Source organism: Neofelis nebulosa, chromosome 4 (genome assembly GCF_028018385.1).
Source record: "Neofelis nebulosa isolate mNeoNeb1 chromosome 4, mNeoNeb1.pri, whole genome shotgun sequence".
Taxonomy (NCBI): domain Eukaryota; kingdom Metazoa; phylum Chordata; class Mammalia; order Carnivora; family Felidae; genus Neofelis; species Neofelis nebulosa.
In genome coordinates this window covers 29,116,423-30,191,646 of record NC_080785.1, presented here as the reverse complement: position 1 = coordinate 30,191,646, position 1,075,224 = coordinate 29,116,423, and the positions used below count along the sequence as shown (strand labels likewise).

At 38.5% G+C, this 1,075,224-nt stretch overlaps 7 protein-coding genes, 3 non-coding genes and 2 pseudogenes across 30 annotated transcripts; 3 read left to right on the top strand and 9 right to left on the bottom strand.

Moving 5' to 3' along the window:
- Positions 1–5,159: 5,159 nt before the first annotated feature.
- Positions 5,160–190,341, top strand: PTPRZ1 (protein tyrosine phosphatase receptor type Z1). 4 transcript variants are annotated; one of them, XM_058724465.1, is made up of 30 exons: positions 5,160–5,520; positions 59,983–60,048; positions 96,685–96,864; positions 99,140–99,291; positions 102,424–102,519; positions 103,022–103,088; positions 116,886–117,043; positions 117,196–117,346; positions 128,119–128,303; positions 129,935–130,061; positions 136,436–136,482; positions 140,218–143,806; positions 148,764–148,908; positions 156,540–156,631; positions 159,342–159,427; positions 162,384–162,404; positions 162,572–162,668; positions 167,762–167,844; positions 169,348–169,482; positions 170,026–170,160; positions 171,158–171,321; positions 173,431–173,566; positions 175,036–175,182; positions 182,517–182,610; positions 182,891–182,964; positions 184,787–184,915; positions 185,709–185,855; positions 187,138–187,280; positions 188,043–188,178; positions 189,379–190,341. In XM_058724465.1, exons 1-30 carry the CDS (start codon positions 5,463–5,465, stop codon positions 189,517–189,519), a joined length of 6,981 nt encoding a protein of 2,326 aa, XP_058580448.1. In that variant the 5' UTR covers positions 5,160–5,462; the 3' UTR covers positions 189,520–190,341. The 4 variants fall into 4 exon arrangements, with proteins under 4 accessions (XP_058580448.1, XP_058580449.1, XP_058580450.1 ...); XM_058724467.1 differs by having other exon boundaries at positions 5,161–5,520; positions 140,218–141,217; XM_058724466.1 differs by lacking the exon at positions 162,384–162,404.
- A 2,995-nt stretch (positions 190,342–193,336) lies between these two features.
- LOC131509068 (glutaredoxin-1-like) lies at positions 193,337–194,335 on the top strand (annotated as a pseudogene).
- A 6,117-nt stretch (positions 194,336–200,452) lies between these two features.
- Positions 200,453–264,699, bottom strand: AASS (aminoadipate-semialdehyde synthase). 2 transcript variants are annotated; one of them, XM_058724469.1, is made up of 24 exons: positions 264,566–264,699; positions 256,544–256,768; positions 252,216–252,392; positions 249,429–249,513; positions 246,555–246,622; positions 246,300–246,446; positions 245,289–245,367; positions 245,034–245,161; positions 243,491–243,639; positions 241,960–242,082; positions 241,459–241,570; positions 225,857–225,916; positions 225,626–225,693; positions 222,615–222,736; positions 222,301–222,427; positions 218,373–218,483; positions 218,172–218,280; positions 217,157–217,297; positions 211,051–211,218; positions 208,090–208,185; positions 205,888–206,003; positions 204,865–204,953; positions 204,158–204,334; positions 200,453–203,017 (listed from the first exon to the last, which is right to left on the bottom strand). In XM_058724469.1, the coding sequence occupies exons 2-24, from the start codon at positions 256,751–256,753 to the stop codon at positions 202,899–202,901; spliced, it is 2,781 nt and encodes a 926-aa protein (XP_058580452.1). In that variant the 5' UTR covers positions 256,754–256,768; positions 264,566–264,699; the 3' UTR covers positions 200,453–202,898. The 2 variants fall into 2 exon arrangements, with proteins under 2 accessions (XP_058580452.1, XP_058580453.1); XM_058724470.1 differs by having other exon boundaries at positions 256,544–256,761; positions 264,566–264,649.
- Positions 264,700–339,740: 75,041 nt separating this feature from the next.
- LOC131509067 (transcription factor BTF3-like) lies at positions 339,741–340,706 on the bottom strand (annotated as a pseudogene).
- Positions 340,707–382,467: 41,761 nt separating this feature from the next.
- FEZF1 (FEZ family zinc finger 1) lies at positions 382,468–391,310 on the bottom strand. 2 transcript variants are annotated; one of them, XM_058724464.1, is made up of 6 exons: positions 390,892–391,310; positions 389,725–389,860; positions 384,650–385,523; positions 384,236–384,370; positions 383,884–384,016; positions 382,468–383,455 (listed from the first exon to the last, which is right to left on the bottom strand). In XM_058724464.1, exons 3-6 carry the CDS (start codon positions 385,448–385,450, stop codon positions 383,097–383,099), a joined length of 1,428 nt encoding a protein of 475 aa, XP_058580447.1. In that variant the 5' UTR covers positions 385,451–385,523; positions 389,725–389,860; positions 390,892–391,310; the 3' UTR covers positions 382,468–383,096. The 2 variants fall into 2 exon arrangements, with proteins under 2 accessions (XP_058580447.1, XP_058580446.1); XM_058724463.1 differs by lacking the exons at positions 389,725–389,860; positions 390,892–391,310 and adding an exon at positions 388,064–388,246.
- Positions 391,311–400,530: 9,220 nt separating this feature from the next.
- Positions 400,531–943,932, bottom strand: CADPS2 (calcium dependent secretion activator 2). 16 transcript variants are annotated; one of them, XM_058724443.1, is made up of 30 exons: positions 943,196–943,929; positions 818,086–818,199; positions 750,109–750,441; positions 722,628–722,708; positions 716,172–716,408; positions 710,563–710,684; positions 666,881–666,992; positions 642,411–642,550; positions 593,177–593,243; positions 562,205–562,313; positions 560,989–561,198; positions 553,877–554,013; positions 551,172–551,359; positions 530,129–530,230; positions 522,906–522,969; positions 519,808–519,931; positions 517,768–517,788; positions 496,110–496,213; positions 481,503–481,659; positions 466,901–467,042; positions 466,656–466,775; positions 461,805–461,960; positions 460,282–460,429; positions 459,561–459,575; positions 452,109–452,183; positions 440,577–440,660; positions 440,446–440,478; positions 427,005–427,112; positions 407,139–407,243; positions 400,531–401,510 (listed from the first exon to the last, which is right to left on the bottom strand). In XM_058724443.1, the coding sequence occupies exons 1-30, from the start codon at positions 943,532–943,534 to the stop codon at positions 401,340–401,342; spliced, it is 3,918 nt and encodes a 1,305-aa protein (XP_058580426.1). In that variant the 5' UTR covers positions 943,535–943,929; the 3' UTR covers positions 400,531–401,339. The 16 variants fall into 16 exon arrangements, with proteins under 16 accessions (XP_058580426.1, XP_058580427.1, XP_058580432.1 ...); XM_058724444.1 differs by having other exon boundaries at positions 560,998–561,198; XM_058724449.1 differs by lacking the exon at positions 407,139–407,243 and having other exon boundaries at positions 943,196–943,931.
- On the bottom strand, positions 474,140–474,303 carry LOC131511265 (U1 spliceosomal RNA). The gene has a single exon (XR_009261458.1). It is a non-coding gene; the product is annotated as a U1 spliceosomal RNA (small nuclear RNA).
- LOC131511251 (small Cajal body-specific RNA 20) lies at positions 478,486–478,615 on the bottom strand. The gene has a single exon (XR_009261446.1). It is a non-coding gene; the product is annotated as a small Cajal body-specific RNA 20 (non-coding RNA).
- Positions 668,804–668,905, top strand: LOC131511215 (U6 spliceosomal RNA). The gene has a single exon (XR_009261417.1). It is a non-coding gene; the product is annotated as a U6 spliceosomal RNA (small nuclear RNA).
- Positions 772,904–774,481, bottom strand: RNF133 (ring finger protein 133). Its single transcript, XM_058724461.1, has one exon. It carries the CDS (start codon positions 774,241–774,243, stop codon positions 773,107–773,109), a length of 1,137 nt encoding a protein of 378 aa, XP_058580444.1. The 5' UTR covers positions 774,244–774,481; the 3' UTR covers positions 772,904–773,106.
- RNF148 (ring finger protein 148) lies at positions 777,434–778,740 on the bottom strand. The gene has a single exon (XM_058724462.1). It carries the CDS (start codon positions 778,503–778,505, stop codon positions 777,576–777,578), a length of 930 nt encoding a protein of 309 aa, XP_058580445.1. The 5' UTR covers positions 778,506–778,740; the 3' UTR covers positions 777,434–777,575.
- An 83,101-nt stretch (positions 943,933–1,027,033) lies between the features above and the next one.
- On the bottom strand, positions 1,027,034–1,027,853 carry TAS2R16 (taste 2 receptor member 16). Its single transcript, XM_058723548.1, is given in 2 exon segments — positions 1,027,034–1,027,519; positions 1,027,521–1,027,853. Coding segments are annotated over 2 exon segments (819 nt in total).
- Between the last annotated feature and the right edge of the window lie 47,371 nt (positions 1,027,854–1,075,224).

Here is a 1,075,224-nt window from a genome sequence, read left to right as displayed (position 1 = left end):
TTCTGATTCATAATGGAGAGTTAGTGAAGTGGGGAGAAGGGAACCAGATGTGTAGATATTGAAATATCAGTCACTATCTTATGACCAGGACAATGCAGAAGAGGAATCGCCTTTCTATTCCAAAGAATGCAATTCTCCTAGTACAACGAACAACTATCTTAATACAACCAACAATTAACAATATAGCACATTTCTGACTTACATTGAAGATAGTCATCCACAAATAATTTGCAAAATGTATGGTTATTTTAGTTATAATTTTAATTTTTAAACTTTTTAAAAATGAAAATAGATAAAATATGAAAAAAGATTATTCTGCTAATATACATAGGAAGAATTATCCTGAGTCTTGTACTATATTAAGTATTCCTGACATGGACAAAAAATGATACCTACTTTTTTGTATTTTTAATACAATTTTAGTCACTGAATTATATACTTCACATATAATAAGAGTAAATTGTTTTATAGTCAATCATAACAAGACACGAAAAGGCAAAGTATGTAATATGCTATGGTTTTCTCTTAATCATAATTATGCTTCTTCCAAATGGACTCTAAGCTCTGGACTTACACATGGAGGATCTTCCCACCAGTTTTATGCCTCACAGTGGGGAAAGGCAGTAACAGGCCATCTAACTAAACTCCTGAGGGCCGGTGGGCAGGTAGGAAGTAATTGCTTTTTAGGTAGAAAGTTACCAGTAGGACAAATCCAAATAAAAGTGTTGACCATGTTGCAGAAAGTAAAATTACTCTTAACTCTTGTCAGAAATCTCTCTACAAGATGCCATGAGTAGATGCCATTGTGTCAATCAGAGTGAACAAAACTTGTTAAGTACCAAACACAAGATGGATCTATCCTCAACAATGTAAAATTCAGGGTTTCAAGAAACATGAGAACTCCTGGCAAACATCTTATAACTCCAAGAACTGTATTTTGCTTCTAAGCAAGTAACATTACTTTCTCAACCTGTAAATATTTAAGTGATCTAACCTAATAACTTCTACTCAAATGACAATGGGTAAAAATGTGCAATAATGTATGTGAGCCAAACAGGAAAACAACTTGTTACTGCCATAGTATAAGAAGTAGAGATATTTTACTTCCCCTTTAATTCCATGTTTTATTTAGTGACTGTACAATATTCTGTAGTCTCCTAGCACTTCCATTGAATTTATGAGCCAAATAGATTCTGCAAAGGAAACATTCTGTTTCTCCCACGTGCACCTAACTGTATTCATGTTAAAGATACTTTGGAAAGAATTTGTAGACTAAGGAAACTTATGGGAAACTATGGACATTTCACAACCTCGAATGATACATCAGGCAATTCTCAGACACACCAAAGTGAGATGGTCAGCTTCAGTAAATAAAAATACAAGACACCCAGTTAAGTCTGAATTTCAGATAAATAAATTTTTAAAAATATAAGTGTGTTCCAAACTTTGCATGAACTGCACTAAAATATTAGCTTGTACTAAAAAATTATTCATTACACAAAACATTTATTCATTAAATTTAGTGCCTCATAGTGTACTAAAATTATTTTGTACTAAAAATTATTCATTGTTTATCTGAAATTCAAATTTAACCAGGCATGCTGTATTTTATTTGGCAATCCTCCACAAAGACATTTTGTAGTATCAATGTCTTTGTCTCCTATTAGACTGAGTCCCTTTATGGTAGGGATGGAGTAATTCATATTTGAATAGTCAGCCCTTAAAGCAATGTCTGATACAGAATAGATACACAATAAAAATGCATTGCACGAATGAATGAATGAATGTAAAGGATGAATTTTAAAGAACTGAAATAGATATAGATAGATATAAATATTTACTTTATAGCTTATTCTGTTGGCATAGTTCAACAAAACAACGATTACTGGTACCGTCAAAGAGTGAAGCCAGTTTCAGCACCCCCACCAGGGTTACCTCTGGCCAACTGCCATGAAAAACAGCACACCTGTTATTCTCTTGCTGGCTGCAGCTGGGGCCATGCAGAAAATGGAAATGGACGCAACCTTCTTTTTGTGTGTGTGACCTCAGGATGCCCAGCTGAAACTTTGGTTACACTTGAGAAAACAACAGCTGTGGACAAAAACCAAGATGAAGACCCACTGGAAGACCCAATCTTCACTGGGATATTGAGGAATTCAAGAGCTTCAGGTGAAAAGTAAAGAACTCAAGGGCTTTCTCACAAATTGCCCCTGGCTGTGTCTGGATGCAATTCACTCTAAAATCCCAGATGAGACTCTCAAAAAGCATGTTGTCCATTCAGCTACCCAACTATCATATTAATTGTATCCTGTTTTGTTATTGTTTGGGTGGAAAAAAGTATTCTCCCAGGAATGTGCAAAACTCTGCATATAAACACAAATTCTCAGGACTGAAATGTGATTGACATGATAGGCATATCATAAATAAACTTTACCAGCATGTGCGCGCGCGCGCACACACACACACACACACACACACACACACAGGTTATAAATATAAAATATATTTTATATGATATGTATTATAGAATACATATTTTTATATTTATATCAATCGATGTATGAATAAATAAATAAATTTAGACTGTGAATGAAACCATGTGGTTTTAGAGGTTTATAACTTTAACTCACAATGGCTAATGTATTTGGACTATGATGTGTGGTAACATGTCTCAGAAATTATCATGACCCTCAATAAAACTGGGAAATGTGAGATACAGTATGTTTTTGTTGTTGCCACCCTTCTGATATGTTCTCATCTCCCACACCTGGGCTATTGCAATGACCTAATTTTCTAAGGACCTGACCTCCAGAGCCTCCCACTCCATCACCCTTCCCAGGACTCTCAGATCCACATTGGGTGGTCCTCGAAGTCCATTTTCCATTGTTGTCACTCAGTCACATAAAGTTGGTTGTCATTCTTCTCCCCATACAAACCTTAATAGTAACTTCACTACTCTCCAAGGTGACTTTTGTGTCTTCCCAGGTGGATGACAATCTTTTTAAATACGGGAATGGAATTAGCAGAAACCACAGGATCCACCTGCCCTTTTTACCAGGGTAACTTTGACTTCAGCAGTGCCTTTGTTTTGTGATCTAACACAAAAGAGTGACTAGTCACGTAATTTTTTTGACCAAGTGAGGGGAGTTAGGATGATATTTATTACCATTGGATTATTCTGGCAGTCTGCTGGGGGTAGACTTGATAACTGAGACCTCCTGGAATACCATACATGCCCCAGAGCAAACCGAGCTTCTAAACAGCTGAAGTTCTCGGTTGTTCTTTTGTGGTTCTTTCTTGCTTATTATTTCAGGTATAAGCTCCTCCACTAGGAAATCAGTGTTTCCCATAGTTTGACTCCACTCAATCTGCTCAAATTTAATTCACATTGTTTTTATAGCACATGACATCTGCTTTTCATTTCCATCCCACCTCTTTGTATGTCATTTTTTTTCCTGGCTAGTCCTCCTCCATTAACTACACATCTCTAGGAAACCTCTGCCTACTCCAGCCCATGTTAAACACTTTCTCTAAGCTCTCAGTGCGTTTCTAGTTTATATCTACACTTCTTGCTAATGCTAGGAAAAATTTTCTTCCCAGGTGGAAACTCACATGAGCAATAATCAAGTCCCATAATAACTTACAAAAGTTACAGCATTTCTATTCTTATTCATGGGAAAAATAAGGTCAAATGTCAATTTATCAATATTTATATGTACTCCTGAACAAACCTTCCAGATAGATTGGAAATTTGTTATTACACGGCTATAATCAATTCCTTAAGCAACAGCAAATTGCATCATTAGCTCTGCACATTTAATCTAGTGTTGAGAGGTTGTGTATATTAGTGAGAACTGGTAGTAATACTCAAAATACATTGTGAACCCTATTTTGTACGTGATAATCTTTCTTGAAATATTTAAGCTAACACACTATTTTTGAACCAAGAACAGGACACGGGAGTACACACTGCACAGATAACCTACATCAATGGTTCCTAAAAATACAAGGGATAATTTCAGAACTTGACTTTCTGTGCCTTAGAGTGGATTCTGAAAAGGCTCCAAATTGGGTCTCATGTAGTTAGAAAAACGTACTTACACCTAAAGGATATATAAATAAACATCTGTGAAAAGCATACAAATGTTCAGGGCTCTGGGCAGTCTCTAGAGGATACCAGTTGCCTTATCTTTCCATTTAGGCTTCGAATTAATTCCAGCAAACTTTTAGAGTACACCTACTATTTTTGCCTTTGTGCTAGGAGCTCGGCCAGAACAGTAAATAAGACAAACTCCCTGCCATCAAGGAGCTCACAGTCTAGTTACAGAAACCACCAAAGAAACAAGCACGTACAGCGTGACATTTCCAGCGTGGAGGGAGCAGAACGTACGTATTATATTTCTTTTGTATACCCTTCAAACGAGCAATTAAAATAAATCTTTCCGGGCGACCCTGTGAGAGGAGGCACTTCGGTAGTTCCGTGCGGGAGGAACATTGCAAGGTTGAAAGTTCCCCCAAGCAGCTGTGCACAACACCACAGTTTGATTGGAGCCCGGGAGGGGGCAGGGTCTCATTGGTCACAATCATGGCTGGAGATTATTTGCAGTCAACTGCCCTAGAGGTAATGGGGTTTGGAACTACTTTGGTGATTCGGTAAAAAGAGAAAGAAAACGGAGAAGGGGGACTCAGCTTACCCAGGAGCCCCCACCACTTGCTGATTGGACCCACTTAGCATCTGCAGGGAGGACAACAATGAAATGAAAAACATTTCCAGGGGTGAACCCCACGGGTCAATCTCCGGCTGTGCGGGACAATGGGGGGTCTGGCCTCCTCTTCTCTTCCAAAAGGATGAAGGAGTCTTAATGAAGAGACATTTTCTCCGCGAAGATTCTAAACCCCAGCGGGTTCCACTAACTCCAGAGCAGCGAAGCCACCGGCAGAGGCCGGGGGGAGGGGTGTCGCTATGTGAATCGCCACTCTGAGACTCGGGCCCTGAGGGACAGCCGCGTCCCTGAGCCCCTCCGCCCGCTGCGCGCGACCCCGGGCGGGCTGCACGCTCCCAGCGGCGCGCTGCTGCGCCCCCGCCCCCGCCGAGCCGCGGCGCGGCGCGCACACCCGGGCCGGAGCGCGCCCCCGGCACACAGGCGCCGCGCGCTCCGAGCGCTCAGACCGCGGCCGCAGCCGGCCGAGGACAGCAACTCCCGCGCGCCCGCCGGCATGCGCCTGGGCTAGCGGCTCCCGGTTCCCGCGACCACCGCGCGTCCTGCTTAAGATTATTCCCGTCTCACTCCCAGTCTCCCTCTCGCTCTCTCTCGCTCTCTCAGACACACTCACATACGCGCACACACACAATCTCCCACTAATCTATACGCCGGAGGAGAAAACATTTCCGTCGCGCCCCCTCCCTCTCCACCGCAAGAAGCTGAGCAGCCGCGTGGTGGGGGCCCTCGGAACGTCTGGAAATGCTAATCCTAAAGCGCTTTCTCGCCTGTATCCAGCTCCTCTGTGTTTGCCGTCTGGGTGAGTGATCAGACCTCGGTGGGGTTCCATCTCCGGGATCGTGTGGGACACTGAGGGGGGGGGCGTTGAGAGCCTTAGATACTTGCTGCCTCCGCCGCCATCTAGCAAGGAGGGAAAAGGCACGGTGGAGCCCACGGGGTCCACGGCGCCGCGGTGGGTGTTCAGCGGCTTGGGAGAGTGCGCCCCTCCCCACCTCGCACCTCTGCCACCTTCCATCCGCCCCCGGGGATGCGAGCTCCGTCGGGAGAGAGAGGCTCGCGGTTCACTGTCCAAGTCCGCCCGGCTCTGCTCTCTCCCGTTTTGCAAAGTGTGGAAAGAGCCTTCTAGGTACACGTAAGAAGAGAATAAAACCAAGGTGCGGGGCTACGTACTAGATCGCGTTTTTGCTTTTAAGTTCATTATGGACTTGAATGAAAAATACACGTGCCCGATGCGAATAACACACACACACACACACACACACACACACACACACACACACACGTCTAAAAGGTAGTAACAGGAACAAGCACCAACCTGACTTTTCAGTGTTTTCCAGTACTTTTAATTTAGTCACATTCAAGTCTGGGCAGTTACCTTAAAAAAAAAAAAGTTTCTATCAAAATTTCTGTCATCGTCTACCACTGCTGCCAAAGTCAGAGGAAAGCTGCAGGTTGATATATTTATTCATGGATTCATCTTTCATCCACCACCTTCCAGGTTATACATTCAATACTGAAATTACATTTGAAAAAAATATATATTTACCTGGGATGCAGATTCAAGTGTTCTAGTCATTTTCCAGAAGAATTGTTAAGATTGGGTTTCTACATTTTGTTTCAAAAAATCTTTTTTCCTTCATGAAGATTTCCTGTTATAATGGACTATAATAGGTTTGGAGGTATTAACCTGAAAGTCAGAAAAGGTACCTCGGTTTGTGAATACACATATTTTACTCTTTTCCGTTAGAGGATCCCATTTTTTTTAAATTTTAGATTGTTCATTATAGATATTAACCTACATTTTTATTCAATTGATGGTGCTGCTCTTGGAAAGGTAACCTTTACAAAGAGAAATCATTTTCATGTTCTAACTAATGAGAATTACATTTCAAATATGGTGATAATTGCCAACAGCCCCCCCCCCCCCGGTGATACATGGACATAATTTAAATTCCCAGTGCTTTACAAAAATATTCAGGGGTGATGTTATACACAAGGTTGGCATTTAAGACTTGCAGGAGAATCTGGTCCTGGTTTTCTCTAAAACCACAGAGTTAATTCTGGAGGGGCGAAGACATTTTTTGAAAGTGCTGTGCTCATCAAATACACACCTGTTGAATTTGCATTTTTATTATAGATCTGTTTTAACAAGAAAGCTAGGTCGTCTTGGTACTTAGATTATTAGTTAAAGTAAATTTCACTGTAGTACAGAAATAAACCAGAGAATATTGCTTTGTATGCCATCCAAACCACTGCTTTGAATATATTATAAATTTTTAAAAATTGAGTTATAATTTGCATACCATATACTACATCTGTTTTTTAATGTTTATTTTTGAGAGAGAGAGACAGACAGACAGACGGAGAGACAAAATGCAAGTGGGGGAGGGGCAGAGAGAGGGAGACACAGAATCCGAAGCAGACTCCTGGCTCTGAGCTGTCAGCACAGAGCCCTTGTCTGGGCTCGAACTCACAAACTGTGAGATTATGACCTAAACTGAAGTCAGGCGCTTAACTGACTGAGCCACCCAGGTGCCTCCTAATTCATCTTTTTAAAGTGTATCAGTTCAGTGGGTTTTACTATATTAACAAAGTTGTGCAACCATCACCACTATTTAATTACAGAACATTTCAGTCACCCCCAAGGAAACTCCATTAACAGTCATTCCTTACTGTCTCTGACCCCAGCCTGGTCAACCGCTAAGCTACTTGTATTTTCTGTATATTTGCCTATTTTGAGCATTTCATGTAAATAGAATCATGCAGTATGTGGTCCTTGGTATTTGACCTGGTTCATTTAACATAATGTTTTCAGGATTCATCCATGTTGTAGCCTGTATCAGTATTTCTTTCCTTTTTATGGCTGAATAATATTCCATTCCAGTATTTCCAGTGTGCAAAGTCTTTTTTCAATAAAACATTCTTTATAGCTCATTATTTTGGGTTCTACAGATTTCGGTTTATTGGATGCTTTCTTTAATGCTTTGATGATGTAAAATTTAACTGCAAAAAATTAAATTAATGTCTACGAGGATCACAAGTTTACATAACGATATTGAATGTAAGCCTGTATTAGAACTCAAAATGTGTTTTTTGTGTGTGACTGACAGGTGACTACTTTTGTATCCCTTCCCATTACAACAAAGTTGACCTTTTACATTGTTGCCCACACTTTGACCTAGGGCCTTGGCAGCCTCAAATGGGGTGAATGTCTTGACCTCAGGGTAACGTGTTTTGAAAAACTGAAGCGTATTATCTACAAATAAGATATGCTGCCTCCATTTCAATTATTTTTCCTCCAACATGTGCTATGGTATTTGTGACTATATTTGTTGCTCATCTTCAGGGTTCTTGGAGCCAACGGGGTGGCCTGGCATATGTAACAGATGCTCAGGAAAGGTCTGTCAACTGAGATGTGCTGTGTCGGATGACAGCTCCAATACAGTTGAGTGTTAGGCTGCCATTGTTACTATCATCCTAGGACAAGTTGTCGCATTCATTAAGATGTTCTTTGTTAGCAATTAAGAGTCAGTTAGCAAGGAATGACTTTACCACTTTCCATGTTTAAAATGTCCTGATGTTTTAATCTGGACATACAGACCAATTGCTTCTTTCAAATAACTCTCCAAACAGAAAAAATTACCATTAAATCATTTGGACTGAAAGAAATCCTTTCTTTACAAGCTAATACCAGGGATCTCTGGAGACCAAAGAGGAACATTATGGGTTTTTTTTTTGGTGGGTGGGGATTAAATATATTTGTGGGTTCATCTCTTTGGGTAATTCTATCAAAATTGGCCCGTGGCCTCTGGTATCTTTGCCAGAACTAGCTAGATCACGGTTCTCACACTAGCGTAAGCATCAGAATCACCAGGAGAACTTATGAAAACACAGATTTAGGGGCTTACTCCAGAGTTTCTGATTCAGAGGGTCTGGGGAGGGGGGGGCACTGAGAATCTTGATACCTAACAAATCCCCAGAAAATGGTGATGCTATTGGTGCAGGTCCATACTTTGACAACTACTGGGCTAGTTTAAAATTTAAATGTTATCAAAATTTCTGGATTATTGACAAGTCTTTTACTGTGGAATTGATTTCTGATACCCAACTCAATAGTATTTTTAAAAATCACCTAAATTAGACAACATTAAATGTTACTCACCTGAAGGAGATGCTTAATCAGAGAGGCAGAAATTAAAGATGGCTCCAAGGTAATTCCCTGAGTGAATTTGGACTTTCTCAAGAATAATTGAGAGGTTTTCTACTAGGTGGAGAACTAATATAATGACTACACAACTCTATCATTATTTAATCTTGACCCACTGAACAGGTAATAGGAAAAACTTCAGTGGCTTTCCTGTGAGGAGGCTAACTATGAGTCACAGAGGAGAGGTAGGTGTTTTAAGAGCTTTTAAGGAATAGTTTCTCTCAACTAATGAGAATGCAGGATATTTGAATTGAGTTATAGCCACGCAAGGTACTCTGAATTCAAGAGTTTAAACAGTAGTATGAAACATGTAATGAATCAACTTCTGAGCTTTTAAGTCATATCTTACTGCTTTAAGGAACACATTAACTACAAACTGTACTCAATTCCTTTGTGAGAATTAATTGCTTAATTTATCCTGAGTATGGAATCAGTAGAATCCAAAATGTTGTGACTCTCAGTTTGGTCTGTTTATTCTCTGAAAACAAATTGTAAACAGGAATAGAAAATACGCATGCTTCTTTCCCTAAGTAATAACTAGTCTCCATTCAGGAAATTAATTACTTTTGATTTGCAGAGGAGCAATTTTCTTTATTTCATCTCTCTCCTTTTTATGTAGACGGTACTTGCTTTCGCTCAGGGAAGTTTGCCAGGATAAATCATTTCATTGATGAATTCACTTATGCTCTCATGCCTGCACTAGATATTTGGGAACTTTCTTAAAGTTTTATGTTGTGGGAATTTTGCTTCTGGCAACAATTCAGGTTCAGGTTTTTCCAGAAACATGAGCTGCATTCCCCCATTCCCCTTGCTCCAAAAAGCTTTGACTTCTGTCTAATCTGGTAGCTTTGCTTGACCGTTCATTTGCCAACTGTTCAGACTACTGTGGAAATGGAACCCCTCGTTCAAAACCAGAGGATCTCAAAAGAAGGGCTTGGTTAAGAAGATGAGCTTGTGTTTTATTTCCATTTACCATCTACTCTGTGTTTTCCAGGGGCTGAATATTTTATGTACGTTTTCTCATTTCATTCTCCCCCAAACTGTTTGAGGTAGGTGTTTTCATTTTACACATTTTACAGCTGAGGAAAGTGAAACACAGAAAAGTCAAATGATTTACCTAGTATCACTCAGCCTGTCTTAGCCTAAGTGTCTCTTCTGCCTCTTGAGCCTGAGCCTTTTTCTATTTTATCTTCTAGGAGACCAGTTTGCTGTTTGGAATTTACTAGCTTACTTCATATGAGATATGATGTTATATCTCACATTCTCCTATGTGCTTTCTTGCAGCTCTCCATTCATTATATTTTACCCATGTGCTCCCATGTTACTTTTTTCCCCTTTAAACAACAGCAACAACAACAGCAACAACAACAGCAACAACAACAACAAAACAAAACTACGGCATAATTTTACCCTTTCTAGTGTACCATCTTGGAAGTTTTGACACATGCATATGGTCACTTAACCACCTTCATCCAGATGTGGCACATTCCCATCAATACTGTTTTAATTACTCTTTCATTATGCGTTTCCTAAGTGCCTGACATCTGCTAGGCAGTAATAATTAAGCAGTGTGTAAACCCACAGAGTCCTGACACTCATGATGCCTCCAATGCAGCTGATCTGATTCAGTCCCCACTATGAAAATTTTCTTTAAATCTCACTTTTAAGCTACTTTCTTCATTTAGAACTAGTTGCGAATAGTGGTCTTTTCCAAATCTCTCTTAATGTGTTAAATATGTAAACTTTCAAATATATTACAGTGTTACCCACTTCATCAACAAAGTCAGTGGTAAAAGTCAGAGCCAATTTAAACAACACATGCATGTTGGGATTGTGCTTTACTTTTAATGTTTTTTTTTTTAACTTTTAATGTTTTATTGGGAGTAATCCCTAGCAACAACTTCAGGTTACAAAAGGAAATCAGTTTTTAACCGCGTTTATAATTCTTCAGAGAAATGTGTAACAAACTGTATAAGCATTAAGGGGAAAATTATTTGATCATATTGCGCAATCCTAAAACACATATTTTAGAACTGTGATTTCTAATACCATAGCAACTAGGCATATGTGAACATTTAATTTAAGTTTATTAAAATAAACTAAGTCAGTTCCTCAGTCACAGTAGCCACATGTGGCTGGTGGCCCGATGCATTGGGGCAATGCAGATACAGGACATTTCTACCACTGCAGGAAGTCTGTGAACAGTGCTGTTTAGAATTTTAAAAAGCTGATAAAATGTTGTTATTACTGATCAGAAGTTGTCAACTCTACTAAAAACACTTCTAAAGTCATTAAAATTATTTTTAGTGTTGATACATGTCCTTTGTTGCGTCAACTATATAAAAATCACAGAGACATTCTGGTGACCTTAGGTAGAGAGCAGAAATAGATGAAGAAAATTTAATGGCTACTTGGTGGCCTTTATGGACTCAGGGTGAATGGGAGAGACAGCTGCTAGTTCAGGAGTGAGTGTTCTGTCCTCACAGCTCATGTTCCCTAATTTGTTGCAGCATTCACTATATTGCTTTTGCAGTGCCTGTCTCCCCCAACTGGACTGGCTCCTTGAGGGCAAAGACTGTATTTCATTCATCTCTGGACTCAACATTCTTGGATTTAATACCTACAGTTGGTGCTTAATAAATCTTTAATGCATAAGGTCATACAGAGATAATATTGTACAGCTTCATAGCAGTAGTTTTTTTGTCCTTGAGATCAGCCGGTTTCCTCTTGTCTTTCCTTCTTTTTTATTCTATTCTATTCTATTCTATTCTATTCTATTCTATTCATTTTATTTTTATTTGTTTTAGAGAGAGAGAGAGCACATGAGCAGGGGAGAAGGGCAGAGGTAGAGAGGGAGAGAAGAGACAGAGAGAGACAGAGAGAGAAAGAGAAAATCTTAAGCAGGCTGCATGCTCAGCACAGAGCCAGATGCAAGGCTCACGCAGGGCTTGATCGCATAACCATGGACTTGTGACCTGAGCCAAAATCAAGAGTCAGAAGCTCAACCGGCTGAGCCACCCAGGTGCTGCTGGCCTTTCCCACTTTTGATTCTGATCCCAGTCTTTGAGACAGATCTGCATTCACCTTGACCCATCCATTTTTAATGCTACTTCAGGCACCAGGACTTCACTTTGATTCTCTCACATAAGCATCACATAGATCCAGTGGCTATCTGCATAAAAAATGAAGTCCCAATGATTGATCATGCATGTGTAGTAGCAGGAGCAATTTGACATTTAATTATAGATGTCTTAGCATCAATGAAGCTTGGATATGTCCCAGAGAGCAGTATGTATGTGCCTGTGTGTGTGTGCGTGTGCGTGTGTGTGTGTGTGTGTTTATGAGTGTGTGTGCACATGTTCACCTGTTAGGGAGGAGAAGGTAGTGAGGGTGAGGGGTGGTTAGTAGTGAGAAATGAAATATCTTGAACCCATGAAGACTGCATTTTCAATCAGTCAAAAGCCATCATATTGGATTAAGTCCTCTCTTGTCACTCTGGCCATAAGAGGTAGTGGCCCAAGGCAGTTCTGGAAACCAGATAAATGACAGGAAGTACAGTTACATTATGTGGATATGCATGCTTTTGGAATTTGTAGTTTTATCATTCATCACAGAGATGATGTACTGAACCTAGCTTAGCCCTGCACATAGAGATGTTCAGCAAATATTTGAATTGAATTGAATTCATATAGAACAGGCAATGACATGAGTTAGAAATACAGAAGTTAAAAATAGAAAAAAGACTTGCTCTTTTTAAAAACATCCTGATGTCTGGATATTTGCTTTATTTTCTCTCACTCACCTTCCTTCCTTTCATGTTTTTATGTATGTGTGTGTGGCTGTTCCCTTCCATATTCACTTCCTTTAAGCACAAATCTAAGACAAAAACAAAACAAAACAAAACAAAACACCTCAACATTGCTCAGCATCTCAATGAAGAGTTAGTTAGGAGACTGATACTATTTGATACCATTATTTAAGAATATTTTTACTGTGTTAATATAATTTCGATCACCACCAGAGTCCAGATTATGTGCTTAGAATAATAAAATGCTGGCCATATAAAAAGAACTTTCTAGGTTTTCTCATGGTTTTCAATCGCATTGTCATCAAAAAAGTTAAAAGTTTGTTCCGTAGGGACATTTTCACCGTCTTGCATTTCTTAAATGGGATATATAAAAGTGGCGTTCCCCTAACACAGAGACTTTGTCAGACTCTTGGTCTGCCCTGAGGAGCATATTGCACATGCGATATCACTGTTATGTTTGTTTCAGTGCAAAAAAAAAAAAAAAAAAAAAAAATGGAAACCATTGATCTAGTTCAGTGGTTTGCAATCCTGGCTGCACTTTGGGAATTACCTGGTGTCATGAACTGACTCTTTGTGTCCCCCCCAACATTACTGTTTTGAAGTCCTACTACCCAATGTGTATAGTATTTAGAGGTGGGGTCTGTGGGAGGTAATTAAGTTTAGACGAGGTCATGAGAGTGGTAGGATTAATATTTTAATAAGAAGAGAAAGAGAAACCAGAGCTCTGTTTCTATCATTTGAGGACAGAGTGAGAAGGCAGCCATCTGTAAGCCAGGAAGAGAGCTCTCTCTAGCTAGCCCCTTGATCTTGGACATCTCAGCTTCTATCACTGTGAAAAATAAGTGTTATTTAAGCCGCTCAGCCTATGGTATTTTGCTATAGCAGCCCAAGCTGACTATATACTTGGGGAACTTTTAAAACATCCTGATGTCTGGGCTCCACCCTGAATCAAGTATATGCGTGGGTGCAGAGCCCAGACATGAATATATTTTTTTAATTCCCCAGGTGATTACAGAGTACAGCCAGAGTTTAAAACCACCATTCTAGGCCAACCTCATGATGCTACTAATCTCAGTTCATTTGTCTTAAGGTAGAGATATTGGCAAGTTTCATGCTATCCTGAAACAAAGCTAGTGCCACAGGACAAAGGCCCTGGAAAACTTCCCATCCCTCTCTCCTCTTCTTAAGGCAGCTTCAGTTTCAGGGTAACCTTAGAAGGAGGAGTAAGGACTACAGTGGTTGACCTCATAGTCTTTGCAAGCCAGAGAAACTTCAAGAGGCCAGACGTTCTTGGAGTTGGTCCAAAGATTCACATCTCTCAGCAGGTGGGAAGAACAATTGCTTGTATCAGGACATGAGCACAGAATAGATTTTATTTTGTCAATGATACATATTCTTGTTGTGCCCTTGTCTTGTTTAGTTTCTTTTTCCATGTATAATTTGTTAGAATCAGAGGTATTTTCTGTGATGTAGCAGATATAACATTTAGCTACATTTTTTTCATTTCAGCACTTTGTTTTGTGTGTGTGTGTGTGTGTGTGTGTGTGTGTGTGTGTGTGTGTTTAATATTACATTTGCATTTTTTGTCAAGTCTAGGCATTTTCTTTTTACTGTATTTTAAAAGGCATTATTTAAAGGCATATATTTAAGAGGCATTTTGTTTTTACTGTATTTTAAAAGCACTAATAGCTCTACTTAAAAGTTAACAAAGGTCTTTTTTACATGGTCCAAACAACTACTTCAACATAGTCATTAATGGTAAAAACACAAACACAAATCAATTTACTGAATCTTTATGGAGCACCTTCCTTGTAATTTCCTCTAGAGAGAGTATTCCTCCAGTGGTCTCCTAAGCTTTTGCAAGAGAGAAAATCTATACCTAAATAGCTCTCCTACAAAGCAGAGGTTGTGGTATATGAAAGTGTGAGTCGTGAGGCAGGGTAGGCTAAATTCACCTCTGGGAAGGTTTCTAGGAGGAGGTGGGGCTGGATGTAAACCCTGCAGGGTGGCTGGGTAGAGCATTAGTAGGGCATCAGTGGCAAAAGGATGGCATACACAGAAGCATGGAATGGGAGTGATTGTGCTGTTTAAAGGGAGGAGAAAAATCGGGAGGTATGTACTAGTGGAGAAGTATCAAATAACAGGTAGGACTTCCAGTGGTTAATCGAATGATTTAGGATTTGGAATTTATCCAGTATATGATGGTGAACTATTGAAGGGTTTTGAGTAGTGGAATGACTTGATTCGATCTCTTTATTTTAGGAAGATAACTGAAGTATCAGTATAGGGTGGATTGGAGCAGAGTGAGACTAGGGATCAGGAAGCTCAATTTAAAAGACTGTTACAGTGTGACAGTCAAAGGGGAAATTTGATAGATCATTTGGAGGTATAACAATACCATCCTCTTTATATAATACTTTAATGATTAACAGGTACATCAAATACCTCACCTCATTTGATATAAGTGCGGTTGCCATAATTACTGGGTCTTGGTGGGTCATTGGTAGTCTTCAAGGGGGTGTCTTACCTGGAAAGTTAAAGGTGTCAAGGACCATATAGAATCAAAGAAATATCCATGAAGAAAAAGTAGAGGCAACAAATACATACTGTTCTACTGAAATTGATAATTGGAAGGAAAGAAATGAGGGAGAAACAGAGCCTGGTAGCTTGAAGATTGCTCATTTATTGAATGGTAGAATTCCAAATTTGTTACCATAAGATGTAGGAGTTGAAGCTAAACATTTCCTCTGAAATGATTAACTCAGGGCCTTGAGAGTTAATAAGAAGAATTGGTACCACTTAAAACGGTCTATTTTTAAAGTTTTTTTCTTTTAAGTAATCTCTATACCCAATGTGGGGTTCAAACTCACGACCCTAAGATCAAGAGTCACATGCCCCTCCAACGGAGCCAACCAGGCACCCCTGAAATGATCTATTTTTATTAATTTTAGTAGAGGTCGTAATAACAACAAAAACAACAACAACAACAACAACAACAACACTTTTTTCCCCCCTAAGGATGGAAAGAATTTGAGTATATTCATAGTGTCAGGCTAATTTTATCAAGTCTCATCAAAATTTGTGCTCTTAAAAATAAGCACCAGGTACTATTGAGACATTTCAGTCAGCTGTATGCCAATAAATAGGCTTTCCTAATATCCACAATTTCAGGTTGCTTGAAGGTATCATATTCACGTCACATAGACTGGTATTTTATAAATTGCTTGCAAACTTGTGTTTTACATAAAAACAGTGCAATGAAAAAGAATCTATAGAATAATCTTCCCAGAAATTTTAAAATTGATTTTAGCAACTTTTTTAATTCATGAAAAATGCAATAGGATTTTGTTACCTACTGTATGTCTCTTAACATATATTAAGGATACATGAAGTGATAAATTAACAAATCATTTAATTTAGGAAAGCGATAACGTGATGCCTGTCAAGAATGGAAATGGTGGTGTGTGTTAACCTATATAATGAAGTAATATGTTTACATTGTGCTATATAAAAGTTGGATGCAAGACTTCTGTATGTAAGAAATATGACTAAATAGATTCTTAATGAGTAATATTTGGTTTTGGTAATATTTCCTTTGATGGTTTTCAGAGCGAGTAAATGACACATGGTATGCATACATATAATACATATTTGTGTAAGTATTTTTATGTATTTATGTGTAAATATGCATGTATTGTATATTGTATCTACATGCATATATGTGTATATATATATACACATACACACACATATACACACACACGGTAAATAAGTAAGGAATATATATGTTTTTCTGCTTCCCAATGCTTTTATGCTTTATTTTGAGCATTAAAAGATTAAATCCTTTGGGAAAATTATTAACTGTAATGGTAGGAATTACCTGGGTATTTTCAGCCTTACTTTTTCATGCCTCCAGCACAAAGAAAGGAGAGGGAGAAAGTCTACTTCTTCTGTGAGCTGAATACAGTGCTGTCCCTCTACGAAAGGGTCAAGTCCAGGTGAGATCAATAGAACTCATTTCACCAGACCTTTATTGAACAGCTACTGTGTGCTTAACACTGTGCTTGGACTTCAGTAGTTTTTCTTTTTGATAAGTTAATCTAGTTGCAGGTATCAAATGAACCCTGGTGGGAGCACACCAGAATGGAAAATAATGAAATAAATATTAGATTGTACGAATCAGATTTTAAGTCTGTGGAAAGTCATATAAAGGGGAGACAAAGATGTAAATTCATTTTTAAAATGTCTCTGTGAGCATATGAGTAGTACTTCCTCCTTTTGAACATGGAACATTTACTTTACATTTCAATAATTTAAGCTTCTTTTGTGTTCTCTCACACACCCTTCCTTTTTTTTTTTTTGTTCTATACAGAACAAAGAGACACATCTATTTTATTCATTTTAGATTATTCACTCAGAGAGGAGCTTGAACCCCCAAATTGGTTGGGTTTTGCAGCTCTAGTCTGAAATGCATTTAATTCTTTTCAATATTCTGCATGGCCACCTTCAAAATAATAGGTAAGCAGCAAAATATATAAATAAAATGTGCAAGTTAGAACACTCTTCTTGTATGGTCTGTTCGACACCTACTGCTAAGAAAATGTCATGTAATTCCCATCGTGAATTCTGCCCCAAATTGAGGCTTCATTTTTGGTGGTGGCAGCTGCTATTCTGTGACAAAGGTAAACTCTTAGTGCTAAAATTTCAAAGAATGACTTGATATGCATATGATTCTTGGCTAAAAGTCTATCATAATGGGGTAAGAATTTTGGACGTAGATGTCAGTGCTGTATGCAGAATGGATTCCTGGAAGGAAGCACAGAGAATGAAATGAAATCACTTTTAATTAGCCAAGAATGTCTAGCACATGTTGCCCTTGAATCCTTTAAGATACAGCACAATCTGGGCAGCATCTATCCCACAAGAGAGATGGCATGATCCATCTCCTCGGGCTTCTTTCTTGCCTGCGATTCCAATTTATTTTCTTCCCAGCCTTTCATTACATTGTAGCTATTTAGTATTCTTGGCAGAAGACATCAACAAAACACAAGATGCTTCTTTGTTGCTTAATAACTTATTCAAAATTTTATACTAACCCCTCCATCCTCCCCCCCCCCAAATGATAAAGCACCCATAAAAAAGTATTCCAGTTCCCAGCTTGGCAGGGGCTTCTCAAGGCTGCAGCTCTTCTCTCTTCTTCCCTTCTCCCTCCCCCACCCTTTACATTTTTTAATTAGAATCCTACAGCATCTGTCAACTTGAAAAAATAAAACAACTCTTAGTTTTTACAACATGATAAGAGTTTTTTTTTTCCAAACATGATAAGAGATTAAGTTGTATTAGACTCAATGCCATTCAAGCAGGTGAAGATTAAAAGTTTTGTAGCCTGATAATCCCTCCACTAATGATAATGGCATTTAAACCCTTTTAAGGTGAGACAGGTTGGGTCTTCTCTGAATGCTGGCAGAGAAAGTGCACCTCTATGCACCGAGTTTTCCCTTAGAGATACATGGAGAGTGCTGGCTTTTTTAATGTGAGGCTTTGAGACTGTAGTACACAGTCTGCTGGAGATTTGTTTCGGTGATTGCATTACTGGAGAAAACTCACCAAAAATAGGTCATCAAGAAAAGATTGATCCAGACCTTCTTGTGTGGAAGTAATTATGCTTGCTTATTGCATTCTGTTTACAATCCAGTATGCCAGACTATGCAGTTTTGGTGAGAAAATATGTTCACATACAATCCCGTTTAGGATTTGTAGACTGGAGTTTAAGTTCTCACTGTTTGACCCTCTCAAGATTCTTCTACGGTATTCAATAATAGAGAAGGAAAACTTTTTTTCATATATGTTCTTGCTTAGTCGCCTATAAATCTCATACATACATATCAGTTGATCAAAACATAGTTGGAAAGTTGCAGTTTATTAAATATCACTCACACATATGCACAGAGCCACAAAAATAGCACAAATGCTTCCCTGTTAACCTAGGAAATCCTCAGCAGCCTGTTCTCTTGCCAAAATGTATACAGTTGAATAAACACACCGTAGGCATGATTTGTTTGAGGCAAGTTTTTGCTCGCCTGCGGCCAATGTTAAAAAGGTGTTTGCAAGTTTGTAGCAGTGGATATTGGACTGCTTTTAGGAACTTGCATCTTAGAAGAAGGACTTTCCTCTTACATAGTGTGTTCTTGTAATTGTCAGAAAGAAATTTTTCAGCAGCTGACTTAAGTAATGAAACACAGTAGAGGAATAAGGGTCTCCATCCATGGAAACCATTAAGAAAATAAGGGATGGGATTTTGTGTTGTTTCCACTCATCATTAGAAAGGACCCGTAGGTTCGTGTAACCCTTGATGTCATATGATTTCTTTACCTGGGCGTGCAAGGTACTTCAAAGCCTGAACTCAGGCTGCCTGTTCAGTGTGACCTGAACCTCCACACCTGTGCTCCTTCATTTTGGCTCAAGCTTTTCCTTTTTCTTTGGTGGCTTATCGTCCCTTGTGTACCAGTTATCTTTCACCTCCACTGTGAAATCTTCTCTAACACATCACCATTCCTTGCCAGAAAAGAGGAAGCATCACTCACATCATATTTCAGTTTCCATAGCTCTCTTCCCTGAAGGAGTCTGGTTTTAAGAGATGAACACACTGGGCTCTACAGGCCCCTGACCCATGTAATAGGTGCTCAGTAAGTACTTGTAGCATAAATCAGTGAATGAGATTCCTTCCACAGCAGTCACTTAAAAAAACAAAAACAAACAAACAAACAAAAAAACAGGAAATGCAGTAGGACCCATCCTGTCAGATGTGAAATGTTACCACTGCCTCAGACTGATTCAGCACACTTTTTAGCATCAGAAGGAACTTGGGATCACATTTCCAGCATTTGGAATTAGAATTCAATTCACCCTCAAATTCACTCAATACCTCTTATTTAAAAAAAAAAAAAAGTAAAGTAAAAGTAGGTCAATCAAATTACATTCTCATTTTAACAGGTCCAAGAGTCTATATAGATTTTGAACTGAATTGGCACACGATCACGGGCAACTTCCTAAGGGCTTTTACTCTTGGCATTCAGACTTTTAAGAAAGAAAATTAAGTGATTGGAATCGAGTACAATAGTGAATGCAGAAGAAGGGAAGAAAGATGACTGTGGCCAGAAACACGAGAGAAAGAGGACTATAAGTTTCTTTATTCTAAGTAGCGGTGGGAGAATCTACTTGTTGGGCTGCACAGCGGATGCACCATTTCTATGGCTAAGTTTTCCCTATGTTTCCTGTCAAGCCAGGGTTTTAATGAAACAAAAAGATACCGGATCCCTCTCGCTAACACCTCCTCATCCCTCCAACACTCCAGCCAGTGCCAGCCAAGAGCATTTCTCTCAGTTCCTTTTATCCTTCTTCTTCTTCTTTTTTTTTTTTCCTCTTTTTTACCAAGAACAAGATCTGAGATATGTGAGATCCTGTTTGATTCAAGCTAGGAGAAAGCACTGTATATTTTACAGCCACTGGTTACCTGTTGCCATCAATAGCTGTATTGTCAGAGTTTTATCATGGATCCCATGCTTCAACATTTGTGAACAGTATAAGTTTTAGATCTGTAGAGTTAAAGCTATTTTCCTTGGGAAAGAGACCAGTATTCTTGATACCTCAAAGCTTTAAAAAAAAAAATGTGAGAAAAGCAGGGTTATGCCCTGCCCTGCTTGGGGTACTAAGAGAGACATTCTAAAACTTCATCTTGTGACAGGAATCAGAATTTGTTCTCTTTGGACTGCTTAGCTTGCTTACAGTGTTGTTGGAGAGTCCATAATAAGACCTGCAAAACACAAAGAGATTATGAGGAAATAGACTTTGAATAGATTACACATAATCACAAATAGATTATGAAGAATAGACTGCTGAAAACAAAAGGCTATCAAGATGGGGCAAAGTTTGATCAAATGCTATAGAAGTTAGTGTTCTGTTCAATAAAAATAATTTATTTATGAGACTGATAGGCAAATAAAAATTATGTGCACAGACTTCTGTAACTTCCCAATTCTACGAAAATAATGATAAGAAGCCCCAATTCAGGAAAACCTGTCCTAGTTAGAATAGGACAAAAGATCCATGAAATACATAATCACATATACTGGGGGGAAAAGGTCATTACTTTAAAATAGTGTAAATTATATTAATATTGAATACTAGATGATTTAGAAAATTATTTTCAAATGTTTGTTTTAATATGCCCAGGACAAAAGGTAATCATTATAATTTAAGAAATACAAAATTAAGAGAAAACAACCCATCTGAGGAAAATAATTATAACATTCATATATTTTATTAGAAGACACTAAAGAATAAAAAACAAGATGACACTGAAGAAAGAGGATGTTTGTTGAAATAAGTAGTGATGCTTGATAGAATATTAACTCTGTTATTAAAACATAGTTTTAATAGCAGTTTAAAAAGCTATTATTTTAGAAGTGCTTGAGTCAGCTGGGTATCTGACTCTTGATTTCAGCTCAGGTCATGATCTTAGAGTCGTGGGATTCAACCCCACGGCAGGCTCCAGGCTCAGGTGGTGTGCAGGCTCGCTCTTTCTCTAAAATAAAATTTTAAAATTAAAAAAAATTAAAAAGCTACTATTCAAACTTTCTAAAGTTTTATTTATTTTGAGAGAGAGAGACAGTATGAGCAGGGGAGGGGCAAAAAGAGAGAGAGAGAATCCCAAGCAGGCTCTGCACTGACAGTGTGGGGTTTGAACTCATGAACGGTGAGATCTTGACCTGAGCTGAAATCAGGAGTCGGATGCTTAACTGACTGGGCCACCCAGGCTGCCCCCAAAAAACTATTGTTTTATTATATAATAGAGGCAGCAATGTGAGATCTGATGAAGAGCGGGCAAGTAGTCATAAGCGATGAGTAAGGTTCTTATGGGACTTTGGGAAAATCAGATTTTCAAATACAATTTTATAGGAAATTAATTAACTTATTGAAGTTTAAAAATTATGAACACAGTCAAGAATTAGGTGGATTTAACATTAATTTTTAAGGGATACTGTATTTTCATTCTGTTGTTTAAAGAGACTTTAAATATTTTTGTTATTTAACATGAGGTTTGAGTCAAACATTCAGTATGAGAAGCCTGGCACAAAATTCCACCAATATGGTTATGGTTCTTTGAAAGCAATATTAGTCATCGAGTTATGTGTAGTCTATGTTTTTGGAAAAGCTTACTATGACTCCAGAAGTTTTTGGTAAGAAATTATCTTCTGCGCAAAAGCAGAAGGGACAATACAATCTTAGGTGATGTAGACAAGACTTCTATGAGTGACTTTGGGAGGACTTCTTCCCATCCTGAGGCAAGGCTCTGTGTGAATGCTTACAGTTAAAGGTCATATGTTTAGCAGCAAAATTCTTTTTTTTAACATTATATACATTCATATTTTAAGTGTTGGTATTTTCTTTCAAATTGTTAGCTTAGTGTAGGATAATATGAATTAATCAGTAAATGCAGTTAAAATAATGGGTGTTCCTTAACATACCGTTATTTTTACCATTAAAAAAAATTCTCTTGACTTCTGCTGCATTTGTCTCCTTCCACTGATCACTGAATTTTTGAAAAGTGTTTCCTGTACTCACCATCTCCATTGGTTCTTTTCCCGTTTGCTCCTGGACTTGGATTCTACACAGGATTCTGTTTCTAACACTTCAAAAAACTGTCCTCATCAATCTCACAAGGGCCCTCAACATTGCTACGTCCAATAGTCAATACTCCAGGTCCTCATTTTATTGATCTACATGCAACTTTTAAAAAAATTTTTTTAACCTTTATTCATTTTTGAGAGACACAGAGAGAGAGAGAGAGTGCAGGCAGGGGTGGGGCAGAGAGAGAGGGAGGTGCAGAATCCAAAGCAGGCTCCTGGCTCTGAGCTGTCAGCACAGAGCTTTATGTGGGGCTCAAACTCGTGAACCATGAGATCATGACCTGAGCTGAAGTCGGATGCCTAAGCGACTGAGCCATCCAGGCACCCCCACCTTTTTTTTTTTTTTTAATGATCTGTAAGCAACTTTTGAGAGCTGTCACTTTGTCTATTGGTGAAGATTTGTTCACTTGACTTCCAGAACACCACGCCTGCCTGGTTTTCCTGGCTGTCTCATTGGCCACCTCCTTCACTTTTGCTGTTTCCTTCTCATCTCCCAACTTCTATGTGTTGGAGTCCCTGAGACTCATTCCTGGGGATACTTCTCTTTCCTGTCTACACTACTTACACTGTTATCCCATTCGTATAGTCTCTACATGGGCGATTCTCAAATTTATATCACTAGACCAGGACTTTTGCCTGCACTGCAGATTACAGAGCCAACCGTCCACCTCTCAAACTTGGCCTGTCCAAACATGATCCCCTGCCCTTCCTCCACCCCAATTCCTAACTTTCTCTGTTTTCTTTATCTCAGTAAATGACAACTTCACTTTTTCAGTTGCTCAGGCCAGACATTTTGCAGTCATTTGGATTCTTGCTCCTCTCTCACAGCCTGCATCCCATCTATCAGCACACTTCGGTGTGCCTCCTGTTTTATCTTTTCTCGTCATCTTCAGCCATCACTGCCATTAGTTAATCTGCCCTCATCTCATCCTTGGGTTATTTCCCTAGCTCTCAACTGGTCTCCCTGCTTTGCTTCAAAATCGGCCCAGCTGATTTTGTTCAGATGTAAGTCAAATCGTGTCACTCCCCAATTTCCTGTTTGACTCAGAGTAAAAGCCCAAATCTCTATAGTTTTCATCAAGCCATGAATGACCTTGTGCCTGCCCTGTTACTTCTCTTCTGGCCTCCCCTGCTCCACACCCTTACTCTGGTCTCACTGGCCTCCTTGCTGCTCCTGAGTCACCCAGGCAGTCTCCTCTGCGCTGTGTTTTTGCTGTTCTCTCTGAGTGAAATGCCCTTCTATAACTCTTTATGTTCTACCCCTTTACCTCCGTTGGTTTTCACTCAGTGGCACCTTTTTATTGAGGACTTTCCTGGCCACCTTGTTGTAAAATTGTAACCATTTCCCCCAGATGGCTTCAATTACCCGGTCTTTATTTTCCTCCTTATGCTTATCACATTTATTTTTCTACATTATATCCTTCCTGTCTCTCCTCATTAATAAGCCTCAGGAGGGTCTGTGTGTTTATTCACTCTGGACCCAGTCCCTAGCACAGTGCCTGTCACAGAATAGGTTCTCAGTGAATAGGTGCTCAATGAATAGGTAAATAAAACAACCCCCCCCCTTTTTTTTAGTTTGATTTTCCTTGAATTCTATTTTGGCTGGAGCCACCATGTCATTCTTTAGTTTGCTTTGCCATATTCTTTTTGATTTTTTGTTTATTTATTTTAAGAGAGAGAGAGGGAGACAGAATCCCAAAGCAGGCACCGCACTGTCAGCAAGGAGCCTGATGTGGGACTTGAACTCATGACTTGAGCCAAAATTAAGAGTCAGACACTTAACCAGCTGAGGCCACCCAGGCGCCACTGCTTTGCTATATTCTTAAGCTATCCTTTTATTGTGTACATTTCATGTAACTTTCCATTAAGTGTCCCTTAAAAACATCATGTAGTCAATTTTGACTTTATCTAAAATCTGTGGGGGGTTTTTTAAACATCTTCCCTACGTCTTGTGTTATTATGTCATATTTATGTATTCTCATTGTCTACGTTCTCTCTGGTTTTTGTTTTATGCACTGTCTAGACTTTACATTTATCTTTTCCCGAGTCATATTTTAAATTCTTCTTTAACTTTAACCAGTAGAATGCTTTAAAACTTTTTCCTCTGGTTGGCAAGAGAGAAACTGTTCCTGTGACCCCTTCACCACAACAGATGTGAAATGCATTACCTACCAGCAAGAGCCTTCTTGCCACACTCCACCAACTTCCTTCACCTGGCTTCCTTCACCTTCCTTCAACTTCTCTACTACTGTTACTTGCTGTCATAAATACAGACTGGTTATTTAAATACAGAACATTGTTATTAAGTCAGCATTGCTTACATTTTCTTTGGACATTCATAATTAGTTCAGCAACAGTGGTGCCAGATACATCTGGATTACTTTGTATGCCTTACAGTTTACAGTATTGTTGTTTCATACTGTAATTTTATCATTCTTGGTTGGACTCCTCTTTGAAGTAATTGCTTAAAGGAGATTTAGGTAACTTGTTTTCGGTATCAACACACATATGATAAATTATTTTTCTCCTCCACGTATGAAAGACAACCAGGATGGACATAAAATTATTTGATTGTGACCTTTTTTCTTATATGCTTTTTAATATTATAGCACTTAGTGTTACTGAGAAAAGACTAAAGGGTTCCACCAAAGACCCCTTCTTTTCTGCTAGAACTGGCATATTTGATGGCTGGAAAACAAGGCAGGGGTGATGGGAGTAGAGCAGCACCCTGGTTTCTTCAAAACGGGAGGCTGCATGATAAAAGGAGGGGACACAGATGTCTGATTAATCGAGACATTAGACCTACAAAATGTATCATCTCTCCATTGTCAAAATAATTAAATACATTAGAAATTATATATCTGCGACTATAATATTTAACATGACTAATTCACAAATACTAAATTTGGCTTTTCTGTTTCACCATTTGAAAGGCAAAGTCATTCTGCCTGATACATCATAGAGTTCTGCAAGCATTTCTCATATATTTACATACCCATACCCACATACACATATATGTGTGTGTGTATACTGTTTGTGTGTGTGTGTGAATTTCATCAGTGACTCTTTTTTTTTTTTTTAACGTTTATTTTATTTTTGAGACAGAGAGAGACAGAGCATGAATGGGGGAGGGTCAGAGAGAGAAGGAGACACAGAATCTGAGAGAGGCTCCAGGCTCTGAGCAGTCAGCACAGAGCCCGACGCGGGGCTCGAACTCACATACCTCGAGATCATGACCTGAGCCGAAGTCGGACGCTTAACTGACTGAGCCACCCAGGTGCCCCTCATCAGTGACTCTTAAGAAAACAATCCGGTCTTTCTGATAAGATGCTTGGGATTTGCCCAAAATAAAGATAGTTATAATTTAAAACTCTGTTTTTTAATTTTTTTTGTTTTATTTTATATTTGAGAGAGAGAGATCAGGGGAGAGGCAGAGAGAGGGGGAGACACAGAATCTGAAGCAGGCTCCAGGCTCTGAGATGTCAGCACAGAACTCGATGCAGGACTCAAACCCACACACCACAAGATCATGACCTAAGCTGAAGTCAGACACTTAACTGATGGAGCCACTGAAGCACCCCTAATTTAGAACTTTTAAAAATGTGGTAACCTTTCAACAATATTTTATTTTTATTTTTATTTGTTTTAGAAAAAGAGAGAGCCCTGACATGGGGCTCAATCCCATGTCCCTGGGATCATGATCTGAGCCGAAATCAAGAGTCAGCTGCTCGACCAACTGAGCCACCTAGGCACCCCAAGAATATATAATATTTCCTGCATGATAATGAGTTTCCTTGTTCTGTGCAAAAATCTATTTCATGATTATGAAATTATCATTGCAAATATTCAGAAATTGCCCAAAATCTATATAAGCAAATGTGACCCATAATTCCACTGGTGATAAATAGTTTTAACATATTAGTTTACCTCTTTCCTGAAGTTTTGCTAAGTACCTACACACATACCACACACAAAAATAGGGAGAGAAGCAGAGAGAGAAAAAATGAGAAAAGCATACATTTTGAAAAAAGTTTGCCCTATTCAAATGGTGATTTGCCTTTTGAATTTAAAATATAGTGAATAATTTGCTATATTTTGTTAAACATCCTGATCTTAAAATGTGGAATTAATATAGTTTGATTGTATGTACAAGAAACCCCAAATGACTGTGTTTCAAACAGGAATCACATTTCTTTCCCTTGTCCTTGTCAGTCCAGACTTGATGAAGCATTCACCTACAGTTATTGGAGATGGTTGGAGCCTCACAGTGTTGAAACCCACAGTCTTTATCTTGTTGCCCCACCATCTCTGGGGTATTATCCTCTTCCATATGTCTCGGATGGTTCACAGCCGCGTCAGAGTTCCAGCCAGTGGGAAAGCAAATAGGAAAATGGCATAGTCTACATTTTCACTTATTTAAAGATACAGTACAGAAGCTGAGCTTTTTACTTTGCCAAACTTATCTGTGTGTCTGAAAGGAACACCTGAAAATTTAAAGTTCCTTTTAGATGGCCAGATGCCCAGCTAAACATTTTGCTAATGTAGAAGAAGGGGAGAATGGTTTTTGGGGCCTCACTAACAATTGGTGTCAAAATAGTATTTCATTAAACTGTTCTGATCAGTTCTTTGGTCCTTATGACAGTGTATTAATGCGCATCTTCATAATTCCCCTCTATTAACTTCTTAATGATAAGTAAGATTTTCTGAATATTTATCAGGTGCCAGATAGTATGCTAATAGTTTACATATGTTTTCTCAGCCTAATATAATCATCTTATTAGGCAACTACCCTTCTCTATCCTCATTCAGGGATAAGATTAAGGAAGGGGAAATGAGAAGGTGTTGAATAGCTTGGTCACTTTCATAGGCCTAATAAATGGTGGATTAACATGAGATTGAGATCCAGGACTATCTGACTTCTGAATCCAAATCCCAACACCTGCTGTCTAATTACTATTTTAGGGTAAATTATTGGAAGATAAAGTTCTACCACAAAGGTATGCGTATGTCTAAGGCTATTGATTCAGACTGTCAAAACCACCCTTTAGAAATCAGGTAGCATTTGACGCTCCTGTCTAGAGTGGATGAGAGTGCTCCTCTGTGACTAGATATGTAGAGGCAAAAAAAGGAAAGGAGAGGAAAGGAGGAGAGAGGAGGAGAGGGGGAGGGGAGGGGAGGGGAGGAGAAAGAAAGATAGAAAGAAAAGAAAGAAAAAAAACTATTCTTGTTTTAGTTTGCATTTAGTTTACATTTATTTATTGATGGATAACATTGAACACATTTGTATTTATTATTTATATATTACTTGTTGTGAATTGTCTTTTGTAGAAAGCATTTGCTCTTTATCCCATTGAGAGTTTGCATTTTTACTTCTAGATTATTAGAACTCTTTATGTTAAATCTATCTATCCATCTATCTATCTACTTATCTATCAGTTTCCCCCCATATCCTTGGATTTTGAGATACTCTGTTGGATTTGGAGGAGAGTATTTTGTTTATGTTCATTACTTTTGCCATTTAGCTTTTTTTTTTTTTATGTTTATTTTTGAGAGAGAGAGACAGAGAGTGAGTAGTGGAGGGCAGAGAGAGAGAGAGGGAGACATGGAATCTGAAGCAGGCTACAGGCTCTGAGCTGTCAGCACAGAGCCTGACACGGGGCTCGAGCTCCAAACTATGAGATCATGATCTGAGCCTAAGTCAGACACTCAACCGACTGAGCCACCCAGGCTCCCCTGTCATTTAGCTTTTAGAATAATCTGGGGATTTATCATTTGGAAAGTGAATAGACTCGAAAAATGAAAGATAGCTTAAATGTCATGATGGCTAACTCTTCATGAAAGTATCACCCTAATTAAAAAAAAAAAAATAATAATACCTCTCTCCTCGAATGTGGAAGACAGAAATGAAATATGTTATGTGCATGCTTCTATTTGCATAAATCAATTATCTTGTTTATTTAAATATCTTTAACTATTTTGAGATCCAAATACTTAGAAAAGATACATTGTGTCTTTTTGAAAACAGAGGATGCATAAAAAAAAAGGATTTAGGGTTTTAGGGCCCATAAAAAAAAGGATTGGCCTAAAACAAGTCTGGCTGTGACCCTAATGAGAAAAATAAATAAGACCCACCCGTCTCTTCTTGCTGTTGTCTTCTAGTCCTGTTTTTGCCCCCAGTCAGGGTGTGGGATAATCATGGTTATATATTTTTTGGAGACAGGTATTGGAATTCTAGGGTAAGAAAATGGGGACACCTAGGAGGTTGATAGTGTTGAGTGGGATTGATTCCATAAACCGATTAGAATTCTTGCAGACCACGTATGCCAAAAATAGCAATGCTCCTTTTTCTTTTCTTTTTTTTTTTTGATATTTTTTGAGAGAGATACAAAAAATAGTATTTTAAGGAAATGTGAACTATAGAAAGAGAGGAGAGATTTTTATATATTATATGTTGTAGAGAAGGCTTAGCATACAAAGTTGTTGTATATATTCAGTGCTACAATTTTATGAATCTTCTAGTGTTACACACTATTAATTTCAGAAATAGAGATCTCTTTGTCTTGGGGCACCTGGGTGGCTCAGTCAGTTGGGCGTGTGACTTGGGCTCAGGTCATGATCTTGCTGCTGGTGGGTTTGAGCCCCGCATCGGGCTCTGTGCTGACAGCTTTGAGCCTGGAGCCTGCTTCAGGTTCTGTCTCTGTCTCTCTGTCTCTGTGTCTGTCTCACCCTCTCCTTCTCCCCCACTCATGCTCTGTCTCTCTCTCTCTCTCTTAAAAATAAATAAACACTAAGAAAAAATTTTTTAAAAAAGATCTCTTTGTCTTAAAGAATCATTCAAGAGTCTTCATGAGGATTCAAACTGGCCTTGTGAGGAAAGGATAGACAAGAAATTGGCAACCTACAGTCTGTATACCACAAAGTTCAAAAAAAATAAGACCAGGTCTTTCAGACATCCAGACAAGTCTAAAAAACAAAAAAACAAAAAACCACTTTAGCTTAGCATCTTTCCTCACCCTTGACGTATTCCTCACCCCCCTCCCCACCCCCCAGATACATAATTCTTCCAGCTGCACTTGGAAGGCCAGTATCCACTTTTGTTTTGCCGTGTCCTTCTTGCCGAGACTTTGGGGCTTCCTAATTAGTCAGCTGTTCTTCCTCGTTTCCCAATTAAACCTCCATTTCTTTATCTTGACTACTCAATTGTATATTTCTTCACTGATTATCTGATCAATGTAATTCGTTGTAAATGACCAAAATGAATAAGAATGTATGTACGTTAAAAGAGAAGCACCCTAGGGTTGATGATTCTGCAACTGGTAGAAATACAGAGTAGATACGTTTGAGGGATTGAGGCAACAGCCTCTTTGGGGGCATGTTTTCCACTGCTCCATGCCTGTGAGGCCGGTCTGTTTCTTCTCCGTTGGCAATTTAATAATCAGCATTGCTGTGTGAAGAGAGGCACTAGTTTAAGATTTTCATTATTAATAATACCCATTTTTTAAGACATACATGATACCAAACACTTTATGTATTTTTCATATAATTCTGATGCTTTGATAGACATTATTGCTGTTCTACATCTTCTTCATCTTTTCAGCTTCCTTAGATTCATAAGTGGAAGGTGGCAGACCTAAGATTTGAATCCAGGTCTGCCGATTCTAAAGTCTCTACTTTTAACCCCCTGTACCATTCAGTGAACATGGCTTTGTTCATAACAGTGGTGGGAGTTAAGATTTAACATTTCTTAGGACACACATTTCAAAGCACTAATTTCTTTGGAGAAAATGGAACACAGTTGTTTTTCAAAACCCAGAATGTTGAGGTTTTTACGTGGATACTTCTGGTTTTAGGCTTACTGTTGCCATGGTGGTTTCAGAAGTATGGACATTTGTCATTGTTGTTGTTCTACTTCCCTTTGTTTTATTCCTCTCTTCCCTTGGCCTGGAGCACAACACGGTCTGGTCAGTTAGTCTGCTGTCTCCATTGCCTGTCTTAATGGCCATATTTCATGAAGATCCCTCCCTTTAGCTAGCTGCAAGGTTCACTTTCCCCACTAAGAGGGAAACCTGAGTCCCCATCTTCCTGCCTGTCTCCTAGCATTCCTTCCCTTAGAGCTGTGCACCGCACCTTTTTCTGCCTCTTCCCCAAACAATATGCAGTGAATAAAGTTTCTGCTCCCTGGGCAAAAAGAGCAAGTGATAAAAAAACATTAAGTGATTGTGGTGGCCAGAAGTACAAAGAGGCATGATAGTATATAAGGCAAAGTCATCCATTTCAGGCATTTATTACTCATTCAATCATTCGACTAGAGTTTTTAAGCACTTCTTATTTTCCCTAAAACCTTACGATACCATAATGGACCTATTCGTTGACCTAGTTTAAGGGAAAAAAAGAGAAAGAAGCAGGAGAAAGAAGAGAAGGAGGAGGAGAAGAACTTTTTCTCAGTAAGTAGGAAAGTAACATCCATTGGTGATATATTTAAATGCTATAGTAGCAAAAAGTAATGCCTAAAAATGTATAGAGTTATGACCCCTTCTGGTGCTGAAACAATAAGCCATTTCAGCATTTAGGGACATCCAAGAATATGTGCAGCTCTCAGAGATTTCACCCTACTCACTGAATTCCCTTCAGAGAAGATCTCCTTTAACCATGGAAGTATTCGATGGATTTTCTCATGTTCTATGCATGGTGTTGTTGTGACACAGATCAAAAGAAGTAGGACATAGATGCTTTCCCAATCAAAAATAGTATCATTCCATACATTTCAGAAGGTGTCTCTGCTATTAAGAATTTCTTAGAAGTCTTTTCATCTGCTGTTGCGAGGAACTACACTATATGTATAATAAATATCATCTCTGTTCTATTCAGTAGTATATTTTAGAGCATGAGAAACTGAAGTTTGCTGTCAACCTTCACCATTTTTATATTTTAATAATGTTTTTCTTGCCTTTAAGAATAGTGGCAAGTTCAATTATATCACTACCCTTCCTTTGGGCAGATGAAGGAATATTCTTGAGTGTGTTTCTTTTGAGTAAATTGAGAAATCTTTCCAAGAGTGCTGCTGATTTATACATTAGAACAAGGTGGATGCTAATCTGAGGATAAGCACAGCTTGCTACAACGAGAGGTATTTCATATACTTAAAATCTACCAAAGAGTGCAGGGGTGCTGTTCGCAAGTGGTTCAGGTTGACTAGCTTTAGGGGAAAACTAACGCAGAGTAGAACAGAACAGTTAATGAGAGCGCACGAGGAATTGATATGAGGTGACACTACAGAAACAACCAGCAAATCCAATGCAATGCTTCTGTTTATTCATTATTATAAAGACTCAGATCATTGCTGTACCTTAAATTTTCCTTGATAAAACCTGCCATCACTGTTTCCTTCTCTCTGTTGCTATCATCTTATCTTACCATTCAAGTTCCAGAGTATAAAAATGTCTTAGCCTCAAAAGCCCTCAATACTATTGGCTTTCACTGGACTGAAACAGTAGTGATGAGAACATATCTCAGTTTCCTTCCTGTTCTCTGCAAATCCTATTAGGCATTGCAATTCACGGCCCAATTCAAATTGATTACATTTATTTTCAGTCATGATTCAAAATGTCTCTAACTTCTACAGCTTAGAAATATATTCGTAAATGATTTCCGGATCTTTCAAATACATTTTCTGCATCTTCCTTGCTTCCTTATATTCTTAATATTTTATGTGTAACACCCTGAATCTATAAACAATAAATTCTGCTATTTGTACAAGTTCACATCTTATTTATGTTATCAGAAGTTTTGTTTTATTTTTAAAATTATTTAAAAGCTCAGATTTCATTTGAATGAATGATCATTTAGAAACTTATTCTAGGTTCTTTCAGACTTTCTCCCTTCTCAGAAAGCTTGGGTCCTGGAGCTATTGGGAAGTAGAGCTGTGGCTGGGAGAAGAGGAGTGGGGGGTGGCTGTGGACTTGGGACAAGGGAGACCCAGGCCTTGGCCCAGGCAAGGACCAGATCTGACTGGAAGGCCCTGAGGCTCTGTGCAGGCCTGGGCCCGATTGTGGAAAAGCTTTCAATATGGACTTGGCAGAACCCTGAAGTAATGTTACATGGAGTATATGGATTGAGGTCACGCTTTATGGATTATTGGAGACTACATTTGGGACCTGGGACAAGAGAGAGGTTTTAAAGTCCAGGAAAATTCTAGAAATATCCTTTGTGACTCTGGATCTAGTTGTGTAACAGCAGTGACAACTGTGTTCTCTGTCAGTAAACATTGGGGTCTGCACTGATCTTGGAACAGACTCAGATCCATCTTCTGAAGAAAACTCTAGCTCAGTCAATAGATACTCTCATGGCCAAAGTCTGAGTAGAGATAAGACTGAGGCAGTCTACTGAGTTCACTGAGGGGGAACAGGACACAAGAACAAACACTGAAACCTGAGATACGAGTGTCAAGAATCCGTATTTGGTTTACACAGTGCAGAGGTCAGGTTTAGGAGCTGGAAGGAAGTAAGAAACATGACCATGGAAAGGGTAAATAGAAAGGGTGAACTGAAATTAGATCCACAGACACAGTCATAAATATGAACGAGGGTCAAAACCCTGGCAACTTAGAAAACCAGCACAACCCAAGAAAGGCCTCTTACCCTTCATGACAGAATACAGACATTGAATATCTCTGATTCCTTTCTCACAGTCTCAAGACATTGTCACTCCCTCTTCTGTGAAATCATATTGTTCTGATGTACCTCTTGCTGCTTGGATCCCATTGTTTAATGATTGTGAGTTTCTTTTCCCATTCTAGTCTGTGAACTTCTTGGTGCCCGAGACTATCTTACCACATGGCAATTCAGATGAATGATTTTGAATTGTCAGAGAGACGTTGGGAGTATCTGTTTGTAGAGAGAAACAGTAAATAGCCTTGATATATTGGTTCGTTTCGGGATATGGTAAGGTTAAGTCATGTTGCCACAATCCATTCAGATGTCTCTCCTTGCCTCCTCTAAATCTTTGCATTGGTAGAAGGGCATAGGAATATATGGACATTCCTAGAACCAGAAGTTGTGTTTATGTACTTTTTTAATAGGCATTATAATCAGCGTTTGGGATACAAAATGCAGATGATGAAATCCCTGCCTACAAAGCCTAATAATAAGCATGATGACCACTGTTTCTTACCTAGGACCTGTGTGTCAAGCACTACTAGGTGGTTTTCATTTTTTATCTAATTTAACTTTAACAACAAACCAAAAGCTTTGTTGTATCCATTTCACACATGAAGATGAAGTATAGAGAGGTCAAATAACTTTCCCAGTATCATGTAGCCAGTAAGTAGGAGAGCTTGGATTAAAGAGTCTGAGCCCATGGAAAAGGGAGGATCTTAGTATGTCCCTGCGTATGTACCGCATTCTCTGTTTCTGATATTTACCACCACGAATGCCCTTAGATTCTGAGTAACGTCTCTTTCTTAAGAATGAAAGTAGTAACAGAGAGTAATATTTTAAGATGTCCCTTCCATAATTCCGGCAAAGACATTATGTGTGCCAGTAATCTCATTTCCATGTGCACAGCCTACTCAAAGTGAGAAAGCAAAAGTAAAATTAGAGATGAGGCCATGTAATGTAAAGTTCCTGAGCAATGCAATAAAAGCTAAATTTAGGTAAATATTCAAAAAAAAGTCGTACTTTGTTAAAGTGGTTAGTAATTGGGGAAACAGAAGATTGAGCCCTTAACATGTTTTCTGTATGTTTGCTCCAGGATATAATAGAAAACATAGATCTTTTTTTAAATGATTCAGTGAATATTATGGAATTACATAGATAACAAAAATGTTTTCATTGGTTAGTGTATGCTAAAATTTGACGAAAGAAATATTTCACAAATTAAACCAGAATTTTTTTTGTAATAGGTCTTTTGAACTTTCATTGTAGGAGAATGCTTTTATTTTTTTTTTTTCAACGTTTTTTTTTTTTTTTTTTTTTTTTTTATTTTTTTGGGACAGAGAGAGACAGAGCATGAACGGGGGAGGGGCAGAGAGAGAGGGAGACACAGAATCGGAAACAGGCTCCAGGCTCCGAGCCATCAGCCCAGAGCCTGACGCGGGGCTCGAACTCACGGACCGCGAGATCGTGACCTGGCTGAAGTCGGACGCTTAACCGACTGCGCCACCCAGGCGCCCTGTAGGAGAATGCTTTTAGAAAATGTCGATTACTTGGCCTTTAATTTTACTTGCTGAAATGATTGTAGGAATTATTCCATAAATGTACATCACAGTGTGAAAAATTCTTTTATCCCAGTGATTTGTTATCCAATATTTTCTTTCACCTTTTATAATCTAGTGTTACAAAAAAGATTGTTATTAATTTCTTTATTTTGATCATTTGTATAGATTTATTTGTAACCTCCTTCTTGCATGCCCACAGTGAAGCAAAAACATTAGAATATTGTTTTCTGTATTTCTTCTAAATTCCATAACCATGTAGAAAAAAATCAACAGATTTTCTTATTAATGTAGGAGAAAGAAAAACCAGAGCTGCTAACCACATGTTCCCTCTTTTGAATGCTCTATGCCTTCATTCCACATGGAACACTTATTACGTGTCAGGCACTGAGACTCAACACTGGGAATATCGAGGAGAACAAGACTGTCCAGTCCCTTGCCCCTGTAGAATGTAGCGTTGTACGTACTTGCTACTAATGCAGTGTAATTATGACAGCATCACTTAATTAAGGTTGGGCAACTGTTCTTCGTGGTTAAGTATCATATAACATATTGAATGGTGATTTTTAAAATGAATATATTAGCTTGATAAAAATGCATATTCTTTTTTTTTTTTCTGGCAGGCATGAGTTCGCGAGGAATTCTGTAATTACCACTTACCAATTGCAATATTGCTTACTTACTTAAAAAGCTGTTGCTATGTTCATTTTTTCACCGTGAAAAAAAATGGTAGAACTTAATGTCATGATAGACTTTTGCTGTATTTAAAGCATTGATTTCCCTGCTTTGAATGGTCAAAGATTACTAGATATTAACACAAGGAAGGAAAGCGAAGGTTCAGTTCACTTTTGAGTAAAATTGTACCTTTTGAGCATCAACTCCATGGAATATAAATATAAGCATGTTTATTTCTGACCAAGTCATTATGTCCAACCAGAGTAGGTTGAATTTCACTTCCCCATCATATAATGGCATCCTGGGAAGGTTCCACAATTTTCTCATCACTTTTGGGTTTTCAAAGTCCAGTTCTATTTTAAAAAATCACTTTAAACTCAATTCAGACCTCCTCTTTTACCCATTCCTTAGCTCAGGCCTGAGGAGTTGCAGTATAAAGAGAGATTTAATCCGCCATTTGGCCCATTTCCCTTCCTCCCTCTTAAACACTTCTCTAATTTGAGAATCACAGAGGAGGAAAAAGAAAGGATTATTCTAGTAATCCTCTCCTTGTCAGTAGTTGCTCATTCTCTGGCTAATGCCCCCCACGGGTGGGGCCCAAACGCTAAACCTCTTTTGGAGTTTGTGTTTGCTTTCTTTGCAGGAGCCTGAGGCAGAGCCTCCACAGGGAGACCTGGTGTCCGACTGTCATCTTCCTCCTGTCTCAGTATTAACCACCAATGATCTGTCCCCCACTCTCTTCCCTCTGAGCAGCCCTCAACTGGTAGCCAGCTTCTTGAGTGGGATACCTGAAAAATGGCTCACCCTCCCTAGTCTCTCCAAATCCTTTTTCCCTACTGAGGGAGGAGGTGGAAAATCAACACACCCTCTTACTAAACACATGCCCAACAGAATGGGGAACTATATGGAGATCTATCAGTGAAGGCTTCGAGGCACACTCATTTAACAGAATAATATAGAAAAAGTAATCTATAGTCAAAGGAGGTCTTTCACTTGAATTTCCATGTTTACCTTTTTTCTTCAGACTCTTAGGGTCCACACACCTACTGTTTCTGTGACTTAAAGACTGGAACACAGTTAATATATTTCAGATTAACTTTCAGTAAAACCTTGAATTTAACTTCTGCTGCTTATTTTATTATTCATTTACTCATCCATTTTTTCAACTGATATTTAGAGAACATCTACTATGTATTATATCTTTCTCTTTTTTTAAGTTTTATTTATTTAAGTAATCTGTATACCCAACGTGGGGCTCGAACTTGTGACCCCAAGATCAAGAGTCACATGCTCTTCCAACTGAGCCAGCCAGGCACTGCTACATCTTTCACGTGCTGGTTGTGTGTTCTTATTATGTTCTTAGATGACCATAAGTAATATAATAATTGTTTTGAGCTTTAACAATTTGTTTATTCCACTTTGACACAATAAATACTTTTAACTCTTTATTCTCATGAAGTAGGAAATATATTTTAATTCTTTATTAATAAAATTCAGTGGCCATAATAATCAGAAGACACTCAGATAATTTTGTCTTTAGCTTTGAAAGGATAGATTTTTGAGTTTCTGGAATTTGAAGGAATAATTTTTATAATTTCTAGAAAAGTTTGGTGTCTAATAATAATAAGAACTTGGCTCTGGCTGGGTAACATAACTTTCGTATTGGTGCTACTTTAGTAAATGTGAGCACAATTTTGTTCAACTACTTAGAAAAATAACTACATTATATGATCCATAATATTTCAGTTTTTAAGGTACCTAAGAACTATTGGTTGATACTTAGCTTGACTTTGATAGATTCAAAATAATTTCATTTTTTGCTGCCTATGAAAGCTATTCAGTGTATGAAAAGATTTTTGGAAGTGAACTCTATTTATGTAGATTTGTCTACCTCTAAAACAGGTGCTCTTTAAGCCTTAGTATATACTTTTTATGTAAATTTAACCAAAGACACTATAGATCATTTAATTTTCCAATAAGATACTGAGGAAGATTCCTCCTCTTGCCATGGAATTGCTGATATTTACCATTGGGTGGAAACAATGGTGCCTGAGTTCCATGTTCTATAGGAAACCAATAACTGGAGGCAGTAGCTTCCCAGGGCATACCAGGAGAACAGATCCTACTGCAGTCAGCTATCACCCTGCGTCCTTCTCATTACGTTCTAGCCTTTGTGAAGACAGTCCTGGACAAGAGAGAGACAGGATGAATCATGGGACAATGTTTGCGGTAAAGGATGCTGCACTTCATTTCTCTACTCCAGCCTACAACAAAACCATGTAAATATGGGACTAGGTCATTCAGAAAGACCTGGGATCTCTGCAAGAAACTTTTATCCTATGTACTTTTCCTGTTGGAGGATGTGCTTCAGTACTTCACCAAAACCAATAAATCAATAAGGGGATTCATGAAATTCAGAAAACAGAAGGAAGGAATGAAGGAAAACTTGAGGAAACCAGCTGGGCAGAGGTCTATGGTGCCACCAATTGGAACAGAAGGATTTTTAGGGAAAAAAATAGAACTACTATATTACCTACTTCATTGACCACACCAGACAATATTGAAATCTACACGTGTTTGAGAGATCTGGAGAGATTGTATAGATTTGGGGGAAATTAGCAATTGGTACTAAGAAAATGAATCAAAAAATTTTTAACAGGCATAATGAACTGCAAGGAAAAGAAACAGTTGATTAGAAAGTGTAATCATAGTGCACTATTTTCCTAGGCAGTCATCAGTATTTACATAGTTATGTTGAATATTCCTAAAAAATGATCTCTATGCTGCCAGTTTGGAGAGGAAGGAGGGGGCTCTTTCAGTTGGAAGATAAGCACATCATCAAAATTAAAAGGCAATATGTAATATTTAAAATTCATAAGACAAGTCACAGTTGAACTATGACTTGAAATTATGAAGTTAAATTACAGAAGAGATCGTCGTAAGAGGTGAAAATTGAAATTTCCCTGTGACCTCAGGGAAACCTGAGAGAGAGGTGGAGTGAGGGAAGGCAGGTCTATTTCTCACTCTCATTACTTGAAGTTCTAAACCATGTTTATGCATTATTTGATAAATTTAGATATTTTTTAAAAGGAAAAAAAATTACTGTGGTAGCACCGGGAAGTCTGTAGAGTAGGCGAGAAGAGGCCACTTTTGTCTTTCCATCCTCATTTCTGACTATTCAACCCTGCCCTCTCTCTGCCTCAGCCATGGCGTTCTCCTTACTGTTCTCAAATCCCCCAGACGTGGTCCCGTCTTAGGGGCTCTACCCCAGTGCCGAAACTGCTGTCCTCTCAGGTGTGTGCAGGCTCCCTCACTCGTCTCCTTCAGGCCTTTGCGTGAATGGCATGTTCTCAGCAAGGTGTCCCTTGAGCATCCAGTATGGACTTGTACCTGCTCAGTCATCTGCCTTATTCTGCTCTAATACTTTTCTTCAGAGCACTACCACCTTCGTACACACTATATGACTGACTTACTTGTTGTCTTCCTTATGTACTTCCTGCCTCCCCTTACTAAAATGAAAGTTCTGCAAGGACAGGGTATTGGGTGGGTGGGTGTGTGCTTGGCACACAACAGGCAATCAGTAAGTATTGGTTAAGTGAAGTAACTCAAGGGATTAAAGGAAGGCAGGCGAGAAAGAATGGAGGGATGGGCAAAACAAAGCCCCTGAGGTAGGAGGCATTTGTATTGTTTCATAGACAATGGTGGTAGTTGGAGTCTGGGGGGAGGCAAGAGAAGTGGAGAGAAAAAATTTGAGATAGGTTTTGAAGATGGAATTGATAACATGGTTGGAAAATATGCATTATGTCTAAAACCAACATTTCAGCAAGTTTGTGAGCAGAAAAGATCTGAAAATTAAAAATACCAGGATTCTAATATATGTTATTAGAAGTGAACAGCATTAAGAAACCATACAAAAATGAAATTTAAGAGTGAGTTTCATTTAAATCCATGGAAGTTCTGGACATGGAATGAATGGTACAATAATTTAGCTAACAACAGCAAAGAAAGCTTTTGTCAAAGGTTTTCCAGTGTGTTTCCTAATCTATATAGCTTGGTTGTGGTTTACAAAGATGAAGATTTTTCTGCTTTAGGATATAAAAGCTCATATCTAAGGTTAATGAAAGGTTGAACTTATTAATAGTCTTATTTTATTTAAAAAAACCAGTCCTTATTAACAATTTAGAGAAACAAATTATTGTCTATAAACATCTATAACGTTTACTTAGAAAAGAAAGCCTAGGGTGGCTCAGTTGCTTAAGCTACCGAATCTTGGTTTCTGCTCAGGTCGTGATCTCACGGTTTTGTGGGACTGAGCCCCAGATTGGTCTCCGTGCTTGGCAACATGGAGCCTGCTTGGGATTTTCTCTCTCCTCTCTCTCTGGACCTCCCCCACTCACGCTGTCTCTCTCTCAAAATAAATAAGTAAACTAAAAAGAAAGGAAAAAGAAAGAAAGAAAGAAAGAAAGAAAGAAAGAAAGAAAGAAAGAAAGAAAGAAAGAAAGAAAGAAAGAAAAAGAAAGAAAGGAAAAATGAGGCCTATACATTTCTTGATAATTATATACACTGATTTAAACTGTGGGATAATTAGAAAAATATTGTTTTCATTTTGACTGTATATGTGAAAACACTAATTATAGATAAATGTGATTACATTATAATCAGCCAGTTTAGAGAAATAAACTCCTTCGTTGTTTTGTCCCAAGGATAGTAATAACTAGTATATATATGTTGTGGTTTTCTTTCATATAAAGAATAAATGCTTCTATATTGGGAACATATAGAGTTAGTATTCATGCCTAAAGTCTGATGCGTGAGCAGATGTACAGCAACCCTCCCCTAGCTCTGATTCTTAACTTCTCTTGTTCATAGTCCCTCCCTTTTCTGGAACCTAGATAGGTAGCAGGGAGTGGTAGGAAAGTGTGGTTATGAAAGACTGCAAACTTTTCAAGGCCTTTTCCCCTGCCAGGGGCTAGTGAGGAGTTTCCAAGTGAAAAGAAAAAGTTACAGAGGAAGTAATCCCATTCTCAAGTATTTTGCAATATAAACGCAGTTGTCTTCACTACCAACTGATTATAGCTCTCCTTCGTGACTGTTGCCTTTCCGGGCATAAGATCTGTCTTCTCACGTGTCATACATCACATAAGAAAAAGCATTTTCTCTCTCTCGCTCTATGTACATATAGCCTTATAATTACATACACACATGCATGAACTGCCTTTCCATATTCAATATTTGAGGCACTTCAACCACTGGAAGGTCAGTGACTGACTAGATTTATCTCAATGGCAAATCTACACAGGATGACTTGAGTGGTAAAATTCATTAAAATTCTATTAAAGACTTGTTAATAAGAAGTAGAGCTATTTTGAAAAGGGAAATGTCTCTCCCCATGTCATATTTGAAATTGGGGCACCTGGGTGGCTCAGTCTGTTGAGCGTCCAACTTCAGCTTAGGTCATGATCTCACAGTCTGTGAGTTCGAGCCCCACATTGGGCTCTGTGCTGACAGCACAGAGCCTGGAGCCTGCTTCAGATTCTGTGTCTCCCTCTCTGCTGCCCCTCCCTGGCTTACACTCTTGTCTCTCTCTCTCTCTCAAAATAAAAAAAAAAAAGAAAAATAAATAGAAAATTATGATGAAACATTTTCTAATAGTATGAAACTAAAGATTCTTTTACCCCTAAGGGACTAGTTCATAATCAAAGATTTCAGTAATCAAACAGAAGTGTTAAATACATTAAAAAAAAAAAAAAAAAAAAAACCTTGTCAATCCTGGAGCAAGTTTGAAGTAAATTTTATGTATTGATTTTTTAAAATTTTGTATATTTACTTTTAACAGCAAACATTTTATTTATTTATTTATTTATTTATTTTTTTTTTTCAACGTTTATTTATTTTTGGGACAGAGAGAGACAGAGCATGAACGGGGGAGGGGCAGAGAGAGAGGGAGACACAGAATCGGAAACAGGCTCCAGGCTCCGAGCCATCGGCCCAGAGCCTGACGCGGGGCTCGAACTCACAGACCGCGAGATCGTGACCTGGCTGAAGTCGGACGCTTAACCGACTGCGCCACCCAGGCGCCCCTACAGCAAACATTTTATATGAAAATAATGACAAGGTGAAGTTTGCATACTGTTATCAACATGGTATGAACTGTTGTTTGAGAGCAGTCAAGTATGGGAAACACAAAATAAGAGCCATTTATAAAGTGCATAATGTGTTTAGTACTGCTTTGCATCATTCTATATACAAGGATTTAAAAAATATTTTGTATTAAATATGTATTGAGCGCTTATTCCGTGCCTGGTACCAGCGACAATCCAAGGATTCCTGGTTTGTGATGTTAAAGTAAATGCCAGAGGAGAGAAGAGCCACGTATACCTTCACTGGAGTATGGCAGCTGCCATTACGCGGATGTATGGAAGTGCAGATGCTTCGTACATTTGGTAAAGAGGGGCCGAGGGAAGGGAAATTTGTAGGGTATCAGATTTGAGTGCATTTTAAGAGCCCAAAAAAACAATACAGTGAAGAGGGAGAGATTGAAGCTCAAGAAATCTTGTAGGAGGTGGAAGGATGGGACAGTGTGGGGCCACCTTCCTCTGTGAGATAGAAAGGGAAAGAGAACTATGAGTGAAGATAAAAATAGCTACAAGGTAGAGAGAAAGGAACTTTCCCAAATTCCTATGCAGTGACTTCTATTTTCTTGGTGCTAACAGAATGCTGGGTCAGCTCCAAATAGTAAAGGGAGAGATTTAGCATAGTCCCTAGTCTGGAAACTATTGATGACCAGAGAGGGGTAAATGATTATGGGTGGCAGGGAACATTCCTCTGAGATTGTAAATCTTAAATTTGTAGTTTATTCATGCAATGAATATTTATTGAATACTACTGTATGGCCTAGGTTGGGTGCTGAGCATACAACAGAACAAGATGGACACATTTTTAATTCTCAAGGAGTTCACAGCCTAGCACAGTAAGCAAATATCAAAAAAAAAAATATATATATATATATATACATATATATGTATACATGTATATGCATATATATATAACACAAATTGTTATTGGATGATAATTGTGAGAAATACTGTGTAAGAGTCATGGAAGAACTTCTTCAAAGAAGTGGTATTAAGATGCTACATGAAAGATGAAGGGGATCTGGTGTGGGTAGAGATAGAGAAGAGAGATAGTAGAGATGTTTAGGCAGAGAGATGGCTGAGCAAAGGCCCTGAGGTGAATTGTTTGAGGGTATTAGTGCAGTACTTCCCACCCACTGTGCCATGGGGCCTATAGCAGGTGACCAGTGTGCCTGATACTCATCTGTTCCGTTTTTATATGTTACCTTACTGCAGAAATTATTTTCTAACTGACTGAGTCATGATATGAAAAAGTTTGAAAAGCTCTGCATTAGGGAGACTAACCCCAAATGTTTTCATCTGTATACCAGCAGGGTGCCTGGAATAAATAAGATATCTGTTTGTTTAGCTTAATTTGGTACTTCTTATGTTTACAATCATTTAATTAATTTATTTAACAAACCTATTTGATACAATGATGCTACATTTACCCTGTGCTAATTTTATATATACTCTAAGGCTATACCCAGATGGCACATAAAATGAAAGTTTATTTTGGGATTACTTACAAAGAGAATGAGACAATTCTCTTACCTTAGACAACAGGTATGGGGAAGACTTTTCTCTTATTTCCTTTTTATTGAGTACTGTCAGTACAATAGGATAAGATTGAGTAGAATTTCAAATTATATAATATTTAACCAAAGTAATTCTCAATTTATTTACACAGCTTAAAGACATTCAGGAAATTATTCATAAAGGTCAGGCAAAAATAATGCACCTTCATTGCTGGGAAAAATTGGAACGGTTGCCTGAATTATCCAGCTACACGGACTATATTTGTTTTTAAAATTGTGTGTTTATCTTCATTCCTCCCTATGTAGTGCCTATTTTAAAAAGGCAAAAACCTAGCGTTGGTTTTCTTAGCTGCAGATTGTTATACCTCTGTGAAATCATTTGTGTTTACCACTGTCTTCAGTCATTTGCTTGCGGGTGTTGATGGTATCTGAATTATTAAAGCATTACTTTTTTATTTGTGTAGAAAAAGTTTTTAGCATATGCTAAATTTCTAGTAATGTTTTGTATTATCTCTTACAAAGATGCATACTGTTGAAGGTCTAAGGAAGCTTCATGCGTAGAAAAGGTCCCCAGATCTTTCTTCTTGTTCCCAAATGTAAACTTCTGGAGACCCACAGAGTGTGAAAGGCATGGGAGTGTGTGTGCCCAGGGCAGTTTGTTAGCTGTGTGCAGGAAGTTACGGAGGCATTAAGCCATGAAAAGGATCAATTGTTTTTGTGAAAAATCCTCAAGACATGCCCTGAATTCAAAGAATCAAGTTCATTAAAATCATAAATTATCAATTAATCTTTTTTTGTTGTTTTTATTTTTGCTGAAATGTCCTTGCTGGTCAGTGGCGTTTTAAAGACAAAAATAAACAATATGATTAAAATCAGAGCATACTAGTATTGTTTTCTTGTTATATCCTAAGCACGGCTAGGTCTCCCATAAAGAATTTGGTACATTGGGCATTAAAGGGCAGCGTTATAGGAGGGGCTCATAAAATTACATTGGTTCCTGTTCAGTGTGCCAGGGAGCTGGGGTGGTCTGTCAGCCTTGGAGGAGAGATGGATAAGCAGTGCCCACAGGGCATCACAATACCCAACACACAGGCTGCAGCTGACTGACAGGGCTCAGTGGGAGATGGGAAAGCTGTGTCAGGGCCATGGTGTTGCCATCAGTTTCCCTGTGTGGCCCACTGCCAGCAATCGCCAGACACTTCTGAGCAGGAGGGAACAGTGCATCCTCCGGCCACTGGCATAACTAGGGATGTTCAAGTGGACAGTGAGTGCACAAAGTCTCAAGGAGTCTGGCTGGGATGTCCTTGGGAAATGTCTAGCTTCTTGTCCTACTAATGCTCCTTGCTCTGATACCAGAGAGGCTTCTGGGAATTGCATCCTCAAAAGAAGTATTCCTTTCATGTAAATACTATGTGAAGCAAACATTCAATTAGTGGAAGGTACATAGATACCATTTAAAATTGAAGGAGGGGGGCGCCTGGGTGGCTCAGTTGGGTAAGCAGCCTACTTCAGCTCAGGTCATGATCTCGCGGTTCATGCGCTTGAGCCCTGCGCCAGGCTCTGTGCTGACAGCTCAGAGCCTGGAGCCTGCTTTGGATTCTGTGACTCCCTCTCTCTCTGCCCCTCCCCCACTCACACTCTGTCTCTGTCTCTCAAAAATGAATAAACATTAAAAAAATTATAAAGGGGCGCCTGGGTGGCTCAGTCGGTTAAGTGTCCGACTTCAGCTCAGGTCACGATCTCACGGTCTGTGAGTTCGAGCCCCGTGTTGGGCTCTGGGCTGATGGCTCAGAGCCTGGAGCCTGCTTCCGATTCTGTGTCTCCCTCTGTCTCTGCCCCTCCCCCGTTCATGCTCTGTCTCTCTCTGTCTCAAAAATAAATAAACGTTAAAAAAATTTTTTTAAATAAATAAATAAAAATTTAAAAAATTATAAAATTGAAGGAGGGAATGCCTGGGTGACTCTTGAGTTAGGCTCAGGTCATCATCTTAGGGTCATGAGATAGAGCCCCACGTCGGGCTTCATGCTGAGCATTAAGTCTGCTTAAGATTCTCTCTCTCTCTCTCTCTCTCTCTCTCTCTCTCTCTGCCTGTCTCCCCCACTCTCACTTTCTCTGTCTCTCTCTAAAATAAGAAAATAAAAAGTAAAAAGATTAAAGGAGTTGACTGTTTCTGTAAGCTGGGGTGTTTTTTTTTTTTTTTTGAGGTTAAAAAAAGGTAGTTTAAAATAATTAGTACTTCAATAATTACAATTTTCTTGTCAATGAACTTGAATGTGTTAAAGAACTTTAGGCATTATGCTGCTAGTTTGTGACCTCCTTAAAGAGGCCCTATTTTTTTTTTTAACTATGCATCTTTAGTGCATGGAGTTTAATATAAAGCCACTAACTGTTAAATTAATTGCATATGACATTCCATTTTGGCATCATTCTGATGGAATGAGGCATTCCACAGAATTGAATTTTTTAAGTAACTAATATATATCCTTCAAAGCACAAAATATTTATTAAAAAACTTTCCCAGTTTATGATAAAAATCTTTCTAAAATATAAATTGGTTTTCCACTTTGTTAAAAATATCCTTAATGCAATATAACTTTTTCAGTGACGCCTGTATCCCAGTATTCTCATCTGTAATAATTCCTTAAGACAGTATTGAAGAATGAATGTCATTTTTCATGTCATTGAATAGTCCACAACTATTCTTGAGGTTGTCTTTTTATTTGTAATCATTGTTCAGTCAACTTCTTCAACCATCTGTTGTCACCTTTTGATGCTGTTTGAATTTCTTGCCTCAGATTTTCTCCTTCACCTTACACAGTTTCCTCTATTAGATGTATTACTGTGGGATACTCTGTGTGACTCTCACTTCTGGATTCGTGACAGTTGTATATATTCTGAGGATGTCAGAATCTAAACTCTGGGTATTGCTAATGGTATATAGGAAGAAATTTATGTACTCATTTGCTTCAAAGCTATTTCTGTGACTATTCAGCTTTTGAAATGAGTTGTTTTCAGTTTAATTAAACTAAAATTTGTATATTATTGATTGTTTTGCCTTTGAATCTTTTCAGTTAGATTGAGGATGTTATTGAGTAAAACTGACAATATACGCACAAGGGGGGAAATGTTGAACTCGCCTTGTATTGAAATTCAATGAACATATTCTCGAAAAGGCCTTTGTGTACAAAGACTCACCACACCCTATTTGTTGGCAAATTAAGTTTGTTGTTTTACACAGAAAATAATAAATCGGTGAAATTGCTGAAATGGAAAAAAAAAAGCAATAGCAGAATGAAGTCTAAGTGAAATATAAATGTGTAATAAATAAATGTATAATTACCTATAATATATGTATAATTACACATCTAACATATTAATTATAAATTAATATAATATATATGGACTAATAGCCATATGTGCTTTATCCCAAACACATGTCAGTATAATTATTATGCCTATTCTGTAGGCCTGGGAAGTGAGACTTAGAAACATTAGCTTGCTTACAGAGATAGTAAGCAATACAAGAGCCATTTTAAACAGTGTAATGGGTACTATCTCACATGGAGAATAAAAGAAAAGAGAGAAAACTCCTGCCTTAGCAATGTATTAAATAACCTTTATTCATTTTAGAAAATAATCTGTAAATGAGTTCGGCTTACTTCCCAGATGAAAGCATTATTGCCTATATCAATATATCGTCTTATCCTTTACACACTCAAAGGAATTAATTAATTTGAGTGTACCTACCACACCAGTATAGGAGGACCTTATTTATCAGAGGAACTGAGGGGGCTAATGACTCTTCCAAAGATCCACAGTCAAGAAGTTTTAAAGCCAGGAGTTACATTCCAAGTTCTTCTGGCCCCATCCCTAGTTCCAGTTTCTTTTCGCCATGATATGTATCCTTTCAGAGTATCACAATTGAAAACCAGCTTTTTGTTTTGGGAGAGGCACCCTTGACTGAAAAGTTGAGGCATTGTAGGAGGCAAGTAGCTATAAACTACATAATATGAATATCAAATCTTTAATGGCATGTTAGTACTACATGTTAAAGACACAGATCAATGAACAGTTAGCTCTTGCCTTTTCTTTCTGTAATCTATATTCAGCCAGTATGACCATTTAAAGAATAAATATGGAAGAAGACAAAAGTATTGTTTTCCATCCAAAGTTTACCATGTTTATACTTTAAACTTGGAGTGGCACTTACGGCATTTTCTTTATAATCATAGATCTGCTCAGTTCCATTGTTTTGGTTTTTTTTATTGCAAAAATCAAGACATCGAGAAAATAACATTCCCTTGAACACAAAATGAGCATTATGAGATTTTATTTCCAAGGTTAAATCAATATGTCTTTGGCTAGATAGTGAGAGATGACCAATTAAACATTTTCCACCAAAAAATATTTGCTTTTAGTGAAATTAATGGCAAAAGTTATGAACTTCACAAAGGCGTGAAGTCACTTAGATGTTTAAAAGTGTATTAAAGAAAACATAAGTCTTATTTCAATATGTTAAGTCTTCACGATATATCATCTATAAACGTAAGGCCTACATCCCGTCATAAAAAAAAACACCTTTTCTTTTCCCTTGAGGTGCAAAGGTGCTACCCTTGGTCTGTTGTAGGATGTTCTTTTTCATTTAACTACCACTATTATCACATTAGACACCACAGGAGTATGTTAATTATCTTGAGGTGTCCCAGTGGCCCAGTAACTTCAGGGCAGAATGCCAGTGGAGGTCTGGTTGCAATCCAGGTTGAAAACACTGCATTAACTTGTTCAGTCTCTTGACATCTTCACAAACAGAAAGATAAACCTGGAGAGAAAACCTATTTGTTCCAATGGAGTTAACTATTCCAAAATAAATAACATCCAACCCCTGGCTGACTATTTATGATTGTGTATAAAAAGTAATTAATGAGATGTATTTTCCAAGGCTATTAATTATGTACTAACAGGAATGCTTTTTAGATACTGTTCCTCTGAGTGCAATAAACCTGGGTCATCTAGGCAACCTAATGAGCATCTGCCACTGCAGAGAACTTTCAAATTTCAGGCAAAAGTTGGAAAAAGTTGTTTCGAGGGTGGCCCGGTAAGACCCAGTACTGTCGTTGGTAGGATAGTTCACCAGTGCAAGATATGAAGATAGGTGTGTTGTAATTGATGGTCGAACTCACTCCTCTTTTCTTAGACTTTGGTGGTTCACAGAATGAGCGTCAAGGAGACACCAAGTTCTGTGGAGAATGCGCATGAGAAAGAGAAGAGAGTACAGGGGGAATGCAAAATTTGCAAAGAGTAGAAGCATGGAGCAGGGAGTAGGGGGAGGGGCACAAAAGTATCAAGCAGAAGAAAGCGTAGCAAATAAAATGATTCTGCTACCCAGATAGAACGTCCCTACATTGTGCCAGTCAATTGAGCCAGTAGGATTTCAGCAGTTTCCACTCACATCAAATAAATTCTACAACAGAGCAAAATAAGAAGATGCATATTAATTATCACTTGATAGCTAGTGACAATGAGACATCTATACCAAAAAAGCAATAGATGTCATCATTTTTATACAGCTATGAACAAAATCAGTGACTAATATAGGTAAGTGCTTGTTAATTGAAAGCGAACTAATTAAGGATGTCATCAAAGCATTTAATTACTGGGGCACCTGGGTGGCCCAGTCGGTTAAGTGTCCAGATTTGGCTCAGGTCATGCACTCCCTCTCGTGGCCCGTGAGTTCGAGCCCCACTTGGGGCCGTGTGTTGACAGCTCAGAGCCTGGAGCCTGCTTCAGATTCTGTTTCCCTCTCTCTCTGCCCCTCTCCCATTTGCGCTTGTTCTCTCTCTTTCAAAAAATATACATTAAAAATGTTTTAAAGCATTTAATTCCTTACAATTGCTAGTGGGGAAGGTGGTTCTAAAATGAACTTCTTTAAAAATGTAAACAGTATGAACTTCTAAATAATGATCTTATACTTCCTTAAGTCTTCTGAAACAAGGAAAGTATAAATATTGTGAAACCTTTGCTTTTAAAAATGTATTCATTTTGGAATGTAGCTAAAAAATTAGATGATAGTCTCTTTAGTTTAATTGAAATTAAGTATGTTTTTTGTTCACATTGTTCTTATAGGACTCAGTTCAACATTTGAATATAGGGAATTGTATATTCCATCTGCACTGAGGATCTATACTTATCTTTAAGACTAAAGAATACTTTAGGTTAAGAACCAGACAACAACAGTAAACAAATGAATAATTTTGTAACTGAATTGAACTTACGCCATGTGTATGATATAAACATCACAGTGTTTTGTTTTTTTTTTTAATTTTTCTTCACTGTTGACAAAAAAAACCCTAAATACTGGAAAAATTAATCCAACAAATGAAATGAGGGGCGCCTGGGTGGCTTAGTCGGTTAAGCGGCCGACTTCAGCTCAGGTCATGATCTCGTGGTCCGTGAGTTCGAGCCCCGCCTCGGGCTCCGAGCTGATGGCTCAGAGCCTGGAGCCTGCTTCCGATTCTGTGTCTCCCTCTCTCTCTGCCCCTCCCCCGTTCATACTCTGTCTCTCTCTGTCTCAAAAATAAATAAAAGTTAAAAAAAAATTTTAAAAAAATGAAATGAGATGAGTTGATGCAAGTAAGCACGTGCTTTACAAAGAGTTCAAAATGGCTGACCTATCCTTTGTTGCAGGATACTTGATTGCACACAGGAGATACTTATTTTCATTTTACAATTGTAGGTATACAAACAAAGACATTTGACTTGTCCGGAATCAGGATTCCAAAGGAGAGTCTAGATTTCTGACCCTAAGAGTTAGTGAAAAGAGGCACCGAATATTGACGTATGTTTATAGTTTAAGTCGGATGGGTCCACCATGCTCTCCCTGATTTCTTTTGGAAAGCCAAGTGGGCTTAATGAACAATAGCATGTGGTTTAGTAAGCTTATAAAATATATTGGCAAATTGAAAGTGAATCACTAAAAAAATTGAGAAAATACCAGTCTGCTTGTTAAAACGAGTACGTTTCTTATGAATAAAAGTTTTCTTTTTCTGGACCAATAAAAGGCAGTCTAAAAAAGCATGACACAAATGAATTTTCTGTCAGTACCCTGGAAAGAAGACAAGAAAATTTTTTGGCCTTGCCCGGACATAACTGCATAATGAATCAATTTTGACATGTGATCCACACACATTTCAGAATTAGATTGCCAGCTCATAAAGTTGCCAGGTTTTCCTGCTTAATAGATAGATACATAAGTTTGGACCTAATTTTATCTAAGCAAAAAGTATTGTTTTAGAAATAAGGCACAAATTAAAACAAGTGCTGTTTCAAAATTTACCCCAAATAGATGATCTAATCAGTCTGATCATGACAGCCAATAAGATGATGTGAGTTTGTTACAATGTCTGTTTTGCTGTGGTTCTTGCGTTTAATTTTCTTGGGAAGGGAAGTGCTCAGCCATATGTAGACTTGGCTATGATTTCCTAAACTTAAGTTAAAAATGTTAGCTACTGCATGCAGTATCTTGTGAATAAGGAGGAGCTTTTATTGTAAAATCCAAAATAAGAAACTTGAAACTCAAAGTTTTTCTTTACCCCATCTTCAAAACATATCTATATATTTGTCTCTAATCCATTTGCCTGTAAAGTCAGGGATATTCCTTTAGAAATACACGTTCACTTTAACATTTTAAAATATTTAGCTAATACAAACCGCTAAAATACACAGAAAGCATTAGAACATATTTTAAAAAGGTAAAAAAAATCACTCCCAATGGCACCACACGTAGAGATTTGCATTTCTGGATATGTAATATATTTAAAATTGTATCATAACTGTTGATAATGCTTTATATCACGTGGATTTCTCCACATATGTATTTTTGAGACACAATTTTAATGAATCCACATTATTTTATATTATGAATAGAACATTATTTAAACTTCCCCCACTTTTTGCACATTAACATATTTTACAATTGTTCCTGGTGACTTAAACGATTGTAAGTATCTTGCTTTATGAAACTTAGTTTTCATCTCTGATAATATGAAATATTTCCTTGACAAGGAATATATTGTCCCAAAGGCTATGAAGCATTTTATGACTCTTGTTAACTCTTACTAGCTTACTTCTCAGAGAGTTCATACTAGTTCGTACTTCTACCTGTAGGTTAAGCAACATTTCAAGATCTTTGGGGCATTATTCAATATTTTAAAAGTAATAATAATAATAGTAATAGCAATATTTGGTAACTGGAAAAAATGCTATCTCAGCGTCATTTTAATTTGTTTGATACCCACTAAAATCTAACAGTTTATAGGTTTATTAATTAATTATGTCTGCATTTTTAAATTTTGTCTGCTCATATATTTGCCTTTATTGATTTGGAAGAATTCTCTGTGTTTGGAATATATCATTATATTTGTTTGATGCATTTTAGCAGCTCCCAATAGCTTAACATTTGTAATTTTCAATTCACTAAACATTTTTCTGTACAAGTTTTGAATGTCAGGTGATCAAAGCTATAAGTATTTCCTTATGGTTTCTTTTGTTTGTGTGTAGAAAGGCCCCTCCCATCTGGCAATAAATTAAGCATTCATTTATATTTTTTCCTATAGTTTTTGTGCCTCTTTTTTTATCCGTCATTTTAATCCACTTGGACTTTATTTTGATGTATGTATGAAGTGTGATTTAACTTTTTCCCCCCAAATAACCAGTGTTCCCAATATTGGTTGAACTTTATACTTTCCTTATGTGACTGTGATGTTTTCCCTTGTCGTGGATTAAACTGGTATCTATACTCAGTCCAGTTTTAGTGCTATATGCTTTGTTCCATTGATCTGCCTGTCAGTTTACCTTTTAGTAACTGGTTAACGAAGCCCCCATTATTTCACTCTTTTTCCAAACTTTCTTATCTAGTACTATTCTACATTAAGATTTCTACATAAACTTTAGAATAATTTTGCCAATTGAAAACATCCCATTGAAATCTGACCTATTCATTGATATGGAAAGAACTGATATCTTCCCCATATTGTAGTGTTCCCATTTAAGGATAGGGGTGGGTCTTTTTATTTATTTACATTTTCTTGTATATTAATAATAGTTTGTATTTTGTTTATTTGTGCACTTATTGATGTTTTATGATTTTCACAGTAAATGTTAATGGAATCCCTTTATATCCTCTAATTGGTTGTTTTAGTGCACCAGTTGCCCGGAACTTCCCAAGTGATCCTAATCATAGAGCTACACAACAGACATCTTTTCTGCACTCCTGATTTTAGGGAAAATGCATAGATATAATGCTTTCCAACAGAAACGTTAGTTAGGTTGGTAAATAATGGCACACTATTATAATATGGATACTATAACGGTATAATAACATAATAATACGTAATGTATATCATATAATAATACATAACGTAATGAATGGAACATTATTTTTGTAATTTGATGAATTCCATGTTTTCTACCCATTTTCATCAGCTTCACAGATTTTGCTCTCTCCCCACTCTTAATATTATTTTTTGCTCTTCTTCTAATAGTTATTTTACACATGTTGCTATTTCTATTTCTGCTGCCATTATCATGATTTTACCAACAATTAGGCTTTCTCTTGCAGTAGAATAAATTCACTCTTACATTATAGCAATGAATCTGTGCCATTTTAGTGTTATCTGGTGTTGAAGAAGGTTGATGGGGGAAAATGTGGTAGTCTCCTACAGACTTGATGTTATATGTGAAGCTCACACTAGCTTAATGGGAACTTTTCATTCCTCATATCATTTAAGCCTAAGGAATAAATTTTCTGCAGTTAAATCAACTTTTAATTTTAATATCCAATAGCAGCGAATTCTTTAAGTGAACTGTTACAATGCTATGAAATCATATTTGTTAACTTGAGAGGGTACCAGCGATTTGTCATTATGTGGAAAAAGTGGGGCACCCAATAATGAAATAGTGTAACTCAATTTGTGTAAAGTGTAAATTTTCTATATTTGCATAATGGTAAAGAATGGTTATGTTTAGGGGACAAGATTATAGATTATTTTTACAATTATTTATGCTTATCTTTATTTTTTCTAACTTACCTGAAACAGGAATGTATTATTGCCCGTGTGATAAAGGTCAAAATTATTAAAATGTTTTTAACAGAAAATACCTCAACTTTAGGAATATAGACAAATCACATTAGGTTAAACTCATCTAAGTATAAGAAGAAACACTGGCTACTTTTCCACGACAAGCCTGCGAATATTTTCTTTCATTGAAAAGTTTTGAGTAGGTTTGGTGGACATATTCTCAATATACAAATCCTCTCTGTGAAAGCATACGCCATCCTCAGTGGTAAGAGACAACAAAAATCTAACTGCTCACCTCCAGACTCTTACTCCTGTGAGGACTATGTATTTAATTGGATGTCTAGTAAAACAAGCATATGGAAGAAATAGCTCCCTTTCTTCTTTTACATTATCAATATGTTTACTATTTGCACCTCCTTTGAGAATTTACCATTTGATTTTTTTTGTTCATATAGTGCCTCAGGTATCTACATTTTTCATCTTTTTAACTTTATCCTTAAATAAAGAGGTCACCTGGACTCTAGAAACATCTCTTTCCATCTCTTTAGCAATATGATTTCGTGTGCCATCCTATTTAGCAATAAATTGCAATTTAACTTTTGAGACTGTAAAAAGTACTTTTATTTTATTTTTTAATTTTTTTAACGTTTTTATTTATTTTTGAGACAGAGAGAGACAGAGCATGAATGGGGGAGGGGCAGAGAGAGAGGGAGACACAGAATCTGAAACAGGCTCCAGGCTCTGAGCCATCAGCCCAGAGCCTGACGCGGGGCTCGAACTCACAGACCGCGAGATTGTGACCTGAGCCGAAGTCGGACGCTTAACCGACTGAGCCACCCAGGCGCCCCTAAAAGTACTTTTATTTTCAAGCCTTTGCAGAGGAGAGAAACCAATGAAACTCTTCTTCTAACACTAGAAAGCAGCTGAAATAGAAAAACAAGTAACTTAGGGGGGAAATAATATGCATGTGTTTTTAAAAGCAGTATGTTTTTAGGGAATCTGGTTACATCTGAAGTGATTAACAGTAAATATAATGTTTGCATTGTAACTATCTTAAGCCTATTTTCTGAATTATCATAATTAACTAAATTATGTTTCACAAATGTGTCTGCATATACACCAAGTAAAAATTTATATTCCAGAGAGGTAACTACAGGCTATGTTATGACACAGTTTGACAGCAAACTAATTCTTCACATACAATGATGGGAATTTCCATAGAAAAAAGTCTGCCATGTGTGGTCTTATAGACTCTATATCATACTCGTGGGCAGATTGAATTCTACCTGGAAACTTTGCCTTAGCTAGCTAAACAAGGTTTTGGGTGAGATCACTTGGGTCGTAAACTCAGCTTTCTTATCAACCCGAAGAAGCCATTTGCAATAGAGCATCGGCACAAATAAAGGACTTTCCATAGCCAGGTGATGTGCTCACAGGTGTTCTTCAGTCAAAAGCTGATTCTCTGCTTACAAGAACTCATATTTCTGATTTAATTTGTTTGTTCTCTGAGAGAGGTCTTTTATTACTTTATTTTCAATAAGAAATGGTTGTGACTGCTATAACTATCAACTTGTTTTCCCCCTGCCACTTCAGTCTTCTGCGTGTCTGACAGCCAAAGGGTGTAGTGGATGATTACTGCTCTGACAACACTAGGTTGTCCCTAGGGGTTTCCAAGTCCTTCTGCAAGTGGCCACCAGCTACTTACCTTTCTTCACCTGCCTACCCCCAACCTCTTTCACTTCAATTCAATTTATTTATCTACTTATTTAATATTCTTCTTTAACATTTAAAAAAATATACTAAATATATGCAATACTTTTTGATCAATTCAACAGACCATCTCCTTTCATTTTGCAAAAGAAATTGAGGTAAGAGGAGACAGTGGGATGAGAACAAAAAGTGTGAAAATGGATGTGAGCCTTGTATCATGGTGAGCTGTCACCAAGAATAAGTCCCCAGTGTCCTATATGCAGGTCACAGGAGAGAGCCCAACTGGCATTTCAAACCTTTGGTACCACAATTTGCCACTTCTTGGTGCCCATGTTTTTCCTCCACTTGGAACATTTCTGATCTTTCTCCCCAAGTCTTTCATTGCCAAGGTGATACTCAAGGGCTTTAAAAATTCATCTCCAATTCTGTTCCTTCTTCTCTGCCTTTCCAGATTTCTGTCATCAGCTAACTCCCTTTTCTCCTCTGCTGAATTTCTTTGGTGAAATATGCAAGTATCATTTACCCTGGGAAAGTCTGCTTTGAGAAACCTGGTTTTAGAATCCTAGTCTTCAAACATTATCTGTGATTATTTTCTACCTGAAGCTTCTTTTTCAGAGAACCAGTCTATTTCTTCTCCCTGTCATATGTTTGGCCACTTTATAGCATTAAAGTGTGTGTGTGTGTGTGTGTGTGTGTGTGTGTGTGTGTGTGTGTGTGTATGTGTGTGTGGTCAGAGTGCTGCTGCTAGATTATATAGTAGGATGCAGGTGAAATTATTAATCAACATGAAGCAGAGACTTTCTTTAGGGTAAGGGCAAACTCAGAGGCATTTTTATAACTCAAAATATTTATAATATTTTTAGTAGGAAATGAACACCCAGATTTTTTGTTCTTGTTTAAAAAAAAATAAACTTGAACAACAACAACAAAATGCTAAGTTAATCTATATCTTCCATCTGGTAGACTTTGATTTTCATCATCCGAATGTAAGGAAAAATAAAGGGCACACACACACACACACACACACACGTTTACATATTTACATATCTTTAGGTGCTCAGCATAGGTAAAGGTGGAGTATGTTGAAACAAACATTTCAGGTTGCCTGAAATTTCTCCTAATTTTGGTATCAGAGTAAAAGTCCACTTTATGAAGAATATTTTTTCAGAACAGATAGAGTATCCTTAAAAATTTAGTAATATATATTTTCTTCTATATTGCATGTACAATTCATTCCTGAAATTTCTTTCTTAGTTTTTTCACTACAAAACACTCATGCCAATACAGACCTGGCAAATACTTTTAAATTGAAAGAAACAAAATGTAAAAATGAAAGAAACTGAAATTCACGTAAATATAAAAAAAACATTCTATATTTCATGATTTTAATTTATTTAAAAATGTGTAAGCATTTTGATAGATTCATTTCATATAGGATTTACTGGTCTTCAAAGTATATAATACAACAACAAAAAAGTGAACCTAGCTTCTTTTTTCTTGTTCATTGAAGCTATCACATCTCATCTATCAGACCTCTAAGCAGAATTTTAAAAGTGGGGTACTCTCTCACGCCCAAGGACTATGTAATTAGCATATGAATGTGTAACGGATTGTTTGAAGTAACAATTAGGGGAACAATACATAAAGGAACTGAAGAGAGCTACCAACACCTGGGAATCCTGTATTGAATAAAGCTTTCTTAATGTAAGTAATTAAAAACGAAGGACAAATGCTCATTGTGTAGTGATAAAGCCCTACAAGGAAAGCTAAAATCTGCTGATATTTTGCTGTCATCTTTTAGACTGAATCATTAAAACACTTACTGTTTTATTTATTTCAATGGATTACTTGTTAAACGTAGGTTTTGATTTTTTGAAATCTTAAAAATGCATTTATATGTCAAAAATGTCTTATTTTTAAAATATTTATATTTGAAACATGTAATAAATGACAATACATCTTTCCCTTATGGCCAGTGTAAAATTTCAGAGGAAAAAATTTAACTGATTGCCAGGTCAAATCTGGTATAATCAACTCTCTATAATTTATTTGTCCAAATAATTTCTTCAGGTTAATTTCTAGACTACTGTTTTATTCTGTTCCTCTTGAAAGCATACATTCTATTGGGGTCTTTCTCGGGCAAAACACCTTAAGAGAGTAACCAATAACTCAAGATTGTTTGGGACCCTTGATATTGGGGAAGTTTCTGGAGTAGGAGACAGGAGCCATGCATTATTGTTTCCATTTTTGCCACTTACTCCCTGTGCAAATCATTTACATTTTTTTGTGAATAAAGTACCTTATCTCCAGGAATTATTATTTCTTTTGTAAACTGTTAAAGTCTCAGTCAAATGGCCTCTGAGGCCCATTCTAACATCTAACTGTATATATTCCTTGATCATGAAGAAACACTTGTTCTCAGAACTTAACCTTAAATGACTACAATTTTATTGGACACTGTATTTGAAAAATAAATTATGAACCTAATATTTACTTTTTAAGTGGTAAAACAAACATATGCATGAATATTAATACTTCTATTTATAATGGCCCAAAAGAATAAACAACCCAAGTATCCTTCTGTTGATGAATGGATAAATAAAATGGGGTATATCCATCGTCAAAACAAAAATTTTACTGGACAAACTTAAACAAGCAAGGGAGACTTTAGTCAAGGCTCTTGCAGTGGAGAGAGAGGCCAGAACCAAGTCAGAACCCAACTTGATGAAATAGAAGGGAAAAGGTTTTTTAATGGCTGATGTTGAGCCCCCAGTGGAACAGCAGAGCAGGATATTAGCAGGAAGCCATAAGCCATTTTGCTCGCCAGCTAGCTTTATCCAAAGGAAAAATAAACTCATATCTTCATGACAGGAGGTAGTTTTTGCACCTTGGAGCAAGGCACCTCACCAAAGTTAAGCTCCTACCCTTTCATAGAAACTGGGTGATAAGGCCCTATTTCCTTTCAGAGAGATGGTTCCCAGGGTGCCTTTGTGGCTCAATTAGTTAGCATCTTGATTTTGGCTCAGGTCATGATCTCACGGTTCATGAGATGGATCTCTGCCCTGACAGTGCAGAGCCAGTTTGGGATCCTCTCTCACCTCTCTCTCTCTCTCTCTCTCTCTCTCTCTGCCCCTCCTTCACTCTTTTCTTTCAAAACTAAATTAAAAAAAAAAAAAACCCAAAAAACAAAAGAGATGGTTCCATGTCCTTGAGTAGTACATTCTTGGTTGTAAAATTGGCATGTGGCTATTAAAAAAAGATTTACATCTCAAAGGGACAGAGAAGGAATTTACAGTTACAAAGTTTTCTAAACTAAATGCTCTAAGAAAAATAGGATCGGGGCCTAGAGTCAGGAAGAAGCCTGTCCAAAGTTTAATCAAGCTGAAGGGAACTTTAAGGCCATCTGGGTCACCACACAATGGAGTACTATTAGGCAATAAGAAAGAATGAAGTACTGATAAGTGCTACAACACGGATGAACTTTGAAAACATTAATTATGCTAAATTTAAGAAGCTAGTCACAGGGTGCCTGGGTGGTTCTGTCTGTTGAGCCACCGACTCTTGATTGCGGCTCAGGTCATGCGTGATCCCAGGTTCCTGGAATGAGCCCCGCATTGGGCTCTTTCTGCGCTGAGTGTGGAGCCTGATTGACATTCCATGGCCACCCCCCTGCCCCCGCCCTGCCACCTCTCTCTCTCCGCCCCCTGCCCCTCCTCCGTCTCAAATAAATAAACAAACAAACACACAAAAAGAAGCCAGTCACAAAAGGCTGTATTGTGTGGTTTTGTTTATATGAAATGTCTAGAATATGCAAATCCATAGAAACAAATTAGATAGTGGTTGCCTAGGCCTGTGGGATACGAGGGTGGAATTGGGGGTGTCAGCCAAAGGTTATAGAGGTTCTAATGGGGATGATGAAGATGTTCTAAAATCGTGGTGATGGTTGCACAACTCTGAATACACTGAAAACCACAAAATTGTATACAATGGGTGCATTGTGTGATGTATAAGTTATACTTCAATATAGCTGCTATAAAAATAAATATGTGCTGAAATGTGCTATGTGGCCAATAGAATATTTACCTATGTTTATGAACAATAAAAGTTTTAAAGCAAATACAAAACCCTTATTTCTTAAAAGTAAGTTTGGGTTTTGAATAATCTATAGATTCAGAATATGTATTTCTGATAGCAAACCTGATTTTTACCTTTTATGAACTAGTCTAAGTAGTTATTAATTACCATGGTGTATTAATCAGAGAGTATATAACATGGACAAGAGGAAAATAATTTCTTCAGTGCCCTTAGATATTTGCATTCCTGAAATTGAAATTGTCGATAAAGAGAAAACAACTGTGTAGCAAGAAAAAGAAGAAATAGGGTTCTTTTCTCAAATGGTGAGAAAGATTATAGCATACCTATATGTATGGTACGTGTGCATATATATATAGCATATATTTTTTTTTTGAGTGCAAGCATGGCTCCTGGCAAAATTATGAATTATGCAGAGTGACACCTTGGCTTCCACCCATTTTCTTTTCTATACCTCTTGCCACATGTTCTTGATCTATAATTACTCTCTCTGAGTCATGAGGCATCCACTTTTATGATGCCTAAACTTCCTACTGTATTACCTCACTCGGGCATCTAGGTTTTTCCAAGAGACAAAGTCATGGACAGGGTCAAACACAGCCTTTTTTCCAGCCAACATACATACATTTAAATTCTCATTTACTCAAGGCAGCTAATTTCATTTTTCGGCAGAAAGGAAGCAAATTTTGAAAACATGATAACCTCTGGGTCTCCCAGATGCATTGATGGACCAGACTTGGTTTGTAAACCTGAAAGTATCTCTAATCAACAGGATCTTAGATATTAGACTAAGGGAATAGTAAGAAAAAATTGGAGATAGGACAAACTATTCTCTCTGATCCATCTTTCTTTGGGATGAACACCTCTAGGTTGCTCCTGCTTTACCCAGAATGTTTGCTTTGTTGCTGCCCGAACTTCGGCATTTTTTAAATGTGCCCCCTAAAATTTATACTAACTACTAGAACAGGAACAACAGAGACTATAATTATGGAGGTCAGAATTGAGAGGAATCATTGGGAAGGTGCCATGGGAAGGATTAATTGAGGACCATCTATGGGATAAAAGATTTGGGCATCTGATATATTTTCATTTGGACCACATATTTTTCTACACATTGATCAACTGATTTTTCTTGGTTGTAGATTGGGCTTATGGATACTACAGACAACAAAGGAAACTTGTTGAAGAGATTGGCTGGTCCTATACAGGTAAACATTTCATTATGTAATGAGATTCAACAGAAAATTCTGTTGTTTTTGTATCTGTTTTCATATGTAAAAGAAAACTTTGTAATTCAACACATCATTTTTACTTAGCTTCATGGATTAATTAATAAAAATGTATCATAGGCAAAATGATTTCTGGTAGACCTTCCGGTAGAAAATTTGGTAGCATAGAGCATATTGGTATCAGACACAGCTGGATTTGAATCCCAAGTCGACACCAGTTATATACTTCCTTGGGAAACATACATAACCTACCTGAGGCTCAGTTTTTTTCACCTGTGAAATGGAGGATTGTTCAGAGCATTAAATAAAATCAATGAAGTTGACACAGTGCCTCTTTATAAATACAAAGCTCTCAATAAATGTTAGTTGCCGTTGCTATTATGATTACAGTAGTGATTGTTTTCATTCATTTAATAAATATTGATGGGATTCTTGCTCTCAGAAGGGGCTTCCTTCTAAATTATTGTGCTGAATGAATTGGAATCAGGGTCTAAAATCAATTTTGTATGATTGCCAGGCTTGGTTTAGAGCATCATGAATATCTAAAGTTGGCTTAAAATGGTTACAATCATGAGTTATGACCAGAAACTCTAGAGGAGAGAAGTTCTAGGCCTGATGACAAGAGCCTGAGTAGAATCTAGATGGCCCACGACAAGTCTGGTGACCATCTGAGACAGAACTGGGTGTTGGAATTGCACAATCTTTAGAAATACGATTGGGTGATAAGATGTGATAGCATTACAAGGACTTTAATGTGAGCCTAGCCAACTTGGACATTATTTTATAGACGAAGGGCAGCAGCACAATGGATTTACTAGACAGGCATGCATTTCTTTTCTTTTTTTATTCCTGCTTTCACTGTGGAAAATTTAGCAAATATGTTAAAGCACCAAAAAAAGAATATAAAAATCAGTCTTTGTTCACTCCAGGGATATTCACTTAAAAAAAAAAGGTACATTCCTTTCAGACCGGTTTTTATTATATTATTTTTGTGTATTTTATACCTAGAATTAGACATCCAATATACTCTAGAAATTATTTTTGAACATTTCTTCATTTCAGTGATGATTCCTAATGATCATGGTACTTAATGTATACCTAACATTCTGTTATATATAAATGTTATTATATTTTTGACGATCTATTATTTTTGGATATTTAAGCTACTATAAACAATGACAAATGGATGAATAGACGGATAGTTTGTATCATTTGTACTTTTCATACATTTTCTTTTTATCATTTCTTTATTAGAGAATTCTTGATAGGCAGTTACTAAGCAGAAAAAAATAAATGCCGTCAACACTCTTGATACTATGGTTTAATTGCATTCCAGAAAGATTACACTATTTGTAGTGTAAGTAAGTGACAACCCTGCTAATACTACCCAGGATTTAATGATTGTCATTTTGAAAATCTTCACTATTTGATAGGTTAAAAATGACACTTTGTTTTAATTTGTTCTGTTTGATTACCCTGAAGTGGTAAATTTCATATATTTTTATATATAATATAAATAACAGTTATGTAAATATAATATATATTCACATTATATACACTTTGTAACCTTGTATCTGACACCTGTAACCCATTTTGTATTTCTTTTACTACAAAATCAAAATCCTAGTACTTTATAAAAGTTACAACTGATTTTTGGCCCCCTTCTATTATACAAAACATGTTAATTAAGATTATAAATGCTTGGGGTACTTCCATAGCCATGGGAGAGGGCATCACAATGGGCAGCACTCTGGTTCTCTTGGAAATTATTTGCTGGGTCACTATCTGGGCATCCTCCTTTCTCCCCAAACCTGGAATTAGAAAATGGAGGACCGACAGCCTGGAAAGCAAGGGGGTTACAGTTCTCACCCAGGCAAGGGCCTCTGTATAGAGTGGTAATGGCGGGCATTTTTCAGCAGCCCAGGGTCTTTGAGCAGCTGGATGTGCCTCACCAGGTCAAAAGAAGACAGCAGTTTTACCAGTGGGTTTAGGCAGATGTTACTGGGCATGTCCTATTACCTCAGGAGGAAGCTCTTCATTTTAACAGGCTAATTGTGTATAGACATGGTGCTTATAGAGCAGCCAGGATTTCATTGATGGGTCTATGCATAAACAATACACAATTTTTTTTATTTATAATCAAGGTCATTATCCTACCTATAACTTAAGTCCTGTTGGCTTTAGCTTCTAAAGGATCGAACAGGAAGACTCCTTAAGTAGTGTTATTTGCTTCGTGGGGGGTGGTGGGGAATGGAGGAGGATGATAGGTCTCAAGAGGGGATATTCCAGAGTTGAGGTGAGGGTATAAACTTCAATTAGAGTTTTAAAGAATGGATTGCTGTATTTGCAATAGTGCTTCTCATTGGTTTGAAAAATTATCTGTTCCTAGAATATTTGAAGATCCTAGAAAGAGACTAGAAAGAGCTGTAGATGAGGACATTTTACAACTGCTTAGCTCAAACTGAGTGTGGATTAATTATGCTCTATGAATTCTTGGGGTGTCACAACGAAAACAAAAACAAATGAAAGCCATTATCCAAAAGAACATGTCTCTCCCAAGTAGAGCACACTGAAGCCAAGCATTTAAAATGTAGATTTTTCACTGTAAAGTTTATTATGTCTTTTTATTTTAAATACAAGTAGTTAAAACTTGGTAGTGTTTTCCCTTTCTATCCTTATTATTCTACCTGGAATCTGAAAAACCGTACTGTGTAAAATTTCAGTATAAGTTAGTTTTAAGATTCTTAAATTTAACTAATCTTATGAATGGCCTGGGTAAATTGGTTCTGACTACATTTTGGTCCTAGTTTTGTTCATAACAGCTTATATGTTTATGTTCCATCTGTTTTGTCACTTAAATTTGTCAGGTTAGGTGTGATCTCAGAAGGAAGGACTTGCCCTTGAACATTTGTACATATAGAATTCTGTTAGTAAAAATTACTAAGAAAATTGTAACATGTCAGTAAGAGAGTGCCTAGCTTTACTGTAAGCCATTAAAAAATTGCCATACGGCAAGTATCAAACATTATCAAAATGGAATCATTACAGCTAAGGTTGTTTATGAAGGATTACACAATTATGTGAAGACACAGTACAAATCCCTGTTGGCTATCAGATGGGTAGAGAAATAGAGGGTGGGAGGGGAGGAGAAGGTAGTCCATTTGCAGTTGTGTTTTTTTTTACATAGATTAAAAACAACTTTTCCATTCAGGATGTATGCTATAATTATGCTGGGAAATGACAGGGTTGGTAAATACAGCCGACAATCCCATTTTTAAAGTTATTATAAGAAGGTGAGCAAGGTTTGTTTGCCACTGTGCTATAAAAGAGTGAATGGTAAATCTGGGAACGTCAGCACTAAAATCTTCTTCTTTCCATAGTGGCTGTATTTAAGGATTTCAGAAAATGAATTTCCTTTTTTCTATTAACCTCAAGTTTTCTATGACAATGCCTAAAAAAAAGAGAGTTCAGTGAAAATAAATGAGCATTTGGTTTTCTTTTTTCTTTTGATATCATGAACACACAGCCCTCAATTACATGAGATGTTAAGATTTTGCTCCTGTTTGTGAACAAACTGATGGTTGCCAGAGAGGAGAGGGGTAGGAGGATGGGCAAAATGGGGAAGGGGAGTGGGAGAAACAGGCTTCCAGTTAGGGATGAATAAGTCACAGGGCTGAAAGATGCAGCGTGGGGAATACAATCAATGATTTGTAATAGCGTTACATGGTGACAGACGGTAGCTACACACTTGTGGTGAGCATAGCGTAATGTATATAGTTGTAGAATCACTATGTTATACACCTGACTAAGGAAATATTGTGTGTCAGCTATTCTCAAAGAAAACACATTTTCCTTCTGTTTGTGTTCTTAGACCTTAGCAACTTGAAGCAGTAAGATCACCAGAAATGGATGGATTTCATTCTTAGAAGTAGTCACAATTGAAATATAATCTTTATTTCCTGGACTTTAAAGAATATTCTGTTGTTTCCTTTTATCATACTTTAAAGGAACTTGAAATTGAAAATTTTATATTGATAGATCTCAAGTGTTCTTAAACCTAGACACCTTTAAAGCTTTAGCTGAAGCGTTGCATTGGATAAAAGCAAGAAAGGCCACACAAGAGTCACTATTAGACACTTGGCTGAATACACCACAGTGAAAGAGGCTTTAAACACTGAATTTGTTGTTTCCTTAAATATAATATTCTGTCTAAATAGCATTTCCATTCCAAGAAATATGTAGACTAGAAGATACTACTTATAGAAAACAAAAGAGCCATAATATAAGGTGGTGTATAATGTGGTTAGATGTTTGGCATTTATTTTTAGACATAGTAGGGTTTTAGCATTTTCTTCTCTTAACCTAGACGAAAGTAGGCCAAATGTAACCTGAAGGGAAATTTGAATCCGTGTAGAGTAACCGCTGATTTCTGGCTCGTCCAGGCCATTCTTTACTTCTAGAATCTGAAATATCTTCTTAACATACTATATTTTCTTTTTTGTTTCATCACTTCTTATATTAAACAGACTGTTCATGTCTCATTTCCAACTTAGGAATGAAAAAGCAAGTTCCAGAACTCCACGCATAGCATTATAGCATTTCTATAAAAAATTATATGTTTATACACGAATAGAAGGTCTGGAAAGAGACACATCCATGGTGACCCTTGAGGAATGGGACTATGGAAGGCCATAGGAGCCAGAAGACTTTCACATCTTAGTGTGTACTGTTTGGATTGTGCTTTTTTTTTTTCTATATAACTTTGTTGAAATCGATGTCTTCAACTTATTTTAGTTTTAGCTAAGAAGGGCAGGGTGTCTGGACAAGAACCACAGTCTTGTGTTTTCAACAGTCAGAATGTAGGGTCTCCGCTTGGCTGAGTTGAGGCAGAGGGTGTCACAGACATCCAACCGTAGCATCAGGCTTTCTGGACATCACTGACAGGTAGACAGGTCAGGCTGCTTCACTGCTCTGTATTTCAGTTTTCTTACCAGTAAAAAGTTTTTAATAATGTCATGCTTAATTGTACATAGATCGAATACATGTTTCCCATTGTCATAGGAAATCTCTCTGAGCAAGTATACTACAAATCCAAGTGATGATGATTTGACAGTGTCTTAACTTGAACCTAAACAGATTAAACAAGTCTGGGTGTATCTGATAATGTCACAAGAGGATTTCGGAGTTGATTGGCTTGAATGTGTGTTAGACAGGTGTTTCCTATCATCTGCATATTTTTAAAAGTTTAAGATTTATATGCTAGGCAAACTTTCCCTATACTAAATGTGTAAGTAGAGTATTCCTCACTCCAAAAAATGAATAGAGTTCAGTTAAATGATCTAAAATTCAGAATTAATTTATATGCAACTATCACTTAGCATACAATTGAAAAAATAAACGTGGATGCAGAATAGTGTCACAATGAAATAATCATTGCTAAATCTATCTAATAGTACAACCGTATACTAATGAGTATTCCCTGGTGACTGCAGTTGAAATTGCATAGATTCTGTGGTGCAGACTCATAACTGCTCCCTGCTGACAGTATCTAGAGTCTTGAAAGAGAGTATTGGGGTGCCTGGGTGGCTCAGTCTGTTAAGCATCTGACTCTTGGTTTTGGCTCAGGTCATGATCTCACGGTTCATGGGTTTCGAGCCCTGCATCACGCTCTGCACTGACAGCATAGAGTCTATGTGGGATTTTCTCTCTCCCCCTCTCTCTCTGCCCCACTCCTGCTCATACTCTCTCTCTCCGAAAAAAAAAAAAACTTAAAAAAAATATTTTAAAAAGAGAGAGAGTATTACATGGTTATTAAAAAAAAAATCTGAGATTAAGCTATAGTTTGTGCTATCACACAAAGTTCACTTAAATGTTTTCAACTTTTAAGCAAAATACCATTACAGGTATTTTAACTTGACCTACATCATCCTCCTATTTTGTGAATCAGTAAAGGCAAAGTGCAAGACTTACTTAGTTTCCTATTTTTTTGTCTATGGTAATTCCAACTGTTTAAACCAAGGATTTTCAAAGGACAAAAAGATAAAAAATATGTAAATGACTCATTTCTTATACTCAGAAGGATTTTATATTAAATGAACTATATCTTTATGACTGAAGCACAGAATTACAGAAATTATTTTGAAATCTATTCAGATAGTTTAGAACTCACTGATTTTATTTCCTTTTCCATTGAATATATATATATGTATCTGTATGGCTCTCTCTCTTTCCTGCTACCTATGAATACCAAGTTTCTGCTTTAACCATGCACTGTATTTTGTTCAAGTAAGAGACCCCGGAACAAGGCCAGGGCTGGGACTTTTCCTGGCTGAAATGCAGAGAATTTTAGAGGTCCTTTGTGACCTCTGACACGCCAGCCTGCAAAGTGTTGTAGACCGTGCAAGGAACTTCTTAACTGTTACAGAATATTCTGGGACATTTTTTTTTTCTTAAATGTTTATTTATTTTTGAGAGAGACAGAAAGCACAAGTGGGAAAAAGGGCAGAGAGAGGGAGACACAGAATCCAAAACAGGCTCCAGGCTCTGAGCTGTCAGGGCAGAGCCTGACACGGGACTTGAACCCACGAACTATGAGATCATGACCTGAGCCAGAGCTGGATGCTCAACCGACTGAGCCACCCTGGCACCCCAATTCTGAGACACTTTTAACAGCTATTCAGATTCATTCCTCAAACTGTATAAGCCTAAGATTCCATGAAAAGGGAAGGGAACTTGAAACTAATTTAGTGTTAGGGTTCAAAACAGTGTCTGATAACCTAGGGAAGGTGGGCCAAATGGAAGCCAGAACCTAAAGAGAGGCAATAGGGAGCCCCTGAGAAGCAATTGTGACTGAAAAGAAACCTGGCAGCAGAAGCTGGGTGCAGAGCAGTATCAGTGAGAGCAGGTTCCGGGTTCCCTGTGATGCTCCTGGCTGCTTTGCTGGGCCACTCCCTACCCAGAGCCTCCCTGCTTCTTAAATGCCTGCAGGCTGGAAACAAAGAGCCCATGCAACTCCATTGCGGGGCTCCTTCACAAAGAGCAAGAAATGAGAAGAGGAAAACCCCAGGGGTTCCAAGGCAGGCAGTGTGGTAGACCAGGCATCCAGTTCAGTCAAGCAGTCGCCATGGCCAGGGTGGTGATTGGTGGTCTAGACAAGGAGCGGCAACTTTGGACTTAAAATCAGAATCTTGTCTCTATGGGCTAAACTTTATTCCCTTAGGGGATGCTGTTGGGTTCTGTAATTTAACAGAATAACTTTTTTTGACAAATGGGATAAAGAGGAGACTTTACCCAGGCTGAAGACACCAAGTGTGATTTGACTCTAGATGCCTTTGTACACTTTCATACAAGTGTAGAAATCTGAGCCATTACCTTAATGAGTATCCTAAGTGCCAATTTGGTATTTTCCCCCAAAATGAAAACCACTGCATTTATTTCTCATTATGAAGTAATACATGATCAATTAAGAAAATAGCATATATATGTAATTTTTATATATAAATATACATTGACTTATACATAAATATTTAAAGTACAATTGTGTGGCTCAGTTGGTTGAGCATTCAACTTTTGATTTCAGCTCAGGTCATGATTCCAGGGTCTGGGGATAGAGCCCAGGCTCTGGGCTCTGAGCTGAGCATGGAGTCTGCTTAAGATTCTCTCTCTCTCTCTCTCTCTCTCTCTCTCTCTCTCTCTCTCTCTCTCTCCGCCTCTTGCAATCTCTTTCTAAACTACACACACACACACACAATGTAAATATAACCAATATATTTAAAAATACTTATAAATATATTTGTATAAATACACAAATATTTAAATTTAATATAAATAAATATATATTTTAGATAAGTGGAATTTCATCCTCCAGATATAACTGCTATTAATGTCCTCTGTTGGGGAAATATAATTAAAAACAAAATCTCCCAACCCAGAAATCCTTTTTATAAAGATAGTAGAGAAAGAAAACAGTTTTATTATTGAATAAGCATTAAACCAGAATGTGATACACATCAAGACAGTCTACTAGGAGGTTGCAGAAACAAAAAGGCATCTCATCCCCTTATATAGCCAAGCAGATACAACCCATTACATGCATGTTTTCAAGACAATCAATGACTAGTCTTCAAGTTAAGACTTGATAGCAAGTTTGGTCACATGTAGTTCATCCTGATTTTATCTGGTAATTGGAGTGACTACATGTGTTAGTTTATTATTGGCTGTCTCAGGAGGAAAAGCAAACCACATATCCCTATGATAGGAGGTAACTTTGCAACTTGGAACCAGGCATCCACCAAAATTAGGCTCCTACCTTCCCATAGAAATTAAGCATAGAGGTGTTATCTTCCTGGACATTTACACTTCATCAAATATGGCTCCCAGATTTTTGAGAAAGACATTCCCAGATCATAAAGCTGACAAAGACTTACCAAGTTTTCGGAAGAATTTATGTATATTTCAAGGAGAGGCTAAAGTACTTCTTACGGTGATATTTTCTAAAGTTAACGCTCTAAGGAAAGGAGGGGGAGAAGTCTCTTCCTGATATTCAGTAAGAATTGTCTTTTATTTATTTTTTAAGTTTATTTATTTATTTTGAGAGAGAGTGAGCACGAGTGGGGCAATGGCAGAGGTAGAAAGGGAGAGAGAGAATCCCAGTGTGGGTTCCACACTGTCAGAGCCCAGTGCAGGGCTGGAACCCACGAACCATGAAATCATGACCTGAGCCGAAATCAACAGTCGGACGCCCCACTGACTGAACCACCCGGGTGCCCTGAATTGTTTCTTATTTTTAATGTCTATTTGTCTTTCCTAATTTCCCCTTCTGACATTGTATGACCTCTTACTATATATACTGCTCTGTGATCTACTTTCATTTCAGTAATAGTTTGTGAATATTTTTCTAATAATGTAACCAAGTAACTAAGGGTGGGGGAAACAGAGAACGAGGCTTCTACTAGAGCAAAGCTTTATGTTTTTTCATTGTATCTCCATGCCTAAAGTAGAGCTTCACACAGAGGTCCCAATAAATAGTTAGTCGTTTTTACCCTACTTCTTTCAGCCTCATTGGGACACAGAATTAATGTCACCTGGGAGGAATAACATAACATAATTTTAGGGAACCAAACCCAAATCTTTCTTGCAACTAATAAGGATACACAAAAACATCGTGGTGTGGGTTCAGAGCAAATTCTAGTATATGAGAAGCAGCTATAAATCTTAATTAACTGGAAAACAGCAAAGGCTTTACTTTGAAGCCCTCTGCTTCCTGGAAATGGAAGCAATAGCAGAGTCACCCAGAATGAGCATCAGAGCAAATCCAGAAGTTGGCATGTGCTAACCTGGATTATCTCTACACTGGGAACGACTAATGTAGCTTTTTATACGTGTGGTTCCTGTCCTCTCATGTTTTTTTTTTTGTTGTTTTTTTTTAAATTTTTTTTAACGTTTATTTATTTTTGAGACAGAGAGAGACAGAGCATGAACAGGGGAGGGGCAGAGAGAGAGGGAGACACAGAATCGGAAACAGGCTCCAGGCTCTGAGCTGTCAGCACAGAGCCTGACGCGGGGCTCGAACTCACGGACCGCGAGATCGTGACCTGAGCCGAAGTCGGATGCTCAACCGACCGAGCCACCCAGGCACCCCTGTCCTCTCATGTTTTAATGAGCATCCCTAGGAAGGAAGAGCTGCTTGTAGTAATTTTGTATAGGTAACATATAGTCTTTCTTTTTCAAAACCCCAGAAGTTTGTTCTTGAAGATCAGTTACATTTATGCATATAATACCCTCCCATATCCTTGAGAAGACTTTTAGCTTCAGTTGATCTGTGTTAGAATATGAAGTGGTTGATTTCTTGCCTCCTACCTGAATGTTTTGAGATCATTTAGTTTAATTAACTAATACTTATATTAGTATACAACATGAGCCAGTCCTGTGCCAGGCTCCGGGGGTGCAGTGAAGAATGAAAGCAATCACAACAAGCATGGTGACAGCAACAATTACAAAGTATGATAAATGTCCAGTAGTAGATTGTGGGGGGACTAGGGACTCCTACATAGCTTCAGGGGTTCAAGGACAGCTTCCCAAAGAAAGGTATTTTAAATTGAGATAAAACATAAGTAGGAACTAAGCCAACATGGGTAAAAGATTATTCTAGGTAAAGGGGGCAGCTTTGTTAACCTGTGTGATTGAGAAGTCTTGCATATTCTTCTGCCTTTGGGACAGAAAACTAGGGATGTGTTGAGACAAAATTCTTAGAACTAATTCTGATTTAGCTGGTATTCTTGGGTTGTCCAAAATTCTGGGTAATAAAATTTGCACCATATTTTGACTGACAAAGACTTATATTTTTAGTTATTGACTTATTTGTATTAAGGAATATGAGGCAGGGTATTATATCAACATTTTAGTTAATAAACTGAAGAAGAGAGACCAGTGAGAGAGACCAAAAGAAGACAAATATGAGTAGGGGTGCCTCGGTGACTCAGTGAGTTAAGCATCCGACTCTTGATTTTGCCTCAGGTCATGATCTCCTCATTCGTGAGATCAGACCCCACATCATACTGCGCTGACAGCGTGGGGCCTGCTTGGGATTCTCTCTCTCCCTCTCTGTTTGCCCCTCCCCCCCCTCAAAATAAATAAATAAGGTTTAAAAAAAAAAGAGAGAGAGACAAGTATGAGGAAGGGGAGGTTTTATAGGATCCAAGTGAGAGTTTCAAGAAGATAGGACTAATCAACACTGTCACATGACTTTGCAGGGAGTTCTCAGTGACATAAAGATTACAGAACTGGCCATATTCTAAGGAAGCACATTTCAGTGGGGGTTCTTATGCTAGTATGTCTGATGGGGGACAAACTCTGGGGTTGGACTATCTAAATGCTTGATTTCAAATCTGGACTCCATAGACTTTGCTTCTTTTCAGTTTTCCCATCTGCAAAAAGAGATAATAATAGTACCCACCTCAAAGGGGGCATCAGTGATTAAATGAGTTCATATATACAAAACACTTAGAATGGTACCTGGTACATACAAAGTGCTCAATGAAGATATGAAAGTCAGACAAATCTTCTGCAATATTCAGAAACTTGTTTTATACCAGGCGTATATCCATCACACTGCTATCTTTGTAAAGGACAGCTGTGCTATTACTTTCCTGTTTAAATCTCTTTAGTTGCTCCCCATCACCTACAGAATGAAAGATGGACTCTTTAGTGTAGCATACAGTGACTCTCACGGTCTGGTTCCAGCCCATACATCCATCCCCCATAATTTTCTTATCCTTTGCCTGTTGCCATACTAGCCTTTTAAAAGCAGGGCTCTCTGATTCTAATTCTTCCTCACTGTTTTGCCTGAATACTAACCCCCATAATTCCTTCCAAAAGCAAAGCCTTCCTGATTCCTCCTGTCCCCAGGCCAGTGAGGATCCCTCACTTTCACATACTATCCCTGTTCCCCCTCTTAGGGACACATAGCACAGGGACACGGCATGTGGGATGTGGTCAGTAAGTGTTTATGGCATGAATAAACAAAGCTGAGAAGACAGTGTTTTCATTTTACAAGTGGAAAAACAGAGATGAAGTCACTTACTTGCCCAGAATCACAAATCAAGCAGAAGCCTGGAAACTTGAGCCTGAGTTTTGACTTCCACTGCTCTTGCCTGAGAATCCCCTGCCACATCTGATTGCTTTGTTTCAGGGATGTGACTGATAACCTAGGCATAAAGCTGTTAGATTTTTGAGTTTTTGTGTAGATATTAAAAAATGCTGGCTCCCAAGCCCTTGTGTTTGATATGGTCTCTTTTTGTTTTATGCAAGTGTCTTTTTTTTTTTTTAATTAATTTATTTTGAGAGAGAGAGAAATTGTGCATGCACAAACGGGCACATGAGTGGAGGCAGGGCAGAGAGAGAAAGGGAGAGAGAGAATCCCAAGCAGCATCCATCCTCGGCACAGAGCGCGATGCAGGGCTCAGTCTCACGATGGTGAGATCATGACCTGAGCTGAAATCAACCAACTGAGCCACTCAGGCACCCCTGCCTGTAGACACATTCTTAAGGAATGTATTAGGAGCGGCCACTTCTAAAAAGGGGAATTGCAGATGCCTTTTGTTGCATCTCTTTGCTCCTCTGTATCTTCTAGCTTATATACACTAAACACATTTGTTTTGTAATTGCGTTGGAGAAAAGGGAGCTTAAATGTTTATTGAATATAACATAAACCTATTTAAATTCCTTTTATTCTCCGGGGGATCAACAAGTTGGTTTACCATCACAGAAAGACTTCTGTCCCTTTGTGTTTTCTCACTCTGTAAAGGTCTAATGTGTTATGGATCTGAGGGGCCTATATCTGGACCTGTTTCAACATGACTGTAGCAGGTAAACTTCTTTACTGACTAATAAGGTCAGAAATACTGTATTAGTCATCTTTATCCTTAAAGGGTAGGTAATAAATTACAATGTGGAAATAGATAATATTCTCTTAGAAAAATGGTCATATCATGGTACATTTGCATTTCACCCGGACTTCACCTGGCCAGGATACCACTGAGGGCACTTAAAGCACCACACAACTTGATTTTCTTCTCTGCTATGGCACATTGTACTCACTTCACATTCATTTCACAATCTCCACAATCTGGGATCATTATCCCAGTTCAGTGAGAATCAATTTCTCATAGTTGATTGTCTGAATCACTGCCAGCTCAGTCAGATTTTCTACATCATTTACCAGAAAGTATAGTTTTTTTTAAAAGTCGGAACAATTATGCAGGTAACCTGTAGCCTTGATATGCCCTCCAAATGTGCTTCAGAACAGTCACCCACCCCTGGAGCCCAAATTCTTCTCCACATCCAGTGACAGTGTTGCTGACCTGTAGATCAAAGGATTCCCCACCCCAGTGCACCATTTTCTAAGTGAGTCTCTATTGACATGCTAGAGTTCATTCTCTTTTGAAAGGAGAACAGTTCAGTTAATCTGTAGAGAACAGCCTCTATTGTTTTCTTTTAGCAGAATAATTACATCTCTAATTTCTATGGAGATAACAAAGAAAGAACACATCCCAGTTTGGGATATGTTTATGTGGCTTCAGAGTAGATTAAAGGAGAAGTTTCTGTGGCTTTTAGTTATGATCTTTTATCCCCAAACGTGCATGAATCGGTAAATTATAATAACTCTTCTATTCCTTCCATTCATAGTAATTGCTTGTTCATGCTTAAGTATAAGAAAGAAGGCTTGATTTAAAATCTAAGTCCTATTGACATGTTTTTATGCCATCAACATTTGTAAAAGTAAATTGGGTAGAAAATTAAGTCCTGGCATATGATGCAAATTCCTCTAATCGGTCTGGTCTTTGTTTAATCATTTATGAGTCATCGCTGCAAGATGTTTATATAGATTAGATACCACAGAGATCTAAGGAACTATATTTATTTAATCCTAATTAATATTTGGCCTTAAGTAGATTTATCACACCACTTTTCAATTTCCTAATTTTAAGCAATTACATAGCAAGCAGCTGTTGGCCAGATAAATGTTAAACTTTGCCAGATATATAGAAGTTTCTCACCGTATTTGGACTACATTAGGATAGATTACAAGACATGTTAAAATTCATACACCTTAGAAAGATTGTATGTTGTAGATTATCATTAAAAAATTATGTTTCCTAGCATTAAGATTCATGCTAAGTTATCACAGATAGTTCTTTAGTGTATGTTTGGTCCCAGTATGTGAACATAGGTCAAGTAAAAATAACTTTTTGTAACAATCTATGTGAAAATGCTATACATTTAAATAACACTTAAAAAAATAAAATACTGGATTAGTAAGGAATCCCATTTTCTTAATTGGAGTGCTCCCAAACTTTTACATTCTGCTCCTTTTTTGAAAATAAAATTACCAAAGGAACAGTTACAATGGTAAAGAATAAAGAGAACATTAAATATAGACCCTCTGGAATCTGTAACAGTGGTTTTAAACTTTAGTGTGCCTCAGAATTACCTGGAGAGCTTACTAAAATAAGATTGCTAGGTCTGACTTCTAGGATTTCTGATTCAGTAAACCTGAGGTGGAGGCTACACATTGGATATCTAACAAATTCTCAGGTGGTCTTGCTGCCACTGGTCTGGGAAATCTTATACTGTGGTATCCAGAATCTAGATCGGTCTCTCCTTATATTGCTTCAGTTTGTGGGATGAATGAATGAATGAATGAATGATAGAGTCAAAAAGATACCATATTCATGAATAGATTAATATATGTGAAAGTGCTTGAGTTCTCCAGCTATGATACATTAATATGAAATAATGTTACAGCTTCCATTTAATATATAATAACGTTATATAATAACGCAATTTTCAATTTTCGCTATTTTCGAAACCCTCTGTCTGTATCAGCAGAGGGGGAGGTAATTGAACAATTGCTAATACAGCTTACATTAATTTGCTCAGCTGGACAGGGGCCTCTTTCCTGACATAGGGAAGTTCCTTGGCTAGGTAGGTCCAGTGGGAATCCCTTACTTGTGAGCCTGGCTGCAAGCTATCTTTATCTTGAATTATTCTAGACACATTTATCTCTAGCAATTTCCAAGGAATATTTTTTTTTGGTAACCTTTTTAAAATCACTTTTTATTGACCTGCCTTCTAAAGCTCCTGGGTCCTGGTGATAACAAGATTGTGTTATCAGTTCCTCTGTTCTTCCTTCATGTCTCTTTTCTTCTTTCCAAAGTCTGGTGTTACAGTCCTTCTAAACTCTCTTCTTAATAATGATTTTCTCCACTTTTTTTTTGGGAGGGGGTGCTGGTAATATAAATTAGTGCTACCTTCAGAACTTTTAAAATAGGATAGAAATATTTCTGGACTTCTTTTTAGTAAAGGTTGTTATTCATTCCTTTCTGTAGCAGCTGTTTGGAGTTAAGTAACTCAGGTAGTTGCCCACTTTTCAAGCCACTTAGTGTCAACTCCACAGGAGAAATTATTTTACTGCTACACATACAAATTATATTTTCCATCATTGGGCTGTATTTTTCTTGGAATTTAGTCTCTCACCCTGGGGAATATTTTTGAAAATTTTAACAGTTGTCCATAGAAATTGAGAAAAAAATCTAAAACATCTGTCAGATCTCATTATTCTAGCACAGAACTTGTTTGGAAATCTTACAGTGGATGATAGAGCCTGAACTTGTTGGGTAATAATTTCATTCATTCATTTATTCATTCAACACATTTTAATTGAGCATTTCCTATCTGGCAGCAAAAAACAAAAAAGACTAAGTACAAACATGTACAGGTAAAGGAAATGACTCATGGTGACTTATTAAACTCTACTGCATAAGGATGCCATCCTCTTCATGAATGTTGAGTACAGTCATTTTAGTCTTTCAGGCTGTGGAGAGATTCCAGAATTTTAGAACTTGAAACCATTGCTACACGTAAATAAACAACTACAAAATTTCTAAAGTCAATATATCATCTTTTTTAAGGTAAATATTTTTTATAATGTTCAAAGTTGAAAGTTTCGTGAATTTTTTTTTTTTTTTAATTTCCTCTGACTCACTTTTTCCTCTGGGCTTGGAAAGATTCATACTATACCTCCAAGGTTATATGGAAAGTCCCAGTTAAGCCATGCCACATGATGACTTGGTCAATGTCACAACTCCTGAAAAATTACTGAACATACCTTAGTTCTCACTAATGCCTGTTCCTCCTTTGCATTCTGGACCTCCCCTTATCCATATCTTGGAGGCAGTGTGCCAAGCATAACATCTCTATCTATATCCAGTGCAGTGGAGAAATTTTCTCTCCCTTGTTAGCCATGAGATATCTTTTGTAGATTAAAGACAGCTTCTTCTCCAGAACGCTGAGAAGAACGTTAGACTTAGTGACAGAATTATTTTCTCAAGGGACACCTGGGTGTCTCCGTTGGTTGAGCACCCAACTCTTGATTTTGACTCAGGTCATGATCTTGAGGTTTGTGACTTCCACCCCTACGTCAGACTCTGCGCTTGGCCATGTGGAGCCTACTTGGGATTCTCTCTCTCTCTCTCTCTCTCTCTCTCTCTCTCTGTACCTTGCACTCTCTCTCTCTTTCTCTAATTCTCTCTAAATAAATAAATAAAAATTTAAAAAGAAGAATTATTTTCTCAAAAGTTTATAAGAAGCAGGTTGTCATTTTGGTCAAGTTCTTATCATTAAGCATTCATAGTAGAATTCAGTAGGCACCATGCCCCTATTATGACATCTCCTTCACCGGTGAAAGTTCTGCACTTACCACCATGTGTGTACTAATAGATATTGGTCAGGACTCTAGATTGTTAATGCCGGAGAATCCTGAAGAACACTCCTACTCAGATCTGATTTTGATTGGGCAATAATGGTTGAATGTCCTGAATTTGAAATAAGCTTTTTCTTTCTAACTAAAGAAATGGAGAAAAGATCTAGTGATTACCTAAAAGGCTAAGAAACTATTCAGCACTGTGGGGGAATCTTAACATTTCTCCCCACCCCCCATATTCCTGATGCAAGGATGGCCCCAGGATAGCAGTTCTAATGGAAACCTCTTCTGAATTCTAAAGACTATACCCAAAAGGACATAAGGGAAGATATAAATCTGGGAGGGAACTGAGAGCCTCCCTCATGATAGCCTGAGGGATATAAGAGCTGTTTATCTCTTATACTAATCTTAAAATCAGTTGCCATGGGTCTTAATCCATTTCTTATAAAAGAAACTGCACAAAAGCCTCCTTTAGAAATGGTGCTGTCCCCAAGATTTAGGGGTATTCCCTTGGTAGAGTAGGGATATTGGTAAAATGACTATACTCTGAAAGACCACGTGGACTTGCTGGGTCTCAATCCAGAAGAATAAATTGGGAAACTCAGTCTCCTTAAGACAAAAGAGTCTTAATATAACCCAGTGTTTTCCATACAGAATCCCTAGTGTGTCTGAGAAATGGAAGAGCCAGGTCTATCTTTATAGATAGTCTCAAATTATAGTCTCAAATTAACTTTGAGACTTACAAGATCACTGAAAAGTCAAGGGGGCCAATGGTATTATCCTTGAAGGGTTCAGAAACCCTCAGCCTGTAGGCTCAACCCTCAACATCAGCACAGCCAGGCCTTCACCCTCACTTACCATTTACCAGTTCTCTGGATATATCCTGACTTTGCCTCTCCTGGGACCAAAGGGGAGGGGATCACACAAAGAGGGTAGTATGAGTTCAACTCCTTTCAAAATCTGTTACCAGCCCACTAAGAACACCTGACTCCCTCACTTTGATGGTGAAGAACCCAGTCTAACCTGCTTAAACCTCATTCTGTTTTTTAGATGTCTGTCATTGCTAACCCCAGTCTGTGTGCTTCAGTCCCTATAATCTGACACACAGGTCAGTTTCTTCCTAGCCTCTCACTTGCCCATGTCTTGGTTATTGTGTTACTTACTGATTCCTGCCCCCACCCCCCCCCACCCCCGCCGCCCACTTTTTATCAACTGATGAAATTTAGAGTAAAATGTTCTTTTTATATTTGCCCTACACATGTGATAGTCTGGTTACCTAGGTTAACTTATCCTTGAAGGGTGTTGGATTTTACAAGATAACATAGTTAATGAATGATATTTTTCTATGTAATTATCCTTGTAACCAGAAGACATAAAATTTAAATAAACTATTTTTTAATGAAGGATTTATTTTTTAAATTTTTTTTTCAACGTTTTTTATTTATTTTTGGGACAGAGAGAGACAGAGCATGAACGGGGGAGGGGCAGAGAGAGGGAGACACAGAATCGGAAACAGGCTCCAGGCTCCGAGCCATCAGCCCAGAGCCTGACGCGGGGCTCGAACTCACGGACCGCGAGATCGTGACCTGGCTGAAGTCGGACGCTTAACCGACTGCGCCACCCAGGCGCCCCAAATGAAGGATTACATAGAGTTACTTCACAAAACTGACATGACAAGGGCATGATTTCGTTTAACCAAAAATTCTGTATTACCTTCACACTTGAACAGAATTATATCACAGTACTTGTTATCTGTGACTTAACACAATTTCTTATATATTATATTCACATTTTCACAGCCTTAATGTTTCTAAACAGCACTTACAACTGCTCCAACAAAACTGGTAACGTAAGGTTTTCATTCAAGTAACAGTGCTGAAGAAAGCTGGATTGTAATTCTGTTTTGTAGTTAATCAACTAGATTTGGTTTTTCTTTACTTCACGGTTTCTTATTTTTATGTAGCAAAATTGTTAAGATAGAAGAAATATCATTTACAAAAATAACGAGTTATAGTTAACCAGTGAACGCAAAGTGCAACTTTTGGTGCCATCTCAGTTTTCACACTGGCCATCTTTCTCCGTTCCCGAAGAGAAACATGAAGCAGGTGCACCCGGGCTTGAAGCAAGTCCTGAGATGCTCCTTGGGCATCGCTTTTCCCTGTAGCCTCCTCCAGGCCTCAGCCATGCCACACCCAGCTCCCATCAGTGCCTGGAATGCCCTCTTTCAAAAGACCTGTCCTTCAGGCTGAGCCTCGTTCTCAGGAATTTGCCAGATGTCTGCTCTTTGATTTCTCAAACTTTCATCTAAAGTCTAATTTGTGGTTCACTCTGTCCTTGGCAACTTCATCTCTCAGTACTTGTTCTCAAATACTGTTTTACTGGCTGATGAACTTCACCCTGGTACAGTAATAATAAGAACTCATACATTCATGGAAGCCCTTTCAGGGAAGATATTTACCTTTCAGATTACCTTTATAGGTAGAATCCTTAGAAGAATAATTGCATCAGAATTTCGGGCCATGTGTCAGTTTGTGAAGGGGATAATTTTGGTCAGTGAGCCTTTTTGTGCCCTTCAAATCATACCAGATAAAGGAATAGTTTCATTTTTATCAGAGAAGATTGGACATTTTGCTTGTTATTTCATGCTTAAGCAGCCTTCTAGAAGCCATAAATCAAAGAAGTTATTAGTGCATTATAGTTTCTGTAAAATTTGTTACTGTTTTAATGTGATGAGATTTCTATAGTGAGATTAAAAATATAGGTGTGAAAAGATGTTAATTGAAGCTTAGGTTTTAATAAGGAAAATTGGAATCAATCATAATGCCCAAGAATAGAAGAGTGAGTAACCATACTGTGTGTGTGTGTGTGTGTGTGTGTGTGTGTGTGTGTGTGTGTGTGTTTGTAAAATAAGTTATAGTATATTCTTTCTGTGAAATACCATGTAGCCACTTTAAAAAATGTGGCAGAATTCATGGAGTGATCTCGGAGACATTGCTATTTAGAGACAACAAGCACATGATGTTGACATATTTAACGTGATCTCCTTTACGTCAAAAAGCAAGAAGAAAAATGATTATAGGGATGTGTACATGTATCACAATTTATGTGCATAGGCAAAGAACTCAAGCTCTTCTTCTCTACTTTCTTTCATTTCCCTTCCATTTGATTTCTTCCTGAATATTTCAGTTTTAAAGCCATTAGGAGAAGCCAAGCAAAACAAACACCTGTGGCAGTAGAATGGGTCAACAGTGGCCCAGAGCCAGGTGCCAGCTCCAAGCCTGAGGAGGAAAGCACCCACAAAGGAGGACTGGCCAAGGCAGAGTGTCAGATGCTAAGTGAAGTATGGAGAACATTGACTGATGCTCTGGTGAAGCAGAGCCCTAGTCAGATGAGGACAACATTCATGTAAGAGGGCTGCCTGGTGTGAGGTATTGGAACCCACTTAAGGTGAAGAGGATGTCATCTGGGGTGGTGGCTGTGCATTATGAGGTATTTGTTCATATAAAGTGAGGAGGATGTCTGCATTGTGAGTGGCTTGGGGTGGAATGTCAGAACAAGGCCATGATGTAAAGGGCATTAGGTAGGACACCTGCATGGGTGTCAGAACCTAAGAACAGCGATGAGGGCATGTCCACAGAGGACATCATCCTCTCAAATGTTTCAAGGAAAAGAAATGGCTTTCTTGTGTACTTGAACCTTTTCTGTAAGTTTAAAATGGTTTCCAAAGAAAAGGTTATACAGCAACCAACAACCAGTTAATATAGATGTGAGGGGGTTCTTATATGTTGTCTACCTTGGATTCAGCTGCTTCTGCCTTTGGTAATGTATATATATGACCAATGTTGACCCCTAAGTAGGGACATCTCTGGGCCCCTATTTAGCAGGAAGAAGTTACAGAAGGTAAGACCTTCCACCCTCAACAACCTTAGAGATAAATTTAAGAGTCAAAATTGTTCAGGGGAAGGAATAATGAGGAGAACAAAGGCAAAAGGAAATGTAGATAAAATTCAATTTCCTTACAGTTTGCAGCCCATTAACATATACTTGAGACAGGCAGAAAATGACATTCCTCCAGGAACTCACAACTATCTTAATGTTAATGTTTTTGCTAGAGGTGAAAAGCAACCTTAGCTTGACAATAGCCAGACCTCTAGGATACTGTAAGTCGTCTTTAAATTTTTTTTAAAGTTTATTTATTTATTTTGAGAGATACAGAAACAGTGGGGGAGGGGCAGAGAGAGAGAGGGAGAGAGAGAACCCTAAAAGGCCCCGCATACAGCCCAGTGTGGGGCTTGATTCCAGGACCGTGTGATCATGACGTGAGCCAGAATCAAGAGTCGGGTGCTCTACCTACTGAGCCACTCGGGTGCCCCGGAAAATCCTTTCGGAAACTTCCTTTATCTTTCTTTGCCCAACTTAAAAGTATATAATCAGTCGTTCCTCACAATCCCAAGGCAGCTCTGTCTACCCACGGGTCCTGTCCCCATGCTGTAATAAAACCCCGTTTTTGCACTGGGAAAAAAAAGAAAGAAATAGAAGAGGAGTAGAAGGTGGGGAAGGTTAAAACGGAGACTCTTACTATTTTGCTCTATAGTCTTCCGTGTTGCTCTTTCACTTGAAAATACATGCAAATTTTAATTGTTTAATAGAAAAGAAAAGGAAAAATAATATCATAGAGCCTGCAAATATGTGCCTACCAAAGCAGAAATTCAATTATACTGGTTTCAGTTCTATTGAATTACCCTCTAGTTTTAATTGAAAAACAAAGATAATTCAATTGGTAATTCTACATTGAGTTTAATGATTTTTCTATAGAAATAATTTGGATTAGAAAATAATACTGGGGCCTCAAAAATACATCATTTAATGTGAGCTTCCGTTTATTCAGATGTGCCAGGGATTCTAACTAAAATAAATGAAAACAGGATGTTGCAGTGAGAATTTGTTTTGTAACTCTTTAAAACTTTGTTATTTAGCCTCTGTTAGAAGAATTTTGTTTATGAGGCCAACTCCAGACTAAGTTAAATAGATCTGCCATGGTAACATTATCATTCTGGTTCTAAATAAGTGTTTTCTTTTAATACACATGCTGAAACTTCCTAATATGACAAACTGGGGCACATGAAATGGAGTTTTATGCTCCAGTGAACTGGATTCTCTGTAGCTGCTTAGAAATATCTGGAGCGTTCTAGTGGATTTATTCATTTTTGTGACCATGTTTCCTCTTACCTTTGTGAAATGCATGTTCCTACACATTTTAATTCTTCTAAAAATGGAAATTCATTTATCTGTCTACTGCAGAGTACTCGTGAGAACTGAGAGAAATGATGAATGCTAACAAATACAAAAACCTTAATAATTGTAGATGATACTCATCGGTTTATTCATTCAATGCTAGTGTCTGTAGATATAACCAATGACAGAGAAGATAAGGTCCCTGCTCTGATTACCTTCGATTAGGGAGAGAAAAATAAGAAAGCAAGATAATTGCAGAGTATGAGAAGTATTATGAAAAGAATAAACACAATAATGTGATAGAGAAGAGCTTAGCAAGAATAGGGGGGCCTTTCCAACAGAGGGCTATCTCAGCTCAGATATGAAGAAAGAGAAGCAGCCAGCCAGTGAAGAGTAGGGAGATGAGTGTTTCAGGCAAGGGCATGGTGAGTGCAAAGGCACTGAGACAAAAACAATGGTGTGATTGAGGAAGAGTGGAATGTGGTAAAATGGACAGAGTGCAGAGCCCCTTGTGTCAGGCATCGTGCCAGTGGTTTTCTCTGTATTAGCTCCTTTAGGCCTCGTAGAAATCTTATGAGGCTCATCCTAATATGGTCCATATTTTTGAGTGGGTGATATTGAGTAACAGAATGGTAAAGAAACGTTTTCACCCATGAAGTCTGACTTCAGAACCTGTGCTTTCAATCTTATACTGTGCTATTTCCCAAAGAAAGCACCATACAAATGTAAATTACTATTGTTATTGTTATGATGCAGTTTCCATTACCTTTTATAGCTTAAAAAACTCATCTGTATTTCCGTATTTCATTCCATAAAGGATGTGTGCCTGCTCTATTTGCCAAGCTTTATGTAGAATATAGACAAATTAAAAAAAAACAAAAACCAAAGAATATAGATAAATTGGAGAGTATTAGGAAGAATTAGTAAAGAGTCTTGACATTTGTGAAGCATGTGTGACTCTCATGAAAAGGATAAAGCTCAGGAAACTATTCATCTCTTAGTCACTATTCATATATTTATAGGACCATCCGGTGGAAAAATAACTAAACATTTTGTATGGCCTCCTAGTAGACACAATTTTGGGAGAAAACTACTTTTGAAGAAGAATGTATTTTGATAAGGAAATGACTTTCTAACATCCAAAAAATCTAAAATTGGAATAATCTATTCTGGGGGAGATAAAGAGACCCCAACATCAGAGGTATTTAAGCTGAGGCAGAAAACCCTGTTATTAAGAGGGTTATTAATTGTCTGTAGAAGATTCAGGCAGTCATTGGATAATTGAACTAGGATGGTTTTTCCCAATCCTGAGACTTTATGATAGGCATGCTATGCCCAGAGACTATGAGACTCTGACTTGTCAGAACATGGTAAAGACCCCCAATGCCAGATGTAGCTGAAGAAGCAAAGTAAAAGCCCAAACAGGAGAGCTGCACTTAGGTATTGAAAACCCCATTGTCTTCTTCTCAAGGGGACTGGCAATCTGGCTGAGACTTGAAAGCAGGGAATTGATATTTCATGTCTTTATTAGATTACCTGTAATTCTCATTGGATTGCATTGATTTGTTTATCTCTATGTCTTCTTCTAGACCCTAGATTCACTGAAGGAAAATTCATATTTTTGTTTTCAGACCTAAAGTATTAGAAAAGAAAGTAACTAAGACAATAAGTAGCAAGCCCTTACAGGTCCAGAGCATAGGTTCAGCCAGTCAAACTTGGATTTAGAAGTGTACTTGTGGCCAGCGTTCACTTTCCAGTGATCCATCCAGGTCCTAGATGTGTGCTCCTTGAACATGCTATCAGAAGACTCATTCACTAAAATACATTTTTCATTTAGGAGATAATGGAATCCAAGTGATTCAGTAAAAAGGCATGATTTGTATGGAATTAGATCTTAGATCTGGAAGTTTTCTCCATTTGGTTCTACCAAATGAAATTTGGTAGAGTTCTACCAAATGAAATTACAGTGAAGTAGTTGAAAATAAACATTTTATGCTAAGCCAGTTTGTTGATTTTTATAGAGATATGGTATAGGGTCACCTTCTTTGAAACTCAAAATTTCAGATAGATTTCTTAAACAAGGGATATCAGTGGCTTCTTGGAATTGAGATAATTATAACCTCATTGCTACCTACCACTGAAGAAAAAAAATACTTCATTTGCAATACTTTTTGGTATTACTAAAATTTAAAAGTTTTGTCTTTGGGCAGTGAAAAAGACTGATTTATTTGAAGAACTTTTTTAATATGGCCATCTTGAACATATTTATTTATTTATTTATTTATTTATTTATTTATTTATTTATTTATTAAGAGAAAGAGAGCATATGGGAATAGGAGAGAGGGGGTAGAGGGTAGGGAGAAAATCCCAAGTAGGCTCCATGCTTAATGAGGAGTCCAATGTGGGGCTCAATCCTATGACCCTGGGTCATGACCTCAGCTGAAATCAAGAGTCGCATGCTCAACTGACTGATCCATCCAGGCGCTCCTTGAACACATTTCAGAAATGTGGTGTAATTTATTATTAGGTAATGGCATATGTGAAGATATGGTATTGCATTAACTAAACCAGAGCAAACAGAGGAATTGGCTCTTCTGCATGTGCATTGATGACTTTTACCTTGCTCTTAATTCTGGCCTTCTCTCAGCATCAATTAGTAAAAAAATGTCTGAAACAGATGTCATCTGGGACCTTCCAACCTTTCAAAGATATAGGTTATGCTGGCTCAAAAGCCAGCCCGCCTCTTCATTCCCTTACATTCCACTGCCTGTGGAAATCCTAAACCCTCCTTAGGATTTCTGTAACTTCTCAAGGGGCTCCCTTCTCTGGGCCTGCTTCACTTCCTTTGCCCCAGCGCTATGAACCTGCCCATCCAAAAAGAGAGTCTACTTAAATCTGTCATTACTGAGAAGACTGTTAAGGAATCTTCCACTGGGCTGGACATAAGTTAAGATTCATTTGAATCCATACAAGTATATATTTTGCATAAGGGATAAAACCTTGAATAATCAATTTATTGAAAATCAAAAATACTTGGCTTGCATAACAATTTTTTCTTTATTTGGGATGGATAGTCCCTTGGCAGTGACTCATACTATCTTAGTTTAAAGCCTTTCTCTTCTAAAGAAGAGCCTTCTAAAAAAGAGCCTTTATATATATATATATATATACACATAAGAAGTAGGGGCACTTGCTAGTTGAATGGACTATTGCAATAAATCTGCTCATAATGTAAACTAGTTGCCAGCTTTTTTTTTTATCAGATTTATAAATTGTCATGGACTGGAATTTTTTATATTCAAAAACTCTTTTATTTAAATATCATTGCTAAGGGGCACCCAACTGGGTGGCTCAGTCTGTTAAGTGGCTGACATCAGCTCAGGTCATGATCTCTCACTTTGTGAGTTCAAGCCCCATATATAATGTAGCAAGACTGAGAAAAGGGAATTTTTGCAAAAGGCAAACAGACTTTTAATAAAACTTAAGTAACACCATGCCACCTGCAACTTAAATTCCTCCAATAGCCTACCAGGTGATGTCCAGCCCCCTTGTTCTGGCATTCAAAGCCTGAACATCTGCTCACTTTTACCCATATCCTCTCTCTCCGCCTTGCATTTTATGTGTCAGTAGAACCTCCTACTGTTCTTCCCAAACACCCATTTTTTCTCTTTTCTGTGCTCATGCTGTTCTCTTTTCCTATCTTCCTTCCCCACCTTTCATTTGAAATACTTGTCCATCGTCCAAGACTTGTCTCAGGCACCTTGTCATTCAGGACTCTTTCTTTGTCTTTTTTCCCATCTATATTCTGTAAAACTCTTTTGTGTCCCTGGAATATTCCATGCTTATTTCTTCTCTTGTACATATTAGATTATATTCGAATTAATAGTTGATATGTCTTGGGTCCTAACTAAAACGTGAGTTCTTGATGATGGATACTGTTTTATTTGTCTGAGTTGTTTTACCACTTAAGTTCTAACATTAAACACTCCATAAGTATTTGATGAATGAGTGAACAAATGAACAAATAAAAGCTGTATTTAATGGAATCAACTTTTGATGGGATCTGGAGATAATATGAAATAAAGAATTCCCTGGTGGGAGCAATGGATTTGTGGTATTTACCCGCAGCCTCTTTCTTAGTCCTTGCTCGTGACCAATAGCATACATCTGGGAGATTTGGTTTATGAGAGTATTTTGTGATAAGTGCATACAGAGAGGAGGAGATGATGATTTTATATAGGAAGTAAGCCAGAATCTTTGGTCTTATAGGCAGCATGTTCTCTTACCAAAACAATGAAACCATACTATAGGAAAATTGATCCAAAGCCCTATCACAAATAGAAAAATATCAGGTTATATCTGTGTCTCAGACTTCAACTCTGAATCCTTAGTCCTTTCACCAAAGGTAGGAAAAAGAGCCACGGCCATGCCCCGTATCGATAATAAGTATGTGGACAATGAGCACTGGGCACAGTCATGACAGTAGTGTCCCTGCCACCGACGCAGCCACCATTATCTATTGTGCTGCTTTTTCCTTTGCTTCCTTTGCAGAAGAGGAAAGGTTCATGACCACAGGGGAGTTTACAGTGAGGCGAAGGCAACTTTCAGAGCTACTCTACAAAAAGAGTTTTTTATTTTTTATTCCAAATCCAGGAGTAATTTCCAGGGCTCCTTTTTGGGTTCTGTATTTGCAATCTCATCAGTAGTAGCCAGATGGTAGCAACAAAGAAAAGAAATCTTGCTCTGTGTGTCTCTCCTCAATCCACAGATCATTTCTCTGCTTTTCATTGAGGTCAGTCAGTTAACAACAAATGCTACAGACAAGTCCTGCAATTAATCAGCCTGCATTGCCTTCTGTTTCAATCTTGAATATTAAACAGTGGACTCATTTGGAGAGAATCAGGCAAATATAAAGGTCATAACATTAATCACTGAGTTACCTAAACCCTGAGCCTTTTCTTCCTTTCAGAAGTGGTGGCTTGTCAGGAGAGAAAACAGTAACAAGAACTCTCCATGGTTGCTGGTGATTGTTAAATTCCAACGAGGATTTTTCCACTTTTGATTAGTTAAATATTTGATACTAGTCTATGGCAGTAGAAACACTGCAATATTGGGCTTTGTCACCATCTCTCTTATTTTCTAGCTTAAAGATGACGGAGGATGCTGTGGTAACTGTTTAATAGCTTTTTTAAAAAACTACCTTTATCTCCCCATACCAGATCTGAGATTGGCGGGGTGCAGGGGGGCGGAGCTTCAGCGCTTTCTTGCTGAACTTCTGGTTCCCCAACCTTTTAGAATTCCAACCCACTCATGGTCCTGTCAGCCGCTGTAGGACCGCAGCCCCCTACCCTCTGTGCTTGTCCCATCAGGACCACAGAACTTGCAAAAACAAAAACACACAGAGACACTCTTCTGAGAGGTGCCTCTGCAGACTCATGGCTCCCACATCAGCAGAGCTCTGGGTGCCTTCTGTCAGTCTTTCCTGTCCGCTATTGCAGTCAATTTTCCTATTTCATACAATTTTCCTCAAGCTCAGTTCCCTCCCTGCCTCACCCCACAGGTGATTGTCCTGTCTCCCTCCAGTTTTCCTAAGAAAACAGGGGTAGGGGATAAGAAGATTCACATATCTGCCCGTGTATGTGTTTTCGCTCCTTGACTTTGCACAGTCTGAGAGTGAGAGATTATTATTCCTATTACAGATAAAGTGGCAGGTGTGGGGTGCCTCTGAATGGTGTGCTCAACTCCCAAATCTCTTTTCCTTCCACGTTATGTGATCTTGCTTTACAGCTGAGGCTCTGTGGTATGAACCATCAAACTTCTCATTTTCCCATTTCTAAACACTTAAATACAAATCCACATTTCTTCGATGTTTTTATGTTTTGTTTTGTTTTTTCCTCTCATGAGCTAATAATCCTCCATCCGTGGCCTATATCTTCCTCCCTTGGGTGGACCTTGTTCATGAACCTCGCTTAACTTCAAACTCCTTCTTGTAATAATTTTCTCTGCATGCATAAATCTCTTTCTGTGTCAAAATCCATTTCTCATCCTTGCATCTGCCTCTGGATGCTACCCTATTGCTGTTCTTTCTTTCACAGCAAGTTTTTAAAAAGCATTTTGTTAACTCTCCTTTGTCACCTCTAGTTCACTCTTGTGCCTGCTGTAGTCTGAATTCCAGGGCTGTCATTTCACTGAAGTTGTTTTGTTCTAGGAAGGTGAGATTTGCTGTTAAGAAATAACCAAATCAAGTGGGTACTCTTCAGTCGTGACCTTTGGGCTCTGCTGTGCATGCTTCCTACTTTGGAATAATCTCTCATTGAGAGATTTATAACTTTCATGATGCCATTTTCTCCTAAATTTGTAATTCAGCCGTTCTTAATTTCCTTTGGCGCTTTCCTCTTCCCTCATGCTCCTTATGTTAGTGCTTTCCAGTGTCTTGTCATTGACCCTCTTCTTCTCTATCAAGTTTAATTGAAATATATCCACATCTATTAAATTACACTTCTTTGATGACGTCCTCTAATCTCTCTCCAGTCCAGACATCTTAATGGCCTGTATTTTTATTGTCTAATGAACTTCCATGGGCATCTCAAAGTCTGTAGGTTCAAAATCAGATGCAAAGTCTTTCTTTCCATCCATTCCCACAACCAGTATGACTGGTACCATTATCCACCCAGGCAGGCTCTAGTCAGGATCTTGGAAGTCATCCTTTGCCCTTCTCTTTTGATCACTTCCAGATAAGAATCCTTTAAAACATTCCTAAAGTCTCGGAACAACATGCTTCTTTTAGTAGTTTATTGCATCAGTTTGTACCCCTGTAATTTCTTGCCTTAAACAAAATTCTTCTTTACTTCTTTATAGGATTTATTTCATTTTCTGATTAAAGCAGTGGTTAATTGTAGCCTATTAACCTATTATGTATGTAGTCTATTATGTAGAATGAGCATCATTCTCTTGTTTCACTTGATGACTTCATTTATACCCACTACAGATGATCAGGTTTTGATTACTTACATTAAGACCAGTAGTATTTTACTATGTCAGTGTCCTTAGACCTTTTCGTTTAATGTTTTTATTTTTTTTCCTGTGGTCTACAAAAACCTAAGTTTATTTTTTGCTGCATTATAGAGCAGTAGTTCTTACTGTTGTTGTTTTCTGGGGGTTTTTGTTTGTGTACTTTGGATTTTTCTAACTTGAAAAGGTCCTAAAATTTTAAATAGGAACTTTGAAGTAAGTTTCTGATCTCTTTCTCTATTTGTGTTGAACTTCGGTTAATTTTTTTCCAACTATATATGTTACACTATGCTCACACAAGCTACCATCTGTCACCATACAACACTATTATAATACCATTGACTATTCCCCATGCCTTTCATCCCTGTGACTTATTCGTCCATAACTGGAAGCCTGCTTTTCCACTCCCTTTAACTCCTTTGTGTCCATCCACCCCCCCTCCCTTCTAGCAACTACTAGTTTCTTCTCTATATTTATGGGACTTTTTCTTTCTTTCTTTTTTTTTTTTTTCTTTTTGAAAGAGAGAGCAAGGGGCGGGGGGAGGGAGAAAATCTTAAGCAGGCTCTGCACTGTCAGCTTAACCAACTGAGCCAGCCAGGTGCCCCTGGGTCTCTTTTCTTAAATATCATAATGCTTACGGAACATATGTGCTAGCATTTTTCTACATAAATTGGTAACTGCCTTCCCTTGACATGTCTTAATGGGATATATCGGCCAGGCTTGTCAAGATTTTCTGCTGTCCTGATGTGAGGGTCCCATTAGAACAGATGATAAAGGAAAATGTGATCTTGACTAAACAGCTTCTCATTCTGGAACTGCCTGCATTTGATCGGCTTTCAGTCCAGTTATAATAGTACCCATTATCTATATTCGACAACTGCTTTGCTCCTACTAGCTCCAAAAAACCTGTTTGGCCAGAAACAGAAACAGGCATGCTGATTTGTGCATGTAAATTCATCCTCATTCTTGTTTCTTCCATTGGAAGTTAGTCAGACATCCTTCTTCCTTTGCTTTCAGTCAGTTTACGTGATGACTTTTACTGATGTGACATAAAATCACTTAATGATTGTTATTCAGCACTTTTAGGTTTTAGTTTCTTGTCTTTGAGAAAGCCCCCTTTCTCAAGCAGATGACTTGAGCATCTGAAAAGTGTCTACTTAAACATACCATCTTTCCATTTTGCTGGAGTTCTAAACTCTGATGCTAAATTTTCATTGAAAATAACACTGAATGGGGCGCCTGGGTGGCTCAGTCGGTTAAGCGTCTGACTTCAGCTCAGGTCAGAATCTCGCAGTTCGTGGGTTAGAGCCCTGAGTTGGGCTCTGCGCTGACAGCTCAGAGCCTGGAGCCTGCTTCAGATTCTGTGTCTTCCTCTCTCTCTGCCCCTCCCCTGCCTGCACTCTCCATCTGTCTCTTGGTCTCTCTCTCTCTCTCTCTCTCAAAAATCATCTTAAAATTAAAAATTAAAAAAAAAATAAAGCTCTGACTTACAGTGTGTAGAATTTTGAATGAAGTTAATTCAAGTCAATTAGTAATAGACACTACAATCATCACTGCAGTCCACACTTCAATATTACCTTTATATTTGCTCTTATTAATGTTTTTTTAGTTTACTTACTTTGAAAGAGACAGAGAGCAGAGGAGGGGCAGAGAGAGAGAGAGAGAGAGAGAATCCTAAGTTAGATACTGGTGAAATATTTCCCTACACAGAATCTATTTAAAAATGTGTTTCTATTTAGAATTCTATTTCTATTGGTCAAGATGTACAGTACAAGGACATTGAAGGGTGAGTAGCTATACATCTTATTGAGGTACCTATTCATTCAGGAAAATTTTATGTAATTCTTAAGTGCCAAGTTTTCAGAAAGATACTGAAATTACAATATGAGTAAGAGGCAGACTTATCATAGTTCAGATAAGTACAAGGTGTTTTAGAGCTCAGGCGGCTATAACAAAATACCCTAGACTGGTAGCTTACAAACAAAGGAAATTTAATTTGCACAATTCTGGAGGCTAGAAGTCCAAGATCAAGGCAATACTGAGGGCTGCTTCCTTAGATCACTATCTTTCTACACTAACCTCACAGGGCAGAAAAGTCGAGAGATCTCTCTGGGATCTCTTTCCTAAAAGCACTAATCCCATTCACAAGGGCTCTGTCTTTATGATCTGATCACCTTCCAAAGACTCCGCCTCTGAATACCATCACACTAGGGATTATAATTTTTAACATGAATTTTGGGGCATTCAGTCTATTGCACAGGGATCCTATAAAAATCAAATGAAGACAAAAAGAAGATGCCTTTGAAACTGCCCCAAATTAAGTAGCCTGTTCCTTCTTATCCTGCATACCTGCCAGTTTAATCTCTCTGATAAGGCAGCTGTGAGTGTCTTACTCTTCCAAAGCCTCCTGCCTCCCATTGGCCTAACCAGCGACATTTGATCGGTCTGTCTTTTCATCTCCTTCTAGAATTGCTTGATATCCACTCTTGCTTATTGGACCAAGCTAGATTGCTCACTTCTCTCTGAGCCCTGCCTAAACTGTTCCGCCACCATGGTTTGCTCTTGGTTCCCTCTGCCTGTCAAGATCCTCCCCTTCCCTCAAGACCTCCATTGTGTGCTTTTGACCTCACATTTATTTCCATCCCATCTACTCCTTTAGACATTTGTCTACTTTGTAGTTAACACACGCCCCAACCTTCTGGAATGCAAGAATAAACAGACAAGCAAACAAACTTGAACTCATGCATATCTCCCACAGAGGCTAGAATTGCTTTTCATTCTGTTTAGAATAGAGAGTGCACAGAATGTAAGTATTGAATACATTTATTTGGTGCACAAAGACTGTATCACAAGCATTTAATTTGTTTCTACTATGTGCCAGACTCAAAGTTTGGCAATAAGATATAGATGAAATAGATAAATTAATGAACAAAATATAGTCTGGTAAGTGCTCCCATAGAGGAAAGCACAGGAAATTTATAGGAATGGTACTAATTCGGATGAATCAATATGTGCATGAAAGAATGGATGACTATGTGAATGAATAATTTATTTTAATTTTCTAAAGTTAACATTTAGTACTCTGCCGTCCTCCTTATGGGTGAATCGCCCTGATAATCTTCTGCTGCAACCACAGTGAGTCCTAATTTCTTCCTTCATGACAGTCTCTAATCACACTCAGGTGGATACAGTATAGTTCTAATGAATTCTGTACACCTGCTTTCTCAGGCACATCATCCTGGCTTTAACCACTGAGGTTTCCAATTGCAACATTAAAAATATTAATTTGGGAATTTAAAAAATAGTAGTTAAGCATAAGATTAATCTAATATTTCATTAGTAAAGACAAGTAAAGTCTATTTAATGCTTCTTGATCTATGTTTCATTCTTGTGCACAATTTCAACACTTCATTAGTTTACTTCCTTTGGCTTTCTACTTATGATGATTTGAAACAACCTTGTTTCCAGAGTCCTTTTCAAGAAGAACCTCAAGTTCTTTTTATGGGCTTTTTTTTTTTTTTGGTCTTTAAAAATATATATTTTTTTTAATGTTTATTTTTTGGAGACAGAGAGACAGAGTGCAAGCAGGGGAGGGGCAGAGGGAGAGGGAGACACAGAATCCGAAGCAGGCTCCAGGTTCTGAGCTGTCAGCACAGAGCCCGACACGGGACTCGAACCCACAAAGTGTGGGATCATGACCTGGGCCGAAGTCAGATGCTTAACCGACAGCCATCCTAGTGCCCTTTTTTGGTCCTTTAATTACAAAAATTCGGGGGGCTTCTTGGACATATGCTCTTCTTGGCACCATGATCTAGTTGGTGTTTTAAACTGGATCCACACTCAGTATAATCATTTGATACACTTCAAACGTAATCCAGTCACTTAGGATCATTGTGCTACAAAGTATCCAAATCTACAAGTTGGACATCAGGCCTTCCTGATATCTGTCAGCAGAAGTTTGGTAGGGACTACTCAACAAAACTGTCATATAACAAACAGTCAAATATGACCTATGGCTCATTTTAGAAATGTTTCCTTTTTTCTATTGCCATTTTATGTTAGATCTCTTTGAGATTTTAAACTCATAAAACAAACCAAAAAACAATCATTTTTTATTTGTCTGATTTAGTCATTAAGCCAGTGTTTATTGAACACATACTATGTGCCAGGTTTTTTTCTAGCTTCTGGGGTGTGGAAACAAATAAATAAACTTAATATCTTAGGAGAACAAAAATGACGTGAGGAGAGGGGATTGAGAATGACCAAGGGAGGGATATGTTTTTCATGCAGGAGGTTCACTGAAAGCCTCTCCAAGGAGATGCATTTGAGCAGAGACCTGATAGAAGCAGGAGAGTGAGAGAGTGAGCCATGCAGACTTCGGGGGCAGAGCAGTCCAGGAAGGGTGGCAGCAAGTGTCAAGCCCTGAGGCTTCCCTCGCTCCAGGGAACCTGTGTGAGTGGAGTGGAGTGATTAATGCGGAGGGGTAGGAAAGGAGATCAGAGAGGATGGGAGTGATGGTATTATATGGGATTTCTACACCATGGTAAAGAGCTTATATTTTCTTTTGAGTGGGGTGAAAAGGGGTTGGGGAGACCCAAATCAGGAAGTGACACACAATTTGATATGTATATGCATATATTTTTTTAATGCTTATTTATTTATTTTTGAGAGAAAAATAGAGAGAGTGAGGGAGGGGCAAAGAGCGAGGAAGAGAAAATCCTAACCAGGCTCTACGCTATCAGCACAGAACCCAAGAAGGACACTAACTCACAAACCGTGAGATCACGACCTGAGCCAAAATCAAGAGTCGGAGACAGTTGACTGTCCCACCCAGGGGCCCCTTGATATATATTTTAAAGGGTTGCTTTAGTTACTGATTGTATTCGTTTTCTTATGCTGTGTAACAAATTACTGCAGATTGAGTGGCCTCTAAACACATATTTGTTATCTCGCAGCTTCCGTGGGTCAGGATCAGAGAGGGACTACTTAACTGGGTTCTCTGCCCAGGGTCTCATAAGTGTAAAACCAAGATGCTGGACTGTGTTCTCACCTGAAGCCGTATGCAGGCTATTGGCAGAATTCACTTCCTTGTTGTGAGATTGAGGTCCAGGTCCCCGTTTTTGTTTGTTTATTTGTTTTTGCCCTCTTAACCACTTTTTCTGCTGTGGTAAAAAAAACCAACCAAACAAACAAACAAAAACAAAACAAAACTCATAACACAAAATTTTCCATCCTAACATTTTTAAGTGTGCAGTTCAGTAGTGTTAAGTATACTCATACTGTTGTAAAATGGCTCCCCAGAACTTTTTCATCTTGCAAATCTGAAATTCTGTACCCAGTAAATAGCTTCCCCTTTCCCCTCTCCCCATCTCCTGGTAACCAGCGTTCTACTTTCTCTCTCCATGAATTTGGTTATTTTAGCTACCTCATGTAAATGGAATCGCACAGTATTTGTCTTTTCGTGACTAGCATATGGTGTCTGTTTTTGCTGGCTGTCAGCCTGGGGGCGCTGTCGGATCCTAGTTATTTGTACCCCTCTTCCAACCTGTGAAGAAGCGTACTTCTTCAAAGCCAGGAGAACCTCTCACGCTCTGAATCTTTCTCTCGGTCTCCAATTTGCTATGACAGGACCTTCTATCACAGCAGGGACTCCCCGTCACCTTCATCATATAATGTAACCTAATCAAGGGAATGACTATTCCATTCTATTCACAGCCTGCCCACCTTTGAGTGGAAGAGATTATGAGGGGCATGTAGAGCAGCGTGTGGGAATCTGGGGGGACATCTCAGAATTCTGCCTACAACGAAAGTGGAGAATGGCATTGTGGATGGGGGGCAAAAGAAGAAGCTGGAGACTGGCGAGAAGGCACTAGAGATATATCTAAGCCATTGCCTCACAAAATTTAATGTGTATATGAATCTCCTGGGGATCCCGTTAAAATTAGACTCTGACTTAGCAACGTTATGGTGGAGGCCTGAGTCTCCCTAACAATCTCCTAGGTGATGGCAATGCTGCTTGTGAAATAGCAAGACACAGACAGGCTCACGGGGACCGTGGCTCAGGCTAGGGTGGTAACAGTGGAGAAGAGCAACCGTCTGATAGAGGATATAATTTGAAGGTCGACCCGAAAGGGCTTGGTGAGGAGGAAACCGAGCCACGAGGACGACTTTTATGTTCAGGGGATGGCAGAGGTCGTAGGAAGAGTTTGTTTCTGGGCAGAAGTCAAGTGTTTAGTGGTGGATATGCCAAATTAGAGTCCACATAGAGATGATCACTATATGATGTGGGAAATAGCAGGTTTATTAATCAAACGCAGTGTTACTAGCCACTTAAAATTTTATGTTTGCTGCACCACAATCATGAGACTCTTCCTGAGGGTGCTTGAAATTTATTGGAGTGCATTAAAAAATTTAAGCAGCACAGAGGGTCTTACTGATTCATGTGGCAGTTTCTCTGCTTCTCTTACAGTGACGTTAGTAAAACAGGCAGTTTCTTTTCCCCATGTCCCTGTTCTTTACAGTGAAATTAACATAGCATTACTCAAATCATTAAAGCTGTTCCTAGAAGCCACAATATGCATCACTGTGCATGTTTAAAGCATATTGTATTCCAGCACTCTCTAGGAATAGAGCTAGATTTTAAAATAAAGTTAAGTTCTCAGCACCTATTGATTTTGGTAGATGCCTCGCTAGGAGATGAATCACCTAATTTTTCCTGGCTATATAGGCCATTGCACGGTACGACTAGTGATTATTTCTTTCTGGGGCTAAATTATGCAAAGTTCATTTTGTCACATTATGAGAGCTTTGCATGGAAGTCAAAATCTTCTCTGATGCCTTTATCAAAAAAACAAGATGGAATAGACGAGGGCATATGGAGGGTATGTTTATGTATAGTTTCCCTAAACATTAACCACGTAAAATCTTGACTTTACCCATACTTAGTTTCTTTTTTCTTTTTTAAAATTTATTTATTTATTTATTTTGAGAGACAGAGAGAGAGTGTGTGAGCAGGGTATGACAGGCAGAGAGAGAGAGAGAGAGAGAGAGAGAGAGAGAGCAAGAGAGCAAGAGTTCCAAGCAGGCTCCGCACTGTCAGCACAGAGCCCAATGTGGGGCTCAATCTCAGGAACCTAGCAGCTAGCTAGATCGTGACCCATGACCAGAGCCAAAATCCAAAGCCGGATGCTCAACCTGCTGAGTCACCCAGGCGCCCCTTCCCCCATACTCGTTTTCTGAAAGTGACGCATTTGAAAGGAGAGAAGCTGAAAATGGTGCTTCCACCCTGCTCTTGGGCTAGCTGCAGAAACGTAGAGAGAAAAGTTGATGATTTTAAAATAAAACATACCTGTTCTTGGTGCTGCTTGGGCTGTAGCAAAGGTAATGTCCAGCAGAATAAGGTTACGAGAGATGGTTCATGGTTTCAGGTAGGGGTGAAATAAAGGCAGCCCAGGGCAGTTTTGCTTTAGAGGACTGTTCACTCTGTGGAACAGCTGGAAATTCACTTCAGTGTAGGCGAAATCTTTATAGAAAGCCTGTTTTCTGTTTCTCGTTGTTAAGCAATAAAACTTACTAAGCTTTATGACCCCCCCAGAAAAGTGACAGAGAGGAGATATTTCAAGGAAAGCATGTGATTATGTTTTTATACATCGGACCTTGAGCAGATGAAAATTAAACGAGATCATTCAGTGGCAGGAGTGACAGACAGTAGGTCTAAAGAGAACTACCCCCATGGAGAGTGCTGAGGAAGTCAAGAATTTAGCACCTGTCATCTGGACACCTTTCAACCTGGAACCTGGGCTCAGACTGACTACCTGACATGGCAGTTAGGCTTTCTGTTGATTTGGACGAGTATGATGGCTAAGCAAAGCCATTGTTGAACACTGAACTTGATGTGGCTATTGTATAGGCCTCTTTTCATAGTGTGCTATAGGAAAGCCCAGAATCCACACCTGGGCATAATTGTTGTATGCAGTGACTCAAAGATATTCCAGTTTTTTCTACTATTGTTTCTATTTTTATGTAATGTATTAATTACTTTATAATATAAAATTTAAATTTTGCATAGTAATTTAAGAAACTAATTTCTTACCCTTTCACTTCCCTAGGAGCCCTGAATCAAAAAAACTGGGGAAAGAAATATCCAACATGTAGTAGCCCCAAACAGTCTCCTATCAATATTGATGAAGATCTTACCCAAGTCAATGTGAATCTTAAAAAACTTAAATTCCAGGGTTGGGATAAAACATCCTTAGAAAACACATTCATTCATAACACTGGGAAAACAGGTAAAATTGTTTGCATTTTGTTTGTGACTTTAATATGTTTATTGGGCTTAGAGTATGTTTATGTCAGTTTCATTTTATTTTCATTTTCATTTTATTTCATTTCATCTTCTTTGTATAAAGTATAATGTACTGTAAATGCACAGAAACTATAGGCAGAAGAAACCAAATAGAACACAGTAAATTGGAAGTTTAGATACCATTTTGAAAATGTGTACAAAAAATAAAATGACCAAAGTCATCACATCATGTTCTCCAATAATAGAAAGAGAATTGATGCCTCCACCAGAAGAAATGATAAAGATAATGCAATATATAACTGATGTAATTTTATAACTCCATTGCTGGTTAATTACTTAGTTAATCAGAATTTCCTTTTCTTGGACACTCTATTTGCTCTTGTCTGCTTAGCTTCATGCTACATTGAATATTGGGATACAAAAAAGCAATCAACTATAATTGAATTTTAAGAAAAGAAATTACTAGTGCTTCTAGATAGAAAGTTTAAAGTTATATACTATCTTTAGGAAGCACTCTCTAAATGCTTTTTTTAAAGACTGTCCTTTTTTCTAAACATGCAAAATATAATACCATGAAAAATTCCAGTAAACAATAGAGAGACAAACTAATAGTTTTCAAAGTAAATAGCCTTCCTTTTCTGATAATTATATTTTAAACAAAATTGTATGTATATCAGAAAATTATATAAAAACAAACATAATCATAAGAAAAAAATATTGTAAATTATAATAGTAGCTATGTTGGGATGGTTTTATCATTAGTGAATTTTTTCTGTATTCTTGATATTTTGGTAATTTGAATGTAGTAATTTAATTTTAAGTCCCATGAGGGTAAGAATTTTACTGTATCAGTTCCTGATATATAATAAGCATTCAGTAGGTATATCTTAATAAGTTTTTAATAAAATTATTATATAAGATATTAATTAAATACACAAAAGCATATTATCCCAAATCTCAACATTTTCATTACTAGGTTTGAAGAATGTTACAAAGAAATAAAGCACGTAGCCTCTGCTTTCTTTCTTTTTTTTAAGACTTTATTTTTAAGTTCTCTCTACACCCCATGTAGGGCTCAAATTCACAACCCTGAAGCCAAGAGTTACAATGTTCTACTGACTGAGCCAGCCAGGCACCCCTGCTTGATTTTTCTTAGTGAAGTGTGGTCAAGCACTTGATCTTTAGAGCCACGCTTTTTAGGTTCACTACTGGCTCTTTAAAGTGGAACCTTTAAGTGTGGAACCTTTAGCAAGTTATTTGAACTGTCTGTGATTCAATTTCCTTATAATGATATTTCCTTCCTTCATTGTGTGAGGTTGTGTAAAAATCAAATGTTTAACACACGTAAAGTACTCAGTGTAATGCATAGCACATTGTAAGTGATACATAAATGTTGAGCATTATTGATACTATTCTTGTTGTTGTTACTATTATTAATGGAAGTTTATATCTCTAGCTCGCTGGCCAAGATGTTGGATTGGGTCCCTAATGCAAACATTGGTTTCTGCCTCATGGAACAAAGACTATTTAAATCTGATTGAGAGACATTAAAATCTTACATAAAGCTCTCAAAAGAATCATTAATCTTCAGACCATTTGTAAAATAGAGTTCCAATAATCTGCTGTGGAACTCAAATAGGAGAGTTTAGGATTCTGAGTTGCTACTCGGGGTTCCAACATCAGATGGCTAAAACCCCTTCAGTGGGAATGGATTTCCCACCTTCCTTGCCACAGTGGAGGACAGGAATTCTGAAGCCTGATGAAACCTGGTATGATGCTTGCTTGCAGGGATAAGGAGATGGGACAAAAACACCTGCCTGATAAGGAGTAGAAAGAGCTAAAAGTGAGAAGGTGGGGGGCACTCCCAAGAGAAGACTTTTCTTCTCCACTCCTCTGTTCCTTCTCCCTTTGCTCTGTCCCCTCACTACCCTAAAATGCCTTAGGAAAGCAGACCCCTGGGGAAATGGCAAGCTCAGGACACCAAATGAACAGGGCAGAGGGACTGGCTGTCTTCTGCTATAAGAGCCATACAGTAGTTAAGGTCTTTGCTTTAGTTTGTATTTGTGGCAATAAGATACATTAAGTGTATTTTGCAGAGTAACAAGTTCAGCTTCAAATGGTGACTGAATTGTTTTTAATTTATCAAATAAATGATTCTCTTAATGTACGTTTGATAGAAAAAATTTTAAGTTTGTAATTTTGATTTGCAGAAACATAGGTGCAATTTTGTGCATGTGTGTGCTTTTTTTTTTTTTAAGTGGAAATTAATCTCACTAATGACTACTGGCTCAGTGGAGGAGTTTCCGAAATGGTGTTCAAAGCAAGCAAGATAACTTTTCACTGGGGAAAATGCAATATGTCTTCTGATGGATCGGAGCATAGTTTAGAAGGACAAAAATTTCCACTTGAGGTAAGTCACTGGTTCCACTGGTTCCTAGTTCGTTTTCCGAAATCATTGAGATTTTAGTTAGCATATAATTTGATTAACTTACAGTCATATTTTATGATTTATGCAGTTATATTTTACTTGGTTAATATCTGCCTTCCTCACTGGACTAAGCTCCGTCATACTCGCATTTGATTTTCCACTTTCTGTCAACCCAGAGTGCCACACTAGGACGACCAACAAACGTTGATGTGTAAACAAATAAACAAATTTCCTTCCACAACTCAGGAGGAAAAAAGGGGCAAATTTTGTCAATTTACTGGAGAAGCAAAGAAATGTAAAATAGAGTGAGAACATTTTCAGTTTTAAAATTGGAAACATAAATATAATAAATAATGAGTATGCAGTAAAATAAACACTTTCATACATGTCTGGAGAGAGTATAAATTGGTAGACTGGGAAGCAGTTTGCTTCTTTTTATCCAGAACTTTGAAAGGTTTTATTTTTAAGTTTATTTATTTAAGCAATCTCTACGCCCAGTGTGGGGCTTGAACTCACAACCCCAAGGTCAAGAGCTGCACAGTCTACTGACTGAGCCAGCCAGGCGCCCCTGTATCTGGAACTTTAAATGTTTCAATCCCAATACCTACCATTTCCCCTTTAACAGTTTAGTCTAAAAAATAAAGACATGCTCAAAAATGTATGTGCAAAGGTTTATTTACAATAATAAAAAGTTGAAAGGAAATGATTAAATACATTATGATGGAGTATTACAGATCTTGTAAAACTATGTGTTTGAATGATTTATTTACACACAAAAAAAGGTTCATCATAAGATATTAATGGGTTTTCCTTTTTTAATGCTTTTTAAAAGCAAAATATACAATAGTATATGCAGTATTATTACTCGATTTTGTAAAACATGAAAACTAACTTAATAGTGACTGAGGGTCCAGAGTCTGAATCAGATGGACTAGGTTTGAATACTGACTTCACCATTTAGATATGAGTTATAGACACGACGTTATACAAATATTTAATTTACCTAAGCTTCCATGTCTCCCCTCCAAATCTGATAGAAGAGTAGTAACACCTGCCTTATGAAGTTATTGTGAAGGTTAACTAAGAGAAGGAATTATTACTGTTATAAAAATAACTGAGGGAAACCAAGGAGACACGAGCAGGGGTTTTCCATGGGTGATGGCATAATAAGTACCTTGCTTTTCTCCTTTAAAATTCCCATATTTTAAAAATTACTTATAACAGAACTATATTACTTTTATAGTCAAAATAGTTATTGATAATAAAAATAAGATGAGTGAGTTATCTTTTAAAGGACTAAAAATATCTTGCTATGGATAATCATATTCTAATTCATAGCTTATAAATTTGTGTTTTTCAAAGTATATTAAATATCCTTAAGGAAGAGCACATTTATCAAATTTGGTTTGTCGAAGAAATGAAAGCCAATTTATTAAACACATAACATTCTCAATTTGGAGAGTTTAGCCCTGTCACAACACTATTTAGAGCAAAGTGGAAAATCAAGAAAGACCCTAACAGCAACAAAAGCCCTGAAATAGCAAAATAAATGATATAGAGTCTGTGCACTAAGTTTCAAGTATTTTCCTTATTTAGAAAGCCCTTGAGTTCCCTCTCTGATGGCTTGTTTGTTTGTTGCTTGCCTTTTTAAAACTCTCTCCATGTAATTGTGCAAGCAGGGAAACCCAGGAGCATCCTTGACTTGGTCTTTTTTTCCTGGTCTCCTGCATCCAACCATGAAGTCTTCTTGATTCTGCCCCTGCGTGATGTGGGAGGGCAGAAAAGAGCTCAACCACCTTTGTTTATTAGTTGGAGTATTAAATGTTCCTGAACTGGTCTCCCTCTCTCATCTTTTTTTTAATTTATTTTTATTTTTTTTTTAATGTTTACTTGTCTTGAGAGAGAGAAAGAGAGACAGAGGAGAGAGAGAGCATGCACAGGAGCAGGGGAGGGGCAGAGAGAGAGGGAGAGAGAGAATCCCAAGCAGGCTCCACAATGACCTGGAGCCCCGACTCACGGCTCCATCTCAGTCACTCTGAGATCACGACCTGAGCCGCAATCAAGAGTTGGCCGTTTAAATGCTTAACGAACTGAGCCACCTAGGTGCCCCTCCCTCTCTCTAGTCTGAATCTTTTCCACTCTTCACCCTCTTCCCCCCAGCCCTGCTGCCCCCCAATCCCTGTTAGGTGAAGTACACCAAGGATTCTCTATTGCTCTCCGGAGCAAAGGGCTGGGACTGCTTCAGAGACCTTCCTGGTGTGGCCGCTGCCTGCCCCTCCTTTTCACCCACCAGTTTTTAAGCTGTTCATCCTACAGGAGTCAGTTTAGCAATCCTCAAAGGCTTTGTGGTCATAACCTGAGGCAGGAGCCACTGCCATCCTCCACCCACACCTGCTGTTTCTCCAGTCGTAGCCCTAACCAAGCATTAGTCTTCATTCACAGAGGCTTTCTGCTCTTCCCAGAATTATTTGTCTAAACTAGCTAAGTTACCTGATTTCTGAGATGGTGACATGGGGAGCACCAAATTGCAAGTGAGGGTAGAAGCCGTTGTCAACAAATGCAGAGGCTGAAGTCGAAATTAACAAGGAATATTGCCCGGCAGCAGAAGAGGACCCTTAAAACAGGGAACTTAAAATTCTTTTTGGTAGTTTGTATGGAGAAGCAGAAGGTCCTTGAGAGTTCACTATTATTAGAGCATAGTATGATAATGTCCAAAAAAGGTAACAAGAAAGGCACGTCCAGTCAAGAATGAAACGATATTTGAAAGGATTCCAGAAAACAGCTAAAATAATACTTGATAATTTATTCCATTTGATAATTATTCTAGTATATTATTACCTCAGTATTATCTAGTAATCTCAAGGTGGTCATTTCCATCCTAGACGTATCTAACTTTGTGCTTCTTTCCTTACTGAAGGATGGTAATCGTGAGAGTAAATGCAGTTGTATATACACGTAATTGATAAAATATCTTGCAACTGTACAGAGTATTGAATTATACAGTTTACAGAATTTTTCAAATAGTATACTGAATCAGTAAATTATTTTATTGTTTCTCTGGTGACTTTTGTGATGTCTTTGTATATAATAAAGCTGTCATTGTTACCTTTATAGATGCAAATCTATGGCTTTGATGCAGACCGATTTTCAAGTTTTGAGGAAGCGGTAAAAGGAAAAGGGAAGTTAAGAGCTTTATCCATTTTATTTGAGGTAATCATTATACATAGATTTAACACTACCTTAATTCTTTAATCCCCTGAAGTAATTGATGTGACATATCAAAGCATGCTTTTTAACAAATTGAAGAGCTTGCAAGTGGGATGCTAACTGGTGATCATTTGGAAATAGAACAACCCCTTGGCTGGGGTGTTTAAAAGGGAACTCTTGTGTTCATTAATGGGGTGCATCACTTCCAGCTGGAGTAGCCTGTTCTGTGAGCAGATTTGTGTGCATGCAAAGCATCATAATAATACAGCAGTGACTGGGAATCAACATTTTAAAGCGTACTTTTCTCAGTGGAAAATTTAAAAGGTAGCTGGTTTTTTGTCTGTTTTTATTTGTTTTTGTCTTGCTGTGAAAAAAAAAAAGGAAGTATGCATTTGGAGAACATTGCATTTGGATACTTAAAATGGATTTCACTTATCTTTTCATTTTATTGAAGAGTTAATCAAATATTTTATCCCATTCTTAGAATGTCATTCTTCTTTAATAGATTGGAACAGAAGAAAACTTGGATTACAAAGCAATTATTGATGGAGTCGAGAGAGTTAGTCGTTTTGGTAAGCTATTTGGAGAAATCGTTTTCTTCTAGATTGTACTTTGGATGCATATGAATTTTTATAATATTACAAAAGTCACTTGCTCCAAAGAAGGAAAGACCTTTTCAAAAAGGAGCAATCTTCCAATTCTTACACTTGATGATTTATACATGTCTCACTAAAGAACATTTTATCTGAAATTTTTGTCATATAAAAAATCACAAACTGTTAATATAAGTAGGAAGTTAAAGTTTTCTAATTTTATTCTTGAAAATAATCTAATTATGTCATGCATTTAAAATGTATATCTCTATTCTGTCTGCATTGTACATTTGTTAAAGACTCTGATTTATAATCTGAAACCAGCTAGTGTTATAAAAGTCATGTTTTTAAGTGAAAAGACAATTTTCCTCAACTTAAAATTTATTCACCGGTGGTTTCCTTGATAGGTCCTTTACCAGTATGACAAGGTTTTTGGAAGAAGGCAAACACTTAACATAGAAAAAGATGCCGTATGTTTCACTGTTCTGCCTGCTAGCTCACGGATCTTGTCATTTGTCACAGCAAATGCTTGTAACAACATCTGCAAGAGACAGCAAACCTGTTATTATTATTGTATTTTTAGTAAGCATCCACACGCAAGAGATTAATGCTGCCCTGAGTTATCAACAAAATAAGGATTATTTCTCTCTGGGAAGCCGCAAAATCTTGAAATCAGGAACAAAATTCATATAGATCCTTTTTGAAAGCAAAAGCTGGGCCTTGGATTGATTCATATTTGTCAATCACATGTGAGGGCCTTAAGTGACAGAACTTTTCAGAAGTCAGGAATATGTGAACTCATGCAGTGCAGCTTTCATTGTTTTGTTTTTTTGTTTGTTTGTTTTCGTGTTCTTTCCAAAAGGTGCAATCAAACACAAGATGAAGTTATCTCCCTCTATCCACCTAGATCGCAAAATTCAACATTGAATGCCACAAGCCACACTTCATTTTTCCCTCATTTAGTCAGAAAGTGGATTTTATTCAGACTGAAAGAAGGCAGCTAGTTTGAATTCCTACGCTGAAACTTGTATAAAACATGAACTCCAAATGTTCCCAGGCCTTATGTCAGCCTGTGGGGCCAACAAGAGTGGTCTTAACCCTGGGTTGTTAGTCCTGACTTGTGTCGCTGTGGTATTCTGGCCTCTTTTTCTGGATGCTTCTTCAGTTATTTCTGGGGCTCTCTAGCAGGGTCATACGAGGATCCTATCAGTGTAAGAACCAATTTGCCCATGTTCCTTGGCTAAAGTTTACTTTTCAATATAGTTATTATCCATAAGCCGTTGAGGGAGGTGCTTCCTCACAGCTGCTGCTGCCACATAATAGCCTCCTCGAGAACATGGATTCCCAGCAGCACTATTCTGGCCGTATCCTGGCTCTTAATTTGGAAGCAGAACCGATAGTCTCCCTGGCTGCCTGGAAACACATCCCGATCTGCCCTCCATTACTCTGTTTTCTTTCTCTCTACCCTGCTACTTGTGCACTGACTTCTTCCCTCCTCTTTTACCGAAAAATAAAATCCTCCATGTGCGTCAACTCACCCACTAGATTCATAATTCTTTCCATATATTCGGCAAGGACACCTAAGCTGATTCAGTTGGTAAGTGGTAGGGCCAGAATCTCGATCCAGGTCTGTCCACAAAGTTTGTTCCACTACACTGTGACGATTTGTATGAGTTATGTTTCAGGACAGATATGAAACGGGTCAATTTGATTTGAATGGTTGTTAGATATGATCTGTACAAACTAAATAAGTTAAGTCCTCCTAAAGGTAAATGCTTCTATTTTGAGAATTCTTAGATTAAATCTATTTCAGAGTCTAGAAAACCCCCTAGTACCCAATACACAAGAAGCTCCCCAATACTGGCTCTTAGCCATTGCTGCTGAGAACCTAGAGGACTGAAGGCAGTGCTTGTCTGTGGACAGAGACTCTGCAACTGAAGCTCAGCTCCCAAATCCTGCTCCATATTCTTTATATGATGTTAGTTATTCAAGAAACAACACTTTCAACCATCATCAAGATTATAAAATCTATCTTAGTCCAATGTGGGCTGATGACTCATTTCCTGTATTCCTCTCAAAAAGATGAAAGAACCCGTTTCCCTTTCCTTCCCTCATTCCTGCCTTTCTTTTGACCCTATTGTGGTCTTTGTCTATCTCCTTATCTCTCTCCCTACTTATCTTCCCCCTCTTGCTGTCACCCTCCTACAGAAGGGGAGCATCTGATTGGTTGCTCACCGATATGTGCCTAAATGAATAATGACTGAATGAATGATCACAACTACAGCAGCATTGACTCAGGTGTGATTCTTGCTTGTGTTAACAATAATGAGGTGATTCAGATGAAGCAAATGCTTTTGCTAGACACATACTCAAAAAATCGCCTTATTCCAATTTTCTCAAAAGATGGTTGTCTAATTGAAAAGCTCTGGGGTGCCTGGATGCTTCAGTGGGTTGAGCATCTGACTTTGGCTTGGGTCATGAACTCTCGGTTCGTGAGTTTGAACCCCACATCAGGCTCTGTGCTGACAGCTCAGAGCCTGGAGCTTGCTTCAGATTCTGTGTCTCCCTCTCTCTCTGCCCCTCCCCTATTCATGTTCTGTCTCTCTCTCTCTGTCTCTAAAATAAATAAACATTAAACAAAGAAAAGGAAAAAAAAAAAAAAAGAAAGAAGAGTGCTACTGTAGTTGAAAAGTCCTGTGATATCCAAGACAGAAATTTAGGACATGTATATAAATAACATTTTTATTTTTTTAAGTTTGAGAGAGAGAGAGAGAGAGAGAGCACAGGGGAAGGGCAGAGAGACAGGGAGAGAGAAAGTCCCAAGCTGACTCCGTGCTGTCAGCACAGAGCCCAACTTGGAGTTCAAACCCTCAAACCGTGAGATCATGACCTCAGCCCAAACCAAGAGTGAGATGTTTAACCAACTGAGCCACCCAGGCACCCCTCTAAATGTTTTTAAAATAAGGTACAAAACAGTTAGCATTTCAAGAAAATTCTCTATTTCACCATCCCTATTCAGATCTCACTTCTTTTCTTTCTTTTCTGGCCTGTAGCTCTCCTGGTGTCATTTCATTTCCCACCTAATTTAGCAGTGAGTCAGTGTTTGCCTCCTTATTTAATTAGTATTCTGCACATCCACATTTCCAGAGAACATTTGTAAGATAAATTTTGCCTTCAGCAGAAAAAAAGAAGCAATTGTAGCCCATTGATGATTAAGAAGGAGGTTATGGACTCAAAAATTTTTCAGTTAATAAAAGCATAAATCTGAAAATGGGAAACACTCACATATAAAAAGATTTTCCTCAGTTTCAGAGAACTTGAATCCAAGTCTAAATTCTAATCATTTCATCTTGATATTAGAGAAGAAGACATACTTTTAGAAATTACTAATTAATACATTAAACCAAGCATAACTTGCATTCTCTAACAGATTAAAACTAGATTTAGGTTGTATATACACAAGACTATCTGTTCGGTCAAGCAGATTTTCATTTCTAACAGTCAGTCTTAAATTCAGAATGGAAGCAGTTGTCTATAACTTTAATTATTACCACAGTCCCTCCTTCCTTCAAAAGTTTCTGCATTGTAGAAAAATTAACATTCAACAATTTAATTTTTAAACAGAAATTTTTTTCTTTGAGGCTTTCTGGATATGTCCAGTCTTCATAGAGTTTAAAGCCAGAATACACTATGAAAATAATCTGGGTTGGTCATTTTATTTTATAATGTAGAAAGTGGGTTCAAAATACTAACATCTTGCAAAGACTTCACTCTGCTTTGGATTTTCAATGCAGGCTGCATGTTTGAATCACCTGGGGATGCTGTCTTGAAAATGTAGATACCCTATTACTACTAGAGATTTAAGTTCAAGTGGGCTAGGGTGGGGCCTGCAATACTGCTATTTTTTTTAAAGCTCCCCAGATTATTCAAATAAGGGGTGAAACTACTACCAGGCCCTAGATTATGGAATTCCTCAGTTCTTGTCTTCTCAAAGAATTCAGTTGAAAGACCTGATAGAGAGTTAATGTTGCAAAGGCTTTTTTTTTCCTTTTAGCAAAAAGTGATAGTACACTCCAGTGACAGAGGAGCAGACTGACCCAAGGATAGGTGGCAAAGCGCCGAGTTCCTCATTGTGTTCCTTTATGAGGAGTTATTTGTTCCCCTCCCTCCCATCTCGTCATTCTCACTCCACCCTTGGAACTGCCTTGGTTTCCTCCCCTCCAACTTTTGCTGCAAGTTTGTCCTAGTCATTTTCCCAGGAGGGCCTAAGTGCAACCCCTTGGGGGGCGGGCCCTGACCGCAATGCTAATGATATTTTAATTCGTATATGGCGTTTACGTTCATATATGGCTTTTATGATATTATAATAGCCTCAAGGCTGCTAGTGACACAGTCTTTTTGGTTTTTTTAATTTTATTTTTTGTTTTTTAAAATTTACATCCAAATTAGCATAGAGTGCAACAATGATTTCAGGAGTAGATTCCTTAATACCCCTTACCCATTTAGCCCATCCCCCCTCCCACAACCCCCCCCATAACCCTCAGTTTGTTCTCCATATTTATGAGTCTCTTATATTTTGTCCCCCTCCCTGTTTTTATATTGTTTTTGTTTTCCTTCCCTTATATTCATCTGTTTTGTCTCTTAAATTCCTCATATGAGTGAAGTCATAGGATTTTTTGTCTTTCTCTGACTGACTCATTTCACTTAGCATAACACTCTCCAGTTCCATCCATGTAGTTGCAAATGGCAAGATTTCGTTCTTTTTGATTGCCGAGTAATACTCCATTGTATATATATACCACACCTCCTTTTCCATTCATCCATCGATGGACATCTGGGCTCTTTCCATACTTTGGCTATTGTTGATAGTGCTGCTATAAACATGGGGGGGGTGCATGTGTCTCTCCGAAACAGCATACCTGTATCCCGTGGATAAATGCCCAGTAGTGCAATTGCTGGGTCATAGAGTAGTTATATTTTTAGTTTTTTGAGGAACCTCCATACTGTTTTCCAGAGTGGCTGTACCAGCTTGCATTGCCACCAACAATGCAAAAGAGATCCTCTTTCTCTGCATCCTCGCGAACATCTGTTGTTGCTGAGTTGTTAATGTTAGCCATTCTGACAGGTGTGAGGTGGTATCTTATTGTGGTATTGATTTGTATTTCCCTGATGATGCGTGATGTTGAGCATTCTTTCATGTGTCAGTTGGTCATCTGGATGTCTTCCTTGGAGAAGTGTCTCTTCATGTCTTTTGCCCATTTCTTCACTGGGTTATTTGTTTTTTGGGTGTTGAGTTTGATCAGTTCTTTATAGATTTTGGATACTAACCCTTTATCTGATACATTGTTTGCGAATATCTCCTCCCATTCTGTCGGTTGCCTTTTAGTTTTGCTGATTGTTTCCTTCGCTGTGCAGAAGCTTTTTATTTTGATGAGGTCCCAGTAGTTCATTTTTGCTTTTGTTTCCCTTGCCTCCGGAGATGTGTTGAGTAAGAAGTTGCTGCAGCCAAGTTCAGAGAGGTTTTTGCCTGCTTTCTCCTTGAGGATTTTGATGGCTTCCTGTCTTACATTGAGGTCTTTCATCCATTTTGAGTTTATTTTTGTGTACAGTGTAAGAAAGTGGTCCAGGTTCAGTTTTTTGCATGTCGCTGTCAAGTTTTCCCAGCACCACTTGCTGAAGAGACTTTATTCCATGGGATATTCTTTCCTGCTTTGTCAAAGATGAGTTGGCTATACATTTGTGGGTCCATTTCTGGGTTCTCTATTCTGTTCCATTGATCTGAGTGTCTGTTCTTGTGCCAGTACTATACTATCTTGATGATTACAATTTTGTAGCATAAAGTCCAGGATTGTGATGCCTCCTGCTTTGGTTTTCTTTTTCAAGATTGCTTTGGCTATTCGGGGTCTTTTCTGTTTCCATACAAATTTTAGGATTATTTGTTCTAGCTGTGAAGAATGCTCGTGTTAATTTTGATAGGGATTGCATTGAATATGTGGATTGCTTTGGGTAGTATTGACATTTTAACAATATTTGTTCTTCCTATCCAGGAGCATGGAATCTTTTTCCATTTTTTTGTGTCTTCTTCAATTTCTTTCATAAACTTTCTATAGTTTTCAGTGTATAGATTTTTCACCTCTTTGGTTAGATTTATTCCTGGGTATTTTATGGGTTTTGGTGCAACTGTAAATGGGATCGATTCCTTGATTTCTCTTTCTGTCACTTCATTGTTGGTGTATAGGAATGCAACCGATTTCTGTGTGTTGATTTTATATCCCGCAACTTTACTGAAGTCATGAATCAATTATAGCAGTTTTTGGTGGAATCTTTTGGGTTTTCCACATAGAGAGTATCATGTCATCTGCGAAGAGTGAAAATTTGACCTCCTCCTGGCTGATTTCGATGCCTTTTATTTCTTTGTGCTGTCTGAGTGCAGAGGCTAAGACTTCTAATACTATGTTGAATGATAGTGGTGAGAGTGGACATCCCTGTCTTGTTCCTGACCTTAGGGGGAAAGCTGTCAGTTTTTCCCCATTGAGGATATTAGCGTTGGGTCGTTCATATATGGCTTTTATGATCTCGAGGTATGCTCCTTCTATCCCTACTTTCTTGAGGGTTTTTATCAAGAAAGGATGCTGTATTTTGTCAAATGCTTTCTCTGCATCTATTGAGAGGATCATATGGTTCTTGTCCTTTCTTTTACTGATGTGATGAATCATGTTAACTGTTTTGCAGATATTGAACCAGCCCTGCATCCTAGGTACAAATCCCACTTGGTAGTGGTGAATAATTTTTTTTAATGTATTGTTGGATCCAGTTGGCTAATTTCTTGTTAAGGATTTTTGCATCCGTGTTCATCAGGGAATTTGGTCTATAATTCTCCTTTTTAGTAGGATCTCTGTCTGGTTTTGGAATCAAGGCAAGGTAATGCTGGCTTCATAGAAAGAGTTTGGAAGTTTTCCTTCCATTTCTATTTTTTGGAACAATTTCAAGAGAATAGGTGCTAACTCTTCCTTAAATGTTTGGTAGAATTCCCCTGGAAAGCCATCTGTCCCTGGACTCTTGTTTTTTGGGAGATTTTTGATTACTAATTTGATTTCCTTACTGGTTATGGGTCTGTTCAAATTTTCTGTTTCTTCCTGTTTCAGTTTTGGTAGTGTATGTGTTTCTAGGAATTTGTCCATTTCTTCCAGATTGCCCATTTTATTGACATATAATTGCTCATAATATTCTCTTATTATTGTTTGTATTTCTGCTGTGTTGGTTGTGATCTCTCCTCTTTCATTGTTGATTTTATTTATTTGGGTTCTTTCCTTTTTCTGTTTGATGAAACTGGTTAGTGGTTTATCAATTTTGTTAGTTATTTCAAAGAACCAGCTTCCGGTTTCATTGATCTGTTCTACTGTTTTTTTGGTTTCCATAGCATTAGTTTCTGTGCTAATCTTTGTTATTTTCTTTCTTCTGCTGGTTTGGGGTTTTATTTGCTGTTCTTTTTACCGCTTCTTAAGGTGGAAGGTTAGGTTGTGTATGTGAGATCTTTCTTCCTTCTTTAGGAAGGCCTGGATGCTATATACTTTCCTCTTATGACTGCCTTTGCTGCATCCCAGAGGTTTTTGGCTGTGGTGTTGTCATTTTCATTGACTTCCATATACTTTTTAATTTCCTCTTTAACTTCTTTGTTAGCCCATTCATTCTTTAGTAGGATGTTCTTCGGTCTCCAAGTATTTGTTACCTTTCCAAATTTTTTTCTTGTAGTTGATTTTGAGTTTCATAGTGTTGTCGTCTGCAAATATGCATGGTATGATCTCGATCTTTTTGTGTCCCAGTATGTGGTCTATTCTGGAGAATGTTCCGTGTGCACTGGAGAAGAATGTATATTCTGCTGCTTTAGGATGAAATGTTATGAATATATCTGTCAAGTCCATCTGGTCCAGTGTGTCATTCAAAGCCATTGTTTCCTTGTTGGTTTTTTGATTAGATGATCTGTCCATTGCTGTGAGTGGGGTGTTGAAGTCTCCTACTATTATAGTATTACTATTGATGAGTTTATGTTTGTGAGTAATTGATTTTACATATTTAGTGCTCTCTCATTTGGCACATAAATGTTTGCAATTGTTAGGTCTTCTTGGTGGATAGACCCCTTGATTATGATATAATGCCTTTCTGCATCTCTTGATACAGTCTTTACTTTAAAGTCTAGATTGTCTGATATAAGTATGGCTACTCCGACTTTCTTTTGTTGACCATTAGCATGATAGATGGTTCTCCATCCCCTTATTTTCAGTCTGAAGGTGTCTTTAGGTCTAAAGTGGGTCTCTTGTAAACAGCATATAGATGGATCTTGTCTTCTTTTCCATTCTGTTACCCTATGTCTTTTGATTGGAGCATTGAGTCCATTGATGTTTAGAGTGAGTACTGAAAGATATGAATTTTTTGCCATTATGATGCTTGTAGAGTTGGAGTTTCTGGTGGTGTTCTGCATTTTATGGGTTTTCATCTTTTCTCCCCTCAGAGAGTACCCCTTAACATTTCTTGCAGGGCTGGTTTAGTGGTCACCAACTCCTCTAATTTTTGTTTGTCTGGGAAACTTTTTATCTCTCCTTCTATTTTGAAGACAGCTTTGCTGGACAAAGAATTCTTGGCTGCATATTTTTCTCATTCAGCACACTGGATATATCCTGCCACTCCTTTCTGGCCTGGCAAGTTTTTGTGGATAGGTCTGCTGCAAGCCTGATATGTCTTCTCTTGTAGGTTAGCGACTTTTTTTCCCTTGCTGCTTTCATGATTCTCTCCTTGCTTGCGTATTTTGTGAATTTGACTATGATATGCCTTGTTGATGGTCGGTTTTTGTTGAATCTAATGGGGGTCCTCTTTGCTTCCTGTATTTTGATGTCTGTGTCTTTCCCCAGGTTAGGAAAGTTTTCCGCTATGATTTGCTCACATAACCCTTCTACCCCCATTTCTCTTCCTTCCTCTTCTGGGACCCCTATGATTCTGATGTTGTTTCCTTTTAATGAGTCACTGATTTCTCTAATTCTTAGACTGTGCTCTTTTGCCTTAATCTCCCTCTTTTTCTGCTTCATTATTCTCCATAAGTTTGTCCTCTATGTCGCTGATTCTCTGTTCTGCCTCATCCATCCTTGCTGCCACAGCATCCATCCATGATTGCAGCTCAGTGATAGCATTTTTTTTCATCCTGACTAGTTTTTACTTCTTTTATCTCTGCAGAAAGGGATTCTAATCTATTTTCAACTGCCTCTAGTATTCTTTTTATCATGATTTTAAATTCTGGTTCAGACATCTTGCTTATATCTGTCTTGGTTAAATCCCTGGCTGTTGTTTCTTCATGCTGTTTCTTTGGAGGTGAATTCCTTCATTTTGTCATTTTGAAGGGAGAAAAGGAATTAATGAGGTAGAAAAATTAAAATTTAAAGAATTAAAATTTTAAAAAATATTAAAATTTAAAAATTGAAAACACACACACACAAAAATGAATAAATGATGCTAGATCCTGAGTGTGTTTTGGTCTGGATGTTGAAAGTGGTTTGATAGATTAGAGAAAAAAGGCGGGGGCGGGGGGGGAAGGAAATCTTTTGAGAATCTGAAAAACTGAATACACTGAAGTAGACTAAAATGAAATGATGGGAGTAAAATACAATTTGAAAAAATTTACATGAAACTGAAGAATATAGTAGAAAAAAATTAAAAAGCTTTAAATAAAAATTAAAAATAAAAATGAATTTTTTCTCTTTCTGTATTGAAGAAGAAAAGAAAACAAAAAAGAGAAAAAAGAAAAAAAAAAAGAAATCATTTGAAGATTTGAAAAAGTGAATCCAGTGAATCCACTGTAGTAGACTAAAATAAAATGATGGGAATAAAATAGAATTTGGAAAAGTTTACATAGAAGTAAAAAAATATAGTAAAAATAAAAGTTAAAGAAAAACATTTTTAATAGAAATTGAAAAGAAAAATGAAGTTTTTCTCCCTCTGTATTCAAGAACAAGAAAAGAAACTAAAAAGAAAAAAGAAAAAAAAAGAAATCGTTTGAAAATTTGAAAAAATTAACACACTGAAGTAGACTAAAATAAAATGATGCAAGTAAAATTGAATTTGAAAAGTTACACAAAAGTAAAAAATATAGAAATAAAAATTAAAGCAAAATATTTTTAATAAAAATTAAAAATAAAAATGAGTTTTTTCTTTCTGTATTCAAGAAAAAGAAAAGAAGTGAAAAAGAGAAAAAAAAGAAAATTGAATAGATGGACCTGCTAACAGATTGAAATAGGACTGAAATTACTTTGTTTTCCCCTAGAAGTCAGACTATGAAGTGCTTTCTAGTCTATAAACTAAGCAGGGGGTGAGACTTGTGTTCTTGAAGAGTGAGGTTGGCCTAGTTGGGCGGGGCTTTGTGTAACGGCTCCGTTCTCCACTAGATGGTGCTGCTAGCCTACTGGGGTGTTGTGTTGTCGTGCTCGTAGGTGCATATGTGCATGCGCGGGAGCGGTGAAAATGGCGTCATCCAGCTACCCAGTCTCTAGTTTTGGAACTCTGTTCTCCCGGATCATCAATTGCTCACCCGTCCTCTGTCTTTAGCTGTTGTCCACTCCCCGCTTTTTCATTGTCTGTGGCCAAGCACCAGGAAGTACCTCTCTCCTGAGTTTTGTCTCAGATGCGGCTGTTTTCCACGGCCCCTTACTTCTGAAGGACTGTGGCTTTGACCCTTTCTGCCCTTCTGCAGGGGGGGGGGGGGTCTCACTGAGCAATGGCCGAATGCCAGCCACACCCAGGAAAGTTCGCATTACTGTGCTGCTGCCGAAGCCCAGAGACTGCAGCCAGCTGCCAGCCTGCCCCAGAAAAAGTTTGAGAGATAGTGTAGCAGCAGCATTTCAGGAATTATGGAAAATCACAACACACATCTGACACCAGGCTTCACCCTTAAGGACGTTGTTCCAGCACCAGCGAATGTGACCGTTCTCTGGGGTCTGCTGGGACCAGGTGGCCTCAACAGTCTCTACCAAATGTTCTTCCAGCAGTGGAATCGCTTTTCCCTGTGTGGCCCAAGAACCTCCTGGACCCCACTCCACTCCTGGGGATTTGCCCTTCCCAGCAGAGCATCTCCAGATATCAAGCTGCAGAGCTGCAGACTCTGTGCCCCCCTTGTTTACAGTCTTAATGGAATTTAAACCCTCTCCTTTCTCCTTTCTCCCTTTTTAGTTTAGTCCCTGTAGCTATTTCTACTTTTCCACTTTCTCTGCAGCTGCCTTTGGGGAGAGGTGCTTTTCCAGTATTCTCCCCCCATCTCCATCCTCTCTCCGCCTGCAAAAGCGGCTCCCTGCCCACTGCAGCTTCTCTCTCCCCAAGTTCACCTGTCTGTGCCACATACCTGTTGAGTTCTGTGGTTCAGGTTGTGCAGATTGTTGTGTTAATCCTCAGATCAGTTTTCTAGGTGTGCAGGATGGTTTAGTGTTGGTCTGGCTGTATTTCATGGGCGCGAGACACACAAAAAACTTCCATGCTGTTCTGCCATCTTGGTTTCTCAGGCCTGTCGTGACACAGTCTTTCTTAAGTGCACATGTTCCAAAGTTAAGGCAGTCCCTGTAGCCCATATCTCCTGCTTATGGGTCTGTGATGTACCACACAAGGGCTTGGTCTGAGGGAGATGGGGTGGACTCTGGGTGGAGACATGTGGTTTCTGGCAATTTCCCATCTTCATCCTCCTACTTCCCCTTCCTGTCATGTCTGTCTAACTACCTCATCTGACAAAACTACTGCTCTACATTGTGCTATCTCACTAAGAATAAATAGGTCTCGGGGGCTACTTCTTAATGACATAAGTCTACTAGAAAGAACAGAGGACATGCATGCATTGAGCTAGATAGTTAGGATGGGTAAATGAGTTAGACACAGATCTTGCTGATAAGCAGATTGCTGCCTGTATGAGCGAGGGTAGGTACACTAAAGGCTAAATGGCTGTTGATAAGTGCTGTTGGAAAGGTCCAAAAGCAAAAATGGGGTCATTCATGGAGACAGATATAATTGGATTGTTTGAGAGTTGCAAGGCCAGATATGCCTCTTAGGAAAGCTCTACTAAATTTTTAAAGGAATTCTCTATTCTGGATAAAAGGTATAATATACACACACATACACACACACACACACACACACACACACACACACAACATATATGTAAAATATACTTTCCACCCTTTGTTCTTACCATTTATTCCCTTAATAGTGACTATTGATAAATAGGTAAATATTGATAAATAGATCTTAATTATCATGTACTAAAATTTATCATTTTTCCCTTTATAATTAACAATTTTTGTGTGCCATTTCAGAAATCTCAGCCTACCTTAAGGTTATAAAGTGAATTTTCTGTTTTCCTCTAAAAGTTTTACTCTCCTGTTCACATTTGGATCCACTAAATCTAGATCTACTAGATCTATTTAGAACTCATGTGCTTAAGATGTGAAGTAGGGAATCATGATTCACTTTTTTCCGTAAGGATATCCAAGTGATACAGCACTCTTTACTGCAAAGGCAGTCCATTCCAACTACATAGTAATTTTTCCTGTCCTAAAGAAAAAACGTGACATACATAAAGTGACTATATATGTATGGATCTGAGTTCTCCTTTCTCTTTCACTGTTCCCTTTGTCTGTCTTTGCATGCATATTTCACTATCATGACTTCTATAGTTTTATATAATCGGTTTTCCTACCTGGTAATGAAAGTCGTACAGTAGCTGTTATTGTTCAAGATTGTTTTAACTTTTCATTTCCATTAAAATTTTTAAATCAGCATGTCAGTAAACACATGCTGTATAAAACACATGTGTATAAAAGCCTCTGGGATTTTGATAAGATTATTTGACTCCGTAAATCAATTTGGGGGCAGTCAACACCTGCACAATACTAACTCTTCCAACCCATGAACTTGGTATTTCCCATAATTTTAATTTCCCATAATTTTAATTTTTACCTAATTCTCTCAAGAAAGTTTTATAATTTTTAATATATATGTTGTTCACATCATTTGTTAGATTTATCTGTATTTGATATTGTGTTGTTATTATGAGTTATATTGTTTTAAATTGCATTTTCTATTGTTTCGTACTGGTACGTAGCAATATAATTAATTTTTGTATATGGGTCTTATGTGCAGTGACTTTACTAAATGCATTTACTAATTCTGATAGTTTTTAAATTCAATATCATACATGTACAATCATGCATTTGCAAAATATGACGGTATCATTTCTTCATATCCAATCTTTATGACTTTTTTCTTTATTGCACTGGCCCAGTCCTCCAATTCAGTGTTAATCAGAAGTGGTGATAGCAGGATGTTTTTGTCTCATTCTTTATCTCTAGGGGAAAGCTTTCCCAATCGGTCATCCTTAAATACAATGTTTGTTATAGGCTTTGGAAGATAATCTTCGCTAGAATAAGGTTTTGTTGTTTTTCGCAAACTGGTATTAAGTCTTCTCAAGTGATTTTACTGTATCTGTTAAGATGGTTATATGATTTCTGAATATCTTTCATATGTAAAATAATCTCTCCAGGATCTTACTAGTATAACCTATGTAGTTGTGTATGTAAGGAAATTCAGAATATGTTGGTTTTATCACCATTTTTGAAATATACCTAAAATATTCTTAAAATTTCATTTCTGATTAAATTTGTAACAAACCATATGTCTCTGTTTCATAGAAGCTTTGAACTGCTGAGTTCCAGTGTTGAGATCCCAACTGAGATATATGTTGTTACTTTGTAGGGAAACAGTCTGCATTAGATCCCTTCATATTGCTGAACCTTCTGCCAAACTCAACTGACAAATATTACACTTACAATGGCTCATTGACATCTCCTCCCTGCACAGACACTGTTGACTGGATTATTTTTAAAGATACAGTTAGCATCTCTGAAAGCCAGGTAATCTTGGAAATTCAAACAAATGCAATCATTCAAAGCAATTTAAAAATAATTAGTTTCTAAGCTTTACTACTGAATATCTATTTTAAAGCATTTACAGACGCCTTTGAATCAGATATGTTAAATTATATGTTAAATGATCTTTTCCCCAGTTGGCTGTTTTTTGTGAAGTTCTTACAATGCAACAGTCTGGCTATGTCATGCTGATGGACTACTTACAAAATAATTTTCGAGAACAACAATACAAATTCTCTAGGCAGGTGTTTTCCTCATACACTGGAAAGGAAGAGATTCATGAAACAGGTATGTATTGAAGTATAATTTTTCTACTACTTTTACAGATTTTATGTTGTAGGGGGTAATTGTGGAATAATGGAAAATATACAAGACTTAGATATTTAGAAATGTTTGATTATTAGCTTTGTCACTTTAGATAAGCCGTTTAACTTCTCTGAATCTCAATTACCACATTTATAAAATAGCATTTAAAAATAGCTGTTCCGGGGCGCCTGGGTGGCTCAGTTGGTTAAGCCTCTGACTTCGGCTCAGGTCACGATCTCGCGGTATGTGAGTTCGAGCCCCGCGTCGGGCTCTGTGCTGACTGCTCAGAGCCTGGAGCCTGTTTCAGATTCTGTGTCTCCCTCTCTCTCTGACTCTCCCCCGTTCATGCTCTGTCTCTCTCTGTCTCAAAAATAAATAAAAGTTAAAAAAAAAATTAAAAAAAAAAATAGCTGTTCCTCCCCACATGAATAACCCCATTTTGCAGATGAGAAAAACTGAGATTCAATAACGAAAGTGATTTTTTTAAAACACATGGTAATAGCAAAGCCACATACACACTTCCAAATTCACTTCATGGTGTTTGCCTGTGCTAAGAGCTCTAGGAAATGAATGATTAAGAAGCCGTGGTGTGCAGAGCTTGAGGAGATCACTTCTAGTTGGGGTAGTCAAGAGCCTCTGCGAGGGAATGACATTTGAATGGAGTCTTGGTGCGTGATTTGGGTTTTAAGGTGCTCACGTCTGTGTTGGCAGCTCCAAGGCAAGAGCATAGCATGAAGCAGGGATTGAAAGCAAATGCACTGAATTATTAATGAATACAAAGGGAGTTTTTCCCCCCGGTTTCCTTCTTTGGGAGAAAAGAAGTTTGTCGACCCAAGCAATGGAGAGGACTCCAGGGGGAAAGTCTCCAGAGTGCCCTTTGTGTCTTTTGAAGTTGACACAACAGGCAGAAGCCTTTGAAAATGTCCAGAGGACATAATCAGATGCATCTACTGACTTTTCCTTTTCAGTTTATACTGATAGTGTACTGGTTAATGAAAGAAATAGGTGACGTGGCCTTTGCTTTGGGGACTTAAAACATTTCCAAGTACATGGCCATCGTTGATTTCAGCTGTACAATGAATTTTTGGCCATCTAAAGTATTAATCTAATAATCATCTTCTTTTGAAGATTAGTATTAAAAAAGCATGTTATTTAAAAACATTACATGTTTTAATGTACCGTTTGTGAGAATTACTTATCCTTTAACAACAACAACAAAATAGAGCCCAAGACAACAGTGATGAATAGCTACATTTAACGTGACAATGAGTTTCTAGTTAAATTGCCCCCAAAGGAAGAAATCTCATTACATTTCTACCAGCAATACTAAATACTATAACATTCTGTCTGGTAAATAATAGACAATTGATTAGGAAAAAAAAAACTAGATTTAACCATCTCCTTTTAGAAAATATAACGTACCACATAACAAATTAAATAAATATGATTTTTTTTGTTATGTACTTTTGTCAGTTGTATTTTATTAAAACTCTTCAGTCGCTCTCCATTGCTTTTAGAATAAAATCGAAACCATTCATCATTACATGGTAGGTCCCGTTTAGCACTTATGAGTCTTAGCGTTTACTCCCTGCCACTAGCTTCCTTCTCTCATACTGAACTCTTGGACATCCCCTGAAGAAGGAAGGCCACGTTCTCCTAGGTTACATCCCCTGAAGAAGCAAGACCACATTCTCCTAGGTTACATCCCCTGAAGAAGGAAGGCTACATTCTCCAAGGTTACATCCCCTGAAGAAAGGAAGGCCACGTTCTCTGAGGTTACATCCCCTGAAGAAACAAGACCACGTTCTCCTAGGTTACATCCCCTGAAGAAGCAAGACCACGTTCTCCTAGGTTACATCCCCTGAAGAAGCAAGACCACATTCTCTGAGGTTACATCCCCTGAAGAAGCAAGACCACATTCTCCTAGGTTACATCCCCTGAAGAAGGAAGGCTACGTTCTCCAAGGTTATATCCCCTGAAGAAAGGAAGGGCACGTTCTCCTAGGTTACATCCCCTGAAGAAGCAAGACCACATTCTCCTAGGTTACATCCCCTGAAGAAGGAAGGCTACGTTCTCCAAGGTTATATCCCCTGAAGAAAGGAAGGCCACGTTCTCCTAGGTTACAGCCCCTGAAGAAGCAAGACCACATTCTGCTAGGTTACATCCCCTGAAGAAGGAAGGCTACGTTCTCCAAGGTTATATCCCCTGAAGAAAGGAAGGCCACGTTCTCCTAGGTTACAGCCCCTGAAGAAGCAAGACCACATTCTGCTAGGTTACATCCCCTGAAGAAAGGAAGGCCACGTTCTCCTAGGTTACAGCCCCTGAAGAAGCAAGACCACATTCTGCTAGGTTACATCCCCTGAAGAAGGAAGGCTACGTTCTCCAAGGTTATATCCCCTGAAGAAAGGAAGGCCACGTTCTCCTAGGTTACAGCCCCTGAAGAAGCAAGACCACATTCTGCTAGGTTACATCCCCTGAAGAAGGAAGGCTACGTTCTCCAAGGTTATATCCCCTGAAGAAAGGAAGGCCACGTTCTCCTAGGTTACAGCCCCTGAAGAAGCAAGACCACATTCTGCTAGGTTACATCCCCTGAAGAAGGAAGGCTACGTTCTCCAAGGTTATATCCCCTGAAGAAAGGAAGGCCACGTTCTCCTAGGTTACATCCCCTGAAGAAGCAAGACCACATTCTCCTAGGTTACATCCCCTGAAGAAGGAAGGCTACATTCTCCAAGGTTATATCCCCTGAAGAAAGGAAGGCCACGTTCTCCTAGGTTACATCCCCTGAAGAAGCAAGACCACATTCTCCTAGGTTACATCCCCTGAAGAAGGAAGGCTACATTCTCCAAGGTTATATCCCCTGAAGAAAGGAAGGCCACGTTCTCCGAGGTTACATTTTACATGCTGTTTCCTTGCCGTGATATGTTCCTCCCTGCTGTTTCACTTGTTTCTCTCCTCCTCATTCTTCAAGACTCAAGCAGACTTTGCATCCACGGGGGAACCATCCCTGCCTCTATCTCCATCCTCATCAAGTCTGCCTGTGGCACTGGCATAGGACTATGCACTCGTGAAGGTGCCGTAGTCATAAAGTACAAAATCCATGACACTCATCTGGAGGTGTGTCATATGCCCAAGTGCTCCTGTGTTGTGCGCATCCAAAGTACACAGTAGTTGCCACAGCCTGACCATTGTCTGTTTACTTATTCATCTCCCCCATTGGACTCTGAGCCCGTGAAAGAAGTAACTAAGTCTTTACCTCCATTGCTGGGCTAAAGTAAAGTTCTCATTCACCAAATACCGAATGATGGAAAGAATCCATTTTCATATAATAAAAACAGAGTGGTTGTGCTTGATGGGTGCCCTTTGCCCTGTTTAAGTATAAACCAAATGTAGTTCCAATTCAGTGTCAGATATTGTTCATTTCACAGTTAAGTGATGAAGGCTAAAACAAAGGCTATTTGTTTTGAATAACAAAAACAGTAATAACTACCATGTACTGTGTGGACCAGTGTGTTCAACCAGGCATTGAACCATATGGATTTGATTTCAGCCTCCCAACACCATCATGAAGTTGGCTTTTTTTTTTTCTCATTTTACAGTTTGGGAAGCTGATGTTAAGTGGCTTGCCCAAGTTCACAGGACCATAATGGGCTGGAGTCAGTATTTGAACACATCTCATTCTAAAGCCTTCCAGTTCTGCTGTGCTTTATAAGGGAACATAATTTCTGCGTACATAATTTATGATGAAATTTTATAATAAAAACTGATTCTTAATGACATGAAACTTTTTTAAAAATAGCATTGGGTTGGGGCGTCAGGGTAGCTCAAGTGGTCGAGCACCTGACTGTTGATTTTGGCTCAGGTCATGATCCCAGTGTCATGGAATCAAGCCCCACATCAGGCTCAAGCTGGGTGTGGAGCCTGCTTAAGATTCTCTCTCTCCCTTTGTCTCTCTGCCTCTCTCTCTCTCAAATTAAAAATTAATAAAAATTAAAATGTTAAAAAAATAGCATTGGCTTTTTTCAAAAACTGGAGTGATCAAATTCTTAATTTTTCCATCATGAATGTTTTGCATTCAGTAAACACTATCATTTGCCATGTGCATATTCCTGTGATGGTTTTCTTCTTTTTTTAGGTTTATTTGTGTATTTAAGGGCGGGGGGGGCGAGCAGAGAGAGAGAGAGAGAGAATCCCAAGTAGGGTCCGCTTAGCTTGATCTCATGACTACAAGATCACGACCTAGGTTGATATCAAGAGTCAGATTCTTGATGGACTGAGCCACCCAGGTGCCCTGGTTTTCTTCTTAGTACACACACTATCCCCCTTCAACTTTCTGAATTTGAAAATAAAAATTGAGGATTACATTTATATCCAGGATTTAATCTTTATTAAATTTAATCTGAAGATTTTTTATTTTTTAATAAAAGTTCAATATTACATGAACATTATTAAAAAGGCAGAAAACACAGATAAGCACACATGAAAAATAAATTTCCATATAATGTCACAGTCCAGGGATAACCACTATAAGGGCTTTGGTGAATATCTCTCCAGGCTTTTGGCTTAAATTAAATATATATTATATCTCACAAAAGAGAGACTATAATACATATATGTTTATTGATTTTATTTTACTCAGTGGTACAAATATATCATTAATGCACCATTCTTAATTTTGTGTAGTATTCCACTGTATACTTATAACAACTTACTAAACCTGTTCCTCAATTTCGGACACTCAGGTTATATTTATATATTTTGGTGCTATAAATATCTAGCATCCTCCTTTTGACCAAGACAGAAGTAAAGGGTGGCATGAAGTTGTCAGTTTTCAGTAAACACATTGTAGAAAAATATATTTTGCACAAAACATTGCAAACAATTGCAAAAATCACATAAGGTCTATATATCTATGTGAACTCCTTGAGGGTAGAGACCAGGCGTTATTCATTTTTGCATTCATAGCAGGAACTCAATAAATGTTTGTGAATGAATGCATAGTTTACCAGAACTTCAGTCCTTTAGTTTTGCATTTTTATGTAGAGTTGCCATTTATTAGAGGCATTTCTTTTTGGCATCATGGAATGGACACTGACTCTTCTAAGAATCACAGAATTTAATAGAACCTTGAAGGAGTTAGTAAAAACTGTCTTTTAGATAATGAGGAATATGTGTGAATAACTGTATGAACCCAGCAAAAGTATAATGTAGGTGAAGTTCAACTTTATCCCATGCTTTCCAGACACCAGTTGCTTTCTTGCTGCCTTCTTATCCCACTAGCAGTGGGACTCTCCCACTAAGAAGCAGGGGCGTTCTGGAGTACAGTGGGGAAAATCTTGGGCTTTAAAGTCCATAGACTTTTGGTATTAAACCTCAGTGCCAGTACTTATTAGTTATATGAAAATGTTCAAGTTACTTCACCTATAACATGAGTTAGAAGGGCCACCTTGTTGTGAGGTTTAAATTGGCTAATGTTTGTAAAGAAATACAGTCTCTTGAACTTAATGTGTCCCAGACTGAAAGCTACTACTATTGTAATGTGTGTGTGTGTGCACACTCTTGTGTGTATGTGCACATATGAGGACAAACTATCACAAGTATGGGGTGCTATTCAAGTTTCCCATGTTTAAGGCTTTTGTTGAATAAAATCATAAATACACTTCAGATCTCATTTGCTAGCCTTGCAATATATTCAATGCAAAGTTTCTTTAATAATACAGTATAAAATGCTTTTCAAGGTAGGTTTGCATGAAAGGAGTGTCCTTATAGCTTAATATTGCATTTGAGCTATGAGAAATTTTCTGTAATTTCCTGGAAAATGTGATGAATTAAACATCACTAGACTCATCTTCTTGAAGGTCAGTAGTTTTAAATAGCATTCATTAAGGGCATGTGTACGTTAACACTGCACTCCAACTGTATGCAGAAACGTGACCTGAAGATTATTTACTTCTTAGAAGGTTATATATTACAAATCGAACGGTTGATGGAGTTACAGTGTGTCCCTGTAAAAGACTGACTGAATTAAGCAGAATCTGAAAGATTCCTTTTGGCCACTTATCTAAAGTAAGCGATGCAATCATTGAGAAGTACAAATCAGCGGGGGATAATTTCTAATTACTATTTTTAACATTTGTGGGCATGTTTACATTTGTTTTATTAAGATCTGCTGCCCTCTGAGGGGAAATGATGACCTTAGTACTGGTTGTCTTCTAAGTCTATAAATCTTCGAGCTCCTCACAACAAAGTCATCAAAATACCTGTCTCAATATGTTTTGAAGTGAGGCTCATTAACTTCAGACAAGAATGTGGTAGATTCATCAGTGTGGATCACAAAGTATTTCTGTCATGGGCCATGTTAAACTGCACCAAACTTCAACTCAGTGGGAAATAACAGTAAAGTCTAGTGACATCTTAGGTAATTGCGACATTTTCTCTGCCACTCCCCAAGAATCACCACTCTGTCTTTTTACCTGCATCCGTGGTTGTACTCATAATCCATGGAGCTAAGGCTGGTCTCCCTCAGGGCACCTGCCCTTCTTCCAAGCTAAGCACAGAACGGCAAAGACTCCTGTCTCCCTTAGCCATCCGCATCAGCTTTTCTGTTTAGCTGAGAGACTGGTCACAGACAGAGTTGTCATTTATACTTCTCCTTCTTTGTTTATTTCCCTTTTCTTTTTCCACTTTTTTTTTTCCTTCTAACACTCATTGCTTCACTCTTTAGTACTCACTCTGCAAGTAATGTGCATTCCTCTGTATGAGGTATTTACTCTTCATATAAGTTTATGTAAGTGATGAGAAAATACATGACTTTGTATCAACCAAAATTTTGTGAAACTTTTACAACTCTGAGTGGGAAGAACGTGTAATTTTGAAAAATACAAGCTAACTTGGTCTACATGGCATATTTTTTACAAGTTTATTTTGCATTCTTCTGTCAATGGGGGATAGGACGTAGAAACTCAAAGCACCCATTATGTTTAATAGCTTACTGAAATTAAAGGTTAGAAGTTAGCATAGGAACGAGCTTCCTAAAGGCAGGAACAGCACTGTCTGTAGTTGGATGTCCAGAGTGCCTGGAACCAAGTAGATGAGAATTGAATGTTAAAAATAAGTTTTGGGGGCGCCTGGGTGGTTCAGTCTGTTGAGCGTCCGACTTCGGCTCAGGTCATGATCTCTCAGTTCATGAGTTCGAGTCCCACGTCGGGCTCTGTGCTGACAGCTCAGAGCCTGGAGCCTGCTTCCGATTCTGTGTCTCCCTCTCTCTGCTCCTCTCCTGCTCACACCCTGTCTATCTCTGTCTCAAAAATAAGTAAACATTAAAAAAAATTTTTTAAGTTTTTAAGGAAGAACACTTACAGCTTCTTTATGAAGGAAACTACATCCTCATTCTCTATGTGTGAGCGACCTTGCATTTGTACTGAAGCACTTACTTGTATTCTGTGTGACTTGACATGGACCCCAGATTTGTCACATGATTTGGCTCATGGCCAAGGGTTTGCAGGAACCAGTTTCTCCTTCTTGGCCAGCATTCCTGAGAGAATCAGTAACTGTGACCCACATCACATTTAGCTTCTGGAAAGGAATCTAGACACACGATTCAGTCCTAAAGAAGAAAATGATACATCCGTCTAGTTCTGAACTCCCCATAATCAAGGAAATTATTTATTGTCATGATTTTATCAATTGGTAGCTTATATCTGATGTCTGAGTATATGTTGATCTGGAGAACCATTCTTGATTTTCAATCCAGATAATGTGCTCTATGCAGTATATGCCCTTCTAATAAGGTAAGTCCATTTCAATAAGAAATATAAGAAAACCTGGAAAATTTAGTGCAAATTAATAACATAGTCCATGGTCATACCCTGCTTTTTTTAGAATGCCAAGTAGTGTATATGGAATGAACTACATTGTTATTTTAAGAATCCATTCCTACCTTATAGAAGGTCAGCCCTTTGGCAAGATAATAATATACAGAAGTACAGGTTTTTCCTCTTGAAAACATTTTATTTTATTATTTTTAAATGTATTTATCTTGAGAGAGAGAGAGAGAAAGCAGGAGAGGAGCAGAGAGAGGATAGAGAATCCTTGCTGTTATCGCAGAGCCCGATGCGGGGCTGTGTCACACAGCCCTGGTGGGATCATGACCTGAGCCGAAACCGAGTCGGATGTGCAACTGACTGAGCCACCCAGGTGCCACTTGAATACATTTTTTTTTTAATTTTTTTTTTCAACATTTTTTATTTATTTTTGGGACAGAGAGAGACAGAGCATGAACGGGGGAGGGGCAGAGAGAGAGGGAGACACAGAATCGGAAACAGGCTCCAGGCTCCGAGCCATCAGCCCAGAGCCTGACGCGGGGCTCGAACTCACGGACCGTGAGATCGTGACCTGGCTGAAGTCGGACGCTTAACCGACTGCGCCACCCAGGCGCCCCACTTGAATACATTTTAAAGTATATCATCTTTACCCCATAAAATCCTGTATTTCAGCATCTAAAAGGTAAAATTTAGTTGCAGCTTTATAATATATTACTAAACTACTGTGATTATCAATAAATAAAAGGAACATTTAAAAAAATAAATTTATAATTAAAATGTAAGTTTAAACTATTAAGCAAATTATAAGCTCTTACTGATTTATAAAGAAGAAAGCAAAGAAATAAAAACTTAATGGCAAGGAAATACAAGTTTCTTTTTGAAGTCCTACTTCATATTAATGCTGATTCTTAAAATTTGAAACATCTGCTGATTTCTACAATTAAGGCGAAATAAACACAGACATTCAACCAAAGTAATTTCGCGCTAATTAGGCAGCAGTCCTTTGGGTATTTTGCAGCTAATAATTTATATTTTCTCAAGAGATTTTTGCTTTGTGTCCATGCATGAAACTTTAATGCGTTTTAAGGTAATTTCATTTTGTAGGAAGAGAATGGTTCACTTTAAATCATTCCTACTCTCTAAAAAGTGGGATTGATTTTTGTAGGCCAAAATATACAGATTATACTGTCAAGAATCACTGTCAACCTTCTGAAAATGAACTTGGGCTCATTAGAAGCAAGACTGAGGCAATCCTTTTCCTCCAGTGATATAGTTTATGTGAGTAGCTCACTTTTGAGATGATTCGATGGTCTTATGCCATCTGGTGGCCAGTACGGAAGTGTCACTAGATAGGGCACTGAGGGTGTAGTGTAGAAGTAAATTAGAATACATTTTCTTATTCTGAATTCATACTTTTTCATAAATTTGTGGCTTTGAAGAATTGTTCTTTTATTCCCAAAGGAACACCCCATCCTAAATCCTTAATAGACAAAACATAATATTACAGTTTTTACAGTGAATAATCTTGTCTCCCAAGTCATAAAAGTTATACATGCATTATTTAAAGTATATATATTTATATTTTTCTGGATCATTTACATACCATTGCTAGCATAGCATTCATAGGCTAAAACTCCTATTATAAATACTGTATATAAAAGTGAAGTTTCAATTTAGAAGGTCAATTGTTAGTTTTGGGTGCCCTCCTGTGTTCACAAGCAAAACTACAAACTAATAGAGACCAAAGTTTTGTTTTTGTTTTTGTTTTTGTTTTTTTTATCACATTCTGTTACTCTTGTTGGGATGTTTTCATTGAGTTTTTGTGGCAGTGACTTAAGTCAACCGCATGGTCTCATTCAGTGGCTTTGTAACTTCAGGTATTTCCCAAAAGCAAAGCTTGGATTCTGTGAGCACATCAATCTTTAGCTTTAGAGACCTTTCTCTCTCTTTTACAAATTTATCTAACCCATGAAGAGATTATATTTATTGCTTTGCTCCATTAGCACAATATCACAAAATTGTATAATTTTTATCTTTGTAATTATTCCAAATTCACATTATGAGTGCATTTCAGAAAATATCAAAATACTCTTTTTGATGGGACTAAATTTTTGGCATGATTCTCAGCATAGACTTGAATTAATTTGAAGAAGTCCCTGAACAATTTTCAAAATACTTTTTTCAGATCAGACAGAACAAATTTTCCTAAAATCAGTTGCTTAATCTATTTAAAATGCCAAAGTGGTATTTTTGTCAGAAGGTCCCAAAAATTCAGAAATGATAGTTTTAGTTGTTCTCCTATGCTGTTCTCGATAGGGAACTTTAAATTATTTCAAGGATTTTGAAACAACAAAGTATCTGATAATAGACCATCTTTTATAATTTAAATTCTCCTCCTTCTGAGCTAAACATATCTGTCAGGTACCAAACAAGAGAAATAAAAACATCATGAACTTGAAGTTATCATTTGTTTATTTCTCAAATTGAATTTGTATGCCAAATATATTCCAGATAGGGTTCTAAGCAATATGGAAATAAAAGCTGTGGTTCTTGTGTTTATTATGTACTACAGGAGTTAAGACCTGTTCAGGGAGGAGGCGGGGGGGGGGATAATATAAGAGAACATGCAGTTAAAGCAATAGTAGTGTTAAAACAAAACAGACAATTCAAAATGACACAGATCACTTCCGCAGAGATCAGAGGGTGCATAACAAGAGGGAACATTTGACCTAGACCTTTTCTGAATGGGAAGGTAGACACAGACAGGGAAAGAAGTATTTCAGATACCCAAAATGGCAGAAACAAAAACTTCACAGTGGAGAAGTGTAACTTTTTACCTTCTGTTGAAATAAAACAGAAATTTTCATAGAGTATGTCTCTGTTAAAATCCTCGAGGCTGACAGTTGTTTCAATAACTTTTTTTTTTCTCTGAAGTTTGTAGTTCAGAACCAGAAAATGTTCAGGCTGACCCAGAGAATTATACCAGCCTTCTTGTTACGTGGGAGAGACCTCGAGTGGTTTATGATACCATGATTGAGAAGTTCGCAGTTCTGTACCAGCAGTTAGAAGGGGAAGACCAGACCAAGCATGAATTTTTGACAGATGGCTATCAGGACTTGGTAATTATAAGATCAATTGTCTCATGTGTTGATAACACTATAGCTTAATTTTCAAGGTAGGAACTTACAAATGATTATATATTGTTGCTCTAAACTTTGTATGAAACTCTCCAGTGGGGAGGAGGGGAAACAGAAGCAATACTAAATTAGGTCCAGACTCACATTGAATCATACACTAGGCTCTTACTTGTTTTCAATTACAGGAAGATTACAGCTTTGCCAACAACAACATTATAGAGTAGACACGTAGAGAAGACTTAGAAACTAGAGTTCATCTAGTGTAGCCTCTCTTTAAAAATAAAAGGTCTCAAAGAACAGTTGACTGTGATCTCACAGTTGTGGAAATAATTGGATCTGGAATCTCCATGCTCTGATACTGCCATGTATCATTTCTCACACCATACTCTTCCGGCACAAGAAAATAGAGTAGGAGACACTGCATCAAAGTTCCAAGTAATAGATGTGAAGTTAATTGTGTCAAGACTTTTTAACACAAGTCAGATCATCTTTAGGAAAAGATCCACTCCCTCCTCCTCCCCACCCATGCACACAAATTAAAGAAAATAAAGTGTGGTATGGTATGGTTGAATCACTACATTATACACCTGAAACTAATACAGCATCATATATTAACTAATTGAAATTAAAATTAAAACTTTTTTAAAAAGTCCAGATTCTTTCTGACCTGGGCATCTCAGTATTAAACTTTGCCTTGGTAGGGAAGGATTGGCCATAGATTGGGGTCTGGTTGAGAAAACCCTATCTGGTTATGGCCTTAGGAAAGCCCCACTGCAAGTCAAAGACACTGGACAATGTATTTGGACAACTGGAGTCCAGCAAGGCCTGGGAACTTGCATTTAAACAAAAACTGTCTTTGTTATCATGGTGTGGAACATCATGTGGGCAAATTGATAAAACATGTAACAACTTTTTAATCCGGTGTTTAGAACAGAGACGCTGTGAACATGGATGTTATATAATTTATGGAAATTTGCCATTTTTCACTTCATAATGATATTAAGAAGATAATTCTATTACTACCTGGCTTATATATTGTTATGATAAAGAGATAAATTGTGTTTTCATTGTGTTTTTTCACATTTTGCTCTTTGCAAATAGTCCATGTTTATTTGTCTAAAATATTAATTTGTAGTTTTGGGTACTCATGAATTTGATGAGTTCTAGTTGAAAATGAAACTTTCTAGAATTAAATTTTTTAAACAACAAAAAAAGCCTAGTTTTCCAGTATCTTCATAATTCACAGATATCACAAATCCAACTTAACAACATTGCATAAACTTTTTCTTAGATTAATAAGATATAAATATTTTTCATTGACAGAAGTCTATTATGTTAGTACTCTTATGAGAATAATACATGGGAGGCCTGGGGGGTTCAGTCAGTTGAGCCTCCGACTTTGGCTCAGTTCATGATCTCACAGGTGGTGGGTTTGAGCCCCAGGTGGGGTTTTGTACTTCGAGCCAGGAGCCTGCTTCAGAACTTGCACCCCCCCCACCCGCCACCCTCCTCTGCTTGCACACGCACTCTCTCTTTCTCAAAAATAAATAAACATTTAAGAAAATTTTTAAAAGAGTAATACATTTATATAATTACTGACATCTTTCTTTTAGGGTGCTATCCTCAATAATTTACTACCAAATATGAGTTATGTGCTTCAAATAGTAGCCATATGCACTAATGGCTTACACGGAAAGTACAGTGACCAGCTTATAGTCGACATGCCTTCTGATGACCCTGGTAAGTGCTCTCCTGATATGCCTTTATATAATCTACATAAGGAAGCTAGTTTACTTACTGGATGCAGTGGTGCTTTCTGTCTGACTTTATATTGTTTTGGTTAAAAGACAAAATGATTTTTTTTTTTTTTACCCGGATCATCCGCCAATTTTGTTAAGCATGGAAACCATTTTCATTCAGCAGATCTGGGACAGGACAATAAGTAAATTTATTCTAAATACTGAATTTTTCTATTTTTAGAAGAAGAATAGCAAAACTGATTGTTATGTCTGTAATGGTCATTGAATGAAAATAACTATGTGAATATTAAGACTTTTATTTTGATAATGAACAGTTGGTTTCATTTGTGTTTATTTCCTTTTTCAGCCCCCAAAGCATTTTGTAGTAAGTATATACGTGATCCTAGGATCATGTGAGGTACTTTGAAATATCTATACAAAGCATCCAACAGTTTATCTTAGATATTTTTATCCACTTTGTATACTCCTGTGTGAAGTGGGGGAGAGTGCTTTTCTCTTAGCTGATTTGCCAGTACTGTTTCACAAAGTAAAACAAAGATATTGTTTCTAATTGTTTTTGTTTTTGCATGAATCTTCTCTAAGTATTATGGGGAAATCTTTTGATCTAAAATCTTATGAAGTAACTGAATGAAGTACAAATCATAACTTGACAATTTACAAATGCATGTAATTAAAGTCTCTCTTTTGCTAATATAAGCAGTTTTAAAGTAATAGAATGAAATACATATGTATGTGTACATATGTATATGTGTATACACACAGACATCATGCATATGCATATTTATAAATATATGCAAACGTACATACATAAATGTAATATTCTTTGGTCTTCCCTACCATGAGTCTACTCACTGATATTTTTATAAATTTTTAATAGAGATGGATGGTAATAAATTACATTAATTATAGCATATTCCAATTTGACATATTGAAGGAAAACTGATGTGTATTGATTAGCCTTTGTGGTCTACATGATACAACAGGGTCTTTAATCCATTATGAGCTTGTTCACTGATTACCTCATAGTTGTTCTCACTAGTTAAACTTTTAAGTTAAAGTGCATATGTCAGAGCATTGAGGATAGATTAGGTATCTTTCTAAAACACAGGCTACAAACTTGCCAAGTTACTTCCCAGATTAAAATGTTGACGGCTAATTAATATTACTACTATTATGATGGCAATATCACTATTTGATATTTCTTATGATCTGCCTCATGGCCTGTGTATAATGTATTGCTTTTATATAGCATTGTTTTTCAAAATGAGGTTATTTTTAAATGGAATGTGAGCTCTAAATGCTATTGCAAGGTGAGTATCAAATTAACTGACCATGGCTTCAGTTATACTATATCATGCACTGACTGCCGTCCCTCTGCAACATTCCCCATATGGATCCACCTAGAAATTCACATCTTTAGCAGGGCATCATTCACCATATTGGCCAGTATCACATGTGAATTGATGAAATGTGGCATAAAAATCTCCTCTAATCCTATTGTGTATTTCAGGATGTGGATTATATTAAATACATTCATTTCGTTTACTACGTTGGTTTAATTATACTACTCTCATTTCTACACATAAAACAATTTCCCAGGAGTTTACAAAAAATAATTGCAGTTATTTATGTTACACCCTTTCTCACTGTATCCACTCTGCCAAGTTTTAAACTTTCTGAATTTTTTTGTTTTTTCTTTTTGAGATGTTTATTGCATAAAGAAAAACAGATCAAATATCTATTTTCTACAGAAGTGGTTTCTGAGTGATCCTTTTAGACTGAGTCTACACTGGCACAAAGTACAACATTCTTGTGTCGTTTGTAGCACTTTCACATTTGTACAAAATAATAAATATTACACTTGGTTTCCATTTATTCAAAGGCTGGGGACACTGTTGAGCTAATGAGATGTTAGTTTGGGCATACCATTTGATCTCCATGGATGTCTCAGTCCCTTAAAGCATTTTGTACAGTAATAATGTTTTAGTAAAAGATAGTGTTTGATTTGATGTTTCACTATGATATTCCTCTTAAAAGCAAAGGTTAAAAACTTAGATGGCTTATTCCTCAGTTATTCCTACCAAAAAGTCCTTCATCAAAAGCCAATTTACCCAAAGTTTGGAGTCTTCTCATTTTTCATAAAGAAAATATTTGTTCCTTTAGATCTCATTTTTTTTCTGATCTAAAAGGCTGCCATGGCATTTCAATTCATGTATTTTCAATTTGTTACCAAAATTACATTATTTTAAATACTTCTACAGTCAATACGTCACAGTAAAAGTTTTGAAAAAAGTACTATTTTGAGGTTTAGTGTGATGGTGCCCGCAAGAATCTTATGATTTATGTGGCTAATAGAGATGTAAGTGACTCTTGAGTTTGCTCTTTATTTCATGGTTTTTATTAGTACCATTTCATCCTGTTAATTATGTTGTTCATTCCCTTAGTAACATTGTAATGTACCCTAGTGAGTTATATTTTATTATTTTGGATAGGCTTTTTTCTAAACACTGTATTGTTCTTTGCTTTTGTTAAAAAGAAATGAAGGAGGTTATTTATAACTGCCCTCATTCTTTCAATTGTAGATTTCACATATGTTAATCAATATCCATGAAGGAAAACTCAATCTCCCAAATTGTGCCCTTAACTTTAGCTAATCTGATTATTGCTTGTGCATTTTAATTACACTTGCTGTGTACAACAGTATCACCATAAAATTGGCATCCATGAATATTACTATAAATTGCTATTTTAAAATCCATGCATAAATGCGTATTAAGAAACCATTTAAATTTGTCCAGGAAACCATTTTAAGGTTAAATTGAAGTGCATAGTCTTTGCAAATACTTTATAGAAAATTATATTTATGAAAAAATAATCCATAATTTATGTCATTGTAACTAAAATAATCGTGTCATTTTAAAATCTATAATATACAGTTAGTTATTATACAATTATAAAGGATATTATTTAAGTACATATTTTAGAGCCTTAATAATTATATGTGTTAAATTTACATGTGTGGTGAATTAGATCGACACATTTTTCTGTTGGTGCGTGCTTTTCAGTTATTTAACAATTGTGTTTGTTAAATCACTATACATCTGTCCTTGTTCTGCCTGTACCACCCTATGCTATGGGTGTTACAATAATATTTAAAATCACAGTTTGAAGAGACTGTAGTCTACGTTGCTTTGACTTTTTGCCCTGTGAGACTTGGCTTTCCTTCAAACAATTAAATAAGCCTTGCTTGCCAACCCATGTCAGTGTTGCTTTTTTGTGTTATGGAATATTAATGTGGTACTAACATGCTCTTTTAGAAAATGTGGCATTACATGTGCTCCAAAACAAAACCAGAATGAACTAATAGCTTTTGCTGAGTTGTCACACATACGTGAATTTTATGTGTTCACTGACAAAAAAAAAAAAAAAAAAGAATTAACAGTCTTTGCTGTTAGACGTTTTGTAGGCTTCATGCAGTCTATTTTGACCAAGTGAGTGAGAAGTCTATAAAGCAGTATAGTTGTTTAACTACTTAGTATGTCAGTAATGCCTGAGTCTGATCAGTGGCGACTAAAATATCGGTTATTTGTGAGGAACCAGCAGGCCAAAGGGTACCGAGTGTGCAATCTTGTGCCGACCACCAGAGCTACACTTTGGGTGCTGTGAACTCTCAGACTCAGAAGTATGGCCTCAGAATCTCCGGGTAGATAGAAAATTTGTGAAATTATTTTACTTCAAAATTGTTCAGAAGAGGCTCAGCAGGAGAGCTCTGGATTGAATGGGGAAAGGCATATTGAATTGCTCCTGGGCAACCACAGAATTTTAGTTAATTCAAATAATCTAATAAGAAACCAAAGTGAAGATCCTTCAAAGAGGATTAATACTTACAGATATGAAGACACCAAGACTTGGGGTATTCACCCAGGAGAGTGCCATGAAGCAAAGAGGGACCAAAGGACTGCTTGGACCCATACATTTTGCCTCTAGGCTCCAAAGCGGGCTAGAAGACGTCTTATCTCTTACTTCAGTAAACAGCAAAGCCAGTTTCAGTAGAACTCACTGATGCTCTTTGAGGGAAAAGTAGTGGGTAAAATCACATATTTTAACTTAATAGGAACCATATAGTTAATTTATGCTGCAGTAAATGGATAAAAATAAATTAAATGCAATACTAGGGAAATCAGTCCTCAATGTGATAATTATATATACCCTATGCCAGCCTTGACAGTCAATAAGAAAATTACTTTTGCTTATTAAAAGTATCAAGTTAGGTAAAGTTAGACCATGTTTTTGTTTGTTCCCTTGTTTGTTTTTAATTTTAAAATATTTCCTTAAGCACATTGAAGAGAATGGATTATCACTGAGTTTTTTTCCCATAGCCTCTTAACAGAGAAAAATCTACAGTATAATATATGTATCACTAACAAATATTTGTTATAACTTGCCCTTATTAACATTAAAATATTTTAAAAGTATGTGAAAATGTATGACTCCATTTAAAAGCATTTCAATAAAGGGGCGCCTAGGTGGTTCAGTCGGTTGGGCATCTGACTTCGGCTCAGGTCATGATCTTGTGGTTCGTGAGTTTGAGCCCCATGTCGGGCTCTGTGCTGACAGCTTGGAGCCTGGAGCCTGCTTCAGATTCTGTGTCTCCCTCTCTCTCTGCCCCTCTCCGCTCATGCTCTATCACTCTCTTTCAAAAATAAGTAAACATTAAAAAATAAATAAAAGCATTTCAACAAATTATGTATTGTCTCACGTGCTGAATTTGAAGGTTTTTATGTGCATGAACTTCTCTAACTGTAGTTTATAGAAAATCATGTTGAAATTTCTTGTCTTTTACAGTTTAGTTGCATCTCATCTTTCAACTCACATGTATTTGTTTCCTTGGAGGTTATAGAGATACAAATGTTTCAGACTATTTGAAATCACTTTAATTTGAAAATGTGAAGAATAAAGAACATGAAAAACAAAACATAGAAAATGGAGAACATTAATGATCCAAATAAAGGTTTCCAAACTCTTTCACGGTCAGTTTCAACAAGAAAAAAAAAATAATCGAGTGTTAAAATTTAATTCAGGGCTAAATTAACATTGTTCAGGGTAAGTAACTTTGAGATAGCTAAGTAGTCAAGAGTATTAATTTTATCTAAGTTCACTTGAGAGCGTGACTTCACTTCTAAATTCGTCCTGAATTCTCCTCTAAATGGAATCCACACACAGGACCACACTTTATGGCTTTACATTTCTTAGTATCTGGGAATTTTCTGTTAAAAGTAGGTTCAGTAAAATCTATCATAATACAGGCCTGGATTTGATAAACATTTCATGTTAGTTCAGTTTTGCCTTTGAAAACTTTATAGAGTATGCATTTCTTCTGAGGATACCTAGAGGTATAAAACAGAACATAAGCAGCATTGGGGTAGTAAAGAGCATGAATTTTGGAGATGGAGTGAGAGTCGATGAAATAACAGGACTAAGAGAAGGAATCCTGCAGTAACGCTTAGTTAAACCCAAGTCCTACGTGGCACAGGTGAAGCATAAGGAACAGTGCTTCTGCAGGTGGCCCTTGGTAATTTGACATTGGGCTAGATTCCTTGTTGGAGAGAGGGACCCAGCTCCTAATCTTTCCTCACATTACTGATAGGGTTTGTTTTAGGATTGAGACATCCATGTACTGGAAATAAACGGATTTTGGTCATTGGGAATAGCAGACTTGACTGACCCTGGCCAGATCTTTGCGGGAGCACAGCTAAGTTTCCCTGGCGAGAAGGAACCAGATCCCTCTGGTCAGTCCTTCCTGTGGCCAGCCAGGTTGGACCTGCTGGAAGGCACTGTCTGTTTGGTGCAGCACCCTGTGTACATATAAGCATCAGCCCAAATTCACAGTGTAGAAAAAATCATTGGGCCCTCCACCAGAAGAGGAACTGAAAGAATAAGTAGCTGAATAAGAAAATAAATCCTGTCAATTCTCCTCCTAATCCCTGGCATTTCCCCAATTATCATCTATGCTGATGAAAAACTGTTTGGGTTTTTTATACTCAGCCTGCCCCCCCTTTCCCTTCTTAGCTTCAATCACACGTAGAGGGGAGAGGGGAGGGGAAGGGAGTTGGATTAGAGGATAGAAATGAAGTTTTTGAATGCAGTTTCATATAGGCTTATGTTGTGGTGTGTTACGTAGTGTTCAGAAGTGTTGAAACACAAATCTTTAATTTTTATTTTTGGAAATTCTGTATTTTGAAAGCTAACAAGTCTTTTTTTTTTCTCCCCCTTCCCTCTTTCCATCCAAAGGTAAATCCACACAGCTGAAATAATCGAATAAACATTTTAATAATTTTGTTTCTAATTTTGTAGAGCTGGACCTCTTCCCTGAATTAATTGGAACTGAAGAAATAGTCAAGGTATTATAGCTATTTTTATATTAAAATGTTTTAAAATTAAAAAGCCTTTTTTGAATTGTTAGTTAGGTTTCAGATGTTACTTTAATCAAAGTTCATGTTGCATTATTCGTCGTAGGGTTAGTTGTTGAGCTTTATAGATAGTGATATAATCGACGTACATGATTCTTCCATCAAGAGTTGGATGTCACTTTGATAGTATAATAAAAGTAACAGATGGAAAAGGGTTGGTGATAATGAAAAAAATTAACGTTAAAGATCATTATAGCTATAAACTATAGCTATAAATCAGAATTTTCTTCAGTGTTCAAGTTTTTCTAAAAGATTAAAACAACATTTAACCAATTCTTAGTATTTCTACAGTTGATTTATAATTAACTTAACCAGTGGTTGACAGATTGATAACAAATATGAGCCAAAACATAAGTTGTATGTATTCTTTCCCCCATTTAGTCTGAATATTTGTGTTTGGATTAGTCATATGATAAGTGTCTATTGCTAGTATAATGTCCTGTAAGTAAATAGGTATTTGAGAATATTTATAGGGGCACCTAGGTGGCTTAGTTGGCTAGGCATTCGACTTCAGCTCAGGTTATGATCTCACCATTCATGGGTTTGAGCCCCTCATGGACCTCTGTGCTGACAGCTCAGAACCTGGAGTCTGCTCCGGATTCTGTGTCCCACATTCTCTGCCCCTTCCCCACTTGCGTGCCGTCTCTCTCTCTCTCTCTCTCTCTCTCTCTCTCTCTCTCTCTCTCAAAAATGAATAAACATTTAAAAAGAGACTATTTATAAATTCTAACATTGTCTTAATTTCTAAAATAAAGAAATAATGACTGATGTATCTTCCGTTTCATCCTAAACCCAAATATACTGGTCATCTTAACTGAGATTATATGTTAAATCCAAATGCTATTCCTAATGTAGTACAAATGTATGCATATGCACATATGTGTGTATAAGATCATAGAGTGTAATAACTATTATCTGGCAATAAATACTAATTAGATTGTTTTCACATGTATAATTATCTCAATAGTTTATGTATCTTATGGCAGTTCTGTCTTGCAAAGGATTATTTTAGCAAAGTGAGCAGTCCACCTTTGAAAGAGTTCACAAAATTCTGCCAAGGATATTTGTGTGTGGGTGGGTGTGCATGTGTGCCCATGTGCATGTGCACGTGGATAGGCATATACCTAGGAGTGATCACTGGGTGGCAGACTGCCAGCTTCTCATTGTATTTTCACATGGCAGAGAGCAGAGCAGAAGAAACAAGCTCTCTCATGACTCTTCCTGTCAGGGCACCAAGCCCATTCATGAAGCCTCCGTGCTTATGACCTCATCGAGTCCCTGATACCTCCCAAAGTCCCCACTTCTTAATATCATCACTTCAAGCGGTAGGATTTCAATATAGGAATGGGGGGGGGGGAGGGCACAAACACTTAGCCCATAACACTACCCACTACCATTGATTCCTGTGGGAATGAATGATGGAGGTTGGCAAAACAGATACATGGAATGTATCTGTAATGGCTTTTATTTATTTATTTTTAATGTTTATTTATTTTTGAGACAGAGCCAGAAAGAGCATGAACAGGGGAGGGTCAGAGAGAGGGAGACACAGAATCTGAAACAGGCTCCAGGCTCTGAGCTGTCAGCACAGAGCCCGACGCGGGGCTCGAACTCACGGACCGCAAGATCATGACCTGAGCCGAAGTCGGCCGCTTAACCGACCGAGCCACCCAGGCGCCCCTGTAATGGCTTTTAAAACTGAATGTGGAAGTGAATAGTTTAGGGGATGTTTCTCAGATTGTTCTCAAATAAAAATGCATTACTTTGAAGGACAAAGTATCTCCAGGGTGATCAAGGCCTTTATAGTAAAAGTTTTTTTAATGGAAGCTGTGAAGGATAACAGGTGAGACACAGATCAAAACCATAGTGGAAGAAAGAGTCACAATAACTTCATAAAAAATGATAGGAAGCAGTATACATTAAAATATTTGTGGTTTCAGGTATGTACAAAATAATCATAGAGCAGGAATGATCTGTTCTTGAGGTGTTGACATGAGATCTTATGCCTTCTAGAGATCTACAAGGTTTGGTTAGGTGGGATTAATGAATGGTGCATTATTTTCATCACATTCTTTTTTTTTTTTTTTAATTTTTTTTTCAACGTTTTTTATTTATTTTTGGGACAGAGAGAGACAGAGCATGAACGGGGGAGGGGCAGAGAGAGAGGGAGACACAGAATCAGAAACAGGCTCCAGGCTCCGAGCCATCAGCCCAGAGCCTGACGCGGGGCTCGAACTCACGGACCGTGAGATCGTGACCTGGCTGAAGTCGGACGCTTAACCGACTGCGCCACCCAGGCGCCCCTATTTTCATCACATTCTGAGAGTTATCTGAGCATGGTTTGTTTTTTTTTTTAAGTTTATTTATTTATTTTGAGATAGAGAGCACAAGTGGAAGAAGGGCAGAGAGAGAGAGAGAAATCTGGACGTGGTTTAAGATTCACATTCTTTCTACTGATATCAGTCAATTTCTTACCAATCTGTACATTTTTTCTTCTTTTTAGGGACATGACTTTAAAAGAGCTAATAAATGAGGGGCACCTGGGTGGCTCAGTCGGTTAAGTGTCTGACTTTGGCTCAGGTCACGATCTCGTGGTTTGGGAGTTTGAGCCCCGTGTCCGGTTCTGTGCTGACAGCTCGGAGCCTGGAGCTGCTTCGGATACTGTGTCTCCCTCTCTCTCTGCCCCTCCCCCACTCCTGCTCTGTCTCTCTGTCTCTCTCTCTCTCTCTCCTCAAAATAAATAAACATTTAAAAAAAATTAATAAATAAAAATAAAAAAGTAAAAGATCTAATAAATGATAATGCTAGCAAACTGAGAAAAGTCATATTCTATGTGAACTAAAAATACCGTGTCTTGATAGCTTTGGCAATTTAGTTTTCTAAGCATATGGTCTGATGTATTATAAAATGCAGTTACAAAAGAAGAAAAAAACAGAAAACCTGGGTCTTGATTGACCTCTCTTCAGACGGCTCCTGAGCCATTTCAGTGACTGAGTGTTCCCAAAAGACTGGGTCACCTGAATGATGTTTCTAAGGAAAACACAGAATCAAATAACTAGTACTAGAAGCATACTTGGACAGTTTGTCTTTAGAATGTCTGCCTGTGTCTTGAGTGAAAAATATTTAAAACAAAATGAAAAACCCAAACTTCTCCTAGTCCTAAATCTTCCTCTTATGATGGCTTAAAAATTGTGATTTTTTTTCTGAATATATACAATGAAATATTCTGAATCTGAAACTAATTAGATCTTTGAAATAAATTGTTTCATTTCCTATTGTAAGAAGCTAATTGCTCTTTAGCTTGTTGCCAGATGAACTGAACAGAGAAACATAAAACAAAATAAATACGATGTTAAATAACACTGTAAATAAATACATTATAGTACGCCTTTCTTTCAAAGCTGTGGTATCTATTAATTTAATTACTTCCACAGCATTAAAATAAAGGCAGCCATAAATAAGGTGTTTTCATTAAGTTTAATTAGTGTCCCTAGAATGTGGATGATAAAGGCTATAGGATAGAGGCATGGCCTCTGTGAGATGGTGCTTTATGAAGAGACGTTCCCAAGATCCCACAAGTGAAGATTAACAGCAGCATAAGATATTGTTAAGAATTCATTTTTTTTATTTCCTTATGTTTCATTAACTCTTGTTTGCTTTTCAAAGGAGGAAGAAGAGGGAAAAGACACTGAAGAAGACACTGTTGTGAATCCTGGTAGAGACAGTGCCACAAACCAAATAAGGAGAAAGGAACCCCGGATTCCTACAACAACAAACTACAATCGTGTAGGGACTAAATACAATGAGGCCAAGACTAACCGATCCCCTACAAGAGGAAGTGAGTTCTCTGGGAAGGGTGATATCCCCAACACATCTTTAGATTCCACGTCCCAACCAGTCACTGGATTAGCCCCCCAAAAACATTTTTCTTTGACTTCACAGACTGTGACTAAAATGCCACCTCACACCCTGGAAGGCGCTTCAGCCTCTTTAAATGACAGCTCTAAAACGATTCCCAGATTTCTGCAGATGAACTTGACTGGGACTGTGGAATCTTTAAATACAGTTTCTATAACAGAATCCCAAGAGGTGTCTACTGATATCAGTGAGGAAGAGAGTTTATTGACAAGCTTCAAGTTCGACACCGGAGCTGACGATTCTTCAGGCTCCAGTCCGGCAACTTCTGCTATGCCATTCATCTCTGAGAAAATATCCCATGGGTTTGTGTTTTCTTCAGAAAACCCAGAGACAATCACATATCGTGTCCTTCTACCAGAATCTACAAGAAATGCTTCAGAAGATTCAGCCTCGTCAGGTTCGGAAGAATCTCTAAAGGATCCTTCCATTGATGGAAATGTGTGGTTTGCTAGCACTCCAGATGTGATAACACAGCCCGATGTTGGATCAGGTAGAGAGAGCTTTCTCCAGACTAATTACGCCAAGATACACATTGATGAATCTGAGAAGACAGCTGAGTCCTCGTCTCCAGGCCCCCTCGTGTCACAGGGTCCCCCAGGCACAGATCTGGAGATGCCACCTTATTCTACCTTTGCCTACTTCCCGACTGAGGTAACGCCTCATGCTTTTACTCCATCCTCTGGACAACAGGATTCGGTCCCCACCGTCAACATGGTACACTCGCAGACAACTCAACCAGTATACAATGGTGAGACACCTCTTCAACCTTTCTACAGTAGTGAAGTCTTTCCTCTAGTCACCCCTTTGTTGCTTGACAATCAGATCCTCAACACTACCCCTGCTGCTTCAAGTAGTGATTCGGCCTTGCATGCTACGCCTGTATTTCCTGGTGTCGATGTGTCATTTGAATCCATCCTGTCTTCCTATGATGGTGCACCTTTGCTTCCATTTTCCTCTGCTTCCTTCAGTAGTGAATCGTTTCGCCATCTGTATACAGTTTCTCAAATCCTTCCACAAGTTACGTCAGCTGTTGAGAGTGATAAGCTGTCCCTGCATGCTTCTCTGCCAGTGGCTGGGGGTGATGTGCTGTTAGAGCCCAGCCTTGCTCAATATTCTGATGTGATGTTGCATCAGACCACTGCTCATGCTGCTTCAGAGACATTGGGATTTGGTGGTAGTGAATCTGGTGTCCTTTATAAAACGCATATGTTTTCTCAAGTTGAACCGCCCAGCAGCGATGTCATGATGCATGCACGTTCTCCAGGGCCCGAACCTTCCTATGCCTTATCTAATAATGAGGGCTCCCAACACTTCTTCACTGTTCCTTACAGTTCCGCAGTACCTGTGCATGGTTCTGTTGGTGTATCGCATCAGGCTTCCTTATTTAGCAGCCCTAGCCACATTCCAGTGCCTGAGTCTTCGTTCATAACCCCAACCGCGTCATTGCTGCTGCCGCCTCATGGCCTCTCAGGGGATGGGGAGTGGTCTGGAGCCTCCTCTGATAGTGAATTTCTTTTACCTGACACAGATGGTCTGACAGCCCTTAACATTTCTTCACCTGTTTCTGTAGCTGAATTTACATATACGGCATCTGTGTTTGGTGATGATAATAAGCCGCTTTCTAAAAGTGACATACTGTATGGAAATGAGACTGAACTGCAGATTTCCTCATTCAGTGAGATGGTTTACCATTCTGAAAGCACAGTCATGCCCGGCCTGTATGATGAGATAAATAAGTCAAACGTATCTTTACAAGAATCCCCCGTTTCCTTTTCTAGCACAGAGGGCATACTTCCAGGGTCTCTTGCTCATCCCGCCACTGAGGTTTTTGATCAGGAGATTAGTCACGTGCCAGAGAATAACTTTTCAGTTCAGCCTACACGTGCTTTATCTCAAGCATTTGGTGACACCTCGCTTAAACCCGTGCGTAGGGTGAGCTCAGAGCCAGCCTCCTCTGACCCCGCTTCTAGTGAAATGTTACCTCCTTCAACTCAGCTCTTATTATATGAGCCCTCCGCTTCTTTTAATACTGAAATGTTGCTGCAACCTTCCTTTCAGGCTTCTGATGTTGACACATTGCTTAAAACTGCTCTTCCACCTGTGCCTAGTGATCCACTATTGGTTGAAACCCCCAAGGTTGAGCAGATTAGTTCTACGGTATTGCATCTCATGGCCTCAAATTCTGCCTCAAGGGAAAACATGCTGCACTCTACATCTGCACGAGTTGTTGATGTATCGCCTACTTCTAATGTGCATGCTGCTTCGCTTCAAGGGTTAACCATTTCTTACGCGAGTGAGAAATACTCTGAACCAGTTTTGCTTAAGAGCGAAAGTTCCCAGCAAGCGGTGCCTTCGTTGTACAGTAATGATGAGTTGTTCCAAACTACCAATTTGGAGGTTAGCCATGCCTTTCCCCCGAAAGGAAGGCATGCGTTTGCTACTCCTGTTTTATCAATTGATGTACCACCAAATACACTTACAGATAAGCCTCTATATTCTGATGAAGTTTTCACCTCCACCAAGGGGTCTCTCACTGATGAGGTGTTTGCTGGTATTCCAGCAGTTTCTGACACACTTGTAACTGCTGATCGTTCTGTTCCTTTAGGAAATGCGTACGTTTCCATTACAGCTGTTTCTCCCAACAAAGATGGTTCTGTAACCACAACCGAGTTCCTGTTTCCTTCTAAAACAACTTCCGAGCTCATTCAGAGTGCCAGATCTGATGGTGATTTAGTGGGTGGTGGTGACGATGGTGATCTTGATGATTATGATGATGATTATGATGACAGAGATAGAGATGGCTTATCCATAAATAAGTGTATGGCATGCTCCTCCTATAGAGAATCAGAGGAAAAGGTAATGAATGATTCAGACACCCAAGACAACAATCTTGTGGATCAGACTAATCCAACCTCATATCCACTATCTGAAAACTCTAAAGAAGAAAATAAAGTCACAGGTGTAATATCAGACAGTCAGACCGATACGGACAGAAGTCCTGATAAATCACCACCAACAAATGTGCTACCCCCAAACCCCAGTGATGGAAGACAGGAAAATGACATTCAGACCGGTAATGCCCTGCTTCCTTTCACCCCAGAATCTGAAGCATGGGTACTTGTTGCAGGTGATGAAGAGAGTGGATCAGGGCAAGCTGTCTCAGATAACCTTAATGATAACGAGACTTCCACAGATTTCAGTTTTCCAGACGTTAACGAAAGAGATGTTGATGGGGTCCTGGAAGCAGCCGACTCAGAAATAACTTCTGGATCCCCACAGTCCTCAACCCCGACTGTGACTAGCAGGCACTCAGAAGTGTTCAACATTTCAGAGGCAGGTTAGTTATGGATCCAAGAGATAGACAGAGGTGTGGTGGTTTTCTTCCTCAAAAAATAGAAAAATCGTGAAAAGAGAAAGTTGGTAAAGTGGCACATCGTTTTATTTCTTAATCAAGACATTCAACAAATCCATTCACGGTTTTTAAAGTATGATTTTACTCATTATTTCAAATGAATATTCGACATGTTTTGGTTAGTGGATGGATAAAATGGTTTTTATTGTCAACTTTTCATGTTCTGCGAGATGCCAGTTACATGCGGGAGCACTTAAGTGTGCGTAATGCGTTTTTAGTATACTGCTTTTTAAATGATAGATGGGAGTGTGTTGTTTTTAGATAGTTTTCATTTTTATATTCACTTATGTTCTAAAATAAGTTGTAAACTAATTTCATTGAATTATAAAATGAATTATTAAACTCCGATAGTAGTATGATTACAAAACACCTCTCTGACCCACCCGATGGAAAAGATATGGTAATTTGCACATCCACGTCAGCCTGGAACTTTAAACTTTTAAAAAAAGTTCTCTTTCTGAGTTTTGAGAGTTAATGGTAAGATTTTCTTTCAAGAACGTTTTCATTTTTTAAAATTGCCTCTGTTTGATTACCTTAATGTTGCCTAAAGAGGGCAGTGTGAACTAACAACATGCATTCTACTTTGTACTCGCGGTTATACAGCCCTTTCTAAGAAGTTAAATAATGGTCATTAATATGCATAGTATGTATAGGTATTGTATGACAAGATGTAAAACACTAGACCATTTTCTGTAGAAATGCATTTCATTTGTTAATGTATTTTATGCAAATTAGTTTAGAAGCCAGATGTTTCTTAGAGCAGATTACTTGCAACATATATAATACAGATGTTTGCTTTAAATGCCAGTGGGGAGAAAAAGGGAAATTGAAAAACATTAAGCATATGAAATACTAGATAATTTCATGGAATTGATCATAAGAATTTTATAACTTGCTCTTATTAAATTTTAAGGCATTTTTTAAATTAACAACAAAAATATTGAAATCTTCATGTAATTAGTCAGAAGATAGATCAAGGTAGCATCTTGCAATCTTATTGCATAAAAGCGGATATTTATAAGCCAGATCATAGATACCAGTCTCATTAGCATATTTTTTTCTCTTTGTCATTTCCATCTCTTGAATTAGTTGTATTTTTCCTTCAGTGCAGCAGCAATTAAAAGTTTGTGCATTTTGATAGAAGTTTTTCTACATTCTGACTTGATACCTATTTAACATTGCATTCCAGTTTAAACACTTACACTCTGATATGTGAGAATGAATAATGAATCCGTAGGTCACTATATTCATTAGTGTTGCCATATATATGAATTGTTATCTGGCTTCAATTATAGTACGTGGGGTTTTTTAAAAAATTTTTATTAGATTTAAAGACATATGAGGAGTTCATCCTTTTTATTTTATCTTACTAGACAGTGATATCGTCAGTATGTTCTTACTAAGTTATGCTATCAGGGAGAAACTATATATATTACAAAATGCCAAACCCAGAATTATTGACTGAAACTTAGCAATTTCTTTTCAATGTGCTAATTTGATTAATTATTAAGTGTATGTTCTCCCACTGATGAGGACAAAACAGTAGAAATATACCTTCCAATATCATCAGGTAACACAACTAATGGAGTGAGATCAAACAAGATTAGGGGAAAATTCTTGCCTGTTTTAAAAACTGCATCTGTAAAAAATCATATGTACTCTGTCTTATAAAATAGTTGAATATGCCTCTTTATCAAATGCATACAGACTAATTTTGAAACTTATTATTTTATTATGTACTTCTAGAATGTAGAGTATTTTATAAACATGCTCCCTAAAACAATAGAGGTAAGGCCAATATTAGTATCTGCAATTTGTGAATGCATAAACTGAGACCCAGAGATACTAAAGTACGTGATCAAGTTCACATAGGGAGTTGACACAAACTGACACTGCAAACGTGTTATTGGTGTCTGTCTCTTAGAGACTATGCTTGCATAATTGAGGACAATGAGATATATATAATGCTTAATTTGTAATACCAAAATTATACTGTTTTATCCTAAAAATGTATTTGAAAGTATTCATCTTATCTTTGTTTACTAATCAAGTAGATTCTTGTCTTACTTAGGTAGCTCATATACACTACTGAACCATGTCAAAATAGATATTTTAGCCTCAACTAATGAATATAAAAATCAATAGAACTAGCTCCTCATTATAGTATGTAAAAGAACTAGTTGATTGTCTGTACTTTCTTTTTTTATATATATTTTTTTAACTTGGGTATATTTTATTCCTTCTTTATTTTTTAAAATAATCTCTACACCCAACTTGGGGCTCAAACTCATGACCCTAAGATCAAAAGTTGCATACTCTACCAATAGTGCCACAATTTCATGTGGTACCTCATCTTGTATAAAATACCTAGATTTCATAATATGTAGTTAGCATGGATTTATCACTCTGACTCCTCAATGAAAGGGTTTATTTTAAAATCAGACCTCCCAGAGAACTTATGAGTAAAGTCTATATTACAAGATTATATGTGTGTGCATATATGTATACAATGTGTGATATATATGGTAATTTGTTACGTATTTTATGTGTTCTATATCTTACATATATATCACATGTATGATCAGACATATCTCATATATATGTATGCACATACATATACACAAATGAAAATGCATGTGTCTACACACACATACATACATATATACACCTATATACAAATTTCTATAAAGATTTGTGGTCATTGAAGACCTGTGTGATTATATAAGCACACTTTGTGTATAAATTAATGTACATTATTGGTCTCAAACTTTAATATGGATCAAAATCACCTGGAAGATTTGTTAAAACACAGGTTGCTGGGCCTTGTCCACAGAGTTTCTGATTCAGCAGATTTGTGATGGTTGGCATGGGGCGCAAAATTCGCATTTCTAACAAATTCCAGGTGATGCCAATGCCAGTATTCTGGGAATCACATTTCAAGAATGACTGACATTGATAAAGATATGAACCACTATTTGTAATTTCTAGGTACCAGGGGCTTTTCTAAGTGGATTATTTCATTGTTCAGCCACAAATTTTCCATTTAGATAATAATAGTTATAATAGAAAAAATGTGAAGACAATTATGTATTAAAACAAGATGGTTTCCTAAATTTTATAAGGAAACTCAGTGCATTCACCCTCAGATTATTTAGGCTTCGAGATGAGCCTCGTTGCAATGTGTAATGACCAGAGCAAATGAGTAAAGCCTGGGCTTCTCTCACAAGAATATAAACTACAGCTCAGGGATCAATGGATTTGCAATATTTCCACTTTTTATTCAGTTTTGTGATTTTTAGTCATCCCTTTGCATTCTACTCTTTTCAGGCAAATCATTCAGAATTATAAGAAAAATGTCTAAGGAAATATGAGTATCATTTGTCGATTGATACATTTCTCATACGAGTGGGTTAAATTTTTGACCCTTTGTGTATCATCTTTCAGAAGGAAGCTACTGTTTTAAACCTTAAGTCCTCTGCCATTAGCTCTACCTCAGTGCTGTGTTGAATGAATTTGTTACTCTCAAATTTATTTGTAAATCTTTAAATTAAATCAATTCCTTTTGTTCCCTTTATTGCTAAAGTAAGATAGTTGGTATAAAAGAACCTAATGTGCCAGCTATGTAGAAAACAATGTAGACTCTCGTGGGGAACTTAAATGTTCTACTTAAAGAGCTCTTCCAGAACTTCTGCAGGCGGACGCGATGAGGACTTTTACTTTGCAACAGTGTCAGTATGTCACCATGGCAGAGCAGTTCTGATGTGCCCTTGTCGTGCTTCCCCCCTGCACACACCTCAGTGTAGAAGGGAAGCATTGTGACTGGCCACTGATACACTGAAGTTCTGAAACTCTTTTGAACAACTTGGAAGGTTAGCTCCAGTTGCAATGATTTTGAAAGTGCTAGAATACTAATGCACCCAACTGGTCACAGATATAGTCATTTTCCATCTTTTGAAATTAACCCAAGAACAGACTTTAAGCCTTTCCATAATTTACACTTGCATATTTGAAAAGAATTTCTTCAACCTATGTACTCCTTCAGTTCCCATGCAATATTATTTTTCTCTTCTTTTTTTTTTTAAGTTCATTTATCTATTTTGAGAGCGTGAGTGTGTGCAAGCAGGGGAGGGGCCGAGAGAGAGGGAGAGAGAGAATCCCAAGCAGGCTCCACATTGATCAGTATGGTGCCCAGTGCGGGGCTCGAACTGACAAGATCAAAACCTGAGCTGAAACCGAGATCAGATGATTAACTGACTGAGCCACCCAGGCACCCCGTATTTTTTTTTTTTTTTGATAGAGAAAAATAGATAAGAAAGGCATTCAAAGTAACACTTCAAAAGCAACCTATATTTACAGTGTAAATAGTTTTCTGGGTGAATGGCTATCCTAATGTAAGAAGGTTTTCCTAAGATTCTCTCTTTATGAAATTATTAATTGCTCCTAGCTATTTATTTAATTGCAGGATTAGAAACCTTGTATTCAGATTAAGTTTGGAAACTCAAGATTATATATGGTACAGTAAGTAGCATTGTTTTTCCTGGCTATTTTATTTAAAAACTTATTTTAATACTTCTTTTATTTTCTTATTTTAATACTTCTATTTCCCTTTTAACAAGCTTTTCAAGGCAGTATTATGCTCACTTCCTGCCACAGCACCCGTCCCTAGGTGCTCATCTCTGTTGGGACATTCTAAGTTCTTCAGCCTTACTTTTGTAAGCTTTGTTTTACTCAAATTGGCTTATAATCATAGACATTCTTTGTATCATAGATTTGAAATTTTAAAGGAAAATAACAACAATGAAGGTTGCAAATACTCAGTTGAAAATGTTGTGCCTTTTCCTTAAGCTTAAATATCAACTCTCTCGATTTTCTCTGACTACAGAGGCCAGTAATAGTAGCCATGAATCTCGTATTGGTCTAGCTGAGGGGTTGGAATCCGAGAAGAAGGCAGTTATACCCCTCGTGATCGTGTCAGCCCTGACTTTTATCTGTCTAGTGGTTCTTGTGGGTATTCTCATCTACTGGAGGTAAGTTGAATGCTTGTTTTAGAAATGTATTTCATAGAGCTCAGATTTTGCCTGTGTTTTTTTTTTGTTTTGTTTTTGTTTTACCTGAAAGTAAAACATATTCACATTCAAAGCATATTCACATTCTTTTTCCTTGAGAGCTACCATTAATTTATCCAGGTAACGATGAATTAGGTGAATTTGTAAATCCAAAGACAATAATATAATACTTGATTGTTTTTCATACACCAGTGAAACAATTAAAGGGTAAAATGGAGGAACCCTGGCTTAGTTAATATTTAATACAGTATTTTGACAGTTGTACTTTCATAGTAATCTAATTAACCTTCAAATGTTATCATAGCACTTAACATAAATCTAAGCTTCTCAGCTTAAATGCTCCAGCTGTTACAATTTCAAAAGTTATTATTTAGAAAAAACATAGTTTTTGCTATAGTAAAAACATGGTTTGTTTATAATTGTGGATTTTGTACAAGATGCACATCAGCTGCATGCTAATAGCAAAAACCGATAGCCCCATACACAAGAGTGAAAATCAAGCAATTAAAATATTAATATAATTAGAAAATAAAGTTGACTATATTAAGATGCATAGAATTCTAAAGTTAATTATAGCTTGCCTTGAGGATAAGATATAGTTTTGCTGTCATCAATATCCTACTAAAACTTTTATTTATTGATTTTAATGTTTATTTATTTTGAGAGAGAAAGAAAGAGAGAGAGTGCACATGTGCAAGCAGGGAAGGGACAGAGAGAGAGGGAGGGAGAGAATCCCAAGAAGACTCTGCACTATCAGTTCAGAGCCCGACACGGGCCCCATCTCAGGAACCGTGAGATCATGACCTGACCCAGAATCAAGAGTTGGACGCTTAACTGACTGATCCACCCAGGCACCCCAGTATCCTATTAAAACTTTTAAAGGACAAAGATGGTTGCACTCACCATAAGCTTCCCATCCCATGTCATTCAGAACACGCTGCAAATTAGGAAGTTTACTGGGGAAACAGTGTAAGTCAGTGTAACTATTATAACTGTGTCTTGAAAAACAAAAACTTTACGATGATATGAGGAATCCTAGCTTTGTAATTTATTGCTTCGTTTTAAAAGAGAATTTTGTTCAGAAGATCTATAATTAATTCCTTTTTGTTTAGTAATGTCTCTCTGTAAGCTCATATGGCCACTCTTTATCTCTTTATGTGTTATCCTAAAATATATTCTCTCAGTTTATTCAAAAATATTTGCCATTTTTAAGGACTGTTTCTCATGTGCCTAGTACCATGTTGACTACTATGGAAAATATCAAAAATGGATGAATGAATGAGAGTCACTATCCTTGAGAAATGCATGCTTATTGAGAATTCTCTATGAAAAATGTATAACCTACTATACAAAAGTATACACACGACAGCTGAAATCACTAATGTTAAGAGTGGTCAGGGAACAAAGAATCTTGCTAGGCCAGGATGAGCAGAGTAAATGTAAAATGCTGGGCTTGCACTGGATGGGGTTCAGAAAGTGGAGATAAAGGAGACAGCTTTCCAGGCAGGAACACAGCAGGTGGAAAGAACAGGAAGCAGGAGTAAGCTGGGTGTGTCTGAGACAGGCCTGGGGCAGGTAGTTGCATGTAGTTGGACACGGGTGGACTAAGGTAGAATGTTTTCATGATCAACTGTATTTCATATCCAACAACCTTTACAGAAAAGAGTAAACTGCAGTAAGAGAACAGATCATACTTTTGTTACCATATGTGAGTTTGGTGGTCTATTTTGTCCATAACATGATGCAAACAAAGCTGCTTTCTTCACTGGTTCCTATAATTGCCAATGACTCTTTCTACAGAAGATTCCATGCTCAGCAGAGTACCGTGAACACAGTACATGATTTATACATGTTTTTTCAACAAGAATTCATATTGCTTTTCTCCATACTCCCCACTCGGTTTGTTGGCCAAACTTTTTATCAACCTTGATGTGTTCAGATTACTGGCTTATATTTAATCTGATTTTCCCTGGCAAACCAATGTTTGAAGTTATTTGGAATTAGAGGTAAAATTTTTTTTAAATAAGATGGAAAGTAAGCCCAAATTCTACTTCACAGTAAAGAGTGTTAGAATAAATTTCCGATAGAAATGTCAATCTTAAGATTGAAATAAGAATGAGAGTTTTGATCTTTGTTACTTAGTATTTCAAGTTTATTTTTTTGTAGATTTGAAAGTGTCTTATTTAATATGATTTGATATTTCATGGAAAATTAAAATCTGGAATGGTATTTATTTTCTATTAATAATGGATAATCTCATCTGTATTATGTGGAGAAAAAAGATAAAATTACTAGTTGAAAAACACTAATTTGACCTTCACCAACAAGATGTTTCTCTTTTCCTCACAAATAACACTTTATGTACCTTGAACACAGAGTGCATTAGCTTAAAAAAAATGAGCGCTCTGATGATTTTATGTATGTATTTTATATCTATCTGTCAAACGTTCTGATAAAATCCGTCACTCTTTTACTTACCCGTTTCAAAATTTAACACCTCTGTCCTCACATCCATTTGAAATTAATTCACTTCAAAATGTAACTTTTTAGATCAGGGATACACCAGGGGCATTATTAGTTGGTGCAACACAAGATGACTATATTCGTGCCTTCTTCGGGGTTTTTGTGAACATATTCAAATTTTGATGTAGACCCATTTGTAAACAATATGATTTCACTAGCCAGTATGGAAACATTTTAGACCTTTGTGGAAAGCACAGCCTGTGTGGAAAGGTTCAAAATAGAATGGCATACCAACAAAAGTCCTCATAGTAACATGGTCCTTATGAGTTTTTCCAAGCTGATATATTTAAATGTTTTTCTAATCTAATTTCTTAGGATAAAAAATTACTGTAAAGTGGTATAATAAGTTTTTTGTTTTTTTTTTGTCTCTTTACCCAATTCAAAGCGGTCCCTGAGGTTTTGTGTAAGCCTTGAGAGAAAGCATGTTGTAGTAGGAAGACAGAACAAATCTGGATCCCTTCCCCATTTCTGCCCGGCATTTGTTACGTGGTCTTGGGCATGTCACTTATCCACCTGGGAACTGGTTTTCCTCTCTGTGCCATTTCGGGGGAAGGTTCACTAGATCGTCTTTAAGATTGCAGTCTGAGCTTCTTTAGGGTTTCTGTGATGAATGCAGCATAATGAATAAATATGGTTTTATATTTGTATAAAGATCCAAAAAATGGAAATACATTTCTAGCTTTTAATTCCAAATACTTACTGTGATGAAAAGGTGTAAATCAAATAATCAGATTAACATTGATTGATAGGACCTATGTCTACAAGTTTAAAACAGTCATCACTTTTTTCATTATGGCTGAGTGATAATTAGCAAGAGACATAGTTATCAACACTTAGCACATAGACGTGAAGACATTCACTGCTTATACAGAACAGATGGACTATAGATATTGAATCTTGTCATACATTAAATAATGTGCCCTGAAATTATTTTCCAGATGTTTTAAGGTAGAATTTACATGAGCCAAGTCGTAAGTTTCTAAGATACAAAATGACTTCAGTAAGGAAGGTTTTCAAAAAGTTCTTTTTAAAGAAGACAAAGGGCAAATTTTGGAGAGCTTTTTTAAGAGTTAAAATCTAAAAACTGTCAAAGGCATAATCAACAAAACGGCACTCCATCAAAAACAGTATAAAAAAGAACTTCCCATAGACAGTTGTTTTGGCTTTGGGGAGAGGGAGGAAGAGCAATATGAATTCTCTCACGGTCTGAAATTCAAATTTGTGAGTCACACAGGGTAGCTACCAACCCAAAATGGAGGCCTCCCATGACCATGCTGCCCCTTAAGTCGAATGTCACTTCCTAGGTAAAACTGCACTATAAAGTGGACTGAATATAATACGTGTGACTTTCCTCAAAGCTTTATCCTACACTATTTTAATTTTGATTTTTCCCACTTACAAGTTTTTTGGTATGATTTTATAACGTTCCTTTGTTATGCAAATAACACTAACGGACCACTTATTTGCTTAAACAACAAATATTTGTTTACATAGCTAAAAAGAGTAGAGTTGGTATTTACCCAGATCCTACAATGAATGTTTAACATGTTAAACCCTAATACCAATAAGTTTCAACTTACCTTTTTCTATTCCATGAGGGCTGCCTTCTTCCCATTTTCTCAGAGCCATCCTCTATCTACTTATCCAGCCAGCCACCCATCCACCCATCCATCCATCCACCTTCCTCTAGCTATATATATTTCACTTCTCCTTCCCAAATATCTTGAGATTTTAAGTTACCCCATTTGAAGCACAGGTAGGCAAGAAGTCTAGGATGCAGCTGAGTAACTTATGGTTGGTGGGATTTACTTGCTACTGGAAATCCATCTAATCATTAACACCTTGGCACTGTTTTCAGAGTTGGGCTTACATAAATCAGAAGACATGGCCCCATCTTTTAAAAAATATGATGAGGATATAGGCACAAAACAAATATATTGCAAGATAATTACCCTAACTAACAATCAGTAAAAAAAAAAATATTTAAAATCGTCTAGCAGAGAGTTCAGGAAGTGAAGGCCATCCTTGGATTAATTAAACATATTTTTCAAAATAGTCTTTGTAAAGGTGAAGGTGAATCAAAGTTTGTGTTGGCTGCAGTGAAAACAGAGAAACTGGAATGCTAGAGGCAGCTTAGGAATGAGAGGCTTTTTTTGCTTTAAGTTGATTCATTTATTTTGAGAGAGAGAAAGAGACAGCAGGGGAGGGGCAGAGAGAGAGGAAGAGAGAGAGACTTCCAAGCAGGCTCTGCTCTGTCAGCGTAGAACGCAACACAGGACTCAGTCTCACAAACTGTGAGATCATGACCTGAGCTGAAATTAAGAGTTGGATGCTTAACCAACTGAGCCACCCAGGTGCCCCAGAAATGAAAGGCTTTTTCACAGAGAAGATACCATTGAGCTGCCTTTATGGAAGATAGTACTCGTGAGTAAGGCATTTTGGTCAGGAGAACCATATTTGAAGCAGGGAGGAGAAAGTGAGGACAGGACAAGGCATATTTAGAGATCTACAACTTGTTTGTATTTGTGGAGTATAAACTTCAAGAAGAAAGTCAAAAGGGGTGAGGGCCATAGATAGATAGCATTTAAGTACTGAAAGATCTTGGGCACCATTAGCTAAATAAAACCTGTCAGTTACAGAAATAGAGCCAAGATGTCAAAGTAACAGGGAGACAGATTTTTGGCTTGATACCAAAAAAAATAACAGCAGGAGGCCTAACAGTGGAATGGGATGGCCTCCTCTTGCAGTACCATTTAGAGGTACTTAGAATGAGTTTTCAGTTAGGACGAGAAAGCAATATGTGGCAACTAAAGATGTCCTCATAAAGGACTCCTTGTCACCAGAGATGATCTTTCTATGTCAGAGATGCTGTCCAACAAATTCTTCTGTCTGTGGTGATGTTGCACCAGGTTCCTTAAGACATTTTACAACTTTAAGATGCACTGAAAAATAAATAGAAACCCCTTTACCAGCTTGTGTAACCCCATTTTAGAGGAATCAAAGAGATTTAACTCTGTGATCTTAAAAGAGGTATCGAACCCAGTGTTTTCCTATTGTGTCAGAACATGCTACCAAACTTGCCCACTAGTTTCTGCTCCAGTCTGGCTTCAGGTGGGCTCCAGTGGAGACTTTCAGTGGGACAGTTGATCACGAGACCTGTGGCCCTCATCCCTCCCATTGTTCCTAGTCGGTTGTACTCTTTCCGCTTTCCAGGAGGTGAACCTGGCTCAGGCCCCCTGGACATTTGATTCGACACGCACTCATCTTCCTCCTGTACCACCTGTTCTCACTAGAAGACATTCTTGTGTTGTCTTGATCGTGTCCTCTTGTCAAAGGCTTATACGATCCCAGCAGGGGGCTAGTCCTTACTATGCAGGTTGTTGCTTTTGGGTGGTTCTGTTGGTTTTTGTTTGTTTTTTTGGGTTTGTTTTTTGGTTTTTTGGGTTTTTTGCTTGTGACATTAAGATTATAAATAAACTACATGATTTTATACTAGTCATAGCAGTGAATTCATTGAACAAATATTTTGGGGCACAGGCAACTTTAATTTTTGGGGGGACTTACTGCTGTTCTTTGCACTGAGGCATAACACTGCATTAAGTCAGACCACCTTGCCTTTGCAGGGCTCACATTCTGATGAGGGACGACCAACTAAAAACATGTAAGACAAATACATAAGTAAGGAATTTTGGAAAGTGCTAAGTGCCATAAAGCTGACAAAAGGCCAAAGAATAGTGATGTGGTGGGATGAGCTGGTACTTTTAGTTACCATGGTCAGGGAAGGATTGTCACAGGAAGTACAAAAACAATGGGAAGGAGGCAGGTGGCCAGAAGAAACGTCAAGAGCCAAGGCCCCAAGGTGACACTGATGGAGCCTCTTGGAAGGAGGAGCAGAAGACCAGTGTGGGCCTGAGCCTAGTAGTAGGGGATGTTGGAGAGGACCCCAGAGGCAGGTGGGGGACCAGGTCATAGAGGGTCTTATAGCCCTTGATGAAATAACTGAATATCATTCTGATTCCACTGGGGAAGCCACTGAAGAATTTTACACAGGGAACTGATTACTGAAAGAATGTTACAGTTGAGGTGTGTCCTCATAAGAACAAATGTTACGTTAAAGCTCATTAGAATAAATATCTTGTAGCTTGAATCTTAAATGGAAAGTGAGATTGGCATCTTTACTCACACAGATATTTCTAGTTAAACTTAAATACTCATGAATAACATTTCATATAAATTAAATGACCCACATCAAAGAGTGTCATTAGCAGTTTTAATTATCTAAATTTTTTAAATTAAGTGTGGTTTGCATTAGTTTAAAGCAGCAGTTGGTTCTTTGCTCTTCTCAATAGTTTGTGGTCTGCCCTTACCAGATGTTACTCTTATTATCTGAATGAAAATAGATTCAGGTGACATTGTAGGTCATAGTTGTCGTTGATTCCAAATATATTCATTCTCAAAACGCTCATCAACAAGGCTAGCATCTGTTGGAAAGAAAATCACGCCTGTTTTTGGTTACATGCTCATTATTTCCTCACTTCGTTCTGTCATTACTGCATTCTCATGCTCTCAGTATAAAGCTGCCTTCCTTGTCCATCAAAATATCACCGCTGTCAAATCTCACTTCCACAGTCATAGCTACCTTTTCCTAGCAGCTGAATTGCTCAGAAAGGTGTGGTCACTTAATTATGGAGTGAAAAGAGCTCTGGACCTGGTTTCTCTTCCACTCTGGTCCAGTCCCCTGTTGCTGGTATATAGCAACAGTGGGAGAGTAACCAGGGTGATGAGGTGTCCTTATCCTAGCAAAATACTGTTTGGTACCAGCTACGACTGCAAATGCCACCTCTGCTTTCAGCGTGTGTCTGGTATCTACTCACTCGTATGCATCTGGCACATGTAAAACTGAGATAAACTTGGAGGCCATACAATTCTTTAATGCTTTGTGTTTTGTAAAATACAGATTCCCATTTATGTTCTAATTCTGGAGATTTCTGTCGTAATTTTCAAGCAGTTTTCAGCTCAGAAGTTGTCTTATGGCAGCTAGTACATAAATTGCTTTCTTTTCTTTCCAGGAAATGCTTTCAGACCGCACACTTTTATTTAGAGGACAGTACCTCCCCTCGAGTAATATCCACACCTCCAACACCTATCTTTCCAACTTCAGGTAATAGCTTAAGGTGTGACCATAAGTAGCTGGTAGATGTTGAATGGAAAGCATATGCTGGAAGGTTTGTCCCTATTGCAGTGCTTTGTAAATGGCTCTAATGTAGATGAGTAATACTTCTGAGTTGCCCAAAGTATTTATTACAGCCGGGTGTCAGGCACCCAGGTTTCTGCCTTGTTCTCATTAATTTTGGACATTCTTAGCCAGGTAGACAATATGGCAAAATAACTCAAGACTGTTCAGATATAATGTTAACATGAACATAGCAATACAAGATTATTTAAGAATAAGGCTGACCTTCGTCATTTCCATTACTTAAATGGAAACCTGAACAACAAAAGTCAGGATAAAGCAATGCAATAAGGGTGAATAGGACAAAATAACAAAAGTAAGGATAAAGTTTCGTTTCCTTCTGATCATCTGAAATTATGTGAGAAAATCTCCCTTAATTATGTTAGGAAAAAAAACTGTAAAATGGTGGGCTAGAAGGAAAACATGAGCACACAAAGAAATGTGTAATTGCCTGAAATGCTTAAAGCCACAATGTCAAACAGTTTGAGTACCTGGGGAAATATTGACTATTTTTAGCAGAACTTACCTGGTTAACAATACTCAAGAATTAGCCAGGGTCATTTTGACTAAGACGTCCATTGACCCTGGAGTTCACACTGTAAGATCACAGACACTTATTTAATTAACATTTCATAACATTTCAGAATGAAAAGCAGTAACAATAAAGGAATTGCCTAGAAAAATGTGAACTTTGGAAGAAGCCCCTGAAGGATAGAGGAAGAAATAAAGACACAGAAAACCACCAAACCAAAATAGAAGGGAAAAAATTGACAACGTGGCTATTTTACAGAGACCTCTTTTTAAATTGATACTCTTTAGGTTATTGTTAGAGGCCCAAGTTCCACAAGATGTCATTTTCTGAAATCTCATGATTTAAAAAACATAAAAAACAAAACAAAGGGAAGCAATTTCTGTGTAATTCTCAGCAAGCATAGGAATTAGAAGTGTTTGGCTCTTTTCCGTCTTTTGTCCACTCTGAGTCTTTAGCCGTCACTGTCTTATTTCTGGGTTTTTTTCTGTTAAAATTCTGGACAGTTATTTGAGTACAGCACAGTTTCTCATCAGCATATTAAGAGTTGTGAGATTGACAGCTCTCTGTTATCTGTTGCATTTTGATTCACTTCACTTTCAAACATACCTCTTCTACAGACTCCCCCAGCATGTGGGAGCACATTAACATGATATTATTCGAAATATCCAAAGTCCAGTGTAATTTATTATTAGCAGTAAATAATCCCAAATCAGGACCTTGTCCAGGAAACCCAGAATCTCCTGTTCTCCTTCTCAGAAGAGTTGTGATCAAGGGCATTTCCTCATTTCACCTGTGCTCCAGATCACCCAAATAAGCACCTTTTCATGTATGATCAGAAATTAGATATGTTGGTCTCACTCACTTGCAGACCAGTCTGTGAAAGAACTAACCAAAATACACAACTGTAAATAAAAAGTAGTCAGTTTGTGAAAAGAGGTTAGGTGTGCAGGATAATATCTATGGGTTTGAAGGACCTTTACCAGAAGAAATGATGATTTAGATGTGACAAGCTATTTCTGTTTTCTTGTCTAATTATAAAAGCTACTTCCAGGCAAGATCCTTCCGTAGATGTGAAGGCAGATTTGCACCTTTGTCTAGTGTTTCTTAAGCTTAACTGGCTAATTCAGTTTTAGTATTCAGGTACACTCACGGAAGGGAGAGAACAGATGGATTCTTCTTTTTTAAAAAATCAACAAATTCTTGGTAACTGAAGCTTAAAAATATTAAGGGGCCTAGATGCTGAACATCTGTTGATGTAAATAAGTGTTTCTAGAGAAATGTGTTTGATGTTTCCTTGTCAGAGAAATCACTTGTGAAATCGCATACTGTGAACTAGTGATACGTTTAATCTAAGAAAGTCTTTCCAGAGGAGGGAAAGAGAAAAAACAGAGCCAGTTAAAATAATTTGGCCCCTTCACAATTAATTAACAGATCCAATGACATTGTTTACATAGCATATTTTTAAGTAAGAGTTCCTGAAATTTTACATATTAAAAGTCCCAGAGGTTTTTGACGTTATCCTTAATGAATAGTCTGCATGTCAATGTTTTCTATTATTTGTAGAGAAAAATAAAAAATGTTTTTGAATGTAAACATCTGACTATATAACTGTAAAACATTAAACTATGTTAAATTGAAATTACACCACATATTATGTTTAGTTCTTGGTAAAATTGAAAATATATTATTTTTGCATTTTTTTAACCCAGAACTCACATTCGTGTTAATGTATTAAATGTAAATGCAACTTCTACTCATGTTAAAGAATGTTATCCATAAAAAGATGCAGTCCATTGATAAGATGTGAGGCTTTGGTGGAATTTATCATTTAACACTAAAAATTCTTGTTTCTTTAGAGTATGAAAGGAAAAGAGATTCATGATCAAATCAGAATTATATAATGCAAGTTATTGATAGTAAATACAGAGAAACTTGGTAACCATTGCTTAATGTTTCATTGGATGCTGAGATTCACTCGGGATTGTAGGAATGCTTGAACTTTGAAGTTGCTTTAGAAGAAGGCATTTTATAAATCTTTGTAAGTGAGAGGCATATTCCTTTCTGTTGAATTATCTTTTCCAAACAAATTATTTTTTATTTACTTAGATGATGTTGGAGCGATTCCAATAAAGCACTTTCCAAAGCATGTTGCAGACTTACATGCAAGTAGTGGGTTTACTGAAGAATTTGAGGTATGATTTTAATAAACTTATTTGAAATAATACAAAAATAGTAAATTTAATAGCAGTAGGCTATTTCTTGACCTAAAAACATTGAAACTATTTTCACTTCTAGAAAGAATACTAGTTCCATAATCACTTATGTGTTTAAGAGATGTGTTATGATTACCATATAATTTAGAAAATTGGTTTTCCATTTTAAAAAACAAGTCATACTAGTAGAAAAAAAACATTTTTAATTTTCCCCCATAAAGTACAGAATTCCAGTATCCTTCTTTTAATCTGAATTAGTAACACTGATTCTTTTTAATTTCCTAAATTATATAAATTATACTAAACTACTAAATTTCACGATTTTCAAGCAAAGTACTTGTAAACTCTTAGTTTTCCACCATTGTAAGTACAGAAGCATTTCATTTACAAGGTATAATACAAGTAATAAATATTATACAAGGTAAGGTCCCATCTTCTTAAGAAAATATGCATTTCTAAAAAACATTTGAACTGCGTAATCAGTAAAAATTTTTCTAGCAATGTTCCATAAAATACTCATATTTAGAAATGGCAGAGAAATTTGCTGCAAATTTACCATGGCGCACTGAACCATCAGTTAAGCAGATTTTTCAAAACAGGGTACTGTAAGTCCAGAGTTAATGACAACCACAAAAAAATAAAAGTTACCATTATGCAGCACTCCTTAATAATGCCAGTCCTTGTACTAAATGCTTTTATATTTAGTCTTCACCCAGCTCTGGAAGTTATTTGTTTTTATTTCTATTCATACTACTGATGAAATCAACTTCCACAGAAGTTAATTAACAAGTCGTAACTAGCAGGGCTAGACCACTCACCGTGATGAGCACCAAGTAATGTGTAGAATTGTCGAATCGTTGTACTGTATGCCTGAAAATAATATAGCATTACATGTTAATTATGCTTCAGTTTAAGTAATTAATTTCTAAAAATAGCAGTGCTGGGTTTCAAACGTAGGTCCGTGATTTTAAAACATATATACATGCTTTAAAAAAATTTTTTTAAGTTTATTTATTTATTTTGAGAGAAAGAGAGGAAAGGGTAGGGAGAGTATCCCAAACAGGCTCTGCACTATCTGCACAGAGCTTGACTTGGGGCTTGAACCCACAAACTGTAAGATGACCTGGGCCAAAAACAAGAGTCAGATGCTTAACAGATGGAACCACGTAGGCGCCTCCGTGGCCTACCTATATTTTCCATTCCAGAAAGCAAGGGATCTTCAGCCTTCCCTCTGGCCCCTCCCTTCTAAGAAGTGTCACATTGCTTTTCTGTCTCCCCCTCAACCCGGAAGTGCTCTATGGACCTCCCCCTCTGAAGCACTTTGAGCTCTGATCCTGATGAGAGAGTGTCCCACTCTCCTCTTGCACCCCGCAACTGCTTCCCAGGAGTCACATCAACCAAGATATATTTAGGGAAGGAAAATGCCGTAGGTTAGAAAGCTTTAAGAAATCAAAGGAAATAGAAGTGAAATGTGATATATTTTCACTAAATTAAAGATAATAGAAGCCATTTCATTTAATTTTAAAAGAAATCTAAGTCATAGCTACACTGAAATAGCGGTGTGAGGTAATGACCAAGTAAAGTGGAATAATATAAAGAATTACATATTTAAAACATCAAATTATTTTTTCTTACTGTAATAGAGGTTAGAGGGTGGGTGGTGCCTTGTTAACTCACAGAAACTATCAGGCTCACAAACAAAATCGCAATTGAAAGAGGGAGACTGGGTCAAGGATCTAATTTTCCAAATTTTAAAAATCACGAGGAAAAGTAGATAATTTATAATAAAACTTGCTGCTAACATATGCACAAAGGCAGATTCATAGTTTTTACAACCATAAAATAATTTTCAATATTATGAAGCAGCTCATAATTAAATTAATAGAATAGCCTCACATTTTTACTCAAACGTGTGTTCTTAATTCCATTGCTCTTATCTCACAGTCTGATTCAAGAAAACGTTTCATTAGCTTAATAATTAGTTTAACAACTGGTAATACTATGCCTTTTAAGTGTTTATAACATGAAATTGTTTGTAAATCTAGAGTGAGAAGGGCTTGCTGTACTTGCTGTAGAAGAGGCCTTAAAGGGTTATGTGGACAGAGGCTGGGCCATTTGCTGAGGAGTCAGATTCACATTTGGGCTATATACTTTCTCAAAAATTATAAAGGTTTTATCTTATTATCTTAATGCTAAATAATTATAAATTCCTACCTAATGTATTTAGATAGAAAACATCTCTGAAAAGGATTTTAATTCATTTTAAAAGATAATTGGCAGAAATAATTTTTCTGTACCCATGGAAGTTTAAATTAAAAAGAAGTCTACTCATTAAATATGTAGAAAGTAATGCTATCAAAATCAAAATGATATAATATGTGTGATGAAAAAAATTTAGAAGAATTTGTAATGTTCTGACAACCCTAAATCTGTTACAGACCACCTAATAGGAAGATATTTACTCTTTAAAATTACCCTAAATAAAAAAAAATATATATATATATATATATATATATATATATATATATATATATATATAATATGTGTCACTAATTCAGAGTTTCAAATAGTGCTCTCGTGGTCAAATAAAATGTTATTTGGATATTAGCAAATCTGACTAATCCAACAAAATGTGCCATCAAATATATGGTTTTTCTCATCTGCATTTTTTATATTCATCATATTATTATACCACCGTACCCTTTTAAAAGTGTTATTTTTTTCCTTTTACATAATTTTAAGGTTCCAAACTGTTAGAAGTTTCTATTTGCATGCAACTGTTTGAAACATTCTGTTTTGTTGCTATTTGACAAATGTATTTATTGCATGATCATAGTTTTCCATTGTAAACCTAATATGAACGCTTTTTTTTCTCATTTGTCGTGTGCTGTGGAATTTGATTTCTTTACTTTTTTGGCATTCATTCCCTCATTAGACACTGAAAGAGTTTTACCAGGTAAGGCATTATTTCACTGCATTTTCTTTTAGCCAAGAAATAGTTATAACATGTAAAAAAAAATTGGGGGGGGATAGACTAATTTGTTTTGTCCTCTACATTATATTTTGAAGGCACTTTGTTTGAAAGGATATGTGTTAAAATGTTATACATAAATTTCTTTACAGGAGGTGCAGGGCTGTACTGCGGACTTAGGTATCACAGCAGACAGCTCCAATCACCCAGACAACAAGCACAAGAACCGCTACATAAATATCGTTGCCTGTAAGTATCTCCTTAATGCAGCCCTGACATTATCATGGTCACTCTCGTGCTACTCAGCGCTGTCCGGCAGTCTGACGGCAGACCTCAGTAGAGCTGTGTCAGGGGCTTTGGCATCAGGCAGTAAGACTTCTGTTAGACAGTACATAGCATTCTACTGCTCTGACTAAAATACATTCTGCAATTAGTGATAGGTTTCTTTATTTTAAGTTTATTTTTATTTATTTCGAGAGAGAGAGCACAAGCAGGGGAAGGGCAGAGAGAGGGAGACAGAATCCCAAGCAGGCTGCGCACGGGCAGCACAGAGCCCGATGTGGGGCTCAGACTCAAGAACCGTGAGATCATGACCTGAGTTGAAGTCAAGAGTCAGACGCTTAACCGACTAAGCCACCCAGGCACCCCAATGATATGTTTCTTTTAAACAAAACAAACTGAAATTTTAATCCAGGCCTTTCTTCAGACATGATGGGCTATAAATCTGTTCTTACAGTGTCTGTCATTTATATTCCCTGTTCCTATTTTCACTTCAGATCTGTTTACTTCTATGTCAGTTTACTAATCAAATGAGATTTTCTTTAGATTTTATTTTTCCTTCTACCCTTTTCCTCCCTTTCTTGCCATTCGTCCCAGGGTCCTACAAAGGACTAGTTGGTTTCTTTTTTTTTTTTAATGTTTTATTTATTTATTTTTTTTTTTATTTTATTTATTTTTTTTATTTTATTTTTGGGACAGAGAGAGACAGAGCATGAACGGGGGAGGGGCAGAGAGAGAGGGAGACACAGAATCGGAAACAGGCTCCAGGCTCCGAGCCATCAGCCCAGAGCCTGACGCGGGGCTCGAACTCACGGACCGCGAGATCGTGACCTGGCTGAAGTCGGACGCTTAACCGACTGCGCCACCCAGGCGCCCCTGTTTTATTTATTTTTGAGAGAGACAGAGAGCACACACGCTAGTAGGGGAGGGGCAGAGAGAGAGGGAGACACAGAATCCAAAGCAGACCTCAAGCTCTGAGCTGTCAGCACAGAGCCCGATGCAGGGCTTGAACTCACGAACTGCGAACTGCGAGATCATGACCTGAGCCGAATTTGGACGTTTTAACCAACTGAACTACCAGGGGCCCCTAGTTGGATTGTTTTTATTCCTTCTTTCCCTTTATTTCCTTCTCTGTTCTTTCTTTTTTTCCTCAATGACCAGCTGTCTCTTTTGTTTAATGCAAATTTACCTATTTTTCCTATGAAATTACAGTCTTCTTCTATCGTCTTACAGCACCTCATGTTTACATATGTTCCCTTTTATTTTCTTTATATTCCCCCTCCATCTCTTGAAATCCATCCACATCCCATCCCTTGAAAATTATACCTTTTCTCCTTCCTTTTATATTCAGTGGGTCTCCCTGAATCCTATGAACACCAGCTTGGTTATTTAAATTCCAGTTCTTTTCTAGTTTCTGGAAGCCAATGAAACTGTACTCCCCTTTTAAAGAAGTTTTTATATACATCCCAGTTAGTTAACATACAGCATATTAGTTTCAGGTGTACAATATAGTGATTCAACCCTTGAACACAACACCTGGTGCTCATCACAAGTGCTATCCCTAATCCCCATCACCTATTTCACCCATAACCCCCCCCCCCACCCGCTCACCTCCCCTCTGGTAACCATCAGTTTACCATCAGTTTGTTCTCTGTAGTTAAGAATCTGTTTCTTGGTTTGTCTCTCTCTCTCTCTTTCTCTCCCTTTGCTCCTTTGTTGTGTTTCTTACATTCACATATGAGTGAAATCATATGGTATTTGCCTTTCTCTGACTGACTTATTTCACTCAGCATAATACTTTACGTCTGTCCATGTCATTGCAAATGGCAAGATTTCATTCTTTTCTTATGGCTGAGTAATATTCCTGTGTGTGTGTGTGTGTGTGTGTGTGTATGTATGTGTAATATATATATATCTGTGTGTGTGTGTGTGTGTGTGTGTATACACACACACATACACAAAAACACTAATTCAAAGGGATACATGCACCCTGATGTTCAAGGCAGCATATATATATGGTATATATATCATACCTTCTTTATCCATTCATCAGTCAGTGGACACTTAGGTTGATTCCATAATTTGACTATAGTAGATAATGCTGCCTTGAACATCAGGGTGCATGTATCCCTTTGAATTAGTGTTTTTGTATCCTTTGGGTAAATACCTAATAGCTCTTGCTGGGTCATAGGGTACTTCTATTTTTAACTTGTTTTTATGCTTTTTTTTAACTTGTTTTATTTTTTATTTTTTTTAAATTTACATCTAAATTAGTTAACATATAGTGCAACGATTTCAGGAGTAGATTCCTTAATGCCCCTTACCCATTTATTTTTTTTAAAGTTTTTTTTAATGTTTATTTATTTTTTTGAGACAGAGAGAGACAGAGCATGAATGGGGGAGGGTCAGAGAGAGGGAGACACAGAATCTGAAACAGGCTCCAGGCTCTGAGCTGTCAGCACAGAGCCCAACGCGGGGCTCGAACTCACGGACCGTGAGATCGTGACCTGAGCCGAAGTCGGCCGCTTAACCGACTGAGCCACCCAGGCGCCCCTTACCCATTTAGCCCATCCCCCCTCCCACAACCCCTCCAGTAACCCTCAGTTTGTTCTCCATATTTATGAGTCTCTTCTGTTTTGTCCCCCTCCCTATTTTTATATTATTTTTGTTTCCCTTCCCTTATGTTCATCTGTTTTGTCTCTTAGAGTTCTCATATTAGTGAAGTCATATGATTTTTGTCTTTCTCTGACTAATTCCATGTAGTTGCAAATGGCAAGATTTCATTCTTTTTGATTGCTGAGTAATACTCCATTGTATATATATACCACACCTCCTTTTCCATTCATCCATTGATGGACATTTGGGCTCTTTCCATACTTTGGCTATTATTGATAGTGCTGCTATAAACATGGGGGTGCATGTGTCCCTTTGAAACAGCACACCTGTATCCCATGGATAAATGCCTAGTAGTGCAATTGCTGCGTCGTAGAGTAGTTCTATTTTTAGTTTTTTGAGGAACCTCCATACTGTTTTCCAGAGGGGCTGCACCAGCTTGCATTCCCATCTATTTTTAACTTTTTGAGGAACCTCCATACTGTTTTCCATAGTGGCCACACCAGTTTGCATTCCCATCAACAGTACAGAAGGGTTCCCATCTCTCCACATTTTGCCAACACCTGTTGTTTCTTGTGTTGTTGATTTTAGCCATTCTGACAGGTGTGAGGTGATATCTCATGGTAGTTTTGATTTGCATTTCCCTGGTGATGAGTGATGTTGAACATCTTTTCATGGGTCTCTGTGTCTTTGGAAAAATGTCTATTCATGTCTTCTGCCCATTTTTAATTCGATTATTCATTTTGGGGGGAGGGGGATTGAGTTGTGTCAGTTCTTTATATATTTTAGATACTAACATTTAATTATCACAGTTTCTTAAATTTTTTTTTTACATTTTTTTTTATTTTTGAGCGACAGAGGGAGAGCACAAGTGTGGGACGGGCAGAGAGAGGGAGACACAGAATCCGAAGCAGGCTCCAGGCTCCGAGCTATCAGCACAGAGCCGGATGCGGGGCCCAAACCCACAAACTGTAAGATCATGACCTGAGCTGAAGTCGGACGCTTAACCGACTGAACCACCCAGGCACCCCTAATTATCACATTTTCTTAAATAGTTTGGACAGATGCTGCTTCCTTCCTACAGGGCTCACACAGATTTTTATTAGAAGGCTTTAGTAGCACGTTCTGCTTCATGTTTGTCCCCCTCAACCAAAGCAACCCTCCTGGCTGCACATAAAAACTCAGTTGCTTCTTGGAGAGGGTGAAGTTATCAAATGATTCTCTCCACAAGCTAAATAGAAAGCACCTACCAGGTAATTAAGAAGGGGATGGAGACTAACATTTGTTGTATACCTTCCTCATGCCTAGCCCTGTAAATGTATTAGTTCATTTAATCCCTAAGATAATCCTGCACAATAATACTATTGTAGATACTATTGTAGACTTGAAGAAAAACAACCCAGAAAATTTGCCCAGTAATACCCCTCTGAAAGTATTAGAACCAAAATACAAAAAACAAAAACACCAGGTCAGCCTGGCACCAAGCCCATCTCTCCATTGCCACATATATCTCTTTCTGTAATACATTCCCTGCACTTGGTAAGCTGCTGTTGTCACAGAAGCATTACATTCAGGATGTCTCTCTAATTGTCATGGTTTGGACTGTATTCACTTCTTCATCCTTGAAAAGAATAAATAAATTCTGCCCCGTGAAACTACCAATTTTCCTGCTAGTAACACTTTGCTTTCTTATTATATCGCTCCTCCAAGTACATATAATCTCCCTGTAGATCCGAAGGTAATCTCAACCTCCTCATTTCAACATATCTTAATTGCCTTAGTACACCATGTATAAGTTACCATAGTTTTCACCCCCTTTAAATAGGCAGTGTGGGACCCAGGCACCCTGTTCTCGGGCAGCCATTCTCCTGCCTGGCTGTGCACTAGCAGGTCTTTGCGGTTGTCCCCTTGAAAGAGCTGTTTGCTCTAACCATTCAAAGAAACTTCCTAAGTCCCTTCTCCTTCTCTGTCTACCTTCTCTTCCTCCACCGGCCTCCAGTTCAGAGTGCACATGCTGCCTTCCTTCCTTAGCTTTCTAAGACACCCCAACACTCTTCTCTCCCTGTCAACTGTTCACAGCCCCAAGATCCATCTTTGGAAACCATCTAAGATGCCAATGTCGCATTCCAACCATTATGAAAACGTTTATTATCATCCCAAACTAACACAATCTCTGTCTTCAAGTGCCCCCCTCATACTTTGCACCACGCTTGACGCCTGAACATATTCTTTCTATATATCTGTTCTCATCGTCTGCATTAGAAACCTTGTTGAAAGCAGAAGCGCTTGTTATATTTGTCACCTCTGTAATCCGTAAAACCTACTGAAAGTAAATTATATATGCATTGATTTTAATTGTATTTGATGTACCATTATGTAAACATAAATGTCCTTTGTGCTGAAAATTCATCCATGCTATAGTGAAATATTTTCTTTTTTTTTTATTACAGATGATCATAGTAGGGTTAAGCTTGCACAACTTGCTGAGAAAGATGGCAAACTGACTGATTACATCAATGCCAATTATGTTGATGTAAGCATGCTTCAATTGGGACGTTTATGGAGATTATATTAGACCATGAATTTATTACACCACTGTGCTGTACTTATTCTAGTGCTCAATACATGTTATCTGACAGGTAATAAACAATACAAATCAGCAGTAGGACATCCCATAGCTAAAGGATTTCAGATTGAATAACGTTCAAGCCCTATACGTGCTTTCTCTCATAGGTGAGAGAGGTAATTCAGGCTGGAAATGCATGTTCAAGGTAGAATATATATATATATATGTATGTACATGTATATGTGTATATATATATATGTATATACATGTATATGTGTGTGTATATATATGTGTATATGTGTGTGTATATATGTGTATGTGTGTGTGTATATATATATATATATATATGTACATGTACACATATATACATACACATTTGGATAGGTTTATAACTCCTTAACTGTGAGGGTCAGGACTAGTGCTTATTTTGAATGTCCCACAGTTCCTAGCACCATATTGTGTAAGGAGCAGGTGATCAATAAATCCTGACTGAGAAGTTCTGAAGGTAATCCTGGCTAAAAGGCAGACATGTGATTACTAAGCTGGTTATCAGCCTTATCATCTCTGGCACTTCTCAGGATACACAGCTATGTGGGGCTTATTAGCGATCTCCAGGGACCCCAGACCACTGACTGATTTACTGGGTTTTCACTGTGGTCAGTTGAATGTCAAAAGAGCTCAGTTACTTTCCTGACACTGACCTTGCAGTCTAGCTGCCTTCAGGTTTTATGCTGTATGGAACAGTTAATTCAAAGAAGTGAGCACCCCAAAATACAGGGTGTCTTTGTTAGAGGCGGCGCTTCATGCTTCTGGAGGAGGCAATGTGTACGGCAGATCCAATGTGGGCTTTGGAGTTAGAACTGGTTTTGAGTCCCAGCCCTGTCACTGGGTAGCCATGAAAGCTTGGAAAGCCACCTAATGCCCCTGAGCTTCTCCTCATCTCCAGATCAAGGATGACGCTTCCATTATGCATGCAGATTAAGGATGCAGGTTCATGTTCATAAACCGTCTCAGGTAACAGTGGGTGCTCAGTGAAGGATAGCTATTAGTTATTAGCATTGCTTAGTACCGCCAGGGAGAGGGTAGGGAGACAACCAGAGGCTTCCTGACTGCTGTAGACAGCTGGGCCCCAATACCCGATATGCATTTCAAAGCAGTATACACACAATTCAAGACCAGCATAGTAAATAGATTAGATTAATTTAGATTAAATGTACTTGGACTAAAGGTGCAGAGAATAGTGTCTGTGCCAAGGCACAAAGAACTTTCTATATTTTTTAACAAAGATCATAGGTAAATGATTATTATTTTTGCTAGTACTATCGAGTTTTCCAGCATTGCAAGATTACTTTTTATGGTTCTTCTCTTATAGGAAAAAAAATACGCTGACCTTAAAAACTTACATATTGCACAATAAAATGGCATAAAAAGAGCAATTTAGTAAAAAATGTTTGTAATTTGTTTCTTCAGGGTTACAACAGACCAAAAGCTTACATTGCTGCCCAAGGCCCACTGAAATCCACAGCTGAAGATTTCTGGAGAATGATATGGGAGCATAACGTGGAAGTTATCGTCATGATAACAAACCTCGTGGAGAAAGGAAGGGTATGTAGGTAATCTGTGATCTCATCCCCACAATGGTAATCAGAAGTGCTTTAAGTTGCTTTTAATGGGCTCGGCATTAGGAAGCAGGTGAGGTTATCAAGACTGATCAGGATTCCTCTCTAGTTAAAGTTTGACGGCTAAAGGGGAGTTTAACATTTGTAATTAAAGTTTCACTATAAATCAAGCTATCTGCTACTTAAATGCATTCTTCATACTGTGAAAAAAAAAGTAATTGGGGCTCATTGCAAAGCAATGTAGAGCAAAACAGATTTTAATTCACAGGAGCTGCATTCTAACCCCGACTTTGTAGTGACTCAGTTCATCTGGTCTCTGTTTCTTCATCTGAAAGGGGGAAGTTTGGACCAGATCATCTCGTTTCTCAGCTCTGCAATTTTGTCCCTGGTCTCCTCCAAAACTACTCCCCCATCACATAGAAAAGGAAATGTTTGAAAGAACCAGGAAGCCCGTTCCTGTCCCAGTGCCAGACCTCTCCAGATTTCAAGGCTAACACTTATATTGAGCGTTTTACTTTCTCTTTTGCAGAGAAAATGTGACCAGTATTGGCCTGCCGATGGCAGTGAAGAGTACGGGAGCTTTCTGGTCACTCAGAAGAGTGTGCAAATGCTTTCCTATTATACTGTGAGGAGTTTTACTGTGAGAAACACAAAGATAAAAAAGGTGAGTCCACAAATGAAGGTCATCATCAATTGAGTGATACATCTGGTCTTTTTTTAAGTGTGTGGATGGCACAACTCAGGGGAGGCTAAAACTCTCTCTGTATATAATATAACTAAAGGCATTGAGAGTTCTTATCATAACCACACCTCATTCCCAAAGGTTTCTGCTAAGTCTCTAAATGCCAGCCAAGGCTTTGGAGCCAGATTGGTCATGGTGCCAGTGGCTGCAGTGGATTTGATGCACAAGGGAAACTTCCTTCCCCATGTGATACCTGCACATGCAACCAGAAATAGGGGAGATCAAAATTTTAGGGGAAGAAAAAAACAGTGATACATTAATCAGGGTTCTCCAGAAAAATGTGTGTGTGCGTGAGAGAGAGAGAGAGAGAGAGATTAAGAGAGAGAGAGACTTTTTAAGCAATAGACTTGCATGCCAGAAATTCAGACAAGGCTTTTATATTTTAGTCTCAAGGAGAATTCCTCCTTCTTCAGGAAACCTCATTCTTTGTTCTTAAGGCCTTCAGTTAATTGGACGGGGTGTACTCACATCAGGGACTGTGATCTGCTTTACTTGAAGTCTACTAATTTAAATGTCAATCACTCCTAAAAAATACCTTGACAACGGGGAGGCACCTGGCTGGCTCAGTCGGCGGAGTATACAGGTCTTGATCTCAGGGTTGTGAGTTCGAGCCCCATGATAGGTGTGGAGATTATTTTGTAAAAGTCTTGAAAAAAAAAATGTCTTGGAAAAAAACACGAACCTTGACAGGAACATCTGGTGTGGCTGGTGTTTGACCAAACTACTGACTACCATAACCTATCCAAGTTAACACATAAAATTAACCATCACAAATGACGATGTATTATTTTTTTTTTTTGCCTCTTTATATACCACCAAAATCAAGTTGATATTTAAGGACCCATGTGTGTGCATGTGTGTATTTCTCTGCGTGCACATTCGTGTGTGTTCCTGTTACAAGCTGTCTGAACTCTTCCAGGGCTCCCAGAAAGGAAGACCCAATGGGCGTGTGGTGACACAGTACCACTACACGCAGTGGCCTGACATGGGAGTGCCAGAGTACTCGCTGCCAGTGCTGGCCTTTGTGAGAAAGGCGTCCCACGCCAAGCGCCACGCGGTGGGGCCTGTTGTTGTCCACTGCAGGTGAGTCTCAGGGGTACGTTTCTAAACCCACAGAATGGCTTCTGCTGACAGAAAGGGAAGCCGTGGAACAAAGGTTTTGCCAAATTGGAACGCTTTCACGAAGTAAGGGGAGTGAAACTACGTGCCCATTTTCAAAAGTATTGATCATGGGGGAGTGAGTGCACCAGACTCAGATTCTGATTGCTAAATATTTCAAAGCACCAGGTATTTTTATGATGTTTATTATTCTATTTGATTGTTGAATTGGACTTTTAACTTATCAAATGTGTGAGGCAGGAGGAACAGCATTTTGTCGTTAAACATTTATTACAACGTAATGTCATGGGATAAAAGTGCTTAAGACTTGGGGCGCCTGGGTGGCTCAGTCAGGTAAGCATCTGACTTTGGCTCAGGTCGTGATCTCACGGTTCGTGAGTTCGAGCCCTGCATGGGGCTCACTGTTGTCAGTGCAGAGCCTGCTTCCGATCTTGTGTCTCCCATCTCTCTGCCCCTCCCCCACTCATCTTCTCCCCCCACCAAAGAAATAAACTTGAAAAAAAAGTGCTTGAGACATAACCACCGTTCTTAGGAGTTAGCAGTCAATTGTTAGAGTTATTATGTCAGGTTTATATTAGAGAAACCAAAGCTCATAGAGGGCGAAGAATTTGGCAAAATACTTTTATGTTGCTTTTAAATCGTTTCGAATCAAAATTCTTTTTCTCATTTTCCCAATTTCTATCTATTATATCATAGCAAGGGATTATCAACCCATCGTTACCCAATTACTTTATTTCCAAGACTACGTTGATGAATAGGAAGAATGGTATTTTGAAGAAAGAGAAAAAAATATGTCAGAGATTTTAATCTAATATTTTTCAGTTAAAATAAAATTAACAGTTAACATTTACTGAGTGCTGAATCTGTGCCAAACTTTATGACCACACAAATCAAATTGATTTCTGTCGGGGCGCCTGGGTGGCGCAGTCGGTTAAGCGTCCGACTTCAGCCAGGTCACGATCTTGCGGTCCGTGAGTTCGAGCCCCGCGTCAGGCTCTGGGCTGATGGCTCGGAGCCTGGAGCCTGTTTCCGATTCTGTGTCTCCCTCTCTCTCTGCCCCTCCCCCGTTCATGCTCTGTCTCTCTCTGTCCCAAAAATAAATAAAAAACGTTGAAAAAAAAAATTTAAAAAAATTGATTTCTGTCTACGGTGTTTTTCTCAAAGCAGTGTCTGTGCTCTTACCGAAGCAAGCGTTTTCCTTTGATATACAGCTTATCTGACACATTCTAATTACCTACCTCAGGACTTACCCTCAGACAAAGTTTGAGAGACTTATCTTGAGTTTTTTCACCTGTTAGCCTGATGATAAGCTGAGAGAAACAGGAAAATGGAAGAAAAAGAGCTCTGAAGGTCAGGGATTGTTTCTTAGCAAATGGAGAAGGACCAGGGTATTGTACAGAGCAGGTGCTAATTTTCCACTCTAGTTCTTTCTACTTGTCGCAGCATTTGAAAAGAATCCCTGCCTATGAATTCTGTCCCTCCTGTAGAGGCTTTGAAGAAGTCCATAGATAATGGCCCTTTAGAAATGACTGAAGTTATGCTTTAGTCCTCACGATCTCGCTGAAATGGTATTTTCAGCAGAAAGCCTTATCAAATTCTTTTTCTGATTAATATGAAAACCTTTACAAACATGTCTACCTGGCAATACAGACCCCAAGACCTTTTATTTTCAGGGTTGAGTGAAGCTGATGCTTTCAGTTTTCTCAGATTAAATGTCTAGTTGCTATGCTCTGATACCTAATGTTTTCATTGTATAATATATAATAAGGAATAAATATAATTATTGAAAATTAAAAAAAATCTCTAAGTAAATAAATAAATAATCTCCAACAGAAATAGGTTATTCTACAGTTCGACCTACGGCCAAAAATAAAAAGTAAACTACTTGTTCTTTGAAGCATCATGCTTAACAACTAAACTGTTTACCCTTTTGGATTGCTGAACTGTTTATTATGTGGCTCAGTGGCTTGGGGAAGAAAATTATTTTAATTTGAAAGACAGCCAGGAGTGACCTATCTTCAAATTATGTTTCGCGCTTGACATTGAAATGGTTCTTTTTTGTGCTCTCTTCAGTGCTGGAGTTGGAAGAACAGGCACATACATTGTGCTAGACAGTATGTTGCAGCAAATTCAACAGGAAGGAACTGTCAACATATTCGGCTTCTTAAAACACATTCGTTCACAAAGAAATTATTTGGTGCAGACTGAGGTATGAGAAAAAAGGATACTTTCTGTTCTTGGTGCTCTCCCCCTCCCCCACCAAAAAGGATACTTTGATTTATCTAAGGGTTGGAAATGTCCCTAAAATGCTAAAGTTGGATGGACCTGACCTTGTTTTACCAGGTTGATGAGTCTCATAGGGCTCCCATATTAAAGTGCTACCAACTGGCTGGCTTAAAAAATAGAACCTTAATGCCTCATAGTTCTGGAGGGTGAAAGCCCAGAGTCAAGGTGTTCGCAGGGCCATGCTTCCTCCAGAACTTCTAGGGGAGGATCTTCCCTTGTCTGAGTTTCTGGTAGCCCGTGTGTTGCTTGGATGAAGCAGCCTTACTTCGATATATACCTCCGTCTTCACATGGCTGGCTTTTCTGTCTCTGTGTCCAAATTTCTTTTTTTGGAAGAACAATAGTCACTACCTCATCGTAACTAATTACATCTACGATGACCTTATTTACAAATACAGTCACCTTCTGAGGTACTGGGGGGTTAGGGCTTCGACATATCTTTTTGGGGGACACAATTCAAGCCATAACACCAGATAATGGCATTGTATGTCATAGGTGGAGCAGGTACATTTTGTCTGTTTTGTGACCAAATAGGGAATATCTTTGGAATGACACTGATGGCGGAGAAGATTTAAAAAAAAAAAAAAAAGAAAGAAAAGAAGCGGATCAGGCAGTGCCCATCCCTCTAGCAAACACCTCAAGTTTTTCCTGCATAGAGTGAATAAATGCATTCATTGTCATAATTTTTTTATTTTCATATTTTAAAAGTATGAGTTCTGCTCAAATGATAACCTTTTTAAAAGTCCATATAGTTTATCATAGATAGTTTACATGACACAGGACAAAGTCTGCATATCTGTATATTTTCCCCTATTTCGAAATAAAAATGAATTGAAGTTGGAAACTATGGATGGCAGCTCGAGAGCAATCAAAGGCAAATTGCCCTGTGGGCGAAAATCAAACTAAACCAAACTTCACTCCATGAAGGGAATGACACACTAGTCAGATTAGACCAAGAAAGAGTCGCATACAGGAAACAGAAGACAAAACTGTACATAAAATTGTGCTAAGTTACATATGACTGCTGAAAGGAGAATGGGAATGGACAGCAGAAGACGACCCAGGAGGAGTATAAACGTCAGGAAAGTCCTCATGCAAAATATGGAGGAGGGTCACAGGTTTGAAGGAAGGGCAGAGAGAGCATTGCTTTGCCTCCTTCCCACAAATGTCAATACCAGAAGTAACAGGAGGGACGAGAAGAGTCGTGTTCTCTCTTGACTGCCTCCTCTCCTACGTCTGATTTCCTGCAGGACGAGTAAGCAATCTTTTGTGGGTCCATTCCCACCATTGTGTAAAACTTTTTTTGTCTGTCAGGGAAAAAAAATTATTTTCGTATTTAGGTACATGTAAAGAAAACCTGAAGTAATGTTCCTCATTGTCACTGTTTTGCCAGGAACAGTATGTTTTCATTCATGATGCTTTGGTTGAGGCCATACTTAGTAAAGAGACTGAGGTGCCAGACAGCCACATTCATGCCTATGTCAATGCGCTCCTCATTCCTGGACCAACAGGCAAAACGAAGCTAGAGAAACAATTCAAGGTGAGTCCTCTTAGACGTTACCACGCAATTCAGTGTCCCTGCATCTTTTTGTCTGAGTTGACAAGGCCATGTGGACGGGTTCAGAGCACGGTTGGCACAGTGGCTGTATATTATTCTTCAGAGTGGGCGGCAAAGCCACGTGGTAAGTTTCAAGGAGAATCTTAATTTTGAGAGCAAGAAGAAAAGTTCTCAGGAACTCTAGATTAACGTTTACAAGTGTAAACTTGGTCCAAGAAGGAGGGCACAGAGCATAACAGAAGGGACAGGCAGACCTCATCATACAAACTTCGTAAGTGCTCTTTTTCTTTTGAAAGAACCAGACCACTTAACAAGGAGTGCTCCGGCTCAGGCTGTTCATGCTATTCTTTGGAAAAATCTGTCTCGCTTGAAGCCCCTGGGCTAGAGAAGAGGCCACACCAGAACAATAGCTCTTCAACCCCAGTTCCTCCCACCCACCTTGTCATGAAGCAGTGAGCTAGAGCAGGGAGTATGTTTTGTTCAATATCATACCTTCTGCAATCCTAGTTCTCTGACTTCCAGAAATCAGCCAGCAAAGAATTCAGAAAACAGTTGTTACTGGACCTTCTAGCTGTTTAAGGGGGATTTGCACAGTTTTGACTTTCCCACAGGATGGAGGCTGGTTATTTGCTCCACCTTATTCCTATACTAACCTCTTACTTCCCAGGATTCCTAGAGAAACAGGGCCAATTTCTGAAGGAGGAATATCTAGGAAGAACTTGAGACCCTGGAAGAACCCAGGAGAGTTGACAAATCTTGAGATTGCAGAGTGTTATTTTTCCTCTTCTCCCCCACACTACAGTTTAAAAGATGTTAGTCGCTAGGACTTCCTTCTGATTTTCTGTTGTCTCAGTCAGCACCATTTGTACTTTTGGAGAAGAGAAAGATTGGGGTGAATGCTACGCTTTGAACCTGCCATCAGGAAGACATAAGTGTTTTTGTGCGGCAGAGCTCATCTGAGCGAAAACAGAACACGTTAGAGAAAGAAAAAGTATGCAATTTGCCTTCTACAAATGAATAATAAAGGAGTATAAAACATCAGCATTAAGCTGTTAGGATAGCTTTATTCTAAATTAAAAAATATATAAATATTACCCATTTTCAACATAATTCTGATTTAAGTATGACTTACCCCTACACAACCGCATAAAAGAATTGATACGGCTTACACTGGATAACCCAGGATCAAAAGAGAAATATCAATTATGAGGCCAGAATCTTATTTAATTGGGGAGACATTTGATTCTGTTTCCTGTTAACACACTACCGGGGAGATAAAAAAGTATGTGTGTTTATGTGTGTGTGTGTGCACTGTTCTATAAGACATTAGTCATTCAAGTTTATCTGTAGAAACAATTCCTTGAGATAAATTACATGGCATTTATTTGTGACTATCTGCAGAAAAGGAAAACACTAACTGAAAAAGATATCTGCACTCTTAGGTTCATTGCAGCATTATTTACAGTAGCTGAGATATGGAAACAAGTTAAGTGTCCATTGATGGATGAATAGATGGGAAAATGTAGTATATATATTCAATGGAATATTGTTCATCCATAAAACAGAATGGCAAATCTTGCCATTTGCAACAACATGGATAGACCTTAAGGGCATTATGGCAATTGAAGTAAGTCAGAAATAACTCAGTGAAATAAGTCAGACAAAGAAAGACAAATACCATATGGTATCACTTACATGAAGAAATAAAAAAAAATCACAGATACAGAGAATAGATTGATGGTTGCCAGAGGGAGAGGGTAGGGGGTGGGCAAAATGGGTGAAGAAGATCAAAATGTACTAACTTCCAGTTATAAAATAAATAAGGCATAGAGATATAATCTACAGCATGGCGACTATAGTTAATAATACTGTACTGCATATTTGAAAGTTGCTAAGAGAGTAGATAACTAAAAGTTCTCGTCATTAGAAAAAAAATTCATAACTATGTATGGTGAGGGATGTTACGTCCACTTACTGTGGTGATTATTTTGCAATGTATACAGGTATCAAATCATTAAGACATATACCTGAAATTAATATAATGTTGTATGTCAGTCATACCTCATTTTAAAAAGAAAACAAATATTTATCAAACACCTGCCACATACCAGGCCTTTTGTGTTTGATACTAGGATACAAACATGAATTTTTTCAAAAAATCACACCCAGGTCCTGCCCTTGTGACACTTGCTCTTGCTCTTGATCTAGTGAGATATACAGGCAAGAAAACAGTTACAAAACAGGGGGAAAGTGCCATCACACAGGTGAAACGGGTGCTATAGGATGCAACTCTTCAGGGAAGAATTGCACAGGATATAGTGAAGGGTTGCATACGGGACCCGGTGAGTTATTGGACAGAAAAAGACAAGCATTAACTACCCGCATTCTAACTTGAGCACTGGGAGGATGAGATATTGTTCACTGAGACTGAAAAGCGCATGTTTGTTGGGTGTGGTGGGGAAGGGATGGTGATTTGTTCGGAGCCAACCTAATTTTAGGAACTCAGGAGGTGTAGTGTAAACAGGCATAGTGGGCAGTTGAATACTCAGTGGGAAGCACAAAGGAGAGGTCCGGCTTAGAGAAAGGATTTGGGAACAATCAGCATAGAGATGGTTACGTGAAGCCTTAGAATTGGACAAGACAGCCAAGAAAGCTTGGGAAGGGGTTTTTAAGAAAAATTATAACTAACCAATGAATGGACAGCCCGCAAAAGAAAGGGAAGAAGTAGGCATTGGAGTGTAGGAGAAAATTGGTCACAGTGGGGATATAATAGACTCTGAAGGAAATAACATTTCGAGGAGGAAATGGACAAAGGTTGGCAAATGCCATTGACAAATCAGTTGTGATGAGGACAGAGCATGCCATTGGACTGAGCCATAAAAGCTACTTCAGGGAAGGATAGCACTGAAGCCAGACTCTAGGAAGGTAAGGAGACATTGTGTGTGAGGAATTAAAGACCATATTTAGATAACTCTAAAGATTTTTGACTCTGAAGAGAATGATAATGATAGCTAGAAGGAAACTTGAAGTTAGAAAGTAAGAATTTTTTTTGGTTAATTTTTTTGTTTTGTTTTGTTTTTTATGTTTTAATGAGAGGCATCTGAGTTTGTTTAAAAACTAATGAAAAGTGAGGTGCCTGGGTGCCTGGCTGGCTCCGTTGGTAGAGCATGTGACTCTTGATCTTGGGTTGTGAGTTCGAGCCCCATACTGGGAATAGAGTTGGCTTAAAAAAATAAATAGGGGCTCCTGGATGGCTCAGTTGGTTGGGCGTCCGACTCTTGATTTCGGCGCAGGTCACGATCTCCCAGTGAGTGTGAGCCCAGCATCAGGCTCTGCACTGACAGCGAGGAGACTGTTTGGGATTCTCTCTCCCTCTCTTTCTGTCCCTCTCCCACTTGTCCATGTTCTCCCTCTCTCCCTCTCTCTCTCTTTCTCTCTCTCTCTCTCTCTCTGAAAAATAAACATTTAAAAAATAGTTTATTTAAAAGACACTAATGAAAAGAGATGTATGGTGGGAGTGGTGGGGAGAGGGAGGAGAGAACAGACTTTTAGAGGGAGAGGAAATCCTGAGAAGAGGCGAAGAGGAATTAGGGGCCAAACGCAGGGACACCTGAGTGGGTGTGTATAGCAGTAAGTGTGTGGGCTCCAAGGCTGCAGACTGAAGGGATACTCTGGCTTCTATTCCCTCTGTGATACAGGAGGTGAGTGTGTGGTGTGTGTGTGTGTGTGTGTGTGCACACACGCATGGGCATGGGGTGTGTGCGCGTGGGCACAGGGTGTGTGTGTGTGTGCGCGTGTGCATGGGGTGTGTGTGTGTGTTTGTACACACATTCTAGGATAAAGACGTTAAATATCCAATGGAGGGGGAAGAGTTAATTTCAAAGAATCTATACAGTACTAACCATATTCTCAGAATCTAATACATGAAAATTGGAAGTTGAAATGAAAACTTGGCCCTAAAAATATCCCAATATTTGAACAATAAAAATTCTCTTTTACATAATTGATAATAATATGAAAGAGGAAATTATAAAATCTTTAGAATTAAAGGTCAACAGAAGGACTCCATAGCACAGCTTGTAGGAAACAACTGAAGTTGTATCTAGAAAGAAATTTATAATCTTAAATATATTCATTTGAGAATAAATAAAAATAAAAACAAATGAAATAGGCATATCATGTTAAAATTAGAAGAAAAGCATGGTACACCCAAAGAGGGAGACAGAAATATTTTCAGAAAGTTACAGCTTTCTTAAATTAAATAGATGGTTAAAGTGATTAAATAGAAACAGATGAAACAAAACCAAATGCAGGTTCTATCAAAGACTAATAAGACAAATAAACCTGTGGCCAGATTGGTAAGAAAAGGAGAGGCTTTGCACTAATAAATATTAAGGTGAAAAATAGGGATATATTTATAAATATTTTAGAACTGTTTTTCTAAACTTAAAAAGCATACTGTGAACATATTTGTGACAATACATTTGAAATCCTACATGAAAGAAAATATTTTTAAATATTTATTAATTTTTGAGAGAGAGAGAGCACATAAGCAGGGGAGAGGCAGAGAGAGAGGGAGACAGAGCAAGTTCCATGCAGTCAGCACAGAGCCTGACACAAGGCTCAAACTTAAGAACCATGAGACCATGACCTGAGCCAAAATCAAGAGTTGGATGCTAAATGACTAAGCCACCCAGATGCCCCGAAAGAAATATTTTTTAAGAAAAAGTAAGCAAAATACACTCACAGAGAAACGCAAAATCCAACTAGACCAAGAACCATTAAATAAATTGTATCAGTTGCCAGAAATCTCACCTCCAAAATAAAATCAGAACTGGAAGAATTACCAAACTTCTAAGGAACAGAAAATTCCAAACTCTGTGATAAAATATCTAGGTAGAAAGCAAACCCAACTATTTTACTGTTTTAGCAAGTGTAACTTTGCTACCAAAACTGTATAAGGAGAGTACAAGTAAAGAAATATACAGACCAGTTTCACTTATGAACTTAAACACTGAAATCCTGTTTAAAATAGCAGCAACTCAAATCCAGCGGCGTGGTTTTTAAAAAAATATTGTGACCAATTAGGATTCATAGAGTTTGTTCTAGTGATGATTTAACAGTAGAAAATATGAACAGATATAGTTATGAGAATTGTATGGCCCTCTCAAAAGATGTAGAAAAGGCAGTAAATAAAATTCAGTACTATTCATAACAAAAACTATCAGTAAATTAAAACTAGAGGGAAGCTTTCTTCATCTTAGGCTACATTATAAATGTCATATACAAAATTTTAACTTGGAAATTTTCATAGTAGGTTTAAGAAAAAACAAGAAATGCCAACTGTTGACACTGTTAGTCAACACTGTACTGGAAATCGAGTCAAACAAAAAAAAACGTTTAGAAATAGAAAAGAATCTGTAGATGATACACTTGTCTATATAGAAAATCAAGAGAAACAAAATAAGATATCTCTTATTAGAACTCAACTCTTATTACAGTTCAACAAGTATATATAAAAATCAATAGCATCGTAACTCATTAGCTGTGAGTTGTTAGAAGAGATATTAGAAGAAAAAGGGAGTTCAACAATAAACAGAAGCAAAAACTCCAGGGTCTCAAAAATAAACTTAACAAAAGGTACAATGAATGCATAGAGAAAAAATTATAAAACTGAATTGAAGAGCCTAGAATTAGACCCAACAAATATAGATAAAATTTTCATGAATGGAAATATCCTGAAGATGTCGATTCTCCGAAATTAAGTATAAAAATCAGTGTGGTACCAATCAAATTCCCAGCAGGATTTTCATGGTAAATTAAGAACTGAACTTAAAATTAACATTTGGAGAAGTAAAGAACAAAGACATCCAAAGCACTACTAAAAATAAAGAACAAAATAGAAATGTGTTGGACAGTATATAGAAGACAAACAGATATGATAATTAACGCTGGAAAACAGACAAATCAGCTAGAGGAACCATGTCTTTGTGGAAATGGTTATATGATAGATATGACAAATCAGTGAGGGGAGGACAGACTAACCAATAAGTGATACTGGGACAATTTCCATGTGGAAACAAGTAAAACTGGGTTCTTTACACACCTTAAACACTAAAATTATTCAAGATGGATTAGGTACTTAAAGGTGAAAGCAAGGTTCTGTAACTATTACAAGAAAATGTTAGCAATGTATATTTTGAAGGCATTAGTGTAGAAAAAGACTTCTTAAAAACATAATTGGCAGAAATCTTAAAGAAAAAATTAATTAATTGGCTATAAATGTCCGTGTGATTAAAGACAACAAAGACAGGGGTGCCTGGGTGGCTCAGTCGGTTAAGCGGCCAACTTCAGCTCAGGTCATGATCTCGCAGTCCATGAGTTCAAGTCCCGCGTCAGGCTCTGTGCTGACAGCTCAGAGCCTGGAGCCTGTTTCAGATTCTGTGTCTCCCTGTCTCTGACCCTCCCCCATTCATGCTCTGTCTCTCTCTGTCTCAAAAATAAACGTTAAAAAAAATTTTCTTTAAAAGACAACAAAGACATTAGCAAATTTTTAAACAGATTATAGACTTAAATTCAAGACATCAAGCCCCCTAAAAATTAATAAATGACAGTGAAGTATAAATATAAAAAGGCAATCATCAAAAAAGAAATTTAAATGGCTAATGAATGCTAAAATTCACAATCACACAGTAATCAAGGAAATGCAAATCAAAAGCATGGTTTATCACTTCTATAAGACTGTCAAAAAATAATGCTGATGACTCCTAATTCCATGTGTATGCATTAAGTAATATACAAGAGAGACTCATTGCTACAAAGTTTAGAAAAGCAAAATATTAGAAATAATCCTAACATTCACTAGTTGGGGGAATAGATAAATAACAAATAGATTATTCATGTAATGCAGTACTAAAAAAATGAATGAAATCCAACCATATACATAAATATGTACACACACACATACACATATCATGCAGTTTACCCCAACTGCACCGTGAAATGTAAGTGGAGGACATAGTGTATGCTTATGAGGGAAACCCTAGGGAAGATCCTCCCAGTGCTGAATGTCAAACTAAGGGGCATTCTCTGCTTCTTCGAGCTTCCCTGGTGTAGAACACAGATGTGCCAGGGAGTTAGGTCAAGGAATTTTTGGAAAACAAGTCAGATATATGTATATTCAGTATCTTATCTTGATTTCTTGGTTGGGTCGTGTGTGTGTGTGTGTGTGTGTGTGTGTGTGTGTGTGTGTGTGTTTGAGTACTTGGATGACTTAAATGAAATAATCTATATTTTTCTTCGACTCCCTTTCTCAGCTCCTGAGTCAATCGAATATACAACAGAGTGACTATTCTACAGCCCTAAAGCACTGTAACAGGGAAAAGAACAGAACATCTTCCATCATCCCTGGTAGGTTATGTTGAATCATGAAAAAAAATGACAATATTTGTACATCTTGGAATGAATGAATTCACTCAGTATTTTTCTAATTATGCCTGATAATTTACTTGTTAAAAAGGACTCTTAAATCCTGAAGTCCATCTAAAAAATGCGAAATACATAGAAAAACTAGCTTACAGATCAAAGTCACTCAACTTGGGACATGCAGCTGTGTTTTACAATGTGGGGGTGGAGGGAAGGGTATAGAGTTGTGAGCATGGTGGTTCATGATGAGTGTTTTGTGTTCCAGTGGAGAGATCAAGGGTTGGCATTTCATCTCTGAGTGGGGAAGGCACAGACTACATCAATGCCTCCTATATCATGGTAAGTCGAGAAGTCACTGGAGAAACTACCTAAGAGTTTGTGCTTCCAGAATCAAAACCAAAACGGGCTTCCTGAAGCAGTGGCTGTGGCACCACTGGTGGGTGGATCTAATCGAATGACTGCAGACCACAACCCCTAAGCAGCAAAGAGAATAACAGCATCCCTTGATGTTTTGATGTGTGCTGGGACTGGAGATCCCTCAAGCAAGACAAATTAGTAAATAAATGCAGGAACCAAACTTACCATTCAGGACTTATGAGAAGATACACAATATACGCTGGGCCAACTAAGAGGCTCCATTGCATTTACCCTGAACAGACCCAGAACATTCCAGACTCTGGAAAGCCCATCTCACTGACTTTACTACTCCAGGTTTGCAACAGTGTTCACCCTGTGGACTGGGCTCATTTACAGACCTGGGTTTCTAAAGACATAATCTTCTCCTTCTGTGTTTAGATCTTCTGTGAGAAAGGGAAGAGTGTTTCTGGGTAGCCATTGCATGGCCCTCGTTTCCATTTCAGGTCTATCAATCATAGAGCTTGGCTTCACATGAAAAGGTGGTAATTCCCATGCCAAAATCACTGTTTCATTTATCCAGCAAAGAAAATATTGCAAGATATCCATGCAGGAAACAGGGAGATGTGTTGTGGTAGCATCTAAATACATGCTGCACTTCCCATGAGCCTGTGGGGAATAGGAACAGGATCTGAGAGACCCCAGAGCAGAGGAGGATAAACGAGCCATGATTTTAATAAGCAACACCATGGAAATCGTGACCAATCCAGAGGACCCAGCTTCTGGGTTTCTCCAGCAAAATCTGCAAGGTGCCTCTCTGATTCCTCCCTGATAGAGGAAGCCAGGGTGTCTGCACACCAAGGGTGTTCTGTTGTCAGTGGGTGCGAATTTAACACTTTGCCATTGGGACTTAAAGAAAGTGAGAAATATAAAATCTCCTCCGAATGTCCATTCTATCCAGTGTAGGAGACATGGTCCACATGCCATTTTGGGAAGCCTGCTCCTAGAGATGATAGCTGTGTAGACTTGGGCACAACACTTTTTGGATTTTAATGTTTTTTTAAAGTTTATTTATTTATTTTGAGAGAGAGAGAGAGAGAATGAGAGAGAAAGAGAGAGAATGAGAGGGGGAGGGGCAGAGAATGAGGGAGAAAGAGAATCCCAAGCAGTCTCTGTACTGCCAGCTCAGTGCCCAAAAGGGGGCTCGATCCCACAAACTGTGAGATCATGACCTGAGCCTAAATCAAGAGTCAGACACGTAACCAACTGAGCCACCCAGGTGCCCCACAACACTTAACTTCTTAAGCCTCAGTTTAACCACCTACAAAATGGGGATCACAGTTCCTATCACATAATACTTCATGAGACATGAGAGACTTAAGGGGAAGAAGAGGCTACTCCTGGGGCATCTGGATGGCTCAATTGGTTAAGCATCCAACTTCAGTTTGGGTCATGATCTCACAGTTTGTGAGCTCTAGCCCCACTTCAGGTGAGCTCGAACCCCACTCCAGCCTCCGCACTCTCTCTCCCTCTCTCTCCCTCACTCACGCTCTCTCATAAATAAATAAATAAATAAATAAATAAATAAATAAATAAATTTTTTAAAAAAGAAAGAAAATGCTACTCCCGTGCCTGGTGTATGGAAAGTGCCCTCTAAACAGCAACTAAAATAATCACCTTGTGATTTACAGATGCAATCTAAAAGCAAAAAGACTGCCTTGACTTAAGGCCCATTAACTTATAAATGTACTTTGAGCGTTTAAAGTCATATGCCAGGGCTCTTTGTGTCTTCTGTTTGCTTTTGTAGGGTTACTATCAGAGCAATGAATTCATCATCACCCAGCATCCTCTTCTTCATACCATCAAGGATTTCTGGCGGATGATATGGGACCATAATGCCCAGCTGGTAGTTATGCTTCCTGATGGTCAAAACATGGTAAGTCTCCCCCATCACGTCACTTTTGGTACTTGCCTTACAGGGGAAATAGCAAGTCATGTCAGCCGGAAGTCCAAGCAAACAAACAAACAATTTTTTTTCAACTAATAAACTACTATCACTCGTTGGCTACTGGCCTGCTATTGTCTACTATTGGGCCTGGTTTGGTGATGCCACCTCCCAGGTCTGAGATTGCTGAACGACAGTTTTAAATAAAAATAAGTTAAAATTCATTTAAATTTAAGTATTCTGTGATACTGCTTATGAAAAATTAGAACTGCAATCATGAATGAAGTCAGTCCCTATGCTTCTATTTACGTTTTTAAAAGTAAAACTTGTTAGGATATTTGGAGAGTCCTTCAGTTTAAGGAGATCTATATAAAACCCGAAATAAAGGCCTATTTTATTTAGAATTTGCACATATATGTAACTTGGAGATTTATTTCTTATCTGTAAAGGTAGACTGGCCATTCCAAATGACATTGGAAATTGCTGAGCTCTTAAAATCACTTGAATCTTTTCTACTCAGTTATCATTTATAGAAGCAACAACTTACCATTGTTACTGATGAGCTAAGAGCAAAACAACAAAGCAATAGTTTGGTTTCTTAAGTGTGATACTTTATTCTGCACACCAAACTTGTTTAAGGCTCAACATTTTAAGAGTAAATTTTGAGATTCAAAGAAAACTTTGAGTTGAATTTTCTGTGTCAACCAGTTAACTTCATTTCACAGTCTGACTTAGTAAACATTTGATTAAAATCTAGACTCTTCCTTGGTATTTAATCCTCCAGGCAGAAGATGAATTTGTTTACTGGCCGAATAAAGATGAGCCTATAAACTGTGAGAGTTTTAAGGTCACTCTTATGGCTGAAGAACACAAATGTCTGTCTAATGAAGAAAAACTTATAATTCAGGATTTTATTCTAGAAGCTACACAGGTATGGACATAATTGAAATGACAAACTTTTCATCTTAAGTACATGCTTTGTTAAATATATGCTGGTTTAAGGATCTTCCCTAGAAATAAAACAAAGGAACCTAATTTCTTACAAATTAGGACAGATTGCCCAAATAATCAATTTTACCTTACTTGTCACTTTCATTTTTAAAATCCTATAGAATCATTAAACACCAATTGCCACTAAACTGCACCATCCACACTCAGAGAATCAAAGATTTCTCTCTTCACTCCAGAGTAGTTCTGATAGACCTTAAATTGAAAATAAATTCAGTAAAAAAATAATTTCATTAATCCAAATTCTCCTGTTTTAAGGTAAGTTTTTACCTTGAATTCTTCTAAGTAAAATAGGAAAAATACTATCTACCAAAATGAGCTTACCGCTGTCTACCAAGAGATGAAGTGTTACAAGTGAAGAAGTGCTTTGAAAATTGTGCAGTACAATGAAGTAGGATTGTTTTACTAATTCTTGGTTATTTATAGGGTACCAATCTGAATTCTCTGCCAAGAATTATTTATGTAATTACAGTACAGAATTTACTGTACAACTACGGTAAAATGCTAAAAGATACTAATAATGAGCAAGGCACGTGAGAGACAGAGCACCTTCCCGATCAGAAAAAGGTTAAACCATGTTTTCGATGGTCTCAATGTTGCACTTCACTGTAGTCTAATTCTGGAACAGGTGAACCATGTAAATTTCAGGTTCTGCTGCTTATTTTTAAATGTAGCATTTTATTGACTACACTTTGGGAAGCTGGAGGTTTAGGGATGTAAAGTCACACAGCCCAGTTGGCCACTTGCACAAGAACCAAGAGTGGGGCTGGAGCGGAACCTACGTCTCCACCCGCCCAGCCCTGCTTGCCAGCATTTCCCCATCGGGTCACGTAATTCCACTCAGTTATTCCCAAGTAATACTGGGATTTGAAGAAGTCTATGTTATTTTAAAACAAATTTTAGCACTGAAGATTTCTTTTTGTATTAAGTTTACTGGCACAGACACATCTTTGGTACATGGTTTCGAAGTTTGAATACCATAATAAGCCTACAACTAAGACATTTTTAGAATGAAAAAGAGATTATATCTAGTGAGAAATGAGGCATCACAGCAATTTCTTCCCTCTGAGATGGAAGACGGGCTATAGTGCATGGGACTGGGTTTTATCACCTTCCTGTATTCCTGATTCCCCCAGTTATTCCACTCATAATGAACTGTCACCAATGGGACTCTTTTTAAAATACTGGTTTTTCTCTTCGTATAGGATGATTACGTACTTGAAGTGAGACATTTTCAGTGCCCCAAATGGCCAAATCCAGACAGCCCTATTAGTAAAACGTTTGAACTTATAAGTGTTATCAAAGAGGAAGCTGCCAACAGGGATGGACCTGTGATTGTTCATGACGAGTAAGTTCCTCTCTTTAAACGGTTTCGTGCCTGAGCATTCTCCGGGTGGGCATATGTTTCTTTTGTCTTTGTACTAACCTAATGCTGTGGACCAATTGTAGCGACTCAGCCAGGGTAGATGATCTGCTTCCTATAACCAAGGTTAACACAATTAGATTTTTTCGCTTCTCTTCGAGCTCATGTTGAAGGCAAAAAATAGGTACGTGATCACAAGAATTTGCTCTTGCATTGTGTGCTAAGAACACTTTGTGTGATGAGTCAGTGTTTTGGCACTTGAATTTTTACAGGTGCTCACCAGAGAGACATTTCTTAGTTATTGACACCCTAGATAGGATGAAAATCGATACAGTCTTTATTAATCAGAAATAGGAACCTATACAATAAATCGCTATAGGCTCCTGTTATGAACAAATAAAAAATGCATATGCTGGAATTATATGTTATATATATATGTTGTATATGATACATATGATATATGTGATAACTTGTCAGATCATTTTGATTGATTGCCAGCCCCTTCCAGAGTGTAAAAATAACAAATGAATAAGCAAACATTAAATTTCTATAAAGTATCGCATTACTAATATCATAAATACTTGCTAATGTTTCAAATTAAACTGTAGTTCTCTGCACGATAAAGAGAGACATTTCATTAAAAATTTCCGTGTTCCCACTACAAAGTTGTTAAGGCCATGTGCTTTGTGAGTTCCAAATGTGAACGTTCGATGCATCTGAATGGAGTCTTTGTCCCTTTGCTTCAAGGCATGGAGGAGTGACCGCAGGAACTTTCTGTGCTCTGACAACCCTTATGCACCAACTAGAAAAGGAAAACTCCATGGATGTTTACCAGGTAGCCAAGATGATCAATTTGATGAGGCCAGGAGTCTTTGCTGACATTGTAAGTAATAGAACAGTGAACTAAACTTTCGCCATTAGAGTACTGCTTACTTCCCAGAGGCTGCCAAAATCATTTTATCATGTATCAAAAGAGGCCACCTTGACTGATAACATTTCCATGTGGTGTTCAAGCTGGATTACGAGTTACTCAGTCCACAATCCATAGAACTGGAATAATAAACAATAAACATTCAAAGTTTATCTTCTGGAAAATTAAATGTATAAAATTTAAATTTCACATGTGCCTTTTTGCAAGATTTATTGTAATTCTGAAAAATACCCTCAAAAGCACCAACTAATCTGAACTCTCTATTTTTCCGTGTCTCTACTCTGAGACCGTAGCTGGGCCCATGCTCACCTTTGCTCAAAGCAAGGCGTGGGGCCAGTCAGGCTGCTAGAGTGTAAAGACTACTTGGTAAACAGTGGGTCTTGTAAAAAGGATTCTGCGTGAGCCCGAGCTGACAGTGCAGTCCTTTCTGGGACCTCTCCATAGAGAGAGAAGCCCAGTGGATTTCATGACAAGTGGAAAAAGGAGAATGAGTGGCTTACAGGTGCCTTGTACCAAAGGATTACATACAAGTTGATAAATCGGTAACAGTAACCTGTCACATCATTTTCTGATTCCATGACATAGATAAACAAGAATGGAGTGCTGGAGCACCTAGGTGGCTCAGTTGGCTAAGCGTCCAACTCTTGATTTTGGCTCAGGTCACGAACATACAGTTTGTGAGTTCGAGCCCCATGTCAGACTCTGTGCTGACAGTGCGGAGCCTACTTGGAGCTCTCTCTCTCCCTCTCTCTCTGCCCCTCCCCCACTCGCTCTCTCTGTCTCTGTTTCTCTCTCTCTCTCTCTCTCACTCTCTCTCTCCCCAAATAAATAAATAAATAAACCTAAAAAATTAAAAAAAAAAAAACAAACGAATGGAGTGCTTACCACTGGCAAAAGTATGTTGGCCAATTTTCTAGGTCAGTTGAAATTGACCTAGGTCAATTGAATGTTAACTACTTGAAAAGCTACTTTAAATTTCTTCAGAAAGAGATGTGAATATAGATTGTGTACCTCCACTGAGTTTAACAGACCATTTAACACAATGCCCTTCCGCGAACAGTGTCAACGCGTGACTGAAAATTTCCCTTCATTTTACAAACGTGCATCTTCTCGGAGCTTCCTGTTTACGATCTCCCCTTCTCTATTCTCCAGGAGCAGTATCAGTTTCTCTACAAAGCTGTCCTCAGTCTTGTGAGCACGAGGCAGGAAGAGAATCCATCCACCTCTCTGGACAGTAATGGCGGGGCATTGCCCGATGGAAATATAGCCGAGAGCTTGGAGTCTTTAGTGTAGCGCAGAAAGGGGCGAGGGGAATCCGTATTGAGCATTTTTTGCCTCTTCCTGAAGCTAGACAGGAAAGTCATTTCAGTTCTTCTGTTATCTGTTTACTTTCCATCACCTGACAGTAATTTTCATGACATAGGATCCTGCTGCCAAATTTACATCATTAACAACGTGTGCCTTTTTGCAAAACTTCTTGTAATTCACTTATTGTGTCTAAACTAAAATGATTGGATTTTACAGTATTTCTAAGAATGGAATTGTGGGGTTTTTTTTTCGTATTTTAACAGGAAATTTGAATTTATAGATATTAGGAGTTCCCAACTACAGAAAACATGTTTGTTCTTAGTGTCAAATTTTTAGCCATATTTGTAGCAGTCATCAGATTTGCTAGAAATATAACTTTTAATATAGTAGATTGTAAATAAAACACTCCATTCCCTATGATATTCAATGTTTCACAACTGCAGTATTCACCTAAAGTAGAAATAATCTGGTACTTACTGTAAATACTGCTCTAGTGTCTCCATGGACCAAATTTATATTTATAATTGTAGATTTTTATATTTTACTACTGAGTCAGTTTTCTAGTTCTGTGTATTGGTTTAGTTTAATGATGTAATTCATTGTCTGGTCTTACCCTACGAGTCTTCTGATATTCTTCCATGTCATCTCAGTAATTAACTCTGTTTTTGCATGTAACTTTAACTTTTATGGAAAATAGAAATACGTTTGTTTTGAAAGATGTTTTTATGAGAATAACACCTTACCCAACATTGTTTCATTGGTTTTTATCCAAGGCATTGCAAAAGTAAATATAAATATTGCTATCAACGTGCGTTTGTTTGGGGAGTGCTGTGCTGGGGCACGTGTAGCAGAAACTTGTGGGCACGGGTCCACAATGATGATGGAAGTGAAGAAAGGTTGATGGGACGGAGCAGCATATAGAGCTGTGAGTCCCAATCTGTGCATCGAGACACATAGGGAACTCACAGAATTTAAAGTTTTGAGAACATAGCAACAGTACTCATACTGCACAACTACTGTTACTGACTTCCTGGACCTAACGACCGTGTACCAAGAAACGTCGGGGGACTTTGACTTAGAAACAAGCTGGGACCGGGGCGCCTGGGTGGTTCAGTCGGTTAAGCGTCTGACTTCGGCTCAGGTCAGGATCTCGCAGTTTGTGAGTTCGAGCCCCGCGTCGGGCTCCGTGCTAACAGCTTGGAGCCTGGAGCCTGCTTCAAATTCTGCGTCTCCCTCCAGAGGCCCCTCTCCTACTTGCACGCTGTCTCTCTCTCTCTCTCTCTCTCTCAAAAATAAACATTAAAAATTAAATTTAAAAAGAATCAATCTGGGGCTTAGAAGCAGGCAGATTTGCCAGTCGGGGACTGGTTTGGAAGCCAGGTGGATTGATAGACAAAGCTCAGGAGCTCTTAAGCCCCAGGGTCCTATGTCAAGGCACATTGTCAGGATCCAAGAGCTGTGTGGAGCTGCAGTGCAGGAAAACAGAATCAGCCTGGGTGACGGGCCGTCCCCTGCCTCAGCCAGGAGTGTTTTGTAGCACTGCCTGATGAGGAGGGCACTAATCCCCAAGAATGCCCACATCAGGGGCCCGAGCGGGAGGCCAGGAAAAGTTTCATTTAAACCAGGGCTCTCAGAATATGGTTCCCAGACCAGCAGTATCAGCAAAACCCGGGAACTTGTTAGAAATGCCAATCCTTGAATCCCATCCCAGACCTACCATATCAGCAACTCTGAGATGAAGCTCTACAATCTAATCCAGGCCAGAGCTTGAGAACCATTGCTCTGTCGCAACAATTCAGGGAGCCTCCAGTTTCCTTAAGCACTATCGGGAAATGTGTGCCAAACCCTTAAAATAGAACCAAAATTAGCTTTCCGCTTAAGGCAACACTCATGAGGAAATGTGAAATAGGAAAAAGGTCAACAGATGATAGAGGGTCACAAATCCCAAGATGTTGGTAAGCACTGCTTTACCAGGCACAACAAAAATTACTGTGTTTCTTTCTCACCCTCCCTGGGAGGAAAGCCACAAGGCTAACTTTGCTTGATTCCTTCTCTAACCTTATCTCCTAGTCCTCTGTTTTATGTTCTTTCCCTCATAACCCACAATGTTTCATTGTAAATTGCTCCGAACCAAGAGTATACATGTCACCTTAATAATTTTGTCTGGTTTTCCCTTGGCCTTTGTCCCAAGAACAAACACCCGTTTGGGGGGGATATGGAATTTTTTTTTTCTGGCCTTCATGGTTATTTACCAGTGAGGAGCCTTGCAGAATCTCTTCCAAAGGCAAGTACTTATGAAGCAATATGTGTGGTAATTCAACATTTCATAGACAAATTCTAATAAATATACCAGAACTATAAGGTCCATCATAGTTGTAGTGTGATACTCCCTGAAAATTTATAGCAGCTCCTTCTTCACATATAATTAATACAAACATTTCATACATACATATTCTCATTATTATGGCAAAGAAATCTTAATTTTTGTATTTCTGATCTGAAACTCCCTAATTTGTTAGCATCTAAAATGACTTAGAGCACTTGGAAAATAAGATCTCTTTATAAGCAGATATAATTTTACATATTTTATTAGAATTGAATCCCACTTGCAAACAGCACATAGAATCAGAAGTGCTGATCATGTATTGGATTAAAATGAACTTTTTAAGGAAAATTGGAAAATCTACATATTTGTCAAAATAAAGCACATTTGTTTTTATTAGTATAAACCCCAAATGAATAGCATTCACTCGCTGATTGCAAAATATTCTCATACATTAGAAGGCCCCTCATCACTAGTACAATATTGGTATGTTAGAGCAGGTGGTATTAAATATTAAAGCATATAAATGACATGTATTATACCACTTCTAAGAATCTAAACATCCTTGGAATTAAATTAGAATTCACAAGGTTTGGGTTTTTTTTTTTTAGAGTAATCATTTTTAAAACTTAGAACAAGATAAAGGGAGTGGGAGTAAGAAAGGCTGTGGGTGTGAATTTGAAACTTCTCATCGCGGACACAATACATTCTGCTCAGTCCATCCATGGTGACACATTCTAAGCAGGCCACGAGACTGACCTTTGAAAAACTTTCCAAATATGCTAATTTGCAATGCTTTCCTCCTCAACTCTGGATGTGCCATTCAGCATCTCAGATTCTTAGGATCTTGCTTCAGCCCTAGAGGAGGTGCCTCAGTTCTGAATTATCCACATAGAGAAATGAACAGATGCAAGAAATGTCTGCCTTGCGCTCACTTGTTTAATGAAGCCATGCACTAGAAACTATTGCGTGAAGGCTCCTAGTGAGGAATATTAATTTTTTTTAACGTTTATTTATCTTTGAGAGACAGAGACAGAGCATGAGTGGGGGAAGGAAGAAGGAGACACAGAGTCTGAAGCAGGCTCCAGGCTCTGAGCTGTGAGCACAGAGCCCGACACGAGGCTCGAACTCATGAGCTGAAATCATGACCTGAGCCAAAGTCGGACACTCAACCAACTGAGCCACCCAGGCACCCCTCCTAGTGAGGAATATTAAATTAGAAAAGTCTCTCATAGGGGCACCTGGGTGGCTCAGTTGGTTAAGCATCCGATTCTCAATTTCAGCTCAGGTCATGATCTCAGGGTCGTCAGATCAAGCCCCACATCAGGCTCCACATTAAGCATAGAGTTCGGTTGAGATTCTCTCTCTCTCTCTTTCTCTCTCTCTCTCTCTCTCTCTCTCTCTTTCTCTCAAAATAAAACAAAATCTTTAAAGAAAAATAAAATAGGATTCCTCCCCAGGGGGCAGCTGTCTGTCAGCATGGTTGAAGAGTTTGTGAACTGCAAAATCTAGCCTGGGAAGGTGGTTGTGTTCACCAAGCCCTCCTGCCCCTACTGCACGAGGACTCAAGAGCTCCTCAGCCAATTGCCCTTCAAACAAGAGGTTCTGGAGTTTGTTGATATCATAGCCACCAGTGACACTAGCAAGATTCAAGGTTATTTGCAACAGCTCACAGGAGCCAGAACAGTTCCTCAGATCTTTATCCGTAAAGATATGACCTAATGGAAATGCATCAGAGTGGGGAGCTGTTGAAGCAGCTAAAACAGATTGGAGCTCTACAGTAATTATAGGGCAGAACCCAGGATGATATCCCCCTTGGAAGCTGGATGGCATTTCAAATGAGGACCACTCTTTCTGGTGGATGGATCTGGGGCTAACAGCCACAGCAACTGTTTACTTAAAATTCTGAAATGTGCTCACCAAAAAAAAAGGGGGGGGTGGATTTTGGGGCAAAAACAGCTTTTCCTTCTTTTGACTCAGTATTGAAAGGGGACTAACTTGCCCCAAACTATAGGTCTGAGAAAGTTGATAGACATCTTGGATTTCTTCTCCATTGGCCCTTTGGGTTCCAAAGGACCATGACAAGTTATGGCTTAGGATTCAACCAATGACCCAAAAGACATTTTTTCTCTTTGGCACATGTCTCTTACTGTTCTCCATATGCTAGGACCCCTCTACCTCTAAGCCAGTGTTTCTCAACCAATATTATCCCAAACCCCTTAGGATGAATCTATAACTGGTTCCTGCTATTGCCTGAAAGTTTCTCCGTTGAGTTTGACTTGATAGATTTTGCATTACAAAAACAATAGGTATTTTGAGTGTGCTTTTTCAAGCTCTATGTGTCTCCCCAGTCGTTATCCCCATCCCACCCTATCCTGTCTTGGGAATCACTGCTCTGAATCCATGTTCTTAATCTTGACAACTCACAGATCTCACAAGACATGTTCAACAATACTGTGAAGGGTCTTAAGGACCCAACTTGGGAAATGCCACATGAAAAGTTAAGCACGATTGCTCTTCACTTGGTGCCACAGGGATCAGAGGTCTCAGTAGAGCAGCTGCAATAATGGGGCTCCTCCTTCCCTAAGATGGTCATCCAGGCAAACCTGAAGAAGAGGATATTAACTTGTTTAGATTATGAACAGAAGTCAAATGCAACATTTATAATATTACCACAGAAAACTTGCAAACCCCTTCCCCAACAGTATGTCCGTGAAAGGGGCCAAATTTGAGAAACATGGTCCTAAATGATTGTCTCTCCCTCCTTTTTTCCTTCCACTCCGTGAAAACTTAAGAGTTCCTTCCTGTTAAGTTTGATCTAGAACTCCAATATTAAGTTAATTTCCTTCTGCAGTCCCTAGTGGGAATGGTTAATTTCTTTTCTAATAAATGCCCAGAGATGACAGTGAAAAAATAAATGAGTAAACAAACAAGCAAATAAAGAAATAAACACCATAAAATAGATTTCTTTAAAAAAAAAGAAAATTCTGGGGCGCCTGGGTGGCTCAGTCAGTTAAGCGTCCGACTTCAGCTGAGGTCACGATCTCACGATCCAGGAGTTCGAGCCCCGCGTCGAGTTCTGGGCTGATGGCTCAGAGCCTGGAGCCTGCTTCCGATTCTGTGTCTTCCTCTCTCTCTCTGCCCCTCCCCCATTCATGCTCTGTCTCTCTCTGTCTCAAAAATAAATAAACGTTAAAAAAAATTAAAAAAAAAAGAAAATTCTTTCATAACACCTTTATTTCAAGTAAGTGCTTTAATGGATGCAGGAAGTTACACCTGCATTTCTGAGGCTTTTTAGAGAGTAAATGAGAAACCTTCCACCTTTTGTCATTGTACTATGTCCAGTTCTAAGCTCATGGCGATGCGTAAAGAGATTCAAAGAACCAGTTAAACAAAACATGAAGTGGTTAGAAAATAATGAAAGCCAATGAGGAAAGACTGATAATTGGGGTCATAACTGTATTCGCAGAGTCCACCCACATGCCACTCTCCTTCTAGGGTGCCTTCCGAGGCAGATGGTCTTTTCCAAAAATAGCTCAACAGTATCTTCCATCACACATGTGATTCTTTGAAACTCATCCCACTGAACAGTGGGATCTATGGTCCCTCCCCTTGAATCTGGGTGGATTCGTGACTACGGCGAAAGTGACACCATGTGATTTCTGAGGCTGAGTCATAAAAGGCAATACAGCTCTTTTGGGATGTTCACTCTGAGAACAGGGCCACCATGCTGTGAAGCCCACGCATGGAAAGACCCACGTGGAAAGAAAACCAGGCGCTGGCCCTCTGCCCTAGCTGAGCTTCCAGCTGACAGCTAGAACCACCTTGCCAGCTCTGGGAACAAGCTGTATTGCAATGTATCCCCCAGATCCCAGTCAACACAGCCCATGTGACACTGTGTGAAGCAGCGACAGCTGTTCCCCCTGAGTCATGCCCAGACTGCGAATTAAAACAAAAATTTTGTTTTAAGCCACTCCATTTTGGGGTGGTTTGTTACACAGGATAGTAATTAGAACACTTCTTAAACCTCAAAGCCCAAAAAGCTATAAACTATGGTCCCCTGACTCCCTTGCAGCTAGAGTTGTGGGGGTGAATTACATTCCACCAAATACAGAGAGCCACAGTCTGGAAACATAGACAATATTGTTTTACCATGCACTGTAATATAATATTAACCCATTTATTATGTATTTGCCTATGTTTCTTGACTCTCTGGCCACTCTGTAAATATTGTCACACAAGATTTGGAATACAGAAATAAGGCAGAGGCCATCTTCCTGTTCTCCTTGACCCTACTGGTCAAAGGAAGAAGATTGTAGACCTGTGGGCAGCTGAGCTCCAGTGTATTGAGTTGAGAACCAATAGCAGCCGTGACGGGAAGACCAAGTACTCCTGATTCAAGCTACCCAATACGTAAGCCCCAGCTATGAGTATAAGATCTTGCTCCTACTGCCTTGTGTGCCTTTCTCTTTTACTACCTGGCATGGTTTATGTTTCCTCTTCCTAATAACTGATTCAGTAGCCTGGAGACATGTCTAAATGACATTCTCAGTTTTTTTTAAGTACCTTCTTATTCTTCAACTACAACAGAGGCCTCTGAATATCACACTCTCTCACCCTTTCCCAAGTCCCTCTCAACACTGGAGCCAAAACAATCTTTTAGAGGCACAAAGTTGATCTTACCAGCCCCCTGGATTATTGATCATGACATAATTTCAATCTATTGTGACCCAATGATTGTGATAGTTGGGGCTGATTCAAATATCACAAAATGATGCCCTTTACCCACCCTTATGCTCTGGGGAAATTTCAACAAGCACTCTAAGAAGCAACAAACGAAAGAGAAATGTGAAGAGTGCCTCTTCAGCATTACCAGCTAATGCTAAAAGATAGTAAAACTGTTTTATATACAAGCAGAGCCTATAACAACCTTCCCTTATCTATACTTCCACCTTTACCACACTTTACCACCAGGCTTCTAAATGTGTCCCTACTATACCACACACACACACACACACACACACACCACTGTATGCCAGAACGCAGGCCTCATGATGGGTGTTAAAAAATACATCGTAATATTAGAATTCCCACAGAAGCAGCCGCTGAGACAATGTATTAAGTACAAGTAGGTGGTCCCAGAAAATACCCATCAGTAGGCACATTAGGGAAATATCATAATCATATTTGTAGTTTTGAAAGACCAATGTGTCTAATGTGTTTGCTGTGAGGAGAACAGACATCAAGGAAGTAATTCTGGATACGGGAGGCCAGGTAAAAGGCTGTTGCAATGATCCACATACAAGATGACAGTGACCTTGGATGAGACGAGCTATACATGGGTAGAAAGACAAGGATGAAGTCCAAGCATGGATGAGGATGGATTCGGTGGAGAAGAGGAAGAAGTCCTGATTTGCTGAAGTGGGAGTAAAAGAAAGGAAAGTATCAAGGATTACATCCTAAACAGGAAGAAGACAGTGGTTGCCATTTCCTGAGATGGGCAATCAGGTCGAAGAACTACTTTGGGGGGAACGTCCCTAGAGTGGACCCACTGAGAAACCCTAGTTTATACTATAAACACTTAAATCTATACTGGGACATATCCCAACAGAGATATTAGTAGTAGGTGGGTGTATACATACTCAGAAGCTCAGGTGAGGACGTTTGGATTCTTTAGCGATAAAGGTGATGTTCAAAGCCTGTCTTCGTTAAACATCTTACATACTGAACCATTTGCATAATGGTTAAATTTAAAATTTCACACACCAGAAATTAAATGGAACCACTCTGTGCCAGCCAAAATATTTAAGGTTTTAAAAAAAAAACACATTATTATAGTATTTTAACAATCTGTGCCCCTCATCTTTTCTCTTGGTCTTCTCTGTTCTACAGCCTATTCCAGTTTCTTTCCTCTATCAATTCCCATTTAATTTCTACCTCTTTTTAAGTATTTCTCTCAACTTAGAAGAAAAAACTCCTTTTATCAACAGTTTGCTAGTAAGATAAGCAGGATTTTTCTGTATTAGAGTTACCGGGCTTCTGATCAAGTGTGGGGACTTGCTTCACCCTGTGCCAACTTCACCAAGAAACTGGCTTGGTTAGAAGAAAACGCACTTCAAACGAATTGAAGCCAGGTGCTCGGCTGCTGCTTTAGTTGTGCCTGGCAACAGCCCAGAATCATCTTCAAAGAGATGAGCCATATCAATGCTGTTTTATCAGGCTCTGAGGCTGGAAGTGAGATTCTCAGGGTTTATGAAAGCATTATTCAGTGATGTGGTATACTTTAGCAATCAGCACAGCACTGGAAGACACCAGAAAACTTGTATTTTACACCAACTACATAAAGGAGAAGGTCAGAACCTGTTAACCTTGCAAGTTAGGACCCAACACTATGTTTCATAATTCTTGCTAATAAAAAGTAAAAATGAGTGTTAGGACTAAAACAAAATTGGAAAAAGGGAGTTAGCAGATTAGCAGTCAGTGACTACCAAGTATTGCTCCAAAACAGAAAGCTTTTCTCACTGGATCCTTTCCGGTGGATTTCAAGTCTGGTAAATGTAGTTTCACTGCAATCAACAAATGTAAACCCTTGTAAAGAAAGCTAATCTATACGACACATAAGGGTAATATTAGCTACTCTGCATGACTGCAAATTGTGCGCTGCAACAAAGGGGGAGCTAGTCACATCATAAACATCAAGTATTATGACATGTATTTAATGTGATTAATACTTATCATGAAGGTAGTAAAATGTTCTGATAAATTACATATTTGAACATTTTTGACGGAAGCGTCTTGAAAGAGCAGTGTCTTTCTGTAATTCTCAAAGAGGCACCATATGGGCTAGTGGTGGTCCTAATAACCCACAAGAGAGGTATTATAAATCAAAGCGTTTCCCAAATTTTATCAAGTACATATTTTGAATGGCTTCAAATGACAATAAAGCTTCAATATTAAGTCTCGTCCCCTTAGGCAAGCATTTAACTTTGTGAGACATATTTTCTCTTCTGTAAAATCAGTGACCGAACCAAATGATTGTTGTGGTCCTTTCCGCTCCACTGCTTTAAGATTCTCATTATGGAGCAGATATACCTATAGTTTGAGTAGCATGGATCCTTGAGAAGTCTTCCAAAGGTATCCAAAAGATTGAAAAAAACTTCTTTAAGCTAAAATCTCATTAACATAAATGGCAGGCAAAAATGTTACGGCAAAAGAGGTAAGAACACTAAGTTTGAACATCTACAAGGGGCCAGACTTTACCCTTACATTTTCTCATTAACCTTTATAACTATCCTGCAAGTTACTGTTATCCTTATTTTATGGAGAAGTAGCTCATATGTTGTAAAATCAACCAAACTGCTTTTAGGGGAAGAACTTCTAGGGTCTCCTTTGTCAGGGACAAGGAAAACTGGACAACACAAATATAGATAATATGTGAAAGATGCCAAAAGAGATCTGGAAGATGTGAGTATTCAGTCTACTACCATGGTAACACCAGGGTGTTAACAAAGTACAGTTAAAGGGCCACGTCTGCCCAACACTTGTTTTTAAATATAAAGTTTCATTGGAACACAGTCATATCAGTTCATTTATGTATTGTGTATGGCTGATTTCACACTACAAAGGCAGAAATGAGAAGTCATGACCCCCTTTGGCCTACAAAGCCTGAAATATGTACTATCTAGCCCTTTATTGTAAAGGTTTGCTGATCCCCTGGTGAGCCATTCGCTTGTAATTATAGTCTACCCATTCACCCCTAGATCTTACCACCACCATCTTCGTTATTGAAATTTCTCCTGGAAAGCTGATTGAGAGCCAGTGCCGTGTGTGATTACACCCATCTTTACTCAAACTTACTGACATTTACTTTTCCAGCACTGCCACCAGCACAGATAACAGCCTAGCTCTTCAATCATACCCCCTTTATCATTCATTGCTATTATGAAGTCCAACAAAGTAATTATACTGAGCACTCAACACGTTTCCCTCACCCACCTAAGGTGCTACTTCCCTAGTTCCCATTCCATCTGGACACTCTTCCAGATTGCAGGTAGAATCAATGTGACATTCATATTTTCTAATTGACCATGTTGAACTCAATGTTGTGGTTAAAAAATTGCCATAACAGAAATGTCTCTATGTATTAGTATTGATCTCCGTATATTATTTTTGACAGGTGGGACTAAACCTTAGTCGACTCTGATCCATTTCAAATAGCATAGATGTTTTCTCAACTTCTAATTTTTTTTTTAACATTTATTCATCTTTGAGAGACAGAGAGAGAAAGAGCCTGAGCGGGGAAGGGGCAGAGAGAGAGACACACAGAATCTGAAGCAGGCTCCAGGCTCTGAGCTGTCAGCACAGAGCCCAGCGCGGGGCTCAAACTCACGAACTGGGAGATCCTGACCTGAGCCGAAGTCGGACGCTCAACGACTGAGCCACCCAGGCACCCCTCTCAACTTCTATATACCCTACAATAATGCCTCCTTATTTCAAGGGCAGAATTTATTCCATATGCCAGGATATGAGAATAGTCCTGAGAAGTCAAACAAGGGTTTAGTTTATATTTCTAAATGGAAATGTTTTTTCCCCAAGGAACAAAAATGAAAAGGTTTTATTTATAATTGAATCATTTTATAACAACTTGAGATATAATTCACAACCTATGTAATTCACACAAAGTATACAATTCAGTGATTTTTAATATATTCACAGAGTTGTGATACCATTACCACAATCAACTCTACAACATTTGACCACCCTAAAAAGAAACCCCAAACTCATTAGCAGTCATTACCACTTTCCCCCAAACCCCCAGCCCTAGGCAGCCACTAATCTACTATTCTGGACAATTTCTTATAAATGAGATAATATCAAAATGTGGACTTTTGTGTCTGGTGTCTTTCACTTAGCATAACGTTTTCAAGTTTCAACCATGTTGTAGCATGTATCAGAACTTCATTCCTTTTTTACTGCCAAGTAATATTCCATTGTACGGATATATCACATTTTGTTTATTCATTTATTAGTTGATGAACACTTGGCTTGTTTTGATTTTTTGCTATTTTGAATAATACTACCATAAACATTTGTTTACAAGTTTCTGTGTGGGCATACGTTTTCATTTCTATGGGGTATGCACCTAAGAGTGACATTGCTGACTCCTATGGTAACTCTATGCTTAACCTTTTGAGGAACCACCAAACTGTCTTCCCAAGTGGCTGCACAATTTTACATTTCCACCAGCAGTTTATGAGAGTTCCAATTTCTCCACACCCCCACAAACACTTGCTATTATCTTTTTCATTATAATTATCCTAGTAAGTATGAAGTGGTATCTCATTGTATGTTTGACTTGCATTTCCCTGGTAGCTAATGGTGTTGAACATCCTTTCGTGTGCTTATTGGTTTTGTATATCTTCTTCGGAGAACTGTCAATTCACGCCCTTAGTCCACTTTTTAAGTTGGGCTCTTTCTCTACTTATTTAGTTATAGTAGTTCTTTACATATTCTAAATACAGGTTCCATGCCTACCTGATATATGATTTGCAAAAATTTTTCTTTCATTGTATGGGTTGTCTTTTTGTTTTTATGATGGTACCCTTGGAAGCACAAAAGTTTTTAATTCTGATGATGCCCAATTTATCTACTTTTCTGTTTTGTTCTTTGTGTTTTTGGTTTCAATTATTTTAGAAACCATTGCTTAATCCAAGGGCATGAAGACTTACATCTATGATTTCTTCTAAAAGTTTTATAGCATTTGCTCCTACATTTAGGTCTTTGGTCCATTTTGAGTTAATTTTTGCATATACTGTGAGGTAGGGGTCCAACATCATTCTTTTGCATGTGGATATCTAATTGTTCCAGCACCTTTTGATGAAAAGACTATTTTCCTCTATTGAATTGTCTTAGCACCCTTTTCAAAAATCAACTGACCATAAATATGAGGATTATTTCTGGACTCTCAATCTATTCCTATTTTATTCTTTTTCATACTACTGTAAGTTTAATTATTTTTTCAGTATCATTTTTGTTTTCATTTATTGATAATTATACAGAAATACAATTCATTTTTGTGTATTAATCTTGTGTCCAGCAACTTTGCTGAACTCAAGTATTAGTTCTATAATTTTCTTAAAGTCTTCTTTTGGATTTTCTATATATAAGATCATACCATCTCCAAATAGAGATAGTTTTACTTCTTCTTTCCAAATATGGATGTGTTTAATTTCATTTTCTTGCCTAATTGCCCTGGTTAGACCCTCCAGTACAAGTTGAGTAGAAGAGCCAAAAGCAAATATTACTGTCTTGTTTCTGATTTCAAGGGGAAATCCTTCAGCCTTTCATCATTAAATGTGATGCTAGCTATGGGTTTTTCATAGATGTTCTTTATCAGGTTAAAAAAAAGTCAGTTCCTAGTTTATTGAGTCTTTCTATTATGAAAGGGTGTTAGATTTTGTTAAATGCTTTTTCTGTCTCTAACAAGGTGATCATGTGGATTTTCATTTAATTTTACCTATTTCCTTTTCCAAAAGCTCAAAAGAAAACTATAAGAAATGTTATTTACTAGATAAATCATAATTTTACCAAAAAGCCATAAAACAGAACTATTGCAAAGGTTCATAGGTAAGTAATCTAAAAGTGTCTAACTGACTCATTTGAAAAGTACAAAAATATAGCTGTGGAAAATTTTTTTTCTTACCAAAAAAGATAAAAGTTTATCTGCTGATGATAGGAAAATATATTCTTATAAGAAAAAAGGCTGCACAATAAATTAACATATAACACAATCATCACTTTTACATACACGTGAAAAAAATACATGTAGAGTTATTAAACTTCTCTGGTAATTACTGGCATCTCCTTTTCCAAATGCTTTCATATTAAAATAGAGACTTATATTTTAAAAATATCATTACATTGACTGACTCAAAAAAATATATCATGCTTTATATTTCAAAGTAGTACATTAGCAAGCATGTTTGTTGCACAAATGTTCAAAACGACGCTACATGGGAAGATAACAAGATATAATTCTCAGTTATGGTGTGATTACGCTCTGTGCTGAATATATAATGCCTTCCGCTTGAATTCGCTCCAAAATTGGTCCATAGATCTCCTTTGAAAAGGGCCCCATCAGGCCTTTAGCTTTAATTTCACCTAGAAGAAAATAAATCTGTAGTTACCACTTTAAAGGTGTTATGAAGGTTAGTTTCCACAGCAAGGGTCTCCAAACCATTAACAGGGAAAGGGGTTACCTGGAGACTGAAAGCACAGGGGGACTCAGGGACAGAGTCAGAGTGCATGCGTCTAACTGCACTAACTACTGCCAAGATGATCAGAGAATAAAGAGTAGTATGAAAGGAAAGTAAACTTAACTTGTCTGCTTTATTTGCTGATTAAAAAAAAAAAAAAGCATAACGACAACAGAATGAATTAAAACCAGTCTGATTATTTGGGCACAGGCTTCTCTGAGGGAGACTGAAAGAGCCTGTCTGAGTACTTTTCTTAAAGCCCATGATGACCTCATTCCTCATCACTTCTTCAACTTTGGTTCCTCAAGAACTAAGTAGGTAGTTTAATTTGATATTAGCTGATATGCTATTGTAGATACATTTTCTCAGCATTTCACATTTATGTGCTTGATGTTTGTTATTCCCTTCACATACTCACAAGGGCCAAATGGGGGATTCTATTCAGAGGTAGTGCTTACTGAGTGTATAGATGATCTTAAGGGGAGAGAAGACGGTTGAAATCTGAATTTGCTCAATCCAAAATATTGAGTACTGATAACATACTGAGACATGAAGAATAATAAAACATGGTCTATATTTTGTGAGGATATGAAAGTGAATCCCCTCTGCTATTTCAAAATGTGTTAACTACCCCTAAAATATGAAAAACGAAGGAAAGGAAGAATTAATATTGCCTGGGGGGGGGGGACACATGTGTGGTAGGATCTTTATGTATTATTTCACTTCAGCGTCACCAAAAACCTCTGAATTAGGTGAGACAATCCCCACTTTAAAGATGAGGGAGTGCTAGCTCAGAGACGCTGAGTAACTTGCACCCCATGACTCTGCCATCTTGTGATTGAACTCGGAGAGAAATAGGTGTAACTCCAAAACCCGTGGCTTTTACTCACCACAACGTGATCTCCCAGTCAGCACTCAACTTCTGAGACGGCTCACTTTTAGTGAACTCCAGTGTCATACTCACGAGTAATTATTTGACATCCAGGCACCGAATGACTTAGAGATGATATGGAGACAGAGTCAGTTCTCCAATGAAGGAACTTACCATCAAGCAACATCTTGGCTGCCATAGCAGTGGGTAACCCCACAGTTTTCGCCATGGCTGAAAAGCCATTGACGTCCCCATAAACCACAAGGTCAATGGTTTTATTTTCTAAATGTCCGGAAGGATGTCTGATTCCAAAACTGTCTCTCATCACAATCATATCTTTCTCTCCAGGGCCTTAAAATAAATAAACAGACATTATTAAATGTCATTATCATTACACTCCAATACCGCATTTCATCTGCTCCTGCCCTTTTGCTCTCACAACTTTCTCCTCCCATCATATGCGGTCCTTAGACAATTATCTATGCTGCTTTTTAGTCCAAAGACCAAGTGAAAAACTCAAGAAACGATAACCCTGCCCACGTTCCTCTGGTCAGGCTGGTAGCACAGGAGCCCAGCTACAGATGTGAGGGCACTGCGATAGAACACCCACTCCTCACTCAAAAATGCTCCTTTAGCATTTCCCTAATGCATTAAAAGTGAAGCTAATATCTGTTCCTTTCCCATATTCCCCAAGTTCATTCCTATTTGATAGCTCTCTGATTCTTCCCTCTGGAAAAAGAGCGCAAGCGCCCTTTCCCTCCTTGCATACTTCCTCCCCCTACCGCTTGGCTCCAGCCTCCCATCCCATTCACTAGCCGTGCTGACTGCATCTGATGCTGCTGCTTCTGGGATGTGTAGCTAACACCCCAAGGCCTACCTACCATAGGAGAGTTTCCTGGCCAAATGCTTGGAGAGTGCATCCACCACAGACTCTGCTCGAGGGACTTGTTCATCCCCAAGTAAGCCCAACCTGAGAAGCACAAGAGGCAGCTGGGTTGGGACAAGTCCTACACATAATCTCACTTGGGAAGCAGAAGGGAGCTCTTTGGATCTTATCTTGAAAGGGAAGAACCACAAGATGACAACCCAAGCTATAGGACTCTCCTGAGTTGTAAATAACAATAACAACAGTAATGTTTTCATCTTCAGAATCATCCCCAGACTCCCCGGGGCAGTGCTCTCTGGAGCAGAACTGACACATTGTTAGTCTATGCTGTTGCAAAGCTTCTTATGAGATTAATTTACAGGTTAGTTTTCCCACATTAAGGAGACCAGCATAATATGCCACAGCTGTGTGAATGAGAGTTTTAAAGTGGGTTCCAGAAGACCAGGAGAATCTCCTTCTGGAGAGAAAAAAATATCCCCGCTTTCTTGGGAACTGAAAGTTCTCAAAGTAGTAGTGTTTCTTTTTTTTTTTTTTTTTTTAATTTTTTTTCAACGTTTTTTATTTATTTTTTTTTGGACAGAGAGAGACAGAGCATGAATGGGGGAGGGGCAGAGAGAGAGGGAGACACAGAATCGGAAACAGGCTCCAGGCTCCGAGCCATCAGCCCAGAGCCTGACGCGGGGCTCGAACTCACGGACCGCGAGATCGTGACCTGGCTGAAGTCGGACGCTTAACCGACTGCGCCACCCAGGCGCCCCAAAGTAGTAGTGTTTCAAAATAAGTATTTCCCAAGTTATAATCGCCACTGAATTTCTCTTTTTATCTGCTTTTTATCCCCACATGAACTCAATACATGGCAATCTCTCTCTACAACAGGCCAACATTAGAGCAGCAAATTAGTCAAAGACAATGCAAAATGTCTGGTTTCATCTTGACCTCTCTTTGACTAGAAAGGACTAAGTAATCATTGATATTGAGATAATCCAGCATTTTGCTAAATTGATTGGTGCATGCCTACCGTTCAGCAGCCTCCAGCTGGGTATTGTCTCTTCCTAATTTCTTAAAGACAGCTTCCTTAAGCACATCATGCGTGGAGGAGCGTGAAATCCCAACAAGTTCACAAAGGAGTTCTTTCTGGTTATAAAAATAAAGACAGAATCCTAAATTCCTAATTAAAAAAAAATCAGCTGAGAAATTATCGTATTAAGACATTTGACCTCAAATGCACCTCAAATTTTAAATTAGAAAGGACTAGAAATAGTAAACAGTAACACATATATATGCATACACGTGTCTGCACACCCATACATGAATAAATTATATTCCTAAATAATATTTCAGCAATAAAAATAGGTCATAACATCAAATCAATAAAAAATAGATGGTACCATATTTCCCATCACATTCTCGCCTTTGCATATCCTCTCCATTACTTTTTTACCTGTTCTCCCTTACCCTCCAAGACCCATTTTGGCCAGGATCAAGTGAAAGGGGCTCATTGCTACAGTTGCCAGAAGCAACTGGAGTTCTTTTGTAGGTTCAAGAGATGAGAAAGACCTGGCAGATGATAAAACCTCAAAGCAAGAACACTTAAGCAGCAGTCATAGCTTTCTCTACTTTCTAAACAAGACTTTTTCCAGGATCTCAAGGAAAAAAGTTGTAATTTCGACTAGGAATCAACAAACTGGTTCACCACCTGGTTTTTTCAAGAAAAAATTTTATTGGAAGATAGCCATGTTCATTTGTCTATGTATTTGTGTATGGAGGAATTGAGTATGTATGGCCCATAATGCCTAATATATTTACAATCTGGCCCTTTACCAAAAAAAACCCCAAAAAACAAAAAAACAAAAACAAAAACAAAAACACCTCACCAGCCCCTATTCTAAACTATAGCTACCAAACTACTGATCCATCCCCCCTTACTGTGAGAAGTGAGATGATTCATTTTCAGAAATACCAAATAAAAGCAGTTGCTGTCTAGTTAACAATAGGTTTACAACCTATTGGAAATATGTATGAACCACCCCCCTGAAATGGAGTCTCAAACCCTTAGACACTTCAATTCCTGATTATTCTCCCCGCTCCGTTTCGTGGACTTAACTTTGCGGGCTTTGCAATTAGCATGCACCCAAGAACTGAGGTCTCTGCATCTCCTCAAGGAATGTAAGGCAAAGCCTTACATGGGCATAGGAGGCTTCCAGGTAAGGCTGTAACCTCTGTAGTGCTCAGCCAATGAGGAACCAGGGGAGGGACTTGCACACTAGGAGATAAATTGTCCGCCCTGACTTGCCCCGAGTGTGCCTGTCCATTAGACACCCAGTCTTGCAAGAACGTTGATTAAAGCCTCGTTTCACTGTGCTCCGAGTCTTTGCGTCCTTCCTTTGATTGGGTCGGTGGACTTACTTCTCACAAGTACCAACCCTCCCAATCCAACGGCCTCAGTCTTGGAATTCACTGTGTATATATTTACTCACTCCTGTCCAACACATACATTTATGAAAGGTAAGAAAGATTTGGAAGGCTTTCAGATAACATAGAAAACTGAATCTAAAGCAATGGCTAGCAAGAATACCAAAGTTAGCAATACTGATCCTCTTCTCCTTATGATAAATTTCTGGCATTTTCTACTGGAATGTGGGCACATTTGTTCAAGTTGGATAACCAACTGGTAACACCTGGCAGTTAGTGGAAACGCTACTTTACATGCAATTCCAAGCCTTCAGAGTCCCTTCCGACCTTGAGACTCTGAGATTTTAATGCAACACAGATTTGGACATAAATTCATAATTGAAAACTCAAATTACTCATGGTTAAAAATGATCAAATGATAGAACTGATGGGATTTGGGGGTGGAGAGTCTAGTTCTGTGACACCACCAGTAGCTCTCCCAGTTTATCAGTTCCAGGAGGCCCAAGTTTAACTCCTGTCACTGGGTCACCAGTTAGACAAGTGGTAGAGCCCAGAGCCCAAATCCACCTCTTCTCAGGGTGGAAGGAGCAATCAAGTAGTACAAGTGGCTGGAAGAAATAAGCCGAGTGGGTCAGGCCCATGATCTCTCCATTCTTCCATAACAGGGGAAGAAAAGAGGGTCTGGGGGTCATGGTTCATCTTCCTGCACATAAGCCACAGAATGGGTAATTTTGCTGGTCCAAACCAAAGTCCAAATCTGACCATTTCTGAAGAACAGCAAACAGCATATAACTCTGGAGTCACTCACCCAGGTGAGAGGGTTGGCCTCAGGTCGAAGGGCAGGAAATGGATCTCTGTTTATGAGACCCAGTTTTACAAATCCATTCAAAGCTTTGGCATAACCCTATAAAAAGAATTATGAAGTAGTAAATGAAATTTTTCCTTTCAAAGAAAAAAATTAAAAAGCTTTTTTGAAAAGAGGGATCTGTCTTTGTAATTCACTTAGAAAACAGGCTTAAAGTATTCATCTGAATTGCCCGTATATGGATGCAAACACCTTCAGGTTCAGAGGGGAATCAAGAGTGTCACAGCAATTCTGCTGGTTTACATAACAGACCTTGAAAGACTTTGGTCTTTACTTCTGTTTCTAGGTAACAAGGGAGGGGTGTTTTCTGGCAGCAGAGGGGCAAATTTCCTCCTGTGTTATGTGCTTTCAGCTCAGCAGAGTCGTATTTAATAGAACGGTTCCCTCTCTTATAATGAAAGAAGGAGCTTGTAAGAATATTATCACCCAAAAGCAGATAATCCATTCTACTGATTAAGAGCCACTATCCTAATGGATATAGGTAGCAGGAAGAGAGGTAGGAATCAGAGAGCTTCTTCTGAAATCACACCAATGTGGGGGAGGAGTGTCAAGAAGGAGCTGAGAAAGATCCCTTGGGAAGGTGACAGCAAGCTGGCTCTTCGAGGACAAGCAGGTAACAGGCAGGTTCAGGAGAGTAGCCAAAGCCTCCCTGTCATACTCAGATGATAGTGTCTCATATCCAATACTAGAAAGAATATTCAGGTTACTGAAGGGCTGCTGGCATTGCCCTGAATGGTGACCCTCATGGATGTGGACACTGCAACATCTTCCATCTTCTGGGGTTCTGTGGGAACAGCCATTATCCATACACATCCTTGAGAGCTTTATTCATTATTAAAACTCTTACAATTCTCTGTTCCTGGGTCTTCATGTTGCCAAGAGACTATATCTAAAGCTATCAGAAAATCCTAATTCCCGGACCCCCCAAAATGTGACCACTCATATTCCTGGAACAAAATAAAGAAAACAGAATCAAGAAATCTTCCAGTACTGAGGATGTTATGACTTCATTTCAGACTAGAGTTTCTGCTGTGTTTACAGACTTGTGGAACGAACACCCATGGTTCCTAGACCATAGGTTGCTATCAGCCACATCTCATTTGATTCCTGGTCAGTAAGGACATCACATTCAGAGGAGTACAGGCACCTGCCCTCCACGAGCATACAATCTATTTCAGGAGATAAGAAAAATGTACATAAAAACCTAACTAAAAGTGCTGAGACACAAGTGCTCGGTGCCAATAAATGTAAAGGAAGCTCTAACGAGTAAGAAATGCAGTGACTGTCTCTCTTTAAGAATAAACAGGAGTTAGACACGGAGACACGAGGCAAACCAGAAGCCACACTTCATGTGCCAACGCTGTGCAAACAACCTCTGCTCTTACGTGAACTTTGTTCACACAGAAATAATACCACCCGTGTTCACCGATTCCTGATGCCTTCCCCATGTGAGGAAGGGGGACAGGAAAAGTCCTGGATGAGGGAGCTGTGATCTTTAATAACATGATTTGGAAAGCATCACTGAGAAAAGTCCTAAAGGAGCTGAAGGAGAGTGTGCAGATCTCTGGGAGAGCAGGTTCTGGGCAAAAGTAACAGCCAGTGAACAGTAAGAGCAAGGAGAAAGTGTGCACAAAAATGGAGGGGTTATCACTGATGGACGCGTGTGCCTTCCATCTTCCAGAGAAAAGATTAGTGAGTGGTGGATCACACACACAAGACGAATCCCGTCTCTGCCCTCACCAGGAAATCTCACGGGGCACCGAGACCTGGAATCAGATTTCTGATTTTTAGAGAGGTACGTATGTTAGGGATGCTGGTTGGAGTGGGCTGAATAGCGTCTCCCTCACAATTCACATCCACCCAGAACCTCAGAGTATGACCTTTTTGGGATATTTGCAGATATAGTCAGTTAAAGATCTCAAGATGAAACTAATCTACATTTAAGGTGGATCCTAAATCCAATGAATGGTGTCCCTACAAGATGAAGAGAGGACACAGTGACACAAACAGGAGGTGATATGAAGACCGAGGCAGAGACTGGACCAAGAATTGCAGGCGGCCACCAGAAGTGAGGAGAGGGGCATGGGACAGTTTCTCCCTCAAAACCTCCAGAAGGTACCAACCCTGCCCACACTTTGATTTCAGGCTTCTTACCTCAAGAAAGGTGAGAGAGTCAATTTCTGTTGTTCTAAGCTACCTGGTTTGTAGCCATTCGTTAAAACAGCCCTAGGAAACTGTTAACACTGATTGTCTTAATCTGGTCATATGTGCCACTACTCTTGTTATTAATACGTAAGTGTGTGGTGGGCATTTGTGTTTATGCTCCCAGAATCTACATGCCATTCTGTGCTAAAAAACATTTCAGATTTACTTTGTGGAAAGTGGCGATGACTACATCTTCAGCTTTAGGGAAGTGAAGCAAAGGCAAAGGCAAAGGCTGATGGGTATATTTTATCCCAGTGACTTCAGGGGCTGAGACAAAAATGGTATTTTTAGCTATGAAGATATGCTTTTTAATTCCTACTGGATTTGAACCAAAAATGCTGGGGATGCTGCCACCACCCTGCCACTGTGTGGAGCCTGGAACTGCGGCCAGCACATACGGGAAGAGCTGAGAGGTGAAGAGAAACCGAGTCCCCATAAGGTCACTGGGCCCCAAATCTTGCTACACCTTAAGGTGACCCTTCACCTGTCCCCCTGCCAAACTCCCCATGAATCAAAAATTCTTTCTTAGCTCAGGCCATTTTGAATAGTCTCCTAAAACATTCAGTCAAAAGAATCCTGAGAAAACAGATTCCAGCCTGGCCTACTGTCTTAATTATTTTGATGACTAAGAAACATTACGTGTACACTTCACTTACCTAAAAACAGGCAACAGGGTTCATCTCCAATAGAGCTGCTTACCTTGTATCTCAGTGTCCCCCGCAGCAGAGTGTGCGCAGATGGGATGCCGTAAATCTCAGCATATTTCGTACTGTCTCTGTTAGGATAGCCTTCCAAATTTAATCCGGGGAAATAATCCATGGGGGTCACTGCATCAAGAAAGGAGATGCCCCCTGCGACATTCACAACCTGAAGAACATTGAAAGGGCACGGATGGGGTTACAATATTGTGCTCCCTGTGGACTCATCTGCATTATTTTCTTAAAAAATAAAATCAAATTTTTAAAAGAAAGCAGTAGAGGATTTGAAAAAAAAAATTTTTTTAATGAAACTACCATAATTGACATCTCATACCTAAGCTATTGAACTAATATAGTTCAAAAGGCCATTATTCTCCCAAGCTTTAAAATCCAACTTAAGGGGCTCTTGGGTGGCTCAGTCAGTTGAGCGTGGGACTTCGTCTCAGGTCGTGATCTCATCGTTCGTGAGTTTCAGCCCCAAGTCGGGTCCTGGGCTGACAGCTCAGAGCCTGGAGCCTGCTTGGGATTCTGTGTCTCCCTCTCTCTCTGCCCCTCCCCCATTCATGTGCGCTCTCACTCTGTCTCTCAAAAATAAATAAACATTTAAAAAAATAAAATAAAATCCGACTTAAATCTGGATAAGATGGCAGTGAAGAGCGCCCCATTAGGGTTTCAGTGAGCTGAAAGCAATGGAAATTTTAAAGGGCTGTGCTCCAGCTCGGTGTTACACCTAAGTGATCAATCACTGGGTTCTACTTCTGAAACCAATATACACTTTCTGTTAACTAACTTGACTATCAACAAATAAATTTTAAAAAATAAAAATCAACCATAAAACACAAAAACTAAAAATAAATAAATGGCTATGCTCCAATGACAACAGCGATATTTTCACTTCATTCTTCACTTACATCCCCCTTTGAACGCCGAGCATCAGGCACCCGTCTTGTGCATTTCTGTCACTGCTAGCACTAACGGGGGACCTACCATGTATGTGCTGGGATCACACTCCTTGTGGAGGGAAGGAGAGTGATGAAGAAGTTGCAATTTCTGTCTCCATTCCCTCGGTTCATGAACACACATTTACTGAATGGCCACCAAGTGCCAGCAGCGGCGCTAGAACGACCATAAGGAGCTCACAGCCTAGACAAGTCAACCTATGGGTGTGCACTGGGGACGGGGAACAGGAGAGAAGTCCGCTTACAAGAGAGACGACGTGTGAACAGACAGCGAAACCCACAGAAGTGCCACCCCCTGGTCTTACTGCTGCTGAGAATTAAGTCGATTCCCAAGCTCTTCTGATTTCACTCTAAAATCCTCTTACCCACCCCCTCCCCCATCACACACCCAAAATGCACTCATGCAGGTTTTTCCCTTTGACTGTGACGAAAGGACTAAAGTTTTCTTTCGGCTTGCGAGGTTTATGATCATCCCTGAGATGATGGAAGACATCCTGGAGGGATCAAATCAGGGCTGGGGGGGTGGGGGGTGGGGAGGGGGTCGTTGCTGCCGGAACTGGGTTCATCCCCTTGCACCACTAGAAACGGCTTCCCACCACGGGTCTGTGGCTGCACAAAACCACCCCAAAGAGTCTTCTGCTAAGATCCCTGGAGTTTATTTGTAGATGGGTTCTGCACGTGCTTCGGTCTGAGAGAGAAAACGGAAATGTGTGTGTGGGTAGCCGAAGGCCCAGAAGAAACGGGCGATGCTGACTGGCGTCAGGCCTGGAGGCATCCCTGCAGTTAAAAGTCTCGGGTTTGCAGAGCACCAAGCACCAAGCACCACTAAAATTCCAAGAGTGACAGGCTGAGCGAGGTGAGGAAAGCTTCTCATTTACTTTCCTTAGGAAACTCCTCTGGACAGTAAACATTTCCAGAGGGACCAATTCTGTACCATTGCCTTCAAACAGATTTTTTTTCTATCAGAATTGTAAATTTAAAAAAAATCTAATAAGAAAGCAAACGTTAACCTTTAGGGTCTCCACACACATCTCACTTCTATGACTTACAGCAATTCTAACGTTTTGTTTGCTTGTTTGAAGGTGAGGAAATTGTTTTAAAGAAAAAGACAATAAAAACTACTATACTCCAGCACTTTACTAATCAGAAGTCAGTCAGCTGCTTCATAAGTTTATCAGGAGATCCTCGGAAGAAAATAGGGAAATATCAGCTGAATAATAATGATTCATTTAGAGAGATTGAAAACTGCCAAAACTACCTGATCCAAAAAATTACTGGGTAATCATGTGTCCTGTGATATTCATACAGAGTCGTATGTCTAGTGGCATATCATGGGGTTCATTAATATGCCCTATCCTGTTTAATATTTTATTAATGGCCTGGATAAAGAATGACATATTTATCTATTTGGCAGAGAATATGCATTTTTGCCTGACTCGACAACGCACACACCCAGCACCTACTGCCAACAGAAACAGTGGCTCCTTACCCATGGCTGCCACAGACTGCCCTAAATCCAGCCCTTCCCACACACGCAGCCACACCCACACATCTCCCAACCACTGACCGACAATAAGCTTGATTGCTAAACTGACTAGACACCTAAACACAGGAACTACACAGACAGTTCATTTATTCAGGACCTGCTTTGTGCTAAGTGCCTTATATACATTACCTTCAATTCATGCAATAATCCATTGTTCAGAGGTGGAAACTGGGACTGAGAGTCACCCAGAGGCAGTTTGGAGCCCAGGTCTATCTGACTCCAACGTCTACGTTCTTTCTACTACACCACACTGTCCCCTTAATTGAACTTATCTGTGGATCACTATTTTGAGAAGGGTACTGATTGACACGGTGTAACCTTCCACATTATGGCACCAGTGATACACCTGCAAACTGCATTCAAAATGGCTGGAGGCAATGAAGAGCTGTGGCTCTTCCTACAAAGGAGGGTTGGGTGCCGCAGTCCAGGTAGGGGCAAGCAAGCAACGGGAAGAAAGCTACAAAACCTACCTCAGAGCTGAGTTTTCAGAGTAAGCATGATCTGGAGAATATCTGTTTCACTGAGAGTAGTTTAGAAGAGGAGGCTGAAGGAGATGATGCCATATCACCCTCAGGTCCCACCAATGTCCCACCACCCATAGACAAAACAGAACTAAGAGAAGACATAGCCACTGTCTTCCAGATATGTAGAAGGGAATCATATTTGTTAGAAATAGGATTAGAAAGGGGCTCCTGAGTGGCTCAGTCAGTTAAGCGTCCAACTTCAGCTCAGGTCATGATCTCATGGTTTGTGGGTTCCAGCCCCATGTCAGGCTCTGTGCTGACAGCTCAGAGCCTGGAGCCTGCTTCGGATCCTGTGTCTCCCTCTCTCTCTTCCCCTTCCTCTCTCTCTCTCTCTCTCTCTCTCTCTCTCTCTCTAAAAAATAAATAAACCTTAAAAAAAAAAGAAATAGGATTAGAAGTTAGAAGTTAAGAATGGTGCCAGTGGCTGGAAATTCTGCAAGGATGTGGAACAATGAGATATGTCCTATTTCATAGGCCACTGCCTGAGTTGCTGGAAAAGTTTAAGGCTTCAACTTTTAAGCAGAAGCCAGAGAGGTCACCTGACCCTCCATTATGATTCCCTGAATTATATAAGGCCTGCTCCGTGGGGGCGGTGAGAGTGGTGGAGGGGATGGAGGGACAAGAATATAAGAGAGGCTTTAAGAAGTTTAACAATCTGGGTTGGGAGACAGACAGATACACTTGAATTACTGAGTGAATAATACAGCATCCGGAAAATTCTTACACAGACAAAGTGTGGGAGTCTGGACAAAAGAAGAGTGAATGGGGGTTGGAGTGGTCAGGAAAAGCTGTCTCCACAAGAGGAAACTTGAGCGGGACCTTGAAAAAAGTATCATTTTTAGCAAAGAAAAGAAAGCCCTCATGTTTTCTCTTGGCTTCCTCCACAGTGTCAGGGAGATGCAAAAGCATTCCTTTTTTACAAAAGAAGTTGAGGATGAAAAGGAAAAACTTCAAATTCAATATGTACAACTTCTGCTGCCTGGAAATAACCTCTTGCTTTTCCTGAGCACCTACCACGATCAATTTCTTTATGCAGCTAACTTTTACGCCTTGCCTGAGAACGTGCGTTAGGCAGATTGCCGTCTCTTTGGCCTCAGTGAGCCCTACTGCAAGTACCCTACACGGCTGCTATGATTCTGCTTGGCTTCAGACAAGCAGCCCAAAGATCGGAGAGATTCGGGGATGGTTCTAGTGCCACCAGCTGGCAAAGGGCAGAGCGAGAGCACAGAGCCAGGCCCACTACCATCAAAGCCCCGGCTCTTTCTCTCACACAGGCTCTGCTCACCCGTCCATGGTCATCTTTTCAGTTATATGGCCTCCTGAAAACAAGCATTTGCCCAATGGAAGCAAGAATTTTCCCTGCATCCACATGTTAGTGTAAACCAAACATGGACTGGTCTCTTTTCCAGGACAGCAGGTGGTGGAAGGAGCCGCTAAATGCGACAGGAGGCAGGCGGAGGCATATAAGGATGTGCTCGGCAGAACAGCAGACTGTTTCGGGCCCGGACCTTCATGATTCTCAGGACTGGAGAGCTAGATGAGACATCAGTGGCCACATTACCATTAGGAGGCTGATGCCTGATGGACCTTGACAACTGCCTGGACTTTGGTGGCACTGTGAGGGAAGTCGGCACTTGGACCAGAACACAGGGGTCCTGTTTCATATCGCGAAACACGTGCATGTATCTTTCTAGCATCAAAGTGTCCTGCTTGTTTGGGACTGTTTTCAGTGCAGCTATGATCCTCTGGTCACCAAACCGGCTCTTCTCAAATTCGGCTGCACGTTAGAATCACTTGGGGAGTCTTTGAAGATCCCCAAACCCAGGCAAATCAGCATCTCTAGGGATGCGCCCAGGCATCAATATTTTTCAAACCGCTCTGTTGATTTCCAGTGCACACCTAAGGTTGCGATGTATACTCTGTACATCATAGGCACAGAGGACAACAACTGATAATAACGTTCACTTTGTGTCTTGAGAAATTCTTTCAATTTACTCCTTTGTACACAAAATATGTTTAAATCAGATACACTGGGGATTCAGAAAACTGCTGCTTGAAGAATCTCTGTAAGACACACAGCTGGTGACATAATTCACCACCCCCTGCAGGGCTGGAGCCAGGGACAAGGAGGTGCCTAGATCACAAAAGTTAAGGAGAAACCCTCAGTCTAGTCACATGTGCTCTTTGCAAGACTCGTTCCTTATAGCTAGGGCATGAACTATGAAGGCGGATAAGTGCAATACGGGCACTGGCTGTGCCCCTTGCGGTCTCTTAGACTGTGGCTGAGTTAGCTATGCTTCTTATGCCACCCACTAGGATGGTCATAAGAATCAAGTGAGGTTGGCGCTCAGCACAGTTAGGCTGACGGCGTCCCTGCCCGGCTGGCACCTGCTCATCCTTCAAGGCCGAGCACATCTTGTCTTCTCTGCTAACTTTCTTCTTCCCCGTCCTCACCAAGGTCAAATCAACTGCCCTCTCATCTGCACACCCTAGAACTTCTCCCACCGGACCTTAGCCACTTATCCTACTGTCTGTCTTACCTGCCATGAGGCAATCTGGTAAAAGATCTGGGTTTGACACTGAACTTGGAGAGCTCTTCCATTCTGGCACACAACAGCTGGGAAAGAAAGTTAGTTTCTTTCCCTGACCCACCAAACCCTCCATTCTAGCTATGAGTCCTCCGAGGTCAAGAACTTCACTCAGTGGGATAACCTCTGGTGCCTTGCACACAGTAGTGACTCAGCACATATTTAGGACTCGGTAAATGTCTTTCCTACTGAAAGAAATCACAAGGTGACCCGTTTTTATACGTGCAGAGAAGGTGAGAAGTGAGTTTTCAAATTGCAGAAACACCTTGCAAGAGGGTGAAGAGGAAAGAATGAGCACAGGCTTCACGGGGAACAGCAAGTAGACCACACTGAGTGGAACAGAAAATACCCACTGGGAAACACTGGTGGAGGAGGGAATGGAGGACGCGCAGCCACTGTCAAAGGGCCTGTATCAGGGAGAAAGACTTTGGACTTCGTGAGACGGTCACTGTAGGTTCATATCTCTAAAGCTTTGCTGATAATCCTTCACCTTTCCGTTGAGCAGGTAGGTGGCGGGCTGCATTATGTTCATCAAAACTCCCACTGGACTCCAGCTGAATCTGTATCTCAGAGGGTTGTCCGAGTGTTCCGGGGCTGGAAGCCCGCCACAGTAGGAAATATAAGATTCAATCTGTAAAGTAAGGGAACAATAAATTGAAGAGGATTAATATTAAGTAAGGTAGATTGATGTATCTAAGTAATTAAATGAACACGATGACAAAAACTGGGCAAATGAGGTAAACTTGCTGGATTTTTTTTCCCTTAAAGTTACAAAGGCTTTCAAAAGCACATTCTTAGAGCCAAACATTGTTTGATCAAGTCAGTTACATTTTATGTATTCATTTTTAAAATCCACGGGAGACTGTGACCAACAGTTTGCTAATTAAAAATCCAACTATTAGTTCAATTCTGCTTGGTCGGTTCCTCCTGACTTTTGTGTTCAAATGACATATTTGATTATAATTTGATTATATATTTTAAAATATACAAGTATAATTAATTAGTATTAATATATAATGAATATAAAATATAATCTTTATATAATAGATAATTATAATTTGATTCTACATTTGACTACATACATATTAAATATATAACCTAAAGCATTTAATCTGACTCGTCACATTTTCATACCCAATAGTTCTTTCTCATGTGTAAAAGATACTTCATAAACCAAAAGTTTGACAATAATCCAAAGAATTTTTCCCACTTTTAAAAGTCAAACATTATTATAGAATCTCCAAAGTAGTCTAAAACCTTTCATTAAACCAAAATATTATGGTAGCATCTATTTCTCTAAAAATCAGTTGTTTAAGCCTTGAACATTGTTATATCACACAGATATTTCTGAAGTTACAGGATTTTACTTGAAATTTCAAGTCAAAGTATGAGTTAGAATATAATAGCTTCCTTAATCAAAATTACAAAAAGATTATTTCTGTACACAAAAATCGGGACCTTTTAATATTTTCCTAAATGGACCTTTGGGTGTAAACTGGGCTCACCGTGGCTCCCACTTCCTTGGCCTTATCTATGGTTTCCATTGCCAACATATGATCAAGACCAGGGTCCAGTCCCAGTTCGCCAATAACAGTGATGCCAGCGTCTTCCACACTACAACAGGCAGAAAGAGGAAGAAGAAAAAGTTGGATACAAAATAAAAACAATGCCATGGAACTACTTTGTTGAAAATGACTAGAACTTACCTCTTTTCTAATTCTTTTAGTTCCGGTGTGATGTAGCTTGCGGTGATCATGTTAACTTTGCTTGTGATGCATGCCTTGGCCACAAGAGGATGCAATGCATAAGGCAACAAGCTTAAAAACAGAGAGAAACTATCAGAAACTTTCCCAAGCCTACCTTCCAATATGTCTTGAACGGCACTGAAGCTACCACTCTGATTAACTTATTCTCTCCAAGATGACCAGTGACTCCTCAAGAACTACAGAATAAATTCATCTTATTATCCCATTTAAAACCCTCCACAATTGACCCTCACCTAACCTTTCCATTATTCTCCCTCAATCTGGTTCATAAACCAAATACGGTAACCATATATGGTAACCAAAGAAGTTATTGTAATTCTCCACTCACAGTCCGTACTTTTCTAGCTATGAAACTTTACTCTCACTATACCTTCTACTTGGAATATTACATCCACCCACTCACCTCCATCCAGGCCATACCCTCCATAAAGAAATGTCTGAAAAGCTATCTTCTCCAAGAAACTCTCTCAGATTCCCCCAAAGCCAGATCTCCTTCTTCTGCATTCATTCAGCTATTTGTTTTTGTTTTGGGGTTTTTTTTGGTTTTTTTTTTGGTAACATTTAATGGGATTTGTTCCATTCATCTTTATAGTTCTATGATTTTCTGTCTTGGATCCCCTACTAAAAGATAAGGTTGCTTTTCTTTTTCCTCCACATTTCCCAAATGGCCATCAGGTTAGGTTAAACTAAGTCAAAGTGACCCATATGTTACATTACAGAATAGAATCTAGGAAGGTCCAAAGGAGGAAACAAGCTTTAATGGCATTGACTGGTGTAAAGGCTATCAAAATGGCTAGAAGTCTATATGCTAGGCAAAAAATGAAACTGTGCTCAAAACTCAACTTCAATCAGGTTTTTTAAAAAATTGGCTTTGGTGTTTTAATTTGGCACTGGGACTACACAATCACAAAAAATAAAATAAATTTCCATAAATGTTAATATAAATGAACATAGTCATATTCTATCCAAGGAATAATAAAACATCCTGTCAACTGCATAATAATAGTCAAGTTCTACTAGCTTATTGCCTATTTGCTGAAGCAATCTACATAGTACAATGAAAATGTAAGTACAAACTTATAAACATTATCACACTACATCACTGTACTTGACAAATTCATCCTGCAAACTTCAGATTTTCTCTATTTTATATAAAACAAAACAATAAACCACCTCTGAGATACGTATGCCTCCTCAGGTTAGTAGAGTATTGCTACTTAGGGGCACCTGGGTGGCTCAGTCGGTTGGGCATCCGACTTCAGCTCAGGTCATGATCTCGCGGTCCGTGAGTTCGAGCCCCACGTCGGGCTCTGTGCTGACAGCTCAGACCCTGGAGCCTGCTTCCGATTCTGTGTCTCCCTCTCTCTGGCCCTCCCCCACTCGCACTCCATCTCACTCTCTCTCTCAAAAAATAAATAAACATTAAAACAAAATTTTAATGAAGTATTGCTACTTAGATTTATGATCATATGGAATACAATTGTGTACCTATTTTGCCAGTATCAATAGGAAAACTCTTAATGTCTGTCTTTTGGGTTTTTTAGCTTATTTATTTATTTTGAGAGAGATAAACAGAGGGAGAGAGAGAGAGAGAGAGAGAGAAAGAGAGAGAGAGAAGCCCAAGCAAGCTACGCCCTGTCACCACAAATCACAAACCATGAGATTATGACCAGAACAGAAATCAAGTGTAGGACACTTAATCGACTGACTCACCCAGGCGCCCCTGTTTTTTGGCTTTTTTAATCACAAAGAATTATTGTTAAACACAGTAGCCTCTAAAAGCCTATGAACAAAATAGTTGCAAGATTCTGTTGGAAAAATATTCACAGAAAATGTACAATGGCATCATCTTAAAAATTAAGTAGGGATTTTTTTCCCCACATTCCCCACATTAAAGCCTTTCTTGATAAAAACTTTATCAAGATCTAATAACATTTTTAAACTCTGGCATAATCTGCACTAACCGAATAATATGCTGAGAACTAGAATGCCAGGACTTTGATTAATGGTGCCTGTTTTAGACAAAAGGATTTGCATTCATAACTCACTGAGTATGTAATATAGTACCTACTCAAAGGGACATACCTCTTCAGTTATTTGAGTTGACTCAAACCCAATTAATCCAAATAGTTGGAAATGCCACTTATTAAAACATACACAAAATACATATGGAATTTTCAAAGTAATTTATGAAACTCAATTACTACTTTGCATTAAATCATTAAAAACTAGAATTGCAAAATTAAAACCATGAGGATTTGACATACTATTATGAATTTTTTTGTGAAACATATTCTTTGTTCATTTTATTTTGGTGACCACTGTGTTTTCATCAAAACACTCCTTCTCCAACTTAAAAAAATTTTAAATTATTTAAAGAACGGTACAGGATGTTCAACAACATTAACACTATTCAGCATGGAAACTCAACCAACTGAGAAAAACTAAATATAAAACAGATTTTGTTAATGCTAAATCTTATTCAAGGCCATCAGTTTGCTAAATTTTAAAATTTGCAACATATTAATAGATTATTATCTTGTCATATTTTGCTTCAGATTTAATTCCAAGTGTGTCTTATATGTTGTCTTTCTTTAAAGAAAAAAATGTTTTATTTAGGTACCTATGTGTGGTAAAACAGATTTCTTTGTTTTATTCAGGATGTTAGAACATTCCATTATGAATCATAATCACATCACTGATAGTCAAGGTCCATGGTCATTGGTGAATATTTGCCGAATAAAAATTATTGCACATTAAATTTGTATAAATAGAATAATATTTTAAGTGCCTAAAGTGAGACTTTAACTTAAATACATCAAGAGATAATGCACACGTTCCCACACAGAATTACCTCATTGTGTTTTTGCAGCCCCTTTTTTCTTTAAAGTAGAACATCACAGAACTTCCTCCCAAGATACCATTTTAATCTAATCTAACTATGAAAATGACTTAATTATGGATGAGCAGGTAATTTTCTTCCGTCCATCTTGGAAAAATCATATTCTAAGAATAAATGCTTATTCTCATCACTTTGGTATTTCAAAACTAGGTTTAATTATAGAGTGACTCTCATGTAGCTCTGTACCTAGAAGTTAGATCTGCATTTTTATCAGTAATAAAAGATATATTTCAAGATCTGTTCCTATGATAAGACTAAAAAATGGTCATAAGGCTAGAGAACCTACTTATGTTCACTTAAACTTTATAAGTTCAAAGGATAAAATGGCCACCAAAATAAATGAAACATGAAGACCTCTGACCCAGCAGCTCCACTTTTAGATAGATTTCCAATAGAAATGTATACATATGGCAATCAAAAGACAAATACTGAAATGTTCACAGCAACACAATTCATAATAGCCAAATTCCAGAAACAATCTAAACACCCATCAACAGTCAAATGGATAATAATGGTATATTCACACAATGGAATGTTACATAGCAATGAAAATGAATAAACTATAATTATAAGCAACAACACAAACAACTCTCACAATCACAGTGTTAAAGAAAGAAGGCAGCCACAAATGAGGACAGACTGAGTGGTTCCAACTATACAAAGTTGAAAGCTAGCAAGAACTAATGTACGTGAGAAGCCATGATAGTGCTTACCCTTGGGGGATAGGGCTAATAATGGAATGGGACACATGGGTGGCTTCTGGAGTACTGTTACTCTGTGTTTGGATGTTAATGATGGTTACAAAGTGTGTTCATTGTGAAAATTCACTGAACTATACACTTATGATTTGGTCATATCTGGGTTAACACTTCATTTGAAAGTTTACTTAGAGCAGAGAAAGAGAAAATAAGGAAAAAGAGAAATAGCAACAAAATATATGGCCATCTTCTCTACCTAGATACTAACCTGATGACAAGGTCCTGTTTTGCCACCAAGGAGCTCAATTTCTCTTCTTGTTTACTAATGTCCATGCTAACAGGATTAATGTTATATTTCTTGCCTAACTGTTCAGTTTGGTTCTTCATATCAGAGCCTATTTCAAGAATATAAAAGTCCAACTTTTAGATTTCCTTTCACTAATCAGAGAGTAAAACACATTTTAACAGCTCCAAAAAGAATTTCTCAAAGTTTAGAAACAAGATGGTCATCTGAAATTCACAGAGTAAGCACGTTTTGAAATCAGTTTTTCGTCTTCTGCTCTAAAACTTAGGGCTACTTACCTACTGTTATTTGTATACTGTCATCTCTTGACAGATATTCCAGTACAGGCTCAGATACATAACCAGATCCAAGAACCAAGACCTTTTTCTTGGTGCCCATTGAAAGTGATTGAGCAAGCTCCCTATAAATAAAAGAGGGGAGGAAGAGAAAATTTTAACAACAAAAGAAATTTAAATAACAAAATCTTTCTGTCCCCAAAACAAACCAAATCTTAGACCATGAAATGATAATTTTTCCCACATTTCTTACAACAAGAACCTCAACAGGAGTTCCTTATACCAACATTTTCCATTAATTATTTTAGATTTTGTATGATGAACAACAGACCCTGACCTCTCTGAAGTGACTGTCCATGAACTTTCACGAATTCCCAACCACTACTGAGGTGCGATTCTGGACCACTGCCTGGCTTACTCACAACTGAGTAACCTGGTTTCACACTTTATCCTTCCAGGGGACATGATTTAAAACCATGCCAGGGGCTTTACATCAGAAACCTTATTTCCTCCTCACAACAATCTGAGGAGACAACAATCTGAGAAGGAGATTATTATTAGCCATATTGGGCATTGCTTGTCATTTATCATTAGGGTCGCTCGAAAACAATTAAAACCATAGTTTTGAAATCACAAATGCCATGGGTTAAATGTAAAAACCTAAGATGAGTTACGAGGCAGGATTTTAATGCCTGAACAGTTTATTCTGTTGGAATTTGTCCCTTCCTATCAGATTAACTCTCTGTCTTTCCTACAAATTATGACCTCCAAGACCGTGACTGTCTTGTTCATTTTTATAAACCCAGTAATGCTCAACAAATCTTGTCTTAAATATGGAAGATATTCATTAAAACTCTGTTGAATCAAATTCCCAGATACCAGTGTAAGACCATGGAAATGGCTTTGTGCCAGAGACGTAAGCAGAAGGCTCTGCTGTTGGAATCTTTTAGGTCAAGCTGTCTCTCAAACTTTAACCTTTCCGTTAATTATAAGTGAATACAAATAAATGTATCTTTTAATGCTTATTTATTCATTTTGAGAGAGGGAGTGTGTACGTGTATGCACGAGCGGGTTGCAGGGAGGAGGGGAAGAGAGAGAGGGAGAGAGAGAGAATCCCAAGCAGGCTCTGTGTTGCCAGTGCTAAGCCTGATGCAGGGCTTGATCCCATGAACTGTGAGACCATGACCTGAGCCAAAATCAAGAGTTAGACACTCAACCAACTGAACCACTCAGGCACTCCATGAATACAAATAAATTTAAATACAAAATGTCCTTGCCCCTCTTCACCCCAACACTCATGTTACTGATGAGGTGATTCTACTTTAACCTCTGTCCCCATCCATTTCAACCCCTAGAAGGGAACTAGTAATTTGGTTATTGTATATCCTTTCTAACAACACTTTCTATGGTCTATGTAAATAAATTACACTTTTGATGCCTAAAAATAAGATGTTCAAAATACATTTTTTAAAACTTGTTCCTACATTTTAATACTGTCCACCCCATGGGCAACCTCAAAGACTCCAGGTTAATAGTCATGGTGCTAAGTGATGAAGAGAACATTTGAATAATGAAGATATTTAAGATAACGTAAATTTCCTTTCAAAATACAATCTTCATTTTCAGTTTCCTGACAGAATATTCCATTAGGAAGGAGGGCAGGAAGTCCCAGCAGACTTGCTGCTACAAGAACAGTGTAACAGTGAAAACATCATTGTGACTGGTCATGTTAGACATGTTATTAGGATTAGCAATATAAGAGATCATCAGCAGGGGCGCCTGGGTGGCGCAGTCGGTTAAGCGTCCGACTTCAGCCAGGTCACGATCTCGCGGTCCGTGAGTTCGAGCCCCGCGTCAGGCTCTGGGCTGATGGCTCGGAGCCTGGAGCCTGTTTCCAATTCTGTGTCTCCCTCTCTCTCTGCCCCTCCCCCGTTCATGCTCTGTCTCTCTCTGTCCCAAAAATAAATAAAAAATGTTGAAAAAAAAAAAAAATTAAAAAAAAAAAAAGAGATCATCAGCAGATAAGAATCAAAAAATACAGAGAGTTATGAAAAACTAACACATGTGAAGTTTCCTAAGAAACTCTCCCATGGGCCTATAGTGCTAGCCACTTAAAAAAAATCACTCTTGCTATCTTATGCCAGAATATTTCATTGACACATAAAAAGTAACTATTAGAAAACTAACACAGATAGACAAGCACAGGAGTAGTATACTTGATCCTAGCAGATCTCGTTATTTCTTATAGATAGAAGAACTGAGAAAGAAGCTAAGGCAGTTTGTTTCTTTTTAATTTTTCCACTCTGGTCTCTCCTGAGAATTCAGTGCATGGGTTATTTTGTTAGATGTGAATAGACCAGTGGAGCAGATATAAACACAAATCAAGTGCAATCAGCTGAAGAGGACCAGAACATTCCAAAGAAATGTCAATGTTTTCAAATTCTGAAGAGTAAAATCAATTAAAGAAACAAGGGCCTTAGCTGAGTACTTTTTTAAGAGAACTAATCTCTTGGGTAGATTTACCACATTACTGTTTGGCATCTTCCTCCTAAGAAGAATCCCCAGGGAAAACTGACCTCTCACCATTTTCTTTCTTCACTACTTCTGTTAATTTCTAAATAAGAGCCCACTTATCTAAACATCATACTAAACGAAACAGAGTCCAAATCCTCAACTAGAAACCAGATTGAAAATACCACAAAAAAGGTTAGTGTGCTTATGTTCTTTGAGAAAACACCTGAGACATAACACTATGCAAAATTCTAGAGAAAGAACAAGGTGCTACCCAAAGGAGAACTTTTTGGACTCTACTTGCTTACATACAAGTCAACGCAGGAGATTAGAAAACCAAAATGATGTTCAGAGGAAAATAATTCCCACTGGTTTCAGCTAGTCACTTAGTTTGGATTTCCTATACTTAAAGACATTTTCAAAATTGTATAAGCCTAGTATCGTGAACTCACATAGAAACATCTAAAAATACTCAACAAATCCAAGATAAGAATAATGCTTACCTGTTCTCTCGGAGTTTCTGGATATATTTATATTTATCAGGCAATGTACCGTTGGATGTAATCACTGCCTAAATGTGTATGACACAAGACATTTCTTTAGTGTCCATATTTTAGACCCACAAACATGGGCTTATGACTGACAGAGAACAAAGATGGAGAGAGTAAGGGAGAGAGGGAGAGAGGAAGGTAGTGGAAAAAATACATTCATGGAAAAAAACTATTATAACTTACGTCCCGCACCACTGGAGAAAAATTCTGACTTTCAAGAGGCTGTGTTGCATCTGATAATATCTGAAAGAAAAATGAGATTGGTAAGAGATAAATGACATTGCAAAGAAGGATTCTTGGTGTTTGTTTACATATTAAAATATTAGTCAAAGGAAAAAATAAGTTAGAAGAGTTTTCTAAAGAGCTCTGAATATCAGTAATTGGTAATAGAGGTCTACAGGCAATGGATTGTGCCCCCCAAGAACATACTATTTCAGTACAAGTTCCAATTTTAAAACTAAAATTTGATTATAATCATCTTTGCTTGTGGAAAACACAAAGTAGTTTATCCTTCCCCTCCAGTTAGATGTGTCATATTGAACATGCTACAAACATCACCACAAGCCGTGCAGCCATTGTCCCCACTCAGAAGGCCTGTATCCTATCCCAAAGGATAGACATTGTTCTATCAGAAGAGAGAATGGGTCTTCCAGACAAAAAGTCCCCAACCCTGCAATAGGGAGTCTACCTCACACCAAGATTAGTTCTATGTATGAGCACATCAGAATTTCAAAAGTGTCAGGGAAAATGGCTTGACCAAGTAGACCTCAAAAAGTCACCCAGTCTTCCCATTAATCTCACAAGAATGAGTCAGATGGCCAACAACAAAAGCCACATCTCTCATATTAACACCCCAGCATCCTTCTAATCCTCCTCCTTTCTTCCAAGATATCCAACTCCTGAGTAGATTGCCAAAGGGTAGAGGTCATATAAGTTAGTTTTATTGCTTCTGATGGTCAGGGCCTTAGGATCAGTGAGACAACCATTCCCTCCTTATCCTTTTAGGTTAAAGTCTAGAGCACTCACCCAGCTAAGAAAAGACAAAAATGTACCTGCCAGATACTGGCAGAAGAATATTTGTTTACTGTATTAAAATAAATATCAAAACTACTTTCATGTATCTAAAACATATGACACTTAGGCTATCTATTCCTGGGATACAGGCATTAAAAAAAAAAAAGATATATATATCTGTAAGGCAGGGCACCTTCGGGGAAGCTCATGGAATTGGGATACCTGCAGTCCTCCCACTGCTTCTTCTGCCCAGGCACCTATGGAGCACTCCCCGTCAGGCTGACTGCTTCACCTACCAGCCCTGCCTGCAGGCCAGGAGCCATTAGTAAATAAGACGAGATTTGAATTTCACTTGGCATATGGCTAAACCACTGAACTCTTCAGTATCTTCATTTTCTCTACTGTTTATCTCTAACTCTACAGCCTTACTTAGGCCTTACTGAGACCATGGGAACTACCTCCCACCTCTCGCCTTCCATTTACCTTCACTCTAAAACAAAAATGTGACCATTTCTTCTGTGTCTATTTGAAATCATTTACTAGCTTTCCGATACCCTCAGGATAAAGTCTCTAGCTCCCTATATGGCCTCCAAGACTCTCTATAGTCTGCCTCTCCGACCTCAATTCTCCCTTTTGCCTCATATTCAAAACTCAAGTCCTATTAACAGTGTGGAGCTGCTTATCTACATCAGCTTTCCCATGCCTCTGTACCAGGTGGATGTCTCACATGCTATTCCTCTACATGGAATTCTTACTCTTCGTCCTCCAAGATATAGCTGAAGAACTGCCTCCTCTGTGAAGCCTTAATCAAAATCTGCCTCGAAGCACACCTTGAAGGTAAGAACTGCACTTCGGCATCTTACCTGTGCAATACAATGGTAAATATTCAATAAATATATTAGTGGATACATGCGATAATCATATGGATTTTTTCCAAGAAAATGAACTAAGTGTCTTGAGTCCACCTACAGAAAGGCAAACCTAAAAGACAACAAAAGGCTGCTTGCTGAATTATTATATTAACTGCCTTCCTTGCTAGAATTCAATCATGACAGAACTACAAGCACAAGGGTCCTAAAGCATATGGTATGCCTTGTCACTTTTACATATGCCACCTTTGAGAGCTCATCACGCTCTCCTAAATTAATTTCAAGCTATTTATCCCAGTGTTAAGACCCTTTGCAATATGGAACCAACATACTCCTTTTACTCTGTCAGACTTGACAGCTCACAGAAACCCTCTGTCAAATTAACTCCCACCTTTGCTCTCCTGTCTCCATCAGATAGTATGCCTCCCATTCCCAAGCAAACGAACAGATCCTAAACATCTACCAAGAGCCAGCTCAAATGTCACCTCTTTCATAAAACCTTTCTTGACTTTACCCAACAGGACAGAGCCTCACCCTCCACAACTCCATTAACATTTTTCTAATGATTGTCATATTCCACTTTATGGCAGTATTGCACACTTATCTCATTCCCTTCCTGGACCTCATCCTACTATAGGTCAGAAGGTATATTTTCATTTTCTTCAACCATATGTGTGCCTTGTTCCAGCAGACAATAACTATCTAATTAATTCAAGCGAAACAAACTTTTCTATTGGCTCAAAATGATAGTCTGTGCCCTGCAATGCCACAGGGTCTGAATCTTACGTCAAAAAGGAAAATACAGCTCCAATACAGTTATCAGACGAGAACAGAGACAAAATACTTAATATTTTAGTGGTAAGCAGATACACACAAATCAAGACTACAATAAATAGCCATACATTTTCACAAATGTCCACTGCTTATATATAATGCTGAGATAGATGCCCCTAAGAGAATCCCACCACACTGTCTGGAAGACTATTGTGATGTATAAAAGGAAAAATATGTGACAATTTAGAGAAGCCGGCTTAGTCACAGGCAATATCACCTGCCTCAGTCTGACCAAAACTCTCCAACACCTCACTGTCAGATATTGTTAACTTTGTCACATTGCCTAAGAGACTATCAAACTGCTGATTTAGTAAGCAAAAACATATCATCTTTTTAAATGGACATTTCCCTTCTATTTTTTTTTTTCATAATACAATGCCTTTATTTTTTATTTATTTGTCAATATATGAGGTTTATCGTCAAATTGGTTTCCATACAACACCCAGTGCTCATCCCAAAAGGTGCCCTCCTCAATACCCATCACCCACCCTCCCCTCCCTCCCACCCCCCACCAACCCTCAGTTTGTTCTCAGTTTTTAACAGTCTCTTATGCTTTGGCTCTCTCCCACTCTAACCTCTTTTTTTTTTTTTTTTTTTTTTTGGACATTTCCCTTCTAAACAAGGGTGAATTAGATCTTTTCAGACCAATCCTCCCATTGAGTAAAACCAGGTAAAACATGAAAAGCCTCAATTTTTGTCTTCAAAGGATAGATAAAGAAAATTTTTTTTCTGGAAAGACAGCAAAATAGGAGGATCCTAAGCTCACCTTTTCCCACAGATACAACTAGATAACAAACACATCAGTTCAAATAACCCAGAAAACGACTTGTAGACTGGCAGAACAAACTCTCCACAGCTAAATGAAAAGAGGCCACATCAAAGAGGGTGGGAAGGGCTGAGACACAGGGACCTGCAGAACTTTCCACAGGAGGGAGGGACAACACAGGCACAGAGAGGGGAGAAAAACAGAGTCTCACACTGGGAGCCCACACAGAAAAGATGAATCCCAGTAACATTTGGTTTTGAAAAACAAAGAGGCCGAATTTCACAGGTTCTTACAAGCACCAGGACTTAAAACCTGGAACTTTAAAAATCTGTTGGTTTGGCTCTGGGAGAGCCTGGAAGGCAAGATGAAACTGAGTCCCTACCCTTAAAGAGACAGCACAACAAAAAGCTCCAGTGAGACACAGCATAGAAGCAGCAGTCTGAAGATCGCCTGGGGTATATTGGAGGAAGATTTGTTTACTAATCTCAGATTACGAGCTGGAGAGACAAGGATCCATGAAAGACTTCTCTAGGAATGAAGGAGCTGGCCTGTGCAATTTCCCTGCCCCACCCCCCAGGCTAAACACCGGGCCACCAGCTGAAAGCAGCATAGCACATACACTCCTACCTATCTTGCTAATAGTGTGCCCCACCCAAGTGTTCCCCTGCAGACACACCCCCTCAAGCCCAGCTTCAGCTGAATGTCTACTCCACAGAAGACCTGTGCAAGCCTTGCTAACACCCCACATCTGACACGTCGGGCTTCTGCGGATCCACCCCTTCCAATACACTCTTGGTCTGAGTCCATCCAAAGTGTGCCACAAGCTTGGCAGGGTGCAAGCAGCCCTGACAGACCAGCAGTACTCCAAAGTGATGCGTACCTCAGGGAGAAAGAAAATGAACCACACATACTAGTCAGACTGCAGGCACAGCAGTGGGTTGGGAGCAGATAGCTGATCTGACTGCAGGCCCCACCCACTTATAAGAGCTTCCCAGGAGACAAAACAGGGAAAGCAAACTGCACCTCAGTGCTACGACATCTATGGCAAAAGCCAGGTCTGACCTAACTCCAGCTTAAGGCAGCCCCAGACAAACCTACTAACGTCACAGGGATCAAACCTTGCCCAAAACAGGCAAAGAGAGACATTGCAGACAACTGGACTAAAGGAAAAAGCTGCTGAGCCACAACAGCAGAGTGCACGCAGCACACACAGGAGACATCCGTGAAGCACCAGGTTCTGGGCAACAGGGGACATTGCATTACAGATGCAAAGAGATCCCTAGAGGATCTCTTCTTCATAAGGCCACTACTTTCAAAAGCAAGAGATGTAGCTGACTTTCCTAACACATAAAAACAGACACAGAGAGTTAGACAAAATGAGGAGACAGAGTAATATGTCTCAGATGAAAGAACAGGATAAAACCAGAACAAGATAACCTAAGTGAAACAGAAATGAGTAATATGCTTAAGAAGACTTTAGCTAATGGCCACAAAGATACTCACTGGACTTGAGAAAAGAGTGGAGGGCCTCAGTGAGACCCTTAACAAAGAGATAGAAAACATAAAAAAGAACAAATCAGAGGTGAAGAACTCAATAATTGAAATTTAAAATACACTAGATGGGGGGCGCCTGGATGGCGCAGTCGGTTAAGCGTCCGACTTCAGCCAGGTCACGATCTTGCGGTCCGTGAGTTCGAGCCCTGCGTCAGGCTCTGGGCTGATGGCTCGGAGCCTGGAGCCTGTTTCCGATTCTGTGTCTCCCTCTCTCTCTGCCCCTCCCCCATTCATGCTCTGTCTCTGTCCCAAAAATAAATAAAAAACGTTGAAAAAAAAATTAAAAAAAAAAAAAAATACACTAGATGGAGAAGCGCCTGGGTGGCTCAGTCAGTTGAGCATCCGACTTTGGCTCAGGTCATGATCTTGCAGTCTGTGAGTTCAAGTCTTGCATTGGGGTCTGTGCTGACAGCTCACAGCGTGGAGCCTGCTTCAGATTCTGTGTCCCCCCTCTCTCTCTGTTCTTCCCCTGCTCATGCTCTGTCTCTCTCTGTCTCAAAAATAAATAAACATTAAAAAAAAATTTTAAATACACTAGATGGAATAAATAGTGGTCTAGAGAAAGCAGAAGAAAATATCAGGGATCTGGAGGACAGATAACAATCAGCTTGATTGTTATCTATAAGCTAAGAGAAAAATAATAAGCAGATAAGAGAAAAATAATAATACAAAATGAAAATAGACTGAGGGAACTCAGCTACACAATCAAGTGTAATGCATCTGCATTATAGGGATCCCAGAAGAAGAGACAGAAAAGGGGAGCAGAACGTTTATTTGAAGAATAGCTTAAAACTTCTCTAATCTCAGGGAAGGAAACTGAAATCTAGATCCAAGAGGCACAGAAAGCCCCCAACAAAATCAACCCAAGGAGATCCACACAAAACCACATATAATTAAAATGGCAAAAAGTAGTGCCAAAGAGAGAATTTTACAAGCAGCAAGAGAAAAGAAAACATTTACATACAATGGAAACCTTATAAAGCTATCAGCAGATTTTTCACCAGAAACTTTGTGGGCCAAGGCTGCCGAGGTGGCTCAGTTGGTTAAGTGTCCGACTTCAGCTCAGGTCATAATCTCATGGTTTATGGGTTCAAGTTCTGTGCTGGGCTCTGTGCTGACAGCTCAGAGCCTGGAGCCTGCTTCAGATTCTGTGTCTCCCTCTCTCTCTCTGCTCCTCCCCCACTCACGCTTTCTCTCTCTCTCTCTCTCTCTCTCTCTCTCTCTCTCAAATAAATAAACATTTAAAAAGTTAAAAAAAAAAAAAAGAAGAAACTTTGTAGGCCAGAAGACAGTGGCATGATATAATCAAAGTAATGAAAGAAAAAAAACCCTCTGCCAAGAATTCTCTATCCAGCAAGTCTATAGTTCACAATAGAAGTAGAGATAAAGAGTTTCTCAGACAAACTAAAGGTAAAGGAATTCTGAGAGGCCTGGGTGGCTCAGTTAGTTAAACATCTGACTCTTGATTTCAGCTCAGGTCATGATCTCACAGTTGTGAAATTGAGCCCCACATCAGGCTCTGCACTGAACATGGAACCTGCTTAGGATTCTCTCTCTACCTCTGTCTCTGTCCCTTCCCCACTCATGCTCTCTCTCTCTCTCTCTCAAAATAAATAAACATTTTAAAATAAATAAAAGTGAAGGAATTCATGATCACCAAACCAGCCCTACAGGAAATATTAAAGGAGCCTCTTTGAGTGGAAAGGAAAGAACATAAGTGGGAGTAAGAAAAGTAGGAAGCACAAAAGCAGAAAAATTAAGTATATCTATAAAAATCAGTCAAGGAAATCACAAAATAAAAGGATGTAAAGTATGACACCATATACCTAAAATGTGGGAGAGAAAGGGGTAAAGAATGGGTTCAGACTTAAGTGGGCATCATCTTAATATAGACTGACATACACAGAAGATGTTATATACAAACTAAGTAAAAACCACAAATCAAAAATCAGTAATAGATATGCAAAAAAATAAAACAGAAAGAACCCAAATATATCACTAGGAAAGTCAACTAGCCATTAAAGACAAGAGCAAAAGAAGAAAAAAAATAGAGAAGATCCTCAAAAACAACCATAAAACAACAAAATAGCAATAAATACATACCCATAAATACTTTGAATGTAAATGGACTATTTGCTCCAATCAAAAGACATATGGTGACAGAATGGATAAAAAAGCAAGATCCATCTATACACTGCCCACAAGAGACTCACATCAGACCTAAAGACACATGCAGACTGAAAGTGAAGAAATACAAAATTTATCATGCAAACAGATGTGAAAACTGGGATAACAATACTTATATTGAACAGCAAAGACTTTAAAACAAAGACTGTAACAAGAGACAAAGAAGGACACTATATAATCATTCAGAAAACAATACAACAAGAAAATATAACAATTATAAATATGTATGCACCCAACATAGGAATACCCAAATACATAGAGCAGTTAATAACAAACATAAAGGAAATAATTGATATTCATACAACAACAGTAGGGGACTTCAAGACCCAATTACATCAATGAGTAGATCATCCAAACAGAAATTCAACAAGGAAACAGTGTTTGAATGACACATTGGACCAGATGGATCTAACAGATATGCTCAGACCATTCCATCCTAAAATAGCATAATACACATTATTTTCAAGTGCACATGGGACATTCTCCAGAATAGATCACACATTAGGCCACAAAACAATCTCAACAAATTCAAAAGATGACATTCATACCATGTATCTTTTCTGACCACAACACTATGAAACTAGAAATCAACCACAAGAAAAAAATCTGGAAAGACCACAAATGCATGGACATTACATAAAAAGCTGCTAAACAATGAATAGCTCAAAGAAGAAATCAAAGAGAAAATAAAAAATACACAGAGACAGGGGCACTTGGGTGGCTCAGTCTGAGCATCTGACTCTGGCTCAGGTCATGACCTTGCAGTTTGTGAGTTCGAGCCCTGCATTGTGCTCTGTGCCAAGAGCTCAGAGCCTGGAGCCTGTTTTGGATTCTGTGTCTCTTTCTCTCTCTGCATCTCCTCTACTCGCTCTCTGTCTCTCTGTCTCTCTGTCTCTCTGTCTCTCTCTCAAAAAAAATACATGAAGACAAATTAAAATGCAAACACAATGGTCCAAAATCTTTGAGATGCAACATAAGCTGTTCTAAGAAGGAAGTTAATAACAATATAGGCCTATACCAAGAAGCAAGAAAAATCTCAAATAGAAAAATCTCAAATCTCAGAGGAGCTAGAAAAAAAACAATAAACAAGACCCAAAACCAGTAGAAGGAAAGAAATAATAAATACTAGAGCAGAAACAAACAAAATAGAAACAAACAAACAAAAACACAACAAACAATAGAACAGAGCAATGAAACCAGGAACTAGTTCTTTGAAAACACCAACAAAATTTTAACCAGACTCATCCAAAAAAAAAAAAAAAAAAAAAAACAACAACAGAGAGAGAAACAAACAGAGAGGACTCAAATAAACAAAATCAGAAATAAAAGAGGAGAAATATCAACCAACACCACAAAAATACAAATGACTAAAAGAATATTATGAAAAATATTATGAAAAATTATATGCCAACAAATAGACAAACTATAAGAAATGGATAAATTCTTGGGAACATATAACCTCCCAAAATTGAATCAGGAAGCAACAGAAAATTTGAACAGACCACTTATCAGCAATGAAATTGAATAAGTAATCAAAAAACTCCCAACAAACAGAAGTCCAAGATAAGATGGCTTCACAGGTGAATTCTACCAAACATTTAAAGAAGAGTCAATACCTATAGTCTTCTCAAGCTATTCCAAAAAATAAAAGGGGAAGTATAGCTTCTAGGTTGATTCTATGAGGCCAGCATTACCCTGATACTAAAACTAGATAAACACACTACAAACAAAACAAAACAAAACAAAACTACAGGCCAATATCCCTGATGAAAATAGATGCAAAAATCCTCAACAAAATATTAGCAAATAAAATCCAAAATATATTTAAAAAAATCATTCACCATGATCAAGTGGGATTTGTTTCTGGGATGCAAGCTTGGTTCAATATTTGCAAATTGGTGTCATACATCACATCAACAAAAGAAAAGATAAAAATCATATGAATATTTCAATAGATGCAGGAAAACATATGACAAAGTACAACATCCATTGATTATAAAAACCCTTAACAAGATCAGTTTAGAGGGAACATACCTCAACAAAATAAAGGCCCTATATGAAAAACCCACAGCTAACATCACACTCAGTGGGGGGAAAATGAGAGCTTTTCCCTAAGGTTGGGAGCAAGACAAAGATGTCCACTTTCTCCATCTTTATTTAACATTGTACTGGAAGTCCTAGCCACAGCAATGACATAAGAAAAAGGGATAAAAGCCATCTAAATTAAAAAGGAAGAAGCAAAACTTTCACTATTTGCAGATGACATGATACTATATATAGAAAACTCTAGAGACTCCACCAAGAAACTACTAGAACTGACACATGAATTCAGTAAGGTCATGGGATGCAAAATCGATGTACACAAATCCACTGCATTTCAATATACTAATAATGAAGCAGCAGAAACAGAAATTAAGAAATTCCATTTACCTTTGCACCAAAAAGAATAAAATATCTAGCAATAAACTTAGGAGTTTATTACTGCTTAGGAGTTTATTATTAAACTTAGCAATAAGCTAGGAGGTGAAAGACGTGTACTATGAAAACTAGAAAACATTGATGAAAGAAACTGAAGATGGCACAAACAAATGGAAAGATATTTCATGCTCATGAACTGGAAGAACAAATATTATTAAAATGCCCATACTATCCCAAGCAATCTATAGGTTTAATGCAATCCCTATCAAAATACCAATAGTATTTTTCATAAAGGTAGAACAAACAATCCTAAAATTTTTATGGAACCACAAAAGACCCCAAATAGCCAAAACAATCTTAAAAAAGAAAACCAAAACTAGGGGTATGATAATCCCAGATTTCAAGTTACACTACAAAGCTGTTGTCATCAAAACAGTAAGGTATTGGCACAAAAACAGACACACAGATCGACAGAACAAAATAGAGAGCCCAGAAAGAAACCCATAATCTTATAGTCAATTAATCTTTGACAAAGCAGGAAAGAATATCTAATGGGAAAAAGACAGCCTTTTCAACAAATGGTTTTTGGAGATAGCTATATGCAAAATAATGAAAATGGACCACTTTCTTACATCATACACAAAAATAAACTCAAAATGCACTAAGGACGTACATGTAATACCCTAAAGCTCAAAAATCCTAGAAGACAGCACAGGTAGTAATTTTTCCAACACTGGCCATAGCAACATTTTTCTAGATAAGTCTTCTAAGGCAAGGGAAACAAAAGCAAAAATAAACTATTAGGACTACATCAAAACAAAAATCTCTACACAGCAAAGGAAACAATCAACAGAACTAAAAGGCAACCTACTGAATGGAGAAGATATTTGCAAATGACATTATCTCATAAAGGCTTAGTATTCAAAATATATAAAGAACTATATAACTCAACACCAAAACAAACAAATAAATAATCCAATTAAAAATGGGCAGAAGACATGAACAGACGTTTCTCCAAAGAAGATATACAGAAGGTCAACATGACACATGAAAAGATGCTCAACATCACTCATCATCAGGGGAATGCAAATCAAAACTGCAATGAGATATCACCTTACACCTGTCAGAATGGCTAAAATCATAAACACAAGAAACAACAAATGCTGGGAAGGGTGTGGAGAAAAAGGAACACTTGTGCACTGTTACTGTTGATGGGATTGCAAACTGGAGCAGCCACTGTGGAAAACAGTACGGAGGTTTCTCAGAAAATTAAAAATAGAACTACCATATGATCCAGTAATTCCACTACTGGGTATTTACCCAAAGAATATGACACCACAAATTTGAAAAGATATACACACTCCTATGTTTATTGCAGCATTATTTATAATAGACAAATCATGGAAGCAGCCCATCCATCCATTAATAGATGAATGGATAAAAAAGGTGTGGTGTATACACACACACACACACACACACACACACCCACACACACTGAAATTTTACTCAGTCATAAAAAAGAATGAAATCCTTGGGTGCCTGGGTGGCTCAGTCAATTGAGCATCTGACTTCGGCTCAGGTCATGATCTCGCAGTTGGTGAGCTCAAGCTCCGCATCAGGCTGGCTGCTGTTAGCACAGAAACTGCTTCGGATCCTCTGTATCTCTCTCTCTCTCTCTCTCTCTCTCTCTGCCCCTCCCCCTGCTTGTGTGCTCTCTCTCTCCCTCTCAAAAATAATAAATAATTATTTTAAAAAAGAATGAAATCCTGTCATTTGCAACAACATGGATGGAATCAAAGAATATAGTGCTAAGCAAAATAAGTCAGTCAGAGAAAGACAAATACCACATGGTTTTCCTCATATGTGGAATTAAGCAAACAAAGGAAAAAAGGAGACAAACCAAAAAATAAACTCTTAAATATAAAGAACAAACAGATGCTTACCAGGGGGAAGGTGGGTGAAGGGATGTATGAGATAGGTCAATAGGATTAAGGGTACACTTACCAAAATGAGCACTGAGTAATGTTTAGAATTGTTGAATCACTACATTGTACACATGAAATAATATACTATTACATGTTAACTATACTGAAGTTAAAATTAAAAAAAAATTTTTTTTAATTTTTTTTTAACATTTATTTATTTTTGAGACAGAGAGAGACACAGCATGAACGGGGGAGGGGCAGAGAGAGAGGGAGACACAGAATCGGAAGCAGGCTCCAGGCTCTGAGCCATCAGCCCAGAGCCCGACGCGGGGCTCGAACTCACGGACCGCGAGATGGTGACCTGAGCTGAAGTTGGACGCTTAACCGACTGAGCCACCCAGGCTCCCCCCAAAATATTTTAAGATAGATAAGACTTGCTGCACCATAATTCTGGGGAAGGAAGCCCAAAGTGATGAGTCTGGCATCTGTCACCACTTTCCATGGGTGTAGTTGCCAATGTGGAAGTGGCAGCTGGGATGCAGAGAAACTGGGAAGAGCTTTTGGCCAACTTTAAATAATATTGTAATAAAAATTGGAGTTTCAGTTCTGCTGAAGGGGACCCCAGTCAATGCCAGATTTTCATTTGGGATCCTGAAAGACTGCATTTTCAAATGAATGATGAATTGAAAGACATCAGATTTCTAAACATCTAAAGCCTGGCTTTGCCCTTCTGTCACTGAACTGAGGTGATTTTCTCCCTGCCAGAAACAAAGGAAATCTTCTCTGGAGAAAATTACACGACATCCAAAGAGCGTCAAATCATCTCTACAATTTTACATACACAATATCCAGCATTCAATTAAAAATAAACATGCAGGGACACCTGGGTGGCTCAGTCGGTTAAGCATCCAACTCTTGGTTTTGGCTCAGATCATGATCTCACGGTTCTTGGGATCGAGCCCCATGTTTGGCTCTGCACTGACAATGTAGAGCCTGCTTGGTATTCTCTCTCTGTCTCCCTCTCTCTCTCTCTGCCCCTCCCCCACTCATGCATCCTCTCTCTCTCTCTCTCTCTGTCAAAATAAAAACATTTAAAAAATAAAAATAAAAAGCATGCATATTAAGTGATAAGAATTTACTGAAAACCAAGAAAAAAAACAAAGAACATAAACAAATCCAAGAAGTTTAATGGAATTATCAGAAGTGAGTTTAAACTTTCATGAATACTGCCAAAAAATAAAATAAAATTGTCCCCCCAAAAGGCAAAACTAATCCATACATAATCTTTTTTTTTTTAATTTTTTTTGGGGTGCCTAGGTGGCTTGGCTGGTTAAGCGTCCGACTTTGGCTCAGGTCATGATCTCACAGTCTGTGAGTTCAAGCCCCGCGTTGGGCTCTGTGCTGACAGCTCAGAGCCTGGAGCCTGTTTCAGATTCTGTGTCTCCCTCTCTCTCTGCCCCTCCCCTGTTCATGCTCTGTCTCTCTCTGTCTCAAAAATAAATAAACGTTAAAAAAAAATTAAAAAAAAAATAAATTTTTTTTATGTTTATTCATTTTTGAAAGAGAGAGACAGAGCACAAGCAGGGATGGGGCAGAGAGAGAAGGGGACACAGAATCTGAAGCAGGCTCCAAGCTCTGAGCTGTCAGCACAGAGCCTGCCTGACGCGGGTCTCAAACTCACGAACCGTGAGATCATGACCTGAGCCGAAGTCGGACGCTCAACTGACTGAGCCACCCAGGCACCCCGATAGTAGTTATCTTTTGAAAGGAGAGCTGGGACAGTAGAGGGAGGGGTATAAGGGGATTTCTGGAATGCTAACATTGCTTTTTTTTTTAACCTACGTAGTATTCACATGGGTGTCTTTTTGGTAATTTAACATGCTGTATACTTATGTATCACTTATATGTGACACTTTAATTTTCATGCTATTATATAATGTAAAAATATATATTGTTCTTTAATAAAAATTATATTTAATCAATGTACTTATCCCCCATCAATTACATAGGCTAACCCTGAATCACACTTTACTGGGAATTCATTAAACTGGCTTGCTTTTCTCCTAGTATCCATATGAGATCAACTCTACTGGATGAATACATTTTTAATGTTTATTTATTTATTTTCAGAGACAGAGAGAGAGGGAGCAAGGGAGGGGCAGAGAGAGAGGAGAAAGAGAATTCTAAGCAGGCTCCACACTGTCAGCGCAGAGCCTGATGTGGGGCTCGAACCCACAAGATCATGAGATGGTGACCTGAGCCAAAATCAAGAATCACACGCTCAGTTGACTGAGTCACCCAGGCACCCCAATGAATAGCAATTTTGATTAAAGACAAATAGGAATGAAAAGCTGTTGTAGGGTCCAATGGAAATACACTTATAACTGAAGTTTTGAAACGTAGTAATTTGTGAGTTGAAAATGGCTTATAAAAACTTTTTTAAGTGGTAAGTGACATTAGAGCAGCCATACAAAAACACATTTCAAGAAATTAACAGTCAAATCCATCCACAAGACAAACCAGGCCCATATAGAGGAAGAGTTGCACCGAAAACACACAATTTAAGCATTCAAAGAGATGAATTAAAGCCAAAGGCTCACCAACAGCTCTTCTACATACTCCAAAAGTCTACTAGAGTCCAGTTGATTCTATGTATTATGACTGGCGCATTTCATTTCAGGCCTGTGGGCAGCTCTAACGGACCATTCCTCCTGCAGATAACAACTACAAACTCTGGACAAAATACAAACAAAACCAACTACTTGAGGGCTTCCGAGAATGAAAAAATAGCGGACAGTTTTTGGAGGAGCGTCAAAACTTGGAAGAAATAACCATCACAGTAGTTTCCTTTGCCCAGCCTTTGGCACTGCCCAGGATGGGCAACGTGGTGCAAAGACATAGAAACACGCAGCCAGCTCACTACTTTCTGATCTAAAAACAGGAATGGAACCCAGAGCAACCACAGCCTCCAGAATGTGAGGGGGGATGGCAGAGGGCACAGATTCGGAAAAAGCGAAGTCCAACTTTCATGTGAACCCTATTCCGAGTCTCAGGATAACCCCCAAACTGAGCATCTGCAGGTCAAGCAGCCCAAGGAAAGCAAAGAGCTGAACTTTTATTTGAGCTACTCCCCACCTCAGGTGAGACAGAGTTTTCAATTTAAAGCTAGCCAAATTAAATGCCTGCTAAAACACACAAAAAATCAACACTTTGAAGAGAAATGTAACGATCCAGAATCTCCACAGCATAGCTATCCACATCACCCATGACACACTCCAAAATTATTCAACTGGAGAAAACCAGGAAACTATGACCTGACCCATTTTCAAGGGAAAAGACAATCAATAAAGTTCAACCCCAAGCTGACCCAGAAACTGGGAAATATGATGCAAAGACTATAAAGTGGCTTTTCTAACTATGACTATGTGATAAAGAACAGTACATTCATAATGTATGAAAAAATAGAAATTCTCAACAGAGAAAGCGAGTATGAACACTTAAAATAAATACTGGGGGTGCCTGGATGGATCAGTCAGTTGAGTGTCTGACTCTCGATTTGGGCTCAGGTCATGATCCCAGGGTGGCGGGATCGAGCCCCACCTCGGGCTCTATGCTTAAGCTTCTCTCTTCTGCTGCCTCTCTCTCCCACTCGTGTGCATACTCTCCCTCTCTCTCTTAAAAAAAAAAAAGAAAGATAAACACTGAAATAAGAGTGCTTATCTTTGGCAAACGAAATGGAATTTAGAGAACACGGTGTTTCGGCAGTCGATCATTGATTACAGAGAAAAATACACAACCACAACAAAAGCTGTCACTTAACTAAGCATTAGTGACTAACATCCAATAAGTCTCTGTATTTCTGATTTTTCAAATCTATTAATCACAGCACAGTAAGAATGTTCTCACATGCATTGACCTAGACGGCAGGAAGAGTGAAAAAAAGGAAAATCTTACCCCAGAGGCCACTTTCTTAACAAAATATGAATAATGGAAGATAAATGCTATTATAATTCACTATGAAGGCAGTTATATAATTCTATTCCCCATGAGACAAGCTAGCAGAATATATAGAAGAGTGTCTATAAATACTTTTGAGGGAGGGTTGGCCTTCCATTTTACAACAGATTTCTTAGATATAGGAGACCAGACATCCCTAGAACCACACTGCAGTTCTGTCGAAAGCCACAGAATTGCTGTGGATGCTGCCAGTCAGCTTACCATTTCTTCAACGTAAGGGTAAAGCATGTCTCCAAAGTATTCTGTGGCTTCAATTGGAAGCTGTGCTGGCAGATTGTCAATGGAACACATCAGAATCCCCGAGCCTTCAACACTAGGAGAACCGAGATGCTTTATTCAGATGTATACACTGTTATCTGTAAGCTCTAACTTTCCCAGATGCCTAAACCATTGCATTTGTGTCATAATAATTTAAAGCTGGGTATCAAAGTGTGTAAGAAAAGAAACAAGACTTTTCAACCAAAACCTCCCTTCTTCAGCCACCCATCTCCCATTTAAATATAGTATGCATGTATTTAAGTGTTTGAATTTGCATGTTGTTGTTTTTTTTACCAAATTTTTTAATATGTTTGAGCATATCTCTGGTATTTGCATAGCCTTCATAAAAATGTAAAACACTGAATACTTTAAACTACTATACCAAGGTAAGTAAGTGATGTATTATTATGTGTCTCTTATCATCTGCAGCCCCAGCAAACTTACCTGTCATGAATAATATGCTGGTCTGCATCATACATACAAAAGGGATGTTCTATCGTTGTACATTCAGTCATAAACTCTATAGATCCTCCTGTGTCAGCTGAAATGTCACATATTGCCACAAGTCTGAAAATAACATCAACACTCAGATGAAAGTGTGGAATTCTCAACAAGATTAAAAATGAATAGAAGTGAAAGGTGCTTGGAACAACTTTCAGTGTGGATGCCAAATATTTCCTGGGTTCTTCAGCTTTTTTCCCTACACTTCACTGTTCAGGACACTGTATCCTTCTAGGATATAGACAGTCTTCCCAAGATGAGTTTTAGTCTCCACACACAAAAATAAGGAGAAAAAGAGGGGGAGGAGAAAAAATCAAAGTGGAAAACCCCTTCCCTAGAGAAATCACAGCAAACAGCCTAGTTAAAGTTAACCTATTTAGCCAGCTCTAAATAACTTATGAATATTTGATGACACTGTCTGCACCCTGCTTAGTGGCACAAGGCTTGTTCTGAGGGGGACTTTGCATGACCAATGATTACAGAACACACAGATACATTGTTCTTCATATAAGGTGAAGTCAGTGTGCCCCCTCGGAAGGCTTGGAATTGTAGGTAACTTTTGGTACAGTGGGGATGAGTCTGTGCTTACAGAGCTACTACGGAATTTTCCATGTTAATACAGGGAAACCTCTAGAATTAAGAACAAAAGCCTCAGCCCAGCTTTTGAAATCCTTTAGTGGTTGACCAAAAATTCCCTGCCCAGTCTCCAACTACCACTTGCCTTTATAAACCCTGCACTAGAGCTAATGTCTTAACTTGCTGTGCCTTAAATTGTGCTTTGGTGGTTCCGTATTTATCAGGCACCAATCCTATCACTTGAAATTCTCTTTCCCCTCAGTCCTCCCTTTCAAGCCTTGCTGAGCCCAGCGTTCCCAGTTTCTTCTCAATTCTTGTGCTATTTATTGTTCCTAGCATTCTCTTGACATTTACTTCTTGCCAGCTACATGCCTAAGGGTAGCAATCATATATTTTCTCTGTCCTTTAGCTTAGCAGAGTGCAAGGCAGGTGAAGCGTTCACAAATATTTATTGATTAATTATATACTCAACATTTAATAATTATTTGAATGCAAATTACATGTCAGGCAACGTACTGGGTACTTGAAGCCAAGATAAATAGGGCCGCTATCCTTAAGGAGATTAAATTTTAATAGGAGGGAGAAAAATCATAAACACAGGAAAATAAATGATCGTGAGTTTCATAGAAAAAAAAAAAGTAACAGACTAGAGAGAGACGGGGCTGGGGATGCAGATCTTTCTGAGGTTACTTTTGAGCTTCGTGTGGAGTTAAGGGAAGAGAGTTTCAAGAGGGAAGGAAGGTTAACTGTCAAATGCTGCCAAGAGATCAAGTAAGATAAAGCAGACAACTAGTCATTAATGGTCAAGTCTGGTGATACATGAATCTCCTATAATGATACCGTAACTAGTGGGTCCAGCTGCTACAAACTGCCATCATTACTGAAGGGAAGTCCTTACTTGTGTGGTAATGCGGGGCAGCCTTCCACACCAGCAACCGGGGACTTGCCGGGAACCAAGAGGCTCTGGACATCTTGGCGAGTTAGTAATCGAGGGGTGTTTTGTTCCCAGTAGATTCCATTAATTAAACAAGTTGTATAGGGCGCAATCTGTAAAGCAAGTGCCAAGTTCAACAAGACAGGCAATAGCGAATTTCAACGAAGTAGGCTGAAAGAGAACTATCAGTAAAGTTCATGAGAAATAATTTATGTTATTTCTAATTGACTTTGTTATTTGCCAGGTCGTTGGTAGCTTTGTGAGGTGAAGACAATAAATACCCACCCAGAATTATTCCATGATAGAGAAATATGTGAACATAAATACATTAATATTTCTGTTCTCTAATGTAATGCATGGCCAAGAAAAAGGAAAGGACAGAATCAAGCGACCTAGCACTCTATTTCCAGCTCAACCACCAGGAGTGTGATCTACACCACACTACCTCAACTTCTCTAGGCTCTATTTTCCTTACCTGCCAGATGGGGATAATACGTACCCCATTCCTCAAAGGAATGCTGTAAAGATTAAATCAGATAACATCTGTAAGCTCCATGGACGAATGTACTACATGCATACATACATGGTAACTAGGTCATTATAAGTTTTAGGATGCGTCCAATCACCAACACTTCTGTGATTGGGGAAAAGAGGAGGGATGTAAATTTACTAGGTTTTTAATCTTTCAGTCTGAAACTAGTTTCATAATTTTTGCTTCTCAAAAATCTCAGGCATTCTCAAGCTACAGGTAAGAGTTCTTCTCTATAGCATGCTCTATATGCTAGAACAGCTAAATTTCATACCAGAATCTAGAATCTTGTTACTCAAACATACTTAAAGTTATTTAAAACATTTCTTTCCACAATAAATGCACTTTTTGTTTGGTTTATTTTTTTGTTGTTTTTTTTTGGTTTATTTTGAGGAGGACTTTGCATGACCACTGAGTACAGAACATATAAATACATTGTTCTTCTTAGAAGATGAGGCCAGCGTGTCTCCATCAGAAGGTTTTGAATTGTACGTAACTTTTTGTACAGTGGGGATGGGTCTTTGCTTATGTAGCTGTTTCACCCTAGTCCCCTGTAACCAATGCCATGCCTCAAGGTAGCTGGCTGAGGTTATGAGTGCAATTTGTGACAATAGGTGGGATAAACCTAGGTTGAGATGAAACCTCATAGACATTGTGTTTTGCCAACAGTACTAACTAGTCCAAGATAAATACAGAAAACAACACCCCATGGGAAATGGTTTAGAGTTATTGGGCATGTGCAGACCTGAAGTGGAAACAGAGACAGCGAAGCAAAGAACATATCCAGCAAAAGCACTTAAGCAAAGGCCACTCCAAACATCAGTAAAAGCCAACAACCCCTAAGGCCAACCCAAAGGACTCACGAGTCATTATGGGGAACTGAAAAACAATATATACATTCATAATTTTTCTCCTTGAAAACAACCTAACAATAGTGTGTTATGAGCAACCAACACAGAAGCAGAGTGTGATACTCACATCAGTATTAAAACGACTTATGTAGCGCTCAGGATATTTGTCATACTCTACAGGATCATACACACCATCTGTTTTCCTGACAAGATGATGATGGCGACTTAACACCGTCCCATAGACTTTTCTCAGGTCTTGCAGAAGAGAAAGAAATGAGTAAAGTAGGTGACAAATGATAAAGGTTTATGGTGATAAAATATGGTAACACAGAAACTGTTAAAAACAGTAAAAGATACATGCAGTCATCCTCCTCCCCCTTACCTCCATTTTGGGAAACTTCTTTTAATTCGTGTGGCTCCACATATTCACAAGGTAACTCATTGAAGATTTCTTGGGCTCCCTATAAATAATGCATGAGTACAAATCTAAAAATCAATAGGACAAAAGCCAACATGGTTTCCCGCAAGGATCCCAATTCACTTTCCCCACAATTACACAGCTCCACTTGTCCTGCCCTACAGCGAGGATTGCAACCCAGAAGTACAGGTAAGCTTCTGGCACACAGCCTACAAACCAGTTTTTATTTATTTTATTAATGAAACAGCATTAACTGGAAGGAGCTTTACTTTTACTTTTTTTTATTTAAGTTACCCAGAGGAGACACAAGGGTTCTTAGAAATGAAAACATAACAAAATATTCCTATTTACGTTTGCTCCACTGCAGAATTATTTCAAGTGAGGAATTATATTTCCTATGGAAAAAAATTAGATGGCTATCTCACAGTATAATACAAATAGTGATGTCCTGTTTGTGAAATAGTTTCATTGAAAGATCTCTTTTACCATTACAAGTTTCTCTGGGGGATCATAAATGTCTTCTCAAAACCACCCCAAAAGGAAGAAAGTATGAATTACAATCCTAAATTAGGCTTTCTAAAATCTTACTGGCAAAACCCCAAGTCATTTAAAAAAGTTTACATCCTGTGGTCAATTCCAAACTTTTGGACAACCCAGTGACGAAGGTAAAACAGACCTCTCTAAGAACAGACCTTTATACCATTAACAATGACTTATCCCTTTAAAAAGAAAAAGCATTCAAAACGCCTGACAGCTTGGAGTCAACCAAGAGCAAAGAAAATGAGTTTGGACCATCACTGCTCTCTTACTGTGGGAAAAGTACATAGGTAAGAAAAGTACCAAAAACAGAATGTCCACTCATCCAAAAAGCAGGGCTCTAAAATATCCCTAAAATCCTCACATCCTTTGGGTTAGTTTCAGGGTTTTGACTGCTTTACAGAAAGCAGATGTTCTTAGAAGTATCTGAGAAGTTACCTTAGATACATTACCAGTCCCTGTGAACACAAATGTCAAGGGCCCTATCGACTTTGGCATCAAACCCAGAGATATTTCATAGCCGGCATCGCGGATGGCTTGCACAGCCTGACTGCTGTTCCTGTAGTTATGAGCCATGCCAATGTGCTGAAAGCAAGCACACACGAATTCAAATTAGTCTACATCCTGAGACATTTACCTGTTCTTAAAGTGCGATATGTATTTTCAAAATGATAAACAAAATACACATCTCACCATAAAAGGTGTGTGATGTCCCAAAGCAAGGAGCCTTAACCCCATTCCATGTAAAATGTTGATCATCCCTATTGCAGAATCAGACCAACAGAAAAACCATTAGTCGGGAGGAGCTGAAGCTGTTTTCTCTGACCATTCTCCAACCTGCTCGGTGCTCTGAGGAAGCACAGACCACAGCATCTCAGATTTGGAAGGGGTCCCGGTGGTCACCTTATCCATCCCCTCAATTTGCGGCCATCAAAAGTACTATCTCAGCTGCATCTCTCTATCTATCCCTTCCACTTTCAATCTGCCAAAATGGAAAGAGTGTCCGTCTTCTTCTCTAAGGTTAATCTCTCCACCTTTGCTCCAGATCCCATCTCTTCCCATTCCTTCTCTAAGGAATTCACTCTTGAATTATTATTTCTTTCACTATCCCTCCCTATTAGTTCACTCTTATCAACATTTAAAGACACTTACATTCCTCTTGAACCAAAACTAATGAACAAGCAAAACGAGGTCACCCTTGGCCCTACCTGTGACCGCTGTCAGCAATTTTAGTGACCTAAATAGTTAATTAAACTCGGTGGACAATTGTCAGATCTTGACTTACTTGTCAGAGATATTTGGCAACATGGAATCCCTCTTTATTAGAACCCTCTCTTCCCTTAGCATCTCTGACTTGAAAACTTTCCTCCCACATCTGTAGGTGCCTCTTTCCCTGCCCATTTCTTTTAAACTAGTGTCCCCTGCCCTTTCTTTATGCCTTAATCAGCCTCAGGATTCTGTCCAGGGCCTTATTCTCTTCAATCTCTCCTTTTTTTTTCCTTAGCTAATCTCATCCAGTCCTAAATTTCAAGTACTCTGTATGCTGCTGACCCCAAGTCTGTATCTCTAACACAGACATTTCACTTCAAGAACTAATCAACCACCTCATGGATTTTTCAATTTGGATTCAAACAACGAAAACTCAGCATACCCATAGCAAAGACCTCATCATCCATTCTCCCCTTCTTTTTAGGAACATAACTTGCCCTCTCTGTATCCCTTTGAAATGTTCTTTGGACTTTTTTCTTAAGTCAACTTTTAAAAGAGTAATTTGTATTCGATAAAACACACCAATTTAAAATGTATCATTTGATAACTGTGAACATATGTACACACCCATATTATCACTGACCTAATCAAGATATAGAATATTTCCAACACCCCATTCAGTCCTCTCCAACCCTTTGCCCCAGAAAACCACTGACCTCATTTCTCTCTGTAGAGAATAGTTACTTCTACAGTTTCATATAAATGAAATTATAAGTATATACTCTTTTTTGTGTGTCTGCTTTGACTCAGCATAATGTTTTTGAGATTCATACATAATTGAGTGTATTAGTAGTTGACTTCTTTTTATTGATGAAGGAGTTTTCTATTTTATGGATATATCACAATTTATTTAACCATTCCTCTGCTGGTGGACATTTGGATTGTCTCTAGGCTATTATGAACGAAGCTACTAGAAATAAGTATTTACAAAAAAAATTATTCATTTCTCTTGATAAATGCCTATGATTAGAATTTCTTTTGTACATTGATATTCAAGTTTTTTATTTCTTCTTGAGTTGGATTTGGTAATTTCTGTCCTTCAGGGATTTGTCTATTTGACCAACATTGTCAAATTTATTGGCCTATTCATAATATTTTCTTACCCTTTTAATGTCTATAGGATGTATAGTGATCACCCCTCCTGTATTCCTAATATTGGTAAATTGTGGCTTCACTCTCTTTCTCTATTTTTTTTAATCAGTCTAGCTGGAGGCCTAACAATTTTATTGATTTGTTTAAAAATAACTAGCTTTAGATTTCACTGATTTCCCCTCTTATCTTTATTATTCTTTTCCTTGTATTTGCTTTGGGTTTAATTACTTCTTCATTTTCTTGCTTTGTAAGATGGAAGTTTAGATCACTAATTTTGACTTTCTTCTTTTCTAGTAAAAGCATCAAATGCTAAAAATTTCCTTATAAGCATCATTTTATTTGCACCTCATCAATTTTGGTATGCTGTTTTAAATTTTCATTCAATTCAAAATATTTTCTAATTTTTCCTGTGATTCCTTCTTGACTTATGGGTTATTCAAAAATATATTGCTTATCTTCCAAATATCTAGAAATTTTCTAAATATCTTTCTATTATTATTTCAAAATCGACTTTATTATAGTCAGAGCACATACCTGATGATTTCAAACATTTTATGTTTATTTAGAATTGTTTTGTGATCCAGCATATGGGCCATCTGGGTGAGTACTCAATAACTGTCAATTAGGTTAGGGTGGCTGATGGTGTCTTCCTGTCCTATATCCCCACAACTTTTCTGTCTGCTTGTCTTAACAAGTACGGACCTTCAAGTAGTCTAATCCGATGCATGGTTATAACATAAGGTGATGTTTTCTCAACTAAAGAAGGTTCAAAGTACTAATGGGACAAAAGTCAAGTGTAGTTTCCCCCAAACTGCAGCTCTTATCCTTTCTAAACTGTTCCTCTCTTGGTTCCTACCCCTGTATCTTCTCCCTTCCTTCCCCTCTTTATTCCTCTCCATAATTTCTCATCACCAAACTGACCTCTCCTAGTCTTCCAGACAAAACTACCGGAAAAGCCAGACCCTATTCATAGTTGTTCTCCTTTTCCCTGAGTTTTCTTTTTTAACTTTTGTAATGAAGGTATTTAATGATTTACCTTCTTATTTTATTCCCCTAATATTCATCACCCTTAGGCACACACCCATGTTTATTTTTATTGGGTGGAAATGAACACTTTCATGCCCTTGCCACAGAAAAAAGGAAAACACCTAGTTACACCCCAGGCAAATTCAGAAAGTGAGTGATGTAAAACCCTGGCATACCTACCTGCTACACCTGCCCACTGTCCAAATGCCACTACCCGTATTCCTCTATGATCCACCATTTTCTCATAATCGATCAGTCGGATTTCCTGAAGAAAGAATAAAAGATTTTGACTCAGACCCATCCAGCTTCATATCAATGAGTAAGCACATATGCGAGGAAGTAAATTTTCACATTTCTTCCTCTCATAAAATATGTCTTCACTAGACTTTATAAGTTACCATTAGGTGCACCATGAACTATTTAGAAAATGCTGGGTCACAAACCAATAATAGGTTTATGATTTGAGATGAAAGAATGGTCCTAGCAGGGTGCCTACCCTTGATGGTAGTTAATGAAACTGGAAAGGCATCAATTCCTCTCCTAGGCCAGCAGCATCCACAAATATATCTATAGCCCCATTCATCCCCATATCCATCCTTCTAGCCTCAAAGAAAACAAGTCCCTCCTAAGGCTAATCTCTGCGAACTGGATCCCAGCTTTTCCCGTGTCCTCCCAGACCACTCTTGAACTTTCTCTTTCTGCATCATCCCTGTGTACACTGCTCCTTCCTACCTAAAAAATAACAACAACCCCTCTCAAGTCCGTACACACAAATCTCTCATTCTTTCTCTCTCTACCTTCCTTCCTTCCTCCTTCCCTCTTTCTCTCTCCCCATCCTTTTACAAATAAGCTTTATTCACAAAGTAGTAGTACATACAGCCTGCTTTTCACTTTCTCAGCTTCACTAAAACCACATTCTTCCCTGTCTTTGGGAACCTTCCCTCTCAGGAATGTCCCATCAATTCATGCTTAAAAGCTATTGACACACTGTAATTATAGAATGCTTTAAACAGCCATTATATTTCCTTAAATACCTTATGATTTTTACCAAGTGCCTGAATTTCAGAATGTTTAAGATTCATGCAACTCTAAGTAATTGGTTACAAAATGTTGCCAAAAAGCATCCATGCCTATTCTGCTTCTATTAATTCTCTTGTAATGAACAAAAGTTCATATAACAACAAATTTTCTGAAGTACTTTTTAAGGAGTTTACCTACTTAAGTGAAACCTTCCTCTTATAATATTATTTCCATTAATCACTTTTTTGAACTCGTTCTTCAGAACCACTGGCAATTAACTAGCCGAGGTCTAGCATATTTGAAGTTAGTAGGAATGTATGCCATAGGCCTTTACGAAACACATTTCCTCTATGGCTTTTACTGTTTGTGAAGTCTCCCGTCCTCTGCCTATTCGCAGATTCCAGTCTCGTTTCTAATGCTCTAACATCCTTACCCAGGACCTGGACATTGGCCTTCTCTACCCACACTCACTACCTACCCTCATCCAGTCTCATGTTCTTAGATGCCATCAAGTCTCTGACCACAAAATGTGTCTCAGGAGGAGCCACCCTCCTGAGCTACAAACTCGTATCAACAGCCGTCTCAGTATCTCCTTAAAATTGAATGTCTAAAATCTAAAATCTCCTTAAATGTCTAAGGGACAAATTGGACTCAACGGGCCCTGAACTCAACTCCTGATCCTCCCACCCAAGCCTGCTTCCTCTTGCACTAGCATCATCTCAGTCTGTGGCAACCTTCAAACTGCTCAGGCCAAAACCTTGGACTTCTCTCCGGTTCCGCTTTCTCTCATACTGCACGTTCATTGCACCAGTAACTTCTGCAGGATCTGATCTCTAAAGTACACCGAATGCTGGTCTGTGTATCACTACCTCCATTTCCACCTCCCTCATGTGAGCCACTGTCTTTTGTAACCTGGCACCCATACTAATCTAGACTAACAATCTTGCCAATTTTCTCCTTCCACCTCCGATATTATCCACACAGCAAGCTGAATAAGAACTTCAGAGCATGATTTACTCTAACCCTCCGCTCAACCAGACCCTCAGGACTTTGCACTACTCTGCTTTCTGCTTGGAAGTCTCTTCTCCAATGGATAAGACTTAATCCTTCACCTCCTTCAAATTTTTGCTCAATGCCAAATTTACAGTGAGGCTTTCCCTGATCATCCGATTTAAACTATCACCACCCACGGTGCCCAGCACCCCTTTTCTCCTTCTGTATCATATTTATCTCCATCACACATATCTCCAAGTGACAGATGAGATGTCTTATTTATATATGTATCATCTGTCTCCTCCCCCTAGAATGTAAGCTCTATAAAGACACTTACTTTATTGCCATTGCAGTGAACAGTATCAGACACATTGCAGACACTAAGCAAATATTTGTTGAATGAATACTCTATATTTTAAACACCTGATAGTTTTTCCACAGTATTTGTATCTCGAAAATTGATTTTTTTCCTATACGAATGTTAATAAATGTCAAAATAATCCCCAGTCCAGGTTTGGCCCTACAGAGCTGTGCAACCTCAATTGAGTCACTTTGCCTCTCGGGGCTCCATCTGAAAAATGACGGAAGTGGATTATATGATTCCTGAGGCTCTTTTCAGCAATAAAATTCTACTTGGTAATATCTGACCAATTGGCCTTATAGACTGCTAATCGTTTGGGGGGAACAATTCTATCATTCTTTCTGTTTGAAAATACAAAAAGAATGGAGTATGTTTGGTTTCTCTTATTACAGATTCCAAACTTGCACAGCAGAGGAGCCCTAAAAGAAGCAGAGCCGTCCTAGCACTAACTCATAGACCACCTTTCCTACTGAGGTGAATAACATGATGTATTCCCTAGATGCTGAAAGAAAACTGAAACGCCACTTGACATTTAAAAGTAAAAAGAAATATTGTTTTTATGTTAACATTTATGATTACTGGTCACTAATTACCTTTCTTAGAATCTCATCCAACAAGCCCATATTGGCCTCCTGAGCCTTTATTGTGTGGGAGAAGAATGCGTAAGTCTTCTTAGACATTAATTTTTCCTCCGGGGGTCTTTTAACTCCCAAAATTAGACAAGCTTCAGAAATATCTTCCTGAAGAATGCCACCAGCTTTAACATATTCCTGGGAATGCAGTTTTGGTTAAAAGTTATTTCCCTGATTTTTTGTATTCACATTTTCTTTAATAAGTAAGTGTAGCAATTAAAGGCACAATCTTTTGAAGGCATTGGAACAAATAACAGAACAACTGCTTCTAATATTTTTACTTTCTGGCTAAAGATCAATTTAATACTCTCGACTTTTGTAGCAAAAAAAAACAATTAGAAAATTTACCACCTATTCTTATTTAAGTCCCATTAATAGTTTAATCATAACCACTAACACACATGATTTAAAAATACTTGTGAAATGTATAATTTATATCAACAATGCACTGAAACACTAAATGCAAAATAGTAATTTATTACTCAGGTTTTTTTGGGGTTTTTTTGTTTTGTTTTGTTTTTTGAGAGACAGCCTGAGCGGTGTTGGTGAGGACAGAGGGAGAGACAGAGAATCTTAAGCAGCCTCCACACTGGGCATGGACGTCACGGCTGTGAGATCATGACCTAAGTCAAAATGGAGAGTTGGAAATTTAACCAACTGAGCCACCCAGGCACCCCTTATTCAGGTATTTTTAAAAGAAAGACATGTATCTGCAATATTTCCTTTCCTTTCTTTCCTTTTTTTTTTTTTTTTTGGTTCAATTAGTATTTATTACTGCCCTATTCTGTCCAGCGGACTGTGCTACAGACGAGATGATAAGATACACAAAAAGGCAGACAACACCCCTCCTGTAAAGGCACTAACAAAACATGGTAAAAAGAAGTCAGGAGCACAGTAAATGAGACCAAATTCAAAAGAATTATGCACAGCAGAACCTAAGTGATACAGTAGTGTAATGAATACTGAGATAATTCCTGGGTGAGACTACCAAGGAAATACGCAAACTTAAAGTAATCTTGAAGCCTAGGTAGGATTTGGAAAGATGGAGGTGGGCAATGCAACATGGTAATATCAGTAAGAGGCACTGAAGGAATACATACAAATTTGCAGCCTGGGAAATAAGGAGATATTAAGGGCATAGTGGGTAAAACAATTTGGAAAAGTAAACTAAGTATTATCATGGTGAATATGATCTTTATGGGATAAAAAAATCATCATCATTTATTAATAAATTAGTACATGCTTTAACTGAGTTCTTTTCATGAATTATCTCACTTAATTTTCATAAAGCTCCCGTGAGGTGGGTGCTATTATTGTGGCCATTTTATCAATGGGAAACCTGAGGTTTACACATTCAACTGAGATTGAATAGTTAGTACATGGAGGCAATAGACAGTCATTTCAGATTTCTAAACAAAAGGAGCAGCATGATCCAGGCAGAATTAAAAGAGCATCAAAAATGGCCGTTGAATAAAAAGAAGATGAATCTAGTTAGGAATCTACTTCAAAGGAAGCTATAAGAAAGACACTACAAGAATGAACATATAATTCATACCTTGTTTCTTTGAAAATAATCTATTTACCCATTTATAGCAGACTGGTTAAATAAATCACAATAAATCATGGAGTAATTACAACAGAATAATTATAGCAGAGCCGTTAAACAGAATGAAGCAGATCTCCATGAACAGACATGGAGTGAGTGTCAGGGTATGTTGTCGACTAAACAAATAAGGTGCAATACAGTATGTATAGTATACAACCTTCTATATAAGAATACACACACACGCGCGCGCGTGCGCGCACACACGCGCACGCACGTACATTTTCGCAAACAGAAATATAGAAATAATAGATGAGAAATGACAATAGTAACCTATGCAGTGGGTGGGAAGAGGATCTAAGGGATTAAGATAAGAGGAAGACTTCTCTGCAGCACATCACTGTACATCATTTTCACCTTTGAAACTTGTAAATGTTTCACTTATTTTAAAAATATAATTAAATCAAAAAGGATATTAAAGCAACTGTTAAAATGTATAGAAAAAACACAAATAAATCCAGCTGTATATCACAACGATGGTGTAACTACACATTGTATAATTCACATAACTTGAATACAGCACTCTGAATATTTGTTCTGAGATGTATTCTAAAACAAAAAATAATTTTCAACTAAAAAAATTAAACTCCATTTAATAGGTTTATTTTTTTTATTGAGTTAGAAGTGACATACAACATTATATTAGTTTCGGGTGTATAACATAATAATCGATATTTTTATGTATTGCAAAATGATCAGCACAATAAGTCTTGTTAACATCCATCACTGTGCATAGTTACAGAATTTTTTTCTTGTGATGAGAACTGTTAAGATCTACTCCCCTAGCATTAATAGGTTTATCCTTAGTTGTAATATTAGTATTGTGATTCCAAAACTATTTTATGTATAATATAGGATAGAGCAAAAGACATGCATTAATGTTATAAAGAATTAAAATTTTCACTGCTGGAGAAAACATACAAATATAAAATTTTAAAGGTAAGAAAAACCTGCACTGTTAAAATTTTTAATGGAAATACCAGTATTAACTCATGATTAAATAATATATATGTATATGTATATTATATATGTATGTATGTATGTATTATATGTATGTTATATGTATATATATGTGTATGGGTATGTGTAATCTGTGTATTTCTTAGTTTGTCCACTAAAGGGGCTAAGAACGACACTATCCCGGTAAAAATAAGCACACCTAACACAAGATATCAGATCTTGGTTTCTATATACTAAAAGAAATCAGGGTTCCCTGATGAAATGGCTAATCCCAGGTGTGGGGCAAAAAAGCACAAGGTGAGGCTAAGACCATATGTTGCTGCAGGAAACAAGAAAGCTCAAAAATAAATGGATTCATGTCCAAAGACATAGGAGCACCCTTAAAGAGACCCTCTATCTCAAATTTGGGATAATTCGGACATTTAAGAAAATGGTTAATAGATTATCATCAAGGGAAAAGGCTCATACATCCATAATGATACTCGAAAGAGCAAAAGAGAAAAGAAAAACTAAAGGAAATCTGTTTTCTGCAGAAGAATATCAGCAAATAACTTAGAAGAGTGATAAAATTAGAAAATCATCATTTTGCAAGCTTCCACGGGAAAAATGATTCAGGCAAAGATTATCAATGGATGCTAACTAACATCTTTAGCAAAAGGTGGTTGAGACACAAGCAGGAGATTCACCGGTCTCAAAATATCATCCCACAGATGACTCAGTAATTACAAAGGGAAAAAGGTACTTATACAATGGAGAGATCTGATTGTAACCACCTCCGCCAAGTGACCACAAATTTCTAACCTTGGGACAACCTGATATATTGTGTCTCTGATGTGATCCAATGGGAAGAACATAGATCACTTATATCACATTTATATCAAAAGTGTTTAACCTGAATGTAAACACCAGAATAAAAACAAGACTAATTACAACCAGAAGTAGATTATTCTACAAGTCAACTAGCCTGGACTCTTCAAAAAGAGTCCATACCACAAATCAAACAGGTGTGCTGTGCTAGATTAAAAGAACTAAAGAGACATAACAATGAATGCAATGAACCTTGATTAAGCCTCAATTAAAATTAAAAAAAAATAGGGATGCCTGGGTGGCTCAGTCGCTTGAGCACCTGACTTGGGCTCAGGTCATGATCTCCTGGTTCCTGAGGTCCAGCCCCACATCAGGCTCTCTGCTGACAGCTCAGAGCCTGGAGCCTGCTTCGGATTCTGTGTCTCCCTCTCTCTCTGCCCCTCCCCCGCTGGCGCTCTGTCTCTCTCTGCCTCTCAAAAATAAAGAAACGTAAGAAAAGAATTTTTAATAAAAATTTAAAACAATCATGAAGACCATTGAGACAATGGGGAATTTGAGATGGGCTATGTGAAATGGTATTATGGAATTATTAATTTCTTAGGTATGATGGCTATGTAGGAAAGTGATTTATTCCGAGGCAAGGCAGTTTTTTATTGACCTTAGTCTCCCCAGTCCCAGAACTAGGGTCACACCTGGAGACATGACTATAGGACAGCACCTCCTTCGAAAGGCAATCCCTCCACCCCTCAGCTGGAGAAAGCATGCAATGGAGTGAAAATAATACTTATTGACTGAATACTGGACCCAAGGAAAAATTCTGAAAGAGAAAGGAATACTGTCATGTGGCATTTACATGACACTAGCAAACATTTTATTTTTACTCTGATGCTCCTTCATTGAAAAAATTAGAAATGTTTACCTTGTCGTGAATGGCCCGCCGATTGGAAGGCTGTATTAAGACTTTGTACCCCAGGTTGGTGATCCCTTTGATGTGCCGGGGGGCCAGGGGTGCCCTCCGCTCCCAGGCGTTCACATCCTCCCGCCTCAGGGCCATCACAGCCTTGTGGTGAAGCCCTTTGTACAAGCTGAGCCCCAGCCTGCCCAGTTTGGTCCTTTGTACTCGTAGCATCTTGAAACCTGGTGACTGAAAAGACACCATAAGAGAATAGCGCAATAAAAGGCAGGAGGGCTCACAGATCAGTTCTGGTCTCCTGAGAAATCTGCTGTAAAATCCAACCAACTCAGATGGAACAGATACAAGAGAGAGGAGGAGAACCCTAGATGATAAAAAGTGCTCCTTTACTCAACAAACCCAAGTTTCCACCAGTGAGTTTATTTATTTCCAAAATAAGAAAGTACTGAGCAAATTATAGGGCACTAACCAGTATCTGCTAAGCCAAAACCGTTCTTTATACACAGTAAAACCTTGGCTGGAGAGCAGAATTCGTTTCAGAAACGTGCTTATAATCCAAAGCACGTGTATATCAAAGCAAATTTCCCCATAAAAAACAAAGGAACCTCAGATGATTTGCTCCACAATCCAAAAACACTCATTAAAAAATGATTACAATACTGTAATATAGTACAAAATAATAAGGAAAATACAAAATATAAAGAAAAATAAACAAATTAACCTGCACTTACCTTTGAAAACTTTCGCATCTGGTGTGAGGGAGACAAGAGAGAGGAGGGTTACTGTGTAGGACAACTTTCACTATCACTAAGGGAATCACTGCTATCTGTTAGCTCAATGGAATCTTTTTCTTTACATGCAGCTTTAACGAGGAACCTATCCGATGACACTTGCTTTTGCCTTCTTTTGAGGATTTCGCGGAAATGGGACATTGCTTTGTTCAACAGGTGCATAGCTCTCACTGCTACAGCCTTATGGGAGTGGTTCTTTCCTACAAAGTTTTGCACTGTTTCCCACATTTTACACACCTCCCTAATCTCACTTGAAGTGACGGATTCCTCTGCCTTTTTCTCTTCCTCCTCTGCAGATGAGATGCAGATGTTAGATTTATAAAATCTTGCAATTTCAGCCACTTGCATACCTCATTCACACTTCGCGATGATTTCCTTCTTAACGTCCACCGTAATCCTCTCCTTCTTACTGCCTTTCTTTTCAACTTTTTCTGCATGGGGGCTATTGTATAAGCTCACACAGATATTGACTACAGTACAGTATTAATAAACTCTTGTTATATACTGCATTTAATGTAACTGGCAATAAGGCAGCAAAGGAAAGGGTCTCTATCTGCAGGCAGCCTGACCTAGAATGGAGCAAAGCACTCCCAAGCTTACTCTTGTATGGAAAAGCAAACAACTGCCTATAGGTGCTTTGAAGTGACAAAACTACACTAGTGCCAGTTGTGGGCACCTTCCAATGTTCTGGAAAATCACTGATTTCTGCCAAACACCGTGACCTGAGACCGAGCATTCGAGCATGGGGGGAGGGGGACAATCACCCATAACCCCGCAGCGAGAGAGAGAGAGAGAGAGAGAGAGAGAGAGAGTTGTGATCATGTGGCATTTGGTACCGCATACTACTTACATTGCAAAACATCACTCTTTTATCAAGTTAGAATTTATTAGAAATGTTTGCTCGTCTTGTGGAACACTCGCAGAACAAGTTACTCGCAATCCAAGGTTTTACTATATATGTTTCATCAACCCTGTGTCCAGCACAAAAGTTTTAAGCATGTTAACCTAAAATGGAAGTACAGGAAGATAATTTGTGCCAATTTTGATGGCATAAAGGTTGGAATCCTATAATCATGTGCAGGATTCTTGACAATCCAGCTCCAACCTCTTTCGAGTTTTATCGCTGACCAATCCTTAAACTAGTGCTACTTAAAGTGTGTTTGGAGCCTGTTGTAGGTCAGTGAACTGCTTTTTACAGGTCCTGTATGAGCTATGTAGAAATAGGAAGTAAGCACTTGTAAATCTTAATATCACATGATCATTTTTGCAGTAATTCATTGTTATTGAATTTTATGAAAGTGTTGGTCCTGGCAGATTAGAAATTTAAGACAACAAAACTAACACGTTTCTTCACCATAGCTGTTAAAAGTTTAAGAAGCACTGTCTTAACCCTCCCTGACTCTTTTGTTGCTATAAACATGCTGTTCCCCTTTTCAGGATTTCCTCTTCATACCACTTCCTCCTGCTTTTATATTAAACCCAGACCTATCTCAACCAGTTTTCTAACTGCTATTCCAGATTGCATAATTCCACTCATTTATTCAATCAAGAAATGTTGACGAGAGGCTTACTATGCATCAGCAGAGAGCAAATTTTATATAAAAGCATAAATATCAAACAATACTCTGTTCCTCTTCAAACGGTTACATATACTTGGCAGTCAAGTGTCATGTCAGATGACAATTTACTTTCAATGATTTTATGTTTAAGGATGGCATCAAAATATGGGGACTAAATGATGTCACACCTTCTAGAAATTTCCCACCAATCACTGCTGACATAGATCAAAATTCTTATGGAACACATTTCTGTTACATCAGACTGCAATCTCTAAATCAGACTCACTTTGCAGATGGAAGTTTTGTCTAAACAGTGGCGCATACAAGTGCATTTCCTGGGGGCAACTACCTGCCACTTGAGATAGAAAAATTGTAGGTCAACTCACAACACAACAGACTAAAAGAACAAAGCAAACAGCAAGGAGATCAGCTAAGAAGCTTTAGAAAGAAGAGGGGCAGAAAGAAAAACAATGTCCACAGCAAGCAAACACGCTGATGACAGGGCTCAGGCTAACTTTTACTTGGGCCAAAATACTGATGAGCAAAACTGCCATATGTTCTATCTAATTTTTGGTTTATTCATAGTTGTGTTTTTAAAAGAGATTGTATTAGACCCAAACCCAAGCCCGAGCCCACAACACTTCTTCTCCCCAAAACAAAGGGAAACCTGCAACTCTCATAGAACTAAAGTCCCTATGTTCTTAAATAAAACCAATTCCAAAGACAAGTGAGGTTTGTTGAACACACAGATGAGCCCAGAAATGGTCCCATCCTCTGAGCAGGGGCTCTATTTCACACACCATAGGTGACCAAACGAACCTGCATCCACTATTCTTAGTAGCAATTCCTGGAGCCAATATGAGGGAACACATTCAGGTAAGTTAGTCTCTCTCCTCGTCCCAAACTTGATTTATAATCGCAGCCTCCTCTCACTCAGTGACCATCCCACCCCTTCCTCCCCACCTCCCTTGTCTGGGGTGGGAGATACAGTGTAGGAGGAGTCACGGACACACACACACATGTGTTTGCAAAGGCAGAACTTTCCGTGCAGGCTAGAAAAGGAAAGGAGCAGGGAGCGACACTCTGAAGTTGATTTGGGAAGCTGCTTTCACTTTCACTTCTTCTAGGGAATTCTCAACTCATAATTTCTGTACCTTTGCTTTTCAATAAATGCAACAGTAGTTAGCAATGATTTAGCATTATGTACCAAGCACTATGCTGAGCTCTTTATAGACATTATTTCATTTCCTCCTTGCAAAAATCTTAATGATTAGATAAGTGTTATTATCTCTATTTTACAGATGAAAAACTGAACTGGAGTCCGACTAGAGTTGTTGCTTTTAAGCAGAAGCAGGATTCCCGGGTTAATATTTAATACTTGGGATTTTCTCTTTGTCAAAGCCTGCAGATCCACACTATGTAGGTCTGATGCATGCTACCGCTGCCAGCTCGTTTCAGAAATAAAAGAGATCCATATGGCATCGACTTTACTAGAGTAAATGATCAGTTCTCCCCTCCAGGATGGGGTGCTTCTGTGGATCCCTTTCCCATGTGCCACCGAAAACCCTTCCTGAGTCACTGCCAAGGTAAATTCTAGGTTTCTGGGTGCTTGGAAAAAAAAAAGATTCAATTATAGCAGGTATTACTGTGTTAGTAATTGCTTGAACCTTGAAATTGGGTCTCAACATGAAACTTTCCAGGCCCACCATTCATCTCACCCTAAGGTCATCAAAAAATCTGTAGCAGTGAGGATTTCTTCATTGCTCTTAGGGAGGGCACTGCAGGGTCTGGTGTTTCATGGATATGCCCAGGTGGGCTGTTTTGGATTTCCCTGTCCTGAGTTTTGTGGGCTTTTCCAAGAATAACAGGAAATAAACATAAGGTGTATTTCTGGCAATGCTTTCAATGCAACGAAGCAGGAAGGCCCCTGGCTTATCTACTGGCTCTAGTGAGTTCACTTGACATTGGGAGGTGCTAATGACAGCCTGTGGCAGGAGAAAGGAGAATGTGGGAAAGCAAGAAAATGAGAGGAGAAGACAAAGGAAGAGTCAGAAGAATAAGGAGGAGGAACAGGAGAAGAGGAATACGGGGTAGAAAGAGAAGTGTCACATAGGCAGTGGAGGGAAATAAGACTCTTCTCCTGACAATTTCTAAACAGTCTTTCCTTCAACATATGAAAGACCAATGTTCCAAATACCATAAAAATGAAATTTAAAAGATTCTTCTCTTTGTTTTTATAAAATAGGATCTGCACTAAGATAAATGTTTTTACTTACCTAGGATCAATCAGGAATTTGAAATGACTCTAAACACTTATGGGAGTATTATAGTGAATTACACAGACATGTACTGTGATAAGAGGAAGATTAAGTGGCTGGACGTAGCAATAGAACATACTCTGTGATACCAGCTTACTTCTCTTTCCATCTTTCAACGGGGGGGAAGACTTAAGAACTTCTTTTTTTTTTAATTTTTTTTTAACGTTTATTTTTGAGACAGAGAGAGACAGAGCATGAACAGGGGAGGGTCAGAGAGAGAGGGAGACACAGGATCTGAAACAGGCTCCAGGCTCTGAGCAGTCAGCACAGAGCCCGACGCGGGGCTTGAACTCACGGACTGCGAGATCGTGACCTGAGCCGAAGTCAGCCACTTAACCAACTGAGCCACCCAGGCGCCCCTTAAGAACTTCTTTTAACTTCTAAATTCTCTATCTTTGCAATGTACACATGAGAAAGGGGCAGAGGGAGGACATGCTAAAATGTCCTTAGTATTTTCTAACCTTTTCAAGAGAAGTGAAAAGGAAAATGGTGATTAGATGACAGGATGGATGGATAGATAGATAGATAGAAAGACAGACAGGGCAAGCCTGGCATTCCATACATATCCCACCATTTTCTTTCAGTTACTATGAAATACAAGATCATCATCCTAAATCACATGAATGAACCAAAGAAGATTTTGTGAGATGTATTCATAGAAAATTATATCTGACAAAAAGCCACCTACAAGGGCAGAGAACCACAGCTCCACAGCCAAGAGTCTTGGCCCACACTACATATTTGGTATCCAGACCATAATAATCCTGGAGAGGCCCGAAAGAGTTCCAAATTAATAGAACACCTGGTGATGGCCTAGAACTAATCCAAATACCTCCCAACCCCAAGGCTTGCTAGAACTAGGCTTGGGCATGCAACAACACCATCCTCCATACTTTCACTTCCCCTTGCGTAGGTACACTCTTGTCATGCTTCCACATGAAACCTTTTATAAAACTGTTAACGCGATGTTAACAAACAAACGAACAAACAAACAAAAAACAGTAGACTTGGGGCAGGGGGAATCTAATATTAATTAATCTGGTCTAGGAATATTCATGTTTTCAAGCAGCTTCTCAAAGTCATCCAAAGATCTAAGATCCATGACTCTTCTGGTCTTTAGCCCACAAATTTAGTATCATTGAGATGGAATGCAAAGTTCATTTTAAGTTGGACTCTAATCCAAAATGTTTATCTGCTTGTCTGTCTCTTTGCTAAACTGTAAATGCTTACTCTGTGACCTTGGTACATAACTTGACCTATTTGTGTCTCATCTGCAAAATGGATTCGTATTGATATCTACATCTCAGGGCTATTGTGAAGTTTATCTGAACTCATATGAGTAAAATACTGAGAACTGTCTCGCATGCTGTTAACACTCAATAAATGTCAAGAACAGAAAAAGGCTCCAGGCCTGCTTCCTCCTCAAAGGTGAGCACAACCACACCACTCACAGAAAACACTACCTTTCTGTCATCTTTGTCACACTGTAGTGAGGCCTTCACGAGGACTCCACATTGATCCCCCCTCCCTTCTTTACATTTTTCAAGGAAAACAAAACAGAGCCCAGTAAGCCCTCTCTTCACTCTGCAGACATGGGTGTTCAAGATAAATAATTTAAATACAGCATTTCATTAAATTTATGATCGATTTTTTTCACATTTTAGCATCCCTGAAAGAGGAATGCATTTTACAATTGATAGCATCTTAAATTAGATGAAAAGGGTAATAATGTTGTTATTTCCCATGTGAAATATACCATTTCTGTGATTCCATTAATTCCATAGAATTTTTTTGTGATCTTACCAAGGAAATTTGCCACTGTTTGCAATGTTGTTTCTATGAGACAATTAACAAGATAATATTTCGAAAAATGTAAACTTTTGTTAAATGGGCACTGCGTACATACCGAAGATCACTTCCAAAATCCTGAGCCAAGGTCTGTTAAGGCTTACATAAAGTCTTATTTGGGGGTGGGAGGGAGGATTCCATCGCAAATAAATCAAAGTTCTGATGATGTCACCAGTAACAAGTGAGATTGACAACAAATACGATTGTCTGGAGAACGGGAATGTCACTAGGGAAAGTTGGCCTAGATCTTTGTCCTCCTAACTCACTTCACAGAATGGCCACAAGCGTACAGTGCCAGAAGGTCATGTACCCCTAGATTCACTAATTGTTATGGAGAAAAAGGGGGAGGGCAGAGCAGGTGACAAAGTAGACACAGAGAGAGACATATAGGCATCCATGCAAAGTGCTATTGGTGGCTTTTTTTTTTTTTTTTTTTTTTTTTTTGCTATCAAGTATGTGAAAGCTACCACCGGGGTCAATACTTGGGTCCCATGAGTAGCTACATCGGCATAATCACAGCTACACCTTACCCACATTCTGATAACTGATGGCCCACAATATCAAAAAATGTTCACCTTTGTTCAGGTTACTGGACACTCGCTCTCCCCTTCCCTTCTTCTCCCACACTTCACCCCACTCCCCTAAAATCAGTGTCTGAAAAGCACATCTCTTCTGGAAGTTGTCAGGGCATTTAGCCCAACTCAATCAAGCAGAGTAGGTAATAAATGGTGGTCTGCCTGCGCTCCTTCCTCGCTTAAGTGGTCACCCTGGACTCACAGCCCCACAGGGTCTTGGGAGTTTAACTTTCTCATGCCTTCTAGATCCATTAGAGAGTAGCCTGGGGACGGCAGTTTGCTGAGGGGGCCCTACCTAAAGAGAATGGCCAGCCCAAGATGGTCTGGGTGAGAAGTTTATGATCAGAGTTTGGCTAAGCAGGCCAGAGATGGAAAGGGCAACCGCGCACAAAGAAAGCTGGGGGTAAGGGAGAGGATTGCCCCCCACAGTCTCCATCAACCACACACTGCAGCCAGCCAACCACCTGATAAATAAGCGCAGAGTCGGAAAATTAACAGGGTGTTCCTTCTACAGCTTCAACGCCTATCCTTTACTCCCCAGCAACTCCCTTCCCCCGCCAGAAAGAAGAAGAAGAAGAAGAAGAAGAAGAAGAAGAAGAAGAAGAAAGAAGAATAAAAGAAAGAAAAGAAAAGAAATTCTAATTGCCACCCCTTCCCTTTCCTATTCAGAAATTCCAGTACGGCGCCCACAGCCCTTCCCCGCTCCAAGGGAAACGCTCGCAAGGGAGGCCCAAACGCTCGTCACCCTCTCCCTCTCCGGTCCCGGCAACGGCCGGGTTCCGCGGAGTCGCCAGGTCGCCCGCGGCGCAGGGTGGGGGAGGCCGAGCTCGCCCGCCCCTCTCCGAGGACAGTCGGAGCCTCGCCGGCGACCTCCAAGTGCAACTCACTGGCTGAGCCCACCGCCCGTCGGCCCAGCCCCTTCGGGCGGCCTCCTCACCTTGTCCTCCCTGCTGTGCCGACCGGTCCTGCCGCCTCCGAGCCCCCAGCTCCGGACTGGGTAGGCTCCGAACTCCCAGCAGAAATTGGGATGGGAGCCGGGAGGAGGAGGTGTTTGCTCAACTTCTGAGGACGTCATGCCTCTTCCTCCCGCAGCCAATCAGCAGCCGCCCTGAGGGAACAACCTTCTGCTCCGCCAATCGGGGGCGCTGCCAGGTGCTAGGTCATGCCCTGCCCCTGCCCCTCCCCGAAAATCCTTCTGCCTTCTAGATCTCTGACCTGCGTGCGTCCTTAGCTGGGGGCATCACGTTCTCCCAGGACTTTGTAACTGTCCGTAGCAAAGGACAGGCGGAGACACTGAAGGACGAAAACAGTCCGGACATTATACACTAAATAGATGTGTGTACCTGCTGGAAAAAAGTTGCAAGCTCACGTGTATTACGTTTGTTTAGCGATATACAGTTCTCAAAGCATTTTCACAGCTTCATAATAAGCCAATGAAGCCAGATGACAGTTCTTAGAACAGTTGAAGAGTCCAAAAGCTGAGACTAGGAAATTAAGTGTAGTGTATTCCATGAATATTAAGAATCTATGTGTATATGACGAAGTCTACTATTCTTAAAAAGTCTTGAATGGCCCTAAAGGGACAGGGGAAAATGCATTTCATAAAGACTAGCCTCAGCACTAGACACTGAAGAAATGCCAGATGCTCATCTGTGGTCCTCCTAGGGAGTCAATGGTCAAAGAGTAATTTTCCCTCCCGTTTTTATAACTTTCTCCAATACTTAGACTTTTCTCATACCTAACACGAAACTCTTGTGTCAACAATCTAGAGCTTAGAACATTCTTATAAACTCCACTTGTACTCAAGTGCAGAGAAAATTAAAATCTTTTCTGCAGACTGAGACTGTCCTCTGTATCTTTAACTTCACATACCCCAAATCATATTCCTAATCACTCCTCTAAAGCCTTTCCTTCGTGCTGTTTCCCAGCTCCATTCTTGATATCACCAGCTTCCTTATCACCACTGGGCCAGAACACCAAATCTGTTTCAATTCTTCCTGTAGTCTGTCAACCTTACCCCTGGGGTTGACTCCATCCTTTAAAATCCCTCTACTATCTCTCTTACCCAAACCTCTTTTATATACTACCTAGATCATATTCCCTTAAGGACACAACTCTGATCATCTCATTAGCCTGAGCAAAAGCCCCTGGGACTATCCACTATTTGTGGACCATTGTGCAAAGTCCTTCACACAACGTGTGAGTTGCTTAAGATATGGCTAAGATCAGCCATCTTAGCTTTATTTCCATAGAAGAATCAGCCTTTAACGAACACTGAAACACAGTCTGTGCTTTGCTATATCCTTAAGGATTAGAAGCCTGGATCGGAATCCTTACTTTCCCACCTTAAGCTGTAAATCATGGGCAAGTTACTTCATTTTCAAAAAAAGCCTAGGTTCCCTTATCTGTTGATAGACCAATAACAGGAACTACTTGAAGGGGGTCATTATGAGGATAAAATAAGATGATGCCCAAAGTGCTCTTCCAAGTGTCTAAAGAAACTGACAGTTATTATTTATCTCCCCTCACTGCCTGTCCACTTACCCGTAATTCTTATTGACAAAAACACTCACCTCTCTAAAACTAATCCATCCTTTAGGGTTCAGCTCAAATGCTACTTCATCAACGAAACTGTCTCTGAATATCAAGCAGATACGATCTCTTCCTTCTCTCTTCTGGGTCTGCCTCTCTGGTTGTATTTACCACAGTCTTCCTTATGCAATAGCCATTTCTGTCTATCTCATCTCCATTTTTCATCACCATTGGCTCATAAAAACTTTAATAAAAGCAAGTATATGTTTGTGTGTGTATATCCTTATTCATTTTTATTCCATTGCTTCTAACACAATACTATGCATATGACAGGCCAGTCAGAGTCTCAGAAGGAGACATGGCACAATCCAACCGGGCAAATTAGGAGACACGAAAGGAGTAAGTGTGTGCAGCAGTAAAGGAAGGCAAAAAAAGATGCTGCCACATCCTGGGACTAGCAGCAGTGAGAACCACCTGCAAGCCTTAATGTGGCCAGGGCAACAGATTGTTACCAGGACTCAGAAAGAGCTCTAGCTGTGGTGTAGCTGAAGCTATAGAAGTGTCACTTGACAGTGGTGGCTTTTTTTAGCGGGCAGGAAGCTGCTGAAGGAACCGATAACTCCACCCAGAAGGAGCCACCTAAGGCACGAGTCAACAAACTTCTTTTTGTAGAGGGCCGGAAAATAAAATCTTTAGGCTTTGCAAGCCATAAGGTCTCTGCCACAATTGCCCAAATCTGTCATTTAGAGTGTAAAAAGCAGCCACAGACAATACTTAAATGGATGGGTGTGGCTGGGTGCCAATAAAGTTTATTTATAAGAACAAATTACAGGCCAGATATGGACTGGGAGGCATAGTTTACAGACCTCTGGCCTAGGTAATGAATAACCCCCCCTTCATTCTCCAGAACACAAGGAAAGGCAGAGGGTTGGTGCAGCCCATAAATGTTAGTCCCTCGGAGACAGAGCAGGTACCAAGGGAGCAGAAATTATAGAAGATTCAAAGGAGAATATTCAGCACAAAAAGTGTTCAGCAAATGCTTGTTGAGATTAATGAATCATATGACTGGTTACTGTGAGTTCCTCTACATATGGTTGGACACTCATGGGAAAACTCTTTCCCTGAATGGACAAATTTGGGAATGGGCCCTGGACCATGGTGACTCCACCAAGGATCCATAAGGCTCAGTCAGCCTCTCTCTTGCTTTAATTTGAAACCCCATGCACTTCTGACCTGCCCTCACTTTGAATAAATATTAACCTGGCCCCAAATCCTTCTTCTGTGAATTCTAAACTACTGTTCAAATGCTTATGGTATGCAGGAATTTTGCTAAATATGCACATGAGAAATACTAGTTCTTAAAATGGAGAATGAAAATGTTTTTCATCATAGTCATATTTGTTGTAATAAGTGTGACAGTTCTCAGAAATTTCTTCCCAATGAAAAGGGGCAACAGATGAGATTAAAACAAACCTTGGATATACCCCAAGTCAGCCCCCACAGTCAACCCCTCAGACACCTTCAATATGAGCGACCCATTTCACCCATGTGGGGTGCTAGGTTGACACTCTTAAATTAGAAAGCTGATCTGGGGCCACTCAAGCTGCCTCTCTTTCTCCCCACTTTCTTGACTTCCTCTTTTCCCAAATTGCTGCTTTGGTTTTGTCCTTCCTGAGAGACAATGAGGGTAGTAGTTAGGCATCCAAACCTTGCAGTGAGCTGAACCTAGACATAATCCCTCCTTTTCCACTCACTAACAAGCCATCTTGTTTCTTCATTTTCCCCATCAGGATAGTGGGATATATCATAGAGTTTGCAAGAAGATTAAGTGATGCATGTTCTCAACATATGTGAGCTATTATTGGTGCTTACTATTTTATTCTATCTCATCTTCTCCTCCCCCCCCTTTTGTGTGTGTGTGTGTGTGTGTGTTCAGAATTCACTCTCAAGCTTAAGTGAACTTTGCTATAAAGAGAAAAGAGGTGAGCATTTGGAGGGAGGTGGTGCAAGGAATCCAGCGTACTATTAAGTTTGTTCTGTTTATTTCTCAAGATTTTATGTTTCTTACATGAACAGCAATTTTTACTATATCACCCATAATCTATACACCCTAATAAATTATTCTTTTATAAAGACAATTTTCTTGTAGGCAGAAAGTGCAAAGTCAAATGTACAAAATAAAAAATCATTTAGGAAGGAAAAGTTTCTAAATGACAATTACTACTGTTGCCTCCCCAGTTATCTTAGGAATGAAACATACCTTCGTTATCTTCAAGCAATTTAAAACTCTGATCAGGTAAGGCAAGAGCAGAAACCACCCACAGGTAAATCGTAATTCCTGCAAACAGGTTTTGGGTCGAGATAGTGATGTCCCACAGGACTGTTCCCTCCCACCCTTTCATTAGAAAGCAGAGAAAACTAATTCCTAATTTACCTCCTCTCCCATTAGCAGTCCTTAAAGAGCATTCCTGAAGACAATAAAATGCAAGAAAATTCCAAGTTCCTCGGCATTTCCAGAGTCAGCCTTGCTGGTTTCTAATGTTTCACAAAGTCCTCAAGGGTGTTGGCATCCCTTGAGAATTATGTGTGTAGGTGTACCTCACTGGGTCCTGAGTTTGCTGCCCATCATTTCCCACTTGGTAACAGTTATTAGAAGTCTACTAGGGCTTACAAATTTTCTGTTACGTATCTTGCATTTTATAAATTGGCTGCGAATTGTATGCTATAATAATATAAGCAAATTTGGGGAATGCAAATTTTGGAGTCCCCAACAGATCCCCAACAAATGATGGATCTAATCAAGGAAGAAAACTCAGTGCTCTTCTCTCTGCCTTATTTGAATGAAAGTCTCAAGAAAGAAGGTGTCTTGAAGCACTGAGAAAAGACTGGAGAAAGGAGTGAGGAGGTAATTAAAGCAAAAATAAAACACAGGCCTAGTTTTTCTGGAGTATTTCTAAGTGTAATTGAGCTGGAGAAAACCAACAGGCCAGGGAGAGGTAGGAGAGTCAGGACCTTTCATACAAGCCCCAGTCTGGGTCAGGTACTGAATAAAACCAGTCTTTTACCATTGTCATCACACCATAAAGATAGGAAGGAGAAAATTTAAAAAAAAAACAACAACAACAAACAAAATTTGGGTTTGTGCAGAATAAGAAGTAGCATCTAAGAAAAATAATCTCAGCATAGGCAAGGTCATGGCAGAAAGAAAAAAATCAGGTGAAGAAAGTACCCCTGACATTGAACTGACACTCATGATAATTGCCAGTTATATAGTTCCTCACAAAAAAAGAACACCAGAGGAGGATGTTCCTGTTGGACGGTGTAATGTTGGCACTGCCCATGATAGTAGGTACAGGCCTTCCTGTCACTAGCACTTACTATTATTGAAGGACCCTAACCCTCTAAAACAAAACAAAGGCAAAAGACAAGAATGTGTGAAATAACCAGGGTGCTGCCTGGGCCAATACACATCGGCTAGCTGCAAATGTTCGTCAGCTGTTTTGTAAACAGGGTTTAAGTAAACACTCCCCCTACCCTAAGAAGCTAAATGCCCACAATGTCAAAGATGTGTCAAGACAAACACCACATCAATGTATAAACTCCTAGGAGTCAGAGACTCTGCGCTCTGTGTCTTTGGAGTCGTCCAGTGTCTACTGCTCACCCTACACACACTGAGGCCTGAGGGATCCATGCAGTTATGTGGAAAGAACAGATTTGGACCACGGGTAACACAGGGAAATGACAAGAACAAAATGAGGGAGAGTGGAAAAAACAAGGATGAAGGATGAAGTGAGCGGAGGGGGCCAGGCCTACAGCAGGAAAGGCAAAATGTATTCACTGCGTGTGAGTCCAGTGCGACAGAAACAAGAAGCTGCCAGCGAGAACAGAAAAGTATTTCAAAAAGGGAAAAGGAGTCAAAGGTTTTGTGAAAAAAAAAAAAACCCAAATCTTAGAATGCATCTGTTGAATTTTAAGAAACGAATTAGTTCAAGAAACCTTTCACAGCTAGCAACAACGTCAGCTCCTTAATACCTCTCTTCCTTGGACATGAGGCTGCCCTTGCCCGCTTCCACCCTCAGCCCCTTCTCTTAGCCCCAGCCTCCTCCTGGCTGCTGTGAAAGCACCACGGTTTGGCTTCTGGAAGTCTGGCTGTGCTATCTGCTGAGCGACAACAGTGAGATACCTTCTCGACGGAAAGCAAGGGAACTGTGTCCCTAAGCACCTGAGTTCAGTGGTCTTTGTACTGAGTTGAATAGTGTCTCCCCAAAATTCATGTCTACCTAGAACCTCAGACTGTGACCTTGTTTAGAAATACAGTCTTTGCAGGTAAAATTAAGGTAAGAATCAAGATGACATCATGCTGGATTCAGGTGGGCTCTAAATCCATTGAAAATGTCATTCTAAGAGACAGAAAATAAAACACATGATAGCACAGGGAAGAGGGCCATGCGAAGACAGAAGCAAAGATTGGAGTCATGCTGCCCCAAGCCAGAGAACCCCAAAGCACCAGGTACTGGAAGAAGCAAGAAAGAATTTTCTCTCTCTCCCCTTAGAGCCTACAGAGGGAGCATGACCACGCCAACACCTTGAGATTAGACTTCTGGTCTCCAGAATTGTGAAACAATAAATTTCCACATTTCTAAACCACCCAGTTTGTGGCACTTTGTTATGGCAGCCCTGGGAAACCAATGTGCTCTCAAATCACCAAAGAGCCAGGCTGCCTTCCAATGTCTGGGTGATCGTGCATGTACCGTTATCTGAAGACACAAAACAAAATAAAATCATACAATGAACAAAGAAGGTGAAAGTAACTGCATAAGCAGGAATTTGAGGTCAAGATCACCCTGCTGGATTGATCTCTGACAGCTTGTTTGCTCTAAAAGTCTAGAAAAACAGAAGCTAAGCTGGGGCCTCATGGTGAGCTCTATAAACAATTTGAAATACAGGTACACTGAGGCTGTTTGATCCTACTTTTAAAAGACTTATGCCTAAGGATTTTGGAGAAGCAGCTTTATACCTACAATTTCTACAGACCCATTTAGCAAGAGCATCTCACTTATAATAAACTGTGAAAAGAAAAGTGGTGGAAACAACTTGCTTTAAATCATTGTCATTCTTGACAAGCTGTCTGTAACTTATGCTCCCTCATTAGGTAGGCTGAAGAAAGCTTATCAGAGAACTGGTGAATACTATCGTGAAGATAGCGTCATTGTTGTTATACATGGTACACTAGACACAACAACCCCCAGAATGCGAGAAAAAAGTCAGAAAAGGATCACCCTCAGGTGAAACAGGTGAACAGCAACAAAATGGAGGGTAAAGTGGCCAAGTTTAGAAATTGTTTCTAAATGAACTGCTGAAGGACTAAGGTATTTCCCAGCTCTTCTTCAGGAGACCCTGTTGTCTTCTCACAAGGACCTCTATGAGATACAATAATATAAATGAACCATAACTTAATTGCTTGCTTTCTGCCTGAAGGAATGATATGGTAACAAGAGTAGTGAAATTTATGGAATCTAAAAAAAAGTAAACAGGGTCTTGAAAGAGTGTCCTTTGGCCAAACCAGCACAGTGTCTATGTCCCTACACTAGAAACACAGGGACAGATCCAGACACTGAGGAGCCTGGAGGAATTTTTTTTTTTTCTAAGTAAGATCTACCCCCAACATGGGGCTTGAATTCACAACGCCAAGATCAAGAGTCACATGCTCTTCCAGCTGAGCCAGCCAGGCGCCGCTGGGGGAACTTTTTAATAAAAAAGGCAAAATTGTGAATTCAAAATGAGTACAGAAGTATTTATTTATACAAAGAAAAGAGGGGTGCCTGTGTGGCTCACTTGGTTAAGCGTCCGACTCTTGACCTCAGCTCAGGTCTTGCTCTCAGGGTCATGGGTTCAAGCCCTGCATTAGGCTCCATGCTGGGCATGGAGCCTATTAAAAAAAAAATTCACAGTGAATTATTAGAGGCTTGCCAATTCAGGTCTCATTCTTCTGAAATCTCTTTAAGATTAACCAAAAATGTGTCCATAGGAAGTCTTCCGGTTGCAATTCTGGCTTCGCCCGCTCTGTAAAACACTCTGCAGCTCCCAGCCACTCCCAGCACCCACGGGGTTCTTGTAAGGGAGGAGCCAAAGCTGAAGGGTATTTTTTTTACTTTCTATTACATCTACCTCCATAGAGAAGGTTGCATCCAGTTGTAACACAGACTTCCCTGCATAGGAGAGGATGCACTGTCAAGCAGTGACATGTACTTCTAATTGCAAATTAGTAATAAACTGATATTTTGGCTTTCAATCTCTTTTGAGTTCAATCTGCATGAGTCACTTCCTAAGAACAAAAAGTGCTGACAACAATGAGAGAGGCTGAATTTGGGTCCCTAGCTAAAAATATACTGAGACTCACTAGTTGACCAGCCAGCCACACTATATTTTTGACATTTTCAACAAGTGTCACCTGATTCTAAGCCCATATATCCACTTAGCAAGAAACACTCAACTCTTCCCCTTCCCAGACACACACACACCCCTCACAAGATACAGCTCACTCCATTTTTAAAAGACCAATTATGATCTCAGTTTAGGATAAATTCTATATCTAATATGTTCTTGGCCTTGACTGTACATCAGAATCACAAGTAAGAAAAATGTTCTAATAGTGATACATAAAATATTTATTTATTTATTTATTTAGAGCACAAGAGCACAAGCAGGTAAGGGGCAGAGGAAGGGGGAGAGAAATAATCTTTTTTTTTAAATGTTTATTTATTTAGTTTTGAGAGAGTGAGAGTGCAAGCGGGGGCAGGGGGACAGAGATAATGGGAGAGAGAGAATCCCAAGAAGTCTCCATGCTGTTAGCTCAGAGCCCGATGTGGGGCTTAATCTCACAACCATGAGATCATGACCTGAAATCAAGAGTCAGACGCTTGGGGCGCCTGGGTGGCGCAGTCGGTTAAGCGTCCGACTTCAGCCAGGTCACGATCTCGCGGTCCGTGAGTTCGAGCCCCGCGTCAGGCTCTGGGCTGATGGCTCGGAGCCTGGAGCCTGTTTCCGATTCTGTGTCTCCCTCTCTCTCTGCCCCTCCCCCGTTCATGCTCTGTCTCTCTCTGTCCCAAAAATAAATAAAAAATGTTGAAAAAAAAAAATTTAAAAAAAAAAAAAAAAAAAAGAGTCAGACGCTTAACCCACTGAGCAACCCAAGTGCCCCACAAAATAGGTTTTTAAAAAAGAAGAACAATCAATGCCATTGTATCAAGAGATAAATTAGGGTCTTAGTTAAAAAGAATCACATCTTAAAAAAAAAAAAAAAAGAATCACATCTTGTTTCCCTAGGACAAGGCCATAGCAGTTCTATTCATGAAATGGAGTGATGGATGAGGGGATGTACTTTTTAGAAGAAGAGTTAAGTTTCATGCGTATTTTATTTCATATACTGCGTTATATGTCTAGATACAGGTGTCTAATCACTGTGTACTGAAATTACATTCATGTATATCTTTACCTTCTGGTAGATCGTCAGCCCCATGAAATCAGATAATGTGCCTTATTCACTTTTACATTCTTGGTGTCCAGCTCAGAGCCTACAATACAGAAGGAGCTCAGTAAATATTTTATGAATGAATGAGCAAATAAACATACCTGTGAAGGAAATTAACTAGTGTTTGGTAATCTGTTTAGGAACTGAATCATCTACACTGGAGCTTTTCTGTCCATTTTCCAACTCCCAAAGAAAGACAAGAACTCTGGTACCTGAAGCCCTGACGTCTGGGAACTCTGATTCTCTCATTCTATCTATTTGGCCATCAGATTCTCCCAAGGACTATCTTCTCTTGGATTCTTCACTCCCTTACTGCACATGCCCATAAATTCATATCGCTACTCCTTGCAATTATTCTGTAGGGCTGATTGCTCATCTAGAATACTAACTGTTATCTCCCCATATTCTCTATTTTCTGTGTTCCGTCTTCCAAGCTGCATTTCCCCTACCACTTGTAGCTGCATCCCAATGCCAATGGCTGTCCTCACCTGATCCCTCACAATTTGTCCTTCCTTCTATGATGTATCAGTCCATGTACTAGGAGGAAAGAAATGGTAAGCACAAATGCTGGAACTGAGAGTTTAATGAAAGTATTATTTAAAGAGATATGGAGAAAGCTAAGGGGAGCAAAAAGCTTGGGGAAATACCCAGGGACCAGCAATAGAGGGAAATCATTACTACTCCAGAAGTTAAGAGACAAGAATAGTGAATGTTGCTTCCAGAGACTGAAAACAGTATGGAGCCATCAAAGAGGAATTGCTGATAGAAGCTGTATCCATAGAATAGAGCCTCTGCCAAATCTGTGATCAAGAAAAGGTGGGAGAGGGGAAATACATACTCTAACCTCTTTCTCCTCCCATCTTCCAATACTCCATGGCTGCCTTCCTTTGACCAAACTGATCTAGAAGCCAAAGGACAAAAGAACCTTGATAATGGAATCCATAGAGGTCAGTGTCCTAGAGCACAAAAGGTGAAGGGCATGGTATGGATCAAGATATGGGTGGCGAGAAGCAAACAGAGAATAACCAACACAGTCTATCTCCCTTTTGCGTCCACCCTTGACCTTTTAGTGGATGAAGAACTTCTGGTCCCATCATGGAGAAACACAAACTCTCATCAGCCGCAGTATTGTTGTTGAGTGATGTCAGCCCTTTCATACTTCCTATTGGAACCTAAATTGTAATGTTAGCCACCATTAGCGCTCTTATTAAAATGGAAGAGGGAAAAGGGGGAAATAATTAATTAAAACTAGCTTCTACTGTGCTCTGAAGCTGGTCACAAGACCTAAATTGACAATAATAGCTTCCCTGTTTTATCACTCATTCCCTTACCCACTACCAATATCTTAGCAGTACAGAATTCTTTTAATTTCAGTATAGTTGACAAAGAATGTTAAATTAGTTTTAAGTGTACAACATAGTGATTCAACTTCTGTATATGTTGGGGCTCCTGGGTGGCTCAGTCAGTTAAGTGTCCGACTTCGGCTCAGGTCATGATCTCACAGTCCGTGAGTTCAAGCCCCACGTCGGGCTCTGTGCTGACAGCTCAGAGCCTGGAGCCTGCTTTGAATTCTGTGTCTCCCTCTCTCTCTGCTCCTCCCCTGCTCATGCTCTGTCTCAAAAATAAATAAAAACATTTAAAACAAAACCTTCTGTATATGTTATCCTATGTTCACCACAAGTGTAGCTATCATCTGTCACTGTATGATGCTATTACAATATCATTGACTGTATCCTCTATGCTATAACTTTTATTCCCATGACTTATTCATTCCTTAACTGGAAGCCTATGTCTCCCACTCCCCTTCCCCCATTTTGCCCACCTCCCCCTCTTCTCTGGCAACCATCAGTTTGTTCTCTATATTTATAGGTCTAATTCTGCGTTTTTGTTTGGTTGGTCATTTGTTTTTTTTGTTTTTTGTTTTTGTTTGTTTTTTGTTTTTTGTTTTAGATTCTACACATGAGTGAAATCATAGGGTATTTATCTTTCTCTGACTTATCTCACTTAGCGTAATACACTCTAAGTCCATCCATGTTGTTGCAAACGGCATGATCTCATTTTTTAAGCTGTATAATATTCCTCTGTGTGTGTGTGTGTGTGTGTTTGTGTGTGTGTGTACATACCTGTCAGAATGGCTGAAATAAAAAACATAAGAAATAACAAGTGTTGGAGAGGATGTGGCAAACAAAAGAACCCTCAAGCACTATTGATGGGAATGAACGGAATTCTTCATCTACCAAGTTGCCCAAACATTCTTTCCTCCAAAATACAAGTCCTTGATATTTTTGACTTTATTAAGCTATTGCGGTTTTTCATTAATTAGTGCTTTGAGCTGGGAATTGTAGGTTTTACATATATCCCTGTGTACCCTCTCCAGAGCAGCCAGAAGTGTCCCATCTATTTCACAATTTACCTCATGGTTGCTGCAGCAACAAAGTGCCACACTATTTGATCTCTCACGATTTAATCCTCTCCCTGTATTCCATCACAAGCTACCTCCAATGATAATTTGAGTAATGTGATGTTAATGTGTGATACACTATATCCCATTTTGCCCCCAGAAAGGAATGTATCCATATACTCAAATATGTGAGCATTGTAATCCTAGAATGCTGTTTTTGGGACCTGCCTCCCGAGGTCACTTCTCAAAAGAATATTAGCCAGGGTCTCAACGGAAACATAATTCACTCAAAGAGTCACTTGGCCTCTTTTTCTCCCCATATCACAGACTTTATCCAACCCAAATCAACAAGAAACCTTAGAGTAAACTCTGGGGGTGCCATCCATAAAAATCACAGAACAAGTGAGCCTCCTGGGGCACAGAGCAAGTCAGAGAAACCTGGAGAATGGGTGTGATGGAGCAGTCAGATAATGACCACACATTTTTTTAAGTAAGTTGTTTTTTAAGTTATAATTCCTGAATTATAAAATTTAAGGTTGAGAAGACTTCAGTCGTCTTTACTGAGGAAAAAAAATCTGTACTTGTCTCTTAAAAGCAATTAATATAAAAGACTATATGAACTTGTGTATGGAAGATGCTCTCTGCTCTAGAAGCATGAGACCCCACTATCTAAATCCACTTCTTTTTAAAAATTTTTTAAGTTTATTTATTTATTTTGAGAGAGAGACAGAGATAGTGAGACAGGGAAAGGCAAGAGAGAGAGGGAGAGAGAATTCTAAGCAGGCTCTGTGCTGTCAGCACAGAGTCCGATGTAGGGCTCAAACCCAGGGACCGTGAGTGAGATCATGACTTGAGCTGAAACCAAGAGTCAGATGCTTAACTGACTGAGCCACGCGGGCGCCCCTAAATTCACTTCTTAATGGGAAGATTACTCAACAAATGCCAACATGACTTATAATTATTTCACTTTGATTATATTTTCCTTTTGAGGTTTAATGAATTTGAATATTTTGCTGGTACAATTTTGTTAAAATGGAATTTATCAGTTTTAGAATATAATTTATTACAAATTATATTTGCTATAATTACAACTAGAAATATTCCTTCAACAATACTATACATGTTTGCCAATGTTATTTAGGGCAAACAAAATTACCACCAGAGCAAATGTGAGCATTTTTTAAATTTCTCATCACCTGGTGGGGATGGCTTTATTGTCACCCAGTTATATCCATTTCATGGAGCCAAAAACCGATTCGAGGAAGAATGAGCAAAAAGTTTCATTTCCTGCACATCCTTATCTCGGCCTCTCACCAGCAACACTCCATAACTTTCCCTTTTGGGTGAAGGAGCAGAAGTAAGAAAGAGGTGGGTTGTGTTCAGGACGCTTCTATTGTGCTTATTATTAGCTCAGTAAATGAAGAGATGAAACTGGAGAAGCAATTGCCTTTGCCCTACTTCATTATGATCACCAAATTTGTCCATGGCCTGTTTCACTGAAGCTTGACCATTAATATTTACACCACTTTATGGCTTGTGCCATGAACACATTTTACTGTTATTATTGATGATGTATTAGCTTGCTTGCTAGCATTTCCGTAACAAAATATCATAGACTGCGTGACTTAAACAGAAATTTATTTGCTTACAATTCTAGAGGCTACAAGTCCAAGATCACAATGTCAACAGATCTGATTTCTTCTGAGGCCCCACTCCTTGACTTGTAGATGGGCAACTTCTCACCATATTCCCACATGGCCTTTCTTTGGTGCATGTACATCCCTGGTGTCTGTATGCACTAATCTCCTCTTTTTATAAGGCCACCAGTTACACCAGATTAGGTCTCACCTAATGGCCTCATTTTAACATAATTATCTCTTTTTTTTTTAATGTTTATTTATTTATTTATTTACTTTGAGAGACAAAGAGAGATAGTGGGGGGTGGGGGGCAGAGAGAGAGGAAGAGAGAGAATCCCAAGCAGGTTCTGAATTGTTGGCACAGAGCCCAATGTGGGGCTTGATTCCATAAACCATGAGATCATGACCTGAGCTGAAATCAAGAGTCAGACACTCAACCAACTGAGCCACCCAGGTGCCCCTTAACTTAATCACCTTTTCAAGGGCTCTATCTCTGAAAACATATCTGAGGTACTGGAGGTTAGGGCTTCAACATATGAATTTTGAAGAGACACAATTCAACGCATAATGGATATGTTTATACTGCAACATCAGCCTTGCACTGTGTACAAACCATATTCCTGCTTCTCTGTCAATGCCAGGCTAATGTTTACCTCCTTTTCTTTACTCCTTGGGTTGACTGACATGCAGTTCTTATTATGAAAGCATGTGATGAAGCAGCCTAGTGACAGACAATAACTTTTTAAGACTCTCTTGAGATCTATTGATACCTATCAGGAATCACTTAGTCATAAAAACATTGGCACGGGGCTAGAATATGACTGTATAAATAGGAGAGAATCCTGGGGAGCACATGCTGGAGTAGTGAAAAATGAAAAAGGTACTAAGAGAGTATGATGTGAAACCAAAAGGAGCCAACACAAGGGAAAGTTTGATACAAGAAGAATAAGAGAGTATCTGAAGAAATTTCCAAACCAAAGCACAGGCAGTTGAAGACACTCTTCAATTCTCATGACCGCCAGCATGGCTGTGCCTGGAGCACTTCAAAAGCAGAAGAAGAATGTGTAGTCATGAAAAGGAGCTCATATTGATGAGACAAATAGTATAGTGGCAGAATCAACAGAACTTTGAAGGTGCCTGGAAACCAAGGGGAGACAGGGAGAGAAACAGCAGAATTGAAAACGATTAAGTCTGAGGACAGTGCCTGATATAGTAAGTAGAGGTTAAGAATTGTATTAGAAAATCCAAATACAATGTTCCAGCAAGATAACCTACCTGACAATATATAGTAGGAACTGGGAAATTCAAGACTAGAGTTAGAAAACTTAAGGCTAGAGATAAGGATTTGGCATGTATATGCACAGATAACACAAACCAGGAGCTGGTGAGGATACTGAGAGCAAAGAAAAAGAAGAGAGTTGAGGACATGAACTCTCTGGAACCCTTCTAGACTGGACTATGATTCCATTTATATGTCATTCTCGAAAAGACAATGTTATAGCAACAGAGGATAAATCAGTTGCCAGGGTTATGGATAGGAGCAGGACGTTATTGGCCTGCGGGAGTCTTGTGGACAATAGAACTGTTCTGTATCTTGACTGTATGGTGGTTAGGGTTTAAGAATTTATACATGTGTTAAAATTCATGGAACTGTTCTCAAAAAAGGGTAAATTTTACTGTATGTTCACTTTAAAAATAAAGTACTGGTTATAAAAAGTTTTCATTTTGATTTTTTTTTCTTCCCAATCAGATGAAAGACCCATTGGCCTTATTTCACTTGCTGACAAACTTCTCAAAAGACTATTGAACACTAGAACTTCCCAAACTGGTTTACTTAGGGAAAGAGTTCCAGAGAAATTAACAGCTTTGATGGGAAAAAACTTTCTCAACTCAGTCAAACGAGTTTCTTTTTTGTTATGACAAAATATTTCCTAGATTCTTCAATATGTTATTGTTTATTGTGAAGCTCTGAGAGAATAATTTATGACAAATTACCCAAGTTTCTTTTTTTAAGTTTTTTAACTTATTATTTTAATGTTTATTTATTTTTGAGAGAGAGAGAGAGAGAGAGAGCAGGGGAGGAGCAGAGAGAGAGGGAGACTGAGAATCCGAAGCAAGTTCCGGGCTGTCAGCGCAGTCTGACATGGGGCCGGAACCCATGAACCATGAGATCATGACCTGAGCCAAAGTCGTTTGCTCAACCGACTGAGCCACCCAGGCTTCTGTGACTACAAGATCTATGGTTGTTGGTGTATTAACATATCCCTGAAGTATCCGTTGTCTTAGCTAAATCTGCTATAGCAAAATACCATAGGTTAGGTGATCTATACAGCCGAAATTTATTTCTCATAGCTTTGGGGGCTAGGGAATCCAAATTCAAGGTGCCAGCAGATTCAGTGGTAGAATCAATAGAACTTTGTTGTGTTTTCATTTTGCTACTCAGGAGTGGGGTTATGAGATTTATGGGAAGCTTAACTTTATAAGTAACTGCCAATCTGTTTTCCAGAAATGGCTCTATCATGTTTTAGCACCACCAGGAGGCCAGAAGAGTTACAGTTATTCTGTATCCTCACCTGTACTCAGTACGTTCAGTCATCTTAATTTTAGGCAGTCTAATATACATATATATAATGACATTAAAAATGTGGTTTTGTGTTTTCCAAATGGCTAATGATGTTGAATAGCTTTTCATATGCTTATTTGCTTATTGGTCTTTCATATAACCCCTTTGGTGATCTGTCTTTTCAAGTATTTTGCACATTTTAAATTGGATTGTTTTCTTTCTCTTCAGTTTTGTGAGATTTTATATATGCTGGATGTAAGATCTTTGTAGAGTATCTGGATTGCAAATATTTTCTTTTTGTAACTTTTTATTTTTATTTTTTACTCCCTGTTCAGGGTTTTCCACAGAAAGAAAGGTTTTAATTTTAATGAAACCTGATTTTATTATTTTTTTACGAACTCTGCTTTTGCTCCCTTACCCAAGAACTTTTTGTTTAACCCCATAAATGTTTTCCTAGGATTACTTTAAAAAATTTTATGGTTTTAAGTTTTATGTTTAGATTATGAGCAATTTTAAAATTAATTGTTGCATAAGATGTGAAGTTATGTCAATGTTCTTTTTTTTTTTTTTCTAGTGTTTGTCTAATTGCTGCAGCATGATTTGTTTAAAAGGCTACCCTTTCTCCCTACACCTGGGTAGCTCAGTCGGTTAAGTGTCCGACTTCGGTGAGAACTGTTATGTTCTCAGGGTTCATGAGTTTGAGCCCCACATCAGGCTCTGTGCTGACAGCTCAGAGCCTGGAGCCTGCTTCAGATTCTGTGCCTCCCTCTCTCTCTCTCTCAGAGCCCCTCTCCGCTCATGCTCTCTTTCACAAAAATCAATAAACATTAAAAAATTTTTTTTAAATAAATGAAAAGCTACCCTTTCTCTATTGAATTGCCTTTGCATCTCTGTCAAAAGTAAATCAATGTTTAATAGCTCTATTTCTGGACTATCTATTCTATCCCATTGATGTATGTGTCTCTTTGCCAATGCCACACAATCTCGATTGTTCTGGCTTTATAGTAAACTTAAAATCAAGTGTAATAGTTCCTCTAACTTTATTCCTCCTTTTAAAAGTGTTTTGGCTATCCTAATTCTTTGCCCTTCACATATAAATGTTTATATAAAAAAATCCTGTTGTGATTTTCATTTGAATTGCATTAAATCTGTAGATCAATTTGGGAAGAATTAATATCCTCATTATGAAATCCTTTAATTTGTGAGCATTTATTTGGTCCTCCTTGATCTCTTTCCTCAAAATTTGCAGTTTTTAGCATACAAATCTTGTACATTTTTTTGTTAGCTTCATACCTAAGTACTTAAGGTTCTAGAGTTTTTAAAATGTATTTTTTAATGTTAGTTTCAACTGCTATTCTTAATATATGGAAATAAAAGATATTTTTGTTGTTCTTATATCCAGTTTTCAACCATCAAACATATTTTACAGAACTCAAGAAGAGGTGAACATTCTATTATGTTAACCCAGATATTTACCATTTCTATTGCTGTTCCACCATTCCTGATATGCCATGTTTCCTTCTGGTATCATCTTCCTTCTGGCTGAAAAATGTACCTTAGCAATTATTTTAGAGCAAGTTTACTGTCAACAAAGTCTGTTAGTCCTCCCTCACCTGAGAATGTTTGACTACTCTAAGTTACCTCATCTAAGTAGACTTAATGTATTTGTCCTTCTGTGACTAGCTTATTCCACTTAGCATAATGTCTACAATGTCCATCCTTGTAATTTATGGTAGAATTTGTGATAGAATTTCCTTCTTTTAAGGCTGAATAATATTGCCCTGTGTGTGTGTGTGTGTGTGTGTGCCTGACATTTTCTTTACCCATTCATTGATGGAGATTTAGGTTGTTTCCATCTCTTGGCTATTACAAATAATGCTATAATATGCATGACAGTGCCAGTATCCCTTTGAAATTCTCTTTTCAATTCTTTTGGATAAACGCCCAGAAATGGGATTGCTGGATCATTATGGTAGTACTGCTTATTATTTTTTGAGAAACCTGCACACTGTTTTGCATAGAAGATCCACTATTTTACATTTCCATCAACAGTGTAGAAGAGTTCCTATTTCTTCACATCCTCTCACTTACTTTTTTTACTTGGAGTTTTGTTTGTTTTTTATAATGGTAATTCTAACAGGTGAGGTGATATGGTATCTCATTATGGCTTTGATTTGTATTTCTCTGATAATTAATGATGTTGAACATCTTTTCATGTACCTGTTGACCATTGTATCTCTTCCTTGGAGAAATGTCTCTTCAAGTAGTTTGCCCATTTTTAAACTGTTATTTGCTTATTTGCTTTTGAGTTATATATTCCTTATATTTGGATAGTAACCTCTTAACAGATATATGATTTGCAAATATTTTCTCCCTTTCCATAGTTTTCTTTTCACTCAGTTTCCTTCTTGTGTAGAAGCTTTTTAGTTTGATGTAGTCCCATATATATATTTTTTTCTTTTGTTGTCTGTGATTTTGACATCATATCCAAGAAACATTACCAAGTCCAGTGTTACAACACTTTTTCTCTATTTTCTTTTAGAAGTTTTATAGTTTCAGATCTTACATTTAAGTCTTTAAGCCATTTAGGGTTGACCTTTTTGTTTGGTGTAAGATAAGGGTCCAGTTTCATTTTTTTGCACTTGTGTATCCAGCTTTCCCAACACTATTTGTTGAAGAAACTATTCTTTCCCTTTTGTGTAGTCTTTGCATCTTTTTCAAAGAGGATTTGACCACATAAGTGTGGGTTTATTTCTATGCTCTCTATTATGTTCCACTAATGTATATGTCAGTCTTTATGCCAGTACCATACCTTTTTGATTACTGTAGCATTGTAATATGTTTGAAAGTCAGGAAATGTGAGGCCTCTAGTTTTATTCTTCTTTCTCAAGATTATTTTGGTTATTTGGGGTCTTTTGTCATTCCATATGAATTTTATTATTTTTTTCTATTTCTATAAAAATGATTTTTTTTCTATTTCTATAAAAATAATAAAAATAGGATTTTGATACAAATTGTATTGAATCTGTAAAGTGCTTACAGTAGTATGGAAATTTTAACAATAGTTAGTCTTGGAACACTTCTGAACCCCTTTTGTGAGGCCAGCATTACCTTGATGTTAAAGCTGGACAAAGACACTACAAGAAAATTCCAGGCCAATAGCTCTTATGACTATTGATGCAACAAAATGCTAGCAATTTGAACCTAACAATACATTAAAAGGATCAGACACCATGATCAAATGGGATTTTTATGAGGAGTGCAAACATGGTTCAACACTGGAAACCAAACTGATACATCACATTTACAGAACAGAGGGTAAAAATTACATGGATCATCTCAATAGATGTAAAAAAGGTATTTGAAAAATTGAACACTCTTTCATGATAAAAACACTCAACAAACTAGGAATGGAAGGAAATTACATCAACATAATGAAGGCCAAATATGAAAAGTCCACAGCTAACATCATTCTCAATGGTGAGAAATTGAAAGATTTTCCTCTAAGATCAGGAATAAGATAAGGATGTCCACTCTTATTCAAGACTGAATGGAAGTCCTAGCCAGAGTAATTAGGCAAGAAAAAGAAATAAAAGACACCCAAATCAGAAAGGAGGAAATAAAATTATCTCTGTTCACAGATGACATGATCTTATATGTAGAAACCCCTCAAGGTTTCATTTTAAAAATTGTTAGAACTAATATATAAATTTAGCAGTTTCAGGATACAAAATCAACCCGCAAATATGTATACACTAACAGTGAACGATCCAAAAAAGGAAATTTAAAAAGCAATACTATTTATAGTAGCATCAAAAAGACTAATACACTTAGAAAAAAACTTAAGGAAGTGAAAGATTTGTTCCCTGAAAACTACAAAGCATTGATGAAAGAAACTTTCAAAGACACAAAGAAATGGAAATGACATCTTGTGTTCACTCATCAGTTTCACTCCAAGCACAGTGCCTGTCCTTGTCCCTCTTTTGTCCCAACTTACCAACTGTCTTCTTTCTCGATAATTCTGTTGTCAACAAATTTTGAAATATTCCAAATAGACATGTTATTTTTTCTACTCGAAACTCTGGCTTTGATGAAACTACATTATATTTTACAGTATCTCAGTTGGAGACCATTTTAGCCCTCCATATCACAGGATGAAGATAAAAGGGTATTAGGTTCCTTTTCTTATTCCTCTTAGCCACTTCCAGCAGCAGTATGCAACCCTTTATTCTTAAATAGCAATTCTAGTAGTCAGTGATTTTCAGAACTGGAGAACAGGGAGGGACAGAAAATCGTGGGTGCAATAAATGGTTAAAAAAATGATATTTTTCTCCTCAGTTTTAAGTACATATTCATGTACTTTTTAAAAATCCTAATATTTAAAAGTTAGTATTGGTCAAGGGAACCCAAGGCAAAAGCTAAACAAACTCAGGCAAACTAAAAGAATTGATAAAATGACAAATACACATAAAGATTCACTGACATGAAGTGGAAAACAGTGAAACAATTCCCTCCCATGCAGTAGCAGCCTGTTTTGTGCCTTGAACAAAAGGAACAAAAATTAATCCTTCACACACTTTTACTAACATTTCAAAGCCAAGGTCCAAATATATTGAATACTGCCACTTATAAGCATTACTGTGGCTCTTACAAAACATCACTCTGACTAAACTCTATCTACAAAAAAAAAGAAGAGTATTAAGTGCTGCACCCTAATGCACAATGTTTCAAAAGCATTATTCATGCCTCTGGTATTTATTTTAAAAGACTCCTTTTTTCAATTCAATGAGTAAATGCAGTCAAATAGATTGATTTTGAAAGATCACTAGTTTCAAAACCTTGGAAATTTTTATTGCCTTCCTGATATTGAAAGTCTTTGTTTTTTCAAAAACCTAGCCCAGGCAGAGAATGATGAACATTTAGAATAAAACTTCTCATAACTTAGCTACTCATAGGCATTGACCTTTATTATTCTTAGATACATAGCAGTAGAAGTGAATGACTCTATTTATACTCTTATTATATGATGTGCTACTTCATATAACAATGAATTTCCCATTCCTCAGGGATAAAACAATGGATCGCCCCGAGCAATCCAATATAATTCCTTCTATAAATTCAACCTGGAGAAATCACTGAAGACTAATAGAAATATATGAAATAAATAGCCCAAGATAAGTAAATGGGTCTGTAAGACTTATCCGATCCAAAATTGTAAAGTTCTGGATAATCTTCTCCACTCCTACTTCCTCCTTCTCTATGCCCTCTCCAAGCACAGATTTATCTAAAGTGAATGAAGCTTTTTTATTTTAGCCATTCTGACAGGTGTAAGGTGATACCTCATTGTGATTTTGATTTATATTTCCCCAATGATGAATGATGTTGAGCATATTTTCATGTGTCAGTTGACCATCTGTATGTCTTCTTTGGAGAATGGCTAAAATAAAAAAGACAAGAAGAAACAAGTGTTGGTGAAAATGTGGAAGAAAGTAACTCTCATATGCTGTTGGTGGGAATGCAAATTGGTACAGTCACTATCGAAAACAGTATAGAGGTTCTCTCAAAAATTAAAAATTGAAATAACAGCCCAGAACTAAACTCACAATTATATGGCCAATTAATCTTCAACAAAGGACGAAAGAATATGCAATGGGAAAAAGACAGTCTCTTCAACAAATAGTGTGGGAAAATTGGCAGCTACGTGCAAAAGAATGAAATGGACCACTTTCTTACACCATACACAAAACTAAGCTCAAAATGGATTAAGAACTTAAATGTAAGACTTGAAACCATAGAAATCCTAGAAGAGAGCACAGTCATTTCTTTGACATTGGGTATAGCAACAATTGTCTAGGTAGGTCCCCCAAGACAAGGGAAACAAAAGCAAAAATAGTCTATTGGGACTACATCAAAATAAAAAGCTTCTAAACAAAGCAAAGGAAACAGTCATCAAAACTAGAAGGTTACCTACTGAATGGGAGAGGTTATTTGTAAATGACATATCTGATAAAGGGTTATTATCCAAAATATATAAAAAACTGATTTAACTCAGCACCAAAAACACAAATAATTCAATTAAAAAACGGGCAGAAGACATGAACAAACATTTCTCTAAAGAAGATATACTATATTGCACACCTGAAACTAATATGGTACTATAGTTAACTATATTAAAATTTTTTAAAGTTTGGGGCACTTGGGTGGCTCAGTTGGTTGAGCGTCTGACTTTGGCTCAGAGCATATGTCACGGTTCATGAGTTCAAGCCCCACATCAGGTTCGCTGCTGTTAGCACAGAGGAAGCTTTGAATCCTCTGTCTCCCCCTCTCTTCCCCTCCCCTACTTGCTCTCTCTCTCTCAAAAATAAATAATTTTTTTAAGTTTTAGACAAAATTAGTGGAAAAAATAATCAAACAATAAATAAAAATAGAAATAAAAATACTATATGATCTAATAATTCTACCATTCAGTACTTACCCAAAGAAAACAAAACCATTAATTCAGAAAGATATATGCATCCCTATGTTTATTGCAGCACTATTTACAATAGCCAAGATATGGAAGCAATTTAAATGTCTACTGATAGACAAATGGATATGGAAGATGGGGGGAGATACACATATATAGTGAAATATATATGGAATGGAATAGGAGGGGTATATATATAGATATATATATGAGAGAGATAATTATAGATATATAATGGAATATTACATAGCCATAAAAAAGGATGAGATCATGCCATTTGCAACAACATGGATGAACTTAGAAGGTATTATACTAAGTGAAATAAGTCATACTGAGAAAAAAAAATGCCACATGACTTCACTCATATGGAACTTAAAAAACCAAATGAATAAACAAACGAAAAGCAGAATCAGACCTATAAACACAGAGAACAAACTGATAATTGCCAGAGGGGTGGGGGAATGGGCCAAAGGACTGAAGGGGAGTGGGAAATACAGGCTTTCAGTTATAGAATGAATAAGTCATGGAAATAAGAGGTACATCCTAGGGAATATAGTGGATGATATTGTAATAGCGATGTATGGGGATAGGATAGTAACTACGCTTGTGGTAAACATAGCCATAATGTATAAACTCATCTAATTACTATATTGTACACCTGAAACTAACATGACATCATGTGCCAACTATATTCAAACAATAAATAAATAAATAAATAAATAAATAAATAAATAAAGTAAATGAAGCTTAAGCCTCAGGGTCCCTCTCTTACATCGACCATCTTCAAAGTCTGGGAACATTCCTGTGATGATCAAGGTTTTTTGACAACTTGGCTAGGCTACAATCCCCAGTAATTCAATGAAACACCAAGCTAGGTGTTGCTGTGAAGATATTCTATAGAAGTGATTAAAGTCCATAATCAGTTGACTTTAAGTAGGCTTGATTTTATCAGTTGAAAGGCCTTAAGAGCCAAGCTGAGACATATCTGAAGCAGAAATTTTAGGGGCGCCTGGGTGGCTCAGTTGGCTAAGCATCAGACTTTGCTCAGGTCATGCTCTTACCACTTGTGAGTTTGAGCCCTGCATTGGGCTCTCTGTGGTCAGCACAGAGCCCACTTTGGTGCCTGTCTCCCTCTTTCTCTGCCCCTCCTCAGCTCATGCTTTCTCTGTCTCAAAAATAAATAAAAACATCAAAAAATTTAAAGGAAAATTTACCTCTACAGCAGTTTCTGTCATGCCCAAAAGTTTCAACCTGCCCTGAAGATTTCAGACTACCACAACTGTATAAATTGATTCTTGGCAATCACTCTCTTGCTATATATCCCCTACCGGTTCCGTTTCTATGGCTGAACCCTGATTGCTACAGGCTTTAGTGTGTGTGTATGTTTTTTTAAAACACAAAAGTAAGATATATTAATTACAATGAATCACAACAATGATCTCTTTCCACTCTGACTTGCCCCCTACCACACTGGTGGAGTAGTGTTGCAGTGGCCACAGGCATTTGGGGGATCCTGCTAAGGGGAAACTGAGCTGGAGATATATTTAGTTTGAGTTTGGCCAATATATTTATGATGCAGTCACTTCCATGAATAGTTACACCTAGCTATTTGCAACATAGGAACACCTTCCTAAAGATGTTCCTAAAACGTTAATGTGCAAATACATCTGGAGTCCGATAGAAAAAGTGTAGAGCCAGAGGTCACATCAGGGTATGAACATGTGCCACAGCATCTAGGACCAGATATATGTAGATAGCAGAGAGTTAGAAAGGTTGAAATGTGTGGAGCCAGAAGCCAGTGAGTAGAAAAATCCTTCCAACAGTGAGACATGTAAAATGTAAGCAAAGGAGATGATTCCCAATGACATCTTATGTAAATGGAAGCTCCCTGCCATGAAGAACATATTCAATAATACATTTATGTACCATCATAAACACACTGCATAGTTTTTTTCTTTTTTCATGCCAAGTACTTAAAATAAAATTTATTACAATCTATGATCATAGAGTACAAACTTGTAGCAGTATTCCAGATGTCACTTGCTTTATGCCTGTCAACAGTCAAGGAAAAACAAATTTCAATTAACCATGTTAGACAAAATACTGAACTGTCTTTCCATTCTCTTTATACCAAATGTCATTTCACATGAAGTGATTAAAAAGTAAGAAATATAGACCAAACAAGTATGAGCAAAGTGTGTCAGATAGTTTTTCTTGATTTTTCTTGATTTTGTGATTTTGTAGCATTTATCACCTTTTCAAAAATGTGTAAGTTGTGATTTCTTTTCTCATTCTAAATAGATATTCACTTTGTATCTAATTGTGCATTTATAATTTTGTATTATTTTGCTTAAAGAGGGCCTCTCCAACTGTATAAGCTTCAGACCTTGCAAAACCAGGACCTGCCCAATCCACTTCTGTGTCTGTCATTTGTCTATTTTGGTGTCTTTCAACATTTCCGCCACTTTATTGTGCTACTTAGAGCTTCCCACTGAGAACATGCCTTTGCCTCCTTAATTCCCATTTCCTTTCCTTCCCCAAACAGGAGGGAGTTGCCAATATTCATGCCACTGTCAGAACTCTCTTGGTGACAAAAAGTATAGGACTGGAATTGTAGAAAAGAGGGTTATAAAGGAGAGCCATGCAGTCAGGTGGTCAAGCATTGGATAAAGTGTCTGGACTCAATCACGTGAAAGAAAGGTTTTTCCATACTTGAGATTTCTACAATTATAAGAGCCTGTTCTTTTTTTTTTTTCAACTAAAAAAAATTTTTTTTTGTTTATTTTTAAGAGAGACAGAGTGTGAGAGGGGGAGGGGCAGAGAGACAGAGGGAGACACAGAATCTGAAGCAGGCTCCAGGCTCTGAGCTGTCAGAACAGAGCCCAAAGCGGGGCTTGAGCTCACAAACTGTGAGATCATGACCTGAGCCAAAGTTGGTCGCTTAACCAACTGAGCCACCCAGGCGCCCTGAACCTGTTATTTATTCAAATATGCATTCGCTTAGGGTTCTCTTCTCTGTTAGAGACTATAAAATAGTTTGAGCTAAAGGCTTAAAAATAAATGTGTTTCAAAGTATGCCATACTAACATAACATGGAAAACAGCTCACGTTAGATAAAGAGATGTGTTCTTAATGCAGAATTGTGAGATTCTTCTAAGAATAAATTTACTTTGAGTAAATGGCACCTGGGTAGAAGGACACAAAAGCATTAAAATTGATAGTAGTGAGCTTCACTTAAAAAAAAAGGTGGCGGGCACTCCTGGATGGCTCAGTCGGTTGCACATCAGACTCTTGATTTTGGCTCAGGTCATGATCCCAAGGTTGTGGGATAGAGCTCTGCATAGGGCTCTGTGCTGAGCTTGGAGCCTGCTTGAGATTCTCTCTCTCTCTCTCTCTCTCTCTCTCTCTCCAAAAATAAAACAAATCTTTTTTTAAAAAGTATCCAAAAAAAGCAGAAAACATTCTATGTAAAACTCTGAAATGATATATTCTCTACCTTTTTTTTTTTTAATATGATCTTAGGGAAGATAGTGTAGTAATTAACATATTATAGTAATGAGAAAAATCTAACCTGTTCCAGTATGATGGGATGGATCCTCACACAACAGTTCACTCCCATTCAGCGTAATATTTAGGTGATATTGTCTTGCTGTGATGGTTCATTCAAGGGAATAGTGGATCTGAATGTGACACTATATGTACCACTGAGTGGCTGCTCTGAGCAAAAAACCAGGACTGATAATCTTGAGAATTATGAAGTGCAAGGCTCACGATGAAGGCCAGAACAGCTCCTGTAGGAGAGAAAGGGAAAAGTCAGGAAAGAAATTGTAAAAGGTTAATAATACGTAAAGGTAGAGCTGTCCCACGTGTACCTCCTAACTCTCCATATGTACCTGCTATGATCAGGTCATTGTACCAGACACATGAGGAGTTTCAAAGAAAGCAGAACCTGACCTGAGTAAGAGGAACAATATAACCTTCAAATATCACTAAGCTAAGTATGTGCATAGTTTGGGGAATAGCAGTGTGCCAAGGAATTTCAACACATTTTATGCCCAGCACTCAGGAAGTCAAATCTGGAACGACACCAAAATGTTCAGTTTTTCACAATGAATCTTATCTCCCTTTTCTGCCCTTCCCTAACTGATTTTTTTTAATCATCTGCTATGCATTATTGTTGTGCCTATGGGAAAACTCTGCCTTCTAAAGAAACAGACTGTATCTTTTTCACATTTCCTGATACCATGGCTTGCATAGTACCAATGGCAAAGATGGCTAAGAACTGTATTTCCCAAGTCCCCTTGCACCTGCATATGGCCATGTGACTAGTTCTCACTCACCAATGAATTGTGAGTGGAACAGTCTTGCTCGATGCCAAGGCTTTTAAGAAGCACATGCACCTTCTCTACCTTCACCAGCTAGATTCCCAGGACTACAAGTCCCTGGGATGGTGATGTCACAAAATGGAAGGAGTCTGGCTTCCTGACTCATTGTATGGATGAGAGCCAACTAGGAACATCTTCCTCAAATTATTACGGTACCAAGAAATAAATGCCTATCATGTAAAAAGTAGACATGTCTGGGTATTCTTGTTCTGAAGCCAAGCAATCTAATACAGTGCCCTACATAAATGCATCTACTACAAATGTATTGAATTAAAAGTGACAGGCTAAGACAAGTATTTAAGCCTCTGCATGGAATCCCATACACATCCTATTTCATGCTTTGTAGTTATTTAAGGGGAAGAGGAAGAGGATGGAATGCGCGACTTGTACATTAAGACCAAGGTGAAAATACCAGGTAGGAAAAGATGCAATGCCTGAGTTAATTAATCACATGAGGTGGACAGTTGTAGTTTCGCCATCTAACATCCATTCCCCATTCTTCCAGGAATAGCACCTCAACTGTATTCGTCAAGCCCAGCTTTTCCTGCCCTCAGTCCAGGAGCTTAAGATGAGGTTCTATTTTGGGGCACCTGGGTGGCTCAGTCAGATAAGCAACAGACTCTTGATCTCAGCTCAGGTCATGATCTCATGGTTTGTGAGTTCCAGCCCCACGTTGGGCTCTGCACTGACAGCGCGGAGCCTCTTTGGAATTCTCTCTCCTTCTCTCTCTGTTCCTACCCCACTGTGGTCTCTCTCTCTCTCTCTCTCTCTCTCTCTCTCTCAAAATAAATATATCAACTTCAAAAAAAAGATGAGGCTCTATTTCAGGCTCCACAGATTTCAGTGTGACTCATACCAAACCTATCAGAATACCAAGGTCCTGTTGTCATAGTGACTGGTTCAGGAATGTACATGAACCCAATTAGTACAACTTCATCTCAGCAACTATACAAGTTGGCTCAGGGATAGGTGTGTGACACAAGTTTGCCCATTTTTCATGAATTCATGGAATTACGCAGACGTTAGCAGGAAGAGAGGTCCCTGGCCTCTTCTGGGTGACAATGTGAAGTTGCAGCTGCTGCAGCCATCTCACTGTGGCAAGATGAGAGCCCATCCGAAAATGACATTGACCTGTAGAACAGAACAATGCCAAGGCACAGAGATAGACCATTTCCCGACTCTAAAGCCATATGGATCTGAAACTAGCACTACCCCTGTACATTTCTCTTATAGTAGACAAATGCCTCTTTGCTGAAGATTGGTTTGGGTTTTCTGTCCCAATCCAATGGGATAACCAATAAATGGTTATATCCATTTATCAGTTGTTGGACATTTAGGTTCTTTCCATAATTCGGCTATTGTTGAAAGCACTGCTATAAACATTGGGGTACATGTGCCGCTGTGAATCAGTGCTCCTGTATCCTGTGGATAAATTCCTGGTAGTGCTACTGCTGGGCCATAGGGTAATTCTGTTTTTAATTTTTTGAGGAACCTCCACACTGTTGTCCTCATGATTATAAAAGCTCTGACGTATCATAGAAGGTTTGGTGGTAGAGGCAATACACCCGCCACATCTGAGTGCAGCTAGTAGTTGTGTCAGACCCCTCGGATAGGCATTCAAAGGGCTAGGCTGGAGAACAGGGTACTGGAATATGTGGTGCTTAAAAATGAAGTTCTGGGGCTATGCCAGGGTTTTATTCTTCACTCCCATATGAGTTCCATTAATTGTCCATCTCTAAACCATCACATATATTTAGACCAGAATTCCTTGAAGCATCTTTTTAAAACTTTGCATTTTAATTGCTCTTAACAAACAGGCTGAATCAAAACAATGTGTTAGTCACACACGTAAAACTTCTCCACAACGCTCCAGCCCCTGCTTTCTTACCTTCTTGCCACCAATATGCTTTTCCCATATAGAAATTCTGGAGTTACACCAGCTAAAAGCTAGTTCCAAAATTTTGCTCAGTAGAAAAACCCAATGGCAGAGCCAAAGTGGCTCTTCAGAATCTGGAGGTAAGACCTAAGATTTGTAGTGATATTGGTACTAAGTGCTAAGAACCAAGAGTTGGTAGCATGATAAGGAAGACAGGGTTAGTGAGAGGAAATGAATGGGATGCTGTCTGAATTGCTTTGGAGACAGTCACTAATGAGAATAACCAGGCTTTCATGTGATCTTTGTGACATGTCTCATTTGTTGCCTCGATCCATTTAAAAGACCTAGAAAGTGACCAAAACTGGCCAAAACTGGGGCTTGGATCATTCACTTGAAGTTCTAAAGACACAGTGGCCAACCTCAATTCATATCAACAATGCCAAACCAAACACCCAAACTCTTCACAAGTTTGTTTCTCTGCCTCCCTATGTCCTATACTGAAACCCCATATGAGCATTAACAGGCAGTATAGTCCTGACTTAGGACTGTATTCCAACTACCATCCCATATTCTCATAGATTAGTTTCAGATAATCTATTAAGAAAGGTCAGGAAAGAGACTTACTCTAGCTACAGTGTAGGAGTCACAAGTTCATATTCCATTTATGTCTCCAATAATTCTATTTGGTTCCTTTGCATTAGATGTTACAAGATAATGAATACTTCCATAGCAACAAAAGTGTGACAATAAACTGTTACCTTGATTTTCACATTTTCAAAGAAAAAACCCCTCAATGGCAACCAAACCAGAAGTCTCAGTAATGAATGTGCAATAATGGCTACAAGGTGAACAGTTTTTCTATTCCACTTTCTTCGCAACATCATTGATTGATTCTCTTGGAAAGGAATTTAGATTACATTAGATTTAGATTTTATTAGATTACCTTTTTTTTTCAGTTGTATAGCTTATCACTAGCAATTAAAATATGCAGTTGCTTTCTAACAGAATAGGTGACATCTGAGAGGTTTATGACATTCTGATACAAAATGATTTACAAATGCAATTTTATTTTAAAACTTCCATCTTTTCTGTCTTTCTGGTTACAATTGTCAAAGTATTCCAAAATCAGAAAGTATGTACATAACTGAAAAAGAAGTACAAAACATTTCAGGTATAGTAAAGGCTTTACAGGCTAAACTTAAAGGATACTGTTGCTGTACCTTTTTATTTATTTATTTTTAACCCATCACCTTTCTTCTTTGCACAACATGCTTTATGGACAACCTCCCCTACACTGTGTGAAACCAGAAAACACTTTGTAATGAATTACAATTAAGGAAAGGCTATACCTATCAGCCACAAGGAAACTGAGTTCCAGCACCTAGAACTTACGTTCTGGCAATGTTGGGAATTCAAAGCTTCCAGCATTCAGCAACTGTCTTCGTAAGGGTTAGACTAGACCCCCATATAGAATTATAGGCATGTGCAAGAGAATCCCTGAAAATTCAGAGCTTCAGTGAACTCAGTATAAGTCCTAAAACTACAGATCCCTAAGCATTTACCCTAAATGTTTCTATACTGGCTTTACTGGGTATAACTTAAAAAGTGGACATTTCATTTTTCAGGACCTTGTGATTATGGCTTTAGAGGGCCAATAAGTAGCACTCCTGTCTTTTTTACCCCAATAGATGCAAAACTCTGACAGAGATGAAAGCATTAACTTTATTAATGATAAAATTATGGGAATGAAGCTTAAATGATCAGCCTCAATAAATTTCCTAATACACTGCCACCATATTGAGCTTATGCTTAAGGGACAATCAATGAATTCATTGTACTGGGGGTTGAGATTGGCACCTGGCCACGTTGAGCTCCTCATGACACTGACTCAACAGGCAAAAGAGGGGTAATTGTATGGTGGGGGGCTGATTGACTTTGAGTGAAAAGGGGGAAATTAAGGTTGTCAGTACACAATGAGAGAAATGAGGAGTTTGGAAAACAGGAGATCCTGTGGGACACTTCTTAATACTATCATGTCGTATGAGTAAAGTCCATGGAAAACTACATCAATTTAAGTAGACCTACTAATGGCTCAGACCCTTCAAGGATGAGAATTAGGGTCACATCACCAGGCAAAGAATCACAATCAGTGGAGGTAAATTCTCAGAGCAAAGGAAATATGGAATGGGTAGTAGAAGAAGGTAGTTATAAATATTAGCTACATCCACGGGACCTGTTGCAGAAATTAGGAATTTAATAGTTATCAGTGTTTTTACTTAGCTTTATGTGGCTATTTTTGTTTTCTTACCTCCGTTAACCCTTATTATCTAATGTAAGATATGTTATTAGTAGTTAGCTAACTCTTTAACAGGATATCAAAGGGGGAATGTGAGTCAGCTAGGAGAAGACTGGACACCCAAAAACAAACAAACAAACAAACAAACAAACAAACAAAAAAGAGACTTATAACCTCTCCTCGGGAAAGGGTTAGCATATTTTTCAGTTCTACGTGATACAGTTGTAGCAAATAAAGTGGAAGTGTGACTTTCTTATTGTCATAATGTGAGATTACATATGGTTTAAGGAAATGTGCATGGATGCCAGTTCAACAGGGAATGGACGATGGTGGTTTGTCAATTTGACTAGGTTGAACTACACTTTTTTAGTTTTTTATTTTCAGGTAAGTTTTTTATTAGGGTGGGTCAGAGTAGATTCTTGTGAAAGAGATAGAAGCATAATGATATATGTACATAACTAGAGATATCTATAAGGATATCCATAAACATTAATGTAGATATTTCTAAATATGTCTACATATGGACATAGACAGAGACTTTCCCATTCTGACTACCTGAGCTGTGGACTTCAAGATCCAGTATCAGATATGATGACAATAGTTTTATAGAGAGTGCTCAACCAGCTCCCACAATTGCTCTATAAGGTCAATCCCAGTAACAAATCTTTTTAGATATAGATACAGATATCATAGTGGTTCTGTTTCTCTAACTGAATGAATCCTAATAAAATATATTTCAAAGATGAAACCAACAGAATTTGCTAAACATGTTGAATTTAGTACAAGAGAAAAGAGGGATCAAGAATGACTTCAAGTATTCTCCCATAATTGTATTTCTGTGGTATTGGTTGTGATCTCTCCTCTTTTCTATGTGATTTTATCTATTTGGGTCCTCTCTCTTTTCTTTTTGAGAGGTCTGGCTACGGGCTTATCAATTTTGTTTATTCCTTCAAAAAACCAGCTCTTAGTTCCATTGATCTGTTCAACTGTTTTTTGGATTCTAAAGCGTTTATTTCTGCCCTAAGAAGGAGAGATACTTTCCCAGACAAACAAAAACTAAAGGAGTTTGTGACCACTAAACCAGACCTACAAGAGATCCTAAGGGGGACTCTGTGAGTGGAAAGCAGCAAAGATTACAAAGGACCAAAGAACATCATCACAAACTTGAAATCTACGGATAATACAGTGGCACTAAATTCATATCTTTCAATAATCACTCTGAAAGTAAATGGACTAAATGCCCCAATCAAAAGGCATAGGGTATCAGAAGGGATAAAAAACAAGATCCATCTACATGCTGCCTACAAGAAACTCATTTTAGACCTGAAGACACCTGCAGATTGAAAGTGAGGGGATGGAGAACCATCTATCACACTGTTCTCCAGACTGGCTGCACTGGTTTGCATTTCCACCAACTGATGAATGGATAAAGAAGATGTGAGATATATATAATGGAATACTACTCAGTGGTAAAAAAAAGAATGAGATCTTGCCATTTGCAACAACATGGATGAGACTACAGTGTATTATGCTAAGTTAAATAAGTCAGCTAGAAAAATGATTTCACTATGAATCACTATGAATTCACTATGAATCACTATATGATTTCACTAATATGTGGAATTTGAGAAACTCAGAAGATGAACATAGGTGAAGGGAAGGAAAAATAAGATAAAAACAGAGGGAGGCAAACCATAAGAGACTCTTAAATACAGAGAACAAACTGAGGGTTGCTGGAGGGGAGGCGGGTGGGGAGGTGGGTTAAATGGGTGATAGGCATTAAGGAGGGCACTTTCAGAATGGGTACTGGGTGTCATATGTAAGAGATGAATCACTGGGTTCTACTCCTGAAGCCATGACTACACTGTATGTTAACTAACTTGAATTTAAATTTTAAAAAATGATTTAAAAAGTTTTTTAAAAAAGACTGACTTCAAGGTTTTTAACCTGAGAGACTGGAAGAATGGAGCTGCCATTCACTGTGAAGCAGAAGGCTGAGACTGAACAGCTCTAAGGGACAGAGTCAATAACATGTTTATAGCAATGCTGTATTTGAAATGCCTACCAGACATCTATATGGAGGTGTTAAGTAAGCACTTAGTCTGAAGTCCGGGTGAGAGGGCTTGACTGAAAGATAAAAATTTGAGAGTCATCCCGAATTTAAGTACTTAAAATTTAAATACATTTTATGGTACTTTAAGTATCTTAAGTTCCATAGTTAGCACTGAAATTGTAGAAATGGATGAAGTCATCTAGGGAGTGAAGGTAGAAAGAGGAGAAAAGTGATCTGAGACTGGAAAACGGAAGAGGGAAAAGAGTTGGAAAAATGAAGAGGATCCATCAAAGGAGACTAAGAAGAAGCAACCAATGATGTGGCCCAATTGTCAAATGCTTCTGATAGATCGAGGTAGATGAGGACTTAAATACACCACTGGATTTAGCAATGAAGAGGTCATTTCTCACTTTATTTGGAACAAAGTGATAGGAATGGAAGCCTAACTAGAGCAGATTCATGAGGAACGGGAGGAGAGGAACTGGAGACTGAAAAGGCAGTCTACTTTTCTGCGAAAATTTGCTGTTAAGGGGAGCAGAGAAATGGTGGGAGCCAGTGGGAGGTAGGGGGTCAGGCAAACATTTTTTAAGGTGAGAAATATTATAGTACATGCATATGCTAATGTGAATGGACAAGTAGATCAATACAAATTAACAACTGAAGAGGGAGGGGAGAATTTACTAGAGCAATACCCTTGGGAAGGTGAGAAGAAACAGAATCCAGGGCACAAATGGAGAAAGTGGCCATAGACTGGAACTTAAACTGTTCATCTCCTTTAAGTGGAGAGAAGAGAGTTATGTGGATTTAGGTACAAGGTATAGATGCTTTAGTAGATTAGGTAGTTGAATCTTGTGCAAGTTCTTTGCTAATAACTTCTATTTTCTCAGCAAAAAAAGAATAAGGATCATTAGCTGATCCTGTGGTTTGGGCTGGGAAGTGTCAGAAGTGTAATGAGAGAAGAGAAGAATGAAGAATTCATCTGGGAGAGTAGGAGTGGGACAGGACTGGAAAACTGTGGTAGTCACTGGGAGACACCTGAGCTTAGTAGACATGAATGTAAGGACAAAGTTTATATCAAGCTTCTGCACTATCCACAGAAGACCAGCATACAGTTCCTTTCTGCATGAGCAGATCTCAAAAAAAGAGAATGTGAAGCGGCACAGCCAAGGATCTGCAGCTTCTCCAAAACTCACCAGCCAGAGAAGTCAGTCTTCTCAGAGGGAGAAGAAAGTAAAGGGGCAAGGAGAAGCTAGAAGTGTCCTACTTGTAGACTTTGCCTCTTTGGGAGGAGAATGGAAATTCCCTTCCTTCAAAGAAAACATGAGTCAGTGGTAGATGGTCCCCTAACCTGCAGCAGTATTTAACAGTACACCAGTGAGATACACATTCTGCACACTGTGTTAAGGGATTTCCTTCAGACATTTCTTAAAGAATCTGGCCAGTTTTATGCAAATACTCACTAGATCTCCCTGTTGGAATTCATTTTAATTACCATAACGGGAAAAAAATGAAACGAAACAAAACAACCTTTGGCCCCCAAGGTGGAAATCTGGAGCACAAGGAAATATAGACTCTAGTAGGTATTTGGCCAACAATTTCCTGGCTAAACTGGATTGCATCCAGATTCTGAGGTTCCCAGTACAACTGGATTTGTAGCAGTCCAGGATAGCTGGTACATAAAAGTATAAGGAGGATGTGAACGGTAAAAAGAATTCCTTTAGGAGGCTATAGAACTTCCAGCCCAACCCAGAATAATCTATGTGTTGGCAACAGAAGAGAAAGGTTATGTTTTCTGAAGAGTCCTTCCATCTTATTAATAAAAGTGTCTCTCTCTGAAACATTCAAATGACAAAAGAAAATTTTAACCATTTAACTGTAATCAAGTTATTTAAAGCTTCCTAACAATTGCAAAGGTTAGGAAATTGTATGTAAACAAAAGTCCATAAAATGGTAGTCAATTTATTGCTGACACTACTCAGCATTCTATTTGAAGTTGGGGGAAATCTGAAATTTTAATGAACTGTTCATGTGAGAGGGTTAAATCTACAATATAATTGTAGTTTTCTTATCCCAGGAACTGTTCATTGAATCTACCAGAATAGCTCTATAAATTCAAGTAGAAGGGTCACTATGCAGATTGGCAAAAAAAAAAAAAAAAAAAAAAAAAAAATCATGTAACTCTTTTCCATCTATAACAGAGATTTTCAGCCCTGCCTACAATTAGAATCTCTTCACAAACTTTTAAAAAACACAGAGGCCTGAGACCCCACTCCAGATTAACTGCAGCATAACCAAATGGTGGGGGGGGGGGGGGGCAGAAGGAAAGGCTCAGAAGAGTTTTTAAAAGCCCCTTGGGTGATCCTGATGTACACCAAGGTCTAGAACAATGGTTCTCAATCTTTATGCAGTTAGAATCACCTGGGGAGGTCTTGAAATTTGTTGATGTCCAAAGCACACCTTGGACCAATTAGATAAGAACCTCAATTGCTTGATTCAGACATCAGTAATTTTAAAGGTCCCCAAGTGCTGACAACGTGCAACAAAGGTTGAGAACCACTGCTTTTGAACCATCGGTCTAATGGGACCGATTGCATTGGTTTACTTTCCTTCGTAATTTTGGTATAAATAAATTAATGTATATATGTATATTTCATTAATAGAAGAACATGTTGATAGTGCTTTTGTAGCAGATATTCTACTGGGAGCAGTACTTTCTATAAAAAAGAGACATGAATTTATGAGACACAGTAAGACTTGAACCATACAACCAGTCCTGAGAACTCTCCTCTGCCCATTTGCCTCCTATGTCTTTAAAGATGGAGAAGTGCAGAGAAAACTATGGATGAGAAGAGGAACAGGGCAGCCATCAGGGACCATTAGATGGAAGCTGCATATTTAAGGTCACAAGTAGAAGAAGCCTGGGTCTTGGATGATAGTAGATTTCTCAGGACAGCTCCACAGTCCTAAATAACCTACTCAGGCTTTAACATGGGAGAGAACTTACCTCTATCTTATTTAAACACTATTATTACTGGGCATCTTTCAACAGCCAAACTTATATGCTAACTAATACAGGTCCTGACCAGGTAGTCTTGCTATAAAGGTATATCTCATATTCAAAAAAAGTGTTTTTAATGCATATGGTTGAATAACAACCAAATGACCAAAAACTTCCTGATACTTCAACAAAATGCATCTTGTGAGCAAGCAGACAGTCTCCTACACAATGGAAATTTTCACTTTTAATTTTGGCACCTTGGGTAACATGCCTCATATTTTGCTTGTGAATGAGTTTGAAAAGTTCAGACTTTTGCAGGGCTCTTGTATGTTGAAGAAAACATTAAAAACATTTTTTTCAAACATGTAAATGTAAAAATGTTATCTAACAAAGTGTAATATAAAAATCTTCTTTTATAATCTAATTCAGTCAATGCCGAAGTACAATATGTAATATTAATTTGTATCTTAAACATATAAATTTTCCAGCTGTCAGCCATCAAGTAGGTAACATATTCCTATTTCATAAATGAAACAAGTCCAAAACATCTGTCCCCAGTCTCTCAATTCCATGTTTTATTTCTATATTACATTATCTCACATTGAAGTTAAATGTAATTCAAAATTTATACTATTTCTCTTTTGTGATTATGAATATCTCTGTGAATTACAGGGTATAATAATGAACGAGTTACTGTTTCAATTTGCAATTTTCCTCACAAATGAGCTTATGCTGCAATTTTCAATTTTGCCACTGGATGGCACCAAACTTTACCTTTTAAAATCAATTTCCAATTGCAATTGAGATGGTGCACAGCAGTTAATATTTAAATTATATGAGTTAATCAAGAACTAAACACTTCAATCAGGTAAAATCACATCCTGATCCCCAATTCAGTGCTAAAAAACAATGGTATCACTGTATGTTCATAACTGAAAAAACAAATTATGTGTATAATAAATGAACATTTCAATTCAAAAGTGCTGATTCAAAGTAAATTCTATATAACAACACTAATGAATGTTTAAACTAGAAATTAGATTAATCCAGAGGAAAACTGTTCAACCACATAAGTCACAATAAACTAATTCACGGTACAAAGACACAGAAAGCAACGCAAATATGCTCCAGCTTTGTGAATTCAGGTTAGACAATATGTAAAGCTTATGACCACATATTTTCTTTTCTTTTTTTCTTTTTAAAATTTTTTAAGTTTATTTATTTATTTTGAGACAGACAGCGTGAGTGGGGGAGGGGCATAGAGAGAGGGAGACAGAGAATCCCAAGCAGGCTCCACACTGTCAGCACAGAGCCCAATGCAGTGCTTGAACCCATGAAACCATGAGATCATGATTGGAGCTGAAACCAAGAGTGGGATGCTTAACCAACTGAGCCACCCAGGTGTCCTGATAACTACCTATTTTGTCAAACAATCTGCTCTGAGAGTTCACTCCAATGGTTTGTGCCCTTTATAAGTTTTATCTGTCTTGCTGTGATCTGGGAAGTCATCTTTTGATTTCCCTATCAAAGCAGTCTTCTCTTAAAGGGAATAAACCTTCAACATGTTCTTGCCTCATCCTTCCTCTTTCCTCTGGTGGTAATTTACACATTCAATCCAAAATTATATTTTAATCATTTCACAATATATACAATATATATTATATATACACAATATATATCAAATCATCACATTCTGCACCTTAAACCTCCACAATGTTATATGTCTATTATATCTGAATAAAACCAGTAGTAAAAAGTTGTACTTTATACAGAGGTTGGTTATATATGCATTGTAACCAGCCCTCTCATGGACTATGAAGAAAAAATTATGCACAGAAGGAAGAAAACCGGAAAAGGATAGTGCATGGGAGGCAAGAGAAAAGTCCTTTTGGACAGTTCCTTCCTCCCAGTTGTTCAGACTGGAAATACATGAATTATCCTTGACTCCTCTCTTTTTCTCACACTGTAGATCCAATCCACTAGCTCTATTTCTCTGCCTTCAGGACTACTGTGCTCTGAATGTTTGCGTCCCCCTAAAATTCGTATGTTGAAATCCTAATGATCAATGTGATGATATTAGGATGTGGGGCCTTTGGGAGGTGTTTAAGTCATGGGGGTGGAGCTCTCGAATGGGATTAGTGCTTAAAAATAAAAAAAATTTAAAAAAGATTATATATATAAGCAATCTCTACACCCAACATGGGGCTCAAACTCACAACCCCAAGATCAAGAGTCATCCGCTCCAATAACTGAGCCAGCCAGGTGCCCCGGGATTACTACTTTCATAAAAAGACCCCACAGAGCTCGCTGGCCCTCTCTGCCATGCGAGGATGCAACAAGAAGTCTGCAAGCCAGAAGAGGGCCTCATCAGAACCCAAACATGTTGGCACTATGATCTTGGACTTCCAGCCTCCAGAACTGCGAAAATTAATTTCTGCTGTTTCTAAGCCACTCAGTGTGTGGTACTTTGTTATAGCAGCCCAAAGGACCATGACAAGGACCCGGTCACTTCACTCTATTCCTTCCCCTATAACCCTGCTCCAAGCCACTACCATTTCCTGCCTCAGTTAATTCAACAGCCTCATAGCCAATCTCCCTGCCACCATCTTCTCTCCCTACAGGCCACTGTCAACACAGCTACCGGTGATCCTGCTAAATGTGAAATATCACTCTGCTGCTCAAAATCCTCCATTGGCTTTTTCTTCCTCATTGATTGGGAAGGTTGTGATTTTCAAGATGAATCTTTGTATTTCCTAATAGCAAAAATTTACCTTGCTAAAGCAAACCTGGAAAACGAGTCAAGTGGCTTTCAGCACAGTTCCTTCCTTAAAGCGTCCGTCTTTCCTATTGTAGTAAAACCAACATCAGCGATGGCGATGGTAATGACAACAGCTGACATACATTGAGCAGGTATAAATATGCCCAGGCTCCATGGTCTGTGGCCAATACCTTACCAAATGTTCTCAGCATCATTTGAGATAGGTGTTATCATTCTCCCCTTTTACAGAAAAGAATACTGAGTGCCTAGAAACTGCCAAGAGCAGTAAGCAATAGAACCATGTCTGAAAATTAGATCAGCCTATTCTTTACGCCCTTAGTCTCACGGTGCCCTCTTGTGTTGTCACAGGGAGGCCAGAGACCACATGGCTGGTCTGTGTCTGTGTTTCCGATTCCATCATTTCTTCCACTTCACTCGGATCAGAACTTCCCCATTTTGTGCCTCAGCTCTGGGCTGGAAAATTTTTTTAGCTGATCTCAAGGACAAAAACGTACTTGGTTTATGGATTCCAATGTCCATTTTTAAACACATTTATATGTGTTTGATGTAATTGTCTTGATGTAAACATGTAATGCCTTGAAGCAAAAGAGTGGCCCTGGTGCTGGACTCTGTGGCAGAGGGAGATAGGTTGGGCAGGCAGAGGTTCCCAGTACCCAAAAGATATTCCTTTGTAGGAAGCAGTGTTGGGGGAGGCAGCAGAAGAAAGCCCCTTCTGCAGGCGATTCCCACCACAGGACACTTCCTGTTATTACCTAAATGTTGCTCACGTGATCTTAGTCCTTACATCAAAACGAATTCTCTCCATATTTTTTATTAATTCCATTTCACTACTCTCCTCCGACCAAGGAAATATGCTGGAAATACTCAGGAAATATGCTGAAACTGTAGGATACATAGTACACACTAGTTATAGGAATAAAAGTTCCCCTATATTAAATCTTTGGTTCCATTATCTTTGAGGATCAATGGAACCCCAATCTTTAAGAGTCTCATGCTCTACCGACTGAGCTAGCTGGGTAAATGGAACCCCAATTTTTAAAGCGTATTTTTTTAAATTGTACCAATGCCTATAATGTACTCTCAAAACTGCTCCCCTGCTTGTGTGAACCAGACTTGGAACAGTTATGCCTAGGAAGAGAAATGGACCTTCAGATTTCTCAAGGACTGATTATTTATGTTGCTTTGTAAGCTTCCTTGCATGTTTTTTACATATGTATTATATTTCTATATTGGTTAGAACTGTTAGTTGAAAATAACAGAAAGACACCTCAAACTGTTTTCTAACCAAAAAGGTAACTAGGAAGTTCAAGGGATGAACATACAGAGATGAATTCAGGTGCCCTAACTCTGGCATCAGCTTTGGTCTCTCCTTCTGCTGTTTTTCAACTCAGCAAACTCTTGTACTGGCTTCCTTCTTGGGCGTGTTGTCATTGTTGCTGTTGTTTTGGCTTTTTTGGTGAGGTTTGATTTGGTTTGGTTTTGGTTTTGGTTTTGGTTAATTATGGCCCATGGACAGCTTCAGACTCGAATTTTCCTAGGGTAACAATCTGTAGAAAGAGTTTCTCTTCCCAACAGCCCCAGCAAAAGTCTCAAGAGTTTCAGAGTTTATTGAGCTGATATGGGTCCATGCCCAGACTTGAAGCAATCATGGTAGTTGGGAAGTGGTCATCTCTAAAAGGCCAGATCTGTGACATAGATGCCTAACTCTGGAGAAACCCCAACCCAATACAGAAATTGAGAGTAAGATGGTCAAATCATGAAACGGTGAGAAAAGGTGCTGGACAGGAAGAAAAGGAAAAGAAAAGATGTTCTAAACTCTACAATGTCTGTGTCTTCACCAGGCTACAAACTTATCAAAAGTAAGGACTATATCTGATAATTATTTGTATTCCCCAGAAAGTACCCAAAATAGTACTATACATAAAAGTTCATGAATAAATGTTAATTTACAAATGTCCTAGCTACCTGGACTTCATGGGTTAAAAGGGGCCTTTATCTAGATCAAAAGATATGTTTCTCTCCATAAATAAATTACTGCTTAAATTCCACTAATATCTATGTAGCAAAGAACATGCGCAAGGCACTATATGTAGTGCAATATTACTTATTACTTCATGTAATAGTTAGTAAGTATTAATGCATACATATTATTTCTTTTTCAGAATAAGGAAATTGAGCTTCTGAGAGGTTATTTGCTTAAAGTCTCCCAGTTAATAAATGGGGAAACTTGGAGACATTTTTGATTCTAATATCAAATTATTTCCACTAGACTAGAAGTAGACATTTAAATGCCAGAGAAGTATATGGACAGGAAGTTGTATTAAAAAGTTGAAATGGAATTCCTTTAGGAGAGACATGTACTCATATATTTATGGTATAGACCAATCTTTATTGACTTAGTGCTGACCTCCTTCTATATTTATGATACCTTCGTGGCTTCCAGAAGCATTTGAGTTGGGGCTCTGCATAGGACCATGATGGCCTCCTTTCTCTAAGAAGTCATTCACACTCCATAGCCTTACATCCGTTTCATTGCCTTGTTTAAAAAGTACAATATTTATATACTTTTGAAAATTACATCTAGGGGCGCCTGTGGCTCAGTCAGTTGAGCATCTGACTCTTGGTTTCGGCTCAGGACATGATCCGGGGTCTGAGCTGATGGCGCAGAGCCTGCTTGGGACTCTCTCTTTCTCTCTGCCTTCTCTCTCCTCTCTCAAAAATAAATAAATAAACATTTAAGAAAAGAAAGCTACATCTAAATTATACAGTGCTGGTAGAGTAGAAGAAAAATAGAACACAATGGAGGGTACAAAAACACACAAATCTATATGATAAAATGGCATTCTAACCAATAGGAAAGGATTGGCCATTCAGTAAGTGGTGTTATCACAAGTGGCTGTTCATTTGGGGGAAAAATTAGATTCTGTTTATATGACACATAAAAGTAAATTCTAAAAGAAATGAAGTGCCAAAAGAAAATATATTTAATAAAATATATTTTCATAATTTGGTTTTGGGGAAAGTCTTTGTAATAAGCAAATCATGAAAGTCAGAGCAATGAAAAAAAAAAAGATTGAAATATTTGACCAAATAAAATTAAGATCTTCCATGTGATGGATGGCATCAAAAGCCTATAATAAACTATGGTGGGCAAAGAGTGCCTGTAAAACTGATGAAATTAGAATCAACTATGTGGAAGGTGCCAATGTCAGTTTCCTGGTTTTGACAAGTGTATTATAATTATGCAAGATGTCACCATTGGTAGAAGCTGGGTGAAGAGCTCCTGGTATTCTCCTATGAACTTTGTGTGCGTTTGTGGCAACTTTCTGTGTATCTGTATATAATGGTTAAATTTATGGGTCAACTTGACTGGGACATGGAATGCTCAGGTTAAACATTATTTCTGGGTGTGTCTGTAAGGGTGTTTCTTGATGAGATGTGCATTTGAAGTAGTGGGTTTAGTAGACTGTCCTCCTTAATGTGAGAGGGCATCATCTAATCCATGGAGGGATTGAATAAGAAGAAAGGCGGCAAAAAGGGGAATCCACTCTCTCTGCCTGACTGGTTGAACTGGAACATCAGTATTCTCCTGTCCTTGGATCAGGACTTACACCATTGCCTGTCCGGTTCTTGGAAGTATTACCACTGGCTTTCCTGGGTTTCTAGCTTGCAGACAGCAGTTCATGGGACTTCCCAGCCTCCACTATCATATATATATTTATATCCTCCTCCTGGGTCTCTCTGGAGAACCCTAATACGCTGTAATTATGTTAAAGTAAAAAGTTTAAAAAATATATAAATATGTGTGTGAACTGAACAATTTTAAAATTGTGTTTAATTGTAGGAAATGATAAATATATGAGTATCTGTAGAGAAGATAAGCAAATAAACTTAATATTTCCATGGAACAGCACTGTCAAGAAAAGCCAGGTTCTGAAGCCAACAAAACTGTGCTGGAGCCCTGGCTCCATAATCTTTGTACGCCTCAGTTTCTTATCTATAAAATGGACCTCATAATACCTACCACACTGAGGCTGTCGTGAGAATTAAATGAACTAATAATGTCTACAGAGCACTAAGCCCAGTTGCTGGCAAATAGTAAGGATACTTACTATTAGTACATAGTAACTACATAGTAGTTACAATTAGTAGTAACTTAGTAACTTACTTAGTAGTACATTAGTAACTACATAGTAGTTACAATTAAAATTATAGTCATTCATGTTTAAATATATTTTATAAGTACCAATACCTTCATAATATTGGATTTTTGTCATAGTTCTAAATCTGGTACAAGTATAAAAAATGTTACAAGAGCTATTTTCAACTCACTTTTTTACTAGAAAATAATTTATGAAATCCTTACAGGAGACCATTGGAGCTTTAATTTTCTTCACCCTCTACTTCTCAGCACGCTGGAAAGTATATTATGCTATTGGCTATTTGGTCTTGGAATTTTGTTCACACTATCCTCGGGAAGTGTTGCCAAGGTGCACAGATGAAAATCAGAATTATGAATCTTTCTTATCCAAATCTCACTGCTAACTCCAGCTCTGATGGCTGGTCATATTAAAGACTAAAGTGAGTCATTATGATGTGACCTTTAAATTGCACAATCTTTTTATTTAAAAAGCATGATTTATTCAAATGGCAGCAGAGAGCCCAGATCCCACAGTTACTTACAGTGTTTTCTAATACAGGCAATTTTCTGTCCTGGAGATAAAACATGAATGGACCAGATATTGAAATGACTAATGAAATGATTGTGACAGACATCTAGATAAAAGATTAAAAGATAAGGACACAATTAAATGTCACTGACCAATCTCATTATCATTAGAACATCAGATTTTCTGGAACATTGTTTTCACAATCAAGTATTGAAAATTGGGTGAAAATGATCACCATTGGATGAAAGCAAACATAAGGAAAATTCAGGCTTAATATTCTTCATATAAGTCAATCAGTTCATTCCAAACTTTTACTATGAAATGTTTTTTAATTCAAATTTGTGTGTATTTATATTTTCATTTACAACTTCAGATGGGTCATGCAAAAAAATGAGTAAAGTTTAAATGTAAGTAGCTGTCAAACAATACATTCTAGTTAATTGGGAGACAGAATTGTATAAGCTATTGTCAGGAACATCAGGGATTCTAACTAAAATGATTAATTCCATGATACATGAAAAAAAGGTCTCATCTGCCCGGAGACCTTCAGTCTGCAGCAAGTAGTCGGGATTAAGCTTTTTTTTTTTTTTTAATAAAATGAAGAATTTGAAGGCTCTAACTTCTAATATTTGATTATTCCAGCAACCAGGTATTTGAAATTTTCCAAATCTAATTTGTGAAAATTCTTAACACACCAAAGAAAATCTGGTTTGCCCAAACTGACCAGCATGTTATGGTTTTATTAAGGATCCAACTCTGGCCTCAATTTGATTTGCATAGCACTTATGGTTAAGCTGTCCTAGGGACTGCTCCCAAAGCCCAATTTAGTATCTCTGGACATGGACTACTTCTATTACTTCTTAAGATTGGTCAGGAGTCTTCTTATTGTGAGTGATGGAACTTTACTCAAACCAACTTAAAAAATAAAACAAAAGGAAATATATGGGCTCATATACTCATTTGTTCCATTAGAAACTGATGCTTACTTAACACTCAACCCATTTTCCCATTCTTACCCCTTTAGCCCATAAGATGTGACAAATTAGTTCATTATTATTTACTATTTATTCACTAGTATTTACATTATTCTTTAAACATATAAAACAACTGTAGTTGTTGTATTAAGCAACTATCTTGGCTAAGGAAGATTAAAAAGATCTAAAGTAACTGACCTAGCTCAGTCATTTGCTCAACTTAAACTAATTATGATGACCCAGATCTGTAATTTGGGACATTCTGATAGGCTATGTCCAAATTCTGTGCTCAAATCTTATGCTCTCCCAGATGAAGGGCGAAGGGGTACTAAACAGACCTAAAAAAGTGTCCAACTTTAAAAAATTTAATATTTATTGGCTATTTAAAACATGCCAGGCACTATAATTATAATGAATATAATTACTATAGTTATACCTACTCATACAAATATTTGTATATATAATAGGATAAATACATAATATATTAAATATAATGTAATAAAAATAATGCAATGCTTATTTATTTATATATCAATTATTAGATGTATTTATAAATATATAATTGTATATAACTTTGTATGTAAACATTATAACTTCATATATAACTTTATATATATTTATATATATAAACTTTATATATAATTATATAATATAAATATGAGTATCATGCATATATAATGATGCTTATATACATTTACACAAAAATTATAATTATAATTAATATAATACATAAGCATTGTATCTGTAGGGTTGTTTCTCATCCTTACATCACCCCTAAGAATTAGATGTTACTCTTAATTTACAGACAAGAACACTGAAGATTCAAGGGTTGTTAAGTAACTTCTCCAAAGTCTCCCTGCTAGTGAGTAGAGGCATGGAGACCTGAGCCTAGGCAGTCTGAGTCCCTCCTGACTGTCACACTGTGCTGCTGGCAGGACAGTCACAGCCCTCTTTATCTTCGGGTGTTTCCTCATCTAGTAAATACCTGCAATCCCTTTGGTCTTCAAATATTTGGTCTTCACTTCTTTCCTATGAACTGCAAGGTCATTTTGACAGTCTGATCTATTACTCAGGACAGCATGGCAAAGAGAGAGGGCTCACTTTACACAAGTGAGAAAACCAAAACACAAAGATACCTAGTAAAGATTGGACAGCTCTGTCCTTTAAGCAGAAAGCAACCTGGAACTCAGAGCTTACACAGGGATGAAGACAAGAAAGGGGATCCCAACAGCAAGTCCTAGTTAGGGCTGAAGAAGTCAAAGGTAAGAGGGCGAACTGGTTTTCACTTTCTGATATAACTATTTGCCTAGCACACTCATTCAGGGATAGGATAAGAACACTTACACCCTAGTTCACACTGATATCAGTAATATTGCTCAGAATCTGCAAAGCAAATCAGCTTTACTCTTCTTTTTAAGTTATCCGAGCTCCCCAAATTCATGACTACTGAAAATGGAACCAACATACTGATGACAGCCAGCCTTCTGTGAATCAAAGAGAAGCTCAGGGCAGCATAAACAGCACTAGAAGAGAATAAATACAATCAGAAGTTCCTTGTTCTCAGTCTTTGATCATAACGTGATGAAACAGTCCCTAAAATGACATGCGAAGGGATTATACTAAATTCTTACTGAAACTTTCCTTTCACTGTTTCCTTTATTAACCAATTCTGAATTGGTATTCCAGAGACGGTAGTATATTTTATTAAAAGCTTATATAGAAGCATAAATATTATCCAAGGTATAAGCACAGTAAGGTGATAAATGACTTCTCCAGAAGTGCATGCAAATTAAATTAAAATTGGAAGTGAAGTTCTTCTTTTTCAAAAGAATCCCACACAATCTACTGCTTTCCCCCCTGTTGAGAGTGCTAATTTATTTTTTCTTAACTAGAAAACCAAGAGAAGATCTCTCTTAAGACTGGGTTTTCTGTTTATTAATTTCTTTCATTGATTCTAAGACACTGTAACAACAACAGTGCATCAATGGTTACAGTATTTTCAAGCTATTTAATCTAATGTCAGACAATATGTTTCATAGTGGAAAGAGAATCCCTTTGGAGTGTTCTGCAGTTTGCCTCCTTATATAAGACATCAAAAGACAAACAGTAGCAAGTATTTATCACTGCTTCAGAAACCCAGGGATTGGATGGAATTCTTCAGTCAACAACAGACACAGAGAGATTAATATTAACTTTCCAAGGATTTTATTTGTAAAGCAATTCATGCAAACATGTTCAGGTAAAATATTTAGTATTAACAGTGGTTGTTTATGACTTTTCCTTCTGTTCACAGGAGCTAGAAAGCTTAGGAAATTAAAAAAAAAATCCAGCACCGCTCTGCTTGTCAAATGTAATTTATATTATAGCTAGTAAGTGAAGACACTGGGTTAAATAACTTATCAATGTCTCCAGGTCCAAGACTCCAACTTGAACTGCTTCGGTTCTAAAAACCTGTAGCTTTAAATATTGTCAGGGTAGGCTAGCATAAACTATTAGTTGTATGATATTTGCCAAAAACTTAGTTTCTCTGAGTTAATTATTCATATATAAAATGGACCTACTTTCTAATTTATAGGATTATTGTGAAGATTTAATGAACGCAAAATATTTAGTACACCTCCTGGTAAACAATAGATGCTAGATATAAAATAGCCCACAAAGGCCAATGTGAACCATTTAAAAAATTGAAAACAAATATTAAATATGTTAGTATCCCAAGTGTTTTCAAGAATATACAGGTTGTTTTCTCAAGTTAACTTCTTACTGAAGTATAAATACATAGAGTAAAGTACACAAGCAATAAATGAATTGCTCAATAAACATTTAAAATATAAACAGACCCAAGTAATCAAACTGAAGAAATAGAACATTACCAGTATTTCAAAAGCCCACTCCTTTGTACTTTCTCCCTGTCACTATCCCCTTCTCAAAGGTAATCAGTATTCTGACTTGTAACACCATAGATTAGTTTTGCCCATTCTTAAACTTTCTATAAATGGAATATACAGAATGTACTCTTGTGTCTGACTTCTTACCTTTCAACATTATTTCTTGAGATTTATCTATGTTGCTGTGATGTCACAGTATCTCATTTTCATTGCTCTATTGTATGACTATACCACAAGTTATCTTTCCAATCTAGCATTGATGGATTCTCGGAGCTATTACCGGACAGTGCTACTATGAAGATTCTCTGTACATGCTTTTTAGTGCATATATGTATACATGTCATTGGGAGTGGAAGTGCTAGGTCCCTTACGTGTAATTTCAGTAGATATTGCCAAACTGTTTTCCAAAGAGGTTACATCAATTTACACTCCCAGCAGCAGCATATAAGAATTCCACATGTTCACAAACACTTGGGATTGCCAGTCTTTTTTATTTTAGCCATTGTGTCAGGGGTGTACCGATACTTAATTATTTAATTTTAATTTTAATTTCCCGGCACTGTAATGAGTTTGAGCACTTCTTTATTGGAAATCCTCTTTTGTGAAGCACTTATTCAAGTTCTTTGCCCAATTATCTTTCTTTTCTGAAAGAAAGATTAATGCAACAAATTGCATTAAAACAAACAACAGATTCAGAAAACTGAAGTCTTCAGATATTGAAATTGATACACAGTATAAAATTAGTAGGTGGGAAATACGTTAAAATACAAAATATAATTTTTTTGAGTGAGAAAAACAATTATTTAAAACTTGCAACTGCCAGAGGGGAAGCGGTGGGCAGATGGGCCAAACAGGTGAAGGGGACTAAGATGTACAAACTTCCAGTTACGATACAAATGAATCATGAGTATGAAAAGTACAGCATAGGAATATACTTAATAACACTGTAATAACTTTGTATACTGATAGATGGTAATTACACTTACCATGATGAGCACTGGATAATGTACAGAATTGTCAAATCACCATGTAGTACACCTGAAACTAATATAACACTATATGTCAAGTATAGTAAAAAATAATTAAAATATAACAAAATAGCTTAAAAATGAAATATCTGAGATGATTTGAAAACTTTTATTATTTTTATTAGAAATTAGGTGCACAGAACTGGCTTAATCATAACCCTTGAATCATGACACACTAGAATCATTTGCCAAGAACTGCCTTTTTAAATTTTATTCTATTTAAAAAATATAATGAACACTTGGAAATTCAACATCTAACCTGAGAACTAACTTACATTTATTGCTACTGCTACGATTACTAATAACACCTTAGTGACTATGTTAACAGCATATGAAACACAGTTGAAAGCACACTGAAGAACCAAAGAAGAGAGCTCAAAAAGTAACATAATGCAACACAAAGAGACAGGAATATGACAAATACGAAAGAAATTTAAGAGATAAAATGTTCAAATAAGATGGTCTAATTGGAATCTAGGAAAAGACAAGAGGGAAGATGGAGAAAAGGAAAAATATGAAGAGGTAATGACTAACAATTTTCCAGAACTGATAAAAGATACCAAGTCTCACATTTTAAAGATATCAAAACCAAAACAGAATATATAAAAATTCACACCTATAAATACTGTAACAAAATTGGAGAAGAATGTGGAAGCAAATATTTTCAATTTAAAACTTTACATTTTAAATATTTTTTAAATTTATGTTTGAGAGAGAGAGAGACAGAGTGCGAGCTAGGGAGGGGCAGACAGAGAGGGAGACAGAATCTGAAGCAGGCTCCAGGCTCTGAGCTGTCAGCACAGAGCCCAACATGGGACTTGAACTCATGAACCATGAGATCATGACCTAAGCCGAAGTTGGACACTTAACCAACTGAGCCACCCAGATGCCCCAAACTTTACATTTTAAAACAGCTGGAAAGCAAGGACTGATGGATAAACCAACAACCACTATGTGAGCATTCATAATTGTTAGAGAACGGTAAAATCATGTATTGAGCTCATTGAGAAAAAAACCTAGAATTTTGGAAACATCAAAATTATCTTTTAGGAACAAGAATGTTCTTAAATACCTGTCTGGGCTTAGTGTCATCTTTGAGGGAAGATACAGAAAACTGAGCACCTAGTGATAGTGATCTACTAAGGAACTTCCTAAAGATGTGCTTCAGGAAGAAGCAAAACAGGTCCAGAAAAGGTTTGAATACAAAAAAGGAACAAAAGTTAAAAAAAAAAAAAAAGTAATTGTAGATAAAGCTACAGAAATGTTGATCAGAATTAATATGTGCTAAGATCATTGTCTGGGATAGGGGTTAGGAATAAATTTTGGACTTTTTAAAATATAAATGGTAAAATTTCAAGAAAAACAACCAGTAGAATAAAATAGGGTGTATAACTTCCAACTAATAGAGGAAAAAAAGTGTGTAATGAGAAAAACAAAATAAACAGAAAAGGAAGAAAAAAAGAAAGTAAATCAAATATAAAGCACAAAATAGTAGATATCAGTAAAAGATTTCAGTACTATACCAGGAAAAATAAAATTAGCCAAAGACAGTTGGGATAGGTATTTTAATATCAAACAGAATATATGATTTTTTTTAAATATCACTATATAAAGATGAAAAGTTCCATTAGTCAAGGCAGCTTAAAAATTTTAACTTTGTATACATCTAGTAAAATATCTTCAAAATAAGCAAGAAAAAAGATCATTAAAAGCACAATGAGGAATGGATAAATCACCTTCATAGGGGGAGATATCAATATAGCTCCCTCTATTATTAAAAGGCTAGCAGACAAAAAAGATTTGAGCAATAAGCTAGATGTATATGGAATACTCCATCTAAAAAGATAAAAAAATACACATTCTTGTCCAGCACATAAGAAACAAAAAACTGACTGCAAACCATAAAGTAGACTCAAGAAACTTAACTGAATTGGTATTATTCAGACCACAACTCAACAAATATTGGAAATTAATAACAACAACAACAACAACAACAACAACAACAACAACAAGTTATAACCACAAGGGAAATTTAAAACCACAATTCTAAATAACTTCTGGGGTCAAATATTTTGTTATGAGCACTGAATCTACTCAAATATACAACTAAAACAAACAACTATGAAAGTACGATTACAGAAAATAAGGCCTTTAAATTTTGGCACTTATAACAAGTAAAAATTTGGACAGGAAATGGGAATAAAAATAAACTTTATACTTAGCAGCTTTCTTAGTAAATAAAAAATATTCCTATTTTGATAAATCAAGATTTAACAATATAAAAATGTTTTTAAACACTACCAAACTATTGAAAGTGACTGAAAATAAGAATGTAACTAACAATATTTGGAAGGTGGAGGATAAGGAAAGAGCTAAATAAAAGTGTAAATTGCTAATTTTCTTATTTCCTTCTGCAAGGAATAGTATTGTCTGAAATTGTTAAGTTTATTTATTTATGATTTATTGTATCTTAGAGAGGGTGTGTGAGTGGAGGAGAGGGGCAAGGGGAGAGAGAAGGAGAATCTTGAGCAGGACTGAGTCCCACAACCTTGGGATCATGACCTGAGTCAAATCAAGAGTCAATGTTCAATTTATTGAGCCACCTAGGCACCCCAAAGTTGTTATATTTAAAGCTAAAGGATCAGGGGGCCTCGGCGGCTCCGTAGGTTTAGTGTTTGACTCTTGATTGCAGCTCAGGTAATGATTCCTGGGTTGTGCAATTGAGCCCTGTGTCAGGCTCCGTGCTGAGTATGGAGCCTGCTTAAGATTCTCTCTCTCTCTCTGTCTCTCTGTCTCTCTGTCTCTCACTCACTCCCTCTACCCTCCTCCCCAACTTGCACACACTCTCTCTAAAATAAAAAAAGTAAATAAAATGAAATAGATTTTAAAAATAAAGATAGAAGATCAAGTATAATATAAAGTTATAAATGTAAGTAGAATTTTAAAAATAGATAATAATTGTCCAAATTATTCAAAGAAAAACATGAATACATCAGAAAAAAAATCCATGCAACAACAGAAAGACTATAGAGAATGCGTTAACAACTTAACATAAAATAACAAAATATATAAATAAATAAAACCCAATATATTTGTTCTATCAATAAATATAGCATAAATTCATCTGCTAAGAGGAAGAATTCATATTTGATACTTTTTAAAATTATGTGTTATTTATAAGAAATACATTGAAAACAATGTGATTCAGAAGAAGTTTAAAAATGAGAATCTAGGGGCGCCTGGGTGGCGCAGTCGGTTAAGTGTCCGACTTCAGCCAGGTCACGATCTCGCGGTCCGTGAGTTCGAGCCCCGCGTCAGGCTCTGGGCTGATGGCTCGGAGCCTGGAGCCTGTTTCCGATTCTGTGTCTCCCTCTCTCTCTGCCCCTTCCCCGTTCATGCTCTGTCTCTCTCTGTCCCAAAAATAAATAAAAAACGTTGAAAAAAAAAAAAATTAAAAATGAGAATCTATAAAAAATGGTTACACAAAGCTAAATAAAGTAAAGCAGGAATTAAAATATACTGTTTTGACAATGAACTACTCAAAAGAGAAATTAAGAAAACAATTCCATTTATAAAACATCAACAACAATAAAACAGGAATAAATGTAAACAAAGGGGTGAAAAACCTATATATTCAAAACTATGACACAGATGAAGGAAACTAAAGACACAAGTAAATGGAATGATATTCCATGTTCATGGATTGCTATTGTTAAAATGCCTATGCTACCCAAAGCAATCTACAGATTCAATGCAATCTATCAAAATTCCAATGGCATTTTTCACAGAAATAGTAAAAAAAAATCCTAAAATTTATGTGGAACCACAATACTCCAAATGGCCAAAGCAATCTTGCGAAAGAAGAATAAAGCTGGAGTCATCACATTTCCTGATTTCAAACTATAGTACAAAGCTATAGTAATCAAAACATTATAGTATTGAGACTTCCAAGGAGATGGCAGAGTAGGAGAACCCTAAACTCACTTCCTCCCATGGATACAACTAGATAACACTCACAGTACAAATAACACAGAAAACAACCTGATGACTGGCAGAACAAACTCTGCAACTAAATGTAGATAAGAAGTTACACTGAAGAGAGGCACCTGGGTGACTCAGATGGTTAAGCATCCGACTTCCGCTCAGGTCATGATCTCCTGGTTCGTGAGTTTGAGCCCTGCATTGGGCTCTGTGCTGACAGCTCAGAGCCTGGAGTCTATTTCAGATTCTGTATCTTCCTCTCCCTGCCCCTCCCCCACTCATTCTCTTCCTCTCTCTCTCTCTCAAAAAAAAAAATAAACATTTTTAAAAATTAAGACGTTACACTGAAGAGAGTAGGAGGGCAGAGACACAGGGAGGGAGCCAAGTGTGTGGAGAAGGGAGAGGAACAGGCTATCCTATTGGAAAGCCTGCATAAGAGGACAAATCTCCATAACATTAGGCTTTGGAAACCAGAGAGGCAAAATTTCATGAGCTCTTACAACCAGCAGGATGTAAACCCTGGAGCTTTAAAAAATCAGTAGGCACATGTGGGGAATAAGTTTAGTAAATCCCTGAGCTTGCACCAATGGGTAAATAAGGCTTAGAGTGGAAAGTGGCCACAGGGCAAAAGTGCCCCCAGAGTAAAACAAAAGTGTAGAGCAGGAAGCTGCATCCACAGGATGAAAGCATCCAAGAATAGTAAACAGGTAAATAGAGCAAAAGACCACCACAAAAGGGTGAAATTGCCTGGGGCTAATTAGCAAAAAAAAAAAAAAAAAGTGCCTTGTTGACCCTGAGGTAGCATGCTATCTTATCCCCTAGGCAAGTTAAGATAAACAGACATGGCACCTTGTGCCTGCCATAAACTGCCATAAACTGCTTGGTGCTGGGATTTTGTTTCGTATTGACCCAGACCTCGAACACCACATATCTTCAAAACCCCTTTTCTTTCATACACTTGAGTTAATGATCACTGTTTCATTGTCTCTTTCTGCACATCCGTCATGTTTGTAAGCCTTCTGATGCTAATAAATACAGAGCAAGGACCCTAAGTCAGGGCTCTTGTCTCCTCCGGAACATTAGCCTCTCTCATATTAAATTCTGTGTCCACTCTCTTGCTGGAAAAGAGAGAACTCAGACTGCAAAGTCTGCAACAGACACAACTCTGGGAGAGCTGGGAGGGTGATAGAAAACTGACTCTTCACCCTGAAAGAGACAGCACAATAAATAGCCCATGGAGATACAGCACTGAAGCAGAAGTTTGAAAATACACCTGGGCATATGGCAGGGACAGTTATTTACTATTCTCCGAGTTCCTTGAGGGACTTCTCCAGGAATAAAGGAACTGACAGGTGTCATTTCCCTACCCAGCCCCCCAGCATAAACACACAGCCACCTACTGGAAACCAAGCCTGCACCAGCATTTACTGCCTAACTTGCTTACACTATGCCCTGCCCCCTCCTACTGGGCCTGTCTCAATCTCAGTGCTATGTGTCCCCCCCTCCCTCAGAAGACAGGTGAAAACCTTGCCAACACTATGTCTCCCTACTCTGAGTTTTGCAGGGCCTCAGTCCAGCAGCATTGGTGGCCAGTCACCTCCCAAGGAGGATGTGTCCACCTTGTTAAAACTGCAAGCCCTACCCCCAACCATTTTGCAAGGTGGCCCTGGTGGCTGCACATCCCCTATGGAAGAGGACCAGGACCACCTTGTTAAAAGTGTGCATCCTCCCCACTACTTGCAAGAATAAGACACATAGCTGAATTTCCTAACACACAGAAACAGACACAGATAGTTAAACAAAATGAGGAGACAGAGGAATATATCCCAAATGAAAGAACAGGACAAAATAACAGCAGGAAACCTGTGAAACAGAGATAAGTAATATGCCTGATAGAGAATTTAAAGTAATGATCATAAAGAATTTAAAGTAATGATCATAAAGTATAATCATAAAGTAATGATCATAAAGATCATAATGATCTCAAGATGTGGACTTGAGAAAAGAGTGGAGGACATTAGTGAAATTCTTAACAAAGAGATTAAAAAGAACAAATCAGAGATGAAGAACACAATAATTGAAATAAAAAATACACTAGATGTAATAAATAGCAGGCTAGAAGATACAGATCTAATTAGCGACCTGGAGGACAGAGTTATGGAAAGTAATCAAGCTGAGCAGGTGAGAAAAAACAAATATGCAAAATGAGAATATATTTAGGAAACACAGTGACTTCATCAAGCGTAATAAAAATCTCATTATTTTTAATGAGGATCCTAGAAGAAGAGAGAAAGCGGGAAGAAAATTTATTGAAGAAACAGTAACTGAAAACTTCCCAAATCTGGGGAAGGAAACAGAAATTCAGATCCAGGAGGCACAGAGATCCCGCAACAAAATCAACCCAGTGAGGTCCACATCAAGACACATAGTAATCAAAATGCCAAAAAGTAGTGAGTGATAAAGAATTTTTAAAGCAGCAGGAGAAATAAGTTACATACAAGGGAAACCCCATAAGGATATCAGCAGATTTCTCAGCAGAAACTTTGCAGGGCAGAAGAGAGTGACATGATATATTCAAAGTGTTGAAAGGAAAAAAAATCTGCAGCTGAGAATACTCTATCCAGCAAGACTGTCATTACGAATATAAGGAGACAGAGGATCTCTTTTGCATTGTTGGTGGGAATGCAAGCTGGTGCAGCCACTCTGGAAAATAGTATGAAGGTTCCTCAAAAAACTAAAAATAGAACTATCCTACGACCCAGCAATTGCACTACTAGGCATTTATCCACGGGATACAGGTGTGCTGTTTCAAAGGGACACATACACCCCCATGTTTATAGCAGCACTATCAACAATAGCCAAAGTATGGAAACAGCCCAAATGTCCACTGAGGGATAAATGGATAAAGAAGAGATGGTATATAGATACAATAGAGTATTACTTGGCAATCAAATAGAAGGAAATCTTACCATTTGCAATTATGTGAATGGAACTGGAGGGTATCATGCTAAGTGAAATTAGTCAGAGAAAGACAAAAATCATATGACTTCACTCATATGAGGACTTTAAGACACAAAACAGGTGAACATAAGGGAAGGGAAACAAAAATAATATAAAAACAGGGAGGGGGACAAAACAGAAGAGACTCTTAAATATGGAGAACAAACTGAGGGTTGCTGGAGGGGTTGTGGGAGGGGGGATGGGCTAAATGGGTAAGGGGCACTAAGCAATCTACTCCTGAAATCATTGTTGCACTATATGCTAACTAATTGGGATGTAAATTTAAAAAAATAAAAAATTAAATTAAAAAAAGAATATAAGGAGAGATAAAGAGTTTTCAAAACAAAAGTTAAAGAAGTTAATGACCACTAAACCAGTCCTATAAGAAATGATAAAGGGGACTCTCTGAGTGGAAAGGGAAGACCATAAGCAAAGGTAAGAAAAGCAGGAAGCACAAAAGCAGTGCTTATTTTTAAATAAGTTAAAAATATATGTTAAAGATCAATCAAAATTTTTAAAAAACTGTAAAGTATGACACCATACACCTAAAACATGGGGAAGAGAGGAGTAAATAGGTCCAAATTTAAGTGACCATCAGCTTAACATAGACTGCTATATACAGAAGATGTAGTATATAAACCTAATGGTAAATAGGTTTACCTATTTACCAAATAAAAAAACAGTAATAAATATGCAAAAAAATAAAGGAATCCTAGTATATCACTAAAGAAAGCCAACCTATGGTAAGAGAAGAGAGCAATGGAAGAAAGGAAAAGAGAAGATCCACAAAAACAGAAAACAGTGGTACCTGGGTGGCTCAGTTGGTTAAGCATCTGACTCTTGATTTCAGCTCAGGTCATGATCTATGGTTTGTGAGTTTGAGCCCCACATCAGACTCTGCTTTTGATAGTGCGGAGCCTGCTTGGGATTCTCTCTCTCTCTCTCTCTCTCTCTCTCTCTCTCTCTCTCTGCCACCCACCTTGTGCATTCATTTTCTCTCTCAAAATAAATAAATAAACATTGAAAAACACAAAACAAACAAAATCGCAGTAAATACATACCTATCAGTAATTACTTGGAATGTAAATGGACTAAATCCTCCAACCAAAGACACAAAGTGACATAATGGACCAAAAAAAAAACAAGACCCATCTATATGCTGCCTTCAAGTGACTCACCTCAGACCTAAAGACACATGCAGATTAAAAGTGAGAGGATGGTGGGGCGCTTGGGTGGCTCAGTCGGTTGAGCGGCCGACTTCGGCTCAGGTCATGATCTCACAGTCCGTGAGTTTGAGCCCTGCATTGAGCTCTGTGCTGACAGCTCAAAGCCTGGAGCCTGCTTCTGATTCTGTGTCTCCCTCTCTCTCTGCCCCTCCCCTGCTCATGCTCTGTCTCTCTCTGTCTCAAAAAAAAAATAAAAACATTAAAAAAAAATTTTTTAAGTGAGAAGATGATGAAATATTTATCACCCAGACAGATGTGAAAAAAGAGCCATGGTAGCAATACTTACAATAGACAAGATAGACTTTAAAAGAGACTGTAACAAGACAAAGAAGGATGCTATGTAATCTTTAAGGGGGCAAATCAACAAGAAGACATAAGAATTGTAAATATTCATGCACACAACATGGGAGGACTCAAATACATAAAACAGTTAGTAACAGGTGCACCTTTGGTGGCTCAGTCAGCTAAGCATCTGATTCTTAATTTGGCTCAGGTCATGATCTCACAGTTCGTGAGTTCAAGCCCCATGTCAGGCTCTGTGCAGAGACAGTGTGGCTCACGACCCTGAGATCAAGAGTCACATGCTCTACCAACTAAGTCAGGCAGGCACCCCAGAAACAGTGGCTTTGAATGACATTCTAGATGAGATGGATTTCATGGACATATTTCAAACATTCCATCCTAAAACAGCAGAATACACATTCATTTCAAGTGCACATGGAACATTCTCTAGAATAGATTACATATTAGGCCACAAAACAAGTATCAACATAATAAAATAAAATAAAATAAAATAAAATAAAATAAAATAAATCAAAGTCATACCACACATCTTTTCTGACCATGCTATGAAACTAGAAATCAACCACAAGAGAAAATTTGGAAAGAGCACAAATACATCAAGGTTAAAAAAACATGGTATAAACAATGAATCGGCCAACTAAGAAATCAAAAAAAACAAAAATTCCAGGAAAACAAATGAAAATGAAAACACAATGGCCCCAAATCTTTGAGATGCAGCAAAAATGGTTCTCAGAAGGAAATTTATAGCAATCCAGGCCTACCTCAAAAGCAACAAAAATCTCAAATAAACAGCTTAACCTTATGCCTAAATGAGCCAGAAAAAGAAAAACAAACAATACCAAAACTCAGTAGAAGGAAGGAAATAATAAGATTGAAGCAGAAATAAACAAAACAGAAACAGAAACAAAAAAAACGCAACAGGACAGATCAATGAAACCAATAGCTGGTTCTTTGAAAAGATCAACAAAATTGATAAACCTCTAGCCAGACTCATAAAAAGAGAGGCAGGTGTGGGAGGGAGAGAAAGAGGACTCAAATAAACAAAATCAGAAATGAAAGAGGAACAATAAAAACCAACGCCACAGAAATACAAAAAACTTTAATAGAATATTATGAAAAATTATATGCCAACAAACTGGACAACCTAGATGAAATGGATACGTTCCTAGAAACATAACCTACCAAAACTGAAGCAGGAAGAAATAGAAAACCTGAACAGACTGATTACCAACAGTGAAACTGAATCAGTAACCAAAAATTCCCAACAAACAGAAGTCCAGGACCAGGTGAATAGGTGAATTCTACCAAACATTAAAGAAGAATTAGTATCTATTCCTCTCAAATTTTTCCAAAAAATAGAAAGGGAAGGAACCTTCCAAATTCATTCTATACCCCTATCCCAAAGACAGATACAGGCACAGCACAAAAAAAGGACTACAGACCAATATCTCTGATGAACACAGATGCAAAAATTCTCAACAAAATATTAGCAAACCATTTCCAACAATGCATTAAAAAAATCATTCACTACAATCAAATGGAATTTGTTCCTGGGGTGCAAAGGTGGTTCAATATTTGCAAATCAACCAGCATGATATATCACATCAATAAGAGATAGGATAAAAACCATATGACCATTTCAATAGATGCAGAAAAAGCATCTGACAGAATACAACATCCATTCATGACAAAAACTGTCAACAGAATAGGTTTAGAGGGAACATATCTCAATATAATAAAAATGTGATATGAAAAATCCACGGCTAACATCATACTCAATGGTGAAAAACTGAGAGCTTCTCCCCTAAAGTCAGAAACGAGACAAGGATGTCCACTCTCACTACTTTTATTCAACATAGTACTGAAAGTCCTAGCCATAGCACTCAGACAAAAGAGAGGAATAAAAGGCATGCAAATTGTCAAGTAGGAGATAAAACTTTCACTATTTGCAAATGGCATGATCCTACATATAGAAAACCATGTAGATTCCACCAAAAAACTGCTAGAACTGATAAATGAATTCAGTAAGGTTGCAGTTTTCAAAATCAATGTACAGAAATCCACTGCATTTCTATACACTAACAATGAAGCAGCAGAAACATAACTTAAGAAAACAGTCCCATTTACAATTGCACCAAAAATAAGACACTTAAAAATAAACCTAACCAAAAAGGTGAAAGACTTGTACTTGGAAAACTATAAAACACTGATGAAAGAAATTGAAGATGACACAAATACACGGAAAGATATTCTATGCTCATGGATTGGAAGAACGAATATTGTTAAAATGTCTATACTACCCAAAGCAATCTATAGATTTAATGAAATCCCATCAAAATGACATAGCATTTTTCACAGAACGAGAACAATCCAAAAAATTGTGCGGAACCACAAAAGACCCTAAATAAGCAAAGTAACCTTGAAAAAAGAAAATCAAAAGTGGAGGTATCACAATTTCAGACTTCCAGTTCTATTGAAAACTGTAATAATCAAGCAAGCAATAAATAAATAAATAAATAAATAAATAAATAAATAAATAAATAAAAGAAAAAAACTGTAATAATCAAAACAGTATGGTACTGGCACAAAAATAGACATACAGATCATAGGAACAGAATAGACAGCCTGTAAATAAACCCACAATTATATGGTCAATTAATCTATGGCAAAAGAGGCAAGAATATACGATGAGAAAAAGTCTCTTCAACAAAATGGCGTTGGGAAAATTGCACAGCTACATGCAAAGGAATTAAACTGTACCACTTTCTTAAAGCACACAGAAAAATAAACTTAAAATAAGTTGGGGACTTAAATATGATACCTGAAACCATAAAAAACCTACACTAAGAGAGTACAGGCAGTAATTCCTTTGACATTGGCCATGGCAACATTTTTCTAGATATGTCTCCTAGGCAAGGGAAACAAAAGCAAAAATAAACTATTGGGACTACATCAAAATAAAAACTTCAGCACAGCAAAGGAAACAACACATAAAACTAAAAGTCAACCTACTTAATGGGAGAAGATATTTGCAACAATATATCCAATAAAGCATTAGTATCCAAAATATATAAAGAACCAATATAACTCAACACCAAAAAACCAAATAATCCAATTTAAAAATGGGCAGAAGACAGGAACAGAAATTTCTCCAAAAAACACACACAGATGGCCAACAGACACATGAAAAGATGTTCACTATCACTCATCACCAGGGAAATACAAATCAAAACCACATTAGATATCACCTCACACCTGTCAGAATGAATGGTTAAGATCAAAAACACAAGAAACAACAAGTATCGGTAAGGATGTGGAAAAAAAGGAACTCTCATTCACTGTTGGTGGGAATGCAATCTCTAGATGGATAGATAGATAGATAGATATTCCAATACACATGCACAATGGAATATATACAAAATAATACTGCATTATATATTACATATATTCCATTATTATACATTAATATATATTAATGTATATATTATATAATACATCATAATTACATTAAAATTAATGTATACACACATTAATATATATTATATATTTTTATAATAATACGTATGTGTACATATGTATACATATATGTGTACATATGTATACATAATACATATATATAATGGAATATATCTGGCCATGAAAAATAATGAAATCTTGCCATTTTCGGCAACATGGATGGAGCTAGAGAGTATAATGCAAAGTGAAATAAGCCAGTCAGAGAAAGACAAATACTATATGATTCCACTCATGTGTGAAATTAAACAAAACAAATGAAGAACAACAAAAAAAGGTACAAACCAGAGTCTTAACTACAGAGAACAAATGGATGGTTATCTGAGAGGAGGTGAATGGGAGGATGAGTGAAATTTGCGAAAGGGATTCAGAGTGCACTCTCATGATGAGCACTGAGTGATATATGGAAGTGTTGAATCACCATATGGTACACCTGAAACTAATATAACACTGTATGGTAACTACACTGGAATTAATATTTTTTAATTTGTATATTGGCTATAAACCATTTATTTTTAGTAGACATAGAAATAAGAAAATTCATGCACAAATGTTATCATTAATATTTGAAATAATTTTTCCTTGGAATGTATACTTTTATAAGTAATTTGTCAAAGAAATAAATTTACCCAAGTTCTAATATGTTAAAAAAAAAAAAAGGTATAGGGGCGCCTGGGTGGCTCAGTCGGTTGGGCGGCCGACTTCGGCTCAGGTCATGATCTCGCGGTTGGTGAGTTCAAGCCCCGTGTCGGGCTCTGTGCTGATAGCTCGGAGCCTGGAGCCTGTTTCAGATTCTGTGTTTCCCTCTCTCTGACCCTACCCCATTCACGCTCGGTCTCTCTCTGTCTCAAAAATAAATAAACGTTAAAAAAAAAAAAAGGTATGGTATTGGCATAAAGGCATGTAGATCAATGGAGCAGTATAGAGAGCATAGAAATAAACCCATGCTTATATGGTCAATTCATTTTCAACAAAGGAGCCAAGAATATACAATGGGGAATGATAGTCTCTTCAGTAAATAAAGTTGGGAACACTGGATAGCCACCTGCAAAAAAATGAAACTGGACTCCTATCTTACACTATACACAAAAATCAACTCAAAATTTTTCCAAAGAAAACATACAAATGAGTGGCAGGTACATGAAAAAGTGCTCAGCATTACTAAACATCAGAGAAATGCAAATCAAAACCACAATGAGATACTACCTCATATTTGTTAGGCTGGCTATTATCAAAAAGACAGAGATAACAAATGCTGGTGTGGATGTGGACAAAAGGGAAGCTGTGTGGAGTGTTGGTGGGAACACAAACTGGTATAGCCACTATGGAATATGGTATGGAGGTTCCTCAAGAAATTAAAAATAGAACTACAATGTAATTTAGCAATCCCACTTCTGGGTATATATCCAAAGGACACAAAAACATTTTCTCTAAGAGATATCTGTACTTCTACCTTCATTGCATCATTATTCACAATAGCCAAGGTGTGGAAACAACCTAAGTGCCCATTAACGGATGAATGGATCAAACAAACGTGGTATATGGATGCCTGGGTGGCTCAGTCGGTTACACGTCCAACTCTTGATTTAGGCCCAGGTCATGATCTCACAGTATGAGCCTTGCTTCAGGCTCTGTGCTGACAGTGGGGAGCCTGCTTGGGATTCTCTGTCTCCCTCTCTGCCCCTCCCTCTCAAAAATAAATAAATAAACATTAAAAAATAATGTGGTATATACATATATAAAGGAATATTATTCAACCTTAAAAAAAAGAAGCAAATGCTTTCATTTGCAAAAACATGGATGAAACTGGAGGACATAATGCTAAGTGAAATGAGCCCTACAGAGAAAACAAATACTGCATGGCATAACTAATATATGAAATCTAAAAAAAAGAAGAAGAAGAAAAAAAAAGTCAAACTCCTAACACACAGAATAGAAAAGTGATTGCCAGGGGCTAGGGCATGAGGGAAATAAGTAGAGGCTCGTAAAGGGGTATAAACTTTAAATTATAAGATAAATGACTGAGGATCTAATGTATACCATGGTAGCCTAGGTTGGTAATGCTGTTTTGTATAATTGAAATTTGCTTAGCGGTGTCTGGGTGGCTCAGTTGGTTCATGAGTTTAAGTCCCCATCAGGCTCTGTGCTGACAGCTGGAGCCTGGAGCCTGCTTCGGATCTGCGTCTCCCTCTCCCTCTGCCCCTCCCCAACTTATGCGTGCATACGCGTTCCCAATCTCTCTCTCTCTCTCTCTCTCTCTCAAAAATAAACACACATTAAAAAATTTTTTTAGGGGCGCCTGGGTGGCTCAGTCGGTTAAGCGTCCGACTTCGGCTCAGGTCATGATCTCGCGGTCTGTGAGTTCGAGCCCCGCGTCGGGCTCTGGGCTGATGGCTCGGAGCCTGGAGCCTGCTTCCGATTCTGTGTCTCCCTCTCTCTCTGCCCCTACCCGGTTCATGCTATGTCTCTGTCTCAAAAATAAATAAACGTTAAAAAAATTTAAAAAAAAAAATTTTTTTAAAGAAATCTGCTTAAAGACCAGAATTTAAATGCTCTTACCAAAAAAAGGCAATTATGTGATGTGATGGATGTGTTAATTAATCTTTTCACAATGTACATATGTCAGATCGTCATGTTGTACACGTCATGTATCTTACAATTTTATGTGTCAATTATATCTCTATAAAACTGAAAAAAAAAACAATCTGTTTGGCATAAACAGTAATTGTAGTTCTCATTTACTGAATGCTATGTGCCAGGAGTGTTTTTAACATAACACATCCAATTCTAAAATCAACCCTCTGAGGCTTCATAGCTCCATTTTACAGATGAAAGAACTGAGGCACAAAGAGATTAAATAATTTATTTAAAGTCACATAATGTCTTTGGAGGATCCAGGATTCCAGCCCAGGTTTTCTAGCTCTGGAGTCTGAGGTCCTGCCTGTACTATGCTGTCTTTACAGTCCAATAAAAGAAATATTTAAAATATGTATTTTTATATGCATAGAACATTTTCAAGAAAGATACACTAGAAATTGGCAAAATAGTAGTTTCCTTTAGGAAGAGTGTCTCAGAATGAAGAAATGTTTACTTTTTATTTCAATCTCTCTATTTTTGTTGTTGATTTATTTGAGGAAGAGTTAAAGATTGTTCTTCATGTAACATTGGATATATACAAAACTATGTAATGGAACTATGTAATGGAATATTTTGAAGCATAATAAAATGAATTCCTGTGAATTACACATCTTAGAATATTACCAATACTACACATTACCAATACATCAAGAATTCAGTTCTACTGTAACTTTCTAATCATGTGAATATGGTACTTTTTTTTTTTTAAAGAGTTCAACTGGAGGCATTTGGATGGCACAACTACACCACTTTTGTATTCTTTATGAATTTCTAAATATTTTTTTAAGAAATTAAAAAATAAAGTGGAGCGGTGGATTAGAATGTTACCTCCTCAAAAATGTAAGAGCTCTGAGTCCCAGTTACACAGGGGGATGTGAGAGCACGATAAACCTTGCAATGCCCAGGTTAAACCCCTATGTTCCTCACTGGAGACAATGTGAGACACCAGTGAAATATCCATTGTAAGTTCATTTAACAGGTTATTTTATAACCTCTCAAAGGGCAAGTGGATTCCAGAGGGAAAATAGCAATTTTATGCAAGTACTTTGCTTAAAAAAATAAGCGTATGAAAAAAATTACCCATGTCTAGAGACTCTTATCACTATTAACAATAACATGAGAACTTGTCTCCACAGGTACTATCTGCTTTTGTCACTCTACTCTTTGTCTTTGCCAACATCACTTTTGCTTTAAAAGAAGAAGAAGAAGAAGAAGGAGGAGGAGGAGGAGGAGGAGGAGGAGAAGAGGAAGGAGAAGAAGAAAATAAAAAAGTGCCTAAAAACCTTGGAACCCAACGATCTTTCCTACATGAGTCTGGGATGAACAAGCACGTATTGTTCAACAGTTCTATAATAAAGTTAAGGACCTTTAGTAATAATGTCAGCACATTGATGATATTGTCAAAAGCTTTATTCTAATTCTGAACACACAGGCAGAATAAGCTGCTTATTGGTGCTTTTAGGTGTTCTTTTAAAAGCCTTTAAAAACCTGGTTTTTAAAATCTTTAAAATCTTTAAATATGAAATCTTTAGCACTTAATGGAGACGTTTCAATTCTTGAGAAAGCTACTTACGTGAAATAATGTTTTTCATTAACAAATTGAGCCCCAACAAAATTTTTCAAATAAATTCAAGTTTCTTAGAAATACATTTTATATAATACATTCTTTTCAAGTGATAGTTTACTTCTTTCACTACAAACCATTGAAATGACAATTCAGGAAATTGGATGTGAAGATGCTATTTGAAACACTACAAACATAAAAAACATATCCTTCAGCATAATCTTGGCATTGCTGGCACAGATGTGATTTCAGCAGAAGGATCTTAAAAGTATGAGCCAACAACAAGCCATGTTTCTAGAATAATCTATGCATTTTTACATTCATTTTAGAATACATTTTAAATACATATAGGAGCCACTTGAAATAATGTATCATTCTACTTCCAAACAGTTACCACTGTTATTATTTATATTATTGCTACTGTTCTTTGAATATAATTTATTGATGGTCTAGTAGATGTCAAGAATCTACTAGATGCCTTGGGGTGCCTGGGTGGCTCAGTCGGTTTGAGCCCCCGATTTTGGATCAGGTCATGATCTCACAGCTTGTGAGTTCGAGCCTCACATTGGGCTCTGTGCTGATGGCTCAGAGCCTGGAGCCTGCTTCGGATTCTGTGTCTCCCTCTCTCTCTGCCCCTAACCCACTCTCATTCTATCTCTGTCTCTCTCAAAAATAAATAAACATAAAAAAAAGAAAAAAAGAATCTACTAGATGCCTTATCTAATCTACACAATTCCGCAATTCTTTGATGAGGAAATGAAAGGTGACTCAAGGTCCCACTGCAGGAAAATGGCAGTAATAGCCTATAACCTGAGCTCAACCACCTTAAAAGTCTCTCTTTAATGACCGATGCATCCTCCCATGTTTCTGTATATAAACCATAGTTTTTCATCTGGGTTGGAAATCAGCATTCACTGTAATTTTAAATTAAATTTTTAAATTTAAATTAATTTTACATTGGCACTTAAAAAACTGGGGCAGCTAATCAATCTGTAATAAACTGGCATTTTTATTCCTTACCACTGAACTCTCCATCAGTCTTCCTTCCTCTCCTCATACAACATTTTAAATCCACCTATCCACACAACTTTATGATCAAACCAAGTGCTATGAAATACATTAGGGATGACCCAGAAAGCAAGAGACGAGACTGATACCTTCAGCAATTTGAAAGGTGATAGAAAAAATTACCTGTGGCATAGGCCAGCTTGAGACATAGGCTCAGATAGTGACTCAAGAGCAAGATTCTTTGACATTTTAGGAGTCTTTGATAAATGCTACCTTGTGTCATAGATTGGAAGCTGACTCTGAAACAGTGATTGGCCTGCAGAAGGTTTCTAGGAAGTGCCCCTGTGGAAGGGAGGGATCAGAAGCAAGATGGGGCAAAGGGAGAAGGTAGGCTGGGATGCAGTCCCAATGAAGGCCCATCTGACCCTACAGGCAGCTCTGCAGCTGGGATGGCCCTTCAGCAATATCCAAGTTGAGGCAAAGGTGCTAGGAAACTATACCTACTGATTGCTCGGTTTTCGAGGCTGCTCTAGAAGGAAGCCAGATCTTGGGAGAGGTAGTTTTCTTCAGCTGAAGACATGCCACAAAGGTGTTACAGCTGCAGACCATCTTACAACAGTATCTTCAGCAGCTGAAAGGGGTCAGAGCCACACATCACAGGTTCACCACATGTTATGGGTTGAATTGTATCTCCCAAAATCCGTATGTTGAACCCCTATTCCCTAGGACCTCAGAATGTGAACTTATTTGGAAATACAGTCACTGCAAAGTAGTTAGTTGGTTACTTAAGATGAGGTCACACTGGAATAGAGTGGGCCCTTAATCCAATCTGACTCACAAGGGGGAATTGGGAGAGATGCACACTGGGAAAACAAGTTCTCACTCAAGACCCACAAACCCACATATAACTCAGTGGTTCATCCCAGATGCAGACCCATACACAGGTGCACAGGGAAGATGTAGAAGTCATAAAGGACCTTTCTCAGAACAGTGGCTTCTCCTGACTTGTAGGAATGCTTTAGCTTTCTGAAGAGAACAAAAACTGCTTCTGATGAGAGCTCCTAGGGTCAGACTACAAGGCTCTGACCTGCCTTTTCACCATGTGTTTTAATCATTTAGATGAGACACTGATGTCATGTTAAACCTTGAGAAGAACAGACCTTGGAGGAAGTTACTTTTGTGTGACAGAACCAATATCCAAAAAGATTAAACAATAAGATAAACCTAAATGATGAAATACGTCACAGAAATATGTAGTATCATGTCCTCTGTTAAAAATAAGTGCATTTATTTATTTCTTAATGTTTATTTTTGAGAAAGAGAGAGAGACAGAGCATGAGAGGGGGAAGGGCAGAGAAAGAGGGAGACAGAATCTGAAGCAGGCTCCAGGCTCTGAGCTGTCAGCACAGAGCCCCAACACAGGGCTGGAACTCACGAACCACGAGATCATGACCTGAGCTGAAGTCGGATGCTTAACCGACCTAGCTGCCCAGGCAACCCAAAAATAAGTTTAAATACAGGACGAGAAATAAATATATATTAAAAATGACTTGTAGGTTTTCATGGACCATAAGCTCATTTCGGTCAACTATAAAGAGACTGGCCAGGGGCTAATGAGATAGCAGTCTTTGTCAATGAAGTCCAAGATGAAAGCAGAGATTGTCCAGCTCTCCTCCAAGGTGGTCAGACCACACCTAGGGTGTACAATTCAGGTATCACATTCCCCAGGGCTCCTGCCAAACCAAAGTCTACTCAGAAGAAATTAGCAGGATGATCAATGACCCATGTCATTTCACGTTCAGAAGAAAATGGAAGAAACTGGGAAGAATTCACCATAAAACAAACAGGAAACAAAGGTTGAAAACCTACTGTAGACAAGAGATTAAGTTTGCTCTGATGGGTCCTGAGAAGCAGGGCTTTCTGAGACACCAATCACTGTTAGTTGAAGAGGAACTTAGGAACCATTAGAGCTCTGCAGAGAAACAAACAGAGAGCAATGAGCTCCCCGAAGTTTGTTCCAGGTGTGTCTCACCCCCTTGCCAGGCACAGCAGAGAAAATACGTACATCAGATAGAGAATATGCCTTCTGTGAACCAACGTTCTGTGATTCACCCAACACCTCAGCGCATACTTGCCACCTGTTCACCAGCCCCTTTGCACTTTGTATTTCAATCTTCTACCTTCCAGTGCCCGCCAGGCAGGTGCTTAGTAATTGTTAGCAATTATTACCTTATACACACTCTTCCTTCTCTGTCCTAGGTCTCTAACCTCTTCTGTCAATTTCTGTGGGCTTTTTACTCCTCTCTTCCCCCCACCCCCAACAATATAGGCACTCGTAGCCTTAACTAAGGTGCTGCTGGGAAGCTGTGAGTACAGGGAGGAAACTCAAAATATGGTGAAGCCTGTCCCCTCTTATTCTTCCATCTGAGCAATTCCCCCACTGCATCTTACAAAAACAGGAAGACTAAAGACAGTTTCCAAAGGCCCATTTCTTGAACTAAACCACGTGATAATGCTGGTAAGATAACACTGTACAAGGGAAACAGTGAGGAAAACCATGCACAAGTCTCTCCGTCTGCTGAACATCATCTTTTCACTCATGCTGCTGGTGATAACACTTCTCCAGTGGCTTAGTGTATCAGCAACCTTCTAAACCAACCACATAAGTGTGGGCCACCAGCGCCCAAATTAATTAGCATTGTGAAATCATTACTGTGCTAGTCTGTGCAAACCCTTTTCTATCCCCACCTTTATCCCACCATCCCTAAAAGATATAAAACATGGGCTCAGAAGAGCTTGCCCTATGATACTGCTATCATTATGAACACGAGTGTATTGGGAACAACAACAACAAAAGGTTTCTTTAAGAGAAAATACAAGTAACAGCATTAACTAAGTTACTGCCATCAGAAACTAAAACTCCCCATGCTGTCAGTATCTCCCTCTCCTGGATGTCCTTCATATCCAGATTTTTCTGGTCCCACCTGGATTTGCTCCCTGCCAACTACAGCACCATTTCTTTCAAGCCCTCAGCTGGGTTCTTGGTTCCTTAGATCGCTTGAAACCCAACATTTATTTTCCAGAGACTTAATAAGGTTTCTTTCTTTGCGGTGATACCATACGCCCTACCCTATGCTCACCACATGTTCCCATGCTAGGTATTTAGGTGGGGAGGGGGAGATGGAAGAGAAAAGTTGCTAGGCAATCACCGGTCACCTTTGGCAATAATTTTGCAGTTCACAGATCCCACACCACCACCACCACCACCACCACCATCACAAGAATAGTTTGTCCAACTCATACCACATTATCCACTGGTGACGTGCCACATTTGAACTTGTTGTTTACAATCTATTAATTGCAAAACAGCCCAATTCTACTTCTAACTTGCCCTGGCTTGTAAGCAGGTCATCTTCTGCTACTACCTCAGTAGAGAGAATGACTCAAAGGGAGAGGCCAAAAGAACCTTTTATTCCAATTCACTGTGGTTCATTAAGACAACCTTAGGAGTGATGAACTGACCTTTCAGTTACCTACAAATTCTAAGCCTATAGAAAATTAGAATAAACCAAATCTTTGGATGGTGCCGGACTCCAGGAAGCAGAGGCAAGTCCTTTTCCCAGAGGATTCTGCTCTGAATGCAGTTAGAAGCTGCTTTTTCTGTGACCTGTTGAAGATTATCTTGAAACAACTTAAATAAAGTGTCCCCAAAAAATCCAATAATGCTGTACTAATTTTAACTGACAAATCTAGGTATTTGTGACTTTTAAATGTTAAGTAGTTAACGTATTCAAACTCCAAAAGGTAGGTCCTTAATAACATTTCAATAATAGGAAAACCTAGTAGACCACAAATGTCTCTCGATTAAGAAATGTGTAATATGAGGGAAATTATGCATGTGTATGTATGTATGTGTTGTGTATATTAAAAGTAGGACCCATGGGGCCCATTTTATGTTAACTGGAAAAATAAACACAAAATCAGGGATGGAGTTAAGCTTAATATTAATTTCTTATCACCTTCCAAGCAAATGCTTTATGTATCTTAAAATATTGCCATCATTCTTTTTCTTTTGATAATTCCTATCTAACAGATAACAGGATAAAGGGGCAAATGTTTAAATGTGCCATAAAACTTAAACTATTGTAAATATTTTTTTTTCTTTAAAACTGAGGAAGGTAAAGCCAAACAAATTAAAAAAAAAAAAAACAAACAACTGAGACCGAGTGAGTCCTCTTCAGGATACCAAAGACAAACACCAGGCTGTTTTAATGATATTATAAGTTTTAACGAAAATATAAGGACAATCACTGGTTTGAGTGATATTTCCTGAATGGAATTTTTTTATCAAATACACATCCTGGTTTGCTGCAAAGTAGATATATCTTAGACTTTCTGAATTTCTCTTCTTTTTACTGGGACTACTTTCTAATACCTTTTGAATTGCATATTTGTTACTTCTGGCACCATGGTACACAGCACGGGGAGGCAATATATGCCTAGTTTCTAGCCACTATTTCCCACGCAGTGTAAAAACCGACATCTAAAACAAGTACTTGCTTTTCTGAATATAACGACAACTTCAATTCTGCAGTCCAATTAGGTAAGTCACAGTGCTTGATATAAATTCTCCCTCTGCTAGATCTAATTGGTAACAATTAAATTTCACCAGTAGGTCTATTCCATATTATTTTAAAATGTACCATCCCAACTTAGCCACAGGTAATAGACACTGTTCTGAAAAGGACTCTCAAAGGTAAAGCTACTTTGCAATTACAGGACAGCGTGAAACTTCCATCTGTCTGCCCTTCTGTATTCAACAACCACAGTCCTTGGGTTTCAGCCAGCTAACAAAAGACAATATATTGCCATCCTTCTTATTAGATTATGCTGTTGACAGTATGATAATCCATGTGTGTGAGCAAGGCTGAAAAGAAGGTGAGTGAACGGAATTGTCTTTCTTCACAGCAAGCCTGTGAAAAACGTCATTTAGATTTTGGCAAAAGACACTGCCCTAAGAACATCCCTGGTTGTAGTTCTGTGTCTGCACTGTTCAGACTGTATCATCAAAACACCTGCTTGATCTGTTTGTTCTTTGCCCCCACTCCTAACCCATGTTGTCAGCTTATTGAAGGCAGGAAATCCAGTGTGTATTTCTCTGAGATCCCTAGGGAACCTGTGATCTTCTCTGAACAGTAGGGGATCAATGAGGACTTGTTTAGCTAATTTGTTTGCCACTCCTGTTTGCCAACAGTTCACAGTTACACCACATCACTTGATATACTGCTTCAGTGAATCCCTTAAAGGGCCTTATAACAGTGTCACAGAATGGAAAAGCACAGGAGACAAAGGATACTAATACCTGGATTTGGGTCTCAGTTTGCTGCTAACTTAGGTGAAATGGGAGATGCTTTGAAAAATTCCCTTCATTGGGCTTTCAGACTCCTTGACATCCTCCCACAGATAATCTTTAATGTCACCTTTTTAGTAAAGTCTTTTCTAACTACCCTAGTTAAAATTATAACCACTACCAGCTCCAATCTAGCAGCTCTCTCCCCTGTTCTTGTTTTATTTTTCTCCATAGCACTTAATACCATCTCACACATTAACTTATTTACTGACTGCCTCCCCTCACTAGAATGTAAGCTCCATAAAAGCTTTTGTCTCTTTTAACCAAAGTACCTCCACCAGGAACAATGCATGGATGATTGCAGATGCTCATTAAATATTTGTTAATAAGCAATATACAACTACCATTCCACCCATGGGAAGGAGATGGAATTAACAGATTGGAACTAGACTAGGGGTCCATGGCTTTAAGATCTGTGGGCTTCTTTCCCAGAAGATAGACTACATAATGCAACAAAGAAAAATAAATGACATTTGCAAATTCCCCATTATAAGTCCCTCTTTGTTTAGAAATTATGCAAACCCAGTCTTTGTGTTTCTTCTGGAGAATAGGAAGAAACTTACCCTCTAGTGTCCTGTTTAGTAGAAATTATCAAGAGAAAATGAGTGATGAGTAGATTCCAAGTTACCTAAAGCATTTGCTGGAATTTGGCACCCCAAAGAAAATTTTAAAAAGGGGGTCATAATATCTCCTTTGGGAGATAGCACTTCAATATAGAAGAGATTTACTTGGAAGTTTCAAGAACCTCTCTGTCCATGGTCCATTCCCAATAAGGAGAGGGTAATGAGAACTCATGGCCCAGAATTCTTCAATAACTGAAGAATCCTACCTTCAGGCAAAAGACTGGAAGCAACAATGAAACATCTCAGTATTGATCAGTTTTCTATCTAGCAGGGCATAAATGGATTGAAAAGATCTTTAGTATGTTCTGTCTCTTGGTGTCCTTCAATTTTCCATTTTATTGTCACTCGAAAGAGTTACAGAATAATGTAGCCTAGAGAGAAGTGCCGTGAGAAAGAGCCTTTCTGGCAAGTATATATGATATTAATTATTCTAATCCTTCCCCAAAGGCTCAGAACCCCAGATACCTGGGTAACAGTAAACTGGGGAGAGGAAATGCACAGTTTTATTTCTTGTTTTTGTTTTATTTTAGGACTCTTGGACAAACAGTCTAAGTTGAAATTGATACCCAGGGACTTGACGTGCCATTAGAGCCTAATTGTTAAAGTGAAAGCATATAGGAATGAAATAATAAATGGTTTTCTGGCCTAGATTTGACTCTGGGTAGATCCACTGGATCCAGTTAATTCATAGAGTCATCCAATGGTCATTTTTCTGGGCCATGAATGAATATACTTAGTGGTTGGCAGAATTAACACATTAATTCCTTGACATGTGGGATAAGAGATGTTGCAGTGAAGGAAACCAAATGGAAGCTTCTGAATCTTGCCTTACCTTATCTGAGATAGTGAATAAATGAAAGAATTCCACTTCCAGTTAGAATATATACAGTAATGAGACTATCACTTCAACACTACTGCCAACAAGCTCAAAAAGCTTAAAAAAATAACAACCAAAAACCTAAATCATGGCTTTATTTAACTGATGAGAGGGCTTAGGACACAAACCAAAGTAAACTAAAAACTAAAAACTAAAAACTAAAACCAAACTAAAAACCAGAAAATGATGAGATGCTTCTACTTCTGGCAGAGCACTGGGAAGAGGAGGAATACAGCCTTGACAATGGAAAGGGGAAACCAATCAAACATTTAATAAGCCTCTGAGAGCAGAACATGTGGATTGGAATCCCAAGGAGTCCCCAGCCAAGAGCAAGTCTGCATCTACCTTAGTCTAACATTTCCCATAAGTTTTCATCAAGTACACAAGGATTATATACCAAAGATCGGTTACAATGTGGCAGAACCGAACAAAAAAACAAAAAACACTGCCTGAAGCACTCTTCAGGAACACTAAAAGCTGGCAACTAGGCTATGGAGCACAAAGACTCCAGAATCTGGGCAGAGCCCAGATTCCAAGCACTGATGAATGAAAAGTTCTGATACTGCCAAAAAACCAAAAACAAAAACAAAAACAAAAACAAAACAACCCCACACAAAATTCAAACCAGAGGTGAACTGAATTTAACTAAAGCTACAACAAAGTCCAGATTCAGTTCAAAGTCCAGATATGATAGTCTTAGTGTCCTATACTGGTGACCTGCCAGAAGAAGGATCGCCATATTATCTACTTCAGTCTCTACAATTCTCTTACACATAATATTGGGCCATATAGTCAAACAATATAGGATATAAGAAGAAGCAAGAGAATCTGGTTCATGAACAAGAGAGGAAAGCCATGAATAGAAGCAGATTCTCTCTTTCTCTATATAGCTATCTCTATATCTCAGACTGTAAAATATCCCAAATTAAAAGATAGTGATTTTAAAGTAATTATAAACATTAAAAGAAATACTGGAAAAGACAGACAAAATGTGAAAACAGATGGAGAATTTTAGAAGAGAGATTAAAATCATACACAAAGTTAAAAGAAATTACTATAAAGGAAAAATATGGTATCAAAATTAAGAATTCAAGCAATAGGCTTAACAGAACATTGGATACTGCAGAGGAAAAATAAGTAAACTTAAAGAGAAGTAATAAAAATTACTCAAATTGAAATACAAAGGGAAAAAGGAATGAAAAATGAAACAGAACATCTTAAATTTCTGAGACAAATATTCAAGAGTCTGGTACACATATACGTGGAATGCCAGAAGTAAGGGAGTAAGAAAATGGAACAAAAGAAATATTCAAAGAGATAATGCAATTTCCCCCAAAGCGATAAAAATACATCATCCCATAAAGACAGAAGTTTCAGTGAACCACAAGTGGAAACACACACACACACACACACACACACACACACACGCACTTATGCGCAACATAGCCAAACTTCTGAAAAACAAAGGTAGGAAAAGATCTAAAAAAGCAGAAAGAAGATAAAACACATTATATACCGAGGAAAACTGGCATCACTTCTCATCAGAAACAATAAGAAAGCTAATGGAAAAGGCTAAAAGAGAATGGAAAAATATTTTAAAGTGCTGTAAGAAAAAGGAAAAGCCAACCTAAAATCCCATATCCAGCAAAATTATTCTTCAAGAATGAAGATGAGATAAAGGCATTCTCATTAGCAACGTGAAAGATTCTGTCTCCAGGAGATCTGTACAAGAAACACTAAAAGAATTTCAGACTGAAGGAAAATGCTGTCAAATACTGGATATGAGGAAAGGAAAAAAAGCACCAAAATACATATATTTTAAAAATTTTAAAGATTATTTAAAAGATTATTGATTATGAAAAAGAAAAACAAGTAACATTAGTAATGTAAAGTTTATAGCATATACAGAAGTAAAGAATAAGAGAACAGAAGTCAGGAAAAGGAATAAAAATACTTGCATTGTATTTGAAGGTTATTATACTCCTCATGAGGTAATGGACTATTACTTGAAGATATTTTGTGACAAAATATATATCATAATCTCTAGAGAAAACACTAAAGTCAAATGAGACACAGCTAAAAATACAATAGAGGAGATAAACTAGGGTCCTAAAACATTACTTCATCAAAAATAAGATAGCAGTAGGGGATAAAAGAAAACAAAATGCAGACGGTAAAATGAGAAGAGGAAAGTAGACAAATCCACAATTATAGTTGGAGACTTTAACAGGTTTCTCTCAGTAACTGGTAGAAAAATTAAGCTTCTCCCCAATCACTAAGGATATATAATATTTGAATGACACTATCCACCAAGTTCACTTAATTAACATCGAGGAAAAAATCACAATTAAAATTTCATAATACACATTCTTTTCAAATGCATAAGGACCATTTGCCAATATTTAAAAAGTCAGTATTTAAAGTGCTTAAGGGGCACCTGGATGGCTCAGTCAGAGGATGCAACTCTTGATCTCAGGGTTGAGTTCAAGCCCCTCGTTGGGTGTAGAGATGACTTAACAATAAAATCTTACAAAAAATAAAAATAAAAAAATTAAGTATTTCAAATGTCAATATTTAAATGTCAGCATTTAAAATGATAAATGTATAACAAAGTATGTTCTCTAACCATGGTGGCTTTAGATCAGAAATCAATAAAAATTAAGGCATCTAGAAAATCCCTAATATTTGTAAATTAAGTAACACACTTCTAAATAACCCATGAGTCAAAAAGAAAAAATTATAATGCTAGAAAATATTTTGTACTGGACGGTCATTAAAAGATTGTAGCATATTAGCATATCAAAATTTGCAAGACACAGCAAAAAGTAGTGCTTCAAGAAAAAATTTATCGGTCTAGATATTTACATTAGAACAAAAAAGCATAAAGTCAATTATCTAAGCTTCCACCTTAACACTTATTTTTCTTTTTTTACTAGGCAAAGAACTTTAGTAATCTTGTTTCAAACTTTATTCCCAGGCTTCTTCAGCTTAATTTAGCTGCAAAGAATGAATTGTGTATAAGCAAAAACTGAAAAGAGCTGCAGTGTCCAAGGGCTTGGGCTTAAAAATATTAGAGACCTAGATTTTATCAGATCCATTAACAAAATTTTTAGAAAGCAGTCATAATATAAAATAGCAGCTCCCAGTAACTGCTTCAAGTTTTTTCTTCTTCAGAAGATGGCTCAATCCAGTCTGCTTCATTCTTGGAAGCTTCATCAAAATTCTCCACAAAATCTGGAACTTCATCATCATCATCCTCTCCAGTAGCAAGTGGTGCCTTTCCATCCACAGATTGTTTGGGCAGAGCTTCAGCCAGCCTTCTTAAACTCGTCAGACTGTCTGCACCAAGTTGGTTTAAGATACTGGGTAGCATTTCTGTCAGCTGCTTTGTCTCAGCATGGCCTGTTCGCTGCCAGGGATGCCTGAACTTTAGGGTTGTTAAAATGGATCACTGCTCCTTGGTTTGTGAACATATTCACTTCTTGAATACCAGAGATATTGTTTACTCTTAACTTCTTTAAGGAGAACTGAAGTTTTTTATCATCTGTGGTAGCTGTTCTATGAACCGCCTTCTTCTTTCGGGGAGCACTTCCTTTCCCACCAATGCACACTTGTGCTTGCAGTTTGGTGAGTTTCTCCTGGTTCATGATAGTTTCTTTCATCTTGTTGGGGCGGAAATGGGACCGCGCCCAGGGGACTAGGGTTGGCGCTCAGGCGGTCTCGGGTGGACCAGCTGAGATTAGGCGCACACACATGGGGACGCAAGATGGCCTAAAAACTTATTTTTTAAGTAGAGTAAATTAAGTCCAAAATAATGAAAGAAAGAAAACAATAAAAAGGATGGAAATCAATACGATAGCAAATAGACAATAGAAAAAAATCAACAAAATGTTTTAAAAGTTTAATTGACTTTATAATCCTCTAGTAAAGACTTATCAAAAAAAAAAATAGAAGGCACAAAATACTAATAGCTTTCTGAAGGCTGAAATGGGGACCCTTCTGAAGATGAAATGGGGACATCACTACAGATGCTACAAATATTAAAAAGATAATAAGTGGATATTTTGAACAGGTTCATGCCAACGAATTTGACAGATAAAGGAAATGAACAAATTCCTTGAAAAATACAACTTTTTAAAGTGGACAGGAAAAAAATTAGAAAATCAAATAGCTTTCTATCTATTAAAGAAAGTGTATTTCCAACTAAAATCTTGTAACAAAAATAACTGCGGGCCCAGATAGCACTACCAGTGAATTCTGTTAAACATTTAAGGAAGAAATAATTCTAACTTCACACAAACCATTTTAGAATGAAATCTTGCCATTTGCAACTACATGGATGGAACTGGAGGGTATTATGCTAAGTGAAATGAGTCAGTCAGAGAAAGACAAAAATCATGACTTCACTCATATGAGGACTTTAAGACACAAAACAGATGAACATAAGGGAAGGGAAACAAAAATAATATAAAAACAGGGAGGAGGACAAAACAGAAGAGACTAATAAATATGGAGAACAAACTGAGGGTTACTAGAGGGGTCTTGGGAGGAGGGGATGGGCTAAATGGGTAAGGGGCACTAAGGAATCTACTCCTGAAATCATTGTTGCACTATATGCTAACTCATTTGGATGTAAATTTAAAAAATAAAAAAGAAAATTAAAAAAAAAAAAGAAAATGTAAGAGGAGGGAATACTTCCCAAATCAATTTAAGAAATTAGACCTGAAAAGACACAAACAAGAGATGAAAGATTCAGAATAATTTTCTTTAGGAACACAGGAACAAAATAATCTTAACAAAACATGAGCAAATCAAACTCAGCAGCATATATACTATATAAGATAATACAACATGATCAAATGGGGTTTAATCCAAAAATTCAAGTTTGGCTTAACATTTCTACATCGAGCTATGTAATTCACCCAATTAATTAACAGCATAAGGAGGGGAATCATTATTATTTTAATAGATGGAGGAAAAGTATTTGACATCTTAATAGAAAAAATGTATTCATCATAAAAACTTAGCAAACTAGGAAGAGAAGAAAACTTTCTGATAAAGTGAATCCTTGGAAAACTATAGCTAACATTATACATAATGGTAAAACACTGAACTCTTTTTCATTAACACTGGAAATAATGCAAACGTGTCTGCTGTCACTTATTCCATTCAACATTATAATGCAAGTCCCAGCTAATGTAATAAAGCAAGAAAAAAAGAAAGAAAAAAGAAATATTAGGAAGTATAACCATTGATTGCTACACTCCAACTACATGCAAACATACATAGAAAACCCAAATGAATCTTCAAAAACACTTATAAAATAACTAATAAAATAAAACATAAATAAATAACACTAGTAATAAAACTACTAATCCTAATGAATTTTTAAGGTGGTCGAATACAAGATCAGTATGCAAAAATCAAAGTATGCAAAAACTGTAATCCAAAACACTTTAAAATTACATTTAAAAATGTTTTAAAATAAATTTATAATTCAATAGCAAACATCATACAATTAAGAATAAATCCAACAAAGGGCGTGTAATACATCTACCTTGAAAACTACAAAGCATTGCTGAAAGAAACTAAAGAAGACATAAACTAATGAAAAGATATATGTCATTCATGAATTAAAAGACTCAATATTGTATTTCCTGTCTCTCCAAATGCCATGCAATCCCAGTCAAAATTCCAGTAAGGATTTTCATAGAAATGTATAAGCTTATTCTAAAACTTATATAAAAATGCAAAGCACTTAGAATATCCAAAGCAATATTGAAAAAGAAGGACAAAGTAAAATATTTGCATTGATTTAATGATTTTACAGCTAAAATAATTAAGACAATGTTGTTGGCCCAAGCATAGATGAATAGATCAGTGGAACAGAATAGAGAGTCCAGAATAGACCAACACACATATGGTCAACTGAGGGGGAAAAGAAAAGCTTTTTTTTTTTTTTTCCTAACAAATGATTCTGGAACTGGATAAACATGTGGAAAAAATGGACCTCTGCCTCCATGCAACCATACACAAAATTTAATTTGAGATGTATCATAGCCTAAATGTAGAAGCTAGATTCATAAAGCTTTTAGCAGAAAATATAAGTATATGTCTTCGTGACTTTGAGGTAAGAAAAGGTTTCTTAAATCACAAAAAGCATTAACCACAAAAGAATAAATTCTGCTCATCAAAGACACCTGAAAAAGTGAACAGCCAAAACAAACAAACAAAAGAACACAACCTCTTATATATGGAGAACTAGTGGCTGCCAGAGGGGAGGTAGGTGGGGGAATGGGTGATATAGGAGAAAGGGAATTAAAAGATACAAACTTCCAGTTACAGAATAAATAAATCATGGACATGAAGAGTACAGCATAGGAAACATAGTCAATAATATTATAATAACACTGTATGGTGTCAGATGATGACTATACTAATGGGTGGTAAGCACTGAATAATGTATAGAATTATCAGGTCACTATGTTGTACCTGAAACGAATATAACATTATATGTAAACTATACTTCAATTAAAAAAAATGAAAAGTTGGGGCACCTGGCTGGCTCAGTCAGAAGAGCGTGTGACTCTCGATATTGGGGTTGTAGTTCGAGACCCACGTTGGGTGTATAGATTACTTAAATAAATAAAACTTTAAAAAAAAGAAAAGAAAAGTCAACCCCTGGGGAAAATATTCACAGTATATCCTTAAGAAAGAACTTATAGCTGGAATATACTTTTAAAAACTGCTACAAATCAATTATTAAAAAAAATTTTAACGGGCAAAGGGTTAAAGAGACAGTAAGAGAAGACCAGGTATAGCCAACATCATGTGAAAAGGTGCTCAAAATCCTTAATCAGGAAAATGCAAACTAAAACCACAAGGAAGTGGTTGAAGTGAATGAAACCACCATTTCACACCTCTTACAGAGTGGTTTGAGCCAAAACTATTCTAGTTCCCCGTGTTGATGAGGATCTACACTTCATATATTGCCAGTGGGAGTGAAAAATTAGTATAACCTTTTTGGGGAACACTTTACAAAGTTTCTTAAAAAGATAAACATCTCCTCTATAACCCAACAATTCAACTCCTAAAAATTTACTCATGATAAATGAAAATATATGTTCACACACACACATGAAAAAACTTGACATGAGTGTTAATAGCAGTTTTACTCTTAACGGCCATAACTAGAAAATAATTCAAGTATCCATTAATAGGAGAATTTATAAATGCATTATGATATATGCATTTACTGGAATACTACTCAATCTTAAAAGGAACAAACAAGTGATACCATGAACAATATGAATGAATCTCAAAATAGTATGGTGAGAGAAAGAAGCCAAAAACAAAACAAAACAAAAATCATACTATATGATTCCATTTATATAAAACCCTAGAAAAGCCAAGTATAATATACAAGCAGAAAGTGGATCAATGCCTGCCTGGGGTCAGGGCTGAGAAAGCAGGTAAAATTAACCTGAAAATGGTATATGAAAACATTTTTGGATGTAAAAATGTTTTCTATTTTGACTGTGTGTTAGGTTACATAGTTGCACACAACTGTCAAATTTCACTGGACGACACACACTTAAGATTTTATTGTAATGAATTATACTTCAGTGAAAACCAACCAACCACATTAATTAATTAATTAATTGCATATATCTTGCTCTTGAAAAAGGATAGAGATTTACAGCACCCTTAGAAATCTAAAGGTTGCAAGGGTGGAAGTGTTCAGCACATTTTCATTTGATTCTCCTGTATGGTCCTTATAATAGTGATGGTTCCTGAAGAATGACAGTAGATATTTTCAAGTTCAATTCAACAGTAGTCCCAATTGCAATTAAGGTGCCAGATATGAAATATTTTCTAGAGCAGATTAACATGATTCCAGATACATGATATGTAGCTATTCGTCTGGCAAATGCTTTCTTTTCCATCTCTCTCAAGGAAGACCAGAAACAATTCACATCCATGTAAGATGGACAGCAGTATACATTTAGAGTCTTCTCTGAAGGTTATATTATTCCTGCTGTCTGTCACAATATAGTCCAAAAAGGCCTAGACCATCTGGACGTTGACATTTAGCATGACATAACATTGGCCCACTATACCAATGGCATCATGTAAATTGGATCAGTTGAGCAAACACAGCTAGTATGTTGGAGACTTTCAGTAGATTTCTGTTTTGTTTTTTGTTTTGTTTTGTTTTGTTTTGTTTTGTTTATGATTTCAGTGGTCTGAGGTACACCAGGATTATCACACATGAGGCTCTGGAGACAACACATTTTATACTTGCAAATACTACTCCAACCTATTTACTGAGTGACATGGGAGATTGACAGCTTGTAATGAGATCCAGACATGCAAAGGACTCTATGGCTGTAGCACAAGTTAGCCCTGGCTGTATAATCTAACAGACCCTAGAGGAGTCTGTGATGAGAACAGATGTTGTAGGGGGTTATGGCAAGTTCTCATAGGAGAGTTATAACATTAGACACCTAAAATTCTGGAGTAAGGCCATGGCATCTGCAGCAGAGAACTGGCTATAGTAACACAGAAGTGGTACATCAGAGATGAGTCATAAGCAAGACCAGAGGGCACAAATAACTGCATGAGCTGATGATCCAGATTCCTATCACATCCATTATTATTCCAAGTATGCCTCCCCCTCTGCTCACACCTATCGCAAATACTACCTTAGACCCATAGTCCAGAGGTGAGAAAAGGCCATGCTGAGTTCACAGATGGGTTGGCTCAGTATTTATATGCAAACCAAAAATTGGCTGCAATTGCACTATATCCTGACTTGGGGGGCGGAGAGGTATCATCAGGAAAATCCTCCCCAAAGGCAGTCTTGGATGTGGATTTCCCCTGGAGAAGGGGAGTTCAAAGGCTCAGGCCCCTTGCCTCAGTTGGAGACATTTCTTCAGAACTCTCCCAGCTATTTAGTACACTATGGGAGCAGCTGAGGCTTCTCTTAGGACTGCATCACAATTCAACTTCTCCTTCTGCCCAATCCTGCTTCCTTCACATGATTACAGATGTTTTTCCCAAGAGCACATCACAACAATCTCCAATTCAATCTGCTTCCCAGGAAACCCAACTTGCAATAATTCATACAAAGAATCAGTATAATAAGTTAGGATTAAAAGTTCTGCATTTATAGTTTTGGGGATGCATGGAGGAATATTAGTTCTGCTTGGAAATTCAAGTTATCCATTTTGACACTTAGGTTTTTCATTTCTGGTGGAGACCTACCTATACCTTGAGCTCCACTACAGATCTGGTGGTGTTCATAGGAGTGTCATACCACTACCTGAAAGCAGAGGGCGCTTTGGCCTGAAACATGTACCAACAAATTATTTTTCTGCAGCAAGGGGAGAGTATCTCCCAAGAGACTAATACTTGCTGGTGGAATTGAGAAATCTTCACAGGTATGTGTGTATATATATATATATATATATATATATATATATATGAGGATTTTGTGTAAAAAGAGAAGAAATAAAGACAAAAATTTAATGTTTTTAAAGGAGCAGTTGAGAAAAAAAAGGTGACATCCATAGATGAATTTCCAGAAATGGATTAGGTTTTTTTGTGTTGGTCCGAGTTAACACATTATTTTTAAAATGGAAAAGGAAGTCAATAAACAAAATGAATGAACATTGCTACATATGGTAATATGGGTGAATATATGAATTCATATATATATGTATATATTAATTATTCTTCTTGTCTTTAAATACATATATGTTTATATATAATATATACACATATACATACATATATGTATACATATATGTATATACATATATGTATACATATATGTATGTGTATATACATATACATGTATGTATATAATAATATATACATATATAAACATATATGTATTTAAAGACAATAAGAATAATTAATAACCAATTCTGGGGGAAAGAAATATACTGTATAGGAACAGCCATGCTTAGAATATGCTACTCAAAGGAGAAATATTTCTTTCCCCTTTTCCTTTGTCAGATTTTTAAAACTGGACCTCAGGTGCACAGAATTGCTTTAATCATAATCCTAAATCCATAACAGCCTTCCATTATTTATACATAAAAAGTTCTCCTTTATTTGTTGTTCATTTGTTGGTTTGTTGATTTTAAAAACAGGGGCGCCTGGGTGGCTCAGTCGGTTAAGCGTCCGACTTCAGCTCGGGTCACGATCTCACGGTCTGTGAGTTCGAGCCCCGCGTCGGGCTCTGGGCTGATGGCTCAGAGCCTGGAGCCTGCTTCCGATTCTGTGTCTCCCTCTCTCTCTGCCCCTCCCCCGTTCATGCTCTGTCTCTCTCTGTCACAAAAATAATAAAAAACAAACAAACAAAAAACGTTAAAAACAATTATGAAATCATCACCCAACAAAAATTAAAATGATGATGATAACTGATATCCACATGAAATCCTTGCCCATCCTATCTCCCTGTCTCTCACCTTGAAGCCTGAGTTCATTGTTACCTTGCTTTCCTTTCCATACAATTATATTAGGTTTATCTATATTTATTAATAGCATATACTTTTGGTTTGGTTGTTTTTAAACTTATAAAAAGGGCATCTCTATACACTTTTAGTATGTTATATTTCACAATAAAAAGGGCTATTTAAAGGTATCATGCAGGATGTAATCTCTGGGGACTTTTGACTTAAAATTATATTCCTAACATTCACCCATATTACCATATGTAGCAATGTTCATTCATTTTGTTTACTGACTTCCTTTTCCATTTTAAAGATAATGTGTTAACTCGGAGCAACACAAAAAAAACCCTAATCCATTCCTGGAAATTCATCTATAGACGTCACCTTTTTTTCTCATCTGCTCCTTTAAAAACATTAAATTTTTGTTTTTTATTTCCTTTCTTTTTCCACAATATCCTCATTTATTTTACTCAGTATCTCGTACATGCCTTGCTTTTTCTTTTTCCAACATAGTTTCAAGGAAGCCTGGAATCTGTTCTTTAGTCTCAGAAGGAAGGGTGCTTGTTTTTCTAAAAAACCAGAATAGAGAAATTTAAAATGCCTTTTATATAATGCCACATTTGAATATGCCCTGTGCCTACACATAAACCTTGTTCTTGTGGGTCCCTTAAGCCCACCTGAGGCCTTATACCAGTTGAGCTGTTTGTAAAGATTCATTTGGTTGGGCATAAAGAAATCTCCTGTGGTATTGAAAACACATCCCTCAGAGAATAAAGGACCAAGCTGTTGGGCATAATGAAAATCAAGTATTAAACCTAAGCCATACTGGCACTTCACACACCTGGAACAACAGCCTGATGCTTTGGAGAGACAATGGCAGAAAACGAATCTCATGTGTATTCCAGATGGTTCTGAAGGATCACAGACAAAAAGCGTTTGTCCCCACCCCCTTCTCAGAGCAACTCCAATTAAAATTTCCTCCTAGTCTCCACTAACACTCAAAGTTAATAAACCCCAAGGATGTGACAGGTTATCCTTGTCTCCCGACCAGTGGTGTGCATGTGAAGTCATCTTGAAGAAGAAATTACAAACACCCAAACTACAAGGTTACATGAACTTCTTTTTTGTGGATGTAATGACCAACAGAAAACACAGGTTTCCACCCAGAGATGAATGCAATGGGAATTTAAAATGATCTGAGCTCCACAGCGCTGGAGGCCGGCTGGGAGAAAGAAGTCCCCTGCTCAAACGGGTGGCAGCAGTGGATAGTGCAGCCACATTTCTGCAGATACGGAAAGAATACAGTTCCACCAGTCACAGCAGCTTTTAAAAGAGCAAATATTTTCTATTCATTCTAAAGAAAATTATGTTTGTGAGACTAGAAAATTGTGTGGATGCAAATTCTCCAACCTGGTAATTATCTCTGATCCATTTCAATAAGCAAAGGTTTGGAGGAATTATTCACATATGAATCATTTTCACTGCTTTTTATTTGCAGAATAGATTGGAACTGTATGAATAAGAGACCTTCAACTCCTATTAACATTTTTGCATGCAATTCAGGCTCTCCAGAAATTAAAAGACAAACATTGGTAAATCAATAAAAGAAAACATTATTTTACTTCACCTTGGGCTCAGCCACCCACTGCCTATCTTCTCTCCATCCTTGGAAATTTTTCTTTTCAGCTGACCCAGCCAGAATGTAGACAGGTGGTGAGGAGGTGGGAATGGGCACTGCAGCTGAAGGGAGCTGCTTGAGCAAAGGTGAGACTACATGGAGAGGGAAAAACAACAACAACAACAACAACAACAACAACAACAACAACAAAGTGACTCCTTTAGCTGGATTGAAGGGTTCATGTGGGGAAGTGGTTGGCTGTAGAGGAGGAGGCTGTTTGTGGATGGATTTGAATGTCAGGATAATTGGAAGCCACAGAGGCCACTGGGGTGAATAAGTAAGAGGGAATGTGTGTGTGTGTGTGTGTGTGTGTGTGTGTGTGTGTGTAGGGGATGGGTGCCAGCCAAGGACTTAGGCTAACAAGGGAGAGGCTGTAAATGCCAGTAAGTAGATCACTGCAGTAAAAACCAAAGAACTGATGTCAGACCAACCACCAGAGTTACTTCATAACTCCACCACCTTGGGCAAGTTACTTACCTTGTCTAAGTTAAAACTACTTCCTCTCTAAAATGGGGATGATATTAACAAGTCCTAATTCATGGGATGGTTGAGAGAATTAAAAAATCACCTATAGAAAGTATTGGACTTCTTGGAAGATTCAGTATACATAGCAGAAACTATCATTGTTATCTTCATTATCATAATTATCATTTCAGGAAAATTAATTCTCTATATGAGATGAGTAGAAATATCCATCCTCTGTTGCACATGGCTATGATAGAAAGAACCTAATTATCAGCAATTATATAAAGTGACAGTTTTTATTTTGAATAACCTTAAGAATGTGCCTTTCCTGGAATAAGCTATTACAAATTCCTTATTTAAAATGTCCTTAGGGCAAAGTGAATTTTATCTCTTTAAATTACAAAGAATAAACACAGGTGAACTTCAACTTAAGTTTCCCTGTAAATTTTCTGTGGGAAAGAAATTGGCCCAAGTTTAGAAAAAAGAGCTAACTCACACGTTAAAGACAAGTCTGTGCAGAGAATATACAGTAATGGCTGCACCAGCCGGGAATCACCTCCCTCAGGGAGGAGCAAGGTAGCTACAGATTGTAGCAGATGGGGATTATGTTTTCTTTGTTTGGCTTTCTCGGTCTGAGGCACAAGAACACGATGGAACACAATTGCAGAATTAGGCAATTCCATACCCACCTAGTGCCTCCAGTTTTCTTTCTATTGAAGGAATGAGGAAATTCAAAGGAACAGCCATGCTCATTTTCTAAATAAGCTACTTAAAAGTTGAGATTTATGTGGCTTATTTTAGTAGGTGGTTGTGTGAGGCAGAGGAAAGCTTATTGACATAAGGATGGGATGACTCAGATCAGATCCCAGCTCCTTACTTAGGGAGAGATAGACTGTGTTCCTCCTCATTTATCAGAAAAGGAGAGGGCTTGAATTATATGATCAAAAGTTTCTTCCAGGTCTCAAATTCTGATACTACATTAGCCACATTTTATACAGCAGTGTCTCCTAACTCCTCCAAGCCAGATATGGTTTTTCCCTCCATTGAAAACCTGTAGGATTTCCCCCTTTTAGAACACTTGCTATGCTCCACCTTGGATTCTATAGTTAAGTATGTGCTCATCTCTTTATTTCCCTCTAATTGACTATAAGATCCTTTAAGGGAGGAGATTTTTAAACATATTTACATAATCCAACAATATATAGAAAGAATTAAACACCACAGCCAAGTGGGATTTATTCCAAATGTCCAAATCTGGTTCAACATTCAAAAATCAATTAGTTTGGGGCACCTGGGTGGCTCAGTTGGTTAACCGTCCGACTGCCCCTCGGGTCATGATCTCGCGGTTCGTGAGTTCAAGCCCCACGTTGGGCTCTGTGCTGACAGCTTGGAGCCTGGAGCCTGTTTCAGATTCTGTGTCTCCCTCTCTCTCTGCCCCTCCCCTATTCACGCTCTGTCCCTCTCTGTCTCAAAAATAAATAAACGTTAAAAATAAAATAAAATAAAAACCAAACTCCTGTAACTGTCCATCTTTGTCATCACAAATAGGAGGAAGCCTAAAACTTTATAGGCACTATATTGTAATCAATAGAGAACTTGCTCATCACTTCAGAGAACACTTCCAATGAATAAAAATGTCTTATTTTGTAATTTAAAAGGGTGGTGATTTTAAGTGCAATTATTCCATATTGTTTTGGAATGTCACAAAGACTAGCCCAAGGGGGCTAATTTAAGAAACTCAAAATACCAAGCTTTGAGAGAAAATATTCCATATTAGCTACAAGCCATTAAAGACTCTTGGGGCGCCTGAGTGGCTCAGGCAGTTGAGCCTCCGACTTCAGCTCAGGTCATGAGCTCATGGTTTGTAGGTTCGAGCCCCAAGTCGGGCTCTGTTCTGACAGCTCGGAGCCTGGGGCCTGTTTCGGATTCTGCGTCTCCGTCTATCTCTCTGACCCTCCCCCGTTCATGCTCTGTCTCTCTCTGTCCCAAAAATAAATAAACATTAAAAAAAAATTTAAAAAAAACAAAAATCAATTAGTTTAATCCACCATATCAGTAGCCTAAAGAAGAAAAGTCACATGAACATATCAATTGATGCAGAAAAAGCATCAATTTTCTGCTTTAGGAAGAAAGCAGAAACACCATTAGTGATAAAAACTCTCAGCAAACCAGGAAGACAGGAGAACTGTCTCAACTTGATAAATAACATATACATACATGAGTTAAATAGAATTTATATATATATATTTTTTTTTTAACATTTATTTGAGACAGAGAGAGGCAGAGCATGAACGGGGGAGGGTCAGAGAGAGAGGGAGACACAGAATTGGAAGTAGGCTCCAGGCTCTGGGCCATCTTCAGCCCAGAGCCCGACGCGGGGCTCGAACTCACGGACCGTGAGATCGTGACCTGAGCTGAAGTCGGACGCTTAACCGACTGAGCCACCCAGGTGCCCCGAGTTAAATAGAATTTTTAAACAAAACTTAAAAAAATAACATTTACAAAAAATCTACAGCTACCATCAAATTTACTGGTGAGAGACTGGACCCCTTCCTCCCAAGATTGGAAACAAGACAAAGATGTTCTCTTTACTCCTATTCAACATTATACCAGAAATCTTAGCTAATGCACTAAGGCAAGAAAAATAAATAAAAAGATTTACAGATTTGAAAGGAAGAAATAAAAATATTTTTAGTGATAGATGGCATGATAGTGTATAGAGAAATCCCCAACAAAGAACTTCTGGAACTAATAAGCTTATATAGCATGTTCATAGGAATCAGTGTCAATGTGAAAAGGAAGACTGTGTTTTTATACACCAGTAATGAACATTTGTAACCTGAAAATGTTTCTTAATACTATTTATAATAACACCAAAATATGATATACTCTGGTATAAATCTAGCATAATATATGCAGAACCCATGTGTGGAAAACTATAAAACATCAATGAAAGAAATCTAAAGAAATGGAGAGACAGTGTGTACCCATGGATTAGAAACCAGTGAGTTTTTGCCAGAGGTTCAAGGGGAGAGGGGCTGAACAGATGAGGCATAGATTTGGGGGTGGGGTGAAATAATTCTGTATGGTGCAGCAGTGGTGGATTTATGTTATTATATGTTTGCCAAAGCCCTTGGAACTTTACAGTGCAAGGAGTAAAGTTTAATGTGTGCAAAATTTTTAAAAAGTTACTTAGAAGTTCTTAGAATCCCAGGAAGGAAGGCAGACGGGGACAAGATCTAACTGTATTACAAATATGTAAAACAACCTCACTGGAAGGGATGAGATAAAAGTTGCTTATCTAAGTCACGTTGGAAATAAATGGACAATGTCAGACAAAATGAACTGTCCACAAGCATGATATTCTAGCTGATGAAGCTTTTCCCCATAGGTGTACAGGTTACCAATTCAGAAACCACTCTATGTGAACAAATAAGTAAATGGATAGTGGACGGTAGGAATGAGATTTCTCACTCTTTGAGTGGGAGATTAAAAATAAGAAAGAGAGGAGGGCTAGAATGATCCATGTATTACTTGAGTGAAGTTTGAGACAGCAATATGAACTCATGTTTAGGTTCATATAGATACATAGACATGTTTGTGTGTGTATATGTTTATATATATGTATATATATGTATACATGTATGTATATATGTATGTATGTATATATAGGGGTGTGTGTGTGTGTGTGTGTGTAGCCAATTTTTTATCCACCTCTGAGAAGCTGCTTATTTCTCAAAAGCATTGGTAGTGTCCTTCATTGACTGTGAGTCTGAGTCTTTTTTTCCCCAGCCTTTACTGAAGTATGGTTGACAAAATTGTATACATTCAGGTTGTACAATGTAATGTTTTCATAAACATATATGTGCATATATATATATATATATATATGCCAGTTATTATACACATGTATATATCCCTGCTCTGACAGCTCTGAGGGCCTGGAAGCAATGAATGCCTGGTAGCAAAGAGCATACCTAGTGACCAAATCTTGATTTCTACTATCATTCTCCAATAAAAAGAACCAGGGATTCTTGGAAAAACAGTGAAATCTATGACTCGGACAGTAAATTTATAAGATGAGCCTGGAACATCTTCTAGTGCCAGCATGTAAGGAAGCACTCAAACACACACACACACATGCACACGCACACGCACACGCACACGCACTGACAGTGATGGGGTTATGTCAAATGGACATAGGAGCCAACTGAAAAAGATCTCAGTTGCCAAAGCTGGAATAATTGGAGCAAAAGAATAAACTAGAATCGTATTATAACTCAAAGTATAAAGCGAACATCTATGAGTCAACACTGATATACATAAATGCTTAAACAGATAAATAAATAAATGGAGAAAAGGCAAATCTCCCATGCAGAAGAATTCCAAATAATTTATGTAGAAGCTCTGCCTTCAGGGAGGTAGAACTCCCCACCTGAGGTTGGAACCAGTTATATACAGTTTTGTGATTTTCTCCAGTAGCACATTAGCAACCTGTGTACAGTAAGAAAGCAAGCAGGTACATGAATTGATTCAAGACTGGAGCTTAAGGTGAGGCTTGCAGTAAAATTAGAAGATTAGGATGCTGAAAATACTGGCAAGGAAGTGGCTGACATCACGTGCTGTGAAGTGTAGGCTAACTAGGGAAGGAGGCAAGACCCTGGAGTGGCAGTGATCTAGATGAAAAAGAATAAAGAGGTCTCAGAGAAGTGTATTGAAGAGAGGTTAGCAATGGCATTCATGAATGGCTTCAAAGATGACAATTACTTTGTATGAGAGCAAAATTGACCAGGGAGACCTGCATTTTGAGTGTGGCAGGGGATTCAGGGATGAGAAGGCAGCAGGATCAAATGGTTTAAGTCTCAGATTTTAAGCAGCTCACTGGAAGCCTTGAAGGGTGTCAGCAACTGTATTCTTCCTAACCGAGCATATTGCCTTGGTTGTTTAATGTCACAAAGGAAAGGGTAGTAAGAAACTATCTGGCTGCTTTTGAAAGGCTGAAATTGGAGACTGCCAATTTTTTATCCACCTCTGAGAAGCTGCTTATTTCTCAAAAGCATTGGTAGTGTCCTTCATTGACTATGAGTCTGAGTCTTTTTTTTTCTCCAGCCTTTACTGAAGTATGGTTGACAAAATTGTATACATTTAGGTTGTACAATGTAATGTTTTGATAAACATACACATTGTGAAATGGTTACCACAATCAAGCTAATTGACATATCCATCACCTCATATAGTTACTCTTTTTTGTGTGTGGTGAGAACACTTGAGATCTACTCTCTTACCAAATTTCAAGTATGCAATACATTATGATTAACTATGATCACCATGCTGTACCTTATGTCTCCAGAAGGTACTCATCTTATAATTGAAAGTCTGTACCCTTTGATCAATATCCCTCCTTTTTCCCCATCCCTTTGCCCCTAGTAACCAGCATTCTCTTCGCTGTTGATGTGAATTCAACTTTTTCCTTCAGATTCCACATATAAATGATACCATTCAGTATCTGTCTTTCTGTTTCTGGCTTATTTCACTTAGCATAAGGTCCTGTAGCTTCATCCATGTTGTTACAAATGATAGTATTTCCCTCTTTTGCGGTGGGGGGGGGGGGTGCTGAATAATACTCCATTGTATATATATATGTAACATCTTCTTTATCTATTCATCATCTGCTGATGGACACTAGGTTGCTTCCATATCTTGGCTATTATGAATAATGTTCCAGTGAACATAGGAGTGCAGATATCTCTTTGAGATAGTGATTTCATTTCCTTTGGATATACACCCAGAAGTGAAATTGCTGGGTCATTAGTTCTATTAATTCTATTTCTAACTTTTTGTGGCACCTCCACACTGGCTACACCAATTTAAATTGCCATCAGTAGTACAGAAGGGTTTCCTTTTCTCCACATCCTTCCAGCAATTGTCTTTTTGGAGTCTTTCACTTTCAGGAGTGAGGTGCATCCAGGCCCCAAAGAAGCAAAGGCAGGAAATTGTGTCCCTTGAAAAAATCAGTAGTACCCACCTAAATGCAAATTCAAGCTATATCTTCTAAAACATTCTCAGTCTATTCTACCACGGGCCTGGTTCTTTTGCCACTTTGAAATTTGAGCTTCTTTGATGGGAGCTTCATACCAGACTCTGTATTAAATGCATGGATGAGGAGTTCCGGAAGATGGCGGCGTAGGAGGACGCTGGGCTCACCGCGCGTCCTGCTGATCACTTAGATTCCACCTACACCTGCCTAAAGAACCCAGAAAACCGCCAGAGGATTAGCAGAACGGAGTCTCCGGAGCCAAGCGCAGACGAGAGGCCCACGGAAGAGGGTAGGAAGGGCGGCGAGGCGGTGCGCGCTCCACGGACTGGCGGGAGGGAGCCGGGGCGGAGGGGCGGCTCGCCGGCCAAGCAGAGCCCCCGAGTCGGGCTGGCAAAAGCGGAGGGGCCGGACGGACTGTGTTCCGACAGCAAGCGCGACTTAGCGTCTGGGAGGTCAGAAGTTAACAGCTCTGCTCAGAAAGCGGGAAGGCTGGAGGACAAAGGGAGGGAGAGCTGCTGAGCCCCCGGACGGCAGAGCTCAGCTTGGCGGGGAACAAAGGCGCTCGCCAGCGCCATCTCCCCCGCCCATCCCCCAGCCAAAATCCCAAAGAGAACCAGTTCCTGCCAGGGAACTTGCTCGCTCCGCGCAAACACCCAACTCTGTGCTTCTGCGGAGCCAAACCTCCGGCAGCGGATCTGACTCCCTCCCGCTGCCACAGGGCCCCTCCTGAAGTGGATCACCTAAGGAGAAGCGAGCTAAGCCTGCCCCTCCCGCCCCCGTGCACCTTGCCTACCCACCCCAGCTAATACGCCAGCTCCCCAGCACCACAAGCCTGGCAGTGTGCAAGTAGACCAGACGGGCCACACCACCCCACAGTGAATCCCGCCCCTAGGAGAGGGGAAGAGAAGGCACACACCAGTCTGACTGTGGCCCCAGCGGTGGGCTGGGGGCAGACATCAGGTCGGACTGCGGCCCTGCCCACCAACTCCAGTTATACACCACAGCACGGGGGAAGTGCCCTGCGGGTCCTCACCACTCCAGGGACTGTCCAAAATGACCAAACGGAAGAATTCCCCTCAGAAGAATCTCCAGGAAATAACAACAGCTAATGAACTGATCAAAAAGGATTTAAATAATATAACAGAAAGTGAATTTAGAATAATAGTCATAAAATTAATCGCTGGGCTTGAAAACAGTATACAGGACAGCAGAGAATCTCTTGCTACAGAGATCAAGGGACTAAGGAACAGTCACGAGGAGCTGAAAAACGCTTTAAACGAAATGCAAAACAAAATGGAAACCACGACGGCTCGGATTGAAGAGGCAGAGGAGAGAATAGGTGAACTAGAAGATAAAGTTATGGAGAAAGAGGAAGCTGAAAGAAAGAGAGATAAAAAAATCCAGGAGTATGAGGGGAAAATTAGAGAACTAAGTGATACACTAAAAAGAAATAATATACGCATAATTGGTATCCCAGAGGAGGAAGAGAGAGGGAAAGGTGCTGAAGGGGTACTTGAAGAAATTATAGCTGAGAACTTCCCTGAACTGGGGAAGGAAAAAGGCATTGAAATCCAAGAGGCACAGAGAACTCCCTTCAGACGTAACTTGAATCGATCTTCTGCACGACATATCATAGTGAAACTGGCAAAATACAAGGATAAAGAGAAAATTCTGAAAGCAGCAAGGGATAAACGTGCCCTCACATATAAAGGGAGACCTATAAGACTCGTGACTGATCTCTCCTTTGAAACTTGGCAGGCCAGAAAGGCTTGGCACGATATCTTCAGTGTGCTAAACAGAAAAAATATGCAGCCGAGAATCCTTTATCCAGCAAGTCTGTCATTTAGAATAGAAGGAGAGATAAAGGTCTTCCCAAACAAACAAAAACTGAAGGAATTTGTCACCACGAAACCAGCCCTACAAGAGATCCTAAGGGGGATCCTGTGAGACAAAGTACCAGAGACATCACTACAAGCATAAAACATACAGACATCACAATGACTCTAAACCCGTATCTTTCTATAATAACACTGAATGTAAATGGATTAAATGCGCCAACCAAAAGACATAGGGTATCAGAATGGATAAAAAAACAAGACCCATCTATTTGCTGTCTACAAGAGACTCATTTAAGATCTGAGGACACCTTTAGATTGAGAGTGAGGGGATGGAGAACTATTTATCATGCTACTGGAAGCCAAAAGAAAGCTGGAGTAGCCATACTTATATCAGACAAACTAGACTTTAAATTAAAGGCTGTAACAAGAGATGAAGAAGGGCATTATATAATAATTACAGGGTCTATCCATCAGGAAGAGCTAACAATTATAAATGTCTATGCGCCAAATACCGGAGCCCCCAGATATATAAAACAGTTACTCATAAACATAAGCAACCTTATTGATAAGAATGTGGTCATTGCAGGGGACTTTAACACACCACTTACAGAAATGGATAGATCATCTAGACACACAGTCAATAAAGAAACAAGGGCCCTGAATGATACATTGGATCAGATGGACTTGACAGATATATTTAGAACTCTGCATCCCAAAGCAACAGAATATACTTTCTTCTCGAGTGCACATGGAACATTCTCCAAGATAGATCATATACTGGGTCACAAAACAGCCCTTCATAAGTTTACAAGAATTGAAATTATACCATGCATACTTTCAGACCACAATGCTATGAAGCTTGAAATCAACCACAGGAAAAAGTCTGGAAAACCTCCAAAAGCATGGAGGTTAAAGAACACCCTACTAACGAATGAGTGGGTCAACCAGGCAATTAGAGAAGAAATTAAAAAATATATGGAAACAAACGAAAATGAAAATACAACAATCCAAACGCTTTGGGACGCAGCGAAGGCAGTCCTGAGAGGGAAATACATTGCAATCCAGGCCTATCTCAAGAAACAAGAAAAATCCCAAATACAAAATCTAACAGCACACCTAAAGGAAATAGAAGCAGAACAGCAAAGGCAGCCTAAACCCAGCAGAAGAAGAGAAATCATAAAGATCAGAGCAGAAATAAACAATATAGAATCTAAAAAAACTGTAGAGCAGATCAACGAAACCAAGAGTTGGTTTTTTGAAAAAATAAACAAAATTGACAAACCTTTAGCCAGGCTTCTCAAAAAGAAAAGGGAGATGACCCAAATAGATAAAATCATGAATGAAAATGGAATTATTACAACCAATCCCTCAGAGATACAAACAATTATCAGGGAATACTATGAAAAATTATATGCCAACAAATTGGACAACCTGGAAGAAATGGACAAATTCCTAAACACCCACACTCTTCCAAAACTCAATCAGGAGGAAATAGAAAGCTTGAACAGATCCATAACCAGCGAAGAAATTGAATCGGTTATCAAAAATCTCCCAACAAATAAGAGTCCAGGACCAGATGGCTTCCCAGGGGAGTTCTACCAGACGTTTAAAGCAGAGATAATACCTATCCTTCTCAAGCTATTCCAAATAGAGAGGGAAGGAAAACTTCCAGACTCATTCTATGAAGCCAGTATTACTTTGATTCCTAAACCAGACAGAGACCCAGTAAAAAAAGAGAACTACAGGCCAATATCCCTGATGAATATGGATGCAAAAATTCTCAATAAGATACTAGCAAATCGAATTCAACAGCATATAAAAAGAATTATTCACCATGATCAAGTGGGATTCATTCCTGGGATGCAGGGCTGGTTCAACATTCGCAAATCGATCAACGTGATACATCACATTAACAAAAAAAAAGAGAAGAACCATATGATCCTGTCAATCGATGCAGAAAAGGCCTTTGACAAAATCCAGCACCCTTTCTTAATAAAAACCCTTGAGAAAGTCGGGATAGAAGGAACATACTTAAAGATCATAAAAGCCATTTATGAAAAGCCCACAGCTAACATCATCCTCAATGGGGAAAAACTGAGAGCTTTTTCCCTGAGATCAGGAACACGACAGGGATGCCCACTCTCACCGCTGCTGTTTAATATAGTGCTGGAAGTTCTAGCATCAGCAATCAGACAACAAAAGGAAATCAAAGGCATCCAAATTGGCAAAGATGAAGTCAAGCTTTCGCTTTTTGCAGATGACATGATATTATACATGGAAAATCCGATAGACTCCACCAAAAGTCTGCTAGAACTGATACATGAATTCAGCAAAGTTGCCGGATACAAAATCAATGTACAGAAATCAGTTGCATTCTTATACACTAACAATGAAGCAACAGAAAGACAAATAAAGAAACTGATCCCATTCACAATTGCACCAAGAAGCATAAAATACCTAGGAATAAATCTAACCAAAGATGTAAAAGATCTGTATGCTGAAAACTATAGAAAGCTTATGCAGGTAATTGAAGAAGATATAAAGAAATGGAAAGACATTCCCTGCTCATGGATTGGAAGAATAAATATTGTCAAAATGTCAATACTACCCAAAGCTATCTACACATTCAATGCAATCCCAATCAAAATTGCACCAGCATTCTTCTCGAAACTAGAACAAGCAATCCTAAAATTCATATGGAACCACAAAAGGCCCCGAATAGCCAAAGTAATTTTGAAGAAGAAGACCAAAGCAGGAGGCATCACAATCCCAGACTTTAGCCTCTACTACAAAGCTGTCATCATCAAGACAGCATGGTATTGGCATAAAAACAGACACATAGACCAATGGAATCGAATAGAAACCCCAGAACTAGACCCACAAACGTATGGCCAACTCATTTTTGACAAAGCAGGAAAGAACATCCAATGGAAAAAAGACAGTCTCTTTAACAAATGGTGCTGGGAGAACTGGACAGCAACATGCAGAAGGTTGAAACTAGACCACTTTCTCACACCATTCACAAAAATAAACTCAAAATGGATAAAGGACCTGAATGTGAGACAGGAAACCATCAAAACCTTAGAGGAGAAAGCAGGAAAAGACCTCTCTGACCTCAGCCGTAGCAATCTCTTACTCGGCACATCCCCAAAGGCAAGGGAATTAAAAGCAAAAGTGAATTACTGGGACCTTATGAAGATAAAAAGCTTCTGCACAGCAAAGGAAACAACCAACAAAACTAAAAGGCAACCAACGGAATGGGAAAAGATATTTGCAAATGACACATCGGACAAAGGGCTAGTATCCAAAATCTATAAAGAGCTCATCAAACTCCACACCCGAAAAACAAATAACCCAGTGAAGAAATGGGCAGAAAACATGAATAGACACTTCTCTAAAGAAGACATCCGGATGGCCAACAGGCACATGAAAAGATGTTCAACGTCGCTCCTCATCAGGGAAATACAAATCAAAACCACACTCAGATACCACCTCACGCCAGTCAGAGTGGCCAAAATGAAGAAATCAGGAGACTATAGATGCTGGAGAGGATGTGGAGAGACGGGAACCCTCTTGCACTGTTGGTGGGAATGCAAATTGGTGCAGCCGCTCTGGAAAGCAGTGTGGAGGTTCCTCAGAAAATTAAAAATAGACCTACCCTATGACCCAGCAATAGCACTGCTAGGAATTTATCCAAGGGATACAGGAGTACTGATGCATAGGGGCACTTGTACCCCAATGTTTATAGCAGCACTCTCAACAATCGCCAAATTATGGAAAGAGCCTAAATGTCCATCAACTGATGAATGGATAAAGAAATTGTGGTTTATATACACAATGGAATACTACGTGGCAATGAGAAAGAATGAAATATGGCCTTTTGTAGCAACGTGGATGGAACTGGAGAGTGTGATGCTAAGTGAAATAAGCCATACAGAGAAAGACAGATACCATATGGTTTCACTCTTATGTGGATCCTGAGAAACGTAACAGAAACCCATGGGGGAGGGGAAGGGAAAAAAAAAAAAAAAAGAGGTTAGAGTGGGAGAGAGCCAAAGCATAAGAGACTGTTAAAAACTGAGAACAAACTGAGGGTTGATGGGGGGTGGGAGGGAGGGCAGGGTGGGTGATGGGTATTGAGGAGGGCACCTTTTGGGATGAGCACTGGGTGTTGTATGGAAACCAATTTGACAGTAAATTTCATATATTAAAAAAAAAAAAAAATGCATGGATGGATGAATAGATGGATAGATGGATGGATGGATGGATGGATGGATGGATGGATGGATACATGAATGACTGGGTGGATAAACATGGATAAATGTTACCTGTGCTTTAAGGACCCTCCTGAATACTATCTCTTCACTGAAGTTCTCTTTGATTTCCCCAAATGAAAAACAACCTCTCCCTTACTTATAAGACTTATGGAAAAAGCTTTTGTCTTACCTATTCACAGCAGTATCTCCATTTTGTTATAGGCACTCAATAATATTCAATTAAATAAGCCTTTGATTAAACTTCTTTCACAGAATAGGTCAAGGTATATGTCCGATTTTAGTCTATTCTATAAATATTAAGCTAAAATTTCTATAAAGGCAAAATTCACATTTGCCCTAATTTTTATTTACCACAGTAGTAAATGTTCAACTAGTATATATGAAATAAAGGTATTAAGAATGACACATTTGTCCAACTTTTCCCCAAGAGCTGCAGATCAATGTCCTATAATATTGCTCTAGAATTTCCTGGTATTATTTAGGAGTCTGATCTCAGTCAGGTATAAATTTGGAAGAAGTATTTCTGAGCACTTCAGGCCACAGAAGTGATCGCTGTTAAGTGAGAACTAAGCAGATTTGAGACTTCCTAAATAAGAGAAGCGTGCACTGAAAGAGGGTTTGAGATCATTGCTAATCATGAGGAAGACTAGTTAAGGAGCACAGTCCAAAGCAGAAGTCAATGCTGACTAGACTCACAGTAGGGGAATTTCAGATCACTAATTTTCAACCACAATTCCAACCAATTCCAAATGCCAATAATGAGGAACCAAATAAGAATTTTTAAGAGGGGCCTGGCCACAGGACGCCATCCAAAGCCCTTCTCTATATTTATGCTAGGAATTTATCCTGTACTGTACTATTTTAATTGAAGTGACTCTACTGACATATATTAATTAGATAGAAGACTAATACTTCACAAAATATTACCCTTGATTATACCTCTTCAAGGTTTCTTGATTTTGTGACCTGCCCAATGCAGTACCTACCATGATCATATATTGTTGCTTCCTCTGCTCTAGCCCCAAGGTTGAATGCCACCAATACTATTGTCCAAGTGGGTTCTTGGCAGCAGCCAATCAAGGAAAAGGAAGCAAGAAGCCTAGACAAAGAACTGCAGAGCTCATGAGACTGGTGCTTAGTGAAGGAGAGGCAGAAGGCAGAGACTCGAACAGAAACCAAGAGAACAGCAAACCCCAAATCCATGCAAATATGCAGAAAGCAGGAGACTGACAGGAATTGGAATGTGCTGGAAACTAGAAACAAGCATGCAGATGGAAAGAGCTAGCCACACAAAAAAGAAGCCTGACAGGGAAGAACGTGCTGCTCCTGACTTGATTCTTCACTAACTCAGGAGAACATCAGTCCTAGTAAGACTGGCCAAATGGACTATGGCAAAAGATTGCAGATCACCACTGGTTTGGGAGGCAAGTCAAAGGCAAGAGTCCCACCCTCTGGCAGAGGCTGTCCTCAGGAAACTTCGGCAAGACCAGCAAGCCCCAAAAAACTGGAAGTTCTACTGAAAATGAGACTTCAAAAAATGGACAAAGGACATAAGGAGACAAGGTACTGATGACACAAATATGTAAGTGGTTAATGAACATGCAGAAACTATTCAAGCTCATTATTAATAAAAGGACATCAAAATGCTTTTTATTCTGTCACTTTAGTTCTAACCTTTATGAGGATGGTACTTGATGCTGGATAGAGTGCTGGTGAGAGCATGAGGGGAAACACCTCTGAAAAGCAGTTCAGTTATCATATATATATATATATATATATATATATATATATATATATAGATTATATATATATATAGAATACAGAATACATGCATTCGCTCATTAATTCCACAGTTTTTATTGTGTGCCCTGTGACAGGTACTAACGTCAGCATTATCCATTAACCTTTCCATTAGAAGCTTATAGTGTAGTGGGGAATAGAGAAATTAATCAAATAATCACAGAAATGTATCACTTCACTCTGCAATAAGTGCTATTAGGAAAAATTATAAGAAGCTATGAAACTATAAGGGAGTTGCTGATGTAGCCTTAGTGAATCAGGAAAAACTTCATTCCTCAAGGAATTGATATTTTAACTTGAGATTCAAAAAGTCGAATGTAAGGAGGTGACTTCCTGCAGAGAAGAGTGACTGTTAAATCAGAACCAATAGCAAACAGCATAAGCAGAAGCCCTGATGTGGGAAGGGCTTTGCTATGTCATCTCGTTTCTCTTCACATTGTAGAAGCTAAGAGAATATCAGTGTGGGAATTATGGGGTAAATGACAGAGGATGTGGCGAAAGATTTAAGCATGGTTATTCCGCCTTTGACTTGGTGAAGAAATTTGTTAAGAATAACCCAAAAAAATGTTTTTGGGACTTCCAGAATATCTACATCTACATATCTATATCTAAATCAGGATAAAAGTGTTCTAAAGTTAGATTTTAGTAATGATTGCACAACTCTGTGGGCTTTCTTTTAAAAATTAGGTTATACACTTTTTTTTAAAGTTGTTGGGGGTTTTTTTTTTGTTTGTTTGTTTTGTTTTTTGTTTTTTGTTTTTTGTTTTTTGTTTTTTGTTTTTGAGAGACAGAGCACCCGAATGGGGGAGAGGCAGAGAGAGAAGAGGAGAGAATCCCAAGCAAGCTGTGCACTGTCAGCGTGGAGCCCAACGTGAAGCTCGATCTCATGAATCATGAGATCATGACCTGAGCCAAAATCAAGATGTGGATGCTTAACCCACGTAGCCACCCAGGCACCCTAGGTTGTACACTTTAAATGGGTGTTTTGTCTGATACATAAATTATACCTCAATAAAACTGTTTAAAATTTTTCTGTGGGCTTTTACTGATCTTTTTTTGTGTGTGTTTTAAATTTATGGAAAGGAAATTATCTTAAAACAAGTTACAGGACTCTCAAACCCATTAAGTTCATTCCCAAACTTCAGGGTCATGCTGGGTGGTAGGTATGCAAAATAAAGACTTGTTTTCTCTCCCTTATACAGTAATAACTTGCTACAATGTGAGGATGTACAGCCTCCCAAACTAACAGTATGGTCAACTTACTGTCCTACTTGGCTGCAGTTTATCCTGGAAAAAAGTTCCTCAATGAGCAAAGTTACATCACACAATGTTACATATTATAGAATAACCTGAGGTTTGGGATGTGGTGGTGGTGGTGGTGGTGGTTTTTTATGGTTGAGGTATTTGGTTACAACTGCTTTGAAATTTCTCCAGGCTAAACTCATTGCAGCTCTGTCCTACAACAGAAAAAACCAAAACAAAACAAATGAAAAAAAAAGCCCGTAGATTTCAATGATTCATTGTTGGTAAGAGCAAAGTCAAAATTACATCTTCCAGGAATCTTGGCCCTATATAGACGTATCCCTCAGACCTCCTGTATACCACTGTAGTATAGCAATGTATTCTGGCACATAACCTAACCTGATTCCTCAATTTTCATAATGGGATTTTGATTCAATCTCCCACCTCTGTTGATTTTTAAAACATTGCTTATTGATTACTTAGCAATTTATATATCCCAGATTATATTACCTTAACTCACTGGTGATGCCCCAAAATTTTTAAATCTCCATTAGAGGAAACCCAACATTCATGAAAAAGTACCTGAAATACAGTCTAACTATACCCATGGAATCTCTATTGTTAGGGGAAAAAAATGAAGAACTGAATTCCTGACCCAAACTGCTAGGCCCGTCGGTGGTTGTTTTCGTTAAGTTTTACTTTCATAGCTCACCAGTGGCCCAGGCTAAGCAAATCTATATGACACAATTTTTCAAAGTTTACTGTATGGAAATCTTTGAGGATGAAATTCGTTCCATCCTGTCAGTGTCTTCTCTAGGAAGACCCGGTGTGAAGATTTCTGCTGCGTCTCACTCCTAGTACAGTTTTATTTCTTTGCAGCAAATCTTTGTACAGTCAATCACACCACTGATGATTTCTCCCTTTTCATGTTTGCTTTTTGAAAGCGTAAAACATAATTTGTGTCTCAGTGCCAGTAAACCGACAAGATCTGCCAACACAGTTTCATGCCTAAATCCAGTCCAGGCTTGATTTCATCTTTCCTGCCTTCATTTTCTCACCTGTTAACTTTAGACTTTATTTTCTTATTGTATTTATATGTTCTAGTAATCTATTTTAAATTCCTCCTGAAGCAAAGAAAATCATTTTTAGTGCCCCTACTGAAATTTTTTCAGAAAAAAAAAAAAATCTGAAGGCATTTCAGGTAGCCAAGTAGGAAAAAATATTGTATTTCATTACAGAGGTCCTCCTTTAAACGCTACTCTTCCACCTACACCACCAGCCTGCATAGAATGTCGCCATGGGGGAAGAAAGAAAGGATGTTCTGTAACTCATTTTTGAAGACTTTGTAATGAGCCTTGAAACTATAATCTGGGAAGCTCAGGAGGATGACTACAGAGAACATGCAAGCACCATTCTCTGAAAGGCCAGTGTAGTATTTCTGGCCAGAATTCTTTGTTCTGAGATATTAGCACCAGGCCCCATGGCTGTGCTGGTGTCTAGTATCCAGTAGCAAGGGAGCCTGTGGCATCATCCTGGGCAGGATCACGGCTATTCCCTCCCTCTATTTCTGAGTTCCGTTTAAAGCTTTGGGATCCAAACTGTGAGCAACTGTATCTGTGAAACAAACAATTTCCATTCAATAAATTCCTTTTTTTTTTTTTTCAGATATACAAATCCAGTCTTGTGGGTTGTCCTCAGAAATCCTAATTAGTACACAGGGTCATTATTTCTTAAGGGGAGAGGCCCCACTTTCTGATTCAAATGTAAATACTATGATGATGATATCTGGCAAGCGATCCCAATCTTGAGATACGCTCTGAGGAAGGAGGGAAAAACAAAGAAACAACAGAATTTATTTTCTGTCAGAAGATGCTAAAGGACACAAATGCCATACCACCTCTTTATTTTTTAGGATGCTTTTCGCTCCAAATAACAGAGATCACAACTCAAAATGGCTTCAACGATGGAAGATCTCAGGCAGATTCAAGCATTACGAAACCTGAGGCTTCTACCATTTTTGAGGATCTCTTCAAGCAAAAAAAATGTCCAGTTATAAATTCAATACTGCTAGGCCACTCTCCAGGTCTCAGAAACCCCTGAGCACAAGAAACACCTTGATTTTTAAGCTTTATGTTAAATCTACCTCCAAAAATGATTTCTACCTCCCCTCACCAAAAGTCTGGAAGTAAATTTGAAGTAGGCAATTAATTCAGTAGCTTGAGGAAGTCATTAAGGTGCAGGTTCCCTGCAGATTTATGCTCTGCCAGCTTCAGTATGTTATTTCCAAGTTATCTTCCTTCATATTACAAGATGGCTGCTAAAGTTCTAGGCAACAAATAAAAACACTAAAATATCCAGAAGAAGACACTGGCCATTCCACTAAGGCAAGTAAAAAGAAATAAAAGGCAAAAGGATAGGAAGGAAAGAACTGTTTTTATTGGCAGATTAGGATACTACTCAGATATTACTCAGAAAACTCAACGGAATCTACTAAACAACTACACAAGTTAATAAATTTAGAAGGTCACAGGATATGAGGTGAAGGTACAAAACTCCACTGTGTTTTTATAAACTACAAGGAAACAATTAAAACATTAAATTTAGAAATAATTAAATCTATAATAGGACCAAAAAAAGCATGAAATATTTAGGCATAAATTCAACAAAATATGTAAAACCTCTACACTGAAAACTATAAAACATTTCCCAGAGAAACTAGATAATTTATAAATAAAGAGATAAACCATATTCATGGATCGGAAAACTTGGCATTTTTAATATGTCAATTCACAGTTCATGAGTTTGATCCCCGTGTGGCCTCCACGCTAATGGCACAGAGCCTGTTTGGGATTCTGTCTCCTTCCCTCTCTGCCCTTCCCCAACTTGCTCTCTAGCTCCGTCTCAAAATAAAAATAAACTTAAAAAATAATAATAAATACTTACTACAAAGCTACAATGATCAAGATAATATACTATTAGAATAAAGATAATTTTTAAATCAATGGAATAGCATACTAATTCCAGCTATAGACTGTCAATTATATGGTTATCTTATTCTCAACAAAGGCACCAAAGAAATCCAATGGGAAAAAGAAAGGTTTTGACAAATAATTCTGGGAAAACTAAATATGCATATGGAAAAGAAATGATCCTCAACCCCTGCTCCATATCTACTCCAAAATTAAATCAAGATGAATTCTAGACCTCAACATAAAAGCTAAAACCATAATACTTTTAAAGAAAAATGGAAGAAAACATTTGTGACTTTGAGGTAAGAATACATTTCTTAGAGAGGATGAATAAAAGAAAATAGACTGATAAATTTCATCAAAATTAAAAACTGCTTATCAAAAGTCATTAAGAAAGTGGATATGGAGGCTATAGACTTGCAGCTGTAGAGAAACATTTGCAAAATGTATTTCTGATAAAAGACTGGTATGTAGGATAAATAAGTAACTCCTACAACTTAATGATCTAAAGATGAGCAACCCAATTAAACAAACAGATAAAACATTTTAATAAATATTTCATTTAAAAGAATGAATAGCTAATAGGCACATGAAAAAGTGCTCAACATCATTGGTCATCAAGGAAATGAGATACCACTATACGACCACCACAATGCCAAATGTGGAGTACCTGGAACTTGGATATATTTTTTGTTGAGTGTAAAATTTTACAATCATATTGGAAAACTTTCTTATAAAATTAAAATACACTTTCCCTTTGACCCAACAATCCCACTTCTAGGTGGATACTCAAGAGAAATAAAAATAGGCTTCTGAAAAGACTGTATAAAAGGTTTATAGCAACTTTACTCAGAATAGTCAAAAATTGGAAAAATCCCAGATGTCCACTAGTAGAAGAATGCATAAATGGTGATATATTCATACAATGCAATACTACTACTTAATTTAAAACAGAAGAAATCACCGATACATGCAACAATGTGGATAAATCTCAAAAGCCCAATCAATGCTGACTGAAAAGAGTTTTACACAAGAGTACATATTGTATGATTCTATTTATATAAAATTGTAGAATAGGCAACATTAATCTATGATAGAAAAAAACCCAGAATAGGTGCTTCTTGGGGCAAGAGGTAAGGATTGACTTAGAAGCAGAATAAGGAAACTTTCTAGAGTAAGAACAACGTTCTGTATGTTGGGGGCGATTTGGGTTACACAGTGTATGCATTTATCACTTAAGATTTTTACATTTCATTTGCAAATTTTACTTCAAAAGAAAAAAATTGTAAACATATAGTGAACTCTACTTAATATTATACATGATGAAGTATCTAGTGAGAAGAGTATTGACATCTGTAATTTGCTCTGAAGTGCATTAAGAAACAAGATGGATCAATGGAATTATAGATGGATAGATATGGGATAAATCAAACATAGTAATATATTAATAGTAGAATCCAGGTGATAAATATATACCTTTACTATAACAATCTTTCATCTTTGCTAAAGGATTTTTTAAAATAAAAAGCTAGGAAAAACCAGCCAGAAGAAAAAGGATTGTTTTGTTCTTCTGAATCTTTTTTTATGAATAATAAAAGTTTTCCCCCAAATAATTCGCAGAATAATTTCCCTCATTTCTCATTGGCAGAAGCAATCAGATGTTCACTCTCAGGGGCGTGTTGTAACTAGCTCATATTGGCTTGCGAGAGTCAATTGTTAAATTTTCGGGAATTTTATGAGCCCGGTGATTTGAATCAGTCACAGTGGGAGTATTTACACCAGGGATATTGTTGATTGCTACAAATCAGGACTTTTTTTGAGAGCCAGTTGTTAAATATTTACCAATACCTCACTGCTCATTTTCAACAGCCCCCCGACAAGGGTAAAAAACACAACGATAGGCACAAATTAAGCAAAATATACCTGAGTTACAAGTCAAAATGTGAACACCTGAACCAAATCAGGTCTCTTCCAGCGCGAAGAAAGTTAAACGATTAGGAGATAGGCTAGTAACAGTGTCTGCCACACATATATACTGATTCACAATTCAAAAGAGTATGTAGTAAAAGGATATACCGTAGTCCCCCCCACTCTTATCCTCAGGGGATAGGATTCAAGACCCTCCAGTGGATGCCCAAAACTGCAGATGGTATTAAACACCATAGATACTATGTTTTTTCCTATATATACACACCTATGATAACATTTAATTCATAAATTAGGCAAAGTGTTTAACAACAACTAGTAAAATAAAACAATTTTAACAACAGACTATAATGAAAGTTGTGTGAATATTCTCTCTCTCTCTCTCTCTCTCTCTCTCTCTCTCCCCCTAAGCATCTTATTGGGCTGTACTCACCCCTCTTGTGATGATGAGACGGTACGTGATAAGATGAAGGGACGTGAATCACGTAGCATCTTGACGTAAGGTTAGGCTACTATTGACCTTCTGCAGATTCGTCAGGAGGATCATCCGCTTCGGCACTGCCTTTGACAAAACTGCCTATAGCAAAACTGCGGGTGAGGGGGAGGGTTATAATAGGTAGAATCTTCCCTCCCCCGACCACCCCTTGCCTCAGACCCTCAACTTTCCCACCCTTCCAGCTACCAGTTCTCAGATTGGGTAACCAAAGTTACCAGTTTCTTGCATATCCTCCTAGGAATATTACGTTCTCGTACAAGCAGAAGACATTTTTCTCTCTCACACACAATGATAGCATACTGTTACACTGCTATAAAACCTTGCTTTGGTTTTATTTAGTTGGCTAAAACTATACTGAAGGGGGGCCTGGCTGGCTCAGTCAAAAGAGCATGTGACTCTTGATCTCTGGGTCATGGGTTTGAGCCCCACATGGATGTAGAGATTATTTAAATAAATAAAGCTAAAAAAAAAAAAAAAAAAAAAAAAAACAACTACCCTAGGGTGCCTGGGCAGCTCAGTTAAGTGTCAGACTCTTGATTTTGGCTCAGATCATGATCTCACTGGTGGGTTCGAGCCCCATATCAGGCTCCACACTGACAATGCAGAGCTTGCTTGAGATTCTGTCTCTCCCTCTAGCTCTCTGGCTCTCCCCTACTCAAGCCCCCAGGTGCACATTCTGTCTCTCAAAAGAAATAAATGTTAGAAAACAAAACAAAACAAACAAACAGAAAAACTATCTTAAAGACAGTTCTACCCACATTCTATATTTAAGGACTTGTGTTTTCTTCTGGTTTAGTGGTTTAGTTGTATGCTAGAGGTTCCAAAATATAGTATTTTTTCTAAACTTTTTTAAATTAAGTGTTAATCAGAAAATAATAGCTATAAAATCTGTTAGGAATCATCATAACAAACATCTGTATACACACAATCTATTTTGAAGTTTTTTTAATTAATTTATTCTTGAAAGAGAGAAGGAGATAGAGAAAGAGAGCGAGATGCAGAGAGGGAGAGAGAGAATCCCAAGCAGGCTCTGTACTGACAGGCCAGAGCTGGATGCACAGCTGGAACCCAAAAACCTTGAGATCATGACCTGAGCCAAAGTCCAGAGCCCAACTCTCAACCAACTGAGACACCCAGGCACCCCTACACACAGTTTGTTTTAACAAAAAGACCATAAATATTATCACTGATGCCTCCTGTGTATCCCATCTCATTCGCCTATTTCCTGCTCAGGGGTAACCATTATTCTAAATTTTTTATTCTTCATTTCTGGGTTTTATTGGTAATTTTGCCACAGACGGTTTTAAGATGTTTTTAATGGATTCACATAGAGTACATCCTTAAGTAACCTGCATATTTACTCAAATTATCTTCCTGAGATTTGTCCCATGTTTTTGCATGTAATAGTAATCCATTTATTTTCACTCCTGTATACTACTCCATTGTATAAGCATACCGCTATTTATTTCTTTTCCTGTTAATAGACATTTGGGTGGTTCCCAATTTTTTATAATTATAACGGTGCAAATATGAGGTCTTCTACCTTGTACCTATATGTCCCGTGTACAAGAAGCTCTTTAAGTTACACAGCTAATGGAGGAGTTTCTAGGTGACAGGGAAAGTGTATAGACAAATTTGCTTGATAATGCCCACGTTTTCTAAAACGATTTCTAAAACCATTATGAGTTCCTTTCCTATCGAGGGCAGAGGGCATATAGTTGTTGTGGATGCTCTAGGTGTTCACCACTCTTGCTATTGTAAAAACTTGGTCTAATTGGTTAAGTATGAAAATGGATCTCACTGGGGTGATAATTTGCATTATGATGATCACTAAGAGGATGAGGCATCTTTTCACATGTATATGAACATTTTTGGTTTCCTCCTTTGTAATTCCTTGTCAGTTTTTTGCCTGTTTTTCTATTAGTTTTGTTTTGTCATTTCTTTTTAATGTACAAATTTCTTTATATATGCTGGATACTATTAGTCAATTACGTGTGTTGAATGTTTTAGCCATTTTACTCATTGCAAATACTTTCTGTAAACTCACTGCATATTCACAGTGAGTGAATTTTCTTGCTATAATATTTCTTGCTCTAAAAACTTCATGTGGCATGAAGGTAAATGAGGAATTTAGAGAATCCATGGATGGAAGTTCTGGCCAAAAAAACCCCCCAAAAAACAAAACAAAAAAAACACCTGTGTACAAAAAAGACAAATCTATATACATGATAAATGTCTACTCCAACAAAGACAACATGCTATCCTCCGTGAGGAAGGAGTCCAATGTGATCAGTGTACCACCAGGTAGTCAGCGGGTCCCGTAATACCATACCAAAGGCTCTGCGTTAGATCCTACTATTCGTAAGGATGTCATTCACCCATGAAAGCCACATCAATCTTAGTGACAGGGAAGTCCATTGAGCCCACACATAATTTTCACCCTTGTCACCAAGGCCACCTTGTTTATGAACCCATTGGGCGAGTTATGGGATGACTGGGGAAAGAGAACAGGTAATCTTGTCCACCTGATAAAATTACATTTCATCACGGGTGTTGATTGTCGCAATCATATAAGCTAGAAATATCCTGATGTTGGGCCATACAGAAAGGTCCATTCACATATTTGTTTTTCCAGATCTCGTCTTCATAAATTTTCCAATCATGTTCCTTCTGGGCGAACAATTAGCTACTGATTAAGAACATATGTATATCTATACTTCTTGCCACCTCTCCTTCAAATGGGCAATCAGATATGTTACTCAAAAGTTCTTTCCCAAGGGCGTATTTCCCTTACTTGTCTTTGAAATTGTCCTCTATTTGGGATTATAATGTTCCAGGTTTCACTTCTGACTGGTGTCAGCATATCATGTGGAACAATCTTTAAACTAGGCTCATGTTCTTCTCTCAATTATTATAAAGAACACCCCACAGAAGACCATAAATATGGGTTAAAACAGAGGTGACACAAAAGCCTGAGGCATCTCCCCTTGCAACTTACTTATGCCTTTAGAATGTAATGGGGCCCGACTTCAAGTCTACCACTTTCTCTTGGTGAAGGAATCATGCTTCATAAACTCAACTCTGTGGCATGGTGGACCAGAGACACCCAGTTTCACATTAGGAATACTAGGTTTTAAAGCTATTTGACATCCATTGTCAGGCACCAAATCTCCTCCAGGGCTCGGTACAAGTCAAAAGTTTTTTCTGAAATAGAGCGTAAGTATTTGAAAAAAGCAGATACTTCTTTGCTTTAAAACCCAAGGATATGCTCAGACATTCTCCTACTGAGTTTTGAAAGAGTATTCATTCAGCATTCTGATCTGCCACTGACATTTACAACACTATTGAATTTGTTGCACAGCTCTTTGAACTGTAGCCGTACCATTTCTGAAGACTTATTTTGCTCTTGACCCCACTCAAAACTTTTAGCCTTTCAGGCCCCTCAGTAAGTCAGTCCCAGGAGCAAGGTCAGCCATGTTTGTTACAGCATAATCAAAAACACCATGTGTTGTGACACTTATCTTAAAGATAGGCAGTGTGAGATGAGATGCAGCAATATTTTCACTTTGGAGGTGCTATCTCAACACACCCCAGACCTCCAGACCCCTCAAACATCGCTAAAATGACACTCTCCTGAATTTTCATTTGGTTTATCTCTAAACTTCTGACACACTTGTGCCTTACCAAGGCCTCTAATAGACTTGCAATTCCCTGCTAAACAAAGCCAGTCAGCATGATATAATCAGTACAGCGGATCGACATGACTTCCTGAGGGACAGCGAGACTCAAGTTTCTAGCAGTTCAGGTTGTGCAGAAAGCATGAGAAATCACGTAACTCAGAGGTAAGACAAAGTGTATTGCTGTCCTTTCCAAGTGAAAACAAGTGGCTTCAGGCAGTCTTTACTCCTCATCACAGAGGAAAGGAGCATTCAGCAGATGGACAACAGTATGCCTGCCCAAGGCGCATGTTCACGCACTCCAGAAGAGAGACCATCGACGGACGGCAGCTGTAATTAGAACCAGCCCCTGATTCAGTTTCATAATTCAAGTGTCATTCTCCAAGATCACCTTACCTTAGGCACAAGCCAAACAGGTGTTATACAAACAATTATATTCTTTATCTTTTATATAAAAGATACTAATTAGCTTGAGGCTAATACTTAAAACTTCCCGGAAGATATCTAGAAGGACTAAGTATGGGTTTTGAAACTAAGAAAAATCATTTGTCTTTTTAAAAAGCCTAGATTTTAAGACTTGTCTCACCATAGATAAGACTTATCTCACCATAAAAGTCAACTCTGAGGCTCAAAGTAGAATGGTAACCTTTTTTTTCCTAGAATTCGTATTTTCTTTTATTCTCTAATATTAGTCTCTTGCCAAAAAAGACTGGCTTATAGACAAAGAAGGATCCAGATGGTGGTAAAAATGCTCCCATTGAAATCACTTCCTCAGGAAAACCTTTTCAAATATCTACCTCTCTCACTCCAAGACTTCATTAAGTCTTCTTTGAGAGGTGCTCAGTTCTTTTCCACTGTACTTTTCATACTTTTAATTATTTTTAGTTATTTCTAATTATATATATGGTTTCTCATATTTTAAGCTCACTCTATAAAATGTTTGTGCTTAATTGAACAGCAATAAATATGCATGTATACTGTATAAATATGTGCCACGATGCACCAAGGATTATGCAATACTTTCTGCCAATTTGTGTGAGATTAAGGATAGTCCTGACTTCTGATCCACTTCTCATATTAATTTTCTAACATTTTTATATAAATGATCATATAAATGAAAGACTACATTTTCTCAAAGCTAAAAATATCCAACCACGTGGTATTCCATTTTCTACTTTTAGTGATGTAGTCTCTTAAACTTTACAAAGCAAGGTACAAAGAAGTGAGTCCAAACAGAAAGGAGCCATCTTGCTGGATGGAGAAATCCAAACTGTGGGATTGCTGAAGTGGCTGCAAATTGTAGGATAGCTTATGGGAGAGGAATGAATTGTATGGGGGGAGCGTCCAGAAATATGAATGGGGTCCCCATGAGTCTTTGGTAGAATATTAAACTCTATATGCATAGGGAGAAATTATATGAAGCCTGGCAGAGAATAACTGGGGACTCTGAGCTAAACAGATATTTTAGAGTTTGCCAATGCTGGAAGATATTGGAATTCTGACCAGCAAGGGTGGAAAGACTTGCCGAATACAAATCATTCAGCAGAGACCCCAGAAAAGCTATATCTTAACTATGCCTACTATAGACTGTGCTAACACAACCTAAATCCAATCTCCAACAGGATCACACTGGTTCACCAGCAAATTAACTGCCTGCTTTAAAAGATACTTATCACTATTTAAAGGATATGAAAACAATAATACAGTAACTCATATTACATATCTATCATAGAATAAAAAATTAATAGACATAGAAAGAAGCAAAAAAAATGTGACATGATCTGGAGAATAAGCAATAGAAACATATCCCAAGATGACAGAGATGTTGGCATTAGCAGGCAAGGACTTTGAAACAACTATTATAAAAGTCTTCACTAATTCAAGGGAAATTATCAGATATAATGAGCTAATAGATGGGGAATCTCAGTCAAAAAGAAAAGGATACTATAAGGGGCACATGTGTAGCTCAGTCAGTTAAGTGTTCAATTTAGGTTCAGGTCATGATCTCACAGTTCATGAATCTGAACCCCACCTTGGGTTCTCTGCTGTCAGTGCAGAACCTGCTTTGGATCCTCTGTCCGCCCCCCTCTCTCTCTGCCCCTCTCCCACTCATTGTCTCCTTCTCTCTCAAAATAAGTAAATAAATAAACTTTTAAAAAAGAAAAGGATACTATAAAAGAAGAATAAATGGATATTCTAGAACTGAAACATATATCTGAAATAAAATTTTCACTGAATGAGCTCACTAGCATATTGGACACTGTGGGAGAAAAATGGATACTCTGGGCCACAAGGTATTCATGTGGACCATGAATCAGTACCCAAATGAACAGGTCAAATGAAAAGACCGAACTGACCCCATCAGAACCTATCTGAGGAATTAGAGCCTCTAAGTCAGTTTCTCAATTTTGGCACTATCAACATCTTGGACCAGGTACTTCTTTGTTGTAGGGAACTGTCCCGTGCGTTTTTAGGATATTTAGTAGCACCCCTGGCTTCTACTCAGTAGATGCCCACCGTACTCCCTTCACAGTTATGAAAACTGCGATGTCTCCAGACATTGCCAAATGCCCTCAGGGAGAAAACTCCCCCCCCCCTTGGAAACCATAGCCCTGGCATGAAGCAAACGAAGAAAAATAGCTGGATTTCAGGCTACCCCAAAGATGACTCTTGTGTCTGAATACATAAGCACTCTGTTCACACTTAAAATAACATAAACTCACTGCTGACTTCTATTTCCATTGCTAGAATATAAATTCCAGGAAGATAACATAATAATCGTCTTATATCCTATTGCATAACCAGCAGCTAGGCTGATGCCCTTTGTACTTTGAATGAATCGATGAAATGGTGAATGAATACTGAGTGTTAGTTCTGCTTTTCTTAGGACCCGGAATGACTATACAATGCTGAGGTGGTTTCCCTTTTATGTATTGCCTTTCTTCCTCACTACCTGAAATCGCCTAACCAATGGAAGTTTCCTATTGTCATTTGTTCTCAACTCTGTCTCCTCAGGAAAGTAACAGATTCACTGGTTCTCTTCCTTTACATCCTAAACTGACAATCACTAGCATTTTTATGTGTCTTAAAGTCCATCTCCCCGCTTCAAATCCTTCTACACATCTTATTTTACCTTAACTTTTAAACATTTCTACAAAATATTTAAAGCTGTGTATTGTAATGGTAGTAGTCCTGGAATCAGACTAAAATGAACAATGTAAAAAATACAATTAATGTTTTTAAGGTGACAGGATTATGAGTCTTCATGGGGAAAACTGTTTTGTGACACAATGCAACTTAATATGAAAGATATTTAAACACTGTTTATGTGAAATTGCAAATTTAATCAAAAGTTTTCAAGATATATATTATAATCTTGTTTATTACCATCGCCCAGCTTCAACAATTATAAATTCATGGCCAATCTTGTTGATCTGCACCTAAATCCACTTCCCTTCTTCTGTATTATTTTTAAGCAAGTCCTGGACATATTATCACTTCACCCTTAGAGAATTGAATGCATAGCTCTAAAAACACTATTTTTTAAACAAAACCAAAATAATTTTTTCCACATCTTAAGGAGTCAACATAATTCCTTAATTTCATTAAACACCCAGTCAGCGTTCAAATTTCCAGTAGTTTAAGGTGTCATACTGACTTTTATTTGTAAGGTTCATTTGATGCAGTTGGGATTTAAATGAGAGCCATACATAACAAATGTTTATTTTGTTTTTCCAATCTCTTTTAACTGATAGGTTTTCTTGTTATCCCTGACCTGGCCCCCTCCTTCCTCCCGTTTCTCCTCTTCCTCTTCCTATTATTATTTTTTTCAATTTTTTAATGTCTATTTTTGAGAGAGAGAACAGAGCCCGCGTGGGGGAGGGGCAGAGAGAGAAGGAGACACAGAATCTGAAGCAGGCTCCAGGCTCCGAGCTGTCAGCACAGAGCCCCAAGTGGGGCTCAAACCCAGGAACCACCACCATGGGATCATGACTTGAGTTGAAGTCAGCCGCTTAACTGACTGAGCCCCCCAGGAGTCCCTCCCTCACTATTATTTGTTGAAGAAACTAGGTTCTTTTTCCTGTAGAGGTTTGTTCCAAAGTCTGTTGCTGAAATTTTAAAGATACAGATCTCATCCAGAGATTTGTGTAAAAAAAATGTTGTGGAATGTCTCACCTATCCTCCAGATTTGGTTTACATTTAACTGAAAAATTACATTTCTGTGGTGGGTTATCAAAAGACATCACCATATTCGTTACTGTCATCAGAGGGCTCTGTATCAGAAAGGTATGAACTTTTAGATTTTTTACACACAAAAAGTCTATATTATGGTTATCAAGAAGGACACAGTTAAATCAAACTGGAGATCTGTTCTTCACTTTGTATAGATTTCTAGCTCCAGTTAGGAACTGGTACATGATGCTTTCTCTCCCCACTCTCACCTTTGTACCCTTGAGCAACATTTGTTTGACAGCAAAATATTAGCCCTGGAGACTTGTATTGACAGAATTTTATTTCATCTTTATTTAGTAACTTAATCTCCATAAGACCAATAGCAGTATGATTTCATCTGATACCAATGTCACCTCAAACTTGAACGGAAAATGTACGTGGGTTTTTGGAATAACTTTGTGCCCATTCAAGTGCATGATGGATTCTGACTTTTGCTTAAAGTTCATTGTGAGCAACATATCACAACAGAAGCAGAAAAATATAACAGAAGCAGGTTTTCCTACCAAGGTCATTTAAACACCAGGCCTCCTCCTCTTCTCTAGTGCCTGGAGTGAGGGACCCTACTCTGGCTTGAACTGGCAATTGCTTCCACACTAAGAGTACACAAATGACCAGTGTGTTAATGTCTCTTTACAATATTTGTTTTTAGTTAGTATGCCCTGGAGCTGGAATGAACATATGCTTTGATTTCTAGAAACAATGAAATTCATAATAAAGTATGTTCTCCTTACAAATATGGTTTTTTTGTTTTTAATTAACCTAGTGGAAGTATATAATTTCTTGTGTGAAAGTAATCTGGGGTTTGGCAAAAACATAGCAAAAAGGCAATGTTTTATCTGGTTCAAAATTTTTTTTTCAGGACCAGTCAACAACTTCATATTCTTACCCATTGAAGTTCAGTCTTTTAATTTTCAGGCTTTTAAATATGCGCTGTTTAGGGGCGCCTGGGTGGCTCAGTTGCTTGAGCGTCTGACTTCGGCTCAGGTCACACCGTCTGTGAGTTGGAGACCCGCGTCGGGCTCTGTGCTGACAGCTCAGAGCCTGGAGCCTGCTTCGGATTCTGTGTCTCCCTCTCTCTCTGTCCCTCCCCTGCTCACGCTCTGTCTCTCTCTCTCAAAAATAAATAAACATTAAAAAAAAATTAAATATACGCTGTTTGGTAACAGAGTAAGTTATGATCTCTTAAAATCATAAAGTGTAACAAAAATCTGCCCATTACAGGGGTTTACAAATGATGACGAAAATATTTTTGTTTCTTCACCAATTTTGAATTTGAAGTAATTTATATTTTATATTGTCTACTTTAGGATGAGTATTTTACAAAGACAAAACATACCCATTATAGTTATAATTCAGTCAATGCTTTGAGTTGTATTATGATTTCTGACATTGCTAACTACTACTAATAAAAAAAGGCATCTATCAAACAGGGCGCACAGATTCTGAGAATCATGACTCCATTGCATTTTTTGATTCATTTCTTTCATATTTGTAAAGGATCAAAGTTCTACACAAAATTCATAAACCTTCAAACTTCACTAACAAGTAACTTCTTTGATGAGGCCCCTAAATAATGCTTTTGTTTACTAGCGAAAAATGGACACTTTAGTTCTAATCTTGCACAATAACTCGTTCTCCAACTAAAATTTTGAAAGTCTGAACAAATTATATCCTTTGGGAAGATATTTTTGGAAATCAGGATTTGCATTCTGTGTTAAAACTGGTAGGAATTAACTACTTACATTATTCGTTTTGTACTATATTCTGATTTCCAAAACTGACCAAAGAACTGAGTTTGCTGGTAAAAAGAAGGTGGACTGGGATAAGCCAATTTGCGATTCATACTTTTATGGTACGCGTTTCATGAATGAACATAAACATTTATGTAAGCACATACAGACATACACAGGTTGAACAGTTAAGGGAAAAACACCTTTTAATATTTGTCGGAGGGGGAGAATTGTAAAGTCTTCCATCAACTATTAGCTAAGTATCCCTCTTCATCAATTTTTACCTGCCCCTCCCACTTAATCTCTAAACTCATCCTATCTTTAAGGAGATTGTCCTTGATGTTTAGTAAACTCTACCAGCTGTGTCATAAATCAAAGTTCATCCATAATTCGCCTCCAGACAAGTAGTCCTCTTGAGTGCTTATTTTAGAGAATTTCCTTCTGGCTTCGCCTACTTAATCACCACCGCTTCAGGCTACTCAAACCTGTGAGCAGATAGACAACCGTTTCCTTTTGCCTGCCTTCTCTGGAACCATTGTACCTCCCCAAATTAGACCTATACAGTCATTCCAGATTACAGTAACAGACCCCCCCCCCACTCCACACACACACTCTCTCTCTCATTCTCCCACCCCCCCAACCTAATTTTTCCTTCCAGAGATGTCTATTTTTAATATAAGTCAAAGCACACTGGCATGGGTTAGAGGGTGGGGATACTACCACATAGAAGTACTTTCTCGCTGCAAGTATTTTATGGTTTAGTAATTTTCCTCAACATTGTTCAACTTGTTTTTCACCAGTAAGATCGTGTCACGTTTAAAGTCTGGAAGAACCACTTCCCGGGGTTTTGGGAATAAGTTCAAATACTTACTGAGAATAAGTTCACGAAGCAAAGGCCATTTTCTGCCCTTTAAAATGACCCCTGACCTCATGATGTTTACTCAAAGAGAACAAATACTTTCAAGATGCGCCGAAACCACCTCCAAAAGGTAGTTACTTCTAAACTATGAGACATTTCCCGAAACTCCCTCTATGGCGTGGGCAACTGTGAAAACGATTGCAGCTAGCGCGTGGGACGATTTTTCAATCGGCCTCTACATTTAGGGAGAGACCACAATTCCACCTGCCGCGTAGATTCAGAAACCACCCAACTCTACGGGATTCCAAACCTCTCCATCTCTTTCTGAGGCAACCCCAACATGGATCTGGGCGCAGCAAAGGATAAGATGGGGTGTGGGGAGGCCAGGAAAAGAAAAACATGGGGATTCCATCTAATGATTGCTGGGCCGGGACTTAAAAAACTCCCAGTGCGCGAGGGCGGTGGGATGCCGAAGGGCGTGCGTCTTTGGGTAAGAGCAGAGGGGAGGCTGGACCCCACGTCTGCACGTGGAATCAGTAATTCCCCGTTCTCGGAACCCTCGGGTGCAACTCCGCGCCTCGCGTCTGGGGCTCCCCGAACCCGAAAGGGGCCCCGAGTGGACTGGGTGAGGGTGTCCAGCGGGGCCCGCTCACCCGCTCGCCCGCGGTCCTCTCCGGGGCTGTCGTCTCCCTGCCCTTTGGGCCGCAGAGGAGCCCCTCGGGTCGAGGGCTCACCGCGCCCGCGTCAATCCTTCCCGGCCTTGAAATGCAGATTCTAGTTGCCAAGGAAATCGCCGCCTTGCCCCCGCGGTGCCCCCGGCCCAGGTTCGTTCTTCGTCCCGCCTCTGGCTGAAGGCGCCACTTTGCCAGGAGCGCCACAAAGACGTGCAAAAGTGAGGCGGCACAGCACATTTTTAAACTCGTTCCCCGCGCCTCTCTCATGCAACCATCTGGGCGCTCCTAGAGCTAGTGAGGCAGCGCTGCCCCAGGCGCGGGAAGAGAATCTAGGCTTCTCTGGAGCCTGTGCCCGCGGTGTGGATCTGCGGTGGATTGTTCGCCACCACCAGGACAGCAGATAGCGCCAGGCCGAGGGGAGGGGCCGAGACGCACCCTGCGGGCGGGCAGGGGTGCCGGGACCGCGGTGGCGAGGCGGGGACCCCTGCGGCCCGCTGTCCCCTGCATCTCTCCCCGGATGTGGTCCCGCTGCGGTGGGATGGCTGTGCTGCTCTGCGAGTTTGTCTGGCAGCTTCTACTGAGCAGCTAATAGTATAACAACCCGGCTTTGATAAATCTGAACTAATTACCCCTCTTAATTAAAGTCTTTAGCAGTTGTTTCACTGTTTTGGCAAGAAAACAGGAGAGACTTGCAGTTAGAAAACACCAGAGCCCGAGCTCACAGTGGAGCTGCTGATTAACACTTGAAGCATTTCAAGGACCTGGCACCCGACACAGTTTGGTTTTCATCCATGTTCCCTCCTTGATTGGAAGTATATTCGTCTATAAACATATATACACATAAAAACACGGAGGATCTTTTTGCCAGCTGTGTACAAGTGCCTGTGTGCATTCAGGATGCAAACAATAGATACCTTTCTGTATGGTATTGTCCTGATGCACGTTTGGGATGTATATTACACACATCTCCTAGATACATTGTTTCCATTTAACCAGCACTTCAAACAGATCAGATGGCCCAGGACAAAGACGTTTGTTAGAAAACTTCACATCTTCTGCCTCTGAACTTTGTCAAATTTCATTGCTTTGGGCTGAAGTTGTAACTGTGTAAAGAGACTATTATTTTGTTCTTGGTGAATTTCTCAGAACAAACATTAGGTGGTACTAACCCAGGGTTGAACTTTCAAAGAATGTGGAAGGATGAGGGGGTCAGAATAGTGATCTCTAGCTGAATAATATGAACAGAGTCCTTACGTTTGTTGATTAAATAAGCATGTTCCAAGTATTTATTTCCAACAGTCAATGAATCAATTTTCACGTGCAAGAATCAAAACCAAAATTCAAATTCATCCATAATGAACCACCTTTTTCTAGTGTGTGTGTGTGTGTGTGTGTGTGCTCACGACTGTGAAATGTGCCTTTACAGGCACACACATCTATGCGTGTATATATAACATACACACAGTGTCTTGTTACCTCAGGGAAAGAGGAAATGATAAACAATCGGCAGGCATCTTGAGACCGCAGAATAACACAATGGAAATATATACAATAATAAAATTAAAATGGTGCAGCATTCCCGGGTAGGATAATACAGATCTCAATAAATACAGAATTTTGTTAAAAAAAAAAAATCAGAAAACAAAACCCCCAATTTTCTCATAATCGTTAGTGCGTATATAGGATATAATACACAGAACCATTTAGCAGGTGCATGCAAGAGGCTAAAGGCGGGGGAAGTGCAGAGGCTTCTGGCAGGCGCTAACGTGGGCCCCAACACGCCCTGGGGTCTGCAGACGAGCTTGGGTCTGCAGGACCAGCTCTATTCCCCCGCTGCCTCGGTAGTGGGGCCCGAATGCGGCTGGGAAGGGACTTTGGCCTTGATCACTGGTGGGCCGGGTGGAGCCCGGGCTGCAGGGGACCAGGGGGCGGCAGCGGCGGCGGCAGAGGCGGCAGGGTGGCAGGCGGCATCTGCTGTAGAGGGGGCGACGGGTCCGTGCCGGGCTCCCCAGCGGACGTGCGGGCCAGCCCCAGGCTGCTGTCGTGTAGCTTGCGGACGTGCTTCTTGAGGTCAAAGTTCCTGCAGAAGCCTTTGCCACACGTGGGGCACGTGAAGGGCTTCTTGTCGTTGTGAGTGTGCATGTGGAAGGTGAGGTTGTAAACCTGGTGGAAAGCCTTGTTGCAGATGCTGCACTTGAACTGCTTCTCCCCGCTGTGGGTCAACTTGTGGTTTTTGTAATTCCCTGAAACAGACAGATGACAGGGACGTGGGTCTAAGTTGAGAGCTTGAAAAGAGAGGAGTGGACTATTGCAAAGCAAGAGGGAGAGCTGCCACAGCTCGGACAGCAGGTGCGGGGCTGCGCCGGGCACCTGCACTTGTCTCCCCACGTTTACTTGTAAATATCAGCAATGAGGCCATCCCCTCCACATTTTAAAACATATTTATTAACCCAATTATATAAAACGAGAACAAGCCGCTCGGAAATACCCCTCAGTGTATAAGCCATGTCTTTCTCTATTACTAATCAGATGCAAGGGCAGGAGGTTGGAATGGCAACAGATGCACCAGTAACTAGGCGCACTTTAAAAATCATTTTTCTAAAATACCCGGAAAAGATTGGAACTTTCAGTAAGACTACTGGTGAAAGGCAACGCCTCCTGCGTTCTATACCTTTTTGATGAAATCCTTTGCCACAGAATTCACACACAAAAGGTTTGTAGCCTGCGTGTATTCGGGTATGCGTGTTTAAAGTGGAACTTCTATTAAATGCTTTGCCACACTGGTTACATTTGTGAGGTTTTTCCTAAGGGGAAGGGAAGAAAAGCAGAGAAGTTAAGGTATTTTGTGGAGTCCTGGAAACTCAAAAACACACTAATGCTGTCTCCCGTGTTTTTAAGCAGAACAAAGGCAAAAACATGGCATTTCCTCCTGTCCAGCTAGCACATTTTAAACCTTTTGCTAAACACTCAGGGTTTAGCGGCTATTTTTCTACCAACCGATCCGAAGTAAACCAGGAACACACCTGGGTATGAATGATCTTGTGCCTGCACAGGGTGCTGGCTTGCCGGAAGCCCTTTCCACACACTTTGCAAACGAAGGGTCTGGCTCCTGTGTGCACTGGCATGTGACGGGTTAAGTTATAGTGTGCGTTAAAGACCTTAAAGTTAAACACATGGAGAACAGGTTAGCCCAACAAGTACTTTGAAATTAAGCGCAGCAGAGCAGGGGGAGGGAGGAAATAACCTTATAGAAAAGGTATACAAATAATTACAAAATAAAATGAAATTTGAAAGAAAGGAAGGAAGGAGGGAAGGAAAGAAGGAGGAAAGGAGGGGGGGAGGAAGGAAGGAAGGAAGGAAGGAAGGAAGGAAGGAAGGAAGGAAGGAAGGAAGGAAGGAAGGAAGGAAGGAAGGCCTCCCTCCTGCATAGTACTTGCCTTTCCACACACTTCGCAAGTGAAAACTTTGGGCTTGGTATTAGGAGAGCCTCGGCTGAAGTCAGAGGTTTTGAACGCGATTTTTTCCGACAGAAGCTGGGCGCTTTCTTTCATATAATGCTGCAGTTGAGCCTGGGACAAGTCTTTGAAAGCTACTCCCGAGGGGTACTTCTCCACCGCCGGGACCACCAGTTTATTTCTTTCAGCTAAATACGTTTTTGGCTGAGGGTGCAGAGGGGAACTGAGGAAGTAGGAGGCCACCGGGTGGATGTTAACGCCGGCTGCCGGGTGGCAGGGGCCGTCACCTCGATTCAGGTAGCACAGGGCTCCCATGGCGTGGAAGGAAGAATGGTTGACCACACGGGGCCTTACCAGCTTGTACTGCTGCAGCGGCAGCGCGTCCCGGGCCAGGTCGCCCTTGAGACTCAGCGCGCAGTTGAGCAGATCGCTGCAGCTGAACGCGGGCGCTGCGGGCGCCGCTGCGGGTGCCGCCGGAGCCTCCAGACTCGCCTTCCGCGGCTCCGAGCCCGTCATTCCAGCCTTGGAGCTCGTATCGTACGCCACAGGCACGAAGGGGATCATGCAAGGGATCGACGAGTTAAGATGCAAAGAGTGCTTGGGGTCCCCCTTGGGCACGGCTCCCTGAAGGAAGTGGGGGACGGGCAGGGCCTTGGGCTCTGGGGTGCGCGCCATGATTCGTTCGATGGAGAAAGCCAAGGGTTTGGAGGTGCTCATCATGTTGCCCCGGGCCGGAGCAGTAGCTAACATTTTGGCAGTCGCGTTGTGGCAGCTACTGTCCATCTCTGAGTCGCCAGCGTCCGTCAGCCGGGGCCAGGCTGCGCCGTCGTTGCCTTGTTCCCTGCTTGTCACAGACCTGCAGAGAGGAGGACGGGCACCATCACCACCAGCAGCCTCCTCCTCCTCCTCCCCAGCATCACCAGCCGAACCTGCCTGCCCAGCCCAATGGACTCCTGCCAGCCCATCGCAGAGTTCTTGGCGCACCAATGACTCGAGGACAATCACTACTTATTTCTATCAATAGAAAGTGTTGTGTCAATAACGCAGCCAAGATCTCGCCAATCGTTAACTTCCAAGAGGAGAAGGTAAACTAGATAATTGCTCAATTCGCTTCCAACAGTCAACAGGAAAACTTTTTTTTTCTCCGCAGTCAGTGACTACTTTTCATTGGTGAGTGAAGTTCCCCCGCCCAAAAGAGGCGGGGGCGCTCTTGGCCGCGCGGCACGCCCTCCCCTCTGCGCGCAGTCTTTCGGGCGCACACCTCGCCGTCCTCCCCCGCCCCTTTGCTTTTTCCTCTGTCTTTTTAATTCTCAATCTGCTTAACCAGGCTTTAAAGGCCAAGCAAATCTGAGATCAATTTTCTCGTTTAGCTCTAAGTGACATCATCTAAAATCATTGTGCAAAGGCTAAATAAGGAAACGGAGTCTAATTCAGGGGCAAACGCCCGGCTATATTTATGAAACGCCAGGCTCCAGAAAGCCACGGCCAGGAAGCCGACCGCAGCGAAATCCGAGCTTTCTCTGCACGGTTCCGCCGGGCCGACACCGGGCCCAGGTCAAAGCCGCGCCGCCTCCTCCGCAGCCCTCTTTCTAGGGCTCCTCTGGGGCCCGGGGCTGAGGACTCCTGGCATCCCGGAGTCTCTGCGGCCCGAGCCGAATCTGGACCACTTGGAAGACGCCAGCAGGTAACTGGCCTCACAAACGTCCCTGAGAATTAAAGGCCTTGGGAGGCTTGTTATGTATTTGTGGTTTTGTACATGTGGTACCTTAACAGAAGTTTGGGAAAGCCGCACTCCATCCACAAAGTTGAGAAGGAGTTGCAAGGAATAGGCGCGTATCACACGACATGAAACCTCGGCTGCGGCCCGACCCCACCCCCGATATACACGAACACACACGCGCGCGCTTTTATACGTTTCCATTGAGAGCCCAGAAAAAATATTTCTGTTAAGTAAGTACCTGCTCTCAGAGCTCTCTCGGAGCATTTTAGATACTGAAAGTTAAGCAGAGAAGGGAAACAACCTATGATTCCACCCCCAGCCCTCCATGTCCCTACTGCTGGAGTCCCCACCACTTGTCAAAGCAGCGCAGGAGGCAGCCTGGGTGCGTGTGCTCACCGCGCGGCGGCGAGCACCGGGACCTGCGGGCACGCGAGCGCGCGGAGACCTAGTCCCTGCAACGCCCCAATATGCCGGCGCCCCCGGGTCTGGCGCCTCGGTCAAAACTCTGCGAGGAGCGGTAGAGCGTAAGGGGTGTTCCTGGAAGGCTCCGGTAGCTGCTTCTCCGTGCTGCGCGGGTTCCCGCCGCCTGGGCAGGCGCGGTCCGGAGCGCGCCGACCACTGCAGCGTTCACGCTCCTGGTTGCTCCCCTTTGCAAGCCTGCGATCCCGCAGAGCTTAGCCGTGGGACTAGCGGCTGCGCGGCGAGAGATCGGCGGCCGCGAGCCCGAGCCACGAAGTGGAGGAAGAGCGCAAACGTGCCAGTTCAGAACCCTGCGGCCCGCAAGCCCCTGGGAGTGGCCACCCGCTGCAGCCCAGGGTGCCATCTACCTGGTGAGTTACCCTCAGTGAGTGCGTGTAAAACGGGTGGTGACCGGTGGGTGTGGGTGACTTCTTGCAAGAGGCCTGGAAAGGGTCAGCAGTGGCAGCCTGGATGCAGACTATAAAACCTGGGATTGTTGAGCCTCTGAGCAATGTCACCCCAAAATGAGAAGTTGGACCCCAAACGGAGGAAATTTGCCTCGAAATAATCCCTCCTCCCTACCACAATGATCAGCACAGGCCACTCACTCTGGCTTTTCGTGAGGGTCTGCCCCGCCCCGGCCGTGCGAGCCGAGAGGGGTGGACACTGCAGAGAGCCAGGGCTGGGGACGCGCGCCTTGTGTCCAGCGGCGGAGCAGAGCAGCGGGATGGGTGGTGGGGACACGCAATTGCTAAGGATGTGGGGGAGGAGGCGTGAGTCCTATTGGAAGTTGGAGGCAGCCAAAGGGCTAAATGGGGATAAAGTCTGGATGCGACCGGCCTTAACAACTAGGCCTGGGAAATGCCTCCTTTCGGGTCTCGGGGTGGCTTCGGGCTGGGAGGCTGCAGCCGTATACAGGTGCAGGGTGAGGCGAGCTTAGGGCTCTAGAGCCGAGTCCAGAGAGAGGCGCCTTCGCGGCGGATTTGGGCCCGGGCTCAGTCACCCAGGGTGCACCCAAGCTGGAAATTTCCTTTCCTTTTGCTGTTGGGGCCTCAGACCCTGTCTCCTCTTCTTCCCTGCTCAGACAAAGAGCTCGGGGACTGCTTTGCTAGGGGAAAGGCGGGGTGGGGGTGGGGGCGGTGGCGTCCCACGACAGATGGGTCGCCGTTAAGACTTTAATTGCTGCCTTTTGGGGCAGGTCAGGTTTCCTTTCCTACCTGCCACTTCCCAACATCGAAAAATCCCCCTCACGCTGCACCCCTCCAACATAGGGCCAGGTTTGAAGGAAAAAGCAAAGAAGCACGAAAACAGCCTGGCTCTGGAAAGCTTCGGAGCGCCCAGCTGACTGGTATACCTCATCAGCTTCCGGAGCGTTACCTTCCTTCTGGACTGAATGCCACCAGTTTGTTTTACGTTCGTCGCGTGTCCCTCCGCACTCCCCTCTCCCCCTCCCCCACTCCCTCCTCCTTAACGGCCAGAGTCCTGTTTTTGACCTCAGTACATTTCTCCTTCGGTGGACACCGAACTAACAAGGAGAATTATTGGCTAAGGGGTATACTTATTTGTATAGTTAATATTTCCAGTGTTTGCTTTTCACTGGTCTTTTCGGGATTTGCCTTTTTGACAAGTGTTTGAAAGTAAAGTGTCATGCGAGTTAACACAAATATTGCAAAGTAGCAATTATGCCCTCCCTTTAAAACATCAGACCTGAGTTTGCTAATCCTAAAGACTGAAGAGGTGCTTTTATGAAATCAAGGTCTTGATATTCCAACATTGGTTAATGAGTATCTTCTATTCAAAACCTAACTTAAAGCTCTTACTGAAAAAAATACATCTGTATTCAGTTAGAACTGCCGTAAACAAAATGCAAAATGTATTTAGGAAGGGCTTCCATCGTCTTGTCAAATCTGTCCAGTACTTTGGGTTTTCTTCCCCACATTTGAAAGATAACAAAACAAAAAAGAAAAGAAAAGCAGAGCATATTTGGCAAATTCAGAAGCTTCTAAAACTGTTCATCACTTAAAAATTGTTTATTAAAAGAATGCAAGACAGCCTTGTTCGTTTCATTAATGGCAAATAGAAACAGTTATAGTTTCTTTGGACTTTCTTTGAGACTCTTCTAATCCCCTTTTTGGTCAGAGCCAGTGATTTAAGTGTCCCACTCCTTCCCAATCACAGAAAGCCAGTATTTAAATCCTTGTGGAAGGGGAGTATTAAGTGTGTGGTTTATCCCGCCTGAGATGTACTGAGGGAAGCAGAGCAGTCCTTGATATGAAGAGATCTTCTAAACTCTTAAGACCTCCTGAAAAAATACGAAAAATTTCTACTCTTCTAAAATAATTTCAAGTTCTCATTTTTTTTTTTTTTTTTTGCCTCGGGAGCCCAATTTTTATTTCAGTGCTTCCTAAACTTTGTTCTTGATTGTTCAAGAACTTGCATAATTTTCACAGGTTTTTAAATTTACATTCCTGTCACAAGCAAATGCAGTTTTTGGTCAAGACTATTGCAATCTGAAATAAAAGGCAATATAATGGAGCCATTGATTATAATCCACAATCTTTCCCCTCTTCTTCGTTAATAAGCCACAAAGTACTGTTGAGTTTTTAAAAAGGAACACATGGATTAGAAACTATTATAACTTATCCAACCTTCTGCCAAGTGCATGAATTCATCTCTGCTCATGTTTTTAGGATTTTCAGGCCTCTCCAACATCCATGGCCCCTGCCTCTTCATCAGAAGTAACAGCCTGCTTTCCCTTTGCTTCTTAGTAGCTACTATGAGCTCAATGGAAGAGACTAGATTATTATTCCGACCACCCTGCCTCCCCAGGCACTAGGACCCATCCACAAGTCTTCCTGTTTAATAAATAGCAACCTACCTGCCTTCTGGAGGAGGAAAAACATTCCTAAATTCTTCTACAGTTTTACTCAGTCTTTATCTCTGACTTGTCTTTTGTTACTTCCTGTAATGTGTGATGGAGGTGGAGCGTTGGAGTAGGCCCCAAAGAGGGGGATCTGCAAGGTTCAAAGGAAGAGTCTTGTTGAGTACCTCAGATTAAGTTAATGAATACACAGTGGGAACTAACTTTCCAGCACATCAACAAACACAAGAGCTACGAGTTCCAATTTGAGGCTACTAGTGTGCTTTTTGGCAGCAAATAAAGAATTTTTGCTAATTTTGTAGAGCGTGTGAAGGGCAGTGTCCTCCGTTGGTTGTGAAGGAGGGGTCAGTTAACTCACCGAGCTCTCTTTTCTTCTGGGGGAGGGGAGGACGGAGTGTGGTTTGTTGTTTAGACCTTTGTTGTTACTACTTATTTCTTTTTATTGGGGGTCTCGGTTCAACCTAGTGGAATTATTGTCCTCAAAACAGCATTTACATATTAAATCGGTTTGTAAAAGTAAAGGAAGAGCCCCAAAGGTGAGAGCTATTAATGAGCCGGCAAGCATTACAGACAAGGATCACCTGCCGCGGGTTTGTTTCTGCCCCTCCACTAATGCTGGGGTTTTTCTCACCCGTTCCCACAGGCCTGTGAGGTGTGTTCCCTACAGACTGCGACTCAGAGCTGGACTTGGGGGAAAAAGAAGTTCAGAAACAAGCAACCCAATGTTTCCAACTCGTCCGAGAAGCTGCTACAAGTCAAACTACAAAAGTCAGACAAGTTTTGCTTGCAATTTACAAGGTAGTTCTGGAAGCCTGGGAAGTGAACAATTAGAAGAGGACGCCCCAAACACGCTCTTTTGTTCTGCACTGATCGCTGGTTGTGCAACTGGCTGATTATAGCTTTTCAGCAGCAGTCCCCAGATAATTTTTACGAGTCATTTTTGTGGTCAAAATAAAACCTACATTCGACACCGCCCGATTCTTTCCTTGATACTACCCACGAGGTTTAGAGCAGTTGTGATGTTCTTTGCAAACTTTCTGATTTCCCATGAAATAAATGTCTATAATAGAAATTCAAATAATACAGAGCAGAGAAGGAGCTTAGAAAAATGGAGAAGCAACAGAAGTAAATGAAAATCCGAGAGCCTTTTATCAACGTAGTTACCTCCCGGACCCCGGCCGTCGGTGGCTCCCGGCCGGGAGCGCCCCGCGCCGACCCGCTGCCCTCGGCCGCCTGGGCGTCCATAACGGCGGCGACCTCGGCGCCCCCCGGCCCTGGCCTCGGACGGGAACTGCGTTCCCGCTGCGGGCGCCGGAGCTGAGGTGCCCGGCCTCACTCACGATTCGTTTGCCGGAGCAGAGCCATTTAAAAAGAAGCCCGAAGTAAAACCGAAAAGCTGACAACACTCCCTGGCTGGGATCTCCACTTATTGGTTCTTGCTCACGAGTCCCGAACGGTTAAAAATGACGTCGGCAAGGCCGGGGGCGACCGGGCTCTGTGACCCTGCCTTGGAGGGGCCGGCTAGGGAGGCTGGAGCGGCTTAGAGGGGACGGGGAGCCGGGGCGCTACTCCCACCGCCCGCCCCCCGCGCGCTGCGCGTCCGGCGGGGCTCCCGCGCCCCCCACCCCCCCTGCCCGCGACGCGCGGCCGTCGCTTGGGTCCCTCTGACCTCCGGCCTCGGGGCCTCCACCACACCTTCGCGCCCCGCGCTCCTTTGGGGCGCGATCTCGCTCCTCCCTCTCCCCGCCGCACCCCCGCGGATCCAGCGACGGCTCCGTCCCTCCCCTCCCCACCCCCAAGGCTGGTGGGAGATGGGGGCAGTCACCAAAGGGTTTCGGGCGGGGGTGCCGGATCGGGTTTAGAGACCAAGTAACAGATGGCGGAGAACTCCCGTTTGAAAAGTTTCTGAACAGAACAGTCGCTAATAGACTTGCTTTGACGACTCCGGGTGTAACTGAAGGGTCATTTAATCTAGATGTCAAGAGAAAGAAAACAGGCCTGACGCCGTGGCACGCCCAAGAGGGAACCGGAGCATCTTTTTATAAGTTTTGCCTGTCACTTTCAGTTTCCCGGAAAACACTTCCTTAAGCCACTTTTAAACGGGGTGGTGGGGGCACCTGTGAGCTCTCCTCCGAAAACCTTTCGTGTCCATTGCCCTCTGTTTCAGTGCCCGCCCCAGCCGCGCGAATCCTGCCTTCGGAGCCGTTCGGCTTGGGCTGCCAATTGTTGGGTGTCTCCTGACGGTCTCGGGGAAAGCGAGGGAGTTTTCTAACTCGATTCTTCGGTGGAAGAGTTTCCTTCTGCCTTCCCCTTTGGGCCCCACCCTCCAACCTGAACTTTCATTCCGGTTCCTGAGCTCCCCCTGCCAAGCCCTTCTTCCTTGCTAAAGGAGGAGAGGGCATGACTGTGCACGGAGCACAATACCCCCACAGCCACCTCCAGCTACTTTCACAATCCCTGAAGGACGGAGGGGGACGCTCAGCCACTGGCCTGGGCCCCCTCTCTTGGTGGAGGTGGACGTTCTTCTGCGACACCCGCCCCCACCACCTTAGGCCTCTCTCAGACCTGATCCTGTAGGCATTGCACATGTTTCAAAAGTTGAACTGTGAATCCCAGGCTTTAAGGAATCTCTCCAACTTTTACGATGTTAAGTAAAATTACTCCCGTCTTAGTTTGAATTAGTTTGGAAGTCTTTTTTTCTTTTTCTCTTCCCTCTGTGTCCTCTTTGAGTTGTTAACTCTTTGACTTTCGCTGACAGTGGGTCCGCCCTCATAGCTTCCAATTAGACTCACAGGGGACGAGGGTACTGGAAAGAGCGCGAAGCGTTCAGCGCCCCGCGTCAGTGCTGACGCTGGCAACAGGGGAACAGCATCCCGCGGCCCCCGGCGACCTCGTGGGGCCGGCCGGCTGCTGTCACGAACGTGTCTGCCGAGGCTCCTGGGGCCTGGGTGTCAGCCCTGAGCCCCTGCCGGCCCGCGGGGTCGACGGTGGGGAGAGAAGCTGGGTCTGGGTAAAAAAAAAAAAACAACACACAAAACAAAACAAACAAACAAAAAAAACCACGGAAGGATAAGAAGGCTGTGCATCATTCAAAGACTGAATGGGGTCGGTTCCCGCTGCCTGTGGAGGGGGAAGAAACCCCTCCTCTACCTAACCCTGTGATTCACAGCTTCTCATAAATTTACATAATACAAAGGCGTAGATGTAAACCTAAAGGACAAAAATAATAATTCCACAGCACATATTCCATTTTCGCACCGTGGGCCTGGAAAAGTTCCCGGTGTTGGCACATGAGCTGATTTCCAAAGCTTTATACTCATGACGGAGAATAACTGAACTTTCACACCACTGTTGAAAGAAGAGGCGGAGAGGGAGAAAAAAGGGAAAGAAGGAGAAATTGGCTTTAATGACGCTGATTTAGAGTTCTTACGGAAAGCAAAACAATTTTAAAAATTAAGAGCATATGCTGCGTTCAAAAGGCAGCAGGCATGATAATAATTGGGGTTCCTTACTTTCCATAGGATCTCTTCCCCTTTTATTTGGCAGATATCGACGTTTTATTTGAAGAGGAAAATCATTAGCCTTTAATATTAGCAGAGCATTCCAATTTATTATTTCTCTAGATAAGTGAAGGCCCCAACATTTACTGACAGAATGCCTTCTCTGTCGAGAGGGCTCCAACCGGCCGATTCACATATAAGATGGAAAAGGGAAAGGCGGCAGCTACGAAGTACACGTGATTGCTGTCGTTGCCTTTCTAGGATTCGTGTTTTTTCTTTCTTTTCTGAATTTGAACCTGGATACCACTAGTAAATTCCAAATCCGGAGCCCTATTTTCCTAATGATTCATCCTAATGATGTGGAATCAAATGCGGGACATGGGCAAATCCAGCCGCAAGATCTGTGGGACCCGAGCGTCCCCGTATGTTAGCCACGATGGCCTCACTGGTGTTAGTGGCCTTTGGTCTCGCGCTCCGCCTCTGCCAATGCGCCTCGCGTCCAGCCGCGAGTGGGCATCGGAGCCCTTCCCTCATTGTTTAGACGTGAGGGTGGTGGTAACTGGAAATCACAAACGGGAAAGACCATTTTCCCCCTCCTCCTTCTCCTGCATCTTTCCGTTCTTCCAGCTTCTCTTGCCTCTGCAAAACCCGTATGCAAAACTAGCCATTATAATCCCCTTTTCTTCATGTTCCTTACTATCCTTCCATTTTTTTTTTCATGTTTATTTACTTATTTTGAGAAAGAGGCAGAGCATGAGCAGGGGAGGGGCAGACAGAGAGGGAGAGAGAATCCCCATCAGGCTCTGCGCTGTCAGTACAGAGCCTGATGCTGGGCTTGAACCCACCAATATCTAGATCATGACCTGAGCCGAAGTCGGATACTTAACGGACTGAGCCACTCAGGCACCCCTCCCCCCTTACTATCATTTTAAAGCTGGATTCTTCAATTGTCCATTGAAATGGACAACAACCTTTCCCCCTTTCTAAGACAGTTTTTCGTATGTACTTCTATCACCAATTTGTCCCACACATTTTGAGGGCCGGATTAAATGATGCCAGTTTCCTGCCTTGCTTTGGCCTCCTAAAGCAGAGTGCCTTCATCTGGGGAAGGCCACACAGCTAGTGGACCCCTTGTTAACCACAACAGATGGTGGCAGTTACCCTTTGCCTTGGATTGTTTTTCTGTGAAATGGGACTAAATCAAAGCCTATTTCATTCTTGGGAGGCTTGGAGACTGAAAAGAGATTTTAAAATAAAACTACTTTACATATGAAAAGCTATCTATCACCTTGTTAAAAAGTTAGGCTACAAACTTTTGCAAAATATTTTTCAGAAAATCTGTATTTAAAAAACACCCCTTCGGCTCAACGATTTGATTTCTGGTTAAATACATGGACATGTTAAAATGCACATAAAGAATCACATTTGCTAAATTATTTTTCACAGCCTTGAGGATTTTCCTTATCCTTGGGGGCCTGCTCTCCCACATTCAGTCCTAAGGTCTCCAGGGGACACTTTCTTCTGTAGAATGATGAATTAACCTTTCACAAAAGCTTTTCAAAAATCCCAGTTTGATTAAAGCAGATTTCATCTGTTTAGAAGCACTTATGCATTTCTAAAATTAATCAACTTTTTGATAGACTATCCTAATTATATGAAAGAATACACCCAGCAATCACACAATATAACAACAACAACAAAAAAGCCTGGGCAGTTTGAACAAATGACAACAAATGAGATCCTTTAATACAGCAACTCTGAAGTGTGTTTTAAAAAATTATTACCCGGCTCTGGGGGGGGGGGGGGAACCTGTCAAAGCTCTCTCTTGCCACAATCAGCTGCTACCCCCATCTTTCCACGTTTCACTTTCCAGTTTTTGAAGTACAGTCCTGCTGGTGCTGGGTTCTGACCTTTTACTATATAACCCCTCTTTAATGAAACTTTTTCTACCTCCCTAGCAGTATCTCCTTCCAAAGTTACAATTCGTTGTGCTTCCTTGGCATTTTAGAGAAATGCCCTAAAAAGTTTCAGCATTTAAACGTTTCTTTCCACCAATCACACCCACGAGAGGTGTTACTTGTTGGTTGGCTGTTAGCAAAAGCAGTGTTAAGAGGCAAGTCAGAATTGATTTGAAGCAGAAAAGGAAATAATTTGACACACCACTTTTAATCTTTTCAAAGGTACAACTTGTGTGTAGGGGACCCAGAAACAAGTCTGTGTCTGAGCCCAGGAAAGGGTAACTCCTCTGCCTGATGATTCTTGAATTCAAAATAAACTCTTCACTTCCCCTCTGACTTGAGAACCACTGATCCTAGGGATGGCCAAAGATTTTATTTTATTGATTTTTAAAAAATATCTTTTAGTGTTTTATTTATTTTTGAGAGAGAGAGAGCACACCCAAGCAGGGGAGGGGGGGGGGTAGATACAGGATCCCAAGCTGGCTCTGTGCTGAGAACAAGTCCAATGTGGGGCTCCGACTCAAGAACCACAAGATCATGACTTGAGCTGGAGTCAGGTGCTCAACCAACTGAGCCACCTAGGTGCCTCGGGATGGAAAAAGATTTTAGACGAATATGTCTAGAATATGTTTATTTACTAAATTTTATATAAATTTTTTTTTTAGTTTATTTATTGTGAGAGAGAGAGAGAAAATGAGAGTGAGCAGGGGAGGGGCAGGAAGAGAGGGAGAGAGAGAATCCCAAACAGGCTCGGTGCTCTCAGCTTGGACCCTGCTTCCAGGGCTGGATCCCACAAACCTTGCATTCATGACCTGAGTTGAAATCAACCCTCCCCCCCCCCTCCTCCCGCCCTTTAACGGACTGAGCCAGCCAGGTGCCCCTATTTGCTAAATTTTAACAATCACCCACAAATAAGCACATAAATACAGTCACTTTTGATGTAAAGTTATGAAGTCCTGGGAGTTAAAGGCATCTGTGGCATTCTTCTTCCTCTATCTGGAACCCAGAAGCTGCAGGCAGGCTACCTTACAGGAATGATGAAGGTGGGAAATATCCCTCCAGTTATAAAAGTAGCTCTAGTCCCAGCCCAAAGCAGGGGGAGTATCTTGCCTTTTTCTAAGTGGCGAGTGTCTTCGTCTCCAAGGCCGCCGAGTGCCTGGCCCCAGCATCACCAGGGCACGTGTCTCCCTCGCCACGGACACGCTGGGATGAGCCCCTGGGGCTTGCCCTCGGCCCACGCTGGGCCTCTCAGCTATTGGTATTTTCACGACAGCCTACAAGGGCTGGCAGTTCAGCACTCTGGGCCAGGACTCGGTGCTGACTGTTGCCCTCAGTGTCAGCCGTTTTCGCTCGACTTCCGTGGGGCGCGCTGGGGCGGTTTGCGGCCTCCTCTGCTTCTCTCGGTTCCGCTTCGAATTTTCCAAGCGCTTACTGTGTGCGCATCTCTGGTCTGAGGCGCAGGACGCCATTCTAGGCCTCCTTAAACTTTGGAAAACATTAATGAACACTAATTTGCCCCTTAAATTCTCTTGCACTTAGAACCTACTGGGCAGAGGCCGAGGTCTGAGATTCCTCACTTGTGGTCTAGCACCTCGGGATCACACCTGTCTAGTTTCTGAGCCTCTGACCAACTCCATCCCCCAAAGGCACGTCTCCAGCTGCCTCCCCTCCCTCCGGCCGCTCCGGGGGCTGCTCGAGGCGAAGCCGGCCCTTTCTGGAGACCCGACAAGGTTTGCCCCTCCCTGTCTTCTCCTCTCCTCCCACTAGGCTGGCCCTATATATAACCCCGGAACCCTCCAGTCCACTGACACGCCGGGGGCGAGGCTGAAGATCCGCTGAGCTGGCTGTGATGCAGAAGGACCCTGAAACCACCGCGGGGACAATTGCTGGAGAATGGTGGTGCGCATTGGCAGAGGCAGGACTGCCAGGATTTCTTTTGAATCCATTCCTCACAAAGAACTAGTTAGTATTGGCCACAACTTATTACCTGTCTCTAATTCTTACAACTACCTGCCTTATTAAGTCCTCGTTTTACAGTGAGGTTCAGTGACTTGCCCAAGGACACAGAGCTCAGACGCGGGGAAGAGGTGTAGCTGTTAGGACTCAAAAGACTCAAACCCAGGCTTCTCTGGCCCCAAGGCCTTGCTTACTACGATCTCCAAGCGGTGTCCTGTGCACCTGTTTCTTGGTATTAAATCGGGGGTCTTCATTTGGGAACCACATCGAATTCTTCTTCTCTTCTCGGCACTACACTCTCACACTCCACTGCCTATTCCCTTAAAACAATCACATCTTGCACACGGACAAATGGCGCGACTGACTGTCGGTCGTGACTTCTGGAACGCAGGCTCAGCGCTTTGCGCTCAGTCTCTATCCGCTTCTACTCCTCTAAGTATCTTTCTTCAGTGTCACAGAGAAGAGCAGATTAAGGCATCTCTGCACCCCATCCTTCAGCCAACGCTGGGGGAAAGCCTCACCCTTGGAAGGGGAAGGGGGGGGGGGCAACTGCCAGCCGCGCGCTTCGGGCACTGCGGGGTCTCAGCTCCTCTTCGCCTCCGCCCGGCTGCCCAGGCCCCTGGGCTCGACTCCGTCTGCAGCAAAGTACTGGAGCCAACTGAGACGTCCGCTTTCCCCGAAGGTTGCTGCCCGTCCAGCGAGCAGCGTTTGAAGGGGGAAAGGAGACCCGCTCTCCACCGCGCTCGCCGCATAGCACTGGGGCAGGGGGGGTGAGTTAGGAGGGCCCCATGTAAAGATAGGACGAACACTGTCTTCCCGAACTCCCACAGACCGGGCCTCCAATTCCGCGCAAAACTAACAGGGGTGGGATGGGTCGAGGGCAGTCGGTGGGGGCTGGGCCTTGCGGCGAAGGCAGAGGCGCAGAGCGCGCGGGGGCCGATCTGCTTGCTCTTTGGGCGAGTGTTTACCCCGCCACCAGCGGCGCGTGAACATCTCTCAGGAACATCGATCTATCACCTCCCTTTAGGGACCCGGACCGGGAAATTTCCATTTTCTGTTTGGGGAGTAAAAAATAAAAGCGACCAGGCTCATGCTCGACTCTCCACGCTCAGGTCTTTCTACCAGACGCCAGGCGGGAGGGGATGGGAAGGCAGGCTCTGAGCTTCGGCTCGCGGGGATCCTGCCGACCGCCAGCGCGCTCGTCCCGTACGCCGGGTGCTGACCCCGCGTCTCCGCGCGTTTGCAGGGAGCGGGCAGAGAGGGTTGGGGGCGCGCGCCTCTCGGACTGCAGGAGGTCGCACCAGGGAGGGGCTCCATGAGCAGCGATGGCCGAGTGACCTCCTTCCCACCAAGCGCGCCTTCCCGGAGCTCAGGGACCCGAAGTCTTCACGGGCGAAGGAGGGCGGCGCCAGGCCAGGCCGGGCTATGACCGTGGGGGGCGGGGTGGGTGCCCCGAGACACTTTGCACGGGCGCTTACTGCAAAAGTAGCAGGAAGTCCTTTCTGCAGAGCGAGGGACAATGAACAAGAACTAAGGGGAATTCAGGTGGAAAAACCCGTGAATGCAAGAACGACCCACAGCTGGAGCTGAGAGGTTTACGTTAAGCTCTGTGTGGTTCTTTCCCTTTCCGGGAAAAGGCATTATTATTCTTCTCTCCATGCGTTGGGAGAAACTTTCCTTTTAGACGTGTTATTTAACAGATCCATTCCAGCTGGATATTGGACTGCATTAGTTATTTTCTCCTGCAACACTCACCAAACTGCCCCCAAAACGCACTTTTTGGCCCTTGCCCAAAACCATTTAGGAGGATAGGACTACTTCTTTGAGTTGAAAATGATTTTCACTTCAAAAATTTTGTTAAAACTTGTTCATCTTTCCATTAAATTCCTTTAAATGAAATAATACTTTTTAAAAAAATAGTAACACTTGGCTTCCTTTAATAGACAGATGCTTGGGTATTCACCCTAACAGTTACACACACCGATGAACAATTATTAAGTCATTTCAAGCAATTTGCAGTTATGTTGGAGAGAATTTCTGGGCAAAAACCCAAAAGTGGTACTTCATTCTCTTTCAGTTGCTTTATAGATTTCTCTTCTACGCCTCTTGGTGGCTAAAAGGTTAGTCCACATAGTCATCATAAACTTCTGAGCATCCCCACTACCTGCCTTTGGCTCTGCTGTTCTCCCTGTGGAAGCCACTGAAGGTTGGAGTGGGGAGTAGAGCTTTCAGAAATCTCCTGAGTACAGAAGGGAAGGCTCAGAGAACCCGCAAATCTAGAGAGAAGCTACAAGAGGCTGACCAGCCAAGAGAGCCAGTGGGCAGGTGAACTAGATCAGCAGGGAGATCCGCCTGGCCCCAAGGGCTTTCCCCTGCATTTCTGAATTGGATCAGCTAGATATTTCCTTTCATAGGGCTGGAGGGGGGTGAAGGGATCAGTCATCCGTCATTCCTACTTCAGGAAAATATGGGCCAATTACTTAGAGATGAGCTGAATCAAAGACACAGACATTTAGAAGAAAACAAGGGTGGGTAATTTGCAAGTAGCCAGCCATTTGAGCTGTGCGGCAGCAACCGTGGAGAGGGTACCTCTGAGTTTAGGCTGGCACAACTGGACACCTAGGGGCCCAAAGAGAGGATGATACTGGATGTGAAGGTGAAGACAGGGAAAGAGAGCATTTCAGGAAAAACTGACTTTCCCCAACACGGAGTTGGTAGAGTTAGTTTCTAATCCAGGAAAGGGGAAGACATCCACTTTCATGTTCGTCCTGTATCGTAGGGCGTCTTACCCCCAGGACCCAGATTTGAGCCCAAACCAGTAGTACATAATAACTGAATTAAATGGATTTTTGTGGGCTAGTCCAGCTACTGAGACACCATTTATAACAACACAGGAGAATGAATTTGGAGGTGCAAGAAGTCGGTGTCACTTCCAAAATTCCAGAACTACAGTTTACATAAATTCAGGGATACCTCTGCTTATTCTGCGTTAACTTACCTCATTCAAAGATTATTTATGAATGGATGTAGTAGCACAATATGAATTTTAGGAAAAGATACAAAATTAAAACTCAGAGAAATTACAAAGTATAACACTATTATTTTTCAAAATTATAGTAAGAAAATATTTTGGAAGAAGATATAATAGTTAACTAATATGTCAATTGCTAGTTAAATTACCAGCATTCCTAGTATTACTTTTTATTAGTTAACACTGCTAACGTTAATAACGCATAGGAGTATGTAGTCAACATTACCTTTGCTATGGAAATAGACTGTCGTAGTAACTTACTCTTTTAACAAATGTGTGTGCCTTCTAGGTGCAAAAGCACTGTTGATATCTTTTACTCATTTGATTGTAAACAAACAAAAACACAAAAACACAGAGACAAATTGTTGGGGTTTTTATAATACTGCAAACATTTTTTTTTACTGCATTTAATTTACACAAGTCTAATAAATACAGGAGTGGTTTCGACCAAATAGATTTTTATTGCCTGCAAGCTGTTACACTTAGAAGTAGGAGAATATGGTATGTTGATGGCAGCACATTTACTACCTTACACTTTGGGATTTTTTCTTACACTTGAAAGGAGGAATGTTCAGAATAAAACAAGACACAAGCTGATGGATAGTCTAGTCTCTATTTGGGTTTGGCAGTCCTTGAAGCCTGCAGATGAACTCAGAATACTAAGAACAGAGGTTAAAGTTTTTACACACATCACAACAATGGCAAATTAACTACAAAAAAAAAAAAACACCCTCACACATAAATGATAAACTATTAAATACACACCACTTTAACAAGGGCACAATAGAGCTGGCACAGTGATCCAAGTAGCTTCTTCTCACAATGTCACATTATGAGAAATACATATCTCATTTCACACACAGGACACTACTTTGATGTAATTAGACGGAAAAGTCAAATCTTCCAAAAAAACCAAAAAGTTATGTTCCAATCACAAAGCCAAAGCTCATTTTAGGTCAAACTACACAAAAGAGACTCATCTTTAAAAATCCCCCCAAACCAAGAAACTTCCCATTTTCCCCTTTAACTCTGCTTCCAGGTTCACTCTTTACAATGCGGAGTGAAATACCAGCATTTTTTTATTTGGTCCAAACAATCAATGTAATTACAAGGACAGGGTACAAAATAATGTCAAGGTCCTCCTTCCTCCCACAGAGCTGGGAGTTATTAGCCTTCTTCTTCATCACTGTCTTTCATGGTGATGCCCTGAAGTCCTCCTCCTTCCGAGACGGAGGCTGTAGCCTCCTCGACTGTTAAACGTCTGTGCAGAGTATCGTAGGTCTTACTGTTCAGTGTGCCTTCTAACACACCCTGAAGTCGGAAGTCCCTATAGGTTTTCTGGAAGAAGAAGAAGAAAGACTTTGCTTAGATAGCTCACGAATTGTATGGATGGACGTCCGTATGTATCCTCAGTTAGCATTTCAAAAATAATGTGGGACAATTCACTATTGGACTCAGATTGTAGCTGCCCATGTCAATCAACCTGTTGGTATATTTCTGGGGAGAAAAAGAAATGAGACCTCGGATCCTGCTTTTCAAAGTAGAATCACTCTGAATAGATCAAAATGTTCTGACAGATGACAAGTGAAAAATATTGCTAATGGCACAGACTTTACTATTTGAATAGCTTGCGACAAGGTAAAATGATAGGCACTTATGTACATTTTTAAATGAAGGAATTCTTAGTTTTTCAGTTGACATGTCTTTCCTTTAATACTGAAAAACACATTTTATGAAATGTATTAGCTTTTTGGGGGAAGTGTGGAGGGAGATAATTAATCCTATTATCAGTAAAAGAAGTTTGCATTTTCAGCATTTGTGAATTACAACATTTATTTATATGTACCACCGGTTAAAAATTTGTGTACACCCAGAAGTCTGGATGAATTCTGCCCTTTCCTTTTGAAATTCCCTTGGAATGTGAAGTGTCAAAATTCTGGTGGAAAGCTTCCACAGATGATAAATACAACATGTATTTATATTTTCTGTGAAAAGTCTATTATTTGATGTATTATCTGTCAAAAATGGAGCAAACGTCATGTTAATGTTTATAACATGAATCCTAAGAACAATGACAGGAACAACAGAATTCTGGGTTCTGTGGCACTTAAGATATGTCACCTAGAAAGCATCGCTTATTTCACTGATCCCCTTATGTGCAATTTTCCTCATATAAGATTTTTTTCTGAGACTAAACAGGACTGGAATTTTATTACTTTTTTTTTTAAATTGTGGGAAAAATCTAGAATTAGTTCAGTGTGGAAACAAAACACAAATGAAGATATCCCATTGTGTAGAGTCACTTCTAAGGCTGTTTTTAATGCTAAATATCTTTCCAGATTTGTTTACTGTCCTGTGTTAGATTTAGAATATTAAACATTCAGATTTTAATGGACTGGCCTCAAGTATCAGTATCAACATGCCACCATTGTTCTAAATGTTTCTAGTAGGTACTTTTGTTGTTGTCTGCTTTACACTTAATAGATGAAAAAAGTCAAGAAGGAATGTTGTACTTTCTGGCCCAATATTACGACTCCAATAGCTGGAAATTAACATGAAGGCATGCTTGATTTCGTTCAACAGAATATATGGAAGGAAACTTTTAATATTCACACAGTTTCATTGAAGGTACTTATTCATATCAGGTAGGAAATGCTGATGAATAGCACCTTAATCCCCTTGATATACACACCTGGTTTACTAACAGATTTCGGGGAAGGAGCAAAATCATTACAAGGTTGTGGGGGCCATTGGTATTTTCACATTTTCCTGTCTTTTTTAATCTGATGTATGCCCCACAGTATCATTATAAGTTTAAGAAGTGATATGCCGAAAGCAAGTATGGAGGGTGAATAATAACTTTTTTCTCATCTGGATCATTACTTGTTATAAATAAAATTCATATTTGAAAAGTCTACCACCTGTCCAAAAATAAACTGAATGGTGAGAAATGCTGTGGAGTATCAGAGGTATCTTAACAGCCCATAAAAATTTGATTCAGAGAGTGGTTTCTTAAATGATCAAAACTGTTTTTACTTACATTTTAATATTTTAAGATACTTACACCCCACTATCCTCATATTCTCTTTCTAAGGTGTTAATCTTATTATTACTAAGGTGGCACTCTCTTACACCAAAACCTCTGGTAATTTGCATCAAAACACATGGGAATGGCTCTGAAGGGTAAGTTTTATCCAGAAAATCTGGTGACTAATATACACAGTAGTATTACCCCAGAGATTTGTGTTCAAGACTATAACTGTTTAACAGTTTGATTAAAACTATGTCAAGTACACAAATTACTCCATGTACCTGACATGAAATATTGCATAATGCATCTGATATGAAATATTGTTCCGTTAACAATTATATACTGAGTTTAGAAGTCCTGCTTTTTTGTTTTATTAGAATTGACTTTTCTTAGACTTAGCTTAATTGTCAGTAAATTGGCCAGGACAGATTTGTGTTGTAGATCTGCAGTCCTGTAAATCTGCTTTCTGATTTATGTGTAATTAAGACTCTACTGCCTTATTTTATCACCAAGCAACAGGTAGTTAGGGGAGCTGCAGGACAGGTATCCTTGTGATCTCTCTCTCTCTCTTTAGAATTCATAAAATATTATTGGCCCTTGGACATCCTCTGTGGCCGGCAATGAAGGTCTGCTTAGTTCTTATTTAAGACAAGGGCCTGCCATGGGGTGCTGTTCACTTGTCTTCCTATCTCCTAGTAAGAGCAGCTGATCTACGTTAACTGCTTTTAAATGTCATAGGGCCACTCGGGAGAACACAAATCCATCCGCCACTTTGAAGATTCTGTTTCTCCCCCTCCTTCAATAAATCATTCCGATGTTAAAACTGCGAATAATTTCATAGCCCCAAACTCTCTGTGAATCTGTTAGTGGAATTTGTTTTCTTCTCAGCGAGTGACATGAATGAACTGATTCGTATTTAAGTGTCTTTGTGGGCCAAAGTTGGCTGTAATATACATCTTGGTGGCATCTGGGTCTCCAGTGGGCAGAGAAGAATGACTGTGCCTGTAGAGTAAAAAAACCGAACAACTAGCAGTTTGGCTCCTTGGTAGAATGCACTACTCTGTAGTAACATGCTGGCTAGCACCGGGAGATGTGGATGGAAGGAAAGCCTACTCAGGGGCCTTCACAATTGTATACATGTGCTTTTATACTTATTATTTTTTATTTTAGAGAGAGAGAGCGTGCAGGCATGTGAGTGGACAGGGGAGCGGCAGAGGGAGAGGGAGAGGGAGAGGGAGAGAGAATCTTAAGCAGGCTCCATGCTGTGGAGCCTGACATGGGACTCGATCTCATGACCGTAAGATCATGACCTGAGCCAAAAGCCAGAGTTGGACACTTAACCGACTGAGCCACCCAGGCACCCCTGTATACATGTGCTATTTAATAGCTTCTTAAATTCACTGAAAAATGAACATTACAAATATAACCATATAGGTTCTGAAGAATTATGAATCTATGTATGAAACTGGTTAAAGTCTGTTTATACTCAAAGTAGGAAACAATCAAAACATTAAATTATTAATTCATCCTGATTTTCTTTGTGAAAATAATAATTTTTAATTATTATATAAAGCTCTACAATTTGATTAAATGTATCAGCCAAAGAAAGCATTGGTTGAGTCTGGGGACCTGCTCGTGAAAAACAAAGCATGGAAAATCAAATATATTCATGAAATTTATTTCCATATTTATCAGTCTTGACTGTTGGTAGCCATAATGAAGAATATGTTAAACTAAGATAAATTGATTGGTGTAGAGTACAATGGAAATGGCACTGCATAATTCGTGACATTATCATTTTATTCTGCTAAAATATTCACTGGTGTTTGATCTTTAATTGTAATGACGTGTGAATATGAGAAGAGGAAGAACTTTGAAAGATGATGGGCTAATAGAGATTTTTATTCTAAAAACAAAGTAGAGAGCTTAACAATCCAGCCAAAAATGCCAATCAGCTGAATACGTAATTTCTGACATCTTGAATGCAATAGATGTTAACTTGAAAATATGACTGATTGTAAGGTAAGCAGCTAATCCCAATATTAGTCACAGTACAGACTGCAACCTCAACATACACATATATGTACAAGGTATACACAGATTCTGATTCTCTTTTATGAAAAACAAACTTCATTTGAAAGCTCTCCAAGTCACATTAATAGAACAAGAAAGAAACATTGCAGAATCGAAGGCAAATATGAATGTATTATTGTGCACTTTCGGTTTCTTTGTAAAACAAATAACACCTGGTAAGAAGTGTTCTGGACCAAAGTTATTTTTTCCATTGAAATGTCATATGTTCAGAGGTATTAAAAATTAGTGGGCGGCTATAATTTTACTTGTTCTTTATGACTAATCATGATTGCTATTACTGTGACATTATAGGTCTGGTTCTATGTTCCGGTAGATTTGCCAATTTCTCACTTTAGAACAGAACTTTCCTATTTATGGGTCTTTCTAATTTGTGATAACCTGTGTGTCTATGGCACAAAATAATCTGTATTCTAATTAGACTACAGGAACCTAGAGAATGATGGAAAATATTTTAATGTGGTTAAAACTTAATGATGTAATGCAATAGTTCCTCTCAAACTTTAACATCGGAATCACCTGGAGGACTTGTTAATATATAAATTGCTGGGCCCCAGAATCAGAGTTTCTGACTCAGCAGGTCTGGGGTAGGGCCCAATAATGTGTATGCCTAATGAGTTCCCAGGTGATGCTGATATAAGTCAGAAATGACACTTTGAGAACTACTGTGTGTCGCATATGCACATACATACACATAAATATAAACATACATATTTGTGCCTATATGCACACACACAAATATATATATATAAATATATATATATATATATATATGTTGCATTTGACAAATGGCACTAAAATGGAAGGTCATCTTTTCAAAAGAACAGCTGATTCTCAATAGCTTAGAGTTATGTTTTTGGTCATTAAGTAGGATTTGTCTTAATTTTAGGAAAAAGTTACACTTGGAGCAAATTTTGTGTTTCCATTAGAATTACGGAGCGTGAAAAATCATGTTAAATAATTATATATATTAATAAAATCACGTTAAGTAAATAAATAAATATACTCAATAAATATAATACGTGTGTTATTACCTTTTCTTTTGAAGAGCAAAAGACAAAATGGCCTTAAGGGATGTGACACCTGTTGTTGGTTGGGATGTTCCCCAACACTCAAACTGATCATCTCTTACGTGTCAGATGGGGCATGCTTCTAAAGAAGTTAGGCAATGACAATGTTACTTTTGTGTCAGGATATGACAAAATAACGGACACTCTCCTTATGCTGTAGGCCAATACAATTCCAAAGCCCTCATGGAGCACCTGGGTGGCTCAGTTGGTTAAGCACCAACTCCTGATTTCAGTTCAGGTTATGATCTCATGGTTGGTGAGATCAAGCCTGGCTGTGGGCTCTATGCTGACAGCGTGGAGCCTGCTTGGGATTCTCTCTCCCTCTCTCTCCTCCCCTCCCCAGCTTGCACATGAGTACATGCATGTGCGCACGTTCAAAAAAAAAAAAAAAAGTCCTCATAATCATATGCGATCCTAATAAGCATGAAGCAAATGTATCAGGAGGAGAAAATATTTCTTTACCTAAGAAAATGAAGACGAAATTACTGTGGACCTACTACAATCAGGTAAATGTGCCAGAGGCTTTGTGTACATTGTCTTAAAATTTGACTACTGATAAAATATCTTTTATTTATTAGTGCAGAAAAATTTACATTTACTTGATAATCTAACTGAAAATGGAAGTAAACAGTGGCATAGCACTGCTGAGAGTGATGTTTTTAAAGTACTTACATCCACTCAGGTGTGTCACATACAATTTTCTTGTATGTCAATATCTAGCCATTATTCTTTATAGCTTGGTGGGCAATTCACATCTCAACACATTTTGTTTACCTTCACAATCTTGATGAGCGTCTTCAGTTGGTAAATATGAAGCTGAAGGTCTAATCTATCAGCCAACCAGACACAAATGACTTTCATGGAACTGCTGTACCATTGCTGGAAAGAAGGATGGGGGCGGAGGGGAGGAGAACAGAAAAGAAAACAGCCTCTGCAGTATTCATGTAACAGATTCGGTAATGAGAGGGTAATGAAACACTCTGAAATGACCACAGATCAGCACTTGAAGTCAATAATGCTATAATTTCCTGTTAACAGAATTCTATGTTTTGCTAGAAAATCTGCTAAGTTGACCTAGGCTGTTCTCCAAATGAATTAACATTAGTCTTTCAGCTGTAACATATTCAAGGGAAACCGTGTTTTTGCACTTGCAGGCCTAGAGGCCTGCTTTGTAATTGGTAGGTAACAACGGGCACTAAATACATGGTATGGGACTGAATGGACTCCCAAACAGCAGGAAAAAGTAGGTAAATTACTTACAAAGGGAAATTTCTTATTAGCCTGTATGTTATGTAAAAATCAAAGAGTAGATTTATGCCATGACGCATGCAGTCAATACCTAGAAATAACGTTTTACAGAAGTGATGGTAAGACATCCTCAATCACACCTTTACCTAGTATCGTTAAGTGTTTGCCAAGATGTTTTAAAACCACTGAAAATAAAGATGTGACGCCTGAGGAAGGAACATTATTCAGGATGGAATTGTTGTGTCTATAAGAGTAAAAAAGATGTCAGTTGACCAAATTATGAAAGGAAAGAATTGGTTTCATTTTACAAGTGTTTTTGGAGGGTTCGTAGTTTTTCCTCTGTTTATTACCACTTTCTTGAGAGGGAAACTGAAATTCTTCTCCAATGTAATTTCCTGCTCCTGTATAATGTCTACGAGTATAGAAGAAGAAATTTGTTCCTGTTTTTTTGTTTTTGTTTTTGTGTTTTAAAGGCAATCTGCCATTAGTGGTGACATTTTAAGGGATTCAGCACTACACGCTAGAACTAGGTTTAGGTAGTACTGGAAAATTAATGCTACTCATTCAGATAACAGTAAGAAATCAATCTCAAAGCCCATTCAGCACTTAGGAAATAACAAGAGTTTCATGAGAAAAGGGATTCTGTGTCTTGTTTGTAAACACAAACATAGTGACACAATACATCATGTACGTGTGGTACATATGTCTTAGGTATTCAAACACAGGAAAAAATCATAAAAAATATTTTTCTTCTGTATTAAAATGACAAATTCAATTTCTAAGAGTACCATCACATGTTACAAGTCTGAAATTCATCTGGACTCGTATTTATTAACCTTGTTCTGACAAAATTTGGTATAAGAAATGGTATTTTAAGCATAAATTAAGCATGAATTAGTTTCACATTTCATTAGACTTATTTCTATTAATTTAATACACTGAACACACATGCATAAAATGAGATAAGGTAATTAAAATGAGTAACTGATTTACTAAATATTATATCACATGGATGAATGGAAGTTTCAGGTTTTTAAAATGTGAGATAGGCTAGGATCTAAAAAAAATATTACTCATGTACCCGACTTTGCTCTTTCCTAATGACTGCTTTCTTAATTTTCAGGACATTTTTGTAAAAGTTATCAGAAATAAGATTTACAAAATAAGATACACTCCTCAATTCTTAAAAAAAATAAACTGCTAATGAATTCAGTACTTCAGCTGACATATTAATTTCTACTGGTATTTAAATCCTATACTTCCTTATTTCAAATTATTTATAGCTTCAACCTCTTGAATTCTATTTTAATACACATAAACACTCCCAGGTATTGGTGATATTGAATATACTAAATTAAGACCCTCACCTCCACACCACTCTCCAGATAATTTGAAAGCTAAAATGTAGTCACAATGGTTGTAACTCTTAAATTATAGTCCTTTTGCAAGAGATAATATATTTTTTTTGTTGGGGGAAACAAAAGATGATATATGGTCTAGCATAACATACTAGCTAATCTGTCAGACTATAAAGTTACTATATTTATTGTAAGTTGTATGAATTTGAGGGAAATGAAAATCCTTTCTTAAAATTACTCCCTATGCATCTTTATGTTAAGAAATCCTTACACAATTTAAAATTAATTTAACTCATTTTCCCATTACACATCAATGATACTTATGATTAAGTGATAATCAAAAGGGCATTTAATGTAACACAGAAATTTATTATTAATATAACTTCTTTAACACAATGCCAAAATTATAACTTTAGAGAAAAATAAGTTGGGAATCAAATGATCTGAAGTTAACTATAAAAAGAGAGAAAAAGAGAACCACTCTTAAGTAAAAAAAGCTTAAGCTACTTTACCATCATCTTAGCTTTAAAGGCAACCAAATTATAAGGAACATTCTATACGAAAAATAATTCTATCAGATACAAATGCCTATTTTTTGGTCTCCAAGTCAAAGCATTTTGAAGATTTTCAGCTAAAACAAACAAATAATAAAGAGAAAGTACTTTTGCTCAGAGTTTATGTTGTTACTAAGAACAAGCTAACAACAAAAAACCCACTAGGACTGCTTCTTTCTTGTATATGAGGAGATAGACACACACACACACACACACACACACACGCACGCACACACATGCACGCACTCCAAGCAAATAAATAAACAAACAAATAAGCAAACAAACAAAACAAGCAAACGGAAATCTCCAGCAGTTTCCTATTTCTGGTGCTGGAATTGACATGTTCCTCTCTGAGGTGCTGCAATATGGTAGGTCCCATTTTTTATATCTTGACAAAAAAGTCAAAGGTAGCTTGGCTGCATCTTCCCCCACCCCAAACAAAACAAACCCTTTAACATTATGAAGAAAAAAAGCATTCAAAAAGAGTGAATGTCCAGTAAAGTGTGAATGTTAGAAAATGTCCTTTCATTTTGGAAAAGTTAATTTTATAAAACAATTGGGTGGACGATTCACTTTTCCCTTCAGGGGACGACAAGGAAGGGGCGCTGTGGTCTGCACTGAAGTCATGGGTATGGCATTACTGCTTCTTTCTTTGCTTTGGTCTACTTAGGAATAAAGCAGTAAGTGTATATTCTACATTTTTTCTACATCAATCCATGACAGCAGCCTACCACTTTAACAAAAAAATATGTCTTTTTTTTTTCTTTTTGTGGTTCATTCAACTCCTGTAAGGGCATGCATTACTCACTTCATTTTCTTGAGATATTTCTTTTAAAGCAAAAATAAAAGAAAAGGAAAGGCTAGGGTTGACTCTGTGAGACCCCTGTATTTATTCACACTTATTGTGCATGACTGTAGACTGGTAAATCATATTAGCAGCCCGTCTCCCCATCAAGCTGCTACTTGCTTTCCAGCCCTGGGAAGGTTCAACAAATCAACAGGAGCACGGAAAACAGAACATCAGTCTAATCTAGTGTTTAAGGTGAAGTTTTCAAACCCAATCTAAGAAGATCTTTAGAGCAAGCAACAAGCTGAAGGGCTCAGAAGGTGGTATTGACAATGAAAGATTGTTGAAATATTGAGAAGCGCAGCACTTGTGCATTTTTAATAACAAGAGGGTCAACAAGGACACAGCTCCCTCAGTGCCAGGAGTTGCCACTGACTATGGAAATTGCCACACCAGGGCTATAAATGCTTGCAGTTCATCAGCTTTCTTAAACAGTTCATCAGCTTTCTTAAACACCCTGAACCCCCTCAGTGGACCTTTAGTCTTGAATTAACAAACCAAAGCAATGAAAGAGGGTGCAGTCTGAATGGCTGGCATTGATCCCCAACTGTGTCAGCACTGCTACAGGCCCTGAAAAACTCTCTCCATTGTCAATAGAAATTGACAAACCTCCTCTCCTAAATAGTGCAGCTGAGCCGGGTGGGATCCACGCAGCTGTAAAGGGCTCTGCTCTTGGGGCCGGGGAGCACTAACAATGGAACAAGCATGAGCTCTTTGTCAGTCCCAGACTCGGCAATTTTCTAACAAGGATTAAAGTTGTTTCTCCGCGGTGCTGGTGAAAAGAGATTTAGCAACATACCGTGCTTTCTTCATGCAAGTTAAAGAGAAGTAGTTAAGGAATTTCATTATTCTGTTGACTAGTGGAAATATAAAACAAATATATTAAATATGCAAACTCCCTTTTCTGCCTAATTTATAACATTTTGGAGGATGATTCAATTAAATGTAACACTTATTGCCTGGAAACAAGCACTTCACATTTATTTTGGAAGTTTTATTTTCAAAAAGTCCAGCTGCTGGCCACCTGGAATGAGGTCTCAATACATACTAATGCACAATGCCTTTAGACCCTCTGTGGCTGATATTCCTAAATCTGAACCACAAGACCACATAGGGTGTATATATCACGGCTGCTTCGAGCAAATGATTTCTGTCAGAATGTGGCTTCTGATGATGATGGCAAGGCAAAAATAGCTGCTTTGCTAGGGAACAAATCTGTGATATATTTTCTGCTTAAGTGTTTAGCTTTTTATTGATTATGAATTGGTACAACTAGTTGATATATTTTCATTCTTCTCCAGCTAGGCTCAGCTCAATAGGTGAACAACAGAAAAAAAAAAAAAAAAAAAAAAAGCCAACAGTTTTTTAGTGCACTAAGATATGGAACGGCTAAATTTCCAGTGTGTATGTATTTCTTCATTTATTTCAGGGGAAGCTGTCGGTTTTATAAGTGTTGAGTCACCAAGTTCAACCACAATACCATCTAGAAAATACCACCTTAGGAAATAGGTACCTTTTAAATGCCAAGTTGAATTGAATAAAATAACAAATGATATTTTTTAAATGCTGAAGGTTTTGATAAATTGATAAATATAAGGCATTCTTTAGTATCATTTTGTAGCTTTGGAGAGCAACAAAATATTTAGAAACATTAATGCCCCACTAAATATAAATTCTTCACTGTACATTGAGTGTCTCTTTTGTCAACACTGCATCTATTTAACAGAACTAAATTCATGGCCAGTTCCCTTCCCATTTCTAAACACTAAAGTACAAATTTTATATTTATGGTAAATTTGAAACAGTAACACCAACACTTCCCTCCTCTATATGAGGCATCCCACTGAAACGATGCTATGCGGTTCCACAAAACAGACCCTTGAAACACCAGCATCTATAAAGTTTTAAGTGCAGATTTTTTGTTGGCTTGGAATAGGAGCGAGGGCAACATTTTGGGAAAACTGAAACCAGTCTCTTATGGTTAAAAATACAGAAGTGTTCAACCTACCCTATACCTATCAAGCCTCCCAGCTAGACCCAGAACTATTCGTGGGGGAAAAATAGAGGCTTGGGTCTGAACGTGGAAGCGGAGGGCTGGCTGTCAACACAGCACACAGAAGCTGAGAGGGGAAAAGGGCCAGCACCTTCTATGCTCTGTCTGCCTGACCGAGCTGGTCAGGGTTTCCTCTGTCTCAGTCTTCTCATCTGTAATATGAAGGGTAGAGTCTGTGAACCTGGCTTTTAAATAAGAAGATTCTGATGTTCTCCCAAAATACTATGATATTAGACTTGATCATCAGAATAAAGGGCATGATTAGAACCAATACAGCTTGTGATTCTTGTAAAAAATGAACTGCAGGGAAAAGCCAAATTATCACACTTTTTCTTTCTACATGGTGCTAAAATACAGCTTTATTCTTCAAAAGAAAAAAAAAATGCAAGCCTAGAGCTCCAGAACTTTCTATCACCTGTTATTTTGTTTGTTATTAACTTACTCATTTTGGCCTTTTAACAAAGTGCAAATACATTATAAACAGGAAAAGTGTAATGAGGAGTGAATGAGATTTCTCAAGAACTGAGAGGTACAGTTACTCATTTCCATTCTTTTATGAATTCGGATTATAAAGCCATCTGATTTTTTAAGTTCTCCCTGGGAAATTTAATGCATCAGTTAAAATTTCATTTACTTCTGAAAACAACCTTAACGAGATGGCTGTTATTTTTCCTATTTTGCATATGTGGAAACTGAGCTTATATAGGTAGGAAACTGAGTTTAGATTAAGCGTGTTATTTGGATTTATACAATAGGTATGCACGGCAAGGTTAGATTTATATCTTATCTATATGGATACATGATTCAGAGTCTGTACTCATGACTGCTAGGTTATTCCAGTCCCTTCTAGAAAACAGTCTGTTCTGTCAATAAAATCTCTGATTCTTTAAGGGCAGTTTGCTGCTTCCAGCAGACAACTAAGAAAACCACCTCTACCCTTCCTGGGGGTTCCTGATCGTTACTGTAATACAGGATTGTGAAGTAAACAGGAAATGCTTATTAATTGTTTCAAATAAGTCTACCACACTTCCTTGCAAGTGAATGCAAGCTGTGTTTCCAAAGACCAAAGATATTTTTAAACCTAATAATGTAATAGGTAATGTAAATCAATTCTTTCAAGAACCACACTCCCTTAGGATAACCGACCAAGTGGTTCTTCTGCTATGCCTTTCCCACATGTCCCATTCTTAAGACTTTAAATAATCTCTATGTCCAATGTGGTGCTTGAACTCACCACCCAGAGATCAAGAGTTGCAGGAGCTACTGACTGAGCCACGCAGGCGCCCCACACCATGCCACCCTATTCTTAAGATGTTTTAAGGTGCCATACACCTTAATGCTTAGGAATACTGGGAAGGGTTTTTTTTCCCCCCACTATAACAAAACAAGGCAATGTAGGAAAAAAGATCCTTGGTTTATTCATAAAGGACTTGATCTATATACGCAGCTTTTTTCATGTGTTTTTATTAACATAGAGCAGAGAAGCATTTGATTCATGTCATTTTTCTTCCATGTTCAATAATAACCTGACATGCAGGGTGGTTTTCATTTTCTAGTCTATCAGGAAGTCTACAAAAGAGAGTTTATGAGCATTTTGATGCCTGTTAAGAAAATGTAAAAAGTGCTTATAACACGGAAAGATTGGCATAGAGTTGGTACCTAATAAATGTTTGTTGAATGCTAGAAAAACTTTCCTATTCTTGAAGTTCAATACTTTTCCCCCCATACTATTTTTTTTTATTTTGAGAGAGAAAGAGAGAGAGTGCACACACAAGCAAGCAGGGGAAGGGCAGAGAGAGAGAGACAGAGGATCCCAAGCAGCCTCCACACTGTCGGCACAGAGCCCAATGCAAGGCTCAATTCCATGAACCATGAGATCATGACCTGAGCAGAAACCAAGAGTTGGACACTTAACCGAATGAGCCACCCAGGTGCCACCATATTTTTTTGTTTGTGTGTTTAAAAAAAAGGTAGGGGTGCCTGGCTAGCTCAGTCAGTAGAGCATCCAACTCTTGATCTCTGGGTCATGAGTTTGAGCCCCACATTGGGTGTAGAGATTACTTAAAAAAAACTGACACAAAATGTGTAAATACCAAGATATTTCTAGATGAATTAGATCTTCTTAAGTTACAAAATACAAGTTACATAACAGGATAAGTTCCATAAACTGGGAGTTGTACAAGCACATTTCATTAATCGAAAATTCCCTTCATTCCAAAATGTCCTGGAAATAGTATTATCAAACTAGCCTATCTTTTCCCACGCTACACAAAGAGCATTGACATCAATACTGTTCTTTATTCTTCATTATTATCAAGTAGGCAAGTGCCTCTGTAAGTTTATTCTGGGGTCCTTTTCCTGGTGTTAAAAAGATTCATTACAAAGTGAAAGTTTCAGATAATCAGCTGTTCCCCTCTCTCCTACTTCATGACAAATGATGGGATGCATGCTGGTTTGACTAATTTTTTGACTTAAATGACTAATCATTGGCTTGGCCAAACTCAGTAGTCAGTCCAGTTATATTGCTGTAGGTACCAGTTTGGGGCACATAGTCTCTGAATGGTTCGTTTGGGCACTATGACCTTTTCATCTGGTTCAATGAGGCATTTTGGTACACGATTTTGGTCAGGATTGCATTTAAATTCATAATGCAGTATCTGAATAAAAATAGGTATCAGACTCCTGGAAGGGCTTGTATTGGATGGCACAAGCTGGAGAGAAAAATCTAGGCCTGAGGATTAACTATTAGTAGGTCTTCCTGGAAACGGAAACTGAAGTTTCCTTACAGAAATGGGAGACCGTCATTTCAAAATGACTTTTGGAGAGTGCTGTAAGGACTGAACTCACTAGCTACCATCCTCCATGGCAGCTCCACGAGTCTCCAACTCCTGGCTCGCTCGCACAGGATCCATCCCTAGCAAAAGGAAAGACCCGGTCCCCTGCTGCATGTTGTGGTTCTCTTAGTCTGGGATTTCTGGTCACGTCAGTCCCTCCGTCTGGACCTCTATCCCAAAGTATGCTTCCTCGGCCAGATCCACGTCAGCCTTTGAAACTCATTTCAACCATTACTTCTGCTAGGAAGCCAACACTATCTCCTACTAGGCAGAATTAGACGCTCTTACAGTTCCTGCTCCTAGAACTCTGTATCGACATCTATATAAATATTGCACCATGTGCTATACGTCTGTCTCAATGGGCTATGTGTAAACGCAAGGCAGCAACCAAGTCTTATTTTTACTGCTATCTCCAGCCCTTCACAGACTGGCATACAGCATGCATTGCATATTTGTCGAAGGACTAGAATGCTTTAGAATACTTGGAGATATAAAGTGCTACATACGTAATAGTGAGAGTGAGGTTTTTTTTTTCTTTTTTTTAACGTTTATTTATTTTTGAGACAGAGAGAGACGGAGCACGAACAGGGGAGGGGCAGAGAGAGAGGGAGACACAGAATCAGAAGCAGGCTCCAGGCTCTGAGCCATTCAGCCCAGAGCCCGACACGGGGCTCGAACTCACGGACCGTGAGATCGTGACCTGAGCTGAAGTCGGACGCTTAACCGACTGAGCCACCCAGGCGCCCCGACAGTAAGGTTTTTAATAGAGAAAGGATAGGAGAGTATCAGAGCCAGTTTGTTGATTTGAATGGCATGTCTCATTGATAGATAAATAATTTAATAGATGTGAAAGTTGTAGAAATCACCAAAAAGTAAATGATGGCGTTTAGCTAAAAAAACTTAACATAGGACTAAAACAGAGCTTTAAATGTGACCGTCTAATTTCACGTAAGTGATGAATTAAATAAAGGAGAAAGTACTGTAAACTAACAAACCCCTAGGTCTAGGACATACACGAGTATCCACATACATAGTTTACGGACACCAGATCTAATACCACGTGTTCAGGTGTTGATGTGCTCGGCTCTGGGAGTCTGTCATGCAAGCAGGGAGCTGCCTCACCAGCATATGGCCTGGGGTACTGGGCCCCATTCCTACAGGTTATTGACGGCTGTGGAGCCTATCTGGAGGACGGCTGGCAGTGCTGCCTGTGCATTTCGACCACCAAGTGACATGTCCTGGGTGACTTCTATACTTGCTGGTTTTGTACAAGAGCTTTTTTTTTTTTTTTTTTTTTTTAAAGGCAGAAAAGTATCACTGCTATGGCATTGTTGGTTTCAGTCTAAGGGAACGTGACAACTCTCCTGGGACCTGAAACAAGCCTGGCTTTTGAGCAAAGAACTCACGAAGGGTAAAGAGGAAGAGTGTGCCCTTATCTTGCAGTCATGGCGTTTGATACTGCAAACAGTGGAGCTGTGTGGGGGTGAACCTTGCACCGGCCCTAATTTTTGGCAAGTTTCCAATCTTCCACTTGACACATAAATAAATGAATTTCTTGAATCACTATTATCTCTCTTGGAAGGGAATTAAATTTTAGTTTTCCATAATACATCCATTTCAAAGAAAATATGTTAATGTTAATGTTAATTCTGGAAATGAAAATGTCAAACATTTTAATGAGAAATTAACTTTTTCAAAAGGCCCATTTGAGCATAAGAATGTATGCTTCTTTAAGACAGGGACTTGGTGTATCCTGTTTAACGCTGCCACATAGCATGTGGCCTCTACAAAATAAATACTTGGGGGGGGGGTTGAATAAATGGTTAATAAGGGGAGTTTCAATTTCCTACTTTAATTAGAATCCCATCGTCACTGTGACAGAGATATCCATCTGTGTGGGATAAAACAATGCCAAATGTTTTTTTAATGTTTATTTTTGAGAGAGAGAGAGAGAGAGGCAGAGAGAGAGGGGCACAGATGATCCAAAGCGGGCTCTGTGCTAACAGCCTAGAGCCCAATGTGGGGCTCAAACTCACTGTGAGATCATGACCTGAGCTGAAGTAGGATGCTGAACCGACTGAGCCACCCAGGGGCCCCCAGGCCAAACCTTTTGGTTCCAGTATTCACCACTATCGCATACACTATCCCATACACATGAAGTGAATGGGAGGTTTCCTCATGCATCCAACACATCAACTGAACGGACATTCTACATCAATAAACATACACATTATATGCATATAGTATGGGCAGTCACTGAGGGGAAAGCCAACAAAAGGAGCTGTGGGGAGTATACAGAACCAAATTTCTGAGGATCTGCAGAGGAAAAGTATGGGGACGCTATATATTAGACTGTGTAAGTAGGAACGTGGCTTGAAAGAATCTTGTTCAACCACATTCAAACACTGCCATCCTATTCCTGACTCAAAACCCTAAGCATGACAGAAAACGCTTAGAGAAGTTTCAAAGGACAACTCCGAAGATGATTAGAGGGCTAGGAAAGGGGCCTATGAAGAGAAGTTAAACAAACAGGGATTATTTATCCTGGAGTAGACAAGTATGACAAGTGCCTTAATAACAGTCTTCATATATAGGAAGGATTATTCCCTAGAGGATGCTGGCTACCTGCTTTTTCTCCACCAAGAGGAAAAGGGAAAATGGGTTTAAAAACTAGCATGAAAGTTTAGGTGAGATGGGGTTAGAATTTTATTGCAAACAAAATATTTTGCTTGTATGAACACAGTAAAATTTAGATGGTCTCTTACTTAGGGCTGGGCTGTAATCAGGAAATTAAGTAAGTGCTCTCTCTAGGTGCTGGTAAGTACCTTTGGATATTATTCTTTTATAGAGTTTCCTTTCAATGCATTCAGTAGACACATCGAATAATGGTTTGCCACAACAACTCCTTCCTTACACAGATTTTTTTTTTTTCCAGTTGGACTTAGTCAACGGTGGCTGGCAGTCTGGCTGGCTGTCACTGCTGTGTCCACTCATGAGAGGCACTGCCAGGGATGCAGGGAAGGCTTGCACAGGAGAGGGCTGACAGAGGAGGAGCTCAAAAAGCCACCACGGGGAAGTGGCCTGAGGCCGTGTGACATTTGCTGATGAAGTCAGGTTGGAAGAGAAGGAGAGTAGTAGTCACCAGTTCTATGAAAACATTGCACTGGTCAACTGACAGAGACACTGGTCTCAGGGGAGTCCCGGGTATTTTTAGTAATAAGTCACTGGTGGCCAGTCGCAGTACAAGCATGTAAAATCACTGCAGAGACACCAGGCTCTGCGTGGAGAAGCCACAATTTCCAGACTGTCTTAAATGTGGAAGTGGCATGAAATCAACACTAAATAACTTCTAAAACGCTCAATGTACTGCTTGTGATCATTTCAACCATCTTTTAGAGCATCAGTCCAGGGAATATTCTAACTTCCTTCAGTGACCATTAAGTCGTTGTTATTGGCTTGGGTGAATGAATGCTGATGTACATTTACACATTTGGGGTTTAGAACAATGTCTCCATGAAAATGAAAGTTTTGTCGTCTTCCATTCATCAGGGACAATTTTACCCTCGCTAAGAGAGGTTACGTGATCAACAATTTTTTTTTCTTCCTATTCAAGCACAACCTCAGATCAGTTCACATGTGAGATTTTCTTTCTTTCTTTCTTTCTCTTTTTTTTAAATTCTGAGCACAATTAAAGGTGAGTTAAGGCTCTGGTGGAAATCTAAAGAGCATCGGCAAATCTGAGCACTGCTCAGCTTCTGAATTGCTTTTTCCACTTCTCAGTTCTTTTAAATGGTTTTCTATGGCAGGGACATTTTTCTTAATTAGTCACAGCTAATTAGTGTTCTGGCATAGACAAGCAATCAGAAATGTCAGAGCTGCGAGGCTACATCTCCCTAATCCTTTGATAATAATTTAGCCTCCTGGGAGGGCCCCAAGCTGCGGTAAGTAGTGACTGACAATAAGGCAAAATTAGGTGGGCAGCAGACCATTAGGATAGAAAAATAAAAAGCACTACCCAGTCCTGCTGAGCACCATCAGGCAACTAACTGCACTGCCAGATGAGGTGCCTGTTTAAGCCTGTGTTGTTAATTAGCTGATTCTACAGACCTGCCACATATGTCCAGGTGCCTCATGCAAAGACGTCTATTTCTGGGAATGTGCCAAATGACCATTGTGTTTCATGATCACATTTCAGGAATATAAGGAAGAAGCCCACATATTTCTTGAAGATTCTTTTGAGTTATCAAAGAAATAAGATCAACACGCTACAATACACTTTCTCGCGGAGTTTCTTTTAGGCAATTAGGCACGCGTATCTCAAGTTTCCCAGGTTTTAATTCACCAACAGCTTAGATTCAAATGAGGGCCTCTGGCGGCGCTGGGCTGCGTCTGGACTTGCCAGAGCTATTCGGGCACCCACCGTACATCAAAAAGTAGACTCTTCAATAAATTCTTATACTTACAAATAATAGCTTAACATTAAAATAAAGGTTATTAACAAAAACGAACCAGACAGCCGTAATTCGAGAGCAGAGGTTTTAAACAGAAACAAACTCTGAGGAAACAAACCGCTAAGGAGCAAGCTGTGGAGGGCGTTTACTGAGGCAGACAAGATGCTCCGCAGAACACGTCTGACTAGGACCATCTTAAAAGAGGTCAAACGACTTCAGCGTGAGACCAAATACTGTAGGTAAAATGAAGCAGAAATATAGACAATTAAACACAAAAACCCAAACACCTGGGGAACAATGTATCAAAGCCACTAACAGTGTCAAAAGTAACACAGATAACAAATGGAGATCAAACTTTTTATCTACCTTTAGGACGCAATGAAGCACTAAACCATGTTTAGTCTGTGGCACAACCATGTTTAGAAATACATTACCTCAAATAGCCTCGAGTCCATCATTGAACGTATTATCCAGCCTTTCCTATCGATGAAGGAACATAATGGCTATGAGAGTGATACTAACCTTTAATTTTGATTGGTGACAGGACAATCATGGTTGGGCATAATGGTCCGACAGTTTTATATTTGAATGTTTTATATTTGAATTCTTTTTATACAGAGGCAAAACCAAAGAGAACATCCTCTGTAATGGGAATCTAGACTGATTTATGTAGTTTATAGAACAACTTCCTAGTCATTTGAAAGTAAAAGATTATCGAAAAGAAGAAAACTGCTCTTTTTAAATTAACATTCACATACTAGAGAATATACCTATAATATCTTAGAATTATAAGAAACGCAAGAAGACAAAGAAGTTTTCAGTCTTACTGGGCTGCAGCCTGCATTCTCAATAAAGAGGCTGATTGCACACACAAAGAAATTTATCCAAAGGACTGAAAAAGTAGAGTCAGCTTTAAATACGTATCATGGAGGGCATCACGGTAGGAAAGTTTCATCTAGCAGCCACTATTATCCAAGCTCTGTTGATTTCAACTATTCTTGTGACAATCAACATGATAATAAACTGAATCTTTAAGGAAGTTAAGAACAGTAGTGATCTTACTGAGGATGAATAAATTCTGGAGTCACAAAGTTTGGGCGCTGATGTGAAACTGCATTCAAAAATTCTGAGCATTTCTGCCCTTTCTTATTTCAGAGCCAGAGACGAGAGCACAGAAATGGAAAATGACTTTTATTTTGAGAAATATATCCTCTTGTCATAGGTTCAGTTTGTTTTTTCTTCGTATGTTATCGAATCTTAGGATGGCTACTGAATTCACGTAGATAGTGTAGGTCAGTTTTACTTACAGTGTTTAATGTAGAGTTGCTTTACTGAAAAGAATTCTTTTCAAGGAAAAGTCCTGAGAAATTAATCCTTTATAAAAAACTATTTGGATGAATATAACTGATTAACTATCATTTAAAGAATTACTTTTAATTTTATAAGACATCACCACAATATTTAAAAAAAATCTCATTGAGATGAAACTCCTCAACAATTAAATATTTAATCAGTTTATAACACATGAGAACATTTAATCTGCATGATTTACCAATTAAGTACTGCACCCTGATGTGTCTTCAGCAACATGAGAGCTGAAATGAAATTGTTTCAAAGGGACTCAAGAAGGGCAATGCCCAATAAATATACAAAGATTTAGAGAGGTAGGTGGGTTTAGTGTGCATCCTGGACAATAAGATGTATTTCATTCAACCCCTAACTACCTCCAGGTTGTAATATTCTTGGACATTAGGAAAGGACCACAGCGCGTGCTCTTGGGCAATTACTGCATAGGTCGGTTTTGACTCTGGAAACACCACCACTGTCCAAACCAGAGTCTTGCGGGAACTACCCAGCCTCTCTCCTGACACAGGGGAACCTGTGGCTAGCACTGCGTGTCCTTGAAGCCTGAGTGTGTGGGAAGAAACATCACAGTAGACATTTAAAAATGGGTCTTAAGGGCGCCTGGGTGGCGCAGTCGGTTAAGCGTCCGACTTCAGCCAGGTCACGATCTCACGGTCCGTGAGTTCGAGCCCCGCGTCAGGCTCTGGGCTGATGGCTCGGAGCCTGGAGCCTGTTTCCGATTCTGTGTCTCCCTCTCTCTCTGCCCCTCCCCCGTTCATGCTCTGTCTCTCTCTGTCCCAAAAATAAATAAAAAACGTTGAAAAAAAAAAAATTTAAAAATGGGTCTTAAGAATTAGAAGATCTTTGTCATACTTCTATATCGGGATTAGACAATTGTAGATGGTTTCGATTTGATAAAAACTTTAAAAAGGTTGCTAACAATGGTGTTTAATATGTAAGAAAAAAACACACTAGGGTAAGAGAGATTGCATAGAAAGTTGAAAAACCATTTGGCGCATCCATGACCTCTCTCACTACAGGAGAACTTTAAGATTTTTCTTACCCAGATAAGGCACATTTTTTCTAAATTGAAAATGTAAATTTAACATGGATATTTTATTTTTTAATTTTTATTATTTTTTTTTATTTTTGAGACAGAGAGAGACAGAGCATGAACAGGGGAGGGTCAGAGAGAGGGAGACACAGAATCTGAAACAGGCTCCAGGCTCTGAGCTGTCAGCACAGAGCCCAACACAGGGCTCGAACTCACAGACCGCGAGATCATGACCTGAGCTTAACTGACTGAGCCACACAGGCGCCCCTAACATGGAGATTTTAAACTCAGCATGTGTAACTATGACGGCTTGAGAGGAAGAGACAGTCTCTGTTTAAAATACTCTGGTCGCTCAGAAAGATTTTGCATGAATATGGAATGGATGAGTTCCAGCTATTTTTCTAAAGGGGTTCAGAGCCCTGGTGGTAGATACACGGAATGTCATGGTACAGCTATTCTTTTATACAGAATCTCTTTTTTTCTTTATCTATTGCACTTGCTGTTGATCCTTGGGTGGGATACCTGCTTTCACTTGGCCATGACAAGACAAAATAAAACACCTTAAGAACTGCTACTCTGGGGTGCAGGGCTTAGCATCCAACCAGTCCGGTAATTTTTGCCATCCCTGCTAACATAGTTGAAACTAATTTAATTTAGTTGTTTTAAAATCTGGAAGATATTTCAGAAACCGTCTGGAGTTTTGGACCAATTTCTTCAGTTTATATGTACTAACTATACTGAGTCTTAGGCAGGGGACATAACTTCTTGACACTCACTCTGACAATCAATGGCAGAACCGTGGCTGGAACTCAGGGGTCTGGATTCCTGGTCCAGGCCTCTCCCGTGGTACTGTGTTACCATTTCAGGTTTTGTAAGTCTAAAGTATGGTGGAGATAGCATAGACTTTATGGTGGAGATAGCAGAGACTTTGAAACTGGAGAGACACAATTTCAAAGTCTGATTCAACAATTCACAAGTCACTTATCTTCTATGAGTGGGAGATTCCTTAACCTGAAAATCAGCACAAATGGAGATGATGGCATCTAGCTCAGCAGGTTAGAAATGATATAGGTAAAGCACGTAGCACATTTCCTGGTACATGGAGGTGCCCTGGGAATGCTAGTGATGACAGCTAGGGCCAGTATTATTATTTTGATAATTTGAGAAGATTAGGGATATACCTTAAAACAAACTCGGTTCCTTCTATTAGCAGCATGGATCTGCCATTGTTTATTTATACTTTTAAAAAATTATCTCTGTGTTATGCAGAAGATGTTTCAGAAGTTTAACTACTTATGGACCGAAGTAGAATGTCTTGGTTCTTTGTCCTAATATGATCTCTTTTTGATCTTTCAAGGGTACATTTGGCTTTAATATTTTAAAATTTAATGTAAAAGTCTAAAGGTCATCCTATATTTAGGGTCTTGAAGATAACACAAATTTTAATCATTCCTGTCTTTAAGACTCTGAAGTTAAGGAAACAAAATCCCTTTCCATGGAGGCTAGAACAATAATAATTGCAGTGCAAGATGCTCAGGAAACCGGACCATGGCTTATGGCTTCACGAGTTGTACATGGATGACCGTAGGAGGTACCGTTTTTGTTTGTAGATGCATGCAAAGCAATGGACACAAATCTAGGGTAATGGTCATTATTTGGCCTTAGGCACTGATACAATTATGTAAATAGAACCCTAAAGTATTTCACCACAAATATCATGAGCCATTAAGATGCTTAACTGATCAGGGGCGCCTGGGTGGCGCAGTCGGTTAAGCGTCCGACTTCAGCCAGGTCACGATCTCGCGGTCTGTGAGTTCGAGCCCCGCGTCAGGCTCTGGGCTGATGGCTCGGAGCCTGGAGCCTGTTTCCGATTCTGTGTCTCCCTCTCTCTCTGCCCCTCCCCCGTTCATGCTCTGTCTCTCTCTGTCCCAAAAATAAATAAAAAACGTTGAAAAAAAAATTAAAAAAAAAAAAAGATGCTTAACTGATCAAAACGTTTCTGAGGCCAGAAATACAGGTAATTACTACTCTCAGGGAAAGTTTCACAGAACTTTCAATAGTCTTTTCTGTGAGCAGAGCATCATGCAGAAAAAGATTACTTAGTAAAACACACGAGTTCTTTTTTAAAGTGTCGGCATCGAAGGCAGGATGAAAGTATGTCTTCGGAATAATTGTTTTATATAAAAATATTGTAATTTGTGGGATTTCCAAAATGAAGCAAATCTCGTTTGGGTCAAAAGAATATCCTTCTTAAGGAGTGAAGTTCTCATACTGAATGACCAGAAGCTGGATGCCCTATACCCTTACCCGGGTTGGTTAAACCACAAGTATTGATTCACTGCAGTGCGTGTGCATGTATGTGTATATGCACATTTTCCTCTGTGTCTGAAGTTAGGGGTCTCTGTCTCTTCCCCTCCCCTCTCCCCCCTTCTCCTCCCTCCACTCCTCTCCTCCCCTTTTCCTCTCCTCTCCTTTCTTCCCTTCCCTTCCCTCTCCTTTCCTTTCCTTCTATTTACTTATTATTTTAATTGAAATAGCAAAAGTTTGTCGTGACGCCTGAATAAAATTGTTCTCTTCAATCTTTTATCTGTAATAGACTAAGGTTGCCAACAGTATTTATAGGGTCATTATTTTCAACTGTTTCTTGACATCTAACAATATTATTTTAAGTTCCAGCCAAGAGGATTTCCAATAATTATATAATGTCTCTCAGTAATGATCTGTTGCTTAAGATACACATTCTGTTTTACCTTTCAACACATACTTGATAACCTCTCATTTACTAACTATAATTGAGGCAAATTCAGTCTTGGCTAATTAGGGGCTCTTAGTACCCCTCATACATGTTATTCTTGATGACATATCAATAGAATTAGGGTCTACTTTTTATTTTTAATTACAGTAATAAAAATGTGCAATTTAAAAATATTAGAATGTTTAAGGACATTATAACTATTTCACAAGTAACAAGCCCACTGTTCTACTGGGGATACGCAAAATGACAAAAACCTTCACAACCAAAACAGAACGGTTGCTTGTCAAGAGTTCTTTTCAGAAGCAAACTTACCGCCATGTCAGACGCTTAGGTATCAAAGGAAAGTGTACATAACCAGGGCAATTAACCTAGACATACTTTTACATTTTTTAAAGAAAGCTCTATGCCCAATGTGGGGATCGAACTCATGACCCGAAGATCAAGAGTCATGTGCTCTACCGACGGAGCCAGCCAGGTGCCCCCTAAACTAGACATAATTTTAATGTTGGCCCTTTTAATGTTGACTCTACTTCAGTCAGCTCTGTTGGTTATTGTTGTCACACAAAAAGTCTTCAAAGAAAGTTTGGTGAATGTGAGAGAGATGAAGTAGGGAATATGTTTACAGCGAAAAAGTTCTACCTTTGTTATGAACTGATGGCTGGCTTTGTAGTAAATAGGTCACCAAGACAAAAAGTTGAAGATGTTAAGAACACACACACACACACACACACACACACACACACACACACCCCTACCTCCCTACCTATAATGGCCTATTTCCAGATGATTCTATCTTTTCTCATCGTAGAAAACATGCTTCAGCTATACTAAGAATAAACATAAAGGAAATAACATCAGTCCAATTTCCCTATTCTGTTCAACATTTGTGAAAATTACCACATAAGCAAAAAAGGTAAAAGAGAATTTGGAAGTAAAACATATGCTTGTAAATTCAGAGCAATACCAAATGGAAGCAGAAGTTGCTAATACGGTTCCAGTATTTTGTAAAAGAGCCAGCTGGATAGATGATAATTTTTCTACCCCTGCAGGGCATCAAAGCTTTTAGGAAATCATTCTTTTCACACATATTAACACTTAGCTTATTAAAACAGATGATACTTTTATTGTAAAACAGCCTGGGTAGAGGCTGGAAGCATAAAATATGAAAGAGGAGACTCATGTTGACCACCGGATCTGACAAACAGTGAACACTGACACAACAGACCATGAAGGAGATGATGACGTAGCAGGACCTTCTGTAACTGCCACAGCTGAAGTGTCACCGCGAAGCCCGTGAATTGCTGTTATGAAAACATTTGCGGCAACTTGCATAATTAAATGAAACTGCCAGAAAATCATTTCCAAAATGCAGGGGAGATGTACATAAATAAATACAGTTCAAAGCAAATATTCCATTTCAGCATCAGCATTGTGGTGAATTCTGGGAAGTTCCAACACAAGCAAAAGCACCATTTCCTTTGAATTGACTGTTAAATAATTACAAATGAATGACAACATTGTTATTGAAATGGATTGCTCTCTTAGTTTCCTTTACAGATACCAGATAAATGAAACTTAATGATCAAGCTCTCTAAAACCACACCCCCTACTTCTAGGAGTTGCCTTGTGGAAATGAAGACTTTTGTGCTGATAAAACCGAAGGGTTATACCGCTGGCATATGCCAGTGCTGTAAATCAAGGGGAAAGTGTTCAATAACAGTCGATTGGTGGTGGATATTTGGCTTTACTGAAGCTTATGTCTTTGTGCAACTAAGGAGCATGACGTTGACTCACAAAACTTTACGAGGAGGGGCCAACTCCATGCCAGCATTATCCTGTTGAGGGAATGCACAAAGGCAAGCGGACCGATGCTGTACATAATGGTAAACTGGTTATCATCCTGCTCGTTAAAATTAACCTTAGAAGGTTTTTGAGACCTCCATTCTAACAGTGACACTTTCCACATACAAAAGAAGCCAATTAAGCCTTCTGTCAACAGAGAAATAAAACTATCAACTGTATTGCTGCATAGAAGAAAGGGGATCAGAAAAGGAGTCTGCTTTGCAAACATATCATCAAAATGCAATTTTCCCTGCACATATTTCTATGATGCCAGGAAGCCTTGCGAGGGCAGTTACTTACATCAAACAGCTTTTCTATATACATTTCCTCATTGACCTTTTCTCGAAGAATATCCTGGTTTTGCCGAACAAACATGATATAGGTGTCTGCCAGATCCATTCCTGGTTTCTGTGGTAGGGGAAAAGCATGGGGAATAAAATATCAGGTCTCAATTGTGAAAACATTATTAAAACACAACCTTAAAAAGGAATTCACATATCATTTCAAAAATTACATTAGTAAATTATGCTCAAGACCAAAATCAACAATGAGCACCTTCAGTAAATTCTGTAATTAAAATAAATAAAAGTTTATTACTGGTGTCTGTAACTTGAGGTCACGGCTATTCATCATTATGAAAATGAGTAGAGATGTGTGGCTGTGAACTACTAGGTATCTTTTTTCTTTAATGGCTATCTTGAATGGTTAATATGCCAAGCAGTATAAATGAATGATTTTTTTTTTTTAAGAAGTCCCCACTTGCAATAATCCTTTCCTAATTTCCAATACAATTTACTTGTCACTATCTCTGGCCGGTTGATTCATATATATTAAAAACAAAAATGTTAGTTTTCCTTGGATTGCCTGCCTCAACTACTATCAGTGCTCAAGGCATACAAGGTAAATTTTATTAGTTTGAATAAAATATTCTTAGGAAGATATTGTGCAAAAAATTTAATGGATTACAAAGTGAAATGTAAACCAAAATTTTGTGGATTATCCATTGCTTCTACTCATTCGTATTTATCTATCTCAAAGATTTATTTTATTTTAGAAATACAGCAAGAATATCAATGAACCAGTCTCCTAAGAAGAGTCTAAAGTGTGATTCAGATAACTTTCTGAAGGTATACAACATCTGGTGTCTTGTGATGTTAGAGGAGATAGGGCAGTTAATATAATTCCTCCTTGTTACAAAGTCTACAAAATCAGTACTAGGAAGGGATAAAAATCTGAATGGCTTCCAAAGAGTTTTCCTTCTAGACTTATCTTTAGTTCTTTTTTGTGTTTCAAATAGCTAGACTAGTTAATAAAAATACTCATTTGAACGATTTACACTTGGGGTTGATTCATAATCTGTACTGAGGTATTCATTTGATTAGAATATGGCATTAAGGGGCACCTGGGAGGCTCAGTCAGTTGAGTGCCTGACTCTTAATTTCAGATCAAGACACGATCCCAAGGTTGTGGGATCAAGCCCTCCTCTCCTCCTCCCACCCCCATGCTAAGCATGGAACCAACTTAAGATTCTCTCTCTCTCTCTCTGCCCCTCTCTCCTGCTCGTGCTCTCTTTCTAAAATAATAATAATAAAGAATATGGCATTAATAATAACAAAATGGTGGAACTGAGGCCCAAGTCCATTGGTCTTGTATCATTTCATATTCATAGAATGTACTTATAACCTCCATCATCAGACTCACTTTGCAAAGTAAATCTTGCAAGGAAATGAAGTTATAGAGAATATCGTTCATTTAACGATTACTGCTGCAAGAAAAAAGCATAACTGAGTATCATGGCAGCCCCTCTCCTTAAATGAAGGACAAAAATTTCTTACCACTTTTTTTTGGTGGAGGGAGGGTGCATATTTTATATACAATGATAAAATTGCCCATCTCTTCACCAGTGCACAGTATAGGCAATGAGCATATGTCACTAATAAAACTGAATTTGATTTTTTTGGTAATAAAGTTATTTCTGGGTAATGCGAGTTCCTTCTGGGTAAGGAAGCTCTTAACTGCTCTTTTATTTAGCCTGAAGGGAAACATATGCCACATAAATTCAAGGATCCCTTCAAACATAACCCTAATATGACAAAGTTAGTTATCAGTTATAATATATATACTTCAATGTTTTCACCGTTCTTTCCTTCAAGAGCATCCATATACAATGTAGGGAATAGGTTTCAAACCTAAGGGAGGCAACTTATCAAATTCATTCCTTTACTATTTTTCTGCATAATTCTCTTGAGCAATGTTTGAAAGTTTAAATACAATGACATGGATAACCAAGAGAACCCTAGGTTGTTTCTTTTTCTTTTTTTTTTTTTTTTTTTTTTTGCAGCCAGGGGTGGGGAACTATATATCAGGTTTTCCAGTGAAGAGGCAGGGTAATTTGTACAAAGATTACTGCTATTAATACTTGAAGAGTGCTAACCCATAAGATAAGTACTTCTCTCCACGCTTCTCAAACTTTGTCAAAACATCAGAAATGACGACATCCAGGAAACATACTGCCACAGAATGAAAACAGCAACAGAACACTGGTCTACGTACAATGGATAGCACATAGAAAGTTAGCTCAGCATCTGAACCTCAGCCAGGTGCTTGGAAACAAAATACTATGACATATATAATACCAAGCAGTTGGGCACAGCTCAGCTAATCTGAGAGTTACAGAATATACAAATGAGAGGTTTGTTTTCTCCATCATTTCTTACCCTGCTCAACCCCATTTTTATTTCTACCTTTTGAAAGAAAAGTAGGCTTACAAGTTTTATCTAGTCAATCACTTGACCCATCAAGCTCACTGGAAACTAACATAGCTAGGAAGACTGGAGAAGAGTGACTTTAAACACTTGCCATAGATTCTAAGGTCATTTTTTTCTGTTTTTTTGATTCCTTTCAAGATAACACTGGACAAAATATAACACTGTCCAGGAGGAGTTTATCTTCTAACATCTGAAACTAACAAAACACTTTATAGTTTAAGCCTAAAAGAATTTTAAAAGCTGTTCCCTTTGGTAGACCCAATGGATATGATCCTGAAATCTGTAGGTTGAGACAGTTCTACAACTTTCTAAGGAAATAAAAATCTCTGGTTGAAAGTGTGAAGTAAAGCTCATTTAAAAGTTTAATCCAACAAAACTAAGTGTTTTTGTATTTTGTTTTCTTTCTTTCTTTTTTTTTTTTTTTTTTAAATTATACTTTCTCCCCTTTTGGCAAATTAAGATCCACTTGCCTGGAAAACAAAACCTAGAATTCTTACATTTCTCATTAGCATTATTTCTTTATCTTTGAGCTGTTTACCTATTCTTGAAACTGTGACATATGGGAATTTCACACCTAGTGAGTATATTTTCATGTAGCTGTGGCGTGAGACTATAATCATTAAAAGAATATACACAAGTAAGAGTAACTGCAACAGTTGGTGACATTTACCAATTAGAATTATAGTTCTTTATCCCTCCTTTAGTGTATGAAGGGTAATTATCTCTGATAAATTGCTGAAAAAGATGTAATTTTCCTTTTAAACAGTTTCTACTTACAGTACAAATGTGTTTGGATAGAAGACATTATCACTGGTTCAGTGCTCCTTTGTGCAAAGACTCTGTTTTATGGCAGTAAAATTTACATACTTTGGAAGTCACTACATCTAATTCCATTATTACACGTTATGCATCTAATTTCATCATTAGATGTTATCTTTTATTAGGAAATGAAGTTTTGTTACAAAGTAAAAAAAAAACCAACTGAACACACTCTGTTAAGGCTTCATTTTTTGGGGGGGTGTAAATGAATGGGAATGCATGTGACTGCTTGGCAGAGACAACAAATTGCTACACTATCGGTACAAGTGGGTGTCCACTAACCTTATCAAAGTAGAGGTCTATTAAACCTCAAAAACTGTGGATATGGACGAGGTTTTATCAAGAATATTGTAATCTAGAGAGCTAAATTTATTTTTTAAATGTTTTTTTAACGTTTATTTTTGAGAAAGAGAGCACAGGAGGCAGAGGGGCAGAGAGAGAAGGAGTCACAGAATCCGAAGTGGCCTTCAGGCTCTGAGCTGTCAGCAGAGAGTCCGATGTGGGGCTCGAACTCACGGAGTGGAAGATCATGACCTGAGCTGAAGTCGGAGGCTTAACCAACTGAGCCACCCAGGCGCCCCTAGAGAGCTAAACTTAGAAATCTCTTCTATATCGATAATTATAGATTTCTTAACGAACATGAGAAAATAACAATTAAAACTAGGTAGCAAGCACGCTACGCATTAACTACCACTTAGAGTAAACACTTGTTTGCCTTCCACCATTTACACCTCTGAGATCCTTGGTTCACTAAGCACTAACTTCTCCATCTTGTCTGTTAGGGCGGTAATCTCTAAATCAAAATAGGAATTCCTGAATTCTAATTTGTTTCAAAAAAGAACAAAATTTGGCTAACAAAGTTAACACAAACATCACAAAATTCCCCCATGAGCATAAAGAAATCAGTAAGTGTGGAGGGAAATACAGTATGGTGAGGAGCGTGTCTCTGACATTGGCGGCATAAGTAACAGAATACACCAGTGAGTGAGTGAGTTTAAGTAAGGGTGCAGGCTTCAGCAAAAATTTTTTTAAGCATTAATCACTAGTTAACCTAGTGGGATGAAAACGCCGTTTAGAAAAGGAGAAAAAAAATTCCTTGTTAATTATATGCTGCAAATGCTCTTACTTCCTGCTGCTCTACCTAATCCCACAGGTGCAAGTCTTCACCCTCCCTATTCATGGGTAGGTGGGTGCAGTGCTGCCCCGGTCATTTTCCACAGCAACGGATTTAGATGCAGAAGAAGCCGCTTAACCTTCCATGGGAGGTTAACAATACACGATGCAAACACTGTCATGGTGTCTGTTTAACAAGGAGACAGATTTTTAAATATACTATTCTAGTCTCAAAGATTAACCAGAAGCTACAGTATAATTGACTTAACGTGACAGTGCGCTTCTCATAACCTAAAAAAGCTTGCCTTGAAGAAACAATCAAGGGTGGGGCTGTGCTACCCTGATGGGTAAGAATCTGCATGCGTGGATCTTGTGAGGTTTGAAACAACTGAACACCTTCTCAGTGTGAAATTGTAGTAGGAGCAGTTTCTATGTCAGCTCTGGCATTTCAGATACAGAAATGGTCTGTAACTGATCATCAGGGAACACAGGACGTAATTCTACAAACATACAACTTATCCCAGCTATCGTTAACAACAATATATATCTTTCTTTCACTGTTCAACATATTTTTTCATTATTCTGACATTCGTGCAGCCATTTCTACAGTGTTACATTTGAGTGAAAATGTTCTTAAAGTTAAGGTTTTCAAAAAGCATTTGGAGTAGGTTTAGTAAGTTATATGTTCTCAAATATTTCCAAAAATAGGTTTTGAGTATCGCTACGATGATTATGGTGTAAAATATATATTTTACCAATTTTGTACAAAGTAGAATAATTATATTGTATCCACATTGAAAAGCAAAAGGAAATAAACAGAACTAACCCTTCAAACCAGGTTTTTGCCATCTTAAATATTACATCAGCCCAGGAAGAGGAATAATTCATAAAAGGAGTGGGGGGGAAGAAATGTGAACGATGAAAATGTCACGACATGAAGTTTTCAAGATTTCTAATAGTAGTTTACCTAACTTTTTAAAACAATAAAACAATTTTCATTGTTCTTAGAAAACCCTCCAAACTGTTATTTTAAGCAGTGAAGCAGGCAGAGTCACCTTTCTCTCTGTTAAACTTAGCGGTATTCAAAATTCCATTAATTAACACTATTATACATTTTGACTCCAAATTGGGAAGTAGAAAATTCTGAACTAAAGATAATGGCACCTGCATCCATTTGAAAACGTCTTTTAGACATGGAATATGCATGTTTTAAGTATGTATGTTTCCTTTAGTCCCATATTTCTAAGACAGAGATGGTTCCATGTCTCCAGAGTTCTTGCTCTGGAAAAGAGTCTCCTGTCTGCTCCCTGTGAGTATAGTTGGTAAACAGCACGTTCCCAACACAATGCTACGAGAGTACATCAGAATCTGCTATTATTAATATTTGTGTAACTTCTGTAGTCATATTGTTTTCACTCTTCAGTTCATATGAATGCTTCACACTATTTCTTCTACATTGTGATATATTATTCACAGGTCTAAGCATTTGTATGTACCAACATACAATATTGTTATTTGATATCTTGTTGTATCGTTGGGGGAAAATATCTTTCCAAAGAGGAGGTTATTTTAAGCATTAAAAGGAATACTGAATAATGGTTTAAAACATTAGCCTGAAACCCTCAAGGAAAAGAGGCAGGTTGACTTTGAACGGAGACTTATGGGCTCAATTTTAATCTTACTATGTCTTGCTCATTTGAGCCTATGGGCTTCTAGAATCTCTCCTGTTATTTCCGATCTGTAATAAAGATCACCAACATCTCAGAGTTTAGAGAAAGAGGTGCTGATACAGGACTACCAGACAAGAAAAGTGCCAATATAAGTAGCACCTAATTCCTTTATACTCTTATTTTCATGAGTAACGATTATAATGATGATGAAGGTTCTCAATCTCTCAGTTTGTAACAATGTTCACTAACCTTTCCCTTGTCTGTCTACAGTTGTTACGACGTCAACCACAGAAATGACACTAAGGACTCAAAGGCCTGAAATTAAAATGCTGTGGCTATCATTTCATTTAGCTTTTAAAATTTAGATTGACTGGAATTGATTTACTCAGTCCCAATTTGGAACATTTCAGATTTTGGCTCAAAGGAGACCTGAGGATGTTAGAAGCTCAAAGCCAGAGGCAGTCCATGGATTTCCCTTATATGAGAAAAGCCAGCCAGAAAAAAACAAAACAAAAAACAAAGGAACAAAGATGACAGGAGCAAAATGCTTATCTAGAAAGGGCAATAGGCACCCTCCTCTTCTCCTGGAATGGTGAGACTTTAATCTGGTTCTAGTGTGCATCAATCCCTCCAGGTGAATATGCCCAGGGGGCAGGTGCTTCACTCTCTGGGTTCTGCCTGGCTCTCAATTGGACATAAAACACTGATATTCAAGCTGGCTCATCTAAGAAAAAAAAAAAAAAACATCCGAAGCAAAGGAAGGAGGGAAAATGCCATGGTCGTTGAACTGACCAACTATAACTTTATTTTTAATTAACAAAAATCCTTACTCAACTTTTAACCATCAGCAATGGGCACTAACAAACATTATTTTAAGTCACTTCTATGCCCAGTGTGGGGCTCAAGCTCACGACTCCAAGATCAAGAGTCCCATGCTCTACCTACTGAGTCAGCTAGGCAACTATACCTTTAAAAGTCACCAGTGATGTACATGAAGTGTTTAATATTCTAAAATAAAAGGAAAATAAATGAAAAACGATCTTATTTGTTCACTGTGGAAGGCAGAAGATTTTTCTTTTGGAAAACAATCATGTTCTGAAGCAAGGAATGGGAACTGCAGAGTAGTGTATGAGAACAGGAAGCATCACTCCAGGTAGAAGCAATAACAATCCTATTTATTTCAATAGTGCTTTACCTTTACAAAGAACTTTTATGCTAATATGCTCATTGAACCTCCTAAGAGCCGAGTGAGGGAGACAGCACAGGAATTATCCATTATCCTCAGCGCGAAGGTGGGAAAATGGAAGCCCAGGCATCGGACAGCTAGTAGGATGCAAAGGGTGGGATCTGAACTAAATCTTGGACTCCACAGCAAGTCTGGATATTAGAGAGCTGAATTCAAGCCATACTTTGGGGAGGTGGAAGATTAGAAATCTTTGGCAAGTGTCATAAAGAAGAGAGAACATTTGAAAGAATTATTAATGAAGACAAGACAAAAAGAAACCATCTCCATTTCTCAGGACAGAAAACCAGGATCAGGCACCAGCACTGTGAAGCAGATCAATGAGGAGTTTCTCCTTTGCTTCCTCGTTGTTCATGGTCACAGTCATCCTTATCATGTCCTCCAGGTGTCTTTAGCTGTGTCACCTCACTGTCTAGCAGAGAGGTCATATGCAATGTGGGTGCAAATGGAAACAAGACAATTTTCAATAGGCATTGTGGACACACACACATACAGACACACACCAACATGCTTCATAACTAATACAGCCTACAATTTAGTCATCTATAAAATGAGCGAGGATGTTATAAAAACTGCATGAGTCCTACTGCAACATTCTATCATTCTGTGACTTTTTAAAAAATGTTTATTTTGAGTGAGTGAGAGAGAGAGAGAGAGAGAGAGAGAGAGCATGGGCAGGGGAGGGGCAGAGGGAAAAGGGAGACTCCCTAACAGACTCCATTGCTCAATGTAGGGTTCTATCTCATGACCATAAGATCATGACCTGAGCCAAAATCAAGAACTGGATGCTCAAATGAGTGAGCCATCCGGGTGCCCCTATCATTCTGTGAACTTTTAAGGTCTGTTCTATTCCAACCTTTCCAACAACAAAGCCCAAAAATGCCACCTAGAAGGTGATGATGAGAAAATGAAGAGCTAGGAAAAAAATATTGTGGAAAAAGGAACAATGCCTGTCATGATTGGCCTGGAGTTAGAGGATTTTTTGCAGGAAGACCACAGAGTATTTATGAAGAGTAAATACTGTCAACATAATTTATCACAGTCGCTGTTGACCTCAATCAATCAAGGGGCTGAGGTAGTATTTGTCAGGTTTCTCTATGATAAATCTATCCCCCACCCCCTTCTCATACTACATTCTTTAGAAGGAAGTCACTATACATGGCCTCAGGTTGTAGGGACTCACCCTGCCTCCTTGGGAGTCAAGTATCTATGTTAATTACCGGGAAGTCTTCTTAAGGGGGATATATCTATCTCTGCATTTATTTGCTCAATCATTTAGTTGCATGAGTATGGACTAATGGATATTTATTTTATACTTTGGGTTATAATCTAATACTACCTAACTTATTTAGTTGCTCAAATTATCCTATCTCCGGCCCTTGGGAGCTCTTCAGGCTCCTCGTGTGCCTCTTTAACGCATCCTCTAATTGTGGGTTTTTTCTTTCCAACACTTCTTTTACTTTCTGTCACTGCAAGATGCTCCAGGCTCGTCTGGTAGATTTGCTGCCCCAGTCCTAGCATCTGCCGTTTCTCCAAAGAGTCCTGGTTCATTTTACTGCAGACTAGATACTAAGCTCTGGGCACTCGGTGTGGTTGTTGCTACTGAGCTATCATTGCTTCTGGGTTCTCCCAGCTAACAAACCAAGGAAATATATGCGTATATCTATATTTCTGCATGTACCCAGCACCGTATTAAGCTCAAGACAAGTCACACTGATGACTCCAACTCTAATCCATTACCACATGGATCATTCTAGCCTCTTCCTCTTGTCTCTAACCTCTCACTCCCCACAGTCAGAAACTTGGCTTTCACCAAATACCATCTCTTTACTTCACCATTCACTTCTAGTGCACGGATGTAGGGGAAACAGTCTGTCAACTAGGCTACAATGCTTACGTACAGTTCCCTTTCCCTTTATTTTTACAGACTCTAATTATTTCCAGAGTTACTCAAATCAGCACTTTTTCCTCCATCTTTTTCAGTGAGATCACTCCACACATTTGCAATAGAATTAGATTTTGAAAAATACCAGTCTCCTTTCCATCCTGGGATCCCATGATATCCTAATTGTCCTTTTAAAAATTTACCTATGCTCAGGTTCAATCTTTGTGCCATAAAGTTAGGTTTTGACGAATATCTAGTATTATGTAACCATTATAGTATCACACAGAAGAGTTCCACTGCTCCTAAAAGTTTCCTGGGCTTCACCTACTCACTTCACTGACCTTGAACTTATGGCAACCATTAATCTGCCTTATAATCTTTATGGTTTTGCTTTTACTATAAGGTGATATAAATAGAATCATATAGTGTGTAGCCTTCTCAGACTGGCTTCTTGCACTTGGCACTATGCCTTTAAGGTTCATCCATGTCTTTGTGTGGCCTACCAGCCAATTTTTCTTTTTCTTTCTTTTTTTTTTTTTTTTTTTTGCTGGCTAGTATTCCAATTGCTGCCTTTGTCTATTGAAGGACATTTTGGTTGCTTACAATGTTTGGTGATTATGAATAAGGCTGCTATGAACATTCATGTGCAGGTTTTGGTGTGGATGCACGTTTTCAAATCTGTTGGATAAATACCTAGAAGTGCCAACGGTGGGTTGCAGGTAAGACTCTTTAGCTTTGTAAGAAACTGTCAGTCTTCCAAAGTGGCCAGACCATACTACTTTTACACCAGCAATGAATGACAGTCCCCGTGCTCTGAAAGCCCTGTCAGTATCTTGCCATTGTCAGCTTTTCTTAAATTTAAATTTTAGCCACACTAACGGGTGTGCAGTGGTATCACATTATTTTAGCGTGCATTTCCCTACCAATAAATGATGCTGAGCATCTTTTCATATGCTTATTTGGTATCTGTAAGTCTTTGGTGTAGTATCCATTCTGATCTTTTGCCATTAAAAAAATTTTTTTTATTGTTGAGAGTTCTTCGTACATTTTAGACACAAGCTATTTACCAAACATGCGTCTCTGGCTTGTCTTTTCATTCTTTTAACTGTGCAGAACAGTTAATTATTAAGTCCAATGTACACTGTTTTTCTTTCATGGAGGTTTTGGTAGTGTACCTAAAACATCATCACCAAACCCAAGACCACATATATTTTCTCTTATGTTTTCTCAGTTTCATAATTTGCATTTTACTGGTAGGTTTTTGGACAGTCTTGAGTTAGTTTTTGTGAAAGGTGAACCACTGTTCTTTTTTCTTGTGAGGTTCTTCTACAAAGAATGCTTCAGGGAGGCATATTTGCTGGTGTTTTAGCATAAAAAACAGTAACAGTCAACAGCAACTTACAGCTTTTGAAGTTAACATTCACAGGCATCAGTAATAATCTGCCAAGGCCAGACTATGTCTATGGTTTGGTATGCTCTGCTAGGAGGGGACAGTGTGGGGGGACAACTTGATTTAATAATGGCGCCGGTAAGCTGGAATTCATCTACAGTTGTAGCTGTTTTCATGCTATGTCTGTTTCCCTATCTCTTTCATCCTGGACACCGAACGGCTTGTGGGCAGGCAGTGTATATTTTTATCATGTAAGCCCAGCGCCTAGCATTTAGTGTTACATAAATATTTAATTAGTGAGTTCAGTGAAGAAACTGAGCTTGTGTAATATAGAAAGTAAGAATTTCCCAGACAGTATATCCCTTTGAATAGCCACCACACCCTATGGGAAGAGGAGGCATGATTAATTATCGTGAGATATTTGAAGGGCTATCATGCAGAAGAGGGATTAGAACCAAGGTAGAATTCATAGAGGTACAGAATTTCAACTCATTAAACGTGAGAGGAGGCTGCAATCACTGAAAAAATTAAAAGAGACTGAATGAATTTTTGTGAGGGATATTGGGGGAAGGGCTTTCGGCACCTAGAAGGAAAATGAATAAACCTCTTTCTGTATCTTTCAACTCTGAAGTTCTGCAAAGTCTCACAGATCTAGGGCAGGGTCAGGTTAAGAACTTCAGAAGCCCTAAGAACAAAAATAATTATTGTTTCCCATTCCATTTATGATTCAAAATAAAAATAAAACTGTATTATAAAATATGTCCTAGGAATGCCAATGAATTTCATGTGTTCCTATGATTTCTTGTCTTTTTCTAAGATAGGAAATATAAACTATTGTCCTTAATTTTCCCATCCTCTCTTTCGTGCTGTCACTTTGCAAGACCCTACATGTGATTATTTCTGCTTCTTGCCCAGTGCTGATTTTCCGATTCTATGTACAAGACACGGAGTATATCAAGACTTCTCTGGGAATCATTTGTAAGATTAAAAAAGTTGTTACAAAGAAACCCCATGCAAAGGCAGGAAAGTCCATGGCCTTTTCATTTAAAGTATCCGTTTATACTCTTTTTAAATTTTTAAAAAATGTTTATTTATATTTGAGAGAGAGAGAGAATGAGAGTGAGAGAGCGAGCATGCGAGCAGGGGAGGGGGAGAGAGAGAGAGGGAGACTTAGAGCCAAAGCAGGCTCCAGGTCTGCCAGCTGATTGAGTCACCCAGGGGCCCCACCATTTATACTCTTAACTACAGAGAACAAACTGATGGCTACCAGAGGGGAGGTGGGTGGGAGGATGGGGCACGTAGGGGAATGGGGATTAAAGAGTACACTTATCACAATGAAAAAAAAAATGATACAAAAATCCATTTATAATAATTATAGCAGCAATAAATCTGGGGACTATCTAGTCCACAGTATAAAACGTGGTTCTGCATTTTAAAGATAAGAGCTATCTACTACTGGTATACAAAGCTTGCAAGGATTCAAACCACTAACATTCATAATGACAATCTAGATGTGGTGCTGCCCAAGCACAGTCTTAAGCAAAGATGACTTCTATTTCGTTTCCATTTAGTTTTAATTTGTAAACTTTATTTCCATTGTGTTCAAATTCTTTGAAAAGTGATACGTATGCCAATATATATATCAAACAGAACATATTAGGCCTTGATCATATACGTGATAGTAGGATGAAGGCAAAAACTAATTTGTCAGGATTAGCAACTTAAAAATGCTACACTAACTTGATTATATTTATCATGTGATTTTTTTTTTTTTTAATGTAGGCATCACACCCAGCATGGAGCCCAATATGAGGTTTGAACTCACAATCCTGAGATCAAGACCCTGAGATGAGGTCAAGAATCAGACTCTTTACTGACTGAGTCACCAGGCACCCCTATCATGTGAATTTTCTAATTGTAGCTCATGGTATCTTAATCTTTGAACAGATTTATAGGTTACAAATTATTTCCCAAGAATTTTGTGAAAAACCAAATGTTAAAATAAGTGAAAACTGATTTATAATACTTTTGTGTTTAGAAAACTAGTTCTTTAACTGGTTCATCATTATTGTTACTTTGATTCCTATAAGAAACCTATTACAGTTTTTATATAAAGGGAAGAGAGAGTGAGCATTTTTCTATAAAAAGAATGAGGCATTTTCTACCCCATCCTAGAGTATGTAACTACCCTCTGCAACTGACATGTTCTCACAATGACTTGACCTCCAAAAGAGTTCCCAAGTTAAAATGGACAATATACACTGAAATAACCATGTCAAGCCTTGCCATGAGGGCTAGCACTTGCTTAAGGAAAATAAACTGCTCCCTTAGGAATTGGCACTTACTGTTTTGAAGATTTGAAATAAACCTGTGGGAAACCAAAATTATTTAAAAAAATTATATATGTGTGTGTGTGTGTGTGTGTGTATATGTATACACACACACACACACACACACGTAATACATGTAACACACATATACACATAGACACAGTTTTCTGAGAGAGACAGAGACAGTGCGAGTTGGGGAGGGGCAGAGAGAGGGAGACAGAATCCCAAGCAGGCTCTCTACTGTCAGCATGGAGCCCGACCTGGGGCCTGAACCCACGAAACCATGAGGTCATGACCTGAGCCGAAACCAAGAGTCAGATGCTTAACTTACTGAGCCATCCAGGTGCCATATATATATATATATATATATATATATATATATATATATATATATATATATACACACACATACACATATATATACACACACACAACATACATGTGTATATGTATATATACACATATACACACACACACATATATATATTTTTTCTTTCTTAAAAACAAATGGAAAAATACTTACTGGAACATCAACATATTTTGCAGCTGCTTTCACCTTAAGTGGAAAAGAGATAATTATGAGAATTATTTTCTGAACTGTTAGATAAGTACTGTGACAACAGTCAAAAGACAGAAGAGAACTCAAATACTTACAGTGAATGACAGGATGGATGAAAAGAAAGTGCCTTCATCATATCTTGACAGCTTAGACAACACCCCTTCCAACACTGAAACAAACTGTAATTGTTTACAGTGAGTATCTAGAATATTTCAAAATAATAACAGGGCAAACAATCCCAAGACCAACTTCTCCCACGGCACAAAAATGCACATTGAAGCGGTGGTGTTGACTTGTTACATTTACTCTTTCATTTTGAAGATGGGCTCAAAGGTCCTTTTCCATTGCTGGAAATAATACACAAGGTTTGTTTTTGTTTTTTAACAACAAAGGATAACATGTAATAGCAGTCTGATCACTAAACATGTGAGATAACTTAAACCATTAATAAATAACTTGAAATTCCTTAGACTGTTCCTTAAAACAACTTTAAACTTCAATATAGATGTGTGGAAGCAATGATGGTGAAGTTTAATCAAATTCTTTTCTATCGTAAATCACTTGACCATTCCCCAACTTTTTCTATCTATAGAAGAGGATGAATAAAGACCAGATAATGAAAGACATGTGTAACCTCTGAGGCTCTTGTAACACTGCAATCAAGTCTGATATCAGTTAACAGGCATTAACCAAGCAGTTCCAATTGGGACATACAAGGATCAAACCTGCTTTCAGAAGCTTACAAAGCCGTTGGAGAGCTAGAACAGATAAACACACTGCAGGCGGCAAGGTAAAGAGTACTAGACTGAGCTTATATAGCCTGATTCCTATACTGACTACTCTGTGGGCTCAGGCCAACTACTGCATCAATCAGTTCCCCCATCAGTTAAAGTGTGTGTGTCTGTGTATGTGTGTATGTGTGTGTGTGTGTGTGTGACAAATTAAATTTGCCTGACAAGTGTTGTACATTTCTAAAATTTTATATTTCTATGAAGTGAAAAGATGTATATACCATAATATGATTAAAAAATGTAGGGAATTATATTTCAGCGAGTGGCAACATTAAAATCTGGCAAGAAGATAAAGAAATTAGTTAAGAATATACTGCCCTGCAAGTTTCCTCTTTAGAACTAAAATAATATGCACTATTGACAAATTATAAACTCCCAAAGGGAAAATACTGACAAGGTTTTTTAAATACGAAAAGGGAAATTAACGAAGGCTGGTTTTTGTTCACATAGCAGCTTCTTCAACAAAGTGATAATAGTTCTAGGGACACAGCTTATTGGTCTCTGGTGACCAGAGAACCCACTGAGAGTGCACAGGAGATAATTTTTTCTCTATGGCTGGTCAATTACTGCAAAATAGTTTATGCAAAAGAAACAAAAACTTCCCTATAGGTTTCCCCATCACATCATGTGCGACATGATGTAAGAACACAGAAACAAAACCATGCAAACTGCTGACTAAAATTTTATTTTTAAAGAATGAAAATTATGTATGGTTCGTTAGTTATCCTAAGGGATACAGACAGCAAAAAACACAAAATTACAAATTGCTCACAACTACTAAAAGTCAATTTAGCACTTTCTTCCTGCCCATTAGGATTTCTTACCAATCACAGTTGGCTAACTCAACTTGATGTGGTTTGCAAAGACCCAGAAGACCAATACTCCAGGGTTATGTCAAACCAGGGGAAGGGAATTCCAAACTTAATGGCCCTCTGTGGAAAATGCTTCATCTCTTCTAACTCCAATCTTGAGAAAGCCAGTGTGTGCCAGGTGATCTCATTTGCCATGAGGAGAGCAGAGCGACAATTGCTATGGTTACCAGACAACCTGAGCCAGTGAAGGCTCTAGCACGGCACCTGGTTCTTGGTACCCTCGAGCGGGTATACGTGGACACACATGGGTGGTGCTGAGGGACAAGGCAAGGTAGAGGCAAGACGCCTGTGGATGGATTTAGAAGATCTTAGTTCAAGTTGTAGCCACGCCAATCTCTGGCTACACAACAACAGTCAAGCCATGAGCTTCTCTAGCTTTAGACTCATCGGTCAGAGAGGGAAAGAAAACGGCAGCCATCATGTCCATCTTAGAAGGATCAGTGAAGATCGTTTGAGATATTTTATGTGCAGGAACTGTAAAAACAGCAAAATACTAAAGAAATGCAAAGAATTAATATTATTGATACGATTAGCTAAAACTATCCATTATATAGGTCTAGAACTGTAAGATAAGTCACAGGGTAATGGGCGTAGCCTTAGGATTGTTTAGGGATAAGGAGTAATAATGAGTTTGGTTACCAGTGAATGGGTCTAATTCAATTTAAAGATACCTACTGAGGCAGAACAGATTTGAAGCTGTAAATCAGACGACCTGCATTAAAATCCCATCTGCTTTAAGGTCGTTTGGCTGACAGCAGAGGAAGGATGCTTTGAACATAGGTGGTCTGGCTCCAAAGCCCATGTTCGTTACCATTAGACAGTTGTAAGTATTAAATAAGTAATGTGCTCAGCATATAAGTATTCAATAAATGTCATTCTGTTATTATTGAGTACCTAATGTGCAAAATGCAGACAATAGGAGTCTCAGACCTTTCCTTTCAAGAACACACAGACTAGTGGAAGAGACAGGCAGAAAGTTTTAAGGTCCAGCAAAGATGGGCAAACAGTGTAATAACTGAAACAGGAGGAGGGAAAGCATGGCTTTTAACTGGAGGACGTTGGGTAAGCTTCATTTACAAGGTGGCACAGGAGCTGATCTCAGGAGGGCAGAAATGGAGGGTTAGATAAAATGACACTCAGGGAAGCCTACTGGCGGATGGTTTTAGGGCAAAAGGTTCCCCACTGCAGCATCTGGCAGCCTGTGTGCCTCACCATCTCTGGTGAGAACCAAGCCTGGGTTGTAACCGTGTAAATTCTACATAAGGACCGGTTGGCTGTTGCATGCATTTCCCAACATTCTTTGCCTCCATTTTAACAATAGCGGACAGTGTCTCCTTGAGTTCCTCTCTACCCCAAATAGTCCTTGGGGAGGCATAATACAGTGGGGACTTTTATGTGCTTACATGGCAGTGAACAGCATCTGCACCACCGGGATCAACCAGCCCAGCCATACAGTTCCTACAGGAAGGCTGTCTTTGTGAGATTTCTATGAGACATATGTGGTAGAAGAGCTGCCTTAGAAATCAAACTCCATTAAAATCAGGATTGACTAATAATGATATATTTTCCGTCTGGCTGTTAATTGCACAAAACAGCAAGATTCCAAAGAAATCCAGTTAAATGCTGGGTTTAGTTGCTGTGTCTTTAACTGCTTCCTGTGAACTTTCTCAGTACAGCTCAGGGAGTATATAAACACTTAGGGGTTTGCCTTGTGCTCTCTGTTCTCCTGAGGGTGTCAGGTTGGAATGAAACACTGTAATCTCTTTGTTTCCCTGCTCTTTATTGTAGATGCCATTTACTGGGTTTGTTTGAATAATATTTAACACCTAAAGTCTGTCTGGGTAATTACCAACTTTGCCTCACTAGCACACTCTCAAGGAAATTAAAGATGAAAAGCACTTTGAAATAACTAGTAGAATGAAACATGAAGTGTGCCACAAGGCATGTTGGTTTCAATTTCCTGTTGAATTTTAACAGGGTATAAGATTCATTTTCCCATGTGTATGGAAAGTAGACCACAAATTCTAAAAAGTTATTGGAAGGATTCCAGCTATAGATTGGTGGGTTCAAAATACAGTTCTCGTTTTTTCAGCTATATTTCGTGAAATAAATAAAGGATATTCACATCATCTGCCCTGCAAATTGTAACATCTTCCACAGAGAAGAGATTCATCCAAGTAAGACTCATCGTGAAAAACTAAGTTCTTTCCTTTTCTTTTGGTGGTGGGGACGGGGGCGAGGGTTAGTGGTGCTGGAGATATCTATTAGCAGATGTTTTATATTTATTTGGTAAGATCAGGACTAGCCAGTCTTGTTAAACATCCCCAGGGAACCAGAATACCACAGAGTGGTTTCTTCCCCGACTCAGAATGTTAATGTTATGATACAATGCAATTGTCCCTCCCTCAGTCACTTTTCTCCAACTGTGGATCCATTTCTCTGAACATTTGTTCCAGTGGACTTCCAAAGGGTCTTTCCAGATTTTCCACATCTGTGTCAAGGATGGACAGTATTCGAGTGATCGCTTTGGCAGCATGTATACTAAAATTGGGATGACACAGAAAGACACAGCATGATATCCCTGAGCAAGGAGATCTAGTATTTGACGGCAAGTATTTATTTGTAACATACCTCATTCCACAAAATATCTAAGACAATTTCCAAAATGGCACACTCAGCACACACTTCTCTCCTTTACCCTTGCCCCACAAATAGAGTGACCCATCACATTTTGTATTTCCTCTCTCCTGATGGCTCCTAAGAAACCTTTCAGGCATATACTTGTTTTTGAACAGGTGTCTTCTGAATATATAGCCTTGATCTGAATGAGTAAATTTAATCAAATTAATCTTAGGTTGAGTTGGTGAGATACTTTAATTACAGAATCTAGGTAGTCAGGTTTGATGTATCCTCTGCTCATCTTATTATTAAGAGAAATTCAGGCAAAACATTCTAGGTTGTCAGAAAGAACAAGGGTGTGTACATATATATTTACACCGACACATTTATAGCTATATGAACTCAGTGAGGCAGTGTATCTTCTTTCCTATATCCCGTTTTGCAATAATTGAGGATTTAGGAAGTTGAATAGATTACTCTGCTCTTTTACTTCATACCCAGAATTTACTGAGCTCTGTTACCAGAGTGCATTATGGGAGTGGTCATTTTCTCATTCTTTGCTCTGTTAACCATTTCCCCCAAGCACTTCCTTCTCTCATCTCTCACAGGTTTTCTTCAGCATCCTCATATTACACACAATAAATTCCATTCTCCTCTACCTGCCCATGCCCGTCCCACAGCATGTATGCCTGTCAAAGAAGGGACACAGGCTGGTCAGTACAACCCAGACATAGAGGGCACACCAGAAGCCTGGGAGGTGAAGCACCCATTCTTTTCCTCTCTGCTCTTGCTGAATTCTGTGCAGTGTTGTGGAAAGGTGACGGGCCTAGGGACCATGAGGATCAAGTCCTGGCTCCACAGCTACCTACCATGTGAACCTGGGCCTCTGTTTCCTCACCTGTGAACAAGGGGACTGGAGTCTGGGGCAAGCCCTGGTGATCAGGCTTGCCTTGGGAGATGGAGCCCCGTAAGTGGAGATGTAGGCCTCCTCTCCCTCTTCAATCAGAGCACCTTTGCTCTGATCAGTGTTGTACTTTAGGGGGCTACCCAGCATACACTTGAGAACATTAAATGTGTCTTACAACATTATAAAAATGTTTGAAAATCCCAGGCTAGAGGGTCTCAGGGTTCCAACTGTAGCACTGTGTGTCCTACGTGACCCTACCACCTGGGGAGAAAAGATGCGGGCCCCCAGAGGCTTCTAATTTTTTTTTTCAACGTTTTTTATTTATTTTTGGGACAGAGAGAGACAGAGCATGAACAGGGGAGGGGCAGAGAGAGGGAGACACAGAATCGGAAACAGGCTCCAGGCTCCGAGCCATCAGCCCAGAGCCTGACGCGGGGCTCGAACTCACGGACCGTGAGATCGTGACCTGGCTGAAGTCGGACGCTTAACCGACTGCGCCACCCAGGCGCCCCACCCAGAGGCTTCTATAAAGAACTCTATATAAGGATTTTGTTTTAGACTGACAAAAGGCTATAGATAATATATATTTTTTGATCTAATACTCATGCTTTTTTGATGAGGAAATTAAGTTGTGTAGAAAGACCCAGATGGTAACATGAAGAAACAGGAGCAGAGTTCAGATCTTCTGACTATCCCACAATTAAGGCAACTTAATTAATATAGGGTGGCAATATATACAACATTTTTTGTTTCCTCTCCTTGGCAAGATTCAATGTTCCTGTCACTTTTTTTTCCCCTCACTAAAAACGATCTAAGTCCCTTTTTGGGTAGAAGCAACTTTATTTATTTTTTTCCCCCTTTAAGGTTGACTTTCATTTCTCCATAGGGTCTCCAGTTATGCAAAATCTGCCTAAGAATAGTAGCCACTGACACAGAATCATTTCCAATGGTTGAAATCTTATAACCACATTTGGTTCCATACGCCTTCTCTGAATTCCAGACCCAACTATTATGTGAATGTCTCCTTGATCTCTCGTCCTTCAGATCTCTCAAAGGCAGCTCAGTCTCAACATGTCCAATACTGACATCGTGGTCTTTCTCTCAAAATCCATTCCTCTTTCAGGCACCCTGCATTAGTCGATGGCCTCAACATCCATCCTGTGCTTCAAACCCTAAACCTAGGAACCATCCTTAGGGTTGGTTTTCCTTTCCCCGATACTAACCCTGGATCTGCTATAACAGAATGCTCTGGACTGGGTGACTTATAAACAATGAACAATTTTTGCTCAGTTCTGGAGACTGAGATGTCCACAAACAAGGTGGAGGTATACTTGGTGCCTGGTAAAAATCCACTTCCTGGTTCAAAGATGATGTCTTTGGCTGTGTTTTTGTGTGGCAGAAGGGGCTACGGAACTCTGTGGGGTGTTTTGTTTTTTTTCTTTTTTCTCTTTTTAAAATAAGGGCACTAATCCTGTTCATGAGACCTCTATCCTCATGACCTAATTACCTCCCAAAGGCCCCACCTCCTAATACCATCATCTTAGAGATTATTAAGTTTCAACATATGAATTTGGGTGGGGGGACACAAACATTCAGCCTACAGCACTCCTTAAGTGTCTTCGAATTAGCCCACCAGAGACCAAACATAACAGTCTCCATCCTACCCTCTCTGTAACCTATTTGCTACAGGTAATTCAATGAATCTACCTATAATGCAAATATGATTAACTCCTTACCCCTACTCGCTGCCTCCCCAACCCTTTGGTGGCTTCCCACTGTTCTTGGATGAAGACATTAGGATCCTCAGGTCTGAAGTTGGGCTTTTCATTATGATTCCACTCTGCCTCTTGGGCACAGAGTTGGGAATCATTAGTATATAAGGTCAGAAGTGTGAAAGTCAAAGAAATTTGTGAAGTGAGTTCAAAAGAAGACTGAGATGGAAACCCAATAATACCAGCATTTAGGTGCTAGGTGGAGAAAGGACACAGAGAGGGAACACCAAGTTTTTTTTTCTAGGTATGTAAAATGTGCGTGCAATTGGGACATGTACTGATGAGTGCTACACGTGACTGAGAGTCCTAGCTCATTCTCAAGTCATTTGTGAAGATGTGTAGTATATGTAGAAAAGGATATGGAGTGACTGAAGAGAGGAGGTAAAAAGGGAGGATTCTAATTTATCCAAATGTAGCAAATAGATTTATCAATATGCACAGAATAATTAAAACATGGGAGGAAACATTTGGAATACAACACAAGGAATTCATTATTCTATTCATCTACTTTATGTTGAGTTAATTAACATGCTAGGATAAAGTAAAAATGTTTAGGACATGACACTCTTGAAATTTGACAGGGTAAAAGATAGTTAATTTAGAAGTAACATATTTTAAGTTTTAGGGTATTTTTGCTTTTCACTGATTTCCTGATCTGGAATCTGTAGGTACAATGGATTAGGAATCTGAAACTCAGAAGTTTGATTCGGGACTCTCACTTATTACATGTGTGGTCAATTCACTAAACTACTTTGAGGATTATGTTTCTATCTGTGAAATAGACTACCCATCCCATAGGTGTTTCACAGTAGGTATTTCATAAATGCCTCTTTTTTAAATGTTTACTTGTTTTTGAGAGAGAGAGTAAATGGGGGAGAGGTGGAGAGAGGAGGACAGAAGATCCAAAGCGGGCTCTGTGCTGACAGCAGGGAGCCTGATGTGAGGCTTAAACTCACGAACCATGCTCATGCTGAATAAAGACACTCCTTGGTGATAAAAAAAAAAAAGGGGGGGGGCACCTGGGTGGCTCAGTCGGTTAAGCGTCTGACTTCGGCCCAGGTCATGATCTCACAGTTCGTGGGTTCAAGCCCCGCATTGGGCTCTGTGCTGACAGCATAGAGCCTGGAGCCTGCTTCAGATTCTGTGTCTCCCTCTCTCTCTGCCCCTCCCCAGCTCATGCTTGCACTCTGTTTCTGTCAAAAATAAATAAAGTTAAAAAAAAATAAAAACAAAAACAAAAAACCATGGTCACAAACCATGACCTGAGCTGAGGTCAGACACAGTTTTTAAAATTTTTTTTTTACGTTTATTTTTGAGACAGAGACAGCGCATGAACGGGGGAGGATCAGAGAGAGGGAGACACAGAATCTGAAGCAGGCTCCAGGGTCCAAGCTGTCAGCACAGAGCCTGACGCGGGGCTCGAATTCATGGCTGCGAGATCATAACCTGAGCCAAAGTCGGATGCTTAACCGACTGAGCCACCCAGGTGCCCCTGAAGTCAGATACTTGTTAAGGGACTGAGCCACCCAGGCATCCCCATAAATACCTCCTTTTAAAATATCATTTCTTCAGAGAAAACAAATGTGAACACACCATCTTAGAAGCTGTTTTGTTTTTAAACACTATACTGAAGTTTAAAGATCTTTCACAGGATAGCCTGGATAGCGATTCATCAGAGCAGTGGTTTTCAAAGTCTGGCTCACTGAACCTCTATATCAAAATTACCACGGTGACTGGTTACACACATACATTCCTGCTCCTCTTCCCAAGCTTCTGACTCAGAATTGTTGGAAAGCAGGGCATGGAATCTACATTTTAACAAGATCTCAGGTAATTTTTTTTTGGCACGCTAACATTTAAGAACTGTATTGAAGATTATCTTTGTTTAATGAAAGAAAAAACCCACCATTTATTGTCATCTCCTGTGGGAGCTTAAGACGGCTGGTTCAATCTGTCAAGCCAGTTTATTTTATAATTCTCAACCAAAGAATTGAAGATTATTAATAAGTACTGTTAGATTATAGGAGAAAAGATCCATAGAAAAAAACCTAGACCTGATATTAAACAATCAGTTTTTTACTTTGCCAGAAAAGCATGCAGAGCCCTGCCTACCTTCTCTGTCACCCTCCCCCACCACTGACCCCACCAACAGACTAGTCTCTTTTTCTACCCTCCCCCTACCGCCCCCCCAAAAGAAAACTAGTGTCTTTTCCTACCCTCCCCCCACCACTCCCACCAATAGAAAACCCAAACTAGTCTCTTTTCCTTGCTGCCTATTTAACCCTTTACCAACTGCTTGCTATCACACAATTTATGTTTTTTTAAAGATAGATTTATTTATTTATTTATTTATTTATTTATTTATTTATTTTGTGTGGAGGGGGGGCAGAATCTCAAGCAGGTTCCGCGCTGTCAGCACAGAGCCCACGTGGGGCTCGAACTCACTAAACCGTGAGATCGTCATCTGAATGGAAATCAAGAGTCAGATCCTCAACCAACTGAGCCACCCAGGCACCCAACGCAATTTAATGACTTCCATTATGCCCCCTTCTCACAAAAGACAACTTCCACAGGAGAACTGTGAAGATGAGGCCATACCAGCCGAGTAAAATTTCCCTGGATGAGTCACAGACAATGAAGGTGCAACGTCAAGCACGTTTCACTTCAGTGGGCTGTCCGTGCAGGGCTGCACGCGGCTGAGGGGAGCACGTAGGCTTCTGGGAGAAGGGAAACCTCCCTGTCCTTCCCCTGGAGCTCTGTTCTCCAGGGGTTCACCTCTCCCACCACCTGCTGGATGGCTTCCCTGTTAACCTTTTCCCTTACTTATTGTTGGGGAGCGTGTGTTGTATGTGGAGGTATAGAGAATTCTTGTGGTAGAAGAAGTCAGGAGACCAAGAACAAACTGGAGGGGTGGTGCTATTCTAAAGTCATCTTTGTGGCTACTTTCCATCTTAAGACTTGCTACCAAAGAATTTGGAAAATACAAAAAAAAACCCAAACAAACAAAACAAAACCTGAAGAAGACTCCTCTCCCCATATCAAGTATAATCTCACCATTCAGAGAAGCTCTGTCAACATTTTGTCAACATCTTTTCTCTATGTGATGAGAATTCGTATCATACTTTATATTTCTAAAATACTAAGCTTTCATTTTCACTTAACACTATATTATGAAACCTTTCCTTTATCACTAATAGTCTCTGAAAACATAGTTTCTTAATATAGATGTCCCATAATTTACTTCACCTTCCCTTACTGTTAGAGATTAAAGTTGTTTCCAATTTTTCATTAAATGTAATGTGACCATATCAATGTATATACATTTTGTGCATCTCTCTTCACAGAAAAAAGTGCAAAAATAATTATTAGGTGAAAGGGTATTAAAGTACTCCATACAGTTCCAAACTATCTCTACAAAGGTTGTAACAATTTATACTCCCATAGACAGGAAATATGAGTGTCCCAGCTCATCTTTTCTAAAACCAAGTGTTAGCTTAAAAATGAGTTAGAAAAAATAGTATATTTTTCTTCATTCTTTTAGGTTTATTTTCATTCATTCATTCATTCATTCATTCATTCATTCATTCAGAGAGCAAGAGAGGGAGGAACAGAGAGAGAAGGAGAGAGAATCCCAAGCAGGCTCCACACTGTCAGTGCAGAACCTGATGCAGGGCTTGAACTCACAAATAGTGAGATAATGACCTGAGCTGAAGTCAAGAGTCGGATGCTTAACTGACTGAGCTACCCAGGCACCCGAGTTTTCCTTCATTTTTTTAAGTTATTAATGAGGTTTAACAATTTTAATGCTTATTGGGCATCACTCTATTTTCTAAGTAACATGTTCTTGGTTTATTAAGTTAGGGGTGTTTTTTCCTTTGCTCTTTGTACATTCTTCCAATTGTTCTATGAAGTCTGATTTGAGGTGCTTTGATAGAGCCTTGCAAGAGCAAGGGCTACATCTGCTCATGTGAATGTGCCCCTGGACCATGTCCATTCTGGCTCCTTACCCTCTTGAGTTCCATTTTCTGTGTCTTCCCCTGGCAGACCCAGATCTCAAGTGTCACTCGTGGAAGTCTGTTACACCTCAGTGGGGTTTTAATTCATCTAATCATTTGATGGAATACTCATTTATGTTTCATCTCCACTTACACAATTAAAGGCCAGAGCCTTTGTCAAAGGTGTTTGGAGCCTCACTGGAAATCGTGGGAGCCTTTCCGGGAGTGGAGAACATCAGAGTCCAGGCAGCCAGCTTTCTCTGTCTGCCTGGGACCAGTCTAGAGCCTCAGCACTGTCGTCACAACAAACAGGCTACATTCAAGGACTGGTGACGACTCAAATCAGCCAAACAGATAAGATAGATCGTAAGAGAACATGAATGTGAAATAATAGGTCTTACTGGAAGACACGGTTATTTTTTAAAGGGCAACAATTGCAAGAAAAGCCAAAAGGAATTGTAAACAAACAAACAAAAACATCAAAAGTTGTTGACAAAGAGTGTTCAAATTTGGTTCAGAACTCTTCTTAAAATCTGATCGGTTCTTGCATCTATTTTTAGAACTACTATTTCTCACTTAGGTATTTGAAACACAAGACAGACATTTCTACAACCTCTCAGCAAAATATATCTTTGACTTTGATTTAAAAAGGTGAGTAAATAATACATTACCTTTGAAACTAGCAGTGAAATGATTTCTTTTACACTGTTGTCAATCAACTCATCTATCTTCGAATGGTATTGTTGCTGGATGTTAAAAGACAAAGATGCGTTAGTTGATGTGGACACGAAACTTTTGTCATTAAGTCAGAAATGCTTTAAAGCTACTGGTTAGGACATATCGGATTTACTTAAAATGATCATTTTGAACACGAGAAGAACAAAACCTTGAAAACGATCCACCCAATCAACACTTTTTACACTGTGGTTTGAAAATTTTCCCATGTGCACTGTTGAGTTAAGCAGCTAATGGGGTTATTATATAGATGAATTGAGTTCTTATTCTTATTCAGGCAGAGGAATGTGAAGGGTACTTTTTGTCTTCTTCTCTATAATGAAGGTGGCCGTGTATTTTTCTAAAGGGTTGGCTTAGCTGAAGAAGCAAAAAGACTAGAAAAAGATTTAATTAATACAGCATTTCGTGTCTGACAACTCTCATTCATAAGTTATTTTAAATGTGCTCTAGAAATAAAATGAGCTCCCAATTGTTCCCCCTCAAAGGACCGTTTTTGTCAGTGCAGGGAGTAGCAGTTTATACAATTCTTACAATATGCTCAAGCAAGGGCAAAATTAAAATTTCATCAACAAAGGTGAATAGATGGTAACAAATTAATAGGCCATAAAAGGTATAATGGAACAGCACTCACTCCCCATAGTTTTATCGCTGTTTCCTCATAGAAAGACGCCTTTAAGTAAATATAAAAAAGATGTATTTAAAATAAACCTGAAAGCCTCTTTTTTCTTTTTCTTTCTTTTCTTTTCTTTTTTTTTTTTTTGCTTTCTTTAGAGAATACTAGAGAGTTGCATTCTTAAATTAGCAGGAGCTTCGGCTTCTGCAGTGTGCGAAGGCACATTCATTTAAACACTAATTCTTCCTTTAGAAGCATTTATCTGACAGCCGATTGTCCCCAATAGCCACTTCACAGAAAATGTGACTTGTAAAGACTAACCCTATCTTGATGGTTCAAGGCTTCTTGGAACAGCTAACATAATGCATAGAGTAAAAGTACTCAGGTCAGTATAAACATTAGACCAACTTAACAGCTGCTGGTTGAATGGTTTCCTAAGATGTAAGTTTTTGAAAGCTATTTTTTTCTTCCGAAAACATGTCTCAAAGTTTCCACACACAACAAAACATCAACTTAGTTCTGCTTTGGAATACATAGGAATGATTCTCCCCCAGTGGCTCTGCCAGTTACAAGTGGTTATCTACCAGCATAAATAATAAAGGAAGCATAATTTTGGAGCCCGTGAATTTTCTTTTCTGCACGTGTAAGTGGGTGTGTTGACAACTGGTCTAAAATTAACCACACACATATGAATATGGAGCTTTCCAGACATGTATTTCACCTAATGCAGGGAAATATTATGTGTCTGTCTGACTGAAAGCCGTACAGATTCCCCAACTTGTGCTCCCCAGAGACGACTGGAACACAAACACAGAGGGTAGATTTCTATTATAGTAGTGTTGATTCTTTTACTTTTAGAACATCTTGAAGAGAAGGAAAAGGAAAGGGGAGAAAATAAAGAAAAACAAAGTAGAAGAGAAAGAGCTTCAAGAATCTGGCTGGTAGTTGAGATGGCTGGGAAGCCCCCTACAGACACAGGTACAAAAAGGGTCCCCCAGCTCCGCATGAAGCTGGACAGCTGACCTGGTGTGAGGAGCTTATGCAAATGAGCCCTGCCCTGGCTCTCCCTCCCTGCTACTCTCTTTTCATATCCTTCTGTCTCCAAATTTGTATCTGTGCAGCAGGAGGAAGTGAAATACCAGACTGAGGTTCCTCTTTGGGGTAGAGTCCGAAAGGGATACAGGAGATGGGCTTTAAGCTTCTCACCTCCTTCTTCCCTGGAAAGTGCTACAGAACATGTAGGGATCAAGGTGCCCAGACCTCTGAGCAGTTCCAAATTGTCAAATATATACTTGATATGTTTATGTTTGTCACACATTTCATTATTCATTTATTTATTTATTTTTAAATTTTTAAAAAATTATTTTTATTCATTTTTGAGACAGAGAGAGACAGAGCATGAGCACGGGAGGGGCAGAGAGAGAGGGAGACACAGAATCTGAAGCAGGACCCAGGCTTCCAGCTGTCAGCACAGAGCCTGACATGGGGGTCGAACTCACAGACTGTGAGATCATGACCTGAGCTGAAGTCGGACGCTTAACCAACTGAGCCACCCTGACGCCCCCACATTTCACTTTTTAAAAATGATTTTATTTTTAAGTGATCTCTATACCCAACCGGGGACTCGAACTTACAACACCCAGACGAAGAGCTGCATGTTCTACCAACTGGACCAGCCAGGTGCCTCTGTCATATATTTCACCCAAACAATTTTTTAGGGGCACCTGGGTGGTTCAGTTGGTTAAGCATTCGACTTCAACTCAGGTCATGATCTCAGAGTCCATGGGTTGGGCTGCATGCTGACAGCTCAGAGCCTGGAGCCTGCTTTAGATTCTGTCTCCCTCTCTGTCTGCCCTTCTCCGACTCATGCTCTGTCTCCCTCTCTCTCTGAAAAATGAATAAACCTTAAAAAAATTTTTAAAAAGTTTAAATATTTATTTCTTTTGAGAGAGAGAGAGAGAGAGAAAGTATGAGCAGAGGAGGGGCAGAGAGAGAGAGAGGGGGAGAGAGAGAATCCCAAGCAGGCTTTGTGCTGGGCCCAGAGTGCAGAGCCCAATGCAGAGCTCTATCCCACCAGTGGGAGATCGTGACGAGCTGAAATCAAGAGTTGGATGCTTAAGAGACTGAGCCACTCAGGAGCCCCATATATTACATTTTTTTTTTTAACTCAGAAGTAATCAGATGCCATCAGAAAGCTATTGGATATAAAACTGTAGAGTTTCTACATGTTAAACTTTTAGACTGGATCGATTTGGGCACATCTTAAAATCAAGAGATGAGCCACTAAGGAAGTTCCTTACACCCTTTTTATCAAAAGGCAGGGAAAGCCATGGACCCTAGGAGCCATCAAATTCTCCTATTAAACACACCTTTAAATTGCTATTTTCTTTGACATCTTATCTAGCCAAGAGCAGTGAGAGAAGGAGGGAGTGAGGGAGGAGGAGAAGGCGAAAGAGAAACAAAAAATTAAAAAGGAAGAAAAGTATATTAAATGTACTACCCAAGGGGCAAACCCAAATAGCATCAGGTCTGTTAGGTCTTTATAACACGAGATTTTGCTACTGTAAACTTATCTCATTAGCTTGAACTTTCACTAATATTAAAACTTCCAGAATCTGCTCTAGTTGCACAATTGGTAGAGGTGGTCTGCATGAACTAGGCAGGTAGCCTCAGAATTCACATTTTACATATACATTCTGCAAAGAGAATAACCCACGTATGCCACATAGAGATAGAAGGTTAGCTGGAAAGAGTTATTCATCAGGGACTCCAGACAGCTTCCAGAGACAAACACAAACATACCAAGAGATCACAGATAAGAACAGAATTTATTTGCATAGACATTTACATTACCCAACCTAAAACTGGTAGATAGTTCATTTACATTAACCGACTGAATTAAAAAAAAATGGTCTTAAGTTTATTTGAGAGAGAGGGATAGAAAGAGAGAGAGAGATGTGTGCATGTGCATACGCACATGCGAGTGGGGAAGGGCTGTAGAGAGAGGGAGAGAGAGAATCCCAGTGCAGAGCCCTTACACGGAGCTCAATCCCAAGAAGTGTGAGATCATGGCCTGAGCTGACATCAAGAGTCAAGTGCTTAACCCACTGGGCCACCCAGGCACCCCAACAGACCGAATTTTTGATAAAAATCTGCAAATTTTTGGTCTGCAACAATAAAAACCTATAACATTTCTATCAGAATATTTCAGGTTGGATCGCTAATCCTAACATACCGGGGTTCTGGCAAATTACAGCTCACTTCTTAGAATAATTCTCCCTACGTCTGCCCTGAAAAATGAAGTGTATGTGCCCTGCTTCTCCAGCAGATGACTCTGACTTTAGATTAAAATTAACCTTTACAGAATTCTTACTTCATGGAGCCCAGGGAATTCAGAGATCAGGCAAGGGTCTGAAATCCTGGTCTCCCTACACTTAGGTAAATATCATCATTTCACCTGACTGTTGTTAAGGTAAGCACACAAGAAATGAAGACTAATCAAATGCCAGTACGATCAGCATTCTTAAAAGATTTTGTCCTTCTCTTGGGAAGAATTTGAAAGGTATTGGATTGTTCGTTCTGGAAATGGAAACATTTTACTGTAGCTGAGAACAAATCCTGCACAAGTAGCCTCCATTAATGTGCTTTCATCCTCAATGGATGGGCCATCCGACACAGCGGCACTGAGGACTAAGACCCGGGCAGTTTATGGAGAGTGAAGATTTCTAAACACTGGTGGTTTTGTGATCTCAACATCTGTCCCTCAGGAACTGGCCTCAGACTGCTGACTCATTATGCATAGCTGTCACATGAGTGGATCATTCGCTCACTAATGACTCCATTAAACACCATTCTGGGCTGCGGTTGAGCACGTTTGCATCATCATGTGCCACGTGAGAAAACAGAATCATCACTTAGGAGCACAGAAGGCACTGCCTTGTGGGAAAGGAGCTGAGAAGGTCTTATCTCAGCAGCGGCATATAACAAATTTACTGGGGACTTTGGCGAGGCAATTCCCTAAAAGTTAGAAAAATCTTTCTACTAGGTTTACCTATGTGTAAGTATATATTTCACAAGGTTCCAGATTGTGCAATAATTGAGTTTTTAATTTGTTGCTTACTACAGAATGGGGTCCACTGGTTCGCCTATACAGGTAATGTATTTGCTAATTTGCAACAATTCCAAAACTTATCTCAAGCACAGAGAGGGAAAAGCCTGTGCAGTTATGTGGGTCTGTTTACTGGTGATTAAAAGCAAAGTATAAAATCCTTCTTCTGCACTGAAATCCTTGTTTACCACTTTTCATAGTTGCTAATGGGTTTTACACCTGCACATTTTGAACTATATTAATTGTGTGAAAGTTGTGGGGAACTAATTGTCTCTGGTGAGAAGGTACAGGTGCAAATATAATGAACAGTAGCAGATTACTCTTCAAAACCATCTACTTGTTAACATAAGACATCATTTGACAATGCAACAATGTTTTGTCATCTGCCTGTGTGCCTGTTTTTCCTTTTTTAGTACTGGAATAAGTTGTTTCTTACAGGGGAGGATTTTTAAAGTAGTGACAACATACCAGTCTGCTCATTCAACAAATATTACTAAGTGCCTATTATGTGTCAGGTACTGCTGTGTATGTTAAAATAAAAACAAATGGGTAAATCCAATATTAATGGGAAGAGGCAAGATGATTCTATGAACCTGATAAGAAATGGATGGGCTGGGGCGCCTGGGTGGCGCAGTCGGTTAAGCGTCCGACTTCAGCCAGGTCACGATCTCGCGGTCCGTGAGTTCGAGCCCCGCGTCAGGCTCTGGGCTGATGGCTCAGAGCCTGGAGCCTGTTTCCGATTCTGTGTCTCCCTCTCTCTCTGCCCCTTCCCCGTTCATGCTCTGTCTCTCTCTGTCCCAAAAATAAATAAAAAACGTTGAAAAAAAAATTAAAAAAAAAAAAAAAAAGAAATGGATGGGCTTATGAAGACTTAAGACCGTATACCATCTTGGGGCGCCTGGGTGGCGCAGTCGGTTAAGCATCCGACTTCAGTCAGGTCACGATCTCGCGGTCTGTGAGTTCGAGCCCCGCGTCAGGCTCTGGGCTGATGGCTCGGAGCCTGGAGCCTGTTTCCGATTCTGTGTCTCCCTCTCTCTCTGCCCCTCCCCCGTTCATGCTCTGTCTCTCTCTGTCCCAAAAATAAATAAAAAACGTTGAAAAAAAAAATTAAAAAAAAAAAAAAAAAAGACCGTATACCATCAAAGGCTTACATCTGAGTACTGAAAAATGTGAAAAGGTAGAGATGAGCTGTTGATATCCAAGCCAGCTGCTTCCTCATTCAGATAATTAGAAATAATAAATTATTATAATAAATTATATAATATTATATAATAATATTAATACAGCTGTAAGGTTGTATGCTATGGTATTAGAAATGTATTTTTTCCTCTTGAATTACTCAAAGAGTGAAATATGTGTGCATGCACATAAAGTATGGCCAAATAGTTAATGTCTATGTCTGGGATAAATAAGTATGAAATTCACCAATAGTGGGCCTTCTTATCCTTTTTCAGAGCTACGTAAGCCCTTCTGCTTGGATGAGAATCGTTAACCTAGTAGACTCACCCTGAGCTAGACTCCCAGGTGGCAACTTTAAGACTTGTAAGATTTAACATACCCAGAGAGCACAAAAACACTGACTTATCAAAACATATATATATATATATATATATATATATATATATATATATGGTGATATATATATGTATATATGTATATATATATATATGGTGATATATATATGTATATATAAAAATATATACATATTTTTGTTTTATTTATTTTTGACACAGAGACAGAGCATGAGCAGGGGAGGGGCAGAGAGAGAGGGAGACATAGAATCCCAAGCAGGCTCCAGGCTCTGAGTTGTCAGCACAGAGCCTGACGCGGGGCTCGAACTCACAGACTGCGAGATCATGACCTGAGCCAAAGTCGGACGCTCAACTGACTGAGCCACCCAGGCACCCCTATTTTACATGTATTTATGTAATATCTAGTCAATTATACAGGCATATAAATTTTCAAATCATGTCCCTCTGAGGTTCTGGGTGGTAACTCAAGACAACCTTGTGTAGCGGGGAGGAGCTGAAAGGCTCCTGACACAGGTCTGCCTCTTACCTGCCTCTGATGATGGTTACTTCCCAGGCTATGAGTGGGAGGAAAGACTGTATCACTGGTGGGCATGTACCTTATTGAAATCCACAATTGGCTTCTTCTGCACGAAGTGACCTTAGGAATTGGCCTCCTGGTCTTTGAGTTTAGAGGTATCCTGACATGTACTTTATGTCATCCAAAGCCCCAAACTCCACATTTTTCTAGGATTAGTGGAAGTACATACTACAGATATATGTACCTTGAAAATAGTTATAATCACTCTGCTTCTGAATCTGTTTAGAATTTTGTTTAAAGGAGGGTGAATTCATTTCATTTTAAATAATTTTATCCTTAAAAATCTAAAAGCAGTTTGTGTTTCTGCAGCCTAACAGGGAGGAAACATTCCCCTTGACATTATTTAAGGTATAAGTATGTGTACTTTAACGTGTTTCTGGGTATTGCTAAGTTATGGTGAGTCATTAGTGTTATACATGTATATAAAAACCATAAACAAGAAAATGGAATTAATTACATTATTTTAACTTGAAAAGATGAAAACTTAAAAATGTACATTTACAAAAACAATAATTCAAATGAAAGTGTGCTTTAACAACAACAAAAAATCAGACTTACCCATTGACTACCAAACTGGATCATGCCATGGAGAAAAAAAAAAAAAAGATGACGAAGGAGAACATAGGGGAAGAGTAAAAAAATGATGAAAAGTAATTACAATGAGAAAAGAGGCAACAAAATGTCAACTTAAACAGATAATCTAAGAAAAATAGATCCATTTCCATCCAATCGCCACTCTCAACACAAAGGTAAATAAACTGTTTCTGAACATAGAACCAAACAAAACATGAATTGAAGTGAAACAATGGGATATTTATTAAAACGAAAAAAAAGCCTAATTTTTAAAGTACGTTTCTACCAGATCTTTAAAAAAAATGGAAACTTTTGTATAAATAAAATATTTCATATGCTATTTCTGTGCCTTGTCTTTTGAATGCAAACTCAGGATACTCTAGATTTGTATAAACAAAGCAGGTAGCTTTCTAGCTTTCTTATTTGCTTGTGAAAAGTAAGGTTTATGTAAAAACACAACACCTAAGCTGTTAAAAGGTGTATCTGAAATTCAATGGCCACTTGTAAAATCTTAGGCAGTCTTCATATAAAAAAGAAGAAACTGACATGAACAAAGGATAAAGGGCCTTCCATTATTATAGTAAAGAAAAGATCAAACACTTCTGTTGGAGACCTTGGTCTTTTAATCTAATCAAACCAGAGACTTCTGGAAACAGCATCCAGTATCCCATGCTGCATATCCATATGTGACACTCAGTTCGCTTACCTCTTGTCCTCCATCCAGGGCACAAAGTTTGGCGCTTTGCTTTCTGGCATCGACTAGTACATTGAACATTGTACACACAGAAGCTGGAATGCGCAAGTCAGTTGTTTTGCTTGCCTTTTGCAGCTTGAGTTCAAATGCAGTTCTTGTTCTAGTTATTAAAACATGAATTCATAGTAAGTAATCCTGAACTATGTGTCACCTGTTCAGTAAAAGTGAAATCAACACTACAAGATGCTAATTTAAAACATGCAAATACAGAGTGTTGCATTGCTTGGGAGCTAGGGGATGGGAAGCTCTTCTTTCTCAGGTGTCTCACAGGAGAGATCACAGAGATATTTTATATTACACAGAGCTTTTGCAGTCATGCAGACAGTATCTCTACCCAAATGAAGCTATTTGTTACATCTAGTGTATAACTCTTAATGGAAAGATGTCTTAGTTTTACTTAACTGCCTGGATTAATTTCCAAGTATAAAAACCACTTACTTCTCTGCATTAAAGCAGAACAAATCCTCTGCATCAGAGTTTACCAAATAAAGAAATGTACAAGTCTGGAAAACTCTAAAACATCATAATGAATGTCATCACTTAGGTTTTCTTTCAAATACCCATAATTGTAGATAGCTGTTTGAAAGAAACTGTGGAACAGGCAATTTGGAATTTTATTTTTGCTAAAGTATCCAGAGAACCTCCATAACTTTGAGACATCAGAATCACGTATGACAAACATGATTTTTTAAACATTAAATAATCTAATTCATGGCCTTGCCTTAGGAAGCCATTAAACCTTATTCTAAAGGCAGGATTGATCTTCCTTTGAAGAATTCAGGATTATTCAATTGCTCCAACCAGTGTTTCTTCCAATATGCTGCCCACATTGTCCTTATATGTGCCATGAATAAGGGCAATGGGAAAGACAAGGCTTGGCTAATGAGAGGTATGATGCTGATTTTGTAGGAAATGTAAAAAAAAAAAAAAAAAGAAAAAAAGGAAGCACATTTGGAAGAATCCAAAGCCTCATAGTTTATTTCTGGTTAAATTCTGGAGAATGTAAATGGATACTTGGAACTCATTTGATACTGACAGAGACACGAGAAGACGGAAGAATCAATGGCACTGAGCATAACTGGAGTTTGCCAGGCCATTTCACGGCGTACAGACACAGTGCATCATGCATAAAGTAGTTAACAGACCTTTTCCGTATGTCTCCGGAAGTACTGCCTTGGGAATTTAAAGCACAGTATTCCCAGAGAGACAACAATAAGCACAACAGAAATGATTAATATAGTACGGATGCCACTGATGAGGGCAATGGTTAGGAGGCCTAAAAAAATGTCTCAGGTCAAGCCTGTCAGTTACAGGAGTCCCCAGAATTTAGGTCTGAGAACCTCATGTCCATTAAATTTTGTAATAGCAGTACATAACGAAACCTTCCCTTGTGACAATTATATAACAGGTGCTTGGTGAAAAGTGCCACTGTGGCTGCTGGCATACTAAGCAGCGACTTGAAAACACAGGTCTACCTTTTGACACAGGCCTCTATCATATCACTGGCCATTAGTTTAAGTCTTTGCTCTAAGTGGTGGGCAAATTCTTGTTCTGGCCAGTGGAGATCAAAGACAAACATTTGCAGTGCATCAAGTTTCCAAAAAAGGTCTTCTGATGTTGCTGAGCCATTGCTAGAAGAAAAAGGAAACACGAAGAGCATCATTAATGGCCATGGTTAGCTATGAGGATCAACAATACATTGTGATTTCCTTTCTGTATCAATAGCCATTAGTTAAAAAAAAAATAGCAGGTAAATTCCTTAATCATTGGTATTTTCTTTATTCAACCTTCTAAATCTCTTCCTTTTCACTTCTTCTTAATAAGGTAAGGCAAAACACCCAAAACAAAATAGAAATGAATCTAGTAGTAAAGTTTCATAGAAAGGGGTAGAATGGATAAGGGTACTTCACTAAGGAAAAGAAATCAGATTGAACAGGGAAGAACATTTCAAATGCTTTTTACCAATCTTCAAGATAAAGATAAAATTCATAAATGTTTCCTCCTAGAAATTCCGAAAAGTATGTTTTACATAAGAGAACTCATATGACAGCAACTGGAATCTTTACTCTTCTGCTCATGCCTATGTATGTGTCTTTGCCATCATAATGGGTTCTGTGTGTCTACAGACACGTATGTAGTGTACAAGATCCTTAAATTTCTCAATTATGGGTAAAGGTGAAACAGGTACTGCCGGTGGAATAACAGGCTGGGAAGGGAGGCAAATCTTATGCCCATTTTGAAATGCCTTTTGACTTTTCTAGCTCATAATTCAACCTAACAGTACGAGGTATCTATACAGTCTGACAGAGAAATGACATTCAGGGTGTTCTGTAGTGGGAAACAATTCACGTATTTCAGATCATTCCATCCATCTAACTGTGGAGCATAGATCTGCTCTGTGGTCACCGCTGTGGCAAAATTACTTAGAGGACTGAAGCTTCACCCCGTGTAGGAAAGTAATTCGTATCAAAGTACATATAACATTTGGGCAAAGGGTAATAGTACTCCTTTCCATTATGCAAGTATATAGCCTAATAAGGAAACAGATGCTTTGAGAGTAAAATGGTCCTATGTTAAAACACACTGAAACTTAAGAATTAAAGGAGAAAAAAGCCCCTGTGTGATTCATTTCTCCTCAGCTTTCCCATAAATGTTTCACATATACTAACCTAAAAGTTCTGTTTTGGGTGTGCAAAAGAAAATCAGAGAAATAAAATAATTTTTCACAAAAGCACAGCAGAAAACTTTTATAAAAGTAAAATTCTTTTATGTATTTTTAAACGTTTATTTATTTTTGAGAGAGAGACAGAGTGTGAGAGGGGGAAGGGCAGAGAGAGAGAGAGGGACACAGAATCCGAACCAGGCTCCAGGCTCTGAGCGGTCAGCCCAGAACCTGATGTGGGGCTTAGACTCGTGAACTGTGAGATCACGACCTGAGCCAAAGTTGGACACTTAATGGACGGAGCCATGCAGGTGCCCCTATAAAAAATAAAATTCTTTTAAATACCCATTTTGTTTGGATAAATGTATCTTAATTAGTTGGCTTAAAAACATCACCTCCTTCTCTGGCTGATTAAATGCTCATTTGCCTCCACCACCTGCACCTCAGCAGCTTTCCTGCATTATCAGCCTACTTTGTGTTTCTTCTCCCAGTCTGCCTGTAATTCCTCATGGTCTCCTTGCCTAGCCAACATGTGCCCAGAGTTAATTCTCAAAGGGAGAATCGCAGCAAAGCCCTGATGCCACCTCTTTACTCAATATCTCTTCACACCTTAAATATCAGTGCCCCCAAACTACCATCAATCGAAAGAACCAGACAAACCATGTTGATGTTGATGTGAAAAATGCGAGAAAAAACACCATACTTATTTCTCCCTTTTGCCATATATAGAATAAAAATAAGAGGAAAAAATGACCAGGCAAAATCCTCCTATATATCCATAGTATACAATGCGGTAAATTAGAGGACCTAGATTTTAAAAGTAATTGAATACAATTGGTTAAAGAAGCAAACCTACTACTTATCATTATTTACTTTGGAGAAATATAAGTAGCTATTTGCAACATGACTGTATTCTTCACAGCATAACAAAACAACAAAAACCACCATCAAGACAAACTCTGAAATAGTGAAGGTGGAATTCTATTGAAAATGGACTTTCTCATAACATATAACAAATCTTTACAGAGAGTATGGATGTATGTACTGTTCTTTGATGCTATGGTAAGACTCTAGAATAATAAGTGTGCTTAATTGGGAATGTAATTACGGTAACAAGTGTTTGTTATACTTAGATAAAAAAATGTAAATAGGTTTTCTCTTGAGCTGGAATATATACCTTGCAATTTACTCAGAACTTTTTCATTTTAAAATTATTTCTAATCAGTGACCTACTCTGAAAGTATTATTAACAGATCAAAGAATTCAAATGTGAATAATGGATTCTGAGATAATTTCCTAAAACCACCAGTAGGGAACTTATCTTACTGCATCTACTTTTAGAGCTGAAAAAAACCCAGAAGGAAGATGGGGAGGAGAACCTTGTAAGGTGATACACACATTAATAGATAAGGATGTACCTTTAAAGCCACAGTTGTGTTGTACTTTTAATTCCTTATATATATGAAATGGAATGATTCGGGCGGTATTTAATGCTTTATAACAAAAGTTAAAAAAAACTGGCACCTGGCCTGGCTCAGTCAGTGGAGCATGCAACTCTTAATCTTGGGGTCATGGGTTCAAGTCCGACATTGGGAATAGAGATTACTTAAAAAAATAAAAATAAAATCTTTAACAACTCCCTCCTCCCCTCCCCCTGCAAAAAAAAAAAAAAAAAAAAACTAGTTGTGATTACATCATAACATTAATAAGTAATTCGGAGCACCCTGCTGAAGAGCCTAATGTTGATAATCCTAGCAGGAAAAGATAATAGTGACTAACTTGTATACCATATTTTTTTATTTATCCAGAATGATGAAAATATGAGCACTTTATTTACAAAGCCACAGTCTGTCCTGACTCGTGTCCTGAGGGTCATTTTAAAAAGGGGCTTCCAATAATGAGATTCAGGTTTCAGACATACCTCAAAGCTAATAAAATAATAATGACAAAAAAATCTAAATTTCTCAAGGTAATGCCCACAATGGTGTTCTTGGTGAAAATCAAGGGGGGGAAACAGATGAGGGATGAGGAAGAAGAGGAGTGAAATTATGAAACAGTATTAAGAAGCACAAAAACACATCAACTTAGATTCATTATACTTCCTAGATAATTGCCAAGCACACACACACACCACTCTATACACCGTAAGTGCCCAAAGCATTTGCCTGATAAAGATTCACATGTAACCCAGTATCCTAATAATTAGCACGGGCACAGTGACGATGTTTAACTTAGAGAAGTATTGCTAAGCTGTCTTGCAAGTTATTCTTTTCTTTCTTGGTCTTTCTTTTCTCGAACGTATGCAGCCTTGACTGGGAGCAGGTTTAACAGTGGTGGGAGGACTGGCACACAGGATGCTGGACAAGTTCTTAGCTAGTATATTCTCTGGAAGCCTGATACATAAATGAGAGGAGTGAGAGCTTGGTTGTCAGGCAGACCTCAATTCGAAGCTCACCTCTGTCACTCACTGTGAGACTCCGGGCAGGTTCTGTTTCTTACCTTCTTTAGGACTTGGTTTCCTTAACTGTAAAACGGGGACAATGACATTTACCTCACAGGGTTGTTATAAGGCTTAAGTGAGATAAAGGATTTGGCATTGTAACTGGACATAATAAATGCTCAATAAATGGTAGCTATTTTTCTTCCTCTAGTATTATTCTTTCTAGCTGACTTCATGGGAGATCTTGGGCAAAACATGGACTATTATTGAGTTCATCTGTTGCCTATGAGGCTCATATTTTTGAAAACTATACAATCATGAATAATGATGACCGATGACAGTAATAATGACAATAAAATCGTAATGTAGAATAGGAGTAGTTATTATGATTGAAAGCCTAGGGTGTGCCGGGAACTTTTCATAGTTTTCTCCCCCCTTTTCTTCTCACAAAAATGTCTTTAAATTATGTATCATAACCATTTCAGAGTTGAGGAAACTGAGGGTAGGAGAGAACTTAATGAATAACAAGCAAGGGTCTAAATTCAGTGCTGCTCAATTTCAAAGCCTGTGTCCTTTTCGTTTTAATGACCCTTAGTTACCAAATCTGCAATAGGTAGGCTTATCACAAGGTGGAGTTAATAAATACAGTTTTTAAAGATACACGGATTACTTAAAGATAACGGGTCACATCAACTGATATGTGAAAGGACAAAAGAAGAATTTGCTCGTGTTAGGAAATAAAGGACAATCACTTCTCTGCAACCTACAATATTATTTCTTTAGAAGTGAGACTAAGAAAAAAGGATTATACTCTTGAAACTGTTCTTACAATGGTTTTCTACATGTGCTAGAGAACCTATGTGGGAAGTAACAAAGCTGGAGCCAACTAAGGTTCCTAGACATACTGGTACCACATAGATTGCCTGAACTCTATGATTTAGGCTGGAGTCTACAACCTGGGTCGCAAAATGACCTCGGACCAACAGATTACATACAGGCTACATCAATCCAGTGAGTGTTAAAAAAAAAAACAAAAAACCTGCATCATTTATCATCGCTATGCTAAGCTTAGCTTAATAGCTTAAAAATTCAAACAAAACCAAAACACAGTGTCCCTCAACCAACGATGATAAATGCCATGCAATCTAAACACATGTGCACAGAACACAGCCCAGGCCATGCACTAGCTCACACACCACCAGGAAATAAGTGAGGAATACACACGTGGACTCATATAAAGAAGCCATCCACGAAGGAGTAGAAAAGCTAGGAATCTGTGGAAGATTAAGAGGCAGACTTGGAACTTTTGGAAGAGCTACATTGGGAAGACTGTTGGCGATATTCCTGTAAAGAAACAAACAACGTGGGAAGGGACCACCATAAGCAAGAACTACAGACGGCCACGTGTAAAGTCATAAGGTCAGGATTGAAGAGACAGATTTTCCATGGACACCAGGCAAGATACCCACTTGACAGGCTGCCACGTCTCTTGCTCGAAGCCTCTGTGAATTGACTGGGCAATGGAGGACTCCATGAGATCCACGTAGCGAACAACCAAGGGCACAAAGATCTCTTGCAAGTGTTTGTGAAATTTTCCATTACGTAAAAGTGCTGAAATAGTCAAGCAGAAATATGTTTGTCAGAGGGATCACATCAGGCATTTGGGAAACAGGGGTGAAAAAAACGTTTCCTGAAAGAGTCTGACACAGAAGAACTGACATAGATGATAATGGGTCTTGCTCCTCATATTGAATATATCATGAAAGCTAATCAAGAAGTATAATCAACCTCCTAAGCATGGCTGTCAAAACTGCAAATAGATTAGATCTCTATAAAATGTTCCTGGCAGGTGGTATGTTTTTACTTTCTAAGAGGTTTAACACATGGGGCATAGGACTACTTGCTAGAGATTCAAGGGAGCTGTTGGATACACTGAAGGTCTTGACACATGTAAATATAGTGATAAAGAGCGTTACAATCCCTGTGCTATACTGTGTATCACAAAGAGCTAAGCCCATTTAATTCTAAGAGCTAAGCTTGATTACTTGTAAGAGATACACTTATTTAATTCACCAGGAGGGTGACTGTGGCCTTGGGAATGTCTAATCTGATTCGTGAACTTTTCAGTTATTTGTGGATTTTCTTGTTACCCAATTTTCCACATGAGTCTTTGAAAACAGCATATCCCCTGCATTTTCCAGGTGTCCATTTGTCTTTAATGAATTCTACTGTGGAACACCCTACTTACAGCAGTTGTAGAGGTCTTAGAATTTGTGCTACTGGGACAGGACTGTTTAGTAAGTAGGTAGTAGGTAAGGTGCACCTCCCTATACCAGAAGGTGGATGCTTTCTATGCACAGGACATAATTTCATTAGAAGACGTTCAGTGCTATCTATACACTCTTTGTGTCCCACCCATCCACTCCCCTGACAAATTCATAGGTTGAAATCCTAACTTCCAATGTAATCATATTAGGAGGTAGAGCCTTGAAGGGATGATTCGGTCATGAGGGCAGAGTCCTCATGAACAGGGTTAGTACCCTCATAAAAGAGATCCCAGAGAAATCCTTCGACCCGTTTGCCACTGAGGACACAGCTCAAAGATGGCCATCTAGGAAGCAAGTTCCCACTGGACACTGAATCTGTGGGCACTCTGATCTTGGACTTCCCAGCCCCCAAAACTGTGAGAAATATATTTCTGTTGTTTATAAGCCACCCAATCTCTGGTACTCTGTTGTAACAGCCTGAATGGACTAAGACAGCCAGTCTGTGTCTAAGTTGCAGCATGAAAGAAAAGAAAATCTATAGGAAAATACTAAGTAAATGTTACATAATATTCAATAAATAATTTGAAATTTTTTAGATGATGGTACATGTTTGTTTCTCAAGTGAACATATCTTAAACCCAGCTGTGATGTTTTTTTGACTCTCAAAGTGAAAACATATTCATTTCAAAATATACATCATGGTTGGCAAAGGTATTTCTGAAGAGATAGTCTTTTAATTGAGCCTAAATGACAGGGTGGCATTCACAGAAGATTTGGAGGGAAGATCTCCAGGTAGAGAGAAGAGCTGGTATGAAAGTTCTAGGCAGGGTATAAGCAGATGCACTTCTAGAAGGACGAGAAAGCCAGTGTGGCAGGAGTAGGGTGAGAGACAGGGAAAGAATAGTGCAAGGTGATGTCTAGGTGGTAGGACATGGGTCCACAGGGAAGCATCATTATTTTTATTATTATTAAGCAGAGGAGTGACACAACAGAATGTGTCCGGCAGCTGTGTGGAAGATGGAGTGGATGACCAAGGAGCGGGGGGGGGGGGGGGGGGGGGCGGGGGGGGGGAAGCAAAGAAGGTACCCAGTGCTCAGTGCTTCACTGCAATAGACCAGGTAAAGGGTGATGGTGATGATGAATGGGGACTGGGATTAGAGCAGCAGAGGTGAAAGATGGGGGAAAGTTCTTCAGGACTCCCATTCACTTCTATGGATCTGAATAGCTGTGTGTGCCTGTGTACAAAATCTAATAATTAGTAACTTTAATAGTAATGTCATAGAAAATACTCCACTAAATATGCCAATTTCCCACATAAATCTTCCTCAGGGCAAAAATACCCCAAAAGCTAAATAGTGCTTTAAAACTTGGGCAAAGTATGTGATGCTTACCATAGTGGCATGAATACTGCTTTAACGGATTCTGAAATTTGTCAGAGGCTGGAAAACTACAGACATGTGAAAGTGGGGTTGGAAAAAATTCTAAATGCAGAGGAAAATACAACCCTGTTTTTTTTTTTTTTCCTATTTCTAGTTAATTTGGTTTAGTATTTTTTGTGGTTAAGTAGGTTTTTTTTTCTGGGTTATCTATATGCGAAAAGATTTCCTATTAAAGTGGGAATGATAATCATATTTAAAGATAAATGTCTTATTTAGGAGACTAATGTTATCTTAATGATGTTTTCATTAGCACGCTGAAAAGAGCTTTATTTATTCCTAGAGATTCAATCAAAGAACTCAAGGTACTATAGATCATGTAATTCAGTTCCTTTTGCCAAATGTCACCTAAATAAGGATGTTGAACATTAAGGATGAAATATTCTGACTCAGGCCACCTAAGTCACTGTGGTAAGCAAATTAAAAAATACACCCCTATCTGAATTTATTGGATCTCCACTTAACAACTCTCCTCCTTCTTCCTCGTCCTTGCCAGAATTTTTGGAGTGTCAAGCACAGTGCTAAGTCTTTTATACGCATTCTCTCATTTAATCATTACAAAAACTCGATGATAGAAGCACTATTATTTTTTTTTAGTCTTATCAATAAGGAAACTGAGGCACAGAGGATTTAGGGGGCATGTGGCAAAGTCATCTAGTCATTAAACAATAGAACAAGAGCCCTTAACCTCCATAGAGGATAATACTGCCACCTCTCAATTTACATAACCATAAACTATTATCTGTGTATGCATCCATTCCTACATTCATCCAACCTACAAGCAGCCTATCAGCATCTTTTAAGACCTAGAAAAGTAGAGGTTATTTTAGGTAGAAAAATCTTGCAAATGACAAACACATTATTCCACATCTTAGATGAATTATGTTTTTAGAATTAGAATTTGGAAAAACTCAGTTACACTATGAATAAGTCAAGAGATTGAGCAAAACTATTACACTCAATGAAGTGAAAAATGAATGAACACTGAAAATATTCAATGTGCTTATAATACGCATCGAAAGCTGGACAATTTCACATTGCTATGTAGCTAGACTATAGCCTGACCTTTAATTTATGTGGGCTACTAATAAAAAAATGCAGGGACACCTGGGTGGCTCAGTCAGTTAAGCGTCTGACTTCGGCTCAGGTCTTGATCTCACAGTTGATGGGTTCCAGCCCTGTGGTGACCGCTCAGAGCCTGGAGCCTGCTTCAGATTCTGTGTCTCCCTCTCTCTCTCTCTGCCCCCTCCTCCGCTTGCACTCTGTCTCTCAAAAATAAATAAAAATGTAAAAAAAAAAATGCAAAGAGCCACAGGCTCTACATCTCAGGTGCTGTTAAGCACTATCGTTATTTTTAACTCGTCCAAGACCAAAACACACACGCACCTATGAAATCATTACATCTACAAATGAGAGTAACTCTACCTCATCAATCCAAACGCTACTTTATTATACATTTGGAGATTAGGTATGTTGGTTATTAAGTCATGCTTAGTTTGTTAAAATGAAGCACATAGGAGAATCAATACTCAATGTTGTTATTAAATATTATAATGATTCTAAGATTAAGTGCCAGTTGACTCAAATGTATTTCTAGCAAGAGCTCTCTTTTTTAATACACTTGCTAAGCCCTGAATTCACCAACTTGTTAAATAAGCCTGTTTCTCTCGTATTCCCACCATGGGAGTGAAAGCAGAGACTGTCCACCAGATCACTGTATGTGAAGCTGGTGACTGTACTACCTGCTTGGCTTTTACTTTTTACATCCAAAGAGTAATCAAGACCTACGTACTTTGCATCCTTAATATCCATCTCAACACATCCCTCCCTCTCTTTATCGTCACTGCTGTTGCCCTACTTCCTCCAGCCTTCTTATCTCTTGCCTTGCCTAGTGCAATAATCTCTTTCCCGGCCTTCAGGATCCGTATTTTCTCTTTGTCAATCAAATCTCAAGCAGAGGGGCTTGCAAATATATAAAACTAGTAATGTCCTTCCTAAAGACTGTAAACCTTTAGTGGATCATCAACAACAAACTCTAAAAGTCTTTGCATGACATGAAGGCCATCCATGCCATACCTTAAAACGACTTCTCTGGCTCATCTCTGTTGCCTGACCCTCATATTTGCTGTGGTCCAGCCATAATGATTTGCACGGTCAGTTCAAGTCTATAATTAAGTCCTCCAAACCTTTCTGGAAATGCTTTGCTCTGCTGTCCCCTTGCCCAGTTACTGATTCCCCCCGTTTACTCACTACTTTGTACAGACCTCCACGGTGGTCCATATCATACTTCTGTACCTACTGCCATTTCTAATCTCCCCACAAGGGTGCAAGGTCCTTGAGGCAGGGACCATGTCTGTATTCTTAGTATCCAGCAAAGTGCATGGCTCCAAGCAATTGTTCAAATGTTTGTTGAGTGAATAATTACTTGGATACAACATTAAGATGACTACATTATTATTCAGGGAACTGTCTAAGAACTTACTGAAGCCTATATATCTCTTCAAATTTTATATAGAATATATGGTATTAAATACTATTGGTATGAATATCCTATTTTTTTAATGTTTATTTATTTTTGAGAGTGTGTGAAAGCACAGGGGAGGTGCAAAGAGAGAGAGAGGGAAAGAGAGGCTCCAAAGCTGGCTCTGTGCTGCCAGCACAGAGCCCGATGTGGGGCTCAAACTCACAAACCGTGAGATCATGACCTGAGCTGAAATCAGAAGCTAAACCTGAGCTACTCACGTGTCCTTGAATATCTTATTTAAAATAGGGTAGTCCAGATGTCTAAGACCAGACTACTAAAAATTCTACTGGATATGAATGTGGCTATTTTATGTCTCTTATCTTAATGAATGTGGCAAGAGGAGTATTTTTTCTGTTCAGTCATGACTCTTGATAGCAAACTAACACATCCTGAAGATTAGGAGAAAAGGGAGGTTTTCTCTATTTCCTAAGACCTGTCACAAATGCTTACTTCTGGCCAAAAGTCTGCTCATGTTGCCTCAGGGTGTTCCTTTTTATTTTTTAAAAATCAAATTATAGACCCATTTTCCAAAGTTTTAGAAAACTGGCAATTGGCAGTATTATTTCTTTGGTAATTAGACTCAGGAAAGGTGGGGAGAGGGGCGGCGCGTGGTGGAGAAGGGAGGGATGGAGAGAAGGAGGAAGAGAGAGAAGAAAAGAAATACAGAAAAAATGCAGAAGGAGCAAGAAAGAAAAGTGAAAGCTTCGGGTCAAAAGGCAAGACTAGAGAAACACACAGGACACTGTACTTGTGTATGTAAATGCATGCTCTTTTTCTCAGTTGCCCATATGCCAGTTTGCATTCCACTCCTATCAGACACCATCAAACGTCCTCTTACTATGGAGCCCCAGGCATCAGCATGAGTGCTTCTATCTTCTCCATATGGTTTAGTAAGGGTAGGCTGCGATTTGGGGCTGCCACCTGTCCAGATCAAGCCTCTGCAGGGCACCCCTTCTAACAGCTTATTCCAAGAGGCAACTCCTCGATGTGGCCTCCTCCAAGAATGCTTCTGACAGTATATCCGAGGTGTGGAAGCAGAAAGGACTGCTTGGAAGGAGTCTAAAATAGTGGTTACGAGAATGTAAGTGGAGGACCCAGCATCTACTTTGTTAAATAATCATTTTCCCCTCAAAGATTCCATGTTTCCAAATACCACCTTGTCAGAAAATAATGAAGCATCAATGACATCTAGCTGAACAGTACAATTAGAAATGGCAAAAAGGAAGCAAACGGCTTAAATAAAAGGTAAACTAGGGATGCGGATGTGCCCAATTATTTTGAGCATCCCAATAATTAAGAAATTAATGTTGATTATTTACATACCGAAAAGAGTCTTACATTTACAAAAGTACTTGTCATAGGCTTTTAATAGTAAGATTTCATCTAAGAATATAAACTATGATCCAATTAATAACAATTACTGAGATAGTAATCACTGGACAAGTGAAGAATAAGCAGATAAAAGAGTTCCTGTATTCTTTTTAGGGTAAAAATATGCTGGTGACTCCTGAGCCCATTTAATCCAATTTTATACTGTACCACCCCCTTCCAATTAGTCAGCATTAATGGATTACTAGGGTGAATGACTTCTCCTAAAATTCTAAATAGCCATTTGAGAAGGAAACTAGTAATTCATGACCAGCAAAATAAACAGCACTGACCACAATAAAAACAAGACTTTGCCATAAAACAACAATTATTCAAGGGACTACAAACTGTATGGATCCTGCACAGTGAAAACCCAGGAGACTAAGACATAAAATTAGTTGACAAATGTATACAATGAGGATCACTGAAATCTGAACAAGGGCTTCAGGAGAAAAGTCAGGAAGATTGCAGCCTAGAACAGAATGATGTACAAGGAAGAAAATACACACAGCGAAACAAACAAACAAACAAACAAACAAAAAATCCCCTGAGATCTAGGAATAGCACCAGCCAAGAATCTGGCACATTAAATAGGCACTACATAAATGTGTGTTTACTGAATAAATACCAATAAATATCCACTGCCTAAAGGAAACTCTGAGAGTGTCCCTTCGAAGTTTAAGTAGAATAGGAAACTCACTGGGTGTTATTTTCCTTTTAATTAAAAGCTTAATAAGTAAATCTATATAGTTTGGTAATATTTAATTTGTACAATTACTAGCATAACAACCTCCTAAAACCACATCCAACTCTTCCTTTCCCCTTGGTGCACTTGTTAAAAATTATCTGTCTACCTACCTACCTACGTATCTGCCTAACCTACCTACGGAGCAATAGCACTGGTGTTATGTTTCCTATATTTTGGACAGCAACCCCAAATCCAACAAATCCAAGTTTAAAACTATAATTAAAGATGCCATAGTACAGTACACATAATTGAGTTCTATTTCTACAATCTGTATTGCATTATAGTCAGTAAGGCATATATGTCCATATGCTCTACTAGATGATAAGCTTTTCAAGGGCCAGGACTGTTTTTTTTTTTTTTTTTAACAGGGGAAAGCGCGAACGCAGTCTCCCACTACCACAAATTATGCAGTCGAGTTTCCCACATTTGGGGAAATCGCAGGGGTCAGCACATCCGGAGTGCAATGGATAAGCCTCGCCCTGGGAAAACCACCTTCGTGATCATGGTATCTCCCCTGCCAGGTAAGTATTCAGGACTGTTTTTTAATCCAGGTTTCTGCAAAGTGACTGGGACTTGTAAATTTTAGGCATTCAGTACATGTTTGTTGCAGAATTAATTCAGGAAAAAACCCGATATAAACATTAACCAAGGCTTAGGGTAAACATAGACAACGAAGTCTCATGGTCCTGCTCTTCTCATGCTGTCTTTTACGAGATTAATAAAAAATCCAAATGGAGAAGTCTGTAATTTTATTCCAGTTACATACAGCTTTCTGACTGGGATTATGTTCCTCAATGCCTGCCCTAGGTGATGAAAACAATTGAGTTTGGCTGTAACGTGATCAACAACCCTCAAGTGTAGGCTTCTTGATGCTCATGGCCGTAGGGGTTACAGAGCTTTCTGCAAATCTACTGTGAGGGACACGTAGGCATTTTAGAGCAGGTTATTTTTTTTTCAGGCATTAAGTTCTATGAAAATATAAAAATCAGACTGAAAATTTTAGATGTCTACATGTGGTAAAGAATCCAGAGCAACACTGGAACTCAACTACAAAAAAAAAAAAGGCTAGTGACTGCTTGCTTTTACATTTATTTTACTCTACACACTGGCAGAACACATTCTGACATGTAATTTTGCATTCAGTCAACTCTGGAAACTGGAGTTAAATACATTTTTGCATTTTTGTGGTCATCTCATCATTTGTAAAAGTGCCTATCTATAAAACTAGGCTGGCACACAGCCCTGTTGTCATCTAGAAGTCATATCCTTTCTGCATTGTGCCTCGTAGATGTATGTACAGATGTATCTATAAACACCAATTCGTGAATTTCAGATGCATGGCTCATTTAAGCGCTTGAGACAGGATAACACGCAGGTGTCAGCCCTCCATATTTCAAAGCTTGAAGATTAACCTAATATACAATATGGTGACCTAACCATTCTTCATTTGAAAGAAATCTGAAAAATAATCTCTGATACAGCCTAAGTGTGAGAATAACCCAGCGGGATTTCCACTTCTTCATTTCTTAATGAGTTTTTTGATAATGAGAGGTGACTTTGCCAGTCACTCTGGGCTCTATTATGGCTAATTTGACTCCACTTCACTCTCCTTGTTAATTATTAACACTAGCCTTTTTATCCTCATGAGACCACATTCCAATTTTTCCTTTTTCGATTTTTATGAGCCCATCTTTATGAAGGTGAAAGTCTTGGAGAATAGGTTTTCACTTAGTGCAGAGCCCGAACATTTATTATTCGTTTAGGCAGAGACGCTGTGACATTGATTATATAAGCACGGGTGTTCTTCAGGATGGCTTTAATGTGCTAGCAATGTGAAAAGGCTGTTAATTAAAGAAGCAGCACCGTGGTATTTTTCACTTGGGAATCAGTTCCCAAAAGAATGGTCATTTGCCACTTGCTAACATATCCACAGATTAAAAGGTGACTAGCTCTAAGGGTTTGCCTTTCAGTAGTGCTGAAAGAAATGATTTGTGCCATTTGCAGATGGCTTTCATTTGTCAGAAGCGGTCACTTGCCATATCTATTATCGACAGGACAATTGTGGCAGACAGCACGCAAGGGTAGAATCTATTTGTACTAGCGTTACAGTCGCACAGTATCATTTAACTATCATGCTAATTGCTTCATTATGAAAACATTTATTTTCCCTCAACTTTAATACATCTCTTTCTCAAAATTGTTTCCTTAGATACCATTTAAAGCAATTACCCATCTAATTATCTCTTTAGTTGGGGCAGGGGGAGTGGATCAGGGTGGACGGAGGTAGGATGGAGGGACGAGCAGGGAGCTCAGTCTTTTCTGGACAGAAATGAAGGAGCCGGAGTTTGTTTTCATCATCAGTCCTGCTCTGGGAATCAGTGGGTGAGTCTGTGAGGGGCAGGAGATTGGGGACAGTTGCTAAAATTATGGTGCAGCTGATACTCTTCCCTGGAGGAAAACTACATTTCATCTCCAAGGGTTCTTAAGGCTAAGACTTTCCCCAATCATGCCCAACTCTACGGAAAGACGCATGACCCCGACAGAATTTTTCTCCTCCTTACAACAGAAACTGAATCTGCTGTCTTGAATCTTTCCCCCAACTGATTAGTTCAGTCCCTGGCATTCTCATTGTGGACGTTTCATATCATACGTGATAGGACAACATATACCATTTATCTGACTCTGTACCCTTTAACCAACTCTCTTCCTCTGCCCCCACAACTCAAGGGCTTTATGAAAATTTTCTGAGGTGAAAACAAAACTTCATGGAATCTCCTGTCTTCCTTTAAAAAATTATATTATTTTGTAAATGCCCCAGAATCTGCTTTTGTTCGCACAGGCCAAGACGGAACTGGAGACCAAGGGGGCGGGCTCCTGCTCACCTCTGTCTGTGACTCCCATCGGCCAGCTCCTGCCTGGCCACATCACCTCTTAGGGATTTACTTTCCTAGGCTGGAAAATGGAGAGCTTTGTCTAAAATCCTGTCCCCTTTCCAAAAGATAAACACCTATTTTTAAAATATCCAAGCATTAAGAAAGAGGGCAAACAACCAGTGGGGACATATTGAATTATTCATTAAAAAAACGCAAAACAACCCGGCTACCAAGTTTTCAAGGCACAAATAAATGAAGTAAAATTTTTAACCCGTACCTCCACTACTCTGAGGTGTGTCAGTAATTTTTATTTTGGGAATGCCAACATCAGCATGCAACATTATTATAAGTCACAACCATTTAAAATCTATAGTATATAATTAGTTGTGTACCACATGTGGGCTAACAGTAAGCACCGTTATTTAGCAAATTCTCTCCTGTTCCAAGACTGAACATTTCAGAGTGATCTGTTTCCTTTACTCCTGGTTAAAGTTGTAATTAATTATAATTTGGACTCTAATGTTAATTGGGTTGATGTGGAAAAAACTGTTATGCCATAGTACTGATGTAAGGCTCTTTGTTTCTAGGGGGGATTAAAAGGATTGAAGTTTTATGTTTTCCTAAAGCTTTCCAAAAGGCCAATACAGGGGCAGCGGTAGGGTGATATTTTAACATTTGAATTGAATTCACTAAATCGCCATCTGAATATTTCAGGAATTTAATAAAACAAACACATAATTATTAACAATATTCTTCATTACTATCAAGAGTGAATTAATAGCAAAAAGAAAGTACACTTTACCAACTATCAAGATACTCAGTGGTCTTGGCTTTGGATAGTAACTTCTGAGTTTGAGAGGAAAGTGACTGCATTGTATTTCAATTCCCCAGACTCTACTGTGCTCCCAATACCAAAAGGAAATTATGGCACTGGGGAACTTTTCTATTTACCTCACTACATGGAGGAGCTGTTTTTCTCTGAAATAATTGATGTTTTCTCAAATCTGTTAATCACTGCAAAATCAAAGCCAAGATCTAGACTTACCTCAAAACTGATAGTGCTCAAAAGAGATCAGTAATAAATGCTTCTATGTTTTAGTTGAACAATTTACAACACAACATAAAACTATACTTTATGCATTTAATAGTAGCCAATGTTATAGAAATGATTTAAAACGGGAAATTTTTAATTTAAAATTCAATTATTTTGAATTAAATATATGCAGGCCTGGCTAAAAATTAACTTTCTGCTATTCTCACTTTAGTGTTCCTTTTTATTTCTCTAGTTCTACAGAAAGTGGTTTATTGCTTTTAGAACAAAATAAGATGCTTTCAGAACTTTTGTTAGTGAATAAAAACCGTTAGCACTTGAAAACTTCTCTAAAACATTATTTTGTCAGCTGATGGAAGTAGGCACTTCAACAGAGAAAACTCTCCCCCGTGCAACTGCGTGGAGCCCAAGCTATCCAATTCGATGCAGCTAATGGCTTAGAAGCGGGACTTGTATTTGCAACCGGCCTCCTGAGTGGCAGGTCTGATCTCCTTGCCTTGATGCCCGAGGTACTCTTTCTTCTCCGGCACCCACTCACGGTTCTTTCTCACCACCCTGCGCCACGCAATCCCGTACGAGACCCTGTCTGGGTGTGTTTGTTAGGTGCTGCCTCTGGATCAGGCAGGGGGCCAAGCTACTTTTGGGACAACACAGGCTAATATCAATCAGCTCGTGAGAGTCTGGCAGTATCTAAGGAGAGCCAGAGGCCTCCTGCCCAGTGCTGCCACTTTAGACCCTCGTGTGTCTGTGGCCTGATATAGACCAAGTGGGAGCTCCCAGCAACTACAGATGTCTGAGGCAGGAAAATAAGGTTATTAGGTCATGACAGCCCCGACAATGATCCTTGAGAGCTGATCTTGGCCTCCAACCCTGGTTGAAGAGAAAAGGGACCCACGCAGACCCATGGGAGAGAGGCCCTTCGTTTTAGTGTTTTGATATAACTCTCATAAATTCACACCTGCAATGTAAGAACTCTTATTAAAAATAAATGCTAGGGATGTCTGGGTGGCTCAGTCAGTTGAGGGTCCCACTCTTGACTTCAGCTCAGGTCATGATCTCATGGTTCATGGGATTGAGCCCCATGGACTCTGTGGTGACAGCTTGGAGCCTGTTTGGGATTCTCTCTCTCCTTCTCTCTCTGCCCCCAATCCCCCGCCCCCGCCCCACTCTCTCTCTCTCTCAAAATAAATACATAAGCTTAAAAAAATAAATATTAAAGGAGGCCAATTCATTGGAGTTTGCAGTATAGGTCCCCCCCCCCCAAATTTCTTAGAAACCTATATTTGTTTTCTCCATGCATAAATACTGATATGTTGAATAAGTTAAATGATTCATCACCTTTACTGTTTGACTATGAACATTAATAAATGCCTCATTTTTGAATGAACTCCCAAATAAATTTAAATATGGTCAATTCTTGACTTTTTCATACAAATGGAGAAAGCAATGCTCAAAATAAGCCTACAACTATTTATGTTCAGTTAGGGACTTAATGAATAATACATATATTTATTTTTGACAGCAGGTTTATTGTCTTAAGATAATATGAAACCTGACTTATAAGTTCTTAGCAGAAAATAAATGATGCTAAGAGACTGGGAAAAGAAGAAGGTCATTCAAAGTCTGCTAGCTGGGAGGAGGGAACCAAAGTACAACTTAAAAGCTGGCTGGGATCATTTGCAGAATGAATGATTCACATACAGATAATGTGGGTTTACCTACTTCTGAGAGTAGACATTGTGGTTAGATATGAATTAGGAAATGTAGCTTAGTTCTTTGGCTTTCTAGTAGGATATTTTGGAAATGAAATTGGATAGGAGAATGAAATTAGTTGAAAGAGTCGAGACTGAAATTTTCACAGACTAACACCTATAATATTTATTTTGTGTTTACTATATGGGCACTATTATGGTGTTCAATCCTCACCATCAATGACACTGTATGTACTATTATTTTCCTTCCTTTATAGATGAAGAACCTAAAGTTCACAGGGGTCAAGCTACTGTCAAAGGTCAAGTTGCAAGTGGCAGAGACAGATGTGAATCTCTCTGGCATCACAGTCCATGTCAATAATTACTAAAAATCACACCTCTCTTACTATAACAGAGGTTCTTGACCTGCCATCCTAAATCTGATGTCTATGGGGAGTCTAATATTACACACAATTTCATATTAATGTGGATTTCCCCCTCCAGCAAAACAGTTACAGTTTTATCAGAGACTGAAAAGGATGAACAACAAAGAAAGGTAAGATGTAACAGAGCAGAGTGAGGAACAAAACCGGAAGAGTAAGTTTTTTAGTTACAAAAAATTAAGAATGTTTGAGAGAGAGAGAGAGAGAGAGAGAGAGAAAGAGGGGACAAGGAACAGGGGAGGGGCAGAGAGGCAGGGATAGAGAATCCCAAGCAGGTTCCATGCTGTCAGTGCAGAGCCCGACCCAGGGCTCAAACTCATGAACTGTGAGATCATGACCTGAGCTGAAATCAAGAGTCGGACGCTTAACTGACCAAGCCATCTGGGTGCCCCAAGAGTAATTTTTTTAAGAACAAAGATAAATGTAAAGACATGGATTTAAGTTTAAGCCTAAGTACACAACAGTGATGTCCTGGAACGAGGGCAGTAAAAGGCTCTGGAGTTTTAAGTTACATTAAGTTTGCAATGTATCACAGGGTGACTGAGCTCCTTGGCAAGTTAGAGCAGCATGAGCTGCACAAAGACAGGGCAGAGGGACAGCACCTCTCCTGCGGGTCTGGGTTACTTAGGCCACGTTGTGAGCACTGTGCTCTTCACAGCACCACACTCCAGAGCAATACTGAAACATGGACTGAGGTCTATGCAGAGGAAGGTGGTAAGAGTGGTAATGGGCACAGAAACACTATCACGCGAGAAAGGACTGAATGACCTAGCAATAATGGCTCAGAGAAGAAAACACACAATAGTACAAGGCTGTTACATAGATCACGTAGAACAAGTCAGAAGCAGAGGGGAGGAGGCAGCAGAGATCAACTTGGTCTATAATGGGAAGAACAGGATAGAACAGGTAATTGGTGACCTGTGATCACTGCCAAGTGTTGAAGCAAAGGCCGTCAGTAGTAACCAAACTTGGGTTTAAGGGAACTTTAAAAAGAATCATCATAAGAAAGGCCCAGGAATCTGTGTGTTAAGAAATGTCCCCATAAAGTTCTGATGTGAAACTAGGTTTGTTCTGGCTTCTAGAAGACCATGTACCAGAAAAGTTGTAAAAGTTGTTATTGCATTGGAAAGAAATGTCTCAATAGAGGACCTTTACATCCTCCCGAATTTCTAAATACTGAGAGAGCAACCCATACCACACAGCAATATTACACCATCATTACGGAAGTGAATCCCTCTCAGGCAAACAAAATTATCAGAATGCATATTAGTAGAAGCCTTAACATAGCATGATTCTTAGAATAATGGCACATTTCTAAGTTGTCTTTCAGAGATGCAAGTATTCTCAAGTGCTTTAGAAATGCTAACCTCTGAAGATTTTCTGATTCACAAGGTACAGCGAAGATGCCTATATTATCAGTTCTTGATAAAAGCAGAAGGGTAGAAATAAGAGGAACTTCAGAGGCCAGTGGAGAAATCTGGGCATAGTACTGGTTTCCCCCAGAACCCAGCTTGAAAAAGTCAGGCAGACTGAGAAAACATTAATGTTATCAATGTCAGTCTTGTTCAGTGAGTGTGAGAGCTCTATAAATACACATTCACTCACACAACATTCTCTTCATCGATCTTCCCCTCCCCATTTCATATATGAAAGAAAACGCACGTGCTTACTGTCATTTCTGAGGAAATTATTAAGTAGTTGGAAAAGAGGAAAACTATCCCAGGAGTCTTGTGGTTGGGCCTCCAGTGCAGTATCCATATCCACTGTGAATAAAGCCCAAAATTTCTCTGCATGCTCTGCCAATAAATCGGGCCACCAGGCAAATGCCTATAAAAGGAAAAATAAATAATGTAAAATTAGATTTCTTCTTAGAAACACACACAAATACCCTGCCACCTGAAAACATGTCATTAAAAGTGAAAGTGTAGTAGAATGCTATAAAATAGGATATGTAACACATTTAAAAATAAGTCTACTCACAGAAAAAAGCGATAGTAGAAATACACAAAAACATTCATAAGTAGTTATACTTAAATTATGAAATACATTGTTTTATATTTTCAAATGTTATATATTAAACATGTATTTTTAAAGTGAAGTGATAAATGTCATTTTGCATTTTAATTCTATTTTAGATTTCCTATTTCATTCAATGCCAAATTTGCTTATTTAAAATTTGTGCATAACATTTTTTCTCACGCTTAAAAAATACTACTTTTTTATTTGTAGTACTTTAAAAAATAAATCTAAGGTGTAAAGCTAAAATATACTTTCAAAGAGAGGGATTTCTTAACTCTGATGTAAATTAGGTGCTCCAATGGTCTTTGTCTTAACTAGTCTTCCATAGTCTCTCTGATGCCCAGCATTTTAATTTTGCAGGTCTTGGCATTGTACATATGACTATATATGTGAATATTTTAATTTCTCCCTCTTAATTAGACAGTAACACTACAAAGACAAGTCTGTATATGTTCTATTTATTATTTTATAGTCAGCTGGGCATTTTCTAGTGCCTTTTAGGTCATGGCAATATTCACTTTAAAAAATCTGCTGTTTATATGAGTGAAAATAATATTTACTTTCCAGAAAGTTCTTGAAAACCATGTGGTCTGACCATGGACCACAGCACCAAGACTGCCTGCCCATGGAATCCAGCAGCAGGCCCAATCTCCCATGGTCCAACCAGCCCACCAAGAATCTCTTAATGGGATGATTAGTGAAGGGTTTTCCGTGAGGAAGCCAGTCTGTAGAGACTACAAGAGATGGCTGCTTCTTCATATGTGCAGACACCAACACAAGTCTTTAAGGACCATGAAGAATCAAAGAAACATGATATCAACAAAAGAACAAAATAAAGATCCAGTACCCAACCTAAAGACATGGAGATTTGCAAAGTGCCTGAAAGAATACAAAGATATCTTTTTTTTTTTTTAACGTTTATTATTAATTTATTTTTGAGACAGAGAGAGACAGAGCATGAACGGGGGAGGGTCAGAGAGAGAGGGAGACACAGAATCTGAAACAGGCTCCAGGCTCTGAGCTGTCAGCACAGAGCCCGACGCGGGGCTCGAACTCACGGACTGCGAGATCATGACCTGAGCCGAAGTTGGACACCCAACCGACTGAGCCACCCAGGCGCCCCACAAAGATAACATCTTAAAGAAGCTCAATGAGCTACGAGAGAACACAGATGAACAACTAAATAAATTCAGGAAAACATTAAAAAAATGAGAAGTTCAACAAAGAGACAGAAACCATAAGAACTAAACAAATATTCTAGAACTGAACAATGACTGAAAAATTCAACAGAGAGCTTCAACAGAGTTGATCAAGAAGAAAGAATCAAATCAATGAACTTGAAGACAAGTAATCTGAAGTTTTCCAGTCAGAGGAACAATAACAACAAAAGAGCCAAACAAAGTGAAGAATGCCTACAGGATTTATGAGGTATCTTTGAATAAACCAGTGATAGATATTATGGGAGTCCCAAAGACAGGAGAGAAAGGGAAAGGGGCAGAAAGCCTTTTTAAAAGAAATGGTGGCTGCAGCACCTGGGTGGCTCAATCGGTTAAGCGTTCGACTTTGGTTCAGGTGACGATCTCAGTTTGTGGGTTCGAGCCCCATGTCAGGCTCTGTACTGACAGCTCAGAGCCCGGAGCGCCTGCTTCGGATTCTGTGTCTCCCTTTCTCTCTGTCCCTCCCCCACTTGCACTCTGTATCTCAAAAATAAATAAACATTTTAAAAAATTAAAAAAAAGAAAAGAAAAGAAAAGGAAAGAAATAGTGGCTGAAAACCTCCCAAACCTGGATAGGGAAATGGACATCCAGATTCATGAAACCTAAAGGACACCAAATTGCTTGACCTAAAAAAGTCCACACCAGGACACATTACAACTAAACTGTCAAAAGTCAAAGACAGAGAATTTTGAAAGCAGCAAGAGAAAAGTAATTCATCATATACCAAAGCTATCAGATTTCTCAGCAGAAACCTTGGGGCTTGGTGAGAGTGGTAAGATACATACCAAAGCTCACCAAAAGCTATCAGATCCCCCCACCATCTCACCAAAGCTATCATATTTCTCAGCAGAAACCTTGGTGGCTTGGTGAGAGTGGTAAGATACATACAAATGCTAAAAAAAAAACAAAAACAAAAACAAAAAAACGCCAACCAAGAATACTCAGCAAACTTGTTCTTTAAAAATGAAGGACAAGTAAAGACTTACCCAGACAAAAGCTGAAAAAGCTCATTACCACTAGACTTGCCTTTACAGATAAGTGCTAAAGGGAATTCTTCCAAATTGAAACAAAGGATGCTAAACATTAACACAAACATATATGAAAATATAGGGGTGCCTGGGTAGTTGAGCGTCCTACTCTTGATTTCAGCTCAGGCCATGAACTTGTCATTTTGAGCTCAAGCCCTGCATTGGATTCTGCACTGATGGTGTGGAGCCTGCTTTGGATTCTCTCTCTCCGTCTCTTTCTCTACCCCTCCCCGGCTTGTGCTCTGTCTCTCAAAAAATAAGCAATAAATAAATAAATAAATAAATAAATAAATAAATAAATATTTATTGGGGCATCTGAGTGGCTCGGTTGGTTAAGTGTCCCACTTTAGTTTAGGTCCTGATCTCACAGTTTGTGAGTTTGAGGCCCATGTCAGGCTCTGTGCTGACAGCTCAGAGCCTGGAACCTGCTTTAGATTCTGTGTCTCCCTCTCCCTCTGCCCCTCACTCACACGCTGTCTCTGTCTCTTAAAAATGAATAAACATTAAACAACAACAACAACAAAAATATATGTGAAAATATAAATCTCACTAGTAAAGGTAAATACATAGACTAATAGTAATATAATACTATAATAGGGGTGAACAAATCACTTTTAATTCTAGTATAAAATCTAAAACAGAAAAGTATTTAAAAAAATTTTTTTTTAATGTTTATTTTTGAGAGACAGAGAGAGAGACAGAGAGAGAGAGAGACAGAGCATGAGTGGGGGAGGGGCAGATAGGGTAACACAGAATCCGAAGCAGGCTCCAGGCTCTGAGCTGTCAGGGCAGAGCCTGACACGGGGCTTGAACCCACAAGCTGTGAGGTCATGATCTGGGCCGAAGTCAGACACTCAACCGACTGAGCCACCCAGGAACCCCAGGAAAGTATTTTTTTTTTTTAAAAACCTCTGCAATTATTAGTTTATTAGTATCACCCAGGACTCAGATGTTCAGTATTTCTCCTGAAATTACACAAACAAATGCAAATTGAAAGAATCCAAGTCAAAATTATATAACAAAACAGCACTCCACCACAAAAGCCTGTAAAATTGCATACAAGAACACTATTTTAAAACACTGCCACTTTAAGAGAATAATCTCAAAACCCACAAAATTGCCAAGTTCTTCCCTAAACTGCTAAGTAGATAAATATGACTCTAATGAGTGAGTGTGGGTTTTGTAAAGAAAAATCAAATCCAAATCAGATAACTCATACTGAAATACAAAGATTTAAGTGTCTACTTCCTTTAGGTCTATCTGATCTATATAAAGAAGCAAACTATGGTATAGGTTTTAAATGTGCCATACATTTTAGAAGTTGGCCCAATGAATTAAAAATACCTTTAATGGAGCATCAAGCTTCCTAAGAAATCCCTATGTACATAAATAGAAGGCATTTACAGTCAGCACTTTTTTTTTTTCCCTAGAGCCTTTGCTAGATCTAATGTCAACAAAAATTTTAATATGGCAGTCTTGTATTTTAAGCTCACACTTTTGGGGATACATTCTCAGGTCTTCTTTAATGTGGGAACTACAAATATAATACATAGTAAGGGGAGTTAAAGAACACAGAGTCCTCATGTAAATGATTAGAACATACTTATCTCCTAGTCCTTCAAGGATAGACTTTCAAAATGTTTGAGTCTGTACTAATCCCATGCTTTGAAAAGACTGGTTACTCTGCTTTATAAATGTAACTGGGCTATGTGAAGTCTGATGTCAACTGATCAAGATGTTAAGTTTCAGTTACGGACAAAAACTGTCTGAATTCAACTTTTATTACCCCTCATCATGAGTATGAAGGGTGTTAACAAAAGTTTTTTTACCATAAAAAAATTTTTAATAATGACTATTACCAGAAAAATTTGTTAATGGATACACAGTATAGAAGTCAATTCTCACATCAATGGCATAACGTAGGCGTGTGTGAGTGGGGTAAGTAAAAGTGTAGTGTTTTGGTACGTAATTAAATTTAAGTTGTTACCACTGTTGAAAGGTGTGGAGTCCAATTAAAAGGTAAATCCTTACCTAAGAATACTTACTTTAAGTGTAAATGAATTAAACTCCCCAATCAAAAGACACAGACTGAATAAATGAATTAAAAAAAAGGTCCAATTCTATGTTTATCAGACTTTAGATTTAAGGACACACATAGGCTGAACGTGAAGGTATTGTAAAAGATATTCCGTGCAAATGGTAACCAAAAGAGCAGGGGTGGTTATACTTACATCGAACAAAACAGACTTTAAGTAAAAAACTGCCATAAGAGAAAAAAAAGTGGGTCACTATATAATGATTAAAGAGTCAATTTACTAACAAGAAAGAATAATTATAAATATATATGCACCCAAGCTCAGAGTACCTAAATATATAAAACAAACACTGACACTCTTAAGGGAGAAATAGAAAGCAATACAATTATATTCGGAGACTTTAAAGACTACAGTTTCAATAATGAATTGATCTCCTCCACACAGAAAATTAATAAGGAAACAGCAGACTTGAATAACACTTTAGACCAAACGGACCTAAAAGAACATATAAAGAACATTCTACCCACCAGCCAGAGACTGCACATTCTTCTCAAGTACACACAGAACAATACCCAGGAGAGATCCCCTACTAAGTCACAAAAAAATTCTTAACTTTTGAAATCACCCCAAGTATCTTTTCTTACAACAGTGGAAGGAGATCAGAAATCAGTAACAAAAGGAAGACAGAAAAATCACAAATATATGGAGATGAACAAGACACTCTTGAACAGCCATTGGGTCAAACAAAAAATCATAAGGGAAATAGAAAATATATTGAGACAAACAAAAATGAAAACACTATATACCAAAATTTATGGGATGCAGTAAAAGCAGTACTAAGAAGGAAGTTTACAGCAATAAACACCTATATTAAAAAGTAGAAAGATCTCAAATAACAACCTCATGTCACACTTCAAGGAATTAGAAAAATAACTAAGTCTGAAGTTAGGAAAAAAACAAAATAATAAAGATTAGAGCTTAAATGAAATAAAAAATATGAAGTAATTGAAGATATCAATGATACTAAGTTAAATTTTTAAAAAGATAAACAATACCAAGAAAACTTTAGGCTAATAAAAAGACGATGCAAATAAAATCATAAATGAAAGAGAAGGCATTAAAACCAATGCCATGGGAATAAAAAAGATCAAAAGGGACTATTACCCAATGATATCTTGAATATTACACCAAAAGCACAGACAACAAAAGCAAAAATACATAAATAGGACTATATCAAACTAAAAAGCTGCTGCATGGCAAAGGAAACCATCAAAAAAATGAAAAGGCAACTTATGGAACGGGAGGAAATATTTGCAAAGAGTTTCTCTGATAAAGGGTTAATATCCAAAGTGTATAAAGAACGCTACAGCTCAATAGCATGGCAACCCAAATAATCTGATTAAAGGATGGGCAAAGACCTGAATGGACATTTCTCTGAAGAAGATTGACAAATGGCCAACAGCCATATGAAAAGGTCCTCAGCATCATTAATCGTACTTTGATTTTCGAATGCAAATCAAAACTACAATGAGCTATCACCTCTCACACCTATCAGGATGGCTATTATTAAAAAAAATCACAAAAGATAAATTTTGTTGAAGATGTAGAGAAAGGAGAACTCTTGTATACTGTTGCTGAGAATGTAAATTGCTACTGCCATTATGATAAACAGTATGGAGATTTCTCAACAAATTAAAAATAGAAGTGCCACAGATCCAGCAATCCTATATCTGAGTATATCTAAAGGAATTGAAATCAGAATCTCAAAGAGATATCTGCATTGCCCTGTCCACTGAAGCATTATTCACAATAGCTAAGACATGGAAGCAATCTAAATGTCCAACAGCAGATGAATGGATAAAGAAAATAGGGCATTGATATACAAGGGAAATTCCTTTAAAAAGGAGGGAAATCATGCCATTTGCCACAACCTGGTTAAATCTAGAAGACGTTATGCTGAGTGAAATCTACGCTAGTCAAATCCTTAGAAGCAGAGTGTGGAATGGTGGATTCAGACGCAGAACGGCTGGGGGGAGTGTGAATCAGGGATGCATTAGTGAAAGGTGCAAAGATTTCATTATACGAGATGCACAAGTCTTAGAGATCTACTGTGCAGTACAGTGCCTAGAGTTAACAGTGCTCTGTTACATACTCAACATTTTGTTTCGAGGCTACATCTTGTGTTAAGTGCTCTTATCACACTCACACAAAAAAATAATGTGGATTTGTCTGGCTACGGCATCTCAGTTCTGTTTTAATTTGCATTTCTCTAATAATGAATGGGTTTGAACATTTTTTCATATCCATAAGGGCTCTCTTTATACTGTTTTTAGTGAATTGTTTTTCAGGTCTTCCCCCCCTCCCCAGCCTAGAAAAAAAATTCTTTATTAAATAAAGTCTGTACTCAACGTGGAGCTTGAACTCACCACCCCAAGACCGAGAGCTGCATGCTCTATCTACTGAGCCAGCCAGGAGCCCCCTTTCTCCCCCTTTTAAAATATACCTTTTGGTAGTGTGTTAACCAAATAGATACAAAATATTTACACTTCTGTGATACAGAAGTTTCCATTAGTTTCCCAGTTAGAATTAATCACTTAAAAAGGATTCATCATGGGGGTGCCTGGGTGGCTCAGTTGGTTAAGCCTCCAACCTCAGCTCAGGTCATGACCTCATGGTTCGTGAGTTCGAGCCCCGTGCCAGGCTCTGTGCTGACAGCTCGGAGCCTGGAGCCTGCTTTGGATTCTGTATCTCCTTTTCTCTCTACTCCTCCCATCTCTCTTTCTTTCTCAAAAATGAATAAACGTTAAAAAAAAAAAAAAAAAAAGATTCATCATGCTATAGCCAGAGAAGTCAACGTTTACTTTCAAGAACTTTCTAAGAACATGTGATACATGGTTGTAAAACTTCATTGAATTTCTTCAAATGTAAATTAGATTAAAACCACATTAAGTGTCAAACCACAAAACAAAATGGATTATAAAATATCAACCCATTGGGTATTTTCTTAAAAACTTGTATCGCAAGATAATGTCCAATTTATTAATACAAGTATTATTTTAAATATTTTATTTATTTTTGAGAGACATAGAGACAGAGTATGAGTGGGGGAGGGGCAGAGAGAGGGAGACACAGAATTTGAAGCAGGTTCCAGGCTCTGTCTGCACAGAGCCCAATGCGGGGCTCGAACTCACGAACCATGAGATCATGACCTGAGCCGAAGTCAGATGCTCAACTAACTGAGCCACCCAGGCGCCCCACAATTTATTAATACAAAACATCGCCATGTAATGAATTAATGGATGGCAAGTGTAAAAAAACATTGCCTACGGGAAGAATACAAACAGATGTGAGAGTTAGGGACATTTAATGCCCAGCTCGGTGTTTAGGACTTGAACTTTGCTGCTACAAATATATAAACGTGAAAAACTGTTGGAAATGGTATGCTTTATGTCATGAGCTATTGCTCTTTCAAAATATTATCTTTGAATACTTTTTAACTATCTACTTAAATGGGTATGTGACAGGGGCGCTTGCATGGCTCAGTTAAACGTCCGACTTTGGCTCAGGTCATGATCTCATGGTTCGTGGGTTGGAGCCCCACATCCGGCTCTGTGCTGACAGCTCAGAGTCTGGAGCGTGTTTCAGATTCTGTGTCTCCCTCTCTCTCTGCCTCTCCCCCACTCACTCTGTCTCCCTCTGTCTCAGAAATAAACATTAAAAAAAAAAGGGTATGTGACAAATAATATAAAAGTAAAAAATAAAACAGTGTCATTTCATTACATATGTCTTACTCCTATCTTTTAGAGCTACAGCAATGACTGACATAAGAGGAACCGGAGATTCCTGACTCTAGGTGCAGCAGGATAGAAACTCGAGCAAAAATGCGGTGCTGCAGAGGGACTTCTGGTCTTACTTGTAGTTCACAACCAGTACTTTCACAAAAGATTAAAATTTTTAATCTCAAAAGATTAAGAAAGTAACCATCATGTTATGTCAAGGATTGTTTCAAGACTCAGAAAAATTTACAGAGCTCTTTTTAAAATGAACTTGGAAGACAAAGCCACAGTAGGGAATGAAATAAAATGGAACAGAATTTTATCTAAAAGAAAAAAAAAAGTAACTTCAGGATGGCAAGATTTTGCGATCAACTCACAATTTTCATTATTTTTACAGAAGTGTACTTCTGTGTCTCAAACTGTATTCCTGATGAATGTAAGCCAATCTGTGATGAATGCTTCCTGTTCTCCTCAGACGACCAGAGAAAGCTTTAAGCAATCACAGTCTTTGAAAAGAAAAAGTAAGGGTCACAGGCCGTTACCTTGAGAACAGAGTGGTTTCTACACCTACCCACTTACTTTTTTGCCATCCCCCTAGGTGGCAGTCATCCCACCGTGGACTGTAAGAAGAGAGGCTGTACGATGTCCTCCCTCGAGGACCACTTCACGGAGGATTGTGGAGGTTCCATGGCATCAAGATCTCCACCAGGGAGGAGGAAACCCCACTCAGAAATGTAGCCATCTGAAGGGCACCAATCAAGTCATGATTACCTGGGTTAAAGTTATCTTAGCATTAGAGCTAAGCCACTAATTTTTGTATATGAGATGGCAGAGGCAGAAGGTAATGCTGAATTGTTTAAGAGGAAAATACAAAACTTGATTGTAATCCTTCAGCCATACCATTTCTACCAACATTCTAACAACAAAAAGATCTTATACAGTGAAAATGTTGTATGTGACAAGGTGACAATACTTTGAAAGCTGTGGTTGTTTTCTAAGCATAGTTGAAGACAGTGCAGGTAAGAATGGACACTGAAACTAGGAGTACCAAGCTTTTGCACTTAGTGGTGAGACTTGAGTGCTCATGGACAAATCAGTTCCCTTGGTGAATTTCCATTTCCTCTTCTGCAAATTGGCAATACTTCTCCTCACCTCCCTTATTTATTTTTTGAGAGAGAGAGAGAGAGCGCGAGAGCGCACGAGCAAGCTTGGGAGGCACAGAGAGAGAGAATCCCAAGCAGGCTCCACACTCATCACGGAGCCTGATGTGGGGCTCGATCCCACAACCGTGAGATCATGACCTGAGCCAAAATCAAGAATCAGATGTTTACTTGAGCCACCTAGGCACCCCTATTATAAAGGCTTTTTATACATTATATTATTTGATCCTCAAAACAACCCTTCCAGAAAGGTAAATGGCATAATTATCCTAGCTTTCTATGTTAGCAAACACAGAGAGTTTACAGAACTAGCCCAAAGTCATGTACTTCGTAGGTGTCAGAACAATAACTTGAATCTCAGTGAGCTGGAGTATAGAGACCAAGCTCTTACACATGTAGATGCTTCTTAATCAACAATACTTGTCCTTCTATCTGTATGTCTATCATGTTGTGCAGATCAGACCACTGTTAATGTCCTCTGGTTTTTTCTTGCCAGAACATCTATTAATATTCCTTTATGTCTTTTCTAATTTATTTGAGGTCAGAGGCTTTTGATTAACTTTACCCTAAAAAATATAGTTAAAATTTATAATTTACAAAAAAAAGATAACTGCATAAATGAGCAAAAAACAGTGAACCTGATTTTGAAATGCACTATGTGCTCATTTTTTTTTCCTCAGGAAAAGATCAGTTTGCAATCCTGTATTTTATGGACAATCTTGAAAGCTCTGGAGACAAGTCTAGTGTCTGGAAGATCCCCCAGCCCCAACATACACATACACAGAGAGCAATGTAACACTAAGGGGCCATATTCCAGAAATATGTACGCTCTTTTGAGGAACCAGTAGAATGGTCTAGAGGACGACACCTAAACCACTGTCAACCTAGCCATAGGTTTTTTATGGCTCTTTGGATTCAACAAAATCTCTCCCTCATTGGATTCATACATGAATATAAATATTGAAATAATCAAGAGAGAAGGCAAACTGAAAATATTTCAAAGCATATCTTAGGGGAAAGTACTTTTCAGAGGAAAGTACTACTCTTATTATTATAGAGTATTATATATATTATATACACACAGTATTAAACATTACTAAATAATTAACAGACATTTTTGGTAGGCTATTGATGTTCATGGAATTCCATTTGAGAGTCACTGCAGCAAATGGAACTCTGTCTCTATAACTTTGCCATCTGAAAGCCATTTGCTGGTTATCTTCTTTCAAAATAAGGGACATTTGTTGGACCAGAGGCTAATCTAACCCAATAGTAAAACCGCTCTAAAAAATGTTGGTTTATCTCACTGGCTATCGAGATACAAATACTACGTAATTAATACTAACTCAACGGTTGAGATTTTTGTAGTTTAGTCAGTAGTCGGTAGTAAGCAGATCTCGTTCATGAACAAATAACCGTACTTTAAGATGCTCCTTGGATGTGCACGTTAGTGAGAAGAGTAGGGTCACACACAAAGCGGCAAAACAAATGGAGAAAAAAATCAAATACCCTCTCTCTTCACGTTAGAATCCATCCAGAAACATCATCTGGTTCAGATACTGATGTTCATATGAGTGAGTGTATGCACAAATACGTGTGTCCACCCTGAACTCCTTTCCTGTCCTGCCTCTGTTGCCGGAGGAAGAGGCTGGGACACAGCCAGCTGAAGCACAAGAAGAATCGCCGATGTGCAGTGAACTGAGAGCTATCTGTGCCACAAATACCAAATTACTGCCAACATCCTTTTTTCTTACAGTGTCCCTGATATGATGGACAATATTACATTTCGACGATTTCAGCGACCTTAAATCTAGATCCTGCTGTAATCATAAGCAACAAAGGAACAACCTGAGCTGTGCTTGCACTGATGATGTTTCTTCTCTCCTCCCATCTACTGATATTTTCAGTACTCCACTCCCTTAGGCAGAGTCCTAGGATCCACCAGACAGCCAGGAAAGGAAGAGAATGAATATAAAGGGGCATCCCCAGGCTTGCACCATAATCATCCCCTCTGTATTGCCATCCCTGCTATGGTGCCCGGTATGAAACTTGGCAGCAGACCAGGGTAAGACAACTATTCTGCCCCTCCAGTCAACAAGAAATAACAATGTGGTTCACTGCAAAGCACCCAGGTCTGCAGCCCCATCACTAACCACCTGTGCATTTCTGGCAAGTCGCTCAACCTTTCTGGGTCAGTTTTCTTATCAGTCAAATGGCGCATGTGGAGACGGTGTGCTGGTGGGAACCCAGGGCTTTCTCCTCAACATCTGGGTCCTCCCGGCATTGTCAAAGTGAGTGGCCTCTGGATGGACAGTTGACAGATCGGTTTGCCTACGTTTCTGGTCAGGCACAGTCTAGGCACTGGAATGTGGAGATAGCCTTAAAGATTCTCTGGAAAGGATATTAAACTATCTTTTTAAGGAGAAAACAAGGTCAGAAATAAGGCCTCAAAAGAGAAGTGGAGAGGCCATCAGAGAGAAGGGAGGGCTGTTAAAAATGTGAAGAAGTGAAAACTGCTTGACTGGGAAATTGCTGATAGAAACCACCTCTTAGCCCTGAAACTAAATTGCCACTGTGATAGAGGTACAGTAAAGGTAAAAGAAGCCTACACAGGAGCCAATGGGAGGGCTCTGTGAGGCAGACACATTGACCTCCACCAAGGGAGCCAAGCAGGTGCTCGTGCGTAGTAAAGAGACTCCAACGTGAACACCCAGCAGAATAAAGATCAGCGCAGAGTGCAGTCTACTAACTTACTCTGGAAATGACGTTAGCATCAGACCAATTCTCTCCCCAATACTGTTCAAAGAAAAAGTTGCTCTGCTGGTTACAAAAAGAAAAAGGCGGGGTGGTGCCTGGCTGGCTCAGTCAGTAGGTCATGCAACTGCTGATCTCAGGGTTGTACATTTCAGTCCCACAATGGGTGTAGAGATTACTTAAAAGTAAAATAAAAATCTTTAAAAAAAAAAAAAAAAGAAAGAAAAGAAAAAGGCAAAAAAAAGGATAAAACCAAATCATCAAAACCTTTTCAAAAACCGTACTTAGATGGCCAGCAGTAATTATGCACACAATTATTAAGACACATTTATAGAAACGATACAACCAAGATAAGTCCATTCAAAGAAATAATCTTTAATTGTAAGGAGGAGAAGTAACTTGGCGTTAAAGTAATTATGATCAAAGTGGGTTCTATCTAATCTTCACTAAAAGAGTTATTTATTCCATGCTAGAAAAACAGTGGGAACAGCTTTACTCACCTCTCTTCCCTGATGGATTCCAAGAATTTGGAAGCATTGGGTAATGGAAAAGGCCATAGTGTTACAAAGCATTTTAAAAAGAGGTCATTATAATGATCTTATACTTCAGCATATAGTAGAGTGATATTTATGAGTTATGATGATCCATCTCGTCAACCATATTTTTGTGGATTACAAAATATTATTTACATTTTAATTATATTTGAATACATTACCTTTAACAAGCATTTAGTGACTGCGTGGAGTAGACAACACTTAATCATTGCATTTAAAAGGCAGGAGAGTAATTATTTTCCTTATGAGTACAGGAAAATTAAATGGTATTTTTGTGAAATGTAGGGGAATATTAGATGTACCCATTTAGGTGAAATACACTGAAACTGCATATCCAATCAGAAATATTTTTTAATTCAAAAATGTCTAACACTCTGATGCTAATGCCTTTTAACAAAAGACAAAGACATCACATACATATATTTCAGCATATAATCATTTTCATTGTAACACAGCAGTAGTACTAGCCTAGAGAAGATCCTCATGGGGATTCATTTCACATTATTGAAGCAGCTGTTTCTTCAGTTTAAAATAAAATATCCATAACAAGTTCACACATGACAGATGTAAGGTAAAAACTAGATTCCATAGTGTGAGCTAAAAGCAGATGTTTTGAATGATCATATTTATAATCAGATACCATAAATCTTAGTTACCTATAGTAAGGTTTCCTGAATATTCTTTTTTAAGAATTTGCTTAAAATGTACTTCCTATAGTTTCTCATATTTTTAAGAACTTGGCCTCATTACATATAAATGTTCTATAAAGTCTTATGTGCCTGGGCTTTAAAAAAACTCTTGCCCATTTCATGTGCTTCCTCAAGAATAAAAGCACTGTTAAGGCCCTGAAATTTATTATACTTACTTAAATCCATATATTTTCCAAACCGAATTCAAAGTCATAAAATTCTTTTTTTTTTTTTTTTTAATTTTTAATGTTTATTTTTGAGAGACAGAGCAGGAAAGGAGGAGGGGCAGAGAGAGAGGAAGACACAGAATCCGAAGCAGCACAGAGCCCGACGTGGAGCTCAAACTCACAAACTGTGAGATCATGACCTGAGCTGAAGTCAGAGGTTTAACCGACTGAGCCACCCAGGTGCCCCCTTTTGTTTTTTTTTGTTTTTTTTTAATACGCTCATGACTATTAAAAAGTAGCAGTTTTAAGTCTTAGAATAAGCAGTTGGCCTGGTGAAATACCACTCTACAGAGTGAATGTTAATACACAATTAAAACTTTTAACACTATAAAGAATGCAGGTTTAGTGAAAATTTAGAGAAAAGTTTGATGGTAAGAATAAAAGACTAATTATCAGTCATGTAGTTATCCACGTCTTCTTCACTACTTTTCCTTTTGCATCTTGATTAATTTCTATTTCTAAACTAAAGCCATCCCAGCATGGGGGAGACACAAGGAATCCGGCATCAGGAGATGGGTTTGTGTTCCAGCTCTGCTTCGTATTACCTGTACGTGTTTGGCAGATCCCGTAAGTTCTCCCGTGTTCCTCACAGAGTGACTGTTGTCAGGAACAGATAATAAATTATATACATCTACAGTCCCTCTGTAACATACAGGAATTGGATACCCAGGAAATGCACACACATTCTCAGTTTTTCTTACAGGTAGATGGCCAGCTACCTATCAAAGTCTACGGGCAGGCCACTTCTTCAGTGCTATTCCCACTATGGCAAAGCATCACGTGCAGCTTTATAGGACAGTTAAAGCAAGTCGTCACCTCTGCATGATGCTCTTCATTCTGCTGTAAGACTTCTATGCAGAGCTCTGCTAGGTGAAGGACCTCTTCCAGCTTTCTGGCAGGAGTTGCCTGGTTCATGGTCTCTATGTTAAAAAGAAATCATCATAATGTTACCTTGAAAAGAAAAAGCCAAACATACTCCAATATGTAATGAGGAGATCAGGGTGTTGAAATAGAATAGAAAGCATATTTTTGAGAAATAAGAGATGCAAAAAATACAAATAAATACATTCTTAAAAAAAAAAACAAAAACAAAAACAGTTCACCAGATTGTAGAAAATATTTCCCTCACAAAGCAATCACAGAACTGCAAGTGCTTTGCCATTTAATATATAAGAACAGGTGCATCAGCACATTAGATGCTCAACTTCTGCAACAAACAAGTTACTGTTCTCCTCAAGGTCAGGAACACAAAGAGAGAAGATACTACAGTCTTTTCCTTCTCTCTGTATTGTATTATCAATACAATACCCTTCTCACCAGACGAGTCATTCCTGACATTAGCAAAAACCATGGTTTTTTGTTGCCATTTAAATTCTCAGCCTGAAATGTTTATAGTTTACGTTGATCTTAAATTCAAGAAATATAAAGCCACCTAAAACAACTTGGACAACCTGCGATTAACTGATTCCTCCCCCTCCCCCGCCCCATCCTTCCATGTCTGCCATTACGCCACCCCCTGCCCTCCTCCAACTGGAGAGGGGTGGGGAGGAGTTCTTTGAAGCTGAAGGTTCTTTCAGCATTAGGGAAACTGGTATAAAAAGGCAAGGCCACAATAAGATTAAGTACAGCTACCTGAAACTCAGCAACAGAGAAGGAAAAGCAGTTGATTTTAGAGATACAACCAACTGGCAGAAATCAGAAGTGCCTCGTATAATGAAACCGTTTCAAACCGAATGTGAAGAACAGAGTTTCGAACAAGCACACTGAAGATAAACACTGTCTTACGTTCATGGACTCTTTGTCCCAGTAAGGAGGTTGTAAAGAAGGGAAATAAAATTTTCAGGAAAAGGGCTTTTTCTTTTTAAAATGTTTATTTCGAAAGAGAGAGAGGGTGAGCACACGAGCGCACAAGGAGCAGGGGAGGGGCAGGGAGCAAGGTGAGAAAGAATCCCAAGCAGGCTCTGCACTGTCAGCATAGAGCCTGATGTGGGGCTCTATCCCACAAACTGGGAGACCAAGACCCGAGCCAAAATCAAGAGTCTTACACTTAACTGCCTGAGCCACCCAGGCGCCCCGAGAAATGGCTTTTTCTGCGGAACCTAAGGAGTTCTGATTTTTGGCAATGGATATTTTCCTTCAACTTCTTCCTAAAACTTTCACCTTAAACTTGAAAGACACTCTTCCAATTGCTCTTATTTCCAAGGGCTGTACAATGAGGCAGTGAAACACTGCTTATGGCTGGTGCTTGCTCATTAAACATTTATTATAAGCGTACTATAGGTCACAGTGTGATAGATGTGGGGGTTTCCATCCCCCAACCCTGCACTCATTCTCCTAAACTTCCCTGCAGGATGGAAAGCCACCGCTTGTCTGTGACAGGGGTCAAGAGCGGCAAGCCAGTCTGCCAAACACCACCTAATTGAGTGTCCCTACATGTTCTTAAGCTGTGAGGAGGAGGAGGTGTAAGCCATGTCCCTGATCTGTAACAACTCAGACTGCAAAATCACTACTGAAAAGGATCCTTAGACATCAACTATCCAATCTTCCACCTGTTTCACGATCGCTTCAAAATCCTCAAGAAGGTGAAGTCAAGGAGATCATGGCTTTGCACAATCATCTCCTCCATTTGGGGGCAGCTCTAGCTACTACAGTCTGATGAGAAAGACAAGCTCCTTAAGAAAAGTTTGAAAACAACGCAGAGCAAACACAGCAGTAATATAGACGTGAGAGCAGCCGAGAACAGGTGGGTTTGGAGGGAGGAATCAGCAGGAAGGTAAGCAGAACCTGAAGCAGGTCCTAAAGGAGTAACAAATGACCTGGTAGGTAGAGGACAGGTTTCTAGAAATGTCTCTATGACAGAGAGGTGCATTTCAGAGGAAGATAATGATTACAAATGTTACCATTTATTGAGAGTCAATTATGTGTCAGGCATATAGCGCCAGGCACTTTCCATGCATCACCACACTAATTTCCCTAACAGCTTTGTTTGGTTGTTTATTCACCTAACTTACAGATAAGGAAACAAGCCTGGAAGGACGAAGTGCAACAGCTAGCAAGTGGAAAAGGGGAGAACTGAACTTAATGTGGGCTCTTACCACTTCTGCTTTGCCCCTGCCTGGCTGGAGTGCAAACATGCAGGAGAATAACAGGTGATGAGTTTGGGCTCAGACTGTGGCAGGCTTTAAGTAACATCATAAGTACGCTGGATAACTATATCCTACGTATAACACAGCAAGCGTTGCTTTGCAAGGCTTCAGATTAAATTGATTTTAGGAAAATGTATTTGTGGCTGTGCAGAAAAAGGAAGGACTGGTGAGGCTGTGTGGCCAGGATTCCAAGGGTCAGGTCTAGCAATATGGAGAACTATGGGAAGATGGTAAGAGGAGGGTGCAGGGATGCTTTGAAGAACAAATTTGCAAGCCCTTGAAAGTTACTAGAAATTGCAGGCCAGAGAGGAGAATGACCCTGAGGTTTGGAGACTGTGTGGCTCAGGGAATGAGGATGCATGGTTGTAAAACCAGGGAATGGGTCTCCAATGGGGCATCCTATATATTTTAGGACTACCATATATGTATCAGTTAATGATTCTAAACTAAAAAGACAATTAAGCCATGTAAAGTCTGCCCACACAGGGAGTTAAGACATCTGGATTCTCTGCCTAGAAAGCCCCTACTCATCATTGAAGATACAATTTTAATGTTGCCTTAAATGTGGGACCTTCTTAAAGTTCTAGGGCTGAATGAGTTGCTCCTCCCTCCGAGTTCCCCTCTTAGGGGCTTATGAGTCTATGCCCAGATCCAAGTCAGAAACTAGATCTCATTATCTTGTACCCTCAATATTTTGAATAGGCTTTGGACCATCACAGATAACTAATGAAAGTTTATTGACGATGCAAGAATATACCTTTTTGGGAAAAACTGTGTTAAAAGTAAATACCCAGATCACTTAACTTTGTGTACGGCTGCAAATTGCTCCTGTCACTAACATGCCAAGGGTGACAGAATCGACAAGTCCACCAATGAAATATGGCTGCAGTTTGAGAATAATGCTCAAAAATCCGATGAATGCTGCACTCTTAAATTAGAGAAAGACATATTTGTAAAAGGGTTATCAAAATAATTTTTAATTCTCAAGAGCATATCACTTATATTCCTTAATTTTTCCATCTTTAGATTGAAGGTATTGAATTAAGTTGAGGATTCTCAACCCAAGGGATTTAGAGATTAGGAACAGGTTTTAGGGCACAGCCTTAAAATTATTTGCTAATTTTTGGGTATGAAGGCATTGCGGGGAGAGAAGGCTCATACCTTTCAGGTTCTCAAAGTGGTTCATAAACTAAACAAGTGCTAAGAGTCACCAAATCCTATAATCTCTACAATTCCTTCTAAGAAATTCTATGCTTCCTATAAACATAAATGTTGGACTTTCTCTACATTGGATTGTGTTAAACATATTTCTATGTTTATATCATGTGTTTTTCATAAGGAAATAGAAAAGCAACAAAATTTATTATCACAAAAGAACTTACTTTCCTACCTTCTTTATTACATTATTTACTGAATCCTTACAACCATTCTGCAAGTTAGAAAATAATGGCCCCCATTTCCATATTAGGAGAGTCCTTGGAGGGGTTAAAGAAGGTGTCCAAGGTCATACAGGATACCGGCTGAGAATGGATTAAAATCTTACCTCTGATGTCAGGTAAGCGGCAATAACACAAGGACTGAATCCTTTTTAATTTTCAATTCTTTGAATAGGAATCACACACGCACTCGACTGACTATACGTTCAATAATAGCTTCTGAAATGGCTGCAGGTTTGAAGAGTTTATTAAGTCACCATATCCTTAGCCACAAGTATGCAATAATGGAAAATAATCACAGAAAGAACCTGAAAACTTGTTTGTGTTTACAGGTGACTATGTCAAAACCAGCTTTTACATTTGACACTATCTTAAGTAAAAACTTGGAGAGTACCCTGTGTCCTTCTGAAACTTAAAACCAGTCTAAAACATTTTCTTTTTCCCAGACTAAATTTACTGAGAAGAGCAGAACTTTGTACTTGAACATAATGGCCACTCTAATACTTTAAATAAATAGCATTTTTATCAAGTACACTGCGTATACCATCTCTGGCTGTCACTCATTTGACTACAGCCAAGAAGTTTAATGCATGTCTGTAGTCAGAACTCTATTAGATAGCAAGGTTATCAATGGCTCCATTACAAATCTGAACACTGAATATTTGAGAATTCCTCCTCGAAATGTTCACTTTCTGTAACATCTTCACAGCATTACATAGGTCTCTATATTCTTCAAGCTTCGCACCAAGCTGATGATTGTTGTAATACGTTTCAAATAGTGTCATTTGAAACCAGTATGCCCAAAGTAGCAAGGTTGCTTGATGACTTTTCAATGCACTGCTCTTGGGGACAAGCTTTCTTCATTTTGCACCACTTTTAATTTTCTACAGTTAACACTCCCTGACTGGTCAAAGCAATTCCTTTTAATTATAGCTCTGTACATTTAAGAAAATATCTCAGCAGAAACAAGGTAAGGAGGCAGAGAAGACAGCTTGACTATTTTGCTTTAGTAGGCTTTAGGCTTTAATTCTGTTCCCTATTGCATACTCTTAGCATATTCTCCCCAGCTGCCTCCCTTCTAGCCGTTTCCTGTCAAAATCCTTAGTGTTGGACACACAGTGATGCTCAGAGTGAAGGTTGCAAGGGAACCTGGGGAGAAGACCAGTAAGATCATTTCAGTCCCCCCCTTCCCCCCATATAGGATATGGAGAAATTTGTAAGGTATTTGACCTTAAGTCTTAACAGACTTGTACCTATACTTGCAACCAAACAATAAAGATGGTGTTGGATAAAGGGACCATGGCAATAATGCTACCATAATACTTCTCTCCCTTGCATCTAGGTCATGATAACCAGCTAGAGTACATCAAAAAGTAATTCCTATATACGGACTAAGATTTCTTGCCTGGTTCCTCAACATCCCCAGATTTTGTGACCCTGAATTTGAGTCAACATTTATTGCCTGGAAGGTAGTCTACTAACAACTAAGGGGATATGATGATGAACAAGGTAATATTTCAGGCTTCAAAGAAGTTATGTGTCTTTCTCTCTTGGCAGATTATATGGTATAGAGGATAGCTCCATACCATAGGTTTTTGGTCAATATGAGGAAGTTCTGCTATAAAGCTCTGATACAGAGGGAATTAAATGGACTCAACATGCAAGAAAAGCATTATTATCTTGCAAGAAATATGATCAAAGATACGTCAATAGGAAGGCTTTAAGTTGCTCATAGGTAACATAAGGAGATCTTCAGAAAGAAAAGCTTCTTTTAGTGAGTCTGTGAGGTCAGAAACTTTAGATCAGAGAAAGTCAGCAGCAGTCTAACTGCTTTACATATAGTGTAATCACGATTTCGGAAACGGAATTTAGGGATTCATCACTTATATATAACACTTATATATAACAGTGCTCATCCCAACAAATGTCCTCCTTAATGCCCATCGGCCATTTAGCCCATCCCCCCCCCCCAACACCTCCTCCAGCAACCCTGTTTGTCCTCTGTATTTAGGAGTCTCTTATGGTTTGTCTCCTTGTTTTTATATTATTTTTGCTTCCCTCCCTTTATGTTCATCTGTTTTGTATCTTAAATTCCTCATATGAGTGAAATCATATATTTATCTTCCTCTGACTTATTTTGCTTAGAATATACTCTAGTTCCATCCATGTTGTTGCAAATGGCAAGATCTCATCACTTTTGATCACTGAGTAATATTCCATTGTATATACATACCACATCTCCTTTAGGCATTCATCAGTCTATCAACATTGGGCTCTTTCCATACTTCGGTTATTGTTGACACTGGGGTGCACGTGCCCCTTTGAAACAGCACTCCTGTATCCTTTGGATAAATACGTCATAGTTGCAACTGCTGGGTCGTAGGGTAATCCGATTTTTAATTTTTTGAGGAACTTCCATACTGTTTTCCAGAGTGGCTGCACCAGTTTGCATTCCCACCAACAGGGCAAGAGGGTTCCTCTTTGCATCCTTGCCAACATCTGCTGTTGCCTGAGTTGTTAATTTTAGCCATTCTGACAGGTGTGAGGTAGTATATCATAGTAGTTCTGGTTCGTAGTTCCCTTGGCTCAAGGAATGTCTGCTGACTCCAGTCTGTCCTAATTGTAACCTTAACTCTTATTGGTGTTAATGTTCTCCCACTTTGCATGATCCAGACTGATGACTCAATTGGGAAGTCTAAAATTTATTGAGGTCTTCTGACCCATCCTCTGGCTCTAGCGCAGCAACCTGTGGTGAGGGAGAGTGCCAGAGCCTAACACGACCAGGCTTCTTCGAGTCCTAATCCCAGCCAGATCTCCATGCTCATGGGATTTCTCATCCTGAGAGGGAAAGGTGGGTAAGAGAGCAAATTCTTTCTTATTAGGCAAAACTCCCTCTTGAAACCTGGCTGCCACTTTCAGAACTTGTGACTAGATGACTCCGGGGGGAACTCCTGAGTTAGCCACGTAGAGGAAACAGGGTAGAACATGCTAAGAAGACTGCCTCAGAATCCAGGGGAGAAGCAGTTTCTTTTTTTTTTTTTTTTTTTAAATTTTTTTTTTCAACATTTTTTATTTATTTTTGGGACAGAGAGAGACAGAGCATGAACGGGGGAGGGGCAGAGAGAGAGGGAGACACAGAATCGGAAACAGGCTCCAGGCTCCGAGCCATCAGCCCAGAGCCTGACGCGGCGCTCGAACTCACGGACCGCGAGATCGTGACCTGGCTGAAGTCGGACGCTTAACCGACTGCGCCACCCAGGCGCCCCAAAGGGAGAAGCAGTTTCTAAAACTAAACTCTACTTCCCCAACTCTTCAGGGCCAACCTGACTCAACCTTGCCCGGTATCTGACTCCCCAAAACTTGGTACTCTCAGCTAATGCAAGAGAAGAGCATTAACATGGATCCCTTCCTGGATCGTCTGATGGCAACCTAAATGTTAGTACAGTTTTGAGAGTGCTGGAATACATCCATCGCTGCAATCGATGACTGGAATAGCTTCCGTATAGATCTGTGGTTCTCAGCTTCGGCATGCACCGGAATCTCCCGGAGAGCTTGTTAAACACGGATTCCCTGGCATCACCCTCTGAATTTCAGATGCCGTAGATCTTGTTTGGGACCCAAGAATCTGCATTTCCTACAAGTTCCTAGGAGTTGCCAATGATGCCGCTTTGGGGAATGCACTTTGAGAACTATCAGTGTTTATGAAAAACAAACATATACCACGATGACCCGTAGGGACTTCAGATTATTTCGTTTACCTGAAATCAAGCTACATCTTTGTATAAATTTCATTTTAGGGGGAAAAAAAAGGTGACTTTTTCTGTAGAATCTGAACACATCTTACTTTTCTGTAATGTTATTCAGTAGGATGCTGTACATATTTGAACAATTCTGTGTGAATGAAAATATTTGGAATGTTATGGACTCCCTACAGCTGTTTAAAATCCCTGAGAGTACTAATACCATGGATGTTTGAAAACAATAGGTCTGTGGCCTGCTAATTCTAAGAATCCCTTTGGTATTAACTTACTTAATAACCCTGCCATTTAAAGCAACAGTTCCAGTTAATACCTCTGGAATTAACCATGCTAATGATACAGCACTTTGGAGTAATTGTTCTGTTGTGACAGTCACATTAACTACTTTACCTGGATTATCTCTCCCCTCAGTAAATTCATTTTTAAGCAAATGGTCAACTCTGGATCAAAGGAGATTGGCCACTGGAGTATAGGCCCATAGCAGTCAGAATGGACCCAAACCGAACAAATGCAGAAGCCAAGAACAAGTGGAGATTCAGGGGTAATGGGCCATAAAAAGATACATATGTGAGGTAGACATCAGTGATGTTTTGTGAGACTTTCTTCAAGAGGAATATGGCAACATAGTCTCCTCTTAAGATCTTAAAATAAGGGGTGATGGTGATGGAATCAGAGAAACATTAGTAGGCTTAAATTGTCACAGGCTTTTATAGTTATGTGATTTGTATGAGTGGAGAAACACAGACACCTTGGCTTGAGACAACTTTTATTAAAGTTGTCCTTTTAGGGGCGCCTGGGCGGCTCAGTCAGTTGAGCATCTGACTTCGGCTCAGGTCATGATCTCATGGTTGGTGAGTTTGAGCCCAGCATTGGTCTCTGTGCTGACAGCTCAGAACGTGGAGCCTACTTCAGATTCTGTGTCTCCCTCTCTCTCTGCCCCTCCCCCGTTCATGCTCTCTCTCTCAAAAACAAACACTTAAAAAGTTAAAAAAAAATAAAGTTGTCTTTTTAACTATTGTGACCCTGGCTTTCAAGTTTGTGAAGAAGGAAGATCCAGGATCTCCCAGGGAAAAAAAAATATCTTCATAGGATTGCTGGCTGTGAGGACTATGAAGGCTTGACAGAGAAAAAAAAAACTTTCTGCAATGTTTATTTATTTAACTCTGTTTAGCTCTGGTTAGAAATATGTTGCAGGATTTTAATGACAGCATAAAATTTTTCCATGGAGAATTCTGCCTAACTGTGTAACAGGGGTTTTCCTAAAGACTGGTCTTTATATCTATCCCGTTATATAGCCTATACATCTATCATACATATATCTCACACACACTGAGATATATTCAGCGGCTGAAACTGATAAATGGTCTCCTTGGTTTTATTGCTCCTTATCCTCTCAATAGAATTCAGATTCAGAAATTGATCTCAGTTATAGTAACTGCCAGGCCAGTACTAAATTATCACATAATTAAGGGCTATAGCATCTTAAATTTCATGCCTAGTTCTTGTCTTCTAATTACATTTACTTAAAATAGCGTTTTCTTGGTCATTTGTTATATTCACGCATCAAAGAAGTACCATCACACCTCCACTCTCCCATCCTCCTCCTGCCCCTTAAACTCTCTTTCATTCTCAAGGAGAAGGTCTGCCCGTGAACAGTCAGGCAAAGCAGGATCCCGGAGGTAGTGGTGATGACGGGCAATGAGGAGGGTGAAAAGTCAGGACTGCAGAGGCTGGCCAGTGGGAGGCAAGCTGAAGAAGGAAAGTAAAGAGAACAGTATGAAAGATCTATTTTGAAAAGATTTGTAGCCTTGGGTACTAAGAAATGAGTCAAAGATCTTGATGTCTGTATGTATCTCTGTCTCCTTTGAGATGTAAACAAGATGGGGTAGGGCAGCCAACTAATGCGTTAGTGGTGATATCTGATGCTTAGATTTGGAGAATGTCTCCTACTTGGACAAGTGTAAAGACCAGGTGTAGAGAGGTGGGTTGGGCTTGGTGATATCTTGAATGTTTCTACAATTTTAACATCCTGGGTCTGCCAGCCACTGTGAAAATGTGTGTAAACAAAATGCCTCTGGGGTATTTTTACAGGTTTATCCTTTTGAAATAAAAAAGGATCTGGCATTACAGACACTCATTAGGCCTTTTAATTTAGCTCTTGAAGCTATATGGGCACTTAGTTAGGGCCGATAGGTAATAACCTCTGATTTCTAAAACTATTCACCTGTCCAGGCTCTGAGTACTTACAAACTCTATTGAGCTATCAAGAGGTGAAATCTGTCAGTTTGCATTACTCTGGTTTTGTCCAACTGGAAAAGACTTTTTAATACATCTAAACTACTCAGATTAACAAGGTGCTGCAGGAGCCACAGGGCTATATGTCACTTGGTTTACCTGTTGACACACGTTAGTAAATAAATGAAAAGGTCACCAATCAGTGGGTTTCAAACTATGGATTTAGAAAATGATAAATTCTACCAAATGGCTCATAAGAAAACTTGCTATTCCAAGGCTGCATTTATCTGTGCACCACATTCCATGTGAAAGTAAAAAAAAAAAAAACAAAACATGACACATTGTCAAGTGAGCTGAGTAAACTGACATCCTTTTTGAGACCTTTTAGGGAACAGGTGTTGAACACTTGTAATGAGATTTCCATGCATCTTCAGAGGAAGGAGAGAAGACTTTAGCAAGAGCTGTTCAGAGTGTTAGAGATCATGGCTGAGGGAATAATTCCCGGTAAGGGGCACACTGAAGGAGACATTACATAAATGCTTGGTTTTTCTCAGGAGGTGCTTATGTTCTTGTTAAGAATTTCTACAGAAGGCAAATATTCATCAAAGAGAAGGTTTGGGGGGAATATAATATTTTTCCAGCTCATGGGCAACCTGGGATATATTCAATTAAGTACTCTTGATGCATTATTTTGTGTAGCTCCCTTATATTATCTTCTGAATCTTTTCTCTCTTGCAACTGGGAATCAGTAGGATTCATGGAAGCTTTCACGGCATCACTTCAGAGTGGTCAAGTATTTTTCTCAAGGATAGATGGTTAGCTGACAATTCTATGTAGAAAATGAAGTAACTACACTGGAACATGCTACATTTTATCAGAAAGTTAAAAACAATTTTGCTACATATCTCAAATAGATACCAGACAAGCTTGAGAAATTACCAAGGAAGCAAAAGGTAAAAACATTAGTTGGGGATAGTTACAATAAAGAGAAATACCAGGGAGCCTGGGTGGCTCAGTCAGTTAAGCGTCTGACTTTTGGTTTTGGTTTAGGTTATGATCTCGTGGTTGTGAGATCAAGCCCCACGCTGGGCCTTGAGCTGATAGCTTGGGGCCTGCTTGCGATTCTCTCTTCCTCTCCCGACTCGTTCGCTCTCAAACTTTCAAAAAAATAAAGAGAAACACTAAATCCATAGCAGTAGACATTTTCTTCATTACATTGAGGTTTCTGATCTCTCTGGAGGCCATGCTTCCACCAGAGAGGGATTCAGTTTATTTTTTGTCCATTTAGTAAGTCCTTCTTTCTAGCATCATCTTCGAAACAGTCCATCCTTTCCCCACTGGTTTATGGTCCATTTTATTATGGATGAAGCACAGCAGGCTCCCATCGGTATGTGAGCCTGTAGATTCTTCTTCACAGGCTTTGGTGATAGTTTTGTAATCTTAGTGTTGGCCAAGGCAAGTCTTCATGCGTTTTATTTTCTTAAGTTGACTTATTCAGTATCCTTTATTCTTCCACTTATATTTTCAATTTATCACGTTCTTAAAAAAAAAAAAAACCTCTGGAATTCCAACAGACACTGCAATTAATTTACACATTTGGGGGGAGAGTTTAGATATTATACTGTCAAGTCCTCTCTCTTAAGGGCAAGGACTGTCTTCCATCTATTTAGATCTCTCTTTATGACCTCTGAGTTTCAAAATTTTCTTTAGAGGTCTAGGAAGTTTTGCATATTTTTGGCAAAGTTAATTCCTGGATGTTTGGTGGTTACTGTAAAAGATACTTTTGGTTAATATTTTCTAGGCAGTTATCTGATGGTGGTTAGTGGTTTCTAGGCAGTGGTTCTCTGACTGTGGTTTGCAGACCACCGCAGATCCCCAGGACCTTTCAGGGATCTGTGAGTGCAAAAGTATTTTCATAATAATACTGAAATGTTTTTGCCTTTTTGACTTAGTTGATCTTCACAGTGATGGTACAAAAGCAGTGGCAGGTAAAACTGTTGTTACCTTAGCATGAATCAAGGTTGTGGTGCTAAATTATAATCACTGGGTTCTTTACCCCCGTGCATTCAAGAAAAAAGCCAGTTTTACATACAAAAGTCCTTGATAAAACGGTAAAAAAAAACCACCCACTTTATTGAATCTCTCCCCTGAGTATACATTTTTAAATATCGTCTGTGACAAAATGAGAACTTGGCATTAGGCACATCTGCATACTGAAGCGTAATGATTGTCTAAAGTAAAAGTGTGTGCTTGTTTCAGTCTAGGCTGAGTGGTTTTATTTTCAGAGAACCATTTTTTAGTTGAAAAGCCTACCGTTGGACAAAAATATGGTTATTCAGACTTGGGGATATTTGGTAGACGTTTTCTGAAAAATTAAGTAAACCTGTCACTTAAATAGTATTTGTTGCTAATTATAAAATTAAAGCTTTCAAGGAAAATTAGAATTTTAGTAAACCTGTATCTGTCATGCACTTGACAGCTTTCCAAGACTTTGAGACTTTTCTGATGAGACAGGTGATATTAACAAGGGTGACTTTATTATACTTGTTAACACTAAGAGTATCTTAACTCAGTGGACCAAATGATTAGTACATGGTGTTAAAAAATCATGCATGGTGAAAAACGTATTCAAAGTACATGATGAACCAACTGGATTTAATAGCATGAAAAGTTCATTGATAGGCTTTCAGATTCGACATTGCAATTAACCCATAAGAAATTATCACTTGCCAAGCTTTAGTATAATAACACAGAAACCCACAATTATCTAAAAAGTCTATTAAAATACTTTCCCCTTTTCCCACTGCAGATCAGTATATGTCGATTTTTAAAAAACATGTATCAACCAAAATAACATATTGTAATAGACTCAGTGTGAAGTGCCTATGAGAATCCAGCTGTCTTCTCTGAAGACAGCCATTAAAGAGGTGTGCAAAAAATTTTTTATAAAGCTATTTATGTTGACAGGTAATGGGTTTGCTATTGCTCTTTGTAAAGAGTAATATTTTATGAATTTCTGTATGTTTTTCTTCTAGTATGGTAAATACTGGTAAACAACCTATCTGAACAAAAGCTTTTTGGGATCTGAATTTTTAGAGTGTACTAAGTTTGTGAGACTAAATTATTCGAGAACTACTGGTGTAGAGAGAGGCTATGGATTTTAGGTTGATTTTATAGCTGGCAACCTGGCTGAACACTTAATATAAAAGGTTCTATGTAGATCCTGTTGGATTTTCTAGGCAGATGGTCATTTCATCTGCAATGACGGTTTTATCTCCTCTTTCCATTCTTTGGATTTACTTTTTTCATTTCTTTCATGCTGTCCAAGACTCCCAGTGTTGTGACAATACTGGAAGTAACTATCACAAACCCTAGTGGGAATGCCTCTAACTTCCTTCGTTATGTAAAATATTTGGTGTAGGTTTTTTTTCCATATGGGTTTTATAAAGCTAAGAAATTCCAAGATGCTCACAGTATAATTTTCCACATACTTTTTTTTTTTTTTTACGCCTCTTGAGGTAGGATTTTTGCTTTTAGTTGGTTGAACTCCTTTTATATTTCTGGGATAAACCCCATTGATTATTTTCCCAATTAACTGTTGGATTCTGTAGGCTTATACTTAGGGGTTTTGCATATATAGGCTCACAATGAAATGGGCCTGTAATAACGTTCTTTTGTTCTACTGCCTTTACCAGGTTTGGAAATTAAGATTGTATTTGCCTCATGAAATGGACTGGACAGCATTCATTCATTTTCCACTTCATTGAACTTATTTTGGATAGGATTTTTTCCTTAAAAATATGGTAGAACTCACCTCCAAAACCAACCAGGCTTAGGGATCTGGGAAAGGGAGGGTTTTCACAACCATTTCAATTACTTTAAAACTTAATAGCCTGAGTCTCATTTCTTGTGTTGACCACACCAATATAGGTTTTCAAGAAATGTAATCAATTTCATCTAGACTTTCATTTTTTGTCTTTGTTCATAATACTCTTCCATTATTTTCTATACCTCTTGTGTCTCTAATTATTTTTCATATTATATTTACCTGAATTTTTTTCGTAACCAGTCTGATGGAAGTCTATCTTACTCTTTCTATTCTCCACATCACTTCACTTTCTTTTTACACTGTCTACATCTTCACCTTTCCTGCTGCTCTCACTAATCTCCCAGATGACAAGCTCTTCAGCTGTATTCATCCTGTATCCAATGTTTCTTACCATATTATTTTCATACCTAATGTTTCATACTCAATATTTCCAATTGGTTTCTCATGACTTCTTGTTCCTGCATATTTCTAGAACCTTCCAATATATCCTTGAGTATATTACGCTTAAGGTAAATTTTTGCTCCTAAGAATAGTAAGTTCGAGATGACACATATCATTTAGTTTACTGTCTTTTATAAGGGGCTGTAACTCCTCAGGAATCCATTTTGACTTGAAAGCTCATGGTCATTGGAGAAACTCAGGATGGAATGATAGGCAGGTGCTTGCCTGTGTGTCGTTTGAGGACAGAGAAACTTAGGCTTTGGAGTAGAGGATCCCAGAATACAAGACCAATACTACTACTAATTTCCTTTTGCTACTAACCCATTAGGCAACTTCTAAGGACATGGATTCACTGTTAATCTGCTAGATTCAAAGCTGCAGTACTTGACTAAAAGTCTCCTTAGGTTGTAATCCACTAGGCTGGAAGTTGGGATACAGAGGACTGAAGGCTTGACTGCCTGAGAGGGGCTCAGCTCATTCCGGTTTTCAGCTCATGGCAGCACAGCTGGGCCCAGTTTTGATAAAGCCACAGATAACAGCCACCTGGCCTACTGCTACCAACTCCAAAGGCAAAGGAACTGATGGTCTTAAGGCAACGACCCTTCACTCCCTCTCTGCTCAGCCATACTCCAGGCTAGAACTCCCCACAAGACAGACTGGGGACTGGGGACTGGCAACCAAGCTCGTCGGAACAGACAAGTGAAGTGAAGGTGATTGAAATGAATGTGAGCGTAAGCTGCTCTTTGGATGGCAGATGGCAAGCAATGGAAGATCAGGGTAAGGCTGCTTTATTTATGGAGATACCATGGTTATAGATGGAAATATGTAGAAGGATGATGGAGGAACTAACCACAGGAGAAAGAAGAGATATATGATGGAGTAAATTCCACCCAAAAAGAAGTAGGTGCAATTGAGATCAATATCACAGGTTGGATGAGTCTACCTTGAAGAGGAAGATACCTCATCCCTTGACGCTGGAGAACAGGAGACCTGGGTGGGTGGGGATGCCAAGAAGTTTATAGGTATAGAGCCTACAGAGCTGAGGATTACTATGCTTCCAAGGTGGAAAAGAAGGGACTGCCCTCGAATACCCTAAACTTAGCTGTCATTTAAACTGAAGATCAAATTCCTGTGATAGCCTGATTTGGAAAGAGAACATCAATCAAGATTGAGTCAAGCTTCACCTTGAATATGGGATTAGCTATGACCATCCCTGACTGAGACTCTCCTTATCCATTATAACTTCTACTACAAAAACAAAGAAGGAAATGGTGGATGACTCACGACAAAGACTGTGAATCAAGGACAGATGCCACTCCATTTGGTCACAGAACACCTCAGCGGAGGCACGACGAATCATCCAGTGTTGGCAATATTAACTCCAACGTAAAGGGTGAAAAGTCATAACCAGAGGCAGCAGGACGGTACTGCCAGCAGTTGTTAACTAAGTGACAGATACTAATGCTTCCTCACAATTACACACAAACGAATCAAGAAGAATATTAATGAAATGCAGACAGAACCAATATGAGGAGAGAGTGCCAAGTGTCCTTGAATGTCTCCATGGTTTGTCTGGAGTTGACAGAACCCTCATCCTTTGGTCACTAAAGCTGTGGGTAGTACGTGCAGTGGTCCTGAGAGGGTTCCAAGCATTACCATCATACTGTCACTGGTATACAGGGTGCTCCTTGTGTCCTCAGTTGACTTTTCTCTTAGTTGGTCACCTGAGTGTGCAGACAGCCACTGTACAACTGCACAGCACACTCTTCCTGTCTTAAGTCTGTCTTGAGCTGACTGAAGGTACATGCACAGCTGGAAAGCCCTGTCGGATGGAAGCCAATGTCTTCATTGGCCCCTTCTCGTCAATAATCCCTGCAACTCCTGTTTGTCCCCCAAACATCTCTTGATTCATAGGAATTAATTTGTCAACACTGTCATGAGTTAACTAACTGGTGTGAGCACAAATTATCCAGTGTGGGGCTGCTATCTTGTGAGGCTAGTGAGGTGGTGGGGAAAAAAGCTGAAGCAAATAAACATATTACAAATCCTCATTCATTCCAAATTAGATGTAGAAATGGCCAAAGTAAGTTCGTATTACTTACATAGTACTGAAAAGAGAATATGGTCATAATATGTTCTGGTATATATGACATATAGAATGAAGCTACTGGGGTAGCAAGGAAGTGGGTGTTAAAAACATTTCACTCAACATATTGATGGGAACATGTTGAAAAAATAGTTTAAAATTAACATTTCCGATGCATATTAGATAATGGAATAAAAGTCACTTAGAGCTATCAGAAAAATTTATCTTCTCAGGTAATTTAAAGAGTCCACTGATCATCTGAAAAATACTTTTTCTCTGCATATAGTACAAAAATAAATTTTAAGTTGGTCCCTATCCAGATGACGTAGCTCAGGCAGCAAATGTTTACGCTATGTACATATATTGTTTTATAAACTAAAAGCTCTTTTTAGATTTAATTTTCTCATTTTGAAGGCAACAATAAGATGTTCTCTTTTAGAGTCAGAAATTACATTTATCAATTTGTCTGTAAGTCATCAGGTGACTCAGAAGCACAAATGGTCATAAAGGTTTTCGTGCCAAAGTCCTACTGTCCAAGCCACGCTAACAAAGGCTACAAAAAAATTCTTTAATTCTTCAACTTTGCTTTATAGTTTTTAAGGTGAGAATTGTTTCTTCTAATACACAAATCACTTCCTGCAGAGCACTGTCAATTCTTATGGGAATGCAAAATTTCAGGACTATTATTTAGAGATATCAGTAACCTGAATTCATCATAACATAGAATATTCAAAATTTTTAAAATCAAATTTATAAGAAAATATAGCTTTTATGAGAGAAAATGGTTATGTTATCCTAGAAATATTAGTAAGAAATTATTCACTAACAAAAAAAAAATTTTCATCAAGTATGCTTTTGATCTACTCAACTTCTACACACACATGCACTTAAGAACGGATTTTATTTATTATTTATCGCTATACTCTGGCAGTGGAGTGCTAAATTAAAATGCCACCCCGATGGCAAACACATCCTAATGACGTAAGGCCTGCCAAAGTGCAACTTCTCTCAAGGAAAGCAAGCAGTGTGGCCCTCTGGGAAAGCATCTCTACCTGTTCAACCGAGACTTTGAAAATGAGAGCACTTGGGGGTTAGACCTGGGAACCTGGCAACCAAAGGGCCCAGACAGATCCTCAGTGCACAAAGCTCTTGCCAGTTCATTCCATGCTACCTTTTGTTTAGGGCACCTCCATGTTTTGAGATTCACAATAAGCCTAGCTACCAAGTCTATGCAAAAGATCTCAGGTCAAGGCAAGCTCTAATGAGCCGTCTCTCTCTTTTATCATAAGCCCTCACATGATACCTAGTTTTCAGGAGAGAGCAGGGACTGTTACTAGACTGCTGTTCTTGTCTATAAGAAACTCCCTGGAGTAAGGAATTGATTCTCCTTTAAAAAGAGCTAGTTTGCATCAAAAAGGTATGTGATTTAAATTTAAAAAAAGACACAATTAGGAAGATGAAGTTGCAGTACCTTTTTGAACCCTAGACTATAAATACTGTAAAAAGGATCTTATTGTTAAATACACAGTTGTGATAAAATTAAATCAGGAAGAGCACCAGTCGATTTTTGCAACCGTGTAGCTCTCAGATATTTCTTAAAATTAAAAAAAAATGCCTTGTAGAAATATTAAGTTCTCAAAATGAACTCTGTTCTCATGAAACAAATGCAAAGATATCTAGGGAGGAAAGAAGACATTTAGAGAGAGGTTGTTTATTTCATTTATTACAAAGTTGTAAAATTCCTTTTTTCTGCAAATACGTGCTGCCGATGGAGAATGGGAAGCATTCCCAAGGATGGAAGAGAACTAGAAGTCCAACTGAGCATATGTTGAATTATGGAAACAACGAAACAGGTTAGAGTCCTAACTACTGTTAACGCCACTGTTCTCCATTACCTCTGGCTGCTGTGATCCAGGGTTGGGGTCCCACACCCATGGTAAGAGCATGGAATTCTGGTTTAATTTGTCCAATCTTGTTATTTAAAAAAACTTTTTTAATGTATGTTTATTTTTGAGAGAGAGAGCATAAGCGGGAGAGGGCAGAGAGGGGCAGAGAGAGCGGGAGACAGAGAAACTGAAGCAGGCTCCAGGCTCTAAGCTGTCACAGAGCCCGAGGCCAGGCTCTCACCCACTCATCACTTGCGAGATCATGACCTAAGCCAAATTTGGATGCTAAACTAACTGAGCCACCCAGGTGCCCCTCCAATCTCGTTATTTTTAAGTGGTTAGTTTTTGCTCTCACATTTCTGATTATTTAGTGATTGATTTGAATGACCTTTTGTAAGCCAGCTTGCCAGTTTATACATGTTCTCTCTGCTATAAATAGCTTGATCATTCTGTGCCATAAACTCATTCATTTATTCAACAAATATTTATTGAGTACCAAACATGTGCCAGGCACCTTTTTCAGGCACTGGAGATACAGCAGCTACTAAAATACAAAAGTCCTGCCCTGGTGGAGCTACCGCTCTAGGACAAGAGTAGGATGAATGAACCGTATCATGGGCTAGAATACAAGTGCTGCAGAGAAAAATAAAATAGGGGAGGGAAAGAGAGGCGACGTATGGGTTGGGGGGGGGCAAGGTTGCAAATTTTAATCCCTTTCAACACCTGACGCTGTGAGATATGTGAGCATAAAAACAAAAAGCTTCGGATTTTGGAGTCCAGTTCCTAGCCTTACCATGGGATCTGTGCTGTCCGATTAATTCAGCAGCCATAGTCACATGTGGTAAACAAGTACTTGAAATGGGGCATCAAAATGTGCTAGTAAAAATACACACCAGATTTCAAGGACTACATATGAAAAATACTGTAAAATATCTCAATTTTCTATATTGAATATACTTTAAAGGAATATTTTAGATATATTGGGTTAAAGAACTATTATTAATTTTCCATTTCTTTTTACCTCTTTAATGCGATTACTAGAAAATTTTAAGTTATATCTACAGCTTTCATCATAATTCTATGAACCACACCGCTCCAGACCTCCTTTCAAATGCCCATGCAGTTTAACTGAGCACAAACTTAACTACACAGGCTCACTCACTAAGAAAAGGGAGGGAGAAAGACCAAGGAAAATAAAATGACAGTTTGAAAGGGAGACACTGTGTTCTAATCTCCTGCTTCCTAGTGGTCTCTGGATGTATGACTAGTGACTTCTCTGCTTCAGTTTCCTAAAAAAGCAGTAATAGAAATATTTATCGTAAAGGATGAATGGACACATGCAAAGTGCTTAAAACAGTTCCTACTAATGAGTGTTTGCTCTTACTATTAAGTAAATATCTATACTTTTGGCAAAGGCGACCCCTTGGCTCTTGCACTGTGCCTCAGAACCGGACAGCCCCAGAGGCAGAGCAACCAGTGGACAGAACACGCTCCATATCTGAGAGGCACGGGTAACATCTCATGTCTGCTGAATTGAATAACAACAGCACACCTTTGTGAAAGTTACGGACTTTTTCTATAGTCTTGGTTACCTCTTCTATGAAATATCTGTTTTCTAGAGTTGTTTTAGGAACTAATGAAGCAGAGTAAATAAAACAAAAACGAAAACAAAACCTCTGAGGGAACTGTCAACAGATGACAAAATGAAGACCAATCTTGGGCAGAACTCAACTCTTGTCTACACGGTACAAACTAACTGAGGAAAATTATCATAATGCCCAAGAGAATACTGCTTGGAAGCATTTGAGCTCTTACACATGTAACTGACATTCTCATTTTGAGTCATTTACACCCCCAAGAACATTAGGTAACTCTCTTAAACTTGCTACCAAATGCAACCAAAGCAATAGAACTACGTTTTTTTTTAAAAACCTCTCTTTTATTATTTCACAACATTCTTCAACTGAGATTAACTATCCCTTCAATCCACTGAAATCATCTAGACTATACACTGATTTTTTTCTCTCTTCCATCTGGGCCTTTTTTTTTTTTTTTTTTTTTTAACTTAAAACCTTTTTTTTTTTTTTTTTTTTTTTTTAAGATTTTTAAGTAATCTCTACACCCAAAGTAGGGCTCAAACTCACAACCCTGAGATCAAGAGTCACATGTTCCACCGACTGAGCCAGCTGGGCGCCCCTCTTATAATTTAATTTTAAGGAAAGTATTTTTCCTAGCATCATCAACCTCTAGAGTTGAACAGTCATATGGATGCCAGAAATGCGTGAAGGGAAGGCTTCTGTCTGGAAGTGAGGTACATGAGGGACAGCAACTTTCTCGTTCTCTCTTCTTTTTAATGGGAATGTGTGCAACTCTACATGGTTCCTCCACTTCAACCTTCATGAAGACGTGCTGTGACTCCCTCATATTTCACAGGGGAAGGAGCATAGCCTTGGTAGGCTGGGGATCAGGACACCTGATGCAAGTCCCAGCTGGCTGATTTATTTACTCTGTGTCAGTGGGAAAGCCCTAACAACCCCAGACTTCCTGTGTGTCAACTATATAAAAACCTATTTTCACTACAGGAACACTGCAGTGGATGAAATGCCCTAAGAGATTTTGAAGAAGTTTGTTAAAGAGAACAGGACTGTTGCTTTTACAATGGGCTGTCTTAAGAAGTGATGGTAGTCTCAAAAGTGCACTTTAGTGGTCATCATGGGTGTGTTCTTTCCCCTTCTCCTGGCTCAGAGTGTTTTGTTCCTCACACTTTCTGGGGTCAAATGCTGAAACAGAATGGAAAGAGTTAGGAAAACAGAAAGAGAACCCTTTAGTCGAAGACTTCAGTTAAAACCAACCCAAACTTGTCTATAACACTGCATGTAGGCTTTAAATGAGACAGGGAAACTCGGACTAGAAAGGTTCATCCCTGGGCTCTTGCCCCATGGAACTAACTAGCTAAGCTCTCCTCTCTCTCCAAAGCACCGAGAGCCTACTTGGGGCCAGTGGTGCAGGGCTGGGTGCCGGGATGCAACAGTGAACACAGTCCATAAAGACCCTGCTAGCAAGGGGCTAAAGAAGAGACAGACAAGATAAACAGATAACAGCACATAATTAAATTAATTACAACTGTGATAAGTGGCATAAGGGAAAAGTAAAAAAAAAACCTTTAAAAATTCAGAGATCCGGAGAACACTTTCCTAGCAATTTCCTGAGACTGGGACTTCATAATCCCTGCTCATTCCTGTGATTAGCAACTTTCAAAGTTAAGAGCTTCTTCTTATTTAATAGCATTTATGCTTTTCACTGTGTTATTTTTCAGCAGTGATAAAGGAGAGATCATCCTCTTCTCTAGCTGTAAGAGCCCTCCAAATATTGGCTACAGCTTCCAAAAAAGATTAGTGTCCATGCTTAAAACATTAATACAGCCTCCGATTTTTGGCTTTGAGTTCGTATGAAAAACGCTGCTGAACTTTAACAGAGATAAACGGCCTGTATTTTACCAACAGAGCATTAACAATAGTTCTCCCAAAATGAAAGTATTTTCAGTATCTTAATCAAAGTCATCTAATAGGAGCCCTGAAAAGCAGACAGCTATTCATCAATATCAAACATCATGCCACAATAGAAACAACAGCACGTGCATGCACAAACATCCATTACCTGCTTCCTTTTCTGCTGGGCCTAAAACATAAGAAAAGACAATTTAGGAAAAAAGCAGACTCTACCCATGTTGCTCACATAATGCAGAAAGTCAATTAAGCAAAGAAAAGTGGCCCACTTCCTATATCTAACTTAAATTTGATTTTGTTCTTGGTCTGATCTTGAGCATAAAGCAAAAAGCGCTTTATTTTTTAACATACACAAGAGGGGGTGGGAAGGAAGGGAGAAAATGAAATGCATAGACGTTTTCTCATATAATAAGCATGCATTTTGTTTTTCTGAAAATGGAGACTGCTCAGTAGTCCCACCTAGATTCCTAGGATCCATTTTCTAGAATATTCTCACAGTAGACTAGAAGTAAGAGACAGATGACTCCAGAAAGGAAAGAGCTATGAGAGCTCCCTGCTCACTGTTCATTTGGTCCCAGAATAGGATTTTCTCTAACACAGACTTGTTTTCATGTGTGATCCAGAGGAACAGCTATGTCTTTTGACCACCAGTGTTAACACGTTTGTCTAACTAATTAACAAAAGTGATCCATGGCTGGGACAATTTTATTTGTCCATGTTAAAATGGACTCTAGGACTAGAAAATAGAAATAACCTATGTTTTCAGTATTCTTGCACAATGGTCAAAAATACTAACTGGAATGGCCAGTTAAGAACAAAAGGATTCTCATAGGGTTTTTTTTTTTTTTTGGATTGAGTTTAAACACTTGAATAAAACAATACTGTGTTTATTCAAATTGTGCACAAACTTTTTTCCCTTTACTAGATTTGAAAGGTTTTAATAGGTCTATTTTTATAACAATTCTTTCAACCCATGTTCACAACACACAATGTTCAAAACACGAAGATTGTTTGAGTATTCATGATGTGAAAACCAATCTGTTTATCTTCCACTTTCCCCAAATGAGCTAATATTCATTGCTTTTGCTTTAACACAACATGATATCATAATTAATGATGTTAAACTGGTAACTAAGGAGGTTTCATGTTGTTACTCTCGTGATATAATATTGGTTGCTATAGTGATGGGATGGCTTTTTTGTTAATCACTCAGGAGGTTGGTTATTGCATGCTTGTTAGAAAGCTTGATCGGATTCGGAGAGAAGAAAAGGATATAACACAGCCAATTATAATCAATCTTTTTCATTGTACCACTTTTGATAAAACTATCTTCACATCAATAATTAACAAATTTATAATTCAGTACAATTTTATATTAAAAGTTACTAAAATTTTTCTAACAGAGGATTTGCCTTTATTTTTAGATATACGCATTTAACTTTGCAAACTTTTCCTAAGTGAATGCTACATGGACGACACAAGCCAGTTTTATGAATAATTAGAGCAAAAACTTTGAGGCCCTTTCTATCATTTTTAATCATATCAAAGGATTGTCGAATAAAGCCCATTTTTTTGTCTTTGCCACAAATTTCAATTTAGTTATTTCTAAGCATCTTAAACCTCAGTAATCTTAATGAGTGAAATCTGAAGGAAGAGGAAAAAAAAAGTGCAGTCCTCTCAAGAGATGTAATCATTCAAATGTGTTAATATATTGCAAGCAATGAGAAGTTGCAGGGAATTCTGTCAGTTTATTTTGGCCCTCATCATAATCAACAAGTTTCCTCCTTCTCTGAACAACACTGTTGAACAGAAAATAAAATTATGTAATACTACACTGTTACTGATCAGGAAAGAAGACACTACCTACAGTTGAAATGTTAGACATACTTACGGTAATGTCAAAAAATACAACCCATGAAAACACCTTTTGGTTCCCTGAAAACTCAAAATAAGAACAAAGGACAACTTAAGCACGAATCCTGGGTCTTTCATTCAAGCAGAGTCCCAGGAGGCATATTAAAGCAATGAATAGGAAAAAGCTCTTCAGTTCACCAGCTGAGATTTTAATGAGACATTTCCCTTTGCCACGGTACAGGTTTGTTCAGGAAAGGAAAGAACTTCTCACAGAAAATTCAGTTAATAGGCATTGTTGGCTCTCACTGCCACTTCGGCAATTGCTCACTGCACTGACCTTCTATTTTGGCATATTCTGTGAGTCTGGTGTAATTGATCAAGGCAGCTTTCTCGAGACATTTTCTGACCACTTTTTTCACCTCTTCTGCTGGTATGGGAGTGGCAATATCTTTCATTAAGACCTAAAGAGAGGAAGAGAGGGCGAGATTGCATAAAACAGATACTAAAATCAAATTATACAAATTGTCCTATATCTATTACCAGGAAGGGGTCCTAGGTAACATTGAGGGAAAGTAATGAGTCGGCACATCACAACTGGGAACATAATCCTCCAATCTTGGCTCCTCCTGTCTAAGCCTCATTTATGCACATCAAAACCTCCCCTAGGCCAAACCACCATTCAGTGTGAGGACTGTCACTTTTCCTCCAGGGGCCCAAGACACCGTTAGAGCAGCTGTTTCAGATCAGGATTATAGTCCTTGGGACAAGCAATAAAGTTTCTCTTGCACATCCCTAATTTAAAAGCTTTAAATCTTTTGAGCAATATATATGAAAACAGTAACAAAGTTCCATTAATAACAAGCACCGTTTTTGAGCTCTATAAAAATCAAGATCTCTAATTCTCACAAACTAATTCCTGTGATCTGCTGAGAGGGAAAAAAATCTTTTGTTTTAGTGAAATGAATGGCATTTCTGTGTTAAAACACACAGAAACTTTCTGAAATTAAAAAGAACAGATTATTTTCTGTTGAGTTCTTAACTGTATTTTTAGATTTTTTTCCTTTATAAGTATTATCATTGGCAAGGCTAAAATGCAATCATATCCAGAATTCAAGATATTATGTATTTAAGCACTTTTATAATGACTCATTGATAATTTTCCTTAAAACTTTTTCAGTGATAAAATTGCTTACAGTTTTGATTATACCATTAGTCCAGAACTATTTTTCCATATATTTAATGCAGCTTTTCTGGTTTTGCTTATATCCAAATTATAAAATATATGGCAAAACGTGAGTATAAGAAGACAAGAACAGCAAGTATTCTTACTATTCTATTAGTCTTTCACCTTTAAGAATCATCAAAAGAACATGAAAACATCCATGTTTTATTACTTCATTCTCTTTTGATCAGCCTCGGCACGAAGGATTTTATAATCTCAAATTTATTCAACCACTTAAGCACTGGTGGTCTTTCACAACATATTTTAATTTTGTCAGGCAAGGTTTCCTTTTCAAAACAGCAAACTTTATCACTGAAAAACGTCCTTCCCATCAAACTCAATTATTCTTCATAGTTTCATATTAAAAATTTTTAACATATTTTACACGTATTTGGCACTTTAATTAGGACTACACATCAGAGTCTTTACAGGCAGAAAAACCCTTCGGCTCATAGTAAAAAAAAAAAAAAAAAAAAAAAAAAAGCTTTAACGTGTACTATTATTTTTAATGTGATTATTAGTAAGATTTAAATTTAATATTAATTTTGTCCCACACGCAGAATGATGAGCTTTACTATCAGGCCTTCCCCTCGTGGTACACTTTTAAATAACAGAGCTGCTGAAATTAGAATGTATATGGTCTGTTACAGAGACGAGTCCAGGAATGAAATTGGGTTATAGTTCATAGTATCCAGGAGTTGGGTATTTAATTTGGAATGGAGGGAACTGTAACCTCTTTCCTGGAAAAGGGCAATGTTAGGGCGCAAGTGCGAAAGAGAGACCCAGCTTATCTCCTGTATCTTCTCCATTTCTTCCAAGGCATAATAAGTATGAAGAATTCACATGGAGATTTATTTTTTCTAAGATGTCAATAAATACAGAGATGTGAAAATGAAGAAGTGGCCCTCCCATTTCTGTCTCAGTTCAGCAAGAGACATGATTAGCGACTATAACTGGGAAAAAGGTCACTGTTCATCCTGCCGTCTGTCAGGGCGTGAAAGCATCTCTGCTATTACTAACTCTTCCATGATGGGGGGAGGACGGAGGCTCCACCGTGGAAACCGGAACACAGAGAGGTTGTATTAGGTCCCCAGGATGGGATGCCATTCCAAAAGTAAAGCTCTCTGTAAAGATTTTATCTTTTCTATGATACCTTAATGAACTGGATGAAATGAATACTTTGAAAAGCCTAGGTTACGTGCAGCTTTATTATAAAAATTCAAATAAAACAGGTCACTACTATAATAATATTTCTATCACATGATGCACAGGGAACAATAAGACAGGGATATACAGCGGAAACCAATGTATAATCCAAAGATCTCGTTACATTCATCAGTTCTAGCCCTCATCTTCCAAGTGCTCAAATCCGTGAAATCCCTTTTTGCTTTTAATAGAAGTGCTAATAAACAATCTAGAATTCATTTGGCAGGAAAGTGGGCAAGACCAAGTGTTTGAAGTCAATAAATCAGGACCAGAACATTCAAATCATGAGCTATAAATGATCCTTAGAAATTGCTTCTAATACTGATAAGGAAAAGGAATTGTCCACATTGCTTAACTGTTAGGATCCACCCAGCATATAAATAGTTTTATAAATATATCAGAATGATTCTTCCCTTTCAAATTTAGTCTGCCACAAAAACAGGAGTGAAGAATGTATTTTCATTAGTAAGTTATTTTAGCATGGATATGAAAACCTTGTTTGCTATTTAGTTGAAGGAAAATGAATTTCTTCCATTTGTGTATTCATTTAAAGTAACATAAAAGTGAATTCTGAGATTTAGAATGAAAGGCATGATATGTTTGTAAATATGAAATGATAAACTCTTGTAGGTGTGACAAACATGACGGAAGTTCAAATAAGTCGGGGGGGAGGGTGGTGATAAAAGGCAACAATCAAGTCTGAAAAACATAATTATACTTGACTAGAAAATCTCATGAGGGAAAGAAAGAGGTGGGGAAAATGGATACTACCAAGATGCCATCAACTCGGCACAGGATGGCCGGGGTGGGCTTCAGAAAGGTTTCGGACAGGAAGAAATAGTCAATAGGAGGAGTTGTAGTAAAAGCAGATGACAAAGTGATGAAATGTGACCAACAGCCTCAGGGAACACACTTGCGAGGAATGGGCTTATCTGCCCGGGTTAGTAACTAAAATACACAGCCACTAAGAGTGCAAATAGTGTTTACAAAGTAGTGTTCAAACATACCCTTTCGAGTAATGAAAGCGTAGCTTTTAGAGCACCCTCAGGTCGTCCAAAGGGAAAACAGTATCTTTAAAAACAAAAGGAGGAACAAAAAAAGTCACACATTTAATATCCAAGACTGCTAAATAATTCCCTCTTCTATTACTTGGCATTATTAAAGAACAGTGAAAGGTTGGTTAAAATAGCATCAGCCCATTTGGGAAAAATTTTAACAGCAGAAGTTTACCTAGTTCATGCTGTAAATTTCTTTAAACAGTAAGAACTGTTTTCTTTAAACAGTAAGAAACTGTTTCGTTAAACAGTAAGTAAGCTGTCAACTGTGATGAAAAGGTTCTACAGTTTTGATGATACATGTTCAGAAAGGTCCTATTAAAGAGATAATGAAAACATATTCCCTAAACATTTCTTAAGGTTTGTTGTTATCAAGCCCTATCATCAACAAAATGACTTTGCCCATCTCCTCCTGTACTTGTGTGGCATGAGATGGAAACACCACCCCTCTCCCCCACCAGTCATAACTTCTAGTACAAAAAATGGCTTTCAGCTCTCCCTTTTTGTCTTCTGTGCCAGTGGCACCTCCCCACACAAAACACATAAACCTTGGGGAGCTCTGCAGTTTGCCAGCAGAGTGGGTCATCCTCAGTCTTTCCAGTCCTGTGTATTCCTAATGCACCCCCACAACTGGAGGACAGGTTACATTAGCATTCTGAAATCAGGGTCAGAAGCTGGGGGAGTGAGTGGGCTCCGTGGAAGTTCGTTGACACATGGTGGTAACAGATTTATGGCTCTTTATACGGGAGTCCCTCTTCAGGTCACTTTCCACTTAAAGAGCAGAAAACGTCAGGGCCACTTCATCCTGCTGGAGCTCCTCGCTTTGTTGAATCAGTTCAGTAAAGCGCCTCGCCCCCCCTAACCACTGCCCCCCACCCAAGATCAAGTGCTCCAGGCAGCTGAGCTGTCCACAGGCTGCCACTTGGATCTGTATTAGAAATCTTGACACTAGTAACTTGAAGTTTGTATATTTCCATGTCCTTTGCCATTATTCAGGGACTTGGTTAACACATCTTCTAAGATGTAACTCACTATGAAATTACTGTTTTCACAAGGCAATTTGAACAGGTTTCCTTAAAAGCACGTATATTTTAAATTCAAATTATTTTATAGGAGTGAATTTTGAAGAGTGATTAAAGAGTGATTAAAGACTGATTTCTCACAAAGCAGTTGTTAAATTTATATTAGGGCTGGGTTTTAGTTTTATTAAACTTTTATTAGTTTCAGATAAACGCAAAAAAATGTCATAAATCCAGTCACTCAAATTTTTCTTCACAACAGTGTTTATCATTTCATTTACTGTCAAAAATTTCCTTCACTTACTCTTGCCTCGATGCATTCTCTCACTCCCCCCTCTGCTCCCGTGCACAAAAACCACCACCAATTTATTTTTGATAGTTTTGTTTCCTGGGCAGTGTTGCCTTTTAGAGCATTAGCAAATTAGCAAAGTAGCTTTCGTCATTTTGTGTACCATAAACCTTAATCCACGTTTAAATAAAACACAAATTGGGTTCTTATAGTCCCCTCCCCCTGCTTAAATCTTTTCAGTGTATTTGCATAATCCACCCATTGTCTTTCCTATTGTTTATTTCCATTAACCTGTGGGTGACACATTTTATGAATGGAATGTTACTGATCCCCAGATTACATTTAGCATTTCAGGGCTCTGAGGTCCCACTGGGTATGTTCTGAATTAGCATTAGCTGCCCATGATGTGTAAATAATTCAGCACATTTACAGAGTACAAGTAATCCTGAATCAATAAAGTACAGAAAATAACTACACAGAAGCTTAATTAATCTTTACAAAATGAGTTTTAAAAGAAAGGAATAGTTTTGTTCTGCCTTTCAGGATAAATATTTTGGGTTTTTACCACTTTGATAGCTCTCTAATAGCAAAGCAAAGGGGAGGATACTCAATTATCAAATAAAATTCAACAAAGTTTAATATCTAATCTGAATAAATTAAAATCACCCTCATTCCTAACATAGTAAATTAATTACACAGATAAATGAACTTGCATAGACATGTCCCACAAATTGTTTCCTTTCCTTATCCATTTTAAAATACAGGATTTCTTTTTGTTAAAGTTATATATGCACATAGTCTGAAAGGAAACTTCTTTTAAAAACGTTTTATGAAAAAAAGTTCTTTATGTCATTTCCACCCCACTCCCCAAGTAAATTTCTTCAGAAAAAAAAGTTTTTAACTTTTAGCTACTTCTTTCAGTATTTAAAAGTTATATTCCTAACCTATATGCTAATATTTCTAATTCTTGATTTTTCAGTTTTAAATATGATTCTACTAACTTTCCACTATGGAAGTACTTAGTTTTTAATAGATTTAGAGGCATAAAGGATATATAATGAACTGCACATATTTAAAATATATAATTTGATAAGTTTTGACATATGTAAACACCTGTGAAACCATCACTACATTCAACTTAATATATATATTCATGACCCTCAAATGTTCCTTCCCCACCCACTGGGCCCAGGCAACCACTGATTTACTTTGTCATTTGGAATAATTTGTATTTTCTATAATTTTATGTAAGAGGAATCATAGCATGTATTTCTTTGCATGTAATTTCTCTCAATATATTTTTATGCTATCAACAGTTCATTCCTTTTTACTGCTCAGAAGTATTGCAATACATTGTTCATTCCTCACTGATGGCCACCTGGCTTATTTTCATATTGTGTTTATTAGGAATAATGCTGGTATGTTAAGGTTTGAACACTCACATAAAAGTCTCTGTGTGGACATATGCTTTCATTTCTCTCGGGGGAGTACCTACAAGTGGAATGGCCTAGGTCATAGGCTAGGTCCAGTTTCACAACCATGCCAACACCTTGGGGAGTAATTTTTAAATTTTAGCTATGCTAATGACATAGTAGTACCTCATTGTATTTTAGTTTGTATTCCCCTGAAGAGTAATGATGTTGAGCATCTTTTCACATGCCTTTTCACCATATGTCTTTGGTGAAATATCATAATTTTTTTATTGAGTTGTGTCATCTCTTACTAAGTTTTAAGAGTTATTTATATATTCTGGATAAAAAGTCTTTTGTGGGATACGTATTGTGCAAACAGTTTTTCCCATTCTGGAATGTATCTCTTATTCTCTCAATGTCTTTGGAAGATCAAAAGTTTTTAATGTTGTTGAAGTTTAAGGTAAAATTTTTCCATTTATGAATCGTGATTTTGGTGTTTAAGAATCTATGCTTAGTCTAAGGACAGAGACATTTTTCTGTTTTCTAGATCTATCCATTTTAGGTTAACTTTTCAATCATGTATGAGGTATGGGTCCAGGTTAATATTTGTTGAAAAAAAGCATACTTTGTAAATTATCTTTATATATTTTTTGAAAATCCATTGACCATATGTGTATGAGTCTACTTCTGAACTGTCCATACCACACTACCTTGAATACTGATTTCTGAGCAAACATGCTTGCCTTTTGATCTTAGGTGAAAAACTTTCAATCTTTCACATTCAATCTTCATATTAAGTATGAAGCTGTAGGTTTTCCATTAAAGCCCTTAACAGGTTGAACATAAGACATATGGTAATAATTCTCTTAATAGTATGGTTTACTAATTCTATCTTGTGTTATTTCTACTTTTGGCTGTTTTTGCTCTCTTCATTGGTTATATTTTACTATTTTTTTTCATATGCCTAGAAATTTTTGACTGGACGCTAGACAGTGTTGTTTTACATTATTGGTGGCTCAATATTTTTGTATTCCTCTATTCTTGAACTTTGTTCTGGAATTCAATGAAATTACTTAAAAACAGTCTGATTTATTTGAATTTTTATTTTAATTCTCATCAGGAGAGATAAAAACAGGGCTAATTTTTTTTCCATTACTGAGGCAAAGCCGTCTCAGTATTCTGATACTCATGACTTAGAAGCTTTCCAATCTGGGTGGTAGAAACTGGTACTCCTCTTAGCTGTGTTAGCTTTGGGGATTATCCTCTACCACAGAGAGAAAGGATTATTTGCCTGACTTTAAATAGTTTCCTTACATACTTGCTCAGATCAATAGTTAGTTGAAGACTCTAAGGGGACCCTCAGCAAATACCTGTAGGTCTCTTCTCTCTTTCTATAGAAGTCTGATCTGAGAATTCTGGCTGTCTTGTCCTTCCTGGACTTCCACCTCTGTCTCAAGTCAGGGTCCACTGAGATTCTCCTCCCTGGGCCATGGCCGGGAAACATTGTCCTCATGCTAAGCAGAGGCAATGAAAGGGCTTATTCATTTGTTTCTCATCTCTCAAGAATCACTTTTATTCACGGTCTTATATTTAATGTGTTGAAAAGCATTTTTGCACATATTTTAGTCTTTAAATTTTTTTTTGTTTCAGATGACAGGATAAATATCATCCCATCTTAGACATATGTTATTTTTTTTTTTTACTACTTTACCCAACCCTAAATGTAATTCCTGTCCTTCCTATCTTTCTAACACAGTTATACCATTTGGGGGTTAAATAGAGTATTTATATTATGTAATATCCTAGATAACTGAGACACAGTACTATGATTTCTTATGTGCCATCATTGTGTTTATATTTAATACCAGTCTTTATTTTTATTTTTTTTATATATTTTTGTTTATTTTGAAAGAGAGAGAGCACATGCACAAGAGTGCATGTGTGCACAGGGGAGGGTCAGAAGGAAAGGGAGAGGAAGAATCACAAGAATCTCTGCGCTGACAGCAGAGTCCAATGTGGGGCTCAATCTCACAACTGTGAGATCATGACATGAACAGAGATCAAGAGTCAGATGCTCACCTGATTGAGTTACACAGGCGCCCCTAATTTCCTCTTTTTATAGACCTTATCTAATGTAATTCCAAATTCCAATATAACTAATATAACCTAATTAATATAACTCCAGACTCACTTCCAAATGGGTAAATTCTCTCTCAACATATTAAAACATCTTAGTATTTTGTCAATTTAATTTACTTGAAGAATTTTTCTGACCTGCTCTTATCAGAACTGGCTGCTTTCAAAGCTCAGCCATCACTTGGGGTTTCTATTAACAATCACCACGAAGATTCCCTCCTCTTTAATGCCGATTTTCAGTTTCAGGGATCTTAACTATCCCTCCTTGTTTTTTCCTTTGTCTGGAATTTGTACTCTCCAGAAAGGGATTATGGGAAGCATATCTTTTTTTTTTTTTTTAAGTGGGCTCCATGCCTAGCATGGAGCTTGAACTCATAACCCCTGAGATCAAGAGCTACATGCTCTACTGGCTTTAGCAGTCAGTCACCTCAAGAAGCATATCTTTTAAGGTCCTAATGTCTGAAAATATTTTTCTACTACTACCCTGAAGACTGTTACTGGTATAGAATTCTAGGTTGAAAATAATCTTTCCTCAGAAATTTGAAGACAGTGATGCATTGTTTTCTGAATATCTGTATTGCTCCTCCCATCAGAATGAAAGTTGAAGAAAAGGAACTTTAACTTTGTTCTCTGCCTGACACACAATATGTACTCAATGTATGTTTGTAGAACGAATCAATGTTGAGAAGTAATTCTGATTCTGGATTCTTTGTATTTCAGGATCTTCTCTTTTATCCCCAAGATGCTGGAAGTTCATGAAAATGTCCCTGATGAGTATCTATTCTAATCCATTGTGCTGGGTACTCAATGAGCTCTTTCACTGTGAACACTTATGTCTCTTACTTCTGTAAAATGTTTTTGAATAAATGTATTGACAATTTCCTACTTTCAGCCTTATGTTTCCAGAATTCCTATTATTTATGGTGATGAAACTCCTGAGCAAATCCTTAATTTTTCTTATCTTTGTATTTCCATTTTCCTACCTTTCTCCTATTACTTTCTAGAAGGTTTCATTAACTTAATTTTTAATAGCGTGTATGTGTTCGTATTTGTTCCTTGAGGTTTATTCATTTTTTTTTAATTTTTAACAACATCCTGCTTTTGTTTTATAGTTGCCCTATCTTCTTAAACCTCTCCAAGCACATCAATAACAGATTTTCATTGTCTTAGTCCCCACATTAATTTTACTTTCCCCATGTTTTCCCAATTGTTCTTTTCGTATTTACTTATTTTAGACTCTATTTTCCATATTAAATACTTTCCTCAAATGTCTGATGACCTTGGTTGTCTGATCATTTTCAAAAGTGTGGCAGTAAACACCTGAATGGAAGCTATATGCACTTAAGGTGGGTATGTGTAGACTATGGTCTTTGCTAAAGAAGAATCTGGCTGGGCTGTTCCAGTGGGACTCTTTATTGTCCATGGCTTTAGGTCTTTTCTCTTGAGCTAGTCAGACTCACAGGGGAAGACTTATAATATGCCTAGAAGGTAATGGTTAAGTAACAGCTTTCTTGAACTATTACAGAAGTATATTAACCAAAGTTTTCAGTAATGATGAAATAATTTCAAGTCTGATCTCTGCAACAAGACAAGTATGTTGTAAGACACAACATACTATAGGACCTGGTAAAAATGATTGAAAAAAAAGGGAACATATTGGCAAATTTCTGTTTTTAACCATGAGGTTCTGTTTAGCTAACTATAATCAGGGGGAAAAATATTAAGATTTTTGACCTTTCACTATGCAAATGTTTCTTAGTGTAAATGGTTAATTTTTTTGAGCAAGAAACTGTGCCAGGCAGTGGGACCCTTGTTCGCAGAAAATATAAATAAAAGGATAACTAATGGCTTAAAAAATGGGTGTTATAACTATGTGATAAACGACTAGTGAAAAGTACAGATGATATATGCTGAAAGACTTCAGGTTTTTCAGTCTTTGCTGGAATGATTGAGAAAGGCTACACTGTGAAGACAGGACATAAGAGGTTCCTTGCTTGGTGATTCTGAGAGAAAGGACTAGTCACCAGAGCTGGGGAAAGAGGCTACTCAAGAATGAGAAATGCGCACGTGAGAAATACGTTCCACACTGGACACTGAAGGGCGAAGGGATCTACCTTAGCAAATGGTGGAAACTGAATGGTGGTGGGTTTAGAAACAGACCACAGACTGAGGAACGTGGATCTTACCTTGCAGGCATTGGAAAAGAAGCTACTGGTAGTTCTAGAGTAGCAGCAGAAAGACATGATAAACAGCTGTGGGGGATTGGAGTGTTGAATGAAGAAAGCAAATACTTAATATTAATGAATGGAATATATATACCTGAAATGGCTTATCTGATTTTCTAAAAGGGAAGAGAGTCTTTCTTTTATCTCCTCAAATCTCTCTTTTTCTTCCATTGAAACTGTTCCAATTCCATCAGGCCTGGAAAAAATCAAAATCAGTCATTTATATTGATAGAATGGTTAATATCATGTATTTTATATCTTTATATATATCTTTATTTATACACATATATTTTGAGAGAAAAGAAAGTGCAAGTGTGGGAGGGGCACAGAGAGAGGGAGAGAGAATACAATGTAGGCTCCATGCCATCAGTGCAGAGCCCAACACAGGGCTCAGTCTCATGAACCCTGAGATCATGACCTGAGTTGAAACCAAGAGTTGGACGCTTATCCACCCGAGCCACCCATTGCCCTTATATGTGTGTGTGTGTGTGTGTGTGTGTGTGTGTGTGTGTGTGTAATCTTTATATTTCCCTGAAGAAGAGATAAGAAAAATGTATACTGGTTCACAGTATACATATTACTTGCATCTATAATGGAAATTTATTTAAAGGAGGTATTTGTAGTCATTTGTTTCAGATTTTAACCTGGAATGAATGCAATCGAACTATTCTGTTTTAGACAGCCTTCAAGGTAAAGGAGTACAATAAATATTTTCCAGATCTACAGAAAACAATGATTAGTCCTTGAGATGACAGTGAAAAGTGTTTTATAGTGGCATCAAATATTTGACAAATTGAATAAATATCCCCTGGATAGAAATATTATAAAATCATACTGAACACAAACTAAAATATCTTAACTTCTTCTCTTCCAAATAAAAATTAAGCTAATGTGAAACTGGAGATTTAATTTTAATTGAAAAAACACAGAAATTCTGAACAGATGTAGTGGTTTATTGTACCATATTTTTGTTTATTTAAGTGTGTTGGCACACAAATTTTAACTTATTTAAAAATAAAAATAGGGGCGCCTGGGTGGCGCAGTCGGTTAAGCGTCCGACTTCAGCCAGGTCACGATCTCGCGGTCCGTGAGTTCGAGCCCCGCGTCAGGCTCTGGGCTGATGGCTCGGAGCCTGGAGCCTGTTTCCGATTCTGTGTCTCCCTCTCTCTCTGCCCCTCCCCCGTTCATGCTCTGTCTCTCTCTGTCCCAAAAATAAATAAAAAATGTTGAAAAAAAAAATTTAAAAAAAAAAATAAATAAAAATAAATACTTGAATAAAAACATATAGAGAAGATAGACCATCTATGTTTCAGGATTTTTGTGCTTAGCCAAATATCCCTATGGAATCAAGGCAAGATCTCATTAAAATTTTTAGAAGTAATTATGAAGACTAAACAGACATCTTCTTTTACTAAGATCAGGATTAAAAGTATAAGATATTTCTAATGAATAATGGATTTAGAATTTATACTATATAAGTTTAAGTCTGCTTGTGCAACAATCATCAAAAATTTTGAACATACGAATTTTAACTTAGTTAATGCAAAGAGAAAGATGTATTGATCTCATTCAAAAAGTGTATATTTCAACAAAATGAATCTTTTGGATTTGATAATTAACACTAATCATTTCTTCCTCAATTAGCTTATTTTTCTAAAGATTATATTTTATAGTTCCCAAAGACTTATATATTTATAATTTTAACTAATTTTTAATGTTTATGTATAAAATGGGTAGAAATGATTATGGAAATGCTTCATATAACTTTCCCATAAGGTTTTTATTTGGTTCTCCCACTCTTGTTTTACATACATATATGTGTGTGTGTGTGTGTGTGTGTGTGTGTGTGTGTGTGTGTGTATCTTTGATGCTTGCAACTAGTCAATTAGGATAAAAGCAATTAATTTTAAAGTTATACCTGAATCATTATGACAAAGACCTTTTATTGATATCAAGGCATCTCTTAAGTCTAAAAATTTCTTTTCCACTATAGAGTAAATAATTTATTTCAGAAACTCACTGCTGCTAGAATTTATGCTGTGAAATTCTTATAATTATACTTCATCCTTAAATAGGGAAACATCAATTATTTAATTTCATAGAATAATACATTGCATCAGGATGTGAACTCCAGAAAAATATTCAAATATTTTTTCAAATATTTTTAGGAAGGAGAAAAGAAAGTCTGATCTAGAAATTACAAAACAATGAACTTTGAGCTAACCCAATGTTTTATAATAATTTGTAATATTATAGGGGCACCTGGGTGGCTCTGTTGGTTAAGCATCCAACTTCAGCTCAGGTCATGATCTCACAGCTTGTGAGTTCGAGCCCCGCATCGGGCTCTGTGCTGACAGCTCAGAGCCTGGAGCCTGCTTCAGATTCTGTGTCTCCCTCTTTCTCTCTCCCCTCCCCCGCTCATGCTCTGTCTCTCTCTTCTCAAAAACAAATAAAAACATTAAAAAAATTAAAAACAAATTTGTAATATTATAATCATTTGTAATAAAATGGATTTTTCACATAGTAATTCAGAATAAATACCCACTGAGAAAACGATAACACAACCCAGACTTAAAAATAAGTACACTTAAAAATAAGTACAATAATGATCACAAAAGTTCAAGTAGAGAGTTCTATATAAATCATTAACCTGGGAATTTGAGCATTCAGATGAAAACCATAGCCACATTATGTTATTACACAGCACAAAAACTCATACCACGTTGTGGGTGGGTATTTCACCTATGCAAACTTTGATGAAAAAGGGCAAGGAACTTATCTTTAGTTTTCTGATGACTGATATGGTTCTTTGGCTTTGTTCTCTGGCAGACTCCACACAGTTATGTTAGAGTCAACCTTGCTTCAACTGTCAAAGGAGATTGTGATTCACAAGGATACAGCAACTCGTCCTGCCATATCAAACTTCACTTGGGCACCTCACCTACCTGACACAACGGAGCCAGGGGTTTAGGTGATAAAAAGCAAGAAAGGTAAGTCAGGGGAACATCACTTGTGTGAACTTTCACTAAAATAAAGACTGTTATACACAGCGAAGGGCTGCCATTTTAGTGAGATTATTTCATTAGGTATAAATCCGACCAGTTAAACACAGGAGTTAGTATTTTGGACTTGTCCTTATTTACATGCCTTTAGTGCATATACCAGACTACGTACTGAATGTTAGGTATATGGAGTAGGCATCTATACCTAAGTGATGGTAACAAATAACTCAGCTGCAGTCATGCCTACAGGTAACAGCCCCTTCTAAAATTGTTCTTCCTAATAAACACAAATACATCTGTGTCATCAGATCTTCCTTGTCATGGTTGTTATCAAAACAAATATAGCAATTACCAGAAACAAAATTCTTAACGTGCCCCTGGTACTATGCTAGCTGTTTTATATGCATAACATAAGAGGCTCGCAGCAATCCATTCTGCAGCCTCCAAGAGAGGAGGCTGCTTAGGGTCAGGGGGGTGAGGTGACTTTCCCAAGGTCATACCGATTATAAGTTCAGAGGCCTGGACTTGAACCTAGGTCTCTTGCATTCCAAATCCGGGGCTTGTAGTGCCCACATCTTAATCTCTTTCCCCGATATTTTCACAGAAAATAATAAAGAGGAAAAAAAACCTGTGTTAAAAAATGGAAACTGTATCTGAGAGGCAATGTGGAATATTTCAAGCATACTTACTTACATCAGACATTTTCTATATTACTGACATAAGGCAGCAAGCTTAAAAACTGATAAAATTTAAAATACCTATAGGGCACCTGGGTCACTCAGTCAGTTAAGCATCTGACTGCATTTTGGCTCAGAGCATGATCTCACAGTTCATCAGTTTGTGAAATCAAGGCCCGGGTGGGGCTCCCTGCACTTGGGATTCTCTCTCTCTCTCTCTGCCCCTCCCCTGCTCATGTGTGCTCTCTCTCAAAATAAATTATATTAAAAAACAAAACAAAAACAAAATACCTGCCACTGAATCAGTAATTCTATTAAAAAAATCTCAACAAAGTCAGTTCTGAAATTTGTACTTGTAGAAAGCAGCTTTAAGAGAAACTTAAAACAGTTATATATTATGAACATTCATCTAGTAGACCCAAGGTAATAGAAATTTAAAACAATAGCTTTACAAACTTAGCTTATAAATTAGTTTCTGTCAGTTATACCTTCAAAACATATCCTGGTATGGCTGCAGCCTCGTTGGTCTCCCTTTTCTAGCTTTTCTATGTCAGAGTCTTGGCAACACACTAGGGTGAGCCTTTTCCAAGTATGAGTCATGCTTTGTCATGCGAACAACTCATTGCAAAAGCCCAAACCTTTATAATGCTCCGCAAGACCTGTTAGGACCCCCTCTCCCCACACTTACACTCTGATCTTCTCTACCCCTCACAGCAGACCCCCCGCCCCATGATCGTCTCCTAGCTAGCCCTCAAACACGGAACACATGCCTCAGGGCCTTTGCATATGCTGCTCCCACTTTTCTAGTCACACATGGCTTGCTCACTCCCTTCTCATCTCAACCTAAAGGACTCAGAATCAGTGAGGTTTTCTCTAAACACCTGAGGTAAAGATGTAATCTCCCCTTCCCACAGGTCTCTTCTCCTTTAATATGCTTTACTGCTGCTCACTGTGCATACCGCCATCACCCCACACATGACAGACTTGTTTTTATTATCTGCCTCCTTTGTGCTGCAACCCTGGTACCCAGAACTGGCAGACTGATGTTCAATACGGAAGTGCTAAAGACATGAATAAGTGATACACAGAATATAAAAATACCAAGTACAGATTATAAAAATTCATGAATTAGTAATATCAAAAATATGATTGCTTATTAGTATTAGATTATTTGCAATGTTTTAAATCCTATCACAGTGGGTAAAACAGGAAATTTTTTGACGAACAGAACAGGAATTAACTCTAATATTCTGGGTAAAAGAGTTCTAAAAAAAGTTAGCTATATTTACACTTAGCAGAACATTTTTAGTATTTACCTGTCATTTAATTATTAGTGAAATCATTTGCTTTAAATCTCAAAAACAGAATTTTTCCCCCCGAGATAATAAAAGTAAAATAAATCATGCCTCTTTGACACTGACATCTTTTCAGATGATGTTAAAATATGGTTATTGAAAATTCTACAATAAAAAGCCAATTTTCTGATTGAAATGTTACTTGAAGCTTAATTCTAGGACTGATAATTAAATATTAAAGCTGTTCCAATGACACAAAAAGACCTTCTCAGGTACCAAGATTTAAATCTTTCCTTTTTTTCTTGGGGACTGCAGTTACTGAAGTCACATGATTTTAAGAAAACTAGGGGCGCCTGGGTGGCACAGTCGGTTAAGCGTCCGACTTCAGCCAGGTCACGATCTCGCGGTCCGTGAGTTCGAGCCCCGCGTCAGTCTCTGGGCCGATGGCTCAGAGCCTGGAGCCTGCTTCCGCTTCTGTGTCTCCCTCTCTCTCTGCCCCTCCCCCGTTCATGCTCTGTCTCTCTCTCTCCCAAAAATAAATAAAAAACGTTGAAAAAAAAATTAAAAAAAAAAAAACTGCTCCATGAAAGTTTAAGATATTAACAAATTATAAAATACAGTGTAATAGTAGATGCATTTCTTTCAATTATAGACCCAAACAAGTTATGACATAGAACTTCTTTCTGGCATTACATAATAAACAAATGAACACCAAATGTAGTTGGGTCTATGTTAATTGTACTTGATAGACTCTTTAAAAAAAAAAAAAAAAGAATCATACAACGGAATCCTCTGACTGATGCTAAAGAGCCTCATCTTACATTTGCCTCGGGGTCACAGTCTGTTCTCTGAGAAAGAATCACACGCAGGCACGTTAACATGTATAGACACACACACCTACCTTTTCTGAAAAGCAGATTCATCCAAAAATAGTTCCTATACATATTAAGGCCTATACAAATTAAGTTTATTAAATTCCTACATGAACTAAGCGATCTTACAATGGATTTTGTAATTTGTGCCATTCGTCAATCTGGAAGATTAGGCATTTTAAAACAAATAGAATCCATTATATATGCTGGACATCCTGTCATTACTAGCAACTCTTTTGGTGACAAGTACAAAATAAGCTCTAAATTGAGAATGATTAAAAAAAGTTAATGTTTATTTATATTGCAGAGAGAGAGGGGGAGAGAGGGAGCCAGTGTGTGAGTGGGGGAGGGGCAGAGAGAGGAGGAGACAGAATTCCAAGCAGGCTCCAGGCTCTGAACTCGAAGCACAGAATCTAATGCAGGGCTCCAACTCACAAACTGTGAGATCACGACCTGAACCAAAGTTGGATGCTTAACCGACTGAGCCACCCAGGCGCCCCTGAGAGGGATGTTTTTGAAAGACCACTCAGAACAAGAGAAACAGTATTATAACCCACCTTCTATCATCTCTGATGGCTTTTGGGGTAGTTCAGATAAGAAATTAGTTTCTGTGAAGCTAAGAATTATATTTCAAGAAAGATCGAAAAGGGAAAGTGTGAAAAATGGGTTGCAGAGTCCGTCATTGGAGAAGAGCAAACATTAATGAGGCAATCTGCTTAAATATTTTAATATAGTCTAACCTCATAGCTTCATTTCCCTTGAACAGTTTACAGTTCACACATTTTATGGTCCTTTTTTCCCAGTATAATACAGACTTTAAGAGGCCCGTAAAGACTGATGAAAACTAATTTAAATATCTATTTCATCTGGCTCCTAACAGGTTTTAAAAAACGATGGTCCTAACACTCAAGGGTTTTTTTTTTTTTTTAATTTTTTTTCAACGTTTTTTATTTATTTTTGGGACAGAGAGAGACAGAGCATGAATGGGGGAGGGGCAGAGAGAGAGGGAGACACAGAATCGGAAACAGGCTCCAGGCTCCGAGCCATCAGCCCAGAGCCTGACGCGGGGCTCGAACTCACAGACCGCGAGATCGTGACCTGGCTGAAGTCGGACGCTTAACCGACTGCGCCACCCAGGCGCCCCAAGGGTTTTTTGAACAATATAATTTATGAGACCTTGCTGGAGGCCCATGATGTAACCAAGGCACGTCAAGGCGTTTGCGAAGTCTCATAGTAAAGAAATCTGTTTAACTTTCACATCACTTTTCAAAATTATTTGATCATGGGATCTCTCCACAATCCCCACTTCAAAAGACTCATTTAGTGCTGATGAGTATTTGGTTATTTAATGAAAATTGTTAACATATTCATTCTATGGTTATTTTCTTAATCATTTTATCAGCCGGACAGACTCTAGTTAAGGGATAAAAGTGTCCTTGGTTTTATAATCTCTAGAAGCCTGCATATTGCTTGGAAGAGAGTGCTCAGGAAGCTTGTGGGTTGAAGAAAGATACCAGGAGTTACCATTGTAAAGAAAAGTCTGGTAAATACAGATTTCCTTCACCAACACCTCCCCACCCCCACCCCCACCCCCGCCTCCACCTCCACCCCAGTTCATCAAATAACTTTGTCCTGGAAGTTTGGTGGCTTGCAGCAAAAGAGATTTTGTAAGCAATGACAGGGCAGATAGCAAAGTTCATGGTGTGTCTGAGTTTCTTAGAGGCTTCTTTTCACGTGCTGTCTCTTATGAGGAATGTAGGACCTCTTAGCTTCCCCTGAACAAAGTGAGAAGGGGAGAGACACCTGGAGAGTGGCCTTTCGGAATTGTCAACTGGGACTGCAGCACAGCAGGTCAAAGTCACTTTGCACTTCGTGTAGTTCTCACCAATATCCATTTGTGAACAGAATAAAAAGGAGAGGAAGACACAGCACAAGAATGAGAAGTGACGGGAGAGGAGGGAGAAAACAACAATCTCTCAATTTTGTTCCCTAACCTAGAACACTTCTTAATTGTTTGAAACAAAATGATATCTCATTTGGATGATCATATATTGGTCACATAAATCAGTGTCATTTCCCCTGATTATTTTAAATATCCAGAAGAAATTAATTCGACCCCTACGTTCATTGAGACAGAAGAAGCACTTTCCATGAATTGCAAAAAAAAAATATTTTGCAAATGAAATTTACAACTCCTATTATCTTTCTAAACACTCCTCCCTCCTAATCCATTCCTTATTTGAATTTCCTACTGTGGTCTGTTTTCTTTGGGAGTTATTAAAAAAAAAAAGATACTTATTCACAGAAAAGCAGTTATCCAACTCTATGAAGATATGTGATCTTGTGACTCAGTTTTTGTGTTTAGTGATGAACAGGTCATAGACCATTATCAAAGTGTTTGATAACTAGGCTCTCCTGGAACCAAACTAAAATCATTACTGCATAGAACTCTAGAATTTAATAGAAATAAAATATCAAGGTGATTTTTAAATAAAAATAAAGAGTATTAACATTGGTAGTGTTGATAGGTCATCTTTGACCCATACCTAATATTATTTAAAAAAACCACAACATTTTAACTAAAGGTCTATATGTACATAACTTAGGAGAAGAATTCAGAAAACCACAAAGACAAAATTTAAAATTTCTTTAAATGTCCCAATCATTTTGTAAATGTAATTCCAGTTTTTGTTCTATAAATCTATACATGCACTGCAAGTCTGATTTATAATTTGAATTTATTTATAATGAACTATAAACCTCTTCTCCTAATGTATGCTTAAAAATTTTTTTAGTTTTATTTATTTATTTTGAGAGAGACAGAGACAGCATGAGTGAGGAAGGGACAGAGAGAGAGAAAGAGAGAAGCCCAAGAAGGCTCCTCACTGCCTGTGCAGAGCCCAGTGTGGACCTGAACTCACAAAACTGTGAGATCACAACCTGAGCCTAAATCAGGAGTCGGACGCTTAACTGCCTTAGCCACCTGGGTGCCCCCGCCATTTATGCTTTTTAATGTAAGTATGATATTTCATGTTATGGAAGTACCATAACTTACCCAGTATTCCATTAGAATTTAGACTTTTTCCTCTATTTCTTCCTACCATGAATACTACCATATATAAACTTTTTTTTATTTTGACAGCAAGAGAGAAAAAGCACGTGTGCACGCGCAGGGGAGGGGCTGATAGAGAATCCCAAGCAGGCTCCATATACTGTCAGTGTGGAGCCTGAGGCAGGGTTTGAACCCATGAACTGTGAGATCATGACCTGAGCCTACATCAAGACTGAAACGCTTAACAAACTGAGCCATCCAGGTGCCCCACACATATATTCTTACATATACATAATCTTACACTATAATATTTTTAATCCACCTCTTATTGCTTCTTTAGGGTAAATTCTTGAAAGTACATTGTTGGATAAGTGGTCCTATGGATTGTACTGAATCCACCATGAATGAAAATCCATATGCTGAAGTCCTACAGTAATCAATGTTACTGTATTTACAGATGGCACTTTTAGGTGGTAATCAGGTTAAAAGAGGTCAGTCATAGGGGTGGGACACTAAACTGATAGGATGGGTGGCCTTCTAAGAAGAGAAAGAGTGGGATTTCTTTTTCTCTGTTATATGAGGACATGGGGGGAAGGAAGTCATTTGCAAGTCAGGAAGAGAGCCTTCCCCAGAACCTGACCATGCTGGGCACCTTGATCTCTGACTTCTAATCTCCAAAACTGTGAGAACATAAATTCCTAATGTTTAAGCCACCCAACTGATGGAGTTTTTTTTATGGTGGCCCAAGCTAAGACAATGTAATGATGTTTTCAGAAATTTGATACATACTACCAAATTGCTTTTTAAGAAAGTACTTATGTTTGCTCTGTGACCCATGTGCATGAAATGATTCATTTCCCTGCAATCTCATCAACTGTTGTCTTTATCATTTGTTATAATCATTTTCAATTTTATACATAAAAAGAGTGTTTCATTGTTTTAATCTATTAATTTCTGGGTGGCAAAATGATACAATCTTTCCGCTTTACACAGAATGTCTCCACAGGTCATAAAAATCATTGCATTTGATTCATTCAGAATATTTAACCGTGAACTCGACTTACCAAGTGCCCCAACATTTCACTTATAAAATTTGTAAACAGATGGCCACTATCATTCATTTCCTGACTCAACAAATATTCATTGAGTACCTGCCTAGGTGCTGAGGAAAATATAACCAGAACAGAAATGTGTCCTGCCCCAACAGAGTTTATAGCAGGGAAAGGCATTAAAAGAAAAACCAGACAGTAATGCACAATTGCAATAAAGAAGGGCAAAGGTACAAAGCTTTGAGGTAGTAGGGATTTTCAGGGAAGGAGTCGGGTTTGGAATGATTTTTCAGCTGAGATGTAACAGACGAGCAGCATTTACTCAGGTGGAACTAGAAGCAGAGGTTGTGGAGAGGATTCCAACAGGTTCTCCATAGTCAAGATGTTCAAATATTTTTTTTCCAAAATGCAAATTTTATATGACTCTTCTGCTTCTAGTATAGTGGGTTGACTTGATACTCCAAAAGCCCCTTTTCACTACAAAACACCTAAACACTGCCAAAGTCATAATAAGCATACAGTAGTTAAATGTGCTGTACTCAGAAGAAAGTTAAAAAAAATTCTCCAAAGCCAGGAAAATGAAAAGGAACCAGAAACTGAAACCAAAGTGGGGGTGCATGTGAACAACGGGGCTGCCTTGGGGGGGGGTGGGTAAATGCTGATACTAAGGAGGCTTTACAGCTATGTTCAAGAGAATGCACCATGGGGTCCGCAACCCCAGGGGCCACTGAACCGGAGATTCCTGCAAAAACTGGGCCCAGTACAAACAACTGGGCTGTACTATCAGTTAAAGGACGGGCCAGAAAGAATCCACATTCTTGTAAGGGGGAGGCAACAAGGAAACCTCTCTGTTTCCACAACATCTAAAGATTGAGGGAAAGAGGCTTTCCTGACAATATGAACCATATGCCCAACCTCATTAAACTGGGTACTAACTGTGCAATCAAGAAATCCCCAAGATGAGAAACTAAAGTAGCTCCAGTAGCACCTCAATCACCAAGTAAAAGCAAGAGCACATCCTCTTTAAAAGAGAGTATTCTCATTCTCAACCAGGCCTTGTAGAATTCTCACAAATTAACTTCAAATACATGTGCCTACTAAAAAAAAAAAAAAAAAAAAAGCTAGCTGAATAAGAAAGCAGTGACCATGGCAAAAATGTCAGCAGAAACAAGATATAAACGCCTAGAAAATTTTAGTTATTAAAATTGATCAGAATATAAAATAATTATAAAGGTCTAAGGGGAAAAGGAGGGAGAGATAAAAACCAAGAATCAAATGAGAGAGGTTCAGAAATGATGAAATGGGGGTGCCAGAGTGGCTTAGTCAGCTGAGCGTCTGACTCTCGATTGCAGTTCAGGTCTTGATTTCACAGTAGTGCAATCAAGCCCCACATAGGCAGAGTGGAGCCTGATTAAGATTCCCTCCCTCCCTGGATCATGCATGCACGCACTCTCTCTCTCTCTCTCAAAACACAACAACAAAAAACAAACAAAACAAAAATCAAATGGATTTTAAAAAGAACCAAATAGAAATTTCCAGAACTAAAAAAAAATTGAAATTAACAATTCAATGAGTGGGTTAAAAAGTAGATATCCTCACTAAAGAGAGAATGAGATAGAGTAAGGGTTGGCAAAGTATAGTCTACCACTTGTTTTTATGAATAAAATTTTATTAGAACACAAACCACACCCATTCATTTACATATTACTCTTGGCTGTTTTTGCACTAAAACATACACTTGAGCAATTGTGGCAGAGATCATATGGCCCACAAAGTCCAAAATATTTATTATGTTTACTATCTGGCCCTTTATAGAAAAACTTTGTCAAGTTCTTTGAAGATAGAACTGAAAGCATTACCCAGAATGCAACTGGAGAAATAAGTAGAATATGTATTACAGACATTAAAACATACATAAGATAAATGCCTCATATATGGATATTTGAAATTTCAGAAAAGAGATTAGGGGAGAACCAACATTTAAAGAGATAACAATATTCCAGAACGATGGCAAAGATGGATCTTCCACCCAAATCAAGGTAAATTCAAAGAAATCTGCACTTACTCAATATCAGGGTACATGGATCAGAAATCCACAGGAACCCCCAACAGTATACATGAAAAGAAATCCACATGTAGATATGTTATAGTGAACCCACAAAACACTAATGAACAAAATAATCTTGAAAGTATCCAGAGAGGAGAGACAAATCCACATCAAAAGAATGGCAATTAGATTGCCAACAGCTTTCTTTCTCGTAACAAAGGCAGCCAGAAGAGAACGAAGTATTAGCTTTAAAGTTTTGAGAGAAAGTAACGGTCAATCTAGAACTGCACACCTAGCAAAATTTTCTTTGAAAAAATGTAGAACACACACAGTTCCAAATAAAAATTCACTATCCATAAGTGCTCCATAATAGGAAATTCCAAAAAATATACTTCAGGAAAAAAGGAAAAAATTCTAAATCTAAGCAAGTGTTGAGTATAAAATAGAAAACAAATAAACAAGGATACAACTGAAATACCAGAGAATAAAAGCATAGAGAGTAAGGTCTCTCTACTCTTTAGAAGGAGAAGAAATGTGTTGATTAGCATAAAACTTAAAAATTTTTTAGCGACATGCTTGGTAAAATCTCAAATGTTGGAAAATGTAAGCTATTGAGGGGGAAAATAAAACAGAAGAAAAGAACCTGGATAAAACAATAGGACAAGAAAGAAACAAAAAGCCTACAAACATGAACCAAAAAAAAAGAAAGGCCAAAATAAAATGGTAGAAATAAATTCATTTATATCAATACACATAATTGTAAACGGACTAAACTGATTAAAAAACAAATTGTCATACTGGAGAATTAAATCAGAATCTAGTTTGCTACTTATAAAATACACTAAAACACAAGAATACAGAAAGGCTAAAAGTATGAATAAACATATCAGACAAATACCAAAAGAAGGCTACATTAATAACCATCTTAATAAACTCGAATACAAAATACATTAGTTGTAAAAAGTGTCATTATTAAACAATGATAATAATTCCCATTCTCTAGGAGGATTTAACAATTTTAAACTTCAATGTACCTAATAAACAGCCTCAAAATATACAAAGCAAAAATTGGCATAAGCAAGAGAAAGAATCCACTATGGCAACTACAGCTTTCCACTTACCAGACGGGGGAAAATGCAAGATGAGCTTGGAGCATGTTTTAGTGCCTATCATAGGGAGTCAGTCTGAAAGAGCTCTCAATGGCTCAAGATGGAACCATTTGAGCAACAAAATAAAGCAGTATCAGATTATAACCCAAAGTACAAAATAACTACATATGAATCCCGATTAATATAGATAAATGTTTGAGTAAACAGAAGACAAATTTCCTTGCAGAAGAATTCCAAATAATATATCTAGTTGGTCCTCCCTCCAGGAAAGTGGCACTCTCCCACTGAGTGTGAGTTAGACTTAGTGATTTGCTTTCAAAAACTAGTGTTTAGAGAAAGCAAAATAACATCTTTGCAGTGGAGAATCCGGGCATGCACTACCTTTCCCCAGTGACCCTAGAGTGAAGATGACCAGTGATGTCTTCGGGTTATCAAGGACTTCCTGAGATGAGACAGTATTTTATCTCTTTAAAATCCCATAACCTCAATCTAATCATGAAAATGTCCCACAAACCCAAACTGAGAGATATCTGACAAAATACTCGACCAGAACTCTCCCAAACAGTCAAGGTTGTGAAAAACCAGAAAAGATGGAGGAACTCCACAGATCAGAGGGGACATGACAACTAAATGCAACAGGGGTGGCATCCTGAGTTGGACCTTGGAACAGGAAAGAAAAAAATAGGACACAAAAAAATGGGCTAGTGAAACCCAATTAAGAACTACCGGTTAGGTAACAGTTACATGCCAATGTTCGTTTCTTAGTTTTGACAAATATACCATGTTATTATGCGATGGTAACAGGGGAAACAAATATAGAAATTCCCTGCAAGATCCTTGCAATTTTTCTGTAAATCTAAAATTATTTTTCTAAAAAGTTGGTTTTTAAAAAAAAATTAATGAAAAGGGAAAAGAGTAGTATAGTTCAACAAAGCCAAAATCTACTTCTTTGGAAAGACTAATAAAGTTTACAGAACTTCTGGCGAGATGGATTGAGGGGGAAAAGAGAAGATAAAAATAAACAACATTATAATGTACAAAAAGTAGGCAGAGCAAAAAGTACAAAGAATGCCTTGAACTTAGTATCAATGCATTTGAAAACTTCGATAAAATGCACTATTTCCTAGAAAACCATAACCCGACAAAACTCACTCAAAAAGATAGAAGGAAAGCCTGTATAGCTAACTACAAAATTAACTAATGTGATAGGTAAAAATCTTTCCATCTAGAAGTCTCAAAGCCCAGATGGTTTTAAAGAGGAGTTACTGATAATTTTTAAACAGTAAGTCATTTGACGTCTATACAAAACAAGCTACAAAGTTCCCAAACTCACTGTATATGGCTATCTATGGTAACCTGAATATCACATCCCAATAAAAGCCGTATGAGAGAGGGAAAAAATAGGCCAATTTTGTGCATCAACATAGATCTAAAAACCCTAAACTGGCAAGAGTACTAGTAAATGGTATAGATGTGCACAGATAGTTGTGTTTGTTTTTATGTAACAGCATTACATATTATGTTCTTAAAAAAACTTTAGTATATTAGAAAGTTACATGAAAATCCAACTCAAGACCTCAAACTTTTCCACACCTAAGTCTAGATGCTAAGAAGGCGCTAAAGGCCCTGAGTTTAAAAAAAGCTGGTGTAGTTCTTGCTTACAAGAGCTAATTTACAAGGTAAATTAACCTGATTTACATTCTAACGCATATTTAAAAACCCTTTGCCTTGTCTCTTCCTTAACGATTTACCTTCAGTGGGCTCTTTTATGCATTATTTCAGAAAAATCTAGGAGCTGTGTGCTGCAAATGAATGGTGTGGAAGGAAAACAGGAAACTGATTAGGTGATTTTAATAACTATATTCTTCAGGTTGCATTCTGGCAGCTTACTTATTACCCTTGATGACTGGGTTCTTGACTCCTGCTTTTGGCGAGGTCTTTGCCACTGTCCCATTAGACCCACAATGTTTTCCAGAAACATGAGGTGGGCAGCATTGATGTAATTATTCACAATGAACAGATGGGAAACTGAGGCTCAGAGAGGACCAACTGCTCAAAAGGAAATAGCTCATAAGTAGGAGAGCTGAAGACAGATGTTCTGTTTCAACATACTATGCCTTTCCACTTAACTGCTCACTTTCTGTCTTTGTGTTGTTTTGAAAGGCATAATTACCTTGCTCTAGTATTGAACTCAAGGCTGGGTGGGGATAGATGTTATTGCTAGGCAAGCTTGACTGAGACAGATCTGAGGTTATTCTATAGTTTCTGAGAGAATCAACAAAGAACCCTCAGAGTATATTTAAAAGGCACTCATTGGGGCACCTGGGTGGCTCAGTCGGTTAAGTGGCCGACTTCGGCTCAGGTCATGATCTCGCGGTCCGTGAGTTCGAGCCCCACGTCGGGCTCTGTGCTGACAGCTTAGAGCCTGAAGCCTGTTTCAGATTCTGCATCTCCCTCTCTCTCTGACCCTCCCCGGTTCATGCTCTGTCTCTCTCTGTCTCAAAAATAAATAAACGTTAAAAAAAAAAATTAAAAAAAAAAAGGCACTCATTGATCACTATCCCTTCCCCTTCTGTGCACATAGGATGAAATCTGTACACCTGGACACATTACATGAAGATGAACCTTGCTTATGGCATTTGATCTGGTTGCCCACCTGTCCCAGAAGTGAGTCTCCAGATTCACAACTGATGTGACATTTACACTTATTTTCTCTAAGTCACATATAAAAGACTAGAATTAAGAAATGGTAAGGAAAAAAAAAGTGGTAAGGAAAAAAAAAGTGGTAAGGAAAAGTTTTGATGAACCTATTTGATTCAATTATCTATGATTTTACTCAAACATGCACCACTGTCCCTAAAATTAAGAGACAGGAAGTTAAGGCACCATTTCTGAAGTGATACGTCAGAGGAAATGTTATCTGTGAAGATGGAGACATCATCATATAATAATATGATTGATCCCATGAAGGCTGCCTACTACTCCGTGATGTAGTCTGGAGTCCACAAAAAATCAAGATTATTTTAAATATAAACTCTAGTCATGTTACAAACCCATCCCTACACTTGAAAGCGCATCTGAGCTGACTTTTGTCAGACGTGCAGCAGCTCTAAGGCGGGCCCACTAAACTGTGGCCAAGACAGTGAATACTCTGTATCCATACCTTACATTAAACTGACACATAAAAGCCATTTTGTGTTGCTGCTTTAGCTTCTCCACCCTCAGCGTGACTAGCAAAACCAAGATGCATAACCACACATATCAACCTAGAACTTTGCCCTATAATGCATAGTCTCTGAAAGTCTCTTTTTTCCTTCCTGTCAGTCCTTAGTGTCACGATCACTGAGTGGCTCTGTTATTCACAGACGTGCAGCTATCATCCTGCAGGAATGTGTCTGTTTCTGTCCTTGACTCACTTTTTTCTTTCTTCCTTTCTTTTTCTCTCTCTTCCTCCATCTTAGTACCAGCCAGACCTTTTCTGTTTAACTCTATTCTTTTATTCCTGAAACACTCCGAGTGCTATTCAGAGAAGATGGGTCGGCACAGAGCACCTTGAGAGCTCAATGCTGTGTAATAGGATGTGCTCCCGGAAAAATTTCAGATCCAGACGGCACTGTTGTCCTTCACTTCAGTCAATGACAAAAGGCAATCTTTTTTCCTTTTGATTTTTTGACAGAGGTAGCTCAGGTAATGAGCAAAATGGAGCTCTGAATGTGTCTTGACAGATAAAAATGATCATAAAGAGAGACTATGGCAAATACTGTACAAAAGTCGGACTTGACATTGATGGTATTTTTAACAAAAGTCTGTATAAATATCAGATACTGCAGACTCGGATAAGAGAATCTTATTTTCATAAGGCGAGGTTGCTAAAACCTGAATATTCTATCAGCAAAGAAATGAAGATTATAATTACATACGCACTGAAATACTTCCACTTAGCATGAGCTATCACAGCTCTACCTATTTTTCACGTTTTTTTCTCCTTACAGTTTACGTCCCTGTGGCTGGGTGGCAAAGGGAAAAAGCACTGTTAAAATAACAACTAATAAGTACTGATAATTATCCAGTATCTTCATATTAGCATTTCCCCTTTTACACACAAGAACTTGGGAGTTTCAGAAAGATTAAGTGATTTGCCCAAAATGGGTCAGTTTGAAGATTTCGGAGTTAGATTCAAGTAGTGACCTTTTGCCTCTTTTTATTCTTTCACTGTGATGGCATGACATTTCTGAATGACATCATACCCGTCAGCTTATCTTAGATAATTTCTACCTCAAACTGAGGTTCAAATTTCCCTAAAACTGCATTTCTTCCTTTCTTTTTTAGGCTGCACGTGACCTAAATGTTGAATCCCAGACTGACCCGTATTTGTTTTATACCATGCAGAGATATCTGAAAATGTACACATTTTAACCCAGAAAATGGATTTATGTTAAGCATAACACAAGCATGAACATATAAGCACACCTTATATTATACTTTGCAGTGTACCATTATAAAGAAAACAATAGCTTTACAGAATAAAAGTAACTATGGCAACCTATAGATTCAAATCAGCCTGTCTCCAAGGTGGCAGTTCCCAGTTGCCTCAGTAACTTTCCATTAAAATGTGTCTCAAACATACACGTTTTGGGGAAGCATTAGCCGAATGTCCTACTTAAGGTTCTCAACTTAATTATCCCTTTCAGTGTTAATGATGAAAATAATCTGATCATACCAAATTCTTTGGGTAGGTCTGTTTCAGTACAACCTTCTCAGCCTCTTGCATTTCGGAATCCTGCCTAACTAACATTGGGAGACGTATCTTTTGACATCCATTGGTCAGGAGGAGGTAAGACGGAGCCAGGAGCTAAGAAACAGTTTTAGTTTAAAAAAAAAAAACCACACAAAAAACTGCTCATGTTGGCTATTGATTAGTGATCCTGACTGTCCCCTGTTGTTGCCACCCCGTTACCCTCCACCACCTCCCCCCCCCACCAAAGTTTATGGAGTGCAGATGGTTTAGTTTAGGGTAATGGGAAATGACTACAATCTTCAGTTTCCCCTTAATTCTCAAGTTAAGGTTGTGTTCCATAATTAGGTTCCAGATCCTGAGACCAGGATTGGTTTTCATTTACTGTGGAATGAGAATGGCAACAATGACAACTTCAACTCAGCAAATACTTACTGTGTGCCCACAATGTACAAGACAGTGTGGTCTCCTCCTGCAGAGCACAACAGGTGAACGAGAGCTGGGTTTTGCCTTTAAAATATGACCTACTAGGATAGAAGCAGGTGAGTGTGGGCATGGATGCAGCATGTAGGTATGCAGGATAAAGTTCATAAGAAAACTACAGGCATAAGGTTTTTAGGGTTTAAGTTAACTGAAGCTTTCTTTGAGGAGCTTTATGATACAGGACGATTACAAATTTGGGAAACGACAAATAGGACATGATGAATAAATGAGTTGTCTGGGGTAAAGATTATATATGGAGGCATACTGGGAGAGAAGTCTGGGTAGATCAGACAAGAAATATGTTGAGAAAACCCTAACAATATAGATTGGAACTTATCTTTAATTTCATAATCAAACAAGAATCACTGAAGTTTTTTGTAAAGGAGTAGAATAAAAGTTAATCTGTAATTTTGAAGGTGATTGCTAGACTTTTGTAGGGAGGGCAAAAAGCAGCAGAGAGGGGTGTCTGGGTAGCTCTGTTGGTTAAGTGTCAGACTCTTGATTTCAACTCAGGTTGTGATCTCATGGTTTCTGAGATCAAGCCCCAAATCATGATCTGCATTGAGGGTGGAGCCTAAGATTCTCTCTCCCTCTGCCCTTCTCCCTGGCTTGTGCTCTCTCTTAAAATAATTTTTTTTTTTTAAAAAGCAGTAGAGATGGATGGGGTGCCTGGGTGGCTCAGTCGGTTGAGCCTCTGACCTCAGCTCAGGTCATGATCTCATGCTCTGTGACTTAGGGCCCTGCGTCAGGCTCTGTGCTGACAGCTTGGAGCCTGGAGCCTGCTTTGGATTCTGTGTCTACCTCTCTTTCTCTCTCTGCCCCTCCCCTGCTCGTGCTCTCTCTCTCTCTCTCTCTCAAAAATAAACTTAAAAAAAAAATTTAAAAAAAGCAGTAGAGACATGTATAAAGATAAATAAGCAAGAAAAAAATGAAGGCTTGAATTAGGATAGTGCAATGAAAATGATAAAAAAGTGAACTTGAGGAGTGCTCAGTGTTGACACTAGCAACAGACTGGGTCTAGAAGGTAAAAGCAAAAGATGAATGGAAAATGAATACGTCATTAATGGAAGTGATATTAACATAACTAGTGAAGTCATACATTCACTCATCAAATGTTTACTGAGCACTTATTTCGTTACTCTTTGCCAGGTACCCTGCTAAGAGCTCCAAGAGGTACAGAAGCTGGTCTAGTGAGATGACAGACTTATTTTATACACAGAGTTGAAAGTACCAGAACATTCAAGCCATCCATGGTCAATAGAGACCTATAGTTTAGAAGAGTCGTTGGGATGGAGTTGTCTGTAAAAAGAGAGGTCGCTGTGCAAGGGGGCAAGATCACTGAAGTACAATTTTTCTGTGAAGTAGAAAAATTCTCAGAAAGAAGAGCAAGTTCAAGAACAGATGTGAGAAAAGAGCTATCCTGTACCTGGGAGTCTGGAGGAACAAAAATTATTAGCAAAGAGATGGTCAAAAATAAATAAGGGGAGAGCCGACATGAGGCGGTATGGCACCAAGGAGATAAGCAGCAGTTCAAGCAGCACAGACCCTGGGAAATTCAAGAGCATCATCTTTTCAGTGGGAGTAGCGAAGGTGAAGCCGGAGAAGAGGTTCCTGGATTAGGTTATTATGCACTCTATTTCAAGAAGCCTTGTTGGTAAGTGAGGAACTAGAAGCCAGAAGCAGATGGGGGGAATGGAGACAGAAGATTGGTTGGGGAGATAAAGAGAACAATGGAAAGGTAGCTTGACATAATAACAACACTTACGACAACATAAACTACCAGTTAACATTTTTTTTTGACAAATCACGTGTCAGGCAGTGTTCTAAGTACCTGACACATACTAATGCACTTAATCCCTAGCCAATTCATGACTTCTGAGAAAGATGCTATGTTCTATCTTTCTCAAGGACAGGGAAACCCAGACACTTCACTAGATGATGAAGCTTACCCTACCTCACACTGTTAATTTGTATTCCTTTGAACTCAGCGCTCTGACTTCAGAGTCCCTTGACCATCCTGTAATGCTGTGAGGCTAGCAAAAGCTTACACAGGTTTGTGGGAAGAAAGGAAATAGGAAGATGGAGAGATGGAATGATGGTTGAAACAAGCCAAAAGGGGGACGAGATAAGGGGTAACCCCTTTGTGGGAGGAACCCTAATAAGGCTCCCTGGAACAGGATGAAGAAAAGGTAGGGAATGAGACATGGAGAGATTTTAAGCTCAGAAGCACATAGCTGTGGGGGGCCTGTATTAGGTGATTTTTTTTTTTTTGTCCTTTTGGTAAAGCAAAAGGTGAGGTCACTGGCTCAGGGTGCTAAAACGGGACACTTGTTCCTAAGGTACAGAGCAGGAGCTAAGAGGAGACTCCCCATAAACCTCCTTATTTATCTTGCTTTATCAATGAAAACTTATTCCACAGTGGAAAGGCAAGGATGGACCATTAGGTATACACAGACCTATCAACAAGTTCTACCCAGACATACATATGCATCATGATGAAAATACAGAGGACACTTCAGCTGTGCAGACCTGAGTGCGAGGTGGTACCTAAGAACTAAAAGGCAACTTCTAATCTCCTAGATATTCTCTTCCTTTCTCTTTCAAGTGGCTTCAACGGCAAAAAGAAACATAAAGTGCAGCCAACCTAAATCAACAGCATATTGATGTACATTTTTCCTTTGTGGGTTTTTTTCCCGTCTCTTGCAAGAAGTGCTTGCTATTTAAAATCTGTTACTAGGTGATAGTGGCAAAGCACATTTTTCTCTCTTCCCAAGTCAACCCTACATATATCACCGCGTGTTTGCAAGTAAAAATACCTGTTGCCATGCACGTGAGAGGCGCAGAATGCAAAGCTGTAATGGAGCAGGGTTGGGTCAATGACAGCACCGTTTTCTGAATGTTCCATCAGTTCTGTAAGGTAGCAGAGATGTCTGTGACAGCCTCTCACACCATAACGGGCACAGTACTCATCTAACACAAAGACTTGGCCAGGGCTAAACCAACCCTGCAAAAGAAAAAAAAAATTTTTTTTCTTTCTGTACTAGGATTTGCTTTTCTGTAGGCACTCTTAGACATTATAAGAAGAAGCTGCATCCAAGTGTCTTTTGTTATATTTTTTTTATTAGTAGCATGTTGCATGTTATTTTCAGAAAGCTAATGTCAACAGTTTTGGACCTGATCTGGGACACTGGTCACCTAATACCATTCTCTCTTTATTGCCATGGCAAGGCACGGGAAACCGGTTTTTCTCCACCGTCATTCAAAATTAACCAAATTTATTCACAGTATCTAAAATTGTCAGTCACGAAGAATAACATTCTGACAAACTTCGATCCACGAATGAGTTAATTAAAAAGAGAACGGTAAATCAGACACCATAATCGAAACTGCCGAGTTGCCAGAAGCACTTTTATAAGAAAATTCTAGTTAAGTCTAGCAGCAGTAAACATATGCTATTTGGAAATTTACATTTTTGGGACATTGTTCTCGTTCTGTTTGTCCTTCTGTGACCAATATAACAGAGTTAATGTTTTATAATAGTTTTTGGTGTTCTTGAAACGAGATGTGAAAGGTGTGTGTGTCCGTGCACTTGTGTGTGCGTGCACGTGAGCCAACTGAACCAGCAGGTAGTGTCTGCTTGGCTAATACTGGAGGGCAGGGTTAGGCAGAGTTGGTTCATAAAATGTTTTGATGGATTATATGAACTAAGAAATAAATGGTTTTAAAAGGGGGCAGGATAATGGTGCAAGAGAAGGAAAAGATTGGTGAGAAATGCAGAAAGCTAAGACAGCAAGAACACTAAGACGGAGAAAAACAAGCTCTCAAAAACTTACTGTGCTGATGGTACAGGCACCGAACTGGACATAAAATATTACACGCTCTCTGTAATATTAGAGCCATCGTGCCTGGTAGTTACTATGCTCTCCCTGTCACAGCCACATAAGCTACAATGCAGCAACATTTAGTGAATTGCTCGAGACACTGAAAGTCGGTTGTCGGGCCATGATTTACATCCAAGGCCATCCATCCTGCCTCCAAACACCCTTTTCTCATCACACCATGCTCACTACCCTCTAGATGCAGTTGAAGACACACTGTAGTGCTCTCCTCAGACTCCTTATGACACGTGGGGTCATCCACTTAACCAAAACAACTTTTGTAATTCAGTACCCAACTCCACTGAGTGGAAATCCACCAGGGAAGCCCGTCATTGATGTCCACTGTGTGTGTGCTTGTCCCCGGAAAGGCACCATCAGGTCTTGTGATGATTTCACTCTCCATATAACTGTAAAGTTTGGGCTGGATCAGGTTTAAACCATGCACGTAGTGTACTTAATGAATGTACAAATGACTTATCAGGACAGTAAACTGGGATCACAGCAGTAAGTGGTTTTAATTCCTCCTGCCTATTCAAACATGTCCAATGAGCTTGGAGCACATCCTGTCGAAAATCTTACTTTAGGGGCGCCTGGGTGGCTCAGTTGGTTAAGCGGCCGACTTCGGCTCAGGTCATGATCTCTACAGTCCGTGAGTTCGAACCCCGCGTCGGGCTCTGCGCTGACAGCTCAGAGCCTGGAGCCTGTTTCAGATTCTGTGTCTCCCTCTCTCTGACCCTCCCCCATTCATGCTCTGTCTCTCTCTGTCTCAAAAATAAATAAACGTTAAAAAAAAAAAAATTAAAAAAAAAAAAAAAGAAAATCTTACTTTAAAGAGACCGTAGCTTTATTATAGGTAGCAACCATGCCATGTTCAGCAGTCAAAAGACTATGTGGTGATGGAAACAGGCATATTCAGGCTGGACACATTTCAGAGCAATGGCCGCTGACATATATCCTTGGAAAGGCACATGCAATTCCTAGGCTACAGTCTAATGCCCACATTCTGAGGGGTCAAGCATTCCTTCTATATGTAAACGGTACTTTATATGCCAAATTCTGCCTGGTTTCAACACACAGAGAGTAGCAGTTTAGCTACTTGATTTAGTTTTCTTAAGGAATTCAAATTATCTTTGGAAGGTTAAAGGAAACCAAAGCTTTCTTGTTACATGTTGCCCTGTCATATCATTTATCCCACTGTTTCTTTCCCCCGCCACTTAGGTTGTCTTTCTAGAAACGAGAGAAACGAAAGATATCAACATTTGGTGAGACTTTAAACCTTAAAATGTCTCTACAGGTGTTAGTAAATCCTATCCCAGAGGTGTGGTTTTTTTTTTCTTTTTTTTTTTTTTTTGCCTTCATTAAAGCCTTTATTTTCATTCAGCCTTCTCCAGAGGGACTGATAAACCACAAGTCAGTGTCTGTTTGAGTCTATTCTCCTGTCTATTGAGTGGCACAGCAGTGGTCTTCAAGTGTATAATTTTCAAATTGGGAGGCAATCGATTGGAATCCTTTATCCCTAACTCCCAACTACAGTTATTAAAGGGGTCAGGAATAAAATGCCGCTTCATAACAAGTGTTTCTCACTTAAAAAAAAATCTTTCATTCTAACCTACAGGGAACTGGATGGACAGACTTGTACTCACCAAGCAAGAATAGGAATCATTCAGTCTGTGATCCAAAGTCTGCCTCTGGAGTAGTCTAAAAAGGAAGGCGTGGTCAAGCTTGCAAGGATTAGCAGAAATAAACTCATCCATACCATGTTTCTGAAAACGGTCTGCATCTGTAAATCCAGAAAAGCATGTATAACACATTTAGTTTCCTGGCTTACTCATGGGCAAATACAGGTTTTGAACACAAAATGCATGCCTCATGATAACACAGTATTTTCTATTGCAAAAAATAGGATGCCAGGAATCCAGCATATTAACATAAATTGCAATTTTTCTGCAGCCTAGTGAAAAATGATCTGGAAAAATCTGCAGAACATTTGAAATGAGGAAATCCTACTTTCAATCAGAGCCTCTTCTAATAGTCATCACAGAAATAATCTTACTTTCCAATCTTAAGAAAAGTAGGTACATTTTAAGTATGTGTTTAAAGCAGGAATTGACTGGAAAAGAACCCAGGTCTAGTCATAAAAAAATAGCAATGATGGCTAGAAGCTTGCTTTCCAAATGGCAAACTAGGACAGAAATGAACACACAGGCTTCTGCTGGATCACTTCCAGTCTTCTTTTTCTTTTTCTTTTCTTTTTTTTTTTTTTTTTTGAGCCTTTAATGGGACCAACCTTCATGTAGAAATGGCACTGAATGCTCTCAAGCTTCAAGTTTAAGAGATAGGAAAAAGGGAGCATCATGTTTGTGCAAATACGCAGACAAAGCATAACGTCCCAAATGGCACTTCAATCAAAGACCCAAATTTCTTGTTCTTTGCAGATTGCATCTTTCAACGCCTGCAGACCCTGCGGGTTTATCAAAAGGCAAGCTTTTAGGACTGCTTTCATTAATGGTATGTTTTGTCAAAGTCTTCAATGTGAATTATTTACTAAGTAGAGAGAAAAAAAGACACACACCACCCAAAAGGAGTGCTGGGGTGTTACTACATTAGCTCTGTTAGAAATGTAGCGCGCATCAGGCAAGCAATCAGTTATCAGGGTAAAAGTGGACTCTCCTGACAATGGTGGGGCCGAGGCTCCATTGTTCCTTAAAATTCATAGACAGATCTCATTCTGGTCATCACAAGAAGTAGAGTCCTAAATGTAAGCCAAATGTAATTTTTAAAACTTATATGGTACAATCCTAAAATTGTAAAGGAAGGAAGACAAAAGTTTATTGATTAAACGCAATTATAGAGTCAGGCTCATAATAAAACTCAATATTGATCTGTGGACATGATGCTAACATAATCAGTCACATTTAGATATTTAGCCCAGATCATATTGATCCTATGTCAAGTTCAACTTTCAGCCATATTTGTGGATGGAAGAACTATGTAATTCAAGCTGAAGGGTCTTCAGAATCACATTAAAAAAAAAATCTCACATCAGTGCAGATGTGAATGCAGCAAGTTAGCAATGAATGGGTGTTCATCGATGATGTAAGGTATTGGGTTGTGATGCATGGAGAAACTGCCATATGTATTCCCTTGCATTCACTAATTACTTAACTGAAAGATTAAATGCATTACATGTGGTAAATTAGTATTAACTGGATGAACACCAAATGTTATTAAACTGCTCTTCCTGAATTGAGAAATGAGACAATCCAACTTCTCTTGTACTTTATTTGTATGTCTAATAGTCTTTCAAAATAAAGTTACATATACAATAATGCAAAAATAATATCAAATTAGTAGACAGCATATTGAAAAATGCAAGGTACATATATAATAAAACGGTTATTTTGTGTTCTAAATAATCTTAGAATCTTCATTTCTCCATTTGTTTGAGTGAAAAAAATCTTTTAGTAACATCTTTATGAAATTACTAGTTTTATAAAACATGTGAATTTTATTCATTATTTCTTTCAACGGAGAAGGTCATAACAAGAAGTTAAAAATAACACTCACTTAAGGCTTATCTGTTGAGAATAGGATATACAATAAATTTCACAGAAAATCCACAATTCTTTTACACTTCTACAAAATACATACATTACATACATAAATACATACAATACATTGTACATAATTCTCTTTTTGCTTCCACCCTTTATAGAGGTTTATAGAAGCATTTTTTTTTTCATTTTAAAGCAAAGTGTTTACAGTCTTTAAATAAAATCTACAAGGTCCTGAAAAATATGACTTACGGTTCATTTCTGCAATCAAATCGTATTTTTAAAAATGAATTTACTTTACGACGTATTTTCCTCATGAAATGTAACTCTAAACCACACATTTACCTATGTGTTAAGCCCTTCTGAATCACACACATGAATGAAAAATTACTTTGCCAACAATTGGTTTTCGTGATAAAAATATTCCTAATAGCAGTTTAAGTCACAAAAATGGACTCCATATCAACAGTGATAAAATACGCAGGCCAACAAAATTCTATTAAAGAAAGAAACCCCACAGTCTCGCTGGGGTTATATTTCCATGAAAGTGAAATGTATTCTCAGGGATTGCCCCATCTTCAAAATACAGGCTGCAAAGACCAAGCTGTTCTACTTTCTTTTTATACCTTATAAGCACAATTTGAAATACTTCATGCAAATATATTTCACCATGCACCACTGATTCATTAGTTTCTATGAATTCATGAAGAAATAAATTTTGAAAAAGCAACAGTTTTGATCTCTGTGTGAGAAATATTTCACTTTAAAACACCCGCTCATGAACCAAAGTACAATAGGAAAACTATTGTTGAAATACTATCTAGTTTCTTATTTCTGTACAAGAATATTTTCATGTAGTTTCCTCTTGGCGTAACATATCTACATTTACTCTTAGAAAATGCAGAGATATCATCTGGATATCAATTACATACCAAATGCAAAGCTTGAAGACCGGCTTTAAAACTGGGTTATACTCGATTATCTTCAATTAATGTTTATTATAACACAAAATTATGGTGACTAGTTTTAAATGAAAAATTATTCATGGCACTAATCAAACGTTCACCGATAAGGACAAATTTCAGTTCAGTTTGTCTTCTGAAACTGAAAAGTTTGTCTTTCTGTAAGAAAATTATCAAAAGAAACCGACGAGATTTGAGCTTGAACAACGCACTGCAAAACTGTCAAATTGTGATGATTAACCTATGGACTAACTACAGATGTGGGACATGGTAATTGAGGATACTGGTGGAGAGTTTCTATGGTAACAGTTGGCTATATGCGCCAGCGTCTTTAGGTGGTACTGTCACCAGGTGCGGTAAAAGTGGATGGAATAAAACCCAAATTGAGAAAGATTATTATTTGCTATAGATTTATGGAATTATAGAGGCTTATTCAAACGGAACCTGAAAATTTAAATTTGTCATTAGGGTAACAGCTGTTGGAAGTCCAGGGAAAGGAATGAGTAGGCTGACAGTACCAATTTAAACAGTTAACACTGACTTGAAAACAGCTAGCCTAGGAAACGACGCAAGGACTATTAGCAGGCTGGTAGGCCCCCCTGTGGTGTGTGGGAGGGGGCTCTTCGGTAGACACTGACCACAGCCGGCCCCTGTGTGCTCAAGAATGCAAACATGAGGATAGGCATCTGAAGTCAGGATGTGAGGGGGAAAAAAGTTAACTGAAGGGGCACCTGGGTGGCTCAGTTGGTTAAGCGTCTGACTTCACCTCAGGTCATGATCTCACAGTTTGTGAGTTCAAGCCCCGCGTCAGGCTCTGTGCCTGGAGCCCACTTAGAGTTCTGTGTCTCTCCTTCTCTCTCTGCCCCTCCCCTGCCCCTGCTCACACTGTGTCTTTCTCAAAAATAAACATTTAAAAAAATTTTTTTTAAAAATCAACTGAAATGTTTCTTCTTTTGCAACTAATTCTAAGGATGGTGTGTGTGTGTTCGTGTGCGTGCACGCATGTACGCTCACTGCTCTTGGTGTTGAGAGAAATTAGAATATAAAACGGGAGAAAAGGATGTGAGGGAGGGGCAAATGTGACACTGCAGGGGAAGAGGCGGGCATCCCTTAGCATTCTGAGAACACTCTGGTGTTCAGACCTGGGACTCAGGTACCAAAAGGACTATGAAAAAGGTGTTGCTACCTAAGAGTGCATCTCCTCCTCTGCAAAATCCTGAACTGAACTAAGCAGCATATGAATCTTTTCAAATACAATAACTTGATTTAAGACTGTCCTATGGTTAAGAGCTTGCTGGTAGCTGCATTTGCTGATACCCACATCTGATTATACTTTCCTTTTAGGTCAAATTCTCAATGAGCTTGAAAATTCACATGAAGTTAAACATGGGACAGATAAGGACCACTTGTCTTTTTATAGCACCCACGTAGCCACTAACAGGAAGTTCCAGGTTACAAAATTTTATGTAGATCTTGGTTAATATTTTTTGTTTTATGTACACATGTATTATGCTGAACACCAAAGAGAAATGTTGATACGTATATTAATTAGGAGTTTGTTCACACCTCTATTATCGATCCAAATAATTTCTTAGCTTGTTTTTGTTAAATTGATTAAAACCGGATGTATGAATTTACACATCTTGCTTTCTGCAACGAATAACAAATAAGGAGTATTTTCACAAGACAATTTTAATCAACACATACAGACTAGAATCACAGGCAAGGTATTATTTGAAATAGTATATTATAATATATATAATATATTCAATGTAAGATAAAACATACCTATGAAGTGTGAAATTCAACTTACTAGATTAATCAAGAAAATAAGCTCATAAAATTAAATGTAAGCTTATATTCCAATTTAAGATTTTTTTTAATCTGGCTTAAAATAAAAAGGTAAATTTTCTGTTCTTTTTTGACATTATTGAAAATGAACTGTGTTGTACTGTATTGTGTTACATACATATTGTATTGGATTATATACATGAGAGAAAAATGAAAAACAGTTGCTTTGCATAGAAAAGGACAGTTTAATCAAAGACTGCCTGTCAGTCTGGCAGAAGGCAATATACTACTATCTGAAGCAGAGAAACTGGATATCAAGCCGACTCTCTATCTGTTCAGTTTACTCTATTTTCTTAAAATTTCTAAATATCCTGAAAGCTAAAGAAACAGGGAAGTTGAAAAGACTCACTTACTAGAAAAATCTATAAATACATACCTTTATTTATATCCTAAAATAAGGTTATCTTCAAATAAGTTAGACTTTATAAATTTATTATTTTTTTCTGACTATCTTCTAAACATTAAAAAATGTTTAGTTCTAAAAAAGGTTTAAGTTATAAATACTTCAAAGATAATTCAGGAAATAGAGGAAATGGACTAGCAACTAGTCCCTTTAATTAAACTAATATACTGTGAATAATTTATTCTATTTATAAAACTGTGTTTAACATAGTGAAATACCATACACACAATTTAGTATTTTTCCACGTAACATTACTGAGTAGTGTTTTGCAGGCTGTTGTAATACCTTTGCAGCCATGACCTTTACGCCCATATGAATGGTAGATATTAGGTTGTTTCTACTTCTCTGTTGTGGCAAAAATATATGTTTTTGTTTCATAAATGACAAAGTTAATCTAAATATTCTGGGTTTGCCTAGAAAGTAGGAGCCTGGCATTGTGAATAAGACCATGATATTCCTTCAACAATCACATTATTACAAAAATTTTAATACAGTGAAGCAAAAAGAAAATCATGAAAACACTCACCTTTACCAGCTATAGGTCAGCAAAGGAGTGAAAAAGCATAGTTAAATAGATTAGGAGAATATTTATTTCTATAACTAGTCACACTTTATTTTCATGTTATCTTCTTAGTTTCTATTAAAGACTCTAAAAGTTGTTCTTCCAAGAGATGACCAAAAAAGAAGAAAAAGGAATGTTATGGAAGTCATGGAATGAAGAAGAAAGTTAAATGGTTTCTCTGATAGAGGTCAAGATCAGTATTCTTTTTTTAGTTTTTTAAAAAATAATTCATTGTCCTGTTAGCTAACATAAAGTGTATGTTATATATACGGTGTATATACATATGTATATTTACATAGATATATATTTATGTTATATATATGTTATATATACAGTGTGTGTGTGTGTATATATATATATATATATATACACACACACACACACACACACAGTGGTGTGTGTATATATATGTGCCCGTGTATATATACTATATGTATATGCATATATATATATATATATATATATATATATTTATGTGTGTATATATACTATACATATGGTATAACACAAAGGTAATTGGAGTTGAGCTCATATGCCATCTTTAATTATTTGGCCTTATGTACCGTTAAGATGCCTAGATGTGATACTGAAGGGGGCTCAAAAAGAAAAGAGAGTAGTTATTTGATGTGGAGAACAAAATAATGCACGTCAAGATGTTACTCTCCTGGAGAAGAACCTTAACAGTAAAGGGTGTTGAATGAAAAGTCAAAATTCGAATTTAAAGTCATACCAAAAAAAGTCTTATTACAGAAGAGACCAGAGAAGTTTTGCAAGTGTAACAAATTAGAATATCTGGGTTTAATGATTATTAAAGCTGTGTTTGAAACGTTTCTGTAATTATTACATCATTCGTTATTAATCACTTGTAGATTCAAATGAAGAATAAAATTCTTGATTTAAATTAGCATAAAAAGGATGACATGAATACTAAGGTATTTAGATAAAGAAAGTTGGCTTGATGACTCATTCTTTTTTGTCAATCTACAACAGAAAATAGCCCTCTTATTCTTCTGAGTTAAGAACAACCCTAGAAAGTGACGGTTCATGATTTTGGTATTCTGGAGTCCTATCAATGCCCATTTAATTTTGCAATACTTTTTCCATTTTTGTAAAACACATAAAAAAAGTTACAATTATAAGTATTAAAATAAATTTTCTTTTAGAAGTTTGAGAGAATTTTCTTATATGCCCTTGAGATGCCCAAATGTACCCCAATGCTTGGCAAATTTGTAACTGAAAACCCAGGCACCATTTATTTCAGATCCGTATGAAAAATTAGAGAGCTGATTCTATGACTAATACAAACTATTTTTATTCAATTAGGAATTTGTTAATGATGTAAACTATGATACTGAACAAATTTGCCTCAGGCAATTTTATATATTATTAAGGTTATTAATTGATAATGAAATTATGTTTTAACAAAACTTACAAAGCTGAGCATCCGCATGGAGAGTCCCTCCTTTAGGATTCAGTTTCTGGGTTTGAATCGCAGGAATGGGTTTATATGATTGACCTGTGGCCCTATACATGGCCTGAACCCATAATATTCTATCCTGTTCATCATCACTGGCAAATATCACCGTGTCTCCTTCTTTAACCGCATTAAAGAACATCTGTCCACCCTGAAGGCCTGTGGAGGAAGAAAGACATCATTAAAAAAACTTACGTAGTTGGCAGAGTTTTAAGCTCATTCGCTAAATGGTCTCATAGAAAAGAATGAATTTGATATCAATAGCTCGATGCTACTAAGAAAAGTTTAAATTTCCGTACTACTTTAAAAATTAAAAATAGCCTAGGGAAACAAATAGTTCATGGCACAGTAACATTATGCAAGCCATATAAACCTACTCCATAGAAATATATAGTGTAGTTTGAAAGCTCAGGCCAGAGAAGAAAGTCTTCTCTTGGCACATTTCTAATGCCAGATGCAGGAGAAATATACGGTAATTTTAGCAGAAAAGGCAAAAATGATGCTTTTATCTGTATGGCATCTTATCCTCCACAAAATTCTTTCACAGAGGTGAAATTTTTCATTTTTCACTGACCAATTAGTGAACATGATCACAGATTCCTACTTTTCATCTCTCTATGTGAAATTTTTAATCTCTGCATTTATTAAATCTATGTATTCCTTAATATTGCTTTATTAATTTCATTCATGGCCACATATTCATTAATTCATTCTCTTACCAATTTTAGACACCAAATGTCTAGTACATACCTAGCATTAATATGGAGGTAAGGAGAGAAGTATAAGAATGTGCTATTGGGGAAAAAATCGATAGACTACATAAAAGTTCATTGATCATTTCTTTCCCTATTTGTCTCTTGTAACTTTTTGCCTTCCACTAAAGAAGTTTATGTAAGCATTGCTGATATTGCTCACAGAATTTTTCCAATTATTGTAACTTTCACTATTGCATCCTTGTCCTAAAGATGACAGAAATGATGAGTTTAGCCTAAAGCTAAGTAGTCCGCAGAAAGATAGAAGTCGAATCTCATGAAGTCTTGTCCAGGTATCTTAGTGAAATATGCACCCTATTCATTCAACGGAGCTTGAAACGTAGAACAGAGACAGAAGAGTTATGAGAATTTCATGAATACATGGCAGAGAAAGAGATTCGGCTTAGAATTACCTGGGTGGGGATCTGTATAATCCACAGTGTATCCTTCAAGCTGCATTAGTTCTTGTGGTTCAGACTTTTTTTCTCTGTAACTGCACATAGCGAAGGTATACTGGCTAACCTGCACAAGAGAAGGTTTGCAGATTGCTAGCATTAAATCTCTTTTATTTTTTAATCAGAGGATTCTTTGCCAAATTTTAAAAATTCAATAGGTGTTAGCATTTTTCAAAACCTAACTCAGAAATGAAAGCACCTTTCTTCTGCCAGCTTGCAGTTAGGCCCTTCCATGCCTACGATAACATTTCCCAAGCCGATGATCTGCTGGCCAAGATTCTATGAGACATTAATAGAAGCATCATAAGAAAGTATTCATGTTAAAAATAAGTTTGAGAATCACTGGGTTAAATAAAGATAAACAGGCTTCTTCTACTGAATGTTTTGTTATGGCCTTTAGTAGGCTAACATACTTTGTGAATCTCTAAGAGTAAGATATAACAGAAGCATTCTCAAACGTGTATGATCATGGAACTACACTTTAAAATGTACTTATTTCCAGACTTAAAAAAAAAAAAAAAAGATTTCAGGGGTGCCTGGGTGGCTCAGTTGGTTACGCATCTGAATTCGGCTCAGGTCATGATCATCTCATGGTTTGTGAGCTGGAGCCCTGCGTCGCGCTCTCAGCTGTCAGCAGAGCCTGCTTCCAATCTTCTCTCCCCTTTTTTCTCTGCCCCTCACCTGCTTGTATGTGCACACAGACGTGTGCTGTCTCTCAAAACAAACAAACAAACAAACAAATAAATAAACAAATAAAAAGATATCAATAAAAATCGGGAATTTACTGGCCCACATAAGTAAACCCACAGGAAGGTCCAGGGTGGAATGAGTTTTTTGGCAGCCAGAGACTCAACACTGCCAAGATCACTCTGTGTCTCCATTCTACTTCTCTTTTGAAACTGGCTTCATTTTCTTGTGCTGTGGTCTCAGTGACCTAGAACCACAGTGGCCAATAGCTCCTCAGTCACCTCCCTGACTGTCTCACCTGGAGTCTTAAGGCCATATTTGGACCAATCACTAAGGCTAAGGGGTAAAACTGACATTAGTCCAGTATGGGTCAAGAGCTTACATCTGTGGCAAAGAATGTCAAATGCTCCAATAGGTGGGCTCTGAGATGTTCCCCCCAAATAGAGAGGGGAAGTGCTGTTCCCAGCAGGAGAAAAGAATGTTTGGTGGATTAACACTTAAACTGCAAAATATCGGAGAACACAGGATTCCATGGAAAACAGTTTGGGTAATGTAAATTATGCCCCCTTTCCACTTATAAACATAAATTAAAGTAAGAAGACACAAAAAATACCTTTCAATACACAAAAACTAAAGAGGGCTCGAGAGCTAATTATGGAAAAAAGTTACACAGACTATGCTAAAGTTAAGAAATTCTCCTTATTAAAGGACACCACAAAGAAAGTAAAAAGGAGGGGCACTTGGGTGGCTCAGTTGGTTAAGCGTCTGCCTTCAGCTCAGGTCATGATCTCGCGATTTGTGAGTTGGAGCCCTGCATCAGGCTCTGTTGCTGACAGCTCAGAGCCTGGAGCCTGCTTTGGATTCTGTGTCTCTGGCTGTCTCTGCCCTTCCCCCGCTTGTGCTCTGTCTCTATCAAAAATAAATAAAATGTAAAAAAAAAAAAAAAAAAAAAAAGGAAGTAAAAAGGCAAAGCCATAAACTAAGATGTATGCAAAACATGTATTCAGCAAAGAACTGCTACCTAACAATACGGGCTGACAGAGAAGAGCAACAACTGAGCGTCACTAGGGAAGAGGCAATTGAGCTTCAAGACTGTAGCATCACCTCCTGAGTTTCCAGCCTGCTGGAAACTTCCTAGTAGGTAAGCCTCACTGTTTATTACTCAATCCCTTTGATCCAGCAAATCTTAGAACTTATTCTGAGTAAACAATTGGAAAATATTCAAAGATGCACGTGTGGTATGTTCACTGCAGTACTGAATGTAAGCAAAAACTGGAAAAACCAATAGCGGTTTGGTTAAATACACTACAACATGATCACACAGTACAATGCTATTCAGCCTTCAAAGCGCTTACGACAGATTTTTTTTTTCCAAGACATATCTCTATTTCTAAGATATAACATAAAAAGCAGGTGGAAAAACAAAAATGTAGAGTATACTTTTTTGGATAAACGCTGTACATACATATGAACAGGATACAGATGAAAATATTTATACTAATTACTGAAAAGTGCTATTATGGGGGTGCCTGGGTTACTCAGTCAGTTAAGCCTGATCTTAGCTCAGGTCCTGAAGCTCCACATTGGGCTCTGAGCTGGGTGTGAAGCCTACTTAAAAAAACAAAAAAACATATGTGTGTGTGTATGTGTATACACATACACACACACATATGTACATATAAATGTACATATACACCCACACATATATATTTAAAGGTTTTTGTCTGGATACAGTTAATGTATATATGTATGTGTGTGTGTGTGTGTGTGTGTGTGTGTGTATTCAAACCGATTTTTCTCTTTCCACAAAGGTAATTATCATGCTGGATTTTGTGTTTATTATTCCCATGCATATTTTTACAACTTTTATTACATAAATTTTTAGGTTCTTAGACCCAGTTCCAACCTGGTTTATACATAGGCAGGGTGGTTTCCACACCAATAACAAGCAATGCTCTGGATACCAGTTGGGTATCCTATAATATTCTCAATTGTAACACTATACCAACACAGCACATAGAACTCAAATTCCATAGGTTAAGGGTGCAGTCCTACAAGACTGCCCCACCCCCACTCCCCCTCAGATGCCAGTCATAAACCCAGACTGTAACCTACAGATGGGAGGTTCTTAGCACTCTCTCCTTGTACTCCATTTTTTAAGTTTATTTATTTGCACGTGGAGGGGGGGCACGGGGAAGGGAAGGGGGGTGCAGAGATAGAGGAAGAGAGAGAATCCTGAGCAGGTCCCATGCTGTCAGCACAGAGTCCAACTGCAGGAGCTCCAACTCACAAACCATGAGATCATGGCCAGAGTTTAAATCAAGAGTCAGAAGCTTAACCGACTGAGCCACCCAGATGCCCCTCTCTCCTTGTGCTTCAGACACTAGTCCAAATTATTACCTGTATTTCTGACTGGCTACAGATCAGGGTTTCCCACAACCTCCTAAGTCTTCCATCTGTTCACCAACCTGAAAAGCTCTCTCAACCCCCTTATTTTGCTTTTTTTACAGAGGCTTCATTATAGAGGCTTGCTTGATTGATTAAATCACTGGCCATTGGCAATTTATCCAGCCTCTAGCCTGCCTCCTCCCTGAGGTCTGGGAGGATGTGAGGGGTAGGTGGAAGTGAAAGTTCCAGTTCTAATCACACTGTTGATTCTCTAGGCAAACAGCCCCCATGCTTAGGTGGGCTCGAAAATCATCTCATTAACGTAAGACAGCTTTACCACTCAGTAGAAAAGTACAAGGATTCTATGCTAGAATGGGGATAAAGACCAAGTGTGTATTTATCACAAATCACAATTGCCACATAAGTAAACTGAGAAAATCAAGTACTTCTTCACACATTTTAACACTTTGTATGAATAAATCATGTATCTTTCTTCTGCAACTTTTCCCCCCAAAAGTTCAACATGATGTTTAGCCATCTTGATACCTACTCTGTTATCTGAACTGCCACACTCCACCTAATGTCTTAATGATGGCCTTCAGTATCTTCCACTTGTTGCCATTAAAAATAGCGCCACAACGGTCATTCTCGCACACATGTGTTAGAGCTGCCTAAAGGGCTACATCAGGGAAGGGAATTGCTAGACTGTCGGGCATGTGTATCTACATCCTCACTAGACATTGCAAAACTACTTTCTAGTGCATACATACACCAAGGGTCCAGGAGAGCTCCTGGTACTACATATCTTTGCCTAACTTGGTGTTTGAGTCTTTAACATTTTACCAACTTTGACGAACGGTACGTGGTGTGCCTCTATTCTCTGAATTTCTCTGAATTCTCATTACTAATACAGCTGAACATTTGCTATTTTTATTAGCCACTTGGGATTTCTTTTCTGTGGGTTACTTTACTAAACAAGTTTGCTCATTTCCTAATGTTATCAGTCATTCAAATCCTTTTCCCATAATCTGTTTTGCAAGAGATTTATTTACCTTTTTGAGCACCTGCAAGGAGTATCTTTGCATTTAGTTACTCCTCCCTATTCTTTGTTTTCTATTTCTTAATTTCTGCTATCTTTATTATTTCTCCCTTCTTTTGGGGGGGGGCTTATTCTTTTATGAATGTTTTCATTCATCTACTTAGCTTACTCATTTTCAGTTGTTATTATATAGTTTCGAGAAGCCTAAATGCATATATATCTAGGTTTATTCTAAGTTTACCTTAGCTTAATCTCACAAGTTATCATACAGCATTTTCCTTAGTTCAGTTCTAAATATTTCTCATTTCATTAGTTCTTTTTTATACATGAACTATTTACAAGTGTGCTTTCATATGTGGATGTGTGGTTACATTTTTCTTACTGAGTTTTAAAGTAATTCCATTGTGACCAGAATGATTCAGAATTTAGGTATTTTTTGAAACCTGCTCTGTTGCCTAGGGCATGACCAGTTTTTTAAAAGAAGGCACGCACCATCACTGGGTTCAATTTCCTTCCTTAGTAAAAACTTTTTGAGTCAGTTTTTATTTTAAAAATGTCTTCAATTCTACCCTATGTTTTTTTTTTAAATTTTTTTAACGTTTATTTATTTTTGAGACAGAGAGAGACAGAGCATGAATGGGGGAGGGTCAGAGAGAGGGAGACACAGAATCCGAAATAGGCTCCAGGCTCTGAGCTGTCAGCACAGGGCCCGACGCGGGGCTCGAACTCACGGACCGCGAGATCATGACCTGAGCCGAAGTCGGACGCTTAACTGAGCCACCCAGGAGCCCCTACCCTATGAATGTTTAGTTGGTTATATAATATTCTAGGCTAGTAATCTTTCAGCACTTTGAAGATATTCCATCATCAGAAACCTTACATAATCCATATTGAAAAGTTTGATGAGAGTCTGACTGTGGTCCCCTTGCACTGAATTTGCCTTTTCTAATTTCTCCTAAATGTACTTTTTATCTTTGTTATCATGTGTTTTAATTAAAAATTTTCTTTTAAAAGCAAACTCTACCCTCGATGGGCTCCAACTCACGACCCGGAGATCAAGGGGCCTCAAACTCATGACCCTGCATGCTCTACCAATGGAGCCAGCCAGTCCTGTTATCCTATAGTTTTACTGTGAAATTTTAGGGAGTTTTAATGTTTATCTTGGTTAATATTTGTAGTATTTCTTGTATCTGATAATTTGTGACTTTTATCAAATTTTAATCTCGTTCATTATCTTTTCAAATGTTGACTCTATCTCATTTGCCCTTTACCCTTTCTTCAAATTCTATCACAAGTATCTTGGAACTGTAGATTGTTTCCTACCTTTTAACCTCTGCATACTTTATGCTTCTTCATTTCTCTATGCTGAGTAATTTCTTAAGAATATTCTATCATTGGGGCGCCTGGGTGGCGCAGTCGGTTAAGCGTCCGACTTCAGCCAGGTCACGATCTCGCGGTCCGTGAGTTCGAGCCCTGCGTCGGGCTCTGTGCTGATGGCCCGGAGCCTGTTCCCGATTCTGTGTCTCCCTCTCTCTCTGCCCCTCCCCCGTTCATGCTCTCTCTCTGTCCCAAAAATAAATAAAAAACGTTGAAAAAAAAATTAAAAAAAAAAGAATATTCTATCATTAATTACATCACTAATTTTCTCTCTAGATGTGTCTAACCTGCTGTTTAACCTGTCCAATAAAGATAGAATTTCAATGACTGTTTAAAATTTTTACTAGTTCCACATAGTCCTATTTCCAAACCTGCTTGTTCATTTTTCATAGTGTGTTTTCTTTTCTTATAGTTTTGAATCAGTTTATAAATTTCATCACCCTAAGTTTAATTATTTTGTAGTTTATACATATGATAGTTATTACTAAAATTCTTGGGTGTATAAATAAGTGGTTTATTGTTTTGTGATTTTAAATTATGAGCTCATATCCAACACCATTTTATCTGTGGATATTTTATAAAACCTACTTTAAAGGTTCATCTCTCCAAAAAGTTTTTTAAAAATGTCAGATGCCTCAGATATATCACCAATCCATAAGTACTTTTTATTTCTTAACTTGAGCATTTCTCCCTTAAATTTGTATAAAATAAATTAGAACTTCAACATTCTCTGAGTACAGGCTAATAGTTATAAATTCTCAGGAATCATTTTTACTCCATATTTAGAGCCAAATATAAATTTACTAGCCTGGGGGCAGTTTTTTTTTTTCTAGTCCACATTTCACAATGATCTAGATCTTTTAAGTTCTTTATGAGAAGATCCCTTATCCAAATTCCCTGAGTATGCCTCAGGGAATGTATTCTTTGTGTGAACAGTAAAATCCCTACAAACCAACATCAACACCCTTGTGTGTCCAGCCCCAATACAGCTACAAAGTCAACTCACAAGCTTCACTCTTTGGTCCCTGGGGTTTTCCTTTCTTCTTGCAGTTCAGATATGCATGTAAAAAAGATGTGTATTATACCTTACCCAGCATTTCTAGGTGTTTTCCATAAAAGAATTCTTAGCATTACATTGAAGAGTAGCCAAGACCCCAATTCAAATGCTTTTGCTAATCCTTCAATTCTAATTTTTTACAGAGATTCTGAATAATAGGTCTAGCTTTCATATATATGAGAAAAACTATTATATTCACCACATTCCAGGAAAAGAAGTTTGTTGATGGGGTTTGTATGTAAAATCAAAATATGTTCAAATTTATAAAGGGAGACTGATAAGACCAGTGACAGACCTATCTACTGAAACTTGGCAGGCCAGAAAGGAATGGCAGGAAATCTTCAATGTGATGAACAGAAAAACCATGCAGCCGAGAATCCTTTATCCAACAAGTCAGTCATTCAGAATAGGAGAGATAAAGGTCTTCCCAAACAAAAACTGAAGGAATTCATCACCACTAAACCAGCCCTACAAGAGATCCTAAGGGGATTCTGTGAGTGAAATGTTGCAAGACCACAAAGTACCAGAGACATCACTACAGGCATGAAACCTACAGACATCACAATGAATCTAAACCCATATCTTTCTACAATAACACTGAATGTAAATGGACTAAATTCTCCAACCAAAAGACACAGGGTATCAGAACGGATAAAAAAACAAGACCCATCTATTTGCTGTCTACAAGTGACTCATTTTAGACCTGAGGACACTTTCAGATTGAAAGTGAGGGGATGGAGAACTAACTACCATGCTACTAGAAGTCAAAAGAAAGCTGGAGTAGCCATACTTATATCAGACAAACTAGACTTTAAATTAAAGGCTGTAACAAGAGATGAAGAATGGCATTATATAATAAATGTCTATGCGCCGAATACGGGAGCTCTGAAATATATAAAACAATCGCAAACATAAGCAACCTTACTGATAAGAATGTGGTAATTGCAGGGGACTTTAATACCCCACTTACAACAATGGATAGATCATCTAGACACACAGTCAATAAAGAAACAAGGGCCCTGAATGATACATTGGATCAGATGGACTTGACAGATATATTTAGAACTCTGCATCCCAAAGCAACAGAATATACTTTCTTCTCGAGTGCACATGGAACATTCTCCAAGATAGATCACATACTGGGTCACAAAACAACCCTTCATAAGTATACAAGAATTGAGATCATACCATGCACACTTTCAGACCCATAATGCTATGAAGCTTGAAATCAACCACAGGAAAAAGTCTGGAAAACCTCCAAAAGCATGGAGGTTAAAGAATACCTTACTAAAGAATGAATGGGTCAACCAGGCAATTAGAGAAGAAATTTAAAAATATATGGAAACAAACGAAAATGAAAATACAACAATCCAAATGTTTTGGGACGCAGCGAAGGCAGTCCTGAGAGGAAAATACATTGCAATCCAGGCCTATCTCAAGAAACAAGAAAAATCCCAGATACAAAATCTAACAGCACACCTAAAGGAAACAGAAGCAGAACAGCAAAGACACCCCAAACCCAGCAGAAGAGAAATAATGAAGATCAGAGCAGAAATAAACAAAATAGAATCTAAAAAAACTGTAGAGCAGATCAATGAAACCAAGAGTTGGGTTTTTGAAAAAATAAACAAAATTGATAAACCTCTAGCCAGGCTTCTCAAAAAGAAAAGGGAGATGAATCAAATAAAATTATGAATGAAAATGGAATTATTACAATCAATCCCTCAGAAATACAAGCAATTATCAGGGAATACTATGAAAAATTATATGCCAACAAGCTGGACAACCTGGAAGAAATGGACAAATTCCTAAGCACCCACACACTTTCAAAACTCAAACAGGAAGAAATAGGAAACTTGAACAGACCCATAACCAGTGAAGAAATTGAATCAGTCATCAAAAATCTCCCAACAAATAAGAGTCCAGGACCAGATGGCTTCCCAAGGGAGTTCTACCAGACGTTTAAAGCAGAGATAATACCTATCTTTCTCAAGCTATTCCAAAAAATAGAAAGGGAAGGAAAACTTCCAGATTCATTCTATGAAGCCAGCATTACTTTGATTCCTAAACCAGACAGAGACCCAGCAAAAAAAGAGAACTACAGGCCAATATCCCTGATGAATATGGATGCAAAAATTCTCAATAAGATACTAGCAAATCAAATTCAAAAGCATATAATAAGAAATATTCACCATGATCAAGTGGGATTCATTCCTGGGATGCAGGGCTGGTTCAACATTCTCAAATCAATCAATGTGATACATCACATTAATAAAAGAAAAGAACCATATCATCCTGTCAATCGATGCAGAAAAAGCATTTGACAAAATTCAGCATCCTTTCTTAATAAAAACCCTCAAGAAAGTCGGGATAGAAGGAACATACTTAAACATCATAAAAGCCATTTATAAAAAGCCCACGGCTAATATCATCATCAATGGGGAAAAACTGAGAGCTTTCCCCCCTGAGATCAGGAACACGACAGGGATGTCCACTCTCACCGCTGTTGTTTAACATAGTGTTGGAAGTTCTACCATCAGCAATCAGACAACAAAAGGAAATCAAAAGCATCCAAAATCGCAAAGATGAAGTCAAGCTTTCATGTTTTGCAGATGACATGATACTATACGTGGAGAACCCAACAGACTCCACCAAAAGTCTACTAGAACTGACACATGAATTCAGCCAAGTCCCAGGATACAAAATCAATGTACAGAAATCAGTTGCATTCTTATACAATAATAATGAAGCAACAGAAAGACAAATAAAGAAACTGATCCCCTTCACAATTGCACCAAGAAGCACAAAATACCTAGGAATAAATCTAACCAAAGATGTACAAGATCTGTATGCTGAAAACTATAGAAAGCTTATGAAGGAAATTGAAGAAGATATAAAAAAATGGAAAAACATTCCGTGCTCATGGGTTGGAAGAATAAATATTGTTAAAATGTCAATACTATCCAAAGCTATCTACACATTCAATGCAATCCCAATCAAAATTGCACCAGCATTCTTCTCGAAGCTAGAACAAGCAATCCTAAAATTCATATGGAACCACAAAAGGCCCCGAATAGCCAAAGTAATTTTGAAGAAGAAGACCAAAGCAGGAGGCATCACAATCCCAGACTTTAGCCTCTACTACAAAGCTGTCATCATCAAGACAGCATGGTATTGGCACAAAAACAGACACATAGACCAATGGAATAGAATAGAAACCCCAGAACTAGACCCACAAAAGTATGGCCAACTCATCTTTGACAAAGCAGGAAAGAATATCCAATGGAAAAAAGACAGTCTCTTTAACAAATGGTGCTGGGAGAACTGGACAGCAACATGCAGAAGGTTGAAACTAGACCACTTTCTTACACCATTCACAAAAATAAACTCAAAATGGATAAAGGACCTGAATGTGAGACAGGAAACCATCAAAACCCTAGAGGAGAAAGCAGGAAAAGACCTCTCTGACCTCAGCCGCAGCAATTTCTTACTTGACACATCCCCAAAGGCAAGGGAATTAAAAGCAAAAATGAATTACTGGGACCTCATGAAGATAAAAAGCTTCTGCACTGCAAAGGAAACAATCAACAAAACTAAAAGGCAACCAACGGAATGGGAAAAGATATTTGCAAATGACATATCGGACAAAGGGCTAGTATCCAAAATCTAAAAGAGCTCACCAAACTCCACACACAAAAAACAAATAATCCAGTGAAGAAATGGGCAGAAAACATCAAGAGACACTTCTCTAAAGAAGACATCCAGATGGCCAACAGGCACATGAAAAGATGCTCAACATCGCTCCTCATCAGGGAAATACAAATCAAAACCACACTGAGATATCACCTCACACCAGTCAGAGTGGCCAAAATGAACAAATCAGGAGACTGTAGATGCTGGCGAGAATGTGGAGAAATGGGAACCCTCTTGCACTGTTGGTGGGAATGCAGACTGGTGCAGCCACTCTGGAAAACAGTGTGGAGGTTCCTCAAAAAATTAAAAATAGACCTACCCTATGACCCAGCAATAGCATTGCTAGGAATTTACCCAAGGGATTGAGGAGTGCTGATGCAGAGGGGCACTTGTACCCCAATGTTTATAGCAGCACTTTCAACAATAGCCAAAATATGGAAAGAGCCTAAATGTCCGTCAACTGATGAATGGATAAAGAAATTGTGGTTTATATACACAATGGAATACTACATGGCAATGAGAAGGAATGAAATATGGCCCTTTGTAGCAATGTGGATAGAACTGGAGAGTGTTATGCTAAGTGAAATAAAAGACAGATACCATATGTTTTCACTTTTATGTGGATCCTGAGAAAGTTACCAGAAGACAGTGGGGTGGGGAAGGAAGAAAAAAAAGAGGTTAGAGAGGGAGGGAGCCAAAACATAAGAGACTCTCAAAAATGAGAACTGAGGGTTGATGGGGGGGAGGGGGGTTGTTGGAGGGTGGGAGGGAGGAGAGGGTGGGTGATGGGTATTGAGGAGGGCACCTATTGGGATGAGCACTGGGTGTTGTATGGAAACCAGTTTGACAATAAATTTCATATTAAAAAAAAAAACTCAGATGTTCTTAACAGGAAGCATAAATAAAGCTGAAATACAAACTGTAAAAAAAATGTTCAAATTTGTCTTATAATTAAAATATAATTATTAGATTTCAGGGGACTACTACACAAAGTAATACTTCTGTGACCAATTGTTAACAAAACAGGAAATATATCGAGCCAATTATCCAAAAAGTTCCCCTTTTTATTCTTTCATTTGGAAGAATCATATAAACCTGGCTGAAAGAAAGTCTCCTGACATATCACCACACGAACAATCTGGAATCTGCTGGGAGAAAGATGACTAGCACAGAAAGGTCTGCCTTCTCTGCACGGCTTGCAAAAATCTCCCACAAATATTAGTCGGAATTTATAGCTACCACTGCGTTTGGTACTCCAGACAGGCTCCCCAACAAGACTTGTCCACTTTTATTCATTTCTCTACCTGAACTCCCAAGCAGGAATAGATCACCTCCACCTTTGAAATTGCATGATTTATATAGATTTCCTAATCTAGTAAGTCCTCCTCCTCCCTCTAGCACCCTTACAAACTTGTCCCCTTCACACCTAACTGCATTTACTTGGCTGTTGTCTCTTTGTGACTCACTGGCTCCCACAGTGCCTGGCATATCGTCCCTGCCTTTTAACTTCTCTGGGAAATTAAACTTATTTCAATTTAATAAAATTATTCAGCCACGTTTGAAAATCTATTATCTTTGTTAGGACAGATCACATACTTACCTTGTTTAAAAAAATACTAATAATCTAGCAGCCTAAATTACCCTACTTGTACTTTTTAAAAAAATGTTTTTTAACGTTTATTCATTTTTGAGACAGAGAGAGAGCATGAATGGGGGAAGGTCAGAGAGAGGGAGACACAGAATCTGAAACAGGCTCCAGGCTCCGAGCTGTCAGCACAGAGCCTGACGCGGGGCTTGAACCCACGGACCGCGAGATCATGACCCGAGCTGAAGTCGGACGCCCAACCGACTGAGCCACCCAGGCGCCCCCCCTACTTGTACACTTAAATGAATCCTCCTCCACTTACCATTCAAGTAATATTAGATTTTTTAAAATGTCAAACACTGTACTTAAAATGTTCAGGAAACAATAAACATGAGGCTAAATTCATTCCTTTATCCAACTAGGCTGTCTGAAGCACCCAGAGTGTGATGGACCCACTTTTAAGAGCCACGGAGGAACCAGGTCTTAGTCTTCCAGGTATACCAATAGCTACGATGTGATCACAGTTCTAAGAAACCCATTAAAATCACAAGATCACTAGGAAAAAACCAAAATGAAATATCAAAGAATAATTGGGAAATGGCAATTAGGGAGTGATTATATTAAAAAGAAATTCTTAACTTCCTCAAAAACATCTGATTCATGTGAGACCTTGTTATATTTTATGTTTTTACTATAAGAAAAAGGTAAAGCCGAAATATTATAAAGCACTGCAAATTGAAAACTCATCAGGAAAAATGGTTAAGATATGTATTATGTAATAGTATAGATGGGATTGGATTTCTCAGCATTGTAGGTTTACTTTCTGATAGTATTGTCCTAACATTCTACAAGATATTTAATCAGTAAATATTAATGAATAAAATACTGTTACATTTGATAGAATTATAGATTTCAGTTGTGTGGGGAGGATCTTAAGAACATTTGGAAACTAGAGACTATGATATCTAGAGGACTCAGGTCTCACTAAATCACTAATAATTAAAACCCAGAGTTAAGCTTCAATGAAAAGAAAAAATAAGATTATTCCGTAGGACATACTAGTATTGGGGGATCGGGGTTCAGGGCCCTGGAGATAATGATCTCTACTCCAGAGTTCACAGAAGAGCAAACTGACTTTCCCAAGGTCACTCAGAAGGAAAATTTCATCTTGAGTCTAGAAACATAACTCTCCTCAGATACAGTTAGTACTCCTTCTAATATACCACCTTATTTTATAATTGGCATTGTAAAACTTACCCTGTTTTCCCACATAAGCCAATTACCTCATACATTCTGGTAACATTATCATTTAAGATAGCTATAAAATATACAGTTATATGTAAGAATCTATAATCAAAGACTACTAAGGTTATGAGAGAGAAAGAAATTGAATAGCAAGTAATTTGAGGCATTATGCATTATTCTTTTATTATCTTCTTCAGGTACATATTCAATACATCATTTGTTTCATTTGTTTTGCCTTTTATTTTATTTTTAATTGATTGTAAAGTTAGCTAACATACAGTACAGTCTTGGCTTCAGGAGTAAATTCCCAAGGTTCATCACTTACATACAACATCCAGTGCTCATCCACCCCCCACCCAATCTTTCACCCCCATTAACTCTAGTTTGTTCTCTGTATTTAAGAGTCTCCTATAGTTTGCTTCCTTCTCTGTTTATAACTTATTTTTCTTTCCCTTCCCCTATGGTCTTCTGTTAAATTTCTCAAGTGCCACATATGAGTGAAATCATATGAGATCTGTCTTTCTCTGACTGACTTACTTCACTTAGCATAATACCCTTTAGTTTCATCCACCTTATTACAAATGGAAAGATTTCTTTCACTGCCAAGTACTATTCCATTACATATATATATACATATACACACACGCACATATACATATAGTATAACATAATATAAATAAATATATGTGACATATTCTTTATCCATTTATCAGCTGATGGACATTTGGGCTCTTTCCATAATTTGGCTATTGTTGATAGCGCTGCTATAAACATTGGGGTGCATATGCCCCTATGAATCGGCACTCCTGTATCCTCTGGATAAATTCCCAGAACTGCTACTGCTGGGTTGTAGGGTAGTTCTATTTTTAATTTTTTGAGGAACCTCCAGTTTTCCAGAGCAGCTGCACCAGTTTGCATTCCCACCAATAGTGCAAGAGGGTTCTCCTTTCTCCACATCCTTGCCAATATCTGTTGTTTCCTGAGTTGTTAATTTTGGCCACTCTGACAGGTGTGAGGTAGTATCTCAATATGGTTTTGATTTGTATTGCACTGATGATGAGCGATATTGAGCATCTCTTTATGCGTCTGTTTGTCATACGGATTTCTTTGGAAAAGTGTCAATTCATGTCTTTTGCCCATCTCTTCACTGGATTATTTGTTTTTCAGGTATTGAGTTTGGTAAGTTCTTGATAGATTTTTGATACTAATCCTTTACCTGATATGTTATTTGCAAATATCTTTTCCCATTCTGTAGGTTGCCTTTTAGTTTTGTTGACTGTTTCCTTTGCTGTGCAGAACCTTTTTATCTTGATGAGGTCCTAATAGTTCATTTTTGCTTTTCTTTCCCTTGCCTCTTACGACATGTCAAGAAGTTGCTGCGGCTGAGGTCAAAGAGGTTGCTGCCTGTTTTCTCCTGTAGGATTTTGATGGTTTCCTGTCTCACATTTAGGTCTTTCATCCATTTTGGATTTATTTTTGTGTATGGTGTAAGAAAGTGGTCCAGTTTCATTCTTCTGCATGTCGCTGTCCATTTCTCCCCGCACCATTTGCTTAAGAGACTGTCTTTTTTCCTTTGGATACTCTTTCCTGCTTTGTCAAAGATTGGTTGGCCATATATCTGTCAGTTTATTTCTGGGTTCTCTATTCTATCCCATTGGTCTATGTGTCTGTTTTTGTGCCAATACCATGCTGTCTTGATGATTACAGCTTTGTAATATAGGCTAAAGTCTGGAATTGGAATGCCTTCAGCGTTAGTTTTCTTTTTCAACATTTCTTGGGCTATATATGGGGTCTTTTGCAGTTCCATACAAATTTTGGGTTTATTCTAGCTCTGTGAAGAATGCCGGTGCTATTTTGATTAGGATTGTATTTAATGTGTAGATTGCTTTGGGTAGTATTGACATTTTAACAACCATTATTTGTTTTATACTAACTGTTGATAATATCTTTAATGAATATAAAATTATAACCCTTTGATGTGTTTAATACTGCTCTTAAAGTTTCTTTAGTCTAAATATTGTCACGCTTTCTCTCCATGTTCTTACTGGTTTTTTTTGTGGTGTATCCCAGAAAGCCACCACACATATGGATTTTGTTTTTTTTTTTTTTTTTTTTTTTTTTTAAATTTTTTTTTTTTTCAACGTTTATTTTATTTTTTGGGACAGAGAGAGACAGAGCATGAACGGGGGAGGGACAGAGAGAGAGGGAGACACAGAATCGGAAACAGGCTCCAGGCTCTGAGCCATCAGCCCAGAGCCTGACGCGGGGCTCGAACTCACGGACCGTGAGATCGTGACCTGGCTGAAGTCGGACGCTTAACCGACTGCGCCACCCAGGCGCCCCTGGATTTTGTTTTTTAATCCCATTCTGAGAATCTGACTCCTAAAACTTCTATTTACCACATGCATAGTAACAATTTACATACCTATTGCTGTCTTCTGTTTTATGTTTACTAAAGTTTTCTAGGCATCCTAATTTGTAGACTTTAAAACTTTTCAAGGACAGAGTTGACCCCGTATTTTCTCTATTGAAAATATAAACTAATTTCTGATTGTCTCTTACATAACTTGAGGAGTACAGCCTGTTTTTATTACTGCATTCATTAACTTTGAGTTTATGTTTCACATCTTGTTATAATTACTTCATACATCCACAACTTGTTCAGGAACAATCCTCATGTTTACAAGTGTTGGGCTCAAAGTATTTTATAACATTAGTAGAGATTCAGCTATATTTTTTATCATTACTCTTTAATAATTCTTTTCTATTTTAAGTTTCCTATTCCGGAGAAACTATACTCCTTCATCTCAAATACCAGGAGCTACTCTTTATATATTTTCAGGAAGGTGACTTACAGATCTTGGATGTATACCAAATTCTCAAGTCAATTTTCCATTAATTCTCTGTAGATCTAACTCTACTAATTTCTGTATTTGAGTGTAACACTCAACACACATTTTTAATTGAAAAAATGTTTTAGAAGAAATTGAAAATACCTTCTTCTCACTAAATTTCCTGAAATGTGGGAAGTCTGTATTTCTGCAGACTAATTTCTTGGAAATATCAGAAAATGTTCCTTTTATTTTTATTTTCACCATTGCTCTTATCACTACTTCTGTCTTATCTGTGTTCTCTTCCCATTTAGATAAGCAGATTTTGGTCATACTGAGTATTTGCTTTCTTTCCTTAGTATAGGTAGGTAGGGTTTTGACTGCACACTTTTGGAGCTTCTCTGGTCTTCCCTATTACTGACTTCATCTATGTCGTGTTCATTCTGTACATTACCTAAAATGTGGACATCAACTTGTTTTTTGCCTTATTTTTTAGAGCTCTTTTATTAATCTCAGCCAACTCTCATTTTCACTTTTCAATAGTGTCCATGTTTCTTATAAACAAAATCAGTATATTTGATTTTAATATTACAGAATCCTTTGATAGGTCTCCATAGGTCTCCACACTACCCTGCCCCCTTCTCCATCCTCAAACAAACAGTGATCTTGCAAGGTCTGATTTCGCCAAATAACAGGAAATCCTCATTGATTCCCCTTCATCTCCTACTAGAGAACTGACAGGATTTACCTCTTCAAACTCAAGCTGGAGAGAAGTAGAAATGAACAGCTCTCTCTAACCCAATTTTCATTTTCTAGCAGGCATTTATGTAGTGAGATGTGCATAGGAATTTTTCCAGCTGCAGTGCTGTGGTGCGCTACATTCAGAGGCAAAACAAAGTATTTGAAAATTAGATGGTTTTTGCATTTTTTGCTTTTGGCAAAGTTATGAAAGGAACTAATTTAGTTATAAGATGACAGAATATTAAAAATATTTTTTATGATATATCACTATGTGTTGGGGGAATCTAATTTAGGAACTTACACACACACACACACCGGTTGAGAAACTGAGTGATGTGACAAAACCATTTCCATAAACCTACTTAGGTGAGCCGAGTTCATTCATGCTTATATCTCAAACACTACAAACAAGGAGTCAGTCTGAAACCTTTTCTCATTTTAGAAAAATACTCATTTACAGATAAATTGGGAAGGGAAGCCATATCCAGCTCATTAAGATGGGCATTTCCAATAAACTTTATGTTTAATAATTGTCCTTTAAATTTTGTCATATATTTATATGCTTTTATCAGTTTTCTGCTACTTATCATTACAAATATACATCAATATAAAATAATTTTTAATACTGAAAGCCTTTTGTTTATAACAGTTTGCTTTCTCCTTTTCAAAGTCTTAATTTTATTCAGGTGAGGTAGTTTAACTAACTTGGTTTGTTCAAACAGAGGGAGAAGGGGAAATAAATCTGGGTGTTTAGTATATAAAGATGTAATGATGGGGGCACCTGGGTGGCTCAGTCAGTTGAGCATCTGAGTCTTGACTTCAGCTCAGGTCATGATCTCATGGTCGTGGGATCAAGCCCAGCATCTGGCTCTGCACTGGGCATGGAGCCTGCCTGAGATTCTCTCCTTCTGTACCTCCCCTGCTCATGCAATGTGCTTTCTCTCTCTCTCAAAACAAAATATTTAAAAAAGATGTAATGATGGAGCTATTTTTAGTGAAAGGGGCTTTTTGTCTTTCCCATGTTATTTTTTTGCATCTGTTAGCAATCTGTTCTCTGCTGAAGTTTGTTTATGTGGCGTAAACAGAAACTTATTGTCTCCCTGTTCTGGAGGCGAGAAGTTTAAAATCAAGGTTGGTTCTTTCTGAGGGCTGTGAGGGACCATCTATCCTGGGTCTCTCCCATCACTTCTGGTGGTTTACTAGCAATTTTTGGCCTATCTTAGTTTGTAGAGCTATCATCTCCACCTCTGCTTTTACCTACCCGTGACGCTCTCCCTGTGTGCAGGACTACTCCCAAACACCTTCTTCTTTACGAGGACACCAGTCATCCTGGCTTAGAGCCCCCCCTCTTTTACACTATGACCTCATCCTAATTACGACACTATTTCCAACTAAGTCACATTCTAAGACACCAGTGGTTAGGACTTCACAGGAATTTTTTTTTTAATTCTAATTTTGTAGACTTTTTAATTGCAGAGAAGCATGATAGAGTAATCAGATAGGATTCTAAAACATAATATTTATTTCCTAAGAGTAAATTTCTGTTGGGAAAGAGCCATGGAAATAAGAACTCGAGGGGAAAAAAGCTACTGATATTCAATTTTCCATGGTTACAGGTAGATATAGACTCACAACAGCATTTAGATTCTACTAGGCATGCTTACAATTGATAAACGGTTTTATGTTAGAAACTATATCCACTGCAACTAATTTATGGTGAAAAGTTACAATGATCTAGAAGTTGCACAAAATTATTTTAAGGGACAATATATTAACAAAACAGTTTGAAGACTAATGTGAATGTAATCTGGTCTTTTAGAAAACTGTATTTTGTCCTTCTTTGGTATTTTTTACAGATCTGGGAGTTAGTGTTTCCTTGCCTACTAATCAGAATGGTAAATAACTGACTTTCGCTTCGTGTGCATTTATAATTTTCATATCTTCTTCCATTCTTATGGCTATTTCCCACTCTCTTATTCATTCAACAAATATTTACTGAGCACCTAGAGTGAATATTTCTAGTTCTTGAGGATTACAACAAATCCCCCAGCATCAGAATCAGAGAAAAAATTAGAAAAATGAAATCAGTCTCACACAGAGAGAACGGAGAAGACTCAATCACAAATAAACAAAGAGGTATCTAAAACAATTTTGAGTCGTGAATTGTCTCCAAGAAAAAAATAAAGCAGAGTAAAGAGAATGATAGTTAAAGGGGTATATTTTTGATCATTTGGCCAGAAAAGAGCTCTTTAAAGATAATCATATTAAGGTACAGTAAATTTGGATTGCCAACAGATTGTTCTACAAGTGTTCTGCAGGACGAGCAAACATTTCTAGTAAATTTTAACTTGTTAAAGGGTTGTGTTCTCTCTCTCTCTCTCTCTCTCTCTCTCTCTGTGCAGGACTGTGGGTGATCGTCTCCCATGCTCAGATGCTTGGGCTCAGGCCACAGTGTTTGGCAGAAATCAGTGATTTTTCAGAACGCTGGAAGGTGCTCACAATTGGCACTGGTGTATTTTTGTCACTTCAAAGCATTTATGGATAGTCCTTTGCTTTTCCATACGAGAGTAAGCTTAGGAATGCTTTGCTTCATTCTAGGTCAGGCTGCCTGTAAATAAAGACTCTTTCTTCTGTTACCTTATTGCCAGTTATGTTAAGGACAGTATATTACAAGAGTTTTTAAATACTGTAGTGAACATCGTGTGAGCTTATACAATGGCCCCCATGCAGAAAAAGTTGAAAAGAAAGGCAATAAGATGATGATTACGGTGGATGTTAAGAAGGAAATCATCGAGACGTGTGAATGAGGTATGCAAGTGGCTGAAATTGCAAGATTTTATAAGAAGTCTAACATCTGCATCTCATCTGCAGAGGAGAAGGAGATAAAGGCAGAGGAACCCCTCACTTCAAAGAGATTAAGGAGGTGTGTAAAATGTGGCAAACAGTGCAAACTTTGTAGAAAAGTAAAACCCCCAGAAGGCAGTAGCAGTGTGAGAATGATAAATCTGTTTAACAATGCAATGTCCCATTTCTGCAAAATCCTTAAAAGGAGGCAAAAGCAAGTGTCATTGGATAAGTTCCTTGTTAAATCTGCACTTAAAGAACAAGCTTCCATTGAGCCAATAGATAGAAGTGATTCCCTTAGTGATAGTGAAAGTTGTCCTACACAATAACCCTCCTCTCTCCTTTCCCTCACACCAGCCACGAAGGTGTTCAAAGGTAAGTGCAGGTTAATTTGTTTTTCTTCATATTGTGCATTTTATTGTTTTGTATTATATTACAGCATCATAATCATTTTTATGTGAATATTTGGGTTTGTGGAATGAATCATCTGAGTTTCCATTATTTCTTAATGAGGAAATGCGCTTTGATATACAAGTGCTTTGGGTTACAAGCATGTTTCCGGAATGAATTATGCTCTCAATCCAAGGTTTTACTGTATTTCAAATGGAAGTGAAGTCCCCTTCACAGGCCAGGTTTAACACGAGTCTGTTATTGCAAAATGAAAGTCACACTTTCATTCCTCCTCAGTTACTTATTCTTTCCAACTCATCTTTGACATGACCTTGGGAAAATCATTTTAATTCTTCTATACTTCAGTCTGATTTTCTGTAAAAGAGACCACGATAATGCGTGCCACAGGGTTTCTCAATCAGAGGTAACTGATGTGGAGCACCGGCACTGGCTTGCCTGTGGAGCAGCAGTCTCCCAACCAACCAAACCCAGCTGTCAGGAAACCATCTTCCTTCTCTCAACTCTCTTCCTTTGCGTATTCCAAGGATCATTTCATTGGGGGTTGGAGATGTGCTTCGTTGTTCTAACACAGGGGAGGCACCTGGCTGATTTGCGGACTGAACTGATTGTGAGGCCATATGCTTCTCTGCTGTGAATGATGGGAGGGCTGTTGGCTTTGCTGTCTTGGCTTCTGTTTCCCAGCCTCGCTTGGCTCCCTCCCCGTCTCCCTCCCTCTCTCCCCTAGGTTGTTTCTTTCCCATTAAGAACACAGTGGACAATGTTTAAAGTACTTGCTGAATGGATATGTAAATGAACAATAACCTGAGAAAGAGAAGATAGAGATGCCTATAAATGTAGTTTTAGCTAGTATCCCTTTTATTTCTAATGGATAGTGTCGTGGCTATAGATTTTAATGTAGGTTTTTAAGATTATTCATCTTTTTAAAAAGGTTTCATCTCTAAAGATCTCTGAGACATATATCAAGTTCATGTGGTCATGCCTTAAAGAAACCAGACTAGGGGCACATGGGTTGCTCAGTCAGGTAAGCGTCCGACTTCAGATCATGATCTCACGGCTGGTAAGTTCAAGCCCCATGTCGGGCTCCGTGCTGACAGCTCAGAGCCTGGAGCCTGCTTTGGATTCTGTATCTCCCCCTGTCTCCATCCCTCCCCTGCTCACACTTTGTCTTTCTCAATAATAAACAAACATTAAACATAAAAATAAAGAACCCAGACTTGATATGTGTAACCCACCTAAAATGCTAAAAGTTTGCTTGCCATTTAAGATCTAGTCTTCAAAATTACCCAAAGGGCTTGTTTTATTACATGCAGTGTGAAAAGCTTAGATCAGTCCCCTTTCTTTATATAACTTGAAATACAGGTTCAGTTGCTATTCTAGGCTTTATTTCTAGTGTTGTATTTCTAGCTAGCTCTAAATAATTATTTAACATGATAGATCTATAAAATTGGGAGAAGCACATTCAAGATCTTTAGAAATTCTAAAGCCTAAAAAACAAACCCCTTCACAACCTCAGAGGAATCACCTACTTTCTAAAGCCATGGGGATTTAAATGATAAGGTATTAAACATTTGTTTTATTTTACTTTGTACCTTTAATATTATCACATCTCAAAAGTCACTCAAAAGACCCAGACTTTGTCACAGGTAACTGGGCCGAGGGTTTTAACGGAGAGTACAGATGGAACAGGAACACAACACCGCAGACTGACAAAGCTACTGCTAAGAATGAGGAAACCTGACCCAGGAGACAACCGAACAAAGTACAGTTTGAATTTCGAATACATGGGCTCCAGAAGCAACTATGAACACCATCCTTTTAAGTCACTGGCTCCTGGTTCTAGGTCCATAAAATGATGCGGCATTTTGAGCTGCTTTGGATTCCTTGACTAACAACCCCAAGAGCTTTTACTTTACCCATCTCTTTTGCAAAGTCATGTGAAATCGCATTCCTGAGGCAAACAAACCCTACAATGAGGCCGCAATGTATATGTTAGTGAATCCTTCTGAATGGTGGTAACACCTTGTAGCTACTGGCTTGCCAGCCAAGATCCAAATTAAGGGTCATGGGGAGAAGCTGCCCTCTGAAAGAAGTGGCACTAATAGTCAAAACATGTGGCTAAAAGGAGCGATGGGACCAAGGGGGTCACCCTGCTCCCTGCACTCCCAAGCTAGAGATTTTGCAGCCTGCACTCTGCCCCATCACCACATGCCGGGGAATTAGATAAAAACAGGTGGTCTGACCTAGTATTTGTTTTCACTTAAAAGCTTACTTGTACATTACTGAACAAAGCTCGTGTAATATACTACACTGCAACTGAAAATCCTTTTGGTGGAAAGACACAGCAATGATAAACATTCATATACTTAACCCAATCCACTCTTAACTCCATAAAGAATGGATTTATTGAGAATTGGGGGATATAAGCAGACTTTAATCTGAGGACAGCATTAAATCAGTTTTTGGCATCATTACCTTTGACAGGGCACCTTAACTTAGGTGGCTGAGGTCCCACAAGGTAAAATCTGCATCTGCTCTGGGAATCCTCCTATTTCATTTTCAATTGCCAACCTGTTCAACACCTGTGTCCACATGTGCAAGGGCTAACTATGAATTTTTAGAGACCACAGCATTCAGGTTCGCATGTTGTATTCCTACTGCAGAGATCATGTTAACAGCTGGCAGCTTAGCAACTGCCACCATCTAATTTCAGTAAAGATTAAGGCTTAAAAAATCCTTAGCTGGAAACGTTCTTGGCAGAGGCCAAAGGTGCTGCTAGAGTTATTTAAAAAAAAAAAAAAAAAAAAAAAAAAAATCCCACAGCTTAATTTAATCAAGGAAAAGGAATATATCTTCTTCAAGACCATGATGGATTTGAGGGGAATATATATTTATTGCCTTGACCAAATGGCATAAAAGAGATTTAGCAATCAGTGTATAAACTAAAGAGGGGAAAGGCGGTCTTTTTACACTGTTGAGAGTGACACGCATATATTAATTTATTTAACAAATAGTTTCTACTCACAGTAGACTATAAGAAATAAAAGACCCTTATTTTCATGGAGCATATATTCTAGAAGGGGTAAAGAAATAATGCAAAGACAATTTAAATAAAAAAGATCATTCTGATTAGGAATATGCTCTGAAAAAATATAAAATAAGGTACTGGGACAGGGACTGAGTTGAGAGGTACTTTTAGATTGGGTGAGCAGAAGAGGCCCATTTGAGACGACATCTGACCCGACCCTTGAAAGGTTAGAGTGAGCCAGCCACGGAGAAATGAAAGCAATAGAATGTTCAGAATTTCTACAGAGATATTTATGAGTCGCCGAACAACCATAGATGGAAGAAAGGCAGGGGACTTAATTCAAGGCATATCTTCATAATCACACACTAAAAACTAAACTCATGTTACGTATTTATTTGAGATATGTTTGGAGAGGGAGGCTAGTGACAGTGAGGTGCAATACTACAATTCTTGGCACTGTAATTTATCTGGGGGCAGAACCTTGCAAGTTGAAGTGCTGCTCAGTGTGACCGGGAAAGACTCCCCGAAGACGAAGTTAGCGACAGATTCTGTAGCATCTTCCCCAGGTCGTGGTCGGGGTAATTCTAAGTGTAATGGGAAGCCATAGAACCATTTAAGCAGTGAGAAGTAGCAGAATCGGAGTTAAGCCTCAAATAGATTATTTGGACAATGCAAGCAATAGGTTGTGAGGAGAATGGCGGTGAAGCAGCTGGGATAATGCTGTGGGAGTCTGTGGGAAGGGGACAGCAGTTTCGGCTAGTACAGCAGCAGAGAAAAGGGGGAGGACTGGATGTAAGTGGGGCACTGTGCGGGCTGCAGATCAAGCACGACACCTAGGTTTTGTCACGTACGCCCAAATGTAAGTCAATTTTATGGTCCACATAAAGGTCTGAGAAGAAGCCTAAGTTAAAGGACAGGCTATATTCACTTCAATCTTCACTGAGTCTTTACTATGTGGCAAGCACGTTGTACACGTATACGTAAAGATATACTGTACATGCACATAAATATACACATAAGCTATATGTACACACAACATTTAAAAGTGGACACCTGTAAAGCCATTTTCAAAAAAAAATAGCCCACCAATATCTAATGCTGACTTTACAACATCGGACAATCCTCATTCTTAGGTCCTTTGCGCTTTTTTGCAGGTATGAGCTATACAATAAGAGGAATCCGACATTTCCTTGGAATCTAAATAACAAACATTTTAAGGGAACACAGGGGCTATATAAAAGAGGCAGTTTTGCATTGAGATCACCACCTGATCCCTATGAGATTCTCCTTACTAAATCCAGCCTAATGTTCACTCCACCTTGTCTTTTACAATTTTAGCTCTTGAGATACAGGTAAACGATCACATAATAGTTCATATTTTAGAACTATTTTGAAGAGTAAATGCATTGTTAGTTAATATCCAAGGGTAAATCATATAAAATGACAATTTTATTTTGCTATGGAAAACTCAATTGATCACAAAGCAAAAGTTATCTTAAAAAATAAAACCTAAGAAAAAATTTCTTATCCTCTAACATTTTGTTCCAAATAAGCCCCCAAGCCAATAGAATTTTCCATTTTCTTTCATATTACAGGTGTGCAATTTGAAAGACAAAATAACATATGTTACTTGACATATAAGGACTATTTATTAACTATAAAAAATGACAAATGAAAAAACAAGCTGAAGTTCTGGTGACTAAGTACTCATGAGTCATCTAAAGGTTTATAATCTTACTTTTTCTTATAGGTATCCAAGCCCTTTGGCCCAGTAATTTCATTTCTACAAGAATATGCCCACATACACACAAAACTTAATATATAAAAACTATACATACGTTGCTTGCACCACTGCTCATTAAAAAAAGAGGAACTTAAATGTCCAGAAAAGGGGAACCATTACACAAATTATGTTATCCGTACTATGGGATCCAATCATCTGGTCAAAAGAATAAAGTGGATTTTTATATACCAATATGGCAACTTGTAATATTTTTTAAAGGGGATCAAAACAATGCACACACAGTATATGGAATAATTCCATTAAGAAGGGTGTGTGTGTGCGCGCGCGCACACACACACACGCACACACGCACACACACACACAGTGGTAGAAGTTTAGGAGGCCACTCTACTGGGGTGCCTGGGTGGCTCAGTCAGTGAAGCATCTGACTTCAGCTTAGGTCATGATTTCGGGGTTCATGGGTTCAAGCCCCGTGTCGGGCTCTGTGTCTACAGCTCAGAGCCTGGAGCCTGCTTCAGATTCTATGTCTCTCTCTCTCTGCCCCTCCCCCACTCACGCTCTGTCTCTCAAAAATAAACATTAAAAAAATTAAAGAAAAAAAAAGGCCACTCTACTGGCAATGGTTACTTGGCAATGGTCCTCTAAAAAGGAGAATGGAATAATGTGGCAATGGTGGTAGGGGTGTTGTTGATAAAGGCACTTCATTTTCTCCATAAGTACTTTTGTATGATTTGATTTCATCCTACACTGTACGTGCCCTGAGTTTGTAAATTTTAATTTAAAACATAAAGCTAGAGAGCTACTATCCCATGATTTTCTGCATCTGTCAACAGTGTATTTGTCCACTTCATATTACTACAAGCCAACATAGCTGATGACCTCAGACTAAATCTAGACCATAGCGTTTCATCCAGTAGTGGCCTTCTCTGATATGTGACAGCAGCCTGCTGCAGTGGATTTCCATGTGTGCTGAAGATTTCAGATAGCAAGACACTAGGGCAGTCACTTCTTTAAAGTCTAAAGCAGATTTTGATGGCATCTCACTAAACAGAGTGCGTCTCGCATGTTTGTAGCATGTACAGATCACTCAGTGACATGGATGACTGTTTACATCCTGTGCCAACTCAGCTGATGTGCATGTAATTAACATTAGTCTTGATAGCCTGCTGTTGTTTGCAGAACCTCAAGTCATGATTCCGACACACTGACAACAAGCAGTGAACACTTTGATACAGGGTCAAAACAACACTGATGTCAGTTTCCAGTGATGTCACACAATAAGTGCCCTTCATGAGCACGAGACTGTGCTATCACTAGCCGTTTCTAGTAACAGTGCTCTGTACCTCATGAAATGAATGATCCACAGAGATTATTCCTATATCTATTTGTCTTCACATCAACTGTATTTGTGTGCATCCATTTAATCATAGCACGATGACAGAGAAAATAAAAGTCTACTCTCTAGACTATATGTGGATTTGAATGCTTAACTCTATCACATACTAACTTTCCAATTCCAGGTAAATAACATAACCCCTTTGTGTATCAGTTGTATCTGTACAACAGGGATCATAACACCTATCCCTCAAACATACCTCATTCTGTGTTAAAAAGTGTTTTGCATAAATGCCTGTTACTATTGCTTAATAAGTATTAGAATAAATACAGCAATACCTACAGTAGTAGGTGAGAGTGCTTCAGAAATATCTGGATTACAGAATATGCACTACATGGGGACAGTTATTTGAATAGGCATTAGCAGAACACAGAATTATGAAATAATTCCTTTTGATTAAATCTTAGAGAATTTTAAGACTATTAAATGGTTGGACTATAATGAACAAAAATGTATTAGTGTCATAAGTACTTCACAATAATGATATGCTCCAAATCAAATAGTAAAACACTGAAAAAGTATAAGAAAAATGAGTAAGAAACAGAAGTTTAATTTTGGTAAGATTTCAAACATATTCTTCAAAATCAACTGTTCCTTTCAGTTTGGCTTGAATCAACATTTACTTTCATTCATTCATTGAAAAAAAAAAAAAAGCAGCCTCTTAAACACGAAAATCTATTTAACACAGTTATATTTTTAAATATCGTGAGTTTATTATTTTTAAATAAAGTGAGTTTATTATACTCACTTCAGAATCTAAATGGAGACCAAATCTTACTTACTTAGAATCTTACTTAGAAGCTAGAAAAGCACCCCATATTAACAAATAATTTATTTTCCCATTTTGGACTCTGCTTTAAATGTTGATGTGAAAGTCTTTTCACCTCAGCAGCCCCTCGAGTGTTCACTTTGAACAATGACTTTGCAGCTGGCCAAACCAGGCTCGCGATCAATTTTTATGAGTACAAATTCTTGAGCTGATGGCTGTATCTCCAGCTATATCACTCATATAATACACACTCACAAGTGGTGATGAGATTCACATTATCGCCAAAGCACCATCCTGCCGATGGCAGCAGCGGACACAGCAGGGGCACAGTGTCCTCCCTAGAAAAATGACTCCTTCACCTTTCAATAATGCAGCCTGCAGGTATGAACCTACAGGCTGCATGCCAACAGAATGAGAGCTCTCTTTAAAAATACTAATAAAAACTACCCAGTTCCTCCCAATGGGCCACTCTCACTGAATCTCCATACACATCCATCTTGATTTGGAAATGTGCGCATTCAATTTGTCTTCCCATTACGTTTGGAATTGAAAGGAAGATTCAACTGTATTTAAAACTCGAAGAAGTTGCCAGTGTACTGGCATGTTTATTTCAATGCATGTGGGCATGGAATTCTCTGTATGAATGCATGTGTATACATATATTTGTGCAAAATTATAAGGCTTAAATAGGACTTCAGATTTTAAGAAGGTACCTCAGGTAGAATAAATCTGAATTCATTATTGTCTGGTGATGTTTTTTCTAAATTCCAATTATGGAGTATATGGCTTTAAATAAAATTTTAATTATGGGCTTAAATTTTGCCTTTGAAAATGTCAAACTTATTTTTGTTACTGAGCCAACTCTCTAGCTTCCCAAAGACACGGTTAATGTTCCTCAAATGATCTCAAAGTATTCTAATTCTTTCTTTCATTTCTAAACTCTTTTATAGGGTGATCAAAGTATACGTTTGTTCTGTAACTTTTGATTCTTGCGATCATATGCTAGAAAATACAGTATGCAGAAAAGGATTACCTCAAACTTTACCTGGCCAAAAGCATGAGGCAATCATCTGATCTCTCAAGACTGATCTAATAAATAATAAAGCCAATTTTCATATCATCAATGTAACAGAAACTCTCTTACCTTGTCACTTAACCAGATCTCCGAACTAATGAACATTCTCTGATTCATTCTTTAAAACATCCAGCAACTGCATTCTTTGGTATTTACCCAAAGGAATTGAAAAACTTCTGTCTACACTGCCCAGGACTGTTTACAGCAACTTTAAACATAGTTGACAAAACTTACAAGCAACCAAGATGGCCTTCAATAGGTGAATGAATGAATAAACTATGATTCATCTAGACAATGTGTGTTTTTTTTTTAAGTCGGTTCCACACGCAGCATGGAACTCAATGCGGGGCTTGAAATTATAACCCAGAGATCAAGAGTCGGATGCTAACCAACTGAGCCACCCAGGCACCCCCAGCCAATGGAATATGTAATGCTAAAAAGAAATGAGTTATCAAGCTATGTAAAGACATGGAGGAAATTGAAATTATTAAGTGAAATAAACCAATCTGAAAAGGCTACATGGGGTATGATTCCAATTATATGACATTCTAGAAAACGCAAAACTATGGAGACCATAAAAAGATCAGTGGTTGCCATGGGGGAGAGAAGGGATTCATGGGCAGAGAACATAGGATTATTAGGGCAGTGAAAATACTCTGTACGACATTTAATGGTGGATATATGTTATTATACATTTGTCCAAACACGTATAATATACAACACTAAGAGTGAACCATACTGTAAATAATGGACATTGGATGATTATGATGTGTCAATGTTGATTCATCCTTGGTAACAAATGTATCACGTGATGTTGATAACGGGAGGCCACGGCATATGTGAAGACAGGGGATATATGGAAAATCTTTGTTTCTTCTCTCAGTTTTGTTGTGAGCCTAAAACTGTTCTAAAAAATAAAGTTTTTTTTAAAAGGTAAAAATAAAAAACATAATAATTAATAAGTAAAAGTTCATGCTAATTAAGAGTCAGCTAGGTTTGCACCAGTCACATCAGCTATTAAAAATATGGAATTAATAAAGATTCTACCTAAATGCACTGAGTATGACTAGGAAAAAGCAGCTACTGTTTCTATGAAAAATCACTTGAGTGATTTAGAAAGATCTGATAAAGACAAGTCGCTAATGTAAACTTGTCACATTGGATGTGAGACATCTGTAAATAGCAATAAAATCAAATGTCCAGAAAGATCTGCATTAAAACTGCTTGGTAAATGCATTTAAATCCTTGTGCCAATGTAAAGAAATTAAACCTGGAAACCGAAGAAGACATCTTATGGGTATGGTTTTTGGAGGGCAGATCACTCAACTCCAAACAGGAGCCCCTTACTCAATTTATTTATATCAGGACTGCCAATGTATGCTGTGTGCACATATGTGCATCTTTTGTTAAAGAAGCTGGCCCAATATTGGTTCTAATCATGTGAGAAAACGCTACATTTTAACCAAATAGGCTGGCTATCTTCCACATAGATAAAACTAGTTTTGACTGAATTTTTTTTTTTATTTAAAAAAAATTTTTTTTTTAACATTTTATTTTATTTTTGAGACAGAGAGAGACAGAGCATGAACGGGGGAGGAGCAGAGAGAGAGGGAGACACAGAATTTGAAACAGGCTCCAGGCTCTGAGCTGTCAGCACAGAGCCCGACGCGGGGCTCGAACTCACAGACTGTGAGATCATGACCTGAGCTGAAGTCGGACGCTTAACCGACCAAGCCACCCAGGCGCCCCAAGTTTTGACTGAATTTTTATACTTTTCATGAAGTTACCACGCCATTGTGGCACATTCAAAAGTGGATAGATAACCTTGCTTATGGAAGACAGAAAATGACAGTTTTCCTTCCTTGGCATTTCACCATGTTATTCTGATCTAGTCCATTTAAATTTGCTTAATGTGTGGGTAGGAATCGACAAGAGTTTAGAGACTGTTTCATGTTAAGAATACCAAGAACAATTTTTTCTATAGAACCACTGGGAACAAAATAGCTTGGATTCATCACAGAATGGAATGACTACTATTTAGAAAGTTATTCTTTAATGTAAATTTAATTTAATGAGTATATTCTAGGAGTAAAGGTTATCCATGATTAGAAACTAACAAAACGGGGCGCCTGGGTGGCGCAGTCGGTTAAACGTCCGACTTCAGCCAGGTCACGATCTCGCGGTCCGTGAGTTCGAGCCCCGCGTCGGGCTCTGGGCTGATGGCTCAGAGCCTGGGGCCTGTTTCCGATTCTGTGTCTCCCTCTCTCTCTGCCCCTCCCCCGTTCATGCTCTGTCTCTCTCTGTCCCAAAAATAAATAAAAAACGTTGGAAAAAAAAAAAAAAAAAAAGAAACTAACAAAACAAGGAAGAGTCAGCCAGAACGTATATTCCAATAATCCAATAATATTCAGAATCCTATTACAAACATATCTACCAGTCCTGGAAATTTAAAGCTACAGTTATGTGAATAAGTGATAAAAAATGTCAGATTTGTATAAAAATGGAAGCTTCTAAGTATTATGGTTTATCTATAAAATATCAGAATGATGCAGTAGTTCCCACGGTGTGGTTTTGCAATCCTGGAGAACTTTAAGATCTTTTCAGGGAATCTGTGAGGTCAAAACTATAATATTCAGACATCATCTGCATTTTCCAGTTATTCTCTGTGTGTACAGTGGAATTTTCCAGAGGCTAAATTTCATCTGATATTACAACAGATTGAATGTAGAACCTGATATGAAAATATAGCTGCATTCTATTAAGCTAGACATTAAAGAGATGTGTGAAAACCTGGAATAATGTTACTCATTTCCCTAAATTGTTTGGTTCAAAAGTTATTTTACATAAAAATGTTACTTGTGTGGGCATGTAAAGAAATTCACTACTTTTATTTTAACATGAAATACTTAAAAGTTTCCGTTTTAATTTCTAACATAGTGAATACCTATAGATATAACCCACCAAACGAAAGTTTGAGCACTGCTCTTAGACCGGTTGTGTAACAGGAAAAAAAATTTACTAACCTGAACAAGAACAAAGTAACGTTTTTTCCATCTTTTCCAGACCTTCTGTCCAAGGGCATACAAATACCTGGTAAGAAAAACAAGCAAAAGATATTTTAGATGAATGATGCTGTGGCTCTGTGCAATCATATTTCTTCCACAGGTATTCGTTCTGGAGACCAGCCTGCTAAAGGCAAAGTCTAGTTCATTTGAAAATGGAGAAAACATGTAGCTTCTGTGTTATAAAACGACTTGAGCTTATTCTAGGTTCTTGAAAGGGAATTGATTTATGTGGCTTATCAATTTGTCAGTTCTTACTACAAATTGAGCCACGTTGGAGCTAGAAAGAATAATCAAAGAACCAGTGGGAATTTTATGCTTACGACACACTTCTTAGGATAGACAAAGACTACAAACTGGGGATAGAAGACTCAGTGTTTCAGCTCTCAGATGACCGCGGCTGAGAAGTGTGGCCCCAGAAGAAGTGGCTGTCCGGTCAAGAACCTGAGTGAAGGGTCACTGTCCAGCTGGGTGACCCCAAGTTGTGCCAGCACCAATCTCGGTTTCTGTTTCTTCAACTATAAATGGCAAGACTGGCTTTGCTGATTTCTAAGGTCTCTGCCAGCCTCATAATTTGAGGGTTTAGCTGATTTACAGAAAGTATCTTGCTGCAAATTTTCCTAACTATGAAGTTCAGGTGAAGAGAACATGGTGTAATTAAACAAAAGCCCTGGCTGAAACTATGTTGAACTGTGCATTGCTATTAACAATGTGAATTGAAATGAATAAAGGAGTCAATCATTTGAGAATATTCTTACTGAATATATATATATATATATATATATATATATATATATATATGTAAGCTTATCAAGTTTATCAAGGAGGAAAAAGAAGAAACGAAAAATTGCTCTAGTATAAACATGTCATGGAGAGCTATTTAAAAATTATACCATGGGAAAAAAAATTACACCTTGGAATGATATGGACACTTACGACAAAAGTAGAAAATATCATTAGAGTTTGAAATATGATAAATATAGGCCTAGTTGTTAAATTAAAATAAGATTTTTCAATAGTTTATCATAATCCTTTTTTTTTTCTGAAGTGAAGGTTCACCACTGTAAAGGCTATTCAAACTAAATTTATATACAATTCTGAACGATAAAAAAGCACTACAGTTAATCACTTATTTGGGGGCTTAAAGTCTTGAGAGTTTCACAATTTTTAAAACTAAAATCTTAGCTTGAAATTTTAGTTTCTGTCATATTAAAATAATTCTCTTTTGCACAGCAAAGCATTTTTGCCCCCCTTTTAAAAAGTGATGCAAGAAATGAATAGGCACTCTTTACTTTTTTTCCCCCTTCCCCCATCTGTCCCCACCCCAAGCCCAACAGCCTCTAGCAACCACCGATGCGTTCTCTGTATCTATGAGCTTGATTTATTGGGTTCTAAATGTTCAGAATCAAAATCAAAAACAAAAACAACAAAAAAGATGCAGTTACTAAAAGTCAAACTAGAAACTAGACGTTTGCATTGGAAATCATCATCCATAACTGCCCAAATCAATTACGTATTTTGTGTCAAACCTATCCGCTATCTAGGTGAACTTCTACTCGGCTCTGACAATACCCCTGACACCACGCTGCCTGCACTTCTGGATATTCATTTAGTGACTGACTGACAGAGACATCCACTGCTACCGTGCTCACCTGTTCACTATCACCACCTGAGGTCCTGTTAAAACCCTTTGCCCCACCTTTGTTCTAGGCTCTAATTTCTCTTCTGTGGTTCAGGTGATAGGTGCTTCGCTGCTCTCTTTCTGTCTTTGTACGTAATTTCCTTCTCCTTGAAGTGCACACACCCCCAACTCCTATTACAGGGTTAACAGCAATGACCTCAGGAGCCAGACACTGTGGACATGACAGACGCCCTCTATAAAAGTGCACTGGCAAGATGTGCACTGAATAGCTGCTGAGGAGCCACAGAAGACGTTGGGAATCACCTTTGCTGGTGACCACCGCCTGCTTCTCAGCTCCTTCAGCGTCTCACTCAGCATCTCAGTGAGAAGCAAACCATCACCACCACAAGCGAGTGTAAGTCTTGCTAAGGTGATACACAAGGAATACTACTACCAGCGGCAACATCACTCAAAATCCGGGCTCAACATACTGGGAATGACACTGTAGGATTTCTCTGAAGACAGCAGAGTAGTGGGTGGATACATACATGTGTATACTGGAAGTTGGGAGATGTAAGGAACTGAATAAGAGATGATTTAAGAATAGAACCAAGGTAAGCATTTGGCCTCTGGGGTGTTTTGGGGGTGTTGCCCTGTAAGAAGGAATTCAATCAACCACCTAGAGAAGTCACAAGTGATCACACATATCTAGAGAGTAGCTAAGCATGAGAGTTTTGCTCTCTGCATAAGGAAATAGATTACATTCAACACAAGATAGACTGCATAAAGGCAACGTTATAAACACTATGTAGCAAAATGACAGTTTCTGTCCTTCAGTTTTCACATTAGCCAGATAAAAATTTTATGAAATAAAATGGACATGAATACATCAGAAAAGGTAACTATACTGAATAAGGATGCACTAAACTTAACTTCAACAAACTTGAGGTTTTTTTACTCTAAGAATGATTTCTGGAGTTAGATGTCTAGTACTAAGCTAGCTGCTTTCTCACTAGTATAAAAGTAGATTCTGGACATAAGAGATATTTAACATTAAGGAAAGAATGAAGAACAAGACGTTCATCAATACTGTTTAAAAGAAAAAACTCAAAATCATCTAAGAATCAATGGTAAGGAGTAAGTTGCCATGAAAAATAATGCCAAAAAATAATATGCAAATTTATTACAATGCTAAGTTAAAAAAAAAAAAAGCTGTCACATGAGCTTATAGTATACGCATGGGAAGAAAACCCAGAAAGATGAATCAAAATGTTAAGCCTGCAGTTAATATTGGGCTGGTGAGATTAAAGATGAAGTTCATTTTTTAAAGTAATCTCCACATCCAATGTGGGGCTCAAACTCACAACCTCAAAGTTAAGAGCTGCATGCTCTACCTCATGAGCCAGCCAGGTGCTCCTTCATATTGTTCTCTAGGCCTTCACATTTCCACAATTTCTACACTGAGCATATCTTCCATATTTTTAAAGTAAGATTTATTGGTATAGTTTACACATAGTAAGGTTCATCCACTTTAGGTATATAATTTGGTGAGTGTCGACATAGCAATTTAACCACCGCCACCATGAACTAACAGAACATCTGCATCCCTCCAAACCTTCCTTGAGGCCTTTGTATAATCAGTCTCCTCCTCACATCCCCTAGCTCTGCAACCACAGATCAGATTTCTAACCTTACAGTTAGTGTTTTCCAGGATGTCATGTAAGTGGAAAAATACAGTATGCACCCTTTTGCGTCTGGTTTCTTTCAGTTGGTAAAAAGCTTTTGAGATTCACCCCTGTTGTCTATATCAGGAGTTCATTCTTTTCACTGCTGAATTCATTACATTGTATGAATTTACTTCAATGTGTTTATCCATTTACCAGTTGGTGGACGTTTGGATTGCTCTCATTTTTCTAGCTATCATAAACAAAATTGCTACAAACATGCATGTACAGGTCTTTTGTGGGTCCATATTTTCATTCCTCTCAGGTAAATATCTAGGAGTGGGATTACGGAATTATATTTAAAGTGTGTGCTTAGCTTTATATGAAACTGCCAAACTGGTTATCTAAAGTAGCTGCACAATTTTGTATTACCACTAGCAACGTATGAGAGTACCTCTTATTTTATAATCAGAAAAAATTACTGTTCTGAGGGATTTGGGGGATATATTCATTATGGATCCATAAATTGTAATTCTGGTATGACAAAGTCAAATACAGTGACAAAGATCCCTCTCTTTGGTCTATAGGTATCTTGAGTACATTGGAGAACTCCTTCTCTAAGCTTTATTTATTTATTTTTGAGACAGAGAGAGACAGAGCATGAACAGGGGAGGGTCAGAGAGAGAGGGAGACACAGAATCTGAAGCAGGCTCCAGGCTCTGAGCTGTCAGCACAAAGCCCGACACGGGGCTCGAACTCACGGACTGTGAGATCATGACCTGAGCTGAAGACAGACGGTTAACCAACTGAGCCACCCAGGCGCCCCTGTAAGCTTTAATAGTTAAATGGTTTCTCAGGTGTCAAGACTATCCTCAAGTCTGTAGTTTGGTGGTCTTAGCTGCGCAAGAGTTGAATTGTGGAGAGAGTAAGGAAAAAATTAGCCCAAATCATTTGAATATTCGGTTATAATCAGATAATCCATTTTTAGAAACATCTGTAAAAATTAATACGCATTCTCTCCTCACCTGTTTTGTTTTGTTTTTAATGTTGAGTGTTAGGCTACAAATTATCTCATTTATAGATAAAAAGCCAGGAAGCTTTATTTCAGATAAATATACTAAAGTTACATTTAACATGTTGTGCTCTAGTAGGCAGTTAAGATTCAGTTCATTACATTTACATAGTGATGTTTGAGTATTCTTAATTACTGAAAAATGAGTTACTCTATGTAGAAACCATACCCATAACGAATTTTTAAGGATTTTGTATACAACAGGTTGACTTGATCTAGAAAAGATGCTAGGGCACCTCAGGGTCATTATTAGGAACGTCAATTATAACTGCATAATTCTGTAAAGAGAAGGTATCGTCGACAGGTCTAAATCGAGCAATAGTATTAAGCACATCTTTGAAAGCTATTTACCTGTCATCCATTTCTGTTTCATGAAAATAGCTCAGAACGTAAAAAAAAATCTATTATTAATATCTTTCTTTCTGAATTTTGAACGAATTGGTTTTTTACTGCCTTATAAAATCTACTTCTACCCCATAAAAGTGTAGAGAGTCTCTTCCAGGAAGTATATCTGTCATTCTGGAGACAGACTACTTTGGCTGGCGTACTACAGGTCTGTTGGCAGGTGTGCTCAGCACTCGTATTCTCCCTGATTATTTTGTAACCTGCTGAATCATTAGCTTCCTCTCAATTGACTATGTGATTAACTCAAAAAGAAAGTTTAAAGGGTATGTAAATCAGACCTGCCTAATACCACTCAAACTGGGAACACACATTTAACTGGGCTTTATTTGACAATTTATAAGGTTATCCAATAAAATATCATATATGACAGCAATAGTCTCTAATGCAGACTGTGAATTTTTTTTCACCTTATTTTGAAGAGGTTTTAAAGAGGGAAGCTAGTTTTCTCTTTTGTCCTCCCATGGGGCTTTCAGCATTATTCATTTTCACTAGCCTACAGAATTTGGTTTTAAACATTTTTACTCATCCTTGTTAAATTATTTCAGCTAAGTAACAAATGGACAGAAAATGAAGGAATGCCTATATCAGCCATTTTCATGGCCATGCCACATTCTCCAAGCCTGTATTAGAGTATGGCCTTCAGAAAAAAAAAATTATCTAATCAAAATTCAATTTGATCCAAGAATTATTTGAATGGGAAAAAAGATTCTATTGTACATAACACATTTGAAAAGTACAGATTTCTATCCCTAATTTGTACTAAACGTAACGTTTTTCCATTAAAATATTTCCAATGCAGCATAATACTCATGTAACTAGAGTATTTTGGATTACTTAGAAGTAACTGCTCAGATACTATTTAATACTGTTTGCTTTCATCAATACATCCAACTTAACGTATTAGGAAGTTGTTCCCTTTGAACAAAAAATTGCCTGATTAACTTTAAAATCTTCTCTCCTTACATGGGGATTAGGTCACAAAGAAATTAGCAGCACTGCCACAAAGCTTGGATTTAACACACAAGAGTTAAAGCCTTGAAGCATTTGGTTTTATAAATCAGTATCAACACAGCAATAATCTTAAAGAATTAATCCCTCTTCTAGGGCTGCTTCTAATGGAGAGTACTATTTGTTCCAAAGAGACATAGCAATCATTGCTAGAAAATAAGGCACAGAACCACCTAAATGTGTATCAATGTTTCGTTCGCCTAGGACTATTTTTTTTTTTTTTTTGGTGTTACTATTCTTGGTCATGCTCTATCCTCAAATATAAAAGAAATGTGACATTTTCAAGAGTTTTGACTGCATATTTAAAATACGATGTGGATACTGTCAGGGAAAATGTCACATGAAGAAAGAAAAGAAAATTAAAGAACTTTGGCAACAGCAAACCTCAAAGTTAGTATCGACGAGGAAAACAGGGCATTATTTCTCATCTTCTCTTTCAATAACTATGTAGGGACCAAAAAAACCAACAGAGACCAAATCCCTGTCATGACTATGAGAGAATCTCAACACTAAAAACTGTACTATCTTTATGGAATCGCTATCATCCTTAAAAGAGTTATGTGATAACTTGGTAAGCCAAGGTGCTTTTAAAAGTTTTCATCTGTGGAGAAACAAAAGCAGAGCCTTTATGAAATCCATTAGAACGTTCTATGACAACAGGGATAAACACTTTTCTTCAGATATGTGCTGCCTATTAACAATATATATTATTACCAAGAAAACGACCTCAACCACAGGCTGGAAAAAAATGGAGTTTCCTAAAAACAAGCATCAAGCAAACAAAAATTGGCAACATGACTATGCTCATTTTTGCTGCATTTTCAAGGAGATATTTAGATTTCATTACATGTTTAGATTGCAATGCTTGTAAAATAAAATTATTTTAAATGCTTGTTCTTACACAGTGCTCCTGTGAATGGTTTTTAATAGTAGATTCACATATATCATTCTGTGATGTGTCTTCAAGCCCCAAACCCCCAAATTAGTTTTAATAATAAATTAAACCATTTTTCTGTAAATGGTATATATTCTCTGCTAATATATAATCACAAAAGTTAATGAAATTTCAGGAACTCATTTTTTGGTTAGTTTTTAAAATTGAGAGTTAACTCAACTCTGTAACACAGTGTGTCTGAGCTCCAATATATCCCATCCTATTCTAGTAAATAAACAGCTAATATTCTCTACGTCATATTTGAAACGGAAAATGGGAGAACATAACCAATAACAATTATCCAAACACTCTAAAAACACTTTATAAGACCTAACTTAAAGACTGCTCAAAGAATCTTCAACACACAAAAATTCTCCAAACATATTACTAAATATTGTAGTTAAGTTTCAATTAGAGTGGTGGCATGCAGTTCTAATAGAAAGGAGAATATGACAATTTATTTGCACTGAGTCCATGCTGTGGGAGTTCATGGTTTCACTTTGTGATGAAAAATCATCACTAATGAATATTTGAAAAACATAATTGTGTACAGAATGTGGGAATTATTCGGTGCTTGAAAAAAAGGACTATTTCTTTTGTCGGATCACTTGAGTCCAGCTTTTTATTCAAAGAAATGGAACAATCAATCTACATGTTGAATGATAAAGCCTTTCCTTCTACAAGGCTTCATTTTTCAAGGAAAAATACAGAAAGGGAAAAAAAATCAATATATAGAGTCGTTTAGTCCTGGAAAGGGCTTTCTTAAAGAGAAACCTCAGTCAAGGTTGAAAGAGCAATTAATGCAGGCTCAAAAATCTGGGCCATTCTGATAGAGTTCGGTTAACATGTGGCAGAAGTAATCATCCACTTGTGAAAATGATTTTCGGTTCATTCTCAAACACCTTTCAGACACTCATGATCCCATTTAACTGACAACAATACAGGCTATCTGTGGGCACCACTGCATCTGATGTGAAAACCAATAGGGACCAAATGCCCTCAGGCACTTTCAGTCATCCTGCACGTTCCCTGTTCTCTGCTGCCTGGATAAAAGGAATCTTCCTTTCACTGCATTCTTTCTTTTATTTAACCCTGAAAGATAAGCCTTTTTTGGGGGGTGGGGGGTACTTTTGGCTAAGGATGAGAGAAAGAAACTGATTCAAGACAACAGTGTGACCTGGGCATTAAGAAACCAGGAAATAAATACATTCCGACTGGCTCTTTACCTCCTGAATTCTTAAGGGAAAGAGTACATGAGGTTGGGGAGGCAAGGGAAGGTTCCCCACCAAACAAAACTACTTAACATTTTGAGAGAAATTATGAACAAAGAAAAATATGAAACTCCTACAGCTAAACAAGAAGTTGAAATGTGTGTGCTGTATAAACAGACTTACAAAAGCAAACTTGAGTAAAATGTAGAGTTCTCCACTCCTTTTCTTGACCACACTTTATAGAATTAGTAACATAAAACCAATCACCCCTCCTTTTCTTCCTAAGTCCCATCTTCTGGTAGTTTACTCTAAGCCTGAGTTAACTCTCAGCTTGTATCAGCATTATCAGAGTGTAACAGTCTAATGTATGAAAGCTGTCTTCTAAACACCGGTTTGCCATTGCCTACTACAGAACACGAACGGAGGCAATCTGCCAACATGGGAAGACTGATACCCCAACCTCGGGTAAGACATTAAGAACTCCAAATGACCATTTGTAAAAGAGGTCCAAAATAAAAAGCAATGCACAGTCACCCAGAAACAAACCGAACTGGGGAAATTATAACAGTAGCTCTTCGAAAAGTATGTTTAAATAACTACGCACAAGGCAAACCACCTAAATGAAACCGCACAGAGAAATCTATTTGAAAGGCAGTTTTTTCTCGATTTATCTTTGATAACTGATCAGCAGTATTCTTTTATATCTCAACAGGAAAAGTACTCTTAAAAACTTTTTTAATGGATCATGGTCTCACATATTTTACAAAGTTACACCAATATGTTAGAGTCTCATTCTAATATACTGTAACACAGAGGGCAGATTTTGTAAGCATGGTTTCTTCATGTTTGTCCTCAGTTCAAACGTCCTTCAAAATAAGTAATACTTTTCTGCCTGTGCAGAAGCCTTACTGCTTTGTTAGAAGTTAAAGAAAATTAGCTTTCCAAGTTAATTATAAAATATCTCAGAAGGGGATAAGTGAAAATATGTCCAAATAATGTACTAAGCAACCTATTCCAGCCAGGCTAACTTGCAGAGTCAAGACCATACCTCCATCTTCTGTGGAGGAGGGTACAGGCTGGGAAGATGTGAATCTGGGGGGGCGGGGGGTGGTGGAGGGTCATCTACCACACGTTCCAAAAGGAAGGACACTCTGCACTTGGCAATAAAGCTCTAGGGCACCTACCAATTAAGATGAAATAATTCACTTAGACAATCCCAGATACTTTTGTGAGATCCATTAAGCTCTCCTCTTCCTGAAAATGCAAACGATTTGGTAATAATGAAACAAAAGTTTTAGCAAGGGGTTTTTATGTAACAAACTATATCTTATTGACTATTCCAAATATGTTCTCTTTTTCGACACAATATTCCCAAAACATAGCAAAAATAATCACTTTTAAACATTATATCCAATATAGGTAATGCTGAGTTAGCAGAAATTTTTAGGTCTCGGTTTTCTGTAAGTGGAGATATCTGTCCTACCTTCTTCATATTTATGATAAATCTGAGATGAAATATGCACAAAAAATGCCCATTTGTAAACTGTATACAGTCTAAAAAGAAAATCATGGGGCACCTAGGTACCTCAGTTGGTTAAGCGTCGGACTCTTGATTTCTGCTCAGGTCATGATCTCACAATTCGGGAGATGGAGACCGCCCCCCCCCGCCTCCGCCTCTCCCATGTCAGCAAGGAGTCTGCTTGGGATTCTCTCTCCCCCTCTCTGCCCCTCCCCTGCTTCAGTGTGTGTGCGCTCTCAAAATACATAAACTTAAAAAAAAAAAAAAAAAGAAGTCAAGACTATCCTATATGTCTATTTAAACTTGAACTTAAATTTAAAAAAAAAGAAAATGAAAATCATTGAGAAGGTAATGTGAGATTCAGTGTTTTCCACTGTGTGTCTTGGGAATTGGATACAAAGAAGGATTATGCGAAAAAAAGAACAAATGTGGTGGGCAAATACATGTGAGAAATACTCAGTTAAAGAAAGCTGAAAGTATTCTGAATGAGAGGATGAGTAAGAGCTTATCGTAGACCTGGAAGACACACTAAAAAGCAGGAGGGGAAAGGAGAAGAGTGGGTGTAGCGTCTCCAAAATTATAGAATCTTCTTCAGAAAGTATCTTGTAGGAGTAATGTTTTCCAGCATACACTTTGGGAAATCAGGCAGACTAGAATACTGATAATTAGTCTTTAAGTGATAAAATTATACAATTGAGTTTTTACATTCTGTTCGGAATTAACAAAAATCCTAATCATAATTAAAATGTCTTTTTCACTTCTAACATCGTTTTCGTAGGAATCTGTCAACACTTATGTTTGGGGGATAAAAAGTTTTTTGTAAAATTTGGATCATAATCTCCATGGATTATATTTGATTTCTGAAAGATCACTTGCTCTGTAATGTTTCTCTCTGGTCTTAGTGAATGAGGACATTTTCGGAAGACTCTGAAATTTAGAAAGCTATATCCATCTTTAAAGTAACTTACCCTCATGTGAGTCATTTATTAATGCATTTGAATTCCTCCTGACACCCGGCGTGTTTCACAGATTCCCTGCCCTAATAGCCTTGTTCTACCCGCACTGTCTCACCTGAATTTCAGTTTTATGCCTTGTGACCAATCTTCTTTGTAGTCCAGCACAACTGTGTGGAGTTCTGGTTCAAGACTTCAGGGACTATCACTCCAGTTTTGACGTTTACCTTGGCCTCAGTGTCTTATCCCCTGCCCTCATTTTTGGATAAGCAACCCAATACTCCAGGCCAAGGACCCAGCTTTGCTCTTGTGCATCCTTCTCTGATACCCTGCTTTGGCATCGGTGATGGCTCACATATGCAAAGCACTGCCTGTGCTGAGATCTGCAGATACTTCCCTTGGTTTTGACACCATGTACTCGTCTGCACAGATACTCTGTTCTCGCTGTTCCTCTAATCAGTTCCACACACATCTAACATTTTTCATTCAATTCCCGCAATTTAAATTAATTTAGTTCTTGAGTCTCACCTTTCCACTTTCTTCCCATCTCTCGGTTCAGCCACCACCCTTCCACACAAGCCCTCCCTGATATCCCTAATAAGGTCATATTCCTTTATTTCACGTATTAGGCAAGATGTGGACACTTCTCCCATAGCTCTGCCATGGCCTATGGCGAGGCATATTGGATTAGTCTATTTCCAGCACAAAACCGTAAATCTGTGTAAGTCAAGGGTCACATCGGTCATGATTCACCACTCCATCCCAGCACTGGGCCTTTATATAGCAGATATTCCATAAGCATTTTTGGAATGACTAAATGGCTATTTCTAGGTCTTTCATAAGGAATAATTATAATAAGAACATAAAGAAAATCAACCTTCAGCAAAAATTTATATAACATGTATCAAAGTAAAATAAAAAGCATTGAATAGACTTTGGATATTTCATAAAGTTGTTATTTTTAGACTTATTTAATCACAAGTATTCAAATAGTTTTAGCAGAATGTTATCCTAATGTTTAACTTAACACGGAAAATCAAAACATAAAGGAAGCATAAATCAACTGCTATGAAAGCAGGCACAGAACTTTAGTAGGAGTCCAGTCCACCCACCACCCCATTATCCAAAAAAGGCACTCCTGAACTTTTGAAATAAGGCCTACGCTCAACATAGGGCTTGAACTCACAATCCTGAGATCAAGAGTTGCGTGCTTTATTGACTGAGCCAGTCAGGGTCCCCTGAGGCTCCTGAACTTTAGGCAAAACAGTTTGAACCACTGCTGGAAACAGCCTCAAGGTCATAGCATCACAGGGGCCTTTTAGTCAAAATGGAATAGAATACATTCTAGGTCTAAAGATCTCAAAGTTCCCCCAGATTCCTAACTCCACTAATACTCTTTTATTATTTTTTTTTAATTTGCTGATACATGGACATTGTTGGGAGTCTCTGAGAAGCCCCGATACTTTATACAGCACATTTCTCTTTTCTTTGCCTAAGTTCTGAACAAATTGGCTTCTGAAAATATAGTTAAGAGGCAAAAACATCACCTCATTCACCATTATTGTCTCCAGTCACAGACAGTGCTGAACAGGAGAGGCCTGTCCATGTCCAGAGGCATGAAGATGCTGCCTCTGACAGACTTATTCAGGGAGAAGCAGAGAACAGGTACTCCCCATGGACAACTCACCTTCAAAGGACAGAGTGGAAAGGGCTGGTCTATGCATGCCCAGCTCCTGCTTTAAAGCTAACCACTCAGCTAAGTCCAAAAACGGACAGGAGAGAAGCCAGGGGTATTACTGTCGTGGAGGTCCCGCCACATGGAAGTATCAGGGGTGGGCAATAAGTGCTTTGTCGAAACAGAGATGAAAAAGTGAAAATATTCACAGAGAGAGGGAGGGAGGGAGGGGGAACAAAAATACAAAAACACATGCAACTTTTAAGTTCCTTTAACTTCTATGTGCCCAGCATGACTTCCCCTTTTTTCATGTATAAAATAGGAGTAGCAGTGTCTGCCTTGAGTATAAGGGACAGAGTCAGTGCAAAAACAGGGTGAAATGATGTATGTAAAAGGCCCTTTGAAACTAAAGTGCAAACCTATAAAGCACAAGGTAAATCAAGGCATCATCGTCATCATTATAGTAGTTGTAGAATATACTGAAAAATACTTCAATCTAATTTTTTCGAAGGACTCTTCGGCAAGTGCAGGGGAGTGACAGTGAATTTTCCAACTTGTCCATTAAAAAAAAACTTTCCAAGAGTGGGGCAAAAACCTGTTTTTCTAAAATCAAGAATAACAGTATATCGCACAGGTTACGACAAAATTAGTTTTTCTCATTCATCAGATATAAGTAATATTTCTGTAGCATACATATATGTTTCCCAGTCACTAAGTTCCTTAGGTTCTTAGGAAGCTGTTACTTATCAACAAACAAACAAAATTCTAGAATACTATGAAAAATGCACATTTACATCCAGTTTCTCTCTTACCTCCATCTATTTGGAGAATAACAAAATAAAGGCAATAGTATTAAGGGGGCCATGTACAATCAAGCTGGGACTCATTGGGCTAGGCTTGTAAAATGCTTCCTGTTCTCCTTTAATTTTAAAGCTTAAGAATTCCACTTATTTGTCTATAAACTGTATTTATGAGACTTCTGCCTATGAATGCAAGATACAAAGAAAAATGAAATCAATATAGTTAAGAGAAGAAAACCTTTGACATTTACAAAACATATTTAGAATTTCAAGTTTCACATATTTTTGGTTAAAACTGACCTTAGTGATATCTTTGATCATTCATCTACTACTAAGCATTAAAGTTTTTCTACATTAATTTGATAAAATGTCTTGACAAGTTTGATATGTCCAAAATGAGCTACCACTTCACCTTCTTCTAACCTTTCTTCTTACACTTTTTTTTTTTTTTAAGGAAAATGTCTTGAAGGTTACTTAATACTCTTTAAATAGTGGCACCTTTATTACCAAGTTCTCTACTCAAAGGAGAAAATAGGATTCTGTTTTCAGGGAATGCTTGCGCCACCTACTGGATAAATATATGACTATTTCCATCAAAGAAAAACTAACTCTTCCAAAGATACTTTCCTTTAAAATCCAACTTTGGAAGAAAATCCGGTCCTTCTCTTTCTTGTGTTTGAAGGCATGTGTCAGTAGGGGAAATTGGCACCTTTCCCCCCAAGGTTAATGCACATTGTTTCAAATGTACTCAAATACATGTCAGTTCATAACTCAGTAGTCCCTTCTTAATGGAATCATTTGAGAGTTATATATTCACAGGCAAAAGTGTACATGAAATAGAAAAATATAAATGGAGGAAATGAGATAACTATTTAACTATTTATTTAAAAAACACCAGCATGTAATTTTAAAACAAATATAAGCAGCGGCTCTCTTCCATTTAGCCATCCAGCTAGAGATAAAGATTAGAATTTTGTTCCACAAATTTGTAATATGAAGATTACTTCATAGAAAACTACCTCAATTCCAAAGATATATTTGAGTTTTTCTTAATAGTTAAAACCACAATAATAAAACAGAATGCAAAAAAAAAAACAGTACATGGAATAATACACTGACCTCTAAATATTTTTTCTCCTCTTCTTTTTATGGTGGCACCACCTAAATAGCAGAAGCACTGCAAAGAAATTTGAGATTTGTTCGTTTTCAGTTAAGAAGACATATTTTTTCTAGGAAAACAAAATGGGAATCCTGTTCAAAGGTCTGTGTCATAATTACATCCTGGGGTTTGATTCAGTTGCTGGCACGTATGTATCTGCCTTTCAGTGGGGTGCATAAATTACTAGAAAGTTATTATAAATTACAGTGTAACTGTAATGGGCAAGAATTCAAATAACTTTCAACTTATCAGAGGGTTTTTTTTCTGCCTTCCTTTGCTATACAAGTAGAGGAAAATAAGAAAACAAACTTACTTCAGAACTTAGGAGACATATCTTGGAGTCAATGTTCTTTAGAGATGTTTAATATTTACTTTGTATAGTTTAAGACATAAGACATAGGACATCAGCCTAAGGTAGAAAGTGTTACGAAAAGTGAAGATGAACAAATTCATGAGAATTTGTACAAGTCCGAGATTTTCAGACAGACGAGCATAGGTAAAATAAATGATCCTCAATCCTCAAATAAAAATATATTTATTAACTCTAAAAAGCAACACAGAATTCTAATAAATACTAAAAGAATGTTCAGCAATAAAGTTTGAAATTAAATATGGTTTCTTGTGAGACTTATTCTGCTAGCATCCTTTTGATGCTATCTGAAAGTAAAAAAACAAAGTCAAAAAAAGTAAAATGGCAGACTATATTAGGATACGTTCTGTTATAGAATAATTTTATACTGATATGCTTCAAATAGCTATTCCCAATGCATTTCATTCTTCTCTTTTCTCCTTTCCCTTCCCCCTCCCTCCTCCTTCCTTTTTAATGTTTATTTTTGTGAGGGAGAGAGGCAGAGAATCTGAAGCAGGTTCCATGCTTTCCACGCAGAGCCCCACAAGGGGCTCGAAGTCACGAACTGAACTGTGAGATCACCACCTGAGCTGAAGTCAAACACTTAGCTGACTGAGCTACCCAGATGCCCCTCATTGTTTTCATTATAACAGGTTACATTTTATCTTTAGAGATTTATTGAATTCCTGGCATTGTGCTTTTGTACTTTACATATATAATCTCAGTTAATACAATAATCCTATAAGGTAGGTACAGTTACTGCTATAAACTACAACAAATGTAGTTTATAACCAACTTCTGATAATCTTAATACTACAAAAACTATGTTAAGAACTACCTTCAGTATTACTTACAAATTTTTACTGGATATTTTCAGTTGATTTTTGGCTTTGCTATAAGATTCATTTCGTAAGTAAATTATAAAGGAACAACCTCCAGTTGTTATACACATAAAACAATTGTGTTCATGGAAGAGGTTACCTTGTATATACGGAGAATGTGGTCTTTGAGATCAAGACCACTCATTGTATATTGGGTGAGAGGCATTGTGTCCCAGTTCCTGGCTTGGTTATGAATGAGAAAGTGCTTACTTAGCCAGAAGACCATTCCCTGGGTTGCAGGTGTTAAATAGGAGTCTTCATTTGGAGCAAAGACTAAAAGCAAAACAGTAGGGTATCCTCAAAGGGTACCACCTAAGTCGGGTCAGCCTCTTGAGGAAGGAACACAGCTAGTGGAGGACAGTAGGTCAACTGTCAGAGGCCCTGAGAATGATGGCAAGCTTTCCAGGAAGCTTCTCATATCCCCTATGACTCCATCATTTGTTCTCCCTCAGCATAAAGACTTTTAGAAGTTCTACACCACTTTAACTGAACAAAGAGAAACAAAGAAGCAGTGCCTACAATGGAAGAGAAAGGAAAAGAGGTGGAGTTAGGGCATATCTGAGGTCTAGCATAGTATGAAGGATGTGAGGGAATCCCTCCAGGAAGGGCAAACTCACAGTCCCAATGTTACCATCCAGTCACCCCTATCTCTGGAAGATCTTCCTACTGACTATAGCAGAAGAAGTTTGGAGGTCTTCTCTTCGGTGCAGTATTCCCTTCCAGTAGTTTCCACAAAATCTCAGGAAAATCTCTGTCAAAATACAGACTGCTGGGCCCTGAGGTAGAGTCACTAGATCAAGCCTGACCATCTGCATTTCTAGCAAGTTCTCAGGAGATGCTGGTGCTCCTGGTCCAGAGACCAGATCTGTTTTGAAACTTCAACAGAAACAAAAACCTCAGCCATATCCATATATTTTAAAATGTATTTTTATCTAAAAGTATATAATCAGTTAAGATTTCTCTACCCTAAGCAATTTTTCTAAGTGAAATAAACCAAATAACTTTTTCTCTTAAATTTGATCATAGTGCCCCCAAGTGGATAAAAAAATACTAACAAGAAAGGAAAATGGACCGATTTTCACTGGGATGGGGGTTTATGTAAACCTACCTTCGTATTTGCCAGAATGCCCAAACTGGCGCTTTGCCCAGCATACCTTCAGTACAGGTTAGCTGAATAAACACCTGCACGTATTTCAGAAAGACTTACCACTCTTGCCCTCAGTGTTTTACTTATACAACATTAATATTGGGCCAGATGATCCCAAAATCTTTTTTAGTTCTTTAATTTTATGTTGGCAGGAAGTAACCACAAATCTCATTTAGAAAAAAGTGTAATATAAAGAAACGACTAACAGGAAAACTATTATTGTTCTGTGCTCTCCATTCTCGCCATCACACAGTTCCTCGAAGTTGTGATAATTTAGGGTTTAGGAAAAACAACAACAACAACGATTTGTACCCAGGTGATTGAATATAATGCAAGGTGGTTAAATGGGCTCAGGCTACATACCTGTCTCTCCAACGCAGGAGACTGGTAGTTGCCTGTGCCATATCCTAGAGGAAGTCTTGGGAAGAAAATAAACTTTCTTCCTAGATATGATATCTTTACATACACTCCATAGATGTTTACATATTATATTCTGTAATTCCTCTTAAAAACATATCAGCTTACACTTTCATTTTTTACTTCAAAGGGTATATATGGAATCACGAAACTGGGGGGACTTAGCTACAAAAGGAAAACTGTTGATATGTCAAATTATTTAAAATGGAAAACAATGGCGAAAAAGACCAGATACTGACTAAATCGTTTTCTTAGTAACTTTCTTACATGCATGTATGTAATGCCTCCCTCCCTCCCATCTACCAGTATGCATGTGTATGTGTATATGTATGGAAAATTTATATATATATATATATATATATATATATATATATATATATATATATTCATACACACACACACCTCATCTTTTTATCATTATCTTAATTTCAGAAAAGATCTCCTATTTTAAATGTATGCCCAGGCTCTCCAATTTTTTTCATCACTCAAACCAACAAACTCATTCGACATGATACAAGGACTGAAGGGCAGAAACCCAGGTTCTGGTGGCACCACATAATGACCCCGGTAAAAGCTGGAAGGGGGCTAATGAGTACATTTCTCCCTCTGCACTTCCCTTAAATTTCTTCCGCACACATGAAATATGGATCTCATACAAAATACCCAGAAAAGTCTCATGTTATTTCATGCCAATTAACAAACTGCTAACACATCATGCTAATAAAAAAAGCAATTGACCTAAGTAGAAGGGCTAATTAAATGGAGTAAGATAATTAAACGATTCTCAATATGTAATCAAAAATTATGGCTGGAAGTGTTTCACAATGTTGTCTTTTTGTTTTCAAGTATCTGCCTATCGGCAAAATTCTAATCAGTGTATCCATATGCATAAAAGACAGATTCAGTGCAGATGTTAATTTGTTGCATGATAGAAATCAGGTGTTCAATTACAAATAATGGGGTGTATGAGAGAACGTCCAAGATTTCCATTTAGCTGAACACATGCATCTCAACCGACAAATGATTGCAAAGCATTCTTACTGGAATTAGCTACTAACGTACACCCAAGGCACATCACATTCAACTCCTTTATTATCCTCATTATAGAATATTCACATCTCCAGCCCTGTGTAGTCCCTAATTTGCCACTGAATTAGGAGTCTGAATATGTGATGCTCTAAATTCTATTTATTGAACTCTTTTAAAAGGATGATTGTGATTTTTATCTAAGCTCTAGAGCATTTTAACGTGAGGACTTTTGTTACCTAATCTTACACTTAAATCATCAAAACCATTTGCTTTTGTACTGAGGTAAATTCCTTGAACTAGGATAATTCTAAGCTTTTAACATGTAAAAGCCTATTCCACAAAGCCCTCCCAACAGAGTACTTAAATGTTATTTTAGCAAAATACCTACACAGAGGGGATCAACTTACTCACTTGGCTAAAAGATGTTATGCAGATTTGCTTTTTATATCATTTATGGCCAAGACACAGACTTAAAACATACTTATGAATTAAGGTATTCATCATGGCACGTCTAGAGATGGATGCAATTCAGAGGGTAAATATTAGACCAATACTGGGTTATGTCCTAAATGAAGACCCTAATGTTTAGGGTTTTCCAATTGGTTATTCAGTAGCCAATAGGGCCAGGCCTCTAAAACCTTAATATCAAATAACCAAAAAGAGACAACTGAAAAGATCATTTAATTAGATGGTAGAGTAACAGCAATGTCCATTAATGAGGACTTCATTATTTTAAAAGAACATATGAAGAAGGTTTAAAAAAATATTTTAAAAATTCCTTTCATTCTCTTATCTCAATGAAATCAATTTAAAAATATGTAATTCCTTAAGGTCCCTTACTCATTAAAAAATAAGTGCTATTTCTGAGTATGTGGCAGCCAGCAAAGCCTTAAACATTATTCAAAGGTAAGAACAGAGAGAGATGATTTCTATAAACCAAGAGAGGCAAAATGGTGACCTTATGGGCCAAATCTGGCCTGCAGATGTGCTTTGAAAGCACCACATTAAAAATATATAGTTTGAATTGCTTTTCATGTTCTCTTCATTCCCGTGATCCTGACTATTCCACTTTTCCTGACCTTATACTTAATTGACTTCATGCATTTATTTGATTTGCCTGGCCTTCCGCAGCATTTGACTCCTGTGAACTTGCAGTGTAATCACTTCCGAGAAGTATTGTGTTATTAGGCAGTGCTGTCTAGTGGTTTAGGGACAAGCTCTAGAATCAGACAAACAGGTTTAAACCACAGTCACTTAACGAGTTATAGGACTCTGATCAAATTCCTTAACTTTCTTTGCCTCAGTAATCTCTCTGCAAATTGATGTAATAGTGACATCAGTATCAAATGATATATATAAATGCATCATATAAATCACATAAAACATCACATCAAATTGTAACATTATTTTGATGTCATAGGTATAAGAAATAACATGCTTCATCTTGCTAATTAATAGTATAATAAATGTGAAGTCTAAAAGGGTAAAATTCTGGGGTGCCTTGGGTGGCTTAGCCAGTTAAGCATCCAGTACAATTTTGCATCAGGTCATGATCTCGCAGTCATGAGATTGAGCCCTGTGTCGGGCTCAGCGCTGGGCATGGAGCCTGCTTAAGATCCTCCTCCTTCCTCTCCTTCTTCCCATGTGCATGCATGCACGCTCTCTCAAAATGAGTAAATAACGGATAAAGAACACTCTACGAGATAATGGATACATGTCCTATTTAAATAACTGCTTGCTGCTGTCAAGGACTCTTCCCAGTATGTTCACGAGACTTGTACAGAAAGTGCACAAGTTATTATTCATATTGACCACACATTCCTTTAAGAACTAGTGAAGAATATAACTGCACCACTGATGAAGACACATATATTTAAAACTTTGACAAGAATCCCAAGGCAATTAGATCTTGTTTTAAAGAATACCGGTAAAATTGCAGGTTGATGGGATGCAATATTGAACCTAACATCACCAAAAGTGACTCACATGGTTTTTGGAGCCTTTATGGAACTTTTCAAAACTTTCACTATAAGTCTTACTCTTACTTTTCCAACCATACTTGAGGATGAGGGGATAATAAGACCTTAGAAGAAATTCCAGGTAGGAGGACGTTGGGCTCACCGCGTCCTGCAGATCACTTAGATTCCACCCCCACCTGCCTAAATAACCCAGGAAACCACCAGAACACTAGCAGAATGGATTCTCCAGAGCCAAACGCAGATGAGAGGCCCACGGAAGAGGGTAGGAAGGGCGGAGAGGCGGTGTGCACTCCACGGACTAGCAGGAGGGAGCCGGGCTGAAGGGCAGCCACCGGCCAAGCAGAGCCCCAGAGTCTGGCTGGCAAAAGCGGAGGGCGGAGGGGGAGGAGGGGCCGGAGGGAGTGTGTTCGGACAGTGAGCAGGACTAAACATCTGGAAGGTTATAAGCTAACAGCTCTGCACGGAGAATGGGAGGGCTGGAGGACAACGGGAGGGAGAGTTGTTGAGCCCCAGACAACAGAGCACAGCTTGCAGCTTGGCGGGGAACAAAGGCGCTCACCAGCGCCATCTCCCTCGCCCATCCCCCAGCCGAAACCACAAAGGGAACCAGCTCCTGGAACTTGCTTGTACTGCGCAAACAGCCAACGCTGTGCTTCTGCGGATGCATCCCTCTGGTGGCGGGTCTGACTCCCTCCCGGTACTGCAGGGCCCCTCCCAAAGCGGATCTCCGAAGGAAAAGTGAGCTGAGCCTGCCCCTCCTGCCCCTGTGCACCTTGCGGATCCACCCCAGCTAATACACCATGGTCCCCAGCACCACAAGCCTGGCAGTGTGCAAGTAGCCCAGGCAGGCCACGCCATCCCACAGTGAATCCCGCCCCTAGGAGAGGGGAAGAGAAGGCACACACGCCAGTCTGACTGCGGCCCCAGCGGTGGGCTGGGGGCAGACATCAGGTCTGACTGCAGCCCCGCCCACCAACTCCAGTTATACACCACAGCACAGGGGAAGTGCCCCGTAGGTCCGAACCACTCCAGGGACTATCCAAAATGATGAAACGGGAGAATTCCCCTCAAAAGAATCTCCAGGAAATAGCGACAGCTAATGAACTTATCAAAAAGGATTTAAACAATATAACAAAGTGAATTTAGAATAATGGTCATAAAATTAATCGCTGGGCTTGAAAACAGTATAGAGGACAGCAGAGAATCTCTTGCTACAGAGATCAAGGGACTAAGGAACAGCCAGGAGGAGCTGAAAAATGCTACTAATGAGCTGCAAAATAAAATGGAGACGACCACAGCTCGGATTGAAGAGGCAGAGGAGAGAATAGGTGAACCAGAAGATAAAGTTACGGAAAAAGAAGAAGCTGAGAAAAAGAGGGATAAAAAAATCCAGGAGTATGAGGGGAAAAATTGAGAACTAAGTGATGCACTAAAGAGAAATAATCTACTCATAATTGGTATTCCAGAAGAGGAAGGGAGAGGGAAAGGTGCTGAAGGTGTACTTGAAGAAATCATAGCTGAGAACTTCCCTGATCTGGGGAAGGAAAAAGGCATTGAAACCCAAGAGGCACAGAGAACTCCCTTCAGACGTAACTTGAATCAATCTTCTGCATGACATATCATAGTGAAACTGGCAAAATACAAGGATAAAGAGAAAATTCTGCAAGCAGCTAGGGATAAATGTGCTCTAACATATAGAGGGAGACTGATAAGACTAGTGACAGATCTCTCTACTGAAACTTGGCAGGCCAGAAAGGAATGGCAGGAGATCTTCAATGTGATGAACAGAAAAAAATATGCAGCCGAGAATCCTTTATCTAGCAAGTCTGTCATTTGGAATAGAAGGAGAGATAAAGGTCTTCCCAAACAAACAAAAACTGAAGGAATTTGTCACCACTAAACAAGCCCTACAAGAGATCCTAAGGGGGATCCTGTGAGACAAAGTACCAGAGACATCGCTACAAGCATGAAACCTACAGACATCACAATGACTCTAAACCCATATCTTTCTATAATAACACTGAATGTAAATGGACTAAATGCTCCAACCAAAAGACATACGGTATAAGAATGGATAAAAAAACAAGACCCATCTCTTTGCTGTCTACAAGAGACTCATTTTAGACCTGAGAACACTTTCAGATTGAAAGTGAGGGGATGGAGAACTATTTATCATGCCACTGGAAGTCAAAAGAAAGCTGGAGTAGCCATGCTTATATCAGACAAACTAGACTTTAAATTGAAGGCTGTAACAAGAGATAAAGAAGGTCATTATATAATAATTACAGGGTCTATCCATCAGGAAGAACTAACAATTATAAATGTCTATGTGCCGAATACGGGAGCTCCGAAATATATAAAACAATTACTCATGAACATAAGCAACCTTATTGATAAGAATGTGGTAATTGCAGGGGACTTTAATACCCCACTTACAACAATGGATAGATCATCTAGACACACAGTCAATAAAGAAACAAGGGCCCTGAATGACACATTGGATCAGATGGACTTGACAGATATATTTAGAACTCTGCATCCCAAAGCAACAGAATATACTTTCTTCTCAAGTGCACATGGAACATTCTCCAAGATAGATCACATACTGGGTCACAAAACAGCCCTTCATAAGTATACAAGAATTGAGATCATACCATGCATACTTTCAGATCACAATGCTATGAAGCTTGAAATCAACCACAGGAAAAAGTCTGGAAAACCTCCAAAAGCATGGAGGTTAAAGAACACCCTACTGAAGAATGAATGGGTCAACCAGGTAATTAGAGAAGAAATTTAAAAATATATGGAAACAAACGAAAATGAAAATACAACAATTCCAATGCTTTGGGGTGCAGCGAAGGCAGTCCTGAGAGGAAAATACATTGCAATCCAGGCTTATCTCAAGAAACAAGAAAAATCCCAAATACAAGATCTGACAGCACACCTAAAGGAAATAGAAACAGAACAGCAAAGACACCCCAAACCCAGCAGAAGAAGAGAAATAATAAAGATCAGAGCAGAAATAAACAATATACAATCTAAAAAAACTGTAGAGCAGATCAATGAAACCAAGAGTTGGTTTTTTGAAAAAATAAACAAAGTTGATAAACCTCTAGCCAGGCTTCTCAAAAAGAAAAGGGAGATAACCCAAACAGATAAAATCATGAATGAAAATGGAATTATTACAACCAATCCCTCAGAGATACAAGCAATTATCAGGGAATACTATGAAAAATTTTATGTCAACAAGCTGGACAACCTGGAAGAAATGGACAAATTCCTAAGCACCCACACACTTTCACAACTCAAACTGGAGGAAATAGCAAGCTTGAACAGACCCATAACCAGTGAAGAAATTGAATCAGTCATCAAAAAATCTCCCAACAAATAAGAGTCCAGGACCAGATGGCTTCCCAAGGGAGTTCTACCAGACGTTTAAAGCAGAGATAATACCTATCCTTCTCAAGCTATTCCAAAAAATAGAAAGGGAAGGAAAACTTCCAGACTCATTCTATGAAGCCAGTATTACTTTGATTCCTAAACTAGACAGAGACCCAGTAAAAAAAGAGAACTACAGGCCAATATCCCTGATGAATATGGATGCAAAAATTCTCAATAAGACACTAGCACACTGAATTCAACAGCATATAATAAGAATTATTCACCATGATCAAGTGGGATTCATTCCTGGGATGCAGGGCTGGTTCAACATTCGCAAATCAATCAACGTGATACATCACGTTAATAAAAGATAAGAACCATATGATCCTGTCAATCGATGCAGAAAAGGCATTTGACAAAATTCAGCATCCTTTCTTAATAAAAACACTCGAGAAAGTTGGGATAGAAGGAACATACTTAAACCACATAAAAGTCATTCATGAAAAGCCCACAGCTAATATCATCCTCAATGGGGAAAAACTGAGAGCTTTCCCCCCTGAGATCAGGAACACGACAGGGATGTCCACTCTCACTGCTGTTGTTTAACATAGCGTTGGAAGTGCTAGCATCAGCAATCAGACAACAAAAGGAAATAAAAGGCATCCAAATTGGCAAAGATGAAGTCAAGCTTTCACTTTTTGCAGATGACATATTATACATGGAAAATCCAATAGACTCCACCAAAAGTCTGCTAGAACTGATACATGAATTCAGCAAAGTTGCAGGATACAAAATTAATGTACAGAAATCAGTTGCATTCTTATACACTAATAATGAAGCAACAGAAAGACAAATAAGGAAACTCATCACATTCACAATTGCACCAAGAAGCATAAAATACCTAGGAATAAATCTAACCAAAGATGTACAAGATCTGTATGCTGAAAACTATAGAAAGCTTATGAAGGAAATTGAAGAAGATATAAAGAAATAGAGAAACATTCCGTGCTCATAGGTTAGAAGAATAAATACTGTTAAAATGTCAATACTACCCAAAGCTATCTACACATTCAATGCGATCCCAATCAAAATTGCACCAGCTTTCTTCTCGAAGCTAGAACAAGCAATCCTAAAATTCATATGGAACCACAAAAGGCCCCGAATAGCCAAAGTAATTTTGAAGAAGAAGACCAAAGCAGGAGGCATCACAATCCCAGACTTTAGCCTCTACTACAAAGCTGTCATCATCAAGACAGCATGGTATTGGCACAAAAACAGACACATAGACCAATGGAATAGAATAGAAACCCCAGAACTAGACCCACAAAAGTATGACCAACTCATCTTTGACAAAGCAGGAAAAATATCCAATGGAAAAAAGACAGTCTCTTTAACAAATGGTGCTGGGAGAACTGGACAGCAACATGCAGAAGGATGAAACTAGACCACTTTCTTACACCATTCACAAAAATAAACTCAAAATGGATAAAGGACCTGAATGTGAGACAGGAAACCATCAAAACCCTAGAGGAGAAAGCAGGAAAAGACCTCTCTGACCTCAGCCGCAGCAATTTCTTACTTGACACATCCCCAAAGGCAAGGGAATTAAAAGCAAAGATGAACTACTGGGACCTCATGAAGATAAAAAGCTTCTGCACTGCAAAGGAAACAATCAACAAAACTAAAAGGCAACCAACGGAATGGGAAAAGATATTTGCAAATGACATATCAGACAAAGGGCTAGTATCCAAAATCTAAAAGAGCTCACCAAGCTCCACACCCAAAAAACAAATAATCCAGTGAGAAATGGGCAGAAAACATGAAGAGACACTTCTCTAAAGAAGACATCCAGATGGCCAACAGGCACATGAAAAGATGCTCAACGTCGCTCCTCATCAGGGAACTACAAATCAAAACCACACTCAGATATCACCTCACGCCAGTCAGAGTGGCCAAAATGAACAAATCAGGAGACTATAGATGCTGGAGAGGATGTGGAGAAACGGGAACCCTCTTGCACTGTTGGTGGGAATGCAGACTGGTGCAGCCGCTCTGGAAAACAGTGTGGAGGTTCCTCAAAAAATTAAAAATAGACCTACCCCATGACCCAGCAGTAGCACTGCTAGGAATTTACCCAAGGGATACAGGAGTACTGATGCATAGGGGTACTTGTACCCCAACGTTTATGGCAGCACTCTCAACAATAGCCAAATTGTGGAAAAAGCCTAAACGTCCGTCAACTGATGAATGGATAAAGAAATTGTGATTTATACACACAATGGAGTACTACGTGGCAATGAAAAAGAATGAAATATGGCCCTTTGTAGCAATGTGGATGGAACTGGAGAGCGTGATGCTAAGTGAAATAAGCCATACAGAGAAAGACAGATACCATATGTTTTCACTCTTATGTGGATCCTGAGAAACTTAACAGAAACCCATGGGGGAGGGGAAGAAAAAAAAAAAAAGAGGTTAGAGTGGGAGAGAGCCAAAGCATAAGAGACTCTTAAAAACTGAGAACAAACTGAGGGTTGATGGGGGGTGGGAGGGAGGGGAGGGTAGGTGATGGGCATTGAAGAGGGCATCTTTTGGGATGAGCACTGGGTGTTGTATGGAAACCAATTTGACAATAAATTTCATATATTAAAAAAATTTTAAAAATAAAATGTGTAATCAGCAGTTACCATCACTTCAAATATATATTCATAGAATTAAAAGGAGAAATTAACAAATAAAAAAAAAAAGAAGAAATTCCAGACTACCTGTCACTATTGTGGAAAGGGACAAAACCTGTAATAGGGCAACGTGCTCTCATAGAAATCATGTTTGTGATTGGGTTTCTCCAGACACAAATTTTGTCATAATATAATCTCTACAGAGTAAGACATAAGACATAAACATTTAAATATTTTCAAGAACGAAAGACAATGTCGTTTAGAGAGAAAATTATGAAACACTGTCTCATTGAAAAGAGAACATCAATAAGGGAATAGAAATTATAAAAAAAAATTCTGGAGTTTCAAAGTAAAAGAAATTAGAAACTCACTACAAGGACTCAATAGTGGGTTGAGCTGGCAGAAGAATCCATAGGCATTAAAATAGGTAATTGAGGTTACCCAGTCTGAGGAACAGAAGAAGATGGAGAGGGGAGGAAAAAGAGAGCACCAAATGGCTGAGAGATCTGTGGAGTCACATGCAGCAACCAACATACACATAACAGAAGTCTCAGAAAGAAAGCCAGAAATAGTATTTGAAGAAATAATGGCCAAAAACTTCTCAAATTTGATGAGAAATATTAGTTTACACACCAAGGAAGTTCAATAAACTCTGAGGAGAATAAACTTAAAGAGATCCGACAGATTCACTGTTCCCCCCAAAATCTGTGGCCTACAAATTAAAACCCATGGCACAAATGTTGGATATTTTACATCTGTGAAAATTTTTTTTGGCTAGATAAGAAAGAATTTGCTTGTAACATGGCATGTGCTCCAGCCATGTCACATAAAATATCTGTATCTATTCCAACTTTAAAACAAGAAAACATTTTCTTTCTTCCTTCATCCCACTGTTAGGTAGACATCATTTTTGACGCCGACTACAGTTGTTAAAATTGTTCAGTATCTGTGTATGAATGCTGTCAACTGTCTTCAATTTACAGATCATGAATTTGGTGATCCGTGTTCTTTGCCAATGCTGCAAATATTTAAATTTAAAATAACTTTAAGAAAACATTGTATCTATGAATGTAAGGATGGTTTACCATCAGAAAACCCACCAATGTAAATCACCATACAGATGGTTAAAGAAGAAAAATAGTACTACTAACGTGATAGGAGAAAGTGTTTGCATTTGATAAAGTTCAACCATGTTTGGTTTAAGAAATTTAGTAAAGCTGCATACCAAGAACATGAAGTAAATATGCCTAATGAAAGAAATTTCAGATATGGTGATGGTTAATATTACGGATCAACTTGCCTGAGCCCCGGGGTGGTGCCCAGATATTTGCTGAAACATTATTTTGGGTGTTTCTTTGAGGATGTTTTTTGGATGCAATTAACATTTAAATTGGTAGCCCTTAGATTGCTCTCTTGAAAGTGGGTGGACCTCATCTTAGTTGAAGCCCTGAATAGAACAAAAAGCTGACCCTCCCTCCAGTAAGACAGACTTCTCCTGATCCTCTTTCAAATAAAACATCAAGTCCTGCCTGATGGCCTTTAAACTGGGACATCGGTTCTTCCCGGTTCTAAAGTAACTTGGGGCTTTCAGATCTTAGCTCTCTAGATTTTGGAACTGCCAGACTCCATAATCACACGAGCCGATCCCTTATGATATATGTAATACAAACACACACATGTGTGTGTATCCTGCTGGTTCTGTTTTTCTGGACAATCCTAATAGATTTAGTTCTAAGACTGGGAAAAAGCCAGTTTGCCCACTGTCACTTCTAACTAACACAACACTAGAGGCACTGGCCCATAGAATAAAAAAAAGAGAAAGGACACTAAATTAAGAAGAAAAAAATGGCTCCTTGCAGAGGACAGAATAAGACAAGTGGTCAGATTAGTTTACTACAATCAATACTGTGCTTATACCACAAAAGCAAAGGTCGAAGGACGGATTGCCTTCCACATGCAATGTGGAAAAACTGGCTTCTTGAGAAAATTTGGAGGCCTTTCTCATACCATATTCCAAAGCAAGCTCTATATGGATTAAAGACTTAAAAATGAAAGATAAATCTGTAAAACCAAACGAAGAAAATGAAAGATTATTTCCGGGATTTAGAGATGAAGGATACTTTTAAAACAACTCCAAAAGCACAAACACGTGGGAAAAAAAATTGATGGATTTGACTATTAAGCATTTCTGTTCAAGAAGGTTATCCAGAAGATTAAAGGTAAGAGGCTATCTGTCATAGCTGAAACCAACAAAAGATTATCTAAAATCTCTCTGTCCAGCAGAATGAACAAGTGTGGCTATTTACATTTAAATTAACAAAAATTAATTAAAATAAAAATATTGGCTCCTAGCTACATTTCAAGTGTTCAAAAATCACATCATCCCCAAACTGTGATAAACCTGAAACACAATAATGAAAAAATACCAATACTCCAGAAAGAAATTTAGGAATTCAACTTAGCTTCATAGTGGTTTAACCTACTGGATAGTCCAGGTCCATATTTCCATCACTGAAGTTGTACTGGACAATGTTTATAGAGAGAAAGAACATTTTACAACAATGAAAAATATTTTAAAGTGAACTGGCAGAGGAGAGGAACATATGAATCAGAAAAGAAGACTAACTAGTGGAAACACATAGGAATAGATATTCAAGCTTATTAAATATAATCAAACACTATTTCACACTCATCAGAAAAAGCAAAAATTAGAAAGGTCTATACATGAATTTTGGGTATGGATACGGGGATGTAGGACTGTAAAGAAGAACAGATAATCTGGAAAGTAAACCTGGAATACTTGACGAAATTAAGTATGTGTATGTCTGATTCTTGGTTACATGTGGTGGACAAATTCTTACTAGGCCTTCAAGTGGACAGAAACAAAGATCTATTTAATATCTATTAAGATGATGGACTGGAGACAATTCAGGTGTTCATCGTTAGAGGATTGCATAGGTAAAATGTAACAGATATTAGGGAATATAAGAAGGAATGACCTAGGAGAATATATAACAACGTACACAGGTCTTAACAACTTAATCTCGAATTTAAATACTTTATTCCTGAATTTTAAAAGTCCACTGAATCATGGCTACATTTGTAAGTTGCCACTTAGTGATAACAGAACAATTCATACATTATAATGTAACTATATGTTGACATCATTATTCATTAAAGATTTTTCCCAAATTGTGATAAACACCAAAACAAAATACCAACATCTCATAAATCTCAAAAGGAATTCAGGAATTTAACTCGGTGTTATAGCAATTTAAAAACCATACTAAGTTTTATGATACTATGAACTCCATTCTTTCAAGTTCAATAATCTAATAAAAATTAAATTGTACCAAATTAAAGAAACATTAAAAATTTTATGATTGTTAACCTTTCTTAACCATAGATCATTTTAACAAAGTCTGTTGTGGGTATGTTCTTGAATTTGGAACTAAATTTATATCTCAGCTCTTACAAATATTCAAACTAATTATTTCAGAATGAATGTAGAATGACACTTTAATTAGTAACGCGTCCCTTGGCAATTAAGATTCTCCTACTTGTCTCAGCAATTAAAATGGCAAGGCATATTATTAAGGTCTCATGATTCTTCATACCTCTTCCTGTCAATTACTATGAGAAACATTAGAGGGATGATCACAACTATACTCTATTCACCGAGAATTTGGTAGCAGGATAAACGCTTTTTCCTCCCTGCCTAGTAATTTTTCATTTCACGCATATTACCTATCAATCATTAATGCAATTTGTACTCTGTATCACAAAGTTCAATTTTTCATTTTATATAACTTATTACAACCAATTGATCAACTTGTGGGAATAATTTTAATTAAGAAATATTTTTTAACCCATTTATTCATGCTAGGACTTCAATGGTAGAACATTAAAGTGGTTGATGATAGCAGAAATATCAGTGCTGAAAAGGAGACATCTAAAACTACTCTAAATTGAATATGTTAATAAGAAAATATATGCACAAGTCATTAATGCTGCTGATAGGATCAGAGAGACAGACTTTTAATTTCTAAATGCCTAAATTTTTAAAGGATTATGAAGTAAACTTTTATCTCCTTTTGGATGTTTTTCTTACAATTCATTTTTTTGTAATATATATTACTACTATAATATGAAAATATCTTAAACTTACATGATATAACATGTAACTTAACACTTTGATTCTCTCAGATATACTCAGTAAGTCGAAAGGTTAAACCTCTGAGTGAACAATGCATAGTTATCTGTAACCAAGTGCAAGTTTTGGAACTATAAACAAAATGTCCACAGTTGCATCCTATTTAAGGTCAAGGAAAAGACTAAACATATGGGAAACTTGTTTTTCCTTTGCATAAAAAGATGTATTTGTGGGGTGCCTGGGTGGCTCAGTCAGTTAAATGACCAACTTGTGATTCCAGCTGAGGTCATGATCTCAGTCAGTGAGACTGAGCTGTGGGTTGAGCTCTGCACTGATAGCACAGAGCCTGCTTGGGATTCTTTTCCCCTCTGCCCCTTCCCCACTCGTGCTCACTCTCTCTCAGAAATAAATAAACTAAAAAAAAAACACCCCAATTTGTGTCCAAAGCAAACAGTGGTCTGGCAAAGCATGACAACCTTATCCCTATTCTCTGCAGTATTTACAACTGAAACAGTATTGGTTTTGTTTTTGTTTTTTGTAGCCATCTTACTCATTTTACACAACTTTACTCATTTCAGGTCCAATCCTTACTTTTTAAATTGAGGTATAAATGACATAAAACTTTAGTTTTAGGTGTACAACATAATGATTCGATACTTGTGCATATTATGAAATAGTCACGGCAAGTCTGGTTAACAGCCATCACTACACAGAAATTATTTTTTTCTTGTGATGAGAACTTTTAAGATCTACTCCCTTAGGTGTTGTTTAAATTTGCAACACAGTATTATTAACTACAGTTACCATGCTGTACATTCTACATTCCCATGACTTACTTTATAACTCAAAGTTTGTACCTTTGGACTCCCTTCACCTAGTCATTTTTTCTGCCTTGGTTATTATAGTCTCCATCAGCCTAGAAATCTGGATGACTCAGGTTTGATCAGCTTTCCTCCTCTATCACTTTTCACATTTCATGCAAAGAGCTGAGCCCTTTCATCCTTTTAAAATTTGTTTCGTTTAATAAATATTCATAAGCACAATTCTTACTACCATTACCTACTGGGACAATATTTTTCAGTCAACAGATATTATTCCCAAATACTCATATTCTTGTGCTTTCAGACCAGAGTGACCAATGAAAATTATACTCAACCAAGCTAAACACTTGTGTGTGCATACTAATACCCACAAAGAATGAAAAGTTAATTTTTTTGTTTTTGAGAGAGAGAGAGAATATGCATGTGTGTGAGCAGAGAAGAGGGGCTGAGGAAGAGGCAGAAAATTTTAAACAGGCTCTCTATTTAGCGTAGAGCCCAACGTGGGATCATGACCTGAGCTAAAATCAAGAGTTCGAAGCTCAATTGACTGAGCCACCCAGGCACCCCCCCCCCCCCCCCAATTGCATATCTTTTAGAAGTGTTTTTGAATTCTGGTATAAGGGCTTTTGGAAACAGCTTCAAACCACCAATTAAAATAGATTCTGTGAATCACTTATTGATATCTTGTCAACGGGGATGTCAAAGTCACGGAAGAAGCAATCATCTGTAAGACCATTACGTTCTCTATATATTTTGCCAGCTTGTTTTCCATTTTACAGTTCTCTTCATCTTCTAAGTCTATACTGTTAGGTTAACAACTTTTCTAATTCAGTGGGAGAATTAGCTCCACTGTTTCTAATGTATTTCTCCTGCTGATTAATGTTTCTTAAGTATCACTCTTTTTCTTAAAGTAAACTCTACTCCCAACATGGAGCGTTTGAACTCATGACCCTGAGCACAAGAGACGCATGCTCTGAGCCAGCCAAGCACCCAAAGAATTACTATTCTTATAACAAACTGCACCCATCCATTCTTTGGCTCAGAATCTGGCACATGGTTATCAATAAATAAATCACTTGATGGAACCATGCCTGTATTAAGCATCGGGTCAAACAATAGTGACTAATAAGCGCCAGTCTACAACGTGTTAATCCCAACTGGAGAGAGTGTGAATGGTTACAATTCTATAACAGAACACTCTCAGGCTATCTATGAGCACAGATTCGGGATGCCGACATCAGTCTGAAGTGGAAACATGAGGTCAAGGAATTTTTATATTGCCTCTTAATTTGAAAGTACATAAAAATGAACCAGTTGTCAATACTTAATTTGTATCCACTATGTTCTGAAGTGTGTGGGCAAAGTAACAAAGGAAAAAGTATACCTTCCCTACCTTCAGGAGATAATACAGCTATACACATAAAATGTATGAAAATCTAACTATCAAAAGAAGGTACTATGTGGTAAGAGCCAAAGATGGCAAAACAATCTCAAATTCAACTGGAGGAAATTGCTACAACTGTTGTTAAAACTTGAAAAAGTTTAGCATTATCTTGTAAAGAGAACGTTTACATTCTCATCAATTCGCTCTTAGGTACACACTGAAGAGAAAGAACATATATGTACCAAGAGATAAACACAAGATGTTTATAGTAGCACTTCCTGAAGCAGCCAAAATCTGGAAACTACTTAAATGCCCATTATGATAAAGTGCATAAATCATAGTATATTTATAGAAAGGCATATTATACAGGAAAGATTACATACACTATTACACGTATAGATCAATATGGGATATTGCATGGGCCAAGGATTATGACTAATCCAATTCTGTGCATCTGATCTATAGAAGAAAAAAGTGAACAGGATTTAGTAGCAAGACAACAGTGCACAGTATCAGCCTTTGCAGTGTAACATATCATCCTCAACTTGGCACCTTAACACATCAAGAATTTATTATTTCTCATAAACCTATCATTCACTGAGCATTACTACTGATTTGATCAGGGCTCTACATGACCCACTCCTTGACCTATGGTCAGCTACAAATTGGCTAGCCAGCTTTGTTTATTCTGTCTGGGCTCACTCATGTCTGAGACCTTGGCCAGAAAAACTGGGCTCATTCATTTCTGTTCCTCTGACAGTCAAACCCATAGGTCATCTCATGATGAAGGCAGAGAGAAAGAGAAGAAGTGAAAATGCACAGGTGCTTTTTCAAGCCTCTGCTTATGCCCAGTTTCTACTGTTCCAGGGGCCAAAGCAAGTCACATGGCTGAGCTCAACATTGGAAGGAACAACACAGATATAGGACAAAGGATATAGTTTAGGAGGCACCTGGGTGGCTCAGTCAGTTAAGCATCAGACTCTTGATTACAGCTCAGGTTATGATCTCACAGTTCATGAGACTGAGCCCCGCGTCAGGCTCTGCACTGACAGCTCAAAGACTGCTTAGGATTCTCTCTCTCAAAATAATTAAACAAACTTAAAAAAAAAAAAAAAGATACAGAGAGTCCATTTATTGGGTCCACTTTCACAATCAACCTACCATATGTACAAATAATGCATTTTCTCAATAAGCATATCTCTTCCAATAGAACAAAAGGCAGATCTGGCTGACTAAAGAGTTTTAAATAAGGAAGGTCGTAGGCAGACAGAATGAAAGCCCACTCTTCTGGTGCAAGTAAACCAGTGAAACGATGACCAGTTCCCTCAAAATCAGGGTGTGGGGAGGGACAAAGTTAGTTGGCAGTCAGCAGACCATCTGCTCATGAGAAAGAGTATAGAGAAAACCAATTTTCTTGGCACATCTGTACTAATGTGAGAAAACAGATAACCTAGTACTGGACCAGTACCAGGTTAAGTCAAAGTGGAAGAAATAGGACTGAGTCAGTTAAAGTGTGTTTGGGTATATGAACAGACTGATTTGGCTGAAGCTGGGCGTTTGTCTGGAGCACTAAAAGGAGAAACAGAAACATCAGATAGGGCCAGATTTTTGAAGAATTTGAAGGCAAGGATACAGAATGTGAATCTCATCCCATTAGCAACAGAAAGCACTAGAACTTTTTTAGTAAAAATATAAATAGTACTCCTAAATTTCCTGATTGGTTTTGGAAAACAGGTGAATGCAGGAAGATCACTACAAAAATTATTAGAACAGGTGTTTTTGTCCGGGTAGAGACTGAATTGAGAGAAGGAATGGAAAGGGATTTTCTGTGGCAAATACTAAAGACAGCTAGGGATTAATTAATATCAGCGAACAGAAAGTAGTTAAAGATGAACCTAAAAATCCAACTGGCAAAAAGAAGCTTGCCAATTTCACAAAGGTGGAAATATCTGATACTCAAATTTTCTGTTACCTTTCTGACTGGTCTACTGTTGTACCCTCTAGCCCACTGTCAAATTTAAAAAAAATTTTCAAAAGTACTGATATATGAAATAAGCAAAGACAATAAAAGATACATTCATAAAGACAACACAGATTTTTTTTAAATCATGAAAATAAGTTATTTTCTTCTGATTTGAATATTAATTTACTCCTAAGGATATACAAGATTCCAGGATGAGTGATTAGACATTTTAATACTCCTGAACTCTATGCTCTGTTCATGTAACTAACATGGGTATCAATTAAAGTTGTGATGATTCTTTTTTTTTTTTTTTTTTAAAGTAGGCTTCATAGCCAGCATGGAACCCAATGTAGGGCTTGAACTGATGATCCTGAGATCAAGACCTGAGCGGATATCAAGAACTGGATGCTTAACCAACTGAGCCACCCAGGTGGCTGGTGATGATTCTTTTTATAATCAGAACATCCATCCATCCACCCATGCAGCTGAAACAGATTCATTAGCTATCTTCCCCATCATCAACATAATGATTTTCGGGCATCTCAAATATGGTGTTGATAGAGAACTGTGGCTGTGAAGTTATATCCTGTCACCAATACCCATTTTGCTAAACTCTATGATCATAAAGAGAGGATTAGGAAGTATTCCTTATGACCAGATGGGATTTGTGAAAAGAATGCCAGGATTAAAATACACTGGCAGATGAGTTGGGACTACTTTTGAAGAGATTTGTTTCTGTATTTTCAGGTGCTGTTCTATCCATCCCTACTTTCCACTAACACCCATTTTCTTCCCTTTGGACCTCGTCATTACCCCCAACTCCCAATCTATTTTGCTCTCCTTGTCATGGGCTTCCAACAAGGCCAGCTTTACAGCAATAAATGTCGACCAGGTTCTTTTTAGGTATGGTCCTTCACTACTGTCAGGCTTCATCCTGTTTTCTAATTCATGTAATGTTCAGGCTCCTAAGTTTCTTCCTGTCTTGGACCCAAACCACACTCTGGCCCCTGCACAATCTTCACTCAGGTTGACAACAGGCATAGTTCTTTTGCTCACTCCCTCCTCCCTTCTGCTCCCCTCCCTGGATATATCCATGACCCTTTCGATCTCGGATGATCAAGGCACTAGCTTCTTTTTAATTTCTCTTTGTTCTTCTTTGTCAGTTGTTGGGGAGAATATTTTCATGAAATGTTTTTTTTTTTTGAGACAATGTAAATGGAGAAGTGTTCATGAAGTAGAAAAACGAACCCTGAAATAAATAGGACTTCAATCTGGAATTCCCATAGGAGAAAGAAAGCAAAAGTTTTACTGATTCCACAAAGACAGCATAAACAATGCTCAAATCTAGTTTTCTTTTGGCCTTTAGTAAGTATCAGTTATATAGCATTCTTGTATACAAACACTGGGATATACTCCTACCCACAGGAAGTGTTGCTGAAACTCCTCCTAAAGTTCCACCATGTATCAAAGAAATGGTCAAAACAGAAAATGTTGACAGATAATATGACAAATCTACTTCCTCCATCATAGGCAAAAAATGATTAAAAAAGGAAGTCTCACTCTAGAGAATAATGACTTTGAACTTGAAGTTTTTTTAATTTTTTTTTTTTTACTTATTTTGAGAGAAAGAAGAGAGAAGAGAGAATCCCAAGCAGGCTCTGCACTGTCAGCGCAGAGTCCTTTATGGTGCTCAAACTCATGAACGGTGAGCTCCCGACCTGAGCCAAAATCAACAGTCAGAAACTTAACCAACTGAGACACCCAGGCACCCCTTGAAGTGTTTTTGAACAATACATTTTCTAATAGTCTTCAGATTTCTAGTCCTATAGAAATTTCTAAATTTCTATAATTCTATAATTGTAAATCCTCTGGGGAAATAATATTTTGAAGCATATTCCAACAAACTTACAGTGGTACCAATTAGATAATGCTATAATTTGAAGTTTCTATCCCATCAATCCAACACTTATTTTGAATATAAAAGAACTGTGAACTTAAGTTCTGCATTCTGTTCTTTCTTTGGAAAACATCCACTCAAGTATTTATTTAGCTTCTACTAAGCAATAGACAGTTTTCTTAAAAAACTAGGTTTAAAAATGGCAGTAAGGCCAAGGAAATTTCCCTACTGAAATTAGATTTGGTTGGGAGGGCTACGTTAATAGCAAATCATCCAAACGGAAGTAACATTGTAGTAATGAGATAGTCAAACAACAGCCAGTAAATAGTATCAGGTAATGATAAGAGCTTAAGAAAGAATGAACCAGAATGCCTGGGTGGCTACGTAGGTTGAGTGACCCACTCTTGATTTTGGTTCCGATCATATCACCTCATGGTTGGTGAGCTCAAGCCCTGTATAGGGCTCTGCACTGACAGCCAGGAGCCTGCTTGGGATTCTCTCCCTCTCTCTCTACCTCTCCTGCTCGCATGATCTCTCAAAATAAACAAGAAAATAATGGAGCTAGTTAGAAGAGAACGTTGGCAGTGAGGAAAGAAAGGCAGTATTCTGTGTGGGGTGGGGAGGATGGGCCCCTGTGCAGAGATCACACCTGACCAAAGAACTGACAGGTGCAGGGGCAGAGGACGGGGTAAAAGCATTCTTTAAGCGTCCACCACCCTGCCAAAGGCATGTGCCAGGAACCACTTGAGAACATTCATGAAGAATCCTTGGAACCCCAACCTCAATGATGCCAATCTTTCCCAGCGTTTCCATAAAACATTAGCATATTTAATTATTCAACGACACGAAGGTCTTGGATGCTATTGTAACTACAAAATACAAGTCTTTGAATCGTTAAGTATTGAGTAAGCTTTTCTCAATCCCTCTTTAAATGAAGCATGTATAAAACCAACTTAAAACACCCAATAAAATGAAAACTTACATAGTACGTAAAAATTACTGTGAACAATAACTTACTGAAAAGTGGACAAATTTTAATACTTCCAAACCGAACAGGCTGCTTAAAGCTATAGAGGATCAACACTCACCTAAAGATTTAAGAAAATTAAAATCAGCAACTGCCCTAAACTTACAAAAGACACGACTAGTTGTTTAAAATATCATGCTTTGAAAGCATCTGCCACATTAAAAATAAGTTGGACTGTACTGGGCTAAAATAAAGGGAAAAGTTCTATCTTCTTCTCACTTGCTATGAAATAATCTCCAGATGTTTTGTTTTTGTTTTTTTTTTTTGAGAACTTGAGCTTATCTGAGTGCTCTTACATAATATTTTCTATTTTTCTCCATGGACATACAGAAGACAAAACAAAGTTAACAGCAAAACGTACACATATGAACTACCACCACCACCTACGTCCATAATAACTGTCCAAAAAAATTAAAGCAGAGGACCCTAATGGGGGACATAATTTTTATATTCTGAAGGAATTAAGATTTGCTATTTTCCCATATGTCTTTGGGCATCTTCTTCCAAATACAATCAAACGATGTTGTTAAACTTAGGTTTTATTATACCTCATGGGACTACAATTTTTTAAAAATAATGTTTATTCTAGTAACAACTGTTACTAGGTGATCAAGCACTTACTGTGTAGCAGGCACTGTGCTACATGCTTTCTGAGTAGATCTTATTTCCTGCTGAGGACAATCCAACTTTATGGTTGAGAAAAGTGAGGCCATGAGAAGCTAGGTATGACCAAGTTTGCATAAAAATGACAGGGCTCAAGTATGAACCCAGGTCTAACTCCAAAGCCTGTGTTCTTAACCCCCCTGTACCCTGTGCCTCTTGCTTATGGAAATGTCCTTAAAGAGAATGATATGCCTTGAAAATCATTTACCTGTTTCTATTCTATCCCAGGAATACGAACTATTTCTATTTTACTTTCCTTAAGACACCTACTTTTAGGTTTAAAATAAAAAATTGAAAGAAATTTCAGAGCTGGAAGAAAACTAAAAGTTTTTTGTTTTTTTTTTTTTAACGAGCTCAATATGCTGCTTTAAAGATGAAGCTAAGGAGGCACATGACTAAAGACCCAGAGCAACCCGTAGGCAGAGCAGGCTAGAGCCTAGGTCACCCACAGGCCAGTCCCCTCTACTACTCAGTAGCAGCCCTAATGGATGCTTGAGAAGGAGCAAGAGAAAGTTGTCAGAGGTGCAGGTGAGATGGAAATGGCGCCCTTTTAATTAATTCACTTAGTTGTGAATAGGGTTTCTAAATGAAATTCCTTCAAAGACTTTATTAGGATCACATGGAGGAAAGACTGCTGCTCAGAAAGTTTCATCTTCCCTTTTAAGACCACCTTTCATCTTTAGAGCATCCTTTTGGGACAAGGCAGTAAAAAAAAAAGGGGGGGGGAGGACGACAGCCTAGGGCCGATAAAATTGTGGTGTATATATACCCCCCCACACACACACAATGGAATATTACTTGGTGATCAAAAAGAATGAACTCTTGCCATTGCAACAACGTGGATGGAACTAGAATGTATTATGCTAAGCAAAATAAGTCAAAGAAAGACAAATACGTTTTTTAACTCATATGTGAAATTTAAGAAACAAAACAGATGAACATAGGGGAAGGGAAGGAAAAATAAGATAAAAACAGATGGAGACAAACCATAGGAGACTCGTAAATACAAAGAACAATCCAAGGGTTGCTGGTGGGGTATTGGGTGGGGGGATGGGCTAAATGGGTGATGGGCATTAAGAAGGGCGCTTTTTGGGATGAGCACTGGGTGTTCTCTGTAAATGATGAATCACTAAATTCTATTCCTGAAATCATCATTAGACTATATGTTAACTAACTTGGATTTAAATTTTTAAAAATTTAAAGGAATGGATTTTGAGAAGAAAAAATATGGGGCAGACAGGTAGGAAACAGAAAATACAAATGTAAGCTGTTTTGTTAATTGTTTTATTACCGCAATAAGTTCATATAGAGAATAACCCGTACAAAACATGATAAAGGTTCAAAGATGCAGGTGTTCCTATAGGCAAGGCTGAGGTTTCAGTCTCTGGTATTTGGAATTTAGGCTGCAGTCCTTGTTCTTGGATGGATCACTGGGTGTGTGACACAGACCATGCTTTAAACCAAATTTGGCCCAGGAAGTAGACATTTCATGTGTCACCTAACTACCAAAGTTCCTCCCCACAACGCAGGGCCAGGTGGGATTGTACTTAGTATGGTCCACAAGGGTCTTCGCTATGTCTATTTCTCCAGTGCTGAGTTAACACTCCACCCAGTCCTATTCTGTCTTCTCTGATGTACCAGCATTTTTGATCATGGTGCTTTGGTTTTTGTTTTATTTCATATTTTAAATATTTAAGATTTATTTTTCCTTCTTTTAGTAAGTGTCTCAACCCAAACATATACCTTCTTTAGGGTTTTATCAATAGCTAAAACATTTTGGGTATTACTGTGAGCTAGATAGCTACTTTTAAGTTTATTTATTTTGAGAGAGACAGAAAACACGGAGGTGGTGCAGAGAGAAATCTGAAGCAGGCTCTGTGCCAACAGCAGGGTGTCTGATGTGGGGCTTGAACTCACAAACTGTGAGATGATGACCTGAGCTAAAGTTGGACACTTAACCAACTAAGCCACCCAGGCGCCCAAGCCAGCTACTCTTGAAAGCACATTATACACACTAAGATACTACTTCTCCATATATGAAAAACCCACAGCTATTATCATATGCAATGGTAAAAAATTGAAAGCTTTTCCTCTCAGATCAGGAACAAGACAAGGATGTCCACTCTCACCACTTTTATTCAGCGTAATACTGGAAGTCCTAGTCATGCCAAACAGACAAGAAATAAAAGGTATCCAAACTGGGAAGAAGTAAAAGTGTCACTATGTGCAGATGACGTGATACTATATACAGTAAACCCTAGAGATTCAACCAAAAAACTACTAGAACTGGTAAATGAATTCAATAAAGTTGCAGGATACAAAACTATTATATAGAAATCTGTTGCATTTCTATACACAAATAATCAAGTAGCAGAAAGAGAAATCCAGAAAACAATCCAAGTTACAACTGCATCAAAAAAAAAAAGGCTAAAAATGAACTTCACCAAGGAGATGAAACACTGGTACTCTGAAAACTATAAAGCACTGATGAAAGAAATGGAAGAGGACACCAACAAACGGAAAGCTATTCCATGCTCATGAATCAGAATAGTGTGGAGACATCCATCCTACCCAATCTACAGATTCAACATGATCCCTATCAAAATATCAACATTTTTCCTAGAACTAGAACACTGGCATTTGTATGAAACCACAATAATCTGATTTAAAACTAGACCTGAATAAAAATTTTTCTGAAGAAGACATACGGAACATTTTCTAAAGATGACTTGAAAAGGTCCTGATGATCACTAATTATCAAGGAAACACAAATCAAAACCACAATGAGGTATCCTCTCACATCAGGATGGCTAGTATCAAAAAGAAATATCAAGTATTGGTGAGGATGGGGAGAAAAAGGAACCATCATAAACTGGTGATAGGAATATAAGTTGGTGCAGCCACTGTGGAAAAACGTATGGAGGTTCCTCAAAAAATTAAAAATAAAAACTCCATACAATTCAGTAATTCCACTACTGGGTATTTACCTAAAGAAAACAAAAACATTAGTTTGAAAAGACATATGCACACTTTCTTTACTGCAGTTTTATAATAGCCAAGATATAAAAGCAACCCAAGTGTTGAATAAAGATGTGGTATCTATATCCAATGGAGTATTATTCAGCCATAAAGAATGAGATCTTGCCATTTGCAACAACAAAGATGGACCCAGAGGGTATTAAGCTAACTGAATTAAGTCAGAGGAAGACAAACACCGTATCATTTCACTTACATGTGTTATCTAAAAAAATAAACGAAGAAAAAGGAAAAAAAAAACCCAGACTCTAAAAATACAAACTCTGGGAACTGATGGTTCCCAGAGGGGAAGTGGATGAGAGGATCAGTGAAATAAACAGGATTAAGAGGTACAAACTTCTGGTTATTAAATAAATTCATGGCGATAAAAAGTACAGCATCACACAATATTGTAATAACGTTGTATGGGGACAGATGAATACAGTTACCGTGATGAGCACTGAGTAACGTATAGAATTCTTAAAGCTATATTGTACACCTGAAACCAATATAAGATTGTATGCTAATTACACTGCAATAGAAAAATAAAATGCTCCGGGGCGCCTGGGTGGCGCAGTCGGTTAAGAGTCCAACTTCAGCCAGGTCACGATCTCGCGGTCCGTGAGTTCGAGCCCCGCGTCGGGCTCTGGGCTGATGGCTCGGAGCCTGGAGCCTGTTTCCGATTCTGTGTCTCCCTCTCTCTCTGCCCCTCCCCCGTTCATGCTCTGTCTGTCTCTCTCTGTCCCAAAAATAAATTTTAAAAAGTTGGAAAAAAAAAGAAAAATAAAATGCTCCTTCCCTAAATAATTCCATGAGGTACGTTCTACCAACATTTTCATTTTGCAGATGAAGAAACTGAGGCAGAGAGAGGTTTTATAACTTTCCCAAGATGCCATAGCTATTGGTGGAGCCAGGATATGAAGAGAGGCAGTCTGGCTCCAGAGCGCACGTTCCTAAGCCACACCGAGTCTTTAAACATTGGATGGTTGGTTAAGTGTCCAATTCCTGATTTTGGCTCAGGTCATGATCTCATGGTTCGTGAGAACGAGCCCTGCATTGGGCTCTGACCTGACAGCCTGGAGCCTGCTTGGATTTTTGCTCTCTCTCTCTGCCCCTCCCCCACTCATACACCCTCTCTCAAAATAAACTTAAAAAAAGTCATAGGACAAACACTGGATGGACAGGAGTCTTTCAAGGCCATCTTAAGGAAACCTCTCAAATAAATTTCCCTAATAAATTAGTTTTCCCAAATATCTGATTATCTACCGTGTGTGTGTGTGTTTATTTTTGAGAGAGACAGGGAGGGAGGAGAGGGGGAGAGAGAGGGAGACACAGAATCTAAAGCAGGCTCCAGGCTCCCAGCTGTCAGCATAGAGCCTGACCTGGGGCTTGAACTCATTGACCTTGAGATCATGATCTGAGCTGAAGTCAGACACTCAACCGACTGAGCCACCCAGGCACCCTAGTGATCATCTACTGTTAATTAAAAGAAAAAAGAGGTTAGAGTGGGAGAGAGCCAAAGCATAAGAGACTGTTAAAAACTGAGAACAAACTGAGGGTTGATGGGGGGTGGGAGGGAGGGCAGGGTGGGTGATGGGTATTGAGGAGGGCACCTTTTGGGATGAGCACTGGGTGTTGTATGGAAACCAATTTGACAGTAAATTTCATATATTAAAAAAAAAATAAATTAATTAAAAAAAAAAATAAAAAAATAAAATAAAATAAAATCTAACTATGCAGTGTCCTGCTACAACAGTTTTTTATGTTTGTTTTTATTCTATCACTGGAAATATTTGAATATCACCTCTGTACCTTTTAATATATTTATTCAAATAAACCTTTTTTTTAAAAACAAAAAAAAACAAACAAAAAAAAAAGAAAACCTGTTTGATCTTTAGTTTGATAATTGCATTCTTTCATCATAATAGTATAACTATATCACAAAAAAATCTATAAAATCAAGAAAATTTTACCCATAGTTGCATTATTCTATTTAGTATATTTAGTGTATTCCATTTCTAAATTTGTATATGCATCTGTTTTTTAACATTACTATCAGAGTATAAACAATTCTACGATGTGTATTTTTCAAATTACTTTTCTACAAAAGCAGCCTGATGCTTCAGTCAGTCTTCATACTTCCTTTTCTTATCTTGAGAAGATTGACATGAATCCCCAAATGTCTTATCTTCTCAGGCTGTCCTCTGGAGCTGAAGGGACCATTCAAATGTTCTAGTCTGATGTCCCCTTTAGCAATTGATGAAACCAGGCCAGGACGGGTGCAGTGACTTATCCAAGTTAGTGACAGAACTGAGACCCAAACCCAAGTGTCCTGGGCTCGACACCTGTACTTGTCGTATATAACTCCTACCGCACTGCCTTCCACCTGCACTACCATGCAGTCACGTATCTGAGGAATCAACTAAAAGTAAATGTCTGTAACTAATGTTCAAATTTTTCCCGACCTCCCACAATGCTCATTAACAAGCCCAAGAGCTTTAATTTATAAACTCGGTGGTAATATTTTAAATTTTTGAATGTGTGCAAATAGAAAAACTGTATAATAAAAGGCACCAATAAAGGAGATGGAACTGGCCTATTATAATTCTGTATGTTAACTGTTCATAAAATATTTTAAATTATTCCTAGTTTTCACTGTAATTTTTTAAGAAGTGCCCCAAATTCATTAGGATAACCTATGAGTATGGTCTGGGGTTCCTGAAAGAAAATTTTACAAGACCTCAATTCTACTTTTAGTTGTTTGGCCTCACATGCTTTTAAGATGCTCAGATAGGACACTGAAGGATGCCTAAAAGCAAGAGAGCATAGTTATTTGATGCATGAAAAATAACTTAAAATGTCACTCCCTGGAGAAAAATCTCGAGAAAGCCACATTTAAGCTTAAAGTTAAAGGCAAACTAATTTATTTTTTTTTCAATATATGAAATTTATTGTCAAATTGGTTTCCATACAACACCCAGTGCTCATCCCAAAAGGTGCCCTCCTCAATACCCATCACCCACCCTCCCCTCCCTCCACCCCCCATCGGCAAACTAATTTATTACAGGAGAAATCCGAGAAGGTTTTGCAAAGGAGTAGAAGTTAAAACATGTAGTTTAAGGATCATTAAAGCCATGCCAGAATATGTTTCTATAATTATTACATAACTAGTCATCAGTAAATTAAAATGAAAAATATAGTTAATGATTTAAATTAGCATGCAGAAAGGGACATGAATATAAGGTATCTGGAAAAACGAAGTTGCCTTGAGGGCTTATTCCTTTTATCATTCTACAACAGTTACATTCATGTTTATAAAGTACCACAGACAGACTTCTCTTCTGAGAGCTGTATTTGGAAAAGGAATCAATCATTTATTAAGAACCTAGCAAATACTTTGTCAGAGGTTTTCTCAAGGCAGTAAGAAGTAGGATTTCTATGAAATAAGAATAAGTCGGAATGAGGTAAATTCAAATTGGGAAGGCAAACAGACCTATATATAGGTTCAAATGTCAAAACATGGCTATTTTAGACAAGGACATGTAGGAAAATCATTCTAAAAGGTCAACTTAAAGTGAGAATCAATTTTCTTCCAGGGAAAAAACAGACGTGTCCTTTCTGTAAGGCCTGGACCCTGAGAGCAAATGCCATCTTGACAAAAGTAAGATTTTTCCTCCCTTTGATCATCAGACTACCCCCCAAACTAATTGAAGATCATAAACCTTAAAATCATCAACAATCCAATTTTATTACAGCGCAGTCCGTTCACGTTAAGAGCAAATGCCACGTCTGACAGCCTAACACCGCAGTCCCTGAATGCAGGGCTGGCCGGCTCTGTGGGAAAGCAGGGGATAATAATCCTGCAGCCAGCTTGGTGTCGACACCGTTCTTCCCACTGCAGTCTCCACTCCTGTCTCTCCCTGGCAGCAAGAAACAGGCCCTGGGCCTTTGAAACCTTTAAGATATTAATTAAACAGAGACTTATAAACGACAATTACAAAATGTTTCAATACATCTATCTGATCAAGAAATGTTTAAAGAGCCAAGCATGACTCTGCACAAAGAGAAACAGATGTATAGGAGGACAGTGATCTGGCTAATATTTTGTCTTATAAGTCTTACCAGTTCTTAACTGTGACAAAACTCTCCTATGGTTAGACACTCATGAGGTTTTCATTCATTTTCACTATAAAAAAAGCCAAAAACCAAAAACCAAAAAACATGTGCACGGAGACCTCAGATAGATAGACCCTGGTCTTATGCTTCTGCATATTTGTGGCAATTTAATTTTCTTCTTTTTCCTTTTCCATTGTAGGCTTAATTGTCATAATAAATCATTCGCTTTATCTCATTCCACTTTATTGTCTGACTGAAAAAAATAACCTTTGAATTGGGAAAATGTAGTTCAGTAAAAAGAGGAATAGTATTTTCTGAGATTTAAGTTAATGCTGCTACTTAGCCACTAGGCTATGCTAAAGGATAGTCCATTTGTCCTAGAACACTTCTGTCTTCCAGCTACCCAGAAAAAGCAGGAAAACAACCGCAAAAACAAATGGATATGAATTATTTAACCATTCAAAACCTACCTGGTAATTCACTTAACAGATTTATATGAGTTTATATAATTAGTTTATAGGATATATTCCAAAAGAATAAATGAGCCCTTTTTAAACAATCAAATATATGTCATGTGGTTTGGTTTTAAAAGAATGAAATCATCTTTATTTTATCCAAATTAAATGTAATTTCATTTGCATACAATTATTCCTACTTAAAAAAACTATAATGTATAGTCACGGACTCATTACTTATCAGAAAAATGAGCTTTAGAACAGATATATTTTTCTACTTAAAAAAAAGATTATTTAAAAATGCAACAGTTGAGAACCAAACACATTTATTTTAGGTCTTTTTCTTTTTTTTTTTTTTAAGTTTGTTTCTTTTTGAGACAGAGAGCATGAGCAAGTTTAGGGCAGGGAGAGAGACAGAGACAGAGGATCTGAAACAGGTTCTGCGCTGAGAGTGGAGAGTCAGATGTGGGGCTCGAATTCACGAATGGGGAGATCATGATCTGAGCTGAAGTTGGGTGCTTAACCAACTAAGCTGCCCAGGTGCCTGTTAGGTATTTTTCATTTTAAATTATACTCTGTTCTATGTAACGTGAGTTTAGAACTCTACTTTTCAACTTAGGAATGCAACCTACTGTAAATTTTTTCCTTAAAATTCTGAGGAGCACACTATTATTTTCATCATCATCATTATATTAATATCCGTCCTTGATTGCACATTGTGGGAGGCAGTGGATTCAAATGGGTCTAAGAACTCACAGTGCAGTTGGGGCCACAAAAAATATAAAAAACATTGATAAAATATTTAGGGACCATACAGGTGCTCTACACACGTGATGAATATTCATCTATTTATATGTTCCAATAGTTCATATAAGAGATACCCATATTATTTTTAAAAGCCAATAGGTTTTTATAACCAACAACCCAGAGTATTTCAAAGTTTAGTTCTCAAAAGTGCTCTGAAGATAAAAACCCATAACCCTCCCAATTTATTGTTTAATCCACTTGACAACTCTCTGTAAGAGAGGTTTGCTATATTTTAAAGATAAATTAATCTTTTTTTAACTTGACTTGTTTCTTTTTCAATTATTCATTATTCATGTGTTAATTATTCATTATGGGATGAACTATTGACAGAACACAATCCAGCCTCAAAGCAAAATGCTATTAATCTACTACTCATATCCTATTATTGCTTTGGCATATGATAGAGTACTTGGAAGAAAAAGGTTAGTGGACTTTCTCTTCTTAAATGTAATTAAGTTCAGTAAAATCCATTTATGAAACACTGCAGAAAAAGATGAATACAATTATAATATAGGTCAAATCATGTTTGCCCACATACACAGGGGTGATATTCAAAATATTTGTGTGTCTCCACAAGCACTGAGGAACCCAATCAGGCACTTGTAGTAAACACCTGTGCCTGCCCATGGGGATCACCTATTACAGCAGTGTTGAAAACTTTTAATTCTGATTGATCATTATTATGTCCAATACTGGTATTAGTTTTTAAGGAATCATTATTATGAAATATGATATCTTTAATTATGCTGAATAACATACCAACTAGGAGAACAGCATCACAGATATTTTCAGTTCTAGAATTCCTTCCTTTTACATACTATCAACTGCAGAGACACCCGAATATCTAGTAATGTCTGTCACGATCATTTAGGAATGGTAGATAATAATTGATGTGGATGGATCTAAAGCATTCCTCATCTGAATCCAAGGCGAGTTCTTGGGCTTTATATGTTAAATTGAGAGACTAAGATATATTCTCTTTAGTGATCCCTTGCACCAGCAGTCTTGAACACAAGTCAACTCCAGACACATCCTGGGCAGTGGGGCGGGGGCGGGGGCGGGGGGGGGGTCCTGATTTAGTCAAGGGCTCAGAGATAGGATATAAACCAGTTCTTCTTAAGGGCAAAGGAGTGATTAAAAAAAAAAAAAAAAGGAAAAACAAACAACAGCAACAACAAAATCAAGTCTTGGAAGGGGGCTGGATTGTCTCACCTGCCCTGGAGCATTCTAAGGGAAGAAATTGCCAAAGATGAGAGCAGGGCTTTCTTTCCACACAAGTGAAAGGCTGCAGAATTTGCCATGTGCCTAACCTCATGTTTAATCTTGGTTCTTTGGACAATTTTAAGGCTCCAGGGATATTCACCATGGTGCTGGACATTTGCAAATTAAGGACTCTGTTGGAATTAGAATACATAGGTTCCAATTTCTTATGATGCCATTCATCAAAAGAGACCGATGTAAAAACAGAAGAAATATTATGTCCAAATCTAGGCTCTACTAATCTCTAAGCACTTTAGAGCAGTAGTATTCTAACTCTCTTGTCTCAACGCGCTCTATGCTAACTGCGCCCAACTTGTCTTCATTGGCTAACAGCCCTTCCAGAACTCTTGGCCATGAATATGCTAGGTCATGTGACTGGGATGCTCTTCCTCCTCATTGCCCACCTGAATTCATACTTCCAAGTTTTATCTTGAAAGTCAGGTGTCTTGTGGGATTTTCATGACTAACATCACTATTACAGCTATTTGTATATAAGTCTGAATCCCTGACTAGCCACTTTCCTTAGGCCTGAGATGGTACCTCACTGAGGTTTGCTCTGGGTGGAACAGAGCAAGTGCTCAATACATGCCTGCTAAATAAATCAATGGTGACCAGGGAGATGAATGAATGAGAAGAACTCTAAATATTAAATCCCAAGAATTCCATCTGCATTATGAGCTGAGTCATAGTTAGACTTTAGTTTGCAACACTACACTGAGATGCCACAATGTGAGCTACCCAACTTACGGTTTCCTTTCAAAGAGCCCACCCTCTGAGCTGTTTCTCCCGTCAGGGAGACTCATTCTGACACTGCATACACTGCCCATCCAAACTAAGGAGGCAATGTAGTCCTTAGCCCCGTGTTAGTCATCCAAAGAATCCTTATCTTGTTGACTCATCAGTGAACTCTGCTACAGTGTTGGTGATTTGGCTCTAAAGCCAGAAGATGACACCTCTCTGTATAGGAATGTACTTTCTTAGACTCATGTTGGTTGCTAATCTCAAAGGGAGCCACTTTAGCGACTGTTTCTCTCCTTCGTGAAGAAAAAGATCACATGCTTTCCTAATAGCTAAAAACTCTGGGTTGTGATTTGACTGTAGCGAGCCCTACAGTGTTAATCTGAGAAAGACCGAGGTTTTTAAAAAACTCATTGTGTTCAAGAGTTCAGACTTATTACCTCACCAACTACAAGGGAAAAGGAACCCTGGAAGAGAGGACGATGGACTCTGACCCATGGTGGTCCGCAGGAGACAGGTCCTGCCCTCTGGCTTACTCTCCAGCATTGATTTAGTTTTTCACTCACATATTGGATGAACACTCACATCCCTCCCTGACAAACCTTTCACAGTGTCCTGGGTTATATGTGAACGACATCTTAGCTTTAATATATTTTATGTAAGTTTAGCTGTTGGAGAGCTGAATACTATGCTTGTTTTGACTGTTACTATATTTTGAAGAGTAGCTCTTGGAAGTTATCTCCATCCATCACTGCTCTTCATTGACATGAGTGATACAGAATACCAGTGCAATCAATTATTAATATTATGTTAGCATGCACACAGTTATAATAACTAAATACACATATATTTAGCTGTAAACGTGTCTAGGAGTGTAAAAAATTAAGTTAACCTGTAAATGTCATTTTGGGGGGAAAATTTCATGATATACCTGTTCTGTCAGTAAACTGGCAAAAGTGATACATTGAAATGAGATCCAATAATTCAGGAGAAAAGCATCTTCAAGTACACACTCACCCACTATGTTTCATATGTGGTGGTTTATCCATTCGCACTGCTAATTTGATCTTTAAGTCAGAGTCCTGGCTATTTTTTGGAACTACCATTCGGTGCAACTCAGCTGACTTGGAGCTATTAGAAGTTGGGTATAATATCACCTATAAAAGACAAAAAAGAACACATTTAAGTGCACAATACAAGCTCCAAGGATTGAGACAGAAATCTTCTGTTTTCCTGTTTAAAAAGAAGGTATCATGCCCAAATGTGTCTAAACCACTTGACTCCCACCACAACAGATGGGTTTTCAATACAGCCTCATTTATCTCTTTGACAAATATGTGTTTTCATATTATCACATAACGAGTTTTCTTCCTGTGTCATTTCCTAATGAGGTAATAGCACAAAGGCTGCAGTTGAATTGACAGTTGAGAAATACTTATTAGCCACCTATAATTTCAAGACTATTCTAAACTCAAGGCATGGAAGTTCAGAAGGAAATATTTTTTGAAATTACAGATAGCATGTTTAAAAAGTAAAACCAATTATTCTAGGCAGCAAAAATACACCTAATGTTTTAATATTTGCATTGTAAGACAGCATTAAAGGAAGTCAACACAATTAGAGATGGAAAAGACCGGTATCATAGCACATTTTCTGTCCTAGATCAACACCAGAGGAAATACTATAAGGACTGACACAAAATAATTAAAATAAATTTTTAAATTTTTATTTATTTATTTTGTGAGAGGGAGGGAGGGAGGGAGGGGAAGGAGACCCTGGCACGTGCAAGCTGGGAAGGGCGGGGGGGGGGGGTAGAGAGAGAGAGAGAGAGAGAGAGAGAGAGGAGAGGAGAGGAGAGGAGAGGAGAGAGAATTCCAAGCAGGGTCTGTGCTGTCATTGCAGAGCCTGATGTGGCGCTCGATGCCACGAACCATGAGATTATGACAAGAGCTGAAATTAAGAGCCACATGCTTAACTGACGGAACCACCCAGGCGCCCTCACAAAGTAATTATTTTTAATAAAATTTCCAAGTGATTATTTTCTAATACCACAGCTTCACAGAGCCGACACAGGAGAGACAAGCTTACTCTTCATATCTTACAGGCCGTATACAACCACACTTCATTTTATTGCGTTTCACTTTATTGTGCTTCGCAGATACTGCGTTTTACAAATTGAAGGTCTATGGCAATCCTGTGCCGAGTTGGTCTGCTGGTGCCCTTTTTCCAATAGCATTCACTCACGTCACGTCTCTGTCAAGTTTCAGTAATTCTCATAATATTTTAAACTTTTACGTTGTATTTGTCATAGTGACCTGTGATCAGCGAAGAACTGTGACGTTACTAATTTAATTGTTTGGGGCATCACAAACCACATCTACATAAGACAATGAATTTAACTGATAAATTTGTGTTTTTCTGAATGCTTTACCAACTGGTTATTCCACTGTATCTCACCCTCCCCTTGGGCCTTCCTATTCCTGGAGACACAACAATACTGAAATCAAGATAATAACCCTACAATAGTTTCTAAATGTGAAAGAAGCAGTCACACATCTCTCACTTTATTTACCTTTTTAAATTTTTATTTATTTTGAAAGTGAGAGAGAACGCGAGTGTGCACACCTGTGCAAATGGCAGAGGGACAGAGAGGGAAAGGAGGAGAGAGAATCCTAGTCTGCACTGATAGCACAGAGCCCAATGTGGGGCTCGACCTCAAAAACCATGAGATCATGACCTGAACCATGAGATCATATCAAGAGTTGGATGCTCAACCGACTGAGCCACCCAGGTGCTCCACATGTCTCTCACTTTACATCAAAAGCTAGAAATCATTCAGTTTAGTGAGGATGGCATGACATAAGCTAAGAGAGGCTGAGGGCTCAGTCTCTTGGGCCCAACAGCCAAGTTGTCAGCAGAAAAGTTTTTGAGGGAAATTAAAACTGTACTCCAGTGAATACACAAATGATGATAAAGCAAAACACCCTTACTGCTGATATGGAGAAAGTTTTCACGATCTGGATAGAAGATCCAAGTTGCCACAACATTTCCTTAAGCCAAAGCTTAATCCAGAGCAAGGCCCTCTCTTCAATTCTAAGCAGGCTGAGAAAGGTGAGGAAGTTGCAGAAATGTAAAGCTAGCAGAGGTTGGTTCACGAGCTTTAAGGGAAGAAGCCATTTCTATAACATAAAGGTGCAAAGTAAAGCAGCTCGTGCTGATGTAGAAGCCGCAAGTTATCCAGAAGATCTAGCTAATAAAAGTGGCTACACTACACAACAGATTTTCAACGTCCAGGAAGGTGTCGTCTTAGACTTTCATAGAGAGGAGAAGCCAATTGCTGGGTTCAAAGCACCAAAGGGACAGGCTGACTCTCTTGTTAGGGGCTAATGCAGCTGGTAACTTTAAATTGAAGCCAAAGCTCATGTACCATTCCAAAAATCCTAGGGCTGTTAAGAATTATGCCAAATCTACTCTGCTTGAGCTCTGTAAATGGAATAATGAAGCCTTGATAACAGCACATCTGTGTACCCCACGGTTTTGTGGCTATTCTAAGCTGACCGCTGAGAACTACTGCTCAGGAAAAAACATTCTTTCAAACTATTATTTCTTAATGACAATGCACCTGGTCACCCAAGAGCTCTTCTGGAGATAGACAATGAGATTAATGCTATTTCCACACTGGCTAACACAACATTCATTCTGTAGCCCAAGAGTCAAGGAGTGATTTTCACTCTGAAGTCTTATTTAAGAAACATTTTTTAAGGCTAAAGCTGCTCTAAATAACGATTACTTTGACAAATCTAGGCAAGGTAAATGGACAACCTTCTGAAAAGAAGTCACCATTTTTTTAAAGTTATTTATTTTTAGGGGTGTGGGGGGGGGGGAGAACATGCACAAACAGGGGAAGGGCAGAGAGAGAATCCCAAGCAGGTTCCTCACTGTCAGTACGGAGTCCAACACGGGCCTCAATCCCACAACCCTGAAGACCTGAGCTGAAATCAAGAGTCAGATGCTTAACTGACTGAGCCACCCAGGTGCCCCGGAGTCACCATTTTAGATGCCATTAAGGACATCTACGATTCACATGAAGAGGTCAAGGTAACAGTAGGAGTTTGGAAGAAGTTGATTGCAATTCTCTTGGATGATTCTGGAGAGTTTTAAGAGTTCAGTGGAAGAAGTGACTGCAGATGTGGTGTAAACAGCAAGAGAACCAGAAGTGGAACCTGAAAATGTGACTAATTATTCCTTGAGACACAACAATATTGAAATTATGCCAATTACCCAGCAATGGCCTGTAAGTTTTTAAGCAAAATAAATCACAGTACAAATGGCTATCATCTCATCACACTTTAATAGGTAAGGAGGTACTTTTTATAGATGACTAAAGAAAGTGATTTCCTGACATGGAATCTATTCCTGATGAAGATGCTGTGAAGATTGTTGAATTGAAAATAAAGGATTTAGCATATTATCTAGACTTCATTGATAAAACAATGGCAGAGTTCAAGAAGATTGACTAATTCTGAAAGCAATTCTACTGTGTGTAAAATGCTATCAAACAGCATCGCATGCTAGAGAAATTGTTCATGAAAGGAAAAGTCAACTGACATGGCAAACTTCGTGTATCTTAAGAAATTACCAGGGTCACCCCACCCTGATCATTCAGAAATCATCAACATCAAGGCAGGATCCTCCACCAGCAAAAAGATTACAATTTGCTGAAAGCTCAGATGATGGTTAGCATTTTCAGTAGTAAGTGTTTTTTAATTAAGGTATATACTCTTTAAGTTTATGAGAGAGAGAGAGAGAGAGAGACAGACACACCGAGAGACCGACCTAGTGGAGGAGGGGCAGAGAGAGAATCCTAAGCAGGCTCTGTACTGTCAGCACAGAGCCCAATGCAGAGCTTGAACTCACAAACTGTGAGGATATGACCTGAGCTGAAGAATCAGATGCTTAACAGACTGAGCCACCCAGGCACCCAAAGGTATGTACTTTTTAAAGACACTGTTATTGCACTTATATTACAGTATATTATAAATTTTTTTTCAACGTTTTTTATTTATTTTTGGGACAGAGAGAGACAGAGCATGAATGGGGGAGGGGCAGAGAGAGAGGGAGACACAGAATCGGAAACAGGCTCCAGGCTCCGAGCCATCAGCCCAGAGCCGGACGCGGGGCTCGAACTCACGGACCGCGAGATCGTGACCTGGCTGAAGTCGGACGCTTAACCGACTGCGCCACCCAGGCGCCCCTACAGTATATTATAAATGTAACTTTCACATGCACTGAGAAAACAAAAAATTCAATTGACTCACTTTATGATATTCATTTTATTGCAGAACTCTGGAACCAAGTTCACAATATCTCTGAGGCATGTCTGTATGTAAAATGATGTATTTCCCCCTTGTTAGTCAGATTATTTAGACACAGCTTATATCAAGGCCTTGATATTTTTAAATGGGAAGCCTATATCCTGAAGGATAAAGATATGAAATGTAGTGTAGGTGAGCCTGGGTGGCTAAGTCGGCTGGAGCGTCTGACTCTTGATTTTGGGTCATGGGATCGAGCCCCACACGTCGGGCTCCTGGCTGAGTGTGGAGCCTGCTTAAAATTCTGTCTCCCTGTATCCCTCTCCCCTGCTTGCACACGTGCTTTAAAATTTAAAAAAATGAAATGCAGTATATTATACTTTAAGCCATTCTTATTTTATACCAAAGTGAGAAGTAAACAAACCTGAAGTTTCTATGTAAATGAAAGAATTATAAACATGCTCATGTGTTTAAAAGCAAAACATGGCAACTAAATTTGGCATGCTCTGCCAAAAAAAAGAAAAAAAAAGTCTTCATTTCTGTGGATAAGTGGAACTATTCACACAGAAATTTTCAAGCAAAGCTCTTTTTCTAAGAAAGACAACAGTCATAAAAGCTTCTTAAACTATTCTCAACTCCCAAGTTGTTAAATGTATCTACTATTTTGAGACTTTGCTCAAAGCCTATCCTAAAAGCCACAGTTGAGTTGAATCCAGCAAATCTATACACTTGAGCATATAAAGGCACATCCAGTAACAGAGAAAATGGCATTTGTGATATCTTCAAAAACTGTATTATAGAATTAGTCCTCTGTGACTGCTAAAGTATCCAATGGAATATTTTACAGATTCTTTCTTAAATGAGTTTTTAAAAAAGTGATGATTTTTGGCTCAAACCAGTAGACAAAATAATGTTATTACTAACTTAGAGGATGATTCCAAAAATGAAACAAAGACTAAGAGTTGTAGATCTAACCTCTGAAGCTATAGCTTCCATTTCCCTAGCAATTCTGGAAAGCTTTTTCTCTTTCTCCCCACATCCCCCCCTCAATTTATTTTGGCATGAGCCAACTACATATACATACTTTATTCCTTTTTAATTCTTCCTTCTATGTTTACACAAAAACTGATGTTGTTCCAAACTCCAAAAGCCTTAAACAGGAAGAGATTAGTTAAATGAAAACTTTTGACAGTTTCTCATTCTCTAAATGCTGATGACAGTTATCAAATGAGGTCCCAAAACAACTAACTGCATCTGATCCACAAATTAAGGATCATCTCACTGTGGAACACCATCATTTTTGCCACATTTTAGATTCCTAGTGAGTATTTCTAAGTGATATCAGTGGAAGGATTTACTACTTAAGTAAACATTTGAGGGCTCATTATATGGGGACACGAAAAGGTAAAAGAATATGGATGACTCAGATCCCTCACGGAGTTTACAGTTTCTTGTTATTGGAGCTAAGATCTGATGATATAATATCGGATAATATCTGATGATATCACTTTCTCCTATTGTCCTTCTATCTCTAAGATGTGCAAAGGTTTCTCATTTTGTCAGTCTCTAGGTTTACTCACTGTCATTTCTTTGGTGGCTCTGTTCTATCACATTTGAAGCCAATTCCTTGTGTTACGTTTCCTCCTTTTGAAATACCTGAAATTGTTTGTCAGGAAGAAACACTGACATGTGTAACCAATGGAGATCCATACCTATGCTATCTGTTGTTTCTAAAGGGACTGTACTGGTGAATAAACCCTGAACTTAGTCTTAACAATGGCTGTAAAATCGTTTCCAGGTTCCCAAACTGCACAAGCATGAAGTGGTCACACTCCTCTACGTGATGTTGCCAAGGATGTTAACAGACAAGAGGCAGCTCCCAATGTGTAGAGCTCCAAGGGCCAAGGAGAGTAAAGGACAAAGGAGTTCTTTTTCAGATGCGTAACGAGGGTCTAGTCAAGAGATCCTAAACACTGCCAGGACAGGGTATCTTCACAGTGCCTGCCAGGACAGGATCTCAGTACTGTCAACGGACAGATATTACTATGCATTTTCTACTTTACCTTTTTTCAGATGGGACACTTGTAGTTCTCTTGTTCCTGTTCCACCGCTATAGACTGGATTTGTGCTAGGGCAAGGTGGGGAGGGGAGGTGGAGGTAGTTACACATGAACTTGAATTCACAGGTCACCAGGCTGCAAAGAGCCACAGCTGGGACTGATGGAGAAGCTGGACCGGAAGAGACTTTGGGGTGATGCCCTTGAGTTGAAGTGAATGTGTTCTGTATGTAGGAGGCAGGGTAACACAATCATTCTCTTTGGCTATAGGGGCGAACTACAGCTGATCATCTGTTTACCAGGATTTGTGCTTTTACTAGCATAGAGCTGCTGCCGGATGCAGCTAGTCAGCCAGAGGCTATGTTTTTGAGCTCCTCTTAGATCGAAGTAGGGACATATGAAAGTTCTAGCTAATGGAATATGAAGAGAAGTGGTCAGTGTCACTTTGGGGAAAAATTAAGATACATCCCTCTTTACTCATCTGCTAGCCAAATCCAGAGATGCCACTGCTCTAGGAAATGAGAGCCACAAACTGAGAGAAACCAGAGCCCTGAATCACCAGGTGGAGGACATCTACCCCATCTATCGGTAACGCCCACAGTAAAGTGTTCTACAGGTGTTACTGTTTGGAACAAGTGAAATGTTTGTCACAGCATTTCATAGAATCCTAAGTAAAACATCAACAAAGTTTTGCTTCATGTATCTTCTTTCACAGGTAAGCACTTACAATTCTTAAGATAAGCAGTTCTACTTGAAAATGACCTGGTACTGGAGCACCTGGGTGCCTCACGGTTAAGCATCTGACTTTGGCTCAGGTCATGTTCTCATGGTTTCCTGGGTTTGAGCCCCAGGTCAGGCTCTGTGCTGACACCTTGGAGCCTGCTTTGAATTCTCTCCCTCCCTTCTTCCCTCCCTGCCCCTCCCCATCTCAGACCTCTCTCAAAAATAAACAAACTTGGGGTGCCTAGGTGGCTCAGTCGGTTAAGCACCTGACTTCAGCTCAGATCATGATCTCACAGTTCACAAGTTCGAGCCCCACATCAGGCTCTGTGCTGACAGCTCAGAGCCTGGAGCCTGCTTTGGATTCTGTGTCTCCCTCTTTCTCTGCTCTTCCACCTCCCTCCCTCTCTCTCAAAAATAAACATTAAAAAAATTAAAAAATAAACTTAAATTATTAAAAAAAAGGATTTGGTACAATTAAAATATTTAACAGATATAAAGATTTATTAAGGATTCTGCTATATTCCAGGTTCACATCCAAATTAAACTATAGCTATGTACAAAATAGTTAGCTTCTTCTATGAAGCAAACTAGTCTATTCTTTGCCATCCATTTCTCTGAACCTTTCTATACACATTCCTGCTTCTTCTAGTTTATTTTTGTCACCAACACTTGAAATGTCTTGTCACTTAGCATGGCACACACATTTTATGATTCCTTACCTTAAATATAAAGCCAATGTATCTTCTTCATAATAAAATGTCAAAGTTACTTGCCATGTTTGTTGAGGTGTAAATGAAAAACACAATTTTTTTTACACTCTGTTTAAAATTCTGTCAAATTTAATATACAGGAAGAAAAAACTTAAGAATGAAGTGTAAATACACACATACACATAATGTTTAGAGTAATAGGAGTTCATAGGATCTCTGTTCTAACATATTTGTACAAGCTGACATCTCTACATTGCTTTCCTAATTAAAATACCTTAAAGCGAAGTCATGTACATTTATGCACATACCACATTAGTTGAACTCTGTGACCTATCCACTTAAAGCCTTCTAAACAATTTCAACAAGGTCTTAAAAATGTAAAAGCTAAGGGAAAAAATCTAGAAGAACTAGAGAGGGATAGATAGGCCCTGGGGCCAGATAAACAATTCACTGCTTTCCTATAAGTATCTGTTAGCAGAGAGGAAGAAAAAAGAGTATATGACCACAATAATTGCATTTTAGTCTTAAAGTAAAATAGAGATACAAACTTGGTACAATTCTAGCTCAAAGATGGGTGCAACCAGCAATTCTGGAAGGGATCAGGACAGACTGCATAGAGGAATGAATTACTTCCATTTGGGAGTCTAAAAGAACACATTAAGAATGACAAGGCAAGACATGGGGAAGAAACTAAGACAAAGACATGAGGCTGTTGGAACTAAGCCAAAACAAAAACACGAATTCAAGAAGATACACATACCCCTATTATCTCTTGCTGCATTATTTACAGTAACAAGCAACTCAAGTGTCCACTGATAGATGAAGACAGAATACAAGCATGGAATATTATGCAGCCATAAAAAAGGATGTTCCCATTTGAAACAAAATGGACGGACTTAAAAGGTATTAAGTGAAATAAGTTAGAACAAATGCCATATGATTTCACTTATATGTGGAAACTAAAAAATGGAGAAACAAAAAAAAAAAAGCAGACTCTAAAATACAGAAAATTGGTGGTTGCTGAGGGGAGGTAGATGGTATGAGCAAAATAACTGAAGGAGATTAAGAGGTACAAACTTCCAATTATAAAATAAGTCACAAAGATAAAAAGTACAGCTTAGGGAATATAGTCAATAATACTGTTAAAAAAAACCAAAAAACAAAAGGTAAGGGAGAATTCTGTGAAGACCTTTTGAGAATTAGGAAGACAACTATAGAATTGAGACCAGGGGCCAAGTAAGCAGAAAAACCAGAAGGTGATACACTGCATTTAAGCTGGACAGTGTTTTAGGGAGTAGGAAATAGCCGTCAGGGTCAAATGACAATTGATAGGTTAAGCACAGGAAAAACAGAAAGGGTATTGCTTGGTTTAACAGACAAATTACTCAAGATCTCAGCAAGTTATGTGAGGCCAGACTGCAATAGTTTCAAGAACAAAAATCTATTTGAGGAATAGGAAAAGACCTCACCTGACTCCTAAATGATGTCAGGGCAAGTCAGGCAAGATCACTTCGGCTAGAAAAGCACTGTTGGCCAAGGCGGGGGGAATAAAGCCAGAAAGCATGAAGACGGTAAGGAAACGGGAAGCTTGTGCTGACAGATGAGACCAGAAAGGAAGACTAGGGATAGTCTGTAAAGGAGATGTTTTGCTAAGGAGTTTATAAGGTTATCCCATAACATGCATTTAGAAGATACTTTTAAGCCAGGGAATGACAACCAAATTTGTATATCCTGGAGTAAAGAATTAATACCCCTCTACCCATCTGTACGCATCCCAGATGCAGTCATGTAACTCAATGTGTGGTGAGGTATCCTAACATTCAACTAAGAGATGATCTGGCCTTGGAAATACACCTTTAAAAGACAGTAAGGTGGCAGTGAAAATGCTATTAGCTGGAATCATGTTTCAATTGTGATTAAACATCCTTTTTCTGAGGGGAGCTTCGGTGGCTCAGTCGGTTGAACATCTGACTTTGATTTTGGCTCAGGTCATGATCTCACCATTGTAGGATTGGCCCTGTGTCCACCTCATGCTGGGCATGGCGACTGCTTGGGATTCTGTCTCTTCTCTTTCCCTTTGCATGCCCCCCCCCCTAAAAAATCCTTTATGTGGATAATCAGATGTCCTTGAGACACAGCTGTTTTAAGGACATGCGCAAGGGAACATCTCCTCAGATATGTAGAGTTGTCTTGATAAGAAACCTTGATTTTTGGGTTCAGTTGACATTTTTCTATCTTTCTCCTTCAAATGACAGAGATTTTATACATTAGCCAAGATTCACAATGACTATTCCTTGTGAACCTCTCAAGTACCTTCCTGAGAGTTATAACCTTGAGAGAAAGAATAACTGAATTTAGTTCATTTCAATCAATTTTTATTTAGCACATGTTAATAACTAGTATATATTTTCTCCAGTATCGGGGGCCTCTGTATTTTCAGTGCACGGAGAAGATAAATCGAAAGATTTTTCTGAGAGATATCTACATCCTTCTTAGTAACACTTTCCTGTGTTTTAATACACATGAGGTTGCTTTGTCTAAATTATTTTTCCTTCCATTTAATATCCCTGCTTCCTGTCCTACTTAGCTGAAACAAAGAACACCTGCTCATTCTCACTAACACAATGCTCTTTTGTATACTGAAAGATTACCATTAAGTCTTCTGTCAACCTTATTGTCTGTGGGCTAAATCCAGTTCCCTTTATTTTTAAAGTTGGAAAGAATCCTGGAATTTACAATATGGAACTGATCCAACTCCCGACCCCTTACCAAATGTGCACCTGACCTGACGGAACCACACAATTGCTTCCTTTTATATAGTGCTTTTCAAATAAGGCCTTTTTCGAAAAACCAATCAATAAATAAAACAGTACAAGAAATATTATCATCTTGATTAATTGTTAAAAGACAGAGATGAAAAACTTTGTTATTTGCATGCTGGGAGCTGGGAAAAGGGTACGGAAAAGAAAAACCAAGGTGTCAAAATTCTTCAATCTTTTCTGAAATCCCGACTTAATAATGAACCATTATGTGAAGAATTTCTTCGAAGGCATTCAGCAGACTCTGCTCCCTGAAGGCAGAAGCTGTGGTGTGGTAAAGTAGCTCATCAGCGCCTTACAGGTTAATTTAAGTCAGTATCTTCAATTAAACTCTTCCTCACCATGGTCCCCTAGCTTCAAATCTGGGGTAGATACTTACACCAAGCATTTTGGGTGGCTGACTGGATGGATGCATGCAGAGAGAAACCCAAAACAAAAATACAAGCCTAAAATGGATACTTCACTGAGGTGAAAAGAGAAAAAGGCTTGCCAACTAAAGTACTGCCAAACGTGGTAACAGAAAATGACCATAGTCAATGTCAGAATCTGTATGCCGTTTACTTGCCAGTCTGCAAAAAGTTAAGTAACTCTCCTTTTCCATTCCTGGACTGTGGTAGGTAGAGTAAGTTTCCCAAAGACCCCTACAACCCAATCCCCAGATTCTGTGAATATGCTCTCTTCTAAGGTAAAAGGGAACTGAAGTAGCAGATGGAATTGCAGATTGCTAACTGGCCAACCTTAAAATCAGAAGATAACCCAGGTTATCCAGGTGGGCCTCACACAACTACAAGAGTTCTGAGGGGTGTTTCAGTGGCTCAGCTGGTTAAGCGTCCAACTCTTGGTCTTGGCTCAGGTCAAGATCTCACGGTTTGTGGGTTGGAGCCCTGGGTCTGGCTTTGTGCTGACAGCACAGAGCCTGCTTGGGATTCTCTGTCTCCCTCTCTCTGCCCCTCCCCCACTAGCTCACTTGCTCGCTCTGAAAATAAACAAACTTTAAAAAAAGAGTTCTTAGATATGGAAGAGGAAAGCAGAAAAGTGGGTGTTGGAGCCATGTGATGTGAGAAACATTCAAATTCAAATTAGCCATTGATGGCTTTGGTATGGAAGGGGCCATGAGCCAAGAATACAGGCAGTCTCTAGAAACTGAAAAAGTAAAAATAAATTGCATTCTCCCTTAGATCCTCTGGAAAGAAACGCAACTCTTCCAACATCTTGATTTTAGCTGAGACTCATTTTGGACTTCTGACCTCCACAATAAATTTGTGTTTTTAATAATTTGTTAAAGTCCCAATTGAAACTAATACAGACAATAAAGGCTGAGATTTGATCATAAAAACACTAAATGCTGAGATTAAAAGAACACTAAATTTACCTTTTAAATTTCTTCTGCCAAGTGTGATTCAAAGATATTTTTACACACAGACTTCAATCAGTAGCTTCGTCTCCTTACTTTAACGAGAGGTTTTTGTGTGTGATTATCTCTCACATACCTGAAGCATCCTGCTTGTATGAAATCTTTGGAAAAGTTTTTGTGTGTTAAAATTTTGACTTATCATATACATTTTTAAGTGCTTAACAATGAGGCTGATTATTTTGGTTACTACAATGAAGACCATCTGCATGTATTTCTAGCAAATTTCAAATTCTATACACCCACATGATCAAGAATCATTTCTTCCATTGCAAAGTCTTTCTTGAAGATTTTGAAGGAGGGACAGTCAAGGCTGTCACTGTATTTTTATGACGTGATTAAAGATACTGGCCTTTATTCATCTTCCTATATCATTTTTATTGCTTGTAAGGTATCGATTTCATACTTCTCCTTGGAAGAGCAATATATTCCATCACTGTTATATCTGTGTTTTTTAAGATTTAACTGGACAGAAAAACGTCATTACTATTCTTGATCTATTCCCCTCAACCATAAATTATGAATAGCGGTAACCTTTATACTTCCCTAACCAATACAGTTCCTGTCAGAGGACACGGCATGAGTAGCTTTATCCCGTTTCTTTTTACTAGGCTGGTTGTAATAATGCCTGGCATTTATAAAGAACCTTTCAACTGAATGCCTCAAAGTGCTTTGTGAAATTTAAATTAATTCTCACATCACCCTTAAAGGATAGGCGTTACTCTGGTTATGTAAATAATTTGACACTGAAGTTAAATGGATACCTAAGAAAATTTCTTCAGGATAACAATGTTACCTCCCCCTCCTTAATCCAACAAATTATTCCCTTAATTATTTCACAAACGTTATAATAACTAATGTAGCTTTGTTCTCGCTGTGGTTATTAAATACTGTAAGGATTTTTAGAGCCAAGTCAATTTTATTTCTTAATCCAGAATATACGATAGTAGGATGGGAAGGAGGAAATTATAGACTGTCTAAACCTGGATAACTTCAGCTGCATCCTTAAAATATATTTGATTCACATTCAGTATATGGTAAGATGGAGGTATGTGGAAGATAAAGATTAGGGCAGAGAATGAGAAGTTGAGTGATGTGTCCACTTGTCCCCATGGCTACGATGACAAAGCCAATACCAGAATCCAGGTCTTCTGGAAGCAGGTTTTAAATTTTCAGTTTCTGGTGCTCAAGAACCAATTTGAATCATGCACCTTTTACCTAAAGAATTTATTTTTGATTCAAACACTGCAGATAATAACTAGTAGGGAACAAAAGTACTTAGCTTTTTGGCATCAGCGCTAAAGACCATGATGATGAATATTCCTAAGTGGTTATGGATAGCAGCAAGATGCATAGGAACTTCTTTTCTTAATGCAGCAACTACAAGAAGAGGTCAGCAATGGATCTGAGGCTCTTCCAACTTGCTTATTCCATGTATTATAAGGAGAGAGCCTGACTCTACTGGAACCTCACTCTTCTTATCGGATCCAAACCTTACATTATTCTGCAATTGTTGTTTATAACTTGAAGCTCAGGCATTCAAAGGGAGTCATTCTACTGTCTGCTATAATTTTGCATATGAGAAATAAAACAGAACCAGGCCAAGTTCAAGAGATTCATTTGTTCATTCATCTTCCCAACATTAGCTGCACATGTATTATAGGTTAGATACTGTTAGATGTTGGTGAAATGACAGTATGTCCTTGGCCTCACCTTCAACAGGAAATGGAGATACACTATTGTAAGGTTCTTACACTATACTCAGTGCTATAATATCACTTGAAGTTAGGCTGTGATGATTTAAAGCAACACCTAGAATAACAGTTATTGATAAAAAATGGAACCACTGAATATACAATTAGTTGGGGCGCATGGGTGGCTCAGTCAGTTGAGCATCCGACTTTGGTTCAGGTCATGATCTCACGGTTCAGGAGTTCGAGCCCTACATCGGGCTTGCTGCTGTCAGCTCAGAGCCTGCCTTCGGATCCTCTGTCCCCCCCTCTGCCCCACTCATGCTCTCTCAAAAATGAATAAATATTAAAAAAAATTGGTTAGTCTAAAGAGAAAAAAGGGAATAAAGGACATGAGACACAAAGAATACCTAAATGACAGATTTAAACTTAACCATATCAAAAATTGTAATAAAATATAGTTTAAATACTCTGATTAAAAGACTACCAGATTGACTAAAAAAAAAAGACCCAGTTATACATTGCTTAAATATATTTTATTTTTTTAAGTAATCTCTACACCTGATGTGGGGCTTGAGCTCACAATCCCAAGATCAAGAGTCACATGCTCCACTGAGCCTTAAATAAACATATTTTAAATGTAAAGAAGTAGATTAAAGGATGGAAAAAGACGTGATATGCTAACACTAGTTTTAAAAAACTTGGGATGGCTAAGATAAAGTAGATTTTATTTATTATTATTAGTAGTAATAGTAGTAGTAGGCTTCATGCCTAGTATGGAGACCAATGTAGGGCTTGAACTCATAACCCTGAGCTGAGATCAAGAATCAGATACTTAACTGACTTAGCCACCCAGGCACCCCTAAGATAAAGGAAATTTTAAAGCGAAGTATATTATGAGGGCTAAGGAAGGTCATATCATAATGCCAAAGCAGTCAGTTAATTTAAAAATATATACAGATCCTTAATATTTTTGAACAGATCTTCAAGATAGAAGAAACAGAAAATGACAGATCCAGAATAATAGAGATTAGTATCAATCTGTCAGAAATTGTTTTAAAAAAAAGTAAACAGAAAATCAGTAAGTATATGAAAGATCTGAGTAACCTGACCTATCTGACTTCTATGAAACACCCTATTAGACAATAGAAGAATACACAGTCTTTACAAATGCACATGGAAATCCACCAGGTTGTGCGCGATACACTAAGCCTTAGTAAATTTTAAAAGGATCAAATGTCTAGAAGTATATTCTCTAATTAATAGACTTCAATTAGAAATCAACAACAAAACTCTGAAAAACTCTTATATGGAAACTAAATAGCACATGCTTAATAACCTATGGTCAAAGGAAGAAATCAAAATAAAACCTAGTATTTTCAAAAGAACGAAAATGAAAAAAAGTAAGAATTTGTGGGATGCTATGAACGCAATAATTAGGGAATGTGTATTTATAGCACTAAATGTCTATTTTAGAAAAAAGATTTTTCTCATATCAATGCCTTCAGCTTTTAATAAATAGAAAAAGTATAAATTAAACCCAAGGTAAATAAAAGAAATAATAAAGCTCAGAGCCCAAATAAATATTAGAAGGAACTTTATCAATCTGATGAAGGGGATCTACCAAAAAAAAAAAAAAAGTACAGCTAATATTACACTTAATGTTTAAAGACTAGATGCTTACCCCCTAAAACTGAGAAGACAAGGAAGTCCGTTTTCACCACTTGTATTTAACACTGTATTGTAGGTTCTAGTAAGTACAATAAGGCAACAAAAATAAAAACTATCTAGATTGGAAAGGAAAAACTGTATTTTTAGACAATATTGTCTATGGAGAAACAATCTACGAAATGTTACTGCAACCAGTGAGTTGAGTAACACTGCAGGATAGAAGATCAGTATAGAAAAGTCATCTGTATTTTAATATACTAGTAATACCTAGTTTAAAAAATTAAACAATGCCATTTAGAATAGCATCAAAAATATGAAATAGTCAAGTGACAGATCAGACAAAAGAAATGCAAGACCTGTACACTGAAAACTCTAAGACCTTGCTATGAGGAATGATGCAAGACCTAAAGAAAGAGATATATCACCGTATCCATGGGTCGAAAGACCCAATACTATTGATCAATTCCAAAATTGACCTACAGATTCAATGAAATCATAGTCAAAATAACACTGAGTGTCTTCTTATAGAAAGCTACAACTTGATTTTAAAATTCATAGGGCAAAGAACTATATTACAACAGACAAAACTGGGGAAATCAAAAACAAAAAGAACAAAGTTGAAGAACTATCAGTACTTGCTATGACACACTTATGAGAAAGCTAAAGTAATCAGAGCAGTACACTAGTGGCATTAAGACAGGAAAACAGACCAATGGAACAGACTAGAGAGTCCACAAATAGACCCACAGATACATATACAATTGATTTTCAACAAAAGTGCTAAGGAAAACCAGTGAAGAAAGTCTTTTCAATAAATGGTGCTAAAGGGGCACCTGGGTGGCTCGGTCAGTTGAGCGTTTGACTCCTGATTTCAGCTTAGGTCATGATCCCAGTCATGGAATCAAGCCTCGTATCGAACTCCACACTGAGCGTGGAGCCTGCGTGAGATGCTCTCTCTCTAATAAACAAATGGTACTAGAACCAGATATTCATATAACAAAAAAGTGAACTTTGACCTATACATCGCTGTAGATATAAAAATTAACTTGGAATGGATCAAAGATCTAAGCATAAAAATCTAAAACTGAAAAACTTTCAGAGGAGAATTCTGACCTTGGGCTAGGCAAAGATTTCTCAGATATAGTACCAAAAGCATAAGCCATAAAAACAAATTCACAAACTGAATTTCATTCATCAAAATTAAAAACTCCTGCTCTTTTAAACACACCATGAGCAGAATACAAAGACAAACTAAAGACTGGGAGAATATTTACCAATATATCTGATAAAGGAGGTATAAACAACTTATCATAGTCTTTCCAAACTCAAGAACAATAAACAGCCCAATTAAAAATTGGGGAAGCTATTTGAACAGATTCATCAAAGAAGATGTATGGGTCAAGAAGATGAATGTATATACCAAGAAGATGTGTGGAAGACAAGCATGAAAAAAAATGTTCAACATGATCAGTATTAGTTGGTAGAGAAAAGAAAATTAAAACCATGAGGAAATAACACCATACTTCTTAAGAAATAAGAGTTAAGTACAGTGTACATGGTTTCTAATATTCTGTCTGGGGGAGAGGCAGACCTTTATTACTATGGGAAAACTGAAACACCAACTTCTGCTAACATAATCACCCACATGGACCCACCATGGAGGATGCCTATTTAAACCTGTTCACCCACTTGAATGTGAGTAGGTAAGAATATGCTTTCCTTTACCTCTACAGAGAAGATTTCAGCCAACTCCCTAGAGAAGGTCTGAGGCAGAGTCACTAACAACTGATGCATGTTATCAAAGGTGCTTTTCCTTCAAAGTCAGACTCTGAATGGTAAGTCTTCTCTAACTCTTCACGACATGTGATTAATGAGCAGACATAATTAACTGCAGTTAGAAAAAACAGAAAAAATTTGCACCATCTATGAATCATCCATGGCCTTCCACCTGTCCGTGGTCCAGCTTGTCACTGGCACGGATCCTGAGACAGGACAGCAGAGTCCTGGGAGGGATGGCTATATGAAATGACTAAAGGAGGACGAGACCTTTTCTGCGAATTTTAGTTTCAGAGAAGCTACAGTGCTTGCTAAAACTACAAAAATTAAAGTCCACAGTATAGGGTGAGTTCAATTAGGCATATGAAATGCAAATGAGTCTCCGTTCCATTTTGCAGTATATGATATTAATTCGCCGGCCACAGCAGCAGGCATCCAGTGCTGGCAATTTCAATAAAACTGGATATTAAATTTCGCTTTCAAAGTGAAGAAAAATACGTATTATGATTTTGCTAGCAGCTTCTCTAATGCTTGATTCATATGTAGATGAATCAAATTCACATAATGCTGGAAACTTTTTTTTAATCCAAATATAAATTTTGACGGTTTGAGTGAAGGAAAGGCCTAAAACGTTTTTTATGAATTTAACTGTATATTTATTTTTGAAAAATTAGGATAGTTATTTAAAACATCTGTAGTCTACTCCTAACTTATTACTGTGTATGTTGAAATCAAAGTTCTATGATGACTGGGTATAAAGCAGGCAATTAGACAAATGTTTAAAGTCTATGAGCTCTAAGGGCACCTGGGTGGCTCAGTTGGTTAAGTGGCTGACTTCAGCTCAGGTCACGATCTCATGGTCTGTGGGTTTGAGCCCCTGTCAGGCTCTGTGCTGACAGCTCAGAGCCTGGAGCTGCTAAGGATTCTGGTCTCCCTCTTGCTTTCTGCCCCTTCCCTGCTCACACTCTTTCTTTCTCTCAAAAATGAATAAACATTAAAAAAAACTGTTAAGTCTATGAGTTCTAACCAGTTATATATCCAATTAAATATGCTAAGTTTGGCATTAATAATTAATGTGGCTGCTGAAAGTTTTAGCATTAACGAAAAACTTACAGAATTCAATTCAATCAAAGCCACACAAATGAGAAAAAGTGAAGAGGATATACGCCAGAAAAACAAGAGAGTCAAGAAGAAGAATATTAGACTGATCAGTTAATTAGAGCTCCTAAGACAACTATTTCTTTACCTCCCAAGACGACAGACGAGTTAACATACCACTCAATTGCTTATTTCTCTTGTCAAGTTTCAAAAACAAATAAAAATTGTGTATATTCTGATCACTCTTGAGACAGATCTCCTTTGATGCTTCATAAAGCAAACAGAAGAAACAACGAAAAAGGCAAATATATAAGCTAATTTTTACTTGCTACATTAAGACATTACAAGCTGCTTGAAAGATAATAGTTCAATGTAATGGAGTAATCATTTCAGCAATTCTAATTTATCTTAATATTTAAAATGTATATGAAATTAACCACCAGCTGCTATTTCCTTATAGTATTTGTATTTGTAAAACAAACGTGACTGTCACTTTGAATTATTGGGTATGAACATCTCCATGTTGAGAAATGTTAAATACAAGCAGATAGTCAAATAGAAAAAGTGAGAGAAATACATAAAATGAAACCTTAATTTCAAAAATATAACTACTCTAAAAATGTATATCTAAGAGATAATCAGACTGTTAGTCTTTTGCTATCTTAAAATATTTAATCAAATCAGAAGACGTTCTGGCTCCCCTGGAAAGGAAAATAGCTTCTCTGCTTTGTGGGAGTCTCTATCCTCATGGGGGAAAAACGAGCATCCTTCTGTGGATACCGATGATGTGCTATCAAGACCATGAACTCAGCGCTTGAACAGACACTAACTAGGCTCTTTTTCTAACAATGCTTAGAATGCTTTGATAGAAACACTCCTAAAACTAAAAAGTTACTTGGGTGGAAACTTCAAATATTCATTTTGTACTAAAGAACACCATTCAGCAAGTTAAAAAGTTACCAAGGAGTACAAAAATTAATTCTGAAAGGCTCAATGGAAACTCCGTTGTCCACAAATAGATGTCCTGGAAGCAATTTGGATTTTTATACGGCTGTGTTAAGTAAGCCTTGCCTTTAAAGTTTTGGGGACAAAATCATCTTAATTTTTTTTTAATTTAGGCAGAGCTGACACATAATGTGACATTAGTTTTAGGTGTACAAACACAGTGATTCTACACGTTTATACATTATACTATGCTCATCAAAAGCATAGCTACCATAAAGTACTATTGCCGTATCATTGATGAACCACACACTTTTGGGTGCTTGATTGGTCAATGGTTTCCTTGCTAGAACAAGCCCATAATACGAAAAATTCCCTGTTCTGTCTCCAGGTATTCCCTAAGGCACCTGGTAGAGGGTTGGCCACCAATTCAGATGAAAAATCTCCATATGCCACCTCCATTTCTATAAATAGGTATCTGCACCTGCCATCTCCAAACGAAATCTGCATGCCAAGTACTTTCCAAAGAACATAACCTTCAACTGGCCAATGCCTACTTAAATTTGAACTATCATTTTACAAAACTATATGCTAGAGAAGATTTTCTCTTATCCCTGGGAGTTACCAGTTCTCAACCCCGGCTGCTTAGTGACACTATTTGTACCAGTGCTTCTCAACCCTACGTGCACACTGTTAGTTCCTGAGAAGTGCTTAAAATGCTCCTTCCTGGACTCACCCCCAACCAACCAAAAGATGAGTGTGGGCCTATAGCCTGAGTCTTTTCATGCACTTCCTAGGGGTTCTTTATGTGCACAGACAGTTGAGTGGCACTATGACATAGAAGAGTGCAGCCAGAGAGGAACATCTGGGTGGCTCAGTTAAGCTTCTGACTCTTGATTTTGACTCAGGTCACAATCTCATGATTTGTGACATCGAGCCCCACAGAGGGTTCCATGCGGACAGCATGCAGCAAGCTTGGGATTCTCTCTCCCTTCCTCCCTATCAAAACAAAGAAACGTAAAAACAAAGTGCCTCCAGAGATTACTGTAGGAAGATGCAAATTATGGCATAAAATATTATGAAATGCATAAAATGGCATTAGCTTAAATAACATTTGGTTCCTGCCTTAAGCCATGAAATTAAATGGGCCCATATTCATACCAAGATTTGTAAAATACTGCCAAATTTCCTCATCTTATCAGGTGTACTGTTTAATGATTTAGAATATAGGCTTTGGGATCAGAAAACCCAAGTTCAAATACTAACTCTTGCACTTGCTGAGAGGTCTTAATCAGATTCTCACTTTCTGTCTCAACATGGGATGAGACTACCATCCTCAAAGAGGATTAAATGGGGCAAAGAGTCTGATTTCGTTCTCTTGCATTCAAGTTTCATCTATGTTGTTGCATGAATTAATAGTTTATTTCTTTTTATCACTGAATAGCATTTCATTTTATGGATGTACCACAGTTTATGTATCAGTTCCTCCATTGGAAGACATGTTAATGCTTCCAGTTTTTAGCAACTAGGAATAAAGCTGTTATCAACATTCACGTACAGATACTAAGTAGTAAACCTTAGGTAAATACCTAAGAGGGCAACCTCTGGGTAATATGGCATGTCTAGATTTCACTTAAAAACAAAATCAGAAACACTGGCAAATTGTATTCCCAAAGTAGCTGTACAATTTTGCATTTCTACCCAGCAGAGATCAAGTTTGTTGTTTTATATCCTTGTCAGCACTTGTTGTTGTCAGCTTTCTTGTACGTTAGCCATTTTACCAACTGTACAGTGGTGGGGTCTCCTTGTGGTATCTATCTATTTTAGGGACTCTGCTGCTCATCTTTAAATTCAACACAATTTTGCTACACAAAATTTTAATTAGAAAACTTCACTTTAAAACTAGGATCTCCAGGTATTGATTTGTAAAAATTTACACTGTAAATTTCAGATCATGTAAGGCTTTTTCCTTCAAATTAAAAAAAAAAAAATAAAGAAAAAACCTAACTGTTTCTGCTTCCCAATATAAAAGTAGATAGCTATACCAGCAAACATTACTAGTAGCTCTACCAGCCAGCGATGATCACCAGCTTTTTTTATTATTATTATTTTAGAGAGTAAGAGAGAGAGTGATGGGGAGATGGGGCAGGGGCAGGGGCAGGGGCAGGGGCAGGGGCAAGGGCAAGGGCGAGGGCGAGGGCGAGGGCGAGAAAGAATCTTATGCAGGCTCCACACTTAGCACACAATCCCAACATGGGGCTTGATCCATCAACCCTGGGATCGTGACCTGAGCCAAAATCGAGTCGGACACTCAACCGACTGAGCCACCCAGGTGCCCTGATCACCGCCAGTTTCTTCTAATCGTGCATGTGTATGTGCATGGACTCAGACTACAATACATCTGAAGACCCCAAGTTTAAAGCAGAAATGAATCGGATATGTTTGAGGAAAGGAAGAAAGCCAAGTCTGAAGGAAAGAGGACAGTAAGCAAGATGGCTCTAACAGGAGACTTAAAGGTCAGTTCATGTAGATCAGGGTTCTTCAACGTTGGGGTGTCTTGAAATTACCAGGAGGCCCGGTTAAAACACTGCAGCACACCACCTTCAGAGTTTTTGGTCCAGCAGATCTAGTGCAAGGCCTGAGAATCTGCATTTCTAACTCTTCCAGGTGCTGACATCGCTGATCCAGGGTCCCATCTTGAGAACCATTCTTGGACATGCTACACCATGATGAGGACTCTGATTTTTAATAAAAATTTTTTATGTTTATTTTTGAGAGAGAGCCAGAGCAGGGGAGGGGCAGAGAGAGAGGGAGACACAGAATCTGGAGCAAGCTCCAGGCTCTGCACTGTCAGCACAGAGCCCTATGTGGGGCTCGAACCCATGAGCTGTGAGATCATGACCTGAGTCAAAGTCAGACACTTAACTGACCGAGACACCCAGGCTCCCCGAGGAGTCTGATTTTTGTTCCAAATAAATGAGAAGATACTCGAAGATTTTTTGGACAGAATGATGTGATTTGTTTAGAATTTTAAATAGATCATAGTGGCTGAGGTGTGAAAGCTAGATCAGAGGGGACAACATGATAAATGGGAAAGTAGTAAGGAGACTATTAGCAGCAAGGAAGGATGGTGTCCTGAATTAGGGTAGAGGAGAAATTAAGATGTGGACGTATTCAGAATAAATTTAGAGAAAGCTGACAGAACTTGCAAATAGATGGAGCATTAAGGTGATGGAAGGAGAAACAAAGTATATGTCATGTCACGGACTTAAAAACCACCTCTATGGAAAACTTTATGGGGTTGCTAATCATAAGTTCTATTTCAGATATATTTAGTTTGAGATAACTGTTAAATGCAACTTAGAAATACTAAGTATGTGGATTGGATGTACAAATCTGAAGCTCCGAGAAAGAAAAATTTTAACTTGGAAGTTATTGCCACATAAATGATATTTATAATCATGGAACCTACTCAGATCATTAGGGTAGTTCAATGGATCCTTAATGGATCCTTAAGGGTGATTTTGCACACCTCCCAGGGTGCAACGTCTGGACACATTTTTGACCATCTTGACTTAAGGCTGGGTGCACTACTGGCATCTGACCAGAGGCCAGGAATGCTGCTAAATATAAAGTGTACAGAAAAGATTCTAACAACAAAGCACTTTCCTGCTCAAAATATCAATAGTGCTGAGGTTGAGAAACCCTTGTATGGAAAGAAAACCTGTCTTGTATGAAGAGGGCAAAGGAGCATGAGGCCTTTCTCAGATATATTAATAACTGGGAAGCATATCACTTACATACCCAATTTAAAACCTGCTTAGGAGGGCACCTGCTGGGATGAGCACTGGGTGTTGTATGGAAACCAATTTGACAATAAATTTCATATATTGAAAAAAAATAACTCCAATAATACTTTTTTATTAAGTATTAAAAAATGAATGAATGAATGAATGAATAAATAAATAAATTGAAAATATCTAAAGAATTACCTTATAGCATTAGACTTAAAATGGCTATTTGAGTGTGGAAAATAGTCATAAGGAAATAGGGTAAAATTAATAATAGTTTAAATGAAAAACCTGATTTATAAATCCATCGGATCATATGGAGTCTCCAAAGGTCTTCTATAAGATTATGCTACCTGTACATGTACCTTTGCTGAACGAGTTAACCGCACAAATATGTAAGCACATGAATGAATGAATGGTACGGCCTAGCTCTTAGGTCTTAACAAATACACCTAACAAGGAAACAGAAGAGGAAACCTGGAATATGAATATAGATTCTCAATTTCTGGAGTGTGGGTACAGATTCACAAAATCCCTAGAAATGGGAAACTCTAATCAGGTAAAGGAGACACAAGAGGATACAGATTTGAAATGAATCAAAAGCCCAACTTTGAGGAAAAAAATTTTCAATATACCCAATGATCCCAGTATCCTTCAACATCCACCATCACATAAGCTGTCTGTCCATCATTACCAGAAATTTTCAGGTAAGATTTCTGAAGGCTTTAATCTCGGAAAAATACCTATGAGATCAGTCTTCAGGTCTGGGTAAGAGAGATCCACATTAGAGAAGGTAACTTTATAGCCTACTCATTGTAGCACATGTACTTTATAAATGGGACTGCAGATAATCTTTCACACAGAGAGGTGTTAAGATCACAAATCCACCCTCATCTTAATGCACTGCCAGCAAGAGCGGAGTATAGTGGAAAGACCCTGGAATTGCGGATAAATATATTCTAGGTATGAAGTGAGTACAGGAAAAAAAAAGATCCAGAGTTAAAAGATACATGAAAAAGACCTACTCACAGGGAAAACACGAGAGATTGAGACAGAAATACCTTTAGATATTCTATAATTAGTCTAATCATAATGGACCTGAACAGATGGACTTTAAGTATCAAGATGCTTCTTTCAACCCATAGACAGAAATGTTTAAATGACAATTACCTTTCACCCAAAAGAACAAGTTGCCCTGTGCCATAAACACCCAATGACCAATGCATGTGTAAGCAAAATGGGTCCCTGACTATGATCTTATATACAACCTTTATATACCCAAAGCCTATTGCAGTATTTTCTGTTATTGACAGTTGCCTTTAATAGATTAGAGCTATTAATCCGGGACAATGGAAAATTACAAGTAAATTATTTTATTTAGGTTTTCAACAGTAAGTTCACACACTACATATTGGTCCACCTTAACTGTAAAGCACAAGAAGTAACAATTGTGTGACCTCAAGCACACAGGACTGACCACAACTCACCCTTCCCAGTTCTTTATCTTCAAGGGCCAGGACCCCAGTGCTTTCTGTGAAGAGTTTTACTTTGACCACAGGCCGAGGATGGGTGGTGGTGAAATCACCTTGAGTTCCCCATCTGCAATTAAGGAACAAAGATTTTCTTTAAAATGCAGCATTAATTTTTTTTTTCCCGACAGATGTATCTCCTTAGAAGGCCCATTAAGCAATGCAGAATCTTTTGTGCTCAATGAGATTTTTAGCTTTGCTTTTGTTTCTGACAGATGGCAGAGTCAAGGAGGAAAAATAACAGTAAGTTTTATAGCTTATCAGCTTATAATAATTCCAAAGCTGTTCCAAAAGTTAGCACATCAGAGTATATAACAGAGTGTGCAATAAGAATTTAGGTTAAGGTAAAGCATTATATACGGAGCTACTAAACTCCATTATTTTATTAATTCAAATGCAAATTACAACCCAATTTTTACAGATGCCTGGAGGATAGTGCTAAAAGTTTCTTTATATAAGAGGTGGTTTCACAGAAAACTATTTTTTGCATGCTAAAAACTTTATCCCGTAACTTCTTGGGAAGTCTTTACTAGATATTTTATACTTTAAAAAGTGGAGGTAATTATCTCACATCTATTACTTTATGATTTTTAAAAGCTCCTGTCAAAAGGAAATAAATAAGCACTATAAAAATAGGAGTATTTTACAGTTAACTTCCCAATACACTCTCCTAGGAATGCAGTAAGTCTGTCGACATCTGGCTTTTCAAATCATCATAACAAAATAACATTTTTCTTGGCTTATCTTTTAATTAATAGCATCTCAGCTTTACCACACACCAGTTCATCCTAGTGTGCTTACAAACTCAACTGGCATACACCTGATATTAAAAAATCTTATCACTGTTTCTCATAACTCTAGGATCACAGGCATGAAATGCAGCACAGCATCAAGAAAATGCCATTGAGAAAAACACACTAAAGTGAGATTTAACACAATAAGGATTCCTGCTACAAATAAATCACCATGTTAAAAATATTAATTTTCTCTTATTTTAAAAAAATGAATTTACCATTTTCAAGGCATTATCTAAACTTTATTTTATAAACCATATTCAGAAAGCTTGGGAAATAAAAAAAAAATGGAGGAAGTCTAATAAAACCTGAACAAATAACTGATGTCTTCCTTCCCTACCACAACAGTGATAACACTGTAATATGTGTACAGTAAAGCAGAGGCCATTTCAGTGGCCGAAGAAACTAGTATGTAGCTATAATTTGTCCTCCTGAAATTAAAGTCGTATGCCAGAGGGAAAAGAGACATTCAGTTAGAATGGAAAAGCAGCTTAATTTTTATTTTAGACTTCTAGAAAGGGGTTAGCAAAGAATCTTTTTTGCCGTTTCATAGAATTAAGATGGTCTGAGATAAAGTAGAGCTAAATAAATAAAACTAAAAGTAAAAACAGATTCAGAACCAAAATAAGGGAGTAGAGAAAAATTCTCAATTTAGTGCGTAGGATCTTAAGACTTGAATAGTCAAGGCTATCCATATGACAACTCTAGAGTAAATTCCCACGACATACTAGTCTTTACTTGGTGTCATGTGGTTCAATTTGGAAAACTAAACCCTTTGAGACATTTTCTTACAAGTGAAATCAAAGATCTGTAGTAACCATGTAGACACAGCCTAACAGTTTTACATAGAATCTGCTCATCTTTTAAACTAATTCTCTTCATAAAAATTCCTTTGTTATTTTCTTCCCTCTAATGTCAAAAGCCTTTGCAAGTGCTTACACTGTTTTCTATGATGGTATGTAACCCCCCATCTACTGCAATTCTCCAAAGCGAAAAGTACTGATGACCACATTAACCATCACTGGGAGACTGTGAATTTCATCTCTGACTCCCATCTCTCTGCCACTTTACATGAAGGAAAATGCACGCTCTCTTGGGCAGCACATATACCAAAACTGGAATGATACAGAGAAGAACAGCATGGCCCCTTTGCAAGGATGATACACGAAGGGAAATGCGTTGCCATTTCCACTGCTAGAGTAAGACAAACCACAATGCATATGTAAAGAACTGTGCTCACTCATGAGCCCATGAACTCCACAAAATTGCATTGTACCTCAGATCCTTCATAAACAGAGATCTTCTACAACTCTTCATTGATGGGGTTCAGGACAGGCCACTCCAATATATGCCATGTTGGCATATTACCTTGAATTAAAGTTACTGAAGAAACAGGAGGTGCAACAAGGAAACTAGGACTCTTCCTTTGTCCCCCTGAAAGCAGGAAATAAATCTCCTACGTGAAAGGTACCCTCCCCTACCCCCCAAACTGGAAGGCAGAAGACATCCTTATTACCAGAGACAGGAAATTTAGGGCCAAGGAAATTACATGAACAAACCTCATTACTTCTTTACTAACTTACTATCCCCAAAGCCCAAACTTCTTTTGACTTCAGTTCTTCACAAATTTATTGTTTGTCTAAGAGATCTAAAAGCTGCCTGCTTTGGTCACTTTGAGTTTCCTATTTCATATATGTACAAATTAAATTTGTTTTTCTATTTTTTTAATGTTACTTTATTCGACAGTGGGGGAGGGGCAAAGAAAGAGAGAGAAAGAGAGAGAGAAAGAGAGAGAGAAGGAGAGAGAGAGAGAAGGAGAGAGGGAGGGAAGGAAAGACAGAGAGAGAGAGACAGACAGACAGACAATGAATATCCCAAGTAGACTCCATGCCCAGCACAGAGTCTGACTTGGGGCTTGATCCCATGACCGTGAGATCAAAACCTGAGCCAAAACCACAAGTCAGACACTTAATTGCCCGAGTCACCCAGGCACCCCAGTTTTTGTTTTTCTTATGTCAATTATTAGACCAAAGAACCTACCAGAAAGGAAAAGTATCCCACCCCTATATCTTCAGTCTTTATTCAGCAGACCTCTCTCATCTAATAAAAAGTTTATTGTGTAAATTAGACATTAAGTATCTAAAGATGAGATGCAGTTTAAATAAAAAATCAGCATTCCCACTACCCCAGGTTACAATGGAGAATATACCAGTACATCAGGAAAGTCCTCTTTGTGCCCTGCCCTGATCACATCTTCCTCTCATCCCAACCCCACACCATAAGATTAGCTAGGATTCTGGGTTCTGTATTAGTAATTGTCTCGGCTTTCTTTTTAAAGGGAGTATCTTTAGCATTTTACCTCTAGAGGTGATCATTGCTCCAGGTGTCCTGTAATTGGTCTTTAATGGGTAAAGAAAATAATCTTTTCCTAGTTCATTATATACCCACAAATAAATTGGAATATAGGCCTTTCATACACATATATCGGATATGGGATATACATCATGGTATATTACCTATGTCCTAGATTTTATATATATCCTCCTATGGATTTTTTTTGAAGTTTATTTATTTTGCGAATGAGCAAGGGAGGTGCAGAGAGAGAGGAGGACAGAGGATCTGAAGCAGGCTCTATGCTGACAGCAGAGAGCGCAATGTGGGGCTCAAATTCACGAACTGTGAAATCATGACCTGAGCCAAAGTCAGAGGCTTAACTGACTGAGCCATCCGGGTGCCCACTTCCTAGAGATCTTATATAGAATCCATTTCTGACTTTTCTACCCTAGATGCAGGTATGTTTTATGGATGGTAATATAGATATATATCATATATATCCCAGTTATATGTGTGTATATGTATATCATCTATATATATATATATACACACACACTATATATCTATCATAAATCTAGACCACAGATCTTACCTATCTGTAATCCAGAAATGAATGTTCTATTAAACTTTTTCCTGTACCTCCTGATATGGTAATTACAGTGGTTTATATGGATTTTTTTTTTTTTTGCTTTTCAGAGATAAACCTAATTTCCTATCTTAAAAAAAACACACACACACAGATTTAGCATGCTGTAGTTTATGCTGTATAATTTTCATCAATGAAACCAGCCTGTAGATTTACATTCTTGTATTTTCCTGTTTTTCTTACGCTAGTTTTACTGAAGCAGTTGAACACTGCCACATTTTTATTATCTGGAAGAGTTTGCAATAAATGAGAATTATCTGTTCTTGGAATTTATCCATTAAGATATTTGGGTGCAGTGTTTCTTCGTGGTAATGAAGCATTTGATGCTGATTCTGTTTCTTCACAGGTTATAGTTATAAAACTATTCCAGTTGTCTATTTAAGCCACTTTTGATATATTACTAGAAAAAGTTATTTCATCCACATGAAAGTATCTGCATGAGGGCACCTAGGTGGCTCAGTTGCTTAAGCAGCCAACTTGATTTCGGCTCAGATCATGATCTCACAGTTGTGGGATCAAGCCCCAAGTCAGGGTCTGTGCTGGGCAGGGAATCTACTTGGGATTCTCTCTCTCTCTCTCTCTCTCTCTCTCTCTCTCTCTCACTGACCCTCCACCATGCATGCTCTAACCCCCCTTCTCAAAATAAACTTAAAATTCCTCTTATCTTTTGCATCTATGGCATCTGTAGTTAAGTATCTTTCCTTATTCCTCATCTTCTTTTTTTCCCCACTTTTAACTTTGACATAAGTTTGTCTTATTCTCTTCAAATTACTATTGCTGGACTTTGATGATCTCCTCCACTGCACGCTTGTTTTCTATTTCATTAAATTCCTCTTTTTTATTTTATCTTAATTTATCAGTGTTAAAAATGTAGAACTGTAGAATTAACTTGAATGCATGGCTCATTAATTTCAAGCCTTTATTTTGTTCTAAGCATTCAAGCTTAGCATTGTAAGCATTTCAGGCTATACATTTCCCTTAACCACCTTAAGTACAGCATCCCCCAAACTGACATTATTTTTGTTATTATTTGGCTCTTTTCAGGTGTGTTCTAGAATTTGTAAATGCAGTTTTCCTTTTCCTAGATAAGCCCTATGCTTATTGCATTAGGTTAGCAAGGGATAATATAACTTACAGGATACTAATCTTCTGAAATAATTGAAACTAGCTTTTATATATTCCAAAATATGTAGGTAGGGGTGTGTGTGTTTAACTCTTCCATGAGTACTTGGAAATGCAAAGTATTTTCCACTGTGGGTACAATGTTGTATATGTGGACATTAGATCATGCTTGTTAACTGTGAAAATCTATTTTATCATCACTGATTTTTTGTGTTCTTTATATAGCAAGGTAGAAGTATTATCCTCTCCCATCAACCTAGGGATTTTGACAATTTCCCTTTATCTTTTTGTCAACTTTTGGTATCCTATTTGGTGATGTAAAAGATTTAATAGTAACCCTGGCCTTTTAATATGAAGTGTTTATCTTTTATAATTTGAAGGCCATGAATACTTTTCTACCATTATACTTGTGTAAAATTAGTGAACACTATGCCAGGAATGGTAATAAGTACAACACATGCTTAGAGAAGTCACATGAGGAACCTAATCAACACATGGCAAGTATAGATAGTAATTTATTAGAAAACAAAGAGCTAAATTTTATAGGAAGCCACTAGTAATCTAGAACTTGGAACAATGCAGGATCTCCATTCTCAAAACCTATGCCAATGAGGGCAGGAAACTAGAATATCACAAGCCCTGGTAAAGCAATCTGCAAGAATGTTATCTGCCTAACAAGGTCTGGGACCACCTGAGTCAAGGGCATGGAACATTAATGGTCAGCCCCTGTGAAATGAGAGAGCATTAAATAACATGCTTTCAGGCAGAGATAAGCAAAGGCACAAGGGGACTGGCGGATCCTAACTTCAACAGCCAGAGGACTAAGCTTTTATGATATTCAACAAAAATGTGCAACTATAAAGGGGTGCCTAAGTATACAGTAGCACTTAATAGCCCTCATAAATCCCAAATTCCAGAATACAAACAAACTAGCACCCCTTTGATAATTTTTTTAATGTTTATTTTTGAGAGAGAGACATAGCATGAGCGGGGTATGGGCAGAGGGAGCCAACCCAGAAGCAGGCTCCAGGCTCCCAGCTGCCAGCAGAGAGGCTGACACGGGATTCAAAGTCACCAACAGCGAGATTGTGACCTGAGCCAAAGTCAAATGCTCAACCGACTGAACCACCCAGGTGACCTGAGAATTTCTAAGAACTAACGTTAAAAGATATATACAGTTAGAAAATGCTTATGAATTCTACAATAAATGAATTAAAAACCAAAGTCCTCCTTCCTATACCCAACCCCCCAAAAGGGCAGGGGAAGGAAGGAAGATAATAGGTGAATATTTTCAACATTCACCAAGATGTTTCCTTGTTTTTTACTTAACTGGCATGTTTAAATACTTCCAGGAATTAATACCAGTTATTATCTTCCTACTATTTCCTCTGTATTCTGTGATAAAATAATACGTTTCCCTTGCTGTCAATTTGCTTTGACTCAAAATTCATTGCCTTTTTCCACTTCTATGCATGTATTATTTATGAGGATTCAGACTTCCAGTGTAAATCTTCAAAAGAATAAAATATCTACAAAGCACCTGTACGGGGACAGCAGGACTTCCTGGCTAAGCAAACACAGGGCAGCTAACATACCAACTGAAGGAACTGATATTAATTATGTATTTGCTACTAAATTAAGTATCCTGGAAATTCACATGATGAGCCAAAATATATGTACATGTCTATTCATCTAGTAAAACTATTTCTAGGAATCTTCCCTAACAAAATAATCATGAGTACTGAAAAGACTAGCAGCAGAAACATATTCACTACAGCACCATGTATAACAGCAAAAGTAAGCATCTCAAATATTTAATATTTAAGGAAAATTATGTAAGTTAGTGGCACACAATGGAATATTTTGCTGCTACTTAAAATGATGGCTATGAAGGTGATATGGGGTGATATGAAGGTGATACGGTAATGTGGAAACGAAAACAATCTGGACCTCTTATTCTCTCAAAAACCATACTGAGTACTTCATATGTGCCAGACAATACTCTAGTGTCAACCAAAGTCTCCACTCTCTTGGAACTGATACTCTAATAGATTATAGATAACAAATAATTTGATTGTATACTGTAATATATACATAACATAGAACACCTCGCCCTGTGTTCTTAACAGCGGGATACTTCTCATGCGTCTTACAGCATCGGGAGAACTAGGTTTAAAATGGGACCTAAAAGGATTCTCAAAAAGTATTAGCATATTTGTTTCAAAGTACGTTGAAAGTCATCAACACTACAACAGTTATCAAAAATCATTCAAATCCCTTAATTCAAAATTCTTCTTGTGAACATATAATGCATACATGATGATAAAAGATAAAACTAAAAAGAAGACTCAATCCACATTCCTTATCTATGACCAGCACTGATGAATAGGGTGTATGTAATTTGAAAAATTATTTCATCTATCCATGCCTCCATCCTTTTATCCATCCAGCTGTGGAGCTGGCATTGGGAAACGGTAGGCATTTAAAAAAAAAAAAAAAATTAAGAAAACAGATCCTGTCCCTAGATGAGCTCGGAATGGTAGAGGAAAAAGACCTATAACCTCATAAATATAAATAATAAATCCAATCACACAGAATTGAACAAGCTTTCTAAATAGCACTTTTAAAAATTTCTTCTGAGATCAGGCACTTTCTCTTTATAGTCATCTAAATTTCTTTTATGACTGTCTTTTTTATTATCATTGTCCATTTATCTATTACATGAGGCTTTCTATCTAGGAGGCTTTCTTTTGATTTTAAAAAACTAACATAAAGAAAGGCATTTATTGTTTCTGATATATTTGGCAAATTTGCCACAGCTGGTTATTTTCTATTTAACTCTTTCCAGGGTTTTTTTTTAAATGTATACTTTTAAAATATTAGACAGTCAAGTTCTAGCACTGTGATTTATAGTACTGGATTTTGACATCCTACAGAGTCTTTACTTAACCAAGGATTACATAAATATTAACCTTTATTTCTTCCACGTTTCCACTATTTAAACCTTCAAGTTGTCTAAAACTTAACAGTGATATTAAATGGTATTTTCCCTTAATTTCTCATCTATCCAATCTCACTTAGTTTAGAAATCAAATATACTTGTGGTATCATTATATAAACTGGGGTTTGATTTTGAACTTTGTCCTCAAGATAGACCTCCTGAGCTGGGCTATACTGTTTGAACTGTTGTGGCTTTATGAGATATTAGAATACCAGTTAGTACAAGAAGGAACTAGATATTTCCAACTTACTACATTTCTATTCAATAAAAAGGGAGTTCTCTCCATTTATTAAGATCTATTCTAAATTTTTTTGTAAAGTCTTAAACTTTTTCCTTCTTCCATGTAGGTAAGTCCTACACATTCTGTGTTAAAATTATTGCATAGTTTTTTAATTTTTCTTTTACGTTTATTTATTTTGTGAGAGGGAGTGAGAGAGAATCCCAGGCAAGCTCTGCAACTGCTGGCACAGAGCCTGATGTGGGGCTCGAGCCAACGAACCGTGAGATCATGACATGAGCTGAAACCAAGCATCGGATACCTAACCGACTGAGCCACCCAGGGACCCCACTTTCATAGTATTTTATATTTTGGAATTCTAAGGAAACTGTGTCCTTTATGTTATCTGACAATTGCTGGTATACAAGAACGTTATGAACTCTTTTTATAAGTAATAGTTTTGCCTCACTTCCAATCCAGTGAAACCTTAAATGTTTTCATGACCGGGGCACCTGGGTGGCGCAGTCGGTTAAGCGTCCGACTTCAGCCAGGTCACGATCTCGCGGTCCGTGAGTTCGAGCCCCGCGTCCGGCTCTGGGCCGATGGCTCGGAGCCTGGAGCCTGTTTCTGATTCTGTGTCTCCCTCTCTCTCTGCCCCTCCCCCGTTCATGCTCTGTCTCTCTCTGTCCCAAAAATAAATAAATAACGTTGAAAAAAAAATTTTAAAAAAATGTTTTCATGACCAAATTACCATTAATCCTATTACAAAAACTGAGTTACTAAAATAATCAATTAACAATGACCTATAATTACAAAAACATCACTAATTTTCTAGCAGAAAACATGAAATCAGTATCTAACTAAAGGGGAAGAAGTTAAAGTCTTTTTTTTTTTTAAGTTTATTTTTTATTTATTTTCAGAGACAGCACATGTGCATGCACAAGGTACAGGTAGAGAGAAGAGATAGAGAATCCCGAGCAGGCTCCGCTCTGTCACTGCAGAGCCTAATGCAGGGTTTGAAGCCATGATCTGTGAGATCATGACCTAGGCCGAAATCAACAGTCGGATTCTTAACTGACTGAACCACCCAGGCATCCTGAAGTGAAAGTCTTTTAAAAATTATGCATAATCCTGGGGTGCCTGGGTGGCTCAGTCGGTTAAGCATCCAACTTCAGCTCAGGTTATGATCTCACACACCATGAGTTCGAGCCCTGCGTCAGGCTCTGTGCTGACAGCTCAGAGCCTGGAGCCTGCTTCGGATTCTGTGTCTGCCTCTCTCTCTGCCCCTCCCCCGCTCATGCTGTCTCAGAAATAAATAAAAACATTAAATTTTTTTTAATTATGCATAATCCTTAAAATAACTGCAGCATGAGAAATACTAACAATCCAACTATAGATTTTAATTTTCATAACTTAGGCATTTTAAGATTAAAATGCCATGTTTATCCAAGATTACTTGTCTCAATCAAGTTTAGGTTCATAACTTAAATATCCAAACATCAGATATTTGGTAGATATTGATTTAAACATTCACTTATGAAACAGAAAATCTTCCCAAGTTTTCTGCAATCAACTTCATATGGGTTTGAGGTCACTTTCTGTTGTCATACAGGACATTTGCCCCCACAACTCCTACAGGATTGGATTCACCTAATAATAAACAGGATCACTTGGAGTTATTTTTAATATTCTTATTTGGTGACAACATAGATGAACACTCTTCACAAGTCTAAGAGCCACCAAGAGGGAATAGTGATGCTTGGGAATGGGATACAGGGAGTCGGTCAGAAAGGCCTAAACGCTGTGTATCCTCAGGGCTGTCAGACGAAACCATCCGTAGCTGTTTGCTGTGCTGGGGCCAGGAGGCCAGGGAAACTTGCCTGGTTGACTCAGGGCACTGAGCTGTGTCCCTACTCATGCAGGGACATGCGGGTGAGCTTTAGTTTGCTTTACTTACATAAAAAAAGCTATATCTGCACCTCTGTGGGTATCTTTCTGTCAGTCAGTGTCCTGCTCACAATGACCACAGCAATACAGTCAAACTCTTCTGAAACAGATGTATATGTAAAACAGGTACATTAATAGGGCTTGTACAATATACAAAGTAAATGCAGGACCTCACTATGATGAATATACCTCTTTTTAAGTGAAGAATTTAAAATTGAGGAGTTTAAAAAGAATCACTAAGAGCCTACTATATAAAGATTAAATAGAACACTGAAGGCATTTTAATAGTATTAAGCACTGAACAAATTCTTTTTAATTTTTTTTTAATGTTTATTTATTTTTGAGACAGAGAGACAGAGCATGAGCAGGGGAGGGGCAGAGAGAGAGGGAGACACAGAAGCTGAAACAGGCTCCAGGCTCTGAGCTATCAGCACAGAGCCCGACGCGGGGCTCGAACTCACGAACTATGAGATCATGACCTGAGCCGACGTCAGACGCTTAACCGACTGAGCCACCCAGGTGCCCCCTGAACAAGTTCTTTTAAATACAGCATTTCTGATTACTAAGAGCAATTAAGACAGTTTCATGGAAAGCTCTAAGCAGAAGACACTTTTGGAAGGGCAGCTTTTGATATTTAAAAAGTTCAGCATTTCTATGTCATTTCCCAGGGCCCAAATGTATCAGTGTTATTACTGATGGACATAAGCCCAAGAAAAAGGGAAGAAGTGAAGGTAACTACATTTTCACAGAAATGTGGATGGCTGGTGTCATCCTTTTCCATTATCAAAGTATATGTAAGAGATGAAGGGACTTATCTGAAAACCCCAAGAGTCTGATTCCAAATAAGTTGCTGAAAATTCATGTCTGGACTTTAGCAAAAAGGCTGCAAATAAAGACACAGATTTGAGACTTCTTAACACAGAGGTGGATAGCAGAAACTCTAAGAATGAACAAACCTATGAAGGGGTGTTCATTAAAAACTCCATGATGGTAGGAATTGGTATCTTACAAATCCAGGCCTACATACGTTTCTATATCCGTGTATGTGTGTGCCTAAACACGTTTACTATCTTTCAATAAGTGGGATATTCAAAGTGCTCTATAACTTGTGCTTTTATGTAACACTACATATTGAACATCTTCACCTATGAGTACATGGATTTTACACAATATTTTAAGACTCTAACACATTCCTCTTGCATAGTTGTACCATATTCACTCTTCTGACAGACCGTAGCATTCTTTCCAATTTTAACTATTATAGAAATGTTGCAAAGACATCCTCATATATATTTAATTATTTTTACAGAAATACTGAAAAGAAGACCAACGACAGACTTCTAAGACAGCCCAAGATTTTAAACTAATCTTAAATACAAAAGATTATACTAATTTAAAAAGTCAATTCATAAGAGATGTACCTATGTAAATAAAATTGAGCACAAAAGCCACATTATCCCAAAAGCCAAAATTTCAAAATAATTCAATGTAAAACAAAATCCAAGTTTGCTAGGATTTCAAAATTCTATTGTAAACATCCTTTCCCTTCAATTTTAATAATCTGTAGTAGAGATTAAATTTCTTCCTTTAAAAATATATTGGGTATATTATTAAAAACATTTCCTGTGCATTTAATTAGTTTAAGTTGGGTGATCAATAGTGTTTATAAAAACTGTTTTATCATTACTGTGGTTGACATACTTTCAATTTCAATTTCATATCAAATTTGAACCACACACAGGTGAGCAATACCTCCAAGGCAATATAGCTACGCCAACTAATGAAATCATGGCATGACCTTCTGGGTTAAGAAGATAACATTTACCATTACACTGGCATTTAAGACAAAATATTCTATCCTTTCAACAAAACCAAAGGAATTGTTCTGTACAGCTATACAAAGATAACCATCTCAATGAAATTAGCAACACAAATTTAACATTGTTCTAAATAGTTTCATATAAAGATGTGTGAGGGGAGGGAAAAGATTAAAAAATATAAAATGGGGCACCTGGGTGGCTCTGTCAGTTAAGCATCTGACTTCAGCCCACCCAGGTCATGATCTCATGGCTGTGAGTTTGAGCCCCACATCATGCTCTGTGCTGACAGCTCAGAGCCTGGAGCCTGCTTCAGATTCTCTGTCCCCCTCTCTCTCTGCCCCTCCCCTGCTCACGCTCTCTCTCTCCTTCAAAAATAAATAAACAAACAGGGGAGGGGAGGGGAGGGGAGGGGAGGGAAGGGAAGGGAAGGGAAGGGGAGGGAAGGGAAAAACTTCAGAACCAGTACCAGAGCCCTTGCCCACAGCAGAGTACGGTCATGGAGAGACAGGGCTCCACAGTGCAGACCCCAGAGACCATTTTTGGGCTCAAAGACAAATTCCCACACACAAAGGGAGTCTGAGCAATCAACTTGCCTCTAATCTTACACTACGTCCCTCCTCAAACCGTGGAGGTGCGAATGAAGGCAATTCACATTAACACCCATAATGCCACAGCACGTATGACCCAAATGTCATACGGACAGTGCACATCAAATGCTAACTGTTGTTATTAGCAGCCATAGTAGACTATTCTAGTTTAACCGCACAAGCAAAATGATACCTACTTGAAGACGATGGATGGCCTGGAACATTAAAGTTTTAATCAACTTCATAAAACAGCAACACTAAAACCCAGGCACTAGAAGAAACTACAAAGAGAGAGACCTCCACTGACAGCAAAACAGGACAAAAAAGAGGGAGAGAGGGAGAGAGGGAGAGAGGAAGAGAGAGAGGGTGGTAAGAAGGGCAGAGATGGAGAAAAGAAGGGACGATTAACACAGGACCAACCTGGGATAAAGAGTTATAAACTGAGTTACTTTCAATCTTGATGTATTTTGCACATGATCTTTAATCTTTCTTTAAAAAAACATTTAGTCTAAAATGCTGACATGATGCAAATTTTAAGAGAAGGGCTAGAAAATATCCTTTAAAGTAACTAAGCTTTATCACTCAAAGCTTCTGGGATGATCTTTCAAAAACACTACATTAAAACTTTTCATTATGATGAAAAGACAATACAAAGTTCTCTTTTCAACACGGCAAAGAAGAAATCCTGCGATGAAGGCAGAAAAATATTTGGGGATAGCTTGGTTTGGGTAATGATCACTGTTATAATAAGAGAAAAATCCCAGGGACTTCACCCTTCATTCTCTCTTAATGTGTCTGGAAATTTCCATTTCCCTTCAAAGAGACAGCTCCCATTTTGCTGCTCTAAAGATTGCTAAAGCCTCAAGAATAACAGAGTAAAATTATCCTCTAAAGTCCGTATTTCATTTATGAAGTATTCATGCCATTAAACCTCCATATCCAGAGTAATCATATTATACTTATACCATTTTCTTCTGGGAAAGTCTAGCAAGCATGTTAGCACAAAACCAGGTTTCAGAAAAAATAGAAGATATAATCCCTCACAAGCATTTTCCTTTCTCTTCCTCATAGCAGGGTAGTTCAAAGACATTAGCTTGAAGCATCTAATTTTAAAGAGAACCATTTGTTATATCTTGCATTACAATTTTACTTGGTCAAGGCAGTACAAAAAAGTGTAACTTTTTATCAGAAACCAAGATTTTCAACAACCTATGTATAGGAATACAAGCAAAATAACTGATCAGGTTATTTTATTTATCAAATAAATATTATTTGATATTTATGATATTTATGATATATTGATGGTTATTTATTTATCAAATTATTTCTTAATTTGAACACCTTGGAATTGCCCAAGTCCTACAATGTCATTGCTTCTATTCTTAACGGTTTCCATTTAAAAGCAAATGCTCCTGCAATGTTTCCAGCTTCTCCAAAGATAAAAGACTTCTTGGTCCTTAGAGCAGTAACATGGGGGCTTTAAAGAGAGAATACCAGACTGAAGTATCTACCCAGGTTTACTTCATTTCTCCTAGGAATGGTCCTCCTGGGGAGCTCCCTGCAGATAAAACTTTGTTTCTCTTTCCTAAATGACAGTTTCTTTGGGTGAAATAAAGACTTTTCAACTGCACCGGAGGAATCTGGGAGGAAAGAAGTTTCTGAATTATACAAATATCTGGAGATTTCCAGAGGGTAGAATTACTTGAGACCATTCCTGAGGGGGTTGAGAAGATTGTAAAAAGCATGAGGTGCTCAAAAAAGGCACAGTGCGGGGAGGAGACGCAACCAGACAGTCCAGCCAGCAAAACAAGGGAACAGCTGAAACCAGCCCCTGGAGCATCAGGGGAGCACACAGTACAGAGGTGACCATGTTACGAGCAGCCTCAGGAGAAATCTGCTCAAGTAATCCCCACAAACTAATCACCGGGGCATTTGCTGCTCCTGGTTCCTAGGAGACCTATCCCCATATTATTCAGAAAACGAAATCCCCACTTGCAGATTTCTGATGGCCAGTGACTAATTTTGAGATAACCTTGGGACATAAATACAACACAGACATGCTTTTAAAGCTTAAAGACATTTACAGTGATATTTTGAGGAAAAAAATCTTGGTACTCATGAGGTAACAGAAGCCCTGTTAAGGTTAAGGAAACTTTAAATAACAGCATTTACTGTAATTCTTGTCCTCACTTCCTCACTCGTGTAATCTCTGAAATGATATGTAATAAGTACTCTGTATGTGTCTGTCATGCGGATGAATGTGAAAAATACAAAGATGAAGGAAAACAGACTCCAGCCCCTAAGGACCTGTACTTGGAGGAAACTGAGAAGCAGGAAATGTAATAAATATGAAAGTGCTGAGGAAAGCCGAAGAGTGACCTTCATTTTAATACTGGAGACTACCTGCATTGCTTGTCTACCTTCATGATTTGTCTTAGCAACTACAGCTACATCTCTCACTGCAGCCACCATTACGGCCCAGGAAATAACCGGCATACATCACATGCTCAGGAGAGGAGACTGTGTACGGAGAGCATGAACTTTGGAACCTAAGAGGACTGGGTTTGAATACTGGTTGCTCTGCCTGATAGCGGAGTTAATTTAGGTATGCTATGGAATATTTTTTAAGGATCCATTCTCTTATCTAGAAAATAGGAATAGTAATAAGTCCCACCTGACAGAAGTATTCAGAAGAGTGAAATCAATAAGAAAATATCAGAATGCTTGGAAAATTAGGAGGCATAAAAAAATAAATGCTTCTTGTCTTTTCACTTGTGCACCCCATTTTCCTGATGTCAGGGCAGGGGTCCAATGAGCAATTCCTGATTGCTTTCCCATTCCATCTTCTCTAAAGGGGAAGAAGTCCTCTGAGTGATCCTACAGTCTCTCTCTTCTGTGGAAAGCAGCAGCAAATATCAAGTACGGTAGAAGACAGGTCCTGAAACACACCAGGTTTTAGCTGTATTACTTGGGAATACAGCTTGTGTTGATAGCGGACTTTTAGGCATTCTCTCACTCTTAAATTAGCTCCAGCAAACATGGCAAGTACATGTTTTGGCTTTAATGTAGTCTTTAAGCAGCTCATGTAAGGCACTGCTATTTTCACATTGTCATGGTACTCCAATCTTAAGGTGGGAAGAAGCATTTTGGAAAATGACGTGTCAAATATCTTTGGAATTCCTAAAATATTTAATAACATCTTCACAGGTCTTTTTTGGAAGAAATTCTGAAACCCAAGAATTAAAAATTCCACTCCTTAATAGTATTTGGTAGTGGTACAAAGCTGCTGCTGATCTTGGTCAGTCTAAGAACTTCATAGCTCAGGTGGGGCTTTAGTCGGTCTGTGGGTGGAAAGTCCAGAGGTGAATTTAAGCTCTTTTAAGACTTAAATTCATCGGGACACCTGGATGACTCAGTCCACTGAGCGTCTGAGTCTTGATCTCAAAGGTTCATAGGTTTCAGCCCTGCATCGGGATTCCACACTGGCAATGTGAAGCCTGCTCGGGATTCCCTCCCACGTCCAAAATAAATAAATTAAGGGAAAAAAAAGATTCAAGACTACCTGGCAGGTCTCTTCTCCCCCTTTGGGTTGGTACTCACAGAGGGAGACGCTTGAGTTTTCTTATTTTTGTTTTTTTGTTTTTCCTTTCCTAACTATGTCCTTGAGCTACCATGGTTACCAACAGTCTTATTTTTAGAAGGTGGAGATAATAAAAAAAAGAAAAAATGCAAAGAATGGCTACATAGATGAGCTAAAATGATCAGAGTTGAGAAACAGGCCTAATCAAATAGGAGGGATGTGGTGTTACACACAGAGCACTACACAGCATGGAAAGAACAGATAATAACACAGACTGAGCATAATCCCAAAACATCAGCTAAGAATGGAAAAATCAGAAAATGATAATCCAGGATAAAGAACACAGGCGAAGATGGTAAAGGTTACCAGAGAAGCAAGCTTTGATCTAGCCACAGTGCTGGAGTAACTGATCATGAACCATTAACTAGCCTTCTGCTATGACGACAGGAAAAAACAAAACACAAAAAACTGTTGTTTTACACATGAGCTATTTTTACAAATGGTTCTTTCCCACCAAAGTCCAGAGTATGAAACTAATTCCCTTTTCTCTAGAAAGATTCAGCAGTTCTGAGAAGCACTAAGAAGGTCAATGTTTAGAAATGAAAACAAAACCTCTTAAGTATACTCAGGTTTCTACCATAGAAGATGAGAGAAGACCAGGTAAAATAACCAAACAAGACAACACAATGAAGATTAACATTCTTAACCATAGCTCCCAACGCTGAGCATACCTGGTTATTCCTCAGCCTCATCTCAACCATTCTAACCCCCATTTGTACCCATCCAGAATGCTCTTGCCATAGGGCAGGACACTTGCCTGTTCCTTCAGGAGTAGTGCCGCTTCCTCATTGCTCCACTCCATTGTCTGGTAACTACTATGGGTCTTTCTGTTGAAAGACCAAGGCTTGCTTGCTCAGAAAGACTTCCTTAACCATCGCCACCTGCTCCACTGTGCAGTCCTCCAAATAAGTTCCATTGTGTCATATTTGCATAGGATTATATTTCTTTCCTTCAAAGTACTTACCCAGTTTGTAATTATATGATCCTAGGTGCTGAGCTGTTAATGCCTAGCTCCCCTGCTTTAGACAACAAATGCCATTTGCTACAGCCACGTCTGATTTTAGTCATCATTTCAACCCCAGTACCTGTGCAGCACTTAGCACAGAGCAGAGCTCAAAATTATTTGTTGATTTAATAAAGGACACCATATACTTTATTCTGGACAATCCTCAAAGGACTATGAGGAGAGCCACAGTATTTGGATGACCCAGTTTTCTTTCTTTTTTTTTTATGTTGCGAGAGAGAGGGAGAGAGGGAGAAAGTGGGGGAGAGGCAGAGAGAGAGAGAGAGAGAGAGAGAGAGAGAGAGAATGAGAATCCCAAGTACGCTCTGCACTGTCAGCTTGGAGCCCGATGTGTGGTTCGAACTCACAAACCTTAAGATTGTGACTTGAACCAAAGTTGGCCATTTAACCAACTGAGCTACCCAGGTGCCCCTGGATAACTGAGTTTTCTCGACAGTATATTTTGCTTTGTTAAATGTAGAACAGAAACCAGATCAGATCAGGAATGGGGTTTCCTGAATCACTGCCACACTGGACAACTACACAACACGCATGTACAACAGCTCTAGATCAGACTGTCAATGATACAAAAATATGCAAAAATTTTCATATTTACGCAGGAACAGTTTTTCTGGACAATGCAACCGACTCAAGATGGCGGAGGGGGATAATCACCTGAATCTGAAAGCCACTTCGGTATTTTAAAATACGACGTGTGTAAAATAATATGGTCATTTTAGCCTATTTATAGTGATGAAGATTCTAAAACAAGTGAATATCTACATATTAGAACTGTCAGAGGTAATAAATACATGGACACATGTTAAGTGTGTTTACCTGAGACTACTACTGTTCATCTCTTACCCAATCTCTGAATCAGCAAATGGTGAAAAGGAGGAACTTTCTTTAGGCAAAAGTTGTTAATGAGTAACAGGTGTGTCTTAAGCTTTGCAGTGACTGAATTAAATCATTTTGTTGTATTTTTTCACTTGTCTGTTGGGATATACTTTTATTTATCCTACCATCATTGCACCTGTGTCCTGCTTAAGTAGAGAATTACAACAGAATACTTTGCAAGAAGTAACTGTTACATGACTACTTGAGTAGTAACCATAATTTTCTCTAGGAGGTAAATCTCCGATAGATCTTTTTATTCACCAAAGTCTTCCCTGACATAAAAAACTGAAAGACTGAGGCAAAGACTATTTGTACACATTGTTAAACTAAATACTAACTTCAGTTGAGAAAGGTAGTTTACTTCCAATTTCCATTCTAATACCTCACAAACATTAAGTTCACCAAATACATCTGATATGTTTGAACTTAAGAAGAATCACAGCATTTAACTGTGAACTTGTATTCCAATTTAATTAGGGAAGATACATTTGTCACGTTTTTCAATGGAAGCATACAGAACTTGTGGCAAAGCCAGACTTCACATCTTAACATTTGTTTTTAGAAGAGAATAATATGGTTTAGAAGACAAAATATTATCTGGGCCCTTGACCTCCAAAATCATGTGTTTACAAAATAGAGTTTAGATATTTAATTATTTTGCGATTACAACTTTCTTAATTACCTGTAATGTATACATTTTTAGCTGTCACTTGTTAATCCTTACTTCCATATGTCAAAGAAGTAAGCAATGTGGGTGGAAAGTTTCTAAGTGAAAACAAGCACTGTTGTGTTTTTGGCTAAATAAAAACTTTCTACCTTTGCTACCAAGATGTGTTTTTGAAAAATACCTTCATACGTAAAAAATTAGAGTATCATGATAACTTTAAGAAATGTTAAAATTCCAGCTCAAATTGAAGGGGTGTTTCCCCTAGATAATGCATGTGATTTATAGAGATTTTAATATATAGTGTTTTTGTCACCGTACCAATGTTCCAGATATGTGAGATGAGATGTCGATGTTAAATTATTTGCAATTTGTGAAGGGATATGTGGGACACAGAGAGTGATCTGTACAATGTCATTTAGCAGACTGTATTTAACTATGCAGTGGGTGGAAATTAGGGTAACAATTGCTCCCAGCTGCTATTAAGTCCAGACTCTTAACTTTTTTCTGCATGAACACTAGAAGACAAGTCAGTGTGTACCTAGTTTTATATGCATATCTAATTTTTGTTAATCAGTATTTCCCCTATATATTGTCATCAACACTTAATAGATTCAAGAGAATACTATTGTCAGTTATTAAAGGTCAAATACTCCATCAAATAGAGGTCAGTCGCAGAGCCAGATACTGAGGGTGCAATGCTGAATAAGACCTGGGCTCTGCCTTCGGGGGGGCGGACAGCTTTTGAGCAGCAGCAAATAGAGGCAACTATATTTGGGGGACAGAGCATACACACTGTTCAGGAAGCCTGTTGAGGAAAGTGAGGGCAGGGGGTTCAGGACGTCTACACAGAGGAGAGCCCCCCAAACCTACCTGAGGGTAGGCAGCTAGGTACAAATGAAAGGCAGGCAGTCCATGTACAAGGAGAGATAGTGGTTCTCCCCAGAAATGGTTCCTCCTCCTGCTCAGGGTATTTAAATACGTGTATGGGCAGAGGCTATGAAAGCTAAATTACCTATAATGCAGTTCCACTGATGAAAACCGCTCCCACAAAATGCAACCAAATGCCTGGAAACACTGTGACCGGCAAAAAGAGGTAGGGTGGAGAAGTAAGTGGAAGTCAGGTAAACGTAGAGTCTTTCATGCCAGACTTCTTCACGAAGGCAAAGGGAAGTCACTAAAAAGTGTCAAGGGGAATGACATAATCTGACCTGTGTTTTAGCAACTGGACTGCAGTGGGGGCAAGAAGGGAGGCCGGGAGACCAAATACAGGCTCCTGAAATCAAGTTAGCAAAGGCTGAACCCATGTGCTGACAATGAAGATGTGGAAAGGGAAATAGTTTCGTTGGGCATGGAGGAGGCATACCAGACAGGGTTTTAGATGTGGGGATTGGAAAGAGGAAGAGGTGTGGAACACCCAAGCTTCTGGCTTAGGCGCCTCTGTAGATGGAGTGACCACACACTGAGATGGTAAACAGAAAGGAGGAGTGCTAAAAGTAAAAATAAGTGTTTCTCTTTTGAATGTGAATTTCAGGGTTTGTAAGATACCTGAATGAAGATCTCCAGACAGCAGGATATGCCGTCCAGAACCAATCCGTGAACTAAAAAGTGGATCTGTCCTTTGCAGAATTGCTTTCAGCAACAGCCTTCTGAATCTGAAAGCTATTTTTCTTTGTATTCTATCACAAGGGTTGGAAAGAAATGTGAAAGTTTCTTTCAGAAGAAACAACACCACACACAATATGAACTACTCACATATTAACGTAATGCAGAATAAACTGTTATCTGTCTCCTATCTAATAAAAGAGAGTCATTATATTCCACTGGGAAGCTCTTGCTCATCCACACCATATGGATAAATATTTCTACATCAGATGAATTATCCTCCTTGTAATATATCTTAATTTACATAAGTGGTGCTATAAAACTGAAAAATCTTGATCAATTTATAAGAATAGGACATTTGAGTAGTACATCTTTGGATTGGTTTTAAGAAAAGAATGATCGTAAAATGGATGTACACTTTGCGTCCAGGCCATCACAGCTACATGATGGCAAGAAAGCAAGCAACAGAAAATAGCTAAGTAAAGGAATTAGCCTCTTTGTGAACAGAAAGAGCAGCCCCATGGAGTCAAAGCAACAAAGCCAAGCTCAGCTTGGTGTAAACAAGCTTTGTCTTTTTAAAGATCCCACCAACTGAGGGAAAACAGCCAAAGGTCACTGGCGAGGTTGGGGACCTTCTCTGAAAAACTAAGCCATGAAACATTCAGATAGGCCCAAGAAAATATTAATGATGAAATTTTCATGTAATCAACCAATCTGTCTGATTATGGGAGAAACAGGGTCCATCTGTCAGTAAGTCTCATCACAAAAGTGACTAATCGCATTAAGTCCACAAACCTGTTCTGAGCCTTCCAGAAATAGTTGTGCAATTTTAATGAGTTTGCCACAGAATTAGAGTCCCTGAGTCTAAGCCATTTATAATTCTAGTCCCATTTATAAGTAGGATGTGTGCTTAAGGGAGGAGCTCCGCATAAATACGTAAATCCACCAAAATCTAGCTATGGCATGAATTTGTTTGGAGCTGAACTTAAAAAAAAATGTATATCTGTTTTGGTCCCGTTTACTAAAAGAACAAACAGGCCTCCCTCTTAGCAGATAGTTCCACAGCCTTCTCCGGGAACCCAGCATTGTAGAGCAAACAGGAGAATGGGGTGACCTGAAACACTGGCCCCTATGTAAAATAAGTAATCAGATGCAAACATTTCCAATTTTTAAAGGGAAGCTACAGGAAAAGTTGTCTAGTGTTGACATGAATGTTGACCTTCAGCTACTGATTTTATTTTAAGAAAAACACAAGATGCTACTTTAGGAACACAGTTTTTAAATGTGGAACATGATAGGTTAAGTTTTTATATCCCGAAGATTATATTTGTTATACATTAATTTATGTTTTTCCTAGACATTTACCCTATTTAAATGTGAAGCAATACAGGGTATGAAAATAAGAAAAATGCAGAAGACTTTGTCTCTACCTCTTGGCAGAGCTATGTAAAATTTGTGTTTTTTTCACATGCAAATATTAAAATTTTTAAAGATTCTTATGAGAATTTGCCAAATTCAATATGATCCAAATGTTGCCATCTGCCAGCAAAGCTATATTATGGCAAAAAGAGGAAAATTAAACATTAGAACACAGTGAAAAGCTCAAAAACTTTGCTCCAGGTAAAATTTTGCTGTTTTATAAAAGCCAAAAGATATCAAATCTTTGCCAACCAAATCCATCTTGCATTTTATATAATAAGGAAATCTGAGCCAAGGTAACAAAAGCGTTACTTGTCTAAAAATTGACTAATGATTCACTTTTATTTCTTTTGCCAAATTTACCATCACTATGGCTTCTTTGGTGGTCTCTTAAGTCAATGAAATCTTTTCTGAGAAAAAAGAAATTTAAAAATAGGCTTGTCTCCCCAACTTTCAAAACTCTCTTTAAATAATGTGATGTCATTACCTGTCCAGCAGTATTTCTAGAGCCTACAGGTTTAATTTGGAAGCTATGGAAGATGTAGAAGTGTAAAAAATTAAAACTCACCAATCTGCCCCCCCCACCATTAAGTTTACAAAAGACTTATTCTTTTCTTAAAACAAAACTTAAGAAAAAACAAAGTCATATATTCCAGTAATAGGGTTCCTATATTTAAAAAGTTCTTCAAATTTCATAGAGTAGGAACAACTACCATGAATAATGAGTCTTACTCTGTCAAAGTTCCCTGATAATTGTCAATACGTCAGAAGATGTATTTAATGTGTCCCCCCCTTCCTTCTAAACAAGCTTCAAAATTGTGATTTTTTAAAAAATTATATAAATTTAAAAATAACTTATTATTCTTCATAAATTAGTAATGAAAAAAATCTTAAAATAGGAAAGTCACCATCTTGATACATTAATAAAAGTGTTTTGGTAGGGGAAGAAAAGGTCACTTCCATGGTTGGAGCAGAAATTTCCTCAACTAAATTGTGCAACCTATGGATAGACTATGTGGGATACAGAGAAGACTCAAAATCAGAAGCAAAAGAGGAGACATTACAACTGATGACACATAAATAAAATCATGTAAAAGACTACTACAAACAATTAATGTCAACAAACTGAACAGCCTAGAGGAAATGTGTAAGTTCTTAGAAACATACAAGACTGATTCATGAAGAAATAAAATATCTGTTCACACCTATAACTAATAAGGAGATTGAATGAGTAATCAAAAACCTGCCAACAAAGAAAAGCCCAGGATCAGATGGCTTCACCGGTAAATTACACCACAATTTAAAAAAAGAATTACTAATCACTCCTCAAACTCCTCCAAAAAACTGAAGAGAACATTTTCAAACTCATTTTAAAAAGCTAGCATTATCCAGATACCAAAGCCAGACAAAGACCATTAAGAAAAACTACAGGCCAGTATCTTTGACATATATAGATACAAAAGTCCTCCACAAAATACTGGCAAAATATAACCAACGAGGCCATTAAAAGGATCATACACCATGACCAAGTGAGTTTATTCCTGGGATGCAAAAAAATGGTTCAACATCTACAAATTAATGGGACACACCATAGTGAGAGAAGAATAAAAACCATATCATCATAACCACTGATGCAGAAAAAAGCATTTGACAAAATTCAACACCCTTCATGACAAAAATCTCTGAAAAAATTAGGTATAAAAGGAATTTAACTCGGTATAATATAGGCCATATACAATAAGGCCACAGCTAACATCATACGCCATGGTGAAAACCAGAAAACCTTTCTTCTAAGATCAGAAACAAGGCAAGGGTACTCACTCTTAGCACTTTATTCAATATAGTACTGGAAGTCCTAGCCAGAGCAATTAATATAAAAAAAAAAATACAGAATTTCAAAAGCATACAAATTGGAACAGAATAAATAAAATCATCTGTTTGCAGCTATTACTTTGTATGTAGAAAACACTAAAGATTCTATAACACAACTGTTAAAACTGCAAAACAAATTTAATAAATTTTCAGGATACGGGACACCTGGGTGGCTCAGTTGGTTAAGCATCCAACTTAGGCTCAGGTCATCATCTCATGGTTTGTGGGTTCAACCCCCCCATCAGGCTCTGGGCTGAAGCCTGGAGCCTGCTTTGGATTCCGTGTCTCTCTTTCTCTGCCCCTTCCCCATTCGTACTCTGTCTCTCTCTCAAAAATAAATAACATTTAAAAAAATTTTTTAAATAAAAATAAATTTGCAGAATACAAAATCAATGTACAAAAATCAACTGCACTCCTATACACTAACAATGAGTAATCCACAGAAGAAATTAGAAAACAATCCCATTTACAGTGGCATCAAAAAGAATATTTCGGAATAAACTAAGATGGTAACTTCTAGAATGAAAATTATATGAAATTGATGAAAGCACTTAATAAGTAAATAAATGGAAAGATACCCCATGTTCATGGATTGGAATACTTAATATTATTCAACTGTTCATACTACCCAAAGTGATGTATAAACTGAATATAATCCCTATCAAAATTCCACAGCATTTATAAAAAATAAAAAAAATCCTAAAAATCAAATGGAATCACTTCATACTTTGAATATTCAAAGCATTTTTTTAATGAAATTTATTGTCAAGTTGGTTTCCATATAACACCCAGTGCTCATCCCAAAAGATGCCCTCTTCAATGCCCATCACCTCCCTCCCACACCCCATCAACCCTCAGTTTGTTCTCAGTTTTTGTTTTTTGTTTTTTTAATGTTTATTCATTTCAGACACAGAGAGAGACAGAGCATGAATGGGGGAAGGTCAGAGAGAGAGGGAGACACAGAATCTGAAACAGGCTCCAGGCTCTGAGCTCTCAGCACAGAGCCTGATGCAGGGCTCGAACTCACAGACCGCGAGATCATGACCTGAGCCCAAGTCGGTCACCCAACCGACTGAGCCACCCAGGCGCCCCTGTTCTCAGTTTTTAAGAGTCTCTTATGTCAAAGCAATCTTAAGAAAGAAAAAAGTTTAGGTATCACACTTCTTGATTTCAAATTACAAAGCTACAGTAATTACATCAATAGGATACTGGCCTAAAAACATAGAGATCAATGAAACAGAACAGGGAGCCCGGACATACCGACACATCTACAATCAAATAATCTTTCACAAGAGTCCCAAGAACACACAATGGGAAAAAAAAAGGTAATCTCTTTAACAAATAGGGCTGGGAAAACAGAACAGCTGCATGTAAAACAATCAAATTAGACCCTTACCTTACACCATATACAAAAATCAACTCAAAATAAATTAATGATTTAAATGTAAGATCTGAATCCTTAAAACTTCTAGAAGAAAACTAACGTTTCGGGACATTGGTCTAAGTAATGATTTCTTGGATAGGATGCTAAAAAAGCACAAGCCACAAAGCAAAAATAGCAAAGTGAAAGTATATCAGACAAAGCTCTGTACAGCCAAGGAAACAATCAACACAGTGAAAAGGCAACCTATGAAATGGGAGAAAATATTTGCCAGCCTTATATCCGATATTAATAATTTTGGTTAATATCCAAAGCATACAGAGAGTACAACTCAATAGCAAACACAAAAAAACAATTAGAAAATGGGAAAAGGACTTAAACAGACATATCTCTAAGCAAGATCCACAAATGACCAAAGGTACATGAAAAGTAATAATCAGGGAAATCAGTAATAATCAGGGAAACACGAGGCAAAACTGCAGTGAGAGATCACGCACAGCTGTTAGGATGGCTATTAATCTAAAAAACAGAGAAGTGCTGGTGAGGATATGGAGAAACGGAAACCCTCAAAGCGCCATTGGTGGAAATAGAAAATGGTACATTCAGTATGGACAACAGTATGGAGGTTCATCAAAAACTTAAAAAAAAATAGAATACCATACCATCCTACTTCTGGGTATATACCTAAAATTATTTTAAATCAGGATCTCAAAGAGATACCAGTACTCCCACGCTTGTTGCATCATTATTCACCATAGTTAAGCTATGGAACAACCTCAATGCGTTATCAATGGATGAATGGATAAAGATGTGGAAATTTATTCTACCTGGAAAAAAGAATGAACTCGTGCCACATGTGACAACAGGGATGAACCTTAAGGGCATTATACTAGGTAAAACTAGACAGTCACAAAAGGACCAAAAAAAAAAAAAAAAAAAAAAAAAAGCATGATTCCACTTACAGGAGCTACCGAAAATAGTCAAACTCCTGGAATCAGCAGTAAGGTGGTTGCCAGGGACTGCGGGGGAAGGGGACCTGAGGAGGTGCTGTTCAAGAAGTAAAAGGTTTCAGTTCTAGGAGATGAACAAATTCTAGAGATCTAGTGAAAAACATTTTGCCCACAGTAAACAATACTACATTTTACACTTAAAAATTTAAGAAAGGAGATCCTATGTTATGTCCTTACCACAATAACAAATTTCACCTGCAAATGTCCATTGTCATCCTATTACAACTACCGCAATTGTATTTCATAGTCACTTAACTGAAAAGTTATTTATATAGTAATGTATATATACATAAATGTACACAATATAGATACTACTCCAAAATGAGTTTTTTTGTCTAGGAAGGCATATATATAAGGATTCATCAGAATGAATATAAAAGTGTAAATACATTATAATATGTTGTATTAACATTTCGCTGTATTTAAAAGTAAAAAAAAAAAAAAGCGCTTTAATAAAGAAAAGACCACGCTGAGGTCAATCCAGGTGCAAACCTTCCCCCAGTTTAAGTGGTCTTGGAGCAGTCCTCAGATTTCCTGGACAGAGGAAAGCCAAAGGAAGCACCGTGCTCTCACGTGCAGAGGCCTCGCGGAGCATGGCACTCCTGACTCCTACTTACCTTGCATCTCGGTCACCGAGGCCCTTTAAACACTCTAACTTACAGAAACCACCTCCCGTATTCCCTTCTTACCCTGAGGGCCCACAAAGGATTCCAAGATATTTTTACAAACTGTTTCAGATTTCCCTATAGCTGATACAATCCCAGTAATAAAGGGTTGCATTGAATTTAGGATTATCCTTTCTTTGGCTGATCCATACATCAATTGTAGTGGGAGCCCCCAGCTGCATTTCAATTCCACAGCTGCAATACAAGTCACAGTTGAGTGCCCCGCACATAATGTATTAACACGGTGCCAACATGGAAGACATGGCTGCAAAGTTACTGTCAACAGTTGCAGAATGCTCTGATGCACAGTGCTAGCAATCCTTTGACAGCTGCATTTTACCAGGGAAGATATAAATCTTCAATGACATCAACTGAGAAACAAAACCAGTGCTGATAGTAAATATCTGACAACCAAAGAATGCGGTCCCTTCGTAACTGACACCAGGCCATTATTCATATTGAAAACTGCCTACATTTGACTGAAAGTAACGCTCAAATCTTAAAAAGATGGTTATGGGGTTCTTACCAAATAAATATTACATGACAATAAAAAACACCGACCGAAAATCTCAGGCAGGACGGACTCCGGAGACACAAGCAAATTTCACTTCATCAAATAAATTTCTTTCATATTGTCAGAAGCACTCAATCCTTGATCAAGTGTGAGCCCCCTCCTGCTAATTCTCTGGACTTTCAAACAGGATGCTGAGAGCACATACACATGTTTTAAAGAAAGAAACATCAACAACTCCAGTGACAAGCACATGAAACAAAGGGTCAAAGAAAAAAATAGTATATGGGGAGAGGTAAAAGCAGAAGAACATGATTGAGTGTTCCCACCTGCATTATCTCAATTCACAATCCTTGATACAAGCATATTACCCCCATTTCACCAATAAGGACACACACTGAAAGAGATTTAACTAGCCATGATAACATGGCTCATCTGTGACAAATCTGGGGATTTATATTCTGGTCTCATTCTTTTCCTTAAAGCCATGTTGCCCTGATAAACGTCCACTATAATCACTCTGAAATTAACATTTTAAAAGTCTTGAAATCTGATTTAAAAACTCCACCTCCTTTTTAAAATATTTATTTTTGAGAGAGAGGGAGACAGCGTGTGAGAGGGGAAGAGGTAGAGAGAGAAGGGAACAGGGTGCAAAGTAGGTTCTGCACTGACAGCAGTAAGCCTGACACGGGGCCCGAACCGACGAACCGTGAAATCATGACCTGAGCTGAAGTCGGACGCTCAACTGACCGAGCCACCCAGGCACCCCTAAAAACTCTACCTCCTTAACTCTTACTTCCAATATAGGCCTTTCTATTTTTAATTATTATAATTCCCAGTCATTTCTGAAAATATGAACTTATTTACCACTTCACATTAAATATTATTCAATTAGGTTTCCTAAAATGTCTTCTCTACTTACTGATATCACCATTCTTTTTTAAGTTTATTTATTTTCAGACAGAGAAAAAGAGAGAGAGTGACTATGAGTGGGGGAGCGGCAGAGAGAGAGGGACAGAGAGAATCCCAAACAGGCTCTGCACAGTCAGTGCAAAGCCAGATGTGGGGCTCAATCCCACGAACCATGAGATCATGACCTGAGCCAAAATGAAGAGTTAGAAGCTCACTGACTGAGCAACCCAGGTGCCCCTCATCATCATTCTTCTTCATCCACTGATTGTTCTAAGGGTCCTGGCAAATCATTTGCAGGTGTTCCTCCTCCCCCCAGCTCCTCACAGCAGTCTTCGGAGTAGTTATCACACTTCGAAGTAGTGTCCCAAGGGAAGAGTAGTCCTATGTTGTACCACTAGACAGCACTCTGGTCTGGGTGAAGATCTGTACCAGCAGCAGTGCAGGTGGGCCCCAGGGGTATCTCCTAGACCACCAAGCAGAATTCTCGATATAAGGACAGCAGAGACTAAGAACAAAGACATTCTTTCGACTGTATAAGTTTGCATCTAAAACACAACAACGTCTTCTGACCTAGGACTTAGTCTGGCTCTAATACAGGGCACACTGTAGCCTGTAGCCTGTAAGAAGCAGCCTTCACATTTTCTCTCCCCTAATTCCTAAAAGAATTTTGAAAAAGTATACACTCATTTTCAATTTCATATCTAGAAATTTGAAATATACATTTAAAGGGCTGCAAAGGGTCTAATTCCTGGCACTGTAAACATTGCCATTTAACAAAAATGTGATGTCATTCTTAAGTGGATTCAATGGAATCTATCATAGCAAGATAATCCTACCACCACCCATTTTAAAAACATCTGCACACCTCTTTAATAGAATTGTAACATTTCATTTTACTTCAAGATCCCACTTTGATTCCCTTTATCCCCTCACAAATTTAGAATTTTATTCTACCGTAATATATTTTAACACTTGAACATGCTTTACTGAGGATCCTAATTATCTGTGCTAAATTATATATATTTTTTATTTTCTTTGATAAGGTCCTCTGTATAGGCAGTATATATATTAATATGTATAATGGTGTGTCTATAAAGATACCTATTTATATAAAAATATATAGATTTATCATCTTCAGAAACATACCTCAATATAAAAGCCATAGATGACATGCCCATGGCTAACTTCACACTCAACAGTGAAAAAACACAAAGCTTTTCCTCTAAGATCACAAACAAGGCAAGGGTGCCCACTCTTTCCACTTACATTCAACAAAATATAGGAAGTCTAAGAGAGAGAGACCTAAGCCAGAAAGGATGAAGTAAAAAAATGGTCTCTGTAGAAAACATGATCTTACATATAGAAAGCCCTAAAGACTCCACCCCCTCCCCAAAACCTGTTAAAAGTAATAAATAAATTCAGGATATAGAAATTACCATACAAAAATCACTTGCATTTCCACATGCTAACAACAAACTCTGCATAAAGGGCATTAAAAAAAAACAATCCCACTTACAACAGCGAGTACAATATGTAAGAATAAATTTAACTGAAAAGGCGAATGATCTGAACACTGAAAACTCTAAGATGCTAATGAAAAGAACTGCAAAAAACACAAAGCTATCCCATGTTTGTTAATTGGAATAGTATCGTTAAAATGTCTATTCTACCCAAAGTGATCTACAGAGTTCAATGCAATCCCCATCAAATTTCCCATGGCATTTTTCAAAGTGGAAATAAATCCTAAAATTAGTTTGGAATCACAAAAACCCTTGAATAACTAACACAATCTTGAGAAAGAAGAACTAAACTGGAGGCATCACACTTCCTGATTTCAAATAATATTACAAAGCTATAGGCATCAAAACAATATAGTATGGTCATGAAAGAAGACACAGATCAAGGGAGCAGAATAGAGAGCCCAGAAATAAATCCATGCACATGTGTTCAACTGATTTTTATCAAAGGTGCCAAGAATATACAATGGGAGAGAATGGTCTCTTCAATAAATGGTGCTGGGAAAACTGGATATCCGTGTTCATATACAAAAAATAAACTCAAAATGGACTAAAGACTTAAACATAATCTGAGACCACAGAACTCCTGGAAGAAAATGCAGAAGCACCCTGTTTTAGCAAGGAATGTTTGGACTACACCAAAAACAGTCAACAAAAGCAAAAATCAAACTAAAAACTTTCTGCACAGCAAACAACCAACAAAAAGAAAAAGAAACTTTTGGAATATTTGCAAAGTATACATCTAATATGGATTAATCTAGAATATATAAGGAATTCCTACAACTCAGTAACAAAACTCAGATACCTATTAATGGGTAAAGGACCTGAACATTTTTTCAATGAAAACCTATAAACGGCCAATAGGTATATGAAAAGATGCTAAATATCACTCATCATTAGGGAAATGCGAATCAAAACCACAATGAGATATTACCTCACATCTACTAGGATGGCATTATCAGAAAGTCAAAGATAACAAGTATCGATGAAGATGTGAAGAACATTTGCATTTTGGTGAGAACATAAACTGGTACAACTGTTTTATGGAAAACAGTGTGGAGATGCCTCAAAAAATTAAAAATAGAACTACCACATGATCCATCAATTGCACTTCTAAGTATATACCCGAAGGAAATAAAATCATTTTTTTAAAAGTTTATTTCTTTTTTTTTTTGGGGGGGGGGGTTGCGGGTAGAGACAGAATCCCAAGCAGGCTCTGCACGGTCAGCGTGGAGCCCTATGCAGGGCTCACACTCATGAACCAAGAGATCATGACCTGAGCCAAAATCAAGAGTCAGATGCCTAACCAACTGAGCCACCCAGGCACCCCCAAATCACTTTAAGTTTGTTTATTTTGAGAGAGAGCAAGCACGCACAAGCAGAGGAGAGGCAGAGAGAGAGGATCTCAAGCAGGCTCCACACTGTCAGTTCAGAGCCCAACACGGGACTCAATCCCACCAATTGTGAGATCTTGACCTGAGCCAAAATCAAGAACTGGATGCTTAACAGACTGAGCCACCCAGGTGCCCCTAAAAACCACTATTTTGAAGAGAGATCTGCATGCCTATGTTCACTCCAGTGTTCTTCAGAGTAACCAAGATATGGAAACAACCTAAGTGCTCATCAATAGCTGAATGGCTGAAGAAAACACAGGAAATGCGTACAATGGGGTATCATGCAGCCTTAAAAAAGAGAGAAGTCCTGTCACTTGCAACAACATGTATGAACCTGGAGTGTAGTTTGCTAACTGAAATAAGCCATACACAGAATAACAAATATTGCATGATCTCTTATACATAGAATCAAAAAAAAAAAAAAAAGTCAAACTCATAGTAATAGCACAAGAATGGTGGTTATCAGAAACAGTAGGGTGGAAGAAATGGGGAGATATTAATCAAAGGGTACAATGTGTCATATATGAGTAAGTTCTCAAGAACTAATCACAATATGGTGACTACAGTTTATAATGTACCGTATACTCGATATCTGCTAAGAGTAAGTAGATCTCAACTGATCTCATCACACATATAAAAGATAACTATGGGATGTGAAATATGTTAGTTTGATTATGATAATCATTTCATAACACATACCAAAACATCATGTTGTACATCTTAAATAGTTATTTGTCAAAAATCAAGTCAAGAATTAAACCAGGAAATAAAATTCCTTTTGAATTTAATTTTTATTACAATTACTAAATAGTATTCAAATGATCCAATATATGACAAGTGATTAATACGAAAAATATATTTTTTGATATATATCTCTTAATGAAATTGATAGTGTTTTTCCTAATTAGTTGATGAATCTATCTAACCTATCTAAAGCAGTGGCCATTACTTAATTTAGATTGAGTTCAGTATCAATTTCAATTGATCCACTTCCAGGTTTTTGTTTTCCTATTGTGGGCACTAAAAATAATTAGATAGACTTTATTATGGCAATTTCCATCAATTTGCTTATTTTTTATTTAAATGTCACCAACTACAGTGATTGATAAGCAAAAACTATTTTTCAATCATTTGGCAGTTCAAAATAAACCCTTCATCTTTGTTGAAAACAAAGAAATACAAGTCTCGTAAACTACAGAAGGATTTATGACATCATTTGTCAATCACTTTCTCAAAACTAATCATAAATTTCCCTTTCGAATGGTGACCTAGAGGTTTTTCCACTCTAGGACAAAAATGACGGTAAGACTCCAGTTGGTCAAGAGATGTGCCTTTCCTTTGTAAAAGTCAAAGAAGAGAGCCAAGTTCCAGAAAGAACTTGCATAAAGCAGGCTATTTTCTAGAAAGAAGAGCTTTAGGAATGAGTACGTATGAACTAAGGAATCATATATTGATTCCATTAAAATCATACTTGTGCCCCTCCACATTCCTGAAGAAGTAGTCTTGTTTACCCAGAGGGTCCCCCATCTCAGGATAGCAAGGGTAGCAAGAGTCGGAAGTGTCCTTAATTTCAGTCACCAAGTAAGTACAAGCAAAAGCGCTGCTCTTTAAAATGTTTTCCAAGGAATTTCTAGAAAAATGGGAGCTTGGGATGGGAGAACAAGGGCTGGATATGCTGATCACAAGCAGGTACTAGCTCAGATGTCATACCAGGAAACCTACCAGGAGACTCTATTTTTCATATTCTGAAGGCTAAACATTTAGATTACTGAGCACTATTTGGCCATATTACTGCGGCTGGTGCTAAACAGAAACCAGGAGGTTTATGATATAGCCCCTGTCTTTCAAGAAGCTTCCACATCATGTGAGTCATCTGCTAAGGAAATTAAATGTAAGCAGGAAGAAACTATGTGGGGGATATTATTAAGCTCAGGGGGAAGAGAAGGATGGCAGCTACATGATGCATCATTCTAGGAAAGAATAACGCGATGTCACAAGTTGCTGGCAGCATGGGCGTCTCCAATGAACTACCCTAGAGAAAAGTTAGGTGTGGACGTAGGCCATGACAGAAGCCATTTGCTAAAAGAGAGGACTACAAGAGCACCACACACAAAAACGATGTGCCCTTTTCGCCTTTTCCCCTCCTCCCAACCTCAGTCCTACTCAAAAGTGGTAGAATAAGTATATGGGCAGGCAAAACAAGAATAGTGAAAAGAACTATAGTATATTCCTCCCTCCTACAGCTTTCTGGAGGAGCTGGAAGAAAAGGAACAAGTTTTGAAATGGCATAAGTTTTGACTGAAACCTGAAAATTCTAACACCCGAACATGGTATTTAATACCTAACAACAACAAGAGCTATGCTTTCTGCCAAGATTTCTTCAAAGGATATGAAGGGAGATTCTAGTCTATGTCTGAGAGTAATACTGGGATAAAAATTAAGTTGTTTGCTACTCACACTCTGCCAGATTTAGCCCATCTGATACAGTGGTTACATAAATTGAATGGAATAATAATGAAAACAACTACAAAAGGTTGCTCTGAAAAAAAAAAGTCACGGGTTGTAAAGGGAAGTAATTTACAAGTTGTAAATCCATCACAGAGATGTTGATAATCATAATTATATAAACTTTCTCCCAAGCTCTCTCATGGCCATTTTCCACTTTAGCTCATAGGGCCTCTTGAGCCAGCATCTGGAACCTGAATCCATCATGTTTTCCCTTTAATGCAGATGTCACTAGTTACAAGGATTGCCAAATCAGCTTCCTTTACTTCCAAATAAATTCCCAATGAATGTAATTCCTGTATTTGGCCAATGTTGGTCTCTTTAGGCTTCATTTTGTTCTGTACCAGTCGCATCAGCTCAGAGAAATGTTACTTCTGGTGAATTTATTTATGTAAGCCGAAGCAAGCTCATGTTTTTCAAGATGGAAATGAGAAAAGATGGGACTCACGCCATTCTAGTGTTTACCTTTAGGTTCATTAAAAACAGGCACACTTTTTGATAGATCACATATCAATTTAGTATATTTGATCTCCGCTCTGCAAGAGTAGCAGGCTAATGAATTATATTTCAAAACTCTGACATTACTAAATTAAGATGTAAACTACTGTTTTTAAAAAGCCTGGTTAGCTTCTTTCAGTTTCTATGCAGTCTGTACTTAATCTCTCACACACTTGTCCCAACCCCTTGATACAGATAAGCCTTCCATTTGTGGCTCTACTATTCCTTCCATAGTTTGAAAGATTGTTACAATTCTGGTTCAGAATGTTGAGTTTCCAGAAATGGGTACTGGAGCCTATATTTCTCATCATTTTCATGAGGTAGAAGAAAGTTTTGTCCTCATATCCATAAATATATTTCTCTAATAATGCACCTCATTAGTTTTTTTTTTAATTGCTCCTTACCTTTATATTACTTTCAGAGGGTTGGGAGCAGAGACCAATTAACTTTCAAATACCTTTAATAAAAGATATAGAGGTACCTTTAATAACACTATGGCATAAAAGAGATACAGAAAGTATGGCAAAAACAAAACCACCCCTCCTCCCCCCCGCAAAACCAGTGCTGCTTCCCTCTATATCTTTTTTATTGTGGTAAAAACATGGAGCATGAGATCTGCCTTTTAAATGCTTAAGTGTACAGTCCAGTACTGTTAACCGTAAGTCCAATATTAGATAGTAGGTCTCATACAATTATTCATGTTGCATAACTGAAAATTTGTATGTCTTAAAGAACAATTCCCCATTTCCCCCTCCTCCCAGTTCCTGGTTTATTTTTTTTAAATATTTTTAAAGTTTATTTACTTTGAGGGGCATGGGGAGAGAATCCCAAGCAGGCTCCATGCCGGCAGTGCAGAGCCCTATGCGGGGCTTGATCTCACAAATTGACATCATGAGCCAAAATCAAGCTGGAAGCTTAACTGATGGAACCACCCAGGCACTTCTGGTTTGTTTCTAACAACTAGTTTCCTTGCTTTTATTTTTCTGGTACCAAGATTTATCTTCACCCTCCACGGAAAATTATCAGCTTTTGTGTCTTAGGCAAAGATGGTCATTATTTATAGGCACAGTGTTACTGACAGACTGGTGAGGACAACACAACCGACCCCTTCCCCTTTGAGTCTGTCATTCTTACGCTCTTTCCTTTGTTGGCTGGGGGGGGGCGGGGATCATGAAGGGTATGGGCTAAAACTCAAATCACCAGGTGTCTGGAAATGGTAAAAAGCTACACAAGGGTAGCAAGTGTTTATGGACCTCTATTCATAGGGAACAAAACCTTTCCTGGCTGAGAGACTATGAAAATCCATAAACAGTTTCTTTCATAACTGAAATACAGTTCACATACATTCTCTTCCCTCCATTATAAAATAAAAACTTTAACTCACTACTACTCTTTGTAAATCAAACTTGTCTATAAACACACTTTTATGAGATCTCAGATTCTATTTCCTAAGTTATGCACCAACCTCACACACTGTTTCCTCCTAATTGCTGGCAGGAAATGTGAACTACAGGAATGAAATAGGCAATGACTAGAAATCTTGATTAAGTTTATTGGAAATATGGACTAAATAAGGCACTTTAATTAGTATCAGACAAAAGAATGAATTGATATCCAATACAGCAGAAACTGTTAAAGCAATAAAACATAGAAAACGTGTCTGAGGCATGATTCGCTATAATGATGGAGGAGATGAATCTCTTTCCTGTTGTGCAAGGTGAGTTCAAGACAGAAGTTACCACACTGCTGAAAAGCCGCAGTTGGCCAGCTTCAGAAGACACATCTTTAAGGTAATCTGCTCCTGGGATACATGATAAATATAAATCATTTAATTCAATTTATAAGTTAACTATGTGTTCATGAGGAAAGAGAAAAGCAGTATTTTAGCCAAATTTCCTTGCGGTCAGAGTAATAAAAAAGAGTACTGGAGGATTATTGTAATACTTTCTAACTTCTAAGCATTTTAATTCACTTGAATTGTCCACTTACATGTTTCCTGTTATCAGAATCTCGTTATGAATACATCATAAATTAAATGAGAAACACCTGAGGTGCCTGGGTGGCTCAGTTGGTTAAGCCTCGGACTTGGCTCAGGTCATGATCTTGCAGTTTGTGAGTTCGAGCCTCATGTTGGGTTCTATGCTGACAGCTCAGAGCCTAGAGCCTGGAGCCTGCTTTGGATTCTGTGTCTCCCTCTCTCTTTCTCTCTCCCTCTGCCCCTCCCCTGGTTCACACGCACTCACTCGCGCACCTGCTCTCTCTCAAAAATAAACATTAAAAAAGTTTTTTTAACGAGAAACATCTCATGAAAACCTATTTGTGAAAAAAGTTGTTAAAATAACTTTACTGATATATAAAAGTTAATTTATTTGATTGACCAAATATTTGAGTATCAAATAAATTTTATAGAAATTATGCTATATGAAAAGGCCAGATATAAATGACTACATACTGCATGATTTCATTTCTATGCAATGTCTAGAAAAAAGAAAATTATAGCACTGGAGGTAGACAAGTGGCTTCCTGGAACTGGCATTTGGAAAACTAAATATGGGCATGAGGGACTTTTCGAAGTGATGGATTTTAAAACTGAACTGAGAGTGGCACCAGCTGGTAGTGGTACAAGCACATAAACTTACTAAAAATCATCTACATGACAATGGAATAATTTTATGCTATATGAAGTTTAGCTCAACAAAACTTTTTAAAAAGATTCTGTAAAAAGAAATAACATGGTATGCAGATTCTTAGGGCATTTGCACTCCCTCAAGATTACATGGATTACTACTGTCATAGGGCTTATGTCCCCACCCCCACTTCTTATGTTGAGGCACTAATCCTCTGGGAGGTAACTGAGTTTGAATAAGGTCATGGAGGTGATGATCGCTCTCTCCACTATGTGAGGGTACACAGGCAGAACTCAGCCATTTGTAAACCAGGAAGAGAGCCCTCAGCAAGAACCCCGCCTTGCTGGTGCCCTGATCTCGGACTTCTAGTTCCAGAATTGTGAGAAATAAAGGTTCGCGGTTTAAACCACGGATTCTACAGTATTTTCATTCTAGCAGCCCAAATGGAGAAGTGTGGTGCTGCTGTAACAAACAAATACCTAAATATGTGGAAGCAGCTTTGGAACTGGATCAAGGCTGGAAGAATTCTGAGGTGCATGCTGGAAGATGCCAGTATTACAACGAAGGGACTCTAAAGGAAGTTCTGGTGAAGACTCAAAGCAACGAGAACTACAGAGGAAGCTTCTGTCTTCTTGGAGAATATATAACAAACAGAATGTTGGCAGAAAATATAGATGGTAAAAGCAATTTTGATGAGGTCTCAGTGGAAATGAGGAACTGGTTATTGGAAACCACAAGAAAGACGATCTTCATTACCAGAAGCAAAAACCTGGCTGAAGTGTGTTCATGTTCTAGTCTTTTGTGAAATGTAGAACCTTCCATGCAGTGAACCTGGAGGTTTACCTGGGGAAATGTCTAAGCTGAGCACTGATGACCAGCTTGGTTCCTCCTGACCGCTTGCAGTAAAAAGCAACAGTGATCAATGGATTAAAGACAGAATTATTCTGCAAAAAGGTACCAGATCATAAAGAGTTTAAAGATTCTCAACCTGTTCATAAATAAAAATTAAAAGCAGGTACAGAAGAGAATACCAAAGGTGTGGTAGACCAACCATTTGATAAGGGGGTAAGTATAGGTATGACCCCTGAACCTCGTCAATCATCCCAGCAGGAACACCACTGAACTAAAGGAGATGGAAAGAAATAAAGGAAGGCTGTTGAACTCCTCAGCCCCTACACAGATGGACCATAGATTCAGCTATGAACACATTCTAGTCTTCAAAGCAAGGGAGGAATGACTCCAGAAGTGACTCAGAGATCATTAGGGCTGCCAATCCCAGCACAGGCCTTGAGTGCAATAAGCCTGTGGGGCAGGGCAGGTCGGTGGGGGTGGGGGTGGGGGGGGGGCACACAAAGGGCTATCCCACCCTTGGTTTCAAAGGGTAAGACCTCTTCCCAGCAGGACCTTGTGGATAGGGCCATCACCTTGGTTTCAATAGGCTAGATGGCAGGCACCAGAAGCTGCAGGGGCAAAACACCCATCACACAGGCGTGAGCACTGCCTAAGTGGTTCTACAAGGCAAAGCATAGAAGAATACAAAAGAAGAGTATTCTTGAGCCTTAAGGTCTAAAGGAGTTTGTTTTGCTAGCTTTTAGATTTACTTGGGGCTTGTACTCACCCCTCTATTCCTGATTTCCCCGTTTTTGAATGGGAAGATAGATTCTGTGCCTTTCCCACCACTGTTCTTGGGAAGCATATGACTTGAATGTTTCACAGGTTCACAGCTGGAGGAATTCTGTCTCAGAATGAATCATAATTTGGGTTTCACTCATATCTGATTTAGATGATATTTAGATGAGACTTTGGACTTTATACTTCGGGACTGATGCTTGAATTAGTTAAATCCTTTGGGGCTGTCAGGATGGAATTTATGTATTTTGCAGGTGAAGATATGAATTTTGAGAGGCCGTAGGTAAAATGTGAAGGATTGAATGTGCACACCCAAAGTTCATATGTTGAAGCTCTAATCCCTAATGTGACAGTGTCTTAAGGTGGGGCCCTTGGGAGATAACTGGATTTGGAGGAGGTCATGAGGGACCTCCATGACGGAAATGGTGCCCCTGTAAGAGGATAAAGAGATCAAAGAGCTCACTGTCTACTCTGTGATGATCTGGCAAGAAAGTGGCCTTCCATTACCCAGAAAGAGGGCCCTCACTAAGAACCATGACCATGCCAGCACCTTGATCTTACACTTCCAGCATCCAAAACTGTGACAAATAATGTCTGGTGTTTAAGCCACCCAGTATACGGCATTTCTGCTACAGTAGCCTGAACTAAGACACACAGATTAAATAAACTAAAATAGCTGATATGAAAGAGCTTCCAACCAGTGAGTGGTGACATACTGTTGTGTTTCCAGTGGGTTGAGAGTGACTTCAATTCCCTCAGTCACTGGTGGGTGGGGGGGCATGACAGCATCTGAGGCTTGTATCTTCTTGCAGCTAAGAAACTACTTCCACAATTTATCATACAAATAACACATGTCCCTGGCTCAAGGCTCCTTGATGAATGAAAATGAAGAAAACATATGGACATTTACGGCATGCTGATAAAGCAGTGCACAAAAGGAAATTTATAGCTCTAAATGCCTAAATCAAGAAAGAAGACCTCAAAAACCTAACTTTCCACTTTAAGACACTATAAAAAGAGCCAACTAAACCTAAAAGAAAAAGGAGAAGGGAATAATGAAGGTTATAATAGAAATTAATGCAAAAAAAAGTATCAGTAAAGCAAAAGGTGGATTTTTAAACATCAGAAAAGATAAATTTTTAGCTAGATGGAATAAGAAAAAGATAGGAGATTCCACTTACTAGAATCAGAAATGAAAGAGGGAATACTTTATGGAAATAAAAAACATTATAAATGAAAAATATAAATTAACTGTATGCCAGTAAATTAGATAACTTGAATGAAATGGCCAAATTACTGGAAAGATCCCAAATACCAAAAGTGACAAGGAACAGAGGATCTGAATGGATCTATAACAAATAAAAAGGCTGAATTAGTAGAGAATTATCCATAAAGAACAGCCCAGCCCCAGACAGCTTCACTTGTAAATCCTACCAAACACTTAAAGAAGAATATCAATTCTTCATACCTTTCCAAAAAAATTCAACAAAAATGAAAACAAAGAAATGAAACCAGAGACCACCTCCAAACTCATTCTATGAGGCCAATATAAAATCAGATAAAGAATTCACAAAAAAGGATATTAGTACACCACTCTCTCTTACACAGATGCAAAAATCCTTGACAAAATACCGGAGAAGTGAATCCAGTAACAAATAAAAAGAATTATACATCATGAGCAAGTGCAAGTTATGCCAGGAATGTAAGGCTGGTTTGACACCTGAAAATTAAAGAATATAATACACCATAACAACAGGATAAAAAGCAAAAATCCCTTATGATCATCTCAACAGATGCAGAGAAATTGTTTGACAAAACCCAACACCTTTTAACGATGAAAACACTTAACAAGCTATAAATAGAAAGGAACTTCCACAAATTGGTTAATAGGCATCTACAAAAACCCCAGAGCTAGCATTGTACTTGGTGAAAGATAGAGGCTTTCCTACTAAAATCAGGAAGAATGAAAGGAGTTATACTCCTGCCAATTCTATCCAACATTGTACTGAAGGAGAGAGGGTAATTAGGTAAATAAATAGCATCCAGATCAGGTAGAAATACAATTATCACTATTTGCAAATGACATGATTTTATATAAAGAAAAATCTAATAAACCCAAAAAAAACCCATTAGAATAAAGTACAGCAAGGGTGCAGCATAGAATATCAACATCTAAAAAAAAAAAAAAAAATCAATTGTCTTTATATACTTAAATAATCCAAAAACAATTTCCTTTATAATAGGGTCAAAAATAATAAATTAAACCAAAGAAGTGTAAAACTTAAACTTTGGAAACTATAAACTATTGTTAAAAGAAGCAAAAGATCTAAATAACTAGAAAGACATTCCATGTTCATGAACAGGAAGACTCAACACTGTTAAGATTGCAACACTCTCCAAATGGACCAGATTCTACACAATCTCTGTCAGAATCTCAGCTACAGATACCTGCAAAATCTTTGCAGAAAATGACAAATTCATCCTAAAGGTCATATGGAAATACAGAATAGACAAAATAATCTCAAAAAAAAAAAAAAACATTACTGGATGCTTAAAACATCATACAAGGCAAAACCAAACAAAAACCCACTTCATACAAGGCAATGGTAATCAAAATAATATGGTACTAGCATTAAGTACATCAACGAAATACAACTGAGATTCCAGAAATAAACCCATGTATCTATCTACGGTACAGTGATTTTCAAAAAGGTACCAAGAACACTTAATAAGAATAGTTTCTTCAGCTGAAGAATTGGACAACTGAATTGTCAAATGAAACAAGTTGAACCCTTATATCATATTGTGAACAAAACTCAACTGAAAATACATCAATGACCTAAATGTCAAAGGAAAAACTATGAAAGTCTCAGGAGAAAACATGGGGATAAGTCTCTGACTTTGGACACCAGATTCTTGGGTATGACGCCAAAAGCACAAACAAGCATCAACAACAAAATAAACTGAATGATAACAAAAGACAATATCAAGGAAATAAAAATATAAATCCACATAATGGGATAAAACATTTGCAATCATATATATAAGGATTTAACATTTAGAATATACCGGTAGCTCTTACAACTGAAAAGATAAACAGCCCAGTTAAAAAAGGAGAAAAAGACTTGAATAGACTTTCCTCTAAAGAAAATCTACAAACAGCTAATCAACAAATGAAAATATGCTCACAACTCATTAGGAGGGAAGGGTAAATGAAAGCAACATGAGATACCACTTTACCCCCACTAGAAGGACTGTGTGTGTATGTGACAAATAATAAATACTGGTGAGAATGTGAAGCAACTGAAACATATATACATTGCTGGTGGGAAAATAAAATGGTGCAATCACTGTGGGAAGCAGTTTAGTAGACCCTCAAAAATCTAAACACACAATTACTCTGTAATCCAGCAATTCCACTCCTATGAATACACCTAAAACATTTGAAAACAGGAACTCAAACAGATATTTGTACAACTTTAGTTATAGCATTATTCATAGTTGCCAAAAGGTGGAAACAACCCTAGCGTCAAAACTCTAGATGAAACAAAATGTGTTTACTTTAGACTATTATTTAGCCATAAAAAGGAATGAAGTTCTGACACACGCTGCAAGATGAAAGAACCTTGAAAACATGATGTTAAGGGAAAGAAGCCAGTCACAAAAGAGCACCTATTATATGATCCTATTTATATAAAATGCCTGGAATTGGCAAATCTAGAGAGAAAGAAAGTCACTTAGTTGCTCAGGACGGGGTAATCGAAGTTTGTTAGGAAAAGGGTATAGGGTTTCTTTTTCATGTGATGAGTATGTTCTAAAATTGCTGATGGTTGCATAATTCTGTGAATATACTAACATATACTAATATAGCTGTCCTTGAAAACAGAAAACAAACTTCTCCCTTGACTCCATATGCCTGGCCAAAACTGGCCCCAATCGACTTCCTTCTAGCTCCACAGCCTTCTTTTAGGTTTAGAAAATCTCTTAAAAGAGTTGTTTACCCTCATTATTTTTACCTCATTGTCACAACTCAACGTAACTCAACTCTACTTGCCTGCAAGAGTAAATACTACGACCTTAAATATTTGCTGTGACTAAGTCATAAAAATAAGTGCAAGCAACTGAACTAGTAAGTTCTGACAATCTACCAGGTACTAGAAGATCAAATAGGATAAGATATCTTCCCCTTTCTCAAGGGAAAACAATACCAAATGAACAGATGAGAAACACATTGGTCTAAAAATTAAAATGAGCCAGAAGATATCTGCTCCATATTGGGTTATCTAAAAGATCTTCCCAGCAAGTGAAGTTTGTGTTAAGATTCTTAGTATCAAGGATCCAGCTGTACAAAGGTAAGAAAGCAGGCAGGCACAGGGAAAAAGCAAGTGCAATGGTAACAGGCTGAGATGTTGAAGGAACTGCATGAAGTCCAGTAATTGACCAGGGAAACCGAGGGTCAAGGTGAGGTCCCAGAGGTAATGAGGGGCGGGCTAGGGGCAGACCTGTATGGCTTTTTGTAAGGCAGGGTGAGAAGCTGCAACTTGCTTCTTCCTCCATCTCATAATACTCTGTGCACATCTGTCCTGTTACATGTCAACTTGTGTCTCTACCTTAAACTGTGCCTGCCCTACAGAGAACGAAAGGTTTTATTTACCACTATGTAACCAGTGCCTAGCCAGGATCTGAACCGATGTCTCCTGTATGATTAGTCCCATCATCATGCTGTGATAAGACAAAAATCCTAAATCCTGAGGAAGGAAAAAAAAATTCTTTTCTATAGGCAGTGTACAAATGAAAGCCAGGCAATTTTCACTCAAATTCCTCAGACTAGCCTGGTTATTTCTACCAGAGACTGTGATGTTTCCCAAGTTTCAGTCAGTTAAAAAGAACATCTTCCAAACTTAATTAAACTCATTTCCACAATCTGAAACATAAAACTGCCAGCAGAAAACAGCTTTAGCTTCTCTGATTACTGTATGGTTGTCATTAACTGGTTCTCTACCTCAAGCCTATTCCCTAAGTATTCTAAGACATTGTGCCAAATTGTAGCTACCTCAACATAAGTGTTATAATATATGGAAATGGAAAAGCTATTAAGTTACAATTCTAGAAACTGAAATAGGATCAAGGACTACCTTCTAAATAACATATAATGCATGTTTTCCTTTTAAATGACTTACCAACATTTAATTGCCTAATAATTAGCTTCTCATTTGCATGTTAGATTTTCTGTTCGTACTACACAGGGATTCTGCTACAGTTCTATTTACGGCATCCTTATCTAGAAAGGCATACAATAATTCTAGCACAGTTCAGACAAGCCTGGCCAAATAACAGTTTCAGAGTATAAAACCACACAATGCTGCAAATAAACAAACCGGGTTTCTTTGGAAGGGGAGAATTTTTTTTTTTAAGTGCCTTACTGTGGCCTTGAGGCTTCAGCCTGGTCTGTCTGCAGTTTTTCTCCTCCTTCCACTTCCATTGTACAATAAACAATTCGATTGGGAGCAACAGACTTCAAACCTTGAACTTCCATGATGACAATCTAAAGATAAAAAAAATTTAAATGATACATCAAGTTGGCAGCCTTTAGCAATATACAGAGATAGCAGCATTGACTACAATTAGAATGACCAATTGAATAAATTATCTGGTAACACCAATGGCATTTTTTCTTCCTTAGAATCCACCTGTATTCATGAAAGGTAAAGTAAATAACATTCTGAAGAATGTTCAATATTTCTGAATGTTCAATATTCTGAAGAATATTCAAGATTTCTTCAATATTGGAGTTGAAGAATATTGAAGAAATTGAATAAATTTTGAAGAAATTGAAGAAATATTGGATATTGAAGAAATCTCTCCTGCCAGCTATTACAGTAAGGTTAAAATCTCTAAATATAAGCCCTACTGAATTAATAAGTGAGGTATACACTCAGATCCTTAAAAAACGATGGCAAGTCTGCATCAGGTAAAGCAGAATGACCAATGAAATCTCAGTGAATGTGCTAAAACATGTACAGGTTGAGTTCCACATAAAGTGGAATACGATTTATGAGTGGTACACATCATCATAATACCAATTCACTGTTATGAATATAGGACATCAGAATTTTCTATATCCACTTATTTTAGATGACTACTATTTATAGAAGAATATGCATTATAGCAGGTGTGTGTATTATGAAATATGGACAATTTAACTTGCCAATGAACATCTTTCTACTAACTTCACAAGGAAAAAAAAAGGACTTCTTCATCCACTAAAAGTATGTGCTAATTTAAGGCAGTTTACTGGAAAAGGGTAGAAGGTGATATTATTTTATGCATCTATAAGTCCTGGAAAAAAGGGAAACAATTTTTTTTTCAAGTGAGCCTTTTATACTCATATAAAAGGCTACTGATTTTAAAACACTGTAACCTAACATTTTCACTGGGTATACACATAAAATATGATCATTGAATATTACATGCTATAGCTTTTTCAACCAAAACTTGCAACCCAAAAGTTTCCTCAGTTCTCAAATTGCATAAAATATATTCAATGGCATTTTCATAATATACATTCATGTCTTTACTGATCTCGTGTTGTATTTGTACAAACAAGATAAACAGCATTCATGCCAAGTAGCTACCAAAATATCCACTAAAAAATCATATATTGATCACTTAATGTATTATTAAAGTCATTACTCCTTTCATGAATTGTGATATGAATCTGGAGGCAAAAGGTCCCAAAGAAGCCATCTTAAAAAAACTATTTTTCCTTTCACTCTCCAGCACAACAGAAGGATTATGTTCATAAAACAAATGCCAAATTTGTTTTTCATGAAAAAATAGGAAACTAATCACTAAAAAGGTCAAACTCTGAACCATTTTCCTCCTCAATCAAGACTTCTGTTATTTTATTGCAATGAAATGCATACCAAGTCACGAATAAAAATAAGGACTTAACTGAAAACAGACTAAGAACTAAAAGATAACAGAATTATCTTTCACAGCTTCCCTAATACATTCAAGGAAGTTGAAGTAAAGCACTTCATCTTATTGATGGAAAGTAAGCAAAAGAAGGTATATATTCTTAATAAGTCAGCTTCATTGTTAATCATTTTGAAACTCATTAAAACTAAGCAGAAACTAAAACAAATGAGATCTGTAACCCTATCGATCAAAAGCCAACTCCACATGGACTTACTACCATGATCCTAATGACTTCTTTTTTTGGTCATTTGTAAACTTTTTTTTTTTTCTTTTTTTAAGTTTATTTGAGAGGGAGCTCGAGCAGGAGAGAGCAGAGACAGAGGGAAAGAGAGAATTCCAAGCAGGCTCCTCACTGTCAGAATAGAGCCTGATGGAGGGGCTCATACTAACTGTGAGATCATGATCTGAGCTAAAACACTTAAACGACTGAGCCACCCAGGTGCCCTGACCCCAATGACTTGTAAATAAAATTTTTGGAAGGTCACTTAAAATACGGGAAGCAACAGAATCATGTACACATGATAAATCTAGAAATGTTTTAGTTCCTATTTGGGAATAGGTTTATTTGCACTGCATCTCTTTCTACAGTGTGTTTAATAGTCAAAGTTCAAAAAAGAAGAAAGGAAGCATATGCTTAACACTATTTCTGTCACCTCTACTACAAGCTACCGTAAACAGGACCTCCTGAAGCATACAACTCAGGAAACTGTTTTCTGCTCTGCAAAACAATACTCCCATCTGTGCCAGGAAGGTTTTATTCTGCAGAATTGCCACTTTCAGAAGAAGGAACTTCCGTTTGGAATCCATACATATACACAAAACAACACAATTCTGCAGATCTGGTTTCCAAAAGGAGAAAAAAAAAATACAGCTAGTCTCAATCATTAACGATAAAGACAGCCCAGAATCCCATGAACCATCAACTAACCTAATTTTAGGTAACGGTTTCTACCAATTCCCTGCAAGACTTGACAATGCAACTACAGAAAATAAAACTAGTCTAAATTTCATCTTTTCTTCCCCAATCTCTCTGTGACTGATATGATAAAGATAAAATATACAGAGGTATTCTAGAAGCAAAAAGAAGGGAGGCACGTACAAAATATAAAACTTGGTAACATGCTTCTGAATTGTCCAGAGTTCTGTGGCATCAGGGTGTGGGCAGGTTTGAGAAAACAAAGCTGAGCAGTATATGGGGACCACATATACCAGAGAAAGAAGTCACAGGGTCTGCAAGCTTAAAACCAGTGAAAACCAACTGTTCTCATGCCAGCGAAACCCATTCCTCTTCTCTTACGACATGCAGACTCAACTTCATAGATGAACATCTGTTGTCCTCCCCTGACTTGAATATTTAATTTTAAAATCCCATTGTATGGCTTACAGTTTTGTGGCTTAGCTGGTCTCTTGCTTTACTATTCTCTCTGAACTGAAGGCTTCATGAATGGAGAGACCTGAAAGTAATCATGTGTGGCCAACTGCTGCTTTTTGAACCACCAAAGGCCCCAACTCAATCAGTATTTATCAAGCTAGTTGTGTAGCAGGCAGTGTTTTAGGCTCGTGTGATACCTCAGTAAACAAAAGACCTCAACTTCCCATAGCTTACATTGTAGTAGAATAAATCAGATAATGAATAATAAACATAATAACTGAATTATATAGTAGGTGGTTAAGAGCTGTGGCAAAAATTCAGCTTGAAAACAGAATAGGGTGGGGTGAGAGAAGAGAGCAGTCAGCAGCAATTTTAAAGAGGGTGATAAAATATGAGTTTTTCAAATCTGCACTTACCCCTTAGACCCAGATTTCAGTTCCTAGAAAAAACCTTTCTCACTAGACCAATTCTAAGCTTGACTGATGAAATGTGAGACCCTTAAAGTGGATTAACTACTTGCCTTTCAGAATTTTCTTAGGCTGAGAAGGCTTGGATAATGGGCCAGGGATAATTATGGAGTTTAGCTAGGCTGAGGTCAGAGGCCCTGGGGACGGAGGGGGACCTGTCTATTCTCTACAGGGTCTATAGATACATACTGTGTATGTAGTTTGCACTGAATGTGATTTCATTTTGTTGTTGAACACACATCTCCTATTTATAATACTGGGGGCATCATGGAAAAGATCTGTATTATGCTAAGGAAGGAAAATATCTGCCTTTATACACATAGCAATAAAGAACATCAAAATGATTTTATAAATATACAAGCTTCTCAGACCACACAAAATGAAGTTTTAACTCCTATTCTCCCCCAATGCCACTTTATTGCTAAATGCTCAGCCCTGTTTAAGACACTGGCGATGAAGCATAGAACAACGCATGGTTTCACACAGACACTAACTCACGAACATAATTTTGTTTTTAAGTAGGGAAAAAAGTCCGTAAGAGCCAATTATTTACTATTGTTTACAGTTTTTTAAGGAATAGAAAAAAGAGATGATGTTCTGAACTGTTTCCAGTTCTGCGTGTTTATATAATGGCAGATTTATACATGACAAAAATAAGCTGCTTTACAAATTATAATAAACTCATTTTGTTTCATACAAAGCCTTAAAAAAAACTGGGCACTTTATATCTTGGTCAGTAGGAAAACTGAGACAGGTATGCTAAGAAAATTCGACATGTAAGATACTGTGTATTTTCCCTTTAAATATCTCTTTAAGATATTGGAGAGATTGAGAAGAAACCCAGTAATGACAAGAGACTGAGAAGAAAGGCAATAATGGCACAATCATTAGGAAACCCTAGAACTGAGGCTTGAGTCAGAAGAAAACCTATCTCTACTCTGATAGTACATTTAATCTGTGAACCTACACAGAAATCATTAGCCTGGAAGTCAAGAAAGAGAGAGGCCGTTGGCTTATCCTGAAGCCTGAATTTACCTTAGAGTTGAACAGGTGGAGGAAAGAACAAAAAGCACACATTTTTCTGCCACAACCTAAACAAGCCAAGAGTAAGAAGTATCAACAGGGAAATTTAAAACGGTACCTCCTAAGACTCCATGTACTTTTCTCTGTCAATCCACAAACTCAAATAGCAGTACTGGGTACCAGCAAAGTGACAATTTAACAATGCAAGGAAGGAGTTAGAAGTTTTAATTTTTGAGAGAGCTATAAATTTAACCTTGAAATTGTGTGTCTGTTTTATGTATAAACACAAAAATATTACATGGATTAGCTCAAATACACAGATTAGCAATGAAAAAATGTAATCATGAAAAACATCAAGTGGTTGTGGCAATAAGAGTCCGTATCAATATCTGGTTTCCAGTGAATTATATAAAAATGATAAAACTCTGAAGTCTCAGGAAACACAATATTATTTATCTTTTTAAAATTTATTTATTTTTGAGAAGGGGGGAGGGGGAAGAGAGAACACGCATGAGCAGGGAAGGGGCAGAGAGCGAAGGAGAGAATCCCAAGCAGGTTCGGCACTATCAGCACAGAGCCCATCACAGGGCTCAAATGAGATCATGACCTGAGCCCAAATCAAGAGTCAGACACTGAAACTGAGCCACTCAGATGCGCCTCCAGGAGGACAATTTTAAATGTGTCACATCTGTTCCTGGTCCTTAAAATATTATCTATAACAAAAATGGACATCCTGGAAAGGAAGAACTACTTATCATCTATATTCATCCAATAATGTGTTTCAAAGCTAGATGGTGAGTTGAGGCTAGAAAAACACAAGTGAGGTAGATTAAAAACAAAGCTAAACCAAAACCTGAAAGCAATTCCCAAATTAGAGATTTAAATCATGTGTTTAAAGAGTGCTTTGGTGTTTAACTTTATCAATAAATGTACACCAGCCTAGTTGGCACAAGATGACTTCCCTCAAAACTCATTTTATTATTTAATCCTAAAACTGCTGTTAGGTTTAAAGAGCAATTTGCATTAATTTGCATTCACAACCTGATTGTCTAGCAAATGAAGAATAATGTAACTTCTTCAAAATATATTACACTGCTTTAAATTCAAAGAGTTACCACAAAGGTCAGCAGAAATTATTTTGCAGCCTCATTTAGGCTGTCAGAGGTGAGTATGGGATAAAGACACTTACCTCCAAGGTGAATGACAGCACTACGTCAGATTTTGACAGCTGAATCTCATTCTCATCTCCAATGTCCAAAAAGGCAGAATTCTGTGAACGTTTTAGTTTTTGCAGTTTAAATTCCGGACCACCTTTTGAAACTGGAAGACTCTCCAAATTGGCCATTAGCAAATTCACTGAAGATCGCAACTCTTCTATATACATATTCTCCATTTCTTTTGCTATGAATTTGGGGAAGTTTCTTTCCTTGAAAATAATTTAAAAATAACGTTACAAAAGACATATTTCAATTTTATCATAAAAGATCACATGATGTATATATTTGACTCTCAGAAATTATGATACTCAGTATAAATGCAGCTACCCAATACTTGAGTCTTCAGGCTTTAAAAGCATGAGGCTTTGGCAATTTTGATTATGTATAAGAGTACCCTACTTATATCCCTTACTCAGAATCATTATGGTACAAGATGAATTACATTTTCACATTAACTTTATTTTTGATAAGGTTTTGCTTAAGTAAAAACTGGAAACCTACATGAAAGAAACTTTAGTGTGTGTATCGATCTTAATTAGCCACTGGTAACTTTGAAATGCTTGGGGTAATTGGTCGGTAAGAAAAATGTTCAGTACAGGATGCCTTGCCTGTTGGGAAACATTTTAAATCTCTCCCTTACCACAGATGTGTATTATTGAGAAGATATCCTTTTTATAAAATAAGCATTCAAATTAAAAAATCATGTGAAATAGCAATATGATATTTCTAGAATTTTCACATCTACATATAAAAGAATAATATCAACTTAGAAGAGTCATTTTCTTTTTGGTCACGTGAGCACTGACATTTGATCCTTCTATCTCTGCCATCAGATTTTGGTTTCTTTCACTCAATGAAAAGGACATTCCAAGTATCGGTTTTCCAAAAAAATATTGACAGACATTGCCAAATTGCCCTTAGAGAAGATTACAGCCATTCATATTACTACAAACAGCAAAATGAGACTTCCTCCCACTACTGGCTCTTCCTTAACCCTTGACAATTGGCATTAGCTCTTTCCTTAGAGGTAGAGAGTTTATAATGGTATCAAGTATGACATACCATATCCACCTACTGCACAAAACTGGCTGGGAATGAAAGCCTAAAGCAGCCACCTTTCAAACAGCTGCCTAATGCCCTAGAAAAGCAGTGCCTTCCTTACAGTTTCCCTTGGCATCATTCAAAGCCTAACCCAAGGAACCCTCATCTCTGAGATAACTGGAACACATCCAGAGTGCTCCCATCAACCAACACCTAACCTGTGACTCACGTGCCCTCGTTTGTTCATGGGATGGAAAGCGACACCTGGCATCACTTCACAAATCAGTCCCAGAGTCCCAGGCCACCTGTTTTTCTTTTACCCCAGTACAACCTTCACGTATTTCTTTTAATATAATTTACATATAATCAATATTAAAATTGAATATTTATTATCACACAGTAAATATCCACATTCAGAAGTAACGTTTGTAAGTAAGATTCTTAAATACCCTTTCAACATTCCTTTATAGTTTGAAGTGACACCCCAAAAACAGTTTGCAATCCCAGGAAAAACACATAGCTAGTCAGGTACAGAATACCTTGGTTTCCTTTGGCGAAAAAGAAAAGTTTTGGAATGGTTTCTCAATGTACGTAAAGGAAAAACAAAACTACAAGCAAAATAAGCCATAAAAACAGATTTATAGATTGGTGCGCTGACTTTTAAAGTTGTTATGAAAAGTTTCCAAAACTTAGAAATAAGGCAAAAGGGTGAGGGGGGAAGGTCCTTTCAATGTCCTGTATGGATAAAGGACATCCAAGGGTCATCTGAGGAAATACACTAAGTTCAATTTACTGTTTATTGATGAAAAGTCTCAGGGGCGCCTGGGTGGCTCAGTCAGTTAAGCATCCAACTTTGGCTCTGGTCATGATCTCTCAATTTGTGAGTTCAAGCCCCACAGCAGGCTCTGTGCTGACAGCTCAGAGCCTGGAGCCTGCTCTGGATTCTGTTTCCCTCTCTCTCTGCCCCTCTCCCACTCACATTCTGTCTCTCAAAAACGAACATTAAAAAAAAAATTTTAAGTGAAATTACATGTTAACCTTACAGACTTTTGTCTGAAAAAGATACAAATAGTGTGTGTCTGGTGAATAAGAGAATCCAATGGTTATACTTTACAACTTTGTTGGAAATTAACCACTTTCAGATTTAATCCATGAATCTTATTTTAACCTTGGCTAAAACCACCTAGTTCTAGTATGTTCTTGAGGTTACTTCATCTATAACTAGTTGGCTTGTTCATTATGCTCTCAATGAAACCTTTATTGTGTGTTCATTGTATATGTGTAGGAGTCATGATTTTTGCCTTTTTAAAATTTTTGTTTTAGCAAAGCAAAAAGAAATACCTTCTTTGAAAGCCTGGATGCACCAATTTTCTTTTGTCAAATTTTTAAGGTGTTATTTGATGGAAAACTTACCATCACCATATAAAAGATCTTACTCCTATTTAGCATTAGTTAAAAACAACACTTCACTCACTATCATTTTTTAAGGAGGAGACTGGCAGGAATCACCAAAAGTGACTGTTTTATCAGCATTTTCCAACTTTTCAAGAAATAGACTATACTCAATTTTTGTTTTCCTCTCTGGGGGAAAAGATAGACAATCCTGCTTTAAAGCTCAGAGGCTTATTAATAGTATTTCATCAACTTTATTTAGCCCGCTTATGTTGCCTCTTTCTTGAAAACAAAATCAAGGATACTTCAGGCAACTCATTTATATGTTAAATTTGATCTGTTAAATTAGAAAAGAATCAGAAATGGGTTATTCTCTAGTTTAACTGTGAGTTGCTCTTATAAACCATGGTTTAAAAGTCCTAATTTACTCGCTCATTAGCAGCCCTAACACATGATATAAGTGAAAATGTTTGCTCCATAAAAAAATTCTCAGTATTCAAACCTTCACTAGATGAAGCCTGGACCAGAGTAGTAGGTGGAAGATGGAGACAGCTGTCAGATTCTAGAAATACTTTGAAGACAGATGCAAATGGGTTTTCTAATAAATTTGCCATGAAGCACGAGAAAAAGAAGGGAGTCAGAGATGATTCCAAGTTTTTTGGTGTAATCGAAAAGACACCACTGCCAAGAACTGGCCTAACCTGACCACTTAACAGGAGATTTTAAGCACCCTCCCTCCCTTCCAAACTCCTGACTCTACCTTGTCTTTATTTTCTAAACAGTAAATGATCACCCTCCATAATTCAGTTATATAGAACATATATTGCTTACTGTGGGGCTCTCTCAAATGCAAGCTCTGTTAGGGCATAGCAGATATATTTTTGTCTGGTTTTATCCCAAGACAACCACACATTTGTCTGGATGTATCCTAAGCACCTACAACATTGCATAGCTATTTTAGCAGGTGTTCAATAAACAATGAATTTACGGATGGAAAATTTCAGGCTCCAAAAAGTTAAATAAACTTGCCTAATGTTCTATATCTAGGAAATGGCAATCATGGATTTGCCTACAGGTTTTTCTGGCTCAGTCCACACCTTTCTGACTACTTCCAAATTAGACCTTGGCTAAAGTATTAAGGTCAGTATTTCTATCCTTTCAAACAGATTTCTGCCCTGGGGTTTCCTTGTTATTATATCGTATTGTGAAGTGTGGTAGGAGGGGTTACTGATTACCAATGATTAGATAATGGACCACACTTCTGGATTTATCAGATTGAACAGGCAGTTGCACCCAAGAGAGCAAACTAGGTTCTGGAATCAAAGGACCAGGGTTTCAGCCCAGCCTCCAGCACATTATTTGTTATGTAATCTTGAGATCAATACTCTTCCCTAGATCTCAATCTCCTGGTCTATAAAACAGATTCATTGTATCATCTGCCATTGTGGGTTCATAGATTATAGATATACAATGCAACAAGGTCAGTAATTATAATTAGCGCCATGAATATTTTATGAAGATGGCTTATAATTGGTGCAATTAAAGTAGAAAGCAATTAAACATGTTCTATCTGCTATGTCAATATATTCACCAAAAGGCATTTTATTTTTGGTGGCATTTTTTCCCCCTTCCAATCCCACTGGCTTCACATTCTTCTCCACACTTTATTTTTTAATGTTTATTTATTTTGAGAGAGAAAGAGTTTATTATTATTTATATATTTATTATTATTTGTTTATTTTGAGAGAGAGAGATTATTATTAAAGAGAGAGAGAGAGATGGGAGCACAGTGGGAGTGTGGGATGGGGGGGGGGGGGGGGGAGAGTAAGAAAGAATCCCAAGCAGACATGGGGCTGATCTCAGAAACCATGAGATCTTGACCTGAGCTGTAATCAAGAATTGGACACTTGCTTAACCAACGGAGCCACCCAAGTGCCTGGCCCTTCTCCACACTTTTTAAAATGTATCAATGTTTGTGATGGCATCAGCAGGGTGTCATCAAAGAGAACTCTCTGTAGGTGCATCACTGACCCTTCTCAAGTCCAGAGGTTATAAACCCACATCCTCCTCCCCAGGCCTGGCCTTGAGAAAACACCAAGGCTCTCCTGTTTCACTCTCCAGAAATTCATTTAAACTTTATTCTAAAGCATCACATCTTTGGCCAGGCCCTTACAGAAGCAAATCCAACTCATGACAATGTGCGCAGTCTCAGGTACAATCTACATACACCTAGGCAATCTACAAATGCAGCTCTCAGCTCCAGGGTCCTTTCCCACAGGGTCTGGAAGATCTCTCTGGATTCTCTCCCAGCCTCGGGTCTTCTAGAAAAGCAAAGGTCTTTCCAGCCAGTTTCCAACTCAGCTGAGGGTTTTGGGGAAAGTATTTTCTTCTCTAAAGCTTCTAATCACCTTAATCTAACTTGACTTCCATGCTATGAATCTGACATTTTTATCTCTGGAATGATGCAGTGCCTCTCCAGATATCCAGACCATAGTAACAAGGCATGCTGCCCTATAACCACTGCCCTTTGGATGAATAGAACTCTCTAGCTCCCAACTCACACCATCCTATGTTTTCATTCATCTGCAGATACTTCCTCGTCTATCTCCGACTTGGTTCTCACAACTTACTCTCCTCTCTGCTACCAAAATTTCTCTCAATTTTCTCTACTTTTCTATTTATCTCCGATTTCTCAACAACTTCCCTACTTTTTAGTTTAACAGACTTTTAGATAAACACAGTATTAGTGTTCTTAAAACTTATACATTATTCACAAATATATTTGCCTTTGCAAAAACAAACACATTTAAATTGTTAAAATCAGCACAGGATGTGTCTTCTCTAGTGCTGGAAAAGTTCACTATCTTAATTTGGGAGGTGGTCGCACAGTGTATATATATATGTGTATATATACACACATATTCACTGAGCTGTCAACCAAGTATCTGTATACTGTACACGTTATACTTAAATTTTAAAGAAATGAGTAATATTCCCTCAATAGGGAGGAGTCATCCGAAAGATAGAGGGAGAAAAAGGAAGAGTCTACCACCAAATATTCAAAGTTTTGCTTAGCAGAAAAAAGGGAAAAAAATCATAGTCTCAGATCAAGAGCACTATAGTCTCAAGTCTATTGGTAAAGACTAAATTTTCCCTTACCACTAATAAATTAATGCATCGATTATACTAAAGAATGAGGCAGATAATGAAGTTCCATATCTTTAAAGTCTTAAGAAGAAATTCAAGGTTTTTGTTTGAAATTTATTTCCATTACAGGAGTGCCTGGGTGGCTCAGGCAGTTGAGCAGCTGACTTCGGCTCAGGTCATGATCTTGTGGCTCACGAGTTCGAGCCCTGCGTCAGGCTCTGTGCTGACAGCTCAGAGCCTGGAGCCTGTTTCGGTTTCTGTGTCTCCCTCTCTCTCTGTCCCTAACCCACTCCCATTCTGTCTCTGTCTCTCTCAAAAATAAACATAAAAAAAAATTTTTTTAAAGAAATTTATTCCTATTACAGAGAAACACAGTGATTGCACAAAATAAAACATTAAATACAGAGACTTTTTACAAGAAACTTCAAGCTGTATCTTTCATCCATTCAAATATTAGTTGACTCCACTATGTGCCAATCACCATGCTGAATACTTTAGAATATGTGATTTCACATATTTCACAGGGACAATATTTTACTCCCTGATTATATTACGTTTAGTGCAATATTAAAATTCTTCTAAATCTGTCAGTTTGAGAAAATCAGGCATGGCTTTAATCTACAAAAGTTACTGAACTTAAATATGTCCTATGTATAAGGAAGGATCTGTAAAATAGATAATATGCTCCATTCGGACAATATGCATTCAGATATTTGGGCTTAAGAAGCATGCACACAGAGAAGAAAATGATAAAAATTATGCTGCATTTATCTATACAAAACTTTTTCAGCTCACAGAAATCTACGTACAAAGAAGTGTGGCACAGTGTGTCAAAGTTAACCATTTACCTTTGCCATCTTCTCTGCCAGCTGCAAACGACCATCAAGTTCCCTTCTGATCTGAGCAGCTTGCTCATCTGCATTGTCCAGCTTTAAGACAGAAATTACACATATGTGATTACTTAACAGCAGTGACCTACAGTTTAAAGTGAAGATTTAAAGACTCGATTTTTGTTTTTAATAAATTCTCTCAGCTACCTATTGAGAACACAGAACAATGTTTAATTAGGTCAGCAGTCCAATTAAATTTCTTGGGCACCTTTCATTTTAGTTTTGTTCACAAAAAAATTATCTGATTGCTAAAAAAGTTATTCAGTTGCTATAAAAGTTATTCAATTGCTAAGAATCACAGCTCAGTTTACCAAAAATCTAATCATAAGGATTCTTTGCCCAACGTGTCCAGTAAGCTGTTTCCTTGAAGTTATATTAAATTGGTTAAATCGTTGTTAGGCTTATTCAGTCCATCCTTCTATCTTCTTGAAGGTCAGTTCCTAAGTAGTTCCAGATAGATGAGTCTCTTGTCTTGTTCTTTCAAATTTCCACAGTGCATTTCTGGATGGTGAGATACTGAGTAATGTTTTACTTCTTCGTCAGTTTTACAACAAGTTTGTGCATTAGTGCTAAACTATAAAAGTAGCATTTGATTGACTGATAGAACTTCCTACCCTTTAAGTTTTCATATTCTGCTCATTCTAGTTTTCAACAGACTTATACTGCCAGGAAACCCTTCTACTCTTTACAGACTGGCACCACATTAGAATTCCATTCTCTTGTACTAAATTTGATTGAAGCAAGAAAAGCACGTGGTCATCGTTTTTTAAAGATATTTACACAGAAAATTACTTTCACTTACCCAGTGAAATAATCCTTTTCTTATAGATTTTCTTTTAACTTTTCCTCATGATTCCCTTCTCCTGAATTATTCATAATCAATTTCTTTTATTAGTTCATTATAAAAACTGCTAAACTGTGGAGGTCCTATGAGCCATGCACAGTATGGGATGCACTGGGTGGGCTACAGATGTTTCTCTTAACTTTAATTCCTTCCCCTTTCCTACTTCCATCATTAAGAAAACAGGACCACACAATACAACTGTATTATAGTAAAGGCCCACCTAAAGACTGCATTAGTACTGAGTACCACATTAAATGCCTAGGAAAATAGAGATGTATTCCATTTGCTGAAGAACTACAAATGGACCAGATTACATGCTTTAACACGGCCTTAAAAAAGAAAAAAATAATGCCTGAAAAAGAGGAGTGGGGGCAATGCAGGTCAACAGGATGGTGGTGTCAGGGCAAATATAAAGAGTCAAGAAAAGGGGAAGTTGTTTCACTAAGAGGGCATCAAAAGTTTGGAGGTGAGATTAATAATCTTGGTAATGGGATGGGGGGGGGGCAGGCAGGGAAAGATACATGGAAAATGGGGCTGGAGAGAGACCAGCTACTTCATAAACTACTCTTCACAGCCACATTAGGGAGTCTGGAGTTGGTTCCTACAGCAATGAGAATTCACTGAGAGGTTTTAAACAGGATTTTGGAAAGATCACTCTGTTTCCAGCACTAACAACAGGTTAGAGGGACATAGGAAGTCTATTATTTGTTCATTAGAAAGAGAGATCTGGGGTTACTGTCCGAAAAATATGTTTCCAAGCTCATTTAAAAAATTCTTTTAAAAGGACAAGTTTAAAAATAGCCAAGATTTTCTTAAACTAAATTGTTGGTAGACAATTTTCCATGCCATCTCAAAACAAATACAATAGGAGGCAAAGTCAAACAGTTTCTCTTCACTGTGTCCAAAGTCAAAATAATCTACGTTAAAAACTAACAAAACTGTTAAAGAATACATGGTATGTCTGTTCTAGGTAATGGAAATCAAGGTCCTAAAAGCAAAAATTCTGTGTAAGAACTTGTAACTACAATACTTCAAATACATTAAACTTAACACGGAAAATGTTCCGATTTTTGCTTAAATGCTAATAAGTATGTTTCCACAGAAAACTGAAATGAAATGATTACCTGCATGTAAAGAGTTCTAGTTCCACTAAGACACAGTATTTAACATCTTAAAATAAAAGGTCATAGTTCTCCTTCAAACTCAATCACAAAACACTTTTTAACATCTTCAAATATTCTTATCTTCTTATTAACAGCCCCTAATTTTAAGTGGGATTATTTGACTTACTTCTGGGTTTTGCAAGAATGATCACTGCAAGAGCCAGTTTTCTGCTACTTCTAAAAAATATTAATACCTTAAGTGCTTTTTCTGAAACAACGTAGGCAGACAAAAGCAGAGCGCTGCTGTACCAAACGACCTTTGAATAGCTTTCTCTTCCTTAATAAATTTTCAGAGACCGAACACTAATTTTTGTGACTATTGGTGTCATTTGGTGAAAATAGAACAGCATAATTCCAAACACGTTAACAAAAGAGAGGAAAAGCTAATAAAAACAACCAATAAATTCTTATCTTTGTGTCATTTAATACTAAATACAATTGAAGGAAGTAGATCAGTTGGTTAGCTTTTTTTATTTTTACACGTAAGAATGTTAATGTCCCATGCGTTTTGTTTTCTTCTGAGTATTACCTTTGTTTTCAAATTAATTGAAAGCTTATGTAATTTTTATAAATATTTTCTTAAAAGTTGACTTAATTGAAATTAGTTTCACATGCAGTTATAAGAAATAGATACACCCACTGCCCAGTTTCCCCCAATGGCACCATCATACAAAACTATTCTAGCACAACCAGGATATTGACTTTGATATAATCATCCATCTTATCCAGAGTTTCTCAGTTTTATGCTTATTCATTTGTCTTAACCAATTATTTATCTAGATTCACAGGTTCACCACTGCCAGTCAAAACACTGCAGAGTTTTAACATCATAAGTTGCCCTTTTATAACCAGACCCATTTCCCTCCAGGGAACCTGCAGTTGGTTTTAATAATAATGCACCTCTTTTCACAATGTCTAAAAATAAATTCTAAAAAGGCAAATGGGTTTTCTTTTACTTTCCATTATGAAACTTGGCATGACCTCTTATGAGGTTAACATTTGTCAACAGTAGATGGGGGGGGGTCTCAGACCTCTTAATCTTCAAATTCACCACCTGAGTTCTTTCCGCAAAGCATATGGCCCTACATAGCATCTACTCATTGGCAACTCCCAAGCATGTATTTCTAGCTCCAATCCTTCATTAGAGTTTCAGACTTACATTTCCAGCTGCCTATTTACCATTTCTGTTTGCGTGAAGAGAAGGCTCATTGCACTTAGTAAGCCCAAAATGCAATCTTGATTTCTAGTAGCCTGTCCCAATCACTCCTTTGATGAATAATGCCATGTCATACAAATGCTCAAGCCCAAAGCCTACGTGTCATCTTTAACCTTCCCCTTTGTCTCATGGCCCACATCCAATCCAACCTTGAGTCATGCAGGGTGAAACCTAGATCACATTGTTGAGGCAGACCAGAATTGAGGTACTCAAGAGTTCTTGGCCAGGACCATTTTTCTGGGGAGTGGAGTGTTTCCTTAGCCACTTCAAGTACATCTCCTCTCATCAGAACACTTGTACCTATGGTTATGGTGAACATAATTCTTCTCCTTTTCTGAACCCTCAAGAGAACATGGGTTTTTATACCACTCCCTCCACCCCCTTCTCAAAAAATAAAAATAAAAATAAAAACAGAAAAAAAGGAGAAGCCTGGTTAGGTGGTTTACAGATGTGGGACATCAGATTTTAAAATGCTGGGTAACAGGGGCACCTGGGTGGCTCAGTAGGTTAAGCGTCCAACTTCAGCTCAGGTCATGATCTCACGGTTCATGGGTTCAAGCCCTGCACTGGGCTCTTTGCTGACAGCTCACAGTCTGGAGCCTGCTTCAGATTCCACGTCTCCCTCTCTTTGCCCCTTCCCCGCTGTGTGCGTGTGCATGCGCTCTCCCAAAAATAAACATTAAGAAAAATTAAAATAAAATAAAATGCTTGGGAACACCAGAGTACCTGGGTGGCTCAGTCGGTTGAGCATCCAACTCTTGATTATGGCTCAGGTCATGAACTCACGGTTCTTGAGATTGAGCCCCACATTGGGCTGTGTCCTGAAAGCACAGAGCTTGCTTGGGATTCTTGCTCTCTCCCAAAACCAAGAAACGTTAAAATAATAAAAGAAAAAAATTAAATGCTGGGAAACACATCTGTCTCTAATGCCTGATTTGGGGTATGAGATAAAATGGGGATATGCAGACTCTGGAATTCATGGTAGAGACTAGACATAAGTTTCATTCCACAAGGGCAACTTCATTTTTAAACTTCATTTTCTTTTAAATTCTTGATTTCAACACTTTTTGACAATAGATGACTTAACTCACAGGTGTCCTTTCCTGGCACAGAATATTTTCCCAGTCTTTTTTTTTTTTTTATTTATTTAAAAAAAATTTTTTTTTCAACGTTTTTTATTTATTTTTGGGACAGAGAGAGACAGAGCATGAACGGGGGAGGGGCAGAGAGAGAGGGAGACACAGAATCGGAAACAGGCTCCAGGCTCCGAGCCATCAGCCCAGAGCCTGACGCGGTGCTCGAACTCACAGACCGCGAGATCGTGACCTGGCTGAAGTCGAACGCTTAACCGACTGCGCCACCCAGGCGCCCCTTTCCCAGTCTTTTAAAGGGAGTTATTCAACCCTGACCATAACAGATGCCCAAATGTATCTTTATTCTCTGTAATGCCCCTAGTATCCACTACACAGAGCATTTTCAATTATTAATTGAAAATTATCAATTTCAATTATCAAGAGATGTTTCTGGAATGGTAAATATTTAGTACAGGAAATGTACTTTTATTTCCCTCCTATTCATTACACAGAAATTACTGTTTCCACATTCAGAATCCTCTGGCACAGAAGATTTTTCAGGTCTTTTAAAAAGGGTCAATCAACCCTGACCCTAACAGGTGCCCAAATGTAGCCTTATTCCCTGCAATGCCTCTACTATCCACGATACAAAGCATTTTCCATGATTAATTGAAAATTATCAATTTCAATACCATTTCAAAATCAATTACCATATTCAAAAATCAGTGACCACTCCAACGATGAAAATATTTCACTAGCTTAACAAATATTTAATACAGAAAGTGAATTTTTATTTTCCTCTTGTTTTTACACAGGAATTATAATTTCCATAATTAAAATTCTCTAGGCTAGGGAATTCTTAACCTGGACCTTTGGGGGTCTGAATTACTCAAGTTGTGAGCAAAATTTTGTAGAGTTATGCATTTTTTCCCCCTCGGGGAATGTCTTGACTTTCATACCTTACTCAAAGGGGTGGCAACTCCCTAACTCAAAGTAAAGAACAATGCTGTAAGGACATCATCTTTCTTGAAGCTTCTATATCCTAGAAGAGGCTATATGGCTTTTAAAAAATAAACCACGGGAAATGGTCACCTCAGACCTACACATCATCAACCTTACCCTTACAGAGATTTGTTAAATCTTTTTAAAGGGATACTAAGACACAGACTCTCAATAGTGTTGGCAATGGTCCACAGTTACTTTACCAACTCTATTTACCCTTTCCTACAACTACCATATAGCAACCACTACGAAAGGTCATCAGTACCTACAAAAGTAAGGGCCTTGCAGAAGTTCACACTTTATGTCGAAAACAGTAAAAATAGTACACAGAACAGAATATAATTGCCACAAGAAAGTTACTGATCAGGTGCTGTAAGAATTCAGTAATGAGAGAGATGTGTTTCCTGGTTGATTAGTAACAGGATGGATTCGTGAAGATGGAAATAGTAAAAGGTGGAGGAGAAAATGCTGACCTGATGCAGCAGTCTATTTTGGTCTTGACTTACAAATCTCTAACCCTAGGCTGTCTTTGCCACATTCCCCTCATGTCCTTGGAAACAGTTCTGAAAAGAGATCTCAGGGATCAGCAAATCTCCCTTTGCAGAAAGGCCTCAGGAGGACCCAAAGCCTATGTGGTGTCCAAGTCTAAAATTTTCACAAATTGTAATAAACAGCAATAAAATAACTTTACCAAGTTCCACCTAACACCTTCATTTTACAACTTGTGATATTCTTTCAATGCTTTAAAAACTATAAATATCGGGACGCCTGGGTGGCTCACTCAGTCAGTTGGGCGGCCGACTTCGGCTCAGGTCATGATCTCGTGGTCCGTGAGTTCGAGCCCCGCGTCGGGCTCTGTGCTGACAGCTCAGAGCCTGGAGCCTGTTTCAGATTCTGTGTCTCCCTCTCCCTGACCCTCCCCCATTCATGCTCTGTCTCTCTTTGTCTCAAAAATAAATGTTAAAAAAAAAAATTAAAAAAAAAAACTATAAATATCAAATATTTGAGTTCATTAAATTTGCTCATCTTTAAAAAAAAAAGATCATTTATAAAAAGCACTTTTCACAGCGCTGTTTAGCATCATTACCCTCTCCTATCAATCTATTTTCTAGAACCAGGATAACTGTATTAACACTGTCAATCACTAAAAAGGGGAATAGCTGTTTTCCCATAATGATGTCTTTGTGTGTGCCAACCTTACTCAATTATGTCCTTTCTCCCACTGAAGAAATTAGTATTCTCTCCAACTCCATACTCCAATTATGGCATACCTCTTTTCAAATTATATTGTTATTTTCTTGCAATATTAATCTTTATCCTTTAGTATGAAAAATGCAAGGAGACTAGGATTTGTTATATAAACTTCGTGTTTTCCCTAAGATTAATCCATATGCTGGTCCGCTGTATTTATATTATCTATAAATCCAGTGATTTATAGATAATACATCATGAGAAGTAAGCAGTACAAACCTAACACCGATTCCAAAAGAACACTTCAACACTTTATCACGTAATTTTCTAGTAGCCCAGTGTATATTTGACACTATCAAATATACATGGATTTTGCAACAGGACCTAAAACCACTCATCAAAAAGTTTTAGGTGTTAATTTACTTCATCTATAAATTGTGTTAATTTTTATTATTACTTGAACCACAGATTTATCATAAAGATAGCGCCTAACTCTACCTACTACTTCTGTTTTCTGTGCTGCCTCCCCACCTCCTCATGCCTACACACACACACACACACACACACAGGTTCTTGGCTATTCTAGATATCAGAGTATCTCCAGTTACTTCTCAAAACAGTATCATTAGTCAGTACATCCCACTGGCCTTTCCCCTGAGTTTCAGCTCTCCAGCTGAAAGGCAAGGCCTTTCCTTTTAGGCACCCACAAAGTCCTCAAACTAAAACTGAACCTGTTCTTGTGCTGCTTCGAAAGGGCACATGCACCCCAATGTTTACAGCTGTGCTATCAACAATAGCCAAAGTATGGAAAGAGCCCAAAAGTTCATCAACAGATGAATAAAGAACATGTCATATATGTATACAACGCAGAATTACTCGCCAATCAAAAAGAATGAAATCTTGCCATTTCCAACAAATGGATGGAACTAGAGTGTATTATGCTAAACAAAATTAGTCAGAGAAAGACAAATATCATATGACTTCACTCATTATGTGGATTTTAAGATACAAAACAGATGAACATAAGGGAATGGAAGCAAAATGAATATAAAAACAAGGAAGGAGACAAAACATAAGAGACTCTTAAATACAGAGAACTGAGGGTTGCTGGAGGGGTTGTGGATGGGGAGATGGGCTAAATGGGTAAGGGGCATTAAGGAAGACACTTGTTGGGATGAACACTGGGTGTTATACATATGGGATGAATCAATGGAACTTACTCCTAAAATCATTACTGCATTATATGCTAACTCGGATGTAAATTAAAAAAATAAGTAAAATTTCAAATAAACAATCTGTTCTTTATCATCCACTCTTCAACATAGCTTCCTATTTCTACATAGAATTCCCACTACCCTTGATCACACTACAATCTCAGAGGGAGGAAGAGAGATGAGGAAAGGAGAGAAAGGACTAAATAAATCAATATGAATAGAGAGAATGATACCCAAACACCTCAGCTTAGTGTTAAGGTCCTCCCAAATTTTGTACCAATCTATATTTTTAAGCTCTTGGATAATTCCATTATCTATACAAGTCAGTTTGTTTAGTGTTTACTGAACATGTTACATTTTCCCAGTCATACATTTTGCTTGTGTTTCTTTCTTCTGCCAGGGACATTTCTCTTACCTACCTTCACTGTCCTGATCAATCTTAAAATCTGAGATTACCTTACCAATCATTTAATAATAAAGCAGGTACTATCTCATGACGTATCTTTCATAGTTTCCTATTATTGTTGAACTTCAGATATTTATGACCACTACACCTCAGCCTGCAATGTATGCCTCCTGTCAGCCCAGCCTACCCAGAGGGGTAAAACAACTCCATCTCGAATAGGGGAATTCAAAGAACTAGTGTAAATTTTAATTCAAATACAAATTATATCCAAGACATTCCCTCCAAGCTGATCCATCTTCTGTGAGTCAATCCCCCTGAAAAAACCAAAACCTCTTTCCTCCCTTTTTCTTGGTCACTGGGAATCCGCCAACAACATGGTAAACTCTCTTTGTAAAGTCATACAACAAAAAGAACATAATAAGAAAATGAAGTTATTCCCATACTCTCAAAAGAGACACTTGCATATATGATGTTATGTATGATTCAGGTAACATCACATGTGCTAGAGGCAAAGCATTGAAAGAATTCCCTTGTATCTATCGTATAGATTATGTATAAAAAAACCTGACTCAGAAATAGCAGTTCTGCCATGGGTCCTTGTAGAACAGTTCTAAGAGTCTTAAAAATGCATTTCCCAGAAGGAAGAAAGAACATACTTATTTCAACATAATAAGCCCACAGCTAACACCATACTCAATGGTGAAATATTAAAAGCTTTTCCTCTAAGATGAGGAGTAACACAGGGGCACCTACCTTCAGTACTACTATTGAAGATAATACTAGAAGACATAGCTAGAACAACCTGGCCAACAAAAAAGAAATAAAAGGTATCAGAACTGCAAAGAAGTAAAATGGTCTTTACTTGTAGAGAATAAGGTTTTATGTACAGAAAATCCTAAAGACTCAACCAAAAACCTGTTAGATCTAATCAATGACTTTAGTAGTAATAGGATACAAAATTAACATAGAAAAACCAGTAGTGTTTCTATACAGTAACAATGAATTTTCTCAAAAAGAAATGTTAAAATGCCATTTACAATAGCATCAAAAACAAAATACTTAAGCATAAATTTTACTAAGGAGGTCAAAGATCTCTACTCTGAAAACTACAAGACATTGGTAAATAAAATTGAGGAAATCAAAGAAAACACATATAAATGGAAAGGTTTCCCATGTTCATAGCCTGGAAGACCCTATAAAGATTCCAATGGCATTTCTTTTTTACAGAAGTAGAAAAAATATGCCTAAAATTTACATGGAACCACAAAAAATCCTGAAAAGCCAAAGAAATCCTGAGAAAGAACAAAAGCAGGAGGCATCACACTTCCTAATTTCAACATATACTATAAAGTTATAGTCCTCAAAAACAGTACGGCATGGACATGAAAACACACAAAGATGAATAGAACAGGTCCAGAGCCCAGAAATAAACCCAACAATGTATAATCAACTAATATTTGAGAAAGGAGCCAAGAATGCTCAATGGAGAAAAGACAATCTCCTTAATAAATCATGCTGGGATAATTAGATATTCATATGTAAGAGAATGAAACTGGACCCATATCTTCCACCCCTCACAATATTTAACTCAAATGGATTAAAGCCTTAAATATAAAACCTGAGACCGTGAAAATCCTAGAACAAAGGAATGAAGCTCCTTGACTGGGGTCTTGGTAATGATTTATTTGCTTTTATATACAATACTGAAAGCAAATGCAACAAAATCAAATATAAACAAGTATTAACTATACAACGCTAAAAAGTTTCTGCTCAGCAAAAGAAACCAACAGTGAAAAGAAAACCCATGGAATGAAAAAATATTTTCAAACCATACATCTTAAAAGAAGTTAGTATCCAAAACACATAAAGAATTCATACAAATCAAAACAAAAACAAAACACCACAATTTAAAAAATGAGCAAAGGACCTGAATAGATATTTCTCCAAAGAGGATATATGAAAGACCAACAGGTACATGAAAATACACCTAACTTGATAAGTCACTAGGGAAATGCAAATGAAAACCACAAAAATGTCACCTTATGCCTGTTAGAATAGCCATCATCAAAATGACAAGAGATAACAAATGCTGGCGTGGATGTGGAGAAGAGGGAACCTGTGTGCACTGTTGGTGGGACTATAATTTGGTGCCGTCACTATGGAAAACAGTATGGAGGATTCTCACAAAATTAAAAATACAACAACCATATGGTCCAGCAATTCCACTTCTGGGAATATATCCAAAGGAAATGAAAACACAAGCTTGAAAAGATATCTGCACCATGTTCGTAGCAGCATTATTTACAATAGCCAAGACATGGAAACAACCTAAATGCCCATCGATGGATGAATGGATCAAGAAGTTGTAGTGTATATATACAATGGAATATTATTCACCCATAAAGGAGAAGAAATCCTACCATTTGCAATAACATGTATGGAACCTGAAGGCATTATGCTAAGTAGAGTAAGTCATAGAAAAGTAAATACTGTAGGACTGCTTGTGTGCAATCTAAAAAATTTTTTTTTCTAATTGAGAAAACAAAACTCAGAGATCAGAACTGTGGTCACCAAAGGCAGAGGGGGTTGGGAGGGAAGGAAACTGGAGGAAGGTGGTCAAAAAGCCCAAACTTCCAGTTATAACATAAATAAGCACTAAGGATATACTGTACAGCATGAGGAATATAGCTAGGACTGCTGCAGGATATATAGGAAAAGCTAGGAGTTATCACAAGGGAAAAAAAAGTTCTGTTTTCTTTTTATTGTATCTATAGAAAAAGACGGAACTTGGTTAAACCTGTATGGTAATCATTTCACAATATACATGAACCAAACCATCATGCTGTACATTTTAAACTTATACAAAGATACAGGTCAATTATTTTTCAATAAAACTAAGAAAGATCATTTCCCAAACCACACTTTCATTTGAATGCTAAAGAAGTAGGGGAAAGATGAATGAGTTAATTACATATAAGATTACCCCATGTGAACTGAACTGTATTAAATAATGGATCAAAATGTTCAAAAGCAAGAACGTAAGAATTAACCTCAAATCTAAAAACCATGAGACTTCAATAGCCTGAAGACAATGCATGCATATTCTCTAAAATGGTAGGTGGCAAACTTTGAAATATCATAGAGTCTTCAGTATTTCATTTATATTAACATTTTTTCTTCCAGACAAAAGTAACATGCTAATACTTTCAAGCAACTACTAACTATATTCACTTCAATAGTTGAGTGTACATTCACATTAATAATAATGCTGAAATTGAGAGAGTTTAATATTAAGTAACAGACACTAATCAAGGATATTAGAAAACTTTGTCCCAGTACATTAGAACTCCAGCTTCATCAAGATTAATAAGAACTAAATTTATACAGCACTTATGACATATAAGAAACTCTTCTATGTTTTTATAAACATGATGGCATTTAAGCCTCAAAGCAACCCTATGGGATAGGTGATAACTTTATCCCATTTTAGTGATGAAAAATCTGAAGCACAGACTGCTTTAAGCAATTATCCAGGGTCAAGGTCACATAGTTAATAAGGGGCAGGGCAGTTTGAATGCAGGGTTCAACTTAACTACCTCACACTCAATTTCCATTCTTTCTGTCATTCGCTCTATCCAGGAGTACCCACAATAGGAAGCACATTAAATATTGTGAAATTAATGATACAAAGATTCAATATCCCATGTTCAATGAAGTAGAAGAGGCATATATAAATATAATGCAAAGTAGAATATGGTAGGCTTTTGGGTAATGATAAGGAATTGTAAATTTCTCATTTTTTGGGGTCCTCTCCCAGTATTTAAGAAAAATGGGGACAGGAGCAGGGAAATCTTCATGCAAGTGGACCTTCTCTTGCGTCTTGAAGAATTAATATGGAATTTGAAGTGAAGAGAACATTAAGAGACAAAATTAAAATCTAAGAAAATACAGGGAGCTATTCAATTTACATGGAACACAAGGTGTGTAAAGATTTGCTACATGGGAAATAACATAAGCAAGGCACGTGGGAGCCAGATTGAACACTGAGGTGGTGTTAGCTTCATTCTGTTGACAGAGAGGAGCCATTTTTTTTTTCTTTCCTATTCATAGTTGGGTTACGATGAGAATGGGATGGTGCTCCAATAATACTAATCTGGCAACAAAAATACATTAAGGTTGGGAGGGGGAAGCAGTTAAATTACTGCCGTACTCCATATGCTGTGCTCATAAGTGAAGTCTGGAGGTAGGGCAATGACTATGGAAATAAGAGAGAGGACTCTTTAACAAATGGTGCTGGGAGAACTGGACAGCAACATGCAGAAGGATGAAACTAGACCACTTTCTTACACCATTCACAAAAACAAACTCAAAATGGATAAAGAACCTGAATGTGAGACAGGAAACCATCAAAACCCTAGAGGCGAAAGCAGGGAAAAACCTCTCTGACCTCAGCCACAGCAATTTCTTACTTGACACATCCCCAAAGCCAAGGGAATTAAAAGCAAAAATGAACTATTGGGACCTCATGAAGATAAAAATCTTCTGCACAGCAAAGGAAAGAATCAATAAAACTAAAAGGCAACCAACGGAATGGGAAAAGATATTTGCAAATGACGTATCAAAGGGCTAGTATCCAAAATCTATAAAGAGGTCACCAAATTCCACATCCAAAAAACAAATAACCCAGTGAAGAAATGGGCAGCAAACATGAAGAGACACTTCTCTAAAGAAGACATCCAGATGGCCAACAGGCACATGAAAAGATGCTTAACATCGCTCATCAGGGAACTACAAATCAAAACCACACTCAGATATCACCTCACGCCAGTCAGAGTGGCCAAAATGAAGAAATCAGGAGACTATAGATGCCAGCGAGGATGTGGAGAAACAGGAACCCTCTTGCACTGTTGGTGGGAATGCAAACTGGTGCAGCCACTTTGGAAAAGTGTGGAGGTTCCTCAAAAAATTAAAAATAGACCTACCCTATGACCCAGCAGTAGCACTGCTAGGAATTTACCCAAGGGATACAGGAGTACCGATGCACAGGGGCACTTGTACCCCAATGTTTATAGCAGCACTCTCAACAATAGCCAAATTATGGAAAGAGCCTAACTGTCCATCAACTGATGAATGGATAAAGAAATTGTGGTTTATACACACAATGGAATACTACTTGGCAATGAGAAAGAATAAAATATGGCCTTTTGTAGCAACGTGGATGGAACTGGAGAGTGTTATGCTAAGTGAAATAAGTCATACAGAGAAGGACAGATTCCATATGTGTTCACTCTTATGTGGATCCTGAGAAACTTAACAGAAGCCCACGGGGGAGGGGAAGGGAAAAAAATATGGTTAGAGAGGGAGGGAGCCAAAACATAAGAGACTCCTAAAAACTGAGAACTGAGGGTTTATGGGGGGTGGGAGGGTGGGGTGTGTGGGTGATGGGTATTGAGGAGGGCACCTGTTGGGATGAGCACTGGGTGTTGTATGGAAACCAATTTGACAATAAATTTCATAATAAAAAACAAGAGAGATGATACAGCATTATGGAGAAAGCAGCAGTGCAGGTAATTGGGCTGGGAAGACATAAAGGCTGACACAAATAAAAGAAGAATCGTGTTTGGGATGCGAACAAATGGCATTTTGAACCTGTTGTGTCTCAGGAGTCTCAGATTCATCAGTTTGCCCTGGGCTGTAGTGAGACAGAATGGAGAGGGAGGAGCTGACCTATGTAAAAAGGGTAAAAAGGCACTAATACTCAAAATAAGCAAAACACAGTGAGTGGTGGTGGTGTTTTTATCACTGCAGTCTTTTTCAGTGGATCTAACTCAGTGCAACAAAAACAGTAGCATCTCATTTCTCAAAAATAGGGTAGTGAGCCTATTTCTAATTTTCAAACACTATTGCTCTTAGTATCCTACCATGTACAAAATGAGTTCACAAACCTCTGATAAGGATTCACAGACTGAGATGTAAGCCTTGTTAATCTGGAGACCTTCACATCAGAATCAAGAAAACACTCATAAACAGAAAAGAACATCATTTTCAACATTTGACAATAACAGAGGCCTTTCTAGAAGTTTGTAATAAATAGCCAGAATCAATCACTGCCACCCATTACACAAGCAAAATCTTACTAAGATAATGATCAGTTGGCCCTGCTCTAATGTGATTAGGGTAAATGGAAATTTTTTATAGTCTAAAGCAAAGAGGATTTAGGATATTGTGACCGTGATAATCAGCTAAAAAGCATTAAATATCAGCAGGTACTCTTTTGTGAGTATGTATCAATCCCTTTCCCTCAGCCTTTCAAATTTTTTTTAAGTACATTATAAAAACCAAAAAGTTGCTCTAACCATCTACCAAAAGGAACAGGTGTTAAATTCTCTGGGCCACACATTTCTATAAATCCAAAAATAATAAACAAGAAGAAAGTCTGGTGCTATGAGCTTGGCACACAGTAAGTTGCCAGCAAATTTAGTAAAACGATTCAATGTACTATATAGAAGGGATTTCTTGAATATATAAATGTTTTATGTTACTGCCTAATCCCCTAAAGAATTTACTGTTAATTCCATTTTCTTGCCTTCTTGGTTCCTCTCTTAATCCACTCCAAGACAGTCAAGAGTGCCTTCTACCATGACAAATACAAGGGTCACTTCATTTTCCTCTTACCTGACCTCTGAGAAGCTTGTGGCATAAACACTCTCCTTCTCTGACGGGTATTCTCTTGGCTTCCCTGATACCACATGCTATGGTTTCCCTCCTACTTCCCTGGCTATTCACCTTTTGTGCAGCCTCTGAATCCTGGTGTCCACAGGATTCTTTTCTGGGCCCTTTTACTTCTTGAGCTCCAGACTGTCCTAAAATGATCTCATAGTGGCCTCTGGCTTCAAATATTAACTTTATCTAAATGATTCCCAAGTCTGTATCTCCAACCAGACCACTCACTGGCATTTCAGATTTGCACATCCATCTACCACCTGCCTTTTCCATGTGGACATTTAGTATTTTGTTTTCAGCATGTATAAAACAGAACTCCTCTGATTTCTCCCCCACACTTTTCCCTCCCCAAGATGTTGCTCCTTGAGAAGAGGGAACAGCATATATTGAAAGCCTAGAACAGTGCTGGACTAGAGTAGGTACTATGATGAAAGAAAACCCTAACCAAAGATGCCTCATCAGACCATGGTTAACATAAACATTGAATCAGGTAAACGTTAACAAATGGGAAGATAGCCATTAAAGCATAGGATCTTTCCTACAAAAAGAAAGGGAGAGGAATAGGCAGTCTTAATCAAAGTTCTAGAAAATGGTATGTCTTAAGTTATAGACCCAAGTTGACTCCTAGCTTCTGCCTGCATTCCCAGACTTCTTTGTCCCTTTCCTTGCAAACAGGTGTTCCAGTGTTCTGACTCAAGGCCAAGTTCCCAAGTATGTGAGGAGCCCAGCAGGACTGTGAAGCACAATATAGGGGATGGATCTAAGAGGATGCGACAACAGACTCCTAGGTCAAAGCCAGTAGTCTAGGAACTTCACAAGCAACAGAGAGATAAAACAGGACCACAGCAGGGCAAGGAGCAGAGCATGGAGATTACTTGAAGGATTAACACGTAGGTCCCTGACCCACTACTGCTTTTTGAATTTTTTTTTAATCTTTATTTATTTTTGAGAGAGAGAGAGAGAGAGAGAGAGCGTGTGAGCAGGGGAGGAGCAGACAGAGAGAGAGAGAGTCCGAAGCAGGCTCCAGGCTGTCAGCACAGAGCCTGACGCGGGGCTCGAACTCACCAACTGTGAGATCATGACCCAAGCCGAAGTCGGACACTCAACAGACTGAGCCACCCAGGAGCCCCTACCCACTTCTGTTTTAATAATGCTGCGTCATGCCCACAGGTTGGGTGATGCATGATATTGACCACTGGCAATCTATTTTTTAGGCCACGGAGAAAAAGCTTTGCAGAATCCCAACTTGCTCCTGTCATTTCTTTTCTTCCAGCCTAGCTCTGTTACCAGCCCATAATAAATTCTAAGGTCTTCCAGCTAGCAGTTAAAGACCCTTAATATCCAAGTCCTTTTTAGCCTCATGTCTTCTACTCCAGCAATACACACAACATACCTTCCTAACAAATTCCAAGCCTTTTCACTCTCCTTATGCCTTTGTAAATATTATTTTCCACCTACCTGTCGGTCAAATTTCTACCCATCTTCTAAAATTCAGGAATTTGTGCCTTCTTAGAACCTTCATTAAAGCTACAAAGGAAAATAGGTTTTGCACACTGCCCAAACGCTCCTCTTCCTGAGCACAATGGTAGACTGTTCTCAGACAGTTCTCAAACTGTTTCTATGGTTTGAGCTCACCATGGCATTAAGTCCTCGATGGGCAGTCAGGCCAGGGGTCCCCAACCATACTGGGCATCTTCATCAGCGTAATGTAGAAGGCTTTTTAAAACCAGACAGCGGGCCCCATTTCTGTGGTTTCACTTAGTCTGAGGTGGGGCCGAGGCATCGAGGGGTTTTTAAAGCTCCTTAGATCATTCTAATGTGCAGCCAGGATGGAGAACTAGAGAAAGCTGTACCAATTAACCCATGTCAAATTAAAATACAGTCACACACATGCCCACGCTGTGCAGTATACATAGCCTCAGGATCACACTTTTTAACTATACCATTACGTTTTCTTTATAGATCTGTCCCCTGACCATATGCAGATACCTTGAAAAAATCAAATTCTGTCATTTTTGCATTCTCCCTGACATTTGTAGATACCTCATTTTAATTTCCATAGAATATTTTCATGAGCAATCATGAAAAAGATACAATTGCTTATTATACTTGAAACAGTATATGCATATGATCCTTTTTTATGAAGAGTTGAGAACAGGTCTTGAAATATATTAGCAAAAATACACCTCCACCCTGGCTCAACTATTACTACTACAAAGATGCCTGATCTCTGAAGATTTGTATTCTCTTATTTAAAAAATGGAAAAGTTAATATCTTAATTTGTATAGGCTAGATCTGGGTAAAGAAAACCCTAAAATAAATGCAAGGAATGTCTGAAGGTAGCCTATATTTGTTATCTAGTGAGATTTGGGAAAAAGCAAAGTAAAACATTTTTGGGAGAAATCTTATTTAGGCATATTCTTATGTAGTTTTCTTACAGATGGGCCAAAGGTAAAAAAAAAAAATAAATAAATAAATAAATAATGCATAGTTGAATGAAGCAATACTTATTGATAAAACCTAAAATTTGGTTTAATATATTAGAAATGTATTCACAATTAAAATTTTTAATTTTTAGAGCGAAAACTCATTTAATGTTAATCAGATATTCAAATTCATTGAAATGAAATCAGAGTCCTCTAATTTATATCATGACAAGTGAACATGTACATAAATATTATGGCCATTCCAATTATAATTACAGAATTTGAAAAATCAGAGACTATAAAATCAACTCATTTTTAAAGTCTTAAGCTTCTTGAGGCATCCTAGAACATAACTGCCATTTAATGACATTTACTTCAACATTTTCCTCAAGCATTTTGAGGATTTGAAAGATACACCCTGCAAATGGTCATTTCTACAGATTTTCTCATTTTGAAAATGATTTTTGTTATCAAATGTAACTGCCTCTGTAGGGTGTGCTTTTATTTTTGCCAAAGCAGACAAATTATATTAAACAAGAAGTCTTATCAAATCACACAGCACTAGTGGAGAAGAAAAGAGGGTAGTGGTGCAAGGCAGATACCGATTTCCTCGGAGTATTCACACTCCTCGCTCTTCCATTTGCCGTTGACATTCTGAATGCAGGTCTTCCAAGGCAAGACTCTCACAATGAGAGGAGCAAAGAACCTCGCAACTGCCTAGATTTGCCCATTTCCTTAAAACTCTTAAACCCAAGTGCTTCAACTCCAAAGCTAAAATCCCAGAGAAAAGGTATCACAGACCTGAATGCTACTTTCTAACCATTTGTGAAGCATTCCCACTTATCCCTTAAAATTTACAACAGTTCTGTAGTATCACTTAGAGTTCTTGCAGTCTTCAGAATCTAAGAGATCTGGGGCAGAGGAATATTTAGAGACAGGAAGATTTCACTCAACTTTGCTTTGACCCTTGGATAATATGGATGAATCACTTTCTTCAGTTAATGTAATGGGATTATGCAAGATTAATGAAGGTTGCCTTAGGCAGAAAAGATAGGATTTGGATAGCTGTAAAACTCCCTTACTAATTCTCTTAAAATACAAATAAGTAAAAGAACTAGTGTTGATTTAGTACTATGACCCCACCACACCGACTCTGGTCATCTAGGGTTGGATTGTTCTCCACAGCGTGCAACACCCCTACCTACCTCGGCTAATGTCCTCTCAAACCACAGCCCCTCTCTTCCTTATACTCCAGCAGCAACAAAGACTTGCAGTTCCCCTTAATGCCATGCCTTTTTGGATACTCTACACTTACTCATCCTTCCTTGCATAATTCTTTTTTAGCAATTTATTCTGGTATCTTCATGACACTCCTCCAATACTGTATTTTTTTCAATCTCAAGAACACAGAGCCAGGAACTCACCACATCACTGCGGCATTTACAACAGGGCTTTGTCTTTTTTTTTTTTTTTTTTTTTTTTTTTAATCTAGTTATAACTAGGTCTGGTCTCTGGGTTCCTATCATTCAATACTGTGCTTGGCACATACTTTTTCACTACATATATTTCTAACATTGAATAGGGAAAGGGCTAACATTAGGCAGGGAAAGATCAGGGACTTCAGGGAGGCAGAATGCGGCTGCAAGTGGGAGGCTGAAGAAGCAGTAGTGGCAGCAGAGTTTGGGGAAGAAGAGGAGAAGATAAACGTGATCTGGACCCGCCTGGGCTAGTGCCACACATCAAGTCTCACAAACTTTCTGTTAAGGTCCCAATAAAAAGGGACAAAAATCCTTGGTGGCTGTGCGGTCAGAACCCCTCTCAGTCTTGAGAGCTTTATACTTGCCCTCGCTAAACTCTATCACTTTGCTCACTCTCTACTGTCCGTGAGATTCATTCTTCGACTCCACGAGACAAGAGCCAGCACCTCTCCTCCCCCGCATCACCCCCAAACATGATAATGCAGACTATCGATTTGAACGTAATATATTATCCTGTCATATTTTAAAATAAACTTTAATAAGCCTACTTCTGTTCAAAGGAAGCTGATTACTAGTACCATTTCAATAACCACATTTTTGCTAAAAATACGTGAAATGGGGTGTCTGGGTGGTTCAGTCAGTTAAGCGTCTGGCTTCAGCTCAGGTCACACGATCTCACAGCGACTGGGGAGTTCAAGCCTCACGTTGGGCTCTGTGCTGACAGATCACAGCCTGGATGGAGCCTGCTTCAGATTCTGTGTCTCCCTCCTCTGCCCCTTCCCCGCTCATACTGTCTCTCAAAAATAAACATTAAAAGATTTTTTAATAAAAAAAAATAGGTGACAAAATTCTTACTTGAGATTATAAAATATATACCTTTAATAACTGTTTTCTCTAAAAGTATAACTATATTTACCTGAAATTCACTATATTTCCTTAAAACTATTCTGAAATTAAACTTTCCACCAGCAGACTGTCTTTCAGACCTGTTACTTTACTGCACCTCTAATACTCTGATTCAAATAAATCATGGCTAACAAATTCGGATTCTCATACTGTTATGTTGCTCATTTTAGAATGAGCTCTTTTTAATATTTGGTTCTGTAAATGTGCAATACACATGACTCTCAAACCAAAGAATCCAAAGTGTGACATTTTTAACATTTATTCATTTTTGAGGGAGAGCAAGTGGGGGAGGGGCAGAGAGAGAGGGTGACACAGAATCCGAAGCAGGCTCCAGGCTCTGAGCTGTCAGCACAGAGCCCAACGCAGGGCTCGAACTCACGAACCACTAGATCATGACCTGAGCTGAAGTTGGATGCTTAACTGAACCATCCAGGAGCCCCTGACAGATAGCTTTAATAGCACAATAGCTAATCTATGAAATACATGGATTGTTCTTATTCTTTTCTATTTTTTGTTAACATGTAATAATTTTTCTTTCAATTATCCTTAGCTTTATCATTTAAATGCAGTATCTTTCGGGTTAGTGTTTTACTTTTATGCCTTAAGTTTGATAATTAATAAGTTCTTGGCTCTAATCAAAAGTAACATCAACACCTATGCTTCTTCAGAACACAGCTAACTGTTTTTCCATTCCAAAGGCTGATCCTATAGCTCTGGAGAGGAGAGGAAAGACCACATGAGGCTCCTGTTGGCATCAGGCTGCAGTTCTGGCACCGATCCCTTCACATTCCTGTTCTTTCTCAAGTCCCAGGGACAGACTGGCTGTCACCATTATGCGCATCTTAACAGAACAGATCTCTATCCTGAGCTTCTGACCCTGAAGCAACAAGCACACATCTTTGAGATTTCCTAGGGAACCACTACCAGCAAAAACAAGGGACCAGCTAAGGGTAAACAAATACAGAAGAGTTACAGTTAGCAAGTTTTAAAGCCTTTTCTGAGATGGCAGAAAAAAATGGAATACATTTCACTGACCTATACCTGGAGCCAGGTTCCAAGAGCTCAGCTGGCTTCAGGTCCTCTCTCCGCTCCCCCGAGCCCTGCTCCACTATTCCTCTTCTCAGACTATTCCTTTCCTTAGTAAAGGATGGACTGTCATCTGTGTTTTCTATCACCTTTTCTTTTTAAACCTCTGTTGAAAGACAATGGAAGAACACAGAAGACCCATATGCCCTAGAGAAAGAAAAAAAAAATCTCACCTTTCTTAACCCTCTATTTTCATAACTGTGTTGATTTCATAAAATGATTGTTACTCCAAAGTAAAGCTCTTCCTTTATGTATGAGTATTATTTGTAATTTGTTTTCAAGTCAATCAAAAAATAATCCAAAAGTATTTCAAACCCCAGAGCCAAAAAAAGGAATTGTAGTTTCACCTCGGACATGTGTAGAGAATGGAAGTCATCACTCCCATTCTTAAAATTAAGAGCTGGATGAACTGAAAATCAAGGACTTTTTTTGGACTTCTCAGAGAACTATGGTTGCAGGGCAAACCACTAACCCAAAACCTAGAGACACAATCAAAACCAGAGAGGCACAACACAGAAAGCAGAAGTCTATGGAGGCCATAAAGTGTATGACTACTTACTTGGCTAGTAATCTGGACAAATCACTAAAAGCTGACTGAAGAGAGTGAGAAAATCCTGGGGCTGCAGTTAGAGGGGACCCCCACAATCTACTGGCCTTTACTTCCAGTAACTCCACCAAGTTCTCATGGTAGGGATAAGAAAGATCCCCATGTGGACCTGGCAGGAAGAGGGGAAGAAAAGCCACTGTTAAACCTCCCAGATTCTTCTACCTAACAAAGAGGGATGGACTTTGCCAAAAGGAAACAGGAAAAAAATTATCCCAACTGGAGACAAAGAAGGATACCCTCTGCAGCCTTCTGATGTCTTCTACAGGGTGGGGCGGGGGCGGGGGGGGGGGAAACACCTGAGGGAACTGGAGACAGGGCTTCAAGGAAACAGACTGGGGATGCTTTAGGCAAGAAAAGGAATAGGCACATGTTGGGGAGGGAAGTGATACTCTTAGACAAGGGACAGAAGCACTTGTGAAGGCTACAGCCCTGAGACCTAGGCCCACCAAAAGTCCAAGATTCAGTCAGACTGTAGAATAGTCCCTACTCCCCCCAACATCACTCCAGTGTCACAGCAGAGTACCACAGCTAACAGAGATGCAAGACAGACTCTTTCTGAACAGAAATACTTAGGGAAGCCTAAAGTCAAATCTTGTACCTATGGTTACAATGAACATTAAACACAGCCTAACTTCCAGTCAGATTAACGTAAACCCCCACACTAAAGGAAAATATATCTCAGTTCTTATTATCTGATACAACAGGTCTGGCTTTCAACAAAAAAATACAAAGCATGCCAAAAAAGAAAAAGAAACACAGTCTGGAAAGACAAAGGAAGCATTCCAACTGGATTTAGGGGTGACAGAGATGTTACACTTTAAGAAAGTTTAACTATTGTTAATATGTTAAGGGCTCTAATGGAAAAAAGTTAGAAACATTCAGGAATAGATGGGTAATGTAAACAAGGAGATGAGAACCCTCAAGAAAGACTCAGAAGGAAATGCTAGCAATCAAGAGCATTAGCAGAAATGAACAGTGCCTTTGATGGGCTCATCAGTAGACCTGATGATTTTGAGAGAATCCCTGAACTTGAAGAAAAGTCAACATAAATTTCCAAATCTCAAATGCAAAGAGAAAAAAACCTCAAAGATTTTAAACACCCAACCAAACAAAATGAATATCCAAAAACTGTGGAGAACAATATCAAAGAGGAGTGACTAGAGTTCCAGAAGAAGGGGAGAATGGGACAGAAGGAAAATCTGAAGTAATCATGGCCGAGAATTTTCCAAATTTAATGACAAACACCAACCCACAGATCCAGAAAGCTCAGAGAATGCCAAGCAAGAGAAATATCATAAAGCCTATACTTAGGCATATCATATTCAAACTGTAGGAAACTAAGAAAAAAACACTCAAGTCAGAAAAGCTTCAGACTTCTCATCAGAAAGCATGCAAGCAAGAAACATGTGAAGTGAAACTTTTAGAATGTTGAAATAGAAAAAAGAACTAGCTGATAATCCTATATCCAATGAAATTATCCTTTAAACATGAAGGAAAAAAAAAGACGTTCTCACACACAAAAACTGAAGGAACTCATCACCAATAGTCCTCCCTTACAAGAAATGTGAGAAGAAAGATAAAGAAAAAGACACCAGTCAGAAACTTGCGTCTGCACGAAGAAAGAGGGTCAGGAGAAGGAATGAATGAAGGTAAAAATGGATAATTTTTTTTAACTTTTTCTTATTTTCTTATTCTCAATATCCAAACGTTAGCTATTTAAAGCAATAATAGTAACAATGTGCTGGGTGATAATAACATCAAGGAAATGAAGGGCAGAAAGGTCAGCGAAATAAATGACAGACATCCCTAAGGGACAGTAAGCAGGAATTGGGAATTCTTCATCATGGGACAACTGTACTACACTTGAGGCCCTTATAATGTTATTTGAATGTAGACCTCCGAGTGTTTTGAAATGTAGGTTGTAAACTCTAGAGCAACCACTAACCAAGCCCTAAACAAGTTTTAAAAAAATAGTACATCAAAAGAAAATCCCATAAAACTGAATCCCATGAAGCATTCAATTCAAATGAGAGAAGGCAAAATGGGTGGGGAAGGGGACAAAGGACAAATTCAAGGAAGTGACACTTAAATTGAGACTGTAGAATTTCAACAAACCAGATATTTTTTGCATCTGTAATAGTTCCTTATTTTTTTTTTTTTAACGTTTATTCATTTTTGAGACAGAGAGAGACAGAGCATGAATGGGGGAAGGTCAGAGAGAGAGGGAGACACAGAATCTGAAACAGGCTCCAGGCTCTGAGCTGTCAGCACAGAGCCCAACGCAGGGCTCAAACTCATGGACCGCGAGATCATGACCTAAGCCGAAGTCGGACGCCCAACCAACTGAGCCACCCAGGCGCCCCTATAATAGCTCCTTATTATTGAAATTTTAGTTAGCTAATATACAGTTCAATATTGATTTCAGGAGTAGAATCCAGTGATTCTTCACTTACATGTAACACCCACTGCTCATCACAAGTGCCCTCCTTAGTATCCATCACCCATCTAGCCCATCCCCCACCCACCTCCCTCCATCAACCCTCAGTTTGTTCTCTATCCTTAAAGAGTCTCTTGTGGTTTCCCTCTCTTCTCTTTCCCCCTCCCATACGTTCATCTGTTTTAAGTTCGACCTAAGTGAAATCATATGGTATTTGTCTTTCTCTGACCTATTTCGCTTAGCATAATACATTCTAGCTCCATCCACGTCACTGAAAATTGGCAAGATTTTGTTAATTTTTGAGAGGGAGAGGGAGGCATGTAAGGAGAGGGAGGGGGAGAGGGAGGAGGAAGGGAGAGGGAGAGGGGGAGGGAGGGGGAGGGGGAAAGGGGGAGGGGGAAAGGGGGAGGGGGAAAGGGGGAGGGGGAAAGGGGGGAGGGGAGCGGGGGAGAGGGGGAGGGGGAGAGGGGGAGAGGGGGAGAGGGGGAGGGGGAGGGGGAGAGGGGGAGAGGGGGAGGAGGAGGGGGGGAGGGGGAGGAGGAGGGGGGAGGGGGAGGGGGAGGGGGAGGGGGGGAGGGGGAGGGGGAGAGGGAAAGGGAGAGGGAGAGGGAGAGGGGAAGAGAGAAAGAGAGAGCACATAAGTGAGCGCACACAAGCTGGGGAGGGGCAGAGAGAGGGAGACACAGAATCTGAAGCAGGCTCCAGGCTCTGAGCTGTCAGTGCAGAGCCAAAGGCAGGGCTAGAACTCACGAACTGAGTTCATGACCTAAGCTGAAGTTGGACACTCAAATAACTGAGCCACCCAGGTGCCCCAAGATTTCATTCTTTTTGATGGCTGAATAATATTTCATTGCATGTGTTCATGCGTGCATAATTCTACATCTTCTTTATCCGTTCATCAGTCAATGGACATTTGGGCTCTCTCCATAGTTTAGCTCAGCTATTGCGGATAATGCTACTATAAACATTGGGGTGCCATGTACCCCTTCGAATCTGTAGTTTTGTGTCCTTTGGGTAAATACCTATCAGTGCTGGATCATAGGGTAGATCTGTTTTTAACTTTTTAAGAAACCTCATATTGTTCTCCAGAGTGGCTGCACCACTTTGCATTCTCACAAACAATGCAAAATGGTCCTCCCCCCCCCCCCCCCCCCGCCCTTTCTCCACATTCTTGCCAACACCTGCTATTTCCTGTGCTGTTAATTTTAGCCATTCTGACAGGGGTGAGGTGGTACTCCATCATGGGTTTGATTTCTATTTCCCTGATGAGTGATGATGAGCATCTTTTCATCTGTCTTTAGGCAATCTGGATGTCTTCTTTGTAAAAGTGTCCGTTCATGTCTTCTGTCCATTTCTTAACTGGGTTGTTTTTTGGGTCCTCAGTTTAATAAGTTCTTTATAGATTTTGGACACTAACCCTCTATCAGATGTGTCGTTTGCAAGTATCTTCACCCATTCTGTAGACTGCCTTTTAGTGGTGTATTGTTTCCTTCGCTGTACAGAAGCTTTTTATCTTGATGAAGTCCCAATAATTCATGTTTGCCTTTGTTGCCCTCGCCTTCGGGGACAGGTCTAGTAAGAATTTGCTGCAGCTGAGATCAAAGAGGATGCTGCCTATGTTCTCCTTTAGGATTTTATGGTTTCCTGTCTCATATTTAGGTCTTTCATCCATTTTGAATTTATTTTTGTGCATAATGTAAGAAAGTGGTCCAGTTTCACTCTTCTGAATGTCGTTGTCCCCTTGCAATTGTACTAACAACAACAGGATACCTAGGAATAAACTAACCAAAGAGGTCAAAGGCCTGTACCCTGAAAACTAAAACACCTATGAAAGAAACTGAAGAGGATACAAAGAAATGGAAGGGCATTCCATGCTCATGAACTATCTATACTACCCAAAGCAACCTACACATTTAATGCAATTCCTATCAAAATACCAACAGCATTTTTCACAGAGCTAGAACAAGCCTAAAATTTGTACGAGACCACAGAAGACCCCGAATGACCAAAGCAATCCTGAAAAAGAAAAAAAGTGGATTTCATGCTATATTACAAAATTGTAGTCATCAAGACAGTATGGTACTGGCACAAAAATAGACCTATAGATCAAAGGAACAGAATGGAAAACAAACTATATCACTTGAAACATGAACAGTCTAAACACATCCATTGAAAGACAACGTCTGACTGGATGAAAAGAGAAAAATCCAAGAGGCAATTTTATGCTGTCTACAAAAAAACCCCACTTTAAGCATAAGGAATCAGATTGGTTAGCAGTAAACAGAGAAAGACACCAGGCTAACTCTAATCAAAAGAAAGCTGGAGTAGTCATATTAGTTTAAGACAAAGCAGACTTCAAAATAAGAAAATTATCAGAAATAGAGGGATTTTTATCCAATTATAAAGGAATTACTTACATAAAAAGATACAACACTGTTATCATTTAAAAAAATAAACGGATAGGTTCACAGAAATTTTATGACCCTCTAACACCAGTATAAATTCCAATGCATTTGTAATAATTCATTTTAGAGGTCTATCTGCTCTATTGGACTTCAACATATGGAGATATGGAGAATACTTTCTTTTGCTCAGCTTGGTTTCTCCCACACCTAACTCAATAAATATCTACCAAATATGTGATTATGGATTTCATTAAGTCACGCTCATCAATCTAACTGTACAAGTGGGCTACTGTTTCATTAAAAATACAAAGATCTTTTAAAACAGATTTTGGTTTTGCTGTCATCCTCCACTATTATCAAATAACCATCCGGTTTGATAACAGTGAAAAACAATTATGAATGCATAAATTGTTCATAGTTAAGATGCTACATTGCTTTACTATTAACTGTCAATTTATTCATTTGAATTGATCCACAAGTTCGTAATGCAAATGATACACACAGAACACAGAAACCGAGATTTGTGAAAAGATGAAAAACGCAAATGTATGATTATAGCCGTACAACTCTTCATGAATGCATGAATTTCAAAATGCTCAATTTTGTCAATGTGAATTGTATATTAAAGCATAGTTAAGTAATTTATACCACTAAAGCAAGCAAACAAAATGCACATATGATATGACTACATTATTAGACAAATCACAGGGTCCAAAGATGAAAGGTGCGGTATATATTTTATTCCATTTTTCCTATGTATGGTTACAAATAACATCTGAAGAGAAAAAATACTTTTAATTTGGTCATCTCTAAATTACATAGTTCAGCAAGATCTTCATTTCTATCTGGCTGGGTTAAAGAAAAAAGTTTGAAATTTCAATTACTTCCATAAAAAAGACCAGCATGTCTTTATGAAAAAATTATTTTGCACTCAGGAATACCTGTTTATTTTAAATCGCCCAACTTCTTCAGATAACAGATTATTTTCACTTTTGTACTTGGGGCATGCCCTATATATACCCAATAGGTGAAAATCTGATGTCCTCAAATAGGATGCATGGGAACAACTACTCACGGGATAAAAGGTTCTCCATCAAATGCATCTTCCAAAGTTTCTTTCAAATACCACTACTCAATTTACTAAAAATCATTTCCACTCAACTCTTCAGCCAACTGATTATAAAACATACATTTTCACAGGTTTTTAAACACTTGATGTGCCTTCTGAGACAGGGGCAATAGGAAAATATGGACCACTTACCTGACATGCATTATAAAGGAGTTGGTGTTCTAGTTTTTTAATACCCAGAATCTGCTGGAACATCTCATAGAGTTGTTCCTTGCTCAGAATCAGTTCAGACACAGCACTTAGGGCCATTCTGTTGGACTGTTTGCACAAGTCCTCTTCACCTCTGTAAATGGCATCATATTTGGCTATCCATGAACTGAGCACTGTCTCTTTGCTCAAGCCATCAATTTCTGGCAGACTCCGCACACGTTTTTCTATGTTTTTCTTAAACACCTCTCTGAAGTCATTAGCAGAACATCCTCCACTCTGAACCATTCTTGCCACTCGGTCACTCTTCAGAAAAACCTAGAAGACACAAAAAAACAAACCAAAAAACCATTTACAACTGGGCAAGAACACTTGCTTTTAGCCATCTATTCAGAATGAGGACAAATATTCTACAATGATTAAAAATGTTTTCTAGCACATGGTAACTAATAACATAATGGAGGACCCAAATCTTCTAAAATGACGAAACGTTTACAAGAGGCAGTAATGAATGGTGAGAAATCTATAACATGAGCCAACCTGAACTACATGCACCTCTACCGGAAGGTCCTAGGCATCTCTGCAACTGAATTTTTTCAGAGTTAAGTAGGTAACTGGAGACATCAACTCAGCGTTTTTATCTGTACTTAAGGGTTTAGGCTAGGTTTTTAGCAGGGAGAGGAGTTCCAATTATTTGAGTCAGGATCTTAAGTCCAATAGTGTGGTAAGTCTAGTATCCAAATCAATACCTAGCATGTATAACTGTTAAACAAAACTGCCCCACAGCTGGGAGTTAGGGTATAACCTTCCACAACCCTGACTTCACTAGTCCACCAACTTCTCCCACATGTCTCATAGCTGGTAAAAATGCATGACAGAAAAGCAAACTCTCTAAGAAGCATCTAGCCGTCTGCTAATACCAGGTTAAGAAATAAAATACAGGGGCGCCTGGGTGGCGCAGTCGGTTAAGCGTCCGACTTCAGCCAGGTCACGATCTCGCGGTCTGTGAGTTCGAGCCCCGCGTCAGGCTCTGGGCTGATGGCTCGGAGCCTGGAGCCTGTTTCCGATTCTGTGTCTCCCTCTCTCTCTGCCCCTCCCCCGTTCATGCTCTGTCTCTCTCTGTCCCAAAAATAAATAAAAAATGTCGACAAAAAAAAAATTAATTAAAAAAGAAATAAAATACAAAGACAATGAGGGGGAGGGGGAGGGGGAGGGAGAGAGGGGGAGGGAGAGGGGGAGGGGGAGGGGGGGAGGGGGAGAGGGGGAGGGGGGGAGGGGGAGAGTGGGAGAGAAAAGGAGAGGACTGTTCATGAAACAGGAAGAAATGGATAATAAGGTCTTACTGTGCAACAACTCACACTTGGCCTTAAGCATCTCCTTTCTTCTAAGTTACAGACCCCAAAATGAGCAAATATCAGTCAAGATTCAAATACCTATTTTCTCATCAATAGTCCTAAGAATCCACTATGAATCAGATAATAAGACTGATTTTATTCCTTCTTTTCCTATAATGACAAATTCTTCCCAAAGAGCATGTAGGATTATTCAGTGCAGTCCCAGGAGTTTCATCTGTGAAGCTTATGAAACAAAAATCCCTGTTAACTTTTACCCAAAGAACTGGCACCCCAAGTTATGAGCCCACTACTTAGACTAAGTAGGCTCTTGCCTGTCTGCATGTCAGTAAGCAGGACACACATTCCATATAAAGTGACCTCACTAGTTCCATTGACTGTCACCTAACTCCAAACCTTTCTCCAACATTTTATTTTTCTCCTTTTAAAGTCATTCACACAAAATATGTATTCCTGTCTTTGCTCACTGGCCAGAAGATTCCTGATTCTTCAAACATTTTCGTTGACTAATGTACTGAAATAGGGGTTGTAAACTCTGTATTAAGCAAACATTTAAGACCTACACACAACGCTTCCTCTTTACCAGCTGTGGCTCAGTTATTACATAAAATACTCTTATTTTCTAGGTTTCTAAGCTGCAACTAATTCTTAAGTGACAGATGTAACAATAATGCCTTTATTTTATGCAGATCAATGAAAATGAAGACATTTAATGATGTACCTTGTCCAAGAATACCATTAACAACTTCGATACACATGGGAGTGCCTTCATCTCCTTTCTAATCTTCATCTAACTGCACAACTCTCACTAGGCACTAGAATTCAAGATAAATTACATTTATGTATTTTTTTCTAATTCCTGTGATACAGGTATATTGTTAAATGGGGACATAGATAAGCTCAGTGGTCAAAGTAGTCAATTTATAAAAAACAAAAAAAATTAAAAAAAAAAAAAAAAAAAGGGGCGCCTGGGTGGCTCAGTCGGTTAAGCGTCCGACTTCAGCTCAGGTCACGATCTCCCGGTCCGTGAGTTCGAGCCCCGCATCGGGCTCTGGGCTGATGGCTCAGAGCCTGGAGCCTGCTTCCGATTCTGTGTCTCCCTCTCTCTCTGCTCCTCCCCCATTCATGCTCTGTCTCTCTCTGTCTCAAAAATAAATAAAACGTTAAAAAAAAAAAAATTTTTTTTTAAAAAAAGTAGTCAATTTATTGCTTTTCTGTGCTACCCTTCCAGTACCCTGCCTGTGTCAGCTAGCACCACTTTACAGGGTGTTGGAGGGACACTGGAGGAAGAGGGCTCTTCCTTCTGGTTTTCTTCTTATCCCTGGAGGCATGTGGTACCAACCCCTGGACAGCTTCTCCCCAGGCCTGAGTGTGACTTCCCAGGGCACCACCCCCACTGGCAGATTTCCAGTGAGTTCTCCAGTGCAGCACCTCAGAAGGCAGACCCCCTCCCACCTGAGTCCTACTAGTGTGGTGCTTCAGTGAATGTCTCTGCCATGCAGTAGGACATGCCCCATCATCTCCGACGAGGACCGGATCCCAGCCTTTGAGAGGCAGGGAGTGGAACCCTTCCCAGATTTGTTCCTTCCCCAGGTGCTGTGCCCCCGTATTTTTCAGCTTTCCTTACCCATGGTAACCAATCTCTCATTGATTTGATTAAATTGTCCCTGCTCAGTTGTGTGCTTTCTGTCTCCAGACTGCACCCTGATCTAGAAATACTGAAATGCTGTAACATTATTTCTATGGGAGATTATTTGGAGTTGAGACAAACAACTTTTAAAAATTTGGTAGCTGTGTGTATAGCTGGAAACAGCAAGATATTTTTAATGTGCAAAATAAATACCTTAGGACTGGCTTCAGAAGAGCTTTTAATTACTTGGTATTTGATACTTTAAGTTGGCAGGCATTTTATGTTTTCTCAACTTCTCCTGCCTAACACAGTGCTAAATTCTACCAAGGAACACGACAATGTTTTTGAAGCAAGGATAATAAGGAGTCTCTGGAGTCTTAACTACCCTATAAAACCATAGGTGAAGCCATACTAACTCAGTCAAATTCGTGTTATTTATACATATTTACTAGATAACCACCTGTGAGGCATTTTGCTAAGTACTGAGGGGACACAAGAGTGAATGGGCCAGAGACCCTGCCCTCAAAGCTCACACAACCAGAGAGAGACAGAATAAATAATGAAATAAAAGCAAGAACTGCGGCCTATGCAAGGGGGCAGGAGGGGGGGGGGGAAGAAAAGGAAAGGAACTCCATTGTCTGGGGACAAGGTTGAGGACAAAGAAGGCACAAAACAAAGACAGGAACCTGTAATTTGAATGACCTGTGGGTTAAAGGAGAAAAGGGAGAGTAAAATACATTTCAGGAAAACAAAAGAAATAAAAGCATAAAGGCATAAGACACCATGGTCTTCTGAGGGTAACGTCAGAATTTTCATACTGCAGAAGCATTAAATAAACGTAAGGGTAAGGGGAGCCAAAGTTGTGCCAAGCAGACCAACAGAGACCAGATGGCAAAATGCACTGTGCGCCAAGCAAGGGATCTGGGCTCTGAGGACAGAGAGCCAATGACGGCCGGGCGACCCAGGTATTGAAATGTTGACAAGCAGGAGTTACGCTGACAACTGGTAGCAGCATCAAAGACATGAGGATAGAACAAAACAGAGATCAGGTTATCAGTTACCATACAAGTACAGTAGACAAGGTGAAAACAGGAAGGGCTTGATCTAGGGCAAAGGTCATTAACTAGAGAACTAGGGAGAGGCAAAAGGGAGTTAAAAGACAGAATTAACATGTGTCACGAATTATAGAATTTGGAAAGGCAGGAAAAGTTCTAGAGGGTGCCTGGATTCCATTAACCAACAATAAAGAGTGAAAGAATACAGATGGAACAACGTGTGTGTGTGTGTGTGTGTGTGTGTGTGTATATGGCGGTGGTGTCAGGAGGGGTCATGGATTATTTTAGTTTTGGCATAAGTCAGCTTTGAAGACAAAGTAAAGTAAAAACAAAAAGTGAAGAAAAAACTCTTAAATACGTACATTTAAACAGTTGGGAAAAGAACTAGATCCAAGAAAGGGGGCAGCGTCAGAGAAGGAAAAGGCAAGGTCTGATCTATTTGCTATCCAGAGGGGAGATCATCAAGAGAAAAAGAATTAAATGCCACAAGAGAAGTCAACTAAATTTAGACTAGATTTTTCAATTAAGAAGAGTCTTTATCACCAGAGGTCACCTTTGACAGAGAAGAGTTCATGGTGTGGAAGAGAGAGGGAGCCAATGTGTAGGAGAGAAAGGGGGGACAAGTTGTAAAACTTAAGACAGCAAATATAAACTCTCCTTTTAGGAAGCATGAATAAAAAGGGAAACGAGAAAAGAGGGAGAAGCTGGACTGGTAAATTGCAGTTAGGCAAGGAGGGAGACAAGTCAGTAAAGAGGCAGTTTAAGGTATGTATGACAGAAAATAATGATGGTGTGTCACTTCTGAGATCTGTTGACAGAAGACCATGGCATACTGTCCCTCTCTCCCAACATTTGCGCTGGGCAAGCAAGCTGCTAGGAGGCAAAGAAAGGAGGCCCTCAGTGAACTAGGTCACCAAGAACCACACAAGTGTTCTGGACAGCAAATTCTTTAGTCCCAATTGAGCCATGAGATAATGGCTGTCTCAGCCGACAGCTGGATTGCAACTTCACGAGAGACCCTAGACAGAAACATCAGCTAAGCTACACCCTGATTCCTTACACTGGGGTATTGTGAAATGATATGTACACATTTATCACTTTAAGCTGCTAAATTTTAAGATGATTTGTTAGGCAGCAAATATACCCACATGGGTTACTATATTAACTTCATTTGGGTCTCGGTTATATCACTTTCTGAGAAGAAGTGCCCCCTCGGCCCCCTTTTAATTTGCCATTCTCACCCTCATATCTTGCTCTAGTTTTCTTCTTAGTACATAGCACCTTGTATGTATTTGTCTCCCCAAAAAGAAAGCAAACGCCACTGGAGCAGACAGACACTTGGTTTTGTTTGCTGGTGAATCCAGGGCCTGATACAGAGCCTGTCCTATAATAGGAGCTCAATAAAGATTTGTTGAAAAAAGTACTATCTATGGACATTGAACACTCTAAAGCTAAAGAAGAGGATTACATACATATCCAGCTCACAGATTTCCTGAGATATGGATGTCTGTGTGAGAGGAGCCATGAAATGGATAAACACTAAAAAGCTGAAAGATTTGTGGTATAGTTGAAAGGAATGCATTCCGGAAGGCAAGAGAGATTTTGCATGAGGAAGGAAAAGCCGTGATCTGAAAGCAGGGGGAAGGGACAGCCCTCCCCTGATCCCAGGCATAGGGAAAGGAAGACCTACCATGATACCATGGCTGCTTTTCCCTTCTGTGTCCTCCTCTGGGATCCTATGCTGACCAGTATCAGTTAGGTCTGGGGTAGTCCACTTTGCACACGCTCCCAATTCTGACACCATCACAAAACGGGATCCACCAAACTCTTCAAATATCACTCAAGCTTCGGACACAGCTAATACCAACCAAAAGCTCTCGTTACACATGAAGTCTAGGGTGCCAGTGGGACAAGTCTCAAACAGAATGCATAACTTTCCCTATTGTTTGCTCTATCTGCTTCAGTGAACATCAGATACCTACTTTCTGCCTTGAGACCTGGAAACCATTCTCAAAACCTCCATCTCTTCCATGTTTATTTCCCTACAACTTGTCACTAAACCCTGCTGATCCCACCCCCTAAATTCCTCTCAAATCCTTCTTTTCCTCTTCCTGTGCCCACAAAAGTTGTTTATGCACCTCACTCTGTCTCAACTATCTAAAAGCAAGTTCTTTTTGTTTTTTTTTGAAAGCACACAAGTGAGCACAAGTGGGGGAGGAGCAGAAGAAGGAGAATCCCAAGCAGACCCCACATTCAGTCCAGAGTCCAACACAAGGCTCGATCTCACAACCGTGAGATCATGACCTGACCTGAAATCAAGAGTCAGACGCTTCCCTAAGCCACCCAGGCACCCCAGAGTGCCTGGAACTGGCTTTCCTACCTCCGTTTTCCTGAAAGCCACCCAAATGATTCTCATTTTCCCAACTTATTCCCTTCACTGGCATCAAACTAGTATTTTTTTTTTTTTACTCTGTTATTTCAATCCTCCTCCAGCTTACAAATTCTTCACTGGCTCCAAACTACCACTCTGGCTTCATTACAAGGCATATTCTCTATCTCTCTGTAGCTCGCTCGCTCGGTCTCCATGCTCCAGTCCCACTGGTCTCTCCAAAACTTCACACTGTCCATCTGACCATCATCTAATTATCTCTTAGTAATGCTTCAGATCCCCACTCCATCAACCATTTTTTTAATATGAAATTTATTGTCAAATTGGTTTCCATACAACACCCAGTTCTCATCCCAACAGATGCCCTCCTCAATGCCCATCACCCACCCTTCCCTCCCTCCCATTCCCCATCAACCCTCAGTTTATTCTCAGATTTTAAGAGTCTCTTATGGTTTGGCTCCCTCCCTTTTTTCCCCCTTCCCCTCCCCCATGGTCTTCTGTTCAGTTTCTCAGCATCCACATAAGAGTGAAAACATATGGTATCTGTCCTTCTATGTATGACTTATTTCACTTAGCATAACACTCTCCAGTTCCACCCATGTTGCTGCAAATGGCAAGATTTCATTCTTTCTCATTGCCACGTAGTATTCCATTGTGTGTATAAACCACAATTTCTTTATCCATTCATCAGTTGATGGACAGTTAGGCTCTTTCCATAATTTGGCTATTGTTGAGAGTGCTGCTATAAACATTGGGGTACAAGTGCCCCTATGCATCAGTACTCCTGTATCCCTTGGGTAAATCCCTAGAAGTGCTATTGCTGGGTCATAGGGTAGGTCTAGTTTTAATTTTTTGAGGAACCTCCACACTGTTTTGCAGAGCGGCTGCACCAATTTGCATTCCCACCAACAGTGCAAGAGGGTTCCCGTTTCTCCACATCCTCGCCAGCATCTATAGTCTCCTGATTTGTTCATTTTGGCCACTCTGACTGGCATGAGGTGGTATCTGAGTGTGGTTTTGAGTTGTATTTCCCTGACGAGGAGCGACGTTGAGCATCTTTTCATGTGCCTGTTGGCCATCTAGATGCCTTCTTTAGAGAAGTGTCTATTCATGTTTTCTGCCCATTTCTTCAGTTGATTATTTGTTTTTCGGGTGTGGAGTTTGGTGAGTTCTGTATAGATTTTGGATACCAGCCCTTTGATATGTCATTTGCAAATATCTTTTCCCATTCCATTGGTTGCCTTTTAGTTTTGTTGATTGTTTCCTTGGCAGTGCAGAAGCTTTTTATCTTCGTGAGGTCCCAATAGTTCACTTTTGCTTTTAATTCCCTTTGGAAGGCCTTTGGAGATGTGTCAAGTAAGAAGTTGCTGTGGCTGAGGTCAGAGAGGTTTTTTCCTTTCTCCTCTAGGGTCTTGATGGGTTTCCTGTCCATGAAAGACCCCGAATAGCCAAAGTAATATTGAAGACGATGACCAAAGTGGGAGGCAACACAATCCCAGACTTTAGCCTCTACTACAAAGCTGTAATCATCAAGACAGCAGGATATTGGCACAATTAACCCTTCCTTACTGATTCCTTCCCCAATCGCCTTGAATCAGCCTGATCTGGCAGTGTTTGCATGTAATCCTAGCACCTTTTTCCTTTACAGTACTTAGCACTTTGTCACTGTGATAATTCAGTGAAGGTTATATTGTCATCTTATTCTTTAACTCAGTAAATAGTAAGTTCCAAAGCCAAAGATGGTGTCGTTCAGTACTGTATCTGTAGCACCTACCACCAGGCCAAGTACAGAGCATGCACTTAGAAAATATCCATGAAATGAATAAATGAGGATGGTTTGGATGATTATTTCCCCATCCATGCACTTGCAGAACTTAAATAACCACTAAGGTTTAGTAATTTTCAATTACATGCTTAACTTAAAATATGGAGCTTGTCCACATGAATGGGACAGAAAAACATCTCAGAATAAAGTATGAATAATGCCATAAAGTAAAGTAAAATTAGTTTTGTGAGAAAAATAAAACATTGTTTAAAATGTTAAAAACACTGTTTAGGGGCACTGGGTAGCTCAGTCAGTTAAGCATCCGACTTCAGCTCAGGTCATGATCGCACAGCTTGTGAGTTCGAGCCCCGTGTCGGGCTCTGTGCTGACAGCTTGGAGCCTGGAGCTTGCTTCGGATTCTGTGCCTCCCTCTCTCTCTCTGCCCCAACTCACTTGCATTCTGTCTCTGTCTCTCTCAAAAATAAACATTAAAAAAAAAAAAAACTTTAAAAATACTGTTTAAAAACAATGTCTAGGGGCACCTGGGTGGCTCAGTCAGCTGAGCATCTGACTCTTGACTCTGGCTCAGGTCATGATCTCACAGTTCATGAGTTTGAGCCCTGTGTTGGGCTCCAGGCTGACAGTAGAGCCTGCCTGGGATTCTCTCTCTCCACCCCCTGCCCTGTTGGCGTGCACATGCATTCTCTCAAAATAAACTTTAGGGGCACATGGGTGGCTCAGTCAGTTAAGTGTCTGACTTTGGCTCAGGTCATGATCTCACAGTTCACGAGTTTGAGCCCTGTGCTGACAGCTCTCCGAGCCTGGAGCCCACTTCAGATTCTGTGTCTCCCTTTCTCTCTGCCCCACCCCTGCTCACACAGGCACTTGTGTGCACGCACTCTCTCAAAAAAGAAAAAAATTAAAAAGTCTGAATGACAATCTACTGTAATCACAGATAGTTTTTAAAGATTTTTCAGATGTTATAAATTATGGAACAATGATGGACTTAGTCCCATCAGATATAAACTATCTTAATCTTCTAACCTTTCACAGTAACAATTGTCAAGTTAAAGGCAGGTAAAGGGTGCCCACATGAAGAGGCTGGTTCTAGGAACTGGTCTCCAAGCCTTGGGTGCACACACGCCAGCTTTCTGGTCAGAGCCCCAGGATCCTCCATAAAATTATGCCTGGGGTACATTGAATAGTGTGTCATTATTGGTGCTAAAGCAGTGATGGGAACTTGGTATATCAGCAAACCCACTGATGAGCAGATATTCTGTCTCCCTAGAGCTCCTTACATATTATCTTCTTTTGTCCCCACAATCACCCTCCCTGGACCTTTATTATCTTTCTCTTTTACAGATTAAGTGCTCTAGACTGTGAAGTTAAGTGACTGGCCTAAGGCCACATATTGAGAGAAGAGACCAATGGAATCCAAAAGCAACATTCCTTTACTTACTCTTCTCACTTCCCCACTCCTATCAAGGGTTCACCCCTGATAGCCATATATATTCTGATGGGTGCTGGTCAACACTATGGGAATTACTAATCAGTGACCTTTATGTGAAAATGCCACTGAACACACCCTACCAATTCAGTGTGGGAGTCAGGTACCTCATATCAAACCAGAACATACCGTGTAGTCACGTCTTCTCCACATTTTAACAAGTTATACCACGTATGGGGGCCCGCTGAGCACCACCAACGGCCACCCTTTTCATTCAGCTGTTCAGTTTATATACCAAAGAAGTCACTGAATACCTTCATGTCATGGAGAATAACAATTGAAATGTGATGACTACAATAGTAAGCTCTATCTGCAAAAGGTAAGTCTGCTCAGCTGTCCAAATAAAACTTCAAATACACTTTTCCACAGAAGCACTTATTGTTCAGCCATTGCTTTTGATCTGATCCATGCATCGCTTCTCTGATTCAGAAGGATCGTATAATGACAAGAAAAACATTATGTGCGTGCCAAATCATTGTGGCTATCTATGAGATGGTTCCTGGGAAAGCTGCCAGCAGGTGTCCAGCCAGGAAAAACATGGGAGAAAGTACAAGAGCCCCACTTAGAAGAGACGCCCTTTTCTCCTTAATGGCAAGTACTTCTAATTCCCATAATGGAGGCCGTGCACAGAGAAACGGTGACTGTTTTTAAAACCTATTTTTCAGGTGTTATCAATTCATGTAGCTTAACAGTGATGAATTTAGTCCCACTATATATCAATTTCTAGTTTTCCAGTATCAACGCCAGCATCTATCAGGTCACTTCACATGCCCAGAGCCAGTCAATAGGTTCCCTACTGGCTGTACTGTGCCAGTCTCTTCATCCATCTGGGTATCCCACAAGCTTCCTTTACAGTCTTCTCTTCTAACTGTCGGAAGAATGTATTTTCTTTTCTAATAAAGGGAACGCTTGTTTAGCACAGTCCTCTACAAGTTCCCTCCCCCATACCTCACCCATTTCTCCCATAAATATTTTATCAAAACATACTATCTACTGGGCAATGTGCTCAATGTTGGGAATGTACTACTGAGAAAAAGGCAAGAATCTGCTGCCTTCACAGAGCTTACACTAGAGAAAACCAAACAAAATGATGGCAGCTAGGTGAAAATACTGGGAATTTCTGGAGCCACGAGAGTTTATAACAAGGTTCTGAACCTATTTGAGGAGGCCACAGAAGATTCCCTGAGGTGGTGATTGGAGATATGAAAATGGAGAGGAATTTGTTTGGAAAGAGGGGAGACCAAGGGATAGTAGACGGGGAACACAACTGATCTAAGTGGGTTTGAAAAGGCTCCTTAGAATCAGTGAAGGGACAGGGCATCTAGTGAATGAGAAGAGGCTAGAGAGGGACAGGCTTCCTAAGCCCTGGAAGGTACCTGGTCTTTATCCCAAAAGAACACAGAACGCCTTCCAAACATTTAAGTCCGGGAGTCACATGATTAAAAAAAGCATTTTGAAAATAGCTAGAACACATTCTAGGGTTTTAGATATACTAACCTTCACAATACAAAGTACATGCTAGCATCTACTTTAAAGGTGTAAAAAAGAAAAAGAAAAAAAATAAAGCAGAGGGGTAAAGAAACATGCCCCAGGTCACACATCCAGACTGCCGAAGGGTCAAAGTTGAAGCTCTGAGGGTCTCACTTGAGATCCCTCCTCATCCCCCACCCTATAATAAAATTTGGGGATCTATGAACTTATGGTTTATGAAACTGAGCTACAGAATTGGGTGGATGAAGAGAATTGGGAGGTACGGAATTTTCTCCTGTTACTGTCCACCTCCTTTGTGAAGCTTCCCACAGTCTTGATACCACCTCTTCATTGTGAGCCTTCTTAGGGCTTCCCCATCCTCTCTTAAGGAACGGAACCTAACCTGTTCTCACGCTGCAGCAAATTCTGTACAGCAATCCCTGTATCTTTCCCCTGCTTAGACTATGAACTTCATTAGAGCTGTACCTTTAAAGCCTCTGTAGGATCTGGTATCATTCAACACTCAAATTTTAAAGGAAATCATGAGTCCTCATAGTAGCAAGGAATTTGGGCAAGTTACTGAATCCAAAAGATGGTTTTATGACCACCCTGGAATGCAGTTTTCCCTAATTCAATGTAAAGAAATGTAGATTGCAAAGTAATTTTAGTAAAGCTACATTCACTCCAATATTTTGATAGAAATCATAGGTACAACAAGTCACTTACTTGTAATACAATGTTACTAACAGTAAATTGTGAATCAATTTTTTGTTGTGGTTAATGATCCTTCTTGACAAAAATAAAAAAGCTGTAGTTGACCTCGGGGGATTTTCTTTTGTTTTTACTGATCCATGAATTCCAACAGTTTGGAAACCACTAATTTAACCAATCCCATTCCCTTATCAAATGTGAAAATATAACTTAACAATGATAGCAAACCATCTCTTATTTGAAAAATTGGGTGATACCTTTAAATCTCTATCCTTAAACTAGAAAGCAGGTATTCTCAAATGACCCTTTTGTTATAACTCACCTAAAGCCCTTAGAGCAAATCTGAACCCCCTAAACTACTAAAGTCTTCTTGCATTGTCCTATAGTTCAATTGAGGGGAACTTATACCCAGATGAACATAAAGGTGATTTGAAATATACGAAGCTTTTTGGAAAAACATATACGTGCTATTTCTATTGTCAACATTACAAAGTTTTTATAAAGTTTTTCTTGTAATATCAACCAATAGCAGATCCTTCAGTTTTCTTTACAAGTATTTCTCAGCTTAAGAATGTCCTTTAAACTTCCTTAAACCAATGGCAAACTTTCCTTAACCCTGTAACTAGAGAGGCTGAAGCTGAAAAAAGTCACCAACCCACTCACTTTAAGTTCCATACACACGGAACCAAAATCACTGGGTACTAGCTGGGATTCCAATCTCCAGACTGGGATGGTTTAGGGTTCAAAGAAAAAAAAAACCTCACGTTCGCAGTGGAAAAGAAAGCCATGACATAGGAAATGTGAATTTCTACAGTATTTTTCTATACAAATACATAGAGTGAAAGAAGATACCACCCTCTCTGCACCCATCTCCTCGCTCTTGTTTCAATGTTTCATGGTACCATAGAAACTGTTAAGTTTCTGGGTTGAGCTACTTTGTTCTGACTGTTTTACAAAGATGTCCCCCCCCACTCATGATTATGATACAGAAAAATAAATACTAAACAGTGGATTACTTTTGGAGTCTCATAGTATCTAACGTTCAATAAATCCTTTATTGTATGGAACAAAGAATGTGCTCAGTCCTCTTCTTCTACAATAGTCCAGCATCAATTCTCTAATTCTGTTCACCTCATCCTCCATTTCTGTGTCACTCTCCTTTTGTCGGCTGGAAAATAATGTAACAAAAAGGGAATCAGCCCTGGGTGTTCCAGGTGTGACACAAGCTGAGAACATGCAACGTTCTGGGTCAGTTTCCTCACTGGTGGAATAGGGGTAACGGCCTTCTTCAATACGCTTTCTTTTATTATATAATATAGTAATGTATGAGTTTCATCAGTGTTATGGGAAGTGTGATCCATGGACCAACGCCAACTCTCAAATTATCATCATCTGTCCAAAGACAGAGTACAGAGACGTTTTAGAAACTTGCAGTGATGTGACAATGCCATGACATCCAAAAGCAGAGTTTTAATCAACATTTTGCTATGGAAGTGCCCAAACGTAAAAATTGGAAAAAAAAAAAAAAAAAAAAAAAAAAAAGCTTTTGGTGGTCTGAAAAATCACTCATTTAACCAAATGTGAAGAGATCAGAAGCTAAAACTCCTAACTGCCTTTGTTCTGACATATACCTCCAAGCCTAGATTCTACAAATGACATTTTACTCTAGTGTTTCTTTCACATACCCATCCATCCCTTCATCAATCCAAATTACTTCTGTTATACATTTTCAGAGGAAATAAAACACATGGGTTTTATTTTACAAAATAATCCATGATGGATTGGAAAACAAATACTCGTCCCTTATGCTGCAGATACAATATCTCAGGAAACTTTTGAGAAGACAGGTGATATACTAATGTTGACACCGAAATTGAGAAAGACCATTTCTAAAAAACCAAATCATTTTTTTTTCTACAATACTATCAGGATACCAGAGAATGAGCTACTACCCTTTCATATTCTAGGTTTCTAAAACATGAATCTTAAGGATACCAAGTTATTTACTCTTGATAAGCCAGGAGCCTACAGCAGAGAAATGAAGTTTCAAAATGAAAATGAAAAATATTTCTGGAAAGGAAGTCAATCTTCAAAGCAAACATTCTGCTATGGTAAAGAAAATGAACCCAAAACTTGTTGAACTACCATCTCTCTGGCATACAATTGTGCTCAGTAAATACTTGAATTTTTGTGGTTTATACCTTGCAGTTATTTGTTTTTCCACAAGATGGCTACTATGCATGAAATAACATTGTTGGTTTTTAATCCCAGAATTTGGCTTTCAGGATAGTAAGGGACTTCAAGGGTACAAATCCCAGAGTTCTTTCAAAACATGGATTCCCTCACCACCACCATTAAAATGATATCTAAACAACAACCGATTCCTTTAGGGAAGAGAAACTCTCCGCTGCCATAAACTGTCTAGGACAGGACCAAGGACAGGAAGGTTGTTTCCCGGTGGCAACACTTTCCTTACAGCTGTCATTCTCTCACAGACTTTTACCTCATGTCATCGCAAAGACAACCTCCGTTCTTCCAAAGGCCATTCCTCAACCTTTTTAATGGCAGTTAACCCAGTCTTTAAGCTGTGAGGTTAAACATTCTTTGGATGACAGGCCCCTTACTAACCTGGTGGCTCTCCTCTGCACGTGCTGCCCTTTCCGTGCATGTGTCCTAGTGCATGGCACACATTCCTTCCGGGTCTTTGGTTCAGTTTTTGATCTTCTTTGTGAAGTCTCCTCCAGTTTTATTTTTTATTACTACTATTATTTTTTTAATTTTGAGAGAGCACAAGTGTGAGCAGGGGAGAGTGGCAGAGGGTGAGAGAGACTATCTTAAGCACACTCCACACTCAGCACACACTCCGACGTGGGGCTCAATCCCATGATCCTGGGATCATGACCTGAGCCAGTATCAAGAATTGGAGGCTCAATGGACTGAGCCACCCAGGTGCCTCAAAGCCTACTCCATTTAAAACTGCAACTCTGCTTCTGACAATTCCCATCCTGTTTTCTGTCTGTTCTCCACAGCAATTAAAACTATTTAACATATGGGGCGCCTGGGTGGCGCAGTCGGTTAAGCGTCCGACTTCAGCCAGGTCACGATCTCGCGGTCCGTGAGTTCGAGCCCCGCGTCAGGCTCTGGGCTGATGGCTCGGAGCCTGGAGCCTGTTTCCGATTCTGTGTCTCCCTCTCTCTCTGCCCCTCCCCCGTTCATGCTCTGTCTCTCTCTGTCCCAAAAATAAATAAAAAACGTTGAAAAAAAAATTTTTTTTAAATAAATAAATAAATAAATAAATAACTATTTAACATATTACATTTATCCTGGAACTTAATCATGCTAGAAAGCAAGTTCCATCAGGGCAATGGGTTTTGTATAGTTTATTCCTAGACTTCCAAGGCAATCAATATTTGTTGAATGAAATTATCAATGAATCTGCCACATGGGTAAGATGCTCACCATTAACACAAAAAGGAGTAACTCCTGCTACAGAAGCAGTGGTGCTATTCACACAGAAGACGCCAAGCATTTCCAGGTAGCTGCACAGATGTATTTTCAGCTATGTATTTATGGACTCTAAATGGAGTCTCCCTCCAGTATTTGTGAGGCTGGTTTTCTGAACCCAAACCCAGGAATTTACCTAATTCCCTTCTGCATTTCATCGATGGTCCCGTTTTAGTAGGTTATTTTCAGACCTACTAAATAGGTGGTATTAGAAACAATCCTTACCCAGTGCATCGACTGCTCTAAGCTCTTTCTGTTTTTTTTTTTTTCCCCCTAACCTTCTACTTTGGAATTCCTAAATTGTCTATAATCTGTTTTTTCACAAATCCCTTGGCAGTGTGATAGTGGTGGTAGAGAAACGAGAACTAGGAGAGGAAAGGAGTAAGCATTTATATGCACAAGTCCTACATAAATCTGAGAAGCTGGACCTGTGAAAAATGCCTACTAGGTCTCTTAATACAACAACAGCAACTATGATTTGTGTACTGCTTTAAGATTCACCATTATTTTCATGTATACTATTTCTATCTGATGACAACTATGTGATGCATCCTCTTCTGAAAATAAACTTCCTGAGACAGTAGAGATCCCTAAACTTGAATGTCCATCATAATCAGCTGGAAGACTCGTTGAAACAGGTATTGGTCCCCCTCCCCTCCTCCCCAACTTTTCTGGCTCCATAAAGGTCTAGTGGGGGCTGAGAACCTGCACTTCCAACAGGCTCAAGTGATGCTAACGGTACTGGCCTGAGGACTACTGTTCTGAGATGCTCTGCCTTGGGGGAAAGGATATGAATACAGGTCACCTGATGTATAAAAAAAGCACAGTATTCTTTTCAATAGGCAACTGTGCTTATCCCTAAACATGCAAAATGGAGTGTTGTCAATTATTAGGGCAATTGTAAAAATTATTTTTAACCCTTTCCAACTTCAAAGGAATAAAAGACTACATAAAACCCTCCAACTAATTGATTTTTTGTATGAGATCGACCCCAGAATCCATACTTTCTAAATGTAAGCAGACATTCCCCTTGAGCTCAACTTTCCCTTCTCAATTAGATACATTTTGCCCACAACCCTCAGCCACCCATGCTCCTGTATCCCTAAATCGTCCGGAGATTTCTCCAGTTATCACTTGCACCACCCTCTCACCAGCACTCCCAGTATCTTTTAGCTGGGAATTTTCTTCTAAGGCCCAATTCTTGAAGTCCTCAAAACAAGACTCCTCTTAAAAACTGGTTTTTCAAGCTAACTGTAGTGCTGTGGTAAAGGCCAAGAGCTGTGGAACCAGACCAAAGTCAAACACAGATGCTGCCACATAACAGCTGTTTAACTTTAGGCAAACTGCTTAGCCTCTGTGGGTCTAAGTTTTATCATCTAAAGAATGAGCACACCTTAGAGTTATTGTTAGGGTTAAATGAGTGTCTGCCTGATAAACGCATGGAACAGCATCCTTTCATACCGAAACGGTTATTAATCACCACACTACCATCCTAACCACCACTTTTTGAGAGAAAAAGCCATATAGCACTTCCATGGTAATACCATAAAATCAAGGAATCCAAAACAGCAGTATTAAGTTTTACATTAGTAAATTACCACTAACATACAAGTCAATGGTGGGTCGTTTTGTTAGTAAATCACAATTGACTCCTTTGCACAGATCCTTTCTTTTGCTATGTTCTCATTTAATTCCTACAGACCTATTATTTTCAGCTGTGTAGTGAACATTATTGTAAGTTATGTGGGCTCCTCAAATCCAGCACATTCAAAATGTGAACTCTTCTTCTACCCCAAAAGCCTGATTCACCTATTTTCTACTCCAATGAATAGCACCATTATCACCTAGTGCCCCAGACGGAAATCTAGGAGTCATCCTTGACCCTTCCTCTGCTCCTGCTGACCCTAACCCTTCTATTCTTTATTCACGGTGTTGCTAAACTGAAGATGAAAGTTATGGGTATAAAGCCAAGTTCTGAAATCAGTACCAACTTGGTCATTAAAAAAATCAGATCAAAAATACAAATCAGCAAATGAAATCAAAGCACATGTTATCTTGAAGGTGAATTCTCTTACTCAATTTCACCTATTATTGCTTTTGTTTACACTTTCTTTTTATCACTCCTGGATTCTCCAGAATTCTCCAGAATTCCTGGTCTTCAAGTTCCTTAATCAAAATTCTACATGATACTAACTTCTTTAGAAAACACTGTTGTTAAAACAGACTCTTAACTATAGAGAACTGAGGGTTGCTAGAGGTTTGGAGTATGGGATGGGTTAAATGGATGATGGGGATTAACTAAGGTACTTGTGATGAGTACTGGGTATTTTACGTGATAAATCACTAAATTTTACACCTGAAATATTATACCATGTTAGCTGGAATTTAATACTTGAAAAAGAAAAAAAAAAACAGATTAACAATCCATGATCTGAGGAGCCTAGGTGACCCAGCTGGTTAAGCGTCTGACTCTTGATTTCAGCTCAGGTCATGATCACGGGGTTGTGGGATGGAGCCCTGAGTAGGGCTCATGGCTGAGTGCAGAGTCTGCTTGGGATTCTCTCTACCCCTCTTGTGCACTCACTCTCTTAAAAAATAATAATCCATGATATATCAACATTCTTAAATTCTTACATGATTATTTTACTGCCTGAATTACCAACAATATATTTCTTTGGTGGGGGGAACCACACTGCTGCTCACATCCTTCCCTCCATTAAAATGTGCTTCTTCCCAAATGATAGAGAAGGAAGTAACATTTGAAATGGAGCTAAGTGTTCTTGCTTTTCTAGCTGAAATCCATTCCTTCATATTCCCAGAAGCCTTTATCAATTGCTCTTCATGAAATATCACCCTTCATGACTTGCTAGATTTCCACCTCAATATTTTGAGTAAAGTGAAAACAAGTCAATAAGAAGTAAGCAGAAGGTGAAACAAGGAACTTGATTAACATGAAGGCTCTCTGAAAAAGCCCTATGGTTGTGGTTCTCAATCTTGTCTGTTTATTGCAATCAACTGGGTAACTAAAAAAAATTCTGAAGCCAGAGTCCAAAGCACAGGTGCTGGGTCAGTCTGGACATGGAGATTTTAAGAGCCTTCAACAGGATTCTGATGTGTAGCCAAGGTCAAGAAGCACCGCTCCATGAGAAACAAAAGAGGGACTTAAGAGAATGAAGAATTTTAAAATTTTTTTATATTTATTTTTGAGACAGAGTGAGTGAGCGTGCACATGCACGAGCCAACAGGGGAGGGAGACACAGAATCTGAAGCAGGGCCCAGGCTCTGAGTGGTCAGCCCAGAGCCCGATGCAGGGTTCGAACTCACAAACTCAGATCATGATGTGAGCCGAAGTAGGATGCTTAACCAACTGAGCCACCTAAGCACCCTGAGAATAAAGAATTTTTAAATTTTTTCTACTGTTTATTTTTGAGACAGAGGGAGACAGCGCATGAGCGGGGAGGGGCAGAGAGAGAGGGAGACACAGAATCGGAAACAGGCTCCAGGCTCTGAGCTGTCAGCACAGAGCCTGATGCAGGGCTCAAACCCACAAACTGTGAGATCATGACCTAAGTTGAAGTCGCACGCTCAACCGAATGAGCCACCCAGGTGCCCTGAGAATAAAGAATTTTTAAGCAGAACTAAGTATCTGGTAAAAATCAGTAGAGATGACTCAGACAACCAATCGTCCTGGAAAAAAGTTTAGAAGGCAAGGAATTCAATGGCATGTGGTAGAACAAAACAAATGGCTGATAGTTGGTTCTAGGCTGCAGCTGGAAAAGAGATGGGCTGAAAAAGAATGGGTACAGGAAACCATAGAATGAGAACAAAGCAAGCAAGGGGTGGAAAGGAAAAGTCAAGTGAATTCAAAGAGGCAATTCTGAAAAAGATGCTCTTAGTTGAGTCATTTTCAAAAATGACAGAAGCTGATGGCGGCAACAATGGTGTGTTGTAGAATTGGGAGATGAACACTACAGGTGTAGAGAAGTTTTGAAATCAGGATTACGCTGGTCATCAACAATGAGGAAAGTTCATGTCAGCAGCTGAGGTCCTCAAGGAACTCTATCTCGGAGATCTAAGATGACAGCACAACTGTGAAGACTTATAGGTAGAATATCTACAAATAAGGCAGGTTTCTGTGGAGGGACTGTGATGAGGAGCTTTAACACCTGTGCACAGGGAGCAGCTAATCTCAAGTGCATTATTCCCTCCTTTTCTAAAAAAAGTACTTGCAGTTTACAAAAACAGGTATTTTTAAGATATTTCTTTTGGTAACTGCAGTAACTCATAATCCGTATTCTTCATCAGTAAGCACTAAACACTTAAAAATGCACCAAACACAAAGCCAAATAAATTCTAAAAGACGGAAACTGGTGCCCATAGTAAATGACGGAGTAAGAACATGGAGTCGCCATTACTCTTCACACAGTGGCCAGGAGTGAATGTTTTTTTCTTTTGTTTTTTTTACATCAGTGCTTCTCCAAATTCTGATCCTTTCCTTGATTCCTGTGTGCTACTTCAAAAACCTGAAAGTCTGTAGGAGAAAACATTAACTGTACACAAAACTTAAATACCATCAGAAACACCAGCTCTCGAGCTAAGCCTTTTAAAGTGCACATACTATTGTAAATAGTATGGTTGGCCAACATTTCTCTACAGCACAACTACATTACAGTACTTCTATAGCACGAGACAGGGATATAGTTTAGTGTGTCTTGTCATACAAGGAAATGTATAGATAAAATCACCTATTGCATCACCCAATCAGTGGTCAGGTTCAACCAAGTGGTTGAGGCCACTTTCGGTTTAGTAAATAATTAAACCTAATATATCCCAGTAATGAAGCAAAGAAATTGCATTTTTATAAGGAACATCAAACCCCCCTATTAGAGGTGGGTGTGGGGAATCAACTACCAGGGAATGCAAAAGTATGTAAGAAGAAACACAAGGGAAATGTATCATGACGCTGGTATTAGGAGCAAGACAGTTCCTATCATGGTCCCGTGCCATTATGACAAAATACATTTACCTCGCTAAGAGAAAATGAGGTAGCCCACAAAATAGGTAAAAATTTACTACAACGAAAAATACCTTAAATTTGACACGGCAGCCTTATTTCCAGGTTCTAGTTATTAAACTCAGCAAAAGTGGTTTAACTGATCTGTTTGCAACATTCTAAAGACAAAAATTAAAACTGTTTTGTTCGGACATAAGAAAGAGAAAGAGAAAGCACTAAGTCCTCGGCCTACTACATGGTAGACAACTCAGCAATGACAGCTCCCAAGCTCACTGACCTTTCCTTCCCCCCCACAAATACAGGTTCTAACACCTTTTAAAGGGTATCCACTGAAAATTCTCAGATCAAGACAATAAGCCCACAGTGCATTAAATGTCTATCATTAATGAGACACTGAATTATGAAAGCTAATATATGTTAATTTTGTACACATGACAAGTCATGTTTATGGTTGACAATGATGAACCAAAAGGAAAAACCAAGGAGGCACAGGAAGGACTGAAAGAGAACACAATGGCAGTGTGAAAAGCAAATTTAAATGCTAGGTCTATCGTGGAACATGTAACCCATATTTAATTTGCCAGGAGGACACACAGCTGTAATGGTTCTAGAACCTAGGTTCGGGGGCTGCCAAGATGCATTCACTTCCATAGTTCCAATGATTCTCTTGGGCAACCAGTGGAAGTCACCCTTGCCACTCCATGAGCTGCTAGCCCTAGAGACTGAGATGCCAACAGTGGACAGTCTGAGAAAGACAACTTATCCTGGATTTAGCAACAGATTCTAGTAGGAGTGGCTTTTAAATGATCTTCAGTCTCCTGTCTCTTTAAAGTGATCCTTGGTACCTCAAACAGATTTACTCTTCCAGGTAAAAGCAAAAAGATCTGCCCAACAGTGTTTCTGTGAAATCCTCCACAGTATCGGTGCTCTGCAGTTCTTTCAAAGACCAGTTCCTTTGATTAACTGAATCAAACCTCTTCCCGGTTAGGTATAAGAGCCTGTGTAAAGGTGCCTGGGTGACTCAGTCGGTTAAGCATCCAGCTCTTGATTTCGGCTCAGATCATGATCTCAGACTCCTGAGATCAAGCCCTTCATCTGGCTCCATGCCTGGAATGGAGCCTGCTTAAGATTCTCCCTCCTCCTCCACCCCTCCCCCGATAGCACACTCACTCTCAAAAATAAAAAGAAGCATTTGTGTACCAAGTCAAGTTTCACCCCTCTACCTGGTCATCTTGGACACATTTTGCTGTGTTCTGATTCTCCCTGGCCTTCAATGATTGTTTCTCCCTCCTTCAAATAGTCTGACTTGGAGTTGCAGTTAGAATCAACCGTCGCCCTTCCACCGGCTTCTGAATTCCAGGGTTGTCAGCAATGAACTCAAGAAAATTCCTAACAGATCTCTCTCCAGTGTTGCCAAGAACAAAAACCCCACTCTCTTAGTGTTGCACAAGAACTAAAAACCCACTGTCAGGCCGGGAAGAGTTCAAAGCTCCTTGTTAGAACTATATATGTTAAGTTGAAATAATGGATTCTGAGCTGAGAATCAGTTTTCTATTTTGTCAAGGTGATTTAGGATGAAAATTGTCAGGACTAAGTTCCCCTTATTTTGTATGATTGGGATAAACTACCCAGGTTTTCATATTAATATATATTTATGTTACAGAAAAAAAAATACTTATTACTCATCCTTTCACTCAAAACTATGAGTGTCCAGCATTCTGCTAGATCCTGAAAATACAGTGAACAAAATAAACACAAACGCTGTCGTAAGAACATCTACATTGTGATACTTACCTGAAAATAATCTAGCACGTTTTAAATCTTTAATGACAAAACATACTTAGTAAGCTGAAATACATAGGAAATGAATACACCCTAATAAACACCATAGGAATTCTTGACCATTTAAATCTTTCCACAAATCATGAACATGTAATACTTTTCAGCAATACTGGGCACTGAATTATTTGCTGTTCACTGAAAAGTGCTAGTGTTTTACTTTTAAAATTACTATCACCATGCATATGCAGAGCCCATCAAAATGTACTAACAGCTTGAAAAGAACTTCTTGTCAAGGGTCAGAGTAATAAAATTCTGTACAGCAAAATTTTCATGCTAAGAATGAAAAACCACAGCACACATTGACTTCAAAAGTAGTATATTGTACTATAAATATAATATCAAAAATATTACTCTTTCTAGCACATAAGATAATTTATGGTTCCCAAACTTAATTGATGGCTTCTGTATAAGGAACATGCGAATATGTGAACAATTTTCTTATCAAGATGGAGCCCAGAATATGTACAAACATTTAGGGGGGAAAGTTCATTCTTGATTTTAACATGCATGTGTACAAAGAAATAGACATATATACTCAATAGACGTGGACAAAAAGTTACATTTAGCAAAGGCAAAAAGGTAAACAAAAAAATCCTGCTAGGCCCTTTTTCTGCTTGACAAACAATGCAGAAAGTTACCAAAGTAACAAGAGGACACAAAAACCACACTTCAAACAAACTGCTTGTCAGTATTAGGACTTGAGTTGACAAACAGGTTTAATCCACTTGCTCAAAGGTCATGCTGTCAAGGTAAAGGATGAACATATTCCACTACTGAAGTAAGCTGGCTGTCATTCTGAGGGGGCAGTGGCACTTCCCCCGCTTCCAAAGGGGTCACTTTGTCAGATCCTCTCACAGGAGGAAGTTCACTGTCTGTCTCTTCTTCATCAGGGGACAGGGCATCGGACAATTCATTTGACATGAGAACTTGCAAAGATTCTGTTCCATCTTCAACATCCACCTGAATACCCAAAGCTTTAAGAATGTCACGTTTGCACATGGGGCACGTCCCATGGGCCAGAATCCAGGGGTCAATGCAACTCTTGTGGAAAAAGTGTTTACAAGTGAGAATACGAACTGTATCGTTAGGCTTATAGAGTTCAAAGCAAACTACGCAGCTATCTCCATTTGGACTGATTTCCTCATCCCCCTCTTTCAGAACCCGAAGCTGCAGCTGGCCAAAGGCTTTCTTGAGATCAGTTGTTAACCGCTGCCATCTCCGGTTCTGAATCCTTGCTATCCAAAGTCTCCGAATATGATAAAAGATGAAATATGCTAAAGTAGCAGTTGTGACAATCACAAAAGAGACAAAATAGTGATTCATCCAGATGATGTGTTTCCTCCCCACCTCAACTATGACTGTAACGTGAACTCCCTTCTGAATTAAATGCAAAATCTCCACGCCCTTGAGGTTACCAATCATCACCACAACGATGTCTTCAAATGCCTGATGAGACATGGGAAAAACCTGATTGCCAGTTCCTGGAAAGTTGTAGATGATCACTCCGCCGGCTCCCTTCTCAATGGCCACCTTAATTTTCTGCGTGAAGGTACAACCACCTCGTTCAACAAGTGCAAGCCAGGTCTCTGACTTCTTCAATCTGCTGAAACTGGTACTGGGATTACATGCATTTTGAGTTTTTCCATCAGGTGGCACGATAACTCCTGCCACTCTCTTCAAAGTGGAGCTTCTTCCAAACACTCCCGTTTCCCCCAACTCTGACAACATCCGATTCCCAACATGAAACGAGATGTTCATGTAAGCAGTCCAGACAGCACTGGCTCTGCAACAATTGTGACTAAGAAGCCAAAGAAAACTGAATTTCATAAGCCAGGAAGAAGCAGTTTTGTTTCTGTAAGTGCTGATCTTGAGTGGATTCATCTCTCTCCCCACCTAGCGACTGAAGAACCAACCCAACAAAAAGATGTGGCTTCCACATCTATGGGCAATCAGTCGAAAATAATAAAATGAGAAAAGTCTTCAGGGTGAAAACAAGTTCCACGGTCTTCCGGCATGTTTTTGTAAGAAATTCTTAAAGAGGTCTTAGGAGGTTCAGATGTTTTATTAGAGACAGGAAGAGAAACCCTTTAGATTGAAAAAAAAAAAAATCCCAGTCCCACTAATGTAACGCCAGATACTGTTTACAATTGGGTGATGTGATTATGACATAAAAGATAACACAGCCAATTAGATAAGAGCTTTGAATCTGCTGTCAACTTACTGACTTGAGAGTTTCAAATACTGTTATGGGAGATACCTAGGTTGTAAGATCAAGTCAATCCCTGAGCAACACATTAACAGGTATCACATTAAATCAGAAATATAAAATTCATACCACACACACCTGAAAGCATATGCAAGAAAGCCACAGCATTATCACTCTTCTTCACAAATCGAGGAAACATGCAACAAAATGGCAAGTTTAAAATAATTAGGAATTAGCATGAAGAACAATTATGTGGTAAAAGCAATGAGCGTTACTACCATTTTTCACTCACGTGATCACAATAGATTTTTTATTTATCACATAAAGCACTGTACTAAGTTTATTTAACAACTGCTTGCTCAGGTTCATTGGTTTGATTTGGTTTTGATTTTTAAAAGGAGAGTATCCTGTTAGATTACTTTAGCCTCGCTTGTCTCACTCTTACGTTGCCTATCCATAGGGATGACAGCAGTAAAGAACTTTAATCCCTTTTCTCTGCAGACACTGACATCTGTTACTGATCTAACAATATTTTGAGGGAAGAGAGGAAGAGTATAAGGGGAAACAATTCTGTTTAGCAGTCTTCGCATCATTCATCTTAAACAAAAAAGCAACTATTGATTTTAATAAAACATCAAGGTCTCTCATTTATTTTTTTTAATTATATTTATTTAAAATTTTTTTTTTTAACGTTTATTTATTTTCGAGACAGAGACAGAGCATGAACGGGGGAGGGTCAGAGAGAGAGGGAGACACAGAATCCGAAACAGGCTCCAGGCTCTGAGCTGTCAGCACAGAGCCCAACGCGGGGCTCGAACCCACGGACCATGAGATCATGACCTGAGCCGAAGTCGGACGCTTCACCGACCGAGCCACCCAGGCGCCCCAAGGTCCCTCATTTAGATTAACACCAACAGCAGTGTTAAAGGTCACAGATGCTTTGAACAAAACATTTGCTAAAATCAAACATCCCTGATAGAAACTGCCCTTCCCCATCCCCACATACACTATCAGTTCTGCCTATATTTTTGCTCCATTTCTATCACTGGCACAAAAGGACTTCATACCAAAGTGACTCGTGGACTAACAAACATGGACAGCCCCTGGTGTAGGGGCATACACTTCCATGAGGGTATCTCTCAGTGGTTCTTATCCACTGGCTAGGAAAGCAAGAATTTTTACCTTGAACACAACGTCTGTCCTTACAACACAGGATGCTGAGAGACAGTTTTGGCTGGGTCTCACCAGGGCTAAGGGAGCTAGTTGTTCTTATGAAACGTGAGTCAACAAAACTTGAGGCAGGGAAGAAGAACAGGGTCCTACAGGCCCAACCCAAGCAGCATAAAAACAAATACTGAGTAAACTTCAGCTCCCAAGAGTGAATTTTCTTTTCCAAAGGCCACTAACCTGATTGTATTTCCATCCAACCCGCTCTTCAAAATGTGTAGTACACAGTGTCTACATCCATAAAGTGCCACCTAAGTTGATACCAATGGTGTAGCATTTCATCCAGAGAGATTTTAGTCAAACACAAAACCCAAATCTTTCAGCCTCTCCATTGTTACACAGAAGTATTTGTGTTTATCTACTCACAATTTTTAAAGGCAGCTGAGCAAAATTTCAGCTCCACTCTAGAACTGTGTCAAAATGCCCAAGCAGAAACACACTCACCACCATTTTAAGAAAACAAAAGCACTTACTAAGGTTAATTCTAGAAGAGAAATCTGCTACCAGAGCTAACTCACTAGGCTAGGCTAACTAGGCTCTGACAAACAAAAGAGATATTTTTTTGTGATGCTGTCCTTAAATCAGGTCTATAATAATTTAAAATATTTTAGTTACCTAACCAGAGGTGTTGTCATCCCAAGCAATTACTTAGAATGCATGATCTACCCAGTGCCTTTGGAAACCAGAGTTCCTATTGATTAACCATGGAGAATTAAATCAAGGTCTAATTATATAATGATTTTATTTTTTTTAAGTAAGCTCCATGCCCAACTTGGGGCCTGAACTCACAACTCTGAGATTAAGAGTTGCATGCTCTATTGGCTGAGCCATCCAGGCATCCCTATAATGAAATTTATTTAAGAGATTTTAGGTATCAAAAACAGAGTGTTATGCTAAGTGAAATAAGTCATACAGAGAAAGACAGATACCATATGTTTTCACTCTTATGTGGATCCTGAGAAATTTAACAGAAGACCAAGACCATGGGGTAGGGGAAGGAAAAAAAAAAAAAAAAAAAAAAGAGAGAGAGAGAGAGGGAGGGAGCCAAACCATAAGAGACTCTTAAAAACTGAGAATAAACTGAGGGTTGATGGGGGCTGGGAGGGAGGGGAAAGTGGGTGACAGGCATTGAGGAGGGCACCTGTTGGGGATGAGCACTGGGTGTTGTATGGAAACCAATTTGACAATTTCATAATTAAAAAACCCATAGAAATAATAAAATGAATCTAAAAAAGAAACTTTAAAATATCATGCCTAATTCTCTATAGCCTCAACACCAAAATCATTTTAATTTGAAGATAAAACTAATTTGCTTTTGGGGCGCCTGGGTGGCGCAGTCGGTTAAGCGTCCGACTTCAGCCAGGTCACGATCTCGCGGTCCGTGAGTTCGAGCCCCGCGTCAGGCTCTGGGCTGATGGCTCGGAGCCTGGAGCCTGTTTCCGATTCTGTGTCTCCCTCTCTCTCTGCCCCTCCCCCGTTCATGCTCTGTCTCTCTCTGTCCCAAAAATAAAAAAATAAAAAAAATAAATAAATAAATAAATAAAAACTAATTTGCTTTTAAACATATACTGATGTTCTTATTTGGATAAAGACAAAAAAGTCTAACAACTTAATAGAAAAACAACAAGTTCAAATAGCTGGCATGATATGGAGTTTTATTTTAAAAATGCAACTTTCATCCTCTTCAGTGCTTAGGTAGAGAAGATGGAGTTTCTCTCTACATAAAGTACCACATGAAAATTCACTTAATTTTAACCTTTGGGAAGACTCAGTTATATCTTCAGAAGATTGTCTGGGTTGAAGTTTTCAGAATGTCACACTTGCACATGGGGCATGTCCTGTGTGCTAAAAGCCAGGGGTCAATGCACGTCTTATGGAAAAAATGTTTGCAAGTTAAAATACGTACTACATCTTGGGGTTTGTAGATGTCAAAGCAAACAACACAACTGTCTTCGTTTGGATCTAGTTCCTTATCCCCCTCCTTGAGCACTCGCAGTTGAAGCTGACCGATAGCTTTCTTCACATCTGCTTTCATCTGTCTTCGCCTCCTGGTGGAAGAATTGGGCACCCTAGGTCTCCAAGCACAGTACAAGAAAAGGTAGGCAACTGTGGCAGCCAGGAAGGTAAAGAGAGACATGACATAATGGCTCAGCCATGGCATGTGCATTCTTCCCACCTCAATGATGATCGTCACGTAGACTCCTTTCTGAATCAAATGCAAAAGTTCCATGCCTTTCAAGTTGCCTATCATTACTGCAACTATATTTTCCGTTCCCTGGTGAGACATGGGAAATACTTTGTTACCCGTACCTGGATAGTTATAGATGATCACCCCATTTGCTCCCTTCTCTGCTGCCACGTTGATTTTATGTGTAAAAGTACAGCCCCCCCGTTCAATGAGGGCCAACCAAGAGTCTGCTTGTTCAGGTCTGCTGAAGTTGGTCATAGGATTACAAGCATTCTGATTCCATCCTTCAGGAAGTACCGCCACACCAGATACCCTTTCCAAAGGAGAATGATTTCCGAACACGCCACTCTCTCCTAATTCAGATATAATCCGATTTCCCACCTGAAATGTTATATTCAAGTGGGCTGTCCAAATGGCTTTTCCTTTTGAGCCAGAAAGGCTAAGTAGTAGAAAGATGCTAAGCCACAATAGTTGAGATGAAACAGAACTATGAGTTGAAGGAGTAATTCTAAGTAGGCTCATTCCTCCATTTGCCTCTTAACTGACAAACAAAAAACAAAACATCAGTTGTAAAAAAAAAAATAGCAAAGAAGCTAACTTCAATTGTTGACAGTAGATAATTAAAGCACATAAATGGAAAAAAGTCTGTGTTGATCAGAGGTATGTTCCTCCTTCCAGCATTTTTATTTTTGGTAGATTATCTTTCTTGTAATGAAACAGAACAAGAGTTGTTATTAGTACAATGTGATTTCAAGCAAATTATGACTTCCTCATGGGAATATTGTGACATCAGAGGTAGTTAAGCCAATCCAGGAGTTGATATTAGTGCACTGCATACTGAAATTCTATTGGCCAAAAAACCACCAAGCAAGGACTCATGGTATATAACAATTTGGATAAACTGTAAAGCAATAAACAGGCAAGTTTTTGTTTTTAAGCCCGGAGTTTCTTTCTTAGTTCTGGATAGAGTGAAAACTGCCTAATACCACTCTATATTCATTGTTTTTCTGTCTGTTAAGCAAAGTAGAAATCATTCATGTATTCGTGCATGTGGCTGGCCAGTCACCAGTTCTCATGCATGGTTTATGCTACCCAATATGCTAATCTATGGGCAGCAGGAACAAATCATTTCTACTCTCTTTCAAAATTAAATGCTTACCTCAGATTCAACATGAGGATAATAAACATGTTGTAAGCCTGATACATTGCCAACTCACAAGGCAAATTCAACTTTTCACTAAAATTGCTACCAAGAATCTATGTGCTAGGCAAACACTAAGCATGGATCATACATTGGAGGCAAAAACAGGCACCTACTGTGTGGAGCTTACTACCTAGCGCAGACAGATTTATATGTGTGTGTGTGTGTGTGTGTGTGTGTGTGTGTGTGTATATATATATATATTTATTTATTTATTTATATTTATACATAAATATATATATAAATATAAAAAATCTATATTATATATATAAATATATATTTGTGTTTTTTTTGTTTTTTTTGTTTTTTTTAATTTATTTTTTTTGGACAGAGAGAGACAGAGCATGAACGGGGGAGGGGCAGAGAGAGAGGGAGACACAGAATCGGAAACAGGCTCCAGGCTCCGAGCCATCAGCCCAGAGTCTGACGCGGGGCTCGAACTCACGGACCGCGAGATCGTGACCTGGCTGAAGTCAGACGCTTAACCGACTGCGCCACCCAGGCGCCCCAAATATATATTTGTTTTTGAGAAGAGAGAGAGAGAGAGCACAAGCAGGGAAGGGACAGAGAGAGAGGGAGACACAGAATCTGAAGCAGGCTCTAGGCTGAGCTGATGCACAGAGCCTGAGGCGGGCCTCAAACTCATGAATGGTGAGATCATGACCTGAACCGAAGTCGGATGCTTAACCAACTGAGCCATTCAGGCACCCCTAGTAAGGACACATCTTAAACACACACACAAACACGTAGCTGCAAGTTGATAGGGTCGCTGAAAGGAAAACATTCTATCCGAAGAATATAAAAGGACACAAATTTGATTAGAGGTCCAAGGCATTGCTCCCCAAGGAAGCGGTACATAGTACCACTAAGACTTGAAAGATAAATCAGAATTACCTAAGCTGAGAATAGTATTTCAGGCAGAGGAAATGGCAGTTTCAAGACCCGAACACAGCAAATGAAAGGATCTGAAGCAATGTCTGTTTGGCAAAACAGGAGAAGAGAGGGCAAAAGGTAATGAGGGAGGAGGGCAAACAGCAATCAGCGTGCAGGGTTGTAAATGTTACACCAGGATTTTGAATTAGGTCCCAAGGACAAAAGAAACACACCAAAGGGGTTGCAAGGTGGGGAGGTGGACTTATAAACATTTCAAGATGTAGACACGTTATCAAGCACACTCTTGACTGTCTCATGCGGGGAGCGGGTTGGAGGAGAAGAGTGGTGAGGGGAGCTTAGGTAGACGGTGGCTTGGACTCCTGAAATAGTAGTAAACATGCAGAGGCACAGACAAGTCAGTCACTTCAAAGGTTGAATTAACAGATCTGGTAACTGGAAGGGTAGTAGCGGGTGGAGGAAAGGAGGACCACAATGGCCACAAATCACTGTTAGTTTATTGCTGCAAACCGTGGCATCTTTACTGCTTTAAAGATCCTTTAATGCTTATTTGCTTTAATTTTAAATCTCACCTGAAGTCTGTTTCAAAGATTCAATAAACAGGCAACACTCAAACATTTATCATTTTCATTATATAGAACGTAGCCTATGCCCCAGGCATACCGTAACGCCCTCGGGATACAAAAGGGACAAAAAAAAATTTGATGCATGTTGACAATTTTGCCGTTTTGACAAAAGCATTTAGTTGTACCCCTTGTAATATTTAATATTCACTTATAAAAATAAAATTGGAAACCAAGAAACTTGTCTCATCATTCAGTTCACATCTGGACTATTGTGAAGACACACAGAATGTGGTGTCTTCCTAGCTTCAAATCATGTCAAGTGCTGGCCCGTTAACATTGACCAGGTGAAGCCTTACTAGGAAGACCATTTACATCATCACATTAGGTGCTGTAGGATTACTTAACATTTGGATTTTAAGAAGTAATTCTCTAAGTCATGGGACTAAAAGGCACGGTGTAAGCAACATAGTCAATCGTATTGTGACAGCATTGTAGGGTGACAGATGGCAGCTACCACACTTGTGGGCCGAACATCACGTATAAACTTGTCCAATCACTATGCATATACCTGAAAATATGTAACACTGTGTGTCAACTACACCTGGAAAACACACAACTGGAGTAGAATTTCAAACACGAATTCCTTCTATTAAAAAAAAAAAAAAATCACTAAGTTGTGGAGACCTAACGCACAGCCTGGTGACTACAGTAAAGAACGCTGTATACTCAACATTTGCCAAAAAAGTAGATCTCAAGTGTCCTCATCACACACACAAATGGAAACTGTGTGAGGGGATGGATAGGTTAACTAGTTTGTGATCGATTTCAAAACGTACACGTACCAAAGCATCACATTGTACACCTTACACACGTATAATTTTTGTCCATTTGTCAATACCTCAGTAAATCTGGTTAAAAAATTCTAACTTTGTTTTGGTTTGCTCATTCTTAAGGGTAAACAGTTTAAACAGGAACTATATTCTGACTCAGTAACACATCTCAAATCTCAAGGTCATGTGGTTGAAAAATGATTTGAAAATTTTACCAATTCATTGTTATTTTTCTCACTACGAGGTAAGGGGATTAAGGCAATGATAGAACTCGCTGGAGTCCCAGAATACATGCAACTATAAGAAACAACTGTTTACCTCCAACACAGTGGTTTCCAAATAGGGGACAATTTTCCCTTCCAGGGGATATTTGGCTGTTTCTGAAGACATTTTCGACTGCCACAATGACAGAATACTATTGGCATGTACTGGTAGAGGCCAGGGATGCTTTTAAAAATTCCAAAGTGCACATGGATAGCCCGGTTAAATAATTATCTGGTCCAAAATGTCAATGCTGAGGCTAATAAACTAATAAAACAGGCTTGTGAGGAAGGAACCAACACAAAACTTACTTCTCCATGGGATATCTGAGCTCTTATCATAAATTAAGCTTTTATAATTGCCAATATATCAATAACGATCCCCTTTACTGGTGCTCTCCCACCAAAGGAAAAAGGTACAAACTGCCACATGAGTAAACACAGCAGCTACAGGCTCTAAATTCCTTTTACCCAAAGGAATGATATTTAAATAATCATTAACCACAACAAACATGTAATACACACTATACACTGACAAGGGCTACAGCCTGTATCACAAGGAACACAACACGGTCTCTTTATTAAGGAGGTCATCATCTAGGTAGTAGAAAAGTGTTATGTACAAATCAGAAATAGGCATCTCTGTATCTTAACTTTCAGGTTCCACCTAAAATGTTAAGAAGGTTATAATTTTCATTACTAAAATTTCCAGAAATCTCCACCCTGATGACAGAAATAGACAAATGCATTCACTCAGCATTGCCCACATAGTATCTGTAAGATACAGGCAATACTGAAGAAACTTTAATAAATTATTTCACAAGTCACAGTATCCAGGGCTATGATATTCGAGATCTCTAAGAATCCACAAAACACACTGGATTCACTTAAAGTTTGAAAACTATGTAAGTTTTCTGCCAGTAACTAAATGCATAATAGGATTTGGCAAGAACAGAATATTAAAAGGCAGAATTACATCAACTTAAAATTATATATTTTATTGTAAATTAAGTTCTCATAATGTATTTTCTCATTTTCTCTCATAAGTTAATCACTACTCTCACATATTCTCAGACATATGCAATAAAAAATTTAATATACAAATGCTTTCTCCTCTTAATATTCTTGAACACAGAAAGGAGTTCTGAATATGCTTAAATGAAAGACAATAAATTTTTTAAATAACATGAAGTTGGGAATTACCTGGACAGTCAAGTACTATGTACTAGAACAGGTACAGATACATGAAAACCCCAAAATTTACTCAGGCTCTTCATTATTCCTTATATTAACCAATTTAATGACTTTCAAAGTCATTAAAGGCTCTGGTAATTAAGTATATTAGACACTTGTTTTTTTCTCTGTACATGTGACGTTTTTGGTTTTTTCGGGGGAAGGTCTGAGACAGCATGTGCATAAGCAGGGAGAGGGTCACAGAAAGAGGTACAGTGCTCATAGGAGCAAGCTCGATGTGGGGGCTCGGACTCACAAACCATGAGATCATGACCTGAGCTGAAGACCAACAGTACCACACAGGTGCCCCCAAAGCAGACACATTTTAAATCACCACATGACCAACCACCATTTCTTCACTAACGTAAGCCAGGATTACTATTTCTATTTACTGGCATGCCTAACAGATGCAGGAGGAAAGTTTAGTTAGTGTAGGAGCTCCAAAACTCCAAGAAGCCACCATGACATGGAGGATGGGGAATGCTCACCTTACTCACTTAACAGTGCTGGCTCAAAAGAGTTTGTGTGAATGAGTAGTTAGCATGGTCAGGTTTTATCACACTTGAATGAATACTTTCCACTGTTTTAGTCTGGCCTTCAAAAGTATTCCCATAGTGTAGAACTTTGCAATAGCATCGTTATCTAATCTCCCATCACCTTGGATTAATTCTGTTGCCAGAGCAACCTATAGACAAAAAGTAATGAAGTTTCCAATGGCATTCCTTTTTTTGCTTAAAACTTTAGATGGCTTGCTCTATTCAAAGGATAACACCCAAGCGGCCAAGAATGAAATACAAGCCTCTCCAGCTTGGTCCTCTTTGCTTTCATCTGGTCTCATTTTCTACAATTATCAATCCTGAAATTTATCTTCTTCAATTCAAACAGCTTATAGTTTCCTACACTCGTATTGCGGCAATCACTATAGAAGACCTTACACAGGCTTTATACCTTCTAATAAGTGGGTTTGTTCCTATGGTAGGTACACTGATTGCCAACGACACCAATTGCTTCCCTCCCTCCAATGACAGCCCTTACAACGTGGCTTAGAGCAGTTCCTTCCATCAGGAGGTGGATCTATTTCTACACCCTTTGAACTTAAGTAGTAAAGAGACTGGAATAGAAGTACAGACATGCCAGGTCTGAGTCTAAGCCTCAGGAAGCCTTATCGTCTTGCCCTGTTTCCCAGCTCTCGGAACCCCACCACCCTCAAGTAAAGAAAACTAGCCTAACAAGATGCTAAGTGGAGGAGAGGCCAGGCAGCCTAGCTGAGCGCACCCTACATCAGTCTACAGATGGACCAACATGTGTGAAAGGCCTTGATAAGCAGAGAGGTCTACATGATCGTGAGGTGACCACACAGAACTGAAGACTCACCTGGTCAACCCTAGACTTCTGAGCAATAACACATACTGATTCTTATTTTACAGTTTATAAAAAGAAGAAACTGCCCCGATATACAGGAGTTTGGGATGGTTTATAATGCAGCAGCTGACAGAGCTCCCTCTACAGAATTATCTACTCCATTAACTTCCTTCACAGCTAGGACTCAATGGCTCATTTTCAGTACTCATCCTCTAGCACATGTAGTTATCTATTGTAAGTTCTTAGTGAAGGTTGGATAAATTCATAGTGTCATTATCCTCTATATCCTAATATATACTATTCCTCATTCAATAATGTACGTATTTTGTTTTATCGTTACAAGGGTGATAATTTCAGTTTGGGTATAATTAGAATGTGCATGAGTTCAATATTGAATTCTGTATATTTAATACTCCAAACTGGATTTCCTATAGCCATACTTGAATACAAAGATAAATGAGCATGTAAAGTATGACCAAATGTCTTTAAATTTTAATGGGTATAAAACAAACTACCTAAATTATATTCTCTTCTGCATTCAGAATTTAAGTCAAGGTTCATATAACTAACACTAAATTGAGTACCTTTTTTTCTTCTCCATCTACCTAGTTCGAATATAGAATGGTAATCAATAGAGTAGGAATATATTAGTAACCAGTCTGAGAAGTAATTGGGGCAAAAAAAACCTTTATTTACACTGTAACCTTTGCATCAAGAAGGATAGAGGAAGGAGCTGAACATCCTTAAGTAAACACAAGATTAAGAACTGTATTTGATTGTATGATCATCTTTCTTTGAGTTGGGACAAAACACATCTTAATATTAACTCGATCATTTAGTCTGGAGTTTTGTTTCAAAGGGTGAATAGGCAATGCACTCAAAAAAAAAAAAAAAAAAAGAAAAAGAAAAAAGGAATCTTTTGAATAACTGCCAAGAACTTGTTCTGTTCTATCAATAGACTTTTTCTGCTTCTGTAGTAAGAGCCAACACTGAGGACCAAATGGGTATGAAGGCCGATTTTGAGGCTCTGCCATTTTAAAATTGTTCTAAAACCGTCAAGTAGATTCCAGACCTTCCTAAGCCTAAGTCAGTCATTGAAGGTTTCTGTTTTGCCTTCCGAAGACCAGTCCTGCAGAGCACACTTAACTCTGAGTAAGCTCTTAGCCACCTGAAATAGCAGGGTAGAGGCAATTAAGGAGATTTTCCCATTTAAATCAGTTATATTTTTCCAATTCACCAGTCACAAAACCTTTACCCATTTGTGAGGTAATTTAATCCCTCCTGGGGGGCAGCAGAGGAGAAAAATCAGGAGGATGGCGTCATCATGCTACAGCAACTTGCTGAAGCACCCAGCTATGTGACAGACCCGCCGGGAAACCCAGTCTTCACCACATGCTGAGTGAGGGGTGCCACAGTGAGCCTGTTTTTTCACTTGGACAATGTAATGTCGGCCTCTCAGCGCGATGGATGGTGGACTATCACATGACCGCTTCCACGTTTATTCGGAAATCACCAAGCACATTGCTGGCATGGCAGAGGCTTGATCAACAGACCTGGCCCTTCCACCCCTTCCCAATTCTAGATAGCCTATTTCCTCCATTTTCCACCTAATAAAATTCTTCTCATCCTTCACGACTCATCCCAATCCTCCCTCTGCAATCTCCCCAGAGAAAAGCACCTGTTCCTATGACACTGTTTTTACATCTATTTGACCGTCAATCCTGCCGTATATTACATGTAGTTAGATGTTTATGTCTGTTCCCAGTTCAATTTGACTTAAAATGTCTGGTGAGTAATGTTAACTTATTTGTATAAAACTGGTTTCCTCCCTTTTGCCCCTATACTAGCACAGGGACTAGCGCTCAGGGTCCCTGTCAAATATTTGTCTTTTCAAGTACTTATTCTTCAAAATACTAAGACCCATCAGCAGCTCTGGCAACCTCTGCTTTGTATAGCCACCCATTTAAAAAATATATAAAACAGGCAATGATGTGACAAGTCTTCCCTCAGCTAAGAATTACTTTGACAACAGTTGTCCAGCAAAGGCTTATTTAGTATCACAAGATCAGAGGCCATCCGTCTGACATTTTTTCTGTGAAATAAATTCCATCCACAGCTCTATACTTGAAAAATGGAATAATATACAGCCATAAAGTAGTAACTATTTCTAATGTTTAAGTAGACTCTACTGAATCAAAAACCCTTTAGTTTAGGAGTGCCTGGGTGGCTCAGTCGTTTAGGCATCTGACTCTTGATTTCGGCTCAGGTCATGATCTCTTGGGTTCATAGGTTTGAGCCCCACATCAGGCTCTACACTGAGAGTGTGGAGTCTGTTTGGGATTCTTTCCCCCGCTCCCTCTGTCCCTCCCCTGCTCTCTACCTCTCTCTTTCAAAATAAACATTAAAAAAATTCTTTTAGTTTATAGATCAACATATCTGTATCTCAAGTCATATGTCAAATGGTCAATATAAGAAAACTGTATCAGATTAATATTGCGCATTTCAGCACCTCAAAGCCCTAGATTAGATCAGCAGTAATACTTAAAGCACAAAGTTCTAAATGACACCAACTTTCTCAGCAACCCAGAAGGCCTTCTATATTCCCCAGCTAAAAATGTGGTCAAATCCTACAATCCCCAGAAACCTGCTGATTAAAATCCTATAATTCTAAGAAGTTCTCTATATTGACAGAATATTTGCTATCACTTTTCCACATGTAACATTCACTCTTAAAGACTAGAGACCTAGTCTCTACATAAATGCCTCTTACCATCTCCAACTAAACAGTTAACATGGCTGCCCTTTAGAGAAAGGGTTTTGGGACTCAGAGGGGGCAAGAAAATAGTCACAGAGCTTAGTTATTATTATTGTTGGAATATACATGACCAACTTCAAACAAAAGGTGTTTTTTGTTCCCTCACACCCACAGACCTCCTATAAAATCAAAACAAAGAAGTAAAGCTTTTGATTAGCTTTCCTGACATGATATTGTTCATTATGTTGAAAAGGAGCCTTGTTTCACCAATTGTTATATTACTAATCCACATTAAACTCGAAGAAGAACATTCAGGTCACCAATGACTCCAACTATCCATGAGTTTTTAGGAAAAGATGTTTGAGTTTTAAGGGATAGATGTAATCATGTGAGAAAGCAAAGTGTGGGTAAACTACACATAAAGAATTTCATTCTGTGCAACATAGTTGAATTATTGATGTTCCACTATTTTATTGAGAGGACACTAAAATTACTCAGGTGGAAAACTAAATGATCGACATCCCATATAAATGAAAGTAGACTGTAAAAAGATGGCGGCAGAGTAGGAAGACCCTAGGCTCCCTTTATCCTAGGAATACAACGAGATCATACTAAATATCCCAGAAATCAACATGAAGTCTGGCAGAACAAACTCCACAACTAAAGATAGAGCGGAAGCCACATCAAAGAAGGTGGGAAGTGCAGAGATATGGCTGGGGAGAGAACTGGATCATAAACGTGGTTGCAGAGAAGGGGGAGAGGCAGATTAGCACATAGGGGAGTACATGGGGAAAATGAACCCCTACAGCAAGTGGCTTGGAAAGTGAGAGGACCTAGATTTCATGAGTTCTTGAAACAAGCACAGCTTAAAGCCTGGAGTTTTAAAGCCTGGGTCAGCATGCTTGGCCCTGGGAGAGGCTGGAGGATACTGGTGCTGAAGGGCAAACTGCCTGTGGACCAACAGTATGGAAACAGTTATCTGAAGAGCACCTGGGGCACCCAGTTGGAAGGTTAGTTGCTCGTCTCAGATCATGTCCCAAAGAGGGAGTATCGAGGGTGAGATCCTACCAGTAACAAAAGAACTGGCAGGTGCCATTTCTTCCCCACCCTTCAGCATTGAGCACAGGGCTACCTGCAGTAACCAGCCAGTGCCCGTACTCATTACCTAACTTGCTCATACCAAGCCCCAACCCCTGCACTATGGTGGAACCATCCTTCCCAGTCACACCTGCCTCAGTCTTGGCCCTGCAGGAACCCGTCTCTCAGAAGACCAGCCCAAACCCCTGTCCACACCACAACCCCCAACCCTGGGGTTTTTCCAAGTCCTCTGTTCTAGTGGCAACACAGACAGGTCTCATTTCAGAAGCAGATCAAAGCATACCTAGTTAAACTTAGCACATTCAGACCAGGGACCAAACATTGCCCACAACACACAAAGAAAGCCTCTGCAGAAGGCTGGTCTAAAGGGAAAAAAACAAAACAAAACAAACAAAAAAAACAGCCAGGACACAACAGCAGAGTGCACGGAGCACACACTGATGACAATCCGAGAAGCACCAGGCCCTGAGAAACAGGGGATGCTAAAATCCAGGGCACTATGGGATTTCTTCTTCATAAGGCTATTAAAGGAGAAGTAACTGACTTTCCTAATACACAAAATAGGCACAGATACTTAGACAAAATAAGACAGAGGAATGTCCCAAATAAAAGACCGTGACAAGGCCAGAGATCTAAGGGAAACAGGTGTAAGTAACATGTCTGATAGAGGATTTAAAGCAATCATCAGAAGGATACTCACTTGATTTGAAAAGAGTGTAGGACGTGAGTGATACCCTTAACACACAGATAAAGAATAAATAGAGATAAAGGCGTCAATAAACAAAATGAGAAACATGCTGGATGGAAGGGACAGGAGGCTGAGAGGAACAAATTTATGACTTAAAAGAGTAATGGAAAGAAATCAAGGTTAATAAAAGAGAAAAAGAGTTACACAAAAGAACTTAGGGAACCCAGCGATTCCATCAAACATAGTAATATTCATATTATAGCATTCCCAGAAGAAAAGGAGAAAGGGGGACAGAATATATTTGAAAACATAATAGCTGAAAGCTTCCCTAACCTGGGGAAGGAAACAGATACCCAGATCCAGGAGGCACAGAGAAACCCTAACAAAATTAACAAAAGCAGATTGACACCAAGGCATGTTGTAATCAAAATGGCAAAATGTAGTGATACAGGAAAAAAACACTATAAAAGAATCAAGACAAAAGATGGTTATATACAAAGGAAACCCCACCATAAGGCTATCAGTGGGTTTTTCAGCAGAAACATTCCAAGCCAGAAAAGAGTGGGATGATATATACAAAGTGCTGAGTGGGAAAAACCTGCAACCAAGAATATTCTACGCCACAAGGTTATCACACAGAATAAGAGGAGAGATAAAGAGCTCCCCAGACAAAAACTATAAGAGTTATGACCACTAAGCCAGCCCTGTAAGAAATAATAAAGGGGACTCTGAGTGGAAAAGGAAACCAAAAGTTACAGTATAAAGGCAGGAAACACAATAGTAGTAAAAATGAGCATTTTTGTAAAATATCAGTCAAGGAACTCACCAAATAAAAGAATAGAAATGATTCCTTTAGGTATATGTTTTAAGTATGGTATGTATGTTTTAGGTATATGACCTATATACATGTACCTACAACATGGGGAGGAGTAAAGAATGGGTTCCAACTTAAAGAACAATCAACTTGATATACACTGTATACACAGATGTTATATACAAACCTAATGATAATCACAGATCAATAATAAATGTGCAAAGAATAACAAGAAAGAAATCCAAATATATCATTAAAGAAAATCAGCAAACCATGAAAAAGACAAAAAAGGGTGAGGGAAAATCTTCAACAACCACAAAATAATTAATAAAATGGCAATAAATACATATCAATAATTACTTGGAACGTAAATTGACTAAACACTCCAATAAAAAGATATTACGTGATGGAATGGATAAAAAAACAAAAACAAAAAAAACAAGACCCATGTATATACTGCCCCTAAGAGACTCATTTCAGACCTAAAGACATCTATAGATTGGAAGTGAGAGGACAGACAAACATTTATCACGCAAATGGTTGTCAAAAGAAAGCTAAAGTAGCAAAGCTATGTTGGACAAAATAGATTTTGAAACAAAGACTGTAATAAGAGACAAAGGAGGACATTTATAATAAAAGACAATCCAACAAGATGTAACAACTGTAACTATTTATGCACCCAGCATGGTAGCAACAAGATAATTAAAACAGTTAATAACTAGGTCAAAGGAACCAACCAATGATAACACAATGGCAGCAAGGCACTTTAACACCCCACTTACATCAATGGACAGATCATCTAACCAGAAAATCAACACGGAAAAACTGGCTTTGAATGACACACTGGACCAGATGGATTTACCAGATATATTCAAAAACATTCGCTCCTAAAACAGAATACACATTCTTTTCAAATGCACATGGAACATTCTCCAGCACAGATCAAGTATCAGGCCACAAACCAGCCTCAAAAAATTCAAATACATCCAAGTCATACGATGCATCTTTTCTGACCATACACTGAGAAACGAAGTCATTCACCAAGAAAGCCACAAAAATAGGATTAAATAACATACTACTGAATAATGAATGGATCAACCAGGAAATAAAGTACACAGAAATAAATGAAGATGAAAACACAATGGTTCAAAACGTTTCGGATGCAGCAAAAGCAGGTCTAAAAGGAAAGTTTATTACAATACAGGCCTATACAGAAGAAAAATCTCAACCTAACCTTCCACCTAAATGAACTAGAAGAACAAAACCTAAAACCAGGATAGGGAAAGAAATAAAGGTTGGAGCAGAAATAAAGGATATAAAAACTAAAAAAACAAAACACAAAAATAAACCATAATAGAACAGATCAATGAAACCAGGAACTGGTTCTTTGGAGGGGGGAAAAAAATGAGTAAAACTAACAAACCTCTAGGGCACCGGGGTGGCTCAGTCAGTTAAGTGTCTGGCTTTTGGTTTCTGTTCAGGTCATGATCTCACGCTTCGTGGGAGTGAGCCATGCTCACGCCAACAGCATGGAGCCTGCTTGGGATTCGGTCTCTCTACCCCTCCCCACAGCTCTTGCTCTCTCCAAATAAGCTTTAAAAAAAAAATGATAAACTTCTCTCCAGATCAAGAAAAGAAATGACCCAAATAAATAAAATCATAAATGATAGAGGACCAATAGCACCACAGAAATACAACTAGGAGAATATTTATGAAAAACTACATGCCAACAAATTGGACAACCTAGAAGAAATGGGTAAGTTTCTAGAAACATATAACCTGCCAAAACTGAAACAAGATGATACAGAAAATTTGAATAGACCAATTACCAGCAAAGAAATTGAATCAGTAATCAAAAAACACCTAACAAAAGTCCAGGACCTGAGAGCTTCACAGGCAAATTCTACTAAACATTTAAGTAAGAGTTAATACCTATTCTTCTCAAACGATTCCAAGAAATAGAAGAGGAAGGGGAACTTCCAAATTCATTCTGTGAGGCCAGCATTATCATGATACCAAAAACAGATAAAGACACACACAAAAAAAGAGAACTAAAGGCTAGTATGTCTGATGAACACAGACCCATAAATCCTCAACAAAATACTAGCAAACAGAATCCAATAATACAGAAATCATTCACCACAATCAAGTGGGATTTATTCCTGATTACAAGGGTGGTTCAATATTCACAAATCAATATAACATATCACATCAATAAGAGAAAGGATAAAAAATTCTATTATTTCAATAGACACAGAAAAAGCATTTGACAAAGTACAACATCCATTTATGATAAAAACCCACAATGAAGTAGGTTTAGAGGAAACATACCACAACATAATAAAGGTCATCTATGAAAAACCCAGAGCTAATATCCTTAGTAGGAATATACTGAGAGCCTTTCCCTAAGGTGAGGAACAAGACAAGGATGTCTACTTTTACCACCTTTTTAAATTTTTTAGATTTTTTTAAAAGTAATCTTTACACCCAACATAGGGCTCAAACTTACAACCCCAAGATCAAGAGTTGCATGCTGTACAGACTGAGCCAGCCAGGTGCCCCTCACTCTGATCACTTTTATTCAACATAGTACTGGGAGTCCTAGCCACAATATTCAGACAAAAAAATAAAAGGCATCCAAATTGGCAAGAAAAAGGTAAAACTTTCACTATTTGCAGATGACGTGATACCCTACACAGATACCTGAAAAACTCCACAAAAACAAAAATCCATCAAAAAAAAAAAACAAACCTGCTTTAACTGATAAACTAATTCAAGTAAAGTCACAGAATATAAAATCAATCTACAGAAATCTGTTGCATTTCTATACACAAATAACGAAACAGCAGAAAGAGAATTTATGAAAACAATACCATTTATTACTATACCTAATATAACGATACCTAGGAAGAAGCCTAACCAAAGAGGTGAAAGACCTGTAACTGTGAAAGCTACAAAACACTGACAAAAGAAATTGAAGACCCAAATGGAAAGACATTTCACATTCCAGTATTTTTGAAAAATACTGTTAAGATAGCTATACTACCCAAAGCAATCTACACATTTAATGCAATCCCTATCAGGATACCAACAGCATTTTTCACAGAACTAGAACCACTCTAAAATTTGTATTGAACTGCAAAAGACCCCAAATAGCCAAACCAATCTTGAAGAAGAAAAGCAAAGCTGGAGGCATCACACTTCTGGACTTCAAGTTATACCACAAAGCTATAGTAATCACAAAAGTATGGTACTAATACAAAAATAGACACAGAACAGGACAGAATAAAAAATCCAAAAATAAACCCATAATTATATGGTCAGTTAATCTTTGACAAAGCAGGAGAGAATATCTAACGGGAAAAAGTCTCCAACAAATAGTGTTGGGAAAACTGGACAGCTACAGGTAAAAGAATGAAATTGGACCACTTTCTCACACTATACACAAAAATAAACTCACAATGGATGAAAGACCTAAATGTGTGACCTGAAACCATAAAAATCCTAGGAAAGAGCACAGACAATAATTTTTCTGACATCAGCCATAGCAACCTTTTTTTTTTTTTTTCCAGATAAGTCCCCTGAGGCAAGGGAAACAAGATCAAAATTAAACTATTGGGACTACATCAAAATAAAAAGCCTCTTCACAGTGATGGAAACAATCAATACAACTGAAAGGCAACCTATGGAATAGGAAAAGATATTTCCAAATGATACATCAAATTAAGGGCTATTACCTAAAATATATAAAGAACTGATACAACTTCAACACCCAAAAGACAAATAATCCAATTAAAAAACTGGCAGAAGACAGGGGCGCTTGGGTGGCTCAGTCGGTTGAGTGTCCAACTTCAGCTCAGGTCATGATCTCACAGTTCGTGGTGACAGCTCGGAGCCTGGAGCCTGCTTTAGATTCGATGTCTCCCTCTATCTCTGCCCCTCCCCTGGTCGCGCTATGTCTCTCTCTCTCTCTCTCCCTCAAAAATGAAGATTAAAAAAAAAAGTTGGCAGAAGATACAGACTGACATTTCTCCCAAGACAACATACACATGGCCAACGAATACATGGGAACACGTTCATAGTCACTTGACATCAAGAACATGCAAATTAAAACCACAGTGAACGATCACCTCATACTCACCAGAATGGCTAAAGTCTACAACACAAGAAACAACAGGTGTTGGCAGGGATGGGGAGGGGGGGGTCTTTTTTTGCACTGTTGGTAGGAATGCAAACTGGTATAGCCATCTACAAAACGATATGGAGGTTCCTCAAAAACTTAAAATTAGAACTATCCTGTTACCCAGCAATCACAATACTGCTTATTCACCTGAAGAACACAAGAACAGTAATTCAAAGGGGGTACATGCATCCCTATGTTTAAAGCAACATTATTTATAATAGCCAAGATACAGAAGCAGGGTAAGTATCCATCAACTGATGGATATAGAATCTATAACATACACACACATTAAAATATTATTCCACCATAAAAAAAGAATGAAATCTTGTCATTTGAAATGGCATGGATGTAGCTAAGTGAAGTCAGAATTACCATAGCTAAGTGAAAGAATTACCATCTGATTTCACTCATAAGTGGAATTTAAGAAACAAATGAGCAAAAGGCAGGGGGGAAAGAGACAAGAGAAGAAACAGTCTCTTAACTATAGAAAATAAACAGATGGTTACCAGAGGGGAGAGGAGTGGGGGGAATGGATGAAACGAGGGAAGGGTGAAATAAGTGAGGGGATTCAGAGTGCATTTGCGGGGCACCTGGGTGGCTCAGTCTGTTGAGCGTCTAACTTCAGCTCAGGTCATGATTTCGTGGTTTGTGGGTTTGAGCTCCACATCGGGTTCTGTGCTGACAGCTCAGAGCCTGCAGCCTGTTTTGGATTCTGTGTCTCCCTCTCTCTGCCCCTCCCTTCCTCACACTCTGTCTTGGTCTCAAAAATAAATAAAAACATTAAAAAAAAAAAAGTGCATTTGTGGATGAGATTGGGTGACGAGACTGAGTGATCGAAATAAACACTATAAAAAAGATGGTAAGTGATATAGTTAACCCGAAAACACAGGTGAGTGACAGCCTTTTTATCTCCAAGTATATGAAGTTAACACCTTCTCTCCTCTCTACAACTTTGTGAATTGTTTCTAGTGGTCTTATTTTTTAACTTGATCTTCCAAATGTCATTTTTTCTTTTAAAACCTTTAGTAAATTTAATACTTTTCTTGCATCAATCACGGAACAAAAAACATTAAGTAGGGCCACAAGTGAAAATTACAGAAAAAGTCCACAAAAAACTGAAGACTGAAACAAAATTCGTGGGTTTACATTTATGTCTCAAAAAATACACAAGATGGGCTACTGAGTGTGAGACACAGATGGAGAGTAAATCAGACAAAACCCAATGCCATGCACAGGAATACAAAGTACTCTCAAGGTTATTAGTGTAGTATTTTTACAAACTGTTCTAGCTCATATTTCAACTATAGTACTTTCATAATCTGTTCAAGTACAGTAATTTATAATGCTATTGCTATGAACCATAACAGAGCTTCAATTTGAGTCTTTACTAAATGGCGGGGTTTAGCACTTTCTAGATTATCGCTTTTACTATTCACCTGGCAATGAAGTAGTACTATTTAGAATCTCTAAGCTATAAATGAGAAAACTGAAGCCAAGCAAGTAATCATTTAACACCACAGAGGGAGTTAAATAGGAATCAGGATTTGACCCTGATGTCTATCGTAATGTCTCATAGCCCAAACACTTTTATAAGCAGGTCCCGATGCATAATCATTTACCATACTGGACAGTGGCCAAGAACAACTTTTTCGGATGGTGAATTAGTCCCCCACTTTAATATTTAAAATCTTAAAAGACGACAGAAAACATACTGCTGGGATTTTACTGCAACTATCAGCCATGAGTCCATCTGCAATATTTGCAGCACTGCTCATTTAGACAATTACATACACATTTATTTTCTTCAACTTCAACAAAAAGGTTAATCATAGCAAATTCAATCAGATTAGTGGGGATTATTCTTTTTTAAGTATTTTTAAGGTGCAATATTTAAAAAGAAAAAGAAAATGTTACACACTCACATACCCATCACCCAACTTTTAATCTTAACATCTTAGACACACATTCAGTTCCTAGGGCCATGTAACAAAATACCACAGACTAGATGACTTGAAACAGGGCTTTTTTTCCCCTCATAGTTCTTCGTGCTAGAAATAGAAAATTGAAGTGTTGGCAGGACTTATTCCTACTGCAAGCTCAAGAGAATCTAGTCCATGTTTTCCAGCACATTCTGGTGGTTCCCAGCAATTCTTAGTCTCTTGACTTACAGACATTATCACTGCAACATCTGCCCCGATCCTCATATCTTCTCAGGGTGTCCTCCCCTGTATCTTTCTTCTCCTAAGGACACTAGAACTTAAGAGCACACTCTACTCTGGTATGCCCCCCACCGAAATTACATCTACAACAACCCTACTTCCAAATGAAGTCACATTTTGAGGTTCTGAAGAACCTGAATTTGGGGGGAACACTACACAACCTAGTAAAGGATGTTTAATGAAAATAAATTAGAAACACTTGAAGCCCTTTATATACCACCCTCAAACCAATAATCCAGAGTTCCAGAGATAAACCCTATTCTGAAAGTGCTACTAATTTCAGTAAGCTTTATGTGCATGTATTCATATAGAAAAACTCTGCTATGTGTTACAAAAACCATATAAATACAACTATGCCATACAAACCATTTTGCAACTTTTTTGATCATTGTCTTTGAGATTCACCAGTTTTATAGCATTCTATTGTATGAACATATCATACTTTATACTCACTCACCTATTGATAAGTACTTGAGTTGTTTTCACTCCTTCAATATTTCAGCGTTGCGATAGACATTCCTATATGGGTTTCCTTGTGCTTGAATTTCCCTAGACTATATACTCCTGGCAGGTCAATTTCCAGTTCACAAGGTATAGGCACTACACTGCTACAAGTTGAACAGATTGTTTGAAAAGATTTACAACTTCAGCCAGAACCATGTAACTACTCATTCTCCTATATCCTTATTAAAGTTTCATTTTTCCAAATTCACCAAACTGGAAGAAACCGTATCTCCTTTTAATCTAAACATCCTTGATTACTAGGAATGTTAATCATCCCAATTTTGTAACAGGTTGAATGACTCCAACATGTATTTGACATCCATGTTAAACCCCTGGGAGCTTATGAAAGCTACTTTTGTTGAAAAAGTCTTTGTGGATAAAATTAAAGATCTTGAGATGAAGAAATCATCTTAGGTTATCAAGCGGGGTCCAAATCTAATGACCAGTGTCCTTCTGAGAGAGACACAGGGAATATCTGGCAGGCAGAAGGGAAGGCAGCAACGTAAAGATGAAGGCAGAGTCTAGGGTGACACGATCACAAGCTAAGACGACAATGTCAAGAGACTCCAAAAGCTGGAAGAAGCTTTGAAGGAGTCTTCCCCCAGAGCTGAGAGAATGCAGCCCTGCTTACGTCTTGATTTCAGGTATCTGACCTTCCAAACTAGGAAAATAAATGTTTTAAGCCAATCAGTTTGTGGCAACTATCACAACAGCTACATGAAACTATTACAGTTTATTAACCATTTAGATTTCCTATTCTTTGAATTTACCCATTCTGTCCAGGGACCATTTGCCTTGTCATACAGACATAGAAGAGTTCTGTAGGTATTTTAGGTATTAAGCCTATGTATTATAGGCTTGTTGATGATAATACCAACTATTTTCTCCCTACTTTGTTTTGTCATGTGAAGTATTTCAGCTTTTAGCATTTTTTTCAATCACTTATGGTTTGTGCTTTCTTTGGCTTAAAAATCCTGTCATCCTTTCTATTTTCACTTACGTTTTCCTCAAAGTTCTTGCTTTTTGCATTTCTGTATTTAATATGTTTAGAACGTATTTGTGCAGAGTGTGAGGACAGAATCCAGTAGTATCTTAACTCCCTACGGGTAGCCAGTTATCCTAGCAATGTTTATTCACTAGTCCATCATTTCTTCAAAAGATTGTAATGCCACTTGTGAAATAGATCAAGTTTATATCTATGCATGGATCTATTTATTCATATTATTACAATAATAGAGAAGTAAATAAGCCATCTTAATTATAATCATGGGTTCCTGGTACAGCAACTCTCCCCATGCCATTTCTCCTTTTCCACACGATTGTGCCTGTTTCTTGATCCTTTGCTTTTCCACACAAGTTTCAGTATCAGCTTATCAAGTAACGTAAGAAAAGGAAGATTCTGTTGGAGGTTTTAATTTCAATGATTTCCTGACTATGCTCAGGTTAAATTATAACTAATGCCATCAAATATTCCCATTCAGAAACATGTTCTCTACCTTCAATAATATTTCATGATATTTCTCCCTGGGACCTTGCAGTATTTGGTTGGATTCGTACCTAACAGGTACTTTGAGTTTTGACGCTTTTGAGAATGAATTGTTTTTTTCCCATTGTTATTATTTTTTTTTACTAGTTCTTTAATAAAAGTGGTACAGATTTCTGTAGGTTGGCCTAGTTTTTATCCAGCAATCCTGCCGAAGTCATTAGTTTTCGTTTCTCTATAGGTTTTCTTGAAATGGTCTACATAGAAAACGTAGCACCTGCAAATGTGGATAGTTTACTTCTACAAGTTTAAAGTCGCTTTTTCTTATTTGCAGTGACTAGGACTTCTGTTACATCATGGAATACTTGAATAGTAAGGGGTGACAGCCTTGTCTTTTCTTTTGAAAACTTCAAAGTCTTCATTAACTAGATGCTTTGTGTAAATTTTTGATATTCAAGAACTTTCTAGTGCCCATTTTTATCTTGCACGTTTTTATCCTAAACACATGTTGAATTGTATTAAATGCCATTTATTACATTAACATAATGATTTTTCTCTTAGCTCAATGTATACAATATTAATAGTTTTTCTAATACTGACCCATTCACCCACTCAGGATAGAACACACTTTTTGATACATAACACTGATATTTAATATTTTATTAAGGATTTTTGTATCTATGTAAAAAGGCTGATCTTTAGTTTTCTATTCATATATTTTCCAATTTAGTTTGTACAAAGATTTACCAGCCTCATCAAACAAGCATTTCTTCTCATTTCCAGAACAGGTCTTAGAAATTATTTTCCCTTTAAGGTTTGGTAAAACCATTTGAGTGCAACTTATCATTTCACTGTCTTAAAGGATTATAGATCATTCAGGGTTTCTTTTTCTTCTTCAATTTTGTTTTCCAACAAAAATATCACTTCATAAAAGTTTCCAAACATATTGGCCTAGCATTGTTCAAAGTAGCTAAAATTCAAATGTAATTCTGCTATTTGGGCTTATCTAACTCTGCTTATTTATGCATTTTTTCATTAATCTGGGTAGCATCAGTCTCACAGGTCTACCATAACTAGACTTTAGCCTCAGTTTCTTTACTTTTTTATAATGTTTACTACTTTCAAGTTCATTCTTTGGGGTTATAATTATCTACAGAATTAAGTACCTGGACTCAGCAGTAAGTCAGTTATCTGACGGAACAGTGTATGTAGCAAACACTATAGCCAAGATAGAAAAGTCAAAGGTTTTAAAAAATAAAATAAAAAAGCCTTTTAATGTTGCCAAGATGCTAATCAGTCCATGGCAGCTGTTCTGACTGACCTGTAAACCTAAGTACTCCCATTAAGATGCTGACTTTAATTAACACTATGAATTTATCAAGTGGGTGGTGTAAGAACCCGCCTCTATAAACAATCTTCACTCTCAGAATGACATTTGAGACACTTTTCCTTCTTTGCAATGATGAACACCTGATACCAGGTTTTGAGGTTCTCAATCTCTTCCATCATATATAAAACCTTTTAACTTGTATATACCCTAACCCCCCCCCCCCCCCCCCCCGCTCAGTACTGAATAGCATGGGTATTCTCTCAGTGGCATGACATTATTCTTTAGTAAGTGATTATTATTGGAGTGTCCACTATCACTAGTTAGGTTTGGTTAGGCCTTATATAAAACCCTGCTTCCTGGTGAAGGTTTCTCTCCTCACAGCCAAACTGGTGGAATGGGCCTGGGTCGGGGGTATGGAATCTGAGCCTACGGACAAACAGCATGAATCCAAACGTGGCTCCTCTGTAAGTCACACAACAGGATTTCTACGCCTTGCAATTAAAGATGAGCAGATACTGTGTTGCTTATGCCTAAAAGACGTGAAAAAGACGGTCTTTCACACACTTATGCCTAGGAAAACACCAGTGTTATCCTAAGCCTGTGTACCAGGGCCACCTGTAGTTTAAACTGAGTGCATGTTCTTTGAGTAAGGTCTAAGTGTAAATACAGTAACTGCCTCTAAATCAAGAGCAGCTTTCCCATGGACGAAGCCAGCTATACTCCTCCGCCAAGGCCAAAAACTTCTCCATAGCATAAGGCTTAAAACTTTCACACACAAGCTATGACAAAAAGAAATCCAGTGGTACAACTGCAAAAACCAACCAATACACAACTCCAGACTAAAAATCCCAATAGTCTATTCTTAGTAAGGTGCCAATAATAAAGTCATCCATCCACTGTGACCAACATTAAGAACAACATGATTGTGCTCCTCTAGATTTTACTAAGGGCCGTATGTTTTATATACATTTCAACATAAACTTTTTTTTTCCCTGAAGTTTGCAATAAACTCATTTGGGGGCAAATCTGATCTAAAGTACTGTGAGTCTATTTATAGTCACTCCACATCCGAAGAAAAGGAGTTCAGTTTCTACATAGAATGTAAACACGCCTTTCATTCTAGGACAGAGCAGACAATGTAACACATGTTATACCTGAATTTTCAATATACCAACAAAATTTACCACTTAAGGGAAATTTATAATGAACTAAATGACAAAACACAGATTTTTACTGCAAGTAATCTTTCTTAACTATTCTGTACATTTATTATGTTTGAATTCAAGATGCCACAGATCCCCAGCTTATTTTCATATTTGGCATTATCTATCATTTTTTACTACTTCGCACTAAATTTCCCAAATAGCATGTCAAGAACCCAATTAAGAGGTTTTCTCCTCTTTTTGTTTGGTCCCACCAAATAAGCAAAGAGGACAGATAGTTAAGTAGCAATGCCTTAACAGTCTGGCAACTTCAAAAATGTGTAAATTGAAGGTACAAAGACATTTAAAAACACAGACCATAAATAGTTCTTGTAGGTAGTGCTTAATTTTTGAATGAAAACATTAAATGGGTAAGAACATGTAGAATTTTCTATAAAAATTATAAAGAACATTAAAAAGTAGCAGAAACTTTTTCTCCCAATAAATATTGACTAAAAATTGGTTTATAGATAGTACTGTTTAGATTTTCCATATGGAAGTTATCTTGAAAATAAAAAACCGATTTTCATACCCCCAAGCTAAGAGTAATAATGAAGCAGCTTTAAGATAATAGGGAGTAAACAACATTATACTGTAGAAAAACCAATGTTATACAACATTGAGCAACTGAAATCTTTCCATCCCTTCCATCTTTTAGCTCAAAGGCCTTAAATTTAAGAATGTACCCTAGAGAAGATAAACATTTTGCTGAGATAATAAAATTACTGGGCAGAAAATACCAAAATACTATTTACCTCAGACCTGCAGTATATCCCCCCTTTTTCTTTTTCAAAATTCACATTTAGAGTTTAATAAGGGTAGAAACTTTGTGTAGTTTATGTGATCGTCATTATGCAATTCAACTATTACATCTTAATCTACTCCAAGAAGGTCATATCCACATCATCCATTATGTTCCTATAGATCTGTAAATCTTTTGACATGGAAAAATCATGTGGGAGGACAAGGGGAAAAGAAAAGGAGGGAAGGGAGAAGTGGAAGGAGGATGGGGAGAGAAAGGAGGGTTACACAGAGGACGTAAGAAGGAAGCTCAGTCTTCCAGGACAGATAAGTGTTCTCTGGATAGAGCAGGATGGGAAAACCATGGATAATGAAAAGTAAGATGTGTATGTCATTCTCAGGTAACTACAGTTCTGCACCACCACCCTCCCCTCCCCCCATCACTGAACAGTCATGTATGATGTAGTGAAATGAGGTCTATGATTTAAGGCTTGTGTCCCCCCCCCCTCCCCAAATTCTGAACACTGAAATCCTAACACCCAGTGTGATGGTTTTAGGAGGTGAGGTCTCTGGAAGATACTTAAGTCCGGAGGGTAGAGCCCTCATGAATGGATTAGGGCTCTTATAAAAGGGGACTCAGTGGAGCTCCCTAGCTTGTTCCACTGAATGAGGAGGACACAGCAAGAAAGCACCATGCATTAACCAGGAATTAGTTCCTTGCCTGCTACCCCATTCACTATTCCAGAACCATGATCTTAGACTTCCCAGTCTCCAGAACTTACAGAAAAATCTTTCTATTGTTTATAAGTCATCCAGTGTATGGTGTTTTATTATAGCAGCCTGAATAGACTAAAACAAAGACATAAATTGGCAAGGAACTGATCAAATGGCTCCATGTATAATCCAAGTATTACAACATAACATTTAATAGAATGAGAACACACTGTAGAGCACAGAAGCAAAACAAGAACCATGGACTACTTCTCAGAGACAATGTGGGGAGCCAAGGACCCTGTCAGCTGGCTTGATATAGCAGTGAATAGAAGCAAATAAACTCATTTTCTCAAACAGAATTTGGCAAAGAATATAGTTTAGGGTGGACCTCTTTACACCTCCAACTTGCTACATTTACAACAATCATTAGCCACTGACTGTGTTTCAATAATAAAATGTTCAGGGATGGGGCGCCCAGGTGGCTCAGTCAGTTAAGCATCCAACTTCGGCTCAGGTCATCATCTCACTGTTTGTGAGTTTGAGCCCCACGTCGGGCTCTGCGCTGACAGCTCAGAGGCTGGAGCCTGCTTCAGATTCTGTGTCTCCCTCCCCCTCTCTACCCCCTCCTTCCTCCTGCTCACTTTGTCTTTCAAAAACGAATGTTAAAACTTTTTTTTTTTTTTAAACTTTCAGGGACTGCTATCTGATGCCACTTCAGTGTATCAATTTTGAAGGGGTGAAGTTAAAAAAAAAAAAGCCGAGATGCAAATCCCTCCAAGTTCTATGGACTCAACCCCCTTAGCATACTTGCTGATAGCCATGGGCAACCCAGGATCTTCAAGTGTGGGAGGAGAAGGGGCCAGTAGTCACTAGGTTTGAGATGAGAGGTGCTGACCATACCGAGAGCTCTTTAAACGGGGTCGGGGAAAGAGGGAAAACAAAGGAAGGACAAGGGAGTGAAACAGAAAAAGGCCAGCCTAACTGAGGTGTGGAATTCTGTTTACAGGGGAGTCAGCAGGAAGTCCCCCAACACCGCCCTTCCTCTCTGCTCCCTAGGTTGCTCAAATCATCTACTTTCTCCATGCTGTAAAGGAAACAAGAAGGCCAAGTTCACACCACATCTATCTCTCGGAGTGACTAACGAGAGCACACATGAACTCAATTTTAAAAACCAAGGCTACTAGGCACAGAAACAGGGAGGGAAGCTGGCATCCATTTTTCTTTCCAGTATGCATGGAACTGAGATGAAGTATATTTACAGCCTTACCTCTTGAAGGACCCTTCATAATCCATCTATAATGATCACTGGTTTAACACCTATCCGTGCTATACTATAACATGCATAATTTTATAAGAAAAGGAGAAGCCAAGCCAGGATGGGAATTAAATTCCCCTATGTGAGATAGAAATTTTCAGAACTCTAGTCAAGCTAAAATCTCAGCAGTATATAAAGGATTAAATATAGTCCAAGGTGACTGAAAAAAAAAAATCACAGAAGTAGAAAATCATCACTTACCGCTTCTTCAAAATCGGAGATTAAAAGGCCATTGGGGAAGGAAGAATTTCCCCTGCAACTGTCTGTTGCAATTTAAAAAATGAAAACACGTACATACCATCTCAGAATGGAAAAAGCTTATTCAAAAAGGAGAGTTCTTGCAATAGAGAACTACATTTACTAAAACGTTTCCTAAACATTATGTTTGAATTCAACAGCTCACAATTTTCCCCTAATTTTGGAGCACAGGCAGGGCTACTCCAAATCCACATGATCAATGGATATCCAAATGTTGGCTGAACTGAAATAAAACAAATCATTTTGCCATGCTGATTAGGTGTCAGGCCTCATGAGACAGCAGAGACTGTTTCTGAGATAATAAACACCATTTTATTAAATTAAATAATTTAAATATTAATTTCTAAATGTGATTTGAGAGGACATGTCAAATATTTGGAAACAAAATTAAGAACACATAAAAACAGTATTAATGCTGTTAAAACTGTATATGCTTAAATATACCTTGACAGTAAATAAGCATAAGGTATTACAAAAGTATATATGATGAAGGATTTTCATGAAGAACCTTTGGAATCTTCTAGTCTGCTCCTAATAAGTCATCTGCCTCCATTCATGTTCTTAAAAGTCAATCACATACGATTCTGACCAATATCTAGATGTTCACAAGATTTCTGACACACAAGGGCACTTGGGTGGCTCAGTTGGTTAAGCGTCTGACTTTGGCTCAGGTCATGATCTCAGGGTTTGTGGGTTCAAGCCCTGCAACAGGCTCTGTGCTGACAGCTCAGAGACTGGAGCCTGCCTCAAATTCTGTCTCCCTCTCTTTATGCCCCTCCCCTACTCACCCAGTCTCTCAAAAATAAAGAATTTTTAAAAAACACTGACACACAAAACCACCTATGAGAGACAGCAAGTAGAATTAATTATTGCAGCTTTAAATACTATTTAGATGTATCCATAGGAAGCTTTTTTATTAAAAACATATTGGCAGTTTCGTATCATTCAACTGAAAAGCTACCATCTCAAATGTAATATGTGCCACACACTGTGGTACATTAACACGCTTAATCTAATTTTCACAGCTTCATAGAAATCACCAAGTGTCAACTACTATGTACATAAAACTGTCACATAGATGTAGGTGACAGCACATTCAAGTCTTCTTAGGTTTACTCTGTACAGAAGGGAGAACTTAGAAAGGTGATGTGGTTTCAGTCCTCCCTACTCCAAGCCAGTAAAGTTGGCCCAGGGTGATTTTAATCATCAACTGCTCATGTATCTATCCGTCCAAACACACTGGAGTCTTTGAGGTCAAGGGACCTCGCTTATCCATCTTTGTATTTCCAAAGCATAAGACAGTACCTGATTAGCATTTCAATGTTTATTAGATGAGCTATTTCACTCAAAATTGATTACTTTATGTCTCTATGTTCTGTAGCATATATAAGCCATGGTTTCTTGTTCTGAAAGAGCTTTTAATTAGGAAGGAATACACATAATATGAATTAAGTGCTGAACTAGGCAAAAAAAAAAAAAAAAAAGGCAGGTACTTTTGGGAAAGCAATGCTCCAGGTAATAAATAGCTCACATCTAACACTGGGCTTGGCAATTTAATCATCAACAATCCTGGGGGGGGGGAGATGCACTAGCACCGTTTTACAGATGAAGAAAATGAAGCAACAAGGTTCAGTTCTAGGAGTCACACAGATAGGTGTTAAATCTGCAATCCCAGCACAGAAACAAAACACACTTTTGTCTGCCCACTTTCACCCCTTATGCTTACACCCTATTCCCTCTATATTGAAGTCTTCAAAAGTCCTCTAAGATTTCTAACCATTTTGGTAATAGGATCCTTTTTGGCAGTCTAGTAAAGCCTATGAATCCCTTCTGAGGATAGTGCTTTTAAACAAATTCACAGGATTACAAAGAAAAGCAGTTTTACTGAAATACAGTTATAAAAAATATTTTAAAAGCCAATGTGTGGCAGCAAGTTTATATGCATCGTTAATAACTCATTAAGAAGATGCAATACAGAGGGCAGCTGGGTGGCTCAGTCAGTTAAGTGTCCGACTTCAGCTCAGGTCATCATCTTGCAGTTCATGGGTTCAAGCCTCGTGTCAGGCTCTGTGCTGACAGCTCAGAGCCGGAGCCTGCTTCAGATTCTGTGTCTCCCTCTCTCTGCCTTTCCCCTGCTCACGTTCTCTCTTCTCTTGTGCTCAAAAATAAACATTAAAAAAAAATTTTTTTAAGATGCAATAAGGTATTAAAAGTACTGTAGCTTCAGTGTAGCTCATGAATGTAAACAGTATTTCAAGATAGCTACAATGAAATATGTGATAGGAAGAAACATGTATTTTGATTGGAGATAAAGCCACAGATAATAGCCAGTACTACTGTAGCTTGTTTTCTACATTCATAAGTAAATGCTAAGTTTCAGTTACAGATTAGCGAAAATAAAGGTGTAATGTTTTTCCATCTGAGCTCAGATTCCCTGAATTCTATCCAGATTAAGAACCTCAGCTGTAGGGTGCCTGGGTGGCTCAGTCGGTGAAGCATCCAAATGTGGCTCAGATAGGTTCATGGGTTCCAGACCCACGTAGGGCTCTTTGCTGACAGCTCAGAGCCTGGAGCCTGCTTCGGATTCTGTGTCTATCTCTCTGCCCTTCTCCCGCTCGCATGGTCTGTCTTAAACAAATGGATATTAAAAAATATTTTTAAAAAAGATCCTCAGCTGTAAATTATAATTAATCAGCTTCTCTCTGGTATCTTTCTCTTTTAGCATTCTTCATGATCCTTCCTCTCATTACAGCTAGGAATGCTGACACTGTCTTTACCCTTAATGGAACAGCTAGTACTTTAGGAGCAAAGTAGCAAACACCTGGAGGGTACCTGCATAGCACCTCACACACAGTGAGTGGAAGGCTGAAGGATTATGGGATAAATGCATACAACTTTTATATTATCCCTTTGGCTAAAAATAGTAGGCACTTCCAAAGCAGCTGACAATTTTTTTCAAATAGTTATCCTTCATCAAGACACCAAATCTTCTTTCACCAGCTCAACTACTTTTAAATAAAACTTCCATCACAAACAGAGTTGTATGCAAAAGAATGCTCCTCTCTGTGATTTTTTTTCAATATATGAAATTTATTGTCAAATTGGTTTCCATAAAACACCCAGTGCTCATCCCAAAAGGTGCCCTCCTCAATACCCATCATCCACCCTCCCCTCCCTCCCACCCCCATCAACCCTCAGTTTGTTCTCAGTTTTTAAGAGTCTCTTATGCTTTGGCTCTCTCCCACTCTAACCTTTTTTTTTCTTCCCCTCCCCCATGGGTTTCTGTTAAGTTTCTCAGGATCCACATAAAAGTGAACACATATGGTATCTGTCTTTCTCTGTATGGCTTATTTCACTTAGCATCACACTCTCCAGTTCCATCCACGTTGCTACAAAGGGCCATATTTCATTCTTTCTCATTGCCACGTAGTACTCCATTGTGTATGGAGAATTAATTTCTTTATCCATTCATCAATTGATGGACACAATTTCTTTATCCATTCATCAGTTGATGGACATTTAGGCTCTTTCCATAATTCTCTGTGATCTTCTGAAAAGATCAGAAGAACCAGTACCTTCATGGACACTGAGGTTTTTTTGTTTTGTTTTAACTGTAAAGTGTTAAAGGATAAGGACTAGGTCTTCAGTGTGTTTTGTGGGGGTATCAAACAGGCCTTTCAATAAGTACTTTGAAAACAGTTAACAGAGGTATTAAAGTTATATGAGCTAAGAAACAGATGATCAATGGCAATCTTAGCTAGTCATTGTCTTGCATATTTTACCTGCTTAATACCTTATGCTTTTCAAGAGCATATTCTATTCATTTTTTAGGATAGAGAAAAACTTAGACATACCAAGGTGAGACCAGCCCCCACTGGGACTATGCTAACAAGGGTATATGGGATTCCTCTCAAGATCTCACCCCTGAAACCAGTGAAAGACAAGGCTTTAAAAACAATTTCAGGGGCATCTGGGTGGTTCAGTCAGTTAAGCGTCTGACTTCGGCTCAGGTCATGATCTCGAGGTTGATGAGTTCAAGCTCCACATCGGGCTCCATGCTGACAGCTCAGAGCCTGGATCCTGCTTCAGATTCTGTGTCTCCCTCTCTCTCTCTGTCCCTCCCTTAAAAATAAATAGAAGTTCAATGCTAAAAAGTTCTAATGAGTAAACCTGACAGAAGATAAGCAGAGGAAATGCATTCGACTTAAGAGTGACATTTAAGTAACCACAAAGCGTCTTGATGCTTTCAGGGTCATAAAGCATCAGGGAAAGGGATTGTTTAACTCCTGAAACCTTTTGAAAATTGAAAAATGCTCCAGGTAATCAAAGAAATTAACTGTAGAATTAGAAAGAACTTTCTGATACCAAAAAACAATCCACATAAGATATAACTTGCTTGATTAGGTAAATCAAAGCACAATAGTTTTTCAAAGATATGTTGAGCATTTCCCTTAAAAAATGTAATCTGTGACCCAACAGCTCATCCATCACAAAGCACCAGCAGTGAGACCAGTCAGATTCTCTAAGCACTAATGTGGAATTTTCCCGGGAGGAGGATATGACTTTGCTGACTTGCATTTTATTGACAGAACCGAGAGTGCCTGATAGAAAGCATGATAGTTGGACCAACATAGGTCTAAATTCTTCCTGGATCATGATGATAGGCCAAAGTAGAACATGCCTGTGGTGTGACTCAAAAATAATCACCTGATATGCTGTTTTGAAGGGACACAAGCACCCCAATGTTTACAGCAGCACTATCAACAATAGCCAAAGTATGGAAAGAGCCCAAATGTTCACTGATGGATGAATGGATAAAGAAGATGTGTGTGTGTGTGTGTGTGTGTGTGTGTACACACACACACACACACACACACACACAATGGAGTATTACTTGGCAATCAAGAAGAATGAAATCTTGCCATTTGCAGCTATGTGGATGGAACAAGAGGGTATTATGCTAAGCAAAATTAGAGAAAGACAAGTATCATATGATGTCACTCATATGAGGACTTTAAGACACATAACAGATGAACCCAAGGGAAAGGAAGCAAAAATAATGTAAAAACAGGGAGGCGGACAAAACATAAGAGACTCTTAAACATGGAGAACAAACAGAATGTTACTGGAGGGGTTGTGGGAGGGGGGAATGGGCTAAATGGGTAAGGAGCATTAAGGAATCTAGCCCTGAAACCACTGTTGCACTATATGCTAACTTGGATGTAAATTTTAAAAATTTAATAAAAAAAAGAAAAGCACCTGAGATAGGGCAAAGCTCAAAAGTCTACCTTTGTCGTGTGGTAACCCTAAATGGAGAACTCTCACACTGGGTTTGGGGATTAGAGAATGCTGGCCTGAAGTAAGCCATAGGTACTTCTGTTCTTTGTGGCTACCTGGCTTGGATTAAATTTCCAAATCACCAAACTGGAAAGCTGCACTAGGTCTACTAACCCACAGCCCACGGTAAAGATGCAACATCATCATCTTAAAATGTAAAGAACATTAAGAGTTAAGATATAAAGGTCTAACCGTGCCCTCTACCACAAATACGTTATATGAGCTTGAAAAACAAAGACAATTTCTTCTAAAAACATGTGAAGAGGAGGAAAATGGTCAAACCAGATTTGCTCCAAACATCACCTACCTTCAAACAACAAAATCATACAATCTATAGACTAACCCTTCTTCACCATGAAATGGATGCCATCAAGAAGGTAGGCAGGTCTACAAAACTCACCGACAGAGAGCATCAAGGAAGCTCTCCTGAACAGAAATAGGAATCTCAGACATGAAAACATTTTCCAGATTCTTACAGAATACTTAATTGAAAATGCCATCCTTAGAATTTAAGAAAATGTGATGTGAAATAAAATGGCTAATATCAAAAATAGCAAACTCAATGTGATCCACAGAGCTCAATGCAAATTTAAAACCTCACTTCTCATTACCGGTTACTGGATTTCATCTGTGAATGTGCTGACCTTTTTTTACACCCTCCTGCCACAGGCTGCCAATCTTAGTTTACTCAGCAATCGTCAATTCCCTATGAAAAAATAGGCCTTTTCCATGGCATTAGTTCACATTGTAAAAGATTTTGACAGGTCAAACATCCCTTGGAATATGAACAGTAAATCTTTCTACCCCAAAGTAAAATGATAAAGAAACTTTCATCAAAATATTTAAATGCAGACCTGCTCAGCCTGCCTCTCCTTTTAGTTGGCACACACTAGACAAAGGAACACTCAGGCTGTACAGGTTAACTCTAAAATAACGACAGTAATTACATAAAACAAGACAAAAATGCACTAAAACGCTCTCAGTTTTCACAAACCATTAAATATCTATACTTTTAATATGTGACAATTTTATCATTGAGGTGAAGATGGGGAGGGGGTCAAGTATCAAGGTCAGAGATTAATAATCTCTATCCTCCAAACAGATCCCAGTCTTTCCATTGATCTTCATCTCCAGGGTTCTCATTCTAGTTCATAGGTCACTGTCACCTCTACCTGGACCACAACAGGCAACCCTTGAGGTCAACTTTTTAAAAAGCTCTACACAAAGTGTGGGGCTTGAACTCATAACCCTGAGATTAAATGTCCCATGCTCTACTGCCTGATCCAGCCAGGCACTCCTGCACTTAATTTTTACGTAACAGGAACACATACACCAATTCCCATGGAAGAAGCAGGCCGAAGTTCCTTGGTGTTCTGGATGAGAAAGATCGTTTTACTTTGTCTTAATGTGTTTATCTAAGAATTCAAAACTATGGCTCAGGTATTTGTCTGAGGACAATAGTATCAAGCCATGCTCCTCTATTTGTTCTTTTCATTTTGGAGATGTAAGAGCACACAGGACAAAGAAAGGAAAAGTAGCAAGACACAAATTACCCTTCAGGGACTTGTGCAATTAGAGGCAGTCTGAGATCATCTTCCCCCTTCAGGCACAGCAGTGACAGGAGTTACACCAATATTAGCTACTGACAGAGCAAAGAAAGGCAGTAGCTGGAAGTATGATGGAAAGCACGGTCACAAGTAATTTTTGAACAAGAAAATCCAAAGCTAACAAAATAGGGTACAGGTTCTACTCTGTATGGGAACAGGTCTTTCATTCCACCAGAACAGGAAATGAATCACTACTGGAGGTAAGGAAACGGGCAAAAAAAAAAAAAAAAAAAAAAAAAAAAAAGATAAATGACCACAGCATAACAAAGGATTAATAGTTTTCTTGCTGTATAAAAAACACCCATAAACTCAGTATTTGACAGAATATCCAAATGGAAAAATGGACAAAGGATATGAACAAGTAATTCAAGAAATATGAATGACCAATAGAGACTGTCAAAACCACACTAGTAAAACAGAAATAAGTGAACCAAATAGTTGGCATTTATTTTATGGTAATACCAAGTGTGAAGGAAAAAACTGGCACTCTCTGGGTGCCTGGGTGGCTCCGTCTGTTAAGCGTCCGACTTTGGCTCAGGCCCATGATCTCACAGTTCATCTGTTCGAGCCGCGTGTTGGGCTCTGTGCTGACAGCTCAGAGTCTAGAACCTGCTTCAGATTCTGTGTCTCCCTCTTTCTGCACCTTGCCTGCTTGTATGCACTCTCAAAAACAAACATTTTTAGGGGTGCCTGGGTGGCTCAGTCGGTTGGGCATCCGACTTCAGCTCAGGTCATGATCTCACAGTCTGTGAGTCTGAGCCCCGTGTCGGGCTGTGCTGACAGCTCAGAGCCAGGAGCCTGCTTCAGATTCTGTGTCTTCCTCTCTCTCTGCCCCTCCCCTGCTCATGCTCTTTCTCGGTCTCAAAAATAAACAAACACATTAAAAATAAACATTTTTTTTAAAATGAGGCTCTCATGGTTTTTACTGTAAGTTGTTACTACTTTTGAGGGCAATTTAGTAACTGGTATGAAGAGTAAACAATGCTCATTTCAGATCATCCCATAATACCACCTGCAGAAATTTATCAAAAATGAGTATGAATGACCATTTCAGTACTTGAATAGCTAAAAATGGAAAAAGTTGGAACATCTATTAAGAAAATTAAAAGATACATGGGTTTTATTTTTATCAATGGTGTATGTATCATGCACCTATTTAAAACCATGTTTATGGTGAACATTTGCTGTTAAAGGATGCTCATGACAGGGGTGCCCGGGTGGCTCAGTCAGTTAAGCATTCGACGACCGATGACTCGCAGTTTCAGCTCAGTTCATGATCTCACAGTTCATGAGTTTGAGCCCCGCACTGTGCTCCATGCTGTCAGCATGGAGCCTGCTTGGTATCCTCTCTCCCCTTCATTGCCTCCCCACTCCTTCTCAAACTTAAAAAAAAAAAAAAAAAATACTCTTGACATAGTAGTACATAAGGAAATTCAAATGATTCCAGTTTCTTATGTATAAAAGAGAAACGCTAAACTGTTGAAAGGAGTTATTTACAGGTTTTGCAATTATAGGTGATTATTTGTTTTCTTTTTTTTTTAAAAATAGTACTATATTTTTTTACAACAGTTTTAGGATAGCAAATTTTCCTGTTTAGTCTTTAATTCTCTAACATAAACATGTATTACTTCTACTCACAAGCGTTCTTCAATAAAGTAGACATTTTCTGAATCCATGAATTTAAAAATGCATTTTAAATAAAAGTATGCAATAAAAGGGCGAAAATTAGAGCTCACTATATTTTGAGATGAAAGTAATTTTTCATTTTATATGAAATTTGAAATTTAAGTTAGTGAAAGAATTTTCATTTTTTCTTATTAGCAAGTAGAAATTCTGGAGAGCACATGGTGGTGGTCGTGATGGTGGGGGCAAGACTAACGTCAATATATTTTTGGCAATTTTTAAACACTAAACGCCCCTGTAACCCTCGTCCATTCTTCAGAACCAGAAGAGAACATAAACAAGTGGAAGTAATAGAAAAAATCACACCCTTTCTGAAAAGTTGTGAAGAAAACCAACCCACAAAGAAAAGCTCCAACATCTTGGTTTTTTTCACCTTCTCCCACACTAACAGAACTTGAAAGCTTGTTGGGCCGAAAGCAAGTAGTAAGCAATTGTATACTCTTGGAAATTTCTGAGAAAAGCCATTTACTTTCCCACATATCTGTTATAAATCACACTGTCATTGGTTGTATTTGGATAAAGTCCACTTGAGTCTTGTGAAACAAGCATATATCTGATGGGAAGAATAAGTTGGAAAGTTTTATGTTGTAATAAAACTTATGTTTTCCCATTCCCAGAATCAGCTGAAGTTTCCTAAATTGAAAAGCAAAACGCAAAAAAAAAAAAAAAAAAGGCAAGAAAAAACAAATACATAGACTTAATATCCATTTATGCTTTCCTCCAGACAATAAGTTACCTGCAGCAGTTAAAAAATTTAAATACGAAAAAACAACAAAACAAAAAACTTGAAAGGAAGAAAATTTCAATTAAAAAAAAGCACGGTAGAATCTAACAACCATTAGCAATGACGAAATTATCAAGAGAATAACTGCTAACTTTTATTAAGTAGCTATATACACTACCTGCCATTTTCCTCTTTTCCCGTTCTGGTTCCTCTGTACCATATGGCTGCCTCATTAGGTGGTTTAGATGCCTGGATACAGTTTTCTAATTATGCTTAGCTTTATGGTGAGAAAGACTGGTGCGATTTCAAAAACAGACTTACTCTTAGTACTTTATAGGCCAGTATTTAAGCCAAACAAGACATCTTATTAAAATCCATGTGATAAAAATTATGTTGTCCAATAGGAATCATTACCTTCAAAATATATAATTCTGTGTAAGTGACATACTGAATAGTATTCATGGTATTTATTAAAACAAAGACCTGAAGAAGCACACCCAAGAGGGCACCACATAAAATACCAAATCCCAATCCTGTCATGATCTAGTTGAAAGAAATTATCTTTTAAAGTAATGAATGTACCTTGAAGAACTGTGTATTTTGAGTCATATTAAGATCCAGTTGCTAATAAGTAATGCAAACCAAATATCTGAAGTTACAAGCAAAACAAAAACCAGGCAGGTAACTCTGGTCTTTAAAAAAAATTAAAAATTAAAAATTAAAAAAAAAGATATACAACCAAGCTGGAAAAGATGCCATAAAATCACTAAATAGCATTTATGAAACTAAAAATATAAAAATAAAGTCAGTAGCATAGACTTTGGGAGAACTTTGGTTCACAAAGTATGAAGATGTACTATCAGTTTTATTGGTAATACACATTTATTAGGGTTTTTCATGCCTCTCATACTTAGAAATGGCCATTGCAGCTAAAGGCTACAGAACCTAATGAGAAAATTACTACTGATAAGATTAGTAGTTGAAAACAGTTATATATAGCAAACAACAAAGTATCTCTGAAAACAGACCTCAAAGGATGTGAGAAGCCAAAACATAGATCATAGAATCATAGAATACTAAGTTAGAACATGAAAATTCAACCAGACTTCTAAACTATCTGCAATCTGTTTTTTGGGGTTTTTTTTTAATTGGTTTTTGAGAGAGAGAGCATGAGCAGAAGAGGGGCAGAGAGAGGGAGACACAGAATCCAAAGCAGACTCCAGGCTCTGAGCTGTAAACAAAGAGCTGGATGAGGGGCTCCAACTCAGGGACCATGAGATAATGACTTACAGTCAGAAGCTTAACCAACTGAGCCACCCAGGTGCCTAAGTAATTGCAACCTCTGAAGAACAAATCATGAATGAGAACATTTATAATCAAAACAAATTCCATCGCAATACTGAAACAATACTCTTAGAAAAATACTGCTGTGCGGGAAAATAAACAATTTCTACATAGAGAAATAGGTGCTACGATACTCCTACACTTAGCCAACAAATAACTGCTGAATGCATTTGTGTTCTACACACTGGGGATACAATGATGACCAGGACAAAAACAGATCCTTCAGGAAACACCTATTCTAGTAGTTCTAAGATCTAGTTCAACATGTTTCTCAAAATACAGTGAATTAAAATCTACTTCTAAAAAGCTTTAGGGGAGGGGTGCCTGGGGGGCTCAGTCTGTTGAGTATCCATTTTCAGCTCAAGTCACAATCTCAAGGGTTTGTGGGTTCAAGCCCCACTTGGGGCTCTGTACTGACAGCTCGGAGCCTGCTTCGGATTCTGTGTCTCCCTCTCTCTGCCCCTCCCCCACTCATGATGTGTGTGTCTCCATCTCTCAAAAATGAATAAATGTTTAAAAAAAAAAAAACTTTAGGGGAGGGGCAACTGGGCAGCTCAGTTGGTTAAGCATCTGGCTTTGGATTTTGGCTCAGGTCATGATCTCATGGTTCGTGAGAGAGCCCTGCCTAGGGCTCAACACTGACAGCTCAGAACCTGCTTGGGATTCTCTCTCTGCACCCCGCTCATTCTCTGCCCCTCCCCCACTTACACTGTCTCATGCTCAAAAAAAGAAAAAAGCTTTAATGGAAAGAGAGGTTTTAGTTGTGCTACTAATTAGCAATACAGATTTTGACACTTGTCAGTTTCATCTCTAAAATGAGATGAAGTCTGTTTAAAAGGTTTACTCAAGAATAAAAATATTTTTGGGGAGTGCCTGGGTAGCTCAGTCGGTGAGATGTCTGATTTCAGCTCAGGTCATGATCTCACAGTTCTGAGTTCGAGCCCCGCGTCTGGCTCTATGCTGACAGCTCAGAGCCTGGTGCCTGCTTCAGCTTCTGTGTCTCCCTCTCTCTGCCCCTCCCCTGCTCATGCTCTGTCTCTAAAATAAAGAAAAACGTTAAAAAAAATATTTTTTGAAGTGCTTCACACATACTACCTGACACAGATGTATTCAAAGTGGCAACCGTGAAACAGCTCTATCAGAATGTGTCTGAACATCTAGGTTCAGGTTTAACTCAGATGCTTACCAGACAAGTCCTATAACATCTGTGAGATTTAGTTTCTAACCTCTCATTTGTGGGTAATATGTGTACTCTTTACTAGAGACACTGGAAGAAAAAAATTAGGGATTTTTATTGAGCCATAAAAAATACCTCATAAAGGTACCAGAGGCTACCAGCACTGTTAGTCACAGCATATGTACAAAAATAGGACTTCTGAGGAAAAAAACTGCAAAATTTTTTTGCCGTATTTACCCAACAAAATACCCCTGTTGAAGAGTTTAAATACCAACTGTGTGCCACCTTGAGAATAACTGCCAAATGTAAATCGGGAATGCAGCCTCCATAAACACGATTAACATCACCAATCTTAACACGGCTTTGAGAGTTGCACAAAGGCAAGGTGGATACAGTCTCACGCTGGCTAGAAATAGGATCCAGAAGACTAGAAAATGCTTGGTCACCCAGTCCAACCACCTCTTCAGTTCTTGCGACTCTTTTTGCAACAATCCCAGCAAATCATCATCTAATTCCATTGTTTAGAAACCTACCAACTGCAGGAGAACAACCTGAGGAGCTTTGGTAAGGACAGATTCTGAAATTCTGACTCTCAAAGTCCAGGGCAAAGTTCCAGGACCGGTTTGTGCAATATGGCTCCCAAGTGATGTGCAAGTGTAGCCAGAATCTAGCCTCTGGTGACGCTGCTCTCACCAGCCATTCTGCATTTGGGGCGTGCAACAAAACTCTGATGTTAGGTTGGAATCTCCCCACTTCAGTTTCCACCTTAGGCTAGTTTTACTGTTGGCTCCACAGACACCTAATCCATCTCCTGACTAAACATTTCTCACTTCTTGAAACAACCTACATGTGCTATGTTCCAAACATGATAACCCTAAATTTGTCCACATCTTTATACAGGACACCAAGAGAACAAAATCCCCATGTAGGATACAATGAGGACACACTTTCATTACAATTCAATCTCTCCAGTGTCACAGCTTAAGTGTGCCTCTTGTCAAAGTGTGACCATATCACATTATGCTTTTTTATGTGCTTAATAACTTATTTTGGAATATACTTACTTTGGAATAATCTCAGATTTACATGCAAATTGCAGATATAGTACTGCAAGCTCTCACACACTCCCCTCACCCAGACTCAGTTTTTCCTAATGTTAACATAGCCAGTGGCCACAGTGCATTTCCCCAAACCAAAAATGAGCCGGTTGATTTTTTAAATTACATTAAAAAATTTTTTTAATGTTCGTTTATTCTTGAGACAGAGCACAAATGGGAGAGTGGCAGTGAGAAAGGGATTCACGGAATCCAAAGCAGGCTCCAGGGTCCAAGCCTCAGCACAGAGCCTGACTTGGGGCTCGAACCCACAAACCGTGAGATCATGACATGAGCCAAAGTCGGACACTCAACCGACTGAGCCACCCAGGCACCCCGTTTTTGTTTTTGTTTCTTTTTTAACACAAATTACTTTCCAGAACCTCCATTTCCTTCATCCTGAACACAGACCTTTGGCTATTCTTTCATTACACGAGGCTACCACTACAGGTCCTTATATTTCATATATACTTTATTTATATATATTTATATATATTTCATGTATCCTATACTTTAAGATATTTTGAGTCGAGATCCAGTTGGACACGTCATTGCTGTCATGAGATCCATGCCATACACACATTTGGTAAGCAAGACTTCCACACGTTCATACAACTCAACAGGCCAACTCTTGGGCTAATACAAACCTCCCTCAGGTGGCATGAGGGACCTCCGAACGCCTACCATCAGTAAATGACAAATCCAACCAATTATCTGTACATCCAGTGATTTTTCATGCAAAGATATTCCCTGCATCAGGCAAGTTCTGACCTGCTGCATCCCCACATTTTCCTTTTACTAGTTCTCATGTTCTGTTTCTACAGCTAAAGATTTCGACTGTCCACACAGTAAAAGGAATGCATCCCCACCCCCCCACCAATGACTCTGAAATGCTTAGGATAAAGAGGGGTTTCTCTAAATTTAATATCTACTGGCAACTCACTGAAGCAGTTAATGACCATGTGTGAAAACTGGTGCTCATAGGAAATCCACAGAGAATTCCTGATGAATCACAAACTAAAATCAGAACAAATAAGCAAGGTGGTATTGGTAGTATTATTCCTCCAGGAAGAAAAAAGAATTCAATTTATCCTATTGAAATTAGTCCCAGCCTTAATTATAAAGCTTAGGGCACACAATGGTACAAGATAGTAATTTACTATTAAAATTCTGATTAAAAAGGATAATTTAGACATGTGGACCCAAAGATAGCTATACTCACCTGTATCAATCACTGCCAGAAGATTTTTCTAAACAGTTTACTTCTCCTGAAAAGATGTGAATAATTTCCAACTCTGTTTATCTCTCCAAGCCAGGTTGTGGAATTAGAGTTTTTAAATTGTAAAATAAATTTGACAATGCTTTCAGGAAAGGTTGCAAACTCACAGCCTTCCTATCATACCAGTGAGTTCCTTAAAATAGGAAAGCCACTTTTAAAAATCTTTTTAAGAAGCATCAAAATATCAAAAACAAAGCTCTTTAAACTTACCTCATAGTAACTCCGAACTGCATTGCAAAATGCTTCATCAGCCATAATTTGAGTTTCTCCGTTGAGGAAGGCCTGGAACCTTTCTTTCAGTAACTGCAATTGTTGCTTGTTAAGCTAGAAGAAAAAGAGGGAATTAGCTGAAAAATCAGCCAATCTGAGAAATGTGACAATTCATAAAGATTTTAAAAGCCAGAAGTTAGATCTGACACCTAGAATTAGCTTTATGTTTAAAAAAAAAAAAAAAAAGCTAACTCCTACTACTTATACTATGGCTCAATTTTAAAACATTTCCAATTCACTTCCCCATACTCTGGAATCCTAACATTGCAATGCAATACAAGTTTCTGTGCCAGATGGAGCTCCTAGGTTTACTACCCTGGTCTCTTTGTAGAAACAGGTAAAATCTAAAATTCGGATGAGAAATGAACTGTTGTGCAAAATTGCCAGCTGTCCTGAGCACAGAGAGCAGAGAGAATGAGGGTCCTTGCAAGTGAGTGAACAACAGCCACCTTAGATGAAGACTAACTGGAAGACTGCAAAGGACAGAGGACCCTGAGAAAGTATCCTCTGGAAAGAACATCTTTTGGATGGCACAAATTTGAATTCCATGAACATATCTCAATGCTTGAGGGGAGATAAAGAATTGATTGGAAGACAAATCCAGAGAACAGAGAGGCAACAGGCAGACAGAGCATGCCTTATAGAAGCATACCAAGCAAGAGCTATACACCACGGAGGGGAGTTCAAGTTCACAACCAGATTTCCTCACCCTGGGTCTGGCTGCCATAATGATTACTAAAGGTGTGTGGGACATGAACCATGACTTACCAACTATGTCCTATAGTCATCAGTGACGAGCAGAGTCAGCTGTTTGTAGGGCTCAAGGCAATAGGAGACTCAGGAGCCCGTTATTAAAAATTGAAGGATTTCAAGACAGTAGTAACAGCACTTTCCACCAAGCATGGGCCCTCTGAAGCATGGAGCCCTGTGCAACTGCCCCTGAAGCCAGCCCGGAATACAGGGCACAGACTTCACTAGAGGTGGGGCACAGTAGGTCCCACAGCAGTTGAAAATGCTTACCTGCTGAAAGAACAGTCTTGCAGGAAAAAAAAAAAAAACAAAAAAAAAACAAAAAACCCACAATGCCAACATACATAAGGAACAGGAAAAAGTGATCTTTCCATTTCATTCATTCCTCATCAGACTATTAAAGAACTCATTCCAGTTCTGGATTCTACAGAGAGATACGAAACATTTGGAAATATGCTAAAGATAAAATGATTAAAAAAGGATTAGGAAGGAAGGCTAAATAAACTGCAATGACTTGGCTTCCAAAAGAAGGCTGATGTGCCCTAAGTTTAAATCTGTTCAAAAGGCTTATTAAGATGCCATTCCAATAGGAAAGACAAGCGCTTTCAAAAGAAAGTGGGTTTTATTCAGGAATCTAACAAATAAGACAGTTTCTAGAGAAAACGCTGCTGGTAGTGACAGACTTACACAGAAATGTCCTATTGTACCCCAGCGTAAGAAACCTCTTGCCCCGAGCAGCAGAGAAGAAATACCACTCCATTTTTTTTTTTTAACCTTATCTCCTTCATTTTAGGGAAAGCTAAACCAAGCTCAAATGCAGAACTATCACCATTATATTACACTTTCCGCTTTATAACATAAGGAAAATCAAAGGAGGGACCTTTTATGTGTAAGTACTGGCAAGGCAAATGGAGTCCACGACTTTAGCTCTTGAAGCATGGCTCACACAAAAGGACCAGATGGAAACAGGACAGCAGTTGTTGAGAGCACATTAGCTGCCAAGCCCACGAACTGCCAGCAAGGGCTTCAACTTGCAAACCAAGTGTCCAGGTAACACAATGAACGTGGAAAAATGTGCAAATGACAACGAACTGGAAGAGATCTTACTGAGCTCCCCATCTCCCTCATTTGAGATATATATATATTTTATGCATTTTATACATTTATACACACACATTTTATACACACATTATATATATACATACATATATATATGTATATATATGTATATATATATATAAAGTAAATAGCTTTCAAAAACTGGAGACTTCTTCATTCAATTGTCTTATCAGGTGCATTTTGTTCTTTACAGTGTTTATTGTGCCATTGTACCAATGAGTTACTTCTTTTGGGGGATTACGGCATGGAAAATTCGTGAATACCAATTAGGTACATGATATCTGAGAAAACAGTCTTCTTAGAAACTCCAACACTGTTGGTATAGTTCATAAACAGGCCAGAGGCATCTAGCTAAATATCCAACTTCAACTTTTTTAACAATTACTGCAGTTACATTTAAGACCTAAAATGACAGCCACCATTACAGTAATATATATATATAAAAAAAAAAAAGTCAATAAAGTACTTTTTTAGTATAGAAGTCTCTATTTCCACAAAAGATACGGAGGGGGAAAAAAGGAAATTAAATTTAAAATCTAGCAGCAGGGATAGCTGTTTAGAAAGCAGAGTTCCCTAAAACCTATTTGCATTATCAAAATAAATATTACGCATCAACAGATAAAGACTAATGGAATAAACCAAAGAATTAGGCCTAAGTACACTCAAAAATGTACTATAAAATACCTTTATAGCACAAGTCAGAAGTAAAAAATGGTCTATTTAATGAATGAGGTTAAAATAAGTGGGTAGCCAAACAGAAAAAAATTAAATTGTATCATCACACACACTGTTACAGTCCAAATGAATTAAACTTTTAACATGAAAACGTAGAAGTGCATGAAGAAGAAAATTCTTTTAAACACTAGCACGTGAAAAGATCTTTCTAACCATGAATGCAAATCTGCAAGTCATAAATTTAATTACAAATACACTAAACATAAATTCTCCATGGCAAAAAGATCATAGGCAAAAAAGTTAGAAAAAGACCAATGAGGGGTGAGGAAAATACATGTAACTCCATCTTAAAGAGCTAATTTCCAAACACAGATCCCAGACACTGTAAGAATCTGACAACAGAGAAACAGACCAAACGGATATATCCAGAGAAATGACTCTTAAGCTATGAAAAAGCATGCCTAACTTCATTCATAATAAGTAAAATGCAAATTAGATCTACATGACAGAGGAAGGATTCTGGGAAGATGGTGGAGTGGGAAGCACCAGAAATCTCTCCCACCTAGCCTACAATTGCATTGGCAGTTTCTGTCTGATATAAATATTTTGGAATTCTGGAGTCTACTGAGGGCTTGCAACTTACAGGGGAAGACTTGAATGTAAATTGTGGTTAATTCGGGCCAATTTTAGCTTCTAGCACAGTAGCAGCTGGTCATCCCCCACCCCTCCACTCAGTGGCAGCAAAAAGCAGAAAAAAGCTAACAACCTAAATTTTCATAAATAGAGGGCTAATAAATGCTACATCCAAACAGTGGCAATACTATTTGCTCTATAAAAAGAAAAAAGTTCTCTTCTGTATGGATATGAAAAGATCTGCAAAATATCTTGGGGGAAGGAAGCTAGTTATAGAACAGGGTATAAAAATAAGCCACCACTCCCATTGAAAAGGGGCAAAATTAGAACACGCATGTGAATATGTTTCCACACGCAGATGGAAACTAGAGAAGGATGGCTATGGGCACTGGACAGATGGAAAATAAGTAAAAAAGACTTTTCAACCTATACTGCTATATTTATTTTAGATTTTAACTCATAGGACTCTTCACTCAAATTTTAATTTAGATTTAAAATAAGCTATGAGAGCAACTTTCCACATGTTTTAACACAGAACAATTACGATCCATTGCATATAGTTTAGATCTCATCATCCTGCAGGGAGACTGGACAACAGATGACCTGATTTTTCAGTTCTCCTTTCAAGTGAAAGATTTGAACTTGACAGTCCCACTTTTTTTGTTGTTGTTGATTTTTGGGTTTTTTTTTTTTTTTTTTTGTAGTAACATCTCTAGACCAGGGAAAAAAAAAACAAAAAAAAAAACAAACTCAGAATAAAACTGTAGCAGTCATCTTATTTAATATTCTGATCGACTGATCAATGCGTTAAACTTTACAAAATCCCTATGAAGTCATCTCTCAGCCTCCCTTGGAGTCTATTAAAGCTAACACACACCTTCATTGCCTCACAATGAAGCCTATACAAATTTTCAAGAATTGAAACTTGCTTCCCTTCCCTTAGGACTTTCACACAATCCTAGTTCTAGCACCAAGACAAAACTGACTAAACATTACTTTCTTCAACATAGCTGTTCAGGAACTGGAAAACAGGTACTGGCTTATTTGTGAGTCTTTGCCTTTCCAGGATAAAGTCTGCCAGTTCCCCAACATCCTAAAGGTTTCTTCATAAATTAAACATTCAACCATTAAATAGAAGTTCGTTACAGGTAAGTATAAAAAAAGCACATTGGAAGATGTAACATACAGACGGAGCTCATAACAATAGTAATGTCCGTCTTAAAAGTACTGAGTCAACTGATCATAATTCTCCTAAGACAGTGTGGGCAACACAGAAGGGGGGGGGGACCACTTCCCACATTCTAATCACTCTTAATTCAAACCAAAAACAAATGAACTCTTCTTGGCCGTCACATCAACTAACTCACATCACGCTTATAAACAATTTCTATAACATTCTTACCTGCGTTTCATTAAGCCATGTTTCATCTTGCTAGATTTGGTCTACTATTCCAGTTGATTAATATTTTATTAGAATTCTAATTCCTTCACCCAATGACCAAATAACACTCCTAGCTTTATGTCCACTAACATAAGGTGGTATCTGTAGTCTTCAACTGGGGGAGTCATTTTAAGAAACCTTCAGCTGAGGATTAAGAAACAGGAAACTTGTCATTACATGGATTCACCCAAGTTTGACCAATCGATTAACATTCTTCAGGGTAGCTGACTTTATTAGGATTCATCCTATGTTTTAGTTTTGTCCATGTACTGCCTTCACAAGAGTATACTTACCAATGAATGCATAACGCTTTTCAAATAGAGAAAACTCTGATGCAAAAATTACCCAACGGGAATTTTTAGAGAGCTTTTTATATGAAATTAAATTGCAGAAACTAGAACATAAATATCCTTGCAAATATCTAAATACAGCCAAGAGATTAGGCTTATAAACAGAACATTCTGAATACTGACAGCAAAAGCTAAGTTTTACGACTTCTGGCTGGCAATGATAATTTATCCACAACAACTGCCACAGAAAAAACAATTTTCAAAGTTCAGATATGTTTTATGTTTCTTAGGTGTTTTTTTTTTCCTTCATTTTCAAATTAGATTCTAGCATTTTCATTCTAAGTCATGACCAACTGAAGACTTACATCAACATCTTGACTACAGCAGGAAACCAGCCATTTATGTTAGTCAGGAATTTGGGAATCCAGCAAGCACTGCTGTGCAAAGCCTGTCCTGACCCGTGCTCCCCATCAAGAGCCTTCACACTCATGGTGGGGCTGTGTGACATCCACGTAAAAGTGACCACAGATTCCAAAGCAAAGTGGGTATGGTACCTCCCTCTAGGATTGGAGAATGGGTCACGGTGTATGCATACCTCGAAGAGATACTAACAAATAAATATTTTTCAAGAAAATGAAAGGATTTACTCCAGGCACAGATGGTCTCTGAAATATACAAGCGTAGCTTTAATGCCTATTAGTGAGATATACTAAAAGATATTAACAGAAAAAGACTAAAGTAGAGACACTATTTTCATTTTTCCCTCCCCACCAACATTCTGGCAGTCAAAAAGATCTACTCAAAACCATTGGGGCGAGGCGCCTAGGTTGACTCAGTCAGATAAGCATCCCACTCTTGGTTTTCGCTCAGGTCGTGGTCTCGGGTCCTGATATCCACCGCAGTGTCAGGGTCTGCGCTGGACATGGAGTCTGCATGAGATTTGATCTCCCTGTTCCTCTGCCCCTCCCCCACTCGTACGCACACTCTCTCTCCAAAAAAAAAAAAAAAAAAAAAAAAGACACTATTAGGGCAAAATAATCCACACCTTCCATGTTTCCAAAACCACAAATCTCTCCAAACTGCCTATCAGTAGAAAAACAGAGGGACCGTGGCCAGGTCTCATAAGTTATAAAGCCCGTGGAAGGCATTGCTATTAGTTTCCTAGCCAAGTAACTTTTCTTGCCCCCTTCTGTAAGCACAGATATTTGGAACAGTGAATACTCTTAGCTAAGACTACAAACAACAGCTTCATCTAGTATTTCCAAGTTAAGGTCTAAGAGATGTAAGGAGTGTGTGCAACTTGCAGGAGACCCTAAAAGGTAGCTGAAAAGCCAATTTTTATCTCTTTCTTTCCTCTTTTCCTACTGACCGGAATTTGAGGTGTTTGCAGTAACTCTCAGGTCGGCCCATAAAAATGGTGGAAGATAGAAAGAGCCTGATGCCCTTTTTGATGTGGAAGAGCCACTGTAACCCTGGACCATCTACACCCCAATTTCCTTTACGTAAAAGAGAAATAAATAAGCCTCTATATACCGATCACTCTTATTAGGAGTTCATTATCAATATAGCGATGAACCAAATCTTAACTGATACAAATCCCGGTGAGATACCCAACCAGGGTGAAAATGCCATCCTTTGCTGGTAAGGTTATCTTAGTTCTGAAATAGAATATTCATTCCATATGTTATTTTATGTAAAAACAAACAAACAACAAAACACCATCTAGTAAACTTCACTCAATGAACAGTGAAGCCTAGGGTTTAAGTGCCTGATGGAGGCTAAAAATAAAGCTATCTGCCAGACTGAATTCTATTGTCCCACAGTATTGAAAGTGGGTATTAAAAAGCCCCAAATCTGCAAACACTGCTTTAAAACATTTTATAATGAAATGTATACAGTCATGAGTAGAAAAAGCAAAATCCCTCTGAATAGACAGGCTGCAGGCTAGTCTTTAGCCACTAAGTGAACTACTTCTATCCCCATTCTCACTGGCCTCCTAAGTCAAATTCAAGCCTCAGCAAAATTACATGCCATGATGGGATTGGAGGGTGTAGGGGGATGCTAGTAAATACTGGACCTAGACAAGTTAAATCCATGAATTCCATCAATTTCCTTGCTGCACTAAACACATTCCACACGTGTTTCATTCAATCTTCCTTAGTCTCCTATAAAGTGTTCATCTTCATTTTATACATGAGGAAATTAAGCTCAAAGAATAAGCACTTTGCCTAACTTCACATCTGATAAAGGGGCAGGGGAAGAATGTAAACCAGTATCCTGGTCTAAAGCCTATATTGTTTCTAATCACCATACTACTGTTTTTGCTCACTCTCCATGCCCCCCCAACCCCCAACCAGTTAAGAGGTGTTTATCACTGTCCATTGTGTCACAGATAGCTTGTATGTTTTCTTTTGCTTATTAAAGTCTCCCCACTAGAATAAAATCCACATCGGGATAAGAACATGATTTTAACACATAGGACATGCTCTTTTTTTTTAAGAATGAACAAATGAACAAAGATATACCATCCGCTATGAAACTATTCCTTACCAGGGCAGCTACATCCTCCACTCTCATGCTCACCTACCCCCACAAAAATGTTGGCTTATCATGCAATCATAACACCTCAAGACTACCTCAATCCATCACAACAGATCAGACAACAGCTTATCAGACAGGTTCACCTACTCATTAACAAGGTTCTACATGACAAACGACAGTAATGAAGATAACAGGCTGCGTTGCCAGACTGCCTTTGTTTCCAGGATCCCCCACAATTTGTAGGCTCTTCAGGTCACTTACCCTCAAGGTCTCCAGTTCCTTATCTACACAATGGGGATGGTAGCAATCTACAATAAGGCTGTTCCCAGTAATGGGGCAAAACTGCTTAACACACATTAAATGCTTTGAACTGTTACCTATTATTTTAGAAATACATGGGAATTTTGTTTCCACAGTGGCAGAGACCAGAGACAAAAACTAATCTTAAGATGGATGCAGATGGACCATTAAAAATAGACTGCCCAGAGCTATGCTGTCCAGTACCTAACCACACCTGGCCACCAAGCAAGTGAAACGTGGCTGGTCCAAGTTGACATGTGGTCCAAGTCTAAAACACATACAAGATTTCAAACGGTACAATAAAAAATATGAAGCATCTCACTAATACTTGCATATCAGTTATATATTGAAAGACATTTTGTATATATAGAATGACTTATTAAAATGACCTTCATCTGTTTTTAAAGCACCACTGGAAAATTTTAAGTTACTCACACGGCTCCCATTTTAGTTCAATCAGACACACTGGTAGAGAGAAATGTGTGTGATGGTCAGGTGTCCATTGATGACAGATGAACAAGTCCATGCTACATCCTGCCAAATAGCTGTGACCTCACTCACAGCAACGGGACCCCCAGGATGTGGCTTGTGGCAGTCTTAGGGTATGACTGATTCAGAAGAACACAAGAGCCTAAAAGGCAAAAAACTTAAGTATTTGCCTAGTGTTTTTTCACTGTCAAAGAGCAAAGTAGGTATTATTAGTCATATTTTAGATGAGAAAACAGTCTTAAAGGTTAAGGTACATAACCCGTTAGGTCACAGAAGCAAGATCATAACCTAGGTATCCTGAATCCAAGTCTATGAGTTGTATTTTATCCCTACATGCTGCCTATCCCACTGACATGTTGTTTGACTCTAAGTCTCCATTCAGTTTATCTTACCAAAGACAATCAAGTGTGCAGTTACTCAATAAGACTTTCATATTCCTGAACATGAATATAGGTTAAGAGAGCCAACTGCCAAATTTTGTTGGTCATTATCTTTCAACAATCTGCTTTAGGACCTTCTTACTCATTAGAGCATCAGTTTCCCCCACGATTCAGAAGGAGATGGACCTATGAACACCTTTAATGGTCCCAAATAATAGCAGCTCATCACAAGCAAATGCAAACTAATCGTGAGGATATTTTTTTTATCTGCCCACTTGACAGATAGCTGGTAAAATACGGTTTCTCGGTAGGTCTATGGAAGTGTTTTTGGAAGAGATGAAGATTTGTTTCAGTACACTGAATAAAGAGATCCACCCTCACCAGTATGAGCAGGTATCATCTGATTCACTGAGAGCCTGAATAGAAACAAGCTGATAAAAGGTGAATTCTCTCTCTTCTTGAGCTGTGACTTCCATCTTTTCCTGCTCTTGAACATCATGGCTCCTGGTTCTTGGGCCTTTGGACTCACTGAATATACCAACTTTCCTGGCCCTGCAGCTTACGGAGGGAAGATTATGGGACTTCTCAGCCTTCATAACTGTGTGAGCCAATTCCTGTAATAAATCCCATAGATATATATAGATATACTATGGGCTCTATTTCTCTAGAGAACCCTGACTAATATGCCAATTATAATAATAGTCTTAACGATCTGTTGGAATTAAGCAAGTCAGAGATGACTATGGGTATACAAGACTTCCCAAAAGACATCTTGGAGATGAACTAGGTTAGAAAGGCAGAAAACAGGAAGTAGTCCAGCACATGTTCAGTCACCTCACCGCCTGCAAAGTCAGAAGCAGTCCTGTCTTCCTACAAATAAGTCCAGTAGACCATGTCAAGGGAGATAAGGGGATTGCCCTTTTTAAACAATAGGACTTCCCCTTGACCACCCCTGGTAAACATGTAATTAATACCTAGGAATAGCTAATACTAATTGACCACTTACCACATAGTAAGCACATTTCTAACCTCTTTACAAGGGTTATTCCAAGCACCCATGAGGTAGGTTCCTTGTGTCAAATATGAAGCTAAGACCTAGATAAGAAAGACCCAACTCACATAATTTGGAGGCAGAGTCAGGTGCATCTGACTAGCACACTCTTAGCCACTGGCTGCCCTTTGAGTTTCTTCTTGAGCAAATCATTCTTCATACCAGTGTCAAGATACAAGACCATCAGAGCCTGGCAAAGCCATCACAGGATTTGATCAGCCTGGCAAGTTGAGTAAAAGCTCTTTTTTTTTTTTTTTTTTTTTTGGAGAGAGAGCACCAGCAGGGGAGGAGCAGAGAGAGAGGGAGACACAGAATTTGAAGCAGGCTCCAGGCTCTGAGCTGTCACCACAGAGCCTGATGCGGGGCTCGAACTCACAGACTATGAGATCATGACCTGAGCCGAAGTCGGACGTTCAACCAACTGAGCCACCCAGGCGCCCCTTAAAAGCTCTTCTCTTTCCCTCCGTATCATTATCCCACCATGCTTGTTCAACACAGGTTAGTCCACTCTGCCTAGATTTCCTTTCTCCATTTAGAAAGGAACCCAAACAAAACCTCCAAGAAACCTTCTGTGTACCCTATCATTTGCATAGGGTGGTTTTCTCCTCACTAGAGTGTACACATTCCTTACACAGGGATGTCAGTCATCTATGTATCCCCATTCCCACTAAGTACAGTGTTTGCTGATACAAAGTCATCTACACTGGAAGAAAATCTAGAGTGGAAGAGGAGATCATTATGCACTACACTGCTTTTCTGGGCATGTATCCTGTCACAACCATTGGCAAAGGACACTAGCAGGGCTCCTGGGTGGCTCAGTCAGCTGAGCGTCCGACTTCAGCTCAGGTCATGATCTCACCATGCATCGGGCTCTGCTCTGACAGCTCAGAGCCTGGAGCCTGCTTCAGATTCTGTGTCTCCCTCCCTCTCTCTGCCCCTCCCCACTGGTGCCACGTCTGTCTCTCAAAAATAAACATTAAAAAAAAAAAAAAAAAAGACACTAGCAGTGACATAACTGAATGAGGAGTAGGGGACAGTCTTAAAATTCCAGGACTGTGTGTTGTCTAAGTAAGCATGGTCAGACTCAGTGAGGACCTAAGAAATACCAAAGGCTTGCTTTGCTGAGCTGCAGTGTGAGTAGTTCTGTTTTGCAGAGAATATTGTTCTCCGGCAGGAAGAACTCTGTGCCTTGGTACCATCTGGTATTTCATGGCAAGGTTCCGTATGCTGAAGAAACAGAGATTTTATATTCGTCACAAAGAATTTGGACAGACTCTGCTGCAGACAACTGTGTACTTGTCTAAAAGCTTAAACAAGCTGACCAGCTCCAAGCCACACAATGGCCTTTTCCAGGAGCTAATAAGTGCTCTGGGATAGCTGCTTTTAAAAGAAAATAGGATGTAAATTTGCTTTCCCCAGAAATGTTTGAAGTTTTTGCTTTCTTTCTAAAGCAGATACATCATGGATGAGCAAAGGCTATCTGTTAAAGAAAAAAAAAAGGGGGGGGGGAGGAAACTTTCAGCTTGTCATCTTGGTTGACCCATCCCTGACACACCCAGTGGGGTCAACCCTAGTGAGAGAATATCCCCTTTAACTCCTTTAATTTGGTAAGAGTGCATTAGACTGAAAGTTACACAAGCTCCAACTCAAAAGGGCCTATTAGACAAAACAGGGGTTTATCACCACACATCTCAAGACAAGAGGGTTCCAGATCAGTTAACTGAGTCACTCAAGTTATCAAAGGTTTAGTAGGCCTTTTACATCTAGGTATATCCCTCCATGTGCTGGTTTGTCCTCCAGCTTCCCTGCCTCCAAAGAAACCCATGTTCACTCTATCAAGGCATCCTCCCATCACAAAAACTAAACATTAAAGAAAGTGTTTTTACTCTGGGGGGGGGGGGGGTAGAGACAACTTTCCCAGAATCAGCACACCCTTACATGTAGTATTTCTCCCTACATGTTACTATCCAGTAAGGATTCATGGATCTATTCCTGAAGAAATGCCTGAAGTAAGGGAAGGGGGTAGTATCACGACGGACAGATCCAGAATCAGTCACCCTGAGGATTCAAGAGGAATCCAGTCATTCCCGCACAATGGGGGTCTGATATCTGAATAAATCCGAGGGTCTGGTTAGGGAAGAACTGTAGCTACAGAAGGACTATGATGTAGGCCAACTAGAACTGTCATTCTTCCTGACCTTTCCAAAAAGGAGGCTTGGAATGGAAAAATGCAGAGAAGAGATAAAGCCTTCTATAGTCAAATGCCTGGCTAATTTCCCTAACACATGAAGTCCTAGCGTGTACCTCAAACAGAAATCTTAGCAGCAACTTTAAGAACTTAACCCCTGTTGATAACTGCAAAGATCACATTACTACTCCTTTAAAGAGAACAATCTACCAGAATTTTAGCCAGCAAAGCATGCTATGCTACCTCAACTTCAGGGCTTAACATTTGTTATCAGCAAATTCAAGGATTGGTGAAAATTAAACTGAGTTTAAAAAACACACAAAAATCCCCCCAAAAACCTCTTCAAGATTAGCATTAGAAGAACTGAACACATAGACTGGGACGACATGTGCTTTAGATTTTTAGATTTTAAAAGCAATTTTCAATTCATGTGCAGAATGCTGCTGGTAGATAAAAGTAGATAGTACACTTGTACACAGTGAGGTCAAACCAAACAAAAAACTATGTAACCATTTCCCCACTAAGAAAAAGCAAATGGGGGCACCTGGAGAACTCAGTCGGTTAAGCATCGGACTGCTGGTATTGGCTCAGGTCGTCTGGAGGTTCATGAGATCAAGCTCCACGTGGAGCTCTGCCCTGACAGCACAGTCCTCTCCTTCCGCCTCTGCCCCTCCCCAGCTCTCACACACACACACACACACACACACACACACACACACACACACACACACGGCACACACTCTCTCCCTCTCTCAAAATAAAGCATTAAAAAAAAAAAAAGCAGTTTATTCTGTCAACTACAAAGCTAGCTTTCAAGTAACTAAAAACAAGAAAATAAGGGATCTTAAAATAAAAACTGCTTCTAGAGCTAATTTAGTTGAACGGCCACTTTCGGCTATGCTGCTGAGTCTAAGCATATAGCATGTCCTCCTTTCATACCAGTGTGCTTCTAGGTAAGGCTGCCAAATACAGGATGTCCCAATAAATTTGAATTTCAGATAAGCAATGGGTAATGATAAAATACTTACGTTAAACACGTATTTAGCGTAGTTTTTAGAAGTATGTCCTATAAAAAACCTGGGACACTTATGTCAAATGTTATTCACAGTTTATCTAAAATTCCAGTGTCCCTGGGTATCCTATAGTTGTATTTGTATTCTACCTTCTAAATCACTGAGGCTTTGATAACATCTTCCCTTTGTTCTTTGGATTGCCTTGTATTCCTCTGCCTCTTAGGACCTGACAATGTGTCACTGTAACTGTCACCTCCAACTTCTTTATCTTTTCAGTGCTATCTGAAAAGAAAGCTCGCAAGGAAATCTTTACAACACAACTCAATATGCTGTGCAAGATGAAAACTGGACAAATAGAGGAGACACCACTAAGAAGCATGTGTGATTGTTTTTAAACCATGAAAAACTGGGGAGTTTCTGAAACCTGGCTCATCACAATCTTTGAAAGCTTTTTCAGAAATACAGATACTGAAGACCTACTATTTCAACTTCTGAATACAGGGACCTGGAAAGCTACTCTAAATTCCTGAGGGTCTGATGTTCAGCTAGGTTAGAGGATTATTGGATCTGGTACCCATGAGTTAAGACATCTACCTAACTAAAACAAATGTACGGAGGCATCAGTGGATTAAGGTTTATTTACACAACATACTGCTTAGATTTAACTCATAAAATTGTATTTTCAACTAACAAAATGGAAAAACAGACATGCAAGATACACAGGGTAGGACTACAAGCAACTTTTAGATTTTTATTCATGACCAAAAAAAAAAAAAAATACGTTTATCTTCTGGTTAGTGTAATTATAAGTCCTAGTTTAAGATACAGGAACTTCTTAAGTTGTACATCTTGTCTGCTTGGAAAGCATCTAACACACAAATGCTTATAAATAAAGCAAATTTCTCATAAGAAATAATACAGAATTTTCCAGAGTATGGGGAATTAACATACAGAACCTAAGGTTTAGCCATGCATTCTACTGAGGTAGAAGGCTGAGCATACATAGTGTGGTAGAAATTAGGGTCACCTGGGTGGCTCAGTTAAGCATCCTACTCTTAGTTTTGGCTCAGGTCATGATCTCCTGGTTTGTGAGTTTGAGTCCTGCTTTGGGTTCCACACTGAGAGTGCAGAGCCTGCTTGGGATTCGATCTCACCCTCTCTCTCTGTCCATCACCCACTTGTAGTCTCTCTCAAAATATACCTTAAAAAAATCTAAAGCATGCTCTCCTTCACACCATGCCCAGGAAATTTAGCCTTCACATACAATCTAACCTTAACCTGCCTGAATCTTAAAGAAGGTGGCTTTATATACCAGGTCTACAAGTTTAAAAAAGAAAAAAAAAAAAAAAACCCAGAATGCCATATTGTAAAAAATTAAAGCAATTCAAATCAACATGGAAAGACTCTGGCCACACAAACCGAACCTCCAAATACAACCAAACCACAGGAATGGAGAAGGGTCACTGCATAGTATCACTCACTGGTGACCAGATGTTAAGTATCCCCAGGAATGCATTGGTCTCAAGAGAAAACCTATCCTATACCAAATGCATATACATAAAGATTCCTCAAGAGTGAAGTAACCATGCAATTCAGGCCACAGAATTTGCATTTTGGTCCTAGAACTGTCTATTGGGGTGCCTTTGGCTCTACTCCATCTCCTGCCCACACAAAGACCTAGAGCCAAGCCAACTAGAAGAGTCCTTATTTACTCTTTGTTAATGTTTAAGACTATTATCAGTTCCATTTTGCAGGAGAAAATTTAGATTCACAAAACAGATGTCCAAGAAAACTCAAGACAACTCAAAAGGGATTCAAGATGCTAAAAACCGAAAGATAATCTAGGATGTGAATATATAGAACAGAAAAGTTAAATATTTTGTGCTAAAGCACATCTGAATTTTTTTTTATATTGGAAGACATTCCAGTGTTTCTGTTTAATGTTTCTCACAAAAAATTCTATGAACAAACCCTACTTATCCCATAAAATATCTATTGACATTGCTAAATTACAATACCACCTAAATTACTCTTGTAGCAAAGAATACCACATTCTCATGCTTTCTGAAGTCCCAAGTATTATAAATAATTGAAGTGTTCCTGGGTATCACTGCAAAACTTGGCTACAATGACAGAATTATAAATATCAATAATTAATATACATTAACAGTTAAGCATGAAATTTAGTGCCACTGTAATTAGGATACTGCAAAGAATTACATAAAGCACCTAAATTGAAAAAACACTGGGTAAATTTTACACAACTCAAAAGGCTTCCATGTGACAGATTTGTGATTTGTCACATCTTCCGAAACATTACTCACATATCCCATCTCCGCCCACCAAAATGTCTGGCATTCTATAATGACTAACTCTCTGGGTTATAGTATTGTTTCCAGAACCTCTGCCTTGTTAAAAATTCCTATAGTAGGTGAGTATCTAAACCTATTAGTTCTTTAAAGTGCATGGCAGCTTAGCATTATTAGCTCACTAAGCCAGCAGCCTTCTCCTAAAAGACAGGGCACCAATGATTTTCCCTCCTGATTAGGAAATGAGTCAGCAGAGGAAAAAGAAAGCAAGCAGATAGAAGGCTGTGGGAAGGAAGCAGATCAACAGAGAATAAGATACTGAGATTGGAACTTCTACTCCCCAAAAGGGAGTCATCCTAAGAAAGTGCTCAATGGACGTTCTGGTAGATTACTTCATCACCAGTCCTCAGGTAAAAGATTACTTGTGACTGCAAACCTAGAAATTAGTCTCTTATTAATATACATCTTTAATATACATCTTAAAAGCACATTTTTAAAAAATAAAATCTGATAGGGTATAACTAAATCAAAGAGAACTTTCCCAGGAAGGAGATGCACTTTATGCTACATACACATAAAGCAGAGAAACTCATTCTCATGTTATTCTGTTTAAGCCAAAAGCCATACACATCACTTCTCAATTACTACAATGCCCTACAATTTTCTAAATGCAAACAGGAAACTTTAAAGCAATAAGTGCCTCAACTTCTATTTAGAAAGGTTGTTAGTATTTAAGGTTTCCTCAAATATTCATTTCAACAAATATACAAGAACCTGTCCCATACCAAGTACTGCAGTGACAATGGGGGACAAAAAAAGTCTACCTTCAATGAGTTTAGTTAGCATTTGGGTGAAAATACATCCTCATTTTCCAAGATTTTGTAAAATAAACTATGATACTTTGAAATCGAGTTGTGATTGAAGAAAGGAAGTTTCTTCCTTCCTGTGATCTTGGTTTGTAAAAGAGTACACTTTAGCTAACAGCTATGGCTGCCAAACATAGGACTGACTCCACTGTGTATGTGTTAACACGCCAATGCATAAGCATACTTGCAGAGCATACACATATACTCCCCCTACCCACCCAATGGGAGTAGCGGGGCGGGGGAGGGGGGGGGGGCTGTTAACAAGCTCTACAGAACAGAGCTTCCTGAGGGCTGCAGGTCACCAAAAAGAATTAACCTCTTCAAAGTACTATTCAAAAAGCTTTAATCAGTTGAATCCTATTTGAACATAATTTGCATGGCTCCTTCCATAAACCTTCTTGGTTAGGTCATGGTCACTTTGACAAATAAGGCTTGATGCAGAGCTCTCCACACTAACAAGCAGCAGCATAAGGTCCCTACAAACTGCACCCCCCGACCTCCAGCTGAATCACAGGATAATTGTCCTCGCAGTCCGTTTATAACCAAGGAATTTTGTTTAGCACCCACATGTAAAACGTTTAGCGTTCCCTCCATTTAATTTGCTTCTCTGTGTTTCATAATTTTTCCTACTAACACAAAGTGGCACTGCTTATCACTACTACCACAACTACTATTGTTTTTCTGTGAACTGGATCAACTATTCCTAAGTTTATCTACTGTCATTTTTAATACTTAACCAAAGTCTGCCCCTTGAAGGAATTCTATGATTTGGAAAGAAGTTTGCTTCTCAATTCATGCACTTTAATTAAAAGGATTAAGGGCCTTTAGAGCTTCTGAACAGATGTTTATTTTTTTAAATTTTTTATTTTATGAACATCTATGTGAATTTCTAAGTTTTAATTGTTGAATATTACAGGATATCTGTATCTCAGTATTTCCTAAAACTATTTTTAAATTTTTGAGTAGCCTAACAATCTTAAAACAGGCAACCTTAGAGTTTTTTTGGATCAAGTTTCCAAATTCGTAATAGCTCACAGTCTCCTTTAAAACTTTCATCTGAATAGAGTTTTTACAGATCTCTTTCCACTAAAATACATTTTTTTTCCTTTTTAATTTAGAACACCTTCAGATAATAGTGATAAGAAGGTCTGACACTAGGCAGTATGAAGATTATACCAGATCAGAATTTGTATATTCCAGTAATTCTTTTCTGCAGTCTAAATGTCTTATTTCATCACAAACATTTATCAAGTTCAGCAAAGGTATTACACAAAAACCATGCTCATACCTTCCCATAATATATTCATAAATAAGTGATGAATTTTAAGAAATTTTATTAGCTCTGTTACAAATGTATCATACTGAACTCAAGAACTCAAGGTCATGCAATTAAACGCTAACGCCAAAACATCTCACCTAAACCAGGACATTGCTTATTTCAACAGTTACATATTATCAACATTAGATTGTAAAAGGGACCAAAAGGTGTCAGCTGTCCAAATTCTTACAGATAAAGAGATCAGATGACGGACAATACTAATTCCAAACATTACTAAATCAAAAATTTAATTTTCATTACATATTAATGAATCTGCAGCTATTAAAATGGTCTTTAAAAAAAAAAAAACACACACAACTAAAATTCCAGAGAAGTCATGCTTAGAACAACACTGTTTGTTTTGCAGAGAAATACCCAAACTACTAGGAATGAAATATCCTCTGTGTCAGAAGAAAAATCAAGAAACAAATAAGACATTATATAAACAAGGCCTATGTGTATGCTCTGCACTGACAGGAATATGTAAAGGCTTTGACATCAAGAGTTGATTCTGAAAATATTGCAATGTAATTACCACGTCATTTTTCTTCCAGAGACCCTTCCTATAGAAGCCTGCCTGGATTCTATACTAAATTATGTTAACCAAATGGTGAATATAATCCAAGTGGCTACCGTCCCATCTGCTTCCAGCTTTTATGTGAGGCAACAGGAAGATCAGACCATCATTTGTTATTTGTTTCCTATCACAGCGTCCTGATGGCACAGGAAAGCGTATCTAAAGAGGAAATTAAAAAGTGATTTTTTTTTTTTTTAAAAGAAAACTGTAATGCTTTACACTCACCTTGCAGATTTGCTGGATACTTACTGACCAGCTTCAAAAAGTGGCAGACACTGGAGCCCCAGAATGAACTAATCGAAAATTACAAGGACTGGATGAATATACGTGAACATGTACTGACAGAGCTTATAGACTGAGAAACAATTCAACTTCAAAAGTGAGGCTAAGACAAGTCACCAGCACAGCTTAGTTGGTGTTATTTGTATCCTCATACTGTAGGACATCATGTAAACAATGCGTGAAGAATAAAATCATTCTGAAAGTCCTGATAGGAGAAAGTTCAATTTGAAAAGCACTTATATTTACAAAAGTATACCTACCACACTTGTGAAGGAAGAGATGCTACATTTGAAGAATATTTATACCCTCAGTAATCAAATTTCCAGATACTCAGGTTTTCCCAGGTCAAAATCATTCTTCGTAACAAAAAAACGTCCTGAACTGTTTCATCAAACCAATACCCTCGAGTTTGCATCCCACATTGCAGTATACAGTACTGCTAATCCTGTACCACTCCAGAGGGGCATCTTTTATGTTGAATGAACATGAATGGTACTTCCTAAAATTCTGCTAAAAAGGCAGCCCTTGGCCATACATATAATGACCACTGTAGTGTATTCCAACACATAAGTGAGAAAGCTGTGAAATATGGCCAAAAGGCAATGTTTTAAAACACTGCTGACCAAGCTTCTGTTACCACAAGTTGGGCGTATTTTTCAAAGTGCTCCATACTACAATAGACTTGGCATCCCGAGACCTTTACGTGGCGACAGAGAGAATGGTAAGGTCTTTGGTTGAGGCACACTCAACCAAACTCAAAATCCTAGTTCCTGCTCTAGATGCTTTGTAATCACTTAGGGTATGGAAGCAGTCCGTTCATGTCCTGAACACTTGGTTGGAATCTGAAAACTTGAACAATCCTCTTTTATAAGACTCCTGCTTAGATTCAATCTTGAGCTGAATTATAAAACAAAAATTACATACTTGAAGATTAAATAAAAATTATAAATTTATTTATTTTAGGCCAAAAAAAGGAAGTGGTCATTATCCATTTGATACTATTATATAGAGTTAATTTTAAGATAAAATTATGAAAACCTTGTCTAGATCAAACTCCTGGCTGTTTTCCTAAATATAGCCACATAGTTCAAAGAAAAAATTAACATCAGTAAAAGCATAAGATAACCATACAAGTATAGCTAGGATTTCCAAAATTATTATATTCTTCCTACATAAAATGCTATTTAAACAACTAACAACACTTGGACAGGAACATTCACAACCTAATACTTTCTTAGTAGACAGACATCAAGTCTATTGGAAGCAAATGCAACAAACAAGCTTGCTTCCCTTTATGCTTTGTAAAAAACTTCCTTGCAGTTTTTAGATCTTGGATTAAATTATAATTACTTACATATACGCACTACCACCATGCCTATGAAACTGAGTTCCTTTCAGTTGCAAATTGCCAACAAATTAAGACACCATCAGAAACAAGGAGGCCCACTCATCACTTTTATTCAACACAATATTGAAAATCCTAGCCACATAAATTAGGCAAGAAAAAAAAAGGGGGGGCATCCTAATTGGGTAGAAAACTGTCACAAGTTGCAGATGACATGATACTATGTATAGAAAACTCTAAAGAATCCACCAAAATAGTATTAGAATTCAGTGAAGTTGCAGGATACAAATATGAATTTGTTGTATTTCTATACGCTAAAAGCAGTAAGATTTTTTTTAAATCCCATTTACACTTGCATCAATAAGAATACCCAGAAATAAATTTAACCAAGGAGGTGAAAAGTCCTGTATTCTGAAAATTCTAAGACAATGATAAAACAAACTGAAGACGACACAAATAAACAGATGTACTGTGCTAAGGAATTGGAACGACATTGTTAGAACGTTCAAACTACTCAAAGCCATCTACAGATTCAAAATAATCACCATCAAAAAAACAAAAACAAAAAAACAAAACAAAAAAAACCCCAAGGGTATTTTATACCAAACTAGAGTAATTCAAAAATTCGCATGGAACCACAAAAGACTGCAAATAGCCAAAGCAATCTTAAGAAGAAGGAAGCTGGAGTATCATACTCCTTGATTTCAAACTATGTTACAAAGCTATAGTTATCAATACAGTCAGGCACAGTCACCAAAACAGACACAGCCCAGAAATAAACCCACATTTATATGGTTAATTTCGCTATGATAAAGGCGGCAACAACACAATGGGAAAAAGACAATCTTCAATAAATGATGTTGGGAAAACTGTTGGCAAAACTACATGCAATAGAATGAAACCAGACCATTTTATTATACCACATAGAAAAATAAAAAGTGGATTAAAAAATTTAAGACCTAAAACCGTAACATTTCCAAAAAAAAAAAAAAAAAAAAAAAAGGCGATAGCTTTTTGACATTGGTCTTAGTAATTTTTTTTTAATAGATCTCAGGTAAGGGCAACAGAAAACCAAGATAGTATCAAATTGAAAAGCTTTTTTACACAGCAAAGGGAACCATCAATAAAATGAAAGGGCAACCTACTTAACGGGAAAAGATACCTGCAAATAATACAGCAGATAAGGGATTGAATTTCAAAATGTATAAAGAACTCAATAACAAAAAAAATAATCGGATTAAAAATGAGCAGAGGAACATTTTTCCAAAGACATACGGGTGGCCAATAGACACATGAAAAGATATTCAACATCACTAATCATCAGGGAAATGTAAATCCAGACCACAAGAAGATACCCCCTTCACACCAGTCAGAATAACTAGGATAAAAAAATATGAGAAATAACAAGCATAGAGGAGAATATGGAGGAAAAGGGAACACTTACGCACTGGGGGTGAAAATGTAAACTGGTACAGCCACTGTGAAAAACAGTAGAGAGGTTCCTCAAAACAATAAAAATAGAATGACCATATGATCCAGCAATTCCACTTCCAGGTATTTATCTGATGAAAATGAAAACACTAATTCAAAAAGATACATATACCCCTATGTTCACTGTAGCACTGTTTACGATAGCCAAGAAGATATGGACGCAACCTGTCCACTAATTGATGGAGAGTATGTGGTATGTATACACAATATTAGTCATAAAAAAATAAAATCTTGATGTTTGTGACAACATGAATGGACTTAGAGGGTACAATGCTAAGTGGAGTTAAGTCAGAAACAAACAAACACCACTTTCACTTGTAGGTGGAATCTTAAACCACCACCACCAACAGAAACAGACTCGGATTCAGAGATCCAGTAGGTCCCCCAGGGAAGCGGGGGGCCGGGGGGAAAGGGGTGAAGATTAAGAGGTACAAACTTCTAGTTATAAAATAAGTTGCAGGGATGAAATGTACAGCAGAGGGACTACAGTCCACAACACTGTAATAACTTTGGATGGGAACAGACAGTAACTGGACCAGTCATGGTGATCCATCTCAAAATGTGCAAAAATATTGAAACACTCTCTTGTACACCTGAAACTAGTAATGTTGTATGTCAATTATAATTCAACAGGAGGAAAGAAAATTGTCAGACCTTATTGTTATATTCCTTATAGGTTCTCAACATCATTTCTTGTTTTGGTATTGTACACTCAACCCCAGCACAGCAAGAAAACGGTCAGGCCGCAAATAAACCAAACTTTTCACTGTATTTTACTTAAACCTCTAAAATCTTTGATCATTCCCATTAAGACTCTTACGAACATTTTCATACACATGATAATGACCACAGAGATGAAGCGAAGCAAATGCAATCTTGCTCCTTATTTTGAAAGTCTCTACTGGATTTAAAGCACAAGGAATGTATAAAGTAACTATTTTGAGACTGATATCAAGTGCCTGATTTTGGTATAAAAAACACAAATTTTAGTACCTATGCTTCTTGAAAGATTTCCTATTCAACAAATACTAAGTTGTTGCCACTTTTTAAACGGGCACACATCAAATCATCTGTATCACTCAAAATTATATGAAATCAGTCAGACTCGCAGGGATGCGGGGGCAAAAGCTACTCAAATCTGAAGGAAGATGGGATTTGCATATGTTTACTGACCTTTCCTTAAGCAGTCTTCAGAGCTAATGCTAAACCACCTTTCAGAATTAGAACTAAGTTCATTCAATTATTTCTTCTCTTGCCATGAAAGCCTTTGGCATTAAAAAAAAAAAAAAAAAAAAAAAACAGTGATAGCTGTAAACCATCAGTGTTTCTTAATCTTTATCAGCAAAGTTCAAGGGGAAAATGACTAGGATAAGAAAGCACTAAGCTTAACCATTCAAAGAGTGCATTTGTTTAGAAAGGAAAATTTTACTTAGCATAAGCTAAAAATAGTGATGAAGGGCTTTCTTTTTTCAGGGAAAAGAAAAAAATTAAAGCCCTTAAAGGAAAAAGAAGAGGCCAAGGAATCCATGTAGTTTCAGAGCAGTAAACTGTATTTTTATGAAGCTACTGAATAGGACAAAAATTTTACTATTTCCTCACTAAATAGACAGTCTCCGGAATTATTGCCAAAATGAGTAAGATTATTATGCCTTTCTCTGAGTTTTTTTTAATTGAAAAAAGCATATACTCTGAAGAGGAATGAAGCAGATGTGAGTGGACAAAAAGGATTAAAGACACAAGACAAAGGATGAATTGAAATACAAGGTTAAAGAAGGAATAAACTCCATTTTCATAAAGTTACATTTCTGATTTTTCAAAAGTACAAAAATACTAGCTTGGTACATTTCACCATGCGTATCACCTTGTAATAAAACACGGTAGGGGTAGTTTTTCTGAATTCGGATTACGAATCAAAGCACATCACTGTAATAAATAGATAAGGAATCAGAAGAGCTTCAGACTCACCAAAAACTAAGACAATGGAACAAAGGCTTTAAAAATTGAGGAAAATGGACTGAAAATTCTTTACCTAGTCCAACTATTAATTGAACACGTGAATAAAAAGTGTTTTACAAAATTCAATAAATATTCCTCCTGCGCACGACCATCTCTCAGGAAGTTACTGGAGGATGTGCTTCAACAAAATGAGATGTCCTCCCAAGAAAGAGAACATCCTCCTAGGAAACTGAAGCTTCAACTAAGGAGCCAAGCAAATTGAACTCTCAAGATGGCAGAGATTTTAGGATGAAAAGTATGTATCAACCAAGGGCAACCCTGTCCAAATTGGAACACTGTGACTCAAAAGGCAAATTTGTGGGGTTTTTTTTAATGTTTATTTACTGAGCAAGAACTTGCACAAAAGCAGGGGTGGGGCAGAGAAAGAGGGAAAGAGACTCCCCAACAGGCTCTGGGCTGTCAGGAGAGGGGCCTCAACGTCATGAACCAGGAGATCATACCCTGAGCCAAAATCAAGAGTCAGAGGCTTAACCCACTGAGCCACCCAAGAGACCCTCAAAAGGCAGATTTGTTAAGGGCTGTCACCACAGTGTGCATTGCTATTGTACCTTTTTTTTTTTTTTTTTTTTTTTTAACTTGATGACACTATTAGAGGACATGTTTGGCCCAAGCAAGTGAAAGACCAAGAAAGTGATCTTGGTAAGAGAGAAAAGGATTCAAAAGAAGAAGGGAATAGGAGAACCCCTGCAGTACACAAAAATCCTTCATGGATGCCCAGCCCTTCAGAAGAGTAGCTAAAGAACCTGGAGTGCCAGAGCCATCTGCCAAAGAAGGAACCAAGAGGCCCTGGAAAGCAACACCCCTGAATTAACTCCACCCAGGAAGCCAGAAGCAGCACATGTATGCTCTCTCAAGACCGAGAAAGCCAAACTTAGCTGGTGGTTAATGATCCAAATTCTGAACCAACTCAAAGGGCAAAAGTCCTCTTCAAAGTGAGATTACACATAAAAACTGAATTTCTGGATAACAGTAAGGAAGGAGGAAAAGGGAAGGAGAGAAGATTTACTAAACTGGGCAATGACAGCTATAGCTGAGAAGTGAACTCTTGAGTTGTCCACAATTTTCACCATGCCCTGTTGTGTATTAATTGGTTTGTTCCCCATTTTAATTTCCTGATTACATGTGTAGGTCATTGAACAAACCAGTTCATGAAAATGTATAGGACAAGAGCAAGAAAGGAAGAACAGTCAAAATAGGACTTCCCTACTGTCTTTTAGAAGAGTAACACTCATATGCACACATGGGCAAAGCAAGCAATAAAAGGCTTCCACCAAGCTGTGCTTAAATAGGGGATCATCTGTATCCTGACAATCACTGGTGATTTAATCAAAGCATACCTTTACTACCTGTGCCTTAAGTAGCCAGAGAAGTTTCAACATAGAACATACAACATGTGGAAAAAATCAGCTACCAACTGATTTAACAAGCTCACTACACGTGAATTCTAGGTCACCAAAGCTGTTTGGTTAAGTGTGTATTTAATGATTAGATGTCAATTTTAATTTTGATGTGTGTGTGTATTTTTTTTTAAATACAGATTTAAAACTCCTATCCTTTTAAACATCTTATTCCCTTTTTTGCAAAAATAATTGCTCTTCTCCTTTTGGTCCTAACTTTCTCACTGTATTTAGTTCCTAAGACAGGCATATGATGACTACATCAAGGTATGTGATTTCTTCTTCAACCCAACTAATAGACTTTAGTTGTTTGTTTTTTTTTTTTAATCTAGTACACCAAAGCTCTGTGGGCTTCTACACTGTCATATGAATATCCATAATACGGTCTTAAGAAGGAATATCCAGGATAATAGCAAAGGAAATTCGCGCAAAACCTAAAAGGCAGCCCACCTCGCAACCAGTCTACATGGTCAATAGAGATCACCACAGAGATGGGACCACCAAAAATCGGAGAAGAGATTTTCTTTCCTTAACATGACCAACTTATGGAGGGCTGCATAGAAAGTCTTTTGGATAGAGTGGGGAAAAGTATAATTGGTAGTTATAACTAAGCAAGTAAGTCATCATTAGTTTCAAGAAAAACAAAAGAAAATATCACCACACTGCATAATTCCCAGTTGTGAATAATACTGCATATGCAAAATATTAAATAGTGATAGAAGAAAAAAGATTAATACAACCCTATATGAGTAAGGAGAGGGAAGGGAAGGAAAGGGGATAGAGGGTTAACAGCACTAAATCCTAACCCATAATGATAGGAATTTGGCAGACAATGGCTAAAATGGATCAATTACATGAGTATATAAACATTCTTTAGAGATACAGGCATGTGGGGCACCTGGGCAGCTCAGTCAGTTAAGCATCCATCTCTTGGTTTCAGCTCAGGTCATGATCTCATGGTTCATGGGTTTGAGCCCCATATCATGCTCCATGGTTACACTGCGGAGCCTACATGGGATTCTCTGACTCCTTCTCTTTCTGCCCCTCCCCCACTCCGCTCTCTCAAAATAAACTTCAAAAAAATTATTTAAGAAGAAAATATGGGCATGTATAATTGTCAGAAGAAACAGAAAAGAGCAAAAATGGCTTTAAGGTTATACAAGTATCTGTAGAGATAACATTGTCAAGAATACCAAATCTACATTCAAAAAGCACATCACAAACATTCAAAATGTTAACTCTATTCTCGAGAGTTAAGGGTTCTGTCCATTTTCCATCATTGTGCCTGGCACGAAGGAGTTGCTCTGCAATGCTTATAACTGAATGAATGCATGACTTTAGCAAAGTAAAAAATAAGCAGCTCTGGAAGACTTTGTTAGGTAACCCCAAAGCGGTTCTATTTATGATAACAATAACACAGAAGATACACATCAAAAGTCTGAGACATTTCAAATGATTAAAATAGAAGCAGGACTTTTGGTATGTTTTTATAGGGTACAGGATTTAATGTACCAATATTATGAGTACACATATTTATTTCATCAGTATATCTAGAGGTTTATAAATTCAGCTGGGCCAAAAGATTTTTAAGATCTAAAATTCTCTCAGCTCCCGTTCCTGTAGGCATTTCCATTTGGAGCTCCCTTTGCCTGATGTCCATCACTTCCCTGCCCAACACTTCCACACTTCAGCTTCACTCAAGCTGCTTCTATGACTCAGCTTAAATTATCATCACATTTTCAGGGTAACTTCTCTATCTCTAAGCCTAGAGACCCTCCTGTGCGTTCCTATCAATAGAACACACACTAAATGAATTTGGCCTCTCTTCCACTAGATAGATCCACTCTTGATAGAGCAAATAGCCTATTTATAACTGTATCCTCAGCAACTAGTATAATACTTGGTCACTGTAGACAGATGTCTGATTAACGAGTTTGTTCCTTGATTTAAGTGATATTTAGCATCTACTATGTAGCCAGGCATTTCCTAAGGCTTTCAGTATAAAACTGTGAAGAGTACAAATAACTGGCCTTTGTGGAACTTACATTCTAGATGGAGAGACAAAGATGCAAGTATATTTAACAGTGTGAGACAGTGCGGAGTGGGTCACAAAGCAAAATAAAGCAGAGTAAAGTGGTAGAAAGGAAAAAGAAGGAGTGCTATTTTAGATAAGATGGTGAGGGAGGGAAAAACTAGGCATTTAGGGTAAGTCTGCTCCAGCTAGAGGTAAGAGCCAAATACCAAGGCCCAGAAAAGGGAAAGTATGTGTTCGAGGCAGTTATGCCACCAACCAGTTACATAAGTTTGCAAGAAATCATTTTACCTCTCTAAGCCTCATTTCCCCTCAACTACAAAATGTCAGGTTTGTTACACTAACAGCAAAATCTGGAGCCCAGCATCTTACTACCTGCCTTCCCTGCTCCTGTGCCCCCTACCACCGCCCAGCTGAGGGCAGATGGAGGGTGCCAGGTAAGCTGGCTCTCAGACATACGTGGGGTCACACTCCCCAACTCGCACTCTCATGAATTAAATCCAATTGCAGGGGCTCATCTGATACGGTGATGGATTATACCAATTGAACTGTACATGTTCTGGCATGTAATAGCTCAGGCACTCCAACAGTTCAGAGCTTCGAAGGCTCACAGCTCGATTTTACTCCTGTAGAAAGTCAGGGCTCAAGGGTCTCAATATGTGCCAGTCAAGAATTTTCAAGTTGAAGTCCAATAGTATATTTAATTCTCCCTCCTGGAAGACAACTGATTAAAATGACCATGGAGAATCCTGGTCAGCTTATACTGCTTACTGTTGACCTGTGGGGGGGGGGGGGGGGCGCGGCAGGGGGACTGATAAACTCAAACAAACCCTGGAAGCTAAAGATATAGAACCAGCACCCTGAATATGTTAAGAAATATTTTAGAAGCACATGGACTAACGACTGACCAGTCAGTCACCAGGAGAGGACAGATGCAGTCAGGAACTCAACCACTAGTCTGCAGACCTTCTACACCTCAAGGACCATCGCCATCAACTTCTTCCCAGTTCCAGAACTTCCCACAGCACCTACTCCACTAATACTGTTGCAATGTATATTCAAAATAAGGTAGTTTACGATATTTCTAAAACTCAAATGCACTCTTTGTTAGGAACATCATGTCCTCTTTGTAAAAACGTATTAACAAAAATCAGCTGAAGTAGCAGCCATCAATAATTGAAACCCTCATATGTACTATGCTAGCTAAAATGTAAACCCATTTAATCATCTAAACAAATCTGTAATTTTTATTATCTCTAATTTACAGTTGAGAAGCAGTACTCCAGGACAGGTAAGGTTCCCAAGGTCACCCAAGAGCTAGCTGTTTGTGAGGCCATTATGCAAACCCTCAGACGTGTTTGATTTCCGGGACCAATTTCTCTCTCATGAAGGTAAACAACAGTTTTTCAATCATTTGAGCCACGGTCGTATAGATAGAATACAGACTGATTGATAGCCAACTAGATTTTTAGAAAAAAATTTTTTAATATTTATTTTCAGACAGAGTATGAGCAGGGGAGGGGCAGTGAGAGGAGAACACAGAATCCGAAGCAGGTTCCAGGCTCTGAGCTGTCAGCACAGAGCCCGACACAGGGCTGAAACTCATGAACCGTGAAGTCGGACACTTAGACAGCTAAGCTACCCGGGCACCCCTAGAAATGTTTTATATGGATTTAGGAATATTTTTACATCTCTGGTCATTTTACGCATTTAGTTATCCTCAAACTCAAAAGTTACTGTTACATGTCCTAAGGACTATGTTTTTTGAACCATGGGGCAGGAAAATGAAAACTGTTCTTTCCCTTCTCTTTCAATATGCAGCCAGCTTTGGCTCAGAAAAACCCTTCAAAACCAAGATGACTTTGAAAAGCTGTCTTGCTAACACCTAAGACAAGGTGTTAGCAAGGGTGTATGCCAGTGCAAGAGACAGTAAATCTCAAATACGTAAGGGCTAGTTCAAAAGCTTTTAAGAAGACTTTGTGGAACACAGAAGTGTAGGAGAATGTATGTCAGCAGATGACGACATCCTAGCTGACAGGTACCCAACCAACTCCAGCCCTGCTGACAGAGTTCAAGCTAAATGCCAGTTCTATCATTTGCTCATTACTGGGGAAGTAACTCACTCTTTACACCTCCACTTCTTATCTATAAAGAGGGGATAATAATAGTACCTATTTCACAGAACCGGCGTAAGATGAGATGACTAATACACATAAAATATGAAAGCCAAATATGAAAGACAAGCATCTAACACTTATCAGCTACTTAATAAAAAGTCATTACTCCCGGGGTGCCTGGGTGGCTCAGTTGGTTAAGCGTCCAACTTAGGCTCAGGTCATGAGCTCGCAGTTCATAGGTTCAAGCCCACAACAGGCTCTGTGCTGACAGCCTGGAGCCTGCTTCGGATTCCGTGTCTCCTCTCTCTGCTCCTCCCCTGCTCAAAACTAAATAAACATTAAAAAGAAACAAGTCATTATTCCCTAGATAATGTAAGGAGATTCTGGAGAAGGCTGACTGCCAAATTGTGTTTTCAATGCTATCAAAATGTAGAATGCTTCCGGGGCGCCTGGGTGGCTTGGTTGGCTAAGTGTCCGGCTCTTGGTTTCAGCTCAAATCGTGTTCTCACGGTTTGCGAGTTCAAGTCCCACACTGGGTTTTGCACTGACAGTGTGGAGCCTGCCAGAGACTTTCTCTGGCCCACCCCCGCTCTGTCTCTGTTTCTCTCAAAAATGAGTGAATGAATAAATAACTGTAGAACGCTTCCAAGCAAACACTTTTAGAAACTTTAAGGTTTTTTGTAATGTTTCTTTATCCTTGAGACAGACAGACACACACACACACACACACACACACACACACACACACACACACACAGTGGGGGAGGGGGAGGGGGAGGGGGAGAGAGAGAGGGAGATACAGAAACCACAGCAGGCTCCAGGCTGAGCTGTCAGAAGTCTGACACTTAACCAAGTGAGCCACCCAAGCGCCCCTTAATGAGTTTTTAAATGTGCACGTAATGTCATTTTAATTTTTTCCTAGATCATTACAAGACCGTCCTTTATTGAAAGCGTCCTAGGTTTTAGACAGTAAACTAATTCACTCTGAAGCAGAGGTTAGTATCCCCATTTCACAGACAAGAAAATGCGGGCTCAGCAGTGAAGCAAAGTGCCAATGCCTGGAAGTGAGAGATGGGATTCCGAACCTGGGTATGTTAATTCCAAAGCCTACCTTTTTGAACACTGTGCCACCCTAACCCCATCGCTCCTCACAACCCACAGGTGCCACCTACTATGCTTGTCAAGAACCCTGAACTTCCCAGTTGGAGACAAATTACCTAGTTTTTGTGCAAGGAAAAGTCAACAGATGAGAAGACATCTAAAGCACCCAGTGAGATCCACGAAGGCTTTAATTCTACACAGCTGGCACACCCATCGTGCCCATTTCTTCCTGCCTTCGCCTCACCCTTCCAGTGTGGTGGTGTGCCAATCATTTTAGCAACTGTAAATTAGTCACTTACTGACATTCTAAAAACTTACCTCCAAGCACTTTTAGTAAACTATGATGAAGGGTACTGACTGGAACAACTCCCAGATTTTCAGTCATTTCATGAGATGGTAGTTAAAAAGGGTGAAGAAACGCTTTCATAATAGAACTTAGATAATCCATGTTGAAAAATTAGGCTTCTAGAATTCTGGTTTTCTTACTGTGACTGATCTACTTCCTCTCATGTGTTATTTCACATGAGAAACAAGTTTGCATTCCTTTTTGTGTTTACAATTCTAGAAAAATAGATCGGGTGACAGTCATGGCTGAAATGAGTTTGTGGTCTTATGTACAGCTTTTTTTGAAGGATGCAGCCAGGTGTCAGTCACAAATTAACAAAGGGAAATGTGATAATTACAGCCAAACTGTCCCTTAATAAAGGACGGCTTACAGCAGGCACCTTCAAATGTCTAATCACCAGTTTGGCTGAGTGAGACAAGCACCTGACAGAAAAACCTCTGATACTGGCAAGCCCAAATCCAGGGTTATGACCTTCATTTCCTAGCTCCTACTAGAGTGGTCGGGTACTAAGTGTGAAGGCAACATAAAGCTTTAGTCAGTCTTATAAGAAATATACCAAGTCACATGAATAGCAGACAGACCATCCTGTTAGAAAAACAGGAATTAAAAAAAAAAAAAATCCTACTTTGTTCTAAAAATTTAAGATTCTTTTAAACCAAATATAGGAGGAAAGGGGGACCAGTAAATCTTAGAGTCAAATAGAAGCTGAAAGGTTTTTACGAAGGTCACCTTACTTTACCTTACCCGCTGGTCATCCGGTAGAGATCTTTAAAACACTATCTGATAAGGATTTGTTTTTCAAGATTGAAAACAAAATGACTAAGAAGGACACAAAATAATGTCTTCAGTTTTGCAGAAGGAGACATATGCTATTTTTAAAGTGTCTGCTTAGACATGAGGAAAATCATATTGTGGATAATTATATAAGTAATAGCAGTTCCTTTGGAAGCCATATGTTTAGACTTAAGTATTCCCCCTCTCAGGTTTTGTCTTCAAGTACTGAGTAGCCCAAAGATCCCATGTATACCAAGTCCTGAGAGAACACAGTAAATACATTTTGTTCTAAAAAGAAAACCTAAATGAGGAATGACAGCCACAATTCAAAGCAGAGCCTGACAGAAAATACAGATAACCTGAAGACAGCATATGCTAAGTGCCATTCTAAGGAGGGGAAAAAAAAAAAAAAAAAAAAAAAAAAAAAGCCACAGCTGCCGTAAGTATTTCTAGATCACAGCAAGGCTGCCACTCTAACTGCAGTCAAATTCGGTGTATGTTTAATGTGAGATCCATACCCCAAGTTTGAGAGACTCCAGTAACTGAGACAACTATAATCTGACTTTCTGCTTTTTTGTTCGCCCTGCCCTCAAGACAACTCCGCTTAGTCTTACGATTACTAGATAAGACACTTAGCTCTTACACCTCTGCCAACACATGGTTTTAAAATTCACAGCTACAAATTAGAGTCCAAATCTCATGCTCTCCCTTTGGGAAGGCCTTGACAGCATTTCTCCTCCCTCCAAATTCCCAACATGGTGAAGCGATCTATTCTTCAGGAAAGCAGCACTTGGGTCCACGGCTTGCAGTAGCCGGCTGCCAAGGACTTGGAGATCTCCAGGTCACAATATTCCTACTCTTCCCTGACTCCACCTCTGTTCAAGCTCTGTCACCTGACGTTGCCAGGTCTTTATCCTCGCACCCCCCCGGAACCCCCCACCAATCACTCCATACGTGCAGCACAATTTTCTGGGAACGACATTAATCATTCTGCCGAAGGTCAATCTTCTTAGTGGTTCTCAGATCAAGTAACAACTGAAAACTTTCTAATTAAAGACTTCAACAATACTTAGGAGAATTTTAAACACCTTCATCTTCCTACAGTTATGGTAAAACTAAGAGTAGAGGCTTCAGACTGAGACAGACATGGGTTTGAATCTGTCAGCTGTTAAATCACATGTCCTGGGTCATTCAGTTAACATCTCCAAAGCTGGTTTTTCCTCCTTTAAAATGGAGATAGTAAGAGAAATCTCAAATAGCTGCTGTGAGGGTTAAAATTATAGTTTTCACAGTTCTAACGATAGCTAACATTTACTGAGCACTTCTATGTGTCAGGTATTCTTGTAAGCACTTTATATAGTTAATTCACTTAATCCACACAACCACCCATGAGATGAGAACTCATGGGTGTTTTACAGAAGCTGAGGCATGAGGTTAAGTGGCTACCCAAGGACACCAGCTATAACTGATGGGATAAAAACTGAAACCCAGCTGTGGGTGTACAGAACCCTTCACCTCCAGGACAGCTTGCCTCACTGAGTAAGCACACGGTATTCAGTCTGTACCAACAGCACCAGCCACACACTCCTTTCTTTTTCCTACCTCATCTGCACTCCACCCTCTATCATGTGGATTATAAAATCAGTACCTTAATTGAGAAGACCACTTTTCTCAAAAGAAATTTAAGGATACAAGGGATTAACAGCGTCCCTCAGATTTAAAAAACAAAAAAAAAAAAATTCCCCTTAAAGAGTACAACAGACCATTCTGGCAAGTGACAAAGTAACCTTCTCAAAGGTAAATCTATACACACAGTATCTGTAACACAGGTACCACTGGTCCTTTGTTAGAGAAAGTTTGAGACCCTCCCCTCAAAATTCACATTTTGAAATCCATACTAACCCATAGTATGATGGTATCTGGAGGTCAGACATTGGGGAGGTAACTAGGGTTAGATCAGGTGATGAGAGCAGGTCCTTCAAGATGGGATTAGTGTCCTGATTTAAAAAAAAAAAAAAAAAGGACAAGACAAAAGCTCCCTCTCTGGGCCACCTGAAGACAGATGACAGCTGTCTATACACCAGGGAACATGCTCACAATACAATTATTCTGTCTGCATTTTGATCTTGGACGTCCCAGGCCTCCAGAACTGAGAAACGTTTGTTGTAGAAGTCACCCAGATTACAGTATATTGTTACCGCAATCTCAGCTAAGACATCACACTAACTTAGAACATACCGGGCATAAGGTAGCTTCACTTCTTATGACACCCATTAAATAAGGGAGAATGACAAAGAAAAGCACTCTTTCTTCAACCTAGTGCCCAATACAGGTTAGGCAGAGCAAACCCATAAATGTAAACCCCGGAGAGCTGTGAAGAACAGCACACGGAGGATGTAAAGTATCTGCAGTGTGTATGGTGGCACCCAAATGGCAGTCCCGATGGCAACCATGCCACATGGGCACTCACGGGCCTCTGCAGACAACCAGAGCATCAAGGCCTTGAGGAGCCAGTCTCCAAACAGTGAAGCAGGTCTCAGCAGAGAGAAAACAACCAGGAAGAATTCTCAGTGCTCCATCAAGCCTTGACTCTGAGACTTCCAGATAAAATGAGGGACTTGACCAGTGGCTGCTGGAAATGCCCAGATTGTGAGCTGGGCAAATTTCATCTTGCTACATATTAGGATCCAGGGAGTTTTGGGAAAATACCCATGCTGAGGCCTAACCCCAGAGATTACTGTAACTGGTCTGGGATAGGGTATAGGCATCCCCATGGTTTTTCAAAGCTCCCCAGATGATTCTAACCTGTAGGCATTCAGAATCAAGTCTAGAGAAACACTGCTTCAAGTACTTTATCATGTGGGTGTTGAGACTCATTAAAGGATTTACAAATTTACAATGCTGTTCTAAAAGTATTAGATTTATCTTCTAGAAAGAACACTGGCAGCAGTGAGGCAGAAGAGGAAAAGACCAGGGTCTACTATAATGCAGGCTCCAGGTAGTCTTTTTCTCTATCCTTTCACTCAAATATTTATTGAGCCTCTATTGTTTAGGAGACACAGTAAGACGAATAAGGCCAAACATACTTGCTCTCAAATGCATAGTGATGAAAAGGCAAGAAAATTAAAATACTGTGTGATAAGTAGAACACAAACATGAAGGCTATAATGGGAGTAGACAGGAAAGACAGCTAAATTTAGGGTGCATAGCCAAGCTATCATAAAACACTTCCAAGATGAAGTAGATTCTGAGCTTAAGAGGGAAGCTGCAGGAGTCACCAGGCAAATAAGGCAGTAGATCATTCTAGGCTGTGAGAACCTCCTATCATACTTCTATAACATAAGGTGATGCACTAAGACTGGAATAAGGGCAAATGTAAAGACTTCAAGGTAGTCAAAGATCAAAATAACTCCGCTAAAGAGCTTCAGTTTCATTGCAAAGGTAACGCACCACCACCAATTGATTTTGAAAACTGAACTGGCATGATCAAATTTGTGTTTGGGGGCAGGGAAGAGGGATCATAACAAGGCAACTGCTGCTGGGGAAGGAGGATTGCATACATTTAGGGGTAGAACTGTTAACTAAATTCATCCATTCCCTATGGAAGAGTGAAAAAACTTAGAAGTCAGGGTAATCTGAAGTCACTAAGGAAGGAGAACAGAATAGAGACAGATGGGTAGTATGCAGGAATTTTTCATGTGCTCCTCAAAATGTGATATTAAGTATTTGGGAAAATAAAAGCGGATCAATTCCAATCTTCTGTTAAAATAATCCAAGACTAGGTCAGATTTCTTCAAGAATGGTTTAATATACAAATCTGACTAGTACAGCACTTCAACAGGTCAAACTCTGACACCATGTAATGATCTTAATATATGCTAGGTATCTGTAGATTTGATCTTAATATAGGCCAAGAAGGTATTTGTATATTTGTCAAATTCTATATGGATTCCTATTTTTAAAAATTAAGTAAATTTTGGGAATAACATTATAACCTACATTTCACAACAACGGAGAGCATTCTTAACAGTTGAAAAATTGAGGACAATCCCAAGCCAGAATATCACTTTACTCTTAAATATACTTGCTATCTAGAAAACCTGAACTGGGTAGCTTCTGGTAAATAAGGGAGTTCAATAAATTCTACAGATATAGGTCAATATGTGGGGGGGAAAAAAAGTTTTTCATGAGTAAAATTTTATATAATAGGAAAATCCAGGGGCAAAAATCATCCCAAACTAAAACAGAGGAAAAATTATGGAAGATTCGGAGTCTACATATAAAAAAAAAAAAAATCTTCGCTGAGAGATTTCAAGTAAATAATTGGAGAAACCGGTTTGGTTTCTGGACCAGAAGTTAGATGTCCGTTCTTCACAAATCCACATGCTCAATTAATGCAAATCCAGTAAATACAATGCATTCTTTGCACCTAGATAAGGCACTTAAACCATATAACACCGCAAGAAAATAAAGGTGAAAACGTATGCTCTTCATACAAAAGGACTTTCCAGGCAAACGAAATGACAAAGAATCCATGATATTAAATACACAAAACTTTTGTATGGCACACAGATCCCAAAGAAAACTAAAAAAGCAACAAACTGGAAGAACATTCCCTCATATGAAATGGGCAAAAGTTAAGTTTATTAGAATTAGATCTCAAGCAGAAGGGAGAAGACATGAGTAATTCACAGGACTTCAGTGCTTTTAAAATGTCCAATCGCTCTAGTAATGAAAAGAGAGCACATTAAGATTTTATTGATTACATTGGCTAACACCTTAAAGTTGGAATGCCCAGTGCTGGAAAGGACACAGTGATACGGGAATTTTTAAACCTAAATCGAGTGCAAAAATTGTCAGTTAGCATTTCTGAAATGCTAGTTGACCTAAGGCCTAAATATGGTTTATTCTGCTTAAAGAAGCATCTCCTCTTCCAGAATAAATCAATCCTAATAATTGACCCAAAAATCAGTGTTTACTGAGTGCTATTAATGACATCACTAAATTGCCGATATTAAAAAAATAATAATAACATTGTTTAAACTTCAATGCTACCTACCATAATGGAGAAGATAATCACAGCTTTACTACTGTGCATGAAATACCAAGAATGAAAAGGGTACACCTTGGACACAAAAAGGAGGAATAGAATCCAGCCAGAGAGGGGTGCCTGGGTGGCTCAGTCAGTTAAGGGTCTGACTTCAGCTCAGGTCATGATCTCACAGTTTGTGGGTTCAAGCCCCGTATCAGGCTCCATGCTGACAGCTCAGAACCTGGAGTCTGCTTCAGATTCTGTCTCCCTCTCTCTCTGCCCCTCCCCTTCTCATGCTCTCTCTCAAAACTAAACATTAAAAAAAATTAAAAAGAATGCAGCCCAAAGACATGGAAAAGACTTCACAAAGAAACGTAGGATTCATCCTCTTTGTATGTTTACGTATCCTAAATGTTCTAAAATGAACAAGTATTTTTCTGGCACTGCTTTAATATCAGAAAAAGGTTGGCATACAAAATACTTTTTTAATCTTTACTACTGTAGCAAACTACTTTTCCGTGACAGCACTTCAAATTTTCAGTCCACTTCCCTTGTGGAGCTTTCCTTAAATCACCTTTTACATTTTAAAGAATAAAGACAGATCTCCACAGTTTTGCTCTCTGATGTTTGGCATTCACATTTTCCTTCACCTTGTTTGTTCTGCATGCTGTACGGATTATAAACTTATGTTTGCTTAGTTCTCTCTTGTGCAAACTCTGCACATTATAGGTCAAAATTTTTTTTTATTAACAGGCTGTAAAAAAAAAATCCAGAAAAAAAAAAATAAATGTAGTTCAGATACTGAATCAGTCTTGTAAGCATTTCGGTTTAAAAAAAATAACTCTTCAATTTCATTTAAATTTCAAGCACTACATATTGTCCTATGTATTAATCTCTAAAGGTAGATGATGTAAATTATTATAAGTTGTTTTTGAATATGAGAAATCTGCTAAGATTTATTCAAGTTTTTCTATAAAAATAAAAATACACACTCTGGAAACATACTAACTGACAAAAAAGCCTTCTCAAGCCAATTTCTTTAGAAGCTAAAAAGCTATTTTCTTTTCTAAAAATGGAACAATGTGTTAGCACAAGCTTATATTTAGCAGTGAGAACCAGAACCATTTCCAAGGAAAAGTTAGTGAAGACTCCCTAGTTTCTAGGTCTGAATTTCTCATTTATTTTCATATCCTTTTGTTTAATCAAAGCATAAGGTTATGAATTTTCTACCAACTATGGTTTAACCACTTAAGATAACCTTTGCTATAGAGTATGTCTCTTATTCCAGCAGCATAGTTTTACATTTGATATCCTCCTTGATCCTAAAATTATTTAGAAGCTTTCAATTCTGTTTGGAACCAAAAATTCCAACCTAATTTCTAGTTTAAAGGGATTTAGGAAGGCAAATATAGACTAAATTGTTTCTACTTTTTAATATTGAACTTTCATTTGAAGCCTACACTGTATTTAATGGTTTCATGGGCACTCAATTTACATTACTTTCTAATATAATATGGTATATGTAGATCCATAAATATTTTATGTACTCAAGCTTTTGAGGGTGATAGTCAAGTCTCCCTAGATTTTTGTTAAATTTTTTGATAATACCATGTTAAAGCTTTTGAAATAAGGGTTTCAAAATGGGGTGCCTGGATGGCTCAGTTGGTTGAGCGACAGACTTCGGCTCAGGTCATAATCTCACAGTTTGTGAGTTCAAGCCCCACATCAGGCTCTGTGCTGACAGCTCAGAGCATGGAGCCTACTTAGGATTCTGTAGCTCCCTCTCTGCCACTCTCCTGTCAAGCTCGGTCTCTCAAAGATAAACATTACATTTTTTTTTTCAAAAAAAAAATTTTCAAAATATAAACTACTTCCAGAAGTTTTATCTATCATATTTTGCATTATAAAAGTTTGATGACAATTATACTCATTCTCAGTATGCTGTACCTTTTATCCAAGGGTGATACAAAAAACATTTAACAGTATAACAGAATGGCCTGTCATTGTTTTATAGACACTGGTACAGGAGATGAAACTCCTGAGTCAAAGATTAAAGGAGATTATTTTTCACAACACACAAGGGAGCATTAGCTTCATGGTCAAGGGGTTCTGCTTGTGAAGTCCCATAGAAGGGATGCAAGGTGGCTTGATGCAAGATGCTGCACAGTGTGTTCGTGTCACAGCTTCAAAACCCTGTGGTTTAGGAAATGTCAATGTATGTACGTATGTATGTATTTAATTTTTTAAAGGAGCTGCTAGGCATAGCTTTCTAAACTTCCTCCCAGAGGGAGGAAAGGAAGTATTTATTACCCTGGTTAGGAAACAAAGTCTCCCTCTGGCACAGAGGGCAGTTTTTTTTTAATATTGCATTTTTTACTTACCTTTAATTTAGCATATTTGCACCTATACTTGCTTATCACCATTAACAATCAACACTATATATGATCTTCCCCCAAGTAAAATAGGACTTAGGACTATAAACAAGGTTTTAATTCCCCTTCCCTGCCAGCCTCCTGAAATTTACTGAGCTTAGACTCCCGATACTTTTTCCAACAGAACAGATCTTGAATTCTGAAAATCCTTTCCTAACAACTGTATTAAGATTCACAGCCTTCTTACAAGCTGTTACTTAAGCTTAATCATAAATTTTACTAATTTCAGTTTCCACTGCTGATTCCTCCATTCCCCCCCTTCCATGTTATTAGGATTCCTCTTCCATTTAGGTAAAGTACTTTTTCTCAAGTTCAAAGTAAAATTTCTAGTAAAGTCAGAGGAATTTCTAGTTCTTATACCTGTAAAACAACAGGTTTTTCTCCTCTACAATAGCTGTCTCATTCAGCTATTTTGTTTACCACATGTCAGCCAAAGACGAGCAGCCTTTCCTCTAAGAGTCATCAGCTAGGGTAGCTCTGCTGCTTCTGGTCAACGAGGTGACCATTCCACTGGTCTCATTCTGGGGCCAGGCTCAGGAACAGAAGACATGTCTTCTCATGTTGAAGTCAGTAGCTCTCAGGGGGCCAACCCCAAATAAGTTAACATTTCAAAACTCTGTTCAAGTAACACCCACAAACATTACACTGGCTGAAATCAAAAGGCCAGGCTCAAAGCCAAGGAGCAAGGAAAGTAAACTCTGCCCGGAAGGAGAAAAAAAGAGCAAGCATTTGCTAGACAATAATCTCAGTTATTGTGAACACCTTAGTTCACAGCCCCCACTCTCCACCACACAATAAATAAACCTTCTAGGTATTCAAGAACTGAGTGTTGGGCACCTGGGTGGCTCCGTTGGTTAAGCATCTGTCTTCGGCTCAGGTCATGACCTCACGGGTCTGTGAGTTCAAGCCCTACATCAGGCACTCTGCTGTCAGCACAGAGTCAGCTTCTGCTTCCTCTCACTCTCCCCCATCCCCTGCTCGCATTCTCGCTCTCTCTCAAAAAAAAAAAAACAAAAAACAAAAAAAAATCCAAAAACTGAGTGTTCAGGGGGCCCTTGGGTGGCTCAGCTGGTTAAGTATCTGGACTCATTTGATTTCAGCTCAGGTCATTATCTCACAGTTCAGGTGATCTTAGCCCTGCATCGGGCTCTGCAGTGACAGCATGGAGCCTGCTTGAAATTCTCCCCCCTCTCTCTGCCCATCCCCTACTCACTTGTTCTCTTTCAAAGTAAACATTAAAAGAAAAAACAAACAAAAAAAGAACTGAGTGCCCAAACAAAACCCACTGCAGCAGAGATCCCATTTATTCTGGGAACAGACCTCAGTGACAAAGCCAGGAGTCACACACAGAATTAATGCATGTTCAAAAGGGCCTTCATTTTGTCACCCTGTGTACCACTCCATCATGAACCTAGCATCACTACCTTGCTACCCTCAAACTACAAACTTACTAAAGCCTTCTGAGTAAAACCACCTCCACTAACGAGTCACTTCCTGGGCACGTCCTCTGTTCCATGTGATGAATCACAGGGCAGTCACCATTATTGGACTTTTCTCCTCATCTGATGTTGTCTGCTGCAGAACTGCTAAAAATTCCTCAGTGCCTCAGGTTACTCAGTGGCATCCTTCCATGTTTTCTAGCACTTTCACAAAGTTTAGTTTTTGTTGTTTGTTGGTCCTTTCCAGACTTGAAGAGATAAGTAGGTTGGCTCAACTTGTCTCGAAGTCAAATACCCAAGAGACAGATTTTAAAAATCTGTCTACATGTACAGTGTTCTATAAATCCCTACATATTATCAATCTTTTTTTAAGGTAGTTTTTTCTTTCCAGCTTGAGTCCATGCTCTTCCTCACCAACCTTCACTTTTTATAGTCTTACAAAGAAACTCAGAGTGACACCTCTACCAGGAGTACTAGAAATAATACAACTTTGACTTTTTCTCCGTATTCAATTCTATAGAAACAAACACGCACACAACTACATAAGCTACAGAGGTATTTTAAACCATAGTTTTATTTTACAAAAATGGGAAATTAGTTTTTGGTAGACTGCATTTCTCACTCAACCAGTACCTCCAGAGAAACCTCCCCTGCAAGTAATCCGGTTTAGCTCTGAGTCCTTCTCTTAGGACCTGCATAATACTTAACAATATGTAGCTGTACCGCGACCACAAAATTTATACAACCATTCTTTTTTTTTTTTTTAATGTATTTTATTTTATTTTTGGGACAGAGAGAGACAGAGCATGAATGGGGGAGGGGCAGAGAGGGAGACACAGAATCGGAAACAGGCTCCAGGCTCCGAGCCATCAGCCCAGAGCCTGACGCGGGGCTCGAACTCACGGACCGCGAGATCGTGACCTGGCTGAAGTCGGACGCTTAACCGACTGCCACCCAGGTGCCCCCAGCCATTCCTCTTCTGACAGCACCTACATGGTTTTTGGTTTCACGTCACTGCAAACAATGCACCAATAACCATTCTTCCATATATAGCCTTACTTAAGGTGCTTTTATTCTCTAGAGTAGTCCCACATGTGAAAATACTGAAGTAAAGGATGTATCCCTTTTAATAGATTTGTAGCTTCTTACGGAAGTGATCTACCAGAATACCTTTCCTGCCATATCCATGATGTAGCGTCATTTTACAATTACCAGTCTGATAAATAAAAATCAACCTTTGTTATTTCAATTTGCATCGTCTCATAAATTTGATCATTTGGGTTTGCTCTTCTCTGAATTGTCTATTTCCTTACCCATTACCCTTTTGTCTATTACCAGGTCTTTCCATGTAATGGCTATAAATACATCATTTGTATGATATTTGAGGTGGGGGCTCTTTGACTCTTTAAAAGATAACTCTTCTGAGAAGAGACTATAAAGTCTGTTTTTTCTTTTTTTAGTTTGTGTTTCCAGTCTTTGTTAGGTGTTATTCTCCTACCTGTAGGCTTTTATATTTATCTCTTACCTCATTTGTTCTTTTATCTGAACATAATTCACTTTTCCTTCAATTGTACCAGTACCACTCAGTAAATATCCTTTCCTAGTCTATACTTTTAATAAAGCATTATCAGTGTTAAATTTTCTACAGAGTACTTAGATTTTTAATTTTGTTCTACTCACCTGTTTATCTGTTCTTAGCACAATGCTATATTGATTAAACATAGTACTATTAACTCAGTATAGAGAATACTCCAACTGAGTGGCCAAAATCCCCCTAAGTTTTCTATCCAAGCACTTATTCTCCATAAACTATTTCTTTCCATTTAACAACCATGTTGATATCTGAAATGGAAACCTCTATATACTGAATGACTTCATATTTACTGCCATTGAATCTTCCAGTTTTTTAATGGTTATTTTATTTTATTATTTTTTTTTTTTTGAGAGCATGCGCACACAAGTACAGGAGGGGCAGAGACAGGGAGACAGAACCCGAAGCAGGTTCCAGGCTCCGAGCTCTCAGCACAGAGCCCAATGCAGGGCTCAAACTCCCCAACCATGAGATCATCACCTGAGTTGAAGATGGACACTTAACTGACTGAGCCACCCAGGTGCCCCTTGAATCTTCCATTTTAAGTTCATTTGTTCAGATTTCATTTTATGTCAGGAAAACTTTGGTTTATTCACATAGGTCTTATGCTTACCTTGAATTTATCACTATATGGTTTTGTCACTATTCTAAATTATTTGCATTTTTATTTTGGCTGCTTAGCATATAGACTTAATGTTGCTAGATAAAAGGTAAATACACAAAAATTATCAAATTCTTTTACTAGACTAAGTTTTCTAGGTATAAAATTATATCTCTCCATAACAGTAAAATAACCTTTCAAGGTCTTTGCTACTTTACTATTCCATTTACTAAAATCTTCAAGAAATGTTAAAAATAGCACAACTAGATAACTTGGTTGTTATTTAATCTGTTATACTAGTAATCATTTATTCTAAAATTTTAAAGATTGATTTAAATCTCTTCCTATTTGTTTCAGTTTTCATTGGAAATGACATCAGCACACGCTAAGAAGTATTTGGTCATCGGAGCACCCAAGTGGCTCAGTCAGTTAAGCATCCGACTTCGGCTCAGGTCATGATCTCGCAGTTCATGAGTTCGGGGCCCCACGTTGGGCTCTGTGCTGACAGCTTGGAGTCTGGAGCCTGCTTCAGATTCTGTGTCTCCTTTCCTCTCCGCTCCTCCCCAACTCACGTTGTCTCTCCTCTGTCAAAAATAAACAAACATTAAAAAATAAAAAAATAAAAAGTATTTGGTCATCTATACCAGATGTGAGGACATAATGGATTATGTGTATGGATAGTCTGTTTGAGTCACATTTTTTTTTTTTTTTTTTTTTTTTGCTTTACAGTTTAACTGATGTTGTTTGGTGCATTTATGTTTTTAACCTGTCATTTCCTAGTATGATTTTAATGCATCTCTTTAAAATATTCTTATAAACACTAACAATAAATGGCAATAAGCAATAAATAGACTAACTTGGTTTACTCTAATCTTATACCTGGCTTTTACTTTTCTAATTATTCTGTTTATGTTTAACACAAGGACTAATATTTTATTCCTATTATTCCTTCTTGTAGTCGTTTTATTTCACAATTTTTAATTGAAGGACTGATTTGTTATTTACCAACCCCCTTGTTAATTTGGACATTCTTTCTTTCATTAGTCACCTTCTTTCTCCCTATTCTCACCAGACAAGGCTCCATTCTTTGAAAACAAGATTACAGCTACTTCCATTAATGGAATTTTCCCAAGATGACCTTCTCTTTACTCTTTTATACCGCCCTAAGTAAGCTCACTGTGTGTTCTTTTTAATTTCTCCTCCCTCAACCCTCTTATGATCTTTTTAGAATGCTTCCACTTCTCTGCCCACCGCTCTCAGTTTGTCTGATACAGTATACCTTTGGGTTTTCCAGGAACACTTAAGGTGTCATTTTGCATTTAAGTTACAAATCCCCAGTGACCTCCATCCATTTAGGTTTAATTTCTATTTATCTATGCACAAATGTTTTAAGGTTTATGATCAGTATCTACTCTATCTTTTCCCATCTTGAAGTCACTGTTCAGGTTCATTTAGTATTTGGTTAGCACCTATCCTTACAATAGGTTATGTATTAGTGATTCTCTGAATTCATGCATATCCTCAAACATCTTTCATGTAGGCAGGTAAGTTACATAAATTGGAAATAGCATTCTTGGATTATGGTCCACTTCTCTCAGTAACTTGTGGATATCCCCATCTCCTCTCTGACTTGCAGATGAGAAAACCAATGCCAGGCTGGTTCCCACCTCCCACTGTTTTCTAAAGTTGGGTTTTTTTTTTTCTTCTTCTCCTCCCTGGAACCATCTATAGCCTTACAGAACATAATGTTACCAGAATAGGTCTAGACTGTAGGTCTTTCTCATCAGGTGAGCCTAGACCTTAGTGAGCAATTTCAGTTTACTGGCCCAGATCTTTCCTATGTTCAGGTCAGGGAGACTCTCTACTATAGAGAATTCATACCTTTCCTATTTTTTTTAACCTCACTAAATTTGTTACTTTTATTTCAGACCTCTAGAATCTACTCTCCCATTCTTCTATTTTCCCCTCATGATTTTTATCTTTTTATCATCTTTATACTTCTGTAATCTGAGATATTTGTGTACTTGATCTTCCAAGGACACCAACTCAGGTGTCAGCAGTGACCAACCTCCCTCTTATTCCCTTCTTATTCATGAACTAAGTTGATTAGGAATCATGCTTAAGATTTTTAGGTTGGTTTTTGTTTTTTGGGTTTTTTTTGTTTTGGTTTGTTTTTTTTTTTTTTTTTTTTTTGAGTGTTTAACATGTCTCATCCAATGAAATACTTCATTTCAAATTTGTTTTGATTTTCCTTTTTCTGACTGCAGGTTGTCTTATGTAGATTACTGTCTTTGTTGGTTCCAGTCTGGTGGTTCTCTAATCTGGCTACACATTAGATTCACTTGGGTGGTCAGGGAGTTTAAAATTTCTAAAGCCTAGGGCCTATTAAATAAGAATCCCTAGAGTAGATAACTCAGGCATTAGTTATGTAAATTCCCCATGTAAATTGGAGAACCTGAGCTCTAACCTGGTTTTAAATTGCACCCATGTGAGCTCTGAAGAGGCTGTCAGTCCCTGGCAAAGAGCAGGGGGAAGTCTCATTGCTCTCAGGCCTACTGCTGTCTCAGGCTCAAGAGCATGAATGACCCAGTCTAGCCAGTCAGCTTCCTCTTGGGCTTTTAGGGTGTCCAGCACACTTTCACATGCCTACTCCAAGGAACCAGACCAGTCTGGTTCCAGGATCTCTTTGAGATTCTTCATCCTGTGGTTCTAACACTGTTCTCCCAGCAAGGCTCAGACCATTTAGAGAAAGCCCCCACCATTTCATTTCCCTGAAGCCCCACCCCCCTTAAACCTGCTGCCTATAGGTCCCTGTGGCTCAGAAGAGCCAGGTAACAAGGTCCTAAGGAGAAATAAAACATACCCACATCTTCAAACTGCCCTCCTAGGCAAGAATCACATAGACTTTCATTTTTGACATTTCCCAGGATATAGTCAACATCTAAATACAGTTTTTGTTCATTTAAGTGGCAAATTAGCAACACTGGGGAAATGGGTGAGAGGCCAGAGAGAACGGTGTAGGTCAGTTAATAATGAGCATTAGAATGCCAAGAGCAAATTTCAAAAGGGAAGGAGGAGGATCAAGCAGACAAGAAACTTGGAGAAAAAGGACTAACCAGATAATGCCTGAAGCAAAGTCAAAATGATTTACAAAATGGATAAGCAGCACATTTATAGATTAGATTTGCACAAGGATGTTTAGCTGAAAGTTGGGGAATAGGGAGTGACATTCTTGTATCTTTTCTATTATGTCAACATTGTTGAATTCTCACAAAATTTCCCAATTTTGATACATGGCACAAGTTCTGTGAACAGTTTTCCCTTCCAATCTTCAATTGTAAATGCTTTTACTAATGGTGTATGAGTCCCAGGTTGCATACAGGACTGCAACCAGTATTTTTAGAACTATAACGTGAGAAGTAAAGGGCAATAAACCATCACCACATTCGACTTTTTTCTATAAAGGTGGTTTTCAAATTGATTTTGGCTACCCTTTATTCAAAAGAAAACAAATAAACCAGACAACAGATAAAAGGAGAATCAAGGCTGCTTAAGACTCCATCCTCCCAGCCCAATGCATTCTCCCCTGCTGGAAATGAGGTTCCAGGAGAATAAAGCATGGGTGTTTCTCACAGCCGCATCCCTAGTGCTAGCAAATGCCAGGCATATAGGCAGGCCTCACCTAGCATTTAAGACGTGAATCCCCTAGGAATACACAGGACTGTTTGGAAACAATTCCCAACTCCTTCATCTAAATACTCTCTGGACAACTCATTCCAAAAACAAAACTAAGCACCAGTAACATCTCATGCTCTCACTGGCTGAGTGACTGGAGACCAGATATATTTAACCTCCCTGCCTCTCCGGAGGGTGTCTCAAAGCGTCTCCCTACTCAGAAGGAAAACCCGAAAGTTTATTCACTTAGGTTTCATGCCATTTGACAGCCGTGTCCAGTACCATGAATGTATGCATATGCTGTCTCAGGCCATCACAGAAGGGTCTATGAAAACCACAGGCCTACAAGTTATTATAAAACTTCTGGATGATGCACTCTCATCTGTAAACGGACTCTGAGCCCAGATATATTCCAACGCAGGGCCCAAATCCCAGGTAACTGAAGAGTTATTAAAGTTCAAATGGAAACAGACACTTCATCAACACCAACTCCGTGTCTCCAACATTCATGACAATACACTACAACAACCTGCTTCCATACCCATCTCTCCCAACAGAGCTCCTGAAAGACAAAACCACCTTGTATTAATATTGACATAAGTGCCTAGTGCATTACAGGGTCCATTGCAAGTTCCCAATTACATGTCTGGGGCAGGGAAAAGGGAGTAAATTCTAACCTAACTGCATTCCAGGATGTCTGGCAATAGCAGGGGATCCTTCAGCAGTATCTTTTACCATGCACAGAACTTCATGTTAGGGGATGAGGCAAAGCAGTACTGTGTGATCTCTAACCCTCACTCAACACCTCTCAAGGTCCAACCACCAGCCTAAAACAACTGGAAAGGCATTGTGCAGTTACAGTCCTAGGAGAGAACAAAGAGTCCCTGACAAACCATACTCAGACTACACAACAAATGTCCTTTGAGACTGAGTGCGTACTACTGGAGAAGGAAAAAGTACAAATTAAAGTAAAAATCTGCCCAGCCATTCATCAGGCTGGAACAACAGATATGGATAGAGCCACTTTCCAGGTTAGTAAAAAGCAGTATTTTTCTCAAGGACTCCTGCTACTGTAATGTTCCATAATAACCCCCTTTGTGTGTCCATTTTCTTACTCCTGAAGAAACTTTAGTTCACTAAAATCACAGACTATCAGAAACTTTGTTTAAAATCCTAACGATGAGAATGAATCATTTCACTTTAACCTGGAGGATCTAAGTCACTTGGACAAAGAAGTAAACTTGATTTACAAACCCAGGCACAGAGCTTCAGAAAGGCTGATGGATAGGACATTTCTCATCACTCAGCTTTGCAGTTTCCAAGGAAACAGGACCACGGTCCACTTTGCAGTGATGTTAACCTATTTATATGAAGTCCAGCTCTAAACCTATCAAAAAGTTTATTTAAATGTCACCCAAACCTCATCCTTCTCCAAAACCCTGTAATAACTCTCTATTTTCTTTTTATTGATGAGAGGTTGAGTGGATCTTCTGCTGTGTGGTCTCCCTCATTGCAAAGAATCAACATGACTTTGTAAAACTACAACATTGTCCGTGATGGTCTTAGGCTGATTTGGCTACAGCAAGACCCTCGGCAAGCCTTCAGGGAACCACCCATTCCATGACTGAGTGTAGATTCCAGCAAAGCCTGAGGCACTAAGTCCGATCTGAGGTCACAGGGCTCCACTTTTGCCATTTGGGTTCGGTCAGGCTTAGGTGGACTTGTGCTCCCCAGGGTTTAAGCCCTCAAATAGTCACCACAATTAAGGACTGCCTGCTTCAGCAGAACAGTTCCACATTTCACTAGCCCTTACTCGAAAGGCTGCAAGCACCCTGGCTGCCATCAGATGTGGACCACAAAGGAGTACTTGCCTACCTATCTCCAACACTCGGTCCCAGGCTTTAAGAGACTCCCCAGCCCACATGTCCTCAGAGATGGAAAGTGTCAGATGGGGAGGCAAGGATAACGCTATTTCTCAGTCTTCAGCTTAGCTGCCCTGGACCCAGGTGGGACATACATAAAAGAATGAGGGGACGAAGGGAATGTCCTCAGAGGAAAAGACTTCAGTAGTAGGGTGTCATTTGGGCTGGAAGGATTCAGAATGCCAGCTGCAGCATCCAGACTCTACTCAGAACTTCATTTTTATAACCACTTTTCTGTCAGAAAGGCTGGTTACTGCTTTACTAGCCCACACGTCCCTTAAGGCCAATACATTTCAAGGAAGGGTTAGCCTCTAATTGGTTCATTTACTCCAAAGGCCCAGTAATTAGTAGTTAGAGCTCTTATTTAATTGCCTCAGCCACTTTATCTTGCTTTGGAAAGCACTCAGAAGCCAAAGGTCTTACAGGGGAGAACTGCTCAGGAATACAAAAAGCTCTGCCACTTACTACAGAAGCATTACAACCTAACCCCAAAACCTAATTAGTTCCCAAACCCCGAGGACATCCATATCAATTCCCTCCCTTCCAGGGGCGCCTGAGTGGCTCACCTGGTTAAGTGTCTGACTCTTGATTTGGGCTCAGATCATGATCTCACAGTCGTGGGATCAAGCCCCATGTTGGGCTCCATGCTGGCCACAGAGCCTACTTGAGATTCTCTCTCTGTCCCACCCCTGCTCATGTTCTTTCTCTCCCTCTCTCTCAAAATAAATTTTAAAGTTCTCCCACTTCCAGATCAGAAAAAGTGCTCTAACTCCTAAAGATGTCCCTCGGTAAGGGTATAGCCAGTAAACACTTTTCAAAAGTCATTTGTACCTAAAACCCAGAGGCCAAAGCGAAAACCTAGATAATTTGACTACATAAAACTTTAAAACTTCTGCATGAAAACAGAGCAAAACATGAAACACCATTTAGAAAGGCAAAACTATGTGTGGAAAAATATCTGCAATGCTAAGAGATATAGAGCTAGTTTCCTTAAAAGAACACGGACTTGCATACACAGTTTGAAGAAAATAAAAATGGCACTTAACCCATTTTCTTAGAAAAATAAATTGAAGGTAGGGTGCTGAAGGAAATAAATACTTTATGTTGACATAAGAACAAAGAATCCCATCAGGCAGGTTTGGGTTTTTGTTTGTTTTAAGGCAAGAAACACAGGTCCCTGGATCGAAGTTCGCAATTAGGTTGTGGATCAAAAACAGAATGGTCAGAGTGGATGAGTTTTTCCTTAAATGCAACTTTATTGGGGCGCCTGGGTGGCTCAGTCGGTTAAGCGTCCGACTTCAGCTCAGGTCACGATCTCACGGTCCGTGAGTTCGAGCCCCGCGTCGGGCTCTGGGCTGATGGCTCAGAGCCTGGAGCCTGCTTCTGATTCTGTGTCTCCCTCTCTCTCTCTGCCCCTCCCCTGTTCATGCTCTCTGTCTCAAAAATAAATAAACGTTAAAAAAAAATTTTTTTTAAAATGCAACTTTATTAAAGTTCTTACAGAACTCAAGAAAATGCTCCTAATCTTCCCCCTTCCAACTTAGCTTTTTAAAATAAACACTACAGAAATGAATTCAAAACTCAGGAAAATACAGGATTTTAAACTATCAAGACATATAAAGATCAAACTAGTGCTTATGAAACATCCAACTTAATTCATATGAAACTGATTTTTAAAGAAGCATCTAAATCTAGTACTCTATCCTTCATTCTTGAAATTACAATTCATGAACACCAGCTAGGTTTGAAATCGGTTTCAAGATAGCTCTTCAAAATACTCCAATGCATGACTAGTTCTAATTGACCTGCTACTCGAAAATTCTCAGGCATAAGATCCTGACCTTCTGTAGAACTAAAGTCTCCCAAGAGCCCATCTTCGTAACTTTTCCTGGCTATTAAGACTTAACACTGAAGCATTTAAGGAATCTCAACTATGAGCAAGTACAAAAGGAAACGGTAGCACCTAAAATATAGCAAAGGGAAAAAGCACAAATCATTTTAAATTTAGAGCTCCATATGCAGTGTGCCCACAGGAAATGAAAAGGTCCCTCAATTCTACCAGTTGTCTTTATTACTGTGCTTCAATGCTGTAGACCACACTGACCAGGGCAAAATTAAATATGCTGTATGAGACTGTGCTGGTGGTTATGAGTACAAATGACTGATTTGTAATGTATGAGGTTCAGATGCTGAAGTTCATCCTTTAACACCACAGTTTTCCAGAAGAAATTATTTTTCCACTATGGCATACAACATTGTCTAACTTTCAGAGCACCTGGGTGGCTCAGTTAAGCATCCCACTCTTGATTTCAGCTCAGGTCATGATCTTTCTGTTGGCGGGATAGAGCCCTGTGTTGGACTCTGTGCTGACAGCATAGAGCCTGCTTGGGATTCTCTCTCTCCAGCCCTCCACCCCCACCACCCACTCTAAGTAAAATAAATTAAAAAAAAAAAAAAAAAAAAAAAGATTGCCTAACTTTTAAATTTTACACTATACAACACACACTGGGGAAACCATAGATGGGATGAGATAGTATTCTTTTCAGAGATAAAAACACAAAAGTTTCTAAACCTTGCTATTCTTAGTTCTTCTTTTGAACATTCCCATCATCCTTGGGTTGATAGTCAATGTCAACTAAATCTTGAGTTCATTCTGAATTGGGCCAAAGGTTAGGAGTGAAACTCATAGGCAGATATACCAGCACAGCAACTAACAGCCAAATGCCAGAATAACAGCTATTCAAACACAATCTGGAGAAAGATTACACAGGATGCCATTACCAAGTACATCGTGATTTAGCAACTTTATCAGCATTTTATTGCTATTTAATTATCCTATTAAGAATAGCAAGACAGGACAAAAGAATTTTTATACAAACAGCCTATCTTGGAAGTTTTTCAATTTCAGAGTAAATTTTAAAATAAAAAAAAAAATGAACTCAATCTAATTATAAACCACAGTCTAAAATGTTTGCTCGGAATTGAAGGCACTTAAGTTTTATAAATTACTAAATGGGTTGAGTAAATCACAAATGCATCTTCATCTCAATGTTAGTAATTAAATGATTTATATGCATCTAATTATTTCTCAAAATCTCTGGTGAAGAAAATACATTTTATATTAGTGGTTGATGTCTTAAGGGAACTAAATCAAGTGGCTAAGTCAGTCTCTAAACAACAGACCAAATCCCACATATTTGCTTTGTGTTGAATATTAAAAAGAAATGAACCTAAAAACAAAAGGCAGACTCAGTGTCTGTCAATCAAATCACAATCTTGTATACCAAGCAAAATGTATTCCCAAGCATATGCTGTGGCGAACAGAGATCACCATTACTCTGGTAACAAACTGAACAAAAAGATAGGGTTCCTAGACTATCATTTTAAACTACTGTTAGTAAAAATTCAATAGGCTTTAAAGAAGCACCCATAAGATTCTCAAAGGTATGTGTAGCATGAAATTATGGATTTCAAAGTAAAAAAATTGAATTAGAACATGTTCCGTTTAAACATAAACGGAGCGAATGAAAGGTAGATCGCTCACCCAAAGCCAAGAAACAGGAAAGCATCTAGTCTCTCAAGATAAACTGATCATTCTAACAGCACTATGTTTACCTCAACTTCTAGTCAACACACCATGGATAAGATTTGTACAATTCTAATGTGATTCCTGACTGCATGTCTGAACATTCCAGTAGGAATCCTTGAGTTCACGCAAAGACCACCGAGTGCAAACGAGGAAACATAAAAGTTGTACCTTTCAGCCATTCCATATATAAATACACATACACACAAACCTAAAACACCACAGATTTATGGTGTCCAGTGTCTAAAAAGATTACTCAAGGCCCCTTATGATTTCACAGATTTTCTCATTTCTTCCCACTTTCACTGTTTAAAATTCCTTGGTACATCTCTCCAACCCCTAACCTTTGAACATTATTCTTTGACTAACGTTCAGACATGGAATCCTCCTCTTCACATTATCCTCAAGAACTCTAACTCCATGGTAAAGCTCTAACAACTTCTTTTCTTCCCCAACTCATTATAAATATCAAGAGCAAAAACCAGGAAGGAAGGCTCTATGAGCCTCCCTGAACACACCATCCTCGACTCAGCCATCATTGCTTGCTCAAGGCCACAGCTCACTCAGCCCCTGGAGCAAGGTAATAGGCTACTCTCTTTGATGAAAAGCCAAAGCAAGCACATAAACTTCCGCACAGACTAAGACATTAACTATCAGCTGAAATGAAATTCTTTAGAGGGGAACCACCACTACCTGGATGATAGTTACAGCCTCTGTCTCTATATCAACCTATATCAATGCAAAACATTATAAGGTAACCTTTTGAAGAATAAGAAATTCTACCATAGACTCCATCACAAGTTTTGTAGACCCAATTGTATTGGGAACTCTGGAGACTTCCATTTTATTTTATGTATTTTTAAGTTTATCTATTTTGAGAGAGACACACACACACACAGCTGGGGGAAGGCAGGGGCAGAAAGAGAGTGAGAGAGCGAGTGAGAGAGCAAGAGCTAGAGAAAGAAAAAGAGCGAGAGAAAGAGCGAGAAAGAGCGAGAAAGAGCGAGAAAGAGCGAGAAAGAGCGAGAAAGAGCGAGAAAGAGCGAGAAAGAGCGAGAAAGAGCGAGAAAGAACGAGATAGCTAGAGAGAAAACGAAAGAGAAAGCGAGAGAAAGTGAGCACGAAAGTGCGAGCGCGAGAGGGAAAGGGCGAGATAAAAAAGAGCAAGAGAAAGAGAGCGAAAAAAGAGCGAGAGCGAAAAAAGAGCGAGAGCGAAAAAAGAGCGAGAGCGAAAAAAGAGCGAGAGCGAAAAAAGAGCGAGAGCGAAAAAAGAGCGAGAGCGAAAAAAGAGCGAGAGCGAAAAAAGAGCGAGAGCGAAAAAAGAGCGAGAGCGAAAAAAGAGCGAGAGCGCGAGTGAGCGAGAAAAAGAAAGAAAAAGAGAAACAGGAAGGGGGAGAGAGAGAGAGCGAAAGCGAGAGAGAGCGAAAGCAAAGAATCCCAAGCATGCTCCAAGCTGCCAGCACAGAGCTCAATGCGGAGTTTAAACTCACAAACTCCAAGTTCATGACCTGAGCCGAAACCAAGAGTCAGATGCTTAATCGACTGAGCCACTCAGGTGCCCCACTTCCATTTTATTTTAAACTCTACTTCATGGAAGACTTGTTCCAGGAAGAAAATAAAAGCTACATTATGGGAGGAGTGTTTGAGTTTTCCTGAGCTCATAAAAGATTTATGCAAACCTTCTTTACCTGCTGCTTGATTTTTCCAAGACAGGAGGGTGAAGAGAAGTCTCCCTTTGCAGAAAGCACTTAACAGTTACTTTGGACAGCTAGGTGGGGACCCACAAAAAGCCCTCTATGCAAGGAGTACTAGTGAAATCATCTGTTCAGGTATAGCCCACATTTGGAAAAATGATCTTCCATTGTTAAAATATTGGTCACATTTTCAGTCACATGATAAACCTAATGGCTTTATAAACAAAATCAGATTCAGGTTTATAATCTTCCTACCTTTCAATAATACAGCACTTTTCTTTAAATACCAACCCTGAGATATTGCCAATCTATCTGAAAATATTAGTTATAAAACATAGTTCCCAAATAATGCAAGAAACACAAAACACAGTATTTTTTATAAGATGAAAGTATATTTTTAATAAGTATAGCTCATTAAGCAAATATAGAACATTAACCTAAAGATTTAAAATGGAACCAAATTCAACAAAAATCTTTTCATCAAAAGGCCTGAACAAGGAGATAAAAACATTAGCCATGGCACTCCAATCAGTCAACATATAACCTAACAATTAAAACTCTTTAAAATATTCAATTGTTCACTTTCTCTTCTAAGTGGTGAGGTTCAATGCCTTATATTTACAATTTTTCCCCAGGTAATACCTTTATCCGTGTGGGGAAAAAAGTCACCAAACCTCAGGTTGGGGAGATAAATCTACAGCTCCTGGCCCCAACACCTACCAGCTAAGGAACTTTAGAAAGGCTGCTTGTGGCTTCTCAGAAGGAAACACCTAACACTCCCTTGTCCTGGAAAGTTAATATATGCAGGGGCGCCTGGGTGGCTCAGTCAGTTAAGTGTCCGACTTTGGCTCAGGTCATGATCTCTCAGTTCGTGAGTTCGAGCCCCCCGTCAGGCTCTGTGCTGACAGCTCGGAGCCTGCTTTGCATTGGTGTCTCCCTCTCTGTCCCTCCCCCACTTCACATACTCTCTCAAAAATAAATAAAAAAATATTTAAAATAGATATATATGCAAACAGCGCTCCATAAATACCATTTACACATAAGCCATTTTCACTGTCTACAATCTAGTTCGATACTTGGAATATATTACTCAATAAACGGATACATCCAGAGTCACAATACTAGTTTCTATTCCTGTTTCATATTTGATTCACATGAGAAATATTTTGATAAATGTAGTCATGTTGGAAAATTTAACATCTCCGATTTCTTTAAGCACAGTACACAATCTAACTTGTCAAAATAAAGGAGAAATTTTTACCTCACAGATTAATACTCTGTTAAAACATGTATGTAACCTTTACAAACACTGATCAAGTTCCAGGACAGGGATTCTTAAACTTTAACATTCACGTGAGTCACCTGGGAGTCTTCTTAAAATTCAGATTCTGGTTCAGTAGATACGACCTGAGAATCTGCATTTCTCACAAGCTCCTAGATAATAATGTGCCTAAACCCACTAATGTTTATGCCACGAATGTACAGATAGTCCAGTATGTTAGAAATATCCTAATGAAATCGGTTACATTAACAGATTAAAGAATGTCATGTGATCATATCAATGCTTAAAAGGATCTAAATAATTCATCACCCTTTGCTAACAAAACGTATTTAGCAAGGACCAGTATTCAAGGGTCTTCATGTAGTAAAGGGTATCAAAGTGTACCTAGCACAAATCTCCCACACAATTAGCCAGAAGATATTAGGTATGCTCTCATTTAAATTAGGAAAAAAAACCAGGATCCCTAGTACCATTGCTACTACTCACTTACTATATTTTTAGTCAATGCAGTAAGAAAATGCATTAGTCAAAAATACACATTTTAAAAAAGGAAAACTTAAATTGGTATTTACTGGAAATCAGATCCATATGGAAAGTCAAGGGAATTTTTAAACCCTAAGACTTCAGTAAGGGCTTCAAGACCTACAACTAACAGTATTCAAAAAGCTTATAGAAAAAACTTAAAATGTCTAAAAGGTGTCAATATGGGTAAAATCTTAAAAATTCAAAGATGTAAAAATAACCTGAATAGAGTGTTTATGTTTCTACTATGTGGATAGTACTGTGGATAATACTATACTGTGGGTGCCAAATATCCCCCTGAAATTACCCTATGTGGACAAAAAAAATTAAAGTTAAAAAAAAAATAAAGTCCAACTTTCTAAACTAACACTGAACCCATGATTCATTTTCAAAGCAGAAGGAGAAATAGATGCTCAAAGATCTCTTCCTTTTAACAACAAGCTGAGGCCACTGCTGCCTCAGGAACTTTGCACTTCCTATTCTTTCTGCCTCAAATGATCTACCTCAGTCTTCTGTAACAGCTGGCCCAGTCTCACTACTGGGACCTCAGTTCAAAAAATTTTTCTGAATTCCCTAATGTAGATATGCACACACATGCCTTTACACACCCTAGGTATAGGTCTATCCCATTATAAATGTCCAACCATAAGTATCTTCTCCCATCAGAAGCTCCATCACTGAAGAAATCACATCTCCCCTGTCATCTCTGAGACTTGGCATAAAGCCTGACACACAGGTTTGTTTAAAAAGGTTCTTCAAGGGGAGCCTGGGTGGCTCAGTCGGTTAAGCGTCCGACTTTGGCTCAGGTCATGATCTCGCGGCCTGTGAGTTCGAGCCCCACGTCAGGCTCTGTGCTGACCGCTCAGAGCCTGGAGCCTGTTTCGGATTCTGTGTCTCCCTCTCTCTCTCTCTCTCTCTGACCCTCCCCATTCATGCTCTGTCTCTCTCTGTCTCAAAAATAAATAAACGTTAAAAAAATTTTTTAAATAAAAAAATTAAAAGGTTCTTCAAAACACTTTTTTAAATATTAGCCACCATCCAAATATAAGTAGTTGGTTGGTTAAATAGTTATACATGCATACAATGGCATCGACCATTAAAATGATAGCCCTGAAAAGTAGTTAAGGAAAGCTGGTAAAGTACAGAACACAGACCACTATCCCTTTTTGTAATCAAATTCATGTATACAAAAGGATACAGTTCTTACAATGACTACCTTTATTAACATGTTGTGATTTCTCATATTTTTATTTTACTGTTCTAAAAAATGTTTTTTTTTTTTTGTTTTTTTTTTTTTAATTTTTTTTTCAACGTTTTTTATTTATTTTTGGGACAGAGAGAGACAGAGCATGAACGGGGGAGGGGCAGAGAGAGAGGGAGACACAGAATCGGAAACAGCCTCCAGGCTCCGAGCCATCAGCCCAGAGCCTGACGCGGGGCTCGAACTCACGGACCCCGAGATCGTGACCTGGCTGAAGTCGGACGCTTAACCGACTGCGCCATCCAGGCGCCCCTAAAAAATGGTTTTTAATAAGAAACCAATACGGATGATTATATGCATGTATTTTTAAGGATCTAGGCCTCTTCACTTCCCCATCTCCCCCCTTATTGCCTTGTCATACTGTAGATGAACTCAAAAATTAACTTTTAAAAATTAAACCGGTGAATACAAGTCATACAGCTCAGTGCTGTTTGTAGAAATTCACTTAATCCCTTACCTTGCTGCTTAAAAAAAAAAAAAAAAAATGTACATCTTAAGTGAAAAAGTACATATTGCCAGTATTCTGTAAAGAGTAATCACAATCTGGCAAGACTCATTTCTTCCTTCGCAAGGTAGAAACAGTAACCACCTGCCTAAATCCTTGTCCTGGTAATCTAAGATAAAGAGTAGGGAAGAAAACATTCTATTATGGAACTCACTTCGGGATCTGAAAGAATGTCAGGTTGCTACCACCGTGAAATAGAGCTGGTCATTCTCCATGGTGTTTTCTCTTGATCATGTATGATAACGTGACATACCCTTACTCACAGTAACCTTTAACCACTAGATGGTGAGCTCAGGCCTCTGACATCACTGGTCTCTTCAATGAAAAGAGGTCTGAGAAAGAAGATCCTCAATTTAAAATTAAATTGCTTCAATTAAGAAAACAAGGCATTGTCAACCGAGTATTATACACACTTCAGAGCTGTCAACATTCTTTTAAATAGCCAAGATGAATGCCTGGCTCTTCCAGTATATTTATTTTAACTGCATTTTAACTGCGTTGGGGGGATGATTCCTGAATGGAAAGAATCACTACCATGTTTGCACTAAGGCTTTTTGCTTTGTGACTAACAGCTGTACTCCCTCTGGCCAAATGGTGGGAAAGGGCCATCAATCCACTGTGGTCAGTGTCCTCAGCCATCACAATGCTCTTGGTCTGTCCTTGACTGAGGATAGGACTGAACCTGAACTCTAAGTTCAGAAGAGTCTTAGACAAAGCTTTAATCCTGACCCCTGCACTTCCTTTCCCCACATCAGCACAAGGCAATGGCATAACCAGTATTTCTCTAGAAGAAAAAAACAGGTTAATTTACTTTAAGCTTTTAAACATCCTTTAAAATGACTTTTTATAAAATAACTTCTTGTAAGCCAAGGCAAATCTATAAATATCTACCAAAAGTTTGAATATCAACATTCATAACCACTAAATGCTACATTTTTACAACCACAGATATAGACTGAGTTTTCTTTCAGGAAAGTATTTTTAATGTAATAGATTACCTGCTCTCTGAACTCCTGTGCAATTGAATGGCTGACAGTTCTAGCTGAAGCCAAGAGATCAACTTACCATTATTTTTTAATTTTTTTTTAATATTTTTGAGAGAGAGAGCAAGCGAGCACGAGCGAGTGAGGGGCAGAGAGAGAGGGAGACAACAGGAAGCAGAGTCCAGGTTCTGAGCTGTGAGCACAGAGCCCCATGCGGGGCTCAAACTCACAGACTGTGAGATCATGACCCGAGCTGAAGTCGGACGCTTGATGACTGAGCCACCCAGGCACCCCTAGAATATTTCTTCAATGGCACTTTAAGGAAATGACAAGGATATCTGTCTTTCTCTGTATGGCTTATTTCACTTAGCATCACACTCTCCAGTTCCATCCACGTTGCTACAAAAGGCCATATTTCATTCTTTCTCATTGCCACGTAGTATTCCATTGTGTATATAAACCAGGATTTTTGGCTACATACTGGAGTATGCAGTATTAAGTCAATGAAGCAGAAAATATTTCAGCCTTTCTTAAACCTCTAAATTACCGTGATTGGAGATTACTACTCTAGATTATAACAGATGTCCTAAGGATACTATGTACCATGGAGGGTCCGTTTCCCTATGTTAATGACTAGACTGACACGCCTCAAATTCTTATACGCCTGATCGGATTTTCTGGTCTTGCCTCGAGATCAACTATCCTTTTTCCCTATAATCCCTTTGCTACCTTTAGAAGTTCTTATCACCTGCTTGCCATTTCTAGTACCATACACTTAAACTAGATCGGTTAGAATCATAAGGGAAACAGTAAGTAAACTCTAGGGATTGGTAAGGAGCATTTAAAAAAAATTTTTTTTTAAACGTTTACTCATTTTTGAGAGACAGAGCATGAGCAAGGGAGGGGCGAGAGAGAGGGAGAGACAGAATCTGAAGCAGGCTCCAGGCTCTGAGCTGTCAGCACAGAGCCCGACTCGGGGCTCGACTCGAACTCACGAACCGTGAGATCATGACCTGAGCCAAAGTCAGCCGCCTAACCGCCTAACCGAGCCACCCAGGTGCTCCTGGTAGGCAGCATTCTTAATCAGAAGAATATATTATCTCAGAAGGACTTCTTTTGTATTTATCAATATTGTCCACTTAATATTAGTTCTAGTTAATAACAGAAGACACATGCACAAGTTTGAGAGCAAAACTCACAGGCTTTCTTTTATTTCTACAGCCTACACCCAACATGGGTGATAAGCATGGGAGAGTTCCTTCAGGGTTTTTTTATTCTTCTGTATATTCAATAGCAAAACATGATTTACCTGGACCTAAGCTAATTTTAACGGTAGAACCAAAGATCAAAATCCTCCACATTTATTCATTTGCAAGCTAAGTGTAGTCCTCCCAAATCATTTACCCTGACAGGTCATAACCATCTTTCCTGGTTAGGATTCAAGTAATTAGGTGACCACGACGGGTATCAGAAGTCACAAAAACAGGGTCTCAGAACTATCAAGGGCTGGTGAACAACTGCCAAGTACCAACATTACACACTGACCAGTTACTAGGAAATAGGCACCTTTCATCTCACAGAAGAACCCCTCTGCAAACAAAAAGGAAAACAAAATGTGCATGGATACTACCAGTTTGCCACAGTCTATCCCATGCTTAAACTTGAATGGCAGGATAAAAGGACACAGGCACAATGACCTTTAACACTAGCTCTTTATAGAGGTTTTATAGGGTACTTAACCATGAACTCTCCAACAAAGCAATACTTTCTCGTTTAAGTAGGAGTCATGCCTTTTATGTGTATCAGTATGTATATCAGAGCACTGGATATGCAACCCTTTGTCACAGGATCCTTCTCAAAGTAAAATTAAGAGCTACTAACTCATTACTTCAGGTTTTTGGCTATTCTTATTGTGGCAGAACCACCAGATAGGATGAGACTTGCATGGTCAGAAGCTCTTCATGATGTAGTTCAAAAAACTATAAATAAGTTATAATTTATTCTATATAAAGGTTTCTGAGGAGTTAGATATGTTTTCCCTTTTGAGTGAATAAACCACTTTTGTGACAATCTCCATTCTACATTGAAATTTACTTCAAACTGGCAAAAATTTCGCCTGTCATTTCTTTTCCTGCCACCGCACCCAAACTAAAAGAAAACACATCTAACAAAGTGTTCTGATTGAAAAATAAAGGCCTGATTCTAGAATTTATTGCCTAAATAATTCCCTCTAGTAACTTCACTATACTGGCAAGGACAGTTAATGGATTTATAACATAAATGCTGTTTTAACACTGACTTAAATAACTTGATGTGTCTAAATAAACAAGTTGTTCATCCAGGATCCTGTCATCTATTAAAAAGCAATCCTAATGATTTTGTCTTTCTCTCGCAGCTTTCTGTAGTTTGTGACACACTCACATAGCAATCTCAGTGAACAGAATACAGATAAAGAACTCATGGTTTTAGGTTAGCAGTAAGAATTTTTGCCAAAAACTACCACTTCCATAAGCTTTTCCTCTACAGTTATGACTATCCTCAAGTCTAGAAATTTGTTTAACCTATACTCCAAAGATGGGTATTTTCATTAAATGTTTAATTCCAGTGTAGTTAACCTACAGTGTTCTGTTTCAGGTGTAGAGTATAGGGACTCAACAAACCTATACCTTACTCCATGCTCACCAGGATAAGCGGACTCTTAAAACCCCTTCACCTATTTCACCCATTGCCCCCTACTCACCTCTCCCTCTGGTAACCCTTAGTTTCTTCTCTCTGGAGAAGAGTGTTCTTTGGCTTAAGCATGGGCAATGTTAAAAGCAAGATAAGTCCATTGGAATTTTGTTTTTTAATTCCCAAACAGCGTTAAAGACCGTTCATTTATAGGAAAGAGGGAGAGCACATAGGACACGAAACATTCTACTGCCTCTTGGCTCCAGACCCACCATTTTCTGCCTACACTAAGAGAGCTGACCACTGAGAAGTATTCCTCCCTTTGCAGTGAATGTGCTATTGAACTGTCAGCAGAGGATGCTGGTGGGACGTTGCAGGAGGAAGGGGCACTACCTTCCCGGTTCCAAAGTGCCTGCGTTCACTCTTTTTTGGTCCTATTACCGGCTATAAGCAGTGCAAAGACAGGGACACAGTGCTATACCAGCTACACGCCCCCAAACCACAGACTCTCAGTGAGCTCCTAGCCCCAAATCTCAGCCCAGGCAACACTTCATTAGAGCCTCCTGCCCTAGACAGTGCACACCTCAGGCCTTGCTCCACTTGGCCAGGGAAACAAGCACGTTTCCATTGCCAGAATCTTTCTGCTTCCTTCCACCATCGGGGCCCACCTGAACCCCTGAGAGGCATTCCCCGCCGACCAGACTCGAGCTGCCTCTTATCTGGAGTAGTAACTGGCTTGCCTGGCAATTGTGGAACCAGCCGTAGCCTGGAAAACTCATTTAACTGCTGCTATACCATGTGCCGCAACCATACCTTCTATAAGGAAATCTGAATCCCAGCCCCGGAGAGGCGGCCCCCTTCCCAAGTTTGTTCTTTCCTTGCTTTATTAGTTCATTAGGGCTGCCATAACAATACCATAGGCTAGGTGCCTTGAACAGAAATTTGTTTTCTCCTACTTCAAGAGGTTGAGGTCCAAGGTCAAGGTGTCAGCAGGTTCAGTTTCTTCTAAGGCCTCTTTTCCTTGCCTTACACATGGTTGCCCTCTTGCTGGGTCCTCAGTCTTTCTCCATGCACATGAATCTTTGTGTCTTCTTTGGAAGTTCTCATTTCTTCTACTTGTAAGGATACTCGTCAGACTGGATTAGGGCCCACTACAGCAGCCTCATTTTAACTTGGTGACATCTTTAAAGGCCTTATCTCCAAATATGGGTATTTTCTGATGTACTGGAGCATTAGGATTTCAACATGAGAATTGTGACAGGGCACATTTCAGCCCAGAACTTGGATGCTCTGATCCATCCAATCTATCACTGAAGGTTCTGTTTATTCTTTTTATGGTCAACTGTTAAGTTTTTCTTGTTCAAATTACTTTCAGTTTGTGCCTCCAGACTGAATTCTGACACACTGATGGTGTAGTTGGGTTTTCATTAGAATCCCCACCTTCTATGTTCATGCTTTATGGAACTTCACCAGTTATACATACCTTTCTGATTCAGCATTAAGAAAGTACAGTTTTACAGAATTATAGCCCAGTTCGGTTGAATTCTCTGCCACACATTTTTTTTTCCAATATATGAAGCTTATTGTCAAACTGGTTTCCATACAACACCCAGTGCTCATCCCAAAAGGTGCCCTCCTCAATACCCATCACCCACCCTCCCCTCCCTCCCACCCCCCATCAACCCTCAGTTTGTTCTCAGTTTTTAAGAGTCTTTTATGCTTTGGCTCTCTCCCACTCAAACCTCTTTTTTTTTTTTCCTTCCCCTCCCCCATGGGTTTCTGTTAAGTTTCTCAGGATCCACATAAGAGTGAACACATATGGTATCTGTCTTTCTCTGTATGGCTTATTTCACTTAGCATCACACTCTCCCATTCCATCCACATTGCTACAAAGGGCCATATTTCATTCTTTCTCATTGCCACGTAGTACTCCATTGTGTATATAAACCACAATTTCTTTATCCGTTCATCAGTTGATGGACATTTAGGCTCTTTCCACAATTTGGCTATTGTTGAGAATGCTGCTATAGACATTGGGGTACAAGTGCCCCTATGCATCAGCACTCCTGTGTCCCTTGGGTAAATTCCAAGCAGTGCTACTGCTGGGTCATAGGGTAGGTCTATTTTTAATTTTTTGAGGAACCTCCACACTGTTTTCCAGAGTTCTGCCACACATTCTTAACCACCTTGACAACTTTACTGATCAAGAGCAGGAGGGCCTGGAGTCCAACATTAAGCAACTGGGTAACAGCAGCTTTCCTGCTGAAGTAACAAAACCAAACCCCTTCCTTGACAATACCAACGCAGATACTGAAGTGTTGTCTTGAGGCGTATTGTGTTCAAGGTCCAACTATTTCTTAGCTATAAAGTTCTCATTATAAATGTAGAACCAAATTCACATAGCTCTGAACACAGGCATACTCCCCACCTGACATCTTCTAAAGCCCCAGCATTTGCCACAATTTCTACACTTCAGTAAAACTAAAGATATGGAGGGGCGCCTGGGTGGCTCGGTTGGTTAAGCATCCGACTTTGGTTCAGGTCATGATCTCACAGTTCGTGAGTTTGAGCCCCGTGTCGGGCTCTATGCTGACAGCTCAGAGCCTGGAGCCTGCTTCAGATTCTGTGTTTCCCTCTCTGCCCCTCTCCCCCCCACTCACACTCTGTCTCTGCCTCTCAAAAACAAAGAAACGTAATTTAAAAAAAATGTTTTTAAACTAAAGATATTGGACAAACTTATGGAAAGCGGGATTTCAAGGGCTCAGTCTTGGCACTAGGAATGCTCATTATTACCAGACTGTTTCTATGTATTTTTCATAGAAAGAGTAAAAGAGCTAGGAAATAGGATTTTAAATATTTTACAGGGAGAGATAGGATTTTGATGTACAGGTAGTGTTCATACATATGGAGATTCATACTGATAATTCTAATTTAAATTTAGGACCACCAAGGGCTTGTCTTCTTAGGACACTGGCAGACTTCTGGAGTACTTGCCAAGCTCTAACTACCTGGTCACCAAGAGGAGGCTATGCCGAGTTAATAACTCGTTATGCTCTAGATCTGTTTCATGTGGTTTTCTGCATGTGTGCCATATATCATTTCAGATCACAAAAATAAAAATTTACTAAAAATTTAGAAGATGGCAAGGGTCTATGGAAAAAATACTTCCTCACATCTTAGTATGAAACAGCTTTGTATGTGGCACCTGGATGGCTCAGTTGATTAAGCGTCCAACTTCAGCTCAGGTGATGATCTCATGGTTCATGGGTTCAAGCCCTGTGTCATGCTCTATGCTGACAGCTCAAAGCCTGGAGCCTGCTTCGATTCTCTGTCTCCCTTCTCTGCCCCTCCCCTGTTCACACTCTCTCTCAAAAACACAAAACAAAATAAAAAGAACATTAAAAAAAAGAAACCACTTTGTAATGTATTTAAAAATACCCACAAATATCAACTGTCAAGCCACAAAAAGAGGAATCTTAAATGCCTATTACTAAGTGGTTTTTTAATATACAGAGATGAAATATCTTGGAAAATATTGTTTTATTACATTACCCACTGCTAAAACTAATTAGGGCAATAATTTGCTAAACTGAGCAAACTCCTCTGTTATTTATTCAATCATTTAGATCATTTACTGTTGCTTTTTCCCCTTTTAAAGATTCTAGTATTCTGGGTCCTCAGCTGATTGGGAATTTCAACTTATTTCTTCCCCTCCTGTATGTTTCCTTTCATACAATTTGGTAGACTGGGGTCCCAATGGACTAAATACCTTACTTGTCCCAACACATGTTCAGTGATTTCTGCTATCAATTCCTTATCTGCATGATGGTATACACATCCATCAAGGTTATATAGGTTTATCAGTTATTCTAAAGGATTTTCATGATATACTGACAGAAAACAGAACTTCAAAGAACAGAAATAGTCTTTCCTTCTAGTTAGCTATAGATCTAAAACTATGAATAAATGCTAAAGGCTGGTAAATGCTATAGAAAACAAAAATAGCATAAAAGAACTTTTTAACATGGGAATTGCAATTAAAAACTTCCTATGAAAATGGGTGGGGAGGGGGTCATCTTTATGATAGATACAACACTTTGTTTTTCAAAATCTTTATATAATACCCAACACATACTATTTATTCATCCTATGTTTCAGCCATACTATCTTCCAGTTATTATAGACTAGATGCTAAAAAGATCTCGTTTCATTACTAATACTATGGTTTCTTAAAATTAGGGTCATTTTAAATTAAATATAGTGTCCTCCTATGAACTTTCTCTATATAACAAACACTACTATTTGTTAACACACCCTGAAAACCTAGTAGTTATTTTTGGTTGGCTCTCAATGTGCTATTTGTCAACTGCTCCTTGGACCTCCTAAAGCTAGGAATCCAATCTTCTGGTATTCTACCCAATATGGAACACTGCGGGAAAAGCTACGAACAAAGACCAAGGCCCTAACACTTTCCATTCTTCTTCCACTCAGATTTTAAAGCAGCATAGGAAGAAAGATTTTTAAAGACAACATTATCTTAGAGAAAAGTACAAGCTAATTATGTCTTTATCTACAGCCAAGTCCCTTTTGACCTTTCCCTGCAAGATGTAAATCAATACCTGCATTTATAGGGTTTTTCTTCTCCTCCTACTCCCTGTTCAGAAATGAAAGTGAGTAAGGACACTTTCATTTTCCACACAGCTCCAAATTATATCAACAGACTATACTTCTATTGCTTAATTATGCTAATTTGTGATACTTATACTTAAGTCTTTTCACTAAAATGTAATTGTGACATTATATAACTCATCATCATTTCTAGCTGTTTGCTAACCATAAATGGAGTGTTCATTGTCCTCTAGTCAAAAAAACACTCAAAACCACTATCACTTATAAATTACCTTGCTTATTTACATTAAGAATCTTTTAAGTACAGATATTGTCTTAAAAACTGAACTGTAACATCCAGAAACCGGACTTCAGTAAATGCCTGGAAATGCATGTAGGCTATAAAGGGGGTATTCTGACAATACCACTGCATTAAAAAAACTGTACAGTCTGTGTTCACAGCTTTGTCTCAATTGCCCTTCAGGACTTTGAGAATACCATTCTTAGTATTACCCCCAAAAAACTGGGTACTGGGAAATACTTTAAGTAATAAAGAAGTTTTTAAGTTACAGATGTACTAACTTTTCCTCCCCCCCGCCCCCCTTCAAAAACAGGCCTTCCTCTTTAAACACAGGAAAATGAGTATGTCCCATAAAAATGTTAACCAGGGAGAAATGAGGTCTGACCTAAAGTTTTGGGGGTTTTTTTGTTTGGTTTGGTTTTGAAGGGTTTATTTTTGAGGGAGAGAGAGCAAGCAAGCAAGCGGGGAGGGGCAGAGAGAGAGAGAGAGAGAGAGAGAGAGAGAGACAGAATCCAAAGCAGGCACCAGGCTACGAGCAGTCAGCACAGAGCCCAGAGCAGGGCTTAAACTCTGAAACCACAAAGATCATGACTTGAGCCACCCAGGTGGCCCTGACTTAAAGTTTTAAAATAATGTTATCCATGCTGGCTTTTAACCAGAAGTATTTTGGGGGTAGTTTTAGGTTGACAAAATGAAGGGAAAGGTAGAGCGATTTCCCATAGAAACCCTCCTACCCCAACACACACAGCTGCCCCATTACCAAAATCCTCCAGAATAGTGTATTTGTTACAGTTGATAACCCTACATTGACATCGTAACCCCCCAAAGGACTCAGTTTACCTGAGGCTTCACTCTTGGTGGCATTCATTCTGTGGTTTTGGACAAACCTATACTAATGACACATACCCATCGTTATGGTATCAGTGTTTTCACTGCCTTAAACTTTCTGTGCTCTGCCTATTCATCCCTCCCCTTCCCTAGCCCTCAACCACCATTTATCTATTTTCCCTATAATTCTGCCTTTTCTAGAACATTGTAATTGGAATCCTACAGAAGCCTTTTCAAATCAGTTCCTTCACTTCGTAATATGCGCTTAAGGTTCCTGCACATCTTTTTATGGCTTCATATTTCCTCTCAACACTGAATAACATTTCACTGTCTGGATATACCAGCTTATTTATCCACCCACCTACTGAATAATATCTTGCTTGCTTCCAAGTTTTGAAAATTATGAATAAAGCTGCCATAAACATGTATGTGCTGATTTCTGTGTGAGCTTAAGTTTTCAAGTACTTTGGGCAAATACTAAGGAGTACAATGGCTGGGTTGTATGGTCAGAGTATGTTCTTTTTGTAAGAAGCCATCATACCATCTTCCAAAGTAGCTGTACCATTTATAGTCTCACCGGCAATATAAGTTCTTGTTGCTCTACATCAGCATTCGGTGTTGAGGTTTCAAGTTTGGGCCATTCTATGGTATGCAGTGGGAGCTCACTGTTTTAATTTGCTTTTCCCCTAGGTTTTAAAGTTTATGCACAGCATGCATGAAGAGGGGAGGGGTAGAAAGAGGGAGAGAGAATCCCAAACAGGCCCCACACTGCAAGCACAGAGCTCAACATGGGGCTCTGAACTCACAAACCATGAGATCATGACCTAAGCAGAAATCAAGACTCAGATGCATAACTGATGGAGCCACCCAGGCACCCTTCCCCCAGTTTTTAAAAAAACTACTTCATCCATGTGTGTATAGTGATGTGGGGGGCAAAACTAGTCCTCTATTTCCATTTTAAAGCCGAGTAAAATGAGGCTTAGAAGTGGGCCCAGATCATAAAGCCAGCATGCGGAACCTGATTACAAAGCCTAACTACATCAAGCTATTCTGCCTTCCAACTAATATCTCGCTAAGTATTCTGAACAACAAAAGTCAAGCAGACAACATTCTCAGAAGTAGTATTAGCAAAATCCTACAGAGAGAGGAGATAGACTTAGAGCAGATCACATAAGCAAAACAAGAAGTCTTCTCAATTTAGTGAAGCCTGAAACAAATGTAGAATTTTCAAGTATCAACTGAAATACTCTAAGAAGCATCTTAACTGCACCACAACCATAATGGTGTCAACAGAGTATAAAATCCTCATTACGGGGGCCTAGCATACTTTCTAGGAGACGTGGTGTTCTCATGTTTAAAAAAAATTTTTTTTAATCAAGTATATTATTCACAACACACCAAAAATTCTATGAAGTTAAAACTAGCATCCACAATTTTGCTGTGACACAGCCATGCCACGTGTTTGCATACTAGGACTACTTCTGCACTACCAGAGTGGATACAGAGACACTATGGCCTACCAAGCCTAAAATGTTTGAATTTGTGTATATTGGTATATATACACATACTAATCTATTTTGTTGTGCAATTTTAAAGACAGCCAGCATTTCACTATTTTTATTACAAGGTCCTGTGAATCAAGAAACTATGATATTCACATACAGTTGTCATGTTATTAAATTGATTGTATTTTGGTTCATGGAAACCTCCTTTAGACACTTTTGATTCAGGGTCCCCGTACTCCCAACAGGATGAGTGGGAATTTTCCCTAGATCAGTCCAACAGAGCTTTAGCACAAAGCGTGAAGGAAAATACAACTGAAGCAGGCAGCTTTACAGGCAAAAACCAAGATGTATTTAAGAGGTAAAGTGGAGGGTGGGGGGGAAGGCTTCTGCATGCTTAGACTTTGCAACATAGCTACAATAAAGTGGTTTGAATACATTGCTCCTGTAACTCACTAAATTATCATTCTACATGTAATGTATGCTTTCCTTAGTCACAATTGTTCAGAGAATCTCCAAAGTGCACCTAACTAGAGACGTACTGCTCAACTCACCCAGAATGCTAATTTGCTTCCAGAAAAAGGGAGGCCCCACGTAATGCTCAAGAATACACTTCAGATGATTATGCTTTGACCTCACATCTGGAAAAACTGATTTCACAAAGCTGTGCAGGAGACAAGTTTATCTACAATTTTTAAACAAGAGATCAAAACATGACGCCTAATTCAGAAGTCAGTTAAAATATGTAATTCTTGAAGTTATTCCCTGGCTGTGGTAGAAGCAAGAAATGCTGTAAGCAGGTGAAACCATACAGAAATACAACAGAACTAGACCTGAAAGGGAGGGAAACGAATGAGCCATGGCTAATGATGAAAAAACAAAAATTTATCATACATTCCAGAGAACTGTTAAACCTTGACAAGTAGGGAACAAACCCACCAGGTCCTTCATGGTTAGAAGACTTGACCAATTACCCCACCTCTAACCTGGCAGTCACTGATAGCAAAGTTTCAACTCTCAGCAGCTCTAATTGCAATCATTCTGCTTAAGAACCTATTGTTAGAAGAAAAAATGAACTCTACTCTCTCAAAAATTAAATGCTATTTCCTAAATTTTTTAATTTTTAGCTTTTAAAGAAATCATTTCGTGTCAAGGCATGTGCTCCAAAATATTCATCCTTATCAGTAGAGAAATACCTGATGCTCACCTCACATGTTCTTAATTGCACAGTGTGTTTCCATTTGGGAGGGGGGTGGCAGGGAAAATTCCCTTGCCTCAGTTTCCTCACTGTAAAAATGGGGAGACCAGAACTTAACTCTTAACCTTGAGGTATTAGATAACGGTATACCTTGTTTAACCACTGTCTTAGCATATAAGTGATTAATAAATTGCAATGTGTCTGTAAAGTCTCAATACTGGGAATGAAAAAGCAAGCTAATCAGGTAATAAAAAGTTATGAATATAGCCTGTCCCTCTCTCCTAGATAGTTTGCCTAGAAGAGTCTCAAGTAAACAATGCTTCTAATTTTGAAATATGCATACAAATCCCCGGTTGATCCTGCTGAATGCAGAGTCTAATTCAATAGGCTTGGGGTGGGGCTAGAGATTCTGAATTTCTGAAGGTAACTGCCCTACCTGTCCACAGTCCCAGTAGCAAGGCTCTGTAACTATGGAGGAAGATCAGCTCCAATTCACAAGGTTATTTTTGTTTCAAGATACAGACTCCATTGGGTGTGTTCACTCAGAAATGTTAACAAAATGTAACCTGCAATGGACCTAACTTTGGAGCTGGGTCTCTGAAAAAGTCTCTTGCCCACTTTGCACCAGTTTCTGGGTCCCTCATCATTTACTCTGGTAGTTGAGTATCATAAGGGTAAAAGCAGTGCTGGGTTTTCAACAACCGCAACAGCTGCAACAGCTGCAGCAACAGCTGCAGCAACAGCTGCAGCAACAGCTGCAGCAACAGCTACAACAACAGCTACAACAACAGCTACAACAACAGCTACAACAACAGCTACAACAACAGCTACAACAACAGCTACAACAACAGCTACAACAACAGCTACAACAACGCCTCACACTGTGGGGTTATGCTGTCCCTCCCACTCAGAGCTCCAGTTCCATGCCTGACCTTCCCAAACCTTGTGACTTGCACAGGCACAAGGCATGGACTTGCAATTGCTCGAGCTCAACCTCCAAGTACCCTCCAGTACCCCTTCATCTTCAGCTTAAGAATTACTCTGGCAATCATTTAACAATTAGGAAACAGTGAGGACAGAAGTGATGAGGAAAAAAAAAAAAATCATGGTGTTTTCATTTAATGTATTATTTCTCACAAAAGTCACCCAACATAAATATTTTTACATCCCTCTTTCATTGACAAGATGACTAATTTAGGGAAGCCAAGAAATTTGTGCAAGGTCATGTAGCTAACAAGAGTAATTACAACATCAGGAGCATAGGGTCCATGCTTTTAACTGCACCCTGAAAAAACTTACGCACAAGCACTGAATCTGAACTCACAATGTCAGTATGCTTTTTCTCAATGATTTGCCAGCAAAAAAAACTTGTAGCATTCTGCCACTCTGATCTGAAAGAAATGATTGCTCACTCATTGTTTTAACTGCTTTTATACTTTCCCATGTTTTTGTTTTTTTGAGAGCATGTACACACAAGGCAGGGGAGCTACTAAGGGAGCCAGAGCACAAGAATCCCAAGCAGGCTCCACAACCAGCCCAGAGCCCAACAAGGAGCTTGATCTCAACCCTGAGATCATGACCAGAGCCCACAAGTCAGACCCTTAACCAACTAAGCCACCCAGACGCCCTATACTTTCCTGTTCAAGAGCCATTTACATTTATTCCGTTACCCTTTTTTCTTTATTACTCTTCCAGTTTTTAATAGCTCCTCACAAAATCAAGGTTAGTCCTTATTCTAGGTCTATGATGTGTAGCAATGATTTCCAGTTTGATTATTTCAACCTTGCTTATATCTTTGGCAAAGGTATTAATGTCTTAATTGCTCCTGGGTTTTGAATTTTGTATAGGAATGCCTTCTCTATTCCTAAGGGCTTGTACTATTTCATTTTTTGTATTTGGAATTTATTCTGGATTTGGAATTAATTCTTATGCATTAACGAAGAACAAATCTAATTTTATTTTTCCATATGGCTATTCAGTGGTTTCAAAAATGGCTATTAAGTCCATTTTTTCCTCACTGATTTGATAAGCCTTTTCATACACAGTACTAGGTTTTGTGACCAATGAAACAATGTAGACATAATCTAATAGAGAAAAAAAAAATCCAGACGCCCTTCAATTGTTCATTGAAAAGTTCAAGGTGGAAAAATACCAAGAACAGCCAGAAAAAGCACAGTAATTGGGTGAATGGGATTATCCCACCCTGGTATCAACTACATTACAAATTCTCTAGAATTAAAAATTCTTGTAAAATTTCCAATGTTTCCACTTAATCTAGAATCCCACCTCTACTGTATTCCAAAATATACTCACAAGAATACAAAATAACCACAGCATAAAGATAGTGTTATTATAAGAGCCAACGAACTATGGTTCACCCATGCAATAATGGGTGAAAACAGTCTATATAGAGGGACCAAGGCAAACTTTATTATCAAGTGAAAAAGCACGATATACAATGTTTCAATAGGATTCTTCATAAGTGGGTACATCAAGGTTCCCAAAGGAAAAAACAAAAGCAAACAAAAAAAAAACAAAAAGAAAAACACAGATATGGTTACTTAGCCAAAAAAGGAGGGGACATCTCTGAAAACAAGATTTCTGTGAATATACCTTACTCTATAGTTTTAGTTTTGTATTTTGGAATTCATTAATTTAAGATTTTTATGGAGATCACTCCATAATCACACACAGTTCAAATAGAGAGGTCCTATGTCCACTTTGATCTATGGTAACAATTTGCAAAACCCGAGTACAATACTGAAACCAGTATATTGACATTGACACAATCCATCTAACTTAAATTTCCCCAGATTATGCATATTCCTTGTGTATGCGCATTAGGTTGTAAATAATGTGGTCACCAGTGAATCCAACACCGTGGGTACAAAAACCACAAGAATTCTTCAGGTTGCTTATTTAGAACATCACACATACCTTTCCTGCCACAGCCCCACCCCATCGCTAACCCCTGTTCAAAACTCATCTGTCTTTGATTTCTACAATTTTTTCATTCAAGAAGTATTGTATGGTACTTTTGCTTCTGGAACAACTGAGTAGATGTCCTTTTCCCTATTCCTCCCATTAAGTACAACAGAAAATCTTGGATTTATAAAACAAGGATAAGAATATTAAAGAGAAGGCAGAAAGCTGGGAACCAAGAAATAACACTGTTTGGTTCTGCCTCTTATATTCCAGATTTGGAGCTAAAGATTTAGGACACCTAAAAACAAATGGCCCAACCCAAAAAAAAAGCCTTGACAAAAGGCTTCTCCAGATAACCAAAATACTAGCAAACAGGCAACTTGATTAGACAGAAAACATTTGGAATACAGTTGTTATGGCCTACACACACACACACACACACACACACACACACACACACACACACACACACACATACAAACACAAGAAATAACCAAACCTACCTCATCTCCACCACCCAAGCCAACAAAGGTCAGGAATTCTACTTTCTCTAGAGACTTGAACACTTGAAACACTCCTGCCTAGGTTGTGCCAGAGACCACGGAGTAAGGGAGGGAAGTTGTGATTAAAGCCTACTGGGCAACGATGAGCACCCTTCTTCCTCAATCACTAGAAGCAACACGGTAAGCCTGGACTTCAGCCCCCCCACAAGGTGACATCCCTCCCACTCAGGTAGGGACAGAGGCGGCCTAGTGAAGACTAAAGACTTTCACCATCAACCAGCAGAAACACCACGGGCTCCATGGAGAGAAAAGGCAAAAATTCCACCCCATCCAGCAATTAAGAACCCCCACTTGCAGGTCAACTGAGGCTCACTGAAGAACCTAGACTTCTAGCTCCCCCTGCTAGCAATGAGGCAGTATCCCCTGCTCTCTGCCAGCAGCAAACACAAGCACTTAAAGTTTAACCACCACCCACAGTCTTTCATGACACAAAAAGATCCAGGTTGCAATAGAAAAATAGTCATAACCAAGAACCAGGAATACTGGAAACTGAAGGGACAATCAACAGATGCCAACACTGAAATGACAGACATCAGATTTAACTGACAAAGATTTTAAAGCAGCCATCATAAAAATACTTCAAAGAACAATTATATGTTTATTAAAACCCATCCAAAAAAAAAAAAAAAAAAGAGCCTCAAAGAAATGAAGCCTCAGCAAGGAAAAACACAAATGGGAATTTTAAAGGAAATATACAACCAAAATTTAAAATTCCGTGAATGAATTCAGTGACAGAGTGGAGGCAACAGAGGAAAGAATATGAACTAGAAAGCAGAATAGGAAATACCCAGTATGAACGAGAAAAAAAAAAAAAAAAAAAAAAAAAAATCAGAGTCTCAGCAACCTATGGGTTAATAATCATCTAGCTTTTCTGTCAATGGAATCCCAGGAAAAGAGAAACAAGGGGGAGTCTGAAAAAGTACTGAATCATGGCTGAAAGCTCTCCAAATTTGCCATGGAGACACAAACCTATGGATTCAAGAAACCGAGAAAACCCCAAACACTGGATAACCCCGAAGAAATCCATGCCATGACCCATAATAATTAAACTTCTGAAACAAAATCTGTAAAGCAGCTAAGAAAAATGACATACTTTATTGAAAATATGTGTCTTATTAGCAACCATGGAAGCCAGAGTTGAATGTTATGCCAAAGTAGAAATAAAGGCCAACCTACAATCCTATACCCAACATGTCCTCAGGAAATAGAAGGGATATCCAGACTTTCGCAGATAAACGAAACCCAGGACTTTTCACAAGCAAACCTACTTTAAAAGCAACTGAAGTGTTTTCTAGAAAACATTTGGTAGAAAAACCGAATAAACCAAAACACAGGTAAACATAATAAGCTTTCTTCCTTTTCAGATTTCTAAATTATGTTTTTTGATGGTTAAAGCAAAACACTTTCATATCATTCCAATGTTATGTATAAAAATATTTTTAATTGCTTCATCCATGTTGTTTTGTTTTTCAGTATAGTTGACAGTGTTACATTAGTTTCAGGTGTATAGTGATTCAACTTCTCTATATATGCTACATTCACAAGTAGCTACCATCTGTCACCACAGGATACTACTCCAATATCACTGACTGTATTCCCTATTCTGCATATTTCCATGACTTACTCATTCCATAACTGTAAAACCATCTCCCACTCCACCTTATTAGCCTATAAACCCCACCCTCTCCCTTCAGGCAACCTTGAGTTTGCTCTCGGTATTTAGAAGTCTGATTCTTTTGTTTTAGATTCCACAGGAGTGAAATCACATGGTATTTCTTTCTCAGTCTGACTTATTTAGCATAATACCCTCTGGGTCCATCAGTGTTGTCACAATTAACAAGAGCTCATCCTTTTCATGGCTGTGTAACATACTCTATATAGAAAACGCTATCAACTCCATGAAAAACTAACAAATAGATTCAGTAAAACTGCAGGATACAAAATTAATACCCAGGAATTAGTAGCATTTCTGTACACAAATAACAAAGCAAAATAAATCCAGGAAATAATTCCATTTAGAATAGTACCAAGAAGAATTAGACACCTAGGAATAAATGTAACCGAGGAGACGAAAGATCTGTACCCTGAGAACTCTAACACTCATGAAAGTGAAGAGGACACAAATGGAAAGATATTCCATGCTCATGGATTGGAAGAATACTGGGAAAATGTCTATGCTACCCAAAGCAATCTATAGGATTTAATGCAATCCTCTCAAAGTATCAACAGCATTTTTCACAGAATACTAGAATTTGTATGGAACCATAGAAGACCACAAATAGCCAAAGCAATCCTGAGAAAGAACAGAGCCGAAAATCTCCATTCCAGATTTCCTAATCTACCACAAAGCTGTAATAATCAAAACAGTCTGGATCTGTTACAGAACAGAATATAGAGCCCAAAAATAAACCCATGCTTATATGGTCAATTAATCTATGGCAAAGGAGGCAGGATTATACAACAGGGAAAAGTCTCTTCAATAAATGGTGCTAGGAAAACAGGATAGCTACATGGAAAAAAAAATTCCAACTGGACTACTTTCTAAAACCCTATTCAAAGATAAACTCCAAATGGATTAAAGACTTAAATGTCAGACATGAAACCACAAAACTGGACAATACAAGCAGTAATTTCTCTGACATCAGTCATAGCAACATTTTTCTAGATAGGTCTCCTAAGGCAAGAGAAACAAAAGCAAAAATAAACTACTGGGACTATATCCAAATAAAAAGGTTTCACACAATGAAGGAAAACCATCCACAACACAAAATGGCAACCTACTGAACAGGAAAATATATTTGCACAGTATGTGTGGTAAGGAGTTAATATCCAAAATAAAGATCTTACATAACACCAAAAACAAAACACATCAATCCAACAGGCAGAGAACTTGAATAGACATTTTTCCAAAGACAACATTCAGATGGCTAGACACAGGAAAAGATACTCCACAGAGAATTGCAAGTCCAAACCAAAATGAGATCTCTTACACCTGTAAGAATGGCTGAAATTAAAAAAGAACAGCACGTGTTCACAAAAATGTGAAAGGAAAAAAAGAAGCCCTCGTGTACAGTTGGTGGGAATGCAAGCAAACTGGGGTAGCCACTGTGGAAAACAGTATGTAAATTCCTCAAAAAGTTGAAAACAGAAATGCCCTATGATCCAATAATCCCATTATTGGGTATCTATCCAAAGAACACAAAAACACTAGTTCAAAAAGTACATGCACCCCTGTGTTTATTGCAGCATTATTTGCAATAGCCAACATACAGAAGCAACGTAAGTGCCCACTGACAGATGAATGGATCCAGATGTGGTGTATGTGTGTGAATACACACTGGAATAGAAGTGTTTTGAAACATAAAAAGGAGAGTCTATATTTCAAAAGGACTAGTAAAAAGGTGATACTAGTGGACTGTAATAATTTATGTGTATTTAGGTAATACCTAGAGCAACCTCTTAGAAGGCCATAAAGATACACTCATTGTAGACATCATAATTTTAACCTATATTAAAATAACCCATAGGAAGTCAAGACTAAGAAGTGAAAATGAGAAACAAAATGAAATGGCAGACTTATGCCCTAACAGATAAATGGTTATATTAAATATAAATGGTTTAAATATACTAAAGACAGGGGCGCCTGGGTGGCGCAGTCGGTTAAGCGTCCGACTTCAGCCAGGTCACGATCTCGCAGTCCGTGAGTTCGAGCCCCGCGTCGGGCTCCGGGCTGATGGCTCGGAGCCTGGAGCCTGTTTCCGATTCTGTGTCTCCCTCTCTCTCTGCCCCTCCCCCGTTCATGCTCTGTCTCTCTCTGTCCCAAAAATAAATTTTAAAAAAAGTTGAAAAAAAAAAATTTTTTAAAAAATAAATATACTAAAGACAGACTGACAGATTAAAAACCCTAACCCAACTATATACTGCATACAATAAACTCACTTCCAATATGACACAGGCAATTGAAAGGAAATGGAAGGAAAAAGATATCATGCAAACATTGGTGAAAGGTAATTAGGACTGTCAGCTACAACAGACTTCAGACAAAATTAGTAGACAAAGGGATATTACATAATGGGAAAAAGTCAATCCACCAAGATGGCCTAGGTGACCTAAATGTGCATGCACCAAAAAACAAGGCTGCAAAATATGTAAAGCAGAACTAAAACTCAAAATATACACATCTACCATTACAGTTGGAGATGAACTAAGTTACTAGAAAACATACAGGATTCAATACCTTCAACTAGGAGAATCTAATGTTAACACTCTGCCGAACAGCAGAATACACACTCAAGTGACATCAGAGCACATATCGAGATAGACTGTATCCTGCGCCACAAACTTCAAAAACTTTAAAAGAACTAATGATATCATATAGACTATTTTATCTGACCAAAATAGGACCGAACTAGGAATCAATAGCAAAGACAACAGGAAGACTTCCAAGCAGCTGAAAACCAAGCAATACACTTCTAAACAAGTGGATCGAAGAGGGTCTCAATTTTTTTTTTTTTTTTTTTTTTTTTAAACAAGAGGGGCACCTGGGCAGCTCATATTTGAGTGTCTGACCCTTAATTTCAGCTCAGGTCACGATCCCAGGGTAGTGAGATCAAGCTCTGTGCTGAGTGTGGGGCCTGCTTAGGATTCTCTCCCCCTCTGCCACCTCCCCGACTTGCGTACCCTCCCTAATAAATTTTTTAAAAATAAACCAATGTTAAACCGAATGAGTATACAATATATCTAGATTAGACACAAGCATTGGTGAGAGCAAAATTTATAGCACTAGATGTATAGATTTTAGAAGTCTTAATTTAAGCTCTCAGCTCAAGAACCGAGAAAGAGAACAAAATAAATCCAATCTAAGTAGAAGGAAATGAAAAGCAAAAGCTAATGAAATTGAAAATAGGAAATCAACAGAGGAAAAAGATCAATGGAATAAAAAGCTGGTTTCTGGAGGGAGGGGGGGAGATAAGTTTGTTAAACTTCTAGCAACAACCATAAAAAACAGAAAAAGACACACATCACCGATACCCACAATGAAATACAACACTGTAAATCCCCCAGCCATTAAAAATATTAGGAAATACTATGAACTTTATGGGAGCATTCAGACTGAGGTCTGCCATCAGAACACCTAGGTGTTCTTTTTGGTCAAACAGCACTATTCTCCACTGTCAAACCCCACCGATTCTACCCATCACGTCTTCAGGTGATTATAATGTATATACTACTTGCATTAGGCTAACGTGTTGTTTTCCTTCAGCAAAAGGGTGAAGCAGAGAATCCAAAAGCCAGACTTAGAAATTTTCTTCCTTTTGCACTCTGAAGGAACACTGGATCAATTTTGTTAAATGTTTTGCAAGAAGAAACCTCGTGAACAGCATTACAAGGTCAACCTCCCACATTCCTACCTTGCATGCAAAAGCCACTTTCTATATTTTCAATTACCCTATGAAGAGTCATGTGCGACTGGTAGATGGATTCAGCTATCTTTTGTCTCGTGAAGAAAGCATTACAGAAATTCTACAGGAAAACCTTACTATAGAGGTCAACTGGTACACAAATTATATATTTCACTCCTAAGTAACCTTAAGTCTTTAGCTTATTTCATGTATTAAATATATTTTTAAGCATTTCTAAAACACAGCTTGAAGTCTTTACCCTACAGAGAAGATGCACCTCTTTTTACAAAACTGTTTAAAAGGGGCCTCTAATATCTCTAAATTTGACAATAAGATTATAATTCATTTAGGCCAAGCTCATTCAAAACAGCACAAGAGCAGATACCTTTTCAAGTATTGTGACACACAGAAAAAAAAAAAAAAGTACTTATGAATACACAGAATGAGGCATACAACTATCCGTTGTACTTCACTACAGTGATCACTGTATATAAAAGTACAGGAAAGAACTATTATCCCCATTTCAAGGTAAGAATAATTTAGACACAGAAAGGTTAACTAGCCCAGCCTAAGTCCACACAGCCGGTAAGAGGCAGAACCATCATTCAAAATTGAGAGTCTTGTCTCCATAGTCCCTGCTGCTAACTCATCACTACACTGCAGACTCAGAAAAATCACAGGAGAGTAATGTCTGCAAGATTAAAAGGCAAAGTGTAAAATCTATAGAATAAGGATTCTATTTTAAGTGAGGATTAAAAAAGTGGCATTCCATTTATTGACAGTGCTATAAAAATAGCAGGAAATTAAACCTTATTAGCATTAGGATACCAAAAAAAAAAGGATGCCAATCCCATCGATTTCAAAAGGTCTGCAGAGACAGACTATTCTGAATGTGCAGTAATTTAAAAATAAGAAGTACCAAAATAAGAAATTTAACTGCTCCCATATATAGTGCATAAAGAGGAAAAAGACGAGCCAGGCTCAGTAGATATTTCTTTTCAGTAATTTGTAGTCTTCAATTTGTAATAACTGCAAAAAAGAATGGTCTGTGGACACTGGAAGATCTTCAATTCCTATTTAGGAGGTTCTTCAGAAAACACTGAAGCAAAAAGATTAATCATAAAGCAAGCAATTCATACTGTAAAAGAAGGCTAAAGATAGTTCCAAGTCCAATAATTACATATCCCCTTCAGCTATAAAATAACTCCATTCTATTTAAGAAAAAAAAAGTTTCATGTTTTCCATTTATAAATTCCAACTATAACACCATGAAATTCAAAAGAAAGTACTCATAAAATGTCATTAAAAGAATGCAATCAGGACTTCCAGTGAACAGAGCTTATGATAAAAAACAAAGAACCACCACGGGATTAAAGCGGAAATTAAAAAAAAAAAGAAAATCTGATGTTGGGTTTTTTTCTAAGTAGGCGCCACACCCAAAGTGAGGCTTGAACTCCCAACCCTGAGGTCGAGTCACATGCTCTAAGCCAGTCAGGTGCCCTATAATCTTTTAAATGTAAAACATCTGAGGGCCATATTATTAGGCTTTTCTAGGAGAAATTTAGAACCTAGGCTGGAGGAAGTAGTAATACCACACAAAATTCAGTGACCTACTAGGAAACAGGCCTCCTCCTCTTCCTTCTTCCTGCTGAAAGTGATCAATGGGGCTATTATTCAGATCTTCTTGTTACAAAAGGAAAACCAAGTCCCACATTACATGATCAAGTAACATAAGGGACTCATACCTATATTACATCATCACTTCATGCAACAAAACATCATGCCCTAACTGGTGTTATTTGTGGGTAAAATAGCAAAGCAACCCTTTATTATTTCTACAAGAAAAATTGATACGTTCCAGTCTTGAAAAACCACCAGTATCTTCAATTATGGATTTTCATTAGAACCTGTGATGTTTATATTTTGTGAATTCTACAGGCTTTTACCTAAAAAAAAAAAAAAAAAAAAAAAAAGAGGACTGAAGATATAGGAGTTATTTCCCAAATGGGGATGTACTTCAATTCCTGTATTCCTGTTGGGATGTTGTCTGGCAGTGGGGGGCAGTTTAAAGGAGGTCCCTGGAATTATTGCCAATAAAATTTCAATCACATAAACTTAACTCTCCACCTCAGTAGGGGCCAAAAGCCTGAACTCAAACACCTCACCCTCAAGCAATTCTGCCAAAGATTAAAGAGCCCTTTCCAATATTAGCAATTTAAAAAGTTGATCAAACCCCCCCCCCATACACACACAAAGCATACATAGGGATTTTCACTGTAGCTCTACTCTCACATAAAACAGACTGAAGTTTGTAGTAAGTTATCTTTCCCCTTCGAAAAATGAAAATCCTTCCAGAAGAAGGGATGCCAATTTAGTATGTAAGGAAAGCTCTAGGGCAGCATTCCATAAAGGAATGGTCCCATTCTGGTTAGAGACCATAAATGCCAACATCAAGCATGCTATAAAATACTGTCCCTCTTTGGTAATAGATGGATTTATAGAGAAGTATGTATTTCACTCTAAAATCATTCAGAAATATTTATGTGCCAAGCATTGTTAGGATGCATACACGAAATAACAGTCCTGGGGTGCCTAGGTGGCTCAAGTTGGTTAAGTGTCCGACTTCAGGTCATGATCTCATGGCTGAGTTCGAGTCCCGCACTGGGCTCTGTGCTGACAGTTCAGAGCCTGGAGCCTGCTTCAGATTCTGTCTCTGTCTCTCTCTCTCTGCCCCTCTCCTGCTCATGGTCTCAAAAATAAAAATGAAAATAAAGGAACAAATACCAGCGTGGTCATTAAGGGAACTCTATTCCGGTGGTAAGTGGCATGTAAACAAATAATGTTAATTCCCTCAAAACATCAGATTCCCTTAAGTCCACAGTTTCCAAGATCATGGACTTAAAAACAGCTTAAGTATAAAAAGCATGTTGTGAACCACACGTGTGCACACATGTATACTAAATGAGAAGTGTGAACTTGAATCCTGAAACAGCGTATAGAGACCTGGTTTCATACATGGCCCTTTGCTAATACTTGCTCAAGAGAAATGTAGCATACAGATTTTCAAAGTCTATTTATGCTTGATCAGAAATCATCTGGAAATAGAAAAAGGGCTTATTTTCCTGGGTCTGATCTTCCATCTGAATTAAGAAATGGAACAGACCTCCCCTGCCTGTGTTACCAGAAACCTACCAGTATAACCGTGGGAACAGATGGCAATATTGTGGTCTGGTTCTACCTACCACTGCAAGGCAACTGAAGCAAACCTCACAGATGTAAACTGAATAGATGTTCAAATGCTGCTGCTATACAAGTTAGTAATTCAAAACCATAGCTGGCTATCCCCAGAGAAGCCAAGAAATCACAGTACAATATGGAAATTGCCATAACATAGTGAGATCTACACAAACATTACCCAAATCTTCGTTGGTCATGAAAGCAAGCCATTCCAATACAGAGACTGGGAGACTGCCGGATCATAAAAAGACAATTTTAGCAGTGAAACTACTAAGTATGATACCAAAATGGTGGATACATAATATACCTGTGTTCAAACCCATAGAATGGACAACACCAAGAGTGAACCCTAAAATTAACCATGGGCTTTGGGTGATTATGATGTGCCAACGTACGTTTATCAGTGGTAACAAACGTACCATCTGGTGGGGGATGTGGACAATGGGGAAGTCATACAGTGTACAGGCAACCTCTGTACATCCCCTCAGTTTTGTGCACTTAACACTGCTATAAAAAATCAAAGTCTTAACTTTTAATTAGTTTCATGATGAAATAAAGGCATTTCTCTTCACTTTTGTTTTCCTTAGCTCACGTGAATACACTCCTCCTCTTTAACTACAAAAAGGAAACAGAGGTCCAAATACCATACTGCCGATCAAAAAGTGGGGAAATAACCCAGGGAGGAAAGATAGTTGTGCCTGGACAGTGAGACCAGTAACATTTTCATAATGCCTTCTAGCCTCTGTTCTGTTCATATCATTTCTATTTCCATTTTCCCTAATTGTGATGATATAATTTAAGTTTATTTTGAGAAAGAGAATGTGAGTGGGGCAGAGACAGGGGGAGAGAGAGAATCCCAAGCAGGCTCCACATTCTCAGTGCAGAGCCTGACACAGGGCTCAGTCCCACAAACCGTGGGATCAGGACCTGAGCCGAAATCAAGAGTCAGATGCTCAGAGATGGACTGAGCCAACCTAGGCGCCCCTTTATGAGATAACGTTTTAACATAACATACCATTATAGTATTCAAAATCTTTGCTAACAGATGAAAGAGGGATCTAGTGGTTTGTAATGTTTTAATTCCTACTGAAATGGACCATTTTTTCACCTTATTAAAATGTTGTGAATCAGTTCAAGAAACAGGAAAATGTTTATGTATCATGCTTTATGTTTAAATACTAAACTTGGTTTTAAGAATTACAATGTTAAACATTAAGTTGAAATACGCTTAATGTGGGCCCAAGAGGGTATTTCCTCTAACTTTCACTTCAACAGCAATAGGGTTTTTAAAAAATTTCAAGTTAATAATAAAAGTCCTTAATTTATGGACTTTATAAGAACACAAATTCAAGAAATATCAGACTGTTTGGGAAGGTTTCAGATGGGAAATAGATTTGAGCTTGTTCTTAAATAAGGTTTGAATGGATATGGAGGGGGAAAAGAGCCAGGAACCAGAGACTACCTTAAACACACTTGGCTAAAAGAAACTTATAAACTGTTCAGAAAGGAGTGCCATCAAAGATAATAACCAAGATAGGCCTTCAAGGGCAGAGTTGATAACATTGCAGGAATAGGTGAAAAGGTTAAGGTAGAAAAACTAAATGGGTAGTAACTGAAAATCAAGGTATAACCCTTGGGAAATTACCCTGAAAGAGTTGAAAAAAATCCCAGGTGAAAGAAAACTGAAGAACCATCAAAGCATTACAAACCTAGGGAAGGGCCGAATTACCAAAGTTCAAGGAGAAGATGGTTTTAACAAGCAGGGCAATTATCCCATGCTACAGAAGGGCAGGAAAACATCAACTGAAGAGGCCAATAGATTTAGTGGTTTCAAGAATTCAGTTTCGACAGGAAGAACAAGCAGAGAACCTTGTAGATTTTGCAGCTGACTTTCCCCAGAAACACCAGCATAAACCCAAGTTCCACTATCAGCGAAGTTGGTAATGCATAGGGAACCCAAAAGTCAAATCCATTTTTCAAAGAGCGGTCAGTTGGCCTCTGGGAAGGTCATACCGATCTCTGGGGAAGAACATTTCAGGTAGAGGAAACAGCACGGAGAACATGCCTAGCACGTAGAAGGCAGTACAAAGAAGACTAGTGGGGAGTTAAAAACACAGAGAAACAAGGATAGGTAAAGCTATGAAGTCAAAGGATGACAGATCCAGCAGGTGATTTAAGACCTGTGGCTTGAGTGTATTAGGGAGCCACTGGGGTTTTGAGCAGAAGAGTGAAAAGCCACCTGGGTCAGAATCGTGGAAGAACAACAAAACCAAATGAGTGGAGCTGTTCCTACAGTGCTTTCTGTCTTTCGCAGTAACCGTATTGAAGAATGTATTCATTGTGCTGCCGAACTTTATAATGAGCTCTACCTGGAGCCTCCATGGCGCACGTGCCATGGCCCAGGAACAAGGCTGGGCCCAGGACAACCAGAATCACCTGGTCCCATCAACTCCAAACGAAGGAAGCCTTTTCCAGTTACCAGGAAGTACTATACAAATTATCATTTAAGTGTGCCAGGACTAGGAAGTACTTTTCTGGAGGTAGGCAAGCATTAGTTACGTAAGCAAGTCAGTTACAATTTTAAAAGGAACCCAAAATATAATCAAATTCATTTTTATAAATCTTCTATAGGAAAACAAATCCCTTCAGTGTTGGAATTCAAGTCACCTTTGGTTTTACATTTTGGCAAAACAAGAAATGAAAATGAAGAAAACCAACTGACGACTTAGATCCTTTACTCAGATCTACTTATAAGCATAAGTGGAAATTTCGTGGTGCTTCCATTCCATATCTGTTCAATGAACCTTCCAGTAATCATTTTAGTAAATATTGTATGTGAAAGTAATTTTATGTTAGATTCTTAGGTAGCATTACCTTACATCTAAAATTATTAAAATTTACTTTCTACAGAATACAGAGGATTCTCTTTTCCAAGCTAACTGAAACAACTCAGTTGTAGATAAAGATTCAAGGCATCCAAGCCCATAAGAGAATTTTAGTTAAAATTTGGTTCTATTAATTGGTTTGCAAGATTACAACAGCCAAAAAATATATGTATATACAAGTATATGTGTATCACGCATGTCTCATTTGTGTAATACATTTACTTTATAACTCTAGATCCCTTAACCAATTATAACGTTGACCATTACCCCACACAACCTCCACCCTAAATGGTTTAAGCTTCAGTACAAGCATTACAAGGAATTTTTTATCCTGGATAAAAGACTGCTAAATGATGCCCATAGATCACTGCATATAACATCTAGCATGGCATTCTACAAAACAGCACTGAAAAGAAAATAAGCAGTATACCATCACCAAATCCTAGACTCCTTCTGGCTTTCTTGCTCTTCTCTGTACCAAAGCAGAGAGCAGGCTCAAGAGTGCCAGTCACATCAAACTTCCTTAAGGGAGATACTGGTACACAGCATACATGCTCAACACAGCATACATGCTCAACACAGCATACATGCTCAACACAGCATACATGCTCAACACAGCATACATGCTCAACACAGCATACATGCTCAACACAGCATACATGCTCAACACAGCCCGAGAGTCTACTACCACCATACCTAAAACCAATGGAAGAATTACCCAAAAATAGCCAGGTACCAGAAACTGAGAAAGACACACAGTGGCACCCTCCACCTTATGAGGGGCTTTGCTACTATAACAAGTATCTGGGGGGGAGGGTAGTCATAAAAACAATTTTTCCATTTTTCGGAGTTAAAACCTTTTAGAAGTTGATAAACAGAATAAAATGTATCACACTAAACAAAAAGCCACAGAATACTTCAGAGTGGAGAACTTCTCTTCAAATAGATTTTTAAAAAAAGGCCTACCATCATTAATGCCCCCTTTGGAAATTCTTAATACTATGATAGGAAATAGCAAAGTATATGAATTGATATATTGGCAGACCCACAGAAAAGAATGTCTTTACTAAAGAAGTCACGTATATAATAAAATTTACATGCCCATATATCAACAAGGTATAAAATTTATGTACCTAAAAGTTATGTAACATTACTGTAATATTCCTTTATGAAAACTGTAAAAACATCAATTCTTTGTGATTAACGTTCCAGAAAATACAGAACCTGTCTATCGGTATCAACCTTATCAATGCTGTTTTGTAGAATGCCATGCTAGAGGTTATATGCAGTAATCTACGGGCATCATTTAGCAATAAAAAATTCCTTTCAATGCTTATACTGGAGTTTAAACTTGTTTTGGGTTTTGTTTCTTTTTTTAAATAGCTTTCATGCCCAGCACAGAGCTTAAACACTCAACCCTGAGAGGAAGACCTGAGCGGAGATCAAGAGTGAAAATGCTTAGGCCATGGGGCAGCTGGGTGGCTCAGTAGGTTGAGCGTCCGACTTTGGCTCAGGTCATGATCTCGTGGTCCGTGGGTCCGAGCCCCGCATTGGGCTCTGTGCTGACAGCTCAGGGCCCGGAGCCTGTTTCAGATTTTGTGTCTCCCTCTCTCTCCCTGACCCTCCCCTGTTCATGCTCAAGATAAATAAACATTAAAAAAAATTTTTTTTTAATTAAAAGAAAATGCTTAGGCAACAGAGCCACCCAGGCACCCAAATTTAAACTGTATAAAACTCTTTAAACCATTTGTTTAGGGTGAAGATTCTGGGGGAAATGGTCAACATTACAATTGCAAAGTGGATCTACAGTTCTTAAAGTATACAAATGACACCTGGACAGTACATGTACACTTGTAGATACACGTGATAACAAATTTATTGACTAAATAAATCAAAACTTATTTTGAAAGAATATGTTGTCAAGTACTCCAACATGAAAGGGACAGGACAGTTAGCCCCACCTTTACATTACAAACTACCATTAAAACAATCATAAAATTAAAGCAGATTGAGGCAAAAGAATTAGAAGTCTCAGAAAAGACATAATTATATGTAATTTAATGTATGAAATTTGGTATCAAGCTCAAGGATTAGGAAAAGTTAATAACTTAGATAACATAGCACCACAGAAACCTTTTCAAATCTACCTTGTAGGGGCACCCAGGTGGCTCAGTCGGTTGAGCGTCCGACTTCAGCTCAGGTCACGATCTCACGGTTCATGGGTTCAAGCCCTGCGTCGGGCTCTGTGCTGACAGCTCAGAGCCTACAGCCTGCTTCAGATTCTGTGTCTCCCCTCTCTCTGCCCCTTCCCCACTCACACTGTCTCTTAAAAATAAACATGAGAAATAATAATATATATATTATAAATATATATTTAGTTATATATGACTTAATAAACGTTAAAAAATAAAAAATAAATCTACCTTGTAGCATAAAGCAAGTTACAGCAACCATAAATTTTAAGCCAATTTACGAAAAGAGGTGAAAATGCAAGTTGAGTATGTTAAGAGTAGGAAGAATCAAAAAATATATCTGATTACAGGGAAAAACAAAAAAACAACCTAGAACCTCTCCACCCATCATAAAATAGCAAAGAAAAGCAGACTCTTTTCCCCAGGCTGACTTGGATTCTCAACTATTCTTCCCAAAACCAATGTAAACAGGAAGAACTGAAGATCTTCAAGGCTGAGTCCACTAATTCCAAATTTCTAAAGCCTAGTTCCTACTAAGAACTTTGTACTCCAAGCCAACTATCCAGTATGACCAGTCCTTCAGTCAGGGTCCCAAGAAGAAAGAGATGGGACACTCAGAATGTGGTAACAGAATTTAAGAAGGGTGATTTACAAGGTGGGGTGTAACAGAACCCTGCCCTAGGCTGACAGTGGCTGGGCCGTGACCTCTCCTAGAAGTAGGTGAAGGAGCCATTATTGTCAGTCTGAGAAATAGCCATATAAATGGTTGCTTTGTGGGGGCGCCTGGGTGGTTCAGTTGGTTAAGCGTCCAACTTCGGCTCAGGTCATGATCTCACAGTTTGTGGGTTCGAGCCCCACATCAGGCTCTGTGCTGACAGCTCAGAGCCTGGAGCCTGCTTCGGATTCTGTGTCTCCTTCTCTCTCTGACCTTCCCCCACTTGTGCTCTGTCTCTCAGAGATAAATAAATGTAAAAGAAATGGTTGCTTCATGGAGAGCTGTGAGCTCTAAGAAGCACAGCCCACTCCAGAGGATCTTGGGGGTCAGGGAGGGAGCAGGAATACTTGGGACTTCTTTCCTCCCCTGACCCTCCCAGCTTCAGCCAGGTTCCCAAGAGCCAAACCTAATCAGAAGCCTGAGAGCAAGAGTCCAAGCAGGTCCACCCTCTGGGGCAGAAAGCAGGGTGAGAAAGGGTGGAAGGGGAGTCTAAAGGAGCAACAATCTGGTAGGACAGGGTGAGCCCAGCTTCAGGACTTGTCTTCTGCTTCGAATTCTGGTTTGCAGCATTGTTCGTGCCAGTTTCACACAATGCCCTGAAACCTGGTGAAAGGCTCCTGACCATCTGAAACGTTTCCTATTCTTCTTTAACCATGTTGAAAATGGACACTCATTTAACAATAGTCACAATCCTACATACCAAAAAGTGACAATGGGGGGGGCGGGCGGGGAGAGACACTAAGATTATAAAGTCAACTAGATAGTGCTTACAGAACAGCATCAGAAAAATAAAGCACATATCCTTTGTATGTTAAAGTTATAAGCATGTGAATATATACGTTAAAAATGGTATGTGTTAACATAGGATATAGTGATCTTTAAATTTCTAGACTAAGATACAAACAGGTAGGAGAAAGGGAAAAAACACATGTTCTACATTATCCAGTAAGGGCCCAGTCAATTCGCAGTTTGAGAACAATCATTTTTGCTCTCAAGATAACTAAAGGAAATAAGCTAGATAACTTAAGCCTTTCAGTAGCCACCACTGAAGCGAAGTTTTGTGGGGGTTGTTTTTAAACACTTCTAATGGGGCAAAAATAAAAATCAATTGTAACTATATGTGGAAGAAGGCACAAAGGAAAACAATGCTTTACAATCCCATGAGTAAATTACTTAAGAGATTATGTTACCCCCCCAACCTTTTGTTTTTCTGGGTTTTTTTCTTTTTACAGCTAGCTAAGGACACCAAGCTGGAAAAACAAAAGGCTTCATTAAGAACAGTGCTTTCTGAGAATACCAGATACCGGATTCCCATTTCTGAACACACACTAGCAAGAGCCTGTACTCAATGTACTAGATGGGTTATTTTTTCTTTCCTACCAAAAGCAGGATGAAATTCGCCTTCAACAATATAGAAGGATGGAGAAAGCAGGCCACAGAATTACCCATGTATCTGCCATAACGGAAAAAGCCAGGAAAACATCAAAATGGGAAGCTGAGAAGGAAGGTAACTAATCTGCTCACACCACTACCTTGACCTCTGAAGTGTCACGGTCTACTGTCAAAGTTACAATTAAACTTTGAGATGAAGGGATATTTGATAGAAACAGGGGACAAATTTGAGATGTACTATCAGTGACAGTGTCTGGTAGCCCCACGGGACAGCCTCCAAAGATACCTGGCCACTGGGCAAGCTAACTCCGATGGAGTGAACGGCCTCCTCTAACCAGACAGAAGCCTATTTCAAAGGAAATTCATCAGCTGCCTTTGCAATGCTTATCAAAACCCCTATTTACATGCTATTAGCTTCTCACCTTCCTAAGGGCTTAGTTTGAGTCAGCCCACACCTCAAGAGCCAGCGAGTCCCATCAAGATGCCTGGATCATCGACCTCAAAGGGAACATTTTGAGAAGGAAATCCATCACTGCCCACCAGTCGCTCAAATGTAAAAGGGAGGAGTCACCATAAATCCCTATGACCCCACTCTCCTACTGACTGGATCTCTGATCAAACCCCACTGATCATCCCAACACAGAATCTCTACCTACCTACACAGCTACTACCTTACTTCAGGTTGTCCGATTTCTGCCAGGACCTTCCCACTCACTCACCTCTGCCTTCCTCTAATGTATTCTCCTTAGGTTTTCCAGAATACTCTTTTTACAGAGAACTCACCGCGTATTTTTCCTCCATGCAAGCCTTCACTAGGTCTCGCTTCACAGAATAAAGCCCAAACTCCTGCAAAAGGCTCTGCGTACCCAGTTCCCACCCACCTAACCAAGTTTCATCTCTTGCTATGTGCCTTTCCCCGAAGCTGGCCCCCCCACAATGTGCCACTTCATGTCCTGGTACCCTTACAGCTAATCCCATCTGAATCCCTCTCACTCACATATTGATCTATTCACCTTTCAGCCTCTGCTCTAATTTCACTTCCTCCAAGAAGTCAACTCTGATGGTGCCTTGGAGAACTGATTGCTCCTTTGTGTTCCTCCCTCAGGACAGGTTACTTTCTCAGTCAGTGTGAATCCTCAAGTCCTAGACCTGTGGTATTTGCTTACCAAATGAATAAAACTTTGTATCGATAAAACCAGCACATTTTTGATATATCGATTAGCCAAAGATCTTGCCAGAACATCAAAGTGCTAGACTGTACAAGGCACCAGCCTAGTTCATTGGAATAAGAACTGATGGAGAAGTCCCCTCTAACCATGACTGACCGAATTGTCTGGAGAGCTTAAATATCCAGGGTAAGCCCCAGAATCCTGATTCACTTGGTGTAGACCCGGCTTTGCTTCAAGGCTTACCAAGTGATTCTAATATGCAGCCATATGCATGAACCACAGGGCTAGAGAAAAAAAAAAAAAAATCTGTCTTTTCCACTCCTGCCCTGGAGTGGGAGACAGATGAAGCCAACACCCACTTGTCACACGGACTGCATCCGGCATTTGAACTACAACTACCAATTTAAAGGGCTGAGGACTACCCCTTCCTTGCCAGAAGTATTTCAGAAACCATTCTTCCTGGTTCCGTGACCAGAATGGACCCTTGACTAGAACGGGTTTAGTCCAACTTTATTTTCTGACTATAATATCGGCAGTACCAAGAATATAAATGGCCGGAAACCTAGCAGAAGTCAGAAAAGACCCAAACGAACCTATTATTTGAGGTTGGAAGCTCATCTACAGGGATGCGTCACCACCCGAATGACTGGCGCACAGGATCTCTAAGAAGGCCACAGACCACCCTCATTGAGGAACATTTTAAAATGGTTACTGACAGCTGTCCCAATGACACGGGAGTGAAGGGGCATAGCTGGTATTAGAGAAGCAGGGGGTAGTAATGCCAAATGATCTACATGAAGGATGGTCCTGGGGCTTCAGACATCCTCCAGGACATCCACAGAAGAGAAAAAAACTCTTACTAGAACCTAATACTAAGTTTATATACAAGCATTTTTGCAGGGGTTTAAATATATCCACAGTTTTTCAAAAATACAACTACTATGCAAATTCAGGAAAGACCATATTTTTAGAAACATTAACAGCTATTTGCTAGTTAGGAAAATCCTGCTGTGGGCTAGGTTTAAATCAACAGAATACATTTATGTCAGTCTGCACCGGAGATTGGTACATTCCATGATTTTATATAAATATGAATACACACATCTTAAATTGGATCTCCTAGGATAGCTGTGTTCAAGTATTTACACATTGATTTATATGTTAGTTTACTGAAATTATTTTTACTTCATATTATAGATAAGGCATTATAACAATGCATTATGACTGGGTTATACATTTGTTATAAGTATTTAAATATAAAATTCACAGAGCATATAGCTATTTTAGGACACAAAAAATGGTATTACACACTATTTGTTATTTAAAAAAAAAAGCATTGGACCTAATAAAGAACATGCGATTTAATGTCCTCACTACCTGATTTTAAATGCATATATTTTAAAAAGTTTACACCCTAGTTCTCCAAAGTTAGTTTTTGGATACCTTTCCTGAAAATCTAGGTTGTAATCATTCACATATTTGAACGTTCTCTCCTACTCTCACAGCCCAAGAAGAATTCTCATTTCCCTACAACCCAGGTTCCCTAAGCTCCCAACAGCAACTATATCAGCCCTGTGGCAGATAAAGTTACTTCTCAGCTATAGGAAAAAGAGATCATGAAAATTAGGTCGTAGCTTACAGAGCCTACAGAGACAATCTTCCTGAGGCAAAAGATAGGGAATCAAGATCAGCTTAAGCACCACCCCACATAGTGGATTTTGTGTAATGTTCTTCCATCAAGAGGCTACAGGAACCAAAGATTAGCAAGAGTAGAGTCCTATCTTTAGTTTCATCTCTGGCTTTCCAATGTGTCCCTGGCTAAACTGCATAATATGTAAAAGCTTTTAATTCTTCAGCCATAGACCAGGCATACGTGTGTATATATACTTGGATCTGAAACCATGAGACGAGTGGTTATCAGGAAAACAAAAAGTGATGCCCTGGAGAGGGAAACAATGAAGTTGGTGCTTTGATACAAAGAATAATATTTTAAAATGCACAGCCAGCAATGAATGTGTGAGCTCCTAATGAAAACCCCAGTTCCTTGGGGAATGATGCTATCATACCAAATTATGACATTTGACAAAGAAAAAATATTTTCACCATAAAATTAAGCAGTCTGACAAGACAGACTTTGGAAGGCTTGACTTGAAATTCCACACTGATCAGAATACAGAAGAAAAAAAGACTCAGTTAATGATGAGATGGTAAAAGAGAGCCTGAGTCTAGAAGATCTGAAATGAGAAGAGCCTACAGGATGAAGTTGGGGTGGGGGGAGGATACCATTATAAGCCAAAAGTTGAAAGCGAAAATAGGATCTGGGTGGAGGGCAAGTTGGAAGGCATTATGGGCACAAGTGGTCTGATAAAAAGGAGAACAAGAAATTCAAAGGGAATACATTGTATCTGAAAGGAAACTGGGATACCCAGCAGAGAAGTGATCACAGATGAGCAAGGCAGGAATCCAGTTTCCAGGCAACTAGGGCACCAAGAGGAGAACCAGACTGAACACAAGCCAAGCCTAAAGTTGAGTCTAATGGCTTTCTGCTTCCAAACTCTTCATACAGGCCCTACTAGAGACAAAAAAATAAATCAGCCCTGCCTGGGGGATGAGGCTGAACCTACAAGATGAAGTGTTGGGGCATAACTAAGTTGTACTTTTCATATTAAAATTCATCTTCTAAGATTAAAGGTAAACTCTTTCAGAGCTTTAAAGCCAAGAAATACCCTACCTGACCTTTCCTCTAAAAGGGATACTTGAGAATCCTGTTTATCTCTGATATCTAGATCATAGATACAAGTCTTTTTGGGGACCAAACATTTCTAGAAGTTGCCTTCTCAAAGAGTATGCCTTAACAATACAGTATCGCTATACATCCTGTATCCTATTTACACATAGGAAACATTTTAGAACACTGGCACTCATACTAGGATGGAAAATACAGCTTACCGAATTAAGTAGAAAATAGCTCTTTTAAAATACCTCAATATAGTGATGCATCCTAAATTACAGTTTGTGGACAAGGATTCAGGTGTAATGTATGCAATCATGGTAGTGACTACACTATCCAAAGTCACATCAAGGTGCCCCTTGGTGGTTCAGTCGTTTAAGTGTCTGATTTCGGTTTAGGTCATGATCTCACAGTCCGTGAGTTTGAGCCCCATGTCGGGCTATGTGATAACAGTTCAGAGCCTGGAGCCTTCTTCAGATTCTGTGTCCCTCTCTCTATGCCCTTCCCCCACTCATGTTCTGGATCTCTGTCAAAAGTAAACAAATATTAAAATTTTTAGTAAGTAAAAAGTCACATCAAATAAAATATTGGAGGTCAGAGGTCTGATGCGGTTAGAAAAGTCAGCTATTCGAGCTTAGGAGACAAAAGATTTACAGACGGCAATTTTAAGAGTTTGAGTCAAATTCTGATGTAAAGATAGACCTGTGGCCTAAAGCAGTATGTAAATAAGACGTAACAATATTTTACTCTAAGGCACATTGCAAGTTATGGGGCTCCCCCCACAGATTTTATCATTCCATAGTTCACAGAGAGACAAAAATCAAGGTGCTTCTGAGAGATTTAAAACTTTGAATTAGGCATTTTAATCACCATTTCCCCACTGACAGACATCCTCAGTTCTCTACCACAAATTCTATTTGGCTCAGATCCTAGGAATGAGGGAGAATAGGGGTTATCACCATCCATCAGAAGATAATGGCCACAGAAGACTTGAGGTGATAAAGATCTTTCTCACACGTCCCTGGATTGGTGGCTGTGTGATGTCACTGTAAACCCTTTATGGCATCTTTGAAGATCATGCTCCAGTTCCCAGCTCTGACCTCTAGCTGGGCTTCACACACAATGCTTTACAACTAAGGAATATTCCCTTCATTAAATCCCAGTTTCTTTGCATGGCACTCAAACTTCCAGAATTTGGCCTTTCCAACTTTATCACCCCTGCCCCACCATGTCCATTATACTGCAATCTCCCCAGATTATACCAAGTCCTCTCAACATACCTGCCACTCTCCTACTCCTCGAATAAGACTTAAAGGAGATGATTTCCAAAACTGCATTCAAATGCCAACTCCTTGGTGTTTGTTTTTGAGAGTGTACAACTGAAATGAGCACGGAAGTGGGGGAGAGGAAAGAGAATCTTAAGCAGGCTCCACACCCAGAGCAGAGCACTATGCAGGGTTCGATCCCACCACCACAGAATCATGACCTGAACGGAAATCAAGTCAGGCGCTTAACCGACTAAGCCACCCAGGCACCTCTCCTTGGTACCTTTTCTAATCACTCCAATTAAAATTAATCCTCTTGTATAAATGCCCCATTTTTTTTTTTTCTTCACAAGAAGCTTCATTTATAAATTTCTCTTCAACTGCACTATTTATCCCACTACGGGGCTCAGCCCAAGGCAGGCCCTCGCATACAGGACGGACCATCTTCAAACCTCAAAGTCTAGAGTTTTGATTAGGACTCAAAACTGAAAGCTACCAAAATGGGATTTGTAGGACTACAGGAAATAAGAGAATTTGACATATCACTGATGTTATCGTCCAAGAAAGGTTACAGCACCTAGTGAAGACTCCATCCAAGGGGGGGGGGGGGGGGGGGGAGTGTTTGAGGGAACACAAAGTTGTGATGTTTTTGCAAATCAACACAATGGTTAAAATACCAAAGAAGAAAACTGGAGTACATACCTCTAAAAATTCAGAGGTAAGCAAATATGTTGAATTCTAGCTGTTTCTCTGTAGGGATTCACGATTAAGCTGGAGCCATTTATTTTAATGCAAGGTACTAAATGGTAAGCATTGCATTTTACACATTCCACTTAGTCATATTAAGTGATAAAGGTACTATAAAACCTAGTCAGCAAGGTTTATTCATTTCTACTCTAAGAAACAAGATGTAAAAGCTGGAATAAGATGTAAATAAAAACGGACTTAAACCTGTGTGAGAAAAACTGCTTCATACACTAAAAAGATGGTCTACTAAGTTGTAGCCTAAAGCAAATGGTACAAATCTCTCAAATATCAAGGAAATTATGGGAAATTTTTTCACCAGTGTTGAGAAGGTTTATGGCTGTACTTTTTAAGGCTCAAAAGTAAACTTTAGGTTGAGTTTAGTTAGATGCAAAAGTCACCTAATATAGGAAATTTAAAGCCAAGGATGAGGTATTTGAAGTGCTGCTTCAATTTTTAGGTGAAATATATGTATTCACAGATTCAACAGGAGAATTGCAGAAATAAAACTTGATATGAGCTATGAAATAGAGGTTTGTGTTGGTAACTCTCCAAACAGCCGAAAATGTGAAGACAGACACAGACCAATTATTTGTATCTTGGTAAGGAACAACCACAAACAGGCCAAAACCGTCAAAACTGAGGTTCTAGAAAATACACAGAGCAGAGGGGAATGACTGGGTCAATGTCCCTGAACTACAAGATACCCCGAGAACTGATCTAACACTTCTGGGTGTATATGAGATCTCCCCAGAGATTAGCCCTGAATCACAAGACAGAATACAGATGGTCTTCCCCAGTGCTAGTGGACATCCGATCCCTTGAAGATCTAAATAAAACAGACAAAAGGTGGAAGGGTCAATTTGCTGACTGTGCAACATCCACCTTCTCCTGCCTTTAGGCATCCGTGCTCCTGAGTCTTGGACCTTCAGACTTATGTTAGGACTTCAACCACTGGTCCTTCAATTTTCGGGCCTTTGGACTCAGACTGAATTACAGCAACAGCTTTCCTGGTTCTCTAGCTTGCAGACAGCAGACTGTGGAATTTCTTGGCCTCCGTCATCATAGGAGCCACTTCCCTCATTAAACCTCTACTCTCCTGAGCACCAACCCCCACCACACGCCAACTGGTTCTAGTTGTCTGGAGAATCCGCATATAGCAAATTATGCGACTGTGCCAACTGCAACTTTCACATCCTGAGAGGACCCTCAAGTTGGCCTCCATTCCCGTCAGCAACATGCCAGGCTCCGTGGGACCCCGAGGCATCTCCCTGCCACAGACTGGTAGTGTTGTCAGTAGCCACAACTCTGGTGCTTGTTAAAATGTAAATTCTCGCGCCCCATCCCATACCTGTTGACCCACAACTCCTGGCAGTAGGCTCAGGAATGTGTTTTTAATGCTTTTGGCACAGAGCACAAGCTGGGGAAAGGCAGAGAGACGAAGACAGAGGATCTTTAGTGTGCTCTCTGTTGAGAGTGGAGAGCCCTACATGGTGGGGCTTGAACTCACAAACCACGAGATCATGACCTGTGCTGAATGAAGTCTGACGCTTAACCGACTGAGCCACCCAGGTGCCCCAGGAACGTGCATTTTGAAGGTCTCCTCAGGAGTCCTCCTCAGCAGGCTAACACATGCTGCAGTTTGAGAACCATGGCTTTAAAATGTTGAGTAAGGGGTGCCTGGGTGGCTCAGTCAGTTAAGTTTCCGACTCTTGATTTCAGCTCGGGTCACGATCTTATGGTTTCCTAAGCTTGAGCCCCACATTTGGACTCCATTCTGACACTGCCGAGCCTGCTTGGGATTTTCTCTCCCCCCCCCCCCCCTTGCTCATGCTCACTCTCAAAAATAAACTTTTAAAAACAAGTTTTAAATAAAAGAGAAACAAAAGTTTGAATAAGAAGTAATAAGTACCTGAATGGAAGTCTCTCTAGTCCATTATTCCTCATTCATCTCTTCTAATCTAGTTCAATACTTACCTAATAGAAGTCTTCAGTGATCAACTAAAGGGCCTTCTGCTTTCTTCAATTGTGTGCAGCTCTGTATGTTTCCCATTTTTTACATCAATTCACTTGTTTGAACAAGAACAGCCACCATATATCTATGTCTAACTCGGCTTTTCTTCATTAACAGTTCCCATGAGAAAAATACCATTCTTATGCCCTCTTAATACATGGGAAAACAGGTTTTCAAAAGCAACTTTGCTTCAGCTCACACTGGTAGGCATTAGTCAAGTTACCATTCAAACCCAACAGCCTTATCAGTTATTTACTTAACCTCCCTCAAGTTTTTCTTTTCTAGACTCACTGAAATAAAGTGTTCCTGGCTTCTAATTCCAACAGTAGTGGTAAGAACGGTAAAGGTATTAGGATAGTATTGGTTAATACTTAGGACTGAAAGAAATTAGCAAAACCAATAAAACATCCTGCGCCAAGATAAACTATTTGGTGGGAGCAAGATAACTTGTTACAGAGCAACCACATGGCAAAATTTGCCAGAATAGACAATTTGAGGGGCGCCTGGGTGGCGCAGTCGGTTAAGCGTCCGACTTCAGCCAGGTCACGATCTCGCGGTCCGTGAGTTCGAGCCCCGCGTCAGGCTCTGGGCCGATGGCTCGGAGCCTGGAGCCTGTTTCCGATTCTGTGTCTCCCTCTCTCTCTGCCCCTCCCCCGTTCATGCTCTGTCTCTCTCTGTCCCAAAAATAAATAAAAAATGTTGAAGAATAGACAATTTGAACCTTCTAACAAGGTGATCCCACTAGAACACTCAGTATCTGCTTATAGTTAAGCTCTTGCCAATTTATAAATGCCCCTGATAAAAGCAATGCCCTTACTCTCTCAAGGCCTGTAACCAGCATAACTAAGAGAAAAGTCCCTGTTGAGGCAGTGTTCCAAGACAGACAAGCCCTTCCTCAGAAACAGAGCCCTCAGATACTAGAGTCACTGCTGGAATAATAAGAACAAGGGAAGCTGAATCTCTCCATTTGCATGGGAAGGGTCAAAAGGAAAAGTCTCCCCTCAAACTGGCAAATGCCTACACCACCTTCTAGAGTAAAGACCATTTATCTACAGTCTACAATGCCCTAGGTCTGTACTGAGTGTTTTCCTCACGGATGAGGAGTCAGGGCTCACAAAGGCTCAAATGCCAAGATCAGATGCTACAAAGTGGCACAGCTGTGGATTCAAACAGACACCCACAGCCTCCAATGCCACCCCAGTGAACTGTTATTCTCAGAGGTCACTGCAAATTAAAATATTTCCATGTTAGTGGACTACACCCAGACTCTGCATCTGTGTGTAAAATGCAATGCTGACTTTTACCTTAAGAATTTGACACCTAGGCAACCAAAAGCTTCAGGCAACTCCTTCTAAACTCCGAGGCAGTGGATGTCAGGAAGGGGAGAGAGAATGCATCTAAGAAATCTCAAGATTTACACACACAAGCTACTGAAAGGGAAAATCTGCCACCCCAAGATACACCTCTTTGGCATAAGGATTATCTTGAGCTCATGATTTTTAATAGCAGACACATCTCCATTTGTAAGTGTACCCCCTTCTCCCTACCAGGTAGAGGGGGAGGATTAAATCTCTAGAAACTTAATGGAGAAGGCAAGGAACCACCACAAGCCTTTGTTTCCTGCGGTTTGCCTAAGAAACCTACCATAACTTGCTTTCCTCCATCCTCCCCCCACCCCACCACCATCTTCTTTGTCATTAGCTGCAGATAGTATTTAACGTGCTGGCTTGGGCCATTTAGGGAGTTACTGAGTCTTCTGCTGTCTCTCCCATACGTATGGGGTAAGTGGAGTATTAAACTTCTGTTTTTCTCCTCTTAATCTCGTATTATAGGGAGGTGGTGTCAGCCAAGAACCTAGATGGGTTGAAGCAAAGTCATTTTTCTCTCCCCTACATTGTTTTTCTTAAGACTTCACAAGGAAGAAAAGGTTTCGGAAGTATCTCAGCACAGCTTTTCGTGTTCTATTAAGAAAATAGATGCCAGAACATGGAACCTGCTTTCCAAAGTCCCAGGCAGGTTAACGAATAATTGCTAAACCTCTCAACCTTCCGCATCTAACAGTTTTCACCTGAAGGCTAAGAAATGGAGTCTAAAGTTAGTCTCCTTACCAAGCTATCTAGAGACCACTCAAATTCACATTTCCATCAGTGATTAATAAGTGAGTTACCCACTATTTGATAAACACAAATGTAATTTATTCATGTTTACCAAAATTTTGAACAGCTCTATTGAAGAATGTTGGCACATTCTGAATTTCTCAATTTGTAAGATGCCTGGGTAAAACTTACTTTTTCATTATATTTAATCTTAGTCAAAAGTCTTCTGAAAGAAAAATCACATAAGCCTCCTAGAAGAAAACAGACAGTAAGGAGTTTGACGTTGGTCTTAGCAATTTTTTTGGACCAGTCTCCTCAAGCAAGGTCAACAAAAGCCAAAATAAACAAATGTGATTACAACAAATTATGAAGCTTTTGCACAGCAAACAAAATAGGCAACCCACCGGATGAAAGAGATTTACAAATCCTACCCAAATAAGGGGTTAACATCCCAAATACACAGAGTTTACACATTAAAAAAAAAAAAAAAAACAGTAATTAAAAGATGGGCAGAGGACATAGACATTTTCCCAAAGACCTACAGATGGCCAACAGGCACATGTAAAGATACTCAACATGGCTAGTCAGGGAAATGCAATCAACGCCACAATGAGCTACCCCCTTACACCTGTGACACTGGCTATTCTCAAAAGGACAAGATAACAAGAGTTGGCAAGGATATGGAGAATGACCAAACACTTGTGCACTATCCGTGGGCATATAAATTGGCGTGGCCACACCACCAACAGGATGGAGATTCCTCAAAAAATTAAAAATGGAATTACCATACTACCAATTTCTACTTATCCAAAGAAAATGAAAATATCAGTTCAGAGATATATGTACCCCTGTGTTCACCACAGTATTTATAATAATCTTAATAAGGAAGCAACCTAAGTGTCCATCACTAGATGAACATGTGGCACATACGAGCAATGGAGATACTCAGCCATTGAGATACTCAATGTATATACTCAGCCACGAAGAATGAAATCCTGCCATATGTGACAACATGGATGGACCTAGATGATATTATGCTAAGTGAAAGAAGTCAGAGAAAGAAATACCATATGATTTCACTTCTGTGAAATCGGGGGTGGGGTGGTGCAGGCAGGGGGAAACAGCTTGCAAGCTAATACTATTAGAAACTCCAACAGCCAGCAAGACACAAGTTTATTATATGCTCTCCATTTACCTTGGCACCATTCTTACTCTGCAAAGGGCATATTGTAGCTAGTAGGCTCCTCACTGGCCACACATTTCTGCTCTCAGTAGGACAAGTCCTAAGCCCACAATGAGATGGTTGTGTTTTTCAACTAAACTACCTCCTTGGTGTTCTAGAACATCCTGGCATGTTCATCTGCCCCTGTGGTCTTACAGTTTCCTGAACCTTGAATACTTTCCCTCCAGACAGCCATCACTCCTCTCCAACTTTGGTTAACCTTCAGTGAGGCTTTTATTGAGTGTCATTTGCATTAGTTCAGATCCATCAAGAAGCCACTAGTAAGATTAAACATGTACAAGCCCAGGACACCTGGGTGGCTCAGTCAGTTAAGCGTCCAACTTCGGCCTGGGTCATGATCTCATGTCTCGGGAGTTTGAGCCCCGCGTTGGGCTCTGTGCTGACAGCTTGCAGCCTGGAGCCTCCAATAAAAGACCTATTGGAGTAGGGTCCCAGTCCATTCAGGCTACTATAAAAAAAGCATATTGGGGGCGCCTGGGTGGCGCAGTCGGTTAAGCGTCCGACTTCAGCCAGGTCACGATCTCGCGGTCCGTGAGTTCGAGCCCCGCGTCAGGCTCTGGGCTGACGGCTCGGAGCCTGGAGCCTGTTTCCGATTCTGTGTCTCCCTCTCTCTCTGCCCCTCCCCCGTTCATGCTCTGTCTCTCTCTGTCCCAAAAATAAATAAAAAACATTGGAAAAAAAAATTTAAAAAAAAAAAAAAAAAAAAAAAAAAAAAAAAAAAAAAAAAAAAGCATATTGGTGGGGTGACCAGCATTTACTTCTCATAGTTCTGGAGGCTGGAAGTCCAAGATTAAGGCACAGGCAGATGTAGTGTCTGGCCCACTTCCTGGTTCATAGATGCCTTTTGCAAGGGCAGTAATCCTATTCATGAGGGCTCTACCCTCATGACTTAATCATGTCCTAAAGGTCCCACCCCCAATACCATCACCTTGATGGGTAGGATTTCAACTTCTAAATTTTGGGGACACACAAACACACATCCCATAACAAGTAGGGAGCAAAGACAGGGAGCATCCTCCTACAAGATTCAAGGAGAAGAGGGAAGGACTGGACTTCTGGCAAAGGTCCAAGAAAAGGTTCAGCCAAGTGGATAGCAAGTCCTTGAGCTCAAGTCATCCATTAGCACAGTCCCACAATTTGAAGGATTGCCTACCTTACAATCCCTTCTGTCCCTGGTCACCTGGCTAGGCCCAGCCCACAGCAGACAGGACCTCAGAGTGCCGGAAGAAGCAAAGGAGCACCCAACTCCCAGCAAGTGGGTGATGAGCCAAGGAGCCCCCGGGGATCCACTTTACAAGTCACCCCAGCATGTAATCCCATTATAACAGCTAAGAGCAAGTGAACACTTACTGTGTAGGCTCAACCTTTTTTATGCCTTGATACCCACAACCATGAAGCAAGGCACTATTACCTGAATGTCACCAAGGAAGTGGAGGCAAAGGTAATGGACCACAATCAATTAGTGTCAACTCTAATTTGAATCCAGAAGTCCTTACTACCCCGTGAGTTTGCCTGAAGTTTTTCTACTACGAAGAATTAAGTTAAATGAGATACGCATTAAAAGTTGGTAAAAATATGGGGCACCTGGGTGGCTCAGTTGGTCTATCTCCTGACTCTTGATTTTAGCTCAGGTCAAGATCTCACAATTGGTGGGATGGAGCCCCGCATCGGGCTCTGCATGGTCCATAACCTCTGCTTGATATTCTCCCTCCCTCTCACTCTCTTCCCCTTCCCCAACTCACACATGTGCACTCTCTCAAATGTCTTTTAAAAAGTTGGTAGAATACTGTCCCATTCAATGTAATTGAAAAAGATAAGTAATCTTGACACTTCAAGTGGCTAGAAAATCTTCCTAAAGACATACATATGCCAGACCTTCTATGAACAAACTGACAAAATTCCCTGCCCTCATTGAGCTTATGGGAGGAGATAGAAGGTAGGGGTGAACAATGAAGGTTACATAGTATATTAGGTGATAAGTACAGTAGGGAAAATTAAAGCAGGAAGAGAACGTAGTTAGTATGTAAATGAGTAGAAGGACGGACCAAGGTCAGGAAAAGCCTTACCAAACTGAAAGTACAGGTGAAGGGGGGCAGGAGGGTTATCTAGAAGAAAAGCATCTGAGGTTCAGGGAATGGTAAGAACAAAAGGGCAGATGTAAGAACATGCCAGCATGTTCCAGAACAGCAAAAAGGTCGTTTAAAGAAGAGCAAGAGAGGGGCAGGAGGTAAGAGATAAAGGGGGCAGATCATGCAGAGCCTTGCAGGCCACGGTGAAGACTTTCTAGGAGTGCAGTGGAACCCACTGGAGGTCTTGAACAAAAGCAGTTTGACTTTTGTTACAAAGTAATCACTGACTGCTTGAAGAGATCAGACTGTGGTGTCTGAAGGACAGAAGAAAACAAGTTTAGAAGGCTACTGCAGAATCCTGCAGACAGACTGCTTTGTAATCACCATTCTAAAAAAATCACATGAAATTAAATCCCACCAATTAAAAGAATCTGAAGTGGAAATATAGAAGGTACATCAGGGATGTGCCTTAGGCTAGAAAAGCAGCAGGACTATCCTTAAGGTCTGGCGTCAGGGTGTCTGAGTCCATTAAGTGTCCAACCTTAGTTGTCATGATCTCAAGGTTAGTGAGTTCAAGCCCTGCACGGAGCTCTGTGCTGACAGCTCAGAGCCTGGAGCCTGCTTCAGATTCAGGGTCTCCCTCTTTCTCTGCCCTTCCCCCGTTTCCCCTCATGCTCTCAAAAATTTAAAAAAATATTTTTTTTAAATAAAGAACCATACTTAAGGAAAAGGCCCTGTCCTTTGCCTTCTCATCTATTCCCATCTTCCCCTTCACAGGACTGAAGGCCAGAGACTTCAGTGCCCAGGATTCCTGGACAGCTGGCTTAAGAGACTAGCTGGAAACTGGACGTCGTGAGTAGAAAGATCAACGTTTCTCCCCCAACGTCTTCTACTTCATGTGGCATCTCCAACAGTAGCTAGATCTCCACTGTTCAGTTCCCCATGGAGAGCCTCTTCCATGGTTCCAGTTGGAATCAGGTGGCCCTAGATCCTGGGTTCTGCTCACAGGTGGCTCCTCTACTACAGCTGGGCTCCCACCACGCCCCCACTCCTTGGCCCTAACAACAGGAACTCTTCTTACCCCCACTGTGGCCCAAGGAATGGCGGCCACTTCCTGCAGCTGGTAACCTCTGCATTGAAGAACAGATTCATATCTGCTCTTTTGGCTTTCCTAACACCTTTGTAATTAGTTCCCTATATTATATTCCCTCTATGAAGCCACTTGGTGGTCGTTTTTCTGATTAGATCCTTTGGTACTCCTATGGCAAAAGATATACATGCATGTTGTGTTAAATTACAATCTGGAAGGTATGCACATACTTCATAGTAACCTACACTCTGATTTCCCAGGGAAATCTGGCTGAAGGGAGATCAGGGGAGATGAAAGGGGCAAGGAGTGCAAGAGGAAGAGGCAAAGACGGATGTCCTGCAGATCACAGATTAAGTGCTTTACAAATACTCTCTTGATCTGGAGCCCAAGGCAAAAGTCCTGGAGGCTCCTCAGGGCTTACAGCTCAGCCAGGAAACCTCACCCCAGTCCTCCTAGAGAACCTGCTGCTATCAGTCACCACCACAAGGCTCCGGGCACCCCTGAGGCCAGTCCTAGAAGCTGCCAGAAATGAGCCTTGCTTTCACCAACTCTGTACTCACAGCACAGAATGATTAAGAAGTCAAAGGAGGTGAGGTCGATGTACAGAAACGTCAACAGAAAAACCTGAGCCGCTAAGGTGTCAAGACAAAGATACCACCCACATTTGCTACAGAACGTGAGCAAACCAGACCCCCTCCATCACGCAGCTGGGCTGGAACAATGTGTGCTGTGCACACAAGGGCTGGGGAGACTCTACCGGCAACCTCCAGGCTAATGCTCATTAGCCCTGCAGATAAACAGGATGCATATACAAGGACGGAAAATTCAGCCTCGAGTGCCTGTGAGAGTAACAAGTTCTACAGAAAACACACTTCAGGTTATATTGTGTTGCATAAGCACTTTGGTATAAAAGGGAATGTTGGATTGACCCCAGGGAAGACAGGTAGCCTCACGGATCAGAAAACCGCTTCAGCACTCCAACGGTTAGTCACCACTAATTCAACAATGAATCATGTCCTTGACAGTCATAGTATAAAGGGACATCAACTAGATTGCGTCAGACCTAAAACATTAGATGTTTACAGACTCGTTATATGTGAAAATACAACCCATACAAAATAGAACCTATAAAGGCTTCAAATTACTTAAAAGCCTTTGTCCCTGGAGAGGAAGTAGTTCATGGTAGTCTGAAAGCTTTTCAAGGGTCACTTTGATCCCCATCTGCTGTCCTCAGGATAGCAAAGGACACAAAAGGGGGGAAACAAGCACCATCCTATGGAAAGGGAGTGTTCATTTCCTAGAGGGATCACTTCTTTAGCAAGAGTATCCCTCACAGCAGTATTCTTCCTGGAAGCTACATCTCCCTGCATTAGCACGGTGAACAGATACCAAACAGATACCAGGAGGGAATAGGCCTTTCGAGTTAAGAGTTACTACACATTTATGGGGCGCCTGGGTGGCGCAGTCAGTTAAGCGTCCGACTTCAGCCAGGTCACGATCTCGCGGTCCGTGAGTTCGAGCCCCGCGTCGGGCTCTGGGCTGATGGCTCGGAGCCTGGAGCCTGTTTCCGATTCTGTGTCTCCCTCTCTCTCTGCCCCTCCCCCGTTCATGCTCTGTCTCTGTCCCAAAAATAAATTTAAAACGTTAAAAAAAAAAAAAAGTTACTACACATTTAGTCCAGGAGCAATCCAATCCCCCATTTACGTAAAGGTACATACAGATGACCCTTGGACAATGCTGGTGTTAGGGGCACCACCTGCTATGTAGTCCAAAAGCCAAGTATAACCCAACTTCCCAAAAACTTAGTAGCTCACAGTTGACTAGAAGCTTTACCAAGAACAGTCATGATGGGGGCGCCCGGGTGGCTCAGTCGGTTAAGCGTCTGACTTCGGCTCAGGTCATGATCTCGCGGTCTGTGAGTTTGAGCTCCATGTGAGGCTCTGTGCTGACAGCTCAGAGCCTGGAGCCTGTTTCCGATTCTGTGTCTCCCTCTCTCTCTGACCCTCCCCTGTTCATGCTCTGTCTCTGTCTCAAAAATAAATAAACGTTAAAAAAAAAATTAAAGAATAGTCATTATGTATGTTTCATAATATACTGTATCATAAAGCTCAAAATAATTATGAAGTCATAAGAAAATGCTATTACAGTACTTAAAAAAAAAAAAATCCACACGTGGATTCAAGTGGACCCGTGAAGTTTAAACCCGTGTTATCCAAAGGTCAACTGCATGGGGAGGAACTGGAAATTGTGGTTGCCATCTATACGCTACAGACTGGAATGCAAGTTCCAAACATGGATAAGGACCCTCCCATTCACACTAGAAGCATACCCAGGAGAACTGAGACAGTTAAGGAAAATAACAGCACACCGGACCAGAATAAGAAGTCACGGGGAATCCGGCCCTGTGGCTAGAAGGTGGAGGACGTGGTCTTGAAACCACCAACTGGCAGGAAACCTACAAAATGGAATTTAGGAGAAGCCACAGAAACAAAGAAAAAACATGAAGTTCTTTAGTTATAAGGCTAAATATGAAGTACAGACTGCCCCTATGTATTTCAAACACTGACAACTTCCGAAGGAGGCATTGTTTTCTATTGCACAGAAGTCTCCTCCACAAACACGCCAAAATTTAGTTTGTTTCCTGCCTTCCTTGTTGGCATACTCTCAGTAACTTTACTCCAATTCCAAATCCCTCCTCTTCTGTGTTCCTCTGATACAGAGGCTGGTAAGGAAAAAAAAATCTAATGACTGAGCCTTCCAGGCACTTCCACCCAGCCTTCTTTACAACTATGGTTTGCCAATAAGCTATAGAAAGAAGCCAAAGTGGGGAGGGGACCTCCTTTCCAGAATAAGGTCTTCTCCATGATGGAGCCCATGGCTTCCCTGTTCCTTCCACTTGGAACATAAGTGCCTCACCTACAGGTAGTTGCAACCATAATGGCCAAAGTGTCATGGGAGGGATAAAGCACAAGGGAGCCACTGCCACAGCACTCTGTTCTTGTAAAGGTAAATAAAGCCCAGTGATTTAAACTATTAGACTGCCTTTCTGTTCAGAGCCAACAAAATCCTCACTGGAATATCCCCAAATCCTGTTCTTCCATTTCACATCCCCCCAACTGGCACCAGCAAGATCCTAAGATTCATCCTGAAATCCTCATTCACATCACCCCATTTGTACCTCATTGTTTCTTAAACACCATACAACCCTTCTGTTACCTTCACTACCTTCACTCATGCTCTCCTTCTCTAGACCACTGAAACGCCAAACTCCTCCCCACCACCAATACACTTTTTAGACACACAAACTTCTCCTGACAAGTTTTCCAGACACACCAACATGAATTCTTGGATCCTACTTTGTCTCTCAAGAGACTTCACAATAATGGGGTCCAACAATGGCTACAAAAACATGTGAAAAGCCAGCATTTTAACATTTTTAAGTAGTAAAGAGATCATTTATATCCAATATACAAAGATGTCTAACTGCTCATAGAGCATAGGAAGATGGTCTTTGTTAAAATGAAAAACCTTTACCAAAACATCTCTACTACATTCAAAGTTGGCGAGGATGCAGGGAGATAGATATTCTTAAAGACTATTCACAGGTGTGTATGTATATATCAGTATAATTACTCAATATACTTTGAACAGAAGTTTGAACTGTGGGTCCACTTGCATGTGGATTTTTTTTCTCTTATAGTAAATTTCCTCTTCCTTAGGATTTTAACATTTTCTCTAGCTTACTTTAAGCACACAGCATATAATACACATGAGATATATTGATGGACTATTTAGGATATCAGTAAGTCTTGCAGTCAACAGCAAGCTATAAGCAAATTAAGTTTTTTGGGAGTCAAAATGTACGCACAGATTTGACTGCATGGGAGAATGGCGGGGGGGGAGGGGGGGGGGCTTGGTGCCCCTAACCCTACGCTGTTCAGGGGTCAACTGTATATTACAAGTGTCAACATGTGCACACTTATTGTACACCTACAATAGAAGTGTCGTAAAATCCATCCCTCATCCCCATAAGGTACACCAAGAAGGTCATCAGGACATAAATGTTCATGAAATTAGTATGTATGAGGAAAGACTACAAGACCATTAACAAGTTTTTTTGAACAGGGATATATTCAGGATAGAATGCTAAGTGGGGGAAAAAGCCAAGATACAAAGTTGCTTACAGCATGATCAATGGGAGTCGCATGGGAACAGTAAGGATGAACTGCTCAGCACTCACCACTGTTACCCTCTAGCCAGATCCTGAGTAACTTCCCCCTTAACTTCTGTTTTTGAAGTTTTCTACAAGCACATTATTTCTATATGCAAAAAATATATACAGCTCTGGAGATAAGAAAAAACAAAAGATAGTAAAAAAAAAAAAAAAAAAAAAAATGCAACAGTACAAAGAACCCAGGTTGAGCTACTATTAAATGAGGACAGCTTTCCATAACCAGAATCATGTGGCTTTGGTGAAGGGAGCTGGGAGCCCTCAGTCCAAGCGCCCAAAGGGAATCAAGATCAATAACCTTAGCAGTGTGACAGCCTCCATTACAATTTAGGAGACTTCAGAATTCCAATCATGAGGTCCTGACATTTGAACATCTCCTATTCAAACAATTTCCCATACAATCCTAACTCCCTGTAGAAAGCCACTGTGGAAGATCACAAAAACATTCAAGTCACTTGGGCTAGAACTGTAGGTAGTAACGCACTGGAGGCACATGTCTTGTTCTGCGACACACCCACGTATTCCTGACTTCCATGCAATTCAACAAACCAGTTTTAAATAAGAGCTCTTATTCAAGAAACAAATACGGTTCTTATTGTGAGAGAAAAAACCAAGAACACACCTTGGCAAGCCCACGAAGATCCAAGGGTGTGGAGGCACAGAGACGGGGTAAGTCCAATGCCATCATTTACTGACCGAAGGCAGATCGCTGACATTCCCTGAGCACATGCAGAAACAGAAATAAGAGGAGCTCAAACGTCCAACACTTGAAAGTGCCATTTAATCCTACTCATTTCTTTTAGAAAGCAATTTTATCTATTTCATCCCTTTTTAACCCTCATGATCTGAAGAACATCTCAGAACCTGGTCAACAATATTTTGGGCACAATGTATGTAGCTCACAGTTTAGAGTCTATGTTTTTATGAAGAGAGAGACGATTCTGCTGTGAGACCTCTGAACAGCAATGCCGAACTCTGAAACTGATGAACACACACTGGTCTCGTGAGGTTCTTGATGAGAAAAAACACGCGCGAAAAGGGCTGTATTTAAGCAAATATGCTGAAAAGAGCATTTTTTAATGAAAATATAAGTTGCTTCATAAAATTCAAATGTTCTTGTGGTCACACTCTTGGCTCTTGGGGGTAAATACAGTCATTACCACCTACTGAAACCAACACATATTGATATCATCAGGGAACAGGGTCCTCAGGGTTATGCACGATGAAAAGTTAAGTATCTACCCAAAAAATAATAAAAATTCCCATCTCTTCCCGGACCCTAGCACATAACTTCCAAGTTCTTTTTCAGAATATACTCCCGATTCCCCTCACTACTCCCTTATTGGTGTGTTCCCAAGCCTGCTTAAAATACTCAATTTAACTGGGTTTTAGCTAAGTTTGCAATATTTTACAATAAAATCCCCAGACTCCATTTTATGAATGACTGACTGAACACGGGAGTCATATATACAGATTGAAAAAAGTTGGTTAAATCAGAATTTTTAACATTTGCATTATCTGCTTAATGCCCCTAGGTAAAAACCATGCAGCATGACCAATACATTTCTTTTGAAATTCGCTTTTTCAGCCAGATGTTTATATTTTATCATCACAGCCTTACTCCAGTTAAACGGCTCCATTAGTACACATGGAAGTCACACAGAAAGTTAAAAGAATAGGGAATATTTTAATTATATACAGAACATGAATACACTATTCTGTTCTTGGATTCTTCTAAGCTAACTTTATATTACTCTGATACCTAAAGCAAAACCAAGAGACAGGCAAAAAACACTTTAAACAATCTCAAGAGCAGGATTAGAAAATTCATCCAAATAGAACCCTGTGAAATTTCTAAGTGTGCTTATAAAGCCAGTGATTCTAAGGAGCTTTCTCACCTTTAAGAAAAGCAATCACCACCTTTTATAACCCAGCCTTTGTCCACCCCAAATCCACAAATAATTTCCTTTGGGTTAAGATGACATGTGCCTATAGCCAGATTGGCTAGAACAGCAAAATTTAGCATCTAGCACAACAAACTTTCAAACTAAGACTTTAACATTTTAGAGCCCTCTAAAGCCAAGTACATTAAAAGCACCAGAAAGGAAAAAATGGGTCTTCTAAAAATGAGTGAAACCCAACTTCAAACTTTGTATTAGCAACACTGGAAACTGGAAGAGTGTACTATTAATGCCTTAAAAGTTCCGAGGGAAGAGGGTTTCAATCCAGACTACTCTGCCCAGTTGATTTCTCTGTGAAAAAAATTTCAAACCCATTAGATTCAGAAAATTTGTCACACTCCTTCAAAGGGGAGTATGAAAACTTTCAAACAAAATTAGGAAATAGGAACAGGGGCTCTATAGCTCACAAGAACTATGAAAAGAGAATCACAACTCTCAGCCTGTTGTCCCAACACTGAGTTCAGAGTAAACCAAAGGGGAAAGATATGCAAAAGAAAAGAGATGAAGCGATCAAGGCCAGCTATCCACTGTAATAGTGATTTCCAAACCCAATCAGATATCCCATGCGCTGGATTCCCCCTTTGGTCTCGAGCTCCATTTCCCATCACCTATCCGGCTCTGCACTCTCAGAATCAATAAGTCCTAACAGCTAAGCAGCCTTGTTCTTCAGCTTCTCTTTGGGTTTTCCTTGTTGGGGAGGTGCCTGCACAAAATCAGAGGGAAATAAGTGCAAGATAACAGGAGATTTAATCCCTGGGCCACCTCCCTACTATGCACCATCTGGCCATAATTCTATTCTACACCTGAAGACCACACCCTCTGTCAGACAGCTTTCTCCCATACCTTTGCTTCCTGGTCAGTTCAGGTCAGAGTTTCCTCCTTTCGCCCACGGAGGCCTACAGGTAAGTAAGGTCTTCCCCCTGTAGGTAACCCTTGAATGCTGCACCATCCCTCACCTTAAACTACCTGACCCTCTCATTTGTGAGTTGCCCCTTGGCATAACAGTTATTTCCTACTGGGCCCTATTTCATAATCCTCCTCCTTAAAAAAAAATAAATAAATAATAAACTTTTGGCTACACAGGAGTGATTTTACTGCTAGGTTACAATATTTCCACATACTTTCAAAAATATACCTCCTAACTAGAATAATAAAATGAAGGGAAATAACATGGATTTCAGATATAAGTGCTTAGGCACAGCTGGTCTACAGGAAAGTAAACTCGACATATATACCCACATATATGATATGGAAGTCTGAATTTAAGATAAGGGAGATAACATTTAACTGAATGTTATCAACACTCTCTTTTGATATTTTCAAGGGCTAAACAGTTTGCCTATCCATAAAATCCAGGAGAATGGGACAACTGAAAATGAAAGCTGACACAGGAATCCTATATCGATAACATCACAAGCATCATTGCTACTGGTGACATTTTTTTTTCCAATACGATGAGCAATTCTCAGGTAAGTTCCTAACAAAATAAAGTTCAATCTTTCCCCAATTTACCCAAAAGTTGTCTGGATTTTTTGGAAGATCATACATATTAAACCCATACAGATTTTTTTTTAATTTTAGATTAAGCTTCAGCATGAGCAGGGGAGAGGGGAGGAAGGAGAGAATCTTAAGCAGGCTCCATGCTCTGTGCACCGAGCACAATGGCAGTAGGGGGATTGGGGGGGGGGGGGGGGGGCGCTCAATTCCCAGACCCTGGGATGACAACCTGAGCCAAAATTAAGAGTCAGCCACCCAACCAGCTGAGCCACCCAGCTGCCCCAATACCTTCTTTATAAAGAGCTTTACTCTAGGCTCAAATAACCATAGACAGGATTTACCTACACCAATGTCCAACAAGACATTCAAATGCCATGTAGGATGAAAGACAATTTATCCTGCATTTTAGTTTTTTCTAGAATCCCTGGACCCTACCCACTAAATACTAGTAGCAACCCCCCCAATCACCAAGAAAAAACATTTTATGGGGTATGTTGGTTAAGTGTCTGCTGGGGGTATTACCAGCCCCATTGGGGACCAAGGTTTTTTTGTTTGTTTTTTTTTTTAATTTTTTTTTTTAACATTTATTTATTTTTGAGACAGAGAGACAGAGCATGAACGGGGGAGGGGCAGAGAGAGAGGGAGACACAATCTGAAACAGGCTCCAGGCTCTGAGCAGTCAGCACAGAGCCCGACGTGGGGCTCGAACTCACATACCGCGAGATCGTGACCTGAGCCGAAGTCGGACGCTTAACCGACTGAGCCACGCAGGCGCCACTTGGTTTTTTGTTTGGTTTTTTTTTTTTTTTTTTTAAGTAATGAAACATTTTTTTCTGTTTACCACTTTTTGTACTTTTTTAACTTACATCCCAGTTAGTTAACATATAGCACAACAACAATTTCAAGAGTAGATTCCAGTGATTAAGCCCCTATGTATAACACCCAGTGCTCATCCCAAGTGTCTTTAATGCCCCTTACCCATTTAACCCATCCCCCCCTCCCAAAACCCCTCCAGCAACCCTCTGTTCCCTATATTTAAGAGTCTGTCATGTCCCCCTCCCTGTTTAGGTTTTTGCTTCTCTTCCAAGTACCAATGGTTCCTAATTAGCAACTTGAGACAAAATAGGTAAAGAAAAACAAGAACTCCAAGAAAAGTTTCAACTTTTAGAAGATATGCAACCAATGCATACTATGTGGTTTGTAGTGACAGAACTCCACTAAGTAGCTTCCAGTTTTTAGAATCAGCTACTCAAAATACAAAAGTCTTTAGGATTTTTAATTTTAAGGTTTATTTGAGCAAGTGAGAGAAGGAATAATTGGGAGAGAGAGGGAGACGGAATCTGAAGCAGGCTCCAGGCTCTGAGCTGTCAGCACAGAGACGGACACAGGGTTCAAAACCCACCAACTGTAAAATCATGACCTGAGCCAAAGTCAGACACTTACCTGAGCCTCCTAGGAGCCCCAGAAGTCTTAAGGATTCTAAAAGATAAAGTTAACCTTGGGAAGATATTTTCTTCATTGAAGAATCTAGATGCAGGTGCTGTTGGCAATGGATTTCAATTCCAGTGTCTGAAATTCCTGCAGTCTTTTCCTTGTAGTCACAAGGAGTGTTTCCTGCCTCATACAGGAAGGCAAAAAACAAAACAGGTGATTGTTTAGACTTCAAACTAATTGTAGTTACAATATGGATAGAGCAGACCCACTTTAACAAGTAAAAATCAAGTCACTTGAAAATCAACCACGAGAGGTTCACTTCTCTCTCCTGCAGAGATCTGAGAGGTGGGGTAGCTCTCCGTCTGCAAGCCACGCTGCTCAGTGACTCAAGAAGTAGTAACCGGCTCCTCATCCAAAGGCTGCTTTAACTGCCAGACTGAGACAGATATTCAGCCAGTGGGTGGGAAAGGGCAGAGGGACAGGGACACGCTCCTCTTGTTTCCGGTGTAGGAGCCAAAGGCAGGCTGCCCCAAGATGGACCACACTCTGGAATATTTAACTTCTGAAAGAACGAGCACAAGCAGGGGAGGGACAGAGATGGGGGTAGAGGATCTGAGGCTGGCTCTGTGCTGACACTAGAGAGCCTGAGGCAGGGCTCCAACCCCTGAACTCTGAGATCATGACCTGAGCTGAAGTCGGATGCTTAACTGACAGAGCCACCCAGGTGCCCCTAACATATTTCTTTAAATAAAAGTTACTGGGACAGCCTGTACAAGGACACCTAGACCTTCCTCTGTCCCCCTTAAAACCAGGGCATCATGCCCCACACAAAAGGTACCCTCCCTGTACCAGGAGGTTAAAAGACATTCTCATAAGAGACAGGAAATTTAGAGCCTGAAGCCTGTATAAACAACCCTTTTTACTAATTTAGTACCTTGGCCCAAATTCTGTTTAGAATTCCTTACTGAAGCTCCCCAAATTCAGTTGTCAATTCCTCAGATTTACTGTCTTTACCTAAAAAGTGAAAAAGCTGCCTTAGTCATGTCTTTGGGTCTCTATTATTGGGCCTCTGTGTGCATGCAATAAACTTTTTCTCTGGTCTGTCTCATGTAAATTTAATTCTTACTCCAGCTAGAAAACCTTAAAAGACAAATTTTTCCTTCCCTTCACAAGGAACGGCCCATACATTCGCACACATCACTTCCATTCATAGCCCGCTAGCCTGAAATTAGTCTTTTGGCTAAGCTAACTGCCAAGAGAAGGTAGAACAAATATCAGATTCCAATTGTTCCCAGCCATCAACAATTTGAGCCAACAATTTGTATGCCACATACTTGTCCCTCCTATTCCGGCAAGACTTCCTTCCTGCCCTCCTCAGCAAAATCTCAGAAGTCTGTAGCTGGTCTTCCAGAATTGTGTAAAAACAAAGACATTACCTGTGCAATTCCTTGTAAAGACTGATAGGGCCATGGGACCTGGCCCTATTCTCGTGTGGGAGAAATAAAGTTGGCACCCTCCAAGCTAGGTTCTTGACATACATTCTCTGGGCAGTCATGCTCTGTTCCACGGATAACAAAAGGAAGGGGAGGGCAAGATTAGAAATGTAGTCTTCAGCCAGACAGCCACGTGCCCAGCTAAAAATTCTATTTCTTGTAAGGAGGTGAGAACATAGAGGAGGCAACTAGCAGAAACCAATAATGGTAAAAGACCATATTCCAGAAGAAAGGGAACCAGATGCTTGTAGGAAATGAGCTAACTCTCCCCATCGTATATTCTACAAGAAGCAATGGCTAAAGTCACTAAGAATCCATGAGAAAAGTGGTATACAGATTTCAATTTATGAACTATTTCCAGAAGAACTAAAAAAAACATGAAAAGTTATAAAGGTTCCCTCTGGAAAGCTGATTGGCAATGGGGAAGAGTGAACAGACTATTTAATTCTAAATTCTGCAAGGTTTATGCTATGTAAATATATTGTAATAGCTTAGATTCAGATTACAATCTCAAACTAGCACTCATAGTGCTACTTCTCTTGCTGGATTCTCTTTCCTTCTACATCATTCAAGCCCATGCTTTCAAATGAAATCCACATGACAATTCTCAAATTTACTTCTTACACCCAAATCTCTCCCAAGCTCCAAACAACTGTCCTTTTGATCTCTACTTATTTCAAGGACCACAAATTCAACATCTCACCTATTAGGTTTTAAGTTCCTCATGGCATGATCTGTATTGGATTAAATTGTATACCCCCACATAGTTTCTCAAATATTTTTAAGAATAAGAAAGGCAACAAAGCCTAGGATTCTAGGATGTAGTGATCAAATTATAGACATTCTTACAGGATCGCACACTTGAACCACAATTATGAAACATTAAAGCTATTTGGACACTGTCCTCCCCCAGTAATTTAAGATATATTGTTCTATCACGTAAAACAGAGTGGCCTTCTAGTTGAAGCAGGGAATAGAGAACAAGAATGCGCTTTCTGGAGCGCCTGAGTGGCTCAGTCACTTAAGCAGCCAACTCTTGATTTCAGTGCAGGTCATAATCTCACAGTTTGGGATCAAACCCTATATATCAGGCTCTGGGATCAAAGCACAGAGTCTGCTTGGGATTCTCTCCCCCGCCCCCTGTCTGCCCTCCCCTACTCTCTCTCTCAAAAAAAAAAAAAAAAAAAAAAAAAAAAGTGCTTTCTATCTCCCTACTTCCTGCTACTCAAGAATACATGAAGCCCTTCTGGTAAAGAAAACCAGAGCTTCACAAATGTAGGCAATAGATGTCTTGTTATAGTTCAGAATGATTCCTGAGGATACTTAGCATTTTGTAAGCCTTTCTGGCTAAAGAAGTATTTTGAGTTTTAGAGATTTTCTACAGAACCAAATTAAGACTCTCATCTCTTTAAATAAAATATGGAATAGATTTCCCTAAATTCGTGAAATAAAAATACAGGTTTCGTAGCAGAATTTAATTTTCCCATCTTCCAGTATTCGTACAGATACATAACAGTATTTTTAAAGGAAATACTGCAGATGAAATATAAAACTAAAACCCATCAAGATGAATGTCCATTAACTTCATAATCCATGAAAACTAGAGACCCAGCTTCTTAAAGCACACGTGCTTTGCTTTGTGAATCAAAACAAGAAGCACAACTATGAAGACCTAGCAAGATTTATATCCTGTCCCTCTACCTGTCCCTGGCTCCAGGATGGAAGAGCTGAGATGCCATATACTCAAGACAAAACAAAAATAAAAAACAAAATGGAAAATAAGATTGATGGTACATTGGCAATGATGGTTTCAAACTCAAAAGCAAAGACCAGGCAAAAATTGTTGTATTAAATAATCTTCAATACAAAATAACCTCAAAATGTATATATGCACACATGCAGAGGTGTTTATAGATGTGAAAAGCAGGTGTATGCATTATGATTAACATCCAAAACTCCAACAGAAAGTAGTTTTAACCTTTAAAGTCGGACAAAGAATCCTTGTCCAACACCCACACTAAATGAATCAAAGGGAGTTCCTTTCCACTGACTACAGTATATACTTCTCTTTATACTAGTAGGAATCTGGCATCAATATCTAGGAGTTAAACGCTTCTAGATATACAAAGTCAGTTAAAGATACATACAATTGTAGGGTAATATAAAGATGATACTATAAAGATAATAAGATAGGAATGATTACTATAATGCTAATTATTAGATCTATAAAAAAAATCCTAAAGTCAAAATTTGCCACATGATTTTTGACCTAAAACTTAATATTCATTGCATACTACAGTGAACCATAGTGTCAACATAAGATTAGAAATTACCACAGAGAAAACAAACTTCACCACTAGAAATTTTTAAGTATTCTGATTAACTATGTTAATACCAATTCAAGAGAAAAATAACATTTAGCAAAAATTTCATAGTACTACAGATGCCAAAATGTACCTAGAGGTAAATTCATAGCTTCATATACTTTCATTTTATTACAAAGCAGAAAATAAAAATCCTGTTAAGCTGCCAGATCAAAGAACCACCTTGTATCGCCCCTTACCCAGCTCCACCCCCCGCCCCGGAAAAAAAAAAAAAAAAAAAACACCTTAGGAAAATAGAAACTATAAAACAAAGTTTATAAAGTTTACGTGTACATTTGTAAGAACAAGAGTATCTGGGCTATCTAATGAATTTTTAAAAAGGAGAAACCCTGGAGACCAAAAGCTGAAGATAGAGAAAATGAAAGATATATCCAACTATGTTAATATACCTGAAAACCTAGAAATGGCCAATTTTCGGTGACAGTTGACAGCCAGCACAGAAAAAGACCTTTCTGAATACAGACCAAAAGAACTATAAAAAATTAAAAGCCTAGAGAACTCAAGTTTTTTAAAAACCAGCGCAATCAGGGAGCAATTACCCTAGGAATGTAAATACAGTTTAACAATAGGAAACCTAGTAAATCCATCACATCAGTAAAATTAAGTCAGGCAATCACCTCAATGGATGGGACAAGAAATTTGATAAAAGTCCATTCCTGAGATTTTTCAACTCACTTAATGTAAGAAAAATAGAGTAGCAAAGAATACCCTAAAATGCTAACAACATGTTCCTTGGTACAATTCCAAAAGCATTCCTAGTAAAGCCTGCATCAAGAGAAGGCTATGGCAGGGCACCTGGGTGGCTCAGTTGGTTAAGCATCCAAATTCAGCTCAGGTTATGATCTCACTGTCTGTGGGTTCAAGCCCTGAGTCAGGCTCTGTGCTGACAGCTCAGAGCCTGGAACCTGCTTCTGATTCTGTGTCTCCCTCTCTCTCTCGGCCCCTCCCCTGCTCACTCTGTCTCTGTCACTCTCTCAGAAATAAACACTTAAAAATTAAAAAAAAAAAAAAAAAAAAAAAAAAAACCAAATACACTGTTTTGAACGTTCTTAACCAGAGATGTCAAACAGAACAGGTACAGCTACCGGGGAAGACAAATCATTACTATCAGAGGATTCAACCGCCTACCATAGACAACCCAGAAGGCTCAGATAGGACTTACTAATAGTGCACAGCGATACGATCAGTTAAAACAAAGCTAGAGTTTAACATTTACTGATTACTGGTAATAGAAAAACACAAGCCACAGAGAAAAAAATTGTAAAAGGTTTAAAAATAACTTGGTTATAAACCCAAGGGGCCAATACAATGAAAGGGACAAAACATCGCAACGACAGAAGAGGCCTAACTGAAGAGGATGTACATCAAACAAGACTTTAGTAAAAATTAGTTTCTCAACAGGCTTAACAAGAAATGACAGCATCTAATCAGGAGCATAAGGGAGCATAAGGAAGCATATGTGTTAGCAGGCACTAAGCTAAACACTTTCTATGCATCTCATTTAATTATAACAAAAATTCTATGTGGCCATTAGCCCCTTTTTACAAATGAAAAAGCCAGGACCTAGAGAGCAGAAATACCTTACTCATACAATGCATGGATACTACAAAAGAATGAAGCCAGGCTCCCTGAAGACAAAGCATTTCCTAACTGCTGTTTCTTGTTTTTTGTTTTTTTTTTTTTTTAAGAGAGGGCAAGTGAGGGGCACCTGGGTGGCTCATTTGGTTGAGTGGTTGAGCTGACCTCAGCTCAGGTCATGATCTCAGGGTCCTTGAGTTTGAGCCCCACATGGGGCTCTGTGCCTAAAGCTCAGAGCCTGGAGCCTGCTTAGGATTCTGTGTCTGCCTCTCTCCCTGCCCTTCCCCTGCTTGCACTCTTGTGGCTCTCTCTCAAAAATAAACATTAAAAAAAAAATTAAGGGTAAGAGGGGGTGGGGATAGGGGGAGGAATAGAATGGTAAAAAAATCTGATAAATGGGAACTCCAATCAAGTATTAAAATATGTAATTATCCTAAGTCAAAATTACATGATATGAGCAATAGGAAAAGAGCTAGAGCAATTAGAATAGGTAACCTAGAAAAAGATGTAAAAGACACATACACATAATCTATAAATTACTGAACACTACTGAAGGAATTTATGCTTGTTTTATTCTTAAAAAAAATTTTTTTTAACGTTTATTTATTTTTGAGACAGAGAGAGACAGAGCATGAACGGGGGAGGGGCAGAGACAGAGGGAGACACAGAATCGGAAACAGGCTCCAGGCTCCGAGCCATCAGCCCAGAGCCCGACGCGGGGCTCGAACTCACATACCGCGAGATCGTGACCTGAGCTGAAGTCGGACGCTTAACCGACTGCGCCACCCAGGCACCCCATGCTTGTTTTATTCTTGACTGTGTTTCCAGAACATCTGATCTTGTTAAGTAGAGGCTCAATAGATACTTGTCAATGAATTAATGAGGGAAACCATTTGAACTTGACCTTCCAGCTTAGGAATGGAAGGAAGCAGAGCATAATCAAGAATCAGTCTGCAAGAACTGCTTAACTTTGGGGGGGGGGGGGGGGGGGATGTCAACTCCTTGCTTCAAACATTAATTCTAGATGGGAAATTGTCCAAGAGAAGAAATGTTAAGGAAAAGATCAAAGTATATCTAAAAAAAGGCAGACTATAGAAAACCCTTCACAAAGGAATGCTATTTTCAACATACCGATAAAGAGTTCACATTACCAAAATCGCAACCAAAAAAAATGAAAAAAAGGGACATTAGACCATACACATATATTCATCTTCACTATCAGGAAGGAGCGAGTTAACTATCCTGCTAGCCTGGCAAAGACTGCCTTTAAACTGTTCATACCTTTTGCCCCAGTAATATTTTCGTTGTAAAAATTCATCACAAACCTGAAGGTTAGAAAATGAAAGTATTCAAACCACAAGGTTTACAAAGTGATGTGAAGAAGTTTCTTTTTTTTTTTTTTAATTTTTTTTTTCCAACGTTTTTTATTTTGGGGACAGAGAGAGAGACAGAGCATGAACGGGGGAGGGGCAGAGAGAGAGGGAGACACAGAATCGGAAACAGGCTCCAGGCTCCGAGCCATCGGCCCAGAGCCTGATGCGGGGCTCCAACTCACGGACCACGAGATCGTGACCTGGCTGAAGTCGGACGCTTAACCGACTGCGCCACCCAGGCGCCCCAAGAAGTTTCAAAAAGTAGACCAATGATGCTCTACAAACAGAAGCCTCTCAAATGCAAACTACAACCTATTAACGTATTTTTAATTTCCTGAAGTATAGTCAATACACAACATTAGTCTCAGGTGTACAACAGTTATGTGACACTAATGCAATTTGAACAGGTTTTCCATACTCTCCACCTAACGCTAAAATTTTGCGGGCTGCAAACAAAAATATAAAAACACTTAAAACCGTTTAAACAAGAACTTAGCTAAGCACTTAATGCCTTCTGAAGTTACTTTCTGAAAGACCTATATGCACGACTACTGCATATACCAAGGAAATATTCCACTGACTATAGATCTTGAAAGACCTTGGTGCAATTTACTCTTCAGTTAGGCATTACTCAGTGTCAACCTCTGAGATTTCACTATACTCTCCCAGTTCATTTTGGAATAGGAAGCAACACTCAGGCTTACACTCAGCATCCTATATTTTCTATTGCTAACGTTGTGATCTGTGGTTTTATAATTACACACTTGCAAATGCAACTAATTGCCTCTAGCATATTACCTAATTAAAGACCTTTCGGAAGTCTAATATGTACTGGCCTCCCACTGTATTGATTCAATAAAGTCTAGAATATTTAGATGTTTGTTCCTCCCTTAGAGGATCCCTGTTGCTTTTACCTTAATATGGAATATTGGTTTAATTACTCAGTAATCTTACTCGTTACTGCAAATAGTTTCACCTTGCCCATGTGAAAATAAGCCAGTTTCCGGCAGCTTTCCAGAAAACACACACACACACACACAGTTCTCAACCTTGGCCCCACACTGGAATCACCTAGGAAGCTTTAAGACTACAACCCCCAGAGATTGATTTCATTAATGTGGGGTGCAACTTGAATGATGGGATTCTTAAGGGCTCTCCAGGGAATTCTAATGTGCAGCTAAGGATAGAAATCAGATTTTTGTTTTTAAAAAAATGAAAGCCCATCAAAATCCTCAGCTGATTTTGAAACACAGGGACCAAAAACAGTGGTCCTAAAAGGAAGTGTTACCAACTCAGGACAACTTCATAATTTGATTCCTAAATATTAATTTTGGGCAGGTGTCCTTTGTTCCAGTATATGTCCACCTTTACATTTACAGCTATTAGGTCTTTAACCCAAAAATTAAAACGGCAACACATGACTATGTGACCCACCACTTCCTTCCCAAAGATCTAAGTCAATCTGAAATGCATAGAAAATAGCACAATCATGCAAAAGAGGCCTCCTCACTACCAAACTGGTGGGATTCTCTATTTGGAATTCTCGTATTTCATAATCTGGCAATTGGTTTTAATTTTATCTTAAAGTTCTTTAATGACCTTACATACAGTGTTATTTATCTTTTGAGTGTATAAATAAAGGGAACAGTTTCCATTAAGAAAAAAAGAGGGAAACATAATTAGCTATTTTATTTCACTTTATAAGCAGTCATTGTATATCAGAATTACAGCTGATTTCATTTTTGAAAGAAGCAAACGTCAATATCACTTAATCCGTCTGAGTTCATCTCATCAACACAACTCATTCCACTAAATTAAGTGCCACCATCTCAAGACACCCTGTGGAGGGTTAGATGAATCAAACACGCATCTTCCTGAGATACTGTATTAAGTCCGGTCTGAGGTTACTTTAATGTGGTTTCCAACCCACTCCCCAGAGGACAATGTATTCGCTCTTCTTAAAAACCAACATAACCTATCCCTTCTGCATTTGCTCCACAATGTATTAAAGTCAGAAGAGCACAAAGGCTGAATTAAGCCTAACTCCCAAAGAGGGTGGCTTTTTAAGATTTTCACATCATTTGCTGGAAACCTGCAAACAAGGAAACAAGGTAGAATACTGGGCTTCTACACTGCTGGTCTCTTGGGCTTGGTAGTGGCAGTGGCCAAGTTCCACTTTGCAGTCATCAGTTCTACCAGCTTTACATTTTTATGGCTTTCAGGGGGTAGAAATCCTGGAGGTCTCAAAAACACATTTAGGAACACAAGTTTCCCGAGATCAGAAGACTCTTACTTTCCTTTCTCCCCGCCCCCCCCACCCCCCCGCCACTGCTTTCCTCCAAATTGCACCTAATTCTTTGCAACATGTGCTAAATCTGACACTTGTTTGTATCCAAACAAGTTTTGGGGGGGTTTGAGCACATACACCAATGAGCACGGGAGGGGCAGAGAATCTTAAGCAGGCCTCGAGATTATGACCTGAACTGAAATCAAGAATCTGATGTTTAGCCAACTGAGCCACCAAGGCACGCCCCCCCCGCAAGACACGTTTTTGCTGGATGCCCTATGCTAAGGCACCAAAGAGGGGGCAACACAGCACTAAAGGCGTAAGACTTCCTAGCCTTAGGTAAGGGATTCTCAACCCTTGTAAAGCTGTGGGGGCTTTGTTTTGGAAAACTGGTTTTTCCAGGATGCCAGGGTGGCTCATTCCATTAAGTGTCTGACCCAGGCTCAGGTCAAGATCTCCAGGTTTGAGTCCTATGTTGGGCTCTGTGTAGACAGCTCAGAGCCTGGAGCCTGCTTGGGATTCTATGTCTCCCCTCTCTGCCCCTCCCCCACTCGGTCTCAGAAATAAACATTTAAAGAAAATTTTAAAAATTTGGCTCTTTCCCCTGAACTTAGGGATCACCTGAGCAGTCAGAATGTTAACAAAAGAGACCATCATGTCCAAAGATCTAAAAGTAGCCACTTTTTGTAATGAAACATTCAGATGGCAGAGTTATAGGCAGGCACCTACCATAGGTCTTTCCACAATGCATTCTTGCCCTCTTCCTGGTCGGTTTTACCTAAGGAGCTTGCTCTCCCCCCCACCCCCATCCACAATTTCACATTTGTGTACGTTTCTCAAACTTAGACAAAAATTATGTGAAGTGGTGGGAATGCTTATTCTAGATGAAGGGTAAGTCACAACTTAGAGTGATTACTGGTCATACATGTAGAAATGGCAAGAACAAAAAACTGAGAACAAACTGAGGGTTGATGGGGGGTGGGAGGGAGGGCAGGGTGGGTGATGGGTATTGAGGAGGGCACCTTTTGGGATGAGCACTGGGTGTTGTATGGAAACCAATTTGACAGTAAATTTCAAATATTAAAAAAAAAAAAGAAATGGCAAGAACATCAATCTAGGATTCACAGAAAGTTATCAAATACCATTTTACTCTAATTCCTGATTTCTAGTTTAAAAAAGCAGGTTCCTTCAACATCGGACTTTACTAACTTTAATGAAAACAAAAACAGTGCAACCACCCATTAGAAGCCTACAGACCTGCAGTCTAAACCTTTAACTACAGGAATGAACATACTGACCCCCCCTGCTGTGGTAGTCGTTATGATGGGTCAGAGTCCCCCTACCTTCTAGTCACCATGAACACCTATTACTTTTCCAAAGGTTCAACAAATTGCCTTTATGATTTGCCTTATGAAGCGGATTTGATTATTTGGTAAACTGCTTTGCCATTAATACCGATCCCACCCTTAACCAATGATAGAGAGTCACACAAAGTTCATTACTGCTGTAGCATTCTGATGGTACCAAAGTCATCAAGGTAAAGAGGCATCAGGCCTAGACACTATTCGGAACTGAAGTCCTTTTGCCATTAGCAGTTACTTCATATTGGTATCACATGTGAACCCCTGGATACGTTAAGTGATGTGACCACCTGGTGCAAAGCTGTTAGGGTGGACCCAGATACTCACTTTCAGAATTTTCTGTAGAGCCATCAGTAGTCCCAGGGCCTCAATGGCATACATGGCCACTGTTCCTCGGAGGTGAAGTTTTCCAGCCAAGAGCAAAGAAAGCAATGTTTGAGTCAACCGAGTTTAATGCTACTAAGCTTTCGAGTAACTCCTGGATAAAACCCCTAACTAGCTTTGTGGGCCTTTCTAGCTAAGTAAGGAGAAAACAAAACACTGCAGCTGAGGTCTAGTTCACAAAAACTCACCAGCCCTTTAAGGGAGGGCTAGGACAGCCAGAGGAATGCTCTTGTGTCACTTATAAAATGAGGACCCCTGGGGCTCCTGGGTGGTTCAGTCAGATAAGTGTCGGACTTCGGCCCAGGTCATATCACGGTTCATGGGTCCGAGCCCAGTGTCAGGCTCTGTGCTAACAGCTCAGAGCCTGGAGACTGCTTTGGATTGGGTCTCCATCCCTGCCCCTCCCCTGCTTGGGCTAGGTCCCTCACTCTCAAAAAGTGAATAAACTTTTTTTTTTTTTTTTTTTTTTTTTTTTTTTTAAAGTGAGGACCCTTTCAGATCTCAATCTGAGAGTTTCTAAATTCTCAAAGTTGTGAGGAGTAAACAGCAACATGCAGGTCTATAACAATTTAAGCTATCAGATCCTTTTATTAGATGTTGGACTACTTGAAGATACAGGAAAAAACATACAATGGATTAATGATTTTGCAATTATGCTGTGATTTTTTTACATAACCCACGTGTATAATTTGAGACTTAAAGTTTCTGGCATTAATTGACCTATGTATCAAATTCACAGGAATATAAGTTCCCACTTCACTCCATCCTAGAAGAAAACCTACTGCCAAGAATTGTTCCAGTTCCCTCTAGGAAGCAGCATGTTAAAAAAAAAAAAAAAAAAAAAGTGTGGGGCCTTTGGAATAAGGCAAATATTTAGGTTATGTGGCCTCCCCCTTAATAAAAATTCACTGAAGTTAATCTGACAGCACTCAATGCTCCCAAGATTTAAAGAGCTGAAGTTGCCAAGTATTTTTGCAGAGATCAGATGCAGGGTTTTGTTGTTTGGGTTTTGGTAACCTCTGGGTAAGGTCATAGTTTTCTTAGGGTTGTGAACGTATTCGGCAGTTCAAGTAACTTCTGTAGGAACATTCTATTTAAATGGGAGGAGTCAGATCTGTAACCATGAACAAGCAAAGGGGAGTTTCAGTACCAAAATGCGACAAGCACAGTGTAAGTCAGCTACCAGTAACTTTTTACAAAAGCAGAATAGTCTGGACAGGACTAGCTTTAGTTTCACCATACACTTTTACAGTTTAATACACTAAAAATAAGCTTCAATGCACTATGAATGACCGAAGTGATAACAGGCTGACATTCAGAAGCTTTACACGGCTAGACAGGTCAAGAATTACTTACACTTAGCATAAGGAGGACTACTGAAGTTGAAATCTGCTTGACCTATGGAGTGGACAAGCAACAGGTGACTGCAGCACAACGATGAGGAAGCAGGGTACCTTACCTACGGGAAGAATAGAAGGCGCACAAGAACATCACGGGGCACGCACAACTGACTGGAGGAATGGGGACTTCAATCATGCCCCCTGAGGAAATGATGCTCAGACTGCTCACCTCCGAAATGAGGGGTCTGCCTGGAGGACACCAAGGTCTTTTCCAGCTCTAGCATTCTGTGACTGAATTACCTACAGGGTTAGGTTCTTGAAGGTTCAGTGTAATTCGGCACCAGCTGTAAAGAATCACCCCTCAAGTATTCCCAGAGAGTGAAGGGTTTCAAAACAGCTACTTAGTTTAGGTGTGTTTTTAAAGGCTGGATAGAGGAGGATGGTGGGAGGACTGCATGTACTCAAAGCTGCAGTGGTGTTTCAGAAGACCATTCAAATGCTCCCTGGATTTCTGAGAAATGCTTTATGTGCTTGATATTTCAGAAAATAAACACGTGTGCATCTAGATACGCCTCGGGCAAATTCTAAGCTCTCTGGGTCTCCACATTTTGTCGGAGATAGTTAGATTTCTACTGGACCTTTTAGGTTCAGCATTCTATCAGAAAGATTTCTTAGGTTCTCATTTACCCAATTAGAGCAATTGGAGTCATGACTTTCCACTGTTACAAAAACATCGGACCCCTGCAATGTGGTTTTAAAACTAAAGTTGGCAGACGTTACACCTGAAACAACCTCCTTACCTCTTTGGGATGCAAAAACAAAGCAAAAAAAAGCAAAAACAAAAACACGCATTCCTTACCAAGTGGTTATGCACCAATCCTTTGTTTTTCATTAATAGTGCCTGCCCAGACCAGGAATTATCAACCTACAGAAATTCTAAGAACTGCGTACCTTCTCCAGGGTTTGGATTTGAAGTGTTCGTTACATAGCAGTAAAGCAAGCTCGTTAACTTTTTTATTCCCTGCGGAAAATTTCTACCCCTTCGCCCTAGTGAAGGCTGCTCTAGCTAACAGGGGTGGCCAGATTCCACCTGTTTCGCCTAATTACACAATCATTAAGACTCACAGAAAAGCCCAGCTCCAGCTGAACTCAGGTGGGCAGAAATGCACCACCGCTCTTAGAAACTTAAGTTGATGGAAGTTGCGTTGTAACCTGGCCGGAGCGGAGTCCCAGCGGGTGCAACCACCGCACGGCGGGCGCTGCGGGTCTCACGATGCCAAGCTGACAGCTTCTGCCAACAGGAAGGGGGCTGCGGGAGGACGCATCCGCTGCAACCCGATACCCAGCCGGCTAAAGCACGAAGGGATTCCCCCTGAAAGATTCCCTTGAACCGTAAAGACCGACAAAAACAGTGCACGCATTAAACAAGGGTAGAGGGCAAGCGCCCCAGCGCTCTCCCGGGAGAAAACTCCGGGGAGGAAGAAGTGGCGGCCGGAGGCGCCGAGTCCTGCGTGCAACTCACCTTCTGCTGCCTCCGGGCCATGTCGGTGGGCTGTTTGGCGTTGAAGGGGTACGCGATGCACCTCACGACGAAGACGTAGAGCTGCAGGCGGATCCTCCGCTCCTGCTCCTCATCCAGCTGCCTCTCGGGCTCATCTCGCCCCTCGCTGAGCACAGAGGGGCTCGGGCTCACGGGTCTGGCCGCGCTGCCGCCGCCCGCGCGCCCCGGCGCGTCCCGCCGCCCTTCGCGAGCCGGGGCCGGTGGCGCTCGCTGCGGGCCGCCGGCCGCCACCAGCACATCGCGGCTCTCCTCTTCCAGCCCTTCGTCCGACTCCTCTTCGCTGGAAGACGGGTCCAGCATGGTGCTCGGGGCGCCCCGCCGCTCGGCCCGCGGCCCCCAGGCGCCTCACCCACGGCAGCTGCGTCCGCCGGTCTGAGGGAGCCGCGCGGCTGGCAGCAGCGGCCGCAGAACGAAAGGAAAACTGGCCAGAGCTTTCCGGACACGTCGAGTTAAAGACCGGAATGTTTCCTACCACCAGGGCGAAAGGGGCGGGCAAGAGCCGGGAGGAGGCGAGGGGGAGCCGCCGGGATTAAATAGGCGGAGTTAGCGTTGGAGGTGAACGTGAGCGCCTCGTGAATTCCTCTGCCCGCCCGGGACCCGCCAACCCCGTGATCCCGCCACGCCGGCGGGCAGAGGCGGGGCGGCCCGAGCTCCCGGACGCAGGTGGGGAACCTGTGGCTCCTACAACAAGCAACACGTGGAATAAAATGTTGAGCGGGCGCGGGGTCGTGGAGTACGCGTGCGCGCGCCGCGGCTGCTGCCGGGGCCCAGGATCCCGGGTGCAGAGGCTGGTAGTTTGCAAAAGCGAGGAGGGGCTAGACGTGTCTGCTCCGTATGCACACCCGGGGTTGCTTGGACTACCTTGACCCCCTACCCTCCATGCTTTTTCTCCCGACAGATTCCTAAAGGGCAGGTGGATGGGGGCGGTGGAGTTGCTCCGACTCTCCGAAGGTGAGGAAAGCGGCCAGAACATCCCTGAGACCCGAATCCGATGCCCAGATTGAACCCAAGTGCGGAAAAGTGGGAGCCACTCACCTCAAAATAATGTTGGGGAGAGACTTTGAAAAGTCTCTCGCTCTGCTCTGCTGCTGTTTGACGCTCATGCTGAAGTCCAAATTATAAAGTCAGAGGAACGTTTTTGACAAAAAAAAAAAAAAAAAAAAAAAGAAAGAAACGCGAGGCTTTCTTTTTAAACTGTTTTTATTCCCACATGAGCAAGATAGATTTTGTATTTTTGGAATGGCACTTTGGTTCAGTTCACACATAGCTGGATTATTTTCTGGGTTGGAATGAGATTGACTCAAATAGTTTGTGTAGTGCACACATATCTTCAGCTAACGTTTGAGCACACGCCCGTTGTCCGGCACTGTCAGCATTTGGCGGAGCCTGCGGAGCTCAGGGACACACAACACTTGGTCATTGTTGGTTCTGGCCTCAAGTGGGCGTCTGGAGGCTGCACCTGAAGCCTGTCTTATCTGCACAGATTTCTCAGTCCCAATGGTGGAACCACCTGGAAGTTTCTTCCTGTGATTTCTGTTTCCGATGTTCTTAATCCGGTCAAGAGGGGGAAACAAGGAAAACAGTGCACTCAACCCAAGATGCAATGTACTATGGCCAGACTGGCGGAGAGATTATGAAGCTCCGGGGAGATACCAGGGAGGTACACTGTCGACTCTGAGCTTGTCTACCCTGTGGCCGAAAAGCAGTTCTAGCTTTTTTAAAGCCACTTCCACAGTTAGGTACACAATAGAGAGGCTTTCCTTCTGCATTTACTGACGTTCTCCCTAGATGGGGTAAAAAGATAAGGAGGCATTTACTCCTAAGGAGCCTTGCTTATTTATCAATCCTTAATGGGTGCCCATAGCGATAAAATGTTCATTGAGGGCATTACTGCTGGCAGATCTCCAACTTTCCAAGGAATAGGAAATCTCAGAAACTGATGTATTTCAATAATGTTTTATTCTTGGCAAGGTAAACCATAAATGATAAGCCTATTCATTTCAGTCATAGTATCTAATGCTTACATACATAACAATTTACATTTTGCAAAGTTTTGTAAATGTGCTTAACTAATGCCATCAAAGTAACCTTTGGATAACAGGTAATGATGATGGTGATGATTACAATTAATCTTTCAGGTGCTTTGTATGGACTATTGCACTAAGCCCTTTACATACATTATTTCATTTTTTATTTTTATTAGTAGTTCCTTTGTACAGATAAGGATCCTGAGATTTAGAGAATCCTCTTTCCTACAGAATTATGGGAACAAACACTCAACATTATGAGTCCTTTCTAATTCCAAATAGTGCTTTTTTTTCTATTATAATCTGATTATAAATCAGTTTACTAAATGTATGATGTTTATTAAACTGATAACTCAAATATGTTGTACTTAGCAACATAAAAGTACAATTTAAATATAACAGTTTTATTACTGTTTCCTTTATCAGTTAATACTATTGTTTCCTTTACTTTTGTTTCCTTTATTAATTAGTTAATACTACTTGATGTAATAGCTTATTCTCTTCCTATTAAAAATAGTTACCAAATTAAAGATTCTTCAAGCCTTGGGGACCCGACTGGAAAACATCTAATAATTTTTAGAATAAGATAGACAGTGGGGGCACTTGGGTGACTCAATCAGTTGAGTGTCTGACTCTGGCTCAGGTCATGATCTCTCAGTTTGTGAGTTTGAGCCCCACATCAGGATCTCTGCTGTCAGCACAGAGCCTGCTTCGTATCATCTGTTCCCCTCTCTCTCTGCACCTCCCCCGCTCATTCTCTCTCTCTCTCTCTCTCTCTCTCTCTCTCTCTCTCTGTCTCTGCCTTTCTCTCTCAAAAGTAAATAAACATTTTTAAAAAAATGATGTAGTGTTTTCTCTATGAAGATGAAAATGGTTTAAGGGGCATAAATTAAAGAAGTATCCAAAAGACAACAAAGACAATGTTTAAGGATTTCATTAATTAAACATACATCGCTTAAGAAGCTAACATATGTCAATACTATGCTGGGTATACTTAGAAAAACAAGATCTAGTCTTGAAGCTTTAAAAGTGTGTAAACAATGACAAATGAGAAAATGATTTATTTAAAAAAGCAGAAAATAAATATTGATATTGCAATCTGATGATTATTCTAGTATCCCCAAAGATAATGTAAGATAGAGAAGAATTACCTCATGCAGGACAGAGTAAAGGAAGGATGCTTGACATATGGCTTGAAGAATGATTTAGAGCTATTAGGGTGAGGGCACTTGGAGGCAGGAGGAACTGTGTTTGCAAAGGTATGCAATTATTTGCCATGTTCAGAGAATTGCAAATAAACTGGCATGCCTGAAGAGGAGGTTACATATGAAGATGAAGGGAGTGAGACTAGAGAACTGGCAGAGGCAAATTTAGCATCAAGCAAGACAGTCAGCAGGCATCCAAATGGGGTTATACATGAAGGCTTAAGTAAGGTACAACATAAGATGATCCTTAACTCTTAAGAGTCATCCAGAGCAGTGTAAGGGCAGTGAAGCCAGAAACAAAATACCAATTAAATTACTCAAAAAAAAAAAAAAATCAGGGAGAGAAACAGTGAGGGCTTGACTTTAAACAGAGGACAAGAAGAAGAGGGACACTTAAGAGAAGGACAAAGGAATTAATAGAATATGGATGAGGAGCTGAGGAAGAGGTTAAGAATAGAATACGATTCTCAGGATAGGGTAACTTCACTGATGATAGATGAAATATGGGCTGCTAGAAGACACATAGGTTTGGAGAAACATGAAGTTTTGAGGAACCCATCATAGAGATCCTAAACTCTATCCTAGATCAGTTGGAGATGCAAAGCTGTTACTCAATTCTGTCAATATGCCGAATCATCAGCATATTGGTGTTAGTTGAAGCTACAGATATAGATGATAAGGTCCAGAAATCATGTTCAGAGAGAGAAGGCCAACAATGGGTCTCTGGGGAACCCTCCCTGCCTCTTCTCCAGTTAAAGGATGGTTCAAAGAAAACAAGCCTGAAAAGACAACCTGATCATTACAATTCAGTTGTTCTTAATTAACAGTTTTTATTTTGTGCTTGCATGGATGTTCTTGCCAAATTTTACCTTAAATATTAGCTTTCCAGGCAATTATAACATCAGCTGATGTTCCAGAATAATTGAATAAATGATGCCTAATGTAAGACTATGATTGGCTTGTACCATTTCATAAATACACAAAATACACTTGAACTTATTCAATGATACATTTTTACTTTTGTCAAGGTGAATATAAAAACAAATTGAGCTTATACTGCTTTTTAATGAAACACCTTTAATCCTGGGGAAAGATGGATGCACAGTAATGAAATAGAATATAAAATGTGTTTTGGCAATGATATTTAAGGAAACAGGTGTGTGACCTGAATAGCTATAGGTGGTCTGTTTTCTGGTTAAGAATTGATTTGTGCATTTGACCTGAAAGGAAGGTATTAACTCTTTTAAGTCACAAATGAAATCATTCTTTCATTGAACAGATATTTTTTTGGGCATCCACTCTAGGCTCTGCACTATTCTGAATAGATAAAAACAATAAAAGTTACTCCCTGAGGCAATGCATATGAAACAGACATGAGCAAAATAAGAAATTATGGTAATATATGCTCTTGTGGCAATACAGAAAAAATTCACAAAATATCCCTTAAGTGTCTTGGAATTGGACAGTCTATTATTTTTTGTAGTCTAGTTATCACTAAAATAATATTACAACAGAGAGAGGAATCTTTTTCAGGTCAAATAGAAGGACCAGTTTTGCAAATATGTACAGGAAAACTGTCAACTCACAAGCCCAGGTAAGAAAAAAGACTATGCATTTACAGAAGTAAGATAAAAACAACAAATTTGAAGATGAATATTTATATCTTATGAGGCAATAATCTTCCTGGCAACTTTATTTAAATCCCTTTCCTCTCTTTGCCTAGCTTTCCCTTTTTCCTCCTCTCTAGTTAGAATTTGAGTCCTAGTGGAGAACTGTTCCAGGACTCCACTTTTTATAGATAATGGGTAAAATATATGCAAACAATTAGCACAAATTGACCAGTAAACGAGTAGTCAACATTGATACACAGACTCATGCACATAAACACAAGATATAGTCAAAGGATTGTTGTGAAGATAAAACAAGATAATGGACGTAAAGTACTAAAAAAGTATTTGATACAGAGTAAATTCTCAGTGAATGCCAAGTATTTTGCTGTTGTTATTATAACTGCTTTATTATTTGGCTCACTGTTAACCACAGAACTATAAAAACAAACTGTAGAGAGGTGCCTGGGTGGCTCAGTCAGTTAAGCGTCTGACTTCGGCTCAGGTCATGATCTCATAGTTTGTGAGCTCAAGTCCCACGTTGGGCTCTGTGCTGATAGCTCAGAGCCTGGAGCCTGCTTCAGATTCTGTCTCCCTCTCGCTCTGCCCCTCTCCCACTTGCAGTCTGTTTCTCTTTCTCTATTAAAAATAAATATACGTTTAAAAAATGTTTAAGAAACAAACTGTAGATAACATAGTAAATGATTCTATGCATTTTTATTGGGTTTTACATAGCTTAGAATTCGTATTTCTAAATGATTTGTCCTGAAACAACCAGACTAAAGAAACCCCCAAATATGTGTTAAAGTATTTTATTAAGATCTCAAAGATTTCATAAGTTTTTAAAATGTTTATTTATTTTGAGAAAGAGAGAGAGAGAGAGAGAGCGCAGGAGAGAGGCAGAGATGGAGAGAGAAAGAATCCCAAGCAGGCTCCACACAGTCAGTGCAGAGCCCAATGCGAGGCTCGAACCCATGAACCAACCATGAGATCATGACTGGAGGCAAAATCAAGGGTGGAACGTCAAACCATCTGAGCCACCCAGGCACCCTAAAGATTTCATAATTTTTATAAGAAGGTCTGACGCACAAGAAGAAGCTACTTTTCTTCTTTTCCTAGTCAATCTGCGGACATTCATTAATGATTGATTATAGTTTTGTTCTTAATTTTCCATTTGGTGGAAATTTGGAGGAGGTAACAGAAATGAGCTGGTTGTAAAGTACAAGGAGAAAAAAAGGTAGAAACATATTGTGACCTATGTGCTCAAAATGTCATGAGAAAAGTCTTACATTAATTCAAGTTATATAATGCATGTGGTGATTATGCTCTTCTAGAGAAGCAGATATCTAGCCTAGAAAAGATGTTTGTATTTTAAAATTTTTTTTTTCAACGTTTTTTATTTTTATTTTTGGGACAGAGAGAGACAGAGCATGAACGGGGGAGGGGCAGAGAGAGAGAGGGAGACACAGAATCGGAAACAGGCTCCAGGCTCCGAGCCATCAGCCCAGAGCCTGACGCGGGGCTCGAACTCGCGGACCGGACCGTGAGATCGTGACCTGGCTGAAGTCGGATGCTTAACCGACTGCGCCACCCAGGCGCCCCAAGATGTTTGTATTTTAAATGTTAAAACGTAGGAATTATGCTCATAAATGGATAAAGCAATAACAGGTTTTTCCCCCCATCTACCTTTTATAGCTTTCTTGAAGTTATATTGACTTTGTTGCTGAACACATTTTTTTGCCAATCAATAATATTTATTGAGTGCCTATTCTACATTAAGCACCATACTAGGACACTGTAAAGAGAGCATTGCATCGATGGACTAGAAACTCAACCAATGTCTTACTCAAGAGATGAGAATTCTACTACTGTAAAAAAAAACTTACACCATTTCAACAATAATGCTCAAAAAAGCTAAATTGAAGCAGAGTTTTTATTGAAGACAATTATAAGTGATAGTTAAATTACGTTACATAGGAAAAATAAAGATATATTTTTATTAACTACTATTACTCTGGTCTGTAGCAGTGCTGAACAAACTTGTTCTCAGGACCCACTTACACTCTTAAAAGTTGTTAAGGACCACAAGGTCTCGGTTAGGTGGGTTACATTTATTGGTATTTTTAATATTAGAAAAATAAAACTAAGAAAATTTAGGAATAGTTCTTTATTAATTCATTTAAACGTAAAAGTAACAAACCTATTATGTAACATAAATTACATATTTTTATGAAAAAAAGAACTGTGTTTCCAAAATAAAAATGTGGGTGGAAAGAGTGGCATTATTTTCCACTACACAAATCTTTTTTAATGTCTGACTTAATAGAAATCATGTAGATTTTCTTATCTGTTTCTACATTCAACCTGTTGAAATATGTTTTGTTTGAAAGAGATGAAGACAATCCAATCCCACATAAATATGCAGTTGACAAAGGAAGGAGTATTTTAATAGCCTGTTTCTGTAACTGTGGTTATGCTACTTTGATATTATACCCAAACTCAATAAGTGGGGGTTTCCTTAAGATTGCACTATGGAATCTAAAACCACATCAGTAAAACTTTCTTACACTGGTTCATTGGATAATCTAGATTGTCCAAAAGTTGGCACATTTTATTTAATTACATAGCACCCAAAAAACGACATTTGTCAATAACCAGCAATAACATCAAAAAAGTCGTTGAGTACCAGAAAACTATTAAGCTCACAGTTGCAGACAGAGGTTTTCTGAATTCTAATTTTCATTCGAAGGCTTGAATTTTATAACTGGTAACAATACTGTCAGTGGAGACAAGCTCACCTCACTCATGTTTGAGGAAATGCCTCCCAAGTTATCGAAGTCTGAATAGTTATAATTTGTCAAGTTGCTCTCTCCAGTAAAAATGGCGTTCAATGAAAAAGCAGCTAGTTCAGCTTGCAACTCAAACAGTTCCTTCTCCTCCAGACAAACATTGTATTTCAATATACAGTGGAAGTATTTTATGTGAGCATCTCATTTCACCTCACAGAATATATTTTTAAGTGTATGCCCAAGGGTTGAGACTTAACAAACTCATTACCTTTTTACTGCTTAATCAGGAATATTTTTTTTAATTTTTTAATTTTTTTATTTTTAAAAAAATTTTTTTTAACGTTTATTTATTTTTGAGACAGAGAGAGACAGAACATGAACAGGGGAGGGGCAGAGAGAGAGGGAGACACAGAATCTGAAACAGGCTCCAGGCTCCGAGCAGTCAGCACAGAGCCCGACACGGGGCTCGAACTCACAGACTTTGAGATCATAACCTGAGCCGAAGTCGGATGCTTTACCGACCGAGCCACCCAGGTGCCCCAATCAGGAATATTTTTAAGTGACATTGGCTTTTTTTTTCTTTCTGTGAGTGTCTGCAGGTGAAGGACACAGTGATATTAGTGGCTTTTTAAGCCACTGCTTTGATTCACGCTAAAGTTCCAGCATGAATCCACCATTGTTTCTACAGCAGCTATGTAATGTCAACACAGTGAACAAGACCAATAACATCTTGTATTCACATGAAAAAATTTTCAACCTCTCTGTTAGGGTCTTAGGGATGCCCAGGGGTTTAAGGATTGTATTTTGAGTATGCTTCGTCTTCAGGGTTAGGTTTCTAATTTTGCTATTGTACAACTAAAACATTGTTGTTACCCATTAAATATTCACTCTCAAATATGCTTCTCTCTGTCTAGAATACAGTAGGTATTATACTATGTTGAACAAATATATCCCGTGGATCTTATTACAGTTAAAGATATAGATTGTGAAAATGTCTTCATTCATATTTTAAATTATCATATATATAAATTTTTCATAAATTTTATGCAGTCTCTCTCAAAAATTAAAGCATTGTATTAAATTAGCAAGATATTTCTGGAATATTAATAAAGTAATTTTTATATAGGGATAATTCTTCATTTGATAACATAAAAAAGGTAATTTAATATCTAATATTATGCCTTGAATCTGAACTTAAACATATTATTATTATAAGCCTATTAAATTTCCCTGGGTTTCTTTTAAGTCATAAAATACCTATCTATATCTAAGAACTGAACAAAAAAGATATATATGGTATGCTTAGAACTTTTCAACTATGTCATATTTTTTCTACTAATGTGGACATCTAGGGATAACTTAATTTTATTAATTGGTGACAAGTTTACATTTAAAACAAAATTTAGAAATTTAGATTCAAGAGTCTACATTATATAAAAAAATGATTCCTCACAGGACATTGTTAGAAACTATACTATTCTGTGCAGATAAAACTAAAAATTCTATATTACTTGTAGTCAGCATCATATTTTCACATCTCACTCTGAAGTAAACAATATGAAAATAAAATATATATAAAAATAAACCAATAAGAGCCTCTTTATTTACAATGATCTTTTTATGTAATTTAGTTGTGGGGGGAAATGACTTAAAACCAAATAGGAGTGTGTTTGTGTGTGTGTTTGTAAAAATTATAGATCCTCTCTATCACAAGACTTCATATTTTTGCAGTTAAGTTCCTGGCTTTTACTCATCAAAATAGGACCTAAATAAATAAATGTTAAAGTAAGGAGAATAGGGGCACCTGGGTGGCCCAGTTGGTTGAGCGGCGCACTCTTGGTTTCGGCTCAGGTCATGATCTCATGGTTGGTGGGTTTGAACCTCACATGGGGCTCTGAGCTGACAGCGCGCAGAACCTGCTTGGGGTTTTCTCTCACTCCCTCTCTCTCTGCCCCTGCTCTGCTCATGCTCTACCTCTCAAAAATAAATAAATAAATATTAAAAACTATTTTAAAAATAAAATAAAATAAGGAGAATATTATTTAAAATCATAGAGTATGGATGAACTCCAGGGGGTCTAGAGCCCCTAAAATTGTATGCAAAGTGTATCAAATCCATGGACTGTTTTTCTAAGAAGAGGTTCCAAAGCTTATACCATAGAGTTCAAGGCAGCAAAAATCTAAGAATCACTGAATCTGTGTTTTAGTTAGAGCGGAATCATTCTATAAAATATGAACTCGGTAAATCATGTAATGCCTCAGGCCCATACTTGATAACAAAAGTGAACGAAAGTTGGTGGACCATACGTATCTGACTACACCTTAACCATTAACTGGGGAGTTTTGTTCATCAATTTTTCTGCAATCTCCTTAAACAGGCTTTGTGTTCTACATTACAATAATAAGAGTTCTATTAAGAAGCAATTATTCAAAAATATCTGCATCTAAAATCTAAACAAAATAATGGGCATAAATCACTTGTGAAAACATTTAAATACTAGATAAACATAAGGAGACTTTATTACCAGTTATGTAGTATCAGCAGATAGTTAAATAGGTTTATTATCACCTAAGCTTCTCAGAATTCTTTAGGAGGTGTGACTCATAGCTAGTAAGCACGCTTCTACTTCTCAATAGTTCTGTAGTTTGAAAGCATCTTTGCAAGGTTGATACTCAGTGATATTTCAGTGTCATTTAGAGACTGATAGGATTCTGGGCTACATGTCTTATTTCACAAAGTTATGAATTTGGATTGTAAGAACAGGTGTTCATTTTCCTTTTTATCAGAATTCACAATTTTGAAAAGAAAAAGAATTACAAATCTCGGTTTGTGCCTTCATTTAATATGCCATCACAAACACACACATTCATACATGCACACACACATATTCAGATTATTCAATACCGTATCATTTTCCCTTGTTATATTAAAATATTCTCCTTCTACAATTTTTTTCTGGTAAAGATTTCCTTTCCCAAACTTGAAATGATTTTTGCATTTCCAGATTTTACAAATATAGAAATATCCATAAGATGGTGCTGTATCTTTAACTTGGTCAGATACTTGAATGCTAAAACACATGTATTACAAATGTGGTTAAAAGACTAGGTTGGAGTTTAACTTTTAATAAGTCTTATGCTCTAGAGATGTCAGTATAAGTGTAACCGGAATCTTTACATACTTATTTTTCATATATCACACAACTGCTAAAATGTCCTGCCCCAGATTCAGTCACCTGGTATAGGTGAAAAAAATAATTGAACTTCTTATTTCAACTGATATTTTCTAAACAGCCACTTCGCACATACCATATTAGACAAATGAAGCAGTTGAATGATATACAGTATCACTTTCTACCAAGGTTAGCAGTTGTCTTTAGAGGTCCTCTGAAACATCCAATGGAAATTAGAAATGACATCACACGCAAGCACGTCCTTTCAATTGTTGAGGAACTATAGAGGCGCTAACTCAATCATTTTCTCTCTCTAGATTATTTACCCAGTGAGGGAAAGATAATTTAAGATGTGCTAATTGTATAATGTATTTCTGATTTCAGGTGATGTGGTCTAGAGAAGTAATATTGTATATCCTATCTAATTATCACTCATAAGCAGGTTTAATAAACAGAGTACTCAAAAATTGGTTACAAGATCCTTTACTTTTAAGATAAACAATCTTATGTCAAATGAAGAGAAACCATTTTAGGGGAGGTAATAAGGGAAATTGTGTTCCTAAAAGGAAATACTTGAAGTCCTTAAGGGCAGTAATATCTATATAAGTATATCCAAGTCAGGAACCAAGTTCCCATAACATAACCACATGAAAATCTCAAAGAAAATATTTACTGCTCTAATTTGGGGATATTTTTAATTTTATTGATTGGCTCTTCCATCAATTGCTCAGATTATTTTTCTGCCTTTGAACAGTGCCATCTTCTAATCGACACCATCATTAGACCTCTTAATCCGATACAATGCTATAGTTTTTCCGAAAACTTTGAGTAAGTTAGTAGTCATTATGAAGTGCTGTATTAGTGAACATAAGACAACATGAGACAGGCAGATATGACCCACTCTGGCAGAGAGATGAGGGAAGCAGGTGGTGCTTGGGCAGAGATCGTGAGGACAGGCATGAGTTAGAAAGGGCCTTTCATAATATGCCTGGGATTTGCTTCAAAATTGTCTGGGCTGGAGGAGAGGCGGGTGGTGCCCTAAATGAAATAAGATTAAAAATGTATTGTTAGTATACATATGTGTGATAATTTCAATAATAGGTATGTGGAGATACACACACACACACACACACACACACACACACACACAGATACATACTAGAATTTCAGGCAGAAGGGGGCATATTTGAGGGGACATCCTGAAACAAGGAGTTTGGTTTGTTCTCAGTCCCTGAAAGAAGGCCAGAGTGACTGGAATGCCCAGAACTGAAGCCAGACAGCCCAGGCCCTGTGGACCATCCCAAAGGTTTTGGCCTGTATCCTAAGAGCCATGATGGTGTTGGGCATCAGCATTATATTCACGTTTTATTTCTTATAATAAAAATCACTCAAGTTGCACTGTAGCGATTACAAGAGGGCAAGAATAGGTGAAAGCAGTGGAAATAGAAGAGAGGAAATAATTGGAAAGAAATACAGGAGCTATAACTGAAGTATCTTGATGAAGAAATGGATATTAGACAAAAATGAGAGTGAATATGTTAAGGCCTCCCAAACTTTTGAGTTTGTACAATATTGGACTTGCGAAATTCTTTTAATTAAGAAAATTGTTGAGGAGCCTGGGTGGCTCAGTCAGTTAAGCATCTGACTTCTGCTCAGGTCATGATCTCTGGTCTGTGAATTCAAGCCTCCCATTGGTCTCTGCGCTGACAGCTCAGAGCCTGGAGCCTTCTTTGGATTCTGTATTTCCTTCTCTGTCTGTCCCTCCCTGGTTCATGCTCTCTCTGTCTCTCTCTCTCTCTCTGTCTTAAAAATAAGTAATCATTAAAAAATTGTTTTTTTATCAGATTAAAAAAATTTTTTTTCAAACATGTGGTCTTGGAATAGATACAATGGATTTTCAAGAGATAAAACAAAGGATTCATTATAATGAAAATCCTACAGCGAGAATAATGAGATTGATCTTTTCTTTTTTGTCTTTCAATGCTAGGTTTAGTCTATAACTGTTAACATACTACTGATACTGATAGGTTAATTACATTCCTAACACATATTAACTGAGGCCAAAAATGGTTCAGGATTAGGAGTAGCTATTAAAAGATTTTTAGCTGAGATAGGAGTTTCACTTGAAACCCTCACTGGAGAATATCTGTCACAGGGTGAAGCACTCAGTACAATGGAGGATACTTAAGCAAAATTTATTGCTTCCAGATTGTTAGTTTCATGGCGATGATACTATACTGTTCAAATGTTCCTGTTTAATATTTTAACAGGAAAGTTTGGAGCTGAAGTAATCCTTTATCCACACGACCAAAAGTTTTCTTGGGAAATCTTTGGAAAAGTTTTGTGATAAAAAGGCAGTCTGTGTTATAATAGAAAATAGAGCAAGTTAAATAACATCTCTAGTCCTTGAATGTTCTGTGAGTTGATGTGGGGAACAAATTGCTCATCTAACCCAAACCAAAGCAACCATTTCTCTGACCTGAATCCTAAAGTGATTTAAATGCAAATGTTGTAAAGTGAGATGTCTCATTTGGCTAGATCTTGCTTTGTGGTAAACAAAGAAGGAAAAGGGTAAATGGACATTTTTATCATGGTGACCCAACTTTCAAACCCAGATGCTCATTTGGCTGTTTTCTGAATTATCTGTATTTTATAAATCAAGTTCCCTTTCTTTAACGGCAGAACAAATATTAAATTCAAATATTTTCCCATTAATAAAACAATCTTTGAGGCAGAAAGGATCGTAGTATAAGACTGCAATAACATTCTCCCTTAATGTGAGGATTTACAGAGCATTAGTTTGGGTGCCTTTAGTTGGGTGATAGAGACAGGAAACGAACATCCCCTGTAGAGTATACCCCACACAAATCTGCTCTAAGAGGAAGGGACTTCCTAGACTTCCCCCACTCTTGTCAAAAACAGAAATTACTCCCCTAATGATAGACGTACAGTGTGTTCCTGTCATTTACATTTACAAACTGAGAATACTATTTGAAAAAAATTTAATTTCTCTTAACAAATATTTACTGAGTGCCCACTGCACACTAGGTGCTGTTCTAGGCACTGAGAAACAGCAGGAAAGAAAATAGACTTAAAAGAAAAACTAGCATTCCCATAATACTTTTACCACGCTTGAAGAGATCTGATAGCTATTACTGCATTTTCTTTTTCACCATAGCCTTATAAGAAAGGCACAGAGAGATTAAATAATTTGCCAAGGTTTAGTTCTTTAATCGACGAAATATTCTTTTAATTCCGGACCCATAACTTCCTCCTGATTATCTTTCAGCCTCCAACCAATTATCTTTACCTAGATATCTGAAAATAACCGAATGAGTGGCAATGTGGTTTAGACTCTGTAGTCATGTTGTCAGAGTTCAAATTCTTTCTGATACTTAGGTGGCTGAATAATAAAATCACCCTAAAACTCAGTGGAATAAACAATAATTAACTATTCTTTCTCACTTGTCTGTGGGTTACCTGCCTCAGGTTTGCCTGTACTCTAAATTACATGTTGGTCCCAGGACTGCTCCACCTGTCTTTCATCCTCCTTGTACCAGTAGGCCAAGTAGGGCATGTTTCATTGTGATGGCAGAGCCATTAGAGGAGAAGTCACCCCTGCATGCATATTTTAAGCCTCTGCTTGTGTTATACCTGTTAGCATCCCATTGACCAAAGCAAATCGCATGGCCAAAACTAAAGTCTTTCTACATTCTGTCCACCATGAGCCCAAAGTCAGTCAAATGACCAAACCAAGCATCAATGCAGTGGGGAAGTAAGGGTGGGGGAGAGTCGATTTTTTTAAACAATATTGGAATCTATCATGGTAGTCTTAATATCTCTTACTTCAGCTTCTCTCTATTTAAAACCCTCTTAAGGTTGCTGTGAGAATTCAACAAAACGCTTAGGATGTGTGTCCCGTAGTGAATGGCAGGTAAAGAGGAGGCACTGCGATTTCTGTGTGTCTCTGCTCATTTAATGAAATCTCCACCTCCTGGCTTCTCCTACCCATCTTGTTTCCTCTCAAGCCCATTCCCTTTTTCCAATGAAGCATACTTGTTTGGCACAAGACAATAGGTTTACATTTAAGTGAAGTTAACTCTAGTGGCCATATCAGTATAAATGACTCATCTGTAGGGAAGGCCTGTCAGGCAAGACAACCAGGTTTCTTTTTCTTACTTAAGGCACATCTCCTCATTGAACTTTTTGGTCCATATGAGATTGCTAGCACCCAAAACACAGATTAATGAGATAAATCTCATTTATTTTTTCTAAATTTTCTGTTATGAATGTATTTCCTTTTCAAAAGAAGGTAAAAGGAATTATAATGAAGATAATTCAAGTGACACCACCTCTTGTGAAGTCCTCTCCAACTTTTCTTCCTTCCTCTATGACTATCTATCTATCTATATTAATTTTTTATGTTTATTTTTGAGAGAGAGAGAGAGAGTGAGCATCAGTGGGGGAGGGGCAGAGCGAAAGGGAGACACAGAACCCGAAGCAGGCTCCAGGTTCTGAGCTATCAGCACAAAGCCCAATTCAGGGCTTGAACTCACAAACCATGAGATTATGACCTGAGTCAAAATCAGACACTCAACCGACTGAGCCACCCAGATGCTCTTGTCATTATATGTATTTTTTAGTCTTTATTTATTTTTGAGAGAGAGACAGAGGATCTGAAGCAGACTCTGTGATGACCGCAGAGAGCCCGCTGTGGGGCTTGAGCTCACAAACTGTGAGATCATGACCTGAGTGAAAGTTGGACACTCAGCCTACTGAGCCATCCAGGTGCCCCTGTCAATGTATTTTCCTAAACCTTTACTATAGCAGCAACTGGATTGTATGTGACATTTTTTTTTTTTTACTCCTGTCTCATGAAGTCTTCAGAAAACAGTTTCTTGTTCTTTTCTCTTTCCTAACACAGTACATGACACGAGGTAGATGATTAACTATACTTATTGAATAGAGTTAGGGATAGGACAGAAATGGAACCTTGTAAAAGATCATTGAATTTCATTTCTACCCCACTTTTAAAAGCAATGTTCATTAACGTGGTTAAAACCACAACGACACAGTACTACATAGCCATCTGAATTAAAAGTAAAAACATCACCAATACCAATTGTTGGTGAGGATGCGGAGGACTGGAACTTACACTCTGCTAAGTGGGAAGGTAAAATGGCACAGCACTTTGGAAAATTGTTTGGCAGTTTCTCATCCATTTAGACATATAATTACCATATGAACCAGCAATTCCATTCCTAAGTATGTATTTACCTAAGAGAAATGAAAACCCAAGTCCAAATAAAGATATGCATGAATGCTCAAATCAGCATTATTCACAATAATGCTAGCCAAAAGCTAGACACTCTCCAAATCAACAGGTGAATGGGAAAAAATATGGTAAATGCATGAATTTATTATTACTCAGCAATAAAAAGGAATGAACTACTGATACGTGCAATATGGATGAATCTCAAAAATACTGTGATGAGTGAAAGAAGCCAGACACAAGAAGGACATATGTATAATTCTATTTATATAAAAGTATGGCAATTGCAAACTAACCTATCATAACAGAAGGCAAATAAGTGGTCGCCTGGGATCAGGAGCAGAGGAAGAGATGGATTGCAAAATGCCATGGGGAATAGTTTGGGGGCTATCAAAACATTTTGTGTCTTGATTCATAGTAGTAGTTTCACAGACGCATACCTCTGTCAATACTCAACAAATCATATAGAGGAAACCTTGGATTGCGAGTAACTTGTTCTGTGAGTGTTTCATAAGACAAGCAAACATTTATAATAAATGTTACCTTAATAAACGAGTGATGTCTTGCCATATGAGTAGTACATGACACTGAATGTTACATAATTACAACTGAGCCAATGGTTCTTCTCGCTCTCAGTGTCTCTTGCTGTGGGATTGTGGGTGGTCATCTTCCATGCTTGGATGCTCGGTCTCAGGCCATGGTGTTTGGCAGAAATCAGTGATTTTTCAGAACATTGGAAGGTGCCCACAACTGGCACTAGTGTATTTTTTGGCACTTCAAAGTATTTACGGGCAGTCCTTTACTTTTTCCATACAAGAGTAAGAATAGAAATGTTTTGCTTCATTCTAGGTCAGGCTACCTATAGATAGAGACCTTTTCCTCTACTACCTTATTGCCAGTTACATTAAATACAGTATATGACACAAGTTTATTAATACTGAACTGTAGTCAATATCCATGCAAGTGTATACAATGACCCCCATGCAGAAAAAGTTGAAAAGAAAGGCGGTAAGAAGAAGGAGATGATTATGGTGGAAATTAGGAAGGAAATCATCAAGAAGTATGAATGAGGTATGCGAGTGGCCAAAATTGCAAGATGTTATAAGAAGTTTAACATCTGCATCTCATCTGCAGAGGAGGAGAAAAAGGTGGAGGAACCCTTCACTTCAAATGAGATTAGGGAGATGTGTAAAATGCAGGAGACTGTGCAAACTTTGTAGAAAAGCACCACGCAAATAAGGCAGTAACAGTACGAGCAACGAATCTGTTTAACGACAATGCAATGTCACATTTCCGCAAAATCCTCAAAAGGAGGCAGAAGCAAGTGTCTTTGGATAGGTTCCTTGTTAAACCTGCACGAAATGAAAAGTATTCCATTGAGCCAATAGATAGCAGTGATTCTATTAGTGATAGTGAAAGTTGTCCTACATAATAATCCTCATTTCTCTTGTCTCCCTCACTCCAGCCATGAAGGTTTTCAAAGGAAAGTGCAGGTTAATTTGTTTATTTTTCTTTATATTTTGTAGTTTCTTTATTATTTTGTATTATATTACAGTACTGTAATGATTTTATATGAATATTTTTGGGTTGTGGAAAGAATCATTCGAGTTTCCTTCATTTCTTGTGTGGACATTCACTTTGATATACGAGTGCTTTGGATTACAAGCATGTTTCTGGAATGAACTATGCTCACAAACCAAGGTTTTACTGTAGTTTATATGAATGTAGTTCATTATTTGTAAATTACAACTCAATAAAGTTGATTAAAAAAATAACAAGGGGAGTACCTGAATGGCTCAGTCAGTTAAGCATCTGACTCTTGATTTCAGTTTAGGTCATGATCCCAGGGTTCATGAGATCCAGCCCCACGTGAAGTACTGGAACCTGCTTGGGATTCTCTGTCTTCCTCTCTCTTTGCCCCTCCCCTTGTTCACACTCTTTCTCTCCCTCTCAAAATAAATAAACATTTAATTATTTCTTAAGTTTACTTATTTAATTTTAAAGAACAAGTGAGCAGGAGAGGGGCAGAGAGAGAAGGAGAGAGAGAGAATCCCAAGCAGGCTCAGCCCTGTCAATGCAGAGCTCAACGCGGAGCCAGAACCATGAACAACGAGATCATGACCTGAGCTGATGTCAAGAGGCAGATGTTTAACCAACTGAGCCATCCAGGCGCCCCTAAATAAATAAACGTTTAATAAATAAAAAATAGAAAGGTTTCCAAAAGTCGAAATGAAACGACCTATAGAAAATTAATATTTCATTGGTGATGATGCTTATCGCAAACTAGAAAGCAAGTAATGCTGCTGAATTTCTATAAATACAGTAGTCTCACTTTATCTGCCGTTTCATTTCTGTGGTTTCCGTTACCCTCTGTCAATGGGAATCTGGAAGCACATCATCCTCCCTATGAATTAGCAGAAGGTCAATGGTAGCCTAGTTTTGACATGATGCCTGCGTCATTCACCTCACTTCTCCTCACGTAAGCATTTTACCATCTCACATCATCACCAGAAGGGTAAGTACAGTACAATAAAACATTTTGAAAGAGAAACCACAATCACATAACTTTTTATTACAGTAGATTATTACTTTTATTCTATTTTATTATTAGTTATCATTGCTCATCTCTTACTGTGCTTAATTTATAAATTAATCTTTATCATAGCTTTGTGTGCATAGTGAAAAAAAAAACCCAGTATACATAAGGTTTGACTTTATCCACAGGCGTCCACTTGGTGTCTTGGCACATAACCCCGGCAGATAAGTGACGGGACTTTTTAAATAGACTTCAGCTAGTGCTATTACTTTAGGCACTGCTGATGTATAAGGAGGTTGATTTTTTTGTAATTTGGGAAATCATTTTCAGGTATAAAATTAAAATACTAGAGGTAGTACATGTAATCCCATTAAAGCAATTGGAAGTACTGACAAAAATAAAATGAATTATTTTTTTTAAGAAATTTTTATGTTTTTATTTTATTTACAAGAGAGAGAGAGACAGAGCATGAGTGGGGAAGGGGCAGAGAGAGAGGGAGACCCAGAATCCGAAGCAGGCTCCAGGCTCTGAGCTGTCAGCACAGAGCCTGAGTGGGGCTCGAACTCATGGACTGTGAGATCATGACCTGAGCTGAAGTTAGACGCCTAACCGACTGAGCCACCCAGGCACCCCAAAAATAAAATGAATTAAACATTGCATACACAGTCTCCAGAATTCGGAGAAGGTACTCCCAAGGTCACGGTAATGTATACGTGCTTACAGAATCTAACGAAGTTCAGACCTAATGTAGCGAATCTCTGAGGAGCCTGTTACTGGTCTCTAATGCTTTCTCTTACAGTTGGCACACTGGAATCTACAAGTTGATCTCACATTTGTTTTTTTCTTTCCGACATATGAAGTTTACAAATAACAGAGTCTTAGGAGTCAGTTTCCAAAATAAATGCAATTTTTCTATCATCCACCCAAAAGTCATGGTTAAGCTTTTAACAGAAAAGTCTTTTTTTTTTTTTAATTTTTTTTTCAACGTTTTTTATTTATTTTTGGGACGGAGAGAGACAGAGCATGAACGGGGGAGGGGCAGAGAGAGAGGGAGACACAGAATCGGAAACAGGCTCCAGGCTCCGAGCCATCAGCCCAGAGCCTGACGCGGGGCTCGAACTCACGGACCGCGAGATCGTGACCTGGCTGAAGTCGGACGCTTAACCGACTGCGCCACCCAGGCGCCCCTACAGAGCAGTCTTTATTAGTCTCAACTAATTTAACTTTTTCAACTTGAATATTTCAAGCACTAACATTAAAGAATCACAGTGAATAATCATGTGAGATTCTTTGGAATTCGAATAGACTGCATATTGGGGATTTTTCACCTAGAAGCAGTACCATATACATCAATTTTCCTCTGGCAGACATATACCTACGCATATTTCCATCACACCCACAATTTTCAATATCTGGAATTGTGAACAAAAAAATGAAGTTAATAGGAAAATACTAAATAATCAGCATTTTAGTTGTCCATTTTCTTTTCTTTTTTTTTTTAATTTTTTTTTCAACGTTTTTTCATTTATTTTTGGGACAGAGAGAGACAAAGCATGAACGGGGGAGGGGCAGAGAGAGAGGGAGACACAGAATCGGAAACAGGCTCCAGGCTCCGAGCCATCAGCCCAGAGCCTGACGCGGGGCTCGAACTCACGGACCGCGAGATCGTGACCTGGCTGAAGTCGGACGCTTAACCGACTGCGCCACCCAGGCGCCCCTAGTTGTCCATTTTCTAAATCTCTCACAATCCATACTTATCCATGGTGATAGATCATGTAGAGAAATATGAGCAAATTTGGAGCGTTTTGAATATATAGCAAAGTACATCCCTCCCCCCAACTATCAACTGTTTATTTGAATTCTAGAGTTTGTGTACTAAGATATCCACATGCTAATAACCCAAAGATAGCAACCATTGAATTCAAATGGTGGGTCAAGACTGACTGGAAATATAAAACTTGTTTTCCTGTAAAAAGATAGCCTGTGAACAATAAAAGCAGAATTCTGGTGTGAATGCTTCTTGTTGACACTGTTAATTCTTAGCTGTAATATTACCTGGAATTTTTCTAAAGCTACCTTAAATCAACAGCCTTCCTTCTACTATCTGAAACGTAGTATCTAATCACACTGAAAATAAAATATTTAAATAGCTAATAATAACAACAGTAATAATAATAGCTAACGTTAAACCCAAAAGCACTGCCTGCCATATACTTGAGGGTGAGAATGTGTAGTACAAGCCAGGCATTGTATTAAGAGTTTTATAATTTTTTTCCCCCGCTGGATCTTCACAAAATCCCTATTAACATATTATTATTATGCCAACTTGCTATGCTATTATTATGCCAACTTTACAGCTAAAGAAATTGAGACTTGGAGATATTAAGTAACTTCTTCGAGGTTACTCAGCTAGAAACGAACAAAGCTGGAATTTGAATGCAGATAATCTAACTCTAGAATGCAGTCTCTTAATCTCTATGAATTGCAAATACTGCAATATAGAGACGAGGTGAAAGCGAACTGTCTCCAACTTTTAGGTTAAGAATGGCAGAAACTAGGCACATTCCTTAGAAGACCTTAAACTGAGCAGGGACACAAACTTTTATTGGTTGTACCTGTGTCAGGTTTTGTGGTAGGTACCGAGGCCTGAAGTTCTAATAAGGCTGGGAGTCTACTAATGCAGACATCACAGGCTAGTAAAGGAGACCATTACTTAAAAAGTTAAATGAAAGAAAACGAGGTAAATAACATGCTATAGAGGTATGAATGGTAACTGTATGTTCTAGGGAGAACAGACGAGGCAGACTGAGTTGCTTTAGGAGATCCCAGACAGCCTTCCCAAAGGAGGTAATATCTGAACTCAGCAATGAATAATTTTCTTGTCAAATAAATTTTAAAACACGACCAAATACTTGTGAAGCAAGAGATATAATAGATGTGAAAGATTACTTGCAGCAGGACTAAGGTACAAGCCCATGAGAGTAAATTAACTAAGTATTGGTGAACAAATAATAAGAAAAAACCCACTAAAGTAAAAGAAATGAAATGCTACTTATTTGGAATGGAAATGAAATGCATCTTGAAAGGATAGTGATTTGAAGATGAAAGCCACAAAAAAAAACCTGTTAGTTTGACTTGAAAATAGACATACTGGGGCGCCTGGCTGGTTCAGTCAGTAGAATGTATGAGACTCTTGATCTTGGGGTTGTGGGTTTGAGTCCCATGTTGGGAGTAGAGATTACTTAAAAATAAAATATTAAAAAAAAGGAAAATAGACACATCAAATTTGAATTATTTTCCTCCAGTTTACATTTTTTCTAATACTATTCTGTATTATTAAAATGGCAATAATTTCAGAATATTTAACATAACATGCAAATTACCATCTATTCATCAAAAAATATAGTATTAAATTCATAATGAATTTACTTTAATTTAATTTTTATTTGTCTTCTTTTTTTCATTTAGGCAAAACTGTCTTGGTGAGAATGATCTCATTGTTCTTTCTTAGCAGCCTACTTCCTATGAAGGACAGTTCTGAATAGAAGAAGCCTCATGGTAGAGGCTTATACTATTCTATAGTATACTATAGAATAGGCCTATACTAATCTAAAGGAAGAGAGGACTCAGAAATCACGCTCTACTTATATTAGCAAAAGAATTTATGAGAAATAAATCCACTGTTTTATTTGTTAATCTGGAACAAAAGGAAAAACTAGTGCAAACAAGCGGAAGAATTTCCTGAGAGTGGTATCTAAGAAATTTTTAATTCTTTGATACAGTCCGGAATCGATCAGGAGATCCTCCAACATTTTATGACCAAGAGTCCTTCTGGCTAAAATACAGTAACTCATAAGTCCACATAAACTGGATACAGGGCACTCTGATCAGAGAATGAACCAACACTCTTTTGACATGGAAGCCAGTTCACACACAAGTACCTCAAAATCCTATTCAAATTGGCTTAAACAGTAAGAAAATTTATTGACTTAATGTGACTGAGACTCCAGAGGCTAGACAGACTTTAGGTCTGTTTAATTTAGTAATTCTGGTTCTGGTTCTTCATAGTTTCCTGTGCCTTCCTCTGAGTATTGGGTTTTTCCTTAGGCTACTGTCTGCATGGTAGCGAAAATGCTATATTGCCCATCGCTTATTACTACACCAGAAAAAGATAGGAAAGATTCAGGGAACCATCTTATAATAACAAAGATGCTTCCCGTCCCCCCCCCCCCCCCAGAAGTCTTCAGCAAATCTCTCCCAATTAGCCAGAATTTGGTCACATACCCATTTGTGACTGAATCTTGTAGCCTAAGATGTGTCATGTGCTGATTGGCTTAGGTCTAGATCCCTGAACCAGTCACTAGAATTCACTTTTGGTCTTAGACCAATCAGGCCAACCCCTGGAGAAGGGTTTTGCTATGATCAAAGAAGAGGTTTTTCTAGGAAGGAAGAAAGGAGACCAGATTGGCAGGGCAGACAAACATCATCAACCACAACATTGTCAGTATAGTAAACTAAATATTCAGTGGCATTTTGAAGAAATTAGTGGAAAAACTAACTCGCAAGAAGGCAAACTGTAGGTATAGTCAACAGAAAAATCTGAGTGGCTCCCTCTCTAACCTGCATAGGGATGGAAAGGAATTATAATTAATAATATTTTTAACTGTATGGTGAGAAGGCTATATCATCCTCCTCTACATCTTGGAATTTCCAGATTCAAACTAAAACTCTTTTGAATACTATTCCTGGTTGCAACATTTCTCTTTCCCTCATTTGTTTTTGCCATAATAATATATGAGATATATAATATATATATTCATGATTGGATGGCTGGACATACATACTGCATGCAATTATGACAAATATCATACATACACAATACATATTTAATCCTTAGAGGGGTAACTACCTTGCCCAAGTTCACACAGCCAGTTGAATAACAGAGGTAGGATGTGAACTCAAGCCATCAAGGGACTGTGTGTTTTCATTCTAGGATATACCTTACTGCCTAATGGAACAGGCATCTGTGGGGGCTACTTTTCCTTTCAGCCTACTCTTTTTTCTCCTCTTACTTCTGGGGTTTATTCTGATGTTTCCAATATTCTCCTTCTCTTGCAATGAGCTCCCCGAAGATCTCCTGACCACAGGACAGTTTTCTACTGGTTTTCTTTGCTGTTATTCAAGATCTCTTTCCCCCACCTATCTGATTCTGTTACAAGCATCTGTAACTGTTCTTCAATGTTAAGTTTTTGCTCTTTTATTTTGGGGAGTTTATTACAAGTGTTCTTTCCCTGTATCTTCTAAGTCAGAGCATAGGTGTTGATGCATGGACTTACCTTCCCTCTTAGCTTTTTATTAATATACTGTTTTCAAGTTCATGCTATTTGGTATATAATTCTTTTTAATAGCATTTCATGGGCAACTACTTCTTTCTCTGTAATATTCTTCAGTAATTTAATGTACCATTATTTTTCTGGTTGTACTTTTGTTTTCACTGTATTTCTTATATTGCTTTTTGACTATATTGTTCATTAAAATTTTTTCCTATATTTTATCTAATTGTGTTCCATTTGATGTGTAAAATTTTAGCTATTTTTTGACTGAAACAAACCAGAACTATTGGCTGCAACAGGGAAGAACTAATAATAAAATCAGTAGATTCCTATTTATATTTATACTATAAAAGCTAATCATTTTTTATTATTTTATTTCAGAATATGATATCCTTGTTAAAGTCACTAAATTTTTTGAGGAAATATTACATTTGAATTTCCACATGTTTTCACAAAGGATGCAAGTTTGGTTGACGCTGTAATCTAATCATGCAAAGATTCTGGCTTATTGTGTTACTGCTTGGCAGTGTGTATCTAGAGTCCGAGTCTAGCCTTGCTGCAGCCTGAATGGTGCTTTTGTTCGTAGTAGGAGAAAATTTCTTTCTCAAAGCATGTACGTCCATCTGACAAACAGCCATGGTAATCAACACACAAGTCCAGGGCAACCATGAATATGAGAAGTACTCCCTAGAGTTGTGCATAACTAACCGTATGCCCTTCCCCGGAGAAAGACCACATCAATGTTCCTATTTATTTCAGTGAGCTTTTTCTGACATTGCTCAGCCAGCACAGAAAAGTACTAAAGTAATCGGACATGATTATTTGAATTCTTGGCAACTGACAAGCAGGTATGCTAAGATAAAATAAGAAAATAATTTGATCTTTTGGTTTTCTTGGCATCTCAGGTTTTACTGAGTGCCAGTGAATCTTACCATTTATCAAATTCTTGCCATTTATTAGGTTTTATCAGATTTAGTGGGATCTTTTTATTTACCAATTTAAGCCCAATTTCTCCTTCTGTCTTCATGTTTTTGAATGTAGCATTTCAACACTCTCTAGAGCAATATTAAATAACACAACATTTTACCTGCTAAATATAACTGTTAGATTGCAAATTTTTATCATACCTTTTTAAAGAAATCACAGTCCTTATGATATAATAATGTTAATATATTTTACTTAGAAGAGTCACGTTCTCCATTTGTAATATTTTTGATTAACACTGAAAAGAGTAAGACAAAGTAGGTGTTTAAGACTATTATTAAAAGCTCTTGAGGAGCCTAGCTGGTTCAGTCAGTAGAGCATGAGACTTTCGATATTGGGGTCAGGAGATCAAGCCCCATGTTGGGCCTAGAGCTTACTTAAAAAAAAAAAAAAAAAAAAAAACTTCTTGAAGAGCGACTAAAAATCTGTTGGGTTTGATTGGAAGTGGACAGAGGGATTTGCATGTGCTTTATTTTATTTGTTTATTTATTTATTTTTTATTTTAGAGAGACAGAGAGAGCGTGAGCCAGGAAGAGAAACAGAGGGAGAGAGAGAGAATCTCAAGCAGGCCCTACACTAAGCATGGGCTCGATCTCATGACCCTAGGATCATGACCCCAGCTGAAATCAAGAGTTGGGCACTCAATTAACTAAGCCACTCAAGTGCCCCATCGTGTGCTTTATTTTAAATGAGACTGATGATCTTTTACAGTGAAGCACCTAAGTGACCAAACCATTTGTAACTTACAGTGAGACATAATATTTTTTAACAAGTGAAAAACAATTATTAGTAAGGATTTAGAAAAAATTATTAAAAAAATAATTTAGAAAAAATTATGCCTGGGTGGCTCAGTCGGTTGAGCGTCTGACTTCGGCTCAGGTCAAGATCTCGCAGTCTGTGAGTTCAAGCCCCGTGTCAGGCTCTGCGCTGACAGCTCAGAGCCCGGAGCCTGCTTCAGATTCTGTCTCCCTTGCTCTCTGCCCCTCCCCCACTCACACTCTGTCTCCCTCTCAAAAATAAAATAAAAACATTAAAAAAGAAATTTAAAAAATTATAGAAATAAAACTTCGGATATTGATCTCAATCATAAGAGAGGTACAAAATATTATGGGGAATTCAGAAAATAAAGGAGAAACAGTGTGTGTGTATGTATGTATGTACGTGTACATGTGTGCGTATATATATATATATATATGTGTATGTTTACATGTGTATGTGATATTTATGGTTACATTCAGAACTACTGATTAAGTTGTATCTTGAAATATACTTTGAATTGTTAGCATTCACCATTCTCTTTCATTCTCTCTACCTAATTTCTGTTAAAAAATATATACGGAAGACTGAAGAAAGTCTACAGATTAATTATTCTTTCTATTATCAAATGCCCATTTTTTTCTACATTTGTTGTTTTTCACCCTTGATGAATATGAAAATGATTATATATTTTGTTCATTTTGGGGTTGAAGCTGGAGATTAGTAGTTTACCTATCTATTACCCTTCTTCTTACAAAGCATAGACATTAGAGATAAGATTAAAATGTAACTAGCCACTATATTCACAGATAGTTTCAGTTTTTGGAAGAGTTTGAGATGAATAGTACTTTGATTAATGAAACTATTTCAGGGGGTGCCTAGGCGGCTCAGTCGGTTAAGCATCTGACTTTGGCTCAGGTCATGATCTTGCGTTTTGTGAGTTTGAGCTGAACATCAGGCTCTGTGCTGACAGATCAGAGCCTGGAGCCTGCTTCAGATTCTGTGTCTCCCTCTCTCTCTGTTCCTCCCTCACTCACGTTCTGTCTCTCTCTCTCTTTCAAAAATAAAAATAAAACACTAAAAAAATTTAAATAAAATTATTTCAGGGCACACCACCAATATGCACATAACAAAAATTCAAGTTAATCACAAAACCATGGAACTCACAAACTAAAAAGCTTCTTAGTAAACAAATGAAAACTAATATTCTGGAGAGTAAGATAATCTAGAATCAAAATTAAGTACTCCAAACTTCAAATGTACATAAATCTCAGTAATTTTATATCTTAAGCAATTTATATGTGTGCAGCCTGAATGTAGCTAGGTTACACGAAACCATAGTTTTCAGTTCTATACAGTATAGAGAAAAACTGATATACTAAAAATGAGCTGCTCTGGATAAAAGTGTGCCAGCATATTAGGAGGCTGAGCAACAAAATGAACATAGAAAGGGTAAATAGAAATGAGGGCTTGTTACTAGAAGTTCAAGTGATGGAACAGGGTCCCAAGTATGTTATTGAATTAAAAGGTCAGCTCCAGATATTCAATGGTATATTGAAATTTCCCAGAAAACTGATGTTTCTTTATATTTTAATGCTACCTGGAAGCATCTAAAACAAATGTAGAATAAAATGGGCATTTGATAACAGAAAGAATAAATAATGTGTAGACTTTCTTTAGTCTTTCATATTTTTTAAAATGAAATTAGGCAGAGAGAATGGTGTTCTCCATCTGCTGGCTACCAAGCCCTATATCTGAGAAATGTTAGGATAGAAACACTGAAATGTAATGTTTTGTTTTCTTTCCTTCATTCCTCAGTAGAATACCTGTTTCTTTCCACATTGATGAATTCCCTTGTATATCCCAGAAAGAAATTTAAGGCATCACAACACTTAACCACTTTTTAGTGCAAAGCCAAGAGCAAGATCTGAACAGACAACGTTTGTTTTAACATTTAGCAATTTTTGTTAGGTAGGCAAGTTTTTCTATTATCTTTTTGCTTCTGAAGAAATTTTGCATGAAAAGTTGCATGTCTAAAGTAATTCACTAGGGAAAGCCTGTTGGCTATTTGCTAAGAATCCTCACAGAGTAGCATTCATCTTGGCAATTCATCAGGGATAGGAAGATGGTTCTCAGATTTACATGCTTAAAAACTTGACAGCATAATTAAGATTGGAGTCTTCTTTGAAAGTGTACTAACAATAATCAAACTCCTAGAGACTGATGTGTATAAACAAATGCGTATTATTTTACAAGGAGAAGAATAAGAATGTAAGCCAAAAATTCTTACGCCTATTTAATGCATTGGATCCAGACTTTTAAGGGAAAACTATTTATAATCAAGAACTTAGAATGAGCATGGGATCAGAGCAAAGCGAATTGTGTTGTAGAAATATAATTAGAAATAAAATCTCCTAGCTCAGAAAACCTCACCACAAAGATAGAAGAGAAGGTAAACAATTTTATTATTGAATAAGCAGTAAACCACAATGTGAAACACATCACAGGCAATCCACCAAACAGTATGCAAAAACAAAAAATCTCACTCTTATATAGCCAAGCAGATATAATTCATTATATCCATGTTCTCAAGATGAACAATAACTAGTTCTTAAGAGAACAGCACCATTTGTCACACATAGTTCACCCTTAATTAACTTGGTAATTGCGATAACCATCTTTGTTAGCTAATTGGCTTTACCCAAAAGAAAAAAAAATCTTATAACATTAGGACTGGAAGTAGTTTTATAATTTGAAATGAGACTCCCACTGATGTTAGGCCACTAATCCTCCACAGAAACTAGGAAATAGGGTGTTATCTGTCTTGATTATTACATTTTCAAAGAGATGGTTCCTAGGTCATTGAGAAAGACATTCCTGGCTCTTGAAGTTACCAACAGGCTTATCTAACTTTTAAAAAGGCTTATATACCATATGACCTCACTTATATGTAGAATCTAAAAAATAACAACAAGAGCAACAACAACAACAAAAACAACTAAAAAACAATAAAATCCCACAAACCCCTGAACTTATGGGTACAGAGACGAGATCGGTTGTTGCCCAAGATAAGGGACGGGGTTGGAGGGCAAAATGGGTAAAGGAGGTTAAGATGTACAAACTTCCAGCTATAAAATAAATAACTTATGGGAATATAATGTACAGCATGGGGATTATAGTGAATAACACTGTATTCTGTATTTGCAAGTTGCTAAGAGAGTAGATCTTGAAGATTTTCATCACAAGAAAGAACAATTTCTATCTATGTATGGTGATGGATGTTAATTAGACTGAGTGTGGTGATCATTTCACAGTATGTACAAATATCAAATCATTATGTTGTACACCTGATACTAATATGATGTTATATGGCAAATATATCTAAAAAAATAAAAGACATATTCATTTCCAAGAGGAGCAAAAGAACTTAAAAGGTTTCTAAGTAAACTCTCTAAGAAAGGGGAAGTGGGAGAGAAGTTCTCTTATTTTCAAAAGGGGGAATTAAGCTTCTTATTTTTAATTTGTTTTTACCCTTAGAGGTACAATATTCCAATGTTTAATTTACACCAGACTTGTGTTGCCCTGATCCCATTTTTTTCTAGATACTTGGATTTTCACATTCTCTCTCTCTTTCTCATATTCTGTGTGTGTATGTGTGTGTGTGTGTGTGTGTGACTAATTTATTTCTCCATTCATTAACACATTCTTCCATTAAATATGTTGCTATTTCATTCAATCAAGTTACCATTCACCAGTGGAGCCTTTCACTCTCTTTGAGGCAAATCTGCTTACTGTTGTTTTATACATTGATTTCAATGTTTGTCTCTTAAAACAAACTTATTTCCCCTTCTTCCAAATTTTGGAGAGGCACTTGTGGCTATACATAGAAAATCTAACACAGAGTTTGCCTGGAAAAGTGCACCCCTAGAGCAGGCACTCAGCACCTATAGCCAGTTGTTTGAGAAACCTCATTAACTGAAAGCCTGGCATAGCTTCCATTCCAGTTCAGCGGGTATCCGTGTAAAGCTGCATATTGGCAATTACAGCAATGGTTTCCATTTCCCTTTTCTGCTGTAGGGGAGGAAACCTTTTCTGCTCTTCTCTTTGAGGTTCTTTAGCAGGTCTAATTATTAAATTGACATTAAGACAAATTGATAGGAAAAAAATTAAATTTAATTTCATATGTACAGGAGCCCACCAAAATGTAGTACTCAAAGAAGTTACCAAAGCAAGCATCTTTTATAACTTCTAGACAAACAATAAATTTGTGAAGAATTGACAAGACAAAGAAGTTTGGGCTTGGGGTAGTAAATTAGCGAAGAAGTAACAAGGTTTGTTTATATAGCTTTCTCAGCCCTAAATTCCCTGTCTCTGGTGATAATGATGTTTCTCTTCCTCCTGATGCGGGGAGGGTATCTTTTACACGGAGATTTATTTTTTGCTTTCAAGGGGACAAAGGAGAGTCAGTGTGTCCTTCTTAACTGTCTTAAGGAACTTTGATTCAAAACAATCAATATGTCAAAATGGCATATGGAGGGTGGTATATTCTGCTACCTCTCACTGTTAAAAAACTAGCAGAATTAAGCAATCAATGACATTACCAAAATAATGACTACGTTTGTTTTTATTTCTTTATTTTAAGAACTACATTTAAAATGGAAACATTCCAATTGGCTCCTGAACCATTATTCAACCTCTTGAGATTTACCCGAGCTTGCATAACCACTTTGTTGTGAAAATTTAGAATAGAAAGAAGTCTTGCTGTTGAACAAGACCAGAGACCTATCCGGCTTCCTCTTGCTCCGTGTGTACATCCAGCTACTTTATTAGCATGCTCATTGCCGTGGGTTCTGCTATTGCCTTTGGCAGTGTGAGACATACTCAAATTAACATGTGCATAGCAAAGCTTTGCCTTGATTACCTAGGGCTTGATTCATCTGAAATTACCTTTGGAGGCAGCTTTGCTGATCTATGACCACTGATTTAATAAGGAACAATCACTATTCTTAAGAGTAAGAAACTTTGAGCTGCTTTCTTGTGCTTCTTGCTTCAGAAGCATCTTCCTCCAAATAAGGTAGTTTATTCTGGATAACATGGAAAACAAAGGGAAATCAATACTGCTATCTTTAAACAGATCCTAAATTAGTAACCTAATTTCATATCTCTGTAGGACATTCTAGTAAGACAGTTTCTACAAGACCACTATCAACTGCATTTATGGATTTAGAAATAAGAGCCAATTTGCTCTTTCTTATGTCAACATTTTGTATTCTCTACCAAATAATAAATAGCAATTTATAAAAAAATCACAACTCTTGCATTTCTGTAGACTTTTCTTCATTTGATATAGATTTGCCTCAGATTCAAATGTCGCAGAGATGTTTCATAGGGAACAATTTTCCTGATCTGAAACAAGAAGGCGAGGCATTCTCTTCTTGGAAATTATCAAAAGTCATAATCTCAAAGTAGGAAAGACAATGGTCTCAAAATATCCAAGAGACCTGAGAACGGATTCGTTGTTGTCAATGACCAGATCTGTGAGTTTAGGTAAATTATCAATCTTTGAGCCTTAATCCCTTTGCCATTTCCTTATACATGTATTCTATTTCATGATCTCTATACACAACACTGTAATATGGTTTATAAGAGAATGTTACAGAGAACACACAAAAAGCTGACACCTAGCAGCTGTTCATAAAGGGTGGTTATTATTATCTTCCTATCCAAGGTTCTATAGCATCTTATTTAAAGATCACTGCAAAATGACCATTATATTTGCTTGGTACTATTCTCCTGCACTCTGATGCATTATTTCTACACCTGATATTAGTGCAACACGTTTCCATAATGAACTCTACTTTATGCCCAATACATTATCCTTGTCCTGCAAAAACATCCAATCTGATCTGTTAGATAAGAAAAAGACAATTCCATGAAAATATGTATCCATGCTTCCACAAAAAAAAAATCTTCCTTATATATTTGTCATCAAATACTGTAATTTTGTTTTTATTCAAAATCCAATACCAGATAGTAAGATTATTACTGCAGCACATATGTGGATAATAACCAAGAAGCATGAGATATTAAAAACATCAAATTCTTAAACATGAAAAAGGAAAATGAGATTTTGTCTAATCAGGAATATTAAAATAAAAGATAAAGAAGCATAGAATTTTGGTACTTCGGAGCTCATCTTATTCAATTTCTCTTTCCCTCCTCCTCCTCTTCCATTTTGGTTTTGAACAAGGGAGCTGATATTCACAGGTATTAAATAATTTTGTTGTGAAATTACTAACACAAAGTTCAGATTCTTGCCACTCTATTATATCATGATTGTCATTTTCTTCGTCTTTGGCTTATACACAGAGCTTCAAGGGAAGAGGTAAGAACTGGCAAAGTTTCAAAACTTCATCCCGACTCTCATCTTTCCATGCCTATATAGATTTTGAAAATAAATGACAGGGTGACTATTTGCTGTCTTTGCCTGCTCAAAATCTATCACTTTTCTTCTGGTGACAGAACTAACTTTTCCTGTGGGCATCCACTCCATCCCTACTTTTGGCACATGTGATGAGATAGACTGACTCCCCTTAATAGATACTTGTTAAGTGAGAGAAAGAATGAAGTAAACTGTATTTCATTAGTCGGAAGTGCCATCTACACATTTAAAAATGCATAGATGGGGAAGGCATTTCATGCTTTCCGTAGACAATTTTGGATGTATACGTATATTTGGCCTTGAGTTTCCAAAGATTCTCAGCTGCAGTACTATATAAGTGGTAATTATTCTCAAGATGATAAAAAGCAGCACAAGGTATTTTGCAGAGCATTTTGTACAAAGTAAACAATAAGGGTTGGAGGAGTACAGATGGAACTGTGGGGATAACCTAGCGTCCTGTTGTACTATCACGTTCACTAGAATTGGCCGCATCCTAGAGTATATCCACCCAGACAGGACCATTAAAGGTTTATTGCTCTAAGGAACGAACTTTGGTTCTCTAGTGACCATTTGTAGAAATGAAGGTGGTATTTAAGGTATTAACTGAGTTTTAAGCACCGCCAATTCATCTACTATTTTAATTAGGATTTGTGGCTGGTGGTCATTTTTGTAATTTAGTTCATAACTTACAGAATATCAAAACCTCACTGTAACTACGTATGGTGATAGATATTAACTAGACTTCTTGTGTTGATCATTTTGCAATATATACAAATATCTAATTATTATGTCATATGCCTGAAACTAATATAATAAGTCAATTATATCTCAATTAAAAAATGTAAAAAGCAAGGCAAAAAAACAACATCGAGTAATCCACAGGAGGAAAACACATTTCTTTGGAATATTGAAATTGGAGTTTAGATGCTGTCCCTGATGATATTTACAAATTGTTCCTTTTTAGGGAACAAACAAATGAGTTTCATTTTGCTTTGCTTTTGTGGAAACAGCATTCTTCTGTTGGGGTGAGGGGATTCATATTTGGATATTTAGGTATATAATAAAGTAGCATGTGGTTAGCAGGCAGTCAAGGAATGGGATGGAGGGGATATTCATCAGAAGTGGCTGTCCAACATCTTTGAACAGCCTTATGTTTTGTAATTTCCTACATTGTAAAGTCAGCCCTCCCAAGAAACAAGAGAACTCGCATACCCAGGTTTACTTTCATCTAGGATGCAGGCATGTTGTGTACAAGACTAGAGTGAAAAATACTTTCTCTTAGTATTCTGAAGATATTTTCCCACAATTTTCTGGCTTCCAGGATAATTGTCATTCCTTTTTTTAAGATAATTTTCTTTTCTCTTGTGGCTTTTAAGTTGGTGTGTGTGTGTGTGTGTGTGTGTGTGTGTGTGTGTTGGCATTTTGTATCTCATGACACTGTATCTCAGTGTGTATCAATTTGTATTTATCCTCATTTGGATTCTACTTTCTGCATCTTTTAATCTTTCAAATTTTCTCCCTGTGCTGTATTTTTCCAAGTTTTTTCAGATCTATTTTCTAGTCATCACATTATTTCTCATCTGTGTCTAATTAGCTGCTTAATCCTTCCATTCAGGCTTGCTAATGTAAATTTTATTGGATTATAACATACATTTTAAAAGTACACAAATCATAAGAGTAGCTTAATGTGTTTTCACAAAATGAACATGTTCACTTAACCTGCACATTATGAATACCTCAGAAGGCCCCTTTATGCCCCACCCTGTCCTTCCCATTTCAAGGGTAGCCAATATCCTGACTTAATGAAATTGGTTAGTGTTTTTTTAATTTTTTAAAAATATTTGTTTAGTTTTGAGAGACAGACAGACAGACAGACAGAACATGAGCAGGGGAGGGGCAGAGAGAGAGGGAAACAGAATCCGAAGCAGGCTTCAGGCTCTGAGCTGTCAGCACAGAGACCGACTCGGGGCTCCAACCCACAAACCGTGCGATCATGACTTGAGCCGAATTCGGATGCTCACCTGACTGAGCCACCCAGGGGCCCCTGAAATTGGCTAGTTTGCCTGTGTTTTTTTAAGACTTTCTACGAATGGAATCTTACAATATTTTCTTTTTTGGTTATGGCTTCTTTCTTCCAACAGTATATTTGTGCTGTTGCATGAAATTGTAATTTGATCATTGTCACTAATCGATATCATTCCACTTTTTAACGTTTCTTTATTTCTTTTGAGAGAGAGAGTGTGCACAAAAGCACAGGAGGGGCAGAGAGACAGAGGGAAAGAGAGAATCCCAAGCAGTCTCCCCACTGTCAGCACAGAGCGCCACATGGGGCTCGATCCCACAAACCACAAGATCATGACCTGAACCGAAATCAAGAGTCAGAAGCTGCCCCAATTGAGCCACTCAGGCGCCCTGATAGCATTCCGTTTTTTAAAATGTACCATAATTTTTCATCAGTTTTACTGTAAGTAGACGTTTATATTTTTCCAGTTTTGAGTTATTCAAACAACACTGCCATGAATATTCTTATATATGTCTTTCTTATTAATATTTGTATTAATAATGCAAATTGTTTGTGTGTGTTTGTTCCACAATAGTAGATACTGCCAAACAATTTTTCCAAGTGATAATATCAATGTAAATGTCTACTGCAGTGTATGACATTCCCAATTGTCCTGCATCATTGTCGTCCTTGTCTGTTCTTCTCATTCTGGTATTTTTGTGGAGCTGGTACTGTAGTAAAATTGAACATGTTTTCATGTATTTCCCAGCCATTTCACTTTCTTCCTTTTTGTAATGTCGGTTTCCTTTTTTGGCTCAATTTTCTCTTGTATTGCCTGTCTTTTTCTTAATGGATCTGTGTGAGTTCTTAAATATCCCGGACAATTGTATAAACTGTTATATAAGCCCTTGACAGTTATAGAAACCGAAAATATGAATTCCCGGTTACCTTTTCTGACCCAATACTGATGTCTTTTAATGAAAAGAAATTATTAATTTAAAGCAGTCCAACATCACCATTTTTTATTGCTAATGCTTTTTGTGTCCCGTGTAAGAAATATTTGCCTGTCCCAAAATAATATAGATATTGTCCTCTGGGATTTTTCCCCGTCTTTTTGCTTTATGTATTCATTGTTCACATTTACCCTTGATATACCTCAACCTAGTGTTTTTATTTGTATAGTGTATGAAGTAGGGAGTCAAGCTCCTTTGGATTCTTATAGGTATTCAGTTCCCACAGAACCAGTCATTGAAAAGTAATTCATTTCTCCATGAATTGCTGTGGGGCTTTTGCCACTTGGTTCCATTGTTCCACTTATTGATCCTTGCACCAATTTTGGCATTATACTAAGTCTTGAAATATGATAGTCTAAGTCCTCCAAGATTTTTTTTATTCAAGATTGTCTTGGCTTTTCAAGTTTTTTTTTTTTTTTTTTAATTTTCGTGTAACTCTTAGAAACACTTTGACAGTTTACATACTCATAAACACACACATTTCTGAACTCTTGGTTGGGATTACATTGAAACCAGTGGTTAATCTGGGGAGAACTGACATCTCAAAAATATTGAGGTTTCTGGGGCACCTGGGCGGCTCAGTCAGTTAAACGTCTGACTCTTGGTTTTGGCTCAGGTCATGGTCTCATGCTTCGTAAGTTCGAGCCCTACTAAGTCAGCCTCTACACTGAATGTATGGAACCTGCTTAGGATCCTCTCTGTCCTTCTCTTTCCTTGTTCCTCCCCCACTCACAGTCCCTCTCTCTCTCTTTCTCAAAATTAACACATAAACTTAAAAAAAAAATATTGAGGTTTCTAAGCCATAAATATGGTGAAATGCTACTTTATTTACTCAATTCTTGTTAATAAGCTTTCGAAATTTTTATTGTAGAGGCACTGCACATCTTGTATTAGATTTAGTTTGAGGTATTTGGTGATCTTGATGCTATTGCAAATGACATTGATTTAAAATTTTACTTTCCACTTATTCATTGCCAGTATACAGAAAAAAATCAATTTTGTATAGTAACCTTGTTAATAGCCTTGTTATTAATCTTGTTAATACTGCAACTTTGCCAGACTCATTTATTACTTCCAATAGTTTTCCTGGCTTTTAAAAAATATTCACACACACGTCATATGCATTTTTTTTCTGGATTTTAAAAAATATATACACACGTGTCACATGAAAATACAGAGTTTTGCTTCCTTCTCTTTGATATTTATATCTTTTATTTCTTTTACTTGTCTTATTACACAGACTAGGACCTCTGGTACAATGTTGAATAGGAATGGTGAGTGTTGACATATGAGTCTTCTTTCTACCTTCAGGGTGAGAGTATTGCCTCTTTCATCACTAAGTATAATGTTAGCTATGGATTGCTCATAGACAACCATTATAATAATATGAATATTCCTTTCTAGTCCCAGTATGTGAAGAGGGTTTTTTTTTATTGTTATTATGAGTAAGGATTGAATTTTATCAAATATATTTCTGTACTTATTGAGATGATCATTTTTTCCCTTCATTCTGTTAATGTAAAAAATTACACTGAATAATTTTTGAATATTTACCTAACCTTACATTCCTGGAATAAACCCCAGCTAGTTTTGTTGCATTATCCTTTTTATATATAGCTATATTTGACTTGACAACTTTTTAAAAGGATTTTTGCATTTGTATTTGCAAGAAAGGGTGGTCTGTAATTTCTCTTTCTTGTAACATCTATGTTGGCAAAAAAGGAAATAGAAAGTATCCACTCTTTATTCTTTGAAAGAGTTATCTAGGGTGGGTCTTATTTTTTATTTCAATGTTTAGAAATTTTCACTAGTGAAGTTTTTGAGATGTGATTTTATTTGTTTGATAAAAATAATTGACTTAATTTCCTTAGTAGATTTAAGATTATTTAATTTTTCTATTCTTTTTTGACGAATAAATGCATATATTTAGGGTGTACAATGTGATGTTTTGATATAAGCATACATTGTAAAGTCATTACCACAATCAAGCTAATTAACAAATTCATCACCTCATATGGTTCCCATTTAAATTTTTGTCTTCCAATTATTTCTTGTATTAGGTTTTGGTACTGTCGGAATTCAACATTTTTCAACAAAAAAGATGCTAACAATTTCTCATTTTTGTTCAACTGACACATATAAGATTGCTTCTAAATTCACAAACTTTATTATATGTAGGACTAAACAAAGCTAATTAAAAGACTTTTTTTAGCAGAACACAGACTGCCAAAATAGCAAATTTCCCCTGAATTTGCTAATTTATCTACTGAATGGTTTCTATGGTTTCTCTACAGTGTTTTTCATTCATTTTGAAAGTATTTTTAGATTGTATTTGGCATAAACATAGAATTAAGAAGTAACATAAAATTTACTTCTGCCATATTTACTTGTTATTAAGCCATTTTCTTGTTGTTTCAAACCTACTCTTTTCCGTTCTGCTTTGTATTACTAGGGCTGGGACTATGCAAACCATACACATTTCCACTTTGCCAGGTGCCTCTGTCTTAGACTTTGACAACAGAGAATTCTAAAGGAATACTGGAGGCCGAAGAAGGAAAAAGGGATGTGTTCTTTCCCGTTTTGTTTCCTGTCACTGTCAACATCACCCCAGAAATGTTTTTTTTTTGCCCTGGAAGTGCCAATAAATAACAGTAGCAGGTGGTTCTAGCTTCTACTTCTTTCCCTCAAACTTCCACAGCCACTCTCATTTTGCCTTCTCAGAAAGACCAGCACCAGCTGGGTGGCATCCTCTTCTTGGATACCTGAGTCCCAGGTTCTTGGGGCCTCTTCTCCACGATCATTGAGTTACAAGCACCAGCTAGGCAGCCTGCTTTCAAACTCCTAGGTTTTACAGTATTCCTACTTTCTTCTCTTTATTATGCCAGCCCTACAGGTGGTAGCTTCCTACTGTGGTTGCTACTTCAACGATACTTCAGTGTTTCCTTTTTTCTCTCTTTGATCCTCTAGTAACTGTTAAATCAATTCCTTCTATTAAATTTTCTAGTTAAAATAGTTGGTATGACTTCTGCTTTCTTAACTGATAGACTATTTCTTAATCTGTGCTTTCTTCTTTGAAAATAACAGAAACTTACTTGAACTCGTTTAAGAAGAAATAGACTTTATCATAGAATATATGTTGCTCCTGGAATCCTGAGACAGGAAGTGCAATCAGACCTGGTAAGCTTCAGAAAAGAACCTTAGAACTAGGATTACTCCATGTTGTCTTCCTGGTAACTCCACAGTCTGTCTCTTCTCTATTCTTCCCTCACCTTCTTTCTGTCTCTAGGAGGCTAATTTTTTCTACCTTTCTCTTACAACATCCCATACCTCTGGGTTTATTTGTTTTCAGTTCAGGTATTGCTTACTAGCCAATCTGAATTCCAGTTCCAGATAAAGGGAGAGACCTTGAGTGGCCTCGTTTGTACAAATGTCCATATCTGGTTCCAGCGGCATTAGCCATTAAAACACAGCTATGTGTGTGTGTGGGGGGGGGGGGTGGCAGCTGGGTGGCCCAGTAGTTTGAGCCTCAGACTCTTGATTTCGGCTCAAGTTATGATCTCATGGTTTGTGGGATCAAGCCCCACATCAAGCTCTGCATTGACAGCAAGGAGCCTGCTTGGGATTCTCTCTCTCTCTCTCTCTCTCTCTCTCTCCAAAGTAAATAAATAAACAAAAAAATAAGAGCTGTTGGGCTCTCTCACTGGGGTGAAGAAGGGCAGTTGTCAGAGATGGGGATGGTGCTGAGTATATGGCTCAACAGGTTTGTATACATTTCCCAATTTTCTTTCATTAAAGAGGATTATAGCCTAAGGAGATTTTGGGGGGTTATATATTTGAGGCGTATGTAAAACAATTATTAGATTATTTTTAAAAACTTTGTTAAATACATGATCATTGGACAAAAATTATAAATATAGATGCACAAAATAGAATAGCAAAATAGAAATAATAAAATAGTAAAAAATAAAAAGTTGATATCACACAAGTTCCCTGGTATATATCTCAGAAATTATGACTATTCATATTTATATATGCATGTATATCTTTTTTTACAAAAATGGGCTTTCTGATTAATGATAATTTTGAATAACTTTACACGTCAATTTGTGAAACAGAATTACTTAACCCTGATTATTGGACCTTTACAGCCCTTAATAATGCAGCTGTATTTTTGCAGATACCAATAAATATTTTCTCCAAACAACTTTTTAGAAGAGGCTTTTCTAAGTTGACAAACATATATTTCAAGATATTTGGTATATATTTTTTAATTGCCAGAAAATTTGCATATATGTTGCCCAATTGCTGGAAAGGCTATATCAATTAACATTGCTTCTATGAATATGAGGGATTGCCTGTTTTTTTTTTTTCTTTTTGTACTCCTAACACAGTTGTTGTTATCAGTTTTTAAAATAGTACAATTTGGGAGGTAAAAAACAAAACAAAATAAAATCCTGTTATCATATTGTTGTTTTAATGTACATTTTATTTTTAAATATTTAGTCAAAGATTTTAAACATTTGTTGCTCATGTTTTTTTCCTTTGTGAGTTGCTTTCTTTCTACAAATTCATTCTTTACTTGAGTAATTTGTAACTGCTGACAAGAGTTTATTATTAAATTTCCATTTTAGGTTATAGTGTTGGATCCTTGAACCCATCAACTTTTTTAGTTCATATAACATTTATTTTGTAAGTAGCATTGAAGTCTATGCTAATTCTCTGCCTCCTCATCGCAATCTCTTATTTTATTTAAAAAATTTCTATCACTGAAATAAGTATTCATTAACCTATAAGGAATTGTATATTAACCTACTCTAACCTGGTCAAAAGCTAAAATACAGTTCTCTTAATAAATAGCACTCAAAAATAATAAATCTATGAACAGGGGAATTGAATTAGTTATAAAGAGTATCTACTTGAAATTCAATGAACTATGTATATCAACTAATTTGATTACAAAACGTGTTAGTGATAATGACTTAAAATATTACTTATTCCAAGTATCACATTTGAATTTTAATGGCAGGTTTATGGAGTCTAAATATTTTAATTTAAAAGAATGAAAAGTTCATGCAAGTGAGGAATATTTTGGATGTTTATGAATTCACAGTTTAAATGTCATCAGCAGTCACTCACCAACCTCACCTGGAAATGACAATTTAGTAAGAAATTGCCTAGACTTTAAATATAGAAGATGAAAAAAAAAAAAAAGGTGAAAATGAACATGAGTAAAAGCCAAGTAAAATCCTACAGAACATGAAATATAAAATAAGCTGATATTTAAAAGAATTCAAAATGCAATCTTAAGCTCTTGTGATTACTGGATGATTATTGCAAAGCTGTATTTCAAATAGCTTATAGTCAAAGGATTCTAATTTTTAGCTTCTCATTGCATGATCTTGAGCACTCTAAAGCTCTTTGCCCATTTCTCAAGTACATATGGAAGATATGATAGGAGCGATAAAAAAGCATTGAAAAACAGTTTAGACTTTTTAGGAAAAAAATCAGCCTAATATATTATATCGTTCAATTCTGTCTTGTGGGAAACAACAGAAGGATTACACGTATTAATGTTTAATGTATAGAACATACCCTGATACTACTTGAAAGGAAGAGCCCTGGGCCTGCGGTGTCAAAAGCTCTGATTTATTTCTTATTGGGACTAAAGTAACCTAATGAAACAACATCAAAACTTAATGAAAATGAAAAGAAGTCTGGGAAGGCCTGAGTGTAGTATTGGGTCGATGGTGACAGGTGACAGACAATGTAACACAGGATCAAAGTACATTTCTCAGTTAGGGAAGAATCTGTATGAGTTAAGTATATGTTCATGTGTGACATCAGCAACATGGCTGAATAAGATGTCCCTTGTTGTATCCTGCATTCACAACAGTTTGGCATCAATCCATAGACCGAATGCATTTGTGGGAACTGTGGGATACAGCACAATATACCAAAAAACCTGAGGAGTCTTGCCCACCCATGTGTTAAGTAATAGGTACATAGACCTTGGTCCTGTCTGTGGACTCTGCAGTGGCCTGTGAGCTGGCTCCAGCCCTTCTTGGCTGTGGACTGTCTTAGATGATCACCCATGGATGCAAGAACCTATGTGGAAGTCCAGATTTTCAGTGAAGAAGCTCTAGCCCACCACTAAAGGAAAAAGAAAGTATGAGTTTGGATGCATTGGACTCAGAGGAACAGTTTGACTTCATCTGCATTACCCTTCCCCTACAAGGGGCATGGCTCAGTGCCAAGTGAGACCTTACTGGCCTGTGATCTCTCCCATGGGGGAGAGTGATTACACGTGGCTGACAACCAAGCTTCCCCAGCCCTGTGGGATGCTGCCCCAGAGACCCATTTCCTTCTCACCATATATGAAGCACGGAATCATGAGTTGCACGTGGAGATAGAGGGAGAAGGCTGAGTGGAAGATAGGACTCTCAGAGGACATTAAAGGAACGTGGATCCCACTAAGTGAATCAGAGATTCCCATCAAGAACTCCACCCATGAGGGGCGCCTGGGTGGCGCAGTCGGTTAAGCGTCCGACTTCAGCCAGGTCACGATCTCACGGTCCGTGAGTTCGAGCCCCGCGTCAGGCTCTGGGCTGATGGCTCGGAGCCTGGAGCCTGTTTCAGATTCTGTGTCTCCCTCTCTCTCTGTCCCTCCCCCGTTCATGCTCTGTCTCTCTCTGTCCCAAAAATAAATAAACGTTGAAAAAAAAAATTAAAAAAAAAAAAGAACTCCACCCATGAGACATTGGGCTCACCTCACCCATGAATCCCCCAACTGGCCTATGAGCACCCTCAGCACTCATTAAAGAAAGCGAGCTTGACATTTCATTTACTGTTTGTCTGCATTGCTTGAAGAAACATATATTTATTGAGCATTTACCTCATGGTGTGATGTTCCCCGGTTGCTATTAATTTTAATAAACAGAACTCAGAAATGATTGTTAGCTCCTAAATTTCTAATTTGACTACTATGGACTCATTGAGCACTAATGCTTAATGAATATTTGTAATAGGTAAACCATTTCCTAGGTTTTGTGGAAATCTGAATATGTGTAAATAGGATCCTCTGCCTTCCAGTTGTTACTTCAAATAGGAGACTAAAACCAAGATTAGGATAAACCAAAATCATGTTATAAACCTCAAGATTCAAAATAAATATTCTGATATTGGAATGTGGAAACAGACTCCACATTATTCTGATTTAATCGATTAAATCTTTCCCTAACCTTTAATTTTAGCCTCAAAATGTACTAGGAAGTATAGATATAAGGAACTCTTGGACATCAGTGATTCTCTATCCATGCTTTACTGGCCTAAAGATGGATTAAAAGACTTTCTCTAAAGTGCTTTGATTTAGACTAACCTCATTGATCGTTTCCTTCCAGACATTACTTTGTGAAATTAGATTGGGACACGCTTTTCCCTGAAGAGCTCTACATCCACAAATGTTTCCGAATACATGAAATCATTCAGAGTATGAAGGGTCATCATGCAGAGGAGAGTGTCCAACTATTCCCTACTGCCATGAATGACACAGTAAGAGAATATGAGTTTAAATTGAAAGAGAGGAAGGGATTTGGCTTACCTATGGGGAAGGTGTTATTATTTAAACCCTTCTGTCTTAGAGTGGTGTGAATCTCCTCTAATCTCCTCTAGTTAATAATAAGAGCCAAGAGTTAGGGCTACTTGGAACTTGCTATGTGCAGGCACTGTCCTAAGTCCTTTACCTATGGTAACTCATTGACTCTGCAACAGTCTTGTGAAACAGATATTGTTATTATCCTGTCTTTATAGATAGAGAAGGTTAGGATTCCTAATGTAGGCAACAACAACAACAACAACAACAAAGACAGAGAGAGAGACAGAGAGAGAGGGAGAGAAGGTCCATGCTCTCAACCACTCCATTATATGGCCCCTTCTCCTGTCTTAGTTCTTAACCTACCTCAGCTTCTGTCGTGCTAAGGCTTTGTGATTTTTCCTTCAGAGCCCGTATTTCCTTTCTTGCTAGTTAACAGTGCTTCTCTAATCCCATATGCTGGATTATGTAGTTTTAATTAAATCTCTCATAATATTTTAGAAGTATTACCCATTTAATCTTTTTGAGGGAGGTACATGTAGAGGAAACTTGGCCTCTACTGCTTCTGAGTAAAATAGTTTATAAACTTCACATTGCAAACCCAGCAACAGAACTTCCCAATGGTGTTTTATGTATCTTTCTAAACTTATTCATAAATACCTGTTACATAGAAGTAATCAATTAAAAAGTATTTCAATGAAAGCTTGAAATTATCTAGCTGCCAATATAAGAAGATAAATGATTAAGTTGTCTATAAAAGAATGGTTTGTTCATGTTTAGCAGAGATGTTTTTCTAAAATCTCACACTACATGGTACTGAAGGCTTGGACGAGCTTAGTTAACTGAACTTAATTTGTCATTAGTTAAGGATTATGGTGTGTTCCCTCTCAATGTGGATCCTCATTTTCCTGCTATCATTTAGTTGTGCTTTGCATTATTTTTCCAGCTACCATCTGCCACCGAACCATGATCTAATCAAGTTTCCAAACCCAGCTGGGTGGAGTCTTCTAATAGCCTCCGTTCTAACAGTGTCTAAACTGTGGAAGTGATAATGGTGGTGAATTACAGGCATTTTGCACAGAATAATTCCTGATACAGTATTTTTTTCTTATTTTCATGTGATATGTAACTTCTAAAACTACCTTTGTCCCTAATGAGTTCTCTTCTTGCTCTATGGGTATCTTGGTCTGATTCTCAAACATTTAGTCTTTAAAGAACCTGAGTGCAAGATTATGTGACCTGGTAAAACCCTGAATAGCCTCAAGTGACTCAGTCTGGAAAAAGCAAAGCAGGCTGAGAAAACATTCTCTATACAGAATTTCTCAAAGTGCGATCCTCTACCACTTTCATCAGAAACACAAAAGGTGCTTTTTAAAATGGAAGCATGTATGGCACCTGGGTGGCTCACTCAGTGGAGTGTCTGACTCTTGATTTCAGCTCAGGTCATGATACCAAGGTCGTGGGATTGAGCCCCACATCTGGCTGTGTGCTGAGTATGGAGCCTGCTTGGGATTCTCTCTCTCTCTCTCTCTCTCTCTCTCCCAATTCCCCTTTCCCTTGCAGGCACTCCCTCTCTCTATCTAAAAAAAAATGAGAGCATCAACTCCCTCTAAATTTATTTAATCACCTACATTTTAAATAAGCATTACAGGTTAATCTTACATACATTTGAGATCCAATGTTTTACTATTTAGACAGTACTTACCTACAGAAGCAATGATACCAGAGATGAATTGCGGTCAAGGATGCCTTTCAGACCCGTTATAAGGAAATGAACTTCTGTTTTAAGCTACTATGGTTTATAGTAGGTACACAATATGAGATAGCTATAGGGATCCAGCTATAGGTACCCTGCATGAAATAAACTTGGACATAAAGTATAGACATAAGATATGCCATCTCATGGATGTAAGGTGTGCTATCTCCTACTGAGATGGCTTGGTGCAATACTCAGCCCAACTGGGATGTTCCATACTGGATTGTCTCATTAATGTGAAGATACCCCAATAGGAGGTGGGTTCTTGGGCCTTAGTCTGAAAAATCCTGATGAAAATGGGCCCTTGCTTGTTTTTCATGGAATGAAATGCAATCCCATCCCTAGAGGTGATGCACTTCTGAACTGGAGTATAGCTGGTGAGATGGCTTCCCATGCTTCTTTATTTCTAGAGCCATCCTTATAATAACACAATATCATCTAACCTGGCATGTCTTTTCCTTGCAACCTCAGAGAACTCAGCAAAGAATTAGCATTATGAACCCATTTAGTAGTTGCTATTCAATACAAGCAAAGGAAGAGAGAGATCATCAATAATAGAAACAAGGCAATTTTCATTTTATTAAAACCACCCAAGCTCCTAATGACTAGCTATGTTTATGACTGCTCTCTCCTGATGGTAAACGAAGAGAACCACAAAACTGGTAGCCTAATAGATATAGAAAAACTGGTCTTGAAAATCAGCACTTGAACATCTATCACTGAACATACTTATTGAACATTTTTTAACTACATTTTTTTCAGGAGGATGCTCCCAGGTCTGGGGTCAGGTGCCAATTAATTGAATGTGATTCCATGGAAGCAGCATTAGTGTGGGTATCTGAAGGGTACTTCTCCTCTCCTATTCCCTCAGAATTCTTAAACAAGATGGGTAAAATAAAGTAATACACAAATAAACTCAAAATATGTTAAGACTATATTGAGTTTTTAGAATGAAAATAGGAGTAGTGGAGTAGGAGGAAAATATTCAAGGTAATGAGCTTCATTTCAATGGGAAGCCTCCAAAACTTTGTTTAATCTCATAGCCCTCAGTGGGCAAGCGAAAAAGGACTTCTTAAATCTTTCTCTATCTTTCAAACCTAAGATTGTATAATATATATGATTTTCATATTTGCATTTGGAATTTATATATATAGACTTTTAAAGATTCCATTAATGTGCATGTTCCCTGCTACTGAACTAGAATCTGGAACATTACATTTCATAATTGATGTTATTGAACACAGAGCATAATTTAGCACCTAAGTCATGATAAAATTTATTGTTAAATATTCACTAATCCAAAATGCATGACTATAATCAAGTGTAGTTCTGTGTACTTGGGATACAATTAAAATGAAAGCTTATAAGACTGACAAGTCAAATCAAGGTGAAACAATGCATATTTTTCTATGATCTTCAGCTTTTTGTTGCTCCTTTATTTATCACTAATGAGCATTCACAGTTTTAAAAATCTATTATTCCCCATTGATCATTTCTTCCCAGGCACTGTGAGGTGGACTTTTGGGAAAACATCACTGATTTTGGCACCTAATCTTTTTTCGTTTTCCCCCATCTTCCAATATCATAATCATAAATCAGCTGTTCTCCACAGACATACCTATTCTTCAGCCATCCACCTGCCTCAGCCTTGAGCCCATGCTTTCTCTCTCATTGTTCACCTCTTTCCCATTGCTTCCAGCCCTGCCATATTCAAACATGGGGAGGTATGTTCTCTGCCCAGTGTGTACTCACCCCGAATGCTTCCCCTTCCTCTCTTTGCTTCAACTTGATCAAATAGAATATCCCTGCAGCCTTTCTCTATTTATTTTTCAAATTTTGTGGCTCTCTATTGTGGTTTACACTGTTTCCATGTTACTGAAATCATTCCAATTAAAAAGTGACTAACGACAAAGACACCTAAAGCAAGAGCCTATTCTTATCCCTCTTTATTGCATATTTGACAGTACTGTTAGACCTACCCACTTTGACACAACTATATTATTCTTGTTTCTCCATTTCTCCCCCTTATTTGCTCTTGAATTTTCTTCTTTACTTGCTTCTTCTCCATGACCCCCTTTAATATGATTATGATCCTTTCTGGAGGACCTACTATTTCATCGGGATACTAATTGCCTTGAAGAGCTCCTTATATCTTATATTCACAGACACTATACTTCATTGCATCGTTCTGAAACTTCTTTTTCTGAAATTTCTGTTTATATCCACCAATAAAATGTCATTTTCTACCCCAGGTTTAGTTAAAAAAATCAGAATTCTCACTGTCATTGTCCATGTTTCCCATGCTGCCTGATTGTTCCCCAAATGTTCTCTCAGCTTTTTGCCCCCAGTACAACTTTCTTGCTAATTTAATTTAACCCACCAATTCCTTTGTGCTATGTTCCCACATTCCTTAACTAGGCCCTGATTACTTCATGCTTGGACACATTCAATAAAAATATGCTGAAATTTGCTGGGAATTTTTCCAAGCATTACAGATAAAGAGATGAACACTCCATATTCTCTGCTCTCAAGGAGTTCTGAACATAGTGGGGAAAGTAGTAGACTTTTAATTAATTGCTTTTTAAGGAATCTGAGCCATTTGATGTTGTTACTTGTGCCTCATGACCTGCCCAACTCTGATTTCCTTTCTACTACTTTTTCCTGACGAGGTGTTGTTACTGTTACTATGACTTGGGCATCAGACAATTCCTGGTTTGTCATGGGCAGCTCAGAAAATATACTAACTCAAGGGCCAATGGCCAAGCAGTCAGTGTCTGTTTACCCTCATTGGTAAGCCATAAACTATTTTTCAAAAGGGAAATAATTATCTGCAGATGACAGCATAGCTATGCTGTAAAATGTATTTCTGTGATGCATTTTCCCTATAGGGTCTCGCCAAGACTCCATACAGCATCCCTATCTGCCCAGACATTTCAAACATTACTGGATCTGCGGGGGTCATAGGGCTCAAATGGCAGAACAACTGTACAGCCTCCTGTAACTGTTGCAGAGCTATTTTTTGCTTTGGGTCCATTTAAAAATTATAGTCTTTCAGGTTTTTCAGTAAATGGTTTGTAATAGAATACCCAAATAAAGTATGATGTCCCTGAACTGAAAAGATGCCATTAAGCCTCTTTCTTAGTAACTGGAGAGGATTTTTAAACCATGGAAGGGCTATTTCAATATGCCCCAGACTATGGGACTCCTAGAAATTTCACTGGGGTGTCAGACCCTTGAATGTTCATGGAGGTTTCTTCCTACCCCTGACCCACATGTGACTTACCAGTGTTTCTGTTTCTGCTTACCAGTAAGGTTCAATTAGTGTGATGCCATTGTATTTGAGCAGTATCATATCCTATAGGATGGATAGGTTATCAAAGTGCCTGAAGACTGAATTGGACAGAGAGATAGTGAGTTGAAAGCAAACTACTCTTGATTGTTTCTAGCAAGTACAGAGGAAAAGACTTCACCAGTTTAACAGCTGCACACCAGGAACCAGAGACTATGTTGATTTATTGTAGTCAAGAAACACATGTAGAATAGCCACTGTGATAATTCAGTGCTATTCTAGAGGTTTCCATTTGGCCTTTCCTACTATAATTCTTGCCTCACTGTGTGTCAGCAAACTACTATGGGGATTCTGGCAATTGTTAGGTGTGTCTATTTCAATTCTGTTTTCTGGAATTGGAAAAAATTACTAGAGTGGATAGAGGTTCTACTGGAGCCACTGAACCAAAACCTTATTAGTCTCCTGACTTCCATAAGCTTCTAACTTGACTGTTAAGGTTTTGTTCCCCAAGTTAGTTTTGGTTTAGTGCCCAGGGTCCAATAATTCCCTCAGATCTGGGTGTTACCCTTTCGCCAATGCATTCACATTGGTAAGTGTCCACAATTCCTTTGGGAAAGGCTAAGAAGTTTTATGGGATATTCTTTGGGAATGTCTAAGGGTCCCTCCTCAAGGAAACCCAGCCCTATTTTCATTCAAGGAGATATTATCTATAAATTGGCTCAAATCTAGGAATTGATCGAGGGTCCAGGACTCTCTATTGAGATGATTTAAGTTAGATTTCTGTCCACCATTATTCAGTTATCAGAGCCATTCTGATTATTCAAATAAACTATATTTCAACTGATTATTCAACTAAACATATATTTCAGGCCTAAAATCATCACAATCAATTATCCAGGACCAAAGATCACTGATGGTCAAATAGTCTGCTTCCTGTTATAGTAACTGTACCTTCTTTGACTCTTGACAAGTAAGACCTGGAACTTGGCTTGCGGTACAGTGGGACTGCATCTTCCCACACAGGATTCAGACAACCTATTTTAATAGCAGCATTGCCCACTGTTACCCCTGGCCTCCAGAAAACAGCTATTACAGAAGCCTTCAAGGATACTGGTGATCCCTCACCAGTCTACTCCTCAAAGCCTTTATAAAGGAAATGCCCTCCAGACCTTCCTTGAGGACATAATTTGATGGGAGAAGAAGTCACACATTATAAAGTCACTGCAGTATCCAATAGTCCTTAAATATTGGATACATTTCTCTGCAAAATACCAGGGCAATTTTGGTTTTTCAACTTCAGTCAGCATAACCACATTTAACTCTAAATTTCAATCAAGCAATTGAACCCATAGAGCCAATCCAAACTACCTTAGATAACACATTAAATTAAAAATTTGTCATTAATCCCCCTATATCAGTAAGTTTGGCCTTGGCCAATAGTGCATTCCTTTTACCTGATTCCAAGAACTCCATTATGATAGAATCCATTATGATACATATTCCTCAGGTTTTAGTTTGTGTATATTGCCAGAATTTTGCAATATTGTGTATGCCACTTCCTCCCAGGTCATACTTTATTCTCAGTGCCCTGGATTTTAACATGGTTGTAGGTAAGGAGCAATAGTAAGAAGAAGACTAAGATTTCCTGCAAGGTAACTGTCTTGGAAAGGTCATTACAGGTTTTTTAGGCAAGAAGAGTCTAACCTCTTTCCACAGTGAAAATAGGCTTTTTCTCCTGGCAAAAGAGACACAGCAGAATTTGGAGGTTCAAGGTGCCCAGCTTCTCTAGATAGTCTCCAGATAGCCTTCTATCTGATAGTCTTCTATCAGATAGTCTTCTATCAGATAGACTTCTCCAGATAGTCTCATTCCACTTTTCATAGTTCCCACTCTTTTCTAATCAATTCTATAACATAAGAGAATCTGGGGCTGTGAACTCTATGTGCGTTATAATTTAGCCACCTGCAGGATTGGACTTTGGGTTTGTTTTCAGAAATCTCAACCATTTAGCTACAAGGTGTAGGGAAGCTTTCCGTTTATTCCCTAGACCTTGTGCTATGAATTTAAAGCTCGAAACTCATCATTTTCTTTTCCCACATTTTTTAGAAGTAACCAACCAAGTCCACAGTCCTTAAACTCTTTATTTCCACTGAAAACTTGGCCTTCTATAGGTACTTGATCCAGATGACAAAAGGCGATCATACGGCTCACCCCTAAAGTTGCGAATGGTTTATCCAACCCAAATGACATGACCAAGAATGAGTGGGGCACGACTTCTTTCATAATACTGTTGATGGAAGAGGATGGAAATATCTAGCCACCCTGTCCATAGTCACTCTTTTCCCTTCGAAGTTGAGTATACAATGTAATGTACTATTGCCATGTGTAGAAGATCCTTCTCTGGGAGCAAGAATAGCATGGATGAAATCAGAAGCTAGGATGTGGGATAGGATAGAGAAGAATGCAAGGAGACCAGGTGCTTGAAATATTAGGGGTAGAGACCAGCAGGAAATTGTAAAAGAGCTAGGCTGGAAGTGAAGACAGAAGCTCTGCCTACTCTACGATTTTATTTAGAGCTATCCTAATAACAGTTAAGCTACTTTCCCCATGTCCAGCATAGCTTTACTTTTTAAGGATGGATGGACACAATTCTTTACATATTAAAAATATTCTAAGATTTGAAAGAGAAGTAGTGTTAGGTCATATATGCTTGAATGAGTACATATTCTGATCTGATATATAAGTGAATTCTTATACTCTGGTACCATTTGAGTAGTAAGTGATAATACTACTCTATTATACTGATGATTGTTTTCACTTTATTTTCACTGTTACATTGGAATGGAATCTCTGTTACTCTTGGGGGTGTATAGGGGAGTGTCCTACGCAGAACTACAGGGGGAGTGTAGTTCTGTGTCCCACAGAAAGTGTCCCACTTTCTGCTTACCATGTGTCACAATTATTTCCAAGATATGGAAAGTTGAGAAGTTATTTTCCCAATGGTGCTATCATGATAGTGAATATGACTTACGATCCTTATATCTAGGACAGGTTCCAGGGGCTTCCCACAACTCAAGTTATACGATTTTGGGGGCCTCATACAAAATGTCCCAGAAGTGGCAAGTGCTAACCACTTCTCCTGCCACTTCCAAAACTTTGGCATTTGCGATGAAGTCTTAGAAGAGAGATTTTTGATACTTGTGTGGACTTAAATTGGATGAGCTGTGTAACAGAAGCATCTGGCTTTAACTTCTGTTTTTCTAAAGTTTTACCAGAGGGATTTTTATAATGATTCTGTTTAACCTCGTTTTCATTTATCAGTGTCAGCCTCTTCTGTGGGAGTCTTAAGTTTACCTTCTGTGACCTACTGGTCATTAGCAGAGCTAAAAATGTATAAATACCTTTCTAGTCTTTAGTGTCAGTTGATGTCTTCAAGAAATAAACCCCATATACATGCTCTTACATGCTCAAATTCGCATCTTGCTTAATTATCATATTCACCCAGATACATTCAGTAACATTGTACAGTTTTTTTTTAAAGAAGCAGCTCTAATGTGTTGCCATTTCAAACTGTCTTTGTAACTTAAAGTCATATTTTTATATTGTAGATAACTGTGGAGATACTTGAACTTTAGGCCAGGGGGTTTGTATTTAATTTAGCATGGAATAAAACCATAAGTTGCAATAATGCTGTAATGATAAAATAATATTGAATATAATGTCATCTCTTCTGTATTGAGAAATCCCCTGGATCTTTAAACAGACCCCTATGTGCCCATGAATACCCATTCTCTTCTATACTAATGGAATTTCCGGTGGATCATACGACCAACCAACCTCCTTTATATTTAAATGTGGTGAGATGCTTTTGCTCTTACCAGGGTACAGCACTAAGGGAAGAAGCTTTCCTTCGTTTGGCTTCTGCTTTCATCCTGCTACATGAGATGTAGAACATGTGGTTGGGCATCTTTGATCCTGTAGCAGTTTCAGCAGTGCAAGAGGAGCAAAAGCGAAATGGAAACCTCCTGGGCTACTTGCAATATGCCTATTACAGGAGAGAGAAATCAACTTCTATGTTATCTGAGCCATTTTTCACTTGGTTACCAGTAATAGCAGCTGAACCTGCATCATAACTGATTGAATCTGGTTTTATATGTATACCTAACTATTCTTTAGTAGGGAATATCCCTCGTGAAGAACAATTCTAAGTATAAATACTATAGCTTTAGTATGAAGAAAATAACCCGTGATGATGTCACCTCTTTTTTTGTGTTATTTATGGCAGTGACAACCAGTTATGGTGAAGGTATGTTGCGTGATTTCCCCATGCACTGTTTCTCTAAGTTCATCCATTTTTGTACTACCTTCATAATATTTGCTATATCCACATCCACTTGTAACATTATTTACTTACCATATTCCTTAAATTGACTTTCTATAACTAATATAATTAGTCAGTGATATTACTTGGAGAAAGTAGACTTTTATAAAACTAAATGCATTGAAAACACTAAATAAGTTATAGCAAGTCCTCTTGCCTTCCCTAAGCCCTAGGCCTGAGACCTGATCTCTATTTACTTCAAGAGAACGGTTATATTTAGAGGTATGTTTAAGATACTAGCAAGAAGTTGAGACTTTTTCTTTGGTATAATCAATGGAAAGATAATTGGGAAGGGCAGATCTTTATGTGATTAAATTTTGTATAATGCTGCATGAAACTTATAGTCATTCAAGAATGCCCATCTTGCACATCAGAAAATGCTGCTCTTACATTTTGTTCCTTTATAAATAAATGAGAGATAGTACTGATCAGAAAAAATACTGGGGGATGAAGTATCAGATGTATTCCAAATGTAGTGTAGTTTTACTCTGTTTCCATGTAATCCTTCACTCTGAAAGTAGATAGGAAGATAGTCAACTACCTAAACACTTGCAGTGTTGGTTACTTGTCATATCTTCTCAAATTTTTTGTCTTGAATTAGATATTAAATAATTTTCAGAAGTAACTTCATTTTACCAATATATGATTGCAAGAATAAAATCATGACCTCATTGTGGTATAAACCTGAAATGAACATCAGAAGGAAATTGGTTAAGCTTGAATGGACATTTAATCTTGGACACAAAAACAATAAGCATCATTAGAGAACAAGATAAAAAGAGAGCAGGTCATTTTACAAGCAAATATAGATTTATTTTGTTTGAATGGTTTCTGATTACAGACCAATTGTTCCAAACCTCTGGGCTCCTTGTTTGGAAACCTCGGGCTACTCATGTTGGCTTACCAACCAAATCAATCATTTAGTTAAGTGTGAACTGCTTTTCCTAGACCCCCCTTTCCTGTATGGTAGCAGGTTAGAGCTGGGCAGAAGAGGAACTTTTGCAGGGTCTGGAAGGCAAAAATGAAGCAGTCATCTCTCTCTAGTTCCCCAGAGCTGCTGTAACAGAGCTCCACAAAGTCAGTGGCTTAAAACACCAGAAATTTATTCTCTCAGAGTTCCAGAGCCCAGAAGTCTGACATCAGCTTCCCTGAGCTGAAATGAAGGTGTCAGCAGGGCTAGGCTCTCTGGACATTCTAGGAAGATTTGCTCCCCTTCTTCCAGCTTCTGGTCGCTGCTGGCAACCTTTCCTATGGCAGTGTCACTCCAGCCTCTGCCTCCTTGGTCACATTGCTTCCTCCTCTTCCACGGAGTCAGATCTCCCTTTGCCTCTCTTTTACATGGACATTTATGATTAGGTTTATGGCCCACCTGGGTAATCTAGGATCATCTCCCCATGTCAAGATCCTTCACTTACTCCCATCTGAAAAGACCCCTTTTCCTTATCAGGTAATATTTGCAGGTTTCAGGGACTGACACCTGATATTCTAAGGTGGTTATTATCTAACGTACTGTACACAGTTACCGTGATATTCAGTTCTATTGTCTATGTAGCTAATAGATTTTTAGCCATGTCAATTCTGTTCCTTGCTGATTCTAAATTATTGTTTAGTTCTGGAATAATGCATTTTTTCTCAATTTGTTTCTTCAGCCATTTATATAGATGCTTTATCATCCTCTCCTAGAGTTTATGTTTTATTGAATTCCTATCCATATTCTATTTTTCTGTGGCTCAAAGCATTTTTGGAAGATTTTCTTCACCTTGGGTAATGCCTTTTTCTGTAGTGGGTTCTTCATCTTTGCATGCTTCGTTCTCATCCTTCTCTTCCTCTCCTTCTCTGTTTTCTTATTTTTTTCATTTGTTGTTGATTTTGGCTTTTTTCTCTCAGCTTGCTAATGTTTGATGTGGGCAGTTCTATCCGGACATTCTCAATGTTTTGATTTAAAGTGATTGAATTCTTTCTTGCAGCTTTAACACTTTACCTAAGATAGGCTTCTCTTCTGCTTAAAGATTGTTTCCATCCTTGTGGATTGTTATCCACCTTTCTGAAATACGAAGTATGTATAAGAGCTGGAACTGGAGCAGCCTTCTTAAGACTCAGATGCTGAGTTTTTGTTTAATATTTTTTTGATGGCCTTCTCCAGTTCTCATGGAGTCCACATTATCTAGTCCAAGGTATGCTGCATTTTCAAGAAACAATGGTTTAAGGCTTGACATTAGTTCTTTATTTTGGAAATCCCTGGACAATGGCAATCCTTAACCACATATTTTGCCTCTGCTGAGCTTCTAAAAACATGAAAAATCATACTGCTTTCTACTCTCAAGACTTTCTTTCCCCTGCTTCCTACTCACCTTATAGTACATTTCTTTCCACATAGATAGCATTTGTGAGATTTTTAAGATTTCAATCCACTTTTTCCCTTGATAATATTTCTTGGGAGTTCAGAGCCATATAAAAAAGGCCAGAATTTTCTACTTTTTTCTTTGATTGCAGTACATTTGTCATTTTTGGTAATTGTTTATTCATCTGTGTTTGGGAGCAGGAGATCTTGTAATCCAGTTTTGCTTTGTCACCACTGAAAGGCATTTGACAACACACTTGAAATAGTATGATCAATCTGAAATTGATTTAGAAGAACACAATGAAGATAATAAAGTGATTCAAAATTTTGACAGTTAAGAAACACTTAAAAATTGTCATTTAAGAAGGAACAGAAGATCTTTATTTACAGAAGACTCAGACACAATCAGCAGTAATTAAAAGCCTTCTTTTAAAGGAATGAATAGGTCTAGTGGTCTAGTGTGCATAACTCCAGAGACAGGAAAAATATCAGGGGATTAAAATCACAGAGGATTTGATTTCAGATTGCTACAAGGGAAGAAACTTCAGAAATAAGAGATGCCTACCTCTGGGCCTTAGCTCTTGCTTTTCACCATCTTTTCAAACTTTCCTTCCCTGTGATGTCTGTGGAAGGCACTGCATTATTCTTACCAATCCGTGGGGATTTCCAGGTCTTTCCATTATTATTTTTATCTCTCCTACTTCAGATACTGTACTACTATAGTACTCCTTCCACTGTACTATTGAAGTATTAAATATTAAAGTATACATAAGAGCAAGTGTGGTTTTATAATCACTTGTATTTTTGTTTCTCACCTAAAATTATTTGACCCATTTTAATGCCTAATATAAATAAGGTCTTGAGCAAAGAGGAGAAGACCAGCAATTCTGACTGAATTAAATGTATTTAATTAAATGTATTTTTAAAGTATGTCCACTCTTCACAAATGATTATTTTGCTCTAATGCAGTTGTCCTACTAATAGAAATTAAATTTATTGATAATCCTCTTTGTCTATCATAGTATATTTTATTTACTAGATATGCTAGAAACTTAAAAAATTTCTTACCTGGCTATAATTCTACTTATGTAAAAATTTATTATTTAGAATTTTGACAAGATAATTAGAGATAAATCAGGCAATTTGTTGGGTATGATCATCAAATTAAAAAGAAAAGAAGGAAAGCCTTACAGAATGCATAATATTGAGTACAAATAAGTATTTAGCAATATTATAGCCCTTAGTTTTTGGTGTTCTAATAGATTGCAAGTCTCACCTTTTCATTTTAACACTCCATATAAGAGCATATCCAAGAAAAAGAACAATTTGAATGCCTTGAATAACTTTTTATCCCACTACCAGCCTTCATAATTAATGAAATCTTTCATTATTTAAGTAAATATGCTAAAACCATTTGTCTGGACTAGGAGCTACATATTAAGTTGAATTATTAATTGTTTTGAGTGGGCAGTACTTAACAATTTATGTGTGCTATAACTTTTTAAGCGTTATTAATGAATTTTTTCAACAATGTCCTTGGTTATGATTTTGCTTTCTAATTCATTATGACATTTGATACTATTGAAACAAAAGCCTTTCTAGTGGATTTTCATACCTTTGATTTACCCAACTGAAAGCACTGAATATAATTTTAACAATCCAATTTACACATTTTCTTGTTTGCTTTATATTTACCACTAATCCTATTCCTTTCCCACCTCATTAGTACACTCTATTACTCTTCATCTTACTCTTCTGCGTTGATCTCCCTTCTTTGGCTCGGTCACTCCTTAGTACTTCAAACTTGGGTCCCTTTGCCCCCAAAGATCACTGGAGATTATTTGTGGAAATCCTCCTCTTCTCCCCTTTTTCCTCTCCTTCTCTCCATCTCCTCTTCCTCCAGCATTTCCCTCTTCTCTCCCCCTTCTCTCTCCCTTCTTCTTCTCCTCTTCCTCTTTTTTCATCTTGTCTTTGCAGAGAGGAAGCATAATCGAACTGACCCCCCAAATATTCTGCTGTTTCTTGACATTTTCCCCCATTTCATTTAAAAATAATACTCTCATTTTGTTCTACACTTTGCATGTCTCTTGCTATTAGGGAAAGAAAAATAGGAAATAGAGGAGGAAAGACAAGGAAGAAAAGTGGAGGGAATAAGAGAGAAGAGGGGTATATATGAAAATATGAAGGGAAGAGAAGGGGAATTTGTTATGGGGTTATAAGGAAAAGACAAATTTGTGTTTAAAGTGATATCCAAGAGCTATGATAAAATATAAGGTGGAAGAATCAGAATAGAAATTGGTAATTAACTTCCCCATCCCATCCCCACTCTTTGTAGATTTTCTTTTATTATTTTAATCTCTATCACATTTAGTTTTCTATCTCTCCATCTTTTTTATTTTATAAAATTAAAACATTTTAGTACCACCTGACAAACAAAGAAAAAATCCCAGATTCCAAAAGTTCTCCAAATCCAAGTATGTGGCTCAAATCTCCTGTGCTGGCCTCTGTGCCCATCTATTGCAGTACCCCCTATTACATCATGCACAGCTGGCTATGCCCACAGACTCTGGAAGATACAATAAAGTTAATTTTCTTTTTTGTTTTCTTATTTTCTTTGGTACCTTTAAGCAAAAAGTCTTAACTATAGATTATTATTGTTAGCAGTTTTAAAAGAGAGAATTTAATATTCCCTTTTTGATATGACCAGACCATCCCTTTCCCCATTTCTGAATGTAAGATGAAAATGTTTTCCTGAAGCTCCTGGGTGGCTTAGTCGGTTAAGCATCTGACTCTTGATTTTGGCTGAGGTCATGATCTCCCCGTTCCTGGGATCGAGCACCATGTCAGTCTCTGCACAACATGGAGTCTGCTTGGGATCCTCTCTCCTCCTCTCTCTGCCCCTGCCCTGTTTGTGCTTGTGCACGCCCATGTACTCTCTCTCTCTCTCTCTCTCTCTCTCTCAAAATTAATAAATAACCTTTAAAAATGTTTTTCTTGACATAAATCAGTATTTCTAAAATTTCTTGGTGGATTAGAGTTGGTTAATACAGTTTAAATCAGTAGGGTTCCTTCCGTCTTTTCTCCTTACTCCTTCCTGCCTCCCTCCCTCCCTTCCTTTCTTCTTTCTTTTTTCTCTTCCTTCCTTCTTTCCCATGGATGATTTTTCTCCAACACAGTTGAGAGCTTCCTAGTCCCTCAGCACAAAGGAAGTAGGTGTTATTACCTATTGCAGTGACTTCTTGTGTTTATACTTTAATACCTTACACTGTATATAAATACAAGCTGTGCTCCATATAGAAACAAGGATATTTTCATGCTCTTAGAATTGTTTATTCAAACAATTGACTGTAGTATGTTTTTTTTAGATAGGAGTGAACATTTTAGTCATGAAGACTCATACTTTACTCAATACTTTAGCCCTGCCCTTAGCTTATAATAGTCTTTTCCTTTTGACTCCCTCCTCTCCTCCATATAGGGAGACTTTTTTCACCAAAAATGCAAATATTGAAAATAATTTATCAAGTACATAAATATGTACAGTATTAATAATCACTTATCTATGTAATCTGAAGCACAGTTTGAAGGAGTGAACCACAACAGTTGAGTGCGACACAGTGGCAGGGTTAGAAAGTACTGCTGTATTATAATATTCCTGCTGTAATTTGGAAAAGCACATTTTAGCTAAAGAATAAAAAAACATTCAAAGACCAGAGTAGAAACTAATCCTAGCTTTCACATATAAAATATTTATGTCTCAGTGAAAGGCAAGTCTTTATCCTTTCCTCTCAGCCCTCCCTGTCTCCACTATGTTTTATTTGTGAAATTAGCCTTTCTTCTAAGAAGGAAAGAACGAATACCTTGAAAAATCTTTCTCCTACGTGTTGCTTCCTTAAACTTCTGCAAGACTCTCAGGTTTGTGGATAGCGCGTGTATTTCACGCAGATCAACCTGTAACATGAGCAACAGTATCGACAGCCTACAAGATTGTGTTATAGGGTGAACAGTGACATTCAACATCACAGCTCCCCTTAAAAAGAGCTTACAAGGGGTGGAACCAGAGACGAATGGGACTTCTGTCATTCCTCTGGCCAACATCAGCCCTGACTGTGAGGAAAAACAGCTTGGGAAAGTGGATTATGATTTAACACAGGTGTGTTGAATCACTATCCTGCGGTCAAATCATGAACGTGGAGGATCTGAGTTTGGTACTTCTAGATGAGGGAGAGTAGGATAGGATGGCAGAGCCGGTAGTCTTAGGGGTTAGGATAGGGGAGAGACAAAAAGTTATACAGAAACACAGAGAACGTCTAGAAATCAAAGAAAGCTGCCATACACAGACCAGTTTGTTTTTCTGAGAAGGTTTGTTTTCAGGAAGAACCAAAAACCTAAAAAGAATTGACAATTGTCAAGGAGCTGATTGTGTGTTCTCATTATGTGTGAGAGTGAGAAAGAGATAAAAACATTCAGAAGCCTGAAGAGAATGGGAAGGGACATGGTAGTGCAGGAGAGCCTAGCAGTTAAACATGGTCAAGAAGATTTTCTTGCTTATTTTTTTCTCTAACTCATCAAGTTTTTTTTTTTCTGATTATGTAAGCCATATATACTCACTATTGAAAATTTGGAAAATAGAGAAAAGTTAGAGAATATGTAATCAGTACATATTCAAAACAATACAAAATAAAAATCACTTGCAACCGACCATTGAGGCAATCAGTAGCATCAGGAACATTTTGGTACATTTCTTTCTCTATCTTTTTTCTTGGGCCTTTACATTTTAGGATGTAGTTTTAACTTTTATCCAAGTTACACATGCACAAGACTTTGATAAAACAAGAGTTTTTTTGTAAAGATTATTAGGAAAAATGACCATTTCAAGCTTTCATGGTTTCAATGTCCATTATTCTAAGTAACATGCTTATTTTGCCTCCCAGCCCCCACCCCCTGCCCAGTTTTAGGCATTCTCTCAACCTGAGAAAAATGAAGACCTGGCTGTTGCTAAAGCATAGTTTTAAAAAGGTAAGACCATGATTCTTATGCAATCTTAAAATGAACACATGTCAACTTGGTGGTTTAGAACAATTTCATTTACTATTTCTCATGATTCCGGGCAATTCCTGGGTTCTAAGAGAGCAATAGCAGAGGCCTGTAGGCCCCCTTGACAAACTCTCCAAGTCTGTCACCAGCCAGCCCATATTCAAATGGACTCTCTTGATGGGAGGAAAAGCAATAACACCCTTGAAAAGAGCTGTGATTTTTTTAGGGGAGCATTCACCACTAGGTCCTTTCAAATTTTTATTTCCTCCAAGCTACTTTTCCCTGTGTTCTTGTTTCTCTGCCTTTCCTACTAGAAGCTTTCACCAAATATCTGGACATGCTATTCAATCCTATTAAAGAATCTGGTGCTAAAAGGCTGGGGGGAAGCTCTCTGCACAGGACTGTCATGTGTTGAATGTGGTGGGATCCACTGCTGGGTGATCTGGCTTGGCATTTGGCTAGGGAACCCCTAGTAGTCGAATTCTTCAGGAAAGTGTTTCTAAACTCCTGCCTGAAAGGTATAAACTCAGCTGCTGGGATTCTGGAACCTGAGTCCTGGCAGAAGGCACTTTTCCAGGATGGTACCCTATCTTAGCTGTGCCAGTGCCATCCACTTGACCTACCCTCTGTTTCATCCTCCCTGGAGGATGACAAAGGCTTTGCCCCAGGCTTTGCCATGGCAGGCAGAGGAAGTACGGAGGCCACTACTCTCTTTAACAGACTTTAGCAACATCTCTTGTTCTCTCTCCACTTCCACCCCCACTTCCAGAGGTGCCTGGAGCCTTCATCTCTTTCATGGGTCATGTGGTGTAAATTGCCTTGCTTTTTGATTTTCTAATATTGTCAGTTTAGGATTCAACTTTCTCAGTAGTGCTGAGTCAGTTACCAAACGTCTGTGCTCTTGCCCACAAAATACTGTTTTTCTTGTCCCCTCTTCCTTTCTCTTCATCTGTAAAGGTTGATGCCTCCACCCCACCCCTCCTTTGTCATCATTTAGTGTGGTTTCAGGTGTGACTACTGTGTACATTCAATTGTAATCCAAAATCTCTCTGCTTTATGTGTACTACACATATATATTCTGCATTTGTTCATTGTGTATGTTTTTTTTTTTTGTGGGGGGGGTTGTTTGTTTTCAAAGCTTGTTTATTCATAGGGCAGGCCATGTGAAGTGCTTAACATGTGAAGTGGTTACAATGACCTTTTGGGAAACCATAGGGCTGCTATACCCATGGCCTCTGCTGAGGCGTATTTTATTTCATATGATGCCGTGATTTTTGCCACCACCCTCGCCATAACTGATTGACACAAGATGGGCATCTGACCTAAAAGAACCAGATCTGGGGGTTAACTCATGGCCTTTGAAGTGGGCACACACAAGTGCTCTGTCATGTTTGGGTCGTTCCACGTTAAAAGGTGATTGCCATTTTTCTAAGGGAGTTGGTATTAGTCATACACACAGAGAAAGGGGAAAAAGTCTATTATTAGTAAAAATAAGAGCATTACATTTAGAGATTAGCTGAGTCAACATCATATTAGAACACTGCAATAGGGAGCAAGGATGTCTGCTGTTGAATAGGAACAAGAATTTTGGATCCTTAGACTTGCTTTGCAACTAACATTCCAGTGCTCCATGAGACCTGGCTATGGGACAATTTATACTGTTTACTGTTTAATTTACTTTTGGTGTATTTATGCAATAAACCCAAATTAATTAGCATAAACTAATCATAGTTCTTCGTGCAATCTGAGTACAGTCAGTTCCCTCAAACCCTGAGTCCTGATGAATACACGACCACTATCACTGTGCTGATAATGCGGGGGTCTGAAAATACCAGTCTTATCTCATATGGGTTAGGAGGAGTACATGCTACTAGGGATGTGTGAATAGAAAAAACGAAAACAAAAACAAAAACAAAACTCAAGCATCTTAATGGAAAAACTGACATATAGTTTCTAATTCTAGTTTCCTCAACACCTATTTAAATTCCTGAATTAAGGCACCCACTCTCTACTCCTTTTTTTTTTTTTTCTTTATCTGCTAACAGAGGGCTTTGTACTGGAAGACTCACAGGTCTCTCCTAGCCCTCAAATTCTGCATCAACACATCTGTCATCAGATGAAGGCACAGATTTACACACAGCTCCTTCTCTATGCCGTTATTTCATTTCATGGCTACCTCATGACAATACTTTCTCCACTCCTTTCAATTCTCTTCCTTTTTCTCTGTTGTAATCACTTACACTTTCTCCTATGCAAACACTGGATTAGGAAATAGGCAAAACCCAGGCAACAACGATTAGGGGTCTGTGGAAGAAGAGAGGATGCGCAGCGTGTGCGCATGCGAGCACGTGTGCACACGTGTGGCAGATGTGGGAATTAGGCGGCCATGAGAGCGGCAAAGGCAGAAAGAGAAGGCATGGTGGTTGGGGGCCTGTGGTATCTAGGAATGCCTTTGATCATAAGAAGTTTACCTTTGAAGAGAACTTTATGCCTCTTGGATGTAGGAGTGTTTTGGTATAAAATAAAAATAAAGCTGATGCTGAAGTTCTGATATTGGTTCTAGAAAATTATAGAAATTTGGTATGAAATAAGTTTTGCAAACATAAGAGTACATTCCTCTTTCTCTCACTTAACAATGTTAGCGGAGTCAGATCAAAAGACATTAAGCCAAAAGGCAACTGGTAGAGATTTCAATGGGGAATACTATAATTTGTCCCAGAGCTCCAAAAGTAAGAGTCAGTTTCTAAATAGGCTACAAATAAAAGAGGCACTTAATTATGAATGGAGTTTCTGAGTTTTCTTATTAAAATTATCAGAATTAATAAGTGTTTTTTAAAGGTAGACAACACAAAAACATTCTGGATAAAAGTAGCATAGTTTTGTTTATCATTCTAGCTAAATGCATTCTAAAATTACATTATCTCCTCAAAAAATGAAAAATAGAACTACCATATGATCCAGCAATTCCACTTGTGGATCTTTATCAAAAGGAATTAAAGTCAGGATCTTGAGAGATACCTGCACTCACATGTTCACTGCAGCATTATTCACAATAGCCAAGACAGGGAAACAACCTGGGTCCACTGACAGATGAATGGATAAAGAAAAAGTGCTTTATACATTCAGTGGGATGTTATTCAGCCTTAAAAATGATGGAAATCCTGTCATGTGTGACAACATGGATAGACCTGAAGGACGTTATGCTAAGTGAAATAACCAGGCACAGAAAGATAAATACTATGTGATATTATTAAATTTTTTTAATGTTTATTTATTTTTGAGAGAGTGACAGAGCATGATCAGGGGAGAGGCAGAGAGAGAGGGAGGCACAGAATCCGAAGCAGGTTCCAGGCTCTGAGCTGTCAGCACAGAGCCTGATGTGGGGCTTGAACTCACAAACCGCGAGATCATGACCTGAGCCAAAGTGGGACACTTAACCGACTAGCCACCCAGGCGCCCCTATGTGACATAATTTACATGTATAATCGAAAATAATCAAACTCGCAGAAGCAGAGAATAGAAAAGTGGCTGCCAGGGGCAGCAGGGAGAGTGAAATGGGGGAGATGATGGTCAAAGGGTACACAGTTTCAGTTTTGCAAGATAAATAAGTTCGAGCAATCCCTATATAGCACAGTACCTATAGCTATCAATACTGTATTGTATACTTAAAATTTGCTAAAAGAACAGATCTTACATTAAATATTTTTATCACACCAAAATAGTAATAGTAATAATAATAGAGGGGGCTGGGGGAAACCATGGGAGGTTATGAATATGTCCATGACCTTAATGGTGATGATGGTTTCAGGGGTGTATACTTATCCTCAAACTCATACAACTATCTACATTAAATATGTACAACCTTTTATATGTCACCCATTCTTCAAAAAAAGTGGTTTAAGAATAAAGTAAAAATACTTAGTATTTGGCCTTTTCCAGAAAAGATTTGCTGGTCCATACTTCAGGGCACTGATTTTTCCAATTTCTATGTTCATCTATATAATTTGGAATGCTTTTAAAAATGTATCTTCTGGCTTACACACTTAAAATGTGACTTCTTTAAGTCTAAGGAGGCCTATGAATTAGCATTTTAAACACTTAATTCCAAGTACTTCTGACTCCAATAATCTCGAGCCAGACATTAAGAAACACTGCCTAAGGGTCAGTGATAAGAGCTCAGGAGGTAGTTTGTAGGAGAATTCAAAGAAGTCTCTGGTAAATAAAAACTTAAAAAACAAAACAAGTCTCTGCAGTATTTTCATCCTTTTCCCCCAAATTAAAACCAAGCCTCAATGTCTTTCATCTTTACTACTAAAGACAAAGTTCTCTTCATTAGAAACTCCTTTTGTATAAAACAAACATATTTCCACTGAAGTATGTGGCCGTGGATAGTTCACAAAAAGGCTCTCAATCTAGGTTCAGTCTGAGACATATTCTCAAGAGGTTTAGAGCAATGATTCTACTGTCAGTCATATGTTTATGAATAAATTTTGATTTGTTCCTGCTCATATAATTTTACTCTCATTGGAATAATTTGTTTAAAAAGGTTATATCTTGTCCTTGAATAATTTTCTAAAGGAAATCATTCAGGCAAAAATAAAACACTTCGGTTTGCTTGCTACCAGCTTCTCCCTAAAATTTACTGTAAAGTGAATTCAACACTGAGTTTCTTCCATTTGTATCTCCAGAAAAGAAATTATAGTTTAACAAGCACACAGGCAACTCCTCATATTTAATATTTTAGTGTTAAGCATCAGGGTTATTTGGTCTTGATTATCAGAAATAATTGGCTAATAATACAAAAATGCTGTTTAGGGCAAGGAATGGTTGAAGAGGCTGTGTTCCGACTGTGTTTCCCAAATAATTCTGAGCCAAGGAATCCCATGGGTCTCAGTTCTAGGGCACCTGGGTGGCTCAGTCGGTGAAGCATCCAACTGTTGATCTCAGCTCAGGTCATGAGCTCATGGTTTGTGAACCTAAGCCCTGTGTCCAGCCTCGTGTCCAGCCCAGCACCGGCAGCCTGGAGCCTGCTTGGGATCCTCTCTCCCTCTCTGTTTCTGCCCTTTCCCTGCTTGTGCATGTGCGTGTGCTCTCTCCCAAAATAAATAAATAAACTTAAAAAAATAGTTTTTTGGGGGTGAGGAGCCAAGATGGCAGAACAGCATGGAAGCTTTTTGTGTGTCTCGTGTCCATGAAATACAGCCAGACCAACACTAAACCATCCTGCACACCTAGAAAACTGATCTGAGGATTAACACAACAATCTGCACAACCTGAACCACAGAATTCAGCAGGTACGTGGCACAGAGAGCTGAACTTGGGGAGCAAGAAGCCACGAAGGTAGGGAAACGCTTTTGTGGACGGAGAGCAGACAGAGACTGGGGAGAGGGGGAGAATAGGGGAAAATCACCTCTCCCCAAAAGCAGCTGGAGAGAAAGGGGAAAATTGGAAACAGTTGCAGGGACTAAACTAAAAAGGGAGAAAGGAGAAAGGAGAGGGTTTAAATTCCATTAAGACTGTAAACAAGGGGAGCACAAAGGCTGCAATTCTGCAGCTCGATACCTGGCGGTGCTCTGGTGGGAAGGGCGAATCCCCAGGAACAGAGTGGGGTCTGGGAGGTTCTTGGGCCACACAGGGAAAAGTAGTTTCACTGCTGGAAGGACAGTTGGTAGAGACTGTTGAAGCCACCTGGTCCCAGCAGAGCCTGGAAGGCGGCCACGTTCGCTGGTGCTGGGGCAAGGTCGTTAATGGTGAAGCCTGGCGCCACATGTGTGGTGGGATTTTCCATAATCCCTGAAACGCTGCTACTACACTGTATCGCGAACATTTTCTGGGATGGGCTGGCACCTGGCTGAGTCTGGGGGCACCGGCAACAACAGGGTCCAGCGGGCGTTCCTTGGGTGCAGCCAACATTCAGCCATTGCTCGGTGAGACCCTCCCGCAGAGGGGAGGAACAGGTCAAAACCACAGTTCTTTAGAAGTAAGGCATGGGGAAAAAAGCCGCATCTGAGACAAAACTTGGGAGAGAAGTACTGCCTGGGGCCTGGTCACGGAGAGTGGAAAAGCGGGGCGTGGACGAGAGTTGAAGTCAGAGGATGGGTGCACGATTGCTGATCCTGGAGAACAGACTGGGTAGCCTGGTGGCGCCATTTTCACGGCTCCCGCACCTGCGCAAACACACCTACAAGCACAGCAACAATCCACCCCAGTAGGCTGGCAGTGCCACCTAGTGGAGAGTGGAGCTGTTACACTGAGCCCCACCCAGCTGGGCCAACTTCACTCTTAAAGAACACAAGCCTCACCACTGGCTTGATTTATGGACTGTAAAGAGCTACATAGACTGACTTCTAGGGGAAAACAAAGTAATTTCAGTCCTGCTTCAATCTGTTAGTAAGGTCATCTATTCAATTTTCTTTCTTTTTTTCCCTTTTTTCTTTTTCTTTTTTACAATTATTTTCTTTTTCTTTAATACAGAAAGAGAAAAATTCATTTTTATTTTCAATTTTTATTAAAAATAACTTTCTTTAATTTTTATTACTATATTTTTTACTTTTGTGTAAATTTTTTCAAATTCTGTTTTACTTCCATTATTTTATTTTAGTCTACTACAGTGTATTCACTTTTTCAAATAATCAAACGATTTCCTTTTTTTCTTTTTTCCCCTCTTTCATTTCTTTTCTTTTTCTTGAATGCAGAAAGAGAAAAACTTTATTTTTTACATTCAATTTCTATTAAAAATATTCTTATTGAATTTTCATTACTATATTTTTTGCTTTTATGTAAATTTTTTCAAATTCTATTTTACTTCCATTATTTTATTTTAGTATACTACAGTATTTTCACTTTTTCAAATTTTCAAACGATTTCTTTTTTTCTTTTTTCTTTCATTTTTATCTTTTTTCTTTTTTCATTTCTTTTTTCTTAAATACAGAAAACAAAAAATTCACATTTGTTTTTAATTTTTATTAAAAATATTTTTCTTTAATTTTTTTCTACTATATTCCTTACTTTTGTGTATTTTTTTTCAAATTCTATTTTACCCCCATCATTTCATTTTAGTCTACTTCAGTGTATTCATTTTTTCAAATTCTCAAATGATTTCCTTTCCTTTTCTCCTGCCCCCCCTTTTTTTCCTTTAATCTGTCAAACCACTTTCAACACCCAGACCAAAACACACCTAGAATCTAGCATCATCTATTCGATTTGTGTGTGTGTGTTTCTAATTTTTAATTTTAATTTTTTTATTTCAATTTTTCTACCTCATTAATTCCTTTTCTCCCTTCAAAATGACAAAATGAAGGAATTCACCCCAAAAGAAAGAGCACAAAGAAACAACAGCCAGGGATTTAACCCAACACAGATACAAGGAAGATATCTGAACCAGAATTTAGAATCACGATAATAAGAATACTAGCTGGAGTTTAAAATAGATTAGAATCCCTTTCTGCAGACATAAAAGAAATAAAAAATGGCCAGAATGAAATTAAAACTGCTATAACTGAGCTGCAATCACAAATGGATGCAGCAGCAGCAAGGATGGATGAGGCAGAACAGAGATCAGCGATATAGAGGACAAACTTATAGAGAATAATGAAGCAGGAGAAAAGAGGGAGATTAAGGCAAAAGAGCATGATTTAAGAATTAGAGAAATCAGTGACTCATTAAAAAGGAACAACATCAGAATCATAGGGGTCCCAGAAGAGGAAGAGAGAGAAATAGGGGTAGAAGGGGTATGTGAGCAAATCATAGTGGAAAACTTTCCTACCCTAGGGAAAGACACAGACATCAAAATCCAGGAAGCACAGAGGACCATCATTAGATTCAACAAAAACCAACCATCAACAAGGCATATCATAGTCAAATTCACAAACTACTCAGGCAAGGGAAGAATCATGAAAGCAGTAAGGGAAACAAAGTTGCTAACCTACAAGGGAAGACAGATCAGGTTTGCAGCAGACCTATCCACAGAAACTTGGCAGGCCAGAAGGAATGGTGGGATATATTCAGTGTGCTGCATCGGAAAAATATGTAGCCAAGAATTCTTTATCCAGCAAGGCTGTCATTCAAAATACAAGGAGAGATACAAAGTTTCCCAAACAAACAAAAAATAAAGGAGTTTGTGACCACTAAACCAGCCCTGCAAGAAATGTTAAGGGGCACTCTCTGAGGGGAGAAAAGATGAAAAAAAAAATGTGTATATATATATATATATATATATATATATATATATATATATATATACCAAAAGCAACAAAAGATTAGAAAGGACTAGAGAACACCACCAGACACTCCAACTCTACAAGCATAATGGCAATAAATTCATATCTTTCAATACTCACTCTAAACGTCAATGGACTCAATGCTTCAATCAAAAGACATAGGGTAACAGAATGGATAAGAAAACAAGATCCATCTATGTGCTGTTTACAAGAGACCCACTTTAGACCTAAAGACACCTTCAGATTGAAAATAAGGGGATGGAGAACCATATATCATGCTAATGGCCAATAAAAGAAAGCTGGAGTAGCCATACTTATATCAGACAATCTAGACTTTAAAACAAAGACTGTATCAAGAGATGCAGAAGGGCATTATATATCATAATCAAGGGGTCTGTCCACCAAGAAGACTTAACAATTATAAACATTTATGCACCAAATGTGGAAGAACCCAAAAACATAAATCAGTTAATCAAAAGCATAAAGAAACTCATCCTCAATGGGGAAAAACTGAGAGCTTTCCCCCTAAGGTCAGGAACAAGACAGGGATGTCCACTCTCACCACTGTTATTCAACATAGTATTAGAAGTCTTAACCTCTGCAATCAGACAATACAAAGAAATAAAAGGAATCCAAATCAGCTAGGAGGAGGTCAAACTTTCACTCTTCACAGATGACATGATAACTCTATATGGAAAACCCAAAACATTCCACCAAAAAACTGCTAGAATTGATTCATGAATTCAGCAAATTTGCAGGATATAAAATCAATGCACAGAAATCAGTTACATTCCTATACACCAACAATGAAGTGACAGAAAGAGAAATCAAAGAATCAATCCCATTTACAGTTGCACACAAAACCATAAAATACCTAGGAATAAATCTAACTAAAGAGGTGAAAAATTGATACATTGAAAACCATAGAAAGCTTATGAAAGAAATTGAAGAAGATACAAAAATGGAAAAAGAGTCCATGTTCCTGAATACGAAGAACAAATATTGTTAAAATGTCAATACTACCCAAAGCAATCTACGTATTCAATGCAATCCATATGAAAGTAACACCAGAATTCTTCACAGAGCTAGAACAAATAATCCTAAAATTTGTATGGAACCAGAAAAGACCCAAATAGCCAAAGCAATCTTGAAAAAGAAAACCAAAGGAGGATGCATCACAATCCCAGACTTCAAGCTATACTCCAAAACTGTAATCATCAAGACAGTATGGTACTGGCACAAGAACAGACACTCAGATCAATGGAACAGAATAGAGAACCTAGAAATGGACCCACAAACGTATGGCCAACTAATCTTTGACAAAGCAGGAAAGAATATCCAATGGAATAAAGACAGTCTCTTCAGCAAGTGGTGCTGGCAAAACTGGACAGCGACACGCAAAAAAACTGAACCTGGACTACATTCTTACACCATACACAAAAATAAACTCAAAATGGATGAAAGACCTCAATGTAAGACAGGAAGCCATCAAAATCCTCGGGGAGAAAGCAAGCAAAAACCTCTTTGATGTTGCCCGCAGCAACTTCTTACTCAACACGTCTCCGGAGGCAAGGGAAACAAAAGCAAAAATGAACTACTGGGTCCCCATCAAAATAAAAAGCTTCTGCACAGTGAAGAAACAATCAGCAAAACTAAAAGGCAACCGACAGATTGGGAGAAGATATTTGCAAATGACATATCAGATAAAGGGTTAGTATCCAAAGTCTATAAAGAACTTACCAAACTCAACACCCAAAAAACAAATAATCCAGTGAAGAAATGGGCGAAAGACATGAATAGACACTTCTCCAAGGAAGACATCCAGATGGCCAACCGACACATAAAGAAATGCTCAACATCACTCATTATCAGGGAAATACAAATCAAAACCACAATGAGATACCACCTTACACCTGTCAGAATGGCTAACGTGAACAACTCAGGCAACAACAGATGTTGGCGAGGATGCAAAGAAAGAGGATCTCTTTTGCATTGTTGGTGGCAATGCAAGCTGGTGCAGCCACTCTGTAAAACAGTATGGAGGTTCCTCAAAAAACTAAAAATAGAACTACCCTATGACCCAGCAATTGCACTACTAGGCATTTGCCCACAGGATACAGGTGTGCTGTTTCAAAGGGGCAATTGCACCCCAGTGTTTATAGCAGTAGTATCAACAATAGCCAAAGTATGGAAAGAGCCCAAATGTTCATCGATGGATGAATGGATAAAGAAGAAGTGGTATATATATATACAATGGAGTATTACTCAGCAATCAAAAAGAAGGAAATCTTGCCATTTGCAACTACGTGGATGGAACTGGAGGGTATTGTGCTAAGTGAAATTAGTCAGAGAAAGACAAAAATCATATGACTTCACTCATATGAGATCTTTAAGAGACAGAACAGATGAACATAAGTGAAGGGAAACAAAAATAATATAAAAACAGGGAGGGAGACAAAACAGAAGAGACTCATAAATATGGAGAACAAACTGAGGGTTGCTGGAGGCGTCGTGGGAGGGGGGATGGGCTAAATGGGGAAGGGGCTTAAGGAATCTACTCCTGAAATCATTGTTGCACTATATACTAACTAATTTGGATGTAAATTTTAAAAAATAAAAAATAAAATTAAAAAAAAATAAAATAGTTTTGTTTTGTTTTGTTTTGTTTTAAACAAGGTGCACCTTGGTGGTTCTCTTGGTTGAGTGTCCAACTTTGGCTGAAGTCATGATCTTGCAGTTCATGAGTTCAAGCCCCACACGGGGCTCATTGCTGTCATGTCAGCACAGAGCCTGCTTCAGATCCTCTGTCTCACTCTCTGTCCCTCCCCCACTTGCACTGTCTCAAAAATAAATGCACCTTTAAAAAGAAAAAAAGAAAGTATACCTTTTGTGGAATCTTTCCTGGAGATTCTGGTTTTTTGATCTGGAATGGTTCCCAGGAATCTGTATTTTTGATAGGAAGCCTGATGATTCTTATGACAAGGGAACACTTCTACAAGGTTATGTTTTACTAGTCAATGGTAATCGTTACAGGATTTTTTCCCCAGCATTTGAGAATTACAAACAACGAAGATGGGCTGTGTCCCTCAGGTCTCAACATTGCAGATGTTTCTGATTTCTTCACGGGGGTTTCTGTTTCTGGTCAGAGACTAGAGACACTTGATATGAATCTGTTCCATCACCTCAGTTCTTTGGCTGTTTGGTGCTTTACCACATTTGCCTTAGAAGTATTGAGTCCTTAGATGGCACAGTTCTTTTTTATTATAACCCACCTTTCAACCTTCTTGCAAAAAGAGATAGACCTGTCCTCCCTCTCTTGCCCGTGTTATCTATCCCCATCTTTGTTACTACCACATTGGTTTGTTGTGTCAGTGTAAAGAATTCACTGTCAAAATTACTTCTCTGAGAAGCACATATACAGAAGAAAAATATTTATTTGGGGAGTGTTTGGAATAGTGAATTATTTTCTAACTAAGGAGGGGGAAGATTCCATATACCGTACTGATTTAAGCAGAGTCAGGATAGGGGTGTAGAGTTTGAAATCATTCTCAATATTGTAAGTTTTATGTCCTATGCTTTTCATTTCAGTTGAAAGAAAAGTGTGAGAGATATTTTTTGATTGGTAGGGATGTGCAGGAAGTATAGTGATCTTTACTTAGAAGCAGCCTCCTCCTGAAAGGAATATGAGTGAAATGTTAATTTTAATAAAATAGGACATGGCTTAAAGAATTTATCTAAGCTAGATTGCCTCTAATATATTCCTTGCACTGTTAGGATTCTATGTATCTTTTGAAATCTTCAGAATCTCTCTCTTTTTTTAAAAAAAAAAAGTTTATTTATTTTCAGAGAGAGAGAGAGAAAAAATGAGCAGGTGAGGGACAAAGAGAGAGGAGAGAGAGGATCCAAAGCCGGCTCTGTGCTATCAGTGGATGCAGGGTTCAATCTCACCAACTGTGAGATCATGACCTGAGCCAAAATCAGGACTTGGACATTTAACTAAGTCACGCAGGCATCCCAGAATCTCTGTTTTAAAAGTATATTATTCTAATCACCATTAGAATATAATTCTAATTCTAATGGTGATTAATATAATCACCACCCCTCCCAAATGCATGCTTGACTGTAGTATACAGAGTTAGGGAGAAATCTCTGGAGTTTGTCTTACACCTAGGATGGGTAAAGCTGAAAAGAACATGCTCCCATCTATCAATGAGAAAGAGCTGGATAAATGACAAAATCGTAACTTTTCCTGAACCCACCATGGAGCTAAAGACATAAGGTGATTGAGCAATCTGACACCCATGCAGGGACAGCCTCCTCCAAGGAGAGAAAGGATGTATGGAAAGGATCACCTAGGGTAGAGCAAGGGACGTGTGGATCACCTAGGGTAGACAGATCTGTTCTCTGTCCCTCCCCCGTTTGCACTCTCCCCCAAATAAATAAATATTAAAAAAAACAACTTTGATTTTAAAATAGTTTAGATTTACAAAAAAATTTCAAAGACAGAGCAAAGAGTGCTAATACTTGTTTTCCCCAATTGTTACTTAGGACACATACAGAACATTTATCACAGCTAAGGATCTAACATTGATATGTTACTATTAACTGATTTCTGAAGTTTATTCAGATTTCACTAGTTTTTCCTTAATGTCCTTTTTGTGTTCTGGACTCTTACTCAAGATAATCACACTGTATTTAATCATCATTGCTGCCTTAGCCTCTTCTGGTCTGGGACAATTTCTCTGATTTTTTGAGAGGTCTTGAGAAGAATTGCTCAGGTATTTTGTAGAATGTCTCTCAGTTTGGGTTTGTCTGATGTTGTTTTCATGGTTATACTGGGTTTCTAGGAGGAAGACCACAGAGCTGAAGTGTCATTCTTATTACTTCCTACCAGGGGCCCATAGCAGGGGTATGACATACCACTAATGAGGTTAACCTTGATCACCTGGCTTAGGTAATCTTTGCCAGGGTTCAGTCTGTTCAGCTCTTTACATGGGCTGGGCTGGAATGGCAACTTCCAAGCTCCTTACATGTGGAACAGAAACCTGGAAGTCCCTCTGTTCCATTGTTGTAGAAAATGATTTGTTTCATCTATATTTAAAATTTTTTTAAATGTTTTCTTTATTTTTGAGAGAGAGAGAGAGTACAAGTGGAGGGGAGGCAGAGAGTGAGGGAGACACAGAATCTGAAACAGGCTCCACGTTCTAAGCTGTCAGCACAGAGCATGATGTGGGGCTTAACCCCATAAACCACGAGATCATGACTTGAGCCCAAGTTGGCTGCTTGACTGACTGAGCCTCCCAGGTGCCCATTTCATCTATATTAAAAAAAATTTTTTAACGTTTATTAATTTTTGAGAGACTGAGAGAGCCAGAGCACGAGTGGGAGAGGGGCAGAGAAAGAGAGAGACACAGGATCTGAAGCAGGGTCCAGGCTTTGAGCTGTCAGCGCAGAGCCTGATTTGGGACTTGGACCCACGAACCGTGAGATCATGACCTGAGCCACAGTCGGACACTTAACCAACTGAGCCACCCATGTGTCCCTCATCTATATTTTAAAATGGATTTTCTCAGAGTTTTGCAAAGTAGTTTCACAATTTTCTTTAAAAGTTCTATTTTGGGGCGTCTGTGGGCTCCCGGCATTGGGCTCTGTGCTGACAGCTCAGAGCCTGGAGCCTGCTTTGAATTCTGGGTCTCCCTCTCTCTGACCCCACCTCCCAACCCCCCCCCCCCCCCGCTCTTGCCTCTGTCTCTGTCTCTCTCTTTCTCTTAAAAGTAAATAAACATTAAAAAAAATCTTAATGTTCTGTTTTAATGGTTATTTCTCTTTTGTCACTTATAATTTTGGATAATTTTGTTTTTTCCCCCATTTTTTCTAGATTAAATTAGCTAGTAATTTGTCTATTGTATTAAAATTTTCAACTAACACTTTTCGATTTTATTAGTTTAACTCTTTTTCTAGATTAAATCTAGATCTTCTAGATTAAATTAGCTAGTAATTTGTCTATTGTATAAAAATTTTCAACTAACACTTTTCGATTTTATTAGTTTAACTCTTTTTCAGTTTTCAAATCCATCAATTTTTGCTTTTATCTTTATTAATTTCTTCTTGCTTTCTTTTGTTTTCCTTTCAAAGTTTTTTGAGTAGCGTGTTTAATTAATGGATTTTTATTTTGTATTTGTATTTTTATGGGAATTCAACACTAAAACTGCTTTAGTTGTATCTCACAGACTTGATATGTTTTGTTTGCAGCTATTGTCAATAAATTTTGAAGTCTTGTCTTCTGCCTTGAACCAAGAGTTGTTTTCAGCATGTTTTTCAAGGTTTATGTAAAAAGGTCTTTTTAATCGTTTTTATTATTATTTTCTGGGTTAATTGTATTGTGTCAAATAACGTTGGCTGTATTATTTCATTTTGAAACTTTTGGTTTTTTTTTTCTTTTTCGTCTAATCTGTGGTCAATTTTTATAACATGTTGCATGTACAATTAAAAATAAGATATATTATCTACTGCTAGATTTTAGAGTTTAACATACATGTGTTTTTATACTGTTTAGCTCTGATATATTTCTCTTTACTAAGTATTAGTGCCTTCTTTTTTTCTCTTTGCTCCTTACTATTTTTCTACTACAACAATATCGAAAATAGCTAGTTTCTTAGTTCATTTTAATTCCCTGGAGACAAGACTTGGGCAGCTTCTTGTTCAGATGATATAGTGAAGGAGAGTTCTCAGGAGAAAATGAGTGAGGCATGCTGGGTAGGGCAGGTAGGGGAAAGCTAGGTAAGGATGTGGGATCCCAGAGGGAGTTCTGAGTATGAATTGTACCATGGAGTTAGTCTGGCCCAAGGGGGTTGAAATTTACACTCCATATCATTCAGTCATTAGCTGTAGGCTACAATATGTAGGCTGAAAATAGTTTCCTGAGTAAGGCTGTTTCTGTTGTTTGTTAGCAGTTTTCTCAAGAAGTGAGCTCTTGTCAGCTGTTAGCAGCTGATCGTGACAACAGCTAGGAGCAAGTGCACGGGTTTGATAAAGAGGATCAGGGAGGGAAATGAAGCCCATCTAATACTACAGCTAATAATGTCTTCTTCCCCTTCTCTGCCATTACATTTAAGGTATTTTCCCCCTCTGCAACAGAAAGCAAGTGACATGGGGAGCGGTCAGCGTGTACTGCCACGTTTACCATTGTCTTACATGAACTTCACATATTTATGTGACTAGCCTGAAATTATTAGAGTTTGGGATCCTTGATTTTAATAAATGTCAAGGTAGCCATATTTAATTATCCTTGATGTTATATAGAGATTTTTTTTTTTCCGGTATCAATTGCTTGAGAACTTTCATGATTTATTTTCATATCCATTTTAGGTATAAGCACATTTTTGGCTATACTTAACTAGTTTTTTATTAGTGAAAAATGGCAATCAATGTGTAAGGTCTATAAATTACAAATGGCAGGTATTTGCATAAGAAAGTTGTGGAGAGACTGCTTTGTCTCACTCTATACCCCCTCTGGCTCCCTTCCTGTGAGCCTTCAGTGAAGGCTGGGATATTAACATGGCATTTTTCAGACTCTGCAGCTAGAACTCTATGTGTGATCCATGTTAGTAAGCAGAGGCACCCACCAGAGTCACACAAGGAGGAAATAAGTGATGTGGGGTAGTGGCTGTGTAGGTGAGAGCTGATCTTGGGTCACAGGCATCGGAGGCTCTCAGGACAGCTGTGATGCGTGTCCTCTTGCCTGTCCCCTAACGTCATGGATGCCAGTGGCAGATGGTGTGGGTATGGTTGGGTATTTCTGCTGGTTGCATTGATTCTGCCTAGTTCCCTAGCCCTCCTTGAAACTATATACTGACTAAAAACTTATGCTCTAGCCACCCATTTTCTGGTTACTACATTTAGAGAAGAGGTAGGGACGCGAGCTGATTTCTTGATTGACTCTTCAGAAGATGATCTTATTTCCAAGTTCTTGGAGTGGGCCTCATTCAAACCATCAAGTACTGACAACACCAAGCTGCCAATATTCTTAAGAAATATCGACCTACACAGTCTATCTTTAGACTTTAAGAATGAAGGCTTGTGAGACGTATCTTTCTTCTAATTTTAAACTTAAGTTTTAAGATCTATTTTCCCTGCAATGCAAGGGATTATTCGCAATCATTTTGACTGTATCTTGGCTGTGTTTCAGTTACTTACATCTAGCATATTTTAATAAAAATATCTTTGAAAAAATCTATCATTTAGGTTAAAATTTAAAGAAAACTTAGCTCATGATAAGGGATTTATCTTTCATCCAACCAACTTAACCTGTCATTTTTGGTATATTTTATTAAAAAATATGTTTTGAAGAAACTTGGCACCGCAATACAGTTTATATAACTATATCCTTGCCAGCAAAACTAGCAAAAAAGTCAATTCACACTTAGGATCAATTTTGCAAGTGTTATTAAAAATAGAACAAATAGTCTTTCAAAAAGTGTTTCTTTGGGAGTTTAAGACGTGGCTAATAGATGGTGAATGTGTCTCAAGGATTCTATTTAAAGGCTGAAGAAGATGGTTTCCCTTCCTGTTGGGAAGAATTTTGACATTAAGAATAGTCACAGGAATAACTTATTTCCCACTGATTGTAAGGAGATACCTCCTCTAGGCTTTACAAGAACAAGTTCCCTAAACTCTCTCCTTTAATATGTGTTTCTGGGATAAAAAGAAATCTGCACAGTTTTAAAAAATTGGTTTGCAATTGCAGGTATGTCATGATTGTTTCATTGCTACAATGTTACTCCTCCATTGTCTCTGGTAATCTTTCTTTGTCTTCTCTTGTTCTATCTTTCACAAGACCAATGTTGGAAAGAACTTGCCACAATCTATAGTAGAAATACAAGACGATAAGAACCATTCATAGGAGACCAATAACACCAGTAACGAAATATATAAACACAAGCACCAGAATGAGCAGGAGAGCAGAGCTCTGTGTCAGGAGTACCTTAGAAAAGTATTTCGACAGAGACAATCTAAGGCTGCTGTATCTGGATTCAGGTAGAGGAAGTTGTGACCGCCACAGTGGCAAGAAAATGAAGGATTATCAGAGATAGGCCTTTACCTTGACCTTTGGTTTAGTTCTTTCTGAGCAAGGAACTTATCTCAACGTCTTTTTATAAGGGGAATGAAATACACAACACAGGATAAGCGATCTCAAAGAAAATACAGAGGTATTTCACATCATACTGATTTTTATGTCTCATGGAACACATTTATTGAATAGACTGAACTCCAAAGAAACAAGCTTTTCTCCAACCTCTGCCTTCAAACACATTCCAGAGATCACCTCTTGATGGCATTATAGATTCCACAGGTTTTGAAGACTAGTCTCATTTTCAGGTTTTAAAGAGTCTAAATCAACATTAATGTCATATCTAATTAAAGTCTTCATCTCCTCCACTATCTTAGGTCTAGTACAGAGGTTGAAGACCAGCAGGGAAGAAAGTGGAGATTCAATTCTTTCACTTCCTCCTCTCTCTCTTCTTCTTGCTCTTACAGGACCATTGAGTTGAGGGGAAAATAAAATTAAAGCCTAACTGCCTGGTGCTATTGTAATCTGGCCATTGGTGCCCTCTGTTGGGGAAGGGGTGCAAATGCAGGCAGGCTGTTTCCTGTGCTTCAAGATGGGATTTCCACACTTGATGGATCATTCCCTGCTATAGGAAAGGCTCTTACTGCTTGGCTCCTTTGAGCTTTTACCCCTTCGTGGAACACCCACAGCCTCTTTCTACCCACGTTCTCTTGAAACAAGAAGGATAAAAGCTGATCTAAGCACTCCATTGGAATAACAAAACTGACATGTGAACTCTCAGGGAAGAGCCCTCATTTCCCAGGAGGAACACAGGTTGATACAGCTGCCAGCCCATCTTTATATTCCCAACAGTGTCCAGTAGGTTGACGGTGAATATTTATGGAATAAATCTGAGCCAATCCTGTGCTGTGTCATCAGAATTCAGTGTTGTTACTTATCATCCCATGGTCATCATCACCATTTAATATTAATTGAATTTCTTGTGTGTAGAAAGCTTCCACTGCATAGGAGCAGACACAATGACATCAACATCAAGGAGGCATAAGATGCCTTCCTTTTTGTCCCTCCTTTAGCAACTAAAATTCAGCATCCTTTCATAAACAAAAGTGCCTCTGTGGTGGTCGTAGGGTCCAACACCGTATGCCAAGGGACCTGGGAGGAGTCTTGCCCACCTGTAGATCAGGTACTAGGCAAACAGATATCGGTTTTGGCTATGGAACCAGCAGGAGACTGTGAACTGGCTTAAGCCCCTTTTGGCTGTAGTCTAAGAGCATGTGGAGATCACCAGCTTGGGTAGACACTCACCAGCAAGAGAGCCCTTGTAGAAGTCCAGATTCTCCAGAGGAGAAGTTCTAGCACTCCACTTGGGAAAGAAAAACAGAAGAGTTTGGACACATCGATGTAGGTAAGAGAAACAGGTTGGTCACCTTGCCCATAGGAGAAAGAGAAGGGGTGCAGTGAGTGCCCGGCTTCCCCAGCTGTGGGGGACACTACTAGGGAGGAGATTGGAAAAGATGTGCATACAAATATCAGAGGACATTAAAGGGATATGGTTACTGCTGACTGTGTTTTGGGCTCCAGCAGGAATTCTGCCCATGAGCTTCTGGGAAAACCTCACCTGAGGATCCCTGCAACTGACCCCCAGGCACCCCTAATGCCCTGAGTGTCAAACCATACCTCCCCTGACTCTGTGGCTGTCTGTGTATGCCTGGCCCCAAGACAGGTGATGCACCTACACAGGGAGAGCACATAGAGACCAGTCTTAACCAACAAACACTTGGAAGTAACCAACAAATTCAGTAAAGTTTCAGGATTTAAAATCAGCATACAGAAATTAGTTGCATTCCTATACATCAACAATGAAATGTCTAAAAAAGAAATTAAAAAGAATCCCATTCACAATAGCATCAAAAACAATAAGACAGGGATAAGTTTAATGAAGAATCAAAGGATCCATACACTAAAAACTACATGACTTTAATGAAAGAGATTGAAGGCACAAATAACTGGGAAGCTGTCCTTTGTTCATATATTGGAAGAATTAATATTATAAAAAGTCCATACTACCCAAAGCCACCTGATAGATTTAGTGGAATCCCTGTCAAAGCCAAGTATTATTTCACTTATATATGGAATCTATAAAAGCCAAACCTGTAGAGTAGAATGGTGGTTACAAAGGGCTCGGGTGTGGAGGAATTGGGATATGCTGGTCAAAGGGTTAAAAGCTTGCAATCTGAAGATGAATGTGTTCTGGGGATCTAGTGCGTAGCATTGTGATTATATTTCATAATACCGTATTATGTACTTGAGAGTCATTAAGTAACTAGATCTTAAATGTCTACCACAAAAAAGAAATGGTGATTATGTGACATGATTGAGGTTTTTAGCTAACACTGTGGTAGTAATCATATTACAATATCTAGGTGTATAAAATAAACATGTTGTGGGGTGTCTGAGTGGCTCAGTCTGTTAATTGCTCGACTCTTGATTTTGGCTCAGGTCATGATCTTACAGTTCGTGAGTATTGATCCCCAAGTCCAACTCTGCCCCTCGATTGGCCCTGCCCCACATCAGGCTCTGTGCTGACAGTGAGGAGCCTGCTTGGGATTCTTGCTCTCTCCCTGTCTCTTTCTCTGTCCCTCCCCACTCACACGTGCTCTCTCTCTCTCTCTCTCTCTCTCTCTCAAAATAAACAACAAGGCATAAAAAAACATGTTGTACACTTTAAACTTAAATAATATATGTCAATTATATCTCAATTTAAAAAAAAAAAGAGGTGAAATAAAGAGATATGTGATAATGGGACAGAGCTTACACTCAGTGCCAAGTAAGAGATAAAGACAGTAGGTGTAACAGAAAGGGGAACAAGCGTGAAGGGGCAAGAGTTAGTGATCGGGTTTGGCACTTGTGTATGAGCTTGGCTGGCACCAGGGCTCGAAGGGGAATAAAGCTTAGGCCATGGTCATAAAGAGGAGCACAGGAAAAGGTGAATGGCATCAGTGAACGTGAGGATGTAGAGCTATGCATGGATATTCAGGAAACAGATGCTTCTGGTGCAAACACTTGGGTTTAGGCTGGAGATTACTGGGAGTTCAGGCTGGGCCAGTGGTTCAGAGGCAGATCTTGTTGAGGCTTACATCAGCTCAGAAACAGGCAAAATGGTGCAACTCAAGTTTTTGAACTCATGTAACTTGAACGGTAGGAGTGGGGGTTGGGACTTAGAAAATATCATTCAATGAATAAATTCTGTGGTGTGTCTAATTAGGAACAGACTCCATGCCAGGCATTACCAGAAATTCACCACAGTTGCTACTCTTCTCTGTATCATAAGACATTCATTAAACTCATGGGGCATTGTGTGAAGGGTGGAGAATCTACTTTCTAGTTGCTAAAGATTTGGTGTGTATACAGGTGCTGGGATGCCACATTCATGTAGCTCCTCCTAAATTCACTGTCACCACCCATGGGCTTCTAAACATTTGCTCCTAAAATCCAGGATTTCTTTATCTTCTTTTTTTTTTTTTTTTAATCTTCTGCTCCCTGATTGTTGTGAGTTATCAGGCAACACACTCTATGCATGTATGTAAATTAATGTTAATAACGAGTATTATAGGATAAACTACTTACAAGCTGGACAACACGGGTACATAGCCCTTTGGCAGATAGAATTTCATATCTAGCTAACTTCAACTCTCAAAAGAATTTTCTTTGTCCTTGGTCCAAACACTGCTGCTGTTCTTTATAAAGTATTTCCCTTGTGGGGCGCCTGGTGGCTCAGTTGATTGAATGTCTGACTCTGGCTCAAGTCATGATCTCACAGCTCATGAGTTCGAGCCTCACATCAGGCTCTGTGCTGACAGCTCAGATCCTGGAACCTGCCTAAGATTCTGTCTCCATCTCTCTCTGCCCCTCCCCCACTCCTGATCTGTCTCTCTTTCTCAAAAATAAACATTAAAAAAATAAAGTATTTCCTTTTTAAATGTTAATCATCTTTTTCCAAATTTAAACTCTTTGCTTCTTTAAAATTTATCCCTTGGAGATACAGGAGTACTGATGCATAGGGGCACTTGTACCCCAATGTTTATAGCAGCACTCTCAACAACAGCCAAATTATGGAAAGAGCCTAAATGTCCATCAACTGATGAATGGATAAAGAAATTGTGGTTTATATACACAATGGAGTACTACGTGGCAATGAGAAAGAATGAAATATGTCCCTTTGTAGCAACATGGATGGAACTGGAGAGTGTTATGCTAAGTGAAATAAGCCATACAGAGAAAGACAGATACCATATGGTTTCGCTCTTATGTGGATCCTGAGAAACTTAACAGAAACCCATGGGGGAGGGGAAGGAAAAAAAAAAAAAAAGAGGTTAGAGTGGGAGAGAGCCAAAGCATAAGAGACTGTTAAAAACTGAGAACAAACTGAGGGTTGATGGGGGGTGAGAGGGAGGGGGGGGTGGGTGATGGGTATTGAGGGGGGCACCTTTTGCGATGAGCACTGGGTGTTGTATGGAAACCAGTTTGACAATAAACTTCATATATTGGGAAAAAAAATAAAATAAAATTTATCCCTTGGTTTCCTTTTCTTTTCCCTTGATTCTTAGGTCTGGTATTAACCAACAATGCAAATTTAGGTAATTCACTTGACCTTCTCAGGTCTGTTTTCCATCTGGGTTGGATTCGATGATCTTGACCTGTCTTTATAGTTCAAAATGAGAAAATGTATGTGAAAGCTCTTTGTGAATTGTTAGGTGCCATGAATATAAGGGATGGTTATTATTTCAGTTTCCACTGTATTTTTTTTATTTCTGTACCCCTTCAACTACCTCTAACACCCCACCTTTTGTATATCCAGAATAAGTTTTCATTTGCACTTTATACAAAAGAAGACCGAGTATGACAAATTATTTAACAGATTCTGGAAGAGCATCTATGTATGTGATAGTCAAGGGGAGGGTTCCCCCCCACCCCGTTCTTTATTTATACATATATGGAGGTTACAGTTTTGTTATTTTCAGCTTTCTGAGATTTTACAACATGTAAGATGTGGATACTATAATTGACCCATAGCAGTAACTCAAATTTTACTGTCTCTTGTCCCACCTATTCCGTTCAGATCCCAAACCCTTGCAACCTATCTCCCCACCAGCTTCCTAAGCATTCCTGGGGGTCTCTGATTAGGTAACACAATGTTGATATCTACTTCTTATTTTCCTTTCTTCTTCTCAGCCCCACCTCATCGGGTTATGACTGTGTTCCCCAGATATTACCGCATCCACCATGTTCCATCCACCTTCTACTATAGTTGAAGCATTGGAGCTTGGGAAATGCCAAGGCTGCGTGGGTGGTGCCATGAAGTGGGAAAATATAGTTCACCGACCTTTCTATGCAACAGCAGCAGTGGTGCTGAGGTCTGATGCATGGCACAGAGTCTTTGGTGAGAGTGGTCTCTCAGACTATGCTTCTGTTTCACATCCTCAGTTTCAAATGTGAATTTAAGGGATGGCTTTACTTGGAGACAAATTGGAATGACAGACCTGAGACCAGATGGGAATTTCCATTCCCTTCCAGGGACTAAGTCTTTCTTTCACAGTCTAGCTTGAGATAACTGTGTCCTTTTCCCGATAGGTTGGCTTTTTCTCAGTAGGTGCTTCAGTCTTCTAGTAAGAGAGCCAGAATTTCAGTTCATCACACATGCTTGATTCATATAAAAGGTGAAACCTCAGGCACCAGGATGCCTTAAGAGATGAAGCTGTCTTTAGGAAAAATACCTTGATAAGTGCCTGGAGCAGACGGAAACTGAGACCCAAAGGCCTGAGAGTTGGGTGTTGCCAAGACACTTTGTTGCTGGTGGGCCAGGGTGAAAAGGGGAGAAATGATGAACAAGATGTCATGGGAAGAGAGTGGGGCTAGTTTTTGCAAAGGAAAGAGTATGAGAGAGTTCTGTGGGATTGAGAAGGCTGAAAAGGGCTTCCAAAGCACAGGAAAGTCCTACAGGTGATTTTTAATTGAGTACTATGCAACTCTTATATTCTTACCCATTTGAGGAGGACTTCGGACTATGACCGAGCACATATAGAAGAGAATAGAAAATTTAAGCCAATGTAATTCAGATTTTACAAAGTAAGAGGAGTTTCCCAGCTGACCCCTGGGTTATATATCGAAAACCAGCTAAGCCTCAATCTAGGAATCTTCCTAGAAAGTTCTGTCCAATTTGTAGTACAATAGAGAGGCAAGAATCCAACCAATGGAAACTATCTACAATTGACCCAGTTAGGTTGCCAATATTTGGAGAGGTTCTAGGATGAACCCAGACTGGGTCAGTAGTCTGCTATTCTGGGAAGAGTATAGTTTCTTGGTGAATGAAAATAAAAGAGGAGTTCATTTTTGACTTGAGTTTTAGAGGAATTAAGGGACAGTATTTGGTAGAGAACCAAATAAGGAAATTTATGTCATTGGATAAAGGTTTAGAAGCAGCAGCAGGAGAGAGAGAGAGAGAGAGAGAGAGAGAGAGAGAGAGAGAGAGAGATGGCAAGACCTTTTCTTGACTAAGTTTAGGAAAGTGGATTGAGGGGTTAGCATGGGGAATATTCAGGGTGTGGGCAATAAATTCTTGAGGGGAAGGGATTCATATTAATGCATAAAGTAATTGGCAGTCATGAAAAGGATAAAATAAAAATGCATGAAAAAGTTGGGACCAACATGGTGATTGTGGAAAGCAAATGAAGGAGTGTCATGGAATAGAGAAAGAATTGATTAGAGATAGATGGCTGTGGGATGAAGGAGAATGAGGCTTGCACATATGGTGTATTACTATTACATGGGGGATTGTCAAGAATAATGCTGGTTATTGGTATTAGTTGTGTCAATGCATACTCCCATTTACCCAGGGGTCTTGTTGTACCCTGTGCCTCAGTCAGTCTCTAGGCTCCAGCACCTTATCTTGAAAACCTTTTCAATTTAGGGATGCTCAGCATTAGTTAAGCGGCGTGAATAGAGACTATAGCACAGATGACAGCTCCCCAAGCCCGGAACCAAGACCTCTTATCCAATGAGATACTCATAATAGAGATGAGTAGGGTTAGCAAGTAAGAGGTGAAGAGGACGAGGAAGATGGTGAGAGACCTCAGGGCAGTGGTGTGAGCTTTCATGCAGTGACCAGTGCTATGGTGTTGCATCTGCTCCATGTGTTGGAACAGTGAGGCCATGAGCAGGATGGTGGAGGCCAGGAACAGGAGGAAAGGAATAACCAATGCAACCATTAGATGAGATATGGTAAACAAATGGAATGTCTTAAGTCCCTTAACCATAGTGCTGTTTGTAGAGAAACGGCCCACGGTGATTAAGCGAACATTGACACAATTCCTAATAGTTGAAAAGATGATTGACACACAAAAAACCAACAAAGAACCCAGCAACAGCCAAGGAACAAACCTCAACATTCTCCACCTCAGCTAGAAGAGGTGGACTGGTAAAGGAAGAGACTTTGACACAGTAGAAGACAGCAAGCAAGCTGGTTAGCCAGAAAGTAAGAGTATTAGTAAATTCTCAGGTGATTGATAAGTACCAAAATACATAGTTAGGGTTAAAATAGGAGCAAAAATTGTACAGGACAGATGCCCACTGTAGACAGAAGCAGCAAATACCCAGGCATATGAGACTCAAGTCCACCGATGACAGCCTTTTGGCCTGCACCCACTCTCTGTCCAGCACTGCAAACATTAAGCTCCTCTGCATAATTACTCTCAAGGATTTGAGCACATAGATGGTTATGAAGAAGATAGTGAGCCGGAGGGGCATCTTTCTTCCACTCCAAAGTATCTTCTTGGACACGGACTCAAAATCTCTGCAATAATTTCCAGGTAGGGAATAGGCTCCAAGTCCCACTATTGTCTCATGCAAGAAAATACCGCCCTCTGGATGTAAATTTTTCCCAGCTCATCTTTCACTTTGCTCTTTTCCTATCTGCAAGATCTGCTTATGCTTTGCTTGCTGGTTTTTTAGCAGGCCCAGATGCAAAGAAATCTGTTTGAATGTTGTTTCCTGCTCCTGAGGTTCCTTGATTATTCCCATAAAAGACATACTTATTTCATAGTCATGCTGTTTATATCTTTATCTGTCTAAGGCATCTTTAACTTATTTTCCCATCTTCTTTAAATGATATCCTCACTTCTTGGGGTGCCTGAGTGGCTCAGTCAGTTAAGCGTCCGGCTTCAGCTCAGGTCATGGTCTTACGGTTCATGGGTTTGAGCCCCATCTCGGGCTCTGTGCTGACAGTTTGGAGCCTGGAGCCTGCTTCGGATTCCGTGTCTCCTTCTCTCTCTGCCCCTTCCCCACTCTCTCTCAAAAATAAACAAACAGTAAAAAAAATATTTTTTAAATGATATCCTCACTTCTTTAACCTGAAATTTAAACCACAGGGAAGATAAAGCCTTCACCGTCCATTCATGTCCTGGATAATATTTCTATTCTGCTGAAGGCCATAATAAGGAAAACTTCAGAAATCCTCTCTCCTTGGCTTCCACAGTAGGCTGGAGTGGATGCTATAACCAAAGTGTGAGTGCAAATTAAAAATAACAAAGAAAAGTCCTTACTCTCAGTTTCTACCTGCAATATTGCTAGAATTCCAGACCTTCAAGTCCCCTCATCCAATGCATGCCACTTTCATAACTGCCCATTGAGTTCCTGCACTGCACTCCCTACAGTGGAAGGGTGGCATCCTTAGCTGTTGTTCTGCCAATTTCAATGCCTTGAGCCAATGCTTTATATATCTTTGAGAATTGTTCATGTTCCATTGACATCGTTGTTTTTTGCCTTCCTACATGGCCAGCTCTTTTTGTCACCGCTGACATTGCTCAAGATGAATAAAGAAGGCCCTCTCACCACTAGTAAAACAATTTTTAAAAATTAGGCCTGTTGAGCAGAGAAGCCAAGAAGCTTTGCTTTCTCTGTTTGGGAGGCTGGAACAATGGAATCACTGATGGTGGTGACTTCAAATGTCTCTGACTGGTATAATCTAGTCCTGTAAACTATCAGCCCTCTGCACGGTACCCATGAATTATTTCTGGAAGTGTCCCCTGTGGGCTCACAAGCAAGACTGACTGCAGCAGATGCTGGATGGTCTGATTTGTCAGGCACCTGCTGAGGATACTGCACCTGCCAGCTGCTTCCCTTTCTAGCAGTGTACCATGGTGTTTGCTGTACTCTTCCCCATCACATGCTATGATGCTCAAAGCTCCATTGCTACAGGTCCTGAGCCCAAGCTGAGCAGCCAGTGGTCTGTGGTGAAGCATACCTGTGTTCACATTCACCTGTTACAGGGGACGTGGAAGCTTAACCCCTTGCCCGTCCACGCTTTGCATTCTCACTAGAGGCAAACTTGATTCGCAGTTTCTCAAACAGCTCTCATGGCACCTCCATGAAGCAATCTCTTTTTATAACTTGATTCTAGAACCACAGTTCAGTGTACCCAATGCTGCTAGTGTGGAAGTGAACCCATGGTGTGTGTGGCACCTTGGAACATGAAGATGGAATTGAAAGACTCCGAGACAAAAAGATCCCTATAAGCAGGAACCTGTGAACTGGTAGACTTTAAGCACTGTTTTGGACAAGGGACAAGCTACTCATTACTTCCAAATATCTAGGAACTAATTCGTAGCTATATAGGCCAACTAGAGGATGAATTCAGGAAATAAGTTCAGGAAAACTGTACCAGATAGATACCAAACATTTAATTACTGGCTTCAAAAATGAGAAGCAAATTCTAATAATTGCTGGTTGGCGATAAAGACAAAGTGAAAGTCATGGACCTTATGTGTGATAAGCACCAAGTCTTATGGACTTTTAATCATTCACAGAGGAGAAAACAGAAGCAACCCAACATGAAGCTTAGAATTCTTAAACATAACAATAAACCACTGAACTCATGATACAAAGGTAAAAAAAATAGTTAAAAAATTATACTAGAAAAAAGAATATTAGAAAGCATGTGCTTTACATTCTCAATAAAATGCAAGAATCAGCAAATTAAAAAAGTGAGATGACAAAACAGTAGCTTGCGATTACCAGGTGAATAGGTTAAGATGTGTCCAAACAGAAGTAGGGAGAAAGAAGAGAATGAGAAGTGATGGTAAGTGAAATATGCAATAATAGCATTAAGATCTGCCTTTTGTCCAGGATGCACTAAACATGTTGCCTCCAATAGGCACTGCCTCACTCAGAGAACCTCAGAATGCTCGTGACGCTCCAGACCTCCTTCTGAGGGGTTCTTAAGCGCAATACTCACCACCATAGCCCTCGTGACAATACCAGCCGCTGTAGTTGGACCAGGAATGAGCACCTGTCCAAACCAGCCACTGATAGGCTGGCCCGCAGCCCCACGGATGATCTGGCACAACTCTACTCCACAGAGGCACTCTCTTTGTGATAACAACCAGCCAAACAACCCAGATTCTCTGAATGTGACACGTAAAGAGTCCCTATAAACTGGTGGTTAATGTTCTGTGGGGTTAGGAGTTCAAAGGTTGTCTTTTATTACGCGTGTGTGTATGACTCCTGTAGAGCAATCTCTGAGGTCCCTTGATTTAGCAACTAGAACACTACAGCCTCTAGTTGGTGCGTAGAAAATATCTATTGAATGAATGAAGAACACAAGAAGAGCAGACTAGAGAACCACATATTCTACTGTAAGTGTAAGGGCCAGTGGCCTAACATTGTAGAGAATATACACTATGGTTATATTCCTATGCCATTCAAATAACTGAAATTGGCAAGGTTGATAAAATATAAGTGTGCCTAAATTGGCAACTATTTTTCAGGGAAAAATTGTGGCTTGAACAAATGCACTGAAACCGAATGAGACAAATGGTGACTTATAATCACATGTGATATTGTGGAGAGAGATTTCCATGATTCACATGACTGTGGATATGTACTGTCAATCACTGTTTGAACCAATGGGACTGGCAAAATGAACCCAAGTTAATACAGTGTAATTTCAGCAATACTATGGTCACGTGCCCATCACATGGTAGTTTATTTACAATTTTGTAGATAAAATAAGGGTCCACAAATTGTCATATTTGAATCCCTGAAACCTTTGGCTATGTTACCTTATACGGCAAAAGGACATTGCAAATAATCTCAATCTTGAGATGATAAGATGATCCTGGAAAACTGGAATAGACCCAGTGTAATCACAAAGGTCCTTGTAAGTGGAAGGCAGGAGAGTGAGAGTCAGAGGAGGTGATGTGATGATGGAAGCAGAGATCAGAGTCACAATCTAAGGAATCCAGGCAGCTTCTAGAAGCAGGAAAAGACAAGGAACAGATTCTCCCCTAGAGTTCCCAGAAGGAGCACAGCTATGTGGACACCTGGATTTAGACCCACAAGACTCACTTCAGACTCTGACCTCTGGAACTTTAAGATAATAAATTTGTGCTGTTCTAAACTACTACATTTATAGTAATTTGTTACAGCAGCAATAGGAAGCTAATACAGAGGCAACTCTAAGAAACAGATAGCCAAACTCTATGTTAGTTGAATTATATTTATAGGTGCCTATATTTAGTAAGTAATAAAATAATGGGTTTATATACAGGCAAAATCTCAATAGAATAGACTAAGATTTCTGTGACAAATCAGGATAAATATAGGTAGACCACTTAGAAGCTACTTACTACATACTTGAGTTTCACCCCAGAGACCTAGAGTCTCCACAGGTACACATGGACTCATTTCTAGAGCTTTAGAGACCATAACTGACATCTTTGGGAAAATGTCCTCAAGTTCTTTGTGTATTTTTGAACCAGGTTATTTGATTATTTGCTATTGAATTTTAGGAGTTCCTTACACCTCCTGGGAATAAACCCTTTATTATATATATGATTTACAAATATTTTATCCCATTCCATAGGTTGCCTTTTTATTTTTTGTTGGTTGTTTCCTTTGCTGTACAGAAACTTTCTAGTTTGATATAGTTGCACTTGTCTATTTTTGCTTATGTTCCCTGTGTTTTTGGTGTCACATTGAAGAAATCACTGCAAAGTGCAATGTCAAGGAACGTTTCCCCTATGTTTTCTTCTAGGAGTTTTACTGTTTATAGTCTCACATTTAAGTCTTTAATGCATTTTGTGTTGATTTTGTGTATAGTATAAGGGTCCAGTTTCTTTCTTTTGCATTTGTGTATCCAGGCTTCCTAGCACCTTTTGTTGAAGAGATTTTCTTTTCCCCATTCCTTGTCAATGATCATTTGGTTGTGTACACGATAGGTTTTTTTCTGTTCTATCCCATTCTGCTAGTGTATATATTTGTCTGTATGCCAGTACCATACTGTTTTAATTACTGCAACTTTGTAATATATTTGGAAATCTAATATATTTGGAAATCCGAACATGTGATGTCTCTAGCTTGTTTGTCCATTTTCAATCTTCCTTTGGCTACTATGATTCTTCTGTGGTCCCCTAAGAACTTTAGAATTGTTTTTCTGTTTCTACAGAAAAAACAAGTTCATTCCTAAGTATATTATCCTTTTTGATGCTATTGTAGGTGGGGTTGTTTTCTTAATTCCCCTTTTAGATGGTTCATTATTAGTGTATGTAAATGCAACCAATTTTATATATCAATTTTGTATCCTGCAAAATGGCCAACACATATGTGGAAAGATAGTCAATGTCATTAATTATCAGGAAAATGCAAATCAGAAGTGCAATAAAGAAAATGTGGAAGATAAATTACTTACTCTTTGTGCTGAGGTTAAAAGCATCACAATAAAGCAGAAAAAAAACTGCAATAAATGTCACCTCATATCTGCTAGGATGACTATTATTTAAAATTTTTTTTTAATGTTTACTAATTTTGAGAGAAAGAGAGAGAGCACAGGGAAGAGGCAGAGAGAGAGGGAGAGAGATAATCCCAAGCAGGCTCTGCACTGTCAGCACAGAGCCCGACATGGAGCTCGACCTCACAAACCGTGAGGTCATGACCTGAGTCGTAATCAAGAGTTGGATGCTTAACCGACTAAGCCACTCAGTTGCCCCTAGGATGACTACTATTAAAAAACAAAAAGATAAGCATTGGAGCAGCCACAGAGAAATTGGAATACTGTTGGTGGGAATGTAACTGTTGGTGGGCATAACAACTATGAAAAAATAGTATGGAGATTCCTCAAAAACTTAACAATAGAACTACCATATAATTCAGCAATTTCACTTCTGGGTATATATATCCAAAAAGTTGAAGTCAGGATCTCAAAGAGATATCGCACTCCCATGTTCATTGTAACACTATTCATAATAGCCCAGAAGTGGAAACAACCAAAATGTTCATCAACAGATGAATGAGTAAAGAAAATATGGTATATATGTACAATGGAATATTATTCAGCCTTAAAAATGTAGGAAATCTTACTATTTGTGACAACATGGATGAACCTGACAGATATCCAACATGAAATAAGCTAGTCATAATGAGATCAATAATGCATGATTCCACTTATATGACAGATGTAAAATAGTCAAATTTATAGAATCAGAGAATATAATAGTGCTTCCCAGAGGTTGGGTAGTGAGGAAATGGGTTATTGTTATTCAATAGGAATAATGTTTAAGTCATGCTCAATGAATAAATGCTAGAGATCTGCTATACAACATGGATTGTATAGTTAACAATATGATATTATCCATTCGAAATTTGTCAAGAGAGTAAATCTCATGTTAAGTGTTCTTACCACAAAATAAAGCAAAAAAAAAAAAAAAAAAGCAAAGGGACACAAGGAAACTCTGGGAAGTGTTGCATATGGTACTACCTTGACTGTAGTGATGGTTATCATGAGTGTTTGTACACGTCTAAACTCATCAAATTGTACACACTAAATATATGTAGTTTTTGTACAGTTTTCAACCCCCCATGTAATTGAAGGTCTGCATGTAACTGGGGCACCTGGGTGGCTCAGTCAGTTGAGCATCTGACTCTTGATTTTGGCTCAGGTCATGATCCCAGGGTTGTGGGATTGAGTCCTGTGTCAGACTCTGGGCTGAGCATGCAGCCTGCTTGAGATTCTCTCTCTTTCTCTTTCGCTTTCACTCTCTCTCCCTCTGCCCACCCCCCTCACACACACACACACACACACACACACACACACACACACACACACTTTCTCTCCTCCTAATAAAAAAAAAATTCTGCATATAACTTTTGACTCCCAGAAACTTAACTACTAATAGCCTGCTATTGACCAGATGCTTCACTGATAAAATAAACAGTCATTTAACACATATTCTGTATGTTATCTGTATCATAAACTATATTCTTATAATAAAGTAAGCTAGAGAAAAAAGGTTATTAAGAAAACCATAAGGAAGAGAAAATACATTTATCATACTGTACTATAAGAAATCTGCATGTAAGTGGACCCATGTAGTTTAAACCTGTGTTCTAGGGTCAACTGTGTATCAATTATACCTCAGTAAAGCTGTAAAAAAAAAATCAATAACTGAGACCTAAGTTCCATCCCTAATCCTCTAATTTAATTTTCTGGGGTATACGCTGGGTATCAGGATTTTACAACATCACCCCACCAAATTCTAAATGGCAGCTCAGTTTTAGATCCACGGCTTTAGAGCCACCTCTGTGGGGAAGATACTTGCATGTATGGTGACAATAACAAAACTTCCATGTGTAGTTTTACTTTGAACATCTGTAAGGCGAAGTGACCTCTTCATTTCATAAGCTTTTAGTAGCTGAAAAATGATGGGAGTGTCCAATTCTTCAGGAAATAATTCTCATTCATCCATAGTATGAAAATAGTCTTCTTTATATATTTTTATCCCTCAGTGCTTTCACCCAATATAAATTTTGCTGGATCTTTCTTAGTTTCCAAATTTGTGAATGTGCTTATGGTTCTACTATCATCCCAAATCCTGGTATATTGATTATTCTAGTAAAAGCCACAATTTTTCTGCAGCTACAAATGAAATGTTTAATGCTATATATAGCGTCATATTTTCAAAGCATTCATGAACTCCAGGTGCATTTTAATTATCTAATAACATTAGAGCCTGTATATTGCACAACATGTAGGGCTGTGACGTCTAAACAAAGCCTTCTCTAAAGATCCTGTGAAGATTTATACTCTATATACCTCTTTTAAAGTTTCCTTGTGTTATAGAAGTTCAGAGATAATCCATCTTTGGAGGTGACTTAAGCCTATACTTGTTCCTATATATAGTAAGGGAAGCTTCTTTTCCGTCTGTGACAATCTTATTTTTCTTAGTATTTATTTGTTCTGTGGAGGAAGATTGTATCCATCCTTAAAGGCTGTGGGAAAAATGATTTCATCTTCACCCCAAAATGAACAGCACGCTTTGTTTACCTGCCTTCTCCTTTATAACTCCCTTCCCTGAAAAACAGAACTCCTTCCCCAACAGGCTAGTCATAGAGTTTGGTGCCTTCTTTTTTCTTTTCTTTTCTTTTTTAAGTTTAATTATTTATTTTAAGAGAGGCAGAGAGAGTATGAGCCAGGTAGGGGCAGAAAGAGAGGGAGAATATCCAGCAGGTTTCATGCAGTCAGTGCAGAGCCCAATGCTGGGCTCGAACTCCAGAAACTATGATATCATGACCTGAACCAAATCAAGAGTCGGACACTTAACCGACTAAGCCACCCAGGTGCTCTGGAGTTTTTTTGCTTTTGACCCTTGTTAAAGCAATCCCAGATTTGTCAAAAAACAGTGGTCTTAGATGTTTCCCAGTTAGCCATACACATTCTTTCTTGGGTCACCAGCATTCAATAACAATCAGAATTGATCTTTTTCATTTGAAAATGGTCAGCAGTTTAAATGAATATTTAATAGTAACTAACGTGGTCCATGAAGAAGGTTAGGGAGCTTTCTCTCTCCTATTTCTAATTCTGCCACCAACCTTTGTGGCCTGAAGCAAGTAATGTTTTTCTTTGCTTTTTATCTCATTCTTTAGATAAGAATCATAGCATTAATTTGTTTAGTCTCTAATTTATTGAATGTATACATTACTGAAACCCTGGGAGCATGTACCCAGTCAGTTGGCAAATTGCAAATTATAGACAGTACAAGAACTGTAATTTAATACTAAAATGATGCCACTCAAAGGCCTTAGGCAAAATTCTAACCAAAAGGAGTTAAAGCCCACCACCATCATCATCAACAACTGTGTTTCAGGTGACATATGTACCTCCATTAGGCACTCTCTCCATTTCATCATTCCAATCAGGCACTATCCATGATGCCTTAGAACCTTTGAACACTCAAGGTATAGGGCTCTGATGATCTGTGGTACTGTGGATGAGAATAATTTCCCCCTTCTCCTGTTATATTCAATTAGAAAGCTACCAAAGCCAAATATTCCAGAGCCTCAGTGATGTTTAATTTATTTGTCTCTCTCTCTCTCTCTCTCTCTCTCTCTCTCTCTCTCTCCCTAGGACATAGTATAAATCCATGATGCTGGAAGGGGTTAGGACAGAATGATAAACACTACCCTCAGAGACAGTCCTCTCTTGCAATAATGTCTAAAGCCATGGATCCCATAAATTAACAGCATCATTATCACCTGAAAAATACTTAGAAATGTAAATTCTTGGGCCCTATTCTGACCTATTGAGTCAGAAATACTGGGAGTGGGACCTAACAATCCAAATTTTAACAAGGCTTTTAGGTGATTTGGATGCCTGATAAAGTTTGACAATTATTGATATGAATACATCATACCTGGTTCCTTCTAGCCTTGGGATGTCTCGGGACCTCGTATACATAGGCTTCCCTGTGGTCACTCCTCAGGGTGTTCTAGTTATAAATAAATTTATCTTGACTCCAAGAGAAGACACACTTTGGCCCAAGCTGAGATTCTGTCCACATATAAAATAAGTGAGGTTTTTCTCCTGTTTTTAATAAATGAGGTCCCACTACAAAAGTATCCTTGTTCTAATTCGGGGCAATATAATATTTTCAGAGGTCAAATACCTTAGAGAGAGGTTTGGGAATAAATCTTACTTAATGACACATGGTAAAAAAGAATAAGAGACAGACGAGCTACTGAAGAACTTTGAGAAGCCTTCTCTTGGTTTCCTTCTGTATCTTTCTCAACTACAAGGTCAATAACTCATCAGCCAGCCCTGGATGCAAACAATGGTGGCAACCTTCATGGAAGACTAGGATATCTCTGTGCTACCCAAAGGATTTGCATAGGAACAAAAGGAACAAGAAGGATGAAAATGCAAGAAGATGAAGGAAAGGAAAGGATTGAGAAATAAAGAGAAAGAGGACAAGAGTTCTCAAGCCTCCTGGTCTTTGTCTTAGCCCAGAATTTAGAGTTGTTCACAGGCTGCCTAAACCCTCTTTAAAGATTAATAATGGCATGTTTTTATATGATAAGAGTAATCTAGTAGAGAAGGTAGATTGATGAGAGAGGACAGGGGAGAAGAAGAGAGAGAGACTGAGAACTTCTGGAATTTTGTTCAGAGGTAATGGGACCTAGCCAAGTGGAGGAATTGACCTTTGTTTTATGCAAGAATGTTTTTTCCCCAGTAGCAGGAATAAAAGAAGTATATACATGGTGATAACATGTTGAAGTTCCTTTCTTATTGTGCCTATTTTTTTCAGTGAAGTAGGAAACAAAATATTGTAAGCTGAGAAGGAGGAAGGGATGGAATTGTCTGAATTTGAAGACAGAGGTGAGTTTGTGCAGTAGATATTTAGGAATCAGACACCTAGGGGTTGTGCCTTCAGAACTCTAGAGGGCAGCATTTACATAGACTAGTTAGCAAGGAGCTGTGGAGACAGTAGCCATGAAAATGTGCTGCTCAGATTTCTAGCTGCTGGTAACAACATGCTTGACTGATGGCCCCAGAGTCTGTCCTTCTAGTTACACAACCGCATTTGCCATGAAAGCCATGTTTCCCATGGGCTGTTCTCACTTAGTGACTGGGCATGGCAGGAGGAAAGGGAGACTGAGCATGGCTGGAGGAAAGGGAGGAATAATGCAGATCCATTTCTGTGAGATGGGGACTCCTTCACTGTGTGACTTTGGTTCAAGGACACTTTTCAGTTTGGCCAGAACTTCCTTTAAACTGCACTGCAGTCTAAGAATCTTCCTACCTCATCATCTTTCCTCACTCCCCTTCTCTCTAGAGGTCAAATTTCATCTCAGTCTGGATTCTACCTCTGTCATGTTCAGAGTCATCTTCTTTGTTTCACAGAAATTTATCCAGTTAGTCTTTTGCACATAAGATGCTATTGTGGTGTCTGCTTTTTGGAAGTCTGAACTCGCATAAGTGGTCCCAGGAGTGGTCTGAGGAGCAGGTGATACGATGGGATTTGGAGACTCACTCATTCTTATCCCAGCAGGCAGAGAGGACCTCAATATGAATATTATTTGGGGACACACATAGCCCCTGGCACAATATAGTGCCCTGATTGCTAAAGGTTCACCAGTGGTGACCTGGGAAAACATCTCAGTGGAATGAACTGACCTTAAAGTTGTGATAATTAAGTCATTTGAAAGATAGGGAGGGAAAATACCTACAAGTAGTTCGCTGGTTTCTGCTAAGTTGTACTGACTCCCTGGAAAGGGATAAGAAGAAACTGAGATTCATGGACAAGCAGTTAAAGGTTAAGTATGAAAGCCAGAGGCACCTTTGGTAACTTATCATGAGGCTCTTACCTCTCATAGTGGAAGAGCTAACAGCAGACAAAACTGAACAGTGAAATGAAGATTTGACAATGTTGCAGAGATCCAGAACTATTTAAATGTTCAGCCAAGACAGGTCTTCCAGGGTAAAGTCAAGGCCCTGGTTGGGAAAACCTGGGATACTTAGATACAGGATGAAGGATACCTGAATGTCTGCCCCTTAGGATTTTGGCTAGACAGATATCACTAAACACTCAACACTTTCAGAAGTACCCCTCCATTCCCTGTAAGAGTGAGTATATCTCCCATGCTAGAAGGTGCTGTAGAGGCCCCTTTCTACCAGGCAACAAATGCAGCCCTCAGGAACTACTCTATCTCCTCTCCTGGGTGGCAGACTGCTAACAAAGGTTGTCTCAGAAGGACCCTGATGGGGATGTGGTGAGCCTGATAAAAGAGGAAAGAAATCAAACATGAAAGAACTGTAAGAAATTGGCTAGATGTATTAATAGCAGATGAGAGGCACATCAGGAAAAGGCAAATCAAAACCACAATGAGGTATCACCCCACACCTGTTAGAATGGCTATTGTAAAAAGGATAAGAGGGGTACCTGGGTGGCTCAGTTGGTTAAGCATCCAACTTTGGCTCAGATCATGATCTCACAGTCTGTGGGTTCAAGCCCTGAACTGGGCTCTGTGCTGATAGCTGAGAGCCTGAAGCCTGTTTCAGATTTTGTGTCATCCTCTCTCTCTGCCCCTCCCCCTCTTGCACTCTGTCTCTCTCTGTCTCTCTGTCTCTCTCTCAAGAATAAATAAACATAAAAAAAAGATAAGAGAGAACAAGTGTTGGTGAGGATGTAGGGAAAAGGGAATCTTCATGCCCTGTTGGTGGGAATGTAAACTGGTACAGCCACTATGGAAAACAGTATGGAGGTTCCTCAAGAAATTAAAAATAGAACTACCATAGAATCTAGCAATCCCACTTCTAGGTATATTTCCAAAGGAAATGAAACCACTATCTTAAAGAGGTATCTGCACCCCTATGTTTATTGCAGCATTATTCACTTATTCACATTAGCCAGGACATAGAAACAATCTGAGTGTCTCCTGATGGGTAAATGGATAAAGAAGATGTGATGTATATACGGATGAAGACCTTGAGGACATTATGAAAAGTAAAATAAGTCACACAGAAAAGGACAAATACTATGTTTTCACTTACATATGGAATTTTAAAAAGCTAAATTCATAGAAATAGAGAATAGAATGGTGGTTGCCAGGGGCTGGGGAATGGGGGAAATGGGGAGATTTGCTCAAAGGTACAAACTTCCAGCTGTAAGTTGTGTGGATCTAATGTACATCATAGTGATTATAATTAACAAACTGGATCATATATCCGAAAGCTGTTAAAAGAATAGGTTTTAAATGCTATTGTCATACACACACAAAGGTAGTTATGTGAGGAGATGGAGTGCTAACTAATCTTACTGTGGCAATCATTTCACAATATACATGTGTATCAAATAATTACACTGTACACATTAAGTTTGCATGTTATATGTCAATAGCATGTCAATAAAGCTGGAAAAAAGAGCACATTAAACTCTGCAGATGAAAAGATTGTGAACTTGAGAAAATAACAACAGATAAATACTATAATATTTCTATTAACAATGAGAAAAAGAGGCAAGTAGAAAAGTCTGTGGAGACATCCAGTTAATAACATATTTTGACTATCAGTGTGCCTTGTATACATTTTCACTTATTTCTATTCTCTCTCATTTTCATATATATGTATATTTGCAACTTCATTTCCTATATCTTCCTTTTATCACCTTCTGGAGAAAGATATGGGAAACAAAACGACTCAATTCATTCAAATATTAACATATACATGTAATATAGCCACATTAGATTAAAACATACAGTATGCCAGTTTCAATATCCCTTCCCAGTTTTTCACGATGTAATCTGTTTTGGATAAGATTCATCAGCTTGTTTCTTTCCTTTGCAGCCAGGTAAACACGAAAAGTGCTCTCCTGGATAATAAGGGCTAAAAATGCATGGCTTAGTTTAACTAGCTGGTTGTTCAGTAGTTTATGAAAAAACTTTTATTCTGATGGTAGCATACTATCAGAGCTGCTAAGGAACCAAAATCCAGATCAGGGCCTTCAGGCTCTTTCTTGACCAATAGCATGCTCCTTTGTAATATTCCACAACCGTAGTAAAGATGAGAAGAAAGGAAACAGAACAGGGAGCATCAACATGAAGGCTAAACATTTCTACATTGGGAAGTTGTTTTTTGTTTTTTGTTGTTTTTTGAATATTTTAAAGATTGTCTTGCCTCATAAAGGGAGCAATAGGAAACAAGAAAAAGTTAATGATGTTTAGGTTAGTCAATATAGTATTTGGGATAAAGAAAAGTGGATACAACTTTTATATAGCAGCAAATGTTTTATTTCAGAATCACTTAACTTTGCTTCATTAAGAGAATTCAGTTGATCAAATAAGGAGAGTTATTCACAAGCACTAGATTTTTCTTGGAAATCAATTAGCAAATTAGAAGTGAGCCCCTGCTATTGATGAAACAACCCTGAATGGGGGGTGATGGTGGATGGGACTGATAAGCTACTACTGATCCTTACTTGTGATGCTGATGCAAGAGGGGAAAAAAAACAGATTAAAAAAAAATCCCTGAATCCTACTCAAAGACCTGCTGCACATCATTCCTGCTTTGATAAAATTTGAGAGCCAACTCCAATTTTTGGTTATTACCCACTCTCTATTGCTATGAAAATGTTACGAGATCTCACCATTAATTGAACCCCACTGCAAGAGGAGCAATTAGCCTTATATATATTGCCTCTGTCCCCTGAGCTTGAAGGAGGACACCCTGCCTGAGAGAAGAACCTCTCATCAGACCACAAGTGACAGATAAGAGGAGATGAGGGCCGGGGCCTCTCCTCCCTCCTTTGGTCTTTGAAGCAAACTGTTTGACCTTTGCTTCATGAGTCTGGGTTTGATGAGTATTCAATTTAAGTAGACCTGGATTAACTGTCCTCAATCCCTTATTCCTTTAGCTAACTTGAGCCATCTGGAAGAATTACATGGTGTTTCTTACATTTACGTTGATCCTCTTTGAGCCTTCCAGATTTAACAGCATCAACAGAAAAGCAACATATCTGCTCTTCCTGTAGTTATCCCTCCTGCCCCAATGGCACCTCCAACTTTTCATTTGCTCATGACAACAATAATGGGGTCACTGCTGTCTCTGTCTTTCAAATCCCACCTCCCATCCATTAGCAAATATGGATATCCAAAACTTACCCAGGAACCTATCACTTCTTACTACTTCTGCTAATGCTCTTCAGGAGCAAGGTCCCATCGCCTCTCAGTTCAATATCGCAATTGCTTTTCTACCATCTGTCTGGCTCCAGTGTTGCCATCTACTGCTTATTCTCAACATAATGTCCAGAGTGATGCTTTAAAAACATGAGCCCAATCAGCTATTGCTCTGCACAAAATCCTCCAATGTCTTCCCATATTGTAATGATCTACAACCCCATCATTTCTCTGACTATGCAGGCTCCAACTTCAGGGTCTCTTAGGTCTTTTGATTTGTTGTTCCCAGTCTTACTTAACTATTTCTCACAGATATCTAGTTTACTGTCTCAATTCCTTCTGATCTTTACTCAAATATTACCTTCACAAGCAAGGTTTCAATTGACTCTTATTTAAGATTGCATTTTTCTCCCTCACTATCCTACTCACTCCCTAGTCCTACCTCATGTATCCTAGCCTGTCCTTTTTTTTTTTTTCCTCACAGCACCTATTCCCAGCTGATGCACCATAAACTAAATTATTCGTTTAGTGTCTACTTGCTTCATCAAAATGTAAATGAGGGATGGTAGGAACTTCGTTTTGTGACAACTAGATCCCCAGTGCCCACACAGTGTTGGGATCATAATGAGGCCAGTAAATATTTTCCTGAATGATTCGTTGAAATTTGCTAATGATGTTGTTGGCTTTTCTAAGGCTATTCCTATTCTGAAAAATATTTGCTCATTACCAGAAAGGGAACCAGATGAAGAAAGGTGGATAAATGATTGCAAATCTATGCCAAGTTGGGTAAATAATTTAACATTAATGCTGTAATGGTATTGAAATCATAGGAATCTCTTCATGGAGAAATCTCACATTTGCATTACCACTGCTGATGGTGGCCTTGTGTCTAGAGTACATACTGATTTATTCATCACTTCATTGAGCAATAGCTCAAGATCTCATTTAACCAAAGAGATAAATTTGTAAAGAGTACCATGGAAGCAAAATGTAGTGGCGGTGAGGAAAATAAAAGGAGTACTTGAGAAAAATGTCAGTTCGGTATAATGACTCTGTGATTATGAAATATGATAATAAACAATATGCTGTTGCTTTGAATACCCCCAAAGATTAGATCTGCACAGAATGTTCTTCTTTTTTTCTCCTTTTGTCATATGCTAATGTAGGACATTTTTTCAAATTACCTTCTAATGCAATGGCTGACTAGAGAACATTTATCAGAGGAAAAGTCTACTCACCTCTCACTTCCCCCACATACCTCAGTCTTCTCCAAATACCCTGATCCTGTTTTCAGTCCCCTTTGTCTTCATCCATTTCACTGGCTGCTTTTCATGTCAGTAGTTTCCCTTTCTCCTTGAGACTTCTCCACTAGATCCTTGAGAATCGCTCTTGCTACCATACTGATTTGCCCATCTGTAGCGATGTTCTTCGATGATTTTTCTGTGCCTAACTTTCCACATCTAGTTCATGGGTCACTTCTTGGCTGGACTCCAACATTTTTCCTCTTTTATTTCTTTTCATTTATATCTCCTGTCCTATCTTCATTTCAACTAGCAATAGTGCCTAATTTCAGGTTGCAGTAAAGGAGATTAATTATTGTTCCTGTACCTCCATTTTTCCATACAGTTCAGGAAAATGGACTTCTCTGTCTTTGCTGAGGTTCTGCTTTTCATTTACGCCCTCATCTCATACTGTCTCACTTCCTTTGGGGCTATTTTTACATTTTATCCCTTACATTATCTTTCTCCTTATTTCCTCAGACTTAATTTTTTTTTTTTAAATCTTTATTTATCTTTGAGAGAGAGACAGAGTGCAAGCAGGGGAGGACCAGAGAGAGAGGGAGACACAGAATCTGAAGCAGGCCCCAGGCTGCAAGCTGTCAGCACAGAGCCCGATACGGGGCTTGAACCCACAAAGGGGTTCTAGAAGGCTAGGAGAAGGTAATGGGTAATGTATGGATGAGTGGTTTCAGGTAAATGGTGGAGGAAGAAATAGACTATAAAATGTGAGCACACAAACCCACAAAGTGCAAGATCATGACCTGAGCCAAAGTCAGCTGCCCAGCTCCCATGACTGAGCCACCCAGGCGCCCCTCTTCAGACTTTTTATACCTCAAACATTCTCAACATTCCCAGATGTTAAAATCAAAACAAACAAAAACCAAACCATCAGAACCCAAATTGAACAAAATCCTGCTAAGCCCTGTAATCTTTATTTAACCTCTAATCTTTTAATGCAAAACTCAAGAGTACAGACTCACCCAACATTCCTGCTTTCTTTTTCTGCTTATGTTTTATAGTCTATTTCTTCCTCCACCATTTACCTGAAACCACTCATCCATACATTACCCATGACCTTCTTCTAGCCTTCTTGTATGCTGCCCCTAAGTATTTAGTGAGCACCTACTTTATGGAAGGGACTATATTAGGCAATATACGACGACACTGAACACATTAACCCTAAATTGCTTCTTAGTGTAGGTTTTAGGTTATTTACTGAGTTCTAGCTTAGAAAATGAGTAGAAAAAGGTAATTGGATGTAAGACGCAGAAGGTAAGGGAGATAAGAATTGTATATAGAAGTATATAAAAGCATAGGAGCAAATTATAATTACAATAAGTGAATAGTGCTGTAGTATAGTGAGAACAGAATTCCCTGGTCAACTTGACTGAGTTAGAGTCTTGACTTCACCACTTAGGTTTATGACTTTGGTCAAATTACTTATCTCCTTAAATTTGTTTTTTATAAAATGGCAATAAATTATAACCACCTCAAAGGTTTGGCCTGAGGGTTTTAAAATTAAGCTCATTGCCTAGCACTTAGTCTGCTCAGTAAATGTCAATTATCTTTATTATCAAATTGTCTAGGGAAGGTAAAGACAATACTGTGAGATGAAAAAGGGGAAGAGATTAAAATTTAATTTGTCAAATATTCCTTAAAACAAAGAAATATTTGAAAGTTGTTTTTCAAATGCTACAACAGTTATTTAAATATGATTTTGTCAGTAGTGCCTATTCATGGCATTCTTTATAATCTTTATGTTATATTTTTGGGATTTCTGATAGAGACTGCTAGTTGTTCACAATATCCATTTTCCTCTTCTTCTATAGTAACAGAATCTTGATTTTTTAACTGGCCACCTTGCAGCCCATTTAGAAGACTATATTTCCAGACTTCTTTGCAACCACATGTGACCATATAACTAATTTTTGGCCAAAGAGATTTAAGTACATATGATGTGTGGAGTTTGAAGGAGTCCTCCCCTTTCTCTATCTTGTTTCCTGGAATGTAGCTATGAGAGCTGGAGCTCTAGCAATGCTAATGGATTGTGAATCAGCCTGCTAAAGATCCTGAGGCAGGAACTACAAGAAGCCTGGGTCCTTGATGACTATGGAGCTGCCTTTCCTTCCAGGGACTGCTTACTTTTAGAATCCTTTTATTAGGGAACAAAACTTCTATTTTACTTAAGACACTATTTTTCTTATTATTTTTATTACAATTGTTACAGGCAGCAGTGTCTAATTCTGATACAGACTGTTTTTCAATTACCTTCCTTTGGTAATTCAATTTTCTCTATTTTACAAATATTCTCATCTAGGATTTTCTAAAATTTACTTACAAAGGCAGCAGGCATTCTGATTGAATTGAATTACATTTTCATTTTCAAAATATCTTCTATTAATTAGTGTTGTAATGTTCTATTAATTTGGTAGCACTGCTTCATTGTTTTCTAGATTATATTAATCCATTCATTACCTTTGTAGTGAAACAAACAAATAATAGTTTTTCTAGATGGGAAGGTAGAAAAGTAGGTGATTAATCATACATTGGAGAGAATTTTGAAGGAATAACATTGTTAAAAGAGGTTAAGAAGATGTTACTTTCCTCAAAGCATAACTTTAAAAGGGGCCAGTTATTTTAGTGTGGACTTTGTCATGAGAAGTGAGAAATACTGACAAAGTGATGTTTGTGTTCAGATGCTTCAATCACAATGTAGGAAGACTGCCTCCTTTAGAAGCTATTGTGGTGTATAAGTAAGAGGCCAATGCAGATGGAACATAGTAATCAAGATTTAATAAGCACAGGTCACAAAGGCAGCGTAAGTCATTGAGGCTGAATTCGGAAGATGAACAACACAGACCTGTAACCATGGAAACACAATGGGCCAAGGATAATTCCCAACATCTGATCAGCTTTTGTTTAGTATTAAATGCCACTTGGAAAAGAAGGAAAATGAAGTGCTGAGAATACCCAGATGTACACTTCACAAACCTTTTTAAAACCAAATAAGCAGAGGGATATTGAATGTTTGCCATGCCTAAAGGTAGGCTCATATACCAACACTTGTCTAATCAGACACAGGAATGGATCCTCAGAGAGGATTGCAACAGGATTAGCAAAGTTTTCATTTTTTCATTGGTATAAAAGAAAATCAAAGTTCCTAAGGACACATGACCAGACATGCGATGTGGTTGGTAGAAATAAAATAATGTGAACATTTATAGACCATTTAGTCTATAACACTTTTATACTGAAAGAAGACTGGTCGTAATGTTGCTAAGGTTCAACTTATTTCAACTTATTTCCATTTCATTCAATTACCAACCATTATTGGCATTTTTTTTATGGGCACAGGACTATAGTCAGCAACTGCAACCCACTGGAGACTCAGTGGTTTTTTATTTATTTATTTATTTATTTATTTATTTATTTATTTATTTATTTTATTCTCATGTTAGCATACAGTGTAGTCTTGACTTCAGGAATAGAGCTGGGTGATTTATCTCTTAACCCAGTACTCATCCCAAAAAGTGCCCTCCTTAATGCCCCTCACCCATTTAAGCCCCCCCACCATTAACCCTCAGTTTGTCCTCTGTATTTAAGAGTCTCTTATGATTTGTCTCCCTCTCTGTTTTTATCTTATTTTTCCTTCCCTTCCCCTATGTTCATCTGTTAAGTTTCTCAAATTCCACAAATGAGTGAAATCAGGTGATATCTGAGACTCAGTTTTTATAGGGAAATATTGCAGAGTTAGGAAGGATGTGAGAATGGCCTTTGGAGAGCAAAATGTATTTCACTGAAGCCTTGGTACTCAAGCTCAGCACTCTGGACAAGGAAAATCTCTTAGCCTCTCATTCATAATATATTTATTCTTATTTTGCATACAACTGAGTGAAATTTGCATCTCTGGCTACCAAGCACCTAAGCAGCTTAGAAACAAAATCTAGGAAGAAAGAAACAAAGCCGCTGTAACAGGCACATTGAGGGCAGAGCTCCTAAAATGGGCACATACTCTGGTGAGGATGACAAGTGTGACCACCGAATACATGAACCATGAAGGACAACATGAAAAGAGATTTTAAAACATTTTTAAAAGGATGATGAAAACCTTGAAGAGAATAATTTGTAATTATTAGTTTCAGGAATTGATGACTCTACTTAACTCATCAGCCATGAAATTATCATGCTATGTAATAGAGAACAATAGTGGATTATAACTAAAATGTATTGTGCTCTTCCTATGTGCTAGGCACTGCGTAGGGGTTTTGAATACATTTATTATCTCATTTAATCCCTGAAACAACTATATCTATATACTATAGATATTATTATTACCCTTATTTTACAAATGAGGAAAGTCTCAGCTATTTTAATTAATTTGCAATGTCTCAGTAAGTTTCAGGGGGCTGAAATACAATTTGAACTCTGGTCTCTAGGGTTGCATAGCCCATGCTTTTCAATTATCTTTATAGCACTCACTATCCTTTGCAGCATCTTAAAAGAGAAATGTTGTTTTTAATCTATTTTCTTTTTATCTAGAAGAGAGGTGAACTAATCAAGTTGTATTTACAATAGCCAGATTTATTAAAAGTTTAATGCCAATCACTGAGCTTGAATTATATACACTCATTTACTAGCCCAGCTGTAGCAGGGGAATACTATTAGTATCCCCATTCAATTGACAAAGAAACTAAGTCTTGGAGAAGTTTTACTTGTCCATATTTGCACAACTTTTGTTTTTATTTTTACTTAAAAAATTTTTTTAGTGTTTATTTATTTTTGAGAGAGGGAGAGAGGGAGAGAGAGAGAGAGAGAGAGAGAGAGAGAGAGAGAGAGCTGGCAGGGGAGAGGCAGAGAGGGAGACAGACACAGAATCCGAAACAGGCTCCAGGCTCTGAGCTGTCAGCACAGAGCCTGATGCAGGGCTTGAACTCAGGAATGGTGAGATCATGACCTGAGCCGAAGTTGGACAGTTAATTGACTGAGCCACCCAGGCACCTCTGCACAACTTTTGAGTAGTGGAGAGGAGTTGAGAGTTAGAAAGATATTCCTTTCTCCAGAGCATAGTGTCTGTGTCTGACTAGAGAAACAGGGGCTTTCTCCTTCACTTGAAGTCAGACTTTCATCTTAGTCTTTCCCAGGCTTCTCCAAGCTTCTTTACTTCACTCACACGGGCATTTCCCATATTACAATCCTTGCACATTTAATCCTTTCTTGATATCTGCTTCTCAGAAAATTTGGACTAAACAGTTTTTGGTGTCTGCTCAAAAATTTGAGAACAGAAGACTCACTGGTCCAGGGTGGAATGTTATTTCGAACAACAGTAGGTATTGAAAGGTAGAGGTTGACAATCTCTTTAACAGAATTCCATTCTTTGGTGTCCAGAAGCTTCCATCTCATTGTTTACTTAAAAAGTCAATTAAATTGGGCCTATTCAAAGTAGGGTGTCACTCCCATTTTGACAAGGTCCTAAAGGAAGTCAGTGCACAGTGTTGCAGGGTACTGATTGGTCCCCACATCTGCTCTGCAGAGACATTGGTCCAGGTGTCTGGGTGCTACACATAGTGACTACAAAATAGGGGCTGGACACTATAGGAGGTACAAACTTGATGTCCTTTCTATTTCCTGAGGAAAGCCTAGAAAGTACTGGTTGTTACCTTCCCCAATCAGTTATTTGGTGTGACTTTTTTTCTGGATTCTGACTGGTTTTCCTACTCATCCTATTGTTGGGATTCTTTGATGATCCTTTTCTGTTTTCATACCTATGTAGCAGGCTATTGTGATTCTCACTATGAATCTGAATTAACATTAAGTGAAATGAAACTGTCACCTAGATGTGAACCAGTTATTCATAAACTTGAAGTATTCTTCATGAATAAGAAGATTTAATTTTTGTGGGACTTTATAGTCTCTAAACTCCCTTGGAGAGCTAATGGTCTCTGAGTATCCATGTCTTCGAGTATGTAATGAAATCTCCTTCTTCTTTTGATGTAAGACCCATAATTCTATTAACTAGTGTAGTAACAATAGGTGGTTGCTGAGAACTGTCAAACATTTTTTATGTTCATGAAAGTAGAAGTAAAAAAGACAATGTATTTATAGTCTAAAAGATGACCTGTGATAACAGAATCCACAATCGATGAAAAGAGCTGTGTTAGTTTCTATTGCTGTTGTAACAAATCACCACTAATTTAGTGGTTTAAAACAACACACATATATTGTCTTACAGCTCTGGAGGTCAAAAGGGTTGTATTCCTGTATTTCTTCTAAGAGTTGTAGGGAAGAATCTATTTCCTTGCCTTTAGAACTTTTCAAAGTCTACCTGCATTTTTTGGCTTGTGGCTCCTCCCTCCATCTTCAAGGCCAACAGTGTGGCATCTTTATTTCTCTCTCTCTCTGTCCCCTGCTTCAGTCAGCATATCTTCTCTGCTTCTGCTATCACACTGCCTTCTCTGACTCTTCCTACCTGCTTCTTATAAGGATTCTTGTGATTACATTGGGCCTGCTAGGATAATCCAGGATGATCTTCCGATCTCAAGAGCTTAATTTAATCACATCTACAGAGTCCTTTTGGCCATGTGAGGGTACATATTCACAGCTTTGGGAGATTAGAACAAGGACATCTTTGGGGGACCATTATCCTCCTTATCATAACAGTCTTAATACAAATAATGATAGGCACAAGTTAAAACAGTGAGTTAAAAATATACAGGCATTCTATATTTGTCTGATGGGAGTATAAATCATGAAATTCCGTAAGGCATTTTAGTAATATGCACCAAACAACTTCAAGACAGCTATATCCTTATGCCCCCATATGTATGTGTATATGTGTATATAGGACATATTATATACATTTGTATTAATATATACACAACATTGTTTACTAGAGAGAAATTTAATTACAATAAATGGAAATAACTTAATGCATCATAGGGGAACTAAACACATTTTGATATATCCATAACAATGTCTCAACATTTTTATGTTGAGTAAAATCATTTTTGAAGGGTATTCAAACATACGGAATAGGCTTTATGGTATTTTCATAGGTGAAAAAAAAGTTATATTCCATTATATATCATATGACCCCAATATTTCAAATTTACATATTTTTATTAAAAATTTTTAATGTTTAGTTTTGAAAGTGAGATAGAGTGAGAGTGGGGGAGGGGCAAAGAGAGAGGGAGACAGAATCTGAAGCAGGATCCAGGCTCTAAGCTGTCAGCACAGAGCCTGAGGCGGGGCTTTAACCCATGAATCGCAAGATCACGACCTGAGCTAAAGTCAGATGCCACCCAGGCGCCCCTCAAACTTACATATTATAATATTTACACAGGGAATATATAAAGGTTAAATGGATAAATGGCAAAATTTTCACTGATCACATTTGAGTAATGGAGTTAGTAATATTAATTTTTGTGGATATATTTCCACATATTCCCTATATTTCCCACTTCTCTAAGTTGAATATGCATTATGGTTATAATAAAAAAAAGAATAAAAGTTTTTTAGAAATTTCAGTGATCTTAATCCATTGGGAATAAAGATTTTTTAGAAGTAAGCTTCGTGTAAGCATAGTATTCATAGCTTCTAAGAGGATAAAGCAGGGATGAATGGACAGACTGTAGCATTTAATTTATTTAATTTATTTATTTATTTATTTATTTTATTTATTTTTTTAATATATGAAATTTATTGTCAAATTGGTTTCCATATAACACCCAGTGCTCATCCCAAAAGATGCCGTCTTCAATGCCCATCACCTACCCTACCCTCCCTCCCACCCCTCATCAACCCTCAGTTTGTTCTCAGTTTTTAAGAGTCTCTTATGCTTTGGCTCTCTCCCACTCTAACCTTTTTTTTTCTTCCCCTCCCCCATGGGTTTCTGTTAAGTTTCTCAGGATCCACATAAGAGTGAACACATATGGTATCTGTCTTTCTCTGTATGGCTTATTTCGCTTAGCATCACACTCTCCAGTTCCATCCATGTTGCTACAAAGGGCCATATTTCATTCTTTCTCATTGCCATGTAGTACTCCATTGTGTATATAAACCACAATTTCTTTATCCATTCATCAGTTGATGGACATTTAGGCTCTTTCCATAATTTGGCTATTGTTGAGAGTGCTGCTATAAACATTGGGGTACAAGTGCCCCTATGCATCAGCACTCCTGTATCCCTTAGGTAAATTCCTAGCAGTGCTACTGCTGGGTCATAGGGTAGGTCTATTTTTAATTTTCTGAGGAACCTCCACACTGTTTTCCAGAGTGGCTGTACCAGTTTGCATTCCCACCAACAGTGCAAGAGGGTTCCCCAGACTGTAGCATTTTAATTGTGACCCTCACAAATACTTTTTAAGCCTCTGGTATTTCTCAGAAACACTTTAGACTTCTTGTTTTTCTGATTTTTAAAATATTATTATTAGTAGTAGTAGTATTCTTTCCTTAAGCTTTCTACTTATGTAAAATTTAGAGGATTTATTTTTCCTGTGTGCCTACTTAAATTCCTACTTTTTAAATTTAAACCAATTCCTGTTATTGGTTATCTTGCTATCACATTTTAGTCTGTAGAATTACCATTTTTATTTTTTTTAACTTTACTTCCAGTGTAGTTAACATACAATGTTATATTTGTTTCAGGTGTACAATCTGGTGATTCAGCAATGCCATCCATACATTACTCAGTGCTCATCATGATAAGTGTACTCTTAATCCCCTTCACCTGTTTCACCCGTCTCCCTACCCACCTCCCCTCTGGTAACCACCTGTTTTAAAATACATAGTTTAAAAATAAAACCATGCAGGGGTGCTAGGTTGGCTCGGTCAGTTATGTGTGGGCCTCCTGGTTTCTGCTCAGGTCATGACCTCACAGTTTGTGAGTCTGGGCCCCATGTCAGGCTCTGCAGTGTCAGCATGGAGCCTGCTTGGGATTCTCTCTCTCCCTTTCTCTCTGCCCCTCCCCTGCCTGCACGCACGCTTGCAAGTGCTCTCTCTCTCTTTCAAAATAAATAAATAAATAAACCTCACAAAAACCATGCAATTATACACACATCAAAGAGAATTTCCATGGCAACTCTTTGCATTGCCCCAGCAATTCTACTATGTAAGGAGAGGGAATGCTCAATTAGCCAGAAAGCTTATGGAGTAATCAAAACAAACTATTCCTCAATTATACCAGTTAATAAATATTTGTATATTTAATATTTCCTTGTACCAAGACCTTAGAGATGCAGTGTAAGTATATAATACTTTTTTTTTTTAATAGTAGAGGTGGGCTAATTTTAGTAGCTGAGAGACATCTAAGTCATGCAGGAGCTCAGCAACGGAGATTAAAACTATACTCTTGCAAGTAATTTTCCCTGGAAGTAGAATGCATGATATCATTTGACCTATAACATAGACCCGTCGGGTATTAGAGCTCTGATGGTCTTGGAGGTGATTCTCCATGAGGGTGCAAGGATTGCTTCTGCTGGTGCCCTGACATTTTTCAGGGGTTAGCCCCAAGAAATAAGTACATCAAATGACCAATTTAGTGAAAAATCAACTGAGAACATTCTTTCAGTGACTGTTTTAACATTCCAGTGACTTTTAAGATTTTCATATTTGCAAGTCTAAGAAGGGAGAATCATTGGTATCATGATATTAAGAGAATAATATTACTGTATAATATCAAGGAGTCCTGTGCCATGACTTTTGTGTCCTTAGACGAGACACTTAGCGCTCTATGCTTTGGTTTTCTCATTCGTTGATGGAGGGCAGGAAAGGGTGGTTGAGGTTTTTTTTAAATGTCCAAATGATTCCTCCAATGTCTTATGGAGAAGAGTGCTGGGATTTCAACTGGATGCTCTTTTGGCAATTAGGAAACGTTCAAAAAACAGATACCGAGGCTAGAGAGGAAGCAGGTAAATGTCTCATATAAGGATTTGGGGAAGTTTACTTAAGAGAAAACAGAACAGAAGAGAAACCTATTTTAAAATATATGTAGAACCATCATACAGTACTTATCTGGTGGGCTAGGATAAAAGATGCATCTGAAGAACATAACCAACATAGAGAGGGCAAATGGTATAGGTGCTTTAAAGCTGAGGGGAAGAAAATATTGGTCACACACACACACACACACACACACGTAGGATAACTCAAACTAACAGTGGAACAGGCTGCCATATACAAGGCAGGATGCTCCCTGACACTGGTATTTAAGAAGAATCCAGAGAATCTGCTATATTGTGAAAAAGATTTATGGATGGAGTGAAAATCTGGGATATAAGACTTTTCTAATTTTTAGAGTCTATTTTTCAGTGATCAGAACAATAGTATTTTATGAAGGAAGATAAATAGACTTAGTTAAATTTGTTTTATTTTATTTTATGTTTTAAGCATAGAAAGTTTGGGGATAGGAATCAGATGTCCTTGTTTAGTCAAGGTTTTGATTCCTCCTAAGTGTGTGACTTTGATCAAGTCACTTTAATTCTCTAAATTTCCACATCTGTGATATCTACTAGCTATCTAATTCTTGAGATTGCCATGAGGGCAAATTTAAAAATATACAGTATGAAACCTGCATGTGAAAGCCCTTTGCATTGTGGAAAGTGGTAGGTAATCATTTGCTTTCTGTTATTATTCTCCTTATTACAACCTCTTTTATTGATCATATAATAGGACCTTTCTCCAATCTCATGACTACTCTAAAAGGATTACTTATCCCTATTTTATAATTTAAAAATGAGACTAAGTGCAGATTAAATTATTAGGGATATCTAAACCCATAATAGGACACCTATTTTCTTAGCACAGAAATAAAGATGCTCTTTTCAGGTAAAGGAGACATTGCTATGAGCTTCTTCATTTCAAATTTCTGTGCATGAAATTGGTGTTCAAGATTCCTGGTGTCTGATGTGTAATTTAGTCTGCAAATGGGTGAAAGCTGGAAAATGACAAGGAGAAGTAATGGGGCCAAAACTAAGGGGTAATACGCTGGGAAAAGGCAGAGAGTATTTGTAAATTGCTCAAGCTAGTCTGGGTCCTGAGTAATCCTGATGGAAATCAACCACCTGAAGAGCAATTATGGGCTGGGGGAATCACTTAATTTGACATAGATTTTATCAGACTTTAAGCTGTCTCTCTATATGTCTTTTTGAAAGGTCATATTTTCAATTTCTCCAGTGGGTGAAGGAAAAATTGCCTTTCATTAACTTCAGACATTTTTCTCTACTTTTTGTGAAGGCCTGAAAGTTTGAGAATGAAAGTAAAAGACATTCTACATTTCCTGGATGTCGGAGGTAGGAGAAGAAAATAGAAAGTAGGAAGAACAGATAAACCCAAAAAAGATGATATAAGGCCTGCAAAAGTAGAAAAAAAAAATTCGAAAAGTTACCTGGGCTGTCAAGAGTATTTATCACTTGAAAAATGTAATAGTCATTATTACCTAAAGAAAGCCATAGGGTGTGAAGCACCCAGTGATCCACTAGATATGGACAGCTCAGGGAAATCTGTGGCTGAGAAGAGAGAATGCACACAAATATTCCTTCACTTCCTAAACTGTGAGTCTTGGTCTATTAAATTTGCCTTTCACAAGAAATGAAAACAACTTTTACAATGGAAGTTAATGGGAAATAAAATTCTTAAAGATTTCGTGTGGGATTATTTTCATAACATTGTCATAGCACTTACATTTTCCATTAAGTATTAATTTAAAAAGAAAATAGGATGGTAATTGAAAAGGAAACATAGGAGTCACCAAAGGAACACTGCTGAAGGGAGTAGGGTGATTGGTGGGAATGATGTTTTTAAAAGCAGAAATGTCAAAAGTTGATCTGTTTATATAATCACAATGACAATAAATGATTTTTATTTAATGGGCAATTGCTTAGACAAGGAATATCAAATGGTTTTTTGGAAAGAAATGCAATAGTTAGACAATGGTGTTGTTCCCATATTTGGCAGTGAGAATGCCAGAGTACAAACCAAGAAAACTGACTTACAAGGCAAGTTTACCAACCAACAAACACCATAAATGAATGAAAATAAGGAAAGGATCAAAGGAAAAAAAGACTGTATCTTTTGCTAGAATTAAAAATCCCCTACCCAACACCAAGACAGTGTAGAATGTTCTAGTTTTGTTTCTCATCTCATTACACTCCTTATGTTGTCATGTGTTCAAGTCTTACTGTGTTTAAAGATCTCTCCCAGCTTATACCAAGACACTTAAATTAGTTGTCAGCTGGAAAGGACTTCTAACCTTGGAGGTAGAACATTTTGGCTATGACCATAACCATGGAGATTAACATGCTGACAGGTAGTGATCCAAAAAGAGCCCAGGCCCTGGGTCTTTTCTCTTCTTTCTTTCAACTGAAATGTGTACCCGTAAACACTCAATACACATATTGGTTACATAATGTTTCTACTTTCTTATGGTATGCTGAGCTATGTAAGAAGGCATTAATAAATAAGGATAACAACTAACGCAAACTTTATGACTCAAATATATTTGAAACTATTTTCAGTACTTATTATTTTGATCAATTCACTTATTCATGCTCACAGCATCTAGAAATGAGTTTGGGCACAGATCATTTTGAGAAAGAAAACAAGTTCATGACTAGCTGGTCGGATGCAAATGGAAGGCCCATGGTGGGTGTGTGTGGAACTTTACTTTTTGCACGTGGCCTTTCTGTACATACAAAGGCTGCTTCCTGTGGGGATACCTTCTTTCTTCAGACTTTCCAGCCTTCTGTTACTCCCACAAGGTCCAGCTTCATTCTGGAGGCAAGTTTTAATGTTTCTGGGAAATCTTAACAGAATGACTAAACTCAATGGGCACATGCCCTCTATCTTCTCCTTTGTCTCCTTCTTCCTTCATGGAATGTGGATATTTTGGCTAGAACTACAGTTGCCATTTTATGACCTTATGGTGACTTTAAGGCTGGAAATCACCAGAAAGCATAGTGCAGTGAAAACTCCTAGGCTGTCTGGGTCATTGATCACACCCTGGAACTAAAGCATCAAGTCCTGGAATATCCAACTCCAGACTGGACAAGCTACATGGAATAAAAAAAAATCTAGATCTTGTTTAATCCACTTTCCACATATTTGTTATACAAAGTTAGGGCAGTTTCTAGGGCACAAGGTAATTGCAGTATCTACAGTTTCTATTACTTGACTTTAAGTACACATAGCATTTTAAGCCAATGTTAAAATTTGATTTTTCTTTTTTCTTTTTTTCTTTTCTTCTTTCTCTGTTTCTTTCTCTCTTTCTTCTCTCTCTCTCTTCTCTCTTCTTCTTCTTCTTCTTCTTCTTCTTCTTCTTCTTCTTCAAGAGCGAGAGAGTGCAAGTGGGGTAGAGTGGCAGAGGAAGAGAGAGGGGGAATCGCGGGCTTGATCCCACGACCCTGGGATCATGACTTCAGCCAACATGAATTGGGGGCTCAACCACTGAGCCACCCAGGTGCCCCAATGTTCGATATTTCTACTGGCATCTCATATGTATCTTATATGTCCCTCTGGCTTTTGACATGTGAGGACTATTCTAACATTCAACTCATCTTTCTTGCAAAAGCTCTTTCTTATCTTTTATTCTTAAACTCAACAAGAGACATTATTATTCTCTTGGTCAATGAAGGCAAAATGTGGGTGCCATCCTTTTATCTCCTGGGAGATATTAATTGTACCTTCTCATTATCAATTGTCAACTCAGTACTTGGCCTTTAAGCCTTCTTTATCTTTCATGCAATTCTTAGTGATCTTTCTAAACTGCATGTGATTTAGGAGCTTAAATAGCTTCTTATTACCTACAGGAGTTTGTCTCTACTTTTCTCTTTATCATGGCACACATAGAAAATGATGTATATTTTGGTGTAAATGGATGAGATTACTTGTTCAGAGGGACATGCCTGGGAGCTTTTCTTGTATCCTCAGCCATCCTAGAGCTGAATTGTTCATGGAATGTGAAACTGTAACGGATTTAGTGTTGTCAGTTCCAAGTGGTGCACTGCTTAGTCTAGGAGATTCAAAGTCAAAATATCTTAATGTATCATACAAGGTTCTTTCAGGATCTAGTCTTTGACTTCTCTTCTAACCTTATCTCAAGTTGCATCCCTTTTCTGCTCCTTCCTTTACCCTCCCTAATCCATAGTTTTATATACATATAAATATATATTATATATAATATATTAAAGTATTATATATATCCCATATGTAATGTAATATATATGTGTGTACCTACGTATATATGTGTTTAGTGTGTATATTTATGTCTATCTACATCTATCTTTTTGACTATTCTGAATTTTTTTCATGGACTATACCAAAGTTTTTCATCCTCCTGGCCTCTGCTTCCTCATGTCATCTCCATCTTCAATGTACGTGTTGAATATTAACTCACTTGTTAAACTCAATTCACGTGCTATCTCCTCTATGAGTCTCTTCTTCTCCCTTAGCTATAATTGATATTTTCCTTTGTATATCCATTGGTCCTTGTTAACACTTCTGTAACACTTCACTGCCTTTTTAATTAAAATGTTATTCTCCCTGTATGTGGCTTTTCTAATTGAAGTCAGAGGCCATGTAATATTCATTGTTGTACTCAGTATATATTTACAATGGTGCCTGACTCAAAATACATACTTAAAGTATTTGTCAAATATTGCCTATTGACTTAAAAGAATAAAACACTTTGGGGAAATGTTCAGAAAAATTATTAGACCATATTTATTGATACCACTGACAGAAAATTTCCAAATATACCCTGCTTATGACCTAATGCTAGTTAAAAATAAACGCCCCAAAATTTGTCCCTAAAATTTGTCCCCTGACAACAATTGTACTCGATGGACTGTAGCTAATTTTAAAGACAAATGCTTCATTTGAAATAGTTCTTGAATAATTTTGGCCTTACCACTCTGGTTATAGATATAGCCTTAAAATGTAAGGCTTAAAAACCACTTGGTTCTTGCATAAGAAAACAGATGTTCAGCTTGCTCCATGGGTTTGCTATTTTCATAAGTGATTTGCCATTGAAGAAATTTATTGCTGGAAGGAAATTGACTATATCTGTCAAAATTTTAAATGTACCTACCATTAATCCAGCAATTCTATTTCATGTGTGAAATGATCTATGTACAAAGATATTCACTAAAACAGTGCTTGTACTCATAAAAGTTGGACAATAACTAAATGTTCTTTAATAGGGTACTGATTAAATGCATTATGGTATATACACTTTTACATGGACTAATATGGGAATATCATAACTCTAAATTATGTTACTTAGTGAATAAAACAAAAGATTATACATAGTAAGCTGCCATTTATATCAAAAAAGCAAAGCACGTATGTACAATTTGTAAAGGCATAATTTTTCTCTAGAAAGATATACAAGAAACTGGTAAAAGTATTGGCTGGGGGCAGGGGGACTGATAACTAGAGAAGAAGAAAGAGATTGAGATTTACCTTTCACTGTTTATAGATTTTACCTTTTGAATATCATACCAAATTCATTTATCACCTATCAAACAAATAAATGAGAATCTATTTCAAAGAAACCACATGATTATTTCAAAAAGATGAATTGATACATCAATAACCAGGTCTCAACTAGTCAGCTTTGTTAAGCTACATAGAGATTTTATGGAAAAAGATTAAGAACACAAAATTTATCTCTGCATAGTTACTAAACAGGAGCTTATGCTCTTGTATAAATATGATGTACATATTTAATAAAAACTTTAAATTTACATAGCTTTACAAATCTACAAACTTGGAATATAGTGTAAGGCCTTATATTTATTTGTACGTACATGGTTTCCTTCCCAAACTAGATGGTAAGTTATCTTCAGGACAGTGACTTTATTTTTATTTGTTTAATGCATCAAAATACCTAACAGTTTCTTACATATGGCAGGAGTTCAAAAACATATTTACTGACGGTACAAGAAAAAGATTAGTAATGGGACTTAGCATCTTTATCAATCTCTACCTCTAGCTGTATGAGATAAAAATGTAGTAATTTATTTCAGTGTCTGCAAATAAAAACTTAGCATGTGCCCCTTTCTTTAGCAATTGAGTGATCTTAGAGAGTTATCAGCTATTAACTGGATTTATCAAGTATACTACTCAAGTAGGCCTCTAGGTATATTCATAAAACAATGAAATAAAGATGGAATTGTTGCTGTGAAGGTTTATAATGAAAGTGATCTAGAGGCACTTCATAAAAGCAGGTATTGAATATAATCACACATGTACACCTACTGCTACTCATCTAGTTTAGGAAGAGGAATGATCTTAATGCTCCCCTTCTTTAGTGTGCTTCTCTTTCGTAACATCCTGTCATTACCCTTCATCCTGTATAGCTTTCTTAAATCATGTGTTGGAAATTTGGAAAGGTCTCAATAAAAGCCATTTGAAAGAAGGAATGTGTAGTGGCTACCCTTCCTTGTGACTTAAGGTTCAAACAAGCCTAAAGGGATTGATCTTCATGAGGGATTGGTTTGCATGAGGCCTTTGTTTATGATGATAGAAGAAGGAGGTTCCAGGGCCAGAATGGCTCCTGTAGAACGGAAGCAATGAGGAGGAAATGGAGGGGACAGTGTGCTGTCAGTCTCCTGCTGAAACTTCTATGGGAGAAGGGATGTGCACAAGAGAAGGATGACCCATTTTCAAGAAGGAACACACGAAATGGCAGAGCCACAGCATTTTGAGACGTACTGTCCTTTCTGGGGAAGACTTGGAGGGGAAAAGTTGTGGTGGGGTGACAGTGATGTCTTATAGAATGAGAGCTGTTTGAGAGCACATGTCATTCATGGGAATCCCAGAACTAATGGATGGGATGTATGTGGCGGAAGCCATAGTTGATGGGAGGGCAAGATAGAAATGAACGATTACCATTGTACTGTTTCTACCAAAGTCATAGTCTGGGCACTTATAAACAAATGTAGATAAGGTGTGCTCAAACTTACATGAGTGAATTTGGAAAACAAATATCTCCATGGGCATATATAGTTGACCCTGGAACAACACGAGTTTGAACTGTGCAGATTCACTTATAAGCAGATTTTTTCCCATAAATATAGTACAGTACTGTAAATGTATTTTCTCTTCCTTATAGCTTGCTTAATAATATCTTCTTTCTCTACATTGTTGTAAGATTATAGTATATAACAAGGTAACATACAAAATATGGGGGTGCCTGGGTGGCTCAGTTGGTTAAGCATCTGACTCTTGATTTTGGCTTGGGTCATGATCTCATAGTTGTGAGACTGAGCCATGTGTAGGGCTCCACGCTAGGGGTGGAGCCTGCTTGATATTCTCCCTCTTTCTCTGCCCCTCCTCCAATCATGCACACGCACATACACTCTCTCTCTCTCTCTCTCTCAAAATAAACCATACAAAATAAGTGTTAATTGACTTTTTATGTTGTTGGAAGGCTTCTGGTCAGCAGTGGGCTATTAGTGGTTAAGTTTTTGAGAAGCCAAAAGTTATATGCAGATTTTCAACTGCACAGGAGGTTGGTACCCCTAATCCCTGCTATCATCAGGTCACTATGAAGGTGCACACATAAGTTGTGGATGCATGTGTCTTCTTTTTTTCTTTTTTGAAGTAGGCTTCATGCCCAGGGTGGAGCCCATAACCCTGAGAGGAAAACTTGAGCTGAGATCAAGAGTCAGATGTTTAACTGACTGAGCCACCTAGGCGTCCCATGAGTTGCGTCTTTCCATAATGTCAGCTTTATTCAATTATAGAGCAAGGTTAACATAACTGTAAAGCAGGTCCAGGATTCCAAACTCAATGATATTTCATTGTGCATTTAACTTGGCTTCATACACATCACACAAAGCAAAGCACAATACAAAGTCACACAACAAATCAGATACAACAAGGGGTAAGAAGTTAACAAACCAAACGTGACATCAATCTGAGAGCGCGCAGTTGAGATGAGGCCTCCATCCGGTCACGGTCAGCCCTCTGCACGTGTTGCTTATCATGTTCAAGCAATGGAAGATCTCTGTTCTGTTCAGAGATCAGTCAGGCAGAGCCTTTAAGCAGCTGTTGCCTTTTTGATGTTGTCAGACGTGAAAGGATCAGCATCTGGAGAGTCTGGCAGCTTGCTGTAAAAGTCCTCTCTTTTTTAAGGAGTAAAATCAGCCTTGGGCCTTTGCAGGCCTCCTCTGGTTCTGCTGGTTATCAATTCTGGTGTCATCAGCTTGTGCTGATTTCAGTGGTCTTAGCTGCAACACACTTGGCTGCTTACATCACTGCTTGACATGGGTCACTGCTTGACATGAGTGACTTCATCTTACTCTTTTCACCTGCATTGTTTAAGGGTCAATTGTATTCATAATATGTCAACTAGTTTTTTCTGAATTAAAAAACATTACACTGTTATTTTGGTATGAAATTGGGATAGTCATAATGTTGTTCAATCAAGTGTTAAAGCTCATGATGAATAAATATCATCTTTGCTACTAAACTTCATGGTGTTTCCTACTATAGATGTTTTTATGTTCATAGGAACAGATGTAGTGATAAGAGATCCTGAGGTTTTTATAGGTTCTTCTTATTAAAAAACACTAACCCTAGAACACACACACACACACACGTGTGTGTGTGTGTGTGTGTGTGTGTAAAATTTACAAAAGGGGAATATATAACATTTATTTATGATCTATGATGAGTTCTTGGGTAAAATCCTTTTCACAATGTAAAAGGAGTTGCTTTCAAAGCAATGCTGTATTTTTTGTATTTCTTTTATTTAACCATCAGGTATTCAATGTTTGCTTGAATCATCAAAAACTTTATTTCAGACGGCAACTGACATTTTCTCATATTAAAAAAATAAATCCTTGAGTTGACAGACCTTCACCAGTAGGAGGGAAGGCTTGAGCTGACAGTTGCTTCCTGGCACAGGCTTTTAATTACAGAGTCAGCATGTAAGCCTCAGAAGCCCCCAGGAGTCGGTAGCGAACATTGACTGGCATTCAATCCATTGGGAGAACGGTAACAGGAAGTGTGGCAATTACTGGCTTTCAGGGAGAACATGATGAGTATATAGCTGCTTTCAGACCAGGAGTCTTTATTTCATATAGAAAAGAAAAAAACTATTGTTTTATCTATGTAGCTCTATCAGAAAGTAAATTGTTCCCCATAACTGAAATTTTATAATGATTAAGGCTTAGAATTTATTCACTATTATATTTAAGCCATGTGGATAGTTAAGTCACAACTTTTTAATGTAAGTTAGTATTTTTTTTTCCATCCTGTTAAGTACAGTGTCCTGAACAAAATATGAAGTTCTCTGATGGAACCAGAGTGATACATTTCAATTGTTTCAGTTTTACTGTGAACCCAAGGAGACCCTACTTTTCTAGGTCTGGATTTTATATCAGCTGTTCTTTCTCAGCATCAGCTTCTAGCTTATCAGCCCAATTAGTCTTTCTAAAAGGCTGTTTTATGTAATCTAGGGACACAGATGACCAAATTTGTTAAGTTAAAAAAATTATTTCCCCATCAATGGGTTTTATATGAGGCTTAAAAGACTTCTTTTCCTGTGGATCCAAGCATTTTATTATGGCCATTTTTTCTAATCAATTCCCAAAAGATTTACAGAGCATCTGTTATGTGCCAAGAGTGGGGGAGGTTGCCATAGATGTGTCCTTTGGGTGAGCAAAAGGCTACTAACTCAGATACTTTGGGAAGCAGGAGTGTGGGTTTCAATATTTCTGTCCAGGTCTCTTGCATCTCCAGGAACTGTTAGGAACATCTGCTTTTTTGGATCTTCTGTCTTCTTCTAAATCAGCAAGAAGATGAGACATGACCTCTTTTGACTTTCAACTTTACAATCGGAAGCATAGTGTTTTCTGTGGCATTTTATCCTTTATAGCCCTGAGACCCCCACCAACCCCAGCGCCAGCTGAGATAAGAAAAGAAAGGGCTCTGGTTCAGATTGCCACATTAAGGAAGCTCATCTGTGAGTTCTGCATTTAAAGTGAGATGGTTCATTCTTAGGTTCTCTGTGAAGTTTGTCTCCCCCATATGCTTACTTGAAAATAAAGGCCCACATGAATCGGGGTGAACCACATTTAAGAATATGTAAGGGGGTTGCCTGTGTGGCTCAGTCAGTTGAGTGTCTGACTTTGGCTCAGATTATGATCTCAAGGTTAGTGAGTTTGAGCCCCACATCAGGCTCTGTGCTGAAAGCTCAGAGCCTGGAGCCTACTTTAGATTCCGTGTCTCCCTCTCTCTGACCCTCTCCTGCGCGCGCACACACACACACACACACACACACTGTCAAGAATAAATAAACATTAAAAAATATTTTTAAAAAAGAATACATATAAAGGATAGCAAACATGAAAGTAGATAAGGGATTTTTGCACCATTGGTTAGTCTTAAATCCTTCATGGTTAAAAAGATACCAACTAATGTACAGACTCCTGGTCCCACGGTTTGTCCTGACTCTTCAATTTTCACTGTTAGGGAAAATCAGTGATTCAGATCTTGACTCTTTTTAGAAGCCTCACTCTAGTACAATTAAATTAAAATATTTAAGCTCTTCCACTATTAATATGAAAAAAATTAAACCTCAGGCAACTTTAATATATGGCACTGAGTTCAACTGATTTAAAAGGCACAGCAAATAGACACTGTTTTTGCAAAGTCCCATTCTAAACAGGCATTTGATATTTTAGCCAATTTAATGTCTGAGACAATTTCACCTAAACAGAAATTTGAAACAAATATGATTGAAAACAGTCTTGACTTAACACATTTGTTAAGTCAAGATGGTGGAACAGCATGGAAGTTTTTTTGCGCCTCTCATCCCTGAAATACAGCCAGATCAACACTAAACCATCCTGCACATCTAGTAAGCTGATCTGAGGTTTAACACAACAATCTGCACAACCTGAACCACAGAACTCAGCAGGTACATGGCGCAGAGAGGTGAACTGGGGGAGAGAGAAGCTGCAGGGGGCAGGCAGCTGTTTTTGTTTGCAGAGAGAGGATGGAGACGGGGCGGGGGTGGGGGCAGAGTATGGAAAGCATCCCCACTCCCCCCCAAAGCAGCTGGAGAGAAAAGAAAGAGTACTCAAGGAACTGAACAAAAAAGGGATAAAGGAGAAAGGAGACAGTTTAAATTCCATTAAGACTCTATAAACAGGGGGAGCACAGAGCCTGAAACTCTGCAGTTCAATACCTGGAGGTGCGCTGGTGGGAAGGGTGAATCTCCAAGAGCAGAGTGAAGTCTGTGGGTCTGCAGGCCACAGGGGAGAGGCGGTTCCCCTGCTGGGAGGACATCTGGTAGAGGCTGTGTGGACCCCCCCCCCCCCAGACAAGGGTGCCAGCAGACGCCAGAGAACAACCACATTCGCTGCGCTGGAACAAGGTCGTTCAGGGTGAAGCCTGGTGCCAGATGTGTTGTGATTTTCCATAACACCTGAAATGATCGCGTGAACTTTTTCTGGGGCGGGCTGGCACCCAGCCGCACTCGCTGGGCGTGGGCAGCAGCATGGTCCCGCAAACGTTCCTGGGAGCAGCCGGCACCCGACCATTGCTCGGTCAGACCCTCCCCCAGAGGGTATAAGTGGGTCAAAGCCACAGTCCCTGAGAAGCGAGGGGTCGGGAAACACAGCCGCAGCTGAGATAAAACTCAGGCGGGAGGTGCCGCCTGGCAACCTGACCGCTTGGTCACAGACAGTGTAAAAGCGAGGAGTGGACTGAAGCCAGAGACAAAGGAAGGCTGTGCAATTGCCTGGTCGGGGAGAACAGAGTTCCGAGACTGGGTAGTTAGGCGATGCCATTTTCACCCCTCTGGCGCATGTGCAAACACACCTACAAGCGCCACGACAATCGACCCAGTGAACTAAGCAGCGCCATCTAGTGGAGAACAGAGTCCTTACACTAAGTCCCCGCCCAACTGAGCCAACCTCCCTCTTCAGGAACAATACAAGTCTCTCCGCCTGCTTAGTATACAGACTATGAAATGCTTCATAGTTCGACTTCTAGGGGAAACCAATGTAATTTCAATCATACTTCAGTCTGTTTGCTAGTCTATCTATTCAATTCTTTTTCTTTTCTTATTCTTGAATACAGAAAGAGAAAAAAAATTATTTTTATTTTCCATTTCTATTAAAAATATTTTTCTTTAATTTTTTTCTACTGAATTTTTAAATTTTTTTCTAAATTTTTCAAATTCTATTTTTTTTACTTCCATCATTTAATTTTATTCTATCTCATTGTATTTTTTTTTTAATTTTCAAACATTTTCCTTTTTTATTTTTTCTTTTCTTAGTTTTCCCTTTTTTCTCTAATCCATCATGGTTCTTTCAATAACCACACCAGAACACACTTAGGATCTAGAATCCTTTATTTGACTTTTTTGTGTTGTTTTTAATTTTTTAATTTTAATTTTTTCTTTACCTTAATTCCTTTTCTTCCTTCAAAAATCACAAAATGAAGGAATTCATCCCAAAAGAAATAACAGTAAGAAATGACAGCCAGGGACTTAATCAACACAGATACAAGCAAGATGTCTGAACCAGAATTTAGAATCAGGATGACAAGAATACTAGCTGGGGTTGAAAACAGATTAGAATCCCTTTCTGCAGAGACAAAAGTTAATCAGGATGAAATAAAAAATGCTATAACTGAGCTGCAATCTTGAATAGATGCCACAGCGATAAGGATGGATGAGGCAGAGCTGCAAATCAGCCATAGAGAGGACAAACTTATGGAGAACAATGAAGCAGGAACAAAGAGGGAGACTAAGGCAAAGGAACACAATTTAAAAATTAAAGAAATCAGTGACTATTAAAAAGGAACAATGCCAGAATCATAGGGGTCCCAGAAAATGAAGAGAGAGAAAAAGGGGTAGAAGGGTTATGTGAACAAATCATAGTAGAAAACTTTCCTAACCTGGGGAAAGACACAGACATCAAAATCCAGGAAGCACAGAGGACTCCCATTAGAGTCAACAAAAACCAACCAACAAGGCATATCATAGTCAAGTTCACAAAGTACTCAGGCAAGGAAAGAATCATGAAAGCAGCAAGGGAAAAAAGTCCTTAACCTACAAGGAAGACAGATCAGGTTTGCAGCAGACCTATCCACAGAAACTTGGCAGGCCAGAAAGGAGTGGTAGCATATATTCAGTGTGCTGAATCAGAAAAATGTGCAGCCAAGAATTATTTATCCAGCAAGGCTGTCATTCAAAATAGAGGGAGAGATAGAAAGTTTCCCAAACAAAAATTAAAGGAGTTCATGACCACTAAACCAGCCCTGCAAGAAATGTTAAGGGGTACTCTCTGAGGGAAGAAAAGACAAAAAAAAAAAAAAAAAAAAAAAAAAGACCAAAAGCAACAAAGACTAGAAAGGACCAGAGAACACCACCAGAAACTCCAACTCTATAGTCAATATAGTGGCAAGAAATTCATATCTTTTCAGGACTCACTCTAAACGTCAATAGACTAAATGCTCCAATCAAAAGACAAAGAGTAACAGAATGGATAAGAAAACAAGATCCATCTATATGCTGCTTACAAGAGACCAACTTTAGACCTAAAGACACCTTCAGATTGAAAGTAAGGGGATGGAGAACCATCTATCATGCTAATGGTCAACAAAAGAAAACCGGAGTAGCCATACTTATATCAGACAATCTAGATTTAAAATAAAGACTAACAACAGATGAAGAAGGGTATTATATCATAATCAAGGAGTCTATTCACCAAGAAGATCTAACAATTGTAAACATTTATGCTCCAAATGTGAGAGCATCCAAATATATAAATAAATTAATCACAAACATAAAGAAACTCATTGATAATAATACCATAATAGTAGGGGACTTCAACATCCCACTTACAACAATGGAGACATCATCTAACCAGAAAATCAACACGGAAAAAATGGCTTTGAATGACACACTGGACTGGATGGACTTAACAGATATATTCAGAGCATTTCATCCAAAAGCAGCAGAATACACATTCTTCTCCAGTGCACATGGAACATTCTCCAGAATACATCACATACTGGGACACAAATCAGCCCTCAATAAGTACAAAAAAATTGATCATAACATGCATATTTTCAGACCACAATGCTATGAAACTTGAAATCAATCACAAGAAAAAATGTGGAAAGATAACAAATACTTGGAGACAAAAGACCATCTTAATAATGAATGGGCTGGGCGCCTGGGTGGCTCAGTCAGTTAAGCCTCTGACTTCGGCTCAGGTCATGATCTCACGGTCCGTGAGTTCGAGCCCCGCATCAGGCTCTGTGCTGACAGCTCAGAGCCTGGAGCCTGTTTCGGATTCTGTGTCTCTCTCTCTCTCTGACCCTCCCCCCTTCATGCTGTCTCTCCCTGTCTCAAAAATAAACAAACGTTAAAAAAAAAAATTAAAAAAAAAAAAGAATGAATGGGCTAAACAAGAAGTTAAAGAGGAAATTTAAAAGTACTTATAAGCCAATGAAAATGATAATACCACAGCCCCAAACCTCTGGGACACAGCAAAGGCAGTCATAAGAGGGAAGTATATAGCAATCCAGGCCTTCTTAAAGAAGGAAGAAAGGTCACAAATACCCAACCTAACCTTACGTCTTAAAAAGCTGGAAAAAGAACATGAAATAAAACACAAAACTAGCAAAAGACAGGAAATAATAAAGATTAGAGTAGAAATCAATGCTATCGAAACCAAAAAAACATTAGAACAGATCAATGAAACCAGAAGCTGGTTCTTTGAAAGAATTAACAAAATTGATAAACTACTAGCCAGTTTGATCAAAAAGAAAACGGAAAGGACCCAAATAAATAAAATCAAGAATGAAAGAGGAGAGATCACAGCCAATAGAGCAGAAATACAAACACTAATAAGAGAATATTATGAGCAATTATATGCCAATAAAATGGGCAATCTGGAAGAAATGGACAAATTCCTAGAAACATATAAACTATCAAAACTGAAACGGGAAAATAGAAAATTTGAACAGACCCATAACCAGTAAAGAAATTGAATTAGTAATCAAAAATATCCCCAAAAACAGAGTCCAGGGCCAGATGGCTTTCCAGGGGAACTCTACCACACATTTAAGGAAGAATTAGCACCTATTCTCTTGAAGCTGTTCCAAAAAATAGAAATGGAAGGAAAACTTCCAAACTCTTTCTATGAAGCCAGCATTACCTTGATTCCAAAACCAGCAGAGATCCCACTAAAAACGAGAATTATAGACCAAATTCCCTGATGAACATGGATGCAAAAATCCTCAACAAGATATTAGCCAACCAGATCCAACAATACATTAAAAAAATTATTCACCATGACCAAGTGGGATTTATACCTGAGATGCAGGGCTGGTTCAATATCCACAAAACAATCAATGTGATTCATCACATCAGTAAAATAAAGGACAAGAACCACATGATCCTATCAATAGATGCAGAGAAAGCATTGGACAAAATACAGCATCCTTTCTTGATAAAAGCCCTCAAGAAAGTAGGGACAGAAGGAGCAGACCTCAAGATCCTAAAAGCCATATATGAAACACCCAATGCTAATATCACCCTCAATGGGGAAAAACTGACAGCTTTCCTTCTAATGTCAGGAACATGACAGGGATGTCCACTCTCACCACTGTTACTCAACATAGTATTGGAAGTCTTAGCCTCTGCAATCAGACAACACAAAGAAATAAAAGGCATCCAAATCAGCCAGGAGGTCAAACATTCACTCTTCGCAGATGACATGATACTCTATATGGAAAACCTAAAAGATTCCACCAAGAAACTGCTAGAACTGATCCATGAATTCAGCAAAGTCGCAGGATATAAAATCAATGCATAGAAATTGGTTGCATTCCTATACACCAATAATGTAGCAACAGAAAGAAAAATCAAGGAATCAATCCTATTTACAATTGCATCAAAAATCATAAAATACCTAGGAATAAACCTAACCAAAGAGGTGAAAAATCTATACACTGAAAACTATAGAAAGCTTATGAAAGAAATTGAAGAAGACACACAAAAAAAAAACAAAAAAATGGAAAAAGATTCCATGGCCCTGGATAGGAAGAACAAATATTCTTAAAATGTCAACGCTAGCCAAAGCAATCTACATATTCAGTGAAATCCCTATCAAAATACCACCAGCATTCTTCACAGAGCTAGAACAAACAATCTTAAAATTTGTATGGAACCAGAAAAGACCCCACAAATCCAAAACAATCTTGAAAAACAAAACCAAAGCAGGAGGCATCACAATCCTGGACTTTAAGATGTATTACAAAGCTGTAATCATCAAGACAATATGGTACTGGTACAAAAACAGACACTTAGATCAATGGAACAGAATAGAGAACCCAGAAATGGACCCACAAATGTATGGCCAACTAATCTTTGACAAAGCAGGAAAGAATATCCAATGGAATAAAGACAGTCTCTTCAGCAAGTGGTGCTGGGAAAACTGGACAGTGACATGCAGAAGAATGAACCTGGACCACTTTCTTACACCATACACAAAAACAAACTCAAAATGGATGAAAGACCTCAATGTAAGACAGGAAGCCATCAAAATCCTCAGGGAGAAAGCAGGCAAAAACTTCTTTGACCTCACCTGCAGCAACTTTTTTTTTTTTTGAGATAATATATATTTTTAAATTTTTATTTATTTATTTTTTAATATATGAAATTTATTGTCAAACTGGTTTCCATACGACACCCAGTGCTCATCCCAAAAGATGTCCTCTTCAATGCATCTATTGGGACCTCACGAAGATATAAAGCTTCTGCACGGTTGCCCCATTCCCACCCTCTATCAACCCTCAGTTTGTTCTCAGTTTTTAAGAGTCTCTTATGCTTTGGCTCTCTCCCACTCTAACCTCTTTTTTTTTTTTCCTTCCCCTCCCCCATGGGTTTCTGTTAAGTTTCTCAGGATCCACATAAGAGTGAACACATATGGTATCTGTCTTTCTCTGTATGGCTTATTTCGCTTAGCATCACACTCTCCAGTTCCATCCATGTTGCTACAAAGGGCCATATTTCATTCTTTCTCATTGCCATGTAGTACTCCATTGTGTATATAAACTACAGTTTCTTTATCCATTCATCAGTTGATGGACATTTAGGCTTTTTCCACAATTTGGCTATTGTTGAGAATGCTGCTATAAACATTGGGGTACAAGTGCCCCTATGCATCAGTACTCCTGTATCCCTTGGGTAAATTCCTAGCAGTGCTACTGCTGGGTCATAGGGTAGGTCTATTTTTAATTTTCTGAGGAACCTCCACACTGTTTTCCAGAGCGGCTGCACCAGTCTGCATTCCCACCAACAATGCAAGAGGGTTCCCGTTTCTCCACATCCTCGCCAGCATCTATAGTCTCCTGATTTGTTCATTTTGGCCACTTTGACTGGCGTGAGGTGATATGTGAGTGTGGTTTTGATTTGTAGTTCCCTGATGAGGAGCGATGTTGAGCATCTTTTCATGTGCCTGTTGGCCATCTGGATGTCTTCTTTAGAGAAGTGTCTCTTCATGTTTTCTGCCCATTTCTTCACTGGATTATTTGTTTTTTGGATGTGGAGTTTGGTGACCTCTTTATAGATTTTGGATACTAGCCCTTTGTCCGATATGTCATTTGCAAATATCTTTTCCCATTCTGTTGGTTGCCTTTTAGTTTTGTTGATTGTTTCCTTTGCTGTGCAGAAGCTTTTTATCTTCATGAGGTCCCAATACTTCATTTTCAGCAACTTCTTATTCAACACGTCTCCCGAGGCAAGGGAAACCAAAGCAAAAGTGAACTATTGGGACTTCACTGTAATAAAAAGCTTCTGAACAGCGAAGGAAATAACCAGCAAAACTAAAAGGCAACTGATGGAATGGTAGGAGATATTTGCAAATGACATCTCAGATAAAAGGTTAGTATCTAAAATCTATAAGAACTTATCAAACTCAACACCCAAAAAACAAATAATCCAGTGAGGAAGTGGGCAAAAGACATGAATAGACACTTCTCCAAAGAATACATCCAGATGGCCAACTGACACATGAAAAAATGCTCAACATCACTCATCATCCGGGAAATACAAATCAAAGCCACTTTGAAATACCACCTTACACCTGTCAGAATGGCTAAAATGAACAACCCAGGCAACAACAGATGTTGCTGGGATGTGGAGAAAGAGGATCTCTTTTGCACTGCTGGTTGGAATGCAAACTGGTGCAGCCACTTGGGAAAACAGTATGGAGGTTCCTCAAAAAATTAAAAATAGAAATACCCTAGGACCCACCAATTGCACTACTATTTATCCAAGGGATACAGGTATGCTGTTTCAAAGGGGCAATTGCACCCCAGTGTTTATAGCAGTACTATCAACAATAGCCAAAGTATGGAAAGAGCCCAAATGTCCATCGATGGATGAATGGATAAAGAAGAAGTGGTATATATATATAAAGGAGTATTACTCGGCCATCAAAAAGAATGAAATCTTGCCATTTGCAATTACATGGATGGAACTAGAGGGTATTATGCTAAGTGAAATTAGTCATAGAAAGACAAATATCATATGACTTCACTCATATGAGGACTTAAGATACAAAACATATGAACATAAGGGAAAGGAAGCAAAAATAAAATAAAAAGAGGGAGGGGGACAAAACTTAAATATAGACTCTTAAATATAGAGACTCTTAAATATAGAGAGCAAACAGAGGGTTGCTGGAGGGGTTGTGGGAGGGGGGATGGGCTAAATGGGTAAGGGGCTTAAGGAATCTACTCCTGAAATCATTGTTGCACATGTGCTAACTTGGATATAAATTATAAAAAAATATATAAATTATAGAAAATTTAAAAATGCATGTAAAAAAACAAAGAAAAAAAAGAAAAAGAAAATCTGTAAGTCTAATACAACATGTCAGCGACATACTGTTTCTCAAATTGCCTAATCCCAGACTACAATCACAGATGTGAACTGAGTATGTAATTTTTTGACATGTCAATAATGGCTATTAATTATAGCTTTATATTTTAGTATTAAAAATTGCCATTTATTCTTTTTTTTAAGTTTATTTATTTTGAGAGAGAGAGAGAGAGATCATGAGAGCATGAGCAGGAGAGGGAGAGGACAAAGAGAGGGAGAGAGAGGATCCCAAGGAGACTCCATGCTGTCAGCCCAGAGCCCAATGAGGGGCTTGAACTCTAAGTCAGCATCTATGAGATCATGACCTGAGCTAAAACCAAGAGTGGGATGCTTAACTGACCTAGCTACCCAGGTCCCCCCCCCCCCCCAAATTGCCATTTAAATGCCACTTGCCAGTGATACATTTTTGGCAGTCTATGCATACATAATTGAAGGGAAGAAATAGTTCATAGCCTATCTTGATTTATACATCAAACTGAAAAAGAAACTTTTGCAAAAAAATAATAAGGAATAGAAAAGATATTGTGCTAGGCACTAAAAATGTAAGCTCTTGAAAGAAAAACAGGTGAGCTAGTTTCTACTTATTTTGATTTTTTTCTTTACCAAGTCTTTATATAATAAAAAGGGCAGCTTTTAAAAAATAATTCAGGAAATGAGAAAGTTGCATAGTTCCTTTTGATTAATATGGCAATGAAAGGGATATAACTTCTTCCTCAAATTTGCTAGAGTTCCTTAAAGAATAAAATTTCAAAACTACTGGAACTGAGACCAAATCACTTTCTAGCATCTTTAGAGAAATCCATACTGTATCCTTAAATTAAAAAAAAAAAATCACACTATGAAGCATCAGCATTACTTTCAGGATAGTTCATTTATTTTCTGATCAATTTTTTAGCAAACTTTTCTGGGTAAATCAAGTGTCTTCGTACACTTAAAAAAAGAAAAAGAAAAACAGCTAGAGACTGAATGCATCTCATTTTTTGAGTGTGAACAATAGTGTCTTAGAATCTTGAAGATTTCAAGGAAGCGATGTGTTCAGGTTAACTCAGCAGAGGCCTTATCTACAGACAAATGAGGAAGTGCAGGATTTTGGAATAACAGCACAGTCATCTGAGCAACTATCTTGATGTCATGTCTCTAATTGATCATCATCAGTCACACAGAAAAGTGGGGCACAGAATGGTCTTTAAATAACCCTCCAGTGACTACAGATGCTGGCGAGGATGTGGAGAAACGGCAACCCTCTTGCACTGTTGGTGGGAATGCAAACTGGTACAGCCACTCTGGAAAATAGTGTGGAGGTTCCTCAAAAAATTAAAACTAGATCTACCCTATGACCCAGCAATAGCACTGCTAGGAATTTACCCAAGGGATATGGGAGTGCTGATGCATAGGGGCACTTGTACCCCAATGTTTGTAGCAGCACTCTCAACAATAGCCAAATTATGGAAAGAGCCTAAATGTCTATCAACCGATGAATGGATAAAGAAATTGTGGTTTATATACACAATGGAGTACTATGTGGCAATGAGAAAGAATGAAATATGGCCCTTTGTGGCAACATGGATGGAACTAGAGGGTGTTATGCTAAGTGAAATGAGTCATACAGAGAAAGACAGATACCATATGTTTTCACTCTTATGTGGATCCTGAGAAACTTAATAGAAGACCATGGGGGAGGGGGAGGGGGAAAAAAAGGGAGGGAGACAGCCAAACCATAAGAGACTCTTAAAATCTGAGAATAAACTGAGGGTTGATGGGGAGTGGGAGGGAGGGGGCAGTGGGTGATGGGCATTGAGGAGGGCACCTGTCGGGATGAGCACTGGGTGTTGTATGGAAACCAACTTGACAATAAATTTCATATTAAAAAATAAAAAACCGTTAAAAGAAAAAAACCCTCCAGTGAGCATGGAACTGTGAGTTTCATAGCCTGTCCTCATAACCATTGAACTATACAGCCTCTCTGCCAAGACCCAGAGAGTCAGAATCAGGTAACAGGGAGCCTAGAGAGCCCAGAGAGTCAGGAATTGAACTTTGTAATCCACTGAGGAGCTGGGGACATCAACTGTAAAACTTTAATTTTGTATCTTTGGGCTTATTTTGTTTATTTACACTATTCAGTTTCTCAAAATTATTAACTGCAAAAAAGAAAAAAAGTTACATTACAAATATGCTGTTCTAAAACATAGTTGAGGGAGGAGAAAATATTCCCAGGTAGGACCATAGGGGCAGCCTTGAGGCGGAGGAGTGATTGGGCTTCTCTGTGTTGTCCAGAGGGATGTTAGAAGAGCCTTTACCCTTGACTCAAGATGGCCAAAATCTAAACTCTGGTTCATACATTCAAGCTGGGGATTCTAAGGAGGGTGATTTTTTTTTCCTTCTTTTTAAAGAATAACCAGTCTAAGCTGAAGGCTTTCTCCTCTTAAGGCAAGAACTTCTTGCAGGAGGGAGGGTGACTTATGGATTTGGCGGAAGCTGAAATGGGGAGCCTGGAAAGGAAGGAAGGAAATGGGAGAGACAGAACAGATCTTAAAAGGTTTGTGCGGAAAGAGAAAAAAGGATTAACTTTTGACCAGCTGAGTCCAAGAGTAGAAATTTAAGAAGGGAACTATCTAAACAGATCTCTGGGGTGTATATGGATATTTTTCTGATGGATCACACCCTGTTGAGTTCCCAGGTGATTCGGTTTAATTGTAGTCATATTAAGATTTAAGATCTATTATTTGATTTGCCCCCTGACACTCTGATTAAATCGGTACCCTGTAACACCACGTTTTCCAAGATGGTTGATTTATGGTTTTAAAGAATGGAAAGCAATTGCCTAAGAGTAAGAGGGAGATCATGAAAATGAGTCTGAAATAGGAATTACAAGTGTCGTGAGAATAAAGTGCCTGGAATATGATGCCTTGGAGAATTGAAAACAGCAGCCCCTTGTAATCCCCAGAACATTGTCACACTTTCTAAAAGTTAAAAGATTCAATTTAAA

Coding starts and splice junctions, on each gene's coding strand:
- PTPRZ1 (XM_058724465.1), top strand. CDS start 5,463: ATGCTAATCCTAAAGCGCTTTCTCGCCTGTATCCAGCTCCTCTGTGTT. Junction 130,062..136,435: donor CATGCCTTCTGATGACCCTG/GTAAGTGCTCTC, acceptor CTAATTTTGTAG/AGCTGGACCTCTTCCCTGAA. Junction 188,179..189,378: donor CAGGAGTCTTTGCTGACATT/GTAAGTAATAGA, acceptor TCTATTCTCCAG/GAGCAGTATCAGTTTCTCTA.
- AASS (XM_058724469.1), bottom strand. CDS start 256,753: ATGCTACGAGTACAAAGGACCAAACTGGGCAGGCTGGGGCTCAGCTTG. Junction 222,428..222,614: donor CAGTATACAAATAACAGTAG/GTAAGTAGCCCT, acceptor TTCTTGAAATAG/GCTCTGATATGAAGAACCAA. Junction 203,018..204,157: donor AGCCAAGATGTTGCTTGATG/GTAAGTTCCTTC, acceptor ATTTTCTTCTAG/GTGAAATTAAAGCTAAAGGC.
- FEZF1 (XM_058724463.1), bottom strand. Junction 384,017..384,235: donor ACAAGATCATTCATACCCAG/GTGTGTTCCTGG, acceptor CCTTCCCCTTAG/GAAAAACCTCACAAATGTAA. Junction 383,456..383,883: donor CAAAGGATTTCATCAAAAAG/GTATAGAACGCA, acceptor TGTCTGTTTCAG/GGAATTACAAAAACCACAAG.
- RNF133 (XM_058724461.1), bottom strand. CDS start 774,243: ATGAATCCACTCAAGATCAGCACTTACAGAAACAAAACTGCTTCTTCC.
- RNF148 (XM_058724462.1), bottom strand. CDS start 778,505: ATGAGCCTACTTAGAATTACTCCTTCAACTCATAGTTCTGTTTCATCT.
- CADPS2 (XM_058724443.1), bottom strand. CDS start 943,534: ATGCTGGACCCGTCTTCCAGCGAAGAGGAGTCGGACGAAGGGCTGGAA. Junction 562,314..593,176: donor GTTACTTTGTTCTTGTTCAG/GTTAGTAAATTT, acceptor TCTCTTGTGCAG/GTTAGCCAGTATACCTTCGC. Junction 440,661..452,108: donor TTTCACTGCTAGTTTCAAAG/GTAATGTATTAT, acceptor AAACAATTACAG/TTTGTTTCAGTGTTGGAAGG.